General features: G+C 33.1%; 34 protein-coding genes and 1 long non-coding RNA gene across 59 annotated transcripts; 19 read left to right on the top strand and 16 right to left on the bottom strand.

The window, feature by feature from the left end:
• Positions 1–4,615: 4,615 nt before the first annotated feature.
• On the bottom strand, positions 4,616–121,819 carry LOC132705650 (disheveled-associated activator of morphogenesis 1). Of its 2 annotated transcripts, XM_060676394.1 has the most exons (14): positions 120,964–121,819; positions 93,580–93,608; positions 31,289–31,411; positions 23,135–23,263; positions 14,926–15,087; positions 14,641–14,871; positions 14,259–14,584; positions 10,944–11,299; positions 10,547–10,888; positions 10,079–10,491; positions 9,726–10,024; positions 9,070–9,622; positions 8,800–9,013; positions 4,616–5,728 (listed from the first exon to the last, which is right to left on the bottom strand). In XM_060676394.1, the coding sequence occupies exons 1-14, from the start codon at positions 120,998–121,000 to the stop codon at positions 5,478–5,480; spliced, it is 3,465 nt and encodes a 1,154-aa protein (XP_060532377.1). In that variant the 5' UTR covers positions 121,001–121,819; the 3' UTR covers positions 4,616–5,477. The 2 variants fall into 2 exon arrangements, with proteins under 2 accessions (XP_060532377.1, XP_060532378.1); XM_060676395.1 differs by lacking the exons at positions 93,580–93,608; positions 120,964–121,819 and adding an exon at positions 64,984–65,365.
• LOC132705651 (osmotic avoidance abnormal protein 3-like) lies at positions 79,226–132,354 on the top strand. Of its 2 annotated transcripts, XM_060676396.1 has the most exons (11): positions 124,639–124,805; positions 124,868–125,099; positions 125,150–125,192; positions 125,244–125,348; positions 126,971–127,083; positions 127,169–127,285; positions 127,387–127,515; positions 127,588–127,819; positions 127,873–128,037; positions 128,089–128,332; positions 131,068–132,354. In XM_060676396.1, the coding sequence occupies exons 2-11, from the start codon at positions 124,981–124,983 to the stop codon at positions 132,270–132,272; spliced, it is 2,472 nt and encodes an 823-aa protein (XP_060532379.1). In that variant the 5' UTR covers positions 124,639–124,805; positions 124,868–124,980; the 3' UTR covers positions 132,273–132,354. The 2 variants fall into 2 exon arrangements, with proteins under 2 accessions (XP_060532380.1, XP_060532379.1); XM_060676397.1 differs by lacking the exons at positions 124,639–124,805; positions 124,868–125,099; positions 125,150–125,192; positions 125,244–125,348 and adding an exon at positions 79,226–79,370.
• On the bottom strand, positions 108,043–108,463 carry LOC132705653 (uncharacterized). Its single transcript, XR_009619485.1, has 2 exons — positions 108,266–108,463; positions 108,043–108,204 (listed from the first exon to the last, which is right to left on the bottom strand). It is a non-coding gene; the product is annotated as an uncharacterized LOC132705653 (long non-coding RNA).
• Positions 114,205–118,719, top strand: LOC132705652 (uncharacterized). The gene is made up of 3 exons (XM_060676398.1): positions 114,205–114,334; positions 116,400–116,609; positions 116,668–118,719. The coding sequence occupies exons 1-3, from the start codon at positions 114,280–114,282 to the stop codon at positions 116,904–116,906; spliced, it is 504 nt and encodes a 167-aa protein (XP_060532381.1). The 5' UTR covers positions 114,205–114,279; the 3' UTR covers positions 116,907–118,719.
• LOC132705649 (uncharacterized) lies at positions 132,290–162,373 on the bottom strand. Its single transcript, XM_060676393.1, has 21 exons — positions 162,289–162,373; positions 159,181–159,332; positions 156,930–157,614; positions 155,388–155,746; positions 154,926–155,176; positions 154,618–154,877; positions 154,442–154,547; positions 153,063–153,226; positions 152,809–152,991; positions 148,255–148,906; positions 148,083–148,198; positions 145,167–145,518; positions 144,960–145,108; positions 142,174–142,420; positions 141,876–142,087; positions 140,027–140,446; positions 133,374–133,748; positions 133,167–133,320; positions 132,820–133,109; positions 132,611–132,758; positions 132,290–132,556 (listed from the first exon to the last, which is right to left on the bottom strand). The coding sequence occupies exons 1-21, from the start codon at positions 162,325–162,327 to the stop codon at positions 132,372–132,374; spliced, it is 5,499 nt and encodes a 1,832-aa protein (XP_060532376.1). The 5' UTR covers positions 162,328–162,373; the 3' UTR covers positions 132,290–132,371.
• A 4,415-nt stretch (positions 162,374–166,788) lies between these two features.
• Positions 166,789–174,660, bottom strand: LOC132705235 (uncharacterized). The gene is made up of 5 exons (XM_060675709.1): positions 174,445–174,660; positions 170,559–171,102; positions 170,124–170,503; positions 169,384–170,071; positions 166,789–167,371 (listed from the first exon to the last, which is right to left on the bottom strand). The coding sequence occupies exons 1-5, from the start codon at positions 174,463–174,465 to the stop codon at positions 166,896–166,898; spliced, it is 2,109 nt and encodes a 702-aa protein (XP_060531692.1). The 5' UTR covers positions 174,466–174,660; the 3' UTR covers positions 166,789–166,895.
• A 2,850-nt stretch (positions 174,661–177,510) lies between these two features.
• Positions 177,511–181,214, bottom strand: LOC132704512 (membrane-associated progesterone receptor component 1). Its single transcript, XM_060674533.1, has 3 exons — positions 180,784–181,214; positions 180,515–180,664; positions 177,511–178,808 (listed from the first exon to the last, which is right to left on the bottom strand). Exons 1-3 carry the CDS (start codon positions 181,085–181,087, stop codon positions 178,702–178,704), a joined length of 561 nt encoding a protein of 186 aa, XP_060530516.1. The 5' UTR covers positions 181,088–181,214; the 3' UTR covers positions 177,511–178,701.
• Positions 181,215–181,899: 685 nt separating this feature from the next.
• LOC132704511 (malate dehydrogenase, cytoplasmic) lies at positions 181,900–183,818 on the bottom strand. The gene is made up of 2 exons (XM_060674532.1): positions 183,557–183,818; positions 181,900–183,296 (listed from the first exon to the last, which is right to left on the bottom strand). The coding sequence occupies exons 1-2, from the start codon at positions 183,557–183,559 to the stop codon at positions 182,301–182,303; spliced, it is 999 nt and encodes a 332-aa protein (XP_060530515.1). The 5' UTR covers positions 183,560–183,818; the 3' UTR covers positions 181,900–182,300.
• Positions 183,819–183,863: 45 nt separating this feature from the next.
• LOC132704510 (uncharacterized) lies at positions 183,864–186,120 on the top strand. Its single transcript, XM_060674530.1, has 4 exons — positions 183,864–184,364; positions 184,516–185,162; positions 185,215–185,434; positions 185,492–186,120. The coding sequence occupies exons 1-4, from the start codon at positions 184,039–184,041 to the stop codon at positions 185,919–185,921; spliced, it is 1,623 nt and encodes a 540-aa protein (XP_060530513.1). The 5' UTR covers positions 183,864–184,038; the 3' UTR covers positions 185,922–186,120.
• A 983-nt stretch (positions 186,121–187,103) lies between these two features.
• On the top strand, positions 187,104–187,891 carry LOC132704501 (small ribosomal subunit protein eS19A-like). The gene is made up of 3 exons (XM_060674522.1): positions 187,104–187,172; positions 187,334–187,411; positions 187,466–187,891. Exons 2-3 carry the CDS (start codon positions 187,341–187,343, stop codon positions 187,860–187,862), a joined length of 468 nt encoding a protein of 155 aa, XP_060530505.1. The 5' UTR covers positions 187,104–187,172; positions 187,334–187,340; the 3' UTR covers positions 187,863–187,891.
• Positions 187,892–187,929: 38 nt separating this feature from the next.
• Positions 187,930–202,314, bottom strand: LOC132704499 (uncharacterized). Of its 2 annotated transcripts, none has more exons than XM_060674518.1 (11): positions 202,116–202,314; positions 201,912–202,023; positions 198,155–199,637; positions 197,731–198,053; positions 193,659–193,874; positions 193,438–193,602; positions 193,178–193,379; positions 192,921–193,084; positions 192,567–192,751; positions 192,345–192,514; positions 187,930–192,288 (listed from the first exon to the last, which is right to left on the bottom strand). In XM_060674518.1, exons 1-11 carry the CDS (start codon positions 202,168–202,170, stop codon positions 192,181–192,183), a joined length of 3,183 nt encoding a protein of 1,060 aa, XP_060530501.1. In that variant the 5' UTR covers positions 202,171–202,314; the 3' UTR covers positions 187,930–192,180. The 2 variants fall into 2 exon arrangements, with proteins under 2 accessions (XP_060530501.1, XP_060530502.1); XM_060674519.1 differs by having other exon boundaries at positions 187,931–192,288; positions 197,746–198,053.
• On the top strand, positions 199,710–201,568 carry LOC132704500 (pseudouridylate synthase 1 homolog). Its single transcript, XM_060674520.1, has 2 exons — positions 199,710–201,150; positions 201,232–201,568. The coding sequence occupies exons 1-2, from the start codon at positions 200,145–200,147 to the stop codon at positions 201,534–201,536; spliced, it is 1,311 nt and encodes a 436-aa protein (XP_060530503.1). The 5' UTR covers positions 199,710–200,144; the 3' UTR covers positions 201,537–201,568.
• Positions 202,315–208,461: 6,147 nt separating the features above from the next.
• On the top strand, positions 208,462–306,371 carry LOC132704594 (protein PALS1). Of its 2 annotated transcripts, XM_060674691.1 has the most exons (19): positions 208,462–208,602; positions 209,420–209,505; positions 209,585–209,694; positions 209,985–210,042; positions 240,440–240,579; positions 244,940–245,061; positions 248,319–248,513; positions 252,561–252,737; positions 277,470–277,704; positions 280,910–281,212; positions 285,466–285,670; positions 288,038–288,325; positions 290,890–291,105; positions 291,164–291,338; positions 293,179–293,328; positions 295,503–295,699; positions 297,753–297,944; positions 298,003–298,316; positions 303,722–306,371. In XM_060674691.1, exons 2-19 carry the CDS (start codon positions 209,439–209,441, stop codon positions 303,902–303,904), a joined length of 3,327 nt encoding a protein of 1,108 aa, XP_060530674.1. In that variant the 5' UTR covers positions 208,462–208,602; positions 209,420–209,438; the 3' UTR covers positions 303,905–306,371. The 2 variants fall into 2 exon arrangements, with proteins under 2 accessions (XP_060530674.1, XP_060530675.1); XM_060674692.1 differs by lacking the exons at positions 208,462–208,602; positions 209,420–209,505; positions 209,585–209,694; positions 209,985–210,042 and adding an exon at positions 214,020–214,326.
• Positions 306,372–307,679: 1,308 nt separating this feature from the next.
• On the bottom strand, positions 307,680–311,021 carry LOC132704569 (uncharacterized). Of its 2 annotated transcripts, XM_060674647.1 has the most exons (11): positions 310,934–311,021; positions 310,723–310,822; positions 310,428–310,593; positions 310,127–310,352; positions 309,791–310,066; positions 309,492–309,691; positions 309,220–309,396; positions 308,856–309,075; positions 308,569–308,803; positions 308,304–308,469; positions 307,680–308,108 (listed from the first exon to the last, which is right to left on the bottom strand). In XM_060674647.1, the coding sequence occupies exons 3-11, from the start codon at positions 310,573–310,575 to the stop codon at positions 307,735–307,737; spliced, it is 2,022 nt and encodes a 673-aa protein (XP_060530630.1). In that variant the 5' UTR covers positions 310,576–310,593; positions 310,723–310,822; positions 310,934–311,021; the 3' UTR covers positions 307,680–307,734. The 2 variants fall into 2 exon arrangements, with proteins under 2 accessions (XP_060530630.1, XP_060530629.1); XM_060674646.1 differs by having other exon boundaries at positions 307,681–308,108; positions 310,723–311,015.
• Positions 311,022–312,872: 1,851 nt separating this feature from the next.
• Positions 312,873–319,998, bottom strand: LOC132704966 (gastric triacylglycerol lipase-like). Its single transcript, XM_060675330.1, has 7 exons — positions 319,819–319,998; positions 319,469–319,649; positions 319,151–319,265; positions 315,277–315,529; positions 313,805–313,954; positions 313,516–313,743; positions 312,873–313,089 (listed from the first exon to the last, which is right to left on the bottom strand). Exons 1-7 carry the CDS (start codon positions 319,951–319,953, stop codon positions 312,931–312,933), a joined length of 1,221 nt encoding a protein of 406 aa, XP_060531313.1. The 5' UTR covers positions 319,954–319,998; the 3' UTR covers positions 312,873–312,930.
• Positions 319,999–327,547: 7,549 nt separating this feature from the next.
• LOC132705513 (uncharacterized) lies at positions 327,548–344,680 on the top strand. Its single transcript, XM_060676126.1, has 5 exons — positions 327,548–327,664; positions 342,911–343,018; positions 343,228–343,426; positions 343,536–343,621; positions 344,188–344,680. Exons 1-5 carry the CDS (start codon positions 327,625–327,627, stop codon positions 344,244–344,246), a joined length of 492 nt encoding a protein of 163 aa, XP_060532109.1. The 5' UTR covers positions 327,548–327,624; the 3' UTR covers positions 344,247–344,680.
• Positions 343,318–488,710, top strand: LOC132705510 (potassium voltage-gated channel subfamily KQT member 1-like). 4 transcript variants are annotated; one of them, XM_060676120.1, is made up of 17 exons: positions 343,318–344,242; positions 360,045–360,177; positions 382,058–382,416; positions 396,802–396,938; positions 397,176–397,320; positions 397,375–397,631; positions 440,290–440,380; positions 446,500–446,626; positions 447,286–447,461; positions 448,124–448,381; positions 463,353–463,538; positions 467,446–467,508; positions 473,010–473,220; positions 476,173–476,308; positions 477,651–477,807; positions 480,488–480,610; positions 480,686–488,710. In XM_060676120.1, the coding sequence occupies exons 3-17, from the start codon at positions 382,225–382,227 to the stop codon at positions 480,779–480,781; spliced, it is 2,355 nt and encodes a 784-aa protein (XP_060532103.1). In that variant the 5' UTR covers positions 343,318–344,242; positions 360,045–360,177; positions 382,058–382,224; the 3' UTR covers positions 480,782–488,710. The 4 variants fall into 4 exon arrangements, with proteins under 4 accessions (XP_060532103.1, XP_060532104.1, XP_060532105.1 ...); XM_060676121.1 differs by lacking the exon at positions 343,318–344,242 and adding an exon at positions 350,022–350,198 and having other exon boundaries at positions 360,116–360,177; XM_060676122.1 differs by lacking the exon at positions 343,318–344,242 and adding an exon at positions 350,022–350,198 and having other exon boundaries at positions 473,025–473,220.
• A 381-nt stretch (positions 488,711–489,091) lies between these two features.
• Positions 489,092–489,690, top strand: LOC132705091 (uncharacterized). The gene is made up of 2 exons (XM_060675522.1): positions 489,092–489,277; positions 489,319–489,690. Exons 1-2 carry the CDS (start codon positions 489,092–489,094, stop codon positions 489,688–489,690), a joined length of 558 nt encoding a protein of 185 aa, XP_060531505.1.
• Positions 489,691–490,237: 547 nt separating this feature from the next.
• LOC132705512 (uncharacterized) lies at positions 490,238–511,263 on the bottom strand. Of its 2 annotated transcripts, none has more exons than XM_060676124.1 (4): positions 510,987–511,263; positions 501,706–501,847; positions 497,399–497,975; positions 490,238–491,704 (listed from the first exon to the last, which is right to left on the bottom strand). In XM_060676124.1, exons 2-4 carry the CDS (start codon positions 501,834–501,836, stop codon positions 490,472–490,474), a joined length of 1,941 nt encoding a protein of 646 aa, XP_060532107.1. In that variant the 5' UTR covers positions 501,837–501,847; positions 510,987–511,263; the 3' UTR covers positions 490,238–490,471. The 2 variants fall into 2 exon arrangements, with proteins under 2 accessions (XP_060532107.1, XP_060532106.1); XM_060676123.1 differs by lacking the exon at positions 510,987–511,263 and adding an exon at positions 503,705–503,994.
• Positions 511,264–522,562: 11,299 nt separating this feature from the next.
• LOC132704388 (TBC1 domain family member 15) lies at positions 522,563–525,624 on the top strand. 2 transcript variants are annotated; one of them, XM_060674356.1, is made up of 7 exons: positions 522,563–523,387; positions 523,628–523,878; positions 523,933–524,147; positions 524,284–524,485; positions 524,562–524,749; positions 524,802–524,928; positions 524,997–525,624. In XM_060674356.1, exons 1-7 carry the CDS (start codon positions 522,781–522,783, stop codon positions 525,276–525,278), a joined length of 1,872 nt encoding a protein of 623 aa, XP_060530339.1. In that variant the 5' UTR covers positions 522,563–522,780; the 3' UTR covers positions 525,279–525,624. The 2 variants fall into 2 exon arrangements, with proteins under 2 accessions (XP_060530339.1, XP_060530338.1); XM_060674355.1 differs by having other exon boundaries at positions 522,563–523,423; positions 524,997–525,623.
• Positions 525,625–526,827: 1,203 nt separating this feature from the next.
• On the top strand, positions 526,828–546,824 carry LOC132704391 (serine protease inhibitor 28Dc). Of its 3 annotated transcripts, none has more exons than XM_060674357.1 (8): positions 526,828–526,998; positions 534,416–534,559; positions 534,634–534,805; positions 536,645–536,865; positions 538,232–538,476; positions 543,135–543,467; positions 543,526–543,814; positions 546,373–546,824. In XM_060674357.1, the coding sequence occupies exons 1-8, from the start codon at positions 526,981–526,983 to the stop codon at positions 546,565–546,567; spliced, it is 1,617 nt and encodes a 538-aa protein (XP_060530340.1). In that variant the 5' UTR covers positions 526,828–526,980; the 3' UTR covers positions 546,568–546,824. The 3 variants fall into 3 exon arrangements, with proteins under 3 accessions (XP_060530340.1, XP_060530342.1, XP_060530341.1); XM_060674359.1 differs by lacking the exon at positions 526,828–526,998 and adding an exon at positions 531,299–531,784; XM_060674358.1 differs by lacking the exon at positions 526,828–526,998 and adding an exon at positions 534,275–534,336.
• A 3,549-nt stretch (positions 546,825–550,373) lies between these two features.
• LOC132705090 (uncharacterized) lies at positions 550,374–551,864 on the top strand. Its single transcript, XM_060675521.1, has 3 exons — positions 550,374–550,413; positions 550,542–550,658; positions 550,711–551,864. The coding sequence occupies exons 1-3, from the start codon at positions 550,374–550,376 to the stop codon at positions 551,850–551,852; spliced, it is 1,299 nt and encodes a 432-aa protein (XP_060531504.1). The 3' UTR covers positions 551,853–551,864.
• Positions 551,865–555,039: 3,175 nt separating this feature from the next.
• On the bottom strand, positions 555,040–559,759 carry LOC132705591 (uncharacterized). Its single transcript, XM_060676269.1, has 3 exons — positions 559,539–559,759; positions 555,902–556,082; positions 555,040–555,216 (listed from the first exon to the last, which is right to left on the bottom strand). The coding sequence occupies exons 1-3, from the start codon at positions 559,728–559,730 to the stop codon at positions 555,053–555,055; spliced, it is 537 nt and encodes a 178-aa protein (XP_060532252.1). The 5' UTR covers positions 559,731–559,759; the 3' UTR covers positions 555,040–555,052.
• A 4,665-nt stretch (positions 559,760–564,424) lies between these two features.
• On the top strand, positions 564,425–585,229 carry LOC132704828 (uncharacterized). Of its 3 annotated transcripts, none has more exons than XR_009619326.1 (7): positions 564,425–564,704; positions 567,553–567,893; positions 571,605–571,863; positions 571,913–572,107; positions 572,157–572,375; positions 582,942–583,192; positions 583,718–585,229. XR_009619326.1 is itself a non-coding variant. In XM_060675102.1 (5 exons), the coding sequence occupies exons 1-5, from the start codon at positions 564,515–564,517 to the stop codon at positions 572,504–572,506; spliced, it is 1,335 nt and encodes a 444-aa protein (XP_060531085.1). In that variant the 5' UTR covers positions 564,425–564,514; the 3' UTR covers positions 572,507–573,504. The 3 variants fall into 3 exon arrangements, 1 of the variants encoding a protein (XP_060531085.1); XR_009619325.1 differs by having other exon boundaries at positions 583,574–583,732; XM_060675102.1 differs by lacking the exons at positions 582,942–583,192; positions 583,718–585,229 and having other exon boundaries at positions 572,157–573,504.
• LOC132704829 (uncharacterized) lies at positions 578,284–586,492 on the bottom strand. 2 transcript variants are annotated; one of them, XM_060675104.1, is made up of 3 exons: positions 586,471–586,492; positions 585,238–585,695; positions 578,284–579,810 (listed from the first exon to the last, which is right to left on the bottom strand). In XM_060675104.1, the coding sequence occupies exons 2-3, from the start codon at positions 585,656–585,658 to the stop codon at positions 579,026–579,028; spliced, it is 1,206 nt and encodes a 401-aa protein (XP_060531087.1). In that variant the 5' UTR covers positions 585,659–585,695; positions 586,471–586,492; the 3' UTR covers positions 578,284–579,025. The 2 variants fall into 2 exon arrangements, with proteins under 2 accessions (XP_060531087.1, XP_060531086.1); XM_060675103.1 differs by lacking the exon at positions 586,471–586,492 and having other exon boundaries at positions 585,238–586,082.
• Positions 586,493–587,804: 1,312 nt separating this feature from the next.
• LOC132704515 (aldo-keto reductase family 1 member B1-like) lies at positions 587,805–602,697 on the bottom strand. 2 transcript variants are annotated; one of them, XM_060674538.1, is made up of 5 exons: positions 601,662–602,697; positions 592,342–592,626; positions 589,153–589,347; positions 588,627–588,982; positions 587,805–588,565 (listed from the first exon to the last, which is right to left on the bottom strand). In XM_060674538.1, exons 2-5 carry the CDS (start codon positions 592,552–592,554, stop codon positions 588,523–588,525), a joined length of 807 nt encoding a protein of 268 aa, XP_060530521.1. In that variant the 5' UTR covers positions 592,555–592,626; positions 601,662–602,697; the 3' UTR covers positions 587,805–588,522. The 2 variants fall into 2 exon arrangements, with proteins under 2 accessions (XP_060530521.1, XP_060530520.1); XM_060674537.1 differs by lacking the exon at positions 601,662–602,697 and adding an exon at positions 593,617–593,755.
• LOC132704514 (uncharacterized) lies at positions 593,712–603,066 on the top strand. 2 transcript variants are annotated; one of them, XM_060674536.1, is made up of 4 exons: positions 593,712–593,849; positions 600,102–600,542; positions 600,939–601,449; positions 602,705–603,066. In XM_060674536.1, the coding sequence occupies exons 2-4, from the start codon at positions 600,125–600,127 to the stop codon at positions 602,997–602,999; spliced, it is 1,224 nt and encodes a 407-aa protein (XP_060530519.1). In that variant the 5' UTR covers positions 593,712–593,849; positions 600,102–600,124; the 3' UTR covers positions 603,000–603,066. The 2 variants fall into 2 exon arrangements, with proteins under 2 accessions (XP_060530519.1, XP_060530518.1); XM_060674535.1 differs by lacking the exon at positions 593,712–593,849 and adding an exon at positions 598,673–598,855.
• Positions 603,067–603,205: 139 nt separating this feature from the next.
• LOC132704513 (leucine-rich repeat-containing protein 40-like) lies at positions 603,206–605,617 on the bottom strand. Its single transcript, XM_060674534.1, has 2 exons — positions 605,441–605,617; positions 603,206–605,345 (listed from the first exon to the last, which is right to left on the bottom strand). Exons 1-2 carry the CDS (start codon positions 605,448–605,450, stop codon positions 603,901–603,903), a joined length of 1,455 nt encoding a protein of 484 aa, XP_060530517.1. The 5' UTR covers positions 605,451–605,617; the 3' UTR covers positions 603,206–603,900.
• Positions 605,618–606,475: 858 nt separating this feature from the next.
• Positions 606,476–609,383, top strand: LOC132705707 (glucosamine-6-phosphate isomerase). 3 transcript variants are annotated; one of them, XM_060676511.1, is made up of 8 exons: positions 606,476–606,698; positions 606,789–606,893; positions 606,999–607,096; positions 607,159–607,345; positions 607,527–607,711; positions 607,766–607,939; positions 608,985–609,068; positions 609,241–609,370. In XM_060676511.1, exons 3-7 carry the CDS (start codon positions 607,016–607,018, stop codon positions 609,054–609,056), a joined length of 699 nt encoding a protein of 232 aa, XP_060532494.1. In that variant the 5' UTR covers positions 606,476–606,698; positions 606,789–606,893; positions 606,999–607,015; the 3' UTR covers positions 609,057–609,068; positions 609,241–609,370. The 3 variants fall into 3 exon arrangements, with proteins under 3 accessions (XP_060532494.1, XP_060532492.1, XP_060532493.1); XM_060676509.1 differs by lacking the exon at positions 606,476–606,698 and having other exon boundaries at positions 606,705–606,893; XM_060676510.1 differs by lacking the exons at positions 606,476–606,698; positions 608,985–609,068 and having other exon boundaries at positions 606,731–606,893; positions 609,241–609,383.
• Positions 609,384–610,078: 695 nt separating this feature from the next.
• LOC132705705 (xylosyl- and glucuronyltransferase LARGE2s-like) lies at positions 610,079–619,956 on the bottom strand. 4 transcript variants are annotated; one of them, XM_060676504.1, is made up of 13 exons: positions 619,451–619,956; positions 614,030–614,227; positions 613,700–613,981; positions 613,358–613,575; positions 613,216–613,298; positions 613,028–613,138; positions 612,463–612,598; positions 612,260–612,409; positions 611,903–612,202; positions 611,692–611,844; positions 611,395–611,574; positions 611,118–611,341; positions 610,079–610,933 (listed from the first exon to the last, which is right to left on the bottom strand). In XM_060676504.1, the coding sequence occupies exons 3-13, from the start codon at positions 613,794–613,796 to the stop codon at positions 610,324–610,326; spliced, it is 2,262 nt and encodes a 753-aa protein (XP_060532487.1). In that variant the 5' UTR covers positions 613,797–613,981; positions 614,030–614,227; positions 619,451–619,956; the 3' UTR covers positions 610,079–610,323. The 4 variants fall into 4 exon arrangements, with proteins under 4 accessions (XP_060532487.1, XP_060532486.1, XP_060532488.1 ...); XM_060676503.1 differs by lacking the exon at positions 619,451–619,956 and having other exon boundaries at positions 614,030–614,496; XM_060676506.1 differs by lacking the exon at positions 619,451–619,956 and having other exon boundaries at positions 610,741–610,933; positions 611,112–611,341; positions 614,030–614,497.
• LOC132705706 (inositol 1,4,5-triphosphate receptor associated 2-like) lies at positions 615,739–638,563 on the top strand. 2 transcript variants are annotated; one of them, XM_060676507.1, is made up of 7 exons: positions 615,739–616,164; positions 632,246–632,382; positions 633,325–633,556; positions 633,638–633,804; positions 635,541–635,762; positions 635,840–636,064; positions 638,267–638,563. In XM_060676507.1, the coding sequence occupies exons 1-7, from the start codon at positions 615,931–615,933 to the stop codon at positions 638,514–638,516; spliced, it is 1,467 nt and encodes a 488-aa protein (XP_060532490.1). In that variant the 5' UTR covers positions 615,739–615,930; the 3' UTR covers positions 638,517–638,563. The 2 variants fall into 2 exon arrangements, with proteins under 2 accessions (XP_060532490.1, XP_060532491.1); XM_060676508.1 differs by lacking the exon at positions 615,739–616,164 and adding an exon at positions 619,018–619,284.
• A 73,372-nt stretch (positions 638,564–711,935) lies between these two features.
• Positions 711,936–713,274, bottom strand: LOC132705266 (centrosomal protein CCDC61-like). The gene has a single exon (XM_060675754.1). It carries the CDS (start codon positions 713,255–713,257, stop codon positions 712,019–712,021), a length of 1,239 nt encoding a protein of 412 aa, XP_060531737.1. The 5' UTR covers positions 713,258–713,274; the 3' UTR covers positions 711,936–712,018.
• A 96,348-nt stretch (positions 713,275–809,622) lies between these two features.
• On the top strand, positions 809,623–814,021 carry LOC132705498 (kunitz-type protease inhibitor 1-like). The gene is made up of 4 exons (XM_060676099.1): positions 809,623–809,870; positions 811,656–811,824; positions 813,601–813,726; positions 813,805–814,021. The coding sequence occupies exons 2-4, from the start codon at positions 811,743–811,745 to the stop codon at positions 813,858–813,860; spliced, it is 264 nt and encodes an 87-aa protein (XP_060532082.1). The 5' UTR covers positions 809,623–809,870; positions 811,656–811,742; the 3' UTR covers positions 813,861–814,021.
• A 5,141-nt stretch (positions 814,022–819,162) lies between these two features.
• Positions 819,163–821,684, top strand: LOC132704883 (uncharacterized). 2 transcript variants are annotated; one of them, XM_060675189.1, is made up of 4 exons: positions 819,163–819,321; positions 820,171–820,290; positions 820,349–820,423; positions 821,151–821,684. In XM_060675189.1, exons 1-4 carry the CDS (start codon positions 819,216–819,218, stop codon positions 821,297–821,299), a joined length of 450 nt encoding a protein of 149 aa, XP_060531172.1. In that variant the 5' UTR covers positions 819,163–819,215; the 3' UTR covers positions 821,300–821,684. The 2 variants fall into 2 exon arrangements, with proteins under 2 accessions (XP_060531172.1, XP_060531173.1); XM_060675190.1 differs by lacking the exon at positions 820,349–820,423.
• Positions 821,685–874,328: 52,644 nt separating this feature from the next.
• LOC132705089 (uncharacterized) lies at positions 874,329–875,627 on the top strand. Its single transcript, XM_060675520.1, has 2 exons — positions 874,329–874,657; positions 874,775–875,627. Exons 1-2 carry the CDS (start codon positions 874,329–874,331, stop codon positions 875,625–875,627), a joined length of 1,182 nt encoding a protein of 393 aa, XP_060531503.1.
• The last annotated feature ends 3,202 nt before the right edge of the window (positions 875,628–878,829 follow it).

Raw genomic sequence — 878,829 nt, 5'->3', positions numbered from 1 at the left:
AAATATTGATACATCCAATCGAAATATGCAATTTTATGTTCCTCGTGTGAAAAGTAGCCATGCCATGAAATGTATGACTTAAACTTAAACTTTGACGTGTGACAATGACCGTGCCAAAGTGTGCCAATACAAAGTGGTACTTAATTTATTAAAACTTAACTATTAAAAACATTTGAAGGTAAATGTCAACTGTTGTGTTTCACAGAAGTGTTCACTGTTACCAATCGCTGTTACCAAGAATAGCGATCGCAGAACTATCGATGTTACCAGATTGAATGAGCCTGGAGCAGTTATAAATTATTTCGGAACTAAATTCTGTAATATGTTATATCATGATATAAAACTTTTAGGAAAAAAATGTTTTTCAGTAAAGACAAGGATTTATCATATTTATTTTAAAGAATATTTTAAAGACTCGCTAGATTATAGAAATGGAAAATGATACGTATTATAAAATTATTGCCCTGCCATGACGTGAATTAAAAGTCGAAACATCGGCACTTTTTGGAAAAATGGGAGTTTCATTTTTGTTGCTGATGCATATTAGTTCCACATTAGTGTTTCTTTAAAAATATTTTGATTTTAATTAGAATTATTTCCAGTTGTCCCTATTGCTATTAGTTTTTCAATTATTTGAGGAAGAAAGTTTTGATTAATTTTACAATTTCGAAAAATTTAAAGATTTTTGGTTTATACTCGCCTTCATGCTGTTGCCCTAACCAGTGTCAGGCAGCAACTAATATCTGATGGATTCCTTTGGGAGCCCTGAATATAATTTAGGATTGTTTTGGGTTTTGTACTTGTTTGCACGTTCTTCTGCTTCCTGAATAGCGTTCAAATACTTAAATCTTGAGAACCGTCGCTGTGATGGTTTGGGTCCCACAAGAGTTTTTTCTATTTTGAATGGACGTAAATGACCTATGATTCAATTAAAATGTGCATGTAGTCACAGTCAAGAGCTACGGTCTGATTCAACTCTAACGGTTGATTGCTTAATAGGGATAGGACTCGAAACGCTTATCTTCTCCTTGAGAAACCTGGTTGATCAAGACAATGCTGACCTCACTGAGATTCTTGGGAGTTTACTTTGTTCCTAAATTAAGCTAGGAAGCAGCATTTTCCTATTGAGAAGCTTGACAGAATCCGAGATACACTACTATCGGCTTACTTTGCTCTGTTTTATTTTGTTTGTCCTACGGTACGATAGCTTGGGGTGAAACGGCTAGGGCTCTACAGAATTTTAAGGATAACTGGAGAAATAATTTTGGTAAATTTTCCTGCACAGTAGGTATTTCATTGCATTATTTTTGTTAGGTCAAACAGGGAGGGTTTTGATGTCTATGAAGTCATGGTCAACAAACAGCACATTGTATGCTGGGAGGAGTTAGAACAGACAGTAAATTGTTTTAAGGATACCTCTTAGCATATGGGAACTCTGACTGAACAACTTTAGAAAAAGGTTAATGGAAGACCCTTTTCACAGCGGGTGAGAATTTTTGAATTATAGTTATTGCTGTCTAGATTAAGTCTTTAAAGAACTGAAGTGTGACAATGCAACAAGTGTGTTAATCCGCATTTGAGTCACAAGTTCATTTAGCACGGGCGGAGCGAGTGCCTAATATACAAGTGACTTAAAAAGTTTAGCAAACGTGTTGCATACTATACTTTTTCTACGACCGTTAGTTTTTGGGTACATTGTTGCAAAACAACACGAAATCCCGTGCGGTAAGTATAACGGACATGTCCGAAGTGATTTGGATTCGTGGGAAACAAAGCCGTTTACCACACTGTATGTATAATATACTATTTTCTACTCCGTTCTCTAACATGCCCAATTATACACCGATCTAGCGTGGGGAAAGTGTCATTTTCTCACGTCAATTTCGTTTTCCATGGATCCGAGAGAGCTCGGGTTTGGAAGCAATCGGATGTTTTCGGAGATATTGTCAATAGTTTTTTGTATTTGTCTTGTTTTGCAAAAATGTACCCAAAACCGTCATAGAAAGAGTATAATATGTAACACGTATGGTAAACTTTTTAAGCCGCTCTGTTGCGCTCCGCTCATGCCTCAAATGCCGTTTACCACACTTGACTGGAAAAAATTAATACTAATAATCAACTAAATAATCTAAGTTCTAGTGAAAAGGAGAATTAATTTAATAAGAATCAGATATATAACACAAATTTGCACAAATTATTTTTGGGTAAATTTTTGCAGAACAGAAATAGTATATTATATAATTTTTCGTCTTTAGGAGCAACTGTTCTCGAAATATTTGACTTCATGTAATGGTGACATACAGTTCGGTAATTAAATTTACCATTAAAAAAATAATCTTGCTAATATTGATATCTACCGCAGAAAACTCCAAAAAATACAATTATAGGAAAAAAAGATAGAAAGGATAGATTTATAGGAAATCAACTATCAGGTATTTCAGAAAAGTGTAGAATGAAAAATTGAAAATTCCATGCAGGTGCGCGCAATTTCGGTGTCGGCCATAGGCGTAGATAAACTTTGTGCAGTAATAGTAGTAGTTAGGTATTATGCAACAAGTGCGGTAAACGGCATTTGAATCACGAGTTTATTTGGCACGAGCGGAGCGGGCGCTTAATAAACGAGTGAGATAAAGAGTTTACCAAACGTGTTGCATACTATAGTTTTTCTACGACCGTCACGAAAAAATCACAATTTAACAAATTAAAAATAATCACAGATTTTCGGATTACTAAATATCGTACCATTCAAACAAAATATTGACTGGTTACCATTAACGCTACTCGTTTATCTTTCCGATCGGTTCTGCTATTGTTGTCTCTTTTTAACTGAGTACGTTAGACAGAGAGAGATGTATTTATTGGATATGTCATATAAACAATGGATTAAACACAATTTTTAAACGTTATATTGTTTATTTAACGTTTAAAATTGATCATTAAGTAAGTATCTAAATAAAAAAGAAAAAGGAAAAGAAAATTCATTCAAGGAAAGAGCTTTCAAGATCGTATAAGCAAGAAAAAGCTAAACTTCAATCTTGTTTTGTTTGTATTGATGAGACATTAATATTTGAAAATTGTACAATTGGTCTTGGCAAGATATTAATATAAAAACTGTAAAAGTTCATGCGAACGGTATGTAAAATCCCAGAAATGTCCGAAGTGGCTCGGATTTGTGGGAAACAAAACTGACGTAAAGTGGCGCTTGCCACACGCTAGATCGCTGTGTGATTAGGTATTTTACAGACAAGAGTAGAAAAAATTATATGACGTTTATAGCAAATACAATAAAGTTAATTTACACTCTGCAAATAGTATTTTTGTAATAGACTTTCATTTTCATTCAGAACTTGTTTCTGGAATGAAATTAAAGAAAAAAAAATTATAGAGGGCCCAAAATGATTATAAAAAATTTTTAAAAAATATTAAATGTTGATTTTAAATTATACCGTGGGATGGAGGCAGAGACTCTAAAATAGTATAAGAAATGCAAATTTTATAGCCAGTTCCTGGAATATTTTTCAATGGTATCACGCTCTATTGGGCCCCTGAATCATAAGGTTTTTTAAGAAAATTCTTGAAAAAAATAGAGCAAGTGTTTTTGAATAGTGAACCCCAAAAAATAATTCTAAAATAAACTTATCTTTAAATGATTAAATTCATATTATTTTGAGTGTCAATTTCGTAAGATAACGTTTTTGTAAAAATTAAAACCATATTTTATTAAACAACGGTGAATGACAGATATAGGAAAACTGTAATTTATTTCTGTTCCTTTAATATTGACCCATACCAGTAAGGATTTATACACTTATTGTGTCCAGATAAAAAAATGTTTTTATTTGTTGCTTCACGTATAATACTGTAAAAGCTTAAAACGAATTCCATTCGTTCCAATATCTTATTGAACAATAAAAAAATAATATGAACTTCTAAATTTTAATCCGTGCTTTGAACTATTTATCATTTCAATATTACTTTTTTTTATTTTGATGTAAATTTCAGATGAAAAAAAGAACAATAAGAAACAACATAGTATTATCTAGGCTTTCGGTAATTTCGTCATAGTACTCTTTTTCCTGTTTTTTTTTTCAACTAAGTTTTAAGCTAGACTTCGCCTTTTGAGGCTTATAGTAGTTAGGTGGCTGTTATATTTTCATTTAGTTGTAAATTAAATTTCTCAACAAAGACCATTACTATTGTTATTATTATTAGTAACATTTTTCGACCAGAGCTCTCATGGAATTATCAAAATTATTAAGAAGAAGAAGAAAATTATTTTGTTCGAATTGTCTCCTTCTATATTAGTTAGTTTATCAAAACATGTTCAAAATTCTGGAAAAAACACTCTACTTTTCCTATCCTAATGGAATGAACCAAGAATGACTGATTTTTAGTATTTAGTAGTAGTATTATCTTGCCCGAAAAAGTTTTTTACTGGAAATTAGAGAACACCAAATTGTAAAAATAGCAATGTATGTAAAGGACTGATCAATAAAATATTTAATGTTCGACAAAGCTCGTCATAGGACGAAATTTACGTTTCCATACTATTGTATACAATATACACCCTCCCCGCCACCCTTAGAGATATACAAATAAAACCCAATCAACGGACTAACTATTCAAATTAAAATTTTTATTTTATCTCGTACAATAAATGTCAATAAAAAACGCTGGTTGTTTTAAAAAGTATAAACATAAAAATCTATGACTAAGTATTATAATTACAATGTCGCTTTTTGCATTAATAGTATAATACATTTTGCCACTGAGGCTAAAACCGTAAGGTATCTCTAATTATTAGTAATGAGTCAAATCATTAATACGCGATAGGTATTTGTAGGCTTTCCGGAGTGGTTATAATATTAGTACACTGTTACAATAATACATCCATAAAATCGGTAGATTGCGCAATAAAATAAAATCACAAAAATACTCAAATATATTAAATCTTTAAGAAATATTTTAAAAGGAATGAGAATATTTTACATTTCATAAATAATACATCTAAAACATATACAAATATATTATTCTAAAATCGGCTGATAATTTATAAATTACGTGAGAGACTAATTTCCCTTCTATTTGCGGCATCTCCTAAATGCACTTCTCATAGACACTTTGAGAGAATTTTCTATCGCCCTGGTCCCAAACTACACTATATATTCTTTTTATCTTATTATCGAACGATGTTCGTTCCAAACAAGTCTTTCCGTCGCATCAGCCTTAAAATGAAAACTGAGGATTTGAGTTGCTTTACAAATGAGGTAAGCTCTTGCTTAATTTATTTAAGTAACCGGTACAGAATTAAAAAACGACGGTCAACTCTTTAAACAGTTTTGAAAATATGCTTAGAGGTATGTTTGACACTTACTACGCGTTTACTACATTTGCTGTATCACACATTTATCATCTCCAATATAGCGGTTATTGAATATAAAACGAAGTAAATTTTCGAAAATCTACGTGTCGAATCTTCACTGAATTTTACCGGTGGTCACATTAATGACAACCCTTTCCCTGCTGTCTTCTCGATTTACGGAATTTCTCCTCGGTGGGGATGTGCCAGTGTTTACTCTGTTTTTCCTGCTCCTTTTAAATTTCGCAACGTCCTCGCCGAAAACATCACCGGTTCTTAAGGCCGAAATCAGATCGTCGAACTCCCCTGCTTTTGGACTTTCGCCGTTTTTAAGTTGCAAACTTTTGTTAAGGGCGGGCAGAATTCCTTCTAAAAAAACAAGGAACAGTGTCAAACAAAATAAATACATCACTACCAAGAAAAAATCGCAAATAAACTGAAGATTAATTGTAGTATATTATGTATCAAGGTGGATAGACGTCATTTTAGAGCTTAATAAACGAGTGACTGAAGATATTCATCATGCATACTATACTACTAAACTAACCAAAACTGATCAATACAATGCCCGTCTGAATTGGCAAACGTCAAAATATCTTCCTTGACTAAAAGCTATAGTTGGCGTAGTTTCCTCTCTGGAATGACGTCATGTTTTTGTTCCAATGACGTAATTCTTATATTCTTTATATTTGAGCAATGATCTAAACGCATACAGTGATGTAGATCAGACGGTTGCGTTCAACGCTGGCGAATGCTAATTTAAAATTAGCATTTTTCGTACAGAAAACGATAAAATTTTTCAAAACCGAACCAGAAAGCCCCACCAGAGTCGGTTTAAAAGGATATACAACTTCAAAAACTAAAATTTTCTTACAAATGAAGCCACTAGGCTTAATTAATATAAATTATTTAATCTTTGTTTTATTCCTTGTTTGAAAATTATTCTAATTCTCAATTATAGACAATATACTCCTCCTAACTATCTTCAGAATCACAACTAAACTCTAAGATGTCTTCATCGTCATGGTTGTCGTCTTCGTCGGCACTAATTACATGTGGCGCAAAGTCTGAAGCATCAGATGGTCTTGTATTCTATTGTCTTCCAAACTTATTGGATTACCCTGTCTGTTTGGTTGACATAATTTTGCCAGTGCTCCGAAGAGACTAGCAATATAGAATTTCCTCTAACAATCAGGTCATACCATTTCAATAGCATTAAACTGACAATGGTATGCAGGAAGTTTTAGTATTTTGGAGCCAAAAGGTTTGACAGGTTTGTCCAGGTAGAATTTTTTTTGTCGCATTTTTTTCTCCATATTTCATTCTTTATGGCCCTCCTTGGGAAGTCAATATTCTTTTCTTTTAAAAGTTCAATCAACCTCTACTTTGCCCGTGATTTTATTAGAATATTCTCTGAAAGGCCGGAATGATAACTTGCCTTGTCCATCACTATCAAACTTTTTTAATTAATTTTAATTTAATTTTAATTTAATTTAACTTAATTGACCTCCTTAATAAATCCTTCCTTTGATCCAGTGTGAACCACAATATAGCTATGTTGCTAGATGTTTCTAAACGAACCTTAACTAAAAATCCAAGTCTCAATAAATACGTAATTAATTCTCTTGTGAACAGTTTGCGATAAATCCATCAGATATTTTTTATTTGATTTCTTCCAATTAAAACCAATAATTTTCACGTATTTTCTTTGAGAGATGATGGCAAAATTAAAATATTCCTGTCCCTTTTAGTTTTTTAAGCAAAAAGTGTTCGAAAAGTATATTCACTTTTCGAACACATTCAGTAGGTCATATTGTAGGTAACCTGTAATTTTTATTTTTACCCCGTTTTGCATTTGAGACATTCTGAAGGATTCATCGCTCATTATTGCTCTTTTCTTAATATTTATGATTGTTTTATGGCTTTGTTGTGTTGCATTTGAAATTCGTTCCAATCCAAAGAAAAGCCAAGGTATCTATTATTATTGATTGTAATTGATTATTATTAGTGATTATTATATCTTCGCGGCATTTTGCAAAAGTTTCTTTATAGTAGTCAATGCCGGTTAGTTTCCCTTTCAGAATACATTCGTCAAAATTGACAATGAGTTTTTGCAAAAAACCAACCAAAACTAACCAAAAATTATATTCCATAATGGTCATGCGCTAACTATTTCGAAAACAACAGTTCACTCTACAACTAAAGTACTGGAAAGCTTGATCAGTGCTTATTTGGGTATTTTCTAGGGACTAGTGGAAAAAATGTTTTTTTTTTTAAATGATTGGAAGACTTACTAATTAGGTATTATAGTAATCAATTGAATAATTGATAAACCAATTCCGAATTTTAATAAAATTAGAAAATATAAATGCCTATTTGATATTAATTATAATTAATTAAAGATTAATTAAATTTGAATATAATTTTTATAAAATTTTATTTAGACAAAATATATTGATCAATAATCAAAAATATATTTTTTGAAATACAGCTTTATTAATTTAACATAAATCATGTTGTAACATGTATGCATTCCTTTAGTATTTACTAATTTCTTTCGAAAAATTCGAGGAAATCATTTCTCGAAAACCGTCGACCTGATTAATTATTCACACAAAACGAAAAATGATTTCTACTTTGAGTGAAAATCGGCAGTAACTTAAACTCTGTGTTTCAATTGTCAGTTTCTCTCACAAATCGATATAGCTAGTACTGAGTTCTAACATTTTTGTGTATATCTCATATTGTAAAAAGTGCGGAAGATATTCCATACTATAATAAAAAATAAAAGCAGTGTTTTAAATTTGCAACCATCGACACAAAATTTGTTATATTGGTGAAAGTTTATCTTCAAATAAAAATTCGTGGTGAATATATTGAGATTTTGATACGACTTTTTAGTTTGAGTACTTATTTGAAAGGGCTCTGTTATAATGTGGAATGCACAAGGGATGCTCTTAAACGTACCGCTTTTAATGAAAATGAATTGACAGTTTAATACACATTGCGGATTAGGGTATATCGAGATCTAAAACTTTTATTTTTATTTAAATATAATGCTCTTGATATTCCAAGCTATATTAGAAAATGCAGTCCCAGAAGTCCATCTCTGTATGCAACACGAGGACGTTGGGGTCAATCGAACCTTGGGAACAATACGGAAGATCGTTACGACACGATCAGTATTTAAAAAATGTATAAAAATTGCATTTTTTATCTTCCTGTTTGACATGATTTAGGAGCACCATAGAAAAACAATATATATGTACAAAATACTCTCAAATACCCAAAAAAAAATTTTAAATCTTATCCTAATTTTTAGGAAGCTTTTTATTTATGAAAAGCCTATTTTGAAAATTTTCACTAATTAGGATTAATTCATGCGCCAAATTAATAATTTTCATCCAAAAATAAGTTTACCAAAATAAAGATTTACTTACCTCTAGTATGTTTTCTTTCCAAAGTTAGCTTTTTTAGGTCAGCTTCCTGTCTGGCGCGTTTCTCCTCCTCCTCGAGTTTTCTTCTCATGTTCTCGTTGTCGTGCCTTGCTTCGCTAAATGCAGTCAAAAATGTGTCAAATATCCCAAAGAATTCATCGGGTTGCGCGTTGATAGGATCTTCGCCGAATAGCCGAACGGCCCTTTCGAAACGAGTCTGCAAAAGAACAAAGCATCTTTAGCGATCTTTAAATTAACTGTCATTTAGTTTACCTTCATATCTTGGAATTGATCTTCCACCTCCGCTAATCTGCAAGTGGCTGTCGCCTGGAATTCTCTCATTACTGGCATGAACATGTCGTTCGCCAATGGACTTTGAGTTGTGTGATATTCAATTTCCTTCGCCACATCTTTAAGACCTGCCCTGAGCTGCGCCATGTCTTTGCCCAACTCTCCTAAAGACACTTTTGCGGCTTCCCTTATATGAGGTAAGTCTTCGTCTAGCCGTAAGATGTCCTTGAACTTTTTCTCTAATATCTGAACTAGGTAATGTAGCAGGGTCGTTCCCTTGCAAGAACTTGACTTGGTATCGGCCAATCTATTTAAAGACGTCAACCTAAATCCAGAGGCATTGCCTCTAGCTCCCCTGTTCATGTAGTTCCCAAGAGCGAGTATAATTTCTAGTAGTTTTCTAAGACGCCTCGATCTGGACACCTCTCTGGACGCTTCCATGATGCTACTGATCCTGGGAATGATTTCATTGAGTGTCAGCTGAAAGCGTTTCTTGTAATGTAAGCTCCGGAGTCGCTGTTCATAACGAGGAACTCTGCAATAATATAATAATAATAATAATAAATAATAATAATAATATTAATAATAATAATAATAATAATAATAATAATAATAATAATAATAATAATGTTACATACTTGGAAATTTCATAGAGAAATCGATCAGCTCTGGCTAAGGAATCGATTTCATCGCTGTGCTCTTCCAGTAACGCTGACTCCTCCGGACTAGGCGTGAACTTCAGTAGTTGTTCTATCATGTCGATTGGCAAATTTTCTTTACTATCCATACTGAGAATTGCCTTGGTGATATCTTCATCAGACATTTTCAGCTTGGATAATAAAATTGTGCAGTTTTGTGCTCTCCTGCTGTCAATCACTGATAGAACTTTGGTGCGATTCTTGCCAAGTTTGCTCAAGTCTTCTACGGAACCTTCATTCTGCAATAAACATCAGATAATTAATAGCTAATTTCATTCATCTAATGAGCTTACCACAACTCCATTCTTTTGATAGGCACAGAAAAGTTTGTCGATGCAATCCAGCTCCATAGTAGTATACAACTTGGTATCGTCGATTTCACTCCAGATAGTACCTGATAGTTTTGTCTCGGGAATTTTTGACCAGTTGAATGACTTCAGGGGATTGGAAGGTTGAGGAATGTTCTTTTTTACTATCTCGACCTTTATGGGCTCAACTGGAGGCGCCAGAGGAGCACAAGGTGGCGGAGGTGGACCAGACGGCGCTTGAGGCGGTGGCGGAGGTGCTAGCGGAGGTGGAGGTGGTGGCACTGATGAGTGAAATTCTTTCTTAGCAGCATTTGGTGACATATTGATGTTCACGATAGTCTTATTAAGACTTATAGCTTTGGCGTCGTCCGGTATGCTTCCAGAGTTCACAAGCCGCTCTAAAACAAATACAAAACTTCAGCGGCAGAGTAATTATGTAGCGAACTCCCTTACCCAATCTAAACCTTTCCGCTCTTTCCGTATTAACTTGTCTCTCTAAATCGGCGGCTCTGTATTCGATTTCATTTATTTTTTGTTTTGTTTCTATATGCGATGCGGTTTCTTTTTCTAGACGTTCTTTTATCCTGAGCAAACTGGTTTCAATATCTTCTTTCTCCTGAATTCTTTGATCCAATTCTTGTTCCTTTTTAGCTAAACGATTCGACATATCTACATTTTCTTTTTCTAGTTCTGCGGCTTTTTTACGGGCAGCCACCAGCTCCTCCTCTTTCGCCAACAAACGCACTACCTCTTTGACGTTAATATTGATTGGCGCCACATCTGGATCTTTTTTTCCTAAAATGCAATACCAAATTACAGTAGGGTTTAGAGTACTAAAGGCAGACCTTACCAGAGTCGTCGTGCTGTTGTAACACTATCTGTTGAACTACTCTGTCAAACAAAAGCCAATGCTGTGGATGCGATCCGTAATCTAAAGGCAGCATCAAGCAATGCTCTAACATGGATAAAAGGTGTGGATACGCGGCGGTATGGCTCAATTTCTTCCTAATTAGTTCAAACATGGCCGTCGCGCTTTTTGTATCTACGTGGTCTTGTCCAAACTTTCTGGAGAGTTCCTTCTCGTCTTCGTTTCGAACCAGTTCGAAGAAATCCAGATGACGATCTAAAGTTTCATTTTCGTGGCCACGGAGTTTGTCGATGATCGGTTGTATGCCGAGAAGTAGAAATTCGTATCTCAAATGTAATCTATAAATATTTAATTACGTTATATTATGTTTGAGTCGGTTATATATAGAATAATATTACATAGTGCAAATAAATTATTTCTTTATTGGATAAGTAATAAATGCAACTTTACGATTTTATTGTAGTCAAATAAGAGCCCAACAACCGATAAAAATCCGAATAAAATAAATAATAACACATTATAAATTAAATTTCCACTTTACGGGCAGTTATTAATATCTAATTATGCAGAATTCTAAATGCCAATTTAATATTTTTGATATATAACTTTTAACATACAAGAAATTGATAATTTTCTTTTAATTTTTTACAACAATTTTGGTTTGCTCAGAACTACAAAGTTGACATCCTTTTCCGTTTTTAATATAATTATTATAATTTGTCCACTAACCAAAACAGAATTTTTTTTATATAGCGAAATTGAAGGGGCTGCTTTTTTTTCGTTGTTCTGTAATATTTAATTATTTTATACACATATTTTAACATCTACTTAGGAACATTTTATATAAATATTTAAGAACTACATTAAATGTTTCAAATAATCGATCATTTTCTTTTGAATTTTTTTAGTATGCCAATACGCATCTTGCAGTTTGGCTTGTATTTTCACCATTTCTTCGAGAGGGACATCTTCCCCATGATACATAAAAAATTCTCTAGCAGCTTAACTGAATATAGGGCTTGTTCAATAGTTGGTGGTGGTCCCAGATGAACTTCTTCAACTTCTTCTTCCTCTTGGTGCTCTTCCTCACCCTTTCTTGTTTGTCGTAATATGGTTTCCTCTATCAAGTCTGCTGTTGTAGGCCAATCCTGATCTATCACCATAAAATCTTTCAACTCCTCACTTGCAAACTTAATTGTTGTTTGAAACTGCTTTATCCACTCGCTTAGTGGCTGATCATCTTCCAAGTCCTGTTCCCATTCTGTTTCGGTGTTAAATTATTTCTGCTGTCACCTCTTTCCAAGCTTTACTAATAAAGTTGACTGCATTTAGCATATTAATGGAAAATTTGTCTTCCGACTCGATCACTTCCCTTAAAATGTATTTCCTGTATCGACTCTTAAGACTTTTTAATACGCTCTGGTCCATCGGTTGTAATACACTTGTTTTGGCCGGAAGAAATGCCAATTCAATATTCTGCAAATTCGGAATACGGGGATGTGCAGGGCAGTTATCTAAGGGAAGTAATATTTTCCTCCCCTTTAATTCTGCACCCCATTTCCGTATCTCCTCGTCAAAAATTTGCGATGTCATCCATGTAGACTTGTTTGCCTTGTAAGTGACCGGCAAATGCTTGATGTTCTTAACACATCGTGAGTTGATTTTCCAATCACGACTAGCTTTCTTTTTTCTCTTCTACTCATATTGGCAGCTACTAACACTGTTATACGTTCTTTAGAAAGTTTTCCACCCATATACTTTTCGCTTCGAAATTTAAGAGTTTTATCTGACGTCATTTTGTAAAAAATACCAGCATTAAAAATGTCGTCATGAGGGTACTTTTCTGCTAGTTTTGGACACGTCTTCTCCAGCCAATCGTTAGTGACGTTTCTGTCGACATCACGGGCTTCGCCACTTATTTGTCCATAATTTATACCATGTCTCTGTTTGAACTTAACCAACCATCCTTCTGAAGCCTTGAAATCGATAATGCCAAGCTGTTCAGCCAACTTTTCTGCTTTTAGTTTTACGATAGGTCCAGAGAGTGGTACATTTTTAAGACGTTGCTCTGTTGAAACCACTTCAAATTCAAAAAATCTTCAAATTTTGGCTTTCTTGCTTTCTTAGTGTAAGTCCGTATCGACGTCCCACATCACTTTTCTTTTCTCCCCGTCCTATCTCCCGAATTAAAGCAACTTTATCATCAAGAGATAAAATTTTTCGCGTACTTGCTATAACCGCCGTATTCTTCTTTCGGTATAGAGAGTGAGAAATTCGTTATACAGAGTGGATTAATACATAGCTTTGTATGGAGACCTAATAGTAAAACAAATTTTATTCGTAATACAGGGCTTTACATTATACAGAGTTTCTCTATAGGGAATTTTCACTGTAAAGATGCGTAACATTGGTTCCGATAAACACCAAATTTGTTTTCAAGGAATTCTCGATAATTGTAAGTGAATTATTTGAATTGAATTTGAATTATTCCTTTTGAAATGGTTTTCCACATTTTACTACTTCAATGCTTCTCTGGTTAATAAAATTCGTTAGCGGCCCACAATTGATTACTCACCGATTAGTGATTAAATTTAATTTTTAGAGAAAAAATAAGTGAAAATATTTGAAAAAGGGTAAGGAAGTGAAGGCACTGTAAAAAAACTTTTTGAAAGCGTTACGTTCGTTTATTTTTTTATGTTAGGCTAGGGATATTGAGATCGAGTTTTCACTGACTTTTAGGGCACTTCAGAAAATTACCCCCCGAAAAAAATCCTTTTTAACGATTCCAAGTTTATTAAAATGCGTTAAGCCTTTATGAAGATATGGACATTTATTTAAGAAAATAAAAAACACCTTCACCCACTTTCCTTGCAGGAAGAGTAACCAGCATTATACCAAAACCTTTTAACTATGGTTAACATTACGAATTTCCCTAATACCGTTACTACCTTTATTGTGGCACCCAGTATTTTAGACTATTTAGACTCTATTTTGAATGGGTCATTCTATGGTGTTTTTTTCACAAACTTGAAGATTAGATTGAATTGGAAAATAAAACGACTGAATTCAATGAATCACTCCGATTAATATTATTTGAAACAAAGCTGTACACAGCATATGAAAAACTAGACATGTAAAACATCATCGATAAGTTTTTTGATGGTAGTCCTGTTGATAACTGTTTCTACAAGAAAATGAAAATGTCTTTTAGCTTGTTTAAGACGACATACTGCATTTTTTACTACGTTTATTTTGATTAAATTAATTTTGGGATTGATTGATACAAAAAAACCTTACCTAAATTCCAAGTTTTCTTGTCCTAGACCATAATTTAAAACAGCATTGACAAACGACATGATGGCCGTCTTAAGGTTAACCTCATCGCGGTAGATTCCAGTGGATCGGTCCAAATCGTTAATAATACCCTGAAATCGCGTCCTTTCGAAAGCATATTTTTGGTAATGATGCATTGCATCCAGAACTTTTTTGTGACCACCTGCCACCAAACATACAGCCCCCAATATCTCCAAAACGGCAATTTTGGTTTTGATGTTTTCCGTGCTTAGAGACTGGGCTATGGTGTTAATACTCGTGGGATGAGCTAGAACATGTGCTCTACCGGTCTACAAAAGCACACCCGTTACAATACATTCTGTGTATGTCAAGTAACAAAACTTACCGAGTTATTCATAAGAGCTTTAACACAGCCAATAATACTAGTATGTATTGAACTTTGAGCGGTAAAATAGTCCATTCTTTCTAAGAAATCTAAAAGTACTTGTAGGCCTTCTAATTCTATAAATTTAATGACGAAACTGTGAGTCGATGTACGAAGGGCGGTTTTCAAAGCATCTATTTGGGTCGTCCTAGATCTAACTTCTTCTTCGGTATTAGTTTCAGGGTACTGTAACTTTATGATCACGATGATTTCCAAGGAGAATTCACATTAATTAAATTAACTTACTTCTGCTAAAGTCTTCAGTCTTTCGATGTAATGTTCAGGAGCATGATCTGCCTGGTCCATAATTTCCTCCCCACCCTTCCTTGAGCAATAAATCTGCCATTTCTTCTGAGGCGGCAGACTCAACATGGCAGCCTTATTGGGAGCAGTCAGGTCGAGTTCTTCCTATAAAACGGAAATGCAAAGCCTCAACATCGTGGAACTTGTACCTGATGCGTAATCTAATATATTAAAATGGAAAATCATTCTCATTGGTCGTGAAGAATGCAATGAAATTGCCGAATCGTTGAATGCAAAGAAATTGATTTTTATAAACCCAGCCCAAAACCCACCAATTCAAAGAGAAGCTTCTAAATTTTCGATTTTTAATATTTAGCTTTCAGAGCATTTTCTTTCGTAAATTATATTTCTGTGAGAAACTTGCGAACGAATATATGGATCTATATTAAAAAATAGTTGCTGTTGCTGTTGAATATTAAATAATTCTAAATCGAACACCCCATCATCTGACGCATCACACATTTACAAATTGTAAGTGAAATTTAAAGGAAATCTTTAAATGAATGTACGAACTGATCAAAATTAGACCAAAGAACCAAAAAAAATAAATAAATAAACGTTGGGAAAAAAAGATAACGTGAAATCATTTGCGTTAATGTCTTAAACTAATTAAACTTAATTGTACATGTTAAAAACAGTTGTTGATTGTTTTTTTTATGATTGTTGATTCCGGTTTAAAAGAAGTTTACTGCCTACTTAAACTCTAGAGATTCGCTAATTCGAACACCACTAATCCGGATTCTCCAGGAATCCGGACAAAATTTAAATATTACTTATTTACATTATGTATTCTTCGATAATTTCATGTAACTTTTATGGTGTTGTCTAGACGTGCGAAGACGAGTCGAGATGTTCTTACAGGTTAAAAAGAATCATGGCACCAAAGAGAGCACACAAAACTGTGACACTAGCGGAAAAATATGATATTTTAGAAAAATTAAAAAATGATGTTAGTGGCAAGGTATTGGCTATAAAATATGGAGCTGGTACGTCGACTAATTCAAATATAAAGCAGAAATCTGGGCAAATAAAGAGCTAACAGCTAGCATGAATTTTTAAATATGTATTGTAAATGTTTTGAGAGTTTTGAAATGACTGAAAATCAGAAAATAAATATTTTTTTGCTTTATTCTTTGACATTTTGGTTACAAATTATAAACCCTTATGTGAGTGAATTCTTCTATACTAATGTTATCGTCTTGTTTCAGCTACAAGGGCAGCGCCAAAATTTCCCGGCCTGAATATGAAAGAAACAAAGTAGAGTAACAATTTTTTATTATTTTTCAATATAAGCACCCTAAATCTCAATACACTTATTACATCTCTTTATTAACAACTCAATCCCTTTAAAAATTATTATTTTGGTTTGTCTGCCAAATGAGCTAAAACAGCTTCTTTAACTCAACTTCGTCGTTAAACCGCCGTCCACGTAAGTCCTTTTTCACATATCCAAACAAATAATAGTCGCTGGGGGTAATATCTGGACTATAGGGAGGATCATCTATCTGTTGGAACCCACACTCTAAAATGGCAGCTTGTGCAACACTAGCAGTATGGACAGGTGCATTATCGTCCAAAAGATGCACTCCTCTGGTCAGTTTTCCTCGAAGTTTTGCACGTATGCAGTCTCTCAATTTATGTAATAATGTTGCGTAATATTTACCATTGACAGTGGTATTAGTTTCTTTAAAATCTATCATAGGAATTCCTCTACAACCCCAAAAGATCGTGGCAATCACCTTTTTTGTTGACTGGCAGACTCTGAATTTTCCTGGAGGTGCTTCACCCTTACGACGCCACTCCATTGATTCTTTTTTCGATAGAGAGTGATAATAGAGAACCATAGTTTCATTTCCCGTCACAATAGTTTCTATCACAGGCTTCGGTTCCGAACCATGGAGTTCCAAAAAAGACCGCGCACACTCGACAAGGCGTTGTTTTTGAATAGCCGAATGTTTTCAGTATCCCATCTTCCACTAACCTTATGCATACCTAAATGATCATGCACGATTCGACGAACACTTGTATCAGAAAGCTTAGTAATTTTTGAGATTTTCTTGACCTTTAAATATCGATCACTCAATACCACCTCTTCCACAACCGCAACAATATCTTCCGTTATCACCTCCACTGGTCGACCTTGCTCCATTCGAAAACGTTTTACCCATTATTTCACTACAGAATACGAAGGAGAAGTTTGGCCGTACACACCACCCCGCCTTTCTTTAATAATTTTAGCTGCTAACCCTTCTTTTGTCAAAAACTTTATGACTGTTCTATACTCAATTTGCGTTATTTTTTCGGACACGTCTTGCTTAAAATGCTGTGAATAAAAAACTATTTGACGCAAGACTTCAATTTTGTTTTCGCAGCCTACTAAGATATATATTTAAAAGAAGACAAAGTTTTATCGTGATACTGGAGCTGCATCTATGTCAGGCCGGGAAATTTTGGCGCTAACCTCGTACATCGAAAATTGTTTTCCTGCAGCGGGCCGTAAGAAAACTCTACGAAATGGAGAATACCTTCAAATGAAGCAGCCTGAAAAACATGTAACCATTACATCGCATAGTTTAAGAGAAAAGGCGATTCAACTTTATGCAAAATGTTATGGTGATAACAACTTTAACGCAAGTAGAGGTTGGGTAACCAAATTTAAAAAGAGACATGCTATTCGTAACCTCAAAGTTAGTGGGGAAAAATTATCTAGTGACCCAAGTGTTGTTAAGCCTTTTCTTCAGAAATTAACCAACAAAATTACAACGCAGACGAATCAGCACTGATCTGGAAAATTTTGCCAGATCGTACTTTGGTATATCATAAAGAGAATTCGGCACCTGGGCGTAAAGTATCTAAGGAAAGAATAACTTTTGTTTCTTGTGCAAATGACGATGGATCGCATAAGCTAAAGATGATGGTTATCAACTCAAAAAATCCGAGGTCATTTAAGAATTGTTCATTCCAGTTGAATATCATGCTACCAATAAAGCGTTTATGAGTTTAGCTTTATGTGTCAAATCTTTTGTTCAACAAGTAAAAACGTTTCAGAAAGATAATAATATGAGCGGCAAAGCACTTTTACTCATTGATAATGATCGAAGTCATTCAACAGAAGATGAACAAACCATTTATTTGCATTATTTTCATTGTCGTTCTAAGTCAGTAAGTGTAAGAACTGAGCGTGGGTGTTCTTTTTCTTTTATTTTTTAGGTGTTTACATTTTTGTGTTAACGTGTATTTGGTGATTTTTTATAGCTTTTAAAAAGATTCTAATAATCCGGATGTTTCCCTAATCTAAGAGTTCCACTGTATATTATATTTTTTACGTCATGGATGCGAACGCAAATTATACCGACCGAAGTTTTAACAATTAACCCTGTTTTAATTACAGCAAATTCGTCGAAATGGCTGGCAAAAGTATTTTTCCTAACAAAGACGCGAAAGTCTTATTTTGTGAAACAGACTGCAAGAAGAAACCAGTCGAGCCACGAGAAAAAGAACCACTAATTGACGCGCTCTAAGACAACAAACTTCGGAATTAGCGATCAAACGAGCTTATATTTTTTTAATAATAAGGAAAAAATTATACGTGCGTCGCGCTTCATTAAACGAGAAGTGCCGGAAAAAGCCGTTTGTTTTTATTGAAGCTTTTTACTGCTATCTTAACGGATAATTTTGTAACGATTAAGTGCCGACTACCGGAAAGAACGTCTAAGATTTGCAGAATCAACGCACAGAAAATTATATCTAAATTACTGTGAATAGATAGAGTTAACAAAAACAAAACAAAATATCAAAGGGTTGCAATTAACGAACTGTCCCGCAGGAAAATTATATGAACGAAATCACTGAAGTCATAGTATGATTTCGATGATATTCGATATCAACTTTTTTAGAAAAATGGCTACAGAGCTATGATAACCTTATTTTTTCTTGTAACCTTATGTGATTACATAATTTTTTGATTAAAAATAAACATCCCCTATATCGATAATTAGGGGAAATTGCCTTAAAATTGACCCTCAAGCTACATGCTGTTAAACTAAGTGTTTAAAATTAAGAGAACCTGAGATCCCGTATATTTTTCATCCCGATATCCCGAAAAAATCCTAAAATTCTGAAATAATTGGCTTCCAACTAACAATATTGCTACTTTTGTTAAAAATATCTTTTGTCAAGAACAAGCCTCAGCAGCCAAGATGAACCTATTACCATAAATCTTGCCAGGGACTCTGATTCTCAAAAAATGAGTTGGCACTCAGCTACCTGAAACCAGCTAACAATACGAGTCAAAAACAAACTAGATAAGGCTATAACAAATATTGAACGGTTCTAATTGAAAATGGTGGATTGTGCCGGTTACATTTGTTTACAATTCAACTCACCACTGTAGAATCAGAACGACTTTTTTTTTCTGCCCCATACCTTGCGGTTAGCGAATTCCATATTAGATTCCCTGGTGTCTAATTCTAAGCACTCTGGGTACTGACTTTCTTTGTTTTTAAGTTACGTATTATGCAATGTTAAGTAATATATTATTGGTTACGATACAATACATATTATATTTCAGCAAGTGTTAGTTAAAAAAAAATATTTTTATTTCACTATTCTATTCGCGTAACATCGGTAAATGTCATTTACAATAGTGGGTGCGAAACACCTGCGAAAATTTAACTAAAGTTAGTTAACTAATATTTTTAAGATAAAAATAAAAAAAAATAAAAAAAAACATGAATATTTATATACAAATCTTTACAAATATTCACATATTTCTCTTAGTAACTTTAAAATGTTGAATAAGTGGTTTTGACAGCAGTTACTTTTTGTTTTATAATCCATATGCAAAAAACTAGAAGGCTATGCACTAATTGGAGTATGTTATAACCTAGGAACAACACAAAATATTCCTTTAGATTAGTATGTTATACAACAAGTTTAATAAATAACACTTTAGTCACGAGCAGGTTTTATCTCGAGAGGAGCAAATGTTTAATAAACGAGTGAAGTGATCAATGGAACTAGCAAATGTCAAAATACCGTCATCCTGATCAGCGGAGTGAGACCACTCTGTAAAAAGAAAATGCCGCATAGGGGAAATCTGTTAAGATACCTTCATTTGCACACCAAACTAAACTACTTAATACTCATATGGTCCTGAAGATTGACGAAATCGTCCACAAACAAAACTCGAAGACTTTAAAATTTGGTTATACCGACGAATTTTTTTAATTTCTTGGGTTGATCATGTGCCAACATGGTCGTTTTAAAAATGCTTCAAAAGAAACCGAAGTAATGGACATTATTAAAAAACGCAAATTAGATTATTTGGGATACATAATGAGGTACCAAAAGAAGCCTCACTTGATACTCCAAGGAAAGATCACATACAGAAGAGGAGCTGGAAGATGCAGAATCTCGTGGTTTAAAAACTTTCCAACTTGGTTCCGATCGCTTTGTCTGTCGCGTACATCCGTATCGGACAAGCGCATTCAGAAGAAGAAGAAGATTAGTGCATAGTTCTAATTATAGCCATATAGCTACTAAAAGTACTGCCGATGTTAACAATACAGAAAGTTTTGAAGCCACCATGAAAAAAATGTTGAGAAGTTTTTTCTCTAAACATGTCCAGATCCCGTTAAATGTGAATAAGGCGTATCAATTTTTAGAGTGTATATAATCTAGTAGCTATATGTCTACACATAGAAGGTTAATTTTCTGACACAAAATTAATATATATATATATATATATATATATATATATATATATATATATATATATATATATATATATATATATATATATATATATATATATATATATAATACAAACTAACCATTTTTCATTTAATTGGATTGTCTATGACGATAACATAACGATCATGAATCATTTTTATAAAACACCCATGTTTGACGGTCGTATATCCAGTAAACAAAAAACCCCATTTCAGTTTTCAGGTATGTATGTATATACAGCAATTATATTCATACATATAAAACCAGCTAACGGATTAAAATACAACATGGGGAGCGTAAAATCCAAGTAATAAATTAAGATCAAGAGAACATCGATTAGAAAATAGAAAGCACCGAGACTTATTAAAATCCATCTGCGCGCAATCAATTTATTGACTGCTAGATCAGATTCCCAATAATTATGGTAAATCGGTTAGAAATGCCAGACAAATTGGTAGCCGTAACGTTATCGTATGAAATTATGCGGATACGGCACCAGAAATGAACGACATGCATAAACTTGACATACAAACGGTACTTTTACTTTTAATTTTGAATAATAATAAAATCGATACCATGTGTACTGAGCGAAACGACGCATTTGAACGCACCGAAAAAAATAATAGCAATAATATCTTAAGATGAACTCTAGTTGGATGATAATCATCATCACAAAATTTTTGATGGTCCCAAATACAGGAATTATAATGATTTATTACAGCGTTTCATTGTTCTAACACTTCTGAATTACCTGAAATATAGAAAACTGATCGCCTTTTATATCTTTTTTTTTTAGAATTCTCGCAACTAAATGATAAAATATTTCAATAAAAATTATTCAATGAAAAAGGGCAATGAAGAGCAAAGGTAAAGAATACCGCTATATTTTTATTCTGATGTGCAATTTATTTGCATGCATATACACGTTTAATGTTAATTATTGAAGTCAAATACTGCTTCGGGGGAATACCGATATGGTTGCAAGATATTATTATTATAGATGTAGAAATATACGAAGTGAAAGTGTTTAGAAATGTCGATCGTATTGATTATAATTTTAAGGTAAGTCCTACAGTGAAGATGCACGTAAATGTACTTAAAAAGTAGAATTATCAGGTACCTTTTTGATAAATAGGGGTATATCCGAAAAAACCTAAAGAAAATTGTACAAGTAAAGTAGATATTTAGGTATTAGGTACTATATTACTTAATATTTTTGTTATTTCCAGATTTCTTTTCAAAACAGTTCTACAGCTGTATAAAACATGTGATTTTTGAATACTTATAGTTTCTTGATTTGACAGCGTTCAAAAACTCTTTTTCTACTAGCGAAAATGTGCCCAAAAACTAACGGTCATAGAAAAAGTATAGTATGCAACACGTTCGTTATTAAACACTCGCTCCGCTGCGCTCCGCTCGTGTCAAATAAACTCGTGAGTCAAATGCCGTTTACCACACTTGTTGCATAATATACTATTACAATATATACATTATGTGGGTATAATTAACCCACAGTTGTTGCTGCAGTTGTGAATTGTATTATAACTGATATAACATTTCTTATAATTTGAAAATAATACATAGGAACAGAAAAGCAAAAATTTGAAAATAAATAAAATATAACAGTTTCTTTATTTGTTTTCTGTACTTATATTCTTGTTATCCATTTATTATCTATATATTATTATATAATAAGAAGTATCTATATGGCGGTTAATATTTAATATATCACAAATTACGGAATGAAACAGGATAAGTTACATATATTTGTAAAATAATATACAGGATAGTTTAGATAAACCGTGATACTCTCGAAAGCATTTTCCACTTCGTATAAATATGCCCACAGAAGTTGTTCAATTTTCACCAAAGTTCCAAAAAATCGTACATCCAACAACTATTTTTTCTGAGAATACAGAACAATTCTTGTGAGTTTTTTAATCTCGTGTAATAATGCCGCCGGAAGCTGTTTAATATAAAAATAATATATTTCATTTTCCCAAGAACATATAGTCATATTTTTCAAAGAAACTTTCTGTAGTACCTAATATTTATACATGCTCTGGATTCCTCTTAACTTGGTTAAGTTCTGTAGAAGTCAACACGATGATTTCCGAATCGTCAGCCAGTTCGATTTGTCAACAATCAGGAATCCAGAAGATATAGTATAGTATAGCAGTAAGTAACGTTGGTTGACAGATTTATAACGAATCTTAAAAACAATATTCTGCATCAACATGGTTCATATATAATTTTTTTCATTATTTCCTTCATGGATCTATTGTTGGGGATTAAAACCATAGTTGTTCCAAAAGACTCCCTTACATAATTGGGAAATATTAGTTGTTCAGTTAAGGTATAGTTGTATTTGACTGGTGCTGCCAAATTTGTTAATTTAATTTTATAATGGTAAACTTACCACCAACTCAGCAAATTTGGCATCTAATTCTTCCTGCGAGGGCATTGGTTGAGTGGGGGTTATAGCCTGCAACGTTAATGTTCCCGTATTTTCAGCCACACAGTAAGTTATTTCCGGTGGTTCGTCATCCTGAAAAATACAAAAACTCAATTATAGTTCCTTGGACTCAGAAAACTGATATTAATATAGTGTTGTAATTGAACCTTATGACACGGTGGATCCTCATAAAAAAAACTACAGTTTTTTAAAGAATTTATTTTAAAGATAAAACAAAAAATACCACAATAATAATAAAAAATACAGAATTGCAACATATATTTAACTTGTTCTGAAAATTAACATTAAGTTATATTTTTATGTAATGAACAGGGTTTTAACGCTACTACTCTGTACTAGTTTAGGTTTTAAACCAAGAGTTGTCAAAAAAATGCAATAAATAATAAGCTACAATAGTCAGGGCGAAATGATGTATTGTTGAGCTGCATAGGGAAGCAATTTTTATGAAATAATTCGGATCTTTGGAGCGATATCGTTGAAATTTAGTCTCTAGATTTAAGCAAATTTTAAACCAAATAACTAAATTCAAATCGAGAATGTCGAGGCATGAGTTTTAATATCGAGGTATCAATTCAAACCAGAGAAAGTAATAATAAATAAAACCGTACACGTTCGGTGATGATAATCAGAAATTTTTAACAACTTCGCAGCAAAATAAACACGAACCTAAATATCAAGCACTTGTTGGTCACTTACTTGTACTACATAAATTAATGTTTTTGGGTTACTTTAAGAAAGCATTTAGTTTCAGAAAGTAAGTCCTATTCATGCACTATTCATTGAATAAATTTAATCCATCTTTTAACGTTACTGAAATTTGATGGAGCTATATAATTGCAATGAAAAATAAAATTATTACATATGACCCTCTTTCATATTTTCAGGACATAGGGTTAAGTGAAATGTTAGTTCTACCTTAGTAGAATAATTCTAGTGCCGTGTTTTTTGGACACAACCATTGATGACAAATCACCAGTACTTAGTTTAATGACATTGGCATGGCTCAGGCTCGGCCCTCTGGGTCTATACCAGTAGAACGAAAAACACAAATTCAACTTCTGTTGTTGGGGAGCAAAAGCCCACCAGTTGGCTAAGATATATTTTCTTTTATGTAAATGACCTTCATTTTTATTTACATTGGTGAATCTCACTTCATCCGCACTTTTTATTAGTGATAAGATGGGCACCAAAACCGCAAGACAAAACCCCTATTGATTTATTTTGGGAATTAAGTCTACAAAAAACTCTGTGGAAATAATTTAATAATAATAATAATAATAATAATAATAATAATAATAATAATAATAATAATAGTAAATTATAAAAGAAGAGCCTCAGAGTTGGTGAACTAATAGAGATAGCAAAAACTTTTTATATAAAAATTGCTTAAGAAACGTATTCTACCTTATTAAAAAATTGTTGTGGAAACAATTGTTTTTACAAAGGTCCACCCAACTAAACTAGATAGACCCAAATCGGTTTACATGTCAAGCGCTCGATTTTTGAAAAACATTTAATGGTTAAAACCGCATGGTGATATCATCTTCACTACCAACCTTGATATAGAGCCTCTTCAATTTTCGAACCTTTTGAAAATTGCCCATAATTTTTTCATTTATGAAAATTTTGGATTCGGATAAAAACATTATTAAGGTATTTTTTAAGGCAAATGCAGTGGAGTAATCAGATTTTTTCTACAGTTGTCCGTTTCTTCATAAATGATTATAAAACTTTCTTATGTTTTGTGCCAATCATAGTTGGATATGGTCTTAAAATTTGTTTTTTATCTGTGATGAAAAAAGGGCGAAAATATAAGTCATTTTTTGTTTATGAATTAGTAGGCCATGCATAATATGTTCAAAAAGGCGTCACCTTTAAAATAATTTAATAAACACAGAAACTTCAAAAAAGATAAGGTCAATTTAAAATAACTTAAAATAAGTGAAAAACACGAAACCTAGGATCCATTTAAAATTTTAATTTTAATTTTAGATATTCTTTTTAATATGTGATTATAATGTTTTTGATTATAGTTATTTTAACCTAATTTTAACAAAACACAATAAATGTTAGAATACAAAATATTCAAATTTAACCTTTTACATTAATTATATTTTAACGTAAATATTCAAATTGGGTGCCGGCCTCTTCAATACACTGAACTCATCTTTTTCGTACTAAATGGCAACTTTTAACTAAATTAGTAGCCAAATGTTTCCAAGTGACGTATAAAACAAAAGACTATCAAATTTATAAGCCTACATAATATTTTTTTAAATGAAACACCTTGAATATTATTTATGTGTTTAATAGAATGTCCGATTCCGATTACAATGATGTAACAAACTTTATATTTTAGGCCACTCGTTTTTGACAAATCGAATCAAATGAAATTATATAAAAATTTCCTATTTTTGCCGATTTGTCAAAAACGAGTGTACTAAAATATTAAGTGTGTTACATCGTTGTAATCGGAATAAGATATTCTATTAAACACATATATAATATACATGGTGTTCTATTTTAAAAAATATGATGTAGGCTTATATGTTAGAAAATTGATAGTGTTTTGTTTTATACGTCGCTTGGAAAAAAAACTTTGCTACCTACCCTGCATTTTGTTTTTTTTTTGTTTACCTGGATATCTCTAAAAAGGAAAAAGTTACAGCCAATTAAAATGTTATCAAGATAAATTGAACCCACGGTTTGAGTAGTCCATCAAATCTATGGGATGCCCATAACTTGCACTCCATATAGATCAATAGAAGACTTGTTCAATACATTTAGAGGCCCGCTTAAATATAGAAAACAAAGAAAATTATGTTTCATTTTCAACTACCTGTATCTTTTAACATAAAACATTGGCCGCCACATGGAACAAATCTCTAAATAATGATTTATAGTACACAAGTGATGGGACACTTTGTGTACATAAGTTTCATGTGCTTGCGAGTCAGCTTCTTATCGATTTTAAAGTGTAACAAAAACAGGGTAATTAAGAAACACGTCCATCACCACGTGTAATAAATAAAACTCGAAATCTTGCGTGCATACATCGATAGCCCCGTTTGCCATCTTGGAGACACTAAACAACCGGATATGTTCAAACTTTCGATTTTAAGACACCGACCCGTTCACAATAATAATGTTATAATGTATTATACGTCTAACCGGTGCCGCATTCTTTTAAACATAATAAGGTTATGTTATTTTTTTAATTCGACAACTGCTTTCGGAGAAAAGGATTATTACTCAGCCGTATGCTCGTCGCGAACACGGCGTGTAAAATTTCGCCTTGGGGGAAGAAATCATGTAATCCAATTAATGCCTTCTAGAAATTACGGGGAGCTTATATTTGTTTCTATTACTTTCGGAGAAATCGCAAACACATTATTAAAAGCAAACCGAATGATGGTCGTGTATCAAAAAAATTTGTAAATATTTGTTGTAGAAATATTCACTAGAAAGGCCTTGCCTATCCTTATAAGAGAGGTATTTGAAGCTGACATCAAAAAATGTTGTCATGTTGACATTTAACATGAGCACTGACAGCCTTTACATTACATTATCTCAGTAATCTCGATCTAAACTAAAATAAAAACCTAATTTAATTATACTTCTTTATAAATTTTCTTTTCATTTCAACAAATATCTAAGTAGTACCAGATGTACAAACATCCAGTTATAATATAAATAAAATACACACATAAATATTATTATAAAAATGAAGTATTTATATTTACTAACGAAAATGTTTGATTTGATATTATCATTTGTATGATATGATAATCTACCGCGTGTTCAATTAAGAAGACAATCGGCCCCACCTGAGAATTGATTGTCCGGTGAAAAACCTAAAATAACTAAAAAAAATGCTGGAAATTATTTTTTATTAAGGCCGCTAAGGAGCGTAGCGATATTCTTGAATTTAATATCGAATTTTTTTATGAATAATCTTATATTACAAATAGCTAAAATAGACACTGCTATAAAGTTGCCGTTTTTTATTTATTTTTTTAAGATATATTCCTCAAAAGAATTAAATTCAAAGATGTCACTTTTATTGCAGCAAAAGATAGCTAAATTAGAGTTTAACTTGCTAGTGAAATCTGCGCTTCGTTATCTTTTTCCTAGCCTATAATACCAGTAAAACAAATAAAAACTGGAAATTATGCGGCATCTTTGGAAACCTCCTCAGTGTACCTATCATTATTGAATCCTAATTGTCGTTCTTTTAGCAAAATATGTCCAAATTTACTGTTAAAATACAAAAAATATTATTTAAAATACCAATAATAATTAATACTCATTGAGTATGATTGACTAATGCTTTGAAAAACAAAGTAGCAAAAATTACAATGCTGGTTTGCCTTGTGTAAAAAAAATCTTTTTTAAAATATTTAAAACGCAATTGTTTTTTATTATTTTCATATATTGCATTGCAATATTTAATGATATGTGAAAGAGAAATAATTATTATTGACATTTTATAAATAATGTTGGCCAACCTAACCAAAACTAACGATTGCTAGTATTTAATAAGGGTATACATCCTGAAAATAGTCCCAAACATAACATCATTCTTTGTTTTCATTTCTTTTACTGATCTAATTGATAAGAAAAAGGCATTTTAAAATGAGATTCGGTTTTCACCAGCGTGTTAAGCCCTCATTTGTAATAATACCTTTTTTTTTGTAATAATAAACAAATTTCGTTTCAATCATTCTGAAAATATTGACATTTATTTCCCAAAAAGCTCGGACAAAAAAATTTCTACAAAAAAATCGAATTTTATCCCAAATTTAAAACAGTGTTTATTTTATTTATTTGCAATATAGGATTATTTTTTGGAAGAAAAGGGGATTAAAAGTTGCAAGTCGAGAACTTTAGAAATTAAATAATTTTTTTTTGCATTTTCTTTTGGTGGCTTTACTAATAATCTTTTTCGTCTCAAGTCTTTACGGCAATTACTTTGGGTCGCCAGATATATTTATGAATTCGCCCATTGATTTAATTCCAACATGAAACTTTTTCCTTTTTAAGAAAATATAAAAAAATGGCTAAATGTACGTAATTACGTAATTATAGTTAAAGCAAATAGTTATTTTAGGACATTTTTTAAATAATAAAAAAAATGCGTTTCTAAGTATACCAATATTTAAAGAAAATGATGTTAGATCATCAAATGTGTGTCATGTAAATTGATTTGAGAAAAATTATATTCGTAAAACATCGAGAACATCGCATTCTCTCATTATATAAAAGACGAAACTAGGCGTCTCTTTCTATTGTAAAATTTACCCCATTTTTCTATCACGCTGGTTCGTTGGATTATTTTCTCAAAATATACCCCGATTTCTTTAAATTTTCATTTTTTCACTTTTTCTGTGTGAAATTTAAGAGCATGTGCCAAAAATTATTCACTTAAATACGAAAACGTCGTAAGGGTTCCTATCTAATATTCATAACGTGTGGGCAGAATAAGTTCCAATAAAACTATAACTGCCAATGAGATTCAGAAACTATAATTTGTATTTTTGCTAGCCGTATCTGGTTGCTAGTTGTACAAAAACAAGACTGACAGGTGTTTTTAATTTCCTATAAACAATCAATCGAGATCGAGACCTCCCGGTATGTACAAAAATTCTAATCAAATAATGAAAGCAGGCTAGGCACACCGCAAAAGAATGTTAGACCTTGATCGCTTCGCACGATATTTAGTTCGCGGACGTTATGGTCTTCGACTTGCATTGTTGTTCAATTGCCTGCCAATCGGGGGATGTGTTACAGAACCAATAATAACTAATGTTCGAAATTTAATAACGGTTGCTTCGCTAATAATAATTGCTATTAACAGCTATGTCGTCGAGCTACTTCAATTCTCTTTCGGAGTACTCAGTCAAATAAACTTGAACAGATCTTGATAAAACGAAAAATGAATTTATCTAATACACCCAATAGTTAGAAACACCTCAGTTCATTTCGACCAGCGCACTTAGAATTGCGTAAACTTTATTTCCTTTTTCTACCATGTCGCCTTCCTAAAATAAAGCTCTGAACATTACCGATGTTGTGGGTAATTTTTCAAACAAATTTCCACAGGCTACTGTAATACTATTTACAAATCTCCTGGATTCCTTCTGCGTCTGAACTGAACTGTTAATCTCTGAAGAAGCCAACGTGATGATTGGCGAAACCACCGCAAGTTCGATCCATCAAAAACCAAAGCAGGAGGAATTCAGAAGATTTGTAAATAGTATTATAGATGCTCTAAAGTACCAAGTTATCAGTATGAAGTTAACGAAAACATACATAAGTACAGAACAAAATCAACGGACTATCAGTCTCAATGAAAGGCAAATAACAATAATAGGAGAAAAATATATGTTTTTATTATTATCATTATTTATTTTTTATGAGAAAATGCAAATTCATATAACAAGGATCTCTAAGTTAATACTTACGAAAAGCTAGAGTTATTTCTAACAGACACATAGATTTATGAAAAATTAAAACGACGAAAATACAAAAAAAAACAAAATATATATTATTCATTAATGAGAAAGGATCTAAGTTCTAGAATCGAGATTAGCCCTGCATAGAGATCCACCTCGGCTATCATAAACTCTCATCTTAGCTAAGTTCTATGCTCTTGGAAAAACAAGTGTACAGCTACGGGAATAGAACATTAGCAACTCCACTTTATACACACTTCAGTGCGCGGATGAACAGGTGTTAATAGCCAACGATAAGAACGACTACAAATCTGCAATCCGAGTACCTAGTTCCAAATACAGATAAAACCAAATATCTACCGATAGGGTCAGAACTATCTGTGTGCTCTTGTCAAGAATATAATTATTTGGGAGTGACCTTTGATCAAAATTAAACTGACTACAAAGAAATCAGAACACGAGTAAGCCAGGCAAGGGAAAGTATATGTTTGAATGGAGTATTTTGGAGTAAAATGATTGGAAATAGACAAAAGTACAACATCTACAACTCATCTAGGTTAGAAGCATGGTGATTAAGGGAAGATAAAACAAGAAGAGTAAATGTATTGGAAATGGACGTGTCTAGTAGGTCGTTACGAATATCTGGAGAAAAACAAACGAAGAAGTTAGAGAAAGAATGGAAATACACGAACCTCTGACAGATGAAATGGAAATCAAATAACTGATTTGGTTAGTCTTCTCCATCCAACGCATGGACAAGACTTCTAAAGATGGCTATGGAATGGACGCCACCATTCAGAGAGAGGAAAGGAAGGTCCAAGAAGACCTATACAGAAGGAGTCAGGAAGGCACTAAGAGATGGCCAAGGGAAGATAGAAGGCAATGGAACCTAAAAACTTATTGGAGTTGAGATATTTTGGAAAACAGTTACTAATACTTAAGCTGTTGAACATAATGTAGTAGGAATTTCGATCAAAGTCAAGATCAACCGTTAAGGAATCTCCTTTTCACGTTGGCTAAAGTACATTTTAAGAGCAACATTAGGAAATGTTTGAAGATGTTAGAATGGTCTTTATCAATAATATAGCGTAAACCCTGAACACCAATGTTACTGGAAAAACAACTGACAATATTATTTATTAAATACGTCGAAACGTAGCCAACTAACCAATAGAAAACATTATGATTTGTGAAAATGGAATTTTCTCGTACATTTTTGTACTTTACCTGCAGGGTTATGAGGTATAAAAATGAAGACGAGTCGAAGTTTTCATACTAAAAGTGAAATGCATACTTTGCTTTATAAAACGATAATTTACCATGACCTAGTTTTTTAAGCCACCCGCATAAACTTTAATATTTTCGATCCTATTGTTTCGAAACCAATAAATAAACCGATGACTTTGACTAAACTTTCACGTTCTAATAGTCAAAATTACCAAGGTTACAAATATGAGTTCTGCTTATCACTTTCTGGATGGACTAATTTGAATTTGACAAATAGATTTTATCCGAAGATAGTTGACAGCAAAGGCATGGGGAAACAAACACAATTCTTAGGCAGGTTAATACAGTCCCTGCTGAACATGGCATATCTATATTTAATGTAAATTAATAGGAGTAAGAAAGACGCTCATAATACCTGAAGGCAGCCGCACCAGCCGCGCTTGGAACGCACGGCCGGCATGGCTGGGATATGCAGCCGGGGCAGAGCTCCCGTTATGTTGTCCCAGGCCGGAAGCTTGAACGAACACTTCGGCAGACCCTGTAATACAGAAAAACAAAAGCTGAAAATAGCTATTAACTCTTTATATTAAACTTACAATTAAGATAAAACTTTGTTCGACCATACTACAATAAATTGCAATATTACAGTATTTAAATTTCAAAGCATAAGCATAACAATACCAAATATGGAAGAGTTATTCAAAACATAGCTTTTGGGTTCTCTAGAAAATATCTTATTTTAATTTTCCCTACATACATAGGAAGGAGAATATAAAAATTTTGGCTCTATTTTTGAATTATTGTCTGATGATTAAGAGCTCGATTAGCTCCAGTTTGATAGTTATAGTTGTCTGGAAGAATATTTATGAATGTATGTATATCCATGTACTCAATATAAACAATGTACTACGACTAAAAATATTTGCAGTTGACTTAAATTGGGATCTTTTAAACACAATTAATTTTGAATTATTTTCTGTTGATTAACAGGTTGATTACTTTTGGGGACGATAACGTTTCTGTGAATATTAGCTCCAGTTTGATAGTTATGGTTGATTAATGCTTGTCTGGAAGAATGTTTATGAATACATGTAAATTTCTCAAAGAAACTTCCACTGTAATACTTTTCATAAAACTTCTGGATTCCTCCTGCGTCGGTTTTTGTTAACTCGAACTAGTTAACGTTTCATTGACTGAAACTCGCTCGCATTTTACTATGTACTTGCTTTTATATTGTTTGAGAGGGGCGGAGCTAAATGAGGGCCATAAACACCGTCGCGGATAACTGATTCCCATATTGGTGACAGATAGAGACCTGATTCGCAGTTAAGATTATTAGGTTGCTTATAGATTTCTATAGACTCTCGGATTTTCCGTTGCAAGAATTTTAGTTTTATATTGTGTTAGGCAACTGCTGATGAGTTTATTTGCCTTAGTCTTAAGGCTCTTTCATGTTTTTTGAGCCTAGTTGATATTTTTCGTCCGGTCTCTCCAATGTATTCTTTGCCCCATTCCATGCACAGCTCCAGTTTGATAGTTATGGTTGACTAATGCTCGTCTGGAAGAATGTTTATGAATGTATATACATGTACTCAATATAAACAATACACTACGACTGGAAGTATATGTAATATAAAGTAACCCACTTGACTTAAAATAGGGTCTTTTAAACACAATTTCAGTTACAACACTTTAGCTTAATTTTACTTTTAGCGGCTGGAGACGACCATAATTCTCAAATAAGTGTAATATGTTTGTAAGAAAGTAATATAAAATTTATGCAATAAAGATATGATTTTTTGTTAAATTTAGGACTTGACCATCCTATTTAAGGTTTTGATTTTTGATTTTAATTGATTTTGCTAAAGTGTAAATGTGTATTAAGGATATTTTATTTTTACTTATAATACGGAATAGTTTAAAAGTGTCCGAAAACATATTTAATATTTTAAAACCATTTACCATTTAAACTTCTTCGCCTTTCCCTCCCATGTCTAAATTTCCTAATTCCTAATAGTATTTCCATTCTGAAAAAGCTTTAGTTATTCAAAAATTGACTGACCTATAATATAATAAAACGCCAACAGCACTGCTGATTCCATAATTTACAAGTATATCAGCTAACTGTACGTGTGACGCTCTATCGAACGCCCTTTGTAAGTATAGAAAAATCACCACCGTCCAGATGGTTAGTAATTTCCTTAGAGAGCCATTGGAGGATTAGTAAAGTAAAACCAAATTGATGGATGACTCTGATATAGATCTTTTCAAATCATCTTTCTGATACTACTTTGTGATAATCTAGAGGCTTTATAATGATAGGGAACATTAGCAAATAATTGAAAGTAATTGAGTATTTAGGTTTATTCAGTTATCTTCTTCTTCTTCTAGTGCCTATCCCGTATGGATGTTGGCAATCATGTTGGTCCATACAATTTTGTTGACAGCCGACCTGAATAAATATTTTTCAGCCACGACGTTCGTCGGCCCCCCTGACCTCTTCGACCGTCTATTTTGGCCTGCCAGATTACTTGGATAAATTGATATTTCTCATTACGCATCACATGCCCAAGGTACGCCATCTTTCTCACTTTCACATTATGTATGGCTTCGAGTTGCTTTTGAATTCGCTGAATCGCGGTGTTGTTTGTGGCATGGTAGGAATTGAGGCTGCAGGCCAAGTAAGTTTTTTACAAGATTCAATCTCTGGGGCAAATACAGATTGGTTAGTAGGCGCAACTTTTTGCCGTTGATACCGGACTCCATTATTAATTGAAATAATTTGTGGTGTTGCACCTTGTCAAACGCCTTCTCGAAATCGATAAAACAGACTTGGACATCGCAGTTTACGTCCTGGTCCTCTGTATGAGGACCTGAATAGAAAACAGCGCCCCTCGCCTTCCCATTCCACTTCTAAATCCGAACTAAACCTCATGTTTTCTTTGGGCTTTCTGTATATACTAGATTGGATGATGTTAAGTAGGATTTTCAGTGCATGACTCATCAGACTTATAATTCAGTAGTCAGAGCACCTAGTAGCATTTGCTTTCTTAGGAAGGGAAATAAATGTGGAAACCAGCCAGTCTCTAAGCAATTATCCCGTTTGATATATTTTATTAAGTAGTATTGTCAATAGTTTAATTTGAGAGTCTTCCAATATCTGCCTGAACAGACGTGTTGTTGCGTCGAGTGTTATTTCCGGGCCTGAGCCAGCAGATGTATTCTCTCCCACTTTCCAATATTCTTTGTCTTGCTGAATAATTTATTTTTGCTAATAAGTACCATCGAATTAAAAAAATAAAATAGCAGAATGGCTAACCCGTTAACAGTTTCAGACTTTAAATAACGAAAACATGGAATTGCATATTAACAATTTTGAACCAAAAAGTAGTGGTTAGAAGATGAACAAATGAAATTTTTGAAAAGTTTGATAAACACCACTTTAGTCACGAGTTTCATTGTTGAACTCTAAATTTCTCTTCGTCTTCATCTCAGAATTTTATTTCAGCATAAAATTTTATTTAAAGTATTGATCGCACTTGATATTGGGGTAAAACCGTTTACTCTACAAACTCTTTGATGAAGGTATCTCCGCGTCTTGCTCCAAGTTAAGCAAAGTTAAGCTCATCTCCTAAACAACAAATTCGAACTTGCATTATAGCAAAAGCTCGACGCAATAAAAAGTTAATTGTCTTGGAACTTGTTTGTTCAGTGAAATGTCCCCGTAAATCATTTTAATCGGTTTAATGAAAGCCTGCAGAGAATGGCATTGAAACATGTAATCGTACAATAACCACATTTGATGTTTTATGAATAAGTTACATTATATATTAATTAATACCATGACCAGATATTATCTGCGATTAAACGGATCAATGCTAGAAAGAGGTCTGATACTAATTCGAAAATATAAATCACAATAATATTTTTCTGTACCGAATCCGCAACCAGATTATATCATGGTTTTGTTTAACAATTAAACAATTCTTGCTTCCAATAAGCATCACACAAAAATAGACATTAAGAAGTAAATTTTGTCGCCAACTTATATATTGTTAACATATAGCTACTACATAATATAGTGCCACTACTACGGTAAAAATTGATGCTCACCATGCGGCATTGATATTTTCGTAGAGGAGGTAATGATTTTCGGCACATGGCCTCCACATTTCAACCACTAACCCGCATTTTGGGCCATTTTCTTGAAAAACAGCGACTTCTAGACATTCAAATCGTTTTCCCGATATCTAGGTGTATTTTGAGAAAATACTACCGTATCCAAACTTATTGACGATTTGTTGGTTGTTCAATCTCACATGCGCATATTGAATGAACCTTCTCAACATTTGTTTCATAGTTTCTTCACAAGTTCCTGTAGCACAGGCATATTCAGGACCTCTATAATCTCTAGCAGTATAGTATGATTTCATAAAAAATGATAAAACAACAAACGATTTATTTAAACTATGTGTTTGATAGACTTTTTTTCAATAATTCTTTATTCAGTCGGGCACTACATATGCATTTTAACTGAATTATCTAAGAATAATATAATAGGTACGAGTTTTGTAAGAATTTAAGTAAATGTATTATTTCATTGCATAAATATTTTTTAACTTTTTAACACAAATATTATAAGAAGTCTCATTTTTCACAATGTTAGGCACTAGGTTGTATGCATTAGAGGTCGCACTTATTGAATTTTGCAATCCTTTATTTGTTCTGGAATTCCGTAACTGTATGTCAGTGTGATTTCGTAAGTTGTGCGAGTGTATTTCATTAATATAAGTTATTTTGGTGTTGCTTTTGGTTTTGTTCTGTATTATTTTAAAGATAAGTTTAGATTTTTGAAATTTTAATTTAATTTCAATCGGATTAATTTGAAGTGAATGATACAGATTTTCAGATTTTATTTTTGTATTAGTTTTATATTATCAAGGTTCGTTGTATTGCATGTAGCCAGACTGCAATAAGATATCTTATAACAGACAAGAAATACGCATTATAGATTTTATATCTTGCAATTCACTTAAAAATAGTTACATCTGCATAACGCTGCAACTAAGGGAACTATTTTGTTCTTTATAAGACTAACGTGAGAATTTTAATTTAGCTGCTCGTCAATCATAAGCCCTAAATATTTTATTTTATAAACTCTTAAAACAACAACAACATAAAATCATTTATCTTAATAGCCTTTTTTTGGTGAAATAAAATGTATTTAGTTTTTTCTTTCTTTATTTTTAATTTGTTATTTAATAGACAGTTGTAATATCCTTTTAAGTCATTGTTCGCTATATTTGCCGATACTTCTGAATTTTTTGATGTATAAACTAAGACCGTATCATCTACAAATATATAATACTGTGCTTCTAACCCAGCCAAGCGCAGACTTAAGACATACAACTTATACAAGAGGGGCCCAAGGACGGAACCCTGAGGGACCCCACAATTATTAACTATAACTCTGCTACTGCAATCCCTCATAGTTACATATTGTTTGCGGTTGGTTAAGTATGTTCTAATTAGGTTTCACATAATCCCTCTAAGCCAATCAATCTTATCGATAAATATAGCCAAAACTCCCCCTGCCCATAAGTTCACTAAGTCCATAGTGGTATTTTCACTGCAATTCCTAAATCATGCCCTCTTATTTCATTTAATAACAAAACTGCGGAGCCACTTCCGAAATCTTGTAAGCGCTGGAACACTGTCAGTGTCCCATTGTTGACATTTTTTAATCTGCGAATTTGCGCCACCGTTTTGGAAGTTGTCGCTTTTATTACACAGGTGCATTCTTACATTCACATCTCCGTGTGTCTTCGTTCGGTTATATTAAAAATTAAGTTGCGCTTATTCTACAAATCATAACTTAAATAAGTTACATATTAGCTTAGGATAAAGTTATTGGAAAATGAATAACTTTCTGTGAAGTGGCGGATGTTTCTATTTATGACAATTATGGCGTGGACCATTTTACAGGGTAGCGTCCAATAATTCGCATTGACCGCGCTGTATTTCCAACAAAACGGAATATTTTATGTAAAGTCCGGACAAAATGCATTTTAAAATATGTGTCACGTCACATTATCGAACCTTCCCTGTGCGCGGCGATATTCCGACGTGTCGTGTCAAACATGAAAAAGCACTTCAGCAGTATGAGGGAAAGTTGCTTGAAAATAAGCATTTAAATGTTTACAACTTAGGGAAACGCGTATGAAAGGGTTGTTGGGAAAATTCTAAACCGTGTCTGACCATGCGACAACCCAAAACCGGAAGTAAGACATCTAAACGATACATACAAAGACATTTAACAACAATCGTAATGGATGTACTTATACGGCAATGGCAGATCTATATCTATCTGAAATTATTGTTATTGGGGTACCACAAGGCTCACTACTGGGTCCAATTCTTTTACTAATATTTACACACGACTTACCGGCGAATATAAAATCACGTACTTAATTTGGGTAGAACCTTAAATGATACAGTATTTGCAAATGCTCAGGCGATTGTTCATGTAGAAGAGTGGTTTCGAATCGTCTTAAAATGAATGAAAATAAATCAAAAGGTTTTTTTTCAGGTTTGGTTTGGCTGTAACTTTTTTGTTTTTAGAGATATCAAGGTAAACAAAAAAAAAACAAAATGTAGGATTAGTAGCCATGTTTTTTTTTTCCAAGTGACGTATAAAACAAAACAGTATCAATTTTCTGACATATAAGCTTACGTCATATTTTTTTTAATAGAACACGCTGTATAATATATATGTGTTTAATAGAATATCCTATTATGATTACAATGATGTAACACACTTTATATTTTAGTCAACCCGTTTTTGACAAATCGGCAAAAATAGGAAATTTTTATAAAATTTGAAAGAGTTCCGTGACTGACTGCAACAACAATAATTATTTACAACTTAAAGTAGAACAAAAACACTAAAAATGACTAGACAAACGAAATTAAAAAATTCTCTAACTATTCTAAATACTGCTCTATGTGACCACCATTTTTCTGAACACATTTCTCGTACACTCTAATTGTATGATGCCATGCAATTAGAAACGTTTCCGGAATGTCTCTTAACTGATTGATTGCCTTTGGAATCCTTTGCCAAAGTTCCACGACATTATTACAAGGAGTTCTGTGCACGTCATTTTTTATGCGTCCCCAAAAGGAAAAATCCATTAAAGTTAAGTCGGGGCTGTTGGCTGGCCAATCCATAGTTCTGCCGTTCCCAATCCAACCCCTGGGATATTCCATGTTAAGAAAATTTTTAACTTGCACAATATTGTGGTCTTGCTGCCATATAATCAGCTCTGATATATTTAGGGGCAAAGCTTCTATATTTTGTTCTATTTTGGTGCTCTAATAAGAGTTGCAAATCATGATCTCCAGTTAACTTTAGATCTATAAATATCGGACCCAAAATATGCCCATCTATGTATGTATGGGTGTATTTGTCTAGGATTATTTAAAGACAAATATGGCGTATTTTGTCTATTAAAACCATTTCTTTTAGTGAACGAACTTTCAGCAGTCCATATATTTTTTTAAAAAATTATTATTCTCATTATATCTATTTCAAAAATCCAGACAAAACTGCATCATCCTTTGACATTGTTCTGCACTTAGTGTTTGAGTTTTACGAAATTTAAATGAAGCATATTTATATTCTTTCAAAACTGAGTGGATTGATTACCGACAAATACCTGTCTCTTCATATACACTAGTAATAGAGGAAACTGTATGTGTGTCATAGAATGTTTGCCTTATTTTCTTGATTCAAAACATTATTATTCTGGTGTACCTTTTTAGCGTTTAATAAAGTTTTCTGCAAATTTCTTTGCCAGCCTTGTAAATATGTGTTTTGAAGGAGCTCGTCGGTTGCACTTTTATTATTCGCGAAAAACAACTTTAACAATAATAACCCGGACAACACTTCCACCATCAACGTTGTTTACTAATATGTCAAACATAAACAAATTTTTATTTGTCAGTCAGGGCACTCTTTGAAATTATATTAAAATTTCCTATTCTTGCCGATTTGTCAAACGCGAGAATAAAGAATTCTGACTTTCACATGTATGATACCAGACATAAAAATGATTTGAGTGTTCCCTATCACCGTGTAAAGAAAACTCAATAATCCATTAACTTCATTGGTATTAAATTGTATTGCAAACTATCAAAAACAGCTGTTCTCCGATTGTTTGTTTTTAAGATGTGTTTGACTCTCTGTTTGAATTTCTCGGTGCGCTGCGCCTTGACATTCTTAGATTCTATTCCTGGGCAAAACCTAGGTATATATTGGTTTGAAATTTATCCAGGGACGTTATTTCACCACCACCACTATGTTGTGTAAGCTGATAGCCGTCCATATGGAGCCACTCTTCTCTATGAAGTATGCCAACTTTATATTTCTCCATACCGAATCTAATTTGAAAAGTTCTCAATGCAACTGAGCTACCGTTTTAGACCCTTCTCGGTGTCCGAGAATATTTTGAGGTCGTCCATGTACATTAAGTGGGAAAGCTTAGGTTCTTGATTAAGAGGATATCATGGTTTGAGATTATTGAGAGCGGAGGAGAGTGGGTTTAACGTTATGCAGAACCAGAGGGCACTTAGAGCATCGCCCTGGAAAATACCTGGTTGGATTCTTATGCTGATCGGCTTTTATTGCGCCCCCTGGCCTCCCGGAATTATTTGCGTCTCCCATTGGTCCATAACATGCGTGATAAAGTTGATGATTCTGGGGTCGACTTTATAGACAGAGAGACACCGTAGCAGCCAAGAATACTATCAAATGCCTTCTGATAATCAATATATGCAGTAAAGAGGTCTTTCTTGAAAGCTATTGCGTTGCGGGTGACAACGTTTCAATTGCAAGTTATCATCCATGTGTTGGTACAGTTTGTTAGCTATTATTCCTTTGAGAATTTTGTATATGTGTCTGTACTTTGAAGGGTGCTTAACTGGGTGATCTGTCTTTGGGAGAAGGTAGGTCAGAAAGGATGGCGCAGACTGAGGGTTGTTCAGTATCAGGCTCAAGATATCAGCAACTTTGGACCCAACAGCAGTGAACCTCTTGTACCAGAAGTTATGTATTCGATCCGGTCCGGGGGCATTTCAGTTTTTAGCTTTTGCCAGGACTTTATTCAGGTTCTCCACGACGATCACTTGAGGCAGCATGAGTTGTATTTTTCCGGTCTTCTTTTGTTCGCATTTTATCCCCTCAGACGAAATCTTGTGACTGAGAGGGTCCTGCCAGATGCCACTCCAAAACTCCCTGCCAGATGTCATCCCAAAACTTACAGATATTTACTGGTTCTGGGTACTGACCCTGATCGTCGGTGCTTGATGACATTAAGTTTATATAAAAGACACAAGGGCTCCAGTTAAAGAGGTTATTATCTATATTATTATTATTATTATTATTATTATTATTATTATTATTATTAGTATTAGTATTATTATTCGTATTGTTATAAGAAACCTATCATTGGTGCAAATAAAATAAAAAATAGTTTAAAGTTGCAAAACGTCTTCAGGCATTATAGGTTGCTTAATCCATAGTACTATTCACTCTTCATTTCGTTCGTTCAATGTTGTCCATGTGAGGTTGCAGCGCGTAATTTTGCTTACAAATTCTTGGTCAAAACACTGAACATTTTTCTCGGATTCTTATAGTAAACGATCTATTTTTAAATATGGATAATAGAATAGATAATAGGAAAAACCGCATTTTCACATCTTTTTCGCCTTCCACAAAAGAATTTTCTCTTTATTTCCGTTTTTGACTAAGGATGGTTTGGCATTAACTAAGTAGTGAAAGCAAAGTTTATAAAACATTGCCACTAACATCAAACATTTTAGTGCCCAGGATATAGATTTTCCCAGTTGTGCATACCTTCGGTTAGTACGTGGACTGCAGGTCTGAAGCCCCTACAGTAAATTAATTCTTTTCAAAGGAGGAAAACAAGGCACAAAAGTCCTTCATCGACTTAGTTACGTCTGCAAAATCTCCTCTTCATTATTTAGTTGCTTATGCAAAATTTTGCGCTCATTGAGCCCACTTATAGTAGCTATATGGTAGCTCCTCACAGTCAACTCTTCCTTCTACAAGATCCCACTGACGCACGAGTTCAAAGACCACGCGAATAGGGGATTCCAGACAGAAGGCGTAGAGGAGAATCGGCACTAAGATGGGCAACATATTTAAAAACATACGATTACAAATAGAGGCCTGAGAGTAGGGGACTGGAATGTAAGACAGAACCGAAAATTGGTAAGGGCAAATGACGAAGAAGAAGAATAAGGAAGTTCTTCAGCTTAGTTAACCAAAATCGCCAGGTACCTCTGATAAGTTTTTGATTTTTTTTTCACTCATTCTTTTATTAAACACTCGGTATTCACCACCACACATGCGCGAAATATACGGGTTAAAGCTGGACAACCTTTTCAGTGTGGAATTAATTCGTTTTCTGGGTGGTACAAATGGGAAGGAAGCCAGGCACAACAATTTAGTTAACAAAAATCGAACAATTTCTTGCGAGGAGTGCAGATCTTCGTAGACTCCTTATTTTACTTGATCACGTTGATTTTATCACGAAAATACTTTCGTGCCAGCCTAGCCCTTAGGGCGCACTAGTAATCAGCTGACTAACCGTTAACTCGATTTCTTTACAATAAATACGTATGTACCATTCTAATTTAATCAAACCGTGTTCGAAAAGAAAACGCGTACCTAAATTCAACGCCGTGTCCCGTTATTACTTGTTAAATAAATTTATTCCACATGTTCATTTGAGTATTTTCCTTCTGACAGCGAAAATACGAGAGCAAAAAATACACACGCGTTTCCGCACGGAATATCACTTAAGTCCTTTTTTATAATGCCAATTCATAACTTTTAAATTGCCAAAGAAGAGGATAAAAAGCAAATACTTAGTGCAGCATCGGTGGTATTAAATGTTAACTGTTTGTGAAATTCATGGCTCAAGGTGAGCCGACGCTCTTTTGATATTATTTATCCGAAGCAATAAAACAGGCCTCATAAAGGCAGAACCGTAGCTATATCAGTTATGGTATACTTATCGCGAATGTATGTACAGTGAATCCCAAATGCGCTTTCTCCTTTTGAAACTCAAAAACAGTATAGTAAAAAACCTATGAAGGTATATAAATTTAAACTCATAAGACGTTTAATATCAATCAATCAGACTTAGTACAAACTTAACTCTAAACAATTCAAAATCCATTTGTTTGCCCTTCACAGGCAAAAACCAATTATACAAAAGTTGTATGTTTTTTTTTCCTATTATCTATTTAACTGCACTTTTTTAAATGGTCACTTTGTATATTTTTACTTAAGATGAAAGTCCTTTTTAACCCGATATCAAAAATGTATAGTTTGTCGGTAATTGGTTTGGGCTTTTTAGACATAATTCGAGTTTATTATTCACAGGTGAAATTTTATGATTAATTTAATAGATTTAATAATCATCATTATTATGTGCGTAACACAAAACACTAAAAGTAACAATAAAACAGAACAATATAACTAAAAAGTAAAAACTTTTGGAAAACTGCCAAAAACGGTAATTTTTCTAGATTGTGGTGGAAAATTGGGTCAAATAAATTTGAATGAGAATGTTTATACTTTCCTATGGAACTACATATACCCAATTGACAAAATCTATACTTTGCATATATATAATATATAATTTTCTCCAAATAATTCTAAATGTATTGCAAATAATGAAAAACTGCAAAAAGTGTCATTTTTAAATTTGTCTGGCACAACGTACACAATGCCATTGTGGACAATACTGTAATACATAATAGTGACGTACTAATCGACCACAATAATGTGACGCAGCGAGTTATTTGCGATGAAAACAACTTGATTTAAATAAATCCAAACCATTAAATCTGAATACCGTCCTGTCCGACATATAGGAAATAACTTCTTAGTAAATTGCTATGATATCAACCGCAAGAATGCTTCCTCGGCTATCGCATTGCTCTTTATTCTGTATCATTACTCTCGATGGTCGATGTCTTTAAAAGGATTCTACGTCCTTCATAATTTATGGACGATTCCGGTAACAAATTTCCGAACTATGCATACGTACGTCGTTAATTAACGCGGTTGACTTTCTAAAACATATATAGTGCGTCCCAGCGAAAACGAAAAAAGAGACTAAGCCATTTAAAGCAAAAACTGTCCAAGCAGTTTGTTTTTGAGCGAAAAATAGACATCAACTATTTTCCCCCTTGGGGCGGGGGACAACATCCATCTCTTAGAATTTGAAATGGAATTAGGGGTCGAGATGTCAATTTAGGTTATCAAAAAATCTTTTCAACGCGGTTTCTTCAACAACCGACAACTAAAAAGGCTATACTGCAGACAAAAGATTTGTGTTGTACGATATTTTTCGAATGCATTATAAGAAAAAAAATGGACACCGGAAATGTAATATTTGTGTATAACGTCAATTTTTTTCATAAAAAATTTAAAGAGCACGTTGCTACAATTGCGTTTGTTAAGCTGTTTGTGAAATATTGGGACCGAAATTTGAAAAATATTATCATTGAATAAATGAATCATTGCTTGTCAGTATTTTTGTCCCCAAAATGCTTTACACGGATGATTGAAACGCTGATATTCTCCGATAATTATATAAAAGTAATAATAATGCATTTCAAAAAGGGAAGGTGAAAATTTACTTGAAAACTTACCACTACAGCAATACCCGGAACTTATCTGGTATCAAGATGGTGCCTGACCACACAACGTCTCACTTGCAACGAAATGAAATGAGAGGTATGAAACCTACATTGATCGTAATAGAAACAAACATTCAGTGATCTCCAATAGTCAAATAACCTATTGGAAATATTGATGAACTGCGAGAACAACTTCTGCATTATATATAATGATATAAATGAAAATCACAGTTTTAAGTTATCAGTAAACTAGATGACTAATATAGCGAGTGGGTCATATTGAGTTGTAAGTAAATTGCTTATCAATGAATTAGATTTTCCTTCTTTCATTATCTCAAACATGGACAAATTTTTTTCTACTCCCTTGTGTAAAATACCTAATTATACACCGATGTAGCAAGCAGAAAGCGTCACCCAGCGTCTTGTCCCACAGATCCGACCCCTTCGGACATTTCCGCGATTTTACTGCTTTTGGGAATTTTGACGTTTGTCAATTTTGACGGTCATGTCAGTGAATGTATTCGTGTTGTTTTGCAAGCTGGTACCCAAAAAGTAACGGTCGTAGAAAAAGTAATAGCTTGCGACATGTTGGGTAAATTTTTTAAGTGACTTGTTTATTAAACACTCGCTTCGTTGCGCTCCGCTCGTTCCAAATAAACTCCTGACTCAAATGCCGTTTACCACATTTGTTGCACAATATACTAATTTTCTCTACTCCCTGCTTTAAAATACCTAATTAAACAGCAAAAAGCTTTACTTTACGGATCTGAACCCCTTAGGAGATTTCCGGCATATTACCGCACAGTTTGGCAGCAATCGGACGTTTTCGCAAATTTTACCGCACGGCTCCGCTCCGCTCATGCTAAATAAACTAGTGACTCAAATGTCGTCTACCGCACTTGTTGCATAATATACTATCTTCTACTCCGTTCTGTAAACTACCTAATTGTATACCGATCTAGCATGCGGAAAATGTCAGTTTCGTTTCTAACGGATGTGAGCCACTTAAAATATTTGCGGCACGGGAATAATCGGATGTTTTTGGCAATATTACCCCATAGCTTGAATTTTGACATTTATAAATCCTGAGTATCAAACATCAAATGTCAAAATGTACCCAAAAACTAACGGTTGCGGAAAAAGTTTGTTAACCTTTTTATGTCACTCGTTTATAAAGTACTCGCTCCGCTTGTGCCAAATCAACTCGTGACTTAAATGTCGTCTAGCATACTTGTTGCAAAATATACTATTATAGTAATATAAATGTCGTCTGTAAAGACGTCGACCTACATACGGGGTGTTTCATTTTATGAAATCGATTTTATTCGGAAATATTACATTTCAGATGTTGAATTGTTTTCTATGATAATAAATTCTAAAAATATAGAGCGAAACACAAATATTTTGCTTTCGTAATTGGTTAATAAGTTATCGAAAAACTGCTGTAGGAGGGCTGTCAATGTTTGAGGAATGACCCTATACAAAAATTAAGCAAAAAGTAAAATTTAATCATTTCACTCCAGATTTTGAAGTTTTTGTTTTAATTTAACCCTATTCGCATTCGCATTAGTAAATAACTATAACATAAAACATAATAAATAAATAAATTAGTTAAATAGGTTTAAAATTCCATCAAATATGTTTCCTGAATTAAGTATGATTATATTAATTTTCCTAAAATTTCAAACGTAGGTAATCGGATTTAAAATGAAGGAAAACATTTACAATGAAGATTTCCCAAAAATATTTTTTCCATTCGACTACTGATCAGACAAGTTATTAATTATATAAAAATAAAAGCACCAGCTACTACGCTTTGTTGCAACTCGTGTTTATAGCTTGAGGACGTTTATTCCCGTTTAAATTCGGTGTCAAACGAATCAGTTCCTCCGGTTTCTCATTCTGGTAATAATCGTTTTTGTTTCGGGCACGCGAGTACGGCTGTATGCACTAAATAAAACATTATTATCGTAATTCTGAACGCTAGGAAATCACAGTTGGGCGTAACAGTTTTGTTGAAGATCGTATTTAGCTTTGGAATCCGTTATAAACTTAACAGACGTTGAAGATATTCATGAATTATCGATGTTAATCCAAATCGAATTAAGAAATGAATATCTGGAATAGGCAATGTGTTACCAGTTATTTACGTTATACTATTTCTAAATTTACTTCCTGTCAATTTCTAATCCAATGCGACGAAAATATTTTTTTTCTAATCCCTTATCTAACATATTCAAATACGCACGCATCAACGGAGGTGGTTAACTGTTGACGTTACTTCCGTTTCCAGTTTGATGTTTCCGGGAGTTTCTAGCTGAAATTATTGCGGTATTCGCGGGTTTCTCATGGGTTCAGTCACTAACCAATAAATAAGTGTACAAGTAGTGCACCACGTAATTGACGAAACAATTTTATATGGGAAAAATGCTGCCTTTTGAATTTGCGTTTTTTTTAATTACAACACAGCAGGCAAAAATTGACCACAGTAATAGCTCTTCCATAACGACGCATTCAAAACCATAGAAAAAGTAAAAAAAATGAATAACTTACTTAGATTGATTAAGTTGGCTTAGGGACAATTTTAATCTATAGGCTCTGTGTGGGGGGGCGTGGTCAAGGAAAAATTGGATGCCAGCGATCCTCGTGAGCGTCAGTCGAATCTTTGCACTCCAAATTTTCGTACACTCTAATGAGTAGTGTGATTAAAAGTGAAAATATAAATAATTTTAAACGGTTTTTAATTATAAATAAAAAATGGTTAGAATGAGGCGATCAGGAAATACTTGTTGTGTTCCTGGCTGCTGTGTTAATGAAGACTTAAACAACATAAAATTTTATAAATTCCCCACGCAAGGCTATAACCTCGAAAAGAGAGTAAAGTGGGTAAAAGCTGTGAAAAGAATCAAGCAAGTAAGACCATGATTATCCTAATAACTGATTCAGAATTTATTGTTATAAATTTGTAAAAATGATTATTCAATTTTCTGTACTCGTGACGGAAGTTCTTGGGAACCTAGTTTAAGATCATGTATTTGCAGTCAACATTTTGTAGGAGGTAAAAAGTCGGAGCATCCTAATAGCCCTGCATATCTCCCAACAATATTTCCTGAAAAATATTACGGAAAACCAAAAATAAATAAATCAGAGCAAGTACAAGCACGAAGCAGGTAATTTTTCTATTTATTAAACCTTGATTTATAAACGTGGGTATGTTTTGCCCCGGCCATGTAATTAACATTAAAAAAAGAAAAAAAATCGCAAAATTTTTTTCAACGAAAAACTATATTTTTTGCTTTACGTTGGCCGTTTAGTTGGTTGTAAAATTTTTCATTTGTCCTTAATGTAATATCTATTGAGTAAACCATGTATATTTCAAGAAGTTTCTCTATTGGTTTCGTAAAATTATAATCGATATATCGGATTGACAATTAGTAACGTTAACAGTAATTTTGTACATAATTTTTGGACCGAGATCAGTAGATACAAAACGGCTGGACGTAAAAGACCCACGTTTGTACAGAGGATAATATGAAAAATTAATTGAATCGTAGATGTTCATTTTACTAAAAAATATAGGATTTCTCGATTACAGATTCGCGAGAGCAATGCGGAGAAGTCAAAATTCAAATGGTTCCGAAATGGACAACACTAAGCTTGTTAATATAAGAACACGTAACGATGACCTCAACGACAATAAGGATACCGATAACCTGAATGATCATATGGATATACAGCAATGTAGTGAAGTTATTACTGACTCACTGCAACCGCGGTTTAAAGATGTTGCTGTATAGATTGATTTTCATGAAGAAATGAATTCAACCTTTGTAAATAATATAATATATAACATAATAAATATGGTTCTTTTTTAATTGGACTTTTCCCGTAGCTACAGTTTCAATATACCCGACATTAAATTTTTTCGTTTCTTTATCCCATATTGGTTTCGATTTGCATGATATTGGACATTTTATTTCGACTATTTTAGTTACCATGCCGTCACTGACTACTATTCCATCTACTGAGACTCCTAACCAAGCCTGTTTGGGAGACACAAATAATCCAATTTGAAATACGTGAACATCATGCAGTAATTTGTAATTTTCGCGAGCTTTTACCTCATTTTGAATTCCATAATTTAAACTTTTCGGATGCAGAAAATCCTGTAGTAAAGATTCAGCTGAAGTGCGAGTTATTGTTTTTATCTTATGAGCTTTTGCGCTGGCCGTTATGCGTACACGTCTTGCTTCAAACCATTTTACCGTCTCGCTTTGTTGTGTGGTTTGTAAACACAATGTGAAAACTTCTTCACTGTCTAATAGTATCCGGTCTCTGTAAAACTGTGCTATCTCAGATGACAGAGCCAACTTGTCTTTTCCTATGGTGATACACTGATCAGCACTCTTTAAAAGACAAGCAATCACCTTTTTCGTACACTCTGATATTAGTTCTACCTGTCGTTCTTCGAGACATATATTCATGATCACCGTACAGACTTGTTCTTCCTCACTAATATGATCGACTTTTAACCTTTTTTTAATTGGGCATTCGATATCGTCAAAGTCTTCCAAAGTCAAGTGCAGTGGCTGAGGAGGATTTTTAAGCACTTTTTGAGGAAAAAGATCATTTACCGTAGCTCCTCGAGAATATTTTTCTTTTGCTAAATGATTAATTGATGGAAATCCCCACGCTTGCTGAACACTCGTTTTAGACACACTCCGGTCATTGTTTATTTGGTGGATAAATGCCGCAATATGTTTGCATTCGCCAGTTTCTTTGGCAATGCAAGTACATTGAGCATGTACCACCTCCCTTTTACTATTCAGCTAAAAAAATTAAAGAATCAAGTAAAAAAGCCACGTTTAAAGTTTGACAATTTTTTTTCTGTAATCTGTAAATTATATGGTGTCTCAGTGACGGACGTTTGCCGAATGCATTTAGCAATTAACTTATTGTTAATATTGCCACCAACGTATTCTTCAATGTGTTTAATATGACAAAAAGCCAATTTTTTTCCTTTTTCTAGCGTACCTACAGTGAAAATTAATTGAATGGGAGATATTTTCAAACCCGGTCTGCAATATTACCGATGCCATATTTTCAGGTTATGCTGTCAATAAAAAAACTATTATTATTTGTTTGTTACACGTTTTAATTACAGAAAAAAAAATTGTTAATATATAATTTTCACGTACCTTTCGTTTAAATCACTTTATACTACTTATCCATCTCAAAATTTATTGTTAATTGTTTTATTTATAAATTAACACGTAAGGACAGTGATAAAATTGGAGTGCTGTAATTCCTTCTTTTCCGTGGGCGGCGCTACTAGGAATCATACACGGAGCGAATAAGCTATACTGGATTTTTTTCAAAATTTGCAAATTATTTAAGCACTAGTTTGATAACATTTTTTAAGAATGACGTTATAACTATCGCACTTAAAATGGATGAAATAATTAAACTTTACTCTAATGTAAACGTGTGTTGATTTTGTCAGAGATAATAATAATTAATATAATAAATTTAAATGACAAATTCTCATTTTCCACGGTTAGTATAGATTAGGTGAAAACGCAACTTTGTAGTATTTAGTCATTGACGTCTAATTCAATAAATACTGGAATGTTGTTCATGTGGTGCCCATGAATTTTACTATTTCTCACTAATAAACTGAAGTCATGCCTCCTAGGAGTAGTGTTTCCAGATGAATAAAAAAAAGCACGTATTACTCCACTTCCCAAAATTAATAAATTTTAATGAATTGAGACCCATTAGTACTTTACTTTACTTTTCAAAACTACTAGAAAAGATTATGAACAATTAAATACGACTTTTTTGCCTCCTAACCAATCAGGATATCGATCTGGATGTAGTTGTGTAACGGCGCTTTTGAGTATTAGATCATTAGATGTAGGTGACTCGTCTGTTTTGGTGCTTCTAGACGATTCGAAAGCATTTGACACGATATTCCAAGAACTAGTGTTAGATATTTTAAACAATGTCGGGATTTCGGATAATGCCAAGATAAGATTAAGATAAGAAGTTATCTTAGTGATCGAATGCAATACGTCGAGACAAGACTGTTAGTTGCGGTGTGCCGTAAGGTTCTATGGTATGGCCTGTTTTATTTACAATTTACACCAGCAGTTTTGCCTCGTGTATGAAAATGTCACGGCATACTTTTATGCTATAACCAAGTACTGTATTCGTTTGCCCTCGGTACTAAAATTTAAAAGAACTAACTGCATATCACGGATCGATAATTAATCCAACTATTCATCTGCTATGCTCTTTGGAATGAATAGGGGTCGTTTGGTGTCTGAACTTAATATACAAGTGGGTGGCATAGTTTTACAGTTTACAAATTGTGTCAAAAATCTTGGTCTAAAAATTAGCTCAGATTTTTGTTTTAGAAAGCAAGTTTGGCTTAAGATTGCTTTATCCGCATCGCCATATAATGTATGAAGTTCAAAAAATAAAAGTAGGAAATTCTTCAGTGTTAAGTAATTTTAACTATTGTGATATTTTGTATGGTCCATGCTTAGATAAAATGGACACAAATAGAAATGAGAGAATACAAAAAACTGTCTACGATTTATTTAGGGTATAACGAAATATGATTCAGTTCCGCACAAACTACAGGATGTCACATGGTTGAATATGCAGAACAAGCATAGACTACATGGACAAATAAAATAACGTATAGGACAGATGTTCACAGTTTAAACTTTTGATTTGAGCTTTTCCCACAATATTTATAAACTTGCCAATAGCATTCCTTTTTCTGTAAAAGTTTAATCACTATTACTTTTTAAAAGTATATTAGGACAACAATTATTTAGCCAACAAGCGTATTGCAGGTGATTATCGAGTTTAGTTTCGAGATTTTCTAGCCTATTTTTGATTTTTTTTCTTTTGTTTATATTATGTACTATAGTATTTTACTATAATTGTGTGTTACTCAAGCGAATTAATAGGTACGGCCAGTTTGAACAAAAAGGAACAAAGATTTTGTTTAGTTCTATAGTATCTTTTTTCGACTCTAGTTTTACCTAGCGAGTACCTAGGCGGGTACATTGGAGATATATTGGAGATTATGCATTTGCTAAAAAATTCTTCAATAAAAGCCATTTATTTGATTAATAAAAATTTGATTACATCTCGTCTACTTGCTTAGACGATGTAATTCTAATACGAGCTTCAAAGTGTTGTATCGGCAACATCTTACTCGGTAAAAAATAATATGAGTACTGCCCTATCATTGGTTTTGTAAAAAATGCTGTTTTGGTCAGTTTAACATTTAATGTTACATTTAAAATTCTATTTAGCGACTCAATTTGGTGACCCTGTATATTTATAAAAAGCACGTGTAAAACTTCTTTGGGAACAGTTTTAGGTAACAAAATATTAAACATTATTCCACTGTTGGACTACCGCATATGTAACGATTTTGTTGAGATTCCAAATAAAACAAAACCAGTGCTTTCATTTCACATTACTAAACTTCGAAACATTCCTTAAAATTTACAGTTTCTATAATAAATAGCTCGTAAAAATTTGTTCAAACTTTTCAAAAACAAAAGCCAACCAAAACTAAGCGAAAATAAATAATTTAATTACACAGGCATATCTGTATCGTGTCAACGCTCTTTTTATTGCAAAATTTTCATTCTACGCAAAGAAAATGTTACAGTACTTTAGTTGCCGGTTTGGGAGCGATCGGATGTTTTCGATAAATGTTAGCCACGGATGATACCTTGGGACAACTCGTGACTAAAATGTCGTTTATCGTACTATTCCCCTATACAAATAAATAAATATCGAGTTCAAGAGTTCTTAGAGTGATGCCGACAATAGAAATTATCACACGTGAATAGTTTCGCCAGTAAATGTGTCTAATTCAATAAAAGTATAATAACAATTTCTCTAATCAAATCGGCGTTTCGCACTTTGCATAAATATACGATCGGTCTCATCGCATGCGCGCGTACAGGTATTTATTCATTATCCCATAAAAGTGTTTCTAACGGTCGATTGTCTATCCAGCGCCCGTACGTATTTCTCATTTTCTCAATAATTAACCCGCAACTTTTACTTACGTCCATCTGGGAACACCGGTAAACGCATTGACATTTCTGCCTTACTGAGGTGGAAATAGTTGCATAATTACACCTTGCGGAGTCACGTGCATTTAAAGCCAGAGTGTTAAGCGTTTTGACGTCGCAGTTGTTTACATGCTAATACCACGTTGACGATAAATACAGCTTACCTGATTTACGGTTTATTAAGGAATTTTTTAATAGAGCGATTCATTTGGCCAAATTCATATTACGAAAAATACGTGTCCAGAAACTCGCATTTGATCTGGTCGATTAGGTTTAAATAATAAAAGTATCACTAAAGTTTCTCAAGTAAAATGTCTTGGTTGTAGGTGGTGTGGAAATTACTCGCTCCAAAAATAAAATATACCATTTGTCCATTATATTTTTCGCCCGTTGTAACACATTTAATTCCAATTTGAAGTCTTTGCTATAAAACTACGTTCAAGAGAATTATGGTGCTTTAGAATAAGGTCCATAAAATTCAACAAATAGGACAATCTCAAGAACTATAGGGGATGGAGCCAAAAGTTAAATACAAAAGGTAATTAAAATATTACAAACCTTTAATTTTGTACACAGGATGTTTAATTTTTCGAGGGAGAGTCTTAACTTTCTTATTTTAAATGGAACACCTATACTAGTTCATTTTTTATTTCTATGCAAAATCTCAGACATATTTTGTCTAACCGTTTTTGACATTTTTAATTTTTTATGCGAAAAATGACGTTTGCAAGACATAAAATATCTGCCAATTTCTTCATTCGGAAGCGTTTATTGTTTCACTTGAGCAAGTTTTGTTGTCGACGAAGGACTCGATTTCATAAGAAATTTCGATACATATTACAGGGTCCGTGAAAAATAAGCTAAAAGTAAAATTAAAAACCTTTTTTTTTTAATGGAAACTACCCATTTTTATAATCTTTTCATATTTATCATTAAAAATTAAGGAATTTTTAATAAGGTTGTATATGCTCAATGTTTTTACTTGTTGAAATATCTCTTAAACATTTGTCTATCACAAATAATATGTTGTTACCATATAAGTTCAGTTAATTTAAGGTGGCCATGACGACCTTTGAACAAAACAAGTGCTAAAGTGCTGCCACTAAGAATTACCATTTCATAGTTGACCATAATGTTGTCGATGCGCTTATGAAGATCCAAAGATTATGTATGCATTATTTATACAGAATAAGACTTCTGGGATAAGGAGCGTCATCATGCTAGCCAAATTAAATATCGTCGTCTCCTTTCAGGCACTTCAATTTCAACAAATAGATGGAGCATATTTAAAACCTCTCAGAAATACCGGACCTATTATTCTGAACCTCCAAATGGCGCACCATACACCTGAAATTTTCCAATATAATCTCTAAGAGCCAGGATCTGGTTTTTCTTGTTCGATATGTAACTTTCTAACATATCAATCTTTACCTCTGTGGTAAACATAATACGCAAACATCCTTCTAGCACTTGTTTTGTTTAAACGCCATATTATTTGTGATAGACAAAAGTTTAAAAGGAAATATTTCAACAAGTACAAATATTAGGCATATACAACTTTCTATAAAATGGTCTTAACTTTTTAAGGCTAAACATGAAAAGATTATAAAAATAGGTGGTTTCCATAAAAAAAAAGTTTTTGCAAATTTTTTTAATTTCATTTTTAATCTTATTTTTCGCGTACCCTGTATTATTACGTATCGAAATTTCTTATGAAATCTTTCATTCGAGTCCTTTAACTACAACAAAACTTAGTCAAGTAAAAAATAAATGCTTCCGAATAAAAAAATTCGCAGATATTTTACGTCTTGCAAATGTCATTTTAAACAAAAACTTAAAATTGTTAAAAACGGTTAGACTTAGGTATAGGACATTATACACGAAATATATCTAGAATTTTGTACAGAATTCGAAAATGAAGCAAAATAGCAAGCATCCCATTTAAAATAAGAAAGTTGATACTTGTCCATGAAAAATGAAACACCCTGTATATTCAACATTAAAATAAATTGAAGGTTTGTAGAACCCACATTAACTTTTATATTTAATTTATGGCAGTGCTCCAAGATAAACGGCCCACCCTATACAAAATAATATACAAATTTTTCAAAAGTAACACTAACCTTATAAATAATGTTCACAATTACAATGTGCGCATCACAAACATATATCTTCATTATCATTTAGCGCTATAACCTTGGGTTAGTCTTGGCTGACTGTACAACTCTTTTTCCAAATGATTCGTCTTCAGTCAATTTACAACCAAAAGGGATTTTCAATTTATTGAAGGTGATATGATTTTGGTTTCTGACGCCAGTTTAACGAGTCTTTCGTAGTGCAGCCTATCTTAATACCCTGGTACAGCTCTTAGACGTCTGCCTTAGTTTTGATGAGATATTTACTTTCATTTACTTTGGTGATTACCCATGTTTCGCTTTCATAAGTCATTATAGGTATTTATTTGTACAAAGTAAAGTTTACCCAAGTTTTCTACAACCCTATTTATCAATTGACCAATTTAATAAGATGGTCCAAGATGTAAAGGAAGAAATTGATCTGATATAATGACAACGTGGCGACAGAACCAATGCATTTTGTCGTTGCTTTGTGGATCTGTGGTTCCTTTTAAGATTATAATATGTAATGCCAAATGTGAAAATTTGATAATGTATATGTACATCAGCCTGTATTTAAGTAAATAATTATAAGAAAATAAATTTAAAACATTTCTAACGCCGCATGTCAATCAATGACTCAGCTAAAAGACACGAAGCTGATAAAATGTTTGTAATGATGCTTAGACTCGCTACAACGGACCTGAAAAGTTGATTTAAAAATGAACCATATACTCGTCCAGATTTGTCAACTAAACCCTCGCGTTTAGGGATTCCCGTGAAAAGTAATCAGCAGTACCTGCAGGACACTGCGGATTATTATTCATTATCGATAAAGAAATATCCAGGTTTATACAGGTTGGTAGGAACACCCACAGCAGTCGATAGATATACGTGACCAGTTTAGAGGAAGCAATTCATTCTCGAACATCTATAATTAGTTATTTTCTTTTCAAATACATATTCCATTTAAGGAATTTTGATCCACTGTCTATATATTTTTTAGAATGAATATGTCAAATTAATTGGAAGCAGTCTTCTCTGAGCAAAAAAAATATTTCCTGAAAAGTTGGCATAAAATAAACACTATATAATGTAACAAAATACCTGGCTTATCCTAATCTCCTTTTTAGGTTTTCAGATACGTACTTCCGTTCATATAGAGCTTTTGAACAATTCATTTCATCTAAAAAATTCTGCCAATTTTGATAATCCGGAGACACACTGTATACTAACTTCACGTGTATCTAAATCGTGTGTATATGTATGTTGTTTCTATTAACCTCCACTTTGACTTGCCGACCTTCATCTTTTCCGAGACTATTTATCGAACTTAATGAAACGATTATAACTCCATGTCAGTCCGATTACCGTCAAAAGATAGCTTGAAGTTTTATGCAGATGAAGAATTGTTTATTTTGTAGCTCGCGTCCTTAATACAAGAACCAGACAAGCAGTGTGCAGCGAAATATTTATAGACGGCCTAGATGCATAGCATTGAGAAGAAATGCGAGAAATACAAGTCGAATTAAGTGTGTTTCTAGACGATTTGTTGCTTGTTTATTAATTAAAAGTGCCGATATCTGCTTTACTAGGTGTGTTAACAGGCGAGGTAAAAACAAACATCGATGGTGCGTTATCACTATCCGGAATGCAACACACGCCTATTATACAAACGATCATATACATTCGTATGCAGGTGTCAAGTCAACCTCAATGAAACTGCGATGCGGAAGATATACTTCAATAAAGAGCGATATAAATTGTCGAGCAATATACAAGACACAAATTAAGGACACTGCTGCAAAAATACCATAGCCAAACCAACCAAAACTAGCAACTGTCGAAAAAAACTTATGAAGGCACATGACGTCCTGTCCGTGAAATCCCTTTTCGAACACCTTATTTTTTATTATATCTAAAGGAAAACTTGGAAATCAATTATAAATCGCGAACTCTAGCTAATTAAAGCCGAATTAAATAATAACATGTGATATTCCCTGTTAGCTGCACCAAACATAAACAGGCTAAAAAGAGTCACTCTACAAGGGCTTTGTTGAAGTTATATCAAATAATTTTCGGTCTATGTTGGACTGACAAACTTTGAATTTCTTTAGCAATGCTGCAAATATATCCCCAGAAATATAAAATGATAAAAGAAAAATCAGTCTAAATAATCTATATTAAGTATAAATAGTTGACATCGAACATTTTAACAAAATCCAATACATTTCAACACCTAAAACAATTCACTTTTCATTTAATATAAAAATTCATCTTTTTTCATGTAATGATAAATACTATTAGTACGTTTGAACCCACAGGATTATTTTTCGACGGTTAATTTTCAACTAACCTTGATATTTAAAATATGAGGTAAGATGCATTGCAATTTACAGTAGCGAATTATTTTCTAAATTCTTCGCGGTATTTGTCTGTTGTACTTTTATTTTGTATTTTTATTTAAAGTCACATCACGTAATGGTTATCTAAGTTTTTAGTTCACTACGCCACTTTGGAGCTATACATTTTTGTTTTATTTATTGTTACCATTATTAATTATTTTTATTGTTCTACATTTGAATATTAACAGACATTTCGTAGCGGACAAAAAAGAAGTACCGATAGGTTTTTTTTTGCTTCCGGCTTTGCAGTACTAAGGCATTCTACCATAGACCAAAAAAAAAACATTCTGTAAAGTGTAATGTATATAAGTATGTATATTTTAATATAAATTTATAATTTACGTTATTATATCGCACTTATATTTGAGCCGAACTACTAACACAAATCAATTTTTAGGTTTCGAAGACCATAGAATATTGTTGCTCGTTCGTTCTAACGAACAACAAAAATGTATGGGCTATAATTAAGAGCTCTTATTGTTCTAGCGATTTTTCGATAAATATTAACTCGGCTATTGTTTGATATCGGCCCATCTCTATTCTCAGTTCACAACAAAAGCTAGCGAGGCAACCTTTAAAAATATTCCATCCTTCCAAGTACTTACAAAAACGAATTTATTGTTGGTATTCGCTATCGCATCGAAAAATTGGAAGAAACATAAATTAAAACCAACAAAAAGTGATTATTCTCTAGGGATACATTCGAGACAGGCGAAATAGCTGGGCGTAGCTCGCAAATTTAATGCCCCCTTCACCTGCTCCCTAAATCGAAGTTGAAGAAGTAATTAACCAATCATAAAAAATTCCATTTTATGTGTGTTAGTATACCTTTTTTTATAGTTTCTATACGGCTATAGTTTTAGGGTAAAAAAATGCAATTATAAATATATATATGTATATATATATATATATATATATATATATATATATATATATATATATATATATTAATATTTTTAAATTCTCTATAAATAAGGCTAATCCAATCGCATATAATTAATTATTAATAGCGCCAAACTGACAATTTGGTAACGCATTTTATCTTTACGAGTTTCTATATTCGGTTTTTTAAAAGTAGAAGTTGTCTGCAAAATTAACTGCTACCACAAGATGCATATGATGAATATCATTGATATAAATTACTAACAATAATGAACCCATAATGAAACCCCGTGAAACTTCGTGTTAAAATTACAAAAAAAATGCCAGCTTTCTATCAAGCAGATAAAGACATATTATACCCAATGATAAACCGTAAAAATATAGTTTTTCCAGTAAAACTGAATGACTAACACAGGCCTTGGAGAGGTTACACAGAGTTAAAGTGCTATGCTCCCCCCCCCTCTCAAGGCCACCAACTTTTCCCGGCACTATACGTAATGATGTTTAGGTAGTGAAACGCCCCCCAAATAATGTGGCAATAATTGAACGTGCATAATTTTTCCGAAAAAGTATTGGAACAACTTTAGATACTCCAGGTCTATAGCAATTTATGAAGTAGGAATGAACATGGTGGCTATCGCAGATTACCGGATTTATTGTATTATTTAAATAAATAAAATGACTCGAAGCTTACGAAACACTAATTAAAATAGTATATTAGGCACCAAGTGCGGTAAACGGCATTTGATTCACGAGTTTATTTGGCACGAGCGGAGCGAGTTTAACAAACGAGTGACTTAAAAAGTTTACCGAAGGTGTTGCCTATTATACTTTTTCTACGAAGGTTAGTTTTTGGGTACATTTTCGCAAAACAACACGAATACATTCGCTGACATGAACGTCAGAATTGACAAACCTCAAAAATCAAGGCGTGAAAAATATCTCCGAAAATATTCGATTGCTCCCAAACCCGGAAATGTCCGAAGTGGATGGCATCCGTGGGAAACGAAAATTGCGTGGCAAAGTGACGCTTCCCGCACCCTAGATCGGTATGTAATTAGGTATTTTACAGACGGGAGTTGAAAAAATTATTTTTAATATACTATAATAATCCAAAAAGCAATAAAGTTAAGCAACAACTCAGGGAAAAACACATCACGAATGGTCAATGGTTACCTTAAACATACTTATTTATCAATTAAATACAATGAGATACAATGGTAAATGTGCCTTGAATAAACACAAAACTTATAAAAGAAACCCTTAACTAAAGTTATGGCTATTTTATGACACCATAAATTCTTGATAACTCGTAAAAAATAAATAACATCTATATATTTAATATTGATTTCGTTTCATGTCAATTAATTATGTCCGACATTCAATCAATAACTGTTATTCTGTTGATGTAATATTCGTTCCACTTTTAATAGTTTTTGTGACAAAATCCTAACGACACGTACTTCTCGATTTCCTTAAAAGGTATCCTGTTTGCTACATAATTGTTCACCTAAATTCTTCGAACATTTTTTGCTCGTTTTTGCAAGACTAGTTTAGCAAGGGACAGTTTTGTAGTTCAAGTCCAGTCAATTTTGTTTTCTTCTTTTTTGCTTACGAAATTCTATTTTGTTTAGTTTATAAATTGTAAGCAGCGCCCCCAGCCCCCCTACCCCCCTCCAAAGCAATAACAGTTTTCACATATATTGTTACTGAATAAACTCAACAACCAACCAATTAATTAATTACCTTCAGGGAATTTAAAAAGCATAAATCCGATAGATGTAACTTCGATACACACATACAGTGTCCAAAGAATAGTTTGATCCAGTAAAAACAGTCGAAGAAAATCTCAAATAATCAAAATCACCTTAATTCACGTAGATTCAGAAAAGGGATTTATATCACACTGCTTGCTGGGAAGAATAATAAGAACTCTAGCTTGGACTATCATGAAGATACAAATGCAGAACTTTTTCAAAAAGCTTCAAATTGATCAAATACAGCTTCAAGAAAGGGCAACTATTATAATGTATATACGTGATAGTTTAGCTGAAGAGATGAGACATACTGTTTTACGTCTTTTTCCCTATCATTGTATAGTCAACCCAATAAAATATTCATGGTACTAAGTAACAAAATATATGAGAGCAGAATATGTTACTCCTACTTTAATCCCGGGTGTAATGAATTTAATTAACTGTAATTAATAACATACCTCTTGAGAGCTAAAAAATACAGTACAGAATGTTTTAAAAATTAAAAAATTAAAATTTAGCTAAACTTATTTGTTTAATTAATTATTGAGGATTTGTATATTTTTCATCGTAGTTTCTATTAGTACTAATGTGATTTTATTACTTTCAGATAAAGTATACTCTTAATACATTGATCAAAAACACAAGGGCTGAAGAATATAACAAAATATAACAAAAAATTATTCATTTTGAATACTTCACGGAAATAGCTCAGAAGAGCGAGATATATTGCAATTTAAATATTGTTTAGGACAAGATAAAATAAGGAACGAAGAAGAGAAGTTTTGCAAATGCAGGTTCGATACGAACTTTATATTTTCAAATTTTTAAATGTTTTTAGTTGGCAAAGTGTATTTTTGTCGGTTTTCTAATACAAAAATCTGGCGGCGACAGTGGTTTCTAAGTATAAAAACAATACTCATGAATTTCGCAAAAAAACCATCCAAAAGGACGCAACTAAAACGAGGTACGGTGTTTCAGTACAGATCATAATATTTTTGAAGCCAAAATTATACTTAATTTTACGAGTTCATATACCATAAACAGTACTGGTATTTCTCTTAGGAGGACGATGCCATAAAATATTTATACTATATAGAAATTCTTGATGTTTTAAGTACACTTGGGTATTAGTTACACCAGGTCTTTCAAATTCCTACACGTAAGAAATACAGAAACTGAAGGTTTTCGGTATTATTTTTTAGTTTATTTCAAAAGCCACAGTAAAACTACTAATAAATTTTCATTTGCAATGCAATCGAAACAAGGGAAAAAAAATTAACCAACATTTAAGGCAACGGATATTTATAAGGGCTTTATAAGGAAATTTATAGAAACCTAACCTAACAGTTTTCATAGTTTTATGAAAAACAAGTCACAAGTTTTGTAATAAGTAGCAAAACATTAAGTTTTATGATATTGCGCCCAAACTTTTGATTCAAAAAGGTTTTATAGCATCTTCAATAACCTTATTACAACACTTTTACTCTTGCAGTTTTATAGCTTACTCTCTAAAAGTTCTATAAATCTTAAAGTAACTAAAGAATAGTCCAACAGCTACTATGAAACCTAGACTCTCATGCCAGAGTCAGAGACCAATATTAAAACGTTTTTATAAAATAACATTTTGAAAAATATATTTATTTATATAGTTTTCAATTGCTTGTCCGGTTACTTTAAGTTTTCTAGCGGTTATAAAGGTTTTTGTATCATAAATGCCTTGTTGGTAACTTATAAAATTATAAATAAGGCAAGAATATTATAAAACTATAAGTGCCGTGCGGTTTATTCGAATTTTTGGCACTTCAATTGAAAAAAAAAATATTTGGGACATAATTTTAATTTTTAAGTACTCAAAACGAGGACGCTTCAAGGGGTAATATATAAAATTATTTTACAAATTTTTCATTCCAAATAAAATTAAGTTTTTCAGTTTTTGAGTTTTCACGAAAAAAGTTACGGAAATGCACCACACCAGAAAGTCTTATGCAAGTTTTTCCGCTTCACAAAAAAGATGACTTCATTGAGGAAACACTGTCATAAAATTGTTTGTCTAAATAAAATGAAAAAATAAGTTTTGCTGTTGCTTTTATAAATAATTTTTTTCTTGAAGGAAACTGGACGACCATTTTTATAGTTACCTGTTAAGGTGAATTTTTGTAGGAAAATTTCCAAATAACATTTTATCTCGAACTCGGGGCCACAGACCGAGTGTTGAACAAACATATCCTTAAAAATAAAATTACACGTTTCGAAAGGACTTAAAAAAACTTACCCATTCACCCAACATTGTTATAAACAACGTACAACTTTAATGCAATTAATACATTACACCGGTTATTAGATTTGATAGTAAAAATACGCCGTCACACTTCGCTGGGGATAAGAAAGGCTTTCCGTGTTGGTACTAATGCATATTTTGCGATTTTTTATTGGTACGGTGAAAAAAGACCGGAACAGTCTCGTGTTCATTCGATACCGCGTTAAACGAACGTTTTAGTAAAAATTGTATTCGTTCAATCCTTCACGTCGAGTAATCGCGTTTGGATTGACGTTGAGCGTGTTTATTGCTGATAGCGTTTGTTAAATATTTGCCAAAAGGTTTTTTAAATTAAAAAAAAAATAAAGCGGAACGCCGGTATGGAAAAACGATCGGTCATGGTCTATAGCAAAAACAATTATGGAATTGTTTTATGATTAGCTAATGCTAATGCTAATGCTAAAAAAACGATGTTCTTCATATTTTCTCAAGCAAACTATTTTAACGCCACCTTCAAAAAATCTAAATTTTTGAATTCATATAGGTATTAGAAACCACGAAAGACCTTCCCCACTATAGATATATGTAAATTTTAGCTGTTGAGTCTTTTAATAATTAAAAAAAAAAACAGAAATTGGATCTTTTCAGTTTTCATACCCATAAATTATAATTATAATAATTATAAATTTATACTTCTTTATAATTTAATTTGTATTTTTAATTACATGTTAAGATGAGACTGAGTTTAATTTATTTTCAAAATTTTTAATTTCAAAACAGTAATAGTTTCCAAACTGGGATATATTTAAAAAAATATCAGTTCATTATTTTAGAGGTGTAGATCTTGCCCCTCATTTTCAAATATTAAAATAAGATTACATTGCAAAACTATAAAATGGTACAATCTAGCGTAGAATAAATCCGATGGATGCGATTTAATAATCAACGGTTTAAAGTCAACACTGACACCCCAAGCAAAATCTTGAGAAAATTTTCGAAAACCTCCATCTCCACTGAATAGAGCTCAGAAAACGTATAGATATTTTATTTTTTAACTTTAATATTACACCACCAATCAACAATAACTGTGAAAGCCCAGTAATTACGAAATCCCAAAACTGTAACCTATTAATTTTAAACTTGAGTTCAGTTGGTAGATCCGCATTTTTATTCCTTCGTATCGCGAGTTGCGAAAAAAGAAATAAAAAGTTTTCCTCCTTACTGTTCGTCATAAAATTGAAATAAGGTTATTGGCCACGAATTGAGAAATTTAAATGGCCAGAATAAAAATTTTTTATTTGCAAAACCACTGAATACAAGATCAGAAATCCTATCAAAAAAGTGTACACAGAGCAACACCCTACACTTTGCAAATCCCATTGAAAATAAAACCAGGTTATTGGCGAGGAATTGAAAACTTTAAATTCCCAGAATAAAAATTTTTTATTTGCAAAACAACTGAAAACAAGATCAGAAATCCTATCAAAAAAGGGTACACAGAGCAACACCCTTTACTCTGCAAATTTCATTGAAAATAAAACCAGGTTATTGGCGAGGAACAGAGAAATTTAACAGAATAAAACAAATTGATTTGCAAAACCACTGTATACAAGATAAGAAATCGAATCAAAAAGGATACACAGAGCAACACCCTACTTTCTGCAAATCCCATTGAAAATAAAGCCAGTTAATTAAGGGTTTTTATAGTATTTATTAGGCAATAAAAATTTATTGTGATTGCTAAAATAAAATCTCTTTTTTTTTAATAATAACAAATTTAATGTAACAGTAAATGCCAACAAATAGTTAGATCATCACGCGTAATAATTTCAATGAAATGAAAAGTAATAATATTGTTCACGGTATTGGATTCGTTGTGCAAATAGCTAAACTAACCATAGTAATGAAAACGTAACTTTCATAAGAGCTTTCGTATATATACATTTCAGTAAAATGCAAACTTTATTGATCTATATCTAAGCCAGTGAAATTACTCTTTTTGCTGTGATTTCGTATCGTTATTTCAAAATCGTTTCTAAATTATTTTAATTTTTTTTTACATATAGCAACTCTCTAAAATTTTACCGGATTATACTAAAAAATAAGTGAAGATTTGCGTTGACTACAAGAACATTGCATAATACAGCAAAACGTAGAATTGCATTTGTTAAACGTTTGCAAATCAAAAAATAAACAAAAGCAATTAAATCTACAATTTCGAGCGTCAAAGCGGACAAATTGGTATTTACTGAATAACAATGGATGCTTCCTGCGTGACTAATTTAAATTTTGGTCTTTCACGAAAATAGTTTTGAAATTATTTTTGAATTACCGATCTGATCGACTCGTTAGCTTGACAATACTTCAAGCAGATTTCTGATGTGCGAGAAATTTGGTAATTTATTCGCTTTCATCGTAGTTCTCGTAAATATATCGGTTGATAAATGCAAATTTCTGATTGTTTGGTAATACTATGAAATAAATTGTCCTACTTTTTTATCTCAGAATTTTTGTGCTATAATTAAAAAAAATCTAAAAATATTGAGAAATTTCTTGATTTGCGTTTGTAAATTTATATTATCTGGAATGAATTAGATTATTAAAATATTAAATTAAATTAAAATTAACAATGACATGGACGTTATAGTACATTCATTATCTCTTCAAATTCGTTTCATATTTTTGCTCCAACGTTGAGTTGAACTGTTTGTAGTTATACTACTTAAACATATTTTGTGGTTCAAGTTATTGCACATGACAATTCTGTCGTTTCCATGTAAACTATTTTGATTAAAATGGATAAAAGCAAAAACGATGCTAAGAAAAATAAACTCTATACTAAAATAACTGCAAACATTATAAACTTGCTGCAAATATAAACGTTTTTTATATAATTTCGAAACACTTAAATTTAGACGTACAAATTAAACTAATTAATTTCTAAGTTATCCAAAATATTAATATAATTATTTTTCTATAACTTTTATAAATTTTTTCAATTTTTTGTATGGATTAATTATTATTATTATTAATTATCTCACCACACAAGCTCAAAAATTGAGTGTATTGTTTTCTTATTTGAGAAAATGATAGTGACATACGTATTTAAATATTTTTCATTTAAAATAGTTTTTTCAGTTAGTTTTGGTTAGTTTTAGTAGTTAGTAGTCAGTTTAGTTAGTCATGAGATGTTTTCTTCGCATTTTTGGAAGGACCGTTATTATCTACACTAAAAAAACTGTCGCAAAAATTAAAATACAAAAGACTTGGGGTAGCTTCAATATATCCTTGTTATGCAGCTAGATTCCTTAGTAAGTTGATGAATTAAGGGTAAAAAAAAATTCAATATGTTTTTTATATAATTTGGAAACACTTAAATTTGGACGTACAAATTAAGCCAATTAATTTTTAAGTTATTCAATATATTCATATAATAATTTTTCAATTACTTTTTTTTTTTCTATTTATTTAGTTTTCTGATTTAAGAAAAGGATTGTGACATACGTATTTAAATATTTTTCATTTAAAATAGTTTTTGTAGTTTAGAAAACAGTAGTCGATTTGTATACCCGACCCTGCAAAAAATTGTAATTTTAATACAATTATTTTGTCTGTAGTCATGGAAATCCTTTATGATTTTTGTGACTGTGAACAAGATGTCAACTGACTGACTGACTTTGTTGCTGCCTTGTATCGATGTATTTAAATAAAATTTTGCAAGTCCAGACCTAAATTTGTTCTTATGAAGTTGATAAAACTTTATGAAAAATGCAGAAAAGACACATGAGCTTTTTATAAAAATAATTTTTTAATAACGCATTTAAATATTTCGCTTAGATCACTTACGGAATGTATTTTATCCATAAGATCGGTGATTTGATCTCTGCTGCACATTTTTCTCAATTGTCGAAAGACGTTTTTGAAAACTGCTGCTTGCCAATAGTCATAAAAATCCAAACTTCATATCTCGCGACGGGCACTTTACAAACTTAAAATCGAAATACTCCCATCATATCATAAACACGTTTTCCCTTTGAATGAGTGGACGTTAATTTTGTCGATTGTAAAAAAAAACGGCGCTCATGAAGAGCAAAAAATCAGCACAAAATGCCACGGACATTTGAATTTCACATTTGGCGCCCGATTTCTGTAGCCGTGCGGCAGCGAAAATGTAGACCGCGAACGATCGTTGTTGGGACCCACACTCGATCGTCGGTTACTCGATATCACGGTGTCGGAACAACTAAAGTTAACCGTGCAGGTGATGTGCATTTGTTTCTTGGGAGAACCGAACACGAGCCGTCAACCTTCTCTTTCTCTTTGGATCTCTTTTGTTCGGTTATTCTACCTGTTATTGTAATGACAGGTGGAGAAGTATAATAAGCGTATATAAGAAAATTCCTTGCCCGAACTGAGTGCAAGGCAGAAAAGGGACATTTCCGCGAATACGGGAACAAAAATGTGCCCAAAAACACTGAATATTCAGCCAATCAAAAACTTCACTTATTGACTCTGTAAACAGAATTTTCATTTATTAATTAATGAACGTACTCTTTAAGCTGATGGAGATTTTCAATAATCTACGGGAAGTGATACTTTGCCAAAAATTGAACTTGATGAAAATCCATTTATCAAAATAAATAAGAAGTAAAAGTTCAGATTTTCACAAAATTGTATATTTTTTTACATGCAGCCAGGGAATTTATATCCTTTGTATTAATGATTTGAACAAATAAAAGATTAATTTTTCCCATTGGTGTATTTTATTGCAATTGTGCAAATGTGACAATCAAGTTTCAAATTTATTAAAAACTGTGAAATACCGCGAACTTATCGACAACTAAATATTTCATGTATTTCCTTCTATTAATGAATTCACTTTCATCATGTCAACTGTAGATTTGAACTTATTGCAATTGTGTAACGCACTAAGCACCTAGACACACAGCCAGTACCCAATCTAAGTCAAAGTCCACATTTTTGTTTCTGAAGCAACTGATAAATGTAATTTTAGAAATAAATATAATAAAATAATAAAAACTATTGGGAATAATACTATGATCCGCTCCAATTTAAAAAAAGACAGAGGTATTGTAAGAGTTAACCCGTTATTGCTTCATTTTTCGTTAATCAACAACATCATACTTCAACTATGCTACTTTTTGGACAGGAGCGTTTTCTGTGAAGACTAGGATCAACTGTAGATTTTAAAGTCGTGATGAATCGAGACGAATCTACTGAGAATTTTTATCATTCTTGTAATAAAGGTGGCTAGAGATCTTTCTTGGGAAATTATATTGGACATAACAAATCAGTCATTACCTCTATTTCATTGTGCACACTCATATAGGAGAGCCAAAGAAATAGGCGAATTGATGAAGTTGTTCAAGCTCAAGTGTGACAATCAAGTTTCAAGTTTATTAAAAACTGTGAAACAAAGCGATTTTACATGCAATTTTGCCTATATTCTGTCTAGCTCTTCCTCTCTTCTAAATTATCCTCCATAAAGAAGCAACACATCACATACCATTATACATTATACTTGGGTCCTAATTATATCACTAAATGATGATTTCAAGTAGCTAAATTTTACTCCTACAAATGGATCGACACTAAGTCCCACTTGCTAGTTTCTATATAGGTTAAGGTTTCATCTAACCAATCTAGGCCAGTTCATTCAGTCTGAAAATGATTAAAGGTACTTGACAAGGTGTAAAATAAATAAAAAAAAGAAAATAGAATCTAAAAAAGAATTTTCCATTTCAATAGGAAAACTACATCTACAAGTTTGTAGATCCGTTTGCCCTTATTATTGTTGACACCTTCGACATTAAAATTCTGCGGCCCAAGCACTATAAAGATTTAAAAATCTGACCGCGTAACGAACGACCTCTGCTAGCCCAGATCATGTACCAAAGACGTGAGGAAAATATTATTTTTGTGGGCCGTGTTTATTTTTCCTGGTACTCGTTATCCTAAAATAGATCGCTTGGGTTATATTTTCCTATGACGCTCAAAAGAAAGTGACTATTTCTATAAAAAAAAATTAAGAAAAGTATGCCTCCACACCCGACCATAAAATCCAAGAAATAATAGTGAGCTTTGATCGAAATGGGCTGTTATACGAAATCTGACGACCAACATTGTTTTGTTTATTATGTGTTTCAACAGTGAATTGTTAAAAATGAAATGGAAAAGACTACTTTCAATTTAGAAAATGATATCTCATTGGAACTGAAGAAATGCATAACAGTACATAGCAGAGTGGGTGTTTAATAAACGAGTGACTCAAGTCTTAAAGTGACAACTCTGGTTGGTCTTAATCCATAATTTCCGGTGATGTAATTTTTGAAAACGCTGATCTAAAGCAAACAATTAAAGAGCAACCATATCAGTGCCTGTCTATGTGTCGTAAATTATATCTCCTAGCTACAGAGTTCTTGCTATGAACTTTCCCATTCATATTTTTATTTCATATTTTATGGCCTATATCTGCATGCGTCTTAGAACATCGGTATTACTTATTAATTTTGTTGGTTGACAATAGCACCTAAGTATTTAAACGAGGACACCTGCACAGTATGTATATTTTGGACTAGGAGGTAGGAAATAATATATATACAAGTGCGTATTTTCGTATGATAATTTTTTTAATGGAGAGGTTTAGCACGAAAATGAACGTTTGGATTATGATACATTAAAAATAAACTATGCAGGAACGTAAAGCGAGGCAGAATAAATCGATCAAAATACTGTTCGATACCAATAGATTCGTGTCGCCTGTTGACATTTTCTTTGTTGCTTCACTCAGGATTGTTTAACATTTACCCTTGCCTGTACCACTGCACCCAAATCTTAAAATATCACCGGCGTTATTTCAGCCATCAATACCTAAAACCGTTTGCGTCGATAGTGCTTAACAACAACAGTAATTAATTAAATTTTCTGTCGACAAATCGATAAATACATAATCATTATACGATATACGTCACACGCACAGTGCATATTTTGAGATTTTGTACATATTTTATCTATAATGTCCCATACTTATGTCTAACCGTTTTTGAATTATTTAATATAATAATAATAATAATAATGATAATGATAATAATAACATTAATATAATATAATAAATAAGTAAGTTGACGGCAACTTTCGGTTGAAACAGAAAACAGTTTTAAAAATAATTACACTGGCACTTACCTTAACGAAAAAATTTAATGAACATTTGGGGTGTATATTTAATTTGAGAACGGGATCTGCTTTAGTTGATATTTTAAAAATAAATAAATACAGGGTGATCCAGAAATAAAATCGAATGTTTAATTGAAAACATTGTTAAGTCATTTTCTTCTATAAGGAAATCAATCTCCAATTGTAGCATATAACAACGGGCAGTCAGTCGGTGAAATCGATGGATATAAATTTAGATTGGCAAACATGACTTAAAATTTAAAAATTCAAGATCCTTCATCCAAAAATAGGAAAAGTTCATGTAAAGGTACGTCCGGAAGTAATTAGTTTCTAAGATGGTGTTGAATATTAAAAAAAAAACTGCTTTTGCACGAGAGAGAATTAAAAACTATATTTCAAAATAAATTATTTTATAGTGCAATATAATATAAAAATAATTATTTGAACGTCTGAATTGGTCATGAAGACACCTGAAAAATTATTGACAATATGGAATGTAGTTTTTTGATATCATGTTGTGTTGTTTATAAAGTGTATTTCTCGTTTTTAATTGTAGGCGTTTAAATTGAGATAGAGAAAGAGGTAAGGAGATTTAAATAAATATGCTTAAAAATACAAAAACAATAAAAATACGTTTTTATTGTTTGTTGGCAAGATAGGAATACAAGTCAAGAGTCCAAAAATAATGCTTATTCAATTTAATTAACAAAACAAATATGTCACAGTGGCGCACAATCCCTTAAAAATATTATTGCTTAAAATACCTCACGTGCGGCCCTAGCAATTTTCGTCTAGTTGATAAATGACATTGCCAAATTTCAACAAAATTGGGCATACAATATTTAACTCATTACTAAATAATAAAGTTGCTTTTTTGAATATTTAATACTCTATATCTTGGAAACTAAGAATTTTCTGACCTAGATACGTTTTTTCTATTTTGGATGAAGAGTCGAGCGTTGAAACAGCCTTTCAAACACCCTGTATATGAAATATGTTTAGAAAGTTTCGAGAAATTGAGATAAAATATACAATAAACAACTTTTGTCTTTAAGTTTTTTATTTTTTTTTTACTGATATAAGGTATCGTCTCTTAACAAACGTGCCACCTGGTACAGTATAATCAAATTCAATTTTTCATTCGCATTTGGTCAAAAATTACGTTTGCAGTATTTTTTTTTCAAAACGGATGATTTTACTTGGACGTATAACCTTGAAGTTACTTCTAATTTGATCACTGTTCTTATAAAAAAAAAATAGTAAAGAAAAAATTTAAGAGTAATAGAATAAACCATTTTGAGGAATTAATGTGCAACGCAAGAAAATAAAATCACCTTTATGGCTTCTACGCGCAGGGGTGCTCTGCTTAAATAATAGTTACAAGTATCTTATTTATGTATGATTAATTTCTTCGGAAATAACATTAGTTAAAGACATAACTACCATAAAACAAATTTTAAAATTCAATAAAAAAGAACTTGTCGGTCATTAAACGTAAAATAAAAGCGAGAAGTATTTTACGGAGCTTATATCTTTGTTTATGGATTTAGGCGCTGGCGTCATGAACGACCAGGTAGTGAAAGTTTTATATATCTCGTTTTGTTGTACATTCCAGCCGTCCAAAAAACTGAAGAAGACGAGTAAAAAAAGAGACGTAAAAGCGCGTTTGTCAGGTCGTCGACCAAAATTTAAGTGTATACGAATTGTCCAAAAAATATTTTTATCTCATTCTTTGCCCGCAGTTTTCGGCAATTTGCTAAACAGGTTCTGGAATTTATTTAATAGTTCCAGAACTGGCGAAAGTTAACACACACACAAACACAAACAATCTTTCGCCGAAATTAGGAGTTTGAGTTTATTTTGTCTAAATAATTTCCACCTAATTTAATTTTAATTAATTTAATTAACTTTATTTACATTTAACCTTACATAGAGTAGCGATGGTCATATATCATTGAAAAGCTAAAATTTAGCATTACCTACTGGTATGAAAACTCATAATGTTGCACGTGATGCTCGTGTAACAAAGCCAATTGCTCAGTGGTTAACTTCAAACTCAAAAATGATTATAAAACTGAGAGAAAAGGCTCCATCAAATTATAAAAAACACAAAACATCAGAAAGCTGGGAATATTATAGGCAGATCGGCAAGTTTACGAAAACAAAAATAAAATACCCAAGAAATTTTTACAAGATGAAATTGAAAATGAATTGCAAAGTAGTAGCGGTAGTTATATTATAGTTACTAAAAGACAGACACACTTGGGTAGATACTACAGTAGAAGAGTTTGCAGCATTTATTGGGGTTGTCCTAAATATGGGCATGATAAACTTATCTAATATCCAAGAAAATTGATCACAACAGTTTGACGCCAAAATACTTTTTTTTAGTAGCATATTTAGAAGAGAACGATTTTTACAATTTTTTCGATGCTCCACCTTCATGAAAACGATCCAAATGACCAAACTCTTAGGGCTCGACCTCAGAAAGTCAATCACTATTTAGATTATTTGAACAAGCAATTCAAGGAACATTTTGTTCGATCAAGAGGGATATCGGTAGACGAGTCTGTCCTAACAAGCCTAAGAAATGGGGTATAACAATTTCTGAAATGGCGGATTTTTACTGTACTACGGAAGCTTGACATCGGAATATTTAGTGAGACCTGATTTATCTGTAAGTACAAGGATAGTGTTACATCTATGTCAAAAATTATTAGACAATAGCTGCAATCACTTTTACACCGATAAATACTAGACGAGCTGGCCACTTGTTGCTTGTTGAATAGTTAAAACTAAATGTTCATTTGACAGGCACTATTCAAATCAACAGTAAATTTATACCTGATTCTATCAAGGAAACAACATTTTGGAAAATAACACATTTGCATGCAGATGAGGTAATTTGATTTTATTGGCGTGGAAAGATAAATGGGTCGTCACCACACTTACTTCGTGGGATATTTCAGGGACACAGCCTATGAACAGAAGAGTACGTGGAGGTAACTTACAACTAAGTCAAATGTAGTGGCCAATTACAATAAATTTAAGGGAGGTGTCAACCGCGCAGGCTCTTATTCAGCGTCATACTGTTTCTTGAGGAAGTCTTTGAAATGGTGGTGAAAGTCATTTTTATATACATATATACATTACATACATTATATACATTATATACATATAGACATATATACTTATATATAATATCTTTTTTGCTGACGATACACAATTGCATCATAGTTCCGAGTGAATGAAAGAATAGGGATATAGCCAGCTGTGAAGAAGGGAATAATGTAAGCTTAAGCCTATCAAAAGTGTAATGTAACTATTTCTGCTCCCAAGGGAAAGAAAACATCAAATCAATAAACCTATTCAAGTTTGAGAGTTTGGTAAAAATCTGGGTCTACATAGTGAGAATTTTAAGTTTTTAGATCATGTCTTGCATGTCTCCGAGCAATGTTATATGAGTTTCAAAATTGTTGTATTCAAGTGAACATGTATTTTCGTACGACATGCAAACACAGTTAGATACAAGTCTTATTCTCTCTCGCTTGTCTAATTGCAATATTACTCCCAAATATTTCAATTTTAGGAATTATTTAGAAAATCAATTTAGGACCTGCGTCTGAGAAACCAAGCTACACTCACTATGCCGTTACAAACTAGAAAATTTCTTCTACATATAGAACTGTAATTGTGTTCAACACCTTAGATTACGATCTCAAATCAAAGTTACTCCTCCATGCAAAATTTTTAGTTTCTGTTTAAAAAGGCATTTACTTCTTCCCGAGCAAAATAACTAAAGTGTAAAAATTAAGTGCAAATTCATGTTATAATTAAGTTTTTCTTTGATAAGTAGTTTAAGGCACATATTTTATTGTTATAATTTCATTCTTACTGTGAGTGAGGAATAGGAAGCAAATTAAATTTTTAAAAATTTGACCGACATACTTGTAATAATAAAGACCTTTATTTTCTAGCACTCATATAGATATATAATAGAGCAAGTACAATGTATCAAAGAAAGCGATCCTTAACAAGGGCCCTATGGAGACCAAGCAATTTTTTAATTCACCATTTCTTTTAAAACAACTCCTACATTCAGCTTTAAGAGAAACCGGAACTCTTATGAATTTAGGGAATACACATTTCAAAGAAATAATATTTTATAAAATCAGTGTGGTGGGCCCTTCTGACTATAGACAAGAACTTTGAACAACTCTCAAGAGTTCAAGCAAGATTCGTATACAGAATTTCCATAGAAGATCACTTCCAGAGTGCACCAAATGACTTAATGTTAAAGAAAACACTGTTTTTAGTTAAGTCCAGGATCAATTGACCATTGCACTAACTAACAACACAATATCGTTGATAATGCATGAATGCATCACAATCAGCGCCGGATTTGCCTTAGGACAAAAATCACAAATTCACGAGGGTGCCGCTTGTCTTTAAACTGTATGGCTAGATCCTACCTAATAAATCAAAGCTAATCACAGCTAATCCAAATTTTAAATATCAAGGAACATCTCTAGTTTAAATATGAGTTGGTTTAGATCAGCAAATATAAGTATTTCTTTTGACAATATGCTGGATTTTTTTTATTTATAACTATTTATTGTATTTTTCGCTTATTTAAAGAATTAAAGAAAAATGAAGTAAAACAAAAAATGTTTATTTAAGGCAAATGTATTAAGTATATGTATAGAGAGTTCCGCAAAAATAAAGGAAGAAACAATTTAGTTTTGGCATTATTCATATAATTAAGAAATGCAAATTCATTTTTAGTTATGTCTAAGCGAATTTGTTAGAGTGGTGCCAAAAAGAGAAGAGAAGCAAAGGAACAAAAATTTAAAAAGCAAGAACCTCTAGCCAAAATTTCCAAATTTCCAAAACTATATTACAAAGAACATTAAGTCTCAAAATATGGATAGCTTTAAGAGTATATGAAGGCAACAATGGAAATACTCGTCAATATGCACTCTTCTAAATGAAAAAAATGAAAAGCGTTTTAAACTTGTCATCTAATGACCAAAGGCAACGTCAGAATTTTTTTTAAAGATGGCAGAATTGGATGGATTTCTTAAACACAGCATAAAAATAGCGGATGAAGAGCTACCTATCTGAGAAGGTAAAAAATGTTTTTTACATTTGGCTGGAATTTATAACGATTTGGAATAAAAAATATGGTAAAACAAGACTTGGCCTATTTTGCACCTTGCGAGCTCATTCCTTAAACTTAGTACGATCCCGCTACTGATTGCTGTTCAGAAGCGACTTAATTTTTTTTTATTTGGCCTAGAAATTTTTTCGCTGCTTGCACATTTAGATTGAATTAACTAAAGATTGAATTACAAAACAATTACAAATTACAAAGATAAAATAAAAAATAATTACGTAGTACCATTCTCTTAAAAAAGTTATAAAGGAGGTTATGTCAAATGATCATTTTTTATTTAAACATTAGTCAAAACTTATAACAATAACTTTATTTTTTTCTTCAATAAAGTAAATTAAGTTTTTAAATTAATATAAATAGTTATGTGTTTATTTTTGCTTTATTAACTTTTGATATTCCTATATATCTTAATATTCAATAAAACGTTTTGATACCTTCTTCCCAGTTCAATTTATTAAACAGATATAACTTACATATTTTTTAAATAAAATAATATTTGCATGTAATATTTTTGTTATACTCATTAAAATGGGTTTGCAAAAACTAAAAAATATTCGGCATTCTATAAGTTGTGTACAAAAGCGGCCCCAGCATTGATCCCTGTGGGACACCAGCGTCGAAAATGTAACATTATTGCCGATTTTAACTTTTTGAGTTCGTTGTCTTAGGTGATCTTCACACAGTTTTAGCGGAATTTCCGAGAAACCAATTGTTTTTTAAACAAAAATAGAAACCCTTCGAATAATCTTCTAAAAAATATCCCTGTAAGCGGACTATACCCTGGTTGTCAAGTTTAATTCAGACGCTGAATCCGCGCGAGGCCGGCAACGCTGCAGCATCGGGATTTATGCTACCGTTACTGAAGTGGTTAATTGCAAAATTACACGGGTACGTGCAATTTTCGGTTCACGTTTTTTAAGCGGTCACATTTGTACCGTCCCGTCGCGTCGAACGGTTTAACAAATGCATGAATGAATCTGAACGGGCGTTGCATTTCTGGGACAATTTTGATTCAAATTAAAGAGAAATTGGAAGAAGAGATCGAAAAAAAAACAATTCCAATTTGTTTTGTTCGCGGTTAACATTCGAAAACGGTCGTTTACCGAGAGAAGTTGGTCGACGTTTTTACATTTACTCAATCTTATTCAGTTCGATTCGACCAAATTCGATCCAGAATATTTCATGTCAAATTTCGACATATCTTGTCAGTCTAATATCTCAAAAGTACACGTAATAACCGACAATAATCTATACACCTGTCAACTAAAGGCTAATGGCAATGGAAGTTCGAATTTCTTTTAGTTTCGACTCTAGAACATGATTTTTCAAAGTAACTTGCCCAGGCTACTGTAATACTATTTACAACACTCCTGCGTTGGTTGTTGTTAAATTGAACTTGCTAACGTTCGGCCAATTATGCTGTTGGCTTCTTCAGAGCTTGACTGGAAGTGACTAGCATTTTACTCTGTACCTGTTTATATATTGTTTGAGGGAGGAGGAGCTAAAGGAGGACCATGAAAATTATCTCGGAAGACTGATACCCATACTGGTGAAGGGTAAAGACCTGAGTCGCGGTTAAGATTGTTTGGTTGCTTATAGATTTCTATAGAATTGGTTACGTGCAGGAATTTTAGTTTTATCGAAGTTTTATGTTAGGTTTAGTGATCGTGTGCGGCAACTGCTGACAAGTTTATTTGTCTTTATTGTTCTTTGAGCCTAGTTCATATTTTTCATCTGGTTTTTCCATTCATTGCGCATATGCATAAAATGCTGTAAATAGAATATGTTGAGATATTTTTTGTGGCAAATCTGGTTCTGACGTTATATTTCTTAAGAACTTTTGATATGTGGTGAGTGATGTTTTGAATGTAGAGAAGGATAACAGTGGTAAGTGTGGGGTTGCTTGACTCGGGTTGAGATAGTTTTACAGTTTTGAAAACGAGAGAGTTAGTAACCACGATTTTTGGGCCGGATGGTAATGACACAGGTGTGTCTGTATTAGGTCTGATTTTCTATAGGTAAAAATATCTAAGAATAAGATATTATTAGTTTCTAATTCTATGGTAAAACATATGCTAGAGTTTAAATGGCTAAGAAAATCGATAAAACCCACAAATAAAACATCTCACCTCGGCTCTTCTCTCTAATAATTTCCACATTAAAGATATTAAGTGTTCCGTCACAAAATACACTTCACCATAACCTTCCAATAGCGATGAAGCCCAAAGCAGCTCCACACTTGCCACTGTTGTCCTTCCTTACATTCAAAACATCACTGACCACATATCAAAACTTCTAAAGAAATATAACGTCAAAACCAGATTTACCACTTTTCCAAAAATCTCTCGACATCTTCGATCCGTGAAAGACAAGATCCCGTTTGAGATACCATTAGTTTACTTCGGAGAGACCGTACGAAAAACATCAACTAGGCTCCAAGAACATGAAAGAGCCTTACGACTAAGGCAAATAAACTCATCAGTAGTTGCCGAACACAATCACGAAACCGGACATAAAATTGTATTCGATAACACTAAAATTCTTGCATATAATCAATTCTTCTACCAACGAAAAATCCGAGAGTCTACGAATTTATAGAAATCTATCGTTACCTGTCACCAATATGAAGAATAGAAGGCGACTTAGTTTCAGTTAAACTCTAAAGAAGCCAACAGGATGCTTGACGAAACGTCTGCAACTTCAATTTAGCAACAACCGACGCAGGAGGGACCCAGAAGTTTTATAAATAATTCTTTAAAACATGGTGTCCCCCTTCAAACTAATAAATAAGAAAGGAGTACAAAGAGAAGCACAAATAGGTTCTAAACAAAAAATATTAATTAATGTAATTTGCTTGTCTAGATATTTTGTGGTATGTGACTGTCAATAATAATATAATTGTTATCATAATTGTTAAAATAATTTATTTGCAACAGTGCTGCCCAGTCAATGCATTTATGTAATGACGTAATAATATTTATGATTATGTTGACATTTACCCTACCTGCACTAAGAAAAATCTTCACTGTGCTTATATACAAATGAAAAAAACTGCCCAACTACATTTAAAAACTTAAGACAAATTTGGATTATTATACTGTCTTTAGATATAAGGCGAAATTGTAACAGATTAACAGATTATTATGTCCAGTGCTCGCAAGCTATTGATTTGACATGTTTACTTCATAAACATATAGTCTCAAAATTTGAAAGGTAATATAAAAAAAAATAAATCTTATAATTGGCATTTTGTAAAATGAATTAAAGAAATTCGACTTCAAACATTGTTTGTATTATCTTTTGCTTTCATAAAATAACACGATTTCCATTGATCTTGGAAAAAAAATGAACAGAAAATTATTGAAAGACTCACAGTTAAACACAATTTAAACACCACTGCAGTTACGTGGCACATACAACAGATATCTCAATTTTTGACTTTTTGACTTTCCGAAACTGGTTTAAGACCTAATCACGAAACAAACAAGACGCCTCTGATGCTTTTCCATAAAACTCAGCCAATGTGATTTATTCATACGTTCTTTTAAAATACATCTTTATCCTCTTTTTCTTGAAATTATTAGGATACACTTTTGATTGATACCACTTCTTCAACATACATTTAATAGATTTCTTAGGCAAAGGGCAAATGAACAATTGATAAGTTAAACAGTGTTTTGAATAAATAATAATGAAACCGACTATTACATGAATGGGTAAACCTGATATCTACATATAAATGCATTCCTCAGTGCGAATTAACAATATTTTTTACCGCGCAATAATAATTAGCAGCTCCATTGAAAAGTTTCGTTGTCTTTCTAGCAATACGGAAGTGTTCTCATATATGGGAAAATATTACACTTTCGAGTAGTAGTTACTTCATAGTTATTGCAATTGACGCAGTATTTATTAGTTTATTGGATATTATATAAAACAAAGAAGCATTTTCCTAACATAAGTTATTTTACGATTCTTGCTTTTTTTCTAATAAATAACTCAGTTCCGTGGATTCCAAATTTTTAGAGTAGCGACGCAACTGTTTAAACATTAAATATGTATATTATCGACTAATGTTATCATTATTTCTGTCCGTGTGAATCGAAAAACTCGCATAAAATATCTGCGTATGCTTACATAATCAAAAATTATGAGGAAATTTGTATATTGTTACTTCGCATATAAATCGCGATCCGATCTAATTTATTGTATCTTTATTTTGGAGTCATGCAGCGTGGGTTACATATGTTCCAGCCAATTGAGTAGCAATGTTTTTCTATAATTTTAGTTCAATTATTAGTTCGTTATTGTTATAGATAGTGCAGAATGACAAATCGATCCCTTGTTTGGTGTTTATTTATACGTTTTTAGGGCGTATTAACAACTAAATTAAGAATTGATTACTATCAACTTAGTATTTGGCGTATCTAAAAATCAGTTCACAACAGTTAATAGTTCTGGCCTGATTAAAAGGATAAGGATTATATTATATTACTTGTCTTCGAATTTGTATATCGTAAATTGTAATGTCAGCCTTTCTTTCGGTGATATTTACTAAATCTACCTATGGATGCTGAAACAGCGCCATCCTAACATGAATCGGCCTAATAATAAAACACCAGCGCATTTTCATTTTCAATTCACAATTAAATAAGGCCAGAAAGCTTATTTTCATTGCATTGAACAAAAGAGTTGTTAGTTGTTAATTATTATCTTATTATAAACTCATCATGAACCCTGAATACCTTAAGACATCTGACCATAAATATTCGTAAGCATTCTCTATTTTCGTTTCTATCGTAAAATTTCGGGCATCTATTAAATTAAAGAAAAATTCGTCCTGTGACGTAAATCAAAACAGAAAATATCAATTATCTGAAAAAAATTTGAAGGTTCTCCTAAATACTTATTTTTGTACATTTTGATATAATTTCCGAAACATGACGAATAATCTCCAAAAAATTTGCCAACTTTGTTTTGAATGCAATTCCTTTGTCATGTTACAACCAGGCTGACGAATACATTCTGCATATATCGACGACAATGGTGAATAATATTGTTTCGCTATTCTCTGGTGATCGATCCAGAATTATAACATTGAAAAGACAATCTGCAGAGTTAACGAACGTAACGAAAGATTATATATCGATTTTTATGGGCATCAGAGCTAAAACCAAAAGGGTACTAAATATTCTGATTAGGTTCAGTGTCATGCTGCCTTTTAGCTCTGATTTCCATAAAAATCTATATATAATCTTGCATTACTTTGTTACTATGATTCGATTACTAACCAAAATATCAATGTCAGGAATACGTATTTGTAAACTGTTTCTCTTACGACTTAATCTTATAAATTTAATCTTTGGAAGGGAATAATTTTTACCTAAACATTTACAAGAGCTTAAGAACTAAGTGTTAATCCCATGTTAAAGCCAACATCGAACGTCACTAATTAATTAGTTAATGCGTCTACTTAACAACCTCATGAAAACAAGTTCAGCATTGGTTAAGAGAACTTTTTCGTTTGTATTATGTTTTTTCGAGGTCGACAATAAAGAACAATTTATTATCAGTTACACATGTTAATGTTTATCCCATATTATTAACCGAATCAAGAGATAAGCCTCCTTGACCCAGCTCAGGCTATAGCAGGTCCATCGCAGTGGTGAACGAGCAATTCCAGTTTCAATTACGTTCGGTTATTGCATTCTTAAGTAGACTTTCCATCTCGGAACCGCAGAAACCGCGTGGAAGACTAAAATAACGCGGCTTATTAGAATCATATATGGTGAATAAGGAAGCCGTTTTGCATAATCCGTTCCAACGTGATATTTGGAAATATCATTCTCATTTTCGTTTACAGGTAAGTGCTGCATAATATACCGCTAAGTAACACAGGCTCGAAAAGGGCCCGCTGTTGCATTTGTCTATTCTAGTGTCGGAAGAAGCGTGGCAATATCTGGGATCTCTTTTTCTACAGTCCCCAGCTATGCAGTTCGAAAGGACGCCCCTAGATATTGATTCGTCTTGAATTTTGCTTTTAAACTACTTGACCATTCATTTAATATAATTTATTATCAATATATTATTTTCTTGAACAAATTCGAAAAAAAAAATTGATAAATTTTTATTTCAATAATTTATTGAGAATAAAACATTATTTTTTTTAGCTTGTTTTTGTTGAACAAGTATATATTTTTTTCGGTTATAGTTCGAGCTGTCCAAAAATATTTTTTAGATCATAGAGGATCTTAAAAAATTGTACATTAAGGTGTACAACTTAGTCCATACTTATGTTATATGTTACAAAGGTATTATTTTAAAGGGTCATACTTAATATTATAGATTTCTCTAAAACTCGTTAAAAAAACGTAAATTTCTAATAGACCCCATATCTCGATTGGAAGGGATTTGAGATAATAAAATGGGGACATATTAATTTTTATTTCTTAATCCCAGAGATTTTCCATAATTTCCCGAACATCCGTGTAATATAAGATCAATTGAATAATATCAGCGTAAAATCGATCAATATTTATGAAACGAAGTAGCAGGCAAAGGAAAGCTCAAAAATTGAAAATTTCTACTTTTTGCAAAACTCAAAAAGAATTTCTTACAGGCAACATTATACTTATAAATAGAATTTGTAACATTCTAATATGGTCGAACTGAAATTGTACATACCTTTTTTCTTGCATATTACATGATCATTCAGCGGTTAAAAGGTTGTGAATGGTGGTGTAATCTTCCTGCTGGCTAAATGTCATTGGTGACCACCTTGTATAATATATTTTTGCCACAGATACGTCAAAGCATTTTAGTGTTCGAATGTAAAAAACACATTTTTCCAAGGATCTGTATTTCCGTAAAAAAGATGGAAAAGTTCATTTTTCTCAAAAATTACTCAAAATATCGCATGCTATGTAATAGCAAAAAATACTCAAAATCAAGCCAATAATTAGAATTAGAAAGATGGTTACTGTTCTGGCACAACGGAACATCCTGTATACACTAAAATATTATAAGTAATATATATACCTAGTCTCAAACACTTCACGTCATTTTCAACTTCTTGGTTGTTACTTATGCTTATACCAGCAAATCGAGGATATATTTAACAAAAATACAATTATCAAGAGTAGCTAAAGTAATAACATGAGAAACTATTTTTATCCATTGATTTAGATTGTGCGCAAACGCATGTGGTATCTGCGAGCGATAAAATATTTCATTAGGAATTTCCAATTATAGACAATTTATGTTTCCTAGCTGAACGCGTTAAGTGTAAAAACACGAGCCCCATAAACGTAAATATTACCACCGCAAATAGGAAAATACTTTTTAAGCAGACCGCTCGCAATTCATTTACCCCACTTTAAACAATAACATCGCCATTCGCTTATCGTTTCTGCTATTTCGACCACATCATTAGTAGTTAACCACGTGGCTTTATAAGTTTTTGCCTCGAACAATGGAAATAATTTTAATAGTAATAAAATAATAATTTTCTAGAATTCGAATACCTACGTATTTTACTTAATAAACTTTTAAATTAAAAACCCCGCGAAGCCCGTTTCTAATTTTGTTTACGGTACAAGTAACCGTTAACTAATCTACCCGCAGTTTTGCTAAAGCTAAAGTATGAAATCAGGTCCGCTGCCGTTGGCCGCGTAACAATAAGACAACATTTCCGCTAAAATTTTAGCAGTCAGACTGTCTATCGTGGCAACTACGAAGGATAGGCTAATTATAAAATCTCCTCAGGATTTGCGTACAGTTTTCTGAAATAAGACCCACCTGCGAATACATACATAACACGAAAGGTGCAAAACAATTGTTATTATACCGACACAATAGCAACCAATACCACTTGGAATATAAAAAGTTAGGTCTGGAAAAGCAGTGCAGGATTTTTTTATGTAAACTATTTTCTTTGTAAATAGGCGCAAAGCTTTAGTTTTCATATAGTTATAGGTTTAACCTACATTGAAATAACTTTGAGATATTAGATATCGCATATGAAACATATACATGAAAAAATGCAAGAAGCACCTCCTCTAGACAGTAATTGACACTTGTCCTACATATTACCTAAACATCGTTCGTAGCTATTTAAGTGTACCTAAAACTATCACTGTTTGTCTAGGATCCTATTCGATCCTCATATTTGCCACATTTGCTATTATTTCGTGAAAGAACAAAGCATTGAAAGCACACATTATATTGACACCAAAAATAAGAACAATACCACAGGGCACAGACATAATTCATCAATTCTCTAGAAAAATTATGGCAATGTAGCAACTGGGTCAGTGGGGGTGAGGCATACCTTCTCTACAAAAAAATCATAGCCACATGCCGTGCAACAATTTTTACCGTAGTAGGACCACTATATTAGCTATATAGTTTCAACACCAAGTATGCAGATCATACCCAAGTTTATTACTCATTTCGGGGAGATAAAATTTTGGAAAGCTGTCAAATTATAAATAATGATCTAGAAATCATTAACAGGATGTCCTTAGAACACTTACTCCATCTAAATTCAAAAAAATGTATAGCAATGTTCTTTGGTAGGCCCGTGGATGTTGATCGATTATCTCAACTAATTGAAATAAAAATATCGAATGTGTGTACTCCTCTGAAAACCGAGGCAAAAAACCTTGGGCTTATGCTCGACAATAAGCTAAGATTTAATGGTCACGTTACACAATGTATTAAAAAATCCATTGCCCACTTAAAATGCTTATATGGTTCTAAAAATATTTTAAATCTATCATTAAAAAAGGTCCTGTGTGTGTGTGTGTCGTTTTAACCACTGTGATGTCGTCTACGGCCCATGTCTGACAGCGGCTGCCCCAGAACGGATTAAAAAAATCCAGAAATACCGTCTAAGATTCATTTTTGGGATTAAACGCGGCAGGCCTGTTGTTAGTCATAAACTGAAGGAAGTCCGATGGCTTAATATAAAAAATCGACGATATCTCCATAAATATAATCTTTATCACAAAATTATAACAATTTAAATTTAAGATTTAAAGGCCTGCTCACCCCTCCACGTCACACCTCTCGAATTTTTGAAAGATCCTTTACATATGGCATGGCTAAAACATATAATGCATTGGATCAGTCTCTTAAATTGCTAAACAATACCTTTTCCACACACCTGCGTGAAGTAAATATAAAATAATGACGGTTCCATGTGTTCTTGAGATACACCCCAAGACCGATAGTTTGCCGAGGGGTTCTGATTCTCATCTCGTGATTTCGAGATATAGGTTGCAGAAATCAAAACAAAACTCTCCTTATATAATGCTTTATAACGCATTACCACAATCTTTTAAACTTTTAAACGAAAAGCATTTTAAATATAAAATTAAAAGTTTTATTCTAAGTAAGGGCTATTATAGAGTTTGTGAATTTTTTGAAGAAAACATCGGTAATGACGTGTTGCGGGGCGTTGTACATTGATTGTATTTTAATGATTGGTCTGTGCTATATACATATAAATTTATTTTTTATTTGTGGTCCTGTTAGGTTTTATTGTGAAGTTATGTAAATTTTATGTTAGGATATACTTACATATATTCAATTTAAAAAAAAATCCCTTTGTATGACTTGCTAAAAACATTGATATTGTAAAGTAGTCGATAAACCATCTATCTATCTATCTTCTAAATATAGTTTGATCTCATAAATTCGGATCACCTTGTATACTTTTTTCTGATCATCAATTTAGTAGCTCACAGTACCAGAACCATACATTAAAGGAAGACAGAAAGAAAGAGACAGATAGAGAGAGATAGAGGGAAAATTTCCTCTTTGGATACTTTGTAAAACACCACAATAACTTGACAAAATAAAAAAACTGTAACATTATTTATATTATAATCAGTAGACATGCAAAAACATATCTTAGTGACTTAGTTAAATATGAATTCCTCAAACTTCTTTATTTAAATAATGCTTTTTAAACTCGTAAAAAGTATACTTTGGATGAGTTAATGCAGATTAGCCAGTTAAATATATCAAACGGGGTTACCTTGAAATCATTCGGAAAAGTCAAAATAGGTGGTGTTAATTGATTATTAATGGTAATAAACCCCAGTTGTAAAATCTGGGAGAATGGAATTACGAAATTATTCTACAGGAAATTTAAGAAATGAAAACTCTTTGAAATAAATCTATCCGCAGTCAGTGTTCAAAAATGTAATAAAAAAATTAACCATTTCTAGAGAACTGAGTTTATCGAAAATTTGAGGGTTTGTTTTATTTTTCGAATTTAAACAGCGTCCATCCTCAAAAATTGCACCAATTAATACGTTTTAAAAAAAAATTGAAAATACAACTTTCTTGCTAGAAAATGAAAAAAATGTGCTACCGTAGAACAACCTTAAAATTTCAATACATTGAAATAATTCGCTGAAATTTGCATATATTTGAATAGTAAACTGTTTGTAGACTTTCACAATCCGAGTAACGGATATGCGACTTAATGCGCACACGTATTCGATTTAAAATTTTACTGCGTATCTGAGTTCAATTATTGCTTTTCTTTATTACCGCATTCGTAAAAATGGATTCCACAAGCAACTACCCACATTTACCTTTAAAACACCGACCAGCGTACGTGTGTATATACAACTTTAGATTTCTTTATACCAAATAAACTAAACAGGTACCTATTTTCCAAACAAAATTGCCATTAAACCCGGTAGCGTTGGCGTTAAGCCAATCAGACTAAACGTCGACATTGACTATATTGTTTTAACAACCTTGACGAAGCTTTTCTATTGTGTGGAGATTCTGAAGCAAAAATTGCAACTAAATCTGGTAGGTGTTTTTGAAAAAGTCGCTTTAATTTCACTAAATATTGAATAATTTTTACAAAAGTAATTGGTATTCGAACAAACGGATATTGGCTATGCTGCATTTTGAATAACGGTTTACATTATTTATAAAGAAATAAGTGCGCTCATTATTCAATCCACTGAGTCCAGGAAGAATTTTACGACTACTTCAACAAGTTAAATGGCGTACTAAGTAACAGTATTATTTGTTCCTGCGAGACTATGCACGTTGAAATATTAATAATAATATTATACAGGGAATATCTCTCGGGGATTCTTGTCCCCATAAAAGTTTAATTACCAAAAAATTTCAATTCAGCAGTTATTTGTACGAAAATTAAAATAGTTACCATTATACAGCTACCTTTTAAGTTTCCCATATCGGTTAACTGTTTTATTCTAAGTAGAAATTCTGTAAATCGCAATAAAATGTAAAAAATATGAAATTTAAATAACATGGAAAATGCTGGCTTTTTAAATATGGCGCCTTGTATGGGATAAATCAGTTACCAAATTATGAAATGCTATTTCCGCCTAGCAACAAGGTGATCTTCATGGTCAGGTGCAGAGTCCCTTAACTCCATTGGCATAATAAATACCAGCAACATAATAGGATCAATGCTAACTAAAAAAGACTTAAAGCCGTAGAAGACAGGTACAGAGAAACGCATAGCCAATAGTTTAGAATTAACTTATTATTAAAATTATATGTGTTATGTATTATTACAGTACAAAATAATGCAAATGATTGGAAACAAAAAAAAATAACAGTGTTGAAAATATCTTAAAGTTTTCAAAATACTCAATTTCTAAGACACTATTGTGTTTAAATATAGGGATACCTGAGGAACTTTTTCCAAAAATCATAAAATGAATGTATAGCGGATAGAGCCAAAAGTTATATACAAAAATTCATTGAGGTATTACAAACCTTTAATTTATTTTAATTTTGTATATACCTGGTGTTTGATTTTTCATGGGCGAATATCAACTTTCTTATTTTAAATCGAACACATAGTATATTACTTCATACTTCATCTTTGAATTCTGTACACGATTCTAGTTTTATTTTATGTATAATGTCATATACCTAAGTGTAACCGTTTTTGACGTTTTTCAATTTCTTTGATCTTAAGCATTTATTGTTTCCCTGAAGTAATAACGGATTTCACAAGGAATATCTATCCATATGAGTACAGGATACTCGAAAAGCAAGATTAATAATGAAATTTAAAAAAACGCCAAAAAAGTTTTTTTTTATGTTATGAAAATAGCTCTGTTCTTTTGACATCTGGATCTAAAGATGAATATCGAGTTGAATCTTCAGGTGTCTCTGCAAAATGCAACAAAATATTAGGTTTCTCTTCATTCTCCAAAATATCTATCTTGTCTTTTTTTAAGGTTTCATATATTCTAAAGTGTTGGTAGATCCTGTCAAAGATCTTTTTTCTGGGCACCTCCTTAATGGAAATTTTGTCATATAATTTCGGTTTTTATTGTTCGAGATCTAACTCTAAAATATCAATCTGTGATATGCAAGCAAGCTAAGAAATTAAATTTATAAACGATAAATAAATATATCAATAATGTGTCAAAAAATATTTGAATTATGACAGTAATTAACAACCAAACACGCATCCAAGGAGGCAGCACTTGTTTTATTTAGACGCCTTCATAGTCACCTTACACCAACTGAACTTATATGCCAGCAGCATATTATTATAAAAGTAAAAATATTAGACATATACAACCTTCTATAATAATATATAATAATTGCCTTAATTTTTAATGCTAATTATGAAAAGATTATAAGAATAGTTATTTTCTATTAAAAAAAAAGTTTTTTGACAGTTTTTTTAATTTAATTTTTCGCGTACCCTGTACTAATATGAATCGAGATTTCTTGCGAAATCCGTTATTCGAGTCCTTTGTCTACAACAAAACTAACTTACTCAAGGAAAAAAAATGGGCAGATATTTTAAGTCTTGCAAACGTCAATTTTCGCATAAAAAAATAAAAATGTCAAAAACTGTTAAGACTTAGGTAGAGGACATAAAATATAACTAGAATTTTGTATAGAATTCAAAAACGAAGTAATATACCATGTGTTCCTTTTAAAATAAGAAAGTTGATATTCACCCACGAAAAATAAAACACCCTGTATATACAACATTAAAATAAATTGAAGGTTTTTAATACCCCAATTAACTTTTGTATTTAACTTTTGGCTCCATCCCCTATAATTTCTGAAATAAGATACCATCCCAAGATAAACGGCCCACCCTGTACATTAAAAAGTCGAATAAAAACTAAGTTAATAAATTACTTTACATGTAGTTAAGGAAAATAGGATCCTTTTGAAATTAATTCTTTAGTACTTAAGTTGAGAAGATTTTAAGCTACTTGAATCACCTTATAGTAATTTACACATGCCATCTCGTCAAAGTTTATATTCGACAAGCCCTACATGACCAACAATAGATGGCATATGCGCATCAAACCGATCGAGATAAGGAGTGTATAAAAGATATCATCAGGCGCAAAATTATTGGTAAAACTGAATATATCTATATAGACAGCAGACAAGTAGTTCTGGTACTTCATAGACTACGTTTTATGTCAGAACTAACACCACTATAGTATTATTTATACTAATATAGGATCAAAATCCTCTAGCTAGAAAGCCAATGGGCAACCAAACAATACCTGACTAGGTAGAAGCTACACCCATGTACAGGTATTATTATGATTACTCAATTAAAAAAACCCAATTCAAGTCGAGTTTGAGTAGCATAACCACGTGAATGAGATGTGATAACATCTAGTTTAGGTTTGAAGCCTTGCTTGGCGAATGATAACCATTCCCTAGGGCAATCAAGAAACGACTATTCTAGCTGTCATCGCCTACAAGAAGTTACTAAGCATGATGTCAAGTGGAGAATTCTGTCTAGGAGGAAGCACAAAGGGCCTGCTAAGGTCTAAATGGTGTGAAATGGGCTCTCACTGTCTCTTTAGTCCATTTCCCTAAGAAGAGATTAGTGACTATGATGCTCTTGAAGCAGTGCTATTCCATTCTATTCTGATCCATGATTACGGTTTCATGAAGGCAATGGCCGATAAGATCCTTGGTTTGGTCTATCCATCTTTTGGGTGACCTTCCGCGCGGGCGCCTTCCTTCGACTATTAGTAGTTGCAGTGAGTCCGTTCTTCTTGCAATATGACCAATGAATGTTAGAAAGCTTCGATTTATCGTTTTGGACAGATTTAGATGAGTATTTATTTCTTGAAGAAGTACGGTGGGCCGTCCAGGGTATCCGTAACAGCCTTCTGTGCGCCCACATTTCAAAGGCATCTATCCGCCTTGCATCACTCTTCTTGATCATCCAGGGTTCAGCTCCATAAGTAGCAATCGGGAACACAATCTTAATTTGCTGTTTTTAGTGATGGCTGTATCTCTCCCCAGATCTTACTTAGCTTAGTTACGGCTGTTCTTCGCTTTATTTCACCTTCACATGCACCGCTATTGTCAATTAAAGATAAAGACTAAAGATATTCACCACATCGAACTCAGCTATGTTTTTTACGTGGGGTTGGTTGTGGTTTTGCCGATCTACAATCATACAATCATAGTTTTCTTGGGATTTAATTTCAATCCAAATTCTGCACTAGTTTCCTAGAGACGGTGCATAATGAATTCCATTTCTTATATATACCACCAGATATACCACCCTGCCAGTTATCCAGAAGGTCCCGCATTGTGTATATGTTGAACAGTAAGGGCGAGAGAACACATCTCTGTCTGACACCCTTCATCGCTTGAAACCTGTTTGATGTGACATCCTTGATTCTTATCAGAGCATAATTGTGTTCATAGAGCTGTCGGACGAGTATTATTAAGTATTCAGGGACCCCCATTTCTATCTGTTCTCTTGTACCCTTACCCGGCATAAAGCCGGTTTCTTCTTCTGCAATTTGAGGTAGTAGATATGGTCTAAGTTTGTTAATAATGATCTGACCCTTTTTATACAGTGGTATATAGAGTGAGCCGCACCATTCGTCTGGCCAAGCGCCTGTTTTCCAAACTCGATTACATATAAAATGTGAAACATCAACTGCTGTCTGTCCTATTGACTTTAGTATCTCTGCAGCTATGTTATCTATACCTGGAGCTTTATTGCTTTTGAGGCTCCTTAAGGAGTGTTCAACCTCCGATTTAAGAATCCTGGGTTCATGTTCAGGAAGTGTAGAATGGTTTACGGTAATAAACGGTTCATCATCGTTGTCCTGTATAATTTGTGTGCAAAGTTTACACTCCCGAGAGAGGTATTTCACTTTATTGAACAGTTCCCTAGATTCGTTAGTTGTGGAGTGCCTTTCTATTTCCATGCAGATTTTATGAATATGTGCGTTTTTATCCTGTCTACAGCTGATTTTGATTACTTTATTGATGTTTTTCAATTTTAACTCTTTATCAGATATTGTTGCTAGTAAGGCTTTTAGGTCTTTCCATGTCTCCAGCAAACTGACAGTGTTATCAGATAACCGAGGTTTGGATTTGATCTCTGTGTTTCCAGGTGTACATCTTTTTGTCTAGGCATTTCGACAGAGCTCAGTGCTGTCACTATTTTCTCAGTAGAGGGTATTGGACACCTTGTCGTCTTGTTTAATTTCAATGCCCTTAGTTTGCGATGAAAGCTCGCCACGAAGAGTTTATGATCTGATCCACATTGCATGCCAGGTCTTGTTTTAACATTGATAATAGAGGACCGCGATCTACAGCTTATTAAGATATAATCAATTTAATTTTTCGTTTTTTGATCGGGCGATGTCCAAGTTGAGAGTCGTCTTAAGTGGTGTTTAAACATGGTATTTTGAAAACTTGAAGATATTTTCAACACTACTATTTTACTAATTGAGGGTTGATACGAGGTATCCAATTTTTTGCAACCATTTGCATTATTTTCTAATCTGCAAAACTGCATATGTATTATAATAATTCATAATATATATTCTCATTATAATTATTTTATTCTACATTTATGGGCTATGCTTTTCTCTATACCCATGCACAAATAGCAAGTAGGAAAACTACACCAATGGAACCACCAGGAATGAGCATTTGAAAAAATACTGCAATGTTCTTTAAAATCGCGTATGCGTGAGCTTCTGTTTAATATTAATTCAATTATCACATATATTGTGAATAAAAAAAAAGAATTATTATTAATGCGAATAAAGTCACGTGCGAACTTTTACAAGGCGTGTGCAAAATTAAGTATTCAAGTAGCAGTCCGTGGCGAGATTTTTTAAAACAAAACGAAAAGATATAATTTGTTGTCTTAGTTTGTGCGGGGAATAACAAATTCAGATTATTGTAAATTAAATAAATGGCAATATGTAACGGCTTCTGCGATTTTGCATTCGAGACATAATTAATTTTACAAGTATTTTAAACGAAACCAGCAACTTAAACGTAAGGAACGGTTAAATTAGAGTTAGTGATAAATATCGGAAAATGCAGTTGAAAATGTACCGCAAAAGACTGACGTGGTCTAATAGGTTAATGTTGTTTATTTATTTTGTCCTGTAAATGTCGACACTTTTAACTAAATAAATATTGAATATGGATCAAGATAAACTTGAACTTTAATATTGAGAGCTGCTACCTGCAAAGGAAAATTCATTTCCGATTATACGATAAAATGCAGGGGGTTGTATTTCAAAAAAACTTAAATTGAACTGAAGTAGGTGGCATTTAACAAAATAGATAAGAATTAAAAGTTCAGATTTTCACGAAATTATATATTTTCACATGACAATGCTTTGGACAACACCGTGTCTTTATCAAATGTAATATTTACAAACTACCTGCTACTATATATACCGAAAAATGACAGTAAAACCGTAATTAATGTAAGAATCTAAGTTCAATAAAGAAGAGGTATTTAAATATAATTGATCGTTAAGCAATACATTTGAATGTCTCATTTTGTTCATCTCCATGGGTTCCAATAAATTTCTCAAATGTCACTAGTAAAAGCTATCAAAAACAAAGCTTTCGAAAATAACATAATATTTACACGTGCAGATAAAGGGAACACAGTCATAGCTATCGATCTCCCAGAATATATTTCAAAAACCAACATTTTTTTTTAATCTCCACACTAGTATTTTTTAACAAATATGAATCCACAACGGCCGAAATGATATTCTTTAGTTAAATTACATAAACAAGATATGCCCATTAGACCATTCGTGTCTTATGTAACAGCTCCAGCAGTGAAACTCTCAACAAAATTAGTAAATATTTTAAAGTTCCACACAGATTTTAAACCAAAATTTGCAATAAAAAATTCTTTTCAATTAATCAACAAAATTAAAGATATCAAAATCCCTTCTAACGCAACATTATTGTCTTTTAATGTACAAAATTTATTTCCCAATATTCCAACTATGAATGTGATAGATTTAGTAGATTTCACCCTAACTCGGAAACAGGTTAACCCATTGGTGAAACAAGCTTTATTAGATTGCTTAATAGTATCTCTAGACCAAAATTATTTGGAATTTAATGGACAGGTTTATCATATCATACTAGAACATCCTTTAAGTAAAAGTTTTTTATGGTGGTATATATACGTGGATGATGTCTTTGCGTGCTTTGTTGGAACGGACAGACAATTGAATTTTTTTAAATTACATTAACTCATTACATAATCGTATAAAATTCACTATCGGGATTGAACAAGATAACTCCACTAATTTTTTAGACTTAAGTATTACGAAAACACAAAACAAATTAGATTTTTCCATTTACCATAAGCCTTCACACACGGACACAGTCTTACATAACAACTCAAATCACCCATTTACACACACATACTTCTTAATACGCCACTCTTGACAGAAAATTACAACAAAGAACTTAATATCATTAAACAAATAGCACTGAACAACGGCTACAATCCGTCCATTATCGATAAAATTATAAATAAAAAACAAATCCAGACAACAGTAAACTCTATTTATTCGAAACCTAATACAGAACACGAACAATTTGAAACAATTACATACATAGGAGAACCCAGTGAAAAAGTTTCAAAACATTTGTCAAAATGTGGTTTAAAAATAGCTTTTTGAACTAACAACACAATAGGAAAATTTTTAAAAAACAATAAAACGAAATGTCCAAAATCTAAAAAATCAGGTGTCTACAGGTTGAAATGTGGATCTTGTCCTAAAATTTATATTGGACAAATAGATAGATCCTTTAAGAAACGCATTAACAAACATAAAAGAGCGTTTAAAAACAACAGCCTAGATTCTAATTATGCTACACACTTAAACACAGTAAAACACATTTTTGACGACAACTTTGATATTTTACATATAGCCACAAAAAGTAGAAAATTAAATTTATTGGAAGCCATGGAGATTAACAAAATGTATGTATGTATTGCTTAACGATCAATTAAACTTAAATGCCTCTCCTTTTGTTTGTTTATTGTCATTTTTCGGTATATATGGTAGCAGATAGTTTGTAAATATTACATTTGATAAAGACACGGTGTTGTCGAAACAATTGTCATGTAAAAATAAATATTTTGTGAAAATCTGAACTTTCAGTTCCTATTTATTTTGAAAAAATTTTATCAGCCGCATGTTATGTAAATGGTTGGTAAAGTTGAATGAATCTACCCAAGGACGGAATCTTACTAATCTAAAAATTATATAGCAAATATTCCAATTCCAATTAAGCAATTGACACACCCTTATTCATTGTCGAAAAATTTGTATCATTGGCTTCCAGACCCAAATAATAATTAACGCCTTGATTTGCATTCACATAAACTTAATTAGACACATAACTTACTTACTTAGTAAAAGAAAATCATGCACCAAATAATATGTGTGAAGCAAGTTATTCTACCGAGTCTCCTGAGAAACGCGCTACTGATTAAAAGTACACGACGCAATTACATATTTGACCTGCAATAAGGAAACGGATGTGGTGGACCCATTTCTCAATTTAGCTATTTGAACGCGGCTCAAATTGCTCAGTTTGTGTCAACAGAGGAAAAACTAATACAGAGTGAGTCACGGTGAGCGTGTGAAGAATATATGAGGAACCGACCAAGACGTCTTTCAAAATTTAATTTTCAGCAATTTGGATTCATAAATTAATCTTTGATTTTTAAGTTTAAGCGAAAAAATCAAATTTTGCAGAAAGTTCTTGGACTGTATTGGACATACTTCTCTTGCCAAGCGGCCATAGATTTTAAAGAGTAGTAAAAATATTGTTTTTAAAATGACAGTCAATTCCGTATAACAAATTTCAACCCACTGACAGGTTGTTATCAACTTCCATCGAATTTTTGTAAATGATAGTCTTTTATTTCAAAAGCAGTAATAGAAAACTGAAGAAAAATAATCTCAAAGACTTATTGCAACAAAAAAATGCCACTTCTTTCTTTAAAATACTTCAGATGCTTACCCATACATTGTAGCTGCTAGGTTAATAATTATTTTTCTTAGTTTGCTTGCCACATGAAAAATTGCTTCTTCTCTCTTTAAACATCTCAAGATGTGTACCCGTGCATTGTAGCTGTTAAGTTGATAAATATTTTTCTTAATTGGATTTTAACATAAAAAATTGCTACATCTTTCTTCAAAATTCTTAACATGTGTACCGTGCGTTGTACTGTTAAGCTGATAATTATTTTCGTAAATGATAGTCTTTTATTTCAAAAGCAGTAATAGAAAACAGAAGAAAAATAATCTCAAAAACTTATTGCTACAAAAAAATGCTACTTCTTTCTTTAAAATACTTCACATGCTTACCCATACATTGTAGCTGTTAAGTTGATAATTATTTTTCTTAGTTTGCTTGCCACATGAAAAATTGCTTCTTCTCTGTTTAAACATCTCAAGATGTGTACCCGTGCATTGTAGCTGTTAAGTTGATAAATATTTTTCTTAATTTGATTTTAACATAAAAAATTGCTACTTCTTTCTTCAAAATTCTTAACATGTGTACCGTACATTGTACTGTTAAGCTGATAATTATTTGTGAACAATTTGAACAATAATTTTGTTAAAGTACCGCTACGCTAAACTTATACACCCTGTACTTAAACTTTGCTATTCTACTTTTTAGATTACAGAATTACACTATTACACATTTTTTTAATATTCCTACAATTGCCATTAAAGAATACTTACGTGGTCCACTCTAGCTGGCACTGTAACTCCTGAAAACAAATAAGTGGGTTTTTAGATAATTTATTTTACATACAAATATGTTTATTGATGCTACACACCATTTTTAATTGGTAAGCCGATATTATATGGATATCTATTAACACAATTTATTACTCACTAAAATGTCAATAAATTAGAACAAGTCTCAATTTTTTACAGGAAATTGATCAATACATCGTATTCAATTTCGATTTACACGGGAACAAAGAAGACGAAGTTGTTCAACTTATTAAACAATCAATTGATTAGTTTGGTAGTGAAAAATAGCGTTTAACGTACATTATAGGCTTCCTATTTGTTTACCTAATGAAGAAATTTGATTTTACGCAAATAGCTGTTTTGATAATAATATGCATAGAATGTTAAGATTGTAATTATACATTTTAAATTTTGGGCTAAATTATTTTAACCTTGCGCAATGATCTTCGATGCTTAATCCCCATTGAAGGTTTTCCTGAGTAGTTGAGCATTTTCCTGTGATTTTTTAAACCTTTTATAATTCGATGGAAATTGGTTTAAGAAATTCAAGATGATATATTTTTTTATTAATTTAATAACATTACCATATTAGGCAGTAATCCTAAATCCTAAATGGATGAATGAAAGTGAAGCTGACATTTCGATTTCGTTGTTCCCTTTAAACAAAAGTTAACTTCGAATTGAACAAAATGAACCTTTTATAGTCGGCCCAAAATAAATTCAACACGGATTCACAAGATTGAGAAGTAATAGTCCCAATGAGCATTAGATATTAATTATTTTTTTAAATAGCTTCGTTAGTAAAGAGATGAATAGAGTAGAATTCAACATAGGCTTGAGAAACGTGGTAAATGGATACAAAAATCTATTGAACTGAGGTGGCTTTTACTTGATGAAAATCCATTTATCAAAATAAATAAGAACTAAAAGTTCAGATTTTCACGAAATTATATATTATGACATGACAATTGCTTCGCCAACACCGTGTCTTTATCAAATGTAATATTTACAAACTACCTGCTGCTATATATACCGAAAAATGACCATAAAAACTTAATTAATGTTGTTGTGAGAAGTTAAGTTCAATACAGGAGAGGTATTTAAATCTAATTGATCGTTAAGCAATACATTTGAATGTCTCATTTTGTTAATCTCCATGGCTTCCAATAAATTTAATTTTCTACTTTTTGTGGCTGTATGTAAAATATCAAAATTGTCGTCAAAAATGTGTTTTTCTATGTTTAAGTGTGTAGCATAATTAGAATCTAGACTATTGTTTTTAAACGCTCTTTTATGTTCGTTAATGCGTTTCTTGAAGGTTCTACCTGTTTGTCCAATATACATTTTAGGACAAGATCCACATTTCAACCTGTAGACACCTGATTTTTAGGATTTTGGACATTTTGATTTATTGTTTTTTAAATATTTTCCTATTGTGTTGTTAGTTCTGAGAGCTGTTTTTAAACCACATTTTGATAAATGTTTTGAAACTTTTTCACTAGGTTCTCCTATGTATGTAATTGTTTTAAATTGTTCGTGTTCTGTATTTGGTTTCTGATAAATAGAGTTTACTGTTGTCTGTATTTGTTTTTTATTTATAATTTTATCTATAATGGACGGATTGTAGCCGTTGTTCAGTGCTATTTGTTTAATGATATTAAGTTCTTTGTTGTCATTTTCTGTTGAGATTGGAGTATTAAGAAGTCTGTGTATAAAAGAGTTAAATGCAGCCATTTTGTGTGTATAAGGGTGATTTGAGCTGTTATGTATGACTGTGTCCGTGTGTGAAGGTTTATGATATATTGAAAAATCTAATTTGCTTTGCACTTTCGTAATAGTTAAGTCTAAAAAATTAATAGAGTTATCCTGTTCAATCTCGATAGTGAATTTTATACGATTATGTATTGAGTTAATGTAATTTAAAAAAGAATTCAATTGTCTGTCCGTTCCAACAAGCAAGCAAAGACATCGTCCACATTTCTATACCACCATAAAAAACTTTTACTTAAAAGATGTTCTAGTATGATATTTTCCAAATTATCCTCGGCTAACAAAGGACTAAGTGGGTTTCCCATAATCAAACCTTCTTTAGAGATATAAATCTGTCCATTAAATTCAAAACAATTTTGGTCTAAAGATACTATTAAGCAATCTAATAAATCTTGTTTCACCAATGGGTTAACCTATTTCCGAGTTAGGGTGAAATCTACTAAATCTATCACATTCATAGTTGGAATATTGGGAAATAAATTTTGTACATTAAAAGACAATAATGTTGCGTTAGAAGGGATTTTGATATCTTTAATTTTGTTGATTAATTCAAAAGAATTTTTTATTGCAAATTTTGGTTTAAAATCTGTGTGGAACTTTAACAATTTTGATATATTACACACAGCCACAAAAAGTAGAAAATTAAATTTATTGGAAGCCATGGAGATTAACAAAATGAGACATTCAAATGTATTGCTTAACGATCAATTAGATTTAAATACATCTCCTTTATTGAACTTAAATTCTCGCAACAACATTAATTAAGGTTTTATGGTCATTTTTCGGTATATATAGTAGCAGGAAGTTTGTAAATATTACATTTGATAAAGACACGGTGTTGTCGAAAAAATTGTCATGTCATAATATATAATTTCGTGAAAATCTGAACTTTTAGCTATTCTCTTGAAAAATTTTAAGTTTTTAAGGTCGTTCAAAGGGCAAGAATTTCTCTAAAAAGCTTATATTAGAGCAAACATATTTTTTGTAATCTTTAAATACAATATTATTATGCAGACGTTGTATATGATGGACCTCGTCTAAATGTTCAGTTTAAGAAAAGATTGCAAAGAATTCTAAATTCGTGAATTCGCTTTTTGTTAACCCTATATCAAGAGATGATGTGTCATAGCTTCAGTTGGCTTGTCAGTTGCATGAAATACTTACTTTTTAGGCTGCATACTGTTTAACTCTGTAACGCCTCTGATAAGAGCTTTCTTGGTTACTAATTGATTAATTTTCGAAAGTTTATTATTTTACATACTTTTGGAGGTGATAGAATTAATTATTTAAATACTGTTATTTGATTACAGGTTTAATATGTTTTGTGTTTTGTAACATGTAGCTAAATATTGTTGGTGATGTTGATTCTTGTGAAGTTGCATTCATTGTTTAAAGGGTTAAGCTATGCTGTCCGTTTCTACTCAATTGAATTCTATATGTGCTTAAAAACCGACAAAACAACATCAAAACTACTGCATTCTATTGGCAGTATATATTTCACAATGAGGAGCAAACGACCGCAGTTATTTCTACCATCCAATTAATTTTCCTGCAACTATCAAAAGAGCATAAAGATTGGTTGATACTTTTATGTACCGTAGAAATAAAATTAATAGCTACGTTGAAAATTGGTCGTTTTACTATTTCTCAATTCTAATTAAATATTATTTATTATTATATTCTACGCTTAACTGACTGCATCGAAAGTAGAAGATGTAATATTGTCAAACTTTTGAATGTGGTATTAACTTGGAACTTGAAACTAATAATAAAAAGAAAAACAAATAGTTTATGCAACAAAAAAATATATACAGTTTCTCCTTCTGCAAGCCACTGAGCGATCGTATGCTAACTAATAATCGATTCTCACCCCCCACGCGATGTAAAAAATTATAATGGTTACACTTTCTTTCCGCGCACAGATATGGAGCGAATTGATCAAAATGTGGGCGATACGCACCTTGCGGGGTATAATTAGTAACAATTATTCATTGCGATCTCGACTCGGTCTCACACTAATCCATTTTCACACTCTTCGTAACACTTTTTCCGTCACCAGAAATAAATTATTCCGATTGTATTCCGCGTATCGTTAACCTTCGCCGATGGACTAGTTTATCATTTTCTTTTAAATAACTACAAAAAATTGGCATTTCATGCAGGCAGATAAAACTTTTGCATATCGCGGTGGCAGTGGCGTGCGCCACCTTTCCGTATAAACGACGAGTTTCCAGGAGCTTCTTTTTTTATCCTCGCAAACAACAAAAAGGAGAAAAAGAGTTTAAAACATTATTTTATTCATAGAATTGTTTTATTAAGAAATGTTTTCGAGCGCAATGCCGTTTTAAATACCATGATTTGATTTGGGGATGTGCGAGAGAAAAATGAATAAATTCGTAAATTGATTTGCTTTGAATGTTATATTTACAGGCTTTGCGTTCTTTAAGAACTAGTTAACTACTAACTTTGCAATTAACTGAACAACAATAAGTAAATTATATGTATACTAATTATATCCCGAATTGTCTGGTCAAAATAATTGCATCTTTTCATTCCTGCCTAACTTTTTTTTAAATAATTAATTAATAAATTTAATGAACATCTCATCTTACTGTTCAAAATGAACGCACAATTTATACAAGGCGTACAAAAATGCAACACAAGCAAGTATTGTGGTTTGATATTTGTTTGTTGTTTGGTATATGCTTTAGCAAAAAGCTCTTTAATTTCATTAGAAAGTCTTAAAAATAAATTCAAGCTGGACTCTGATATGCATAACAGCGTTGGACTTCATAATAATAATATGATTAAATAAATCATAAACTTTCAATTCAAAGCCCGTTTCAAAATGTATCTATTTAACAAGCAAGTAGAGACTAACTCACGGGGCATATATTTTTTTTTCTTCTTTTTAATTTGTTTTTTTATTGGTTTCTATTACCTGACATAAATTTGGCACACAATTTATCTTAATTGGTATATTTATAAGTTGACGTGCCATCTACATAAACTAGGTTTTAGTCTGCTTTGCCAGGGCTAGACGTCACGTCGTGTGCATTTATACTTCGATTACTGTGAATAAAGGCGATTATTAATATTATCGTCATTATTATTGACACAAAAAAATATGTGACAAACTGCGTGATTTATATTTTTTCACACAAAGAATCTATTATTAGCGGGTTGACCTATCTTGTCCACTCACGCTGTATATTAAATCTTCTAGAACAAGAGTTTAACTTAATATCAATGGAGAAATACATTCTTTAAATGTTATCGAAGTTTCTACCAATGAAATAGTGAACGTTAACAGTTGAAAAATAAAAATTATTTTGAAAATGACCTCCCTTCGTATTTCCTTCTCTTATAATCCGTATGAGCGAAATTTTCCCTCGAAAGGCCCTCCAGATATTGATTTTCGTATCCCCTGAAGTGCACGACGCATTGTATCCCGACGACACGACCCTATAAAAAGGGGCTGTAATCCCTAAAACATTGAGTACGACAACCTTCCCCAACCCGATTTTTGTTGCTTGATTTGCGAACTCTGAATCTGCAATAATGAGTTATTGATATTACCAATAAACCCTTCACATGAAAAATAAAAAAGAACTTGGTGTATTTAACCGCAAAATAATCTTATGCTGGCAGCATCGACGGCAAAACAAGTTTAGCTCATGGATAATGTAAAACCCGACGAAACTCGCGGAGAACTTCACGAGTGTTATATACAGTGAAAACTCCCTATAGCTATGTATTAATCCACTCTGCATAATGAATTTGTCACTATACCGAGAAAAAAAGTGCACATTAGGTAACAAAGTAAGGAATATAGGCCAACTTGTTATTAATAGAGTCTCTTACCTTTTCAGAATTCCTTACCCTAATAATCTAGTTACCGAGAACCTGGTCGTCCTAAGTGTTTTACTCGTAATATGCGATTATGTTAATGCCTTTATCGGTATGTATAAAAGCACACCATTGTTTCAATCAGTTCTAATTTGACTTAATGAATAGAAAAAATCATTCAGGCTGAAGCGGCAGGCAGTTCTAGTAAAAAACTAAGAAAGCCAAAATTGAAGATTTGGATCGGGCAATATTGGAGTGGTTCCAACTGCAACGTCTTAAAAATGGACCTATCTGGGACCTATCGTAAAAGTTAAAAACCGAAAAGTTTACTGAACAGCTTGGCATTATAGATTTCAATGCGTCGGATGGATGGTTGGGGAAGTTCAAACAGAGACATGGTATAAATAATGGACAGATAGGTGGAGAAGCCCGTGATGTCAACAGAAACGTCACTAACGATTGGGTGAAGAAGACGTGGCCAGAACTACCAGAAAATTACCCTGCTGACGATATTTTTAATGCTGGCGAAACTGGTATTTTTTACAAAATGACGCCTACAACAGCAGGCTGGACAGAAGAAGCGTTATTACAACAAGCAAGAAAGGGTGAGGAAGAGCACCAAGAGGAATAAGTTGATCTGGGACCACCACCAACTATTCAACAAGCCTTATATTCAGTTAAGCTGCCAGAGAAATATTTTCTGTATCATCTCGATGAAATGGTGAAAATACAAGGCAAAGTATTGGCATAATAAAAAGAATCAAAAGAAACTGACCGATTATTTGAAACATTAAATATAGTTCTTAAATATTTATATAAAATGTTTCTAAGTAGATGTTAAAATATGTGTATTAAATAATTAAATAATACAGAACACATATGCGTATTGTTATTTTTGAAGTACCTAAAACTCTTTATAACAAACCCTTTATAACGAAAAAAAAACAGTACTTTCAATTTTGTTATATAGAGTTTCGTCTGTATTTCTGAAAAGTAATTTCGTTAAAAAAAAGATTATCTATGTGGATTGTTTTAACATTAGCAAATCGAACGCGACTAATTGATGTACCTACCTAGCTCAATTCTTGTAGTGATGTTCATCGGCTCAACAATTTATCAATGGCAAATATTATAAAAGCACACAGTCTAAATGACACCCCGTATCGAATTTTGCACAAGCAACAATATTCAAGCATTCGTGTTTGATTCACTTAATAAATAATCTTCAGGGACCCTTTGCTCACGGCAAACACAATTTTAGATGATTTTAAATTTAGAAAAATATTTCCGAAAATTTATCGCCCTTCGTTTTACGTCCGACCAATGTCAAATTCAACGTAATTTAATTCAATTTAGCGCTTTGTCCCATGATTATAATAATTAGTAAACGGGAAGTGTTTACCACGTCAAAATGTAAATTTTCCGATTACGATTATGTCGTCCTATAATCCCACTAACGAATTCTTGACAAGTTGTCCCCGTGTATTACATTGGGATCTATTAGTTATAAAAACATCTCGGAACTAAATTTGCCGTGAAGAAAAATGTCATTACAGTATTTAGTCGAGGTCTAATAAATAAGCAAATCGTCGTAATTCAATTGTTTGTAAATTTATTGATATGAGCGACTGCTTGGCGTATCTAACACAAGAGAGTTTACAAAAGGGTGCAGTGTAAAATTAATCAAGTAACGATCAGTTATACAAATAAGTACACTTAGAGACAGTGTAAATGTTAGGGTCCAGTTATAACCTAATGTTCTAGAACCGTTAGAGTGCGAGTTACCGCTCTAAAATCGTTCTAAGAACGATTCCAAAATTGGGAAAATAGAATAGTTTCATGATGAGAACGATCACTGTTGGAACGCTTTTATTTAACTGCCCATGCGCAGGATAGTTCGGTAACGGTTATCCGATCGGTTGGAACAAACTTATATTATTGAACTGAGGTGGCTTTTACTTGATGAAAATCCAATTAACAAAATAAATAAGAACTAAAAGTTCAGATTTTCACGAAATTATATATTTTCACATGACAATTGCTTCGACAACACCGTGTCTTTATCAAATGTAAAAAAAATACATTTGATAAAGACATGGTGTTGTCGAAACAACTGTCATGTGAATATATATAATTTCGTGAAAATCTGAACTCAAACTTATATTATGCCACAAGTTTGGTTAGTTTTGATTAGTTTAATTGAGTGAGTTTAATAACCAACACTAGTGAGTAAATAAATTTATCATCGTGTTGCATACCACATATATTTTTTATAATTTATATTTTATATACTTTCACGTTAGTTTTTGGTTAGTTTTCCATTTCGATCAACGTCTAAATAATAATAACCTTTGAACAAAGCCTTCAAAATGTTGACCAACAACAATACAACCATGAGCAAATGCCAAATGTAGTGCATTTGATGAGTTTGCCGCCACTAATAGCAGAACAGAACACAGGCTCTGATCGAACATTGGGTACTGTTCCATTTCAAAATGTGTATTTAGAAGTTTTTAGTAAAATCTGCATAATACCATAGAACAAATTTTGTATTCACTACTGTGGTTTTGGTTTGAGTTCTAAGAGTAGGGTTTAGATGATTGATGATATATCTATTGGAATTATTTTTTTATATAAAAATAGAGAACATTTTTTATATCATAAATTGGCCAAATGCGTTTATCCGAGTGTTAAAATAAAAGGTTGACTAAAAAAAATGACATTCGAATTTCCTAAAATAAATATGGTTTAGTTTCGATGCTACGTGCGCAACTGTCGGGCTTGCAAAGACAGATGTCGGTGATTGCTACGGAAGATTTCACTTCGGGAGCCAAGTTCACAGACGTTGGTATTTTTCTACTCCCTATTCTAAAATACCAAATGATGCACCGATCAAGCTTGTCACTTTAAAGCTTTATGTTAGTTAACAGCTGCCACGAGCCACTTCGGTCACTCCCTATACTTTAGTCACGGGCATAGATGAAGAAAAGAAGAACAAATTTATTCCATAGTTTGCACTACAATGGCTTATCGTATTTTTTTTAAGTTTTCTTTTTGCATTTTAGTCTTTTTTAGAGTGTAAGCTTTATTAACCATAAAAAATGTATTGGTCTAGTATTCCTGCTTGAAAAAATGACAATAAACTGGTTAAAATGTTTAGATGAGATTCAATATGAAATTAAATATTGTTGTTATGTTGGAAATACTTCTACAGATAGAATTATGGAGCATTGGTCGTTTTTTTGAAATACAGAAGAGGACAACGAAGACTATAGTAACTCATTTTTGACAGTTTTTCAGTTAGAAACAAATTATTTCTGGTTCTTTATTAAAGACGATCTAAGTCTACAAGACTAATATTAATGGATATTTTAAAATAATTTAAAATTATTTTTTTCAAAACTGGAAATAATGAATTACTATAATCTGTGTTGTATGAGTCGATTTGCCATATTTATTGATTAGACCCGATATTATCATAAATTTGTTATGAACATTACTATACTCAATATTACTGTTGTGATTAAATCTGTCATAGAACTAACAATCTAACGAAATTCATTGTAGTTCACTCAGGAAAAGGAGGTGTGTATATGAAATACGACACTTGAATCAGTCGTTTTGCAGATATGTCACATTTAGATTGAACGACTTCGAAATTTTATAGTGACCGTCAAAATCATTTTGCACAGATAAGATAAAAAAAGAGGATAAATTTTTTGCAAAAACTTTAATTTCCCCAGGGTTTAAATTCAGAAACCAAAAGAAATATATTTATATTTTCTGAAACTCCTGAATATTTGATTGTATAAAGGAATCGAAATAAAGTGGATCATTGTTTGGTTCGAGTTCAATTTCATGTCAATCCTTCCTCAAAATTTATATTAATTATTATTATTATAGATTTTAAAATGTTTTTTAAATTAATATATTATATATTATCTCTTTAGTTATTGTAAAATATTGCGAATACGCTTTAGATCATTTGTTGATACTATGTTATTTAAATTTTTAAATAAATGAATGTAAACAGTAAGCCTATTGAACCCATTACAGAAAAAACCACCATCATGATTATGGGCTAAGTTTTCGCGGCTTAAAACAAAAAAAAATAGCCAAATTTTTATTTGACTATAAAATTTAGTTCAATGAGGCAATATGTTGCTATTAGACATGACCATCTAATTACGTCTTTTGCCGATGGTCATGTTTAGTTTCTTTACAGTCTCAGCCAAAACGACCCCTAATAAAATTACCGTTGTGAAGTTCGCAGCTAAAAGTTGATAGCCCAAAATTACGGAAAGACCCGAACAAGCAATGGCGGAGGAGATTTCTAAGCCAATTTAGGAAGCAACTAATTCTCCGTACCCCGTACGGGGGTTGCTATGGGGTGAAACTAAAAATTTTAAATATTTTTTTTCTATTTTAATCGAAATTTACACACTTTCATTTTCATTTCACAAAAGTTAGCTTTCGTTTCCGGTAAAAATATTCCCTTCCCTCCCGTACGGGGCTGCAACCTAATATTTTCTCTGGAAACGAAAGATCTAGTTAATTTGAATCAGTTTCTTAAGCTTCGTAAACTGCTTTAGAAACCTCCGCCGCCACTGGTTATTCGGCTCTTTCCGTAATTTTGGCTGCCAACTTTTAGCTACTAACTTCACACCGGTAACAAAATTGAAATAAATTGGAGAAATTTTCCGCTGCATTACCATATACGAAATTACTGTACTCAACCAACTTAGTAATGCAAGTAAATTAATATACCGCGTAGCAACAAAGCACTTATCAGATTATTGGTTTTATTATGCAACTTCCTATAGGGGATTTATCCCGCTGAGATCTTCATTGCCATGCCTGTTAAGATCCCTAATAAATAATTTTAAAAATAAGACTTTTAATATACCCATTGACGTTCTGCCTAACTACTAGAATCGGATGCCTTTAACGATCTGTAGTATTTTTGTGTAGGACGGAGGTAGTTTCGTCTTTCCGATACGAAGCGAAGAAGTTAAACAATTTCCACAGATTATTATAATCTTGTTTGATGCAACATGAAGATATTAATCGGAAAGAAGGCCAGAAAAGTCATTTTTGAAATGCCTAAAAATAACCTACATAGAATATACCTTGACAAACACATAAGAATTTTTCTTTGTGAATCTACTTCACTTCTCCAAGATAAACGCAAACACAAAACAGACAACAAAACAAATGCGTTATGGAAGTGTCAAAACTTGTTCAAATTTTCAAATTTGAGCCAAGGGTATTCTTCTCTAGATCAAATAGGCTATGACAGTTATAAATTACAGAGGAAACGATACAGCATATATAAGTAGACTAGTTCAAATTATATGTTACAAGAAAATACACTAAAAATGATACATATTAGAAGAGATGAATACCGCCTTTGACGTAGTCTAAAAGCCTCAAAGCTCAGAGCAAATAATAAATCAGGAGACTCGTTTTCGACGCTTTTATGCGTGCTGGTACGTCTAATAATCGGAGAGTTGGAAGAATAGTTCGAGTAGGATCTAGATAAGGCGAAAGTTTCCTTGTTTCGTAGTAAAATAATATGTCTTTACGAACACGCTTTATAAACAACCACTAAATCAATATTTATCCTACGATTTTCGAAGGTCTTATAAACCTTATAACCATAAAATGAAATATATAATTTTGAGCATTAATTTGCCAAATGCTCACGAAATATTTTTCCGTAAAAATTAAAATTTAATTTTAATTAATTGAAATGCATTTTTAGACGAATATGCATCCTCTCTATATTAAATCCAAATATAGACGTTATCAATAACGGAAGTATTCGATACTTCTATATATCTGATTTATGTCAATCTGACTTTAAACTGTTTCTTATATCGGTACTTAAATTGATGTATGAGTATTAAATGCTAATTCTCAGCGATTTGTCTCTTATTTCCAAGTTTTTCTGTGATATGCATAAATCCCACGTTTTATTAGGAGATGTCCCCCCATTCGATTTAAAACGTTATACTTTATGTTTGTGTAGGTAAGAATAAATTTGTAATAAAAAATTATATAAAGTTAGTCAAAGCCACGGCGTAAATAATCGTATGAATAGAAGCAATTGGTCAAGCGAAATAAGGAGTAACTAAAAATTAATTAAATAACTCAAAACTACAAATATCACCGGAAAATTAGTCAAAGCAATTAACTATCCCATCCCATATACTCCTCAAGTATTGTCTACATCTACTGCAAAGTAAATTGTCATATGTACTCATATAATGCCTTGGTTTAATTTTATTTACAAAAAGTTCTACATGACCTAAAACTTGATATTGAGCCACTATGTTTTAAAACTATTCTTGCGCATAATACATGGTAGAATATATAGCAAATTAGAAGCGGTGCAAGTGCCGATTCAGAGATGTCGAGACGTGAATTATGATGTATACCTATGTAGTATTGATTTTGAAAAGGCTTTTGACAAAGTACAACACGATAAACTGCTTCAACTTCTTAAAAGGGCTTAGTTAGATACCAGAGATGTCCGAATTATTCAAAATTTGTATTGGAATCAAAAAGCAGTAGTAAGAATTGGACCGCATCTCAGCGATGATATGAAGATCAAGAGGGGGGTGCGTCAGGGATGCATTCTGTCGCTTTTGTTGTTCAACCTGTATTCTGAAGAAATTTTTGACGAGGCCATGAGCGACAACATGCCAGGAGTGATCATAAATGGTAAAACTGTTAATAACATCAGATACGCCGATGACACTTTAATCATTGCAAATACCAACGAAGATCTGCAATTGTTGATGAATCAGATTACTAACTCGTGTGCTCAGTACGGACTTAAACTAAATGTTAATAAAACTAAATATATGATCATTAGTAAACATGTCTCACCTCAGGATGATGGCATATATATGTAAGGTGCACCTCTGGAACGAGTTGGGAGGTTGACGCACTTGGGCAGTAACATCAACGATAAATGGGACCCATCGAATGAAATTAAAATTAGAATAGAAAAAGCAAGATCAGCATTCGTAAAAATGAAAAAAGTTCTCTGTAACTATAATCTAACATTGAAACTGCGAATGAAAATGGTTAAATGTTACGTACTTCCGGTTCTCCTATATGAGATGAAGTCATGGACACTCACTGACGCGACCAACAAGCGTCTAGAGGCGTTCGAAATGTGGATGTACCGTCGTCTACTCAAAGTCAGCTGGGTGGATAGAGTGAATAACGCAGTAGTAATAAAGCGAATGAACAAACATACAGAGATAATTTTAACCATCAAGCACCGTAAGCTAGAATACGTTGGACATATTATGCGTCACCCTGAGAAGTATGCCATACTGCACCTCATAATGGAACGAAAAGTGAATAGCAAGAGAGGCCCTCGAAGGAGAAGAACATCATGGTTGAAAATCTAAGACAATCACTCTGGATCGTTCGAGAGACAGAACCTAGTTAAAGATCTGGCTCGATTCGGAGCTCATATTTACATATCACATTGATTTTATGACTAGCAGAGCTATTCGATTGCTTGGGTTTGTTTTGCGGACTTCGAAGGGTTTGGAAAACATCTTTACGTATAGGGAGCTGTGCGTTCAATTTTAGAGTATGCTAGCTGTGCCTGGCAACCATACTATGCAATACCCAAGGAAAGAATAGAGCGTGTGCAGCGTAAGTTCCTTAGAGAGATAGGTTTTAAATTGGGAAATAAACTACGAGGAGATTATGAAGCTTTTGAATCTGACACCTTTGGAGAATAGGCGCATATTTTTTGACATCGCTACATTGAACAAAATCCTTAATAACTTCATGGATGCACCAGATCTTTTGGGCATCTGTTGGTTTTCATATTTCTCCTATTGATGCAAGAAATAAGGCTGTTTTTAACATTGATTTTCATAGGACCAACTATGGCGTTAACTCGCCTATGAATTGAATGTAAAAGCTGACGTATATCTTACTCACAAATAACGAGCGTATTGATTTATTTTCTGACTCTCTCAGTAGTTTTAATTGCAAAGTAGAGTGTTTTTAATCAACCGACCGCCTTGCAAGCAATTGTAAGTGTTGTTTGTAAGTGTTGGTGTAACTATTTTACTTAGGTTAAACCATACTGTAATGATAATGTAAATGCTAAATGCGTGAATAAAAATTTTAATTTTAATTTAATCGAACATTGTTACAGAACTTAATAGTGATCAGAAGGGTTATCATTTTTTTAGGGAAAATAGCTGTGTAATTCACAAAATTTGCTTCGTTGAAATTATACCGAAACTTTCACATCAGTAGTTTTCAACCAATTGCCATAGAAACGCATGAATTTTATAGGAAATTTCCGTACCCATAAGCAAACGTTTATATACCTATATTAATAGTTTACAGTTACAATGAATTTTTTTTAATAACGATGGTTAATATTTTCATAACACATATTCTACTCATTCATAAAATTCCTTTTTTTTTGAAAACTTGGATATAGGTCTCAACAAAGTTTATATGAAGGTAGTACTTTAAGTTTTAGGATATGCAGAATTTTTTATTGATGGAAATAAGTATGCAGGAACTAAACATTTTTTAACTTGTTTTATTTTTTCGAGAATTTAATCCACGACCCCAAAGCTGACACTGAATTGTTCCTTTGAAGCCAGTAAAAGCAGTTTAAGTCAGCAAACTTTACAACTTCCACAGGCACACCAGCTTAGCTTGCAAATCGACACACACCACACACGTCAATCTCCACATCAACGTGTTATCAAATAGACAGCTTCAAAAAATCACATTCTGAACACACAGCAATAATTTATTAGTAACAACACACCTCCAAGTATTAATTTACTTAATAGAAACCAAGATTTGGAGTTCGACGATATTGTGTGAGAGGAGATACTTTTATTCCATTCATATAGTAAAGCCCATTCTATCTCCACAGAAGTGGGAAGCAGTATAACTCTACTAATGTTGAGCTAGTTCTCGATTATTCTAAAACATAAAATTAATAGAGGTTGAAATTATGCACCAATAAGTGCATTGAAAAAGTTACTATTGTTTCGAGCTCCCTTTCTGCCTTGGGTTAAACGCACCGCACATCACAGAAACGCCAATTTGAAAAATTCGACAAATGGTAATTAATGACGCATAACATACTGTCTGGCACGAAAAAGTAACATCTGTCAAACGCCCGGTAAAATATGTCTCGGCGCACGTATGGCAGTGACGTGATACACGAGCCACAACCAAAGCCGACGTTAGAAGAGCTACTGCCGCTAAATTTATATGTGCATCGAGGACCGAGATATAGGGAGACCCAACTGCCTTGCTGATTTGAATCCCAGCTGAAAAGAGACACCCTTATAAAGCACAGGACTGGATTTGGCTCACAGTGACCGGAACACTCACTGAAGTTTGGACGGCAGGATAAATAATTTTTTCACAATTGCGTTGCCGGTTTGACAGGTACCTCAAAATTTTCAAATGACCCTCCCCGTAGGTATTTTTATTTATTTTTAGACCGAGAGGTGTTTAATCTAAGCTGGATCTAAAGTGAAAACCATACCACGTTTTACATTAAAATTCAAAAGTATCAAATTTAAAGTATAAATTAATATATTTTAACATTTTATGTTATAATAAATATAGCTATATCCTAATAACTTAAATCATTTTAATTCGCAAAAATTTAAAATTTCAGTTCAGTTCAATTGACAGTATTACATTTTCTATAATACATGTAAAAAATAAGCAAAATAATTAAGATTAACAAAGTCGCCGTTTCGGGTAAATTTTCTTGAGCCCTTTGTAAGAGGTTTTGTATAAAAATGTTAATAATTACTATTAATTAATTACGAATTTATTAAATAATAGAATGAACATTTAATAGAGAAAGTGGAGAGAATATGTTTTTCACGTTAGCTTTATAATCTATGTTTTGTTAAGAAAACCAAGAGGTGATTCTTGACATATTTATTACTTAGCTTTGTTTAATCTAAGCTGGACCTAAAGTGAAAACCATAAATGCGTTTTACATTAAAATTTCTAAATAAAAATTCAAACTCATTTAACTAGAACATTTGAGTATTGAAGTCACATAGGCCTTAATTTAAAGTATAATTTAAAGTATTGTAACATTTTGTGTTATAATACAATATAGCTATATCCTAATAACCTAGATCATTTAAATTCTCAAAAATTCAAAATTTCCCTCGCACATCGTGCACTGCCATTGACAGTATTATATTTTCTATAAAAAATAATTAAAATTAACAAAGTAGACGAATCGGGTAAATTTTCTTGAGCAGTTTGTAAGAGGTTTTGTATAAAAATGTTAATTATTACTATTAATTAATTAGGAATTTATTAAATAATAGAATGAACATTTAATAAAGAAAGTGAAGAGAGTATGTTTTTCACGTTAGCTTTATAATCTATGTTTTGTTATGAAATAAGTCAAGTGTTAAAATATATTTTTTTACAACATTCATTATCATGGAGTTATATCAAGCAAACAACAATTTGACAAAAAAAAGAAAAAGGAACACATGACAAGAAGTTAAGTCAATATAATTTTTGAAAGATCAGGCACATAGCAAGAATCAGGTTGTCATTTTTGAAATAAATAATATCAATATTAATATTGCATATTGCTCAAAAAATTTTCGGTATAATACTCCTTCACATACATAGAAATTTCCTTATTTCTGGATACGTTCCTGAATAATATACATCTAAAATAGACCCGTTTTTCACCCCGCCTTCGATTTTTGGGCGAGAGACACTTGGGATTGTCATTTATCGCCAACAGTCACAACGCCTAAATATTTTCGTTTTTACGAACCGGCAATGACAAATATGTGAATGAGTTCCGAAAGTGTGGTTAAACCCGGTCCGTTGTCATTGCGTAGACTAAGTTCTCCATAAAAATACAACCTTTAGGTTTTCTTTTGCCGAGTTTTTAATATTATTAAAACAAAAACTCACCTCCTAGATATTCTTGTCAGTGTTCTGCACTTCTCCATTAAACTGAAGTAAATTGCGGAAAAACTACCCTTTAAAATGTATGTTTTCGATATTGGCCTTTGTTTTCCAGTTTCTGCTTTTTTGCCGATGATTTAAAAGTAAAAAAAGAGATTCGTTTACATTTGGATGTATTAGAGCTTCAGAGCGATCTTGACAGATTTGCTGATTATTGCAGAAACCACAGATTATTCTTAAATCTTGATAAATATCGATATATTATATTTACAAGGAAAAGGGATTTTATAGATATTAACTTAATACTTGATAAGAAACAACTGAAAAGAGTTAAGCAAGACTTGGGAATTGTTCTTGACTCACAGCTAAAGTTTGAGGCTCATATCGAAACTATTTGCAAAAAAATGTTTAAGAAATATGGGCTTCATTTTGAGAACTACCAAAGGGTTCAACTAGCATCAGTCAGTAATAATCGTGTATAATAGCATGTTAAGGTCTGTACTAGAGTACTCATTCATGGTTTAGAATCCTATTTATAGAAAATACCGGGTGACGCAAGAAAGTGAGAACACTCCATAACTTTTTAACTGATTTAGATAGCGATTTGAAATCTGGAAGGGTTAATATAGACTGAATGTCCAATTTTCTAACGGTCAATGGTTGCACTTCCGTTTTGAGCTGAAACGACAGTAACTTTTGAATTTTAAATGGCAGCCTATATTTTTTTGCATTTTCTTTTTCTTAATCATAAATACGTCTTCATCATAAATACTTAATGTAATGAACTATTGTTTTTTAGGTTAACCTAGTTTTTTCAAATAGCACCATAGTAGGAACAAAAACTTTTTAAAACCGGTACTTTCTTTGCAACATTTTTACACCAAAATTTTTAAAATCCGTTAAAAAAAAGCTCATAAAAAAGAAAAGATCAGATGAGAAAAAACATTTTTATAAAAACAAAATATTACTTAGGTGGCTTTGCTTCTATTCATCATCAAGTTGAAAATTCTGAGAGTTTGTACATTTTTATCTGATTACAATAAAGTTAATTGATTTTGTCGTGCTATCGATGTGGATTATCATGGAAAACAATTATCAATTTACAAATGGAGAAAAAGTTGTTATGTTATGTTTATATGTTATGATATACGGGAAATGCAGAAAAAACTCTGCATTGTATGTAGCCGCTTGACAATTAATAATAGAAGCAGAGCCACGTAAGTAATATTTTGTTTTTATAAAAATATATTTACTTATCTGGTTTTTTCCTTCCTGTGAGCTTATTTTTTAACGGATTTTTAAAATTTTGGTGTCAAAATGTTAAAAAAGTACCGCTTTTAAAAAGTTTCCACTAGGGTGCTATTTAAAAAAACTAGAATATCCTAAAAAAGTAATAATTACATTAAATGCTATTTGCCAAAGAACAGTTTGATTCACCATTTTTCCCATGATCAGCTGACTCAGTATAGAGTTTATGATGGTCACAGATTCCTAGACACGATTTTCAAAAATTAAATAAAAATTTAAAAAAATAAAAAAATAAGAGAAAAGCTTTGACGATATATTGTCAAAAAAATTGGGCATTCAGCCTACATTAACCCTTCTAAATTCCAAATTGCTATCTCAAGACGTTTAGAAGTTGTAGAGTGTTTCCACTTTCTTGTGTCACCCGCTATATCATTAAAATTGAAAGCATACAAAAAAAACCTTTTAACAACTTAAAATTTAGATTCAAGAGAGCACTTTTGCTCGTACGAAGAAATCTTTAAATTTTACAATTTCAAGTCGCTTGCAACTCGAAGAAATTGTTTTGATGTTGCTTTTCTTTACAAAGTTGTAAATAACCTTGTGGATTCTTCTTTTTGCTTTAAGTTTAACGCTAATCCATATCACAAGCGAACGAGACGGACCTTTTCTACTGAGCGATTTAGGTCGAATTACTTTTCTAACTCTCCTATAATAAAATGCGCTCGGACGTTAATAATTGTGTTTTTATAAACGGATATAGATGTTTCTAATTTACGCCTTAGTTTATTTAAAGCAAACGTAAATAAAATTCTTTAGCTGGTAGTTATAATTTAGTTAAACCTAACATTTGCTTTCATTGATTTTGTTAAATAGTATAAGCCTATATTGTGCCACTCTGTAATTGGGTAGCTGCGTCTGTTGAATGGAATAAAATAAAAATTTTAAAAAATGTCACCCCTCTACTGCAAATTTGAATCCATGTTGAAGGTTTCTGAAATAGTACTGTAGCGGATATAGGAGGCTAAATGTAGTCTTGGTTTTAAACGAAGGTAGATTTGAGTTTGAATAGAAATTTAAGTATTACTCCCCGTCAATTCGGTAGGGTGCAAGCGGATGATAACCTACTATTTAATAAAGATTAATTTAATAATAAAATTCGAATAGTTCTTAAAAGCAAATATCTTCCGATTGCTGGCATAGATTATTTGTCATACACCACATTTTCGAACATTATACAGGATGATGCATACATACGTGTTTATGAACAAAGCTTATCCCGTGGGTCTGAGCTAACTAAGAGTTCGTCAAGAACCCATTAGATACTAACCCGCATGTAGCTTTTCAATAGTAAATATGTTTTATAAAGCTAAATAATATGGCAGTCGTATAAATGAGGAGGAGTACAAAAATATTCATACTTTAAATACAGAGAAACCTAACAAAGGCTTTCAAAAAAGATAACAAAGAAAGTTTAATTGTAGTATATTATGCAACGAGTTATAAACGCCACGAGTTTTTAGACACGAGCAAAGCGAGTGATTAATAAACGAGTGTATGAAGTATGGTATACTTTTTCTAAGACCATTAGATTTCGGATAAATTTTTGCAAAACAGCACGTGACTGAGTCACTGAGTGACATGTGACGTGACCATCAGAACTGACAAACGTCAAAATACCATCAGTGATATGAAAAACCTATATTTTTTTGCGATGTCGAAAATATATTTTTAAAATTTAATTAAATTTTCTCGTTTCAAATGTGCATGGGTTTAATCAATTTCGACGGTTTGGTAAGCACAAATGCGCGTAGGTATTCGATCGACTGACCTCTTTTTTTAATTACTGGCGGGGGTGCCCAATAATCCGTAAATTTGAGCAATTAAAATGTTTTCGGTGACTTTCGTGTAAACGTCTTTTAATCACAATCAGAGAATATTTAACATCATGTTTGACGCTACAAAACTATTTTTTTTCTAAACTTCACAATTAAGTAAAAAAGATAGATTAAGAAAAAAAGAAAACCAATAAGTTCATTAATAAAAAAATTGCTTATGAACTACTGCTACTGCTACTGTCTCTACTGTTTCTTCTTCAAAAACGTTAGAAAATAAATAAATGCTGAATTGAGTGCTGAACAAGCAGAGGCGTAATAACCCACGAGGTCCATTTTGTTGCGCCTATGTCTTAGTAAAGATACAAAGTGTAAAAACAATATTCGAATTGTGCACAATAGATGTATTATTATTCACAGGGCAACAAAGATTTTGTGATTTGGTGATTATCTTTCATTCATTAATTCTTTAAATGTTGATAGAAATCGTTACGTAATAAAAAAAATGCTTATCAGATTTAAAGTTAGCAGTCCTAAATTCTACAGAATCATATGTCAAATCAAAATCAACTTCCAAAATTTAAAAATTGTTGTCCTGTGTTTAACATTGAGTAATACGAGTCACACTAAATTCGTATGAAATTAATGAAAAACTAGGAACGTGAAGAAATTGTTTCTAAAAGTATATATCTTCATCAAGAGCATATTACCTTTACTACTTTACTAAATCAAATATGTCATGATTTAAACTGAATAAAATTATTTTATTATTATTAAACGAAGGTTTTCACGAAAAATTTGTAGGTTACATCCCACCGGTCTAAGAAACTAATAGCCGTTTTAATTTTAAAACCATGCGATGACGCCAATTTTTAATTAAAACTATTAAATGTGTTTAGTATGGAAGTATCCTAATTTAGAATGGCACGATCCGCTGAACATTTATTACGCCTTCGGTGACACATTCTATCATTTTAATTTCAGTTAGTTATGATCATTGCGAAACATGCGAGCGTTGTGGGTGTTTAATTTGATGTCGCTAAATTTTCTCCCTTGGGAAAGTAAGTATTCATTAGCGCTCATCGAAAATTTTACCTATTGTCAAAAATAGACGCAAATATGATTATTACTTTACTAGGTGGCCCATTAAAGAAGACGCCGTTAGTCCTACAACTTAGACAGAAAAATACTTATAAGATACTTATAAGATTCGACTGGCATGTCAATATCACGATATTGATAAAACAGCTATTTTTATTATTTTCTCGAAAATTTTAAATATACATATAGACACACACACACACACACACACACACACACACACACACACACACACACACACACACACACACACACACACACACACACACACACACACACACACACACACACACACACACACACACACACACACACAGATATATATATATATATATATATATATATATATATATATATATATATATATATATATATATATATATATATATATATATATATATATATTAGTATCGAAACTTTACTATAAATTATCAACCCGTCATAACATGTCATCTCTTGGTTAGTATTTTTTAATTATCTTTTGTTTATATCTCACTACTTGCTGTGTTTTTTTTACGCTCTTTCATCCAAGCTAAAAATATTTATACCATTATATTTGAAATTTTCGAGAACATCATAAAAATAGCTGTTTTTGAGATGAAGCGCCTCCCACGGAGTCGTAAAAGAATTAATATCGTGATATTGACATGCCAGTCGAAGCTCCTCGAATACTCTTTGAAGCTAAACTAAGTTTGTCGAAATCGCATTAGCCAAAAAAAAGTTTTCACAAAATAGTTCAAACAAAAAAGTTTTCTTTTATTACGTTGATATAGGTTAATTTAGAATATTTTGAGAAAATCCGTATTTTCAATTTTTTTCTTGGTCGATTTACCTAGAATTTTTTTTTTCTAAGTTGTAGGACTAACGGTTTCTGAGATATGGCCAGCGCACGGTCGGCCAGTGACAGCCCAAACTATTGAAATGAAGCCATAATACATTTCGTACAGTGAACGTTTTCCTTGTCATAGACTAATTAAATAGACCACGAACATTCACAAAACAAGCGATTTAAGTTTCTACATTATTTTGAGTCATATTAAAAAAATAGCCCAAAAAAGTATGTTTGTAATTTATTAAGGACTATCTTACAATTTTAACATAATTCAGGAATGCTGTTGATACTATGTAATATAGTAACATATTGTCGTGTTACGTGCAAGATATAATCTTGTTACTACCTGCTCCATTTCATAAAAATAATTTTTAAAGGACATACCGGGTGGACGAAAAAAAACGGAAAAAAATATTTTTCGTAATAAGTTTTGACCTATTAATATATAAATTTGTTTTCTTTTTTTTATAGAGCGATAGTGTAACTTAAGTTTGATTAATGTAAGACATTTTTATTATTTTTGGCATTTCAATAGTGATAGGTATTGTCATAACTTTTGTTTACTATGCGATGTCATTGTTTTTGATACTAAGACTAACTATAAATCAAAATCTTGAATGAACGCTCTTATTGCAAAGCAATTGTTTAACTTTTTTAGAGCTGTGACTATTGCAAAAACAGTGCAAAGTGTTTAACTGAATGATACTTCAGATGTATAAAAACCCGGTTATTGTTTTATTTTCTTCATTTTTCTTTCAAGAAAACAAACTTAAATATTTTAAAAAATCCAATAGCAATATTTTGTTTTAGTCTATATTAAAAAAATAACTTTTTTCTTGTTAAATTGTTACTTTTGGGGCACCCTGTATTATTATTTTTTTATTTATTTAAATATAATTTTTGTGTAGTTTTATTAAACCGTTTTCATGATTTAATTAAAAACTGTTTGTAAATATACTTTTTTCTTTTTAATGATGTATTTTTATTAATATTAAGTAAAATTTATTGACATTACAAAAAAAACGAATTCGTCATACACCTAGGGTTTCCCTGGCCCACTGTGCGACGTCTTTTATTAATGGGCCACCCTGTACATTGTTGTTTATAACTGAAATAAATGAAGACTCATTTGATCAATTGACTCTTTACAAACAAATACCAAAGACTTTTTCCACAGTATTTTTATATTGCAGGTTATGCTATTCGATGTTACCAGTGCGATTCGAAAAGTTCGAACCAATGTTTCAATCCCAATGAATCGGTGTTCTGTAACCAGTCATTTGTAGAAAAAACCCTATCCTATGCAAATAGCATTCACGAGAACTACACTGCAATTTTTAAATTTGACGAGTCTGATCTTAGCGAGGACTTAAACTTTGCATGCCTGAAGATTTTGTCAAAATGTAACTCGGGCTGCAATTTTACAATATCCTATTCATCATCCAACATTCTTTGTTATAGATGGGAATAGAAATGTCCTTTTTCGGGGATGCCAATTCGTGCCACAAGAACCTGTGGTAGATATTTGCAAGAGAGTGGAAATAGCGAACGGCGACTATCTGAAGAATATACACTGTTCACATTGCGACACTGATTTGTGTAACTCGGCACATAATTTTATTAGTTGTTGGAATTATGCTTTCGACATAATTTTCACTGTATTACTCCTTGTCTTAAATTTTGGCTTGTTTATTTGTTAAATATTTTTAATCCATAAAGCCATCTGCAAAACATAAAACTTTTCTAAAAAATGCTCCGCCATCAAAAGGCTCGCACAAAAAAAAGTATAATAACTTAAAAAATAGAATGAATAAACACCTAATGAATTTGATACCCCGCTCGTTCAAAATAATGAGGGATCGCTTTTTGGGCTAACATCAAAAGTCCTAAACATAATAGAAACGCGTGGCCATTAACGTCTTTTGTAATCCGCACCAAAACGTTCGAAGAAAAGCACATAGCTTTTACGGAAGCTTCACTCGAAGGAAATTTTTAAATAGTTTTGGTTACTGGTTATTCCCAATTTAGAGATTATAGAAGGAAACTTGCCAAACGGAGCCATACTATTGAGTTGTTGGAATGCATCGTCGTTGGTGCTGGCGGGTCACGTCCACGCGCATGTAGTTTGCGCCGGATCAGCAGATGTTTGAATAAGCCAAAGTAATTTTACCCGGGTAAACGTCAAAGCCTTTTCCGCAACGTTTTATGCTTTTTGCTCTACGCCATATGGAACTGCCGATATGCATTTAATACCAGATGTACAAAATAGTTTCATTAATCTGCAGTGTACCTAGTACTTAGTCCGAACTCCTGTTTAAACGGTTGTAATGTTTAGTTTTGGTTACTTTCAGGTAAAGACGTTCATTTCTTCTTCCTCTTGTTCCTTTCACTTTATTCTTAAGATTGACAATAGGCAAGTATTTCACTTTTTGAATTTTAAACTGTGAAATAATATTGTTGATGTGAAAAATACAATATAATTATTTATTATTCCGTAAATGTTCGTTTGCTGGGGTTCAAATTGTGTCTTAATAATTACCGCAACGAAAATCCAAAAATAATAAGGACTTAGAACTTTGTATAAATATATAATAAAAGAACTATGTTTTGGAAATATGCCATTTCGTTCTAGAAAATCTAGAAGCCATTCTGCTGACGGGCTTTACAGTGCTGGAGAACATATTAAATTCGTGTTGATTAATTCATCAATACATTTGCATGTGGCGATAATTCTGTGGTAAAGGGTGAAATAAATATCATTAAATTCAGATTTGTTGGACACTATCAGCAGCTGCTTTGAGCAGCATCAATACAAATAAAATACATTTTCTTAAAAAATAATTGCCACGATTTAATTTTTATTGCAATAAAAGATAAGAATCCACTATGCTGTAGACAACTGCATTTCGATATCGCTTTCCTTAACCTATAATCTCAGTAAAAGAAATAAAGACTTGAAATATTTTTCATAATATTTTCACTATTAAATGCTTTTAGCAACACATATAAATTGGCTGTTAAAATACCAATACTATATTTAAAATGTCACTAAACAATTAATAATATGTCCACGTGTGTCAATCATAATAAGATTGCAGCTATTTTTAATGCATTTTGGGGGCCTTATATATACCAACAGAAACAGTTATGTTTCCAATGTTTTGTAAATAAACACGAAACATATTAAGCATATCTACAGGTGGAAAAGATATTTTTTTACACATACTGCCACCAAAATACACTATAAATAGCTGCAATCTTAATATCGTTGACACTTGATCATTGTATGTTTCGCTATTTTGTTTTCCAACGCAAGACAGAATTTATACAGTGTTAAAACGCAAAGATCGTAGTGCTTTGTCTGTGTTTGTTGTTTGCTATTATTGTAATATGTTGTATTGTAATATTCAGTTATATGGGAATGATTATTAATTACAATTGGCATTTCCAACATTCAACAGTAAATTTCTTGGCTATCTATTATTGAAATAAAAGTGATATTTTTGCATTTAATTATTTGTAGTTATGTCGCGAAACGCCATCTGGCGACGATACAAGCAATCGAAATCAATCTGTTCAGTTCAAAAGTGATACCTTAAGGAGAGCCCTTTTCAATGACTATACGTTTGATGAAATAAGGGAAATAATTCTACTTAGGAAGAAAAGTTCTAATAGACTAGCAAGTTTGTCCTATAATGCGTTTTGTATATAACGAACGGTCAAGCGAAAAAAAGAATTGCCAATTTGTTCATCTTAGAAGAACGTGGCATTTCGGCATCCAAAAAAGATCTTCTGACAATATTCGTTTTTGCAAAGTCATATTTAAATTGCGAAACAATTCCATACACCTGACTTAATATATTACTATGTAAATGGCAAGCACATTTTTATACTGGTCGTTGGGCAGCGTGTAAAACTTTGCGTGGCACTTTGCCAATTTTCTTATGACAGAATACTCAGTCGAATTTGCACTTGAGTGGGTGAAACTTTCATTTTCCTTGAATAACTTTAGCTAAGGCACTGGATTATGAATTCAGGTTGCTTGAAACTTAAACAATGGCAATTAAATTCAATGCGAAAGTTGTTATTTTGAAAAAAAAATCGTCAAAATTAGTCCAGTTTGGTTGGCCTATATACGGGGGCAGAGCCAAAATTTCCCGGCCTGAATATGAAAGAAACAAAGTAGAGAAACAATTTTTTATTATTTTTCAATATAACTTATTATATCTCTTTATTAAGAACTCAATCCCTTTAAAAAAATATTCTTTTGGTTTGTCTACAAAATGAGCTAAACCAGCCTCTTTTAACTTAACTTCGCCGTTAAACCGCCGTCCACGTAAGTCCTTTTTCAAATATCCAAACAAATAATAGTTGCTGGGGGCAATATCTGGACTATAGGGAGGATGATCTATCTGTTGGAACCCACACTCTAAAATGGCAGCTTGTGCAACACCAGCAGTGGACAGGTGCATCATCGTGCAAAAGACGCACGCCTCTGGTTAGTTTTCCTCGACGTTTTACACGTATGCCGTCTCGCAATTTATGTAATAATATTGCGTAATATTTACTATTGACAGTGGCATTAGTTTCTTTAAAATCTATAAAAAGAATTCATTCACAATCCCAAAAGATCGTGGCCATCACCTTTTTTGTTGACTGGCAGACTCTGAATTTTCTTAGAGGTGCTTCACCCCTTCGACGCCACTCCATTGATTCTTTTTTCGATAGAGGGTCATAATAGAGAACCATAGTTTCATCTGCCGTCATAATAGTTTCTATCACAGGCTTCGGTTCCGACCCGCAGAATTCCAAAAAAGACCGCGCACACTCGACACGGCGTTATTTTTGAATAGCCGAAAGGTTTTTAGGAACCCATCTTGCACTAACCTTATGCATACCTAAATGATCATGCACGATTCGACGAACACTTGTATCAGAAAGCTAAGTAATTTCTGAGATTTCCTTGACCTTTAAACGTCGATCACTCAATACCACCTCTTCCACAATCGCAACAATATCTTCCGTTATGACCTCCACTGGTCGACCAGCTCTTGAATCATCTTCAAGGGACTCCGGCCCCATTCGAAAACATTTTGCCCATTCTTTCACTACAGAATACGAAGGAGAATTTTTGCCGTACACACCCTCCAGCCTTTCTTTAATAATTTTAACCCTTCTTTTTTCAAAAACTTTATGACTGCTCTGTTCTGAATTTGCGTTATTTGCGAGATTTTTTCGGACACATCTTGTTTAAAATGCTGTGAATAAAAAACTATTTGACGCAAGACTTCATTTTTTTCCGCAGCCTACTAAGATATATATTTATATTTATATATTTAAAAGAAGACAAAGTTTTATCGTGATACTGGAGCTGCATCTATGTCAGGCCGGGAAATTTTGGAGCTAACCTTGTAATATCGTTTTGTGACCAGTAGCAAAAAGTGTGATTGCAAAATATAACATAATTTATGTATCTACCAAACATTAAAAAAGGATTAAATCTTTAGTAATATGATGCTCGAATGCATAAGTATAGCGTAGTATAGAGGTTTAACTAAATTTGAGTAAGAGGGTTCGGTCAGAAACAAATATGACTGAGATTAGCGTTCCCCCAATAGAAGTTTCTTTTGCATTATATGAAATAAACGGAACTGTCGCTTAGTACCAAATTAGCAGTTCCAATTGCAAATCTAATAATGTAGCTAGCTAATACACATAATTAACCAACTCTGGAATATTATTTGTACATGAACTCACCTCTTATACTATCCTCCGATCTGTGGGTTGAAAACATTAGATTCTATTTAATAATAAATTAAACTAATACACACTCCGTTTTCACAACCATGCGCGACACAGAATCACATGACACTTTTGCTGAATTTTTGAAGATGCATTGCAGCCTGCTGAAACATTTTGAGTCATTGGTCTTCAGTTCTTTATAGGGTGACATTTTCACCACCGGTTACGGTTGTACTACTAGTGGGTATATTTACAATTTAAGGTCCATGAAAATTTTAAAGGTCAAAGTGACATTTTCCTGACGACGTAGACAAAATTTAGTTCTCACGCCTCTATTATTCTTTTGTTTTTCCTTTGTCTAATAGTCACCTAGAGCCAAATCATTATGTAACAGCAGGTCAGATGAACTATTGGTGGAAATAGATATTTATGCCGTGTGGCGCAGGACTGTTAGCCAGGCGATCATTTGCGCACGTCCTTATCGATTTTCGAAGAGAAAATTTTGTGATACAGCAGGAAAGGAGGAGATGCAATTGCAGAGGAAGGCAGTGTTGCCAATCTGAATGCATTTTCCTTTGACCGGATTATTTATGAACTTTGCTCCCATAGAAAGAGTAAATATACATTATGCAATATACATGACTAGAAACACTTAATATCTGTGCTCATGGACACAACCCCGAACTTATTCTGAACTCTAAACATTTGACTCCAATTAAAAACGTTTATAAGGACTTTAGAACCGGAATTAATACAGCATTGCCTCCGTGAAAAATGTAAAATATATAACCGAAAATTTAGCAATAAATGATAGCTAATTTTGTAAATAATTTTAGTAATCGGGAATAAAGGTATATTTAAATATAAGATGTATCAATGTATGGTTTATCTGATTTTCTTATTATATCTATAAAGTTGTTGAAATTTATTTTTTATCTTTTACCATCCTTTTACATATATATCTATAAATTTCATAGACTGCGCAGGGGTGGGGGCATTTGGGCAATCACAAAGAGCCAAAGCATAAATTAAAAAGAGTAAACACTAGTAGATCTTAGTAGATATTAACCTTAATGAAGTTGTTTTTTTTTGATAGAATTTATTCGTTTTGTTAATGCTTCTGTTTTTATAGCAAATGTGAAATTTTTAATTTAAAAATAAAATTGTTGATGTAATTCCTTCCTTTATTTTTTGCTTACTACAACTGGAGAACCCGATGAATAAACAGCAGGTTGTTTCTGGTATGTTTCTGCCATGTTACTATGTGTTATTAGAGGAAGTCTGCGCAAATGCCCTTAACTAGATTCCCTTCACTGCGTATACGACAGCAAATGGATTCACTTTATGCTCGTTCTGCAGCCTATTATTATCATCATCATGCCCATAGGTTTTTTAGAAAACTCTAAAAATTCATTCAATAAAAAAATATATAAATTTGAGTCAGTGCCTGGGTGCCATTTTTTTGCTTTCTGGATTCAGGGGATAATTCTATGTAGGATAGGATAGTTTTCCTTTTTTTTTTAATTTTTAGTTTCTGAAAATTGTGTCTGGGAAGCTGTGACCATCATAAACACTATTAATCGGGTCAAATGATCATAGAAAAAAATCTAAATGAAACTTTTCTCTACTTGTCTAAGGGCAAATAACATATAATGTAATGAACTATACATATTTATTAGTTTATTGTTTTTTTCGAATAGGACCCTAGTGGGAACAAAAACTTTCTAAACCGATACTTTTTTTTTCAAAATTGTGACACAAAAATTTTCTAAATCCGTTAAAAAATAAGCTCACAGGAAGGAAAAAACCTTGCTTCTATTCATTACTAATTGTCAAGTCAGTAAGATTAAAAATGCAGAAGAAACTCTCAACAAGCTCATGCAGTGGAAAGAAAACAACAGATTAATATTTTTTTTGTGGTAAAAAATTGATATGTCAAAGTCAAAAACTAACGTAAGTATTGTATCTGCTAGAAAATATAACATCCACAATGTTTGCAGTATCTATTTGACAGTGGTTACTGTAAGTTTTACATTGACACAAAACTTCACATTTATTTATTTTGGAGCTATAGTTTTGTATTTATTTCAATTAAATAAGTGCCATAGACATTTACTTAATAAGCAATTTATTTTAAGATGAAACTTTCTAACATTTCTGGAGTTATACTATCAAATTCAGCCGATATTCTTTACTGTAATTCTTGTAGGTCGAACACTGGAGTTATATAAACACGGTCTTTTACGTACCCCCATACAAAAAAATCTAACGGTGTCAAGTCCGGTGACCGTGGGGGCCGATTGACTGGACCGTGTGTTGAGATTAGTCTATCCCCATAAACATCACGTTGGCGTTTAGTGACATCTCGAAAATTAAGGGGAGGCGCGTCATCGTGCTGAAAATGCTTATTTAATGTCATGTCATGACAAGAGGTAAATCATCTAAGGAGTCATCCATTTCATTTCTTAGGAATATAAATATCGTGCACCAGTAAAGGCACCATGAAAAAAAAACAGGTCCAACATTCGCCTTCCTATCACTCCTGCCCGAATATTGATTTCGAACCATTCTTGAAACTGTCCGGGACGAACAATTCTTTTAATATTTAAAAGCCAGTATCAATTGTTCTGTCGGTTAAACAAAGCATTTTTTGAGAATTGTGACTCATCAGTGAACAAAATTAAGTTATCGAAATTATTAGTCTCGTCATATTTATCTAACAGCCAATTACAATAACGAAGTCTTCTTGCAAATTCAGCTTCATAAAGATGTTGATGAAGGTTATACTTAAAAGAATGATAGCCGTGTTTTTGTAAAATTCTCCTCACAGATTCTCTTGAGATAGCAAATTCTAAAGCAATGCAGCTGGATTTACGTTGACGTATCCCACAACATTGATTTCCATTTCTTCAAATGTAATAAAATTATGATGTCGGTTATTTTGTGAATTCCTCATTTTCAATTCCAGCTTTCTAAAGAAAGAATGTGCAGCAAGGTGACGTCCCGGATAGCGGGCTTCATACAATGCACGTGCCTGTAGAGAGTTTTTTCTGCATTCCCCATATATCAGAAACACATCAACTTTTTCTGTTCTTTGAAAACTGATTATTGTTTGCCACGATAATCCAAATCGATAACGCGACAAAATCGATAATCAAATAAAAATATTTCCTATGAGCTTACTTTTTAACGGACTTTGAAAATTTTGGTGTCAAAATGTTGCAAAAAAGTACCGGCTTTTCAAATGTTCCAAAAAACGCACCGATTTTAAAAAGTTTTTGTTCCCACTAGGGTACTATTAGAACAAACTAGGTTATGTTAAAAAATTAATAGTTTATTACATTAAATGCCATTTGCTGTTAGACAAATAAAGAAAAATTTTATTTACAATTTTTCCCATTATCAGTTGACTCGGTAAATAGTATCAGCCAGCCTACTAGACACAATTTTCAAAAATGTAATAAAAATTAAAAAAAAAAAAAAAGCTTTCCTGAATCCAAAAATGCAAAAAAAAGCCATTTAAAATTCGAAAGTTGCTGTCGTTTTCGCTCACACCGGAAGTGCAACCAACCATTGACTACATATTGGCAAAAAATTGGACATTCAGCCTATATTAACCCTTCCAAATTTCAAATCGCTATATGAAGTCGTTTAAAAGTTATAGAGTGTTCCCATAATATAATGCGTCAAAAAGCAGAACTCAATTAAACGTAAAAGTACCTGGAGTTCTGACGATTTGGAATTCTGACTCTTAAGTGACACTTGTTAAAACTGAAGGAAATGTCAAACAAACGTATAAAATGTACCCGATTAAAATCTACGCAAGGGTAAAATTAGAGCCGAAGTTTAACAAAGACGTAATGCCATACCAAGCACGCGCATGGCAGCAATATCATTTTGACGGTTTTAATCTTTCCAGTATTACGAAATCGCAAAAAAATGCGACGAAAAGTCCGATCAACTCATATTCCACAACTTTTCGTCATTGTGTCAAAAATCCGATGCCTATAGGTTTAGGAAATAACGCTGTAAATGTTGCTTTGGTTTCTCCAATATAACGATCGTCTTCATTTTAGGTTTCACGAAGTGTTCGACCAGGATGCAAATCAAATAAAAATTTTCGAATCCGTCGCTCAACCGGTGATCGAAAGGTCCATTTTTTAGTTTGTGGGGAAGATTCAAATTAAAGTTTCTTTTATAGAGTTTTGTGCGGCTTTAATGGCACAATTTTCGCCTACGGACAGGTGTCGTTCAATAAAAGAATTGTTATTTTCGATATATCGCTATATTTTCAGACGGGAAGTGGCAAAACATACGCGATGACGGGCTCACCGAAAAAATACGAGGAAAGGGGTATTATTCCCAGAAGTATAGAGTTCATCTTCGCAAACATTGAAAAGGTATGGTTCCACACACTAGGGATGCTCCCAAAAGTCTAAGAATTATGCAGTCAATGTTATTGGTGCCAGTCAAGTGTGACGACGCAACATACAATACATACACTACAATGTTGTTCAGACTGATATAGGGGCGTTTTCATAGCACTATTTTTGTAACCATGGAAGGCGCCGTAAAATCATCAGGAATTATTCAGCGTCTGCAAGGTTTTAAAGCCTGTAAAATATCACTAAAGACGATCCAAGCGGTGGACACCCAAGTACGTCAAATATTACTACCGTGGAAGACCAAAGGAGCACAGGCTCAGGTCATTCGGAACACACATTACTTTTATGAAAAATTATATAAAAATATTCTCTGGATGCTTTTCTCTGAAAATAAAAACTTACAGCATCAAAAGAAAGAAACATATTAGATCCCTAAAACTGAAAGATATTAAACAGACATGTGTGACTAATTATCTCAAATACAAATAACATTTACAACTCCTTATATAGTAACCCAAAAAAGGCATATGATAAACTTTTTGCTGAAGAAAAAAAAGCAATTATGCCACAAAGAATAGTAAATTCGGATAATAAAATGAAAAGCATGTCGCGAAAGTAAAGAAAAAATTAATTTTTAATTCATCAGAGGATCCCAAAAAATTTGCACAGGGCTTGCACTTCCACTTGGCAACTATCATTCCAGATCATTTGAACTCGCAAGAGCACATTCCTTTTAAAAACAATATCATGGAAAATTAAAAATACCATACTAATACTACTAAATACTATAGTAAAATTCTTAATACCGGAGATAAAGTGTTGTCCTATTTAGTAAATAATTCCATGGAACAAGCTGTCTTTCCACAGCAGCTCAAATTAGCTTTACCACGAAATTTTGATCTATAAAATGGAGAGAGATGATATTAGAGGTAAAGCATCCAGTTGGATAACATCGTGCCTTTCCAATAGAAAGAAAGCACCATGGTATTGTCCAAAATGAAAGAAAGCTATGAAGTAAATAGTAGTAAAACGAAAATGATTTTATATCAAACAAAACAAAATCAATCAGCCCTGATTCTTTATTATATAAAGTTAGCTAAAAGAAATGCTGAGTTTATAGAAGGGTGGGTATCAGAGTAATCGGTAGGTATGTAAGAGCAGAAGGAAGCCTTAAGGATTGTCTATTTTGCTCATTTTAAATCTATTGTACAATATGGCATAACATGTTGAGTAGCGCTTCTAACATACAAAGAGTTTTTATTATACCAACGACGTACCAAAAAATGAAGAACCAGGACTCTTTTGGAGGAACCTTTAAACAATTGCAAGTAAATAAGTTCTCGGGAAATTTACTACATGATAATAACAGTCGAACCAGAATATCATGCTACTTAATCACAGATTTTCGATATTATAGGTGCTTTACCAATTTCTGTGAAATATATTAAAATAATCAGCAAATTTCAGAAAGATTTCAACGAAGAATATTGAAGAATATTTGCTTAATTATAATATGATTTAATTTGTACTTCTATTTGGGCCAAAGATAATTGCAATGAAGAAGTTTTATTGTTGTTATTATTATTATTATTGCTCAATTATTTCTTGCAAAATTTTGTCGTAAATTTTCTTTGCAGACCGATGAAAAGCCGACAATCTATATTTCTTATATGGAAATTTACAACGAGGTGGGCTACGATCTCTTAAATCCCAGGGAAAGCAAAACAGCGCCGTGTTTAGAAGAACTGTCGTAAGTTTTTTTTTTGTGTAACAAAATATTAATCCCGAAATCTAATTGAATTTAATTGTATTACATAATATTTATATATTTTTAGACGCGTGACAGTTCTGGAAGACAAAAAGGGTGAACCCCATCTCAGAAATTTAAGTGTTTTGCCCGTGTCTTCTGAAGAGGAAGCCATGAGATTTTTCTTTTTGGGAGAAACGATCAGGTTTCCGAAACAATAATGTCTTATTTTTTGTATCATTTATTATTCACCTGGTTGCATCCGATGGTAGGGAACCGATAACTACTCAGTTGACTCATTTTTAGAGCAATCGCCGAGACCCCAATGAACGACTATTCTTCGAGGTCCCATTGCATCTTCACAATTTACATAAGTTTTCGGCAATCTGACCAGAAAATGAAATTTTCTAAGCTAAACTTGGTGGATCTTGCCGGGTATGATTAAACAGCTTTGTGTTCCTAATTACAAGTTGGCGATAAAAAAAAAGATTATTTCTGTTGATTTAGATCAGAACGAGTCTATAAATCCCAGATTACCGGAACAGTACTGAATGAAGCTAGGCATATAAATTTGTCGCTACATTTTCTGCAGCAAGTTATTCTCGCATTGTCAGAAGCACGACGTCGACATGTACCTTACAGAAATAGCATAATGACATTTATTTTAAAGGATTCCTTGGGGGGAAATTGTGTGACGGTAATGTTAGCAATGCTGGCAATTAATAGCAATCATTTACAAGTAAATTGGTGACGCAATATTTTGATAAATTGTCCAAGTGTTATCTTTTTAAGGAATCCATAAGTACTTGCAAATTCGCCCAGCGAGTTTCTCGAATTAAAACTGATCCAGTGATCAACGAAGTGATAGATCCGTACCAGGAAATTCTGCTGTTGAGAAATGAAATCCAAGAACTTCAAATGCAACTTGCTGCTCGGAAAACGAACAGGCCATTTATAGTAATTTCGGGTAAATATTTTTTAGCCCATTGTAAAAGCCAATTTTTCAAGGAACACAACGGCTGTCTCAAGGAAAATCAAAAAGTTTTGTGTGAAGATTTGGTACAAAAATACTTAAACGACCCACTACGTTCGGTTCTTCAAGTAGAACCCGATATGAATCAAATACAATATTGTTTTTATTTAATGAAAGCGGAAATTTTTACTTTGAAATCTAGTAAACGTAGCAATGGAACAGTTGGGCACGATTTTAAAAATAAATTTACCCAAACACTACCGTCACAACGTTTCACAGGTAAATATAATATTTACAATGAAATTTGGGAAATTAAATATAAAAGCAATTTACCGTTTGTTCGTAATGCTGTTCATGAAAAAGTAATAAAATTAGTACGAATTAGTACGAACTATTACGTCCGGTGGCCCACACTTAACGCAAACTATTTTATTTTTCTTCTTCTTCTTCTATATTAGGCACTTCTGATTGTTTTACAGGCGATTTATCTCTTGCTATCCTCACTACCCATTGTTTAGACATTCCATCTATATATTGTGTTATATATGTGAATAGGTGTAAATATTTTCAATTCCACATATGTGTCTGATGTTTTCATTTGTTTCTCTATCCCAGAGTGTTTTCCCTACTATTTTCAGGCATTTCTAAGTCTTAGATATTTTCGGTCTTGTTTCAGCGGTATAAGTCATGATTGGTCGAACTGCAGACGTATATATGAGGGAATTTGTTTAGGTTCTTAAGCATTTATTCTCCCATATCGTGTCGTTTAGACATCCTGCTAGCCTATAGGGTTTTGCAGTTGTTCTCTTATTTCATCCTCTATATTATCATCACATGAGAATCTAATTCCTAAATATTTGGTTATCAAGCTCCAGGTTACATCTAATTGGTTCTTTAGAGATTACTAATGATTTAGTTTTTTGGCCTATATTTCTTTGCATTTGTATGAAACTGATGTAGTAATCATCTTCATTCTCGGCTACCAATACAGAATCGTCGGCGTAACACAACAGTCGTATTTCTTTATTACCCATTTTATAGCCTTTTTTGTTTTTACTTCTCTAATTATTTCGTCTAATATAACATTAAATAATAAGGGGCTTAGTGAGTCTCCTTGCCTAATACCTGTATTACATCTATTAGCTCTGAATTTACTCTTGACCCTATTTTATTTCTTTTGTATATATTTTCTATTAGTTTTATTTTATCAAATGGGATATTTCTGTTATAAAGAATATGTATCGCGTCCTGTAGCTGCATTCTATCAAATGCTTTTTCTAAATCTATGAAGCATAAGAACACTGGACTATAATTTGTCTTCTTCTGAACCCTTGTTGTTTTTCAGAGAGTCTTACAAGTGTTGTTATTTTGTTCGTAATAATTTTTGTTTTCAGTTTTAAAATCGTGCATAGGAGGTTAATTCCTCGATAGTTATTTGGGTCAATTTTTTCCCCCTTTTTAAAAAGTGGTATCATTATGCTTGTGCTAGAGTCTTCCGGTATTTGTGTTTATAAACGCTGTTAGTTCTCTAATTAGCTTGGGACCTCCGTACTTCAATAATTTATATTCGGTTTCTTAATTTCTTAAATGCTTCCATTCTTCACTATTTATTTCTAGTATTTCATCTGTTATGGTTGCCAACCATAAAAGTCGTGTTCCATATCTTTTGAGAATTTTTTCCAAGGTTCTGCTTTTTTTTTCTTACCGGTGTGTTTGTTTCGTTGCGGATTCTTTCACATTCTTTATAGGCTTCTTTTGTTTCTGTAGACTCATATTTGAATTAGGCTCTTGTATCCTGTTGACATTTTAGTTTTACATCGTCATAAAACCAATGTGTACTTTTTATGCTTTTTGATGTTCTGTCGGTTTTACGTTCCCCAAGCGCTTCTTTTGCTGCGTTTTTGATATTTTCTCGAATCTTTCTCCAGCTATTTTCTATATCTTCTTCTATTACAGAGTTTTCGTTTATTTTGTTTTCCAATATTGTTTGATAGATATTTTTTATTGATTCATCCTGTTTTCCTACTTTAGTCTTTGTTCCTCAAACAAATGTTAGTTTTTTGATGTTTGTTTATTTTCATTGTTATTTTCTCTAAAACAAGATTGTGGTCACACATAATCATCTTATATCTAGTATTTGTGTGTAATATATTTAATTATTTGTTAAGATATAGTCTATGATTGATCTATCTCCTCGTGTATTTTGGAATGTATATTTATGTTGTTCTTTGTGTCTATTTATTCGAAATTCGTTTTGTGAACAGAAGTGTACTAAAGATTCGCAGTTTTCGTTAGTGACACTTTCATTAAATTTTTAATTCACCCCTGGTATTATTGCGTTCCCTACTCGTGTATTAAGGTCACCTAATATTTTGTAATTTCTCATACAATTTTAGTCTGTCTTCTTCTGGTTTGCAGTTTTCTGATTTTCTGATTTAAGTTTAACTAATATAATTCTTTCCGATACATATTTGCATTCCTGTATATTTTAAAACACTTTTCTATGGATCATGCTACACCCCCTTTTGTTCTGACGTGTCTTTCCATGTACATTAAAATATATTGGCCCAGGCACATTTGTGCCTTTCTTTGTTGTTTCTTGTAATGCACATATCCATATATTTCTACCCCTTAATTCTATTTTAATTTCCTGATGTTTATTATTTAGTGTTTTTATATTGCATGTTGCTATTCGCTTTATAATCTTTTTTTATAGCTACTCATTCTCCTTTTTCTTGCCGACCATAATAATTTTTTGAGATTCGTTTTTTGTTTCAGTTTTTTCAAATTATATCAGTCTCGAATGTCCTCGTTTTTTACCTTTTTACCAGTAGTCACTACAATAACACAAAAAACTGAAGTGGAAAAAGTCATTAAACACTAATATACTTGGTCTATATAAATACATCGAAGTTTTTGAAGAAATTGTTAGTTATTCTTCTTACCATTTCCGACATCCTAAGAGTATGCATGAAATTTCATTGACTAGAAAAAAGGAATACCTTTATTTTCAGAAAATTTTCTTCGTGGAAGCGTTGAAAAAAATTTTGCACAATTATCAGGTTGTCAATGGTGCAAAAACGCTTCAGCCAGCGAAAATGCCGAGAAAAATGCGTTTGAAATGGAACAGTGTACCCGCCAGTTAAATGCGACTTATCGGAAAGCTGAAGTTTTGGCAGACACGATCCAGAAATGTCAAAAACATATAAACCATCTTAGAACGCAACTGGATTATCTTCATCCTCATGATTTTCAGCAAAAAAGATTCTTAGTCGACGATCTTGAACATCAACAAAATATTTACAAAAGTAGCATCGTCGCGCTTAAACAATTAAAAACCGAAACAATGCACTTGGAGTGTAACCTTAAGAGGATAGAAACATCGACAAGGCATCGAAAAGTATCCGATATTAATGTCAACTACGATGTCGATTGTTTCAAATGCAACTGCCCCGAAAATGCTAGTATGAGGATGTATCAACCAAAAAATGACTTGCCGTCAATGCCTGTGGACAATGAGAACAACCATTCAAATATCCAGCATTCTTTTCCAGGATCAGACAGCAATCTTAGAAAAATTGCAACCTCGAATACTTGCGATAATTTCTATGACGGCGGAAGCAATTCCCAATGTACTAACGCTTGGTTACAGAACAATTACATCTGTTCCTGTAAAGATTGTGTTTCTGCGTCTAATAGTTGCGGAGTTATGGAGTCAGAAAAATGTTGTGGAGTTTTGAACTGCCAAAACCAAATGTTGGTTGATACTAGGGTAGATCAATTTCAAAATACGGTTCTCACTTGTACCTGTGATTATTCTGAGTCTTCATCAAAACGATCCATTCACTATCCTTTATGCATTTGTAAAGAAAATTGCGACGTACCTACAAGACTAGAGAAAGACAACGTTAGCAAGCTGGATCGAACCTCCATAACCCAAAGCTTTCGACATTTAGAATCATCAACCGACACATCAAATGAAGCTTTTGTTCCTGATCCATCATGGAGTGAAAACATCCCTCATCAAACATTTTTAAAATCAGTTTGTCCGTCAGCCGGAGAGAAAAAGGAGGTAGTTAGAGCCACCGTCACGCACAATGATTTCCTGAGTGAGGCAGATGGACAAGAATTTAAGACCTTTATTCAAACCGTCAAACTTTCAGGGGACCCAGAAGTTGACAGAGAACTAATTGACTTTTACAGGAAAAATTTTTCTTAATATTCAACCAACAGCACAACAATGTTTTATTTACATAATAGATATTTTTGTAAAATATAATTTGATATTAAAAACAACAACAATTACAATACGTTAAAATTAACATTTTAGATTTCCATTTATTCTGTTTCCCAGCATGATCGCATTTAGCAAAATCACCTCCTTTTTGTGAACCAGGCCTAACACTTTTCTTGGATTCAGGTATGGCTCTATGGGCAGGGTCATTAAAAATAGCGAGTGCCCTGCCATTTTGATTGCTGCTTTATGCTTGAATCCTTCAATTCCTACACATTAAAACACATTTAGTGCGTCTGCCATATGTGATGTTTAAAATTTACCCTTATACTCGTAAATCTGCAATACTTTATTATCCTCCATGAACACTAGCAGCGTTTCTCCATTGCCAAAATCTACGGCGGTCAAAGCAGATGGTTTGTAACAGGAGATTTTATCGAATAACTCTTCTGCAAACGGGTCATCATAAATCTAAAAAAGCAAACGAATTATACACTAAACTAAAAAATAATGCAAATGCCTTTTTACTGACCTCTATTAGATCTAACCGATGCCCAACTTTGGTTTCCCTGTGAGATGCAACTGCCAGAAGGTCCTTTTTTGATCCTTTAATTCCAACTCTGAGAACAACGATGTCTCCGCCGTTCCTTCCAGGAACAAATAAGTTTCTTTTTTCCGAATAGTTTCCTACCGAAACGATCTCAAGGTTGGGGTCGGCGTACTCAATTTCCTCAATGTTACTGTCGTCTAGGTAAATCAGGCTCTTTCCTGTTCGGAGACTGATTACTTTTCCCAATCCTCTCGGCATAAACGCGATATTGTCTACGATTTTAGTTTTAAAATTTAGCAAAAAAAATAAATCAAACGTTTCATCTTTACCGGTATTGACTTCCCATCTTCGACGAGGTCTCACGGCTATTAGTGAATTTGGATGTATCCTATATTCACCAATTAAACCGTCCTTCAGTCCATAAAACGTTAAGGGTAAAAAAGATTCTTGTAGTAATTCCTGCTTTTCTATGGTTTCTACAAACTGTACAGAAGTGAACATCCACTGACATTGTAGAAAAAGGGCTCGACTCTTACCTCAAGACTTTCGTCCTGCAACTTCCATATGGCGGTTGTGTTTTCCAGTTTACACTGAGTATTTGATTGACCGATATTCGTCACTAAAAACAATTGCTCGTCGCTTTGAACTACTTCTGCCTGCTCGACAGAGCCGGTATGCAATTTTTTAACTATCTTGAAGTATTTTGCATCGAATTTCAATAGATCAGAGATACAGTTATTTCCATTAACCAAGAGGTAACGATTGTCGCGATGATCGAAAAACTTGACGTACTGTATGCGATCGTAAAAGGTTAACCTTTGCATCTCATCGAAATATTTGAATTTGTAAATTTGATTTTTCGCTTTTTCGTAGAGATATGATACATCTGCGCATAGGTTATTGTAATCTTTCTGAAAATAGAATCAAATATGACAATGATCACGGGAAATGAAACTCACAAGCGATGTGAGTACAATATATGGATTCTAGCACACGATAAGTCGTCACACTCAATAAAACGAAGAGAAACCAATTTGTATTTGTATTTATATTTTGAAAAACTGCTTTAAAAGACACGAATCAACGTTTATTATAACGTCATAGGGCATGGAAGTTGCCATTAGCAGGACATTTGATTTTGTGTCGCGTAAGGTTTTTTATCAACATTGAAAAAATTAATTAATGAAAGTCTCGGTTTATTTAAACATTATTTTTATTAGTACAAGAACAAAAACCGAATTAAAAAAACTAAATTAAGTAACAACATTTCAAACAACAGTCAAGTCCATTTATTTTTGGAAGATCTCCCCCTCTTGACCGAAAAACTTCAGTAAATTTTCTTGTACATTTTATGGCACTTTTGTCACTTTTCAATAACCAGCAGTAATGCGTTTCACTTCTTTTATATCTTGGTGGAACCGATCACCTTACTCCTCACTCATGGCTCCAAGATATTTGAGAAAGTAGTACAGATGTGCGTGGAAAAAGTGTAGTTTTATACTCATATTGCATCTCATTTCCTTAAATTCTCTAACATGTTTTCTAGAATGGCTTTGCCTTTTGGATATTTGTTGTTTCCTATTAAACCTTTTATTAGTAAATGAAACTCATTCGACCTTTTCAGATTCGATCATGGTATTCACAAAGTCTTGATCTTTCATTAATCGCCTTATTTGAGGATCTACAAAAATTCCTTTTTTTAACTTTGCATTTGAGAGAGCCGGGAATTTTCCACATAGGTATTTATAACATGTTCCATAGTTAAAGCTTTGACGTACTGCCTCGGTAGCCCCAATTTAATATGCAACGGTGCTAAGACTATCGTGAACAATATTTTTTGATCCGGGAGTTAAGTTAACCCTATTTGACCAATTATTTTTCACCCTATGTTGTTGTCTACTGTCCCATTTACACAAAAATAGAGGAACTATTGACCTAGTAGAAATCCCACATTTTTTAAGGCACCACAAACTATAGTCCTTGTATTTGCTTTTCTCGAGCAGTAGTTCCAGATTTTCGTAGCATTCATTCATTTGCACAGAATGAGCAACAGGTACAGTGCATTTCACTTATACAAAGAAGCAGCTTTAAGGCTACTCGGGGATGAATCAATAAAAAGTCTTCAGTCTTCGGTGAAAGAATATCGGTGAAATAAACAAGTGAACCACATTGTTCAAAAGAGCCTATAAACTCTGTCTCGCGCCTTATGAAATATGAAATTTCAACGTCGTGTAGCAGTAAATTTTTATTTCGAAGTCTAGATGCTGAAATTTTCCTCAAGTCCTTCACTAATTGTGAAAATAACTATGGTTGCTGAGAAACACTCCATATATCGCCAACATCACTATCTTTATCTATTTCAGAAAAACTGATTGTACCTTCTTCTAAATTGCCTGGATTCTCAGGCAAATCTGGGCCACGTGACACAGCCCTAATTAAAGACCTAAGGTTCTGATAAACAATGCTTTTTCAAAGTTTGAGTATTATATGAAAGAACATTGCACATGAGGAAATAGAACTCATTAGGGTGATTTGTTGGCTCTCTCCAAAGCATGGGCATTCCAAAAAGTAAGGATCGTCTGGTTCCATTATTCCAATGTCTTAAACCTTTATCACATACCTTACAAACAACATATGTATAGTATTGTTTTTTAAATACTGGTGTAAAAAAGAACTACACGTAAAGCAAAACGTATCTGGAATATTTTTCGTAAGTCTTGACATTTTAAGAAGAAATTTATCTGCACAATGCTCACTAACCTCACCAAACATATTCGGCAATCCCATGAATTATGTTTTACTTTCGAGGATTCCCCGCTAATTTTCTGTTAATTTATGCAAAATGTATGCCAGCGGCTTAGCAATTTCAATTTTTAGAATGTTATATAATGTTCCTATTTTTAAAACAATAGAAATTACTTCTCAAAAATTAATTCAAAAATGTAGCGCTATAGAAACAAACATTGTTTTTCTATTAGTTTAGTCCCTATAAATATTTGTTTGGGATGCCCAGTGGATTCGTAGGGAAGTGTATACGATTACAGTCATGGTCACCTATATATTACGTAACAAGTTTAATAAAGGATACTTTAGGCACTAACGGGTCGCAGCAAAGCGAGTCTTTAATAAGCGAAGAACTGTAGAAGTTTATAAACGTGTTGCATGAGCATTTTAGAATAAAGGGCCGAAAATTATGTAGTCTAAGCAAAATGTCTTTGAAATGCCGAACAGAAGAACAAATTGGAGTTCTAGGTCCTTTTTTTTAAGTGGTTTCCCCAGTAGGACTCTTTAACCATCTGCGTTTGCAAATCGTTCACCTCGACGTAACTTAAACAACTCTGCCCACGACAATTAGTGTGCTGGGCAAACCAACTTTCATACTCTGCATCGCTTTCCATACCTTTTACGCTCACAGGTTATGAACAGAAGAATTATAGTTGGAGCTGGCGTTCGAGTCGTTGTTGATGTTGAAGAATAAATTGATGACAAAATTAGAATCAAAGAACCAGCAAGAATTTCCACTCTAGATTCTAGTTGCCGCAATTATTTAAAACCCGTAGTTGTTGGGCAAGGATCGATCCGGATCCGCCGGAAAAAGACATTCGCTTTTTAAAAAACGTTCATTGAAATATTAGGGACTTATTCAGTTTTAAAAGATTACTGAAGTTAATATTTTATTGAACAATACGTTTAGTGGGAAAGAAAAATCACAGAATATAAATCTAGTGAATGCATCCTTGAATGATCGGCAAAAACATGATTTATACAGAGATGGGAAGAAATTTCCAATTGCCTTAAACAAGGCACCCCGAAATTACAATCGAGTCAAGCAGTCAACTTATACTGGAACCAGGGAAGCCGTTAAAGAATGGGCAGAGGGTGTAATTGCTAATAGAATCATCATCAACAATTTAAGATACGCCACGGTCTTAATATCAACAGATAAGGATGATTTACAGCTACTTTTATCAGCGGTAACAGATCATACCTAACAAATATAAAGAAAACCAAATCGAATGGCATAAGCGAAACCGAAAACATAACTAATAACTTAACAAATATCAGCGTAAATGGCGAAATAGTAGAGAGAGTACAAACATATTTGGCGTGCTGGGTGAATGAAAACTGGGATTCAACTCAAGAAATCAAAAACAGAATAGAGCAAGCAGGAACATGCAAAAGACGTTAACCAACAGAGTATTAAGAATTCCCTTAAGAATACGCTTATTACGTTACTATGCCTTTAGCACATTATTCTACGGAATAGAAGCATGGACCCTCACAGCAACAATGTGTAAGAGGTTTTCGAAATGTGGGTTTACCGTAAAATGTTGAAGATATCATGAGTGGACAGAGTGACGAATTCAGCGGTATTTAATACCATTAAAAGAAGAAAGCTGGAAGTATCTTGCCCACGTAATGGGAAATAAAAAATATGAATTGCTCATATAATCAGGCAAAGAAAAATAGCGGGAAAACTTGGTTCTGGTCGCCGAAGGACGTCTTGGCTCAAAAATCTTCGTCAGTGGTATGGAGTAAGCACCACCACAGTGTTTAGATCTGCTTCGGAGACAGTGAACATCATGCCTCAAAATCACAATTTCAAAATTCACTTGTTCAATTTTCGGCATTTGAAGAAGAAGATGAAGTCATTTTTTCTCGACTGCTGCATTAACACAACATTTATATCGCGGTTCTCATCAGGTTCAATTGCCACTTTCATATTCAGTTCTTCAGCTCATAAGCTATAAAAATGTGATCTCATTATTGTGGACAGAGTTGTTTAAATGCCATCGAGGTGAACAAATTTGCAGAGGCAGATGATTAAATAGTCATATTTCATTAATAGAATAGAGCCTGCCCTACAGGGAAACTACTTTAATAAAAAACAGACCTCAAATCTACCTCAAGGGTGGTGCAGGCCTCGTAGTAATTTCGATCCTGTTCATTTTTTGCTGATTCTAAAAATCCTCGAGATAATCGCCACAAAAGACGGCGCTGGGTTAATTTTTCTCTTCCTGCTGAGAACTATGTTTATTTTCCAAAGTTATTTATAAAAGTTGGGTGGATTGGATTTTATGTAGAAAAAATGAAGATAAAATGTCCTATAATATTTTCTCGTCAAAGTTACGGTTTACGAGCAAAGCCCTGAAAGCGGCTCACCTTTCGGGATGGATTTTATGACCGAACGGGGATGAAGTTCCCACCGAAGAGTGGAAACTGTTCGGATTTTTATTTGGGTTTCTACTCTGGGTTGCGTAATAAAAGTCTAATTATACTACACCAATGATTAATATGCTATCCTGGAATATTTGTTTTTTTATCGGATATTTTCGGAGATATTATCGCATTCGTGTTGTTTTGCAAAAATGTACCCAAAAAACTAACGTTGGTAAAAAAATTATAGTATGCAACACATTTGGTGATAATATATTATTAAGTGTGGTAAACGGCATCCTACGAGTGACTTAAAAAGCTTTTCTACTCCCGTCTGTAAATCACTTAAATATACACCGATCTAGCGTACGGAAAGTATCGTTTTACCACGTCAGTTTTGTTTCCCAGAGATCCGAGTCGCTTCGGACATTTCTGGGTTTAAAGCAATCGGATGTTTTCGGAGATATTACCGCACAGCTTAAATTTTGACGTTTGACAATTCTAACGGCGATGTCAGTGAATGTATTCATGTTGTTTTGCTTAAATGTACCCAAAAACTAATGGGCGTAGAACATGTTTGGTAAACTTTTTAAGTCACTCGTTTGTTAAACACTCGCTCTGCTGCGCTACGCTTATGCCAAATAAACTAGTGACTCATATTCCGTTTATCACACTTGTTTCGTAATACACCTTTAAATTTCAATTTGCATTTAAATTATAGTATGTACAGGGTGGGCCAAATTGAAAAATTTTAAAGGAAAATTGATGAAGATAGGCAACTAACGTATATTGCAATATTCATAAAAAACATAAAAACCAGAATCACACACGAATATCTGTTACCACTTCGGTGTTATAAGGTATATTTTCAAAAAATCTCTAAGTTTTTCTATCGAACATTTTGTGTTTTTATGAAAATATTTTAAGCACCTTTTCTGAAATGTTAGCGTTTTAAAAATTAATAGTTTAATAGTTATCAACAAAACAATCCATTTTTATATAGAACCCCTACATAATTTTTAATTATTGAAGAAATTTCCTATGAGTCAAAAAACAAATGCGTATACTATTAAATGAAAAACTGTGATTGTAACTGTTAAAATGTTGGTTTTACTTTATTCTTTCAAATAACAAATAAATTGTTTATGACATTTTGTTTAATAAAAGTGAGGAAGGCTTCAGAAGCTGCAAACAATTTATATCACGACGAATATCCTGAGAGAAAACAAACTCTAGACATGTTCGGAATATTGCGACACAACTAAACCAACAGTGGTCGGTTTGTGAAAAAACTAGTACATCAGATAGGATTGGGGAGTTACAGGAATTAGATGTTTTAGAACCAATCTAAAATAATCCTCCAACGTCCTCTCGAAAGTTAACGAATATCAACAGTTTTGTCAGTGGAACCTACTTTGAAAAATGTAACGCTATTTCCAGTTGATTTTTCGAAATATTCATGGAAATCTTTAATCAAAAACTATCGTCAACATCACACCGTTCATAGCTAAGTTGTTCAATTTTCAAAACTTGTAAAAATAATTTTAAAAGTCTCTTTCAAAAATATACAGGATGTCCTATATAAGAAACGAATGTTCTGTTGGTGACTATTAGACTATTAGTTATTAAGACCAATTATAGGTAACAAAATTCTTTAGAAATGTTATCATTGATATACAAAAATTTACATAGCAAAAAAGTTACAGCGATTTTTTAAAAACACCAAAAGTTGTCGTCTATGTCATTTCAGAAACACTTTCGGAAATAACTTGTGACGTTGAACATCCAGGCAACTTTTAGCACTAAAAATTGTCAACGTCATGCACACTACTGAACTCGAGCTAGACAACCAACAACGCCCTTTCTATGGGACGCGGTTAATTAATATAGTAAAGCTAATATGGTTAATTAGGATATCTAGTAGAAATGTAGAGAAAAATAGTCTAGAATCCGAAGCACCCAAACTTTCTCTTATTCAGAAAAACTTAAGTACGAAATACAAAAGTATATTATAAAATAGAGAAACGCTTACCAAAATGCCCTTGTTCGTATGATACTCGTAATTTTTTCGTTCTTTGATATCGTTGACCAACTGACTAAAATTTCTTCCATTTATCAAGAGTTCGCTTTGATTCAAGTTGCCAAGGAAGGTAAGGTTGTCTGTAATCGACCATTCGTCGTTCACTTTTTGAACGCTTTGCGCGTACAGTTTGACGCTATTATTTGCCCATCGGGTAAAGTTCACTCCATTTATCAAACCGCTTACTTCAAAAACTTTATTAGTCCATATTTTTTCTTCGAACTGGTATTCGGCTGTCAAGTTCTGAGAGCCATTTGTCGAGACAATTTTTGATGAAGATTTTCCATTTATTACTGGAGCCTTCAAGTTTTCGTAAATAATGACATTGCCTGTGAATTCGACTTCTGAAGCAATGTCTTGATCTCTGTTGGCCTAAAATATTCATTAAACATTATTGAGGCCGCAAACCACAGGCCAACTATTAATTTTAAATTGTGAAACCACTGTTTGTCTCTCTTAGATACCGTTAATTTGCTTTGTTCTACCTCCTACTTTCAGGTATAATACGACCAAAAATATAGTGCAACAGAAGTTTATTCTGCATTAAGTAGATCTTGGCTGAGATGGACCGTAACGAATATTTGTAATAAATTTGAAAAAAGTGTTTTTAGACGAAACATGGTTCGAGACGCTCGACACAGTAAAAAAAACAAGTGTGTCCTTACATGGAAAACGCATAATAATTCTGTATACTGGATGCAAAATTGGTTGCCTTATTTTTGTCTTCCAAAAATGTCAAAGATTCAAATGTGGAGTACCATGAAAACATGACCGCGGAAATATTTGAGGACTGGTTTGAAGAGAAACTGTTGCCCAACTATCGCCAAATACTGTTATTGTGTTTGATAATGTCTCGTATCATTCAGCCCAAATTAGAAAAAATCCAAATACTTCTTCAAGTAAACAAAAAATTAAAGAATTTCTGTACAAAAATGATTTATACACGAAAAAACAACTTCTTGAATTATTAAAAATTAAACATTTTAATAAAGACTATAAAACTGATTGGATAGCACAACAAAACGGACATGAATTCTTGAGATTACCCCCGTATCATTGGATATTTGTATATTGTATATTTGTATATATGGTATTTTGTATATTGAAATGATTTGGTCTGAGTTGAAAGAGCATATAAGAAGAAATAATACTGCACCAAAATTTAGTAATAGTACCATACACGTAATGCGACAAGAGCTAGCTAAAATATCAGTACAAAGCTAATCTAACTGGAAAAGAGAGTAATAAAAGAAGAAAATATTTATGGACAGCGATTAGTGCCGGAGTTGATCATTGAACTAGGTGACGACAGTAGCGATGGTGACGATTTTTTAAGTGGCTGATACTTTATTATTTTTATATTTAATATTTTCTATATTAATTGTGATAATATGTAGAAATGTAATGATTGTTACATTGTTAAATTGTTACTTTGTACTAATATTTTTATGTACATGTTTCGAGAATTACTCGGCGAAAAAGATGGAAAACATACTTGGATCCCGCTTGTTAGTGTAGGCAGAAAAATTCCAGGGTGGTCCGGAATGGTTACGGGTAAGGGGCTTCGGTTTTGGGGTAATAAACAGTAGGCAAAGTTAATCACAAGATCGGTTGTAATACCACTATATTCCTGGTCGACGTATACCTGAGCCAACAATATATTTATTATAAACTGTATGAAATAATATAGGTTTTAGAGAGAGAGAGAGAGAGAGAGAGAGAGAGAGAGAGAGAGAGAGAGAGAAGGAATTTCGGGCGGGAAGCGATGACGTCACTAATAGCTATAGCGACTAATATTTACCAAAAATGTCCTGTTGTATTCGTCTTCCAAATGCTTATCATTGACTTTACCTTTTACGCAAACATCATTAACAACTTTTAATTCATTAAAACGCAACTCCTGTTTAATAGTCTGATCTGTCTTTAACGGCACTATTGCACTCATATTGATGTCATTGATATAATCGGTTTTCAAAAACTGATTAATCACCACCTCATTAAAGGTGTACCTTCCTAAAAACAAAAACGAACAACGGTCAGTACGAAATTCAGGTAAGGGAAAAATATTAACAATAAAAAATATTTTACAAAATAAGTACCTTTCAAAATTCCCCTGTCTAAGAAAATCGCACTGTTGAGATGATCTTCAAAATTTTCACCCATCAACAAGTTGGTTTCTAAGTTTCCTCTGACCTTGAGGAAATTATATATCTCTACCGATTCAGCGAATTGTACCGGTCCCTCTATTGAATCGTCTTGGTTTATCCAGATGATCCTCTCCTCTAAATCTGATAGGTTTACCCCGTTTATATGGTTGGTTACGGATAAGTTTCCCAATATATCCACCTAATACAGAAATTTTTTGCAATTGATTTAATTAAAGCAGTAGATGTACATGTGCATAAAAATAGGATAAATTTCTATATTGTAGTGAAATCAATGCGAAAGAAGACCTTGTGGATTAGATAGCTATATGTCTCATGAAGGAAATAAATAATCCCGACGTCATATTTGTCATCTCTGGCATTGGCTATAATTCGATGCTACAACCCTTTTCTGCTATAGAAAAAACTATAAAAATACATAGTAGGCTTTGTCAGTTTTAAAAACTTATGAAAGAAGGTGATGTATAAAGTATAATTATACACAATACTTTGTTTTTGAGGGAATTGCAGTTGAAATCATTTCCGGACTCCCTGTGTGACAAGCGCAGAAGAGTATGGGACTGCCTGGTGAGTTGTGCAATCCAGGTTTATCCTCTAAAACACCTCCAATCCACAGCATCGGCTGCTGAGGTCCTTAGCTGTCAATCTCTATTGGATGCACACACGTATGTCCCTCGCTTAGTCATGATATTTTCTATATATTGTTAAAAATGTTAATGCCTTTTAAATACGCCAGTGTGTTGAATCTGTTCCTTTTTCAATTTGTCTTCGGTTTCATTTTATGTTGTTGCCTTTGCAAACCATACATTGGACATTCACTGATTTCCATTTCTTTATATATATCACACTTAGGACACTCGAAAAGCTCGTACTCCTTCCAGTCTGCAAGCAATGTGTTTCATGGTACCAAGTTGTTTGCAATTGTGATCTCATCGATGCTAAAAGACGTGTGATACTTCTTCTACCGGAGTAAGCATTTATATGGGAAGGAATGAGGGATAGAAAGTTCAGCATCATTTTCCCGGAACGTTGGTAAATTTATATAGACGCTTTTAGATTCTCATGGTTCGAATCTTTATATTCGCTAGGAAGCGAGTTATAATAGTAAATACCAACCTCATAAGCATATTTTTTAACAAATAATTTATTACATTTAGGAGTTGGAGTTGACTTATTTTACGTGTATTGTGACGTGTATGGACTTCACCTTTTTTAAAATTTGAATTGTGACCGTGGATGTAGATAAGGAGCTTGTAAAGATATAGAACATTGACCTAAAAGTTTCTTTGCATGATTGTACTGGTGATAGGTTAAAAATTAATCTAATTATGATTTTTTAAATAAGAAATATTCAATCGTCAATTCAAGCGATTCAATTTGCATTTGCATAATATAGGTTCAAAAGACCACCAAAAGAAACTTTATCTTTTTGGGTTTTCGTTGCAAAGCAGGTTTCCTTTAATTTCAAACACATATAATCAATGACAGTTTCCCGTCCAAAAAGGTACCAATTCACAGATATTTCGATTGTTATTCCGTTAAAAGTTAAATTAGAGTTTTGAAGTGGCTGGTATTGCCCAGTAATTTCTACTACTGATGTTTTTTCAAGGTTGACAATGAGTTGATTTTTTGACATTAATTCATAAATGTGACTATTATATCACAGGTGTCATCGCAGTATAAAAAGTTTACAGTCTTTTAGTATCTTTCTAAGTCATTTGCATATCAAATAAAGATGAGAGGACTAAGAATTCCTGCTTGAAGAGTACCTAACTCTCCACTAAATGTAATGGATAACTCAATGCCCACCATTACTTTAAATTCAACATAGTTAGTGTATAAAGAAACCCATTGTTGCTAATGCTGACACGCATTTAGATTTAGGGTGTGAAAAGCTCTTAATAAATCGAAAAACATTCTCACCATAATCTCAGACTCATCTAGCTTGCTACAGATAAATTGTGCAAGCTACTGTGGATAAATCCCGGGCGAGGACCATGTTGGCAGTTAGTAAGTAGATTTTCATAATATAGGAATTGTTAAAGACAATTGTGAAAAGCTCTTTCGAAAATCTTTGAATTATCTGTTGGACAAGGGCTCCTTTTTTAATTTTTGATTTTTTAAAGATTTCTTCGCAAAAATTCCTAATTAGAAAAATTTATTTATTAAGATCATGAGATGTGGTAAAAGAATATCCGCTCTTTATTATTATATGGTGATTTTCAGATAATGTAGAGTTTATGTTGTTTGGAAACAATCTGCTAACTTGATTTAAGACACTAAAATCTTCCAAATAGTTCAGAGGTTTTGTTTTCCACGATCAGAGAAATTTTTGTTAAGGTTTTATATTTTTATATTTTCTGTAAATTTTTCTTGAAAGCTCTTGGAGTTTCTTTAATAGTCGTGTAAGTTCATCAGAAAAATTATTTTTTTAGGTTTAGACAGTAGGTTGTAGCCTTGAAAATATTGTCAATTGCCGGCTATAAGGGAACAACAAAGAACAGATATACTAATCAAAACATTTCCCAATACACTATAAAACTCTACAAAAACCATTATTAGAAGGGTGTATAATATGTACAATAAAGACCGATCTATAACCAAAATGTAAAGGATGAGCTACCTGATGAATTTTATTTCCACCAAGGGAATAAAATAATTTTTTCTGACTTTACCGAACACTATAATGCTGGAAAAAAACTTATACAACCTTTGCTTACCTGGTTTTCAAAAACTATGTTTCCATCTAATGAAAAATCGCCATCTAGATAAACGAAGCTGTTTCTAAGTTCTTCAAAATTGTGACCATTCACAGAACCATTGACATTTAGATTTCCAATATATGGCAGCCTATTGAACATGACCTCGCCTAAAAATTAAATCCGAAAATTTAAAACAACAAACCAAAGAAAAAAAATTCGAGCAACCTGGAATGGTGACCATGGCCCCCTGTAGATCGAAATTCGTTAAGAAATCATTTATATGGACACCGTTCAGCGCGCCACGAAGCTCCAAATCCCCTTCAACTATAACGTCACCATAGATTACGAGCTCGCCAGCAATTGATTGCCGACCCTCTTTCCGAAGTATGTGTTTAACGCCCACAGAATTTATTTTATTGGTTTCCAACAATTTGTGTACCCTGACTTGGTCTGTGAATCTCACTCTATCTTCAAGTTCTAAAACTTCGTCATCTTTGAAGACGACGCCTTTGATGTATTCCTTAAAATTTACTCCTCCAATATTTTCTATTTCTAAGGACTGGAAGTGAACATTGCCCTAGAAAAATAAATAAATAAAGTTTTTGACAAAAGAAGGGTTAGCACCTAAAATTATTAAAGAAAGGCTAGATGGTATGTACGGCCAAAGTTCTCCTTCGTATTCTGTAGTGAAAGAATGAGCAAAACTTTTTCGAATGGCGCAAGAGTCCCTTGAAGATGATTCAAGAACTGGTCGACCAGTGTAGGTCATAACGGAAGATATTATTGCGATTGTGGAAGTGGTGGTATTGAGTGATCGACGTTTAAAGGTCAGCTAAGCTTTCTGATACAAGTGTTCGTCGAATCCTGCATGATCACTTAGGTATGCATAAGGTTAGTGCAAGATGGGTTCCTAAAAACCTTTCGGCTATTCAAAAAAAAAAAAAAATTCCACCAATAGTTCATCTGACCTGCTGTTACATAATGATTTGGCTCTAGGTGACTATTAGACAAAGGAAAAACAAAAGAATAATAGAGGCGTGAGAACTAAATTTTGTCTACATCGTCAGGAAAATGTCACTTTGACCTTTAAAATTTTCATGGACCGTAAAATTGTAAATATACCCACTAGTTGTACAACCACAACCGGTGGTGTAAACGTCACCCTATAAAGAACTGAAGACCAATGACTCAAAATGTTTCAGCAGGCTACAACGCATCTTCAAAAATTCAGCAAAAGTGTCATGTGATTCTGTGTCGCACGTGGTTGTGAAAACGGAGTGTGTATTAGTTTAATTTATTATTAAATCGAATCTAATGTTTTCAACCCACAGATCGGAGGATAGTATAAGAGGTCAGTTCATGTACAAATAATATTCCAGAGTTGGTTAATTATGTGTATTAGCTAGCTACATTATTAGATTTGCAATTGGAACTGCTAATTTGGTACTAAGCGACAGTTCCGTTTATTTCATATAATGCAAAAGAAACTTCTATTGGGGGAACGCTAATCTCAGTCACATTTGTTTCTGACCGAACCCTCTTACTCAAATTTAGTTAAACCTCTATACTACGCTATACTTATGCATTCGAATATCATATTACTAAAGATTTAATCCTTTTTCAATGTTTGGTAGATACATAAATTATGTTATATTTTGCAATCACACTTTTTGCTACTGGTCACAAAACGATATTACAAGGTTAGCTCCAAAATTTCCCGGCCTGACATAGATGCAGCTCCAGTATCACGATAAAACTTTGTCTTCTTTTAAATATATAAATATAAATATATATCTTAGTAGGCTGCGGAAAAAAAATGAAGTCTTGCGTCAAATAGTTTTTTATTCACAGCATTTTAAACAAGATGTGTCCGAAAAAATCTGGCAAATAACGCAAATTCAGAACAGAGCAGTCATAAAGTTTTTGAAAAAAGAAGGGTTAAAATTATTAAAGAAGGGAGGGTGTGTACGGCAAAAATTCTCCTTCGTATTCTGTAGTGAAAGAATGGGCAAAACGTTTTCGAATGGGGCCGAAGTCCCTTGAAGATGATTCAAGAGCTGGTCGACCAGTGGAAATCATAACGGAAGATATTGTTGCGATTGTGGAAGAGGTGGTGATCGACGTTTAAAGGTCAAGGAAATCTCAGAAATTACTTAGCTTTCTGATACAAGTGTTCGTCGAATCCTGCATGATCATTTAAGTATGCATAAAGTTAGTGCAAGATGGGTTCCTAAAAACCTTTCGGCTATTCAAAAACAGCGCCGTGTCGAGTGTGCGCGGTCTTCTTTCGAACTCTGTTGGTCGGAACCGAAGCCTGTGATAGAAACTATCGTGACGGGAGATGAAACTATGGTTCTCTATTATGACCTCCATCGAAAAAAGAATTAATAGAGTGACGTCGTAAGGGTGAAGCACGTCCAAGAAAATTCAGAGTCTGCCAGTCAACAAAAAAGATGATGGCCACGTTCTTTTGGGATTGTGAAGGAACACTTTTTATAAATTTTAAAGAAACTAATTCCACTGTCAATGGTAAATATTATGCAACATTATTACATAAATTGCGAGACTGCATATGTGTAAAACGTCGAGGAAAACTGACCAGAGGCGTGCGCCTTTTGCACGATAATGCATCTGTCCATACTGCTGGTGCTGCACAAGCTGCCATTTTAGAGTGTGAGTTCCAACAAATAGATCATCCTCCCTATAGTCCAGATATGGCCCCAGCGACTATTATTTGTTTCGATATTTGAAAAAGGACTTACGTGGACGGCGATTTAACGACGAAGTTGAGTTAAAAGAGGCTGTTTTAGCTCATTTTCCAGACAAACCAAAAGAATATTTTTTTAAAGGGATTGAGTTGTTAATAAAGAGATGTAATAAGTGTACTGATGTTAAGGGGGATTATATTGAAAAATAATAAAAAATTGTTACTCTACTTTGTTTCTTTCATATTCAGACCGGGAAATTTTGGCGCAATCCTAGTATATCAGAAAGTGCGTTAAAGTGGAATGATAAAAAGAAGGTTACTAGAACAATATTAAAGATATACCTCCGTGTAACCTTTAGTAAAAAGAAAGCAAGCCAGGGTGATAAAATTGAAGATTATATAAATCTAGGAAACTATGATCAGTCATAACTCACCTGCAAATTTAAATCCGTATCGTTGGAATGTAGATTTTTCCAAAAGCTATATAAACGTTGTTCAAAATCTTCATTATTTATGTTATGAATAATCAAAGGCCCACTTACACTAACATCTGAAAGCGAAAAATTAATTGAAAAGTGGAGGTCACAAATTCCGCACCGTTTTTACTTTGAAAATTCATATTTCCGAGTTCGATAGCTCGAATCAACTCGTCTTCAATATGTACACACCCAAATAGTTCATCGAATTTCATTCCATTGATATTTTCTACCTTTAAGTTGCTAATGGAAGACTTTTTGATAACGTAGGTTGAATTTACCGTTTGATCTTTCGTCAAACTTAATCCGTTCTCCAATATTGGTTCTATATTTAAGCCCATTTCACCAGTAAAGTTCCCTTCGACGACGAGATTGTCCACTTCGATATATTTGATATTTTCTTCGAGTCCTTCGTCTGGCAACTCGTACAGATATTCCTCGGGAGCCAAGTCGTTCAACTTCTCGGTTATTTCTAATTCCTCCACGAATAAATTTTCGGAAAAAATTAATTGAGAAGATACATTCGCATCTACGTTTACTTTCACAATACTGTGATTTAACGTGACTATGTTTTTACCGTCGAAAAAACCATTCACTGTCAGATTTTCGAAATTCACGTCTCCGAAAATTTCATTAACGTACAAGTCCTGGTCTGTGTTTTTTGTAATAATGTCCATTAGTAGGGCGTCGTTAATAGCATCGGACTTTATATTCAAGTTTTTCAGAACCGTGAAACCTTCCGAAAATATTTTGGCGGCTGCAATGGATATCTCTTCGTTTTGCTAAAACACATATTGGTTGTACTTAACTGTTTTATTTCTGGAGTTAGGAGAATAGCAATAATTCTACGAAACCAAAACCAACTGGAACTAACCAGCAAAGCCTTAAAGCGTTTTAAAACTAGTAATAGTCGTATAGAACTTTACTAATGATGAATTGTGGCCGAAATACAAGATTTTCAAAATGTTTACTTCTGAGATATGTGAAGTCCTATTATGGTTGCGTTTTAAACTCACTTTTATGCTAACACAGGCTTTTCCAAAAGTGTTAAGAGTATCAAAGTTGTATTTTTTAAATGGAAAGCGCTTTATATTATAGCATTTTTGGATTCTATAATAAGCACGTGTTTTTTAAATAATTTAAGGCAACCAAAAATTTTTAATTACTTAAAAGTAAAGTAAGTGAGAGCTCTAGCTATCTCTTCGAGCATAGAAATCTATAGGCAACCCAACAATCATCCTTTAGCTCCGCCCCCCTCAGATGATATATATTAAGCTCTGACAAAGTCAACGAGATGATTATTGAAACGTCAGCAATCCACAAAATTTGTAAATAGTGGATAAGTAATAACTTTTCAAAATTGATGAAATTTTTAAAAATCTAATACATTACACATTGTTATTTTCCATGTTATTGTTTATAACACCTAATTAATTATTGTACCCCCGTTGGTCTTTAAAGAAAGACACAAGTTGTAACTTTTACTCTTATTCTTATTAATAGAATTTGTACCAATGCCAAGTCATGATAAATTGTCAGAAAAAATTATAAATGCATTCGTAACATTAACATAAAATTAACTAATGGACAGGTTAAACCATTTGAGTCATTTTTTCAAAGAAACTTCCACAGGCTACTGTAATATTTTTCATATAACTTCTGGATTCCTCCTGCGTCGGTTTATGTTGACTCGAACTTCCTAACGTTTCGCCAATCATCCTGTTGGCTTCTTCAGAGCTTGACTGAAACTGACTCGCATTTTACCCTGTACCTGCTTATATATTGTTTGAGTGGGCGGAGCTAAATAGGGGCATAAACACCGGCTCGGATGACTGATTCTCATATTGGTGACAGAGTGAGTCGCGGTTAAGGTTATTAGGTTGCTTATACATTTCTATAGACTCGAATTTTTCGTTGGTGGAAAAATTGATTATATGCAAGAATTTTAGTTTTATCGCATAAAATTGTATGTCCAGTTTCGTGATTGTGTTCGGTAATTGCTGCTACCAAACTTTCGAAAACGGAAAAATCAGTTCTTATAAAAGGTTCGAACTTCGTTCTTGCCCCACGTATTATCCCAAAAGAGGAAATCATTTCAAATGTCGAGTCTATCCTATATGACAAACTGTCATATCAAACAGCTAACGAAATTCCATTTGAAACCGCAAAAATCCTTAAAAAAACAAATCTTTCTAAATCTAATGATGCAAAGCCTGAACGCATTGCCCTTAAATCTCTAAAATCTAATCCCCACCTCGTAATCTTAAAAGCAAAGACAGGAAATTCTACGGTGGTCATGAACACAAATGAATATCTGGAAGAGATTGAAGATATTCTTACAGATGGATCATATCGTCAACTTATCGTCATCAATGGAGCGCAACCTTAAATCTGTCATTAAGGCTTCTTCTCTATCAGACTCCGTTAAAAAATCTGCTACCCCTACATGACTCTAAAATTCCTCGTTTCTAGGGACCGTGATTACCCCTCCGACCAATTGTCAGCACCAATAGTTCTCCAACATATTCTCTAGCAAAATATCTAGCTTCTATATGACTTCTTATGACTGACAGGGAAAACTGATAGTACTTAATCCCTTTCACTTCACTGAATAATTAAAAAGCATTACATTAGATATCTGGAAGCAAATCTTCTCACCTTTATTATTATTATTATTTGAACAAACATCGGGAACAGCTATCACAAGTCATCGCGAATATATTTATGGAAGCATTTGAGAAAAAAGCTCTCGACACCTTCCATCTAAAACCAAAATTATGGAAACGGCCTCAAGGTCAAGAATCCCTAGTAGATTTTTTTAAACATTTAAGCTCTATACACCCTAACATAAGTTTTACCATTGAATTAGAAACTAATAACATCCTTCCATTCTTAGATATTATTATCAATAGAAAATCGGACATAACATTGAGTCATTGTGTTTACAGAAAACCTATGCACACAGACCGATACCTTAATGGATTGTCACATCAGCATCCCACCCAAAAATCATCGGTTATGAACTCTCTTGTTTACAGAGCCGTAAAACTATATCAGCCCGAGCCACTGAACCTAGAATTAAAACACCTTATCTCTGCTCTTCTTTCTAATAATTTCCACATTCCACCATAACCTTCCAATAGCAATGAAGCCGAAAGCAATCCCACACTTACCACTGTTGTCCTTCCTTACATTGAAAACACCACTGATCACATATCAAAAGTTCTAAAGAAATATAACGTCAAAACCAGATTTACCTTGCCCAAAAATCTCTCAACATTTTCGATCCGTCAAAGACAAAATTCCATTTGAGATGTCAGAAGTTTACAGCATTCCATGCATATGCAGCAAAGAATACATTAGAGAGAACGGACGACAAATATCAACTAGGCTCAAAAAACATGAAAGAGCCTTAATAAACTTATCAGCAGTTGCCGAACACAATCACGAAGCCTGACAAAATTTAATTCGATAAAACTAAAATTCTTGCATGTAATTTATTCTTCTACCAACGAAAAATCCGAGAGTTTATAGAAATCTATAAGCAACCATCCGAGACGGTGTTTATGCCCCTCATTTAGCTCCGCCCCCCTCAAACAATATATAAGCAGCAGGTACAGAGTAAAATGCGAGCCAGTCTCAGTGAAACTCTGAAGAAGCCTACAGGATGATTGGCGAAACGTTAGGAAGCTGGAGTCAGCAAAAACCGGCGCCGGAGAAATCCAGAAGTTTTATGATAGTGAATTAAAAAGTACACCCTCTTTAAGATGAGAAGCCTTTTATAATTCAGATATTAAATATGGTATAGTTCACACTTACCTATCGATTTCGTTTACGTACCTTAAATAATTCTTATGTATTGGAAAAAGGTTACATTTTGAGAAAATTCAAATTATTTAAAAAACCTTAAAGTGTAGTGTATAGTGAATTCCAATAATATTAATAATGCTTTAAAAGAAAAAAGTGGAGATATTCTGACTGCCCACCAAGAAATGTGAAAACCGATCTGAGATAACAATTCAGTATATAAGAGATCTACATAATTTAAATAAAAATTGAACTAACGCATAGTTCTTACGAATAACCAAACTTGTTCCAAAAACTAACAGAAAAACAATTGTCATTAATCAATGGCAATCTGTTGAGTTAACACCAACAGTCAACGATTTGGAGATCCTTCTGAAGAAAGTGTCAGACATCTTGATTACGGACAATTCTAAATATTTCATATCACCTGCAAATTGTAATCATTTACTTGACATACAAGTAATGTAAACGTCATTTAAAATAAATACTTATTTAATTTTGTATTTAACATATTTGGGATAACCCCTATGTTCTATAGCTAATTTTAAAACGTTATCACTTTTTGAAATCCTTGTATTTTGGCGACAATATTTCGTGCCGTATACCACCACTGACTCTGTATATTAAAGTTAGCTAAACTAGTAATCGAAAATTGTTCTTTTTTAGTTTCTTTGTCATTTTATTGCTACAGCGTCTGGAAATTTGACTAAATAATATAAGAAAAATATTTCCCAGCGGTTTGAGGAGAGCCAGATGAGTGTAATTGATTAGCTCCAACTTCTTATGTTTTGGTTAGTTTTGGTTGATTGATAAAATTCGTAGATGGATCTGGTCACATATTTACAAGGTGATTAAATTGATATTTAATGAAACTCACCTGATATAATAAATCTTCAAGCGCATTAGCCAAATCAACACCGTTAAGTCCGTTTCCGATAACTATTTTTCCTTCAACCTCGAGGTCATAAAACTCAACATTGGATTTGATTCTGTGAGTGTCGGTTAAACCACGATTTGTCAAAAAATTTGCTACCTCTTCTCCTTTAACTTCTCCTTTTACCTTAAATCAACAAACCGCAGTCAAGCCTCACGAAGATATTATTTAGCATTACAGAGGTCATTTCTGCTCACCTCAAGATTAGACCCAACTTCCAATTCATTGAAAGTTATATTTCCGGTGATATTTTGGTTGGTGGAAAGTATTATGCACTGATCTGGATCGATTTCGATTCCATCTATCGTGCTTCGCGTTTGAACTTTGTAACCCCTGACGCCGTGGAGAAATATTTTTTTTCCTAACGCATATAAACAAGTAAATTTTACAATTTACACAGATAAGTTTTTGTTAGTTAGAGGCATTAGATACTAAAGTGGCCCTACTACGATAAAAAAGTATGCCTCGGGAAGCTATAATACGTTAGTAGAGATGTGCATGCCTCTAAAATAAATTTAGAGCTATTGTCTTTCCACACAGCGATATTCATACACTTAACATCTTTTTGCTGAAAATTTAATGGGATCTAACGGACCATTCTCAAAATTTTAGACGGGGCTATACTAGAGATATAGAGAAGTTTAAAATTTCCGCGTTCGCCATTTTGGTATTTGCAATATTGCGAAGCAGCGATTCTGAAAGAAGTTCCTTGAAATCTTCGACACATTTAAATGTTTAAGAAGACCATTGATTTACTTTTAATGCATATTTTATAAAACGAAGCACATAAAGACCCAGTTGTCAAGTGCATTGAAAAAGTACCAAGAATATGAAGGAGACCAAAAAGGTATTTACTATAGTTTCTGGATTAAAAATTTAAGTATTTTATAAATTTTTATGCTGATGAAATTTTAAGCAACAGTAAATAATGATAATTTTATGGTAAAATTTGAAATATTTTAGCTCAATTGCCAAGTCCGTTGTTAGTTCAACAGTGTCATGGTGCCCCATAAAATTAAAGTAATAGGTACGACGCTCTTCTAATACCCGAATGATGATTAAAGATATTTTCAGAATTGTTGACTATCTAAATTTGTTTTTCCCGGCTTATCCGATCTCCCTAGATAATTGCTTTTACTTCAGAATCCTAACCATTTTGGTACAAAAACATAGAGTATTATATTTAAAAACCCCCTTTGACAGATTCTCTGAAAAAATGATTTTCTGCCATCTTTCAATCAATGGGTAAAATAAAATTTGAAAATTAAACATAAGGCGAACCACAGCAGTAACAAAAATGTTTTCAATATAAAAAGAATAATCAGAAAGGCACTATTATGTAAGATGTACCATTAAAAATAGTACAATTTCTACGTATTATAAGAAACGGCAAATATTTTACGTCGTCGTAAACGACAAAACTTTCAGGACTATCTACACCTCTAAATCAGATTCCTTCGAAGATTTCAAGCAACTCCTTTTAAAGTTTTAACTCGATTTGAAACATTTTTAAAAAGACAAATTTCATGATTTTAGTTTTGTAAGTTTTAAGTAAGTATATTTAAGGATTTGTTACCCGATACGTTTATTACATCTTCTGAGGAGCGTGTGGACACGTAGTCTTCAGGAAACTTGACTCTGTTGAGATATTCCACGATTGCGTTGCCAGTTATATTGACATTCTACGAAAATGGCCACGACAGCGTAAATTAAGATACAGTTAAGAATTAAATATTAAAAACCTCAGCTTACCCCAAGAACTTTAAGCTCGGGTAAGTAACACTTTAAACTTGTAATGCACAGTTTCTGAAGGAATTCTTCAAAAGAGCGATCATTAATATTAACAACTGTCACATTTCCAGGTATAAATACGCTATCTCTGTCGCTTATATTTAATATCTTCCTCGAATTCTCAAAATCCAATATTTCAATATTTTTAAAGTGTGCTTGTTTATCATTTATCTGGTCCGCTGAAAATGATTCAACTTCTACCTCTTCCAGCTCCACCGTATCTAAAACAGTAAATTTTATTTAGTTCAAACAAATTAATTAAGAGTCACCGTTCAGAAGTTTCGAAACATCTATCCACTCTCTATCCATCCTTATATCGTTAACCGTTCCTGAAGAAACCTCCAACGTGCTGGCGATAACTAAACCATTAAATGTTACATTTCCTTCGATTACAAGATCTTCATTATCCTTAACCAATAATTGTTGGCTGGAAATTCCATTAATATTTTGAAACTCAACATCATGGGTTGACAACGATACAAAACTTTTTGGTACACTAATATGATGGATATTGTGTTTCCTGTAACATAATGGCTATTAATTTTTGCGTCAGCATTTTCAGAAAAAAAAGAAGGATAACTGAATTTATTACAAAAACTCGCTTTTACTTATTCTTCTACTTAAAAATATTATGATAGCAGATTTGAATGCTTTTTTTGCTGATGATTATGATCTTTTGTTTCTGTGAATATCAAAATTACTGTATATTTAGCACTCAAAATATAAATTACCGCACAAGGTCTGCAAGTAACCAGTCTGCTTCCTCTTCTCCAATGTTTTCTGCATATAACTTTTCGGTAATAACTTTCTCTTTTATTTCAACGTAATTGTTAAAAATGAGATTTGTATTTGTTATATTTTCAAAACGCGCTGCAGTTGAACCAAATTCCAATTTCACTTTTTCTAGTTCTCGAGTCAATTGTTTAATTTCGTCAGCAAGATGAGAGAATTCCAACCGAACAGGAACTCTTTGCTTTACCATTAAATCTGCTGGTCTAAGTTGAATAGACGCAGTCGCTTCTGCAGCAAATTTTGGTACGCCAGACAGTTTGAGGTCGGATAATTCTTTCTTTTGAGCGTCCATGACGTCCTTCAAAAAAAAACAATCCTCCATAGTAAAAATGTTTATAATAACTACGATTTTCAACTGCGTTGTACAACATTATGGCGTTACATAGAGAAGTAATAATGAATTTTTATGGCATGTGAAAAAGTAGATATACAGGGTAATTTTTGAAAGAAACTTCCACAGACTACTGTAATACTATTTACAAATCTTCTGGATTCCCCCTACGTCAGTATTTAGTGTACGTCATAAGACTCATAGAACCGCCAGAAACGGACTTGCCATTGTTTTTCTTTCAATAACGTACTCAATCTAGGTCCATTAATGAGATAAATTAATTTACTTTCTTATTTTTTATATGTCTAGTAGTCATAATGAGTAGCCTTTTAAGGAAAAAAATCTATTACTATTAATGAAATCCGTTTTCAGTTTCATAAAATGACACCTGTCAACATTTTGACCCCCAACGAGTGTGGTGGTAACTCCGTTGCTAACTTCCATAAACATGTGAAATATGTACTGTGGTAAGGTTGGTGAGTATCTGGCCTACACAAAATACTAAAACAAAAATGTAAGTCATTTGTGACCCGTACATCCGTTGAAGGGAGTTTATGTTTTTTTTTTGCATAAACAAAAATAAATAAGTACAAACATTTTTTTTTACAAAATAAAACATTCCAAACACTTTTAGATTTACTGTTTACACTTAAAATAGCAACATTTTGATTTAACTAAATTCGTTATCATTGCAATTTTATTATTCAATGGCAAAAAAAAACAAAATAAAATATATAATTTAAATAAAGCTAACGAAAACTTTATATTTAAAATAACACTATGATATTTATATGATAGCTACAATATTTTACCATAGCTGCTTGACATACCTACTGGAAATATTTGCCTTTGCAAAAAACTAGATTAGATTAGGGAAACATACGTTTTGACTCTTTATGGTAAATAATAAATTAAAATACGTTTGTAAACTTAATATTTCCATACTTTTTACTCGGCTGATAATAATAAGATGTTCTCAAATATGAATGAAAAGAAATAATGCCGAATGAACATCAACCCTGAGCCATATCTCTAAAGTTATATTATCACTAAGTATTATTGGTAACTGCAGGTTATTAATTGGCTGTAATGTAATAGAAACAGATAAAAGAAAATAAGTTATTTATTTTGTTTTGTAGTTTATTCCTACCTGTAATCTGGATTGTAACTCCAAAAATTTCTCCATTTCATTCTTCCATGCATGTGGTAAGGATTTGATGGACGCCCTTACTACAAAAAGCAAGGATACACCTTCATTACATCTGGGAAGGATCACTCCAACCATGTTTCCAACAGCTATAAAGGCAGCACCAATTATACCACGTTTGGACTCGTATTCTGTCAGGCATTTGAGGCCGGTTTGTAACTCGCCGAAAAACACACACGGAACGTCCTCATGTTCATCAAATTTGTTACCATTATAGGAAATAATATCTACATCGAACGAATGATGTGTGCCGTGGTCTAATCGTCGTTGAGTCAACAAAATCGTTTCATCTCTATAGGTTTTCACCGGTATGGGCAGCCAATATTCAATTCGTTCGAGGTTGGAGTTAATAAGTTTTTCCTCGACCAAACCATGTTTAGTAAATTGATAAATGCCTGCGTTCAAGCCATTGAAGGCTATGAACGACTTAAATCCGATTTCGAACGAAACGACTTGGTCTACGAACGGGCTTATTACGTTCCAGCTCCAGGTAAAATGGTTTTCAATGAATTCATAAATTTGGAGAACACTGACGGATTTTTGAGGTACGGCCAAATAAAAACTGTCTTCGAATTGAACCAGTGCGGATGAATTCGAAAAGTCCGTGAGTTCAATTTCTTGATGAAACCTATCAATATAATAAATTAAATAGGCGAAAAAAGAGATAAAATAATTAAAATCAAACGCAAAAAAATTACAAAAAAATTAAACGTGGTTATTAAAATAATGTTTTTTAATTGTTACTGGGACGGTTTAATGAAATTTAGACCACTTCCGTTTAAGTCAGAAAACTTAGTGCTCACAAAATTTACGTTCAAAATAATTTTCAAATTTTTGGCTTTATGGTTGTTTCAAATTATTTATTAACTCGGCCAGCATTACTTGCTAACACTTCAATTAAGTCTAAAACCAATATTTTTTGACTTTACGCAAATGGGTTGAAGCATTGTTTGAGAAACATCATTTTCGACAAAAGAATTAAAATATCCTCCTAAAAAAAAGTTGGAGGCGACAAAATTCGAGGTCTAAATTTTAAATAAAGTCTCTCTATTTATTTAAAGAAACAATTTTTGAGGCCCACAAGTTAATCAAAAAAGTTATGTTCTTTTTTAATATTTATTAATAATAATAATTTCATAACATTTCCGTATATCCATACTTTCTATAAATAACCGTTTTCTTTTACAAAATGAATATATATATATATATATATATATATATATATATATATATATATATATATATATATATATATATATATATATATATATATATATACATATATATATATATATATATATATATATATATATATATATATATATATATATATATATATATATATATATATATATATATATATATATATATATATATCCATATATGGATAACATCAGTATGTTAGCCACACTGATCTATTTAACCCAACGGATTGAGAAACAATAAATGTTTTTTTTATGGCGACAGCGATAGCACAATACCAGAAAAAAAAATTACTTCTTCTCACACTTATTAATGTATCCTATTTTGCTTACGTTTGTTAAAGATATTCTGTGCTTTTTTTTATTAAACTTTACTTTTCGAAAAAATATCTGAAAGCATGAAATTTAAATCCACCTGGAGTCAGGGCTTTGAAGTTATTAGGAAGACTATTATACAATTTAGCTATATTAAAGGAAAAACCACGCTCAAATAGTGTACTAGAATTAGCGGAATGTTTTTTGAAACACCCAGTATGAAGCTGATAGTTAATTGTAGGAGTTTGAAGTATCTTTACGATATGTTTAAATTGACATCATTGTGAGAAGTAGGGAAACTAGTGTTTTAAAATAGCGTTAGTTAAAGTGTTTCTCGTCCCTCATTTTCTATTTGTTAATTGTTTTTTATAGTATTTACTCTTTTCTCTACCTCTTAAAATTTGATAAAACCATTTCTAAAAAACTTTTAATGATACTAATAACGATGAGATGAAAATTATGAATTAATTAACCATAAGTCCTAATTTTTAAATAATTCATAACAATACAGAGATACAATTTTTGAACCTACGTTTTATTGACCAAATAAACAAATCAAATCGAAATATATGAAAATATAATATGAAACCAAATAGCTGTGGATCGAATTCATTTCTTTAATTAGAATAGAAATATGCTAATTATAAAAGCAGGAAATAAAAAAACAACTTTCTTACCAATATTGTGTGAAACTCCAATCAAATTGATAGATTATGGCCGAACTTCTATTATCTTTACCAACTAACATCATAAGAAAATCTTTGCCTCCTATTTTGAACACGTTTAGATGAATTACATTTACTTCCAAATCCCAAGACCAAAGTTTCTCCTAAAAACCGATATAAGAGATTCAAGCTCCTTTGCTCACCTACTAATTACAAAAAGGTTCAAAATCATTTTTTCGTTCTCAAAGTAGGCAATTGTCAATTTTAGTACTATAAAATGAAGAACAACTATACACTTTCGTTTTTAAGTAAGCAGGTTCGATCTGAAAAGAAATTAAACAGCAAAACAAGCAGAAATTAAAACATTTAAGGAACTTAACTTAATGACCTTACAGAAAAAAATCATCAAAGGCACTTAAATATTTTAAATGTCAACATCAGAAGCATTTAAAAACATCATCATGAATTTTAGGTTAATTTTTCACAAATAACCTTTATATTTACGGAAACATTTCAGATTCCAGGCACATCTTAATATACAATATCCGAATACGACTTAATATAAAATTTTGGTGATATAACTAAGGATGGAGGCAGTACAATCTTCATTAAGAAAAATTGTAGTTATAAAAAAGAATTGTTTATGCTTGGAAAATAAAGGTTATTGAAATTTTAGTTAAAAGCTTGTACGTCCGTCCAAGTCGGAAAATGCATTTTTGGAAAACTTTGGTCAACAACTTGTGTGTCGCTGTTTTTATCATTTCATCCCGTTACATAAAACTAAAAGAGAGTTTAAAAAATCTAAATTGCAACACAATATACCAAGAAAATAAAGTAAGCCTTTTTAAAAAATATTACACTAAACACTACTGTAGCTGAAAACTCAACTTAAGTTGAAATAAACACTAGTTATAAAAAGAAAAAACTATGACTGATGTATGGCCTTATACAGTCAACGGGGTTTACCGAATTTTAACAATGCAGTACAAACAATATACAATGATCACTAATAAAGACGACAGATAAAACAAAATATTTCCTGAAAATCCTTTTCCAAAAAAACGATAAATTACTCGTCTCAACAGCTGCTTATTGAGTCGAAATGTTTTACAATAAGGCAATGATTTTTTAAAACAGCGGTTTTACAATGCAAGAAATAAAGACAAGGAAAATTAGATCTCACACAGATTGATAATATTAACATCATTAAGTGTTTTTAAAAAATATCTTTGCACTTTGTGAGCTTCGAAGCAAAACGTACCTTAATAAATATACATTCATAAAGAACAAAACGTAAACGAAATATTAAAAATTATATATAAATGGGAAACAATAACAAAAGCGGAGAGTGTGAAAAATAAAAAGTATAATATTTAAATTTAATCAAGATCAAATTTAAAGTAATGTTGGTTTATTTTAAAAATTTTATATTATTGTTAGACTGTATTTTCTAAAAATGTATGAAGAAATTTCTGTAAATATTTATTAGCAGTAGTCTCTGCAATATCTGGCAGGGCTGTGGATGGTAAAGTTGCTTTAATTCGGAAGATAGAACGGGGAGAAAAGAAAAGTGATGTGGGACGTCTATACGAACTTATACCGTTGACTGTATCGACGATTTGGAAGTGCAAAGAAAAACTAATTCAGGCTGAAGCGGCAGGCAGTTCTAGTAAAAAACTAAGAAATCCAAAATTTCAAGATGTAGTATTGAGCAATGTTGCAGTAGTTCCAACAGCAACATCTTAAAAATGTACCATTCTCTGGACCTATCGTAAAACTAAAAGCAGAAAAGTTTGCTGAACAGCTTGGCATTATCGATTTCGAGGTTTCGGAAGGATGGTTGGGGAAGTTCAAACAGAGACATGGTACAAATTATGGACAGATAAGTGGCGAAACCCATGATGTCGACCGAAACGTCACTAATGATTGCCTGGGGAAAACGTGGCCAAAACTAGCAGAAAAGTATCCTGCTGACGACATATCTAATGCTCACGAAACTGATATTTTTTACAAAACGACGCCAGATAAAACTCTTAAATTTCGAAGCGAAAAGTGTGTAGGTGGAAAACTTTCTAATGAACGTATAACAGTGTTAGTAGCTCCCAATATGAGAGGGAGAGAAAAATGAAAGCTAGTCGTGACTGAAAAATCAACTAACCCACGATGTTTTAAGAACATCAAGCATTTGCCGGCAAACAAGTCTGCATGGATGACATTGCAAATTTTTGAAGAGGAGATGGGATGCAGAATTAATGGGGAGAAAAATATTACTTCTCTTAGATAACTGCCCTGCACGTCTCCATATTCCAAATATCCGGAATATTGAAGTGGCACTTCTTCCAGCCAAAACAACAAGTGTATTACAGCACATCGATCAGAACGTAATAAAAAGTCTTAAGAGGCGATACCGGAAAAACATTTTAAAGACAAAGACAAATTTTCCATTAATATACTAGATGCAGTCAACTTTATTAGTACAGCTTGGAAATAGGTGACAACAGAAACAATTCAACCCTCCTATCGTCGTGCATGACTTATTAAAGCGACAGAATGCGAAGCGGACTTGGAAGATGATCAGTCACTAAGCGAGTGGATAAAGCAGCTTCAAACAACAATTACGTTTACGAGTGAGGAGTTGCAAGATTTTATGGTGATAGATCAGGATTTGCCTACAACAGCAGACTTGACAGAGGGCACCGAGAGGAAGAAGAAGATGAAGAAGTTGATCTGGGACCACCACCAAATATTCAACAAGCATATTCAGTTAAGCTGCTAGATAATTTTTTTATGTATCGTCGAAGAAATGATGAAAATACAAGCCAAAGTACGAGATGCCTATTGGCAAACTAAAAAAATTCAAAAGAAAATGACCGATTATTTGAAACATTAAATATAGTTCTTAAATATTTATATAAAATGTTGCTAAGTAACTGTTAAAATATGTATATAAAATAAATAAATATTACAGAACACATATGCGTATTGTTGTTTTTCAAGTGCCTATAACTATTTATAACGAAAGAAAAAAGCAGTCCCTTCAATTTCGCTATATAGAGTTTCGACTGTATATTATTATTATATTATTAAAATCGTTTTTATCACGAGAGACGTATAACGTACCAATTGGGAATTGTTTAATTTATGCCAGTCCAACCTCATTGTTTCCGACGAATAGGTTATAATTACTACATTTTCCAGTCCATTTTTTCGCTGATAGAACCATTCCACGTTGTTTATATCTTCCTCAAATTCTTGAAACATATATTAATATATTTTAGATTTTTGATTTGACAGCTTCTTACCAAATACTTTTGATGATACATTGAACCCGTCCTTGGTGGAATTTAGGGTAGTGGTCAACACAACCAGTTCCGAACTGTTGAGAATCCCCATCGTGTAACAAATCGCTCCTAACTCTAAGCTGCTCCATTTTTTGACCGCGTAATCAATTTTTAAAGTTTCGTCCGTTGTGACATTGGAAACTGCTATTTCTAAAATCGATGCGAAACACAAAAAGAAAGTCCATCTAGTATGTCGACCAACTTACCTTCCCTGTTAGCATCTTTAAAACTCTCCTCGATTTCATCCCATGCTACTTCGAGACAATTAAAGCACGAACAAATAAATAGTAAAAACACACAACGAATTATTAACTTCATTTCACAGACTGGGACCGCTATTTGACTTGAGGTGATCTGAGGCAACGAATCTTTTTTATTGGTTTTCTTTTGACATTTTGATCAGCAAAAAACTAAAAAAGAATAGTGAACTGAAACTTCTAGCTTGTTACTTTCGAAAATCGATGAAATCGATTTTTTCGAAAGTATCTGCGCTCGTATAAAAATTTTATATCTCGGTAGCGGTAGGTGCTATGGAATCGTCGTTGGTACAGAAATGATCACCGTCGAAAAAAAATTTTTTTTGTCTGTCCGTTCTCCGTTCTCAGTTCTCGACTTTTGGTTTTTCCTGAATAACATTCGAACCGTTAGTGCTACAAAATTGAAATTTGCCTCTTTAACCCTCCCCGAGATACATAAGCTTGTAACGCCGGCATCCATCTTTTTTTTCGCGATTTTCGATTGTTTTTTGAACATTGCACGATAAGTGTCCGAAATTTTAAGCAATCGACTTCATATTTGGCATATAAATGCAATTTTGCCCTGTGACGGACCTAATTGAAAATGGGTGGCGGAGGGTCAGGAAGTATTTAAAAAAAATTAAAAATTGCGTATTCTACATAAAAGACCATTTTTCAAAAACCGTTTACAAGGCCGAATAAATTATTTAACCAGAAGACGCAGAAGATACGGATCCATAAACTTTTATTCTTGATAATTATTCAAAAATATACAGGGTGCGCCAAAAATTCAAAAAAACTGAAAAATGGGCCCCCCCTACTATTGAAAATTGGCAATAATTTCAAGTCCGTGTTTTAGTTGTGAGTTTCTTTTACATGACGATATAGCGCATATAGAGAGCTAAAACTTTTGTATTTAAGGTTTTTAAGTATTGTACAGAGTGTTCGCGATATTCCGTGCAATATTTAAAAACATAATAAGTGCCCCAAATTTGCAGCGACCGACTTCAGACTTGGGAGAGAGTAAAAGCCTGAACCCGCATTTAGAATTTTTAAATTGAGAGCAATAAAATAACGCAAAGCATTTTTTTTAAATTTTTGAATTTTTTTTGGTTATTTTGGCATCCAGAAAAACATCTTTTCCTCCAAAACCATTCATCTGATCGGAAAAATTTTTCAACCGTAATACGTGGGAGCTATACCTTTTTTCCATTATATACAAGGTGTTTTAGTTATTGACAAAAATATAAAATACCTTGAAAAATTGTTCTTTTAGAGAGTAAATTATTAACCGTAACTCAAATTTCGTACAAAAAATAGCTCATCCATTTAAACAGTTTTATAGGCCGTATCAAGGGCTATAATTTTTGTATTTACGCTGTTCGAGATATTTGAAAAAATCCAAATGAAAATCACCATTTCTCGCCCTCAATTTAGACGCGATGACGTCATTTACTATTACCACATATTGCATGGTTTCAGAAACCAAGTAGTTTCTTGAAAACTATTTACTTCATTGAAAAAATTCGGATACCAGAAAACTAAGGAGTTCCAGGACTCTATTTCGAACATTCTTGGAATTATATACGGGGTACATCGTGCGTTCGCAAAAAATTCTTATAGATCCAAGAAATTTCCGCTTTTGTGGGTGAATTATTGGCGATAAATTAAAAAACTTTTAAAGATGTGATAATTTGATATGAACAGTATCGTAAACTGTGTCGAGAGAGAGTTTAAGGTTTCGTCTACAATACAGGGGACGCGAGACATTTGAATAAATATAATTTTAAATTGCAATTACCAGTACAAATTTTAATATTTACCGAAGTTTGCCGTAACTTTGAAGTTCGACGAGATGTGAAGGACACTTTATACAGGGTGTATTCACAATCAAATTACATCGATTTTGCGAATGTTCCATAGTGGTCCGCAGGAGCACGATTCGTGCTATTTGCTGCAAACTTGCCCCGCCCAGTGACGATTTTTCGAAAGCAATCTTATTAATTCGACTTTTATATTATTCAAATATTATTTACTGTATTTTCAGACTGATCTTTGCCCGAAAAGGTATTTCAAAAAAATAGCTGAAAGATCTTCTAATCTTACCTCATACTTACCTCAGTCCAAAAGCTGATTTTGGAAAAAAGTTTCAAAAGTTCAATTCGGTTTTAGTTTATTATAAATATCTGTAATAAACTATATTCGGTGCTTTGAATTAATCTAAAACTTTTTTAGGACACGCCGCAGTTAATGTTTATCCCGAGAGAGTTGCGTTTAACTGGCGTTTCTTTTAATTGCCATTTTTCAATTGGCGAATCGGCAGCTAAAATATAAAATAGTAGTAAGAATAGAGAAGATAAAATGGTGTTATTAAAAGGTCAAATCATGTATTTAAAAAAATACTTGGGGAAAGTTAAAACTTGATTGAACTTTTGATGCATTTTGAACTGAGCTAAAGTGTGAAAAAATGAAACTGAATAATACAATTCCAATCAAGTAAGAAAAAACCATTGTAAGATTTAAATATGTAACAATTTGAAAACTAATATTTATTTTAGTTGCCTAAAAAAACTAAAATGGTTGAATCTGATTATAAAAAACGTTGCTATGGTAGCAGGGATCATTACTCTCAACTAACGAATGAGCAATTTACTCTTTCTGCAAAAAATAACGATTTTGCGACTTAGAAATATGAAGATGATATTCGACCAGAGATTAGGCGTTCAACAAAGAGTAATTATCATTACTTGAATTACTACCATATTATTGAATTGAATATTGAATATTGAATCATTACCATATAAATCTCGCACCAGGAAGAACAGATACGAACAAAGAAAATTTATCTCCCTATCTCCACGAAGGTGCCATTTTCTTACCTGTTTCTGGGTTTATAAATGTCATTTGCTAATGAATGGCAGCTTATACAAACTCCGCTATAGAGCTTAAATTCTTAAGAAAATCTCGGAGGTATTCTTGACCATGAGGTCAAATAACAAAAGTATCATCATCATAGCATTGTGATAGTTCTGGTTTTATTTGGAAAGAGTCAAGGGCTTTCTTCTGAAAACCTTCCATAAATATATTTGCGATGACTGGTGAGAACCCATGGATGTTCCTCATATTTGATCATTGTTCGAAGAAAAATTTTTTCATTGTCTCAATTGAGATGACAAGATTTGATTCCAGATTCTCCGATTTTAATACATCTGAAATAATGTTGAGAGTTTCAGGAATGTGGACTTTAGTAAAGAGAGACTCTTCGTCGAAAATAACCAGAATATCGTTTGGAACCAATGTAATTGTTCTTAATTTGCCAATGAAGTGGAACAAATTAAGTACGAAACTGTCAGTTTCCCTGTAAAGTTTTTTAATATAGAAACTAGACATTTTGCTAAAAAATATATTGGAGAACGGTGCCAACTATAGACCGAAGGGGTAATCCTGGTTTATGGATCTTAGGGAATTCGTAGAAATGAGGAATTTTAGAAATTTTGTAAGTTGGAGATAGCACTTTGTTTAGGATTGTTTCGGCGATTGAAATGATCTAATACTTCGGATAATACTTGCGGCAGGACGGTGCTGATTTTTCAGTCTCAGAAAGTTGATGCGATGATACATTTACCACACTGGTTGGAAATGTTGAAGTTTGATGGTTTCACTCATTTTAACCTTAACCTTAACTGCGACTCAAGACTTCACCTTCCACCAATTAGGGAAACAATTATCGGCAACAATATGAGCAAGTACAGTTTCAGTAAAACTCTGAAGAAGCCAACAGGATGAATGTCGAAACGTCAGCAAGTTCGATTCGTCAACAATTTAAGAAGGAGCAGAAGATTTCTAATTAGTATTACAGTAGCCACTGGAAGTGTCTTTAGAGTTTGAAGAAGTCTATATTTAGTTTTTGTTAAGAAATTGAAGTTTATGAATGAAATTTATGAAGTTTTGAAAGGGACCAAATAAAACCAACCTTCACACGTTCGAGACTTGCTGAGTCAAACGGGTTGAAAATTTTGAAATAATATACTTATAAACCGAAAATTTCGTTTAATATACCAATTTACAAAGGTTATAAATTACCAAAACTTATCGACTAAATAATTGAGCAAATAAATATTTTATAATTAAGAATTAAGTACATGTTAGACTAGGGCACAGTGACTGAGAAAAATCTTTTAGGGTCGCCAACTTTCGGTTGAAAACGCAAGTTCACCCGTTTCCCTTTCTGGTCGTCGATTTCGAAAAACGAATTCCAGTCTAATAAATAATAGAATCCGCTTCTCCTCGCAGCTGTCGTGGTTTCGGGTGTTTCAGAGGTTGTACTAGAAGCGCTATCGCCACCAAAAGATTCTTCCAAATCTTTGATAGACGGAGTCTCTGATTTAGTGGTGGCGATGGGTGTCGTTTCAGATTCAGTAGAAGTAGTCGATTCCGTGGACGTCGACGACAATTCCTGCCGCTTCACTTCATTTTTTCTGATACTTTCATCTTCGTTTAGTGGATTTGGCGCCCTTTGTTGATCCAATTGAAGAAATTTTTCATTTTTGTTTTCGTTGAGGTAGCTTATTATTTCCCGTAGCTCATTAGTGTTGATTTTCTTCAAGTCATCTTGGGTAACAGTGCCTAAAAATTGCCGAAAACATTTTTTGTTAAAATAATTATGTACTTGAAATATCAATAATCATGAAGCAATTACCTTTGGAGTAAATTTCTAACCAAAGGTAATGAAATTTGATGACGAAAATATCGCCTGACCATAAATGCTGTCACCCCCCTCCACCGCTATTTTTTCCCGTTTTCTAATAAAAATGAAAATTATGATTACGGATTGTCATTTTTTAGCATAGGCTATGGAGCCATTTCGCTAAAGATGCAGCACAGCTTGATATTTGTTTTCAAAATGGGTGAGTGCCAAATTAAATATTTTTCGAAAACTTAATTTGTTCTTCCTACGCTATACGCCTGTACACAATAAGGAACTTGGCCACTTTTTTTTCTTTAGTACATTTGTTTGTGTATAGAAATAACCCATACCAAACAAAAAAATTCAAAACCCAATATTTAAATTGCAATAAACAAATCAACTTGTGAGGCCCGGCTATTCCTTATTAACGACACTAAACGCGCAGGAATGATTGTGACGTTATACCGCTGTTTTTCGATCGATACGGCGTCATGTAATAGTATTATTCTCAGGTCATAGCCCGAGAATTATATTATTTATCTTTATTTTTCGCAGGTGTAAAGGTGTTTTTGTATTTAATCTACGCCAGTTTGTATTTGTGCTTAATGTGCGTAGTATGCTTAGATGTTCGTCGTGCCATCGTGTTTGAGTACACCCGTAAAACGCCAGATAAACTAATTATTCGTATCATCATGTTCAGGGATCACTTTAGCCTTAACCATACAAACATTGGCGTAGTGATCTAGTATTTAGGTTTCCACTAGTTTAAAAAAATACTTTTTTTTTTGTTGAATTTGCATTTTCTTTGATATACCATTTGAATTTTAGAAACTAGAAAGCTTTAAGCTGATTATATATTGGAATAAAACTAGTGACTGAAATCTTTTGGTGTTTTGTAAGTAAGATATCCCCATAATGATATGCACGAAAAGTAAATTATCAGATTGACCTTTAAAAAATCGACTTCGGCCATTTTCAAAACTGACTTTTTGATACTAAACACAAGAAAACAAAAGCAAACGACATGATCAAGACTAAAATTAAAATTAAAACCACGAAGAAGAACGCATTGTCGTTCTCTAATGGCTTATCTATGCTACTGTCTGGCTGGGGCGTAATCTGACGAGCGAATTGACGTCACAAACGGTCACAGCCAATGTCAGTGTGTTTTAAAGAGGATTGAAATTTTACAATTTTTAATTGCTTATTTTTGTTACATAGAATGTAATCTGTGGTGCTTTTAATAGTATAAACTTACTTTTATAAGCAATATTTTTCAAATTAAAATTTTGTTCAAGTTCCCTATTATGCAGTGACTAGGCGTAAACAAAGTTTCACTTTAAAGCACAAGCTGTCGTTAGTGTGTCTGATACTTTAGTTATGGATTGCGATCGATATTATATGTTTGACTTTTGTCATTTCTGATTTTCAAGTCACGGGTCACTAATTCGCGCTATTTTACACAAATATACCAAAAAATTAATAGTCGTAGAACAGTAAACTAAACTTTTTCAGACACTCGTATATCAAACATTCGTTCCGCTAGTGCCTAAAGTGTCCTTTATAAAACCTGTTGCACAATAAAGTATTAAAATCAATTATTAATTGTTAATTATATATAGATAATAAGTAAAAGAGCTGAGTTCAATTTGATGACTCCTAAACCGTAATTTTAAAAATAAGTTGGGACTTGAGATATAACATTTAAAATATGATAGTTCTGGTTAGTTAATTAGTACCAGAATACTAAAACACAAACAAATTGTAAAAAAAAGCCAGATTTCCAACTTTCGTAATTACCCACTATTTAAAAAAAAATGTTTTTCTAAATAAGTAACATTTTGAATATATTTATGTATCTGTAATTAATAACCTGTATTTGTAATTAATAAGTTTGACTCTTAGTTAAACATATACGTAACAATACAAAACACTCTAATTAAAACCTCACCGTTCAATTTTTCTAATTTCTTCATAATATTCAACAACTTGCCCAGTTTTTCCATTTCTTCATCATTGGTGTGTTGACTTTCGACAGGATTAAAAACGTGTTGCTTTTCGGTGGTTCTTTCAGCAGGTTGTTCTCTAATCTTTCTTCCCAGCCTTTGCACTAACCCCATATCATCCAGCACTGATTGAAATTGGTGGGGAACCACATCGAGATTAAGTTGTTCGCTGCTATTTGAAACGCTGTTCAAAGACTTTTGTCGTCGGTCGTTTCTTTCCAGCAAACCAAATCGGGTAAGAAGGTCTTCCATTTCTTTCCTGCTGTCGGAATCCTCCGGGAGTGGTTTAAAACCGATGTATGATTCTGGATCTACGGATGCCTTTTCCGGGACGAAGTCTATCACTTGGTTCCCCTTTTGAGCGTCAATCTTAGAACCGGGAAGCAAACCGAAACTCATCAATAGCTCTCTCATTTCAGGGGACAAATTTTCAGCCACCAATTCTGCGTTTGGAGTCGACGTGGAAGTGGTTGTACTAAGAGGAATCACCCCAATCGAAGCAAGGATGTCTTTTATTTTCTCCGCATCTGCATTATTTGATGTCGGTCGTATGGCTGTTATAGTGAACGACTCCGGGTCATTTATACCGGCTAAATTAAGATCATTCACCACCTTTTTCAAATGATCGGGAATCTGAAACAACCACACAACATTGTAATTTATCGAAAACTATCTTCCTAAATACCTCAACTTCCATCGGTGGTAATTGTTTGTTTAAATCGACTAGTTCGGGTTTCAACACAGACTCCTTTTGACCACCCTCCTGAGGTTCCAGATCTACTAACTCGTAATTGATTTCCGACGGTTTAAATTTTGGAGCATCAATGATTCTAAGTCCTTCACTGGACTGTAAACTGGGTTCTTCTGGATACTTATGGTTTGGATGTTTAGTTGTAGTAGGTACTCTTCTACGTGGATTATAGGTAGTTGGAGATGGTTGAGAAGTTACTGGCGGCCTACGTCTTCTCTTGATTTCCTTTCGGGTAGTGGGCGTTATCGTACTCCGAGATACAGTGCTAAAAGGCCTTCTTGTCGTGGTAGTAGACGTCTTAAATTGAGTATTACCTGAAACAAACCGCATGAGGGAAAATGGTACTTCCATAAGTGCACATAATCCTACCTCTATATGGTTTTCTTTTCTCCGTACTCGCTACCTTCTTCTCTCCCGAGTCTTTAGTTGGTTTTCGTCTGAAATAGGTAATGTTTGCTTTAGTAGTGCTACCGTCTTCAACATTGTCCTTTTCCGATTCCACAATATTTGTGACAGGCGGTTTTGTGTAAAGGTCTTCGAAATTCACTTCTCCCGAACCAAGTGGAGTATAAGCCTTAACCACCATAATGGCTTTAGGATCCCTATCATTAATATCTTCAGTGATTTTCTTTCCATCTTCTCTTGTGATATTTTCCAAGATATCCAATATCTCCCCCTTGGTGAGCCTCGGTAGAGCTGGATTAGATTTTATCAATTCCTCGACCTCCTTTACTGTTTCTTCGGTCTTTTGTATTTCAACACTCCTGGCTATCGACCTTTGTTGTTGATTGTGTTCTTTGAGGGCATGCACCTCCTCGGGAGGTGGAAAATTTGTCAAAGTCGGCAATTGAAATCCTTGTGGCAGAGTCAGCGACGCGTCGAATAGGATCAGGAACAGTATAAGATTCGAAATCTGCGAATAATATAAAATGAAAAACATGTAACTTAACAGTCATAAAGTTTTTGACAAAAGAAGCGTCAGCACCTAAAATTATTAAAGAAAGGCTGGATGGTGTGTACGGTCAAAGTTCTCTTCCTCCTCCTCCTTTCTGTAGTGAAAGAACGGTCAAAACGTTTTCGAATGGGGCAGGAGCCCCTTGAAGATGATTCAAGAACTATTCGACCAATAAAGGTCATAACGAAAGATATTGTTGCGATTATGGAAGAGGTGCTATTCAGTGACCGACGTTTAAAGGTCAAGGATTTCTCATAAATTACTAAGCTTTCTGAGACAAGTGTTAGTGCAAGATGGGTTCCTAAAAACCTTTCGGCTATTCAAAAACAACGCCGTGTCGAGTGTGCGCGGTCTTTTTTGGAGCTCTGGAACTCAATGGAATGTCGTCGTAAGGGTGAAGCACCTCCAAGGAAATTCAGTGTCTGCCAGTCAACAAAAAAGGTGATGGCCACGATCTTTTGGGATTGTGAAGAAATTCTTTTGATACATTTTAAAGAAACTAATACCAACGTCAATGGTAAATACGCAACATTATTACATAAATTGCGAGACTGCATACATGTAAAAAGTCGAGAAAAACTGACCAGAGACGTGCGTCTTTTGCAAGATAATGCACCTGTCCATATTGCTGGTGTTGCACAAGCTGCCATTTTAGAGTGTGAGTTCCAACAGATAGATCATCCTCCTTATAGTCCAGATATGGCCCCCAGCGACTATTATTTGTTTGGATATTTGAAAAAGGACTTACGTGGACGCCGGGTTAACGACGAAGTTGAGTTGAAAGAGTCTGTTTTAGCTCATTTTGCAGACAAAGCAAAAGAATTTTTTTTAAAGGGATTGAGTTGTTAATGAAGAGATGTAATAAGTGTATTGAAGTTAGAGGGGATTATATTGAAAAATAATAGAATATTGTTACTGTACTTTGTTTCTTTCATATTCAGTCAGGGAAATTTTGGCGGTGGTTATATGAAGTAGCGCTGCTAGACCTTGCCATTTGTGTTATTTCTATAGTGGAATATTTTCTTTTTATATCTCAATAAAGACTATTTGTAATCATAATAATTATTATTATTATTATAACAACGCTAAAAGCAAACAACCTCCCACTGACAGGATATAGAAATTCTGTTTGCTAATAAATTAGTACTAGTAATAGTAGTTGTTGTAAAAGGCGGGAAACTAAACCCAATTTATAAGGGCCTAGAGCTAATTTACACAATACGCCGAGTTGTTTACTATTTTATATAAAAAAAAAATTAGGATTTAACTGATTGGAAAAACTGATAGTATAAATCCCCATTGTATACACAAAAATACTTTCGTATTTGTCTATTGAATGGAAAGTTAAAAGCATTACTGACATTTCGTAATTTTTAGAATGAATTTTAAATTGCGCAATGTGAAGTTTGCATATATCCACAACGAATATGAATAAATTTCAAAAAAAAAAGAAAGCAAAAAACGAATAATTTGACGTGTGAATAAAACGATATATTTTCAGCTGCTTTTCTATAGGAGCCACATAATACAAATAGCGTTAGGCGAACGCAATTTTACATCTGGTGGGTAATATTGGGTCAGAATAATTAATTTGTTAATGTGATAAAATGTAATGAAATGTATACGCGTGACAATTTACATAGTTTTGCGAAACCTCCGTACCGCAATAATCGGTAAAACGGTGTCGCGCAATGTTAACAGTATTCGAGTAATGAGATGTCGAGTTGAAGCTACAGCAATTACGTTAGGATGATATCTGAGAATAACTGTTCACTACTAAAACAGTTTAAATAACTTTTTGGGGACAGTCGTTACTCACAACCTCAATTTCATTTTCATATTTTACCAATTTTACACATATACGCGGTAGCAAATATTTGAAATAATGAATCCGAAAGTTCTAATCACACGTTATGTTTATTTATGTTATGTATATTAGGCATTTTTGGATTCTACGCTCTGTTTTATTAGTCGTTAACGTTAAGGTTTTTTATTGTAAAATTTTTCTAATTCTTAATTTATTATTATAATAAATGGAGCATCCAAAAATCACGAAAGCGGCAATTTTCAAGATCTTTTAGATTTTTTCGCGCATCATCGACACACCTTGTACATAATCCAAAAAATGGCCGTAGAAAAAGTTATATCCCTGGATCTTGCGCGTTTCCTGGAATATAATTTTTTTCGATAGGGTACATGGTTTTCGAGAAAATACATGTTTTCTGAAACGATGCAGTACGCCTTATTAGTAAAATGAGGTCATCGTCAATCTAGGAATGCGAAATATCGGGACTGTCACTTTGACTTATCATTTTCATAGCAACGACCGAAAAACAGTCAAAAATCGAAAAAAAGACACAGAAACTCCGGGCTGTTGAAAAGGAGCAAAATTTAAATCATCTAGCTCAAACCGTTCGCAAGCAATCGTCGAAAAAACCTGGAACAGAGAAGGGACAGACAAAAAAAAATTTTTTAGACGCCGATTATTTCGGTACGGTCCCCTAGGACCTACCGTTACCGAGATCCTTTTATGGCCGTCTATTATCCCAATATTAATGGTGATCTATTATAAAAAATTGTTGACAAACATTTACGGGGTGTTACTTAAAGGTATGTACGAAATTTAATATAGCATTCCTCTACTAATTTTTAGTGGAAAATGTTATATTACATTCGTCCTAAAGGTACAGTTTTTTTTTTAATTCAATCATTCTTTGTCGATATCGTTCAAAATTTGGCCGTGTTGTTAGTGGTAATAATTAGCTCCTTTAACCCCAAGTAAACTAGAGTAATTATGTACAGTTGCGCCCCACCGGATTTCGTTACTAATCGTATTCCAAAGAAAAATGTCACCCCTGACTTGTTGATGTTGACATTTTTGTTCAGATTAAGCACACTAGCGGCAGGAAGTATTTTTTTATTTTCTTCAATTCTTCAAAAAGAGTAATTTTAGTCAAACTTTTTTGTTATTTTTGGTTAACCTGTGCTTCTTGCAACCACAGTTGATCATAGGACGGGAGATTTAAAAAAAAAATCTTAAAATGATAACTCTCCCAATTTATTCTGTATATCTTGCGAATGGTGTTTAGGAGCAAAAATGTACAATGTGCTCTAGTTGTCGCAATAATGTCTATCCATAAATTAAAAACGCCGGATAATGTTCAATATGCAATAATCATATTTCAATTATTTGCGGTACTTTCTTAGGCATAAATAAAATGTTCAAACGAGGGAGGAGTGATGAGTGTTTTAAAACAAATTCTTGCAAACTACCTACGTTTTCGAAAGTATGTGACTTACCATAGTTTCATGTACTTTCATCCGGCTTTCTATTTATAATTAAAATAATAAAATTCGCATCTCGTCCTCGTACACTGCAAGCGATTTTACTTTCCTTATTTATAGCTCCTCCATAGAAAACAAAATTAAAAATTCTTCGGCACTTAATTAACGAAACAAACCCACTTATATTATAAGACGATAATATAAACGAACGGTTCAAGGCGACCGTCGATTGTGATTAAGGAAACTTTCACGAAATCCAACTACTCGCAAGAAGTGACCTAGCAAACTGTCTCGACGGAACTGTAGTCCACTCGAAGAGATAATTTTCCACTTCAGATGGAATAAAGCGTATATCGACGGGAGAAAAATCAAGAAAATTGTGCAGTAACTGAGTGTTATGTAAGACGTGCCTTGCATGCCGAGGCGCATTTGCTTGAATAATTATTGCAATTAAAATTATTGTTATTCAATATCGGAAGGCCGAATCGCCCCTTGTTTAGTGTACTTATTAGAAATTTTTGCTTGCTCTGTGGGAACCGCAATTCCTTCGATAACTATAATAATATGTTTTTGGCGGTTATCTCAATCTGAATACTGTTATTAAGCTGTAAAATTTTTGTTTACGTTTACGTTCTCTTACGTGATGACTACAATAACAGACAATCTCTAGAAATGGTTTACATAACAAATAAAAATTAAATAACAAGGAAAAAACAGTTTGCTGACTAAGATTTAAATTCAGCCACAATCAAAACCGCTCGCTAAAACTTGATAATATTTTATCCATATACCTAGTGATTTTACAGAAAAAAAGTTGCCACCATCGACACCCCTCTCTAAAACTTTTAAACTATATAAAGAACATGCCGGAATGCATCTCTTTCTGTCTACATAAACATTACCCCTGTTTAAGGGAAAAATTACTAGAGGAAAGCTAACTTAACAGTGACATATTACTTGAAATTCTTGAAATAATTTCTTCAAGTTCTTGAATTTTTGGGCATTCCTCTACAATTACCTAGAAAGCTTATGGAATTCCTTCGTACTCTACATCATTGCATCTACGTTTGATTCCTGGTACATATAACGGCTATATGCTGTATAAAACATTAAACACTTTTTGTGAAAAATCAATTAATAAAATATTTTGCACCAGAAAACAGGCACTTGAAACAAGCCATCGCAGTTACATACGGTAAGTCCTAAAAAAATGATGACGCAAAATAATTAATGAAGAAGAGTCAGCTATATTATCTAATTTCATAAAGAACTTGACGATTCAGACAACTTTTTATTATCGACAAAACGAAGTAATGATGCCCAACTAATATTACAGCAATAGAGAGAAAGAAGGGTAAATATTGGAAAAGTTAAAATAAATAGCAAAGATCTTTGAGAAAAAATATTATTTGCTGTACAATTTGAGAAAATCGGGATATTTCGAATTAAAATGACCCAAATATATATATATATATATATATATATATATATATATATATATATATATATATATATATATATATATATATATATATATATATATATATATATATATATATATATATATATATATATATATATATATATATATATATATATATATATATATATATATATATGATGACACTATATTCCGGGATATCATCCGTTCGCTCGTTGAACTCCGACTGGAATCCTGCATCCGACTGGAATCCTGCAAATCTTGCATCCGACTGGAATCCTGCAGACGTTTCGCCAAAATCTCACTTGGCATCTTCAATGCTCGCGCTCCGAAAACACTTCGAACACTGTTCGAACAGTGTTCGAAGTGTTTTCGGAGCGCGAGCATTGAAGATGCCAAGTGAGATTTTGGCGAAACGTCTGCAGGATTCCAGTCGGATGCAAGATTTGCAGGATTCCAGTCGGATGCAGGATTCCAGTCGGAGTTCAACGAGCGAACGGATGATATCCCGGAATATAGTGTCATCACATTTTTCCATCCGTGAATCAATACGTGAGAATATATATATATATATATATATATATATATATATATATATATATATATATATATATATATATATATATATATATATACACAAAACGGTAGTCGTGACCGGCTAGTTGAACAACAAATTTAAGTTAATTGGGGTATCGGTCCTGATGAGGGCTCAAATAAAAGGCTTTTGTGCTACACCAAGCTTTCGAAAATGTTTATTTTCTTCTTCAGGGGTGCTACAGTGCCATTATAGGCCAACACCAAACTCATCCGGACAACAGAAAGAATCAAATACGACCGTTAATTATTATAACCGAGGGCAGCCATCTAGACGAAATTGTTATTACATTTTATTTAAACGAATTTTACTTCAAACGCAAAACGCAAAAAAAAAAAAATTTTCGAAGTGTTTTCGAAGCGCGAGCATTAAAGATGCCAAGTGAGATTTTGGCGAAACGTCTGCAGGATTCCAGTCGGAGTTCAACGAGCGAACGGATGATATCCCGGAATATAGTGTCATCACATTTTTCCATCCGTGAATCAATACGTGAGAATATATATATATTTATATATATATATATATATATATATATATATATATATATATATATATATATATATATATATATATATATATATATATATATATATATATATATATATATATATATATATATATTCCAGGATTCCAGTCGGAGTTCAACGAGCGAACGGATGATATCCCGGAATATAGTGTCATCATATATATATATATATATATATATATCCTGTAGCATCAATTTAAATTCCATTGAATAAATCTTTTAAGTCATCTTCGAATAACTCTAATAGCAAAATAATGGCGCTATTGTATTTTTGTAAACTAACTAACCAACAAACTCATTAACGATTTCACAAGATACTGAAGTGTACCAAAGACAAATATTTCAAGAAGACACATGGCTTACTATTTCACGGAGGAAAAAAGTTTAAAATCTCTAAAAAGTCCTTGATTTAAACCCTATATTCAGTTTTGAATTGTTATACTTTATTTCACACACTGGCATTTCGCTTTCTATAAGTTACCTATGAAAGTTAAAATTGCATCAAAGAAAACATCTGAATATATTTGAATTTTTATTTATTTTCTCAATATACAACAACTACACTTCTCAATTTAAAAACTAGGTAAAAGACCATAACCAAACTGAAACCGATTAACAAAAGCAAAATTCCTTTAATATTCACAAAGAAAATAAAAAACGCAAAACATAAAGTAAAGCAACACATTTAAAAGGCATCTTACCCATCTTCAACACTATCCAGACATTTTTATAGTTTTATAACGTTTATTACTAATAAACAATATGCATTGTTAAAAATTAAGATACTTCCGTCTGCAACAATTTATAAGTACCGAAATTTATTACATATACATATTAAAATAATTTTGAATTTTTTATAATTATTTCCAACTCAAATTTAATATACATGTGCACTCATTTCCAGTATATATTTAATGATAATATAACAAACCCACGTCTTGAGTTATAACTAATAGTCTCCTGAAGTGAAGAAATGCAATGACTGGCAAAAACGTCACAAATCAGCTAGCCCTTTTAATTCAAAACGAATTTGAAAAACGCGTACAAGATACCACTTTTGCATACCACACGCGCCAGAACTTGTTGACCTTTGCTTTTGATAAACCGAATAAAGACGTAATAAAATTAATTTCACCCATCCTCAAAAAATATATATACCGCGAAATCCCGACAATACTTCAATCTAGAAAAACATTTACATCCAATTCGATGTTATTTTTTAAGAAAATTTAGAATGAAATTGGAAAAAAAAGTATTTTCGTCCATTTTCACAATAAGCATCTCATGTACGTAAATGAAATATTTTCGAGATTCTATCTGGAAAATATAGGTATTTATTATTTCAAACAACTGAATATGGCCACGTATTTTCATAACTCTCATTTTGTTTGGTGACTCAATTTATGCTGCCTGATACTCCACATTTTTTAAAAATATATTTGCAGCACAATCCCACAAACGGCCTGCGATAGAAAATATTGGTAGCAAGCAATACATTAACATTCTTTTGCGTTTGAGTTCTTTTTGTAAAAAACTGTGGCCAAATTCTGTAACATGATGTTATAAATAGATTAGTAAAAAAAAATAACAGCACTATAAAAGTATTTGTTTATAATCTCGCTTAAGATATAATATATTTCAAATGTTTTCAGTTTTATAAACCTCTTCTATCAGCCTTTTTTCTGGGAAAATAAAAGACACGGCGTTTCTCTAATCATCTTTCGATTTTTCAGTAGGGTTTGACTCATCTTCCTCATCTGAATAATTTGTGGGCACCTCACCTGGTTTCAAGAGTCTTCCCACATATTCATATTTATCTGAAAAGTAAATGTGATTTGAAGATTTTAAACAGTTCTGAGAGATTTATGTTAAGACAAGTTACTAAATATTAATACTTAATCTTCACATAACTCGATTAACCTTGCAAAGGAAAAGTCCAACAAATAATTTCCATGCAGATGAAATTCAACATATCAACATTCATATATATAGTTATATCAGCATACAATTTATTGTAGGAATTGCCAAAATCATTGTAATTTATATAACAAAGAAATTTTGTGAATTTATTACTATTGTGTATGTATTTGCTTTTTCTTTATTATTTTTTACTCCTATCCCTTGCCCTTGCTCAAATAATGCTTACAATGAAAAATTCAAATTAAGTAAAAAGTAACTGTAGGTTGGTTTAGTATTAACGTACAGGATTTTCATTTATATTTTTTGACACCTGCCTTCAGAGTTTATTGAAAACTTTTGACATAAAAGTTGTATTATTCTGAAGGTACCAATAAAAACAAATGAGCGCAGCAACTGTAAAAACAAGTGAATAAAATGAAAAACTTACTTTTTTAAATTGAACGCCCTGCATATTCTATTAACTTTAGATTAGATCGATTGCAAAAATATTTAGTTTGTGGGCATTTGCTTCAGTCATTTTTAAAACAACCTGAGTTTATTATACAAAAATAGAAGTTGGTAATCACCATATTTGTTGCCTTAGGAAACCAAAACATTGTTTGATCGCACCCTAACAGATATTAATAGTGTCATGATGACTAATTACAATTTCAAAACACAGTTTATAATCAACCTTTTTATTCACATAATGAAAACGTATTGCAAGTTCGACGTGAATATCGCCAACGTTTTCCTAGACAAGGTATACTGAATATTGAATAATAAACTCAATCCAGATGCAAAGGGCTTTCTTTAGTGAATAAAGAAATATAATGTATTCCATTAAAAAAAAAAAGTTTGCTTCGCCGTAAGTGAGTGAAATATAAAGAAAAACCCTGTACCACCTGTAACAGATATAGGTCACAAGCCTATCACCCATACTCCACAACATTGAAATTAAACCCACATATGGAAATACCATAACCCGCAACATACAAAAAAAAATACCAACAAAGATTTACAAAATAATCATTTTCTGTAGTGGCAGTTTTCCAGGAATGTTTTATTAAATGTATTTAACAAGTTGAAAAAATTGGTCTGATTTCTACATTTCCGATAATTTATGAGTGATATTATATTTAGTTAATTCATTTCATGTAACCTGGATCAAAAATAAACATAATTTCAATGCCAGTGGATAGCGAATTTGAAAAGGTAATTTTTTTGTCAGTTTTTGATAAATATTTATACTGCGTTGACTGGCTTCTTGGGTTTGGGTTTTAAGTAATAGTACTTTATATTTTATTTTCATTTTATTTTATTTTCAGTGTTCTTTCATTGCAGATTTTTGAACTACTACTACCAGGATTGTCTTAAAGATTGAAAAATACAAGCAATTTTGGCTTGTTAACTTTTTTTAATGTTTCTAAAAAAAATATTCAAAAACAGACAAATCAAACCCAGTTTTTGAAACTTTTTCTCTTTTTAATTTGCGAAATGTGTCGCAAGCTCTAACCTCAAATTGACAACCACAACATTAGGTAGGAAGATTCCTTATTTAAGAACAAGAAACAATTACAATAAAAGTTAATGAGTTTGGTAACATTGACAAAAATATACTTGCCATTAAATTGTGATTCCCACTCCCTAACTGAGTCCATCTCCATGGTGGTTAAATCGCTTAAGTCATCATATCCCTCACCTGAAGCTGAAACATTAAATGTAGCTAACCCTCTTGATGCATCCCGACCAGCAAAAGCAGCATAAGGGCCATCTGCAAACCGTTTCAACGTCAGTATTTTATAATTCTTGAATCATGGTTAAAAATTATAAAAAGTATTAAAAATACTCGTTAAATTACAATATACTTATGTTTAAAAAAATGTTTTCAACCTGGTCCGTAAAATTTTTTTCCTTTGGTCACATCATATACTTTTCCATTCACAGCCACAAGCACTCTGCCATCTTCCTGTGTGCCATCAAACTTTTTTAATTCTTCTACAGAAAAATCTTGTTTCTTCATTTTAGGCAAAGCTTTTTCTTCCGGCTCCGTACTTTTTTCATCTTGGCGACTTTTTACTATCCGATATATTAAAAACAATATTAAACCGATAAGGGAGAGGTTTAAAGGGCTTTGGACGATCTCCGAAACTACGGAATTCAAAAAACCGGAAGATTTTTGCACCTCTTCTGCCATGACGGTAAAGTTTAGGGGCAGATGCGAATTAAATTTAACAACCTTTTCACCAACGCAATTTACTAAACTTAGAGAATGAGTAGCACTTCCTTATCTGTAATTTTTTAAGGAAAATGACATGATGCCACCACAAAATCACCAAATAGTTATATTAAAAGCGTCCAATTTTTGGTTGCACTGGGCACTGTTCTATGGTCACTCACCCAAGTCGGTTCGGCTTTTTTAAGCTGCCTTATGCCCAAGTTGCAATTAGCGCAGAACAAGAATATGGAACATATGGTATATTGGATCGTGGCTCTTATGGGTTTCTTAGCTCCAATATACTCTTAGTCCCAAAGAAACCTCGAGCTTTTCTCAATTATTTGTAGACCTCACCAAAAATTGAAAACTGGGAGTTTAAAGTTGATGAATAACGTTTTGCATTGGATCGTACAGTGAGCCTAAGACCGATTAGGGTGATTTGATTTTGCACTATACTTGTGAATCGCCTTGAATTTCTTATTGCATGAAAATTGCATAGTTGAGAGTTTTTCATTCACTACCTGAATCAATATTACAACAAAAAAGAACCACATCTAACGAAAACTATTCAAATCTAACTAGTTAAAAGCACCTAATTTTTTTAATCCTGAAGTTTACGTCAATTTTCAAGTCTAGTGCAAAGTCAAATCACGTAGTCGGTTAATCAAGATAGTTACATCGATGATTTATTTGGATAGTTCAGCTTTTCAGTGCTATTTTATGTCGCTTGCAATTCAAACTTTCAGTCAGTTGGGGTTCCACAGGAATGTGGTTTATCAACTTGCACTTGGTCATTAAGATACAATTTATTTTCTGACAAACTACCTCAACATCCAAGATTGCATAACAAATACCATCAACCTACTAAAGCCACACCAATGTGTGCAACAAAAGCAAAATATATACAACAAAATAGTTACTAAACAAAAAATACCAGAATATGATTGGAAAGTCAGTAAGACTATAATTAGATATGTTCGCTTGTTGACTAAGTTTAAGCAGTTAAATGCGATAAGAACTACAAACAATTAATGTGTTCCAAAAGGTCGTCTAAAAATAAAAGCTGTACAAACGAAATGCAATGATAACAAAATCTGATGTGTGGCTTCACAATAAACACGTTTTTTTTTCTAAATTACAGAGTTTAAATCAGTTAAAAGTTGCAAACAACTTTTCACAGCTTATTAGCTAGTCATGCTCCAATAACAGAAATTGCTTCCTGACGTTCTTCTTCAAGTTCTTTGCCAGTTGTGTCCAACATTTTTCGTGCAAAATCATTAACCTGTAATTCTCTAACAATTTCCCATTTACCCCCTGTAATGGTAACTGGAAAAGAAAAAACAACATCCTTTGGAGCTCCATAACTTCCATCACTCAAAACACCCATTGAGACGAATTGTCCTGGTTGAGTTCCCAAAAACCAATCCCTCATATGATCAGAAGCAGCCTTGGCAGCAGACATGGCTGAAGACATTTTACGTGCATTAATTACAGCAGCTCCACGTTTCTGTACAGTCTCAACAAATTGAGAAGCAAGCCAAGTAGAGTCATTCACTGCTTCAGGAACAGCAGTCAATTTGCCGTTCAAATCAACAACAGCATGTGAAGCATCAGGAAATTGAGTGGAAGAATGATTTCCCCAAATTATCAAGTTTCTTACAAGTCTCACAGGTACGCCCAACTTAGCTGCAATTTGTGCTTGGGCTCTGTTTTGATCTAACCTTGTCATTGCCGTAAAATTTTCTTTGGGAATAGATGGGGCATAACGAGAACAAACAAGTGCATTGGTGTTGGCAGGATTGCCAACCACTAAAACTTTAACATCCTTTTTGGCATACTTATCTAATGCTTCTCCTTGAACTTTAAATATTTTCACATTGGCGCTAAGAAGATCTTTACGCTCCATGCCCTGTTTTCTTGGCATAGCACCAACCAAAAATGCCGCTGCTACATCTTTAAATGCAACAGCAGGATCATCAGTGGGGACAACACCATGAAGAAGTGGCAAAGCACAGTCAGCCAATTCCATTACTACTCCTTCCAGGACACTCATCATTGGGGGAATATCCAACAAATGTAAGATTAGAGGTTGATTGGGTCCAAATACATCTCCCTTTGCTACCATATACAGTAAAGAATAGGCAATTTGACCAGCAGCGCCAGTAACAACAACACGTAGAGGTTCTGCCTAAAATACAAATTTTAAATATTCCTATGCTAAAATACTTGCTGTTGGACTTAATTCCTAAATGAAAACCATGCAAAACGCCCAATATAACATAAACGATAAAATTTGTTCTTTCAAATCAAATACAGTTGCAGTTAACGCAAAAAAGGAAAAAATGTATTATATAACCCAAACCTGCTAACAAGATATATTTTTGAATTAATACAATATTTTTATAGCGCGTTTTGAAATTAGTTATTTTAAAAACCAAATATACTTACCATTTCAATTAAATTGTTATATAAATTTTAGACAACCTTTTGAGAATTTGCCTGAATGACAAAAAGGACGTATTTCACAATAGCACTTAACCCTGGATCCTCCTCACTTCTGATTCCGAATGGTCAGCTGATTACAACCACAGTTAAAAGGTAAGTGAAATGTTACAAAAAATATGCTAACTTCAGTCATGAACAAAAGTTAATTGCAAAAATATCTAATTAAAGTTTCTATATACAAAATAGTTTGGCACAATTTTTTTTATTGTATTTTATTCTATGCTCCTTCAGGAAGAGCGATCGTCTGCTTTTGTCAAAACAAAATCACAGAATACCAAGGTTAACAAAATGGTAGATGCACGGACATTACCAATTGGCTTATCTGACAAAAACTAGATATCCAAATCATAGAAAAAATAAAAAAAAGGACAGAAATTTATGTTTATGGGTTGATTGGAAACAACGTTGGAAATTTTTTCATTAAAATGTCTGAAGAAAGAACTGAATCAACAATGCTGGCTAAGATGGAGGAGTTTACCATAATAGATAAAACAATGTTTGCTAAACAACTGGTATGCAATATCTGTACCAAACCTTTGAACATACCACCCATCATCTACAATGAAAATTTGGGAAGTATTTGTGGCAGATGCGGCCCTCATACTTCGTTGAGTGGATTGGGGGCTGTTTTACGACAAAAAATTTATGAAGAGCTTTTAAAGAACCTTACCTTCCCATGCGTTAACAAAAGTTATGGTTGTTCTAGCATTTTAAAGTGGAACCAAGTAGAGCAACATGAGAAAACCTGTTCGTAAGTATTATTTAATACCTTTTATTTAAGCTCAATGCCTTCAGTCCTTAATTTTATGTTATTGTTACTTTTTGGACTGAAATTAACAATTTAAAAAGCAATTGGTTAGGTTGTGGCAATAGTGTTATATAATTTACATATGTAATTTTAGATATCGTTGTGCCAATTGTCCCCTGTCTTATAAACAATTCTTTCCTGATAAAACTTGCACCTGGGTTGGCAATCTGAAATTGCTTCAAGATCATTTCAAACTACATCAGGAACTTTATCTTGACCCTCCTCATTTTGATTGGCCAGTTGATCCGAAAAACGAGGTTTTTCTTACAAATGCAAGTAATCATACCATTATTGTCGTACTTAAACATGAGAAAGATTTCAAATATCATTGTGTGTTAATGGTAAATGGGACAGATTTAGAAAGTCAGTGCTTTAAGTATCAGCTGGAACTGTTCAACGAAGACAAGAGCAATTCTTTGGTACTAAGACGCAATAGATTAGAACCATTGAGTGATTTCATGGATCATTTTCATAATCCAGATAAATCTCTGGAGGTTGATTTAAAGATTGTTCGTGAGATGCTTCAAGAATCAGGGAAAATTTACGCCAAATTTGGAATTGTCAAAAAAAATAAAAAAGACATTACTCAAATAATGGGATCCAACCATTGTGAAATTTTGTCCGCTGTGAACAAAGTAAGCAAAGATAAATTAGGCCCTGCTGATGAGGAAATGCTGAGTGAATTAGAATGCCCTGTATGCAATGAATATATGGTGCCACCAATATTTATTTGCCCAACGGGTCAGTAGTCCTAAACGGTACATATAATAGATAATATTTTAAAACATTACAGGGCACAGTGTGTGCAGTGACTGCAAAGTCAAGGTTGGTAAATGTCCTAGTTGCAGATGTGATTATGCCGAGGGACGTAATTTCACTCTTGAGAAATTAACTACTCTTGTTAAATATCCATGTCGCAATAGGGATATTGGCTGTGGTTTCATATCAACCTCGGATAAAATTAAATTGCATCAAAATTGCTGTGAACTTTCTGAAAGTCCATGCCTTTTAAGGTAGTTATAAACAATGTTAGTTGTAGTATTTATAAATTGCTCTTTTATGTATTTCAGGTGCGGCTGGAAAGGACTTGGGCCAGGCATGTACAACCACTTTCTTGAAAAACATCCATCAAGGCTTCTCGAACATAACCATCCCATTTTAAAAGAATTTAAATCTGACAAAAGTATTAATCTTGATTTTTTGTATGTAATGGGTGAAATATTTTGTGTTGCTTTTGCTAATTGTAGTAGATTTACTATTAAATTCAGTGTGGCGCAAGCCTTTCCAGTGGAAGCGGAACCACAATATAAGTACACAGTTGAGTTTTTTAGCTCTAATAACAATCTAGGGCCTAGTTTCAGTGTATGCAATACTTGCCAACATTGGACAGATGTGCACAATGCACTGGATAATAGCATTATCATACCAGGTGAATTATTAAGGAGGGTAGTGTTTGAAAATAATTGTTATTATATTAAGGTTACAATTACCAAATTATAAATAAGCTTTTGATACTTTTGCATTTTATTCCCAAGAAAACAAATAAAAACTTGAAGGCCTGGAGTTTATATTCCATGAATAAATTATGTGAAACTATCCTTGTGAAATAGAAAAATGAGAAACCTGACTGATTTTCGTATATTCAGTCAATGAATAATTGAAGAAAGATAAATAACACACTTTGGCGAACTGCCGCAGTGATTTTGAAATTCGTTCGATCTATAATGTTATTTTTATAATTTTAGTAGTTTTGAAATAAATTATTTGAAAATAATTAGAATTTATTATTGTACCCTATTGACAAAAGGAATACTTCATTTCTAAAGTATTTTAGGTTTGGTTCTACAAAAAATAGAGGCATCTTGAGCAGGTATATTAAGAAGAATTCTATTCCGCGCATAAGTTCATTTGATTCGTGGTTACAAGCGGTTCAAAGTCACGTGATCATTGCCTTCTAACATTTTAATGCTGATAAGACAAAAACTTATGAAGCACCTATTAAAAACATCTTCCCCTGATATACATACATATCTCGAGCCGCTGCTCATACTTTTTGCAACGCTTACATTTTTTTATTTCCTCGAGTCCATTGGAAGATATATAAGGGTGTAATATTTAACAATTATATTGTAGCTTTGGATTAAATATGGATTAATGTTCTATTATTTTGTCTTAAAAAAATTGTTTTAGTTCATTGCATGAAAAGCCAAAATAATAGAAATCAAAAGCCTAAAACAAATATACTCCAATGGTTGGAAAATGTAAAACCGCTGCCTGTACCTTTACAGCTATCATTGTAGCCTCTATACATAGACGAGAAATCGATGAGGATACGACGAGCAGTGACGTCAGTTATTTCCTTCGAAACAAATTCCACGTGTGATGTAATTTTGAGCATTTAGTGCAGCAAATGGCGGTGATATGGCAAATTTCAGTTACAGAAAAATAAAAACTTTGGTTCCATATTTGTTGTACGCAACCTTAGCGGTGAGCTAGTGGGTTTTGAACAGGGTGCTTATGGGGGAAGTGACTATCCTCTTAGAAGATTGATGCACCAAGTGAAAAATGTGAAAATTAAGATTTGCAAAATGATAATGCAATTTATATTACTGAGGGTTTGTCCCAATCGTGAGGACCAAAATTCTTTACGGCAGCAAAGACTAACCTTTTTACTATGTGTAGCTCATATTTGAATTTATATTCCTTTTAGTATTCTGTGGTTCTTTCTGATCGTGGCCGGGGACGTTAACGGTATATTTTTCTCATTTTTATTTTAAAAAATTAGAAAATATTTCTCGAAATCATGCTATTGAAATTAATTGTTTCTGTATTAAATCGTTTCGTGCAGTTATGTTTTTTTGGTTATCTAGTTTTCTCTTTGAGGTTAAGAAAAACGTGTCTGTCTTTTTCAGGATCAAAATGCCGTCTGTTACTCTAAAGGATGTTGATCAACACAAATTCGTAAAAGCTTTCGCTTCGTTTTTGAAGAAGTAAGTTTGTCAGGAGAAAAATCACAGGATAACTTTAGGTTGTTAACGTTTTAGATCTGGCAAGCTACGTATACCAGACTGGGTAGATTTGGTAAAAACTTCCAGAGCTAAAGAGTTGGCCCCTTACGATCCTGATTGGTACTATGTTCGTTGTGCTGCTGTGGTCCGCCATATCTACATTAGATCCCCTATTGGTGTTGGGTCCGTAACAAAAATATTTGGCTCTCGTAAACGTAATGGCACCAAACCATCTCATTTCTGCCGATCAGCTGGCAGCATTGCCCGAAAAGCACTTCAAAGCCTCGAAACACTGAAGTTGATAGAAAAGTCACCTGATGGTGGAAGAAAATTAACCCAGCAAGGGAGAAGGGACTTGGATAGGATCGCCGCACAAGTCAAAGCAAAGGAACGCCAGGCATTGAAAGCAGCGGGTGTATTAACATTATCTTAATTTTACAAATAAATGAATGCTGTGTTTAACTTTTTTTTAATTTCATTTTACAAGTTGATACCACACATATATTGAACAATTTTGGAAGATTTAAATAAATTCAAAAATATTCTATAATTTATGATAAATATTGCTTCTATAAAAAAAAGGTTTTGCAATATATTAAAGCAATATAGTATGCGAAAAGATTTCTGCATCATATAAAGCATTTTGAAAACTTCCGGGTTGCTTGCGGTTATCTGCAATATTTCATAGAAAGTGTGGACAAATTGTTTTGGTAGGTAGAAATAAGAGGTCAATGTAACCTAATAACCACAGATTGTTCCACTGCAAAGAATTTCAATTAATTTTTGGAAAACTAACATTTGCTATAATGTTTGAAGATTATGCTGAAAAATTATATTCAAGATTGTTTCCAGACTCAATATTTTTCAAGTGTGAAGAATGCTTGAATTTATGATTAATTACAATGCTCAAAATGAAATGGAAGAGAAATACCTATTCACTTTAATAATAATTGCCTTCATTTTTCACGACAAATTAATACCAATGAATAGAAAGAAAGAAGGAATAACCTTATGTTAATGTGAGTTCGGTAAAACTCTAAATAACTTATTAAATACAAAATATCAATATTTCTTAACAAATTTTACTCTTATTTTTTGAAGATTATACACAGTGCAGTGAATAGGCCTTCTTTTAGAAAAGATAAATTGGAAATGAAACACATCTATAATTTCCTAAGAATTTGAAAAAATATGTTTCAATTTTAAAATACAGAGGTCATAAGTCACCTTATGGTTCGGTAAATGTCAGGACACCTTTGTCAGAGATTTTCTTCAATAGCTTCATAATTGCCATTTCACTCGAAAATAATTATTTAGTCATGTGCCAAATGATTTATACCAACCCGGATATTTGTAATTTCATTTAGTCCATATATAAAAAATATTTACTACATGTAAATCAAATCCCAAATGTTTGAATTTTATGTTTTCTCTAAAGCAAATATATATCTGGAACGGTTGGTACGTCTTAAAAACAATTTATATGTTGCAGATTACAAATTATGTCTGGCACGGCAATTATCTTAAGTATTTATTTTCTAAATGAATCTAAAATTTAACATTTTTACAAACTATAAGCATTGATTCTTGTTTATTAAAAATTAAAAAAACACAAGAACAAAAATGGGACTAGTTTATGTTAAAAATCTATCACAATAGGTAATAATCAGTCATGGAATGTAGACATCGCGTAAAATGTTGTAGAAAGGTTTACATCAAAGAGTAAAGAGTTTTGTTCCACACAAAGTGTTATGCACTGGTAGAAGTACAGCGTGCGTAAAAAGGGAAGTACCACCTGATTTGGGTAATCCTAATAGTTGGTTGGTTGTAAGATTTTTTTTGTATAAATCAGTCTTAAATTGGTGGAGTATACTGCCTAAATAAAAAAGGCACCTTAACCAAAATTATTAATATAATCAAAATATCCAGATACTCAAATCATGTTAACAAAATTTTATTTTAAGTGGTCTGTTTATTTTGGATAGGGTTATATAGAAGTATTTAACATGATTATGGTCTTGGTGGTAATTTATCAGTAAGTATAGTTTTTAATAAATCAACATTTTATACCCATCATAAGGCTATAGAATTGATAAAGTTTTTAGTGTCATTTAATCATTACATTTAATAAAAATCTACAGTAGAACCCCGATTATCCGGGCGGCATTTTAAATTGATCAACTGTGCGCGGATTATCCGTCGCCAACGGTCAGAGGTTGGCAGCGAATGGACGCTGCATGCACTGTGTCGTTCTTTTTGAAAAATCCCTAAATTTGTGTCGGGGAATCCATGTTTTAACCTATTATATTTGCTAAGTGCTGATCGACCGGCTCGTTAGTTTGGGTTAGTTAATTAACCGTAAACAGAGGCACACAGTTGAGCGTATTGGTGCTATGCATAAATGCAATGTTTTAAATATTGAGCAAAAAATGAAAATTTTAAGGCAATTTGAAAATAACATGTGTTTCTGTGTTGGCTAAAAAGTATAACATTGGAAAACAAACAGTTCGTGACATTGTAAAGAGAAAAGCCAAATTACAGAGCTTTGTAGCTAATAATAATGTAAAAAATCACTTAAAGGGTCTACTTTTCGACAACTTGATGCTATGAGCAGGTATGGTAGAATTTTGCTATGATTTTGTAAATCTTTTGACGGAGCACGACCTAAAACCTGAGCAAGTGTATAATGGGGACGAAACTGGACTTTATTTCAAAGCAATGCCAAAAAGAACACTTGCCGCAGGCTCAGGAACTAGTGGGCCAGGTTAGCTTTTCACACATACACATATTTTCTTTAATGTTTTTTAAATTTTTTTAGGTTTCAAAGCAAGCAGAAGACCGTTTAACAGTTTTGTACGTGCCAATGCCTCAGGAATGCATAAGCTTAGGTTAGCTGTTATTGGAAAATCCAAAAATCTGAGGGCTTTTAAACATATAAAAACAGTGATTATTATAATCAAAAGGGAGCGTGGATGGATAGAGTAATTTATAAACTGTTTTTTTTTAAAATTATACACCAAGTTCCAGCTTATCAAAAAGAAAATAATCTTCCACCAAAGGCTGTTACTGGACAATGCGCCATCGTATCTTAATGTAGAGCAACTTAAGTCAGAAGATGGAAACATATTCGTAGCACATCCAATGGACCAAGGCATTATAGAGACAATGAAAAGACTTTATAGAAAAGATCTTATGCTTCAACTTATGGAAGAACGTGACATTGTGAAATTTTGAACACGCCTAAATTTGAAAGGGGCAATATATGCTATATTTCGTGCTTGGAATGAACCATTTTATAAAATAATGACTTTAATTGAAGATACGGAGGATGAACACGTTATTGGAGATAATAATCAGTTAAATGAAGGTGAGCTATCGGTCGAAAACATAGCATCTATAGCCTTGCAAATAAATGGTTTGGAAGAAATAGACAATAAAGAAATACAGGACTGGATAGAATGTGATCACAAGGAAGCAGGGTATCAGATCATTAATGACGATAACATAATTTACAAGACCTCTGAAGAAAGTTCTGAAAAAGTAGTGATAATGATGAGAATAATTATTGCGAAATCAAGTCATCAAGAACCAAGGAACGCAGTAAACTACCTTATTCAATATTTTGAAGAACACCTTAAAAAAATGAAATAAATTATAAAGTGTAGAAGTTACAAAGCCCAAAAACAAACAAAAATCAGTAATTTTTTTAAGTCATTTTTGCAAACATAATTTATTGTATACATTTTGTACACACTATATTCTATTTTTTGTTACGTGTATGTTGTATCTTGTATTACGTTTGTTTGACACATGTATTTATCTAAATAAAAAAAAAAGTTTCCAATCACATCTGGTTTTCGATGTTATAACCTCATTTAGAAAAATTGGGAGATGTCAATGTAATTGCACGAATATATTTGTTAAGTTTGCTTTACGTAATTGAAATTCAGACAGTAGTCTATCATAAATAGGGGAAATTAGCAGGTACTGTTTGTAAGGGATGGGTTAAAAGCTTTGAAAATTCAGAATGCATTAAATTTTCATTGATGTTCCACAAACTATGAAAGCTATCAACATTTTAATTTATTCATTGACTAGAATATTCAAAATGACACAATCAGAGTACTGTTAATTATGGCTAGAACTCTATAATATACTTTTTATAACTTCTATATAGCATAATGTTTAATAGTTTTAAACTTTAAAATTCAACAATATTTTTATATTCATTAGTACTTCCTACAACCACTGAAAATGAATTTTAAAAGGCAGCAGTAATTCTAATCTTGTTTTAGAGAGAGAATTATTTCAAGGATATTTTCAAAATTCAATTTTATAAAATTATTTTTCACTAGTTTAATAATTTAACTTGATCAATTATTAAATCTAATATTCATAGCTGTAAGAAGGGCGTCATAATAGTATTCGAAATTGTATTGAATTTGGCCAATATTAGAAATTTTACAAAACCATTTATTTGCAATCCATTTTCTCAGCCATATTATTATTTTCATCATATCTCTTCAGTAAATGTTCTTCTTACAATTTCATCACATCATTTCATTTCAACTCAGTTTGCAATATTCCCTAAGCATTAATATTTCATTGATGTCTATTTAATAACAAACTTTCATTATATGCGTCCATCAAATCTGAAAAAGAATCGCAATGCTACATAATTTCCATCTTAACCACCGCGATTAAATAAATAATAACTGGAGAAAATCTCCAACCCCTAAAATACTACCCGTTTATAGATTAGTTTGCGATGGATTGAGATCAACAGTTGATTCCATTCCGGTTTGCCGCAACCAGTGTCTAAGGTTCCTAGTTCTTTCGACTAAGGTAGTAGTGGCGCCCTAAAATCCAATGCTCCAAAGTATATTGCAGCATATTTGGAGTAAAAAATACCTACCTGCGAAGCGTGTGTTACAACAGTACTCTGGGCATTGGCCAGAGCAACATGTTGACGGTAATTGTGCAATCTATCAGCTAAAGTTGGAATGGAAGGTGGGGCGGGAGGTACGCTGGCGGTGCCAGCCAGAACGGGCCACCCTAAATCTGGATAAATAAATGAGGGCATCGCTGCAAAGGGATAGTTTAATTTTGTTTAGAGGTTTGCGCATTAAAAACTTACCTTGAGCAATATTTGATTGTTGCTGTTGGGTTCGAAGTACATCCCAAATTTCTCTTATTTCAAAATTTAAATTTTCTAAACTTTGTATGATCTCCGATGACTCTTGGAAGTCGCCCCTCAAGAGAGCCCTGCTGCAGTTGTTCACCCCTTCTCCAAATTCAGTTGAGCTAATACCAGAACTTGCGCTAAAACGTATAAATGATGTGCTGCAAAATTCTTTATGAATGAATAATATCAATTTAAGAATTAATGAAGAAAAATCATATTGGATTTTTAATTAGAATTTATTGATAATTTTTTATATTTGTCTAATTTTTTAATTATTTGAAAGCTTTTTTTATTATTCCCAAATACCTGTGTGACGATAGGTCACTTAAGGTTGCCTCATCCTGTTGCTCATTTTGGGAATTGGCACGATGTAGTGATTGTTCTAAATGGCGCAACCTGATTACTTTTTCACCAAGAAGACTTCTAGTTCTGTGTAAGTTTACCTCCATATCTGTCAGCTCTTTTTCTTCCTAATCGGTAAAATAGATTGTAAAATAAGTTTTGAGATTGCTTGGAAATTATTTAAACTAAAAAAATAAACGAAAAAAAGTAAGAGAGATAACCTGGCATAACTGTTGCAACGTGTGCCTAGCCATAGTTCCGTGTTTCAATTTTAACTCTTTTTGCCTTTGTTGAAAGAGAGCCTTTTGAGTCCTCAAGCTTTCTTTTGCTCTTTTAATAGAGTCACGTTCTAAATGGATTCTGTGTCGGAAAAACTCCAACTCGGAACTGCCCTCAAATTTTTGATTATCAGAAAATGGATATCTAGAAAAAAATCAAATCCCATCATGGCATCGTAAAATTCACCGCTATTCTACCCTACCGCAAGTGATAGGTATCCGATTGAGAATTCTGAGGAAACTGATCTTCCAAATCTTCCAGTTTCTGCAGTTGCCGTCTTAAATTTTCAACAGGAGAGCAAGAGCGCTGCTGGCCCTTTTTGGATTTTGAATTTAAATTTATTCTAGAGGTAGACGAACTTTTTAACCTAGTAAAGTAATATATACACGTACTCAGTAAGTTATCAGAAAACTCGGGACTTACCTGGTAAATGACTTTTTTCGACTTCGTCCCGGATTTGTGCTGTCCGATGAATCATTTTGATTGGTTTTCTCATCACTTTGATAACAATTATCGCTCAATGAAGTATCTATATCTTGAATGATCACCTGTTTGGTTTGTTTTGATTCTAGCTTTATTGGGTGACTGTGGGTCGGGGGTTTTTCCAAAACTTTTCGAGAAGGAGAATTTAAAGGGGTCCTGTAATTGATGTTTTCTGGTAATATCTATAGGTAAATGTAACTGTAACGAGGCACACAGGCAGAAAGCTAATCAAAACATACACCAAAACTAACCATTGGAGAGAATTTGGGAAAAATATTAGAATTTATTATTGTTTTTTTAAATAACTATGAAAGAAAGCTCTGGAAATAGGACATTAATAATATAACAGATTTAATTAATAATAAAATAATTAAATTATTATGGAGGTGATTTACATCCTCCAATAAAGCAATGAAAAAATGTACAAAAATCTTTTCAGAGATTTAAGAAATTTAAACGGATATGGCAACTGGGGTACTTTCTAGGAAGAAAAAATTATTTCTACGCTGTTCCTGAGTTGAAATCTCTACATTACTTACTTAAGCCGCATGATCATTTTAAATTCTGTTTAATGAAATTCAGAAGGAGATCGACCCGAGAGTATGGTCTGTTCATAGATATAAGAAAGTGACCAATTGCTTTTGAATCGGATTATACAAGAGTGGTCATTAACATACAATGCAACAAGATTATTACCTAAAGTTTCGGAATTTAAATTCAGGTAAAATTGTGGTCCGTAATAGACAATAATTTTATACATACCTGTGTTTAATATTCTTTGGTTTGGTATACTACTTAGTTTAAGTTTATTAGTAATCATTCTTATTTCGTGTGTAATACAGCGTGTGGTGAATCGTGTGCGAATTATGCAAAATATGTGCGAGTCTAGTGTATCTCAGGAGATGCTCCCGCCCAAATGTAGAAAATACTATTCTATTGAGACTAAGGAAGTTATAAACAATGCTTATTTGACTCTCATTGAACGTGGTGGCAGCAAGCAAGCATATTTAGAAGTAACGGCCACATTGACGAAAATTTCAACATCAACTGTATGGAAAATTGTGAATAATCCCATTTCAGCGAGGAAAAAAAGAAGCGATAATTTTTAAGTAATTTAAGTAGGTAATAAAAATAATTTGTAATTTGATTTTAGATTTAAACATAAATACATATATAAATAAATAAATATTGTTTAGTATATTTCCTAACAAAACCCCAAATAATTAAATTTTAAGCAAAGTAAGGACTGGTTCGGTCATATTTCATTCTTACAGCTTGCCCGGGTCTTTCCTTAATTCGTATCAGTTAGTCACTTTCTTATATCTATGACAAATTGGTTGATGACAATAGTATATTAAGCAGGTGCGGTAAACGGCATTTGACTCGAGCGAAGCGCAGCGGAGCGAATTTTTAATAAACGAGTGAGTTAAAAAGTTTACCGAACGTGTTGCATATTATACTTTTTCTACGACCGTTAGTTTTTGGGTCCATTTTTGCAAAACAACACGAATACATTCACGGACACGACAGTCAGAATTGACAAACATCAAATTTCAAAGCGTGGGAAATATCTCCGAAAACATCCGATTGCTCCCAAATCCGTGCGGAAAAAGCCCGGAAACGTCCGAAGTGGCTCGGAGTCATGGGAAACGAAACTGACGTGGTAAAGTGACGCTTCCCGCACGCTAGATCGGTGGGTAATTAGGTATTTTACAGATGGGAGTAGAAAAAAATATTAACATAGAGTTCTCCAAACACTATACCGTTTTTCTAACCTTTTTTGGTTTTGATTTCGGAAAGAGTTTAAGACCCGCCTGTTGTAAAGCGAAAGGGATCATTCTTTTCAGCACCTGTATCACAAGCCAGGGTCGTATTTAAGATGTTGGCCGACAATAACTGTGCCATGCAGACCCTTATATTTTAAGAGTAGGGAAATTTTCTTTGTGTGTGCTTTTTATAAATCTTAAGTCTCAGAACAAACCACACTTCGTCGAATTTTAAGTTCCGAGGCAATTAATAAGAAGTGAAGTAGAAAAAATATCTGCTTCTAGCTGGAAAAAATGTGGAGAACATGTCATCGAAGAAGAAAATCTTTACAAAAGTCGACTAGTACCAGAATTAATTATTAATGAGGGGACCCAGTGAAGATTGTGATTATTTTGATGTAGAATAACTTTTTTATAACATTTTAACGTAAGAATAGATTTTTCACTGCATGGACTAATAATAATCGAGGAATCTCACCGATGAAACTCAACACAAATCCGTGACCTTTCAGTATTTGTATTCACGAAGTACCGAAGTACGGTTCTGGAACGTCATTGTTGAATTGGGAATCTATTTATTGAGGGTTATAAAGAGAAACCCGAACGGGGCAGGCCTGCGGTTAGACCTTCACAAAAATTTATCAAAGTTAAATACCGGATTATGTCGTAAAAACGGTATATCGTCCGAGAACTCCACCACATTAATCAAGGAAAGATGGCGGTTACGTCGTTTAAGTCAAGTTAAGTATTTGACTGTCTAAGCTGCTGGATAACACAAGGAGTCTGAAATCTCGAAAATTTGGAGTTGCAAAATTTAAAAAAATCAAAGTTAAATTTTTCTGTAATTCGATCTTTCTCGAAAACCCTAAAATATATATTGTAGATCGCAAAATTATCTACAAAAATCGTCCTTGTATTGCCACGTATCTACATGTCGGGTATTTAATATATGTAGAAATTAATATTTTTGGTGACTAAGCGGATGAAGAGCATGGGGTAGAAAATCATCTAAGAAAGTTATAAAGTTGCAGGAATTGTAAAAAAATAGTTGATGGTCATGATAAATTATAAATTATAAAAATACAACTGAAGTGGAAGTAAACTTGTAGAATTATTATTACAGAAAAGCGCGGAAAATTAACGTTTATACCCGGAATAAGAAATAAAAACAAGTTTCTTGTCTTCTTCCAAATCGGCTTCTACTCATCAACATTTGTTGCGACTATACTTTATCAAGTTCAGAGTTACGGTACTCAGCGGTGCCGCCTAAATTGTTAAGGCCAACCTTGCTCGAATATTCCATTGAAAATAAGAATTCATGTGATTGTGATATTGATGAAAAGTAATATTTCTCGTAATTTCATAATTTTCGAACGTCTAGAAAGAAGAAAAGCAAGATGAAGAAATGGCTGTCGACCTTATAGAGTATGAACAAATTAAAATATTAACAGAAATCAGAACTACTGGGCGGTGTGTTATGGTTATTCCTAGGAAAATTCATAAAGGTCATCTTCTAAAGCCTTTCAAAATTTTGACTTCTTAACCATGATTCACTATGATTGGGAGTTTGGTTAACTTATGTTAAGGCAGATGTACCAAATTAGAAAAAAATGCATTTTCCTGATTTAATTTAATAATAACAAAGTTAGCGACAATTCTTATTAGGACGTTAAACTGTCAACGTTGGATTTCATGTTACTAAAATCCGTGAAATTTGAGATTGACGTGTTATTGGTGATTTTGCGAGTTTTAATAAATTTTAACAGCTGTTTGTGTATTAAAAGTAATTTGACGTGCGCATTCTATCGCAATTATTTGTCCACGTTGACCACAATTAACTTTCTTCAAAACACCTTAAAATGAAACCTACTTTTTGTCGCCAACCAAAGCCGCTATTTATTTTGCAACCCGTTATAAATCAGTGTAGGAAGAAATAAAACGTCTTCTTAAATATCTCCGCAAATATACAAAGTTTTAAAACCTTCTGGAGCAAAATTATTCCAATTCCAAGGTTTTCGAAATGCCAACTTATTTGTAAATGAGATTTTTTATCGATAAATATAAAGCGCGGGAACCCGCTTTATGTCGCTCGTTTAGATGTCAACGTCAAGCTTAGAATATGTTTTCGTTTTCGGAAAATGTGTATTAACGACGCAACAGTACAGATTCCTTGATTATATTTATGTATTAAAAGTTGGGGTCACTTCCAATTTAAAACAAACTCATTTTGTTACCATTATACGAACACTGAATGCTCCCACCTATCTTTGTTGTTGGAATGACTCGGCTCAGTTTCGGATCCAGTTGTGTTTGTGGCAGTAGTGTTCGTGCTACTTTGCTCCTTCCTCTTGTTTCGCTTCTCAATAGTTATTTTAACGTCCGTTTTCAGCCTTAAATACTTCTCCTTTAGGCACCTGTACTTGTCCTCCAGCAACCGTTTTTCACACCGAAGTTTTTCAAACTGTCTTTCGTCAATTGTACTCTTTGCTTTCTGAGATTCCATTTCGCTTTCAAGTTTTTTTATTAACGTGGCCATTTGAGTTTGATGTTCTTGTTTTATTATTTGTTCCTGAAAAACACAACAAACAAAACAAACTTTTATTATAGGTTTTCAAACATATTTTTTATGACAACCAGATATATGCAAAACAAAGAAAGCTTTATACATACTTCAACTCTGAATTCCCTTCTGAGGTCTTCAATGAGGATGGCATGATTTTGCTTTAGCTGTTCAACATTTGCATTATGATTAACCACCATCTCTTCTTTAGTTTTTTCTACTTTGTCTGCCAGTTCCCTTTCTATATCGACCAGCTTTTCTTCATAATACTTCTCCAACTCTTCCTTTTTTAGTTCAAAGTGTTCTTTCAGTTTTTCTTCTTCGGATTTAAGTTTACTTTCAAATTCCTGCTTAAATAACTCAATTTGGCCTTCTAAATTCAGTCTATCTTCTTTGGTTTTTAAATCTAACTTTAACTTAACTTTATCCATTTCGGTCTTTAAATTTTGTTCATAGTTTAACTCTTCTTCCATCATAATTCTGTTTAACTCATCCTTATGAGATCTTTCAAGGCTGCGTTTGAATTCTAAAAGTTCTTCATTTTTATCCTTCCAAATTTTCTCTTTCAGATCATTTAACTTCTTTTCAGATTTCTTGTTTAATTTGAATTTATCTTTCTCGTCCGGACTAGAATCATCACTATCAAACAATTCATTGATATCCTTTAATTCTAATTTCTCAAGACTTTTAGTATCCTCATCTGAGTCTGAACTCTTACTGAGAGTCAGTTTTGGCTTAACAAAATCCCCTGGGTTTGGCTTGATTAATTTTAGACTCCTCAATGGTTCTGCAACAGGTGAAACTGAAAACCGGCTATTATTGGGTCTTATCTTAATGTTAATAATTTCGTTTGGCTTTGGCTTATCACTTATATTAATATCATCCTCACTAGAGCTTTTTTCTGATATCGTTGTACCAATCTCCGTTGTATTGTTATCTAGATTAAATCTAACACTCTTTTTGTCTTCATCATCTTTCTCAGACTTCTCAGTTAAAGACAGTTTATCAAACTCCATACTGCGTGAGTGTTCCAAAATATTTCTATCACGTAAAATACTTTTCGGTAGGTCTAGCATGTCAATTTTTCCAGATGAACTAGGAACTAATTCACTTAACTTCTTTGTGTTAGACTTTAAAAACATGGAACCACCACCAGATACTTTCAATTCCAATTTATCCAGAACTTTTGGGTGCTTGTCTAATGTTCCAACATTTTTATTATCTTCATCTAAACTGTTAAATTTTTTTATTAGTTTCGAAGATACAAAACCACAATCTTCGGATCTTTGTCTGAGCAGTTTAGACTCATGTTTTGGACTAGGAACTGGACTCATTTTCAAAGGCGATAATCTGATTTCCTTTCTTCTGAGTGGCAAGGGTTCAAGCTTCTTCGGTAATGATTCATCAAAGCTAGGCATATCATCGTCTTTAACAAATGTTGCATCTTCTGTGTGGTCGTTAATTGAAAAAGATTGACTTTCATTTCTTGCTTTTTGCACCAAAGTTCTATAGATATCATCCAATGGGTGTTCCCACTGTGTCTTCTTCGTAATATTGTTATAGTAATAGTATGATTTTGATTTATCATCATAGCTAAAAATGAAAAAGACACATGTAATTATTTTTAAAGCATTGGATATATTAAGTATGTAGACCCACTTGAAATTATTGGAAATATTTTCAAAATTCTTATCTTTGATTGATAGTGGTTTTGGTCTTATTGTTGAAAAATATAAGCTATTAAGCTAAATAATATATTATATCAATATTTGGTAAGTCGATTTAAATTTCAAATTATTTAAGAAAACTGTTTTTACTTTTCTTTATTCATAGGCTGTGTTATTTTTATATTCTAAACTTTCAAATTTGATGCGATGTACGTATAACAATATTCTAATTCACCAAATTATTTTTAAACATTAACTGAATCCAACACTCCTCCAATGATGATACTGGTTAATGCGAAGATTTTATTACGGACCTGTTCGATTTTGAGGTTTGTTTTCCCCGTTTTTCAACTTATCCGTGGTACTTAACCTAACTTTCTTTACGTGAGCTTCAAAAAGTTTACGGATTTTTAATCCCAAAAATTGTTTACTAATGAGATATTTTTTAAAAATCTTGCCACCGTATTTAAAGAAACTGTCTACGGGTATAGTAAAAACAGACACACATGCTTGCTTACAGGTATACGAACCAATTATGAATAAAAATAAGGAAGTTAGGAAACCCCGATACGATGGCCGGACAAAAAAGCGGCAATGGGAAGAAAGACGATCGGATAAAGGTGAGGGTCTTGATCCTACTTTGCCAAAATTACAAAAAGTCATCGATAAAATACCAGCATCAGAGAAAACATTAGCAGACAAAATTAAGAGGAGGAAATATGCTATTTTATTGGGTTACTTGGGAACTGATTATTATGGTATGCAAAGAAATCCACACACCAAAACTATAGAAGAAGACCTATTTAAGGCATTGCTGAAGGCTAATTTTATTTCTCAAGATTGTTATAATCAGGTACAGAACATGCAGTTTCAAAGAGCTGCTAGAACTGATAAAGGAGTCTCTGCTGCAAGGCAAGTAGTTTCTCTAAAGTTAGGCGAAAATTTTGACATTGGTAAGGTGAATGTTGAGCTTCCTGAAACCATTAGGCTCTTTAGTCATAAGAGGGTAACTAAAGGTTTTAACAGCAAGTCACAATGTGATGCAAGAACTTACATTTACCTTATGCCGACCATTGCATTTGCAAAAAAAGACAGTGAGACTCTACAACGAAATTTCCGATTAGATGGAGAAACTTTTAAAAAGATAAATGACCTGCTGAGGATGTACCTAGGGACAAAAAACTATCATAATTTTACAGCAAAAAAAAAACCTCAGGACCCCAGTTCCAAACGTGTCATAAAGTCATTTGAGTGTGAAGCACCTTTCATAAAAGATGATGTTGAATTTTGTATTTTAAAGGTATGTGGTCAAAGTTTTATGATGCATCAAATAAGAAAGATGATCGGGTTAATTGTGTCCATTGTTCGAGGACAAACGTCTGAGAATATTGTTAATTTAGCATTATCAATGGAGAAGGTGAATATTCCAAGAGTACCAGGTACAACTACTTATTTTCTATCAAAAATATGATTTTGCTAAAATCTGCTGCAAAAAATATTTCTTTCAAAACATTTTTTAGGTTTAGGTCTGATACTGGATCAGGTCCACTATAATTATTACAATAGTCGCTATGGATCTGATGGTATGCATGAAAAACTCACATGGGAAGATGCTGAACCCGAAGTAAAAGAATTCAAAGAAAAGTACATCTTTCCCACAATTATCACAACTGAAATAGAACATGAATCTATGGTGGATTGGCTCACTAGCAAATTAAGGAAACATTCCTTTACTGAGACGGAAGAAAAAGATGGCAATGACAGTGATGAAGATGCTGAAGATGATAATGATAATGAAGAAAAAGTACAGAAAAACAATGTGTAATTTTTTAAGTTCAATAAAATTATATATTATTATGCTAGCTCTAGTTTCTCTATTGCTATTTCATTTAATCACTTATCACAAATCCTCAATATGTTTTAAATCAGTTTATGGTAATTTATGTGCATTTTACATAAGTAGTAATATGTATACATTACTGAAAACTAAAAAAAAATAATAAGTAGAATATGTTTTTCCACTGTAAAAATATGGAGGATCTACTTACATCAAACCTCTTGGAAAAAAATTTTGATTATTTGAAATTATCTTGAAAAGGATCTTCAGTAAAATTAATATTTAACATTTAATTAATTAATATATAATCTGTAGTATATATGTAATATGTAAAACAACTTTAAAAATGTCTTTAAATATTACCAGGGCTTCCAGCCAGGAGGCAGAGCTTTCATTAATCCCTCAGATGCAAGTGGCAGTAAATGTGATTCAGAATCAGGATCTATCCCAAGCTTTACTGCATAGTCTCTTATTTCTGAAAAATTAGTATTTTGCATATATGTATTGACCACAAAAATTAAAATTGTTTCACAGAATTTAATCACCGGTATTGAAATTATTTGCTACCTTCAGCAGAGGGGTGACTCGCTTCATCAAATATTTCTTCACAAACAACAGACATCTCGATGCTGTTAATGAGTAACCGAGTATAATTGTAGTGTATCCATCATATACTATACAGCACTTTTATTAATATTTGGTGCACAATAAAATAAAAATGCTTATTATTTTTTGACAGTTGCACCACTGGGTAAAGACCTTTGAAGTTAAAGGGGTAAAAAGTAAACAAATGGATGACCCGTCCCGCCATCTTTACCAACAAATACTAACTTCAAACTTCTGGTGGTGTAGGGATCATCTTAACGAAGCAATATATTTGTTATTGAAAGCTACAGAGGGCTTTTCACCCGATTTATTCAGAGGAACCTTTTATTTAAAATTGCAACTAATGCAAGCAGCTTTATAAAATAAAGCCTTTTTTTAGTCCTTAAGCAACTTTTGACTGATAGCTGTGACAGTTTTACACCAAATCGAGAAAAAAAAACGCCAGTTGAAAAAAAATCAAACCGAAACTTTTTTCAACTCTTAGTTTTCCAACAGTTGCTGTTTTGTTTTCGTTTCCCGATTAAATTTGGTCACTTCAAAGTTGCTGCGAATATTGCAACCCCGTCAACTTTGTGTGAAAAAGTTGTACGATTGTTTAGTTTCTGTTAATAGTTAGGGGGAGCAATTGCGTGATGAGGAGGCAAACTACAAAGTGATCGATTTTTCAACCTGATAATTAAAACGGAAAAATATGTAATCAATACCTTTTCAAATTATCTATTGAAAAATAACTAACATACGGGTGATTCAAGTTTGGTGACCTGGAGACTTGAGAAAAAAGAAGCGTTTTACAAACTACTTTCTTCTCGTTGACTGACAAAGAAATAAATTAAAACAAGAACACTAAAACTGTTGCTCTGCTGCAAATAATAGAAAACAAAAACACAACAGCAACTGAGCTTTGTTTGATCTAAACAGTCATTCCATTCTTTGTAAACAAAATCTACTATGTAGAGATGGAAATTCTTCATAACCTTCAAACCCCAATTTGATACGCAATAAAAACAGTTCTTAAAAATCGTTAGAAGCACTAGCAAATGTGGTATTATTTTATTTAAAAGATATAAATTCTGTTTAACTCATTACAAATTTACTTAAATCATATAGATCCTTTCGTCTTCTGTAGGACTAACGTTAGTTTCACTGACGTAGTCCGAAAAAAACGCATATGAAGTGTTATACTGAAATATTAAAAAAAAAGTTTTTTCTAACATTTAACAGAAAATTAATGATAAAAAAAAGCTGTACGTATGTTTATACACAATCTCATCTTGCACTTATCTGTAGCTAGTAATGTTATATTTTCTACTTATATAGATATTAAGTTTTGCGATCTTGTAATGTTTATTGTAATTATATAAAGCGATTAGCGCTTGGTAAACAAACAAGTTGGAGAAATTATTTGGTTTTATATTTGATTTACGCTTAAAGCGAGTAGCGCTTGGTAAATAAACAAGTTAGAGAAATTATTTGGTTTTATATTTGATTTACGCTCTATGTCCACGGAAAAGATTTTTTTACCACAGCCAAATTTTCACAACTTCCAAAATGCTCCAAACTTTTCAAAAATACCTCGTAGCCCTTAAACGTCTTCACATAAAATCCAGATTTGGTTTTCACTTTTCCGTTTCTCTTGTTACAGTTCTTTGTGTAGATCTCCAGGAAGCATCTAAGTTAAAGTTCATTGGGTTTTAATCTCGGCTTTAGTCCGGTAATTTGTAGCGCGTAGTTGGAACTCCTTTGATTCACTGAGAACATAGAGGTATAACTCGATATACCGTGCGGACGTGTCTGTCTAGTTTTATTTTTCTTGAAAAAAGTGTCAACTGTATTTTTGAAACCATCATTGACCATATATCACTGATTAACTATATATTGAGCTAAAAAGCAGAAAATTGAAATTGTATGGAAATATTGGGAAAAATAGGACTTTGGTGTACTATTGTGTACCGCACCTTCAGCCGAATGTTAAAATGAACATTATAGGGATATTTCAGCTCAAAATAAGGCGATTTACCATTGACTTTAACTAGTTAGTTCATAATTAATTAAATTAATTATTATGTAATTTATACAATTTAAAATGCGCATCTTTGAAGTAGTGTTGGACCAAATTTACAAAAATTTATTAATAGACCTTTATTGAATAATGTTTAAAACAGTTGGGTCGACTATTAAAAGACAACAACCGATCGCACGCGTTTCTTAAGATATTGTAAAAGTGGCAGTGTGCTTGAAAATAGTAAATAACTTTTAATATAAGTTGTGTTAAGTGCACGAGACATTAAATTATATATTTGCATTTTCTTTATTTACCTACCGGTAGGGAATCAGCTTTTATGTTCTTAGTTCCCGACCTAGGTCGAGAACAAGGGTGACATGCATATTTTCTTTGTTTGAAATAAATATGTTATTAAATTTTTTGAAATAAAATATTTTGCCGATAATAGTTGTACTCATAAAGAGTGTTAAAATTGCTTTGCGACCACGCCCTTGGTATAATTAATTAAAATCGGTGATCGAAAACCAAATTCAAAATTGGCAAATTGACGAAAACGTTCAATTACCACAGCAACCTAAAAATTCCAACACATTTCTTGTGTGACGCACCCGCTACAAATTGAAGTATAGACTTATCAACTGAAACAATATCTAAAGAAGACGGAAAATAATCGACACCAAAGTTTTTAACAGCACTATGAACGATTTTGAATTTTCTGGGTTAGGTTTGAAAAGCTGTTTTACACCCCCCATTTCATAGAAAGTAGAAAAAGGATTTCAAGAAATAGAATTGCCCAATATAAATATTTCTGGAATCGATATTATTCAGAATGAACAACGAAGAACGGAGGCGCAAATTTGTAGAACTGAAGTTGGTAATTCAACTGACTACCTGACATTGTTGTTAATAATTAAGAAAGCAATAAATTTATTAATAAACAAATTAAATCATTAGATACTGAAATAAACGATAAACAATAATACTCCACTTATCATTGCATTTGAAAATCATCTTAACTATCCGGAACTTATTAAAAGAATCAAAAATACAAAAATAAAAAAAAGTGAAAATTCTGCTTCAAGTGCTATTTCTTCTGGGGAAGACACAGCAACTAGACTAGAGAAAAGGAAATTGCAAAAAAATAAGCTAAGAAAGAACATGGATTCAAAAACAGTGACAAAGAAAGTTCCAAAAAAAATCCACAACAAAATTTTAATAGTGACAAAGAAGAAGTTGACAAAAATATCGGTTGTGAATTCTGTGACAAGTAGTACCATAAAAAATGCCATGAATTTTATTGAAATTCCTAACGATATGAAGCAAGATAAGTGCAAATGAATGAACGTTAAAAAAACAAAGCTAATTTTTGATTTTTGTTTTATTTAACTTGGGTTTACCTGGTTTATCTACCTAATTAGTGTTCCCTGTTTGACCGGCGGTCGGTGTTCGTAAAATGACTAAAATGAACTTTTTTAACAATAATTTAATTTACTTATTTATTACAAATAATATATTTAACTTATATAAACACTTATTTTGACTTTTGAATTTTATTAAATTTATTACATCTGGACCTACGGTTCCTTCATTCGTTTAGGTAGAAATTTTATTGCCTCTTCGTTCGTCAAACCTTTTATCAAAACGACTAAAATTAACAGAGAAGAATTTTTAAATTCGAAACAAAATTTTAAAAAATTTCAGGGTAAAATACTATGAAACTTTGTGCTTATACAATGTTGATAACTCCAAACGGGCATTTTAATAAATTTGGGGTCGTTATAGGGGACTTTTCCGAGGTTACCAATCGTGATCTGAGATGGCGTTTTCTAATATAATAGCAAAAAAGATAAGTTTCTAAGGCTCAATATCCTAGTGCAACCCGCATCTCAATATCTGTATTCTAACCTAAAACTCAAAAAACTTTAGGAATCATTTCCAGGGTACTAGTTGTTATTAGCACCTAATTATTCCTGATTTAGCAAAGAAAATGACGATTTGTTATTCAGGATGCCGAACGATATTTAAAATAGAAATAAAATTTCGCTATTTATCGTTATTACTTTTTTTCACAATACCATCGACGCTCATAAAATTACCACAATATCGGCATTATCATTAGAATTTTTTTTTCTGAGACAAAAAAATTTCACCAACTTCATCATTATCATCATCATCATATCATTATTGTTATTATTTTAACTCTGGTTACAGGTTATCAGGACTTCGTCAGCTGCGGGGCATCAAGACTACGTCCTCAAGCGTTCCCCTCGAGGACCGATCGGGCAATGTTCACTGCATCCAAGAGTGCCGACTTCTACATCATACGGTAAGTATTGCAATTGAGACCCAGTCTAATTAAGTTTGTTTTCAGTTCAGTCTGTACAACACCCATGCTGGATATGATCAATGGGACGACCTCCACTCTCTCCATGTGCTACAGTTCTTTAATTTTCCATTATTATTATTATTATTATTATTATTATTATTATTATTTGTATGCTTTTACTTGTTTTTGATATCTTGCGACGTTGCAATGTTTATTGTAGCTTGTAAATAAACAACTTTACTTAAAACAAGGACCCAACATCTCAGTGCAAACCGCATCTCCATATCTGTAATCTAACCTAAAATATGAATGAACAACTTAAAACTTAAAAAAAAAGGACTTTGGGAATCATTTCCAGGGTACGAGTTGTTATTAGTACCTAATTATTCCTAATTCAGCAAAGAAAATGTCGATCGATTCAGGTTGCCGAACGATATTTAAAATAGAAATAAAATTTCGTTATTTATTACTTTTCTCACAATACAATACAATACAGATATTGAGATGCGGTTGAGAGGTTTCCATTAACTTAGGAAAAGCCTAAAAGCTTCAATAAACATTGCAACATCACAAGATATCAAAAACAAGTAAAAATATACAAATAATAATAATAATAATAATATGATGATGATGAATAGTTTATTGTCTCAGAAAAAATATTTATTTTTAAAAAGCTTATAAAATACATAATACCATCGACGCTCATAAAATTACCACAATAGCGTCATTAGTATTATGTATTTTATAAGCTTTTTAAAAATAAATATTTTTTCTGAGACAATAAACTATTCATCATATTATTATTATTATTATTATTATTTGTATATTTTTACTTGTTTTTGATATCTTGTGATGTTGCAATGTTTATTGAAGCTTTTAAGCTTTTCCTAAGGTAATGGAAACCTCTCAACCGCATCTCAATATCTGTATTCCAACCTAAAATATGAATAAAAAAACTTAAAACTAAAAAAAAATCTCAATTCCAAGTTACGGGTTGCTTTTAACATTTAATTATCCTTAATTTACCAAAGACAACGTTCATTTTATACTATAGAAATAAAATTTCCTTATTTATCTTTTTCATTTCCCTTTTTTTGCAAGCATTATTAATAAGAAAAAAATTCTTCTTTGACGCTGAAGTATTCATTAATAAATTATTTGTATATTTTTTAGTAATTTAGAGAACTTCTTGTATGAAAGGAAAACTTTCCCAAATTAACAATTATTGCCACCGTATCAAAAAGTTTTTCAAAGACCCCTCGTAGCCCCTTAATCCTCATCACATTATCTACTTCACTATTCCACCTTTCTTGTTATTGCGCTCAGTTCAGTTCAGTCCAGTGTTGCTTTTGAGGTCGTTCTGAAATTTGATTTTAAATTTTTATTTTCTATTCGGGTGTTTAGTGGTTAGAATTGACTAACTAAAATTCAACAAAAGTTAGACCACTTTTTGCAAAGAGCATTTAAAAAAAATTTCTTATGGTTTTTTTTTGACTAAATACAATAATACACACAAATACACAGATCCCTTGTCAAACATGAATGAGTTCTGTAGGTAAACAATTAATTGTTTCGCTGTGGCGTGGGTTTCAATAACGACCATAGACGAATTCCTAACGAAATTTCGTTATTCGTTAGCAACTCGCGACTCTGTATAGAGGATGCTGCATGCGGTCTGGACCGCGCGCCTTATTGATCCACCCCTCATCCCCTTGGATCTATATAGAGAGGCAACTCGGCGATCGCAGTTCCAATCTTCCACACCCGCGAGAATCTACCGATGCCGCGATTTGGTGCCGTGTGCCGTGGCAGAAATTCTGCACAGCGACGAGATAAATGATGTAGAAAAATGGTTACCAGCAGGGATGGGGCCGTACATCAAGAAATGGGCTTAAAGAAAAAAACGAAAAAACGGTCCTGTCCGTTTCGGGACTACCTCAAAAATATTTATCGAAAAACCGACGCGAATATCGCGCTCCTTCGCACTTGATTTCCCGATCCTGTTTGGTTTCGTTTTGACGTTTAGCAATTTCGCAAGCATAATATTATCAAAATTCTCAGTTGTGATAGCAAGAAATTAATAGACTTTAAGGGTTTGACTGTCTCAATTACTTCAAAACGTAAGTATTAAGCGTTTGGACGTATTAGCATTCGTAAATATTTAAGAAAGTTTCGATATCAAGGGGCCTTTCCCAAGGCCCTTTGAATTTTACAACGAAAAGTTTCTTAAAATCTCGTTTTATAGCAGAAATTTCTAATAAAACTAATAAATCGGTTGGTTAGTGTATCCTTCTATTTATACAACATTATCAGCACGCAGTCTTTTAACATGGCGTTCAAAAATCAGATGTTCGAGGGTTGATCTAGTCCTATTTCGTCGGTTATGAATACGCTTATTATGTTGAAATCTAAATACGAAATCGATCACTCTAAAACTGTTCGATTGATTTTTTTTGACTTGATCGTCATTAAGGCAGTTCCGATTTTCAATAAGTCTATTTCGGTAGCATTTATAAGGAAAGCTTTTTGCAGAAATAACATTTTTCGATTCCTTTGAAATTGGAAGTATCGTGCACCCTTGTATCCTCTCTCGTTGAGAAACGTCTTTAACCGTTTGTGAATTTCCTGTACTTCTGGCCAAAAAATATTTTTTAAGATATGCCACACACCCATAAATCAGTAAGAACAACCAACTTTCCAAAATTTACTTTTATGACTGCTCAAAATCAATAAATAAATATTAACAAACATCAATTCATTACGAAAGATCATAACATCATCTTAATCAATGTCTTTCGCATATAGGATGGAATGTTTGTTCTTTCTTACTTTTTACTTTTAGAAAGTGTAGATATATTAGCTTTCATTCACACGTTTTAAGAGATTTTACAATTAAGAAATCTACCAACTCTGTGCAACATTTCTTCTTTGTTTCAGATTTCCCGTCATCCGAATCATGGTGGATTTAGGAGGCTATGTAATCATTCTGGTCGAAACCAAAGATAAGAAAATAAAGCTTTACGGTAATTGCCAAATTTATATACGATTTTGACTGCTTCATAACCTCAAGGCTCAGCTGACTCATCCTTACGGTAATTTTAGGTTCACCGGCAGATAACGATAACTTGGAAGTTGGCGATGAAATATTGGAAGTTAATGGTAAAACTCTCGAAGACGCAACTCACACAGAAGTTATTCACCACATTCACCAGGTACAATAAATACTGCAAAAAGATCCTCAGTCTCAACCACTTAAAGAGGTAGCAAAAATAATTTTAAAGAATTACTTCCTTTCGCGCATTAAAGCAACATGTCGTTTATTTATTTGCCAAGCGTCAACTGGTGGTTTTCAGTGCACGGTGCCAATTTTCTAAAGTGTAAGCTCGATTGTAACATAAAGCAATTTGGATCATTAACATTTATGCAGATTGGTTTAAAAGTTATACAGATTTTAGTAAACTTTTTTAAAAGCTAGTGTTTAATTTTATTTTCTTATTCGTAGTGTATCAGATCGAGAACAATATGTCTTCGAGTGAAAAGAAGAAGTGGTGCTCGCTTGGGTAAGTTTGGACAGAAATTATTCTTTGGACAGAAATTATTCTTGTGTATTTTGCAAAACTACGACACTAAAAACAATTAAAAAACTTTTTTTGTAATTTTCCTAAATTCAGAACTCGTCAAGTACATGGAAAATTCGAACAAGGGTCACGTCATTCCTAATAGAATCGGCTTGTCTCGTTTTTCAATCATTTATTTACAAGGGATAACTTCAGCCATTTTGTTTGGTGCTTTTTCGATTATATATAACCTTGGCAATGACATGTTGAAATTTGTGAAGAGATTAGCAGTTACAATAAAATAAGTAAATAAAAAATATCACGGCAGATGATTTGGATTGGATTGGATTCTGTATCTACATAATTTCAAAGTCCTGAACTTTCTTAATAAGTTTGTTCTACCACTGATTAAAACCGAAATAGGGATTTGTAATCATTCATATTTGGAGGATATTTGAAAACAAATCTTTTAAATTCTGTTCATGTAATTCGTAGACTGTTCACGTTTTCATCAAGCAGTGTACGCATTCAATTTTTCGAAGCCCATTTACACTAGGCAATTCAAAAGTTCGAGTTAAACTTTTGCGTCGTTGCCACGTTTTCTTTAAAATAGTGTAATGTTTATAAACCTTTAAAATTAAATAAAATTGAATGTAAAATCAATACTACTTTTCTCAATAGAAAATAAATAATTATATAAATTTTATAGTTACAGATAATGGGGCAATATTTTCATATAATTTTTTAAGCACTTCTTTTTCTTGGCAAAACTCAATTTTAATCAACTAGGTATAGAGATTCTGATATTGGTAGTGCATCCAGGATTTTCCCCTAAATATTTGTTTAACAATTCTAAGAGAGATACTACTCTTTTCCGCTAATACTAAGACAGCTGCACAGGACTCACCTGACAACACTGTTTCGTTTAAACTGGGCGCTGACCACCTCGGGCGAGCCCTTACAACTAGCCAATCAGCGTCTCGGATTCATTTCATTAGTCTATATCATTTTTGAAAGAGTTTAAAAGAGTTGAAATTATATACGTTTATGAATATTTCTTGGAGTGTAATATACATTTTTCTTTGCGATTAACTTAAAATTTTCCGCTGTTCCCTCAAGAGAAAAACAAATTTTAGCCCTACTATGGTAACAATTGTTGCGGTATTTTCGTAGAGAAGGTTAGCTAGGCATGCCTCTACATTTCACCCACTAACCTGCGTGCCATTTTTTTTCTAAACATCGATTTACACACACTAAACTTGTTTCGAACGAGATCTAGGCATGTTATGAGAAAATACTGTCGTAAAAATGTTACATCAAAACTTACTGACGGTCTGTCAGCGGCCATGTTGGTTGTTGGATACCGCAAGGCTTAAAACGAAATTTATAAATCTGACGCATGCGCATGTTGTAAGGATCTTGTTCAGAGCACCTTAGCATTTTTATATTTTTTTCCGGTTCCTACTCTGAAATACTTAATTATGCACTGATCAGGCGTACTCACTTTAAAACACCAGTTTCATTAAACTTTATTTGAGCGTTTCCGGTACTAGTGACTGGTCGGTAGCGATCGGATATTTTCGGTAGATATCTAAAGACGGATACAATTTTCGCACTTGCCAGTTTTGATGTTTCTGCATTCTTCACGCCATTCCGTGTATAGTGTAGAGTATAGTATGAAACATATTTATAAAACTTCTTCAGATAAACGTGACTAAAATAGTGGTTACAAAATTTGTTCCTTAATATACTGTTTTATACTACCCGCAAACTGCCGGTTTAATTAATTAATGGCCATAAATACTGCGTTGCCTTAGTCTGCATAGGGTTACTAATTAAACACTGACCAAACTTAAAATTTATACAGGGTAATCCATTTTCGACGCTTTTGCAAAATGTCTTCTTAAAGATACGCGGTTCTTACAATTGTATGCCATCTTTTAGTAAAGTAATGTAAGTTCTCTATATAGCCTTCTTTTATTTGCATTTCAATGGAATATATTGCTTATTTCTCTTATATGTTTACCAAAAATGTAGATAAACCATTTTATTTAGCAGAATACTGGTAAATATTTACCAAATTTGTAGGGATTCTTAAAAATTCTTTGTACAATGTATAGTTGTCTCCACAATAGCGAGAATCCAGTGAAGCTAAGGATTATCTTAATCGGAAAATACAATTTGTTTTATTTTCACTTTGGATTTAATTTGTGTATGAAAGTTATAAAATAGGGTTTTTACAACTAATCAGGATTTGCTCCGTATGTAACACAAATTAATTTGAAACAATTTACAACGTTCTATTCACTTGTTGCAGTGGAGTTTTCCAATAACAGTAGGTTTTACCGTTTTCAAAAGTTCGGACTCACGTGGGTCGAAACATCTTGCTTATCTTATTATAAATGTATTAAATACTCTCTCATTTCTAAGAGATGGCTAAAAATAAAACTATAATTTGTATCTGTGTATTTGAAATAACATGTTGATTAAGGTGAGTCAAAAAAACGATTTTGTTTTTGAATTTGACACAAAAAAACTGGTTGTTAGTTACGTCTAGAAAGTACTTACCAAGTATGAGCTCTTAATATTAATAGGAAGATTATTCTCATTACAGTTTTGCATTTTCAATTTAGTCTTGTATATAAATTATATCTTATCACCAAGAGATCTTTAAGCCAAATTTATTAATGGTGTAAACTTTTTCGACAAATTAAAAAAAAAAAACTTTGTTGACTGATTTTTTTTTTATTTTGAAATGTTTTCCATTACTCTTGTAGGTAATTTAATCCTCCACAAAAAAGGTCTCTTGTGGTTTATCGATTACTCTAACCGTTTTGAAGATATTTGTATTGGAATCCCAATGGGTACTTATATTCATAGTTTTGAATAAATATTTTCCATTTATTCATTGAATTTGTTACCTATTTCATAAAAAAAAATCATTATTCAAGAAATATCAATAAATTCATTAATAGAAAAAGAATTCTGTTTCACCATATGAAATTTTATACCTTAATACACTATTAATAAAAAAATATAGATTTTTTAGATTTACTTATACAATACGACATTTCACTATATTTTTCAGTCAATAACAAAATTCAGAACAAAAAGTTATTTTTTTTTTAATTTTGTCACCTGGAATATCTTTGAAATGGCTCGATTTATCGAAAAAGTATAAGAGACTATTTTTGTAGAGCGTTTGCTGTCTTAGTTATCAATGAAATTGGCATAATGATCTATTGGTTATAAGATATGATTTTTTGTATATGAGACTAATTCGAAAATGCAAAACTAGAATGACGATTAGCTTTCCATTAACATTAAGAGCTCATACGAGGTAAGAACTTTCTAGAGAAAACTAGCAACTAATTTTTGTGTGTCAGATCCAAAAAAGAAAATGTCTTTTTTTTGGCTCACCATAATATTGATAGATACTTAGCAGTTTCCTATTTTCTGATAAACATTAAATAATAATAATATTAGTAATAATAATAACTAAAAATATTTATTTCTTTATATTTATTTATATTGTGCGTCATGTCGCCGTCGCGTCGTTCTTACTAAATGGAGTCGATATTTTTCTTGAAATTCCCCGAATCGCTCAATTGGACATCAGAAACGCATAATAATTTATTAAAAAATACTTTGTTATTATTAAATAATAATAGATAATACTCTGCAATTGCAAGACGTTCTTTAAAACATTTTGATTTTGCCCAAATAAATTTGAAATATTCCATTCCAGTGTTCCCCCCAGTACAGTATAATTTATTAAAATAGTAAGTTAGAAATTTGATGAAGCTTCCACCATGATTAATAAAAGCGCGAATAGAACGCCAACGACTCGCGGTTTGATTCGTGAAATGGAGAGAAGTCGATTTCCCTCGACTCGTGGTCGCTCGGCTATTTCCGTTTCGCGGACAAACAGGTAAATGGAAAAATAAAGGTAAAATACTTGTTTAAACCGCGGCGTACGGCGTACACTTACGTCGACGTGAAGTTTACGTTACTACGGCGAAACGAAACGATCGGGTTATAGGTCAGAAAGCACGTCACGAATTTTGGAAATTCCTGCCGTTTTCCGGTTTAGGCGGTTGCAGCAGTGGAATAGTTCAAAACGTACGGGCGGTACGGCGAATAAGCGACCCCATTTTCGTACGGGTGTGCGGAAATTCGGTCAGTGCTCGTTTAAGTGAATCATTCGAAAGTGGCGAAATTGATAAAATCTGCGTTGCGAGTGTCTGGAATATTATTTTGACGTCGGCGCTAGTTCGAACCGATCGAGTAAGTTTTTCGAAACAGCTGGCCAAAGTTTCAGGTGCCATCTTCTGCAACGTGACCTAGAATTAAAGTTACCGTTCGAGATACTCCTAAACAATCTTTCATATTGCGATATGGTCGGTGTGGAACAGTTTTCAGATCGATTTTCACAATCTTTTTGCTCTATAAGTTGGTTGGAAAAATAGCCGACTTAAATCGTCTTAAAATGTAGAACTCAAGAGACAATTTTTTTAACATAACTGAACAAAACCTAGATATATTGTTATTGTCGTATTTTTTATGACTAATACACAGATGAAAATTAGCAAACAAGCAAGAACAATCAATGCATTATGCATTGGTAATGTCGGACATATCTGATTTACAAGCATTATTATAAATGACAATTACTGTCTCTTAAAAAATACCATTTTTCACGTTAATGTACTATTTCTATATTCCAAAAACTATCTGGAGAGAAACAAATTTATTAAAAAAATAAACATTTTGATATTGCAGATTTGAGAATTTAAACTAGAAACAACATGTTTACATTTTTTCAACATATTTTATAATAACAATAATTATAATCTCTATTTTCCATATCGACAAATACGGTGTTTGTATTGAAAATTGTCAAAGAATAAATAAAATGACGCATAATTCAAAATTGCAAACAGTAATCTATATGCAAGGAAGGAAAAAGATTTACTTTAGTTAATGTACTATTTTTATATTCCAAAAACTTTCTGGAGAGAAAAAATCTAATCCAACAATTTTATTAAAAAAATTAACATTTTGAAATTGCATTAATTCGATTGAGAATTTAAACTAGTAGTAACACGCTTACATTTCCCCGACATATTTTATAATGATATTGACAGCAAGAAGACTTACTTTAGTTAATGTACTATTTTTATATTTTAAAAAATTTCTGGAGATAAAAAATCTAATCCTTATTAGTTTAAGACAACTTTATTAAAAAAATAAACATTTTAAAATTGCATTAATTCAATTGAGAATTCTAACTAGAAACAACATGCTTACATTTCCCCGACATATTTTATAATAATAACAATTATAATCTTTATTTTCCGTATTGACAAATACAATGTTTGTATAGAAAATTGCCAAAAAAATAAAAAATAAAATGACGCATAATCCAAAATCTATATGCAAGGAAAGAAAAAGACTAACTGTAGCATTCTTCTACTGAGTACAGTCATATAATCACAAGATATTCCTTTAACATTTTTTTAGTTAAATTTTGCATAAGGAACTCTAAAGTCGTCTTTAGATCTTGTATTCACTGAGTGAAAATTACTGTTCAACACAAAATGTGATTTATTTTGAAACACATAAACAAACATTTCAAACACGTAGACTATATGATGTTAAAATATTAAATTTTATAAAATAAGTTTTGCAAGAAGTAGATTTGCAAATACCGACCATACATCTTATGGCCCTTTTTTGAACCATGAACATAATTGTCGACCTTCCCCACAAAATTATACTATACCTCATTCCACTCTCAACATGAGCCTAATAAACACATTAATATTTGTTGGTTTTTTTAAAATGTCCTTCAGGTTATGTAATAAATAGATGTTGGCCCCCAACGCCGATACCATAAAAGAGCGATGAGTTTCAAAATTCATGCTTTTATCTATGAATATTCCAAGAAGTTTTACATCATGTATTGATCGCAAATCTTCAGCATTCATGGCTTTTGCCTATGATAGAATCTTATTAAAGTTGTTTTTAGTGGATTAAGGTATATGTTATTATCATTAAACCAAGAGTTCACCTCACTCAAAACCATTCGACATTTGTCTTCCAGAAATGACACACAACTACTCACAAATTCTCTAAACCGTCAATATACAAGAGGAAAAGTACTGGCCCTAATACAGAGCCCTGAGGTACGCCCATTGTTACCATGGATGACTTCAACTTTATTTCAATGCATACACCATCTGTTTTATGCATTAAGTTAATATATTGTTTAACATAAGATAAAAAGGACTCTGCGCTTCCTCCTAGCAAGATCTTCAACACGTAACTAGGGTATTTTAAATTGCATTTATATTATCGACAGAGCATATTGAACATAAAATTGGTATCTGGTCTGATATTATATTGTCAGTAACAAAAGCATGAAAATGAATGAAAAAATTGAAAAAATGAAAAATTCGAAAATACATATTCAATTATATAGACACTAGATGATGTGAGTCTAGTTGGCCATTAATTATCAATAAAGTTTGATTCATCACTATGAGTATGATAAATTAAAAGTAATACCAGGCTTTCTTTCTCATTATTTCTTTTTTTACACGGGACACACCAAAAAACTTCTAAATTTTTGTCCACCGAAAACCGATCCTAAGGAAGGCTCTCTATGGCTGAGCCTCTTTTGGTCCATATTGCACATCCACCCCAATTATATTCAGTACGGCAGCTACTAGCTACCAAGTGGGACCCTTTAAAAACAAACTGATTTTTTTTTTTTACACACGTCTCATTAATACAGAGAAACTCTAGAGAGCTTAAAAAGTCATTTATGTCAATATTAATATTACTGACCTTGTCAGAAAGAAAAATATTTTTTTATATTCAATGGACACTTGTTGAGTTGTTGATTTTAGAACATCAGTTAACAATATGAAGATTCCCCTGAAGAAGGTAGTCATCTTGATTACGGAAAACTGTTTAATATTTTTACATCATCTGCAAATAATAATAATAATTTATTCGATATAGCACTACTCATCATTAATAAAAATGGTAAATATGAGAAGAGCAATGGCAGCGGTAATGAATTCATATGCCATGAAATATCATGATAAAACCTGATGAAAACAAGTAAAAACAATTAAATTTACCGTTTGAGATACTCCTAAAAAAATCATATTGCTTTATAATCGATGCATCGAACTTTTTGCTGTATAAGTGCCAATATTGGTCGGCAAAATATTCGGGAAAACCATGAATATCAAAAAAATAATCTTTAAACACAACATAGATTTTAATTTTTCGAGTTATCTCCATAACACTCTGTGATAAGTTTGTGTTTTATTTTTTTTTCAATTCTATTAACAAGGAGTCCCGACGGCGTTATTAAAACGTACAATTTGTGCAGATTTTTTGTACATCTAGAGATATCCTCCCTTAAAATAACACGCGTTTTTTCTAATTTAATCATCGTAAAATTTTGAACTCAAGAATTTTTTTAACATAACTTACGAAAACTCAGGTATATTATTGTCATCGTACTTATATGGCAATACATGACATTCTATACAGGGTAACTAAAATACACAGTTGCAACTTATCAAGCAAGCAAGAACATTATCAAAAGGTAATTTTTGATAAATCTCAGTAAAATTCATGTCCTGTTTTTCTATTCCGAAACCTATCTAGATAGAAACAATCGAATTGGTATTCGCTTCACAAAAATATGTCGTTAGTTGAAAAGAAATTTCGTGAAGAAATATTAAGTGGGTAGACCAATCAAAATTTTGAAATTGCCGTATCGGATTTAGAAATTTAAACTGAAAATAGCATGCCTACATTTTTCCAATATTTTTCATTACAAAAGGTTTATGAAATTCGTTCTGACTGAGTAAATGAGAACCCGCCATAAAATTACTCAAATAACCCTTATTTATTATAATTAAATTAACCCAGCCCAAGAATGGTGGAAACCTCTTATTTGTTTTTATTACAAATTAGTTTATCGTTTCTGTTTTAGGTGAAGATAAGCAGAGACGATGTCTTGGCGCCTTTTAATAAAAATAGGTTTAACATTAAATTGATGTGGAGCAGGGCAAGGTTGTTTCTTTTGTATTTTGATCACACGTAATATGCAGTGAAAAAAAATAGATATCATTTAATTAAAAATCGACAGGCCGTAGTCATATATCCCAATTTCCACGTATCTGCACACAATACAAAAAATATGGCGTTTCAAACAGAGAACCGCGTCTGCAACGAAATGCGGCTGTATTTTTGTTTGCATCCGCTGCATATTAACGATGCAAATGCGATCTAGTTCGAGCGAATAAAATATCGATTTTCTGGTTAGACTAATTAACACGTGCCCCCCTTTTCGGCATTATAGAATTATGATTCGCGCTAGTTGCCTTGAAAAGGTCATATCTGCAACTGAAAAGTTTCCTGAATGTTTTTCATCTTTTTGCTGAGAATAACGGCATACAAATTTAAACCAGTAGCAGTAGTGGGATAAAAATTAGACTACGAACAGCAGTCAGAACGCTGCCCGGAATTTTAATGGAATCAAAATGACTCTGTTGGTACTCATACCTACTTCCGGAAATCTTCAAGGTCAAGGCTCCGCAAAACAAATTGGAAAAATGTGTATGGTTTAATAAATAGAATAAATAAAAACATTAAACGAACAGCTTTAAAATAAAATTGGCTATTTCCAGTCTATTAACAGTGAGTCATTGAATCAAAGAAAAAAAAACGACTGTTTTTCAATCTCTTTCTCTTTATCAAAACCGGATTGTTCCTAACTTGGTTACACTGAAAATAAACCTGCAAGAAGATGAAACCGGTGTAATTATTGGAGTTATTTGTAAAATGAAATTTAAATACCTCAAAACATGTGGCAAATTAAAAATTATAGAACCGAAAACAAATGTCATTTTATTATACCTAAATAAACACAATATAATATTTAAACTCTATATTTTTAAAACACCTTAAGAGTATACTTAGAGACGAAGACTTTTTAGCAGTCACTAACCTCAGAGTACCATCTAAATTTAGGTTAGGGCAAATTTTCGTTTGCTAGATTATTAAAGCCGTCTTTATCTCACTCTAATTCATAACTAAATCTAACTGCCCGTGTTTCGCCTACCTGACGCACACTACGACTAAACCCAAAATTGTTTTAAAAAATATATGAAAATAGTATATTATGCAACAAGTGCTGTAGACGGTATTTGACTCACGAGTTTATTTGACACGAGCAGAGCGGAGCGGAGCGAGTGTTTAATATACGAGTGAGTTAAAATGTTTACCGAACGTGTTGCACACTATAATTTTCTACGACCGTTAGTTTTTGGGTGTTAATTGAAAGAGATGTGTTTATCTATACATATATATATATATATATATATATATATATATATATATATATATATATATATATATATATATATATATATATATATATATATATATATATATATATATATATATATATATAATGCTTAGGACCTTTGAACAGGGTACGATTACGACATTACGACACTACTCGATATGATATTCTTGGTCAGCTGTGAATCCAAATCATAGAATAATATGTTATAAAGGTTGGAATAAAGTTCATTAAAAAAATAATAATAAAAATTCAAAAAAATTATAGCAGTTTTTGATTTCCAGAGAAATTTTTTGTGAATGGAAATCTTAAAATTTGCCTATTTTTCCAAACGTCACCCCCGAAATATTGTGTTTGTTCATGCTACTGGAAAGTCGAAAGTATACCAATGTATCTTTTTCATTGTTAATTGAGAACTTTAAAAATGCAAGTTTCCAAAAATTTAAGAATAGGATCTACCGAATTACAACCTCAATTTTAGTTAAACCCGTTTAGAAAAAGCGGTGTCAAATATCTTGGCATACTAGTGACCATCCATCTAATATGGGATATTCATATTCAAACACTAGTTGAAAAAATCAGATCCCTTTAGGCAAACGAGACAAATTCTTTCAATAACAGAAAATCATTCCTTATCCTTTGCGTTGATCCAGTCACTTTTAGTATACGGTATTATCGGCTGGGGCGGGGCATATAAAAGCAATCTCAAACCATTAGAGATTATATACAAAAGAGGTCTGAAAGTTATATTTCAACTTGACCGACAGTATTCCTCAGTTCAGCTTTTTAAGTATTGCAGGGTAGTAACTATTCGACAACTATGCTCTAAGGTAACTATGATTCATATGCGGAAAAATTCATTAATCTACAACCACATATCTCATGATCACTTTAATAGAGAAAAAACGAAAGAAAACTTAACACAATCATTTGCAAAGAAAAGGATAGGCAGCGAACATTTCTATATGTTGGGAATAAAATCCATAATATAATTTCTGCTGAAATGAAAAATATTATTACATCTAAAAGCTTCGGCTATAAATTGTCTTATCGATTGGTGGAAAATTATTCCACAGACACTGAATAAGTTTAAAACTATTGCTAAAAGCAATTTCAATTAATGCAATCCATTATGTTGGTTCGTCTTCCCTTCTTTTGGTCAGTTTATTTTTGAATTCGAGGATTATATATTTTATTTTGTCTGGGTTATTTGTAACATAAATAACACTTAGGGTAGCAAGTGAGTTTCGCAACTCAAGTTTAATTAAGTGTTATGAATTCTATCACAAATGTTATTATGTTGTCTTATTTTTGGTTTATAACAAAATCAAATTTAAATTTAATATGCTATTAAACTAAATTGTCCTGTGCTCAATAGGATCTAGCGTTATATAGATGTAATAGCTCGTATCTTATGGGCAATAAACAATTCATCATTACTATTATTATTGTACATGTACCACGTAGAAATTTCACGACATTCGGCCCTATCTCCGAAAATAATCGACTTGGGGTGAAAACTTATAACCAAACTAACCAAAACTAACTAAAACGGCCAAAACAAAATCCAAATTATTTTTAAATTTATAAAATGACCTCCAGGGGGGTAAATTCCAGAATGAATATCGGGTGTGTTCGAATATATATTAGGAATTAAATGTCAATAACTTCAGAATGGCATTTTGTCAAACATGGAATTTTTACTCACTATAGATCAAAATGCAACAAAACCATATAATTGCATTTCAATATGTTTTTTTAAACTATAATATCAGTTAAAGAAATATTGTCGCATCTGTGGAAATATATACCGCCAGTATTAAATCTCAATTTTCGTAGAGAGCAAAAAAATTAAATTTCAAATTCAAGAATTCTATTATGCCTCCCTGGAGGCCTTTATGTAAATTTAAAAATTATTTCCGGCATTTTCTTTTAGCCGTTTTTTCACATTATATATTTAGAATTAGAAAAAGAAAGCTCTATTAAATATTGAAATGACATTAACGCAGGGTTCTTTTTAAAAATATCATCACTGTTGCCTTATAGGTAGTGAGATCTGATAATCCGCACATCCCCTTGTGTGAGGATGGTTAGAGAGCTCGCACTATACTAGGCAGTGTTGAACTCCATTTTATAACAAATCGAAAACGATTTAGATTACCTAACGGAATGCCACATCAATAGCAGAAACGTGCCGTACGTGGTTTTGCAAATTTTTCGATCAGACAAATTTACTTTGATCCGCACACAGGCCGTTCTAGTCAAGCGTAAATGTTTACTGCCCCCTGCTAATGTTTCCGGGATGTTAACCATGATTGAATACTTCGATTTAAAAATATAACGCGAAACATGGTCTAACGAACGGGTTACGCTTTAATTGCATGTTATATTGATCGCAGGCTCCCATGATGTGAGGACACAAGAATATTGTTTGCCAATAATTGTTTTCCCACACTAAAGCTCTTTCTCATGCGATTAAAACGTAATGCGGAGGAGATATCCAGACGTATTGTCAAAAGTAAAAGTTTTTTGTACTAATATGCATGGCTTGTTTCTTGATTCTTTAATTATACTGCATTTTATTACTATGGGGTGTTCTGGTGGAGGGATAAATGTAGGTATAATACGACCAAAAATATAGTGCATTTATTGCTTTGACGTTTTAAGTATATTACAGTACCTTAACCGCAGACCTTCGTAGGACCGTGGTAAAACCCATTCCAACAGATGTTTATTCTGCAGTAATTAGGTATTGCCCGAGATGGACAGTAACGAATATATGTAGAAACTTTAAATTTTTATTTGAAACGTAAATGGACCGTTTTTAATTTGATTTAACATTAATTCTGCGGGGTATTTTCGAATAAGCAGAAGCGTTTATTTTAATGTCAGGTCATAAGTATGGTCCTTAAGAGTTCATCTTGATCCTTCCAGTAAGTACATATTTATGTACCTAATTCCCGAGCTTTGACCCTGCGAAGCTGTTTTCACTGCATAGTTCAAAGAGTAAAGGTAAGTACCTCCTACCATCTTACAGGTTCCCCTGTTAGAAAAAGACACCCAAGAAAATGCAGAATTTGAAAACGAAGTGGAGATGGTAGTCGAAATTAATGACAATTTAGAAGACCAACTACTTTAGCAAATAAAAAAACGGATCGATTTGTCTTCGGATGCTAAACAAATTGTTTCAGAATTGTTTCAGAAGGGGAAGTAGGAGCAGTAATAAGAACAAGTGACATGACCAAAGTTCCGAAGTCAACCGTAAGAAAAATTTTTGCAAATGGGATTGTCAAGAGGAAAGTGAGAGAAGGTGCTGGTACTTCTCGAGTATTTAAAGTGCAACACGCAGGTCTAGTTTGGCGTATAGACACTTCTAAAGTGAATAGTGTTTTAACACTAGAAGAACTGTATATAAAAGTACTGACAGACTTAAATATTAGTTGTGCCAAGAGTCGTTGCGTACTTTTTTGAAGGCAATGGATTTTCAAATAGACCGCAAGTGCTAATGGAATCTTAAAGAATTTCGCAATGAAGGATGGATTATTTAAATGCAATTGAAAAATGTCGAGAGCAAAATAGGCCAACGGTGTATTTAGACGAAACGTGGCTCGACACTCACGACACAGTAAAAAAAGGATGGCGCTATAACAGTAACAAGTGTGTACTAGACGTGCCGACTTCACATGGAGAACACATAACAATTCTTCATGCTGGGTTCAAAAATGGTTGGGTGGAAGATGCCTTACTTTTGTCTGCTAAAAACGTCAAAGATTCAAGTGTGGGATTACCGTCGCCAAAACTATCGCCAAATACTGTTGTGTTGGATAAAGCCTCGTAGAAAAATTCCAAATACTTCTTCAAATAAAGAAGAAATTAAGGGATTTGTGTACGCAAATGATTTATATTTTGAAGAGAGCTTTACGAAAAAAAGATCTTCTGGAATTATTAAAAATAAAACATTTAAATAAAGACTTCAAAATCGATTCGATACCGCAACAAAACGGACATGAAATGTTGAGATTATCCCCGTAAGAAAAAATAACACTGCACGAAAATTTAAATAAACAGTAGGCAAAGTTAATTACGGGGTCGGTTGTAAAAGGCCTATATTTCTGGTAGAAGTATATACATTGGTATAGTACCATCAGCGTTCTATGCATATGAGTAACGTTGATTTCTTATGTCTATACCTATACAAAATTGAAAAAATAATTTTCATATATGCACGCAAAGAAATACAATTTAAATTAGTACTTTGCTGTTAATAAATATTTGTTCATGAGATTTGAAAAAAAAAATCTGAAAAGTTATACCTCGACGTATTTTTTGAAACTGTCCGTGTGGCTCACGCCACAGATTATAGAAGCACCTAAGTATCTGCTGAATAACTTTAAATTCACTGGATTATTTTGGTATGATCGAAGATTAAACTATTATAGCCCGTTTCTAAATATTGCAGAGTAATAAAAACTTGTTATGCTGGAAAAGGAACAACAGGGCAATGCAAATTTGTCCCTTATTATCAAATGCAGGAGAGGTTGTTATCCATCATATAATAGTGATACAGACAAGAAATATATTACATTTGTAGATAACGTAAATGATGGATGCATTATTGTACAGGATGACCGGCTTTATTTTGACATACACCGGCATTATTATGGGTTATAACAAGAAATTGTAAATATCTTATACAGGGTTTGTCAATAAAAATGAAAAAAATGTAAGGGGTTCGCTCCTTTTTTAAAATAAAGGGTAGTTTGTTATAAATCAACCATTAGGGAGATATCGTGCAACAAATATGGCGATTTTTTTTATTTTTCATCTTAAAAACGATATTGGATGGAACAATAAAATATTGGGGAAGTTTTCCTATTATAAAAACACTCTTTCTGCATTTTTTCTATTTATTCATTATTTTTTTTAAATGAGTGCATAGAATTAGACTATCCGTATCATTCTTACTAACTAAACTTAAATTTAAATAAACCTTTCTGAAACTATAAAAACGACAAGCTTCGGAGGAACTTCCTTTGGCACGCCCGTAAATAAAATGCACTTCTTATTATTGAACAATTAAATGGTAATATTTTCGGATAAAATTAGTTACATATTGTATTCATACCACATCAAAGCAATGTCAAATGAAAGCAATAATAAGAAACGCTTTAAGAAGCCTACTAGATTTTATATGTAATACATTTTTTATCTCCTTATGCATTGATTTTTTTTATTTGGAAATGGCGAGTGTTACGAAAAAATTGCAGACAATGTAAGTTTCTAAATAAAACATAAAATAATGTTATTGCGTAAGTTTTGTCTTAAATTTAATTAACTAGAATAATAGGGGTAGTTTAACTAAATCTCTTTCACTCGTGTAAAAAAAATGTAGAAATTAAGTTTTCATAATAATAACAATACTTCCGTAATATTTCATGGTTCAATCTATTTTCGATTTTAGGATAAAACGTAAATACATTATTGTTCCGCCATATTATAGCGCTCCATAATGGTTGGCTTTTGACCCAAGTTTATAAAGCAAACTTCCATTTATTTGAAACAATTAATTACTCCCTTAAATTTGTCGCATTTGTTATTTTTTGCATATACTACATAATTTGTTACTGATTGTTAGACGCCAGTCGTCATCCTCTGGATATTTTAATTAAAAGTGTCTACCGTTCGATAAACCACTTTCTCAAATTCCGTCATTTTTTCTTCTTGTTTGATTACCCGATGGACATCTTTTTGTCAGTTCTTTGGGTATAGCAATTTTAGATATTTAATTTTAAATATCATATTTCTTCTAACTTTATGGTTTTATAAGTTAAATTTGAAGCGAACGAAATCCTCATGTTTTTTACTGAGCAGTTTTCTAAAATACTCAATTATGCACTCTAAAGCTATTAGGAAAAGTATAGTACGCAACACATGGTTAAAGTGGCACTTATAACTAAACCCGTAGCTAAAACTAAAACCAATAAATAATAATAACTAATAAACTACACTCGTACAAGTGCAATTTTCTGCTATTCCCGCCAAAACAACTTTATATATCTGGAGGAACAATGATTGGTCAACGGAATCCGTTTATGTATAATGGGGCCATTTTCATATCTGCTCCGAAAATGAGAATTATTGTTCGGCTTCCTTTCAGCGAATATTGGGTAACGCGGATAAAATTGAAACACAGGGAAAATGCGCAGGCGGCGTGAAATTGTTTTACCATCTGATAACACGTTGGCGAGCTTTCCGAGAACGGGATTTAGCGATATATTCATCCTAAACGCACATTGTTTGCGACCGGAATTATACATTCCGGTGTACGGGTGGGCAAATTTGGAGGATTCTCTAAAGTCGCGCGAAAAATTAGAGTTACGGAAAAATGAATGGCACATTTCGGATCGCTTTTTTTCTTTAGAAGACCCCAATGGTGTAAATCAAACTCGCTACCTATCAAGTTACACAAAGATTTTTGAGATTTATGGATATCTTTTTTCATGTTTTGGATATAACAAAGTTTATTCTTTTATATCCAACTCGTGGTTGGCTATGAAAAAATTCGTTACGTTTTTCAAAATATGCTTATTTTATTATAGTTGCTTGAGATATTACTTTGATTATTCGTCCAGAGACAAAGTACTAATTTAAATTGTATTTCTTTGTCAATTTATAAATCTTTTCAATCGCGTGTGTGTGTGAAAATTAATTTTTTCAAATTTGTATAAAATTTTATTAGAAATTTTTTAAGAAGAAACGCGTAATTTGTAAATTTAGAAATTAGAAAATGTATATACTTTGACCACAAATTTAGGGCTTTTACAACCGACCCCGTGATTAACTTTGCCTAATATCTCCCCCCCCCTCTCTATCTCCCCCCTCTCTCTCCCCCTCCCCCCTCTCCCCTCTCTCTCCCCCCCTAAGTCGGCAAGATTAAAAATGCAGAAGAAACTCTCGACAAGCTCATGTAGTGGAAAGAAAAAAACAGATTAGTATTTTTAAAAATTTAAATTCAAGGGAGAGAGATTCAACGATTATAATTTTTGTTGAAAGTGTTTTATTATGGTAAAAAGTTGATATGCTTTTGGAATACGGCGATACAGTCAAAAATTAACTTAAGTATTGTATGTCTACGTACGTCATAAGCTACAAGCACATTTTACCGGAAACTCAGAAGAACAAAAGAATTTTTTTTCTTTTCAAATCGGTCACTTGTTGGGATAATTCAATACGATATTTTGAAAATCTGTTAGAAAATAAAACCTCAACAATGTCAATATCAACGTGTGTTACTGTAAAACAAGTTTTACATTGACACAAAACATCAGATTCATTTATTTTGGAACTGGAATCTTGTATTTATTTGAATTAAATAAGTGCTATAAATATTTACTTAATAACTAATTTATTTTAAGATTAAACTTTCATAGAATATTTTTGAAAATGTTCTCCTTCTTGTATATCACACTCCCTGGCTCTAGAAATTACATTCGCTATAACCCTTCCTAACATTTCTGGAGTTATACATCAAATACAGATGATATTCTCCGCTGTAAATCTTGTAGGTCGAACATCGGAGTTACATAAACACGGTCTTTCACGTACCCCCCCAAAAAAAATTCTAACGGTGTCAAGTCCGGTGATTGTGGCGACCAATTGACTGGACTGTGTTGACATTAGTCTATCACCATGAACATCACGTAGATGTTCAGTGACATCTCTTAAATTATGGGGAGGTGCGCCATAATGCTGAAAATAAATATTTAATGTCACGGTAAGAGGTAAATCATCTAAAGAGTCTTTAATTTCATTTCGTTGGAATTGTAAATATCGTCCACCAGTTAAGGCACCATGATAAAAAACAGGACCAATAATGCGCCTTCCTATCACTTCTGCCCAAATATTGATTCCGAACCGTTCTTGAAACTGTCCGGGACGAATAATTCTTTGGTTTTTTAAAGACCAGTATCTGTTGTTCTGTCGGTTAAACATAGCATTATTTGAGAATCGTGACTCATCAGTAGACAAACTTAAGTTAACGAAATTATTACTCTCGTCATGTTTATCTAACAGCCAATAACAATATCGGAGTTTTCCTACAAAGTCGGCTTCATAAAGATGTTGATGAAGTTCTTACAGATGATCTTGAGATGTTTAATTCTAATGCCACTTCTCTTGACTTATCCGCAACATTGATTTCCATTTCTTCACTTGCAATAAAATCATCATGTCACTTATTTTGTGGATTTCTCATTTTCAATTCCAGCTTTCTAAAGAAAGAATGTACAGGAAGGTGACGTCCCGGATAGCGGGCTGCGTACAATGCATGGGCCTGTCGAGAGTTTTTTCTGCATTCCCTATATATCAGAAACATATCAACTTTTTTCTCCATTTGTAAATTGATTATTGTTTTCCATGATAATACAAATCGATAACACGACAATAGTATATTATGCAACAAGTGCGGTAAACGGCATTTGACTCGCGAGTTTAATTGACACGAGCAAAGCGAGTGTTTAATAAACGAGTTTTTTTATAAATGCATTTACTTCTCTGTTTTTTTCCTTCCTATGAGCTTATTTTTTAACGGATTTTGAAAATTTTGGTGTCAAAATGTTGCAAAAAAAGTATCAGTTTTAAAAAGTTTTTGTTCCCACTAGGGTACTATTTGAAAAAACTACGTTATCCTAAAAATTAATAGTTCAATACATTAAATGCTATTTGCCATCAGACAAGTAAAGAAAAGTTTCATTTACAATTTTTGCCATGATCAGGTGACCCGGTAAATAGAATTTAGGCTGGTCACAGCCTGCTAGACACAATTTTCAAAAATTAAATAAAAATTAATTAATAATTACGTAGAATGATCTCCTGAATCCAAAAATGCAAAAAAAATATTGGTTGTGCCACTTAAAATTCTAAATTTACTGTCGTTTCTGCTCACACCGGAAGCGCAACCATTGACTACATATTATCAAAAAATTGGACATTCAGCTTATATTAACCCTTCCAAATTTCAAATCGACATCTCAGTTATAGAGTGTTCCCACTTTCTTGTGTCACTCGGTATATTGTCGAAAAGGGAAAAAAACGTGAACTTGGTCATAGCCAACTAAGAATTGCACATAAAAAATATAATTTTATGTTAATAAAAATAAACCAAAAATAAAAGATTTTCAAATTGCGAAAAGAAAAGAAAAGAATTTCTGTTCTATTTTTGGCCTTTCTATCATGCACATGGTTTTGAAGAAGCCAACAGGATGATTGGCGAAACGTTAGCAAGTTCGACTCAATAAAAACCGACTCAGGAGGTATCCAGAAGTTTTGTAAAAAGTAATGTGGAAGTTTCTTTGAAAAATTAATTATCTCTTATTCTTCAATTAATATATTATTTATATTATCGAATTTATATGTGTTGTAAATTGGATTGAATATAAAATTATATAATATAATATAAAAAGTTTAACGGTTATTATTACATATCTCAAAAACCACATGTGTGAAGATAATAAAAATTTTGGGAACTAAATTCTAACCCACTCTATTAAATTAATTATTTAATATGGTTTACAATTTACGAAGGCTTTCTTGGTTCAATTCCACTTTTAGAAAATTGTGACTGTCTGCACTACGACAATAAACAAAGGTAAAACTTTAAACCAAAAAAAGTGATCAAAATAGGTACTCTCAGGTACACTAATTTAACAAAAAAAAAAGTTTTTTGCTATGCTGATCGCTAAAAAAATAATGTCTCTTCTTAGGGTTGTGGAATTGACCGGCCAAATTTTTGTGTGTCAATTGACAGAAAGAATTTTTATAATGCAATGCAATTTATACGTATTTATTTATATTTATTTATTTTGTGCGTTACATCTCCATGACATCGTTCTGAAAATTAAATGGAGTGGATATTTTTATTGGAATTTCCAGAATTATAGGTCAATTGGACATGACAAACACATAATAATTTATTATAAAGTACGTATTATTATTAAATAATCATAGATAACACTCTACAATTTTTATTTAAAACATTTCCATTAACCAGTTCCAACATTTGCTCTCCTAAATAATAAGCTATGAACAAGCACTTAATTTTAAATAATTAGAAATAGAAATAAATTTTTTCCACAAATAAAAATTTGTAACTCTCACAGACCATTTAAACATTACGCTGCTAGTTAATTATTCAGCAATACACTAAAAAAGGAACGAAGAACAAAAATACATGGATATAAGAAGCGAATTTTGTAAAAATGTTTGTAACATGTAAACAGCAAGCGTAGATAAGATAAAACGTATTCGGAAATGAAAAAATTTGAAATTAGTTGTGAATTCTGTCTTCGTGAAAATGTTATGAACGCAATTTTACAGCTTTTTTAGCTTTCTTGGTGTAGGTGTTGGCAATTGCTTAACATTGATTTATTAGCCTCTTGCTTTCCTCTTGCACTGCATATGGTATAACTTTTTTGTGTTGCAACTTTTAATGGTAATGGTAGAATACCAACTGCTAAACGTCTGTGTTTGCACGATTCCAATCAAAATTGAACAAACGAATCATCAAATATCAAATACGTCAAAACCGGAGACAAGTTTTCAAGTCAGTTACAAAAATTTTCAGCAAGATATTGATGCCAAACTTATTGGAAAAAATCTAGGAACACGTAGGAAATAGATATTTTAATATTATTCAAGCTTTCCGGTGCGATGGTGCGAATACGACCATGAAAATATTTTATGGGAATGTTTATTTCCGCTACAAACTTATTTCATCAGATCTAACCTCTCTAGTTGGCCATTTAAGAAGATAATCTAATAAGGTACCACTTATATATATTTGCTATCAACACGGTCCCATATTAGTAACATGCGTATGCGGCTGAAATTGTTGAACGGTGGAATGTGTGGCATATCGAGTAATGAACATAACCAGGTAAGGCAGAAGAAGTTCGGTGACCTGGTGTAATATATTATGAATTTTAGCTATCGCTGCTCTTCATTGGACGATAACGGCTTTCTTTTTTGAGAGAGCTCTAATTGACTTAATTTTATTTCACGTTCGCGTTACATTTGCCCTCATATTGGAAGTCGTACACTATATACGTACACACTATAGAATCTAAGCGACATCTATTTTATAATCATATTAGCCCTGAACTACTATCGCCCATTTATACTTACATAACTATTATCGTGGGGTCACAAAGGACCCCCCAATTTTTAATTGTCTGTGGTAATTATTTAAATGTATATTGTGATTTTTTTATTTTTGATGAATGTATGAGTATATAGAAGATACATATTTAGAAAAAGACACTTATATTTATAAAAAATAATAATATTAGAACATAAATAAGCAACACCTTCATTTTTATATAAACAAAATCAACAAAATCATTAGAGCAATAAAAAAAAATTAAAAAATATTGGAACAAAAAGTCTATTCTCTGGAAATAGGATTCCCATAATACTATCTTCAGCTGTAACAGAAGAAAAAGATATTCAAATATCAAGCAAAAAAAGGACATAATTTTCGAAAATATGATTGCAATAGAAAGATACCCACTGGGACACAAGTAACATTTACGCCTTACAACAGGACCTTCTCGTTAAGGCTGATCATCACGAATACTTTCAGATCCTAATGCTTTCGAGATTATTGAGCAAAGTTCTCTGTACAAATTGCGCATAGCAAATCTTATTTTCAAATGCTGATATTCATTCATCATTCCTAGCTCTTTGATAAACTCAGAGCGATTTTTTTTATTCCAGGATTAGCTGCAATATCCATTATAGCGTACCAAATCACCAAAGGCCATCGACGACATCTCCGACCTGAACGATAAAGGGCACATTTTTGGTTAAGGGCATCAACGCCCCATTTCGTGTCATTGTAAAACATTATCTTGGAATCACATAGACACATACTCTTGATGCCGTACTTGACTGATTTGGCATTCATATACATCGTAAAAGGACATCTGCCCCTAAACCCAACCAACATCTCATCGATTGTGACATATTTGGAACAGGTGTAATTTGCTATATTGTTGGTTATAAAAGTGTTGAACAAATATTATATTGCTGCAAGTCTATCACCAATGGCCTTTTTTTGCTCTCTTATTACATGATTATCAAATCTAATGGCAGTGAGAAGAAATAAGAAGCGTTCATTTGACTTGTTGAAAATAGTGTTTCTACATCCTCGTGATTGGATTTGAATAAACCAGAGAGATATAAAATACCCAAAAAGACCTTGAGTTCAGTTTCGCTTACATGATCAGTAATTTTTTTATTTGTATACTCTAAAATGCTGGCTAACGTATTAGGGGTTATCAATAGAGACCATGATATAATTGGACTAGATGGTTCAGATTGTAAGGCACGAAGACCTGGAAGGTGCGTAATAATATTGTGCGCGCGAACTCTTGATAGTGCAGGAGCCCACTTATATTTGTTGCGTCCGTAATAATAATTTTCAGACGATGTACGAGGTTAGCGCCAAAATTTTCCGGCCTGACATAGATGCAGCTCCAGTATCACGATAAAACTTTGTCTTCTTTTAAATATGTATCTTAATAGGCTGCGAAAAAAAAAGTCTTGCGTCAAATAGTTTTTTATTGGCAGCATTTTAAACAAGACGTGTCCTAAAAAATGTCGCACATAACGCAAATTCAGTATAGTATAGAGCAGTCATAAAGTTTTTGACAAAAGAAGGGTAAGCACCTAAAATTATTAAAGAAACCCTGGATGGTGTGTACGGCAAAAGTTCTCCTTCGTATTCTGTAGTGAAAGAATGGGCAAAACGTTTTCGAATTGGACAGGAGTCCCTTGAAGATGATTCAAGAACTGGTCGACCAGTGGAAGTCATAACGGAAGATATTGTTGCGATTGTGAAAGAGGTGGTATTGAGTGATCGACGTTTAAAGGTCAAAGAAATCTCAGAAATTACTAAGCTTTCTGATACAACTGTTCGTCGAATCCTGCATGATCATTAAGGTATGCATAAGGTTAATGCAAGATGGGTTCCTAAAAACCTTTCGGCTATTCAAAAACAACGCCGTGTCGAGTGTACGCGGTCTTTTTGTGGAACTCTGTGGGTCGGAACCGAAGCCTGTGATAGAAACTATTGTGAAGGGAGATGAAACTATGGTTCTTTGTTATGACCCTCTATCGAAAAAAGAATCAATGAAGTGAAGTCGTAAGGGTGAAGCACCTCCAAGAAAATTCAGTCTGCCAGTCAACAATAAAGGTGATGGCCACGATCTTTTAATAGATTTTAAAGAAACTAACACCACTATCAATGGTAAATATTACGCAACATTATGGCATAAATTGCGTGTAAAACGTCGAGGAAAACAGACCAGAGGCATGCGTCTTTTGCACGATAGTACACCTGTCCATAGTGCTGGTGTTGCACAAGCTGCCATTTTAGGGTGTGGGTTCCAACGGATAGATCATCCCACATTGTCCGATGTCACTGTGACACCGCCAATTCGAACATTATCACTATTAGAAGCCATTCTGACTAAAATAAAATTAACGCAACTACTAACGCGGGGTCAAATTCGACCCCCAATAGCAAATTACTTGCGATTAGTGCGACGCAAGCTCTACTACTAAACGGTATGCTAAACTATGAACTTAGGTCCGAGAATATATGGGGCGACAAAGTCATGCGCGGAACCGAAATCGCTAATTATAATAATGTTCACTTGTTACTCTAATCAAATGCAAATTTTACTGGTTAGGTTAAAACCACTTTTTTTTTAAATGGGAGCTGATTTTTAACAACTTTGTTTGTCATTAAGACAGACCTCTTGATGAAAAAAGAAAAGATTAATACTGCACATCATATTTGTGTATTTCGGAAAATTGTCTGCTGAATTTGTTTTGTATGGTTTGTCGGATTACCTTTATTTTGCTGTAGTAAAAATAGTAATAGTAAAAATTGATGCGTTGCAGGAGGCACTGATATTTTCGTAGAGAAGGTTTCCTCGCATGCCTCCACATTTCACCCACTAACCTGCATTTTTTTTTCTAAACTAACTCGTTTTCCCAGAACAGTTAACGAGATCCAAACTTATTGACGATATGTCAGCGGCCATGTTTAAATGTCGGGCATGCCATGTCGAACGGAGGTCCTCTATATCTCTAGTAGGTATATGGTTACGGGCAACTTCAATATCAAAATATGTTTTGCACTGTAGAAATAAATATTAACAAAACTTTCTCATCCAGTGAAATTATGTAACAAACCTACCAGAAAGCGACTATAGAAATGACAAAATTTTAAATAAATTCAAACTTTAATACCATTCGAAAATTTTGTTGATAGTTACAATAAGGCTACTAGAAATATTCTCCCTATGCTCATAGTAAGCAGCTTATGAAGCAACTGAGAAAATTTTTTTAAAAAATCGATTCAACAAGCAACATGGCCGCTGACAGATCGTCAACAAGTTTGGATGAGGTATTTTCTCCAAATATGTCCAGATCACATTAAATCTTCAAGCAAAAAGGAGCTAAGTGTGTGGATATTGCTATTTATCTATCTTAATGACATTAAGTTGTCATTGACGGAAAAGATGGATAATAATAACATTTGTGATCGCAACATGCTTGACATATTGTGTGAAATGAATAATTTTCGCTAAGATGAATGAATCGCCTTGAATTATATCTGTTGATCAAGAGTAGACTTAGTAAATAGAAGGAATTTTCGAAAACGCTACTACATAATACATAGTAATTTTGAATTTACTTTACCCGTTCTAAAGCTTTTATCACGCTGTATTTTCTTAACGCCCTGAGTACATTTTATATAATTTTACCTGTTGCCTTGTGGTGGATAAGCTATGGGTCACGCTATACAGGGTGATTGGTATTGGTATACAGGGTGATAGTGATTGGACTATCTTAACAATCGAATCCAATTTTGATTATTTCGAAAATTGCCGATAGCTTTTTTATTTATGAAAATTACTGGTTCGGTGAAAAACATTATCGCGGCATGTCCAAATGCAGTGGCGTGCTCAGATTTTTCTTATTTTGTATATCTTTACCATTTTGTCATACTTTTAGGGGCCAAACTTAACTTAAAATTCATTCCTTTAGGAATTCAAAATCTATCAGAATTACGAAATATGAAATTATTATTATTATTACATTTATCCTGACAGCTACGAACTCTGTTCACAAAACTATAAAAACTACGTTTTTTTTTATGAAATTTGTCATAATAGCAAAAACGTAATAAAAACTGTAATGTATTTTTGACAAAATACGATATTTTTTTTAGCCTAAAATAGCATATTTTTTTGTAACTGAGGAAAAATATCGTTTACTTTTTTAGCCGTATAGCAAGTAGCACCATCTTGGAAGATACATTCAATATTGTGTAAACGCATTTCTTTAATTTGTACCATTAAGTTATTTCGAAGTGTAATTCTTCCATTCCAATTGCTGATATGGATTCCCAATTCATAATATAAGCCGGAAACGTTACTTCTAAAAACTTTATTGTGGTTGCGTCATAATTGGCAGGCTCATTTTCATTGATAATCGGCTTTAAGGGTCGTAACTTGATTTAAACGTCATAATCGAGTTTTTAGCAAGGGAGAAGGTTGTCGTTTGTTTTAGAAAGCCTACCTTGGTTTTATCGAGGCGAAAAACAAATCATTCTACTTCGGTATGTATTTTGCCAGGCACAAATCATTTTTCATAGGATTCAATTTAAAAATAAAAACGCTCTAAAAATAGCCAGGTGGCCTTTATTATCTTTCTTATAATAATTTCAAGAAACCAATAATATAATATTTAAAAAAAGTCTGAAAGTCTCGTATATGCATCCGACTACGTCACTGGCATTTGACTTATAAAAGTGCCATAATTATGTTTTAACGAAACCAGAAATTTTCATGAATAAAAAAGTTAACTTTGGCAAATTTTCAAATTGTTTTTACCATTTAATATTTCGCAAAAATGTCCATTTCGTGGAAATCGATGTGTGTACGGCAGTGTTCAAAGGCATATTATTGCTTTTTGAACAACGTTTGCAATAAATACCAAATCAAATTGTAAAATTTAATACATATCGTGAAAATGGCGAAATGTACATAGCAACTCTAATTCGCAATGAGACTTTAAATTCCGTTTTAATTTGAAAAGTGAATGTTATGTAATGAAAAGCGAAAGCTCGCTGTTTCAAGAGCTTTGTGACTACTATTTTGGTCTATTCTCTTGATTGAGAGATGTGTTACTGTAGCAAAAGCGCATCGACATTTTAATTTTCGAATTTGTTCAGTATCCAATAATCCAACCAACTCAGTTATTATTAAAACAAATAAGAAGATGAAGAAAGGGTAAAAATTTACGATTTGACCAAAGTTAGGTTACTTTGATAAAGTTTGCATTCATATTACATATTACTTATTAAAACAGGTTAATAGAAACACATCCGAAATTCAGTTTTGAGTTTTCAAAATATATTGATTCAGCTACTCGAGTATAATATATAATAAACAGTGTAGTAAACTGAACTAATTTATTGATGGCAACTCTTCAATTGAATTAGGAATAATACAACTAAAATTGCAATCATTCAATTTTGTTAACTGAGATTATGTTTTTGATTAACCTCTGAAGATTTCCACCTTGGATAACAAATGCCCTTCTTCTTTATGTTGGGCATTTTCCATGATACTATTCATAATATGTTTTAATAAGCCATTTCGATTTGCCATACTGTGATTTTGACACCGCTTCGTGTCGGAGCAGTAGTTCAATTTCAAGTAGTATGTGTTAATATTTAAATCTTGTGTAAAGTCTGTTCATAGATATAAGGAAGTGACTAACTGATACGAATTAAGGAAAGACCCGTGCAAGCTGTAAGAATGAAATATGGCCCAACAGGTCCGTACTTTGCTTAGAATTTAATTATTTAGAGTTTTGTTAGGCAAGATACTAAACAATATTTATTTATGTTTAAATCTAAAATAAAATTACAAATTATTTTTATTACCTACTTAAAATACTTAAAATTATTCACATAATATATCGCCTGTTCTAATTATTATTTGTTCTATATGGATATGCGATTGTTCTGCTTTTTCTATATGATTAACAGAATTTGCCCAACTTTGTGGAGGGATGTTAAAAACTTCGGTTTCTATAACATTGTTATAATCTAAATCCTAATTTTTTCTAGATATTCCAGTCACCATTTCCGAATTCTAAAAGATTCCATTAAAACTTGCCTTTGTCAACTTTTTTAAATCTAAAACCCATGTGTTGAATACATTTCCATAAGGTATTTCTGCCACTTTTAACATCGGTTTCATCTTTTTCAAGCCGCCTAATTAAGATGTCTAATGTAGGCACGCTTTGTTCCTCGTATAACTGGTAAATTTTACGCCGTATTAAATCTTGATCACTTTCATCTACACTCGAGAACATGTCATCATCGCTTAATAATGTAGTAATAGGATTATTCACAATTTTCGTCAACGTGGCCCTTTCTTCTAAAGATGCATGCTTGCTGGCACCACGTTCAAAGAGAGTCAAATAAACATTGCTTATAACTTCCTTAGTCGCAATAGATTAGTGTTTTCTACATTTGAGCGGTAGCACCTCCTGAGATACACTAGACTCGCACATATTTTGCATAATTCACACACGATTCAACACAGGCTGTATTACACACGAAATAAGAACTTAAACTAAGTAGTATACCAAACCAAAGAATATTAAACACAGGTAGGTATAAAATTATTTTCTATTACGAACCACAATTTTATCTGAATTTATTTTCCGAAACTTTAGGTAATAATCTTGTTGTATTCTATGTTGATGACCACCTTTGGATAATCCATTCAAAAGCAATTTGTCACTTCCTTATATCTATGAACAGATCATTCCTTCCATATTACAGTATTGCAGTCTGGTCGTACACTTCTTTTTTAAATGAAGAAATTTGAGAAATGGTTTTACGGTTTCTACTTTCACGTTTTACCCAGAGGTAGTAGTAGTACGGATTTTCGAACTGTTTCACAGTAAATTAATATTCAACGAAAAAGACTACCACTTAAGTGACAGTTACTAATAATCAAATAATGTATGTGGTTTTAACGACAGCAGATTGGCATGGTCTACTTTAATAAAGGCTATAGACAACTTCTAGAGCAAAATCAATAAGATGCACGATTTTAGAAGTATTAGTTTAACTCATTCGGCTTAATTAACACATCTGCGATTTCCCACCAAAATTTGGACGTTTTTTTTACACTCTCTTAGGAGAAAATCCTAGAACACTACAATTGATATTGTTATATTCCACAGAGCAGTCACTTATTAAATACTAACCTATCTATAGAAAAAGACGAGGAAATATGGTGCGAAATTGTGAAATATGTGGTAAAACATTTTAAATAAAGCTCTGCAAATGTGGGATTTTCATATGAAATTTTGGCTCTACAAACCTATCTGAAATTTAGAACCCGAATAGTGGTTTTGTTTTGTTTCACTATAGGATTATAAGCAAGTATTTCAACAAATGTTTGGTAAACTAGTAGAAATATTAAAATACAAATTTTCAATTTTTCAAAGAAACTTCCGCAGGCTGTTGTAATACTATTTTTCTACTCCCATCTGTAAAATGCCTAATTACACACCGACCTAGTGTGCGGGAAGCGTCACTTTACCACGTCAGTTTTATTTCGCACGCATCCGAGCCACTTCGGACATTTCCGGGCTTTTACCGCACGGATTTGGGAGCAATCGGATGTTTTCGGAGATTTTACCGCACGGCTTGAATTTTGACGTTTGTCAATTCTGACTGTCGTGTCAGTGAATGTATTCGTGTTGTTTTGCAAAAATGGACCCAAAAACTAACGGTCGTAGAAAAAGTATAGTATGCAAAACGTTCGGTAAACTTTTTAACTCACTCGTTTATTAAAAACTCGCTCCGCTGCGCTTCGCTCGAGTCTAATGCCGTTTACCGCACCTGCTTAATATACTATTGTCATCAACCAATTTGTCATAGATATAAGAAAGTGACTAACTGATACGAATTAAGGAAAGACCCGGGCAAGCTGTAAGATTGAAATATGACCGAACCAGTCCGTACTTTGCTTAAAATTTAATTATTTGGGGTTTTGTTAGGAAATATGTATGTATTTATGTTTAAATCTAAAATCAAATTACAAATTATTTTTATTACCTAGTTAAATTACTTAAAAATTATCGCTTCTTTTTTTCCTCGCTGAAATGGGATTATTCACAATTTTCCATACAGTTGATGTTGGAATTTTCGTCAATGTGGCCGTTTCTTCTAAATATGCTTGCTCGCTGCCACCACGTTCAATGAGAGTCAAATAAGCATTGTTTATAACTTCCTTAGTCTCAATAGAATAGTATTTTCTACATTTGGGCGGGAGCATCTCCTGAGATACACTAGACTCGCACATATTTTGCATAATTCGCACACGATTCACCACACGTTGTATTACACACGAAATAAGAATGATTACTAATAAACTTAAACTAAGTAGTATACCAAACCAAAGAATATTAAATACAGGTAGGTATAAAATTATTTTCTATTACGAACCACAATTTTATCTGAATTTAATTTCCGAAACTTTAGGTAATAATCTTGTTGCATTCTATGTTAATGACCACCTTTGGATAATCCATTCAAAAGCAATTTGTCACTTCCTTATATCTATGAACAGACCATACTCTCGGGTCGATCTCCTTCTGAATTTCATTAAACAGAATTTTGCCGCACGGGTTTGAGAGCAATCGGATCTTTTCGTAGATATTTCCCACGCCTTGAATGTGATGTTTGTCAATTCTGACGGTCATGTCAGTGAATGTATTCGTGTTGTTTTGCAGAAATGTATTAGTGTTTATTAAACACTCGCTCCGCTCGTGTTAAATAAACTCGTGAGTCAAATCCCGTTTACCGCACTTATCAAAATGAAAGGTTTTCTGAAAGTTTTACTTTTTAAAATTACTTTCGTACTGGTATGTGTTTCAATAAGGTTTTTGATACCTAAATCTTGTTAAATAATTGTTTAAATATATAAGAAGTGTATAAATGATGCCAGCGAAATTATAAATTATAAAAAACAAGACCAGGGTGACCAAAAATATAACTTAATCTAATAATAAATTTTAGTGACTTAGAATTCTTTAAAAATGCATCCGAAAGTAGATATTGACTACCTCAATAAATCTTCTTCATTTTTAAATACCACAGACAACTAGATGCAATAAAATATTTAGCTATAGTTAACTATAAGTACTGGAAAGCAAAAAATTAGTCAAATTATAGCCACTTGAAGTTGTAATTGGATCAGAATATATTTTTTCTACTGCCGTCTGTAAAATACCTAATTACTCACCCATCTAGCGTGCGAGAAGCGTCGCTTTACTACGCTCCGCTCGTGTCAAATAAACTCGTGAGTCAAATGCCGTTTACCGCATTTGTTGCATAATATACTATTTGGCCACTAGATGAGATATAAAATGTGGTCAATATTTACTCTTTAGTATACAATTTGCTTACGTGCCTTAAATACTTCTTATGTAGTTGAAAAATTTAAATTAGGTCGTATTTTGATAAAATTCATATGATTAAAAGCATCTTAAGATTTAGGAACCCCAAACGCTATTGAAGCTCACTTATTTTGTTCGCATAATCCAAAACTGCTACACTATGCCGGAGATAACATTTAAAGAAATACCACTTTCATACTATACCACTTTGGGACAATCCTTATAGTATGAAAGTAAGTTTAAATCTTTACCGTAATATGACTTTACATATCCCGAAAGTAAAACCTTTTCAAAAACTTTCTTAAGAATCGAATACATATCGTATATTATGTATTATGAATTATGAAATTTGTGCCTGTGGGAAAATATTTATCCAAATTTTGAGAGGTTGTTTCTCCCTCCGTTAACTGTAAAACTTGAAATAATATTTAGTCATTTTTTCAGCTGTCGATTTGGACCTTTGCTCCGACAACGTTCAAGATGCATTTGTCATTGCGGTGGAGCAGCAGGCCCGGGAAAGATTGGAGCGCCTCTCGGCGCTCAAACGAATCACTCCTGTCGACATGACCAAGTTGTCTCAACAGGTAAACTCAAAGGATAAGCATAAGTTACAATATTACATATTGAGCATATTACAGTGTTACTACACCACTCTATGTGTCTGGGTAAGATAGACACTGTAGTTTTTTTATTCAAAGAAACTTCCTACTACTACAAAACTCCTGGATTCTTCCTGCGTCGGTTGCTGCTGCGCTCCTTCAGAGCTTAACTGAGAATGCCTCGCATTCTACTTTGAACCTGCTTATATATTGTTTCAGGGAGGAGGAGGGACATGAATATTGTCTCGAATGACTGATTTCCATAATGATGACAGGTAAAGAACTCAGTCGCGGTTAAGATCATTTGGTTGCTTATAGATTTCTATAGATTCTCTGTTGGTTGTTGATTACATGCAAGAATTTTAGTTTTACCTAATAAAATTTGATTTGTGGTTTTGTGATTGTATTCGATGACTGCTCGTGCGCGTATTTGTCATAGTCTTAAGGCTTTCTCAAATTCTTTGAGCTGAGTTGATATTTTTTATCCTGTGTTCTTTGCCACAGATGCATGGAATGCCGTGAACTGCTGACATCACAAACGCTATTTTCTCGTTTACGGATCGGAAGACGTGGGGAGATGTGGAAGTTATTAGAGAGAAGATGTGTTTTAATTCTGAGAGTCAATAACCAATTATTTTTGGGCTGGATGGTGATGTGACTATCAAATTGTAATTGAAACCGCAAAAATCCTTAAAAAATTAAAACCTCCTAAATCCATTTCCAAAGCCTAAACGCATTGCTCTAAAATCTTCAAAATGTAATCCTGACATCGTAATCCTAAAAGTAGATAATTAAAATGCTGCGGTAGTCATGAACACAAATGAATATCAGAAAAATATATAAGATATATATAAGACGGATCCTATTCTCAACTTAAAAAAGATGAAAAAATGTGTCACCCCTCATGATTCTAAAATTTCTGGTCTCTACGGCTCCGTAAAATTGACAAACCAGGATTATCCCTTCGACCTATTGTCAGCACCATCTTCTCTCGCAAAACATCTAGGTTCTATATTAAAACCCTTTACAGGGAAAACTGAAGGTTTCGTAAAATACATTACACTAGATCCACAGGATATTCTGGTTAGTTTCGACGTTATTTCAGATATATTAACATCCGAGAATCTGAAACCAAACCCTCCCATCTTAGTTGGAAAATGCTTGCCTGGGACATATTTTTCAAAGACAATTTTTTGAACAAACGTCGGGAACTGCTATGGGTTCCTCATTACCACAGGTCGTCGCCTAATATATTTAAGGAAGTTTTTGAGAAAAAAGCAATCGACACCTTAAACCAAAATTATTTAAACGCTACGTCTTTTGATTTTTGGCCTCATGGTCAAGAATCCCTACTATACACCCTAAGATACGCTTCACAATTGAATTAGAAATATAACATGAAAACCAGATTTGCCAATTGCTCAAATATCTCTTCGAACCGACAAAATACCGTTTGAGACACCATCCGGCCCAAAAATCGCTGGTTATCAACTCTTCCAATAGCAATGAAGCCGAAAGCAATCCCATACTTGCCACTGTTGTCCTTCCTTACATTCTAAAGTTCTAAAGAAATATAACGTCAAAACCAGATTTACTACGTGACCAAAAATCTCTCAACATCTTCGATCCGTCAAAGACAAAATTCCATTTGAGATGCCCAGGATTTACAGCATTCCATGCATATGCGGCAAAGAATACATTGGATGATAAATATCACCTAGGCTCAAAGAACATGAAAGAGCCTTAAAACTAAAACAAATAAACTCATCAGCAGTTGCCGAACACAATCACGAAACCGGACATAAACAATATATAAGCAGGCTCAGTTTCATTTAAGCACTATAGTATTGTAACTTATGCTTATGTAGCACTACTACTACTACTACCTATCTTTAAAAACCCTGTACTATCAATCAATCAATTATCAATTTGTAACAAGTCAATATTCAATGTGCAGATAAAATTAAAAAAAATAATATTCAACTAATTTAAATGAAATTAAAAATTATTTTAAATTAAACTAATATGCTATCATACCAGCAGTTATCTAAAACGTAATCTTTGACTTGCCTAGTTGCGTATTTCGGTGCTTAATTTAAAATCGTTTCAAAATGGGAAAATTACAATTAATTCCGTCGATATTAAAAAAAAATCAGCAATTTGAAACTTTCTTGTTGCAACTTTTTCTTCCCTACAAGTTAGCATTATAATGTTTTAAGTTAGACTTTCTGCTTTTGTGTGCCCAACAAACCTGTATTTTGTATGATTAACTAAACAATACAGCTCTAAATTCGACAATAAAGCCAAATTTAACCAAAAATTTAGGTCATGAAACAAAATCATTATTATGTGAAACATTCTTGACGTATTTTTTAAGCATTAGAGTTTTAAATACATTTTACTTTGGTAACTAACTATCGCGGTATCCAAAAAATATTTTATGAGAAACTAAGGAGACAGATTAAAATCATATAAGATTGCAGGAATAGGTCTGATTTCACAATATGAGTTAACATCAATTGTTAATATGTTTCATTCGTTCATATATTATTAGAAAATTTTATTATTCCGCACACCTAGCCATAAATCGTTAGTTGTAGAACTACATTCATCAGTCCAAATTATTTTAAATAAAAAGTTATTATCCGCTTCAAGCTGGTTTGGGAGCCAATGACAGCATTCTATGTTTTGTAAGTATAATAGTGGTTTGAATGAAATGGAATTCGCGGTCCATTTTCAAAATATCTGATTGATCCTCGAGTTGCATTATTAACCAAACTAAAACTACCGAATTTCAACAAAGCGTTCACTAGCAATGCTGAAATGGGCTGATTGCATTGTATTAAACGTCGCGTTTTCTGCATTTGAAAACGTGAAGTGTGTTTTCAAAAAAGTTTTTAATTTTGGGAAAACATTTAAAAATTTATACCTCTATTTCCGAGATACCAATAGTCCCCTAGAACTTAAAACACCCTGTACATACACGATATTAGCCCTAGTTTGATAGTTGTGGTTGATTCAAAGTAAAGAATGTAGTAGCATATAATATTTTTATTCTTGATATACTAAGCTGCTGAACTTGACTTATAGAATGCAATTTTAGTCAATTTTGTGTTATTTTCAATTTGGGAAATGAATTACATCCTTATAATAAGTAACGGATATTAGTTTTGGTAGGGAATGGGACGTTTCATACACAGAGGAGTAGTCTGTACGAGACCTAGAAATATTTCAATTCAACGTAAAATAACTGAATAAAAAATTACTAAAAGGAAATAACTTTTTCCCTGATCGCCAAGTTGGACGTTTTAATTTATAACCAACTTTTGGTGTTTTCTCTTATTTTCAAATACGAAAATAGACAAATTGTTTTGAAAAGTTACTCTAATTGAATTAAAATCAATTTATTAATTGATTGAATTGAATGAAAATTAAAATGAAATTTAAATTTTGAATCGCTTTCTGCGAATGCGAAACCTAAAAAAGCCCAAGCTAAGCAAAACTAACTTCCAAGAAATTATGTATAAATAAATTGTATCTGCGCGTTGCACCGTACCACCTAGAATTTAATATCATTTGAATTCATTTAAAAAATAAGTTTTTTGAATAGTAATTACTACTGCAAGATTCTAGGATAACATAAAAGAAATTTGGTGAAATCTGGGCAAATGGTTTCGATGAAAAATTTGATTTGGGTTACTTGTGTGTAATAATTTATTCGGGACTCTTTTTTTTCTTTAATTAATTTACACACTAAAATATGCAGAGCCTTTTTGCAACAGAAGCCACAGGAGATTTTATATTAGTTTTCAAATTAATTTTCAACTAATCTAAACTAAAACTTATTGAAGATTAACGGTTATATCCACCTAATTTTCAGTCTTAAGTCTTAAGACGGCCAAAACTCCTTGATGAAACATTGGCATTCGAACCAGGTACGAATTCGAAAATCTTTAAAATATAACAGACGTTCGACTATCAGATTTCAAAAACGCGCCGCAATATTTCTTGAAAGACTTAAGTGTATTCCCATAGATAGTAAAAGTACTTGAAACGCATTAAGGTCATTACCGAAACCGCTATAGATCGATGACGAGAGTTGCTTTTCTCAAATGTTAGGGGCACCTAAAAGGCCAGACGATATCTAATTACGAGCCATATCGGGTTTCTTTTATACTCCGCGTATAAAAATTTAATATCAAGCACATTTTGTGAATGTATTCGTTCAGAATATTATAGTTTTATATTGTTTTATAATTTTCGCATTACCAAATAAACAAAATCAAAATCAAATCTGGTTCCAAAATATGCTCCGAAATGTAACACCAACTTTCTTTCCTTTCAGTTAAATCAAGAAAGCAGTGTGCAAACTTCCGAAGATCTGAATGGTTTTATCACCAATTCTCCTATCTACGTTACTTCTTTGACGGCTACAGAAAGTTCAAACAACAACTCCACAGGAAACAGGTTGGACATTTTCCACGATTTTTTTAAAATGCAATTATAAGTTTTAAATAATTTGAATTTAGAGGCACTCTTGAATCAATATTTTTGGTAAATTGTTATTTTCGAAAGAAAATTGGAAATATCTTGTTTTATGTATATATAATTAATAGATTAAAATTATTAAGTCCAGTGGCGTCCTGGGGGATCGAGTTCGTCGTTCAATGATTCGAGTGAAAAGGATGGTGTACATTTCCAATATTAGGACCCAATTAGCCTCTTAATACACCAAATAACGTTGCTAAATTTTAACGGAATCGAGTGAATATTTGTGCAGATATAACGTTCGTTTTTGTACAAATACCCTAATTGATTATAGGCAATTTATTTCTATTTACCTCTTGAACTTCTCTTTAATCCTGCACTTCTTAGTTAACGTTTAAGATATTCTAAGTGATGTTTTACAGCGCCAATTTGACTATGCTCTCTTGGTACCTTCTATTAAAAAAAGATTTAATTTAACGTCGACAAGTTATAAACACTTATCTTTCGGCTAATAAATTCAGAACATTTAGTCAATCATTTGACTAATTTTTATATGAAAATATTGTGATACAAATTTTCTATTTACGTTTTTTTGCACTTTGTTCAGTGCTTCCCAAATTCGTTGTCCGCTATCTTGAGAATCGTTAGATTGGAAGAATAAATTTTTGAGGGTACCCTGTACCTCGATAGTCTCTTGTTTTATTGAAAACGTTTTAGTGTGCCGTGCTTCAATTGCAACCGCTACATGTCTTTTTTAAAAAGGACAACTTATTGAATGGTTAGTTTAATTTAATTTAGAGGTGGTTAGTTGGTGGTCAATTTTTCCCTTTTCAATGATATATCATTATTTTCTGTTTCTCTTAATGTAAATAAGATTTATTGAAAGCATTTAGATGCAAAATTTAATACACATACAACGGTTTTCTTTTTACCGTTGTATATGTACAACGGTAAAAAGAAAACAAAATATTTAATATCAAAAGGGACTATCGAGTTACCTATTTTAAAATCATGTTGTAACTTCCAAAGTTGTGTATATATCCAATTATGACTTGCGCCATCAAATTTCTCGTAATAAACTGTAGAAAAATGTGTCTTAAAGCATTCTGAAAATACCCTTTAGGGGACGGCTGATTTGTTGTGGGAGTTTGTATACCTCGACCAGAAATATAGCGCTTTTACGTGATTAACTTTGCCTACTCTTTGTTGCTCCAAAACCGCAGCCCCTTATAGAACACCCTGCCCAGGAGACTGTCTTAAGAATTTGTCTACATGCATTAACCAACGGGATATAAGCACGTTTTCAATCTTTTTCGCCAAGCAATTCTTGAAAGATGTACATAAAAATATTAGTGCAAAGTAACAATTTATTAAGTTCGATTGCATTACATTTCTACATAGAATCATTATTAATATACAAAATATTAAATATAATAATAATAAAGTATCAGCCACTTAAAAAATCGTCACTATCGCTGCTGTCGTCACCTAGTTCAATGATTTACTCCGCCACTAGTCGTTCTCGATAAATATTTTCGTCTTTTATTACTCGTTTTTCACAGTTAGACCAGCTTTGTACTGATATTTTAGCTAACTCTTGCCGCACCACGTTTATGGTCCTATCACTAAACTTTGGCCCAGTGTTATTTGTTCTTATATCTGCTTTCAACTCAAACCAAATCATCCCAATCGGGTTAAATATATAATGATACGGGGGTAATGTCAACATTTCATATCCGTTTTGTTGTGCTATCTGTAGCCTTTTCGTGTAGCTCTCTTCAAAATATAAATTTTTTCTTTATTTGAAGGAGTATTTGGAATTTTTCTAATTTGGACTGAATGATACGAGGCATTATCCAACACAATAACAGTATTTGGCGATATTTTTTTCAACAGTTTATTTTCGAACCAGTCCTCAAGTATTTACAAAGTCATGTTTTCATGGTAATCCACGTTTGAATCTTTGACGTTTTTGGCAGACAAAAATAAGACATCTTCCACCCAACCATTTTTGGACCCAGCACGGAGAATTATTATGAGTTTTCCGTGTGAAGGCAGCACGTCTATTACACACTTGTTGCTGTTATCACACCATCCTTTTTTTACTGTGTCATGAGTGTCGAACCATGTTTCGTCTAAATACGCTATTGGCCTATTTTGCTCTCAAAACTTTTCAACTGCATTTAAATAATCTTTGGGATTCCATTAGCACTTGACGTTTAATAATTGTTTGGAACTGAAAATCCATTTTCTTCAAAGAAGTGCGCAACACCTCAAGAACAATTAATGTTTAAGTCTGTCAGTACTTTTTATGCAGTTCTTCTAAAATTAGATCTGCGTGTTGCCCTTTAAAAACTCGCGAAGTACCAGCATCTTCTCTCACTTTCCTCTTGACTATCCTATTTGCAACAATTTTTCCTACAGTTCACTTCTGAACATGTCACTTGTTTTTATTGCTACTCCTACTTCCCCTTCTGAATATCTTATAAAATTGTAAACATTCACTTTGTCTTCAAATTCTGTCTTCTCCTAATAGGGAAACGTCTGCTTCATTCCACGGTCTCCACATTTTAAAGTGTTAAAAAACTGGAACTTTCAAAAAATGTTTAATTCTAAGATTCTAATAAACATTTACCTGAATTGCTAGGACGTACCTTTATCTACCGCTAATATAAACTATAGTCTGTTGTTTACAATTCGAAGAACTACGTAGAAGACACAAAAATACAAGAAGAAGAATATTGTTAATCAACAGGCGCACAAATTCACAGTCAAATACTCTGTAATATATACGAACAATTTAGATTAAAGTCTTTAGGAACGATACATATGTACGCTTCTACTTATTGGAAAATACCAAGCATCATCAAAGCTTAATCAGATTTAAAACGGTCTATTTACGTTTCAAATAAAAATTTCAAGTTTCTAGAAATATTCGTTACGGTGCATCTTAGGCAAGACCTACTTAATGCAGAATAAACATCTGTTGAGATGGGTTTTATCACTGTCCTGCGAAGGTCTACGGTTAACGTACTGTAAAATACTTAAAAAGTCAAAGCAATAAATGCACCATATTTTTGGTCGTATTATATCTGTAGCGGCTAATAAAATAAATGTCTGCCATTTCTCATAATTTTACCAAAACAATGGATTGGCACGAATGCTCCTCGACTAACTTTTAGACACCATGTTTGAGTAGAATGAACAGTTGAATTTGATTAATATGATCGATTTAGATCGGGAGGCGGCGTACTATCGGGCACCACTTCCGTCGTGGCCGTGACTCGAACGGGTGGCAAGCAGCAACCGTCATCCCGTGCTGCTTTGCCGACCAGTCGACCGGAAACTGGACCGTCACTGGCCAACGATCTGCGCGCCATCTCTCCTTTACAGGACACCACCGCGCAGCAAAACTTAGACGTAGCTCAAAGGTACACAACACAAAATAGCACCTTATTTTTTGGAAAGCCATTTTCTAGTATATTCTATTCATAAAACAGAAACGGCAATTAAAGAATTGGTTATTAAGGTTTCCAGAAAAATTTTCTTGCTGAAAAACTCATCTAAGACAAAACTTAAAAATTACAAAAATGAGTTATTATTTAGCTTTTGATCTCTTACATTAAGCGCGTATGTAATTTCACAAATACTAAGATTCAGAAGTCGATTTTATTTACTTTTATTGATTGATATGCAGTAAATTTGAATTCAAATTCTATGTTACTCCACCCTGGAGGAATAAGTTTAATCCACAGAAAAATAACTAGATTATCATGTCGAAGAAGGGGTTCCTAGTAACAACGGACGTTAAGTAATAATATCATATCGTAATTTTAATTGCTCCGGAGTGTTGAACCAAATGGTAATTTTTTTAGTAAAATAAAATAAACGAATTAATGTTTCATTTTTAATAAATTGTTAACAGAAAATCGAAGCGAATTTTCTCTTTAGTCTACCTACCAACCACAGTGGTATAAACCGAGCAAATTTAACAAAATATTTTGATTGAAATAGTATATTTGAAAATTATTATTTCGACCCAAATATTTGGTAGGTGAATTTATTATTTGTCAACGTTGTTCAAGGTTACACATATCTTTTGGTAACTTGTTTTTCAGACAAAACGTTCTTTTGGGCAAAGTCTTATCATGAAAATCGTACATAATTGTCATCTATGGCATGTGAAATAATCACGAACTTCAATAGTATATTATTCTACAAGTGTCTTAAACAACGTTTGAGTCACGAGTGACGTAAAAAGTTTGCCGTGTTGCATACTATACTTATTTTAGAGAAGGCAGTAGAAAACATATTTTTTTCTGCTCCCGTCTGTAAAATACCTAATTACCCACCGATCTAGCGTGCGGGAAGCGTCACTTTACCACGTAAGTTTCGTTTCCCATGAATTCGAGCCACTTCGGACATTTCCGGGATTTTACCGCACGCATTTGGGAGCAATCGGATGTTGGATGTTAGTGAACGTAAAAAGTATAGTATGCAACACGTTCGGTAAACTTTTTAAGTCACTCGTTTATTAATCACTTGCTCCGCTCTTGTCAAATGAACTTGTGACTCAAATGCCAGTTATAAGTCCCCTTAAGCTTTATCAATGCTTAGGTAGCGTCTATACGATAATGTTACTTTACCCTTCATAATTCTTATACGTAAGCAATAAGAATTATATAAATAAGTGTACACGTCCAATTGTAAGTCAATTTTTGACCAACCACGCTCGAATAAAGTTTTAAAAAAATCAAATTCGTTTTCGAAGACAAAAACTGGCACAGTCGGTCGGATTTCTCGCAAAACAAACATCCAAAAATCGGCACTGTTTGGTGTTTTCCATAAGTTAATTCGCGGGAACCTACACAAACAAAAACTGTTCGGGTGGTTCAAGGCTCACAGGACAGCGATTGAAACAAGTATCGTCTACATCGCTATTGGTACGAACAACGAGACAACACAGCTCCGACTTCAAAGATACGCTATGGAGAGACAAGCATCGCTCATCGTATTGGGTTAGTTTTAAGAACACAAAGCATCAAAGAAGACGAAGAAAACAAAACAGCTTCAAATGAATATTGCCGTTCTCAATTTAGTCCTATGGTTTAGATAAACGACGTAAAATTTTACATTTTACAAGCTAAATGATTATCCAGGACTTCTTCCGTGTAAATTGGGAACTGTGAAAATGATTTCTAACTATCTCTAGTTCGTGCAAATCTTTGACTTAAATATATATATATATATATATATATATATATATATATATATATATATATATATATATATATATATATATATATATATATATATATATATATATATATATATATATATATATATATATATATATATATATATATATATATATATATATATATATATATATATATATATATATATATATATATATATATATATATATATATATATATATATATATATATATATATATATATATATATATATATATATATATATATATATATATATATATATATATATATATATATATATATATATATATATATATATATATATATATATATATATGATGACACTATATTCCGGGATATCATCCGTTCGCTCGTTGAACTCCGACTGGAAACCTGCATCCGACTGGAATCCTGCAGACGTTTCGCCAAAATCTCACTTGGCATCTTCAATGCTCGCGCTCCGAAAACACTTCGAACACGGAGCGCGAGCATTGAAGATGCCAAGTGAGATTTTGGCGAAACGTCTGCAGGATTCCAGTCGGAGTTCAACGAGCGAACGGATGATATCCCGGAATATAGTGTCATCACATTTTTCCATCCGTGAATCAATACGTGAGAATATATATATATATATATATATATATATATATATATATATATATATATATATATATATATATATATATATATATACATATTTCTGATATATAATTCTATAATTCAAAATCAAGTAAAATTGCTAATAGAAAAATTAAAAAATACGCTGAATTTTCGAACTCTACTACTACACTCCTAGCGTAAGAAAACCTATAGAGAACCGAATTAATTAGATAAAACCTTTGAACCAAACTGATGCAGAAAAATGTGAAATGCAAATTAAGGAACTGCAAGAAAACAAAGATAAACTACAAACTAATTCAAGTAACGAAATAAAATTATTAGAAAAGACAATCAATATGTTCCATAATGTAATATCCAATATCTCACATAACCAAATGATCCTTAAATCAAAAATACTTCAAATCGAAGAAACAGACCAGAAAATAGCATTTCAACAAACGAAGGACTTTGACTATTTTTAAATATATGTAGTATAAACCAATTGAATGCAATGTACAATTCAACATATGAAATAGTTGAAAAAATAGAAACCGCTATTAGTTTCGCAAAATTAAGTGCTCTACATAACTCAATTATTAATCCGTTGAAAAATTTAAAAATTCTAATAAAAATCTGCAGGGTCAATTACCCCTTGAAATATCTCTCGAGAACTTACAGATTTTTGAAAAAATTATAGAAATTAATAGCTATTCTAAAGTATCAGTAGTTATGTTCATTCTTGAAGTACCATTAATTGAAGCACTACTATCAAATCTTTCCGTTAGTGACAACCCAAAGAAAGTGAAAGCTACTATAAAATGTGAAAATTACATAAAAAGTGTATCATTATCTTACCTCGTCGAATCATCTGCTGCCTGTAGAATACAAAGGGAAACTACAGAACTGAGGACGTATAAACAAAATCGATTATTCTTACACGATACCCGGGTTCCTCAGCTGAATTTTTCCCTTGCTATACGACGGAGAGAAATCCTCGATACCCCCGAAATTGACCCGAGTTCTATAAACCTCGAAGCAAATACAAGAACAATTGAGTGAAGATAAAAGAACAATAGAAGAAATGACAGCTAGAGTTTATATACAAAGAACCAGTGTTTGGGCTATTGTTTTGTACATTTTTTCCTTTGTTAACCATTGTTTATCTTGTATATAAACATTTTGTTTCTACCAAACCAAAACTGAAAGAAGAAATAATCGATAACATTGTAATATAATAAAAAGCACTTATTGCATGCGTGTTTTTATCTAAAGGGAGGAGCAGTTATAAATCCCCTTGAGCTTTACGTAATGTATATATGTGTACACGTACAATTGTAAGTCAGTTCTTGACAAACCTCGCTCGAATAAAGTTTTTAAAAAATCAAATTCGTTTTCAAATTCGTTATCAAAGGCCGCGCTCATCCATGCTGGCCAAACTAACGATTTTACTGCTGTACATTAAAATAAGCACCTGAAAAGTTCGAATCGATTTTCATTGGTGAACCATACCTAATTTTTACCTAAAACAAACAATACACGCTAACATAATGGGACTAGCAATGAAATGAAAGTAATTGGACTTATGATTTTTATTTCTTCGTTAGTCGAGCAACCGCAAATGCAGATAACGGATCCATATACGTAAATTGTTGTTTTTAGGAAAGACGGTAGCCCACCGCAGACGCTGGACGTTCATCAGTTGGGCGACCGCCGTTCCTCTTCGCCATTTCAAAACGGCCGGACTGAGTTACTTATCGGCACCGAAGACAATAAATTCAAAACGACGGCCATTGTGGAGAGCAATAATAATAAACTTACAGTGGAGAACGAATTGAGGTAGGTGTTATCAAAAATTAGATCGAATACAATGAAAGAAAAATTAAAAATGTAATAATAACTGTGCCACTATACGATCTGGAAGCCCATAGGAAATACTAAAAAAAGTTTCATACAAAAGTTTCTTGGAGCCTCCTAAAGATTTAAAATATTATAATTTTGTTGATACGGGGTGTCCCAAAAGTGTCCCCCAACATCAACTTTGTTATTTTAAATAGAACACTCCGTATATTTCGTAATTTTTTGAATCCTTGGTTAAAATAAAGGTCACTTTCCTAAGAAACTCGTATTCGAGTTTTGTATAGTTTAGGCAGAAATTGAGGTTATGTGTTTTTTTTCATATTTTGATTGTCCCATATAAAATATTTTAAAAATATTTTGATATTTCTTTATTATTTTCATGCCGGATTTAACAGGAATATTTTTAACTAAACTTTATGGACCGTGTTAACGAACTCTTTTTAGTTAACTTTGTGTTATATAGATTTATTTATTCAAATTTGTTACTTTGTTTAGTTAAATGAACTTTAGTTATTTATTTTTGTTATTTGGTATTTTCAACCAAGCTAGATAATTAACCATTAAATGTTTCTTTAAATATGAATTCTGAACTTTTATCAAATCTGTATTGTTAGCAATAGGTTTTTTTCGTATATCGAAAGTATTACATATTTAAAAGAAGTAGGTTCTTTTCTTTGCTATTTAAAAAATACATAATGTAAGGCCCGTACAAATCTTAAACCTCGAATATCTCAAAAAGTAAGAAAAAATTATATAAAAGATATATCACAAACTTACCTTATTTTTTATCCTAGACTTGATATCTGAACTCGCCAAAACGGCACTACCTATTTGGGACACTCTGTATAAGCTGAGCCGCATCTGTCAAACTGATTAAGTAGTGCAACATCTCCTTAGTTTGTGGTTAAATTTTCGCTGCAATGTCTGGATTAGTAGCGTCACAATACAATTTTATATGGGGCAATCAAAATATGAAAAAAAAACACTTTTTCTTAAGAAAGTTACCTTTATTTTAGGCAACACAGAGTGTTCCATTTAAAATAACAAGGTTGATGTCAGAGGGACACTTTTGGGACACCGTGTATCAACAAACTTTTGTACGAAACTTTTTTTCGTATCTCCTATGGGTTTCTAGATCGCATAGTGGGTTGTTTTATTTGGCGCACGGTGCACAGTTTCACGTTGTGGTTATCAAATGTTCGTCAAGTTCTAGAATCCGATTTTTTTAATAGTTCTATTAGTTAATAATAAGTTAATAAACACGCAATCTCAATAAAAAAATACTAATAACAAATATGCAGGGAGTTTACTTTACTCTTCGTATTAAGTAACTTATATAGGGTACCCGGAAGTGATTAGTAAACAATGTAGGCTTATAATGAATATTAAAGTTCATAGTATATTTTTGAAAACTCAAAAGTAATTGAGTAATTTTTCTTTCTAACTTTATTAACTTTAAATTTAACACACTTATTACGAATCTCCTTTTGTATTTATGATCAATTATGACGTAAACCCTTTAAAAACGACGGGCTACAGGAAATATTGTCAAAGTTTTTCGCTTAAAGTATTTTTGCAGATTTTGAAAGATCACAATTAAAGATTAATAAAAAAACTTTAAAATGTACCGTTTTTTAGACCACAATATAATGAATCATATTATAATTTTACGCTACTTTTCGTAATCAAGTTGTTCCAAACAATATCCAAATCTATTGTTAAAATTCATTGTATTTTATTGTACTGTTTTATTGTGGTATAACAAGAGGGTATATTTTAAAACTTTTTCAATCCACTGTAATCGTGGCCATTTGTAAAAAATTTTGAACAAAAAAGTGTGGGTCATGGGCAGCTCTTTGGCTAGAAAAAGTAATATATGAAGTTAAATACTTTATATTACTTATTTTAGGTCATCCTGTTTGTACAACTTTTTATATCTCTCGATAATTTTTCGTATCTTATTTTGGCATACGCATAATCTGTTATAACCGCCCAGATAGCTCCAACTGCATTAGCTTAATGGCCAATTTGCAAATTTTTTATTGAAACCATATATGTGGAGATAGGATTTAAATAATATGACGTTACCGAAATCGCTTACATAATATTTGAAAATAATGAAAAATCAAAAAAAGAAAAATATGCAGTTTGACTCGAATTCTGTTATAAAACGAATACTTGCTATGAACAGTTGAGGTATCCTTTCTAATCTCCTGTCGATGTCTCCGAAATTCAAATTAGCAGTGAAAGCTTTTAGTGATAGTAATCAATCCCGTACCAGTAGTCTATCATGTAAACAACAATGTGGTACATCAAAAAAATGCCTTTTGATGTATAACAGCTGCATACGAAATTGAAAATTCAAAAATCATTTATTTTTTAAAAAATGCCACTTCAAAGTTATTAGGACAAATTATGTTCATATGAAGTCTTCTTCCTAAAGTGAACTCAAGGATCACTAAATGAAATGTATATGTCATCTACATCGAAAGCCCAACCTATTCGAAAAGTTTTATATGCACTCTGTACGCCACTGTTAATATTTGTTCTTAAATTATTATTTGTTGTTTTATTTATTAATTTGCTCTTTGGTGCCAAAAACAGGATAAACTCCTCTTAAGAATAAACTAATTATAATACATACCATGAACAATTATAAATACCTAATATTATTCAAAGTTTTCATACTTTGATACAAAAAAGAAAGAAAAAAGATGCTGATAAAAAAAATTATAAACATAACAATTAAAAATGTTAAGTTTTGGGCTTAACATTTTATTTCTAAGAGGGGCATTTCGTCAGCAAGGTTTACTCTACTGTATGTACACCGGGTGTCCCAATAAGACCAACGAGAGGCGGTATGGGTAAATCAGATGTTCCTAAAAATTTGAAAAAAAATTAAGTAAATCGGCCAGAAGGTGTAATTGACATTTTGAATTTTAATTACCGTTTTCTGAAAAATTTTCTTAATGATACTTAGAGTGAACACAGTTTTTTACTTTTTACTCTATCTATTATAGAACATTTCCGGCAATAAATGTCGGTGACTTTAGACTGAAGGACTTTTCCGAGGCTATCGAACGCGCTATGAGTGAGATGATTGCGATTGAGTACCTCGTCACCAGATGCTGTTTTCTTGTGGCAAAAAAATGATTGCAACTATTTATATATGCTTTTTTTTATTTCATTAGATAGTCAAACAAGAGCATAACAATCCAGTGAAAACCGCATCTCAATCTTTATCTTTATCCTAAACTGAAATATGAATAAAAAGATTTAAAACCCAAAAGAAGCATCTCCACTCTATGGGTTAGAATAAAAGTTCGTTGTTTATCTTAGTTTATATTTTTTAAATACAAATATTTTTTTGCCGCCAGATGTTATTATGATCCCTTTTTTAGTAGGGTGTGAAGTTTGATAAACAGGAAAATATACCTATCTGACAAAACGCTATATGCATCTTTTTTAAATAATCAGGGTTTAAATTTATCTAATCTTTGAGTTTTCCGACTGTGGTTGTGTTTATTGTTATTGTTGTTTTTCATACGACATGTTGGTTGTGTTTTTCCAGTGTCATCAAACCTCATGTTGCTTGCGAAATGCAATAGAATGGACTTTCTAGAAAAATTAAATCCTTCCTTGATTATATTTTAATAAAAATGTCCACATTATTTTTTAAAGTGTCGCCTAGTGATAAAAAAGCGAATTTTACCCTTAGTGCAATAGTGGCACAACTCAAACTAAAGTTATAAAAATACGATTTTCTGCAAATTTCTTGAGTTTTTTCTTCTAACTCAGAATGTACCCTGTTCTTGATTCTCTGGGGACTTATTTAAAACCAAATAAATGAAGCTATTTCTAACTATAGTAATTTAACCTTCCACTGAAAATCTGGGAAAATTTTCAAATGTCCGTAACTTTTTATTTCATATTTTTGATTTGTGCCACTATTGTATTCAGCAAGCGATGTCTGGCTGAGTGAGTATATGCAGCAAATTATCCCAAGCGGAGACATTTTACTAGAGAGGCATACAGTGGTTTAAGCAAATGTTTGCTCAAAAAAACGATGAGTTCATCCTAATCCACTGCCTAGAAGAAATCAACACGCTAGGAACAAAGAAAAGTTTAAGAAGAATAAGTTGCGACTTGGATATTAGTAAAACACAGGTACATCGAATTGTAAAAGACCAGTATCTATACCCTCATCATATTGAATTACGTCAGGGTCTTTTATTACCTGATTTTGATAGGAGATTAGACTACTTTAATTGGCTAAATTCTATGGTAGATGAGAATCCCAATTTTTTATCTCGCATATTATGGACCGATGAAGCTACTTTTCAATTTGCATAATATGCATTATTGGTCGCCAGTTGATGCGTGAAGTGAATTATCAAAATCGGTGTAGTGTGAACGTGTGTTGTGGTATTTTGTGTGATCGAAATATAAGACCTTATTTTTTTAATGGTAAAGTTAATGGTTTAATTTATTTGCACTTTTTGAGAAACCACTTGCCGATTTTATTAGAAAACATTTCCTTACAAGCGAGAAGCGATATGTGCCTGCAACGCAACGGATGTTCAGCACACTTTTCCCAGGAATTTTTTAGACCTTACTGTCCTGGACTTTTACGTTTGCGGTAGAGTAAAAGATATTGTTTATCAAACTCGCCCTATTACGGTGTGAAATATGGTTGATCGCAGTAAATACACGACGCAGGATAAATTTCTGCATAGAAAATGACGTAAGGCACTTTATTTATTTATTTCCCTTGAAATATTTTTTTTTGTGTTTTATCGAAAGATACATGTTTAGTTTTCAGAATGTTCGGATAGAGTTATTAATTTATAAGCATTGCTTGAAGTTAAGATAAAGATGCGGTTTTCACTGGGTTGTTAGTGTTTTGTTTGACTATCCACTGAAGTAAAAAAAATCTTATTTTTCAATATTTTTTGCAAATTTTAAAATTTTCAGGAAGATCCGTTTCTCCAATACCGTACCTCGTTCTCCTTAGTGAGAGACCCGCGGCACCAGGCTGATAAATAAGCGCATACGGTTTTACTTGTCTATTGATAAAGCCTAGCGTTTGAAAACATAATATGATAGTATTCAAATAAGATTGAAATATTAGCGTCTCGTTGAAGATCACTTTTTTTTTCAGTTCTACTATTGACAGAGTTATTATTGAAGTGAATAAGTACGCGATTTTTCGACGTTTCTAATATTCTTAATTGGATAATATGCGAAAATATAATGTTTATTTTATTTAGAGAATGTCCATCTGCCCATGAATAAACTATAATATTATCAAAGGGCAATTCAATCCAATTGTAAGTCAAAGTCGATTGCCACAGCCTCGCTCAACGAAATATTGCCGTCTTTTTATTCCACTCGGTCAGCTAGTAAAGCATTTCCCATAATTTGCATACAAAAATTTCTCTTTTGCGGCCACTGTCTGACCCTAGGCGTTTTCCTGCGGAAACCTGTTCATACTCCGCTTATGATGCTAATGTCTCATTTCCTTCGTTCCACGTTAGAAGGTATAAAATATTTACTGTAATTCCACTTTCTTCATACACTTGTATAGATCCCATTCAAAACGATGCTCGTTTCAAAAGAAAAATTACAAACTATGTTCCTTCAAATTGATAATAGTGTATATTATGCCACAGTTCGATAAACGACATTTTAGTCACTAGTTTAATTTGTCCCTAGTATTTAATAAACTATTGACTAAAAAAGTTTATCAATGCGATCAATGTGTTGCATATCTGTATATTTTTGTTATTTATAAATTGAAAAAATTCATAACCACGTCTCTAGGCTCTTCAATAACTTGATAAGTAACATGGTACTATAGCATCAGATTGATTTAAACATTGTATAATGACTTACTAGATTCTTCCTTTTTCTGTATAGTGTACGCCAATTGCAATTTCTAATTGTTTTCAGCTTTTTCGTTATTAAGATTTTTTGTTATCGCATGCAAACAGTAATAATTGTGAGTAATTCTAACTACGACATTTGATATCAAATATTTATGCTATTTTATTCTTTCGAACATCCCCCGCAAAATCTACAACTTAAATGTTTGATTGAGTTACGTTTCCTAGCTTTTGCTCATCGTAGGTAGAATCGGCTCCGGATCGTAGGAAGATTAATAGGTTTTCAATATTTTAACTGTATCTGCTTTTAAAATATGTTTTTGGCTTTGACCTTATCTTCTCTGTCTCAAGTTTGTTTGTTGTTTGTTTGAAGGCCTGTATTCGATAACAATTAGTAAAATAAAAAGCAAAGATCATTGACGAAAGCCCTCTACCAACACTATAACACGAATAAGTTCAAATGTCGATCTTACCGGTCTACTGATTGCAAAACTAATAAAAATATTTTAACAGTAACTTCGGCGTATGGAAGCTCATTTTATCCAATATCGATGAGATATTGCAAGAGTTAAATTGTATAAATTTTATTATATATTCTGGTCTGTTTTTATCTTTTTTTTTACTTATGGAGAACTCCATTCTTTTTATTTATTGAAGATGCAAGGATGACGTTTCTACATTAGTGTCCTACCTTTTTGAGCCTTGAAAAGTGCTATAAAAAGATTTTGCATAGCAATTCACTGAGAAAAAACGTCGTGAAATTGAAAAAAAAAACAATATGTTTCTATGTTTCCTCCTCATTCATTCTTTTTAATAAGTCATTAACACAGCAAACGATATTGCAATGCATTTTTAATACCAATATCTGTATAGCTTTTATTATGAATCCTTTCTCAAATAATGGAAATGCATGTGTTTGAAGTGACAAGAAAAATAATCACATTAAAATGGCAGGGACAATAAAATAAATATGTCAATGTCACATTTTTTCTACTCCCGTCTGGAAAATACCTAATTACACACCGATCTAGCGTGCGGGAAGCGTTAGGGCCTGCTTTTTCTTACTTATACGATCCTAAAAATTATTTTTCTTCCAATTATAGTCTTTTTCTTCAAACAAACTACTTAATGATCAATTGTAAAAGTTAAATAAACAACATATCGTTTTAAAATTTTGTTTATTCCGTTGTTTATATGACATATCCAATAATACATCTCTCTCGGTCTAACGTACACAGTTAAAAAGAGACAGCAACAGCAGAACCGATCGGAACGATAAAATAAAAATAATAAACTAACCAAAACTAAAAAATAAAAAAAAAAAAATGGCAACTAGTAAATATTTTGATTGAATGGTATGAAATTTAGTAATCCGATAATCTGTTATTATTTTTAATTTGTTAAATTGTGATTTTTCGTGACGGCCGTAGACGTTTGGTAAACTCTTTATCTCACTAGTTTATTAAGTACTCGCTCCGCTGTGCTCAGCTCGTGCCAAATATACTCAAATGACATTTACCGCACTTGTTGCATAATATACTATTAATATTAGCACTTCGAACTAGGAAATAAAATCCATTCATTTGTAGGTAGACACTTCAGATATCAAAGTCGAGCTCGATAAAGGCATTCCACATTGTCAGTATTTGAATTAGAGTTATCGTACTTATTAGACATACAAAAAGTAATAATCCTGCAAAATTAACAAAATTTGTAGCCATTTTAATTCATTATGCATATTAGCAAAAAAGTCTGCTCGGAATATAAATTATATTTCCTCAGTATTGAACGGTGGTCTTTCAGATGTAAATAGCCCAGCTGTATTGGATTTCTTCCAAAACTATGAATACTATCTTGACTGTCCAATAATTGATGATTTTTGTAATGCTTTAGCTATGCCCTTAAACATGTACTTCGCCCTTCTCGAATGTCTGAAACGGCATCTTGTATGTAGTCTGCGGAAAGATAAACCAAACTTCTATAAGTTATGCCAACATCTAAAACAATTCTACAAGTGATCCACTATATCATTAACTAATATAAATTAAAATAAGTTTTGCTGAATAACTAAATGAGGAAGTAAAAATACCTTAGGGTATTTCAGTATTTTCTGAGACAATACAAAAATGCAAACGATACTACCCACACAATCCAGCAATAATAGCACTTTTTTATGCAATATCGGGAAAAAAGAAAGGGCTTGTTTTAAAGTGACCGATTTATTAATTTATAATGATTATAGTGATTTATTTACATTCTAAAGCAATGTCTTTTTCTGAGTGTTGCAGTTTCCGTGCTATTATTATTATACCGGGTTAGTAAAAAGTACCGGATCATGCAGAATTAAAAAGTTGGGGTATATTATGTATTATTATTTGTTACATAGGTCTACAAATTTTTGATAATATCAAAGGAAAAAAAAACGATAGTTCTAAAATAATTTATTTATTATTCAGTAAAAAAGTGGAATGCTAGTAAAATAAAAAGAAAAAACCTTTACTTAGACTTTTTTGAGTGAAATCTTCGTCTTTTTTGCCATAAAACTGCTTTATCGGCACATTCTGCTGTGTGGTTTTAAGGGTACATCCCGTTTTAACATCCAGCAGTAGTCAGCCATCATGATTATGCCTCATCTGCTTTGATATCGCCTTTCCATTGCCTCAATATCCTGAATGAAACCTCCCTCCTTGTTCTTCGCTAACTGCTCGAAGTTTTTCAGAAAAATAGTTCAAGTGTGAAAACAGGAAAGCTTTTTCAATCGCATATTACAACCTAACGATAAAAGTGTTGTAACATATATCGAACAATACTCTCGTAGTTTTCGTCTTTAGAGTTCCCAAGAAACATATCAATTACTTCCTTAAATGAAACCCAGGCGTTTTTCTTAACATTATTCATTGTGTTTTGAGAATCCTTGTCTTTGCATAATGTTTTTATCTGCGACCCAACAAAAACACCTTTTTTTATCTTGGCATCAGATATGACTGGAATTTTCTGGCACAAATATTTGAAACACTGTCTATTTTTGTCTAGGGCTCTAACAAACTGCTTCATCCAGCGAAGTTTGATATGAAGAGGAGGCAGTAAAAGTTTTTTGGTATCAACTAAGCTATCTCGTAATACATTTTTGCTACCAGGTGTAAATCTTGTTCTAGCTAGAGGGCCATTCTATTTGAGTCCAATGTTTATCTCTTGCCCGACACTCACAAATAAAGCACGGAAATTTTGTATAACCCCCCTGTTGTCCTAGGAGTATGCACAGCACTTTAAAGTCATCACAAAGCGTCCACTGATGTTCTTGGTAGTTTATTTTCTTCAACAGAAGTCCTAAATTTTCATATGTTTCTTTTAAATGTATCGAGTGTGCAACGGGAACGGGAGGCCAGTTCGTTGCACTAAAATGCTGTTTACATTACGCTTCCTTCAGTCGATAAACAGGCGTCATTCTTCTTTTATATATAGCGCATTTCCTAATTTCAAAACTAAGTCAGGAATATTGTAGCAATACACTAGCGGCCCTTCTTGCTGAGTAAAATACGGACATTACTTTTCCGCGATCCCGGTAAAAGATGGATATGACGCCAGGTGCCAGTAAATGCTTGTCACAAAGTCTGGACGCTAACAATTCGCATGCATCTTTTGGAAGGTACAAATCTCTAATTAAATCATTTAATTCGCTGTGAAATCTGAGTCATCTAGGTCGAAATTAGATTCCTCTGATGCTGATTATATGACATTTCCAGTTCTTTTTTGGGCGGTAAGTATCGGTACATCTGGTCCATGAGGAACTAGTCGAATAGCAGAGTCAAGATTGGGATATGCAATTGGTGTTTTATTTTTTCTGTTGAATTCTTTACACGAACAAAAATAACAATCATCACTGTGATTCCTGAGCTCTGGCCATACCATACTAACCTCAAAGTTTAAACATTTCTTCTTACCTTTTTGCCAGTTTCTTAATGCTTCAAGGCAAATGAAACAAGCCCAGTCTTGGTCGCCAATTTTTGAATCGTAATAAGCGTTGTATACATTTTTCACAACAGAAGTTATAGTTTGCCTTTGCTTTACTAGGACATAACTACCACAGATATAACAAAAGTAATTTGGATTGTTCACACAATGTCTTCTTTCCATATTTATACTTTCTAGAAGACTAGAAATACACAACAACGAAGACAACAGTCGTAAACACACTAGCATGACGACCAATATAACCAAACTGTATTGACGCTTCTGCGCCAACTCTTTTGCTTTGCAGAGAAGTCTAATGTTATCCAGTGTTGCCAAATCACATTTAATTTCATAGAAATCAATTCCGACCGTACATACTGTTTTGGAGAAATGATTTTTTTTTTAATTTTTAAAAATACTTCCCCCCAGTTTCAATAAGCTTCGTTACGGTCCTAAACTCTATAGGTGTGTCAAATTTCAAGTGGATGGATTCAAATTTCGGACACTTATCGTGTTTCATAGCAATGTTCAAAAAACAGTCGAAAATCGCGAAAAAAAGATCGATTCCGTGGTTTGATCGGACTCATTTTTTATTGGTTTGTGTAGCTCGTGCACGGATTAAAAGGAGCCAAATTTGAAGGCCGTGTTGCAAACCGTTCAAAAAATATAGCCAATTAATGCCAGGACTACAGAGACGGAGAACTGAAAATAAAAAAAAAAAATTTTTCGGCGCTTATCATTTGTGTACCAATGGGGGTCGGGTCCCCTAGGACCTACCGTTGCCGAGATATAAGTTTCGTTGCCAAGCGCGTATGCTTTCGAAAAATTCGGTTTCATCGATTTTTCGAAAGTAACAAGCAAAATGTAATTCTTCTCGATTCAATACATCTAAGGTTGTAAATAAATTGAATACAAGGAGTTCTGTACCCTTTATACATTAAATTTAGTCAAAACATGTTAATATTGTCCAATTTAGTTGACTATTTACTTTGATGTAGGGTTGTGGAATTGACCGGTCAATTAGGAAGTGGTGAATTGACCACATTTAATTGGCCAATACTACTTTGACGTGACTAAAAGTTTTTTTTCCTACGAGCTATAAATAACACCATGTATCTTCAAATGGCAATTGGCGACGAGCAAAACGAAGTGGTCAATTGACCACGTTTAATTGACCAGCCCAATACTATTGTGACGTGACTAAAAGTTTGTCATGCCCAGCATGGGATAAACATATTAATGTATAATAATAAAATAACATTTTTATGATGTAGAGCGCTATAAAAAATTACGTGATAGAGCAAAAATATGGCTTTTAAACCCTAAAATCACTGTAGACCTGTGTTATGGAATATATTGATATATCGCTACATTTACATTTTTTGGCTCTTAAATTAAAGAGCAAAAATTAATGACAAAATCTGAAAAACTTATAAAGCCAAATAGATTTTTGCTTTTCTATGCAGAAATCTCTTTTCAAATATATCTCCTCGATCAGGTTAGTTGCTGATGGAACTAAAACTGTCACCATGTCGGATAATCTTGATTTTCCCAATAGCCTTTAGACAAAACAATTTTGTTGAGTGGTGTTATTGAACAAATAAACATGTGACCAACTTTTTGCCGTTCATCGAGTGACCACGATTATTATTGCTCGTCGTAAATCTGTATATTGCAGACTACTGGATCGGCAATATACGTAGTCTAGAACATAAAAATGTAACAAAATCCAATAATAGTAGGAAGGCGTTCAATACAGCTTTATTCGTCGCGTAGTTATACGATTTCTACTCAGGAATTCGTATTTATTTTATAATCTTTTTCAGTTTGCGCCGCGATAAATCGTAGTTAGGCATACAATACGTAATTTCCATCGGAAGGTGTGGCGCTTTTTTATTGTCGGCTGGCAATACAGCTGGAATTAAGGTATTGTTTATACACGAACATAGGCCCGACTCGCAGAATCGCATTATGTTCAGAAGAGAATGAGTCACAGGAACAATGTTCTGAATAATAATTTGGCAAAAATGGTAATGATCCGGACGGTTTTAACTATCAACAAGAATAACATCATCCGCAAAGTTTGATTTAGTTATGAGCGCGCTGTTTGAAGCGACTTTGGAAAGTCTCCTTGTGTGCGATACCCTTGACCTCACGTCCTAATTTGCGACCGTAAACGGAAATGAAGAACTTAAGTTCTTGCATATTTCACGAGGTAAGTCCGACCAAACTGCTAAAACAAAATTTTCGCAAATTATTGACTTCTTAAATATAAATTAAAACGCAATTGTACAAAGGTCAATTTGAAAATTTTGATATGCTGCAATGAATGGAAAACAGAAAAAAATCGATTTTCAAAATTATCCTCATAGTTGCATCTCATTTAATATTAAACATTGCTAACTCAATTACGGAGACTTTGCATATTTAGAATATTTTAGTTATCGAAATATTGATCTGCACATTTTGCCTTTATAGATCAACGTTTTTCAGCTTTAGGCACAATGAATCTGTGTAAATTGTGATGGTGTAAAATATACAGCAAAATTTTATCTACACCAATTTTTTTTATTAAAGAAGAAAGGAACTGGAACAAAAAAATTAAAGAAAGATCAAAGTCCAGTCCCTAATTTCGTAGCTACTTATATCTGATGTATTATGCTACATACTGAATACATCAATTAATTAACATGTATACATAAAAAAAAACAAAACTGTACAGTATCTTATTGATAGAAATCTACTTCGGCTAATTATCTTTCACTAATAAATTTGTTCTAAAAGATGTGGGCATCAGTCTCTTTACGTTATTGGAAAACACCATTATACCATTTGAAGACACAGTAGGAAAACGATTTTTCAAACAATGCTTTACGATGCGGAGGAGGAGAAATAAAACCACTATATAGATAGAAAGATTTTGGATTTTTTTTTTTTTATAGAAACTCGTCAAAATAATCTTGGGTGAGAGCAATATTTAACGAGCATTCACTCCTGTTACATCCAATATCTCATAATTGCCATATTTTGGCGTAACAACTCTTATAACAAGGCTAATAAAATTATTAAAATACTTACAAGGTGTTTCTTTATAAAAAATTACAAGTTTAGTTTATATAAATTTAGTTTCAGAAGGGAACTGACTATAACACTGGATCCTGCGTAAAAAGCCCGATCCAGATTACTAAAATGCATTTTTTAAAATCGCCCTGTATCTAAGAATCCAAGACGCTAGCTTTATTGTTAAGAAAGAGACGCAGTACAATCATTAAATATGAGACAAACTGTACATAAATTGATAATGCGATGCTAATAAAAATATACGGTTTCGTTTATCAAATGTCAGGTTCACGGAAATCTTTAATAATCCGACTATTTGTTCCCTCAAAGCTTTTAGCTACAGAAAAAGCTTCAAACACTAAATTTTCACATTTAATTCTGCTGAATTGTGCTCTCTAACTCGCGTAAGTACTTTTATCAATAAGAGTTAAGTCCATTCTAATTAGTTTATTATTATTAAACGGAGCTAAAGCATTCTTGCATTTTAGATAACTCTCTATTTAATACTTTTAAATATAAATTGCTTTGCAAATTAGAAAACTGTATGATCAGGACGAGTGTAATGGCGTTTTGCAACAATATTTTGATAAAAAATAAAAATAGCAGGAAGGAAATGCTAACTCCGGAAGCGGAAGATCACACTAAGAAGAGTGTGATAAAAAATAGTCAATAATAAGTGACTAAGAAATATTTTCATTTTTTTAGTATCTACAGAAAACTTTGTGCATACAATAAGATCAGATACAAAATTGATGATTAATTAGATAGGTAAGTTGATGTCATACAAATAACACACACACACACACACACCCACACACACACCCACACGATGCTTTTGCCTACTTGTAAATTTATCACCCCGAATGTTTATGGCAATTATTTTTGAGGCAAATATCAAGTATATTTGCTTAAGTTCTTCTAGAGTTCTTCTTGATCTTTACCTGGGAATCATTTTAGTTCTTTTTCTTCTTTTTACGTAAAATAAAGTGTTTTGAATATGTATAAAATGCCTTCGAGAAACTATCGCCTTCTGCATTACATTAAAAGATTATTACTTCCTTACTTTCATGCGTGTAGTACCTTTTTTTTCATATATTTTTGATTTTTTAAAATTTTTTCTCTTGCCACTAATTTAATTAATTAATTTAAAAAACGCGTTTATGATACCTTCGACGGCAGCTTTTTAACAACCTATATATTTTCGATTTTTAAAAATTGCCTTTTTCTTAGTTCTCTAATAGTCTCCCTCCCAAATTATGTTATCGTAATATCTTTGATTTCTACCGACATTTACCATGGACATTCACAATTCACATTTCGTATTTGCTGCAATCTCAATTGATTGTTCGTCAAATCGCCACATCGCTGAGTGCCAGCTGTTTAATTTGAAAACACCGCAGCCGTTTCCATCTAAAAACGGAAACGTCAGGATACGAACGTGCAAGCGAAGCAAATTGAAATAAAATGTCACGATTTTAGAGCACGGCAGGGACCGCGAAAAAATGATGTTAATACCTTTAAATAAATGAAGCACATCTATTTAGGTGTATTCCATTACAGAAGCCTGTCGTGTAGGTTTATCTGAGCCTATAAATAAGGCGTAGTCAGGGTGTGTCGGAACTCGATGTCTATTTGTTCCGAACGACCTGTTGGTCCGTTTTGATGCCCGAAGTGTGCTGTGAGCCTACTATTATTGAGAGAGCATCGATTTTATTATGTTAATACGTTAAATACATGCAGATATCCCAGGATTAAAGCAACCGGATGAGTATTGAGTACAGTCTGGTTGAGAAAATTCGTGGTTTCACCAATAAACTTTAAATTACACACAAGTTAGTCAAATACTTAAAAAGTATGTTTTTACATAAATATAAAAAAATTCTAGCTCTCAACAGGTTTTTTTTTTAAAGAAACTTCTACAGGCTACTGTGATACTTTTTACAAAAGTTCTGAATTCCTCCTGCGTCTGTTTTTGCTGAGTCGACCTTGCTGACGTTTCGCCAATCATCCTGTTGGCTTCTTCGGAGCTTGACTGAAACTGGCTCGTATTTTACTCTGTATCTGCTTATATATTTTTTGAGGGGGGCGGAGCTAAACGAGGGACATAAACACCGTCTCGGATGACTGATTCTCAAACAGGTATGTCATTAATTAAAATTATTGCATTCAGACTTACAGTAGGAGTCACATTTGATTACACAATGACATGGAGGAAAGCGTAAAACGGTTAATCCTATATGTTCACTTCCAAAAGTTAAAATATTCTTAAATTTAGCTTTTTGGAGTTGATGATTGTGATGGTTTGCGTTATCCATTACAATGGCACTGATATCCAGAATATTTTTTTTCTACTCCCGTCTATAAAATACCTAATACATAGCGATCTAGTGTGCGGGAAGCGTTACTTTACCAGGTCAGTTTCCGAGCCACTTCGGACATTTCCAGAATTTTACCGCACGGATTTGGGAGCCATCAAATATTTTCGGAGATATTACCGCACGGCTTGAATTTTGATGTTTGTCAATTCTGACGGTTGTCTCAGTGAATGTATTCGTGTTGTTTTGCGAAAATGTACCCAAAAACAAACGGTGGTAGAAAAAGTGTAGTATGCAAACTTTTTAAGTCACTCGTTTATTAAACACTCGCTCCGCTCGTGTCAAATAAACTCGTGAGTCAAATGCCGATTACCGCACTTAATAAGTATTTATTCATAAGTATGGTACAATAGTATATTATGCAACAAGGCATTTGACTTGACTTAAAAAGTTTACCGAGCGTGTTGCATACTATACTTTTTCTACGACCGGTAGTTTTTGGATACATTTTCGCAAAACAATACTATTACATTCACTGACAAAAGGGTCAGAATTGACCAACGTCACAATTCAAGGCGTGGGAAATATTTCCGCAAATATCCGAGGTGGTAAAGTAACGCTTCCCGCACGCTAGATCGGTGCGGTAATTAGGCATTTTACAGACGGGTGTAGAAAAAATTATTGGTTAGTTGGGCTCACCCTGTAACAATAGAAGGTCGTAATTACTTTTTGAACGAGGGTCCGTCAAAAGCCAAAACAATATTTTGGGACACACTATAAAGCCTTAGGACGTAAGGTTAGCATCAACATTATTCCTCACTTTTACTTTGCTTTTTCAAATATATACATGTTTTTTTTTCAAAATAAATAAGAACAGATGTTCACGAAATTATATATTTTGACATGAAAATTGTTTCGACAACACCGTGTCTTTTTGTAGTTCGTAGTTTGTAAATATTGCATTTGATAAAGACACGGTGTTGTCGAAATCATTGTCATGTAAAAAATATATATATATATAATTTCGTGAAAATCTGAACTTTTAGTTCCTATTTATTTTATTTTGATAAATGGATTTTCATCAAGTTCAATGTTTTTTTTTAATTTTGAGTTATATTATTAGGTATTTGAATTCGGTATATTGTGTTTGGAAGGAGCATCTTGAAGATATTCAAAATTACATTCGAAGGTTTAGAATAATTCGACAGAATTGAGCAAACTGTGACGAAAGCATTGATCATTTGTGCTTAACATATGTTTTCCACAACAGAAATTCGTATTTTTTATTTAATTTGCGTTAATTTGAAACTGACCACTCACTTATATTATCTAACTTATCCTAAACTTCCAGTGTTTATTGGCCTGCTCTAAGGCCAAAGGACAAAATGAGTTTGCAGAGGCTTTAAAATGGGAGTTTCCTATAATTTGCGTAAATTATTATTATTTTACTTTCTATATTTGTTATTTGGGTACTTGGATTTGAATTTTATATTGGTGTACAAAACCAGCTATACGCTTGTGTATTTTTTGTGTATTATTTTACTTTCCTTACTTATAATTCAATAGGCTATTTTGCTGACAATCTGGGTGTTTTTTTCTTATTGATCTATATGAACCACAGTTTTTTGGTTGTTCGTGGCTGTCAAACCATATCTCGCCTGACACACACTTGCATTTATCTATGTTTATCTAAAACTCATTACTTTCTGAATCCTCCTGTTCTGTTACATGAAATGTCAGTTTCGCGTAATCAGTATTTTTTGTATTTTATTTCGTTAATGTTTTATAGAAATAACTCTTTGTCGGCTTCTTTTTAGAATGTAGAAGCAGCAATAAATAGCAATTTATAATTCAAGTTTGATTAGGCGTATGTTAAATGGTCATTTCCCAAAACTTTTCCGGTAAATTGCCTTTTGTTGATATTCTGATACCGACAATATTTCCTACGCTAATGTTTTATGTGTGAAATATCGCGTTTTAAAAGTTCATTTTTTACGACATTCTTTTCAGGTCGGTGTGGTCGGTTGAAGTGATTTTTTAAAGTACCTTAAAACGTGACCAAATCCTCGCGATTTGTGTTCGGAAACTTGAGCTTTGTTTTCTTTGTCTGAGCGTGAAATACCTATATCGAATCCATTAGTCGCTTAGCGGGTTGACCAACCACGTGCAGTTTTCAGATTTTTTACTTTACTTTTCTACGAAGCACCAAAAATATTTTCGAGCAGTTGTTTTAATTCATTAATATAGCACGCCGGTGGGAATGCAATGGCCCACAGCAGAACAGGACAATGTTAAATATTGGACACTTGCAAATTATTATTACAAAAACGTATATCCTTTTATAGGCAAGAAATTAAATGTTTTCATAAAATCATGTTAAAAACATTTCCAAAATTTTAGCGGTAGGTTTTTTAAAAGTTACTGTTTTTGTTGTTGTTTGTTTTTTAAAAAAGCAAATGTTGAAGTATACATACATAGGTTGAACAAGCCTTGCTTATTGTTATTCCGATGTTTTTATTAGGATACATCGACGGTTTCTATAACTCTCAAATATGACTTGCCTTTCAAATAAGTACTCGTCCGAACTTCAAAGTCCTATTAAACTTTGGAAAATGTACAATTTCATTTTTTGAATAAATATATCGCCAATACCTTCAAGACGGAAAGGAGATTTTTTTGCAGAATAGAGAAGACCAGAGCCGCATTTCTGAAAATGGCAAAACTATTTAAATGCCATGATCTATCACTGCCAGCTAAGATCAGACTATTGAGGTGCTATGTCTTTCCAGTGCTACTCTACGGGGTGGAATCCTGGACTTTAACTGAGGCTGCCTGTACAAGAATCGAGTCATTTGAGATGTGGTTATATCGACGCGTTTTAAGAATTCCATGAATCGACCATATAACCAATCTTAGGGTCCTAGAAAGGATGGGTAAAGACAAGGAGCTGCTTCTCTTAATAAAAACACGCAAGCTTGAATATCTGGGACACATAATGAGGAATAGCGAGCGGTATGACTTGTTGCAGCTGATTCTGTAGGGCAAAGTGGAAGGCAGGAGGAGGCCTGGTAGACGAAGGATATCGTGGTTGAAGAACTTGCGTACATGGTTCAATACAACAACAGTAGGCCTTTTTCGTGCAGCAGTTGACAAAGTACGCATTGCCATGATGATCGCCAACATTCGTAACGGATAGGCACCACAAGAAGGAGAAGAATCCTTACTGCTAAAATTATTGATTTAAACGAAAATCTTATTGCTTATTTTAGTGTTCTTCTAACAGGAAAAAATAAAACACATGCTTTAGTTTGTGTACTGAAATTGCAAAAAAATAGGTGAAATTATGTGATCCACTAAGTGACCTCCTCGTTCAGGAAGCTAATCACAAATTACTCAGATTCTCTAGATGAGCTAACAATCAAAATGTTTTTAATAGCCTTTTACTTGCTGCAGATCATGTAGTAACCATCAACGGCTCTATAATGTCTTCAAAAGTGATATTGCTGAACTGTCCTTTAACATTTGTTACTAAAAAGCAGGTATCCAAATTGCGGGCATTCCGGAACTTTGTGGTTTTGTAAAGGAACACCTGCATCGAAATCGATCGAGCACAAGACTTCATTCATGATACGAAATCTTCCCACGATATTTCTATATACACACGAACCGAAAAAAAAAACAGATATTCCCCTCCTTTTTCGGATACAGCAAAGTACCTAATGTTACACGGATGTGCAAGTTAAATATTTTTCCACTAATTAAAGAGACGGAACACACGAATCACGGAAACGTGACATATTTTAAACACATAAGTGTAATTTATTTTTCATGTTATTCACACAGCAAAACCACACATTTTTTCGTTTACCTAGGTATCGGAAACAATCAAATAGGTTCAATTAGCTTTTACCGAAAAATCCACAAGGTTATTTACAACTTTGTGAAGACAAGCAACATCCAAACAGTTTCTTCGAGTTTCAAGCGAAAGTATGAGCAAGAGTGTCGATCTCTGTTGTATTTAAAGTTTAAGTTGTTAAAATGTTTTTTGTCTGCTTCTTACTCTGACGATGTACTTATAATAAATAGGATTCCAAACTGTGGATGAGTGCTCTAGTACAGACCTTGATTGATGATTGTGGAACCCTTTGGTAGTTCTCAAAATGAAGCCCATGAATTCTTGTACATTCTTAACTCTTTTCAGCTGTTTATTATCAAGCATTAAGTTTATATCTAAAAAATCTATTAGAATATATCGACATTTATCAAGATTTAAGAAAACAATGGCCAACCTCGAAAACAAAAATATTAAAGAGTAAAGTACCCTGGGGGACACCCGAGATGCAGAACGAGATTTTTTACCATTGACAACAACAAACTGAATTCTTTCTGTAAGATAGCTTTGCAATGTAGTTGGAAGAGGGCGGCATGAACACCGAAATTTCAGAGTTTTATCATCAGAGTTACTACATTAAAAAGAGAGAAAAGAGAAATTGCACCATAATATTTTAATTTTAATACTTTAGTATTTATTTGAATGGCCTTTTGCAATTAAATCCTGGTGCAAGTCACGTCGAAAATCGAAATGAATTAGGATTAAAGGATATCCTTCTTAGTTTTTTAGATTAGTTAAAAAAATAATAATTTGGATCATTATAATCTTTATATAAGGAAAGGAAAGAAAGAAAAATGAAACGCTGTAAATAATGTAATATAAAATTATACGGAAATGAAACTCAATAAGTTCCAAAGGCATATTTTTCCTTTGCTGACGTACTTCTAAATTTTCAATTTTTTTTTTGGAAAATAACAACAGGAGCTAAAACATCTTGTATCTCTTACCGTTTCTCAAATACCAGGCGTGGGAGTCGACTTTGACTACTTGAAGTGGATGAAAAAATCATAACTAACACAAATTTGAAAAACTACGGTAGCCATTCAGTTAAATAAGCAGGAAATCCACTGTAAATATGTGCGAAATTTTGGTAATATATGTAACAACGACTCGTATTAAAGCTTCAACTTTTAGTCCCGCTTTTCGCCTTTGTCATAAAATGCCCAAATTAAAAAATAAGTGCAGTCTGAGAAACTGCCGTCTGGCGCAATTCAAAACGCAAAGTCAAACAAAAACGCGGAGAGTTCCGCTCCGTCGAACCGAGAGTCATAAAAATACCTTTTCTTACCTTTACCTGACCGGGTAGACCAAACAAACCCACCATCTTCGTACGAGAAGAATGCCCTAAAGATTCGTCTGAGCCATCGGAAGAAAGTATCGAGTGCGGGGCAAGTCGTACCATTAGTACGGCCGGATATGTTTATCAGAATTGACTTTTTTATACCTGTCCGTTACACCCACTTGTTTCTTGGTTCGTGGTACACTATCGAGTCAGTTCGTTGGGTACCATGAAAACACGTATATGACCGTAAACACAGTTTCTTAAATGAGAGGTGGCTTTGATTTTGAGTTTCCTGCATTTTTTTGGAGTGCTGACGACAGACATGTGCGACAATTAGTACTTTGAACGGAAATTGAAGCGACTTTAATTTTGGTGCGCGCGAGTAGTACGAATATTACCATGAGGATTTTAAAATATTATTGGTACGATATCTTCATTTTATTTTAATATTTTGGATTGGCTAACTGTAATTGAACATCTGTAAATGCATGATCATTTAAGTGACTTAATATACTGTTTCGGCATCTACACCTCGTGGTTCTAAAAAGAAGAGGGCAAAAATTTGTGCTTTGTTAAATATTGTTGCTTTATCGGATAATTTTAAGAACAATAAAGAACAAAACATAATTTTTTTTGGTTTAACTCTTTTTGACTGACAATTTTGATAATTACGAACAAGCGGCTAGCCAAAATTAAAGAGTGAACTTATATATACAAAATAAGTGTAAGGCAGTTACGACATTAGCTTTGGTTACATGCTTTTTTTTACATAAAATCTAACTTCTTCCCAATTAACGTTAATTGGCTGTACACCGGCCTTAAACTTAAATTACCTGAAGGTTCGTTTAACATACGAAAGTGCTTTGTTAAGACTTCAAGCGTCTTAAATCGAAAAGAATCGTTCTGAGGTTAACGTTATAAGCGTGGAGATCGAGTTAAGTAAAGGTGTAGAAAAGGATCCTTTTGATGCAAAATTTAAGAACGCGTTATTGGCAAATTATTACCGTTTTCAATGTGAACCCAATTCTGTTCTGCTACATTTCAAATTTAATCGAGAATTCTCATCACAAAAATAGCGATGTTTTTACCATCTGTAGTGCTGAGTTTGATGGGTATTTTAAGCCACTCGCTTATAAAGTGCCCGATTAAGACGAGTTGATTACGATATTGCCAAGAGAATTTGCTTTCTTTCTTCCGGTCCAAGAAAAACATGGTTCAATGTGAAAGCTGCTCCAAAGAAGTGATTTGACATTGACACTGTTTAATATTTAAGTTTGCTTTAATACCGCAGGAAAAAGCATAAGAGGCTCGGTTTTCAGAAAGGATATTTTCTTCATGAGTTGCGAAGCGCGTAAACAAGCTGTAGATAATTTCGCCATTAAAGAGGGCGTTAAAGAGCAGGTTACAAATTGTTGAATGTGAAATACTCGAGCGGAAGTCCATTTTATTATGCGGATAGATTTGGCAAGTGGCAACAAAAAATTGTAATGACAGGCCTTTGAATGGGTTCGTTGTTGTCTACTGATAATTCGAAACTTCCAATTTGGTGCGAAACAAAAATTATCTTTCATGTAATATTTTGTTCAAAACTTCTTTCCTTCCTGGATGGCCGTTAACGTTATTACGGGATCTCCGATGTGGACGAATTTAAAGGAGTAAAATTAGAATTGTAAATTGCAATTTTTACATTTTCCAATTTAACAAAAATCAGATTTCAGCTCACTAAAAACCGCAAGTACGAAATTCTACTGGCTCAAAAAATAATAATGCCGTCTTGTTTCTGCGATATGATGTATCCGTTGCACGGTTATTACCGTTTTTCGTACGTGTTTGTTATGAAATTCAACCCGGGACGTATATGTGCCTACTTGTTCAAATTCGACACGCTCCCGTATCAAAATAAATAACACAATAACAGATAACAAAAATCAATTGAAAGCAAAACTGTACAGTGCAGAACGTTACCGTATAGTCAGCTAACGATATAATGCTCGAATGCGGCTTATCGTGTTATTTTATTTATTTATTTTGTGAATTCTGGTAGAACTATTACGTCGGTATTGAGATTATAAAATTGCTAACAAAAATTACTGGTACTTCAAAATTAAAAGTTGTGAGAAAATGAAATCCAGGGAATATTATTTAACAAAGCCATTATACGTCTTCAAGTGTTTGTCAACCACCATTTATGTTACTGGCGTCACGGCACCAAGTATCCCTCTAATCTATAGACTACTTAACATTCTTGTCTGAGCCATTATGCGGTACCTGCTAAGTATTTCCGAGCAGGTCATCGGCAAGAATTTAAAAACGTTTTGTTATTTTTGCTTTCGTTAGAACGTATTTGAAACACGAAGCTATATTTAAGCCTATTTTATTTTGCTGGAGACAAAAGTAATTAGTAAAGCACGAAATGGAAATTAACAACTGAACATTGTGACTTTCCTGGAAGAGATAACTAACAATCAAATTATACGATACAATGTTTCCCGGAATAATTTATAATACATTTTTAAGAATACTTATTTTACTACCATGCAGCGCTACAATATTATCAGAAAATATTTGACATTTTCCGTCGTTGCAAAAGTCAGTTTTTAAAACAGAGTTTCGCTAAATTAAAAATACTTTTGTGTTTAAGTCGGAATGTATTTTTTACTTTTGAATTATCTTGAATTTTACTTGAGAAATGCTTTATAAATCTTGATAGTATTGTGACGAAAAAGTTTTTTTCTACTCCCTTCTGTAAAATACCTAATTATACACCGATCTAGCGTGCGGGAAGCGTCAGTTTCGTTTCCCATGAATCCGAGCCACTTCGGACATTTCCGGGATTTTACCGCACGGATTTGGAAGCAATCGGATGTTTTTGGAGATATTTCCGACGCTTTGAATCTTGACGTTTGACAATTCTGACAGTCATGTCAGTGAATGTATTCGTATTATAATTATACTTTACCACGTGAGTTTCTTATCCTACGGACCCGAGCCACATATTTCCGGGATATTTACTGCCGGGGTTTGGGAGCAATCGGATATTTTCAGAGATTTTACCGCACGCCTTAAATTTTGACGTCAATTATTACGGTGACTTGTTTATTAAACACGTGACAAAGGCCGTTTACCACACTTATATTTATTTAAAATTAGAGTAACTTTATAAAAACTGAGTTTTTTAGTTTTAAAAGTTTCCCATTAATAGTATATTATGCAACACGTGCGGCATTTGACTCACGAGTCTACTCCCTTCTGTAAAATACCTAATCACCCACCAATCACCACTTGACCACGTCAGTTTCGTTTCCCACCGATCCGAGGCACTTCGGACATTTCTGGGATTTTACCGCACAGTTTTGGGATGTTTTCGGAAATATTACCGCACGGTTTGAATTTTGACGTTTGTCAATTCTGACGGTCATGTCAGTGAATGTATCGGTGTTGTTTTGTATAAATGTACCCAAAAACTAATACACAGAACAATGTTACGCAATATATTAGACAATTTAAATACTACATGCTATAAGCTACAATTAAAATTTAGTGTACAAGCCGGTAAATAAAGTGACATTTATAATTTAGGTTTCCCTCAGAAATTTTACATGCCGTTCGCATGAACTTTAGTGATTATTACAGTTTTTATATTAATATCTTGCCAGGACCAATTGTGCTATTTTCAAATATCCATGTCTCATCAGTACAAACAATAGTATATAATTCAACAAATGCGGCAAACGGACACTGTTAGTTTTTGGATACATTTTCGCAAAACAACAAGAATACATTCACTGACATGACCGTTAGAATTACAAACGCCAAAATTCAAAGCGTGGGAAATATCTCCGAAAACATCCGATTGCTCCCAAATCCGTGCGATAAAATCTCGGAAATATCCGAAGTGGCTCGGAAGCATGGGAAACGAAACTGACGTGGTAAAGTGACGCTTCCTGCACGCTAGAAGGATGGGTAATTAGGTATTTTACAGACAGGAGTAGAAAATATGCTATTACCGTTAAGTGTTTGTCAAATTTCCCCACAACCTAGTAAATATATCTGTAGTTTTTACTGATGTTAAAATAAAATTGAATCAAATGATTTAGTTTTGGTTAGTTTTTCAATTTCATTTTTTATAGCTGTAAAACGTGACAACTTGTGATCTATGTTTTCAGCTTATTATTAGACGAGTATTTCGGACGATTTTTTATAATGCTCTGTTATATATAATTCACAATTTTAAAGTTTTTAGGTTGATTTGTTTAAGATGGGAAGTAATTAAAGATCCTTTACTGCCCATTCATCATTAATTTTACGTTGTTTTTTTCATTGTAGGCCACGAAGAAGGTCTGGTGGTAGTATCGTCGTTCTAGATTCGGAACTTCAGGAGCCCGTGAAGAAGCCACCAGACGACTTACTCGACGGGAATAGTTTCGATATGGTTATGATGGTGTCTCCTGGCAATGGCGATGGGGCACCACACAGAGAAATGGCGGTGGACGTTCCGGACAGTTTTGTGGCGAGGAACAAGACGCCTCCAAGATATCCACCGCCAAAACCCCCACTCACGGTAAACAAGCACGGTTTTCGTTGTTATATCTGGGCCGTCACACTCGATTTAGGTTGCTATGCATTCTCTGTACCCACAGAGCATGTTAAAAAATATTAATTATTAACACTTATTTCCATTCTCAGGAAAAGCATTCATTAAAATTTTGCTTGTTTTCAAATTTGATTATACATTAGTTTGTTCATGTTCAGGCAGGATATGATAAATTTTACAACAAAACCATCGGAATTGACGTACAAGAAAGAGCGATCGATGTGCCAGATAACTTTGTACAAGGAAAAAAGATTGCTCCGATTAAATACCGTCCTTCGAAAATTTTAGAGGTAACGTTGCGTAAAGAGACTTGGATCAGTCCTCGAGCATGATCGTAATAACACGTTTTACTCGAAAGAGATGAGTAGATTTTAACCAATTTAACTATTATTAGTAAATATTAGAAAATGTTTTTTTTTTAACGATCGTAAAGCATTTGAGTAGAATTTTGTCATGTAGGTGCAATATAGTCACTTTATATCCTTTCAGTATACTGTAATCTTGTGTACATCAAATAAGTTGCTAGAAGTAGATCTGTTCTTCCTAGGTAAGCGAATCTATAGGAGAGTGATTAAGCACATGCACTAGAGAAATATAACTTTAATATAGGTCAGAATTAAGTATTAATGAAAAATAATATCGGTTGTAGTTGATAGGAATGTAATAGTTATATTGTTAAGAAGTTCCAATACGTAAAAATACAGTGGAAGGCAACAATATGGAACAAGCTTTTCGAGTAAAGTTCGTTTTTTGAAATGAAACACCTTTTTTTTTCATCCAATTTTCAGATTATCTTATTTTTTATGAATAGAATGAAAAATAAAATATTTAATTTTGAAACGAACAGGTAAGTAGCTACTACCAGTAATTTTTTGTCAGTAAACAAAGTGAATATGTAAATGAAACCCAGAGAATTGAAATTTTAATTTTTATTGGATATAGAGATAAAACAAGAACTCAAGAAGAAGTTTTTGTAATTTGATTCCATCAAAATTCGTACTGCAGCACGATATTTACATCTTCTTCAAAATGATGTAATTTCTACACTCGTACTTTCTTTTCCAAATCTAAGTCGGCCTGATAGACAGATGTGGCTCAACAAATGCGCGAATATTTAAATAAGGTATTTCCCGGACAGTGGATTGGTAGAAGGGGACCATTAGAATGGTCCGCAAGATTTCCAGATATTACTCCACTGGATTTTTTCCTCTGGGGATATTTAAAATCAAAAGTTGATAAGGAAAAACTACAAAATTTAGATGACTTAAAATTTAGATTAGAATATTGTCAAGTTAATGGTGGGTATTTTGCCCTGTTTCTCTCAATTTTACTCAGTGAGGATCTTGTAATGAGTCTTTCTGGATATTTTGCGTTAAACTTCTTTTTGAGTTCTCGTTGTGTTTTCATATAAAATAAAAATTAAAATTTGTCTTTCTTATGCTTTCATTTAGATACGCCATATTCAATTTAAGAACTTTAGTCGAAAAAGCTAGAGATAGGTATGCAACATGAACTACGCTTAAAATTTAAACAGGATTCAAAAAAGAACTTGGTATCGACATCTACCTTTTGATCCACCCTTTAGGTTTTCTATTTACTGTAAAAAATGGACAAGAAAAGCTTATGATCGATTTGTGTGAGCATTTTTATTGATAAAGAATACCTGTTCTTTGATCCATATTTTGGCCGTTCACATTCAGAAATATTTACTGATTGTAAGGAGCGTAAGCAAGAATAATATTTCTGAGTGACAGTGGAAAGAAGGTTTTTGCTGCAAATTATTTAATACCGATCATAATATCTATGCCTCAATTCTCAACAAGTCAACTGTAGTAATTTTCTTACCTATATTTAATGATAGGCCACCAAAAAGTGTTGAAGTTTAATGAACTACTTTTATTTGTCACGCAGTATGATATACTTGCATGCGTGGTCAAGGTATGTGGAACCCTTTAACAATGAAAAATTCTAAATGGACTAATAATTTTCAATTCTTTTTATAAAACTGTTGGATTCATTCTGCGTCGGTTTTTGTTGACTCGAACTTGCTAACGTTTGGCCAATCATCTTGTTGGCTTCTTCAGAGCTTGACTGAAACTGGCTCGCATTTTACTTTGTACCTGCTTATATATTGTTTGAGGGGGGCGGAGCTAAATGAGGGGAATAAACACCGTCTCGGATGACTGATTCCCATTTTGGTGTCGCGGTTAAGATTGTTATTTTTCTCATAGATTTCTACAGATTGTCGTATTTTTCGTTGGTAGAAGAATTGATTACATGCAAGAATTTTAGTTTTATCGAATAAAATTTTATGTCTGGTTTGTTGATTGTGTTCGGCAACTGCTGATGAATTTATTTGTCTTAGTTTTAAGGCTCTTTCATGTTCTTTGAGCCTAACATTGCTACGCACACAGACCAATACCTTAATGCATTGTGACATCACCATCCCACCCAAAAATCATCGGTTATCAACTCTCTTGTTTACAGAACCGTAAAACTATCTCAGCCCGAGTCACTGAACCCAGAATTAAAACATTAAGCGTTCCATCAAAAAATACACTTCACCACAACCTTCCAATAGCAATGAAGCCGAAAGCAATCCCACACTTGCCACTGTTGTCCTTCTTTACATTCTAAAGTTCTAAGATTTACCACGTGACCAAAAATCTCTCAACATCTTCGAGTCGTGAAAGACAAAATTACATTTGAGATACCATGAGTTTCCTGCATTCCATGCATATGCGGCAAACAATGTATCAGAGAAACCGGGCGAAAAATATCAACTAGACCCAAAGAACATGAAAGAGCCTTAAGACTAAGACAAAAAACTTATCGGCAAATCAAAAACAAAATCACGAAACCGGACGTAAAATTATATTCGACAAAACTAAAATTCTTACATGTAATCAATTCTTCTACCAACTAAAAATCGGAGAATCTATGAATCTATAGAAATCTATAAGCAACCTAACAATCTTAATCGCGACTCAGGTCTTTACATGTCACCAATGTGATAATCAATCATCAATCAATCATTCGAGTAATATATAAGCAGGTACAGGCGAAACGTCAGCAAGTTCGACTCCGCAAAAACCGACGGAAGAGGAATCCAGAAGTTTTATATAGCCTGTGAAAGCTTTGAAAAATTAATTTTCAATTCTCTCGATCGCAGCCTAGTCTCAACGGTAGTTTACCGAGCACCCCACACAATAACCACCTCCAACCTTCCGCAACAACGCAGCAAGCGCCCCTTCACGCCCCCACAAAACCGGTCCCACCACCAAGAGACCATCTGAAAATTGAAGCGGACGGAAGGATTGTAAATAGAGCACCCGCCCCTCAAATCCCGGCTCGGATTCCCAACAACAACAATAATAACATTAATGTGGCATCGTTGACGAACGCCACGGGGAATTGCACGTCCGTGGTTACGGAGCCGACCAAGGAACAATTGGACAGCATCAAAAAGTACCAGGTAAAGCCGAGATAGAAATTTCAACCGTCATGCCATGCCTAACAAAATATGTCACTGAATAAACGAATATATGAAATGACATTTGAAAATTACGAAGCTAAACAAAAGCGGAAGCGAGGTTCTTTATTATACCGTTAGTATGTGGAGCAGAAATGTTTACGTTTTGGTAGAATTTCTCAGAGAATCGTACTACTGCACATTCGCTTTTACTTGTTTTTATTTTAATTAACTTATTGAGTAGAGCCACCTTAGTTACCGATATTTCTGCTGCCTATATCTATAAGTATTGAATTGAAACAGGTTGAAATTCACAGACCGACTAACATAAAGAGTCGCTCATGGAATAACAATCGGCCAGAAACATCCGGCATATTGTCCAACGGACTCCGCTATGTATGGCTGTTATTATTCACAAAGCTCGTCTACCATATATAAAAAAGCATGTATTTCCTGTCATCGCGTCTGTGTCTTCTAAATAAATACGATTAAATAGATTTTGCGGTTAAGTTACTAAGCGAAACCTTCAAAATGATCCAAATCGTTATAAATTTAAAATTGAATCAAGTGTTGTTTGATCTGAGATTGCGGGATGAATCAATTCAGACCTATTATATTTTGTACTAATTTGTACCCACAAAATTTTTTATCACACGTACACATATTACTATTTAACTATTATATGAAAAGTAGAATTTTGTTTTATTAGTCTAATATAAGGTTTTTATATTAATCGAATTTTGAAAATGCAACAAGCTCCATCTTTGCTAATTAGATTTAATGCTACTATTGTACCAATATTTTTTTTTCGAGTCGTATCCATAATTTCTAATAAGACAATAGTTAAATAATAACATATATACATCTTCCTTGCCACAAAAGCCTAAGCTATCAAAAACGGACTTTATTATTTATTGCTGGTAATTACAGAAACATAAAAATTGGAATTAATTTGTACCACCAAATAGTAATGATAATTAAAAAATTAAAAGAATAAAAAAAATAGATGTAAAAAAAATGCACAAAATTGTAACAATTGTGGTACATTTTGTTACCTATCGTTGAAATAATTGATAAATAATTAAATATTAATCTCAACGGGACATAAATAAAACAATTTTGTGGAACGAATGAGTACAAAATAATAGAACAGATCTGAAATGTTATTTGCATATATTTCGAACAAGGCAGAGAATCCACATCGAGTGCTGGTTTTCAATATAATTTTAAAGAAAACGAAGATATCAATATTCAAGAATATCAGGTAAACAACTAAACGTCAAATAAAAGAGATTTAATTTTTAATCTCATGTTGACCTTTGACCTTTTCTCCCCCACTATAATTTAGGGCTATCCATTACAGGAACACAAAAATTCGGATGATAATATCTCACTTGTACCACCAAACAGTAATGTGACTTAATAAATTAAAAGGATAAAAAGAAAAAAATACAAGGATATTAGAGCCAGTATTGCAAATTTCTAGCTATGCATCAGTTACTATATATTTTTTTTAGATGATAAAGCATATAATTTGTTTAGTTATTAAAATTTAAAGTTATAGTCAGTAAAAATTTATTTTTGTTTAAATTTTTTCCTTTTCTCTTCTTGGTGTGAGTTTAATATTCATTTCAGCGGGACATAAATAAAACAATTTTGTGGTACGAATGAGTACAAAAAAATACAATAGACCTGAATGTTTCTTTCATATATTTCGCCCAAAACAGAGAATATGCAATGAGTATTGATTGCTGGTATTCCATGTAACTTTAAAGAAAACTAAAATAGCAATAATCAAAAATATCAGTTTTCCAAAGATATCCAATTTTCAATATCATGTTTATGCTTTGATATTTTCTCCCCCCCCCCCCCCCCCCGAAGTTTGAACTATTTGTATTACAGCAACACAAAAATTGAGATGAAAAAATCTAACTTGTACTACCAAAGAGTAATGTGATTTTAGAAGTTAAAAGGACAAAAGAAAAAATAAAACGGCATTAGAGCAAATAATGAATTATTGCAAATTTCTAGCTATGGATCAGTTATAAATGTTATATATAGCATAATGTTTGTTTAGTTGTTAAAATTTAAAGTTAAATTTAGTGAAAATTTATTTTAAAAATTCTTTTTTTAATGTCTTTCTTAAAATTAATATTGATTTCGGCAGGACATAAATAAAACAAGTCAAGTAAAGAAAATCTAACGAAAACGAAAATAAATGACGTTCAAAAGTAAAATTTTTATTTTTCTGCCCAAGTAAAATATTTTCTATAATGTACCAAAAATGCAACACATATTTTTTCAAAATTTCTAGTTTTAACCAAGTTCAGAGAATTAATGGAATTTTGCTGATTGGTTTAAAATTCATATAACGATTGTCAACTCGGTAGATGTGCTACTGCAGCCAGAGTCGGACTTGCGTATGTAATTTACGCAGTTAGGTTAATGCATAGAATGTATTGTATCAAAAAGGTGGGGAAATATTTTAGTTACACTACTTTCAACAGAAGACATTTTAATTACCTGCTATATGATTAATTAGGATATTTTCTAATACTGAAACTGCTATTTTGAAGTAAATCTAATCAGCTTGGATGATTCCTGCCGATAATGTCCTTAGTTTCGTGAAATTTTCTCTATGAGTCTGTTTATCCAGACCTTGTCGTTATGGTTTTGCGCAGTGTTACCATCCAGTTACCAGCGTACATCAATTCGATTTGTGCAGACTTTGAACGAAATTAGAAATTAAACACCAGCTCTTCTGCATCAGTTTAACCGCAAACCATTTTTAATCTAACAGCAACTGGAAGGCGCAGATAAAATAAACTAACCTAATCGTTAAAAAATTTAACCTATGTTTCGAGTGCATCCCTGGCTAACGCATTATTGAACCCACTTGGTAAACATAGGACAGGTGGGAGTACCACTTAAATGGTTACCTGTGTGTGTTTGTGTATGTGTGTGTTTGTAACGTAGAACTAATAAAGTGAAATAGCAGTCGTCTTTTTTTATCGGAAGCTTTTTAAACGTGCGCCATCTTTGTCGAACGCTGTAGCTGTAAGTCACGTATTTGCGTGATTTCCACCCGTGTTTTTAAAATTTAAATTTTTGTGCGTATCGTAGTAATGGTCGTGACGTCTGGCGTAATAATTCCGTGGTGATTTTTGCGATCGTTCTCGGGCGTGTATATTTAAAACATGTGAAAATTTCTCGGTGTCCGTGAAAGCACTGGAAAATTGTGACACTATGATGATTATGGGGGCTAATGCCAGGAAGAATTACCATAACAACAATTATTTTCTAAATCGGGTACGTTTAATTTTAACACTATGTTAAATATGAGGTCAGTGTCGTCCTCATTCAAGGATTGTTTGTTAGGAGGTACATGTTTAATATATTCTACCATTGAATTCCGATTAACAATAAAAACCAAGCAGCGTAGCATTTTTTTAATTTGCGAACCAGTCGTTTATTATTTCATCGATATAAATAGAAATGGATTTTTTAATAGCCCATACATTAAAAAGTATCAGACTAAAAAATAAAATATCGGGATTTGATATAATATTCGAAAAACTAAAACAATATCATTAATGTTGAAAAAATATTTGTTTTTAGCAAAATTTTAATAGTGCTTAATGTTATCATTATTTTTGTGTCATGTGTCATGTGCGGTAAACTTTTTAACTCACTCGCTTATTAAAAACTCGCTCCGCTCGTGTCAAATAAACTCGTGAGTCAAATGCCGTTTACCGCACTTGTTGCATAATATACTATTGTTGTTTCGATTTTGTAAAGTTTATCCATAGCTATTCAATACATTTCGACAAAAATTGGCATTATAATAATATTGTTTGAAATACGCCAAAAATACTGAAAGAAATGCTTTAGTAGACAGCTCGTTTTTCAATTTGCTAAACGCGTATACATTCTTTAAAAATGACAATTTTTGAAAGTTTCAATTGGAGTCACAGGTTGATCCCAAAGCATTCAATCCCAATTTTCCTAGCTACTGAAAATATGTTGATTTTTACATTTATTTTTTAAAACTAAGCAATGTCTAAAATTGTCTAAAATTCTTGGTTAGCAATAGAAAATTCATAATCATATAATGCTGGCGGTACAAAATAATATAATTTTACCTGAAATTATGGTGTCCACAGGCAGCAACTGTCCTTTCATTTCTGAGTATGGAATTTTCCATTACGTAATCAAAGACAAAAAAAGTTGAATAATGTTTTTTTTTTTAATTTAAGGAGCAAATTCGCAAAAGGAAAGAGGAGGAAGATAGGATAGCTGCCCAAAATGAATTCCTAAATAGGTCCCTACGGGGATCCCGGAAGCTCCAGGCGTTAGAAAGTAAGCCTCAAGGTGCTATTAACGATGCCTACGAAGACGAAATATCAGATTCGAGGACGGAGACGCCCACCCCAGAGAAGGAGCAAGTTCACATTGCCTATGGTGAGTTTTATACTATGTTCGCCATCTGCCGTTATTTATCAAATAGAATAGAATAGAAACATTTTTATTTTTAACTTGGCGAACGGTAGCATATCCGTTTGCTTAACCAAGCATCCATAAGTTACAAAACGAAACTTGGTGAATATAAATTAGAATAGAAGTTAACTAAGTAATTGTCATGATAAAAAATATAGCAGGTGTTCTATTAAGGGCGACGAGGTACGGTATTAGGAAAACAGATGGTCCTAAAAATTAACAAAAAACCAAAACAAAATATAGGTGAAAGGAAAATGTTGGAAATTATTTTCGAGTTTCTGAAAGGACCGCCAGGGGGTGCAATTGCTATTTTGAATATTAAAACTCAATTTCTACAAAAAATTCTAAAGTTGATCGTAGGGGGCGTGTTACAATATTTTCTTAAATAGATTGAAAAAAGAACAAATGCAATGATATGATTTTTTTATGTGATTAGATAGTCAAATAAAGGCCTAACAACTCAGTGGAAACCACATCTCAATATCTCCATCCTAACCTAAAATATGAGTAAAAGAACTTAAATCTCACAAAAAAGTTAGATTTTATTTTGAATTTACCGTATAAAGCGCTAATTTATTATTTATAATATCAAATGATATTTAAAATCAAAATAAAATGTTATTATTTATGTTTATTACTATTTTAAGAATTCCTTGAAACAGTACCAAATTACTTCTGACATTTTAATATTTTGACATGCTTAGCTGTTTCAAAACGTTTAGTATCACTACTTATTTTTCATTTAAAATTATGTATTTAAATATTAAAATTTGGAAAACCATTTAACATCTTTCTTGTTCCACAGAAATGATTCATTTATAATTATCAAGATTGCCATGAAAACAAATGTTGTTCTAATCTGACCAAATCTTACATGCCGTTATTTGACGCTGGTCAAAGTCTCTTGATTGGCCTACCCTTTTGATACTTTAAATTTATGAAATATTTATTGCATTCAAATTGTCTTATTGTAACTTGTCGTAATTCAGTAATCTTCAACAATTGATTGGTTTTGATTAGTTGACTAAACCAAATTATTCATGAAAGAATAAGTGATAATACTAAATATTTGAATACGGTTAGGCATGTCAAAATCTAGAAATGTCCGCTACAGCGTAATTGGGTGCCCTTCTAATGTAGTGTAAAAAAGTAATAAATATAATAAATTTGCGCTTTATTTGGTACATTCGCGAAATTTTGACATTAATAACAAAAATCACACTTTTATCCATATTTTAGGTTAGGAGATCCGGTTTTCACTCAGTTGTTGGGTTCTTATATGAATATCTAGTCCCATTAGGATGAAACTATACTTTTGTCAGAAAAATATTGCAGTTGTCAGAAAACTCCACCTGGTGGCAAGTTAAGCAATCACAATCGCGTCACTGATGCGTTAAACTTAAAAAAATGTTGGAACACCTCCCACGACTATTCTTGTAGAAATAGAGCAAAAAGCATGAAACATGTTTTAAAATTGAGGATAACAATTACTGCCCCTGGTGACCATTTCACGAGACATTTAAAGGTAAAATGTTATTAGAAAATGCCGGTCTAAAATGCTTCGTTTTCGACGTACAAGGCGTCAAAGTTTTATTTTTATTTTTGTTTTATTGAAGAACTAAATAATGTATTTTCGAAATATAAACACTCAATAAAAACGGGGTGAAAAACCAGATCACAGTAGATGCTGGAAAAAGACAAAATGAAAATAAATTTTGGAGACCTTATACTTCAAAATCGAAGTATTTTGGAGCACACGTTTAGAGTAACTGAGATACTTAGAGTGAGACATTAAAAAAATGTAAGAAACTAATCTGATAATTCCATTTCACTCAAACAAGTGCCTGAAGAATGAGTAAATATCTTTTTTCTAACTTCAAAAGCAAGAACCTTTGGGACGTTGGTAGAAATCTTAAAAAATCGAACTTGTTGCTATATCACTAAAACCAAATACAATATCGAATTGCAATTCTCACTATTGATTTGTTCTTAAAAAAGCGATGGTAAATGTACTCATATGACCTCCTGCAATATAAAATTTAGTAACCATTGAAGGAAGTCGTAGGCTCGCTAGTTGGTACAAAAAAGGAAAGTTATAACATGCTTCATTAAAAATTCACTGGATGTAATCTAACGCCTCAAGTCGGGTAAGACGCGACGCATTGTTTTAAATCAAGGTCACTCGATTGTTAATTTACAATTAAGATCGGTGTTTACGACGCGAGACGGAAGAATTAAAATCAGAAATGTGAAAATTAAAAAAAAAATTGCTTGCAACTTGGAGATAGGGTTTACCGGGGATCCTCTTCAACTTCAAATTTATTTGTTTAGCATATGGCGATTTGGTAGCGGCCGTGCAACGGTTGCAACTCCAGCTAAAGAAACCATCGGCGGGTTCGGGGTTATCTGGCTTGGAGGGCCGAATAGCTGCCATTCAGTCGCTGTTATTCTCGCCCCAGTTTGGTCGAGCCCTAGCGATACATAATAAAATTCAATCAGTACGTTCCAAGACTGCCACCAGAGCCGCCCCTATCGCTCAATCCGCTCTAAGGGACGCTCTAGATTCTTTAAGCAGTTCGCAGAGTGCCTATGCCGTGGAATTGGCTACTCTTCTAACAGGTAAGGCATATGGCTTTGTCTTTAACTGTTTTCAAACAATGCAATGCATAGCTATTATGATTCGTCTTTATTGGTTGATTAGAATAAAATTGATATAGATTTTAATATTGGTTAGTGTCCAGATTTCATTTGATCAAATGTATTTATCATACGTGTCAATTTCTATTTATGAATATTGAAACTAAAACTATTCAACTAGGAACTTGGAACAGCAAATCAACAATGAAAGGTCGTGAGGCTCGGTCACATTGGAATTGTTTTAAATTGACACATCTAGGTTCGAGTCTCAACCTACTGTCTAACTAACTATCAACTATCTTGCTGAAGTGCTTCCTCTTCTTTGGTCAAATAATTAATTAGTCGAAGAGTAAAACTAATGCTACTGCTGTGAATATTCCCACTTAATAGGTCAAATGACGCAACCCACAAAATTTCCGAATGAGTGTTAATGCCACCATAAAAATAAAAAAAACTCTTCCGCTAACTAACTAACCAAAAAAAAGCAAAAGTTATATTTTGAGAGAAAACAATGAATGTGAACTGTTAACGTTACTAAACACTCAAAAGACGTTCAATTTCAGAAAAAAAATTAAGGATCTTGAAAATATTGTAAAAAAAAGTAATCCCAGATATGCACCTCAACAAATATTTAAATCTAGAGCCCAATTCTGATAGGCCAGATGCAGAGTAAGTCGCTACAACAAATTGCTAAAGCTCCTGGAAAAAAACATATCAACAAAAGTCAAAATCTTTCAACGTTTATTTTTTGTGTCTCTAAAATTTTTTAACGATATATGGTTTAAAATTAACTTTAAAGATTTTTCGTTAGATCAAAAATTCTGAAATTTTCTATGTATTTCTATTATTTTTTAGAAAATTTTGCAAAAAACATCGATCATGGAAATAACTATCTTATAAGCATTCTACTTGACTATGTTATCAAATTATGCACATTTTGTCGCTATAAAATGCAGAGAGTGCCATTTAAAATTCATGCGTTATAAATATATATAATTTTGTATTCCCCCTGTATGTCATAGCTTAAATCTCATATAATAGCTACCGAATAACATATGTTTGGAAATTGATATTTTAAGTCATATTTGATACGGAGATAAAACGAGAACTCAAGAAGTTTGCAATTTGCTTAGGGCAAAATATCTATACAGACCCATTACAAGATCCAAACTGAGTAAAATTCAGGGCATTTGAAAGAAAATATGTTATTAAATGAAAATACTGACCATCAATTTCTTGGCAATATACTATTTACAAATCTTCTGGATCCCTCCTTCATCATCCTGTTGGCTTTTTCAGAACTCAACTGAAACTGGCGCCATTTTAATCCGTACGTGCTTATATATTGTTCGAGGGGGTTGGAGTTGAAGGATGAGCATGAAGCTCCGCCCTCTCTCAAACAATATATAACTCTGTACTCTGTTGAACTTTCTTTTAAAAAAATCATGACAATATGCTAATATTTTTAAAAACCTTTCGAAAACATTCTTCTTCTTCTTCAAGTGCCGTCTTTGTATTGCATCCGAACCAGTCACATAGATTTCTCTTCCATGCGTGACGTCGTCTTCCTATACTCCTTTTTCCATGAAGATTCCCTTGCAGTATCAATTGTAGTAGATAGTATTTCTTTCCCCTCATGATATGTCCTAGGTATTTCAGTTTGCATTTTTTTATTTATTTTTCTTTTCTTATTCTTCTCATGATTTCCTTGTTCGTCACTTTACCGGTCCATTTTACCCTTAGCGTTCTGTAGTATATCCACATATCGAATGCCATTAGTTTCTCATGTCCAATTTCTTCAGAGTCCATGTCTCCGCACCATAATACAGCACCGAGAACACATAGCATCTAACCATTCTCATTTTTAAATCCGATCTGAGGTCGCTACAACAAAAGAGTCTTTTCATTTTGCATAAAGTTAGTTTTGGACTATTGTGGTTTTTATTTCTACAATTATTACTATTTATAATTGTGCCCTAAATATAACTGCCAATTTTTTCTATGTATTTTCTATGTATTTACTTTACTTTTGCATTTATGGACAATCCAAATCCCTCACTCCATAGATTCACTGTATTACATTACTTAGGATATTTACATTAATTTGCCTTATTCCGTATCCAATGTTAAATTTTAAATCATCTAAATTTATGTTTTTTCGTTATACAATTTGGACTTGGACACAAATCCAATAAAAATTAAAATTTCAATTATCTGGGTAATTGTGACAACTTAAGAGCTTTACTGGTACTAACCACTTACATGTTCATTTCAAAATTAAATGTCTGTTTTTTATTTTGCTAAAAAAAGAGATTGGCATAGAGAATTGCGAATTCGAAAATGGAATTCCATTTAAAAATAGAAACTTGGTATCGACATCTACTTTTTGATCTTGATATATTTTGTTTACTGCAATAAAAAATTATGGTAGACAAGTGGCAGTTTTTTTTTGTTGAAATCCAATCGGCCATGGACTTTGGGGAACCCTGAATAATTCAGTTTGCCTGATAGGAGTGCCGTAGTTAAAATTTCGTGTTTTTCATCAGGGTATGAGTTTGAAGCTTTAATGGTTGCTCACGACGGAGTCGCGACGACTTTACCGCCCGACTCCACTTCACCGACGCCCTTACAATCGGATTCGCTTCCTTCTACCGTTTCGGGCAGTCGATACGGCGATGAAAATATCAAAATAATTAGAATAGAAAAAACGACTGAACCGTTGGGTGCGACGGTGCGAAACGACGGCGACGCCGTAGTGATAGGTATTCTTTTTCGCCATTTAACGTTCAACGAAAATGTCGCGCACGATACGCTTTTCAGGGAGGATTGTTAGGGGCGGTGCGGCCGAAAAGAGCGGCCTCTTACACGAAGGAGACGAAATTCTCGAAGTGAACGGAATTGAAATGCGCGGTAAAAGTATAAACGCAGTCTGTGATATTCTTAAAGATATGGAAGGGTCGCTTACGATTCTCGTAGTGCCGGCGTCCCATGTTAGGTGAGTATTTTCTATGAATCTGCAAAAAAAAAACTCTCCTTATATTTTGTGCTCTGAACATGGAATTGAATAGTCAACTAAGTACAGAACATAGATTTTGAATAAAATGCCCATTTAATTGAAAAACGATATTATTAAAGTAACAACAATTACAAAAAAAATACTGTTTTAGAGTGGAAAATGCTAATTGCAAGTTACTCTTGCTCTCTTGCAAGTTATATAAATATCAGTAAATTTATCTCATTATGGTGATAAAATACAAGTTACTTTGTATTTTTGTTTCTTTTCATCGTTTCATTATAGCGTCTTTCAATTTGCATTATATCTCGATGAAACCTCTCCCCCTGCTCATCTGATGCGGCACCGAGATTTTCAGGAAAGAAAGTTCAAAAAATGAATTTTAAGTGACATATTAATATTTTTCTCTTGCGCGGCTGCCCTACTCGCATAGAAAACACAAAGAACAGAAAACAACAGCAGCGAGAACTTTTAAATAAGCACGGATACCTCCAGATTTGCATAAATTTTTTCCATGTTTGTTGCATGTGCAACGGGCACTGATGGGTATTTATTACCATTATGGAGTAAAACGGCTTTCAAACTCACCTTTGAGGCATCAATAAAAAGTCTCCATTCATCAGAATTTTCTGGAAAAGTAAGTTCTTGAAGAAGCCCGACAGCATCATTACAATATACTAAATCATCTTTCGAAAAATAACTCGTGAAATCTTGTACGAAAATATGTACTTTTATCCAACAACTTCCACTGTTTATTAAAGTGTCTAACAAGATTATTTAACTCACATTGTTTAAGTAAATAAGGTTTGATAGACTTGAAGATCCAGATAAAGTGCATGAAGGTAAGGCAGAAATAAAATTCGATTGAGGCTGTATACTGGAAGTATTTTTATTTTCCATCTTTTCTTTATAGTTTGGTGGAACTGGAGGTAAAGTGCCTTCACCAAGGGGAGGCGAGGTTCTGATATATAATCTTTTTTTTTTCGAGTTTTTTCGAGAATCCTCGTGTTGCAGAAATAACAATCATTTTCATGATTCTGAGATTCACTTCAAAGCATTGGCATTGTAAAAGGCTTAGATACCTTCAAGCCAACCTCTCAACGTTCTTGAGCAACTGTCACAGCATATTTTTGGCAGCCAACTTTTATTCCTCTCATCGATAAAAAATTCAAAATATAGCTGCTAAGCTGTTTTAACAAGGTCGGTTATGGCATTTCGCTGCATTTTTAGAGTAAACTCACCACAAATGTAGCAAAAACAGTCTGTACAATTCTTAATAGTTCTCGGCATTCTACAACCTAAAATTAAATAAAATTTATTTTAGAAAAATTTTCAAATTGCTATTTTATATTTATTGGCTCTGTTCATGAAAAAATACATGAACTACACATAAAATACTTAACAAAAATATAGAGAATATGAACTTGATGCAGAATTTACCAAAATATTTGATACAGAACGTAAACAATTAGAAGATAAGTTTTCGTCTAACGGTTTGTAAAGTCACAGTGAATACTGTGCAAGCGCATATGTAGTGCCATAAAAAATCATATTCAGTACTTTCCTTCTTATCTTACAACTCGCTCAAACCTGTTTTGCATGTATATACATTGTTTATGACGTTAACGCATAAAATGAATTCAAAAAACCTAAATTTATGATATTAAAAAAATATATATTGAAAAATCTAGACGTGATAGAAAATATCGTCCAACGGGAACATATTCAGAACATTAAAATCTTCATATTTATAACATAATTTTTTTGAAGGAGGATTTCATTGCAGTGATATCAATCAGGTTAGTTATATGGCGTTTTTTAGGGCTCACATGTCAAGGGACATGGTCCTTCATATTCGGGCATTATTCGATTACGACCCCGAAGACGATATGTACATTCCATGTAGAGAACTCGGAATTAGTTTTAGGAAAGGCGACGTGCTGCACATTATCAGCCAGGAAGATACCAATTGGTGAGTGATAATTAAAATAATTTCCAAGAAACTTGATTGAATTTAAAGCTTGTTTTTGCTACAATCGTACAAAATTAAATCTGCAAACTAGCGCCAAAATAATGGATCTACACAATACTTGAGAAGTTTTGATAGTAATAGTAAATTCTGTTGTGAAAGATCTTTGTTGAAGGGAAATTGTTTTTAGTACTCTTAGTGTCATATATAAGATATATAAGAATACGATTACATACTTGCGGTTTATTGGGTCGAAAATACAAAGTCTCTAAAAAGTTTTACTTTTGACAGGTACAGCGGTTTTCTAAAACGATATTTGGTCATTTGATAAATAATTATTCTTGTTTAGATTCACATGTTTAAATTTTAAAGCTGCAAATAGGAATGCAAATTTGTATTATTCTATAGAAAAATATTTTACAAAATATGATTTATTATTTTTGATATTTTGCAGCAGCAGCGAGCATATTCTAGGCATAACATGAACCAACTTTTCCAACATTTCCGCAGGAAATACTAAAAATTATTAAAACTATTGTTTTTTAACGGCGATACAAGCATGGAAATTCAAATTTCTATAAAAAATATAAAGGTTAATAAAAGATTCCATTCTTTTTTTCACAACTGTATATGGGGTCTCTATATATATAAATTCTCTTGGGTATTCGGTCTCTCGAAAACAAATAACATAGTTTCTTTAAATTTAGATTAACGTTTCGATCGTAATTTTGATCTTTTTCAAAATATTATTATTTTGTATAAGTGATATATATAACAATTGATGACATTTGAGGTTGCGTTGATATATAATATATTTAAAGTAAATATAATTTGTCAGCAAATATTTATTTATATTATATATTATATTTATTTTTATAGGATTTTTATATAATTTGAAAAATAAGTAAGTGGCTCTAACTTCATTACATTAACGCCAAATTTTGTGGGACTGTTACCGAATGGTGTTGTAGGATCTTTAACTTTAACTAATGCTAACTCTTCACGTTTTCGCTAAATACGGGAAATTAAGGATTTTGGCACAATTTGGAGTTTTCCAAGGTGTTTTGTAAATAAAAGTTTTATTACATCTAGCTGCTTATGATGTGTAAAAATTTCAGATAATTTCTTTGCCGTGTCGTTTAGTAAAAATAAAAATTGACATCATTGAGTGCCATCAAAATACAAGTCTTTTTTAGACCTTTCTTTAGTTTTGATTAGTTAGTTTTCGTAATGGGAGATATAGATCCTATAACTTGTAACGCTCACAAAAGAAGTCAAAGCGTGTATGGTTACAACCAATCAAGTCATAGCCACTTAAATTTCTTTTTACGTTAGAATAAATTTTTAGACAGTCTGTATAGGGTGGTTTTTTTTTTATTATTAGGATATGAAATATGGTTAATGGTTACATTTTACTGTTAATTTCGCTTACCTAACTGCTAATTGCTACATGTATTTTTTCATGTAAATATTGCAATGTGTCTACCATCAGATTGCAAGAAATTTGGCATATTAAATTACCAGCTATTTTTTCCCGAATTTGTGCGTGTAAATGGGGGCAAAACGTTTGGTTTGATAAACTTATAGATAGATAACCTCTTTGAAAATTAAATAAATTTTACATCACGAAAGACGACTCTTAAAACCCTAAATATTATTTTATGAGATACTAGATATCGCACAGGCAAAATCTAAATGGTAAGTAGTAATTGCAGATCAATGTTTCGCCTTCCAAATTCAAAAAAGTGCCAATTGACAATTTGTTTAAAAAACTGTAGCAAAATATAAACACGAAAATTAACGACTATTATAAAATTAGTCAATAAACAATTTGTTTAAAGAAAACAGTATTTCAATATGAAACCTAAATTAGATAATTGTACAGAAATTAGTTCTAGAGAACGCGTAAAAATGCTCGTTTCTCTCGTTTCTAGCATATTGTGATTACCGACTTTCCTTATATACTTACAAGTTATTATGTGCGTGGTAAAATCGTTCATCAATATTGCAGTCCATCTAGGTCTTTTATTGTCGAACGCTAAATTCAAATTATCACGCGCTCTCATTCTTGATTACCCATTACGCATTGATATCTCTGCTAATCCTACTCAACAAATTTAGACCACTTAGATATTCCCTTCCTTTGTCTAATATTTTCTATGCAAATTCCTGCGCAGGTGGCAAGCTTACAGAGAAGGGGAGGAGGATCAAACTTTGGCCGGTCTAATACCTTCATTGACTTTCCAACACCAAAGGGAGAGCATGCGACTCGCCGCAGAAGAGCGGATGGCCAAACCACAGAAGAAGGCGACGGCGACACTTTTGTGTGGAACTACGGCGAAAAAGAAAAAGAAAAAAGGCGGGTATGACGAAGGTAAGTACAGCAGGGTTGAGCGCTTGGTCTTTCCTGTTTTGATGGCTTGAATTATTTGTCAATTTAGGGGGACATTCTGGTGGCAAGTTGCCCAGGATATCCATCCTCTAGAGCTGTTAGATGAGTGAATGGAGTGAAAAGCATAACCTAGGGCTAAATTCTGAGATAACTGGGCTGTTTTTTTTTTCAAAACTTAAAAGGTAATGACCGAGAAGGAAAATGGGAATTTTTTGGGAGTCCAGCTAGATCAAGCCCTAATCTGGGAAAAAGCAACTGAACGGCTCGTATCGAAATTAAATAGCACTCGTGCTGAAGTTGAAGGTCGAGGTATAACCTACCTCATGAAACTATGAACAGTAGACAATGCAATTGTGCAGTCTTTAATTAGTTATCGTTTTGCAAAAACCCACTATTAGATGCATTTACAACGTGCCTTATATTAAAAAGCTTGCTGTACTAACAGCTACTTCTTTATACTATGTTTTATTGCTTACATTTGTTTAAAAAATCAACATTTATTACAAAAAAACTATAGTTTATATAATAAATATATACATAAATACTAGAAACAGAGAAAACCTGCCGATTCTAGCTCGTAGCTCCGCTTTCTTTGCAAACGGACCTAACTACAAACGTCTAAAATCCTATAAAGTACTAAACTTCCAGAATCTTTCTTTCATGGGTTACATTTGTAAAAAAAAATCTTCATTTATTTCAGTCTATATGAAATATAGTACTATATATATAATACTAGAAACAGAGAAAGCCTGTAGATTCCAGTTCCATTTTTTTTGAAAATTGACCTCACTACAAACCTCTAAAATCCTATGAAGTACTAATCTTGCAATACTAACAGCTACTTCTTTATACTATATTTCTTCATTTATTTCAAAGAAACTATAGTTTATATGAAAATATGCACATAAATACTAGAAACAGAGAAAACCTGCTGATTCCAGCTCATAGCTCCACTTTTTTTTAAATAGACCTCACTAAAAACCTCTAAAATTTTATAAAGTACTAAACTTGCAGTACTAACAGCTACTTCCTTATACTATCTTTCATGGGTTACATTTGTAAAAAAAATCTATTTATTTTAAAGCAACTATATGAAAATATGCACATTCATACTAGAAAAACAGAAAGCCTGTTGATTTCAATTCATAGTTCCACTTTTTTTGAAAGTGGACCTCACTACAAACCTCTAAAATCCTAAGAATTACTAAACTTGCAATACTAACAGCTACTTCTTTATACTATATATCATGGGCTACATTTGTTAAAAAACTTCATTTATTTCAAAGAAACTATAGTTTATATGAAAATATGCATATAAATACTAGAAACAGAGAAAACCTGCTGATTCCAGCTCATAGCTCCACTTTTTTTAAATAGACCTCGCTAAAAGCCTCTAAAATCTTATAAAGTACTAAACTTGCAGTACTAACAGCTACTTCTTTATACTATCATTCATGGGTTACATTTGTAAAAAAAATCTTTATTTATATTAGAGAAACTATATGAAAATATGCACATTCATACTAGAAAAAGAGAAAGCCTGTTGATTCCAATTCATAGCTCCACCTTTTTTGAAAGTGGACCTCACTACAAACCTCTAAACTCCTATGAAGTACTAAACTTGCAATACTAACAGCTACTTCTTTGTTCCATCTTTCGTGGGTTACACGTGTTTAAAAAAATCTTCATTTATTTCAAAGAAACTATACGAAAATAGGAACAGAGAAAGCCTGTTGATTCCAGTTCATAGCGCTACTTTTTTTCAAAAGGGGCCTCACTACAAGGTTCTAAAATCCTATGAAGTACTGTCTGATAATATTCCAAATATAAATGACTGTAATAAATGTAACAAAGAGATGGTCATATACTTAAAACCAAAATGCTATATCTTTTATTTCGATTTTTAAATCTTTTTGATTGGAATTGAAGCTTAGGCGTTATATGTGTGGTTGTGTCACCTTTTTAGACCATAGAGGAAAATAAAATATGTTTTGGATATAACGAATTAGAGTTTTATGATGCGATTTACGTCTAGGTGGTTACACGATGTATGCCAATGACGAGATGGACGCTGACGAAATCCTCACCTACGAAGAAGTTTCGTTGTATTATCCTAGGGCTGATAAGAAGAGGCCGATAGTACTGATAGGTCCACCGGACATCGGGCGGCACGAACTTCGACAGCGACTGATGGAAAATTCGGAAAGATTTGCAGCTGCAGTTCCTCGTACGTTGATATAAATAACTCTTTGCATTTAGCTAAAAATCATTTAATTTCACTTCAGACACGTCCAGGGCAAGAAAGGAAAATGAAGTTGACGGACAAGATTACCATTTCATAACCCGCGCGCAGTTTGAAGCGGACATACTTTCGAGAAAGTTCGTAGAACACGGAGAATATGAAAAGGCTTATTACGGAACGTCGCTCGATGCCATTAGATCGGTAGTGAATTCGGGAAAAATTTGCCTATTAAATTTGCACCCGCAGAGTCTAAAAATACTGAGGACTTCGGATTTGAAACCGTACGTCGTATTCGTTGCACCACCCAACCTTGAAAATATGAAAATTAAAAAGGATAGGTTAGGCGAAACGTACAAGGTGAGCTATTACAAATTCTTAATTTTATTTTTCAAAATCATAATTCATAATTACGTTCAAAAAAATGTACGCAGTTCATCGACACTCTTTGACTGAAACTTTGAAAAGGTGGATATGTGAAGATTTTCTTGATAATCTCGCACAAAAAAAGATATCCATAAAAATTTAAAACTGATATTTACTTTTCATTTTCAATATGACCCAATAGTTAATATAGATCAAAATTTCGGTATCCTATTTACAAAATAAGCACCGTGCCCGTAAGTTTGATGATTTCACACATTCCGGTGTTGACGGTGCCGTTTACATAAAATAATTTTACGCGGTAGAAAAAAGGTGTACGTTTTCAACAGACAATATATTTTCGTTCGTCGTTGTACCTAAGAAAGGAATATAATATATATATATATATATATATATATATATATATATATATATATATATATATATATATATACAGGGTTTTTCACTTACTCCGCACGCCAATACGTCCAAAACGAAAAGAAATATTTAATTTATGTAAAAAGTAGTCAAAGTGTGGGGTCAAGTAGATATTTCCCAAAGTTCAAAATATTCGACGCCTGCAAAGAGCTGGGCGTCGCGACGCATCGAAAAATTATTCGATTGCAGAGACTTTGGAAATACGCACATACAAAAGTACATATTATTTAAAAACTTTTTTGTTATTTACTCAAACTTATTTACTTTACCCGTTTCTAAGTTATACCGATTTAAAGTAAACATTTCTTGATTAAAAAAAATGTGATTAACGCTTATTTTTACAAGTATGCCATCAACGTTAGTTACTATGGCAACCATTGTTATCGCAGTTGTTTTAAGTGCAATTACAAACGTAAGTTGTTATTGCTGTATCAAAAAATTGTCACATTTTGTCACAAGAAATATCCAAATTTGTTCGGTTAAAAAAAAACTAAGAATTATTATGTGAAAATGGTGCAATTTAGCAATGACGAAAAAGTAGACATGTTACTGGTGTTTGGAGAATGCAGATGCAATTGTAGAGAAGCAAAAAGAGTTTACGCACGGCGTTATCCGCATAGAAGAGTCCCCGATGCAAAAACCTTTTCAAGTTTATGTAAAAACTTAAGAGAATATGGCAGCTTCATGAAACCTAAAAGAGATAGGAACAGGGCGGCTACAAATGATGAAAATACTGCTGCTGTAATTCAGCAGGTTGATAATAACCCCAAGATATCCCTATCAGAGATAAAAGAAAATACCGGTGTTACCATAATTTCTTCGTGGAGAATTCTACATAGAAACTCTTTTCACCCGTACAAAAGTAAACTAGTTCATAAACTAGAACCAGGCGATTATGCTAGAAGAATGTATTTCTTAGCGACATTGTCCGATTTATATAGCCAAGATGCAAATTTTCTCTCGAAAATTTTATGGAGCGACGAAAGTCAATTTCAAAATAATGGAATCGTTAATAGACACAACTGTCGTTTTTGGTTCGAAAACCATCCTCGTTGGATTACAGAAAGAGGTAACCAACGAATTTTTAGTATCAATGTTTGGTGCGGCATATTAAATGGATTCCTTATTGGACCTTATTTTTACGAAGGAACTTTAAATGCAGATCGCTATTTAAGATTTCTTCAAACTACACTTCCGGAACTATTAGAAGAAGTGCTTCTTGACACTAGAATGAATATGTGGCTACAGCAGGACGGAGCGCCTGCACATAATGCCCAAATAGTAACGAGGTATTTGAACCGAGAATATCCCAATAGATGGTTTGGTACTAATGGACCGGTAAGGTGGCCGCCGAGGTCCCCGGACATTACACCACCAGATTATTTTCTTTGGGGCTACCTAAAAAACGTTATCTATGAAGAACCTATCTAAGATATGGCTGATCTCATTAACAAAATTAGTGCAGCGTGTGCCGCTATCACAAGAAGGACTCTCCTACAAGTGACCCAAGCTCATCTGTTAAAAGTTTTTGATAGTTGTGTTCGAGCAGATGGACACAATTTTGAACAAAATTTTTGAAATGTCTTATTATGTAGTTAATTGCAATAATAATTTTGGTTATTAACTTGTAGGTATTTTACTGTTTTTTCATTTATTTATCATGTTATCAGAACTAAATCGATAAAAAATAATAAATAAAATCATACTAAAATAGTTGAAATCTATTGTTTGTAATTGCACTTAAAACAACTGCGATAACAATGGTTGCCATAGTAACTAACATTCATGGCATACTTGTAAAAATAAGCGTTAATCACATTTTTTATTAATCAAGAAATGTTTACTTTAAATCGGTATAACTTAGAAACGGGTAAAGTAAATAAGTTTGAGTAAATAACAAAAAAGTTTTTAAATAATATGTACTTTTGTATGCGCGTATTTCCAAAGTCTCTGCAATCGAATAATTTTTCGACGCGTCGCGACGCCCAGCTCTTTGCAGGCGTCGAGTTTTTTAAACTTTAGGAAATATCTACTTGACCCCACACTTTGACTACTTTTTACATAAATTAAATATTTCTTTTCATTTTGGACTTATTGGCGTGCGGAGTTTTAAGTGAAAAACCCTGTATATATATATATATATATATATATATATATATATATATATATATATATATATATATATATATATATATATATAATATAAATGCACATTATATTTATTATAAACGTAAATTTTGTGGCTGTGGCAGATTCTACATCTCCTTCGGGCTTTATTAGCATGAACAATCGTTAGGTGACTTTGATTATCATAACGCACTTCATCTATAGCAGGTGCAAGATTTGTTTTATCAGTTTTTAAAAGTCGCAAAGCAATGTAAGATTTAAAATTAAATCGTCATCAAAAAATATAAAAAATATTTCAAGCGGAGTTTTTCCAGAGAGCCTAGTTTTTAGTTCCTTACATGATCTAAATTCATCAGATATAGGTGTGTGAGTGTACCCAATCTGACCATTCTTCCATTCTTCTTTTGAATTCCGGGGTTTCATCCTCTGATGAGTCCCATTCAGGTTCAGTAGTTGATGAATTACAGGACTGTTGAAGGACAGCTGTATCATTCGGCGTATGTAACTCGAAATTTCCAACTATATCAGTTGGTTCCCTAAACTCTTGTAGATTTATGTTATCGTTCATATCTTTTTCCCAGTCAAAGTATCCACGTCGGGTGGATATTTTTAGCATAAATTTACAAGGAATGGAATGCTACCATACATAAGAATACGTAAATAATAATACTTGCGACTTTCACTGTTACTGTCCTCATCCATCACGATCTCCTCCACAGCCGCCTCTAATTGCTTTTGAGTCAAATACCTCGGAAATGCCATATTTTACGAACTGTAACGTTCACTGCACAAGGCACAAACTAATACTAAAGAACACGCTAATTGTTGGATGTTTATTCTACATGCGCTGACTGGTCTAGACTTCCATTAACAAAGTTTTGTTTCACAGATAAAACCAGTGGTGCATTCATGCACCAGGAAATATTTTCAAAAAATAAAGCATAATCGATATAGTATTCTCAATGTATGTTTTCTGCGATGTAATCTACATGCTATAGGGTTAACAAAAATGGCAATACAAATCCAAAATATATTTTTTTAATATTTTGGATTTACTTTAAAATGTGATACAAATTTATGTACTGCTTTTGTTAACTTTTGAAGTCATATATAAGATTTTTCCTTTACACATAAATTAGCGATTTCTACGGTTTTATGTCCTTTACTAGTGATAATAATAAAATTTCTAAATGGATGTGCAAAAATATTTCCTGGATGTGACAAAAAAATTATAAATAGGTGGTGCATTAACGCACCACTGGAACAAAATGGGTTAACATAGATGAAAATCAAAGATTATAATTATAAAATTATAGTCTCGATTATAGCCGAAGGGAGTGTTGTCCTTAAATATTGATTTTTTACACGTATTGGAACCAGCGATGGCGCCGGTATACATCGACCAGAATTATAGTGCTTGTACAACCCACTGTTTATAACTCCAAAACCGCAGCCCGTTATAGAACACCCTGCCGAACAGACCCTTACCCGTAACCATTCCAGGACCGTCCTAGGAATTTATCTACCCACACTAATAAGCGAGATATAAGTATGTGTTCAATCTTTTTCGCAGAGCAATTCTTGTAACATATACTTATAAAAATTAGTACAAAGTAAAAAAAATATTACGTTCTATGTCCCTTGTTGTTATTCCTGCTCCTACTTCTACTTATTAATTATTTAGTTTTATAATTATCTATCGGTATTTTTATGACGTACCTTTATCTACTGCGTGAAAAACTATGTAGAAGATAGAAAAATACAAGAAGAATATTGTTAATCGAGAGGCACACAAGACAAAAATGAATATTTTCAAACTTACCTGTAATAATAGAGTACAGGTACTTACCCTTACCCTTTGAACTATCCAGTGAAAACAGCCTCGCAGGGTTAAAGCTCGAGGATCAGGTACATAAATACGTACTTACTGGAAGGATATTGCAATTTAGAATAAACTCTTAATAACGATACATATCACCTGATGTTAAAATAAATGGTTCTACTTATTCGAAAATACCCCCCAGCATCAATGCTTAATCAAATTTAAAACAGTCCATTTACGTTTCAAATAAAAATTTCAAGTTTCACCAAATATTCATTACGGTCCATCTCAGGCAACACCTACTTAATGCAGAATTAACATTTGCGAAGGTCTGCGGTTGAGGTACTGTAAAATACTTAAAACGTCAAAGCACTATATTTTTGGTCGTACAATACCGGCATCGACTTCACCGGTGTGTGTGAAAGCGGCCTAAGAATGCAAACTGTTTCGTTTTCTTCTTTTAATTTTAACGTTTTACTCTCAAGGCAAAGACCAAGACAATGATTTTTGTTAAATTACTCTATACAAGTCAACGGTACAAGATACGAGGATATTAACCCCAACAAACATTATTGTTATGTTACGGGAGATATACGTCATTCATGTGCTTCACCTTTCATAATCAAATAAATAAATTGGAATAATTGGGAGGGAGTGGTATTAATTAAATTGGGTTCCTGATATGGTATGTAGCATTCAAAAATATAATGAATTAACTACTTATCAATTCTGGGCTTGTTGACGCGTCCACTATTTCAGGAAAAAGTCAATTCAACAATTGGTCCCTAACCTAAAAATCAAGTTTTAAGATTTACAGTTCCCTAAAATATACAACGCCAAGGCTGCGGTTCAATTAATAAATTAAAAAAAGTCAAATGAATCGTTTAGTACTAAAATAAATAATATAATGGCAATCCCTTCCATCTTTATGGAAAATTCATTCAGTTGATTAGTTTGTTTTGTTGCACTTTTTTCTTGTCTTAAGACATTTATATTTGTAACTGTGTTATTTTAGGAAGAAGATCTAGTTGACATAATCGAAAAAGCAAGGGAAATGGAAAAAAAATACGGCCATTTTTTCGATATGATCATCATTAATAACGACACCGAAAGAGCGTACCACGATTTGTTGTGCGAAATCAACAGTCTGGAGAGGGAACCGCAGTGGGTGCCCGCCGTTTGGGTTAAGTCTACGTAAGGTAGCCTTTTTTAAGGATTACAAAAATTAAGAGAAAGAGAAAATGAGACTTACATTAACCGCCGTGGAAAGCCAAAAGTAATGTGCTGCGAAGAGCGTGAGAACATGTTATGCCTATATCTCTAAGTTTTATTAAAATCGACAAATAGGGTGGAATCCATTTTGAAATGTTATTATATTCCTACACCGATTTTCGATGTGCCAATAATTACCTTGTTTTACTTCGTGCACTTTTGTAAAACTCTCGTCTTATATCTTATACTTTTCTAGTCATAATACTGTTAATAAATTAATTGTAGCTGTGAATTTTTTGACTATGTAGTAAGACAGATATTCACGAAAATTTGTAAGTTTTTTTTGTGACCGTTACGAACACTTGAACGTGATACATCACAAAATATATAGATTTTTTGGAAAACGCGTATTGAAAAGATTTCTTTTTGTACGAATTTTATTATTATTAATTTGGTTTATTTAACTTTTTATTGTGTTGTCATTATTGGGAGAATAATTGAATTCAGGAGGGATCGAGAACTCTTTCAAAAATTGATTGGGATCTGTATAAAATTAAATGATTAATATGCCGTCGCTAGGTATATAAAGTTTTGAAGTCACAAATAGGTTTTTACCTCAAAACTTTGTCGCTCGCTGAAGTTTTACAAAATCATAGAGGGAAGAAATAAATGGTAGATTCCAATAAATGTGTTTAGAATAAATTTACCGCAGGCAAAAAACTTAAAGTCGCAGAGGCAATTAATATAAAGAAATTAATATCATGGTAGTTTTAGTTGTGTATTTAGTTTTTTAAGTGGAGCTTTTAAGTTTATTAAAACACCATAAAGTAATGACATTCCGAATGCGAGGATGTATGTGAGCTTATTTTGCAATCAACCAAGAATTATACCATCACAAAATCGACTAGATTTTAAAATTCTATTTTACTGCATAATAAGTTCAAGATGGCGACAACTGTCAGACAATATGTGTTTACGAATATCCTTCATATTTTAACTTCGCAATATGCTACAAATGGGCAGTATCACTCGAGTATCACTCGATGAAGAAATCTTAAAGGTGGTACCCTAAACATTAAAATTTAGTTATAAATCACAGACTTGGACTAATGGTAAAGGTGCAAGTGGCCTTTTGAAATATTTGTTTAAACAATGTTTCTTACATTCCTAACAATTTTCATAAGCGTTTGTCTTCAAGTAACATGCCCACTACATTCAACTATAATTGTCAAATACTTAATTATATACAGGGAAGAGTTCACTTCATAAATATGCTCATGTATGGAGTATTCCGAATAAAATTTGTATTAACCAATTTGATTGCAAGTGCGAAATGGGTTAAAAAACATTTCAAATGTTCCTGAACTGTTTTAATCATTAGCTATGCTACAAAACTTCATAATATGTACATAATCAATTTAATAATACACATTTCAGTAAACGAATGCTCACGAAAATAACATTCAGAGATAAAATTATGGAATATTTAAGGGTTTGCACCGTTCAAAAAGATTTTAGTTACGTCTTTCATATGTGCTGCTGACTGACGGTAACATAATTCGCTCACACATTATGAGCTAATTTTTCTGTGAAAATGGGTGTGCTTAAAAAAAAAAAGAATTTTATTTGTTATAAAGATAATTTGTTCTTTCGCAAATGCCGTAATATATAATGAAACAAAAAATATTTATGTTTCTTCCTTAATTTTGTTTTCACATAACACAATTGGTTATATCCACAAGAAATTTTTGTGGATTAAATATTTTGGTGTATTGGCACGAACTGCCGAGGGATTAAAAAGAAAAAGGTTATGCACAATAATTCGTGCAAATTATTACGTCTTCCATAATTACTTCCCTGATAAAATTTTACCTTAGTAACATACCTATTTAAAAGAAAAAATTATATAAGTGTTAGATCACTTTCCAAATCTCATGATTTATTTCAGTTATGAACTTTAACTTTTGTACAGTTCGCGGCGGAGACGGTGTTTAAAGAATACCCGATCTTTCTAACAACGTCTCTGGAAGAGGGTATCGCAGATTAGAAATTATTTTATTCCTAGGGTGGAATAGACGAAAAAAATTATAAAGTGTATGGGTGCAATCTCGTAGTTGTTTTTATATTTTTAAATCCGCAGAGGAAATCGACATAAAAATGGTTTGGAAAATGCAATAATAAACAAATATTCTTATGTCGATTTGAAGAACTATGATTATATGTATGTTCAATCTGAAGCCACGTCTGTTTTATTTATTTATAGTTTTTTTAATTGTATATAAGATATATCAAATATGTACATATATAAGTCAGACCCTATGGCGTTTGATGATTTTCATGTAAAGTATAATTAAAACCGTTATCATGTGACTTCAGGTTATCTTTTATTTAAACTATTTTATTATACAATAAAATGATTGTTTTAGAAATTCAAAATAAAAATTTTCTCACTATTACCAAATTTATTTAATTTAATATCCACTTAAAATTTGGCAGATGGGGCTCGGTTAGACCGAGTTTTCTATAATAAATCCATCTAAATAAAACCATGACAGTTATGTTGTTGCGTGCGAAGCAGCAGAGAAAAGAGCCAACGCAACAAGGCAATATGAATTCATTATTTTACAATATTGCAAATTACTGTTTTTACTTATACCTGTAATAATGACACATGTCTACAGCGATTTTGATGTTTGAAAGCTATATCCTTATTTGTATATTTTTGGGGGCCCCTTTTCCAAAAAAAGCCATACTTTTTGCTCTATCACGTTATTTTTTTTATAGCGCTCTATATCTTAAAAATTTTATTTAATTTATATGCATATCTATGACATGAATATGTTTGTTCCTTGTTAGGCATGACTTATTTATGTGAAATGAAATGTGACTTGGCATACTGCAGATTTCTCTACAAAGCAACAGAGTACGCGCAGAAGCGTCAATACAGCGTTGTAACTTGCTTATGCGAAGTTTGGTCGTATTGGTCGTCGTGCTACTGTGTTCGCGCCTGTTGTCTTCGTTCTTGCGTATTTCTAGTGTTCTAGAACGTATAAATATGGAAAGAAGACCTTGTGTGAACAATCCAAATAACTTTTGTCATATGCGTGGTAGTCATGTTGTAGTAAAGCAAAGGCTAACTATAACTTTTTTTGTGAAAAATATATACCACGCTTATTTTGGTGTAAAAATTGGCAACCAAGACAAGTCCTCATACTGTTTGTTCCGATTGCGTTGAAGCATTAAGAAACTGGAAAAAAGGTAGGAAGAAATGTTTAAGCTTTGGTGTTCCTATGGAATGGCGCGAGCCTAGGAATCACAGTGACGATTATTTATTATTATTTTTGTTCGTGTAATGATCGAGGATTTAACAGAAAAAAATAAGAAACAAATGGTATATCCCAATAGCGATTGTGCCATTCGACTAGTCACCGCCCCAAAAGAACTAGAAAACGTCATATTTCGACCCAGATTTGGCGTCACATCAAGCTTTTACCGCGATCGCGAAAAAGAGTTATGGCAATATTTTGCACAGGAAGGACCGCTAGTGTATTGCAACAATATTCCTGATTTACCTTAATTAGGATTCCACATGTTTACTGAATAAAAAAATATTTTTTTTCAGAAATATCGTTTTTTTCCTTTAATATTTGCAAATAAACCTTACGTGATACAAATAAATGCATAGAATTTTTGATGTGTGTGAAATGATGTGTAATCGGTTTGGCTATGTGACGTTGGACAACAATCTAAATTTTTATTCATATAAAATACTTTTATTAAAATAAAGCAAATAGTTTTAAAAACACTTCATACAAGTTACTGGTTTCTTACTCCACATATTGACATAAAAGTATGATCATTTTTTAAACCCAGAACAGGTACAAGAGTATAGACCAAAATAAATTTATTCGTGACACTTTCAACTATTTTAACTAACTCCTCCATGTCCACCACAGTGGTCACTCTGAAAAATATTTTGATATTGTAGACAGAAGATGCATCGTTTTCATGACCTTGTTGGAGTTTTTCTAATGAATAAGTTAAAGCCTCGAAAAATATTTTGCCATCAAACTTTTCAATTGGTACAGTGCCCTCCACACGACAAACAATAGCGGCAACGTTATTTTCATAGTTTACTCTTCTGTATAAAGAAATGGAATAATTATCTAAGCGTTTTCCTCGCTCTTCGTCTGGAAGAAATGGATATTCATTACAAGCAGGGGAATAATACACACACTATAAAGTTCTACATGAATTAAGCAAGCATTACATTTACAGATAAAATCTTTCAAAATTTATTTAATGGTGGATAGAAAGTAAAAATATCCTCAGTGTAAGAGGTGAAAATGTGGCAGACATAATAATGGAATGAAAGTAACACTTACACTCAAATTGATTGTTTTGCTTGTGAGCCCATACATGCCACTCAACTAATGCATTCCTAGGCAGCGCTGATACAACTACATAATCAACAATTGCGTTATTAGTTTTTGCTTCCCAAAGCTTTCTGGCAGGCTCAATGTAGGAACTGTGAGTTACGTAACAAATACTCTAAAATATATCCACGTTTTTAAATATCTAAAGGATGATCTGCTTAATGTATATCTAGCTAGGTTTTTCCGGAACTATTTTTGGAAAAAACTGAGTTACCTGGACTACATCTCTAAGATTAACATTGGCAGAAGTAGCTCTAAGTAATCTACGAACGTGCCTAAGGACTAATTGACACTGAGCTTTAATTCCACCACTGACCAATCGCATATTACTAGGTATCAAGCCAATCTGACCAGCTAGGTATATGAACATCCCAATTTGAACTGATTGGCTGTATGGACCGATGCTACTGGGAGCCCAATGAGATATACTTTGTACATGCACCGTGTGCCTAAAATGATCTACTTTATTGAATTACTAACAGATAAATTTTACATTTTAACCTTTCAACATCACCTTCACAACTGTTAGCTTTAAAAGAAAGTGCCTCCAAAATTACTGGAACTTTTGAAGGAACTTGGACACATGCCCTTGTTGGGGGATTTATATGGTTGAAGGTGTCAATGTAGAGTTCGTTAATTTTTGAAAATTGGGACATTTCATTAATAAAAAGTGTTATGGCGCACACATCTTTAACTGTGTGGTTGTGCTGTGCCAGTATATCTGGAAAAATACAATGGAATTTGAATGTTGGTTTTCAAAATTTTCTTCCCTGATTAATGTCTCTGCTTTCTACTATATATGAAAATTATAGCACTATATTATTATTAGAAATGAAAAATGGAAAATATTCCCATTCATACCTACTCTTTAGTTTACTAAGCGTATCTCGCATTGCTTCACATGAATCCATAGAACTTCCTTGGATGCCCCCAATCCAAAGCCAACCCTCCTTACTAATAGCTGAAGTGGGTTTTTGGCTTAAAGTTGACTGTAGTTGATAAAATGGCTCATTTAGTGGTATTTCATCATTAGGTTCCAAATCTAGTAAATGTAATTATACATTTTTGTTCTGTTTGGTGGAATATTTATAAGAATTTATAGATACTGCTGCATAAATTTGAATTGCCTTTACTTACCTGCATCATTATCACTATTTTCAAATTGTTCATCATCCAAATCGGTAACATATTCATCATAGTTCTTTAGAGGTAAGCCTTCCAAACGACTATGTAAATTTAAAGGAGGCAATTTAATTTCTAGACTAAGTTTATTCAGCCTTAGATAACCTACAGGTGCTACTGGATCATCTGAATGCATCACTATATCTGAATCTTCTCTACGATAACACCAACATATGTTGTCATTGTCAACTGGACGAAGATTAATACTTAGATGACAAATCTATAATAAACGACTAATACATATCAATACCTACACTAATAATCTACTTTTAAAAAGAGGGCAATCCAAAGTTAAAGTTTCGTACTCTCCTCCTTCACCGCAAACATTTAAACCATATTTCTCATGCATGGTCAACAAATGAGGCTGCATTGAGCTCAATGTACGACCCAAGTGCTTTATAGGCTCTAATCCGAGTGCTGCAACTTTGATAACTATGGCATCTACTTCGCATTTTATCATTTCATCCAACAACTCTTTTTGATTTCTTTGCCACAAATATGCCAAGGGTGTTAAACCCAAACGAATGCACCTATTAACAATATTGACAATTCGCTTTACTGCAGCATGAGAAATGTAAGAAGTAACTTACACATTTTCAACCCTAAGCCGTTGATAATCACTTAATATCGCTCCTACTGATACAGCATCAAAGTTTAATTCGTTCTTGATTTCTTTAAGTAATTTATATAAATCTTCAACTTCATCATTATCACAGTACTCATAGGTCTTTTCTCGTTGTTTGGAAATACCATAAGTGTCTTTTTTGAACAATGGCAAGTCTAAAGCTTGGGCTATTAAATCTATGGCTTCATGGCCTGTTTAACATATGCAAGAATAGGTTGTAAGAACAAATTTTGAATTGTCTACTGTGAAGAAAAATTGTATCTTACCAACACTTTGATACATATAACTGTCTATCTCAGATTTACTGTGAGGAACTAAGTTTGCAAGAGCTACAATTTCATGACCGCATGCTATACACTGCATCATGTTAAATGTGCTATCTTTTCCTCCACTAATGAGTGCTACAACTCTCATTTTGGTCTTATAATGATACTGAAAAAAATACTTTTCTGGAAAATAATCAAAACTAAAATAAGGGAGATATAAAAACTGGTGTATGTAATGGGAAAGCTACATATTATTTATAACAATTACCTTAAATATCTTATTCAAGCAACTTACCGGTTCGACTAGAAATATTAATATAGGCGCGAGGACCTAAATACACAAAAAATTTCTTATCACAAAATTTTTTCGTTTTCCTAAAAATAGATCCTAAAAACTGACATAAAAACGCTGTAAACAAGGTATTAAGTATATCACATAAATGCCAAGAAATATTCATATAAACTATAAAAGAAAGTATAGTTGGAAAATTGTAAAATATACTTACAAATAAAAATGACACCTTAATAAAAAATAAAATATTAAATTATAGACACCTCTTTTAACGTTGACATTTTAACGAAGGTCATTTTGAGGTTAGAGCGAAAATATGGCCATAATATTTAAGAAGAATGTTAACAGAGTCGGAATTACAAAATTCGAATAGATATTTAATAACAATGCTTAATTCCTGCAGTCAGAACACTTGCTTTGGCGGAATGGCTAGGAGATGGTTTCAGTTAACAATGGTATTTTTTTAAAATATAATTTTATACTACTTAAGCAAATCGTATGATTATTATTTCCTGTTAATAATATTGAATAATTTATATAGCATGTTGCAAAACTAGGGTATAGGGGCAACGCAATTATGTATGCCCTATGAGAAAATAGTTAAAGATTACTTAAGTTAAACGATCAATCCCTTCATGATTTGATCGAGCGAATATTTTTTTTTGTAATTTTTTAAAATTATTTCTAATTGATCTAATTTAAAAAGAAAACCTTGAGCCTGGTTCACGATGCAATTTCTGCATGTATTTTTGTATTATTGTATATATATATATATATATATATATATATATATATATATATATATATATATATATATATATATATATATATATATATATATATATATATATATATGTATGTATGTATGTATGTATGTATGTACAGTATGGACAGGTGCATTATCGTGCAAAAGACGCACGCCTCTGGTCAGTTTTCCTCGACGTTTTACACGTATGCAGTATCGCAATTTATGTAATAATGTTGCGTAATATTTACCATTGACAGTGGTATTAGTTTCTTTAAAATCTGTCAAAAGAATTCCTTCACAATCCCAAAAGATCATGGCCATCACCTTTTTTGTTGGCTGGCAGACTCTGAATTTTCTTGGAGGTGCTTCACCCTTACGACGCCACTCCATTGATTCTTTTTTCGATAGAGGGTCATAATAGAGAACCATAGTTTCATCTCCCGTCACAATAGTTTCTATCACAGGCTTCGGTTCCGATCCACAGAATTCCAAAAAAGACCGCGCACACTCGACACGATGTTGTTTTTGAATAGCCGAAAGGTTTTTAGGAACTCATCTTGCACTAACCTTATACATACCTAAATGACCATGCAGGATTCGACGAAAACTTGTTATCAGAAAGCTTAGTAATTTCTGAGATTTCCTTGACCTTTAAACATCGATCATTCAATACCACCTCTTCCACAATCGCAACAATATCTGCCGTTATGACCTCCACTGGTCGACCAGTTCTTGAATCATCTTCAAGGGACTCCTGCCCCATTCGAAAACGTTTTGCCCATTCTTTCACTACAGAATACGAAGGAGAACTTTGGCCGTACACACCATCCAACCTTTGTGTAATAATTTTAGGTGCTAACCCTTCTTCTGTCAAAAACTTTATGACTGCTCTATACTCAATTTTCGTTATTTGCAACATTTTTTCAGACACGTCTTGTTTAAAATGCTGTCAATAAAAAACTATTTGTCGCAAGACTTCAATTTTTTTTTCCCAGCCTATTAAGATATATATTTAAAAAAAGACAAAGTTTTATCGTGATACTGGAGCTGCATCTATGTCAGGCCGGGAAATTTTGGCGCTAACCTCGTAGATGTAGAATTTAAAGCATTCAAGTATAGCGAAAAACGTTTTTAAAAGTCACGAAATACTCATAACATATAAGTTTGAAACACTTTTATATTTATATTTTTTCCATTTTTGCTCCGAATGACTTCAAAACTTGCGCGGTTCTCAAAACTAACCATTGAGTTGCGCTTTTAATACCACCCAAATATCAAAAGACACATTTTATTTTACTGATTAAGGGTTAAATCTTAATGTACAGCTCGCGGACTTACAGTTAAAATATTTCCAATTATTAATGAAATACCCTGTATAAGTAACGGTAATTCCTTTCGATATAGAATAAACAAACATATTGTGGTTTGATAGTTTTATTATAGCTTATTTTGATTTAATAGTTTTATTTAGTGCATTCATTGTCTATGGAACTAATTAGGGATGGGAAGAAATATTTTTCTACGTTCTTCGCCCGTATAAAATCGAAATGGGTATATCCCGGTACAACAGTCAAACCACATTGAACTCCCGGGTTTAATTCTCCATAGATCCGGCCAGCCGCCTGAAAGAGATAATTATTCATTTATTCATTTCATTTTTATTTTTCAGACGATAATTATTACTTACTTTACTTACTTTCTCGCCCATGCATCCAGTATTTAATTTCATTTCTAGACTTGGAATACAAAAATATTTGATCAAAGAATTTGTTGTTTGGATGTTTTTTTTTTAAACTATATTAGTTCATGGAAATTTGACAGCTGAAACCTCTTTTTTTTAAATTTAAGCGCTTCATATCATGTGGTCTTTATGGTCAACATGAATATTGCATCACGCTAATTGTTAAAGGCGGCAAATTATAACATTTTGGCAAAAAATCTTCTTTTTTGTGTCTATTGTGTGCCAAATTTTGCTATTAAGAAATATTCACACTTGATACTTTCGATCGATACAAATTGCAGGACAAATTATCCGTGACGTCACTAACCTTCTTTACTCCCAACCAGTCCTTTGCGCCAGCAAATAACGTAACTGGAACCGTAACGGATTTGAAATCATAAACAGGCGGCTTCTCCGTGCCGTAAATCCGCAAATTTTTCTTTTTTCCGTAATCGTATTCCGCAAATCTTCCGCTCTTCATCATTTGGCTAAAATGGAGCGGCACCCTTACGGACGTGCTATCAAAATTTAAGCCCGGGATCAAGGGTCCCACAGACTAACGCAAGAAAAATAATATAATAAAACACTTGCAAGTGGACAAATTTCGATTAACTTACGGGATCAATGTTTCCGAAGTTGAATCCGGATGCGAAGTCCAACGCTATTTCACAGCTCAACATTTGTAATGGCGTGTAAGAGCAAACGTAATTTTGAAAGCCTAGTTTCAGCAATGGTACGAATTCCCCGTGGTTGTTTATTAAATACGGCTGCAATTTAACAAAAAGAATTTGTTTTTTAAAATTTTCTATACTACGGGACAGATGGTTGATCTAATTGTGCCACAGTTGTTAAAATTAGAATTAGAGGCAGTTGCTGGCAAAGTTTGATCTGGAAAATGGCTAGTATTTTTGAATTTGTTGCTGAGAAACGGATTAATGAAACTGGGCCTTCTAAAAACATGTATTACTTTCAATGTTGAAATGTGAAATGTGTTTTGACTGGACTTGGACAGTCACCAATAAACGACCTGTTACTAGAGACGTGAAGGAAGAAAAGAAACTGTAATAAATTAGCTGTAATAAAATGCTCAAAACAACGGGAATGGACGACAAGAACATACAACTAATTGTAAACCTGTACTGGAACCAAAAGGCAACAGTGAAAATGGGAAACCAATTTACAGATGACATCGAGTGCGTCATTGCTGCATTTTGTCCCCTCTGCTCTTCAATCGGTATTCGGAAGTAATATTCAGTCAGGCTTTAGATAATTTTTGAGAAAGGGTACGAGATTAATAATTACGCGCATTGGTAACAAAAATAGATTTGTAAGTGGTGGCTTACTAGAGTTTCATTCATAACTACCAGCAAATGCTGCAGATTTTTGCAAATTAAAAAAAGGATGAGTTTTTCAAAAAGTTGCCACAAAAAAAACAGAAACCTCACTATTTGGATTGAGGTTTTCTAACGGGTCTATGAATTTGCTCACCCTTAACAGTATTACATTTTTTTCTTTGCGAATATTTCGAAATCTAGGGATTTTTTGAAAATAGGCAAACATTATAGAAAGTCGCCCTTTTTTAAAATGTAAGATACGATAATATTATAAATATGAGGTGTTTCCGTTTGAAAGAATATATTTTTAACGATTTTTTTCATTTACATTTTTAATGTTAGTTATTGACCACCTTGTATTTAGTTATTATAAAACCAGTAAGCCAAAATTAACAAAGCTATTCAGTCGGATAAATCGCTAAACGCAAACGTCATATTTGGCAAAAAATTCAAAATGTGTCAGAAACCATAAGACAAGGTATAGGATATTATATACGAAACATAATCCATAATTTTCAGTTCTATTTAAAATAAGGAAGTCCTTACTTTTAATTGTAAAGATTGATTTTATTTCGCCTTGTGGCTGGGGCATTATGGCAATAATAGCATAAACATATTTGGTATTTGGTAGATATAGAGCGCAGAAATAATAAATAGTTACGGGCTTCTAGCCGCATCTTCAAATAGCCAATTATCCATTGTGTTTATATTGGCAAATAATTTAGTGAAAACCATTAGAAAATAATTTCGCTTACAATTCGCTTGAGTAACCAGTCAAAAGGGGCAGCATACTTCAAGAAACTTTTGATATCTCCTAGATATGCAATCGGCGCCAAAGAAACTATCCTTGTCAACTTCTTCTCCGCAATATCCGGTTTTTTAGTAGCAAATATGTAACTTATGGTCGTACCCATCGAAATTCCGATATATATAGACTTCTCGGTTTTCGTGATTTCAGTCACTTTGTTTAAAGTCGCAGGCAGGTCGTAGATGGCCATTTCATGAAAACTATAAATAAAACAGATGACAAAACACTTAACTTATTGTTTCTACTTCCTACTCCCAAATATTAAATTGATCTGCAGCGTGCGCAAAGTGTCACTTCACAGGTTCGTTAATAACTCCACAAAACGAAAGAAAATAGACTTACAACATTCCTTAAAAAATAAATCTGGGAATGGATGGGAACATCCTAACTAAAACGAATAGATCTGGATGCAAATTCTATTAATAATTAATTTTTATTTTTAGCTGATAAGACCATTGCAAGTATAGACACCATTTTAACAAATGCGGGACTTAATCTGTAATAATAATAATCACAAACACAACACTCATGCTTCTTAACCCATGTAGTTGAGTTTGATAGTGCTATAAACAAATGAGTAGATTGAAATGTAATGTATATAATTTAAATTTAAAAAAAAACAGCGAATTTCATACTTGGCTATACTAATAAATAAATGTTTCCTGGAGGGGTTCTTCCTCGATTAACTTCATGTTAGCACGTGTATCGGATAAATTGGAATTAATTCATGAAATATTCCCATTTTCGGCAAGGTAATTGAATTCATTGTAGAAGAAAGGTTGTTAGCATATTTGGAAAAATGCAGTTTACTGAGCTACTGTCAATATGTTATGTTTAGAAATAAACTAAAACAAGCCAAAATTTGAAACATCAAATTCCCTGCTCATTCGTAGGGTGCAGTACTTGATTAGTTTACTCAATTGCATCTCGCAATTCGCAATTCACAGAATCCTTCACTTTATAACAAACCCAAGCCAGAAACAAAAAGCCTAAACTACCTCAAATTTAGAAATATTGTTAAGAATACTCTGACTTTAGAATTAATTATCATGTGTTCCATTTATAGAATTCAATTTTATGTTTATGACTTGCAACAAACTTCATTGCATTCGTTGTTAAATAAAAATTGTCGTTACTATTACTTTCGTTAGGAAAGTGTCCTTCACAAATAACAACTGCAGCAATCTGATGTTTTCGGATGATTTTAGCCACTGATGTCAATTTGTCAATTCCGATGGTACATCATACGTCACTCAGTGCAAAAATTGCAGAAAAAGGATAAAATGTAAGATAAATTTCTTTTTCTATTCCCTTCTGTAAAAGGCCTAACTACACACCGATCTAGCGTGCGGGAAACGTCACTTTACTACGCCAGTTTCGTTTCCTACGAATCCAAGCCACTTCGGACACTTTCGACGTTTGCCAATTCTGACGGTCATGTCAGTGGATGTATTCGTGTTGTTTTGTGAAAATGTACCCAAAAACTAACGGTCGTAGAAAAAGTATAATATGCAACACGTTCGGTAAACTTTTTAAAACATTCATTTATTAAACACTCGCGCTCCGCTGCGCTCCTCTCCACTTGTTGCATAATATACTATTAGTCACTCATTTATTAAACACTCGCTATGTATTGCGTATACTATGCAACAAGTTGCGAGTTTGACTTGGCACGAACGGAGCGCAGTGCAGCGAATGTTTAATAAACGAGTAACTGAAGATACTGAAGACAACCGGTTGCGGACTATACTACGACCATTAGTTTTAGGGTGGACATGTGTAAACGGGACAATTAGAAATGCCAAAACACCCTTAGAAAAAGAAGCAGATATCTTAAAGTCGCTCTGCATAGCACAGAATAAATTTCTCTGCACTGAACTAATGTACGTGGCCTTGGTAAACTACGTTCCAAATTTTAGCTTGTTATGGATTTAAACAGTAATTAACTTATAATCGGGGTTGTATAAATAAAAAATGAGGAGGTTTATTAATTTCTCATAACCAGTTATAGTATAAGAATAAAAATAATATCGAGTTGAGAATGATTTATAAAATTAAAAGATTATGATACTTTTGTGCCAACCTAGTCTGTATAAATACTTAAAACTTAAAATGTAAAAACTGCGATTATTTTAAAATCCTAATTTAAAAAACTCTTCGGATAAGAGGTAAGAGGTAACTTACTTGAAGGGTTATTGATTCATCTTTCTAACCCTCCATCAATGTTTGAGATATTTTGTGGATACTCTGCGAGGGGTTTAACTTCGGGGTTGGAAAATATTTAACGGTTTTACAATTCCCTCAAAAAATGGTTTTACACTGCTTAGTTTTTTGTTTCATCTTCGCTGGAACAAACTATGTAAAAATTACGGGACATCCTTTGTATGTCTTTCCAATAGATTTGATTTGATTTTGACCACCCCTTACAATAGACACAAAAGTTCTTTTTGCAAATATTTTTGAAATGTATAAAGAAAATGAAATAAAATTTTATATAGTTCCTAACGCTGTTGTTTAACTTCATTTTCAATTTTTGTAGTCAAAATGAGTAAAAATTAGCAATTCAAAATTTTTATCTAGATTTGAGATACAGTGTGTCGAAAAAATTAAATTGCATTAAAATGTATAGAGTGATATTACAAATGTATTTCTGAAACTTTGCAACCCGGTATCTCAACAGTAAAAACGACTGGGACAAAATATTTTAACAACGACAACATATAGGATAATAAAATATTATAGAAGTATTACTATTATGACAACAACTTTCTGCATTTTTTTTTAAACTAGTGCAATTGATGGAATTATTAGAACTAGTACTATTATTCTTTTTAACTAAATTTAAGAAAAAACGTAAATTTATGGTTTATTTTTTACCTCTTGTAATTTTTCCAACAATAGAAATAAAAAAAAAATTGAAATTAATTATTTTAGTTAGGCTTTATACAGGCGATAAATTATCTTCCAAACAATTACATTGTAAAAATAATTTATTAGTAAGCACTTCCGTGACTAATTCATTCATAAACTATATTTTATTTAAATAAATCAAGCCAAATTAAGACATATAAAATAAGGCCGCATATCCGTTATTTCTGCATTAGCACAATTCACCATTATTGAATTAAGACTCTTATTATTGAACAATTTAATGCTTTTGTATTCAAACTAACCGATCAATGTCAAATAAAGCAATAATAAGAAATCCTTAAGAAGTCACAGCAGCTCACTAAATTTTTTTATCTAATAATTTTTTTATCTCGTTATGCATTCCTTTAGATTCTCCTTTTCTATTATTTGGAAACGGTAATTACTACGGAAAAGTTTCAAATAAAACATAACATTAATATACATATTTTTTTTGTCATTGCATAATTTTTTGGTTCAATTTTGTTAAGATTTGATCCATTTATTTTAAATAAATAAAAAGATATGCAGAAAGTGTGTTTTTAAGATAATAATACTTTCGTAATATTTTATTATTCTACCTATTTCCGTTTATAGGATAAAAAATAGCAACTTTGTTTTTCCGGTATATTTGCAGTGGTTAGTGGTTATTTTGGAACAACCTGTATATTTCAAAATTTGATATTTTATAGGAATGAGAATGACATAGACACAATAATCACGAAAACTATCAATTTGACCACTCTAGGACCATTGGCGTACGACATGATATATCTAATTACAGGAAAGGTGTCCAAATGTATTACTCTTGCTTTCTTTGTGGGCTTTGTATGACAAAATACCAATATTACAGAAGGTAGTTATGCTTTTTGCAATCGCAATATCAATACAGGAAAAAAAAAACAAAAAGTTACCTAAAATCCCAATAACTTTCATTTTTGTCCGACAAGTATGTGTGCCCCCTACTGAACTTGCTGCCTCTATAATTAGGTATCCAAAATTCATAGCCACTTTTCCCCAGAACGTAAGCTGAAATAAGTAATTATGGTTTGCATTATCTTTTGGTTCTGTTGGACACAACTGTTAATAAGATTCAGTATTTTACTTTGCAATTAATGGTTGGATGGTTGTACAGGTCATGTTAGTGTGTAATAGTATGCAATTATTGATATTAATATTAGTTAGCTTGAACTATCATCAACATATGCTTTTTTGTAAAGTTTTATGCTTACCTAATGAGGTCGTCCCTTTGAAAATTATTTGGTAACCGTTTGACGCAAAGCCGTGTCCTACCACTACTGCGTGCTTTTTGGTTTTGTTAGCATATCCCCTTACAAGGTTTAGAATATATCCATCTTCCGTCACAACATCATATTCCTCCGCAGTGAAACCCCAAGAACGAATAATTTCCGCCTGGAAAAAGCGTGCCCGTTTGCCAAATTAGTGACACTTTAACATATTTTTAGTAATGAAGAATGCAGTGAAATAGAAAAGAAAAATGTTTCTAATTTCCTTAAGTAGTTATTAAATAAAATTTGTCGATTGCATTGCAAACTAAAATCCTAAAAAGATTTTTGCTTACCTCACTCATTTTTAAGTAAGGACTATCATAGCAATCTTTGCTGAAAACATTGTAATAATCTGGAAAGGTTTTGCAGACGCGTTTTGAATTGGCACACTTAATGCCTATTAGGAGGAGAACCAGTAGCTTATACATTCTGTACACTATTTCGTGTTACCCTGTTTGCTTGCGTTACCGATACTATTGAAGTTCGTAAAATTACACATAAAAATACATTCGCTATAATTAACTGTTTGGTGGGCAGCATATGCAATTATTTTTTTAAAGCGACATATTTAATCAGAAATTGATAATAAACATACATACCGAGAAAACTTTTGCGTGTATTTCCAAAAAGATGTAAGATCTTTAGGATGGTTCATCTTCAACCGTCTGTTGGTATCCTAAACATTCGTCGGAAATCCCGCATTTTAAACGCTTCTAACTGTTGGTAGTAGACATCATCTTGCATGGCTGATGTGTAGGATATGATTTTTCACGTCTTAACTAAGAACCCTAAGAATCCGGAAGTCAAGAACAGAATAAAACCGTTAGGCTCTGGCTATAAAGGCAACAGCATAGCGAGAATCCTTACAAAAGATTGACTAGATCGGTACGGGGGACATGCTCTTGAAGCTGAAGTTGGCAGACTGCGTACTGAATGTACGGTATAAGTGAAAGAGTATACTGGAATTGAGGGAGCCGTGGATCTCATTGTTAGATCCTCTACGCTGCAGGTCCACAAGTGGGCCCTCAGTCTTAGTGTCCCCCGACTACGATCGCCCATAGCAAATAGAGGCTCTGTTGAGAAGAGAAAAAGACTTGCATTCTCCATTAGAAGGAGGGATACGAGGTTAAAGATGGAATGCTTCGGCTAAGAAGGACAAGGACTAACCACAGTTGGAATAGTATAGAAGAAGGGATTTTATACTAATCATGTTATTATAATTAGATTTATTTTTTGTTGGAAGGAACATCTACAGTTAATAGTATTACATTATTGAACCTCAATAACATATAGATTATCTTCAAACAAAATAATGCCAAACCAAGGTTACCAAGGCATGCCTTATTGAATTTATAAAGATTGCTTCACGGGGGTTGCAAAAAAAATTGTTACATCGGACTATATCTCGGAGGGTGCCAATACTTTCATGGTCGATATATTATCTAAGCCATGCTGAGTGTGCGGATAAATATAATTAGAAAAAATTATCCAGTTATCCTTATCACCCCATATTTCCATTGCATATAAAATGTTGTTTTTTTGATAATGCTTATCCCCTTTCAGCCAATCAATATTCCTACTAGCATTGGTACTGTAATTAAGTTGTAAAACCTAAAACTTTTAAAACTGTTGGTTGTGCTAATTATTGCTTTAAAGAAAAAAGGCAGTTCTCTATCGCATTTGTAACGACCATAAAATCCGCAGTTGGTGTACCGGACGTCTCAAACTAGGAACTCATCATTGTTTTTCGTTTCTTGTTTGAATGAATTTAAATCTTATTATGGATATTTAATTTAGGTCGAGAAATGAATGAATTTAAGCCTTATTATGGATATTTAATTTAGGTTGAGAAATTTGGTGAAAATCGTTCCTTCTAAGAGCAAAATTTGTCTCATTCTCGATGTGACCTTATAGGGAAACTCCGTTTGTAGTGAATATACGAGGTGTTTTCCTAAAGTAAGGTGACTTTTGTGATTGGGCGGGCTACGTACATTCGATATTCTTTTTTGTTATGTTATTACACATGTCGCTAACATATGATCGCAGCCTTCACCACGTTTGCACTTTTACTTTTTTTTGTGAGACAGAAGCGTTTGACGTATTTTGTGTGCTCGGAGATTTTCCGCTGTAAAAAAAATGGAACAAAAAATTAAGATAAAATTTTGTTCAAAAAAATGGAATAAAGTGCGGTAAAACAACGTCATATGGTGAATTTACTTTGAATATAAGAATTGTTTATAAGTGGTACAAGCTGTTCCAAGATGGCCGAGAAGACGCCGGTGACGCACCTTGCTCTAAACGCCCCAGCTAATCAATAACTGATGAAAGAGTCGAAGAAGCGAAACAAATGGTATTGTCATGCAATTTTTGACTGCTTAATTTTGAACAGAAAGACCGTCGAAGGTTACATCGCTCAAGAGATGTTAAATGACGTCAATGATAATCCTGATATGATCAAAAAGAGCACAACTAGTGACGTATCATAGCTTTATGGTTATGACATCAAAACCAAAGCCCGGTCTTCCCAATGGTAGAACCCAGAATCGCCAAGACCGATCAAATTTCAAGGTTTTGCTTACTGTTTTCTCTGATTATCGTGGCGTGGCACATCAAGAATTCTTACAAGGTCATACAGTCAATGAAGAGTTGATGTCATGAAATGTCATGTCATGTCAATGAAGTTATGCTCCGTTTGCTAGAAGCAGTACGAAGAAAACGTCCGGAATTTCAGAAAAACAATTCATAGATTTTGCATCACGATAATGCACCTGGTCACTCGTCGTTGCTTGTGTCTAACTTTTTGGCCAAAAATCAAACCACAAGCACGCTTCAGGCACCATATTCACCTTATATGGCCCCCTACGACTTTGTCCTGTTCCCAAAACTCAAGAAACCTATGAAAGGATGGAGGAATGTGCTTACCAGAAGTGCTTCGAAAATTGGAAAAAACGGTGGCACAAGTGTTATCTGGGGGATTAGTTTGAAGGGGACAACATTAATTTTGATAAATAGATGAATACTTTTTGATAAAACCTTAAAGCCACCTTACTTTTTGAACGGACCTCGTACAAATATGCCGTTTGCACTTAACTGCAATAGTTTTTCAAATGTTGTAGTCAGATTTTGAATGGCACCTGTAATTTCTGAGCTACGAAAAATTTGGCGACTTTAAAAATTGGTAATATCTTCCTTAATATGAAAGATTAAATATATTTAGATGTAAATAGTTTGTCATTGCACCAAGATTAAGAGAGGAAGTGGTAAGATATGGTCAAGAGTAAGTTTAAAGTTGAATTCTAAAAATTTAGTATAAAATAGGTATTAAATTACCCAATTATATTAATGAATTATATATTATTATATATTAATTATATATTAACATAAAGTTTATTATAAGGATATCATAAAACATAAAATAATAATAAAAGTTATATAGAAATCAGCTAAAATGAATATGAATTATGCGAATAAATATTGGGTGCATATCTAAGATTCTGACCTTAATCATGGTCCTGAAGACTTTAAATTTAATATGGTCCATTTTATTTCCGTTAAAACAAAAATATTTTTTGATTGATTGAAAATTAAACTTTAAACTATAACGCTGTAATCTGTATACATTTCAAACAACTTGCTAAGATGTAATAAAAAATGAAAAAAAGCAGAAAAAAGACCAAAGGTTGGATAACAAATCAGATGCCACCTTCTGGAACTTTATTCTTGAACGTAATAGAATAAAATCACTCCTTCATATTCCGTGGTTTGTCCAGTCGAACATCGTATTCTTGAAAAAACACAAAACAGCGTTGTCAATTACATCTGGTCAATTAATGAGCTTGAAATAAAAGACGTTTGTGTCTCGACGTTGTCGTGATTATGTTTGTAAAAGGATTTTTTTCTTTGGAAGTTCAGTTTTAATAAATACTTAGTTAGTGAGTGGGTTGTTTGCTGAAAGTTGTGGGTATTGTGTGCTTATCATAAAATAGAGTCAAGGACTTAAGTAACTGTTATGAAAATGGAAACACGAGAAAGAAGTATTTCCATTATGATCGGACAAAAAGGAGTTATAATTGATTTCATATATGCGTGCCCTTGAGAAAATTTTCGCCAACTAATACCAAGGCGACAATGATGCCCAATAGGGTTACCTAATTGGGTTGACTAATATTTTGAATAGTATTTTAGAATGTCAAACTAGAGAATCGGATTTTTTTTCAGAAATTTTATACCCATTAAATTAAGATCTTCAGAGCATTTTTTTTTGTAGAATTGGGTGAATTTGAAAAAAAAAAAAGAAATTTAAGCTAGTAGAAAACAAGAAGGTAGTGTGCTTATTGTTTCTACATTCTTATCCTCCAACAAAAACAAAAATGTAATCAAATTTCACCATTCTTATGGAAAAAAAAACACTTTTTCAAAAGCCTACACGTCGAAGAATACTTTTATGAGGCTAACCAATAATTAATAATCTCTCGAGGTAAGTGAAAGATTTTGGAGAATAAGCGATTCTAATTTGGAAATCGAACATGAATTTACATAGATCATGGCAACTGATTCATCAAACCAAATTAATTTTTCTAATAAAAATATCGAGACTTTACAAATAATGTCAAAGGCTATTGGTATTGGGACAGAGAAGGTCATGCAGTAGTTTTATTTCGTTTGTTCCAATATCGGGCAACTGTTATTGTAAAATAAAATTAATGTTCCTTTTTATTGAAATTCGTTTTAATTTTATACAACTAGAAGTTAAATTTTATCATGAGGAATATTACATAATTTTACTTTTATTGTCTTCCAAATGCTTTTACGCATCTTTTGGTAAAACATATTTAATTTCAGAATTTCAGAATACTTTGACAAAACCCAAAGTGCAAAATGCAGTACATGTTTTTTCAACCATACTTTTGCCTTACAAAATGGCAAATTCTGAAAGATGGTCGCAGTAAATGAGTGGTTAGTGGAAATACTTGTCCCAGCTTTGCACGACGCTTTGGAAATTTTTAAGGCATTAAGGCAAACAAGTTCGTAATTACCGTCTACTATTTCCAGAAGAACAACTGAAAAATAGCCTTTATAGTTGAATCCACTGTTTTTGTGTGGTTTGATCCCACGGATATGTTTCTCATCCACTGCTCCAATTTAATTGGGAAAATTCGCTTTTTATTCAAATTTTTCTGCAATAGAATTCCATTGATCTTCATTAGATACCGCCATATATTCTTCTTTCGGTAGAAGTAATGGAGATCAGCCAATGAACATCAGCTAGCCACGTACCTAAAAGATAACTTTGCAATAAATCATCAGATGTAATCACGACAATTATGCATTACTGAAATAACTGTCGTATTCGAGACAATTTTTGAGAAGTTTTAAGAAAATTAAGCAGCAGAACACATCTCTCGCTGCAGCAAAAACTTCGTTATATTTACATCCTACACTAACGCCAGAAGCACCAGTCAACAATCAGATAATGGTGAACAGCCTTCCTTAAATTCTCAATCATCATACGCGGTTGCGCAAAATAATCCGAAAACGCAAACCTAATGAATTTAAGATAAAAATTATAGAATAACTGGAAAACCCATCAGGAATAGGCGACATAATAGACAGAAATCCTCATATGAATTTGTTTGTTAGTCTCTTGCCCTCGTTGGAAACTTTTAATAATGATAAAACATTTGAATCTAAAATGGATGCTTTGAATTCAATTAAAAAAAAAAACAAACGTAGAAGAATCATGTTCACTACTCAGCTTTTCACCGAGCCATATTGCCCTTACCGAACAGCTTCCTACTTATATGCCCAACCGAATGTGTCACAGAATTTTTCATTTGAAACAGTCATCAACTTTACAACAAAAATCATCTACTTTCTCTACACCGGACATACGAGTGCAGTACACAACCAACGCAAATTCTCCTTTTTCCGACAACAGTTAAGATGGGGTTAATGCTTGTGTATTTTTTGTGTAAACCCAAACTAAACAACAAAATAAATAAGAACTAAAAGTTCAGATTTTCACGAAATTATATTGTGGCTGTATGTAAAATATCAAAATTGTCGTCAAAAATGTGTTTTTCTGTTTTTAAGTGTGTAGCATAATTAGAATCTGGACTATCGTCTTAAACGCTCTTTTATGTTCGTTAATGCGTTTCTTGAAGGATCTACCTGTTTGTCCAATATAAATTTTAGGACAAGATCCGCATTTCAACGTGTAAACATCTGATTTTTGAGATTTTGGACATTTCGTTTTATTGTTTTTTAAAAATTTTCATATTGTGTTGTTAGTTCTGAAAGGTATTTTTAAACCACATTTTGACAAATATTTAAAATAAACTTTAAAGTTCCACACAGTTGTTAACCAAAAAAAAATTCTTTTGAATTAATCAAAAAAATTAAAGATATCAAAATCCCTTCTAACGCAACACTATTGCCTTTTGATGTACAAAACTTATTTCCCAGTATTCCACCTATGGATGTGATGGATTTAGTAACTAACTAACTCGGAAACAAGTTAACCCATTGGTGGGAAACCCTCTTAGGCCTTTGTTAGGCGAGATTTTTATGGATATTTGGAACTTCCTTTAAGTAAAAGTTTTCTGTGGTGGTATAGATACGTGGATGATGTCTTTGTTGGAACGGACAGACAATTTAATTTTTTTTTTAAATTACATTAACTCATTACATAATCGTATAAAATTCACTGTCGAGATTGGGGATCACTATTAATTTTTTAGATTTAACTATTACGAAAACGCAAAACAAATTAAATTTTTCAATTTATCATAAACCTTCACACACGGACACAGTCATACATAACAGCTCAAATCACCCTTATACACACAAAATTGCTGCATTTCACTCTTTTGTACACAGACTTCTTAATACGCCACTCTTAACAGAAAATTGCCACAAAGAACTTGATATCATTAAACAAATTGCATTGAACAAGGGCTACAATCCGTCCATTATAGATAAAATTATAAATAAAAAACAAATCCAGACAACAATAAACTATATTTATCCGAAACCTAATACAGAATATGAACAATTTAAAACAATTACATAAATAGGAGAACCCAGTGAAAAAGTTTCAAAACATTTGTCAAAATGTGGTTTAAAAATAGCTTTCAAAACTAACAACAAAATAGGAAAATTTTTAAAAACAGTAGTCTAGATTCTAATTATGCTACACACTTAAACACAGAAAAACACATTTTTGACGATAATTTTGATGTTTTATATACAGCCACAAAAAGTAAAAAATAAAATTTATTGGAAGCCATGGAGATTAAATGTATTGCTTAACCTCTCCTTTATTGAGCTTAAATTCTCACAACATTAAGGTTTTGTTGTAATTTTTCGATATATATAGTAGCAGATAGTTTGTAAATATTACATTTGATAAAGACACGGTGTTGTCGAAACAATTGTCATGTAAAAATATATAATTTCGTGAAAATCTGAACTTTTAGTTCTTATTTATTTTGATAAATGGATTTTCATCAAGTAAAAGCCACCTCAGTTCAATTTCTAAACAACAAAGATTTTTCCACTTCATATTTCACCTTAATGTGACCGCTAACATTTCGGTAGGTGTTTTATTTTGTGGAGCTATGTAAGTAATTCAAAAATTGTTGTTCGTCCTACATTAACCAGAGATATAAGGCATTTAAACCGCTAACGTCCTTCTTTTGTAAATTTATTGGATGCACCCAAAATACTCTGCTGTGACATTCTTGTGCTTATGTCGACGGTAAATCAAATAGAAAATTATTAATGTAATGCGTTCGTCTTCCATGGTGTGTATTCGATGACTGCTTACTACTTTTGCTCTTCAACTATTTTAACAAATCCACCGGAAACGTGTAAGTTTTTATACGGAACATCCCGTACACGACACGACTGCAACTTCTGAACTCCATTTCCATTGGAGAATATCCACGCAAGCTCGGGCCAACGTTCTCCGCGAAGGTTGTCTGTTTTGATCCACCGAATATTTCAGTTCAAACTCAACAAGTCCTGCAGGCGGTTGTATACGGAAACGTATTTTCATATGAAATACGCGTCCAGTATCATGTCCTCTTTCTAACACTATGTGCGATTCTGTTCAGGTTCCGCTAGCGTTCGTTACTGGTAAATTGAATTTTCATTTGAAATTTCTGGCTTTTTATGTTTGTTTTGGCTTGAAAAATTGCTTCTTTTCCTTAGTTCCGACAAGTAGAGAATTGGTAGCGTTTCGAGATTGGTTTTAGGTTTAGGGCATTTGCGATTAGCGGCGATTACTTATTAAAATAATCTATATTGCATTTATCGGGCTGAACGATATCTGTTTTAATGTCCTCCGACTGACCGTGGTTCGTTGCCAATGAGAAAATTTTCAGGAATTTCATAATTTTGATAGTCAGATTGTTTGGTGTGTGAGAGAGTTGATTTTTTTTTTTGATCAGGAAGCTGTCATTGGATGTGTCGCATAAACTTTCAGTTTGAGATTGCGAAAGCCCCATGATATTATATTCAAAAATAAAACTGATAGGGTCTTCACTTTCGGTTTCAAGACCTTTTTAGTTAAAAGGACGTCATCGAAAAATACAGGGTGTGTCAAGAAACAAGCGGCAACGCTCGGCTATAGATTCGTCATCCATAAAAACAGAAAAAGTTTATATGTATGTATATAAGTATCTTAACGAACGACATTTCTGGAATTTTTTTTATTTACTTTGAATAATTAAAAAAATATGACTTTCTTTTACTTGTTTGATCCTTTGGTATACCGGATTTCCCAGTAACGGCACCGAGGTATATTATTAGAAAAAAATAACGGTCCTAGAAATTTGAAAAAAAAAAAAGTAAATCGACCATCAAGTTTTTCAAATGCCCACCAGAGGGCGTAATTCTTACCTAGAATTTTAAACTCAAACTTAAGTTCTAGCATTTTCTGTTGGCCGATTTATTTTTTTTTAATTTCTATTGTCTTTACTAGGACACCCGGTACAATAAACTTGATTCCAAAAAATTAATACTAATGAAAATCATCAATGCAACCATCACCAGCTTCACTGCTTATTATTTATATTTCTGAAACTTTAAAAACATAAATAAATATCTAAATACCATGAAATTTTCTTGATTCATCCTGAGTAAGAATACATTACTAGGTGGTGTCCGGAATTAATAATAATATAAATGGTTGTTCATAATTTCCGTATCTGTTTTGACGATTCTAGGTGAATTCTTGAAATAGTTGTCATCCTTTCCGCAATTTTGAAACTACTCTGCCTTTACACTAATTATGTATTTTACTGCCGGATGTAGCTAGCTTGAAAGTTGGTAATATTGTAGACAGTGCACCAAATAAAACAATCCACTGTACGATATGGAAACCCATAGGAGATACGAAAAAAAAAATCATACAAAAGTTTCTTGGACTCTCCTGAAGATTTCAAATTTTAAATATTATATAAAAATATATAAATTTTCTTGATACAGGGTGTACCAAGAGTGTCCCCCGACGTCAACTTTGTTATTTTAAATGGACCATATTTCGACATTTTTGGAATCTTTGGTTAAAATAAAGGACACTTTCTTAACAAGTTCCTGTTCAAATTTTACATAGTTTTACATATAAAATTGTATTGTGACGCTACTGACCCAGGTATTGCAACGAAAATTTAACCACCGACTAAGATGATGCACTACTCATTCAGTTTGACAGATGCGTCTCAGTTTATACAGGGTGGCCCAAATAGGTGGTGCCGTTTTGGGCGAATTCAATTAACAACATATCAAAATTTTCAAATTTTTCAAATTTTTTTATTCAGATATCAATTCTAGGACAAACAATATGGTAAGTTTGTAATTTGTCTAATATTTAAATTTTACTTACTTTTTGAGATAGTCGAGGTTTAACGTAACACCCGTATAAATTCTTGTCGAATTTAAAGCTGTCACATTAGGCCACTTGTTGGTAATATTAGGTATTTTTTAAATAGCAGAGACGTGATACGATTTCTTTTAAAGATGGGTGTCCATTAATACGTGGAAATTTTGAAAACATATTTAATAAAACTTTAAAATTCATATTTAAAGAAACATTTAAGAGTTAATTATGTAGCTTGATTGAAAATACCTAATAAGAAAAATATATCATTGAAGTTTATAGGCTAACTAAACAAGGTAACAAATTTGAATAAATAAATCTATTAAACAAAAAGTTAACTAAAAAGGGTTCGTTACTTCGCTCCATGTTGCTAACAATACAAATAAACTTTATTTGTATGGTTAGCAATATGTTTTATTCGTATATCTGGAGTATTATATTTTTAAAAGTAGTAGTCTCATGTCTTTGCTATTTAAAAAATACCTAATATTGCCAACAAGTGACCTAATGTACAAAGCTGTAAATTCAAGAATGCAAGAATTTATGCGGCTGTTATATTAAACCTCAAATATCTCAAAAAGTAAGTAAAATTTAAATATAAGTTAAATTACAAACTTACCTTATTTTTTGTCCTAGAATTGATATCTGCATAAAAATATAGTGTTCCATTTGAAAATCTTGAAATTTTGTTAATTGAATTCGCCAAAACGGCACAATCTATTTGGGACACCCTGCCGAGGCGCATCTGTCAAACTGATTGAGTGGTGCATCATCTCCTTAGTCTGTGGTTAAATTTTCGTTGCAATGCTTGAATCAGTAGCGCACCATACAATTTTATATGGGGAAATCAAAATATGAAGAAAAACACATAACCTCAATATCTGCTTAAACTATTAAAAATTTGAATAGGAATTTCTTAAGAAAGTGACCCTTATTGTAACCAAGGATTCCAAAAATATTTGAAATATATTTAAAATAACAAAGAGTATGTCGGTTGGGGGGGAACCCCTATAAACAAAATTATAATATTTTATATTTATATTGGATCGTATTTTTTTGGCACACGGTGTACATTAATACCCATTTTTCATGCGGCAATGTTCTTTTGATACACCGAGCAAATTCATAATTATACGATAAAAATGATCTTGCGATGAAAATATGGCGAATTTTACAATAAAGAGAACTTGATTTCTAGTTACTATACCAAGTTTTCACTCTAGTGGCATTTAATGATCTAGAATTTTGAATGATTTTTTTGTATGATCTAATAAAAATAAAAATTATTTTTTTCGACATTAGTAGGACAGAAGAAGTATACTGATAGACTGATCGAAATAAATTGCGCTTTAGATAACCCATGCGAGTAAGACAAATAGATACTATTTAAAAATTTTATGGGTTCCTCCTGCATCGGTTGTTGTTGAAACTGATTCAGTCAAGCTCGAAGAAGCCCATGGGATGATTGGTGAAAAAGTAGCAAATTCGCTTCATCAACAAAGCTGGTCTAACACTAGGACCACAATGGGGCGATACCCAACTTCAAATCTCTTGAAGTATTTATATTGAATCAACGCCTCACTAATAGTCTCAAAACCAAAATAGTAAACGAGTGATCCTTAAAAGTAGTCACAGCCACCTTACAGGGTGGTCAATTGTAGTGAAGAAACAGTTTCAGATAAGCTCTGACGAAGCTAACAGGAAAGTTCGATTCATTAACAACCGACCTAGATAAATACAAAACTCAGTACCAAGGATGGATCGAACAAATCGATACGCTTTATGGAAATTAAAGGTATTAGTGATAATCGAACAAATGTCCGTAAGTCTTCAAAAATATGGTCTAAAAGCGTAATGTTGGAATACCCCAGCCTAAATATAAAAGCTGGTCTGAAACTGGGAGCACAATGGTGCAATATCCAGTTTAAAATCTTTTGAAGTATACATATATACCAAGGAAGTAAACGAGTAAAGCCTAAAAGCAGTCAGAACCACTATACAAGGTGATCGAAATTGAAATGGAGGAACTTTAACAGAGTATTCGGCACATAAAAATAACATATGTCGTCTAAAAATGCTTCGCTTTCAAATATTTGCGAAGAAAATTGTTTTTTCTCATTTTGCACATTTTTCTGAATTTTGCTTTCAAAGTTGGTAGGTATTATTGCCATTTAAAAACAAATGTGAAGCATAGATATACTTAAATAGCAAAGAAATCTGGCACGCCAATAGTTTATTGTAATTCGACAGACCTTGTCCGCAGCCAATGTATTTGATCATTCCACAAGTTGCACATGTTTGTACATCTGGTTGGCACTTCAGTAATTAGTATTTCGGAAGATGTAGCAGATACGAAAAAGTTTTAATGGGCAAGGAATTGCAGGTTTGTAAGCTCTACTCAAAACCATTTTTAGTTTTTCGGAATTTGAGAGCTGTCCATAGATATTTAATAATTGTAGTAGAAAATGATACATACAAAAGTTATAATAAATTTTATTACTACTAAAATGACATAAAAATCGTAATAACAAACATTTTTGAAATAAGTCAGTTGTCAATTCTTTGCCCATTTCAACTATACTACTATTATAGTTTTAGGCGTTCTTATACTAAAGATAAAAAGGGAGGTTCTTGTTGTTCGATTTCCGTATTTAATATTCTTCCTGAAATAATTTACACACCATTATTTGGTGATTTTGTTAGTTTTCTTTAAATATGTAAAATTTTGAAAATAATACTTTTCAAAATTTAGTTAGATTAGTCCTTTACATTGATTAGTCCTTGCTTTACTTTAGTCATTTACTAAATTTTGTAATGTCAATTTTGATCCATGCTCGAACGGTTTTCAGTATTTTTAAAGTTTACAAAATTTTTATTTTTTATTAGTTAATACAAATTCAAAATTCTCAATCATTATTATTATTATTTAATCATATTTCCAACGTCGTAAACTTTTGTTTAATAATATCTAATCCATTTCGCTTCCGAAGTTTTACACCTTTATTTGGAGTTACGCAAGTCATTAAACAAACGGGATTTTATTTTCCTGTCACTTCCGTCAGAACGAGAATTTAATAGAATTTTAAATGACGTGTCCTATACATATGCGGCTTAGTATGACCAGGCGAATTGCATAAAACTTTGTTGACGCGGCATTAAAATTTCTATTCGAAATTGTATATTTCTGAATTGAATAGCGTTAGCTTGCAGCTTCGAGTAAATGGGCTTTGGGATTGTCATTTTTATGTAAACTTTGCATATCCAAGTCTCGTTATTACGCGTATATATCGTAGAACTCACTATATTTTTACCTAGGTCATTTATTTAATTTATTTTCACATAAAAGGTACAAGCAAATTTCTTATCGAAATTGCAACAGATTATTCTATATTTCAAGTAACGTAAAAGGTAAAACAGCGTTTTTAAAATATCTTAAATTTTCAATAAATTTTATTCCTGCCATTTTCCCTGGAGAGGTGTCTTCATAGAAAAAACACTTCTTGTCTAGTTCTATGTACATTTGTCATTAATTATTATTACACAAAAATAACAACTAAAATGAAAAAAATGCAAAAAAATATTTTTTACTGCTGTGTATTCATCCGTTGGTTGTTTGAGCCTACGGAAGGATCTGTTGCCTATAATATGTAATATGAAATTTTCACATTAGTCTATTATTCGATTTTTGTCAATCTGGATATTTTTCAGTCCAAATGTTTTTTGTTGTTGGAGTCGATTTTTAGACATTAAACAAATTAAAAACAGATTATAAAAATAAAATAAAAAAAAAGTTGTGAACCGACTGTAATTTGTGGGTGGCATTTTTTTAGTGCTCGATTTTTGTTTCTGCCATGTTTTGCGGTCATGTTCTTGAGCAATTAATAAGCGTTTAAGCGTTTTCACAATGGAAGCACTTTTTTTTGCTAATATTTCAAACAACTCCATGAAATATATATATTGCTCATGCAAAGTCACCCTTTTACCACCTGTTATAAGAAAATCAACCCCAAATATATAGCAAAGTCTTTGTCTTTCAGTTGGAGAACTCGATAAATAAATTTAGACCTGCAGACGTCACGTTTAGTATGCAATTCGTAATACGTCAAATTTTAGGTATAGGTTATTATATACAAAATACGACCTAGAAGGTTCCGTGGTATTTAAAAATACCTTAATATACATTTAAAATAAAAAAGTTGTTACTTGTCCACAAAAATACAAACATCATGGGTGTATAATAACATAATATAACATAGTATAAGTGAATCCAAGCAACGTTTACATACACCTTATTAGATCCATATCAGTAAATCATAATATGCGCGCCTTAACGAAGCAAAGTGTCATCTTATGCTCTTTGGAAGCAAAATATAATTTGCAAATCCAATATCCAAATAACCAAAACCTTCGTGAAAAAGTCTATTATGTATTATATTATATTCTGCTAGACGCTAATCCAAAGTTCTTAATGTTTCACAATAAATAAATCTCAATAATTACGCTGTATTAACCAGTCTCTGCATGTTAAATCTATGGGCTACAGTTTAATTGAGTGTGTTATTTCTTTTTTGTTATTATTAATTTTTCTATTCTATAGATTCTGGCTCATTCTTTTTTTTTTAACAATGACTTGTATAAACTGAATTCTGAAAACTTACGGTTCAGTGTGGTTGTTTATTGGAGTCTACTAAACTTCGCAATGCTGTAACCTCTTTTTATCTGTTAATAAAAGTCGATTTATTATTATTATGCTAATGACATTTGGCTACAAAATTTAAATAAAACCTAATATATCTGACAAAATATAATATAAAATATATCATTCGTATAATTTTGATGTTTTTCTAGAATGAACCATTATTATGATATTATGGCTAAATCTAAGCTATGGTCTGTTCATAGATACAAAAAAGTGACCAATTGCTTTTGAATGGGATTATCCAAGGGTGGCCATGCATAGAATGCAACAAGATTATTACCTAAACTTTCGGAATTTAAATTCAGGTAAAATTGTGGTCCGTAATAGAACATAATTTTATACCTACCTGTGTTTAATATTCTTTGGTTTGGTATACTACCTAGTTTAAGTTTATTAGTAATCATTATTATTTCGTGTGTAATACAGCGTGTGTTGAATCGTGTGCGAATTATGCAAAATATGTGCGAGTTTAGTGTATCTCAGGAGATGCTCCCGCCCAAATGTAGAAAACATTATTCTATTGAGACTAAGGAAGTTATAAACAATGTTTATTTGACTCTCATTGAACGTGGTGCCAGCAAACAAGCATCTTTAGAAGAAACGGTCACATTGTCGAAAATTCCAACATCAATTGTATGGAAAATTGTGAATAATCCCATTTCAGCCAGGAAAAAAAGAAGCGATGCTGACATTTTCTCGAGTGTAGATGAAAGTGATCAAGATATAATACGGCGTAAAATTTACCAGTTATACGAGGAACAAAGGGTGCCTGCATTAGATATCTTAATTAGGAGGCTAGAAAAAGATGAAACCGATGTTAAATGTGGCAGAACTACCTTATGGAAGTGTGTTCAATGCACGGGGTTTAGATTTAAAAAAATTGACAAACGGTAAGTTTTAATGGAATCTTTTAGAATTCGGAAAATGGTAGGGTTGACTCAACTAATAAGTGTAAAACAAAACGCGCCATCAAAAAGAGGTAAAAGAATAACTATTTTGCATACTGGCTCTAAAGATGGTTGGATTCCAAATGGACTTTCTCTGTCTGCGAAAAATATTAAAGATTCTTCTCTGGATTACCATGAAGACACCACCGCTGATTTATTTGAAAGTTGCTTTAAAAACAAACTAGTTCCAAACATTCCTCCTAATAGCGTCATTGTAATGGACAATGGAGGTTATCACAGTAGACAGTTGACTAAAACCCCTTCCTCATGTGACGCAAAAGCAACAATTCAAAACTGCATGTATAATAACGACATTTATTTTCACGAAGATTATACCAAAAAGCAATTAATTGAGGTTCTACAAAGCTTGAACGTACAAAAGGAATACGTTTGTGAATATTATGCAAAAAATGTAGGGCATACAGTTTTAAGGCTTCCACCTTACCACTGTATATTTAATCCCATTGAACATGTTTGGCACAACTGACATCTCCAATCGTCGTAACAATGTTTTCCCCGTGTTAACTCCAATGTCTTCAAACTTATAGAAACCAAAGTTTTTAACATCCCTCCACAAAGTTGGTCGAATTCTGTTAAACATATAGAAAAAGCAGAACAATCGTATGTCCATATTGCAAATAATATAGAACAAATAATAATTAGAACAGGCGATGATAGCCATAGTGCCACAGTATGATATATTATGTGAATAATTTTAAGTAATTTAAGTAGGTAATAAGAATAATCTGTAATATTATTTTAGATTTAAACATAAATACATACATAAATAAATAAATATTGTTTAGTATCTTCCCTAACAAAAGACCAAATAATTAAATTCTAAGCAAAGTACGGACTTGTTCGGCCATATTTCATTCTTGCAGCTTGCCCGGGTCTTTCCTTAATTCGTATCAGTTAGTCACTTTCTTATATCTATGAACAGACTTTACCACACTTCAAGATCCCAGATTTAAAGAGTACTATGCGTTACATTTAGGAATGGGTAAACAAATAATTTTCCGGTGGGCAGGTTTTAATAGTCATTAAATTTTATTCTTTTAGTATTATAAATTTTGTAACCGGCTGATTGTACAGTAATATCTATACCATATCATATCGATAAAATCGAGGGTGGTGCAATAGTATGACAAAGTACTATATCTATCTTACTTATTACGTTTTTGTTTCTTTTTTAATAGCTCCTGCATAAAATTGGAAAATAAATACAGACAAAAGATTAGCTACAAACAAAATATAGTCAATTATACAAGCTGTGTCAATTCAATAATACATTGTTAAATGAAATCCCTATATATTTATCATATCAGTACAATTCCTCCAAAAAATGTTTATGGGATACCGCGATTCAAGTTTGATGCTACATTGTCAACCTATTGGAAAAAATAGAAAAATTTTTCTTTCATTCGTCTCCGTCTATAATATTAAAAATTGACCCTAGTATAGTGGAAGCTACTAAGACTTTAGTAGAGCGCATAAGTGACTGCCAACTTGACGAATAATTTTTCTCTGATTTTTTTATAACTAATTTCTTTATCGTATATACACTGTCGCTGTACCACTTTTGTTAAGGTTTCCCTACATCTGTCGATTCAAGGTTTTCCGTAGTATTGGTCTATATTAATCATTTACAAACATACATACGTTAACATATCGCAATCTAGTTGAGCCCTGAATATTAAATTAAAGTGGAACGCTTACATTTTTTATTTATATTATCGATTTAGTACACTTTTTGCTCAAATATTAGGTTGTTTCTAACTAACTAACAAGTATTTTTTGTTTTATTAGCTATTGGTTGATAAAGCATGAAGGTAAAATGAAGTAAAGCTAAACCTATTTTTTTTTCAAGAAACTAGGCACATAAAAACTAAAATTAATGAAATTTGAAATTTTGTTTCACGAAACCAGTTTAGTTTTAAATCGATTATATAACCTTCAAATATAATTGTACTACATTATATTTGATAATGATTAATAAAAACGAATACTAGGAAAATTTTTGATAAGTATAGGAAATCGTTAACAAAAGTGGTAAGGGGACAACAGTCGAACGCCATAAAGTAATTAGTATTCCATTTAAAATAACGGACAAAATTAGTTTCAATTTTGGCAGTTGCCATCAGTTTGAGGCTTTATTAATTATGCATTTAATTGTGTTTAATATTGTAGAGGCACGAGATTGAAAGACATAGGATCATAGCGAAATTCAAAAATAATAACAGAGTCATACAAACATTTCGTGGAGGAATAGTAACATGCAAAGTTATATCGTGTGTGCTCCATTTAAAAATATATATCTATTTTTTGTGTCACGCTTTTATGAAACACCTTATACTATTGAGAATATTTTTCAAATATCTGTATTTCGATTTTATGGATTGCGTCACCCTGTATATCGCCCAAACCATTAAGTTATAATAGTGCTTGATATGTTAAAAGGTCTTTATTACACACTCCTTTGTCAACCAAATTAAGTCGGGATTTATTTTCAGGACACGTTCGGGTTAACGTTTGCACTTGAGATCACTTTCGTTAGTATGGCACTGGATGAACAGCAAAAACTTCTCTCTTCAGGTAATGTAATGATGTGATCGATTAATAGGGAATTTTTGCACCACTTTAATCACACTAAAGTAACAAGTTTCGGCGTTGTTATACCCTTTTGAGGCGGTGCTAACTCAAATAACAATAATGAATTCAGGAAGTTTTTTTGCGAATGATAAATTTACGATAAACGTGGCAATGAAGAAAAAAAGTTTAATAAATAAATAAATAATGAAATCTTCCTTTGTTTTCAATATACCGCTTTTTAAATTATATCTCTGGTGCATTTTAAGAGGTCTATTTGAAATTCGGTGTAGGTATATCAGGGCAGTATGATAGTTTCTCCACGGTTGTTGGCAAAAACCTCAAAGATGCTATAAAAAAACGGGGAATAACTCTATGCCTATTTTAAGTTGATGGTTTGTCTAATTTTCTGGCTCTTGCAAAAATTTTGAAGTTTCTGTGACAAGTATTTTTACACAAGTTACAGTTGAATTAATAAATATATTAATAGACTATCATTTTAAAAAGTTAACTTTCATCTGTATATTGACAACATAGCAAATCTAAATTTGCATAAGAAAAGCCTTGTTGTTAAGGATATGTACTTAACGCATTGACTTATTTTTTTGTAACTTTGTATAATGTCATATTCTATTATATCAACGGAAAAGGTTACTAGACGACAGTCTAGTCATTTTGACGTCAGTTCTGATGATCACGTCACACGCCACTTGTTTTGCAAAAAAATATTCAACACTAGTGGTCGCGTAAAAGAAATAAGAAGGAATAGGAAGGAAATTAAAAGGAGTTATGAATTTTGTCCCCAACAAATAGATAATATTTCCTACATATTATTATTACTAATTTCAACATAGTAACCGTACAATAAATCTAGATACAAAAACCAGAAAACAAAGAATGAATAAATGGATCAATACAAGACAAGGACGTTGAACTTATTATTTTTTATTATTTAGTTATTTAGATTTTAATTAAACGTTAAGTAATCGCATTATTTTTGTGTTCGGTTGGGCAGTGGCTTGGTTCATTTTGTATTCTGTATTGAGTAAGGATGTTGATGTTAAGTAAGCATGTTCATGACTTATAAGATGAAATTTTGTTTAAAAGGACTGCTATTTTTTCCAAAGAGAATAAATCGTTTTTATATTGGGGATTAGAGCGCTATTTACCGTGACCCAAAAAAAAAAATAAATAAGACCAGTCCTGATGCATCTTCTCTTCTTCTCAACTTGATATTCGAAAACTTGCAAGTAATGATTATTTTAAATTGTTTAAAGAGTTCATTATCTCATTGTTTTTCAAAAATTATGAGAAAATGTTAAATATAAAAGTTAATTATAAATTATGTATATATTTTTTATTTTGTTTTGAATTCGTTTTGAAATTCTTCAACTCTTTTATTAACAATAATCTTAACTAAACCCAATAATTTTTGTAATATTATAAGTTTTCTAAAAAAATTGTAGTTTTCACACGTGAGTGTCCTTATTTTTAAAGGTAGATCACTCATGTTTGAAATTAGCGTTGTTCCAGGATGACGTAACGGATATGAATTAGATAAATCAACATATTTGGATAACTTAAAATTGAAAAATCTCGATTTTCTTAAATGACACACAATAAATATTATTTTTTCTGAAACATCTTAAAAAAACCTCCAACTTATTAAGTACGTCATATATACTTACTTTTAATATTTGGCGACTTATTTTAACATTTCCAATATTTACCATTCCTTTTATCTAAGACTATTACTATATTATACAATACAATATTAGTCACCAGGGCTCTGTTGAGATTAAAAAATGGACAGGAGAAACAACTTTGTTGGAGTCGTGGATAAAACAAACACAGTTATTAGTAATTTTGGTGAAAATAAAAGGTAAACTTTAAATTCACCGAAAATATTTATTACTAAAAAATAACTTATCTTATTTTTAATTATTATTACGGCGTAATAATTGTTCAAAAATATGCTCTTCAACTAGGATATACATGTTTAGTCTTTTTCATATATTTTCTTGGATGTTCTTTAGCATAGGCGGTGTTATTTTACTGCACGCGTTCCGAATACTATTTTCCATATCTTTTGATGTTGTTTATTAATTTTCTAATTTTAAAAGGTGTTTGAATTAATTTTAAAATCTTAAAGTTTAAAAAGTGTTCATTTAAAAAATTTAAAGGGTCTTTAGATTCATTTTAAAAGTCTTAAAATTATACAGGCATTCTAATTCACTCCAAATTTAGATTTTTTAAAATTTATTTTAAAATTTGAAAAGGGGTTCAAAGTCATTTTAAAAATCTTTCACTTTTAAATTCATTTTCAAATTGTAAAAGCGTTTTTATTAATTTTCAAATTTTAAAAGGTGCTTAAGTTGGTTTTAAAACCTTAAAATTTTAAAAGCTTTATTTTCAAGTTTTAAAACCGTTTTTAAAATTTTTAAATTTGAAATGATGTTTAAATTCATTTTGAAAATCTTTAAGTTTTTAAGTCTTTTTCATTTATTTTTATAATTTTCCAATTTTCAAAGTGTTTTTATTAATTCTAATCTTTTAAAAGGTGTCAAGTGAAAGCCACCTCAGTTCAGAATGGTAAATATTGAAAAAGTTAAGATAAATCGCAACATGCTTAATAATAGTTGTAGCTTTTTATAAGATCTTTCATAAAAAACAATCATTTTATTTATAATTTTAATTTAATAATTCAATTTAAGATGATCGAAATATATTCGTTTATTTTTTACATCCTATAGCATCTAGTTCAAATTCCGTTCATTATATCTTTTACGTCATCTATGTATTTATATAAAGTGTGAAAACTAACATATCGTAAACTTCGGCCAAGAAGTTTAATTGAATCGCCATTTAAAACAGTGCAAACATGAATATTATCACACCGTTTCTAATTCAAATTAAATGAGAACAAAAAATGTTCAGATTTTCACAGTTTTTAATGCTTTATGGCAGCTGTTTCGACAACACCGTGCCTTTATCAAACACAAAATATGACTATATTCCGACACTTGTATATAGTAGTAACAGATTTTTAATTGGAGGTATAGGGTTATAAATTTAAATTTAACAACGAAGACGCATTTAAATCCAATTGGCCATTAAGTAATAGATTCGAATATCTCATTTTGTTAATCTCCATAGCTTCCAACAAACTCAATTTTTTGCTTTTTGAATGATTATGTAAAATATCAAAATTATCGTCAAAGTTGTGCATTTCTGAATTTAAATGAATGGCATAGTTAGAATCCGAACTTTTATTTTTATACGCCCTTTTATGTTTGTTAATGCGTTTCTTAAATGTTCTACCTGTTTGTCCGATATAAATTTTGGACCAGATCCACATTTCAGCTTGTAGACTCCGGATTTTTGAGTTTTTCGTAATTTACTTATATTGCTTTTAAAAAAATGTCCTATGATGTTTTCAGTCTTAAAACAAATATTAATACTAAATTTAGATATATGTTTCGAAATTTTCTTGCTGGGTTCTCCTATGTATTTGATTGATTTATAAATTTTGTTTTTGGTGTTTAATATGGGATAGATAGAGTTCAGAGTTATTTGAAACTGCTTTTTAGTTACAATATTATCTATCAAAGAGGGGTTGTAACCATTCTAAAAGCTATTTGCTTTATAATATTTAATTCTTTTTCAAAATATTCTGCAGAAAGTAGTAAGTAGTCTGTTGATAAATGCATAAAAAGCAGAGATTTTGTGTGTTTAAGGTTGATTTGAGTAATTATGTATTATTGTTTCCATATGTGAGGGTTTATGGTAAATGTGAAAAAAAATGTAAATAAAAAAATCTAACTTGTTCTGTAGTTTAGTTATAGTTAAGTCCAGAAAGTTTTGAGAGTTATCTTGTTCCGTCTCTATGGTATGTGTGTTATGTATCGAGTTAATATGATTAAAAATACTTGGTATTTGATAAAGGCACGATGTTGCCGAAACAGATGTCATAAATCTTTAAAAACTGTGAAAATCTGAACATTTGTTGTTCTAATTTAATTTGTGTTAAATGGATTTTCATCAATTAAAAGCCACCTCAGTCCGGTCGTCTCTAATTGTTATTAGATTTTAGAATTTCCGTAAATTCAACGTCATCACCATTAGTCAACACACACCATTGACAGATCATTTGTATGAATCACGAAACATTTCAAATATTACATAAAAACAGCGTTTCAAGGAGTTTTCTCAGTTATAATTACACCTCTTTAAAGGTAAAGGTAAGTTTTAATTATTGGTATAACAAAGGCGGGAACAAAGTAACATCATTCTATAGTATAAAACGGATATCATTCGATGTCATTCATGCATTGATACATATTATATGGTGTGCCTTTAGTGATTATTGTTTAATTCAGTTTTTTATTTGGAGCCAGTCGTTATATTTTTTCCAATTACGACTTTTCGTGTTAAGATGATATAGATCTGACAACGCACATTTGCGTACCAAAATAGCTGGGCGTATTATAAATCAAAATTCGTGCCCCGTTTTCGCATCTAATTAATATTTTTCCGGAATCCATTCCCTTTTTTCGCACGGAATGGTTTTTACTCGATCAAGTCATTAATCGATAAAAAGCTTTGTGTATCATCAACGTGCTAGAGTTCAGTGTGGTGAATGAAACATAGAGAACATCGATATTTCAGGTTTTTTAAAACAATCTAACTTCTGTCAATCAAGAACGGTTTTAATTAATTTTATATAACCATTTATGTTAATTACTTGACCAAAATAGCAGAGTTATATGTCGAATCCAATCCAAATCGAGTATTTTAGTTTTCTAAATAGATGTAAATGAACTTTACAGGAGCTCTTTGACCTCTTTATAACAGAGAATAATTATAACGTAACAAACTAATCAAGTGTTAATTGGAAGTGGCCATTTTATTCAATTTCTAGTCCCATTGAATTATCTTTCGATTAAAATTGTATTGTGCACTTGATAGATGATGGATGAATGTGATTCCAATTTTTTAAGTATTATTCAGATCGACTAAATTAGTTCTCGTTAATTAAACAATGGGCCAAATTCTTTTATATAGTCGAAGTTGCATAAATTCCGTGGCCACTTTGAAATTTATACCCATAAACATACAGTTTTTAATTTTAAATTAAAGTTAATATTAATTTAATTTTAGTGATTTTCTTTTACATCATTTGGACACATATCAACTGATGAAAATATCAGCTTCATAGAAAGATGTGAAGAGTGGTGCGAAATAAAAACAGTCTTTTAATGTTTTAGGTCGTTCTCAATTATCTGTGACCATCGTAGAGGTAGGAAGTACTCCCTCGCCTAGCCCACTCAGCGATAGAAGTAACCAACATTTGTTACAAACACCATTAGAAGCAGGCATGTAGCAAATAAACAATACAGTAGCATATTAAACTCATTTATCGTGACATTCAGATATCAGTTTTGATGAATTTGAAACGATTCTCTAATCCAAATAGTTCCCTACATATCCTCTTACAGTTTGAAAAGTATACTTTGCCGTTTCGTTGCGATTTGACGAACAAGAACTTCTATTGAAGCGCGTAAAGATTAGTATATTTTTTTAGTCCAGCCCGATGCTTCAACCTGCCAAGGACTTAATCCAGCTACCCTCTTGCTGGAAAGTCCCCCGAAATGGGGCGACGCCGCTCGATACGCATCAAAGCAACATAGGAAAATCGCCGGAAGGGCGACCTTTCAAGGGCAGGTCTACAACTTTCTGGAAAGGCCTGACAACTGGAAATGTTTCGTCTATCACTTCATAGTGTGAGTGAGATGTCCGTAATTCGGATTTATTTTTGTGTATTATTACAAAGGCAAACTGGTTTTTATGAATCGATACTTTTTTTTCCACTTACGAAAATGAAATTAACAGCGGCGGTGCCGTGATATATTTTGTGGCTGCTTCAAAATCTGGGAAATCTCAGCTTTGCAGACGTGAATTTTTGCCCTTAACATGGGGTGAGTTTTATTTAATTTAATTTGACAAATTTTATTTTCGATCATTCAACGGAGGAACAAAGTAAGTCAGTTGTACCTTAGATTTCAATACAAGTTGCATGTTCAGCACACACGCATTCCATTTTTCTTTAGCATTTCGTTACACTCTAACTACACTGCTGACACAGAAAATTGTTTTACAGGGACATTCCGTACCATGAAAAGATCATGAAATTTATTTGAGATTATAACTTTAATTCTGATTTTAAAAAATGCCTTGATGCAAATTTCTGAGAGGTCCAAAGAAAAAAAATCCCATTAACGTTAACGTTAAGCGGATGACGTATATGCGAAATTACTTTTGGCTTACGGCGTACACAAAGACCAACCGTGGTCCAATTTCGCAATATTGTACTATCAAGAGGCATATTTTACTAAAACTGCGCTGCTTAAAATGGGACTTTTTCAAGGTGTAGAATTTTTCGGTATTTCTATTATACTACTGTCTCAAAATTAAATTTGCATTGGAATAGTTATTGCTATCAAGCGAAACCAGTTAAAATACTAAAAGTGTCATTCTTTGTTAGGTTTGAGCATTCCGACATTTGAGAGAAGAGCTGACAACGATTGTATGATACGCTGGTAAGAATGAAGGGTAGTTTTTAGTTCTTGATACATCATTTTTGCCTGATATTGAACCGAAGTCGTCATTTTTTAAACGCTATACCTGGTGATTCATAAAGAAGGCGAGATCTCTCAACTGGAGGCACTAGATACCAAAATGTTATGATTGAGAGATTGAGTTAACATTATTTTTTCTCTTTTTTTTTTAAATAAATATTTAAAAGATGAAAACGTACGGGGAGCAATAAAAACCATTGTTTTACATCAACATCTTTGGTAATAGTAACAACAAAACTTCAAGTATTGTAAAATGAATTGAGGTAGATCGTGTTCGACAACATTTGAAATGAAATTTTTAATTACTATTATCAAAATTGTTATTGTTATATATTTGTTTTTTTTATTGCTCCAAATATCATCTATTAAATGAAATAAGTTAAATATCTTCAGAGTTAGACGGCCTAAACAAGCGTGCCTTTTTTAATGAAAATTTAAACATGCTTTCACATTTTCATTATGTTTGCAAAAAACAGATTGAAAAATGTGATTAAATTTATCTAAATAATACCATCTAAGTATGTAAATAGTAGTATATTCAGTATAGTAGTACAGTTCAGATAAATTGCAATGAAAGTTTCCAATAAATTTCGTAGTTCAGTATTCAACATCTACAGCAATAGAAATACGAGTTTGGTGAATGGGAGTAATATGACCGCTGTGTAACTACAGATAATTTATTAGAATAATAAATACAATAACAATTATCAGATCAAGTAAATAAAAACTTCGATTGAAGTAAAAATAATATGAAAACAGATAAATTGTAATAATTTTTATTATTTAAATACATCTACCATTTACAATACAACTTCATTTGTAAATGTCAGTCACCATGTTTCTAGTAGTCAGATGTGTGTGTTTATAGTGTTTTCCAGCATGTTATCGGCTTCCCACGTTCTCTCCTATTTCCACTTTCCACTCCACACTCAATTTTTTACAATCCACTGTGTTTATTCGCTTTTGTAAGAGTGTTTCAACATGCGGTGTCTCTATTCTTTTTCTATTAAAAGTGATTATCTGTTATGCGTTCATTCGTAACGAAAATGTATTTCTTTCAAAGTTTTCAACAATCTCTTCTTATTCACGGGTGGAATAATCATCCTTTTTTATTTCAGATATTACTTTGTCCAAGGTGGTTATTTCTCTTTTTAAGTAAAACGAGAGGATTATTTCTCTAATGCAAGTAATCTCATCCTTATTTATATAGAACTTTAAGTTGCAATAAAACAACGATGGATTATTCGATTGACATGAATTTTATTTATCCGAAAGACAGTCTTGTGGCATTACTTTTTAAATATGATTTCTGGCATATGACCGCCATGGCTGGCGCGGATGTAGTCCAATCCGGAAGTCCAATTTTCGATTACTTTTTCCAACATTTGTGACCGTATATCAGCAATAACACGGCGAATGTTGTCGTCTGTTTGTGGCTCATCCGCATAGACCAATGACTTTACATAGCACCACAGAAAGTAGTCTAGCGGTGTTAAATCACAAGATCTTGGAGGCCAATTCACAGGTCCAAAACGTGAAATTAGGCGGTCACCAAACGTCTTTCAATAAATCGATTGTGACACGAGCTGTGTGACATGTTGCGCCGTCTTGTTGAAACCACATCTGGACATCATGGTTATTCAATTCAGGAATGGAAGAGTTAAATCAAAATCTTCTATAAAGTGGATGGACACAGATCCAATTCCTGTGCTCGATGGCGGATGGACTCATTCGGGTCTTTCTCAATGCTACGCTCTACAGCAGCAATAGTTTCTTCTGTACGGCGTCTCTGGGGATGCGAGTTATCAATAAGAGTAAACGTGGTGCGAAAACGTTCCATGGTTAATCAAATTAACTGCACTGATGGACAATTTTGTCAACGATAAAATGGACGTAGTGCGCGATACGTATTTCGCACAGAACCATTATTTTCGAAATAAAATTGCACTATTTGCAAGCGTTGTTCAGGTGTGAGTCTATTCATGATAAATTGCCAAAGCAAACTGAGACTAAATCACTTGACAGCTCTTAAATCGGTCGCCATCTTGAACAGTAATGCCAACTTAAAGTTCTATACATCGAAAAAAAACACCCATTATAAGTTATGCTAAGCTCAATCATTATTTACGAATCATCCTATATATCTTTTAATAAATTTAAATTAATTTATTAATACATAAACTTAAAAACTTAATTAATACTTTTATTTTATTTAGTAATACTTTTTTAAAATTTAAAAATTTTAAAAAAGTATTTTAAATTGCAGCAGTGTCAGTGACCTAGGCGACCAAATTATAGGCAAATTATTACTTTTCGTTTTTCATAGAGTGTAAAATAAATTTTGGCGAAATTACGACGTACAAATTAATTTTAAAACTTTTGCTCTCGTTAAATGACCAAGCAGTAGGTTTTTAATTGTGAACGAATATATATCGGTTCGCTGAAATCAAAACGAACGATATCAAATGTATTGGGTTTTTCGGCGTGTTAATACAATGTGGCAGTGATTTTATTTAACTATAGGTACGCGTATCGAAAAAATTGGTAATATAAGGTTACACGCGATCACTTTTTGTGTCTACTATCGGATATCCATTTAGTGTGAATTGTCTCGCCGATATTTTAAGTTGACCTTAGCCTAGCCCTTTTATATCGGAGCATTGTTTCCATTTACAATTATTAACGATAGATTTTCGTGCACCGACAATAGCGACCATTACCGCCGGTTGAATATTGCACAAATAGTATTCAACATGCAAACCCGTGGTTAAATCACACTTAAAAAAATAATTATTTAATTATCACGCGAGGCATCGTTTATTAATCATTCAAAAATCCCACATCTGACACCAAAGGGATGTGATGTTTCAGTCAATGCTGCTAAATTATTGCTTTGAAAGGGGTCACAAACTATATATTAGTCCAGTATAATTGCACTTTCGGTGCGTGTTACATACATTATTTTTGAAATCGTTTCAGTGCTGTACTGTAAACAAAATTTTTAGTTTTTTCGGTAAATCTTGGACAATTTATTTCGTTATTGTGGAAACCAAAATGATCACGAAAAAGTCATAAAAGACATGCAAAAAGTTTAAAAAAAAATTTAATGTCACTTTCGGGACAGTTTAAAAAAAGATTTTGACACTTGAACGTTTTTAAAAATTTCCCTGATAGTAATTATTTAATTTTTAACAAAAAACCGATCTCAAATGATTTGAATTGATTTGATTTGATTGAAACCCCACATCTAACACTAAACAGTGCCGCAGTTAACATGGAATAAATTAAAAACGTGTAGTCCAGAAACATAAAATTTTTGCGTTGAACGAGATTATATGTAGAAATAAACTAATTTGATAATATTTATTCCGAGTTTCTCCGAAACCAGATTTCGATTTGATAATCATTTTTTTTGCTAGACATCTGATTGATTAATGATGCAAACGTAATTACACTACTTAAATTAATTAAATTAGAAACCTGACACCTATTTTTAAGTTAACCAAAAGTGAACCGGGGTGCCCAAATTCGCAGCGGGTTATAACCTACAAAAGTTAGTCTATAAAGCAAGCAAACAAGGTTTTGAAAATGTAAATATTAAATATTATATTAGGTATAATACATACAAATTATAAATAATTAATATTAATAATCTGTTTTACTGTCAGATTCGTCATTAACTTTAATTGTAAAAATAATATCATTAATTATATCTTTAATTAAATTTATTGCAGTCGGGGCTAAAGTAGGAGTAACATTTTCTGCTCTCACATTTGATTTTATTTGGTGCCACTAATGTTCTATCCGGATAACGTAAAGATGTAAAACAATATGCCTCAGCTCAACTGTGTTTGTTTTCATAGTATTTGAATTTAAAACTCCCAGAAGTTGCTCTTTCTTGTAGTTGGATTCAAAATAAATATCATTTTGTAACAAATATTCTTGAATTTCAGCTTTTCTACTTAGCGCTGTGATCCCTAGATAAATTTAAAACCAGTTTACAAATAAATATGATGATAGTTCAAGCCCTTTATTGTTCGCATATCTTCTAGTCCAGAGCGAATTATGGTGACCCATTTTCCTTTATTGCTTTTATCTAACACTTTTTACAGGAATCAATCCCTCCTTTGGTTATAGCATCATGTGTATCAAGTCAAGTTTCATCTAGGTAAATGATGTATAATGTTTTCGGATCTATATTTATGATTTCCTGAAGGTATTTGTTTGTGTCTATTTTGTGGTATTTAAATTCCAGATAAATTAAGGGTGACATGGCTAGCAATTATGTTGGTTTCATCTTCTAGCTGCTATATCTGTTTATTGTAAGTATGAATGAACAATTTGGTTTCGAAAAAGGGAATATATTTTCTTTTTTGTTATCTTGTCCACTATCATCTAGACGGTGCGATTGAAAATCACTATGTTTTCCCTTTCATTTAATAATTCATTCTTTACAATAACGTTTATCGAGAATATTGGCACTTTTCTTTTAAAGCTTCTTGTTTAAATAACCCTCGGCTTGTCAAACATTCATACATATTTTTCGCAATTTGTCTTGCATGACAAGTGATGTTGACGCGACATAAATATATTATGCAACAAGTGTGGCAAACGGCATTTGAGTCACGAGCTTATTTGGTACCAGCGGAGCGCAACGGAGCGGGTGTTTAAATAAACGAGTGACTCAAAGAGTTTTTCTACTGCCTTCTTTAAAATACTTAATTATTCACCGATTTAGCGTGCGGCCACTTTACCATGTGAGTTTCTTGTCCCACTGATTCGAGCCACTTCTGACATTTTCTGGATATTACCGCATGGATTTGGGAGCAATCGGATGTTTTGAATTTTGCCGTTTGTCAATTCTGTCAGTGAATATATTCGTGTTTTTTTTGCAAAAATGTACCTAAAGACTAACCGTCATAGAAAAAGTATAGTATGCAATTTTCGTAAACGTTTTAAGTCACTCGTTTATTAAACACACGCTCCGCTCGTGCCAAATAAACTCGTGACTCAAATGCCGTTTACTGCACTTGTTGCATACTATACTTTTTCTACGAGCGTTAATTTTTGGGTACGTTATTGCAAAACCACACGAATATATTCACTCACATGACCGTCAAAATTGACAATCGTCAAAACATCTGACGTATGTGAAACAATAGGTATGAAAGCCCAAATTACTTTTTGAGAGAGTCAAAAATATACTGGATATACTGGAGTGGCGCCATTAAATTGTTCATAAAATATAATATTTTGTCTATTGTCGACAACAGTCATAAGTTGTATGAAGCCGCATATCTGCATTTTCATTATTGAAAAAATAAAACTCAATTGAATTTAAAATAAAAAAGTTATAAACCATCAAAATCAGTGAATTGGTGACGATGCACTGATTCAGACGCAATATATGTACGAGTCGAATCACCAATTTAAAGGAAAACCTTAAATAAAAAACAAACAATGGAATAATCAATCGTGCGTGGGATAAACAAAGGTATAACGCGTCACAATGACGATAAGTAGACAGCTCGGTACAACTCCAATCGGAATACCAGACATTAGTTCAACTATTAACCCATTCGGGGCAGCACTGGTTGCGATATTATGAACGTCCCCCGTCTCGCAACCTCAACCTCTAAATCAATGCCAAAACAAAAAACCATCGTCTACGTAACGTCGACGCCATAACCGTGAGACGCGCGCAACTTGCAACTCGCGACTTCTTCAGCGTCGCGACGCGGCATTGTCCAACAGTTGGTCGTGAAACCTGAATACGACCAAACGGCTCCTGATTTATCTAGATTTTCGAGTGACGACGCACGGTTCGAATTTAATTATTCATCGTTTTACCTGTGTCGGAATCGATACGTGAATTCGGAAGTAATTGTCAATTTATTAAATTCGTATTACACGAAAGGTACGTTCTTTGCTGAACCGTTATTTACTTAAAATATTTTCAAGATCTTTACGACTGACGACTTTGGTCTCCAAGTAAACAATCGAGAACTGTTGCTATCATGTTGACACCGTAAAATTTTAATTAAATTGTATTATATTATTGCTTTGAAAGAGCACTGGATGAGCAATGATGAATTTATATTGTGTGGTGTATATTTAGATTTATTTTGTGTTTGTTTTGTTGCGTTAAAACTAGCATGTTCTCAGCTAGAAAATTTTTACGTGTTTCCGCCTTTTAAACTTGAATGATGCCTCGAACATTCAAACTTCATAGTAAAAATTTTGTAGCTTAGTTTCAACACAACAAAAAAAACCACATCGTAAATATAAACACACACAATACAAAATAAATTTTGATCACGAGTATTTTAAATGACTTCCCGTAATCAAATGTTTTGGGAAAACTTGACTATGCATTGCTTCAGTGTCAGGTTGATAGTGTCTATAAAATGAAATTTGATAACGAACAAGTTGTGATTTTATTTAAAGCAAATTTTTCAAAAGTTTGTTTATTGGTGTGCTTGTTTCAAAGATATTGTGCAAATCAAGACAACTTCCTTGGTAATCAAAGGGAAGAATATGAAGAATAGGTGCTTGATAAAAGTTTAACCACTCTACATAAGGAAATAAATTAGAGCTGCTCTATTTCATACTTTTAGGATTCAGATAAGGAGGAAAATAACCTCGTTCGGTTTACTTATTGTTTACTGCTAGTTTTAACACAACAAAACAAGCACCACATAAATATAAACATACACAACACAACATAAATTTTGGTAACGAGTATTTTGAATGACTTCCCGAACCAGCTGTGATTTTATTTAAAGCAAATTTTTCAAAAGTTTGTTTATTGGTGTGTTTGTTTCAACGGTATTGTGCATATCAAGACAACTTACTTGGTAATCAAAGGGAAGAATTTGAAGAATAGGTACTTTTAAATTTCAAATAAGGAGGAAAATAACTTAACTTAACTCTGTTTGCTTATTGTTTTATATATACCACCACTTCCTTTTAGTGACATACATACATACTAAAATTTCGTTCTCAAAGTTGTTATTTCTTTATGGCTCAAGCAGTTTTTAAAAATATCTTGGATTCTATTTTGTATATGTATAATATTGCTATTTCATAGAATAACTTTCTCGTTAGTACCGTTTTGTTACTTTTTATCGGAGATTATGATGATGTAAGAAACGTATTTCCATAAAACACACAATTTTTAAGAAATGAACCACTAAAAACTTCATAAATTTGGAGATTGATGCTTCGACAATGATGCCAAAATTTGATTTGTTCCAAATTATAAAATAAACAATAAACAACAACAAAGAAACGTACGGAACATATCCTGGAGTAATCATCTGTATATACAAATAAAAATACATTTGCATATCAGCAATATATTATCATAAATTTGATTAGTCGCTATCGCTATAGAATTCGTTTATTGAATAAAAGGCCTTGGCAAAATAGTTATGAAGTTTTAAGAAGCTTTTTTCTCAGGCATAATCCTAATAATTTCCGGTAAACGATTACAAATTGTATTTGTCTGAGTATAGGTGAAATTTCACTTTTCAGGTGAAAGGTTTGATTTATATCTAGTTACATAATGATGTTTGTGTATCGATTCAATTAACACATCCTTATTTTTAAACACGTACATAAAAGTGCATACATGTCAACAAGTGTCAGGATACTATTTTCCGCTACAATAGGTCTATAGCGATAGCTCATTCCAAAGGTACTATGCAGAGACTTTTTTGTCGAAGCAAACTCCTGCCAGACCCGAAGTGCATATTTAAGTATAGATTTAGCAAAGACATAGTACGTCATCAGTCCAGGAAAGAAAATATACTGTTTTATTCATTTGTACGTCATTATCACTATTGATAATTTTTCATTAATTATAATATTTTATTTTAATTCGTTATCATTGTTTCAAAAACAGTTCACTAAGAATCGGTTACAAATAAACACATTCACATCGTCATTAGGATTTATATTCAATAATCTAAATAAAATACCTTTTAATGCTATTTTGAAACGGAATAAAAACAAATTCAAGTGGGTAATATGCCTAGGAATAAATATATGAATAATGTCAAATATGCTTTAGAAAAATGTCGCTGATAGCATTTTTGGCAATAACCAATCAAAAAACGATTATCAAAGTGGTCCGTCATGAAATCAAAATTTTAAATTGGAATTAGTTTTTATTGACCCATTTTTTATTAACGTTAGTTTAAAACGCCAAACCCCCAAATCCGATATTTCAAGAGCCATAAAGAAATAGTCATTTTGAGAACTAAACTTTAACATCCTTGATCTAGTTAATGAACGACATTTTACCGACATATTGCCTATTTCGCTTATAATCATTAATTTCACGAGTTTAATCAAGGATTGCAATTTGGCACGTTCATTACGGACCTCCCTGTATATGTCTAAAATTCTTCTGATATATTTGTATTTATAATACGACGAATGTGAATATTGATGATTCCAACAAATGATTTTCAATCATCTTTCGAATTTAACGAAATAACAAATTAGAAAAAACATTTACGTAATCACTGATAATTTCAGCTTAATTTTATTTGGCCACGAACTTTTTACAAATTGATGCGAGGCCATTGGAAAAATTCTGCTGACGCATAAACTTAATCAATAGGGAAACTGAGTCTTGTTTGCTATTCTATGGTGGCGTAAATTAATTAGATTCAGTAGTTTTCTGGTTGTGATGTTTTCAGAAAAGAACAATGCATTACCACTAGCGTGAAGGCTAAACTTAGACTGCCATGCTTGAAGAAGCAGGATACTGTTGTTATTAAGGGTCGATTCCATAGAGAGGAATCTAAGTAATTGCCAAATTTCCGCTTGTAAACACTCGATAGTCGAACAGTGGTGACTAATATTGATATCAGACAAGAACAAGTTGTTCTGGCGCATTATGACGAAATGTCAGCAATATTTGACAATGCATTATTTTATCAGCACACAACACAGTAAATACATGCGAAAAATAAATTCGGAAACTGATGGTTCTCGCCTGTCGTGAAATTACATAGATCAGTCATTTATCTTCGGATTTATTTTGACGTGCTGCGTCGCTGCTGCACTGTAAAATACCTGACATTTTGTTATAAGCATCAGAACTGCCAGATATGCCCAACTTTTTTTTCTTGCTGTGCTTATCCATTAATGGATGTTTGCGACCACATTTCCCATGATCTGTCTATTTCTGAGCGTGTGCATCAATGTTTGTATATCACGTATATCTCTCGCACTATCCGACATTTTCTTTCGCCCTAATCCTTGTCTGCTGTCGATCTTGCCTTGGAGAATTAGTTGAAGAAATTGGTATTTATGGTTGCGCTTGATGTGACCTACGTATGTGGTAGTCCTCGTTTCTCATCCTGGCCGTCCATGGTATCATAATTTGCGGCAAATCCATATTTCGAATGCTTCTAATTTGTTAATAGCACTTGCTCATCGTGTCCAATAAATCACAATCAAAATTTCATTGTGAAATGATCATTCTTCATGGTTTCCAGGTACATAAATTTTTGTACTCGTTCTAATAGTTTTCGTTTATAAGTTAAGCGCGAGTTTCTAAACTCATTTATCTCTTTCTAACCATAAATTTTGCCTTTTTTGTGTTAATGCCAAGACCCATGTTTTGATTATATTCTCCTAATTTTTTATCAACCAGCTCTTGGAGATCATCCATGTCATCCGCAACCAGAACTGTGTTACCAGCATACCTAATTCCAATTTCTTTATCCTGCAAACGATTCCTGAATGATGGCTTTCGAGTGCAGATTAAGCAAATGCTGCGATAATATACAGCCTTGCCTTACTCCTCTAACCCCTCTAATCTAACCCATACTGATTGGTGCCATTAGAAATAGAAGCACACAGTCTATAAAACATAAACATACCTTCCTATGCTAGTCGTAGCAGTTTTCTACTAATACATGCATTGCGACCAGCTCTTCTATTGTCCCTAATATATATATATATATATATATATATATATATATATATATATATATATATATATATATATATAACAAATTTTAGTTAATTGGGGTATCGGTCCCAATTAACTAAAATTTGTTGTTCAACTAGCCGGTCACGACTACCGTTTTGTGTATATATATATAAATATATATATATATATATATATATATATATATATATATATATATATATATATATATATATATATATATATATATATATATATATATATATATATATATATATATATATATATATATATATATATATATATATATATATATATATATATATATTCTCACGTATTGATTCACGGATGGAAAAATATGATGACACTATATTCCGGGATATCATCCGTTCGCTCGTTGAACTCCGACTGGAATCCTGCATCCGACTGGAATCCTGCAAATCCTGCATCCGACTGGAATCCTGCAGACGTTTCGCCAAAATCTCACTTGGCATCTTCAATGCTCGCGCTCCGAGTGTTCGAAGTGTTTTCGGAGCGCGAGCATTGAAGATGCCAAGTGAGATTTTGGCGAAACGTCTGCAGGATTCCAGTCGGATGCAGGATTCCAGTCGGAGTTCAACGAGCGAACGGATGATATCCCGGAATATAGTGTCATCATATATATATATATATATATATATATATATATATATATATATATATATATATATATATATATATATATATATATATATATATTGTGTACTCTTGTTAAAAATATTTGTTTCATCAGTTTGTGCTAGACAGTCAAACGAAGCCAAATAGCTTAAATTAAAAAAATAAATGGTATTTATCATTTTTGTCAACTATTTCATTAAACGGTCGAAATTAGCACCTTGTGCATTTTGACAACGATAATGTCTATCAATTAACTCGTTCCTGAGGGCATTACAATGCGAACATTTCGAACTATTTCTTTCAGACCTTCAACTGAATTTGTTTTTGTGACATAAATTTTACTTTTTAGATATCCCCAAAGAAAAAAGTCCAGGAGTATAAGGTCTGGCGACCGAGATGTCAATTTAATGGGCCCTCGTCTTTCAATCCACCTGTTAGGAAAAGCAAAAGTAAAACTAAAAGTAAATTGTTTGATTAATTTCATTTCGTAACATATTAAGGTAATGTTCGCCAGTAATATTAAAATCGGTAAATAAAATTCATAAATAAAATAAATAAACTGACAAAATTAGTATGCAAATAGAACATTTTAACATTTATCTATATTTTAATTATATAAGTGCATGCCAAATTTCACTATATACAAGGGTACAAAATATTAAAGGGGGGTCCCACGATTTAAGCGGGCACTGTATATTAATCAAGGAGTACGACAAACAACCTGTCTGTCGCCTGTTGCCTTTACTTTTCGAATTATACATTGACGACCTGACAAAACTCCCAAAGGAATTCAGTTCTAAAGACTGCAAAATTATGAAATTTCCAAAAATAAAACAAAAACTATGGAATTTAAGGGTATACATATAATAAGATCAAAAATATGGATTGAAAACAAGTGCTTAGAACAAGTTAATTATTTCAAATATTGGGGTTGCGATGTAACATATAATATCGACATTAAACTAGCGAAATCTGTTAATAAAATGTGTGGTTCTATAAGAAGAATTTTGGGAAAATAATGCAGACGAGAAATCCAGCTGATCTCATAAGGAACTCAGATAATAATATGGAATGAAACATATTTTCAATATATATATATATATATATATATATATATATATATATATATATATATATATATATATATATATATATATATATATATATATATATATATATATATATATATATATATATATATATATATATATATATATATATATATATATATATATATATATATATTTCGCTAGTTTAATGTCGATATTATATGTTACATCGCAACCCCAATATTTGAAATAATTAACTTGTTCTAAGCACTTGTTTTCAATCCATATTTTTGATCTTATTATATGTATACCCTTAAATTCCATAATTTTTGTTTTATTTTTGGAAATTTCATAATTTTGCAGTCTTTAGAACTGAATTCCTTTGGGAGTTTTGTCAGGTCGTCAATGTATAATTCGAAAAGTAAAGGCGACAGGCGACAGACAGGTTGTTTGTCGTACTCCTTGATTAATATACAGTGCCCGCTTAAATCGTGGGACCCCCCTTTAATATTTTGTACCCTTGTATATAGTGAAATTTGGCATGCACTTATATAATTAAAATATAGATAAATGTTAAAATGTTCTATTTGCATACTAATTTTGTCAGTTTATTTATTTTATTTATGAATTTTATTTACCGATTTTAATATTACTGGCGAACATTACCTTAATATGTTACGAAATGAAATTAATCAAACAATTTACTTTTACTTTACTTTTACTTTTACTTTTAATTTTGCTTTTCCTAACAGGTGGATTGAAAGACGAGGGCCCATTAAATTGACATCTCGGTCGCCAGACCTTATACTCCTGGACTTTTTTCTTTGGGGATATCTAAAAAGTAAAATTTATGTCACAAAAACAAATTCAGTTGAAGGTCTGAAAGAAATAGTTCGAAATGTTCGCATTGTAATGCCCTCAGGAACGAGTTAATTGACAGACATTATCGTTGTCAAAATGCACAAGGTGCTAATTTCGACCGTTTAATGAAATAGTTGACAAAAATGATAAATACCATTTATTTTTTTAATTTAAGCTATTTGGCTTCGTTTGACTGTCTAGCACAAACTGATGAATCAAATATTTTCAACAAGAGTACAAAAAAGGAACCCCCAACTTACGGGGGCACTGTATATTGGATTAGTCTAGATTGTTTTCAATAATTATAGCTCTTTGCTTGTGTACTGCTCCATCAAGCTGTTGTGCGATCCCTTAATTTCTAACATGCTCCAGAGTTTGCTTTTTTGACCCTATCAAACCTTTTGTATAATCTACAAAGGCTGTGTCTGTATTAAAACATATAGGGCAATAAACAGATAATGAACACAACGGTATTATAATTATATGACATTACCATTGCAATCAAAGAGAGGGTCGAGAAGTAAGACACTGTTGTCACATTTGTCAAATATTTTCGTGTTGCGACGTATTGATGCAAACGGCAAGCATCTGTTGCTTGTAATTTAAAACTGAAGAACTCGGCTGCCTAGAAATTGTGTCAAAACAGGCAATTTGGTTTACACGTTCATCATTTAATTATGAGGTCATATAGAAAACCGTTTATATTGTTCATTTAACTTTTGCATATGCGAGGCGTCTGAGTTCTAGTGCTAAAACAAGTGGATCAAAGACGCGCTTTTCAACATTTCTCATTGATTGAACTTCTTCATTCTAAAACTATTAGAATATATTATTACAAATGCATTAATAAAATATTGATAATATAGCTGCGCGTTTCGAGCGTCACTTGAAGGTACAGTATTATAAGCCGTCCATATTTTATATTTCTATATTAACTACCCAAGTAAAACTAGATTGCTTTCGAAAAATCATTGCTTCACGGTTCCTTCTCTTAGATGGATGTAATGTTTTTCTATCGTGCTCATCCTATGAAACGCAAAATTGCATGCATCCTTTATAAAGTGACAAACTTTGATAAATGTAAAAAATTGTACAAGTAATAACGATTTCCAATGATATTTTTCCAAGTATTTCGCGCACCCTGTATGATCGACGACACCCGAAACTCTCTTGATACAGTTTACGATACTGTTTAAACCAAATTATTACATGTTTTATAGTTTTTCATTTACAGCTAATAATTTACCCACGAAAACGGCAATTTTCAGAATCTTTTAGATTGCCCATTACCGACACACCCCGTACATAATTGAAAAACTGGCAGAAGTAGAAGTTATAGAACTAGAACACCCACATTTCCTAGTCAAAGACTTTTTTCTATTAAGTTAATGGTTTTCGAGAAAATAATTTTGTTCTGAAACCATGCAGTTCGCCGTAATAGTAAATGACGTCATCGAGTCTAGATTTAGTTCGAGATATAATGACTCTCGCACGGACTTTTTGAAATATCCCGAGAAACGTGTGTGAGGTGAAAATTTTAAATACAAAAATTGTAGGTCTTGATGCGACCTGTAACACTTTTTGCCGATTAGCCATATTTTTTACAAATTTTGATTTAAGGTTAATAATTTACTCCCAAAAAGAACAATTTTAACAGTTTTTTAGATTTTTGTCCATAACTAAAACACCCTGTATATAATTTAAGAAATGTATGAAACAAAAGTTATAGTGCCGGATGTCCTGTCTTTCACGGTTCCAAAATTTTGCTTATCGTAGGAATGAAAGAAACCTTGTTTTTCTGGAAACCAAAATACTTGCTGAGACTGATTGCACCCAACTTTTACTATTTAGATGTGGGTACGGACTTTTACTTTTTTACTAAATTTGAAGTTGATATCTTCAAATTTAGGGCCCTTAATATATTTCTTTTGTGGAACGGAATATCGAGAACATCCTGTAGAAGAGGTAAAAACTTTAAATGCAAAAGCTTTAGCTGTCTGTACAGGCTACATCCTCATGTAAAAAAAGGCATCTGAAATATAGTCTTTGAGTTATAGTCAATTTTCAATAATTCAATTCAATTTGCGGCGCACTCTGTACATTTTTGAAAAATTGTCAGGAATAAAATTATATGGAGCTGTATCTTCCGCGCCTTTTTGTTAAAGAATTTTTTCGGTTTTCGAGAAATGATCTTTTTCTTAGACCCTTGCAAACCCGATTTTTAATTTATTTTAAATACTTCCCGACCCCGCAGATTCCGCAATTTCAATAAGTTCCGTCACGGAACCAAACTTCATGTGTGCCAAATTCGAAGTCGATAGCTTCAAATTTCGTGTTTCATAGCAATTCCAAAAAAAAAAACAGTAGAAAATCCTAAAACAAGATGGTCACCAATGTGCGATCGAAGCAATTGTCTAATATCATTTTCGATCCTGATTTCATGTGTACGAACGGCGACACTGTAGGATGCACTGTGAGTGAGATCTGGAGTTTTCCGAATAGCGCGTAATAGATAGATAGATGGTTTATTGACTACTTTACAATATCATTGTTTGTAGCAAGTCATAGAAAGGAAAAAAAATTTTTAAATTAAATATATGTAAGTATATGCTAACACAAAATTGTATATAACGTCATAATATACTATACAATATACAATGTATATAACTTCACAATAAAACTTACTTTCGAAAAGAATCGATTTCATTAATTTTTCGAAAGCAACAAGGTGCAGCTAAAAATTAAAAACTCGAAATATTTCGTGGGATTTATTTGAGCTCCCGATATAACGCATTAAAAGTAAAATTTGTAGCAATTTAATTTAATTTTTTGTTTATGGAATTTCACTACATGAAAACTAGGAGGCCAGCGGAAATATGTCGCGATAAAATATTCAGTTACAAGCCGCCCCCTAGCGTTTGCATTTATAATGTTTGTAATCCCAGTGCGTGATCTCCTTGCGCTCGTTAATGCCAGTTTATGAAAAAGTTCGTATATCGCCGCAGTAAAAAGAAGACTCGTGGGAGCCAGGACATTATTAAAGTGAAGTTGACAAGTCGACGAACACATAAATATGATCTTTACCCACTCGTTTTATCTCACAGGCGAACTTAAAACTTTAAAATATTTATTTTCGCAATATACACGTGGCACCCTAAGACAAGTCACTGTGTATACTTAGAGATGTACATGGCAGTCAAAGTGTTAATGAAAATTAAACGAGATGCTAATGATGATTTCTTTAAAGATTTTAGTTAACGAACAATCACTTCATCATGGATGCCGTTGTTGAATGTTTTCAATGGAGCCTGTTTGCAGATGGTCATCAACTACGGTGCGGATGCCATTTCGACGTTTTGACACGTTAGAAGAGCTTGCAGGTAAGGGTTGTTTGTTTAATATCAATGAGCTATTGAATGTGGTTGTAATTCTGTAGGTGAATAATTGATATTGGATTTGTTCGGGCTTATAAAACCTATTTAGAATTTGAAACGTAATTTTTCAGAAAGATTTCGTGCAATATTTGTTCCAGTAATAGTGCGCTGCATCGGCGGATCAATAAAATGAAAAAAGTTTTCGCAACGGCTATCACTTTGGATTAGCTGACAGAAGCAATTCAACCAACCATTTGGCATGACGTGCGTGTTCTAAAAACAATTCGCTTGTAAAGAATCAATTTGTTGACGCCAATAGGGTCGGGTTTTTGTTAAAAATTATAAAATTTAAAATAATTTGAAATAACATAATAAATACAACAAAAAGTTAATGGATGTAATGAGTTTTTATAAAAATATCAGAAAAGATAAGCATAAAGAAATAAGGAGTTTGCTCAAAAACATATTTTGACCTTAGTAGGAAAAAAAACGTTTGAGTAAATTTTACACCGGATAAAATTTTCACACCAGTGCTCTATTTTACCACGTCTACTTTGCCAGCGAGATAGCAAGAGCTGTTTTTGTATTGAAAAATAACATTCTGCGAGTAGACCTATCACTGAAGTAGGTTTTTTAATCCAGCCCCTTTTTTATAAACAAATTTCCTCAATAATAATAATAAGACAATAATTCAAATTGAAAAGTAGAAATGAACATTAATTTCGCTTCCGAGAGAGGTAAGAATCTGAATTAAATTATACGAAACATTCTTGTTTCTATGTAATATATAATATTTAAGATTTGGATATCATCCAACGTTCTCCATATTTTCAAACCTCAAAACTAAAGCATACATGTGTGACTGACGGTTTCGCGGATGGTTGTTTCAATGGTTCCTTCGCTTGTGAACTGTTATAATGTCAAGCTCTACACAAACAATGGTCTCTGCTAAATACAAGGTGTGTCCAAAAAGATAAGGTGACACTTTTTACAAAACTTCGGGTTTCCTCCTGCCTCGATTTTTGCTGAGTCGAACTTGCTGACGTTTCGCCAATCATCCTGTTGGCTTCTTCAGAGCTTGACTGAAACTGGCTCGCACTTTGCTCTGTACATGCTTATATCTTGTTTGAAGGGGCTGAGCTAAATGAGGGGCATATACCGATACCTTAATGCACGGTCACATCACTAAAAATCATCGGTTATCAAGCCTCTTGTTTATAGAGCCGTATCTCGTATTCATATCTCACCCCAAGTTACTGAAACCAGAATTAAAACACCTTACCTCTGCTCTTCTGTCTAATAATTTCCACATTAAAGATACAACCTTCCAATAGCCATGAGGCCGAAAGCAATCCTACACTTGCCATTGTGGTCCTTCCTTACATTCAAAACATCACTTACCACATATCAAAATTTCTAAAGGAAAAAAACGTCAAAACCAGATTTACCATTTGTCTAAAAATCTTCGGTCCGTCAAAGACAAAATTCCATTTGAGAAGCCAGGAATTTACAGCATTCTTTGCCAAGAATACATTGGGGAGATCGGACCAAAAATATCCAGGCTCAAAGAATACGAAAGAGCCTTACGACTAAGACAAATAAACTCATCAGCTGTTGCCGAACACAATCACGAAACAGGACATAAAATTTTACCCGATAAAACTAAAATTCTTGCATGTGATCAATTCTTCTACCAACGACAAACCCGAGAGTCAATAGAAATTTATAAACAACCTAAGAATCTTAACCGCGACTCAGGTGTTTTTCATTAGAAATCAGTCATCCGAGACGGTGTTTATGCCCCTCATTTAGCGAAGCCCCCTCAAAAAATATATAAGCAGGTACAGAGTAAAATGCGAGCCAGTTTCAGTCAAGCTACGAAGAAGCCAACAGGACGAAGTTTTGTAAAAAGTATTACAGTAGCCTGTGGAAGTTTCTTTGAAAAATTGAGGTAAGTTGACTTTTAAGTTTTATCAAAAAGTATTTATTTGTTCATCAAAATCAATGTTGTCCCCTTCGAAGTAATCCCTCTCCCCCAGATATAATACACTTGTGCCAATGTTTTTTCCAATCCTTGAAGCACTTTCTGGTATAGCCTTGAGTTCCTCCAGCGATTTTTTCTTTATCAACTCAATAGTTCCAAACGTCCTTGCTTTCATGGATTTCTTAAGTTTTTGGAACAGGAAAAAGTCGCAGGGGGCCATATCCGGTGAATATGGTGGCTGAAGCATGATTCTGGTTTTGTTTTTGGCCGAATAGTTAGACACAAGTAATGTTGAATGACCAGTGAATTGTTTTCCCAAAACTCCGGACGTTTTCTTCGTATTGATTCTCGCAAACGGCGAATAACTTCAAGGCAATACTCTTTATTGACCGTACTACCTTGGGGTAAGAATTCTATACGCCACGATAATCTTCACGTGCTTTTTTCGGTCCTGGCGATTCTGGGTTCTTCTATTGCGACGACTGGTCTTTAGGGTCATAACCATATACTCATGATTCGACCTTTTCGAGCATATCAGGATTATCGTTGATGTCGTTTAACAGCTTTTCAGCGATGCACCTTCGACGGTCCTTTTGTTCAAAATTAAGCAGTTTCGGAACAAAATTTGCTGCTACACGTTTCATGTTGGCGGCCATCTTGGAACTTGTATCACTTATAAACGTTTTTTTTTGCTTAAAGTAGATTCACCATATGCCGTTATCGACATTTCAAGTGCTTTGCACCACTGTAATCCATTTTTTACCAAAAATTTTGTGCAAACTCTTTGTTCCATTTTTTTTCGACAAAAGTAAACGTGCAAACTGACTGAAACTGTCAACATATGAACATAAGAAACAAAAATTTGAAGATCGAATGTACACCGTGTGCCAAATAAAACGATCCGATAAACGATACGATCTGGAAATCCATTGGAGATACGAAAAACAGTTTTGTAAAAAAGTTGCCTGGACTTATACAGGGTGTTCGAAATTGCCACCTCCCCTCCCCCCCCTCCATCACATCAACTTTTCTATTTCAAATGGAACCATGTATATTTCGAGAATTTTGGAATCCTTGGTTGCAATAAAGGACTTTCTTTAGAAATTCCTATTCAAATTTTGAATTGTTTAGGCAGAAATTGAGGTTATGTGTTTTTTTTGACATTTTTGATTGCTTCATATAAAATTGTATTGTGACGCTACTGATCCAGGTATTAACCGCAGACTAAGAATATGATGCACTACTCAATCAGTGTGATAGATGCGCCTCAGTCTATACACGGCGTCCCAAATAGGTGGTGCCTTCTTGGCGAATTCATTTAACAAAATCTGATAATTTTCAAATGGAACATCCTAAATTTTTATTCAGATATCAATTCTAGGACAAAAAATAAGGTAAGTTTGTAATTCGGCTTATATTTAAATTTTACTTACTTTTTGATATATTCGAGATTTAAGGTAACACCCGTATAAAATCTTGTTGAATTTAAAGCTATCCACATTAGGTCACTTGTTCGCAATGTTAGGTATTCCTTAAATAGCAACGACATGATAATACTTCTTTTAAAGATATTATACTCCAGATATACGAATAAATCTAGAAAACAGAGAGTTAACTAAAAAGAGTTCGTTAATTCAGTCCATAAAGTTTAGTTAAAAATTATCCTATTAAAAAGCTCGCTTCATCTGGCATCAAAACAACAAAGAAATATCAAAATATTTAAAAATGTAGTTGGCTTGACATCACAATCCTTTTTTTTGACGCATTAAGGTATAAATAAACTTTGACATTTTTGTTTGTTTTTGTTGTGCGTGTGTGATAAGACAACCTTGTAAATGTTGGCAGCAAGTTCTGGTTGCGGCAGCTTTTAAGAAAATTCAAGTTGCACAGCGAAATAACCCTCCGAACGGATGATATCCCGGAATATAGTGTCATCACATTTTTCCATCCGTGAATCAATACGTGAGAATATCATACACCTTTACGGGAAGGAGACCTTTACAGCTACCAAGTGTTATGAAAAACTAAGACAAAGGAGGGTTATTTCGCTGTGCAACTTGAATTTTCTTAAAAGCTGCCGCAACCAGAACTTGCTGCCAACATTTACAAGGTTGTCTTATCACACACGCACCAGAAAGACACAAGCTATCCTGGACAAAGCTAGCAAGGCCCTACTCCAAGACCAGATCAGGCGGACCCGGTACGAAATTAGTGAGACTGAGCTACAACTTTTCAGACTCCACCTGAAACTGAGCAACAAGATCCATCAGTTGCTGTGGGACCGCATAGAATTATTAACATCATGGCGCACTGAAAAAGACAAGGACATCACGTCAAATAAACTGTGGAAGAAATTAGAAATCCTTCAGCCAAATTCCAAAAAATCAGGACAAGTGCCAAATACAAACCGAAGCAGTATAGTTCATAATATTTCAGCATACCATCTTTCCGATACAGAAGTCAGCGTACTGAATAAAGGATTTAACTACGCAATAGCTCCAAAAAGAGTACCCGTCGAAGAGATCGTTTCCAACGTCGAAGCAAGTCTTTCCACCATAGACGAACAAGATGCGGAGTTAATTAGGCAAGATGTCGCCAGAGTCTTAAGACAGTCAAAACCACCGCAACCAAACTTAAGCAGAGAAGAAATGCAAGCCTTAAGGAATCTAAACAAAAACGAAAACATTCTAATAATGCCAGCAGACAAAGGAAATGCCACTGTCATCATGAATACGTCGGATTATAATGCAAAATGGGAGGATATTTTGAACGACCCAATATACAAACTAGTCACCAGAGATCCCACGACATATTTGGAAAAAACAACTAAGTCCAAAATTCTCGACTCATCAATAAACGAGGATAAAAAGAAGAAACTTGTTCCGAGGGAAAAATCGAGTCGTTGCCCAAAATTCTACGGGCTCCCAAAGATCCATAAGGACGGGGTTCCCCTGCGTCCAATCGTAAGCGCCTTTAACTCACCATTATGCAAGCTGGAAAAACATCTGGCCAGTGCACTTCAGCCTATAGTGGAAAAGGCAGATTCCTATGTTAAAAACTCAGAACATTTCACTCAGATTTTAGGTTCTCTCAGGATGGACAAGGACGACATTATGGCAAGTTTCGATGTCAAATCCCTCTACCCGAGTATTCCAGTAGAAGAGGCACTCTTGCTTATAGAAGAAAACGAAGATCTTCCGCCATACATAATGGATCTGTCAAGACATTGCCTGAAAAACGCTTACTTTATGCACAACGGGAAAATTTACCGACAAATAGATGGAGCAGCAATGGGATCATCTCTCTCACCTGTGATTGCCAACCTCTTCATGATTTACTTCGAAAAGAAAGCAATAGAGAAGGCAAATCTGAAGCCAAAACTATGGACAAGATACGTTGATGACGTATTTGTTGTATGGCCTTTTGGCAAGGAGGAGCTTTTGAAATTCCTAGATCATCTGAATTCCATTCACCCAAGGATTCAATTTACAATAGAACTTGAAGAGGATAACAGTCTGCCCTTTTTAGATGTGCACATCACAAGGACCGAAGATGGACACTTGGAACACACTGTCTATAGAAAACCAACACACACTAATAGATATCTGAACGCTAAATCTCATCACCACCCATCACAGATACAGGCAGTGGCAAATACATTACCCAATGAAGATCGATCGCTGTCCTGCCCTACATCAAGGGGGTTACTGACAAGATCGGCTGAATATTACGGAAACACGACATATCAACGGCATACAAACCTGACCATACCATCGGAGCAATACTAAGAAACCCAAAACAAAAAATTACTCTGGAAAACCAAGGAGTATACAGTGTAGCATGCGGATCGTGCAGCCTGACGTATGTGGGACAGACCAACAGAAGGATTTCAGCCAGGCTCGAGGAACATCGTTTAGCCATAAGAAACAAACAAACAACATCTGCTTTGTTTCAGCACCAACATCAGACAGGCCATAAAATTGATTTCGGCACTTGCAAACAAATAGCTAATATTCCTGATTTTAGGACTAGGATTATACGAGAGGCCATCGAAATAGAAAAGTCCGGACACCTCAATACGAGAGACGACGCTCTGCATTTATCCAACACGTGGAGAACGATAATCAAACAGCAGAGCGATGCGCAGCAGCCAACGGGGACATCGCAACTACGATCGGGCGAAATTAACAACGCGACAATTCAGGGGGCGGAGCCACCTCCCCCCACGCACAAACAGCACCGTTACCATCTCCGGCGCAGAGTATAAATACCGCACGCACCGCCGATAACCTCCCAGTGTTCGAAGTGTTTTCGGAGCGCGAGCATTGAAGATGCCAAGTGAGATTTTGGCGAAACGTCTGCAGGATTCCAGTCGGATGCAAGATTTGCAGGATTCCAGTCGGATGCAGGATTCCAGTCGGAGTTCAACGAGCGAACGGATGATATCCCGGAATATAGTGTCATCACATTTTTCCATCCGTGAATCAATACGTGAGAATATATATATATATATATATATATATATATATATATATATATATATATATATATATATATATATATATATATATATATATATATATATATATATATATATATATATATATATATATATATATATATATATATATATATATATATATATATATATAATTGCCAAATTGTGTGACTGCTACCTGACCAATGAAGTACAGCTTTAGCATTAAGGGAGTATCAAAGAAAGTTTTCAGGGGCTAAAATACCAACAAAAACAATATTTAATAGAATTAATCAAGGTGTTCTAAAATAAAAAAAAGGGAGAAACCGACCAGCGTTTTATCAGAAGAAACGGAATTGAACTTCATATTGTACTTCACTGAATTTTCCGATTTTTTTTGCGAGATGCAAGCAGGGACCTTGACTTAGCTATTTAAGCTGTTCTACATATTTTAAAAGGCAACAAAATAAAACCTTATAAATTTCTACTAATTTAGTTTTTGTTTCACCATGATTTTGAACCCAGAAGAAACATTATGGATCGATCAGGTGATTTTGCTCAATAAAAATATTTCCGCTATTATATATAATATATCAGAATGTAAAAGTGTGGTGCGGTATTATAAGGGATAGAATTGTTGGCCATTTTTTTTTTAAATATTTAAACAACCTGCCGGACAAATTGTGGGAAAACATTAAATTTCAGCAACCCTATCTTTGTGGTCATCAAGTGGTACATTTTTTAAGAGTAAATTTAAAAAATATAATTGGTAAAAATGCGAGGCCGCCGCGATTTTACACCCATGGAGTTTTTTTGTGGGGCAGTTTAAATGATCATGTGTATAAATCGCGAAACAACTATACAGTTGATGACCTGAAGGAAAAAATTAGACAAGAGATTCTTGCATTACATATTAGTGATGCGGTTAGAAATGCGGTCACTCAAGATTATGACGTGCTATGCAATGTGCATTGCAGGGAATTTATTGAAAATATACTACAGTATCATCATATTTAAGTTTTTTTTAGTTTTTTGTTGTTTGTGTTTTTTTTTGTTTTATAGACTCATTTACTGAAATTTTTATAATTATTTATTTTTATTATTATTTATTTTTCAATCAAGTTAGATAATTAACTATTAAATGTTTCTTTAAATATTAATTCTGATGTTTTAGTGAATCTGTTAAAGTGTCTAGTATAGAGTCGATTTTTTTCAAAATTTCCACGTATTAATGGACACCCTGTATTGTCAGCAATATGTTTGGGACACTCTGTATCAACAAAATTATAATGTTTAAAATTTTCAGGAGAGTCCAAGACCCTTTTTTACGAAACTTTTTTTCGTATCCCCTATTTGGCACACGGAGTACGTAGCCCGGCCAAATACAAAAGTCGCCTTCCTTTTGAACACACCTCGTATGTTTTAAAATCCGTAACAACTTTAAATTTTGTTGCGGACTTGGCAAAGCTATCTTTTTGTTTAACTCCTTTTCAAATCGTTTCTATTCACATTTTTAACTTCACCCGTCTTTCAGTTTAGCGACTACGGCGATATTGTTTCGCCCGAACGCAATAAAAAGTCAAAAGCGAATGGCATCGCCACTGCTCCTTTGAAGTTAGTATCGAGAGCTCAATCGCCATAATGTACATCACCAAATGGATTAACTGTGCATACGCACTGGCATTCGAAACAGCTTTGTTCCCGTACGTGCTTGTTTCATTTAGGACTTCCGGTATTCAACTTCACTTTGCTGGAAACCGCTTCATCTCGATATGCGTCTAAGTCTAGTAGTACAACAGACGTCAAAGGAAACTGGCAATTATGTAATAAGAAAATTGAAGCGTTCAGGTCGTCCGACTTTTAAAAATAAAATTAGAACAAGGATCCGCATTTCTTTTTTTTCTTTTTAATAGAATTGAACAGAATAGAATATAATTATTTATTCAAATATACGTTTCGTCATAATATGTGGTAAAATCACTTTATGGATAATATACTCAAAGTATGGACCACTCTGTATATTTCGACATTTTTTAAATCCTTGATTAAATTAAAGGTCACTTAGGAAATTCCTATTAGAATTTTGCATAGTTTAGGCAGAAATTGCGGTTTTGTGTTTTTTTTTTCATACTACTAATCCAGATATTGCAACGATAATTTAACCACAGACTAAGGAGATGATGCACTACTCAATCAGTTTGACAGATGCTTCTCAACTTATACAGGGCGTGCCAAATAGGTAGTGTCGTTTTGGCGAATTCAATTAACAAAATCTCAAGATTTTCAAATGGAACACACTATATTTTTATTCAGATATCAATTCCATGACAAACAATAAGGTAAGTTTGTAATTCATCTTATATTAAGATATTACTTACTTTTAGAGATATTCAAGGTTTAAGATAACACCCGCATAAATTAATTTATTTTTTAAATAGCAAAGACATGATACTACTTCTTTTAAAGATATGATACTCCAGTATACCGATAAAACTATTGCTAATAATACAGGGTATCCATTACTACGCGCAAATTGAAAATTTGAAAATCTTGAGATTTTGTTAATTGAATTGAAAAATTAACATTGCGAAATTTTATTTGTTTTATAGTAGATGCATTTAAATGGTTTTTATTTTATTAATCGAAAACCGTTTGTCGTACAAAAGCAAGTTCGTGCACCAAATTTGCTCCAAATTGAATGGAGATTTTAAATATAATTTTTGTTTTCAGACAAAGCAGTGACGTGCCATTTTTTCTTTAAAAATATTAAGTTCATACCCCGTACGGACGCCACTGGTAAAAATAAAAATAAAGTTTTTTTTTTGTCTGAAACCGCCTCTCAATAATTGAAAGATGTTCACTAAATTTGATAAAAATATCGAAAGTGATATAAAAGTTATAAGAGGAAAAACAATTTTTATAGAAAATTTTAACACCCAGTATCTTGAAAATATGATTTTTGGACCTATGTTTATATGAATTTTTCGTCTTAAAATCATGCAAGAAATCGTTTCTTAGCAGCGTACTTTTTAATACTGTCAAATAGTGTCTTTCGTTTTTGCTCATTTCGAAATTCACAAACTTCCAAATGTATACTTTACACAACGTATAGTGTAAAAATATATTTACTAGTAACTTACTGCGACACTCACGTTAAGTCTATAAAAATTGTTCTATAGTAAGTTCAATGGTTATACGGTTACACAATATGGAAGATATATTAATAAACATCGGGTTTGAATTGTTAATGACAAGATTCAAGTATTTTTTAACAAATTTCCAATATTTCCGAGACACGTTCGGGACTTTCCAGTATTTCCATCTCCATGGAAATATTTCCAAGAACGCCTTTTTGTAATTCTTCATTCATCATTTGGATGTGGGATTAAAGGAATTTTTAACGAGAATATGCAGGGCACCGTTAATGTTGTATATATGTCTGTCCTGCCCGTATAATGCAAAATATTGCAAAAAAATCTATACTCAATTTACTACAAAGTCTGTCGATGTCTTGATCCCGCCTTAGTTCAACACTAATGGTCAGTTATAAAAATGTTCCAAGCTGAGTTCAGCACTGATCTCAGTTTACATCTAAACTAGCAGTTGTTCACCATGTTCAACTCCCGATCGTAGTGGTTAAATGAATATGTCTTAAAACTTAATAGGCCACGAGAACTTTCTGAAGTTATTTGACATTGTAATGAATCCTAGGTTACCAAAGACAGGCACAGACCAAATAACTTTTTTATATGGAATGATAACCAGGTTGTAAGAGCAGTTTCGTCCAACGCAAAAAAACTGTGCGAATGCTGGAGCAATATTGAACTCTATCGCTATCTTTTTTCCAGATCCTGATAGATAAGGTAACAAAACACGATCTAAGGTAAAGCAGATGTTGTACAACAATTTATGAGTAAATGATGTTGCTTGCAAAAACTAGTAAATTGTCCAACAACGGAGATATAACACACATGAGATACCAGGCTAGCAGCTTAGTTTTTGATATTCTTCAGAAGTTTCCAAAGTTTTGTCCCTTTCCGTCATTTTTGCGCTGTACAATGGAATAAAAGAATAACTATACCCTTCATTTTCGTATATTTGCCTTATCAAAAAACGGCTATCCAAGGTTGCTATAACACGTTTCAGTGAAGGTTTCATTTGTTGTCCGCACACATAACTTTCCAAATGAATCATCAATTGAGCGCTTGTATGTATGTCCATTTTTCCGTTCGTCCTTTTCCAAATTTCCATTCTAAGATGCTGCCGTCAATAAGCTGAATAAAATCGTCCATCTAAATAATGAACGGAATATATCATCCAAACTGCGCTTTCACATGAATAGTAAATAACCCTTAAAATATTTACTGCATCGCATTATTCAATACTAAAGAAGTTACTTCGTGCGCTGCTTTTCATTTAAGCACAATGTGTGACATTTCAACAGATTCGAGAATTGTATTTTAAGGGTGACGTGTCATTGACAGTTTTGCGATCCTTACGATCGAATCGAAGTTATTTGAGTTTACAATTATTAATATAATTATTATAATAATAATTTCATCAATGGTTGTACCTCTTCATCTTATCGCCCACCTTATAAATCCCATTTTAATACCACCCGTTTAACATCAAAGGCAGTTAAAAAATCGTAATCCTTAAAGAAAGGGTATTTTTTCATGTAATCTACAAAGTACGTAAGATTTCTTCACATCTAATTTAATTTCATCGCAAAATGGTGGGGTGTTATAAATTGTCAAGTGGCTATGCTAATTTCCTACGGATCTACAATTACACAATTATACTTCAGGTGAAAAATTGTCACCTTAACGTCAATTTCTGTATTAGACAAATAGTGCTATTATCCCTGGAGATCATAATAGTGTTGTGTCCATTTTACTGATTACAAAGTTCATGACCACAGACCATTAGATCTAAGTGTCCATCGCGTCCGGTTCCCAAGGGACATTATTTCTGAATGTTTACGATGAATTACACCGACCTCTTGGCTTATAATTACGAGGGCAGCGCCAAAATTTCCCGGCCTGAATATGAAAGAAACAACGTAGAGTAATATTTTTTTCTTATTTTTCAATATAATCCCCCTTAACTTCAATACACTTATTACATCTCTTTATTAACAACTCAATCCCTTTAAAAAAATATTCTTTTGGTTTGTCTGCAAAATGAGCTAAAACGGCCTCCTTTAAGTCAACTTCGCCGTTAAACCGCCGTCCACGTAAGTCCTTTTTGAAATATCCAAACAAATAATAGTCGCTGGGGGCCATATCTGGACTATAGGGAGGATGATCTATCTGTTGGAACCCACACTCTAAAATGGCATCTTGGGCAACACCAGCAGTATGGACAGGTGCATTATTTTGCAAAAGACGCACGCCTCTGGTCAGTTTTCCTCCACGTTATACACGTATGCAGCATCGCAATTTATGTAATAATGTTGCGTAATATTTACCATTGACAGAGGTATTAGTTTTTTTAAAATCTATCAAAAGGATTCCTTCACAATCCCAAAAGATCGTGGCCATCACCTTTTTTGGTGATTGGCAGACTCTGAATTTTCTTGGAAATGCTTTCGAGGCCACTCCATTAATCCTTTTTGGTTAGAGGGTCATGATAGAGAACCATAGTTTCATCTCCCGTCACAATAGTTTCTATCATAGGCTTCGGTTCCGACCCACAGAGTTCCAAAAAGACCGCGCACACTAGATACTTCGTTGTTATTGAATAGTCGAAAGGTTTTCAGGAACCCATCTTGCACTAACCTTATGATACCTAAATGATCAAGCAGGATTCGACGATCACTTGTGTCAGAAAGCTTAGTAATTTCTGAGATTTGCTTGACCTTTAAACGTCCATCACTCAATACCACCTCTTCCACAATCTCAACAATATCTTCCGTTATGACCTCCACTGGTCGACCAGTTCTTGAATCATCTTTAAGGGACTCCTGCCCCATTCGAAAACGTTTTGAACACTCTTTTACTTCAGAATACGAAGGAGAACTTTGGCCGTACACACCATCCAGCCTTTCTTTAATAATTTTAGGTGCTAACCCTTCTTTTGTCAAAAACTTTATGACTGCTCTATACTCAATTTGCGTTATTTGCGACATTTTTTCGGACACGTCTTGTTTAAAATGCTGTAAATAAAAAGCTATTCTACGCAAGACTTCAATTTTTTTTTCGCAGCCCACTAAGATATATATTTAAAAGAAGACAAAGTTTTATCGTGATACTGGAGCTGCATCTATGTCAGACCGGGAAATTTTGGCGCTAACCTCGTACATATTTCATTAATAACGTAATAATGCATACTTTTCGCTTTACAATTGTCTATTTGTTTCTGTTTGTTTGTTTTGTTTGTTTTGTTTTAATTGTGTATTTGTTTCTTTCTTTAAGTAAAACGTTATTTTTCGGCTATATTTCTCTTTGATGACTTAATGTTGAGTTTTTGTGGCGAAGAACTTCCAACAGGTTGAGATTAATAATTTTTCATTTTTAAAAATTACAATCAGTCAGCAACAAATTCAGAAACACCCATTTTCAAGAATGAACTTTGAGAACACCTACCCGAAAGTAACTATAATGGACTTGTTCTGCAACGTTCTCTATTGCATATTTTTTTGTCACTAATTTCCGTTCCAACATTTTACCATTAAAGCGTACTATGAAAATTTTAGGCTTATCGCGTTCTCCATTTTGTTATTTAAGTACAAAAATCGTAAACAGTGTTCGCTGTGTGTATTTGTGTATGTGGACTGCGGAAAGTGAGGTGATAATAGGAGTATGGCTCACAGAGGAAACAAATGAAAGTAATATGTAACAATTTTTTTTTAATATTTATAGGTATATAAAAAGTATATTTATTAATATTAAGAAAATAATTAAGGGATAAATAAGTAAGTATTATTATATATTAATATACATAAATTATAAAATAAATAATAATCATTATTGAATTATTTCTGCTAGTACATATCTATTTCCTCTATGTCAAATAGAACTCTATCATATTGACTAATAAGAATTAGAAGATAAATAACTAATAAGGTGATAACAATCATATTGTTTTTATGTTTCTTTATTTTATTTTTTTTTGTGAAATTTCTTATTAATCTGATCATAAGAAATTGATAAATATAAAAAATTTAATAAATTTAATATGTTAATCTAATTCAAAGTTAACATTTATATAGTTGCGCACTTGAAAACACTTTTTTTTGACTTTTGATCGGTTCAGCCTCATGACTGAATAAATTTTTTTTATTAGAGTATAAAAAATGACCCCTAAAAAAAATACTTATAAGAAATTCGCCTTTTGCCAAAACTGTACATTGGTGTTTTCTATTTTACCCAAATTTACAAGTCTGCAAAAATCACGAGTACCTTGAAGTGCAAAACCTGATAACTAAGGTTTTTCCGCTAAATGTGGTGCCTGATAAAATGCTAATTTTGAAGGAATTATCTATGTGACGCTCTCACCCACATTACTATAGAATTTACCTTCAAAATTTTAATTTTTTAACTAAGGTTTTTTATAGACCTTGACCACTTTATTGGATAATTCTATTTTTCCTCTTTTTTTTACCCCAAAAAATCACCTCTTAAAAGGAGATTCACTACCTTTGCCCAAATTTCACGAATTTTAAATTTTTTTTTGACCTCATTGATAAAATTCCGTCCTCATAGCAATCATACAACTCTATTTTCCCCCTGCGATCCCCTCGCTTGTGAGTTGATTTGGTGCTAGAAACAATTCCAGGCTAAATTGAAAACTCTACTGATCAGGAGTTGGATATTGGCCTAGGGATCTGAATTCGTAGCAGAATCTCGCTTATGCAATGATTTGGTGCTAGAAAAAATTCCAGGCTGAATTGAAAACTCTACCGACCAAGAGTTGGATATTGGCCTAGGAACCTGAATTCGTAGCAGAATCTCGCTTATGCAATGATTTGGTGCTAGAAAAAATTCCAGGCTGAATTGAAAACTCTACTGATCAGGAGTTGGATATTGGCCTAGGGACCTGAATTCGTAGCAGAATCTCGCTTATGCAATGATTTGGTGCTAGAAAAAATTCCAGGCTAAATTGAAAACTCTACCGATCAAGAGTTGGATATTGGCCTACGAACCTGAATTCGTAGCAGAATCTCGCTTATGCAATGATTTGGTGCTAGAAAAAATTCCAGGCTGAATTGAAAACTCTACCGACCAAGAGTTGGATATTGACCTAGGAACCTGAATTCGTAGCAGAATCTCGCTTATGCAATGATTTGGTGCTAGAAAAAATTCCAGGCTAAATTGAAAACTCTACCGACCAAGAGTTGGATATTGACCTAGGAACCTGAATTCGTAGCAGAATCTCGCTTATGCAATGATTTGGTGCTAGAAAAAATTCCAGGCTAAATTGAAAACTCTACCGACCAAGAGTTGGATATTGGCCTAGGAACCTGAATTCGTAGCAGAATCTCGCTTATGCAATGATTTGGTGCTAGAAAAAATTCTAGGCTGAATTGAAAACTCTACCGATCAAGAGTTGGATATTGACCTAGGAACCTGAATTCGTAGCAGAATCTCGCTTATGCAATGATCTGGTGCTAGAAAAAATTCCAGGCTGAATTGAAAACTCTACCGACCAAGAGTTGGATATTGGCCTAGGAACCTGAATTCGTAGCAGAATCTCGCTTATGCCATGATTTGGTGCTAGAAAAAATTCCATGCTAAATTGAAAACTCTACCGACCAAGAGTTGGATATTGGCCTAGGAACCTGAATTCGTAGCAGAATCTCGCTTATGCAATGATTTGGTGCTAGAAAAAATTCTAGGCTGAATTGAAAACTCTACCGATCAAGAGTTGGATATTGACCTAGGAACCTGAATTCGTAGCAGAATCTCGCTCATGCAATGATCTGGTGCTAGAAAAAATTCCAGGCTGAATTGAAAACTCTACCGACCAAGAGTTGGATATTGGCCTAGGAACCTGAATTCGTAGCAGAATCTCGCTTATGCAATGATTTGGTGCTAGAAAAAATTCCAGGTTAAATTGAAAACTCTACCGACCAAGAGTTGGATATTGGCCTAGGAACCTGAATTCGTAGCAGAATCTCGCTTATGCAATGATTTGGTGCTAGAAAAAATTCTAGGCTGAATTGAAAACTCTACCGATCAAGAGTTGGATATTGACCTAGGAACCTGAATTCGTAGCAGAATCTCGCTTATGCAATGATTTGGTGCTAGAAAAAATTCTAGGCTAAATTGAAAACTCTACCGACCAAGAGTTGGATATTGGCCTAGGAACCTGAATTCGTAGCAGAATCTCGCTTATGCAATGATTTGGTGCTAGAAAAAATTCTAGGCTGAATTGAAAACTCTACCGATCAAGAGTTGGATATTGGCCCAGGAACCTGAATTCGTAGCAGAATCTCGCTTATGCAATGATTTGGTGCTAGAAAAAATTCCAGGCTGAATTGAAAACTCTACTGATCAGGAGTTGAATATTGGCCTAGAAACCTGAACTTAAAAATAATTACTTCCCTGTATAATAATTTAAATTAGGTTAATATTTTAAGTACAATTACTAATATAATAATTAGTATTAAAGAAACATTTTAAGTACAATTATTAATATATAATTAGTACTAAAGAAACATTTTAAGTACAATTATTAATATAATTACTAATATTAGAGAAACATTTTAAGTACAATTATTAATATAATAATTAGTATTAAAGAAACAGTTTAAGTACAATTATTAATATAATAATTAGTATTAAAGAAACATTTTAAGTACAATTATTAATATAATAATTAATATTAAAGAAACATTTTAAATACAATTATTAATATAATAATTAATATTAAAGAAACATTTTAAGTACAATTATTAATATAATAATATTAATTATATTTAATAGAATTAAACTATTTCCTAAAGTGTCAAAAACTTTTATACCTCTTATACTTAAATATAAAAAGATAGGCTAAATTGAAGGTGTCCACTCGAAGTAAAATTAATTTAATGAAAACTCAAGATAGAGAAAATTCAAGCATGAAAATGACGTCTTATTTTTATTCCCCGTCCATTAAAAAACTCTGAGCTTATGTATACATTCTTATCAAGTCCATTGCTAATTTAATAAATTTTATTTTATGAATTTATGAATTTTTTAGAATTTGTAGTAATGTCACAAGATTAATCCGTAATAAGCTTTCCAACCGAAAAAAACCACTTGGGAATTAAGTACCTCGGTTGATAAAAATATGATTACGAAAAGAGGCAAGCTTAAATATAGTAAATTGGTTAATATTCGATATGCAAGACTTGAGATGTGGTATATATATAGATGATATATATAAGAAAGTGATCTATTGCTTTTGAATGCGATTATCCAAGGGTGGTCATTAACATACAATGCAACAAGATTATTACCTAAAATTTCGGAATTTAAATTCAGGTAAAATTGTGGTCCGTAATAGAAAATAATTTTATACCTACCTGTGTTTTTTATATTCTTTGGTATTAAATGTGGTAGAACTACCTTATGGAAGTGTATTCAACACATGGGTTTTAGATTTAAAAAAATTGACAAAAGGCAAGTTTTAATGGAATCTTTTAGAATTCGGAAATGGCTACTGGAATATCTAGAATAAAATAGGATTTACAGAGAACAACAAAGGCCAATTATTTATTTGGATGAAACCTGGTTCGACACTTATGATACCCCGGAAAAGGGTTGGATTGACTCAACTGATAATTGTAAAACAAACGCGCCATCAAAAAGAGGTAAAAGATTAACTATTTTGCATGCTGGCTCTAAAGTTGGTTGGATTCCAAATGGATATTCTCTGTCTGCGAAAAATATTAAAGATTCTTCTCTGGATTACCATGAAGACATCACCGCTGATTTATTTGAAAGTTGGTTTAAAACAAACTAGTTCCAAACATTCCTCCTAATAGCGCCATTGTAATGGACAATGCAGGTTATCACAGTAGACAGTTGACTAAAACCCCTTCCTCATGTGACGACATTTATTTTCACGAAGATCATACCAAAAAGCAATTAATTGAGGTTCTACAAAGCTTGAACCTACAAAACGAATACGTCTGTGATAATTATGCAAACAATCCAGGGCATTCAGTTTTAAGGCTTCCACTCCACCGCTGTATATTTTATCCCATTGAACATGTTTGGCACCAACTGAAATCTGACATTCGTCGTAACAATATTTTTCCCCGTGTTAACTCCAATGTCCTCAAACTTATAGAAACCGAAGTTTTTAACATCCCTCCACAAAGTTGGGCAAATTCTGTTAAAGATATAGAAAAAGCAGAACAATCGTATATCCATATTGCAAATAATATAGAACATATAATAATTGGAACAGGCGATGATAGCGATAGTGATACTGATATATTATGTGAATAATTTTAAGTAATTTAAGTAGGTAATAAAAATAATTTGTAATTTTATTTTAGATTTAAACATAAATACATACATAAATAAATAAATATTGTTTAGCATCTTTCCTAACAAAACCCCAAATAATTAAATTCTAAGCAAAGTACGGACCTCTTCGGCCATATTTCATTCTTACAGCTTGCCTGGGTCTTTTCCTTAATTCGTATCAATGAGTCACCTGGGTTGACAGAATCCGCAGCGAACAAATATTAGAGCATCTACATAAACAACCTGAAATAATTTTGGGGAAATGGTTCCATACGTCAAATATAGCCTTATTTAGAGCTGTCCTGAATAAAGTTTTGATAGCCAAGAAGAAGACTTAAGTCAAAAAGGTCTTTACAACAGTGAAGGGAATAGCGTCACCGCGAGGCCACGCCCCGTCGTCACGCAGCTCACGTTCTTTAATTTATTTGAGGGCTTTATTGTTTCACAATTTTCAATTTAAAAAAAAAAGTGAAATGGGTCTATTTTAATTTTAGGCAGTAAGGCAGAGGTGGGTTAACTGCCTATCCGTCTACCTGCCACTCCCGGGAACCTTGACAATCATCATCATACTACTACTAAGACCACAAATTTTTGCAGTTCAATAATAATTTATAACTCTCGCATTAACAAACAGAATATGTTACAATCTATTGGCTACATAAATCGTTTTAGAAATCAGAATGGAGTGAAGTTAAATATTAATCTTCAACTGAGAAACGCCTGGGTTAATTTCTAATCAACAAATACAATTCAATTTACCACGAAACTTAGTTGCGGGATATCTAAGACAGTTGGTTCGCTTTGTATTAACTTTTTGTACCAAACCAAGTCGGACTCCCTAGTGAAATGCAAATTATTCAAATTTCTGTAGTAGTTTCGGGAAACAATAATAGTAATATTCTAACAGAGGCTCCTGAACAAGTTCTGAACCCCAAAGGTCCTATATATGGGAACAATAAATTATATATATATATATATATATATATATATATATATATATATATATATATATATATATATATATATATATATATATATATATATATATATATATATATATATATATATATATATATATATATATATATATATATATATATATATATATATATATATATATATATAATTATATAATAGTGAAACTCACAATCCAGTATAGTAAAAAGAAAAATTATATTAAGTCCAACGGAAAAATAAAACATGAAAATGTATTAATGAATGAAAGAGCTGCTATTGAACATTAACTGAATAACATTCCATGGGCATCAAACTCTATTCGTTGTTTTTAAGTGAAATTCTCATATTATCTTCGAAATTCGCAAGCCTGAAGTTCGCAGATTCATGCGGTGCGCAAAATGAACTTAGCTACCAATGCTTAATAATTCTACTTCCTGGAGAGCATGCAAAATTAATATACACGAAGTTCAACGTACCTTTCCGTTAGGACGCGAATTCCGAAACTAAGTTGGTAATTTGATTTTAGAACCCCACTTCTCTTATTCATCGGTTGATTCCGACCAAGTTTCTCAAAAAAACTAATCAAGAGAATGCCTGTAAAAATTTTACTGTATTTTTTTTTACTATTTTTATTTACATGTTCTACAAAAAAAATTGAATTATAGCGGATGCATTAGTTGAAAAAATGGTTGGCTTTTGAGCAATGCAATAAATAAGGTTCATTCTGAGGCCCAGAAGTAGCATAAAAAGTTGGTTTTTGAAACCATGAAAATATGGAGCGTGCTTTCGTAGTTGTCTAATGGATCTTGTTCAAGTATGGAGAATATTAGTTTAATACTTTTACATTTATGTTCTCAGAAATATTGTCAATATTTTGGGAAAAATATACAGCACCACTTTTTGACAAAGAGCTATAACACATTTTAAAAACTAAAGGAAAAAAAAGTTTTCGGTTTCGGCATAACAGTTATTATTAAAGAGGATATTAAACTTGATCATACATCCCCGAATATTTTTGGCGATTTCAGGACAATTTCGCTCATCTCTGAAATCAATAGAGCAAATATTAGTATAGTCTGTCCCAATCTTCATCGTACTGGCTTTTGGTAATAATATTTTCTTTTTGTTTATTTACGTGGGTATAATCTTATTAAATTACACTAAGAAAAAACAATGACCTTAAATATATGTAGTAAATTCATAGCTACGAACATATATACTAAATTTTTTTTAATGTGCTATAGTGGCACTTAAAGTAGGAGTACCTTTTTCTGCTCTGACGTGTTCAGCCAAATTAGCGCATACATACTGTTTTTTAATTGCATATGAATCTAGGACTTCCAAAAGTTGCGTTTTTTTATAACAGAATTCAAAATAAATAGCATTTTCTAACAAACATACCTTCTATTTTGCGGTACTTAACATTTTAACTTAACATTTGGCAAGCAACTCCTGGAGGGTTGCACTGCTTATATTTATATTGGTTTCATCTTCTAGGTTTTTTTTCAGTTTATCCAAGGTAGGAAGAACTTCACTATGATAAAGATATACGGTGAGTTTGACAATCACTATGCTGGCGTTGAACTTACGGAACGGAAAAATCAAACTATAAGATTTTAAATGGCGATTCAATTAAATTTCTTGGCTGACGTTTGCGATACGGAATTAGTTGGTGAAAAAGTATTTCTGGTTTTACAGGGTTGAGTCTTGTAGGACGTTTTCTGCCCAGAATATAATTGTCCCAGTGACTTTTTATTTTTGTAATTGGCACTGTACTGGTAAGTCAACGATAAAGTAAAGCTCATTATCTCGTGAGAAAATAGTAAATTGGAAAGTTGTAAAGAGGTGGCTCAGAAAAGTGTGACGAATAAAACATACATTTTTTAAAATAAATAAATATTTTTTAAATCTTGTTTTGAATTCGTTTTGAAATTCTTCAACTTTTTTGTTAAGAATAATATATACCTAAACGTAATAATTAATTTTTTAAATTTTTATGAAAAAAATACTAGTTTTCAAACTTAAAAGATATGTGCAACGGAATCTGAATTAGATGTTACAGAGTATTCAAAGTAAGCGAATATATTTGAATCATTTTAAAATGAAAAATCTTGATTTCCTTAAAATGTTATGTCATATGTATATTATTATTTTTTCTGAAAAATCTGTAATAACCTACAACTTTTAAGTATGTTATGTACCTATTTTTAATATTTATTTATTTCAACTTTTCCAATATTTACCCTTCTTTCTGTTTAAGGCTACGGTTATAACATTAGTTGGCCAAGTTCTTGGCAGAGATAAAGGTGTGAGGTTATGTTTGTTTGAAAATTGCTTTTGTCTAAAACACTTTGTAGTTTAGATGTTTTTCTTAATAGCTGTTCTTTACTTGACAATTGTTATATAATTTTGTAATTGTCCTTGGAACAATTAATAATATTATTAATGTACTAATCTACATACATACGCCCCATTGGAGTTTTCACTTCCACAAAATATGGAGCTCAATAAGTTCCAATAAGAAAATAATTGCAAATTCTTTCTAGGCCACAAAATAAACTTATATTTGTAACCTAATAGTATAGGAAACATCTTGTTTACACGCTCAATGCAACTTTAACATATTTAATAGCAATTTTGGTATTTAAAATGGTATTGGTGAGGCCAGAAAATTTTTTGATTGATTAAAACTAAAGAAAAAGATACTTCCACAGCGTAATGCAATACTATTTACAAAACTTCCGGATTCGTCGGTTGTTGTTGAGGATGATTAATACTGTTTCAATTAAGCTCTGAAGAAGCCAACAGGATCATTGACGAAACGTCAGCAAATTCAATTTATCAACAACCGATGCACGAGGAATCCAAAAGTTCTGCAAATCCACAAATATTAGTTTTTAATATATTTTAAATATTTTGTTATACTAAGCAATGGCATCCTATTAGTATCGTAATTAGTGAGTTTCTCATCATTCAAGGAATTGCAAGTTGTTCGTTTTGTTCCAGGTGCTCCATAATCCATGCCATCATGCTAACGCCAACTTGCTTAGAGAACGGCATTTGGCCTCGAACAGTATTACAAATATGTCGCCATCACTGACTCCCACACAGTTGTCGCATTTCTTCTTATGTCTGTCTGAAAAGGCCTCAAGGCCAACGCAGCAAGTCTGCCAATGCTGTCCTTGGTGATGCTGCCCTCCGCAATGAATCGTTCAGAACAGGAAAACTTGTATCGTACATCGCGGCGGCTAAGTCTGGTTCCCATCGGAATTGATCATTCCCACGGAAATCTTCTAGATCTCGGCAACGGCGAGGAAAGAAGACATTCGTTCGTAAAACCCAAAAATGGAGAAAGGCAGCAACACGTAAGACCCATTAATTAATATAAAGTAGCAACCGTTGGCTATAACACACAGCGCATTTATATTTTCGTATAGATATACAAATTTATTGCTGTGAAAAAATGATTCCCTCGATAAACACAAGTTTTATTTTCAAAAAACGAAAATATGAAAAACCTGATCCTACAAAACAGAAGAGATATTTGGTAGAAATTGGAGATGACAGATCGGTAAGACGACCAAGTAAATTGTTGATCCCGCAAAGTTTGAATAATTAAAAAAGTGCAAATGCAAAAATTTGTTGTCATTATGATATTACTATTCGTACTATCATATCAGTACAACCCACCGTAGTGTGCGTGAGATAGAAAGTTTGTATACTAATCTTTTGAAATAATTGTTTTTGGTTTCACTTGATCTTATCTTTTTGACTTTCAGAATCGATGTTTTTATATTCATACACCGTGAGCGCAAAGAATTAGAAGATACCATATTTTTGAGTGCCTAAATGTAAGATTTTTGTAGCTTATATTTTCAAAATCAGTGACGATATTTCATTATCTTCTATTAATTTGATAAATTCCATATTCGATGTTATCTGATAAGTGTCCGATATTTCTTCTTCTTCTTCTGCTGCCTATTGTATGTATTAGTTCTTCCATTGTCCTTAGTCCTTTCCACTATCTAACGTTGTGAAACCTTAATCTTCCCTTCAATCAACTGTACCAATTGGCATATCTCGTTACTTATCACGTGGCCTAGATGTGCTGTTTATCGACTTTTTATTGTGTCCAGAACTTCTTTATTGATCATTCTCAAGATCTCATCGTTTGTTTTCCTTGGAGTCCATAGCATCCTCAGTGTACAGTTATAGATCCACATTTCGAATGCGTCAATATTGTTCATACCGCTCACCTTTAGTGTCAATCCCTCCATACCATTTAGTACTACAGGCCAGACGTAGCATTTTATAAATCCGATCCTTAGGCTAAAATCGAAAACAGTATTGGTGAGCACTTTTTCCCAGTTTTCACAGAGCCACGTCCCTGAATATTTAAGTTCTTGTTTCTAACGAGTAATTATCATCAATTTAGTCTTCTTGGCTCATATCACCGCAATCACAATCTTGAGCATCCTCTGCAAACGTCGATATTTCACAGGGGGATTTTTCAAGTACTTTTAAGGTAAAAAATATTATAAATGTGTGGTCTACAATGGTTCACTTTAATGTTTGTTTTTGATTCAAAAGAAGGAATTCCTCAATTATTTTTAAGTAAACAAAGTTTTATTATTAGAAGTCCCCGGGAGCAACCTTTTTCGAAATATTTTTGCCTAAAATAATCGTTTTTTTTTTAAGTAAAACTATTTTAATAAGGATAAAAAGATAAATTGAAGTTATATGTTCATTCGATGATGCATTTTGTTTGTGTTATTGTGTAAAGTATATAATCATAATACAATTTTAACCAAGGAAAAGCAACTTTGGCTCCCTGTGTATCGAAAATAAATAATTTCAGCCCTTTTTACCTTAGACACTTATTAGATTTAATTAATTTAATCTGGTTCCGACCAAAATCGTTATAAAATGCAGTGAGAAAAGACAAGCTACTGATGTCTCGAGGCTTACTTAGTAACTTAGTAAATTTAATAAGTTTTATGGTACTTCTAAAATAATGCCAACCACCACCAAAGGGTCCTTATTTTTTTTTTTTAATATTATTATGATAGTTTAGTCTTTACCCTATTCACAAATTTATTTACCTTTACTGGTATGGTGTTCACAATCCAAAATTATACTAAGTGAACTAATTGTTAATTTTTAATTCCTCTCTTTGGGGTCATTTAGCGGTTTAAGTAGTATCGATTGAAAATGTCAGGACGACGAACTTGACCATATCACCGCTTTTAGCAATATCGTTCCCACTATTAAATGTGTAATGAATTTTCTCTCTCTCTAATATTGAAAAGGCTAAAATGAAGCAGCAGATGGGACATTTTTTAAGGTGGACATTCGAAATGTTGAACCATCAACAATTCACTGTCGCTATGGCATTGAAATGTGTTTTAATTTATAATGCCTATATCGATTTATGGGCTAAATGCAGCTGAAAACGTGCAGCTTATTAATCGTGGAATATGTGTAATCGATTTAAAAAACAACTATTTATAGTTGGAGCGGTAAATTGGCAGAAATACCACGAACTGAATCTGAAATAGTTGTTAATGTCGCTGACATATTTTCCGCGGGTCGATACCTAACACGAACCTCGGGAACGTTGTAAGTGGAACATATTAATTTTTTAAAATATATTTGTAATAAATTTTGCTCCTATCGGGAAACTTTTTACTACTTTTACGTATGATTGTTTTTGTTTATTTCTCTTGCGACTGGGAGGGCGACGGCAATACTTCGGCACCAATTCCGAAAAAACTGCAAAAATAATTTATTTTCATCATAGATTGACACGGAAATCGTAAAATCAGTGAGTGAGGCAAAACTGACTTTCTGGTTCAACTCACAAAAGCAAAATATGGAATTAAATCAAATCTCCTGAATTGGTACGATGACAAGCATGCGCATTGATAAAGCCCTTTACTGACTCACAGATTCACGATTGTTTGGCTTTTATTTTTTCTGAAAGTGGCCCTTTTACCTCGCAATTTTTGAGTTTTTTTTCTTGGATTTAAAATTTTCCTACCTCTGTTATAGGTCTTACCCGATTCTTCTAGTAACATTGTTGTCACTTTTCTCCAATTTTTTTCTTTTTTTGAATATTCTAGTACACCTGTTTATAGTTAAATATTCAGACAGCGTAATTAATATTAATATTCATTATCATTGTCATATAATTTAAAAAAATACTTTTCCATTGAATACGTATGGCGGATGTCTCACTTAATTCATTTTTGATTTAGCACATCTAATAGAGATTACTGTGATTTCTGATTTCTCATTCCTGCAAATCGTAATGGTTCTGTTTCTTGATTGACTTGTATCTTTATTGTACTCTATGAATGTATGAGAACTGTCACAGTCGATTATAGCACCCAAAAAGCAGTCCTGCCATCCGGAGGGGACTGTAAGTTTGAAAAATTCGAAAAAAATTGTATCTACACTCGTATAACGCCTTAGGTCATAAAATTTTTTGTCCAAGACCTACTAAAAATTTGCAAGGTGAACCTATTTTGGCCAAAAAAATGAAAACTAAAACACAGTGATTCAATTGGAGCTTTCTTTCATTTTGCTAGGACGTATTAGGAGCTAATTTTTTTTATTATGTTTTCGGATATCAAAATATGCCGTGCTATGTAAAGTGTACAAAAATATGTCCAAAATTTGCAGTTATGCGACTGACATTTGATAGGGTGATGAAAGTAAATACGCCATCAAACTTTGGGTAGTATTAAAAAAATGAAAATTTTGTTTTTCTTTTTTTTTAGATTCAAGAAAATCAGAAATATTGTTGAACCAGAAAACTCGAGAGATCTGGGCCTGTAACTTTTATTTTAGTCATTTTTTTAACTATGGTGATGGTGTGTCGGTTATACGGAAAAAACTAGGAGTTCCTAAAACTTACAATTTTCGTAAATTGTCAGGAAAAAACGCAAAAAACGTGGCGTCTTGCTTTGGGTAGTTGGGTAGAGTGCCTATTTGAAAGGCATTACATACAGGGTGCACACAAAAAAACGTCCCTATGATAGTGCTCTGCAGAAGCACGAAAGAAAAAAGCCGGGAAGCGGCTCCTTTGATATAAAATGCGACGCGGTGTCCTTACTTTGCCTTATTTTTGATCTAGTTTATAATATAAGGCCCGCCAATACTGTAAAACTAATGCGCCTTAGAATGTTATAACATTTTCGTAAAGAAAGGCACTTTTACACTAGCCTGCAGTGTGGGAATTTTGCTTTCGAAACGATCTCCACACATTTCAACATGTTTTTTTCATGAAAATTTAATGGTATAAGGGCCACAAAAAAAATACCACATCGAAACACAAAACTGTCGAATTGATGAAGTGTCAATATTAGTCATATTGGTAGGGTTGAAATGACAGATATTGTTGGTTGAAAGCAAGTTTTTAAAATTATTCGAGCATGCGCATATTAAATGACCCGTCTCAACATATTATCGGCATAGGCAACTCCTCTATATATCTAGTATAATCTGGCTCAATCTTCATCGTATTGGCTTTCGAATGACCCTGCAGAATAAAACTTTATCGATGTTATTACCTATTGTTATTGGGTAAAGCCATTAACAAAAAAAAATTCTTACTTGAGTGACAAGGCAGGAGTGAGTCAGGTATGTTTGTACCTTTGTATTCTGATTTATTTATTGAGTGTTGACCATTTGTGGCCGTGTTGGATAATCGTTTTTACTGTGCGTTCCGAAAAAAATATTTCACGAGAATATAAGAATGTCGCTTAATGGTTGTAAAAAATTGATATGAAATTTTAATCAGTAGAGGACTCATTAAAGAAGAAGCTTTAAAAGAAACATGTCTACTCACAAAAGCGCCAATGTCGTATCGTAGTGCTTTTCAAACTCACCGCATAGTCACTAGGGATCAGGATCTAATAAGAAGGAAAATATATTGTCATTATCAAAGCAAAGTTGGTCCTACCTTGGATAAATTAAAAAAGAAGCTAGAAGAAGATGAAACCAATATAAATGTAAGCCGTGTCACTCTCCATAGAGTTGTTTGTAAAAAGGGATTTAAATACAGCAAAATTGACAAAAGCCAAGTAGTAATGGAGTCACACAGATTTAACTACCTTCAAGAAATTGAAATATATAGATTAGATAACAGATCATGGTTCGATACACACGACACTGTATCCAGGGTTGATTGTACTCAAAACTGTCAGACGAGCACCATCAAATAAAGGAAAATGCATCACCATAATACAAGCTGGGTCAGAAGACGGATTTGTCCGAAACTGCTTGGTGTTGTCTGCAAAGATTACTCCTTTTCAAAATTGGTTTCAACCCAATCTTTTAAAAAATATTCCCAATAACACTGTTATTATCATGGGTAATGCAAGCTACCACAGCTGTCTGCTATGCAAAGCACCGAAATGATATTTATTTTAAATTTAGTTACAAAAAGGCGCAACTTTTAGAAGTCCTACATTCATATGCAATTATAAAACAGTATGTATGCTGTTGAATTTGGTTGAACATGCTGAGCATACTGTTTTACGTCTTCCTTCAAATCATTGCCGTTTAACCTCATAGAGCATTTGGGGAATCAAGTAAAATCAAAGGTCAGAGCAGTATAATATGCAGCAAGTGCGGTAAACCGCAGTTGACCAGTGAGTCAGTTTATTTGGCACGAGCGGAGCGAGTTGCTTAATAAACGAGTGAGATAAAGAGTTTATCAAACGTGTTGCATACTATAGTTTCTCTACGACAGTCTCGAAAAAATCACAATTTAACAAATTAAAAATAAAAGCAGATTATCTGATTACTATATTTCGTACTATTGAAGCAACACATTTACCAGTTGCCATTAAATCCATTCGTTTATCGTTCCAATCGATTCAGCTATTGTTGTAAATTTTAACTGTGTACGTTAGACAGAGAGAGATGTATTATTGGATATGTCATATAAACAACCCAGTAAACACAACTTTAAAACGTTATGTTTTTATGTAAATGTAAATGTCTATGTTATGTAAAAAATCATCCAAGAAGGAAGATTAAGATGTAGAAGCAAGAAAAAGTAGGTCCTAACCTTCAATTTTGTTTTGCTTGTACCGATGAGACATGGATATTTGGTAAAATTGGTCTTGGCAAGATATTAATATAAAAACGGTATGTAAAATTTCTGTGGGAAACTTATATTATAAATGTCACTTTACTTACCGAATAGTCCACTACATTTTAATTGTAGCTTATAGAACGTAGTAGGTATATAAATTGTCTGATATATTGCATAACATTTTTCTGTGTATTACTTTTTGGGTAGATGTTGGTTATTGAACGTCGCTATTGACTGAAAGCACTAGATATATAGAGACGCGGCCTATGCTGACAGGATCTCATGAAGCAAATATGTAAATTTTTTTGGAGAACACGTGTGCATGCCCCAGATGGCATGCACACGTGGCAATGTCAAATTCTGACGTTGGACCCATAAGACCTTGCGGCTTTCATCAAAGAACATGGCCGCTGACAGATCATCCATGTTTGGATGCGGTATTTTTACGGAAATGTTTTCTCAAAATATCTCGAAATACTATTAAATTTCCAGGCAAAAAATGAGTTAAGGTTAAGCAGTCCAGAATTGCAGCACTCTCGTTGGCGTTAGTATAATTTTGTAATTAATTAACTTAAGCCCTGTAAATACGATGCAATTTCTACATGTATTTTTTCATGTAAGCGTTAGCTTTTATAAACTCATGACTTTAACCTCTATTGAAACAACTTCGAGATGCTAGATATCGCACAAGAAACATCTAAATTGAAAAAATGTTCATGAAGCACCCTCCCATAGACAGAAGTTGATAACAGGTATTTCTTATGTTTGTTCTAGTAAAAATTCAACTTGTAACTTAATTGTTTAATTAAATTTCCTGTAATTCTTGTGTACTAAAACATATTACCCGTAGCTATTTAAGTGTACTTAAAAATGTTTAGTAATTTCTGTAAGTCTACTTTCCAGTTTGTTAAATGTAAAATATATAGAAATCGTTGTTTCTCTAAAATTCTATTAGGTCTTCATATTTGCTACATTTGTTGTAGTTTCGTAAAAGAACAAAGTATTGAAATCACAAATTATACAAGTTTGTGAGTGCGTTACAGAGATATTGACACTAAAAATAAAAACCACAATACGTTCTCTACGAAAATATCACTGCGACGCATCACTTTTTACCGTAGTAGGGCCACTGTAGCTATATGGTTGAAAACAAAGTTGTCCGTTGGCTTCAACCATTATCAACATCGGAATTACAAAATGTTAGATTTTCCATTGGAAAAATTTACGTACTGGCATTAAACTCTAGTTATAACTTACTAACTAATTAACATAAAATTATTCTGTGCTCTAGCTCTAAGTTGAAACTTTTACGTAAGTTTCGCGTACAACCATTTGCATGGTAGAATCATAAACGAACACGTATATCCTGTTGCTTGTTGGGTGGCGCCGGCGGATTGATAATTTTAATGGCCATGTAAATATGTCGGCCTGGGCGGACTGAGAGAGGAAACTCATTAAATGCTGCGAAATGCCATAAAATTCCGGAGAGTTAAAAATCAAGGGAACAGTTATAGCTCGCCGAGCTCTGTTTGAGATTGTAATTGTATGATAAATTTCTAATTCAGACGGGGGTATTTTGTGACCCGTGGAGTCCATTTTACGCACTGCTGCCCGTTGATATATCTCTTCCGCTTTTTTAGTAAAATATTCTAATTGCGACAAAACCGTTTTCATACCAGACAAACCATTAGTTCATCTCTACCAGACATTCATAAAACTTTTGTTTAAAAAGCAAATTCTGCGTTGAGAAAAACATTTTCATATGACATTTCTAATTTCTAAACTCTCCAAAACTAACGAAATTGCAAAATTATCTAGATTACTTCTAGAAATATGACGATAGAAGTTTCCGTTTTATTGTTTTACCCACGAATTTGAAATTTGCCCATTGGCGATCAACTGTTTTTACGCTGCATGTCTTACCTAAGTCAAAAATCCTTTGCCGCTTTCTTAAACCATCATTTTAACTTTAACTGGTTTTTCTACTCCCTTCTTTAAAATACCCAATTACTCACCGATATAGAGTGCGAAAAATCATTTTTTCTACTCCCGTTTGTCAAATACCTAATTACACACCGATCACTTTACCACGTCAGTTTCGTTTCCCATGGATCCACGCCACTTCGGACATTTCCGGGATTTTACCGCACGGGCTTGGAAGCAATCGGATGGTTTCGGAGATATTTTCCACGCTTTGAATTTTGACGTTTGTCAATTCTGACGGTCATGTCAGTGAATTTATTCGTGTTGTTTTGCGAAAATGTATCCAAAAACTAACGGTCGTAGAAAAAGTATAGTATGCAACACGTTGGGCAAGCCATTTAAGTCACTCGTTTATTAAACACTCGCTCCGCTCGTATCAAATAAACTCCTCCATCAAATTCCATTTACTGCACTTGTTGCATAATATACTATTACGACTTCACTTTTGATTCCTACGGCTGCGAGCCACTTCGGACATTTTCGAGAATTACCACCCGGATTTGGGAACAACCGGATGTTTTCGGAGATAAATTTTAACATTTGTCAGTTCTGACGGATATGTCGGGAACTGCAGTACGTTTTGTAAATAAACAAACAAATCGTCGCAAAGTTGTTTACATATTTGAGGTTAGATATAATATGCCTCAAATTTTTTTTTCTACTCCCGTCTGTAAAATACCTTATTACACGCAGATCTAGCGTACGGGAAGTGCCACTTTACCACGTCAGTTTGGGTTTAGGAGCAATCTGATGTTTTCGGAGATTTTACCTCACGGCTTGAATTTTGACAGTCATGTCAAAAATGTACCCAAAAACTAATACACAGAAAAATGTTACGCAATATATCAGACAATTTAAATACTACGTGCTATAAGCTGCAATCAAAATCTAGTGGACTAGTCGGTAAGTAAAGTGACATTTATAATTTAAGTTTCCTACAGAAATTTTACATACCGTTTATCATGAACTTTAATGGCTTTTACAGTTTTTATAATAATATCTTGCCAAGACCAATTCTACCATTTTCAAATATCCATATCTCATAGGTACAAACAAAACAAAATTGAAGGTTAGGACCTGCTTTTTCTTGCTTATTCGATCCTAAGAATGTAATCTTCTTAAGAGCTCTATTCTTGGATGATTTTTCTTCCAGTTAGTTTTTTTCTTTAAACAAAATACTCAATGGTCAATTGTGAAAGTTAAATAAACAACATAACGTTTTAAAATTGTGTTTATTCCGTTGTTTATATGACATATCCAATAATACATCTCTCTCTCTCTCTCTGTCTAACGTACACATTTAGAAGGAGACAACAACAGCAGAACCGATCGCAACGATAAACGAATAGGGTGGCAACTAGTAAATATTTTGTTTGAATGGTACGAAATTTAGTAATCTGATATTCTGTTATTATTTTTAATTTATTTAATTGTGATTTTTTCGTGTCGGTCGTAGAAAATGCATTTTATGCAACACGTTTGGTAATAGTATATTAGGCAACAAGTGCGGTAAACGGCATTTGACTCATGAGTATATTTGATACGAGCGGAGCGCAACGGAGCGAGTGTTTAATGAACGAGTAATTTATAGTATATTATGCAACAAGTGTGTTAAACGGCATTTGACTCACGAGTTTATTTGACACGAGCGGAGCGCAACGGAGGGAGTGTTTAATGAACGAGTAATTTATAGTATATTATGCAACAAGTGTGTTAAACGGCATTTGACTCACGAGTTTATTTGACACGAGCGGAGCGAGTTTTTAATAAACGAGTGAGTTAAAAAGTTTACCGAACGTGTTGCATAGTATACTTTTTCTACTACCGTTAGTTTTTGGGTACATTTTCGCAAATAAACACAAATACATTCACTGACAGGACCGTCAGAATTGACAAACGTCAAAATTCAAAGCATGGGAAATATCTCCGAAAACATTCGATTGCTCCCAAATCTGTGCGGTTAAATCCCGGAAATGTCCGAAGTGGCTCGGATCCGTGTGAAACAAAACTGACGTGGTAAAATGACGTTTCCCGCACGCTACATCGGTGTGTAATTAGGTATTTTACAGACGGGAGTAGGAAACAAAATTTACCGAACGTTTTGCATACATACTTTTTCTACGACAGTTAGTTTTTGGGTACATTTTCGCAAAACAACACGAATACCTTCAATGACATGACCGTCAGAATTGACAAACAATGCAAATGCAAGGGTCGATGAATCTATTACAAACAATAGTGAATTTGTCATTTGAAACCAGTTATTCTCATCTGCCACCAAACGCGAGAAGAAACATCTAGATTTAAGTAAACTGTTTATTAGTTACAATATTTTTATTAAAAAGTATACAATAATTTTAAGCCATTTCCACTTTATTAGGAATATCAGAAGAAGTTTATTAAAGTGTTACATACTACACTTTTTCTACAGTATTCGGGGTAAATTTTTGCAAAACAGCACGACTCTTCAGTGACGTGTAATTTGAACTGACAATACCATCAGGGTTTAAAATCTACCGATTGCTCACAAACCGTAATTAAAGTACCGGAAACGATCTATCGCTACAGTGTTTAACCAAGCTTAAAGTGACACTTTGAGCACTTCTGATCATTTATTAATTCCCGCTCCTTCAAATTTGGTTTTTCCTATTTCGCAGTAATCACTAAATAAATTATTACAGCAATGTTACTTTTAGAGTTCCCACAATTTTATTCCGTAAGTGAAAATCGATGGCACTTTTTTGGTGAATTACGGCGCAAATAAAGTTTACAATCAGATCTACTGAATATTTCCACGTTTGGATCGTTTGCACATTTTTACTTTGATGTTAACGATGTGGGGCTGTTCATCCGAACACGCTCTTACGAAAGGACACTAATGGCTTTAATTTGATTCAAATTGACGAATCGCAGCAATACTATAAAAACCTTTTTGCAGAAAATAGAATACAGTTTAGTGGACAATTAACAGAAACATATTTAGACGAAAATATAGTGACAGAAGGAATAAATTTACAACATGTAAAAAAACGGCAAAGCCACAGGAGCTGGAAACATTCCTGTTGAACTTCTTGAAGACTGACTTGCACAGGCCCCTGTAATACCTATACAAAACTTCTGTTTGCTGAGTGGAAATTCATTGAACCATTACATTAGATACACAAGATATTCTAGTTAGTTTCGACGTAGAATCCAACATTTCAGATATATTAAATATATTAAGAATCGAGAACCAAACCTTAATAGAAAAATGTTTGTCTGGAACATATTTTTCTCATAACGGTCAAATTTTTGAACAAACGTCGGGAACAGCTATGGGTTCTTCACTATCACCAGTCATCGAAAATATATTTATGGAAGCCTTTGAGACGAAAGCTGTTGACACCTTTCATCTATAACGAAAATTATGGAAACACTACCTCGATGATCCTTTTGTTATTTGTCCTCATGGTCAAGAAACCCTAGTAGATTTTCTTATGCATTTAAACTCTATACATCCTAACATACGTTGTAACAATGAGTTGGAAACTAATAATAACCTTCTATTCTTAGATATTCTTATCAATAGAAAATTAGACCTAACATTGGGTCATTGTGTTTACGGAAAACCTACGCACACAAACCGATACCTTAATGCATGGTCACATCACCATCCGGCCCAAAAATCATCGGTTATCAACTCTCTTGTTCGCAGAACCGGCAAACTATCTCCGTCCGAGTCACTGAACCCAGAATTAACGCACTTTACTTCTGCTCTTCTCCCTAATAATTTCCACATAAAGAGTTCCATCAAAAAATACAGTTCACAACAGCATTCCAATAGCAATGAGGCCGAAAGCAATCCTACACTTGCCACTGTGGTCCTTCCTTACATTCAAAACCTCACTGACCATATATTAAAAGTTCTAAAGAAGTATAACGTCAAAACCAGATTTACCACTTAAAATCTCTCATTATCTTAGGTCCATCATAGGCGGCAAAGAATACATTGGGGAGCTCGGACGAAAAATATAAACTAGCCTCAAAGAACACGAAAGAGTCTTACGACTAAGATAAATAAACTCATCAGATGTTGCTGAACGCAATCATGAAACCGCACATTTTATTCGATAAAACTAAAATTCTTGCATGTAATCAATTCTTCTACCAACAAAAAATCCGAGAGTCTATATAAATCTATAAACAACCTAACAATCTTAACCGCGACTCAGGTCTTTATCTGTCGCCAATATAGCTCCACCCCCAGTTTCAGTCAAGGTCTGAAGAAGCCAACAAGATGATTGGCGAAACGTCAGCAAGTTCGATGCAGCAAAAACTGACGCAGGAGGAATCCAGAAGTTTTGTAAAAAGTATATTAACGGATATTTTTAATGAGTCTCTACTGAAAGGAAAAGATAGTAATTCAGAATGGAATTTTGGATATATCAGCCCGATATATAAAAAGAGTAAAATAGAGTCTGCTAATTATAGAGGAGTATGTGTAGGTTGTTCAAAAGGAACGGCAAAATTGTAAGAATTAGAAGGACAAACTGGCTTTTGTGTACGACGATCATGCTCAAACAATATATTTACCTGTCAATAAGTAATACAAAAGAGAAAAGCTCGAATTTGTCCAGGAATCTTTTAATCATAGACTTATTTATTTATCCTTTGAATTTTTAAGAAGAAAGGGCTCCAAAATAAGGATAATAATAGTAAATGTTGCTTAACAACGCTATTTTTTGCTGATAATCCAGTAATGGTCGCTAATTCCGAGGAAGGTGTCGGCAGTATGCAAAGAAAATTAAAAGAAGCATAGGAGAATCGAAGCGGAATATGGACGTGCAAAAAGCAGAGTCAGAAGAGGAAGACCGCAATTTTTAATTTTGAGAAATAAGAGCCTGCAACATTTTATCAAGAGAAGGAACATCAGATAGAGATATAAAGTATTGGGTTCAGTCATAGCACTATACGTGACGTAATCAAAACCGATTTATATGTCTTAGCGCGGCTTTTAATACGGATTTCCAAATTGACACCCAAAATTCCTTTGTCAATTTACGACATCCAGTAGTGAACTGGATAAAGATATCAATAGAAACAATAATGACAATGGTTGGTAGTTTTTCAAGAACACAGAAAAATACATATTCTGTAAGATCTTATTTTCTCAGATCAGAACATATCAATAACGAAGAGATTAGAAGAAGAAATTAAATAATTTACAACACAAAAGAAAAAATTGAAACCAGACAACTAATATGAGCATGTAATGGGAAGTATATTTTATTTTTATTCATATTTTAATGTTTATATAATAATTATAATATATAGAACACTTTATAAATATATAAATAGGCATTATTTCAGATAACTCAACTTAAGGTTGCTTAAAGAATGTTAGTGAAATAGGATGCAGACGAGAGAGAGAAACGATAAAAAATATGTGTTAAAAAGCACCTCGTTTAGGAAGGGTAATATGGTCATAGGGTATCTCTACAGCTATTTTCATTTGAGATGCTGTTTTAAACAAAAATATATGATGCCGTGTGTGTAATATTAGAGAGGAAAGAGAGAGGGAAAAGTGATTTAAAATGTATTCAAAATGATAAATCATTTGTCAGCGAAAAAAGTCGACCACTATTAAGGGTTTCAATTTAACATCCAAAAGCTAGCATGTAAAATAAACAGAAAGTAGGGTTTTGTTTTGTTTTGTTCAGATTTTCTATTGTTATGAATTGTTGTTGTTGTTATTGTTTTAACAGGTGGTTTTTTATACATAAACCGTAATGAATTTATAGCGAAGGGTTTTATATGTTTTTATGTCACTTTTTTTCAATATTAGAAGAAAAAAAATGACTCTTAGAGTTTAATAAATAATAATTATAATAAATAATTTTCCAAAAATAATAAATATTTTCATTATTCATTGGAATTAGACAATAATAGTATATTATGCAATAAGTGCGGTAAACGGCATTTGACTCACGGAGCGCAGCGGAGCGAGTGTTTAATAAACGAGTGACTTAAAAAGTTTACCGAAGATGTTGCATACTATACTTTGTCTACGACCGTTAGTTTTTGGGTACATTTTCGCAAAAAACACGAATACATTCACTGACATGGCCGTCAGAATTGACAAACGTCAAAATTCAAGGCGTGGGAAATATCTCCGAAAACATCCGATTGCTCCCAAATCTGTGCGGTAAAATTTCGGAAATGTTCGATGTGACTCGGATTGGTGAAAAACGAAACTGATGTAGTATAATGACGCTTCCCGCACAGGAGTAGAAAAACAATGTTACTATACCCATAACCTTTAAATAAACTATAATGTCATATTTTACTAAACTATTTTTGACACTAATTAAAGTTTATGCAGATAACGAATCAATTATCTTGAGATTTTTTTTCAGCATTTTCAAAAGATATAAACAAATTTTATGATATGTATAGTGGTATAAAGTTTCTTCAATTTAAATATGAATTATTCAGGTGTAATTTCGTAGTATTCAAATATATTTATCGTCGTGTAATGGAGCTTTACGGTATCACCAAAAACTACAATATCGATTCGCATTAATTATTCCCTATTCTTAAGACACAATATCGGCAAAAACACGCATTTAAGCTAGAGAATTATAAGTTAGTCTGTACTCACTGTCTTTTCTTTATTCACCAGGTTAATACAGACGACCTCGTTTTGAGCGTACTTAAGAGTCCTGTTAACCACGCCGGAGCTTTGGAAACAAGAGATACTAATTGTGACGAGGAGTTACAAGGCGGTTACAAAGATGGCACATCCGACGATGAAACGGGGTAATTGCATAAGTATGAATCGATCGTCATTCGAGCATCCCCCATATTATTATAAACATTCAAAACTCATTTTCCGTCTGTTCCCAAAGAGGATTAAAAATATATTTTTATTTTTTATTAATAATCTTTAGAGTAGGGAACTATTGGCTTCAATTTAAGTTTTGTTTTTTAATTTTTGAAAGTTCGGAATTTTTAATGTTAATAATAATGCCAGCACTTGTTTTTCTTTAATTATAGATGCAATAAATCGGAAACAATTGAAGATGAGGACTGTTCTGAGCATTTGCCGTTTTTGCAGCGGCTCAGAGGTCACCATCATAATCACCATCGGGTGGGGAAAATGGGCGAAGCCCACCATAAAAGGCCTTCGACACCAATGAAGGTAGCCTGCAGGTTAAATACAGCTTAATCATTGTTACATTTAATTGAATTTCAGAAGAAACAGCGGTGTTATCGGAAAAAGGATCTCATACAGACGGAGGATATCGTCGATGAGGAGGAAATCGTGGTGGATGCGGAAGAACAGCCGAGAGGTGTCCCCGATCCCTACTATCCCATTTATTTGCCGATCGATCAGGCATTTAAGGCGAAATACATGTTTCATCACAAAAAGGGTAAAACTTTGCAGGAAAAAACTTACGTTTTCCTGGAGCACCCTGGGGGATGGTTGTGCTTTTTCTACCACTTTACAGTGTGAGTATAAAATATGTATTTATAGTTTTTCGTAGCGAATTTCGGTGAATCATACTTTGGTATCATTTAATATTTACTGCTGTTTGTACAGAAGAACATTGAAACAAAATTATTAGTACACAGTTAAGCAAGGTGCAATTGTAGAAAGTCAAGTATTAAACCATGAAGAGATCTGTGTTAGTTTCTACTTTGTCTTATAAGTACTTATTGCTCTATTGCATTCTCCTTTAACTTACGGAGGGGTACTGTGGGGTAATTCCTCGTCTTCGGGTGTTATTTTTACATTTGAACAACAAGTAATAAGAACTTTGGTACGATTGGTTACCGTGATCATTGTCAACCACGGTTTATAAGACTACGCATGATGCCATATGTTTGGTTGTATCAAACAAAAAATTCCGATAATCATAATTATCATAGGAGATTTGGCTATAATTTATTATATATTATATAATATATTATATTATATAATATTAATTAATTGATATATTATATAATAGACTTCATTTTGACTTGTATAATCTTCTGAGTGTCAACATAAGGTCCTTAGATGATATATCTTTTAAAAAGAAAGTTAAAGATTCACTGTTTCAATTTTGTTTTGTTCCTGCTGTTATTTTTCTTTAAAAAACACAAACACAGTTTCTGTCAGAAATGCATTAAAATGAAACATACTCCACTAACAAAAAAAAAAAACATTGTATCAAATTTTTGACACCCTGTATGCGATGAATCAATTATCAATGCGGATTTTAAAAGTATTACTCTCCTGCTTTAGTAAATTTGGTACTTATCAGACAATCAATTCTCTTAGTAGTCAATTGCTAAGTTTTGCTTTCAATTCACCAACATGTTCCGACCAATTTAGTCTTTCATCAATACTAACACCATGTAGTTTAAATGAACTACCATTCGTAATAGCTTTATTAGTAGAAATCGTTGAAGTGTTAGAAGTTTTTGGGGTTAGAAAAAATTTAAAACCTTGAATTATGAATTTCATTAGGTGTCCTAACAATTTTCAACTGTTTCTGAGATATTTTGGATTTTTCCAGATGTACTCCCATTTTTAACAGTGGGCCTTTTATCCATTTTTGATAGGCAATAAACTAAAGCATGAGAGTAAAACGTTTAAAATCCGCATTGATAATTGATTCATCGCATACAGGGTGTCCAAAATTTGATGATTCTTGATGCAATGTTTTTTTTTGTTATGAGGCATTTTTAATTTTAATGTATTTTTCGCAGAGACTGCAATGCTTTGTGTTTTTTAAAGTAAAATACATAAAAACTTATTAAATACAAAATATAACGTAATATAACAATACAAACGTATAACAGTATAACGTATAATAATAGACTTTAGTGTATTCCTACCATAACAAAAATTAGTAAACGTAATTATTACAAAAATTAAATTAAAATGAAATAACTCAGCGATGCACTGCTTGCGAAACAGAACTCCTAATTTCGCAAGAGCACACAAGTTCTTTACACCGCAGTGAAAAACTAACCAGGGTCTTTGTGAATCAATTCATCGATCTCCAAACATTAACGTCAACAGCCATTGCACGGCTCTAGTAAAATGTGTGGGTGCGCTATCGAGTGTTTGCTCTGTTACGTGGAGGTCGAGCATTTAGAAAAACCCTTATAAACCCACCAAGTACTTGCAGGTATTTATCCCCATGTAAATTTTCATCGTATATGTGATAATCCACTCTATTGTGCGTAATTGGCCATAATTAAAAAAAAACTTAAATTTTCCAATTTTTAATACCGTAAAGAAACCCTGGATCTTCAGTGATTTTAATACAAATAAACTGGCAAAATTGGAATCGTCTTGCTTCATCATCATCATCATCATCGCGTGCCGTGTTCAGTGAAGGTTGGCGATCACATTGGCAAATGCTTGTCTATCCTGTGCCGTTCTTATTACTTGTTCAAAGTTCAGGCCGGTCCAGTTTCTGATGTTTCGCATCCAGGACAGTCGCTTTCTTCCTAAACCCCTCCTTCCTTCCAGCTTTCCCTCAACTATCAGTCGTGGCAACTCATACTCTTCGTGCCTGAGTAGGTGGCCTAAGTATGATGTTTTCTTTACTTTTATGATATGTAGTAGCTCTCGCTCACCACCCACTCTTTGAAGTACTTCATCGTTCGTAATTCTGTCTGTCCAAGGGATCCTCAACATTCGTCTGTAGCACCAGAGTTCAAACGCCTCCAATCTATTCATCATGGCCGCCTTCAGCGTCCATGATTCAACGCCGTACAACAGGATAGGCCAGACGTAACATCGTACTTGCTTCATCGCATGGAAATAATTCTTGAATAGTTATTTCAGAAAACGGATGCATTTTGTGTGGTGTTGTCCAGATATTCTTGCAATACCCAAGCCTGTCTCTGCTGCTGAAGTCGAAATAAGTCAGGGTATTTGCCCCGTTCTCTTTGTTATGACCAATGGGTTTTGGGTGTTTTATTATACTTCCAGTTAGCGTTGTGGAATTGACCGGTCAATTTTTTCTGTTTCAATTGGCCGAAATAATTTTAATAATACAATATTGATTTATTTATATTGTGCATTATGTCGCCGTTACGTCGTCCTGAGAAGTGAATGGAGGCGATATTTTTATTGAGATTGATTGATCGAGTTATAGGTAAATCGGACATCACAATCGCATAATTATTTATTATAAAGTACATGTCATTTTTAAATAATGATAGATTACATCCTACAATTGCAAGATGTTATTTAAAACATTTTGATCGAATTTAAGTAGTCAATTAAGATATAGACAATGTGGGTTCCGAAAAAAAATATTATTTTATATCGGGTTGATTGTGGCCAAATTTATTAAAAATGAGTTTTTATCTCCCAGTCCGTTCAAGATACATGGTCCATGTTATACAAAAAAGTTCCAGAATGTTTTCTAACCTAATCTAATTCAAAGATGTAATAATATACAAGGTGTTAAAAAAACGAAAGTTGTAATATGTCACGAGTATATCTGGAAACGCCGCTCATATTCGCTTACATTCTACATAAACGTCTAATAGAATACTCTCCGTGAATAACCCTGTACATACAGTGTGTCCCAATTAAGAACTGTACACCCCCGTAAAATCTCTGTTTATGGATAGATTTCTGAAAAATGCGCTAGAACCTTGTTTTGCTTATTACTTTAATTTATAAGTCATGGCCAACTGAGATTATTTAACAAAAGAGAGAGAAAAGAGAAGTCCTAGGAGAGATATAAAAAAATTGGCAACGAATTTTTATTAAGGAGTACTCAGGACCCCAATATACCAATTTTTATAATGTTTCAATATTTCAAATTTTGATTACGCGCCGCTTAAGGCTGTACATTAGGGTACTTCATTTTTAGGCGATATTTTTTTTCTCTGTGCTACCTGAAAATCTGATACTTTATAGAAGATAAAAATTTATGCCGCTGGATAAAAGGTTGTAAGTGCAATAGCGGCTTAACTCATTTAAAAATTCATTTTCCTACTTAAATAACACAGAAAAAAAATTTGTTTCGGTTTTCACTTGATGTTTCGACGTGAAGAATTTTTTTTTAGGAAAACCGCGTATATAGCTTTTGTAGAGCATAAAATTTGCTACAAAAAGTTCCTATGCGTACATTCTCCCAGACCAACAGCTTTTAAGTTATAGTGAGAATAGTTATGTGAGAATAAATGTTTATTATAATTGATATCAAATCTAAATTAGGACTTATTATTTTTACATTAAATTGCAATTAATTATAAACAAAAGATCGCTTTATTTGTGCTATTATATGATTCAAGTTTCTAATTTCCAAAATTATTTTGGAATCAAATAGAGAAAATTAAAATTCAATTATTAAAAAAATATTAATTATAATTAAATAATAATTAATTACAGACATTTGGAAACTAATCATGTTTGTAATCCAGTGACCACTCTAAAATTTAGTGAACGAATATAAATTTTAATTAATAAATAATAATATGTAAAAGTGTAAATTTTTATGTTATTTTGGAGTTTCTATTGAGTCAAGTCACAGACTCTGTAGAATGTTTATTTATGGCTAAATTTTGATAATTCTTTTTTTGATGGATAGATTTTACTGAAAGACATTAACGATTTTCTTAAAATTAAATATGCTTAGAGAGGATTAGATATGCACTAAACAGAATTTACAACGGTGTATTTTTAAATTACAAAGGAATTTTAATTCTCATCTAATAGTGAAAATAACACAAATATCAAAGTTGATTGACGTCGGCATACTTTTTCCTTTGTATAACCAAATTTGATATCGAGAAACGAATATTCGACTGTCAAATTCACTAATTTATATTTTAATTTTGTTTTCATTATGTCTTTCCAATACTAAGATTAACTAATGCTGTTGTTTTAAGATGATACTAAAAAATAAATGTCACTTAAAAAGTGTTTCTTATCATTGCATAAATCAAATTTGTAAGATCTTAAAATCGCATACAAAGTAATTGTTATTTACAAGGTTTACAATATTAATTATTTTAAAACTTTAAAAACTCTGATCATTGGTCTAGTTACTTACAGATGGTCATGAATACGAATCTGTTTTCAATTTTAAAAAAATTCTAAAAGTACTTATCGATTTTCCGCTTCAAACAACTGTTGGTTTAGTTTAGTTTAGTCAGTTAGCCATGACTTTAGTCGATGCTATATGAAAAGTAAGTAGTAAGATATATCCAGCAAAAAAGAATTATCAAAGTTGAGCTATAAACAAACATTCTACAGGAGTAATGCTTAAGCAAACTTCATGGAAGTTAGTATAGTATTAAATCATCATAGAAATTGGAATAGTTGGGTTCTAAGTACTTCTGCATATAGAATTCGGTGCCAATTTATTTTATAAGGAATCCCTAATAGTACTTTTCTCTTCTCGCTCTTTTGTTAAATAGCCATGACTTTAAGTTGAAGTAATAAGCAAACGAAGATTTTAATGCTTTTTGCAGAGAACTATCCGAGAACGAAAAATTATCAAAAAAATCGATCCATAAACAAAGATACGAGACGATATATTCAGGGATATCACCCGTTCGTTTGTTGAGTTCCGACTGCAATTTGCAATGCTCGCGCTCCGACATCGTTCGGAACGGTGTTGGAAATATAATAAACTTTGCCACAATGGTACGCAACTCAGTTTATATAAAGTAACACTTAGGCAATACTATAACAAAATGAAATCCCATTTAACTAACTGAGTTGGGTAAACGAATTTCCGTCTTGGCTCTTTCGAAAAATCGATTAAATCGAATTTTCCGAAAGTATACGCGCTTGGCAACGAAACATATCTCGGCAACGGTAGCTCCTAGGGGATCGCCATTGGTTCAGAAATGTTCAGCGTCGAAAAAAAAACTTTTTTTTCTGTTCTCCGTTCTCCGTTTTTCTGTAGACCTGGTATTAATTGGTTATATCTTTTGAACGGTTTGCAGCACGACGTTCAAATTTGGCTCCTTTTAAGCTGTGCACGAGGTACACAAACCAGTAAAAAATGGGTCTGATCAAACCAAGGCGTCCATCTTTTTTTTTTCGATTTTCATTTGTTTTTTGGCCTTCGCTATGAAACATGGTAAGTTTAGCACCGCAACGAAGCTTATTGAAAATGGGAGGGCTGGGGGGTCGGGAAGTATTTTAAAAAAAATAAAATCCGCATTTGCAGGGTATCGGGATAAAAATCATTTCCCCAAAACGGTATCTACGATCGAAAAATTGACGCGGAAGATCCATACAAAGAATCTTTATTCTTGATTATTTTTAAAAATGTACAGGGTGCGTCGGTAATTTGCATAAAATTGAAAATTGGACTCCCTTTGTAATGGTAATTCACGATCACTAGGAGGCTGTACGGACAGCTAAAACTTTTGTATTTAAAGGTTTCACATATTGTACAGGGTGTTCGGGATATTCTGTGCTATTTTAAAACATGTAGTAGATGTCTCAAGTTTGCAACTTCCGACTTCAGATTTGGCAGAGAGGCAGAAGTCCCGATCCACACTTACACTTTTAAAGTTGGGCGCAATCAAATGCCGCAAAGTATTTTTTGAATTTTTTTTTGGGTTATTTCGGTTTTACGGGGAAGATTGAATGCTATAACACTTATTTCGGGCATTTTTTCGATCAGTTACCGGGCTTTTCAATTATGGACAAAAATATAAATGAATATAAATGAAATTCAAGTGAAAATCGCTATTTCTCGCACTCAATCTAGACGCGATGACGTCATTTATTATGACGGCGTACAGAACCAGGATCATAACCTCTATTTCTGGTAGGTTTTCAATTATGTACAGGGTTTGTCGGTAATGTGCAAAAAATATATAAGATCCTAAAAATTGCCGTTTTCCTGGGTAAATTATTAACCCTAAAAAAAACAATAAAACATTTGATAATTTGTTCTAAACAGTATTGTAAATTGTGTCGAAAGATAGTTTCAGGTTTCGTTTATTATATAGGGTGTACGAGGTATTTGAAAAAATATCACTGGAAATCACTATTATTTGCTCAAATGTTTGTATTTACCAAAGTGTGCCGTGACTTTGAAATTCGACGGGATGTGAAAGACACTTTGTACAGGGCGCATGCACAATTAGAAAAAAAATACGTCCCTTTAGGACGAGAAACCGCGAAACGCCTTCTTTTTAAAATAAAAAGCTGCTTCGCACCCCGCCCTACGAACTTGCCCCGCCTAGCTACGAATTTTCGAAAGCAATCTTGTTTATCTCGATAAGAGAACTTCCAGTTCACCCAAAAGCACACGAACTTACCTATTAGGGATAGCTTATTACATATTTTCTGGAGATAACGACCTCAAATAAGCCTTGTTTGTTAAGGTTGCCCGGGCATAATTTCCATAAACATACGTCGTACCTCTAATAACCCTTGTTTGTTAAAGTTATCCGGCCACCCACACAGAGAGAATCATAAGATACAGTTGCGCGTCGAAGCTTGTTAATAACAATAGAGCCAATATCCTAATTAAACGATGATTGTTGACAGCTTGTATAAACTGCCTATCAATGGGAATATTGACGTAGAAATCCTGAGCCAGCTCACGTAATCCCATAACTTTATCAGTTCCAAATTCATCTATTTCTTAAACACTGTTAAAAAATTGAGCAATTTCCTAAATTCACATTTTCGATATTAATATAAATTAATAAAATCGTGATCTCTGTGCTAGTGTTCCGGTTTTTACAAGTATTTTAAAGCGGATCAAACAACATGTGGTTCTAGAATTCCTGGTCGAAAGTTTTCCACCAATATAACGATGATATACAAAATGTTTGCCGAAAGATTTGGACAAAACTTTATATAATATACTGAGACCCAAATTTAAAGTAATTTTACTAGTGTGGTTGTATGTTCCGCGTGTCAATGACTAAAAAAAAGGAAGAAACATTCAGCTTAATTATCAAGAACATAACATCCATCACTTCCTCCAGCTCAAACGAGAAAAACTACTTGTATGTGCAGAATATTGCAACAAGCTCTTGGTTCAGAAGATACTTCACTATAAAACTTAAAAATTATTAAGAACTCACTTCTCTCGCATTATAGTTCGAAAAGTTCCATGCCATAAGTATTACAAACTTTTCCCTGATCGATAACCAACTCGGCTTCAGAAAAAACGCACCCAAACACAACATTGAATTTTCTTGGAGTCTAGGACGGAAGTTCTTGGAATATAGAACATGTCTACCGCAAAAAGCTACTAGATGTCTAGAGGCCCTGCTCGCTCCGCTTGTGTCAAATAAACTCGTGAGTCAAGTTCCGTTTACCGCACTTGTTGCATAACTGGTATTACTATATATACTATTATGTTGCGCAAAAATGTGAGAAATGGCAGTTTCAAGACAGCGATCAAAAAAGCTACATTTTGTTCAACCCTTCCGGGACTTTGATTCCACTTTTGCTTATCAAGACGTTTAAACCTACTGTGGTGTAGGGCTTCAGTGTCTGGAACTTAAATTCGAGTCCCGGAGGTGTCGTTTCCATCTTGATGGGGTGATTTGTCGGAAGGCTGCAGCGGGGTATTAGAACGCAACATAAAATTCGAGTTTAAGTGTTTTTACGGGCGTAGGTAGGCTTAAAAACATGTGTCACTTAGAAGAAAAATTCATTCATTCTCTCAGATACACAATCATCTATGATCTACTATGATATAAAAATATCAAATTCAGTTTATTCACAATTAAAAAAAAAGTTTTTGTGTGGTTTGTTTTTATAATTTATTGCTCAGTTTTTATATAAGTTTAGGTTCGTGTTTAACATATTTATTGGTCTGATTTTTAGACATTTTAAACGAAACGTCTCACCCATTATTTATTGAAATTCATGTTTTGGCTAATAATACTGTAGATTTCGGGTGTATGCTGTATTACCTATCTATATAATAGATTTTTAAATATTTCATTTGAAACGTTGAAACGTTTTCCACATGCACGATTGCCCTACTATACGACACAGACAAAGAGCTATTTCAAATACAAAGAATTTTTTTTATTGGTAGGCCATGAAAAATCGAGATTTTTTTTACATAAATCACATAATTTTATTACAAAAAGTTATTAAATTATTAAGTTATTAATTGCTCACTAATAATCACCATCAAAGGAAGAGGAGGCATAAAATAATAATTGCGAAACTGTTTCATAAATAATGTTCGGGTTATGTTAGGGCACCTCTTTTCCATGGCCAACTTATAAAAAAAAATACAATTAAAGATATAAATAGAACATAGTGTACGTCATTTTTAGAAATTTAAACGTTGTTTATTTTTTAAGTTAATAAATGGTAATGAACTCGATATCGATAGATATTTATGTTTTTTTATAAGAATTTCGCTAATTCCGCTTGCTTTGCTATTATAAGTAACGACTATGAAAGTTTATTTATAAAAATAAAACTTGATTCATAATTACAAATTAAAAAAAGATTATAGAAATAACTGGTTAATTTTTTTTGTGACGAAAATAGCAAGGGCAAAGATTTGTAGGTTCTTTTAATCACAAAGAATAATTGATACAAACACAGCCTTAATTTTTTTGTTTTTAAATATTTTATATTATGATATATTTCTAATCATAGATGGTCATTTTTTGCCTAGATTACATAAGACATGATTAAATTTAAGGTCCATTAGCAAGGTTTCATTTATTTTAGTTTACTAAGTGCGATCTTCAACATTTTTATGTAAAAAATAAAAATAAAATCTGAGCCACAAAGCAAAACATTTCTCAAACTTAAAATGGGTCAAATTTTATGCTCAATTATTTATCGAAATGAATAACAACAAATGCTGACTGCGGAAAACATGAAAAATATAATTCTAAAAATATAAATAATAATTAGCGAAAAATGTTTTCCTAAAACCACAATATACAATTGGGATATAACGTGCATATTTCCCAGAAAAATTCTTAGTTTTTCTCTGGTACAACGTGACGGTAGAGAAAATATTTCAGCGATATTTAAGGCGATAAGTAACACGCAAGTGAACCAATTTGAGGTATATTTATATAGACTTTTTACCGCAATGTTAGTTTAAGATGCCAACACAGATACACATTTTTCTATCGCTCAAATAAAATTGGACACTTTTAAACCGCCGTCCACGTAAGTTCTTTTTCAAATATCCAAACAAATAATAGTCGCTGGGGGCCATATCTGGACTATAGGGAGGATGATCTATCTGTTGGAACCCACACTCTAAAATGGCAGCTTGTACAACACCAGCAGTATGGATTGGTGCATTATCGTGCAAAACGACGCACGCCTCTGGTCAGTTTTCCTAGACGTTTTACACGTATGTAGTTTCGCAATTTATATAATAATGTTGCGCAATATTTACCATTGACAGTGGTGTTAGTTTCTTTAAAATCTATCAAAAGAATTCCTTCACAATCCCAAAAGATCGTGGCCATCACCTTTTTTGTTGACTAGCAGACTATGAATTTTCTTGGAGGTGCTTCACCCTTACGACGCCAGTCCATTGATTCTTTTTTCGATAGAGGGTCATAATAGAGAACCATAGTTTCATCTCCCGTCACAATAGTTTCTATCACAGGCTTCGGTTCCGACCCACAGAGCTCCAAAAAACACCGCGCACACTCGACACGGCGTTGTTTTTGAATAGCCGAAAGGTTTTTAGGAACCCATTTGCACTAACCTTATGCATACCGAAATGATCATGCAGGATTCGAGGAACACTTGTATCAGAAAGCTTAGTAATTTCTGAGATTTCCTTGACCTTTAAATGTCCATCACTCAATACGACCTCTTCCACAATCGCAACAATATCTTCCGTTATGACCTCCACTGGTCGACCAGTTCTTAAATCATCTTCAAGGGACTCCTGCCCTATTCGAAAACGTTCGAAAACGTTTTGCCCATTCTTTCACTACAGACTACGAAGGATAACTTTGGCCGTACACAACATCCAGCCTTTCTTTAATAATTTTAGGTGCTAATCCTTCTTTTGTCAAAAACTTTATGACTGCTCTATACTCAATTTGCGTTATTTGCGACATTTTTTCGGACACGTCTTGTTTAAAATGCTGTCAATAAAGAAGTATTTGACACAAGACTTTAACTTTTTTTCGCAGACTACTAAGATATGTATTTAAAAGAGGACAAAGTTTTATCATGATACTGGAGCTGCATCTATGTCAGGCCGGGAAATTTTGGCGCTAACCTCGTATATATAGAGAGGTAGGGGTTTGGAAAAAATAACCACCATATAAATGCACAATAACAATTTTCGAAGGCCCTTGGTAGTTGTGGTATTTCGACGCTACCGTGTTACGTTAGACCTACTCGTTACCATAAACGTAAAACAATTACTAGACCAATATAGCATAAATAGCTCTCCTTGCGTTTTCGTCTAGCGTGTCGGCCGCGAATTCTGCACATGGATGAATTATTCAGGGAATTAGCTTGTCAAAAATTGTAGTTCGCGTTTCCGTATTTCGCTCGTCGTCTGTAAGTTGACCTTAGTTAGCGGTCCTCGAATTTCTCAGAAAGTTACATACCTACGTCACGTGCGTGTGTTAGATTGAAGTCTAATACGAGGCTCCCGGAAACTTGCCGATATTTTTTGGTATTACTGAAAATTTCAGTATTAAAACTTGGTGGTTTTAGCCATATTCCATAGGCGTAATATTGTACTTATTATGATTGTCAAAAGAAAAGAAACTAAAATAATGCAGGATGCCATCAAGAGAATATTGCACTCGTTTTATTTAAAAAAAAAAAGAAATACCTGTCTTGTGCAAAATCATGTCTAAAATCAGAAAGGATTCTTTAATTCCACGTATGGATAAGAAAAAATTTTGGAAAACTATGAAACTTGCAAGAATGCTGAATAGATTTAAAACTCTGAGAAGGTGATAACATGCTAGAGCCCTTTTGTTACATCTCTAGACTCCAACGACTATAGTTCGGAAGATGGTGACTAAAAATTACAAGCGCAGTTATATTGAATATTGTAGATTTTTTTGAAATAATAATATTTAAAACAATTATTTATGCATTTGATCTTAGAATTATTAATACATCAATTATCAATTATAATAATATATTGTAATTATTAATTAAATATAAATTTTAATTGTTAATTATTAATATTATAATAATATTACAATTTAAAATATCGCTATTAGTGGTCCACCTGGTTTAATAATCCCAATCATTGCAGATTTGCATTTTGGAAACGAAATATTAGAGGCTTTATTTCAAAAAATGTAGTGATTTAATACATCTTAATGCAGCTATTTAATAATTTTAAATACACACGGAGTATGTATTGTTCTTCTACTGTACTATTAAATTGTAGTGTTCTGACCATAACAAAATGAAAGTAATAAACGGGTTGTTTAATATGATATAGAATGCCTTATTGTAGATATCAAATTAGTCTACCACATTTATGTTAATAACAAACTGCGAAATAATAATACCAGTATGTAACAGGGTGGTACATTCCTACATTTCAAAGTTTCATTGATTGCGTTTCATAATGATAAAGTTGCAGTATAGTATAGTACATTATAAGGAGTGTTATAAGAGGCGCTCTCCCTTTCTAAAATATTGTCAAGTATGCAGTGTTGCCGCTTCCATGTAAAAGTGACAAAAGTTTACCAAACGTGTTGCATACTATATTTTTTATACTATCGTTAGTTTTTGGGTACATTTTCGCAAAATAACCAGAATACATTCATTAACATGACCGTCAAAATTGACAAACGTGTAAAATTCAACGCGTGCGGTAAAATCCCGAAAATGTCCGAAGTGGCTCGGATTTGCGGGAAACGAACCTGACATGATAAAGTGACGCTTCCCACCCGCTAGATCGGTGTGCAATTAGGCATTTTACATACGGGATTAGAAAATAATATATTATGCAAGTACGGTAAACGGCATTTGACTCACGATTTTATTTGACACGGACGAAGCGCAGTGCAGCGAGTGTTTATTAAACGAATGACTTAAAAAGTTTGCGACTGTTAGTGTTGAGGTGGTAAAGTGACGCTTGAGCACGCTAGATCGGTTTATAATTAAGTATTTTACAGACGGGAGTACAAAAAATAATTTTCCAGACTTTCCAATTCTTTTCTGTATTATCGAAATGGATTCAACATATAGCGTGTTTTAAAAATAATATTTTGCATGGAAGCACTACAAACTCGGTTTATTAATTTTTTTTAATAGCACGCCCTTTTCATTGTTTCATTTACGAATTATATAAAGGAAACTAACCCAATTTTGTTGAAGTTTCCTTGTCTTCTCTTACCGTGTTTAAAATAAAAATTAAATTTCATTATTTTTTACATAGTTATAACATTGCACACCGCCATTTCGAAGTAAATTTCGCACATAGACAGAATAAACTTCGTAAAACCTCATTTTTATTTTTATTTTAGTTTCTATTCAACTATTTCGCGCTTTTTCGCAATCTGGTTTAATTATGTTAATCTAATAAGATCTTATAAAAACATTTTAAATTTACCCTGACTGTCGTGATTGGTTGATTGATTTTCGCATTAGAGCAATATAGTTGGAAAAAACTAAAACTAATCAAAAACGGGGTTCTACGAACTTCATTCTCTCGTTATTTGTCTTTATTTGAAAGGCGGTAAGAGAGTATAGCGTAACTTGACCAATACTGGGATAGTTTCTTTCCAAGAATTCCAATAAACCCTGTTCCTAGAACTTCCGTACAAAACATTATTTTACAACACTCTGTGTGTTCCATCTAAAATAATAAGTCACAAATGAATGTCTGAGCACTTCCAGAAAAAGCCGAACACATGGATCTTATTCTTTATAAATTTCCAATTAAGACAGCAACTCTGCAATTAAAGAATAGTTCGGATTTTAAGGTCTTGAATATTGCCTGTTTTTTAGTTATGAATTTTTCGATGTGAATTTAATATTATATCTTAAAATATCTTAGGTTCTTGAAGTAGCTAAGTAGCAGCGCCAAAAATATCAAATTCAAACTAACCAAAACTAAACCAAAGTTTAAGCTGTTCGCACGTGATAAAGTTGAGTGCAGTCAACTATGACTGACTTGAAAACCAAGGCTAATAGCCTTATTTTATCTCACGTACCTTTTACATATGAATTAGAATTAGATAAATGTACTATTCGGTCTGTTTTACATTCATTTTTTGAGGTATGTCATTATAACCATTCTTTTTTAATATTATTAAACAGCATCGAGAGACATGCCTGCATATTGTCATTGCCCGTCAAATTTCTGCGTAGTTCACATGAAACATTCATGGTTAGATTTGGCTATTTGTTTGTTATTGTTGGTTGGTGCAAGCGCGATAGTCTTTGAAATACACTGTTTCATCCGTCCGAAACGATTTGTAATTAAGTTATGTTGTAAGTTCTTTTAATTTCAACATCGTTTGCTACTAACTTCTTAAATGGAAATAATTTTATTCACATATTAGAGTATATCACAGTTTTAACGGTATATAGACAGTCATATGAGATACGACTCATGTTGTATTGCAATCTGTTTGAAAAGTTCTTGTCATAGAAGTAATACTTTATTGCCTAATTCGTTTTAATAATATGTAAATATTTAGTTATAAAATATTTTTTTTTGTTTCTTGACCCTACGTTTTAATTTATTTTTTTAGAAGCTTTTTTCTTCACTACTCGCCTGGCTCCAGTTAAGTAGATTTTTAATGTATTGTTGCTAATATTTGTCAACACAATCTCACTGTATGGAATCCCAACTTTGAATCCTACAAAACTTCTCTTAAAACATCAAACCTAGGACACTCGTAATAATCACGTATTGTCTTTTTCCCGTGAGATGAGATTTTACGACACCAATAAGACCCTTTGTTAAAAATAAGGAAAATAACATTTTAACCACAATGTGCCTTTGCGAAGTTAGCATGAAAAGAAATTCTACTTGCAGAGTATCTATTCTATACTGATCTAAATTGACGTACTTTTTTAAAATAAGTATGGAAAAAATATACTTATTAACTTCTACCCCTAATTTTCAAAAAAGTACCATATATACATATTTATAATGTAGAATGTTAAGCCACTCTTCCTCTACTGCAACAATCAGCTCTGGGATCGAGGTTGGGGTACGAAGTCTAGCTCGAATTCTCCGTTTTAGCGCATCCCATAGATATTCGATCAGATTGACATCGGGACTGCATGCACTCCATAATTCAAAAACCGATTTCTGTAATGTAATTTTGATGATGCGATCTAGCATTGCCATGCAAAAAATGAATTCTTCTGCAATGTAACATATGGTACCACGTGATCTGGTAAAATATCCTCGATTTACTTAGCACCTGTTAAACCTCCTGCCCCTTGCACTCCATATCATGCAAGAACCACCTCCATCGCTCGCAGATAAATGGTTTCTAGAAAAAAATATACTAAAGTCAAAAATTTGCAGTGAAAAAACATTGAAAAAATAAATAAAACATCTTTTCTGATAGAAATAAGTTATTTCTAATAATCAAAATTGCAATTAAAACTACGCATTTTCACGTCGTGATTCGATGCTTGTTAAAGTATCATGATTGTTTCAATTATTTTAAGTGTGTTAAATGTATTTCAATACACCTTTACTACAGAAATAATTCCATAATTAATAAAATTGCTTAGTCATTAACAAGTTATTAGTTTTAGGGATATTAATAAACAAGATTGCTTTAAAAAAATCGTCGGTGGGCGGGGCAAATTCGGAGAGTGTAGCGCGGATCAGATTTTAATTTCAAAAGGAAGCCAATTCGGGGATTTTGTCCTTGAGGTACGCATTGCTTTTCTATCGTGCCCCTGCGGACCACTATGAACTTTAAAATTACGGCAAAATTTGTTAAATATTTAAATTTGTACAAATAATAGCGTTGTCGAATGATATTTTTTCAAATATCTCGCGCAACCTGTATAATTGACGAAACCTGAAACTCTCTCTCGACACAGTTTACGATACTGCTCAAAACAAATTATCGCATCTTTAGCAGTTTTTCTTTTATCGATAATAATTTACCCACAGAAACGGTAATTTTAAGGAACTTTTAGAGTTTCTGCCAATAATCGACATACCCTGTATATAATTCAAAAATGTTCGAAATAGGGGTGATAGCCCTGGATCTCTCACGTTTCCTGGTGTATGATTTTTTCCAATAGAGTAAGTGGTTTTCAAGAAAATACTTGTTTTCTAAAACCATGCAGTACGCCATAATAATCAATGACGTCATCGCGTCTCGATTGCCAGAAATTGTGATTTTTCAAATATCTCGAACAGCGTATGTGATAGACGAAAACCGTAAATAAAAAAATTGTAGCTCTCGATGTGGCTTATTACACTGTTTAAATCAATTTGGTCATATTTTTCACGAATTTTGATTTACGTCTAATAATTTAATATCGAAAGGAACGATTTTCATGGTCTTTTAGATTTTTGTCCATAATTGAAAAACCCTGTGTACAATCGAAAAAATGTCTGAAATAAAAGTCATAGCCCCGGATCTCTCGCATTTCCTGGTTCTAAAATTTTGCCGATAGTTTTTGAGATAATCATGTTTATCTGGGAGCCAATATATTCAAAGAAAATTTTTCAACATTTTTTGCAAAATATTTGGTGATACTTGATTACGCTCAAATTCTACTGTTTAGATGTGGGTACGGACTTCTACTTCCTTGGCAAATTTAAAATCGTTAGCTACATATTTGGGTCATTTATGACGTTTTTGAATATAGCACGGAATATCCCGAACGCCCTGAACAGTATGTGAAAATTTTAAATTTAGCTGTCCATTCGGGCTATATAGCTATGTAAAAAAAACTGGCAACAGAATCACAGCCTTCTTGATATGGTCAATTATCATTACAAAGGGAGACCAATTTTCAGTTTTTTGCAAATTATCGACACACCCTGTACATTTTTAAAAAATCATCAAGAATAATGGTTTTTGGTCCGGATCTTGCGCGTCGTTTGGTTAAAGAATTTTTTCAATCGTATATACCGTCTTGGAGAAATAATTTTTTTCTCGATACCTTGCAAATGCGGTTTTTAATTTTTAAAAAATACTTCTAGACCCCCAGCCCCCCCAATTTCAATAGGCTTAGTTAGGGAGCTAAACTCTATATATATGTCAAATTTCAAGTGGAAATCTTCAAATTTCGGACACATCGTGTTTCATAGCACAGTCCAAAAAACAGACGAAAATCTAAAAAAAATATGGACTCCGTGGGTTGAGCGGACCCATTTTTTACTGGTTTGTGTAGCTTGTACACGGCTTAAAAGGAGCCAAATTTTAAAGCCGTGTAGCTAACCGTTCGAAAGATATGACCAATTAATGCCAGGTCTACAGAGAAACGAAGAACGGGCAACGGAGAACGGAAAACAGAAAAAAAAAACGTTTTTTTTCGACGCTGACAATTTCTGTACCAATGGCGGTCCCCTAGGACCTACCGTTGCCGAGATATAAGTTGCCAAGCGCGTATACTTTTTCGAAATTAATAATGATAATAATAATAATAATAATAACAACAATAATAATAATAATAATAAATTAATTGGAAAAGAGCAAGGGTACTGATCAAAACTAGTGTCAGCTACTGGGTAATTTTGTGCCAAGCAAAAATGTTTAAAAAACGTAATTGATAAAAACAAAATCTTATTTTCATTTTAAAAATTATTTGGCAATATAGTAAATTCCAATATCCAAGTTTTATTTTTATGATATAGGTATTAGGTTTTGATAAAAATAATGAGATGGAGGTTTTTTCTTTTTGTTGTTTTTTTTCAGAAAATGTATTTTTTTGCGGTCCCTTTTTGCTCCAAGTTTATAAAATGCGTTAAACCTTATACCACAACTTTTGTTGCAGAGATAAGCAAACACCATAAAACAAAAAAAGATTTGAATGTGTCCACTGGTCGCCATTTCACAAATTTCCCTAATAACGTAACCCGTTTCCCTCATGGGACACCCAATATTATTCAGGGTGAGTGTCCTATTAGACTTATGGAGAATAAGTTACGGTAAAAACCTGAAATGTTGGTTACTTATCTGAGCGAATATGAGCCACCTACGTAAAATATGTTTGGCCATGAAACATGGATTTTTATAACTTGCTAATTGGATTTTATCTTATGAACGCTGTAAGCGATAAGTTTGTTATCATACCATATTAGGACAAAGTAATTTGATGGGCAACCGCAACCAAAAATTCAAGTGTTTAGGTGTACGGGTCGCAAAAGAAAATATTATTTTATATCGGATTATTTGTTGTCAAAGATTGGTATAGGTATAGGTAAAGGAAGTTCAAGATCTAAAAATTTAAAAACTAAAGTTGATATACGTTACGGGTATATCTGGCAATACCGCATTGCAAAAAATATTTTACATAGTTAGCTCATATTACCGTAACTCATTCTCCATGAACGTCTAATAGGACACTCGCTGTGAATTACCCTGTATATATTTTAATGTTGAAAAAAAAACTCATATTTATAATTTTATATTATCAGATTTGAACTGAAGAGGGCGTACGGATTTTATACGTCGTAAAATCAAAATGAACAGGGAAACCGCTTCTACCTTTTACAAGGGCTATTAAAAATAACGGAAACGCAACTACCCTGACGATAAAAATCGCCGTTAAATATTAGAAAAATGTGGAAATCGAATATTTTCAGTTTATAGCAATTTGGCCAAGCGAATTCGACTCACCCCTGACCTTTTTAGCGTTTACGTTTTCACCATTTGAACCAATTTTATTTAATATTTTCATGCCAGTAACGGCGGAAATTCTATTAAAAGTACGAGCGATTAACATTTATCGGATTTAGTTGACTGAAAAGAATAGAACGCCACAGACTCGGGAAATTGTAGGCGAGCAACGGTGTCGTTTGCTATTTGATGAATGCAGAAAGCGAGAACTAAAGCAGGAAAAACAAAGTTTTCCTTACCGCGTCGTCATAAATTGAGGGGGAATCTATGGAACTAAATGGAAGGATCGACGCTCACGGATCGGGATCAATGACATTGTATCCCAACGGGTCAGACAAAACATTCATAAAATGCTAAAAAACCGACAGCAAACGTACAAACAAATTATTTTTGTAGTTTACAAAATTGTTTATTTAATAAATCTAAAAAAAAATTATTTAAACCGAAAGTTGAAATTGTATGCTTGGAATTTTTTGGAAAAATGCTAGCACAAATACAAATTTTCATATTTAGAGGCAAATCATAACAACAAATTAATGTTGTACATTTTATAATTATTATACAGGGTATATATTAACGTAACAAAATAAATGGATCTTTAGGGTGAAATAAATACGTAAAATTCACATATTATTATTATACAGAGCGAATCAAAAGTTTTACATTAAAAAGCTCAATTGCCCAACGTTTTGTCAAATCAACAAATGAAATTACACAAATTTTAAGAAAGAAAATTCTTTTATTTTAGGAGTTGTTGATATAAAACAGAATGAAGCATTTTTGGATTTTAAAGTTGGTAATTTCAATGCGTGTAGCCGGTTCATTTGTGGAGTCGGAATATATTTCTTCCAATTTTTCTTCATTTTCCTTTAAATTAATTTCAGGGAAGAGACACTTTGCCTTTTTTTTTGTCGTCATTTTCTGCAGGAAGTGCATGTGTCTGTAGAGACCAAGGCGAGTTTTAAAGTATCTTAGATGTTTTGTTTTCTTGTCTAATTTGTGTCTAATTTTTCTATATTAATATCGTATCCCCACGATAGAGCTGGGAGTATACTTCAAATTATTGTTGACTAAATTCAAATCGATATTCGTAATTTCCATTATAACTACCAAACCATAGTCCTATTCTCAAACGTATTAATGCTTGAATACTTATTTTAGCTTCTAACCCATTTTTGCATATCCACTTGCAGATCTACATGCAACTTGACCTAATTTAGACAAATATTTTGATGTTGAACCACAAATGTAATACTTCCCAGTATTATTTGTTTACACACAATCCAAATAGTTAGGAAGTTACGCTGACTGAGTGCAGTGCAAGTAAACGAAATGAAACTTTGCGTGTCTTTGATATTTAAAACGTTTTGCTAAAAGGTTATTTAATTGCTGGTTTATTTTTACTTTTAAATTATTATTATTATACGAAAGTTGGTTTTATTTTTAATTTAGGATATATTATTAAATTGTCGTGTAAATTCATGATTTATTAAATTTTCGGTTTTTGTTTTTTTTTGTAAAGTAGTTGTTGCATTTATAGTTCAATTTATGGCCATTTATACGATTTTATACAATTTTGCTTGTCCTTCCAATTTTTTTTGGCAGTTTCTGGAAAGCATTGATTTCTTTTCAGTTGAATTTTTACTTTTTAATTGAATAAGTTATGAATTTACTAATTTGTAAAATTTGTAAATATTTTTTAGAAAATATTTCATTTACATAATATTATAGAGACAAGATAAATCAATGAATAAAACATAAAAATCTCCGTATATTTATGATTGCTGATTATCAAATTTGAATACCAAAGATCGGATTTTATACGGCGTAAAATCAAAATGCACAGGAAAACCGCTTCAACCTTTTACAAGGGCCGTTAAAAACCCAACACATCTATAAAATCGCTGTTAAATTCTAGAAAAATGTGAAAATTGAATATTTTCAGTTGATAGCATTTGGCACAGCAAATTCGAATCCCCTCTGACTTTTCTGACTTTCTGACGTCTTCATCATTTAATATTTTCATGCCATAAAATAAACAGATTAACATTTATCGTATTTAGTTGGCCGTTGAAAATCGAAAACATAACTATGAGTTTGCGCTTCTGTTTCCGAAATATTCGCGCCAATCAAGCCTACGGACGCAATGAACGGAATAAAACGCCACAAACTCGGGAAATTGTGGGCGAGCAACGGCGTCGTTTGCTATTTATGTGCTGAATGCAGACACCAACTATGAAAGCAGGAAAAACAAGGCTTCCTTACAGCGCCGTCATAAAATGAATGAGAATAATCTATGTCGTGTCTATAACGCGAAAACTAAAGATGGATCGACGCTCACGGGTCAGGATCAATGACATTAGAGCCGAAGGGGCTAGGCAAAAAAAAATCGTACAAATAAGAGCTTAACTTCTCCATTATAAAAATTGTGAATGAAAATGTACTGCTCTCCACACTACCTTTCTGGGTTTTATAATGTTATAAAATTGTGTGACTAATAACACTAAACATAAATAATAATAATAATAATAATAACTGGGGATACCAACGCGATAACAAATCGAAACAACGTCGACAAAGATGCTTCCCTTGAATGGCTGAGGAAAGGCAATTTAATGCCAGAAACAGAAGGGTTTGTTGTAGCGATGCAAGGCCAGGGTGTCAGCACTCAGAATTATCGAAAATACATCACCATCATGAAACATTGCATCTGACAAATGCAGAAAGTGCCAAGAACACTCGGAAACGACTTTCTGGATGCCCCAAACTAGCCAACACACAACAATGTTGCAAACATTATATACTTCGAATTGGCGAAGAAACACGACATAAACCTTAAAGATAAAAAGCCGTATTTCTGCCTCCAACCACCATCAGTCATCGAGAATAACAAAGCGAAGATCTACTTGGTATAATCGACCAGACTTGACAGTTATTGATGAGGAGACAAATACCGCATATTTAGTTGATATATCCATCCCCAACACACACAACATCCACTCTAAGAAGGCTGAGAAGATCCAAAAATATCACCATCTGAAATGGGAAATTAGAGAACTGTGGCACATGGAGAGAGAGAGTGTAGGTCGTCGTATTGATCATATGATGATGACCTGAAAACAAATTGGGTCTAAATTGCAATACTTACCGTATAATGCCGAAGTCGAATAATAATAATAATAATGAATAAATGCATTCATTATTTTTCCAAATATTCATATTATAACACTACCAAATATTAAATGGTACGTACCACTTTTAAGACAAACAAAACGCAGACATCCACCAAAGCCAGACACTGTTCAAGCCTAATTTAATGTAAACCAAATTACCTTAACAACAAAAAAAAAAGAATCAAACAAACAAAATTAAATATGTTACGTAGAGTTTAGATTACATTAATCATTAAATATAGTTTTATATAAAGAGGAAAGTCACAGGGCTAAGGGGAAAGGAGGGGGTAAGGGTAACAGCAGAGTGGTTTTGCGATACAGAAATCATTGAGTTCCAAGAAGATAATTTTTATACCGGTTTTTAAACGTTTCGGTTGTTATTGTTAAATCGAAAAGACTTAAATTATTTATTGTATGTGTAATGCTATAAGAAAATGATCTTTTAAACATTTCTATTCGATGTTGTGGTATTCTCAATATAAAATTTGATAAAGGCACGGTGTGGCCGAAACAGCTGTCATTTAAATATATTTATGTGAAAATTTGAACAACGTTTGTTGTTATTTAACTAACTGATTTAATTAGACACAATATTCTACGTTGTGGTACACCTAACTCAACGGAGAGTGGTTTAAAAAACGCGTGCACCCTCACTAAACCCAATGCATTGTAAAATTGAAATAAGCAATTTACGATTGTTCATGTCAAAAGCCTTACTAAAGTCTAACAAAATTAGGGTGTCAATTCTGCCTTCGTCCAAAGCCTGCAGTAATTCATGGAGCCGCTATGGCCATGAGCCAAACTTCTTCAAGAGTTTCCGTAAAAGTAATAATATTTAAATGTAAGGAAAAAATACTGGATATGTTATTCAATATGTGATTTCAATTTTGGATGGCATTGTGAATTTGGGACTCCCTGTATATAGAAACATAAAGAAATATTTAACAAATATGCGTGCATCTTTTGCACAATTTGTGCCGTGTAGTAGTAAATTATGTAATAGAAAAGTAAATTTTGTTATATTGTTATATTTTATATTTAAATACAAACAAATAATTTAATCTTTGTCGAAACATAACACAAATAATAAATGTAAAGAATTTTCGACTGCAGTTTTGGAAATTAATTTATTCAATTACGTCCGTAGGAAACAATAAAATTGCGGTTTTACCGTTAGTTAAATTTCGATTTACGGGCGCTATTAATCACTTTCAAACTAACAGCTTTGTTTATGGCATGACAAACAACATCTACATCGCGAAGCCTTTTATATTATACAAAATTAATGAAACCTTAACCCCAAGCTGCGGCTACCTTATGGCATTTTGCAAGGTTATCCAAAGGCGGAATAATAGGTGTATTTTATCTTTACTTCACTTACGTCTTAAATGATATAAATAGCCAACAACCATAATACTTTTGACTACCACCTTACTGACTGATCTGACTAATCTTAGTTAATATATCTTACTATTTTAATTTTTATATGTGTATTTACAATTTTACCTACTTCACAAATGTTCACTGTCCAACTCTAAGTTATGTAATTCTAACGAATCCAAAAAATTGTCTATTTTCGACAACTCCCCATCTAAATCTTCTAATTTATCCTCATCAAGACTGAATGTGACCAGTCTCGAAACAGTATGCCTCAAACTTAGATAAGTTTATTGGAAGCTGACATTGAGTGCGATAAGAATAATCCAGAAACGATATGTCAAACTGTAAGAAACACCTATTATTTCTGTAAATTCTTGAGCATTGGAAAGAGCTTTCTTAGACCTATTGCCGTGGATTGGATTTTGACTTATTGACGTGCAAACCTAAACGAGACCAAAATATATCTTGGATGAGCTTTTTTCGCATCATGAAAGGTGCCTTATTTTCTGAACCCCTCACTTCCAAGATTTTTAATTCAATTCTGTAAGAAGTGTACACGATGCACTCAAAAAATCTTATCCAGCAATGCAGAGGCTTACACCATAATGAAGTGCATTTTCTTTTGGTTACAGAGTTATAGTCTTCAAAAATATTAATAGTTAAACATTTTGCAGGAGCATCCGAATTGAGCATGCCTGACATGAACGAGTGTTGGTGAGAAACCTCATAAGATGATCTCTTTCATAAGATGATCACTAGTTTCTTTGACATATTCCAGTTTCAACGGCCTGCAAAACCTCAGAGATTGTGGCATTTCATTATTCCAGAGGATAATGCCATCTGAGTTAGTTAGCCTCAAGGGAATCATGGTGGTAGCGAAAATACTGGCATCTTGTGTACCTCCCGAAGACATTTTTTGTTTGTACTCACCCTGCCTTGAGTTTCCATCAAAACCATAACTCACAACGAACATGGCTTCTAGAAACGCTTCTTTAATAAGTAAAATTCTTTGTCTGGTATGGTTAAGAAGATCTTTCAGGGGGATTTTGGCCATTGTCCCAATAACAATGATATGCAATGGTCGACAGTCTTTTTTGGCGTCCAAAATATGATTATGAGCTAGATATATGTCGTGATTTTGGGCATGTGCACCTACTCGGATAGGCAAGTATTGTTGTTTCGTGAATCTGTTGTCAAATATAAAAGCTAGCGCTTCTTGAGAGCTGTACTTGACCGGTTCTTTGGTAGCAAATAATACTTTTTTGATGCACGTGTCACATTTCCTATTAACTGAGTATCGTGATTTATTTCCCGAGATAACTGTAGTGCATCTCCTCTCTGTGATCAGAAAAAAGGTAACTTTAGACGCCCCACTAACACTTGCTCACGCTGTACTGACAATTCAGTTTGGGTTCAGCCCACTTTTCCAAAACTAGTAACCGATGAAGCCAGCTTTTGTTTTTTGAATCTAACAAAGCCTTGTTCAGTCGCACTTTCTTCCATTTCTTCCAAAAATACAAATTTTTCACGAACATCCTTCTTATATTTATTGGGCAATTCATTTTAATTTATGCTATCTAAAACATATTTGGGAACATCGTATGGCTTTGCTCATGTTTTTTCTTCGAAACACCAAACATTATAGAGTTCCTGATTCTTGAACCTGTAGCGAAAAAAAAAAGTTATTTTTTATGTTGTTTGCAGTTGATAGCAAAAAAAGTACGCAGCCAGAAAGTCAATATATAGGAGTACCAAAAAACATTAACCTGTTATCACTTTTAATCATTTTTTTATTGCCCTAACAAAACTTCATAAACACATTTTTTTTTAATGGAAAATACACTGCGTCATATTTATATCTATTACTAATCAAAACAAGCACATATTTCACAGTCCCTTCTAAAAATTTTCATAGCGTTACCTAAGTTTGTAATCTCCATTACAATAAAAAATCTGGATTATCACTATCACCAAACATCGAAGTCGAAAAACGAGTGAAGCTTTTATTAAAACGAGCAAAAACTTGACTTTCAAAGTCACAGCCAACTTTGTGATATCGCCGCACAGCCGCCAATGCATTTTTATCTAAACTTTCGTAGTAATACCCTTACATTTTGTTGTCATTGCGGTACCAGTCATAAGTTCGCTTTCCAGAATTGACTTTTAGACATTTCACCTAAAATCAGCGGACTATATACTAATGTGCATTAGAATAAAGAGCCATAAGAAAACATTGTAACGAATTGTGAAGTTTTTAAATTGAATTAATTAAATTAATTACTGGCTTTAATAGCAAATAGCAATAAACCTTTTGAGTAGATTTTCCATCAAAAACGAAAGAATTTCAATAAATTTTATCCAAGCCTGTATTACTCGAATTACCCACCCATGCAAATGATGAAATCCAGAAGTTTTAGTACATAATAGTCCAATAAAGTGTTAATTACAATTGACAATGAATAAATAAACAATTTATTGGATCCTTTATAGCAATTTTATTGCGCATATAAAATATTTTTGAATCATCCTCTATGATAAATATGATTTTGTAACAGAGTTCACATGTGAACTGGTGGAGTTAAACGAAAAATCAATATTCGTGTTCTAAACCCTTAACCAATTAATATGCATCATAAATGCCTTGCTCCGTCTCGCAACATGTGTTGCCAATTTGATTTTCCGTGGAAACAAGTCATAAACTAATTTCCGCAGATTGCATCCTAGAGAAACTTTCTATCTTAACTTAAAATTCATAAAATGCTGTTGAATTAGAATCTCTAACTATACATTACATTGTTTTGTTTTGAAATAACACATTTTGTGATTAGGTAGTTATTTTAAATGTTTTGATTTTTCGTATTTTCGTATCTTAATATCTTAATATATTTATTTTTTTATTTTTATTTTTTTAAATATGCTGTGTCCAAGTCGCAATAATACATAAAGTATAATTTTGTGTTGTCCGTTCTTATAATATTCAGTACTGACTAAATTTTGGGTGAGAGTGCCGTTTGCTTTGTTTTATTACTTTGCATACATTAATTAGAAATTATTAACATTTTCTGATATGGTGACTAAAAAAAATTTCCTTCAACTATTCGAATGAAATAAAATTAATAATAATCTGACTTCTTAAAAACCCTTCGAAAAAAGCGCATACAAATGTATAACTGCAGCTTGTTTCTTATTTTTAGAGAATAATTAAATTTAAATTATATAATAATATAATTATTTAATTAATATAATAAAAATTTATATAAAAGTAAGGATAATATGAAAATCTAACAATTACAATACCGCTTCACTTGTAAATTTTAGTCAACATGTAAACTATAGTCATTGGAGTCCACAGATATAATAAGGGATTCTACGGTATTTTCTGACATGTTCTATTGGATTCAATTCACAGTGAGATGGCGGAGTACCGTTATATTTCCTTTTGAAACTATTTTGTCAACAAAAAATTTCGCACAAAGAGGTTTATTCAAAATTACAATCTCTAGTAGCTACATTTTAGAAAGAAAGTCAATGAGTAACAAAAACAATAATTCTAATTCTAAACACTAACGCACATTACTTGACCACTCTTGGGACTCTTCACCATTATTTTAGGTACACTACTTCTCAGACCACTGAGTTTTGCATTTCAGTAATGATTTATAACTCTCTCCCATCAAGAAACAGCATAAAAAGGCAAAATATTTAACTTTTTCTATAGTCGAAGTCACACTGAAGATACTATGTGTGATCTAATGGAGCGCACCTTTGCCAGAAGTAGATAACATCACAAGGTCTCAAACAGATTCTCAGGTCCAAATTTTATTTTAACCGTTTTACTTCACATAATTTTCAGGTATAGGGTGCGTCGTTTATCTTGGGACAGTACCTTATCTCAGAAACCATAGGAGATGAAGCGAAAAGTTAATTGAGGTATTTTATTTTATTAATTTATTTTAATTTTGTATATACAGGGTGCTTAATTTCTCGTGGGCGAGTATCAACTTTCTTATTTTAATTGGAATACCTAGCTTATTACTTCATTTCTGAATTCTGTATAAAATCCTAGACATATTTTGTGAATAATGTCCTATACCTAAGCCTAACGGTTTTTGACATTTTTAATTTTTTATGCAAAAAATGACGTTTGCAAGACGTAACATATCTGCCAATTTCTTCATTCAAAAGCATTTATTGTTGAGTAAGTTTTGTTGAAGACAAAGGACTCGAATAACGCGAAAAACAAAATTAAAAATAAAATAAAAAAATGCCAAAAACTTTTTTTTTAATTTAAACTAATTATTTTTATAATCTTGTCATCTTTAACATTAAAAATTAAGGCAATTTTATAAAAGGTTATATATGCCTAATATTTTTACTTTTTGAAATATACTATGACGGCATTTAAACAAAAGTTGGCAGTTGGCGGTTTGTTTTTTGTAAACTAAATTTTTCAGTGTACCCCATCTAGCGGAGTTAAGTCGAAGCTCCTTGGAGGCCAGGCGTAACTACCATTCTCGCAATAGTGTGCATTTACATATTTGCTAATTTCTTGGCTGGCGTGATAAGGAGCGTCATCCTGCTGCCAAATTAAGTTTCGTCGTTCATTTCAGGCTTTTCATTTTCAACAAAGAGGTAGATAATATTTAAAAGCTATAAGTAGAATTGGGAATTTAAATTCTGATCAAATACTGGACCTATTATTCTGGACCTCCAGCCCACCTGCAACTTGTAACTTATATATGTTTTTATCATTTTTGGTGCTCCAGTAATGAATGGGTATTTTTCCTATTAAAAATTTTAGTTGGCGTTTTAAATATGGACTCATCTGCCCAAATAATATTAGCAAATATATTTTCTGAAAAGTGCTTCTCCTGAATGGAATTTTTGTTATATAATCTCTAAGAGCCAGGGTCCGGTTTTTATTGTTCGCTATGTCAGTTTCTAATATATCAATTTTTTACTCTGTGGTAAACACGATACCTAAGCGAATAAATTAAATTTGTACGCGATAAATAAATAAATCAATAACGTGTCAAAAAATATTTGAGTTATGACAGTAATCAAAAACAAAACAAGCATCCAAGGAAGCAGCGTTCTAGGACTGGTTCAAACGTCGTCATAGCCACCTTACATTAACTGAACTTATATGGTAACAACATATTATTTGTGATAAACCAATGTTTAAAAGGAAATATATTAGGCCTTAATTTTTAATATTGAATATGACAAGATTATAAAAAGATGTAATTTCCATTAAAAAAGAAAGTTTTTTGGCAGTTTCTTTAATTTCATTTTTAATCTAATTTTTCTAATATGTATCGAAGTTTCTTATATCAGTTATTTGAGTCCTTTCTCTACAACAAAACTTTCTCAAGTGAAATAATGAATTAGAAGATATTTTACGTCTTGCAAACGTCATTTTTCGCATAAAAAATTAAAAATGCCAAAAACGGTTAGACTTCGGTATAGGACATTATACACAAAATATGTTTAGAATTTTCTGTAGAATGCAAAAATGAAGTAACATATCGGGTATTCTATTTAAAATAAGAAAGTTGATACTTGTCCACGAAAAATTAAACACCTTGTATATACAACATTAAAATTAATTGAATGTTTGTAATACCCCAATTAACTTTTGCATCTAACTTTCGGCTGCCTAGCCTCTAGTTTCTGAAATAAGTTTGTGTCCCAAGATAAACGGCCCAAATCTTTTATTCTTGGTCAAGATCTGAAATGTCAATCCCACTCTGAGATCTGTCGACATAATCTTCGCTAATAATAAGTTCATCCACGGTGTCTTGGAGATTATCAGCGGGCCACATTTCCTTTTCGGTTTTCTCCATGACATATTGAACACAATTAGGCCAATTTTGTTCCGTAACACGTTCAAATCAATTAACCTGTCAACAAACGACCATATTTTGTATTGAAATACCATACCATGTCCATAGGGTTAAGCTCACGGTGATTCGGTGGTAATCGTAAAATATCTATCCCGTAATTCACAGCCATTTTTGCAATTTTATATTTTTCATACTTATACTGACACAGTGGCAATTCGCCGGGGTGTAAGATAGGGATGCATTATGTCGCCATTACTCTTTAACCTGTACTCTAAGTACATCTTCAGGAAAGCTCTTGATGAATTCGATGGAGTGATTAAAATAAATGGAGTTAGCATCAATAACTTAAGATATGCTGACGCTAATGCTCCTAAAGGACTACAGATGCGTTGCGATGGACTCACCAATGTATGTAACGAATATGGACTAAAACGAACACCTCAAAGACGAAATGTATGATTGTAAGTAAACAACCAGTAGATTCGTATGGAGTTCTGCTTAAATTGAACTGAGGTGGCTTTTACTTGATGAAAATCCATTTATCAAAATAAATAAGAACTAAAAGTTCAGATTTTCACGAAATTATATATTATGACATGACAATTGTTTCGACAACACCGTGTCTTTATAAAATTACATTTGATAAAGTTCCGCTTGAGCAGGTAGCAGATTACGTACCTGGGCTCTAACATAAACAACAACTGGGATATGAGCCATGAAATCAAAATTCGTATAGAAAAAGCTAGAGCTGCTTTTTTTGGACAGAAATACTGCTGAAAAGGCTACAAGCCGTTGAGATGTGGGTGTACCGCAGATTGCTACATGTAAGCTGAATTCGCAACGAACAAATATAAATAATAATTAAATTGATTAATACCAGAAAGCTAGAATATTTTGCGCATGTAATGCGACATCCTAAGCGCTATAATGATCTCCACTTAATTATGCAGAGCAGAAGGAAGAAGAAGGCCAGGTCGCAGAAGAATTTACGAGAATGGTTCCATACGTCAAGTACAGCCTTATTTAGAGCTGCCGTGAATAAAGTTTTGATAGCCAACGTTCTATGACGGACACGGCAGATGAAAAAGAAGAAGATACTTATATTATTCAGCTTCTATCTATTTTACAGACAAATTCATGAATAATCCATTTGATATGTTTATTTATTTAAAATGATATTAGCTATATGCATGAGACACAGGTGTCTTTGACTGAACCGACTCTAGGACTGCCTTATAATTCTCGGCAACACTGTCCCAGTTGTATGTATTGCATGCTTATATTCTTAATGTGACTTGGACTATAGCCCTTAAAAAATGTAAAAAATATTTGGATGAATTATTTCTTATTTATAAATCAAAATCGGATCATGTTTTATGCGATTGGTTTCAAAAAGAAACTTTCTTTTCGCGGCTATACGGCGACTTTTAAGTTTTATCAAAAAGTATTTATTTATGCATCAAAATTAATGTTGTCCCCTTCACTTATAAACATTTTTTTTGCCTCACCATATGCCGTCGTCAACATTTCGCAGCATGTTCGCATGTTTTGCAGCACTATATTCCACGTCTAACGCTTCTGTCTCACAAAAGAAAGTTAATGTACAAACTGGCTGAAACTGTGAACATATTTTAGGGACCTATATACCGACATAACACAAAGAAAATCGAAGAACGAATGTACGTAGCCCACCCAATTACAAAAGTCAACTTACTTTTTGAAGACACCTCGTATATATTAAACATAACTGCAATCACATGGAAGACAAGGAGTTACGATTTTATAATATATATATTAATTAAATAGTAGTTCACGTGTGATATATTCAAAGACGGACAAATGATTTCTCGAAGAAAACAGTCTCCATTATTACAGTGTCTCACTTTAATTTACCTCACAAAATCCATATTGGCTGCATTACCGCAAACATCCCAGTTCGATAGAGTTCACTGTGCTGCTAACGTCTGCGATGACGATACTTCGACTTGATTGATACGCTTCTTTTATGACATCGAGTTACGTCAATATTAAAAGCTATTAGACTGCCTTTTGGACACAATTTGATACAATTTGACACTTAATCGAGATATAGTCAAAACGAAAGACGATTTTAAAAAAATGTATAACCTTCGCCATTTAAGCCGGGAATTCAAAATCAAATGCATTTATTAGCGGATACTTAATATTAATAATTAATATATATTATTTAAATATTTCCTCCTAAATTTTAAAACCAGTTTCATGTAAACCTATCGCAAAACAAATTTACCCAATTTTTTGTTGAACCAGTGTTAAATAATAATTAATTTGAATTCGTAAACATTGTACGAATGAAGCACTGACCTAGGGCACAATTTAATCAAACCGAGTACGGCAAATAAATTTACTAACTGCTCGCAAATGAATAAAAAATGCAAAAGCGCTATCATTGCACTGTCATTTTTTTTCTCCAAATAAAATATTTAACATTAAAGTAAATAACGCCGGCAGGCTTAGCTGACGCTAAAACTGGGTTTCGAAGTTTCAGTGTTTAATTTCGGTTTAATTATGAAACAACATCACTTCTAAAACAAACAGGTTCGTACCCAACTAACATTTTTCGGAGAGTAAGTTTTCTTTTATAAGGTAACGGGTATTTATAAGGTTATTTATTATTATTTTATTATTTATTATGTATTTATAAGGTTATTTATAAGTTTATAACAAACCTTGGCTTTTATATCAGTTTTTACGGCTTGATAAGAGCATCATTTATTGAACTGAGGTGGCTTTTAATTGATGAAAATCCATTTATCAAAATAAATAAGAACTAAAAGTCCAGATTTTCACGAAATTATATATTTTGACATGACAATTGTTTCGACAACACCGTGTCTTTATCACATTTGATAAAGACACGGTGTTGTCGAAACAATTGTCATGACAATATATATAATTTCGTGAAAATCTGAACTTTTAGTTCTTATTTATTTTGAGCATCATTTATGTTACGAGTTTTGTAAGGCATCTAATACTTCAGTTTTATAATAATGAATCGACAACGTGTTCGTCACTTTAAATATAAAACATTTGGTGTTGATTACTTCAGGTCCTTTAAAAAAGTTTTATAGAATTCTTAAAAACCTTATTATACCACTTTTACTCGTGGGGTTTTTTAGTTTACTTCGTAAGGCCCTTATAAATTTCACAACACCTAATAAATATTATACAGTCACCCTTTATCTCTTCATTTGCAAAGGCATGTTTATTTATATCTATATTATATCTAGAACTTTACAATAAAAAACTGAGCACACTTCTTTCAAGTACAAATAAATAAAAAACAACCGAAAAGAGAGGTTATGATTGCATAATTGACATTTGACAATTGCCCAGTAGTAATTCGCTATCAGTTCTCCAGTTACTTAGTATTATAGACGTGACGAAAGTTTTCATAAATAGTTTTTTGGTTTTGTTACAAGAACCATATTGATATAAAACGCCAAATATGCAATACCATGACGTAGCTAGTTTTCTCTTGTTTTGCCAAATGTTATTTTTTATTAAACGCTTCATTTATTATAAATAATATAATTACGTGTTAGATAGTGAGTAGCTTAGTGCATTGGTCTTTTGTTCAAGTTTAAAGATATTTGTTGTTAGGTGTTTTTAACTTAAGAGAAAATTGGTGGGGTATTATTTGCCTTTTGTTGTGTTAGATAGATAGTTAGATAGTGAGTAGCTTAGTGCATTGGTCTTTTTAAAAAGTAATAAAAATAATAAAAATAAAAATATTTGTTGTTAGGAGTTTTTAACTTAAGAGATAATTGGAAAATATCAACATGTACTCCAATTGTAGTTTTTGGGGAAAACTATTGTTGATGAAAGCAAAATCGTATTGTTCCTTATGTTTTTTACTGGCTATTGTAACGTGTCTCCAAAAGAATATAATTCCTTACTAAGATTCCACTGCCTGTACAACAGTTTTCCTATTTTGGTTGCGACTGGGGGTATGTCCGTTGGCACTTGCGTTTTAGCAAACCTTTGGTACTTTTTTGTAAAACGAAAAGATGACAAATTTTCATGATTTGCTTTTTTTTTGGAAATTTAAAGTTTTGAGTCGCCCCCCGTATCTCGGGTACTATATGAAATGTCGTTAAGGTGGTAAGCGCATCGTCAAAGTAAAATCTATTGCTGTCAATTTTATAGTAAAAGCAAAACACATTGAGGACACGAAATAAAATAGATGGTATTGGTATTGGTATTAAAGGGGGGCGCCCTCGCGGGCCTCCAAGCACTTAGGCCACCAGATGTTGTGCCCCCAGGCCGCTCTAGAGGGCGTCCAGAATGCCGCCCCTCCTGTAGAAGGTCAGCAACTCCTTTAGCCCAATACCGTGCACTGAGTCCGGATCGATCAGGGCCGTTCCGAAGACTCCCAATCTTGCCCATGTCAAGGTAGGGCACTCGGTGAGCAGATGATACGGGGTCTCCTCCCCTTCCATGCACCACGTACACTCCGGGTCGTCTCCAATGCCTAGCAAGCAGAGATGCCTCCTAAGCCTGCAATGTCCTGTGTAGGCCCCTGTTAGTGCTCTACACTCCCTTCTGGTCAGTCTAAGCAGCTCCCTGGTCCGAGGAAGGGCGTGTCCATCCATCATAAGCCTCGCCTGCCTCATTCCCGGAGCAACTCTCCAGCCCCCCGCGGCCCGGTCTCTCGCACAGGCTTCGAGAGTTCCCCGCCTCACACACGGGGCGATCCCCAAGCGGGGCTCTGGCCCTATATGCCTATGCGAGGAGCCCTCCAAAAATAGAAAATATAGATGGTATACACTCGAAACGTGTGCACTGATTTAATGTTTATAAACACTGTGGGTTCTAGAGGAGTAACGGATAACAAATAAATGACGACTAAAATTTGGTCACAGTTACCCATATAAGATTCCCTATTTAAGTACCATAGGGTAATAAAAGCAACGAACATGTTTCGCGAACAATTGATGGGTTCTGAGGTTTTATAAAATAAGTAATCGAAGTGTAACCGATACCATCATAGAAACAAAAAACCCAACCAAATAGAAATATTCACACCTTCGTGTTAAACACGATATATGCGGTACAAAATTCGGAGGATTTATGTCTTGTGCGTGTTCTAGGTTCTCTTTACGAATTCCAGTAAATAAACGTGTTTTCTAGGTGCCTTGTCCAAGAAAATATATTCCGAAACTATTTTCCTTATTTTTCGGGGAATCTATCGGTATTTATGGCACTTCGCAGGTGCATGCATTCGGGCGTAATTTACGATATGTTCACGAATGTCGGTCTTTTATCTTTTTAAACCACCAAGCTAACACTTTTCTGATGGGTGACTTTGCATCATGCATGCTTGCATGCCGGTTTCCGCCAAAATTCTCCGTATACATTTTTTATTTAATTACGATTAAATTGCATAATTACTGAACTAAAGTATCAAAAAACGCTCCAAAAGGCGTGTTCATTAATTTGCGTAAAATAGAATACAGATTTTTTTTGTTTTATATTATAGGAAAAACCTTGTGAACTCTATTTCTTACAAATTGTTGTTAGTTTTTCAAATTAACTTCCACAGGTTTTGGAACTTGTATATTCCGTTGGATATCTATAGTGGCGCTAACCTTCTCTCCAAAAGTGCTTCTGGCATCTTCAGAGCACTGTTTGAAAATATATACCCAGGAGAAATGCAGAAGAAATGTATCTACAAATTAACTAAACTAAACTAACTAAAGTTACAAAAAACTGAGAATACATGCATATACCGTATTTACAGGAAAATGTTATTGGGTAGTAGGCATATGTAAAGTAGGACAAAATTATTCTGAGATTCTAAAGCAAGAGAAGTGAGATTAAAAATAGTAGGGTGTTGCTAGAATGAGTTGGGCAGAATCCCAATCAGGAATAATTAAGATTTTCGATTTATAGAAAATTCGTGTTTCGCATGATAATTTACCGAGAACTTTTCAATATATCGGGTGTCCTAGTAGCGGCAAAGGGTACGATATTAGGAAACCGGAGTGGCATAGAAATTTCAAAAAAAAAGAAAAAATCGGTGAAACGGAAGTGCTGAAAATTATTTTCTTGTTTCTGAAATGGACACCAGAGGGAGTAATTTTTTCTGGAATTTAAAAACTCTGTTTCTACGAAAATGGTTAGTTAACATTAACCATAGTTATGGTATTAAGTTAAAGTTAAAGCTAGGTTAAATTTAAATTGATTTTGTTTAATGCTCTTTGAAGTTGTTTCGTCTGCAAGTGTGGGGGGCGTTCGTACATTTTCTTAAATAAATATCCATATCTAAACGCATTTTTTTTTACAAACTTCGGGTTATTAAAAGGGACTCTACCTAGGCTATCAATCAATGAGTGACGCTATTGATTGTTTTCTGACAATCGCAAAAAATATATATTTTCAGAAATAAGAATAAATGGAATAATATTACTAGGTTTTGATGTACTTTCCCCTTTCTCAATTATTTTGTTATTGTCCCTAAGTTTCTCATTAATGATTAGCTTTAGCCAATTAACCAAAACTAATAAATTTTAGAAGGCTCACCAATTTTACTAATTCGTGAATTATTTGAGTAGTATATGTATTGCAACAATAAGTATTTTTCTTCGTTCCTAACTCGTCAACTTCTTCACACTTTACACTTTAATAAAATTAATGTAAGTAAAATGGTAGGTAACCAAGAAACTTTGACGAGCATCAAATAAGAACATGACCAAAAGTAACCAAATTTCGTTTTCATACAATCATAATAATCACAAATGAATTAGTTTATATCATTATTATAATGTTTTATTCGTTTTTTAAATGGTTTTCGACATTTTACTACTTAAATACGCCAATAGCTAAAAAAGTGATTTCGTCGGCAACAATTTATTAGTGACAGAATTCGTGATTAATTCAAAATTTTAATAAAGAAATAAGTGATAATATGAAGATATTGGAAAACAACTGAACTACTCCAAGTGTATTCAAATGCCTTAAGCGTTTTTTGCACTTTTCTTGCAGATATAAAGCATTAAAAAATCATTGAAATTTTAAATAGTACTCACTTTAATCATGGTTATCATTCAACATAACAATTAGACCCCCAGGCGGCCATTTCAGAATTTTAATATTTTTTTTCAAATTTGTTCAAACTCGTTACCTTTACTAGGACGCCCATTATATACACAACGGCGCCACATATGAGACAATTCCCATTACTACACATCTCTACAATCCAAAAAATCTGAGATAACGACTTCGACTTGGTTGGTATTTTTATGATATCGAATCAATAATAAACGACTGCGTTTTCGATACAATTTAATAAGATATAGTCAAATAGCCCTTTAGGTCGGGAATTTAAATTAAATTTATTTTCAAATATTTTATTTTATTTCTCTTTACACGAAATTTCATTAAATTTTGCTTCTTCGCCCCAAATTCACAGTACCTTCGTCTCGAGTATTCGATAACTTTAACAAGATCATAATTTATTTAGTTAATAGCATTTAAAACATTTTCTTTTGGAAATGAAAAATATTAATGAATAATGAATGAAACATATGATATTTCGAAACATTCTGTGTATCAAAAATAAATATGGAGAAAATAATCGGCACCTGTGGAACACCCGAATTTGTTTCTTTAAAGGAAGGAAATAATACATCACTGGCGAAAGTTCTCTGGAGCCTAATAGCGGATCAAAAATTTAACATATCAAGCTTGGCTTTGGTCAGGCAAAACGAAAATTGGAACTTAAGATTTATCAATTGCTTTTGAAATGTCATTAACTACCTTATACGAAGGCTATTTGGGTCGTTGAGCACGAAAGCTTGACTATACAGTCGGTAAAATGTTGTTGGTTTCTACAAAATTTTAATTTTAGCGGCTGCAACTGTTTCCAAAATTTTATTAAAGACTGAATATGCATATGGGATATAAATGTGAGACATGGTTCGGGTTGCTTTGGGAGTCAGACGAACATTCTCAGTTTTCCAATCAGAGGAAAATGTCTTACCGATAACGAAATTTGGAAAATTTGTATATTATGCAACAAGTGCGGTACACGGCATTTGACTCAACAGTTTATTTGATACAAGCGGAGCCAATGTTTAATAAACGAGTGACTTAAAAAGTTTACCGAACGTGTTGCATGCTATACTTGTTCAACGACCATTAGTTTTTGGGTACATTTTCGCAAAACAACACGAATACATTCACTGACATGGCCGTCAGAATTGACAAACGTCAAATTCAAGGCGTGGGAAATACCTCCGAAATCATCCGATTGCTCCCGGTAAAATCCCGGAAATGTCCGAAGTGGTTCGGATTCATGGGAAACGAAACTGACGTGGTAAAGTGACGCTTCCCGCACCCTAGAACGGTGGATAATTAGGTATTTTACAGACGGGAGTAGAAAATAGTATATTGTGCTACAAGTGCGGTAAACGGCATTTGACTCACGAGTTTATTTGACACAAGCGGAGCGAGTGTTTAATAAGCGAGTGGGTTAAAAAGTTTACCGAACGTGTTGGATACTATACTTTTTCTAGGACCGTTAGTTTTTAGGTACATTTTTGCAAAACAACACGAATACATTCACTGACATGACCGTCAGAATTGACAAACGTCAAAATTGAAGGCGTGGGAAATATCTCCGAAAACATCCGGTTGCTCCCAAACCGGTACGGTAACATCCCGGAAATGTCCGAAGTTTGAAAATATATACCCAGGAGAAATGCAGAAGAAATGTATCTACAAATTAACTAAACTAAACTAACTAAAGTTACAAAAAACTGAGAATACATGCATATACCGTATTTACAGGAAAATGTTATTGGGTAGTAGGCATATGTAAAGTAGGACAAAATTATTCTGAGATTCTAAAGCAAGAGAAGTGAGATTAAAAATAGTAGGGTGTTGCTAGAATGAGTTGGGCAGAATCCCAATCAGGAATAATTAAGATTTTCGATTTATAGAAAATTCGTGTTTCGCATGATAATTTACCGAGAACTTTTCAATATATCGGGTGTCCTAGTAGCGGCAAAGGGTACGATATTAGGAAACCGGAGTGGCATAGAAATTTCAAAAAAAAAGAAAAAATCGGTGAAACGGAAGTGCTGAAAATTATTTTCTTGTTTCTGAAATGGACACCAGAGGGAGTAATTTTTTCTGGAATTTAAAAACTCTGTTTCTACGAAAATGGTTAGTTAACATTAACCATAGTTATGGTATTAAGTTAAAGTTAAAGCTAGGTTAAATTTAAATTGATTTTGTTTAATGCTCTTTGAAGTTGTTTCGTCTGCAAGTGTGGGGGGCGTTCGTACATTTTCTTAAATAAATATCCATATCTAAACGCATTTTTTTTTACAAACTTCGGGTTATTAAAAGGGACTCTACCTAGGCTATCAATCAATGAGTGACGCTATTGATTGTTTTCTGACAATCGCAAAAAATATATATTTTCAGAAATAAGAATAAATGGAATAATATTACTAGGTTTTGATGTACTTTCCCCTTTCTCAATTATTTTGTTATTGTCCCTAAGTTTCTCATTAATGATTAGCTTTAGCCAATTAACCAAAACTAATAAATTTTAGAAGGCTCACCAATTTTACTAATTCGTGAATTATTTGAGTAGTATATGTATTGCAACAATAAGTATTTTTCTTCGTTCCTAACTCGTCAACTTCTTCACACTTTACACTTTAATAAAATTAATGTAAGTAAAATGGTAGGTAACCAAGAAACTTTGACGAGCATCAAATAAGAACATGACCAAAAGTAACCAAATTTCGTTTTCATACAATCATAATAATCACAAATGAATTAGTTTATATCATTATTATAATGTTTTATTCGTTTTTTAAATGGTTTTCGACATTTTACTACTTAAATACGCCAATAGCTAAAAAAGTGATTTCGTCGGCAACAATTTATTAGTGACAGAATTCGTGATTAATTCAAAATTTTAATAAAGAAATAAGTGATAATATGAAGATATTGGAAAACAACTGAACTACTCCAAGTGTATTCAAATGCCTTAAGCGTTTTTTGCACTTTTCTTGCAGATATAAAGCATTAAAAAATCATTGAAATTTTAAATAGTACTCACTTTAATCATGGTTATCATTCAACATAACAATTAGACCCCCAGGCGGCCATTTCAGAATTTTAATATTTTTTTTCAAATTTGTTCAAACTCGTTACCTTTACTAGGACGCCCATTATATACACAACGGCGCCACATATGAGACAATTCCCATTACTACACATCTCTACAATCCAAAAAATCTGAGATAACGACTTCGACTTGGTTGGTATTTTTATGATATCGAATCAATAATAAACGACTGCGTTTTCGATACAATTTAATAAGATATAGTCAAATAGCCCTTTAGGTCGGGAATTTAAATTAAATTTATTTTCAAATATTTTATTTTATTTCTCTTTACACGAAATTTCATTAAATTTTGCTTCTTCGCCCCAAATTCACAGTACCTTCGTCTCGAGTATTCGATAACTTTAACAAGATCATAATTTATTTAGTTAATAGCATTTAAAACATTTTCTTTTGGAAATGAAAAATATTAATGAATAATGAATGAAACATATGATATTTCGAAACATTCTGTGTATCAAAAATAAATATGGAGAAAATAATCGGCACCTGTGGAACACCCGAATTTGTTTCTTTAAAGGAAGGAAATAATACATCACTGGCGAAAGTTCTCTGGAGCCTAATAGCGGATCAAAAATTTAACATATCAAGCTTGGCTTTGGTCAGGCAAAACGAAAATTGGAACTTAAGATTTATCAATTGCTTTTGAAATGTCATTAACTACCTTATACGAAGGCTATTTGGGTCGTTGAGCACGAAAGCTTGACTATACAGTCGGTAAAATGTTGTTGGTTTCTACAAAATTTTAATTTTAGCGGCTGCAACTGTTTCCAAAATTTTATTAAAGACTGAATATGCATATGGGATATAAATGTGAGACATGGTTCGGGTTGCTTTGGGAGTCAGACGAACATTCTCAGTTTTCCAATCAGAGGAAAATGTCTTACCGATAACGAAATTTGGAAAATTTGTATATTATGCAACAAGTGCGGTACACGGCATTTGACTCAACAGTTTATTTGATACAAGCGGAGCCAATGTTTAATAAACGAGTGACTTAAAAAGTTTACCGAACGTGTTGCATGCTATACTTGTTCAACGACCATTAGTTTTTGGGTACATTTTCGCAAAACAACACGAATACATTCACTGACATGGCCGTCAGAATTGACAAACGTCAAATTCAAGGCGTGGGAAATACCTCCGAAATCATCCGATTGCTCCCGGTAAAATCCCGGAAATGTCCGAAGTGGTTCGGATTCATGGGAAACGAAACTGACGTGGTAAAGTGACGCTTCCCGCACCCTAGAACGGTGGATAATTAGGTATTTTACAGACGGGAGTAGAAAATAGTATATTGTGCTACAAGTGCGGTAAACGGCATTTGACTCACGAGTTTATTTGACACAAGCGGAGCGAGTGTTTAATAAGCGAGTGGGTTAAAAAGTTTACCGAACGTGTTGGATACTATACTTTTTCTAGGACCGTTAGTTTTTAGGTACATTTTTGCAAAACAACACGAATACATTCACTGACATGACCGTCAGAATTGACAAACGTCAAAATTGAAGGCGTGGGAAATATCTCCGAAAACATCCGGTTGCTCCCAAACCGGTACGGTAACATCCCGGAAATGTCCGAAGTGGCTCGGATTCGTGGGAAAAGAAACTGACGTGGTTAAGTGACGCTTCCCGCACGGTAGATCGGTGGGTAATTAGGCATTTTACAGACGGGAGTAGAAAAACATATTTTTCGACTCCTATGATACTTAATTATACACCGATCTAGCTTGCGGAATGCGCCACTTTACGTTACCACGTGAGTTTTTTCTACCACGGATTCGAGTCCGTTAGGGCATGTCCAGGATATTACCGCACTGGTTTGGGAGCAATCGGATTTTTTCGGAGATTTTACCGCACGGCTTGAATTTTGACGTTTGTCAATTCTGACGGTCATGTCAGTGAATGTATTCTTGTCTTGTTGCACAATATAGTATAATATATTCCCAACGATAAGGAATCACTAATTTTACATTCTGCAATCAATAGCATCACCCAAGGTAAGATTTTATTGCCTTCGCACATCTGTATGCTTAGAAAATAAAAATGACTGGGCCCAGGCTCAGGAAAAATTCGTTTATTAATTCCGGATCTTGAAAATTACTCGGATTATCTTGTCTATCTGTAAAATAAAATTAGTGTATCCTTAACTCTCTCATTCAATTGGCAGAACAATGTAAGTAATTTCTCAAAACCACGTTCACGAGTCGCTACTGTTTTGCATTTAATAATGCAGGTTATTTGGACAAAGAACATTGTTTGCTGATTTCTACACTTATCCAATTCAAATACTTATTGTGCACTATATTATGCTTTTTATATTTCTTTTATATTTCGTGTGATGTACATCAAATTTTGTTTCGTCCTTTTTATTGTTCACACGGAGTATAATGATCAAAACGTGAAAGTATACAGCTAAACGAAATAAAAGCGATTACTAACCCAAATTACATCTATTAAAGTTTCCGATGTAATTGCGATATGATCTGCAGCAACTTGATACCTGTCAAACTTGTTTAATAAATATAATAAGAAACATGAATCACCTGAATTTGAATATAGGATTTATATCACCTACAAAAACTACCGAATTAGAATCCGGGACTACCAATTCCACCATACGACTCAGATCAGATAGCACAAAACCTACGTTAACATTCGGTGGAACATAGAAAATAACCACGACAAGTCTTCTCTTATTAATGATTATCCATAACAGCTCCGAACCAGTACTTTGTATATCAACCTTTTTTCTCTGATTTCTCTCTTGTTTTGCAAAATGGTGCAAATATTTGCTTTTGAAAGTAGTTAAACTTTCAGTGCTAGTGGAGTGCTTCCCTTTCTATTTTCTACCCGCTGGGTAATAATAGATGCAATTGGGACATCCGCATATCTGCGGACATGTCTGTTCTCTGTTCTCTGTAAACCTACAATTAAATGACGAATAAATTCTGAACCGTTTGAGCTGAAAACTTGCAGTTTGCTTCCTTTTTCAGTTTATAGGGCATATGGAAAAAGGCAGCAATCCTATCGCGGCGCCCGCCGTTTTTTCACGATTTTCAGTTTTTGACTTTCCTATGGAACAAGGCAAATGGGAACAAAATTTGATTCTGTCGTGAAATTTTCTGAGAGTAGCTTAGTTTTCAGTTTCCAGCCGCAACTGAAAATTCGTAAAAAGAGACCTTTGTTGTCAAAGTTGTACAGGGTGCGCAAGATATACGCTAAAATAAGTGCTCCCAATGTCCACATCGAATATAAATTATTTACCGTTACTCAAACACGTTGGGAAATAGGACAATCTGGTTTAAACAGAATTACTATTTGTTGTACAAATTTCTATATTTTCAGACAAAAGAATACCAATCATTTTGCAAAAGTTACATGGTGGTCTCCAGTACGATAGCAACGCAACATGTCCTTTTAAGTCAAGAAGCCGCGAAGATTTCGAAAGTTTGCAAATCTCCCACTTGTGTGTTTCCAACTTTACGCCCGCAGTTAAATCGAAACTGCTTAGAACTTTCTTAGGAACTTTAAAAACTAATATTTACCGCCAAATAGATATTTTGTAGAATTTGTGCCGTTGTTAAAATATGTATTTTAATATAATCTGCTTACAATGTGCTAATAGAATGAGCCTGAGGAAATCCGCAGTCAGCAATAATTTAGAACAAACCTAATTAGTTATTTGCAGTTTCAATAAATTCGTGTTTTAATAGTTTGGGAAAAACCAGTTTGCCTTTATCGAAAACTATTGTAGTTACTAACCATGCCAAACTTTTGATCACCTGACGTTCACTAATTGTATGTCTTTTTCAGATTTATGTTAGTATTAGTCTGCCTAATATTTAGCGTCCTGTCAACGATCGATACGTATACGAATTTTGCCAACGAAACGCTTTTTTGGATGGTAAGTTCCGACACTACTCGTAGATAATGTGATTAATATGGGCCATTTTTCGCGCTGTTTTGTCGAATTTCCGGAAATGACTCCCGCGATAAAACTCCCATTGACGTTTCCATTGTGGAAACGGATACCCGAGACCTATTTACTAACCTTTTTAGTGCATTATGTGTATTTTTATCTATATTAGGTGACCTACTTCCCTATACCGCCGATTCTTGCCAGCATACTTCCTTGCCAAATGTAAATTTCAACAAATAAAACAAAATTTCCAAATGGAGTTGGTATTCTATTTCAAATTGCATGATAATTATTGCCCAATTACAATTTTTTGTTAACCTTAGCTGTTGCTATGCATAAGAAAACATGTCGATATGCATTATGGTAATTACAATCTAATAAAACTCTACTAAATCGTTTTCCAAAAGTTAGCAAGAAAGTTTTAATTGTGTGGATTAATTAATATTATTTAATATCATTTCAAATCTGTCCAAACGTAATTCTAAAAAACTTTGCGTTGCATTTAAACAACCTTTTACGATTTTTGAAAAAAAAATGTCTCTTTCGAAAATCATTGCGGGTCTTGTTTTGTGGGAATATCGGTGACGTTTCAGATTATAATACTTACGTATATCTCAGAAAATGTGAGAAATTAAAATGATTTTTACTTTTACCTGGTTTGTTATATTCAAAAACAAACAAACCTATAGTGCTTTTTGATACACGGGTACTAACTACAGATTTGGTTTAATGTTTTTCATTTTCGTCTGTGTTCACAAAATATTAGGGCTCCGTCAAGTCCCCCCCTTCCTTCATACATCTTGGATATCAGCATAGACAAGATTAAAATGAAAATAATGCGCACAAGCCAACCATAAATAAAACTTTCGAGTACCATTACACTCTCAGAATTTTGTACAACCAATATTAAATTCAATTAAATTTAATAAATTTAATTATAAATTGATTAATATAATAAATAATAACATTAAATTAAATAAATTTAATTCAATTTATAAATTCAAAATTTCCGCCACCCCCCTCCCTCTTTTCCAACCAAGTTCAGAGATTCTAACGGTATGAAAAAGTTTTATTTTGGTTGAGGCCGAAGGGGACATTTTGCAAGCCTGTTGGTTTCTTCACAGCTTAACTGAAACTGAAAACTCTGAAGCAGTCAACAGGATGATTGGCAAAGCGTCAGCAAGTTCGATTTATAAATAACCAATAAACAAGATTTGAAAATAGTATTAGAGTAGCCAAAATTTCGAGTTGGGTGTGCAAACTTGCGCAAAATTCAAAAAATATATTGCGAGAGAGCAGAAATCTCTCTTCCGGTGATGGTGGAAACATCAAGTTTACCCCCATTAAAAAGATTTTTATATAAGAAATGTGCACAAAAATCGGTTTGGGTTGTGCAAAATTGCACATAACGTGCGCTTTATTTTATTATTGTTTACGTAAGAAATTAAGTAAAGTAGATTTTACGTGAGGTTATAGAATGGTATTTTCTATAACAGTAATTTCAGCCTCGTTTTTGTTGAAAGCGTTGCTTAAGAACTAGGTATAGTTTGGTTTAAATTTTACCACTCATTTAGCCATAAAATGTCCGGATAGAAGTTGATACATTTTTTTAAGGAATTTTAATTATACTACTGGATATTGTTAAAGCGAAACATAAACAATTCATTCAGTTTTTGCAAAAGAAATTTTTGTTAAATAAATTCAAGCCAAATTGTACATTCACTGTATGAAACATTCTGACCACATAACATCTATACTATGCAATAACCATAAATTTCAAAAATCAGGACATGTGAAAGTATATTGCTTATTTTTTTATGCCATTTGAAAGCAAAATCATATAGAAATCAATTCTTAGAAAGTAGCAAGATATCAAATGTATATAAAAAATGTGCTGGTTTTTTGGTTAACTCTTTCAGGAAAAACGCAAAAAAATCCTTTTTTTAATCAAATAACTTTATATTAATTTAAAATATATGGTTTTTACTAGCAAACTTTTGAAAAGTATTAAAAGATATAAATGAACTTACACAAAATATTCTTAAATCAAAATATGAAAATATGCCTAAAGTATTTGTTAGAATTTGTCCTTTGTGTGTAGATCTGGTAACACAAGCCTTTGTCACATTCCTTACACATATATCTGGAAACTTTTCTTTGTTTTTCCTTTGATATGTTGTATGTGAGCATAGAGGCGGTTTTTTTCTTTTCAGTTGAGGGAACTAATGTGAGGAAATGTCTGTTCTGCAGTCTAGCCATATCAGCAGTTGCAGAAATGGAAGTGGGCTCATCGGCAATGGATTTGCATTTGCAACAATAAAAATTAACGCCATTAAACAGAAGAACTTCAAAAAATCAACAATATGTGCGAATAATAGCCAAAAAAATTATACAAACCTTTTGAAAATTCGATGTAGAAGATTTTGTTGAACTGAGCAGTCGGCACTGGGCAATATCCATTGTATGACAGAATACTTTCTTGTACCATTTTATGGTCTTCCGCATACAATCAATGCTGCTCATCATCATATCCGAACGGTCTACTGCTTCCATATGTTTATTATAGTTAACCACACATTCCGACTTCTTCAAGGGCTCTTCGGTGGCATTGTCAATTTTATCAAGTGTAACCATTTTGTTTTTGTGCATTGTTGTTATCATCATCACGTCTCTCTTGCCTTCCCACCTCAAAACCAGGCAGATACCCGCACTTCTCCAGTCTACTTCATCTTTTCCTAATTTTTCTTTTAGAATCGGCATGTGAAATCTTTTAGGGCTAACAGTCCCACAAGAATTTGTTTTTTTTTTGAAGAAAATATGATAAGGTCGGACTGCTATATAAATTATCTGTAAACAGGGAGTGACCTTGGTTTAGATACGGTTTGATTAGCTGAGCTACAATATTATCAGTGACTCTTAATCCTGTAATATTTTCTTCTGAATTATATGTATCCTTACCAATATAGACAATAAACTCAAGAATGAATCCTGTTTTACAGTCATATAAGACTCTACAGATTTATACCAAATCTGTGGCGCTTATTTCTTATGTATTGCTTAAAAAGAAGTCTTCCTTTAAACAGTATTATATTTTCATCAATCACTAGGTTTTCAAAAGGATAGAATTGTGATTGAAACCTTTGCTTTATTTGTTCCAACACTTCTCTTACTTTATGCAATCTATCACCAGTTTTAGCATTCTCGTTGTTTGAAAAATGCAAGTTTTTTAGAATTTGTAAGTATCTGTCTCTTACCATTTTTTGGCTAAAGACTGGAGAGTATAAAAGAGGATCCGTTGACCAATGTTTTTCAAGTCTTCTATTTCTACTCATGATCATAGTCAATCCAAGAAATGTCAAAAACTCATCTAAATCAAGAATTTTCGAGCTGTATCTTCAGTAAAAAGATTCAAAAAATAATCTATTTCTGGTGAGTCTTCTCTCAATGTCATGTCCTTTACTCCACTCTATCTGTCATCAAATTCATGCAACTTAGGCACAAAGTTCTTTTTTGTCCAGTTAATATGTAGGTCACTATAGTCCTTGGTGAATGTTTTCGTTTGAGGTATCATTATGACTCTCTAAACTTACATCTTGCAATTCTTCATCAATATCTTCTGCAGAACTGCTTCCTCCACCGCCAACATCACTTGGCAAATATTCACTACCACTATCAATAAGTCCTCTTCACTATCAATTGTTTGAGACTTCTTACTTCTGCGTCTGTTAGTCCGCAATAATCGCGTGTAGCGTTATTATTTATTTTGCTTCTACGCACGACATTTTGAATGCGACCAAAACACTTTCAAACACGTCTTGTCAGATTTTTGAGATGTTTGACAGATGCACGATGTTGAGTGTGTATATATCGGACAGTGGCCGCTAGTCCATATGCCAAATTTTCCAGTCATGATATATCGTCAGTCGGACCACTGCCAATTTAATTTTTCAATCCTGCCTGATTTATCATACAGACGTTTTAAAATCCTAAAAAATGCCTGACCTACATATCGGTCACCCGTCTGTGAGGCAATTTTTCAACTGTCAAATATATATTTCAACCGTCTTGAAAGGGTTAAAAATTAACAAAACATGAAAAGTGAACAGAACAATTTTAAAAATGCAATTTTCGGCCAACAACTTATTTAATTTAGTAGGAGTACACTCATTCCGTTAAAAGTTCCACTCGTCCAAGAACTTCTCAATTATTCTCTTTACTTTTCGACATCTGCGATCGAACATCGTTAAATTACTACTAAAATGAAAACCATTGTAGCGAGTTAACTTGAATTTGAAAAACTCGCGCATTTGTCAATGTTCAATGCGATCGATAAAAGCGTAAGGTAATATAAGAAAATAAATTAGGTTTCAACTCGTTTATATCAAATTCGAGCTAAGTATTTCTTCAATCTAAACATCATTAGAAAGTTTAGAAATTAATGCAAAATATTTTCAAAAACTGGAAGGCAAGACCAAAGTTTTAATTAGTTTCTAATCGGATTCCAAAAATTTATTTTAAAAAAATTGCTCAGAAAAAAGCATATGACCTAAAATTTTTTGTCTAGTTGATTTGAAATTCGAATTCTTGATTTTTAAATCCCGTTTACTGAAAAATAATCCTATATTACTAAAATGAACACCGACCACCGAACATTTTCGGAAATAAATGTCAATAATTTCAGAATAGTTGAACGCATTATTTCAAATTTGGAGTAGTTCAAAAGGGCTCCTCTTTGAGTATCAACGCCGCTCTGAGCGGATTTTCGTTCTTCCAGCACAATATATTAAAATTTAATAACAAAAGGCTAACATTATATTTAAAATGTCAGTCATTCCCATATGATTTAATATTGCAATACAATACAGTTATAATAGATTACAATAATGAAAAACCATATTACAGATAGCATCATAAAATATTTGCAATGTAGTGCAGAATGCTGGTGCAATTTGATTTAAAAAAAATTCGAATTTCTTGTAGGACAATAGTTAATCACATTAAATTACTTTTTATTACTATTTAGATTTTAAATATACTTTTGCAGTAAATTTTTCCTCCGAAATTAGGATTTAATAATGACAGGTATACTGAAAATATTCCTAAAGATGCGGTATTATTTAGAGTTGTTATTTCTTTGTTTTTAAAGAAACTTCCACAGGGTACTGTAATACTATTTACAAATCTTCTGGATTGCTAATACGTCGGTTGTTGGTGAATCGACCTTACTCACGTTTCTCCAATCACCCTGTTGACTTCTTCAGAGCTTTACTAAAATAACATGCGGCTTTTACTAGAGTATTAGACTCCAGTTGCAATAAAAGCGAAATTTAACTAAAAAGAACAGAATTTATCCCAACTTTACAACGTTGCTCGTTTTATCCATCTGTAATATAAGATTATTTCGCAAAAAAACGGGATTTAAAATTCGTTTACGCCCCCTGGGGGCCATTCCGGAAACTTAAAAATGATTTCCGTCAGTTTTAGTTATTGTCACGGCATTTACGGCTTTACTTTTAAGGCCGACTTCAAACACCGTTTCAGAAAACCGATGTCGATATCAATATTTCTTTCGTTAGTATGGAAAGCAATTCAAACTAGCCTTAAATGAAAATAAAAAAAGCTGTAATTTTTAAGTGGGAAAATGTCATTTTGATTTAAAAATAGTTTTTACTGAGCTGGAAGTTGAAAATTATTTTTCTGGTTGCTTCTGTACTCCTTAAAAAAATGACTAAAAACGTATTTGAAAATAGCTAATTATAGATCGTGTATGAAAAATGGAAAATCTTCTCTATTATGGAGAACATATTTCATTGAAAAACCAACGGTAAGGTTATAACAGGCATATATAAACCTTTGACTCGGGAAAAACGTGGACTAATACAAAGACCGAATGAATGTCAATTAGCAATATGCACTCGTATCGGTATCAGTAACTAATACATGTTTTCCTCGAAACATAGCCAATTAAAAATCGTTACTCTAATTGAAGGAAATTTAAAAAATCCGGAAACGGAATACAAAGCTACGGCTCCGTTTGCCTCAAATTAAACTGTACGAGTATCTGCGTTTGGAATATGAGCACCTTTAATTAATTTTTGTTACAGGAAATCTGTCTGGTTGTATTTTTCGGAGTCGAATACATCGTCCGGTTATGGTCTGCTGGTTGTAGGTCAAAATATATGGGTTTCTGGGGCCGTCTTAGATTTATTAGAAAGCCGATTTGTATTATAGGTAGGGGTCCATTATCCGTTCAAACTTTGCATCAACATTGATCAAAGTTCATTTTCCTGCGAACTGTTAGCTCGATTTGGATATATTTTATGTAATTGTGTTTCTTTCGCTACTCCTTATAACCGATTAACATGGACTCATCGGACGTCTAATTTGTACCTGATCGACATTAGCCTCATCCAAGTGAGCAGTTCTATTGGGTTAAGGTCTGGATTGCGTGAAGGCCAGTCCAAGGTTTCAATATCATTCATCATTTCAATAATCAACTGCTACTACTATTCTTGCAGTATATGGTTTCACATCATAAGACTCCTTTTACAGTCTGTCAAAGTTACCCGCATTTCATTTAATAACTAAGATTAAGATGCTGAAAAAGAATAAGACCATTGACCTAGACAGGCTCCTAATAGTGTTGACAGAAGTGCCCACAGAATGTGATGAGTATGTTTTCTTTAAAAACTCCGTACATACTTAAAACTTAATGAAATTGTTTTTCATTAACATCATTTCTAAAGGTCTGAGCTACAATTAAAGAATATGTATATCCAAACTCAGTAAGCAGTTCGTTATGAATTAACGTTGAAGTTGACCCACACAAATTTTAATGGTGCTTTAATTTTAATACCTAGCGTTCTATTTTTTTTTCTGTTTCCGTCCAGATTTAATAGTAGTGGTGGCTTCTATCGTCGTTTTAACTGTGGGTTCGAATGGACAAGTGTTCGCTACCTCAGCTATTAGAGGGATACGATTTCTTCAAATTCTCCGCATGCTTCACGTCGATAGGCAAGGAGGGACATGGCGATTGTTGGGATCTGTGGTTTTCATACATCGGCAGGTAAGAAAGAGTTCTTCTCTCTTCTTTTGTTTCAATAGACAGCTTGTTTTATTGGATAACAGTTTTTTTTGCAAATAAAGTCGCTTACACAAGTTTATAATTAAAAGAAATAAAATAATATGCGACATTTCAGGAAAAGTGATAAAGCCTTTGCCCGAGCGTCTAAATATTTTTGAATTTGACCGTGGAAGTGAAGTTAATAGGTACGTAATTACACAAATTGAACCAGACAACTTCAATTGTAAGGTGTTTTATAAAGCATTGTTATTTTTCCGGCATCGATTTATCATTTTCCTGACAGGCAAATACAAACTCGGTAGTAATTATACCCGAAATTTGTAAATTGGGTCAGGTTTATTTGAAATCGGCGTCTTGGGATCATAGCGGTAAAAACTATGCGAACGTTATGGTAAAATGGGAAGTGGGAATTTTCATAACAATTGTATTGTTTCTGCAAAATTTCATCGTTGAAAAATCTAAATTGAATCCTTTATCTTTAAAAATGAAGTACTTACAGATTTTTAGACAAATCATCTACATACAGACGTCTCTTGGATATGAAGGCAATAAAAATAATACACCTAAAATAAACTTTTGAGGATGCAATCTAATATCGATTCATTTCAATAATTGATTTGTGCATTTATAATTTTTTTTTCTAGGAGTTGATAACTACCCTCTACATCGGATTCCTGGGCCTCATTTTTAGTAGTTATTTCGTTTACTTGGCCGAAAAAGATGCAGTTGGACCCGATGGAAAAAACACGGGAGGATTTGCGAGCTACGCGGACGCCCTCTGGTGGGGCGTGATTACGGTGACCACGATAGGCTACGGGGACACTGTACCACGAACCTGGATGGGAAAAATTGTGGCTTCCTGCTTCAGCGTTTTCGCGATTTCATTCTTTGCTCTTCCAGCGGTAAGTTTGATTACCACGTTTTTATTTACAAACCGCAATTTCACTAATTTAACTAATTTTTACTCTAGATAGTGCCATATATGAATATATTTCATATACAGGGTGTTTCATAAGTACTTGCTGTATGTGCCAATGTGGTAGTATTTTAATAGAATAATGATAATAATAATAATACTGATAATAATGATAATAATGATAATCAAACTCTTGACTGGAACCTTCGGCACTGCACTAACACTCAATAACGCGTTTTACCACAAACCGAAACTCAATTTTACGTACTCGACGCGCGTTTCGCCAACCAAGTTGGCATCTTCAGGAGAAGATTAAAACAGATTAAAAATAATTCACTCTAAGACTTCGCCGTTCTGAATATGTAATTTTATTACCCTACTTATCCATAAAATTTTAAAGAAATTCTAATGAACATGGATTAATTTTTTTCGCTTTAAATGGGATCAAAACTTGTTTCTTATCACCCTTAAGGAGTTTCTAAAAATGCACATGCAAGAAGCTACCAAATGTTCCCCGATTTTTAGGAATATATTAGCAACTCTCCTTTTACAATGCTTCGTTCAATTGAGGATATTTAAAAGAGTTAAAGCGACGGGGCTGCGATTCCTAAAACTTCAACAATTCCATGTAGATCTATACTATTTGGATAAATGAAGAGCGTTCACATTCACCAATTTACTCGACGAGTAAAAAATCGTTTATTCAGGATCGCAAATTAACTGTTGATTGATTGATGTGGTGGGTGGAAATTGCTCAGTAAGATTTAACAGTTAGTCCCGTACAATATACAAACTAAAAAGTAAAGCAATACAAAAGAAGAGAAAAACGATATTTATTTATTTATATAAAATTGAGTATATAATAAAAGAAGAAGACCTGACCCGAAAACGATCTCATAAAGAATGACGTTTTATGAGGGGAATACGATACAATGTGCAAGTCAAAATTGTCATCAAAGTACTTTAGAATACGAATACAGCCTTTCATGATCCAGAATATTTAGTTCACTGCATATAGAAATGTTCGCGCCGTCCAAGGGATCCTTAACATCCTGCGGTAGTATATCATTTCAAACGGTTCTATTCTATATAATATGTAAAATTCCGACCCATAAGCGTCGATGGAGAATATTAGCGCTTTGAGAAGTTTCATCTTGTCATTTTCTGCATGTTGTGGTCTTTCCAGATTTTAGTCAGTCCACCCAAAGCTTCTTTTGACATCCCAATCCTTCTCTTGATCTCTGTCTCGGAGCCTCCTTTGCTAGTTAATTTGGCCCCAAGATAGATGACAGTGTCCCTGGTTTTTATATCATGGATGTATCGAAGTGGTATTGGGATTGCCTGAGGTCTATCCACAATCATCAAACAGCATTTGGAGCTATTCAAACGTAGGCCTGGTTCCAAACCTGCAGCTTCCAGGCATTGTTTACCCCTGATACCCCCAATCGAACGTACACAACAATTCTGTATAACCTTTGCATCACGCTCCAGATGCAAAAGACTGAACGCAGTATCATACGATTAAACTGCGATAAGACTAAACTATCATCTACATAATGATTTTTAAAAATTACTATTGATCAAATTCAAATTCACTTTAATGCAAATGCTTCTTCCACGCAGTTGCTAATATGACCCGCCTTAAGAAAGCGATCCAGATGACTATTTAACCAGTTATATATCCCATGAATGATATCTGGACGAAACAAAACGTAGAATTGAGTATCATCAGCTTATAAATGGGCAGATGCTTGTCTAAGATGAAAGGTCAACTGTGATGTGTAGAGTATGGGTAACATAGTGTGGTGTGACAAATATATTTGCATTTCTGAACATTTTCTAAGTTGAAGAAGACATTTATTGTAAAATGCTCATTTTAAAAAGTGTATAAATTCAGACCAACTTAACTCTTATTGCATTGACTTTTCTTATTTTAAATTTAATAAGATACTGGAGACAATATGCAAAGTAAATGCTACGTCATAGAAACGAGCGGAGTTGCACTTATCTCTTTGTCAAACGTTTTGGGCATTGTACAGCTCCTTGTACTCGTATCTTATTCCTTTTAATTTACGGCAAACCGACCCGTATCATATAAGATTCTTGTTTTGACAATCGATTTGGATTTTTTGAAATATTTTTAAGATTTTAAGAGATTCCTGCTACTATTTTTTGCATTGCTTTGTCTTTAATGTATGTCTGTGAGACTTCGCGATAGGCCAAAATGAAAGTAATCAGAAAATGACAAAGTTTTGGCCATTATGAAAAATTTATTTGATCCTGAGAGACAGAGAGAGATAAAAACAATAATAATGATCCACAAACTTGCGGTTAATATTTTCTGGTATTATCGTTAACATGCTTTATAAACTGAGTATAGTATCCTATTTTATTGCCCGCTCTTAACCATATTTTGCCTGCGGATCATAATATCTTTATTGCCGTAGGGTTGTGGCGAATATAAAGCAATAGAGCACCTCTATAAATATACAATGTCCCTCGTGCCGAGCAAAGTACAATGTAAAATATTAACCCCAAAACAATACATTACACGCAACGCATACCTACTTAGATTTAGGGGATATTTTAATTCACTCAATCGATCAGACAGGTTCTATCTACCAGGGGAGTTTTCCCTTTTAAAACAATGCGGCACTTCATTTCCAAAGATCCATCGGGTGATGTATTCGAAAACTGTAACTATGAAATCCGTCTAATTTATTTTTCACATCGAACGTTTAAATTAAACACATTGAGGATTTTCATTAATTAACTAGCGAGGAGTTTTATAAATGACGCAAGTTTATTTTGGGGCTATCGGAGCCCACCGGGTCCAGTGTTTAACACTGAACTAGGGTTTAAAAAATAACAAGCTAGATAGACAAATTATTTACTGCGGAACATCACAGTACTATCTTTTTAACATTAAAATCTCCCCTAATCCAGTTCAAAATCTAGTTCCGATGATTCCCACTGTCGATATAATAAATATAGTAGATAATATTCTTACTCGGAATGAACTAATCATGTAATAGAATTTAATATATAATTTAATAGTTTTTTTTTAGACCATAATTTTGTTTCTCAAAGAAACTTTCACAGGTTACTGTAATACTATTTACAAACTTCTGGATTCTTCCTGCGTAGGTTGTTGAGTCGAACTTGCCGACGTTTAGCCAATCATCAGAGCAGTCTCAATTAAGCTCTGATTGGCGAAACGTCAGCAAGTTCGATTCAACAACAGACGCAGAGAGAATTCACAAGTTTTGTAAATAGCATAATTATTTTGAATTTAATAATTAATAACAATAATAATAATAATAATAATAATAAATAATAATAATAATAATAATAGTAATAAATAATAATAATAATAGTCTTTATTGAGAATTGAGATGCATAATATACGTAATGGATAATATACAATAATAAAATCTCAAAGGGCAGAGTCTAGCTGACTAAGTCAGCTACTCAACATCAACCCAACACCATTATTCTATATATCATACACCTTTTTGACAATACAATTGGTAACAAGAGAACCCGTAGTAAAGAAAAATAAAATTTAAACAAGAGAAAAAAAAAACAGTTAGAATTCTGTGAATAATTAAAAGGCGAAAAACCCAATCACCACCTTATTTATCTAATAACACGATTTTAATGTTCTTTCGAAATAGTTTTAAAGATGATAAGGCACAGAAAGCTCTATGCCGCATTACAAGTAAACCTGCGCTAGTAAAGAGCAGATCCGTATTGAGGTGCAGTCCGCGTATTCTCCTTAACATTTACATTGTGGCTTTCACAGCGAAAAACCAGCTTATCTTTTAAATAAGACTTTATGATCTTGTATATTAACACAGCGAATAGGTACTCAAATAAATTGTCTATTATCAACCACTGCAACAATTTAATTTTAGGGAGACGTGGTCATATTTCCTTAAATCATTCACAAACCTTCGACAGTGGCTTTGTATTTTTTGAAGGGGTTGATGTTCAAGGAGTGTTAAATATGGGTAAAACATAATTTTTCCTAACTTTAAAGTTCAATACTTTAACTTAAATTTTTTGAAATGTGCTCACTAAATCTTAATGATACGTCCACCGTTACCCCTAAATTTTTGGCCTTGGAAGCAAACGTCAAGGGTTCCCCATTTATCACAAGATGCAAGTATCTTTTCAGGAAGTGCGTTGCAGAGTGACGAGTAAAGAGTAGCAACTGAGTTTTTGCCGCATTTAACCTTAAAGCATGCCTTTCCCTATAAGTAAAAACCTTCTGCAAATCGAACTTAGTATCTGCTTTGACCTCATCAAACATTCGACACAGCAGCTGTCGTCCTATCAACGGGTCTTATATTTTGCAACTAGTTGCAAAAGAAGGCCAGTGGACCGTCAGAGAGTCCAAAGTATTGCAATTTAGTGAATGATCCACACAATCAAAAGCTCGAGAAAAGTCTAGTAGAATATGTACCCGATTGAAAAACATATAGGATATCATTATTTTTAACAAATTCATAGACCTTGAAGTGGATAACCAACCCTCTTCAGAACCTTGCTCAACAAAGGTAGTAAGCTAATCGGGATTAGATCATTAAGCGATTCAAGAGAACTTTAGGAATACAACAGCAATACAACAGCTGTCTTCCAGCAGGCATGAATTTACTATGTGGGTTATATGGTTAAGTAGTATGGGTATACTCAGTTTTAACATTAAAAGTGTAAAATGTTTATTTAGGGTCTTTCAATCAATTTTATATTTCTAAAGAAAGATTAATTCTGGAACAATTTATCAAATACTATTCATGAACATCCTCTGGGTAAAAGTTTTCTTTGGTGCTAGTGATGTGGATTAAATTTCTGTTTGTTTCAGTGGAACTGAAAAACCACTACAGACCTTTTTCTCATAAAATACACGGAACGGGATAAATCTTCCTATTTTCTTCACATAGCAATAACTTAATCACAAAACAAATAAGATACATATTTTTCAAAGAAGCTCTTTTTTCGCAGACCGTATTCTTTTCAAATCCTGTACTCTAAAAGTACGCATTTGTATAATTGTATACTTATTTGTATTTGTAAAACATTTTTTTAGATAATTTTATTACAATACTTTTTACAAAACTGATGATGGGTGTCTAAAACTATACTTTTGTTATTTGGCCTAATGGTCAAGGAACCCTAGTAGATTTTCTTATTCATTTAAACTCTATACTCCCAAACATATGTTTTACCATTGAGTTGGAAACTAATAACAACCTTCCATTCTTAGATATTCTTATCAATAGAAAATCAGGCCTAACATTGGGTCATTGTGTTTACAAAAAACCTACGCACACAGACCAATACCTTAATGCATGGTCACATCACCATCCGGCCTAAAAATCATCGGTTATCAACTCTCTTCCTTACAGATTGGTTCAATTTCATTTCTATTGAGTTATAGTAAAGAAGTTAAAATGAGTTCGAGTTCAGAAAATGAACCAGAAATACCAAAAAAAAAAAAGAAATAAAGGTGTCGTAAATAGTGACAATTATAAGCGCAACATATAATTATTGTGAAAAAGTTATACCTGCAAAAATGGTTGCTGGTTGACGAATCGTAAGAAACATTAGTTAATTTCGTAAACACATTTAGTCTTTTCCTGCAAAAACATTCGTTTTCTGCATTACAAATTTTATGTAAAAACAATGGATAATAAAATATCCGGATAATAAAATTCCTTACAAATTTTTTTGGTCCTATTTTGAATAAAACTTGATTTAAACTTTGGCAGTCTGGCGAAGGGCACCTGTTGTAATTTTGAGAAGATCAATGCAAAAATTAAAAGTGAGATTCAGAACGAAAATGCTAAGAAAGAAAGTGATATAAAAGTTGTAAAATAAAAAACTAATTTTTTAGAAATTCTTAACACCCTGTATCTTAAAAAATATTCATTTTTCGAACTATGTTTATATGAAATTTTGTCTTAAAAGCAAGTAAGGAATCGTTTCTTGAAGTTTGGGAGTGTGCTTTTTTAACTCTCTATATGTTAAAATTGCAGTTAGTAATTGCATATTATTAATTATAATGTTATATATTTAATAAAGACTGCTCAAAAATCTGAACATCGTTTGTTCCAATTTAACTTATTAAATCGATTTTCATCAAAACCAGCTCAGCCTAATTTTCGAAAAAATAATGCAGGTGTCGGGTATTTGACGTGAATTTGTTCTTATTGTTATTTAAACTTTTAGTATAACACAACTAGTCAAATAATAACAGTCGCAATCTGCGCTCGGCGAGTCGCCACTGATCAGCATTAAAAAGTAATCAGCCTGATCCACCTGTAGAAATTCCGAAAAGTAACCCCGAGGTCGGGGCCGAGCTGTGCGGCCTCCGAAATAGAATTTTTAACGAAGGGTTTAAGCATTGTGAACCCTTTCTTTTGTGTGTTCACTCTTTGGGCTAAAAATGATATTTGAACAGCAAGGAAATTTGTCCTTTAACGCTTTACCTGATACTTTTACATCAAAAATAGGGCAATTATTCATGGCACGCTCCGTAAATATGAATCAGAAATTTTGTTTGCACAGGTTTTCCGCCGTTTTTTAAGGATATTTTACCAATTTCTGAAGACGTAGTTTTCCCTATAGTTTTCTAAATTTAAGAGTACCGAAATAAAAAACTGGTACAAAATACTCAGAATTTCAATATACTAAACAAATGAAACACGCTACATTTCACAAAAACAAAAGCAAAACGATATAGGACGCTCACTTTTCGTATCCAAATTATCCAATTTAAAAAAATAGGTCTGAAAAAATGTGGGCCCAATTCGATCCTATTTCCATTTTTCAAGATATCGGTGCTCGAAGTTTGATAAATGGAATTTTAATCATAAATCTGTAAAAATCTGGGGATTCGGGATTTCATAATCACTAATTCCCTTAAAAGAATTTTATCTCATCCATCTAGAAGCTGCTTCGTTGCAGCTATCTTGAATGGCTTAATTACCCACACTTCCAACGGTTGCTACTTATGGATACAGAGTAAATTTTTATGGCTACAATGGGCATCGACGAACTGGCTCCTCTTTCATATGGATGATTTTTTAAAAAATCAGCGTTTGTTCAGTCTAATTTCTGGGTCAACAATTGTATATATAAGCACTTTGTCAACTGCCTCATATGTTCTGTAACAAAATATAAAAAAAATTATGTAGTCCGACATGAGTACCTTTTTTATAACTACTAATACATGTATGTGGAAAAAAATGGGAAACTCCTATTACTTACTAATTGAGAAAAACGGGTCATCAAATTTCATCCTGTCTTTGCAGAAACCATAAAATATCACAGAAACTTTTTGTTTTGTCAAGTTCACGTTCAACTAAAGTCAAGTTGCTAATCGCGTCCAACTAGGTCGCATCGCCATTTTATGGAAGCATCAAAATATTGCTTATAAAAATGAGGTTATACGATTAAAAGAACCACAGTTCACAAAAAAGATGATTATCGTAGTTCTGTGTAACAAATATAAGCATTTAAAAATTGCAAGATTTAAATCCTCTTTGAAGCGCGCGGTCACTAGCTGTGACCGGTTGTGACGTCAATTCGCTCGTGGCATAGCAACAACCAGTTCGTCTTGGTAATTTTCAATTTACTTTTAGTGTTGATCCTGTCCCTTGCTTTTGTTATCTTGTGTTTGGTATCAAAAAGAAAGTTTTGAAAATGCCCGAAACCGATTTCTTAAAAGATTAATCTGATGATTTAATAGGTGGACATGTTTATGGGGACATCTTACTTACAAAACACCGAAAGTTTTTCTTTTGCTGAGGTTTGCGGTGTTAAAGCTAAAAGGTATGTTCATAAAAAATTTAGCCACTAGTTTTAAACCAATATAATATTGTAATCAGCCTACATCGATAATTTTAAGTGTTCTTTATTTAATGTAGATTAGGAATCCTATGGAGACTGCAATAGGATGGGGGACATAATGTTAACAAATAACGACGGCTTTTATTTTCTGGAAGACGAATCAAAAGTTTATCAGGCGTTTTATAGCTTGTACCCAAACACAATGGCATGATATTGTTTGTCTGTTGCTTCCATATTATCATGTAAAGCACACTAAGCACAAATACCAACCGTTGGAGGTTAAATACAAACACTCCTTACACGAGCCAAAAATAGCGTAAATAATATAATTCTCGGGCTATAAGTATATACATATATATATATATATATATATATATATATATATATATATATATATATATATATATATATATATATATATATATATATATATATATATATATATATATATATATATATATATATATATATATATATATAGCTATAAGGCAGCGGTATGACATCACGATCATTCCCGCGCGTTTAGTATTGTATTGGACGAACCCAGAAACTACGCTTACATTCTGTTATCTTTTTTTTTTTTCTTTATTTATTTTTATCTCGCATACAATATATTCGTGTGAAAGAGCTCCAAGACATCAAAACAAAACAGTTCCTTAAAATCCATTGTCTACAATACTATACATAATAAATCTCTAGGCTATATTAGAGGCTTTCTACCTACGGATCTATTTTTGTATTCCTCCCAATACTACCACACTACGCAACTATATCATTTACTGAGCTTTGTACTCTTTTTTCGCAAACCGCACTCTTTTCAAATCCTGTACTCTGAAAGTACTCATTTGTATAATTTTATACTCTTATTACTTATTAGATTATTTTATTTCAACACCTTTTACAAAACTGATGAAAGGTGTCTAAAACCAAAATTATGGAAACGCTACGTCGATGACACTTTTGTTATTTGGCCTCATGGGCAAGAAACCCTAGTAGATTTTCTTAGACATTTAAACTCTATACACCCTAACATAGGTTTTACCATTAAGTTGGAAACTAATGACAACCTCCCATTATTAGATATTCTTATCAATAGAAAATCAGACCTAACATTGGGTCATTGTGTTTACAGAAAACCTAAGCACACAGACCGATACAGTAATGCATGGTCACATCACCATCCGGCCCAAAAATCATCGGTTATCAACTCTCTTGTTTACAAAGCCGTAAAACTATCTCAGCCTGAGTCACTGAACCCAGAATTAAAACACCTTACCTCTGCTCTTCTCTCTAATAATTTCCACATTAAAGATATTAAGCGTTCGATCAAAAGATACAATTCACCCAAATCTTCCAATAGCAATGAGGCCGAAAGCAATCCTACACTTGCTACTGTGGTCCTTCCTTACATTCAAAATATCACTGACCACATATCAAAAGTTCTAAAGAAGTATAACGTCAAAACCAGATTTACCACTTGTCCAAAAATGTCTCAACATCTTCGGTCTGTCAAAGATAAAATTCCATTTGCGATGCCAGGAGTTTACAGCATTCCATGCATATGCGGCAAAGAATACATTAGGGAAACCGGACTAAAAATATCAACTAGGCTCAAAGAACACGAAAGAATGTATCGACTAAAACAAATAAACTCATCAGCTGTTGCCGAACACAAAACCGGACATAAAATTTTATTCGATAAAACTAAAATTCTTGCATGTAATCAATTCTACCAACGAAAAATCAGAGAGTATAGAAATCTATAAACAACCTAACAATCTTAACCACGACTCAGGTCTCTAGCTGACACCAATATTGGAATCAGTCATCCGAGACGGTGTTTATGTCCCTTATTTAGCTCCGCTCCCCTCAAACAATATATAAGCAGTTACAGAGTAAAATGCGAGTCAGTTTCAGTCAAGCTCTGAAGAAGCCAACAGGATGATTGGCGAAACGTCAGCCAGTTCGACCCCGCAAAACCGACGCAGGAGGAATTCAGAAGTTTTGTAAAACGTATTACAGTAGCCTGTACAAGTTTCTTTGAAAAATTATTTTATTTCAATTTTATTAAGTAAACATTTAAAATTATTTTGACAATGATTTGAATTTCACTCGCGCATATTTCTTGGGGTTTCCGACACAATTGAGAGCCCGTATAATGTACCTGGACAGATAGATGGATGAATATATCTATCTTTCCAATATTTGTGTACGTAATCCCCAGGCTGATTTTTGATGTGCAGTATGTGCTTTTTGTTCAAGTTAAGATTTGAGATGTACAAAATAAAATAAAATTTTATTTTATTTATCTAGTGAGGTTGCACCCAATTTCATTTTACTTAAATAATATCAGTTTATAATATTTATTTAAAATCAAAATAAAATTTTTATTATTAATTATATTATTAATTCAAATATGAGCGATAACAAAAGAAGGAAAAATGAAAATTTGATAAGAGTTTCCGTTCATTGTAATCAAAAAACGAAAAGATGACTCCTTGGTTAAATGCACAATCTGCAAGACGTCTCATGACACAGCAGCTTCAACATTCAAACTGAAAACAGTTTTTAAAGAGAATACTTTTGGAACTAAGGAAAAAAAATGGCAGTTACAATAATCCATAATCAAAATTTTCGCAGCTAAATTATTTAAAAAAAAATTCTTGTGCACGAACAAAATCTGAGACTATGAATACTGCAGCAAAATGCTATCAGAAGATCTGGATTCTGTATCATATATATCTATTCTATCAGACGCATCGAATCACAATGAAATAAAACCTTATCTAATTTTAGTAAGGCATTTCGATATTAAGAACGGTATTCAAATTAAGATTTTAAATTTGGAATCAATCGAAGGGGAAACATCAGACATTTTGTCTAATAACTTATTTCGGGTTATTACAGACAATTTGAATAAGAAAATTTTGGCCCTCTCGGCTGATAACACAAATACTAACTTTGGAGGACGCACCCGTAAAGGTGTCAATAATGTGTACACAAAATTACATGATCTACTGAAACGAAATATTTTGGGAATTGGTTGGAATGCTCACATTATATCAAATGCCATCAAAACAACATTTAGTTTAATGTCGGTAGATATGGAAGTAATTATTACAAATATTTCAATCGGTTTACAAATCGGGTAGCAAGCTTGAAATAATTTTGTGAAGGGGCTGGTGTTCAATACAAAAAACTGCTTGGTTATTCCAAAGTCAGATGGCTTGCTTTAACTCCAGCATTAAGATACGTTTTGCAGTTATAAATGTCCTACAATTTTGAAGATTTCTTTTCAAAACAATATGTTAGATCCTATGCTTTATTTTATTCACAGTCAGGCGTCGTTGTTTCATAAAATTACTCTACAAATTGAAGGAGATAAAATTTCAGCAGCAGGAGTTTAAGATTTAATAATATATTTTTACCACTAATTCTAAAGAATAAACTGACCATCTTCGAAGATTCCTCACCCGGAATAAAAAATGAATTTTTAAAAGAAGTTAAACATTTCTATAAAATTTGAAGAATGGAACAATGGACAATGAACTTTAGAGTATTAAATTGTTTCATATGGACCTTTCTAAATAGCAAAATTGAATGGAAAGAAGTTTCTTCAGCAGTTGAATTTGTAACGAAGATATTGGTATTAATCACAACTTTCTCTTTGAAGGAATTCAATTAATTAATTTTTAAATGAAGAAAAATTGAAGAAATGGAACGACGAGAAAATAGAACTTGACAAAACTTAAGAAATGTTTCGGCATTTTAGAGCAGAACATATAGATATTTCCTTATGTTGTCCAGGCACTAATTCTGCTGTTGAAGGGGTATTTTCACTAGTAAATGAAACATTAGCAGTCAAATTTAATATGCAAAATGAAAGTTGTGACTACATCATGACACGAACATCCTCATTTAGCAAAAAAAAATCCACTCCGACAAAAAAATATGTTTCTAATGGAAAATAAAGTTTTTATCGATTTTTCTCCTCCCCTACAAAGTGTACTCTTATTGAAGATGTAAAAAACTAAACTCCCGTTGAAAACATCTAGGAATTGAAATCCGGATCGATGGAGCGTTGCCCACGTGCAGGAAGTAGTTTTCATTTTCCATTGCCCTCGGGATACGTTCGGTCGAAAACTTTGGTTTTGTATTATCCGGTTCAGTTTGGCCGGCAGATTCCAATGGATTAATATACGCTTTGGGTTCGAATTGTTATCGTTTGTTGGAATCAACTGGGCTCTCGGTTTTCGGCATTTCAAAAAGATTCAAATTACATTTTAGTAAACGCTCACTTCATCCCGTTTCGATTACTGCAAGTGATTACACCCCTAATGATGAATATACTCTCCTTCCTCATTCTTGTAACCAGCTGAGATAAAAAGATTTATATTATAAAGAGATTTAAAACGTGATTAGGTTAAAGACTCGACGTATTCGTTTATACCAGAAATTCTTAAAACAGTTGCCTTTTCTAAAACCGTCTATTTACCAACAAAGATAATCAAACACAGATTGTGGTAACCCAAAAATAACATTAATACAGTGAAAACTCCCTATAGTGAAGCTCTGTATAACGTGAAACTCTGTATTACGAACAAAATTTGTGGTACTATTAGGTCTCCATACAAAGCTATGTATTAATCCACTCTGTATAACGAATTTCTCACTCTCTATACCGAAAGAAAAAAAGGGCACATCAGGTAACAAAGTAAGGAATGTACGCCAACTTGTAATTAATAGAGTCTCTTACCTTCTCAGAATTCCTTACCCTAATGATCTAATTAACGAGAACCTGGTCGTGTTTTTCTCGTAATAAGCGATTATGTTAATGCCTTTATTGATATGTATAAAAGCACACCATTGTTTCAATCAGTTCTAATTTGACTTGGTGAATACGGCGAGCATGAGGAGTAAGCGAAAAATTTTATCTCTAGATCATAAAGTTGCTTTAATTCGGGAGATAGAAAGGGGAGAAAAGAAAAGTGATGTGGGACGTCGATATGGACTTACACCGTCGACTATAAAAATCATTCAGGCTGAAGCGGCAAGCAGTTCTACTAAAAAACTAAGAAAACCAAATTTTGAAGATTTGAGTCGGGCAATGTTGCAGTGGTTCCAACAGCAACATCTTAAAAATGTACCACTCTCTGGACCTATCGTAAAACTAAAAGCAGAAATGTTTGCTGAACAGCTTGGCATTATCGATATCAAGGCTTCGAAAGGATGGTTTGGGAAGTTCAAGCAGGGACATGGAATAAATTATGGACAGATAAGTGGTAAAGCCCGTGATTTCGACAGAAACGTCACTAACGATTGGCTGGAGAAGACATGGCCAAAACTAGCTGACGCCATTTTTAATGCTGACGAAACTGGTACTTTTTACAAAATGACGCCCGATAAAACTTTTAAATTTCGAAGCGAAAAGTGTGTGGGTGGAAAACTTTCTAAAGAACGTATAACAGTATTACTAGCTGCAAATATGAGTAGGAGAGAAAAAAAAAAGCTAGTCGTGATTGGAAAATCAACTAACCCACGATGTTCTAAGAACATCAAGCATTTGTCGGTCACTTACAAGACAAACAAGTCTGCATGGAAGACATCACAAATTTTTGAAGAGGAGATACGGAAATGGGATGCAGAATTAAAGGGGAGGAAAATATTACTTCCCTTAGATAACTGCCCTGCACATCCCCATATTCCAAATCTACGGAATATTGAATTGGAATTTCTTCCAGCTAAAACAACAAGTGTATTACAGTCGATGGACCACAGCTTAATAAAAAGGCTTAAGAGTCATCGAGTCCGAAGACAAATTTTCCATTAATTTACTAGTTTCAGTCATCTTTATTAGTAAATCTTGGAAAGAGATGACAGCAGAAACAATTCAACACTCCTATCGTCGTACAGGACTTGTTACCGAGACAGAACAGGACAGGACTTGGAACATGATCGGCCACTAAGCGAGTGGATAAACCAGTTTCAAACAACAATTACGTTTACAAGTGAGGAGTTGCAAGATTTTATGGTGATAGATCAGGATTTGCCTTGCCCAGCCCAGCAGACTTGACAGAGGAAGCCATATTACAACAAGCAAAAAAGGGTGAGGAAGAGCACCAAGAGGAAGAAGAAGATGAGCAACAAGCCCTATATTCAGTTAGGCTGCTAAACAATTTTTTTATGTATTATGGGGAAGATGCCCCTCTCGAAGAAATAGTGAAAATACAAGCCAAAGTACGAGATGCGTATTGGCATACTAAAAAAATTCAAAACAAAATGACCTATTATTTGAAAAATGTTGCTAGGTAGATGTTAAAATATGTACTCGTATATAAAATAATTAACTATTACAGAACACATATGCGTATTGTTATTTTTCAAGTGCCTATAACTATTTATAACGCAAAAAAAATCCGTCCCTTCAATTTCGCTATATAGAGTTTCGACTGAAGTTTTTCATTCATGGGTTCATTTTAGTCTGTCCTGAATAAGCATTACAGCTTGTCGGGTCTCCTCTGGATATAAGGTCATTCATTACAATAAGAAACTGGTTAGTTTTGGTTAGTTTCTAATTAATAATTCGAAATCTTTCAACAAGCAGATTTACACACCACTGTACTGCAACCATTTTCGGGTAAAGACAACGATTAACTGAGGATTTACTTAGTTTTGCGCTTTTAATTTTACTGCTCGTTTATAAAAAATTCCAGAAAAAGCTTAATCCAGCACAAATCTTTATTGGAAATCCAACCTCCCCTGAATTCTAATGCTATCTACTAATTAATACTAATTCAGAGACTATAGGCCCTAGTTTTCGTTTTAGTTTTATATTGTTATCTATAATATGTTTGGTTGTGAACCAATAATTTATTATTTCCTCGAAAATTAAGGTGGCGTCTTCTCTCTGAGTCGCAGGAAGCAGGAATATGTTATATCATTTCACCAAAATAGTCTTGAAAAGACTTATGCCCGACACCGAAATTGTTCACAACTGGACTCTTTTCTGAAATAGCCTATAACGCTCTACTCTCTGTTGAAGGTGGTCGACCGATCGATCAACATCTTAAATGTAATGGCAAGGTAAATATTTATTGCAGGGTATATTGGGTTCGGGCTTCGCTCTCAAAGTGCAACAGAAACAACGTCAAAAACATTTCAACAGGCAGATTCCTGCAGCGGCGATGCTCATTCAGTGTCTGTGGCGGTGTTATGCCGCTGACAAGAGTTTCAATTCGACCGCTACCTGGCAAGTTTACCTGAAGGACTCTGCAGAAAATCAACAGGTAATAATCTCGCTCAAATTCGGTCGAGCAGAACATTTATTCACGGAAAGTGTCAAGCAACAGCAACAAAGCATTACATTTAACCTCATTTTGTTCTATTAACAACACGAATACATTCACTGACATGATCGTCAGTATTGACAAACGTCAAAATTCAAGCCGTCCAGTAATAATAATAATAATAATAATAATAATAATAACATACTAACCAAAACATTAAATAATATACAGTCAGTCCAGTTTTTTATAATACTTCAAATGTAATACAAACACACTAAAGAAATCTCGTGGGCAGCGTTAATTAATATATTACATTTTTCACGAACTTGTAACACAATTAATAGTCTATGGCACCACCAACAATCAACGGTAGAATTAAAATTGTTACTTTACCAACAAAGTTTGTCTTAAGTTCCAGTAAATATTAACAATATAATAATTGAAATAAAATCATCAGTTAAATGAATTATTTCAAAAAAATCTATTTAAAGAATAAATTAATTGTAGTTTTATACCTTTCATTTCATTAATTTTCTTATATACTGACTACATATACGGACATATTCACAGAATCTATGGAATCGTGCAAAAGTTTAAATGATTTTTCAATTATCCAAAGTTTACTATTTTTTTATAAATGTAATGAATTTAATTTTTTAATATTGTCAGGTAGGCAATTTGGGAGCAAGGTATAGCATCCCGTTGCCATAAGCTTCTCAAGAACTGGCAATTTATATTTGTTGAGTTTGTTCCTTGCATTGTACTCATGGCCGATTTTTTCAAGAGTGTGTTTATTTTTGTGTTGACGTATTAACAGATTGTGGCAGAATATTTGACCCGGATCGAGATCTTTTGCCAAATCATATAGGTAATTCTTTAGCTGGGAAGAGCACTGTTTTCTTGTAAATTACTTTTAAGATTTTAAGTGCATGATAGAGCAGTTTTCATTGTGCCTCGTTTAAGACCGAAGACAAACACTTGAATCTGTCTAAAAGTGCCCTAATATTTTTGACAACATATGCGGGCTGAACATCTGACTTTAGCTTGAAAAGCCCGTTAATATCTATATTACTTATTGTATCAGTGTATTTTATCAATTGGAATTCACTCGTAGCATTTTGAATTTGAACATATTGTTTTCGATTTTTTAAGTTACTTTGTAATAACTATGAAATGCCTCTAAATCCGCTATCGTGCAGCTAAAAGTTGTTCGTGGTCGACTGTGTCGAATGCTTTAGCCAGAGTACGAAATATACACAGTGATGGAGCTTTTTGTCTATACATTTATGTTAGTAACTAATCCAGCTACTGCATCCTCTGTCGATCGAATTTTCGATAAAATGTTATACTTTTCCAAGTAATCTACTATCTTTTGTTTTAATATTTTTTAAATATGTTCGTAAAACTTGAAACCAGTGAAATCGGCCTGTAACTCGACCCACATGTCTCCGACCAACCTTAAATTTTCAGATCTAATGCCATCCATTCCAGGAGCGTCATTATTTTTTAAGCCATTGATTGTTGTAAATTTACATATTGTGGTAATTTCTCACCTATTTCTGAGAAATAGCTAGAAAAATGTAACTTTATTTAGAGTATTATATCTCCGAAAACATTCGGTTGGTCCCAAACCCGTGCAGTAATATCCCGGAAATTTCCGAAGTAACTTGGATTCGAGGAAAACAAAACTGACGTCGTAAAATGACGCTTTCCGCACGCTAGATAGTTGCATAATTAGGTATTTTACAAAAGGGAGTGGAAATAGCATATTATGCGGTGCGGTAAACGGCGTTTGACTTGACTTGGCAAGTGTTTAATAAACGAGTGACTTAAAAAGTTTACCGAATGTGTTGCACACTATACTTTTTCTACGACCGTTAGTTTTTGGGTACATTTTCGCAAAACAACACGAATACATTCACTGTCATGACCGTCAGAATTGACAAATCTGAAAACTCAAAGCGAGGGAAATATCTGCGAAAACATCCGATTGCTCCCAAACCCGTGCGGTAAAATCCCGGAAATGTCCGAAATAGTGCGAATCCGTGGGAAACAAAACTGACGTGGTAAAATGACGCTTCCCACACGCTAAATCGGTGTGTAATTAGGAACTTCACAGACGGAAGTAGAAAAATATCATTTTTTAATGTTAATGGGCCCTAGGAATTCGAAATCGGTACTTATTAAATAAATAACTGTTTTCTATTCTTAGGACCAAAGTAAAACTGAGTGACTATAATTTTTTTAATGTCATAGATGCAACAGTTGAGAGATGTCATAATTATAAATAACTGAAGCAGGTATTAAAATGATATAAAAAGCCTTAATTAAATTCAAAAATGCACTGCTACAAAAAAAAATATTCTACCAAATAAATAAATTACATCCTCAAAAATGTAGTACACACTTTCATTTATATTTACGTACTTGATTTAGTTCTTCTTTGCGCGCTAAATAATGAGTTTATTTTGGCAATGCCAAGATAATATTCATTTATAATCTGTTTCTCAGGAATGTGGATTAATAAATCTTATAATTGTTGCTAATGTTTGCATATTTCAGATGTTAATAAAAATTTACATGTTCTAATAACATTGTTTAAAGATACTTTGAAATTGAATTTTAGCAATTTGTTTTCATGTATATTTCATATTATATTCAGGGTAACCACCAAAGTCCTCATTTTATGGGAACAGTTTCAGGAAATCTTGATGCCCTCAACAGCAATCGAAAGTAATAAATAAATTAATTTGCGTAAGTTTTTAATCACTTTCCTGTCAAAATTGACATTTTGTATACAATAAAATATCAAATTAGGGTATTTGTTTTGTAAAAAGTTTCACATCATTTCATCACTTTACATCATCATAATTTGCTACACTAAATACTTAAAATTCTGGTTCTACTCCCGTGTGTAAAATGCCAAATTACACACCGATCTAGCTTGCGGGAAGGGTCACTTTACCACGTCAGTTTCGTTTTCCACGAATCAGAGCCACTTCGGACATTTCCGGGATTTTACCGCACGGGTTTGGGAGCAATCGGATGTTTTCGGAGATATTACCCACGCCTTGAATTTTGACGTTTGTCAATTCCGACGGCCATGTCAGTGAATGTATTCGTGTTCTTTTGCGAAAATGTACCCAAAAACTAACGGTCGTAGAAAAAGTATAGTATGCAACACGTTGGGTAAACTTTTTAAGTCACTCGTTTATTAAACGCTCGCTCCGGTCGTGTCAATAAAGTCGTGAGTCAAATGCAGTTTACCCCACTCGTTGCATAATATACTATTAAATTTATCTTAAACACCCAATTTCGAAGAAAGTATTCAAAATTCTATTAAAGTATAGTCGATCCAAGTGAATCAAGAATGCCAAAAATATAGATTAGGATTTTTTTTAAAAATTGGCACATTTGCAGAAATCTTAAAGAGAAACAGGGTTTTCAAAAATAGACCAATTTCTGTAGATTTTGTATTAAAAACGTGAATTTTGATATGCAAAGGTATGGTTAAAGGTAAAATGTTTAGGAAATTGATTTTCCCAAACTCATTACTTAAAAATGTTCCCATATGATAAGGACCTGATGCTGACAATGTTCATAGCATAATTTTATAACATAAAGGAATATGAAGGTTGATTATTTACTGTAATTTCGTTAATGCTAACTTTATTGGCGAAACTTTGGTAATTCAGTTGAGATAAATAAAAGTTTCGAAATATGTAGAATACGTAATCGACATCGAATACATAGCGTTTTTAAAAATACTGCTGAAATTTGAAAAATCATTAATTGGTGCAAAGGCGGATATTAACGACAGGCAGTAATTAATTGTGCATGAAGCCTTTATGCAATATCAGTCAGGACTCTAATTAAAAAGGTTGTTAACAATGTTCTTTGTTTATAGGCATCTAATACCCAGGGTGGAGGCACAGGAAGCGGTCCAAACTATTCAATGCCACTGTCAAAGGTGAGGTTCTTTTACAAGTTATTAATAGCAGCTGAAATCAAAATGTTTCTCGATTTTAATTTTTTAAGAATGTGTACATGACCGTTTTTGTAGTTGCACCCTTATGGAAAGCGCTTTATTTAAAAAACGAGCTTTTATTGTTTAGGTATTATGGGAAGTTTTGACTAATCTTTATCATCAATCATCATCATCATCAATCTTTTTTAACTAATTTTAAGATCCTCAGGCTAATTTCTTGAGATACATGTATACGAGAATAAGATTTTATTTGGTTTTTGGTGAAATTCGCAATACTGAATATGAATATTTAATCATTTAATTCAAAGTTTGAATAAGTGAGTGAATACGTATTTCTAAGTAGTTGCTATATTGCGCCGTCACTTTGTAAACTACCATTTGTAATCATCACAAACCCATTTTTATTATAACTTTTAACGTAAAATTCGTTATACACTATCTTCTGTAGTTAGTAAATTGTTTCTAATACTTAGTTGAATATCGTTACTCAAAAACTGCAAACGTATAAATGGCAAAAAAAAGTGTTTGTAGTTTACTAAACAAAACCGCCCGAGCCCAAGCCAATAACAAATAATATTACACTGCGTTCGGTTCGTTCTTTGCACAATTCTTTAGTAAAAGCTAAAAGCCACAGTTAAAAAAAAGTCTTTTATCCACCCTTAAATAGAAGGCTCAAGCGATAACCTGTCTTAAACCTAACGTATGATGAATGTTGATTTCCATTAGTGTTCTTCCGAAATTTCATCCCAGAATTTACTTTCGCAAATAACATACAAATTGGATGAGAGCTAAAACGATAAATAATGGTGCTGTGGACTTAAAGTTTATTAAAAAATATATTTTCATCAAAAATTGTATTTGAATTGATTGTTTGTTATAAAATACATGTTGTACTTGTTTCCTTTCATTCTTTTTTAAATTCGATTAAACAAATAGAGCTTTTGTTATCTAAAGGCCCGCCGTTTCGGATCCACTGTTATTTGTTTAGTTTTGCTGCAGCCATGCTTCATACCAATTAAATTGAATTGTTTGAAAGATGCCTTGCGTTGGTTCCCTTATTTTGACATTAAGTTTTCATTTCTTTTTTTAAGGTAAGGTCAAAGTTAATTTCAGACTTCTAAATTCCTAAAAAAAAAATTAAGTTATGTCCTATACTTATTCTATTAACAACTGTAGTTTTTTAGTCCTTATTTCATAATAGTTTTGGTTAGTTGGGTAAAGAACGTTAGGCAAGCTGCGTGAAAAGCGGAAACATGTCGTAAATACATTTAAACTTCGGGAAAATTGCACTCAAAAAATTCAAAAAATTTAAAAATTTGTTGTATCCGTCGACACGCTTTCAGAACCTTCTACTGTAAAAACTGTATAATCGCTGATACCACAGAGCGCGTATAGACTTTCAATTATCCTTCATAGTATGAGGAAAGCTCCTAGGACAAATTTATGTGTCTGTGGTTAGCCAGAGATTAAAGGATAATTACAGGTGGCGTGAAAAGCAATTTGGATTAACGTTTGATGTGGCTAAGAGATTTGTTAATTTTGACAAAAGATATTCTGATATCGTCGGTAATATGCGGTGAACGCGACGTAATTCTTAGTTGAAGAGGCGTCTAACCAGACTATTATTGGCCCAGTAATTTCATGCAGAATCGAGGGTCCTAATTGCGGGACCCTCAAAGCCGCAGGACCAAAAGTGAGCTCTCAGCCTTAACCCCGTGCCATCTTAGAAGGCATCTTCATATTATAAGGGTTGACTATGATTGTATATGGATTTATTTACAAGACTCAAATTCGCATCAACTAGGCATCAATAGGCTCAGAATTATCTAAAGTATTTTCTGAATGTAGACTTAGGGACCAAAGAAAAAATCTGGCCGAAAGGACGCAGTTAGGAATAAATAAAAAATATAATGCATATCATAGAAATTATTTAAAGATGAGATAAAATCAATTCTATTGATTTCTTAAAAATTCCCATTTATAAATTTTAAAGTTTGACCTATCATAATAACATTAATTGGCTCGTTTCTCTCAAAGAAACTGGCAATTAAGCAATTGCTATATATTATTATCACAACCTTTTCCCTTATCTGTTAAGCTAAGCTTATGCAAAAACAACTATAAATGTGAATTTAAATTTAAATTAAAAATGTATTAAATTTCCAGAAAAGGAAACTTAACTACCTAATACAAATTTCTTGCTGATTAAAACAACATCTCGTCTGATAGGGACGAACTCTATAATAACTTTTAATTTTGAAATAATATAACTTAAATGCGAATTTAAAACAAATTATTGCATGCAATATATACACTTCTTCTATTCTTCTTAAATTCCATCAAATGTTTCTGTAACACATTATTTCAATATTTTATTTATGGTGTTTTTAGTGTCCATACCCATTAAAATTAGAACCGTTTAAAAGAGTTCAAAAATATACACTAAAATTGTCGTTTAAAGTGGGTAGTTATTCTAGCTATTCTTCCTCTGTTATCTTACCAAAGCTTTTACGTCAATCAATGCATGTGTGTTTTGAATCGCTCTACTACTAGGAATAAGCTGCTGGTGACATCCAGTATACTAATTTGAGTCTGGTGGAATTTCGGAGTAATAAAATGGTTAAAGTCTGTTCATAGATATAAGAAAGTGACTAACTGATACGAATTAAGTAAAGGCCCGGGCAAGCTGTAAGAATGAAATATGGCTGAACAGGTCCGTACTTTGCTTAGAATTTAATTTTTTAATTTAACTAAACAATATTTATTTATTTATGTGTGTATTTATGTTTAAATCTAAAATAGAATTACAAATTATTTTTATTACCTACTTAAATTACTTAAAATTATTCACATAATATATCAGTATCACTATGTATATTATTTGCAATATGGATATACGATTGTTCTGCTTTTTCTATATGTTTAACAGAATTTGCCCAACTTTGTGGAGGGATGTTAAAATCTTCGGTTTCTATAAGTTTGAGGACATTGGAGTTAACACGGGGAAAAACATTGTTACGACGATTGGAGATGTCAGTTGTGCCAAGCATGTTCAATGGGATTAAATATACAGTGGTAAGGTGGAAGCCTTAAAACTGTATGCCCTACATTTTTTGCATAATATTCACAAACGTATTCCTATTGTAGGTTCAAGCTTTGTAGAACCTCAATTAATTGCTTTTTGGTATAATCTTCGTGAAAATAAATGTCGTTATTATACATGTAGTTTTGGATTGTTGCTTTACTGTGATAACCTCCACTGTCCATTACAATGACGCTATTAGGAGGAATGTTTGGAACTAGTTTGTTAAAGCAACTTTCAAATAAATCAGCGGTGGTGTTTTCATGGTAATCCAGAGAAGAATCTTTAATATTTTTCGCAGACAGAGAAAGTCCATTTGGAATCCAACCATCTTTAGAGCCAACATGCAAAATAGTTATTCTTTTACCTCTTTTTGATGGCGCGTTTGTTTTAGATTTCAGTTGGTGCCAAACGTGTATATATATATATATATATATATATATATATATATATATATATATATATATATATATATATATATATATATATATATATATATATATATATATATATATATATATATATATATATATATATATATATATACGGTAGGAAGGTGGAAGCCTTAAAACTGTATGCCCTACATTTTTTACATAATTATCACATACGTATTCCTTTTGTAGGTTCAAGCTTTGTAGAACCTCAATTAATTGCTTTTTGGTATAATTTTCGTGAAAATAAATATCGTTATTATACATGTAGTTTTGGATTGTTGCTTTTGTGTCACATGAGGGATGGGTTTTAGTCAACTGTATACTGTGATAACTTGCATTGTCCATTACAATTACGCTATTAGAAGGAATGATTGGAACTAGTTTGTTTTTAAACCAACTTTCAAATAAATCAGCGGTGGTGTCTTCATGGTAATCCAGAGAAAATTCTTTAATGTTTTTTGCAGACAGGGAAAGTGGTTGGAGTCCATTTGGAATCCAACCATCTTTAGATCCAGCATGCAAAATAGCTATTCTTTTACCTCTTTCTGATGGCGCGTTTGTTTTACACTTATCAGTTGAGTCAACCCAACCCTTCTACGGGGTATCATAAGGGTGGAACCAGGTTTCATTCAAGTAAATAATTGGCCTTTGTTGTTCTCTGTAAATGCTAATTTTTTCTAGATATTCCAGTCGCCATTTCCGAATTCTAAAAGATTCCATTCAAACTTGCCTCTGTCAATTTTTTAAAATGTAAAACCCATATGTTGAATACACTTCCATAAGGTAGTTCAGCCACATTTAACACCGGTTTCATCTTTTTCAAGCATCGTAATTAAGATATCTAATGTAGGCACGCTTTGTTCCTCGTATAACTGGTAAATTTTACGTCGTATTATAACTTGATCACTTTCATCTACGCTCGAGAAAATGTCAGCATCGCTTCTTTTTTCCTCGCTGAAATGGGATTGATTATTCACAATTTTCCATACAGTTGATGTTGGAATTTTCGTCGATGTGGCCGTTTCTTGTAAAGATGCTTGCTTGCTGGCACCACGTTCAATGAGAGTCAAATAAACATTGTTTATAACTTCCTCAGTCTCAATAGAATAGTGATTTCCTACACTTGAGCGGGAGCATCTCCTGAGATACACTAGACTCGCACATATTTTGCATAATTCGCACAGGATTCAACACACGCTGTATTACACACGAAGTAAGAATGATTACTAATAAACTTAAACTAAGTAGTATACCAAACCAAAGAATATGAAACACCGGTAGGTATAAAATTATTTTCTATTACGGACCACAATTTTACCTGAATTTAAATTCCCAAACTCTAGCTGATAATCTTGTTGCATTGTATGTTAATGACCATCCTTGGATAATCCCATTCAAAAGCAATTGGTCACTTTCTTATATCTATGAACAGACCATACATTATTGAATATAATAAAACATTTCTCCATATTTGCCACACTTTCATGAAACATGGCGTGTGGCATTATCAACATCATGTTGAAAGAGGAAATTTTATTATTTCAAGTTCTATTACGACATTTAAAAGTAACAAGCATGATGATCCTGATGTGCATTACTCTTTATTCAACAATATTAGTTATTATTAGAATTTGACTTGTGACATGTGGTATTAGAATAACTCTAGGAAACTAGTTATACGTTGGTCACAGAGATGTCGTCAGTGGTTTATCCCTTGCTTTATAACTATACCGCTTTAATTTTTTTTTGTTAATGTATATTTTAGTACCTAAGTGCAAGATTAACATTTCGATTTATATATTGTATATTATTATATTGATTTCTCATGTTTTACAAGCTGTTGTTAAATTTCAATAAACATAAATCAGTTTGTAAAGCATCGAAAGTTTGCTAAAAGCTAAATATCTAGATTTAGATGCAGCCCATGTTCGGTGTCTCGGTGTTAAGTCCTCCATACCTTGGGTCAGTCCCTAATATTACAGGTGGCCAAAAAGGCTTCAGTTCTAAAACGTCGCAAGTCTAGGAATAGGATGGAATCAATAATAATCCCTGCGTCGACCACTCCAAGCACCCCACAAGGGGAGGCCTCTATTTCCGGGCACGGGGTATCAAACGCCGAACCATCGAGATGTGTATCGGATTCTGATATGGTATTCTATATGGACGACACGCGATCGGGTGAGTTTTGTTTTTATGGTTTTTGGGTGAACATTTTGTTGACAACACGCGATCGGGTGAGTTTTATTTTTATACTTTTTAGGTGAACATTTTGTTGAATATAACAATACACTCACCAAAATTTCTATTTATGACTAATTGCAAGTACAGAGTTATTCATTATACACCCACCCACCTACAGCGTTAAGTTTGAAAAATAGAAAAAAAAGTGTAAATCCAAAAGTTTGCTTTATTGTCTTATGCAAATGTCAGAAAAAAACTAACTACGATCGCAGGATGTAAAAGTGATAGCAACATCTTTTTTTAAAATGGAATGCCCTATATAGTATTAGCTCAAAATTCTGATTTCAAAAGTTTATTGACAGATTAAAAATAATTATCATTCGATTTCTGGATAATAGCCATATTGTTTAATGTGCGTGAAAGAAAGAGCTATACAATCGTGCTAGACTTTTCAAATTCTGTTGCGCATTTTTTGTCTGTTTTGTTTTTGTGTTATTAGGGTTTTTTTTTTCAATTAACTTAGGCCCTATAAATCTCAAGCTAGCCGTTCAAAATTAATATGTACTTAACCAAAGATTCCTGGTATGTACTGAATGTGATATGTTCAAAATAGATTGTTTATTATAACTATTTATTTTTTATAGATTTAAATAAACATCTCGCTTATTTTGAATGGAACGCTCTGTATTTTTCTTTTGCTTTCTTTCATTGACCTAACAAAGCACTTGCTTTTTAAGATATTTCACTGTATTTCAAAACTATGCCTAAAATAGCGACTCTTAAAATGTTTGAATATAGATTGCCTATTTAAGTATTGTGGTATTTAAATAAATATAAAACACCAACTCAAAACACATCCCAGAGTTAATTGAGAACAATAATTATTTACTTAAAGTATGCAATTGAATTTGTAATTGTAATTATAATATTTTATAAACTAGCAAGCAATTTATATTACAGTTCGTACCCACGAACTCTTTTTTGAGATGATGAATTGGAGTAATTGATTAAAAAGCTTCCAGAACTTTCATTCTCTTGATGTAGAAGCCACCTGATGTACTTTTTCTACATATCCCCACAAGAAAAACGTCTAATTTTGTCAAGTCGGAAAATCTGGCTGACCAACCTCTGCTTTATACAGCGATTATGAAATCGTTCATTTAAAAAAATTCTAGTTGTTAGGCCATGGTGCTGCAAATATATAGCAGTCCTAAGATTTCCTTCAAGAAAATGATGGCAAATAATTCGTACCAAAACATGTTTAAAAAAACTAATCGCAGGGGTCACAAAAATGAAAGTTGTGTGTATTTATCCACCGTGGTTGTGTAAAATCGCTTCATCCATTAAAACACCAAATTTTGTCCCGATTGATAAAACACATCACATTGAGAAGTCCTGCGGCGTTAAATCTTGCAATAATTGGTAAATATTAACAGGCAAACTAATAAAATAGCAATAGGAAATAGTAAACTCTGTAGGAAAGCTGACTAAGAATAGTAGCCACTGACAAGAGTGACTGTGACATTATTATTTTTCAAAGCAATCTTAATTTGAACATTTTAAGAACGCTATTCTTATCATAGTTTAGAAATAAAGTGAAATCTTCCAAAAAGTAAGGGCTTTGGGTATACGGCAATAGAGTGCCTTATGAAGTCAATGGAATACAGGATGTTCCATTTAAAATAATGAAGATGTCTATTTCTTTTGTGCAACTATAACAGTTACCCTGTATATATTTTGAAAATATCACATTGTGATATGATGATAGTACATACCAGGAACCTAATATAACCTAATATATAGAGCACCCAATAACTGTAACTAAAAACATTTTTAATGTTAAAAGAATTTTTTGCTTTACTCATAGCGTTTGCCCCTAGCTATATTTCCCGTATACCTTTTTGACGTAGCCTGTATAATGTTTGGTTTTGCTGGTACCTTAAAAATTAAGTACCTGGCGTATAGTAATTGGATAGTTTTTAGACGCATTGCATACATTCTGTAGCACTTATCCTATTTTGTTGTAATGTTTCTTAGGGTACCCAACTTGCCATCTAAACTAGTTGTAAGTTGAAGAACAACAGTCAACGACCCAGTATGAGAGACGGGAAACAGTCCCACTAAAGAAATTAAAATTATCAGGAAAACTGCAAATTAAACTGAGAGACTAACTGAATTGTATTTAGTTATGAAATATGAAATTTGTGTGTTCTTCACTCCGGGACTTTGTGTATGATGGTCAATTCCAACCATGCCCAGTGTCCATCGAAGACACTTTAATTGCACATGACACAAAATCGAGCAGCGCAAAGAAAGTGCAAAAAACTATCACGGCGTATTTTGTGCAAACACATTTACATGGAGCGCCATCTCATTTGATAAGGAATTAAGAAATGTACTTAAAGGAAATATTTAAGAAAATCAAACCTTAAAATACACCAAAAAAATGCTTTAATTAGCATTTATGAATTTTAACTACAAAAATACAAAACCTTGTAATAATGTAAAGGTAATATAAAGTTTTGAAAGCGTTTTTTTACCATGTATTATACTTTAACAATTCATTTTGCATCGTTAAAGCATACGGTGTGCTAATCTCAGTAACATTTAAAACCTCCAGACTTAGCACAAGGAGATCAAGACTTGGGCTACAAAATTTCTAACCAACAATAATTCTACCCTACTTATATATACATTGGGTGGTAAAATGTCTAATTATGAGTCGTTTGCAAGAGTGCAGCTTAAGTGGCGCTCAAAAATAACAGGCACTTATCTTGATGAATTCGTTTGGAGAGTTTTTAGTTTTCCAGTTAACTGACGCTCAGCGTGTTTTGAGGTTGTCCTGTAGATTGTTCTCCTCTTACTTAGGTGGTGTTTCGCAGTTTTCGAATTTTTATGAATTTGTTGAAATTCAAAAATTAACCCGTTAATATTTTCTTTTTGTTCTAGGAACCCCAAACAGAGCAAGAAAAGGTGAACGCGAAAATTCAAGAGGCGCGGTGTTCATGAGTCAAACCAGCACAGTAACCGAAGCCCCATCTGATGAAATTGATGATTTTGACGCAGAACTTCCCCGAGTTACGCAGTAAATAGAGCTATATATTGTGAAGTGAACATTTAGCTATATTAGTATATGTTTCCATCGGGGTTTTTAATTATACTTGGTGTCGTAAAATCTAAACAGATCTCAAGTAATTATCTTTGGTCCGAGGGAGATTCACGAACACAACAAATACCATTTTCTCTCTCTTTTCTCTCTTTTTCGACAACTTCCAGCTTATGCTATAACTAATTTTTTCCCAATAGAATAGGTGTCTATCTACAAGTTATCTTCAATCGTATCAATAATAGTTGAAATTTACAAAAAGGCAGTATAGTCCGTGCTACAAATTCTAGCACCACTTTCTGGTCCGCTGTAATCTGTACCAAGCCAAGCGGTACGTTCGGCGGTGTTGAAGGCAATTGCGCATGCGTCTAAGCTTCACGAGTCCGGTCATAAAGTCGATTTCTATATTTTGAATAGGGAAAAATTCATATTTCACATTTTCTGCATAGAGGGACCGCTTAGCGTATCAAAAGTGTAAAAAACTAGACAGCTCCTTTTTACAAAACTTCTGGAATCCTCCTGCGTCGCTTTTGCTGAGTCGAACTTGCTGACGTTTCGCCAATTATCCTGCCAATTATCTTCAGAGCTTGACTGAAACTGACTCGTATTTTACACTGTACCTGCTTACATATTGTTTGTGGGGGGCGGAGCTAAATGAGGGGCATAAACACCGTCTCGCATGACTGATTCCCGTATTGGTGACAGGCCTGAGACCTGAGTCGCGATTAAGATTATTAGGTTGTTTATAGATTTCTATAGACTCTGGGATTTTTGGTTGGTAGAAGAACTGATTACATGCAAGAATTTTAGTTTTATCGAATAAAATTTTATGTCCGGTTTTATGAGTATGTTCGGCAACAGCTGATGAGTTTATTTGTTTTGTTGATATTTTACGTCCGGTCTCTCCAATGTATTCTTTGCCGCATATGCATGGAATGCCGTAAACTCCTGGCATCTCAAATGGAATCTTGTCTTTAACGTACCGAAGATGTTGAGATATTTTTGGACAAGTGGTAAACCTGGTTTTGGCATTCAAAGCATCACTGACCAAATATCAAAAGTTCTTAAGAAGTATAACTTGACATTCAAAACATCACTGACCACATCCTTCATACACAAAATGCGCTTGAATGTGGTTCACACATTCACTAAATTTATTGCTTCAAGATCTATTTTTGCACGACACGATACACATTACAGCGGACTAGAAAGCGGAGTTGGAATTTGTGGCGCAGATTTCGCGCAACTCAAAACGGCCGACTCTCATGTATTATGTGTTCCTAAACGGTGATTACTGTCTAAGCATGTCGAAATGTTCCAGATTGACAGAAGCACACAAAAACGCTATCCGAGCCATCAGGAAAATCAAGTACTTCGTAGCCAGAAGGAAATTCCAGCAAGCCAGGAAACCTTACGATGTTAGAGATGTCATTGAACAATACAGCCAGGGCCACCTCAACATGATGGTTAGAATAAAGGTAATCCAAAAAGGCACTACAACCATAAAGATCCCAGGGAGCAGAGAGCATAAGTTGTCGTCAGTAGTCCAAAAAGTACGTCAAATTGACGTCAAAAAAAGAATGTCTTATTAACATCACAAAAATGACCTCAGAATGTCGTCATAAAAATTCTTCTTCTATTTAAAACCATTTTGTAGGAGAATATATCCAGAGAGTTTCCAAATAGTGTGTCAAATATATCTTGTTTACTGTTTGCTTTGAAGAAAAATGTTAAATATAAAAGGTATTAATGAGATAGTCGATGGAAGTTCCTGGAACTGTGGGGGGGGGGGTTAAAACGGTAGCGCTGGAAACGGACGGGTAGTATGGGGTTACGAGGCTAGGAGGTCCAGAATTCCACGAGATTTTATTATGTGTTTTCACGTAACCGCAGAACAGTATGTGAAGACCGCAACAAGTGGTACAGTGATTTATTCTATACTTGTCTTTAAGTTAGTTCGAATCGTTTATATGGGGTGAGTCAAAAAGAAAAATATTAATTTTCGTAAAAAAATTTACTTCCAATATTAGTTTTTTTAAAAGAAACGCTCATCATTTTTCAAAGGAACTTCCACAGGCTACTGTAATACTTTTTACAAAACTTCTGGATTCCTCCTGCGTCGGTTTTTGTTGAGTCAAAATTGCTGATGTTTCGCCAATCATCCTGTTAACTTCTTCAGAACTTGACTGAAACTGGCTCGTATTTTACTAGCTAAATGAGGGACATAAACACCGTCTCGGATTGTGCATTCCCAAATTGGGGACAGGTAGAGACCTGAATCGCGATTAAGATTGTTAAGTTGTTTATAGATTTCTATAGACTCTTAGATTTTTCGTTGGTAGAAGAATTGAGTACATGCAAGAATTTTTGTTTTATCGAATAAAATTTTATGTCCGGTTTCATGAGTGTGTTCGGCAACAGCTGATGAATTTATTTGTCTTAGTCGTAAGGCTCTTTCGTGGTCTTTGAGCCTAGTTGATATTTTTCGTCCGGTCTCTCCAATGTATTCTTTGCCGCATATGCATGGAATGCTGTAAACTCCTGGCATCTGAAATGGAATTTTGTCTTTGACGGACCGAAGATGTTGAGAGATTTTTGGACAAGTGGTAAATCGGGTTTTGACGTTATACTTCTTTAAAATTTTTGAGGTCAGTGATGTTTTGAATGTAAGGAAGGACCACAGTGGCAAGTGTAGGATTGCTTTCGGCCTCATTGTTATTGGAAAGTTGTGGTGAAGTGTATTTTTTGATGGAACGCTTCATGTCTTTAATTGTGGAAAAAAGGTGTTTTAATTCTGGGTACAATGACTCGGGCTGCATAGTTTTACGGCTCTATAAACAAGAGAGTTGATAACCGATGATTTTTGGGTCAGATGGTAATGTGATCATGCATTAAGGTATCGGTCTGTGTGCGTAGGTTTTCTATAAACACAATGACCCAATGTTAGGTCTGATTTTCTATTAATAAGAATATCTAAGAATGGAAGGTTATTATTAGTCTCCAACTCAATGGTAAAACGTATATTAGGATGTATAGAGTTTAAATGTCTAAGAAAATCTACTAGGGTTTCTTGAGCATGAGGTCAAATAACAAAAGAATCATCGACGTAGCGTTCTCATAATTTTGGTTTTAGATGAAAGGTGTCGAGAGCTTTCTTCTCAAAGGCTCCCATAAAATATTCGCGATGGCTGGTGATGGTGGAGAAGCCTTAGCTGTTCCCGACGTTTGTTCAAAAATTTGACCGTTATAAGAAAAATATGTTCCCGATAAGCATTTTTCAAAATAAATAAGAACTAAATCTTCAAATGTGACAATTGTCATGTAAAAAAATATATAATTTCGTAAAAATCTGAATTTTTAATTCTTAGTTATTTTGATAAATGGATTTTCATCAAGTAAAAGCCACCTCAGTTCAAGCATTTTTCAATTAAGATGAGAAGGTTTGGTTCCAGATTCTCGGATTTTAATATATCTGAAATGATGTCTAGAGTTTCAGGAATAGGAATTTTGGTAAAGAGGGATTCTACGTCGAAACTAACTAGAATATCTTGTGTATCTAATATAATGCTTTTTAATTGTTCAATGAAGTGAAAGGAATTAAGTACGAAACTGTCAGTTTTCCCTGTAAGGGGTTTTAATGAAACGTCGGCAATTTCGATTCAGCAAAAGCCGACGCAGGAGGAATCCAGAAATTTTGTAAAAAGTGGAAAGGCTCATAGTTGTCCATTAACTATAATTCTAAATTTTACGCAACCATAAAAGACGTTTTGCGTAATTTAATTTAATTCACTTTACTTACTTTAATTTACTTTCGATTTTCCCACTCCAAAAAGAAAAAACCAATTTATGTAATACCTAAAATCTGACATTAAGTTGACTTTAAAAAGATGTCACTTAAATGACAAAAAATCATCTGAGCTATCAGTAGCTCAAATTCACGTCCTACCGACGTCATATATAACCTCATTTTCTTCATTTGGTAACTAGTTAATGACGTCACTTTGCCGACCTTCTGCTACCTGGGATAACGTATACGCAAAAAAAATAGTTCTTATTGTTCTTTCCAAATCTTCCAATCTAATAACTATGTCGTCAAATGCTGCATGATTTGGAGCGATGAATTGTTTTTGTATTGCTAATAACACCGTACAAATTCAGGAACTACAGAGAAGATTGGATCAAACGCTTGGAAAACCAGGAAGTTACTTAGCAGGCATCGATAGAGTGGGCAACGTTAGACCCATGACCGTAGGGGCGCGTCTGTACAGGGTCGAACAACACGTACGTAACTATCGCAATTATTATTTTAACGTATTATTATTATTATTATTATTATTATCGAGCCGGTTTTTATAGGTATGCACGATAAATCAAAAACTCGACTCATTGACGGACCTCGTCATGAGTGTTATACAACAACGAACCAACGCAGCATCTGAAAATAACGTTTAAATAAGCACATTTAATAATTGTAACATGATTTGGGCTTCAAATTTCAGACTCTGAAATGTGCATATTCATTTTCGAATATTTTCGAAACATTTACGGAAACTTTTGTTGAAGTATACATTACACATATCGCTAACGGCATAACATGTAAGAGATGCAATAACTGACGAGAAAGTTCGAGGTGTGTCAACAAACTATTGCCGTAAAATTAATCGAAATAGCGCTTCCTTGACAAAGTAATGGTAATGGTAATGTATTTATGGTTCAGCTTGCCCTGCGGTTGTTGTTTTGGTAGTGAAATTGCGCTGTGGTCTAATTACTTATTTCTTAATATTGGTACTAATAGCTTTAGGTTGAGATTTGGAGTTTTCGAAGAAAAAATATTTCCTGGATCAACATAAATAACCTAATTTTTATTTAATTTAGTTACCTAGTGTTTAATGATTGACAATATAATTTGTCGTCAGAAAGATTTTCAAACGCAAGAAAAAATTAAGCAATGCGAGAGGAACAAAAATAAGAGCAATAAATAGTTCTGTATACAAACAAAATAGAAATTTTAACATTCTACTAGATAGAAACGTTGATTTGAAAAAAAAAAAGGAAAATTTTTACAAAAACAATATGAGAAAGGTTTGTCAATGAAATAAGAAAGGATAAGTAAAATATGTTTACCGAAAATACAAGGGGTGATAGTGTTCCCCATATAAATAAATATACCAATTCCAAACTAAAACATTCTGATTTAATACATCGAAGCAGATAATAAATTTTAAGACTATGTCAAAATTATTTAAATGTTTTCAACGCTTTCAGGTTATTTTTGGAAATGTCTTAATTTATTCTAGATTCATAACCGAGTAGAGAATAAAAAGTATTCATTAGTTTATAATTTTCGCCGAATTAGAATAAACGGTAGCACAATATGCCTATACAATTCCGTTATAGGAATTCCAACAATTTTGTTATACTCATATTTCAATTTTTAAGGTTAACCCGCACCTAAAAACTCTGTTTAAATGATAAAATTTTAGTCAGTCGATATGCCTCGAAACGACTTGTCCTGTAATATCGATAGTCTGTACTGTAGTAAAATGTAAATAATATTGTCATGGTACAACGGGGCACATAAAAATGTATTATATCTAAACTATTATAAAGCAAGTTTCTTCACTATAACAGTGCTGTATGTGAATTGTGAAAGCTATGAAGCAATGACTTTGCGAAGGTAATTCAATAATTACGACACATACAGGGCTTTTGAAACAGTAGAAAACTGATTTCGGTGTGAAATCGAGCCAAAAAAGTCTGTTTAATTACGGAAATACTTCTGTAATGTGATATGTGTAATGACTTTTAGAAAAAATTATTTACAGTGCATTCAGTATAAGGGCAGGCATGGGGATATCGAAAACCATAGGAGATACAGGGTCGGTTAAATTAGGAAAGTTTTTAAAAAAATTATGAGAAACTTAAACGTAAACGTAAATCGTCAGAAATTGAAAAAAATATAAAAAGTTGGGTTTTCTATTTTTGTCTATAAAGCCCAAAATACACCAAACATGATTTTGGGTTTAGTACATTACTAGAACACTTAAGGAAAAATATGACAAAGGAAAACGAAATTTTTTCATTTGTTTTCGGGATGTACCACAGATTTTTAATTTTTCTCATCGGCGCTGTATTGAATATTTTCACAATAAGATATGGCTCAACATACGACATATTTTTTTGAATTTACTATTTACATTGAAATCACTTGGAATTACATACTTATTACATTGTAATAATTACAATATAATTCAATAATTAATACATATTCAAACAACATGTTGTCAAATCTATGAGGTATGATGGTTGAACTGCTACTAAAACTAGATGACATAGTTCTTCCTCTCTTCGAAAATTATGTTGGTACTTATAGTTCTTGATGCTGTCATCATCTAGATAAAAGTTTAGAGGCGATCATACAGGCCAAAAAACTAATCATTGTGAACCTATCCATTTGTTAGTTATTCTCGAACTATTCTCGAGTTTGAGCAGAAATCCTATCTTATTGAAACCAAATATTGTTGATCCCCGCTGGCAGAAAGTTGGTATTATACGTCTACAGTTATTTTGAACAATGAGCAATACCCCAAACATTGACAACAGTCTTCCAAAGATTTTTTTATTTGACCGTCATCTTTCATGGAAGGTATTTAAATACAATTGCTCAGCCTATCGAGTTACTATGATACCAAACAAAACATTTTGATGTGTCGAACTTATTCTCAAGAGAAAATTTTCTTTCCATTTATTAAATTAAATGACCACTTAACAAACTTGTGAATTATAAGTGAAGATAACGAAGGCATTTCCGTTTCCAAAGCCCACTATATTTATAGCTTATGTATCCTGAATATCTGTCATCGTCTACTATAAAAAAAACGAATTGTCCTTTGTGGCAGTAAGGATGTGATATATGATTTAAAAGCATTTTTATGCCCTATCTAATAATATCTAATAAATATTCAATATGGCGAGCAATATTTCATAGTTTCTCAAATTCTTTAAAACTTTTTTCCTATATTCCCATGATATCCTTTCCTTTTATAAGACACACTATAATATATATTTTTAAGCAAACTATTAAGAAATAATATTGTATGTCAATATGGAAATGTCTGTTTAAGAGAACATTGTATTGAGAAGGGCTTGTTTCATGGAATTTGCTTGCAAGTTTCTTCAACCGTCATGCTGCGTTAGCTTAAAAAATATTCCATTTGGGTGGGCTCTATTTCATTTGCTTCGTATTCTTTCACATACCCTGTATATAGTTAAAATCGATACTGAAAATACATATATAGAAAATATATCAAGGATCGGTTAATTATATTGTTTACGTTAATACCTTCAAATGCTTCATTGATTGAAACATATCTTAAGGAACTTAAAAATTCTTTGGAAATAGTAACTAAGAATTTTGACAATCCAAATTTGAATGTCTCTGAATAAACCAAAGACATTCATAGTATTACTATAAGGTAAATTTAAAATTTAAAACGAGAATATAATAATCCGTCTCTTTACTTACTTCGTTATTGGATGATTTCAGTGTATAGGAAAATTTTCATGTGCAAGTTGTCAAAGGCGCTCTTTAATATCAGATGTCAAATAAAAGTAAATCCAATTGTTACCGACTTTAAAAGTAGCGCTACCTGCATTGTGCTATTTATATTCCTAAATACGCAAATTACATGTCAATTTATTTTTACTTTGTATATAGGGTGGTTCAACTAAAGTTACAATTATGCACTGTCTGTTTGAATCATCCTATATAAATGGGTAATAATAAGTTAAAACTTTCCACTTATTGTCTGTAATAACATTAGTGGTGTGCCTATATATCTGTGATTTTGTCTATTTACCTAACGTTTATAAAGTGCTATGGATCCGAATTTATTACCTGTACCACATACATTTACCAGAACCAAATTTACCAAGCAACTTAGAAATAAACTTTTTTTGTGTTTAAGAAAATGCATGAAAACATTTATATGCGGAATTTTTAATTTCGCATTTACTTCGTGGATTTGTTTGTGTAAAATTAGGTCGTGCTGAAATTGTCGTCGAAGATTCTGCTAAAGTGTGCAATTCCAATTTGTGGAATAAGCTCAATGTAAGTGGTCGGATTGCATCTAGTCATATCAAGTGTATATGGTGTCTTAGCCTAAACTTCAAGCAACTATTACTGCGAAAAAGTTTTAAAGAAAGACACGAGGGCGGTTGATAACAAGTAACAAGTAATTTAAATTATCGTAGACACTTATGTCTTTGAAAAGTGTTTTATTCGATACAAAGCCGCCTTAAGAAAAGTCATATTAAGTGTTCCATTAGTTTTATTAGAAATTTTTTAGAGTAAGCTTTTAATCCTACGTGCCAATATTTTTGTTATATTTCATCCGATGCGGATGAACAAAATTTTCATATTCAAAAAACTGGCTTTATTTATAGCTCTTGCAGTTGTTATAGTTTTAATATGGACATGGTATTGGTTATTTTTTTATCCTGATTAGTACCTAAAAGCTCATTGAAGAATGAATTGGACAACAGAGCTGTGTTAATACAAAATATGAAGTCAATTCACGAAATTTAATATCTTCCTGGTTAATAAAAATTGGTCAATATGGAAACGAGATTCTGTTGAATGGACAAAAAAATCAATAACTTTGATAATGAAAAAGAATCGTATCATTAGAGCCTGAGAATGAACCGATTTTTAAGAAGATAAATAGGCAATATGTAAAAGCACAAAAATGATGCAAACATAATAATTAATTATTTTTTTTTTAATATATTTTTTATTTCTTTAATTTAGGTTACACAATTTTCAAAATAAATAGGTTAAAATTGGTACAATTATTCCATACGAAAAATAAAATATTTCAAGTTTCGAGTACTACAGTAGAACCTCGATTATCCGGGTCGGCCGGGACCGAGCTTTCGCCGGATAATCGAAAACACGTATAATCCAAAGACCTTTTTTTATTTTATTTAGATAAATACATGTGTCAAACAAAGGGAACAAACATACATGTAACAAAAAATAAAATATAGTGTATACAAAATGTATACAATAAATTATGTTTGCAAAAATCACTTCAAAAAATCACTGATTTTTGTTTGTTTTTGGGCTTCGTAACTTCTATACATTATAATTTCTTTCATTTTTCTAAGCTGAAGTACATGAATGTCATCAATTGCAAGGTGTTCTTCAAAATATTGCAGAAGTACGTTTACTGAGTCCCTTGCTTCTTGATGACTTGATTTCGCAATAATTACTCTCATCATTATCACTACTTTTTCAGAACTTTCTTCAGAGGTCTTGTAAATTATGTTATCGTCATTAATGATCTGATACCCTGCTTCTTTGTGATCACATTCTATCCAGTCCTGTATTTCTTTATTGTCTATTTCTTCCAAACCATTTATTTGCAAGGCTATAGATGCTATGTTTTCGATCGATAGCTCACCTTCATTTAACTGATTATTATCTCCAATAACGTCTTCATCCTCTGTATCTTCTATTAAAATCATTATTTTATAAAATGGTTCATTCCAAGCACGACCTATAGCATATATTGCCCCTTTCAAATTTAGGAGCGTTCAAAATTCCACAATGTCACGTTCTTCCATAAGTTGAAGCATAAGATCTTTTCTATAAAGCTTTTCATTGTCTCTGCAACCCCTTGGTTCATTGGCTGGGCAATACATGTTACATTCATCAGAAAATATGCTACGAATATGTTTCCATCTTCTGACTTAAGTTGCTCTACATTAGGATGCTATGGCGTATTGTCCAGTAACAGTACAGCCTTTGGTGGAAGATTATTTTCTTTTTGATAAGCTCGAACTTGCGTTATAAATTTTTAAAAAACCACTGTTTAAAAATTGCTCTATCCATCCACGCTGTGTTTTTACATTTTCAAAAACCCTTGGGTTTTTGGATTTTCCAATAACACGAAAACTAAGCTTATGCGTTGCTGAGGCATTGGCATAGCACAAAACTGTTAAACGGTCTTTGCTTGCTTTGAAACCTAAAAAAAGTCCAGTTTCGTCCCCATTATACACTTGCTCAGATTTTAGGTCGTGCTCTGTCAAAAGATTTTCAAAAGCATAGCAAAATTCTACCATAGCAATGTCATCAGCACTTAATTTCTCCCCTTGAACAGCCAATTCTCGTATTTCATGGCGTTTTTTAAATCTGTAAAGCCAACCAGAAGATGCCGAGAAGTTGCCTTTAATTTTTTTAATTTTTAATTGCTGGTGAAACTTTTCAGCTTGTCTAGCACACATATCGGAACCCCTTCCGATCTCTTCTGCAAGAACCACCTGCTCATAGCATCATCAAGTTGTCGAAAAGTAGTAGTGATTTTCGATCAGAAATAGCTTTAGCTACAAAGCTCTGTAATTTGGCTTTTCTCTTTAAAATGTCACGAACTGTTTGTTTTCCAATGTTATACTTTTTAGTCAACACATAAACACTTATGGTATTTCCAAATTGCCTTAAAATTTGCATTTATAGCCCAATATTTAAAACATTGCGTTTACGCCTAGCACCGGTACGCTCCATTTTGTGCCTCTGTTTACGTTTAACTAACTAACCCAAACTAACTAGCCGGTCGATCAGCACTCGGCAAATATAATACGTTAAAACATGGATTCCCCTACACAAATTTAGGGATTCTCCGAAAACAACGACACAGTGCATGCAGCGGATAGAGCGCGCACGGATAATCGGGGTTCTACTGCATAGTATCTTTCAACATCTGCAAAATCATAATTCACTGCCAATTTTTTTCTAGAACATCCCTGGGTTTTAATAGTCTAATTATAAGATGCATCGCTTAAACGCCGTTTTTTATAAAAATTTCCCCATTTCCCAATATACCAAAAATCCATCTGGTGGTTGGTTACCAAATCAAAAACGTTTTATGACTTCAAATATTGCGGTTTTCGTATGTAGCAAGTGTCATATTTCAGCTATTTGAAAGTGGAAAAATATTTTACGCTGTGGAACACATTTTCGAAAGTCCAAACTTCTATTAGAACGGGATGTAAATGCAATCAGGAAAATCACTTACATCGAGGTTAGTTCGGCATATTTCGACTTCTGTAATAAAACTTCATATCACTTGCAATTAATTAATATAATTAAGGACCCTGTAGGGAATTCAAAATTCCCGTAATTTAGCTCTATCTTTAGGAAGCTTCTAAATCATTCTTGCGATATATTTTCATAAAAGTAATAACCTTTAGGGCGACGTAAAGTCCCTATATATTTAAGAGTAACTTTTGAACTTGTGATTTGTAGTCAGTAGTTTATCATTCTAAATTTTAGATTAATTTCCTTATAGAAATATAATCGTTTCCTATTGGAAATTTTTGGTACTTTAAGGTATCAACGATAACCTACCGTAGATGCCTCTTTTAGAGTAAATTACTCATATATTATTAGGGGTAGATTGTCTAACGAAAAACAAAGCAAATATCGAATTCGAACTGGCAGGCCTTACGGATGTACGAGTATTTGTAACTCTATGTTCATTTCTAAAGACAATCAAATCTGAGGCAACGATAAAATTGAAGAGTAAGAGTAAGAGTAATGGAAAGGGTAATTTATAGGCCCGTAGGTACAACTAGTGCAGTATAGCAACATAGCGGTAACCGTTGCTTTGAGGAAATACTCACACTAGCTCAATCATTGAGAAATATTAATAAGCTGGACTGAATCTATTGGGTTTGATGAAATTGCACAAATGCAATCAGAGTGCCTAAGAGATATTAACAATATTAGAATTGTGCCGATTTATTCTCAGGGTTGTCTTTAGAACTCAAGTGTGGTGCGCTCCGGATTGCTAGTGTTCATGACGCCTTGTCAACGATAGTTTTTGCTCTTGTTTGTATTAAAGCAACCAACAGTATCAAATTATAAAATACCTGTACTTATATTTTGATCCCGGACCATTTATGTAGGAAAATTACAGGATTTTGATTTGAATGGATTCAACGGAAATAGTAAACAACAATTTCAATTGGAAAGTCACAGATATCTCATTGTCCTGCCATTTTTTTACAGTTCCATATCAAAAGTTATTATAGATTCTTATTTTGTGATAGCACATGTTTACTATTATAAACACAGTTGAGACTTTTATCGGTGTTTTCGATTTTTTAAAGATTCTATTGTAAATAATACTGTTAAAAAGGTTGTTCAGTGTGGAACGGTTTTTCGAATTTTAGCTGAGATGTGATGTCATATTTAGAACCTAGGTTGATCTAATACTCGTATCTTTAATGAACCTTAAGGAATATATAGTATTATAGAATTTCTTTAATGGATGCTTAATTGTCAACTACAATTATAAATAAAATTTCACTTCAAACAAATGTCATGTGTTTCGTTTTTTTTTCTATAAAACAAAGGAAGGAACCTTAATAGAAAAACAAGAAAGGCTCACCAGAATACGCCGAACTAAATAAGCAAATTAGAAAAAATATCAGAGAACACAAAAGAAAAGTAAAAAAAAACAAAGGTATGAAATGTCTGAAGCCGAAAATAGGGACACACCAAATTCTGTCACTAAAGGATAAAAACAGATAGCGGAATTCTACACAGAATTAGATAAAACAAAAGAACAAGAGGTCATAAAACATAAAAGTAGCCCCAAGAGTAATAAAAAATATGGGATCACAAGTGATGCCAGTTGTCTCCTTCAGGGAAAAATACCCAGTTCATGGAATAAGTCTAAAGTAATTTTTTTACACAAGATGGGAGATGCACAAAAATTAGAAAACTACAGACCAATGCAATTGCTATCACACCAATATAAGATGCTTGTCTGGATCATTATTAGTAGGCTAACCAAGAAACTAGATGAATACCAACCATACGAACAAGCTGGTTTCAGGAAGGGCTATTCAACATCAGACCACATATTTATTAACCATGAGCAAGTGATAGAAAAATACAACAAGTACAAATTTTAGGATTGCAGGATTGGCAGTCGCTACATCAGCCTAATGCAAAGTACTATTTCAACCAAAACGAATACACAAAACCAGTAAATATAGAAAGAGGTGTTAAACAAAGCTACAGTCTGTCATTTAAACTTTTCACCTTGGTCCTAGAAGATATATTCAAAAAACTGGACTTGTCGAACAATAACGTAAGCGAATTGCAAGAAATGCTAACAGAGTTGCACACCGAGTGCAGCAAGGTGGGTTTGAACAGGAACCTTAGAAAAAGCAAGGAAATATACACAGAAGAAAATGTAACAACGATAGACAACAAGAAAATAGAAAGAGTCACTGAATATATATACCTCAAAACATCGTTCTTAATAGAGATACCCAAACGGGAGAAATAAAAAGAAGACGAACACTAGCTTAGGCAGCCTTTGGAAAACTAAACTATATACTGAAGAACCAACAAATTGCCAATACTTACATGCCCAGCACAAACATGAACCATTACAAAAAAAAACATTCTAAGAGTCACGGAACATACAATGGAAAAGGCAATGCTGGGAATATCTGTTAAAGAGTAGAAGGCAAATGCATGGATAAGACAAAGAACAAGGGTAACCGACGTGGTGTACAAAACCATAAGACTGAAATGGGAATACGCAGGATATTTTGCCAGGCGACAAAGTAATTAGCAAATTTCAAAAATCAGCCCAGAAAGACCAATAATTAGATGAACGGATGATTTAAGACTAATCGCCGGCCGAAAAAGGATACAAAGAGCCTATAGCAGAAGAAAATGGAATAAGGAACTTCAAGAGGTGTATGTTCAAAGGTGGACTTCTTCAATTATGGTTAAGGCTTAACTGATGCATCTCTGTTTGGATTTGATTTGAATTAACGGATTGTAATATAAAATCACATATGTATAAAATTATTACTTTTATTTTATTAACAACAAAAACATTTTAGAGTACACGGTACTTTAAATTCTTATCCAAGGACTAGATTAGACGAAGAAAAACGTTACATTACGATTACGATTTTAGCACCACGTTTGCCACCCTGTCACGAGTATTGTCTTATTTCTCACAAAGTAATATCTTTGGTTAAATCGTAAAATATGCATTCGAAAAAATGACGTTGTTAAATAGTAGGAGAGCAAAGGAGAAACTATGCATTTCACTAGGTAGCTGAAGAACTGCTAGGCAATTCACACGATATCACTGACGCATTGTCGATAGTCTCGATGGGAAGTTCATTGGCGGGATTTCTATCGTTCTCTTGCAAATCCCTCACGTTACCCGGCAGGTAATCCTTCCAAGATCTGAACAAATATCTCGTAAATTTCCTCAATTGCCGGAACTTGCAATAGGTGGCGCCTTCAGCCGACTCGAGCTGCTGCGTCTGTATCAGAAATCCTTTCTCCTTGAAAGTTTTCTCTAGCTTTTCCCTTTGGAGCGACTTTCTGGATTTTCTCTTTTTGTTCTTGGCGTTACTTGAGTCGGTATTAATCACCAAACTTGACCCGGGCAATTCTGGTGTTAGAAGAAAATCTGAAGGAACGGCAATTTCGGCGGGTGGCATCGGATAAATTTTCTCCCCGCTAGCTTGCAAAAAGGCACCCGTACTGGAGCCCTGACCGTTGCTCACCTGCTGCTGCAGCGTCTCTCGCGGAAAAAATTCGTAACCCCTCATGCTCTTGTCCCCAGTGCCGCTGTAGTAGCGAAAATTACCGCCAGAGTCCACAGAGAGCATTTTTTTCTCTTGCAGGCTGGGTTTAGCTCCACCGGTGAATTTAAATTTGCAAATGCTCACTTCCGTCGCCGGATTGCTGTTGTTTTCGGGGGGTATGGGCGGGATAAAGATGGCCGAACGTTTCCGTTTGGCGGGTCTGCGATCGTTGCACGACGCACTTGAGTTCCTTTTGATTTTCACGTCTTGCGGAGAAGTATCAGTGTCGACTGTCTTTGCTATATTCGGTACTATTTTCTTTACGTCACTATGGTCCGCCTTACTCTCGAAGGGAGGCGGTCTCGGACTGTGGCTAGGTAAAGTATAATTCATATTGTTGGCGAGTCTTTGATACATCAACAATTGCTGCTGTAAAGCCATCGGATGTAAGAATACGCCCGCGTTGGGCCAGTATACGTAGCCTCCCGGTCCAGTCATCCCATCTGGAGGAGTCTCTGGGCTTGAAGTAGACAAACTCTCGGGGGTCATTGACGTCAGCGTTTTCGCGCTGATCGAAGGCGACGGCGGTTCGTGTGGAAATTCGACATCGTCATCAGACTGTGGTTCAGACTTAATTTTCGAAGTGTAAGTGTTGTCTTTCTTCTTGAGCAAGCGAATTTTGAGTTGATTTAGATCTCGTATACATAAGTTGAGTGGTTCATTTTGATCTGCTTTGGATTTAACCTGAAACCAAAACACTGGATAACAAACAACGAAAAGGCAGACTGGTTCACTAGTATTATATAGACATTGGCATAGCCTCTTGGTGGACATTAATTTTTCATCCGATCTACTAGTATTTTGTTAACTAGTGGTAAAAATGGAGAAAAATAGTAATATTTTATCGATAATTATTAACTAATAAAGTAAAGCGACTAACACCATTAATTTTCACAATATTATATCTATACATATAAACAGGTAGAAAGAGGTTCTTAATTACCAGTGTAGGGTTATAAATTTAAATTTAACAACAGAGACGCAACCATTAAAAATACCAACTAATAATTATTAATTCTTAACCTCCAAAATTACACAGGAGGTGCCAATTAGGCCTGTAGTTTCAATGTTACAATAGCATGTTGCCTTTAAACCTAGATTTGTTATCAAAAATTCAAAATCAAAGTTAAAGATATTAAAATTTCTAAGGCAATTCTATTTTCTTTTGATGCCCAACATCTATTTCCTAGCAAATCATCTCTATCGTAAAACAAGACTATGAGATAGTTTAATACTTGTTTAGACCAAAATTATTTTAAATTTAATGGTCGATTTTGTATTTTTAAAGAATTATTACCAACTAAGGACATCCACTTAGTCCACTTCTTGCAGAAATTTTCATGGACAATGTAGAAAATATCATATACCAACACCCTCTGACCAAAAAATTTCTTTGGGGGTAGAGATGTTTTTTCTTGTTTCACTGGAACGGAAAGACAACTGCAGTCCTCTTTGAATATAACTAGATAAATTTTTAAATTTTTTGGACTTAACTATAAGAAAATCACTCTCGCACACACAAAATGGCGGCTGCCTTCTATTCTTTTGTATTCAGACTACTTAATATACCACTTTCCACAGAAAATTATGAAAAAGAATTCACTATTATAAAAAAAAATAGCATTTAACAATGGTTACGATCCCTCTTTAATGAATAAGATTATAACTAAAAAACAGTTTCCAATAACTCTGAACCTCATCTATTCCATATTAAACACCGAACCCAAAATTGATAACACAACAAAATATATACGAGAACCTACCAAGAAAATTTCGAAACATCTATCTAAATTTGGTCTTAAGACAGCTTTTAACACTGAAAACCCCAAAACAAATATTTAAAAAAACAATAATACTAAATTACGAAAAACTCGACTAAATTTGTTGGAAGGTATTAAGATATTCGAATTTATTACTTATTGACCAATTGGATTCAAATTCAATTCTCCATTGTTAAATTCAAATTTTTAACCCTACACATGTAATTAAGAATATATTATTATCTGTTTATATATATATATATATATATATATATATATATATATATATATATATATATATATATATATATATATATATATATATATATATATATATATATATATATATATATATATATACATATATATATACATATATATATATTCTCACGTATTGATTCACGGATGGAAAAATGTGATGACACTATATTCCGGGATATCATCCGTTCGCTCGTTGAACTCCGACTGGAATCCTGCATCCGACTGGAATCCTGCAAATCTTGCATCCGACTGGAATCCTGCAGACGTTTCGCCAAAATCTCACTTGGCATCTTCAATGCTCGCGCTCCGAAAACACCAGTGTTCGAAGTGTTTTCGGAGCGCGAGCATTGAAGATGCCAAGTGAGATTTTGGCGAAACGTCTGCAGGATTCCAGTCGGATGCAAGATTTGCAGGATTCCAGTCGGATGCAGGATTCCAGTCGGAGTTCAACGAGCGAACGGATGATATCCCGGAATATAGTGTCATCATATATATATATATATATATATATATATATATATATATATATATATATATATATATATATATATATATATATATATATATATATATGTGGATGTCGGAATATTGTCATATTTTGTATTTGATTGACACCTGTCATAAACTGATAAATAACTGTGAAAATCTGGACATTTTTTATTCGAATTTAATTGGGTTTAATGGATTTTCATCAAGTAAAAGCCATCTCAGTTGAATTAAAGCAATTAAATTAAATGTATAATTATATAATTGTAGAAGAGCTGGTACTGGTCAATGTAGTTAGTTAGTAGAACTGCGAGTGCAGCAACTGACAAGAAACTGTGTGCCCTAATACTCTTGGATTATTCGAAAGCATTCGATACTGTGAATCAGATATTATTGAATTCCAAGCTAAATTTCTTTGGTTTTATCTTTCAAATCGATATCAAAAAATATACTCCGAGGACAAATGATCCAAGGAAATACAAATTTGCTCTGGGGTACAGCAGGAAACAATTGTGTGTCCGATGTTGTTTTTGATTTACACTTCCGATATTTCAAAATCTTTAAATTTTTGCAAGATTCAGGTATATGCGGACGATATTGTATTATTATTATTTTGATTTTGTTAATACCGCTGATGCTGAGATTTTTATAAACCATGATCTTACCATGATGAACTGTCACGTGTCCGTAGTTTAATGCTAAGTCCATTAAAATCTCATTTAATGATATTGGGAAATTGAAATAAAATCAGGCTCCTAAAAGAAAATATTAATATAATGTTGGATATTACTAAACTTTCAAGGAACTTGGGAATAATCATAGATAAGAGGCATATTTAAAAAAATTAAATGAAGGAAACAATTATGCGAGTCTCTCACATTTCAACTATTGTGATGTGATCTGTGGGTTTTTTATGGATGGTAAGTCTAGACGCCGTATTCAGAGGTTGCAGAATGCTTGTATACCTTTCGCTTAAATGGAACAAAGAGGCGCTCTTCATTTTAACATTTCTGTCATTAAAATAAAATAATCTCAATTTGCCAAGAGAGCAACTTGTTACTAGAAGTAATCCAGTAAACCCAAGGGTACAGAAACAAATTAACGATGTCACATCATCAGAGACATTTAAATCAAATGTACCAAGATCATCTTCTAGAAATACAATTTTCCTAAAATGTGTTGCTGCTTGAGTGGAGTTTGTTCTACTTTCTTTTCCGATTTTACAGGTAGTTCCATGTGTATTTCAATGAATAGTGTGCAATTTATTAAATACTTTAAGAGTTCTATATGGTGGTACAGTTAACTGTTGTTTCTTTTTTATATTGAAGTATTTATTATTATTATTATTAAATTAAACTAACAATGGGCTAGATGGGCGTTATTGGAACATAAATTTTAAACCAACCTTTAAGGTATTTTTGAGGACCATAAAGATACACATTTCAAACTTTCATATTATTCAGCTACTTTTTTATGAGAAATTTTATAGCGTAACTCATATTTAGAAATGTTGACAATTTTGGAAAATACAGAAAGGTCCAAAGTAAATGCGCTTTTGGTATTTGATATCAAACGCACTCTCGAGTTGCGGGCTGACACTCTCAAAAATGTATTTATCCTGAAAATTGAAGAAATATTCAAAAATGCGAGATGTGTCATTAAATTTCTTATTAAAAAAAGTAGACCAATAGCACCTAAGTTAGAAATGATTATCTTCAATTCAATTCAATTGAATTCAAACTGTCCTCATTTGCAATTTTGGGAATATGTCACACAGTAAATAAACACACTTGGTGGCGATATCCAGCATAGCAACCACTCTTGACATCACACATTATTAGTAATATCATTTAATAAAATAAATATGAAGAATATATTTTTTTAGATTATCTTAAAAGACTTGGCAGATGGACATGATTTAACGGTAGCAGGGTTATCATTATGCACTTTAATAGCATTTTAAGTGAAAACTGTATCATGTTCAGTGTATCATTTTATCAATTTGGCAAATTTGGCAATAAGAAGGTTCTTCAGACTTTTAAATTTTATAAACGTGTTTGTGCTGGGTAAGCCATGTCTTTCAGAGAAATAGTCCGAAATCATATTTGCAGAGGTTATAACAATAACATAATTAAGAATTTCTAATTCTTTATTTTTTAAAGCAAGACACCCACCCAGTAAATATTGTCTTCATACCCCTATTTAATCTAACCTCCGTCGTGGCAATGCCCTTGAACATATACATCTTCATTTTGGGCTATATTAAATTTAGTCATCGCGGACACTCCAGAGCAAAAAAGAAGTAATTTGGTATTACTACTATTAGGAAACAGGCCGTAAACTGAAGTTCCTAAATTGCAATTAAAAAAACAATTAAACCCCAAAAAGCACAATAAAATGTTTTCCAAAGCCCTAAAGACCAAAGAAAAGGTAATTGCGAAAAATTGGTTGCACTACAGTATGGACACATGCCACATTGAACAAGTTCAGCACCTATAGTTTGTATTCATTTTCTGACTCACTGACTGCTGCAGTCGCAAAAACACGATATTTCTGTGGCAGGAGTTTTAATTGTTTCAGAAATTTGTAAAATTGGTATTTTTGGTATGTACAACGACTATACGAGGGCTGTCTTTTATATTTCGGGATTTTCTTAAACTAGTCCTGTCATCTGGCGACTAATGTTTTTATAGGGAAGTTTGACATTTTGAGGTTAGATTTAATCAGTTAGGTTTTGGCGAAAGAGTGTTGTTTGTGTTTTTTGTGATAAATTAAAAAAATTGTAGCTGTTAAAAATGGAACTTAATCATGCAATAATTTTCTACAAATTTAGACGTGGACTAACTCAACAACAATGCACCGATGAATTTAATTCGACTTTTGGAGTTAAAGCATCATCTAGGACTACTATTTATCGCTGGTTTTCGGACTTCAGTCAAGGTCGTAGTTTTCTTAAGGATGAATTTCGTGAAGGTCGTCCAAGATTGGTGGTTGTCCAAGGAAACATTGATGCAGAGCGAAAACTGATTTTGCAGGATCGTCATGAGATTGGGGATTAGTAGGACCAACATACATACAATTTTGCATGAACATTTGGGAGCTAAAAAAATTTGTTGGCGTTGGATTCCACAAATTTCACATCAGCTAAAGAAAGGCTCATGTTAATGATAAAAAATACTATCGCGGTGCTTCCAAAGACGTCTATGATATCGTGACAGGTAATTAATCATGGATCTATGCATATGAACCTGAAAGTAAGCAGCAGTTGACTGTGTGGGTCCTTCAGAATGAGACAAAGCCCACAAAAGTTGTTCTTGCGCGAAGCACCTCGAAACAAATGGTAGCCTTGGTAGTTTTTTTTCAGGAAAATTGGCCACGTTGCCAATGTAGGTTTGGTTAGTCAATTTTGAATGGTACTCAACCATTTGTTTGCCGAAAGCCTTCGAACAAATTAGAAAAACCAACCGCCGCAGACGAATCACTCTCCACGACGACAATGCTCTCACCGATCAGTGCAAACAAAGAACTTTTTGAGCATCAAAAATTAATAAATTACGTGGGCAACGATTTTTGACACCAGAAGAAGCGATCGATGCATGTTTTGGAGGCGCCCGGATCGATGTGGGAAAAGTACTTTGATGATTGGTTTTGTCAAATGCAAAAGTGTACTAATAATCCGGGTGAATATTTTGAGAAACAATGAAATCATATTTGTTGGTAGCTTATAGTTTTTTATTACAAATCCCGAAATATAAAAGGTAGACCTCGTAGATAAAAATTTTATGACGAATCATCAAAAATATGCTCGCAGTCAGTACGCAGTAAGGAGTAGATCGCACATGAATTGATTAATTAAGATTGTTTCGCTTACCGTAGGTTTTTTATTTTCCTGCGTCAGTCTTTTTTCAAGTAGGCTGCTAATAATTTTATTTTGAACGTCGTTCTTGGGCGCGATGTCTTGTTCCCTGTCCGAAATGTTACTTTTCCTTGTCTGGCACTCCTTTTCCAAATAACTGTTTGCGTTGGGCGTGCCGGGAAAAATCGTGCCGTAGTTTTTGTAGATCAAATGACAAATATCGGCCTTTTTTGGTTTCCTTCCCCGTCTGGGTTTCGAGTTCTCCAATGTTATTTCACCCATGTAAGGTAAATCTTGAAACTGAACTACTCTGTTGGGAACCGCGTTGGTACCGTTAACGCTACCCGGCTGATTGACCGTTTTCTTTTGGAACTCATTTTGAATTTCGGTGATTTTTTGCAGCCAATTTTTTACAGTCTCGCTGGGATTTTCTTCCGGTATACCGGAAAATATGCGCGACGATTTTAAATCCGGATTTTCGCCTATTTTTTCTTCTTCGGAAATCGAGGACGATTCTTCCGAAGTTACCTCAACCTTTTCGATTTCGTCTTCTAAATTTATGTCTTCTAGTTTAATGGAATCGTCGCAAAATCTGAAAGGACAATACTCATTGAAGACTTTAATAATTAATAAAAGAATTAAAATAAATCTTTTCTATTGCATGGATCAGTTAAACGACCTATCAGCAATCAGTTATCGGGATAAACCATCGGATAAAAAGAGCGACACTCCCTCGTTATAAGCGAAACATGCCCAGCTCCCTCCCTACTCTTCGCCTTCCTTAAAAACACTTTTATTGGCACTCGGCGTAGACGGGATGTCGGGCATATCACTTTACAATTACGTGTAAAAATGTAAAATGTTAATTACTTATTTTCTAGAATATATATATATATATATATATATATGTCGGTCTAGAACGTTCTACGCCGTTTTCCGACACCTAACCTCCACTCTTCTCTATTTAACCATAGCTGGTCTGGTAATTCTCTTTCTATTAGTTCCTTTTCTATTCCCTCCTTCCGCCTAACTCCGCCTGGGGTCTCTAAGGGGTGGATTGAGTAACTCTAAAGAGACCACTGCCGGTCCCAAGCCCGGATAAAGGAGGAGGGTTGGGGCGATAGGCCAGCTCCCTATCACCCTTAAAAACCTGTAAAATGCTAAAAAACCTAACCAAAGCCTCGGAATCGGACGGAAAAACCAAAAAAGACTTAAGCAACGAAAAAGGACAATGAACTATGGGACATGGAATGTTCAAGGACTAACCCGGAAAATGAATGAAGTAATCTCAGAAATAAAAACTCTTAAATTAGATATTGCGGTAATTACAGAGACGAAGAGAAAGGGACAAGGATCGGAAAGCATGGGATATTACGATCACTTCTATAGTGGAGTTACGAAAGACCGGAGAGCACAACAAGGAATATCCATACTGATAAAAAGAAAGCTGAGGAGGTACATACACTCTTGGGAAGCTATCAGTGAACGAATGATGAAGATGAATTTAACTATATATGGGTACAGAGTAACTATTTTTGGTGTGTATGGAGTAAATGACGACTCTCTAGTGAATACAAAAGACCAATTCTTCGAGGACCTAAACCAGGAAATAACAAAAGTAGGGAAAACGAGAGAAATTATTATACTTGGAGACTTGAACTGCAGAGTGGGCAAAAATAGAGACAGCCAAGTAGTAGGACCATATGGAGAAGAGACAAAAAATGATAACGGAAATCGATTGATAACTTTATGTGATTTTCTAGAATTTGTTTTTAAAATATTGTATTGTAGATGAATGAAACAAAAACAAATTATTATCATCATTTATATTACAGAAAGTAATAAATTATCGTTATTGACCTAATTAATCTAATCAAATATTATTATAAACATATATTCAATTTTTTGTCTCTGAGGCGTACATCCATTTAGGGCTTGAGAAAGTTTGACAAAAAGAATATTTACTTTACATGGGTGAATAACTATGCCTCCTTTAAGGACGATAAACTTTTAACATGTGTTCCAGCAGAATTCTTGTGAGTTTGAAATCTCCTTTACCAATAATACAATTAAACTATATATTAATTATAATATTTTAATCCAGTTGAGTTCTGATGCATATTTAGGAAGAAAACTAAGATCCGTTTGTTCGAATTACAAAAGTCTCGCTACTAAACCCAGTGTTATTCTACCAGAAATTAGTTTTACCCTGATTATTATTATAATTTTTTTTTTTTATTATGACATTATTCACAAAAATAATGTAATGTTCATATTGATATAAAATAAATGTTCAACTAATGTTGTACTATATTTTAAAATATTTCACCAAAGGCCATTATAATTTTTTAAAAATGGTTTGCATAGGCCAAGTAATTATTTATTTTTATAATCCATCCGTGGTAAATACGCCAGTTGGCCTTTGAGTTGAGTTGTTATTGTTGTATTGTTCAACAACAAGCTTCAACAGCGGATGAAGCCAACAGGATGATTGGCGAAACGTTAGCTTCGAGTCAACAAAAACCGACGCAGGAGGCATCCAGAAGTTTTGTAAATAGTATTACAGTAGCCTGTGGAAGTTTATTTAAGTCATCATCATCTCGAACTATTTGATCTAATCGCAACAATGAAAAATCGGAGAGTATCCCTTCTTATCGTAGATCCGTATGAAATCCTGTCAAAAATTTTCGACACACGTTTTCTGCTGCTAGAATTTTATTTAAAAAAAAACGGACTTGTTTAAACAAAAATTGACAATCTGCGATCATTTGCCAACTAGAGGGAGTTTGTAAAAGCCCTTAAACAATTGTTACGTAACTTTTTCATTTTTAACACAAGAATTGGTAATCATTAGTCAAGATTTTCCAACTTGTCTCCCTCGGACTCATCTTTGGGTAATAGTATATTATGCAACAAGTGTGGTAAACGTCATTTGAATCACGAGTTTATTTGACACGAGCGGAGCCAGTTTTTAATAAACAAGCGAGTTAAAAAGTTTACCGTACGTGTTGCATACTATACTTTTTCTATGACCGTTAGTTTTTGGGTATATTTTCGCAAAACAACACGAATACATTCACTGACATGACCATCAGAATTGACAAATGTCGAAATTTAAAGCGTGGGAAATATCTCTGAAAACATTCGATTGGTCCCAAATCCGTGCGGTAAAATCCCGGAAATGTCCGAAGTGGCTGGGACTCATGGGAAACGAAACATACGTGGTAAAGTGACGCTTCCCACACCCTAGATCGGTGGGTAATTAGGTATTTCACAGACGGGAGTAGAAAATAGTATATTATGCAACAAGTGCGGTAAATGGCATTTGACTCACGAGTTTATTTGACACGAGCGGAGCGAGTGCTTCATAAACTAGTGAGTTAAAAAGTTTACCGAACGTGTTACATACTATACTTTTTCTACGACCGTTATTTTTTGGGTACATTTTCGCAGAACAACACGAATACATTCACTGACATGGCCGTCAGAATTGACAAACGTCAAATTCAAGGGGTGGGAAATATCTCCGAAATCATCCGATTACTCCCAAACCCGTGCGGTAAAATCCCGGAAATGTCCGAAGTGGCTTTGAATCATGGGAAAAGAAACTGACGTGGTTAAGTGAGGCTTCCCGCGCACTAGATCGGTGGGTAATTAAGTATTTTAAGGACGGGAGTAGAAAAAAGATATTACATATAGAGAAGATATAACTACTAGAAACTAACTATACAGTTGCAGTAAAACGAGCTTTTGAAAATGTAACGCATTTAAAACTCATCAAAACTCTCGGCAGTTTGTCATCACTTACTTTAGGTATATAAATAAATAATTTCTCTTATTGTAATTGTACCATTTTGTTCATTTGTAAATGTTCTTACATCGTTATTAACGTTACTAAATTATTTAAATTAATTTTTGTGTTTTTGCTCGGCTTTAATTTGATGCTACCTAATATCTGCTGGACGCAATAAAATGCAAAATATATTGTGTATGTAACATGTAACTAATTATCAAGCAGATTTAAAAAATATTCGAGTGTATATGGTAAGAAAAATTTATTGACATGGATTTGTCCGTTTGGAACAATAAAATAATTCATAACAATTGAAGTAAAATATAATGTACGAAAACTTAATTTTTATGTTCATATCAAATTTCTATAAATAACAAAAATTTGCAGAGTTATAACAAATGCCCTCTAGCGGTGAAACGGTTCCCACAAGAAAACAATTTGTTTGGCATTGTACATCAAAATGCGTGGCAAAGACATATTGTTGAAATCTCCATTATGTGCTTGGTTACTTCGGAAAATGTTCACTTACTGGTCGACATCAGTTAATGTGTCGTTCGGCTCTTGGGAACGGACAAATGCAACAGTCTTCGAAAAAGTCATTTTATCGGACAACGATAGGTCAGCACAGCTAACTGCTTCATCGACTTCTTCCGATTGCATGGTAAAATGTTCTGCAAAAATAAAAAATCGAGATCAGTAACCAAAAATTTTGGTCGTTTATCTGATAACTTTAGCTATTACTAGTGTCATCTCTTTAATTCAGTTATATTAATTTGTTACATAATCAATGAATGAATGAAATTAAACATTTTTCTCAAAAAATAATGAATGAATGATGAAAGTAGATTTGGTTTTGAGTGGGATGTTGCTATGCATTTTTGTTAAGGTAAATATTTCGAAAAATAAGGCTACAATTTAGATTTTTCGAAATATTAATTTTTTTTAAGCAGTAAGTAATAATTATTAAGCCTGCGAATCATTTATGTCAAAACTATTAATAATATGATATGTTTGTTTATTATATAAAGTGTCATAAAAATATAAATACTGCATTTACCACGTGTCGACTGATATCAGTAGCAGTTTTGTATAACCAGTTCTACCGTGAGTTTCAAAAAAGCTTCTTGCAAATTTATCACTAATTTTTCCCTTATGTCGCATCGAAATCACTGGTCATTACAAACAAAACAAAGTGTATGAAAAATGTGTATGAAAGTTCAGTAAGTGGCAAGTTGTAGGTAGTAAACAAGAAGCTTTATTCACTTATTTACAAAAAATACCAATATTCTCTATAAAAGATAGGATAAACAGTAAATTATAGAATGAAAAAAACGTAGTGATTTCAATCAAGATATGATAAGAAGAAAAGAAAATATGTTCCCACTATCAAAACCAGATTGTTCCTATTTTGGATAACTAGAAAGGAAGCTCGAAGAAGATATTTTAAGATGGGATAAAAATACCTCAAAATAGACAAAGACTAGTTATAACGGGATCGTAGAGATTCATTCCTTCATTCAATAAAAAGTATATATCTGAAGACATGTATAATTCATCTAGATGAAACGTGGTTCGAGGCAAGCGACGTAGTATCCATACGATGGGTTGATTCCAATAAGAACTGTCAAACAAAACCACCTTCAAGTAATGGAAACCTCATCGCCATAATTCAGGCTGCATCGGAACAAGGATTTATTACACACTACTTGATGTTGCCTGCGAAGAATATTAATGACTCTAGCTTGGACTATCATGAAAACTGAAAACCACTAAGAAATTAATACTTTTATAATATAGAAATATAGTAGTAAAAAAAATTGGTACAAATTTTGTTGTTTTTAAGGCTTACTTTAATATAACGCCACTTAAACGGCAATTAGTACAATTTTTTTGGAAGTACCAAGAAATACAAAATAAACACCAAATAATGTAGTAGCTCCCAAATTTGCGATCAGTTATTGCTGTTCCCTCAAAAGGCGTTGCACAAAATCTGGGCTGGGGCTGGTACTTAGATTTGACAACCTACTGATGATAAGTTTCGCGAAAATGTAGCGCATCGCTCTATCTTTGCTAATAACGGAGATTCCTTGCATATACAACCAAAATTAGACACACCATACAACGAAACGTATTACTTCCAAAATAGTAGGTATATGAAATAGAAATTGCCACTGGCAACCGCAATTGGAATGCTGCATTTTCTTCTAAGTAAGGATTCGTTGAATACTTCCGTCTTAAAATAAAAAAATAGGTTATGACTGAAGCAATGTTCTAAAAATAGGTGATGGATGATGTGCAATCACAGATTTCGTGTACTAGTTTGAAAAACAGAACTGATTTCGGGGCGGATACTTAATTACATGATTACGTTACGAAAATATTTAATTATGAAAGACGCTAAAGAAAATGTTTTGTGCGCGATATTTAAAAATTTGGAAAGTCATTGACGACACATTTGGGTATTTATTACCCTCCAACTTATAGCAACAGGCGATAAAGAAAACATTAAATCAGCTTCAACTGCTTACTCTCGTGCATGTTATCCTCGCAGAATTGTGTAAACTTAATATACACAAATATCTTGTAATTCTTCGTGCGACATACAGGAAGTCCAACGAATAAAAACACCACGTATAACCGGAAGGCTTAATAAAAAAAAAACAACTCGAGCCCGCGATTTTAAAGACGTGAAACTCTATTCAAGTCGGTAGCCAATTATTGTCTATAAACTTGGGAAATGCCGAAAAAGCCAGAAGGCAAGCAACGTGCAACTAGCCGTACAAGGCCGTTATCGGCGTCGCGGCTAGCTATTTCTGGCGTCCCGATGCTCCTTAACCCCCCCTCTTCTACGGCCCCAGTATATTCTTGATTTGGACGTCGGTGTAACCCGAGATTGAACCTTATTCGGTACTAGAGCCACATTTCAGAGTTATTATTAACCCGTACGGGCGTTCTTAGGTTGCTGATTCTTGATTTTGCCCCAGTGGGGGCTCGTCGCTATCAGTATAATTGCTTTCGGGAGAAATAGCACACAAAACAACAGCTTCGTATTTTCATATTATCTACGACTACGAATGATGGTTGGGGAGGAGGGAGTAGATTTCAAATTTTGATAGCTGATTAGGTTCCGTTTGAAAGACGAGTTATTTATTAAGTTCCTTACAGAGTGTCCTTTAGTACTGAAATCTAGCTCTGTCTGCAATACTATGTACAGTTGTAATATTTAGATGAAAGTACAAATTAAGATACTTTTCTAAGATAAGATAAGATAACTATCCCTTTATTTAGTGCTTGGCTAGTTAGAATAGAACAAATAACAAGTAACATTGCCTAGCAAGTTGTATGATTAATATACATATCGAAAAATAACGATTTCTGTAGGGAAACTGTAACACCTGGGTCAATATTGTAGCTTTACCTAACACCTATGTTTTTTATTTTGTAAATTAAAAAAAAAATTGTCCTTTTAATGCTTTACTCAACCTTCATTGCCTGTAGTATGTTCCTCACTGGAGCGTATCTATTATAATTGAGTGTTATGCGCAGTGCTTTATTTTATTGCACTTATAGCCTATATAAATTTACATTACATTGAGGCAAGACCAAGAAATGCCACATAAAAACCAATTTCCTTTTCCAACTCTTTACATAAATAATCTATATGATTAAAGAAATTAAGCTGTGGATCTAATACAATTTTTCTACTCCCTTCTGTAAAATGCCTAATTACTAATTAATTCAGTTTCGTTTCTCACGGATCCGAGCCACTTCGGACATTTAAAATTGAAGGTTAGGACCTGCTTTTTCTTGATTATAAGGTCTTAAAAATATAATCTTCTTGAAAATTCTATCCTTGGACGATTTTCCTTCCAATTACAGTCTTTTTCTTTAAATAAACTACTTAATGATCAATTTTAGAAGTTAAATATACAACATAACGTTTTAAAATTGTGTTTATTCCGTTGTTTATATGACATATCCAATAATACAGCTCTCTCTGTCTAACGTACACAGTTAAAAAGAAACAACAATAGCAGAACCGATCTGAACGATAAATGAGTAGGTTTAAAGGCAACTGCTAAATATGTTGTTTGAATTGTACGAAATTTAGTAACCAGTTATTATTAATCTGTTATTATTTTTAATTTTTTAAATTGTGATTCTTTCGTGACGATCGTAGAAAAAGTATAGTATGCAACACGTGTGGCAAATTCTTTATCTCACTCCTTTATTAAGCACTCGCTCCGCTCTTGCCAAATAAACTCGTGAGTGAAATGTTGTTTACCGCACTTGTTGCATAATATACTATTTTCTAATCCCTCTAAAATACTATTTTCTACTCTCGTCTGTAGAATGCCTAATTACACACCGATCTAGCGTGCAGGTCACTCAAAATTTCCAGTCCACTGAAATTAACGTGACATAGGAAAATAAGTTGATAAATGACCTATTTAACACTCCCTACGGAACCTTCCACATACTACCTAAACTACTTGATAATTCATTTTCTGTTTTAGTTCTATGATAGCTGTCAGATATATAATTCTGAAGCCACCACAATGCACTGCCTTGTATGCGATGTGAAAATAACTTTTTTATTAAATTTTTTCTATCAATTGTTTCCAACGCACCCAGCAGGTTCACAAACACACTAACCACCACCTTTTCTACATTTATGTCTTTTCTCCATGTTGCCCATACATACCGGAGAGCGGATTCACATGAATAATTACTTCTAAATCTACACTGCCTAACGAATAATACCTGATTTGTTATTATTTCTATAATTTTTTTCACGACTGGTAGCAAATTAACTGGCCTGAATTCTGTAGGAATTTAGAGTTTTGATACTTTAGATATAGGGACTATGACACTAGTTTAATTTTACTTGGAATTTTACGACGATCTAGAGAAGTCTTTCACTAACTTAACACTAGTGCTTTTATTTTTAAAACCTTTCCCACTTTTTCCAAGTTCTGATAAGTTACAAGTTTCTAAATTTAACAAGCTTTGTCCGACAGTTCTATCCATATATAAGCTCCAGTTAAAAATCTTCTATAGCTCCTTAATACTTTTCATAGTCTACGTTGGAAAATTCTATAGTCTGCAATACTCACAAATACTTTTTTTTATTATTTAACATTAATTTTTAATGGAGTTGATGATTTTATAGAATTTGAAGAATTCAAATTGCCAATGCCGGAAATATGACATACACAGAGATTTTGGTATTGTTATTAACAAAAACGTAAAGAAACATTTGTACCAAAAGATATTAGAAGCTTGTAACCCCACAGGAGATAAATAAACTGAAGATCCTCTAATTCATGGCATAATTTGAGAATAGGATTGTTATATATTGCTGATATACACGAAAGATGCTCCACCAGGCATAGGATGATACTGATAAAACACGGAACTTTACTATAACTATATTAGACTTTTCTATTAGTGGATTGGATATAAAGAATTTTATTTTCTAATTGACTGACGTTGACTGACAATAAAAGTCTGTAAACTTTCAATACAATTTTAATGTAAGTTCGGTTTTTAAACTATCGGTAGTTCAAAAATATTGTTAAATATACCGAATAAAGTCGGAAGTGAGCAATGGAAAATCGGAAATTTTTCACAATATTTGATTGCGCTTTAATCCAATTGAAAACTCCAAGTACAGTTAAGTTAAATGCAAAAATTCAAAATGTGTGATAAAAACGACTTGTTCACGAATATAGCCGATGTCTTCTATCGATTCTTCAAAACATATTTTAAATGTGATGGTTTCAAAAGAGCTGCTACTGAATAATACAGCTTGGAGACATATTGGGTCAACATTTCGTGCTTTGTGGAAGCGTTTCAAACCGTTTTCCTAACCACATAAGAGAACTATTCAAATTATATCGTTAAATAATTATGCGACTATTCTTAGTAAAGGTGTGACATAAAAATACCAATTTTGTAAACAAGTTTATAATGGATATATCGCAACAAGGCAAATAAGGAATATATCCAACTGCCAACGCGTTTTGTGTTTCTTTTCTGGGCGTTTACATAGCCGCGCGTTTCATGGTAGTACTTCTAAAGTTATTTTTAAAATTTATTTTAAAAGATTTGATGTATCAATCAAGTGAAAAATGGCACTTGAAATATGACACCACAGTTTTAAAAGGAAGTTAACGCCAAAGAGTCCCGGAAATTACAAAAACTCGGTTTCTAGAAAAATGTCTGATATCAACCATAATTAAAATGCGTCTTACTTTAAACCTAAGGTAACGACCATTTTTTAAAAATAAATGTCCATATCTCCAAAATGGTTTAACGCATATCAATACACTTGGAGTAGGGCTTCGCTTAGGCTGCCAACCGTGCTATAAGAGACACAATTGTGATAATAGTTTTTATTGTGATTGCTTACCTTGACATCAGGTAGAGTCTTCAGACACAATCGAGAAAAAAATGAAAATAAGGGCACAGTGACCTGACGAAACCCCCACCTGCGTTTCTTTATCCTAACCCAAAATTTGAATAAAAGAACGCTAAAAAAGTTGGATTTTTAGACAAAATCCTAATTTAATTATTTTAAATTTATTAAATAAAACTCTATTGCAATTGGTTGTGGTACCTAGTATCTTCCAGTAGTTTAAAAAACATTATTTCTTATTTTCTTAGAGAACATCAAATTTACATGCAGGTTAGCAAAAAGGATTTATACGGAACGGTTCCTACATCGTCATCAGCTGAGCAATTGGAGCATCATTTGAAAAATGGAAATTATCAATAACTTGTCTGAAAACAATTTTACCGACATTTGACAATATTTAACATCAAAATAAAATGTTATTATTTATATTTATTACCTTTTATCCAAAGCCTGCGAAGGTCAAAGTGAAATAAGCCCGTAGCTGATTAGTTCTACGTTTTGACATGCTTAGCCGTTGACAATTAAACAAAAACAATTAATTCTTGAAGTCTAACCAATATTATTATTGAAGTAGTTAAATGTGATATTGAAATAACCAGTACTTTTCTTCTGGCCACTGGATTACGATGAGTTTAAATAAACCTTTTTGAATGCAATACATATTTAAGAAATTAAAACAGTATGCGATCAATAGACTTTGACAAGCATCAAATAATGACATGAAAGTTGGGCAGCGTTTGTTCAGATAAAAACAGAATTCGTTTTGCTGGAAATCTTGATGATTATAAATATAATTCATTCATTTCGGTCAAAAAAGATGTTTTTCTACTCCCGTCTGTAAAATGCCTTATTATGTACCAATCTGCCGTGCGTAAAGTGTCATTTTACCACGTCAGTTTCATTTCCCTCGGATCCGAGCCACTTCGGACATTTCCGGAATATTACCGCACGGGTTTGGGAGCAATCTGATGTTTTCGGAGATATTACCGCACGGCTTGAATTTTGACGTTTGTCAATTGTGGCGGTCGTGTCAGTGAATATATTCGTGTTGACTTGCAAAAATGTACCCAAAAACTAATGGGCGTAGAAAAACTATGGAATGCAAAACTCGCTCTGTTCGTGCCAAATAAACTCGCCACTCAAATGTTGTTTACCACCAGAATTGCCAAAGCTAATATTGCGGTAATACTCCGAAAATGTCCAAAGTGGCTTGCTTGAATCCGCGGGAAACGAAACTCACAAATGGTGGTTCCTGCACGTTAGATTGGTGTATAATTAGGGAGTAGAAAATGGTATATTATGCAACAAGTGCGGTAAACTGCATTTGACTCACGAGTTTATTTGACACGAGCGGAGCGAGTGTTTAATAAACGAGTGATTTAAAAAGTTTACCGAACGTGTTGCATACTATACTTTTTCTACGACCGTTAGTTTTTGAGTACATTTTCGCAAAACACGAATACTGTCAGAATTGACAAACGTCAAAATTCAAAGCGTGGGAAATATCTCCGAAAACATCCGATTGCTCCCCCGTGCGGTAAAATCCCGGAAATGTCCGAAGTGGCTTTGAATCATGGGAAAAGAAACTGACGTAGTTAAGTGACGCTTCCCGCGCGCTAGGTTGGTGGGTAATTAGGTATTTTACGGACGGGAGTAGAAAAAAGATATTACATATAGAGAAGATATAACTACTAGAAACTAACTATATAATTGGAGTAAAACGAGCTTTTGAAAATATAACGCATTTAGAACTCATCAAAACTCTCGGCAGTTTGTCATCACTTACTTTAGGTGTATAAATAAATAATTTCTCGTATTGTAATTGTACCGTTTTGTTCATTTCTAAATGTTCTTACATTGTTATTAACGTTATTAAATTATTTAAATTAATTTTTGTGTTTTTGCTCGGCTTTAATTTGATGCTACCTAATATCTGCTGGACGCAATAAAATGCAAAATATATTGTGTATGTAACATGTAACTAATTATTAAGCAGATTTAAAAAATATTCGAGTGTATATGGTAAGAAAAATTTATTGACATGGATTTGTCCGTTTGGAACAATAAAATAATTCATAACATTTGAAGTAAAATATAATGTATGAAAACTTCATTTTTATGTTCATGTCGAAATTTAAAGCGTGCGAAATATCTCTGAAAACATTCGATTGGTCCCAAACCCGTGCGGTAAAATGCCGGAAATGTCCGATGTGGCTCGGATTCGTGCGACACGAAACTGATGTGGTAAAGCGACGCTTCCCGCACGCTAGATCGGTGCGTAATTAGGTATTTTACAGACGGGAGTAGAAAAAAGTTATTAATATAAATAACAACATTTTATTTCGATTTTAAATATCATTTTACATTCTAAATAAAAAATTAACGTAACCATAAAGTAAAGTAAAACATTGAGCCTTCTATTCATATTTTAAGTTAGTATAAAGATACCAAGTAGCGGTTTTTAATGGGTTGTTGGGCCCTTATTTGGCTATTTATTCTTTTTTCAGAAAATTATTTTCTTTGTGCGATTGTATCATAAAACTCCACCTGATAGCAAGATAAAGCAATCACAATCACTTCACCCATAGCATGATTGAAAGGCCAGGAAAATCCCCTTTTAACTAGTTCAAGTTTAATAAAATGCAATTTTCCTCGCAGAGATAGAGCAAACAGCATTAAACAAAAAAGAAATGAATTTAAAAACAGTACGCACTGTAACTATGACAGTATTTTCCCTTTGTCAATTTGATTATTAAATATTTTTTTTTCTTTCTAGGTTTATTCGTAGCGGATGGCACATCATATCCCTGACCGATTTTTCCTCACAAAATTTGCACTTTTGGTAACAAATAAATTTCCTACTTAAATGCGAATTTTTGTATAGGCAGTTCATTATTTTCGCCATATTCATCTTGTTTAAACATCTCTATCTAAAGTTCTTTGTAGGCACGGTTGTTTTTAGAGATTTTAGGCATTACGTTTTTGGGAATAAAATATCCGTAACAAAATAATAATAACAGTTATTTATTATACTGAAACCAGATCATTACTTACCCTAACAAAAACCCATCAACTTTAATAAAATTTATTACAGACCGAGATGTATTTTATCTAGAGAAAAAATCACTTTCGCTAATTGCACAATTAGTTAGCGTTTTCTCTTTCATGTTTTTGCACCTTAAAAACTACCAACGATTTTATTATTATATGGCCAAACCCATGGCGGTAAAGTAATTTTTCCAAGCTTAATAAAAAAATTGGGTGTGAACTTTGCTCCTACGTCCCCAATATAGATAATTGGCATGAAAATATAGGAAGCAGTGATGAATTTCTGTGTTTCGTATTTATATAAGATAGGCCTTAAATAATTAGATACATTTTGGGCGTACCTGAGTGGGTAAGAAGAGTTATCCATTTTACACATCATCGGAGTCTGTAACACTTCAGTTCACTACAGGTTCTCGCGAGGTCTGTCACTAACATTTTAATTAAAAATCGTAGGCAGAACAGGTGAAAACTCAATATCATTAGTGGACTCGGCAATGATGTCCGCTTTATCTCGAAATTAAAAATTGCGCAAAAACGATGCGATTTAGAGATTCGGAAAACATTAAGACCATATCTCTTGGTATCGAAGTTTCGCGTACAAGACTGCTGTCCGGTATACATGCTTCAATTTACTGTATTAATCACGTAAATAGTTTGAGAATGTGTAGGATTTCATTCAGGGCGGGCTGGTTAGAAACGCTAGTAAACTAGACCAATTTCGAATTGATACTTTTGCATGGAAGTCGTAATTTGGATTAATTAAAATAATTATTAAAAATGTACATATGATAGAAATGGAATGTTGAATAAATTCCATATAAAAAGTTAATTAAAAATATGTTTGGTTTTGAAATACTAAAAATATTGCAGAAGGTATAAACATTGAACATTATAATACAAATGGTGTTCAAAGTTTCGGTGTATTGTTTCAAAAGTGCAACTGCCTAAATCAACAGGTTAAAACAATACGCTATTTATAGTATGTCACGAATAAATGAACTAAAACTTACCTAATTAATTATTGATATAACTATATGAGATATAAGAAAAAGTACTCTTTCAATTGTTGCGTTATCTTAATGTTTATCTATACATAATATACAGAGTGTGTATTTAATAAGTGTCCGATAATGCTCCAGTATTTTTAAGATGTGGTCGAAAATGTTTCGTTTTCGAAATACGGGGTTTTATGGTTTTAATTTTGTTTGTTTTTTGCATTGTTTAATAGATAACAAGCATATCTGAAATATAATTAGTATCTGTTAGTTCTTTGACATAAGACCATATTTTGTTCTTAATTTAATTCTCACTAATAGGGGTCGCTACCTACATGCCGTTTCTTACTTTCAAAGCTTTTTGTTTGACCTTTAATTTAATTTACTCTAAATAACCTAAAACAAAAAATAAACTTATTATCTAAAATATCTTATATTCCCAAATACTTCAAATATAATCCGAGAATGTGCGAAAAACAATATAAAAATCTAATTATTAAAATAATAATAATTTCTGTCTTTCATCCAAATAACCATAAGTTTAAAACCCCGAAAAAAACATTCATCCAACATGTTTCCTTTTTCCTTTGAAATGAAAACGTAATAAAAGTTACTACATATATTTACATGAACGTCCAACAGAGTTTTGTTTAGTCCAGTTTACTGTGGTCCCATCCTCTTCGTATTGTAGTTCTTGCAGAAGTTCAGTGGCGCAGGAGACAGGTTTTCATACTCAACACACTCTGCGAAGGGATAAACTTCTTATCTATATGCTTTTTGCTTTGATATGTCTGTTTTCATAAATTCGACAATTAAATTGAAACCTTTATTTAGGAACTCCTTGCTACCAACCTATGTCACAGTTTTATAAACTTCAAGGTAACACTTTGATGATTACTGTTCGACGACTATTTATAACTTATTCATCTCAAGCTTGAACTTTAATTTTTTTAGATACTAGTAATACCTACTAAAATCTCTAGATGTATCAAATAATATATTATGCAACAAATGCTGCTTTAGTCACCAGTTTGGATTGTGCCGCGCAGAACGCAGCGGAGGCAGTGTTTAACAAACGAATTTGTCTACTCCCGTCTGTAAAATACCTAATTACACACGGATCTAGCGTGCGGGAAGCGTCACTTTACCATGTCAGTTTCGTTTCCCAAGAATCCCAGCCACTTCGGACATTTTCGGGATTTTACCGCACGGGTTTGGGATCAATCGGATGTTTTCAGAAATTTTATTGAATTGAATTTTGACGTTTGTCAATTCTGACGGTCATGTCAGTGAATGTATTCGTGTAGTTTTGCAAAAATGTACCCAAAAACTAATACACAGAAAAATGTTATGCCATATATCAGACAATTTCAATACTACGTCCTATAAGCTACAATTAAAATCTAGTGGAGTAGTCGTTAAATAAAGCGACATTTATAATTTAAGTTTTGCACAGAAATTTTACACGCCGTTCGCATGAACTTCAGTGGTTTTTACAGTTTTTACTTGCTTACTTGCCAAGACCAATTGTACCATTTTCAAATATCAATGTCTCATCGGTTCAAACAAAACAAAATTAAAGATGAGGACCTGCCTTTTCTGGCTTATATGATCTTAAAAATTTAATCCTCTTAAAAGATCTATCCTTGGATGATTTTTTTTAAATTGTGTTTATTACATTGTTTATATTATATTGTTTATATGACATATTCAATAATACATCTCTCTCTGTCTAACGTACACAGTTAAAAGAAGGCAAGAATAGCAGAACCAATCGGAACGATAAACCAATAGTTTTAATGGCAACTACTAAATATTTTGTTTGGTTAGTACAAAATTTAGTAATCCGATAATCTGTTAGTATTTTTAATTTGTTAAATTGTGATTTTTTTCGTGAGGGTCGTAGAAAATGTATAGTATGCAACACGTACGTTTATTAAAAACTGGCTCCGCTCGTGTCAAATAAACTCGTGAGTCAAATGCCGTTTACCGCACTTGTTGCATAATATACTATTCTTAAGATTTTTATCAACCTGTTACATAGTATATTATTATTTAATTTATTCTTTTCTACCAAATAGACGGTATTGAAAACATCACCATCAGCGGATGATTAACATTTAACCTTTGACAATGATAATAATATAAGTAGTTACTAAGTAACATGGAAACTCGTCAGTCACAATCCTTGGTTTTCTTATACGGAGATGATTCTTGAGATACCTTATCTTTAAATCAACCTGGAAAATGGCTTCGTTAATCATTCTACCTGATTTAAACAGATTTCACTTGCAGTGAACGAAGAAAAGACGGTTTTATACCATTTTCCTAAACAACTATTTTAAATAAATAACAAATGTTAACACATTATCATGTATCATGTATCAAGTTTACAATATGGTATTTTAGGATGGAGAAGATTACTGGATATACATCTTAAAAAATTATGCAAACATTTTTGCAAAGAGTAGTTGTGCAAAAAGCTAGAAATTACTCTTGTGTTTAGAGATGTTTACTATAAGACGGAACTACAAAATATAAATCATTCTTACAATACAAGAAATAGAGTGAAGAGAAGTGTTATAACAAATAAGTGCAAAAAACAAATAGACTAAAGATCTAAAGATTTAAAGCAGAGATTCGTAACTAAGTTCTGTTAAAATAGATCTATTGCCCTCGAAGCAATAAATAACTTAGTAAGCATAAATGCAAAATAAACAAATAAACGAAATTTTAGAAAAAAAATATCATACTAAATAACAAAAAAGTAAGTAGAGAATAACGCAAATAAAAAGTGTAATATGTATTTACATGAAATATTTGTTTGTTTTCAATGTCAATTTAAAAATAATATTTTTTAATTTATAATTATCATCGTTATAATATTATTGTATTATTTTACTATTATTATATGTTTTAGTTTTTATCTTAACAAAATGAATTAGTTTTTCCATGGTAACAAATTTGACAGATGTCAGATATATTTGTCAGTTTAGTAATTATACGTGAGAAACATTTCATTCGTATAATATGTATATATATTTTTGAACAATCGTTCGGTGTTAAGTTTAGTCTGTTGTTTTCATTGCGTCTGTAATGAATTGCATTCAAATCTGCTTATCTCCACTCCAACATTATTGAATTTGTATCTGCAAAGTGTTAACCGTATTGGGATCGCCGCCTCTGACCACATTGCGTGGATTTGTCAAGTAAGCACGTGGGTGGACCAGTAGAGTGTTTCTATGTCGGCCCCTTATCCCCCCTTCTTCGAGCCTCACAGATGAAAATCCGCACTCGCTCGTTCTCCATCCGTTGTGATATTGGACAAAATGCATCGGACACGATTCTTCACACCTTCGGATGGAATGCGAAATTACCATCTTGGTTCAACAGCGCTTGAAAAAAAAAAAGATATCAGTTACGTGGGAGGATAACCGATAATGTTATGTCACGTGCGTTTCCTATTGCTAATATATGTCGTTACATACTATTAAAAAAATCAATAGCGAAAATAGAAACTATGGTTCTTTGTTATTATCAAATACTGAGCAAGAAATGATGTGATGTACAGCTGATGTGCTAGTTAGCGGTTCCCAACCCTTTTCTTTGTTTCTTTATGAAAATTGGAATATCAAAATCCCATGTACTGTTGTTAGTGACAGTAAATAAAACAGTACTATTTGTTATTTACTACTCATATGAATGAGTGTTAATTATTATAGTATAGTAAACTAAAACATTAAAAAATAGATGGATTCATTGGATGGCCCTCTGCATGACGTGACTTATCGCCACCAGATTTATTTTTGTGAGGATATGTTAAAGGCCGTGTTTATGCGAATCTCCCAACAACACCAGAAGATATGGAAAATAGGATTCGGGACGCATGGAAAAGAAAAACACCGTTTGTGCTAAGAAACCAAGGAAAAAATACTAAAAAGACAAAATATGTGTATCCAGGTAGAATACTAGTAGTAGAATAACAATTAAAACTAATGTAAGTTAATTTGTAGTAGGAAGAGTAAGTATTGGAAAGATTAAAGTAGATCGCAAAATATTAAAAATAGATATTCATATAAAAGTTGTAGATTTTTGTAAGATCTTTAGAATTTGCTAAATCGACCAGAACTAAAAAGCAAAGACTGCAAAATCTTTCTATTTTGCCAAAAGTTTGTACTGTGGTTTGTCTGTTTGCTATAAATCCACCTTAAAACTTCATTTGTATCAAAAAACAATTACGTTGGCTAAGCTGGGGTAAGAAGACCTCAAAAATTAACCAAACATTTTTTTTCGTTTTTTTTTCAATAATTATATATTTTTTTTAGAAGCTTCGCCAAAATTTGAGTTAATTTAGTTAAAGTTAGTCACAAATAAATCGACTTGATAGTTAAAAGCCACAAAAAATGATAAAAAGCTTAAGTGGTCTGCCTTCTCTGGCTATAAATGAAAAACTGTTACATTTGTAACAACTCTTACAGTAAAACATAACCTCATAATCATATATTACGACGTATTTTCTTAAATATGGATTATATGATTGATTGAAATATTATTTTTAAAACAACAAGAAACATACGCAATTAATTTTACGATTTCACAACTACAATTAAAAGCAATGCTATATTAACATGTATCTCGAAAAGTAATTGCCGAAAAGCCTTCTGCTGGAAAAACTCAGTACTAAAGCGGCCAAGAGAAAATGCAGGAAATTATATTTAAATTTCTACAATGTCCGCCAGGAGCTGTAATCGCATTCAAGAATTTTGAAATCCGTTTTTTTAAGAAATAATCTTATATTACAGATAGCTAAATAGTAAAACAGTTTAATAGTTTCTGACCTATCTCTTAAGGGAACGTGGAACGTTTTCAGAAATAAATATTAATAACTTCAAAATAAGAAAACGGATTTTATCAAACTCAGTCAGTATCAATGATTCCACTTTTATGCAATAACAAAAATAAAACTCAAAAAAATACTTTCAGTATTACTATATACTAAATACATAAACGGTAACGTTTTCAATATTTTGAAAATAAAAACAGGTGGATTATCCAATATTACTATGCTTTACACTTGAACACTACCATTATATATTGTTTTCCAAAGCACAGCAAATTAGCGACAGATATATTGAAAATATTCTCAAAAACGCGATACTATATTAAGTTTTTATTTATTTTTACTGATATTATAGATTATGAGATATTGAAATAAGGTTTTCACTAACGCATTAAATACATTAAATACATTTTATTTGTAGTGACTGCAAAATGTCCTATAGCCCCAAATCAATCCAGTCATCATTGATTCAACCACTCCAAGTATGACAAAATGCGGTGAGCCATTCTGGGTTATTGACATTTATTTTAGAAAATGTTCGGACACCCCTACTTTTTTTAAAGAGACAGAGCAAAAACCATGTAAGAAAAAAGAATCGAATTTATCGCAGCCTTACAACGTTCATACAAAATATTATTTAAAATTCAAGAATGCAATTCCGCCCCCTGGCGGCCACTTTAGAACCTTAAAAACACCTTCCAGCATTTGACAGCTCTAGTGGAAAAAATTTTCATTCCAAGCCTTTACGATGATTATTTTGTGCGGTAAGGCTGAATGCCCTTCTTAATTGGACACCCCTAACTCAATCTTGAGACTACCCTTCAAGAACAAAACCATAAACATCTATGAAATTGTAAGTCCATACAGTCGTAGGCTGGCAATTTGCTGATATCCTTGGGTCATAATGAGGTGTTAATTTGTTACACCTGTCTGCTGGTGCGAAAGTCTTATTCTTCCCACTTGCATGTTCTAGAGGTTTCGCAAATTCTCATAAAAATGCATCATTTTAACAAATAAATGGAAATGAGCAGATTTTTTCAAATCTCTCAATAATGTAGTAATTTTATTACCCATTTTATCGACCTTTATATGAATTAAAAACGTATAAACGTATCGATTTCAGCAAGGGTTCTTTTAGAAGTTTGTTATTCGTGAATTTGGACCTGATTCAGACGAAAACAAAAGCATACACAACACAATGACGAAAAAATGTGAATTTTTTACGTGGGAGTACCCTAGAGGTCAATGATTGAGCGAACCAGGTGCACCCATTCCATACACTTGTTCTTTATTCATAAACATTTTAGAAATATATACGTTTCCTTATAAGGGCGAGTGTTCGGCTAAAACGAGCTCCCTAATTACTTTGGCTTGACATTGCATTGTTTTTTTCTAAAAAACTTTTTTATTCGTTAAAATAACAAATTGAATATTAATGAGGATTTAGTTTAATTTAGTTTAGTCATGTATTATTTTTAATAGTATATTATGTAACAGTTTTTATAAACGACCCTTTAGTCACAAATTAGTGACTGAATCCAGAACACAGAACTAAAAAGTGTCTAACGAAAACATCCAATTGCTGCCAACTCGTGACTAAAGTATTAAATATTCGAATTGGCTAGCCGACAGTATTTAATGAAACTGAAGTTTAAAGTACCACTTTGTGCACTCCTGATCAGTGCGTAATTGGATTAGAGGAGGGAATAAAAAAAAAATTACCGTTAAACGTAGTAACAATAATCGATTCAAATTATATATCTAGACTTAGATTTTGGGTTTTGTTAAAGGACCGTGTGAGGTGATTTTGTTTGCAACTTTCATTAAATTATGTTGAAAAATTCTTTTAAAGAAATACAAAAGTGTGGAAGGCTTCATGTCACCATCACACGGTAAATATATTTTAGATGTCAAATAAAAGTGACACGTATAACTTTAAAATTTAATGTAATGAAACTGTACACAAAACAAACAACTTTATCATTTCAATAAGTTACTTAATAGACATTGAAAAAAAAAAGGGTAGTAAGGTTTTAAAAGAGGCCAGAACACATGCAAAATCATCAGAACTAACGAACGTCAAAATGCCATAGCTAAAACCTAATGAAAACATCCAATTGCTACCAACTCGTGAACTAAAGTAATATTCGAATTAGCTAGCGACAGTGTTTAATGAAACTGACGTTTAAAGTACCACCTTGGGCACTCCTGATCAGTGCGTAATTGGGTTAGAGGAGAGAATAGAAAAAAAAATTGACCAATCTAGACGCAATTCGACAGAAAAATTCAGATACGCTTTTTCTTCAAAAAAATATAATTCATGTGAATTGAAAGGATTTCGAAAGATCTGTTAAATGTAGTAAGAATAATGGATTTAAATTTATATTCTTCGATCTAGATTTTGGATTTTGTTAAAAGACCATGTGAAATGATTTTGTTTGCAACTTTTATTAAATTATCTTGAAAAAAGTTTTTTAAGAAATATAAAAGTGTGGAAGGCTTTATGTCACCATCATATGTATGTATATTTTAGATGCCAAATATAAGTGGCACGTATAACTTTGCCTAGTATAAAATAATATCAAACTCCATATACTTAACGTTTATTATCAATAAACTGAATGCAAATCAAAAAACTTTATAATTTCAATAGGTTATTTAATAAAACAACATTAAAAAAAGGGTAGTAAGGTTTTAAACACACACAGTTAAGAAATTTCACTGTCACACCAAGGGAGGTTTAAGTAGCTCAAACTTTTCATTAGTGTTATAAAAAGTGTTAAAAAAAAGGTTTTTTCGTAGTATCTAATCCAAAGCAATAAAGAAAAAACTACGTATACTAAGTATACTGAAGCGGAATTACTTTCTTTGTTTGAAAGTTTTAGACGACGAAAAATGTTAACGAAAAGACAATGGAAGTCCAAAATATCTCATATCGTCGAAATTACTTTTAAAATACGTAAAAACGTAAAATAACGCAAGTTGAGACTATTTTTGGGTCGTCTCAGATAGCGGATCGTGCATTGAGTTTTAAAACTTGCTCCATATTGTGAGGATCTCAAGCCTCAATCCCTCAAGTTTAGGTATATTATATGTTTTTGGCAAAGATATACAACCCAAGTACTAATTCATATCATCGGAATAATATCAATTAAGCAGGCCGGAGATTAACGACTGGACCAAATTTTCAACATCGCTTGATTTTTTATACGCGATTTTGGATTAAACAACTCGTGTAGAAAAACACAACTATATGGATATTACAATTCGCTCAGATTAAAGTTGCATACAAATTACTACCTAACACAGCCTACAGCCTAACGCATTCCCAATTTTTTCTGAACAACTTTTACGCATTACAAAAACCAAACAATTATTTAGCGTGGGCTGCGGCGAGACCAGTTCTGAAATTGCAATTATTTATGTGTTTTAAAGATAGGCCTTATTTGTAGAATGATCGTGGGATTCTCGTTTTATTTTTCTTTTCATACCTCTCAGCGATTGTTGTTTTGAATCTACTTTATAAATATCGATTGGTTTATTAACTTTACTATTGGGATTAGAAAAAATAAACCAATTTAAACCAGTCATTCAAAATATAATTATTATGCAAGTGTCCTAGCTTAGGTAAAACGTTAATATAGTTTTGAGTTGATTATAAGAATCCGATGTGAATAAAAAGAAGAAACAGTTTAAGATGTCGCTCCTAAAAGATGTGAATTATGAGATGATTATAAGCAGAAAAATTGAAGTAAACCTATTATGACCTTCCGCAGGAATTTTACATTTTTGGAAAAAATAGTTTTTTTTTCAACATAATTGTAATACGAAATTTAACACACGACCATTTGAGAATCAACAGCCATTTTTAAATGCGTGTTGTATGCAGGTTGTAGTAGAGTAATTAGATGCTATGAAAAAAAAATGCAATTCCTATTTATGGTGGGACATATTCGATTTCTTGTGCCTACGACTTCCGAAAAGCACAAAAATATAAAAAATGCGTTTTTTTCTAATCTTTATATTTATTTGAAATATTCCTACCAAGTCTTAGGTGCTACAAACTCTAATTCGACAATTTCAAATATATTTTTTATTTTAATAAAAAGCAGCTGCATTAGTGACTAGATATTTTGTCATAAATTTTCATAAAAATTAGTAAGTTCTAAAAGTTATTGTATAAAAACTATTTGGTTAAAAGGTTCAGGATATATATTTAATTAAATTTTTGTCTTTAAACCACCATCTTATTCGGTTGCGTTTGCATAATCATCATTTTAAAAATATTTGCGAATTAATTATTATGTTTACCATTTCAGATGCTATGAAATGTTATTGAATTATTGTGTGTAGGATATACTTCAACTATTTTGAAAATAAAAATTGTTTGAGAAAAGAATGAAATACCTCCCAACCAGTATAGCTAAAATTTTGGTTACTGTTTATAAATAGGCGATAGTAAGTCAAGAGACCTTGAATTATTGCGTACAGGGTATTTATAAAGCAATACATGTTTGAACCGTTTTGGGACTACGGATAATCTCTGGTCGCTTTCATTACATTTTTGACTTTTTGCTTTTAGCTACAAAAACGGTTCCATAGAGAAAATGAATCATTAGTTCTTCTTCCACTAAATATTTTATTTAAAAAATAACCTGTCTATGTCAAAGAATTATAATAATATTAACATTATAATTTCTTTAAAAGTGCATCAAATCTGCTCCTTGCAAGATTTAACCAAAAAAACCTAAAAAAACATAGAAAAATTTATATAATAATATTCCAAAGTTTGTTGCCATTTGTAAGGATTTACAAAATATATATAAATTATTGGATTGGGAGAGTCTCTAAGACCTGTTCCTACAGAAATGCGAATAATAATAATAAACATAGTTGCCGGTAGTCAATTCCTTGTGCGACCTTCCAGTTTTCTTCACGGCAAGCCTTTTGACTAAACATGGCATAACAACCACCTCCGCGAAATATAACGCCTCCGGTCCTGACCGCGAATGAGAAAACATCTACCCAACAAAGTACATACATCGTATACCGTTTCTATCCAAATACAAATATACAGAATGTTCCAAGTCATATATATCAAAATAAAATATATTAAATAAATTAAATTTTAAATAAAATAAAAACCAATCGTTGTTGCTATAAACGCTTTTAATAGGACAACATTTTCAAGAAATTAATTTGTTGGTTTAAAAAGAAAATAATTACATGATCTATTGGGAGTTTAGTAGTAGTATTCTTTTCCGTTAACCAACTCTTGTAATTATTGAGCTAACATAATTTGAAATTCGGTTCTATAGATAAGCAAAATCTTGATTAAATTCCAATCAACTTTGCGTTTCGCTATATCCTGGGCAAGATGACCGGGATCATTCGCCCATTTACAGCTACCAATCCGACACATGTTCTTTGAATTTCTTGGATACCAATTGGTGTCCTATCATGTTTTCTAAAAAAAATTAACGGATACTAAAATCAACAGCTTGTTCATGTCGTTCATATAAACTCGCATTAGTTGTATTATAATTTTTCTAACAATAACGGTGTCCGAGAATGTACAACCGACAACACCTTGATCTCATATTTTAAAATCAAAATCGATGATCCAAAAGGCTTAACAAGCAACTTTGGCGTGGATTGGCTAAGTGACGTCACTCATCCCGTTCTTTCAGTCAAAACTGGTAGTAATAGATAGCCGATGTAATAACTGTCCTACATGTCTCCTTTCGATGTCAGCTAATCGCAAAGAGCATTTGCCGTGCCACGGAACATCTCTCTGTGAAAAAATATTTGGTAATTCTGTATATTTTGAACCGATAACTAAAATTGTGGACTTAAATAAATTATATGAAAGAGGGCAGTAACCCTGTGCAATTCCTGCAGTCAGCAAATATCAATGCAGCTTTAATTTATTTACATTGCAGCTATAGGGCTAAACTTAGATTTATACCTAACAGTAGTTGGTCTAACCGTGCATTATTGTGTTGTCAAAATTAATGTTTAATAATCCTAGACCCATGACGGCGATGGGCGAATCATCCTAGTAAATGTGCCTACCGTTTCTTTGTTAAACTAAAAAAGAAGTAATATAAAGATTGCCAAATAATTTAGGTATATATTGTATGTTTATGATTCTAAAGTATTATTTACATGAATTTAAATAATTGCAAGTTCTGATTTGGTCAACAAAAGGAAATAATTACCACGTGAATCACGAAAGTAATCCGCCTAATGGAATTCTTATTATGAAAATTAATACATAGTAAATTGTTTGAACCAATAATGGACGAATTCGATGATTATGTTGAAAGTTATACCCAGGATGGTGTCTTATTAAAGCAAGCTCCCTCCAGCTATATTTCGTTTGTCAATACTATTGGTACAATTTATATTTTGGAATCCTTGCAAAATGATGACTCTGCATCACGCAAGCAGTTCCTGGAATGGAAACCAAATGATGTCACTGTAGATTCGGATGTTCAGGACCAAGAATGGGCTGTTGTAAACACTGTCCAAAAGAGAGTAAGAACTTTAAGTGGAAACTTTCCATCAGATTACCAAGGCCGCTTAAAATCCTTTAAAATAAGTTTTGATGATATAAAAAGTTTCCATGTAGGTAACAAAAACAGACAGCTTATTCTATACGATGGCTCCTCTGAGCCAATTTGCTCCTTTATTTTTCAACATGGTAATTGTGAATGTTTGGTAAACATTTTCAAAACTTTTCTGAGAGTGACTCCATCTAGAAGAGACAGGCATCTCTATGTGGTCCACAGCAATAACTTAGAACTGCAGCAATTGCATAAATCATTTGCTACTTTAAATATAAACAGCGATCCAAACCCCTTCTGGTCAATGGTTAAGACTTTTAAAGAAAATCCATATGAAGGTACATTTGAAGTATTTGCTAAAATCACCAATTTTGGTAATTATTTTTATTTACATAGTTAAGATGGTTAGTATTCTTCAGTTTAGATATTTTGACATTCCGTTGTCCTAACAATATATTTAAAAAATCCCACTGTGTGTTTTTATCATCATGTGGGAAATTGTAAAAGCAATAAAACATTTATATTATTTTTTCCTATAAGGCTCGATTCTGGGTTACAATATCTGTTGAATGTTTAAGTCTATAATAGCGCTGACCAGAGAGAGGTTGATGAATTTCAAAGAGAAGATCTTAACCGATCCTTGTCAGAGTATGAAGAAACATCTCATTCTGGTGGTGATTATGAAGTTATACAAAAGGTGCCGGATTTGCCTGCCAGAAAAGATTTTCCAAGATTGAGGCCTTTAAGTGAAGAGCAGTGGAAAAGTCAGTTTAACTGTGAAGGACGGTTGGAGGATGTTGAACCAATCAAGAGTTTAATTTTTCGTGGGGTGAGTGACATAATGTCTTCAGTTTTTGTATCAAATAATGGATGGATGTTTTAGGGTGTCCAACCTTCGATACGAAAAGAAGTTTGGAAATTTTTACTAGATTATTTTCCATGGGACAGCACAGAATCCCAGAGACAAAAACTGGTGATTCAAAAAAGTGATGAATATTTTACAATGAAGTTACAGTGGAAATCAATTACAAAAATCCAAGAAGAAAACTTTAGTGATTACAGAGAAAGGAAGAGCCTAATTGAAAAAGATGTAAACAGGTAGGGATTCAAGTAGCTTTTAGTGCTTTTGCAACAGTTCTTTTTAAAGCAATTGGTTATCTATGGTAATACTAGCAATTCCTTTTGTTACTTGCAAAATTCCTGTAGTTACTCTCTAACTTGCGTATTTGTTCAGGACAGATAGAACACTGGAGTTTTATGCAGGAGATAACAATTCCAACTTGCAAACCTTAAATGACATTCTGATGACATACATAATGTACAACTTTGATTTGGGTTATGTTCAAGGCATGAGCGATCTCTTAGCACCTATTTTAATGCTTTTGAGGAATGAATGTGATTCATTTTGGTGTTTTGTGGGCTTTATGAATAAAGTGGTAAGTTGTGGAGAAATATACAAAAGATAATAAGTTATTTAGTGTCTCCTTTAGACTAATTAAAGTTACATTTAAGATTTCTAACTTTGATATAGACCAGGCAGGTATGAAAGAACAATTGAGCAATTTGCATACCCTACTATGTTTTGCTGATCCGCAGTTGGCTAATTATTTGGACACACATGACTCAGGGAATATGTTCTTCTGTTTCCGATGGCTTCTTGTTTGGTTTAAAAGGGAATTGAGTCAAGATGATGTAATGAGGTGAGTACTATTCTATGAGAGTTGCCTTGTTTTCTATAGTTTTAATAAACAGATTTTGGGAGGTTCTTTGGACAGGCTATCCCTGTAAAAATTTCCACTTGCTAGTAGGAGTAGCAATATTGCAAAATGAAAGGAAAGCATTAATGAGCAACAATTATGGGTTCACGGAGATTTTAAAGGTGTGTCTCTTCACATTATTTTATTTTCAATTACAGAAATTACTGAATTTGAGTATCTCCATTTTCAGCACATTAATGAGCTCAGTGGAAAACTAGATATCGCATTAATGCTGAACAAAGCTGAAGGAATATTTTACCAGATAAAAGAAGCCGAACACTTGACAGACAATATAAGGTTCATTTTGGGTCTTTCCCTTCTGGGATCAAATAGTGTTGGCAGTCACGAGCAAAGTCCATTTGAATCGCCAGATTTAAGTACAAACTCTCAGCCACAGTGTTCAGTAGAACATGTCAGTATCAGTCCAGATGAAGGAACTTTTGAACAGTCTATAAATTCGACGTTTTTATAGTATCAGTATATTTTACTTATTTCACAATCAAATTAACTACTGTTTTGTGTAAATAGCTTGGTTTATTGGTTTATTTACTTTGTATTATAAACACAGAAGCTTTATGGTAGCTAAAAACTTGTGGAACCACAGAGTTAACTGTTTTTTTTTGCCTAGTTACTGTTTAAATGGAATATAAGAGACTAAGTCCTAATATATTTTGTTCTATATTTATAGCTTCACAATTTGATATTTGGAAATTTTATGAAATTAATGAGTGATATTGTCAGTGTTGATCCTTTTATACTCTCATATAAGGTACAAGGTATAATCTATTGTTTTTATTAGCCAATAAAGTGTGAATCAATTTGCCATTTTGGATGTTATTTAAAAAAAAACTTTTGGAAAATTCAAAAAGTTAATGTATTTTTGGTACTGTAATAGTTGAAGCCAATTACAAATTAACATTATTTTACTTTTTGGTTACGATTTCCTTCAATGGCTTGTTCTCAAATACATTTCAAATTCTTTCACGCTGTAGAATTGCCGACAAGAGCTTGCACTGAACAACGGCTACAATCCATCCGTTCATTATCGATTATTGATAAAATTATAAATAAAAAACAAATATAGACAACAGTAAACTCTATTTATGCGAAACCTAATACAGAACATGAACAATTTAAAACAATTACATACATAGGAGAACCTAGTGAAAAAGTTTCAAAACATTTGTCAAAATATGGTTTAAAAATAGTGAAATTTTTAAAAAACAATAAAACGAAGTGTCCAAAATCTCAAAAATCGGGTGTCTACAGGTTGAGATGCGAGATCCTCCAAGAAACGCATTAACGAACATAAAAGAGTTTAAAAACAATAGTCCAGATTCTAATTATGCTACACCCTTAAACACAGAAAAACACATTTTTAACGACAATTTTGATATTTACATACAACCACAAAAAGTAGAAAATTAAATTTATTGGAAGCAATGGACATTAACAAAAAGAGACATTCAAATGTATTGCTTAACGATCAATTCGATTTAAATACCTCTCTATTATTAAACTTAAATTCTCACAACATTAATTAAGGTTTTATTGTCATTTTTCGGTATATAGAGTAGCAGGTAGTTTGTAAATATTACATTTGATAAAGACACGGTGTTGTCGAAACAATTGTCATGTGAATATATATAATTTCGTGAAAATCTGAACTTTTAGTTCTTATTTATTTTAAATGGATTTTCGTCAAGTAAAAGCCACCTCAGTTCTATCTTTTGAATTGAAGTGTTGATAATTTTTTTGACTGCGTAATAACTGTATTACGGATATAGTAACTGTGTAGACCAGGTGTGAATATTTATTTTCATGTGTGATTAAGAGTATCTTAAATAGGTAAATGCACGCCACTGTTAATATTTTATTTTGTTGAAATATCTCTTTACAGGATTGTCTCAGAGAGCTAAGCAGCCTCTTTTGCTGTATAAGCCCCCTTTTAGGTTGCCCCCAGTTTAGGATATCATATAAAACAGAAACGCGTAGTTAAAAAGCAACTAACCGGCTATCAAGGAATGAATCCCTAAATGCTAATGCGAAGAACGTCTTGTTTAATTTACTGTAGCCACTATTCAGGTCCTGGTCCGACCTCAAGGAGCAGTCAATATAAGAAGCAAGAAGCTTTGTGGTGGGATTTATGTCTATTGGCAAACCAGCAGGACTGAATGATAAGTCTGGTAAAGGTCAGTAAACTCAACCACAAAGTAATGGACCAAAAATTTCTCCTTGAAGCGTTTCCTTCACTTATTTTCTTTTATATCATATATGAAAAATCCACTCATTGAGAGGCACATTAAGCATTCTAGCTCTTTTGCCAGTATGTCCAGGTTTAAGGAGAAAAATTTGTGAACCACGGTCTCTCCAATATAGAGCTTGTCATAAATATGTTTCCATAGAGCACCCACCATAGTATAATTTTAATTAAAGCATATCCAGGTGCAGATGTATCCTCTAACCATTACTCACTCATAGCAAAGGTAAGTATAAAATTAAGCAGGCTTAACTATAAAACAAAGAAAGATACGATTGACACTAGTAAGTTGAGCAACCTAGAAATAAGAGATAGAGTAAAAAGTTAAATTAATGTGACATTGAAAAGTTTAGAATCAAGCCAAAAAGAAACGGATGACAGCTGAAATATCAAATCTTATGGAGGAAAACAAAGATAAATAAAAATACCGTGATTTGCAAAACAAAATCAGAATAAGAGTTCGAGAAGCCAAGGAGAAATTTTATAAGGATAAGTGTGAGGAAATTGAAAATTTGAAAAGAAAATATGACAGTTTTAATGCACACAAGAGAATTAAACAATTAACTAGGAAATATAGTCGCAGTTACCGATCAAACGAAAATTATTCTGCACACCGAAGAAAGGGCTGACAGTAGGAAGGCTTATTGATGACCAAAAAGAAGAGGAATACAATGATGCGATAACACGGGACCAGAAATAACTAGAGACGAAATAGAGCACATCATCAAGAAAATGAACTGGGAAAACCACCGGACTAGACGAACTACCAGAACAGAAGTTCTTAAACTCATTGTACACTAGAATACATCTATTTAACGGTATATACAAAACTCGAATTTTATCGAAAGAGTCGCTACAGTCAATATTTGATACTATTCCAAAACAATTCCAAGTGTTTCTGAAAATCATCCAGCGTAGAATATCTTAAATTTCGGAGATACCCACGTCAGTTTTAGGGACGGTTCAGTAAATCAGAATGTATAGTTCTATTTTCTGTTCTATTAAAGCGTTTCACACCGTCCATAAAACATTTATGGAACTACAGAATAACAAAAACATCAACACCAGACACGTAAGAATAATAAATAATTTGTACTGCCAGCAAGAGGACTACCCTTACATAATGATGTCACGAGCATAATAAACATAAAAACGGGTATTAGACAGGGCTATATCTGTTCAATCTATATTCTCTCATTCGTAATATCAGATATGCCGATGACACTTATAGCCCAAAAATATAGATGCCCTCTAGAGAATATAGAAGTAGCAGTGAGCGGAGAATTTAGAAAAATGAACAGATTGAACAAATAAGAAATTATCATTTTTTGAGGACGAACAAATGAAACACGAAACAAATGACTATTCTAACAAAATTAGAATAAGAATACTTCGAGACCGAGACATGGATGTATCATTCAGAGAATTTTTTAAATATCATGGAAGGTGAAAAAGTGGAGTGAAGTACAAAGTCATAAACGAACAAGTACTTGAAAGAATGAACAAGCAATGAGCAGTAATAGATACGATTAAGATATCAAAACTACAGTACCTTGGCCATATTAAACGCGGAGAAAAATATAAATTGCCCCAATTGATTATGCATTGCAAAATTCATGGTAGACGAAGCATTGGGAGAAGAAGAACTCCATGGTTGCATAAATTTTGATGCAACTGCAACCAGTTGTTTCGTGCTGCGGTCTCAAAGAGCGTAGATGGTACGTTTAGAAGAATGCCATTTTTGTGCCTGTGTCAGTCATTTGTTACTTGAGTTATCGCAATGTTAAAAATTTAAGAAAATCTGCCAGTTTAATAAAAAAAGGGATTTTTAATTAAAATATGTTTTTACTACAGTTTTTTTGGCAATTAGAACTTTGAATATTTTTATTAAACACACATTTCAGTTTTGCACTCAAAATGTTTTGTGCTTCTTCTAATAAATTAAAAATATTTTCGAAATTTCTACTTAATTTGTCATAAAAAAATGGTCCACGATGTATGGTGATTGTTCAGAATTATATTTCAATGCGTATTTATAGATACCACCCAAGATCTTAAATAAAAGCAATAGCCGATATAGCAGTGTGCTCTAGAAAGTTCGCAGCCGGCAAACTAAATTTTGTGTGTCATTCTGAACTTAACCTTTTAAAAACTGGTTCATCCTAATGAAATTTTTCTATTGCATAACACTAACTTATATTGTGTACGTGATCACATTAGTATTATCTTTCCTCGTATTACATAATATCATTGGATTTAACTGACTCGCTTTTTGTTTTTAAAAATAATCTAAAGACAATCTGTGTTAGAAGGCCAAGGATTGACTTATTTTTACGTTTTACTTAAATGGTGGCACTAGGAAATAAGTATTTTTTTCTTTTATCTCACCTTTCCTCTAGCAAGTGCTGGTGCGCGGCTATCATGAATTTAGCGAGTTATGAAAGAAAATAAAAGAGCACATAGCCTCATATCACCGAGATTATCTAACGTCGGGAAAGTAATGATGTTGATGAAAAACGGAAAGTATCATACCAGCCGTTCTTAATTTTTACAAAATCAAATCTCCATGCACCAACATGCACATCTACAGACTTTTCGAAAGCGTTCGATAGGTTTGACCATGCCATTGCGTAAACTCAAAACCTTGAGTTGAGATTCTCCTCTAGTTTGCTTGATTTAATAGAGTCTTATTTTTCAAACAGAACCCAGTACGTGGAGTACCTGGGTTTTGTCTCTGTGGAGTTGCTGGTAATGTCTGGTGTACCCCAAGGGTCGATTCTTGGTAAATGCGGCCAAGTCCAGTGTCATGAGCTATAATAGCCATAATACTCTTTGATTATTCAATTGATAATATTGTATCGTATGGTCTTAGGCAGGCCCGGTTCCGTCAGGGACCTGAGAGTGGTATTTGAGGTATAGTTGTCTTTAGTTTGCATATAAATAGCATTGTCATCTGCCTATGGGCAGTTAGGTTTTCTAATTCCCAATTCCTTTGGTTTTTCCGAAACATCCGTGAAGTATAAATTGGAATATGCATCCCTAATTTTGGCAACGCTACGCATAAACTTTAGAGAAATACAGAGAAAATTTTAAAATTCTTAACTTTCAATGTTTCCTCCTCCTCCTCCAATAGGTTTTTCGCACGAAATTCTTCGCAATTCTTTCTCAGTTTTAAGTTTGGTAAATTGTAGAGGACTGGCTCACATCAACCTTCATTACAATTCCTAAAGCACCCCGTCCAAAGAAGTGCAGTGATTAAAGGCCGACTTGCTTGTGCCTGGAAGTAAGAAGAACTTTTCAAACGCAAACACTTTTTTGTAACGATAAACCTAAAATTGCGCCAGCGTATAGTGAGGTGTTTTATTTGGTCAGGCCTTATGTATGGGGTGGAACGCTGTACCTTAAGGATTGACTCGTTAAATCGGCTAAAAGCATTTGAAATGTAGATTCATCGAAGAATGCCGCATGTTCCCTGGCGCGACTATCGGTCCAATGATGTAAAATGTTGCAGAATTGCGTAGCTTGGTCACATCTTACGTGGAGAAGAGTATTATCTAATTGTAAAAGGAAAAATAGACGGCAAACGGGGTTGTTGAACGAAGGTAAATCTTTTGTTTTAGAAACATAAGGGAATAAACGGGCCCATATCTGTTCAACCAAATCAAAATTGTTTAACTCTAATTAATATTGTTGATGGAATTAAATGAACCTGCGTTATTTAATAATCTTTTCTGTTTCGTTGCCTTGGTTGATACTTCCCCATCTGCAAGTTGCTTCAGCTGTGGTGTAAATAAATCAAAAATAACTAAATAAACAAATAAAATCAGGTTTTTAAGTTTTCAACTCTTTATTATAAAAATTACTTTCTTTCCGTTAATTGTTGTTTAACCATTTAAGTTATTCAAGCAATCTTTAGTTCATTTTGTTCAATTAGTGTTGCTAGTTGCAAAGTAATTACGTTCCCTGATTACACCTGAGTTTATTTATCTTTCTTTCAACACTTAAACCAAAAAAACAATTATAAATTCGGTGTTGTGTTACGTTTAAAAATTATATTATTACCAGTAACCCAAGGTAAAGTTTATCGCTTGCCTATACGCGTATTTTCTACATAAATATATTTAGTTAATAGATTACGATAAATACTACTTTATTATGTACTGGTAAGAGGACACACATGAATCACACGCATCGGTCCATCACACTGCATTAGTCATATTGTATTAGTACTTGTTATACTGTCCACTTAGCGTCCACGAGCGGCTTGGTATTTACTTGATGTCGATTGGGCTTTTCCCATTTTTTGATTCATCCTACCCCAAGGAGTAAAATAAGAAAAAACTCGTTTCGTCAGAACGAAAACCGCCAATGTTTAACTTTTCATTTGTTTATTGGCAGCAACAAATATTTACCGGTTCGCTATGCACGGTCAAACAATAACAATCTCATTATAGAGTAGACTTTATTACAATGATAACTTGGTGGGGAATTCTCCTTGTTAAGGTCAGCAAGTTGAACTGTAATGAGAAGATACCCGTGCGACAATGGTGTTAAAACTGTTGACCGATGATCGTACAAAAAATAACCGGATAGCAAATCGTGTGTAACGTGATAGTAAGATAGTTGTTTTGGGACAGTAATACCAAATTTTAGGTAGATATAAATAAATAGTTATGTGAAAATGTTAAGAACAAACGGTACCAGTGAATAGTTTTACAGTAAGTATACTTAAATATTTGTTAACACTTGTTACTGTTAAAATAACCAGGCGTGTAAAATAATTTTATAGAAATATTAGAAAAGTTGAATTAAAACACTGGCGACAATTTCAAAATCGATGCGAAGGTCTATAAGAAACCTTTCAAAAGTTTCTGCTTTACTATTATAGTAGTTCAAGTTCAAAGTTTCAACAAAGGTGGTGCGTCAGTCGTTTGCGATAAGTTTCGTGTTTTAGCTAACTTATTTGGAGATTTATCGTCAATTAATATTCACACACAATATTGGAATTTATATAAATTGTACCAGATATGTTTTAGGTAGATACTTTTCACGAAAAATGCCACAATGTACCTAATAAAGACAACATCAAATTCATAGATAATTCATTTAGTTATTTACATTAATACTATATTTTAACTTTCTTTTAACACCTACACAAAGCTGCAAAGATTAATTACGAAGCGGATTTCAAGCCCATTATATCAATTCTGCTGATATCTTTCCTTTTTAGACATTGAAAAATCAAATCAAACCTGACAAAAAGAGTTTTACAGTGGCATTGAGTGTAATGTAATATCTCCAGCTGTAACTAGTCGAGCAAAAAATAATTAGAAAATACCATCAATTCGAGGCCATTAATAAAATAAGTTTGGTTAAAATATTATTACCGGTAACGAGGGGATCGTATTGTCATTGGTGGTGGCCTTAATGTTGTTGCATTCGGATCGTTAGCTCCCGAATTAAATTGAAACCACGCTTGGTCAATTATACATATCCAGTTTGTAAAAGTGGATGTTCGCAAATATCCAGCCCGTGTCTAAAAAATAGTTTTTAAATATTTCACTGTTTTTAAAAAAGAACCAAATATTTTCAGCTATTTTCATTTAAAGACCATTGTTCTTTTGTCAAAAAATTCGTATTGCTAATGTTCTTCCGGACCCAGGCAAAATAATTTGATTATTTAACGATATGTTAACGATAATGAATGAATTAAATTATAATTTAATATTAACAATACGACTGAATTAGTTCCACTTATGTATATGTAAACATGTACCCTCCCCAAGCTAATTATTGTAAATGAAAACGGTCTACACACATTATCTGGTATATTGTGGATGTTGTGACATCTTCCATAAAATTATGAAAAATTTGTGGTCACTTTTTATCGCACTTCGGGCCTTGAAGCTTTACGTAATCACACAATATAAATTACTGTGTTATTTATGTATATTGTGCATGTATTAGTAGAAACTATTGAAAATAAAACTTTATAATAAAAATAAGCAAAATTGATCCTTTCAACTTTTACCCTTTCGAGATCATAAAATGATAACATTATAGAACACGATCAAATATCGTGAAGGTGACTTTTTTGTCTTAGAAATAACTTAGATACTATAATTTAAAATGAGTTCCAAATTATGAAAATAAATTCTGTGAAATATTGGGATACTTGTTTCTATGATTAAAAAAACAGGTACTGTATACAGGGTGTTTCGAAACAAAACGAAGCTTACCCCTTATTTAATACGAAGGGTAGTTTATTTTTTACTTTTTTAAAATTGAAGAAAAAACTTATGCAATAACATTAAAAATATATTTTATGCTTTATTTTTTGTTTCCGGCAATTTTGTCATAAAATTTACGGTTTCCAAACAAAATGTAAAAGCATGTCGAAAAAAAATATTTTAGAAAAATAATTTAGTTTGGTGCTGTCAATAAATTGTATCACGTACCAACATTTATCAATTATCTTCTAAACAATTACATTTAAAAAAATTTTTAATAATAAACATTTCTGAAATTAATTGATCTGTTCATGCATAAACTACGAATAAATGCATTCTTCTTCTTTAAAGACATTTTATTTAAACAATGTAACTCAAATAAGCAAGACAGTTACAATGTTTATAGTAAGTATTGAAAATGCATACCGTGAATGCCCGTTTGTAAAATGATTTTTTGTCATTTCTTCATTAGTATAATTCTTGTTATTGAACATTAAATGAATAGATAATACATTTTTAATTAAGATAAACGCCTTAAGAAGTGACAACGGATATTTTTTTAATCTGTTTTTTTTCCCATTATACATTGCTTTAGATTTTTTACCTTAGTGAAGCTACTGTTTGGTTTTAATTAAATTTAGTTAAGAAGAATGATACGGGTAGTCTAATTCAATGCCCTTCCGTCATTAAAAAAAAAAGAAATATGCAGAAGTGTGTTTTTATAATAATGAAAAATAAATACATCATTTTTCGCATTTGTTTTCAAACACGTTGTGTCTTCTGGGTGCCATAAAAATATTTCTGTTGAAACTTCTCAGAGCCACCGCTCTTTAATGGGTAGTAACTAATAAAAATTTTAAGTACTAGAAAATCTGGAAAAATTAAAACGTCTAACGCCGCGAGCCTGGGTATTTACCAACTACTCAAGTGATATAAATAATTTATTAAGTGTAAAATCATTTATTCCGAACTATTCATTGACAGTCAAGGTGTTGCCTCAATCTGCATCTCGCTGCCTGCCTGTTAAGAGATAATACATGGTACTTCATACTTGTCTACCTTCATAGAAACAATGCAAGGTGTACCGTCATAAACCTTTACACAGGGACTTTTTTGTAGATGCATTGGTCTTCACTTACAATTATTGTACCTACCATTCTCCTGGAAGTAGTACTAGCAAGGGCTCAAGATGGTAATTTATTATATTTTCCCAATGAAAATGGCGGAGTTAGTCAAATTCTTAGCGAACGCAACGTGGTGGAGGTAAGAAATCACCAAGAACACCTATTCACAAATACCAAAAAAAAATCTTTCAAAATTGTGTTTTTCGTATATAGGTAATTCCTCCCAATTTGAACTTATCGGATATAAGAGGCACTACAGTTTACGAAAATTATGTAGACAAAATCATTTCAATGGCGATTGCAAAAACGACCTTGACGATCAATAATCTGCTGATCCAAAACCCGCATGGGGACAACGTTGTTTTTTCGCCCACTAGTATTGCAGGTAAGAATTAATGCGGGGACATCGATTTAATTGAAAATCTATCAGAGCCGCATGAGGCAATTTGGTAAAGTCTGTTCATAGATATAAGAAGTTGACTAACTGATACGAATTAAGGAAAGACCCGGGCAAGCTGTAAGAATGAAATATGGCCGAACAGGTCCGTACTTTGCTTAGAATTTAATTATTTGGGGTTTTGTTAGGAAGGATACTAAACAATATTTATTTATTTATGTATGTATTTATGTTGAAATCTAAAATAAAATTACAAATTATTTTTATTACCTACTTAAATTACTTAAAATTATTCACATAATATATCAGTATCACTATCGCTATCATGGCATGTTCTAATTATTATTTGTTCTATATTATTTGCAATATGGATATACGATTGTTCTGCTTTTTCTATATGTTTAACAGAATTTGCCCAACTTTGTGGAGGGATGTTAAAAACTTCGGTTTCTATAAGTTTGAAGACATTGGAGTTAACACGGGGAAAAACATTGTTACGACGATTGGAGATGTCAGTTGTGCCAAGCATGTTCAATGGGATTAAATATACAGTGGTAAGGTGGAAGCCTTAAAACTGTATGCCCAACATTTTTTGCATAATATTCACAAACGTATTCCTATTGTAGGTTCAAGCTTTGTAGAACCTCAATTAATTGCTTTTTGGTATAATCTTCGTGAAAAGAAATGTCGTTATTATACATGTAGTTTTGGATTGTTGCTTTACTGTGATAACCTCCACTGTCCATTACAATGACGCTATTAGGAGGAATGTTTGGAACTAGTTTGTTTTTAAAGCAACTTTCAAATAAATCAGCGGTGGTGTCTTCATGGTAATCCAGAGAAGAATCTTTAATATTTTTTGCAGATAGAGAAAGTCCATTTGGAATCCAACCATCTTTAGAGCCAACATGCAAAATAGTTATTCTTTTACCTCTTTTTGATGGCGCGTTTGTTTTACACTTATCAGGTGGGTCAACCCAACCCTTTTCCTGGGTATCATAAGTGTCGAACCAGGTTTTATCCAAGAAAATAATTGGCCTTTGTTGTTCTCTGTAAATCCTTTTTTTTTAGATATTCCAGTCGCCATTTTCGAATTCTAAAAGATTCCATTAAAACTTGCCTTTTGTCAATTTTTCAAAAGGTAGTTCTGCCACATTTAACACCGGTTTCATTTTTTTCAAGCCTCCTAATTAAGATATCTAATGTAGGCACGCTTTGTTCCTCGTATAACTGGTAAATTTTGCGTCGTATTATATCTTGATCACTTTCATCTACACTCGAGAAAATGTCTGCATCACTTCTTTTTTTCCTCGCTGAAATGGGATAATTCACAATTTTCCATACAGTTGATCTTGGAATTTTCGTCAATGTGGCTTCTAAAGGTGCTTGCTTGCTGACAGCACGTTCAATGAGAGTCAAATAAACATTGCTTATAACTTCCTTAGTCTTAATAGAATAGTGTTTTCTACATTTGGGCGGGAGCATCTCCTGAGATACACTAGACTCGCACATATTTTGCATAATTCGCACACGATTCAACACACGCTGTATTACACACGAAATAAGAATGATTACTAATAAACTTAAACTAAATAGTATACCAAACCAAAGAATATGAAACACAGATAGGTATAAAATTATTTTCTATTACGGACCACAATTTTACCTGAATTTAAATTCCGAAAATTTAGGTAATAATCTTGTTGCATTGTATGTTGACCATAATGACCACCCTGGGATAATCCCATTCAAAAGTAATTGGTCACTTTCTTATATCTATGAACAGACCATACAATTCCAATTGATATTATTGATTATTTCTTTTAGGTGCTCTTGCTCTGGTTCTTTTGGGAGCAAATGGTAAAACGTTTGACGAGCTAATCACCTTTTTGGGATTAGCTTCCGTCTCGCCCGACATTGCATCGAAATCTCAACTGGTCCACGAACAGTTCGGTCGTATGATTGAAAAACTAATTTCAAAAACCGGATTTCAAATCGGTCAAGACGTTACATTTGCCAGTGGTATTTTCGTGCAAACGGGCTACGTGGTGAGTAGGCCAAGGCTTCAAGTCATAAATAATAATAACAAATATTTATCATATATAATTTAATCTCTGAAGAACCCAACAGCCCCAAGAAGCCAGACAGAATAAAATAGATTGTTCATCTTGTTTCCACTTATACTTTAACATATTTTATTTCGAAGCAACTCAGTTGTACGTGGCATTTATAATATAATATGTGATGATATATATATATATATATATATATATATATATATATATATATATATATATATATATATATATATATATATATATATATATATATATATATATATATATATTAAATACTTGCGAGATTTGAATAAGTCCTTTTCTAACAGATGAAATACGTATGTGGACTTGTACCCTTCTGCCAAATCTGCCAAATTTCAGAAACCTGTTAATTTTTTAATACAGCACTCAATATCTTGAACACCCCATACAACAGGTTACACTTACAAGTACAAAAATTTTAGCTGCTTATGAAGGCTATATTGCCGCGTAAAATTAATTGACATCCGAAGCACAGTCTTTCAGTTATAGTCAATTTTCAATAATAGGAGGACACATTTTTCCGTTTTTTTGAATTTGCGGAGCACCTTGTACATTTTTGAAAAATTTTCAGGCATAAAATTTTATGGAACCGAATCTTCTGCGTCTTCTCGTTTAAGGAGTTCGCGTAAACCGTCTTCGACAAATGACCCTTGCAAACGCGATTTTTAATTTTTTTAAAATACTTCTCGAGGCAATCTTGATGACCATTTCAGCAATTATTTCGTCTGTAGCATACAGCAAAATCGTTTTAAAAATTTTGACAATTTTTAACAGCTCACATTTTATAACATTTTCTGGGTAATTAATCCGCTCACTGGGCAGCCAATCGATACTTTCTTCTTTTCTTATTATAATATTATTAATTATTCATAATAATTATAATATAATGTATAATATATATTGGTGCTATCTCTGTGGAAGCAGAAAAAATACTGAAAAAAAACTTGGTTTTATGACTGACTATGCCATCGCAAATCGTACCGACTATAGCACTACAGTGGCCTGCGGAATATAAATAAAAACTAATAGGGCTTTCGAATTTGACAACAGATTTTTTGAGTATGATTTTTTGACGCTATCTAATAAAACAAAAGAAGAAGCTAGGAGCAAAGTACCAATGTGATCCACCCTATAAACAAAGTTATTGATTTCATTCTCAAATTTTTTCATAGCATTCGATATTCAAGAGGATTTTGAAAACATTTATGATGATTTCTTGTACCTTAGTTGCGAGCGAAAAGTCGAAAATCACTCTGAATATATGAAAAAGTTGATTTTTCTTAAATAATTAAATAAATAATTTGGACTGTTTCAGATCAGGCCATTATACCTGCAAACGGCTAGAGAAATATATAAAAGCGAAGTTGTTAGTGTTGATTACGAAGGAGACGCTAAAAATGCCCAAGGGACCATTAATTCTTGGGTTTCAGAAGAAACTAATCGCAAAATACGTACAATTTTGAGCGAGGCCCCATCCACGGATACGAAGGTTATAATAACCACGGCGCTATATTTCAATGCGGAATGGGAAAACAAATTTTTTGACGGGTTTACCAAACGGTAAGTTAAAAGAAATTCTAAGGCAATTCTACAGATATTCGGATCAACTTGAACTGACCTGGAATCTTGAAAATGTTAAGTCGTTCCGTAATTAGCTAGCTTTCGAAATATATTATCAAGTAAAACGTAAACCTTGCAAGGACGTAATAAATCTCCCAGGATATACTATAACGCGACTCTAGCTAGATCTTGCATCAGTTGCAATCAGCAAAGGAGAACACCAATTTATGACAATAAAATAAAAAGCGAAACTAAAACAAAAACAAAAAAGATTTTGCGACGTTTTACTGCCACAATAATATGAACAAAGTTTAACAAAGTTTATTTATCAAGTCAATTTGAGGACTTTCAGATAAGCAAAGTGGCATGTTTCGTTAACCCTGTAACTTTTTCACACCAATATTAAGTGTAGGTAATTTACAAACTTAATTAAAAACCTATATTAGGTACTGTAGCAGGGATTTAATGGTAATCACAAATTTGTTGTTTATTTAGGAGGCTCTTAGTCTATTAAAAAAATCATCTTTAAATAATGATGGTTTTGCTTCTTTCCGTTTTTGAGCTTGTCTATAATATTTGGCAAATAATCGGTGTTAAAAACTGTTTGTTTTATGATATTTAATCGAGTTGTAAAATTTGTAGAATTTTTTAGTATGGATGTTAATTTCAGTGACTCAGTATATACAGGTACATGAAAAATTTGAAAAGTGAAAAAAGTATAAAAATTGAATTAACTTGTTCTATGGTAAATATTTAGAAAACTGGATAACTTGCTATCAGTACCAGTAAAACAAGTTAACCTGTTGTTCACGTATCTATGTCAATAGAAAAAGTGTTTAAATAATTGATGTTGAGATATTTTTCCCCTAAAAAATACATGAAAATCTCAGCTAATATCTTTTAGCAGGTTACCCACCATTAGTCTACCGAGACTAGGAAATAAATAAATTTATAATTCTATCAAAGAAATATCAATTGTTGCTAAGAAATGAACATTTCTCCAAAATAAAATAAAATATCCTTGAGAGAAACGTTTACTACTTTTTTATCATTGGCCAATAAATAAAATTAAAGAAATACCTCAACTAAACAATTTATTGGTTTTTTAAGGGGTAATCCAAGTTGTAAGGCATAAACTGAAGTAGATTATAGATCAAGCATGAAAGTTCATATTTCCATCAATAGGGTCAAAGATTCTTAATTTTTTTCTATTAATTAAAACATCTCGCTGGTTTTTAAAGATTTTTAAAATTTACAGGGTGATACTAGTTTGGGGGAAAAGGTTTCCACATACCAAATTAGGTGATTCGTTTAGAGGGTTTAACTTTTCATTTTTTTTTTAAGATAAATAATCATATCCGCAAACACACCTTCTAAATTAAACGAGCCATCCAATTTGGCAGATGTCAGAGGTGTACTACGGAAAAGTTTGGGGGGGATAAAGATGCCTCCACCCCCAAGAAATGTACCTGTTACATTTAAAATTTTAAAAATCTTTAAACAAAGAAAACTAAAAATAATTGTATTAGAAGAGAACTACTTTTTACAAAATTTCTAAATTCCTCTTGCGTCGGTTTTTGCTGAGTCGAACTTGCTGACGTTTTGCCAATTATCCTGTTGACTTCTTCAGAGTTTGACTTCGCTCGCATTTTACTCTGTACCAGCTTATATGTTGATTGAGGGGGGCGGGACTAAATGAGGGTCATAAACACCGTCTCGGATGACTAATTGCCATGTTGGTGACTACTACAATAAAAAGTGATGCGCCGCAGGTGGCTTTGATATTTTCGAAGAGAAGGTGTGGATGTTTTGGGCATGCGTCACGCCCCAACTAACTGAGTTGCCACATTTCCGTAATTTTTCTGAAAAAATTGACTAGTTTTCATAAGAACGCAAAATCGGTCTCTGAAATCCGAATATAATTTTCAACGCCGAAGTAGGAACTGCTATTTTTGGTGGTTATGATTCTCTCCGTACCTTTTTCGTGTTTTTGCAAAAAACTTGTGTTTGTGGTCAAAACTGTAAGGAAATAGTATATTATGCAGCAGGCATTTGACTCACGAGTTTATTTGACACGGGCGGAGTGCAGCGGAGCGAGTTTTTAATAAACGAGTGAGTTAAAAAGTTTACTGAACATATTGCATACTATACTTTTTCTACGACTGTTAGTTTTTGTAAAACAACACGAATACATTCACTGACATGACGGTCAGTCATGTAAGTGACAAACGTCAAAATTCAAAGCGTGGGAAATATCTCCAAAAACATCCGATTGCTCCCAAATCCAAGATGGTCGTATTTGTCCAAATGTTCATTTATCCAAATCGTATCGGGGGGTTCGTGGCTCGTTCGGGCAGTGCGGGAGGGAGGTCGGCAAAGCGTTTCCATGGAAAAAGAATTTTCCTCGATAGAGAATAATTATGATTTGTTTACATTACAATATTTTTAAAATACATCTGTTATTATTTACAGTGACTCAGATTAAAAGATTCAGGTGCATTTTAATTAATGAAAGAGTCAAACCTATCATAAATGTGTAATAAAATTGTATTTAGGTACCTTTTACTTGGAAAATTGCACACGGTGATTATCACGAATGATGAAATGTTAATAAAAACGTGTCCTCAATTGTTCTCATAGCTAAAATTATTGATAATTTTTAAATTTATTCAATTAGCAATATGATTTATCAATATCTTTATCCAATACTTCAGCTGCGACTATTTTGAGTACATTGTGGATTTTGCAAAAAAATTAACCCAGCTACCTAGCATACCCAAGTATGAAAAAGTAAAAGTTACCTAAGTAGTTATCAGGATAAAAAGTATGAAAAAATTAAAACTGAATTAAAATTCTGGAGAAGAACAGCGCCCATTACTTAAAGACGCCTATTTTAAAAGGTCAAATTGTAAAATAAAAATCCCTTAGGTGCCAATGAAATACCTACCTACACCTTCATTGTAGTATGTTTAATAGAAGTTGTAAGTTTTTTTTAGCTTAAACAATAGCGTAAATTGTTGTTCTTTATATCATGTCCAGTAACTTCTACTTTATTTTGTAAACTGTTAATTTTATTTTGTTTGTAAGTACACTGTACACCTATAACCAAAGTAAAATAATTTAACCGCATTTTATTAATTAATTTGCTATCTGAGCCGTGTTTACACTTGTATTTTAACCTCTCTCTCTATTTGGATAAATGTTTCGGCCGCTTTTGGGTGTTCGTAGCGGGTGCCTCGGGTGATTTGGACAAATGCACATTGTAGCATTTGTGGTTTTCCCCCAAATCCGTGCGGTAAAATGTCCGAAGTGGCTCGGATTCATGGGAAACGAAACTGACTTGGTAAAGTGACACTTCCACACACTAGATCGGTGGGTAATTAGGTATTTTACAGACGGGAGTAGAAAAAGAATGTGCCTAGATACGGGTAAGTGTTGCCTTAAGTACAAGTTAATTTAAAAGATTTAAAGTGGTTTCTATAGTCACATTTCGTGAATTCGACTTTATATACATTTTCAATAGAACTTCAACCAATAAGTTTATAAAAACATACTGTTTGCGCCGATTTACGGGCACAAATTCAGGAAAAATTAGCTGATATCGTGTCTATAGCGTTTAAAGAACCAAAACGCTAAGATACTTATAGTATTATACCAAGGATGCTGATCCATGTACTGTAATTCAGTATAATATTGAGTCTGCACTTGTCGCTAATTTTCTACACCTTAATTCCATTTTTGTTTTAAAATTTAATGGAATTTCGACATATTTTGATAAAATACTGCCGTAAAAATGTAGCATCCAAACATTAACGACCTGCCAGCGGCCATATTGGTTGTTGGAAGCTGCAAGGCCTTATGGGTCGAACGTCAGAAAATGCAATTAGAGCTGCCATTCGTTAGAAACTAAATTTCAAATCTCGCGTACACGCACATTGACCAAACCTCAAAATTTTGTTACATAGTTGCTTCACAAGTTTCTGTACTATTAGCATAGACAGGGCCTCTATATGTCTAGTAGCTATATCTATACCTATATATAAAGATTTCTCAACATCTTCGGTCCGTTAAAGACAAAATTCCAGCATTCCATCCATATGCCGTCAAAAATAGGCTCAGAGAACACGAAAGATAAACTCATCAGCTGTTGCCGAACCTAGTCACGAAACCGAACATAAAATTTTATTCCGAGAGTCTATAGAAATCTATAAGCCGCGACTCAGGTCTCTACCTGTCACCAATATGGGAATCAGTCATCCGAGACGGTGTTTATGGTCCTCATTTAGGTCCGCCCCCTCAAACATATATATATTAGCAGGTACAGAGTAAAATGCGAGCCAGTTTCAGCCAAGCTCTGAAGAAGCCAACGGAATAATTGGTGAAACGTCAGCAAGTTCGACTAAGCCAAAACCGACACCGAAGGAATCCAGAAGTTTTGTAAAAATTGTTACAGTAGCCTGTGAAAGTTTCTTTGAAAAATTAGAAGAGTACATTTTTTTGTGCTGCAGTAAAGCAGTGTTTGCATCGTCGAAAATTGTTGTAAGATAGTCGATAATTGATTGATACTTTTTGGTTTACAAAAATGTAATGAATTATTTTTTTACGTTTTGTAGTAAAATTGGCCAGCATTTCACAAAATACCTCGTAACATGTTGCAGGAAGCCGTTCTACATTAACGGTCGAAGAGCCCCGACGAACATCGAAGCGGATATGATGGTGAACGGAGGATTTTTCCCTTATTACAAAGACCCCAATTTAGAATGCGAAATTCTCGGATTTCCTTACAAAGGAAACAGTACTACCATGTACGTTGTCATGCCTTTTAATTCCGATCGGAAAAAATTAAAAGACTTGGAAAGTAAACTAACTGTCTGGAATCTGAATAGGCTGGTGGAAAGTACTACTTACTCCGACTCCTTAATACTTTTTCCGAAGATGAAAATTCAGAGTACGATCGATTTACGTCGATCCTTGCAGGATTTGGGTATTAGGTACTTAATTTATTTTCTGGTGTTTCAAAGCAGCTTTACCATTTTTATTTTTGTTTAGGTCGTTATTTGACCCAAACGAGGCGAATTTGGCGCTGCTCGCATCCCAAGACTTCAAATCGAGAACAAGAGTGGGGAATAATACGGACGCTGAAAGCGTGACCGATCCAAACGAGAACGAGACTGAAACGCAGAAAACAATTAAAGATCGTTTAGACATATCTTCAAGGATAGATACGGCGAAAGTGGCGTACGAAACTTTAGATCGTATTAGGCAATTAATCAACCAGCAGTCAACCTCAAATAAGTACCAAAATCCGGGATTATATGCAGACCAGATAATTCATAAGGTAGGTGATATAAGTTGCCGATCTTCGTTTAGTAGGAGTTCAAAAAAAAAATCCTAAAGCCCTTAATAAAAAAAAAACGCTTTTCTACCACGAGTTTCACGGGCCCCGTAAGAATCAACAGCAACAATTTTTTTATGAAGATTATTATATTTTCTAACCGGCGTCGTCTAGGACAAGTTTGATTTGTTGACCTATCACATGTCACGGCTTCCATTCCATTTTTAAAGCTAGATGGGTAAAATCACTGTTTTCTTATCTAGAAAAGGATTTTAAAAAACATATAACACGCATTTAATATTTTATTTTTTTTACTAAACCACTAAAACCACTACATTATACACTTCACATCAAAATTTGAGTCAATAAGTATCTCGGTTATTTTCTAAGACAGACATGACATGAACTACTTTTTTGTGAAATAAAACGTGACGTCAACAAAACTATCATGGCCCTCTAACCAAAACTATCGATTTTAGGATCACCCCCGAATCTCTTTTAAGTTATTGGGTTTAAAAAACGTTCATATAGGATTTTTTCCGTAGAATTCAGTGGCGTAGTTTGTTTTTCACTTGCTCTAACCGTTTATTAGTTATGAAGCAAACATATATTTTTTTAAATGGAAAATCCTGTATATTTTATTTTTTTATATTAATTGCAAAGCATTTTGAGCTTTTCAGAAGTTGTTTTGAAACTTAACCTGTACTTGTAGCAGTAGGGCATGATTAATCTATTAAAAATAATATCCATGTAAACAATTATTAACAAACAAGCAACTCAATATTTTTAAATTCAATTTTTTTTTCAACTTATTATAGACCATTATTAATTAATACGAAATAACATTTTATCTAAAGAATATGAACTTAATAAAAATACCTAAAACTGTTGTTCAAAATGGACACAATTTTCTCGAATGCAAAACTCGCACATTTTATCTAAAATCTAAAACTGAAAGATTCGAAGATCATGGAGTCCATCTTACAGGTCCATTGGTACCTGTCCATTTTTGAGGAAAGTGGTCATCTAAAAGTGGTCTTAAAAGTTCAGAGTTATGACCATGTTGCTGCAGTTATATAGCATTATACTATACTAAGAAAATATAATATCTTCCAGTAATTCTGGAACGACTTCCTCAATAATGTCTAGGTGCCTACGTGCTGTCAGACCTCCTTCATAAAGTCGGTAGGCTATTCGTTGTCCCAAAATAAAACACGATACCCCAAAGCGCCCTTGTTGGACCCTTTCAGAAATTAAATAGTCGTGTTCTGTCGATCAGTTTCTCGTGTTATGGCGATTAAAAATTCCCGAACTTGAAAAGTAAGATTCTTGTACATTTTCATTGCCTTGTATAAAACATACCAACATATCATATTTTTCAGAAATTTCATACCCATGGCCATGCCATTATTATAGAAAATTAATTAATATGAAATAAACACAGAGAGAACAAATGGATAGGTAATAAACATATAATTGAAAACTGACAGTCTCGTAAGTTTTTGACACATTTGCTTCTTTGTTTTTAATAGATAAGTCATAGCCAACTATCCACGTAACATTATAATAACATAATGTTTACCACATTAATAAGACATTATTATTTTTAAAAAATATATTTTCATCCCGTTTTTTCGAAATTAAATAAAGAGTCTCTAATATAGTGGTAACTGTTTAGATGTATGTATCTTATTTTTAATTAATCTATTATGGCCTACTTCTACAAATAAAGTAAAAAATGAAAAAAATGAATTTTCAGCTTAATTTTCAAAACAACTTTACACTAAAAAGCATAAATGACTTCCAATTAAGGTCAAAAATTATATTTAGAGTATTTAAAAAAATATATGTTTGCTTCATAACTAACAAACGGTTAGAGCAAGTAAAAAACAAACTACGCCACTCGATTCTACGAAAGATTTTTCAACTCTTCACCCTGCATCTCAAAAACCAAGTGGGCCATGATAATTTTGTTGACGGCATCTTTAATTTAATCTTTAAAAATAACTGAGATGCCCCATAAAAGTGGTCAAAATTGGACACCCTGTACGTGTTTAAAGAAAAACGACTTCTGTGTTCAATGTATTAGCTGTCTGTCTCAGTCAGTGCATAGCAATTTCCTCTTTCCTCAGCATTTTGTTCTTTTATTTACGTCCTTATCTCTTATTAAATTAAATTCGAAATTTAATGTCAAACGCAACAATTAACATAAACAATAAAGAAATAAAAAGTCGATATCCGGTCTTTCGTCTTCTACTGCTTGTAACATCGAACAAGACTGTAATTTGTGCTTGATCAATATTAACCCATATTTCCCTGAACGCGTTTTTTACATCTTCCAAGGTAGTTTCCAAGCTATTTACCAATTCTTACCCAACTTATTCATTTGACATTAAATCACGTATTTATTATATTTATGTGTTTGGCAATTTTCGCCAAAAAAAACGTCTCATTTATGTTTTCTTTCAATTAAAAATTTATTCCAACAGCCTTCAATCGCGTATCTGGAGGCTAACCAAAAATATAAATGCAGATTAGACTTTATTAAGTTCTTTTTTCAGGTTTATATGGATATCACGGAAACCGGCACTGAAGCTGCAGCCGCAACTGCCGTGAGCTTAACAAGGACTGGAGCGCGAGTTACTTTTAGAGTTGATGTCCCTTTCTTCTTTTTCATTTGGCACGAAGAGACTAAAACAATCATATTTTGGGGTTCGGTGCTGGCACCAACGCCAAATTTTTCAACGCTAATTTAATTAATTTAATTTATGTAGTTTAATAGTTAAAAGTCGTCTTTACTTAATTGTATTTATTACCGTTACTGTGCTTTTTACCAAATAGAAAATACCAAAACATCATCAGTGCCAAATTTTCGACAAATTTAAATGGAAACGGTAGTTTCGTAGCAAAAAGTGCAGAGAACGGCGGCTATATGTAGATGTTAACATTTGTTGGTAGAATACTTTTGTAACAAAAATTAAAAATCAATTAATTATTAAACGATATAATGATGCAACAGACTTTTTAATATATAAAAACAAATAAATGTTAACCAGAATAAACATAAATTTAAAAAATAAATATTATTCCCTGCGAATCGATAAGAGATTCGAAAAACAAGCGAGAGAAACTAATTAAGAAGTAAAAAATTAAAAAGTATTCCACATCAATTGCTTCCGGAAAGACCTATTTGAATTATATTTTGCCTATTAGGTAATCATCGTCATTAAATATTGGAAAATTTTATTCGATTTCATTTTTTTTTAATTATTTGAGTTCTAGAAGTGCGGGTCTAGATTTTGAATTGGCTAAATTCTACCCAATACTCATGGTTCAACGATACCCCATAAGGCAAAGTATAAATAACAAAATCAAGCAAATTTATGTTAGAAATTCAAATAGATTTTGCAAGTTATTTAGGTTCTAAACTAAATATTAAAAGGACATTCTGGAAAATATCTCAAATTGCTGAAATATAGGAATTCCATGAATTACATCTCAATTAACATTTTTCGCAGCTTAAGATATAACCAGTACCTCATAACGGGTTTTTAAGAAACCTTAGCTTTTATAACATTTTTATAAGAAAACCATTCATATTACAAGTCTTGTATGACGACCAATACAATAAGTTTTATAATATTGCATCCGAAATAATTCCGTTTTTGCTTAAAAACATTACTATAAGACGTTTATTCCTGGGGTTTTATGGGTTACTACTTAAAAGAAATCTTAAAGTGCCTAAAAAATATTCTACAACTTCTACGAAACTTAAAGAATGTTATAAAACTTTAAGGTTATCATGTTTAATAAATCATTATATACAGCTGCCACAAGTTATGAAAAATCGACAAAAATTAAATATGATGGCAGCGTTTATAGAAATTATCTTTAATATGCCGGTATTGAATTAGACTTCCAGATCAACTTCCATTTTTAACTCTTTTAGGAGATAGTTGGTCTCCCAGCTTCTTGGTTTTCAACAGATTTAAAAATAATACATATATCATTGGGGTATGAATGCATAATTAACATGTTCACTAAGAGTTTTCAATTGAATTTTACTTTTACGTTATTTTTCGTTTTATACGAAAGAATTTTATAAATACCTCTTTGATAACTTATAAAATTATAAGAATTGCAAAATCACCTTAAATTTATTTTAAGAGCAATTTTATATACCACTTAGGTAAGTTTTATAAAAGTTTCCAAGGTGTTTAGTATTATGTGAAAGCCCATATACGAGGTTAGCGCCAAAATTTCGCTGCCTGACATAGATGCAGCTCCAGTATCACGATAAAACTTTGTCTTCTTTTAAATATATATCTTGGTAGGATGAAAAAAAAATGACAAAAGAAGGGTTAGCACCTAAAATTATTAAAGAAAGGCTGGGTGGTGTGTACGATCAAAGTTCTCCTTCGTATTCTGTAGTGAAAGAATGAGCAAATCGTTTTCTCTATAGCCCAGAAATGGCCCCCAACGACGAAGTTGAGTTAAAAGAGGCTGTTTTAGCTCATTTTGCAGACAAACCAAAAGAATATTTTTTTTAAGAGATTATATTGAAAAATAATAAAAAATTGTTACTCTACTTTGTTAAATTTTTAAAAACTGAACCTGGTGAACATGGCGTTCTTTTATATGTTTTTTTCAAAATGGCATAAACACTTTCATAAAAAAAGAAATAATATCGCATTTTAAGCAATATTTCTGAAACTCTTCAAAAACAATTTTAATTAGACAATTTTAACATACAGATTTTTACCAAAATTACGTTATAAAGTTCAAGGCAGCTTCACTTTAGGGAGCGTAAAATATAAAACTTCGATAAGTTTTTCGTGCCAAATAAAAATGAATTGTAGGAAATTTAAGTTTTAATAATTTAATAATAATATCAAAAAAAAAATTGTTTGTTTGGTGTTTTTATACACTAGAATTGTTTTATTGTGATAATGAAAATCTATTCCTTGCCGTTATGAGAAACTAATAAAAAACCATTTACGTGATGAGTTCTGCATTTTTTTTAAGTACATAAATTGTAACAGGATTTTACAGATTTTTTTTAATTACAGAACAATGCTCTAAAATGTCGTAACAAACGTAACAAAAACACTAGCTATTCAAGTAAAACTTATTTTTTTATTATAATTTATGATGGGCGTTTATAATAAGCATGCATTTTAAGAAAGCACCCTGTAGTGTGGAAGTAGAAACAAGTTAAATAAAAATGTCAATAAAAGAAACAAATGTTCTCCAAAAACTACCCATTTACACACTTTAAAAAACAGGAACGTTATAACTTTTTAAAAATTAACTATATCTTAAAAACCAAAATATTTAATATTCTAGAAAATTTCACAGAAATTTAAACATTAAAATCTGATTTTTTTATTATGTCAAAGACATTAACAATTTTAATTCTTCAAATTGTTCATGACGTAAACACCTTCTCAAGGCAGACACCTTTTTGGTCTTGTTGCCTTGATCGGGAACGATTTTAAAGCAATGACGTTGGATAAATTCCAGCAGGGCCAATTTTCGACGGATAAGTCAAGCAATCGAAATATAAAATGCCACTCTACAATAAACTAACAAAAACTCCAAGTAACCCTCCATATTAACCCGTTTCTAAAAAAACGTGGTAAGAGTTTAGTAGCTTCTAAAAAGTAAAAAAAAATCAAATAAATTTATAAATAGATAAAAATAAGGATTTTTTTAAGGTCAATAAATTATATATTTTGATTATTATTTATTTTGGTTTTACTTTAACTCATCAGTACAAATGCCCTTAATGAAAATTTGTTTTTCCGTTTTCCAATATTATAGGTCTGAGAAGTATAAATAATGAACATAGTAATAAGGATATTTTTAAGTTTTCTTGCCTCTGTTTCATGCTTAAAATATCTGGATAATCCTATACGAAGTTCTAATTCATTATTTTTTGTCCCCTTTAGTGCATATTTCGTTACAACTACTAGAGATAAAGAGGCCCTGCCTATGCTAATAATACAGGAACTTATGAAGCAAAAGAAAAAAATGCCGAGAAGGTCTATTCGACATGCGCATGCGCGAGATTTAAAATCTCGCTTTAAACCAATGACCTAGCGGCATTCAACAGCCAACATGGCAGCTGAAATATCGTCAATAAATTTGGATACAGCATTTTCTCAAAATATTCATTTATTGCGTTAAATATTCTGGCAAGACGAGTTAAGTGTGTGAAAATCTCTCTTTAGAAAGAAAATGTAGCGCAGTGCAGGTTATTGGGTCAAATGTAGAGGCGTAAATATCAATTTTTATCGTAGTAAGGTCACTAATAGCCATATGTGTCAAACGCACGCAAAGAATAACAGAAATGTTGTTGGAATCTCACAAAGTTCCTTTGAACTATTTACATCAATCAATAAAAAGTACTACGCGATTTGAAATATAAATATTCCATGTTAAAATTACCATTTCACAACCTGAATTTTGCATATTAAATATAAAGAAAAATTTTAAAAAATCACTGTAAGTTAAGTCATTTTTACCGAACTAATACTAATAATAGTGAGTTTTTTGTGCGATGTATAAAGTAACGAAAACGTTTCACAAAGAATTGATAGGTACTCAGGTTTTATAAACTAAGTAATAAACAAGGAAGGTTAGTATTTGCGCCAACAGCACTATACTATATTATCACATAACTAAAATAATTATACCTAGCAATTCGGATGTCAGAAATAAGTGACAGCATTCATTTATCATCCTCTGACACAAATTTTCGTCTTCAAAATTTTGCGTGCCATTTTACTCGTATGGTCGATCCTGATATGGTTAAATTTATTCTCAGTTGGATTCGTTCGCTCAGGTAGATCCAAAAGGTAAAATAACAGAGTAGCATATCTGTTTCTTCCCTGTAGAATGTAGAATTAACCCGTTGCAATTAAAACCTGCGCCGCTGGTGCTCAACGGGGCAAATGAAATAATATATCCGGATCCCAGAAGTTATTCGGCAGCAATTAACCAATCAGAACGGATAACCATATCTTGTCCGAGAAACAGAGTTGTCGTAAATGGGATCACCGAGTCTAGCACGATTAGTGCCAAATGCATCTCCGACGAATTATTCGAAATGAATAATGAGCAAATGTATTTCAGGTCCGTAAAATGCCTCCAAGAGCCCCAAGAAACCGTTAGGTATACCCAAAGAAAATGCGCGCAGGGAAACCAAGAACTAGAAATCGGATACGACTTAGGTGGAGATTGGTTTGTGACGCAAATAAGAGTTTGTTTCGATAACGTCAACTTAACTCCAGTTTACTCCCATTACACTCTGAAAGGTACCATCGCTTATAGGGACAGCACGGTGGCTAATCCTTTCTTCCGCGACACTGGATTTTACACGACCTCGAGAAATATTGCTGAATTATATCGCAGAGACAGTATCAGAAATGCTATTAACACGTTGGTTGGATTATCGCCCTCTTCTGAAAAATATGTAGAGCGCAGAGGAGATTTATTTGTAAACCGAGGTCATTTGGCCGCCAAAGGCGATTTTGTTTATGCATTCGAGCAATTAGCAACATTTAACTACGTCAATGCCGCACCTCAATGGGCATCTTTTAACGGTGGAAACTGGAACGAAGTCGAAATTAGTGTACGGAATTACGCGTCTCGTTTAGGGGATGATCTTGAAATATACACGGGGGTCTACGGCACCACCTCACTTCCTCACGAAACACACGGTCGCAACGTGGGTTTATATTTAGACATCAATAGCGGACACGTGATGCCTATACCCGAACTATTTTGGAAAGTAATTTATAACCCCAAAACCAAACAGGGGATAGTCGTAATTGGTTTAAATAATCCTTACGAAACCAGTTTATCCAACAGTATTATTTGTCCTGATGTGTCGGCGAAAATTACTTGGTTTAGTTCGAATCTCAGCAGAAACCAACGGAATGTGACACTGGGCTATATTTACGCCTGCACAGTTGCCGATTTTACAAAAGTCGTGAATAGCGCGCCTAATTTAAATGTCCACTCCGTGTTGATTTAAAAATAAATTCACTTTTTCACTTCAGAAGAAGTTGGCGATTACTCAATTCTCAGTCGACCATAGCATATAGAACATGGTGTCCACACAAAACTATCCAGTATGCTATCTCCAAATCTAACACATAAATATGCTAGTTTGTTGGTATATTTTAAAATACAGTAGTTTCATATATACAGGAGGTTCCGAATTTGCTATAGCCGCATTAAAATTAGTTTATTTAGTTATTGGAAGTATAGCTTTCAAATATATTTATCAAACTCTTGACTGGAACCTTCGGCACTGCACTAACATACAATAACGCGTTTTACCACAAACCGAAACTCAATTTTACGTACTCGACCCGGGTTTCGCCAACTAATTTGGCATCTTCAGGAGAAGATTAAAACTAAAAAAAATTTTTTTTAATAAAGCTATGAAGTAACTGCATGCCAAGGACAACTACCTGTTATTTCGTGCATCTCCTATACCTAAATTTAACAGTTTCGTAGAAAATCGTAATTTAATGAAAAATTGCAAGGATTTGTGGAAAAAACATTGTGGTGCAATTAATGAGTTTTGCATTGATTTGACAGTTTTGCTATTTATTTAATAAATTAGATTATTATTTTACTCCTTAATCACTCACCTTACCAAAATCCAAAATGACACAACTATGCTTCGGCTGTGAGGACTAGATCAGACTGTCAGAATTTTTTGGTTCCAGTACAGTTTCACATTAACCATGCCCGTTAGTGATGCATTATTTTTCCTACCCTATCGCCCCTATCCATTTGATCTCCCAATGGAGGCACTGCTATCGATAGGTGCTACATATTTCCATTATCAGTGCAGAAACTTTTCCGACTGCGTTGGAATGCTACTGCCTCTCTGTGCGCTTTAAGTTCTCTTCTTCATCTTCAAGTGCTTCGCCTTACCATACCTTCTTCGACGACCGGGTCCGCTTTTGCCTTCGATTTTTCCTTCTAATATTAATTTGAGAAGTACTCTAATTTTTGCTTTTTGATCGTGAACATGACCTCAAGTCATTATGTTAAGTACTTCTAGTACGCTAAGTAACTTAATGGAAATTCCTTGAAAGAAATTTTCTAATGCAGTATTCAAAATTCTATTTGAGTAGCTGTGTAATAGAATGCAATCGTACTTTTTATAAAAATTCTGAATTCCTCTTGCGTCGGTTTTTATTTAGTCGAAGTAGCTAACGTTTCGCCAATCATCCTGTTGGCTTCTTCAGAGCTTGACTGAAACTGGCTCGCATTTTACTCTGTACCTGCATTTATATTGTTTGAGAGGGCGGGAGCTAAATGAGGGACATAAACAGAGTCTCGGATGACTGATTCCCATATTGGAGACCTGAGTCGCGGTTAAAATTGTTAGGTTAGATTGTAGATTTCTAATGACTCTCGGATTCTTCGTTGGTGAAGAATTGATTACATAAAACAATTTTAGTTTTATCGAATAAAATTGTATGTCCGGTTTCCTGTTTATATTCCGCAACTGCTGATGAGTTTATTTGTATCTATTTGTATTAGTCTCAAGGCTCTTTCATGTTTCATCTGCACCGTTGGTCTAACATTTGGATGTAGATTAGAACCAGTCGGAGGGAATGATGCGTGATTAGTAGACAACGATCTGTATCGTCATTAAATAAATCTTCAATGTAGCTACACTGCAACGGTGTGTCCTTTTTATCTGCCAACGCTACCGCTCTATTTGGGGGGTTATCGTGAATTTGTTATGGAAATACTTTCTCAGGGTCCCCTTTCATTTCGCATTTAAAGGTACCAGGCCTAAAAAATTACACCTCTCTCACCTAAGTTTCTAGGAAGATGAAACCTTTCCACTGAGGATTTTGGATGGTACGTCCTGGACCGTCGAAACTCACTTCTAGGCCTGGTGGGGTTCCCTTCTGGCCCAGGAGATAATCGCGAAGCTATATTTCACGGCAGATCTTGCATATGCGTTTAGAGCGTACTTTTTGGAGCTAAGTATAACAATAATAATATCTTTATTATCCCACATATTTGAATACAATCAGCGTATTTTGGATTCCGTCAAGTCGGTCAAAATAGATCATGCAAATGAGGCAGAAAATTACATTAAAAATTTATAAAATAAAAATATGCCAGAGCACAACAATAGAGTGATGACAAACGTTAATAAGTAAAATATTCGTTTAAATTATAAAAACAGTTTTCTAGGAGGAAAAACTTTAGTTTAGATTTAAAAATGTTTACATTACTAGTGCTCTTTAGCTCTGGCGCTAAAGGCAGTATTTTAAACTCCCAGAAGAGGATCCTGCACGAACTATCCAGCAATACACTTTAGGACTTTTTGTTGGGATTTCAAAACAGATGTCGCATGACTTGAATTTCCACAGAGTAATCTCGAATATATGTGAGCATAGTAGACATTTATCGTGCACTTTCCAGTCAAAAAATTTTCATTGAGTTTCCCAAGATAGGGTTTCGTCGAGCTCTAGTCCTAAAAATTTAGCGTGCTTTTTTATTTCAACGGCCTCCCCGCGCGACCAGACATTCTCAGAAAGATCTTTTTTGTTTTGTGAGAATTTTAATATCAGTACACTTGTTTTTTGAACATTCAAAAAGAGTTGAGCAATTTATATAGCTCGTTAAAGAATGCCTTGATTTTGCACAAACGGTCACATAACCTCAAATATTTTTAATACTACGTAAAATTCGACTATAGTTTAAATAGGTAAGTTAAGTCAAATTTGGAACAAGAATTAAAATGCATCTAATAAATTTTAAAATAATTCTACAAACTATAAAACCTTTCCATTAAAGTTTTTTCTCTAACGGCGCTAGATCTCCAGATAATATAGTGGGCAGTTTTATGTGGAACATGCTGAACATACGCTTGTTCCAAATCTAATTTTTGAAGTTTGAAGAATCCGCAACTATTTTTTATAAAACAGACAACAAAAGGTACGGATAAACTTTATTGAAAAAAACAAACACTGACAATTAAAACAAAATTCTAATATCACATTCAACAAAACGTCTATTAGTAATCTGTTATCTTAACCCAAAATCTTTCGAAACAGTTCCACATTTTTGAAAATTCATGTTAAACGTAACATAGTGGAGCAATCAAAATAAAGGAAAACTCCAAGTAATGGAAAAACAATTAAAAATAAATCAAACTGGCATTCTGGAATATTGTCGAGATCGGTTACAAAGTTAAAGTAAAGAGGATTTGTATCCTGACGTCTCTTTTAAAATTAAAACTCCAACCTTGTTTTTGACCCTAGGCCTTAGACTTCTGTACTTGCCAAGTCTTGCACTACTTCTCACAGATCTCCAATGTGGAATAGCCTGAATGTCTAAGTCGTCAAAATCGTATACTGCAAAATACAGCAAAAACACTCATTCGCTTTTTGTCCCTGCCATAAATCTTCTAGTTACATTCCAGAATGTGTTGTGAATGTGAATGTACAATACAAGTGTACCTTGTTGAACGAATCTCTACTAACTGGCTGAGATTCGCTCTCACCTCGAGACTGAAAGCGGGGGACTAAGGAGCATCGACAAGTGACCTATCTGTCTTGGACAGGAAACAAGATGTTCTCTCTATGAGGAGAAACAGGATTGGGGCTACCTTACGCTTTCGACTTTCATTATACAGAGTGGTCATCCCTACAAAGGACAGTACAGGATAAAATATCCTGATGTCTCGTGGATATCCGACACGCAGCTATAGTCCAGCTTGTGATTGATTGGGAAACAGTTCTTTCTGAGGTGGGTCAGTCTGTCGAGACTGAGACAGAGGAGAGTCCTAACTGTAGGAGCCTCTAGACCTCACGCCCAATGGTGGACTCATGGTGTCAGTCAGAGCTGACTATGGACGCTGGTAAATCCTAAGAAGGTACCTCCATATCGATCATGGCCGACGAGGGCATATGGAAACTCAATTTAGCTGCGCTAACCAGCTTCTAGGACAGGGAGGACCAAGATAATAATGAATCGGAGGCTGTGAACGCAGTTTCCTATCCACGCACCGTAATCAGAAATGAAATAATTAATACTCACCAGTTGCAGAACGCGATTGGTGCTGGGGGTGCGGTGAGTCGGGAAGGCTGACAGTTGCGCGTACGCCCTCCAGATGAGGAAATGTGCCCAAAGGTGCAACATAACTTTGTGTCGACGAAGACGGTCGGTCTGATTCACATGTGTGAGACAAATCCGGTATGGAAGCAGTTAGATTTCGTTTCTGCGAACAAAACATATATTATGGAATGCAATTTTCTGGAGTATTATCTAATAAAAACCGCGTCATTAATCGATTAAGAGCAACCTTTAGTCTCCAAAAACGCAATTTTAGAAGTTACTCTTATGGAAGAGTCCTGTCCTTTATATCAAAATGCTCGGAAACTTGGAGGAAAGACTCAAGGCGGCAAAATAATGATATTTTTTTTAATTTTATTTTTAACGGTTAATTGTTAACTGAATAAGTCTTAGCTACTTTTTTTATTTATTTATTTAGACTGATATTGCAAAATAGAGCAGATTGTTTTAAGTCGATGAGTGTTCTCGTTTAGCCACAAATTTTACCTGTAAATGTGATTTTACCTAACAGGACTTAATGAAATTTGAAAAAGTTATTGTCACAATCCGTTAAAAATTGGTTTCTATTAAAAGAGCTTATTGTCCAACTGCTACTGTGATGGCCCCATCAGGAATATTCAAATACATATGCATTTTTGCTACGGAAGAGCAAATGGGAATGCAGAACAAGCGCGACGGCTTTATATCGAGCCTTATGCCATACATCCATCCTTATCCATCTGCTAAGACATTCATCAATATACACACATACACACATTCAAACCTGATAATATGAATAAAGCGAGACCAAGGTATAAAAGAACCACATGGCTTTCTTTAAATGTATAGGCAAGGATTATAGGGGATAATCGCTTAATGGGGAAATGTAATTGCAATTTCTCCCAGAAGAACTATCACCTTTGCTGGAAGAGGTACCCTTGCTTGGAGACAAAACATGTGGTTAATACAAGATGCCGCTCCACCCCATGTTACATTGGCTGTACGAAAGTATTTAAAAAAGGCATTTGAACATCCATGAATAGGTTGGGGCGGACCTCTAGCTTGACCGCCTCGCTCACCAAACCTTAATCCGATGGACTTCTTTTTTTGGGAAAACTTTAGTCTTTAGTGTATGAAACACCTATAACAGATATCAACGATCTACGACAGAAAATAATAAACGGTTGCAAAATCGTAAGAAATAGGTTATTTTTAGATATTTTTTCGTGTTCTATAGCATGTATAAGAAAATTTTTAGAAATGAAAGGTGCGCATTTTCAAAATGAATTGTTATTAGCGTTGTATAATTAATTAATTAATCAATTAATTCCCGATTGATATTAATATTTTTTTATTTTCGAAAATATTAAATGAATTTATGTTACTTAAATTAAACATGTTGCATTAACTTTAATTTTTAGCATACTGTTTTGGAAAACTAAGTGCACATCGCCTGCATTAACCTGCTGGCCTGCATTTCCACTTGCCTTTCCGTAACAGAAATGCATATCGCGATATCCGGCATCACCTTTCTGCAAATTAGAAATGCGGGGTATTGGGTCCGAGAATAAAAAAGTCGATTTGTGGCTAAACGATAACACTCATCGACTTGAAACAAGAGTAATTTTTAAGGATTTGTGATTCTGCTTATAGCAATCTGTTCCTTTTTGCAATATCAGTATAAATAAATAAAATATTACGATTTCGATTTTTTGTTACCATTATTGTAGCACGCAGAACCCTGAATCCAAGTTTCCGAACACCCTGAATATAATTTCATATGTATATGGGAAATTTTATTATGTGCTGTTATTCCGTTCGTTCCAAACTGTACTTTTATGTTACTGTTAATGGGCAGGGTCTAATGGTGCATACAAATCCAATACACAAAAAAAATTTCCCATATGTAGCGGCCAAGTCATATGATTGCCAAACTCGAAACAAACAAAACTGACTGACGCTCAATCTAGATCGAAAAACAACCGCAAAAAGGGAAAAAAGTTTCAACAAACGATGTTATTTTTCAATTTATCCATGTTTATATCTCAGGAGGTTATTTAAGTTTATTAATTACACTTACATTTTGATTTTTCTTGATCGATGTTAGTGAATAGGTTTTAAAATTCGACGCAATTATTATCTGAATATACCATAGTATATATTTATATTATTATATACTTTATACTTTTCACAAGTTCCTGTAGAGATTTTTAATAAAAAAAGGAAACACATTTTAAAACAAAAAATAAATTTTTAAAGTAGTGGTGCCATCATATATATCGATATACCTTTCAATAATAAAGTTATATGAACTACTTTTTTTCTCACTGTTTTACTACAAATTTAGAAGAAGAACATAAGTCAGAGTCTCAATAAAGTACAAGAGTACCTACGTTCTTCAAGTATGAGAAAATTTGTCATAAAACGTCAGTAATGACAATAATTATATGAAAAGAACACTATATAACACTTTACTATACCATAATAATAAAATAGAAACCCTTGTAAATGCAATAAACTTACATATAGGTTGAAGGTAGGTTACTCTAATTGCTGTCCTATTCTGTTTACTATAGACTTAGGGATCTTCCATTGCCTTATTAAAGAAATATGTAATAAAAATAATAAAATTTTATACTGACTCCACTATGACTCGTCTTGGCCAAAACATACAATTGTTGAATGGCTTGCTAGGGGATACGAAACGTAGCTATTAAATTAAATTAAATTGTTACAAACGTCTGTATATATACAGCATGTCCTACCAGGAAATTTGATCGATCTGTTATTGGAAAAATTATAAGTAGCAAAAATGTGGCAAAATCGAAACATTAGTTTAATTGCAAATTTTCAAATATTTGCTACTTATAGTTTTTCTAAAACAGATTGATGAAGGTCCTGGTGGGACACCATGTATATAGGGGCTCCAATGTAATAAAAACCATTTGTAGCTTGAAATATTTAAAATTAAAAAAGTGGAACTCCTATCGGACCAACACGTTGAGTGCAGAATGTTAGCAAACAATAAAAATAAATATACAATAATATCAGGTGTTAAATGTGGCAGAACTACCTTATGCAAGTGTATTCAACACATGGATTTTAGATTTTAAAAAATTGACAAAAGGCAAGTTTTAATGGAATCTTGAACATGTTTGACACCAACAATGTTTTTCCCCGTGTTAACTCTAATATCCTCAAACTTATAGAAACCGAAGTTTTTAACGTCCTTCCACAAAGTTAGGCAAATTCTGTTAAACATATAGAAAAAGCAGAAAAATGGTATATCCATATTGCAAATAATACGGAACAAATAATAATTAGAACAGGCGATGATAGCGATAGTGATACTGATATATTATGTGAATAATTTTAAATAATTTAAGTAGGTAATAAAAATAATTTGTAATTTTATTTTAGATTTAAACATTAATACATACATAAATAAATAAATATTGTTTAGTATCTTTCCTAACAAGACTCCAAATAATTAAATTCTAAGCAAAGTTCGGACCTGTTCGGCCATATTTCATTCTTACATCTTGCCCGGGTCTTTCCTTAATTCGTATCCGTTAGTCACTTTCTTATATCTATGAACAGACTTTAACCAGTAAGTACTTACAGTATAATTACAAGCTTCTTGTGGTTTTTCTGACACCGTCGTATTTAACTGCAAAACGGTGTTATCCTTAATAAAATCGAATCTCATTTTCAAGTCCAGAAGTATTCGTGTTTCATCCAAATTGTTGTCCGCCAGCATCAGGGCACTGCGAATTTGGGTTCTGGTAAACTCCGGATATTTTGGAGCTAGCATATCCGTGTAAATTTTCGTTACGGTGCTTTTGTTTGGTCTTATCGGGATGTGGGTGTAATTTCTGTTCTATAAACATAGAGGTCATAATTTAAAAATGGTAGAAAAAAGGCACAGTTTAACAAAAAACAGCGATATATATATACCCGTTGATTTTTTAGTCATGCAGTTACCAGCACTTATCTGTGGTCTGAGAGAAGCCGCTATAAACATAAGTATACATATATATTTAAAGACGAAATAGTAGGTGCATAAGTCTTTCTAATCCATACAGTGTTGGTTAGATACTGGTTCCAACTTTTGGGATACAGGGTGCTGCCAGGACGAGGGCAATAACGGTTGTCAGCTTTAATTTAATCCAACTACACTTTATCTTCAAAAATTAGTAGTCAGTGCAGTGCATCTGATAAAAATCCAACATTCATCTGAAAAGAATGTCAGAGAAATTTTTTTCTTATAAAATACGCGAGACAAATCGCGGACCGACGCCACTGGTAGACATAAAAAAAAATACTATGCACTTAAAAATTCCTCCTGAAGCTCAGAATGCATTTACCACATCCCAGAAAGATATCTGCATTCGTTTTTTAGATAATATCAAAAAAGTTTTCCCGAAAACTATACCACCCTGTACCCCAAAATTAAGGCGTTTAGGATATACTTAGATAAATGTTTTTTTCTTAAAATGAACCCACCATCAAGGAAAATATTTTCCTTCACAACAAACCAAAAAACTACAACGGAAATAAAAAAATCTTTTCGAATGAAACGCAAAATTCAATGAAAGAACAAGTTAAAAAACTACCTATTTCTCTGGGAATTCTATGAGGTAAGTACCAACTCCCTAATTTTAAATTTCTATATTATATTTAATATAAAAATTAAATTTACAAAAGAAAATGACATTTTAAATTGAACTGCAAAGTTATTTACCATCGGAAACAAAGTCAAAACATACATACTTGAAAGGGGGACAAAATTGTCGAAAAAATCTGACATAAAATATGCAAGAATATTGTAAGAATTGAAAATATCAAGTTAATATGATTGTATATAGGATATTAATTAAAATACTGATTTCGTCTCCTCTATTACCAACAAAGGTATGTTTAAATCAGTTATCAAAATATACATACAATTTTCTTAGGAAGCGTTAAATCTTGAGCACTACTTCCGTCTTTGGTCAGATTTAGTACAAAGTCATCCAAATGTTTCGCTTCCTTAATTACTCGTTTGGGGACCCATGGCGCGTCTAAAACTGGGTTGAAAATGATTTTCTTGATTTTTTTTCGCATTTCTTCATCACATTTTTTACACCTGTTTGAGAAATTTTGGATAGTATACTGTATTGTTACAGCCAAGTTTAACGCCTCGAGAAATTTTAAAAATCAAATGCGACTTCTTATACGTATTTCGATAAAAAATTGTTTCTTTTGTAAATGAAGAAAAAAGAGATACTGATTGACTTGGTTTGCACGCGGAAATATTTTTTTATTACTCTGGGTAGGTATATTCCAAATCTATATCAATATTGAATTATACAGAATTTTAAATTATAATTTTGGAATTGGATTGATAATAATGTTAAAAGTTGACAATCCAAATCATTAGGAGCACAGAGTGTCCCGAAATTAGTGGGCGTAATTATAACAGCATATTCTACGTCCAAAATAAGGATTACAGGTCCTAAAATTTTATTAATATTTATTAGCGTTTTAGTAACTTTAGTTAGAGGCGTAACTTTTGAACGAAAAACACATTGATTAATATAACTAGAATGAAACGTCTTCATTATTTATTCATCAAAAATTGAATCAGTTTGAAATTTACTAAAGCTTTTAATTACTACTGCAATTGTTTTTTGTTTAGTTTGACATTTTAAAACACGTTTTCGTTCAGTAAAACGAGTTTTTTAAAGAATGGGTCGTCGGACTACAATTTCTAAGATAAATTTAATTATTACTCATCACAGAAATGGATACAGCCAAAATGGTAAGTAAATGTCCGTCAACTATTCAGCATGTCATTCAGCGTTACTGTAACGAAAATAGGATCGAGAATAAGTCAAGGTTAGCTCCAAATCCAAAGATGGATTGTAAAAGCGCTATCGAATTATTCAAACCCCGAAACAATTCGAATAATCCTGCAAAAAATAATTTACATGGTCGAACTGCCAGAAATAAGCCTTTCATTGGCCGAAGAAATAGACTCGTGAGATTGGCATTCGCTAGAGAGCATATTGATAACGATTTGAACTTCTGGAATTTAGTAATATTTGCCGATGAGACCAAAATAAACTTATTTGAATCCGATGAAAAAATATCAGTATGGAGAAAGCACGGTGGAGGTGGAGTGATGTTATGGGACTGTAGGTCATCTGCAGGAGTAGGTAATATACATTTCATTGAAGTAAATATGAACCAATATGTGTATTTGGATACATTAAGACAGCATTTGGTTGCTAGTGTTCAAAAACTAAATATTGGTAACAATTATCGGTTCTATAATAATGATCCAAAGCAAACGTCAGTTCGGGTCAGCAGTTGGTCGTTTTATAACTGCCCAAATATTATTAAAACACCAGCCCAGTCACCAAACTTAAATGTAATTGAAAATTTGTGGTTGACATTAAAAAACAAAGTAAATAATGCCGCAATATCTAACAAGCACGAATTAAAAGTAAAAATTACTGAAGTATACAACACAATTTCCCCGGAGTATACTAGAAAATTAGTTGGATCAAGACCCAGAAGACTACAAGCCGTTATCGATAATGTTAGTTTTGTTATTTTTCTCTATTGATTTGGTTATATTTTGTTTTGTATCATTTAAGCTGTGACGTTAATTTTGCATAAAATTTAATTAATGTTAACTAAATAAGGCATATTTAAGACAAAAACAAATTCACACTTTTTTAGAAGGCTCTTTACTAACTTAATTTCAATAAGTTGTTTTTTTTTAATAAATCAAGAGACATTCAGACCAGTGAACAAAAAACAGAAATGTAAAACAGAAAACAAAATAACAGTTTCATCAATTCTGTTCCCAGGCCCACTTTTCAATGTTCGATTAGAAAATAAGATGTGCATGCTAAACAGTGTATTTTTTAAATACATTTTCTTCGAAAACGGCCAATTCTAGCGATATCAATCAAATATACTTTTTTCTCGTAACAGAACACCATTTTCTCATTTTATAAGAAAAATACATATAAGAGTGATCGAAAATGCCTACCCGGAACCAACAAAATGACGCCCCCATGGCGCTGGGATTTGCGACATATATAATATTTTTATGTTGAAATGTACATCAACAGCAAGATGAACTTCAAAGAAATGTCCTTTTTGTTGGTTAGATTCTTTTTCTACTCCCGTCTGTAAAATACCTAATTACGCACCGATCTAGCGTGCGGGAAGCGTCGCTTTACCACATCAGTTTCGTTTCCCACGAATCCGAGCCACTTCGGACATTTCCGGGATTTTACCGCACGGGTTTGGGAGCAATCGGATGTTTTCGGAGATATTTCCCACGCTTTGAATATTGACGTTTGTCAATTCTGACAGTCTTGTATTTTGCGAAAATCCAAAAACTAACGGTCGGGAGACTTTTTAATTCACTCGTTTATTAAAAACTCGCTCCGCTCGTGTCAAATAAACTCGTGAGTCAAATGCCGTTTGCCGCACTTGTTGCATAATATACTATTATATTGACCGAGTAAAGTGGCCCAATTCATAATTTAGTGTATTAACCTACACCCTAAAATATATTTTTTATGTAAGGAACTTGTGTACGTTGAAAATTTTAATTTCGCCATTTTATGATAAAAGTGTGGTGGCAAATGTTAACAAAAAATAGATGAGTTAAAAGTGAAATTCAATTTTCTCAAAATTATAATAATTTAAACACAGGTGAAGATATAATAAGTTCAGCGCTTTAGAAGGTGCGAAATCCGAATTCGGTACTAATTTTGGCTTTCATATACTTATATAATAAACTTATAATTTAATATACTTATTTTTACTCATATGCTAATTTTGAATTAGTTTTTTTAAAAATAATTTCCACTCTGTAAAGCTCGGAGTGTTGTGATTTCATACTTCACACTATTTACTTAAAAAAACATATCTGTCGTGGTCACATGTTATCAATGTACGAAAAACATTCAAGTGTGCTATTCTGGTCATCCGTGCTGTTTAATTTAAATTAATTTAATTTTAATTAATAAAATCTTTCGTTAAAGATTCCACTTTAATTTTTTTAAGATTTTTTAAAATTTATTTAACGTGCTCTATGTCACTATATTAACAACTGTGGTCGTAAAAAAATTCTAATTAATAAAGCGACATTTATTACACGTCTTGCAAATTATACTGTTAACGAGAATACTATTTAGCTTATTTTTCAAGAAAACCAAAAAACGTTTTACAAAAAATAACGGACAAAGTGCGGTGCGCAATCTGTAGCATTGTTCTTATTTTTTTGTTCTGTATAACCGTAGATCAGAATCACATAAGAAAAATATCGCCTTAAGTCAGTTTAAAGTCGGACACTTTGCGATCATAAAACTGAAAAAATGTAGTAAATCATTCATCTTAGTTCACTTAGGATTAATCAACGGGATTTACTCATAAAACACAAAGGTCGCATTATCTATCACGTGCAAGGTACGGAAATGGGTGCACTTTGCCAACGGAATATAAAAACAATGGCTAAGCTTTCAGATAAGGTGATTTCAACAAATCTAGATATATTTTGTCTGGTTTTTGTGGAAGCGTTTCCCAAAGAAAATGAACATCCCAATTGTGTGCTATGTATTTATTTTATGCGGGCTGTGTTATAGGACTAAAAGTGAAAATCGGGTTAAGCCACCCGTTCCCAGTTCGTTCGACTTTAAGGAAGAAAAAGAGAATGCGGATACATTTGATTTAACTTTAAGTAATCACAGTAACGCTACTACGACAAGAAGGATAGAGAAAGGTAGTATCAATTTTATTATTTGTTCAGTTTTTCGAAGACTCGTCATTCAGAAGGAATTATAAATCGACTAAAACAAAATTGGAAGTCACTGCTTTAAAAAACATTCACTCTGTTCGGACATTCTCTACGAAAGCGCTGAAAGACTAACAAAAATAAAATATAGGTTTTAGTTTAATTAATGAAATTTTTGAGGAATAAGTCAAAATTTATTACTTAGTTCAGAATTTTTGAAATACAAGTCAAAATTTCTGAAATGGCGGAATTTCTGACTTAACAATGTGTCTGACTAAACTGAATGTACTAAACACCAAAATATTATGAAATTCTAACATTTTTCATTACTATTTGTTGTTAAAGGTTGTTTTTTTTTATTGCTCCCCGTACTTTTTCAGTTTTTATTTATTTTATAAAAAAAAAACACTTTTTAGTCCAATTAATCAAAAACCGACCTTTCTATGAAAAATTCAAAATTCTTTAGATTTCTATCACGTTTCTATCAGAACTTGACGGATAAAAAAATATGATTGGATTTAAAAAAAAACTTTCTCAATTAATGAAAACATTCAGAATGAAATTAAAACATTGAATGTCCTATATCTCCGAAACCAGTCACATTTGTGATTGTGATGTTGAACTTCATCCTAATAATTTTGTATCAATCTTTATCGCGCTGTCATTCATCACTGAAACAAATGGTCTACATTCAAGGAATATATCAGAAAGAAAAAAATACATATACCTGGCCCACTCCTGCCTTGTCACTCGAGTAAGAATAAATTTTTTGTCAATGGCTTTACCCAATAAAAATAGGTGAAGTCTGTTCATAGATATAAGAAAGTGACTAACTGATACCAATTAAGGAAAACCCGGGCAAGCTGTAAGAAAGAAATATGGCCGAACAGGTCCGTACTTTGCTTAGAATTTAATTATTTGTGGTTTTGTTAGGAAACATACTAAACAATATTTATTTATTTATGTATGTATTTCTGTTTAAATCTAAAATAAAATTACAAATTATTTTTATTACCTACTTAAATTACTTAAAATTATTCACATAATATATCAGTATCACTATCGCTATCATCGCCCGTTGTAATTATTATTTGTTCTATATTATTTGCAATATGGATATACGATTGTTCTGCTTTTTCTATATGTTATATATGATGTTAAAAACTTTGGTTTCTATAAGTTTGCGGACATTGGAGTTAACACGGGGAAAAACATTGTTACGACAAATGGCAGATTTCATTTGGTGCCCAACATGTTCAATGGGATTAAATATACAGTGATAAGGTGGAAGCTCTAGATTTATTGCATATTTATCACACACGTATTCCTTTTGTAGGTTCAAGCTTTGTAGAACCTCAATTAATTGCTGTTTGGTATAATCTTCGTGAAAATAAATGTCGTTATTATAAATGTAGTTTTGGATTGTTGCTTTTGTGTCACATGAGAAAGGGGTTTTGGTCAACTGTGATAACTTGCATTGTCCATTACAATTACGCTATTAGAAGGGATGTTTGGAACTAGTTCGTTTTTAAACCAACTTTCAAATAAACTAGCGGTGGTGTCTTCATGGTAATCCAGAGAATAATCTTTAATATTTTTCGCAGACAGAGAAAGTCCATTCGGAATTCAACCATCTTTAGAGCCAGCATGCAAAATAGTTATTCTTTTACCTGCTTTTGATTGCGCATTTGTTTTACACTTATCAGTTGAGTCAACCCAACCCTTCACCGGGGTATCATAAGTGTCCAATCAGGTTTTGATGTTGGAATTTTCGTAAATGTGGCGGTTTCTTCTAAAGATGCTTGCTTGCTGGCATCATGTTCAATGAGAGTCAAATAAACATTGTTTATGACTTCCTTAGTCTCAATAGAATAATGTTTTCTAAATTTGGGCGGGAGCATCTCCTGAGATACACCAGACTCGCACATATTTTGCATAATTCGCACACGATTCAACACACGCTGTATTACACACGAAATAAGAATGATTACGAATAAACTTAAACTAAGTAGTATACCAAACCAAAGAATATTAAACACAGGTAGGTATAAAATTATTTTTTATTAAGGACCACAATTTTACCTGAATTTAAATTCCGAAACTTTAGGTAAACCTTGGATAATCCCATTCAAAAGCAATTGGTCACTTTCTTATATCTACGAACAGACCATAACAACATCGTTAAAGTTTTATTGGGTGAAGATTTACACAGAATATACCTCCAGTATAGACGACCTTGTCCTTTCTTTGTGAATTACCCTGTATATCTGATGTTTCAATTCAAGAAATTCTGAGCTGTTTATCATAAATTCTCACTTAATCCTCAAAAATTTGCCTAATTAAACTGAAACCTATATTTTATTTTTGGTGGCCTGTCAGCGCTTAATCATTTGCGAAATAAAAAATATTTTTCACTATTTTTAAATAAAAATTTTAATAGTTAACATGTTCGTTGTTTAATTTATTAGAAACTCGAATTTTTGCAAGTGATTTCCACAAGCCGTTCAGTCATTTTTCTTGGAATTATAAACAAAACAAGGATTATTTTTTTTTATATCGTTATATCTAACCAAAATACTTAACTTTCAAACAGTTTTACTTTTAAAATGTTACGGTTAGTTTTTAAAATGACTCTCGCATTTTACAGGTTGGTCTAAAAGTGCTGAAAGTGTGTAGTATTTTAGAATATCAGATCACACTAAGGGTTTGTTTTGTTAGGGCTTATGATACGTCAACCTTAAGGATTTTAAATATTTTCAATTTTCAAATTCGTAAGAACTATTTAGGTTGACAATTGTCCATATACGTGGTGACTAAAACTTTCGTGCTGTTGTAGATTGTCGCGTAAACATCAGAGATTTGTCGCAAAGGAAACCTCTACTACGCAATCCTGAGTCGAAAACAATCCTTCTACCAGATGCCGCTGGTTCGAGCATTATAACAATACGAGCGGGCTGTTTCATAGAAATAGACTGTCCTGGTGCCGATATCCTAGTTGGATCTTTGAAATTGGGAGAAGTAACCGAGGCCCTGTGCATCTCAGGAACGAAGTTCAGGGTGCAACAGAAACTAATCCAGTTCGAAGATATTGTTTGTTCGAGAAGAATTAACAGCATAGCACGATATACGACCCACAAATGTTTCGAAAGGGGACTAGAAATTGAAATTGGATTCAAGGCAGGTATTTATAAAATTTGACGACCGTTTTGAAGTTTATACACGAATTAAAAGGCGAATTTAAATAAAATTATTCTACGATAGGAATTGTCACGCAAAGGCAAAACGATTCGTACCAAAGCAGCACTTCACTCACGTAACACGTAAACTAACAATGCTTAGAACCATCCCAACAACCATCTGAAAGATAATTTGAATATGATAACTCTCAAATAACCATTAACGAGTCTTAAAAACATCGCCAATCTCATTAAGCGTAATAAAAATAAAATAAAAATCATTTGAAACACCTTATTTAAACGATAAAAAGTAAGGCAGTTTTAGAAGCAAGAAACTATGTGAAATAAGTCTCCCTACACTGTTATTTCTTATGATAAATTGAAAAGTTTCTTAAACTCTAATATTTTGTACAATTGCAATTTGCATTAGTCTTTTTGAAAGGCTTAAAATAAGCTTTTTTGTAATTTCTGGCGATATGTTTTCCTACGGTTCTCTCACAGGTGATGTGGTTAACATCCGGAGATTGTGGTGATGTATGAAGTTGATGGCGGACATTATGGATCATCCAGTGACGTATAAGCGTAGCAGTGTGTTTAGGATCGTGATCCTGTTGGAATAAATAACGTCCCTCAAGGTTAAATTTTTCAACACTTTGGTTTATTCTTTAGGATTCCGTCAATAAAAGCTAAATTGCCTGTCCCATTAGCAGACATGCAGCCCCACAATAAAACATTACCTCCACCATGTTTAATCGTAGGACAGACATTTTAGATTTTCAGTATTTTTTTCCTCCAAACTTTATCCCTACTATCTGACCCAAAAAGATTAATTTTTGTTTCGTCGCTAAAGATAACGTTTCCCCAAAACTCCCTGGTTTTGTTAATGTGTTCTCGTTCAAATTCCAAAGGTTTTTTCGCTTTTTTTCCGAAATTAATGGTTTGTTTCTGGCAATGCGGCCGTTATAACCTGCTCGATGAAAGCAGTTTTTAATCGTTTGAGGGCTAACATTTTTTGAGCATTCTTCCCTGATTTCCTCTGCAAGTTTTGGAGTGCTTCTAGTGCAGTTATCTTCCTGGGACGACCAGAACGTGGCCACACTTTATAAGATCCGGTGGATTTGTATTGATTTATTACATATTGTATAGTTGAATGTGATTTTTTAATTATTTTACTGATCTCTAAAAGATTTTTTCTCTTTCCTTAAATCTACTATGATTTTTCGAAGCGCAATTGGAATTTGGCAATTTTTAACGATCATTTTGCTTTTACTTCAAAACCAATGACTCAAAAGTGGCGTCAAAAATAAACAAGTATTTTGAAATCTGATACAAGCTGACTTGATAAAATATTGATAATTAACGGTGCTACCTGCAGTTCTGAATAGTGACTTATTAAAGTGCATGGAGACTTATTTGACATTGTTTCTTGCTTCTGTAACTGCTTTATTTTTTATCGTTCACATAAAGTGCCTCAAATGATTTTTATTTTATTTTTACTACTCTTAACGAGATTTACGATTAAACAAAGTAAATAAGAACTAAAAGTTCAGATTTTCACGAAATTATATATTTTCACATGACAATTCTTTCCACAACATCGTGTCTTTATCAAATGTAATATTTACACACTACCTGCTACTATATATACCGAAAAATGACAATAACACCATAATTAATGTTGTGAGGATTTAAGTTCAATAAAGGAGAGGTATTTAACACTAATCTGTCGTTAAGCAATACATTTGAATGTCTCATGTTATTAATCTCCATGGCTTCCAATAAATTTAATTTTCTACTTTTTGTGGCTGTATGAAAAATATCAAAATTGTCGTCAAAAATGTGTTTTTCTGTGTTTAAGTGTGTAGCATAATTAGAATCTAGACTATTATTTTTAAACGCTCTTTTATGTTCGTTAATGGGTTTCTTGAAGGATCTACCTGTTTGTCCAATATAAATTTTAGGACAAGATCCGCATTTCAACCTGTAGACAACTGATTTCTGAAATTTTGGACATTTCGACTTATTGTTTTTTTTTTAATTTTTATATTGTGTTGTTAGTTCTGAAAGCTATTTTTAAACCACATTTTGACAAATGTTTTGAAACTTCATCACAATAAAAAAATTCTTTTGAATTAATCAACAAATTTAAAGATATCAAAATCCCTTCTAACGCAACACTATTATCTTTTGATGTACAAAACTTATTTCTCAGTATTCCACCTATGGATGTGATAGATTTAGTAGATTTCACCCTAACTCGGAAACAGGTTAACCCATTGGTGAAACAAGATTGATTAGATTGCTTAATAGTATCTTTAGACCAAAATTATTTAGAATTTAATGGACAGATTTACATCTCTAAGGAAGGATTGATTATGGGAAACCCACTTAGTCCTTTGTTAGCCGAGATTTATATGGATAATTTGAAAAATATCATACTAGAACATCCTTTAAGTAAAAGTTTTCTATGGTGGTATAGATACGTGGATGATGTCTTTGCTTGCTTTGTTGGAACGAACAGACAATTGAATTCTTTTTTAAATTACATTAAGTTATTACGTTACCGTATAAAATTCACTATCGAGATTGAACAGAATAACTCTATTAATTTTTTAGACTTCACTATTACGAAAACGCAAAACAAATTAGACTTTTCCATTTATCATAAACTTTTACACACGGACACAGTCATACATACAGCTCAAATCATCCTTATACACACAAAATGGCTGCATTTCACTCTTTTATACACAGACTTCTTAATACGCCACTCTCAACAAAAAATTACAACATAAACCTTAATTTCATTAAAAAAATTGTACTGAACAATCCGTGCATTTTAGATAAAATTTTAAATAAACCTAATACAGGACAGGAACAATTTAAAACAATTACATACATAGGAGAACCCATTGAAAAAGTTTCCAAACATTTGTCAAAATGTGGTTTAAAAATAGCTTTCAGAACTAACGACACAATAGGAAAATTTTTAAAAAACAATAAAACGAAATGTCCAAAATCTCAATAATCAGGTGTCTACAGGTTGAAATGCGGATCTTGTCCTAAAATTTATATCGGACAAACAGATAGAACCTTCAAGAAACGCATTAACGAATATAAAAGAGCGTTTGAAAACAATAGTCTAGATTCTAATTGTGCTTGCTACACACGTAAACACAGAAAAATACATTTTTGATGGCAATTTTGATATTTTACATACAGCCACAAAAAATGTATAGTTAAATTTATTGGAAGCCATGGAGATTAACAAAATGAGACATTCAAATGTATTACTTAACGATCAGTTAGACTTAAATACCTCTCCTTTATTGAACTTAAATTCTCAAAACAACATTAATTAAGGTTTTATTGTCATATATATAGTAACAGGTAGTTTGTAAAGATTACATTTGATAAAGACGTCGAAACAATTGTCATGTGAAAATATATAATTTCGTGAAAATCTGAACTTTTAGTTCTTATCAGTTCAATTTTCGAGAATACCGATATTTACTTGAAATAAATTTCTCATTAAATGTAAGTGAAACAAGAAACTAAAAGACAACTGAAAAAATACTGTGCGCGGAGACTTTTTCACTGACTGTACGTCATACTTTATGTCATAAATTTCAGCAAAATTCGACTGTAAGTTTTGAAACGTGACTCCGTACTTGCGTTGACTCCACAGGTAAAATATATCGTGGTATTTCAGTTTTCAGATGGAAACTTCATACGAGAGATGACTACCTGTTTTGACGAGGACACTAGGGAAGTATATTATTCTCTTTTCGAGTTATCACACCAAATCGGCGATCAAAACACAGGCGGCACTAGACCATCGTGGACGGAAGGGAATTTCTATAACTTGGACACGCGGCTTAATAGCATATATCCAAATGCCGCGCAACGATCAATGATTAACAGACAACTCGGGCTTTCTGATAATGACACCAAATACGTCAAACCTACCGGTATTTATTCCCGCTAATAATAATAGTCCCGCTACACTGTTACTTTCAGGAAATTATTACCTTGCAAGGGGACATCTCACTGCGAGATCAGACTTCATTTACTACGCTCAACAGGAGGCCACTTTCCATTATATCAATTCGGTACCGCAATGGCAAACGTTTAATGGCTTCAACTGGTTTTACTTGGAAAGGAATCTTAGGCAATACGCCGCCAATAAGGGACTTGACTTAATAGTAATGACAGGTAGATCATTTTTTGATAAGTGGATCGTTCCGTACAACGTCATTTCTAGGGGGTTACGGGGTTTCTGCTCTTCCGCACGAAATAAATGGGAACCCCGTCGCATTGCACCTCTACGTAGACGACAACGGTAATAAAGCGATTCCAGTTCCGGAATTGTTTTGGAAACTAGCTTATAGCCCATCGACTAAGGCTGGAATAGCGCTGCTTGGCGTAAACAATCCGTATGAAGAAGACGTGTCGAAGAGCATCATTTGCGATGATATTGCCGGTAACTTAACATGGTTGACATTTGACAGAACCAAAATTCGAGCGGGATATGTGTTCGCGTGTACTATTTCGAGTTTGAGGAAAGTAATTCCACAAATACCCAATTACGAAACAATAGGCATTCTGAATTAAGACAAGCGACATGCACGTATTTTGTTTACTGGTTTAAACTGTCGGTTAAACATAGCGTTATTTGAGAATCGCGATTCATCAGTGAACAAAATTAAGTTAACGAACTTATTTATCCTCGTCATGTTTATCTAACAGTCAGTTACAATATCGAAGTCTTCTTACAAAGTTAGCTTCATAAAGATGTTGAGGTTATACTTAGAAGAATGATAGCCGTGTTTTGTTTTTTAAATTCTCCTCACAAATTTTCTTGAGATATCTACTTCTAATGCCACTGCTCTCAGCGACGCAGCTGAATTTACGTTGACGTATCCCACAACATTGATTTCCATTTCTTCACTTATAATAAAATTATCATGTCGATTAGTTTGTGGGTTTCTTATTTTCAATTAACACGACAAAATCGATAAGCAAATAAAAATTTACCAAATCTCAGAATTTTCAATCATGCCGACTTGATGATGAATAGAAGCAAAGCCACCTAAGTAATATTTGGTTGTTGTAAAAATGTATTTACTTATCTGGTTTTTCGTTCCTGTGAGCTTATTCTTTAACAGATTTTGAAAATTTTAATGTCAAATTATTGAAAAAGGAAGTGCCGCTTTTAAATACTTTTTGTTCCCACTAGGGTGCTATTTCAAAAAACTAGGTTATCCTAAAAAATTAATAGATAAGATAAATTAATCCTTCCATATTAAATGCTATTTGCCATTAAACAAGTAAAGAAAAGTTCCATTTACAATTTTTCCCATGATCAAGTGACCCGGTAAATAGTATTTACGATGGTCACAGCCGCCTTGACACAATTTTCAAAAATTAAATAAAATTAAAAAAAAAACAAAAAAAAGAGAAAAACCGTCCTATCCTATGTAGAATAATGCCCTGAATCCAAAAATACAAAAAAATATAGGTTGTGCCATTTAAAACTCGAAAATGCAACCATATTGTCAAAAAAATGGATATTCAGCCTATATGAACCCTTCCCAATTTAAAATCGCTATCTCAAGCCGTTTGAAAGTTAGAGAGTGTTTCCACTTTCTTGTGTCACTCGGTATATAATGATTATAATTATTTATTAAAAAGTAGTTACTGATTAGCAACTACTTTTCTATAGATTAAAAAATTTGTAATTGGTATTTAAAAGATTTTCGAAAGCTCTAGCTTTCGGCTAAATCCATAGAATTATCCAAAAAATAACACTTTCAATAAATTCATTATGATTCGGTTATAATAATATGGAATAGCTTTTTCTTGAGTTTTTAAGAGGTCAATTTCACCCCTGGTATTGCGCAAAGGGCTAAAAATGTAAGAATACCCAAAATTTATAATTATTAGAAGAAAAAAAAATGGTTATTTTTTAGGTGGCTTCGTTACCCCACGCTCCCCTAATTGTCGGATTTCCGAATTTTACCATGAGAATACATTCAAAATCTATTCCCAAATTATTAAAGTCACATTATATAGGGAAAACAAAAGCGATTTTGTTTTTATTCGTTGGCTAATATATAAGGTGTTTTATAATATAAATAAATTTTAAGATTTTAGATATCTTGTTGAAATTTGTCAGGGGCCCACCATGAATAGATTTTTTGTTGCTGTTTCTATTTAAAAAAAATTGTAAACCGAGGTTTGGAAAAATCTATTCGATTTTTTAAATGGCGATTGATTTCTTAGTAAAAATGATCGTATATATAAAAAAAATTGATTAATCATTAGCATTAATTTACAGTTAAGAGCGTAAATTGCTATCGAATATAAAAAATAGCATTTAAAATGCACACAAAAATTTAAAAAAATAAAAAAGGGTTTCTAAATGTCTAAAGCAGTTTCAATGAAAATGAAAAAAATTTTTTTTTATATTTTATTTTCTTAAAATCCTTCACAAAATCCATTAAGGATCAGCATATTATTATGAGGCACTCTATACAGTGCATAGTTCATCAATCAAATAGTTCATCATGTGAAAATATACAAGTTTTTTAAACGGATTGGCATATTGTCAAGAAGTTAACACAATACCTAACAAAATAATTTCTTTAACAATATATATTTTACCTCAATTTCGCTTACTGTGTATCTTGTAATAGGCTTTTCTGGATATTTTGGGTTAAACAAATTACAATCTTCTTGAGTTCTCGGTTTCTCTTCATATCCAATAACAATTAAAATTTCAATTCCCCAGTTTCATTTAGTAATTGTAACAATTTAAGAACTTTACTGACACTTCATACTTCATTTCAAAAGTAAATTTCTGTTTATTATTCTTTTGTTCATAAAAAGTGAGAGGTAGACATAGAGTATGCTACATAAATTATGAGTGAAATTTGAAGCAGATGATTTCAATGATTTTAAAAAAAGTATCGAGTATCGAAATCCAATTTTTGACCCACCTTGTATATTTTCTATTTATATGATTAAATTAAGTTGTTTCATATTTTAGTCGTTCACTATATAGGGGATTTTTATTAAACAAAAAGTTATTAATTTTAACGTGCTAAAAAGTGTCTAGTGTTTAATTTCAGACATAAAAGGCCAAAGAATAAAAAATGAAGTGAAAAAAATGCAACCCATTTTTTGACGACATTATTACAGATAACTCTTTTATTGTATTTAATAAGTAAGCTTTATTATGCCTTCCGCTCTTTGTTTCACCATTATGCAGGAGAATTGTTTTGTCTTATTTAGGAGGGTAGTAATCTCCGTATTTTTATTTTGATAGATTGGAACCACAATAATCTTGCAGAATGTTTTCATAGTATTAGCGCACAATTCGCCCGTCACATTTGATCGTGAATCGCGAAAATATGTTTATTACGAGCTTTTATGAATATTATTTGAGAATTTGTGAAAATTACTCGGAGTTACAAAATACCAAACGCATACATATGACGTTTAACAAATAGGCAGAAGCACAATATTTATATAAACTTGTTTTGGACTAAGAATATCCTTGTTTTATCACCTTCCCAATTAAAATATTTTATTTTAATTAAAAAATACATATTATTATTAACTTAAAAGAAACTGCATTTTCTATTATATACCCCTGGTTTTCTGATAAATATTTATGGATTTACTTTGAAAGTGTACTTATTAGGCAATCGTGTGATTGCACCATGATTAGCATATATGCCTTTAATGTTTAACATAAACATAGGAAAATAATACTGCTTGCTGTTAACAGATGCACTGGACTGACCTGACAACAATTAGTAGAATTGGTATTAATAGAATTGCTACATTCAAATATATGGCTCACTTTTTTTTATACCCACAAGGATTTACTTAATGAAATGAGCATTATTCACGCATAAGTTCCTATAAACATGTGTCCCAAAATAAGTTGTCAAAATAAAAAAAAAAATTATTAATTTGTCTATATAGCAAAGATCGCTAACCATTATTTTTGACAAAAACATTTTCAATGTTAACTTTGATTTGGCAGTAAATGGCATTACTATAGTGAATTATTGAGATCACCTTGACATTACGGGAACGTGTAAAATGTATGCGAAACCCTCGTCTACATCTATTCTTGGAATAATGAACATTATATTTATATAAATATTTTTGAAGCCTGTCGTACCATCACCACCATTTGTCGACATTAAGGTGAGTTCTTATTCGATAACGCCTTGCCAAAGCCGCATAGCTTCTCTATTCACACAGTCGATTGAAAACGCAAGCGACTCAGTATATATTTTTTGAAAATGTTTACGTGCTGGCATATTTTTTATCTTTGATTGAAGTTCTTCAACTGACTTAAGAACAATAGACTTAAGAGCCACTAAACGAACATCATTTTTCCTATAATTTGGTTCTCTTGGGTTCCATAAGCAGGGGTAATGTGTTAATTCTTAAATCTTCACGTACTTGGCAAAACGCACATCAGCTTTGGCTTCTTTCATGCGGCGAGAAATCGACTAGAACTGAAGCATTTTCACAGTCGATTTTAGTCAACTCGTCACTTGCCCCTTGTAATCGCTCGGCAAAAGTCCAATGGTTCCCTACTTTGATGGTTGGGATTTTAAGTCGCTTCTCTATAGTCGACTATCATGCGGAAAAAATCGACCAGTGTAAACTCAGCATTACGTCTACATGTGGCGATAATTTTACTCTGGACGCTGATACGTTTGTCGTTTGAATTTTGCCGCAATCGTTGCCACTTGTCCGGTATTTGGAATGTCGACACACTTTTGGATAATTTCCTGATCGGCATCGCATTTTAAAATGTTCGGGGCGTAAAGAATTTGAACAAAGCTTTATGCATCGTTGCTTCGCTGTATTTATCAATTGCCGATAAGTCTCAAAATTTAAAACATTGGTAGATGTAATTAATGCATTCCTTTATACAGTCGCTTGACATTGGTTTGCATACACCAATAAACATTTTTTGATGAGTTTTTTTGCTATTTTTTTAAATTTAATATTAACGGAAACAACATTTCATTACAAATTCAAATTTAGCAAAAATATATCCATAATCAGATCAATCGCCACAAATGCCACCGTGGTAAAAATACGAAAATAAATTAAGTGTTTTTCTTAGTGGCAAAGGCCAAATTTATGCCCAATGGTAGTCAACACTTTGGATTCGATGTAATTTATTTTTCAATCACGCCGAAACCAATACCATATGGATTATTCTAGTAACCTATATGCTTGCCAAATTCCATCATGTATAATCAAAGCATTTGAATAAAGAAATGTTTATTTAACCTCTTCAGAAAATTGTAGTAGTTTACTAGTACCGACACAGTATTATTTTTACGCCAATGCTGCAGACAACTGAAAAAATTACATGTATGCTCACGATCTCCTTCTATTTAGTTAAAGGAATATTTACGGCGCCACAATTAATAAGTCACCCGATTACCTTTACCTTTACCTATATATATATTGTGTTCGATGCATTAAATATCAATAATATCGACCCAAAAGTCAAATTGGTAGATATAACCAAAACTAACCAGAACTCTCGATGCTCTGTTATAATAATGTTGCCAACCCTGTATTATTGTCTAATGTACAATTAATACGTATTCATTCCTTGAACATAACTACACTTTTTAAAGTTTTACATCGAAAAAGAACTCACAAATCTGAATCACTACTACTTACCACAATATCCATCGGCACTTGTCTGGGGCCCAAATTCTGCCATGGAGAATTTAACACAGGATTTTTCACTAATGGCTTCATCTAACACACGGCCGTCTTTTATAGGTAAGAAAATTACTCTATTACCATTAACCAAAACAAATTCGCAAATAATAACTTTTACCGCCTAACAAGTCTGCTTGTGGTTCGGGAAACTAGTCCCCGGCGTTGCCTATCTTATCGTTCCAGGGTTGCGAAGGTAAATAAAAAAATTATTCCAATTAGTTATGTTTTCAAGTTGGGGAAAATTTCCAAAGAAGTAACGTCCAACTTTGATGCAGAAATTACCAACAATGATTTACGATGAACAATAATTGGCGAGCCAAAAAGTTTGAACAGCTTTGGGGTGGTAAATAGCACAGTTAACGCAAAACCAGGGAAGCAGTGTTGTAAGGCTTTAAACTTGGCGGCACAGTGGTGTATTTTGGGTTGCGCTGCAACAAGTGGCGAAAATTTAATTTTATCCTGAAAAAATTTTTGGTGACTGCGCCGCCGACACAGGTGCAATGGATTTAAGAATGACTTTTTACTTGTTTCGTAGTTTTCTCGTTTTCTCGGTTGTTTAATGGTACGTAGCATTTTGAATGACGATTATTTCTTAGAAATAGATTATAACAAATAAATAGTTCTGTACTAACCAAAACTAAATAATCTTTGAATTCGTTTAATAAATGTAATCATTTTTAAGTGACAACGTAAAAGGTTAACGTGTATTTTAGCCAAATAGAAGATTTTCTATACTAACGGTAACAACTGAAGTGAATAGCCATATAAGTTAAAAAAACAATTGCACCAAATACTCTACCAAAACTAACCAAAACTTTTTATTTAGTTATTATTGAATCATGTCTACTTATTATAAAATATCAGGATTACCAGAATGTCCCTATAGTATCCTTGATGGACATCTCGGAAACGACTGGCAATAGAAAAAAAAACTAGGTGATTGTCCACAATTATTTTCACGGGTAAATGAGAAAAAAATTAAGGTTATGGTTCATATTTAGGTTCGTGCGCGATTTACTCTTTGATAGGGGATTGTGATTTGTAACAAATATTATATATATACGTCTTAACTATTGACGGTAATACAATCTATCAGCTCTAATAGAGTCCTCAATGTATGAGACAAAATAAGGAAGTGTTTAGAAAACCTTGACTGATTACATTATGCATCATTACTATGTTGCAAATATTTATTTTTAATTACTGAATCAATATATTTTTTTGTTGTATATTTGAATATTAAAGGTTCTCCACCTTGCTTAAAATGTTAATTGTTGTTAATGCAATTTTTAAAATATTGCGAGTTTCAACAGTGAATTTCAAATATTACATTAAACCGTGCAAAATTGAAAATACTCAAATCCAATTTCTTCGGGCAAATTCTTTAATTAAGAACCTGAATCTTTCCTGGTGCCTTTCGGTAAATATCTCTCCTAAGGCTTTCATGTGTTCCTCCAGATTATAGTCCTTTTTTACCGGATCGTTTTGAGTATCACCCTTGTCTGCCAAAATCCCGCACAGAAAATTAACACAATGCGCGAATTGTGCCGGACCATGGGCGTTTAACTCCCTGGCGAAACTGTCGTAGGGGAATTGCTGGTAGTCAACTCCGACCTCTTTGATAACGTAAATAAATTGGTCGTAGTAAAACTGAATTAGTTCATCGAAATGTTTCTCCAACACTGCCGTATTTACCGATGTTATCAAACAAAAAACCAAATCGGCAGCAGGTGAACCCAAGCTTACAGCTTGCAGATCCACAATCTTGACTTTGGGTTCGCTTTTGTCCCGTACCATTATATTATTGATCCAACTGTCATTATGGGTTGTCGTACCCCATATATCTTGAACATCATCCGTACCAAAAGGTTTGCACCGATCTATCGCTGTTTTAACTTTTTCTGCTAGATGCTTCACCACAGCATCCGTTTCAAGAAATTTTAAAAACCCTAAGCTAAGGGGAAACTCTTCCTTATTAAAGAATTCTACTGTGTGCAAATGTGGTCTTATATTATTATCGAAAAGTTCGGGTTGCTTAAGCCTCATTGCAGCTGGAACAGCGTGGAAAACTGCGAAGGCTTTTAAAACTTCTCTGGCGGTAGACAAATCGAAACCAATGTGGCGGTCGTCGTTTCGGTATCCTGTAATAAAAACAACTGTGAAAGCTGGTCAAAAATCGGCCAGTCGAAAAATTATAGTCTATTTCTAAAAACTGTGGAGTAATAAATCCTCATCCGGTAATACTTAAGCCACTTTAATTGTTTGGCATTGGAAATTTCTTTCTCTTTTATGAATGCGGGTAGTACCGTCGAGATTTGTGTATATTTATGAGTTTTGCTGATTGTTTTTTTAACGGATTAAATATTACACGTTATATACCGGGTGTCCAAGATTCTTTGGGATTTCAGGTACTTCGATGGGAAATACTTAATTTTGAAAATCTAGTGAGTGCCATTGTGCAATTGCTTTGCTTTCATAGCAAACATGTCAACAAATTGCAATTACTGTACTTTTAAACACCCAAATCTCGTTCTTTTATCTTCAGTTTTTCGCAAAAAAATAATTTCCAACAAAGAAAAGTACGACATGTTAAAATGTTTTAATCAATCTAACAGTAATGCTGAATTTAATTTAATTTAGTTTTCTACGAACGTGTTATAATTTATAATGTTCCAAAAGATAAAGAATTGGAGGAAATTGCTGTTCTTGGAGAAGTGCATAACAATAATCAAGTTTCTGTTCGCAAACTCACGGCAGCAGCTAGTTTTCTCTATTTAAGGAAAAACATCAGTTTAAAGCAATTAGAACCTGCCTTACACCATCGAGATTTTAAACCAAGAATAGCATTTTCAAATGGGTTCCTGGATAATTGTTGTATTGACAATGATTTTCCGTTACCTATAATGTAGAATTATGAATCACACGGGACCAATAATGGCATATTTAAGATGTGTGTTTGATGACTTTAAGTTATCGAGGAAGGATTTGGCTCCAATGTATGGGGGTATTAGGTGGGAGAGTAATAGGACCCTATGTATTTGAGGAAAATTTGAACCAAAAATAGGATATGTTATATGTCCACACCTAAGGCACCAGAGAAATATTATTTAAACAACTATTTTATAATAAACTTCTTATTATTAAATTTAGACATTTTTTTTGGTTTTTCTTTACCAGCATTAAATTTTTAAAAAAGTTGTGCACGTTGTGCGATTTCTATTTATGGCAGATCTAATTGTTTGAGATTATTAAGCGTCTGTAACTAATTAACGCTGCAAAAAATAAATAAAAAAGGATGCTGAATGAGCATCAATTCGAGCATTTACTAACAAATATCCGAATTAAGTTTTTAAGTTTATAATAAAATTTATTTTTGTTTTTTTGCTTTATAAATTCGTTTCTGTAGTTACCATAACTTACATATCTTTTTTTTTATTATAAAATCATCTGCATCTAATTCAGAAAAAAAACCTACACCTACCCATGGCACTTTCTAGATTGGAATTTTTAAAATTGCATAATTTTTAAGTTAAGTATCAGGAAATACGCAAAAACATTCTTTCATTTCATTTCCGGTTAAACGGGGAGTGTAGTATATGAAACATTTGACAAAAAATATTTTATACCGAAGTTAAATTTTAAAATATCATAATGTGCTATCCAATCGATCAAGTAGTCAAGATTTGCTATATGTAATAGTTCCTTCTTTATCAAATTACCTTCAAATTCAATATTTTTGGTGGTTAACCAATCGATTTCTCCAACATGATGTTGGAGTCTTCTCTATGTCTCGCGAATGATAGCTTGCGTTATTTATAACTACCAATGAATCAGTGGGAAACTTAGCAAACGATTATGCACGAGTATTAGTCTTTTTTGCTAGGTTTGGCAGATATTTCTGTTTTTTAATTAAAACAGTAAACTTTTTTTGAGTTATGCTTTCAATATCTTCATTTTCTACTGGTCTGTATGGACTTTTTTTGGGAAGTTCCACTTCACCTTGTGTCTCTACCACAATAATATAAAAACAGTGGACTTTCCAACTCCATTTATTCGAGAACATCGGTCGTCAGTTTCTTGTACACTAAAAATAGGGTAAAAAATGTATAACTGAGGTAACCAAAAGAAAATATGGGACATCATTTTTTGAAGTTCATGCATTTTACCAAAAAATGTTTTATTATAAGTTGATTAAAGAAAACTACGACCACTACGAGCTTTGTAAAATTCTGCATCGTTTTGGTTCGTAACTTTTAATTTTATAGTATCAATTAAAGGTGGAGGGGATGCAAAATGTCTGGCCGATTGAAATTGCTCTAACATTAGTTTAGCTCAAAATATTTGAGCAAATTAAGTCTCGTTCAAGAGAGGAAACCTTGCATATTAAAAAAAACAAACCTAACAAACTGTTCCCGCTTGACTGAATCAATCCAATTCAAAAATTAATAATTTTTTAAATATTTTTAATAATTTCGACAGAAACAATAGATTAATTTAAAAAAAACAAACGTTCAAGACTTATTCCCAGAGAAACTTTTTTTAACATTTGAAATTAATTCTAGTTCACATTTTCATGACCAATAGTTTATTATGATAAATATTCAAAGCAACAATTATAATATACTATGGAAATAACACCATAAAAAATAAAAATTGTGGCTTACGACTGCTCCAAATATTTTAAGAAATTTGGCTGAAAAATTTGAAGCTTATCTGAGAATTTACTATATTAATTATCGTTATATTAACCCAACCAATCAACGAGAGATTTCAGGGGCGCTGTGTTGAACCTGACCGGCTAGTTTTCCCGATTTAACGTGTCTCGACTTCTATTTATGAGGGTCGCGTAAAGAACAATGTCTATCAAACTGAACGAACAGCAATGGTCACTTGGTCACAAAATTTTTACCACAAATCTCTACAATTCGTAGTATTATTAATATTAACTTTTTCACTCAGTGATAGTGGACAATTAATGGAACATCTTTTTATTGTTAGGCATGATAGCAAATACTGATACAATAATAATAAGTATAATGTAAAAATAGATAATGTATATGTAATAATAATAATTAATACCGTATCTACAATGTGGAGCAAAAATAATTTTCTTGCACAGTTGATTTACGCGTTACTCGACACCGAAAATGCAAATGATTTAAAAGCTCATGAGCTAATGTGGGCAATGTGCTAATAAATCTCAATTCATTGCAATTGTAAATATTGCAATTTATCGACACTGTCCAATTTTTTGTGGAATACTTTATTGCAGATAAGGATAAACAAAAAATTGCGTTCTGGAGTAGCCTTGTTAGTATTTAGAGTCCGTCTCAATACAGGAGAGCCAAGTGACGTCAGATGCGCAGAAGACGAATTTCAAACGGCAATCAGCTGTCATTCGCCATTGGCGTGGATGAAATCGTTCCGGTTATTTACTTTTCGTGGCTGTCGTTTGTGGGTGTTTATATTTCGTTCATTTTTATAGACTATTATTTTCGTTTTGGTTGCAGTATCTTGGTTAAGGTAAGGCATTTTAATGAAATAATATTATTTGCGCAAAACCGGTACAACTTTAATATAATAAATTTAATAAGCCAGATAATTTACATGACGACCATATTTGCTGAATTTTCTATCAAAGATTTAATTATTAGCAGTAGTATACACATTTTGCTTAAAATTAGGAAGTAAATATAATATGTACTGGTAAAGAACAACTGAGAAATTTAGTAAATTCTAAAATGATTGCAAAGGCATTAGTACATTTTATAGGGCAGTAAATTTTTAAGTATGAGTATGTAAATGTACTACATCCCTGTATGTATGTTCTGTGTTAGTTTTCGTTAGGGATTTTTTGAGGGATTGACGTTTATTAATAAAAAATGGTATTCAATTTATTTGTAGATAGAGGAAGACTGATGACAATAGAAAAGCACTAATAGAATCACATGACATTCGATTAAAAAGGGTCAAATTCCTTAAACAAATAACAAAGTTTCGCCAGAAAGGAAGGTACATTGCCTACACTGATGAAACGTACATTTATAGTGGACACACATCTGATAAAGGATGGTTTGATGACAGCGAGAATGGAAAAAGAAGACCAATCGCAAAAGGGCAACGGCTTATCATTGTACATGCTGGTGGGGAAAGAGGTTTTATTAATAACGCTTTGCTGATATTTCGTTCTGGTAAGATTATTTTATTAAAAACCCAATTTGAACTAATTTAAAACACATTTTAGGTTCTAAGGGTGCTGATTACCACCACGACATTAACCATGCGAATTTTATGCTGTAGGTGGAAACTAAGTTGCTTTCTAATCTACCTCCTTGATCTGTCCTAGTGATAGACAATACTCCTTATCATAATGTGACAGTTGCAAAACATATAACTTCTGCAAAGAGCAAGCAGGAAATGAAGCAATGGCTCCAAGAAAAAAAACATTCCTTTTGACGAAACATTATTGAAACCGGAATTCTATGATTTAATTTTAAAAAATAAGTTTAAATACCAAGGCAGATATAAACTCCATGACGTATTACCTTACCATCCAGATCTTAACCCCATCGAGAAAATTTTGGTAACTGTCAAAAACTAGGTAGCAAGCCAAAACATTACTTTGAAATTGCCTGACATGGAAAAAAATATTTGAAAAAAAAGAATTTTTTTCAAATATGCTTTGCAGTCGAAAGAAAAATAGTGTACATTAGTCATGTAAAAGAAAGTTTTTAAACTCAAAGAATTTAAGCACACAGCTTACGGCTCGTGCCAAATACTTCTCGTTTCAAAAATTTCATTTCTTGTTATGTAATATACCGTTAATATAATATGTATCTTTCATTGAGAAAGTTTAACTGGACTCGCAGGCTTCCAGGACTTTGCCTTGGAAATTTGCTTACTGATCAGTAAAATTACACTTTCGGGACTTGTTACAAAAACTGTTATTTTTTACTACTTCAGCTTCATGATTATTTTGAGTATTTGTTTTTCAGAATGTGTTCTATTTATTGCTTATAACTTTTAATTGTTTATTTTGATTAAATATTGTTTACTTGTTATTGATGTACCTAACTTAATTTCCCATTCGATTAAATAATTTAATATTTTTCCTGTCTTTCGTCAGTGATATACTACGCTGCTAAACTGGAAAATCCCATCCGACTTTTGGAAAGCTTGGGAGAACACAATATACGAAAATAATAAACGTTATGGGAATTAAAAATTTGGTGAAAGCGCCAGGCATTGAACAATAAAAACACGTAATTGAAATAAGTGCCGCCACTGGCTCTCCTACACGATAAAGAACGCAATAACACGAGAAGGATAATAGGACGCTTATTTCGCGCAACGAACAATGACGTCACTGGCCTCTTCTCTATTGAGACAGATTCTAACCGAACAATGACGTCACTGGCCTCTTCTCTATTGAGACAGATTCTAACCCACCTTCGAGACTTCTGATTAATTTTTAAATAATAATAATAAATGGTTACTTTTTGCCGATACCAAACCATATTTTATTCATTGTTTTCCGATAAAATCGTTGAGGATTGTGTTCCTGATACCTGACTTCGTGAGATTTTCAAACAGAATAACGCCGTCTTCGTCCACCGTTGCACTATCCTTGTTTAGACTGATCCTGGCACCGTACAATTCGGTAAAAAAGTTGGCGGAAAACCGTACGTTGTTCTCGCGTAAAAACCGTTGTATCGTCGGTATAATTATCGTGTACCAGGCGATTTCGTTTCTAAAAGTCACTTGAGTGTTAAACATTTTCTGTATTGCTTCATTCGGTGGAACGCATTTGGCTGCGGCATGAATTTCTTCCGTCCTATCACCATTTTTCACTGTGAGATCCACTTTCAGCATCAAACTGCCATAATTTTCGCCTGGTGCAGTTAGCCGCGTTATCTTCTTATCTACGATTTCTCTGTGCAAGTGACTCGCCAGGAGCTCTTCTAGGTTTTTAATATCGTACTCGGACATTTTATAGGAACTAAAATCGACGGATTCGTGTATTTATCTAAAACGTAAACTTTATCTATTTCATTCAAGGCCGTAGCAATTTCTACGTTTATTAAGTCGAAATGAGTTCTAGACGATTCGCCTAACTAAAATAAATCAGCTAAACGATGCACATTACACCTTCCGCTCTATACCACAATGTTGACATGGTTGTGATTAGTGCGTCAGCCGCAATGCGTTCGAGAAGATAGTAAATGTTCTTCAATATTTATTTAGGTGCAGCATCCGCAATAAATAAATGGTTACCATCAAATTTGGTTTTTCCGATTTTCCGACACGGATTGGCTTTTGGCAGCAATTATCGAAATAACCTGTTAAAACACATGACCAATATTAAATATTTCGATTAACCTGTTAAAACACATGACCAATATTAAATAGTATGTTATGTTTATTTAGGTAAAATAAAATTACGTTAGTATTATACTGTGTTTCTTAATTCGAGAGAGTAAGAGACTTAAATTTGCCATGACATGGAGTATTAAAGATTATTAAACGTTATAACGTAAAGTTTAGATAAATTCCATAGATAGTTTCCGATGAATTCCGTTTTATATCTTTTGACAGCCGCGTTACTACAGTCAGTTCATTAGAATAATAAATATAATAATAATCAAAATCACATTATTTAAAAAAATATTTTTGCAATACAACTCCATGTTCTAATGCCGGAAGTAGTTTTCATGTCATCGTGATATTCCCTAGTCATGCTAGTAAACCACAACCGACAAATAAATTTTTGCTACTAATGTAAGTAATTATTGATTTCTTACCTTTTCCTGAGGGTGATTTTATTCCAGTGGGCCATTCTTCGATGAAAGCTTGACTCGCGCTTTTTATATCCTTTTTACCAACGGTATATCGTTCATTTACTCTCATTAACTGCTCTCAAATATCATCACCAAACGTATAATTTCGTCATTGTCTATTAAAAGTATTCCTTCAATGTTTTCTAAAATTTATTTTTACCCATGTGTGTTGCTGCTACTGCTACTGATATCAGCCGACAAATGATCAACTCGCCCCTTACGTACGAATAAATAAATTATTGGCTATTGGGTTTACCGAGTAACAAGAGGTATGACGGTTGTAAATTACTTTTTGGAAGAGGGTCTGCGAAAGGTCAAGATAATAAGAGTGCAATTATTTCACGTGGTCATTACTCAAGTATATTGCAGGTAAAAACGTACTATAAACGTGTATGTCTAAAATGCTTCGTTTTCGAGATACAAGTCCAGGTTTTATTCTCGTTTTTGTTTTTTGTAACAATAACATGCCTTTCCTCACTGTTAAAAGGCTCACGATTTTTTGCGCGATCCTATATTATATTTTTGGTTAAACTGCTCAAAAAAATTTATTTGGAAAAGGTCCTCTTAGAAGTCCCTTTAGAAGCAACCGTTTTCGAAATATTTTGGTTTGAATTGATTGAATGTGTTTTTAAAAAAGTGAAACAATTCTAACGCGGACAAAAATCCGTTTTGTATGTTTTTGAAAATGTTTAAAACCGTTACCATATTGTATCATATGCTATCATGTGGTGTTTATTCAAAATGTTTCTAAAATATCTGAATTTGTAAATCAGTGGACTAAGGTTGTTTACTAGCGTTTATTCTATTTGAATTGCGTATTCCTCGCTATTCCTAAATATTTATTGTTTATTATTTGCATATTCTATGTTAAAAACTTTTTACTACAACTATTATTAGATACTGCAAAATATGTTCATTTATTTTGGTGGTGATTTATTTGGTTTTTGTTTCGACACTTAATTAATGTAGTTCTTAATTGTTTTAATTAAATGGCTCATACAGAATAGAATAGTTCTTTTTAAACAAATTGTTAATATAATTTGTGTGTTGTGTCTAGGAGGAGGCACAATTCTCCAGCTGAGGCATAAGTACATATCCCAGGCTTCCTTCACTTACAGAATAACAATGTTACATTCTGTAATACTTCAGTTCATTTTTTTTGGTTTAATTAAGTATTTTTGACGAGTTTTTGAGGATTCGAAAATTGACACTATATATATATATATATATATATATATATATATATATATATATATATATATGTAATATAGCAATTCCACTAAAATTTGGAGGGTAAAAGTTATACATATTTTACTACAAAAGAAGTTTGGACAACTTGACCACTGTCGCGGGTATTGTAGGCCATCACTCCAATATTTTGCAAAATTAAGAATGCTGTTTAGTGCCAGATAAAAGCTACCTTCTGATCGTTTTCCTGATCGATTTCGAACTCTTTAATGAGATAAATGGACTTTTATTTATCTCTATTAATTCAAACCTAAGTTTTGGTTAGTTGGTTGGTTAGTGTTCAAGTTGTCCAAAGCCCTTTTGCTACATTCGTTTTGACTAAATATAGTAGCTGTAGCTACCAACCGAAGCAGAATCGGAGCAATGTTGATATAACAAAGTCTCTGTACAGTTTTGGTTAAATGAAACTATCAAAAAATACAAAGCTGATATAATGAAAGAAGGGTATCCAAATCTATCGTCGCTCTAGCAAACTAGTTGGACAAATACAATAAATAAAGTAAAATATTTTTTTTATATAAAATGTATTTATTAAAATTACCAAACGTTAATTATCCGGTACCGAACAGTTGCTATTATTGATCACTTAATCTGTTGTTGTTAATAATGTATTTCATAGCCATTTACTTACCTTATTATTTTTTTATATACCGTTTCACAATTTATTCTTTGATTGATTGTAAACAATTTTTGAAAATTGCTAATTGCTAAAAGATTTTTTTGCAAGCGCTATGAAAATTTTTTTATTTATATTTAAATTGCTTCGGATTAGTATTCGTCGTTAAAGGGATACTCCCTGTGTTCAATAATTCTGGAACAATAAATTTTATATGCGTCACATATCACATTTTGTAATCGACGGGCTCACTCACTCCAAATGCCGATGAAATCGTTCGTTGCAATCTAGTGTATCCAGCAATTTCACGTCACTTTTGCTCAATTCGAAATCGAACACATTGATATTCTCCTGAATTCGACTTTTGTTTGAAGATTTTGGAATGGGCAATACCCCTTTCTGTATCAAATACCTAAGTACTATCTGCGCCGGTGTTTTTTTGTAATTCGATGCGATTCCTTTGATTCTTGGATCTTCAGTTAGGGAAAGATCCCCTGGTTTCGCCCAAGGCCGACCTGGTGATCCCAATGGACTGTACGCTGTAACGACAATGTCCAGGGACTTGCATAACTTTATCAGCTTGGCCTGGTTTAAATATGGATGGCATTCGACCTTAAACATGATATCCGACATAATTACTAAAACAGAACCAAGAACAAATGAGCGCATATTAAACTACTTCATAAGATCCACTTTTGCGGTTCTAAGCGAATAAAATTTAAAAAACATCAAAACAAAGCAATTAAATTCCAAGGCGATTTATTATCACCAACAATTTTTACCTGATTGGTGACCGGCTTAATTATTGCAGATTTTAAAAGACGTTCCAACTGCCTTTTATTAAAGTTAGATACGCCTATCGATTTGGCGAGTCCATTTTTGTAAACTTCCTCCATGGCTTTCCAAGTGTTAATATAATCCACGTCGCTAGATAATATTTTTCCATTTTTGTCTTTCGGGTAATAGTCGCCACCTTCCTACAAATATTTTGTTAAATACCATATGAAGCATATTCATAAGATTTTTTTATTATTATTTTTGTTATTATTGATCTATTATGAGAAGATTACATACAGCTATAAAAATATTTTAAAATATTTAATTATACTAATTATTAATACTAATATCCATAGGAGACAATTGCATATTTAAACAAATCCGATAATATTTGTCAAATTATTTTAAATAAAATTATATTCTTCAATTCCTTGGCAATTACCGTTACGGAGAGTAACATTTCCACACCGATGAAAATCGGAACATATTTTTTCTCTGGGAATACATTTACAATATCACTCCTTTCAGAGGACTCATTCTCCATTTAAAAGATTTGGTACAGAAATAATCTTTAACTTTACTTCCTTTAGGTGCTTCCTTTAGAAGTATACGGGAACAGAAAATATGTCTATGTCTAATTCCAATAGAATTTATTAATATTGCTTCTATATCCCGGGTGACACAAGAAAGTGGGAACAATTTATAACTTTTAAACGGGTGGAGCTAGCGATTTGAAATTTGAAAAGGTTAATATGGGCTGAATGTTCAATTTTTTGACAATATGTACTCAATAGTTGCACTTCCGGTTTGAGCGGAAACGACAGTAACTTTCGAATTTTAAATAGCACAACCCATATTTTTTTGTATTTTTTGATTCAGGAGATCATTCTACGTAGGATAGGACGGTTTTTCTCTTTTTTTGTTTTTTAAAATTTTTATTTAATTTTTGTGTCTAGGAGGCTGCGACCATCATAAATACGATCTAAATTGTAAATGAAACTCTTCTGTACTTATCTAATGGCAAATAGCATTTAATATAATGATTGAATGAATGAATTTTTTAATATAACCTAGTTTTTTCAAATAGCATCCTAGTGGGATCAAAAACTTTTTAAAATCGGTACTTTGACACCAAAATTTTCAAAATCCGTTAAAAAAAAAGCTCACAGGAAGGAAAAAAAAACAGATAAGGAAAGACATTTTTATAAAAACAAAATATTGCTTACTTTATTAATTGTCAACTCGGTAAGATGCAGAAGAAACTCTCGACAAGCTCATGCAGTGAAAAGAAAAAAACAGAGACTTTCTTCCGAGATTCAACGATTAGAATTTTTTGTTGAAACTGTTTTATTATGGTAAAAAGTTGATATGCTTTTGGAATACGGGGATAGTTAAAAACTAACGTAAGTATTGTATGTATACGTACGTCAAAAGCTAGAAGCACTTTTTACCGGAGACTCACAAGAACAAGAGAATAGATTTTTTTTTTCTTTTCAAATCTGTCACTTTTTGGGACAATTCCACACAATATTTTGAAAATCTATTAGAAAATAAAACCTGAACAACGTTGGTAGAATCAATTCGAAAGTGGTATATCAGCGTGTGTTACTGTAAGGCAAGTTTTACATTGACACAAAACATCACATTCCATTATTTTGAAACTGGAGTTTCTTAACTTAATAATAATATAACCAATTTATTTTAAGATGAAACTTTCATAGAATGTTTTTGGAGTTATACTATCCAATGCAGCCGATATTCTCCGCTGTAATTTTTGTAAGTCGAACACTGGAGTTACATAAACACGGTCTTTAACGTATCCCAAAGCAAAAAAGTCTAACGGTGTCAAGTCCAGTGACCGTGGGGACCAATTGCCTGGATCTTGTGTTGAAATACATATTTAATGTCACGGCAAGAGGTAAATCATCTAACGACTCTTCAATTTCATTTCTTAAGAATTGTAAATGTCGTACACCAGTTAAGGCGCTATGAAAAAAAAAAACAGGTCCAATACTGCGCCTTCCTATCACTCCTGCGCAAACATTGATTCCCAATCGTTCTTGAAACTATCCGGGACGAATAATTCTTTGATTATTTAAAGACTAGTATCTGTTCTTCTGTCGGTTAAACATAGCATTATTTGAGAATCATGACTCATCATTGAAGGAAATTAAGTTAACGAAATTATTAATCTAGTCATGTTTATCCAACAGCAAATTACAATATCGAAGTCTTCCTACAAAGTCAGCTTCATAAAGATGTTGATGAAGGTTATACTTAAAAGAATGATAGTCGTTAAAATTCTCCTCACAGATGTGTCTAATTCTAATGCCACTTTTCGTAGCGACGAAGCTGGATTTACGTTGACGGATCCTACAACATTGATTTCCATTTCTTCACTTATAATATATTTTTTTTCATTTTCAATTCCAGCTTTATAAAGCAGGAATTTGAAAGAAGGCGACGTCCGGGGCTGCATACAATGCACATTATGATTATTGTTTTCCATGATAATCCAAATCGATAACCCGACAAAATTGATAGTCAGATAAAAATGTACTTTCAGAATTTTCAATAATGCCGACTTGATGATGAATAGAAACAAAGCCACCTACGTGATATTTTGTTTTTATAAAAATGTATTTATTTATCTGGTTTTCCCTACCTGTGAGCTTATTTTTTAAAGGATTTTAAAAATTTTGGTGTCAAAATGTTGCAAAAAGTACCGGTTTTAAAAAGCTTTTGTTCCCACTAGGGTGCTATTTGAAAAAACTATTTTATCCTAAAAAATTACGACAAGTAAAGAAAAGTTTCATTTACAATTTTTCCCATGATCAGGTGACCCGGTAAATAGTATTTATGATTAGTCACAATCTTCAAAAATTAAATCAAACTTAAAAAAAAGAAAAAAAAAAGAGAAAGACCATCCTATCCTACGTAGAATGATCGCCTGAATCCAAAAATGCCAAAAAATATAGGTGGTACCATTTAAAATTCGACAGTTACTGTCGTGTCCGCTCAAACCGGTAATGCAACTATTGTCAAAAAATTGAACATTCAGCCTATATTAACCCTTCCAAATTTCAAGTCGCCATCTCAAGCCGTTTAAAAGTTATAGAGTGTTCCCACTTTCTTGTGTCACCCGGTATATTTGAGAAAACACCAGCAACGTTAAGGCTATTACTATAAGTTACCTTCAGCGCTGTTGGCCAATGTATTAAATACAAATCCAGATAATCAAGTCCTAGTTTCTGTAAGCTTTGTTTTATAGTAGATTCAACCAGATGAGGCCTCATAAAATTGCACCAAAGTTTGCTAGTGATGAATAGATCTTGCCTTTTTACTATCTTTTGATGTACAGCAGCTTGAATGCCTTTCCCAACTTCCGCTTCGTTTTCGTAAAACATAGCACAGTCGATGTGCCGGTAGCCTGATTGAATAGCGTCGATAACTGCTTGCGTTACTTCCCCTGGACTCGCCTGAGAAGTGGTGTTCACACGTCAGTTGGATCATAGCCTGATGCTTAAAACTAACTTTTTAAAAATACTTGCAATTTTTGAAACTACAAGCTTTGTTTGCAAGAAAAGAAGGCAGTAATCTTAATCTTATTAAAGAAATTGTTATGAAATTTAATTAAAACTATTTTCCAAAAAAAAAAGAAGTGTTTATTTATCTTTTAATTAATTAATTAAATTATTTTAATAACAAATGTTGGATTCTGCTTAGATTGCTTCAGGAACAACTAACCATGTTTTTAAAATAAAATTTCAATGTTAGAAAGCGGGTCTTAAAACGGACATATCCAAATTATATATGTATATATGTATTCCTGCTGAATCCGCAGGTTCTACATATTTGAAAGAAACAAATTGTTTGTTCAGTTTTTATTTAGTCAGTTATGGATGGTAGCGTAATGTTTAGAACTAACTTTTTATAAATAACTTACAATTTTTGAAACTACAAGCTTTGTTTGTAAGAAAAAGGGGCAGTAATAGGTTATTATTTTATTTTTTTATTTTCATTTAGTTCAGTATCACTTTAAATAGAATTTTTTAAAATTAATTTTATTACAAACATTGTTATCATATTTAATTAAAAGTATTTTATTTATAGGAGGATTTAAATTATTTTGGTTCAGGAACGACTAACTACGTTTTTTAAAATACTATTTTAATATTAGAAAGCAGTCCAGAAAGGATTTTACTTCATTTTGCCAACCCTATTACTCTCAATTATTTCTTATTTAAATTTCATTTCAAATATATCTATCTATATGAACACAAACCGCCCATAATTTGATACCTTTATCTAGTCACATATTGAATATTCTCTAGCATGTCCGTTAAACCAACCAATTCCGCACGCTTGATTAATGTTAGAGTTGACAATAAAAGAAATCTTTTAAAATGTGATGGAATATCGAACTATGGTTACTAACCCTATTTAAATTTTAACCTTCATAACCTTACCTTCCAAGTTCCTAATCCTAGAACAGGCATTGTTTTCCCATTATTCAATGTTACAAAAGCAGCAGTCATTCTTTATGAAAATAGGGCTTTATCCACTACACGCAAGTCACTTTTGATAAATGAATTTGCCGTACTGGTAAATATTAATTTTAGAAACGATAAATGATAAAATTAGTTTATTTTGGTACAGTTCAGTTATGCAGCGTTGTCAAGTTGATCTTCTCGATGTGAAGGTAATCTTTTTTTAGTTTTAGGATTGCATTTTATGTGCAGACTTAACCGTTGTGTAGTAAGAGTAACTCACTAATTATCTCTTAATTTAGAAGCTGAAAATATGGTATTTCCCATAATTCCAAGAGCAGTAAGCACACAAATTTAATTAATGAAATTAAATTAAAGAAAAAGTATAATAAGCGTGTGGTATATATTTTCCATACTTTTCACTTACACAGTATGGAAATAACATATTTTGCAAATTTACAAATTTAAGTGACCTTGTACGAACGCGTTTATAACACAAAAAAAGTTAATACTAAATTATGCAATGATAGACGCCATTTCATTCACGAGTTTGACTAGACATGAACGGAGCGCTAACCAAAACTTTTGAAATTTATAGGGAAATGTGACGGAACTAACCAATAATATATACGGATGTGCCATTTAAAATAAAGATGGCGACTTCCTGTATAATCGGAAGTGGAAGAGAATTTTGTATATTATAAATGTGTATAATGCATGAACGGCTACCGTGGAAAATTCTCTATTGAACTACAATTTTATTGCTACGGCCGCTCGGTCACTGTGAAGGTTTGATAGCTTTTAAACATAAAAAATTATAGACTATTTCCCAAGTAGATACATGTCAATAGTGGTGGTAAGGTCAAAATATTAAGTTTTGAGAAGAGCGGACGACAGTGATCACGAGGTTTTGCATTCGCAATCACACGTATCGCTCTTTTTTGCATAAGAAAAGCCTTGCGGGCATGCACGGAACCACCCCACAAAACAATAGCGTACGCTAAGTGGGAATGGAACACTCCGGAATAAGCAAGTTTTGACATGACAGAAATGAGTGACTTGTTTAAGTATCTAATTAAAAACATTTGACCTGACAGTTTGTGGCAAAGGTGTTGTAATGTTTCCAAGAAAGAGAACGATCGATCCAGACTCCAAGTACCTTAACCGGAGCATTATTTAAATTGTGCACCTTGTTAGAAGAGAAAATAAGATGGTTCGTCTTATTTTCGTTTATCGGGAGTGAGTTCGACCCGAACCATAATAATAATATTAATAATAATAATAATAATAATAATAATAATAGTAATAATAATTATAATAAACAAGAAAAAGCGGCCGGTTAACCACCTTTTTTAGATTGACGACCTAAAATTATATGCCAAGAACTAGAAGACCTTTTTGTGACTGTCCAAGAATTTAGTGACGATATACGGATGCAATTTGGTTACGATAAGTGCGCCAAAATAATAGTAGAACGAGGAAAAACAGCAAAAACTCAAAATATGATCATTGATAAAGAAACCGAAATCGCAAATCTGGAAGCAACACAAATGTACAGATACCTCGGAATATTGAAAAATACTGGTGTGGAAGATATAAACATGAAGGAAAAAGTATCCAACAGCAGGGTCAGAAAAATCCTAAGAAGCCATCTTACAGGGAAAAACAAATTCATGGCCATTACAGCGCTCGCACAACCAGTCCTCACATACAGTTACGGCATTCTAGACTGGAGAGAGGAGGAAATAACATGTATAGATCGAAAAACCAGGAAGCTACTGACTATATACAGTCAGAGAAAGCAGAAGAAGATGACTCATCAGCAATGAGCATACTTAACACTTGACAATTATAGGGATTGCAAACTACTTAAGGAAAAAAAAAGATGATAGGCTTGTGGAGTTAATAAATTACAACGCAATGGAGAGAAAAGAAAAATATACACTATTGAACAAAGGCCAAAAACTAACAAAACAATATACAAACAAATCTATAAGTGAAATGAACGGAATTACGGCAGCCCAGAAAGCGAAAACCCTCAGACAACGATGCAGGAGGAAAATTAACGAGGAAACAGAAAAAAGATGAAAAAACAAAGAAACGCACGGACAGTACGACAGGGAAGTCGATAAGGATGGGGTTTACAAGAGGCAGACGTTCAGATGGCTAACAACAGGAATATTAAAGGGAGAAACAGAATCTTTGATAGTCGCTGCTCAAGACCAGGCCATTTCAACCAACTCTATCAGGAAAAAAATATTCAGAGAAAAAATAGACGCAAGATGCAGACTTTGTAAACAATACGATGAAACAATTAAGCACATCGACACAGGCTGCCCAGTCCTAGCAAGGAAAGAATATCTTGAACATCACAATGAAGTATGCTTAACACTACATTACAATATCTGTAAGCACTACGGTATAGGGGTAGAAGACGCTTGGTACAAACACAACCCAAAAAACGTTGAAGCCAAAGGGGAAATCACAATAATGTGGGACACGCAAGTACAAACATTCAGGACTGTGATTGCAAACAAACCAGATATTATAATTAAGGACTTTAAAGACAAGACATGCCTATTAACCGACATTGCCATACCATTAGATGCCACAATAAAAATCAAATAGAAGTGCGGAGAATGTGGGGGCTTAAAACAACTATTGTCCCCGTCATTATTAGAGACACTCAATAAAATACCGGGTAACAATGAAAACACGTTTGGACACTGCAAAAAAAACTACTCTCCTTAAGACAGCCCACATCATCCGACGTGCCCTAGGATAGGGAGATATAAACCTTTAGTCTGAGGAACAGGGATTGTTCTTGATAAATGGAAATGCATTGCCGAGAGCACGATTGCGAATAGAGAATAATAATAATAATAATTAGCTGTGAAAACCTGGCGACAAATAAATATCTACAATGGCACAACAAAGTTGCTACAATACTTATAAATACTAAAAGAAATTAAGCTTGATGTTCATAAAAACGAGCCCCCAGTTATAGAAAATCAGGATGTTGAGGTCTATTAGATAGAACCATTATGGCAGGCGTAACAGTAAGACAACAGGCCGGAAATTACAGTTTTTGACATAGCAGTCCCAAATAACTCTTACATAGAAAATAAATATAATGAAAAACGGAACAAATATGCTGACCTAAAGAGAGACTTAAAAGAGCTGTTGAATCTCGAAAAAGTCAAGATCATTCCTTTGTTTTGTCATGTATGGGGTTGATTTGAAACAAACTCAACACTTCGCCCAAGAACCTTGATTTTCTCGAGTCAACTTATCGAACGATGCAAAAGTCTGGATGCGATAAACATCGTAAGTTCTATAGTTATATAGTAGACACACGCACGAAAGTCTCGCCATTAATAACGATAATAATAATAATAATAGTCTTTATTAAGTTTACATGGGCGATGTCTGGCTTTCAAGCTGCTCACAACTTAATTGATATCGCAATACCCATTTCAAATTACAAGTAAACGTAAGCATAAAGTTTTAACAATAAAATACCTTCAACTACACATCACAGAAAGAATCTTATTACATGTAATGTAATAATATAATTGCAATGTAATTAATTGCAATTACGTTATTTTACACTTTAGTTTTTTTGCTCCGAAGGAAAAAGAAGAATAATAGAAACTAAAAATTTTGCAAGAACCAAATCAGTTTCATTTGAGATCGTGTTCTAAGGAGTTGAACAAAATTACAGCATTCTGGGCAAAAATCGACGTAATTTTATAGTTCTATGTAACGGCATAGTGTGGTTTCAAGTAATTAATTAATTTCCTAAGTACTAATTTGGCATTCAATCAAGTTTCAAATAGTATAGGAAGTTGTGCTTGAAAACATTTTTTATTTTTAACCAACCTAATTTCACGAATAGACCAGGCATATGGCCAAATTTGCGTAAGTTTTCAATAAAGCGATAGCAAGTAATCTAAATTTTCTGTAGCCGATAAGAGGTTACAAATATTGCAGTAACACCATCGAAAGAGAACGATAGTTTACGTAAATGTATTTCACATATTGTACTATAATACATCTTAATTTGAATACGATAATTTCAAACTCGTATAACAAAGTACATTTATATTTTCATCAATATACAGGGTGTTTCAAAACAAATTGTTTGAAATAAAGGGTACTTTATTATTAGGGATATTATTGAATATCGCCCTACAAATATGGTACAAAATATTATTAGTTTTATACTCTATACCAATACCTATATATATATACGAAGGGAAAACTACGATGACAGAAAAATATGTATTTTTTAATATTCTATTTTAATTATAATTACTTATAAAAAAAATTTTTCCATGGCATTGCCTAAATTGTTCTTTAAATTTGGTTAGGACGAATGATAGGAGTAGTCTAATTCAGTCTCCTCCAAACAATTTTTTAAAAATTAAAAAATTATACTGGAAAAGTTGATCTTGACAGCCACATCACCCAAATCCGCCATATAAATCAAAAATAATAAAGTAACAACAGTGACCCCTGCGGCACCCGTGATAAAATATCTAGAGGTTTGCCATTCTCTGCCGTTGTTTTTATCTACACCACTGGTTATACTACGCCGCTGTATACCACTTTTAGATATTAACAAGTTCCGTAGTAGTTATCAAAATAATATTTAAGTACCTTGATTTTTAATTTGGCTACTGGTTTTTGGCAGTGCCTGCGCATCTAACTACAGCAGGCACAAGACAACAATTGTTAAAAAATACATTGGCATTGCATAGATTTCAATTTACACATCTTATTAAGAATAAAAAAGGATATCTGACCAAGTTGTCTACATGGAAAGGTATACTATATCAGTGAAAGGCACTGGCACCTCTTAAGTTATTCAGTGGCGGAGCACCAAAGCAGTTAGAAGCACAATAATAAAATCACTATTTTCTAGATTGTATCGACAAGACCTACTCGCAAGGGAAGGTATAAAATATTCACTATTGTATATTTTTTGCGCCCTCAACTTGACTAATAATCAACCTGAACAATGTTTAAAACGCATATATTTCCGACAAAACGCCACTGCATCAAGCGCTTTGTAAAACTGCTTCCGCGAATAGATTTATCTATTAACAATGAATGTTATAATGCGCACAGTGTCGGTGTAAATCGTTTAAAACTAATTACATACAACGAGCTACAATATCATTTTTCGTGAAATTACATCAGCGAGAAATAACGGGTAAGTAACCTAATATATATTATGGTTGTAGAAAATTTGTTTAGCGTTTGCATACCTTACAGCTTGTGCTGTCAAAGCAGAACCGCCTCACCTGCGTATTACCTAATGCTTTATAGGGTGCTTCGAGTTAGATGGCAGTCAATCTAAAATATTTTCGCTGGTGCGTCATTGTTATTTTATTCAATGGTAGAAGTTTCTTTTTTTAAGCAATAAACTACGGAGTTGTATTAATACCCCAATCAATTAAATGACTATTGACGCGCCAGTAAATTTACAAATTATACAAATCAATAGATACAAAAGTTCCATGTAGTTGCTATATACTAAGTACCATGGCGGCCATGGGGGTTTGATGTTTTTAGTAGATTTTATTTATTGATCAGTTCTGGTCACGAATAGAAAGAACAAAACAACTTATGGTCGTAGGAAACTATAGTATGCAACATGTTGTAATGAACTTCTTCAGTCACTCATGCCAAGTCAAATTATTGCCTGCATTAGACTGAATAGAGATAATGAATATGAATCTCTACAATTAAAATATAAGTTCACGTTGAATGCTGAATTTGCTGGTTGTCGAATTAATTCAATATTCGTACTTATGTGGATCATTTTATTCCACCCTTTAACTTAACTTCGATAGTATTAACTAACTAAATTTTAAAGAATTATTAAATGCGTTTAGTAATACTTAAACCAATACACTTGGTACTTTTATTTATATGTTTTTAATAAATACTATTTCTGTCAAAAAAAAATTAAATACTTTTTTTCGCATATTTTTTAAATACGAATTTAATTGGTTCTCACGAAAAATTTAAAATGTTAAAAAAGGAGCTGTAATATACTATTAAATAGTATACTGTACAAAGGAGTTAACCACAAGTTATATAGAAAAGTTGATAACAATCTGTTCACTTATTGGTCATTTTCGGGTTATCAAAAATTATAGGTGCTCAGCCGCATTTTATACCTCTGAAATACAATTATATATGTCACAAAAACGCCCAAATAAGTAAATATAAACAACAAATTATTGTGTTTTTTAGAGAACGATGTTTGGTTAGCAATTCCTGGTCTCTGTTTTTGTACCACGTTTCGTTTCCCTTAGAATCTTTTTTGATCAAGTAGTAAATGTAAAGATTATTTTAATACACTATCGCTTTAAAAATCTCAAAAATATGTATTTTGAGTAGCAATGACAAGCACATATCGATACAAATCGACATTCAGTAGCATTTAATAGGTTTCAGATTAGAATAGGCAGACATGAGTGTCGACGTGGAGTTAAATAACTTAGAAGACGCTCTCAAAACCCGCCTAAATGGAAAAATCACCAAACAAACAGTTACCCGTCTGACCCCGCCGGGTGAAAATTTTTGCAGTTTAATTCTGAAGGTGGACCTGGATACCGAAGAAAATGGAAAAAAGGAAACGGTGCACACCGTCGTCAAGTTATTACCGTTGCAGGAGAAGTTTAAGGAAATGTTTCGAAGTTGCATGAAAAACGAAATACAGTGGTATTCGAAAATTATTCCGCTGTTTAAAGAGTTTCAGGAAGAGTGCGGATTCGAAGAAACCTCCGACTTCTTTCCGGAAATGTACGGGGGTCGGTTAAGCTTGGATTCACAAAAAACTGAACCTGATGATGATTCCATCTTAGTTTTAGAAAATCTTATTGTTGACGGTGAGTTTCCCGTAACAAATTTGATCGTTTTTCCTAATCATCAACATCACTTCTTGACGTACCTACGCATCTCTTCCTTTGTGTCATTAATTTTCCTGTCATTGTCTTTATGTTGTTCTGTTCAGTTAATATTTTTGCCACATGCTGCCTAGAGTTAGCTAGTTATTTACTACAGATCATTTTGTAATAGTATATTCTGCAAAAGTGATACTTTAGTCATAAGACTAGTGATATTAAGGCGCTTACATAAACCTCGCAACTTAAAATGCTTTTATTAATTTGTTATTAATGAACATATTTAAAAGGGGGAGCGAAAAGAATTCGTTCACTTGCCACGTTATTTTTCTGTTTTTATACTGTCAGAAAAGTTAATAATGCAAAAATTCATAATATTAGGTTACAAAAATGAAGATAGGTATATCGGGTTTGATCTGAAGACCAGCAAAAACATCCTTAGAAGACTCGCCACTTTCCACATGGGTTTCATTGCCATGAAATTAAAGAAACCGGAACTCTTTGAAAAAGAGGTTAAAACATATTTGGAAGAAATGAAACCTCCCCCACCCCCGAAGGACGGAGGGGATCCGTTTCCCAACCCCAACGAATATATTCTAAAAGCCATCGGTGAAAATCCAGAGTGTTCTCCCCTAATTTCAAAACTCGAAGTAGTCTTGCAGCACGATTTCTTTAAAACGGTTCCGGAAATAGTAGAGCCATGGGCCACAGTGAGCCACAGCGACTTTTGGGTCAACAATATCATGGTAAAATACGAAGGGGATGATGTTAAGATTAAATTTGTCGACTTCCAAATGTGCCGCTATCGATCTTTCGCATTCGACTTGATCTTCTTTCTGTTGACCAGTGTTCAAACCCCAATACAAAAACAATATTTCGATGAATTAATCAGGTAGGTATTTAAAACAACGACTTTGTAAGTAGTAAAGTAGTTTTTTCATTTGTTTTTATCACCTAAATATTTCGTTAAATCATACGAGTAAAATAAATTGCGATAGGACATAAAATTTGTACCGAAAATTGTTTAGTTAAACTAGAATAAAATTAAATTAATTACTTTCTTAGAAAAAGAAAAAGGGAAACACGCTATTTAAAAAAACTTACTTCTGCGTATGCCTCTTCATTTTGCCCACTAACCAGCAATATCCACACACTTAACTTCTTTTTTCCTGAAGATTTCACGGGACCTGGACATACTTTGACAAAATACTGCCGTAAAAATGCTCCATTTTTACCCAGAACATTTAACGAAATCTAGGCAAAACTTCAGAAAATACATCCAAACTTAACTTATTGACGATCTGTCAGCGGCCATGTAGGTTGTCGAATGCAAGGTCATTGATTAAAAACGAGAATTTAAATCTCGCGCATGTTGGATGGATCAAATTATTTCGTACTTCAATTATTATCAGCATAAACAGGGCTTCTATAACTCTGTATTCTCTACATGTTCTCAACAACAAAGTTGTGACCAACTTCTAAAAAATAAAGTTACGAAATATCACTAACCGAAACAACCTAACTTCAAGTCTACCTATTAACGGCTCAAAGTGATGCAATTGTTTTTCATTGCGGCTAGAAATTGCATTGTGAAAAATATAATCCTAGTTAACAAAGCGTTGGTCCGTTTGAGTGAATTACTGAAAAAAAAAGCTAAGGACACATGCTGCCTCAATGAGTAAAATGAGCTGCAGAATTTGTATTGTTTCGAATAGGCACTGTGTTACTCTTAAATATGGTAAAATACTAAAAAGAAATGTTAACTGCATTGTTTGTATTTAATTTTCACTAACAATGAAAGGAACACTAAAAAAAACAACAAATTTTAGGGAGGCAATTTGTGATTTTTTTAAGTTTAACAGTTGTTTCTATTTTTAATTCAGAAACGAAGAAACATTTAAAAAATAAATAACTGCCAAAAGAAAACACACTTAGAAACAATGGTTCATAAGAATTTTTTGCCGCAATATTATTCGCTAAAATTTCAAAGTGTTTCTAAACATACTGTACCAAGTTTTCAGATAGAAAACCTTTAAAAGTAAAAAGCGTTAAATACGCTGGTTACAAACACATTTAAGACTTCTTTAAACGACGTTACCAAGACTCAAAATTTAGATTTTCTTCAAACACCCTGTATATTGTTTTAGGTATTACTATTTCGAATTCGTAAAAAATTTGAAGCTGTTCAAAGTGGATCTTTCACTGAGCTATGAAGAATACTTGGAGGAATTAAAAACTGCAGCGTCATTTGAGGTACACCACTCGATTTTCTTTAGCACTATAATATTTGGCACTAAGAACGCCGAATACGATTACTCCACCGATGTTAATTTTGATCCTGGAAACCATATGTTGTCGATGGTGAAAAGCATGCCTCCAAATCAGAAGGAGAAAATGGCCGTAATGACATTATTGGCTGCCAAGAGAGGTTGGCTGGACTAGTGAATGATATATAGTTTAATAAAATATGTATTTAAAATTGCAATAAATACTTCGATTTTCTTCCTAAGATTGCAAAGTATTGCAAAACATATATAACCTTCATATTCACCTTCATCTTGAACAATATTGTGCAACCTCAGACTAAATTCGTAAATTTGCTATATTAAAAAATTATTTTCTTTCCCCAGGACTGCCCATAATTTTTAATTACTTACCTGAATGCTCAAAATAATTATTATTTCAATCTGAAATATTTGTGTTCCCATTCTAAGAATTATCAAATAATAAAGCAATTAGAATAAAAAATAATTTATTAGGACCATATATCATAATGCCTTGAAAAGTGAGAGGCTTGTTACTTTATTAAAACACAATATGTTTGCAACTATACTTAAAGAATATCATGGGGCGCATTTCAAGAAAGAACCGACAAATAAATTTCACTTTAAACAACAATAGAAACTGAAATACTTTTTCACGGTATTCAAATAACATTTTGTCAACTGATTTTGTGACTCATACAAGTACATATTTATGTCGCGCTGGTTAGTACCACAAAAAAATTATGTTAACAATAATAAAATAACTTGCTAAAATTAGGAGATTGATATGTCGGCGGACTGGGTTTTCGAAAGAAAACAGTAAAGTTAATTACTTCCACTTTAATATCACAAAAATAAAGGTTCTTTATTTCACAACGGTACCGCACGTGAAAACGTCGTTGCCTCTTGGATACACCGGCTGAGACTAACTTTTTGGTCGGCCCGCGGTGTTGCTAAATACACCACAGAGATTTTCTAACAACACTTTAAAAAATGATTTTCAATAAAAACTCACAGTTCCGCCCCTGCTAAATATATTGTATATCACAAATAAACAAAATAACTTTAAAAATATTATGTTAATCTGCATCAACAAATATCCAGTCCTCATTTTTTTGAACAAAAGATTTTTTAATACAACAATTTTGTTTTATTTTATCATCACCATCCCACTCGTCATCTGAAGGAGTTATATCTGAAAACTGCACTACATTTTCAACCTCTTCATCATCCCAATTTTCTTCCACTACATTTAAATACTGTAAGTTTGTATTGGACAGTTCTGAAGTTTCACTTTCCAGATCACAAGACGACCAAACTGAATGAGAACTAACAGATGTTCTTATTTTTGCACCTTGTTCTCTGTCTTGACAACAATTAGAGTTTCTGTAATAGTCCCTTTTGTATTCATATTCAGAACAGTTTATTAGTTCTATATAATTTAATTCTAAATCTATAGAGTTCAAACTATCTATATTTATATGATTTAGATTTTCCAAACAGTTATTGTATAAATCCAATGTTTCCAAGTATGGAGGTAGGCCCAGGAGCTCCTCTAAATAATTATGAGAAGCTTTCAAAATCTTAAGATTGTTCAGATGTACAATTTCATTCGACAAAACTAAAAGTCCATTGTTGGAAATATCTAAGATTTGTAGGTTGATTAAAAGTTTCAAACCGTCTGTTAGCCATGATATGTTATTATTGTTTAAGTGAAGTTCTCTGAGATTTTCAAGGCGAAAAATATCTTCTGGAAAAAATGAAATATTTAGAAATGCCAGATTTAGTATTTTCATTCTTTCCCAAAGATTGTTTTGAAACAATTGCTGAATTTCTTTGAAATTATTTATGTAGTTATCACTGATACAATTACTTGTATTACTTATATCCAAATATTCCAAATAACGAAATTTTTTTAAAAGAGCAAAATCTGTGTCAATTAGGCATGAATTTTTTAGTTTCAATTTAGAGATTTTCATAAGCGTTAAGTTTGTACTATTTTTTAAAAAAGAGAAATGTTTGGCTTTGTTTTCACTGTAATCTAATTCTTCTAGGTTAGTGCAGCGAAATTCCAAAAACCAAGCTGGTAAATTCTCCAGACAATTAGAGCTTAGGTTTATTTTCTTCAGTTGTAGAACACAATCTGGTTCCTCATCACATGATGTAAGAAAATTATTTGATAAATCTAGATATTCTATCTTATTCATTTTTCCACTATACAGGCATAGAGGCATTTCTTTGAGCTTGTTGTGAGCTAAATTCAAATGTTTAAGGTTAGGAGTGCAAAGTTGTTGGGGTAAATCATGTAACCCACATTCAGAAAAATCTAAAGCTACTATTTGATCAAGATTACATTTTAAATCATCAAGCATATCCTTCCTAAACAAACCCAGCAAATTTGGCATATTGAATTTTTGTAGAATTTCATTGTTGTTAATGCCATCTTTTTTTCTAGGAATTTTAATGCAAAAATTTTTGCCAAAATGTGTTACGATTACTTCATCCCCGGTATAGTTCTCAATACCTAAAATAGATATAGAGGGTGTTTCCATCAATCTCATTGCTTGCATGTGAGATATATCTCAATAAGTACAAGACAAGATTAGCAGACTATCTTACCCAAGTCCATGGTATAAGGTCAAATATAAAAAAAATGGTATAATTTTGTACATATGTAACATACACATATGGTTCAACCAAGTACCGTTTATTTCACTGTTTAATTGATCTACAGGATCTACAGGCCTTTCGGTTGAAATACAAAATAATTAGAATAACATTCTTTCCCTACAACATTTAACTAACCACAGAAAAAGTTAAAACTGTAACAAGTTTTTCCTAGTCAATAATAAATTCTTTTCAAACGCTTAGAAGTGGGGCAAAATTATAGGAGTCATTTGCCCTCGACACTCTTCATTTTAAACATTGGTAACACCCGACAAAAAAACGACAGAATAAGCGACGTTGCACCATCCCTCAATCGAAAGATTTTGATGGAATGGGTCCGGTTCTCTGCTGCCAACCATTTGGGTTAAGGTATGTCCCTAGCACCTAAGTAAGTGTTCCTACTTTAAGGAGAGATTGGTACAATTAGCCATCAATGGTCCGAATTGCGAGTAAACCAAGCGCACTTCTTAAAACCGCAGTTGAAGATCCAGTTAAATCTGTGGTATTAACAATCGCTCACAGAAGGAGAGAGAGAGAGAGAGAAAAAATACTATTCGCACTAAGCTGGGCATCACAGAAAATGTATTGTAATGTAATGTAATTTTATTCCAGTCACAGAAATGTTTTATGAATCTGTGTCCCAGTGTTAATATATAATATAGTTGTCTATGGTATTAATTTCCCTGTTCTCTTCTGCCGGATACTGGGCACTTGATCTAAGTAGTCTAGTCTCTCTGTTCTATCATGAATTCTTCTTTTACTTCCATTGGCCAAGTGATTAAGCTATAGAATACTGCAACACCGATTTTGCTTCAAACTTTGTATTGTAATATGTACAATTTATTATAAGGCAATGTAAAAGATTTTTTATGTTTTTTTATTTTTAGCACATACTACATTTAAACTTTATATGTTGATATTGCTTATCAAGATATTACCCTTATACCTTTTGTTCTTAAAAATCATATTTGCGGTATAGGTGGGTAATGTCATCGGTTTAAAATTTTCATCATAAGCAACAAAAAATAGTGGCAATAAAAAATATTTCGGTATAAGGAATTTATTGATTGATTCTCATCTCTGTATAAAAGGGATTTATTTCAGTATTTTCTAATTAATTTATCATCAAAGCAACAAATCTCTTAACAATATTTATTCGGAATTTAGACTATTTTGTTAGGTCATTAAACTTGATAAGCAGAATCAACAGGTTTGTAACCTCAAAATTCTGTTATTCCTCAGTTTAGTTTGAGAAGGTTAACAGACTGGAGAGTATTTAAAATGAGGCTAGTAATTTTAGATAATGCCAGTGATGTAGCAGAATGGGCTGCAAAATATGTGACAAAAACAATAAACGACTTTCAACCTGGACCCAACAAATATTTTGTTTTGGGACTTCCAACAGGTATGATTTATGAATGTTTTTTATTTGACCTACATTAACCTGCAAATGTTTGCCATCCAACAGAAATTGATATAATAATAGGTAATAGATAAATGATATTTTTAGGAAGCACGCCCTATGGAATGTATCAAAAATTAATTGAATATCAGAAAGCTGGAAAAATATCTTTTAAGTATGTGAAAACCTTTAATATGGATGAGTATGTAAGTGCTGTTCTTTTTTGCATCATTAATTTACCTAACTATAATTTGTAATTGATATCTAGGTAAATCTCCCAAGGGATCATCCAGAAAGTTATCATTATTATATGTGGAATACGTTTTTTAAGCATATTGACATTGACCCCAAAAATGCCCACATTTTGGATGGTAATGCTCCAGACTTAGTTAAAGAATGTTTAAACTATGAAAATAAAATTAAGGAAGCTGGAGGCATTGATTTGTTTATTGGAGGTGAGCAGCAGTTTATTTTTTTGGTGGATTTATTTCAAGAAAATATTTTTCCAAGACCTTTTTTTTATTTCTGATTATATGTTATTTAGTATTTTGGTTACTTTTTATAGCAGATCAATTAAGAATCATTTTAGTGGAAACTGATTAAATATAAAGAATATAACTTCTTTTTTGAATATAGGAATCGGACCTGATGGCCATATTGCCTTTAATGAGCCAGGGTCATCTCTGACATCTAGGACAAGAGTTAAAACTCTAGCGCAGGATACTTTAGAAGCAAATGCAAGATTCTTTGGAAATGATGTTAGTAAAGTGCCCAAACAAGCTCTTACAGTTGGTGTGGGCACTGTCATGGATGCCAAAGAGGTTTGTTTAATAATGTTTATTTTCTCAACCATTCAATTATATAAAATCGTGTAGGTCATGATTTTAATAAATGGGTCTCACAAGGCATTTGCCCTCTACAAAGCAATTGAAGAAGGTGTGAATCATATGTGGACTGTTTCTGCATTTCAACAACATCCTCATACCTTGATAATTTGCGATGAAGATGCGACTTTGGAATTACGAGTCAAAACTGTTAAATATTTTAAGGTAAGTTGATTTACTGTTTGAAGAATTGCCTTTAAAAACTATATTTTTGAATGTTAAGAAATTATTAGTATGGTTTATGGTAAAATGTGGCTTGTGTAGAACCAAGAACTGCTACAGTTATCAGTTAATTATTTTTTATTAGTTTATTATTTTCTGTCCCCTACAGAAAAACAATTTAACACAATTTGAAGGGTAGATGATACTATGACAATTGTTCCAATTAATAAAAGTACCATCCTGGTCAAACCTAAGCATCCTTGACCTTGACCATTAAATGCGTCATCATTTAATATTTTATGTAGATAAATATTTGATACAATGCCTAGAGATCTGCAGTCAACATAAATGATTATGAATTGTGCCTCCTTACTCTCACTGATGTGTGTTATATCTGGAGGGGATAAAATGGTTTTTATTAATTATGTGGCAGGTTATTAACAGCTCATGTCTGATAGATCGAAATTTGTACATATATTCCTGTAGTAAAATGACAAGCAACTTTAACAAGTTGACATAATGAGATTTAAAAAAAGGAGTTATCCCTAATATTCGTGTATTTCTAAGAGTATTTTTTTGCAAAAACAAGTAAGAAATTTGAAATTTTGCTTTAGAAATTGATCTATTATGTTGATTCCGTAAACATGAAAGTTTATCCAGTTGTTTGGGAATTTTTAATGTTATAAGTCTTTTTTTAATTTGTTCAAAACAAAATACTAAAAAGGGGCAGCAGCCGATTAAGGGGATTTATGAGTAACCTATTTCTACACTGGCGTTTGTTAAATTGTATTTTTAATTATCTGTAAATATCGAAAATAAACTTTAGACTGAACTTTTGTTTTAAATATTGCTTTATTGCATCCAAACGAAATGTTTCGGCAAAGAGATTAACAGGTTTTAATAAAATAACAGAGAATGCAGATAAGCAATCATTGTACCTACTTACAGTTCCTATTTATTTATTTATCTCTTATTTATCAAATTTAATAGTACAGTTCCGCAATTTGTGATTTAATTTGTAAATTTGTATAATTCTTTTTTTTTAAAGGCTCTAAGTGATGTTCATCAAAAACTCATTCAGGAAAACGAAACGATGGAAAGATACAGGACTCTGCATTAGTGTCTCCAAGTGGTACTTATATATATACTTATTCACTTGTAATATAGGATCTTTCAAGCCACCCTTTACTTAATAATAATTCAGTTTAATTGAAATTTTGGATGGCAACTTACATTGTAAAATTAAGCGGAAGTGAAATTTTTAATGTGCAAAAAATAATAAAATACAATTTTTTGCCTTTCAGAGTTTGTCAGCTGAAAGTCGAAAACTGATCGAATGATGGTACTATATGAAACTAGTAATCAATTTAACAGTGGAATCATTGGTGTCTTTTGATATACAATTGCAATGAAATTTTATTAAGTTATATGACATATTTTACAATAAAAATAGTTAATAAAAAAAGAGTCTTCTATTAAATTACTCTCCTAAAATTTCATCGTTTTTCTAAAATGGGGACATGTGGTCTTAAGCTGCAATTTACACGATATTGATGTGTGGTGACTATTTGAACCTGTAGCTCTGAAGGTGAGTTGGGGACTGCCACTTAACTGTCATTCTCGTTGGAGTGCAGTCTATGAAAATATTGACGGCAATGACTTGGATGTGGCTGTTGAAATAACAGTGTACTGAGCTGAATAAATAGCTCAGGAGACAGTTCTGCCTGTAGTCAGAGAATGTGGCACAATTTAGGCAATCGAAGCTACTCATTGCAGGATTTTCCACATCTTAGGATCGAAATTGGACTCACATCTACACAACAAATGATTCTGTATACTGCAATTGTTTGCTGAAATAGTTATATTCCTCAGTTTTCTCGACCCTTCTTTTTAAAGTAATTGTGTGAGTCTGTAAACATCCCTAATTTGGTTTATTTTGGTGGATGAGCTGTTGCGGATATTTATAAAGAAAATTAGATGGTGCTAAACGACCGAATCATTGCTAGTCGCATTGTAAAAAGTTCCTATAATAATACTGTCATCAACTCCCAAGTCACAAATTTATCTAAAATTTTTCCATTCGAACGCTCTTCTATCTGTTTCTGAGATCGCAGTACATCAATCACACATGACAACAATCAATTTAAACTGAAAGTAATTTATTAAAATATCCAATGAGTGAAAAAACATCTTTCAAAAATATAATACTCATAAAAATCACATTTTAACTAATAAAAATTATTGGTAATTTGAAGAACGACTACTGTTTGCTTCAGAAAAACTTTCAAACAGTTCCAAAACAGATATTGATAAGGTTGAAGTCTTTGGAATGGTAACTAATTAACAGACAACATACATATTATTTTACAACCCATTTTTTTCGTTGTTCAATTTTCTTTAAAAATAATATTCTTGCCGTTTCCTATAGGCCTTTGGACATTAACAAGTTTTAATTGTTCATAGGGAATGCTTTCATTGTCATCAATTTCCTTTTCTATTAAATCGTCTTCTCCCAACATTGTGACATTGTTATTTGGAACTGTAGTACTGTCATGTAGTTTATGAAATGTAATATCATCCTCATCATATTCATAATCTTTCTGCTCACACGATTCTGACATGGATTCAGTTTCCTTAACACTTTCAAGGCTACTTTTGAGAGCTTTTAAAAGTGGTTGGTTATGTTTTAAATTAATTTTTGTTAAATTATAAGGATGCTCTTCTTCATAAAAATAGTAATCTTCCACGGAATCGGTAGGTATTGGTGGTTTTGGATATTTGCGTTTTGCTTTTCTTTTTGCAATTTCCTTCTCTTTACCACCCCAAAATAAGAAATAGTCAGTACTGTCATAAAGACTAGTCGTGGATTGTTGTTCTGTATCTCTTTTCCTTCTTAATTCATATTCTGGATAATCGGGAGACGCTTTTAGGGCAAATGTTTTGTTGTATTTTTTGTTTAATTCTTCCATAAAAGTTTTCTTTAACCATTGCAAACACCTAAAATTAAAGATTGTGAATGCTCATTTTTCAGGGCAAAGTATGCCTAAAACTGGTTTCAGAGATGAAAAGAGCATCAAATTTGTTAATTTATTTGTCGAGTAAGAGCATCTTTGGAATTTAGGTTGTGTAAATTATAGAGTTAAGTTAAATAACAGTTAAGATTATTTACACTTACACTTACAATCTGTAATTAGGCAATTTCCTGTATCTCATGTTATCATAACTAGGCTTGTGATATTTATGGACTATAAATGTATTAGGAAGAACAATAAATTCATATCCCTGGGCTTCAAGTTCCATGATGTGCGTCACCCTATTCCATCCAAATCCAAAAAATCTTTCATCATACTTGGTAACATCACTTCTTACAACAATATACGGTTCATAATCCGTACTCCATTTAACCTTTAGATAAATATGACTTAGAGGACTAAAAATTATTGTTAGCTAATACATACTTTATAAGGGTGTAATTCATCTCTCCATCTCTTGTAATTAGTTGAAGCTTGTCCTGAGTTCCAAATGTTGAACAAAAATGGTACCGCTTCTTTTTTATCAATTGCATTTATTAAATCTAATTTGCTTCCTGGCAGTGCCCCCTTTCGAGTGGATAATTCAAAAGACGGTACAATAAAAGCCTAAAAAAGAAGAGGATTGTTGCTGTTTGTTTCTTTGTATATGTAAACAAAAATTCACAATTCTTTATGGAATGTTCACCACTTACCAAGTCATTTCAGTTAAGTGTTGTATCTTACCTTTTTGTTAAGGTCACCATGTTTTTTCAGATTATCCTTCAGCGATTCATATAAATCTTTCATTGGTAAAAAATCAATATCTACCATGAAAACAGAGGGAGTGTTCACATTTTTAAGGCCAATATTTCGCAATATATTAATAGGATAGAAATCCTATAATAGAAAATTATAATGTTTGGAGAACATGTGTTCCTATTCCTATACCACTTACCCCTTCTTTAAAAACTGCGTGGTAAGAAATATTCAATCTATCTTGCAAAATTTTTGAATCCAAAATGAGTTGCATACTTTCTGCGAGTTCTTTGTCACTCACATACAAAGTGATACTAATGGGTCCCGTCCACAGACTTGCAATTTCTTCCACTAAATAAAAACGATCAAAAGAGAGCTGGCTTACTAAAGTAATGTCACTTTCATCTGGAATGTAATTGTACTCTCTAAAGTATAAAAAAGTTCGATAATACTTGTTTGGTGGGACATAAAATTTCGAACACGTGTAGTCAACCTTCGCCTACAAATAAAAATTAACTTGGACGAAATATTTTTAAAATAAATAAATAATACGCACAGTAGGCATTCCGGGGTACTCATCACACATGAGTGGGAATTTCCTTAATAAGTTTCCATTAAATTGGGAAACACTGGCTGCCAAACTTCTAAACAGTTCCCCACCCTTATGAGTAACACCAAATTTTTTTGGAGAGTTCCAATGAAGAATCTAAAAATTTGGTCGATGACAAGAAAAACTTAAATTCACTAAATAAAGAGTACCATTGGTTTGTATTCCTGATAACAACTACTGCTTTGGGTATTGTCACTCAACTGAGTATTCCAATAACAAGGCACCACATACACTATATCAGGATTTTCTACTATTAAAGCATTTATTATGTCTTGATCCCCTAAACTAAAATAAATAAGTGACATACCAAAAGTGAGCAAAAAAATGTTTTAAAACCAAAATTGACTTCTAGTTCAACAACTATGTTTAACAATATTCAGAATATAGGCTATTTGAAAAACAACTGTAAAAAATATATGAGAAACATTTTCTTTCTGGTTATTTGCATAGTATTTGGTCAGACCATCAAGTCAAATTAAAAAATTAATTTGAGCTGTGCGACTATTGCAACAGTATTAATGAATTTTTATCACAGTTATTGCAAAAAAAAGTTTATATCAAGTGGTTAAAACTTTTTTAAATAGTGTATAGAAATGTATGCATCTATCATGAAACAACTTATTAATTAAGTAAATATTTGAAACTATTCGTTACATTACATATTTTTTCAATGTGACTATGAGTAAGTTAGGGTTGATATAATTATGTACATACTCTACTGAACCATACACAAGAGTCCATCTTCGAGTAATATTGATCCAAAGTTTATTCCAATTAAATAACTTCATTCTTTCTAGATCATACAGCATAACACCGGAGTTGAACCTATAATAAATTACTCATTACCAAGCATTCCATCTAATTATTATTATCTATATAACAAGGTAGTTAACTCTGTTTACCCTTTCCCAAGAGCAGGCCATGGGTTGCTTTTTCCCAGTCTTCCTAAGTAGTATTCACTTTGATTTTCCACTATACCGATAGCCTTAAATGTCATATACCTTGTAAACACAGAGGATTTTGAATACTTTGTGCAAGCTGTACCTGTTTATAATTAAATTGATTAAATAGTATCCACAGTAGATAAATGTCACCAGTTGCTATTAAATCTGTATCAAGCACCATCAATTTTTTACTAATATTTAGAGGTACAACTTTAGGGAAGATAAGTTTGAGAAGTCCATAGTTTCCAGAATAATGTGTGTTTGGTATCCACCTTACATCTTTCAGCCAGTTTTCAATATTATAAAAGGTTACAGTCACTAAAACATTAGTATTGGATACATCACAAGCTAGTTAAGTGCCTACAATTAGTTACTGTTATTTTCAAATAAATAGAAATTTGTAATGGTTAATAATTTTGAAAGTACAGTAAAAAATATTTACCTTGTGGAATGTTCCAAGTGTAAAATAAGGTTCTTAACACTTTCTCTGATTCATTGTTTGCTAAAACATGAAAATGCAGCGGATTTACCCTGTACATATAAATGGACTTGAGAAGAGTGTGGAAGAGTATATTTGAAGCATGACCAGAACAAACAACTCCAATGTGGATAATTTCACAATATCTGTTTTGGAAATGTTCATTTTCAAAAAGTGGATTTTTTTGAAGAATATAATCTGGTCCATTTTCCAAATCAATCTTGGTTTTTGTATAATAGGTTGAGTCTGCAAAAACTATATTAATCCCAAATATACTTGATGGATGAAACTTACCAATATCATGGGGTGTGGGAAATTTAAAAAAAATTAGGAGCACTATGACTCCCAGAAGCACTAATATTACCCAGTGTCTAAAACATTGCGAAACACACACATTTTGTCGCAAATAACGAATTTTTGTTTAATAAATCGTTTCAAATGTACTTAATTCTCGCCGGCGTTGGAAACGGTAGGTAACGAAATGTTATTTAACTGCAATGAAATAAGAGAAGATTACTTTAAAGTGAATAAAGACGCCCCTAAAGTGGATCACAAAAGAAATAAAATTTAATTTCTCCTATAAGATTGTGTGTGCACCATTGATATGAAAATTGATATCACTTTATTAAATATTTTAATTAGACGTGGTGTGTTTTACGAGATACTGGTGTAAACATCGGTTCATAATTAAAATTTGTGACTGAAAAAGGAGTTTCAAATTAATCGGTTTATTTAAGGAGTACCTAACCTCAAAGAACATGTTCATAGACTACAAATAGTTACTTGCATTGTTTTCATCTATGACATAGACGTAATATATGGCAAGAAGAATTACATTACGTCGTGTGGCCCACTCCAAAGAAGTTTCGTGTGTTATTTATATAGATTCTATACTATAAAGATTAGCATTATGGCAAAGTTGTTTTGGCTTATAATCAATCATCTTAATGCATTGGAAATAATACAACTCCGGATAGTAGAGTATTTCTAAAAAAATTATCTTTAGTTCGTTGAAAAGAAAAGGAAAGCTCGGTTAAGTACAGGCTGGTAGTTTAGTGAGTCTTAGTCTCATTTATTCATATTTGAAATTTTATTTTTATATTGCGTGGGTTGCGTTTTATTTTTATTCATAGAAAAGGGCCAATATGATCAAGGAGATTTTGTAATATTTGGCGAAGTCAGAAATAAGTTATATCACTTATAAAAGAAGTTTCAATTCTTTTGTTGCCCAGAGTTGATCAATCTGCATTTAACATTCTATATCGAATTGAATTGTATAGAATCTACCGTAAACTGTACCAAATCATTAAGATTACAACAGAGTATGAAGAACCTTTTGTTGCTTAAATTTTTATACCGAAAAATCAAATAAAAAAATAAACGCCATGGTATCATGAGCGATATGAGAAAATTGTCATTTTACTATTTGATTATTTGAGAAATTCGAAGAAAAAAATAGGTCAGATGGTTGATTGTAGTCGAATAAATAAATCATCGGAATTTTCATGCTGATACTGATATATTTGAGTTTATGCGAGTGTTCAGTTTCCTACGTTCATGGTGTCCGTGTGCTACGACGAATGCAAAATATTACAAACATTAAGACGTTATATTTTAAGTAAGAATGTCATCTCAAGGACTGGACGGTGTTCTCTCTACCTTGAAGTGAGGACCAATAGGTTTATCTCTTATACTGTCTTATTTTACCATAAGTTAATAAGCAGTGGTGTGTTACTAAAAAATATTTCCATATTTAGCTGAATCATTTTTTTGGTTAGTTAGTTAGATGGAATGTCGATTAAAATATCAAAATTTTGGAAATAACCATATTCAAATAGGAAGTATACGACGGTAATTTCTTTCTATAAGTACATGTCAGTCAACCAATTTGGAATGCTATAAGAAATAGTGTTTACGGTCAAATTATCTGTGTTCCGAATACCATTATCATAAATAAATAAGCATCTGATTATGCCAAAGCGAACGATGCCCCACCACTCGCCGCTGAAAGTACAGAAATTTTTAAAAATCCAACAATATCTTTACAAGCAGTCTGAGACCATGAACCTTAACACTAACGTTTCGAGCCTACACGCCAATCGCGAACGAAAATGAACTTTTACTGACAGCAAAGCGATTTAGAACGCTAAGTCAGTAAGTTATAATTTATACAATTGCGAATTGCTCGATTAATAATGAGTGACGTTTCGATTATGACTGAAAAACGGTCCATTCCCGATCAATTGATCGGATCATTCAAAGACGATTGTGCGACAGAAAACCAAGAAAGTTTTCGAAAAAGCTCGGCAGTGTCTACGTCCGGTGTTAATAGTGACTATTCCAAGTTGAGTAACGAAAATTTTTTGAACAGATTCGTCAAACAGAGGTCCCTTCAAGACTTCTACAATCGGAAAACAGACGACAAAATTGTAAGTGAATGGCGATTATTTTTAGAGTTGATTGAAACGGTTTCGTACGAATTTATTAATAAAGCAATTTTTCTGGGTCATATCGATTCTGGCAATATAGTAATGATGTTATTATGACCTTATCCCAACAAATACTTAATCAATTACATTTTCCCATTTTCAGTGAATTATATTATTATGGTTCTCATTTAATGTTATATTTGGCGGAATTAATGCGAGTTCGAAGAAGTTACCAGCAGTTACTTCAAACGAGAGAGGTCATCCAGTTCAGTTTTATCGAAGACCGTGAAATTTGTGTTTATAGCCATAACGTTTAATTACAACATATAGCAGCATTATACAAATATTTTTTTGTTTGAAGCATTAAAAACTATAGCCGTAATAGAAGTCTAGAGAAACTTTGATTATAGTAAGAAGCGGATAGGTATAAATAATAATAATTTTTTTCGAAAAAAATCCGATTTTTAAAAATATTTATAATTATGGCGTATTTAAGTTACGAGTTTGAATGCTTTTCGCACCGCAAATACCCACAAAAGCTCGCTTTCTTTAAGAGAATCGTATATGGAAATTGAAATTAGTTTGTCCGCTAGTTAAGGCAAATAAATCCAACCTTTATAATTGTGTTACCTAATGGCAGCTGCTAGCTTTGTAGTGCCAGCGGAAGGCGTAATATGACTTGCCTGCTTTGGTTTCCCTTTAAAGAGTCGCTGAGCAGAATATAAAAACTTATATATATTTATTGCGCATCGATTTGGAGATTATAATTCCAAATACTTGGTTGATAGGATTAAGATCAGTGGATGCATTTAACGATACGTGCCGTTTAAAACTAATCTAGGTAACATGTTACATATTATATGTTTTGCTTTGGAAAATTCGTAATATGATATTGGAATAACACATTCTTGTAACTCAATACCGTATACCAACAATTTGACGAATAGCGATAACAGAATTCCAAGAACAATCATTAAAACTAATAATTCACTTCATTTAATGCGTGCCATTATTATATATCGTTCAGGCCAACAACAAATAAATGCGATAACAAGGTTAAAGCTAATTTTGCTTACACGTTCCCAACAAATAGACAATAGGGATGAAACCATATCAAAACAAGGACGTCTTCGTATACTGTGTGATTCATATTAGTTATTCATTCATATTTTGGCAAATGCAACGTTGCCAGTTCTTCAGAATATTTAATAGATTTCTGGAGTGCTTTTAAAAAGACATACGCGAATCAGACAGCCTTGAATACAATTAATTGCTCGATTTCTTATTATTTTCAAAATAAGGTCACATCGGTATATAGATATAGTATATACTATTATTGAATCGATATTGTCGTAAATTTGCAATTGCAACAGAAGTTTAGCGTCTGAGAAATCTCGTCGAACGGCATCGAGAATTGAGACCATTGCTTTGTATTATGCGTAAGGTCATTGAATAGTTTATGAGACGATTCACAAACAGAAGAAAAGTAAATAGGTCGTAAGCCATGTTTTTTTTTTGTAATTTTATTAGAGGTTGTATCTCATGTTATCTCAACCAAAAATATGTTATTCATAAGCGTTTAAATTTCTGGTAACTATTTATTAATTTGCTAACCCATGAAATTTTGGTATTGGTATTTTTATAGCATACAAAAAACGTTTGGCTCTCTTCAAGAAATCAGCATGGATTGCCAAATTTTAGCAGTTTTTGGTATTATAAAGGTTTCTTTTTAAAATATACAATCTTTATTTTCATTTAACAATAAATAAATAAATAAAACTGCCTTTATTTTTAACTCGACGAAGGCCAGCCAACCGAGAATATACGTGTACAAATTCATTTTACCTTACAAAAATATATCCATGTCAATAAATCGAGCAGAAAACAAAAAGTAACGGAAAATATTGAACATATTAAATTATAATAATTAATTAATTATAATATAATAATGACTAATCTGAGGATATTGATTAGGCAGTTTAACAGATTTTAGTTATGGACGTCATAATTTTGGGTATTATATTGACAGTTAAAACCAGTCATATTTTCCAATAAATATCCTTCTATCACTTTAGTCCCCAGCACCAAGAAAACTAAATATATGTTAGTTTTCTTGGTGCTTTCACTACATCAGACCGGGAAAAAGAAATCTGCATTTGAATGTCATCATATGACTAAACTCTTATTTACTATAATTTAAAACGAAGTCGTATAATTGCAATAGGATGATCTATGAGCCACAAACAAAGACAGTGCCAAATTGTTTTTAAGAGCAGGATAGACGATGCTATAGAATCAACTTCCACTTTCCAAACAAGCCTAACGCTCTTTTGACCGACAATTTAAAGTCGACCTTGGCACAACAACAACGATGAATGTGCCGTGAATATAGCTCTTAAACAGGAAGTAATATGATATATACATGCCTACAAATTTTCAACCTTATCTATTTAAACACAATTTGGTGGTTTCGCATTGATAACCCTGCTGACTAAAATTAAAATCAGTGTATTCAACCAATTGATAAGATTTCTTTTTCTACTCGTTTCTGTAAAATACCTAATTATACACCGATCTAGCCTGCGGAATTTTACCACGTCAGTTTCGATTACCAGGCATCCAAGCCACTTCGGACATTTTCGGGTGCAATCGGATGTTTTCGGAGATTTTACCGCACGGCTTGAATTTTAACGTTTGTCAATTCTGACGGTCATGTCAGTGAAGGTATTCGTGCTGTTTTGAAAAAATGTACCCAAAAACTAACGTTCGTAGAAAAAGTATAGTATGCAACACGTTCGGTAAACTTTTTAACTCACTCGTTTATTGATCACTCGGTCCGCTGCGCTCGAATGCCGTTGGTAGTGGTACACTTTCTGCATAATAAGGCAACTGTCATTTAAGTTGAAAAGTTGAAAGGTTTACCGAACGTGTTGCATACTATACTTTTTCTACGACCGTTAGTTTTTGGGTACATTTTCGCAAAAAAACACGAATACATTCACTGACCGTCTGAACTGACAAACGTCAAAACTGAAAGTGTTGGAAATATGTCCAAAGTGGCTCGGATTCGTGGGAAAGGAAACTGACGTGGTAAAGTGACGCTTCACGCACGCTAGATCGGTGGGTAAATAGGTATTTTATAGACAGGAGTAGAAAAAGAAAATTTTAGCTTAATGCAATATCATTTTGCAACAATAACATTTGCAACAATAATTATTATATTAATTTTAGGAAACAATGTCCCATCTAATGGATAATAAAAAATTACAGTTTTCACCACAGTTACCTCCAATTATGCTGTTGTTTCTATCCAAATTAGAATTTTTGTATCCGTGCCTCAGGACAAACGAAAATACTGTTATAGAACAGTGGGGCAAAGTAGTTTATCCAAGTTCAAACAGTAATGAATACCAATTTTCCACTAATTGCACTTACAACTGCCAATCGGATAGAAAATTACATGACCAATATCAAATCGAACTATACTGCAGAATCAATTCAAGGTTGACACGAGTCCGATTAAACGATGCACTTAAAAAGTTTAAATTAATAATGTTTTCAATTGCCTTCGATGTCATTTTTAGTCTAAGTAAATTAGTTCGTAAAAACGACAAAGATAAGAAAACATTTTGTAGAATTTTGAAAGTTTGCTACTGAACTCCCAGTAGGAACCTAAACACAGATCCGAACAGTTTATAGGACTTTTTTGTATTCTACATAATATTGAAGTAGTGAACTTATTTTAGCAAAGCAATTTTACTATTTCGGGGGTGTTCAGATTTGCGGGGTTTGAGATTAAGGACACAATTAAAGAAATAATTAATAATATATATATATATATATATATATATATATATATATATATATATATATATATATATATATATATATATATATATATATATATATATATATATATATATATATATATATATATATATATATATATATATATATATATATATATATATATATATATATATATATATTCTCACGTATTGATTCACGGATGGAAAAATGTGATGACACTATATTCCGGGATATCATCCGTCCGAAAACACTTCGAACGCGAGCATTGAAGATGCCAAGTGAGATTTTGGCGAAACGTCTGCAGGATTCCAGTCGGATGCAAGATTTGCAGGATTCCAGTCGGATGCAGGATTCCAGTCGGAGTTCAACGAGCGAACGGATGATATCCCGGAATATAGTGTGTTTCTTATGACTAAACGATGTTCCTCGAGTCTGGCTGAAATCCTTTTGTTGGTCTGTCCCACATACGTCAGGCTCCTTGGTTTTCCAGAGTAATTTTTTGTTTTGGGTTTCTTAGTATTGCTCCGATGGTATGATCAGGTTTGTATGCCGTTGTTATGTCGTGTTTCCGTAATATTCGGCCGATTTTGTCAGTTACCCCTTTGATGTATGGCAGGACAGCGATCGTTCTTCGTTGGGTCTCGTCCTGCACTCTCTGCTGCGGCTGTTGTTGTTTACCGATTGCACTGCTGATGATGCGCCTTTGATATCCGTTTTGTCGAAGACAGGTAATAATTTTTTTCAGTTCTTCATCTCTGTTCCTCTCGTTTGGGAGCCTGAAGGACCGAGCAATTAATGTATTTGCCACTACCTGTATCTGTGGGTGGTGATGAGATTTAGCGTTCAGATATCTATTAGTGTGTGTTGGTTTTCTATAGACATATATATATATATATATATATATATATATATATATATATATATATATATATATATATATATATATATATATATATATATATATATATATATATATATATATATATATATATATATATATATATATATATATATATATATATATATATATATATATATATATATATATATATATATATATATATATATATATGAGTCTTAAGACAGTCAAAACCACCGCAACCAAACTTAAGCAGAGAAGAAATTCAAGCCTTAAATATTCTAATAATGCCAGCAGACGAAGGAAATGCCACTGTCGTCATGAATACGTCGGATTATAATGCAAAATTGGAGGATATTTTGAACGACCCAATATATAAACTAGTCACCAGAGATCCTATATTTGGAAAAAAGTCCAAAATTCTCGATTCATCAATAAACGAGGAGGAAAAATCGAGTCGTTGCCCAAAATTCTACGGGCTCCCAAAGATCCATAAGGACGGGGTTCCCCTGCGTCCAATGGAAAGCGCCTTTAACTCACCATTATGCAAGCTGGAAAAACATCTGGCTAGTGCACTTCAGCCCATAGTCCAAAAGGCAGATTCCTATGTTAAAAACTCAGAACATTTCACTCAAATTTTAGGTTCTCTCAGGATGGACAAGGACGACATTATGGCGAGTTTCGATGTCAAATCCCTCTACCCGAGCATTCCAGTAGAAGAGGCACTCTTGCTTATAGAAGAAAACGAAGATCTTCCGCCCTACATAATAGATCTGTCAAGACATTGCCTGAAAAACGCTTACTTTATGTATAACGGGAAAATTTACCGACAAATAGATGGAGCAGCAATGGGATCATCTCTCTCACCTGTAATTGCCAACCTCTTCATGATTTACTTCGAAAAGAAAGCAATAGAGAAGGCAAATCTGAAGCCAAAACTATGGACAAGATACGTTGATGACGTATTTGTTGTATGGCCTTTTGGCAAGGAGGAGCTTTTGAAATTCCTAGATCATCTGAATTCCATTCACCCAAGCATTCAATTTACAATAGAACTTGAAGAAGATGACAGTCTGCCCTTTTTAAATGTGCATATCACAAGGACCGAAGACGGACATTTGGAACACACTGTCTATAGAAAACCAACACACACTAATAGATATCTGAACGCTAAATCTCATCACCACCCATCACAGATACAGGTAGTGGCAAATACATTAATTGCTCGGTCCTTCAGGCTCCCAAACGAGAGGAACAGAGATGAAGAACTGAAAAAAATTATTACCTGTCTTCGACAAAACGGATATCAAAGGCGCATCATCAGCAGTGCAATCGGTAAACAACAACAGCCGCAGCAGAGAGTGCAGGACGAGACCCAACGAAGAACGATCGCTGTCCTGCCATACATCAAAGGGGTAACTGACAAAATCGGCCGAATATTACGGAAACACGACATATCAACGGCATACAAACCTGATCATACCATCGGAGCAATACTAAGAAACCCAAAACAAAAAATTACTCTGGAAAACCAAGGAGCCTGACGTATGTGGGACAGACCAACAAAAGGATTTCAGCCAGACTCGAGGAACATCGTTTAGTCATAAGAAACAAACAAACAACATCTGCTTTGTTTCAGCACCAACATCAGACAGGCCATAAAATTGATTTCGGTACTTGCAAACAAGTAGCTAATATTCCTGATTTTAAGACTAGGATTATACGAGAGGCCATCGAGATAGAAAAGTCCGGATACCTGAATACGAGAGACGACGCTCTGCATTTATCCAATACGTGGAGAACGATAATCAAACAGCAGAGCGATACGCAGCAGCCAACGGGGACATCGCAACTACGATCGGGCGAAATTAACAAAGCGACAATTCGGGGGGCGGAGCCACCTCCCCTTCCGCACAAGCAGGACCGTTACCATCTCCGGCGCAGGGTATAAATACCGCACGCATCGCCGATAACCTCCCAGTGTTCGAAGTGTTTTCGGAGCGCGAGCATTGAAGGTGCCGAGTGAGATTTTGGCGAAACGTCTGCTGGATTCCAGTCGGAGTTCAACAAGCGAACGGATGATATCCCGGAATATAGTGTCATTATATATATGTATATATTGCAAAAAAGTAACAAACAACAAAAAGTACTATTATGTTTAAATGCATACTAAGATTTATGGAAAAAATATTAAACAAAAAAATATTTAAAATGTGTTTATATAATTTTTATGGAACATAGGTGAAAAATGACGTTAGTTTAGGCTGTTTAAACTTTTTCTTTAGGTTGATTTCTACAATTTTTTGTATTAAATCATGCAACACAATCCAGCTGTTATATTCGACTACATCGCCATTTTCTTTAGCCCATTGGATAATTTCATCGCATAGCTTAGCTAGTTGAAATAAGCTTGTCTTCTGCATTTGACATAGTATTGTCATTGTCATCGTTTTCCGAATCAGAATCAATTTTTATTTCATTTTGTAAACTGATTTAAGTTTGCTGGTTCATCTTTATTCCATTCTTTAATGTCGTTTATTTCACATTTAACCTGTAATACACAAAATTCAAAATTAACGTAAACATACAATACAGTCGAATCCCTGTAACTTGAATCTCTCCGTTTTTTAGGGGTCTTCATCACGAAAACTTAAAACAGTAATAATAATTGATGAAAAAACGGAGATTTTAAAAAGTAGAGAATGGTGCCCAAGAAAAAATATTTAAAGTATGTATGCATTTTTTCTTTAACTCAAACTCTCTATAACTCGAACTTTTTTCTCGCAGGCCCTTCAAGTTCGAGTTATAGAAGTTTTACTTCATTTTTGTAATTTAACTTACATTTGGATTAATATTTTGTAAGAGGTCTATAACACTCTGGTCAGCATTGCATGATTCATCATTGAGCAATCGCACTCTTAAAACACTTATCATCCAAGTTGATTGTTAAAATATTTCGCCAACATTTATCTATAACAATTGGTTTTAATATATTCCAGGTCAAAGCAAAATTTGAAACTGCATCCCCTAAAGTGTATGTTTGTAACATTGAACTTAGATCAATAACTTTGACAATAATTGGCTTAGTAGGTTTTTTAACGATAAAATAATTTGGTAATTCTGAAACCGTTCTGGTCCATTGGCTGTATTAAAGGTGTCACGTTTAGTTACATAAACATTACAGTAATAAGACCATCAGAACTTTTTAAATCGTCTTTAGCTGGATGACTCGGTGCATTATCCAACAATAATAACGCCTTAACGGGCAAGTTGCGACTCATTAAAGACGCCTTCACCTAAACATGAAAATTGTATTACATATGACTGTTACATACTTTTTTATACCACCTGAACTTACCTCTGGAATAAACATGTCATGAAATCACTATCGAAAAATTTGTATTGTCATCCATGCAGTCTTAGAATTTCTGTAATTAACCGGCGAATTAAAATTTCGAAAGGCGCGTGGATTTTTGGGTTTTCCTAGGACTAATGATTGCCTGCGGCATTTGTACCGGCCAAAAATCTTATCCGTTTGTTAGAAGATTTTTCTACCCGGCGCAGTTTTCTCAGTCTCTGATACATAAGTCTTATTGGGTAACAGGTTCCAATAAAGGCATTATAAAGTTGTTCTGACGTCAGATCCAGCCTTTCACCAGTGCTTCTCAAAGTTTCTTTAAATGGATTGAAGTTCACTAAATCGCGACTCCACTGTATGTCTTCATAAATATCGACTCAACGGGACGACAAAAACTCGCTCAGCGCCTTTATTATGTGCAAGTATTAGCGGTCATAGGATTTTTTACGTTTGTTTTTAACTATTTAATTATCTACCCCTGCAAAAACTTTCACTGAGCTACATCGTTTTACAACCACAGAATTGAAGATAGCGATGATGGTTGACAGAAACACACCAATTAGTGATTCCCATAAGAATTTGTAGAATAATTTTACCAATAAAGAGCGTTTTATTGGTCACCCGATGAACACATTAGCATCAGAGGATCAGCACTAGCACTTGGGACGAACATTTTGAACCAAACCAAAACTAAATGAGTTGACTATAAATATACATAAAATGCTAATAATGCCCTCCACATCACATGAAAAATACTTACCCCCCATTCAAGTCATTAAAAATTAATTACTGTAGAACTTCCGCTAACAAATACAATCTAGGCGTACACATAGACTCTTTTTTGATCCACGTTAACAAAGTTATGGAAAAACTAAGCGGACCGATATATGATTCTATAAATTTAGGAAGTCTCTGTATGAAAAACATTTAAAAATTATGCCAGAAAAATAAAATAAAAATCATATACAAAGAAACCAACGTAATGAACAATTACACACCAAAAAGATCTTCCTCATAAGGAATCGGGGATACTTAACACCAACGCATCTGTATGGCACTCGCCAGCTGTAGTTCCCCCAGAGACTCAAAAATCTATTTTACAAAATAGTTTTTTTGGGTCCAAAAATTCTGGATATGTTGTTTCGTTCGATAAGATAAATTACCTCGCAAATTTTAATTTTAGAAAAGTAAGTAATAAACCGCCAGCGTTTTTCTCTTCTGTTTTGTGTGAATCAATTAATTAAAAAAAAAGGTTTTCTGTAAATCTATTGCGTGAATTATTAAAGTTGTGCTCATGGTCAGGTTTTTGAATAAACCTTTTTTTCGTTGTTTATTTGCTAAATTTATTAATTTGTGAAAATAAATAAAAAGTAAAGATATTATGTAATAAATAAATAAACATTATTATTATTATTATTATTGTTGTTAACAACTTTTATAACAGTTTGTATGTAGAATATAAAATGTCATAAACATTTTCTTGTTGAAGTTTTGTTTTACTAGCAAAAGGAGATGAAGCTCCCACCGGGAAGGTGGGAACTCTTCGGATCTGTATTGGGTGTCCTATTGGAAGTTCTGTCTTCTAAAAAGCCTTATTTTAGCACTTTATTTTTGTCAATATGCTATGCTTTTATAGTATAATACGACCAAAAATATAGTGCATTTATTACTTTGAGGTTTTAAGTATTTTACAGTACCTTAACCGCAGACCTTCGCAGGTCCGTGGTAGAACCCATCCCATTCATTCTGCATTACGTAGGTCTTCCCTGAGATGGACTGTAACGAATATTTGCAGAAACTTGAAATTTTTATTTTTTGTAAATGGACCGTTCTAAATTTGTTTATTTTAATATCAGGTGATATGTATCGTTCTTAAGAGTTTAATCTAAATTGCAATATGTTCGTATATATTACAGAGGTATTTGATTGTGATCCTTCCAGTATGTACGTGTTCATGTACCTGATTCTTGAGCTTTGCCCCTGCAAGGCTGTTTTTATTGAATGTTTCAAAGGGTAAGGGAAAGTACTTGTACAATATTTACCTTACAGGTTGAGAGATTTGGTCTGGGTTGAAAGCGCATATAAGAAGAAATAACACTGCCCCAAAAGTGTAACTGTGAAAAACGAGTAACAAAAGAAGAAAATATTTATCGAGAATGATTACTGGCGGAGTTGATCATTGAACTAGGTGGCGACAGTAGCGATAGTGACGATTATTTAAGTGACACAGTTTATTATTATTATATTTAATATTTTGTATATTAATAATGATCCTATGTATGTAATGAAATAGAACGTAATAAATTATTACGTTGTACTAATATTTTTATTTACTCTTTTAAGAATTGCTCGTCGAAAAAGATTGAAGACATACTTATACCCCGCTTGTTAGTGTAGATAGATAAATTCCTAGGACAGTCCTGGAATGGTTACGGGTGAGGGTCTACTCGGCAGGGTGTTCTATAAGGGGCTGCTATTTTGGAGTAATAAACGGTAGGCAAAGTTAACTGGGTCGGTTGTAAAAGCACTACATTTCTGGTCGAAGTATATACATATAAATTTGAAACCTTGTAGAACAAAAATGGTCACCTATTTCTGTACTGTGATTTTTTTTCATCACCTTTAATATACGATAAAGTTATTTGAAAATAAATTCGGCAAATTGCAGATAAATTGCAACTATTTTCATTATTTTAATTAAACCTACTAGCTTCCTCAGCTAATTACAAAATACAAACAACCGCGTTGAATCGATTTTCTAAATTTATGATTTTTGAAATATTTGAGTTACATTTACGACCCCTTGAATTTTTCTCGCATATCACACTTTCGTCTAAATTTAGCTGTAACCTGATATTTAAATGAGCTTGCAGTTCCGCCGATGGAATTCGATTTCTAACATTGTTAAAATTATTTTTAGAATAATTTGACTAGGTTTGAATAACGGGTTATGACTTTGCCTTACTTTTACCCATTTTTTATATGTAGCACGTGTTGCGATTCAAATAACCAGTAGCATGACGAAATTCGAAACAAAAGCTAAGTAGCGAAAGAAGCAAAAGCGAAATAGAGTGCGAGTGATTAATTTTGCCTACTGTTTATTACTATAAAACCGCAGCCCCTTATAGAATACCCTGACGAATACCCGTAAAAATTCCAGGACCGTCCTAAGAATTTATCTATATAAGTTTTCAAACTTTTTCACCGAGCAATTGTCGAAACGTGTACATAAACATGTACAAAGCAACAATTCATTGGGTTCTATTTCATTACATTTCTACATATTAAAAATTATTAATTAATTAAAAATTAAAAATATTAAAAATCGTCAAAATCGCTACTGTCGTCACCTAGATCAATGATCAACTCCGCTTCTAATTGTTCTCGATAAATATTTTCTTCATTTATTACTCGTTTTTCACAATTAAACCAGCTTTGTACTGATATTTTAGCTACCTCTATTCAATTGCATTTACATAATTCACGCTCCTTTGCGAAATTAGAACTTGACGTTTATCAATTGCTTGGAACTGAAAATCGGTCAGTACATTTTTATGCAGTCGTTCTAGGGTCAAAACACTATTAACTTTATAAGCGGCGCAGATTATACGCCTAATTAGATCTGTATGTTGCTTTTTAAAAACTCGAGAAGTACCAGTATCTTCTCTCACTATCCTCTTGACCATTCCATTTCCAACATTTTTTCTTACAGTTAGTACACTTGTTTCTATTGCTGTTCCTAATTTCCCTTTGAATTTCTTATAAAATTGTAAACATTCAAAACAATTTGTTTAGCATCCGAAGACAAATGGATCCGTTTTTTTATTTGCTGAGGTCGTTCGTCTTCTAAATAGTCATTAGGTTCGACTACCATCTCTATTTCGTCTTCAAATTTTGCTTTGTTTTACATGTCTGCTTCTATCAGGGGAACATCTGCTTCATCGAGGGTCTCCAATTTTAAAGTGTTAAAAAACAGGAACCAAAACAAATGTTTAATTGTAAGATTCCAATAAATATTTATCTGTAGTCTTGTGACGTACCTTTATCTATCGCAATTATAATCTATAGCATTAAAAATGACTGTTGTTTACAAATCGGAAAACTATGTGGAAGACACAAAAATACAAGAAGAAGAATGTTGTTAATCGACAGGTACTTACCCTTACCCCTTGAACTATCCAGTGAAAAAACTTAAATCGTCAAAACAATAAATGCAGTATATTTTTGGTAGTATTACACAGGTAATACGCCATTACGGTTTTAATTACAGGGATGAATGCTCACTTATAGAGATGAGCTCCATATTTGAGTGGTTTAATCAAAACTGAAACGAAGTTTCCTCTTTGATATTTCCTTTATTAAAAACTATCACCATTGCACACGACGGTGAATAGCAAATTTTTATCTCCATATAGAGTTAAGACTAACCAAAAATTTTAAATTTCTTTTGAGGATCACTTTTTAATGCAAAATGGTCATTGGGCACCATAAAACTGTATACTTGTTTGTACTTGTTGTCCTTGTTTTTTTTGAAGGAATATTTTTAAGAAGTTGATAACTCTTTTAGTTTTTGAGAGAGAAATAGAGCCGTTTTGAAAATGTAGCATCTTGGCGTAAATATAAACTTTTCTATTTGATAACCGTACTTCATGAGATTCGTTAGATGAACTCTGCATATAAGGTTTAGGCAGAACAATATTAATTAGAATTTATTAAAACAAAATATGGTTGCCTTACATATATCAGCTTTGATTTTGTAAATTAAATTGCTGCAAAAAATGCAAATAGTGAAATTAACAGATATGGTGAAAGGATTTTTCTGGCAAAACACCTAAACAACTTCCTATCCGGCATACATTTTAAGGCGTATTGCTTATTGCAAAATGTTACCACAGAAGTTTGTTGCCATGTGGCGATTTAGTAGGTAGAAATTTGAACCCAACACTTTTGCGCAAATTTGACTTTTAAAATTGCTTGACGACAAGCTAATTATCTCTCGCGATAGCTAGTTTATTTTGAAAAGTCGTAATGGAGTACTTATAATAGGGCTCTAAGAGTAAAGCGATTTTATCCCTTTTATGTAAAACTTGAGCTCTATATTCTTACGACAGATTCTTATTGGTTATTGAGGACAGTGACCGTTTATAATTTATATGACTGGTCAATTGTTAATTATTAATATTTAAAGTATTTGTCAAATTTTTTACATCTATTAAAAGATATGTTTCCATTTTTCTATGTTGGAAAAAAACCAAAAAACACGGGAATTCGCAAATACAAATTCGCGATAAGTAGTTACCCAAATAAATGCTTCATTACCGTACTGATTAGCAGTGCATGTATTTTTACAAGATAATACTGTAAAACACATGAATTGTCTACATGTATACTTTGAACCATTTATAGTTTTAATCAATTTAATGTACTTAGACCAACACTTGTTTCTTGGAACTGAGAAGTATATGTTAATTGATTTTATTTAATAATAAGGTAAACTATGCGAACTTTAATGTGCTTGACACAAACAAAATTGGTTGTTATACAGAGACTTTTAAGACAATCGTTATCGGATTTAAAAAATTCATAAACCACCTTAAATGATTCAAGTCTGCTTCAACCAGAGAGGCAAGGCCAAAATTTTATTTTCATAGCTGTACTCACAGACGTCCAACTTAAAGAGACCGAGTAACTCATTCAGACAATTGCTGTTGTTCAGCCAATAGACTGCATTTAGACAAGGAACTAGTGGAGCGATTAGTGTTGCTTAAATATGAATAGTTACGATGGTAACAATATCAAAACTTTTGTTATATATTATAAATAGTTAAACTAAACAAACTTGACCCACTTTCAATGCAAACCACATCCGATGCGATTGATCTTTATTTGAAAATCTACAATACAGAATACTAAACAGAAATACACAAAAAAAGACAAACCTATTGTTAAAAAAGATATATATTTTATTTTATAATATTTACAATTTAACGGACATTTTATTAACGTAAATTGAGTGAAATTCTAATTTACCCTTGCTATGGAATGTATGAAATAGTATATTATGCCACAAGTGCGGTAAACGGCATTTGACTCACGAGTTTATTTGACACGAGCGGAGCGAGATTTTAATAAACGAGTGAGTTAAAAAGTTTACCGAACGTGTTGCATACTATATTTTTTCTACGACCGTTAGTTTTTGGGTATATTTTCGCAAATCACGAATACATTCGCTGACAAAGCGTGGGAAATATCTCCGAAAACATCCCATTGCTCCCAAACCCGTGCGGTAAAATCCCGTCCACGAATCCGAAGTGGCTCGGATTCATGGAAAACGAAACTGACGTCGTAAAGCGACGCTTCCCGCACGCTAGATCGGTGCATAATTAGGTATTTTACAGACGGAAGTAGAAAAATATTATTCTGTGTATAGTGTTTCGGTAAAAAACCTCGGCGATGTCCAGTACTGGCAACATTGCTTCAGTCCGTCAACCTCCCTTGATTATACAACAAAATCATTTTTAAAGAAATTTAATTTCTTGATTTTTTTCAATCTGATGTACGCTATCGTTAATATGACAGCACGCAGAGAAATTAGTTTCTATGTTGAAAGCCGTGCGACTGACTAAAAAAAAGTGAATGCAAGTGTCATTATTTTTTTTAAGGAAATCAGTGGCGTGCCGGCGACTGTCTATAAAAAAATAACGTTTTGGTTAATTAGGTCGCCACCGCACTGGCTAAATGGACAAAATACCTAGTTTTTAGTTAGCAACTAGAAAAAAAAAATAAAGGCTGTTCTTTTTTACTTTTACAGTTTTAATGAAATAACATAATATCCTAACAACAAGATAAATAATAAACGATTCTTATTCAACAGAAAACCCTACCTACTATTAATAATTTTTCACAAAGTTCTCTATTAATAAATTAATATCAAACTTTTTGAAAAAAGTGGAACATAGAAACTAGTTGAAAGTGTCCTCCGCTTTGAAGGATACACGATTCAGCTCTTTTCCACGTATATGCAGCAAAAGGAAAAGCCCAAACTATTTGAATCTATCCATCGGTTATTAAATGTGTGATCTAAATATTCTCTTACAAGCCGCTATGTATGAACCACATTCTGTTCTTAATTAAATATGGTAACTTTTCTAACAATATTGGCTAATCCTCTTCTAAAATCCGGCGATAATTATGTTCATTTAGAATTTCTGGCAGGAAAAGGGCTCCAACAATTCCAACACAAACGTAAAGGGAAAATTTCTGGGAGGTAACGCTTGGACTCGTTGAATATGATATGGGTTACGATAAAAATCGGGCAAAATTTTCCAAACCAAGACGTGCGAGATATTAAGATTATTTCCATTTTTTCTGGTACTAAGTTCATAATTTTCATCAATAGAATTTAATTCAATTTCTGGACTTTTTACAGTTCGATTGGTCCCTTTTAAATGATTATTTTCCTTCAAAGTACCTGTTTCGGTCACATTAAAGATATTGTTATGTAAGAGGTTTTTATTTTTTTAAGCGAATAAGTTTTATTTTAAGAGAAATCAATGTCTGCACAATGGACAATAGATAAGTGAAATTCCGCCCTGCATCTCAAAAATTAAGACATTTAGGACATATGTTGATATCGTCCCATTAATTATTAACATTCAATTAGAAAACATGGTTAACCTATTGTTTTAAACGACACGCGCACATTTCGCGCACCTCTTTGTATGTTTACCACAACTTTTGAGCTTGGAAATCTAGAATAACAAGTTATTCATCAATTTTATATCTACCAGATAGCCGGACTATAAATTAAAAATTATCGGTTTTTGAATTTACTTGGGTAGTGGTAAAAGTTTGTTTTATGTATCATAATTTACAAAGTTACTGACGTTATCGATAACATATTTAGAGCTAAGCAAAATATACTCAGGTGAACTGTGTGCAAATTATGTATTTATTTACCTAAGTTGAAAAATGTAGCTGTTTTCCTTTGTGTTTCCTAGATATAAGATCGTTAACGCTACAAAAAATATAAAAATATTTAATGCATTTTTCAGGAACCAACTTATCATAGAGCCAGATCCAATTCCGATGGAGCTGCGGTGAGAGCGAACAGCATAAGAAATGCCGACGCATTTCCTAGTCTTCCGAATTCGGTCCTTGAACGGATGGGCCTTCATGGAGATGCCCCAAAGTAAGAAAAATATATTCCTAAGATAACTTAGTTGTTAGTTATTGACATTCCCTCAAAATCTCTGTTTTTAAATGGAATTATAGGAAAACAAAATATTCAATAGAACAGTGTAGCTTACAGAGGGTAAAACTGAGACCTCTCAGGCGACTATAATGTTATAGTACAGTAAATTGCACACACCAACCTGCACTTTACATCATTTTTGTTCGACAATCTCCATACAAATAGGCCACAAATTAAAATCTTTCAAACTATTGGCGGTCGTGGTGAACACTTATAGATTGAAAGTGAGGCTTGAAATGACTTGCATAGGAGCATATTATTATTTCTTGTTGATTCAGTATTATCAGTATAGGTACAGATAGTTTTGTGTAGTTAACTTTACTCAGCAGCTCCGGTAGTGGTATTGCCTCTGACCGGATAAAAAAGTCGTCTTGATGGCATCTGTACGGCCTTTTCTTCCTCTTCCTGACAGATTTTGCCTTCTTTCACTACCATTATGTTGTCAGTAGAGCTACCATTATTCTTACGGTCTTCCTTTCATAGCTCAGCAGGTCTGCTGTAAATTGGAATTCCTTGACTTGTCCTTGCCATGGCGTGTCTCTCCATTATTGGAATTGTTTGTGATGGTTGCTTTTTCATAGGGCTTAGCCACTTCATAAAAAGGTTTGCTATCTTATACTGCTGTTATTCTGCTGGCTCTCATTTATTATTTTTTTTATTACGAACAGAATAGGGCTTTCGTCCTGGATGAACCTAGCTTCTAGTTCTTGATTTTTTATACCAGATTAATTCTGGCCTTATTGGTGGGTCATTTTTCCACTCTTCTTTGGTCATTGTGCAAGTTTTAATGCATTTATGTTTTGGTTTTGGTTAGTTTTTATTTATGTTGACCCACTTTGGATGAAGGCAAGTTTTAATGCGTATATGTTTTGGATTTAGAGAACTTCTAAGTGAGGAGACGCTGGAACAAAAATTCACCAGCTTGTCATTAGCGTTCGCAATAGATGCCGCCACAATCAAAGATCGTCGTGAGCGTCAAAGACGAACTCGGGATCAGACGGAAAACAATTTGGCCCAGGAAATTGAAAAACTAAGAGGAAAATTGGCTTTGCTGGAACCTTTATGCACCGATTTTGAAAGTGCCGAACTGCTGTCTATATTGTTAGCCCAAGTAAGTGATATAAATAGTTCAAAGATGCGTAAATATAAATTTAAAGAACGAATATTTAAACATAGCAATTCTGCCCTTTAGATAGAAATTATTACGAAGGCTTCGTCGTTAGCTTCAATCGCGGCTGAGCGATATGGTGCCGTACAGCATGAAGATCGGTTGACTGAATCTGTTCAGCTTATGGTCAATCACGTCCAAGCTTTGAAACATCAAAGAGATTCTGCAAGAAGGCAACTTCAGTATACTAAGTATGATATTAACCCATATTATCCCACGCATAAAAAAAAATTAAAAAATACTTTTTTGCTCTGAAATAATTTATTTTGTTGCACTTAATAATACATTACATGTGTCAAAAAAAATATTAAAAACTCGAAACATACAAAAAAATACTGGTGCGTAAACGAACCACTGGGAAAAAACATTAAATAATGTTTTGGGGCACATAAGATGTAACATATAATTTATACATTCATATACAAAAGAGAGTTCAAATTCGACAAAAAACAACTAAAAGTAGATTGTTTTCCAAATAGAACCTGATTTGATACAAAAAAACGCATAATATTTTATGGTGCGTGAGCGCACCACTGGTAACACCCGGTTTCATTTTTGGTGATATTTTACAAAGCATAAAGTATGTAAATGCACATTACACTTATTACAAACGTAAATTGTGTGGCTGTGGCAGATTCTACATCTCCTTCGGGCTTTATTAGCATGAACAATCATGAGGTGACCTTGATTATCATAACGCACTTCATCTATGGCAGGTGCAAGATTTCTTTGAGTAATAATTTTATCAGTTCAAAAAACATAAAAAATATTTCAAGCGGAGTTTTTCCAGAAAACCTATTTTTTAGTTCCTCACATGATCTAAACTCATCAGATATAGGTGTGTGAGTGTAGTCAATCTGATCTTTCTTCCATTTGACAGTAGAAGCAGGCCTGTCGTTTGCAGAAAACATACGTCTTGAATTCCAGGGTTTCATTATCTGATGAGTCCCATTCAGGTTCAGTAGTTGATGAATTACAGGACTGTTGAAGGACAGCTGTATCATTCGGTGTATGTAACTCGAAAGTTCCTACTATCTCGGTTGGTTCCTTAAACTTTTGTAGATTTGTGTTATCCTTTATGATCTTCTTCGTCAGTCAAGGGATCCACGTCGGGTGGAATATAGACCGCGTCAATATGTTCTGCAAATATTTTTTCACGTTATTTTTAGCATAAATTTGCAAGGAATGGAATGCTAAAATACATAAGAATACGTAAATCCAAATAATACTTACGACTTTCATTGTTATTGTCCTCAGCCATCACGATCTCCTCCATAGCCGCCTCTAATTCCTTTTGAGTCAAATACCTCGGAAATGCCATATTTTACGAACTGTAACGTTCACTGCACAAGGCACAAACCAATACTAAAGGAAACGCTAATTATTGTATGTTTATTCTATATGCGCTGACTTGTCTAGACTTGCAATAACAAAGTTTTGTTTCACAGATAAAACCAGTGGTGCATTCACGCACTAGTAAATATTTTCAAAAAATAAAGTATAATCGATATAGTATTTCCAATGTATGTTTTCTGCGATATAATCTACATGCTATAGACTTAACAAAAATGGCAATACAAATCCAAAACATGTTTCTTTACTATTTTGGATTTACTTGAAAATGTGATACAAATTGATGTACCACTTTTGTTAACTTTTGAAGTCATGTATAAGATCTTTCCTTTAGACATAAATTAGCGATTTCTATGGTATTATGTCATTTAGTAGTGATAATAATAAAATTTTTAAATGGATGTGCAAAAATGTTTCCTAGATGTGACAAAAAAGAATCATAGAATAGGTGGTGCATTAACCCACCAGTGGGACTAAATGGGTTGAAACTGAAAGTACGGAACCAAATTAAACTTAATAAATCATCAGAAAAAATGTTTTTGATAATTCGTTTCAAAGTTTGATTGATTTTTAGGCGGGTATTACAGGGAGTTCCTGAAAATCCCTCTGCCAATCCGGCTGCACCCCAAAAACTGCTTCTAAACGCCAATAGAAAATTTATAACCAGAAGGCGGGCTAGCCTTGGGACGGTCAATACGGCGCATGATCAGAACGCTAACAAACTCAGCAGGAGAACATCTGATTTGTCGATTAGAGCTACCTCGCTGACAAAAGGCGGAAGACCTAATCGATTAGAGTAAGAAACAATTTATACTGAAGTGCTTCAATGTGTAACAAGCATATCAGCCACGCCTCCAAATAATTTTCTTCTAGGCTGGGCGGAGAACTGTTGAAAATTAAGGAGGATTTTGCCCACGAGGCCGTAGTTGAACAACTTCATAAACAAGTGCGCGAAGAAGAAGAGGACGAAGAGGCGAATTTGGACGCGAACAGCCTAAAAGAGGAAATGATTGTTAAGAAAATCGAATCTAGTCTTGGAAGTGCGGCTCCACTTTCAAATATATCTTTTAGGAATAATATACTAGCTCGAACATTCTCGTAAGTATTTTCAGAATGTGTTTTACATATACCGGGTGTCTCAGCAAAGGTAACGACGTAACAGATGGTCCAATAAATTTGAAACAAAAAGTTTTTAAATCGGCCAAGAGCAAATGCTGGAAAATTATTTGGAGTTTCTGAAATGGTCACTCGGTGGGCATAAATTCGATTTCTACAAAAATTTATAATGTTAACCATAGTTAAAGTGCGTACTATTTCAAAGCTGAGGCCAATTCGGACCTCATCAGCGGTGTCCCACAGGGAAGCATACTGGGACCTTTATTATTTATAACATTTATTAATGATATATCTGATTCTTTCCCAGACAATTATGTTTCCTTATATGCCGATGATACTGTTCTGGCAGTGTCATCTAGGAATCTGGAAGATCTCACTAGGGCAGTAAGTGGTATGACCCGATATTGTGAGCGTAACGGTATTTGTTTGAACGGGACAAAGACTGAGATGATGTTGTTTTCGCTTAGGGATTTGAACAAGAGCTTATTGGTTAGAATGCAGGGTAAATCGATTAATCAGACTAACGTTGTCAAGTATTTGGGTTTGTTCATAGACAGTAATTTGTCCTGGACAGGCCAAATTGACTACGTATTAAATAAAATGGCTAGGCATACTTTTGTTATTTGGCGACTGCGGTCGAATGTGGATCTTGAGCTTTTACTATTGTATTATTTCGGATATGTTCAATCTTGCTTATCTTACGCTATTATATGCTGGGGAAACTCTTCCAGAGCTAGTGAAGTTTTTGTCCAACAAAAACGTATTGTTCGAACAATGTTGAAGTCTCGTGGTCACTCTTGTAGATCACTGTTCCCAAAATTAAACATTTTAACGTTTCCCTCTCTCTTTATATTAAATAGCATAATTTACATAAAGGATAATCTATCTAATTATTGCATGACCAGAATTGATGGAGATTACAATTTTAGAGCTAATATTAATTTGCAGGTGCCAAGTCAAAGCCAAAGCCAAAGTAGCTAACAGCCCTATGATTTTACCAATAAAACTATATAATAAATTGCCTTTGTCCGTCAGACAGATATTGCCTGTCCATTTATTTAAGCAAAAATTAAAGCCAGTTTTGAATAAGAACGTTTTTTATTCTATCGAAGAATACTTTGATTGTAGTAATGTCGATCTTCCAGTGTGATATACTTTGTGTGTTTGTACGTATCTGCTTTTAAAGTTTGTATTTTAGTGTTCTTATGTACTTTTTTTTTTACTTGTTGACATTATCCGATACTTTTGTTAAAAGTCAATGGAAATAAATATTATTATTATTTTTATTATTATTATTAATGTGTTGGGGGTAATCGAAAATTTAACTTAAATAAAACGTTACGATTCCCAAATGATATTTAAAATAAAATGTAATTATTTATGTTTATTATTTTTTTTATAATTCCTTTGAAGGGGTCCAACTGCTGACATTTTTTGGGAATCCCATCAAATAATAACAAAAAAGATTTGAATCTTTTTATTGATATTAGAAATTTTTAAAATTCGAGATAACCCTATGGTAGACATTTCAGAAACTCGTATATAATTTCCAGCCCTGTCTTTTGGCCGATTTAATTTTTTTTCCTTCAAATTTCGTAATATTCGTAGTTGCTCTTACTAGGACATTCTGTTACATTCAGGTTATACAGGGTGTCATTTAATTTGTGTTCGATGTTGCACAGGTTGATTTTAATATATTGAAGCCATGTGGTTCAAAATGCTTCGTTTTCGAGATGCAGGGTGCCAACGTTTTATTTTATTTTTGGTTTTTTGTAACAAATAATTCCGCTGAGAGCAGCCGCAATGTTTTGGTTTGAAGTAATAGAGTGAGAAGAGTGAAAAAGAGTAGCGTCCCCTGCAAGCGAGAGCTAAATTAAGAACAAATTCAAATTATTCTATTAAAAAATCCTGAGGTTCCAATTTTTGTTCAGAAATCCGCAGTAATCCTAAAAATCGAAAAACCCGCAACGTAACAATAACAATCTACCCACGATAAACAATAAAAAATAAATGTCGAAACACACAAGAGTATGTAATATATTAAAAATTTGACATATCCTTTTAGAATGTGATCTTGTGTTAGCCACGTAAACAATAAGGAATGTCTGGTCTTCTTTCACTTGGAAAAACCAGCTGCGCCAGTGTTATTAAAACGATTAATTGCAATAATTTTAATTGTTTCAGGAATAAGTTCAAACTGTCTCTAGAAGATATTCGACACGAGCTGTCGGAACGATTGAAGAACTGGTCAGAAAACGACTATTTTTATGCATTTTTTAACTTTTGCGCTGTAGTTTGTTTTTCGATAAGCATATTAACGCTAGTGCGTATGTATTTGGAATACGAATATACAAAAAGGGACTATACGGAATCCTATTTTTCCTGGTTTTGGCCTACGAATAAACCCGGGAGCGCAAAATACAAGAAAAAGTAGAATCTACTGCAATTAACATCAAATAACGAATAAACTATACAACTGAGCGTTCCTTTATTTTTTAAATCGCAAGGGAAATCAATAAACTATGCTATTAGTCTTTGCGTTTGACCCATATAAAGATTCTAATTACTATATCTCGTTTTTCCAACTAATTCGTATCTGCAGTACTGTTATATTGACATCATTGACGGTTAAATATTTTTTGCCATTCATAAATTTCGAAAATAAAGTTTAGAAAAATTGTCGAAATTTCATGAATAAGAGTGGAATAATTTTTTTACACTATAACCACAAGGATATAATTAGATCTGTTTACGAAATTTAGTATGTTTATGTGAAATTAGTTTTATAATAAATGTGATAACATGCTAACAAAAATATTTGAGATTTGAATACTGTGGAGTATAATTTGAAAAAATCTATTTACGAAAATGCGGCATCCGGAAAAACTGGGTTCCCAATTGGAAGAAATGCAACGGAAGCTGGAAGTTGGAAGCTGGAAGCTTAAAAAAATAATAAAACTTTCAATGTTAATTTTTTTATCTAAAAACAACCCATCATCGCAAATTTGCGAAACTAGTCGAAATTTAGGAAAGACTGAAAGGATTTTTTAATAGTGCACAGTGGTCTCGTCTTATGGGACGTGTGGATATGAAAAATACATTATTTTAATAAAACACAAAAGTGTGGAAAAAAAGTCTAAGGAATCATTATAAATTGTTCCTGAACCCTCATTATTGCTATGCCTATGGCTAATTACTCCCGAATTGAAATTAAATAGAATTTATAATTTTATATTGAGTCTTGTAATAAAACTGAAAGATTCATTACAAATAATCATTTATGGCTGTTAATTTTAGAAGTAAAATGGACTTACTACTTTTAAGTAGTTTTCTTAAACTAGAAATAAAAGGATTGGAATTTAAAAGCATTCGATGAAGAAGATCTGGGTTTGTAAGAACACGAGACATTTTTCTTGTATTTTCACGTCTACATAAATTAAGATTTTTATTTGAAGATTTTGCAGCTTCTTCCGAAAGTTCCCCCATCGATAGAAGTGCATTTTCAATAACCTTAGATCCATGCACGAGAACTTTGTGCACGGAGGCAGGTAGATAATACCACGGATAATTTTTTACAAGGTCTTTTGCTGTTTCTATAGCGTAATTCTAATATTTTATATAATTAATTTTATAGCTAAAGCCCAAAGCCTGCAAAAGAATACAACATCTCTTGATAAAATCTTTATCCAGACCAGTTATTTCAGCTGAAACATCATAACTTGTAAAAATTTTTCTCGCAGTATTACAATCGTTGATGTCCCACTTCCTCCAATTCTCGGTTTATCTATAATTAAGCCCAACTTTTCCCTAAAATCTTTTTGAATCCGCGATTTTCTCTCTACAAGAAATACCTTTTCATTTTGCAATCTAGCTTGCCGCTTTTTAAAATCTAGCTTGTATGATAGGTGTATAAAATATTCAAAAAACCTAATCCATGAGGGGAGATAAACCAAAACGAAAATTGTGGGTATCGACAGTTTTGCTTAAACATTCCTCAATATCGTTCATTGCAAATGTAACACCTACTTTACAAAGTTTCCGCTAGGGAGCAACATACTTTACCGTCAACCATTGTCAATTGTAAATAATGTTCTACTTTTTCTTCACGCCATATTTAAAGATTGTTGGCTTCAAATTTTTAATTTTGTCTTCAAAATACGCTTCTTCTTGCAAAGAGAGTTCTTTCTTCATTCTTCAAACTCTTTCGAAAATCTTTTTGGCTTGCTTGTTGGCGGCTCTTGATCGTCGGGGACCTGCTGGATTTCTGCCTACTTCATCCGGCAGAATAAGTTGGGCAAGCGGAAGTTCACAAATTTCTGTCATGTTAAGCCATCCCTGGTGCTTAGCTACTAATTTTGATCTAGAACTAAAAGTTTGCCTCCAATACTCACTGAACTTCCTACCGTGTCTCCGATTTTCCCAGTTGGTAGTCTCGATCTCTTTATTGGGCAAAGGAACTGTCAACTCGGCTAAGATTTCAGATTTTTTCCGAATTTTTGTCTGCTTTCTTGGATAACGAAGTATTAAAAAGGTACATCCTCGTGAACGTGCATTTGACTATTTGGTCTGCAACAAAAGAAAAAAAATAACCCTACGTTTTTTTTGTGTACATTTTCTTTTATTTATTTTTTTTAGTGCCTCGGGATACACAGTGGCATTGTAGTCCCTAGATATATAATACACTATAACAAAAACAATGATATAAATAATTATTTTAATAAAACGTTACGTTGATATTGCTATTGGAAAATACGCGCATTTAAATCTAATCATGAAGGGATAAGAATATAACTGTTTTTGACATATCCGGCGACTTATGGCGACATTGCATATATATAACACTTGCGAGTTATCGAGAGGTAAAGCATTTGGAAGTTTACATGTATTAACGTTAAAAAAAAAACTAAAAAAGGAGCAATGGTGTTCCATAATATATATATATATATATATATATATATATATATATATATATATATATATATATATATATATATATATATATATATATATATATATATATATATATATATATATATATATATATATATATATATATATATATATATATATATATATATATATATATATATTCACGTATTGATTCACGGATGGAAAAATGTGATGACACTATATTCCGGGATATCATCCGTTCGCTCGTTGAACTCCGACTGGAATCCTGCATCCGACTGGAATCCTGCAAATCTTGCATCCGACTGGAATCCTGCAGACGTTTCGCCAAAATCTCACTTGGCATCTTCAATGCTCGCGTTCCGAAAACACTTCGAACACTGGGAGGTTATCGGCGGTGCGTGCGGTATTTATACTCTGCGCCGGAGATGGTAACGGTGCTGCTTATGCGTGGGGGGAGGTGGCTCCGCCCCCTGAATTGTCGCGTTGTTAATTTCGCCCGATCGTAGTTGCGATGTTCCCGTTGGCTGCTGCGCATCGCTCTGCTGTTTGATTATCGTTCTCCACGTGTTGGATAAATGCAGAGCGTCGTCTCTCGTATTGAGGTGTCCGGACTTTTCTATTTCGATGGCCTCTCGTATAATCCTAGTCCTAAAATCAGGAATATTAGCTATTTGTTTGCAAGTGCCGAAATCAATTTTATGGCCTGTCTGATGTTGGTGCTGAAACAAAGCAGATGTTGTTTGTTTGTTTCTTATGGCTAAACGATGTTCCTCGAGCCTGGCTGAAATCCTTCTGTTGGTCTGTCCCACATACGTCAGGCTGCACGATCCGCATGCTACACTGTATACTCCTTGGTTTTCCAGAGTAATTTTTTGTTTTGGGTTTCTTAGTATTGCTCCGATGGTATGGTCAGGTTTGTATGCCGTTGAGATGTCGTTTTTCCGTAATATTCGGCCGATTTTGTCAGTAACCCCCTTGATGTATGGCAGGACAGCGATCGATCTTCGTTGGGTCTCGTCCTGCACTCTCTGCTGCGGCTGTTGTTGTTTACTGATTGCCTTGCTGATGGTGCGCCTTTGGTATCCGTTTTGTCGAAGACAGGTACTAATTTTCTTCAGTTCTTTATCTCTGTTCCTCTCGTTTGTGAGCCTGAAGGACCGAGCAATTAATGTATTTGCCACTGCCTGTATCTGTGATGGGTGGTGATGAGATTTAGCGTTCAGATATCTATTAGTGTGTGTTGGTTTTCTATAGACAGTGTGTTCCAAGTGTCCATCTTCGGTCCTTGTGATGAGCACATCTAAAAAGGGCAGAGGATAACAGTCTGCCCTTTTTAGATGTGCTCATCACAAGGACCGAAGATGGACACTTGGAACACACTGTCTATAGAAAACCAACACACACTAATAGATATCTGAACGCTAAATCTCATCACCACCCATCACAGATACAGGCAGTGGCAAATACATTAATTGCTCGGTCCTTCAGGCTCACAAACGAGAGGAACAGAGATAAAGAACTGAAGAAAATTAGTACCTGTCTTCGACAAAACGGATACCAAAGGCGCACCATCAGCAAGGCAATCAGTAAACAACAACAGCCGCAGCAGAGAGTGCAGGACGAGACCCAACGAAGATCGATCGCTGTCCTGCCATACATCAAGGGGGTTACTGACAAAATCGGCCGAATATTACGGAAAAACGACATCTCAACGGCATACAAACCTGACCATACCATCGGAGCAATACTAAGAAACCCAAAACAAAAAATTACTCTGGAAAACCAAGGAGTATACAGTGTAGCATGCGGATCGTGCAGCCTGACGTATGTGGGACAGACCAACAGAAGGATTTCAGCCAGGCTCGAGGAACATCGTTTAGCCATAAGAAACAAACAAACAACATCTGCTTTGTTTCAGCACCAACATCAGACAGGCCATAAAATTGATTTCGGCACTTGCAAACAAATAGCTAATATTCCTGATTTTAGGACTAGGATTATACGAGAGGCCATCGAAATAGAAAAGTCCGGACACCTCAATACGAGAGACGACGCTCTGCATTTATCCAACACGTGGAGAACGATAATCAAACAGCAGAGCGATGCGCAGCAGCCAACGGGAACATCGCAACTACGATCGGGCGAAATTAACAACGCGACAATTCAGGGGGCGGAGCCACCTCCCCCCACGCATAAGCAGCACCGTTACCATCTCCGGCGCAGAGTATAAATACCGCACGCACCGCCGATAACCTCCCAGTGTTCGAAGTGTTTTCGGAACGCGAGCATTGAAGATGCCAAGTGAGATTTTGGCGAAACGTCTGCAGGATTCCAGTCGGATGCAAGATTTGCAGGATTCCAGTCGGATGCAGGATTCCAGTCGGAGTTCAACGAGCGAACGGATGATATCCCGGAATATAGTGTCATCATATATATATATATATATATATATATATATATATATATATATATATATATATATATATATATATATATACATAAAAACAGCAATATCCATTATGAAACCACTTGTGTTCACAGTTTTTAGCGCGAAACGATATAAATCTAGGTGCCAACACACACGAAAACGTTCACTGACCTCCGTAATACAAAAGGTGCACAAATACGTTTGACGAACGAAATCTTAGTGAGGGACTAGTTAATCCCGGATTTTCTTTTATAATAATCATAATTAGACATTTCTGAGAAACTTAACGAGTTTTTAGGACAAAATAAAATGATGACCTTTTTGGGTACATGACCGCAGGCGGGACCACAGCGTCGTGGCAATTTATTTTAATTTAACCGTAATCATTGTACTATGAATTAGTCCTTATAAATTTGTTAGAACCAGGGATAATGAAGTCTAAGCGGCTACGGACACTGACAGGGAGTGAAAGAAAGTGTACGAATGAGCTGGGATCTTAACTTTTTAATGTTTGGTTTTACCAAGGTCAGAACTCACCCTGTTTACCATGCATAGGACTATGCATAATTTAACGTTAACTGAATTGTCATAACCCATATTCAAATATGTGGATTTCAATTTTGACTATTAATCTAAGCAGATCTTCCTCATTTTCGAAAGGTTATTATTTGTTTATGCAAAAATTGGTCCAACTCTTTCAACCACAGTCCTTCACAGCATTTTCACATAAAAGGGTAATTTTTTTATTATAACTCCACATTTGTGGTGTATAAAAATGGCACGCTATCAGTCAGTGCTACATTTATTTATTAAAACACAGTTAATCACTTTCGTAATTATCACGAGTAACTTATCATGAATCACAGTCACCTAGTTAAAAAAAAACAGCAAATGATATACCCTAAACAGAAAAATTGAAAATAATTTTTTTTATTTTTTTTTACGCTCTGTCAATATAAACGTGCACGTAAAAAAAAGAAAGAAAAGCATTTCCTCTAAAATTTGCGTTAAAATAGATATTAGAGTTGTGTCAATCGGTCACTTTGGCTTCATAGTATCGAACCACCGAATCCCGCTTGTTACTTTCGAAAATCGATGAAATCGATTTTTTGAAAGTATCTACGCTTGGATAAAAAATGTATATCTCGGTAATGATAGATCCTATGCGATCGCCGTTGGTACAGAAATCCCCGTCGAAAAAAATTTTTTTTTTGTCTGTCCGTTCTCCGTTCTAATTTCTCGTCTTTTTGTTTCTCCCGAATAACTTTCGAACCGTTGGAGCTACCAAATAAAAATTTGCCTTCTTTTTAACCCTCCACGAGACACATAAGCTTATAGGAAATGGTCCTGATCCGACGGCGGTATCCATCTTTATTTCGCGATTGTCGACTGTTTTTTGGATATTGCTATGAAACACGGGAAGTATTTAAAAAAAAAAAGTCGCGTGTGCAAGGGTCTATAAAGAAGACCATTTTTCAATAACCGATTACCAGACGGAAAATATTCTTGAACTAGAAGACGCAGAGGATATGGCTCCATAAACTTTTATTCTTGACAATTTTTCAAAAATATACAGAGTGCTCCTCAAATTCAAAAAAACTGAAAAATGGGTCCCCCTATTATTGAAAATTGGCAATAATTTCAAATTTGTGTTTTAGATGTCAGTTTCTTTTACATGACGATATAGCCGATATAGACAGCTAACACTTTTGTGTTTAAGGTTTTCAAGTATTGTACAGGGTGTGACATATTAAAAAACATAATAAGTGCCCCAAATTTGCGGCTACTGACTTCAGACTTGGGAGAGAAGTAAAAGTCTGAACTCGCATTTAGACTCTTTAAATTGGGAGCACTAAAACTACGCGAAGTATTTTTCTTTAATTTGTGATTTTTTTTGTTATTCTGGCATCCAGAAAAACATCTTTTTCTCCAAAACCATTAAGCCGATCGGAAAAATTTTACAACCGTAATACGTGAGAGCTATAACTTTTGTTTCACGCATTTTTTCGATTATAGACAAGCTGTCTTAGTTATGGATAAAAATCTAAAAGACCCTAAAAATTGCTCTTTTAGAGAGTAAATTATTAACCGTAAATCAAAATTGATACAAAAAATGGCGAAACAGTGTTATAGGCCATAGGCTACAATTTTTGTATTTACGGTGTTCGTTTATCACATAAGCATATTTGAAAAAATCCAAATGAAATTCACCATTTCTCGTCTTCATGCGTGGTTTCAGAAAACAAGTACTTTTTTGAAAACCATTAACTCCATTGGAAAAATTCGGATGCCGGGAAACTAAGGAGATTTAGAGCTATAACCTCTATTTCGAACATTGTTTTAATTATATATAGGTTATGTCGTTTGTGGGCAAAAAATTCTAATAGATCCTAGAAATTTTGTTGTTTGTGGGTGAATTATTGGCAATAAATGAAAAACTTTTTTGATGTGAACAGTACCGTAAACTGTGTTCAGAGACAATTACCAGTACAAATTTCAATATTTACCGAAGTTTGCCTTAACTTTGAAATTCGACGAGATGTGAAAGACACTTTACACAGGGTGTATTCGCAGTCAAATTATATCGATTTTGCGTTTCATAATGGTCTGCAGAAGCATGATAAAAAAACAATGCGTCCCTCTAGGACAAGAATCCGCGAAGCGCCTTTTTAAAATAAAAACTTGTCCCGTCCAGCGACGATTTTTCGAAAGTAATCTTGCTCGTAACGATTCGATCCCCACTTCGCAATGACCGATCTGAAGTGACACGGCTACCGAATACAGGACGACCGATCGACCTAAACAAATCGAAATCGCTTTGCTGAATATTGTTGAACGGTTTAGGTTTAGGATTTAAATGTATGACAAAAACCATGGAAAAGGAATAGGAATTTTGTCATCGATATTGATTACATACACACCAAAATTTCAAAGGGATTATAATTATTTACGCAGCACTTGTAAATGTTTGTGCCGTCTTGGTATAAAGTATAAATTGTATTTATTAATTCCACGGGTTCATTAAACCCAACCCATTTCCAAAACGGGCGCATCGCAAGCCTTGTCGGGAAATTCGGATAAATCCACCCCTCCCGAGCTTCAGGGCTGGAGGTCTTTAAGGCACCCCCAGTTCCTCGACATATCCCTTTAATGGGTCACTTGAATTGTACCTTCCCCCTTCGGGTAAGCGGACAATGCAGGCTTCAGCGACATCCAGTTCATTTCTGAAATCATTCGGAATAATGAACCGTGGGGCCCAATCTCTAATGGACAATATTGCAAGCGATTCTTGACGTATATATCGGGCGCAGAAGGTTTAGAGTCGGTGAGATCTACTTGCTCCAAGCTAACGGTTCATTCGTTTTGCTTTCTCTATCTTTTCGGCAAGCAAGTTGTTATGGCTTCTTTATACGAGATGGCACGCGTTGTACTTAAAAGGCACATTTTGTTGAAATAAACACCGCGGTCCACGCCTTTATTGATGAAATTTGTTTTAGGTAAAAACTGTCTCAATAATTCTCATTACGTGAGTGCGAACACCCTGTATCCGGTCCAAATCGATCTGGAACCAAATTATCTATGGTTGATATTATATTTTTAGGTGCCTTTGACAAGTTTAGAGGTAATTTATAACTTTACGCTTGCTTGTTATTTTGCGCCAATTGTGTTTATTCAATTACTTTTAATTTAAAATAACATCGCAAGAAATATTAATTAAATATCAAACAAGAGCAAGGTTATAAATTCCTTTTAAAAACGAAATATGTCAAAAGCACTTAAAATTATGATCTTACCGCCTAGACATTTCGCGTCGGGATGGATTTGGTCCAGATACAGTTCACCAGTTACACCAGTTACACCAGTTTTAAGTTATTGCAAACAATAACTTATTTATTTTTTAATATTGTTGAATACTGTTTTAATCAGCTATATTACAAGAAACTGGTCCAAAATATTTGACTATTGCTGTTTGGGTTTATATTCTTAAGTTTGTTTTTGAAGAACAGGTGGTTCATATTTCTTTTTGCAATTCTGTAAAATAAATAAAAATTAAAGTAACGCGTTTAATTTAATACTAATTTAACTAAAAATTTGAAACCGTATCCAAATATAGGGAACCTATATTGGAAGGTTTTAAAAATAGAGTGAAAAAGTAAGGCGCATTTCAAACACTACCAGAACTATGTGACGCATTTGAACATGAAATTTAGCGCAAGCTGGAAAATTTAAGAACATATCTGAATCAGGAGTGGTTAAAAATCCAAAAGAAGCAGAGGGAGGGGATAAACGAACTGTATAAAAGCACTTGGGAATTCCATGATTTTTTAAATTTATATTAGCTGCAAACGCTAATAGCTCTACACAAGATGACCGCTGAATCCATTCCCTTGGCCTAATTTTTTTTACGGTTTTGCGTTGGATTTTACCCATTTTTTCTGTGATTCAATTATAAATTTGACAATTTTCTCTCTTACCATGAAATACAACACCAACCACAACATACAACACAACTAACCTAAACGGTGACATCTATATTCCGCGAGTAATCAAAACCAACATTCAAGCTCGTTCCTCGCAAAGCGGCAGGTGGATAAGATCAAAACCATTTTCTCCTTTTACAAATTTGTTATCTGGCGTTAGATGGCGCGAGTAATGGTAATAAAGTATTCTGAAGAAAGACAATACATTTTGCTTTGTTAGAGATGAAGAAAATAAAAGCTAAAGGGAGCCTGTGATATGACGATTAAACGCTAGATGGCGCTGAATTTGAAAACTTTAACGTTATGAGGTATTTACTAGGTATTTGAGGTATTGCCTTAGGGGTTACGAAATTTCATGTGATTATTTGAATAACTTTAAATCTGTAATTTTGAAATTTGCGAACCATTTATTAAAGCCAAACTTGCAGACAGGATTTTTTTGCAAATTATACCTTCAGATATGAAAAAGTTAATCAATACAAAAGTTTTCCTAATTCCGTTATTTAGCAACCAGTGGCTCGGAGCATATAAAAATAACTTATATTTGGTTAGTTTTAAGCTCAAAGCTTATTAGCGTCTGCAACGTATCAAGGAATTTAATATTAGCTTGCATCTCAAATGAGCTGTATCTTGAGGATATCTGAACTATTAGACAGATATACATTTTTAACCAGTGAACACGATATAAGCTAGAATGAGCCCGGTAATGCAGCCGATACTGATTTTGTGAAGCAAATTTTATTTACAGAGAGACAAGGGTAGTAATGGGTGTCTTAGTTATACTGTGCTAATAACATATTGTTTTATATTGCTTCTTCATGTTTCTGCTTGGTTGTTTTTTTTGGGGTTAAATCATCGAGGATACTTCGTGGAATTATAGATGAACTATTTTTTTTTACTATTGCCGTCGACAGCAACTTTTTATATGCTATTTACAAAACTTCTGACGATGAAACAGTTTCAGTTAAGCTCTGAAGAAGTCAACAGAATGATTCGCGAAACAACAGCGAGTAAATAGTATTTCAGTAGCCTGTGGAAGTTGCTTTGAAAAATTAACATTTATATGTAGAATATTTGTACTTATAAATTGAGGTTAGTGTTTTTATAATTCCTTAAATCATTGTATGAAAAAAGTTCCCATAAATGAAGGTCCGGTCAAGCATTTTTTTCAAGATGCAAAGTTTTTCTTTAAATAATGTTTTTTAAATAAATTCTTACGGATTTGGTGAAATTTGGCAGAAAACTAAATAAAAATAATAATATATTATGCAACAAGTGCGGTAAATAGCATTTGACTCACGAGTTTATTTGACAGGAGCGGAGCGAGTTTTTAATAAACGAGTGAGTTAAAAAGTTTACCGGACGTGTTGCATACTATACTTTTTCTACGACCGTTAGTTTTTGGGTACATTTTCGCAAAACAACACAAATACATTCACCGACATGGTCATCAGAATTGAATAACGTCAAAATTCAAAGCGTGGGAAATATCTCTGAAAACATCCGTGCGGTAAAATCCCGGAAATGTCCGAAGTGGTTCGGATTTGTGGGAAACGAAACTGACGTGGTAAAGTGACGCTTCCCGCACGCTAGATCGCTGCGTAATTAGGTATTTTACAGGCGGGAGTAGAAAAAAATATTTTCCACACTTCCCTGAGATACAGCGGCTAAAACTACTACTACTAAGTGGCTCGGATCCGCGGCAAACGAAACTGACGTGGTAAAATGACAGCTTACGTACGCTAGACCGTTGTAGTATTAAGTATTTCACAGAAGGGAGTAGAAAAAACTATTGTATCGCCTGTCCATTTATCATAATATTTTTCCATATTCTAATATTTGCGAATAATTCGACTAAAAAATACTTAATATTTATCATACAAAAAATTTACAAAAAAGTGACTACCTCTTAGCTGGGATGCGGGAATCCAAGCTTCTCATGGACTGCCGAACACTGTCAAAAATATCAGGGTCGTTTCTAATTGAGTTGCACTCAGGCATTAATTCGATTTCTTAGGTGGCCCCATGGGAAAAAATCCAGAGCGTTCAAAATCCGGGGATTTCCGTCTCTTAGTGTCAAAAACTTTCGAGCCAAGTGACTGAAGGCGTTTGTTCCAGTCACCCTCAAGTGATCTTCAAATAGTGCATATGGATTTTCATCACCCCATAAATGGTTATTATGAAAATTTCTTATCTCATTTTTTGAAAAACTCGCTTCATGGGTAAACATTTTCGTTTTTTGTAAAGGTGATATTTGTAGAAACGCAAAATTTTATGGACTGTTAGGTGATATCCCTCATTCTATGTTGGGTGGAATAAATCACTTTAAATGAATGAATAACTTTTAGGTACTTACTGGTAAAATCGATTCACAACTACTCACTACATCAAACATAAAAATTAAAAATATAAAGAAAAAGAGTTGCTTAAAAAATCACAAAAAAAAGCTCAAAAATAAAAGAACAAAAAAAAACACCTACATGTTAATAAATTCTTACTTTTTTTTTAATTTTGGACCAAATTTTTATTATCTGCGACTATTGTAGTATGTAGGTAGCTAGTGGGATTTATGCTACTAATACAAGTCAAACAATAATTCAAGATATTTGAAAAATCTTAACAGAATTGTTAGTGCCTTTTCAAAACCTTTGCCAGTTAACCCTCATTTTCTATTTTAATGTTGAGATAAAAATAACCAAAAAAATATTTAAGAATTTAACCCCCTCAAGAAAAATATCAAATTTGTCAAATTATGAGTATGTTTTTCTAAATAAATCGACGTGTTTCAGGATTCAAAAATGTTGAAAATTTGGTCCATGCTAATTATCATCTATCTAATTACATTTTAAAATTTTAATGTGTTCATAAGGATATAACAATTACCCAATTATTGGCGTCCCAATCTAAATTGCAAAATATCCCCTTGCAAACATAATTGTCGTGATTCAGCGATTTTTATTATTTTTTTATACACTTTTCTAGAAAATCAAGGTGGATGATCCTTCTATAATTTATACCCTCCAAGTCACTGACTCAACCCGATATCAAGTTAAACCAGTTATTCAAATGGATGAAGGTGCAAAAACTAACCAAACCTGTCACAATATTTAAATTTCGCGTTTGACTCGGAATTAACTATTTTTGGTTAGTTTTGGTAAGCACCTGCTGCTTTCTTAATTAATTATCGTTGACGCAGTATTTCGGCGACAGTTACATATTGAGAGATCATTCATTCCAGCCATGATAACGTTCGGTGGAATAAGTATGCTCTGTATTAATTTTCTTCAGTTCGTCATCTCTATTCTTCTCGTTTGTGAACCTAAAGGACCGAGCAGTTAATGTATCTGCCACTGCTTGTACCTGTGATGGGTGGTGATCAGGCTTAGCGTTCAGATATCTATTGGTATATGTTGGTTTTCTATAGTAAGTATCCATCTTGGGTGCTTGTGATGGATAAATGGAATTCAGCTGTTCTAGGAATTTCAGAAGCTCCTTCTTGCCAAAAGGCCATACAACAAATACGACATCAACGTATCTTCATGGCTTCAGATTTGCCGTCCCTATTGCTTTCTTTTCTAAAGTAAATCATGAAGAGGTTGGCAATCACAGGCGAGAGAGATGATCCTATTGCTGCGCCATCTACTTGTCGGTATATTTTCGCTGTGTACATAAAGTAAGCATTTTTCAGGCAGTGTCTTGACAGACAGACCGACAGATTATAAAAAACCATTGCAATTATACAAAAGTTTCCGTATTTTTTTCCACCATCGAATATAATTGGGACACCCTGTTTATGGGCGCAAATCTAAAGCTTCCATGAAAAATTGATTTGCCTGCGTCGCGTTTACCCGAAAATAGTTTCCCACGCATCAATCCCATATCAATAACTGATGAACCATAAATATACATTAACACAGACTAAAAACACGGCGCAGAGCGTGTAAAATTATGCAATCCCCGTGAGAGAGTATCGCATTAACCGTCACGTGTATACCGAGCTGATGTCGCCCGTTTTTGCGATGGCGGATAATTGCGTAAGGGGAAATTGTTTAATTATTCTGCGATTCCGGCAAAAACTAATAACAGATTTTCTTCATTTATCGTTTAGAACGTGCAAGTGGTAGATTTATTTTTCAGTTTGGTATTAATTGCCTATAAGTTGCTCTGAGGAAAATCGTTGATTTTTGCCGAGTTGGAAAAGTAAATCCAAGTTTAAGCATAGGATATTAAAACAGAATTCGGAAAGCCAGAGCAAAGGCATCGTTTCGAAGACAACTTAGGACAGATACGGACTGAGCCTATCTATATTATTTTGAACAAATGATTGAAAAACGCATATCGCTTGTAGTTATCAATTACTATTCTTCACTTAGAGTATATTTTAATAGACTTTTTAAAATATTTACTAACAAATTGCTTGATTCGCCAAATGTGTCATAACGTTGTTGGACTTTATTCTAATGAAATTGTTATAACAAAAACTGTAAACATTTAACACTAAAAGTTCGGGATAGTTGTGCTGGCAAATGCTAGGTTATTATTAGGTTATGTACAGATAAACAAGACTTTTAAGAATTCTTCTATTGCAGACAAACATTCAGTTATACTTTATTAAGTTGTTTACACAAGCTGCCGCAAAGTTACTACTAATTTTATTTAAAAAATTTTCTACCATCTCAATGTAGCTTGCAGAGGACCAAAGAATGATATTATTAACGTTTTCTCTGACTAAAATGACTTGAAGTTTCCTAAGACTTAACTTTTGTACGATATAATCACTGTTCTTAAATCACAAAAAATACTTCCAGTTCGTTTGTGACAGACGCGGATTCAAGAACGATGTTGTCAATACTAATTTAATTGGAGATTTCAAATATTAAATAACATTATTGCATTTGCTTATAATAACCGTGACCATCCGATATACATTCTGTTTTTTGTTGTAACGACTCACATTCATTTAGATTTCTTATTTTTCTGAATACTTTCATGCCATCTGCAAAAGAAAAACTTTTGAACTCAGTATACAATCGACAATATCATTTATAAATAACACAAACAAGAAATCTTTTAAAGTTTTTTTTATAGATAATTAATACAGCGGTTATCAAGATAACATTTTAGAAGATCTTTTCTTAATGAGACTTGTTTCATCTTGGTAATTACAATATCGAATATACAAACTCGATCAAAAGCTTTGGCAGAATTGGTAAATTAATTAATCAATTAGATTGAATTTAATTATTTAATTTTTAAAAATTTAAGTAATTTCATTTTTTTAATTAATTTATTTTAGGTTAAAAATCTTGTAAACGTCTACTTTTAAGGCGATGTTAGACTTCTTGTGGCGTTTCTTTCTTCCACACATTTGGGGGGTTTTAAAATAGGCATAATTTTCATTTTTTGGTATTGTTATTAATTATTATAATGTATTAATAGTATTATTGAGGGAATAGGATACTAAGAGTATTTTTCTCCTACCTCGGAGAGGGTATTTTGAGGTGTCAGTTTTGATGGTCACGTCATATGTCACTCACTGAAGGTATTCGTGATGTTTTACAAAATTGTACCCAAAAGCAATTATAAGTCGTCGAAAATGTGTAGTATGCAACATGTTGCATAACTTCAACTGCACTCCTTTTGCTAGTGCGAAACTCCTCACTAAGATGGAACTTATCAAACTTATTGCATAATTTGCTAGTGTGCGGGAAGCGTCACTTTACCACGTCAGTTTCGTTTTCCACGGATCCGAGCCACTTCGGCCATTTCCGGGATTTTACCGCACGGGTTTGGGAGCAATTGGATATTTTCGGAGATTTTACGTCACGAAAAAAAAAATGGTGTGCAATCAGACAATTTAAATACTACGTGCTATAAGTTACAATTGAAGTCTAGTGCACTAGTCGGTAAGTAAAGTGACATTAACAATTTAATTTTCCCTCAGAAATTTTACATACCGTTCGTATGAACTTTAGTGGTTTCTACAATTTTTATATTAAAATTTTGCCAAGACCAATTGTACCATTTTCAAATATCAATGTCTCATAAGTACATACAAAACAAAATTGAAGGTTAGGACCTACTTTTTTTTTGCTTATACGATCTTAAAAATTGAATCCCGTTAAAAGCTGTATCCTTGGGTGATTTTTCTTATAATTACAGTCTTTTCCTTTAATTAAAGTATTTCAATCAATTGTAAAAATTAAATAAACAATATACCGTTTTAAAATCGTGTTTATTCCTTTGTTTATATGGCATATCTAATAATACATCTCTCTCTGTCTAACTTGCATAGTTAAAAAGAGACACCAATAGCAGAACCTATCGGAAATATTTTGTTTGAGTGGTACGAAATGTAGTAATCCGATAATCTGTTTTTAATTTGTTAAATTGTGATTTTTTAAATTTAATATACTATTATTACTACAAAATAACAAAAATTGTCAAAATAAATAAGAACTAAAAGTTCAGATTTTCACGAAATTATATATTATGACATGACAATTGTTTCGACAACATCGTGTCTTTATCAAATGTAATATTTACAAACTACCTGCTACCTGCTGCTACCGAAAAATGACCATTAAACCTTAATTAATGTTGTTGCGAGAATTTAAGTTCAATAAAGGAGAGGTATTTAAATTTAATTGAACGTTAAGCAATACATTTGAATGTCTCATTTTGTTAGTCTCCATGGCTTCTAATAAATTTAATTTTCTACTTTTTGTGGCTGTGTGTAAGATATCAAAATTGTCGTCAAAAATGTGTTTTTCTGTTTTTAAGTGTGTAGCATAATTAGAATCTAGACTATTGTTTTTAAACGCTCTTATATGTTCGTTAATGCGTTTCTTGAAGGATCTACTTGTTTGTCCAATATAAATTTTAGGACAAGATCGACATTTCAACTTGTAGACCCCTGATTTTTGGGATTTTGGACATTTCGATTTATTGTTTTTTAAATATTTCCCTATTGTGTTGTTAGTTCTGAAAGCTATTTTTAAACCACATTTTGACAAATGTTTTGAAACTTTTTCACTGGGTTCTCCTATGTATGTAATTGTTTCAAATTGTTCGTGTTCTGTATTTGATTTCGGATAAATAGAGTTTACTGTTGTCTGTATTTGTTTTTTATTTATAATTTTATCTATAATGGTTGCTATTTGTTTATTGATATTAAGTTCTTTGTTGTAATTTTCTGTCGAGAGTGGCGTATTAAGAAGTCTGTGTATAAAAGAGTTAAATTTTGTGTGTATAAGGGTGATTTGAGCTGTTATGTATGACTGTGTCCGTGTGTGAAGGTTTATGATATATTGAAAAATCTAATTTGTTTTGCACTTTCGCAATCGTTAAGTCTAAAAAATTAATAGAGTTATCCTGTTCAATCTCGGTAGTGAATTTTGTACGGTTATGTAATGAGTTATTGTAATTTAAAAAAGAATTCAATTGTCTGTCCGTTCCAACAAAGCAAGCAAAGACATCGTCCACATATCTATACCACCATAAAAAACTTTTACTTAAAGGATGTTCTAGTATGATATTTTCCAAATTATCCATAAAAATCTCGGTTAACAAAGGACTAAGTGGGTTTCCCATAATCAAACCTTCTTTAGAGATATAAATCTGTCCATTAAATTCAAAATAATTTTGGTCTAAAGATTAAGCAATCTAATAAATCTTGTTTCACCAATGGGTTAACCTGTTTCTGAGTTAGGGTAAAATCTACTAAATCTATCACATCCATAGGTGGAATATTGGGAAATAAGTTTTGTCAAAAGACAATAGAGTTGCGTTAGAAGGGATTTTGATATCTTTAATTAATAAGGTTAGTTAATGAGGTTTAATGGTCATTTTTCGGGATATATAGTAGCAGGTAGTTTGTAAATATTACATTTGATAAAGACACGGTGTTGTCGAAACAATTGTCATGTCATAATATATAATTTTGTGAAAATCTGAACTTTTAGTTCTTATTTATTTTGATAAATGGATTTTCATCAAGTAAAAGCCACCTCAGTTCAACAAAAATTGTAAGTATTTTCAGGAGGAAAACAAGAAAACAATTTCAGAAGTCAACTATAGATATTCAATCGCCTCTAATTTCATTCCTAGGTGGCAACCATTTTGTTCCATGTTCGACGTTTCCATGCGTATATCTTAATTCACTAAAAAAGCTTCGTTTCTTGAATTGCAAGCAAAAGAGTTGGCAAACTTTCTATAAAGCCGTTCTTCTTAATACTAATAATAATAATAATAGTTTAACTATGTTTAAGGGACTGAAATAGTTACTTTAAAAATTAAATTGAATTTGTTCAGTAATAAAAATAGAAATAAAATCGGGATACGAAATTCAAATCAGGATAATAAAGCGACTACTTAATTTTGGTTAACTAAATGAGTGTGGCGCTGCAGAACTCTTCAGCTTCCTGGTAGATTATTAATAATATTCGTTCCTTCTTATCAATTTCAATGTTCATCGTTTAAAAAGAAATAATTCCATTTATAGTTTTGTCCATGAAATTTACTTGAACCAGAACTAAACTCCGACCCTGCAACGAAAATTCTAGGATCCGAATTCCATTACATTTTCATTGTTTTCCTAACTCCACGTTTTCGTGAATATTGTCTGCAGGTATTAAAATACTTCTGAGTCTGTTCAAGTAAGACGAGGTGGGACAAACGGTTAGGATTTCCATTTCTCCGAAATGGAAAACAGAGTTATTTCAATGTACTAGTTTTGAGACTAGTTTTACATTATGTTGCGTTTATTTTCTTATTGCAAAAAAGTAAGAGTATCTTTTAAAAAATCTCTTACGCGTTTAATATGCATATAATTTTTAGAATGCGGCATCCAAGGATGGTCTTAAAGATATGGTAAAAATTCCATTGGAATATTAAACATAACATGTGTTACTTTGCCTTCAAACGGAATACATTTCAAACACTAGATATATCAAATAAGTGCGTGTCAAAAATATTTGGAAAAATTGAAAGCGGTTGAACAAAATCACATGATGCAATGAATCAGGAGTTCATTTCAGTTTTATTGAAATTTTGTCCCAGATATTATATTTTCACTGATACTAGATTGTTTAGAGATACGTAATAAATAATATACGGGGTTAGTGAAAAGTACGCTTAAATATATTCAAAACTGTCCAAACTGTCAAAATTCAATACCAGGAGGTTTCTAAACATACAGAATTGAAATTGCTAACAGCAATTTTGTCAGATTTACCACTTTTACGTTACATGTGATAATTTTGTAATTTTAAATGATTTTCTCTATTTATTTTTGTTGCAATGACCATAATTGGAATGTTTTGTGTCTATTGATTACTGAACTAAGGCAACATCGCTTTTTTTGTAAAAAGTACTGGAACGTTTAAATATCAAAATAAATAAGAACTAAAAGTTCAGATTTTCACGAAATTATATATTATGACATAACAATTGTTTCGACAACAGCGTGTCTTTATCAAATTTAAATATTGTATTTGTAATGTAAATATTACATGTTGTGGAAACAATTGTCATGTCAATATATATAATTTCGTGAAAATCTGAACTTTTAGTTCTTATTTATTTTGATAAATGGATTTTCATCAAGTAAAAGCCACCTCAGTTCAACGTTTAAATATCCTCAAAAATTTGCCACTGTCAATGAAAAAATTCTTCACACAAATATTGCAAACTTTAGAAGAAGTGTTGAAAGGAATTATAAATATCATCATAAAATCTGACAAAATTTCTGTTAGCATTTTTTAATTTTGCATGTCCAAAAACTCCAGGCATCGAATTTCCGGTACTTTTTACTAACCCGGTATACAGTTTTGTTGGCATATGTACTTTGTTTCAGTTTCACTGTTACAATTGCTTATTTGAACACGCTAATAATGGAATATTAAGCTTATTTATGTCAAAGACAAATTTGTTTATAAAAAACGTTACCATGGCGGGCCAGTGCCTGCTACCCAGATAAAATGTGATTTCTTTAATTCGCTTTAATTCCAATATTTTGATATTTTGCTTATAACTCGAAAACCAGTGGAAATAGATATACCATAGTTCACCATAATTAACTGCTCATTTACGTGGCAATATAAAATATGGGGTGTTCGTTTTAAAATTCCCACCTAACATGGATTTTTATATCTTGTCGATTGGGCTTTATCTTATGAACGCCCTGTACGCGATAAGTTAATTCTCATACTATATTATGATAAAACAATTCAATAGGGAAACGGCACCAAAAATTCAAGTGTTTAGCTATACGGGTTGCGAAAAAATTATTATTTTATATCTGTTTGTTTGTGGCGAGGTTTCTTAAAAACAACTTTTTATCTCTGAAAACGTTCAAGATAGGCTTGGTAAATTTTACATAAAAAAAGTTCCAGAGGATTTCGCAGAATCTAAAAATGTAATAATAATACGTTGTGAGTACATCTAGCAACACCGCATGGCCAAAAATATTTTACATAGGTAAAGTCTGTTCATAGATATAAGAAAGTGACTAACTGATACGAATTAAGGAAAGACCCGGGCAAGCTGTAAGAATGAAATATGGCCGAACAGGTGCGTACTTTGCTTAGAATTTAATTATTTGGGGTTTTGTTAGGAAAGATACTAAACAATATTTATTTATTTATGTATGTATTAATTTTTAAATCTAAAATAAAATTATAAATTATTTTTATTACCTACTTAAATTACTTAAAATTATTCACATAATATATCAGTATCCCTATCGCTATCATCGCCTGTTCTAAAAACCTATGTGTTGAATACACTTCCATAAGGTAATTCTGCCACATTTAACACCGGTTTCATCTTTTTCACGCATCCTAATTAAGATATCTAATGTAGATACGCTTTGTTCCTCGTACAACTGATAAATTTTACGCCGTATTATATCTTGATCACTTTCATCTACACTGGAGAAAATGTCAGCATCGCTTCTTTTTTTCCTCGTTGAAATGGGATTATTCACAATTTTCCAAACAGTTGATGTTGGAATTTTCGTCAATGTGACCGTTTCTTCTAAAGATGCTTGCTTCCTGGCACCACTTTCAATGAAAGTCAAATAAACATTGTTTATAACTTCCTTAGTCTCAATGGAATAGTGTTTTCAAAATTTTGCGGGAGCATCTCCTGAGATACATTAGACTCGCACATATTTGCATAATAATAATAAAAATGATTACTAATAAACTTAAACTAAGTAGTATACCAAGAATATTAAACACAGGTAGGTATAAAGTTATTTTCTATTACGGACCACAATTTCACCTGAATTTAAATTCCGAAACTTTAGGTAATAATCTTGTTGCATTGTATGTTAATGACCACCCTTGGATAATCCCATTCAAAAGCAATTAGTCACTTTCTTATATTTATGAACAGACCATAGCTCATATTCGATTACATAAGTAGCCAACATTTCAGGTTCTTACGGTAAGCCATTCTCCATAACTGTCTAATTTACTTACCCTGTATAAATATAGGACTGAGTAACGTTTCTTACACTACTCCCGATCTAATTTTTCTAGGGTTACTAACATTATTTCGTTACTAGGTTGTTCTGTTGTTGTTTCAATTTCAGATGAATTAGTGAATGGTTGCAAAAGGTTATTTCAATGTACAACAAAAATTTTTTTTCTGTTATATAATAACATTTGCAAAACAATAAAGTACGTATAACATCCATAACCAATTATTTTTAATACAAATTTTTACCATTTATTTAACACCAATTAGTTTAAGTGATATTTGACAGAGAAAAAAAAATATTGGCCAAGTAAGCAACTTTCACAAAATATATGGGGCAAATAATCTTAAAACTCTTCAAAAAAGCGACAGATTTTTTTTTATAACATCTTCACTTTTTTTAAAGACAATGAGGATAGGCCTTGTTCCTAGCAATAAAAAAGTAACTGCCTAATTTAAGACTCTAATGATAACTAAACTGAAACAGGATGGAATCTTTCATGATCATTTGTCGAAAATCTAGTGAGGGAACTATATCTCAAGGCAAGCACATCCATTTCACTATTTTATCTACGGTTAAAGCAGTAAATATAGCAGGTAGCCGATTACCGCGTGGCAGTTTCAGTTTAATTCGATTTTTATTGGTCCCAAGGGCGTCTGCCGCATATCCTGCATTTGAATATTTTCTGGATTACTACCTTATAAACAGATAGTTTATGCCCCCAAATTACTTTCACCCGAAGCGCCTCTGATTATAAATTTGCCGCCGTCAGGGGTCGTCGAGCTTCTTGCGAATTGGTTGCCATTTCGGTCGAAAAGTTGAATTGCTTTCGTAGAACTTACAGTGCTACTGCGGCGAAAAAAAATAAGGACACTTAGATAATCGAAGAAATGGATATTTCGAACGGTGAGATTATAGGCCGTAATTGCAATATGAAATATATTTATAGCATACATGATACATATCTAACTCCCGTAACCGTGCTTCGCGATGTTGTCAAATTTCGGATAAAATAATATTTTTTCAATTTTACCATAAAGTTGAAGTTCTACCAAACCCACAAAATCCAACACAAATACAAAATAAAAAAAAAATCTGAGATATTAAATTTAAAATTTACGAGGTTAGCGCCAAAATTTCCCGGCCTGACATAGATGCAGCTCCACGATAAAACTTTGTCTTCTTTTAAATATATATATCAGTAGGCTGCGAAAAAAAAAATTAAGTCTTGCGTCAAATAGTTTTTTATTGACAGCATTTTAAACAAGACGTATCCGAAAAAATGTCGCAAATAACGCAAATTGAGTATAGAGCAATCATAAAGTTTTTGACAAAGTACCTAAAATTATTAAAGAAAGGCTGGATGGTGTGTACCGCCAAAGTTCTTCTTCGTATTCTGTAGTGAAAGAATGGGCAAAACGGTTTCGAATGGGGCAAGAGTCCCTTGAAGATGATTTAAGAACTGGTCGACCAGTGGAGGTCATAATGGAAGATATTGTTGCGATTGTGGAAGAGGTGGTATTGGGTGATCGACGTTTAAAGGGCAAGACAAATCTCAGAAATTACTAAGCTTTCTGATACAAGTGTTCGTCAAATCCTGCATGATCATTTAGGTATGCATAAGGCTAGTGCAAGATGGGTTCCTAAAAACCTTTCGGCTATTCAAAAACAACGCCGTATCGAGTGTGCGCGGTCTTTTTTGGAACTCTGTGGGTCGGAACCGAAGCCTGTGATAGAAAACTATTGTGACGGGATATGAAACTCTAGTTCTCCATTATGGACCCTCTATCGAAAAAATAATCAATGGAATGGCGTTGTAAGAGTGAAGCACCTCCAAGAAAATTCAGAGTTGCCAGTCAACAAAAAAGGTGATGGCCACTGGGATTGTGAAGGAATTTTTTAATAGATTTTAAAGAAACTAATACCACTGTCAATGGTAAATATTACGCAACATTATTACATAAATTGCGAGACTGCATACGTGTAAAACGTCGACGAAAACTGAAAACAGGCGTGCGTCTTTTGCACGACTAGGCACCTGTCCATACTGCTGGTGTTGCACAAGTTGCCATTTTAGAGTGTGGGTTCCAACAGATAGATCATCCTCCCTATAGTCCAAATATGACCCCCAGCGACTACTATTTGTTTGGATATTTGAAAAAGGACTTACTGTTTTAGCTCATTTTGCAAACAAACCAACAGAATATTTTTTAAAGGGATTGAGTTGTTAATAAAGAGATGTAATCATTGCATTGAAGTTAAGGGGGATTATATTGAAAAATAATAAAAAAATGTTACTCTACTTTGTTTCTTTCATATTCAGGCCGGGAAATTTTGGCGCTGCCCTCGTAACTGTACAGTCGCATTCTACGTAGAAAATTGCTCTAGATAATATCACATAGAAATTTTAAACATCTGAAAAAGCAAGACAGCGGCAGCTGCATACCAAATTTTCCTCATCTATTTAATTTATTCCCCGATTGCGACTTAACAGTTACAAAAATTATGTCAAATCAAAATAAAAAAAAAACTGTTATTATTGCGAGTTTGGCCCCCTATCAATATTATTTGAAACTGTAGGGGAGATCGGTGACGGTTGCAACAAACATCACAATTTATTTTTTTTTATCCAGTATTTACATTTTGTTTCAATCATTTGTATTCCAGTGAATCCGCTACACATTTGTGAGTTGCACAATCTTTTCAAGTTTTGAAAACCAAAAAGGTATTTTTTAAAAATAATATTAAAGACGCCAGTGACAAGTGTTACAAACGACACTCAAAAAGTGTCAGTTGCAACATAGGTGGGTGCCGGTTGTAACCTAAAAACATTTATAAAAAGCAATGAAAATAAAGATAATTGGATTAGATAAGCTTTAATGACAAAAATAAAAACAGTACAGTTAGACTGGCAAGTAAATAAAAAGGAACATATAACCAAAACAATATTCTTTTAATAGATAGTAGAAAAAACATATCTAAAGAACAACCCAGCAAAGATTGTTGTTAAAAAATAAAACTTAACAAAACTTGTTCTTAAAAAATAAAAGATCTTAATCAGAATACTCTGAATCGACTAGAATGAGCCCATTTCTTACACTGCCTACACTCGCCTCGATGCTTCTTTTGTAGGGTCGAAGACAGACTAGACCACTTTTTGTTTCCTCTTACCTTTGTTTGTTTTCTTCCCCATCACATTTCTTTTAATTCCTTTTGTATTCTTTTTATTTGCCCGATCTTCGAATAGCATCTTTTCAGGTGTATCAGTTAGAATGGAAGTCTTGACCCTATGTCTTCCAGCGCCTTTTGGCTTTGAAGAGTCCGCCTTGGGCAATGGCCTTATGTCTTCAGGTGTAACAATTTTCCTACTTAGTGGCAAAAGATATTCTGTTAATTTTGGTTGAGAATGTGACGTTTTACTACCTTCTCATAATTTGGAGGTTAATGGAACTAGAGAAAATCGGAAACTATGTTGAGAATCCAAAGTTGAACATTTCTGTTTGGAAGCTGAATAATCTATCGTAGTAAGTGAACAACTCACTGGTGCAGCAGAATGTAATGTTGTGGGATGTTGTATGAACGAAGCAGAAAGTTCCGAAAAAGATGAGGAAACGGGAATGGTAGCAAAGTTTAATACTGAGGGTTGTCGTTCAGTTGAACTTAAAAAGCGCGGAGAAGGCGAAGAGATACCAGGAATATCATCATCAGAGTCTAATGTTACGGATAGCTGTTTTGATAGAGTCAAAGGCTTTTGTGAAGGTGAAAAGCGAACAGAAATAGTTGAGTTTATTGATAAGTCCGGTAGATCCTGTTCTATATGATCTTCATTATTATCAGTCAACGGTCAGTATCAGTTATGCTGCTAGGTGCAAATTCGTCTTCACTAAAAATATTTCTATGGAATGGCCAAATTCCGGTGCATTTGAGGCCAGACATGACATTTTTGTGAGTTATGGCTTGAGGTAGAGCTTCTTTGTTTATTCCGAGAATGTTGTACATTCGCTTTCTCGGGTTATTTCGAATCCAATTGTCACATTCGTTATTGTACGTCCTTTTGGATGACCCAAAAACACTGGGATCCAGTGGCTGCAGTTTATGCGACGTGTGCAAGGAGCGTTATATACCAAAATGTATTAACTGCAGAGATAAGTGGGAGGAGTGATTGTCTAAAATTAACAACACTCTGCTGGTTTCAGAGGGCTTGGCATAATTTTTACAATGTTTAAATCCATGAATTCCTCCTTCTTTATCAATCTTATTCGCTGATTCGTGGTATCCAATCGGTGCATCTCTAATAAAATGGTGTTTGTATCTAGCTAATGCAAATATTAACGTAGACGGGACGCTATTTCCTATTGCATTTACAGCTAGAGACATAGTTACCAATGTGTCCCTTTCTTGCAATGTAATAGCACATACTTGTTTTATACCTATTGTGGCTAGAACTTTTAGCGGGCTTCTGCACTGCGGTGTAACCGGTTTCGTCCACGCTGTATACATTTTGTGGGTCAGAATGATGCCGATCAAATACATTGGCCAAGCTAGACTTGTGGCTTCTGCTGTTCACATTGATAAATACCCATATCTCATAAGAAATGCGGTTAACCAGTCCTTATTAGCCATTTGAGCCGTATCCCAATTTTTTGCTATTTGAATTTATTACTGATTGCATACTGAAATTAAAATTTTCTCATGTCTTTTGTGAAGAGACCATAATACAATTTGTATGCGTTCTGCACGTACCTGCCCAATTATTGTTCTTGCTCTGCAGAAAATACTTAGTTGTGTGCCAAGTAACCAATCCGCAATGGTCTTTCGCTTCTTAAAGTTTTTAAGTACCGGTGCAAAGAGACAAACGCCATATTGTCTTGCAGCAGATCTTATGAAAACGTTCTCGTTCATTACATGTCTTGCGGAATTTCCCCTCTTTTTATTTTCCTTATTCTTGGCTTCATATTTAATTCAGAATTGCCTAAAACCAAAAATTTGGTCAAAACTGTATTTTTTGCTATGGTGTCGGTTGTAACATTTTACAACCACCACCCATGAGTATGTTACAACCGAAACTAACAGACATGTAATTAAATACTTTCTAATCAATTGTTCGAACATTCACATTTTCATGTTACAGACAAACTACATGAGCTAGCTAAAAAGGAAAAAAAATATTAATAACTTACTTTTCGCGTCAAAAAATAATTTTCTTCTCTCTGATCTTCTTTGGTGCAAGCGTTGCAAACGGTGCAAGCAAGATGTCGTTAGACACACGTTTGATGTAGATGGCGTGCTTATAAACATTCAAACTGCCGCAATAGGCCGAATGTTACAACCGACAAGCGTTACAACCCTAACAATGGTAGGGTTGCGTTTCTCTGTCATACAAGCCAGAGTTCGCTGAAATCGGATAAGTAGTTTAGAAGATACAGTGATTTAAATAATTAGACATTCAGCAACTTCCCTTACTCGGAATTTTCCAGGCTTTATAATAATATTAAATGTCATTAAAAGTTAAAGTTGTATATATTTAAACCCTTATTGATGAATTGTACCAATTACATATAAAAAATGTTAAAAATATTACTCTAAACCATAGTGATACAAATTGTAAAAAAAACTCACCAAAAAATCTAGACTGTTCTCACTACGCTTCAATTTTTTATGAAACATATAAATTGTATTATTGGAAAAATCGATATATTTATAATCAACATACACATAACATACTGTTAGTCTAAGAGCCAGTGGGCGGCTACCTGCATGTATTTGACCAGACCTGGGTTTTTGTACATTGAGGCCCCTATACCTACTACATGATGTGGGGATCCACTAAGCTCAAAGCGGTGGACCCAGGTACTGCGCAGGTGAGGCAGGTATTGATTTTTGGCGAATTTTAAATAATTTGACCACGGCTGCCGTTTTGAAATCTTAAAATATATTATTATTATTATCGAAAAATAATAATGGCAGACCATTAGCATGCGGTTAACATTATGTCAGACAGTTTTGAAAATGCTCAAAAAATTAAAATTTTGAAAGTATTTGATCAGATCTGCCATTGAGATATATTATTCGTTTTAGCTTATATTAATAACGGTAGACGTTTTGATTGAGTACACTCCTCAATAGATAACAAAATCTTTACTATTACCCGGTCAGATGTATCTGTATTACGATCGCTGTTTTACATAAATTTAACTCATTTAAAATTAATTTTATCACTATATGTATAGAAATTAATACTTTTTATATACTTTATATACTAAACTTTATAAGATTGATGATAAATAAAGTAGATATATTACGAAATAATCTGAAATCTTGGGGTATGATGCAAGTAACAAAAAACAATTCAAATCTGTATTTCATTTTTTTAAAATTTATTTAAGGCAAAATTTGAAAGGTGTCGGAGTCATGTTTGTCGTAGGTTAACGGTTCTTCATCTTGAATCATCGTTGAATCGGACTCTGTAAAAATAAACCGTAAATTGTAAAATAATAGATAATTAGTAAATTGATCCGAATATATTTGATAAAGAATTAATTTTTATCAACTTACCAGGGACATTGGTAATTAAGTCGATAACAACAGATGGAAGTTTATAACTCCATTTAACCATTTAAAGGCAAATGTGTTGCCCTGCTCAAGCCAACCATACTCCAATGGGACCAAGGTTGAAGATTGCTTTATCTAAGCGTTTTTCCAAATAGTTGAAATGTAATGGGCTCTCAGAAGTTGTTGGTAGAGTTCACTCTTACACGGTGGTATTGAGGTTGCGTCAAAATTTTGTATTTTTTACTAATATTTTCATTCACATCCGAAGCTTTTTAACTACTCACGGTACTACAGAGGGTCCATCCTCCAACGACTGATCTAATTCAGCCCCAATATCTTTTTCTACGACTTCATCTGTCTCAGAAACGTTTACGTCTTTTACAAGATTATCAAGGACTATTGTATCATCAGTTATTGAGCTACCAGCTAATGTTGATGGTTGCTCAGTTGCAGACGACGACGTAGTGGGTTGCAATTTTTTTTAAAGCCGTAAACGCTTTGTAACAACTACTGCGATAAACAGAATCGAAAATTTCGGCCAGTAGAATTATTTCACTGTATTTTAATTTATAATGTTTTCTTAACCTCAAAATTTGTCGACATTTTTCCATCTCTCTCGCTTTTGAAAATGTCAATAATTTTTCAGTCTTTGCTGTGGCACAAAAAACACACTTCACTAGTTTAATTAAAGAAAAATAACATAAATCAACACTGTGTATTTTATTAAATTCACTAAACACGAGATATAGAGATTCACAAACATATTGAAAACATCTGACAAAAATCGTTAGGTTGGGATTATAACAGAGCCATCTCAGGTATAAACCCTAAATTATTTAAGTGGTAGTAGCTCTAAAATAAAATACTATAAGCTGGAATGAGTAGAATAGTAATACATAGGAGAAAGAACAAAGATAGCTATATGCAGTGTATGCATACATCTGTTCAGGTAGTAGTAAAGATTTTCTTATCTACTGAGGAGTGTACTCAATAAAAACGTCTGCCGTTATTAATATAAGTTTTTAAGACTATAACGAATAATATATCTCAATGGCAGATCTGATCAAATACTTTCAAAATTTTAATTTTTTGAGCATTTTCAAAACTGTCTGCCATAATGTTAACCGCATGCTATTGGTCTGCCATTTCGATAATAATAATAATATATTTTAAGATTTCAAAACGGCAGTCGTGGTCAAATATATTTAAAATTCGCCAAAAATCAATAGCTGTCTCACCTGCGCAGTACCTGGGTCCACCGCTTTGAGCTTAGTGGGTCCCCACATCATGTATAGTAGGTATAGGGGCCTCAATGTACGAAAACCCAGGTCTGGTCAAATACATGCAGATAGCCGCCCACTGCCTCTTGGACTATGTATTGATAGAGAGGGCTATGTTTCGAATATCCTTGATAAACCATATTCGAAATGAAGAAATCAGGGAAATAACAGGAGTAGAAGATGTGAAATTTCGTTGGTAGAAGAATTTATTACATGCAAGAATTTTAGTTTTATCGAATAAGATTTGACGTCTGGTCTGGTGATTGTGTTCGGCAACTGCTGATGAGTTTATTTGTCATAGTTTTTAGTCTCTTTCATATTTTTTAAGCCTAGTTGATATTTGTCGTAGTCTTTCCAATGTAATCTTTGCATATTCCATACGAATCATTGTGTTTGGAAAGGTTGCGGTGAAGTGTATTTTGTGATGGAACGCTTACGTTTGGTGGAAATTATTTGAGAGAAGGGCGAATGTAAGGTGTTTTAATTCTTAATTAAACAATCACATTGAATTTGCGCATCGAAAAATGCAATAATATAAATGGTGTCCCATTTCAATTTTCAGTGTTGACGCTACTTTTTTGGAAGATGTACCGTTCGGTCAACGTCTAAGGTAAAGTCTGTTCATAGATATAAGAAAGTGACTAACTGATACGAATTAAGGAAAGACATGGGCAAGCTGTAAGAATGAAATATGACCGAACAGGTCCGTACTTTGCTTAGAATTTATGTATGTATTTATGTTTAAACCTAAAATAAAATTACAAATTATTTTTATTACCTACTTAAATTACTTAAAATTATTTACATAATATGTCAGTATCACTATCGCTATCATCGCCTGTTCTAATTATTATTTGTTCTATATTATTTGCAATATGGATATACGATTGTTCTGCTTTTTCTATATGTTTAACAGAATTTGCCCAACTTTGTGGAGGGATGTTAAAACCTTCTGTTTCTATCGGTTTGAGGACATTGGAGTTAACACGGGGAAAACATTGTTAAGACGAATGGCAGATTTCAGTTGGTGCCAAACATGTTCAATGGGATTAAATATACAGTAGTAAGGTGGAAGCCTTAAAACTGTAAGCCCTAGATTTTTTGCATAATTATCACAGACCTATTCCTTTTGTAGGTTCAAGCTTTGTAGAACCTCAATTAATTACTTTTCGGTATACTCTTCGTGCAAAATAAATGTCGTTGTTATACATGTAGTTTTGGATTGTTGCTTTTGTGTCAAATGAGGAAGGGGTTTTAGTCAACTGTCTACTGTGATAACTTGTATTGTCCATGACAATTACGCTATTAGGAGGAATGTTTGCAACTAGTTTGTTTTTAAACCAAATTTCGAATAAATCAGCGGTGATGTCTTCATGGTAATCCAGTGAAGAATCTTTAATATATTTCGCAGACAGAGAAAGTCTATTTGGAATCCAACCATCCTTAGAGCCAGCATGCGAAATAGTTATTCCTTTACCTCTTTTTGATGGCGCCTTTATTTTGCACTTATCAGTTAAGTCAACCCAACCCTTTTCCGAGGTATCATAAGTGTTGTTCTCCGTAAATCCTATTTTTTTCTAGATATTCCAGTCGCCATTTTCGAATTCTAAAAGATTCCATTAAAACTTGCCTTTTGTCAATTTTTTAAAATCTAAAGCCCATGTGTTGGATACACTTCCATAAGGTAGTTCTGCCACATTTAACACCGGTTTCAGCTTTTTCAAGCCTCCTAATTAAGATATCTAATGTAGCCACGCTTTGTTCCTCGTATAACTGGTAAATTTTACGCCGGATTATATCTTGATCACTTTCATCTACACTCGAGAAAATGTCAGTATTGCTTCTTTTTTTCTTGACTAAAATGGGATTATTCACAATTTTCCATACAGTTGATGTTGGAATTTTCGTAAATGTGGCCGTTTCTTCTAAAGATGAGAGTCAAATAAACTTTGTTTATAACTTCCTTAGTCTCAATAGAATAGTGTTTTCTACATTTGGGCGGGAACATTTCCTGAGATACACTAGACTTCACATATTTTGCATAATTCGCGCACGATTCAGCACACACTGTATTACACACGAAATAAGAGTGATTACTGATAAACCTAAACTAAGTAGTATACCAAGGTTAATGACCACCCTTGGATAATCCCATTCAAAATCAAATGTATACCAAGGTTAATGACCACCCTTGGATAATCCCATTCAAAATCAAATGGTATATCTATGAACAGACCATACCATCATTCATATATATATATATATATATATATATATATATATATATATATATATATATATATATATATATATATATATATATATATATATATATATATATAAATAATTTCTTGTTTATATATTAACATGTTTGTGGTTGTCGTTTGCTGGTGTGCTTATCTTATCCCATAGTGATAACATAATAAAAATCACATAATCTCGATATTTATATATTTAGAAAATGTTAATTTTCGTAGATCGAAAGGATGTAAAGTGCGACCGGATATCGAATTTTCAGCCGAAGGCGATATTTTGTAAGATGCGACAACCGTGCACCGATGAGATTCCAAGAAGGAATTTAACACCGAGAAAGCGCATATTACGCATACAAATGGTTATAATCTTTCTTAAGTAATAGGGAGTATTCAGATTAAAACGAGCCGGGCGGCGCAATTGCTTTTAGGGGATAAAGAATTGCAAATTGTTTTGGTGGAGTCTAGAGTTCCGTTCGAAAAATGCGCTCGGCCGCAAAAGTTTTATTAAACTTAGTTGTTTATGTGCTTGCGAAATGCTTATACTATGGCATAAAAGCGATGTAAAAAGCTGCAGGGTTGCAAAAACAAAAATGAAAATGGCGCGGGGTGTGACAAGCGCGACGTTAACGACCGCTGCAGGGTATTTAACGTTTCGTTTTGCGTTTTTATAAAACCATTCAATAAATCCCGCAAATAGTCCGACTTTCGATCGGAAATTTGCTCAAGCGCGGAAAAAAGTACGCGAAAATAGCCGGAATTCATTTTAAATTTTAATTGAGACTAAATAAAACCAATTACCGCTATGCTGTTAGGCTATGTGAAATTGCACATTTTTCATAGAAAGCACTTATTTCTAGAGGAAAATATTTACTTATAGGTTAAGAGCTCGATTTTTGTGTTAAATTGAAAGGAACAAATTACAAATCGTTCCGTTTAAAATTATTGTTATTAATTTAGCAGCATTCCTAAATACCGAAGTCTCTCCTTAAGGAATTTATTTTCTTTTAATAAACATATTAATTTTAATGATCATCATGCCAAGTTTTTTGCAACATTGTGTCGCCTGTCATTCCAGTCTCATTCATGGAGACTTCTTACTTCCATTTCGATTCTAATGTTTGTAATCCATTTTTTTTCTGTGGCCTTCGGTGTTTATTTCTTTGTGCTGGTATCCAGTTCCAAACCTTTAACGGTAGCCTTTCTTCTCTCATTCGGTGCAGGTGTCCATACTATTTCAATTGTTTGGCATTTATGTAGTCCATTAAAGTATTTTCGACTTGCATTCTTTTTCTAATTGTCTCATTTCTCACATGATCAAGTAAGGTTAAACCAGTACATCATTTCATTTGAAAGAAGTTTCTGAGTAATGTTTTTCTCTGGAACCCACACTTTTGACCCATTCGTCAATACACGCTGAATCATAACCTGGTATATATTTTTTTGTTATGTTCTTACTCCACAGAATTGGATGCAGTGCTATAATCATGTTCTTTCCTTTTCCTATTTTCTTTAGTATGTCCTTATTGTCCGTTCCGTTCTCATCTATTGTAACTCCCAGGTATTCGTATTGTCCAATGTTTAGCCCGTTTTCCATTTCAATATCTTGTCTATTATCATGTATTTTGTCTTCTCAATGTTCACCTTTAGGCCTCATTTTGTGAATTCTTCAATGAGTTTATTTATCATGTAGGTTATGTCCTGTCGATCTTCTACCAGCACAACCTGTTCGTCTGCGGAGAGGATGGTATATAGGTGGGTGTCGTCTACATTTATCTCCATGAGACTGTATTTTCTTATCCACTACGTTAAACCGCTGATGAGATAAACCTTAAACAGTGTTGGAAAAAGGCAGGAGCCCTGTTTGACGCCTTTTGTTTGTGTGAAGGGGTACGAAGTTTCGTTTCCGGCCTTTACCATCGCTTGGTTTTCTCTACACAGGGCTTTTACGGCGTAAGGGCACAGAGTCGAACGATTCCTTGTTTAAAATAAAGAGTAGTTTTGGGTCAAAAATCAATAATTGCACTACAATAAAATATTACCGAAGCATTTCTATTATAAAAATACACTTTCTGCAAATTATGCATTGCATTGCTTTAGATTTTTGTTTTTTAATTTGACAACCGGACAAATTAAATGTATTTAAGAAGTTTGATAGGGGTAGACTAATTTAATCCCCCCTCCCCACTTATAATTATAATAGTATGCCACCCTAATGTTTAGATTTAAGATAAAAAATAAATAAGGGGGCAAGCCGGCTCGCCTGGGGCAAGGAGGCCCACCTCAAAAATTTACCATTTTTTTTCTTGTAATAATTATAAATTCTGGTTACTTGTACATTTTTAGCCCTTTGCGTAATATCAGCGGTAAAATGGAACGCTTAAATATTCTAAAAATAAGCTATTTCGTATAATTATAACCGAATCATAATTAATTTATTGAAAGTGTTATTTTTTGGATAATTCTATGGATTTAGCCTAAAGCCAGAGCTTTCGAAAATCCTATAAATACCAATAAAAAAATTTTTAATCGATAGAAAAATAGTTACTAATCAGTAGCTTTTTTTTATTAACTGCTTTTTAATAAATAATTACAATTATTATATATAACATTATAAATAGGGAATACTGGGGCACGACAGCCAAAAGCTTGGCCAAAATTTGGGTAAATTTAGTTAAAGTTAATCAATAATAAATAAATAAAATATTTGTTGCGCGACATCTCTTTTATGGTTGGCTTTTGACCCAACAATTATATAACCTTCATTTTAAACTTAACTTTTTGTTTTGAAACATCCTGTTTATACAACAATTGCATTGCACATCTAATTGAAATGATCTTGTCTTACATTCTAAAATAACCGTTTTGTTGAATAGATACATACATATTTCACTAGAATTTCAAAACCAGATAATACAGACAAATTAAAAAAGGAAGATCACACAGAAACGAATACAATTTACAGAATGTTATGGTTGTTTATTGTGTTGTTGTTTGTATGTTATTTATTCAAAAAAATCTAATTAAATTTATGCTAGGTTTTCCGAACGGTTACTTTGTGAATTTTCAGTGTTCATTTCTAAGTGCTGTAGTTTCTTTCTTTTGTGCACTCTGGTGCTCAACTGATTATGAAATGAATGGGACTACCTTCCTCTTCTATAGTGTTTTCCCATTATCCTGTTAAGGTTGTTACCAGCCTACGTGGCGCTCGTGTTGAGGTTGAAAACTACTTTTTTGTCTGAGAATCCCAGTTACAACAATTGGGACCTTTATCTGATCCAGTTACACTGTAAGTATGCAGAAAATTTGGTACAAGTCTAAAAGTAAGAGTATAATTTTTGACACTAGAGACACTGGATATTGGTGTGAATGTGGCTGTTTTATAAATACAGAAATATAGTCCCGATTGCCTTAGTATTAGCACCAAACCTTGAGCTAATGAATCAATGAAATACCAAAATTTAAAATGACTATTCGTTTTTACTTAAATAATCTTTGTTTTACTGTAATATTTTTGTCCAGATTCTACAATACAAAACTTATCGGATTCAATATTCATTTTGTTATTACAAATTAAAACCACCCAATTCTAATGCACACATAACTATTTTTAACCAATAATTTGGAGGCAATAATTGGCAGGCAAACCGCATTAAAAATAGTAAATTATTTAAAAGCTGCATAGAGATTAAAGTTGACAGAGAAAAACTGCAAGTACATTTGGAAAGAAAATTTAATTTCGGAACAGAATATTGATAAACAAACAATTGTCTACATGAAAAATAACACCAAAAAAATAGTCAAATAACTTGCGATTTTTAATAACAAAATAAAGTTATGTGAAGCGTTATAGTATCTTCCTTAGTTGTCACTCTGTGACTTAGAAGACGTAAATCGGAGAAGCAACTTAACTTCCGAATATTTATTTTCTGTTGATGTTATTTCAAATTCTTTTCCATGCAGGAGAAAACAGTATAGCTCGATATTGCGATAAACATTCTGTCACGTGCATATAAAAACGGCAAAAATGTTGCTCAAAGGACGTAAAATTTTCGTGTTCCTGGGAAAATCGGCTTAACTCGTATTATAATAAATTTTTATTACGTTGACTTTACAGGTCGTGCGATTAAAAACTTAATTAAAAAGTGGAGAAGGAAACTTGAAAAATATCCCCCGTCGTAAATAAGATTTTAACGTCAAAACTCGGGCCGGTGGAACAAGGACGGCACGAACATCGAAGTTTGAATTAACAATCTTCGTGATAAGAAATACAAATTTATAACTCCACTTCCCTTTTACGTACCTATCTTCCCCTGCATCGGGTGTTTCGTTACCTCTACCAGAGCCGTAATTGTTCGATATGGTATTGAGAAAATTATCAAAATGTTAAGGTATTATCCCATTGTGCTCTCAATGTATCATTTCCTTAAAAATTGGTGGAATAGCATCTTATTTTAATTTTCAATTAAAAATCACTGTGCAACATTTTAAGAGCACATGTTTTTTTTCCTAGCATTTTTACTTTACCTAATTTTTATGGAGAGAACTCAGTGATTTTTTTTATTCTCGTCTGTTTTCTCTAACATTATATTTTTGCGACCAAGCTTCACATATTCAAAAACTACATATTTAATTCACTGATCTAAAGCCCTTCAAAAAGCTTGGCAAATCCTCATCCCCTAGAATAATTTTAGAATGTTTTTGAAAAAAAAAACGTTATCATCAATTTGTCTGTATCTATAAACCTTCATTATATGTATAATAGCCAGAATTTGACTGACTTGCCCGCTTTCCTCTTGAAGTAGAATTTTAGCATTCGCCATTGTTTTGTTCCGCTTCTTTCTCGATCTTAAAACATTTTTTCCCCCTAAAACCGTTTTGAACCGCACTTAGTTACTTTTCATAATTCACTAAACAGCAAATGATGTTAAAAAATCACAATTGTAATTTCTGGAATTTAAGGTTGCTATTTTAATTTTATGTTTCATGCATTATAAGCTTCCCGTGGGTGGAAAACTTTAAAGGAAGTGAATTTTCGTTACGAAGAAACTCAAAACAGAAAATTGCTTTCAATGGAGAAAGAAGAAATTATCTGCTAACGATATTTGACAACGGTTTCGAAAATAAAGCAATATCTATTATCTATACGAAACTGCTTCAATGAATCCGTGCTTCGAAATGAGGGCTGTTGAAACCGCTGTTTTGATAGCTAACAGTCTGGAGAATCTACAGGTGAGGTCTCTAAATATTACCAGCAACGAGTATGATCTAGAACTTAATGCCAGAAAGACAAAGTACATGGTAATCAGCAAAACTCCAACACCATATACAGACCTGCTCATCAAAAGCGTTCAAGAGTTGGGAAATTCACTTATTTAGGAAGCACTCTGTTTGAAGCGTGGAACCGTTCTATGGAGAACAAATGTCACATAGAAAAAGTTCGAAGCATTTTCACTTCAATGAAAAACGCACTCACCAACAGAAATCTCAGTTTGGAGCTGAAAAACGAATAGCAAACTGCTACATCTTCTGTATGGAGTGGAGAGTTGGACAATATCGGAGGCTATGGAGAAACTAATTAATGCCTGATATGTGGATTTACAGAAGAATCCTGAAGATATCTTGGACTGATCACACAACAAATAATGAAGTGCTGAATAGAATGAGATGCCGGTCACAGTCCTTACTCACAAGTAAAAAGCGTAAGCTTGAATACTTTGGGCACGTCATGAGAAATGAAAATAAATATCGCCTATTACAAAACATTTTGCAGGGCAAAGTAGAAGGAAAAAGAGCAAGGGTAGGAGAATCTCCTGGTTGGCAAACCTTCGCAAATGGTGTGGTGCTACATCCACCGAGCTATTCAGATCTGCTGCCAATAAAGTTCTCATAACGATGATGATCATCAACATCCGAAATTATTATTACATTTTTTATTCTAATAAACCACACTCGTATTTCTATTGTATGGATAGTAGGGTGACCCCAGTATAGCAAGGATTCAAGGCAGCAGGTGTGAAACAGTAATATGCGGAATTTTAAAAGAAGTTTTATTAAAAGTATAACAGTACCCTGTGGAAGTTTCTTGGAAAAAATTTCTCGCATTAAGAAACAGAGCTTAGATTATAAATATCTGCATTAAAAGAAGTGGTATTAAATATAAATGTAACAAGATTGTACCATGTTTTATAGTTTTTCTTTTATGGCTAGTAATTTATCCAAGAACACGACAATTTTCAGGGTCTTTTAGATTTTTTACCCTGTACATGAAAAAATTCCGCAAATGGAGGTTATAGCCCTGGATCTTCCATATTTCCCGGTTTAAGAATTTTTCCAACATAGTAAATGGTTTTCGAGAAAATAAGTTTTTTCTGAAACCATGCAGGGCGCCGTAATAATCAATGACGTCATCGAGTCTTGCCTGAGAGATTTTCATATGGATTTTTTCAAATATCCCGAGCAGCGTGTGTGAGAGACGAAAACCGCGGATACAAAAATTGTGGCTCTTGATGCGGCCTATGACACTGATTGAACCGATTAGCCATATTTTTTATTTGCGGTTGAATTTGGTTTTTGATAATTTTGTGTTTTATATTTTTGCGTATAATTTGAAAACCCTGTACATAATCGAAAAAATGCCTGTTATTGCACTGGATCTTCCGCCTCAGCCGGTTAAAGAATTTTGCCGATCGGGTGAACCATTATGGCGGAAAACATATTTTTGTGGAAGCCAAAATTACAAAAAAAGAATTAAAAATATTTGGTACAATTTGATTGCAACCTATTTCTATTGTTTAAATGTGGACACGGACCTTTACTTCTCTGCTAAATTTGAAGTTGATATCTACAAATTTAGGGCACTTAACACATTTCTTATTTAGCAGGGAATATCAGGATCACCCTGTACAATCGGTGAAAACCTTAAATACAAAAGTTTTAGCTGTATATATGGGCTATATAGCAATGCAAAAGAAAGTGGCATCTGAATCATAGTCTTTCAGTTATAACCAATTCCCAATAATAGGGGGACCCATTTTTCAGTTTTTTTGAATTTGCTGCGCACCCTGTGTCTTTTTGAAAAATTGTCAAGAATTAAAGTTTATGGCGTCTTTTTGTTCAAGAATTTTTTTGGTCTCGTTAACGATCTTTTTTGCATACCCTTGCACAAGCGATTTTTTTTAAATACTTCCCGACCCCCCATTCCTCCCATTTTCAATAGGTTCCGTCTCCCGTTGCTTCAAATTTCGGACACTTAGTAATGTCCAAAAGCAGTCGAAAATCGCGAAAAAAAGATGGATGTCGGAGTCGGCCATTTCTTATAGACTTATGTATCTCGAGGAGTGTCCAAAAGAAGGTCCAAGCGGTTACCAAGTTATTCCGGAAAAACTAAAAGACGAGAACGGAGAACATCCAACAGACAAAAAGATTTTTTTTTCGACGCTGATCATTTCTGTACCAACGACAGTCCCCTAGGACCTTCCTTCACCGAGATTTAAAATTTTTATACGAGCGTAGATACTTTCGAAAAATTCGATTTCACCGATTTTCGAAAGTAACAAACATCATGGACAAACAAAGCAAAAAAAGGGAATAATTTAAATCGATTCGACAAACATTTGAAAATCAAAGTCATGGCGGTTGTTCCAGTCATCTAGCAACACTTTCCTCTAATCTGGTAGAAATTGGCAGGGTCCGGCTCTGTCTGCAGTCGAAGAAACTTGCTTGCTTGAAATCGGGGCGTGACTACAGAAGCCGCTTCTCTAGAAGGCGGTTATAATATTCGACTACCCATCGCTTGAAGGCGCTGTGTTCTATAAATACTAGCGCCGTTCCTAGAGGTAGTTAGTCGAGAAACGAAACAATGCATCGTGGAAATATGAATAGTAAGGTGATATATTGGTAATGTATACCGGGTGATACAAGAAAGTGGGAACACTCTATAACTTTTAAACGGCTTGAGGTAGCGATTTGAAATTTGGAAGGGTTAATATGGGCTGAATGTAACTTTCGAATTTTAGATGGCACAACATATATTTTTTTGCATTTTTGGATTCAGGAGATCATTCTACCTAGGAATGGACGGCTGTTCTCTTCTTTTTTTAAAATTTTTATTTAATTTTCGAAAATTGTGTCTAGGAGGCTGTGACCATCATAAATACTATTTACCAGGTCACCGGATCATGGGAAAAGTTGTAAATAAGACGTTTATTTACTTGTCTAATGGCAAGTAGCATTTAATATAATAAACTATTAATTTTTTAGGATAACCTAGTTTTTTCAAATAACACCCTAGTGGGAACAGAAACTTTTTAAAGCCGGTACATTTTTTTGCAACATTTTGACACCAAAATTTTCAAAATCCGTTAAAAAATAATCTCACAGGAAGGAAAAAAACCACATAAGTAAATATATTTTTGCAAAAACAAAATATTACTTAGGTGGCTTTGCTTCTATTCATCAAGTCGGCATGATTAAAAATTCTGACAGTTTGTAAATTTTTATCGGATTATCGATTTTGTCGTGTTATCGATTTGGATTGTCATGGAAAACAATAGTCAATTTACAAATGGAGAAAAAGTTGATATTTTTCTGATATAGGGGAAATGCAGAAAAACTCTCGATATGCCCGTGCATTGTATACAGCCCTCTCTCCGGGACGTCGCCTTACTACACATTTTTTCTTTAGAATGCTGGAATTGAAAATGAGAAATCCACAAAATAATCGACATGATAATAAGTGAAGAACTGGAAATCAATGTTGTGGGATATGTCAACGTAAATCCAGCTGCGTCGCTAAGAGAAGTGGCATTAGAATTAGACATCTCAAGAGAATCTGTGAGGAGAATTTTAAAATAACCCGGCTATCATTCTGTTGAGTATAACCTTCATCAACATCTTTATGGAACTTACTTTGTAAGAAGACTTCGATATTGTAATTGGCTGTTAGATAAACATGACAGGAATAACAATTTCGTTAATTTAATTTAGTTCACTGATGAGTCACGATTCTCAGATAATGCTATGACAGAACAACAGATGCTGGTCTTTAAATAATCAAAGAATTATTCTTCCCGGACAGTTTCAAGAACGGTTCGGAATCAATGTTTGTGCAGGAGTGATAGGAAGGCGAATTATTGGACCTTTCTTTTTTCATACTGCCTTAACTAGTGCACGATATTTACAATTCTTAAGAAATGAAAATGAGGACTTGTTAGATGATTTACCTCTTGCCGTGACATTAAATATTGATTTTCAGCAGGATGGCTCAACACCCGACTTGATACCGTTAGATTTTTTTTGTTTGTGGGTACGTGAAAGACCGTGTTTATGTGTGTTCGACCTACAAGAATTACAGTGGAGAATATCGGCTGCATTTGATTTTATAACTCCAGAAATGTTACAGCCAATGTAATTTCTAGATCCAGGGAGTGTCATATACAAGAAGGAAGACATTTTGAAAACATTCTATGAAAGTTTCATCTTAATAAATTGGTTATTAAGTAAATATCTATCGCACCTATTTAATTGAAATAAATACAAAACTATAGTTCCAAAATAAATAAATGTGATGTTTTGTGTCGATGTAAAACTTGTCTTACAGTAACATACGCTGATATACCACTTTCAAATCGCTTCTGTCGACATTGGTATTGGTATTGGTATTAAAGGGGGGGCGCCCTCGCGGGCGTCCAAGCACTTAGGCCACCAGATGGGCCCGTTGTGCCCCCAGGCCGCTCTAGAGGGCGTCCAGAATGCCGCCCCTCCTATAGAAGGTCAGCAACTCCTTTAGCCCAATACCGTGCACTGAGTCCAGATCGATCAGGGCCGTTCCGAAGACTCCCAATCTTGCCCATGTCAAGGCAGGGCACACGGTGAGCAGATGATACGGGGTCTCCTCCCCTTCCATGCACCACCTACACTCCGGGTCGTCTCCAATGCCTAGCAAGCAAAGATGCCTCCTAAGCCTGCAATGTCCCGTGTAGGCCCCTGTTAGTGCTCTACACTCCCTTCTGGTCAGTCTAAGCAGCTCTCTGGTCCGAGGAAGGGCGGGCCCATCCATCATAAGTCTCGCCTGCCCCATTCCCGGAGCAACTCTCCAGCCCCCCGCGGCCCGGTCACTCGCCCAGGCTTCGAGAGCTCCCCGCCTCACACACGGGGCGATCCCCACTTCTGTCGACATTGTTGGGGTATTATTTTCTAACATATTATCAAATTACTGTGTTGAATTACCCCAAAAATTAACAGATTTAAAAGAAAAGATATTTCTATTCTGTTTTTCTTCTTTGTTTCCAGTAAAAAGTGCTTGTGGGTTATGACGTACTTATAGATACAATAGAAACTCTCCCTCGAATTTAATTTTTTTAAAAAGACTAACCTGTTTTTCCTTATGCATTTTTTATTTTGCCTTCTTGACAATGAATAGAACCAATATTATGTTTTTATAAAAATGTATTTACTTATCTGGTTTTTTCCTTCCTGTGAGATTATTTTTTAACTACTTTTGAAAATTTTTGTGTCAAAATGTTGCAAAAAAAGTACCGGTTTTAAAAAGTTTTTGTTCCCACTAGGGTGCGTTTTCGCTCAAACCGGCAGTGCGACCATTGACTACATATTGTCAAAAAATTGGACATTTACCTTATATTAACCCTTCCAAATTTCGAATCGCTATCTCAAGCCGTTTACCGTTTCCCACTTTCTTGTGTCACCCGGTATAGTGTATAATAGTGTGCAAATATGGAATGACTTTATTATTCCTCTTCTGTATCTCCTTGCTATTTCTTAAGGGAAACCTTAATTGTTGACGGTTGTACATGCATCGATAACTGATTTAATATTTTTTGGCGTCATCTGTTATGGTGCTTTGAGTTATCGCATCCTAAAAGAAAATTTCAGGATAAAAGTGCGAAACATATAAATGAGAGTGGCACTTTCCCACCAATACTAGAGAAGCGTATAAGCGTAGCGGAATATTAAAGTGTGTAGCGCTATTTAACAACGATAGTTAATTCGTCTGTTTTATTTGGTCAAATCCCCTCGGCGTTGAACAATTTTAAATGGAGCAAGAAGACAATATTAAATGTGGAAAATGGATTTTGTTCTGGGTGCTCCACTGAAAAAGGGCCAAATGAACTTGTGGAACATATTTATGATAAAATCGTTAGTTTTTCGATTTGGATTTGGTCATAATGGCAAAGAAGCTAGAATGTTTAGGCATCAAAGGGCTTCTTAATAAATGGTTCTTATCATATTTGACATTTTTTAACGGTGTCTTCATGTATGTGGATACCACGTTGATTTTCGTCTCTGGAAAGGATGCAGAAGGATTGATGGATCGTGTGTCTCTTGTCATGACACAGTTTAACGAATTTTTTAAGTAAAACAACTTGATTGTACACTTAGAGAAGAAAGTTGTGGTCGAGTTTACTGGCTAGTATATCAAACCGAGGTTGTCGTTCTTATTGTGACGGCTACTTGAGATGGGACCAGGGCATAGATAGTGTCTGCCGTAAGCTAAATAAATCATTCTTCGCAATATTAACGATTGAGAGGTTACTAATTGAATTTAATTATGTGTTAGCGCATTTTTCTGTTTCATATGATATTAGAAACTGGCGGCAAGATAATGATTCTGAGAGGGTGTTTATATAGCAAAAGAGGCTGCTTAGGTTGAATTTTAAACTCTCTTTGTGACAATTCAGATCTTTCAACAGCACAATATATTAACATAAAAAAGAATTCAGATAAGGAAACAGACTGATGTCTACAGTAATAAAGAATTGAAATCAAAACTCAGTTATATTTTTTAGAAAAGGCAGGACCATACTGTTTTAATGTGCCTGAAGGAATTTGAAATGTATTTGGGTGCATTAATATGATCTAACTTTTTTTTTCGTGATGAATGTGTTTGTTTTGTACCCCAAAGTGCTAGTCGTTATCAATGTGCTTGTAATACTAGTCTTATACATTTTTCAAACTTAATTTTAATTGTTTTATTATATACATAAGTTGTAATTTGTTATGTCATTGCTTTCTGACGAAACATCTATTGTACTAGGCTTTGTGAATAATTTATCTACCTGTTTAAATTAGGCAATTAATTAGGCACGTTACAAAAGTATAACTATACGCGCGGAAATGTGAAATTACGACCTGAATCCGAAATTGAAAAGTTTGGTTTTGAACGATATACCGAACTGATTTTCATACATAATCATCTACTTTATTTTTCTGGTAGGTGAAGGATATTTTCATTCGGCATGAACGCTAAAGAGCCAATTGAAATAAAATTTTAGATTCTCTACGTCGAGAATGAAAAAATGCTTTGTATTCGGCGAGAGATCGAAAATGAAAAAGGCTAGTAGGAATTTTATCCGCAGGATAGGTAGAGATACTTTTGTTTCTTCGAGCAGAAAAATTACCATTTTATCTGAAGTGGCGAAAAAGGTCCTAAACCCTCAATAAAATTTGAATATTATTTTTCGGTTGCCCCTTTAAAAGGCCCCGACTTCACTTTTCAACGTTTATTAAGACTTTCGGGTCAAATATTTCGATGTAGTCGTTAGCATTCGAGAAAATTACATTATCATTTCTCAGTCATTTTTTTAAGACGCCACACAGCGGATAATGTTTCGGTGGTGATATGCGATGAGGTACTTTAAACTAAGTGAAAAGATTATTAGATTGTATAGGTTTAATGGGCGACTCGAAATTGTGAAATAAGTGGATAAAATCAGGGAAACCTGGACTTGTAGTGTGTTCGAACTTTTAGAAACCATAGACACCCTATTGAGAAAGTCGACCAAGACACATTAATGCTGAAAATATTTTTTAGGTTCTTATCTCTAGACGCAATTGTTCGTATATTTTTGTTCTGATATTAATAATATAGCAGCCATATCAACTTCGTTTCTATGCCATAAATTAATAAAGTAATGGAGTAATTAGAATTTGAAGTTATGCTTTTCACGCACAAGTTATATAATTTCGAATAACTATTTTATACATTTTTTGTTTGAAAGTTTCTGCCGCCAAATTTTTGCCATCTAAATCAGCTCCATCACTTAACCACCGAGATGAACTCTCAGAATTTAAGTTCAACTTCAATTCGCAGCCTGACCTACATTTCAACTCTATCGCTTTTCATTATCAACTAATGGTGATAAATTAATTTAATTTTAGTTTAGCAAATGTCTGTGATTTCATTTCAAACTTAAGTGTATTTTTTTCTTTTTAGATTAGAATTAATTACCCTATGCACTATTTTGTAGTTGGATATAAATGTACGTTTATTCTATGTACTTTGTTTTATTTATATGTTAAAAATTTATATATACAAAATCATTAAAACCTTTTTTTTAGATTAGAATTAAGAATCTTGAACTGCCCTATGCACTATTTTGTAGCTGGATAAATGTACGTTTATTATATATACTTTCTTATTTATATATTTAATATATTAGATATACATAATCATTAAAAGATTTTTTTTTTAATTATAGTTAAGAATTTGTGGATATAGATGTATACGTTTATTATATATACTTTTTTTATTAATGTTTTTAAATATATATTTTTTATTTATGTATTATATTATATATACAACATCATTAAAATATATTTTTTTAGATTACAATTAAGAATCTTCACAATCTATACACTATCCTGTAGGTGGATATACGTTTATTATATATACTTTTTTTATTTGTATATTTAAAATATTATGTGTACAGAGTTATTACTTTTTTTTTTCAAATAACAATCCTCGTCGTTATCGTATTTTGCATTTAAATAGGGTCTGTTTTAGGTTGCCTATTTCAAAAAGTTGTAGATTTCGAAGTATTGGGCATACAATATTTTTCGCAATATTCCTTGTGAATAACTCTGTACTGCTTTTTACAAAAAATCTGGATTTCTCCTGCGTCGGTTTTTGCTGAGTCAAACTTGCTGACGTTTCTTCAATCATCCTGTTGACTTCTTGAGTGCTTGACTGAAACTGGCCCGCATTTTAATCTGTACCTGCTTATATACTGTTTGAGGGGGGCGGAGCTAAATGAAAGGCCTAAACACCGTCTCGGATGACTGATTCCCATATTGGTGACAGGGAGAGACCTGAGTCGCAGTTGAGATTATTAGGTTGTTTATAGATTTGTATAAACTCTCGGATTTTTCGTTGGTACAACAATTGATTACATGCAAGAATTTTAGTGTTATCGAATAAAATTTTATGTCCGGTTTCGTGATTGTGTTCAGCAACAGCTGATGAGTTTATTTGTCTTAGTCGTAAGGAACTTTTTTGAGCCTAGTTGAAATTTTTCTTCCGGTTTTTCCAATGCTGTAAACTCCTGGCAATTCAAATGGACGGACCGAAGAGGTTGAGAGATTTTTGGACAAGTGGTAAATCTGGTTTTGACGTTATACTTCTTGAGAACTTTTGATATGTGGTCAGTGATGTTTTCAATGTAAGGAAGGACCACAGTGGCAAGTGTAGGATTGCTTTCGGCCTCATTGCTATTGGAAGGTTGTGGTGTGCTTTTTGATCGAAGGCTTAATATCTTTAATATGGAAATTATTAGTGAGAAGAGCAGAGGTAAGGTGTCTTAGTTCTGGATTCAGTGACTCGGGCTGAGACAGTTTTACGGCTCTGTAAACAAGAGAGTTGTTAACCGATGATTTTTGGGCCGGATGGTGATGTGACCATGCATTAAGGTATCGGTCTGTCTGCGTAGGTTTTCTATAAACGCAATGACCCAACGTTATATATTATTCGTTCCCAAGTCAATGGTAAGACGTATGTTAGGGTGTATAAAGTTTAAATGTCTAAGAAAATCTACTAGGGATTCTTGACTATGAGGCCAAATAACAAAAGTGTCATCGACGTAGCTTTTCCATAATTTTGATTTTAGATGAAAAGTGTCGAGTTGCAGAGTAAAATACGAGCCAGTTTCAGTCAAGCTCCGAAGAAGCCAACAGGATGATTGGCGAACGTCAGAAAGTGCGACTCAGCAAAAACCGACGCAGGAGGAATCCAGAAGTTTTGTAAAAAGTGTTACAGTAGCCTGTGGAAGTTTCTTTGAAAAACTAACTCTGTACTGGCTAAGGGAAAATAATTCAATTGGTTACGGCGGGTCAAAAAACATTTTCTACGATTATTATTGTTTCCATGTTCTTCGCGCTCCAGTCAATTACAAATTTATCTAATACGAATACGAACTCCACTTTACAACAACATGAAACTGTAATTAACAGCAGTCTTGATGAAGTTGATTTCTCTAGAGGGTCGGTTATATAGCCCGTTCGAGAACTGCCTGAGATACGTTCGGCGCTCCCAAATGAAAATTTGGAAATCTTGCCCCCAAAAACTAATTCAGCGATCTCGGGACGTTAAGTGTTCTTCATTCGTTGTCGGTTAAGGCAGTTTGTAAGAAATATATCCGAAAATAAAAGTTAATCGTCGCCGACGCTAAAACGCGCTGCGAAAAAGGGTGGGATTAATGAACGTCGCGCGGATTTAGAGTGTTGTCATAAATTTTGGCACAGTTAAAAACTTTTGATTTTTCTTTCAGATCCGCTCTACGACGTTAGCCCTACAACTATGGTCTACCAAATTAACACTTACTTAACTATAGTACGTATAGTAATTTTTTCGAGCAAAGTGGACTTAATTATTATGGCGGAATTTCGATTTCAAAGGTTCGCACGTTTAAATTAATTAAACACTGTTAATGTTAACCAAAACTAACCAAAGTTATTATAAAACAGTCAATAAACAATTTGTTTAAAAAAATCTGTGTTTCAATGTAATCTAAATCACTCCTGGATATATGAGAATTGCCCAGAAATTAATTTAGAGAAAACAAAAATTAATATATTAAATTGATTGGAGTTTAATAGATTGGAGTTGTTTTGTAATAGTTTGTATTTTTTTGGCTGAATTCAAATACTGACAATTTTATTAAACAAATTGTGAACTGGCATATTTATGATAAGAGTCTGGTTTTCCAAAACTTCACACTTCTAAAATATGACGTTTCAATTGTCTATTACCCATTTCATATAAAAAGAAATACTTGTCCCAGAATAATTTACATTCATTTTGCCACCACAGGGATGAAATCTTTCAGGCCAAAAACGTTTCAAACCTTTCACTGTACCATGAGACGCTACACATTACTGAAGGAGGCAGTAATACAAATGGTAACGGTAATGGTATGATAATACAAATGCTTGGTCAACAGAAGGGACAGTGTATGTGTCGGAATTATAACCAAAAGCGGATGACCTATAGTTTACTCTTACGGCGGTGCTATAATATATGCAGTAACTCACAGCTTAAAGGATGCAGCTGATATAACAAAAAACTAACTGGTCAGAACGTCTCTTTATTTATTAGAAAAAAAAACAACTTATTGAAATTAAGTTAGTAAAAAGCCTTCTAAAAAAGTGTTAATAATAAAAAGTAAATTGTGAATATCAACGTCACTGCTTAAATGACGCAAAACTAATAACCGGGGTCGAAACTTATCAGTTTATTACTGCAATTGTTTTTTGTTTAATTTGACATTTTAAAACACGTTTTCGTCGAGTAAAACGATTTTTTAAAAAATGGGTCGTCGGACTGCAATTTCTTAGAGAAATTTAATTATTACTCATCACAAAAATGGATATAGCCAAAGATACATGGTAATAAAAAAAAATATTCGTCAACTGTTCAGTTGAGCGGGTTTAGTAAATGTATCCGTGGTGTATTGCAAAAACTTATGGATGAAGAAAAAGTGCAACACGTTTATTTATTTAAAGAAGTCCACCTAACAGGCATGAAGTCCAACTCACAGCTAGGTTGTACTACGAAGTATTAAATAGTTACAGAGGCATGGCAAGTAATGATGATATGACGAAACTTAACTTAAAGTTTAGCCTAACATAAACATTAACAATAATAAGAAAACAAGAGAATGGGAAAAGACTTCAATTAATAATTATAACGAATGGTGCAATAACTTTTTTACCTTAGTAATAGACTACAAAGTCCAAATCTTGTGGAACATTATATTTGGAGCACATTGAGAAAATAGGTGAAAATTTTAAAACTTTAATTCTTGGCGTGGGCAGAAAGAATGTGTTACTATGTCTAGAGTTAATACGGGGAACCAGAAAATTTAGTCTATGTTATAGGTCACAGCAAGTTATTTAAAATTTTAAATAAATTTATTAAATAATAATAATAATATTGTATGCGAAAAGCTTTGTGGGGGATATATTCCGTCCAACATACTTACTTCAAAACCTTACGGCCTTTTTTTTCCAGGCTAGTAATATGACAATTGTACCAAGGAGACTAAACTACTGATGCATAATCTAACTTAGAGACGTATAGGTTATATAATATTTTTGTCATTTCTGGATTTTTAAAGTCTCTGGTGCAACGTACGATAAATCCATAGCTTTTTGAGGCTTATTAACATGAGAAACAAAATATAATTTCGAGTCACAAAAAGTGTTGGAATGGGAGAGAGGTTTATCAAAAAGATGGTTATATTTCACAGCTGCACCCATGGTGGTAAAAGAGACTACATTACACTTGGCTGTATTAAGTTGAGTGTTTTTATATAGCGACCAACTGTTGATTTGCTCCAAACTACGCTGGAGAGAAAGACAATCCTGTGAACATCGGATTAAAAAAAAAGTAACGTCAATGACATCAAGGTCCTTATCAATGTCATTAACCAAAATGTTGAATAATAATGGCCCCATTATTGAACCTTGAGGAACGCCTGAAGAAGTATTCATCTGAAGTGTGACCATAGACGTACTGAATGCGGTTAGACAACTATAATATAAATATAAATAAACAAAACGAGTCGGAAAAGCTGAAGGCACGTAACTTGAGGAATGAAGTTTTGTGATCTAGGCAATCAAACACTTTTGAACAATAAAGATATATCACGTCCATTTCAGAACCCACATCAATGGCCTCAGAAATATACTGAGACAAAGTCGTTAAATTGGTAATGGTGGATCTTCCTTTAAAAAAATTATGTTGTTGGGGGACTCTTTCTGTAGGAGAGATTCTAAAACTTCATAGAAACTGGAGATAAGGGAAATAGCCCTATTATACAGGGTGCGGCAATATGATAGGTACTATTTGGGATATTAATAAAAACCAAACTACATAGAGCAAACATTTTTTAAAAATTATTTTTGAAATGTTCATTTTATGCCTTTTAGGAACGTTATTTTTTAAAAATGATGTCTTTTAAATGACGGCCATTATTATAAGTTCTCGCGGAAGTGTATCATTACCCGATGGATCATTTCTTGGGGAATTGAGGCAATTTCTTGTCTTATGGCTTCCTTTAATTCTTCCAAAGTCCGCTGACGATATGTGAAAACTCTCGCTTTCAGGTAACCCCAAAGAAAAAAGTCGCAAGGCGACAAATCAGGCGAACGTGGCGGCCAGCCAAGATCATCCCGTAAAGACACCACATTGTTTAGGAACATTTCGTGAAGAAGATTTAGTGAACGACGCGTTGTGTGCGATGTAGCACCATCCTGCGGGGACCAAAGATGTTCTCTTTGATCGTTGTTCAACTCGTTCACTTTTGGCAGGAAATTGTTACGCATATCAAAATATCGATCTCCGTTGACTGTTACCATTATTCCATCTTCTTCGAAAAAGTAAGGGCTCCACGTGCCGAACTCCGAGATTGTACACCAGACGGTGACTTTTGGACTGTGAAGAGGTCGCTCATGAAGTTCCTGTGCTTTTTGCTGACCAATAACGGAAATGTTGCTTATTTACAGTACCCGAGAGGTGAAAGTGAGCTTCATCGGTAGACATAAATACAGCGCCTCTGGGAATGTTTTGAAGAATATCCCGGCATAAATTTGTACGAGTTTCAAAATCTCTTGCGCTTAATTCCTGCAATACCATCATTTTGTACTGATGCGTTTGGAGTGAGTTGTGTAAAATTCTACAAACACTTCTATCGGGAATTCCCAAAGCAGCTGCATGCTTACGAGGTGAACGCCTTGAAGACTGTTGTACGCAAACTCTTACTGCATTCACATTTTCCGGTGTTCTTACTGTCCTTGGTCGGCCAGTAGATTTTCGGTTAAGCGCAAAACCTGTTTCCCTGAAGTGTAAAACCCACCGACGAATTGTTCTTCCACCCGGAACCGCATTAAACCAACATCAAACTGATTACGAAAGGCGCGCTGCGTCGCTATTGCAGATTCCCCATTTCTAATAAACTCCTCGACAACGAAAGCACGATGCACTCCGCTCCAAGCCACGTCGATAACTGAAAATTGCATACTTTTGTCTGCCTAATGCGAGTGCGTACACAGTGTTGCCGGTTTTACAAACCCAACAACCATGATATTGATATTGATAATAGTCTGAACGAATTTTTTTTAGCATTATATATATATATATATATATATATATATATATATATATATATATATATATATATATATATATATATATATATATATATATATATATATATATATATATATATATATGATGACACTATATTCCGGGATATCATCCGTTCGCTCGTTGAACTCCGACTGGAATCCTGCATCCGACTGGAATCCTGCAAATCTTGCATCCGACTGGAATCCTGCAGACGTTTCGCCAAAATCTCACTTGGCATCTTCAATGCTCGCGCTCCGAAAACACTTCGAACACTGGGAGGTTATCGGCGGTGCGTGCGGTATTTATACTCTGCGCCGGAGATGGTAACGGTGCTGCTTGTGCGTGGGGGGAGGTGGCTCCGCCCCCTGAATTGTCGCGTTGTTAATTTCGCCCGATCGTAGTTGCGATGTCCCCGTTGGCTGCTGCGCATCGCTCTGCTGTTTGATTATCGTTCTCCACGTGTTGGATAAATGCAGAGCGTCGTCTCTCGTATTGAGGTGTCCGGACTTTTCTATTTCGATGGCCTCTCGTATAATCCTAGTCCTAAAATCAGGAATATTAGCTATTTGTTTGCAAGTGCCGAAATCAATTTTATGGCCTGTCTGATGTTGGTGCTGAAACAAAGCAGATGTTGTTTGTTTGTTTCTTATGGCTAAACGATGTTCCTCGAGCCTGGCTGAAATCCTTCTGTTGGTCTGTCCCACATACGTCAGGCTGCACGATCCGCATGCTACACTGTATACTCCTTGGTTTTCCAGAGTAATTTTTTGTTTTGGGTTTCTTAGTATTGCTCCGATGGTATGGTCAGGTTTGTATGCCGTTGATATGTCGTGTTTCCGTAATATTCGGCCGATTTTGTCAGTAACCCCCTTGATGTATGGCAGGACAGCGATCGATCTTCGTTGGGTCTCGTCCTGCACTCTCTGCTGCGGCTGTTGTTGTTTACTGATTGCCTTGCTGATGGTGCGCCTTTGGTATCCGTTTTGTTGAAGACAGGTACTAATTTTCTTCAGTTCTTTATCTCTGTTCCTCTCGTTTGTGAGCCTGAAGGACCGAGCAATTAATGTATTTGCCACTGCCTGTATCTGTGATGGGTGGTGATGAGATTTAGCGTTCAGATATCTATTAGTGTGTGTTGGTTTTCTATAGACAGTGTGTTCCAAGTGTCCATCTTCGGTCCTTGTGATGTGCACATCTAAAAATTCAGGGGGCGGAGCCACCTCCCCCCACGCACAAGCAGCACCGTTACCATCTCCGGCGCAGAGTATAAATACCGCACGCACCGCCGATAACCTCCCAGTGTTCGAAGTGTTTTCGGAGCGCGAGCATTGAAGATGCCAAGTGAGATTTTGGCGAAACGTCTGCAGGATTCCAGTCGGATGCAAGATTTGCAGGATTCCAGTCGGATGCAGGATTCCAGTCGGAGTTCAACGAGCGAACGGATGATATCCCGGAATATAGTGTCATCACATTTTTCCATCCGTGAATCAATACGTGAATATATATATATATATATATATATATATATATATATATATATATATATATATATATATATATATATATATATATATATATATATATATATATATATATATATATATATATATATATATATATATATATATATATATATATATATATATATATATATATATATATATATATATATATATATATATATATATATATATATATATATATATATATATATATATATATATATATATATATATATATATATATATATATATATATATATATATATATATATATATATATATATATATATAATTCTCAAAAAAATTCGTTCAGACTATTATCAATTTTTTAAATAGACATGGTTTTAAAAACACTTTATCGGCATTTATAGATGCTTCCCAAAAATTGATGCCATAACGTAATCGGGACTCCGCCTTCGCTTAGTATAAATTAAACAACTGTCGCCTAGTTCAAATCTCACGAAGATTAATAAAAAGACAATTTACACCATTTAGTGTTGAAATAAGAGTATCACAATGAGAGTTTAAACATTTATCCAAGCTTAATCCTAGAAACAGATATTAAAATTATCACATTGTTTCTGATAATTATGAAACCTTATAGTCTGGGTTTTACTTGCGTTGAAATGTTGATTAATTTTTCCAAACCATGTCAGCAATCTATCGCGTACCCCCCAGCACTTCTCTGAGAGGTCATCGCGACTTCCACACGACACCAAGCAAAGGTCATCCGCATACATCACAAAAAGCATGTCAGGTAAAATTCTCAATATACAATTTACATATAATATGAAGAGTACAGGGCATCTATGCGTTGACTAGCTGAATTGTAACCCTTACCGTTATAAAACTGAAGGGATACAAATTGAGAACGATCTTCTAAAAAACTACTGATCCAGTCGAGAGGCAGAAACGTGCAGAGCTCCCCCAGATCCGTGAAATCAACATAGTCAAACGCTCGACTTAGGTCGCAAACAATTCTAACCAGGCACTCACCATCCTCGATAAAAGAAATTTATAATGAATAAGAAATGTAAGCTGGAATTTTCAGTCAGTTAAACACTCGCTCCGCGCTAGCCAAATTCGTGACTAAAGCGGCGTTTATAGAACTCGTCGCATAATATACTATTATGATTTCCTCATCCCAGAAATGCGATTAAATAACTCAGTCCAATTCCAACCGGGCGCGGTCTGGAATACTCACAGGACATAAAATAGTTTACGACATTTAAAACGTTTATACAGACAACCAAAGTTCCCGGGAAACCAGTAAGTTTCCATTCTTTCCCCAACATTACCGCCCCATTTAAATCTTCTCCCAGTATCGTGGTCAATTTAGTGTTCCGTAAAGTAATGCCGGAAACTAAAGGGGGGGAAATGCAAAATAGAGAACGGTTTCCTCGAAATTCGCGGGGAGACGCAGTATTTACCCCTCATCTTTGGCTTTTCATTTAAATAATAATTTAATTCGAAAGTTGTCGGCAGTATTTCCTTCCCCAGTTTGCGTTTCCATTTTAAATATTTTAATACGAAATATGTATTAGGAAACGCGACGCCGCCTCTGCGACGGGTTTTATGGTGATATTTGTATGGCATTTTCGAATACAGGATAGAGGAAGGACGATATTAAATTGTGATTTATTTTTTACACCTGCTTTTTTTTTCATTTAACGCGACGCGGAAAATATGAGCTGCGGAAATTTCATGTAATTTCTTTTTTTACGGTCTCCTTGGGGAACGGCTGGTTGAGGGCTATAAAATCCGTAACAGGCATCTGGCATGTGATGTATTTTTAAACAAATCGAAAAATTTGGAATAATACGTTAAAAAAACGGAAAGCAAATGTGTTTTCGGACGGGTAGAAGGGATTTCAAACTAGCTGGATCAACCTGAATATCGAGAGACATTCATAAAATTGAATCTAAAATGGTGTTTGGAAACGGATTAATAAAGAGCCCATTGATATTCCCGAAACAGGTTGCAGCTCGTGCTCCCAAAGGGAATTCGTACCGACTAATATAAAAAGGTAAATATAACTAATATAAAAATATAACCAATATAAAAAAAAGCATACAAATTTAGACGCTATCCACGCGTCTTCGATCTAGGCACTGCATTACGAGGTAGAGTGATGGTCGCGAAAGAAAAAGGAAACATTCGGGGACCTTTGGTTTACTAAATCCGGAAAATGGACTAGATTTATTACATCTGACTCATCATCGTCGCTAGAGATAATAACAATGGAAAAAAAATCATAAACCATATGTACGAACAAAAAAACTAAAGATGATTTTAGATAGGCACTTACGATCGAACAAGGAAAGCAAGGAAAAAAAGAAGAGGCAGCATTTGGTGCCCCATTTTCGGCAGATTTATTCTACTGCAATCGTGTACACCACGAGTTCACAATTATTTGGCACAATAAGCCTTCGTTGCCTACACGTGGTCCAGGAGAAAACGTCAGTTTCAACAAAATTCCACAAAAGTGGACTAGGAGACAAAGTACAGGCACCACAATTTGCTCAGCCACAACCAGATCCCTAATTTATCATTTCCCTGAAAAACCAAAAGCACCAGAACTTCCGCTCGTCCACTATACAAGCCGAGGACCAGAGAGGACATTCCTTCAACTCTTTCTTTGCACACAATCCGTTTTATGCACACGGGAGAAAAAATTACGAGAGTCACCATTATAATACATTAACCAAATATTTTGCGGCACCTGGAAACAACATCGGAACTCCATGTGGATCGATCAATAAGTGGAGTGAATCTGGAACGATATTTTGTATCGTGTGTGTTGGGCTTAAGAGCCTCAGAAGGGTTTGCAACGTCACAAGGTTTGAAACGTGGTTTTGATTTGGATTTAAAAAAAAACATAGTTCAGCCTATTGATCAGATTGTAATTTTGTTGTCAGCAGATATTAATTTCATTTTGAAATGGTAACACGCGTGCTGGTGAACGGGAGTACCAAAAACCGTTTTCACAAGGAGAGAATTTTTTAACATAGAAATCTGGAATCGTTTACTCGATTTCAGCGTTAAGCAAGGCCTATGGCAAATTATGATTATGAGATAGCGCTAAACAGAATTGCGAAACATCCTCAGATGGCATCAACATTTCAGGTAAATATCACCAATGTTCTTCAATTAATTGTAAGTGTAAAGATATGATGTTTCGATATCTTCACATCGACATTTTTCTATAAAGTACCATGGAACGTAGGAAAATGAATTTTTAACTTGGTAAAATGACCCAAAAGCAAAGATTACATCCTTATAGTTATTTAAAAGTACAAAAATTATGACTCGAAGAATTTCCAAATCGTTTAAAATTAAATAAATTCTCAACAATATTTTTTGGACCCAATTTTATGGTTTTACGAGGCAACATTTTTAATAGACCAAGCTTTTAACACTCACAACGAGCATTTCTGGATTAATGATAATCTGAGGGTACTTCGAACATGGGTTTTCTATTAATGTTTGAACAGGTAATATGGTAACCCGTACTTTTACTTTGCCATGTCCTGCCAGCTTGGTAACGCACTAGCAGACTAGAAACTGGTTAGATGAAATTATTGCAAACAGTGCATGGGTCGAGGCGACTCAGTAAATTATTCAGCTCGGTCAGCTGGTTTAAACCCACTAATATGTGTGCCTCTATTTATACCACAGAAGTAAATAGTCCAGAAGAATTACCAAGGCCAATTAATGTTGCTGTGTACCATTTATTTATTACGAGAAAAAAGTCTAATTGCGTAAAATATCTTCTGTTTCACTAAAAAACTTTTTTTATGGGAATAGTTTATTTTATGGACAAAAATGGAATTGTTACAATTACTCATATAAACGGTGGTATTTTTTCAAGTAACTAAAATTACTGGATTTGCAGTTGCTCGATGTGCTATGAAGCAACGCCATCAAAGGTATTTGCGGCTTATCAAAATAAATAAGAACTAAAAGATCAGATTTTCACGAAATTATATATTCTGATATGACAATTGCTTCGATTTTTCGGTATATATAGTAGCAGGTAGTTTGTAAATATTACATTTGATAAAGACATGGTGTTGTCGAAACAATTGTTATATCAAAATATATAATTTCGTGAAAATCAGAACTTTTAGTTCTTATTTATTTTCATAAATGGATTTTCATCAAGTAAAAGCCACCTCAGTTCAATTTGCGGTTTAAATTTCATTTAGGTATATTAGTTTCAGAAATAATTACAATTAAAAATATTTTTTGAGATCTCTTTTACAGAACTGTGCGCTTTTTAATATTCGATTTTCCATAGAAATTACAACGTTCCTTGAAGCAGTACAGTAATTCATTGTCCAATAATATAAGGACGGCTTACATGAAGCTTTTCTTCCGTATTCTTTAATATGATGACATAATTCATTTGTCAACACAAAAACCGTAAAATATTGTTAATAGCAAACGGTAAATTTACGTCGTAATATCATTAAAAGACAGGTTATTGCACCAATAATTTTTAAAATACATCAAACAATCAAACTCGACGACAAGGAATCCAGAAGATGTATCAGCTTGCCCAAGTTTTTAATGAGAATTGCTTTTATTATAAATAACACTTCTTCTTAACAAACAGACATAAATGTTATTAAACATACAATTTTTCGTTTGACTTTGTTAATAATTTCAGTCTGGTAGCACATACAAATTGAATGCATCTCTGGGGAGAACCTGTAGATTATATTCAAACCAGCGCAAAACTACGCACACCGCTTTATTGGCAAATTTATTAAAAATTAAAACTTGGTTCCACTATTATTGTAATTTCTGGGAAGCAAACTCCCGCCATAAAACGTCGAATTAATTTAATCAAGCAATGTTTGTTGGAAATTGCATGGGTTGTTTTATTCGTGCTTTCTATAACCGGGACTGAAATTTAATTAAAGTTTTGCAAAGAGGCAAGAAAAAGGTGATATTGGAGTTCTTGTTTTCGATCCAAAAGGTATTTTAATGCAGCGCCGTTCGCGTTTGATATCGGCCATTTAATTTTTGAGCAGCTTTATACGTTTTTCGGTTTTTGCATGTCAAATATAAAAATAATCGGAGATAAAATTGATATAAAAGTAGCGCGCGTAATTGTTTTTGAAACTGGTTTTGATTTTCCGCAGCACATTGGTGTTAGACTAACCGGTGAACAATTGACAAGACTATGCTAGGGAAACGGACGGTCCTAGAAAATTTACTCAATAAATCAGTGAGTACCATCTTAAAGCTGAGATAACATCAAACCCACTAATGTTAAAATGGGCTTTAGCACTAAAACGCAAATTTATTATTTTTGTGCTAAATGATATTTAAAATCAAAATAAAATGTTTTGGAATTTGAATTCATTTGAGCCGGACGCCCAGCTTGTTGTGCCAGTGTGCTGAGGCCCTGTGAAAGACAATTCGTGAGTAAGGAGGGAGTGTAGAGGAGACCGACTGCCGAGGAATACCGAATCAGCCTTTCAACACCCACTTCCAGAATGTTGATACTATTTCCTGTGTCCACTACCAGAGTTTCCTTTCGGAGTTCGCTGAGTGGTTCACAGTCGGCAAGTACATGCAGAGGAGTTTCATCGGTTGCGTTGCATCTTGGACATAATACATCTTATATGATGCCAATCTCCTAAGATGCTTTCTTGTTGACCAGTGTCTAGTTATCAGCCCAATAGTCAGCCTCAGCTGATTCCTGTTGAGGCCGATAAGGCTGGAAGCAAGAGACCTTGACTGTCCCTGAAAGAGGGGTGTGTGTCATACCTTCAGCTTCAAGCCACATATCGAGAAATGTATTGCTAGATCTCTGGTCAAATAGACTTTTAATAGAGCTGTCGGGTACTGGGTAGTGTACTTGTATGACAAGCTCCACTTTTTGCTAGCCTATCTGTCCTCTCGTTCCATGGGATTCCACAGTGTCCTGGGACCTAGACGAGTGTGACGTGATTTGCCTGAACAAGCTTGTCAAGCATTTCAATGCAATCTCGGATCATCATTGAGGTGACTTTGACTGACCTGACATATATATATATATATATATATATATATATATATATATATATATATATATATATATATATATATATATATATATATATATATATATATATATATATATATATATATATATATATATTCATATATATTCGCACAGTGTTCGAAGTGTTTTCGGAGCGCGAGTATTGAAGATGCCAAGTGAGATTTTGGCGAAACGTCTGCAGGATTCCAGTCGGATGCAAGATTTGCAGGATTCCAGTCGGATGCAGGATTCCAGTCGGAGTTCAACAAGCGAACGGATGATATCCCGGAATATAGTGTCATCACATTTTTCCATCCGTGAATCAATACGTGAAAAAAAAAATATATATATATACCCCGATTGAAGGTATATATATATATATATATATATATATATATATATATATATATATATATATATATATATATATATATATATATATATATATATATATATATATATATATATATATATATATATATATATATATATATATATATATATATATATATATACCTTCAATCGGGGTCCGTACGACATTTTAGAGGGCTGTCGCGGGGATCGCGGGGTCATGGGCATGCCGAGTGACGTCATGATCCCCGAGATGACCTTCTTTGATAAATTGACCTTTCTCTTTCCATCAAGGGAAGATTGGAGAGAGGGCAGAGTCGGCTCCTGGGATGGACTTGTCTGGTACACGGACGGGTCCAGAATGGGAGATCTGGCCGGAGCTGGAGCGCGTACTGCGAGACAACGGGATCAAGATTGTCGGTCCCTCTGGGTCAGTACTGCACTGTGTTTCAGGAGGAAATTTTCGCTTTATTGATGGCGGCCAGAGAGGTGCTTCGGCTCAACTACGGAAGCAGGAGAGTCTTCTTCTGCTCGGATAGTAGGGCTGCACTCATGGCGCTGAAGTCAGTGCGTACGGGCTCCTTGTTGATAAAGGAGTGCAAAGGGGTACTGAGGAGGGTGGCTGAGGAGAGAAAGGTCAATGAGGCAGCGGACGCCTTAGCCAGGGAGGGCTCCTCGCATAGGCATATAGGGCCAGAGCCCCGCTTGCGGATCGCCCCGTGTGTGAGGCGGGGAGCTCTCGAAGCCTGGGCGAGAGACCGGGCCGCGGGGGGCTGGAGAGTTGCTCCGGGAATGAGGCAGGCGAGGCTTATGATGGATGGGCCCGCCCTTCCTCGGACCAGGGAGCTGCTTAGACTGACCAGAAGGGAGTGTAGAGCACTAACAGGGGCGTACACAGGACATTGCAGGCTTGCAGGAGACGACCCGGAGTGTAGGTGGTGCATAGAAGGGGAGGAGACTCCGTATCATCTGCTCACCGAGTACCCTGATCGATCAGTCGTGATCGATCCGGACTCAGTGCACGGTATTGGGCTAAAGGAGGTGCTGACCTTCTATAGGAGGGGCGGCATTCTGGACGCCCTCCAGAGCGGCCTGGGAGCACAACGGGCCCATCTGGTGGCCTAAGTGCTTGGACGCCCGCGAGAGTTCTTTTGTGTTTATTTAAAGTTAATAATAGTAAGGATACAATTTTATTTCAAATTTGTTACATAATATAACAATCCTAGAACATACTGAGATATTCATCAAGGCAATAAAGTTCCAACCGAATTAACAATTTTCTAATTTTTCTGTTAATTTATTGCACAATCTGACACACATTTATTCTGAAGCGGTTTCAGTGATTTGTAAAACTCTCAAATTTCTACGTTAAAACATTAAACATTAGAAGATATATTTAAGCAGGAAGTTTTGATTCAAAAGCAGTTTATGAATACATTGCCCATTTATATCCCTTTTTTAGTAACGTAGAAAATTAGGCTTCCATTTTTTGTTGAATCTAATGACATACAAAACTCATATCGTTGAATTTATTCCTCTTTCAGAAAATTATTATTTTTCACATGGTGGCAAAGTAAGCAACAATACTCGCGTCACTTATTGAAATTGCATTAAGAGTACTTAAAGAAAATATTCGAATGCCATTAAATAAAAATAATTTTATTTTATTTCTTTAACTTAACTATGGTTAGTGTATTTTTGGACTTTTATAATTCGACCCGTCAACGGTTGAACTGCCAGTGTAATAAAAGTTTTCCGAGACTATTGAATGATAGAGGGGAACGAGAAAAGATACGCTGTTGTCATATTTGTGAAAATTTTTTGATAGGATATTGATTGAAGATGGATAACAGAGGTTGCATAAAAAAAATTTCCAAGCAAAATCATAAAAATTTTGCCCTATTTAATATTGCTTTCTTATTCATTTCGAGGCATTTTAACGATATTAAAATAATATTTCTAGCTACTTTGAATACAAGCAGTGGCATAGAATCTCTTAACGGCCCAAAATTTATGGCACAAACTGACCCAAACTAACTCAACATGGTGAATATCAAAAAATGATTAAACAAAGCGCTTACAAATTATTAGGGTGATAAATTTTTATCAGAAATTCCTAAAAACGGGTCTTAGTATGTGCCACAACTAAGTTTGAGCAATAAAATAACAGCGTGATTGGCTAGAATTAATTCAAGCCATATTCTAATCGTCAGAAGCAACTGGTTCTCATTCATTCAAATGTGTGTTTAGGTCGGCATTTAATGATGACGGGTCTCCTATCCTCAACTAAATCGATTTATAATCCAAACTTCAAGAAACACTAAACAAAAGATATAACGGGAAATATTAAAATTTTTCCGTAACATATCAGGAACCATTCCGAAGGAACAATCGCCGCGAAATTATGACAAATCGCGCTGAATTCAATTCACGTTGAAAATTTATCATCGGGAAAAAAGGGCAGCTGAACGTGCAATTTGCTTCCTGGAAACGTGAAACATATTACGCGAAACGTCATCACTAAAACGAACGACTTATAATATATTTCAAATTACTACTTTCATTTTGCGACATCGTGTTAAAAATTCTTAACGTGTTTGTAGAATTCTTTCAAAGCAGCCAAATGACAAATTAGACATTAAATTTAAATAAGAAAAACGGTTTTTTGATAATGAAAATGTAAATTTCATAAAATAGGAGTATACAAATTGTTTCCCTCACTTGCAGTATTAAAGTTCGCGCGGGCTTGTTTCAGCGGGCTATATCAATCGAGGAAAACAAATTTATTTTTGGGGTTGAGATGCATTCGGTTCCCCGCTGGCTTATCAAAAGACAGTTTCGGACGGAAACAATATCAGATCGATAAGTGCGCAATTTATTCCGAATACGACGTTCTCCTTTGATAAAACTTCATCCGTATCTAAGACATTTTGTGTATTAAAAAGTTCTTATTATCCTGTGGGCTTTTGCGATCCTTTGAACTGATAAAAACTCGCTTTGTCTGGCAAGCGGTGTTGCCAGAGCGGGACAATTGCTTTTAAAGGTAAGAAAACCGACAAATTTCCTACAAAAACTAGTAACATCAGTATACAAGCAAGCAGCAGTATACTGCCCTTCTTAGTTAAAACGTTCTAACTTAATTTTTTTCGAATTTTGCGTTTTATTTATATTTTAGTAATGCAATATTATTTTTATCTATTTTCTAAGTTAGAATGTCCTAAGTGTTCATATTGCATGTTTAAATTGCTTAAAAATATTGTCCAATGTTTGGTTAATCAAAACGTCTTTTACAAGAACAAATAATCCTAACTCATTGAAATTTGAAAGCTAGACATTTTATCTTAGGCCTTAAGTCAGTTTGTTTACTGCTTATACCAATAATACTTAGGACAGTGTAGTTTACCAAAGATTAGTTTTTTGCACTGTGCCTGTGATGTATACGTAGACACACCACATAATTTACATGATAGCTTCGAAATTGATTAATCCCTTGTCTATAGTTAATTTTTTTACACTTCTGTGTCACAAGAACTTGAATTTCTAAAACTTCTTTTTAAAACCACTTTTAGAACGTTTTGTTCTTATGGACGTTACCCATCTTTAAATGAATTAGTTTTTAGAATGTCAAGCCATAGTACACAGACGGCCCCATTAGCAACGGAAAAAAGCTGTATTCAAACCCAAGTTCCACATCGACCTAAAAAGAACATGATGCAAATTATTCACATGTTATGGAATCAGATGTCGATAGTAATGAATTCGATCGCAATGATATGATAAATTTGAAAGAAAATAGCTCAGTTGATAACATATATGGCGAAAATTAACATTTGAATGTGGAAATACGGATAATAATGAGAATTCTTATGAAAGCGGAGAAGATACGAGGGCTACCTTTTATATTTCGGGATTTGTAATAAAAAACTGTAAGCTTTCCAACAGACATGGCTTTATTGTTTCTCAAAATATTCACCATGATGATCAATACACTTTTGCATTAGATAAAATCAATTATCAAAGCACTTTTCCCAAATCGAGTCGGGCACCTCCGAAACATGCTTTTTAAACGCATCAATCGCTACTTCTGGTGTCAAAAATCGTTGCCCACGTAATTTATTCGTAATGTATGAAAATAAAAAGAACTCATTAGGTGCTAAATCAGGACTGGTAGTTCATCAAATCAATAATAAAACTCCAAAAGTTCTTGATCGGTGAGAGCTAGCATTCTCGTCGTGGAGAGTGATTCGTCTTCGGCGGTTGTTTTTTCTAATTTCCTCGAAGACTTTCGGCAAACAAATGATTGTGTACCATTCAAAATTGACTGTTTTACCTTTCAACAAGGAAACAGTTGCAACGTGGCCAGTTTTCCTGAAAAAACAGGCTACCATTTGTTTCGAAATGCTTCGCGCACGAACAACTTTTGTGGGCTTTGTCTCATTCTGAAAGACCCACATAGTCGACTGTTGTTTTTTTTTGAGCTGATGTCAAATTGTGTGGAATCCAACGCAAACAGGTTTTTTAGCGGCCAAATATTTATCCATAATTGTAGGTATGCTGGTCCCACTAATACCCAAAGATACGATTATCTTATGATAAGTCACATGACCATCCTGCAATATCAGTTTCCGCACCGCAACAATGTTTTCTTGGACAACCACCGATTTTGGACGATTTTCACGAAATTCATCCTTAAGAAAACTACGACCACGACTGAAGTCCGAGAACCAGCGATAAACAGTATTCTTAGATGGTGCTTGAGTTAGTCCACATCTAAAGTTGTAAAATATTATTGCACGAAAATACTCCCGATTAAGTTCCATTTTTAACGGTTGCGATTTTTTAACACTCTTTCGCCAAATCCTAACTGAGTAAACCTAACCTCAAAATGTCAAACTTCCCTATAAAAACATTAGTCACCAGATGGCAGGACTAGTTTAAGAAAATCCCGAAATATAAAAGGCAGCCCTCGTATAGTTAAATCCATTTTATCAAAATTCATAGACCAGGCAGTACAAAAAATTATAGTAACAAAAAAATACACAAAAAAAGGAATTGTATGAAAAAGAAAAATTTTTGATGAACCTGTAGTAGGAGGAAAAAAGCAAAAGTTGGAAGATGAAGCCACTAAGTACTCGGTTAAGCCACCTTGCAATACAAAATGTAGCCTTTAATATCCGAAATTTATTAAGTGGAATGGGTAAACCAAATAAATCAGCAATTTTGGAAAATGGCGAATTTGGAACAGAGGGCGGTTTTGCTAGGATGCTTTATGCGAAGCAAACAAAAACCGTTGTTGGTGTTTCAAGATGAGAACGGAGTTTTAAATATTGTCTTACTGATAGCACTTTGGGCTTTCATCCTGCTAATGATCACCTATTCAAGTCTGTTAGAGATACTGATCCTGCATCTATAACTCCAAAAGAGGATATGCGTGGTCGACATCGCAATAAATACAAAATTAATACACTTTTAATTAAGAAGTTTTAACCCTGTTATTTTACACTACCGGAGGGAGCACGCTCCGAATAGGCTTTACCTTTCTAGTGACGTTTCTGTTACATTGATGCATCGATATTTGGTAAAGAAATATCCACATTTCAGGGTTTCGTATGAATTGTATAGAAAAATCCTAGCTGAACTGAATAATTTCTTTGCGAAGTTGGACAGCGAGGAATGTTTTGAGTGTAAAAAATATGATTTGCACTTGAAAAATGTGATCTATGGAAAGATTATAATAATAAATACCTTGCTGCAAGAGAAGAATACAAAAAAGATGGAAAAGTAAACTACCTGAAACATTAATAGTTTCAGTAGGTGCTTATTCAAAAAACACTAGCCACTAGCAGGGATATAGCATAAAGTTGTGACCAGACGAAATAAGGAAGGCTTAGTTTCTATTTAATTATTTTTAAATAATAGAGATGTTAAAAATTGGTCACTTTTTTGTTTTTTTTTATTCACGTCAGATGTTGAGATGCAAAATTTGGAAATAAAATATTTTCAGTCCGGTCACACCTTTATGTTGGCCAACCAACCAACCAAAGGTTTACGATTTTGATGATTCTACTGTGAAAATGGCAAACTCATCAAAAATTGGTGTAAAAAAAATGACCGTAACATTTATTTTGTGAAATGATGATTTTTCCAAATATAAATTACAAAAAATAATTTTAAAGCCATATCTTCAAAAAATGGTGCATATAAAATTCACAAGAAATAAAAATATATTATATTATAAAAATTCCTTTTCAGAAATGAAGCTTTAATTTTTTTAACTGATTCAGTGTATAAGCAAGGGATATCAAAACCTCCGTGTAAAGATAAATATAGGGGCACATCTTTGGAAAGAAAACATAATTAGATCTCAAAACTAAGACCAATTATTACTGCAAACCGTATGACCTTTTCGGGAAGAAATAAGTTTTGCTGATACTAATGTCGAAGCAGATCTACATTAGGTACCTAAATTTACTTGTGTTGCTTTTATGTTAAAAGTGTTTTTATACTCCCGTCTGTAAAATACCTAATTATGCACTGATCTAGCGTGCGGGAAGCGTCGTTTTACGACGTCAGTTTCGTTTTCCACGAATCCGAGCCACTTCGGATTCGTGGGCGGGATTTTACCGCACGGGGTTGGGAGCAATCGGATGTTTTCGGATATATTTCCCACGCTTTGAATTTTGAAGTTTGTCAATTCTGACGCTCATGTCAGTGAATGTATTCGTGTTGTTTTAAGAAAATGTACCCAAAAACTAACGGTCGTAGAAAAAGTATAGTATGCAACACGTTCCATAAACTTTTTAACTCATTCGTTTATTAAACATTAGCTCCTCTCGTGTCAACTAAACTCGTGAGTCAAATGCCGTTTACCGCACTTGTTGCATAATATACTATTTCATTGCTCAAGGAAAAATATTTAGATAAACACGTTATGAAAAGTAAATTTTTTTATTGCCTAAATAAAAAAGTCCTATCTAACAATTTTGCATTTTTTTTAAGAAACTGTTTTTTTCTAAATAAATTTTAAATAAATAATCTACATACTCAAATTATAGAAAAAAAAATGGTTATCATGCAAAACATAGACTGCGCAACATATTTTATAAAAACGCGATTATTTCTGTTTTAATAATTTGGTACTTAGGACGTTTTAACTTACGAGCGCAGTATATAGGAAGTTGTATATGGAGTTGAAACTTGATCAATTAAATCATAAAAGAATTGGTGTCTCATTCGCTTTGTTAATTTGCAAAAGGCATTCACAAAGCAAATCTAGCACTTTAATTCCATATGGTACGCATCCACCGCAGATTTTCAAAAAATATATTTGTTCCATAATGTCTAAGACGTAATAATGGTTTTGAGTAGAGCTCTAAAAACTGCAATTCTTTGCCCATTTAATTTTTTTCATACCTACTACGAGAATATTCTGCAATATATTTAGTGGGCGCAAAAATTAAGAACGTGTGTTTTCTTTGTAAATAGAAATCTTTGTACTTGAACAAAAACAAGCATCTTTGGTTTCTTCATTGTTTATTGTTAAAAATTAACAGTTGCAAATTCTCAATAAATTTTACTAAATATTACTGTTATTGAACCAATCATTATACAATTTAACATAACCTCATAACTCAGCATGTAAATATAGACCAATCAGCATGTGTTGAACCAGTTTTGAGTTTGACAAATTCAATAACATACTGGAAACAAATACTAGTAAAACTGGCAACACCGCGCGCAACTTTCCCCATAAAATCAAATCCCATTCTCAATTTGAAGCCTCCCTTCAAACCGGTTTTCTTTTATTGGATATATTAATTGATTTAATAGGATAATATCGTTGATTGAGGGGATACGGAAGATCATTTTTGTGGGTTCCTTTTATCACTTTTTTGCAGGGCCGCTATTACGTTTTCGATTGTTGAGATTGCAGTTTTTTGATGGGGCAGCATTAGGGAATTCTCTCGGACTATGAAACGTCCCGTTGTTTTTCTTATTATAATACACCAGAGGCTTCAAAAATTAGGATACTTTAACGAAGACTTATCTAAATAAAAACTAATGCTTCGTAAATTGGGGCTCAATAGAGTTTTAAAAAACTAAAATTATGTTTTGCTTCTAGAGAGAATAAATATACTTATTCATAACCTAGTGTATTATTTATACTACTGAATTAGTCATTAAAAACTATAATTGTCAGTAGCAGTGGTGAGGAGCAGTATCTCAGTCGAGGGATTGAGGAAATCAAATTCTTAATTAAGGGAAGTACCGTCCGGTCCGCTCACATTTCACCCCCAGATTAACTCCAACTCTGTTTTTCAGAGAAATATTTTTTTTTCATTAGGAGAAAATAATTTGAAAATTATTTTCTAAAAATTTGATGCTACTCAGTACTTCTTATTTAAGGCAAATTTGTCGAAATGAAGGTGTAAATGTAAAAGCAATCTCGTCCATTATTTATATTGTTGGTATTACATTATTGTAACTTATATTTCATATCATACTTATAATACTTTTTGCGTTCTCAATGTACAATTTAATTGCAAATACGCTTGTAATTATTTACTAAACTTAGCCCTAAATTATGGGACCCTGGTTTGCTATCCGAAAATGATTCACAGATTTGAAGTTTCACAATTTATGTCTGCAACGCGTTTCGCAAAACATATTGACACCGTAATTGGAGATTCCACCGGGATCGAAACTGCCGGCCAGTCAATTACGTGCAACATATGAGTTCGACAGAAAAATTTGACAAATTTCCATATTTTTCATGTACTTTGCTAGACGCAATTTGTTCGTTGCCGATTTGCCCATAATGGAGTGCCAAGACGACAGTTTCGAATGCGAGTCATGGAAGCGTTTCGATTCCAAGTATTTTTAATAATAATTTTGCGAATATTTGCGAAAATTTATTATCAACAAACACTTGATTAATAAATGATTAAGTAAAAAGCACTAGCACTATGTTAGAATTACGTGGGAAAAAGTTGTATTGCCATTAAGTAGACGTTTACACCACTGTTTAATCAATATTGATAAAATCAAAGGGTTTCCAGTGACGGTGTCACTCCCTACAGGCTTCTAATTTGGTTCCTGTTTTACTTAGAAATTGGAAGTCCTACGAAAAATGTGGTATAAAATCATACTAAATTGAAGAAATAATAGACACACAATAATATGCACATATTTTTCTACTCTTTAATCTAGAATACCCAATTATGCACTGCTCAGGCGTAAACAAAGTATCACTTTAAAACTCTGGAGGCGCTGGTTTGGATTACGGATTCGAACTCGCTCGAATCATTTGGTTGGCCGTAACAATTTTTTTTGGGAAATAGTTTTATTGTATTGCAGTTAGCAGGTTGTTAAACTTCGACAGTCCTGCGCAGATATTTTTTGTTAAGAGTAAAGTTCTTTCGGTGGTTTCAGGCATTTTCAGAAATAAAAAGTCGATTGCAGATGAACCAAGGACAAGAACCGATGAAAATGTAGACATAATCCGGGTCCTTGAGCATTCAAAGAGTTGAATTTGACTTACACCACCGTGCACCAGAGTTTAACCAATCAATTGAGGAAGAGAAAAAATCTGTTCAAAAAACCATTTGCAAAACAAAAAAGACATCAGCCTTGACTCTTTGGATTCGAGTGTTGGTCGTTTAAGTACCACCTAGAAATCAAGCGGCAGAGCACCTCTTCAAGGTTCAAAAATCAATGCTGATTTGGTTTTTTGATATTCACGGAATCATCCAAAATCTACTTCAATGACGAACGGTCCATCAACACTGGAAAAATCATCAGTGAATAAGTCTTTGCCAGAATAAAACACTCCTCAGAATCCTTATTTTGGGAAAGCTGAAAATGTTCAACTGGCTAAAATTGGCCAGCTGAAGCTATTCCAGTTCCAGCACTACCATTTCCAGCGCTATGTGGCTTCACAAGGACGTTGCACTATTAGGAGAAAGAAATTTTGAAAAATAGGTCTCATTATTTAATTTGCAGACCTTGGATATTCAGTGCTGTCTTTCAAAACTTTAGTTAAATAAACTTCTTCAGATACTCCTTGAATGCATTCGATATCTAAAATAATGATGGTATTTTGACGTTTGTTTTCTCAGATTAATTTATTAAACTCTCGCTTTGTTCGTACTAAAACAATTTCTCGACTAAATTGTCGTTTATATACCTAATATAACAAGATTGCTTTCAAAAAATCGTCGCTGGGCAGGGCAAGTTCGTCGCAAGTAGCGCGAATCAGCATTTTATTTCTTGTCGCTTTCTTGTCCTAGAGGGCTTTGTTCTTCTATTGTGCTCCTGCGGACCACTATGGAACTTTAGCAAAATCGATGTAATTTGATTGTGAATACACCCTGTATAAAGCGTCCTTCACATCTCGTCGAACTTCAAAGTTACTCCAAACTTCAATAAATATTAAAATTTGTACTGGTAATTGCAATTTAAAATTATATTTTTTCAAATATCTCGCGCCTCCTGTATTATAAACGTAACCTTAAACTCTCCCTCGATACAGTTTACGATACTGTTCACATCAAATTATCACATCTTTAAACGTTTTTCATTTATCTCCAATAATTCACCCAGAAACACGAAAATTTCTAGGATCTATTAGATTTTTTTGCCTATGTGACGGGTTTTAAATACATTGAGTGGTTGTTGGGTATTATATTACAATGATATGGATTGTTCTACATGTTCGATAATATTTGCCATGTTTATTATATACATTGCTATCTTTTCAGAATTTACCTCCATTCGAATATCGTTATTTTTGGTTTTTCATGTGATTTCTTTGGTTATTGCCCACACACATTTCATTTCGATGTCAGATTTAGATTAGAAGTTAAGAAGATATCTGGTCTTTTTAAAATCATTTAAATTAAAAGTTTTAATTAAAAAGAAGTTTATGAATATTGATGCATTGGCCATTTATATCCCTTTTTTAAGTACGAGGTTAGCGCCAAAATTTCCCGGTCTGACATAGTATCACGATAAAACTTTGTCTTCTTTTAAATATATATCTTGACGTGATGAAGACGTGTCCGAAATAATGTCGCAAATAACGCAAATTTAGTATAGAACAGTCATAAACTTTTTGAAAAAAGAAGGGTTAGCACCTAAAATTATTAAAGAAAGGCGTTTTCGAATGGGGCAGGAGTCCCTTGAAGATGATTCAAGAACTGGTCGACCAGTAGAGGTCATAACGGAAGATATTGTTGCGATTGTGGAAGAGATGGTATTGGGTGATCGACGTTTAATGGCCAAGGAAATCTCAGAAATTACTAAGCTTTTTGATACAAGTGTTCGTCGAATCCTGCATGATCATTTAGGTATGCATAAGGTTAGTGCAAACAACGCCGTGTCGAGTGGGCGCGGTCTTTTCTGGAACGCTGTGGTTCCGAATCGAAGCCTGTGATAGAAACTATTGTGACGGGAGATGAAACTATGGTTCGCAATTATGACCCTCTATCGAAAAAAGAATCAATAGAGTGGGGTCGTACGGGTGGAGGACCTTCAAGAAAATTTAAAGTCTGCCAGTCAACAAAAAAGGCGATGGCCACGATCTTTTTGGATTATGAAGGAATTCTTTTGATAGATTTTAACGAACCTAATACCACTTTCAATGGTAAATATTACCCAACATTAATACATAAATTGGGAGATTGCATACGTGTAAAACGTCGAGGAAAATTGACCAGAGGCGTGCGCCTTTTGCACGATAATACTCCATACTGTTGGTCTTGCACAAGCTGCCATTTTAGAGTGTGGGTTCCAACAGATAGATCATCCTCCCTATAGTTCAGCGGCTATTATTTGTTTGGATATTTGAAAAAGGTCTTACGTGGACGGCGATTTAACTACGAAGTTGAGTTAAAGAGGCTGTTTTAGGTCATTTTGCAGACAAACCAAAAGAATATTTTTTTTAAAGGGATTGAGTTGCTAATCAAGAGATGTAATAAGTGTATTGAAGTTAAGGAGGATTATATTGAAAAATTGTTACTCTACTTTGTATCTTTCATATACAGGCCGAGAAATGTTGACGCTGCCCTCGTAACATAGAAAATCAACCTTCCTTTTTTGTTGAAAGACGCTCCTATGTTTAGAGAGTGCCTTAAGCTCTGGTTGTGTTTGGATAAGGATATTGAGATGCGGTTTTCATTGGTTTGTTGAGCACTTATTGGACTTTCTAAGGACCTACAAAACTGATATCGTTGAATTTATTCTTGTTGAATTATTATTGCTGCATGTTGTTGCAAAATCCCGAAACAAACGTTTGTCCTCCCGGACTATTACTTTGAGGTCGCAAACCGCAAAAAGCGGCGTCATAAAAATTTGGGTCTCGTTTCCTTCGCCTCAGACAGTGGAGCTTGATTGGCTTCATCGTAGCGTTAGATTTGCGCGCAAAGCATCGCAATAACAACAAACAACTCGTCGACGAAAACGCCATAAACGAATTGACCAAACATCAAACATCGTTACCGACATCATTTGCTGAATAACAAACGCATAAACGAGAGGCATAGGGAAGTTGGAGTAGTCCCTACTGTTTTGGACGACTAAGAATTGGAAACTCCCTCTCCATCGGGGAACGATCATGCATTCAGGAACGTGCCCTCAGATAGATAAAGTTTAAATATAGCGCGAGGATCGATGCGTTAGATTAAAATGCATTTGTTTGATTAAGTCGCTTGTTTCGAAAACTCTAGACATTATCGGGTTTTCTGTAATTTTCGTGTAAAATTAACATTAAACATTTCATATATTCTACAAAATATAATATTAATTGGTTCTGATTTGCTTTATATTTCTGTTTTGTTGATTTCGATAGACAGCCTTTTCGTTTGTGTAAACGCTTATTGATATAACCAAAAAACTGCACAGAAAAATATCCTACTCTCATTTATGGACAAAAAACAGAGATTTCACATATTTTGATATATTTCTTTCGAATATGAAAGTTGATGTTCACACGTGTATATGTTACAACCCCATGAATTTTTAATGTTAGGCCTAATAAGCCTAAAATGTGTAAGAAATTTAAAGTTTTTTTTTACAATTTAACATTTTGAAATTAATAATTTCTAAAAATTGAAAAATTTATTAATTTTAATAAAATTATATAGCACATAGGTTGCAGATAAGTAAGAAAGTGATAGATATAGTTACTCTTTAGTCGACTCTGATTTGCTTTATATTTGCTGTATTGTTTAATTCGATAGAAAGCTTTATGGTTTGTAAAAACCAACAAAGAACAGAGATTTAACGTATTTTGATATATTTCTTTCGAGTATGAAAATTGATGTTCACATGTATTAAATGTTACAACTCCATGAATTTTGAATATTAGGCCTAATAACCTTGAAATATATAACAAATTTAACCTCAGGAAATAAAACAAAAGTCTTTTTACACTTTTTAATAATAAATAATGAAAATTAAAAAAATACATATATTTTTTTTAATATATATGGCACATAAATCGCGGATAAGTAAGAAAATGATCGATATAGCTACGAATTTGTCGACTCTGACTTGCTGTATATTTGTTGTATTGTTGATTTCGATAGAAAGCTTTATCGTTTATGTAAACGCCTATTGATATAACCAAAACTAACCAAAACACTGCGCAGAAAAAGACCTTACCAAATTTTATATGCAAAGAGAAGTTTGTGAACTGATGTTCACATGTGTTAAATGTACTACCTCATGAATTTTGAATGTTATGCGTAATGATCTTAAAATGTATAACAAATTTAAACTACAAATAAACAAAAAACACTGTTTTTTCACATTTTAAAATTAATTATTACTAAAAATTAAAACATTATATAATTTTGTTTTTTTGTCGACTCTGATTTGTTTTAAATTTCTGTATTGTTGATTTCGATAGAATGCTTTATCATTTGTGTAAACGCTTATTGATATAACCAAAACACTGCGCAGAAAAAGGTCTTACCATCTTTAGTATACAAAGAGCAGAGGTTTCTTGTATTTTGATATATTTCTTTCGCGTATGAAAATTGATGTTCACATGTGTTAAACCCACTAAATTTGGCCTAATAACCTTAAAATGTATAACAAATTTAAACTCAGGTAATAAAAAGATACACGTTAACGTTTCAAAATAAATAATTACTGAAAATTAAAAAAATTTATAATTTGGTTAAAATGATATAGCACATATGTCGCAGATAAGTAAGAAAATGGTTGACATAATTACCGATTTGTCGACCCTGATTTGCTTTAGTTCTGTATTGTTGATATAAGCAAAGCTAACCAAATTACTGCAAAGGAAAACATCTTACTTTATTTTATAGACAAAAAGCAGGTTTCGCTTATTTAGATACATTTCTTTCGCGTAAGGAAATTGATGTTCATAAGGTTAATAAGCTTTTTCAACACTGTATGCCGTCTCTCCATTTTGAGCGCTGTTGTGTATCAAATTTCCTTAGCTCTCTTTTTCAAATGCTTTTCCGTCAGATATTATTAGATAGCAAAGTAAAAAAGTAAAAAAAGAAAATAATTATTTTTTAAATTTTTAATGAACTTTCAACGTGAAATTGTCATGGTTTTTGGTAATTTCATAAAATTAGGAAATTAATTTTAAGATAATTTTTTGTCAATATACCTATTTGTAGTGTGTAAATTAAATAAGTAATTTCTAGTTTTTGTTGTTTTTTTCTGATGTTCCTTTTGCGGGAATTATATTATTGGTAGAATACTTTAACAGAAAACTAAAGTAACACTCTGAATGCGACATAGATGAAAAACAGGTTATGTAGAATATATCACTGAACACCAAATTCATCAACCATATTTTCAAACCATATACAAATTTGAAAAACACTAATGAAATGTACAAAATGTTAATTTTATAAAGATACTTATACAAGCTACTATTTTTTACTTTATTTTTTTTAGTTATCACTAACAGACTCAGGAGGAATCCAGTACAAAATGCTGTTACAAAAATTAAAAAAATTTAGATTTTACAATCAAGTGTCTATTTAAAAATACTCAGAATAATTCGAATTTTTCTTTTCTAAAATTACAAAAAACTTGATAGTTAAACCCCTTGTACTAAGCAAGATCACAATATATGAGATGCCCAATGTTTAATCAAAACATACATAAACAATTATTTTAATGTTATTTTTAATAAAACTTAAAAATACAACAAACCGGCTAGCAACGCACCGCGTTGCCAATATTTATTTATTTAGTTCGAACTATATTGCTTTTCAAAATTTTCTGTAGGTCTTCAATTTTTTCCTGCAATTTCTGATATTCGAAATGTCTGTTTCTACTTTTTCTCCGTCTAACGGAATTTATAGAACTGACTCGAGAACTATTACCCGAGCTACATTTTGGTGTTTGTGGAGAATTTGATCTGCTGTGTATACTTAGATCTTTGTGTGGATCGTGATATTTACTACTGCTCGTAGAACTACAAGGGCTGGCGATGGTTCTTCTACTTAATCGGGATCGTGGTCTATTTCCACTTGTAGATCTATTTCTGATACGAACCGCACCAGAGCCATGGAAATCACGGACAGTCGGTGAACGAGAGTTTTTATATAACGTTTTTGTGCAAGGACCAGGTCGAATGGCATTTATTGGAAGGTAATTATCTCCAAATTCGTACGGTGGTTGCGATGGCTGGTTCTTGTTATTAAGTATAGATTTCAGAGATCTTTCAGACACCTTCAACTTCTCTAGCTCTTGCATCAGCTCAATTTTATCGTTTTTCAATTTTTGAACAAGTTCGTGGTGTGAACTTCTTTCTTTCGCAACGCTTCTCTCTAAATTATTCACTGCGGTTTGTAAAGTAGCATAGTTGGGCTTATGTTTTTTCTCAATGCGCCTAGAAATTTGCTCCATATCTTCTTTAAGTTGGGTGTTTTCCTCAGTTAATTGTTCCACTCGCTTTTGCAAAAAATATATTTTCTTAGACTCATTGTTGCTGGACCTTAATGCTAATTCTTCTTTAGTTTTGGCTAGTTCCACTTCTAACCTACGAATTGTAGTTTGTAATATCACCGGGTCTGGTGGCCCACAGTATTCTAATGGCAACGGATAACGAATCTTGTCGAATTCCACGATGTACGTTACAATTAAGTATCTTCGGTTACTGTTAAATGATCCCAGAGTTCTCGTAATCTTTCTAGACCTCAAGAGTTCGAGTTCTTCAAAAGTAAGCAGATCTAAAGTTACACTTTCACTTGTTTTTAGTACACCGGATTTAATCATGGCGATAAAAATATCGAACTGCTTAAAATTACCCGTTTTGTGAGTTAGATTTTCAATGTACGTCGCGTCGTAACTACACTGCCACTCTTCACCCGAATGTTTGTCGGTAACCAGAATTTCCAGATTGTTGTGTAGCGCTTTCATCCTAAATAAATATTCTTGTCCGTGAAATGTATATGTTGTCACTAAATTAGAATCGCGCATTTCTTGAATTTTGGAATTTTGACTGGTGATTTTAGATTTCTGATGTTGACGTTGGCAGTTCAAGACATTTTTTGGTTAGTATGATCCACAAAAATAGTATATTATGCAACAAGTGCGGTAAACGGCATTTGACTCACGAGCTTATTTGACACGAGCGGAGCGAGTGTTTAATAAACGAGTGACTTTAAAAGTTTACCGAACGTGTTGCATACTATACTTTTTCTACGACCGTTAGTTTTTGGGTACATTTTCGCAAAACAACAAGAATACATTCACTGACATGACCGTCAGAATTGACAAACGTCAAAATTCAAGGCGAGGGAAATATCTCCGAAAACATCCGATATCTCCCAAAGTGTCCGAAGTGACTCGGATCCATGGGAAAAGATTCTGACGTGGAAAAGTGACGCTTCCCGCATTTTTTCAAACGGGAGTAGAAAATAGTATATTATGCAACAAATTCGGTAAACGTCATTTAACTCACGAGTTTATTTGACACGAGCCGAGCGCAGCGGAGCGAGTTTTTAATAAACGAGAGACTTAAAAATTTACCGAACGTGTTGAATACTATACTTTTTCTACGACCGTTAGTTTTTGGGTACATTTTCGCAAAACAACAACAATACATTCACTGACATGATCGTCAAAATTGACAAAAGTCAAAATTCAAAGCGTGGGAAATATCTCCGAAAACATCCGATTGCTCCCAAATCCGTGCGGTAAAATCCCGGAAATGGCCGAAGTGACTCGGGCCCGTGGGAAACGAAACTGACATGGTAAAGTGACGCTTCCCGCACGCTAGATCGGTGTGTAATTAGTTATTTTACAGACGGGAGTAGAAAAAATATATTTTCTTTGTTTATTTTAATCACACCTCACCAGCAAATCAGTGATGGGACAAAACAAAATGTGTTTTCTTTTCTTTGAATAACTATGTTTTCATTTTTTCCAGTGAGGAGTGTTTCAAGACTTGCATACCCACAACAACAAAAAATTGGGAAAATTCTATTCGATCCATTTCATGTTATAGTAAAATATTGGCGAAATAACAGTTTGACGTTAGTATTATGGCTTTATATACTTGTGTTGGTTATTGACATTTTTATTCTTCTTTCTTATTGTTGTTGACATGAAGTTGCCTTTCCATTGTTTTTTAGTTGTCTTGGTGTACTTCTGTTATACTTATACAACTATTTACACGATTTTCACATTTTTTTCTTTTTGTCTATTATGTGTTATTTTCTATTATATTTTTACTGTTTTGGTTCCGTCGTTCACTATGCTAGCCAACAGATGTGAAAAATAATATTAATTCGGCATCGACATGTACATATATATCCTCGTATGTTTTTATAAATGATTTACATCAATCTGATGGACTATCAATAAAAAAAGTAAATTGCTGGCAAATGGTCCCAATGGGTCATAACAATTATCGACATAACCTATCGACTGCAATCAGCAGTCGGCGTTGTAGGACAGAGCATCAGAGATGGACAGTTAACGTGTTTTAATAATTTAATGTTTAAATATTATATCATGTTTATTATATGTATTTGAAAATTTGATAGCACTAAATATATACAAGCTAGTTACCAAATATTTACTTTAATAAGCATAAACAAAAACAAAATAATCTTCAGTTTTTAAAATGCACTGTCCCGTTTTTTTCCAGCTTTCAACAGGTATATTATTAACTACGTTTTTATTTAAATTTATTACGCTCGGACTTAAAATAGAAGTAACATTTTCTGCCATCGCATTTTATTTTGCTTGGTGCTACAAATCTTCTATGGTGTTCAATATATAATGGCCCAAGACATAAAGCATTATCCCCCCTGTTTAGCTAAACTGTCATATATATATATATATATATATATATATATATATATATATATATATATATATATATATATATATATATATATATATATATATATATATATATATATATACCCTTGAATGAGTTCAACATTAATATCATTTTGTAGCACATATTTTTAAATTTGTGTGTACAATTAGGTACTTTTGTAATACGTTTTGTTTCGGAGTGACACGGATAATAACAATCTTGGTTTCATCTTCCTCTACCTCCAGTTCCTGTGTCTCTAAAGTTTTAACAATCTGGTTGCCATAAAGTTAATATTTTGTATTTTTCTTGAATAATTCCCAGATAACAATATCCTTTGTCCTTTTTGCAAGTTGGCAGCTTTCTTTTAAAGTTTCTTGTGTAACAAATCTTCCGCCTAATAAACATTGATACACATCCACTGATATCATCAGAAACATGATCGCCATCTACATGACTCCTTTTATTGGTTGTTTTGTTTATCGAGCAACATTTGGTCCTAATTAATTTTTGGGGGAGGATCCGTCAACAACCAAGACGAGATATATTTTGAGACCCACCATCCTTCTTGAACGTTGGCAATCATATTGGCTATTATGACTTTATGACTATGTTGAGTGCATTGATTTAGTGAGTTCTTTATTGCGTGGTACCACTTTACCAAAAGTTGTGATCTAGTTCTTCTGTTGACGACTGCGTTAGAACGATATTTTCAAGTTTGATAATAAATTTTTTAGACAAACCACAAGACGCAATGGGTTCGTGCTTGTCACCTATTTAAAATAAAATTTTCATGAACAATCTTGAGGGAAAAGTCATGGATAGTCAATTTTCGACATATTTAATAGCTTACAAGAGATGTGATATAATTTTCCTCCAATTCACCATATTCTTATAAATTTGCGGTCAGACAAATTGCATTCAACAATAAATTATTTTACAATTTTACCAAGAAATGTATAATATTTCGTTCCACCTAGCTAAATTGTTCAAGAGCAGGAACTTATCTATAGCTTTTAAAACAAACAATTTATCCAACAGATTATTTTTCTAGATCAGGAGTATATTCTTTGAACTGTGAGGAATGTAATGCAATTTTTATCGGACCCTTTGGCAGGAAGATCTCAGAACAAGTCTGTTTCGCTACTCATCTTTTGCCCATTTGTCGATCTTCTGGAGAAATCAAAAATTACCAAAGCCAAAAAGAGTCCTATCTTTGATTGTGGCAATGACGTTTTTAATTTTGAGCAGTCATTAATTTTTAATAATGTAAATTGCAGTGTTACCGTGTTAGATATTTTTTAATTTTAGTTTAGTTTTAGTTTATTAGTTCTCAGTAAAATCAAACGGATTCGTTCTCATTCCATTTTGGGACTGTATGTTGGTTATTTTATTTTTGTAAAAAAATTGCTTTTATAATAATATTAATAATTTTTGAGACATTGACTTCGGAGTTTAATTGAATCCTTATAGTATTATCCATTTGTTAGCAGCATCTCTGAATAATGCTGTATTTTATTTTTGAAACCATTCTCGTAAGTTCTGAAGTGTAGAATATTATACAGATTGGAATTGCCGATGTCGTTACATGTGAAATATATTCTAGTTTACTGGTTTTTATCAGTTTGACCAAATCGGGTTGTTGGTTCAAAAAAGTTTCTTTAACAGAGTCCCAGTAAGTGTCCAGCTTTCCACCCCGTACATCAGTGTCATCAGTGTATATTTGAATTTGTAACTCTTAATTTTAATTGAATGTTGATGTGCCGGCTACTTAGAATTTTTTTCATCTTGAAGAACACCGCGCTATCCCAGACTGCTCTTTAAGATGTTTGCTGACCACCATCACTTCTGCTCTACTGTTAGTTATTTCTTTTGCAATTTCGAATTTTGTATGTGACTAACGCATTTTGTGCTTTAAATCAGTGGTAAATATTAACTGAACTTTGTCTTACACTTACTTATGCATTTCATTGCTCTCCAATCGCGTCATTGGAAATAGCTTTTTTGCAGATTAAAAAAAAATCAATTTTTGTGTGCTATATTTAGAGTTTTGAGAGACACCACTAAATAATGTAGGTTTCGGAAATATCCGTAATACTCAAATAAACATCGAGATTACAAGCCAAAGCCACAATTTGATGAAATTAAAATTTTATAGTCACTTCGCATCGCCGAAGTAAGTAAATACGCTCCCGTAAAACAGAAACTCGGAGATAAAATAAAAGTAATTCGAAAAGGCTTTTTTAAAGCCGGCCTTTATTTACATAAAAAAATATAAACTCGAAATAAACTTCTCCGTCCTCAAAAAGAATACATAACTAAGCGTCTCATTCAATTTTATAGACCAATCGCTGCTCGAATGAAAGCAGAAAAGAAGTTTTAGTCAAAAACTTTTTCATTCGTTCAACTTGATTATTCAACAAAGATAATTAATCAAAATTCTGCGGAGTTTTCTTAGACTTGGCTAATTTCATTAAATTGATGCTTCATTATAGTTGATCAGGGCTGGCTCCGGATATTTAACGCGACAAAGTCACTTGCCTCTTTAAAACTTTCTGTTTATTGATCGGTGCAGCGCGGATAATTTTATAGTCCAGGGGGCATTTTTTTGTATTAATTATATTACTGAAGAAATATCGATAGGAAGGCTATGTGGAGCAAGTTGTTGCATATGAACCATTCCCTCCTTCTTTTCATGAAAAACAACCTATCCTAAAAACTAAAACTGTAATGAAACATCGCTGGTTGTGTGACAAGCCTATGGTGTTTGTAAAATCAGCAACAGAATTGTTTTTATCGATGTATTTGTCATAAATCAACAAGTTTTTTTTTCCGAAATTTTGGAAATGTCTTCTAATCACAAACATTCTGGATAGAGTTCTAAAAAACTAAAAAAGTATATGTGGAATATGGATAATTGTTTATATGAGATGCTCAAAAGATAAGAAAAAATACACTTTTTTAACGGAAACAACTGTATAATCAATCGTATTGAATTAAAATTAATTTAACTAAATTTCGAAATTAACTTTATTTTAGTTGTTCATTTTTAATAAAAATTCTCGTAAAATGGAAAAGCCTGATGGCTATGTCTTACAGCATTAGCATATCATTTTTGACGGCCAATATTAAATATGTGGAATATGGATAATTGTTTATATGGGATGCTTAAAAGATAAGAAAAAATATACTTTTTTAATGGATGGAATTTATAATCGTATTGAATTTAAATTAATTTAACTAAATTGTTAAATTAACTTTATTTTAGCTGTTCATTTTTAATGAAAGTTCTCGTAAAATGGGAAAGCCTGATGGCTATATCTTACAGCATTAGCATTTTCGTCATATATATATATATATATATATATATATATATATATATATATATATATATATATATATATATATATATATATATATATATATATATATATATATAGTTAGTGTTCGAAGTGTTTTCGGAGCGCGAGCATTGAAGATGCCAGGTGAGATTTTGGCGAAACGTAAGTTTCTTAATATGTCATATTATTAATTATACTGAGACCTAATGGCGAATCTATCACCGGCTTCAAAATTGTGTTAATGTGGTCCATTTTTTTAAAGCGAGAGAGTTACAAAATGTAAATTTGCAATGACAGAGATTATTAAACAGGGTTCAAATAAACTGAAATGATGGTTTTTTAAAATTCTTGCTTACAATAGAAAGACGAGTTTGGAGAATGAAAGTAATGTGACAGCGGCGTTTCAAGAAGTAGCATATTAGAATAATATGTATAAACGATTATAATTATACAGACGACCAGATAATTTGAGGTATTAATAAATTTAGGATCAATAAATAAAAACTGACAGAAATAAATTGTAAGTATATAACAAAAATCTTCCATTTAAAATAAAACTTCATGAAGTATGGTCGTTGAAGTCAGATAGATAGTAAGGGGGTCTATAGCGTAGATGATTCCGATTTTTTTTCCAAGAAGACATGGGTATTTTTGGATTTTCTTGAGTGGTAGCTATCATTATCCTTGCCTGTAACAGATAAACCAGGAATAATGTCTGGAATTAGACTGGCTGCAGTGTTTTGCTAAGAGTATGTTCTTCATATTCACATGTTTTGTTCAGATAATTGATATTCTTTCGAAACTGCTCCCAAATATGGACGCCAGCAGATAATTTCGTCCTTCTCGGTCTTGAGTTGTTTCGAAACGTCAAAGTTTCCCATAATTTCTTCTTAGCTATGGGCGGAATGAAATAATCCTTTTTCAAGTGTAGGTATTTCGCTTTTTAAGTGAAACGAGTCTATTATTCGTCTGATAGCAGTCTTTTCGCCTTCATTTATTACAATTTCTTTTTTTCTGTACTTCTCTTTGATGACCTGATCCGTTTATCCACATGCACGATATATTGTTGACTGTCTAACTCCAGATACATTCGGACACATTTCAACTATTTTTGCAACTCCGAATGTTGAGGTTTGGTGGCGAAGCTTTGTACATATTGAGAATAAAATTTTTCTCATTCTTAGAAATCGCAGTTTTCAGAATTCAGAAACACCAGTTCTCAAGAACGAATTTTGTCAAGAACTGAGGAAAACTAACTATAATCCTAATTTCAAACACTATAGCGTCTACCAGTCACTCTCCTTGACGATAATTCGCAATGATCACTAAGACCACTAAGTATTACAGATCAATAATGATCACATTAAGAAACAGAGCATAATACCGCAGTACCTACAAAAATTCGCTCCCTCCTGGGCCTTTAGAAAAATTTTTTTGATCGGGATTTTCAGATTAGCTGAATGTTAATATTTCGCGCAAAGTTAAATGGCGTTATCATATTACAACAGGGCTACACGAACAATATGCACATAAGCGCGTTTTGATAACAGCAATAGCCGACCATTCTCCGTAATTGGATATTTAGCAAAATATCACCAGGAGACTGCGAGCGTGAAATTATCGCAATTTTCGATTTAAAATTTGTGCAGTAATTTATTGTAAAATTTATAATAGCGGGTTTGCTATTGGCCTGTAACAGTTGCATTTGAGTATTAACTGGAAATTGTCCACCCGCGGTGTTGACATGTTTAACATTTTTTTCATAACTTTAGAAATTTCAGTAACACAGACAAATATTCTGTGCGTGCTTCAAATAACAAATGCAAAATTCTATTAGTTAGGCGTTACTGTAAATTTTGAGTTTTTACTTGCAATCCCAATGTTTACATGAATCTCTGACTAGCTTATTTTACCTGCACAAGCGACAATATTAGGATATTATGCAAGTGCGGTAGATGACATTTGAGTCACGAGTTTATTTGGCACGAGCGGAGCGAGTTTTTGATAAACGAGTGACTTACAAAATTTACCAAGCGTATTGCATACTGTACTTTTTCTACGACCGTCAGAATTGACAGAAGGGACTAGTATATTATGCAACAAGTGCAGTAAACGGCATTTGACTCACGAGTTTATTTGACACGAGCGGAGCGAGTGTTTAATAAACGAATGACCAAAAATGTTTACCGAACGTGTTGTATACTATACTTTTTCTTTTTTTGGGTACATTTACTGACATGACCGTCAAAATTGACAAACGTCAACATTCAAGCCGTGCGGTCAAATATCGGGAAACATCCGATTGCTCCAAAATCCGTGCGGTAATAACCCGGAAATATCCCAAGGAGCTCGTATCCGTAGGAAACGGAACTGACATGGTAAAGTGACGCTTCCCGCATGCTAGATCGGTGTGTAATTTGGCATCTTACAGACGGGAGTAGAAAAAAGCATTATTGCGGATTTGTTGCCTTTTTTTGTGATGTGTGGCACGTGAAAAATTACGCAGGAGCAACATCTTGCTATAAAATCCGATTTTATATTATTTAAAGTGTAATCAAAACATGTAATTTTAATTGGGTTTACTTTACGAACCGATCATCAACATTAACAAACATAAAAACTGCAACGCAAACGCGAACCTCATACGAAAACAATGCAACAATATTATTTGCTAACTATAGTAATATTTTCCCGCTAGAGGTCCCACTAAATGAAACAGGCGGCATTTTGTTATAGTATATATAGTGAAAAGTCCGTCTCATAAAGTTGTATATGTTTTAAAAACCACAATATTTGGACCGGGGATTAGTTGGCTTCTGAGTAAGAAAATTAAGTGTAGCACATCGATATGTGAAATATCGCGTGAAATTTGAACTTCAGTGGAAACTAGAAAACTGGTCGGTAATAGTATATTATGCAACAAGTGCGGTAAACGGCATTTGACTCACGAGTTTATTTGACACGAGCGGAGCGAGTATTTAATAAACGAGTGAGTTAAAAAGTTTACCGAACGTGTTGCATACCTTTTCTACGGCCGTTAGTTTTTGGGTACATTTACGCAAAACAACACGAATTCATTCACTGACATGACATAACGGTCGTAGAAAAAGTATAGTATGCAACAAATTATGTGATAGAATATGCTGATGAAATGATAGCTTCAGTATTCCCAGTATCTGCGACGCGACGCTTGCATAAAAACTTTATATATATGACAACTTTGTACTTTGCGTCCAGTTTTCCTTGTAACGGGTTAAATAAAACCTCGCAGTTCTGTTTGTAAAACAAAAAAAGTGTTTTTAAAAACGAGATCCTTCGTTCGAAAACCTTAACTGGCGCAGTCGGTAGGATAAAACATTTAGAGGTTGTGGGAAATTTAACGTTATATTTTTCTCAGTGTAATTAAAAACTTCTGTTTGCGCAAAACCGTTTTTTGCAGTAGTAAGTGTTTCTGGAAAATAGAGACCTTCAATGACTTGCTCGGGAATAATAACATCATTGTTTTGTGTTACTGGAATTCTTACGTTAACAATTTCGTGTGCATTCACAGTAATACAATATATTTCGTTTTGTGGTTGTCTAAATAAAATTGGTATATTAGTTGTATTATTCCTTAATTGTTTATTGACAAGATCGATAGAAAAATTAAAACGTTTTAGGTCGTTTAATCCTATTATACCGTCAAAAAATTTATGAAAGTCGAAAAGAATAAAAGATAGGTTGGTATTAGCCCTTAATTCTGGGAAAGCCGGAATGTCTGCTTTAAATAGAGTTTCCTTTTCACCAATTCCTGTTTTAATAATAGTTGGGGAATGATATATTTTTTCATAATAAAATTTTTCTGCAATGGAAGGTCGAAGAATCGAGTGAAAACAACCAGTATCAATTAAAAGTTTAATTGCGGGTTCTTTAATCTGGATGTACGGTAAACTATTATTAATTTCGGTATACATTTCTAATGTCATTTCGTTGAGTCGCATTGGCTCGTTATTGTAAAATTTTGAGATATTTGATTTTCAATTTCAGGGTGTTCGTCAAAATTTTGAGTGTCATTAAAGTATTCAATTTGATTTGAAAAAATTTTGAAATACCCCAGATGTTTCATCTGTTTGTACCGCGTTACTTTCGTCGATTTGGTATAATTCTTGCGAAATAAAATTTCTAGGGCCAGTAGGTTTGAAATGGTTAATTTGATTATTTTGACGTGGTATAGTATAGTTTGTTCTTGTTGACATAGGTTCGGGTTTATTGTTAGGTACCTGACCTGTCGGTTTAAATACGTTTTTAGGTGGGCCAAAAACTTGCCTATTTGTAGGAAAATTTCTTGGAACTTCGCGTGGTTGAGGCATATTAATTGGACCTCTGGGAAAACTATTAGTCTGGGAAGCAAACTGATTTTGATCATGCCTAATTCTAAAATTTTGATTATGGTGATTATTGTTTTGAAAATAATTTGTAGAGCGAATCGGTTGTACATAATTAAAATTTTGGTTACTAAAATAATTTGGATTTAGTGAAAATTGTTTAACGGGTTCGATAGAAGTATTAGGCAAAACTTTTGATTGAATTGGAGTTCTGAAGATATTTTGTGTATATTGAAAATTTTCCTCTTCAATAATTTGGGTCATAGCTAATTCTATACAGCTTGGATTTTTAAGTCTTATAATACTTTGTAATTGTCCTGGTAATCCTCTAATAAAAGTCCTTAAACAAATTTGATCGTATTGACGTAAATGAATTACTTTGCTTGCATTATCCATAGTATCGGCAGGAAATGCATTAATTTTTTGAGCAAGGATACTTCTTAAAACTTGTAATCTTTTCCCAAAATCTAAAGGATGTTCATTTTTAAAGGGGGTGGCCATAAACAAATCCTGTTCTAAACATTCTAAGTTTCGTCTATCGCCAAAACAATTTAACAAAGCTACTTTAATATTGTCCCACGTTACTAACTCCATTCTACAGCCTACTAGAATTTGTGCGCGATCAACAAGTTTCATTCTTATAGTTCTTAACAAATATTGTTTTAAAATTTCGTCGTTTCCTTGACCATATGTATCAAAAAGGAAATCTCCAGCTGATAGAAAACTATTTAAAGTGTTGGGATCACCATTATATGGCAGAATACTATCTATAAACATTTTTAACAAAGTGTTATTTACACCTGAATTCGACGATTGATTAGAATTCATTTTCAAATTGATTTGACTATTCTCTACTTTCTTTTCCACTAAATTTAACGTAGTAAAAAACGCACTTAAATTGTCGACGTCTTTATCTTCGTTCATAAATTTAATTGATTTTGAAATTTCTTAAAATTGAACTTAAAACTAAGAATCCTAAAATTATTTCCACCGTCCTAACCAGGGAAGATGAAAGGAGAACAATAGGAATTTTGGGCACTAACCTTGATTTCTCTTAGTCGTCAGCCTATTCTTCCTATTGGAATTTTCCTTGCGTAGCACTGCTTGCGGGGGTGATTTCTCGCCTTCCTTGCCCTCAGTCGAACTCAATCACGTTGGGTTTGTCAGACAGTCTATCACTGGTTCGTTTTGGAGTCTAAGGGTTGAAACCCACGTTTCGCGATCAAATCGTCCCGATGACGTGGCTTTGACCGAAGACTACCCCAAATCCGTCACGACTGCGTCAATTAAGGTTTTCGAACGAAGGATCTCGTTTTTAAAAACACTTTTTTTGTTTTACAAACAGAACTACGAGGTTTTATTTAACCCGTTACAAGGAGAACTGGACGCAAAGTACAAAGTTGTCATATATATAAAGTTTTTATGCAAGCGTCGCGTCGCAGGTACTGGGAATACTGAAGCTAGCATTTCATCAGCATATTCTATCACATAATTAACTACTTTCATTAAAGCTCAAAATACACTAATGCAAATAATTCTAAATTGCGAAAGTTTTATAACTTTTTTGGATAATTTAGAAAATGCCATTACATTTGCGAAATTAAACACATTACATCCTGTAGTAATATCAGCGGCCGAATTAGAACAAATAATTTTTAAATTGACTGTTCTCTATAGTGATGATCAAATTCTAATTTTTGAAAATCAAAATAATTATTATCAGTTAGCAAACTTACAAGTTAAATTTACAAAAGATAAAATAATTTTTGCCGTCCATATTCCGATTTTTCTTAAAGATATTTTTGAAATATTCCACCTGTTCCCAGTACCTGTGAATCACTCCTTAATTATACCAAATTCACCCTACCTCATATTGGGCACTGACATGCAACAATATCAAGAATCAATCTGCCCAATCATTGAAGACACCTACGTTTGCGAAAATCAACTTACCCAGCCCATCGGTGATTGTGTGACAACCCTCATTAAATATGCCGAAAACAAAAATTGCCACGTTGTCAATGTAAATGTTTCAACGCATATAATACGACCAATCACTAGTAGATTTGTTTTGATAATACCATCGGAACAGAAACTTAAATTACAAATGAATTGTCAAAACAAAGAAATAGCTTTTATTGAAGAAGCCTGCCTGATCAATGTTCCATATAATTGAGGTATAAGTACCCAAAATACTGAGCTTTGGAATAAAGAAGAAATTTTTAAAGCAAACCCATTCTCACTGCCACCCATTAAAATTGAAAATATGGAACATCACGATGTAAAGTACCAGCCACTCCAACTACAATCGATTGATCTCAATACGATCAAAAAACTACGAGAAGCTGCGAAATCATCGATCCCCGACATTGGTTATGAAATTCATCCAGTCACTTGGAGTCTCGCCACTTCAACAGGAATGATGTTTATTTTAATCAATCCTGTTAATAGTTATAGCATGGAAAATCTACAAGAGCCATTTGCTGCAAGATTCCAAGAAAACCAAGAACGACCAGTCTTCCGAAAACAACCCTTCGTCCCTGTTGTTTTCCACTTCGGAGGGAGGAATTATGTGACAGAATATGCTGATGAAATGCTAGCTTCAGTATTCCCAGTATCTGCGACGCGACGCTTGCATAAAAACTTTATATATATTACAACTTTGTACTTTGCGTCCAGTTCTTTTGTAACGGGTTAAATAAAACCTCGTAGTTCTGTTTGTAAAACAAAAAAAGTGTTTTTAAAAACGAGATCCTTCGTTCGAAAACCTTAACTAACACGTTCGGTAAAGTTTTTAGGTCACTCGTTTATTAAACACTCGCTGCGCTCCTGTTGAATAAACTCGTAAGTCAAATGCCGTTTACCGCACTTGTTGTGAAATAAACAGTCAAAGTCTGGGTCTAGTCTGCCAGGTGGAATGGCGATTTTTTATATCGATATTTTACGATGTATTACGTGTCAGTCTTTTAACGGATTTTAAAAACTCTGTCATAATATGTATTATAACAACTGCATTAAATGTGGCAACGTCCGCTGGCAAAATATGGCAAACATAATAAAAAATATTTTATTAACTACCGGGTTATATAACCGGGATGTGTCGGGAATTTACATTAATTGGACAACTACAATGCTTTTAATTGCTAATTACTGGTGCTCTGATTAAGGCCCCAATATACACCTACGCAACGCGAACTGTATATTAGTCTCGTTTAAAATTTTCGCATTTATATTAAAAAAACTACGTATTTTTGTGGTACTGAATTCTTAGCAAGTGATTAATTAGCTTCTATTAGTTCCAAGAGACAAGATAACGATACTTTACACTGCAACAGTTTCAAAAACATTCTGTATCTCTGAAAGAAAATTGGCTAGAGTAATTTCGTCGGTGTTATTATTCGTATCACTAGAAGTAATTTACTCCAAAACTGCACCTTCTTATCTTTAAGGATAAAGGAGATACCTCCCAAAAGAAGAAGATTCCCCGTACAAGGTGGTCCAAATTCGAGCGGCCTCCATGGCTTTAAGCACTTGCAGCATAGTTAGCCCAAAACTGATATGCATGTTAAGGGATCGATTTTCGAGAGAAGTCGAAGACTAAAAACCGCATCATGATATGTCCAAGCGTTTCTGAAGTACAGGGTGATTCTTATAAATGTGATTTTTATTAAAAAAAATTTTGAAGATTTTTTACCTGTTACATTTTTTTAAATGGAATACCCCTTTTTTTAAATTAGTTTTCTAATAAAATTTCCTGTCAACACCTATTTTTATTAAGTAGTTAAAAAGATATCTGCAATCTGCATAGTAGGCTCTGCTTAACTCTGACCTATGCATTTTTACGGTATCTATCTAGGTAGCTATGATCAGATAAAAACAATTGCCATTACACATAAGCCCAAGTGTCAAAAGTGGCGTCTTCGTTAAGCTATAAAAATGTTTGAAAACTATGAAAAGTGCGACATGATAAAATGTTATATTGAAAGTAACGAAAATCGACAGACGGCGTTAAATCTATATTTCCGGAGATATCCGGAAAGAAGGCAACCTAGCTCAAAAATATTTTTGAAGTTAAAACGTCATCTACAAGAATACGAATCCTTTACAAAACCGCAGCCTAGGAAGTATAGAAGCCTAGCCAATGATAGAGAGTTGGAAGAACTAACGGTTCTTGGAGAAATAGAAATTAACCCGAATACTTCCACCGGAGCTATAGAGACAAACACTGGAATTATACGTAGCAATGCCGTGCAAGTGCTTAAAAACACAAGTTTACTCCCTATCGACTCCGACGGGTGCCTCAATCACGGCAACGAGATTTTGCTCCAAGCTTTGCAGGTGGTACCTAAATAAAATCCAAGAAGACCCCGATTTCGCCAGGAAAGTCATTTGGAGGGATGAGGCAACGATTTCTAGTGATGAAATATTCACCAGCAAAATTCTCATATTATGGAGGAACAAGCGAATCAGGGAAGGTTCAGTTTTGAGGTATAGGTAGGCATCTACAGAGGACAAATTATTGGGCTATACATTTTTGATGGAAATTTAAATGCCGAAAGGTACCAACAAATTCTAGAAGAATATCGACAATTTCCTTCTTCAGCAAAATAATGAGCTATATTTTCAAAATGACGGTGCATCTCCACAATGCACGCGACATTACTAATTTGCTAAATTATGTGTTTGCCGAAAAGTGGATCGGAAATAAAGGTCCCATATATTGGCCTCCCAGGTCTCCAGACCTGACGCCTTTCGAGTTGTTTTTGTGGGGGAGAATCAAAGACTTGTATTTCGAAATCGCCCAACTACTAGAAGGGAATTGGAAGACGCACTTCGTACTGCTTTCAGGCAGCTTCGTGCGGTAGAACTTCTTAATGCAGAATTAAAGAAACTTGTTAGATATAGATTTTAAGTTTTACATGGTTTAATTAATAAAAATTTTAAATAAAAAAAATAGCTTTTAATAATTTTATTTCCGTTTATTATTTTAGGGTTGGTAATTATTGTAAACTAGAAGTTAGAGTGCCAGGTTGCTGTGTCCCCTTGTGTCATAGCCAACTTTATTTAGTATGAAAAAAAAAAACAATAGAATTTTATCTACACATTTAGGGCGCGCACCGTGCCTACTATGGTCAATATCAAAAATTGCAAATATCTTTTAAACTATTTAGTAAAACTAGGTATATGGCACATAGTTCGACAGGAAATTTTATCAGAAATCCTATTTTTTAGAAAAATTGGGAGTATCCTATTTAAATAAATATAACTTTGTGTGATATCTCGGCAACTAAAGGCTCTAAGACAAAACCGGTAAAATAGAGAGACTCCTGCTTAAAAAAACTTAGTAAATTATGTTTTCCCAAAACTCTATTCATACAATTAAAAAAGTTATACAGGGCATCGCACATTTTTGAGAATCACCCTTTAGCTTAAAAACGCTGTGACATATCACGATACGGTTTTCAGTTTTTGACTTTTCTCGAAAATCGAGCCCGTAACATGCATATTAGTTTTGGACTAACTATGCTGCAAATGCTTAAAGCCATAGAGGCCCCTCGAATTTGGACCACCTTGTACATACAGGGTGCGGCAAAATGATAGGTACGATACGGGTTTCAAAATCTCTTGCGCTTAATTCCTGCACTACCATCATTTTGTATGGATGCATTTGGAGTGAGTTGTGTAAAATTCTTCGAACACTTCTATCGGAAATTCCTAAAGCAGCTGCATGCTTACGAGCTGAACGCCTTGGAGACTGTTGTACGGAAGCTCTTACTGCATTCACATTTTCCGGTGTTCTTACTGTCCTTGGTCGGCCAGTAGATTTTCGATTAAGCGCAGAACCTGTTTCCCTGAAGTGTAAAACCCACCGACGAATTGTTCTTCCATCCGAAACCTCGCCATGCCGACCAACATTAAACTGATTACGAGAGGCGCGCTGCGTCGCATTACAGATTCCCCATTTCTAAGAAACTCCTCGACAACGAACGCTCCACTCCGCTCCAAGCCATGTCGATAACTGAAAATTGTATACTTTTGTCTGCCTAACGCGAATGCGTACACAGAGTTGCCGGTTTTACAAACTCAACAACCACTATTTGAAATCTTGCCTACCTTTTTTCCGCACCCTGTATTATTCATTATAAAGGTCACATTTCTAAAACAGATATTAAATATTAAATAAAGGTTCAACGACTTCAACGGACGGCCAAACAATACGTAACTGCTTCATTTTCCTTCGCAATGGCAGCCGTCCAAATGCATCGAATACATCAGACTGCTTTACGATCTTTACTTTTCGTATAAACGAACGATAAAAACTAGATGGTTGTGGCCGACCATTGTTTGTTCATTTATGATAATAAGGGCATGTGGAAGTTGGCAACCGGAGAACCGAAATTTGAATTTTCATTGTTATTGTTTTATAAACCATCGTCAAAAGTTTAATACTCTCTTTCGCATTTTACTCGCGGTCATGTTAAAAATATTGTTATTGAAACACCACAATGTTTGACAACAGCGATAATTTAAGTTCCGCATTTTGGGTAATCGATAAACGCAGTATTCATGGCAATTTGACGAGCACACGTTTGATTTCGTTATTACTTTTTACTTACTTGTCACTCGTTTTGTAGACAAATCTCGTTTACTTTAAGGGCTAGTATTTTACGTCACCACATAGAGGACACTTTTCCTGGTTGCGTTTTCCGCCTGGTTCATTAGTTTTTCCGATCGTATGACCCCTTTTTTTTTAATTAATCATCTTATTTTTCTGGTAAGCTCCTGTAGAGCTTATTTAAAGTTTCACGTAATGGGTGGAAAGATTTTTGAATTGCCGTGTATCATTCACCATCGTAACAATAAATGTTTGCAAATATTAATTTATTTATTTTAACGAAAATCGTATGAGATAGTTAAAGGTAAATGATAGCAAATTTTATTTAGAGTATTCCGTTCTAAATACCAAAATTGATATTGGTTTCGTGTAGATCTGGCAACGCCGCAATTGTCGGTAGGCTTTTCCAAAATATTTGATAATTTTAGTTTGTTCCAGATTAGACAGGTGCGGAAGTACCCTCAAAACAGTAGCTCGGACGTACAAGACAGAAAATTAATATTATAATTTTATAACTTGATTCGTTATCATTTAAAATTAATAACAAATCGAAGCTAAAATTCCCATTGTTAAAATAATTACAAATGAATACTTAAAAACTGTAAAAAATATCTGGCCACAAATATGGAGCCTTTCAAGAAATACCCAACACAACTTCAAGAAACAGGTATAAACTGATTAAATTACACACAAACATATTTAAATATGAAAAAAATTCTACTGGTATGGCTTCCATTCTGCTTTAATTTTTTCGATCCATCTTTAATAATTTATCATATCAAATTTGTTTCTGTTTCGTCTCGCCATTTCTTAATCCCCGTTCCACCATTCCAATTTAAATGATATTAAGGATAATAGACGAACCATCTTTTCTTGGTATTCTACCACGCAGATTACTAGCCTGGAGCCTTCTCCAAACCGTCCTTGAACTTATTTGTAACTCCACTTTTAGTGGCGGTATAGAAGTCAGCTTAATCTGTCTTCATAATAGCTTGTTTTTTCTCTTGCTCCACGATTTTCGCGTTCCGGATGCCTTTTTAACCGATATTTGCAATAAGGTACCTGCGGCAAATAAGGCACAGTTAATAAGAAATTGGCAAACAGAAACAAAAACAAATAACGAAATACAAATATTATCTTAATTCAGACTGTCATTAATGAAACTACAGATACACGTTCAGTCTTAAAGGCATGTGAAACATTTAAAACACTTTAAAAGAAAACTGTTATTGGACTTTCTTATCCGAACATTTTGTTAATAAAGCCCAGAAAAAAAAATTGGGGTAGGTTATATACGCCCACCTAAAATACGGCTAAATAGGTAATGTACATTTAGTTATTTTTTATATAAACAGTTATAAATCCTAAAATGAAAAGTTTGCATAAAACATATTTTTTCGAAATAAAAGAAAACAACAAAATAAAAGCATTTTTATAACAATAACGCAAATTAAATTCTTTGAAAGAAAAATAACTCAATCTAATCACAACGTACGCAGATATAGTCGTCCTTGTAGTCTTTCGTGAAGTCAATACGTACTTCGTGGCACCAAGTGCCGCAAGACACACAGCTTCGCATATCTAATTGTTCTGATTTGTGACACACAAAGCAATACCAAGACTCGTTTTCTTGGACATCATTTTCCGTGCGCTTTCTTAACGACACCCTCGATAATGACGACGCTACTAATTGTTTTTCTTTTTTTTTATATTGTAGGTATGGATTTAGAACTTGAAAATAAAACAGGTTTTTGGTTACTAGCTGTGCCTCGTAATTTAGGGATTTTCTTTTTAAACTCTTATTTTCTTTCAATTTGTACAGTTCGGGTGTAGGAAGACGTTCCTTAAAAGACTTATTAAGATCTTCACGTTCTTCTTGTGTCTGTGTCTTGTCTGAGATCGTATTATCAGTCTTGACAGGTGTTTTATACCTTTGATCGTTTTGAATTTTATTAGAGACTTTTCCTTGGATATTTTTTAACATACTATTTACTATATTAATATCAATAATATTATCGTTACAATTATTGGTAACGTTGTTAACATTATTAGCATTAACGTTTTTTCATCATATTCCTCAGCGTAAAGACATTCAGTTGCTAGTGATGTGGCAAAAGCTGATTCAGGAATTATATTAGGATCAAGTGTTTAGAAGCCTGTCGCTCGAAAATCTGTTAAGATGTTCTCTGGGGTCAACATCAAAAACTAGCAAAATAGTGTCTGGACCCTTGTAACGATATAAGTACCTTAGAAAATGAACATGGTCATGCCACCCTTTTCAGCCATTTTAACTAGGGCACCTGTGGTAGGTTTCCTTCCCATTCAGGCTTTCATCGCTTTCCCTTAAATATGACTATAGGTGGAATACTATTTCCCAACGCATTACAGCATCCACCAATGGTCACATTTTCTGCGTGCTCGGGTGCAACTAAGTGCCCACGTCGGGCACTTTTTTGTCCAATAACAAGCTGTTGATAATGAATAGTTATTCGGCATCCCTTTACGTCCATATACGTTTTGTGGATTTTGATGCAAATTTATTTCATTAAAAACTTTAGCTAATTTATTGATCACCCATTATAAATTTATTTAATTCTTGGGCACGGGCTGGGTTCATTTATTGCGCCTTGCGAGTAGACAAATTAGGATCACGTTTCAAAAACCCATAGAGCCAATTCTTACCAGCGACTCCTTTGGAAGCATCGAATGGGTGCCTGATATTATTTTCAATGCAAAATTTGTATGCAGAGCGACGTACTAATAATATTGTTAGCGGCATTCCGATTTCACAGAGAGGAATTATTCCTTCAGAAAATTGTTTTTCTTGATCGGCAGTTAATACACTGGATCGTCCTATTTTTTTATTTAGAACTCCAGATCTTAGATGGTTTCTAAGAGTTCTCTTGGGTATTCTATATCTTTGAGTAGCTTCTCTTTCTGTAGTTCTATAGTCCAATTCCAAAAAGGAAACTCAAAAAAAAAAACAAAAATTTCTAGAATGGTTTATACAAGAAATAATTTATGATATAAAATCTAAGGTTCAACATTTAAAATTGTATAAAAAACAGGGTTACGTCAGTGTTTGGATGACTATAAATTCTTAAGATCAAAAATAAAAAAGATATTAAAGCTGCATCTAAAACACTCACAACAGTTTTGGTATTACATAGAATCCAAAAAAGAATCAACCCTAGTTCGAATCAAATATTTCGAAATAATCAAGTAATTTGTGATGAGGGAAATATAGCTCAAGCCTTCTCCCAACAATTTAAATCTGTTTATTTACGGACTAGTAACTATAATTATCACGTGGGTTTTTATAAAAATTCTGATGTTCTTCTACAGCTCTCATATTAAAGGAAAAAAATAAGAAAACTCAAGACTTTCCCCGTTATATTCAAAAGGGTTGTAAAGACTATCTGGCATAACCACTTAATTTTTAATGTATGAATAATGTCAAAAACATTTCCAGAAAAGTTAAAAATATCTCGATTAGCCCCAGTCGAGTTCAAAAACTAACGTATATATTACATTTTCGAAAACATTTAACTGCTAGATTAAATATACACGTAAAGGGAAAGTTATGAGATTTGCAATATGGTTTGGGAAATCTCACAGATTTTACATAATTTGTTACAAATGTCATGGCATCTGGGGGGCAGGTGGATACTATCTTTACAGATTTTGAAAACGATTTTGACAGGGCTCATCATATGACTATAATATTAAAACTAAGTTAATTTTCCTTATTTAAGAACTGATGCCTATTATTGCAATCTTAATTATTAATTGTTAAAAATAATAATGACGATCTATTTCATGTTACATCTGGGGTGCCACAGGGATCAACACTGGGTCCATTATTATTTCTATCATTCAATATCTTGTTATATGCCGGTGACATGAAAATATACCGAAAAATACTGAATGAAAATGATCGTAGGTTGACGCAAGAACATATTAATAAAATATTAAAGTGGTCAGAAGATAATTTGTTAGATTTTAATGTGAATAAGTGTAACTCTGTCTTTTACTTACTTTACTTTACTTGTGTTCTAAGTGAGCAGGAAAAGGGAAACCTTTCCTTAGGCTTCTTTCTTAACCTGACAAAAGCGTATGATACCCTAGACTACGATATTTTATTCAAGAAACTGTATCAATATGGTATCCGAGAGGTGACGCTAACAGGTAGAATGCAATGCAATATGTACTGGCTTGGATAGAATTGTATCTAGCCCTGCTCCTGTCTCATTGGAAGTTCCACAGGGAAGTGTCATTGGTCCTATTTTATTGATACTTTACATAAATAACATAATAGAATTACTTACGGGAGTAGAACATTGTAAAATAACGAACTATGCTGACGATACAAGTTTGCTATTAGTAAATAATGACATAAATATCTTAAAGAACGCAGCCACGAGATTTATGACGACAGATGAACATTGGTTTCATAAAATTAAATTGATTGTTTATAATAACAAAACAAATGTAGTACTATTCAAGACGAACGAGAGCAAAGTAGCTGAACCAAAAATGATAAACATCAATGGATGTGAAATAGACCTAAGCAATAAGATCAAATTCTTGAGGATGTTCTTGGACAATATGTTAACTTGGGAATTCCACGTTAGTTATGTTGTGGGTAAACTAAACAACAACATAGGTATAGATACTAATAAGATGTTATATGATGCTAATTTTGAAAGTCATATTAGATATGGAATACTACTGTATGGGAGTTGCAGAGACATTGAAAAAGTATTTATGGTACAAAAGCGTGCAATCAGAATACTTCTAGGTTTAGAAAATAGACAGTCGTGCAGAGGAAAGTTCATAGAACTTAATGTCTTAACAGTAACTGCAGGGTTCATACTGGAGTGCCTCATGTACTTTTTAAAAAATAGATCCTGTTTTACTCCTAATGAATCATAAACTGTTTATGCAACACGCACACCGAATTTTAGTTTTCCTTACCATCGACTCACAGGGACTGAAAAGTACATAAAAGTGCATAAAATTATTCAACAACCCCCCGGAATGGATACAGAAAATTAGAACTGTTAAAATCTTAAAGAATGAAAATTTTAATGTTCTAGTCTAGTCAGAATAAAATGGAAGAGTTTTACACCAAAATCAGGAAATTACAAATATTGTTATTTAGACGCTATTTAATGTAAGCACATCTACTATAAATAAAGATATATTATTATTACTTCTAATTAAATCAGTTACCACCAAAGATGACATTGGCATGACATTTGGCTAGCATTATTTGGCCTCCTCCTTACACTAAATATATACAGATGATTGAAAAAATGAAATAAATCTTTAACTTTGCCAACTATATTTTAAAAATAGTTATACTTACTTATACTTATGTTAACACTGTACAACAGAAGAATAATAATCCAATTATTGTATTTTTTTGTAATCGTTAATAACCTAACTTTTGACAGCATAATATTCATTTCGTAAGTGTCCCAAATAAAACATGACTACAGGGCCTTTACCATCAAAAATACCCCTAGAACGAATTACCAATTGAAATCCCCATTCATGACAATGGTTACATCTTAAAATCAATGCCAAAATAAAATAGATATCTTAAGTAATTCAAAAGCATTGTTAGCAAAATTATTACAAAATTTACTCCATAATGTTGCCAAAGTCATAGATTTATTTTAACCAACGGATCTGCTGTGTCTCTGTGTCGCTGTACAACTTTCTTAGCATATTGTAAGTAGTGGTACTTAGTTTTTTAAGCCAGTTTTTAAGTTAATTTATTAATTTAATTGCAACTTGTTATTGGGTGATCAGTCTATAAGTTGAACTAATAAATAGAAGAATAAACGTTAAAACTCTCTTTGCAGCAACAAAAAAGGATATGTATTCTAGTGACCAAACAAATATCACTTTAGTTCTGCTAAACGACTGATTCTTTTTGACGTATTTATTCACTTTTTTGAGTTAATATTAATTTATTTCTCCCAATAATTGTTATAATATATCCAGAAACGCACTAAAATGTTTTCAGAAAAATTTAAAGCAAACTTTTATTGAATACGGAATACGCTGAAGGTCTCCTTTGTCCGACCACCATGAATACGGATCTCTGCAGACTGCTGCCAATACACTTCTATAATTATTCGAATATCCTTGCGACCCACGCCACCTGTAGTCTCTCCATCAACGGTTCCTGTTTCACGTTATCAAAGGCAATCTGTCAATAAAACAGATGAAAAAAAAATAGAATCCAATAAAAGTCTTTGTACCAAGGCATAACACCACTTTTAAAATTAGGAATGTTGAAACCCTCATGCAAGCTGGAATAAAGACAATGGAGTAAGTGCTTTGAAGATGCGATTGAAATAGAAGTTAAGTAGTCCACCATGTTTAATGATTCCTGCAAATTTACATTTTACAACTCTCTTGAATTAAAAAACAGACTGTACGTTGTCTCAAAAGTCTTAAAAGAATCAAAGTTATATTTTTTAAATGTTATAACAAATTTGGATTCTACGATCAAAAGATGTGTGTATTTCAATATAGTTTTTAATAACTAAATATTTAGGTTCTTTAAATAATTTGAGTCTTGTCAAAATATTATTTAATGAAATAAATAAATTTTCGCGATCGGTTTCGTGTCGAAAGTGCGATTATACTGAACGACTAAGCAAACTTCTAGCTTGCGAGTAAAAGCAATTTCCAGTGCTGTTATGTACGACATGTTTTTTAAAGTTAATTTTTGTTCTTCGAGGTCCATTTTAAAAAGCGAATCGGCAAGCAATTAAAACCTTCCGGAAAGTAAATTGAGTTCCGAAAGTAATCAAAGGAGATCGTTAACAGCAGTTTACGTAAAAAGTCTCGCAAGTGCCATTTTATCAGGCGAGTAAGTAAAACCCAGGAAGAGCAATAGGCTCAAATTTAAAAGATAGTAATACGGGATAAAAACTGATAAAGGAATTTAGTTAGTTCTCCTTTGATTTTAAAAATATTAGCGTATTCATTTTTCTTGATCCACAAAAACCTAAACTTGCAAGTGGATATCGACGTCGCTACGTTGCTCGGTTGCCATTAAGAATCACCCTGTATAATACGTCTGAAATTGTTGGCGTCTGCATGCGGCATTCTTATACTATCAGAGCTATATCAAATCCCGCTCCCTTTAATGCTGGGCTTTTCCCGATTAGCGCGCACCAGTTGATCCGGAAAATAGATGATTTCAATCTGGCAAAGGTGAAGGCACCCATTGTTCGGCTTTTCGCGATTTGTCTCCTCCGCTCCCGTGGATGAATGCGTTATGCCAGTTTTGACATATTTCTTTCAGTAGCTAAAGTGAGGGAATCATTTATGCAGTGTTTGGTCTTTGTGCATGTTTTATGAGAACGAGGAAATGGCTTTCGGGGTTTCGCTGAGAATTTAAAAATGGGAAGCTAACGAAAAGAATTCCGACGTGGAAAATAGAACGCAGAAATTTCGAGAGGATATTATTTAACATGCCGCATTCCAAATTTGTTCCGTAAAGGTGTACGTAACCATTTTGCGATGCCTCGCTGATCGATACGATACGCAAGTGATTGTGGCTCACCGTTGAACATCATTCGCAGCGAAGAGAAATTATTGGTTGGACTGAAATATGACAAGTGTTGTCATGAGATCTAGTTATTGATAAAAAAAAGTGAGCCCTTTTTTGAAAACAAGAAGCTATTATTGCAATGTGCATTTTTAGATTAAAATTACATACAGTGAAAACTCTCTATAGCGAAACTCTGTATAACGTGAAACTCTGTATTACGAACAAAATTTGTTGTACATTGGGTCTCCATGCATAGCTATGTACTAATCTACTCTATATAAAGAATTTCTCACTCTCTATACCGAAAGAAAAAAGGGCACATCAGGTAACAAAGTAAGGAATGTAGGCCGATTTGTAATAATTAGAGTCTCTTACCTTCTCAGAATTCCTTACCCTAATAATCTAATTACCGAGAACCTGGTCGTCCTACGTCCTTTACTCGTCCTTTACTCGTTTCAATTAGTTCTAATTTGACTTAGTGAATACGGCGAGCAAGGCGAGTAAGCAAAAAAATTTATTTCTAAATGATAAAGTTGCTTTAATTCGGGACAACGGGGAGAAAAGAAACGTGGGACGTCGATACGGACTTACACCGTCGACTGTATCCACGATTTGGAAGTGCAAATAAAAAATCATTCAGGTTGAAGCGGCAGGCAGTTCTTGAAGATTTGGATCGGGCAATGTTGCAATGGTTCCCACAGCAACGTCCTAAAAATGTACCAGTCTCTATCGTAAAACTAAAGAAAAGTTTTCTGAACAGCTTGGAATTATCGATTTTAAGGCTTCGGAAAGATGGTTGGGGAAGTTCAATCAGAGACATGGTATAAATTACGTACAGATAAGTGGCGAAGCGCGAGATGTCGACAGAAACGTCACTTAAGATTGGCTATAGAAGATGTTGCCAAAACTAGCAGAAAAGTACCCTGCTGACGACATCTTTAATGCTGACGAAACTGGCATTTTTTACAAAATGACGCCAGATAAAACTCTTAAATTTCGAAGTGAAAAGTGTGTGGTTGGAAAACTTTCTAAAGAACGTATAACAGTGTTAGTAGCTGCCAATATGAGTGGGAGCATTTGCTGGTCACTTACCAGGTGAAAATACAAGCTAAAGTACGAGATGCGTATTTGCATAATAAAAAAATTCAAAAGAAAATGACTGATTATTTGAAACATTAAATGTAGTTCTTAAATATTTATATAAAGTGTTCCTAAGTAGATATTAAAATATGTACATAAAATAATTAAATATTACAAAACACATATGAGTATTGGTATTTTTGAAGTGCCCATAACTCTTTATAACGGAAACTCTTTATAACAAAAAAAAAATAGTCCCTTTAATTTCGCTATATACAGTTTCGACTGTATATGGAAATATTCCTCCCCAAATATTTTCTGAATTTGGTATTAAAGTATATCATGGGCTGGACTTGACACTAGAAATTCTGTGATATTTTATTATTTCAGATGCCCCATTTTCTTGGAAAAAAAAGACTATTTTTGAAAACATAAAATAAAAAAACAAGAATGTTTGGAATAAAATTCGATAGGAAGATTAGCAATATCACATATACAAAAATATTATTGACAATAACAACGAAAAAATTTTCTGGGGAGGGAATATTTTAATATAGACCAAACATCATTTAAAGAAGAAAAAATTGCTTATTGAATCAGGATAGATACTCTATTGATTAAAGGATACAAAAAAGCTGATCTGGACAAAATGCGAAAAAAAAGGGGTAGCTAGAGGACCTGAGAAAGGAAAAGGAGCAAAAGTAGAAATAGAAAACCTGTGTCTCTTTTTTTTAATAGAAAACAATGTGAGCTCAGTCTCCATTTCTCTTAATGTTTTGATTTTCCCGGTATCATAACACTGGAATCGTCAGCGAATAACACACGAGTTCTACGGCTTTTAGAGAGAGCTCTCGTAAGACTAATCACATACACATTATACAGCGTTGGCGACAGACAAGCTCCTTACGGTGTACCCCTTGTGATTAATTGTTTAGTAGACCTTTGACTGTTAACTTCTGCCAGTTGGTACCTGCCAGTTACGCAGGATCCAGTTGAGAGAAGTTCCTCTGATGCCTTTGTTAAAAAGGATATTTTCCACGTGGCATGATAACTGCATCAAAAGCACAAACATGTCAAAAAATAGCTCTGAAATGTGGTCTTTATTGTTCGAACCATTGCAAATATGGTGAATTGCTTGATTTAGTGAGGTTTCTGTCCGACCACGGCCAGAAAGATTTTTTTGCTGGCATATTTTTCAAGGAATTTGGTAAGCCATGTCTTAAAGCAATGTGTTTTTATATATTCGAACTATAAACTCCTTGGTTAGTTTTTTTTTGTGAGTTTATAAAGAGACTCAGCTAACTCCAGATGAATTTTAGTTGGGTTGGGTTGGAATATCTCGACAGGATTTGCGGAGAACAAATTGAATGCATGCTCAGTTCGTTTCCCCAGCTGTTGACTTTATTAAATTAGTTTGATATATCCATAAAGTGTTGACTAAAAATATTGAAAATTTTCAACTAATCCTTCTTTATTGATTCTGTATCGTGCTTTTTTAATTTATATTTAGTTTCATTTATTATTTTCCATTCTCTATTTATATTTTTAGACACCGAAATCCTTTTATTGTTAAAACTTTTTATTTCATATTTGATTTTTGACTATTTTTAATAAGTAATTTTCAATTTTTTACACACACATTTCTTTGAACAATTTAGAAAATTCTTTTATTTCTTTGGATATCCACACGTTTGGACTACTCTGCAGGACCTTTTAAATGAGAAAACTGGGTCTTTTGGTCTGATTATACTATTGACAGAGAATATGATCATTTTTGTTGCGAAGTCCAGACTTTGAACTTTGATTAATTGATTGTTGATTAGCGTCCCCCATGGGTTTTAATCTTCAGGTTTTTCAAGCCATGCTTCTGCAGGAGCCCGTAGCTAGACATGGTTTAGTGGGTTCACTTTTTTGTTGTCTTTCAAATTGTTATATTCAAAATTTCGTTTGAGTAAAATTATTACAAAATTAATGCAGGCCGCAATAGTTCGGTCGCTTTTCAACCTATATGTGCATACTTCTGCTAGATACCGCTTCCAACTTGAAACAAAAACCATATCATAAACTCACGTTAATGCATCCTGGCTCGCTACCACATACAATAAACCCTAACGCTAAGGACTAACAAACAAAAGATATCGTTTAGGGAGAATAAATATAGTGATGCGTTCGTTTACACAAAGAGGATAGAGGAGCATATCCTTATCTCCGAAAAGCGATGTGGTAGAATGGGTTTTTTTTCTTTCTAATGTTGCTGCACCCAAACGGCTAAATAGGACGTAGAGTGGTTTTATTGTACAGAGTGTAACCGCCATTGAGAACTAAGGGAAAATACTTAAGTTTCAGGTTGAATTGTGCTTAACAATAAGTGATCCGTTGGTTGCGCAGTTGCTAGTTTATGATTGTTAACACCATTTATATGAAATTTAATATTATAAGCCTACAAATATTTTAAATAGAACACCGTGTGCTTTATTTGATTTTTCGTTAAGTATGTCCTATACCTAAATACCTGACTTTATGTCAAAACTATGCCGAAAATAGTAGCTATTAAAATGCTTTAATCAAGAGTTCTTTAAAGTAAAATTACTGTTTACTTATTTCATTATTTCTCCTTCGCCATTAATTTATTCTGATCAACATTTGGGACGACTGAGTTGCACCACCGACAGCATAATGGTAGACTGATGATTCCCATTTTATCCATCATTATTATACAATTTTTAAAAAATGCTCTATGGTTTTGCTGAACAAGAACCTATTTAGGGTACCCTATTTAAACTTCCACCTCGATTAGCTCTCTCCGGTTTGATTTGGCTAACTGCCTGACTTAAAACTTCCGTTTCTTAAAGCTCTCCTCTGAAAGCAAGGCACTCGGTCATGGTACAACCAAGTTTTTTTTCAAGTTACGTATAAAACAAAACGTTGCGTATTATTTTATTATTATTATTATTATTTATTGTATTAAAGTAGAACAAAAATACTAAAAATGACAAGACACGCTAAAGTAAGAAATTCTTTAACTATTCTATATACTGCTGTATGTCACCACCATTTTCCTGCACACAAAAAGAAAAAAACCATTAAAGTTAAGTCGAGGCTTTTGGCTGGCCAACCACTGGGATATTCCATGTTAAAAAAAATTGTGTGAGGAGTGGCAGCGTCTTGCTGCCATATAATCAGCGCTGATATATTTAGGGGTAAATCTTTTATGTATTGTTGTATTTGGTGCTCTAAGAATTGCAAATAATGATCTCCAGTTCACTTTTTATCTATAAATATCGACTTCCAAACATTTCCATCTATGACACCACACCATAAATTAATTGATTGGTACCCCTGAAATTTTATTTCGTGTATTTGTCTACGATTATTTAAAGACCAATATCGCATATTTTGTCTGTTACAACCCTTTCTTGCCGTGAACGAATTTTCATCAGTCCATAAAATGTTTCTCAAGAAATTATTATTCTCATTATACGTATTCAAAAAATCCAAACAAAACTGCGCAATATTTTGACATTGTTCTGCACTTAGTTTTTGAGTGGATTGATCCTCGAGAAATACCTGTCAGTCAGTCAGGGCACTCCTTGAAATTATATAAAAATTTCCTATTTTTGCCGATTTGTCAAAAACGAGTGGGCTAAAATATAAAGTGCGTTACATCATTGTAATCGGAATAAGATATTCTATTATTGACATATATAATGTACAGCGGGTGTCAGAAAATTGATAGTTTCGTTTTATACGTCACTTGGAAAAAATTTGGCGACTATCACAACATTTTGTTTCTTTTTTGCTTACTTTGATGTCTCTAAAAACAAAAAAGTTACGGCCAATTAAAATCTTGTTCTCTATAAGTCAGTGATGAATATCCAATAAAAATAAGGAAAATAAAAAGCAAAAAAATGCAAGAAGGGGTCTGGCGACTAACTTGCTTTTAATTTAACACTGCAGTATACTAAACGATGTAATTTAGCCGATCGACCTGGTGATATGGGTCATTTATCTAAGCGGCACTTTCTTATAATCACCTTATTCGGAACCATTTATTAAGTAAAGCCTAAGAAACTATCGGCCCGAGACCAGTCGGGCGATAAAGTAAAAACCTAATAGCCTGTGCTATTATTTTATATTACGTAATATTTAATGTGGTTAAAATTGGAACCTAAAGCACACAGACAAATAATTTACTTATCTGGAGATGGGTGTTTTTTTTTTCAGAACTTGATGTTAACGGTTATGTTATTATCCCAGCCCATGTAGTTTAACAGTTTTTTCTATTAAACCTTATTTTTCACAGAAAATGAAACAAAACAATTTTTATGTCAGGTCTATATTTTATTAATTTTTAATTTTATGAATTTTGTATGATGAATGTGAAGAAATTGTCCAACGAACACGAAGAAGGTTTAATTAACTATATCCGAATCTACAGCAATGACTGAGAGAAAATTTTCAAAAATTTGCTCGGTTTATCGCAACTGGAAGAATAAAAACTACTTAAAATCACCCAAAATTCATAGTTGTTAACAAAGAAAACGAAGTAAATATTCTGGATTATTTTCAAGCTAATATACGCAGTTTAACTTCAACAGCATAGACGGATTTGGATATTAGAAGAGCGTCGATCCACACAATATTACGAAAACATAACACGCATTCGATTTCTGAAATAAGTATTCAGGGATAAGATCCCGGCTCTGAAGCATGACGAATCGAATTTTAAGGTTTTATATGTATAAAAATTATTGATTAATATTGTCTAGAGTCTAGACGACCAATCAAAATTTAGTAGATAAAAATTTTTAAATTGGTGAATGAATCACTACCGGGCAAGCGAAAACCCACGTGTTACAAGGCAAAATAATCAACACCAAAAATTTAGTTTTAATGTCTTTTGCGCTTACCATGAAAATTTAAATCCGAATCAATACCTGGAAATACTTAAAGGGTTTGTAAGTGATTTTCTAAATGTCTCCACATCACAGAGCAAACACCAGGTATCAACTTGAGACCGCATCCGCACATTCTACTAGAGTCGTGCACCAACAGTTGATATTTATGTTTGAAGGTCTCTGGATGGGTCCACAAGGACCCTGAAATTGGGCTCCACATTCACCCGTTTACTAATTTCTGCCCTCGCGAAATCTGAAGGTTTGTTTCGTCAGGAGTGCATCGCAGAGTTATTCAATGTTGGAACCAAAATGGCGGGTACATGAAACAATTTTATAATTATTGTGTTTATTTATTTTTATTATGGTAGTGATATACACTAAGATCTAATGGGCCGATAATAAATGCCTCACCATTACTGTTATCCCATTTTTGTTTTGTTCCTCTTTCGTCCTTCAAAATCTGTCCAAATTTGCCAATCAAAATGTAAAATACAAAGAAACTGCTGAAATAGCTATAGGGAGGTTTTTAGCAAATGGTCGCAGAATTGAATTTTCCATCATACTATCCAAAAAGAATCAGGGTGTCTCATTTAAAAGAATGAACTTTCTTGGTTATTATTTGGTTTCAAAATTATTACTCTACCGGTTTAGTATATCCCAGAAGCATTCGTTGCCAGCCAAAAATGGATAAGTGGCCCCCATTAAAAATAGAGGCAAAATGAAACTAATGAAACTCGTCATTTACTTTCCTCACAAATCCGGAAATAAAATAACATACACGGCGTTTAAAATAAGGATGTTCGTTAAAACTTGCTTCAACACATCTTCAATTACCATAGGTTTCTGCTAACAAAAATTTCTAACGAATGTTTACGGTGAGAAGCCTGGTAATACTAAATACTAAATGTTTTCTTTCAGATCTGCAGTAATGTGGCTCTCAACCTATTTATACCCCCTTTTCTATCGTACACAACAGATTGGAAGAAGACTTTCACCAAATCAAACTCACATTTTTCCCTTAAAATATTTTAACAAAGATGAAAAATTTCATTTTTACATAAGGTAAAACTTTAGATTAAACGATGTGTTACATAGGGATACATTTATATATTTTTTGTGCTAATACGAAAAACAATAAAAATGTGAAAATTCAGGATAATATTATGTATTCCTAAAATTTTTTAAGTAATGTGGTAATAAGAGGCAATTGGAACAAGCCATAAAGTTTTTGTTTTGCTTTGGTTATTGAAACAATTTGTTTAGCATCCGAAGACAAATGGATCCGTTTTTTTATTTGCTGAGCTAGTTCGTCTTCTAAATTATCATTAGGTTCGACTATCATCTCTACTTCCTCTTCAAATTCTGCATTGTTTTCCATGTCTTCTTCTAACAGGGGAACATCTGCTTCATTCCCCGGTCTTCACATTTTAAAGAACAACAAGAACCTTCAAAAAATATTTAATTGTAAGATTTTAATTAATATTTATCTTTATTTTGTAGTCTTAAAAAAGACTTTTGTTTACAAATCGAAGGACTATGTAGAAGACACAAAAATATAAGAAGAATAATGTTAATCGACAGGCACACAAGACAAAAATGATTATTTCGACACTTACGTGTAAGACAAATAGAGTACAGGAACTTACCCTTACCTTATCCAGTGAAAACAGCCTCGCAGGGTCAAAGCTCGAGAATCAGGTACATAAATACGTACTTACTTAAAATAAACGTTTCTGCTTTTTCAAAAATACGGTCCATTTACGTTTCCAATAAAAAATTTCAGTTTCTACAAATATTCGTTAATGTCCATCTCAGGCAAGACCTACTCAATGCAGAATAAACATCTGTTGGGATATGCTTTACCACGGTCCTGCGAAGTTCTGCGGTTAAGGTACTGTAAAATACTTCGTGAAAGCAATAAATGCACTATATTTTTGGTACTATATAAGAATGTAAATATAATACAATGTCGTATATGACATAAGGAGATGGCCGTATTTGTCCAAATGTTCATTTGTCCAAATCGTATGACAAAGCGTCTCCGTGGAGAAAGAATTTTCCTCGATAGAGAATAATTACGAATTGTTTACGTTACAATGTTTTCAAAATACATCTGTTAATATTTACAGTGACTCAGTTTAAAAGGTTCAGTTGCATTTTAATTCATCAAAGTGCCAAACCTATCATAAATGTGTTTGTTTAAAGGTTCTCAATTATTTTAAATAAATCATTGCGATCATTGTATTCAGGTACATTTTACTCGGAAAATTGCATACGGTGATTATCACGTTATTTAATTTAAATTTATTCAATAAGCAATATGATTTATAAATATGTTTATCCAATACTTCAGCTGCGACTATTTTGAGGATGTGGTTGTCAATTAAAATACTTTGGATCATGCAAAAAATTAACCAGCTACCTGGCATACCCAAGAATCAAAAAGTAAAAGTTACTTAAACATACCTATTTTGAAAGGTGAAATTATAAAATAAAAATCCCTTAGGTGCCAATGAAAACATACCCACACCTTCATTGTAGTATGTTTAATAGGAGTTGTAATTTTTTTTAGCTTAAAAAATAGTGTAAATTGTTTTTCTTTATATCATGTCCAATAACCTCTACTTCATTTTGTAAACTGTTAATTGTATTTTGTTTGTAAGTACACTGTATAGTGGAATATAGATAATGAACCAAAGTAAAATAATTTAACCGCATTTTATAAATTAATTTGCTATCTGAGCCTCTCTCTTTATTTGGATAAATGTTTCAGCCGCTTTTGGGTGTTCGTGCTATATCTATTCGTGAAAACTCGTATTGGTTCGCTTATCAATGATTTAACTTGATAGGAATCAAGATTATTGTTGATTTTTATCAGTTTCATTTGTGCTTTTATCATTATTCAAATTTCCGCCAATTGTAATATATTTATACGAATTCAATAATAATAACATTTGATCTAATATTCTTAAGTCCATATTAAATGTTGTAATATTATTTGGCACGAGCGGAGCGAGTGTTTAATAAACAGTTTAGCAAACGTGTTGTCTACTATACTTTATCTATGACCGTTAATTTTTGGGTACATTTTTCCAAAACAACACGAAAACACTAACATGAAGGTCAAAATTGACAAACGTCAAAATTTAAGCAGTGCGAAATCTCCGAACACATTCGATTGCTCCCAAACCCGTGCGGTAAAATCCAGGAAATGTCCGGAGTGGCTCGGATCCGTGGGACAAGAAACTCACGTGGTAAACTGACGCTTGCAGCACGCTTGATCGGTGTATTATTTTAGCTACTTTACAGAACGGATTACAGAAGGGAGTGGAAAAATATATAAACCCGCTTTGCTGTAGCATAGTTGCCAAGGTTAAAAATTAATGTAGTAAATTTTAGAATAGAGTGTTACATTCATTATAATCGTACCCGATCTCCCACACACACTCTTTTTGAATAAAAAAAAGTCTGTTGTGAGTTTTCGTTTAAGCGAGCCGAATTTATCTTTCGCCGTTTTCAATAAGATTAATTCACAAATTTTTCGCTGATATTTCCAGGGACATAATTAAGAGCTTACCGGAGTTTCCGTTAATTTTTCGCTTGTCAATTTTATCCCGGCCGTCATAAATCACGGGTATAAAGAAAAATGAAAAAATGAATTTGCACACTAATAAGTTTAAATTAGCTATAAAGATTCTCGCCGTCATTAAATGATAAAATTTTCGGGGGAATTTCATTTATCATTTCACGGTGATGCGCGAAAATTGGACCAATACGGGGCATGTTCGATAAGGAACAATATTCGCACGTAGTATTGAACCGTATAAATATTCAGAACTTTAAATTTAAAATGCGTTTACCGATATTGAAAACATTAGTTTTATCAGTGCCTTAAACTAGCCAACACCACATATACAGTAAATAACTAGAAACTCAAATTTCAGGCATAATTCACGTAGAATGTACCTATGTCTTACTTTTTATGAACGAAAGTTTGTAGCTAGTACTAGTAAAGTTCTTAAGTTCTTACAATAACATTTCTATGAGTAAAGAAAGTCAATATGGCGCATCTAAATGGAGACAAAACGAGAACCCAAGAAGAATAGCAGTTACAGAATACGCAGTGAGTAAAATTGATAAAAAAATTATAGAAAAAGGGCATATCAAATGTCGTCTTTTTTTTTCAAAGAAACTTCCACAGGCTATGGTAATACTATTTACAACTCGAACTTGCCCATCATCCTGTTGGATTCTTCAGAGCTGTGTAGAGTATCAGTTAAGCTCTGAAGATTCCAACAGGATGATTGACGAAAAAAAGTTCGACTCAACAAAAATCGGAAGGAATCCAGAAGTTTTGTAAGAAGTAAATGTCGTCTATTAGAAGTTGGGGATAATCCCCATCTTCTGAAGTAGCATTAGTTTGCCTATGGACAGTTTTGCGTATATTAAAAGAAGAAAAGTACCATGCGTACAAGATCACATTACTGAAGGTTATCCCAACCGCAGGTTACAGTGTTGTGAAACTATGATGAAAATGCGCAACTTCAATCCATTTTCCCATCGTCAAGTATTGTTTGGTGATGAGCCATGGGAGGTAAATAACCAAATTGTAATTATTGGATTACAAAAAAAAATTCCCCGATGTATGACAGAAAATCATACATAACACATCCATCCACAAGAAATAAATGTTTAGGCAGGCATTTTGAATAACAAAATTATTGGACCTTATTTCCTCGATTGAAATCTTACTGGAGCCCGATATTTATGATTTCCTCAAAATGACTTAATTCCTACTCTTGCAATTTCTCTTTCAAATTTCAGATTTGGTTAGTTTTGGTGCTTCGCCCAATTTAATCGACAAGTGCTTGAATATTTAAATACGGTATTTCCCTGCAAAAACTTCAGATATTTCTCCACAGAATTTTTTACTCTGGGGGCATTGAAAATTAAAAGTGCATAAGGAAAAACCACAAAATATAGATGATTTAAAATTTAGAATTAGATACGAAACAAGGAAAAGTAATGAAAACATCCTGGGAAGAGTTTTTAAACCGACGAGCATATTGTCAAGAAGTTAGTGGTGGGCATTTTCAACACTTAATAAAATAATTTCTTTGACTGTGGATGTTGTAATGGTGCTTTTTGGATATTTTTCTTTAAACAAATTACAAATTTCCTCTTGAGTTCTCCTTTTGTTAACATATCTTTCTATACACATGAAAGTAAAGTTATGGGAAGTGTTTTATCAATATTATTCAGTCAAGAGAAAAGAAACAACGTTGTAGTCATCATCCGTAGCGACTTGTCAATACGACACTCAAGTGCTCTTATTCAGCTAACGCCTAAAATCATAATTTGAGTGTCAAGGGAAGAACTAGCCCAGCAATAAACCGGAGTCCTAAAGGTATAATATAGATAGTGATAATATAGAAAATGAACATGAAATTGACCAGTCAGTTGACCGAAATAATTTTAAAAATGCAATGAAATTTATATTTATTTATATTTTTATTGGGATTTCCCGAATCGTTAAGTATCGTATTCGGGTATTCCTTGAAGAGGGTGATAGGTAAACTGTACATCACAAACGCATAATAATTTATTATAAAATATATATTATTATTAAATAATGATAGATAACAATCTATATTTGTTATTTAAATCATTTTGATCGAATTTGACAGGTCAATTAAGTATATTACTATATTACACCATAATTTTATATATTTAACAATTAGTTAGTTTTAGTTTATTAATATTAATTACTATCTATTACTAAATTAATAGTTTAACTTAAGTTTAAGTTTATTCAACAAGAATTTTTATTCATGTTATATATTTTTCCCTCGCAAAATTATTCTAAATTTGTATTAGTCTAAAATTGAATTTCTTAGAAAAAAAAAATAGTCTATAGGTAAATTTAAATTTACAACTAAAAAAAACTGCTCAAATTGACCTCCATTATATTGGCATAATTGGGAATTCGTTTCGAGGATCTTTCATTGTACAATTTTTGCAAATTTCATTTTGAAGGTGGCCAGAAGAAGTTATCATGCACTGATGAGTCGGAAGACCTAGGTGGTCATCTTAAAAGACGTTGACAAAAATATACTGCTTAGCTGAGTGAACGGGACCTTTATTTGCTGCGAGGCTACCTTCGTATATACAAAATTTAATATTATTTCCCCAAAAAAAAACACGAAATACTAAAACCGAATCTGCTTTGTTGGCGGTAGGTGTTGTTCTAACTGTCGCCAAAACATTAATTTAACGAATTTCCCGATACGGTATATTATACGTTTTTGCGAACAGATCAAAAATTATTTAGATTGGTTTTAAGCCTACCATATATTCTTTCGGGATATATAGCTAATATATTTGTGAGAGGCACATAAAAGTAAAGCATATTTTATTATCCATTATACCTGTGCAAATATAGTTTAGATAGTTTTCATGACACAACACAAAATAACACAGCATGTCATATTCTTTAACATTTCCAAAGTCTTTGTTGACAATCATAAATTAAGAACAATTTAATTAGCAAATTAAACGCCTTACTAAAATTGCCGAAGCAACATTCAGTACTTTTTTTAACATTAATAATTTGACAGACAAAGTTTTTTTGGGTCAGAGTCAATTCTTTAAAATATTATATTAGAGATTTATTTAATTTTAATTACATTAACTTAAAGCAGCTAGGACCAGGAAGAAGCAAGGGGTACATGAGTTTTCCATTTCACTATCTCTATCTCAGAAATGACGAAAATTACCCTAAATTAATGTAATTAAAGATAAATAAATCTCCTAAAAATATTTAATATTTAAAGTTTTAACCCCTGTTTTTTAGATCAAGACGATGAACACGTTTTAGATTTTTTACCATCTGATATATCCTCTCTTGTCACTGCAAATATTTTATTTAAAAACATGATTTTATATTAAATTAGTGTGTAGGAGGACAAACTTGTTTCTTTTATGTTTAGTGCACTATTTCATTTTGAGAGATCCACCACTTTTGAAAATTGTGCAATGTTTCATATTTTTGCCAATAAATATTTTCGCACTTGTAGTGCTGATTATTATTGCAGATAGGAGACTTCCCAAGTGGTCGATAAAATAAATTCAAAAAGTGTCAGTGTTCAAAATTTTAATACATATTCATTACGAAATTAAGGTTTTTATCAGGGTAGCCTTGTACATTTTTAAAGCCGCTAATATTTTTGATATAAATTAACGATCCTTACAGACCGTTACCCTGAATAAACCAAATTGACCGACAATAACCTAAACTAATTTACACAAATTATTCGCCAATTTCACCGGAATTAAAATGACAATATTCTCCAAATTTACGGTCGGAAATTTAACAAAAAAATATCGTAATACCGCCATGAGTCCAATTACCCATTTTCGGTTGCACAAATGTTTAATTTTGCGTAAAATGACAATAAGAAAATCTCTTCCCCTCATTTATCACGAATCGGAAGGGGTGCGTTCGAAAGTACCGGTGTCGAAGCAAAAAATCAATAACCTACGCAACATGAATTTTTGCTTAGTCGTGTAATTTTAGTACAATCTTTCTCCATTATTCTGGCTTGAGAAGTCAGATTTAGTTTCGCTACTCATTTACAGACCTCAATACAACTTATAGATATATATAGATATCTGTTATCCATGATCCCTCCCTAAGAAGTATGGATGATGTTACTTTCAGAAAGTAGCTCTTTATCAGTTTAGCCCGACAAATAAGTAAGTAAGCGACAGCAGCTGCTTTAGTACTTAATGCTACATTTTTTTTGCATATCGGATTATTCTGCTCTTGTTTTATTTCATAAAAGTGAGAAAAGTGGTGCTTTCTTGGACTTGTGAAGAAAGAATCTTCGTAAATATGAAATAGCTTTACCCTAGTTATAAGCTATACGACCATAATGGTGCTTTCTGTGCAGCAACTTTTATTATAGGTGTGTCAATACCAACAGAAACATACTTATGATCAATTTAAGAAAAAAAAATTATATGAACCTATGCCCTAAACGTATTGACTTTTGATATACAAGGGCGGTAAATATTTCAAATAGTTTTTTTTTCGTAACACAACACTTTTTTCTCTACTCCCGTTTTAGGTGAATATTTTTTTGTATAGACTAGTAAATTATGTACAAAAATCACGCTCTTGCGCTTATCTTGTTAGAACCATTCTTCTTGATTAAAATAATTAAAGTTAAAGTTAGGTAATTTCCACCTTCACTTAACAAAACAAGATTTTTACTGAAAACGTTGCAAGTCTTTATCTCCCAATTTAAGATGTTTGCATTCATATGAAGTTTTAGCTTAAAATCAATCCAAGTATTGATACGCCTGTAAACTCAATAGTGTATTTTCCACCATAGGTTCGTATATCGAGCGAGTCAGTCAAATTTCAACTCATTTTCTAATTGTTCTCGCTACAAAATTTGTCATGTATTTCGTCAATATCGTCAATAATCAGACTGACGGCGAAACGCTTGCAAAGTATTGACACGTATTCTCGAACGCATATCAATCTATCCTATCGAGGCAGTTCGCAATTATTCGTATTGTGGCCCGGGTTCCGCCTCTCGCACATTAGCACCATTGTGTCCTGCATATAACAGGTCCGAACGGCGTGACCTTACATGACGTTACATGTGCGTGGCATAGCCGATCCGGCATGTTTATACTTGACGTCAGCTGTTTGAGAATATGATCTATCGCTAACCCGAGAAGAAACGGAAAAGTAGAGAGGTCTAAAGCCAACTTTTTTCGGAGCTTAAGTGTGACTTTAAGACGTCAGCTTAGGTACTTTTACTTTTAACAGTTCTGATAAAAAAAAAACATAAAAAAAATCTTTATTAAGCTACGCTTTGCTAAGCCCGTTATAAAAAATAAAAGTTACTAAAGTGTCGTTGCATAATATAACTAGTAGGTATGGGGTCTCCCGGGCCAGACAGGCCGGTACATTTCAACTACTCCGTATGCTTCACATATAGCTATGAAGATATAGGATAGTTATAAGGAGATATAGGAGAGATATATGACGGTTACGGTTCAATATTTACTTTACGAAGGTGCGCGAGACCAGTGTCCTTATTTCAAAACAGAAAAGCATCAATTCAAAAAGAAAGGGAAAACGCCACTGTTTTTCGAAATTTTATTCCAAAATGTCCATAATAACCTGACAGGGTTCCTTTAGAGGTCTTTACTAACTACAAGATTCCCCTGTGATTTGTTGTCCAGAGCACTTAGCTACGTGTTAACCTTTTCTCATCCGTGACATATCTCCAGAAAGACCTTTATGTGTAGTGTCATTACGCGTTTTAAATCAAAGGCAGCCACCAGCAGGGTAACCTTGCTGTAGTTTGTATCTGTGTCTCCCTAAAACTGTTGGACAGAATCATCAGATCTATAACCAAAACTGTGCACTAGTAAATATGATCAACTATTAATTACTTTTGGACTCAAGGCTTACCTCCATCTACCTTTCGTTCAGTATTCCTTTGATTTGAAATTCATTTGGTGGAGAGTTACTTCGTTACTCAAGTATATATTTTCCTATTTAATCAAGGTAAATACGGTGTAGCGCCGCCAGACGTTTATTTTGTTATTTATTGCTGCGTTAATGTATTTAATCTCTTTAAAACTTGAATTGAAATTCAACTTCTGAAGTTCTGGATGATGACGTCACATCCTTGACCTGCAGTAACAATACACCCCTGAGCTATTGCAATGTGGAACCTTGAGACCTGGGGAATCTTTCTGAGCTTCTTAAGCCCAACTCACACGATACAAGATTTCATTGAGCATTAAAAACGGCTAGAGAATCATTCCAGATTCACTCCCCTTATTGGTCGGTCCACATGGAGCTCCGACCTTGTTACCGGGTGCCGCCCGATGTTTTGTTAATATGCTATGATGACGACTCTCGAAGGGTCGTTTTCTACTGTTTCTCCTACGATCCAGAACAATCTGCTCTGATCACTCACCGGGATCACTAGACTTTGTACCGACAGAGATTGGCATCTCTGCTAACTGTGAGGTCAACAACGCAAGGAGAGCAGATAAGCAAATCCTTTAATTTTAAGCGTTTCTGTTTTGTTTCCTTTTTCCCTAATGTGTTAGAATGTAAACTTTTAATCGGTTATCAACCATAGTGCCGATTTGTTGGGGGTAGGCTTTGGTTCAGTGAATAGAGGACTGTACTGTAGAAGGGGGGAGCGCTTAACCTATAGGTTCTGTTCTTTTTTAAACGCGCGCAGCACATAATGTCATAAAATAATTGAAGGTTTATTACGCCTAATATTTGTGAACTCCTCGTGTACACGATGGCAGTGGAATAAATCTGCCGTAAATTAGTGCACCAAATGCTGGCATTATTTCTTTTGTTTTCGACTTTTTCGACTTTAATAAACCAAAGGTTTGTCACCCTGACTCTACCTCGTAACGCAATGCGTAGACCGAAGCTGTGTGGATAGCGTCTAAATTTTTACGCTTTTTTTTTATATTAGTTAGCTTTCTATATTAAGTGGTACGAATTTCCTTTGGGTGCACGGGTTGCTAGCCGGGCAAGGCAATTCTCCCGTGAACCATTTCGTTTTTTTTTTAATGTCGACCCTGAGATTTGGGAGGTTGCAGTATGTAGAGGTACAATGTGATGTACCAACCTCTCTGTCAGAGAAAGTTCCTATTAACTGCAGTGATATGTGGCTGGTATAGTATTGCGAAAAAAGTGAATCTTGCAATTTCCGAAGCTATAGCAACGTAATAGGTTTTAACCACGTTAATTATGTAGTATTGGCCGTCCCTACTTCAAAAGGAGCTTTCCAACTGTTATAGCACCCTAAAGCATAAGGCAATTAATAAGAGCTTAGTAAACTTTTTAAGTCACTCGTGTATTAAGCACTAAGAAACTCTTGACTCAATTACCACCGTTCTTGCATAATATACTATAATGCGAATATTTCGAAACTTACAACCAAGTCAACAACAGTTTCAGATTGGCAAGATTAACTAATTAACTAATTATATTTGTTTAAATATTTTGATTAGCTACACTTCACAACGATAACATATTCCTCAGTGTATTTATTATTTTTAATTGTAATAAAAGTCAATTTATTATACAAAAGTATATCTCTTGTAAATTCATCATAAGTAAAATTTTTAAAAAGGGGCCTATTAGATTTTTTTCTTTTAAAAATTAAAAATATTTAAAATAAATTAGTTTATGTCTATACATATTTTTAAAATATCTACTACTACTAAAGTAGATCCCTTTCTATAAGGAAATCAACCTTAAATATATACAACGTCATTTTTAACATAAAATTCAAAGCATATCAGAAATGGTAAGATTAGTTATAGGAACCATGCAATATGTCTAGAAGGTTCCCAGAAAAAGAAAATTGTTAGTTACAAACGTCCCATATATCGACAATTTACTAAAAGTATAATTTATGGCTTTAAATCTATTTGATTTTTTTAAAATGCTTTTAAGATACCATAAAAAAAGGGCCTCCAAGTTCCAAAAAAGTTTTGTTCATGGCAGATTAAAAGAAAAAAAATCACAAAGTAAAGATCAATACATGGGTGATTTCATTCTAGCTGTTACTTTTTTAAAAAAATTAAAAGATTTTAAGGAAAGGAAATTTTAAATTTGTAAAAATAAGAATTTGTGTTGTAATTAGTTTAAATCATTAAATTTAGAATTTATAGATAAATTTTAGAAATGGATATTATACGCCTGATATAGTCTAGTTTCTCTCTGAATAACAAATTATGTTATATAAAAAATATGATGAAATATGTTCATGATCATCTAATTAATACAAAAATTTCATTTAAAATTATATAAACAATGCAAATAATAATCAAAAACAAGATTGCTTTCGAAAAATGGTTGCTTGGTGGGTCAAGTTCGTAGCGCGTAGCGCGAAGCAGCTTTCTATTTTAAACAGAAGCCGCGGTTTCTTGTGCTATGGAACTTTCGCAAAATCGATGTAATTATATTGTGCGTACACCCTGTATAAAACGGTTTTCATGTGTTGTCGAATTTCAAAGTCATGACAAACTTTGATCAATATAAAAAATTGTACAAGTAATAACGATTTCCAATGTTATTATCCCAGCACCCCGTATGATAGACGAAATCTGAAACTATATCTCCTCACAATTTACGATACTGTTTGGGCTAACTTGTTACAAGTTTTATAATTTTTCATTAACGGCTAATAATTTATAAACGAAAACGGCAATTTTCAGGATCTTTTAGATATTTTTACCCATAATCGACACACCCTGTACATAACTGAAAAATTTCCGGAAATACCAGTTATAGCCCTGGATCTCCCACGTTTTCTGGTACAAGAATTTTTCCAAAATAGTAAATGGTCCGAGGTATAGTGATTTTCTTATGGATTTTTTCAAATATCTTGAGCAGCGCGTGTGATAGACGAAAACCGTAAATACATAAATTGATGTGGCCTATGACACTGTTTGAACCGATTGGCCATATTTTTTATAATTTTTGATTCGCGGTTAATAATTTACCCTGTATATAATCGAAAAAATGACTGAAATAAATATTATAGCACTGGATCTTCCGCGTCTGCTGGTTAAAGAATTTTGACGATCTGGTGAATGGTTATGGAGAGAAGCATGTTTTTCTGGAACTTAACGGACAGTTAACAGATTTCTCATTTAGCACGTGATATCGGGAACACTCTTTACAATAGGTGAAAACCTTAAACACAAAAGTTATAGCTGTCTATGCGGGCTATATCGTCATGTAAAAGAAACTAATATATGAAACGCTGTATTTTATTTATTGCCAATTTTCTCTATTCGGGGTACCCATTTTTCAGTTTTTTTGAAAACTCCACCCAACGTGTACATTCTTGCAAAATGAAGCTGAAGCTATACACAGGAGGCGAGGTTCAGAATGTAAGTGAGAAATTCTGCAAAAATTTTCGTGGAGAAAAATTTAATTAAACCGGAATTTTGCGAGTACGGTTTGTGTTATTGCGATATGGTATATCATTTCGGTTCCGCAACAACCAATCAAGCGTTCCTTTGTCGCTATGGATTCAGCCAAAAGTCCAAAGAGTCCAAAGAGTTGGACCGATTCTCTGTAATTCTCGCATTTCCTTTCCCGCCTCGTTTCTCACCGCCATTGCCGTCGCGACGCTTACTCCGGCAATTTATCCGAGCCACGTGCTGTGTTGTCGCTAGTTCGAATTTTTCCGGTTTCTAATGAGATTTCCCAAACAAATTTCAAATAATGTCGTCGATTCTTCAGTTTGGATATCGCATATGACTACCAAATCACCACCTTTCATTTAGGGAGTTGAAGTTTAGGGAAAGTTGTCATGCCAAATCCGTATCTTTATGTTATGTTACGATTTCGGAAGGGTTTTGAAAGGTTAGTTCATAGTGGCCCCTCCAGTAAAGGATAGAAACGCCTGAAGAGAAGTAAAACTAATATGTGACGGCCTTCTTTGAACCACCCCAAGTTCTTGACATTTTGATTTTCAATCTGTTTGAGCAATCCTGCCTTGAGAATTGAGAAGTGTTAAGCGTGGCAACACCACAAAAAACAATTTATTTGTTTATTTTGGGACAATAGTGTCTTTTTCAATAGTGAAAAAGAAGTAATCGATTTTAATGTACACCGTGTGCCAGATAAAACAATCCACTATACGTATACGATTTGGAAACCCATAAGAAAAAAAGTTTCCTACAAAAGTTTCTTGAACTCTCCTTATAATTTTGTTGGTGTCCCAAAAGTGCCCCCCCCCCTGACACACTACAGATATTTTGACATTTTTGGAATCGTTGGTTAAAATGATGGTCACTTTCTTAAGAAATTGAGGTTATGTATGTTTTTGTGTGATGAAGCTGCACAATGTGTATTGCAGAGGCTGGACAATATCTTGAAAATATATTACAGTATAACCATATTTAAGTTTTTTTTTAGTAAATTGTTAATTTTTTTTTTGCTTTATAGATTTATTTATTCAAATTTGTTACCTTGATGACAGCCTATAAACTTTAATTATTTATTTTTGTAATTAGGTATTTTGAATCAAGCTAGATAACTAACTATTAAATGTTTCTTTAAATATGAATTCTGAAGTTTTATTAAATGTGTTAAAGTGTTTATTATAGAGTCTATTTTTTTCAAAATTTCCATGTATTAATGGATATCCTGAATAGTTAGCAACAAGTTTTATTTGTATATCTGGAGTATTATATCTTTAAAAGAAGTAGTCTCGTGTCTTCACTATTTAAAAAATACGTAATATTGCCAATAAGTGACTTAATGTGGGCAGCTTTAAATACAACAATAATTTGTATGGGTGTCAAATCTAGAATACCTCAAAAAGTGAATAAAATTTAAATATAAGATAAATTACAAACTTACCTTAGTTTTTGTCCTAGAATTGATATCTGAATAAAAATATAGTGTGTTCCATTTGATAATCTTGAGATTTTGTTAATTGGATTCGCCAAAACCGCGCCACCTATTTGGGACACCCTGTATAAGCAGCGGCGCATCTGTCAAACTGATTAAGTAGTTTGTGGCTAAATTTTTATTGTAATACCTGGGTCAGTAGCGTCACAATACAATTTCGGCCTAAACTATACAAAGTTTGAATAGGAATTTCTTAAGAAAGTGACCTCTATTTTAACCAAGGATTCCCAAAATGTCGGAATATATAGGGTGTTCCATTTACAATGAAAAAGTTGATGTCGGGGGGGGGGACTTTTGGGATACCTTGTATCAACAAAATTATAACATTTTAAATCTGCAGTACAGTCCAAGAAACTTTTTTTCGTGTCTCCTATGGGTTTCCAAATCGTATGGTGGATCGTTTTATTTGGCACACGGTGTACGTCATTTTGACACTAATAGGAATATCTACGTAGACATTTGTTGTTTGATATATTGAAGTTTCAGTTCTGACTTGTCTGGTCGCCTTTTTGCAATGGCTTACGAAATACTTCTTATAGTTCGGAAAATTAGATTTTATGAGCTCCATGCAGATATAGATACTAAAAATATACTTTCACTAAACTGGGTCTGATAATTGAATTTATTATAGTTATTGAAGGTTTCAACATTATTTGTTTGCAGTTAGAAGAGAATGTGCGGTGGTACAGTGAAGAGTCAAGCCAGTGAAGTTTTTCAGCTTTGGAGAAAAGAAACAATTGACCAAGTTTAGAGAATCTGCGAGGCCAATTAATTGCTTACTTACTTACTTACTACAACATCACAAGGGTGTGAATTGACACAGATATAAGTTTAGCATTTCGTTGTTATCCTCACTTTGTCATATTTATTTCAACCTTGGCCTTATCTAACTTATACTATTCACCAAGTTTTCGTTTTGGTTAAGGTTGGTTAGTTTATCATTTACTTTTTTGCTTAAAAAAAAATCTTGTTTTCTTTAGAATTTAATAAAATATAACGAAATCTATATAATTTTTTGGTGTTTTTTAATTGAATTTGTTCTTGAAACAGATTTTAGTTTCTTAAATTAAATTGAGTTAAAATAAAATAAATAAATAGAGGACAACAAATGCATAAATAGGTTAAAATACCGTATTACAATCAATCAATCACATCAACTTGTATAAATTGCTAACTGGATGTATATTACATAAAAAAATACACAAGTTGATTTCTTCAGTCAAACAAATTAAAAGGATTTTTCACACATTCACAAAAAAAGTTAATATGTTATGTGAAATAAATTTTGCTTTCACGTAAGTAAATGTATGTTTGGCGAGGGCTAAACGTATGCATTTTTGATGTTTTTGGTTGGTTTGGTTTTTGGTGACATAAAATACGTATTAAATTAAAATTGGACTTGTACCAGTTGAGTGAACTCCATACTTTTCCTGTTCAATGTGTTACATGTTTGGTTTAAATACATTATTACAATGATGTAAATCAAAAGTTTCTAAGCTGTTAGAGTCATAATTTCGTTTAAGGAATATATTAATATTTTTATAGCCAATACTATAGGAAACTGATATACATGTTGTAATATTTAAAAGGAAATCGCCTAACATTAATTACCTATTTCATTTTAACAATTATTTTTATTTCTCAAAAGCAACCCACATTATTTCATTAAAATTGTAGTTTAGAGAAGTTTATTTTTTTTCTTGCCTGATCCTTTCAAAATATAAAAAAAGTATATATAGCGTATAGTAAAAATGTCAATGAAGAAATAAATATGAGTAAGCTTTGAAATACCCTGCATACCATTCACTCCCTAGAAATTAAAGAAACAAAATGGATAATGGTATCTTTATTTTTCGTTAAAATCATTGGAATAATTTGAATTGTTACTTTTTCGTTTTTTTTTTAAGTTTCCTTGGGATGCGCTTCTGCGATATCACTCTATAACGCAGCAGTTGCTTTGTATCATCTTACTTTCATAATAAATAATAGTCATTCAATGCTGAGCTTAAAAAAAAGAAAGCGAACAATGAAAATTGTAATTTAAAGAATTGTTAACCTGTATTTAATGAAAATGAATCGTAGGTCGATCCATCAACCTCTCTTCTAATTGTTATAATTAAAATTACACTGTAATATTTATTTAAAATTTCGTATAAGCAAAGTAATGAATGAATATCTTTTGAGGGAAATCTTTTTGAGGGAACCACACTTTTATTTAGCTTATTGTATTAAACTTAGGAGAAGTTAAATGAATGGCCTGGTTTATAACCATTTCTCAAAATTCCTTTATTTGAAATATTTGATTCAAATTATTTGTTTGTTTGTTAAATTTTCGCAGAGTCGTGGGGAGCTGTTGGTGATATCTAAGGCATTTTTGTATCTCCGTTCCTCGCCCCCGGAACATATCATAATCATTATGAAAACTATTAAAAAAATATTTACCCCCGCAGATGGGATAATCTTGGATGACGGGAAACCATCTAACAGACTTTTTTCTCAACGCACGAACATAGAAAGCTATTCCAGTATAGCCCTTACGAAACGATATCTAAAATTCAGATTAAACAAACATAATTTTAAAGAATGTAAGGATCGTTCAAGCGTCTTCTTTAGGCAAAAGAGATCATTTTATACATCAATGGGGAAAGGACGGGCGCCCTTATTTGCTTTAAGAAAAACCGAATCTACTTCAGCGATATTTTAAGGCGAAATTGATTGATTCTTCAGCTCAAAGTATTCCGGAGTGAAATTTCTTTCTAGACTCCGATGACTTATTGGTGAATAACGGTGGCATTATTGTTCCTCTGCCATTTCTTTTTTCAAAATCTGTTGCGTTTTCAATTATTTAATGAAATATGGGTAAATATTTTACCGATAATGGAAGTCGTGCATGGACAACAGTAACAAAATCTTTATTTGATTCGAAGCAAGCTATCCAGCTATCCAAGAGTTAGGCAGCACAATTTTTTTTATCGTTTCCAATTTTTTTCTTTTATTATTGCTGCTGGTTTTATCTAGTCGTGGCGATTCTCTTTTTTGGTTATGAATTATATTAAATGTTTGCTGAATTGTATTATTTTTGAATGATCTAAAATTTTTAAGTGGTCAGATTACACCAATAGCTATCTAAGTAGATCCTGACCACCATTTCGAAGAAGCTTCTTACGGGTATGTCACTAATTTTTCCATTATGTCGAGTATAAATCACTTGAAATTAGATGCAAAATAAATTGTCAACCATGTTATGAATGTTTCATACTTAGAGAATTAGTTTAACAAGAAGCAAAATAAATAAGAACTAAAAGTTCAGATTTCAACGAAATTATATATTTTCACATGACAATTGTTTCGACAACACCCTGTCTTTATCAAATGTAATATTTACAAACTACCTGGTACTATATATACCGAAAACTGACATTAAAAGCTTAATTAATGTTGTTGTGAGAATTTAAGTTTAATAATGGAGATGTATTTAAATCTAATTGATCGTTAAGCAATACATTTAAATTTCTCATTTTGTTAATCTCCATAGCTTCCAATAAATTTAATTTTCTACTTTTTGTGGCTGTATATAAAATATCAAAATGGTCGTCAAAAATGTGTTTTTCTGTGTTTATGTGTGTAGCACAATTAGAATCTAGTTGTCCAATATAAATTTTAGGACAAGATCCGCATTTCAACCTGTAGGTTGATTGTGTTGTTAATTCTGAAAGCTGTTTTTAAACCACGTTTTCACAAATTTTTTGAAATTTTTTCGTTGGGTTCTCCTATGTATGTAATTGTTTTAAATTGTAGCAACACACCATGGACAATCAGATTCAGATCAAGTTCGGCTTAAAATGTAGCCAAATTCAAACGATTAAGCGAGACAAGTGAATGCATACTAGAAGAGGAGGACATCCTTCTGTTTCGACGCTTGTGCCAAGGAGGTGGTAGTTTTTCTTTTAAGTTATCAGTTTGCGTTCAGCCCGGAGGATAGAGGCGGCAACGAACGGTTCTGGAATATGTATGTATAAACTTGGCAAATGTAATTACTGGAGTTGTGATTAATGAATCCCTCGGGAGGTAATTACACTTTGCAACCTTTTGCCTTCAGTTTACCGGGTCTTTAAGAGACCAATCTCACTCCTTTGCGGGGATATATCATGCTTCAAGTGGAGCAAACATTTGCGGTAGGTGTTAGGTCATATTTAATCTGGCTGACAAAATTTAGTTATGGCAGCCACAAACATTACACAGTTTGAGATGGAAAAATATATCAAAATAGTATCTAAAAGGTGAAACATTTTATTTCCTTTTCATAAAGGCTCCATTTAAAATTTACAAAAATACAATTTCCTGTAAAACAATTCAACTACTGCACCATTAATATTCTGACTTGAAATAATAATATGTAGCTGTGACTATCCAAATGATTTCTTTGGATAACTTTGGATACCAGTATTGTGCTTTTGGGAATATCTTCCTGATTTTCTTCTTAATGAGATAATTAAAAACAAAATATCAGCAGAAGCTATTTTATATTTATACTTATAAAAGGAAAGATGACAATTGACAACTCATATCTAAGAAATTATTTTGTTTAACGTAATAAAACCAAGTGTTTCCACTGTGAGCTGTAGATTGAATAAGCGTAAGCAATATTCAGGAAAGAGCACTCGGTCGTAATTGTCGCAGATTTTTATAGTGAAAAAATCTATGACCTGAGCGACCACGAGAAAATGTTGAAATTTATTTTTAAGTTTTTACAATTGGCGCCAACGGGGGTAATCATATTCTTGAATTTTAAATCGTGTTCTTTGAGAAATAAAAAATAACGAAAGTAATAAATAAATACTTCTTCTGAAGGTGCCTCATCCAATTAGTGGATATTGGCGACTATTCTGGCATACTCTTCTAGATTTTGTGTGGCTCCAAAGAGTGCATGGGCATCGAGATTTGTCCAATCCCTTATGTTTTTTAGTCATGAGTGTTTTCCCTTCCTATCCTACCATTACAAGTTTTAAGAACTGGTACTTGGAATTTCTAAATATATGACCCAGATAGGCAGTTTTTCTTCTTTTTATTATTGGCAACAATTCTCTTTTTCTGCCCATTGGATTTAATACTTCAACATTTGTTGTGTGATCTGTCCAGGGAATTTTAATTAGTCTTCTAAATATCTAATATCTAGATATCTGAACTTGGTGAGCTTTTGGATGTACTTGTTTTTAACTCTTACATTTAATTGCATTTTTCGTGTTCTGTTAGCCACCATTACCATCGTCTTGTCTATATCTATCTATTAGTCGTTATAGCGCTTCTGGGCTGCCGGCTATTATGACTGTATCAACAGCATAGCGAAAGTTATTAACAGTCTGCCTGCATGCAACTGAAATTTTTAAACGCTCCTTTTCATATAATATTGTTTCATGTTTAAATAATTTGCCAAAAAAAATCAAAAATTTAAGCAACTTAAAACGCTTCAAAACTAACCTTTTTCAGAGACTACTGTAATGTACATGTAATGAAATATTCCTTTATTTTTACTTTGTGTTTGATTTTCGCGGAACACCAATCAATTTTTTTTGTTTAAGTTACAACTTACAGAATGGAAATTCACTTACTTTTTTTTCTCTCTCTTTTATCGGGTTAGATAGAACACTATACTAATCTTTAGTAGACTGAATCTCGCCGTTTTGCCAAAATGTTATCTTGTTATTGTTATTTTGTATATAATTCAAATAAGGACCTTTATTATTATTATTGTTATTATTATTATTATTATTAATAATATTATTATTGTTATTATTATTATTATTATTATTAACCCAAGACTACCGATGGAGGTAGGAACAGCATTAATATCTTGAGCTACAATGTGCAGGGTCTCCTAAGTAAAGTCGATGTGGTTACTGAATATCTAAATTCTATTGATTTTGACATTGTATGTTTCTGTGAACATTTTGTAAATGGTGAGGAGTTGCTTAATATTATTAAGGTTCACAATTATAAATTAGTTGGATATTATTGTCGTCTCAGTACCTCCAGAGGAGGAACTGCTATATATGTTAAAAATAATATTGCCTGTAGCAGTCTTAATCTGAGTAAATATTGTCTGGATCTTCACGCAGAGTTTTGTGGTGTGGAGATACCAGTGCTTAATCTTATTTTAATCAATGTTTATCGCTCTGGCTCTAGAGGCAATTTTTCTATATTTGTAGAAAAACTTGAACTCTTGCTCGCTGAAAGCTTAATATTTTGACCTTACCATCACTATTTATTTACTATACAGTCACTCTCATACATGAGCTAAAGAACGATATGCCTAAGCACTGTGATCGCCACAATCACTACACCAGGGGATCTGAATTTATTGTCCAGGGCCATTCTAGGCTGCGCACATCCGAGTTAAATAAATTGTACATTAATTACTACAATGTTCTACCAACCGTTGTCAAGGATCTGCCATTCACTAAATTTTGTAATATAATAAAACAATTTCTATTGGAGAACGCATTCTATACTGCAGATGAGTACATCCGTGTTGCGTCACGAGTGTCTCCATAATACTAATTGGGAATTTATTTATTTATTTATTTACTTATTTTTTTTTACCTAATTTTTGTTTCAATGTTTGGTGTTTGTCTATCTGATAATTATGTTGCTCTCTATGAATGTTATTAGAATGTGTTTGATATTGTGACTTGCCATTTGTTGTTCTTGTAATGTATTTAATGGCTAATAAAGTCTAAAGTCTAAAGTCTATTATTATTATTATTATTATTATTATTATTATTATTATTTTGATCTCATCTTCAATGTATCTTGAGGCTCTATCGAAAATCATTTCAGAGTAAAAATTAAAAAGGAGAGGGGACAGAACACAGCCCTGTGTCGTACACCTTTTTTGATTAGGAAATATGGTGTTAATTCCTGTCCTGCTTTCACGGACGCTATTTCTCATCTATCTTATTAATAAATACAGATGGCTAAAATATACAGGGTGTCCCACTACGTTTCACTTTCGGCTGTATCTGAGGAAATATTAGCCGTATAATGCGCGTATATAAGTTCCTAGAACGGCCGCTGTAGGGTGCAACTTTTATTTGATTTATCTTATTTCTACAAAATTTTGTATAGGTAAGAGGTCTAACGCGCTGATGAAAACTGAATTTCGACATCTCTTTCCTAACCTATAATATTAGCAATACAAAAATTCGATTTTTTTTTCTATTTATGGGGGCGATTAATAGATCTATTTTATATAACTTCACCCACAACCACGGAAAATATGATCCAGCAGGTCACAATTGCCATTCGCAGTCTTTCACTGACTGAAATTAAAAATAGAACAAAATATTCAGGATTCCGAATATTTAGGCTTACACTAATTGTTTTGTCTGTGGTATCGTTTCTCATTATTCTTAGTGTTTAATAATGAATAAATACTGATATTATAGGTTAGGAAAAAGGTATCGCCATACGGGTTTTATTAACGCATTACGTCGCAATCAAAGTTTGATTTTTAGAGAAGAAAGTTTTATTAATAATAATAAGCCACAACCTAAGGCAATGACTCCAAGTATATTTGGATAACTGTAACACTTTCCCTTAAGATATAGAGCAAAAACCGATTAGCAAAGAAGAATGTAGTTTATCCGAAAGGTGATTTATTTAGTTATTTGTAATATAAGACTATTTCTCAAGAAACGGATTTAGATTCACCAGGCTGCCATTCTAGAAATTTAAAATTTGCAATATTTCTTCCTGGCAGCTTTAGCACAAAGTTTTTCATGACAACTCTTGACGATATTTACGATTTATTTAGAGATAGCTCCCAGTGCCCTTCTTGAGTGGCCACCTGGTACGTAATTATCAATTTTCCTGTTAATCAAGCCAGCGTGACACCAAGGCAAGAAAAAGGCCAGTTGTTATATACCATGCCTACTTTGCTTCGGTTCACGACAAAGCATTAATTTATCGAGATTGAGAACCAGCACTGCAAAATGTGGTTACGGAAACACGATTGAAATGTGCACGCAGTTTTGACAGTTGTTCATCAGATCAGATGACGTTGTAGCATTAAAGAAAACGCCATAGGTATTGGGTAGAAATAAACCAAGATTAACACAAAAAAAAAGTTTTAAACAAATACGTCAAAGAAAAAACAATCGTAACAGTAAGTGCTTATGAATGAGCTCTTCATTGGAAGCAATAACATTTAGGTATATGTCAAAATCATTAAATAGTTTTGCTTTGCGTTTTATTGTGAATTGGGGAAGAAAGAAAGATACGTTCGTTCTAAAATGATGGTGGAACATGCATTATTGAAGCAAAATTGAACTGGAGTTAGAAATAGTAGAACGGCAAGAAAAGTTCATTATCTTCAAAGAATATTAAACATCATTTGCAGCTTGCTCAAGATCATTTAAATTGGAATTGTGATACGAGAATTAAGAAATGACTTCCAGATTGTTGTGTAGCGCCTTCATCCTAAATAAATATTTTTCTCCGTGAAATGTATATGTTGTTACTAAATTAGAATCCATTTCTTGAACTTTGGAATTTTGACTGGTGATTTTAGATTTCTGATGTTGACGTTGGCAGCTCAAGACATTTTTTGGTTAGTATGATCCACAAAAATAGTATATTATGCAACCAGTGCGGTAAACGGCATTTGACTCACGAGCTTATTTGATACGAGCGGAGCGCAGCGGAGCGAGTGTTTAATAAACGAGTGACTTAAAAAGTTTACCGAACATGTTGCATACTATACTTTTTTTACGACCGTTCGTTTTTGGGTACATTTTCGCAAAACAACACGAATTCATTCATTGACATGGCCGTCAGAATTGACAAACTTCAAATTCAAATCTTGGGAAATATCTCCGAATCATCCGATTGCTCCCAAACCCGGGCGGTAAAATAGCGGAAATGACCGAAGTGGCTCGGATCCGTGGCAAATAAAACTGACGTGGTAAAATGACGCTTCCCGCACGCTAGATCGGTAGTTAATTAGGTATTTTACAGACGGGAATAGAAAAACTATATTAATAGGTTCTGATGGCAGGCGTTATGTTAGAAGCGCGCCCAACCAGGAACTATTTCCAAAACATACCACCAAAAGTGTTAAAAACATAAAGGGATGAATTTGAAGTTGTGGGGAGCTGTTTCTTGGTAGGGTGTAAGGCCAATTTACTTTATGAAGGATGTTTAGGACCAAAATGAGTATGTTCATATTCTTTAGAACATCACGGTATCATTTTCAGAGGATCACATGTCCTTTCTATGGAAGTATCAACAGGATAATGATCCAAAACATATTTATAGGAAAGCGAAACAGTTTGTTGTGACAATGGCGTGGATTTCCTTTCGGAGCGTTTTCAATCTCCAGATCTCAATTCAATTGAGAATCTTTGGACGTAAAGCAAAAACTTTGAAAAATAATTAAGCAATACCACGGGAATTTTTGTCGAAGGCTTATAAACTCTGTATCTAAAATGTAATTTAATCAGTTTACAACTATTTGTTAACGTTGTATTCTGTTGTTTTCTTGAAAGGCTCTATTTTTTTAAGTTTTTAATTAATCATTTGTCAAATATTTATTAATAGGGATTTCAGGTTAGATTTGTAATTAATTTTTTCCATTTTTCCATTACTCATTAGCTACCAAAAGTTTATATTGAAATGCATATTGCTGCTGATTCACAAATGGAAAAATTTCGTGAATATTTTTGGTGTAGTGATAGAATCGTGAAATGGAGAAATTGTAATGTTTACTGAAAATTATCGAAATAACTAGATATACAGTTGCGATAACTTGCACCTGGTTCTGTTAATATTGGAAATTATTCTTGTAAAGTTCTTGAAAAGAACAATTTCCGTTGTGCAAACAATTGTCTATCTCGTCACCTTTGCTTCTTTTTGTCGTTTTTTTTTTACTGGTTAGAGAGAAAAAAGATAACCAACAGCTGCAATTACAATGTACGATGAAGTAAAAACCGTTACGGCTAGTGAATGTTATAGTCAATTTAGTTACCTCTTTGTAAATGATATGTGGATCCGTGCCTCTGTGAGTCAATTTCTTCAAAGCTAACTTAATGGTTAATGGACTTTTGTGAACCAATGTCGGAATTATTTTTTATTTATGATATTTATATTTAATTTTTCTTCATAAACCTACTACTAACATTATATAGCAAATAAGTGAAATGATTAGCCATTTGCAGTCCTGAAAAAATATTTCTTGTACTAACCAACACAAAAATATTAAACACACCCTATAAAAAGTTTTATGTACCTCCCCGTGAAATCGATTATATAGTGCATGGATGGTAAATAATTTCCAGACTGAGTTTAAAACTTTTGATCGAACTACATCTACTTTATGTTAGAACATTATATCTCGTTAACTGCCAATTAATACATCATTTAATAGGGTAATGAAAACATAATAAACACCGCCCTAGTACCGAGGGCAAAACATTAGGGTTCTTTTATTACAACGGCAACATAAACAGGTGATAAATAATAATTAATGGCCTTTCGCAGGGGGCCTGAATTATTACTAAGTTTAATTGGAGGACAAATTTTCTGTAAATGAATAGACGAACAAATTATATCGTGTGATATGCCATTAACGGCTTCGGATTCACCACAGGCTGTTTTACCGCCATTGATTGATATTAATTTGATATTAATAACGTTCGTATATTTTATTCAAATTGCCAAGAATTTATTACATAATATAAAAAATAATATTTATTTACTGTGAGCAGTGGCGGCGTTAACATATGTCGGAAGTCAAACCGATCGGATGCATGACCAAATATTCTAAGGGAAGTTTTCTGCCATTGGTTTTGACGACACACTGACTGAGCCTTTCAGAGCATCATTTCTCTCTTCCATCTTTATCATTGACATTTGATATAACATTTTTTGCTACAACTTACATGTGCCAATAGAACCCGAATCTGCTTCATTTCGTTGGTGTAAAATTTTGTTTATCCAAAATCCAAATTAAATTAGCGCATATTTTATTATTTATTCTTAATTACTATTATTAAGAAGTTGGACAACTTGACCAGTGCCATGCGTATGAGCTAGTGCTGAAATAATTTCCTAAAAAAAATTGCTAGCCACTGACTTTTTTCTTTGATAGGAGTCCCTGTTAAAAGCTTGAACGTTTTCCGATTTAGATTATTTTAATTAGATAAGTGCATGGTCTCTTATGTACTGTATTGAATATCTTTATTTTTTTTACGATTTTTAAGGCGCTTAATTTAAACTAAGTATAGTTCTAACGTTTCTAAATAAAATAGGTGGTGAAAATGGTTATCAGCAGTTTCATTACAAGCCCTCGAAGTTCTTCTTTAAGTGTTTGCACTGGTGTCTTATAAACAAGTTCCTTTAAATGATCCCATTAAAAAAAGGATTCAAGTCAGGGGATCTTGGCAGCTATGCAACTGGACCTCTACGAATCCATCTATGACTGTATGTTTACGGAAGATATTCCCTCAAGGGAATCGAATGTGGTAGTTCCTTTCTTATAAATAATGTTTGATCTGTAAACAGAATACTACGAGAGAAGTGCGGCTCGTTTTCCAACTTAAACTTAAAAATCACAGACAAAATTAATACCTAGGCTCATAATCCCTTTGTGAAAGTTCTTGAACGCGTGTGCAGTGGTATAGTTTTAATTGTGCCAGATGATGCGGAAATATTCCTTATTTTCGTTAGAATCGAGAGCAGTAGTAGGATAATGGAGTGAATTATAACTGCCTCCTCAAGCCGAACAGTCCATCGGTATCTTATGATTTTAAAGGCTCTTAAAGATCAAAAATATTTTTGCTGGGTCCTCCTCGTTCGGGAAATCTGTCTTAATAAATTCTAAAATTCTAAATTTTACCTCGCTTTATCTTAAATGAATAACCTGACAGTTAATGATGATGATACTTTTGTTATTGAATTCTGTTTACAGAAAACCTACCAACACAGACCGTACCTTAATACATTGTCACATCACTATCCGGTCCAAAAATCATCGGTTAACTCTCTTGTTTACTATATCAACCGGAATCACTGAATCCAGAATTAAAACACATTACACTGTTCTTCTCTCTAATAATTTACACATTCGAGATATTAAGCGTTCCATCACAAAATATACTTCACCACAACTTTCCGAAAGTCCGAAAGCAACCCCACACTGTTGTCCTTCCTTAAAACTAAAATTTTTGCATGTAATCAGTTCTTCTACCGACGAAAAATTCGAAAATCTATAGAAATTTACCAACCAAACAATCTTAACCGGGAGTCATGTATTTACCTTTCACCAATATGGGAATTAATAATTTGAGACAATGTGTCTCTCCTTTGGTTCCGCCCCTTCAAACAATAGCAGGTACGCAGTAGCGGCTCTTTTGTTATTAGAGTAACATTCTAGTAGGTCAACGTTTTCCTCCTTCGTATACATTGTACAAAATAGATTCAACAAAAATGCAATTTAATAAAATAAATAGAAAATAGTGGTCCGAAAAAATACGCTTAAAATATTATAATACACTGATACTGGTCAAAAAATCGGTAATATTACCACAACGGAGAACTAATTCAAAGCTGTCATCAATTTTGGGTTTGTGTCTTTCAAGATGTTTCTATATATTTTTTAAAGACATGTGGTCTATGTTATCAAGAATATGAATATTTTCAAAATGTTTTTTTCCATTTAGGGACCTTATTTACAAGATTCTTAAATTATGAATGTAAAAGAATTTATGTATTATTAGAAAATAATTGCCCATTAAGCCAAAACGGTAAGTCAGAGACCCGTCCTATGTAATATAATTTAAATTGCTATTAAAGTGGCTATTCGAAAATCCAATAATATGCAGCATGTCTCATTTAACAATATTGAGAAAAGTATCATTTTTCGAAACAAAATATTTTAAATTTAATCATTGCATAAATAAAAGCACTAAATTTGTAAAAATGATAGAAGCAAAAAAGTTAAAAAAGTTACTAGCAACCCAACAATGATGGTTTAAACATAACCTGAATTGTGAAGATAATCGCTAATAAGTTCGTAACGGTGCATCACAAACCCAGACTCATATATGTTATTGAATTTATCTTTGAGAGGACTATCCAAAAATATAATAAAATGTGGGGTGTTCTATTTAAAAAAATGTAACTTTGTTTTACCACCCTGTTTATGAAAAAGTGACGATTAGCAAAATAAAAAAATAAAGGTCATTTCAATAGAAACAACTTTTGTATTTAATTTTTTTTTGTAACCCCCTTAGGTTTAGAGATAAGGATATGCCCCTCTTAAGCGGGACACCCTGTATATGTTAGTACCTCCTTACTTTAGCAGTATCTAGAACCAAATCCTTCCCCAAGAAAAGATTCTTCAAACAAAATTTTGCCTTTACCGGATTGAAGATGCTGAGGGACTTCTGGAAAAGGGTAAAATCTGATTTAGGTTGCTGATACTTTTGTTATTTGCCCTCATGGTCAACAATCCCTCAGAGATTTTTGTACCTATTTAAACTCTATACACCCTAACATACGTTTTACCATTAAATTAAAAACCAATATAATCTCCCAATCTTATATATTCTTTCTTATCAATAAAAAATCAATTCTGACATTGGGTCATTCTGTTTACAAAAAACCTACGCACCAACCGATACCTACATTGCCACATCACCAGCTGGCACAAAATCATTGGTTATCAACTCTCTTGTTTACAGATCCGTAGAACGATCTCAACCGGAGTCGCTGAACCTAGGGTTAATCTGCTCTGCTTTTCGTAAAAACAGTAGAAGGAGGAATGTTTAAAAAGTTAATAAGCAACCAAACAGTGATGGTTTAAACATAATCCGAATTCTAAGAAGCGGTGCATCACTCATATATATCATTGAATTTATCTTTGAAAGGACTATCCAAAAATGCAATAAAATGTAGGGAGTTCTATTTAAAAAAAATGTAACTTTGTTGTATCACCCTGTATATAAACAAGTGGTGATTAGGAAAATAAAAAAAGTAATGGTCATTTTAATAGAAACAACTCTTATATTTAATTTTTTCTTGTCAGCCCCGTAGGTTTCGAGATAAGGTAAAGGCTCCTATTAAACGGGCCACCCTGTACATCACGCGTCACAGGGTAGCGAAAAATTTGAAGAGGTGGAACCAACAGTTAGTGCTTCGTAATTTCTCCTAGTTTCCGTTATTTCATCTGTTCTGCTCAAATTTCGCGAATTAATCATGACGCTATATTTTCAAACAAGCAGATTTTGCCGGATTACAACACAATGATGGGTCACTCTGTACAATAAAAAAATATGTGTCCATTGCAAATAAATATGTGGGGTAGTAATATTCAGGTTAACTACCGTATTTGTCGGTCATTAAATATATCCGACTTTTGAAAGCAAAGTTTTCAGTTAAGGCAGTGTCTTTAGAATAATTAAATAATTGGCAAGGCTCAGTAAGTGTCTCTATATTGTTTTGTGTTACAGTGAGCAATAATTCCGCGATTATAAGAAACGCTTTCCATTGCGGAGATAACATTCGAACACTTAGAAACCACTTAGGGATACTTGTATGCATTGGACCGCCAACGTTTCTCCTAATAACATGCCATAAAATGAGAACGGGAGGCGTCTAGGTTAGAGTGGAAATCACATTCCCTCGTGATATTACTCGCAGCACCCAAATGCATTTGCAGGTGCAAAACGGTACCGAGAAAAACGCTCCCGGCCAATAATACCGAGTTCCCTCTTTAACGAATTAAACGATCCTCATCGCTTGGACCATGTAGAGGTGCAGGACGCTAATTCACAGGGTTAAAATTCTTGCAAGATTAAAACTTTGTGGTAGAAATCAGTTTTCAATAATTGTTCCTTGTAAATTAGTATAAATACTACTTGCCACTTCTCTACAAAAACAAAATAGATTCTATTAAATTTATTTCGATTTTAAATGTCATTTAACTCTCTCACATCATCAACGAGAAAATTGAGCCTGTTGCCAACTTGTGAGAAAAATAAAAATATTGATCGCGTGAAATGTTAATCAGAAACACACCTTTTGGCATCAATTTTGGTAGTTTTCGCAACTTTTATATTACTATATTGACCCCAAAGAACTAAAAAAATTGGTTGGTTGGTTTAGCCTTTCCTTGCGTGTCAAAATTTGATTGTCATAAAAGCTATATTTGGGTGCTATTTATTTAGACAAGTTCCTGGCATCCACTATTTGACAGTTTTGAAATGTGAGTGTCAGAATCACCGGTGTAAATCGCATTAAACGTAGACTTTTGTAGAAATGATTTGAAAGTTAGTAACTTGATACACGCTTGAATTTAAATTTTTCCTCAAAAATGTATTCTAGTTGATAGACTTTATAGAAATTCGTTGATAGTAGAAAGGTCGAGACAGGCTGAGACTCTTTTCGACACACTAACACAATAACTATGTATTCTAGGATATTACATGACTATTTCATTTTCAATGAATATTCAATATAAAAAATATCAAATATAAAATTGTTGTTTGTGTGCGCTTTTGTTTTACATCTCATTTAGGAGAGAAACTTGACTGCTCAACTTACATCTTGTTTTCTTATTTGCCTTGATATTTTTGATATATGTGGTTGCGCTTTTATGATATTTTATCCATATATCGCATCCAATACAATTTAAACTCTAAAAAACACGTAAATTTCAATACTCAAAAACAGGCACTGGTGGGATGAAAGCGATTTTTTGGAGTAAATTATGCAACAAGTGTGGTTAACGGCATTTGAGTCACAAGTTTATAATTATATAATTAGATTCAACATAATTAATTAAATTAAATGAAATATATAGATATAGATATTTATTACCGTGTCTATGCTGATAATATAGGAACCTTTGAAGCCGCTACATAAAAAAAATGTCAGTTCAAATCTCGTGACCTAGTGACTTCTAACAACTAATATATGTTCTTGACAGTTCCTTAATTTTTATTTTGAATGTGGCATTTTTTGGGTAGTATTTTTTCTAAATATGCCCTTATTGTGGATCTTATAAAAATCCCAGGGTAGTTTGTGCAATTTAGGAGCATGGGCTGGAGATAGAAGAATAGAAAAGAAAAGATAGAAACAAAGAAGGAGAATAGTAATAATAATCACCAATTTTTACCATCCATACCCTTATCACCTAATAGGAATGCGACTTAAACTATTGCAGCAATCACATTTCCGCGTTCGGAACTCTAGTGAAGTTCGCAGTGGAAACCGGCGAATTAATAATTGAAGTCGCATCTGTTGCAGTCTCTTTTATCGGTTTTAATCTATTTGTCGGCGGTCTGGTTACTGTGGATGTAAAATAACGCTGGGCCAATCAGAGACGACTTTAGGTTAAACGTGACTTACGTAGAAAGTAGTAGGTAATAAGATTTCGTTTGCCGGAAAAACTGTGGCTCAAGGCTTTAATTTCACCGTGAAAAAACGATCCACCAACATTCCTGGAGTGATTTATATGCGTTATACAAATTTGTTGCAAACCGGGGTTGGGTTTCAAAGCAAACATGGTTATTCATTCAGCAACTTAAGTTTCAAGAACGTTAATTTTTCAAAGAAACTTACCGTAATACTTTTTATAAAATTTCTGGATTCCTCTTGCGTTGGTTTTTGTTGAGTCGAACTAGCTAACGTTTCGCCAAACATCCTGTTAGCTTCTTCAGAGCTTGACTGAAACTGGCTCGTATTTTACTCTGTACATGCTTATATATTGTTTAAGGGAGGCGGAGTTAAATGGGGGGCATAAACACCGTCTCGGATGACTGATTCCCATTTTGGACACTGGGAAAACCATCAAACTCTTCTCAAACACTGTAATAAATGTATCGTCGCACCAACTTTCGGAAACGGAAAAATTAGTTCTTTCAAAAGGTTCTAACTTCGTCCTTGCCCCACGTTTTATCTCAAAATTAGAAATCATTTCAAATGTCGAATCTATCCTGAACAAACTGCCATTTCAAAGAGCTAATGAAGTTTGCTTTGAAACCGCAAAAATCCTTAAAAAATTAGACATCGTAATCTTAAAATCAGATAAAGGAAATGCTGTGGTAGTCATGTACACAAATGAATATCAGGAAAAGATTCAAGATATTTTTACAGACGGATCATATCGTCAATTTAAAAAAGATCCTACGTCATCTATGGATCGCAACCTTAAAGCCTTAATAACATTAAGGCTTCTTCTCTATCAGACTCCGTGAAAAAATCTGTTACCCCTCATGACTCTAAAATTCCTCGTCTCTACGGACTTCCAAAGATTCACAAACCAGCATTACCCCTTCGATAGGTCAGCACCATTAGTTCTATAACCTATTCTCTAGCAAAATATCTAGCTTCCTTATTGAAACCTCCTACAGGGAACACTGATAGTTTCGTACTTAATTCCTTTCACTTCATTGAACAATTTAAAAGCATTACATTAGATACACAAGATATTCTAGTTAGTTTCGACGTAGAATGCCTCTTTACCAAAGTTCCTATTCCTGAAACTTTCGACATCATTTCAGATATATTAAAGTCAGGGAATCTGGAACCAAACCTTCTCACCTTAATTGAAAAATGTCGGGAACGTATTTTTCTTATAACGGCCAAATTTTTGGACTTTAAAAAGAAAGCTCTCGACACCTTTCAGCTAAATCCAAAATTATATAACCGCTATGTCAATGATATTTATCAGCATCAATAGTCGATTTTCTCACACATTTGAACTCTATACATCCCAACATATGTTTTACCATTGAGTTGGAAACTAATAATAACCTTCTATTCTTCGATATTCGTATCAATAGAAATTCAGACCTAACATTGGGTTATTGTGTTTACAGAAACCCTACGCACACAAACCGATTATCAACTCTCTTGTTTACAGAGCCGTAAAAGTATCTCAGCCCGAGTCACTGAACCCAGAATTAAAACACCTTACCTCTGCTCTTCTCTATCACATTAAAGATATTAAACGTTCTATCAAAAAATACACTTCACCACAACCTTACAATGAGGCCGAAAGCAATCTTATACTTGCCCCTGTGGTCCTTCCTTATTCAAAACACCACTGACAACATATCAAAAGTTCTAAAGAAGTACAACGTCAAAACCAGATTTACCACTTGTCCTAAAATCTCTCGACATCTTCGGCCCGTCAAAGACAAAATTCCATTTGAGATGCCAGGGAGTTTACAGCATTCCATGCATATGCGGCAAAGAATACATTGGAGAGACCACACGAAAAATATCAACTAGACTCAAAGAACACCAAGGAGCCTTACGACTAGGACAAATAAACTCATCAGCTGTCGCCGAACATACTCATGAAACCGGACATAAAACTTTACTCGATAAAACTAAAAAAAAAAGAAAATATTAAATAATCGAAATTTCTGGTTTTAGGCTAAATCCATAAAATTAATTAAATTAATTAAATTAATTACTATTCGGATATAATAAACGGCTGAAAATGTGCAGAAGAAAGAACGAAAAAATAATTTTTGTTAATTTTTGAGGTGGGCTTCCTTGCCCGGGGGCCGCCTTGCCCCACCCATTCCTACATTCATAGAGAATGGTTCTTGATATAAGTTCTCGTCAAGAATCTCATCAACTGTTGAACAAATATTACGCAGAATGGTGTTTTCTTATACTTAGCCGACGACCTTGGTTGTGATGAGAGGCATGCCTGATCAGATTTTTGAAATATGCCAAACTCAAACCAATATTCCTTATCGTTTTAAGTTAATTAATAAAGTAATCGGTTAATTAATTAAGTCATCAAAATCTATCCACTGATCGTGTTACTGAAAATTAAAAAATTGAATGTTATAGCAGCATTTTGTCGCTGGGCACAAAAGAAACGTACTGAACCAAACGTTAGATTTAAAATTAGATTTATTATCTAACCTGAAACTGTCTGAAGAGCTTTGATCCATTCAATTTGTAAAAAACTATAGTCGTTTTGCGTTGACAATATCATTAAATTTCAAGTACTGTCTTCGACGATATCCTTTATCCAATTTTCCATCTGAGTTGCCCCTCGATTAGCAATCATACAACGCTTTGTTACTTTGATGTCTGCCGATTTCCATATTCCAAGCGAAACGGAAAGAGCTGGATTTTTCGAGCGAGGCAAATTAAATTTTCATTAAATTGCCGATATTACGGCTATTTAATAAAATTTGTACGATGACGATAATAGCGTTATTTCAACCTGTTGGTTTCATTTGTCGGGGCAGTAATTTTATTTGTCGGACTCTAGCCGCACCAATTTCGTCGTTAACGGTCCTTTTTTTATATTTTCTCCGAAGGGAAAATGTAATTTCGTGCCACACCGAGGCGGATAAAACGGAATAGGCAAATTCATAGTTTAAGAGATTTCAATTTTTCTTGCAACGTGAATCTAAATTATTTAGAGAAATAGTGTTAAAAAGAAGCAAATGCGTATATTTAAAAATTCATTAAATGAAATAATTACTATTTTTTTTCAAAGATACTTCCACAGGCTACTGTAAATACTTTTTAAAAAACTTCTGGATTCCTACTGCGTCGGTTTTTGCTGAGTCGAACGTGCTGCTGACTTCTTCAGAGCTTGACTGCAACTGGCTCGCATTTTACTCTGTACCTGTTTATATATTGTTTGAGGGGGGCGGAGCAAAAATTCTTAAAAAATCAAAAACTCCTAAATCTAATATTGCAAAGCCTGAACGCATTGCCCTAACATCTCTAAAATACAATCCAGACATTGTAATCCTAAAAGTAAATAAGGGAAATGCTACGGTGGTCATGAACACAAATGAATATCAGGAAAAGATTGAAGATATTCTTATAGACGCACCATATCGTCAAAAAGATCCTACGTCATCTATGGAACTCAACCTTAAATCTGTTATTAAGGCTTCTCCTCTATCAGATTCCGTGAAAAAAATCTCACACCCCTCATGACTTTAAAATTCCTCGTCTTTATGGACTCCCAAAGATTCACAAATCAGAATTACCCCTTCGACAGGTCAGCACCATTAGTTCTTCAACATATTCTCTAGCAAAATATCTAGCTTCCTTATTGAAACCCCGTTCAGGAAAAAGTGATAGTTTCGCACTTAATCCTTTTCACTTCATTAAACAATTAAAAATGCTTGTCTGGAACGTATTTCATTTATAACGGTCAAATTTTTGAACAAATGTCGGGAACAGTTATGGGTTCTCCACTATCACCAGTCATTGCGAATATATTTATGGAAGCCTTTAAAAAGAAAGCTCTCGACATCTTTCATCTAAAACCAAAATTATATAACCGCTACGTCAATGGTATTTTTTTTTATTTGGCCTAATGGTCAAGCATCCCTTTTAGATTTTACACATTTGAACTCTATACATCCCAACATATGTTTTACCATTGACTTCAAAACTAATAATAACCTCCCATTCTTCGATATTCGTATCAATATAAAATCAGACTTAACATTGGGTTATTGTGTTTACAGAGAACGTATGCACACAGACCGATACCTCAATGCATGGTCACATCGCCATCCGGCCCAAAAATCACAGGTTATCAACTGTCTTGTTTATAGATCCGTAAAACAATCTCACATTAAAGATATTAAACGTTCTACCACAAAATACACTTCACCACAACCTTGCAATAGCAATAAGGACCAAAGCAATCTTACACTTGCCATTGTGGTCCTTCCTTACATTCAAAATATCACTGACCACATATCAAAAGTTCTAAAGAAATATAACGTCAAAACCAGATTTACCACGTATCCAAAAATCTTTCAACATCTTCGATCCGTCAAAGACAAAATTCCATTTGAGATGCCAGGGGTTTATAGGATTCGATGCATATGCGGCAAAGAATACATATCAACTAGGATTAAAAAACATGAAAAAGCCTTAAGACTAAGACAAATAAACTCATCAGCAGTTGCCGAACACAATCACGAAACCGGGCATAAAATTTTATTCTATAAAACTAAAATTCTTGGATGTAATCAATTCTTTTACCAACGAAAAATCCGAGAGTCTATAAACAACCTAACAATCTTAACCGTGACTCAGGTGTTTACCTGCCACCAATATGGGAATCAGTCATCCGAGACGCTGTTTATGCCTCTCATTTAGCTCCGCCCCCCTCAAACAATATGTAAGCAGGTACAGAATAAAATGCGAGTCAGCCAAGCTCTGAAGAAGCCAACAGGATGATTGGTGAAACGTCAGCAAAAACCGACACAAGAGGAATGCAGAAGTTATGTAAAAAATATTACAGTAGCCTGTGGAAGTATCTTTGAAAAATTAAGTCAAATATTACCAACATAAAAAACTACGTTTGGGAGATTCCACATACGTATTTCTAAATTTTTTTAAAAAACAAATTAGATTTGAAACTACTGAAAAATGCTCAGAAGTTGCTTTTGCACTATATTTAGTTATTTAATCAAGCACTGATGCTTTCGGCTTTAAATTTTTATTAAATATACTCCAGTTTCAGGATTATTTTCAAAAATAATCTTAATTATAATTTTAGTAGTGCGAGATGCACACCTCACACAAATTTCTTTCATGCTCTGAGAGTCCTACAAAATTTACACATATTATAAAAAGTCAATTCTTGAAATTAATACAAATTTACTTTTTTGTTATTGTGGGACACTTACTTGTTTGAGTATATGGTACAAGAATCATATTTTTGAAGAACCCTGTATTCTTTGATTTAAAAAAATTTCTTTTCCTTGAAAATGCATTTCTGACGAAAACTAATCTTTAAAAATCAATACTATAAGAGAAACGATATTTGTCCTTGTAATTATAAATACTAAAACGTCCACAAGCAAATGAAACAAAATAAAAAATAAATAACCATTTTTTACTCTGAACTTTAATGACTAAAGTAAGTGTTCAAAATGGCCTCCCGAACACACAATTGGCATACGTCCTTATCGTAGGTTTACTTTACAAAGATTCAGCAGTGTTTAGGTTTTTTACTATCTTGCAGGGTGTTCGAAATGTGACACCACCCCACCAAGTCTAAATGGAACAAGTTGGCATAAATCTGTTTGCGGTGTTAAAGGTTTCATGAAAACCTGACAAAATGTTCATTTATATATTGACACCTACCTACAGAGTATATTAAAAGGAATACGCATAAACTTTTTATACAAATTATAAATGATTTTTTCTCTATTATCTTCTGAACGTACCCATAAAAACAAATGATTTTATTATTCAAAAGTAAAATGGACATTATTTATAAGTTTTGATGGCTGTCTAACGGACTCTAATAGAGTCCCGACAAGTAATTCTAATTTCTAGAAACAATACTTCTATATAATATGGGTTATTCGGAAAATCAGGAAAATGGAATAATATGCCTTTTTTTTATTCAAACAATGGAAATGTATCGCAAGTTCGACGAAATAAATTGCAGAATCCTAGTTTTATAATAAAATGACTCAGTAATCTACTTAACACAGCGTTATCTGTTTAGAGGGATTTGAAAATTTCATTAAGCACCAGACAACATGCACAAGATTATATAGAAACTACATTTTGGGCCAGCATACAGGTTGTCTTTTTCGTCGATCTGTTATGGGAAAACTATTAGTGGCAATAATTTATAAATTTATTATATTTCTAATATTTTTACACCCGAGAAATATGCTATTTCCTAAATCAATGTTTTTTTTTGGAGATGTGGTTAGCCGCGATGTGAAGATAATGATAACACGAATTGAAGTAAAGAAAAATGTTTCCGGCAGTCTAGGGATTAACCCGAAATGTAGGGTTCAAAATTCTTGATTCATTTTTCGTTCCGCTTTGACGATTTCATGCGATAGTAAACGAATTCAGGCTCTTAATCGCTTAGTCATGAAAACAAAGGGAACATAAAAATCGAACTCCCTCCGCAACATCCAAGAAACAAACCGTAGATTCAAACTTTTGCCTCATATTTTACAAGAGATTTTGTGCAACGCTGTCATTCCATTCAGAATAGTAATAATTAAGAGAACCTACAACGCTGCTGAAACAAATGTAGCGGAAATATGTTGGGGGATGGTTGCTGAGTGCGTACCCGAGACCAAAATCGGATTTCAGATTATCGTTTTTAATGAATTAGTCTCCGTGCTGCGTCTATCGCTTTCAATGCAAAAGTGGTATTTTTTATACCCGATCTAAACTGGCATGAATAGAATAGGGATGCAAATTTGCCGACAGAAAAAGAAAAAAATATGCAAACGGAAAAATGTTGTTTAATTACTTTATTTACTGATATTACTCTGATATATGTATTTTTGTGACAGCTAAATCAACAGAAAAATAATACGAAAATAATGATTTATTTTATTTCTAAATGTAAATTATATCATTTCATTACCTCTTCCATTAATGAGATTAATGAGAATTGTTTATGCATCAAAAATAATAAAGAAATCAATTTACGATAGTTTTTAAACATTTGCTTTTTCTCCCCAAAATTAACGTTTTGAAAAATCCAAAAAATTATTGGAGAAAATTGTTGCTTTTGTAGTACCAATTTTCACAAAAATCGGACAAATTGCCAAGCCAACTTCCTATTTGGTACAGCCTAATTTAAAGAAAGCTAACTACCAACTAATCAAACTACCAAGAGGAACTATACTCAATACCTTAGCGTTTTTCTTTAAATTTCTGACTCGATTTCACCATCAACAACAATCATTATTGAAGTTGCAAGGTTCATGCAAACTTATTTTAACATTTTAAAACCAAATAAAGTTTTATTGATTTTAAGGAAGATTATATTACCGTGATTTTTTTTATTAAGTAGTTATAACCAAAAATTAATCCTCAATCCACAATTTTCAACAATGAAAATTTAGCACTTTTAATTAAAAAATCGATTACATATTAACGATGAAAGATACATCGACAAAATTTTCAAAACTTATTGATGAAAGTGTAGGTTTTGTTAAAATGGTGAAAACTTAGAATTATTTATCCTATTGTTTATTAATGCTTAAATACACAAATGAACATTCAATGACTTTTCAGTCGAATAGCAAACACTTTTTCACCGATTATTTTTATTTATTTTTATGATTGTATAATTTATATTATAATTATATGTATATGTATGTATAATTTATATTATACAAGTTTGCGATGTTGACAAATTTTCTGCTCTTTCTCGTCATTAATTTTAATTATTAAATCGTAAATTAGTATTTTACTTAATAATTTTAATTTAAAATTTAAATTTAACTTACAACTAACTACAACTAACTTACAACTTAACTAACAAGTTGATTTAATCCAAAAAAAAACAAACAAATGCGTCACAGATTTGGTTGAGACTCACTTCACTATTTTTGTATTGGATGTTATTTAAACGACATACCTACAGAATGGTAGGTGTATATAGCACTTATATAATTAGCACACTAAGAATTAACAACTAACAGATTGTGGGGTTGGCTGACTCAACTATAGTTGACTTATAATAATCACTTGTTAGCGGTCCTTTTGGGGTGTGTTCATTAAACCCATAGGTGTCTGAAGAAAGAACACGCATCAGATTTGTTCCGTTAATACTAGCAAAATAAATTTTTACTTGCAAATTTTCAAATACAAACATAATAGGTGACAATCCATAATTTACAAAGACCATTGAAAAATCCTGGTGATGAATATTCAGTCGAAAGTGGCAACAAAAAAGAATTGCTTAGATATACCCCAATACCCTGCGCACTCCTAATGCTTGACACAGAACCACTTTGATAGGCACTATATACGTTAAGTCAAGTATTCGAAAACAAATTGGAAGCAGAACCGACTGGCATATTAAAATAAAATGAAGTTCCGTGTGTTATACTGCATCCTTTCCGATGTACATCCTTTTGGAATACAACGATGTTTTGAGACATTTTTATTTGAATCCTTTGTCTAAAATATTTATTTAAAGGAAGGTGCAATTTAAAATCAGATAAGCGCTATACAAGAAACGCAATTTAATGCAGCCGTTTGTTATATTGATTTGTTTATTTGCATTTCTAAAATAGTTCCCTGGAGAGAAATTTTAGTTCTATTTGAGCGCAATTCAAATTAACCGAGCTTTATATTTGCTTTTGTTTAAATAATTAAGTGTGCAGATTTCTACCTCCTGTAAATTACATTGAATTTATTCCGCCTAGCCCAAAGGAAATTAGCAAAATGGCTTAAAAGGCGGAACTAAGAAATTATTTTTATCGTACAGGAAAAATTACTAGCTACTAGATTTTAATTACGGTAATTCCGATCAGTTTTTTCCGATGACAGTTACTTTTGTTACATTTTTTTAGATAAAATGCCGAAATATAATAACCAAATTGTCGCAATTAAAAAAAAATGGAAATAAAATACATCAACGATAGAATCGAACCAATCAGCTCCAGCTGAAAAGGCGTAGTAGAATCTATTGTATTTTTATGATAAATTCGACACTTCTCCACCCCACTTTTCTGGAAGATGCTGCGTACTTACGGCGAAAATTGAAATGAGGGCCGAGAATGTCGTATTTTCTTATGGAAAATTGTGATTGGTGATTATTTCCATAACTTTTTCTTGTTTTTGTGACAAAAAATGCCCACTCACTGGAAAGCGTCTTGGTTGTCAAAGACGTAAGGAAAATGAGGCCGTTCAATACTTTCATTCAAAAAATTTCTTGTCAACAACGATGCTTTCAACATTGACTGCTTTTTCCCTGAATATTTAATAGGATCTGGACATATTTGGAGAAAATGGTGGGTAAAAATTTCACATACAAACTTATTGACGATCTGTCAGCACCATGTTGGGTGATGAACGCCGTAAGGTGTCATTTGTTAGTTTTGGTTGGTTAGATTTTGAATCTCGCGCATGCGCATGTCGAATTGACCTTTTTAATTTTTTTTCATGGTTGCTTCAGAAGTTCCTGTATTATCAGTATAGGCGTGGAGTCTATAACTCTAGTAGCTGTATGATCTAGGCTAACACCATCAGTTATTGAAACATTTGAAAGATATTAACTAAACCTCCGTTAAACTTTTTAAATTTAAATATTTTAATAATATTGGGAAAACTCCTTCGAAAACTAAAATAATTGTTAGTCACCAGCAGACATTATTTTTTAAACTTACTAATCTCAGTTTTGAGCTTAGAATGAGAATGGTGAGATGATACATCTTTTCTGTTTTGCTTTATGGATGCGACAGCTAGACACTCAATGCACAAACAGAAAATAGAAGAATTAGAAGCTTTCGAGATCTCCGCTCTTAGAAAACCTGCATCAAAGGTTAAGTGGGGAAAGTTTTAATGTATTTGATAACCGGTAGATTGGTTTGAGAAATATCGGCAAAAAGCCGAAAGTGGCTTACCAAAACGGTTAAATTGATAGCTGTCAAAATATGACATTATTCAGACACTTTTATAAGGCAAATAAGATGCATGCATCTTCTTTTGTTATCTCGCAACCCGCATGAACTCCGTTTTATGTGCGCCATATTGGATTTTTCGAGTTCTTAAGAGAACGTAAAATTTTCAATCCAGTAGTGCCTCACAAGTGAACAAAAGATTTTATCACACTTCATAAAGTTAGATTTTAAATATTTTTTAAGTGTACCGTAATTTATCTAGCATTATCATTAATAAGTAAAACATAAAAAACGCATAAACTCATTGCATTTTCAATAGAACATGAAAGTAAAGAACGACTTCTAACTAGTCAGTTGTTTTGACCAAATTACCAACTAAAGAAAATCAGAAAAATCGCAGTTAATTTAAATAATACTTGAACAACTTACAAGTTCTACAATGACGTCCATTTGCATCGAGACTTTTTGGCAATTGGTGACTGTTCTTCGTAAAACGCTAGCAGGTGTTAATGTTTCTAAACGTGTCCAAAATTGTCAAAGTTTTTATAATCTCGGGAAGTTCGAATTCATAGACCACGTCCTTCATGTCGCGCAGAGGAAGAAATCCAACGATGAAAGGTTAGGGAATGTAGGAGGCCAGGATATTGGATCATTTAAAGAGATAACTCTTTCTGCAAACTGTCCGCTTAAGAAGTTCCTCACTTCCTCTAAACTGATATTCGGTTAAGTACATCTGTTCGTTTAGGTTTTAGTCAAACAAAAACTAACCTAATCTAACCAGAACTAACCAAACAAAACCAAGTAGATCTAACCAAAATTAAATTAAGCTAACGAAATTAAACCAAAACTATCAATTGAAATGAACGGTAAAATGTGTTCCTGAAATGGCTGATAATTTATAATAGGTGCTCAATTAACAAAGCTAAGTTAAATTCCCTATGATCTCACAACAAATGTTAATTCCAAATCTAGTCTGTCTAACCAAACAAAACCAACCAAAACTAAACAAAACAAACCAAAATTAAATTAACCTAACCAAAGTAAATCAAAACTATCAATTGAAATGAACGGTAAACTGTAATGGACTGAGATGGCTTTTACTTGATGAAAATCCATTTAACACAAATTAAATTACAACAAAAAATGTTTCAATGATTTTCAAGGTTTTTAATGTGTTATGACAGCTGTTGCGGCAACACCGTGCCTTTATCAAATGCCATTTAATTTTTGTAAACTGTGTTTCTGAAATGATTTATAACTTATAATAGGTGCTCAATTAAAAAAGTTAAGTACAATTCCCTATGATCCCACAGCAAATGTTAATTCCAAATCTAGTCTGTAGTCGTCTTTCTGCCACTTTGTGAGTGTATTTTTCATAGCCCAATGATGAGTGTTACGCTTATCGAAAACTCCTCAATTCGTCAACTTATTCTCATCGGACATGATTTACAAAATCGGTATTTTCAGTACATTTTTTAGTTTGCCACACAGAGAACACCATTCGTCTTTGAAAATTAGTGTCCTTATGTTCTTGAACTATTGTAGGTTTGTATGGATGGTTATTTTTTTTTATTTTATTAAAATAAGGTAACTACGATTTTTCTAAGTTGGATTTTATGATGTTATCGTCCTAATTCCGTGCTGAAGTAATGACGGTGTTTCTGTGTGACTGCAAGTAGAACGATAATATGTCAAAATTTTCGTCATTTGAGTAAAGAATATCGGTCATTTTCAACAGGTTTCAACAACTTATTTGTTACATTTATGATATCAATGAGAGAAAATGTACTACTTATTAAAACACAACTTTAATACTTTGAATTATTTAACGTAATAATTAGAGCCCTGCTTCTATGGAAGGTGACAAGGACTTAAACTTAAAAAATAATTAAGACCTAACTTTATGAAGTTTGTTAAAAAATTTTGTGCACTTGTGTGGAGGCATCACTGAAATGCAAATTTTTTGCTCTTTTCAAAAATGGAAAAATTCATTATGGCAGCCATAAGAGAGATGAAAGTCAAGTCTAGTTGCGAGATAACAAAAGACGATTGATACCTGTCGTCTTAAAATAGTGCCTGAATAATGTCCCATTTTAGCAGCTGTCGATTTAACTGCTATTTTCGCTGATATTTCCCAAACCAATCCTCAATCTGAAGCAAGGTAGCAAATGCACTAAGTTTTCTCTAAACCCCCATTTAACCTTTGCTGTAGGTATAATAAGTGTGGACGTAACTGTATACATAAGCAAATTTGGGAGACATTGTATATACAGAAGATTATTTAGCTTACCAATCTAAATTTATCAACGGATACCAACAACTGATGTTTTTAGTATGGAAGTGGGGATCCGTATTTGCCACTGTTTATCAAGCTATTTATGAGACAACGAGTCACATTGTTTGAACAGAATGTTACCTATGTTAAGGAACTTGAACCATTAATTAGAAATTTTTACACAAAATACTCTTCGTTGCATACGACTGCCTACATCCTACATCCAACCCAGAGAGGATAAATAAATCCAAAAAGTGTTTAAAAGCAGTTAGAAGCAGCACTTCCATCGCCATTGAATTATTTAATACACGCCGATAATAGTGCGACGCGATGCTGCATTGAGGCTTTTTGGATGGATGCGAAAATTACACCTGGCACGAGGGATTCACATCCGATTGCGGTACATTTATGATTCAACAGTAATGAGTAGAGATTTTAATCGTTGCTAATGTACCGCACAGAAGCGCAATGCACAAAAAGTTCCGATATATCTTCCAGCAATGTAGCCATTCCACCACCAGTATACTTAGAAATTGTTGATATCGACACAACCGGACTCAAACAATGGTAATTTTGGTTTTTGCACTAGAACACCTGCCGATTCCATTTATAGAAACTTTCCAATTTAAAGAATCACTTTCTTGCGGTCTTGTCAACATTTTACTTTTTATAAAACTTCTGGATTCCCCTTTCGTAGATTTTTGTTGACTCGAACTAGCTAACGTTTCGCCAATCATCCTGTTGGCTTCTTCAGAGATTGACTGAAACTGGCTCGCATTTTACTCTGTACCTGCTTATATATAGTTTGAGGAAGGCGTAGCAAAAATCCTTAAAAAATCAAAACCGCCTAAATCTAATATTGCAAAGCCTGAACGCATTGCCCTAAAATCTCTAAAATGTAATCCAGACATCGTAATCCTAAAAGCAGATAAAGGAAATGCCACAGTTTCAGTCAAGCTCTGAAGAAGTCAACAGGAGGATTGGCGAAACATTAGCAAGTTCGACTCAACAAAACTTGACGCAGGAGGAATTCAGAAGTTTTATAAAAAGTATTACTGTCTGTGGAAGTTTCTTTGAAAACTTAACAAGCCTTTATGGAGAGGGCATCAAGCGCAAAAGCAGAAGGTTAGAAGATTACCGACTGAAACTGGTAAGATTACTCTGTACGCTGACCTTTTTGTTACGTTGTGGAGACCATAACGTCATCCCCAATTGTCTTCAAATATCTCATCATGTCAAAACCTCGTCCGCTTATAAAATTTTTCGAAAATCTAGTTTCGCTTTACTTTGAGAGAGAATTCATCATACCTGTAAGGAAATAGATCTAATCCATAAGACTCTTCTGTCTCTACATATTGAAATTGCTTCCATCTTGTCTCCATCCGAGTTCGATATCATTTCGAATATGATTCGTGACAATGCTTTAAATCTCCGTTTATCTTCGACCCAGATTCATATTGAGAAATTTGAAAAACTTATGTCAATACTAGGGAAACCATCAAACTCTTCTCAACTACCAAACACTGAAAAATCAGTTGTAATCTATAGAACCATAATAAAATTAGAATTTCGTGAATCAACCTGTTGGCTTCTTCAGAGCTTGACTGAAACTGGCTCGCGTTTTAATCTGTACCTGCTCATATATTATTTACGAGGGCGGAGCTAAATGAGGAGCATAATCATCGCCTCGGATGGCTAATTCTTATAAAGGTGACGATCTAAGTAGCAGTTAAGGTTGTATGGTTGCTTATAGATTTCTATAGATTCTCGGATTTTTCGTTGGTAAAATGTTATGTCCGTATTCGTGATTCAGGCTCCTTCATGTTCTTTGAGCCAAGTGAATATTTTTCAGGAAAAACCGACGCAGGAGGAATCCAGAGGTATTGTAAATAGTATTGTAGAGAATATTTTGAACTTACGGAATTACGAACATTTGAAATTTATTGCGCAAAATTCAGTGATTCTAATGGTACAAAAAAAAGTTTTGTTTGGTTGGGGTTTTTGGGAAACGCTGTCATAACTTTCCTCCGGTAATTGTGCCAAATTCAATATTGGCGTGCTAAATTGTACAAAATTCAAATAATGTAATATAGGAGCGCAGAAGCCACTTTTTTTGTTGTTTGTGGTTGAATCCAAAAGTATATATTATTAAAGTTTCTTTGAGCTATTATCTTGATTCGGGTTTAAAGGCCGTCGTCGGTTGGAATTACTTCCTAACGTTTCGCTAGCACGAGTGGCGAGCTTCTTCAGAGGTCCTTCCATCTCCGATGTTGGACGTAGACTGATGATTTCTCCTGCACAGGTTGTATTTATGCCGATTGGTGGTGGACGGGGCTTGTTCCGCTTCGGTTGGTCTCGGGATATCGATTGGTACTGCTCGGGCGTTCCTAAGGATCGGGTTCCAGATTTGGTTGAGTCTAAGGGTCTCCTCCTTTCTGTTGAAATTGTGTGGGTGTTTTTGTATCTCAATGGCTTCCCTGACTAGTCTGTTGTGATAGCCGTTGACCGATGCTAGTAACTTACAGCTCTCAAAGTGTATCCTGTGTTCCCCGCTGCCCAGTGCGTGTTCAGCTACTGCAGACTTCTCTGTCTGTCCTAGCCTGCAGCTTGCTTTATGCTCCTTAAGTCTCGTTTCCATTGATCTCTTGGTAGTTCCGATGTAGACCTTTCCGCCTGAACACGGAATGCGGTAGACTCCTGCAGCTGAAAGTGAGTCCCTCGTGTCCTTCGCTGACCATGATGGCCTGCTAGATTTTCTTTGTAGGCTTAAAGATTGTTTTGATGTCGTGTCTTTTCAATACTCTGCCAATCCTGTCGGTGACACTCGGAATATACGTGATTTGGAAACATGGTATATACAAGCTCAACAACTTTCTGCAGCATCTCAACAGTCAGCATCCCAGCATCGAGTTTACTATGGAGACTGAAAATGACCAACAACTTGCATTCTTAGACGTACTAGTGAGGAAGCGAGGTAACAAGCTGGGCCACACAGTGTACAGAAAACCAACCCATAGGGACAGATACCTGCATACTCTATCCAACCATCACCCAAGCCAAAAGTATGGGGTTATTAGAACCCTGACAGAACGAGCCCGAAGGATTTGCAAACCGGAGAACCTCCAGATGGAACTTGAACACCTGAAAACTGCGTTCGAGGCAAATGGCTACAGCAAGAGGGAGATCGAGAGATCAATGAACTCAAGATCATCAAGATCACGGGATACCGAACAACGACCCTCCACCTCCCACGCATATCTGCCGTATATTCCGAGTGTCACCGACAGGATTGGCAGAGTATTGAAAAGACACGACATCAAAACAATCTTTAAGCCTACAAAGAAAATCCAGCAGACCGTCAGGTCAGCGAAGGACACGAGGGACTCACTTTCAGCTGCAGGAGTCTACCGCATTCCGTGTTCATGCGGAAAGGTCTACATCGGAACTACCAAGAGATCAATGGGAACGAGACTTAAGGAGCATAAAGCAAGCTGCAGGCTAGGACAGACAGAGAAGTCTGCAGTAGCTGAACACGCACTGGGCAGCGGGGAACACAGGATACACTTTGAGAGCTGTAAGTTACTAGCATCGGTCAACGGCTATCACAACATACTAGTCAGGGAAGCCATTGAGATACAAAAACACCCACACAATTTCAACAGAAAGGAGGAGACCCTTAGACTCAACCAAATCTGGAATCCGATCCTAAGGAACGCCCGAGCAGTACCGATCGATATCCCGAGACCAAGCGGAACAAGCCCCGTCCACCACCAATCGGCATAAATACAACCTGCGCAGGAGAAATCATCAGTCTACATCCAACATCGGAGATGGAAGGACCTCTGAAGAAGCTCGCCACTCGTGCTAGCGAAACGTTAGGAAGTAATTCCAACCGACGATGGCCTTTAAACCCGAATCAAGATAATAGCGCATCAACGGGCCGCGAAAGCCTTAACCAATAAAGTTTCTTTATCTTATTGCAAATTGTGACCTACAATTCCGGCGTAAATTACTTTGATACTGAATTGATGTTAGTGATTGACTATTTGGTAGAGTAGATGGTAACTGTGTTGTAAAATTACGTCGTTGTAAAGATATCAATGTCTTCCAAATTCATCGAGTATCTACTCTGTAATAAAAGTTTTGATGTAATTTGACGAACCAGAGGATTATTACGAACAACGAATAGACGAACGGCTTCTAGAAATTACAATGCATTTTCGGGCAAGGTAATCAATTTACACTGATTAAAGTTCGAGAATGCAAACTATCCAATTTACCTTTACACTCACTTTCGATTTCAATCTTTGTAATTGTAAATACCAAGAACGTATCCAGCGAATAGCGTTAACCCAAGTGAATAACAAACATTAACGATATAATAAGGCAAATTAAACAGAGACGTGGAGTAATTTGGGAAACGAGTAACACAATTGAGCAGTTTCATATCTGAATAAACGCGCCTGGCGCGTTTAGAATAGATTTCACAGATGCTGGGTTTCCGTGTAAATGTTAGGGAACGAAACGTAACTCGTCAAACAAGAATAGTAACGATGGCTATTTCGTAATGGTTTCAGAATTCCTGATCTATTCGACCCTAAGTAAACAATTAACCATTCGTTAACAGGTGTAACGGCAAAAATTTGTGAAAAACAGGGAATCCTATGCGCAGAACAGGGGTCTAACTCAACAATAACGAACTTTTTTGATATTTAACAAAATAATAATTTGCTATAACTAAATTTTTTAAAGAAACTTCCACATTCTACTGTAATATCTTTTACAAAACTTCTGGATTCCTGTTGGCTTCGTCAGAGCTTGACTGTAACTGGCTCGCATTTTACTCTGTACCTGTAGGGTGTACAGAGTTTAATTGTATAATAAAATCTATTAGGGTTTCTTTACCATGAGGTCAAATAACAAAAGTATCATCGACGTAGCTTTTTAGATTAAGGGTGTCGAGAGCTTTCTTCTAATTATATTTCTTCCATCTTGTCCCCATCTGAGTTCGATACCCTTTCAAACATGATTCATGACCAAGCTTTAAATCTTCGTTTATCTACTACCCAAAATCACATTCCTACATTTTAAAAACTAACGCCAAGGAAAACCATGAGACTTTTCTTAACTTCCAAACACCGTAATACAAGTATCATCGCGCTAATTTTCGGAAACAGAAAAATTAGTTCTTTCAAAAGGTTTCAACTTCATCATTGCCCCACGAAACCGGACATGAAATTTTATTCGATAAAACTAAAATAGTCTATAGAAATCTATAAACAGCTTAATAATCTTAACCGCGACTCAGTTCTCTAGCCATCACCAATATGGGAATCAGTCATCCGAGACAAACAATATATAAGCAGGTACAGAGTAAAATGCGAGCCAGTTTCAGTCAAGCTCTGATTGGCGAAATGTTGCTACAACTTAATTTGAGAAACTTTTAGTAAACAAAACTGAATTATTAAAACGCTGGGGTTCATACAAAGAGAAGCTGTCTGGGCCGATCCTTTCGCTAAAAGCAATTATGGAAACCTCAAAATTAACCATGGAACACACTTACATGCCTGACTACTGCCACTCACTAATTTGTGAAGATGAAAATTGTCGTAGGTCAAACAACTTTACAAAACTCCAAAACATATCAGACATTGTATTCACTTTGAAAGAACCAGGAGTAAAGTTCATAATATATGTCTTTATACCCACCACGTTATAGCTCATTCTGGATAGATATAAAAATATTGACCTTTAATTGTGCAAAACGAATTTTTCTGGCAGCATTCTCAATGTTGATCAGAGTCAGATAGAGCAATTAGGTTGTTACATTTCGGGTTGCTATGACATGATTCAACATTCATTGTGTGCTTTGCTCCTTTTTTTTGTAAATGTTAATATCAACAAACTTAAGTTTAAAAAGGTATCTATCAACGCTAAGGTCTTATTGGTTAAGGGCGAGGATTGAAATTACCAGCACCTGCAGATTTCGAATATCCCTTTTCAAAAATTTTCGACGTTGGTTGAATTAATAGCATGATTAGAAAAGAAAATATTAATAATATTGACAAATTGACACTGTACCAGTAGTTTAAAAAAATGAATTTGAAAAGGGAACCTATACTATTGAGGTTTATTTAAGACGTTTGCAAGGATAATAAATTCACTTTTAAGAAGTAAAAGTGTCCAAAGAAATGCAAAACTAACTCCTCGAAAAAACGAAAATTAAAAGCTTGGATATATTAAGAAGGACGCGAGTCAAGAGAAAAGGAAGTATAAAGCAAGACGTCTTCATCATGGTAGTTACTAAACGGCTGACGTAGTAACGGCACCTCCAAATCCCAAAAAAATCATTTCCAGAAGTTCCACTAAACGTTTCCGACAAGGAAAAACGGTAGCGGATTTGTGCTCTATTGTGATGTATTGATGATTCCGTTTTAACTGCTATTTTTTACTTAAAAGATTTTAAAACTAGACTTTTAAATTTTTTACATGCATATTAAGTATTCGTCTATTTTACTGCAAAAATGAAAGCCTGAAAGAATTTTACTACAAATACAAAAGCGTCAAGAACGAGAGACAAATTTCAAATTTTCCGTTTCACGTGATTCTTTTATGCATATCCAGATCGTATAAACTCTTTGCACTAATTGATCAACTCCATGTTTGAGAACAATGTTCAGATGACGTACTTTCAACATGATTCAATAGACGTTTCATAACAGTCAAAATAGATGGCATTCGAGTCATATAAATTTAAATTCCAAAATTCGGTGAATTTTAAAGATAAAAGTTATTGAACCGGAACTCAGGGTTAAGTTGAAACATTAACCAAAAAAGGGTCATTTTTTTTTAGTTTGAACATGAAAATAAAAATTTATGATGTAATTTGTTTATATTATTTATTTCCATTAAAAAATTAAGAAATTATAGATTCATTTTACAAATGAACGTGACACGGTACTGACATATTATATAAAAAATATTATGAAATATGATATAAAAAAAATAACACTTAAAATAGAATCACACACATGCAGAAATATGTGTAGAAATTGCATCGTGTCTACCGTGCTTTAAATACAAATTACAATTACAATTTTTTTTTTTTTAATATTAGATTATTAACTAATCACAGGCGAGAACAAACAATACAATGCTTACAAATCACCGTTAAAACAGAGTCCCTCGTATATAAAACATCTAGTATACCTTAGACACTAGGGTTGTGGAATTGACCGGTTAATTGACCAGTCAATTGAACTAAATAATTATAAAATTACCATGAAATTTATATTTATTTATTTATATTGTGTGTTCCGTTGCGTCGTTATCAGAACCAAATGGAGTCGATATTATTATTGGGATTCCTCCAGTCGGTATGTATCGAATTCGGATATTTCTTGAAGACGGTTATAGGTAAATTGGACTTCACAAACGCATAATAATTTATTATAAGATAATAAATAATAAATAATGATATATAACACTCTACAATTGCAGATGTTATTTAAAACATGTTTTGAGTGGCCAATTAAAAAGTGATCGATTGACCGGCCCCAACACTACTAGATACTAATTAACATTAAATAAACTTTAAATAATTCGATACAAATTAAAGTTCATTAGCTCGCACGCCAGATAGCAAACCATTCGAACATGAACAAAAAATCCGAATTGCACTACGCTAGTTACTTAATTAAACTTTATTAATTATTATTAATTATCATAACAAAATTGATTGATGGATAATTTAGGCAATTAATTGTTGAGCGTGGTAAGTTGAATGAATCATCACTTCGTTAGCATTCGAAAACTAAGAACTTTGCGCTCGTTCGCGAGACAAAGACGCTGTCCAGTAGCCAGGCACTTATATTTGGTTTATCGCCAGTGCAGATAAAGAACATTAGTATTCCGAGCGACCAGCCATGGCAGTCCGGCCCAATGAGTCGGTATTCTTCGCTAAGATTGAAGTCAGCGGCGTGAAAGGATCACTTTTGCTTGGGCGCTTGAAAATTACGCCCGTATATACTTTATTTCGCTATGTTGTTGACCCTCATTTCATTATGTCATTCTTTAAAACCTCCTTCGATCCTTTTAATTGTAACCTCAACGGAAGTAGGATTGGCGTAAGTGTGTGGTTACTAATAACTTACCGATGACACATTTTATAGTCTGTAGCTGGGCCAACGGATGATGTAAGCTTTTCAGTGTTTGTTTAGGTGTGATGGTAAATGAGGAAAGAAACAATATAACTAAACTTACACATGCGATCTTATTTCTGGTATCCATTATAATATTATACATATCCAAAAATACATTCCAAAAATGTATGGGATGTATGGATCATGGTAATATATAAACTCTGTTCATAGATATAAGAAAGTAACTAACTGACACGAATTAGGGAAAGATCCGGGCAAGCTGTAAGAATAAAATATGGCCGAACATGTCCGTACTTTGCTTAGAATTTGGTGTTTTCTTAGGAAAGATACCAAAGATACTAAACAATATTTATACTTATTATATACTTATATTATTATACATAAATTATTCACATAATATATCAGTATCACTATTGCTATCATCGCCTGTTCTAATTATTATTTGTTCTATATTACTTGCAATATGGATATACAATTGTTCTGCTTTTTCTATATGTTTAAAAGAATTTGCCCAACTTTGTGGAGCGATGTTGAAAACTTTGGTTTCTATAAGTTTGAGGACTTTGCAGTTAACACGGGGAAAAACATTGTTACGACGAATGGCAGATTTCAGTTGGTGCCAATCATGTTCAATGGGATTAAATATATAATGGTAAGGTGGAAGCCTTAAAACTGTATGCCCTAGATTTTTTGCATAATTATCACAGATGTATTCCTTTTGTAGGTTGAAGCTTTGTAGAACCTCAATTAATTGCTTTTTAGTATAATCTTCGTGAAAATAAATGTAATTTTGGATTGTTGCTTTTGTGTCACATGAGGAAGGGGTTTTAGTCAACTGTCTACTGTGATAACTTGCATTGTCCATTACAATTACACTATTAGGAGGAATGATTGGAACTAGTTTGTTTTTAAACCAACTTTCAAATAAATCAGCGGTGATGTCTTCATGGTAATCCAGAGAAGAATCAGACAGAGAAAGTCCATTTGGAATCCAACCATCTTTAGAGCCAGCATGCAAAATAGTTATTCTTTTACCTCTTTTTGATGGCGCATTTGTTTTACACTTATCAGTTGAGTCAAACCAACCCTTTTCCGGGGTATCATAAGTGTCGAACCGGGTTTCATCCAAGTAAATTATTGGCCTTTGTTGTTCTCTGTAAATCCTAATTTTTTCTAGATATTCCAGTCGCCATATCCGAATTCTAAAAGATTCCATTAAAACTTGCCTTTTGTCATTTTTTTTTTTAAATCTAAATCCCATGTGTTGAATACACTTGCATAAGGTAGTTCTGCCACATTTTACACCGGTTTCATCTTTTTCAAGCCTCCAAATTAAGATATCTAATGTAGGCACGCTTTGTTTCTCGTATAACTGGTAAATTTTAAGACATATTACATCTTGATCACTTTCATCTACATTCGACAAAATGTCAACATCGCTTCTTTTTTTCCTCGCTGAAATGGGATTATTCACAATTTTCCATACAGTTGATGTTGGAATTTTCGTCAATGTGGCCGTATATTCGAAAGATGGTTCCTTGCTGGCACCACGTCCAATGAGAGTCAAATAAACATGGTTTATAACTTCCTTAGTCTCAATAGAATAGTGTTTTCTACATTTGGGCGGGAGCATCTCCTGAGACTAGACTTGCACATATTTTGCATAATTCGCACACGCTGTATTACACACGAAATAAGAATGATTACTAATAAACTAAGTAGTATACCAAACCAAAGAATATTAAACACAGGTAGGTATAAAATTATTTTCTATTGCGGACCACAATTTTATCTGAATTTAAATTCCGAAACTTTAGGTAATAAACTTATTGCATTGTATGTCCACGCTTGGATAATCCCATTCAAAAGCAATTGATCACTTTCTTATATCTATGAACAGACCTTAGCCATTATGAGATGGCAATGTTACCCCATTTATATGCGAGCATTTCCCAAATTTTAAACAGCGGACCCGGCCAAAAGGACCCCTATTTTTTTATCTAATTTGCGTCGCGTCTGGTTTGTGTATCGATATAAACTTGCGTGCATAGAAATTGGCCTATTGTGAAGTTTTAATACGGGTTTAAATTGATTAAAATTTATTTCTGCTTTTTAGGTTTAGTATAGTAAATAACTGCACTAGTTAAATGAACTAACTCATGGAAAGAACCCAACTTAGGGCCCTAATACGAGTGACTGCTACACTTAAAACGCGTTCGGCTGTGGCACTGCACCACCAATAGACCTGATGGTAAAAGAGAAGAAAAACATATACGAAAGAGGACAAGGTGAGACTTACTCGGACGTTAAAGAGAGAACCATGGAGGAATGGCAGGCGGGATGGAACAATACCGCACATAAAGGCCAGTGGACTAGACGGTTAATCCCGGATATAAAGAAATGAGTTAAATGTGAACATAGAAATTTAAACTACTATATTACCCAAGCATTCTCAGGTTACGGAATGTTTAAGACATACGCCAAACGAAATGAAACGACATAGATACACCTGAGCATACAATATTCTTTTGTAAAAAATGGAGAGAGCTTAGAGAAAGGTCAATAAAGAAAGCAAAGACGCGGCTAACATCCGATAACCTGATTATGACACTGTGATAAAATCTAAAGCAATCTGACAACACTTATGAATTGATTAAACTAATTTTGGAAATCAAGGAGAGAGAACAAAGACTAAGCCAGAATAGGGTATAAACAAGCAGTGTGGGCTAGGGCGCTACAGGGAAATAAAAGAGAGGATGGAGTAGTGCCTCCATGAAGTAATGTGAGCAATGATGGTTCCTATAAAAGGTTTCCACCCGTCAAAAAAAAAGCGTAAATACGAGTTTAAATTGATCAAAATTTATTTCTGCCTTTTAGGTTTAGTATAGTAAAATAACTGCACGAGTCAAATTAACTTGTTTTTATAACTAAAAACAAATAGGGTCATTGACAATTAGCCCTAATAACATCTCTTATTCCATTAAGCATAGATCTAATCTTGTTCGCTATTGTTTCTTGTGGAATGTTAAGCCACTCTTCCTTTACTGCAAAATAAACTTTGGGATCGAGGTTGGAGTACGAAGTCAAGCTCCAAGTTTCCGTTTTAACTCATTCCATAAATGTTCGATCAGCTTCAGGTCGGGACCGCATGCTGGCCACTCCATAGTTCGAAAACCGACTTCTGTAATGTAATCTTCCGCGATCCATGCGATGTGCGACCTAGCATTGTCATATACAAAAATGAATTCGTCTCCAATGTAGTCGACATATGGTACCACGTGGTCTGATAAAATATCCTCGATGTATCTAGCACCTATTAAACCTCCTGCTCCTTGACCACGGCTGCCCCTACGTGTAAGTACCACCTCCATAAAGGCTCCGCTCTTCATTGCAGCATTCTGCAAACTCTCTCTTGGTCTTCGGAACACTTTTTTTCGTCCGTCACAAAACTAACCAAAACTAACCTGAGACCCCCATTGGTCTAATGTTCTAAAGAGTAGGCGTGCTTGTCGATGAGCTGGAGTAAGTTTTGGACCAAGTGCAGTTGTTTTTGGGTTCAGGTTATTTTCCTTCAGTCTTCTTCTCACTGTCCACTCACTCACTTTTCGAACTTCATGGAGCTGTTGTTGCACTTGAACCATATTAAGGTGGCGATTTGTTCTTTCTTCTTTTACCTTCCAGTGTTCTCATACCGTTGGCATACTCTTCGAACTGCTGCGAGTGTCATATCAAGTTGTCGAGCAACAGCTCGCTGGCGAAGTCCACTTTCGATTAAAGCGATAAATTGAGCGGCTTTTTGCGGCGTAGTATGCATCAAGCTAACACAATTAAATGCTATCCAAATAGTTAAAATGATATGATGAATGTGAGAATTCCAGTTGCAAAGGCGACTAATTTGAACCTATAACAGGTTTGTTACTATCACTATAACTACTGCATGAACACGTTTCATTTGTTTAACCGTAGCTAAGCAATAAAAGATCAGCACTCTTGACAAATTTAAACTCATACTAAAGCATATTAAATCGTTTTCCAATTAGCCCGTGTATTTTTTGGGAGAGGTTTTTTCTCGCAATTTTTAGTTCTATGTTACTACTTGTTTACGGATATATTCTTCTTAGGCTAGAGATTATGTTGATGTCTTCCATGATAGCACATACTAGAGAATAGCATTTTTAGCATCTTGGCATGATTATTGCTTGAGTTCACCGTTGGGACTCAAGCACCACTCTCTGAAATTTTCTTTAGTTGTGAATAGACTTTTTACGGAAAAACTGCATTTTCTTTTTAAAGCGTTTACATATATTTGTATAGGTTCTCTTTGTTATTTCTCCAGATTTTTTAATAGGGCAGTACTATGGGTATGGGTACTATAAAAATACTGGGGTGTTATAGATAAATTTTTTAGGACTTTTTCAGGAACTTCTTTTAGACTTCCCATCCTAAAAGTGTGTTCTGTTATTTGTATTGAAAAATGAAGATTTCAATTTTACAACACAAAGTCTCTGTATTACAAGAGAATCAGCAAAGGATCGAAAAATATCATATCATATTAATAATGTATTTTTGAATCCTAGCTATACAATCGCATTGAGAGAGTTATTCTAAATGACACAGTTTCAAATGATCAAAGCATGGTAGAAAATTATTATTTTAAATTATTAAAAACATAAATAATATAAATATAAGTATAATTAATATTAAAATGAGTAACAATCTGTGCGAGAGTCTTCTATGTCTGTTTACTTTCTTTGCCTTGATAAATTCCCAGTGAATAGAAGAAAAAAGAAATTATTTTCAGGTACTGGCACCATAATGCAAATTTAAGCTTTGAAAATAAGTTATCTCTTCTTTGTTTTCGTTTGACCGCGTATAGGACAAGTTTCGTTTATAATTTAGTTGATATTTACACTAATATGAATGACGATCTGAAAAAACAGTTTCTTGTGGATTACATGTTTAGTTTTTAGTACAATTATTGTTATTATCAGAAGTGAAACTAGGTATATAATATACACCTATGCTTTTAATATTTATTTATTCTGCGGTTAGAATCGAGAGCTTGAAAATCACTCTATTGAGGCGAAGTTTTTTTGCGACCGCATTAGAAGCCTCGAAGCGTCTAAAACTTTACCCTTCGACTATAATAAGGGATAAGCCTCATTTGCCTTGTCCTTTATTTCGCCTAAAATGTTATTACCCGTCTGCCTTTTCACGTGAGTCCCGAACTGCTCATTTATTTCTAAATTTCATATTGTAATAACTTGCGAGGTACATCGGGCTTTAACTATACCAAAATTTTAGTTTGTTTCCTTTGAAGGCACTTTGAAAGTTCGCCTGTACGAGATCGTTACGTATGTAAATGGACACACAAACATAAATTCCGAACCCCTTATGGACCAGGAAAATTATGTAAATTTCTGTTCCTTTATGGCGGTGTTTTATGGAGCTTCAAAAAATTTTGCAGACAGTTTTATCGATTACAAGATAAATCGGTTCACTACCGTTTTTAAAATTTCGCGAATTATTGCTCCGTAACACTGACGTTTCAAAATTACGGGTCTGTGTGAAGATTAATGAAGATACACGAAGATATAGAAGCACCGAATTGTGAACCAACCTAACTATTTTTTATGGAATATCTGTAAAACATTGCAATAAAGAATACAACGTACACAGGAAACTAACGATAGAAAAATACCAGGCCCAGATAATGTTATGTTTATGGACGGATAAAAAAATAAAGCAATTTTTTTTTCCACTCCCGTCTGTAAAATATCTAATTATACACCGATCTAGCGTGCAAAAACTAACGATCGTAGAAAAGCATAGTATGCAACACGTTCGCTAAACTTTTTAAGTCACTCGTTCATTAAACACTCGCTCCGCTCGTGTCAAATAAACTCGTGAGTCAAATGCCGTTTAGAATTAAATAGTAATTTGATGCATAATATACTATTTACACACAGTGATGAACAAACGCCAATTTTTTATCTCCTGATAGACGTAGCTGCAATAAAGCGCAGACAACTAATACAAAACGGCGAGTCTATAAGGCTATTAACAAGCTTATTTACAAAAGGGATATCTTCCCGCTCGCTTCAAGATGTTCGAGTAGTACATCATTTTGAGGCTCTTCAATGGTCTAATTTAATATATGGGGCAACGTCAGATTTTTTTGAGTTTCCGAAATAAATAAAAACGAATCCGCTGCGCTCCGCTCGTGCCAAATAAACTCGTGCGTAAAAGAAAAATATTATGCAATATATCAGACAATTTAAATACTACGTGCTATAAGCTACAATTAAAATCTAGTGGACTAGTCGTTAAGTAAAGTGTAAAGGTTTTTACAGTTTTTATATTAACATCTTGCCAAGACCAATTGTACGATTTTCAAATATCGATGTCTCGTCAGTACAAATAAAACAAAATTGAAGATTAGATCCTTCAATTCAAGACCTTCAATTCAAGAGGTTAATCCTCTTAAAAACTCTATCTTTGAATGATTTTTTTTCCAATTACAGCCTTTTTCTTTTAATAAACTACTTAATGATCAATTGTAAAAGTTATATAAACAACATAACGTTTTCAAATTGTGTTTATTCCGTTGTTTATATGACATATCCAAAATCTGTCTAACGTACACAGTTAAAAAGAGACGACAATAGCAGAACCGATCGGGACGGTAAAAGAACAAGTTTAATGGCAACGATTATATATTTTGTTTGAATGATACGAAATCTAGTAATCCGATAATCTGTTATTATTTTTAATTTGTTAAATTGTAATTTTTTCATTAACTCTTTACATTACTCGTTTATTAAGCATCCGTTCCACTCGTGCCAAATAAACTCGTGAGTCAATTGACGTTTACCGCACTTGTTCTATAATATACTATAAATACTATAATTTCAGTTTGGTTGAATAAGATCTGATGTCCGATTTCATGATCGTTGGCTCCAATATGAAAATTATTAGCTATTCATTTTAAGGGCAAATGTACACTTCACCACAACTCTCAAAGAATGTGAGTCCGAAAGAAACCCCACACTTGCGAGTGTGGTCCTTACTTACATTAAAGATCACTGGCCACATATCGAAGGTTCTTATATTAAGTTAAAAACCAGAAGTCCAGAAGATTCGTAAATAGCATATCAGTAGCCTGTGGAAGTTCATCAGGAAAGTAATGCTACTTGGATACTGGTTCCTTAGTAAAAACCTTTTGTTTATTTCCTAAGAACAACAATAAATTCCTCTGGTATGGTATGTAAATTGAATTATAATTAGCCAAGGCGTATCGATGCGCATCGAGTAAAATTTGTCGATCAAGTCAAAAATGTTAAACTAAATTTGTTCCAAACTTCGTTTTCATTAAAAAATTACGGAAAATACAATAGGTTTTTTAGTTCCGTTATGAACGCCAGGAATCTTCAATTAAAAGAGCCTTATTTTTCACCCGTTGAATTTAATTAATTGCGAAAAGAAATTGCTGGCCTCATCACGAAAATACCTGGATGTAGAACGGAGTCGGAGGTTCAGCAGGAACGGACCTTAATTTATGTAAAAATCCTGTTTTTAATTAACACCCAAAGAGTTCCTGAATGTTTGCTTCCTATTATTTCGTCGTGGATATGATACTCACATTCTAAATATGTCCCCGTCAAAAAACAAATGGAAGATGTGTGAACAATGCAGAATATCAAATCAATCTTAACATGATAAGCTCCACGGTACAGTAAGTGATTCCAAGAAAACTTAGTAAAAGACATTGTTCTTGCCAAAGTCATTTACTCTGTTATATGTAGTCGGCTACGAAAACAAACCACGGCATTTAGAAATCTAAATATAAATTGCGATCGCTCAGACTTCGTGAAATGTTTGCGCTCAAATATTTGAGCTTTTATGCGGATCTCCGACTATGATGCACTTTGTATGTTCTCGTATCTTCTCCCCTGCTTTCGGTGCCAATTTGTTGTTCATAGTTTGCATATCAATTTACTTCTTATCTGCATTACGGGAGGGTCTGCCGTTGTAGCTTCATTTTGCACTGTGTCAAATAAATGAGCCAGGATGATCTACGTGAAATGCAAGTTTTTAGGCCCAGCGCCGCATTAATTATCGGAAAGTTTGAATGGAACCTTTTTGAGAATAAAAATATCATAATAAGTATCAGAGAAGCTTTCAAATTGAACTCCGTTCAATGGGATCGATGATGGATCATTATTTTGGCAAAATCTCAATCAATATTAGTCACTTTTTATGGTAAGCCAAATTTTATTATATTAGTATTTTTTACATGACAATACCATACTAGCCTCCTTGATCAAAATATTTTCACATATTACTTCTATCAACTTGCAATTTTCACATTTGTTAATTCTGAATGTTATGGATGTATACGCTTTGTTTTGCAAAAATATACCAATATACACTTTTAAAGTTACTAGTTTATCAAGTACTCGCTCCGTTGCGCTCCGCTCGTGACAAATAAACTTGTGATTCAACATGCGGTTTACCACATTGTTGCATAATATACCATTTGACCACTATTTTACCTTAAAAATACTAGACGAATCACCTTATTATCGGGCACTAGCTGCGTAACACCCTGTATACCCATGTAGAACGGTATTATTGTGAATTTGTCTCCAAAAATTTCTAAAATCGTGAGAATTTGTTTCCACGTTGACCATAGTTAAGGTCAACGTGGAAACAAATTCTCACGATTGTTGTTTAATGCTGTTTAAATAAATATGCATAACGCATTTTCATTTCTGCTATGTGTGACGCACTTGCGATTGCATAACTTACCACCGGTTTCTGGCACTATGAATTAATAATAATAATTAAGTGTAGTCCACTAACCAAAACAAATAAACTGTTGAAGAAATAATCAGTATTATTGTATTGTACTATGAGTATAAGAAAGACATTTTTAATGCAACTGACAAACTGACTTTGACAAACATCAAATTATATGATAGAACTATTTTGATAAGTGGAAATGAAATATTTTTGTCAACTCGTATATTGGAAGTTTTTGCCAAAATCAAACTTTTTTTGAGCGTTAAGTTCTTTTAATTATATTTTAAGTTAGGATAAAGATGCGGTTTTGACTAAGTTGTTGGATCTTTATTTGCCTATCTAAGGACGTAAAACCGTTTCATGGTTGCTTTTACTTTTTTGCCATTATGCCACAAAATGTAACTTGGTTCAAATGAATTAAGTCTTTTTTTGGATACGGACATTTATTTAGCAAAAGCCTAGAACATCTCCCACCACTTTCCTTGCAAGGATATAGTAAACAGAGAATTTTAAAATTACCATGGCTATTATCCCCCCTGGTGGCCACTTTAGAATCTCCAAAATAATTTTCAGCATTTCTTTATGGTTGATTAATTTAATATTTTTTATCCTGAAAGTTCGAGGACCGTCCTATGGTGGATCCAGTCTGTGTTAATTTAAATGTTGGGTGTTGAGAAAAATCACAGTTTTACATTTGGAAGTACTTGTGCCATTTCATTTATACAGATATACAGGGTGAAAATGACAAATTATTTTTGAGTTTTGGGTTTTTTGGGATATGCTGCTAAAACCAAATATCCATAGCTTTACATAGAATCGTTCCACTTCGTCGTAGTTGTTTCCATATTATTTTCTGCGGATGTCACATAATAATAGATAGTAATTCAATTCAAGTTTAAACCTTTACACCGTCAGCTCATTATAGCGTCTTCTACGTTGCTATGGAGATAGCACAATTGAATATATATTCTCTCTGCTACTTTACTCTACTAGATGTAGATGTAGCGGCAGAACTAAAACCACAGAACCATTATTATTACGTCATTGTCGACCCTGATATACGTGGGAGATAACATGTGGAAAATCTATGAAATTTAGATAGAACACGAAAAACAGAACTTTGCTATAATTTTTCTTAAGACTTTTTCTCAAATAAAATTTAACCACAAAATATTTTTAAGTTTTTATCAGGGTGTTGAAAAATGTTGCATTTAAGTGTATAACTCAGTTTACCGCTGATAAACTAAACAAACTAAGGAGGTCCGTACAAATACTTTGAAAGTTGAATATTATAACTCACATTTCCGGGGGGAGATCCTGTAGGAAATAAATTAATTTATTTTCCATACCGAAAGCTACCTATTATTGTTATAGCTAGTTGTGTTGTGGTTAATTTTAATTAAATTTGAACGAGATTCGTTTATCTCAAAGAAAAGAAGATTGTCCTGCTCTTGTCAGATCTCAAATAAATTTGCCAAAACTAGAACAAAGTTTGTTCTTTTTTGCATTATCATATCTCGTAGTACAACTGGAGAGGTAATTTATTACATTCCCAATACCATTATCGTCTTGTCGTGTGACTAATAGGAATTACTTGGATGCCCTATCTTTTAATATATCTCTCGTAAGAGCGTGTTTTAATTAACCGAATTTTAATGCGTCATAAATTTACCCGTTAACCGTGAAAAGGGATGTTTATTTATAGCGGTGTTTAGTATTTGTAGACGCGGGGGTTTAACAGTTGGTGTATATAAACAAAACCGAGCTGAATACGATGACATTCTTAGGTGAAGGGGTCGGAAACCACACTAAAGGATAATGTGTCGATAAATTTGGGAACTCCTTGGAGAATTGGTTAAAGGGCCGCCAGGCTGAAACGTATGGCTTGCGGCTAGTTCTGCTTAAAACTGAGCGCTGAGGTTTGTACCAGTTAGATATGAAACCGTCTTGGGTGATGCATAATTTATTTGAATGTATATTAAATTACGGATTCTGGGTTAGATTACGTGTCAAACTAATTTATGATGCTTTAGTTACCTTCACGGGGAGCTTCGTTGATTTAGTTCCCCCAAATTTTGTATGCGTGTAACTCACCGACGTACGCTTTTAAAATTGTATACAAAAAATGCTAAAAAATGTTTACCGAGCTTTGGTGCGTTTTAATTCAATCATTTAAAATTTAAATAAGAAAATATTATTAGAGATCATACCATATAGAAACACGCGTTATTAAAAGTAAAACACGCACTATTTTCGGGCGTGACGTCAAAGAATATAAATAGTGTAGATATGACGAATAAACATATCACGTATGACGGCTACGTGAGGCGCCTTCCAGATGGAGGTATTTCAGAATCGGAGAAGAAAGAAAAGAAAAAATATAACCAGCGTTTTTGGAGCCTTGTTAGGAAATGCAACCTTAATTGAAAGCTATTGAAAGAAAAGCCTTAATTTTCCCTCTTGTCACCTTGTCAATGCTACTACGTGTGTGAGAGTGGTTGCTACATAATTAAGATATTTTATCTGTTTATCTTAATGTTAATGTTGCTAAATTGAATACTCGTTGCAAATTCTTTAGAAATATTGTGTGTATAAAAAAGCTTACCAACTTTTCAAAATAAATTTATAACACTCTAGCCTTTTAATAGTTATAAGTGTGTATTATGCGACAACTCTTTTTCTGTTGTGAGGATCGAATTTGTCTAATGCTTTATTTGAGGAAAGTATACTTATCTATTTTCAATAGCTACATCCGCACAGTGGAAGGAAAACAATAGACAAGATCGGACAGTTTAGTGAAGTACGACTGATAAGAGCCGTCTTAATCTGAAACTACCTTATTAGGCAGCGCTAAAGATTAGAACATTATATTTTTCGAGGTACCGACATAAAATCAAATCACAAATCTTGTGTACATTCAATAGAAGAACATATTGCTATACATTTTTAAAGGAGAGAGAGAGAGAGAGAGAGAGAGAGAGAGAGAGAGAGAGAGAGAGAGAGAGAGAGAGAGAGAGAGAAAGAGAGAGAGAGAGAGAGAGATATGTAATGTTTCCAGGTTACCGTTAGTGTAGTCGTGTGAAGTTTAAGTATACATTCTCTATTTTTAGAATTTTTTGTGTTTGTAGAAATGTTTTAATATTTTAAGAAACGAATTTTGCAGGTACAATTAATAAATGCTGGTTATCACTATTTTGAACATTAAGGTGATTGATAACGGCTAGTGAGACTTTCTCGTCTAAATATCATGTTAAAACCATTTTTTGACAATGGAAATTAGAAACGTCAGTATTGTCCAGAATCAATACTTTTCTTTAACTCGTTTTGTTTTCTTTGCTAGTGCAGAATAAACTGTTTTAGCTTTTAAATTTTTAGATTAGATCGCTAGTGTTTGAAAAAGAATTAGATTTTTTTTGTGTATAAAAGTAATTTTATATTTTATCTTTTATGGCTTGAAAATAAGTAGTTAATGAAATGGAATCAAAGGAAAGATAAAAATAAAAAAAAGTAATGATAATCTAGATATTGAGGATTTTGTAGCAAGCTGTAGTGCAGTGCATTTTGAAGAATGATTAAAAAGTTGATGCACTACCTAAATTTGATTGAAATAACATCAGTAAAGTTTTGTTCAAAAATGTATCTGCAATAACGACACAAAAATTACACCATAAAGTACTTGTCCATCGGCAATCCATCCTTTTCTTCAAAGCCTTGGACGATCAAACTAAGTCAAAGATAAATTAGCTATTTTAAAAATCTGAACTATGCTTGTATTTTTTTGGCATAGAATAGGCTAATGTAAATAGTCCATAATATTAATAAACAGCGACAATAGATCTATGATCACTATTTATTATTTTAACGTACAGCTGTTATAGACAAATGTACACCGTGTACCAAATAAAACGACCCACTGTACGATCTGGAAACCAATAGGATACGAAAAAAAATTACGTACAAAAATTTCTTGGACTCTGCTGAAGATTTAAAATATTATAATTTTGATGATACAGGGTGTCCCAAAAGTGCCCCCCCACACGGCATCAACTTTGTTATTTGAAATGGAACACCCTGTATATATTGACATTCGTGGAATCCTTGGTTAAAATAAAGCTCACTTTCTTAAGAAATTCCAATTTGAATGTTGCATGGTTTAGGCAAAAATTGAAGTTATATGTTTTTTTTTCATGCTTTGATTGTCCCATACAAAATTGTGTTGTGACGGTACTGATCCAGGTATTGCAGAATAAGAATATAATGCACTACTCAAGCAGTTTGACAGATGCGCCTCGGCTTATACAGGGTGTCCCAAATAGGTGGTGCCGTTTTGGCGAATTCAATTATCAAAATTTATCTTATATTTAAATTTATCTTACTTTTTGAGATATTCGAGGTACCCGTATAAATTCTTGTTGAATTTAAAGCTGCTCACAGTAGGTCACTTGTAGGAAATATTAGGTATTTTTTAAATTGCAAAGACTTCTACGTCTTTTAAAGATATAATGCTCCAGATATACGAATAAAACCTATTGCTAACAATACAGATTTTAATAAAACTACAGAATTCATATTTATAGAAACATTTAATAGTTAATTATCTGGCTTAATTGAAAATACCAAATAATAATTAAATAATTAAAAAACAACTAATTAAAGTTTATAGGTTAACTAACCAAGGTAACAAATTTGAATAAATAAATCTATAAAAAAAAGTTAATTAAAAAGTGTTCGTTAATTCGGTCCATAAAATTTAGTTAAAAATGTTATTCTTAAAATGCTCGTTTCATTTGGCATCAAAACAACAAAGAAATATAAACATATTTAAAAATGTAATTATTTATGATATCACAATCTTTTTTTTTTACGCATTAAGGTATAAACATACTTTGAAATTTCTGTTTGTTTTTATTGTTTTTCATATTTTTATTTAAAAAGTTCATAGTTGTCAAGTTTTTTGTTATTATATATTTTATTTATATTTTAAATAAGTTATGGCTTTTTGCTTAATTTAAAAACTTTAATTATTTATTTTTGTTATTAGGTATTTTCAATCAAGCTAGATAATTAACTGTTTAATGTTTCCTTAAATATGAATTCTGAAGTTTTATTAAATCTGTTAAAGTGTGTAGTATAGAGTCGATGTTTCTCAAAATCTCCACATATTAATGGACACCCCGTATTGTTAGCAATTGGTTTTATTCGTATATCTGGAGTATTATATCTTAAAAAGAAGCAGCATCATGTCTTTGTTATTTAAAAAATACCTAATATTGCGAACAAGTGACCTAATGTTCGCAGCTTTAAATTCAACCAGAATTTATATGGGTGTTATCTTAAACCTCGAATAACTCAAAAAGTAAGTAAAATTTAAATATAAGATAAATTAAAAACATTCATTGTTTTTTGTCCTAGAATTGATATCTGAATAAAAATATAGAGTGTTTCGTTTGAAAATGTTGAGATTTTGTTAATTAAATTCGACAAAACGGCACCACTTATTTGGAACACCCTGTATAAGCTGAGGCGCATCTGTCAAACTGATTGAGTATTGCATCATCTCGTTAGTCTGTGGTTAAATTGTCGTTGCAATACCTGGATCAATAGCGTCACAACACAATTTTTACGGGGCAATCAAAATATGAAAAAAGAAACTTAATTTCCGCTTAAACTATGGAAAATTCAAATCGGATTATCTTAAGAAAGTGACCGTTATGTTACCCAAGGATTCAAAAAATGTCAAAATGTCGAAATGTCGAAATATACTTGTGTGGGGGGGGGGATTCTGCAACCTCCTGTATCAACAAAATTATAATATTTTAAATCGTCAGGAGAGTCCAAGAAACTTTTGTACGAAACATTTTTTCGTATCTCCTATGGGTTTCCATATCGTATAGTGGATCCTCTTATTTGGCACAAGGTGTACATTGCTCACATTTTTAACCGGCAATCGTACATTATTGCTCACTGTTCAGTTTTTTAATATTTGTTGTTTATAATATTATTAATCAGCGGCAATAACTCTGTGCTTGCTGTTTATCGAAATTACATACAAAACTCGTAATTAATGATCAAGAAAACTAACGTACCAACGTTTGGTGTATTAATGACACCTGTCGTTGGCTAGAAATTAATGTTGATTATTATTGTTTATTGTTGATTTACTTTTTGATTAATAACACGTAGTGTTTTTGTTCAGTGCATCTGAAATTTGTTTTTATACTACATCTCCTGCTTTAATTCATATTTGTATTAAGTACTCAATAGGTATTAATTGTAATAATATTGTATAATTAACCGATGTTGTCGTGAGTCTGTATCGATAAACATAGTACGAAGGATTTGCTGCTGGGTATGATAAATAAAACTGGAAACACAAATTTCATTGATGTAGGTGGCGTATTGAATTGAGCCTAGTTAAATTTTCTCCCACTATATAACTCAAAAATTGCTTAATAACAGCGATAATGATATCACGCATCACTTCCTGCGGAGAATAATTTGGTTTTTCCCAATCGGGAACGTCTGTGTTGGAAAAACGTATTTTCTGTTTTTTGGTACGTGTTAATAAAGCGATGTCAACTTCTCAATCTCGCAGAAAGTAAAAACGCAAATAGATGTTCATTTTTGCTAACGATATTTTGGAAGTTTTGGAGAGTTTTCGTCATTTGTCTTAAAAGAAACATCGATAAGACCAGTCAGGAAAAGTGCGCTGGAATGAATTTGTGCTAAAGTAAGGTACCAGGTGAGTACCACACACTAATAATGTCCTTATTATTATATTGTATTCATATTATTTAATTTTAATATAATAATTTATATAAATAAATATAAAAATATATAAATTTGAACAGGAATAATTTACTTGCTTTTAAATGTGTAGTATAGTTCCGGGAGAGAGATGGTTGTTTTCCATATTTCCCAAAATTTAAAATACACGTTGCTCTTACTTTGCCTAGGGACTTGTTTATTCCAGGTCCTGTACGTCGTGGTTTTTGCTGGTAGATCTTCATTAATTTACAAGCATTCAAAAGAAAAGTTGAAGCCCTGCTGCTTGATAAATCACTTTACACACGCATTTTTGAGTAGGAGATTTTCCTTACGTCATATTTGCATTAGCCTTGGTCAAGTTGTTTGAGGAGTATATCTTTTTGTCCTGGATTATGTAAAACCCTCTATTGTTTATGGAAATAAACAAATTATTCTCATTCTTTGCTGCAAGTATTAAAGGCTTGATAATAACTTATCGCCCATCCTGTTAAGATGTTCCGTCCAGCATCTTCTATAATCATTTATTTTGTCGTTAATGTTGTAAATATCTTACTTGTATCTGATGTCTTCATTTCTAATCGTTTTCCTCTCCGTATATTCTTTAATTCTTGTCAGAAACTTCATTTCTTGTGCCTGAATACGACTTTCTTGTTGTTCTGTTATGGTCCAGATTTTGCTCCTGTATTGTTTTGTATAATTTCAATTGGGTGTCTTACTCGTTTTGTTTTATACTAAATTTGTTTAACTTTTCTCTGTACCTATTCTATAATCATATATGTTAATTCCAATTTTCCTTATTACCTTGTCATTAATAACCAGATATACCTGCAGAACCCAGAGTCGCTAGGGAAAACGGATATCTTTCTCTTTTAGCATAGATGAGTCAACGCGAAAAAGAAGTGAAGGAGGCAAAAAGATACAAAAAATAGAAAAGAGAGTCAGACAAGTTTCAAGCCTCTGATGATAAAAGTACACGACAACGTATAATGATTGAATCTAGTCTGACAGAGGTTAATTTGTTGCTGATTCCCTTAAACGGATGGTTAATTTAATTTTATATAGTTATGAACTAGGTTCACAGAAGTTCAAAAATAAATCAGTGTTCATAGAATAATACAAACATATGTTGTACATCGAACAGCAAACATTTTATATTTCTATAGAATTACGACAAAAAATAGTACCACATAGATATTTATTAATTTCAACGATGGACACGAGGCCAGTCCATAAAAATCCATCGGATAATTAAATTATTCGTAATTATGCGGCAAAGCAATAATACAAGTCGATTAATCGAATGGAAACCATTTAATGTCATTCATTATATGCGTAACTGCTTTATTATATCATCATTATATTGCCTTAAGTATTAATATATTGATTTAAAAGATTAAGTTGTGATGGAAAATATATATACAAAAATATTTAAATATTTCCATGCTTTTAACTTTATTTGCATTAATTTTTCGTAGTTCATCGTAAAATTTTAGGCTATATTTTGTTGTTTTTGTTATATATTGAAATTACTAATTATTAAGATATTGTCCTTTTCGCCTTCAGAAATGGCAATTATGCTTAATGTGATGATAACATTGCAAAACAACTTATTTACTCGCGCGGTAGTTACAAAAAAATGCCTTCAAATCTTACATAATATCCTTGTAAAATGATAATCGCCTCAAATTGCTAATTAATAGAAGATAAACGTGATCTACTCTAACAATAATTGCACTTGCGGTTTTGTTGCATATTGCAGATAAACACGCCGATTTGGTCAAGAGGTTAAAGCTGAAAAATTTATAAATGCGGCACATTTGTCCCCAACTCGTTATACTTGTACGACATGTCTCCGTTATCGATAATATTCGTTTCTGCTTTGCTGATCGCTGCAATTGGTCCGTATGATGCGGTGGGAGTCTCGCCAGGTCAGTAGTTAATATCCTTACGTTTAACAATTACTTTTAAAAATACTCGGAATTTGTGCTGATGATTTGCCATTAAGCGTGAGAGTATTATTTTGATGTTTTGAATCTGGTGTTATGTAAATTATTTAGGTACGTTTAAATGTCATTATTATTTTTTAATTTATTTATTTATATTCGGGCAGCACAGAAACGACACTTCACAAACCACATAAATAAACAATACTACAATGAAGCCATTTCACAGCGGTTAAATGGTTATAATTCAGCGTGCAGTATATTCAGTTGACTATCTTAGATGCTGTTCAAGCCAAAAAAAATTACTTAGTTTTAAATAATCACAAACATCATTCCTATACATACTCAATATTGAAATGAACAAATATAACGGTTAATACATATGTATCTAACTATAATAGGTAACTCCTAGTTTTACCTTTTAATATATTTGTAATGGAGAGCAGAAAGTCCAGAGAGAAACATTAAAAGACACGGAGTTTAATATATTTGTGGAATAAAAAAGCATACCATACTGCTGGCTAAATAGTTCCAGCTGTAATTTGTTTGTTTGTTTGTTAAAATATTTTTTCTATACATTTTGTCATTATGGACTATATCTATAGACTATGTGAAATATTTAGCAATTTTAAATCATTAAGTCTAATATGATATACGTTCCTTTGCATTTCAAAATTTTTGAATGAGTTGTGTGTCGAAAGCATAAAAGCAAGGATCATAAACATTATTACAAAAAATAAAAATTTCTATTTAAAGATTCTCTATGAACAAATATTAATTTTAGAGCAAAGTATCCGACTTTAAGTTTTGAAGTTTTTTGTGGTTAATTGCAAGACTAAGATTTTTTACGGACTCTTCAATTTCCGTGGATCGATTTGGGAAAAATGGTCTCTAGAAACTCGAAAAAGGGAATAAAATATTTTACTTAAATGTTTTTTATATTGGAAACAAGAAAAGTATCGCTTTATCCACAGGAAAATATCCACACAGAAGAATTCCTGATAAAGCCACTTTTGGAAGAATTGGACGTGATTCAGGGAGTCCTAAAGTCTGAGAGGATTTGACAGATCCTTTGACACAATTAGGATTTTCAAGTTTTAAAAAACATATTACAAATTTAAAATAAATACATAAAATTCCAAAACTTAAAGCAGATGTTCCACAGGACTTCCATCTTCCAACTTCAATGATACAAGTTGTGTATGTTATATAGTATATAGTATTTATTTTAGAAATTAAAATCGTTTCCAATTCTATTTTTTAGAGCATCAGAATCGTCGTCAAGTAATAACAAAACTTAACACTCTTATTAGAGCGTTATTACAATGAGAAATTGCTAAATTGTCGTTTATTTCGGAAACTATATGATTCCGGAATATACAAACTTTTACCAAGTCACCGAAATGAAACTAACAATTAAGGTTGGGTTAATATGATCGAAAAAGCATCAACTTTATTTAACAGATGAAATTATTTATAAATTAGATATTATCTTTTAAGTTCGAGAATATCGAAAATCTTACACAGTTCATTATGTATTTTCATAATATTAAATTTGAATATATTGAAATGAAGAAACTTAAATTTTATCATTAAGGCGAACAAAAGAAAATCACATATTTTCGGACTTTCAAGATATTCGGCAAAAGGCGTAACTGCCATCTTAAACTTTTAAATTTGTTTTTCTCTGAAATCGCCAAATTATTGCAAATTTTAAGTATATACCAACTTTATAAATTCGGTTCTATTGTTTCAATGTAGTTAAATGTCAACCCGACGAATTCCATTGCTTGACAAACACGTGTATTCCGAAATCTTTGGAATGCAACGATGTCGATGATTGTGGCGACGCTTCCGACGAAACGACAGACTATTGCCGAGCTCGAAGTAAGTCTGAACCATTTAAACTATATGCAACACTAATTGGTGCCTGGTTCAAACAACTATGTCTATCATTTTTTCCAGAACACGGCCGTTGTCATTTCCCTGGCGATACTTGTGTCGACCCACCTCACCCGTAAATGTGCTACCCAGATTTATCTTCAACAATAACACATTTAGATGGACAACTACAGCGTCTCTGTAAAATCATTGTTGAATGAATAGAGTTTCATTTTTTAGTGACCTGTTGTAATTTGATTACAAACACATGTAAAAGTAATAAAGAAAAAGTAGTACTCTCCTCTCGGATCCAAAGTCACCTTTATCCTTTGACATCCTTTCTCTCTTCCTCTATAGAGGCTTTCAAAGAAAATATGTAAAAAATTTTATCCAGTATCCAGACATAATAATGTATTTTATGGTACAAAATTTCTTGAATGTTAAATTATAGAACTTTCTAAATGTGGTATTCACTGTGCTCCACTATTTGCACACCTTGCTTGACATAAATCACATATCTATCCTTTATATACATAATTTATTAATTAAATAAGGCCAAAAATACAATAAAAAAATAACAAAAATATCATCAATATGCGCGGTAAAAGACGGTTTTTAGACTCACCAAGATACACATCTGTGGTTTTAAGATGATCACTCTCAATGAGCCCAATTGACTATAATTGTATTAAAGAGTACTGTAACGCTTGAGAACGAACTATAAGTACTGGTAATACAACATTTCTAGGCTCTGATAATATAAGACGTATAGACTAACACATTATTATTTTTCGCAAAGTCTTTGTAACATTTTTCTGAGTCTAGCAGTAAAATATATCTGTTAAAAACGCCGTTTTTCAAAATCACCATGCTCAAACAACCCAATTTATCATGATTCTGTAGCTTGAGAACTTTCTACTGGAACTGACGATACAACAATCGAAGAATTATTGACAGACACATTTTTTCTACGTTATTCGAATTTATTCCTGTGACTAGCAGCTAAGCTCTTATTTGATCGATATCACTTGTTTTAGTCAGTTTTAGGCCAGGCATTGGTAATAACTGCAGTTAGGTACTGTGGGATTGGTTTTAACTGGTAGACCAAGAAGTTCAGCGTGCAAGTGACGTTCAAAATCTTCTATAAAATGAGTGAATGAATGAAGAAATAAGAAATTTTGGATATTCGATTTACATTCTTTTATATCTCTGAATGCAGATTTGTCGAAGTTATTTTTATTTGGATAATCGATAACATCTTGATAAACTTTTATTCATTTATTTAAATGTATTGGTAATTGATTCGCAAAATTTGGTGCAGTTAGGTTCACCGTTGTCTTTATAAACTAGTTTAATTTAAATTAGCTCCTATTTAGCCGAAACGAATGAATTAAAAGCGCAGTAATCCTTATGCCACGCTGCCTTAGTGAAATACGATCTCGCAAACCTGCTACAGAACTATTCTGCAACTACAATGCCTGTCGACCTCTAACAATGCGAAACAGGATTATCATTAATCTCTATAGGGATGGCTTAAGCCCTCCGCTGCCTCTATAATTGAGTGCAGCACAAATTGGTTGTTGTGAGGAGATGCAGCTTCCCTCAAATTAGAAATTGTCAACTTAAAAATCTCAAAGGAATTTTTGTCCGTAATTTTCAACTCGTTATCATTTATCCGCAACGGGAATTGCCACGTACGTACGAACATGGGATTTGCTGCTTTAATGCCCAATTTGCTTACAGTGGGGCGGTAATATAACGAACTGGGTGTCAATAGAAATTCATATTAATTTTTTTAGACTTGCTCTCTTGCAATAGATGAAAAAATAATGCTCTTTTAATGCGACAAACATGATTTGATACTGATTTCACTCCTAATATCAGATACTTCTGACTGACTTCTTTTGGGAATAAAATCTCCTTATTTTGCTGCTGTAAATCCAAAGTCCTCTGCATATCGGCTTTCTAATCTTTGGAAATTGTTTCTTAGTAGCAGGATTTTAAAACAGCTTCTCTAAAGAATTTAACAAAACACAACTGTGTTGAAAAAAGCTAAAAAAAAAATAATTTTTTAAAGAAACTTACAATGGCTACTGTAATACTTTTTATAAAACTTATAGATTGTTTCTGCGTCGGTTGTTGTTGAGTCGAACTAGCTAACGTTTCGCCAATCATCCGGTTCGCTTCTTCAGAGCTTCACTAAAACTGAAACTGGTTTCAGTTTCAGTCACGCTCTGAAGAAGCCAAGCAAAACAGCAGGCAGGATGATTGGCAAAACGTTAGCTAGAAGTTTTAAAAAAAATAAAATAAAAGTTCTTTAGCTGAGACCTACTTTCAAAACCGTGATTAACCGTTCTCAGAAGTCAAGTGTAGGAGACCAGCTTTCATTTCCGTTGAACTAATTGGAGTCTACGCGTGAAATAATTTCATCTAATTGGATTATCTAATGGTCACAACACGAACGAGCTTCGGATAGTCAGCCACAAGCCGACAAGTGTGAACTACGAAATTTAAATAGATATATCTGAATGAAACAATATTTAAGTGCCTGTAGTTTTTTCCTCTATAATACTATTATTCTCTCTAAGGGAAAGATATTAGCTTCAAACTATATCATATTTCTTTGATGTCCTATGTTGACATAACCTCCAGATCGGCATGTTTTCTTGAATATACCAAAAAGGCAAAATGGACCACTTTTTTAAACAAACCTTTTAATATTTTCAAATGGTTTGTAACTATAAAAGCAAGATTGAGAGACAAAAATGTTCCAAAGAACCAATTGAACAAGAAATAATTAAAGTTGCGACTAAGCCTATGGCATTTAGAAAGGCTTCTGAAAATTATAATGAACCTAAAACAACATTACAAAGAAAACAATCAAGATATTGGTACAGCAACAGTGAAAATGGGGAAATTTGATACAGTATTTAATAAAAATATGGATGACAGGTCCTTTGGTCTTTCAATAAAAGATTTGACATCTTTGACATGCGACTTTGCAGAACAAAACAACATTCAGCATAACATTGACCCAAGTAAAAATATGACCGGTAGATGTTGGTTTGAGAATTTTTTAAAACGAAATCCCGATGTTAGTCTTCGCAAACCAGAGGATACCTCAGCTACAAGAGCTGTAGGATTTAATCGCAGTTAGCAGAATATATATAACGTAGACGAGAAGGACATGACTACGGTACCGAAGGCACTGCCGAAAATAATCTGCACAAAAGGTAAAAAGCAAGTTGGTTGATTAACATCGGCAGACAGGGGGGCCAATTAGTAACTACGTCATTTTGCTTTAATGCTGAAGGCTCATTCATGCTTATATACCACCACCATATACACCCTTATTTGGATTTTCGAGAAAAAGGCTAAAGCCGGATACTGTTAGGAAACATTATATGTAAAAAGTGTTGTTTATCTTTTTTTATTCCGGCTACAACTTAAAAGGTACCTTTTTTCCTCCCGTTTCCATACATTTAAATCACACATTTTCAAAAGTACGTCAAATTTGTTTGCAGCAAAACGAACAGCAAAACCTCTTTGAAGCTTTTCTTTTTTCTTCAAGTATCCGAAATTCCATAAAAAGCGACTTCCAAAAAGTGAGATCAAAGCTTTTTAATGCTTCTTCCAATAATTTTTGGCATTTAATTGAAATTGTGAGAGGAGCTTTTTCAGTAACCGATATTGGTTTCAGAGAAAATAGAAAAAGTTTAGATGCACGTACAAGAAAGCAAACTTCAACCAAACTTCAAAACCAAATTTCAAAAATACTCGGTTTGAACCAATTACAGAAGTCACTGATAAGTATCCGAAATTCGATAAAAAGCAACTTCCAAAAAGTGAGATTAAAACTTTTTAATGCTTCTTCCAATAAGTTTTGACATTTAATTGAAATTGTGGGGGGAGCTTCTTCAGTAACCGATATAGGTTTCATAGAAAATAGACAAAATTTCAGATGCACATACAAATTTCAAAAATATTCGGTTTGAACCCATTACGGAAGTTACCGATATATTTTGTTTAAATTATTTAGCACCGATTAGTGGGCTTTGCTGCTTACAAGATTTTTTCCTTAGTATGTTAACACCTTGCCTCGGAAACGTTTACATGGTATATTTTTCCTAAAAACACTTGAGGAATAACCTTTTCATATATCTGCCACTTAATAAGAATACCCGCTCCATAAAAATTGATATAATTTTCTTTGGAAACTTTCGTTACTTGTGATACATCATATCTTCAAACCTATTGTGTACATTCTGGAGGATTTGGGGGGGATGTACCAGTTCCAATCTGCTGTGTCTCTATAAAAGAACTATAAATGACTCAAGTCTGCTGATCAAGGTCACTTAATTACTCTCCTTCGTCATATCCAATCCTATAAACGTGGAATTTAAATTATTATCGAGTAATGAGTAGTAGATCTGTGTTCAGTATGTTCTGTTCATTAGAGTTTGGTTGAAGGCATTTTGGTATGCATTCAGGTATTCGCATGTCAACCTCTTAAATACATTCAACGACACTCATCCAGGACCTGTACATTAAATAACATGAAAGAAATTAATTTCATTAATAGAACAAAGAAAATTTAAACTGATTTTTGACTTCTTCATTCACAATTTTTTTAATGAACGGCTCGCTTTTCAAAAACTAAACAGAAATGTGTAGAGAAATAAAAACTTATTTTAATGAGGAGTCACTTGACTGTTAAAAAAATGGGGGACAGGGGATGCAGATTTTGATTTGTCATAAAAAGTCTCCCTGACAAAAAAATATTGATTTTTTTTTGGAGTTTGTGGAAAAGTTTTTTAAAATGAGATCCCCAAATTTCAAAATTCATTAAAAGTTTTATTTTCGATTTTTCCGAAATTTTACCCTCTCTCGTAAGCGTCGATTATGGCAATGATTTTTAATTTCGTGATACCATTAGTTTATTTATGGTAACCGCAGTATACTCGAGATTTCCCTGTAACGAGTATTTGACGAAGAGAGACACACCGCTATAAATAACTTCTTTCATTGTTTGGTTTAGTTACCAGGGTCGAACGTGTGCAGGCAGTTGAGAAAACTATTTTCAGAATCAAATTTGTCGTAATTTAAGTGTATAAACACAAAAAATTAAGCGAAATCGAGTGGTAAACCATATAGGAAATGGTATCTGTCGTAATTCCTTTTAAATTTATATTTCCTTGAAATTCTTTGTATACCATAAGGGTATGGCCGCTATTACCAAAGAGATCATGTGTCGGCAATTTTCGTATTCCAAATCAAAAATGTCGGTTCACTATCCGCACACAATAATTCACAATAATGTATATTAAGGTGTATAAATGTGTATAAATGTTCGTCTAAAAAAAAAATGCGGCCCTGTATTCCGTTGAACAAATCAAGGTTGCGGGAAATAACCGATCTTAGTTAAATATTGTTAAAATCGACCTTTTAAATACGCCAAAGACACATTTGAATTTTGGGCGAAGTTACTCGTAAAAATGATACGTGCGGTGCTAATGGTTTTTGGTGTGCTTCATTGTGTCGTGAGTATACCGCCTCCGTCTTTTGATTGGGTCTACAAGAAATTCCCCGTACCCTTTGAAAGTGAGTTGATTTAACATGCTCTTTAAATGTTATATTCTAGATCAAGTTATTATGTTTTGACCTTAGTCCAAAATTCCAAACTTTAAAATTTATGTACACCATTTGAAAGCAGAGAAAACATATCAATGTGACTAAGCTCTTTGAAACGTTTGAATGCATAATATTTATCCTCTTAATATAGGTACAAACACAGTTGTAGGTATACAATTGTTCTATAAACATTTCCTAACAAAAAGCGATGTGGAAACGTTGAAAGAATTTTTCATATCTATTGTAAAAAGTAGTTTGACGACTCACTAGTTTTCACCAACGTAATTAGCAAACAGTCATAAAATGGAACGTCCTGTAAATCATTTTTTTATATATTTTTATATGTATCTTGATATAATTTTAAATAAATGGCAAAAATAAACCTATTAAAGTTTGAAGTAATCATGCGTAAGAATTTTTGAAACGGAACAAAAAACATGAAATTTCATACTCACAAAACACTTTTTGATTATATACAAGCATACGGCACGACAAGTAAACAAACATCCGCCAACAATGACTTTTGTAAAAAAGGATTCAATTAAATTTTCAACTATTAAAGCAACCTTTACTAGAGCTACCAATAAGGGACATGCATAATGTATGTATACTAACTGCAGTGTGCAGATTTTGAGGCAACGACAAATAGAAAGCGATTCAAAGGGTTATATCACAAAATTATTTCTGAAAATTCATGAATCATATTTCATATTTACCTGTTTTTTTGTTGACTTTGTTTTTAACAAAGTACATTTATATTTTTTGTGTGTTATTTTAGGTGAACCATATATTCTCTTTTAACTTGAGGTTTAATTTTAGATGCTAACATAAAAGAAACTGCTACGCAAATTTCCGTGACACAAAGTTCTGAGACCTCAAGATTGCTAGGTAATCCATTTGCTAAATACGATTGGCATGATGAGCACACCAAAAATACTGGTTAGTATACACAATTTATACGAATAATGAGCAAGTTAGTAAAAGTATGCTTTGGTAGGATCTGGTGATAGATCACTTACCGAACCATCAAGTATTCTTTTTGGCAACTTGGGAGTTGATTCTCAAACAACAGGTAAATTAACCCATAATTGCTGAATTCACAGCAATAATAATAAATAATGGTGTTTTTTTGTCAAGACGATAATAAGTAATAAAACATTTTTTTAACATGTTACTTCTCTCAAAGCGAAAAACCAACAAACCTATACAGAAGACAGCTGAACAGTTAATTAAAAATCTTAATCTCTCAAGAGCTTGAAGAATGATGGCAAACCAGTTGTGTATAAGGCCGGATGACAATTCCAGTCAATGGACAAAATATAGATAAATGACTGTCAATCCTCACCAACTAAAACTTTGCTACGGATACGGATAGTTTTCTTCTCATTATTAAATATGAAGTTACAAATACGAGGAAGGAAGGAACTGTCAAAAATTTATTAATATATAATTTAAAAAATTTTCAAACAACACAAATTTAAATATTGTGCAAAAAGTTCTTTTACAATACAAAATAAAAACCAAATAAGATGTAGGAGTGTATGTCAAGTATGTCAAAACTTCTGGATTCTTTCTGCGTTTCAGTCAAGCTCTGAAGAAGCCAACAGGATGATTGGCAAGACGTCAGCAATTTCGACTAAGCAAAAACTGACGCAGGAGGAATCCAGAACTTTTGTAAACATTATTACAGAAGTCTGTGGAAGTTTCTTTGAGAAATAGTTTTTATTATTATTATTATTATTGTTATTGAAACAATTACGTCTAATAATATTGTTTTTATATTTCTCCTTTCATGCTAGAGCCAATCCAAGAAAGTATCGTAACCGAGGCCTTCCATGACAGCAATAAAAGTACTCCTGAAATCACATTTTTTCACCTCACCAACGTCAAGAGCAACTCCGACTGCTTGAAAGATCCTAACGGCAAATGCAGGGACGAATACAACTGAAAGAAATTAATTAAATTATTTTTAGAAGTTCATATTTATTATTGTTCGTTTAAGATAAAGTCTACTTGGTTAGTATATTGGGCAGTAGTTGAAAATTCAAACTAAAATCATATTTTCATTTACATAAATATCGATTGACTGATGCGATTCTGATAAAGCTTTATTTCGCATCACTATATTTTTCTTAGATTTATTATGTGATTATAAGGCTTTCACCTTGACCTTTACCTTTCCTTATAATTTTAATCGCCGAAAATTGTTAGGTTAACAATTTACCGACGTTCTAACCGTACATTTTCTTTTAATAGCTATTTCGATATTTATGATAAACGCAATTTGTTGCTATATCCCTGATAATTTTTAATTATTTTTCTGCAGCGAAATAGTGCAAAAAGTTTTACTTGTCGCAATAAAAAATATTCTACTGTTAACAATTGTGTAAAAAATATTTTGACAGTTCATTTAACTATTTATATAACTTTAAAATTTAATTCTATTGTTATAAAGCTGTCAAATATAATTTGGACGTAATAAAATGCTGTCCAGCAATACAGCAAAACAATGCACACTAAGAACTGTTCCATTTCTATTCCGCATTCTCATGTCATTCACAAAACTCAGTATTTATATCGCTAAATATTTTCAAAATTAGGGAAGTTTAATGAAACACGCACTTCATCTTTCTTTTTTTTATGTCATGTGGAAATGATGACGTCATAGGTTCAATTTTTTCAATGTTTTTAAAATTTTACCATTTTATAATAATTGTCTAAATAAGTTGCCATGGTAATATTAAATTAAGTTAGCATTAAGAGAAGGTACCTAAATAATTAATATGATTAAATTACAATTAAAACGAACATTCCGTTTAAAAATGTTACTGTATGTGTCATCACGCTCATATAGAAGCTCAAAAATAAATAAAATTACATTTATTTATTTCATTTCAACCATACTGTATAAATAAAATAATTTAATTCGAAATTTGCAGCTTTTTCATTTAATCCTTGGGCGTATAATTTATTAAAACTTTAATACATTGGATGGCAATTGAAAATTAAATTATTTGCTTAGTTAATGTTTTATTCATCTAGTTTTTCCGCATATTATTTTCGATGAATGCGATAATGCGTAATTTATTATCGAATTTTAAATGCATTTCGATGGATCATTGTAAAGAAATATAGCGTCAATGTTATTAGGAAATTGGAGTTTATATACCAATTCATAATAATGTATATTGAGACAGAGCTCCTTGTTTTCTTTAAAACTGGGCTTCAAATCTTAAGAGGTGACATTTATTTGAATAGCCGCCGGATCTGGAATAATTTTCCCAAAATAAATAGATTAAATCTTAACTTATCGGTTGTCTGTGCACGCTTCACCGGTTATCTCTTGTGCAATGCGGCACAAGTCCCCACATCCTGCAACTGGCGGCGGCACTGCGGCACATTTCCGGAACTCCTGCTGCCGACGGAAAGCGCCTTGCTTATTGGCGATCCTGAGAAAATTCAGAATTAAATTTAATAAAGGTAAAAGGATATACTGCATCACCTAATTTTTATTGTTTTTATAACGTGATTTCGCGCCAAAGAAAAGAAAAGCATTATTGTTTTCAGCAACCAATAGCATTTTAGAATATCTCTCAATTTTGAGTGAAATACCAACTTGAAGTAGATTTTTATAATTTTGATGTACCTGAACTCCATGCATATCATTCACTGGGATTCGGTCTATGGGATGAACGATATCAACGAGATGTTAAATTTTCTTAACGCTAACATAATTTGGTCTTTTGATTTACATGCTCTATTAAAAATTATGATCATAAAAAACCTCCTGCCCCATGGATTAGTAATAAGAACTAGCTTTTCGAAAGTCTAAGTCTGATATTGCATATATTTAAAGTAAAAAAAAATATTCATATTGATGGAGGAAACTGTCAACCATCTTAAATCTTCGGAAAGATGTTATTATTTCTCATACCGCCTCATATTACTTTTCTTATTAATAGATTTCTCTCAGCTTGTGACCGGAAAGTGAATGCGGTGCTTATAATGCTCAAATACACTAGAATATTTGATACTGTAATTAATTCAATTTTATACTTAAAGCTCAAATACTTTGAGATCCATGAGAACAGTATTAACTTTTTTAAGCCTTATGTTCAGTTTAGTTTTACTTTAATGACATCTACTCCCAAATTTGAAGCACTTTAATTTTGTACTATTATTTAAACTTCCGTAACATCCGCAAGTGCGACCATATTTTCGAAAATTTTGAGAGAACTTTTCGCTGCAATGTGGCTAAAGTGTTACACAAAATTCTCAAAAACTCAAAAAACTACATAAGCTTATAAGGTCTGAGTGAGTTGCGTTGAATATTTCAGCAGTGTAACTGAGCTGTTTCTTTTTAACTATTGTATATTTTGTGTGCTTCTAGTTTTTCACTTTCTATCTATATAATAATATTATCCTTTCGTACTTTCAAGGTTGCGCCCATCAATTTTAATGAAACCCTTTTTTGCGTTTTCGGCAAATCTTCCAAACAGTTTGCCACATAATTTATTTCCAGTTCTTCCGTTTAGGCCCCCGATTCTTGATATTTTTTGGTGCGTTTGCTCAAAAAACTCGCCCTTATTAATTGGAGCATCAACATTAACCGCATATACTCTGAATATAGCCTGTGCAATGTGACGTGCTTTTTTTAGCGGTGATAATGGATACGATTTGTTGTGATGTTGTGATGAAAACACCGCTTTAGACGTGGTCGTAGTGTGCCAGATTCTGAGATCCCCGACCTTTCTTTTTAGTTTTCGGTATAGCTGTATTTCTGATCCTAGAAGTCCACTGATGAATTCATTCATTTTGTTGGAGACACCTTCTACGTTTCATGCCCCGAAAGTCTTAATCCTTTTTTATAGTTTAGATCGTCTTGGGAGTTTCGGTCCATTCCAAAGCAGTTTGGGTTTTTTGTTGCTAGTACCGGAAAATTGGCCTGATGCTCCAACACCCTAGCAGGAGGACCACGTGATTGTAATGTTAAGGTTTTATTCCTCTAGCCTTTGATCACCCAATATTCTAGTTCTTTTTTTGCGTTTATATATTCCCTACTTTCGCTACTTGCGCGGAATCACCCGCATCAAAGTATTTCCGCAACTCTTTTAGCGACGTGGTACTCCTCTATCCCTCCTCCTTCCTTATTTCTACCATCGCAAGGCCTGGAGCTTGGGGCTGGTATAGCGCAGTATACCACCAACAAAACCGCGGGAGGCAATGAAACGAACAAACATAAGCATCACCCCGAAAGAGTCGGGGAAGAACCTATATAGAACCCAGTATATTAAAGTTAAAACCGCCAGCAAAATGTCTGCCGAGTTCACATCGAACAAAGGCCTCTCCGTCACTTATTCTGCTTAAGATATAACTCGATCAATCTCTAAAGTTATGGAAACAAAAATGTAAGAATATCGGCATCCCACTTAATAACGAAAACTTGTACACCATTAGTTTTGCATATGACCAGATCATCTTACCACCACCTTACGACGATGACATAGTATAAGAAATGGGGATTGGAGGTGAACATATCATTGGCGGTGTGCATCAAGACCTTGAACGACTGGAAGGTTAAACAGCGTCTAAAAAATTACAAAACAAAACAAAATATATTGTTGCGAAGTATGATAGTTAAAATAAAGGCATAATGCTGGAGGCAACAGAGACAGATTTCTAGAGCCGGGCGGTAGGGAAATCAAGACTTGGAATTCCAAATGAACCGGTTTAGGAAGTAATGAAAGGAGGATACGCAATTGCGGATGAAATTACAAGAAATAGTTATCAGGACGCCTATATGGAGAAGAAAAAGAGGAATGTCAAGAGGGGTTGGAGAGAGGGGAATGGATGGGGATATATGGATCTATGGAGATTTGGAATCGGAAGATGTCGTAGAACGATGTATAGCACGAAAAGAAGAGTTAAGTCGATAATTCGAATTGGGCATGATATGCATGGCAAAATATTTAAAATTGCAATCAATATTTAGGCCATTTCGCCAGTATTAATATTTATTAAAACTTTATCCATGGATTGACCTGACAAATACACATACCTGCACAGGGTGTTCCAGTAAGAGTAGCTCATACTGTGCCTCGCGAAGTATTAGATGCAATTGTTTACTTTAAAAGATATATTTTTTTCTTTTTTCCTAATAGCTTATTTATTACCTTGTAGTATTGTAGTTATTCTGGTGTAATATGATAACAACGTAAACTAATTTTTATTCTTTTAGAAATAAGGTAGCTAAGGACGTATTTTTTAGTAATCGTTAGCTGCGTAAGCTTCAATTCTACTTTACAATTTAGCTAATATCCCACTTGCTGTTGCATATACAATTAAAAAAAAGGCGCAATATTTTAGATATTAAAATTTATACAAGAAACTTGCCTTTCCTTACCTCTTTATTTTAGCAGGTAATGCAAATGAGACATGTTTAGTAGACATCCGGTTACTTCACTGAAATTATAAAGGAAATTGTAAGAAAAATTTCCATTAAAAAAAGTACAATGACTTCTTACCATACCAAAATATAACAAATTTTAAAATTTTTAGTAGTTTTGTTTTTTTAATAAACTTTCATTATATATAAGGTGAAATAAAACATTTCAACTTAAAATCAATCAGTATCTGGTTAGTAGGGATTTATAGAGTGTTCAAGAATTTTTGGATCTTCCGTGTAAATGCTTGTAGACTGAGAATATGTTTCTACCTCATCGGATGTCTGAAGTAAACCCCGCTTATGTGGAATCCTGACTTCTGGCGTCTGATATAATTTAATGGAGATGTATTTCAGATGTATGAACAGTTTTTATATTTACACATGAATAAAGTAATTTGAAACGAAAATATGTTTTTCTACTCCCGTCTGTAAAATACCTAATTACACACCGATCTAGCGTCCGGGAAGCTTCACTTTACCACTAACACCACCCTATTTAGTGACAAAGACAAGTACTTATTAACAATTATGAATCCACAAACGCTGAAATTATATTCTTTAATTAAATTACATAAATAACATATGCCCATTAGACCAGTCGTGTCTTATGTAACGGCTCCAGCAGTTAAACCCGCAACAAAATTAGTAAATATTTTAAAATTCTATATAGATTTTAAACCAAAATAGTTAATAAAAAATTCTCCTATCTTTTGATGTACAAAACTTATTTCCCAGTATTTCACCTATGGATGTGATAGATTTAATAGATTTCACCCTCACTTGGAAACAGGTTAATCCATTGGTGAAACAAGATTTATTAGATTGCTTAATAGTATCTTTAGACCAAAATTATTTTGAATTTAATGGACAGATTTAGACATCTAGAGAAGGTTTGATTATGGGAAACCCACTTACCTCTGTTAGCCAAGATTTTCATGCATAATTTGGAAAATATCATACAAGAACATCCTTTAAGCAAAAGTTTTCTATGGTGGTATATTTACGTGGATGATGCTTGCTTGCTTTGTTGGAACGGACAGACAATTAAATTCTTTTTAAATTACATCGTATAAAATTCACCGTCGAGATTGAACAGCATAACTTTATTAATTTTCTAGACTTAACTATTACGAAAACACAAAACAAATTAGATTTTTCCATTTACCATAGACCTTCACACATGGACACAGTCATACATAACAGATCAAACACATATAAAAATACACATATATATACACTTTTATACACATACTTCTTTATACGCCACTCTCAAAAGAAAATTGCAACAAAGAACATAATAACATTAAACAAATTGCACTGTAGATAAAATAAATAAAAAACAAATCCAGAAAAAAGTAAACTCTATTTATCCGAAACCTAATACAGAACACGAACAATTTAAAACAATTACATACATAGGAGAACCTAGAGAAAAAGTTTCAAAACATTTGTCAAAATGTGGTTTAAAAATAGCTTTCAGAACTAATAACACAATAGGAAAATTTTTAAAAAACAATAAAACGAAGTGTCCAAAATCTCAAATATTAGGTGTATACAGGTTCAAATGTGGATCATGTCCTAAAAATTATATTGGACAAACAGGTAGATCCTTCAAGAAACGCATTAACGAACATAAAATAGCGTTTGAAAACAATAGTCTAGATTCTAATTATGCTACACACTTAAACACAGAAAGATACAATTTTGATATTTTACATACAGCCACAAAAAGCAGAAAACTAAATTTACTCGTAGCCATGGAGTTTAAACAAAATTAATTAAGGTTTTATTATCATTTTTTGGTATTTATAGTAGCAGGTAGTTTGTAAATATTACATTTGATAATGACACGGTGTTGTCGAAACAATTGTCATGTGAATATATATAATTTCGTGAAAATCTGAACTTTCAGTTCTTATTTATTTTGTTAAATGGATTTTCGTCAAGCACCTCAGTTCAATATTTCCCACGCTATGAATTTTGAGGTTTGACAATTATGACGATCATGTCAGTGAATGTAGTCGCATTGTTTTACGAAAATGTACCCAAAAACTAACGGTAGTAGAAAAAGTATAGTATGCAACACGTTCGGTAAACTTTTTAAGTCAAATGCCGTGTACCGGCATAATATACTATATTCTACTCCCGTCTGTAAAATACCTAATTACCGACCGATCTAGTGTGTGAGAAGCGTCACTTTACCACGTCATTTTCATGTTCCACACACCCGAGCCACTTTAGACATTTTCGGGATTTTAACACACGCTCGTGTCAAATAAACTCGTGAGTCAAATGCCGTTTACCGGCATAATATACTATTTTCTTCTCCCGTCTGTAAAATACCTAATTACACACCGATAAGGCGTGCGGGAAATGTCACTTTACCACTACAGTTTCGTTTCCCACGCTTTGAATTTTGACGTTTGTCAATTCTGACAGTCATGTCAGTGAATGTATTCGTGTTTTGCGAAAATATACAAAAAAATTAACGGTCGTAGAAAAAGTATAGTATGCAACAGGTTCGGTAAATTTTTAAGCCACTTGTTTATTAAACACTCGGTCCGCTGCGCTCCGCTCTTGTCAAATAAACTCGTGATTCAATTGCCGTTTACCGCACTTGTTGTATATTGTATAGAGTAATAACACTTTTTTATCAATGGCTGTTCAAATAATGACACTGGGAGATAACACTAGACATTTAAAAAGCAGATCACTAAGTGTTCCTCAGGATTATACTCTCCGTTACTGCAATTCAATTGAGACTTCCTTCACATTTCGAGAGCTCTATCTAGACTTGTTTCTGTGATCAGAAGTTCAACTTCGACAGAAGCTGTGACTCTAGACGTGCACGTTGTATCACCGAATGTCTTTTATTCATTCAGGAACTAAAAATTGTACGATAAATAGGATAGGTATGCTCATCTCTCACTTTAAATACCGGTATAACCCTTATCAGTTCCGTTAAATCAATCCGATGCTTGATTGGACGCATTTATCAAAGCATAACTGTGTGTCTGTCTATTCGTCTGCCTACAGCATACCGACCGAAACATTTAATGACTGTCTCTTGGGACATCACCCAATTTGAATGTCGATGACCAAACGGTTTAAATCGAATCTAGTTTGATCCCCGGCGGTCTCGGCCGAAATTGAATTACGTCCAGCGAAGGTCCGTTTTACGCGGTATTGAAATGACAGGTGTCCGAGAGTGTACGCGGAAATAGGGTGAAAATATTATTTTTATAGACTCGAAAATCAAATGGCTTCAATTCGTTTGGGATATAAATAGAGAGGGTTATAATAGTAATATTATCTGAAAGTGGCCCTTCTGCGGGGATGGATGAGGATGAAATGAATTTTTACATCTTTGTTTTCAGGTAAAATTATATGCAGTGGTGAGACTATGATAGTGATATGGTTATAGGTTGATGGCCGTAGACACTGTCTCTTCTAGCTATTGGGAGCATCACTGGAGAGATCGTGAAAATAACATGTTATCGCTTAGTTATGTCGGATAAAAACTTTAATGTTAAATTTTTCGAAGTTCAAAATTAAAATAAACCCGTATTAAATAAAATAAACTTGAGTGCATAGAAATCGGCCCATTGTGAACTTTTGACTACAATTTCATTTTTTTTAGACACATCAGATAAAAAAAATGGTTTGAAAGACAATTTAATATGCTTTAATACAAGTTTAAAGAGATTAATAGTATATTATGCAACAAGTGCGGTAAACGGCATTTGACTCATGAGTTTATATGACACGAGCGGAGCGAGTGACTTAAAAAGTTTACCGAACGTGTTGCATACTATACTTTTTCTACGACCGTTAGTTTTTGGGTAGATTTTCGCAAAACAACACGAATACATTCACTGACATGACCGTCAGAATTGACGAACGTCAAAATTCAAGGCGTGGAAAATATCTCCGAAAACATCCCATTTCTCCCAAACCCGTGCCGTAAAATCCCGGAGTCAAATTAACTTTTTTTTATTACTAAATACAAATAGGGTTATTGACTAGTAGCAACTCAAACCTTATTTTTTAATAATGGGTATACTTCTCTTGCCCCAATAACATATCTTGCTCGATTAGGCATAGATCTAATCAAGTTCGCTATTGGCTCTTGTGGAATGTTAAGCCACTCTTCCTCTTTTGCAACAATAAGCTCTGGGATCGAGGTTGGGATACGAAGTCTAGCTCGAATTCTCTGTTTTAGCTCACCTCATAAGTGCGAAGATCGCGATTTCAAGCGATATTTATAAAACTACGGATTGAGGTGGGGACTGCATGCTGGCCACTCCATAACTCGAAAACCGACTTCTGTAATGTAATCTTGCACGATCCTTGCGGTGTGCGGTTGTGCATTTTCATGCCTAAAAATGAATTTTTCTCCGATGTAGTCGACATATGGTACCACGTAAAATATCCTCGATGTACCCAGTACCTGTTAAACCTCCTACCCCTTGAGCACTTCCTTCCCTACGTATGAAAACAGTATCAGAGTATCAGTTTGTGCGTCCATATAAATTGCACCCCATATCATGCAGGAACGACTTCCATAAAGGCTCCGCTCTCCATTGCAACATCCTGCAAGTCGTTCTCCTGGTCTTCGGTACACTTTTTTTCGTCGATCACTACTAAAAAGGAACATTCTGGTCTCATCTGAGAACAGAACAGACCCCCATTGGTCCAATGTCCAACTCAGATGATCCCGTGCAAAGCGTAGGCATGCTTGGTTGTTCAGGTTCAGGTTATTTTCTTTCAGTCTTCTCCTTACTGTCCACTGACTAAAAGCCACTCTTCGACCTTCATGGAGCTGTTATTGCACTTGAATCGCATCCAGATGACGATTTCTTATTATTGCCTGTTCCAGGACACCTTCGGTTGTCGAGCAAAAGCTCGCTGGCGAAGTCCACTTTCTATTAAAGCGATAACTTAAGCGACTTTTTGCGCTATTGTATGCATCAAGCTAACACAATTGAACGCTATCCAAATGGTTCAAAAAGAATAATGTGAAAATTCCAGTTGCAAAGGCGATTAATTTAAGCCTATTAGAAGTTTGTTACTATCACTCTCACTACTGCATGAACTCCTTTCATTTGTTTTACGCATATTAACAAATTTAAACTCATACTAAAGCATATTAAATAGTCTTCCAAATAGCATGTTTACTTTTTAGGGTAGATGAATAGTTTCTAGAAAAAAAAAGTCAAACATTTACAGTGGTCCGATTTCTATGCACGCAAGTTTATTTACACTTTTTTAAAAGAAGAAATGTGTGTTTTTGCCGGGTACCATGTGTGGAGTCTTGTGACTTGAAACTTCGTTCGATTGATTGTAAATATTAAAGTGACGTTTACACCCATGCGACCTGCAAAAGTGAGGTAAATTTAGATAGAAAAATACGGGTAATAGTTAGGTTTTGTTGCCTTCCTCTTGCTTATTTGTTGCTCATTGTTTCGTTACAATATTTACCGATATGATTCATGCTTCATATTATTATTTTTTTATCAAACAATATCTTCTTTAAAACTTCTAAAATAAAAATTGATATAGTTAGAAAATTTAATTTTTTAAGTTCATTGCAACGTTTTGAAAAATGTATTTGAAAAGACGTAAATTAGAAAAACTGCAACTGACAACCTCTTCAATAGAGAAAGCAGAAGGTGAAAAAACTATTTTTTCTTTTTTTTCCAAATATAAAAGTATTTTCCATTGTGTGGGGAAACCCAACTTAGGTATTTTTAAATGAAACACCTTGTATATTATTGCATCAGTAGATATTCGATCACCCATTGTAAGGTTGTTGTCGCATAAGCACAGTTTTTTTTTTTCGATTTATGGAGATTTTTTAGTCAAAAAGGTCCAGTGTTTACGACTCCATATTTTAGACGTTATTGCAATTTTATTATTCAAAAATTTTACAAAATAGTACAGTCATTTATCCTATACTTATCTTGAAGTTAGTTGGAATTTTTTATACAGGGTGACTCAAAATGTAAAATAATAATTTTCTTGAAAAACACTCTGTATATTATATTTCCATTAATTACTGTAATTAATGCTTTTTCAATTTTAGTATGCATTCCTTATACCCGAACTTAGCATTTTTTGAGTTATACTCATTTTTGCTAACGAAAGTTCGTCAAATTAAATATGTAAATTTTTATTTTGTGAAAAAAATGTTTCCTTTCTTTCCATTAATTTAAAAGTTCTGTCTGGTTTTTAATCTCGGAACTATTACAGAACTATCAATAATAATTTTAGATCGTTTTTTTAGCGCAATTATAAGTTTTCCATGAAAAACGTAGGTTCGCCATAGAACTGTAAGTAATTAATTGAAACCTGTCAATTTTGCCAATTAATTTGTTGTTAGTTGATTAACTCAACCCAACCATGAAATTTTCGATGGAAGAAATGGTCGACATCACGGAGAATGTGGTTCCTTGATGACCGAGTACACCATGCCTACCAAGTTACGAACTACTTAAATAATTTATTTTCTCAACGAAGGTGGTTCGATCTGCTGATTCAACAGAAATGAACTATTTTTTGTGGAGATCTGTTAAAGACCAGGCGTATAGAACTGCCTCTACAAGAGAGGACATGAAACACGGGATAAGAGACGCCTCTCAAAATGTTAGTCACGAAATGCTAGCGAATACCGCCCAAAAGTTTTTTTTTGAAACTATTAGCAATATATTGCATTTATAATATTGTCACTAATGTAAAAAAACGGCTTAAATTGTTTTCCAAAGTTCATAATTTTATTTTTGTTTTCATCTCGGATTTTATAAATTATTTACGTAATAGATTTTGTATTAACATACGCTTATTAAAGAATTCTGAAAGAATTTCACTTAATTCTCTTTGTGGACTTCATGTTCAGATAATATTTATTTTGTTCTCAATCTTTTGTGATATTTTAGCAGGGTTTGAAAGCTTTCAGTATTTTGTTCGTCAAAATGTGTAACTCAAAAAATACTAAGTTTAGGTTGAAGGAAAGCTTGAGGGGTAATTATTTGAAGTATAATATATAGGGTGTTATATCTGATTTTTTAACTAAAGTTAATATTTTTCATTTTACAGCAGTTGTATACAGCTGCCAAAGCGTTGGCTATTGAACACAAACGCGTGTTTGAAGAAAAATTGGCTAAAAATATGAAAACACTCAGTATAGACCATAACAACCTTATTTTACTATTTGATACAATTGGTAAAATGAATAATATTACGTACCTACTTCTTAAATAAAATTTTGGAGTAGGTTCATTATTTGGTATGAATAAAACGATGAAGGAAATGCTTAACAATAAAGCACCTGCTATTTTTCGAATTTCCTACTTAGCAATGAGCACCTACTTCAATTTTAGCATAAATAAAATTAAGCATATACCCCAGAAATAAAGAAGTTACTCAAATAGTTTTAAGTTAATTCGTCAGTTAAGCCAAAACAGTAAGTCAGAGACCTGTACTATTGAAATTGCTATTAAAGTGGCTATTAGAAAGTCCATTAATATGCAGCGTGTCTCATTTAAGAAAATCATTTTGCGAAACGTGCCAACACCGCATATTTTAAGAAAATATTTTAAATTTGATCATTGACTAAAGAAAAGCATTATTTTTGTAAAAGATAATAGATGGAAAAAAGTTTAAATAGTTCATAAGCAACCCAAAAATGATGGTTTAAAGATAACCTGAATTCTGAAGATGATCGCTAATACGTTCGAAACGGTGCATCTTATGTATGAGTGTGGACTCATATCGTTGAATTTGTCTTTGAAAGGACTATCCAAAAATTCGATAAAATGTAGGGTGTTCTATTTAAAAAAATTCTATATTGTTTTATCACCATGTATATAAAAAAATGTATATAAAACAATCTTCAATTGGGTAATCTGAGTGATTTGGTTACCACTTGTCTTTTGTCTATTTTATATTTAAATTTTAATGAAATCCCGTTTTACAAATAACTATGAAGGGCGGCACGGCTAATAATTATACTAAATATTCAATACGTAATAAATTTATTGCCTTCAATTTGGATGCACAATAATATATATTTTATTATTTTAAATATACGGATATCAGCCAGTAGTTGAATCGTCGAAACCTGGAACAAAAAATGCGGTATACGATCGGTCTAAAATATGACTACATAATTAATCTATAAGAAAGTACCCTAATTAAAATAAAAGTAAGTGTAAAAAAATATGAACAAACAAAATAACATAAATATACCAAGTTATAATCAAAACAAATCATTTCAAAGATCAAAAAAAAATAATGCAAAATCACTTTGACTAAAAATAAGTGTATAAAACAGCATGAACAATCATGCATACAAAAAATATTAATAAAACAAAAACGAGAAAAAGAATAAAATCAAACAAAACAATATGGAAAAGCATAAAATTACTGAGTTAAAAACTTAAAAAGATTAAAATATCAATGACTTTCTATTTATCGATCTTCGTAAAAGCTGCAAACTCAATGACTGTGAAGAATGTATCGCTAAAAAGTAATTCCTTTAAAATTAACTTTATCTTTCAAACCATTTGTTGATGTACAGAGTTTTAATTTATTTGGTAGTAGGTTAAATAAGTACCTACCCAAATAAAAAAGATATTTCTTGTAATTTCTTGATGATGCCTATTTAATAATAAGTGTGTTGCTCCCTTCTCGAGTGTTGTATGGGTGACGATCGCCTAGTGAATCCAGTTTACTTTTATTTTTAATGGTAAAATTGAGTAATTTTAATATAAAAACTGAAGCAACAGTTAAAATCCTGTGTCTTAAAAATTCCTCTAGATGATTGTCCATAGGGAATAAAGCAATCTTACTATTCGCTTCTGAACCACAAAACCTCTCCCAACCGCTCGAGATAGTAGATGGAAAAAAGTTAAAAAAGTTAATACGCAACCCAACAATGATGGTTTAAACATAACCCGAATTCTGAAGATGATCGGTAAAAAGTTCGTAACGGTGCATCTTATGTATGAGTGTGGACTCATATCGTTGAATTTGTCTTTGAAAGGACTATCCAAAAATTCGATAAAATGTAGGGTGTTCTATTTAAAAAAATTTTATATTGTTTTATCACCATGTATATAAAAAAATGTATATAAAACAATCTTCAATTGGGTAATCTGAGTGATTTGGTTACCACTTGTCTTTTGTCTATTTTATATTTAAATTTTAATGAAATCCCGTTTTACAAATAACTATGAAGGGTGGCACGGCTAATAATTATACTAAATATTCAATACGTAATAAATTTATTGCCTTCAATTTGGATGCACAATAATATATATTTTATTATGTATGAGTATGGACTCATATATATGGTTGAATTTTTCTTTGAAAGGACTATCCAAAAATGCAATAAAATATGGGGTGTTCTATTTAATGGTCATTTTAATAGAAACAACTTTTGCATTAAAATTTTTTTGTAATATTTGCCCCACAAAATCGATACTGACAGCATCCCCGGTACGATATACTAAAGAAAAAATATTATTAATAATAATAATTCGTATAATTTTGCATTTTGGATAAAACCACTGTAAAGAGCTTAGAACTCAAATGCAATAAAATATTCAGTTGACATTTTTTTTGGCAATTTAAAAGGTTCTCTGATTAATCCCCGAACTTTCTCGTTGTTTTTCCGGGCGTGAAAAACTCGCTCGCATAATAACACAATAAATCAGTACGACATACATATATTCGGCACTGGGTCGGAACGCGGCCCTCTCGCTCGCTACCGATATAATTATAAGGATTTTAATTAACTGGTGGGATTGGAAACATTAATCAAGGGGGTGTTACTGATGAGTAATCAGCATATATATACGCTACTACCACCGCCGCTGCGCATAGTTTTAACCCTCAGTGAACGCTGGCGTGCCTAACGCGTTTTCCATCCTATGCTGACTAATCAGAAAACACTTTGCGTTCATATGAACAGATCGGTTCACGAATCGCATTTCGCAGTAATGAAGGAAGGCAATATTTGTTGCAACGGTGGGCATAAAGGCCCATTCCCACTAGGCGTTCACGTCACAGTACGGTCACGGTCCGCCCACAGTCAAGATTTTTGGTATACTTTGTCTCGAAATATTGCATCTTGGATATGGATATTGACGTCACTTATCGAAATAACCCGCTGACTGGAATAAAACGCCTGACTAGTCGGTATTGCAGGACAGAGCGTCAGGGACGGACTTTTTAAGGTGTTCAAAAAAATTAAAAATTAAATATTATATTTATTTATATACAGCAGCGACCTTAAATTTCGAAGAACTTTTTTAATATTATTAATTTATTAGCAACCAATTTTGTTAAAAATTATCAAAAGAAGCATGTGTATGTTTTTTCTTTTTAAATAACTAAAAGTAAAAAGAACAGTCTTCCAATATTTTTTCTAAAGGACACTAGTTGGTAACTAAATACTAGATATTTTGTTTTAGATCGATATTTTATTCTTCACAAAAAAAAGTTCTCGATTTAACCAGTGCACTGACGACTTAATTAACTGAAATATTATTTGCTCATGGACAGTCAGTGGCACGCCATTCATTGATGAGCCAGGTTTTTACTTACAATTAAAAACTAATTTATCTTCATGCTGTCGTATTAACGATATTGTTATGACCACACAAAGAAGAACTTTTTATTGTTTTTGGCGAAAACTCATATCTTTAAAAATGATTGGAGATTGTAAGAACAAGTTTAGGACATACGTTTCTATGAAGTTTTCTTTTTAAAATGGAAGCAAAAATCGCCTAGTTAATTATTGATATTCAGTTAGAAAACACCCTATGTATCTCCTCTTTGATACATTTTCACCAAAAATAAGCAGAATCTAATTGATTTTCATGTCTTTTTATTTCCAAAGTTAAATGCTCTAGATCTGTGACTTATATTTCCCACCAACAGCAAGGAAAACAATGTAAAGCATTTTTTTACACAAATTATTCATTTTTCCAGTAAAAATCTTTACTAAATTTCTATGGTAATATCTGGTAATGGCCAATGGTTAATGCTTTATGATAGTCTAAGCTAGAGTCCTCAATATTTTTCACAGACAACAGAGGGTGCCATGGCTAATAATTGTACTTAATACCCAATACCTAATATATTTATAGTCCTCCAATTGGATGCACAATGATATATATACTTTTAATATATGGATATCAGCAAGTACCTGAATCCTCAAAATCTGCGACGAAAACTGCAGTATAATACAAAAAAATGGTCAGTCTAAAATCTGACTACAAAAGTAATCCATTAGAAAGACGACTAATTAAAATAAAAGTAAGATGAGTGTGAAAAAATATTAACAAACAAAATAGCATAAATATATCAAGTTATAACCAAAACAAATTAATTCAACAATCAAAAAAGAGAATAATGCACAATCACTTTGACTAAAACGAAGTGTATAAACCAACATGAACAAACATACATTCAAAAACAATTAATAAAACAAATACAAAAAACAGAGGAAAATCAAACAAAAAATATGGAAAAGTATAAAATTACTGAGTTGAAAACATAAAAAGATTAAAATTATTTATTAGAGCAAGAATTGCTATTGTGGCACTTGGAATTACATAATATTCCACCATTTTTACAACTGCATTTTTTTGAGGAACATTCCTATAATTTTTTTTTTACTGATTTCTCTGCAGAACATATTCATGTGATATAAACTTTTGTTCGCAAATGACGAATGCATGCCTAGAATAAGATTGTTTTAAAACTTCCTGTTTAGTTCCTTATTTATGTCCAATCACCAGTCAAAGCAGCAGGAAATTTTTCTTTCGAAAGATTACACATTTTGATAACTTCATTTTCTAAATTTTCCCTTGATTTTTTTAGAGCATTATCAATTAAATTTTTTTTCTCGTTTAAAACAGAATTTAACTCAAAATTTCCATTTTTATCTTCAATTTGGTTGCAGAATAAACCATCATCCAAAATTATGTCTAACGTTTCAATGGAAAATTCATCGTTTTCTACGACTTTGCTATGTGGTGAGCCAATTCACATGTACTCCTTCTAGTAATTGATCTTCTCTTTCCAGCTGTTCAACAGATTCCATTCCATTCCATGTTTTTGACATGATTCACATAAAGATAAATACAACATCACTGCTTCAGTAATAATGTTGTTGTATTTGTTATCCTTTCACTAATCTGTTTCGGCCACCATAGCCGGTTGCCAAATGAGCATCGTGTATAATTCCATAAGTTTCTTCAGTTGTTGCAAAATGTTTTATGGACTTATTAATTTTTCTTCATTCTCTACCACTATTATATCGTCTTTTCAGCTGGCGGTAATCTATATCACTTTTATTTTGCTGCGTTTAATTCCAATAATATTTTTTTATACTGATGTTGGTTGAAATAAATATTATTTTTGTTTTTTTGTGATAAAATCTATTTCAGTTGGTTTTAAAATTTTTCTTTTTGTTCCATTGTTTTTCAAAAATTCTAACTATACAAATATTTTTTTGCAGAAAAATTAAAATTTTAAATCTTTTATTATGATAATTTTTACTTACCTGAGTCTTATTTCTCTAAATATCTTAAATTATATCCAGAAATCTTAACTGTCATGGCATTAATTTGTAATGTAGTTATTGTAGGGTGCATAAACATAATAACATTAACATTATAGATAGAGCACTTGCACGAAATGTGTAATGTGAAATACTGAAATATCCAAAACGGTAGTTCGCGTACCACTACAAGTGCGCATGCGCACCACATTACTAGCAATTGCGATTTCGTATTTTGTATGCTCACATTTACCAAAACGACATAGTCATTGTAAATTCAATGTACAGGGTAGCCAATATAACGTGATCCTATACCTACGGAAAAAAATTGAATATAAAAGTCATCTGGTTTGACACGAAGTTTTATTTTATTATATTTTTGCATATACATCATTACAATTTTGGATTCTACTCAAGTTTCTACGAAAATTTCATATATAATGTTCTATACCTATGTGGTTTTTGACATATTTAAGTTTTTATCTCAATTATGTCATTTGGAGGCACTAAAAAAAATATCAATTCTTCTTAAAATCTTCCTTTTTTAATTTGGGTTCAATACCTTGTCAAAAAGAACCTACTTTAATAGAATTTCAATGATATTTTGATAACTAATAATACATGATGTTCAAAAAGTATGATTAAATACTTAATTAAGAAAACTTCCAAAAATCTTTTTTTTTAATTGGAAACCCGCAAATTTCATAATTTTATCTTATTTACCATTAAAAATAAAGGTAAAATAAAAGCAAGCGTAATTTACAAAATGGTTCAGTCATAAAAAATACCAGGAAGAAACCGAGAACTGTCCTTACTGAAGAAAAACAATTAAATATTTTGTAGTAGCAGTAGTAAGTCGAAGTAGCATTGAAAACGCTTTGAAAGTAAATAATTATTTTCCATTTAAATTCCTGGCTTAACATACGCGACCTGTTTGACGGTTCATGGAGAACATGTTGAAAATTTATTATGATACTTGTTGTTCCAATCCATGTTATTTGTTCATTGAGTGTTATTTTTAGTTTTTAATAAAAAGATTTGCCGAAACTTGATATGTTTATTTTAGTATTAATATTTTATAAAATTCAGGTAAAAAAATTATTGATAATTTTGAAATAGTAACTGCCAACCTCATACATTTCTTTGAAATATGATTGATTTTAAACGCTACCATAGCCAACTAAGAATAATAATAACAAAGCTTGAAACCTGCAGTAAAATCGTCATAGAAGAATATTAATTTGTCAATCTTTTGAAAATTATACATTTTCAGCATAGACAATCTTATACATATATACATATACCTTTATTTTTAATGGTAAATCATACAAAATTATAAAATTTGGGGGTTCCCATATTAATCTTTAATTTAAATTCTTTAATCTAACTTTTTGTACATCCTGTATTGTTAGTTATCAAAATTATATAAAAATTCTATTAAAGTAGGTTGTTGGTGGTGTTAAACCCAAATTAAAAAATAGATATTTCTTTTTAGAAAAAATTGGTATTTTTCTTAGTACCTACATATTTGAGATAAAAACTTAAATATGTCAAAAACAATTAGGCATAGGTATACATATATACATATATATATAAAATTTTCCTAGAAACTTGAGCAGAATCCAAAAATGTAATAATATAGAGGATGTTCCATTTAAAAAAATGAATTTGTGTTTAACCAAGCAACACTGAGTGCCCTGTATATGCAAAAATATAATAAAATATAACTTCGTTTCAAACCAGATGACTTTTGTAATTAAGATTTCTTCGTACACCCTGTATGTTCTGAGCAGAGGGTTATATTGTCCACCCTGTACATTTCCCTTATTTGAAATTGTAAATGCTAGTTGAATACACGTTACCCAAACGAGGAGGCAAGTGTGCAGATTTACCGGAAAATGTGTACATTTGCCGCAATGTCTACTTTTATCGTAACAGGGTTTGGAATTTGTTAGAATATTGAGCAGTTTTATCAGGAATATTTTTTGGTTAAATAAAACAATTTCATTTATTTAAATTTGTAAATAGCAAATTCTAATCAGATTTGTAAAATTTGCGCTCGCTTGGTGGAAAATAAAAATTAATGCGATTTTATAAAGTGTTTCTATAATTTATGTAGATCTTCCAATTATGTATCGAAACGAGTTGTCCGTTTTCAAACCGGTTAAACCAAATTGAAACACTTTACAACTCGAATGCAGTTGTCAGATAAAAAGAAAATTAGCAAAAAATTGAAAAAATCAAACTAAAACAAAAAAAATTCTTTGAAAATACAGGCGAAGATATCAAAAATTGCCTTTTTAATTCCGGTACTTCAACGTGCTAGGTAAAATATGAAAAACGGTTTTCTAAAATAGTGTTATCAAGTATGTCCTGTATACCACCGTGCATGAAAACAATTTTAAAATGTAAAAATGTAGTTATAGTGGATGAAAAAGCTTCATACACCCAATTCAATACCTTTTTTATTTTTGAAGACGATGTGAAAAGGGCGTGTATAATGGGGCAGGTCGTGATGTGTATAAGTCATAAACCATTAATCAAAAAATTGTTGAGATCTGTCGTATTGAAGAGAGTCAGTAAAGAAGCTCCTTAATGTGACATTTTCAGCTATAGAGAAAAGTAACGAGAGTTGTCGCTAAATCCGCGTTAAGGGGTCTTGAAATATTAACTTTTCCTCTATATATTATTTGTGTATTATCTATTAAAAATTATATTACTTGAGTTCTAAAATATAAATTATGACCTTAAATTTAACAATTGAATAACAATACTTTAGTTACATATAAATTGCAATTAAATTTGTATTTTTAACTTATGTAGTTTCTTTCGCACCTAGCAATCCCGCGCGCCTCTGTGGAATTGCTAGTCTTCCAGATATGGGTGGTGTGGTACTGGGGAAATGAAATACCAGGGGCGGAACAAAACTAGAATGGTGAAGGGCAGCAGCGATCATCATCCGATATATCCAGGATATATCCAGGATATCCATCCGATTTTATTCTTATCATGTTGTAAGAACAAAAAGAAACGCCCTCCAGTCCCAGGTAGATCTTAAATGGCCAGGAGGTGCGAAGAATCTAATAGATTAACTTGTCGATAATTTTTGACAGAAAGTATGGATATCCACTGGACGAAGTGAAACGAAGCTCTCAATATGCAATAATATTTGAAGTTTCTTTTTCTTCTAAATAAAAGTAACATTCCGTCCAAGCGAAGAAAAGTTCAAAGCCGCGTTTTCAAGCATGACGACACGATTTCCGGTTAGTGGATAAGTAATTTTTGTTATTATTGCGATATTTTAATTCACACTGTTGAGTTATTTCGTATACATTTGATAAACCTGATAGTATATAAAACATAAATATTAAATCGTTCGTTTATCAAATACCGATTTAAAAAGGCATTAACGTGTAAGCAGTTCGTATCTCAAAACCATCTGTACGTTCATGCCCTAAATAGCCAGCGTATTGGCAATCAGGTAATGGAACTCGATTTTGAACTGCATGGCTCACAAATCATCGCCGTCACGGGCACTTGCCATGGAAATTATTATAAATATAATTGATTAAACGCGATAATTAATAACTGGCCTGGTCTAATTTAAAATTTACCCGCTGGCACCGTAATTGATTTGTCGCGATTAATTACTGGTGATATATGTGCTGTTGAGGTAGGAGTAAAAACGTATTAATGAATACAAAGCCGCATGTTCCACTAGAAAGAGTGGGCTACAAATAAGCAAAAATTATTTTTCACCGAAACTTTATAATAACTTCCAATTACCAATACTATGCCAAATTGACTTCAAATTTAATTCTTGGTTTCTGGATTAAAATTTTAGAAAAATCAAAGCATGTGCTTATGGTCCCTTAACTTAAAACATGGAAAATCTGTTTTTCAAAAAAGTACTACTTTTCTTCCTTAGTCATTTTCTTTTAAAAATGCGGGAAGTTATCGAAAATGTTACATTTAAGTTTAAGTAGAAAAGCAATGCCAAACTTTTGCTTAGGAATTTTCAGGGTTATTTATATGTCCTAGTAAAATTGACCATGTGCTAAAATTGGGGCATAAGGCTTCCCAAAAAGTTTAACTTTAGGTCTGGTATTTTCAAAACTACTTCTCTAAATGGACTATAAAAACTATTATTTTGATTCATAACAGTATCCCACTTTTCTGCAAAAAGTAAACAATTACAAAAAAAAATGACGAAAAGCCTGTACGGTCCCATTGTCATACACCTTTCTTTTAGCCGTAAAAACCAAAATAATGACACTAGAAAGCAAAATGATATCACAGACTATTTGTCAATAACATACATGTAAAACTTAATTCAAACTAAGAAGAAGAATTAAAAAGAATAATCAGATATTATTGAACACTCTCTGTAAGACAGTAAGTTTATTGCGTATTACAAAACATTACAATTTGAAACTTTTTGATTATTTGTTATAATTATTTTCTACTTCCTTCTATAAAATACCCAATTATCATTTTACCACATCAGTTTCGTTTCCTACGTTTGCGAGTGATATCAGCGAATGTTTCCATATTGTTTTGCAAAAATATACCCAAAAGCTAATGGTCGTTGAAAATAGTTTATTATGCAACAAGTGCGGTAAACGGCATTTGAGTCATGAGTTTTTTTGACAGGAGCGAATCGAGTATTTAATAAACGAGTGACTAAAAAAATTTATCAAACGTGTTGAATAAAATATTTTTTCTAAGGCTATTTGTTTTTGGGTACACTGTTGAATAACAACACTGATACATTCACTGACTTGACCGTCAGAATTGACGAACGTCAAAATTCAGGACGTGGGAGATATCTCCGAAAACACCCGATTGCCCCCAAATCTGTGCGGTAAAATCCCGGAAATGTCCGAAGTGACTCGAATCCGTGGGACAAGAATCTCAAATGGTAAAGTGACGCTTTCCACACGCCGGATTGGTGTGTAATTGGTATTTTACACAAGAAAGTAGAGAAAGTAGAACATGCAACACGTTTGGTGAACTTTTTAGGTCAGTCGTTTATTAAAAACTCGCTCGGCTCATTTCATGTCGTCTAGGTTGGTGCTTTAATAATTTGAGTCACTAATTTATTTGGCAAATATTTAATATAATTTAATTACAAGTGTTGCATATGATTATGTAACATTAGTAGTTAGTATGTATAAGTAATTTTCTATTTGTATTTATGTATATATTGTATCATCGTTTCTATCTGATTTGTATTTAATACTGAATGTATTTTAACTGACTTCTTCACGAAAGAAATGGAAATTGATTTTTATGTACAATTGAACAGTTTTTTCTCTTTTTGTTTGTTTTGTTTTGTTCGGTGAGCAATCACACGAAAAAAAAAAGATTCAAAGAGTGTCTTGAAACAGTTTCCGGTGAGAAATCATATGCGAAAATTAATTTTGTTCAGTTTGCGAGAAATCATACGCAAAATATTTTATCGTAGTTTCAAATGAGCAACCAAGCACAAAACGATGCGAGTTTTTTGTTGGAAAACACACGTAGACATAGTTTTGCTTATTCCTACTAAGTTGGAGCCCCCTTTTGTAAGAGAAGGATTTGGGGATACACAGAATTAAGTAGTTCTTCTGACAATGGTGCTTCAAACTTAAAATTGAACTCCGAAAATAAAACTGAAAAAATAACCAAAAGCCTCTTATCGTAGGATCCCGGAAAAAGTTGTTTTCTTGCTATGTTCATTACAATTTTAATTATTAAGTATTAAAAACACCGGTCAATAAGATTTTTGGGTCTGAGTCATTTCAGTTTATCTTACACTAAAAACGAGGATTTTTTTAAAATTAAAGTTTGCTTTTCCAGAAACTACAGCAATTTTTCATGTTTCCTAAATTTAACGGATTTTTTATAGTTGTTCTTCAAGAAATTTTTTTTTAATGTCAGTGTCTCTTTTATTCAAAATTTGTAATAAACAATAGCATATAATAGTAAAATGACAAGAAATAAGTAATTCAAAATTAATATTTTTCGTATTTCCTTTATGTTAGTATGGGCTCCCTCGGATTAAACACCATCATATTCTCGTTGTACTGCCCTTGATAACGCCGTTCAAAGTTCATCACATCTTAAGAATTATAAAAAATTAAAAATCGTACGAGGGTCTACAAAAAAGACCATTTCTCAGAAGACGCAGAGGATACAGGGTGCCCTGCAAATTCAAAAAAACTGAAAAATGGGTCCCCCCATTATAGAAAATTGGCAGTAATTTCAAATCTGTGTTTTAGATGTTAATTTCTTTTACATTAGCCCCTATAGACAGCTAGGCTTTTGTATTTAAGGTTTTTAAGTATTGTACAGGATGTTCGCGATATTCCGTGCAATATTAAAAAACATAATAAGTGTCTTAAATTTGCAGAAGTCTGGACCCGCATTTAGACTCTTTAAATTGGGAGCAATAAAACAGCACGAAGTATTTTTTTTTAATTTTTGAATTTTTTTTTCTGGTTATTTTGGCATCCTGAGAAACATCTTTTCCTCCAAAACCATTAATCCGATCAAAAAAATTTTACAACCATAACACCTGGAAGACCCGGCGCTATAACTTTTGTTTCACGCTTTTTTTGGATTATATACAAGGTGTTTTAGCTATGGACAAAAATCTAAAAGATCCTGAAAATTGTTCTTTTAAAAAGTAGCTGATTCCTTCAAACAGCCGTATCAAGGGCTACAAATTTTTGTATTTACGGTTTTTGTCTATCACCATTTCTCGCCCCGATGACGTCATTTACTATTACCACGTACTGCATGGTTTCAAAAAACAAGTGGTTTTTTAAAAACCATTTACTACATTGTAAAAATTCGAATACTAGGAAACTAAGGAGATCCAGAGCAATAGCCTCTATTTCGAACATTGTTGGAATAATATACAAGGTACGTCGTTTGTGGGCAAAATATTCTAATAGATCTTAATAATTTCCGCTTTAATGGGTGAATTATTGGCCATAAATGAAAAAGTTTTAAAGATTTTATAATTTAATATGAACAGTATCGTAAACTATGTCGTCAGAGAGTTTAAGGTTTCTTCTACAGGGGACGCGAGATATTTGAAAAAATATAATTTTAAATTGCAATTACCAGTAGCAATTTTAATATTTACCGAAGTTGGCCGTAATTTTGAAGTTCGTCGAGATGTGAAGGGCGCTTTATACAGGGTGTATTCACAATAAAATTACATCGATTTTGCGAAAGTTCCATAGTGTTTCGCAGAAGCACGATAGAAAAACAATGCGCCCCTCTAGGACAAGAATCCGCCAAGCGCCTTCTTTTTAAAATAAAAAGCTGATGCGCGCTGTTTGCTCCTAACTTGCCCCGCCCACCGACGATTTTTCGAAAGCAATTTTGTTATCTTTATCTTCAAATTCGTCTAATTGTTTATAATTGTCAGCTCTATGATTTCCGCTACTGCTTCAAAACTTTTCACGAGCACTAAGAAGCTTAGCCCAATTAAGCCTAATTTTGAGGCTGTACGGTTGGTTCCGACTCAACGTCATGTTTTCCAAGATGAAATTAGACTCGATCAAGCTATATACGCTCTTGGTAATGCACTGAATCTGCTCTGCTATCCCATAAGTAAAGATGACAGGGATGTGTGCGTTGTGAAGCAGAACTGCATTTAAACTTTTTCGATTAAAATCCGCCAGTTAGATGGTACGAACGCTATTCTAATTGTCTCAAGCTATATTACGACCATTGTTATTTAAATTTAGTCGATATTTTTAAAAATGTTAAATTTCAGTTTATTACCTTCTAAAGTATTTTTACAATTAATGCAGGCAATGTGTGGTACCCAATTTTGATTTTCATTAATAATTAAAATCGGCTTCATAGGCTTCGTGAAGTATCACATTTGTTGAAAAGCCAAATTTTTTACATTTAACTTTAATCGATTCACCACAAATATTTATTATAAAATTAGTCAACATCATACTTACACTGACTTGATGCCATTTTTAACTGAGTAATACGAATACAGTTGTTACAGCTGAGTTAGACCAATTACTACTAACTTTGATGCTATTTACAGATAATAACACCGTTTATTTTCAGGTCAATCAAAATGCTGCCATCTTTGGCTTATAAAATAAATTAAAGTATACTTATCCACGTAAATGAGACAAAAGCAAACTTTATGAACTAAAAATGGAAATTTTAATATTATTCAATGTATAAAATTAGAATTTATGCATGGCAACAGAAACCCAAATAAAAATTCTTTTTGTTGACTGGTGTTTAAAAATATTCTTACTTAAGTTGGCAAGATAATTTTCTATTTCAAATTATTCTTAATTTCTCCATATGACAGTATTTATTCCATATGAATATGCTTAAGAAATTATTAAAAATTAATTACTTCTAATTAAAATATAAAAAAGGCATTCGAAGCTGAAAGATTTTTTATCAAAGTTAGCAGTTCAACGGATATAAAGTCTGTCGAGCAAATAATATTAATTCCACCCAGTTTGTGAAATTGGATCGTCGCACGTGGATCCGTTTATAATAAAAGTGTAACGTTAAATTCGTGTGAAATATTTGCAAATCGCTCGAGTTCGACGGGAACGGTCGGGATAAACGGGAAAAGACGCGAAATAAACGAGCTGGGCAACGTCCAAACGTTGCAGCCTTGCTCTTTCAGTCTATTTGCTGGAAAATCTATTTCGATACGTCCTTAAGCTTCCATTGTCGTGGAAAATCCCTTCGAAAAATTACGGAACCAATGAAATAAACTCTCCCAAGATTTTAAATTATTAGAGAGCTAAAGAGAGCCTGGACGTTTTGTGATGCGAAGGGTTATTTACGTAATGTGAGACGTCGAACTAAAAATTTCAAGTGGTTGTGAGTCGAGAAAAAAATTGTTTAAAACATCGAATACTGGTAAATTTACAAGGCTTAGAATTCAATACAAACATTTTTTATAGTCAATTAACAAAAATAGTAATTGAAAGTTATCTGATCCAAAGTGACTTTGAACTGACGTTAGAGTCCTATACTAGGAAAAAATCGAATGACGAATAATATTTTTGGGTACTTGATACGAAATATTTTTATTATACAAAATAGGATAATTTCAATAATTGTTCAAATGAATTACTTAGAGAGTTACAGATCTAAATTTTAAAGTTTTTGTATATGAATTTTAATTGTCTCTTATTAACAGAATCAGTTCGATTATAAATCTAACCAGTTTGTACACAGATCCACAGATATGAATTAACTGGCAAGTTGGCACTTGTGATATTTATAATTTATGCTGAACTGTCAAAAAATAAATCGGTATTGAAATATTTGACCATTTTAAAATTTTATATCACGTACAATTTCAAAATAATATAAATACTGAAGACCCTAATTTTGAAAGTCACCTAAGTCCACTCTTTATTGAGGATGTCAAAAAGTGCTGCCCAAAATGTTGAAAGCAGTGATGAAGGTCATTTAAATTACGTTTTGATATTGAATTGAAATTTAAAAAATAGTATTTAATTTTTCTTCAACAGAGGAAGAGGAAGTAATTGCGAATGAGAATTTGCAAAACAGTACCTTCAAAGAAGGATTCCGAGAACACAGAAGTGGTACTTATATTCAGAAAATTCGTAAAATTAAACGGAATTCAGGGAAAAGGTGCGAGACATAATAGGGAAAAATTATTCCTGCCAAAGTTTTTCAAAATGAAGATTGGCAATTCCGAAAAGACTGCTTGAAAATTTAAATGAAACAGAAAGAAAACATATTTTCGAAATATTTTGGAACTGAGGAGGCTTTAATAAGCAAAATATATTGCTATACGAATAGACCGGACGCAGTGTTGTAAAAAGAAGACGTTAGAGAAACGGAAAAGGTTCATGTAGAAATGAGAGTTTTACATCTTGGTTAAATTCTAAAACAGGCAAAATTGTTTGTATGTACTTTTCAAACAAGCGAAGGACGATTGAAACGTGTATTAAAATCTAAAAACGTTGGCAACGATTTAAGTGGGCGTTTGCCTGGATCGTCGAGAAAAATATGTGATGAAGCAAATATGATTGTTCAAAATCGGGACAGAAAATATCTTCATCCTGAACTGACTATAAAAAAAATGTTTAATTTTTATGAACTTCACTGTGAAGAAAATAATTTAACAGCAGTTAATGAATGGACTTATAGAAAAACCACGTAAAGACACATATCAAAGATGTGATCTATTAAAAATTAAAGTCAAAGCAACAGAAAACCATGGAGAACAGAAAAAGCTTATGGAAGAACATGATATTCATTTGCGTTAAAACAAGATCAAGTAATCCATCTCATTATTTTGGCTTTTTATTCGATTTGCAGAGAGCGTTACCATTCCCAAAGTAAACTACTTCAGTAGCTTATTATAAATGTAACATGCATATTTTAAATTTAGGCATACAAAATTTCCACATCGATAATGCATACATGTATTTTTGGGATGAAAAAAAAGCTACTACAGGTTCCCAAGAAGTGGCTTCATGCCTCTTGAGACACCTAAAAACCGTGAAAGGTGAAAAACACATCATTGCATATAGTGACATGTGTGAAGGACAAAACAGAAACATCAAAATATTTTTAATGTGGTTAAAAATTCTATCGTTGGGAAATGATGTGGAAATCATAAACCACAAATTTTTAATATCAGGGAATTCATTTTTACCTAATGACGGAGATTTTGGAGTTATAGAAATGTCGTTAAAAAGAAATCAGTTATTGTATGTACCACTAGATTATTATAATATAATTAAAAAATGTAATGTAAATGAAATTAAACAAGAGGATTTTATATCAACAAGACCTTTGGAAGAAGCAGTTTACAAAAGACCCAAAAATACCAACGGAGAAAAAATAAACTGGGTTCAAATATGCTGGATGCGATTTTTAAGAAATGAACCATATAAAATTTTATACAAAACAACCATGGATGAGAACGCAGAATTTAAAATTCTTGATTTATTGCCACGTCGGGGTAGACCTAAATAATTTGGGAATATTGTATTGTCATCGTTATATAAAAGTATAAGAAACATCACGTCACTAAAATACCGATACATGATGGACTTATTGCGGTATATACCTCCGGAACGCCATAACTACTTCAAATCACTCCCGCATAGTGAGAATGTTAACTAATAAATTGTTACTAAATTCATTTATATTATCTAAAAATATGATTTGAAAGTTTTTTTTCTATTTTTTAAGCTATATGTAACTGACTTAAGCTCTTTCACTTTTTGTAACAGATCAAATTTTTATTTTAAAAGTTATCTAAATCCTTTTAAGTTAAGCAAGGTCATATTATACTCTTAATAATAGCGACTTTTTAATAGGATGTATAAAATTAAATCCCTTAAATGCGATTATTTAACTTTGCAAGTCAACCAGATATCTTACGTATATTTTTAATTTTGTAAAAACGCAAAACCTTGTATTTCAAATTAAAGATAAATGGACTTAAGTAACTTTCAAAATGAACAGCGCAAATAGTCCATAGACTTGCATTATTCCCATTATTGCTTAACGTTGTCCCAATAAGTTTGAGAAAGATTAGTGTAAGATAGATTTAGAATCCATCAAAAGCCTAAAACGACTTTTGTAATAATTACTAAACTTTTTTTGATATTTTTGTATATTTAATACAAGAAATTGTTTGTTTATCACATTCAGAGTGTTCAAAATTAGATGAAATTTAGGGAGTGAAAATGAAGAAACGACCTTATTAATAATTTTTTTTTTGTATTAAATTTAGATTGTCGATGGTGATCGATTGATTTTACTTTAATAAAATATAGGTACCACGTACAGCTGGCATATTTTCAGGCGCAAACGGGGAGATATCAATTGAATGGGAATTTCGAAAATACTTTTTTATTTTAATTAAATCTATTTGTTAAATTTTTAATGCCGAAACACATAATCGCAGCATACAAAAAAGTTTTATTTATAACACTCTTCAAATTAATATTTTTTTTTGAAGTTATTTATTTGACAAGCAGATAGAGACTCATTGCACGGGCAGTACTAACTCCCGAGGAATTTATAATTTTCTTTCTTTTTCTCCTTTTTAATTTAGTAATTGGTTTGTGTTTCTAGGCATACATTTGTTAATACGTTTACTTTCTTTTTGGCACGCAATTGATCTTAGTTGCTGTATTTATATTATATGTATTTATATTCATTATATTTATAAGTTCAAGCACTTTCTACATAAACCAGGTTTTAGTCTAGTTTACCTTAGCCTTAGCCTTCGGCTAAATTTCGAGATGTATTTATTTATCTTTTTCGTTCATTTATATTTTGATTATTATGAATAAAGTTGAATGTAATTATTTTTCGAGGAAAAATTTTGATTCCTAAACGTTGCTTTCTCCAAAATTTATTTCGAAGGCACCTGACTATAGCAAAGTGCGACAAATTCATCCATACACGATGGTCTTGTACAAGTTCGTAAGTAAGCTATCTCAACCCGCGTCACGGAACATAGAATTAAATACCTAACATCCACTCTCTCGAATAAATTTCACATTACAAATAAGAGATACATTTCACCAACACTCCTCAAAGAAAGTGAGTCCATAAGCAACCTCTCACTTCTTTACATTCAAAACATCACTGATCACATATCAAAAGTTCCCACGAAATATAATGTTAAAAGCAGATTTACCACTGATTCAAAAATCTGTCAACATCTTCGATCCATCAAAGACAAAATTACGTTTGAGACAATTGGAGTTTGCAGCATTCCATGCAAACGCAGTTAAGAGTTCATTGGAAAAGCAGGACGAAAAATAACAACTAGACTTAAAGAACGCGAAGGTGCTATTTAAAAAATATCGGGATTCCTCCTGCGTTGGTTGTTGTTAAGTCGAACTCTCCAATGTATTTTGAAGCATATGAATCGAATACCGGCATCTCAAATGGAATTTTGTCTTTGACAGATCGAAGATGTTGCGAGGAAGGACCATAGTAGCAAGTGAGGGCTTGATTTTGTACTCATTGCTATTGGAAGGTTGTGGTGAAGTATATTTTGTGATCGAACGCTGAATACCTTTAATGTGGAAATTATTAGATAGAAGAGCAGAGGTAAGGTGTTTTAATTCTGGGTTCAGTGACTTACGGTGAGATAGTTTCACACCTTTGTAACTAACCAAAACTAACCGATGATGTTTGGGCCGGGTGGGGATGTGAGAATGCATTAAGGTATCGGTCTGTATGTCTGTATGTATAGGTTTTCTGTAAACACAATGACAAAATGATGTTGTATTGATAAGAATATGTATCTATTCTTAGTTTCTAATTCAATGGTAAAACGTATGTTAGGGTGTATAGAGTTTAAATGTCTAAGAAAATCTACTAGGGATTCTGGACCATAGGGCCAAATAACAAAAGTATCATCGACGTAGCGAATCCATAATTTTGGTTTTAGATAAAAGTGTAGAAAGCTTTCTTCTCAAAGGCTTTTATAAATATATTCGCTATGACATGGGATAATGGAGAACCCATATCCGTTCCCGACGTTTGTTCAAAAATTTCTGCGTTATTAGAAACCTATGCTTCTGAAAAGCATGGGTTTTATAGGTAGCTTCACTAACCAGAATATCTTGTATCTAATTTAATAATTTATAATTGTTCAATGAAGTGAAAGGAATTAAGTATGAAACTATCAGTTTTCCCTGTAATATATAAACATAATATATAATATATATAATATATAAACATAATAATATATAAACATAGATTATAGATGTATAATATAGAAACTACAATAGGTCGAAGAGGTAATCCTGGTTTGTGAATCTTAGGGAGTCGGTAGAGACGAGGAATGTTAGACACAGATTAATAACAGATTTGAGGTAGTAAATTTTTTTAGACGTTTCTTAGAGATTCTTATCAATAAAAAACCTCCGTGCACATCACCGACCGTCCCAAAAATCATCTCTTGTGTACTCTCTAAAAATTTGCACATATTCAGCATTCCATCACAAATTAGACTTCACCACAACCTTCCAATAACAATGAGTCCAAACGCAATCCCACACTTGACAATGTTATTCTTCTTTACATTCAAACCATCATTGACCATATATCAAAAGAAATATAAACCAGATTTACAACTTCGATCCCTTAAAGACAAAATTATTGAGACCGGACGAAAAATATCAACTAGGCTCAAAGAACATGAAAGGGCCTTATGACTAAGACAAATCAACTCCTCAGCAGTTGCCGAAAACAATTATCAAACCGGACATAAAATTTTATTCGATAAAACTAAAATTCTTGCATGTAATCAATTCTTCTACCAACGAAAAATCCGAGAATCTACAGAAATCTAGAAGCAACCGCAACTCAGTCATCCGAGAAGATGTTTATGCCCCTCATTTAGCTTCGCCCTCCTCAGACAGTATATAAGCACTTACAGAGTATAATGTCAGTTAAGCTCTGAGGAAGCCAACAGGATGATTGGCGAAACGTTAGCAAGTTCGACACAGGAGGAATCAAGAAGTTTTGCAAATAGTAGCCTCTGGAAGTTTCTTTGAAAAATTAACGTGAAAGTGGCTTAAGGCTAACGAATTCATGAAGCTACAATTCCTGCATATAATCAATTCTTCGACCAGAGAATCCATAGACATCTCTAAACAACCAAACAATTCAAGCAAACATCGGAGACGATGATCACATCCTCCATTAACTCCCCCCCCCCCCCATGTTCAATAATTTGACCTTTAAGCTCTGAAGAAGTCAACAGGATGATTGCGAAACGTCAGCAAGTTCGATTTATCAACGAGCGATGCCGGAGGAATCCAGAAGAATTGGAAAAATAACCAATTTAGTTATTTAACTGCAGGCCCACACAAAGATCAACTTAACATTTAATGTAAAGCAAATGAAAACTTGCGGCATAACAAACTCAACGTCGTTGAAGCAAAATCTTTAGACCCTATCAGAGACTTGCCGTTAAAGGTTCAAATTTAGAGCGTTTTCACAACGAAACAATATAGGACCAGGGTAATTTATGCAGCAAAATGGAAAACACGCCTTAACAATAATTAATTTAAGGCTTTGATGTCTGTGGTAAGGCGCCACCGCGTCGACCGGCGTCAGCCTGTTATGGTATTCCGCTCCGATGAGCGCCATTCAAAACTTTATCCGGATGTTTTAATGAAATTTTTGAAAACGTACATCGAGGACCGACGTTTCGCTCGAAAAGGTGGTTATTATTATTTTACGATCTCTTTGTGGAGTTACGATGTTCACCGACTTGCGAATAATTTTCAAATTTCGGCCGACGTTAAAATGAAATTTATTTACCAGTTATGCATGACCTGTAATCATTGCAAATAGAAAAAAAAATGGGAATTGAATTTTTTTTTTCATAATTTTCATAGAATTTACGGCTACTTTATTCTACATACTGTTTAGATAGCCTCTTTACAAAGAGGTTTTAACTATCCCGTTTAAAAATGTAGATTTTTTTTTTTGTGAAAACACTGGATAGTGTTATACGTAGAACAAGGGTGGATATCTATAAATTTAGGTAATTTCTTCCTTCCTTCGTAACGGTTTTGAGGAAAATGCTTAACAATTCAGGTTAAGCTTTTTGTTATTATTATAAATATCTTGTTTTATTCTTCTACTTCTACAGGCTACTGTTATAGTATTTACAAATCTGCGTCGGTTGTTTATATATCGAACTTGCTGACGTTTTACCAGTCATCCTGTTAGCTTCTTCAGAGCCAAACAGAAACTATTCTGTGTCTGCTTATATATTGTTTGAGGGAGCGGAGCTAAAGCAACATGAACATTGTCTCCTATGATTTCTATATTAGTGACAGGTAAAGACTTGAATTGTAGTTTTATCGAATAATATTTGTTGTTCGGTTTCGCGATTCTGTTCGGCAACTGTTGATGAGCTTATTTGTCGTAGTCTTAAGGCTTTTTTATGTTCTTTGAGCCTATTTGACATTTTTCGTGCAGTCTCTTCTCCAATCTATTCCCTGCCGAATATGAACTGTAAACTCCTGGTATCTAAAACCGAATTTTTGGACTAGTGGTAAATCCGGTTTTGACGTCATGCTTCTTAAGAACTTTTGGTATGTGGTCAGTGATGTTTGAATGTATGGAATGGATGCACGTGGAACACGTGCCACACTGCCATTGTCAGAAGTTCTTAAGAAATATAACCTCAGCATCAGATTTACTACTTATCCAAAAATCTCATAAACATCTTCGATCCACCAAAGACAAAATTACTTGTGAGACAATATGAGTTTACAACATTCTATGCATATGCATACAAATATAACAGTAGTCGCCGAACAAAATCACCACACTGGACATTTTTTTTGCATGTAATCAATTTTTCTATATCAGGGAGGGCGAACCCTATTGATGTCACGAAGTAATAAAAATACTTTTTTAAATACGTCTCGTGCCACAATAAAATTTCATTCGAAATTCGTGGTGAAACTATGCGTAAGTATAATTAAATAAACAAATAAAAGCAATTCTTCTTTAAACTAATGTTTATTAATCAATCTTTTACCCAAGATGATAAAGATTTTATATTTGGTTAGTTTTAGAGTTCGGCTCATCCGTCCTTATAATAAAAATAAACTATTTTTATTGAAAATCAAAATATTACAAAATAAGTAATAATACAGGACACTCGCAAATTGCGCTGTCCACCAACACCATAATTGTCAACAAAATACACACCCGTATATCGTACGTATAAGAAATAGACAAACATCATAAACTCATACGCTTTTTTGGGTGGGCCTAATAAACAATATTAACGCTTTTTTGAAGGACTTTATTGTGGGGAGGGACGTTATAGCATAAGGCATTTTATTAAATAATTTAACTGCGTTATAGCTAAAATATCGCTGGAAAGTTACCGAAGTGTTTCTAGGAACGCAATATCTTAAAAAATAAAGAGTGTCTGGATTATGAATATCATTTCCCCTGCAAAGTTGATCAAACAAGTACGACGGGGCCTTATTGTACTTCAGCTTGAGCCAACCCGAATCAGAGAGGCAGGATTACTGCAATAAGCGACATGGGATAAAACTAACATATCACAGAGTTGAAGTTTGACTTCTATACTGAGAAAATGTTTATGAATTTACAATGTCCTCAACTTATAGAAGGATTTTTGTAACATCAAGCCAACATGCTTAGAAAACCGTCAAACCATAATCCTAAATTCTTACACCCATCATTTAGCGTAATCTTAAAAGAGGCGTTTTTTTACAATATATTCCCTTTTATTTCTAAATAATAACATCTGCGTTTTGTTAGTATTCAGTAAGAGGTTGTGAGCCGCAGATACCCCCGAAATTATTTTTTGACCTAAATTTATTTTAGTAGCGGTATTTAATGCCTCACTAGGGACACAAGATAAATATAACTGCGTATCATAGGCGGATTGATGAGATTTACAAAATTTAAGAAAAGTAGAGAAGTCAGCTGTTTAAACTGAGAACAGAATAGGTGCCAGAATACTCCCCTGGGAAACACCCCTCTCCAAAGCAATGGCATCTGAATGAGTATTTCCTTTGGCATCTCTGAACAAAAATTTTTTTTTTTAATGAATGAGGAAAGAAGGAAATAATCCAAGGTGTCGAACGCTTTGTTATAGTCCCAGAGTATGAGGCAAGAGTTTAATTTAGAATCCCCTGCTGTCAATAAATTATCAGCAAGGCAGTAAATAAAAGTGCTGTAAATAAACTTGACTGTTGGGTCAAGCAAATATCGTTCAGCAGATGTGAATGAAGGTTCTTATAAATACCTTAAAAAGAAAAGCATACAAATAAGAAAAAATAATTAAACGTGGTTCCACAAATACCCAGTAGGGTTTTTATTAAGAAACAAAAACGAGACGACCTTCTATTCCTAGATTCATTTTTTATAAAATTTAATTCTGAATATAGAAGGAAATATTTATAAAATTGCCTTTGCTAATATTTTTAAACAATTAAAAGTGTCAGGAATTGAATTCCATGTGGTTAAAATTTCAGGTTTTGCAATTTTATTCATTTTATCCAATAATCATTACTTTCAATAATTTCTAAATCATTTGTCAAATCAACAAATGTTTGATTCTTTATGGCACTTGACTAAAATTCAACTAATTTCATTTCTAACTCATTAAAATATAATTAATCAATTTTGGTATTGGTATTCAAATTCTTTAAACTGGGTAAATATTGCAGAAAATTCCTGAATCAGGGATTCATTACCGTTGAAAATTCTTCCGTTGAGGACTTTTTATTTGACTTTTCGTGACATTCGCTGTCAGAAAAAAATTTTTTTCGGAAAATACGAACGTGAATTAAAAATGTGTAATTTTACTTCGAACGATTTGATTAAGTCAAACATTATTATGACTGTTTTATTAACAACTTTTAGTTTTTAATTAATTCATTGAAGTGAGAGCATAAAACAGTGAAGAAATATAACTTTGCTGGCAATTCTATGTCCAATAATTGATTGTATTGTCATTGTCAATATTTAGAAATAATCTTATTTGCTTGAAGCAATCAACAAATCTTTGCAAAATATTTCCGCGGCTTAACCAGGGTACATTACTACTTTTTACAAGGATTCCTCCTGCGTCGGTTTTTGCTGAGTCGAAGTTGCTAACGTTTCGCCAATCATCCTGTAGGCTTCTTCAGAGCTTGACTGAAACTGGCTCGCATTTTACTCTGTACCTGCTTTTATATTGTTTGAGGGGGGCGGAGCTAAATGAGGGGCATAAATACCGTCTCGGATGACTGATTCCCATATTGGTGACGTTGGTAGAAGAAATGATTACATGCAAGAATTTTAGTTTTATTATTAAACGCTATGTCTATGATATTTTTGTTATTTGGCCTCATGGTCAAGGAACCCTAGTAGATTTTCTTAGGCATTTAAACTCTATACACCCTAACATAGTTTTTATCATTGAGTAGGAAACTAATAATAACCTTCCATTCTTAGATATTCTTTTGAACAGAAAATCAGACCTAACATTGGGCCATTGAGTTTACAGAAAACCTACTCACACAGGCCGATACCTTAGTGCATGGTCACATCACCATCCGGTCCAAAAATCATCGCTTATCGACTCTCTTGTTTACAGAGCCGTAAAACTATCTCAGCCAGAGTCAGTGAATGCAGAATTAGAACACCTTACCTCTACTCTTCTCTCTAATAATTTCCAATAGCAATGAGGCCGAAAGCAATGCTACACTTGCCATTGTGGTCCTTCCTTACATTCAAAATATCACTGACCACATATCAAAAGTATAACGTCAAAAGCAGATTTACCATATGTCCAAAAATCTCTCAACATCTTCGGTCCGTCAAAGATAAAATTTCATTTGAGATGCCAGGAGTTTACAGCATTCCATGCATATGCGGAAAAGAATACATTGGAGAAACCGGACGAAAAATATCAACTAGGCTCAAAGAACACGAAAGAGCCTTACGACTAAGATAAATAAACTCATCAGCTGTTGTCGAACACAATCTCAAAACCGGACATAAAATTTTATTCGATAAAACTAAAATTCTTGCATGTAATCAATTCTTCTACCCACGAAAAATCCGAAAGTCCATAGAAATCTATAAACAACCAACAATCTTAACCGCGACTCAGGTCTTTATCCGAGACGGTGTTTATGCCCCTCATTTAGCTCCGCCCCCGTCAAACAATATATGAGCAGGTACGGAGTAAAATGCTAGCCAGTTTCAGTCAAGCTCTGAAGAAGCCAACAGGATGATTGGCGAAACGTTAGAATGTTCTACTCAGCAAATACCGACACAGGAGGAACCCAGAAATTTTGTAAAAAATATTTCAGTAGCCTGTAGAAGTTTCTTTGAAAAATTAATATGAACCAAAATTTTTAAAAAATGAACAAGCTAAAAAGACAAAAAAAGCCATCCGGGAGTTCTCAAGACATTTTTGGAGATTATTTTTTTGATGACATTGTTTTAATGAATAAATTATTTTCTCACGAATCTTAGAATTTTCACATAAAGTTAGTAACTTGCAAATATGAATTGAATGAACTGGCACTCCATGCTGCAAAATATTTTATAGCAATTTTATAGAAATTCAGAACAAAAAATAACGGACACTGTCTTTAATCATATACAAATTTTCGACGGTTTTGGATAGTCCTGTCGATTGAAAATTAAACTTTTCTCTATTCTTGACTAAGTTTCCGAAACGGTCCGGAGAGCAACAATTTTAAACTCTGATTAAAAATTGGAGGTACCCTGCAATAGTTCAATTTTCTTCTCTCTCGGCAGAATTAAAGTTAAAACGTCAGTTAAAGCTGCGGCATCAGACCGAAGTAAATAGAGTCCCAGGGGAACGTCATGCTATTTGCTTTGGATTTTCGTTCCTTTTTTGCTGGTAGATCAGGAATAGACCAGTGACGGAACAACGGAATATTTAAGTGTTCGTTATTTTATAAATCTATTGGCGTCGTTTTATTGATTTTGATACTGTTTGGTTAGTAGCAATGTGATATAAAAATTGAACTCAATTATAACTTAATTTCCCCTCCTTTTTTCGCGTCTCACTTTTCCTTCTTTTCCTTCTTACTTCCTTTTCCCTCATAAACTGGAAGAATTACTGAAATCGTCAATAACTCTAATAACTATATGTTAGTTACAAACCGTCCTTGTAGTTCAAAAATAAGAAATACTACATGTAAATAACAAATAGCAGTAAAATGTGATTAAGCTTTAAAAATTCGCAGTTGGGATGCGTGGAATTTATTGGCGTTGTTTTATTGATTGTGAAGCGGTTTAGTCAGGAGTAATGAGATATAAAAATTGAACTCAATTATAACTTAATTTCCCCTCCATTTTTCGAGTCTTATTTTTCCTTCTTTTTCTTGTTACTTCCCTTTCCCTCATAATCTGGAAGAATTACTGAAATCGTCAATAACTCTAATAACTATATGTTAGTTACAAACCATCCTTGTAGTTCAAAAATAAAAAATACTGCGTGTAAATAAAAAAATAGAAGTAAACTATGATTAAGCTTTAAAAAGCTACAGTTAGCATTCGTGAAATTTATTGGCGTTGTTTTATTGATTTTGATACGGTTTGGTCAGTAGAAATTAGATATAAAAAATTGAACCCAATTATAACCTAACTTTCCCCCTTTTTTTCCTTTCTCATTTTTGTCATTTTTTCTTCTTACTTCCTTTTCCCTCATAAACTGGAAGAATTACTGAAATCGTCAATAACCCGCATATTTAGATGTTAGTTACAAACCATCCTTCTAGTTCGAAAATAAAAAATGCTGCGTGTAAATAAAAAAATAGCAGTAAAATGCCGCAGTTGGCATTCGTCTCAAAAACATAAGAGAGCAAAGTGACCTTTTTCAATTGGAAAAGCGTACAACATATCGTTGCCTGGAAACGTTCGCTTGACTTCATGAAGCACATGCGAAGGGCAGGGTAATTAGTTTCCCTAAGTTCTTTAAAAATTTTACATATGAGCAGTGCCTTTTTCTCACTTGTGCAAAAAGTAGCTGACGCTAATTGAGTCGAATAAACCTTAAGTGCTTTTTGGAGATAGGATTAGGAAATGCTATATCAGGTTAAGGTTAAATATGCAGTAATTCAGTAGAGTTTTAAATTTCTTAAAAAAATAAAACTGCTGTGGTATGATCTTTTTGGTGAGAAAACCATAAGAATAAATATTTATAAAGTATTCTTTTATAGAAATAAAATAAATAGTAAAAGATGAAACCACCATTTCGGCAAAATGTTAAATCCATATATTGTCCAAGCACGCCAATGCTCCTCAATATGACAGTGTATCGAATTTAAGATTTATTTGAGCCGGCTTAGTTCGGCGCATTTCCCATATTTCATTTATTTAATTGCAATATAGGGAATCCCCGACTGTGCATTAAAAAGTAACCATTCGAAAAGAAAAATCGTTCCAGAAAATTGACAATTTTTTGTCGAACAAAAACGTTTGGATCAGTAATTTTAGTAATGGAGTAGATTGAGAAGCGATTTATGTTATTTTATTTCGGATCATCGAAGAACTAGAAATTGATTTTGTTTGTTTTATAAAATAGTTACGGCTGTAGGGCCTTTCCGTCTTAAACTTTGATACTATCTTGGGTAAATTTATTTGAGCTTAATTTAAAAAAACCCGATGATCTTATAATTTTGTGCTTGTGTCTATAATTTTCCGATACTTTACCAATAGTCGATTGGAGGCACATAAATGTGATTGAAAAAAACGGCTCATAATTGTCACCGTTGTCGTTATCTTACTCATTTATTTATTACTGAAATAATTTTTGCGATTAAAAAAATTTTCTTTAAATATTTGTATAAAATAACATTTATAATAATCCAATTAAAAAAAAACTAGAATAAAGCGACTGCAAATGTATTTATAGGGTGTTTCACCTTTGATAGTACCTTAGACGTTTACGGCGAAGGGTAGATTGGATTGTTCTGAAAATTTGGTTAGTTCCAAAGCTGTAATGCTCTATCGATGTAAAATTTTAAATGTTACACCATGTATGTGCGGAGGGGCCCAAAGAAATATAACTAATATGACTTGGAAACTAATTGATGGAATTGTCTCATTTTTGGTAGTGTAATAGTTTGTGGTTCCGGAAATAGCCATACAAGCGCAATATTGCGTTGTTTTGCTTTGTCTTATGACAGTCGCCAGATAGTTCGTGTTTTATTATTAGTTGTAATGGGTGTTTTTTTTTTCAATGTATAGAACTTTAAGTTGGCATTACTGTTCAAGATGGCGACCGATTTAACAGCTGTCAAGTGATTTATTCTCAGTTTGGTTTGGCAATTCATCATGATTAGACTCACGCCTGAACAACGCTTACAAATAGTGCAATTTTATTTCGAAAATAATGGTTCTGTGCGGAATACGTATCGCGCACTACGTCCATTTTATCGTCGACATCAGAGCAGTTAATTCGATTAACCATGGAACGTTTTCGCACCACGTTTACTCTTATTGATAACTCGCATCTCCAGAGACGCCGTACGGTGCGTACAGAAGAAGCTATTGCTGCTGTAGAGCGTAGCATTAAGGAAGACCCGAATGAGTCCATCCGCCATCGAGCACAGAAATTGGATCTGTATCCATCCACTTTATGGAAGATTTTTGCGGAAGGATCTTGGTTTACGTGCTTACGAAATCCAACTCGTGCAAAAATTGAACCCAAACGATCATCAAGTGAGGCGTAGATTCGTCGATTGGACCCAAAACGAGATTGCAGTTGTTCCCGATTTTCATAAGCGCATTTTGTTTAGCGATGAAGCGCACTTCTGGTTGAATGACTACGTCAACAAACAAAACTGCCGCATTTGGAGCGAAGCTAATCCTCAAGTGTATGTCGAAACACCGGAACATCCAGAAAAACTGACTGTTCGGTGCGCTTTATGAGCTGGTGGAATCATTGGTTCGTACTTCTTCAAAAACGATGATGGCCAGAACGTTACAGTCAATGGTGATCGATACAGAACTATGATTACTAACTCTTTCATTCCGGAATTGAATAACCATGATGTCCAGGAGATGTGGTTTCAACAAGACGGTGCAACGTGTCATACAGCTCGTGCCACAATCGATTTATTGAAAGACACGTTTGGTGACCGCCTAATTTCACGTTTTGGACCTGTGAATTGGCCTCCAAGATTTTGTCATTTAACACCGCTAGACTACTTTCTGTCTATTGTCATTGTCATTGGTCTATGCGGATAAACCACAAACTCTTGACCATTTGGAAGACAACATTCGCCGTGTTATTGCCGATATACGGCCACAAATGTTGGAAAAAGATATCAAAAATTGGAAGTCCAGATTGGACTACATCCGCGCCAGCCGTGGCAGTCATATGCCAGAAATCATATTTAAAATGTAATGCCACCAGATTATCTTTCGGATAAATAAAATTCATGTCAATCGAATAATCCATCGTTGTTTTATTGCAACTTAAAGCTCTATACATCGAAAAAAAAACACCCCTTAAAATATGACCAAAAATATAGTACATTTATAGCTTTGACGTTTTAAGTATTTTACAGTACCTTAACAGCAGACCTTCGCAAACCGTAACCAATATTTGTAGAAACTTCAAAAAAGCGTTTATTTTATTAAAAACAAGTGACATGACTAAAGTTCTGAAGCGAACTGTAAGAAAAATTGTTGCAAATTTGATAGTGAGAGAACATGCTGGTACTTCGCGAGTTTTTAAAGAGCAACACGCAGATCTGATTACACGTATAAGCTACGACGCTTATAAAGTGAATACTGTTTTAAGCTTAGAAGAACTGCATAAAAGAGTACTGACAGACTTAAACATTAGTTGTGCCAAAGAGTTGTTGCGTGCTTTTGATGTAATGAAATAGAACGTAATAAATTGTTCCTTATGTGCATGTTTCAAGAATTGCTCGGCGAAATAGATTGGAAACAAACTTCTATCCCGCTTGTTACTCTAGGTAGATAAATTCCTAGGACTGTCCTGGAATGGTTACGAGTGAGCGTCTACTCGGCAGGGTGTTCTATAAGGGGCTGCAGTTTTGGAGTAATAAACAGTAGGCAAAGTTAATCATGGGGTCGGTTGTAAAAGCACTATATATATTTACTCGAGTTAATTTGGCTGGCGTAAGACATAGATTGGATGATAAGAAGTCAGTTTTGAAGTGGTATCAACACAAATTAGTTGAAACAAGCATAAACAATTGAAATTATTTCACAAAGTAACAGTTAACAAATTCTACGGAGCTAGGAAATTGCACACCCCTGAAAACCAAATAATAATACTTTCATTCCTACATATTTTGTGCGTAACAAAAAAAATCTAGGCGGTTCGGACTTTTACGTAAAACTTACAATCAATGGTATTACACGGCGGATTAGTTGTGCACTTATCGGCCCAAATCGTATCGGATCTGTTTAAGCCTAAGCAATGACCCACAAATTATTCTCATTAACTCGGATCCCGTGCACGTATATATATATTGCAAAGCACAATTTAATCGCTTTTCCTGTTATGATAACGAGCTTGGTGGAATACAAAATTGTGGCATTGCTATTAATTCAATATTTTAATTGAAGCATATTAACTTGCGTGCTTAGAATTTTATTGCATAAAATAGTATATTTTTCCTGGAGACTAGTCATCTGATCCAAAAAATGAACATGCTAATTGGAAGACAATTTAATATGCTTTAGTATGAGTTTAAATTTGTCAAGAGTGCTGATCTCTTATGTGCGTGGCTACGGTTAAACAAATGAAACGTGTTCATGCAGCAGTTATAGTGATAGCAACAAACCTATTATACGTTTAAATTAATCGGCTTTGCAACTGGAATTCTCACATTATTCGTTTTTAATCATTTGGATAGCATTTAATTGTGTTAGCATGATGCCTACTATATCACAAAAAGCCGCTCAATTTATCGCTTTAATCGAAAGTGGGTTTTGCTAGCGAGCTGTTCCTAGACAACTGAATATGACACGCGCAGCAGTTCGCCACCTTAATGTGGTTTCAAGTGCAACAATAGCTCCATGAAGTTCGAAGAGTGAGTCAGTGGACCGTGAGAAGACTGAAGGATAATAACCTGACCCAAAAAACAACTGCACTTGGTCCAAGACTTATTCCAGCTCATCGACAAGCACGCCTACGCTTTGCACGGGATAATCTGAATTGAACATTAGACCAATGGGGGTCTGTTTCTAATCTCATATGAGACCAGAATAGGCCTTTTTGGAAGTGACCGACGAAAAAATGTGTACCGAAGACCAGGGGAGTGATGGAGTGATTTGCAGAATGGTGCCATGAGGAGCGGAACCCTTATAGAAGGGGTTCCTGTATGATATGGGGTGTAATTTAAATGGACGCACGAACTGACCCTGTTTTCATCCGTAGGGGCGGCCGTGGTCAAGGGGCAGGAGGTTTAACTGGTGCTAAGAACATCAAGGATATTTTATCAGATCACGTGGTACCATATTCCGACTACATTGGAGAAGAATTTATTTTTATTCATGGCAATGTTAGGCAGCATACATTAGGTTACGGTTTTCCAGTTATGAAGTGGCCAGCATGCATTCCCGACCTCACCGTTTTCTGTTTTATTAACCAGCCACGTCATCAACTATAGGACACTTTAATAAAATATGTCAGTTTCTATAGCAAAATGCTGAACTTGGCGAGCTTTATTCGACTATAATAATATAATAAATAATAATAAAGCAAACACGAAACTATTTAATTGAATAACAAAATTTATTTGCTACTTTTCGAATGTGTAAATGCATTAAGTAATTATTGCCTTATTCTACTCAATACATACCCTTCAAATTCATTGTTTTCGTTTTATTTTTTCTGTGCATTGTAATGCCATGGTAAAATAAAAAACTTAAAAAAAAAACAAAAAGAATGCGGCTACAAACCAACCTATTCTATCCATTACTGTTTCACATACGATGCCCTCCATATGGACAGTTAACAGAATTAATTTGCGCAAAACTGCTGAACAAACAGAAAGTTTCTCATTCTCCTGACGTTCGGCATAATTAGTCAATTTCACTTTCGCAAACGAGCGCGATTCAACGACCAACGAAGGCTATCAAAAAGTCTTCGTCGACAGTATTTTTTCGTAGTTGCTCCACATGACGAAGCCATTAATTATCAACGATTTCCTCCAATGCGACGTTGCCGTCCATCATTAAGCAACATTTTATTGTTATTGTTATCCGCACGACTTAAAATAAGTTAAATGTCACTCAAAATATATCTCTTGACTTCTAGCGGATCCTCGCCACAAAGTAATTAAGACTTATTATTACCGGGTAAACCCAACAATAACCCGTTATACGTGCGTTTCAAAAAACTTCTTACTAGTATGTCAAAAGTTTTTTGGGCGCTTTCCGTCCAGAAGAGACTTGCCAACTTACAAAAACGACAATATCCGACAACAATACTGTTAAAAGTGAATTACAGAAAAAACTGTAGTGAATTTCAATCTCACCAACTGGATAATAGCGAATAGGAACAACTGAAATGAAAGCTAGAATATTAGCAATCAAATATGAAACATATGAACATATGAAACATCAATATCCAAAGCATGGGTAGATTTCAGCAAAAACTGTCGCATTCAAACACACGAACACCTATTACCATAATTCACACTGGATCAAAGTGTTTGCTGGTCTGTGAAAAATATGAAGGCTTCTTTTTACATCCAAATAAATTATTTGGGCCCCGGAAAGACAAATATTTAAATTATTAAAAAAAATTTAAATGTTACTTACATGAGTTAGTATACAGTCACCCGGTACCATTACTCTTGTCATTTTCTGGGTGGAACAATATCCAGTTCTTATAAATAATTTATATATCCATCATCATAGTCTACTGAAACTCCATCTAAACCTATCTAGAATAGAATATTCCACACGTCATTGATAGAATGCCCATTTGGGGTTAAGTTGATCGTACCCACACTAAGGCTAGAAATCTTTTTATACTTCCTTCTGTAAAATACCTAATCATACACCTATCTAGCGTAAGGAAAACGTCACTTTATCAGGTGAGTCTCGTGTCCCACGGATGCGAGTGACTTCGGACATTTCCGAGATATTACAGCACGGGTTTGGGAGCAATCGGATGTTTTCGGAGATTTTACCGCACGGCTTGAATTTTGACGTTTGTTATTTCTGACGGTCATGTCGGTGGTTCGTTTTGTTTTGCAAAAATGTACCCAAATTTTTGAGTCACGATTTTATTTGTTTTACTTGTTGCATAATATACTATTTTGACTTTTACATCATTGTCAATTTAATAATTTAGAACAAACGAAATTTAGTATACTTAAAAGACTGGATATTTGACTTTGAATTTCATAGACCACTTTAATTAACTGATTTCTGTCATATTTGGCTGTTGCCTTTTTTAACGACCATTGTCATATAGATAATACAGATAATATAAAATTGAAATACCTCAGGCGGTTTTGACATTTGCTAGTTGTGCCAGGGACCTCTACACACTAAACTGTTTTTTTTTTCTTTGAAAATATAATGAGGTTTGGTAGAGTAGGTTCCACAGAAAATCTAAAAACTCTAGAATTTGTTGAAAGCCTGTTTTGAATGAGATGTAGGTAACTAGAAACATCTGCTTCCAATTACTATAGCATTGATCAGAACTACCGCAGAAGTTTTGGGAGTGGCCTAACGAGTTATATCTAGTTGTTTGGAACCATGTGATTTTTTAGTTTTTTAAATTACAAAATGGATTTCGGTTAATAACTCTTCTTCGATAATTGTTAAATACATCATTTAGTTCCTTAGCAACGGCGAAGCGAATATAGCTAAGCGAAACACACACGATGTTACGTTTCAGCTCTGCTCTTTAAATTTGCTCGATGTGGCAACATCGAGACAAGTAATCCTCGCGTCTTTACGACGTGTCAGAACTAACGGAAGGGGTCACTGGAGGGCGAGAGGGATCCCGATGGCCGTTTCTAATTAGTGGTCTTTCTCCCGTTATAAGTCACGTGACCAGTCAGCCGTTTGGTCCAGGCGGTTCGTGCAGGACGCTGTCGGGGACGATGCTCTCATTGTCCCTGACGTTGTCGGGAATTAGGTTCGTTAAGTATTTAACACACTAAACGAATTTCGTATCACGGTGGCTAAAGTGAGATCATCTAAGCACAAGCGAAACAACAAAATGCTGCGACGAACGCTGAATTATAGACATATCCATTTTTGAAACGTGCCACTAATTGTTATCGAATTTGTTCACAACACCAATCAGGGAGATTGGAGCAAGAAATACGGACGTTTCGAAAATATCTTACGTAACCAGGCGCACACCCTTTTGAAGTTCGGAATTTATACTAAAATTTTTTTCTAAGGCAGTTTCTCTCATAGGAGCGTATTCACCGGATATGGTCCCCTGTCGCTTTTTGCTGTTTTCAAAACTCAAGAAACCCATGAATGTAAGGAGGTTTGGAACGATTGAGGGGATAAAGAAAAAATCACTGGAAGAACTCAAAGCCATACCAGAAAGTGATTATCAGAAGTGCTTCGAAGATTGGAAAAAACGTTGAAAAAAGTGTATTATATTTGGGGGGATTAGTTAATTACATTAATTTTGATAAATAAATAAATACTCCTTGATAACACTTAAAAGTCACCTAACTTATAATATAAATAAATTCGCTGAAATTTCTATCCCTGTGTTCTAGTTCAACTTAATATTCTTTTCCCAATTTTTTATTAACCCTGTCTTAATGTTTAGTGTTCATTGTTTTGATATCTTACTTATTATAAAATTTGTTTTTTTTTGTTTTTTTTTACACATGTATTCTCTGAATGACATGTGAAGTGACGGTCAGAAACGACAAACGTCAAAACACCATCCATGCTATCATCAAAATAGTGCCTAAAGCACCGGAAATGTCCGAAGTGGTTCGCGCCTATTACGAATATGAGAAGTGTGCTAAAAATGCTAAACATCTTCTTCTATCTTCTTTGAGAGTGGGTTTTCTTTTAATAATCGTATTCAAGAGAAATTATTGTGTCAAAATTTGTTAAAACTGAATAACAAAGTCTAGAATAAAGAAGTTTATTATAGTAAAATAAGTTTTTTTTTTGTAAGAGCTTTGTAACAACATTTTACAGTTGTTCTGGAGATTTACCTGTAAACAATTTGCATATCGCAGCATTTTTGCTTACAAGAGCAGTTAATTAAAAGCATTACACTATTATATTTAATGACGCTTTTAATAAAATATTATAAAATAAATAAAATAATTGAAGCAGCTAATAAAATAAAAAGCGCTTTAAACTAGCATTTTTTTCTTAACTGACACACATTAATACCAACCGATCGTTTTATGATAATTCAGAATTTAATCTACTGCAAAGCTGTAAAATGAACGATAGCTCAACGGATTTGAAATTCATTTCTACTGTAAACCAAATAGTTGCGATATCATCACTGCTGAGTTGGAATTTATCATCACAGATTTAGAACATCAAAAATGTAACTTCTAGTTCTTCTGAATAGCTATAAAAAAAAGTGCCAAAGTAGAACGTGTAGATTCAAGTGACGAAGAAGTTACCACACAGGTATCCGAAATATTAAGGTGAATCAACTCATCCGACTATGGGCTGCTTCCTGTAATATTAATCATTTTGCATTAAAGGAGATACTAGCTGACGATAACCAGCAATAATTTCGTTTATAAACTCTACAAGAATTGATGTATTCCATACGAATACTTCATAGCCTAAATTTTCAAAACAAATGATTATAAAAACAAAAAATCAATAATTTATATAATATGGTATCTAGAATATTAAAAAATATTTGATATTAGGTGCGTAAATAAAGAAACAATTTTTATTTCGCAAAGAATTTTGTATAGCTAAATTATATATCAGAATTGTGTTACAAATATCATCATATCAATAAAATCTATTAAAAAGTCTCAATTGTAACATTGGTTTAGGCATTCAAAATGGAAACAGAACGCTGCTCAATGAATTTTTTTTATGTAATTTTGTAAATGTCGGCAAAATTGGAAGCGTTTGAAAATTTAAGCTGTAAATATATATATCTAATGTCAATAAAGTTGACCTGGTACGAGTATTTCACAAGCAGAGCCGTAATTTTGTACACGTGTGCCAAATAAAACTATCCACTATACGATACGAAGATTTAAAATGCTATAATTTTGTTGATACAGGGTGTCCCAAAAGTGTCCCCGACATCAACTTTGTTATTTTAAATGGAACACCCTGTATATTTCGACATTTTTGTAATCTTTGGTTAAAATAAAGACCACTTGCATAATTTGGGTAGGAATTGAGGTTATGTGTTTTCTTTTCATCCCTTGATTGCTCCATATCAAAGTGTGTTGTTACGCTTCTGATCTAGTTATTTCAAACAAAAATTTAACCACAGACTAAGGAGATGATGTACTACTCAATCAGTTTGACACATGCGCCTCAGTTTATACATTGTATCCCAAATAGGTGGTGTCGTTATGGCGAATTCAATGAACAAAATCTCAAGATTTTCAAACGGACAACCCTATGTTTTTATTCAGATGTCAATTCTGTTAATAAGGTAAGTTTGTAATTTATCTTATATTTAAATGTTACTTAGTTTGTGAGATATGCGAGGTTTAAGATAACACCCGTATAAATTCTTGTTGAATTTAAAGCTATCAGGTCACTAGGTGGCAATATTAGGTATTTTCTAAATAGCAAACATATGATACTACTTCTTTTAAAGACATAATACTTCCGATATACGAATAAAACCTATTGCTAACAATACAGGATGTCTATTAATAGGTGGAAATTTTGAAAAAAATGGACTCTATACTACACACTTTAACAGATTTCATTATAAAATTTTAAATCTTTAGGAGAGTCCAAGAAAGTTTTCTATGAAACTTTTTATTTGGCACACGGTGTACATAAATTTAACCAAATTTAACCAAGCCACCATCAAACAAATAATGTAGGAGAGCATCATAAGAGCATTTAACAAATCATTGTTAAATACTGTTATATAATTATCCTGGACTGTCATTATATAACATCATTTGGATAGAATTGTTTTAAAAAGTTGGGCCTTTTCCATGTTTATAAGTGCCATAATAAAAGTTACCAGTTTTTTTTTTTAAATAAAACAGCTATATTAAAATATGTCATATAGTGTGTCATATAGTATGTATGTATGTATGTATGTATATGACTCTTTTCAGCGCGTTTGTGCTACTTGGGAAGTCGCTATTATGTGCTGAAGCTCTTTAGAGACTCCCGAACTTATATATACATCACCATAGCCAAAATTAAATGTATACTGCTTCATTCCTCATTATTTGCCAAATACTAATCATTAGATAATATGATAGGAAGAAATTAACCAGAGACCGCTAACATTTAAGTCCGAAAATATAGTAAAGCAAAGCAAAAAAAAAGAAGATAAAGAAATAGAAAAGGAAGAAAGGAAGGCCATGGTAAACAATTAGCGATCATAATTTAAATTAATTTATTTATATAAAAAAAATACAAAACTCTACTGAAAACAACACACATTGTTCTGCTAAAAACAAAACTCTTTAAACAGGATGAAGTGGATGGAATAGAGAAAAAGGAATATAAATCCCCTTTTGAATAGACTGATCCTTAATTAAAGGAATCTGAAGTATTCCAATCCGCATTTCCGACCATGTAATTAGCTGCCTGGATTTTGCGTTAATGAATACAATTTTTCAGCAATTCGAATCGGTTTTGATTTTTTCGTATAAGGCTTTTAGAGTTGATTAATAAAACAGCGAAAAACTTTTATGTCGATTGCTTTGCTATTCGGAAAATTGTGTTTAGCGGGATAATAGAGGGCATAGCAATATCATTAAAAGTTTCGATGGATCGAAGTACGAAATATTTTGAAAAAATAATAGAATTTCGTTAATTTTTGGAAAATCGGAATGTGATGAAGTAAAGACAAAACCAAAAATTTTGAATTCATTTGCTTTTGTTGAATATTGAATATTTAATAAATAAGAAAAGAAATTGTATTGGAAATTGTCATTTTGACAGGTTATAAATTATGGTGAACGAGCCTACGCGGTTTTCGAGAAATTACTATTTTATCAACTTTTTATTTAGGCCAAAGTTGAAATTAAGTCATTTCACCCCTATTTCACTTCGAAGACAGCTGAAATTTTGGTTGGTTTAAAATGTGCGATAATACCAGTAAAAACAAATATAATGAAAAGTTCATTTCTTTAAATCGATCATGATATTTTATGATTATTTGAATGATATTTCATGTTAATTTTTCAAAGAAACTTCAACAGTCTACTGTAATACTTTTTACAAAACTTCAGAGCTTGACTGAAACTGGCTCGCATTTTACTCTGTACCTGCTTATATATTGTTTAAGGGGGCGGAGCTAAATGAGGGGCATAAAAACCGTATCCAATGACTGATTCCCATATTGGTGACAGGTAGAGACCTGAGTCGCGGTTAAGATTGTTTGGTTGTTTATAGGTTTCTAAAGACTCTCGGATTTTCCGTTGGTAGAAGAATTGATTATTGATATTAAATTTATTCGATAAAACTGAAATTCTTGCATGTAATCAATTCGTCTACCAACGATAATCTATAAACAAACAATATATAAGCAGGTACATAGTAAAATGCAAGCCAGTTTCAGTCAAGCTCTGAAGAAGCCAACAGGATGATTGGCGAAACGTCAGCAAGTTCGATTCAGCAAAAACCGACGCAGGAGGAATCCAGAAATTTTGTAACAAGATATTTCATGTAGAACTATAAATTAGGCGTTCCGAAATAAAACCTAACAATTAATCTTGTGAAAGCCACCAAAAAGGTTAAAACGGAGGAAAGAGAGAACTCATCAAATAAAGTTTTTATGAATTTGTTTAGGTTTTGCGGGTCAATAATTCAAGTGAACAAGATGAAGACTATTGTTTGATAGCACTGCTTTCTACTTCCTTCCAGCAGGTACTTTCTTGATTTGTTTCGCTATTAGCAAATTAATTATATAAGTTTTTCATTATTTAAAATTAAATTTAATAGATGTTGACATCAAACTATTATTATTTCTGCGACTTAAAACTCTCTTGATAAGAGAAAACAGGAGAAGTATTACCTAATTTTGGGATAAAAATGTGGTTGCTGATCTTCGCCAGGGAATTAATTGAAAAGATTAAGATTACTACAAAGTAGAGTTCAAGAAATCTCTTATTATGTGTATCAGATATCGCTAGAATACGGTTTGTCACAAGTTAATTATAAGAGAAATATTTTAGGCACTTCAGTCAGAAAAGTGAGTAATCTGAGTAATCATTACCATCTTCACATTGCAACAAGTCTTTGAAAATTGAATGAAGTTTTAGAAACTTACTTTAAAGCCATGACATGAAAATAAAAAGAACGGTAACCTGGAGGTAAAAAGCTAAAATCCGCAATAACAAACTGGAGCAAATTATTTTTCCAAAGCAGGGTTTGCATATACGCGGATTGGCGGATAATGAGATTGTGACAGGATTTCGAAGGATTATTTTGACGTTTTTGTGTCGTTTTCGGGGGTTGTTAAGAGCGGATCATCCCCGGGTTTTTGCTATAGCGAAAGGCCTTTGTCTTTTGTTTCCACTGATCAAAAAGTATAAGTGCAAACAGCTGTCGAATTTGTGACAGCCATAAACGAGACTGTGCAAGAAAAACGCGTCTATGTACTCAGTACATATTTTTTTATATATCTTTATTTATATATATATATATATATATATATATATATATATATATATATATATATATATATATATATATATATATATATATATATATATATATATATATATATATATATATATATATATATATATATATATATATATATATATATATATATATATATATATATATATATATATATATATATATATATATATATATATATATATATATATATATATATATATATATATATATATATATATATATATATATATATATATATATATGTATATATATGTATGATGACACTATACTCCGGGATATCATCCGTTCGCTCGTTGAACTCCGACTGGAATCCTGCATCCGACTGGAATCCTGCAAATCCTGCATCCGACTGGAATCCTGCATCTTCAATGCTCGCGCTCCGAGTGTTCGAAGTGTTTTCGGAGCGCGAGCATTGAAGATGCCAAGTGAGATTTTGGCGAAACGTCTGCAGGATTCCAGTCGGATGCAGGATTCCAGTCGGAGTTCAACGAGCGAACGGATGATATCCCGGAATATAGTGTCATCATATATATATATATATATATATATATATATATATATATATATATATATATATATATATATATATATATATATATATATATATATATATATATATATATATATATATATATATATATATATATATATATATATATATATATATATATATATATATATATATGTGCAGGTCATATGATACAGATGAAGTGGTCATAGATCAGCTGAGTTTCTTTTATAGCTCGTATTTGTAAATGACTTTAGAGGAAGTCTAGAGCATTGTAATAGGTTGTCCAAGATCAAGGGTAAGTTTTTTCTTTTGGGTATCATATCATGTCATATCAAAATTATTGCAGTAACGCTCAAGCATATCCATATTTTTTTTTAAATCTGCTAGGTTACAGTAGATTTCAAATTCCAGTTACACACGAAAGGATATCAATTTTTGACTGCTAGGTCGTATTATAGTGAATTTCAAAAGGTATGAAATTTATGAGACTATGTAATCGCACAAACATGTCAAACAAGATTGTAAGTGGTTTTCAAGAAAGCACTTGTTTTCTGAAACTATGCAGTGGTAATAGTAAATGACGTAATCGCGTTTTGATTGAAATATTTCGAACAGCGTGACGAAAACCGTAAATACAGAAATTGTAGCTCCCGATTTGACCTATAACATTATTTAATTCAATTTACTCTGAAAAAGAACAATGTTATTGTCTATAATTGAAAAACCCTGTAAATAATGGAAAATATGTCTAAAATTGAAGTTATAGTATCGGATATTCTGTGTCTTTTGGTTGAAGAATTTTGTCGGTCGGGTTAGTAGTGGATGAAATATTTTTTTTCTGGACGCCAAAATAACCAAGAAAAAATCAAAAATGTTAAAAAAATACTTGGTGCAATTTGATGCCACCCAATTCTCTACTGTTTAAATTTGGACACTTCGCTGCTAAATTTGAAGTTGATATTGGGAACACCCTGTACCATAGCTGAAAACCTTAAATACCGCTTTTTAGTTTTTTAGAATTTGCAAGTTACTAACTTTCCACCGGTCTCTGACAGAAACCTGCAAATTAGCTTTCGGGAAAAACGATGAACATAAATATAATACAGACGTATGCTCCCACAGCCGATAAGTCCACAAATGAACTTGAGGCGTGGTACACAGAATTGGAGGAGTTAATAAAAGTTACTAAGAAACAAGATCTTACAGTCATCATGGGAGATTTTAATGCGAAGATAGGCCAAGGGCGATTGTCGGATTTGGTTGGCGAGTTTGGGTTGGGCGACAGAAATAACAGGGGCGAAAGGCTCATTGAATTTTGCCAACAACACAACATGGCTGTAACAAATACCTGGTTCAAACATCACCCTCGCAGACTTTACACTGGACGTCACCACAACATACGAATACCAGGACAGTCCGAAACCAGATCGATTTTATTATTATAAACAAAAGATTCCACAACTCAGTTACTAACGTAAAAAACCTATCCGGGAGCCGACATTGGCTCAGATCACAGCCCTGTTATAACTAGAGTGAGACCAAAATGGAAAATCATTAAAAGGCCAAAACCTAAAGGAAAACCAGATGTGGAACTTCTGAGGGACGTCACAATAAAACAAAAAGTAAGTCAAGAACTAAACGAGCACCTCGCAAATATATCTCGGGACCTTGCCCTTACCACTGATGTGGATAGCACGTGGAAAGCTATAAAAGACATCTTAAATGGGACCATTGAAGCAAATCTGAAACCAACTCCTAAAAGAAATAGGAGAGAGTGGATGACAGGGGAAATCTTAAATCTGATGGACTCACGGAGGGAATGTAAAGCCGCTAATGACATAAATAAGTACAGACGTCTTAACAGAATAATCCGCATCAAAATAAAAAGTGCTAAGGAACATTGGATAGAAGCCAGATGCTCGGAAATAGAGGAATTGCAAGGACGTCATGACCATTTCAACCTACATAAGAAAGTGAAAGATTTTACAGCGACGAATAGAAAAACTGCAGTCCACAACATATTGAGCTCCGATGGAAAATTATTAGACTCCACAGAGGGAAAACTACAAGAATGGGAAAAATACATCAAGAATCTGTTCGAAGGCGCCAGAGCAGAGCCCTACCAGACGGACATGAACGCGGAAGAACCAAGTATTCTGAAAACCGAAGTAGAGTACGCGATAAAACAACTCAAGGCAAACAAGAGCCCAAGGCCAGGCGAAATATTACCGGAAATCTTAAAGCTAATAAGCGAAGAAAACCTGCTTGTTGCTCTCTATAACTGCGTTTATGAAACTGGCAAAATACCTCAAGAATGGTTAGAATCAATTTTCGTACCATTGCCAAAGAAAAAAACCCCAAAGACTGCGGAGACTTTCGCCTAATTGGTTTAATGGGTCATGCGTTAAAAGTCCTACTGAAAATAATTCATAACCGCATCTCTAGTAAATGCGAAGCGAACATTGGAGATGATCAATTCGGCTTCAGGAGCGGAATGGGCACGAGAGAGGCTTTGTTTAGCCTACTTTATCTGCTTCATAGACTTCGAAAAAGCGTTCGATAGAGTGAGACACGATCTGCTCATGGAGTCGCTTCGTGTCGTGGGCCTGGATGAAAAGGATAATACTCTAATACAGAACCTATATTGGAACCAGAGCGCTAGAATCAGAATAGAGGGATCCAAGTCCGAGCAAATCAGGATTGGCAGGGGAGTTAGACAGGGCTGCGTCTTGTCCCCTTTCCTGTTTAACCTTTATTCAGAATTTATATTTGACAGAGCCCTGGCAGACATCTCAGAGGGAGTCAAAGTTAATGGCGTGAACATAAACCGCATTAGATACGCTGACGATACTATTCTAATCGCCGACTCGGATGTGGGTTTGCAGCGACTCCTCGACCGCGTTAGCAATACCTGCGAAGAGTTCGATATGAAAATAAACGTTAAGAAAACTAAGGTAATGGTAATTAAAAAATCAAAGAATGTTCCACAACCAATACAAATAAATGGAAAGATACTAGAAGAAGTGGGCAGGTTTCAATACTTGGGATGCTGGATAGATAACAAATTAGACACAGAAATAATATCGACAATAGAACAATCCAGAAACTCTATTGTACGACTCAGAAAGCTCCTATGCGACTCACGAATCAACCTCGAGCTGCGTTTAAGACTCTCAAAATGTTATGTGTGGTCTACTCTCTTGTACGAACATGGACACTAAAAACACAAACCATTAATAAACTAGAAGCTTTCGAGATGTGGACATATCGCAGAATATACCACATACCACATACCACGAACGAAGAAGTTTTGCGCAGGCTGGGAACTGAACGAGAACTATTCAAGCTTGTGAAAGTCCGTAAGACTGCATACCTGGGTCACATCCTGAGAAACGACAAATACCGATACGCACAGCTCATCGTCAAGGGAAAGATGGAAGGTAAGCGGGGGCTGGGTCGGAAGAAACTGTCATGGCTGAGGAATATACGTCAGTGGACTGGCATGGACTTCGAAGGGCTCATAAGATCTGCTGAAGACAGAGAGAGATTTGCCACTGTGATATCCAACCTCCACTGATGGACATGGCAAGTCAAGAAGAAGAAGAATTTGCGGCGCACTCTGTATATTTTTGAAAAATTGGCAAGAATAAAAGTTTATGGAACCGCATCTTCTGCGTCTTTTGGCTCAAGAAATTTTTAGGTCTCGTAAACGGTTTTCGAAAAATGATCGAACAGTCGAAAATCGCGAAAAAAAGATGGATGTCGGTATCGAATGTCGCAAATTATTTTTGTCTTGATTTGATTTCGAATAGGAAGTGAGCTAGCCGTAGTGTATTGTATAGAAAAACAACGTCGCTGTCACTGCTGGGTTCATTGTTTTTAAATAGTTATTTTAACTGAAAAAATTATGGTTTGTTTTATTAGTTTATTATGAATGTATATAAGAGCGGAAAAATTCTACTTTCTACTGAACAGTGTGGTAACTCGATATTTTAACCCTGTTGTTTGCTGTTGTGGTCAACCTTTTCAACTTATTTTTTTTACTATTGTTAATACATGGTGTATCCAAATTTTTAATAAATCAACTTCATCACTCCATCACTTCTTATACTTTTTTACACCAAAAAGGTATACTCTTTAAATTTCGCTCCGAGTCGCAGTTTTCGAGAAATTTCGATTCAAAATTTTCAGTACATCATTACGTAAAATTAAAAATTCCATTTTTTAAGCCATAAATTTCAAAATAATCTAGGTAATGCATATAACTTTGCTAATATGACAGTACAGACCCTAAGAGCGTTTTTAATAATATTTATTTTGAGATTTTTGGAACTACAATCACATGATCAAAAAGAATAAGTGCAGACAACTGTCGAATTTAAACTTCAATGAAATCAATTTTATGGAAATACTAATTTAATTTTAAACTAAAGTAAAATACAAAAACTATTCATAGAAAAAATTCTGTTCGGCAATAAATGTTGAAACTGATTTTCATTCACTGTGATGCATTTAGAGACATGTTTATGGAAAGACTGCCTTATTTTTTTCGAAATGGTTCAGCGGCATCTTCAATCCTGTGCCATTATTCATCTCTAGTATGAACTATTCTTTAAACACTAGCAACTTCATACCCCCAAAAACAAAAATCAATAGAATTGAAATATGGATTCTTGCCTGAAAATCATTATTCTTCTTAAGCCTAAGGGTAGATCATCCAGAAAATCGGCGAATTGAGTTTGCAAAAAAATGAGGTGCACCTCGCCGTTTAAATTTGGTGATAATTCGATGGGTCCTAACATCAATTTACCATTATTATCATTTATCATTATCAATTCTTTCGCACCAGACCCGACAAAAACTAGGAAATTCCAATCTGACTAAAGAGCATCATCATCTAAAAGATTTTGTACAGGAGTAAAGAGATAACAAATGAACAACTCTACAAACTGCAGGATTGCTCACTTCTTTTTCTATTTTTGAATTCGAAATTCAGAAATTGGCCCGACTATAATTGCAATATTTTTATGGGTCTATGGAAAAAAAAGGAAATAATTACTGGAAATGATTAACAAATAAAAAAATTTTTTTTTCAGTTTACTGGTTTATATCCTATGCAAAAATTAATAATTAAATATAGTAACTATTATTGTAAAATAACTTGTCTCCGTGTATTCACAAAGGGAAAATGGAACAATTGGAGCAGTCTTATTTTTTAACTCGGCCAAATACATTGTCCAGGTTATTTACAAGCAAACTAAAACAAGAATTGAAAAGAAAGGAGAAAACTACATAATCTCATCTGCTGATAAGTTTTTTGAAGGTACCACACCTTTTTTTAACTTCCCATTCAAAGTTGAGTCATTGTTAGCAAAATGTTCTGCACATACTCTGCAATTTCTGTATATCTTTGACGCATCAGCCATCTTCTATATTAGGCTCTCGTTCCCTGTTAACTTCACCCAGGTATTGAACAATTCTGGACTAGCTTCAGGATTTGAGAAGCGATGTTTGGAGTTATTGTTAGTACCTCAACAATTGATAATGGAGCAATATATAGGAGAAATATTGCAATTCCTAAAACGA

Source organism: Cylas formicarius, unplaced genomic scaffold (assembly GCF_029955315.1).
Source record: "Cylas formicarius isolate icCylForm1 unplaced genomic scaffold, icCylForm1.1 PGA_scaffold_7__23_contigs__length_41026272, whole genome shotgun sequence".
In the NCBI taxonomy this organism is placed as follows: Eukaryota; Metazoa; Arthropoda; class Insecta; order Coleoptera; family Brentidae; genus Cylas; species Cylas formicarius.
This window is presented reverse-complemented; position numbering and strand designations above follow the sequence as displayed.

Bases quoted from the DNA above. Each gene is read 5' to 3' on its own strand.
- LOC132705652 (XM_060676398.1), top strand. From the start codon at position 114,280: ATGCGAGCGTTGTGGGTGTTTAATTTGATGTCGCTAAATTTTCTCCCT. The intron at 114,335-116,399 runs GTAAGTATTCAT...TTTATATTGCAG, and splicing joins AAATTTTCTCCCTTGGGAAA to GTTATGCTATTCGATGTTAC. The intron at 116,610-116,667 runs GTAACTCGGGCT...TCTTTGTTATAG, and splicing joins CCTGAAGATTTTGTCAAAAT to ATGGGAATAGAAATGTCCTT.
- LOC132705650 (XM_060676394.1), bottom strand. From the start codon at position 121,000: ATGTTTTCAACCCACAGATCGGAGGATAGTATAAGAG. The intron at 11,300-14,258 runs GTAAGGTTTTTT...AAATATTTATAG, and splicing joins CAAGAAAACTTGGAATTTAG to ATTACATTTGAGATACGAAT. The intron at 5,729-8,799 runs GTAAGTAAATCT...TTGTTTTTTTAG, and splicing joins GGAAAGAAAACATACTAGAG to AAGGAATTCTGCCCGCCCTT.
- LOC132705651 (XM_060676396.1), top strand. From the start codon at position 124,981: ATGTTGCTTTGGTTTCTCCAATATAACGATCGTCTTCATTTTAGGTTT. The intron at 127,084-127,168 runs GTAAGTTTTTTT...ATATATTTTTAG, and splicing joins CCGTGTTTAGAAGAACTGTC to ACGCGTGACAGTTCTGGAAG. The intron at 128,038-128,088 runs GTAATTTCGGGT...CAATTTTTCAAG, and splicing joins AAACGAACAGGCCATTTATA to GAACACAACGGCTGTCTCAA.
- LOC132705649 (XM_060676393.1), bottom strand. From the start codon at position 162,327: ATGAGGTTGGACTGGCATAAATTAAACAATTCCCAATTG. The intron at 159,333-162,288 runs GTACGTTATACG...ATCGGTTTTTAG, and splicing joins AATTAAACAATTCCCAATTG to GAGAAACTTTGGTCTTGGGA. The intron at 154,878-154,925 runs GTGACTCTTAAT...TTACTGTTTTAG, and splicing joins TGTTTCGAAACTTCTGAACG to ATACGGTGGAGCTGGAAGAG.
- LOC132705235 (XM_060675709.1), bottom strand. From the start codon at position 174,465: ATGAAAGTACATGAAACTATG. The intron at 170,072-170,123 runs GTATTTAGGAAG...TGGTTGTTTCAG, and splicing joins TACCACCGATGGAAGTTGAG to ATTCCCGATCATTTGAAAAA. The intron at 167,372-169,383 runs GTGAGGTTTTAA...GGCAATTTTTAG, and splicing joins GAAATTAGAAAAATTGAACG to GCACTGTTACCCAAGATGAC.
- LOC132704512 (XM_060674533.1), bottom strand. From the start codon at position 181,087: ATGGCAGAAGAGGTGCAAAAATCTTCCGGTTTTTTGAATTCCGTAGTT. The intron at 180,665-180,783 runs GTTGAAAACATT...AACGGTTTGCAG, and splicing joins AAAAAAATTTTACGGACCAG to ATGGCCCTTATGCTGCTTTT. The intron at 178,809-180,514 runs GCAAGTATATTT...TTTACTTTTCAG, and splicing joins GTGGGAATCACAATTTAATG to ATAAATATGAATATGTGGGA.
- LOC132704510 (XM_060674530.1), top strand. From the start codon at position 184,039: ATGTCTGAAGAAAGAACTGAATCAACAATGCTGGCTAAGATGGAGGAG. The intron at 184,365-184,515 runs GTAAGTATTATT...ATGTAATTTTAG, and splicing joins CAACATGAGAAAACCTGTTC to ATATCGTTGTGCCAATTGTC. The intron at 185,163-185,214 runs GTCAGTAGTCCT...AAAACATTACAG, and splicing joins AATATTTATTTGCCCAACGG to GGCACAGTGTGTGCAGTGAC.
- LOC132704501 (XM_060674522.1), top strand. From the start codon at position 187,341: ATGCCGTCTGTTACTCTAAAGGATGTTGATCAACACAAATTCGTAAAA. The intron at 187,412-187,465 runs GTAAGTTTGTCA...TTAACGTTTTAG, and splicing joins TTCGCTTCGTTTTTGAAGAA to ATCTGGCAAGCTACGTATAC.
- LOC132704500 (XM_060674520.1), top strand. From the start codon at position 200,145: ATGAGATATTTTTTAAAAATCTTGCCACCGTATTTAAAGAAACTGTCT. The intron at 201,151-201,231 runs GTACAACTACTT...AACATTTTTTAG, and splicing joins GAATATTCCAAGAGTACCAG to GTTTAGGTCTGATACTGGAT.
- LOC132704499 (XM_060674518.1), bottom strand. From the start codon at position 202,170: ATGTCTGTTGTTTGTGAAGAAATATTTGATGAAGCGAGTCACCCCTCT. The intron at 193,875-197,730 runs GTTCGTATAATG...CATCAATTACAG, and splicing joins GATAGGTGGGAGCATTCAGT to GACCCCTTTAAATTCTCCTT. The intron at 192,752-192,920 runs GTATTTGGGAAT...TATACGTTTTAG, and splicing joins AGTGACCTATCGTCACACAG to CGCAAGTTCTGGTATTAGCT.
- LOC132704594 (XM_060674691.1), top strand. From the start codon at position 209,439: ATGGTGGATTTAGGAGGCTATGTAATCATTCTGGTCGAAACCAAAGAT. The intron at 209,695-209,984 runs GTACAATAAATA...TCTTATTCGTAG, and splicing joins TTATTCACCACATTCACCAG to TGTATCAGATCGAGAACAAT. The intron at 277,705-280,909 runs GTAAACAAGCAC...TCTCGATCGCAG, and splicing joins CGCCAAAACCCCCACTCACG to CCTAGTCTCAACGGTAGTTT.
- LOC132704569 (XM_060674647.1), bottom strand. From the start codon at position 310,575: ATGAGAGTTGTAGCACTCATTAGTGGAGGAAAAGATAGCACATTTAAC. The intron at 309,397-309,491 runs GTAAGTAAAGGC...TACATTTACTAG, and splicing joins AAATAGTGATAATGATGCAG to ATTTGGAACCTAATGATGAA. The intron at 308,109-308,303 runs GTAAGTGTTACT...CATTTCTTCCAG, and splicing joins GCAAAACAATCAATTTGAGT to ACGAAGAGCGAGGAAAACGC.
- LOC132704966 (XM_060675330.1), bottom strand. From the start codon at position 319,953: ATGTATAAGCTACTGGTTCTCCTCCTAATAGGCATTAAGTGTGCCAAT. The intron at 313,955-315,276 runs GTAAGCGAAATT...GTTAAATTGCAG, and splicing joins ACTGGTTACTCAAGCGAATT to CCGTATTTAATAAACAACCA. The intron at 313,744-313,804 runs GTAAGTTAATCG...TTCTTGCGTTAG, and splicing joins ACTTCGGAAACATTGATCCC to TCTGTGGGACCCTTGATCCC.
- LOC132705513 (XM_060676126.1), top strand. From the start codon at position 327,625: ATGTGCGATTCTGTTCAGGTTCCGCTAGCGTTCGTTACTG. The intron at 343,427-343,535 runs GTGAGTGAGATG...TGAAATTAACAG, and splicing joins TTCGTCTATCACTTCATAGT to CGGCGGTGCCGTGATATATT. The intron at 343,622-344,187 runs GTGAGTTTTATT...ATTCTTTGTTAG, and splicing joins ATTTTTGCCCTTAACATGGG to GTTTGAGCATTCCGACATTT.
- LOC132705510 (XM_060676120.1), top strand. From the start codon at position 382,225: ATGCTGTCCTTGGTGATGCTGCCCTCCGCAATGAATCGTTCAGAACAG. The intron at 396,939-397,175 runs GTAATTGCATAA...CTTTAATTATAG, and splicing joins ACATCCGACGATGAAACGGG to ATGCAATAAATCGGAAACAA. The intron at 397,321-397,374 runs GTAGCCTGCAGG...ATTGAATTTCAG, and splicing joins GGCCTTCGACACCAATGAAG to AAGAAACAGCGGTGTTATCG.
- LOC132705091 (XM_060675522.1), top strand. From the start codon at position 489,092: ATGGGAGATGCACAAAAATTAGAAAACTACAGACCAATGCAATTGCTA. The intron at 489,278-489,318 runs GTGATAGAAAAA...TTAGGATTGCAG, and splicing joins TATTTATTAACCATGAGCAA to GATTGGCAGTCGCTACATCA.
- LOC132705512 (XM_060676123.1), bottom strand. The intron at 497,976-501,705 runs GTAAGTGAACAT...TTGTCCTTTCAG, and splicing joins ACATTAACTGATGTCGACCA to ATTTTGCGACGATTCCATTA. The intron at 491,705-497,398 runs GTAAGCGAAACA...TTTTGGTTTCAG, and splicing joins AGGAAAATAAAAAACCTACG to GTTAAATCCAAAGCAGATCA.
- LOC132704388 (XM_060674355.1), top strand. From the start codon at position 522,781: ATGGACGAATTCGATGATTATGTTGAAAGTTATACCCAGGATGGTGTC. The intron at 523,424-523,627 runs GTAATTATTTTT...TGAATGTTTAAG, and splicing joins TGCTAAAATCACCAATTTTG to TCTATAATAGCGCTGACCAG. The intron at 524,750-524,801 runs GTGAGTACTATT...TTTAATAAACAG, and splicing joins AGTCAAGATGATGTAATGAG to ATTTTGGGAGGTTCTTTGGA.
- LOC132704391 (XM_060674357.1), top strand. The intron at 534,560-534,633 runs GTAAGAAATCAC...TTTCGTATATAG, and splicing joins GCGAACGCAACGTGGTGGAG to GTAATTCCTCCCAATTTGAA. The intron at 536,866-538,231 runs GTGAGTAGGCCA...GGACTGTTTCAG, and splicing joins TCGTGCAAACGGGCTACGTG to ATCAGGCCATTATACCTGCA.
- LOC132705090 (XM_060675521.1), top strand. From the start codon at position 550,374: ATGTATAAAGTAACGAAAACGTTTCACAAAGAATTGATAG. The intron at 550,414-550,541 runs GTACTCAGGTTT...AATAAGTGACAG, and splicing joins GTTTCACAAAGAATTGATAG to CATTCATTTATCATCCTCTG. The intron at 550,659-550,710 runs GTAGATCCAAAA...TCTTCCCTGTAG, and splicing joins AGTTGGATTCGTTCGCTCAG to AATGTAGAATTAACCCGTTG.
- LOC132705591 (XM_060676269.1), bottom strand. From the start codon at position 559,730: ATGCTAGCTCCAAAATATCCGGAGTTTACCAGAACCCAAATTCGCAGT. The intron at 556,083-559,538 runs GTAAGTACTTAC...TTTTGTTCGCAG, and splicing joins AAGAAGCTTGTAATTATACT to AAACGAAATCTAACTGCTTC. The intron at 555,217-555,901 runs GTGAGTATTAAT...TGTATTTTGCAG, and splicing joins CCAATCGCGTTCTGCAACTG to TATACGATTTTGACGACTTA.
- LOC132704828 (XM_060675102.1), top strand. From the start codon at position 564,515: ATGAACATCCCAATTGTGTGCTATGTATTTATTTTATGCGGGCTGTGT. The intron at 564,705-567,552 runs GTAGTATCAATT...GTGCTGTTGTAG, and splicing joins GACAAGAAGGATAGAGAAAG to ATTGTCGCGTAAACATCAGA. The intron at 571,864-571,912 runs GTATTTATTCCC...TGTTACTTTCAG, and splicing joins CAAATACGTCAAACCTACCG to GAAATTATTACCTTGCAAGG.
- LOC132704829 (XM_060675104.1), bottom strand. From the start codon at position 585,658: ATGTCCGAGTACGATATTAAAAACCTAGAAGAGCTCCTGGCGAGTCAC. The intron at 579,811-585,237 runs GTATCAGGAACA...TTTTTATTACAG, and splicing joins TGAAAATCTCACGAAGTCAG to GATACCGAAACGACGACCGC.
- LOC132704515 (XM_060674537.1), bottom strand. From the start codon at position 593,685: ATGACTGCTGCTTTTGTAACATTGAATAATGGGAAAACAATGCCTGTT. The intron at 589,348-592,341 runs GTAACTTATAGT...AAATATTTGTAG, and splicing joins ATTGGCCAACAGCGCTGAAG to GAAGGTGGCGACTATTACCC. The intron at 588,983-589,152 runs GTAAAAATTGTT...ATCATGTTTAAG, and splicing joins TTAAGCCGGTCACCAATCAG to GTCGAATGCCATCCATATTT.
- LOC132704514 (XM_060674536.1), top strand. From the start codon at position 600,125: ATGAGTGTCGACGTGGAGTTAAATAACTTAGAAGACGCTCTCAAAACC. The intron at 600,543-600,938 runs GTGAGTTTCCCG...TCATAATATTAG, and splicing joins AGAAAATCTTATTGTTGACG to GTTACAAAAATGAAGATAGG. The intron at 601,450-602,704 runs GTAGGTATTTAA...ATATTGTTTTAG, and splicing joins TATTTCGATGAATTAATCAG to GTATTACTATTTCGAATTCG.
- LOC132705707 (XM_060676509.1), top strand. From the start codon at position 606,770: ATGAGGCTAGTAATTTTAGATAATGCCAGTGATGTAGCAGAATGGGCT. The intron at 607,097-607,158 runs GTAAGTGCTGTT...ATTGATATCTAG, and splicing joins CCTTTAATATGGATGAGTAT to GTAAATCTCCCAAGGGATCA. The intron at 607,940-608,984 runs GTAAGTTGATTT...TTTTTTTTAAAG, and splicing joins AAACTGTTAAATATTTTAAG to GCTCTAAGTGATGTTCATCA.
- LOC132705705 (XM_060676504.1), bottom strand. From the start codon at position 613,796: ATGTACAGGGTAAATCCGCTGCATTTTCATGTTTTAGCAAACAATGAA. The intron at 613,576-613,699 runs GTAAATATTTTT...CTAATGTTTTAG, and splicing joins CACTTGGAACATTCCACAAG to TGACTGTAACCTTTTATAAT. The intron at 612,203-612,259 runs GTGCGTATTATT...TTTTATTTGTAG, and splicing joins AGTACCCCGGAATGCCTACT to GCGAAGGTTGACTACACGTG.
- LOC132705706 (XM_060676507.1), top strand. From the start codon at position 615,931: ATGAGTGACGTTTCGATTATGACTGAAAAACGGTCCATTCCCGATCAA. The intron at 633,557-633,637 runs GTAAGTGATATA...TCTGCCCTTTAG, and splicing joins TGTCTATATTGTTAGCCCAA to ATAGAAATTATTACGAAGGC. The intron at 633,805-635,540 runs GTATGATATTAA...ATTGATTTTTAG, and splicing joins AGGCAACTTCAGTATACTAA to GCGGGTATTACAGGGAGTTC.
- LOC132705266 (XM_060675754.1), bottom strand. From the start codon at position 713,257: ATGCGCGATTCTAATTTAGTGACAACATATACATTTCACGGACAAGAA.
- LOC132705498 (XM_060676099.1), top strand. From the start codon at position 811,743: ATGTCTCCGTTATCGATAATATTCGTTTCTGCTTTGCTGATCGCTGCA. The intron at 811,825-813,600 runs GTCAGTAGTTAA...GTTTCAATGTAG, and splicing joins TGCGGTGGGAGTCTCGCCAG to TTAAATGTCAACCCGACGAA. The intron at 813,727-813,804 runs GTAAGTCTGAAC...CATTTTTTCCAG, and splicing joins AGACTATTGCCGAGCTCGAA to AACACGGCCGTTGTCATTTC.
- LOC132704883 (XM_060675189.1), top strand. From the start codon at position 819,216: ATGATACGTGCGGTGCTAATGGTTTTTGGTGTGCTTCATTGTGTCGTG. The intron at 820,291-820,348 runs GTTAGTATACAC...ATGCTTTGGTAG, and splicing joins TGAGCACACCAAAAATACTG to GATCTGGTGATAGATCACTT. The intron at 820,424-821,150 runs GTAAATTAACCC...CTTTCATGCTAG, and splicing joins AGTTGATTCTCAAACAACAG to AGCCAATCCAAGAAAGTATC.
- LOC132705089 (XM_060675520.1), top strand. From the start codon at position 874,329: ATGAACATAAATATAATACAGACGTATGCTCCCACAGCCGATAAGTCC. The intron at 874,658-874,774 runs GTCCGAAACCAG...TGTTATAACTAG, and splicing joins AACATACGAATACCAGGACA to AGTGAGACCAAAATGGAAAA.